Source organism: Leucoraja erinacea, chromosome 3, assembly GCF_028641065.1.
Source record: "Leucoraja erinacea ecotype New England chromosome 3, Leri_hhj_1, whole genome shotgun sequence".
NCBI classification, from domain to species: domain Eukaryota; kingdom Metazoa; phylum Chordata; class Chondrichthyes; order Rajiformes; family Rajidae; genus Leucoraja; species Leucoraja erinaceus.
In genome coordinates this window covers 47,267,998-48,421,430 of record NC_073379.1, presented here as the reverse complement: position 1 = coordinate 48,421,430, position 1,153,433 = coordinate 47,267,998, and the positions used below count along the sequence as shown (strand labels likewise).

Sequence of the window (1,153,433 nt, the reverse complement as noted above, 5' to 3'; positions counted from 1 at the left end):
CAGTCTCCGAAAGGCCAGTGAAGAGTCTTGGCAAGGTGTTTAACAGCAGCCTGAAGGATACAGCATCTGTCCAGGCAACCTGTCAGGTGCTGGAGAGTTGGTTGAGAGCAGTGGACCAGTCGGGGCTTCCTGGCAAGTTCAAGGCATGGATTTACCAGCATGGTATCCTGCCAAGGATACTCTGGCCACTGCTTGTCTACGAAGTCCCAATATCCATCGTAGAGAGATTGGAGAGGAAAGTCAGTAGCTTTCTCAGAAGGTGGCTGGGACTGCCCAGGAGCCTTAGCAGCATCGCCCTTTATGGAAATAACATCAAGCTCCAGCTGCCCTTGAAGTCCCTGGAGGAGGAGTTTAAGGTGACTCGGGCCAGAGAGGTGATGCTGTACAGGGACTCCAGCAACCCCAAGGTGGCTCAAGCAGGGGTGGAGGTGAAAACTGGGAGGAAGTGGAGAGCCGGCGAAGCCGTGCTGCAAGCAGAGTCCCGGATACGCCACAGAGTCCTGGTGGGAGCAGTGACTCGGGGAAGAGCTGGCCTGGGAATCTTCCCATCTCCCCAGTTTGACAAGGCCAAGGGGAAGGAGAGGCGCAGGCTGGTCCAGGAGGAAGTGAGGGCAGTGGTGGAGGGGGAGAGGTCTACCAGAGCAGTTGGATTGAGGCAGCAGGGAGCCTGGACAAGGTGGGAGCAGGCCATGGACCGAAAAGTTACATGGACTGAGCTCTGGCAGGCTGAACCACAGCGCATCAAGTTCCTGGTCCAGGCAGTGTATGATGTCCTGCCCAGCCCATCGAACCTCTTCATCTGGGGCAAAGCGGAATCTCCAGATTGCCCACAATGCTCAGGCAAGGGGACGTTGGAACACATCCTGAGCTGTTGCCCAAAGGCTCTTGGGCAGGGCCGGTACACATGGCGTCACGACCAGGTCCTCAAACCCATTGCAGAAGCCATCAGCAGCAGCTGCAGACGAGAACGCCCCACCACCCAGATGATCACCTTCGTGAAGGCCGGAGTGCAGCTGCCAAGAACCACAGCAGCCAGGAATCAGTCAGGAATCCTGGCGACTGCGCAGGACTGGCAGCTTTCCGTAGACCTGGTGAAACAGCTGAAGTTCCCACAGCACATTGCCACAACCACCCTGAGGCCAGATATCCTCCTGGTCTCAGAGGCGACCAAAAACATTGTCTTGTTGGAACTGACAGTGCCGTGGGAGGACCGGCTGGAGGAGGCCCACGAGAGGAAGATGGCCAAATATGAAGAACTGGTCATAGACTGCCGCAAGCAGGGCTGGAAGGCAAGGTGTATGCCCATCGAGGTTGGCTGCAGAGGTTTTGCAGGGCAATCGCTCTACAAAGCCTTGCGTGCACTGGGCACCAACGGAGTGGCGAGGAGAAGAGCCATCAAGAACACCACAGAGGCAGCGGTGAAGGCTTCGAGATGGCTCTGGATCAGGAGAGAAGGTCCATGGGGAGGAGCGAATGCCAGCTGAACACAAGTCGTGGTCTGATCAACCACGGCTGCGTCGCCTGGGTGAGGGTGTCTGATGTTGAAAGACCCGAAACACCCAATGACCCCAGGTTACATCACTGATGATGTGTTCAGGAGCATCTATCGATGTATTTGTATCAAAAACGCAACTCATCAGAATTGGTCATCTTTGCGGTGGAACATAAAAAAATGTTTTTTGAACAAGATGCTTTAGTGAAAGAATTATCTTCATCTTTTAAGACTTGAGAGATGTCATTGTCAAAAGTACAAAGTAAAGTTAGCTATTTGAGGGATTTCTTCTTGGGTGTTGCCATAAAATGTCCTGAGAGGTCAGGACCGCTCTCTGGTTGGTGAGAGGATGGTTTTGTAGCTGTTATCAGGTACTGAACAATCCTCTCTCCAACCACAGAGTCGTTCAGACCTCCCATCTACCTGATTGGAGATCTTTGAAGTATCTTTAATGGAACTTTAATGGACCATCTTGCGCTAAATGTTATACCCTTTATCCAGTATCTGTACACTGTGGACAGCTTGATTGTAAGCATGCATAGTATTTTCAATGACTGGAAAGCACATAACAAAAAGCTTTTCACTGTGCCTCGGTACACGTGCCAATAATAAACAAAACTAAACTGGGTGTTGCAATTAAAACGCTTGGTACTTCATCTGTATTCTCCATGAAGGTCATGTCAGCTGCTAAACCCAAAAATGTAAAAGCTATAAAAAAATTAGATGTAATTTTTCAGAAAGATCACATTTTGTATTTTATTTCTGGGCAATGAAATTAAAATCACCACAAACTGAATTGTTTTAATCTGAAGCCAAATGTCAACTAATTGCCTGCAGATGTCCCTTTTTCTTTATGGCTTTCATGGGATTTGATGCGATGGTCAATATAAAAGATGGTTTGTGGTTGTTGTGGTCTGATTTTGATCCCTTTTCAATGAGAACATATTTACTATTTTCCTTTTTAATGATACAGCATTGTGGGATCAAACCCATTGAGGTCACCATTCCTTTGAAAAGGCTTTTATAAAGTTACCAAATTCTGGCTCACGATTGGGGTAATTAATGGAAAAGCAAAATACTAAAGATGTGGGTTCGGCAGCAAATGTGAAGAAGGAAACAGAATTAGTGTTTCAGATCATTAACTTGACATATTTACTTGATTTTTCTTTCCATAGATGCTGCCTGACCTGCTGAGTAATTCCAGCATCTGCTGCTTTTAATGGAAGTCTCTAATCTTACTGCCATAGAGGGAGTGCAGAGACGATTCACCAGACTGATTCCTGGGATGTCAGGACTGTCTTATGAAGAAAGACTGGATAGACTTGGTTTATACTCTCTAGAATTTAGGAGATTGAGAGGGGATCTTATAAAAACTTACAAAATTCTTAAGGGGTTAGACAGGCTAGATGCAGGAAGATTGTTCCCGATGTTGGGGAAGTCCAGGACAAAGGGTCAAAGCTTAAGGATAGGGGGGAAATCCTTTAAAACCGAGATGAGAAGAACTTTTTTCACACAGAGAGTGGTGAATCTCTGGAACTCTCTGCCACAGAGGGTAGTTGAGGCCAGTTCATTGGCTATATTTAAGAGGGAGTTAGATGTGGCCCTTGTGGCTAAGGGGATCAGGGGGTATGGAGAGAAGGCATACTGAGTTGGATGATCAGCCATGATCATATTGAATGGCGGTGCAGGCTCGAAGGGCCGAATGGCCTACTCCTGCACCTAATTTCTATGTTTCTATGTATCTCTGGTTATACATGAAGGTAAGGAATACATTAATTAGATCATTCTTTGTTACACTGGGAGGCAACAGCAAAGGATTTATTTGTTATCATTTAATTTGGATTATGATTATATCTCTGTAGGCACCAACCCCTGAGCATCCTAATGTTCATTATGTATTCCCCACATCATAAACTACATATCTAAACCGCTGATCACATTCTGGGCCAAGCAGGGAACTGCAAAAATAGATTGGTAAACTTATGGGTATGAAACACTATTACGCTTTTGAAAACATGCAAATGTCAGACTGATTACTTTATTAGCAGATGTGTGGAAATTAATTACATTTCCATTTGGTTGGTTTGGAAATAGTGCATTATTTTTATCCTTCAGACAGGATGCAGGAGCATTACAATATGAAATATGAAATCTCAAAGTAGTGTAGAAGGAAATTCATTTGGAAATGAAAATACATTACAGAGCAGGGTATTTTTCATGGTCTTTGAGGAAAACACTTTCAGAAGGCTGTCTAGACTGGTATATACTCAGACTTGAACATAAAACCAGTCTGGGTTCATGAAAACACATATGTCTACCACTGACTCACATGGCTATCTGGACTACACGTCCTCCCACCCTGACCCCTGTCAAGACTCCATCCCCTACTCCCAATTCCTCCGCCTACGCCGCATCTGTTCCCAGGATGAGACGTTCCACACCAGGGCATCGGAAATGTCCTCGCTCTTCAGGGAACGGGGATTCCCGTCCGCCACCATAGATGAGGCTCGCACCAGGGTCTCTTCCATACCCCGCAACACTGCTCTCTCTCCCCATCCCCGCACTCGCAACAAGGGCAGAGTCCCCCTAGTCCTCACCTTTCACCCCACCAGCCGGCAAATACAACAAATAATCCTCCACCATTTCCGCCACCTCCAATGTGACCCCACCACTCGCCACATCTTCCCATCTCCCCCCATGTCTGCCTTCCGCAAAGACCGCTCCCTCCGCAACTCCCTTGTCAATTCTTCCCTTCCCTTCCGTACCACCCCCTCCCCGGGCACTTTCCGTTGCAACCGCAAGAAATGCAACACCTGTCCCTTCACCTCCCCCCTCGACTCCATTCAAGGACCCAAGCAGTCGTTCCAGGTGCGACGGAGGTTCACCTGTATCTCCTCCAACCTCATCTACTGCATCCGCTGCTCTAGATGTCAGCTGATTTACATCGGTGAGACTAAGCAGAGGTTGGGCGATCGTTTCGCCGAACACCTCCGCTCAGTCCGCAATAACCTACCTGAACTCCTGGTGGCTCAGCACTTCAACTCCCCCTCCCATTCCCAATCCAACCTCTCTGTCCTGGGTCTCCTCCATTGGCAGAGTGAGCAACACCGGAAATTGGAGGAACTGCACCTCATATTCCGTCTGGGGACCTTGCGTCCGGTGGCATGAACATTGAATTCTCCCAATTTTGCTAGCCCTTGCTGTCTCCTCCCCTTTCTTAACCCTCGAGCTGTCTCCTCCCATCCCCCCGCCCTCGGGCTCCTCCTCCTCCTCCCTTTTTCCTTCCTTCTCCCCCCCACCCCCCATCAGTCTGAAGAAGGGTTTCGGCCCGAAACGTCACCTATTTCCTTCGCTCCATAGATGCTGCTGCACCCACTGAGTTTCTCCAGCATTTTTGTGTACCTTATGTCTACTACCCATACATTTCTCTGACCAAATCCTTTTTCCCATCTGGTTGTATTTGCCCTTCACCTCTCTCTTTGTCATTGTTCCCATTATTACTTCTCTTACTTTCCACAATTCCTCCACTGGTAGCTTTTGTGTTTCTCTCACCATGACAGCCCCTAGCTGTCTCTAGGTTCACTCTCCCCTCTCCCACCTGGGTCTATCTATCCTTCTTATCTTGTCTGTTTCTACCTACCACCCACCTGCCTCTGCCTGGCAGCCTTGAATACTGTCTCAGTGTACGACTGCTCGACACGGCTACTGTATCTGAGATGCTTATCTAAGATGTATCTAAGTGCTTATGTATAATGGCACTTGTTCTGAACTGTCTACAAAAACGCATTTCACTCTATCTTGGCACATGTAACAATAAAGAACCAGTAAATAATTAACCAACATAACCACTCCACTGCCTGTCTCTCTCTGTCCTGCACCCCTCCTCGGTCTACCTATCATCTACTGGGCCCTTTCTCGCTCACTCTCTCCTCTTTATACTGGCTACCATTCCTATCTACAGACACAAAACAGTCTCGACCTGAAACAGCGACAATTCCTTCCCTTCCCCCCCTCCCGGTTCCCACAGTTGCTGCTCGGCTGGTTGTGTTCCAGTAGCAGTTTTGCTCTGGACTCAAGGATGATGGTGCATTGCCCTGCCTTTGTTAGGGGACTACATAAAACATACTTGAAATGCTTCACCACATAAAAATGCAACTTAAGCTCCTGTCCCACTATACAAGGTAATTCAAGAGTTCTCCCGAGTTTTCCCCCGACTCGAACTCGGAGAATGACCGTAGCGGGTCCGTAGGAGTTTGTGGATGTCTCGTAGTGTCTCATAGCGCTAACGGTAGGTACTCGGGACATCCGGTAAACTCATGACGTTTTTTCATTCCTGTAAAAAATGTCCATGAGTAAAAACTACTCGTGATGAAAAAAATTGTTACTTTTCACTCGTACGAGCCGCTACAAGACATTCACGAACTCCTACGGACCCGCTACGGACATTCTCCGAGTTCGAATCAGGGGAAAACTGGGGAGAACTCTTGAATTACCTCGTACAGTGGGACAGGGGCTTTAGCCTGTCATGCTTGTGCATGCTTTTTGAAGGAGCTACATATTTGGTACCTAATCTCTGCTTTCACCAACGATGCAATTTCTCCTTTTATAGTAATGACGCAATTCCCTCCCCAAAGTTATTGTCAAGTCTGCTTCCACATATTTTAGTCAAGGCAGACCAAGGCACAACTACCAGGTGCGCGTGTGTGTGCGTGTGTGAATACATAGAACTTTTATTTTCTGTTTATTATACTGTTTACAGTGTACTATGTATACATATTCTGTTGTGCTGCTGCAAGTAAGTATTTCATTGTTCTTCTGGGACATATGACAATAAATACTCTTGCCTCTTCCTTTTATTCTTCAAAGGGAAGGCCATGGAAGAGCAACATCTGATAATCCTCCACCTGGTACCAGTTAGCAATGAACTGCTGGTCTCATTTTGGAATTAGTTGGTTTCTTGGAATGTATGCGGGATAGTTTTCTAAACCAACATGTAGAGGAACCAACGAGAGAGCAGGTTATTCTAGACTGGGTATTGAGTAATGAGGAAGGGTTAGTTAGCAGTCTTGTTGTGCGTGCCCCCTTGGGCAAGAGTGACAATAATATGGTTGAGTTCTTCATTATGAATGAAATGGCAAACAGGAAGCAAAGAGTAGGAGTAAACGAGTCATTTTCACAATGGCAGGCAGTGACTAGCGGTGTACCGCAAGGCTCAGTGCTGGGTCCCCAGCTATTTACAATATATATTAATGATCTGGATGAGGGAATTGAAGGCAACATCTCCAAGTTTGCGGATGACACTAAGCTGGGGGGCTGTGAGGAGGATGCTAGGAGACTGCAAGGTGACTTGGATAGGCTGAGTGAGTGGGCAAATGTTTGGCAGATGCAGTATAATGTGGATAAATGTGAGGTTATCCACTTTGGTGGCAAAAACAGGAAAGCAGACTATTATCTAAATGGTGGCCGATTAGGAAAAGGGGAGATGAAACGAGACCTGGGTGTCATGGTACACCAGTCATTGAAAGTAGGCATGCAGGTGCAGCAGGCAGTGAAGAAACCGAATAGTATGTTAGCTTTCATAGCAAAAGGATTTGAGTATAGGAGCAGGGAGGTTCTACTGCAGTTGTACAGGGTCTTGGTGAGACCACACCTGGAGTATTGCGTACAGTTTTGGTCTCCAAATCGGAGGAAGGACATTACTGCCATAGAAGGAGTGCAGAGAAGGTTCACCAGACTGATTCCTGGGATGTCAGGACTTTCATATGAAGAAAGACTGGATAGACTCGGCCTATACTCGCTAGAATTTAGAAGATTGAGGGGGGATCTTATAGAAACTTACAAAATTCTTAAGGGGTTGGACAGGCTAGATGCAGGAAGATTGTTCTCGATGTTGGGGAAGTCCAGGACAAGGGGTCATAGCTTAAGGATAAGGGGGAAATCCTTTAAGACCGAGATGAGAAAAACATTTTTCACACAGAGAGTGGTGAATCTCTGGAACTCTCTGCCACAGAGGGTAGTTGAGGCCAATTCATTGGCTATATTTAAGAGGGAGTTAGATGTGGTCCTTGTGGCTAAAGGGATCAGGGGATATGGAGAGAAGACAGGTATGGGATACTGAGTTGGATGATCAGCCATGATCAGATTGAATGGCGGTGCAGGCTCGAAGGGCCGAATGGCTTACTCCTGCACCTATTTTCTATGGATCTATATAAATAGAAACCTCATAAAGGGTTGATGTTCACCATTAGGCTAAAAGACATCAGCCTTGACTTTCAGCCCAGACAGCATTTGCAAAAGAATGGTAGAATTAAATTAACTTAGAAATTGGGCTGATGCGCGCCAAGATGACACAAACAATCTTCCTGATATACTAGTGGCCAGAGGATCTGGGGTGACAGAGGAGCTGAAGGAAATCCACATTAGGCAGGAAATGGTGTTGGGAAGACTGATGGGACTGAAGGCTGATAAATCCCCAGGGCCTGATGGTCTGCATCCCAGGGTACTTAAGGAAGTGGCTCTAAAAATCATGGATGCATTGGTGACAATTTTCCAATGTTCTATAGACTCAGGATCAGTTCCTGTGGATTGGAGGGTGGCTAATGTTATCCCACTTTTTAATAAAGGAGGGAGAGAGAAAACGAGGAATTATAGACCAGTTAGCCTGACATCGGTGGTTGGGAAAATGCTGGGGTCAATTATAAAAGATGAAACAGCGGCACACTTGGATAGCAGCAACAGGATCGGTCCAAGTCAACATGGATTACGAAGGGGAAATCATGCTTGGCTAATCTTTTGGAATTTTTTGGGGATGTAACTAGGAAAATGGACAAATAGGAGCCTGTAGATGTTGTGTGCCTGGATGTTCAGAAAGCCTTTGATAAGATCCCACATAAAGATTTGTGGGCAAAATTAGAGCACGGTATTGGGGGTAAAGTACTGACATGGATAGAAAGTTGGTTGGCAGACAGGAAACAAAAAGTAAGGATTAACGGGTCTCTTTCAGAATGGCAGGCAGTGACTAGTGGGGTATTTGCAAGGCTCAGTGCTAGGACAGCAGCTATTTACAATATACATTAATGACTTAGATGAAGGGATTAAGAGTAACATTAGCAAATTTGCAGATGACACAAAGCTGGGTGGCAGTGTGAACTGTGAGGAGGATGCTATCAGTATGCAGGGTGACGGACAGGTTGTGTAAGTGGGCAAATGCATGGCAGATGCAGTTTAATGTGGATAAATGTGAGGTTATCCACTTTGGTGGCAAAAACAGGAAGACAGATTATTATCTGAATGGTTTCATGTTAGGAAAAGGGGAAGTACAACGGGATCTGGGTGTCCTTGTTCATCAGCCAATAAAGTAAGCATGCAGGTTCAGCAGGCAGTGAAGAAAGCGAATGGCATGTTGGCCTTTATAACAAGAGGAGTTAAGTATAGGAGCTTTCTACAGTTGTACAGGGCCCTAGTGAGACCACACCTGGAGTATTGTGTGCAGTTTTGGTCTCCAAATTTGAGGAAGGGCATTCTTGCTATTAAGGGAGTGCAGCGTAGGTTCACGGGGTTAATTCCTGTAAGATCACGAGTTTAATTCTTCGTCTGTTGAGTTCTAAATTTCTCCCAGTCCTCCGCTTTGTTGCTTCCTCTGGCCAGTTTATATGCCTTTCCCTTGGATTTATCACTGTCCTCGATTTCCCTCGTTAGACACGATTGAGCCACCTTTCCCCCTTTTATTTTTTCACCAGACACGGATGAACAATTTTTGGAGTTCATCCATGCGGTCTTTAAATCTTTGCCATTGCATCTCCACCGTCAACCCTTTAAGTATAATTTGTCTGCCTATCCTGGCCAATTTCCATCTCATACCTTCAAATTCTCCTTCCTTTAATTTCAGGACCAGAGTCTCTGAATTAACCGTGTCACTTTCCATCCTATTGCAGAACTCCACCATATTATGATCACTGTTGCCCAAGGGGCTTTGCACACCAAGATCGCTAACTAATCCTTCCTCATTACACATACCCAGTCTAGGATGGCCTATCGTCTAGTCGGCTCTTCCACATGTTGGTTTAAAAAGTCCATCCTGTATACATTCCAGGAAATCCTCCTCCTCAGCGCTGCTACCAATTTTGTTGGCCCAATCTATATGTAGATTAAAGTCACCCATGATAACTGCTGTACCTTTGCTACACGCATCCCTAATTACCTGCTTGATGCTATCCCCAACCTCCCTACTGCTGTTTGGTGGTCTGTATACAACTCCAACAAGCGTTTTCTGCAGTTGGCTATTTCACAGTTCTACCCACACTGATTCTACAGCATCCAAGCTAATGTCTCTCCTTGCTATTACATTAAACTCCTCTTTAACCAGCAATGCCACCCCACCTCCTCTTCCTTTCTGTCTATCCTTCCTGAATATCGAAAACTCCTGCATGCTTAGCTTCCAGCCTTGATCACCCTGGAGCCACCATGTCTCTGTACTTCCAACTATATCATATTCCTTAACTTAACTGCACATTCAATACCTGCTTTCAGGTTTGTTTCTCTTATCTCCGTTCTACATTTTGCTTCTGTCCTCCTTTTATGTCCTTCTGTCTCCTTGCATTTGTTCCCACCCCTCTGCCCTGTTAGTTTAAACGTGACCTTTCTTACAAGCTCTTTCCCGTTAACTGCATACATACGCTTCCACGTTGTTGCCTCTACAGCATTGAAACATGTCAGTCAGCCCACCATGTCGACGGTGACCATCGATCATCTATTCACACTAATTCTATATTATCCTAGTTCCTCATCCACTCTAGGGGCAATTCACAGAGGCCAATTGACCTACAAACCTGTACGTCTTTGGGGTATAGGAGGAAACCGGAGCACCCGGAGGAAACCCTCATGGTCACAGGGAGAACATGCAAACACCACACAGCCAGCACCCAGGGTCAGGATTGGGCCTGGGTCTGTATTACTGTGAGGCAGCAGCTCTACTGCTGTGCTGTGCCACCTCTGTGCCACTATACCGCCTATTTTCTGGTTGCATCTGGCAGGGATGAAAACCTTTCACTGAATGACTGAATGTCCATACCTTCCTGACCATTCCCCATGATAAAGATTGGCTCAGGTTACCATATAGCATAGAAAGCACAGAAGAACATAAGAATCAGGCCCGTACGAAGCTTTTCAAAAAGGGGGGTGCGGGCGGGACTGAACGGCGGGGCTGAGCGCCCCCCACCCCCCCCTCGCCGTTCAGGCCCGCCCGTACCCGAATGCCGGTGTGGGGAGGCGGTGCGATTTTTTTATTACTCTAGGGGGGAAAAAGGGGGTTGCGTTCGCACCCTCCACACCCCCCCTTCAGACAGCCATGAGAATAGTAGGTTAACAGGCCCCTCCAGCTTTGACACACCATTCAATATGATCATGGCTGTTCTCTGTAGCCCTTAACTTCTCTTCCATACCAGTTTTCCTTCAATTCGTCGATCTTTCAAATATTTATCCATCTCAACCTTAAAAGTAACTAACAGCCTCTGCCCACCCCCAAGGACAAAGAATTCCAAAGATTCCCTCCCCTCTCAGGGAAGAAACTTCTCTGCACCTCAGCTCTAAACAACCAGCCCTTATTTTGTTCCTTTGTTTGTCACCACCATGACTTAGAACATCTTGGCATCTACCCATTAGTTCCCTTAGGGTCTTATATTTCTGATTAAAGTCAGCTTTAATACTTCCAAACTCAAAAGGCTGTTGCCTTCACTGCTCCACCGCATGGCTTAGCTTTCAGGAAGCAAGGACACTGGCCGTAAAAGCAGCAAGATGTGTCTTCAGAGACCGAAGAAGGGTCCCGACCAGAAACGTCACCTATCCATGTAATCCAAAGATGCTGCCCAAGTTACTCCAGCAGTTTGTGTCTTTTTTTGTAAACCAACATCTGCACTTCCTTATTTCCCCATGGCCAGAGAGTGTTCCTGTATAATTTTAATTATTACGTGAATGTGGTCTGTGCGAGGTCTCATTCACACATTGACCATGATGCCATTTGTGGTTGGATGTTGCAAGACATAAACATAACTGCTTGTGAAGTATTCAGATCAAATTGTCATGACAGAGGCCAGCTGCTGAAAACTGGTTTATATTAGCGCTGTAGGTGACAACAGGCTGGTACCAGACTGCCGATCTCTTTCTCAAACAGCATGGATACGAGGGGCTGAATGGCTTCATTCTGTCCCACACGTTATTCTCAACATGTGTTTAAGAAGGAACTGCAGATGCTGGAAAATCGGTCCAATTTTCCGGAGACCATCATCGAGTAAATCGTAGATAGTCGAAGCTAGTCTTCAACATATTCGAAGGAGGTCGAAGGAGATCCGAGGAGGTCTTCTACATAGTCGAAGGAGGTTCTCTATCTAGTTGAGGAAGGTGGAAGGAGGTGTTCTACTTCAGCGATACAACATGACCATGACACTTTTTCATACCCTCCTAAACTCTTCTACACTCGCACATTAGACAGGCCCTTAGACAGGCCCTTAATACTCTGATAAAATTTGAAGCATTAGCATCAATATTTAACATAATTTCATTCGTTCAGTACTACTGGTAGAATGGAATACGGTCTTTCAGTATATTTATGCAATTCATTCCTAATTTCTTATGATAAAACATTGATTAAGCGCTCAAAGAAAATAAGACAGCGTACATAAATGTTTAAACTCAATGTTGCTCAGTGTCTGCCACCAAATCATTGTTTGCTGGTAATTAAAATTCAAAAGTCTAATCATAAATAATGGCAAATATGCAGTATTTATTCAAGTAGCAGAGCATAGTTCATAACATACAACTAATAATACAGCAAGATCTCTAATTATACCATTGCAACCAGTTCTGTCACTGGAACACATTTAAATATCCATCAACATTTATGGCACAGCTTGTGCAGGAACAGATTTCATTGTTTATCGCACTATTGCTGCCTCTTGTAATAATCAAGACTTTCTCAAACCTTTCCATATCACACTGTGTGATCTGTTGGTTGTGCTGTTTGTGTGCGATCCCATCCACAATAAGGAATAGAATACCCATGAGAACATTTGTGTGCCACAGATCAAACCTGAATCTTGATTACATTTGACAAACAATAATGTATTTTATCTGCAGTTTAAAGTTGAAAAAACATCTTAAAGCATTTGATCAGCCCATTGTAAGGAAGGTAAACATGACAATTGGGTTGAAAATTCCACTATCATTTACTGCCTTAATTTATCGTTCCTTTTTCACTATCAACAAAGGAAAGCAACTTACCGATTTGCAAAACTCCATACGTCCAATGTTCTCAGGCCTGCTTTCTTGTTAATTTGTCTTTTTATGGTTTCTTGCTGCTTGTCATGTCTCATCAGTTTCATTTTTTTGACGGATTTCTTCTGTTTTTCTTTGAAAGGTACTGGCTCACAATAACATTCTATTCTATTGGTAAGAAAGACTTCATGTTAGAGCAGCATCTTCCACTGTACCACAGTGCTTAAATGTGAAATACCTGAAGTGATATTGTCAGTTGTATATGCTTATCAATTTTAAATCCCACAGTGAAAGTGGCAGCTGTGTTCTGAAGAGATATTGGTGCCTGACTACTTGGGGGAGGCTACATGGAAACAGTTTTTTTCCCCCAAGACTGCTATTTTACTGTTTGGCGATTTCCAAAGTAACTTTAGATGTTTCTCTGGTTCCCAATCAAAATCAGCCACTGAAAATAAATGTTCACTAATTCATCAATTGTGTTATTATCTAATTTCTATTATGGAAAGACACATTATAGCAGAATCACCTGTAACTCATAAATATATTAAAAAATTGCTTTAAGGCATTCACGGGCAGATTAAGTCTGGGATTTAAGAAAGGCATAGAGGGATACAATCTTAACGCAGGTAATTACTGTGAAAGTAGGAGAGAAGTAGCAGCCAGATCAGCGAGAGCTAGTATTGGCTGGAAGTCGGTGAGTCAGAGAGAAAGAAGATTTAAAAAGCATGCTAAGAGGACACAAACAATCTTCCTGATACAGTAGTGGCCAGAGGATCTGGGGTGACAGAGGAACTGAAGGAAATCCACATTAGGCAGGAAATGGTGTTGGATAGACTGATGGGATTGAAGGCTGATAAATCCCCAGGGCCGGATGGTCTGCATCCAAGGGTACTTAAGGAAGTGGCTCTAAAAATTGTGGATGCATTGGTGATAATTTTCCAATGTTCTATGGACTCAGGATCAGCTCCTGTGGATTGGAGAGTAGCTAATGTTATCCCACTTTTTAAGAAAGGCGGGAGAGAGAAAACAGGGAATTATAGACCAATTAGCCTGACATGGAGAGAGAAGTGGTTGGCAGACAGGAAACAAAGAGTAGGGATTAACGGGTCCCTTTCAGAATGGCAGGCAGTGACTAGTGGGGTACTACAAGGCTCGGTGCTGGGACCGCAGCTATTTGCAATATACATCAATGATTTGGATGAAGGGATTCAAAGTAACATTAGCAAATTTGCAGATGACACAAAGCTGGGTGGCAGTGTGAACTGTGAGGAGGATGCTATGAGAATGCAGGGTGACTTGGACAGGTTGGGGGAATGAGCAGATGCATGGCAGATGAAGTTTAATGCGGATAAATGTGAGGCAGATTAGGCAGGAAGGCAGATTACTATCTAAATGGCGTCAAGTTGGGAAAAGGGGGTCCTTGTACATCAGTCTATGAAAGTAAGCATGCAGGTACAGCAGGCAGTGAAGAAAGCGAATGGCATGTTGGCCTTTATAACAAGAGGAATTGAATATAGGAGCAAAGAGGTCCTTCTACAGTTGTACAGAGCCTTAGTGAGACCATGCCTGGAGAATTGTGTGCAGTTTTGGTCCCCTAATTTGAGGAATTTGCTATTGAGGGAGTGCAGCGTAGGTTTATAAGGTTAATTCCCGGGATGGCGGGACTGTCATATGCTGAGAGAATGGAGCAGCTGGGCTTGTACACGCTGGAGTTTAGAAGGATGAGAGGGTATCTCATTGATACATATAAGATTGTTAAGGGCTTGGACACACTAGAGGCAGGAAACATGTTCCTGATGTTGGGGGAGTCCAGAACCAGGGGCCAAGGTTTAAGAATAAGGAGTAAGCTATTTAGAATGGAGACGGGGAAACACTTCTCACAGAGAGTGGTGAGTCTGTGGAATTCTCTGCCTCAGAGGGCGGTTGAGGCAGGTTCGCTGGATGCTTTCAAGAGAGAGCTAGATAGGGCTCTTAAAAATAGCAGAGTCAGGGGATATGGGGAGAAGGCAGGAATGGGATACTGATTGGGGATGATCAGCCATGATCACATTGAATGGCGGTGCTGGTTCGAAGGGCCGAATAGCGTACTCCTGCACCTATTGCCTAATGTCTATTAAAAGCCCGATTCAAGTGTTTACTGCGATTTTAATTTAATTTGCAAATTGGTAAATTGCCGAATTAGGCAATTAATCAGCCAATATAAGCAAGGTTTGCTCTAGGGGAGCGACCTTGTCGAGGGAAGTGCCTTGTCGAGAAAAGTGCCTTGTCGAGAAAAGTGCCTTGTCGAGAAAAGTGCCTTGTCGAGAAAAGTGCCTTGTCGAGAAAAGTGCCTTGTCGAGAAAAGTGCCTTGTCGAGAAAAGTGCCTTGTCGAGAAGTGCCTTGTCGAGAAGTGCCTTGTCGAGAAGTGCCTTGTGAGAAAAGTGCCTTGTCGAGAAAAGTGCCTTGTCGAGAAAAGTGCCTTGTGAGAAAAGTGCCTTGTGAGAAAAGTGCCTTGTGAGAAAAGTGCCTTGTCGAGAAAAGTGCCTTGTCGAGAAAAGTGCCTTGTGAGAAAAGTGCCTTGTCGAGAAAAGTGCCTTGTCGAGAAAAGTGCCTTGTCGAGAAAAGTGCCTTGTCGAGAAAAGTGCCTTGTGAGAAAAGTGCCTTGTGAGAAAAGTGCCTTGTGAGAAAAGTGCCTTGTGAGAAAAGTGCCTTGTGAGAAAAGTGCCTTGTGAGAAAAGTGCCTTGTGAGAAAAGTGCGAGACCAACATTCTGGCAGGCAGGTTTGCTAGTGCTACACATGTGGGTTTAAACTAAATAGTGTGGGGTGGGGTGGGGATTGACAAATTGGGAGCATAAAGATGGCATTAAAGGGGAAGTGAGTACAGGAAAAGTTACAAAAGATCTCAGAATTAATGGGAAGAAAAGTTCGAGAAGGGATAAGAGAGTAAGGTCAGGGCCAATAGTGGCCCTGTGGGAATCGAAGTGAATACCTAAGTTAAAGTGTTGTATATGAATGCGCGAAGTATGAGAAATAAAATGGACGAGTTTGAGGCTCAGTTAGCAAGTATGATGTTGTGGGAAATACAGAGACATGGCTGCAAGAGGGCCAGGGCTGGGAACTGAATATCAGGGGTATACCTCCTATTGAAAAGATAGACAGGTTGGCAGTGGTGGGGTACTTCTGTAGGTGAGGAATAAAATTCAGTCCCTTGCGAATACATAGAATCAGGAGATGTAGTCAGTATGGATAGAACTGAGGAAATGTAATGGTAAAAATACCTTAATGGGAATTATCTACAGGCCCCCAAACAGTAGCCTGGATATAGGGTGCAAGTTGAATCAAGAGTTAAAATTGGCATATCATAAAGGTAATGCCGTGGTTGTTATGGGAGATTTCAACATGCAGGTAGCCTGGGAAAATCAGGTTGGTACCCCAAGAAAGGGAGTTTGTGGAGTGCCTCCGAGATGGATTCTTAGAGCAGCTTGTACTATAGCATCTCAGGGAGAAGGCAATTCTGGATTTTGTGTTGTGTACTGAACCGGATTCGATAAGGGAACTCGCGGTAAAGGAGCCATTAGGAGGTAGTGACCATAATATGATGCTCTAATCTACAATTTCACAGGGAGAAAGGGAAATCGGAAGTGTCGGTATTACAGTTGAACAAAGGGGACTATGGAGTCATGAGGGAGGAGCTGGCCAAAGTTGACTGGAAAGATACCCTAGCAGGGATGACAGTGGAACAACAATGGCTGGGATTTCTGGGAAGAATACAAAAGGTGCAGCATCAGCTCATTCCAAAGAGGAAAAAAGATTCCAAGGGAAGTAAGGGGCGACCTTGGCTGACAAGGGATGTCAGGGGTAAGAATAAAAATTAAAGAGAAAAAGTATAACGTAGTAAAGATGAGCAGGAAGCCAGAGGATTAGGTAACTTTTAAAGAGCAACAGAAGATAACTAAAAAGGTAATGCGGGGTATAAAAGATGAGGTACGAAGGTAAGCCAGCCAAGAATATAAAGAAGGATAATAAAAGCTTCTTTAGGTATGTGAAGAGGAAAAAAAGTAGTTAAGACTGAAGTTGAACCCTTGAAGATTGAAAAAGGTGAATTTATTATAGTGAACAAGGAAATGGCAGACAAGTTGAACAGGTACTTTGGATCTGTCTTCACTAAGGAGGACACAAACAATCTCCCTGATATAGTAGTGGCCAGAGGATCTAGGGTGACGGTGGAAATGAAGGAAATTCACATTAGGCAGGACATGGTGTTGGGTAGACTGATGGGACTGAAGGCTGATAAATCCCCAGGGCTTGATGGTCTGCATCACAGGATACTTAAGGAAGTGGCTCTACAAATCGTGGACGCATTGGTGATCATTTTCCAATGTTCTATAGATTCAGGATCAGTTCCTGTGGATTGGAGGGTAGCTAATGTTATCCCACTTTTTAAGATAGCCGCAGAGAGAAAACCGGGAATTATAGACCAGTTTGACATCGGTGGTGGGGAAGATGCTGGAGTCAATTATAAAAGATGAAATAGCAACACATTTGGATAGTAGTAACAGGATCAGTCTGAGTCAGCATGGATTTACGAAGGGGAAATCACGCTTGACTAATCTTCTGGAATTTGAGGATGTAATACAAGGCACTCTGTATTTCCTTACAGAGTGATTTAGGCCATTTGGAAAAATGGGCTGAAAGATGGCAGATGGAGTTTAATGCTGATAAATGTGAGGTGCTACACCTTGGCAGGACAAATCAAAATAGGACGTACATGGTAAATGGTAGGGAATTGAAGAATACAGTTGAACAGAGGGATTTGGGTATAACCGTGCATAGTTCCTTGAAGGTGGAATCTCATATAGATAGGGTGGTAAAGAAAGCTTTTGGTATGCTAGCCTTTATAAATCAGAGCATTGAGTATAGAAGCTGGGATGTAATGTTAAAATTGTACAAGGCATTGGTGAGACCAAATCTGGAGTATGGGGTACAATTTTGGTCGCCAAATTATAGGAAGGATGTCAACAAAATAGAGAGAGTACAGAGGAGATTTACTAGAATGTTGCCTGGGTTTCAACAACTAAGTTACAGAGATAGGTTGAATAAGTTAGGTCTTTATTCTCTGGAGCGCAGAAGGTTAAGGGGGGACCTGATAGAGGTCTTTAAAATGATGAGAGGGATAGACAGAGTTGATGTGGACAAGCTTTTCCCTTTGAGAATAGGGAAGATTCAAACAAGGGGACATGACTTCAGAATTAAGGGACAGAAGTTTAGGGGTAATATGAGGGGGAACTTCTTTACGCAGAGAGTGGTGGCGGTGTGGAATGAGCTCCCAGTGGAAGTGGTGGAGGCAGGTTCATTGGTATCATTTAAAAATAAATTGGATAGGCATATGGATGAGAAGGGAATGGAGGGTTATGGTACGAGTGCAGGCAGGTGGGACTAAGGGGAAAAAAATTTGTTCGGCATGGACTTGTAGGGCCGAGATGGCCTGTTTCCGTGCTGTAATTGTTATATGGTTATATGGTTATGTAACAAGGAACATGGACAAGGGAGAGCCAGTGGATGTAGTGTACCTGGACTTTCAGAAATCATTTGATAAGGTCCCACATCGGAGATTAGTGGGCAAAATTAGAGCACATGCTATTGGGGATAAGATACTGACATGGATAGAAAATTGGTTGGCAGACAGGAAACAAAGAGTAGGGATAAACGGGTCCCTTTCAGAATGGCAGGCAGTGACAAGTGGGGTACCACAAGGCTCGGTGCTGGGACCGTAACTATTTGCAATATACATTAATGATTTAGATGAAGGGATTAAAAGTGACATTAGCAACATTTGCTGATGACACAACGCTGGGTGGTAGTGTGAACTGTGAGGAGGATGCTATGAGGATGCAGGGTGACTTGGACAGGTTGGGCGAGTGGGCGGATGCATGAGACATGGCAGATCTGAATGGTGTCAAGTTCGGAAAAGGGGAAGTACAGCGAGATGGAGGGGGGTCCTTGTTTATCAGTCACTGAAAGTAAGAATGCAGGTACAGCGGGCAGTGAAGAAAGTGAATGGCATGTTGGCCTTCAGAACAAGATGAGTTAAGTATAGGATCAAAGAGGCCCTTCTGCAGTTGTACAGAGCCCTAGTGAGACCACACCTGGAGTATTGTGTGCAGTTTTGGTCTCCAAATTTGAGGAAAGACATTCTTGCTATTGAGGGAGTGCAGCGTTAGTTCACGAGGTTAATTCCCGGGAAGGCGGGACTGTCATATGCGGCTAGGCTTGTATACTCTGGAATTTAGAAGGATAAGAGGGGATCTAATTGAAACATATAAGATTATTAAAGGTTTGGACACACTTGAGGCATGCAACATGTTTCCGATGTGGGGAGAGGCCAGAACCAGGGCCAACAGTTTAAGAATAAGGGGTAAGCCATTTAGAAACGAGCTGTGGGAAACAGGGAGTTGTGAATCTGTGGAATTCTCTGCCTCGGAAGGCAGTGGAGGCCTATTCTCTGGAGGCTTTCAAGAGAGAGATACATAGATCTTTTAAAGATAGAGGAGTGAAGGGATATGGGGAGAAGGCAGGAACGGGGTACTGATTGTGAATGCTCAGCCATGATCACAGTGGAAGTGCTGGCTCGAAACACCGAATGGCCAACTGCTGCACCTGTTGTCTGAGTGGGATTAGTGCAGGTGGGCAAAAGGTTGGCATGGTCTAGGTAGGCTGGAGGGCGTGTGTCTGTGTTGTACAACTATAACTCCACGAATATCATTCTCCTCAAAGCTCTGAGCCAGGGGTACACCAATTTCTGTAATGTAGTAAAACATGACAGTAATTAAATGTTGAAATTGCTTTTCACACTGATGCACAGACTATGATTTTTAGTACAAAACATGACAACCCATTATGGTGCCTGAGCCTTTTAAGTAGGAGCTTGAGTGCCTTTTAGTCACTTACACCTTCTGGCAGGCACGCCCCTCGCTACAGGACACGGCGGGTGTCTGAAGACAATAACCTTTCTCTGCTTGTTGGCAAGAGCCTGTAATGAATAGCTGAAAATGGGCTGCACTGAAAATAATTGACTGGCTTTCAGCAGAAAATTATTCGGTGCTGTTCAGTCACATCAGTTTCCAACTGTAAGTTCAGGCAAAGCAGCTCTAAATTTTGTGAATTTCAATGACTGCTGAACAGAAGAAAAATACGGGTCCTGAAATTGTTTAAACTCTAAAGTGATGTTAGTGTTTGAATGTCTAATGCATTTGTTCAAAATTCCTGGATCTTAACAGAACTGTTATCCCACTTAATTAGATTGTCAATGATTCCACTGACACAATGAAAAGAGGAGATACGAGTGGTTAGTACATTAAATTAGTAGGCATAATTTTAATGCTGCTTAACTGATGCACATGATATTAATCACAGGGCAGTGTCTCTTCCGACTGTAGTTTTGTATCAGGTATAAATGTTAGGATAGTATAGGTGGATAGTAGAGTGGTCTTTCACACTGATATTCTGGCCCCCTTTGAATACATTGACTTTGTCCTCCATGCACTCTGTATCATTCCCTTCGCTCTACCCATTGCCCTTTGGATTGAGTTTGTGTTTGGATTGATTGTATTTAATAATGTATTATCTGAGTTGATGAGATATCATGCAAACACAAAGCTTTTCACTGTACCTCGGTACATGTGACATTAATAAACCTCAACCTAAACACAAACCATTTGCCCCTGAAGTACTTGGGTCAGTTGGCAGTCAGGTCTGGACTTGAAATAAATTTGACAACTGTAACTCAATCCTCAATGAATGAGTTCCACTGCACAAATCACTTCAATTTTGACAGTAGAAATTGGCAATCAGATTTCTGGAAGCTACAGGGTTGAACGCCACAGATACGTTGACAAATAATTGGTTACAGCACAGAAAAAGAGAAAAGCTGAATGTCAAATATGGGAACTTCTCATGTATTGGGAGTTTACGTTTCAACATGGATATTTGTCATTTCATAATGCAGGACATTCATTTTTGTGCTGCTGTTTTGAAAGAAAAAAATTGGATTTTAATCATACCCCTTTAAACTACTAGGCCAATATATTCCTAAGTTTTTTCTCTAAATGTCAGCAAGACAAAGGAAATTGGAGTAAAGCTTGTTCTGGACCACCCATATTGAAACAATGGCCAAGCAAGCACATCAACATTTCTACTTCCTTAGAAGGCTTAGGAAGTCCGTCCTGTCCCTAACAACTCTCACCAACTTCTATAGATGCACTGCAGAAAGCATTTTATCGAGATGCATCACAGCATGGTTTGGGAACAGCTCCATCCAAGACTGCAAGAAATTACAGACAACTGTGGATGCAACCCAGCCCATCACACAAATCAACCTCCCTTCCATTGACTCCATTTACATCACGTTGCCTCGACATAATCAAGGACGAGTCAAACCCTGGTCACAACCTCTTCTCCCTTCTACCATCAGGCAAGAGGTACAGAAGTGTGAGAATGCACACCTCCAGATTCAGGGGCTGGTTCTTCCTATCTGTTATCAAGCAACTGGGCCAAAGAGTGGTCTTGAGCTACTATTTACATCACCTGGAGACCCTCAGACTATCTTTAATCAGACTTTACTGGACTTTATCCTGCACTAAGCATTATTCTGTTTATCCTGTATATGTACACTGTGGATGGGTCAATTATAATCATGTATCTTCCTTCCGCTGACTACTTCTTTGCATGTCCATCTTGTTACAAATGTTGACCTCGCTGTCATCGTCTGTCCTGAATAGGACCCAAGCATCCGGCGACAATCAGTGGAAGCCATCACTTGTCGCAGTAGATGGTGGTAGCAGAATTAGCTCAGGATGCTTCCAGTTTTCAGTCCCGCAATGTGGACGCTTCTGCTATGGGGCCTTCTGCTGACTGATTAGCACGCAACAAAAGCTTTTCACTGTATCTTGGTATACGTGACAATAAACTAAACTAATAGCTGTTCAAATTCCTTTCCTCTGTGACATAATTTATGGCTTTGTATTAGTATCGATTTATCACATGTACAGAGATATAGTGAAAAACATTGTTTTACTGATATCCAGGCAAATCAGACCACGCATGAAAATGAACAGGTAGTGACAGAAGAAAAAGTAAGCAAAGTATAGAATGTGTTGCAACAAGGTAGGTTGGGAGATGAGCAATTTATCCCAGACATAGATACATAGACAATAAGTGCAGGAGTAGGCCATTCAGGCCTTTGAGCCAAAACCGCCATTCAAAATGATCATCCACAATCAGTACAATCAGATAAAAAAAATAAAAATAAAATAAAAATTTAAAAAAAATGGCGCGGCCCTGTCCAGTCGCCGTTGTGGCAGCTCCGCAAAAATTGTGTGTGTTTTTAACTTTTATGTTCCTTTTTAACTTATTTCTAAGTTCTAACTCCCTAGTACTAACAAAGTATGACAGGGAAACCTCTTAAATCTAAACTCCAGGGCAAACGGAGACTTTTTAAACTCTGTCCTTACTGATCCAGCATGGCCAGCAGAGATCAGCAGAAGCTGCTGCAACAACAAAGGGAGCTCGGCTGCAAGGAAAACCCGGAGAAAACATCGAGGGAAGCGGGGGGGGATTCGGAATAGGCTGAGAGCCCAAGCCTTTCGTCCCCCTCTGCCCAGCATTCTTCTGGCGAATGTCCAGTCCCTGGAAAACAAGCTGGGTGACCTCAGGGCGAGGATTAGATTCCAGCGGGACATAAGGAACTGCAACATCCTCTGCCTGACTGAAACATGGCTGACCTCACTGATTCCGGATCAGGTAATCTGCCCAACCGAGTCCTTCACTGTCCACCGTGCTGACAGAACAGAAGCATCTGGGAAATCCAAGGGTGGAGGAGTCTACTTCATGACCAATAACAACTGGTGCAACCCTGGAAATATCAAGATGCTTTCCCGTTCCTGCTCGCCGGACCTGGAGCACCTGACGATCTCATGCCGCCCATTCTACCTTCCTCGGGAGTTCGGCTCAGTGATCGTCACAGCCGTCTACATTCCACCGCAGGCGGACACCGACGTGGCACTATCGGCCCTATACGATGTGCTATGTCGACATCAAAACAAGTACCCGGATGCGGCTATGGTGGTGGCTGGAGATTTTAATAAATCAAATCTCAAGAAGGTCATGCCGAACTTCTACCAACACATCACGTGTGCCACCAGGGGGGAGAGAACTTTGGACCACTGCTACACACCATTCAGGAAAGGCTACAAGGCCGTTTCACTCCCTCCCCTAGGAAAATCTGACCACGCTGCTATTTTCCTGTTGCCGGAGTATAAACAGAGAATAGTTTGGGAAGCGGTAGAGACGAGGGACGTAAAGCGGTGGTCCGACCAGTCAGAGGCCATGCTGCAAGATGCACTGAGTGATGTCGACTGGAATATGTTCGAAGCAAGTTCCAGTGACGTCAGTGAGTTCGCGGAAGCAGTCATGGACTTCATCGCAACAATAACCGACAACATCGTCCCCACGGTAAGGGTAAGCACCTTTCCGAACCAAAAACCATGGGTAGACAGGTCTGTTCGTGTGGCCTTGAATGCTCGTACCGCTGCCTACAACTCGGGCTTGGCATCAGGAAACATGGACAGAGTCCTACCGACTGCGAAGGGCGGTGAAGGACGCAAAGAGAAGGAACAGGGACAAGATGGAGTTACAGATGGAGCAGCAGGACACCAGAAGCCTGTGGCAGGGGTTACGGATTGTAACCAACTACCGAAGCACCGCTCCCTCACCCGCATGTGCCGGCACCTCCCTAGCTGACGACCTGAACTCCTTCTACGCTCGTTTCGAGAGGGGCAACACCACTCCAGGTCTGCCGACTATCGACAATACCGACAGCGGGCTGGCTACCGAAGCTGAAGGGAGGAATATGCACACATTCTCGCTGTCCGAGCACGACGTGAGGAGGGCACTGACACGGGTGAACACGAGAAAAGCTGCAGGCCCCGATGGCATCTCGGGGCGAGTACTCAAGTCCTGTGCTACGCAGCTAGCTCCAGTGCTCACTACATTATTCAACCTCTCCCTGGACAAGTCCGTGGTCCCTGCCTGCTTCAAAAAATCCATCATTGTACCGGTACCAAAAAATGCCTCCCCAGCCTGTCTGAATGACTACCGTCCGGTGGCCCTTACCTCGGTAGTCATGAAATGCTTTGAGAGGCTGGTGAAGAATCACATCTGCGCCTTCCTCCCTCGGAACATGGACCCGTTGCAGTTCGCATACCGTCCGAACAGGTCCACGGACGATGCGGTCTCCCAGGTCTTGCACACCGCTCTCTCCCATCTGGACAGCCAGAAGGGGGGCTACGTGAGGATGCTGTTCATAGACTACAGTTCAGCCTTCAACACGATAGTCCCCACCAGACTGGCCGGGAAGCTACTGGAATTGGGGCTCAACACCTCCCTGTGTGCCTGGGTCCTGGACTTTCTCACCGCCAGGCCCCAGGTAGTCAAGATGGGAGGGAATACATCGAAGTCCCTCACCCTGAGCACAGGATCGCCCCAGGGCTGCGTCCTCAGCCCCCTATTGTACTCCCTGTACACACATGACCGGGAGGAGGTGACTGATCTAGCACTCTGGTGCCAGGAGAACAGCCTCCTCTTGAACATCAAAAAAACGAAGGAGCTGATCATGGACTTTAGGAGGGCACATCATCCAAGGACGTACACTCCATTGAGTATAAATGGGGATCCTGTGGATAGGGTGAACTGTTTTAAATATCTGGGAGTCCGCATCTCTGAGGATATGACATGGTCATCACACGCCTCAGCACTGGTGAGTAAGGCAAGGCAGCGCCTTTACCACCTCAGGCAATTGAGGAAATTCAGAGTGTCTCCAAGGATCCTACAGTGCTTCTACGCAGCGGCGGTGGAAAGCATCTTGTCCGGGAACATTACCATCTGGTTCGGGAATTGCTCTGCCAAGGACAAGAAGGCTCTGCAGAGAGTAGTGCGTTCGGCCGAACGCACTATGGGAACTTCACTCACCCCCCTGCAGGAACTATACAACAGGAGGTGCAACTCCAGAGCAAACAAAATCATGAGAGACCTCTTCCACCCCTGCAACGGACTGTTCCAGCCGCTACGGTCAGGCAAACGCCTCCGTTGCCATGCAGTGAGAACGGAGAGGTTGAGAAGGAGTTTCTTCCCAGAGGCAATTCGGACTGTAAACGCCTTTCTCACCAGGGACTAACTCTACAGAACGTTTTTCCTTCTATTATTTATTATGTAAAAGAATATGTGTGTTATGATTGTGTTTATAATTTGTTTGGTTGTTTTGTTGTTTGTCTTTTGCACAAAAGTCCGCGAGCATTGCCACTTTCATTTCACTGCACATCTCGTATGTGTATGTGACAAATAAACTTGACTTGACTTGACTTGACTACCCCGTTCCTGCCTTCTCCCCATATCCCTTGATTCCGCTATCCCTAAGAGCTCTATCTAACTCTCTTTTGAATGCATCCAGTGAATCGGTCTCCACTGCCTACTGAGGCAGAGAATTCCACAAATTCACAACTCTCTGGGTGAAAATGTTTTTCCTCATCTCAGTTGTAAATGGCCAACCCCTTATTCTTAAACTGTAGCTCCTGGTTCTGGACTCCCCCGACATCAGGAACATATTTCCTGCATCTAGTGTGTCCAATCCCTTAATGATTTTGTATGTTTCTAGAAGATGCCCTCTCATCCTTCTAAATTCCAGTGAATACAAGCCCAGTCCCTCCATCCTGGCAATTAACCTTGTGAATCTACGCTGCACTCCCTCAATAGCAAGAATGTCTTTCCTCAAATTCGGAGACCAAGCCTGCACACAATACTCCAGGTGTGGTCTCACCAGGGGCCTGTACAACTGCAGAAGGACCTCTTTGCTCCTATATTCAACTCCTCTCGTTATGAAGGCCAACTGGCTTTCTTCACTGCCTGCTTACTTTCAGTGATTGGTCTTGTTGTACTTCCCATTTTCCTAACCTGACACCATTTAGATAATAATCTGCCTTCCTGTTTTTGCTACCAAGGTGGATAACCTCACATTTATCCACATTATTCTGCATCTGCCCACTCACCCAACTTGTCCAAGTCACCCTGCATCCTCATAGCATCCTCCTCACAGTTCACTCTGCCACATGAGAGGTCTGATCAAATGTTTGCTTTCAGCTTTTGTATATTCTGCCCTCAGGGAGAGTGGAGAAGTGAGAATGAAGATGGTGTGATTATGTTAGCTGTTTTCTGGGGGCATCGTGAAGTGAAGGCAAAGTGAAATGAGAGGGATGAGGTTGGGGGGGGGGGGGGGGTTGTGTGATGGACTGGGCTACATTCTCAACTGTTTGCAAATGTTCGTGGTCTTGGGCAGAGCAGTTGCCACACAAAGCTGTAATGCATCCAAGGTCTAGGAAGGCTCTTCCCCCTAGGGATCAATTAGCAATATCTACCACTTTGACACTTGCACCAAATACCTTTAAGATTTAAGTGCGAATGAACCTTCATTCACCGTACATCAACCTTTCGGTGGAAGTTGAGAGTTCATTCTCTTGAGCTCACAGCTGTGCTAAATCGCACATTAAAGAAGCTGTTGCTTGGGTTTCCTTTGATGAGGTTGCACCTTTGCAAATGTTTCAGCCATTAGCATCTCTGGGGCATAGTGCCCAGAGGAAGGCCCAAGTATCCATCACGTGAAAAAAACTGAACTACGGTTGTGCATCTTGTAATAGTTGAACTCACTTTACAGACGGATTGAACCATGACGAACAATATACACATTTATGATTGTAGGAAGGAACTGCAGATGCTAATTTACACCAAAGTCAGACACAAAATGCTGGAGTAACTCAGCAGATACATTGGATAGCGTGCAATCAAAAGCTTTTCACTGTATCTCGATACATATGACAATAATAAACCAAAACCAATACCAATCTTTGAAATGCCCTGTGTATCAAATGACATAATTGAATGAATTAAAAGAAGGGAACTTCCTTAATTCCCAGAGACTCAGATTTAAACAGAACATAGAAAAGTACAGCACAAGAACAGGCCCTTCGGCCCACAATATCTGTGCCGAATATGTTGGCGGGCTAAACCGCTCTCATCTGCCAGCAGATGATCCATATCCATCCATTCCTTGCACATCCACCTGTTTTAGTAATAGTAAATTTAAATTGATAGCAATAAAGTCCAATAATTCCCATGTTCCTTTCTCCATGTCAGAGAATCTCACTCTTATGGGCCTGTCCCAATTAGGTGAATTTTTAGGTGACTGCCGGTGACTGACATAGTCGTAGCAGGTCGCCGAAAAACCGGCGACTGGACCCCTCCTAAGATAATGTCTACGACAACCTACAACAAACTACCACCTAGTCGATGTCAAGCTACAGCAAGCTACTGACAACCGGTGACCCAATCGTCATGACTTAGGATGTCCACCTACAACCTCACCTACGACAACCAACGACGACACCTGCGATAACCTACGAACCCACAGGCGACAATGTATGACACCCAAAGTCAACCTACGTCCACCCGCGACAAGCTACGACCCTGTCGGCGACAACTGAACAATTTTGTAATTTTGGCCTCCAAAACAATGGAATCACCCAGTTTTCCTATAATAGGGGTTGTAGGGTGGGAGTTCCAATCATTCTGCGTCATGTCTAATATGGAGCAACATCAGAGGGCATTGCTCTTATCATAAGAAGAAGCCCTGCTGTTTGCAGCAGCCCTCATGCTTATAGATCAGCAAGACAGAGGGACAAGAAGAATGGGGAAGAAGAAGCCCAAGAAGAGGTATGTGTGGTTGCAGCCCTTGTCCCTGAAGAGACCCAGGATGGGCTGGTCTGGCAACCTGATGACTGAGCTCCAGCAAGAAGATGAGCCTGCCTTCAGATGCTTCACTAGGCTCCCCCCTGAGCTGTTTCAGGAGCTGAAGACACAGGTGGGCCCTCTCCTGCCAAAAAAGGAGACCTTCATGGGGAAGCCACTGGAAACGCCTGCGCCTAGCCATCACCCTCCGCTACCTGTCATCAGGAGATTCCTACAAGAGCCTCACCTACAGCTTTCTTGTGGCCCACAACACCATCAGCAAGGTTGTTTGAGAGACCTGTGAGGTCATCATCAATGCTTATGAAGATGAAGTCATGGACTGCTCTAGTGCACCAGATGAGTGGAAGAGAGTGGCGCAGGGCTTTGATACCAGATGGAACTTCCAGCACTCATGTGGGGCAGTGGATTGCAAGCATGTGGCCATCAGGTGGAGGTTCTATGTACTTTAACTAAAAGAAGTTCCATTCCATCGTACTCATAGCTGTGGTGGATGCAAACTACAATGCCCAGTTTGTGGTAGTGGGCACACCTGGCAGTGTGACAGATGGGAGGATTTGGAGCGAGACCTCCCTTGGGCAAGCACTGGAGGAAGGAAGAGCAGGCTTTCCTGATCCAGAACCTCTGCTAGGAGAAGACAACCCTGGCATCCCCTACACACTGGTTGGTGATGACGCCTTCCCACTCAGGTCATGGATGATGAAGCCATACCCTCACAGGCAGATGTCAAGGAAGCAGAGGATCTTCAACTACAGGCTGTCCAGGGCTAGGAGGGTTGTGGAAAACGCTTTTGGCATCCTCGCCAGCAGATTCAGATGCTTGCTGACTACGATGGAGCAGGAGCCCAAGACTGTGGTGACCATTATCTACGCAGCATGTGACCTGATCCGTACCAGAAGTCACGGTGGAGGGTGACCAAGTGGACAACCAGACAGGCAACATCACACCAGGCTCATGGAGAACTGGAGGACAGGCTGCACTGATGGTGGCATTGGAGAGATTTCCAGGATACACCTGCAACAAGAGAGCCAAGGACCAGAGAGACCATCTCTGCACTTACTACAACTCCGAACTAGATAGTGTACCATGGCAGAACGACATGATCTGAAGACCAGCAGCAAACAGCACACACTACAAACAGAAGTCCACCGCTCCAGAAGAGAACCCACAACAGACCACAAGAAAATGATTTTAATTTTCAATACAGTACAACGCTTGTGTTTGTGTTTGTTTTATTGATTAAATTATATGAAAAGATTTTGCTTTTCAATGCAGTGCAATGCTTGTGTTTTTTTTATTGATCGAAATATATGAAATTTAAATATTTGAAAGTAATGCCATGAGACAATACTCGGAAATATAATATCTTCATACATCAATTTGCCGTCAAAATGTCAAGCATTTACTTTATTGATATTGAAGCAAACAGGTTTTAACAACAAAATAAGGTTGATAAGAACATACAACACTGCATACAAAAATATTATAATCACATTGAAATTGAAATTATCTATAATAAATCTATGAAGAATCATAAATTTAACAACAAAGAATTTTTGTATTATTAGATTAGAAAGAACATACAACTGTGCATACAAAAATAAATATATTATAATCACATAATATTGTACTCCCGTACCCCAATAAACTGGAATTCAACAGTCAGCACCGGTGACAACTTACGTCACCTGGCGACAACTTTTGCCATCCTGGCGACAACCTACGACAGCACCTATATCAGGAGAAGACAAGCTATGCTCATTGGCGTCAAGCCCACTGTCGCCGAAAAGCTTTGAACATTTCAAAATCCAGCGGCGACCAGAAAAATGCTACTTTGGGCGACTTGAGGAGACTGCTCACGACCATACAGGCATCGCCTCGCGACCATGTGGTGACAGCCTAGTCGCCTGTAGTCGCCTAAAAAATTGCCTAAGTGGGATAGGCCCATTACAGGTTGAAATTTGAAGAGTCTTGAGGTTGGAGAAAGGAAGGAATTGGACAGGATCCAATTGCGAGGACCATAAAATGAATACTTTGCTGGTAGGGGACTTCTCCCCTTCTGACCGTGGCTCAAGAATACTGCTATAAATACTCATATCTTGTGAATTTGATTTTGTTTCCTAAACCTGCTGACAATCACTGGATTGGAAAACACTAACTTCCTTGAAACATATGTTAACATGGAGGCATGCAACCACAGAGGGTGGTGGAGGCCGGTTCTCTGGATACTTTCAAGAGAGAGCTAGATAGGGCTCTTAAAGATAGCGGAGTCAAGGGATATGGGGAGAAGGCAGGAACAGGGTACTTATTGGGGATGATCAGCCATGATCACATTGAAGCTAAAATTCCTCTCCATCCCAGGATTTATCGGTAGAGTGGATATCCTGTTTGATCTTATCGCAGAGGATCATGCATTTCAAAGCCATTCATTGATTCATCCCGAGACACCTTTGTGTCCTGTCGAGGTATTTTCTTTCTTTGATGCCTTCAGTTTCTCCCAATCGTTACTTTTTTTCTCCACTTTCTTTAGACTAAGTTTTCTTTTTACACTTTCCTAGTTATTCCAACTTACAAAAATTAATGAAAAAAACAAGATATGAAATGTGTCATTTGGGATGACACTGGGTTTGGCAGTGACCACAACGATACGCGCAGTGGAGTAGAAAGTCCAGAACCGCCCGAGGGTGCTGTCCCACCATCAGAGCAAATGTGCGATGACGCTGGTGATCTGGGGCTTGTCCCGGCAGCTCAGTCCTGGTTTTCACATGAGGAGGCGTGTACGCATCCTTGAATGTGTGCGCATCCTTGAGTGTGGGTGCATCCATGTATGCATGTGTGTGTGTCCATGTGTGTGCATGTGCACATCCGTGTGTGTGTCCGTGCATGTGTGCGTGTCTGTCCCAGCTCACTCAGCCTTAGCCTCAGGGTTTATCCCAGTGACTCAGTCTCACTCAAACCTGCAACAGTGAATCACAGCTGCAGCGAGGTGCTCCATCTTATCTCCCTACCTCACTCTCTTCTTACTTCCTTCTTCCTCTTTCTGTAGTATTTCTTGTCTGATTCTTCTCATATTCTCCTCTGGTTAGAATGCCGGGTTTTGTAGGGAGTAGGCTGACAAGGTTCAAGTTGCCAACCAATATCAAATAATTGGATCCAGCTGTTTCCAATGATACTGGGAGTGGCCTCTCTTGGTCTGCCAGCCAGTTAAAGGGATCAGTGCAAAATCCAAGGGCGAGGGCAGTAATAAAAAAAATGTAAAATACCAAAAAATGGGTCGATCACTTCCATTATTTTCATGCCCGACACTGAAATTATATCGTCAATACATCTTTCTCATTTTTGAGCTCTACCAATATTGACTGGATCGATGATCCGTCCAGTATGCCCTTTCTGTTTCAGCTGTGACAATCTCCCTGATTAGCCATGCAACTCCTCCCACCCCCTTTATTTCATCCTCTGTCACATCTGAAACACTGAGACTCTGGAACATAGGGCTGCCAGGTCTGCTCCTCTCACAGCAAAGTATTTACAATGGTCACAATGTTAGAGTTCCATGCACTGATCCAGATGCTAAGTTCATCTAGTTTGTACATAATACACCTTACGTTGAGATAAACACACTTTAGCCCATCAGTTTCACCATGTTCGTTTACTTATGTCCTTTCTTTCAGGCTTACTAATCACAACCTCTAACTTTCCATCAATCCCTCCACTTGCTGACCTGCCTCTTTGGTTCCCATTCCTCTGCCAATTTAGTTTAAAGCCTCCTGATTGGCAGTAGCCAACCTCCCTGCGAGGATATTGATTCCTCTAGAATTCAGGCACAACCAATCCCTCTTATACCTGTCGCACCTGCCTGCAAGAGAGCCCAACATATCAGAAGCCTTTCTTCCTGCATCAGATCATTACCCAAAATCCATTTTCAAGTTTAGTTTAGAGATAGTGTGGAAACAGGCCATTGAGTTTATGCCTACCAGGACTCACCCCTTACAGATTCTCAAGGTAGTCATAAACTGCGGGAGTAACTCAGTGGGTCAGGCAGCATCTCTGGAGCGAAAATGATGGGTGATGTTTCGGGTTGGGACCCTTCCATCACCCATCAGTCTGAAGAAGGGTCTCGACCCCAAACATCACAGATTCCTTCTCTCCAGAGATGCTGCCTGACCTGTTGAGTTACTCCAGCACTTTGTGTCTATCTTCAGTGTATACCAGCATCTGCAGTTCCTTTCTACTCACAGATACTCCATTTGTTCTATCCATCCCAACCCCACCTTCTCTGAACCTTAAAACGAATTAGTCTTCTTTGCTTCCCAGTTCTAATGGAGACTCTTCAACCTTGAACATTGTCTCACTTTTCCTTTCTACGAATGCTGCCTTACGTACGAGGTGTTTCTGTCACTTCCTGTTTCTATTTCAATGCCATTGAAAGCAGTGCTCAAAAGCAACTCCACTGTCAGATGCTCAAATGGTTTAGTTTGAATTGGGGAAGAGGCTTTTGATTCTGAAGCTGAGTGGCATCATCATATTGATTTTCTGGAACCTGTCAGTATTTGATTGGGGGTTTGGGGAATTATGTTAATCTGTCCAGAGCAGCTGGTGTAATGCTGCAGGAATTTAAAAAAAAGAACCAGCTCACTTCAACAGGATTTCCAGATACTGTGTGAGGAAAAAAAAGAGAAGATGAAAAGTGGCTTAAAGGAAAATAATAAATGCTGTTCTTGTACTGATATTGTACTATGAAAGCGGGTGCATGAAAAGATGCTTGAACCCTTTCATATCTCTAGATCCCTCTCTCCAGACTCTCAGCCTGAAAAAGGGTCTTGATCTGAAGCATCACCCATTCCTTCTCTCCAGAGATGCTGCCTGTCCTGCTGAGTTAGTACAGCATTTTGTGTATATCTTCTACTTGAAACAGTTCATATTTATTCCAATGTTGTGAGATTTGGGTTCAGAAAATACCATGGCAACAAAAAAGCTGTCTTCTTGAGATGTGATATAAATGAAGTAACGGTCTGAATGGCTTTTTAAATCATGCAACAGCAGCAATTGCAATGCCATTGTCTTAACAGTGATCCCGATGGTCCATTGGGTGTTTAGTCAGCACAGGGAAACATTTACCAGAAAAATGTCAAATCTGTCCAAAGGCGAGTGCTTTTATTTCCATATTACAATGAAGTGCTGTGAAGTCAGCTAGAGTTCTCATAGCCCTCTGGGGAACTGCAAGAGCAACAACCTGATTTATTGTCTGTTTCTGGGAAGTTCATATTGTGAATAGTATCTTGTTCTCTATTTTTTTCTTTTTTACTGTCATTGGCCTCCTTAGATTCTCTTTCACACTCATGACTAATCCCACACACTTGAGACAAACAAAGCAAGCCTGAGTGACTGAGTGAGAAGGTGGATCCTCAATGATAGGGGTTGCCTGAATAGAACATGGATTTGCTGCATATGTGGAACTCCAACTCTGAATATGAAGATACGATGGGGAAAGAGTGGAAAGGGAATGGAAGATCTATGAACAGAAAGGAACTCTAATAGCTGTTCTTCTGACCTGTTCTGCACCGTGCATAGTTTGTCCAGCGGTTCGTGATAGCAGATCAAAGGTCCATCCATCTGGCTGCTTGTGGACATTGATAATGTCCGTTGATGTTGAAGTTTTTTTATTGATTTCAACTGTGATGTCCTTCTTGGAACAGATTCCGCAACAGCAAAAATACAATGGGTGATTTTTTACTTTGGCGTAGAGAAGGGTGATGTGAATGAGTGGCTGAAGAAGACCTCACAGGCAAACACTGGTGGTAGATCCACAGGATCTACTGTGGATCTACTGCACAGGATCTACTGCACAATACCATTAGTTTCAGTATAATTATGGAGAGGGACAAAACTGGACCTAGGGTTGAGATTTTTGATTGGAGAAAGGCTAACTTTGAGGAGATGCGAAAGGATTTAAAAGGAGTAAATTGGGACAGTTTGTTTTATGGGAAAGATATGGAAGAGAAATGGAGTACATTTAAAGGTGAAATTTTAAGAGTACAGAATCTTTATATCCCTGTTCGGTTGAAAGGAAATCGTAAAAATTGTAAAGAGCCATGGTTTTCAAGGGAAATTGGACACTTGGTTCAGTAAAAGAGGGAGATCTACAATAATTATAGGCAGCATGGAGTAAATTAGGTGCTTGAGGAGTATAAAGAATGTAAAAAGAATCTTAAGAAAGAAATTAGAAAAGCTAAAAGAAGATATGAGGTTGCTTTGGCAAGTAAGGTAAAAGTAAATCCGAAGGGTTTCTACCGCTATATTAATAACAAAAGGATAACGCGGGATAAAATTGGTCCATTAGAGAGTCAAAGTGGACAACTATCTGCAGAGCCAAAAGAGATGGGGGAGATATTGAACAGTTTCTTTTCTTCGGTATTCACCAAGGAGAAGGATATTGAATTATGTGAGGTAAGGGAAACAAGTAGAGTAGCTATGGAAACTATGAGGATCAAAGAAGAGGAAGTACTGACACTTTTGAGAAATATAAAAGTGGATAAGTCTCCAGGTCCGGACAGGATATTCCCTAGGACATTGAGGGAAGTTAGTGTAGAAATAGCAGGGGCTATGGCAGAAATATTTCAAATGTCATTAGAAACGGGAATAGTGCTGGAGGATTGGCGTACTGCGCATGTTGTTCCATTGTTTAAAAAGGGGTCTAAGAGTAAACCTAGCAATTATAGACCTGTTAGTTTGACGTCAGTGGTGGGCAAATTAATGGAAAGAATACTTAGAGATAATATATATAAGCATCTGGATAAACAGGGTCTGATTAGGAACAGTCAACATGGATTTGTGCCTGGAAGGTCATGTTTAACTAATCTTCTTGAATTTTTTGAAGATGTTACTCGGGAAATTGATGAGGGTAAAGCAGTGGATGTTCTGTATATGGACTTCAGTAAGGCCTTTGACAAGGTTTCTCATGGAAGGTTGGTTAAGAAGGTTCAATGGTTGGGTATTAATGGTGGAGTAGCAAGATAGATTCAACAGTGGCTGAATGGGAGATGCCAAAGAGTAATGGTGGATGGTTGTTTGTCAGGTTGGAGGCCAGTGACGAGTGGGGTGCCACAGGGATATGTATTGGGTCCACTGTTGTTTGTCATGTACATCAATGATCTGGATGATGGTGCGGTAAATTGGATTAGTAAGTATGCAGATGATACTAAGATAGGTGGGGTTGCGGCTAATGAAGTAGAGTTTCAAAGTCTACAGAGAGATTTATGCCAGTTGGAAGAGTGGGCTGAAAGATGGCAGATGGAGTTTAATGCTGATAAGTGTGAGGCGCTACATCTTGGCAGGACAAATCAAAATAGGACGTACATGGTAAATGGTAGGGAATTGAAGATTGTAGGTGAACAGAGGGATCTGGGAATAACTGCGCACAGTTCCCTGAAAGTGGAATCTCATGTAGATAGGGTGGTAAAGAAAGCTTTTGGTGTGCTGGCCTTTATAAATCAGAGCATTGAGTATAGAAGTTGGGATGTAATGATGAAATTGTACAAGGCATTGGTGAGGCCAATTCTGGAGTATGGTGTACAATTTTGGTCGCCTAATTATAGGAAGGATGTCAACAAAATAGAGAGAGTCCAGAGGAGATTTACTAGAATGTTGCCTGGGTTTCAGCAAACTAAGTTACAGAGAAAGGTTGAACAAGTTAGGGCTTTATTCTTTGGAGCGCAGAAGGTTAAGGGGGGACTTGATAGAGGTTTTTAAAATGATGAGAGGGATAGACAGAGTTGACGTGGAAAAGCTTTTCCCACTGAGAGTAGGGAAGATTCAAACAAGGGGACATGACTTGAGAATTAAGGGACTGAAGTTTAGGGGTAACTCAGAGAGTGGTAGCTGTGTGGAATGAGCTTCCAGTGAAGGTGGTGGAGGCAGGTTCGTTTTTTATCATTTAAAAATAAATTGGATAGTTATATGGATGGGAAGGGAATGGAGGGTTATGGTCTGAGCGCAGGTATATGGGACTAGGGGAGATTATGTGTTCGGCACGGACTAGAAGGGTCGAGATGGCCTGTTTCCGTGCTGTAATTGTTATATGGTTATATTATATGGTTATATGATCATGGCAAATATAAAGATTCCTGCACAGTGCGGATTTGAGCATTGTGATAAAATCGGGTATGGAGCCAGCATTATCAAAGACCCATACCACCCTGGCCACACTCTTATTTTATACCTACCTATTTTTATTATAAAAACGTATTTTTATTCACTAGCGTTTGAATCTCCCTGATGTGGCTGATCTTTGTTTTGTGCCTTTGAGCTGATTATGTGCTGTGTGCATTCCTGTGTATGTCTGTTTCTTTTTGTGATTTTTGCTACCTGCTCTGGTCTGCACAGCACTTTGGTTAACGTGGGTTGTTTATAAATGTGCTAAAATTAAAAAATTATTATTATTATTATCATTCGAAAGAACGTAAACAAGTCTGAAAACAAAATATTCAAATAACATAATATCTTTATATGCAGACGATGTACTACTGTACATCACAAAACCCCAAATTAGTATACCAAACATACTAAATCTAATTGAGGACTTTGGATCTTTCTCAGGATACAGAATAAATTGGAACAAAAGTGAAATTATGTCGATAAAACCGAAAGACTCAACACATCTCTTAAAATTCCCCTTTAAAATAGCCACAGAAAAATTTAAATATTTGGGAATTAAAATTACTAGAAACTATCATGCTATGTTTAATGCCAATTATAGTCCCTTACTTAAGAAACTAAATACTCTAATCAAATTCTGGAAAACGCTCCCGATGTCTTTAATAGGTCGAATAAATGCTATAAAAATGATCTTTCTACCACAAATCCTATATCTATTTCAATCAATCCCTATATATCTTCCAAAAATGTTTTTCAAAAAACTGGACTCAGACATTACAAATGTTATATGGGACTATAAATCCCACAGAATACAAAGAACATACCTGAGTAAACCCAAAGAGTTGGGTGGTCTAGCACTCCCTAACTTTATGTACTATAATTGGGCAGTAAATATTAAAAAATATGATTCACCTGCTGGACAACTCTGCCCGGCAGGTGGACTGGATTGTAATGGAGAGAGATGACTGCTCTCCGTGCAATATAGGAGCGACTCTCCTCTCACCAATGAATCTGAATAACAAAAATTACAATAAAAATCTAATTATACATAGCACAAATAGAACTTGGAAACAAATAAAACAGAATCTAAAATTAAGAAATCTATCTCTTTTATCGCCAATAGTCAACAATCCGTCGTTTAAACCTTCTATTATAGATAAATCATTTACACAATGGGAAAGAATAGGAATCAAAACGCTCAGAAACTTGTATGAATTTGGAAAATTATTATCATTTCAACAATTACAACTGAAATATAATTTGAGAAATAATCAATATTTTAAATATCTTCAAATGTGTGTCTATCTAAAAAAATACACAAAAGACTATCATAACATGCCTCCAGACTTACTGGACGAAGCAATGAAGACAAAGGCCGAATCAGCAAACCTTATATAACACTATTTTAAATATAGAATACCTACAACTGACGGTATTAGAAGAGACTGGGAACAAGAATTAGCTATAAAAATTTCAAAAGAGAGCTGGGATAAACACTGGCTATATGTGCATAAATGCTCGATCAACGTAAGACATACTCTAATTCAATTCAAAACATTACATAGACTATACTATTCAAAAACCAAAATAAATACATTTTCCCTAACGTCTCACCCATTTGTGATAAATGTCAGTCTCAAGAAGCTACCATAGCGCACTCTTTTGTTTTTTGTATAAAAATCCAAAAATTCTGGAACTAAATATTTGAAAGTTTCACAAAACTATTTAAAATAAAACTGATACCAAAAGCAGAATGGATTATTTTTGGAATAACGGAAGGTAGCCCTGAACTAAACGTATTTCAAAAGAATTTATTTAATTACGGGCTAATAATGGGAAAAAAGCTTATATTCAAATTCTGGGAAAACGCTCCTATACCAACAGTAAAAATGTGGATTTCAAACATGTTCGAAACATTACACCTGGAAGATATGAGACTCCTCCTCGCAGGCAAAGCAGACCACTTCCAAAAGGCGTGATCTGCATTTATGAGCTTACTAGAAGCATAAGGTGCAATAGTAATTAAAAAAAAAAAATGGTGCCAGGATCTGGTAATGGGGGATGAAAAATATGGTTGGTATATCCCTTTTTGCGAAGTTTTTTATAATAGAGCGATTGTTTCTCTTTATTTCTTTCTTTCTTTTATAGGGTCTATTTCTTAACTTTCTTCTCTAACTCTCTCTCTAATGGGCTCTCTTTTTCCAACACTTTCCTGCACTTTCACGACTCTTTCTCATTTTCTTTACTTCTTTTATTTCTATCTTTCTTAAAGCTCAGAAAATGAAGGGGTACAAGAAACATAATAAGATATTTGTGGTGTGTATTACTGTAACTTATTGTACTTCTATTAAAAAAAATAAAAAAAAATAAAACAATTTTTAATTTAATTTGCATGTTTAATCAATAATGTTTTATTATTAATGTTTGATGTTTTATGTGTCATCCCTAACTGTCACTGTATGTCATGTTGTTACTTGCGGGCGGAGCACCAAGGCAAATTCCTTGTATGTGAAAACCATGGCCAGCAGGTACAAGAACAGCATCTACCCAACTAACCATTTAGCTCTAGAACACTATGCAACAATAACCAATAAACTATGGATTATCTTTGGTTGCACAAAGGACTTTGGACTGTTATTAACTCAAGTAATTGATTATTAATTCATTACATTTTTGTCTATTAAATATTATCTAACTGTATTGTGTTATGGGCTTCTTATGGTGCTACAAGTTGTCAGTACATATGGCAATGGAACACTCATGATGTCGCTTTAAGGACTGATGACAGAACTGCATTCTATCCAAATTAGGAAGAGTGTACAAATGTATTCCATCCACAGGCATTTTACAATTGTGTAGAGGACTTATAACCGGCACAAGCCCCTGCTCTGCGTACACAAGGCTGGCTCCTGGACTGCACAGGAATGCAATGCAGGGCTGAAAACTCTCACGCATTGAGCGTGAGAATCACGCATTTCGCCAAATTCACACGCTCTCACGCTCTCGCTCTTGGGGGAGTTCAGAACCAGGGTTCACAGTTTATGAATAAAGGGTAGGCCAGTTAAAACTGAAATCAGGACAACCTTTCTTCACCCAGAGAGTTGTGAATCTGTGGAATTCTCTGCCACAGAAGGCAGTGGAGGCCAATTCACTGGATGTTTTCAAGAGATTTTACATTAAGCTAGTGAAATCAAGGGCTATGGGGAAAAAATAGGAAAGAGGTACTGATTTTAGTTGAACAGCCATGATCATATTGAATGGCAGTGCTGTCTCGAGGGGTCGAATGGCCTATTCCTGCACCTATTTTCTATGTTTCTATGCTTGAGTATATGGCAATAAAACTCGACCACTTGATTTTGAAGCATTCATGCATGGTGGAGGTATAATGTAGTCATAGAGTGATACAGTGTGAAAACAGACCCTTTGGCGTAACTTGCCCACACCCGCCAACATGTCCCAGCTACACTACCTGCTTTTGGTCCATATCCCTCCAAACCTGTCCTATCCATGTATCAGATGAACTGTTTCTTTCTCCCCTGGTTCAGACAGAAAGCACTGCCGGGTGTGAGCGGGGAACTGAGGCCAGTTGTCCGTGATGTCTGGATCCCAATGCTCAGCACTTCGTGTTTTGGAGTTGGCTAATGTTATTGATTAGTAATTAGCCTGATTTGTAATTAGTTGACAAAACCTTAATTTATAATCTGGAATATCCAGGGGGATGGGATAAGTGTAATATTAAAATGACATGCAAGGTGTCAGATGCGATGTTTAAGAGCTTGTTCAAAGAAGGCAAATTTTAAAGGAGTGACAGAGATACTTGCAGGGGGATGTTTGAGGAGGTTATTATTTGTCTTTAGTTTTAGCTTGAACCAGGACATCTGAAGATTCAAAGTTTAATATAGTAATTGTGCTGATACTGACTCCAACCAGCCACATAATGAATATCATCCATTCCGAAGGTTTTATTTTTCTGATGCCATTTAAAGTGATTTCAATCACTGCAATGTAAAATTAATTGCGAATGGGGAGCATTGGAACAAAAATTTACCCTCGGTACATATTAACTGTAATATAATAATGTATGCATGTTGGTAGGTGCAATCAAAACAAAGATCTTTTTTTTTTTATCATAGTTGTGTTATGAATACCACAGAAAATATTATGTACCCTCAAGATCACATTTAATAGAATAATATTGCTTAAATATATAGTTATTGGACTTTGCATTTCATAAAAGTCCCAGCTAAGAGGAAGACAGCAAAATACTGAAAATATTGGGGGTGAAAATGACTTCAAAGTTTGTTAGGAAAATGCAGGAAATGGTTGCAGAATATTAATACAGTGGAGTGAGTATAATTTTATGGATGAGAAATGGTGTTCAACCAATTGATGACTTCTTTGACAAAGTAACTATCATGTTAGATAACAATGAAGCCAATGGACAAAATTTGGTCTGTGAAGTGCCCCATAAAAGATTACCGCATTAAATAAGCACCTGTGGACTTGAACGTAATAGGCTAAGTCCAGGGGGTCAGATATGGGGCTTTATGTGTGGGCCAGATATATTGTCAGTGCAGAGGGGCTAGGAGCAAGGTGAAGTGTGCATCCAGAGTTAAGGTCTGGCATAGTACTAGGTGTGCAGTCAAAGCTGGGACAATGGGAGTGTTCAGCACTGGGAACCTAAGCAGCCATGATCAGGGTGGAATAGGGGGCCAGGTGTAAGGCTGGACTCAGGGTCAGGAATGAGAGAAGGTATGCAGCTGGAGTTAAAGACAGGAGTAGTACCAGCTGTGCAGTGAGTCTCAGGTTCGTCAACATGCGCCAAGTGTTAGATTATAATCTGATTTCCATACATGAATATACTAAGATCATTCATGTGCTACACCTGTTGATCAGAGCCTGGCTCTACTGTGGAACATAATTAGGAATGTAATTTAGCCTAACCTTATTCATAGCTAATCCAATTTAAAGCATAAATATTGCATTCAAGTGTAATTTAAAAGACTCACTACAGTATGCACCAGATTGCACAATTTCAAGCTGAAAAATGCGAAAGCTCCGTACCAATGCGAGGGGGAACACCCCCCTCCCCTACCCTCCCCTCCTTCCCAAACCCTCTCCCCCCTCAGTCACTGCGCTCCCTCGGGCTTGGTCTCTCGCAATTTCTCACTCCCAACTCTCACCCAATGTTGGCAGCCCTGGCACTGATATCGATGGGATGCAACCATTGCACTGCTAGACACCTTCAAAAGCTGAGACACCTGTTCTTCTGCAACTGGTTTTTTTTGCCATCTATTCAGCTCGCTACTATTTCAATACCCCTCCCCCCCCCTGATTTTCCATATACCCTCAGTTTACCATATCCCCACTCCTCCTGGTCACTCCTGAGATCCTGATACCCACAAGTTGTCACAATTTATCTGAAGCATCTGATCATTATTCCCTTGCACTATAATTGCCCTGATCCCCTCTTCAATATCAAAACCACAATCTTTATGTACACCCTGCCCCCATCAATGGCCACTCCTTGGTAACCACTAAGAACTTAAAAATGGAAATTAATAAAGACTTTCAACATCAAGGAAAGTTAAGTAGCTGCTCCACAACAACTGATCCTTGTGCTTCCTCACTCCCCTACAAGGTGTCCATGGATCACTGAGCCCCATCGTTCCCTCCATGTTCTATCATTTTTCTTGTTTCAAGCATTCATTGGATAATTTATGCTTCTTCCTAAAGTGCCCGGTCTATCCTTTCACATGAACTTAGGGATCACTTCCCAAACAAACAGTCAACCTTCCATCCATGGACAAAACACCATTCTGCCCAGTAGATGCATTTTGTTGTCTCTGTACTGTACACTGACCAATTAAAATTGAATCTGAATCTGAATCTGAATCTAGATAAGCACACCTGCCAATTCGACTGACTGTACGGTAGTAAACTTGAAGAAAACATTAAAATTTTCTCTGGAGTTGAAACATAAAACTTAAAACATAGAATAGTACAGAAACAGGCCCTTCAGCCCACAATGTCTATGGGATGGCAGGATGCCAAGATAAATTAATCTGTCTGCCTGCACAGGATCCATATCTCCACATTCACGTGCCTATCCAAATGACTCTTAAATGGCACTACTATATCTGCCTTCACCACCATTGCTGGCAGTATGTTCTAGGCACTCATCAATCTCTGTGTAAAAAAACCTGACCCACACATTTCCTTTAAATATTGCTCCTCTCAACTTAAAGCTAAGCTTTAAGTCTTTAACATTTCCATCTCAAGAAAAAGGTTCTAACTGTTTATCCTATCTATGCCTACTACGTTTGGGGAATCCTGGATGTGCAAGTTTGCACAGGGAACAAACCATAAGGATTCCTTGCCTAAACTTATCCCCCACCCCCCCTTCCCGTAATCCCTTTCCTCCACTATCCCACACCAATCCAAAGCAATGCCCCAATAAATATGTGACTCAGGCCATAGTCATAAAGTCATACCGTGTGGAAACAGGCCCTTCAGCCCAACTTGTCCCATCCACACTAGTCCCATCTACCTACATTTGGCCCATATCCCTCTAAACCTGCCCTATCCATCCATGCACCTGTCTACTTTGTTCTTAAATATTGCGATAGTACCTGCATCAACTAGCTCTTCTGGCAGCTCGTTCCTACATCTTCTACCCTTTGCGTGCAAAAAAATCCCCCATGTTCCTATTAAATCTTTCCCCCCTCACCTTAAACCCAAGTCCTCTGGTTCTTGATTCTCCTACTCTGGGCAAGAGCCTCTGCGCGTCTACCTGATCTATTCCTCTCATGATTTTGTACATCTCTATATGATCGCCCCTCATTCTCCTGCGCTGCAAGGAATAGAGTCGTAGCCTACTCAACCTATCCCTATAGCTCAGGCTCTTGAGTTCTGGCAATATTCTCATAAATCTTCTCTGCACCCTTTCCAGCTTGACAACATCTTTCCTTTGACATGGTGCCCAAAACTAAACAATACTTTAAATGCGGCCTCCCTAACATCTTATACAACTGCAACTAATAAAGGCCAATGTGCCAAAAGCCTTTGTGGCCACCCTATCTACCGGTGATGCCACTTTCAATGAACTATGTACCTGTACTCCTAGATCCCTCTGCTCTACAACACTTCCAACATACCACTCATGTTGGTTGGACAAAACATCCAAAATTCACTTTGAGCCCTTTTTGCTCTGCCATAAGAATTAAAATGTGTGCTCACGCTTTAAGCACACGTAGTAATCTGCTACTCTCACCCAAAATCTTGGAGGTGATAAGATCTAATACAGAAGGCCAGCATGAACAGATGGGCTCAGGGCCCATTTCTTTGCTGTATGACTATGACTTTTATACTAGAATTGAAAGACTAATGGTAATAAGTGCAATTTTTAAGGGAGATGCTTTCATGTGGTGTTAGATGAACATTGGGGTACATATTTCTACAGAATTCATAGTGTGCAGGAACATTCTCTTGGACACATTTCAGAAATATTTTAAATTGCTCTGTTTCTCAAAACAAAAGTATGGAGCTGCAACACAGAGAATAATAGATGTCTGAGAGCGTTTTAGTGATATACTTCATCTCTCCTGTTCTGTCCTGCAATTCTCATCATTATATTCCACCTGAGGAAATATACTTATTACTTTGGTCAAAGACTTAGAAAAATGTCATATTTGATAAAATAAAAAACAACTATAGATTTAGATTTACAAATGTATCTTCATCTTCAGAAGATTCCTAAGTTTATATTATATTATGAAAACTACAAATGAAGTTTGGAATTGATGAAAGAGGATGATTAAAACATGATTGCAGAGAGATCCTTTACAATTGCTCCTGCTTCACATCCATCGTTTTGTCACAAATTGGACTTTTGGGGCACTTGCAAGGACTTAACAGCAACAGTGCTGCAGAATTTATTGGCCATTCAAACATTTGTAATTTTTAGCATTTGTGGCTTATCTACCATAGTCTTGCTGCTGAATTGATCATGAAATTCAGAGTGAGAAATATGTCCTTATCCTTAAGAATGAAAAGAAACAGACACTATTGCTATACAGTGAACCCCACATGAAGCCAAGGGTATGTTGACATTTACAGGTTCAATTTCAACACCAAATTTGGTAATAATTTTAATTGCTCCTGAAGTAATGCATCCTTGATAGACACCAAAGCACTTAAACTGGTAGAAAAGAATGTTTATCTTTTGGCCCTGGTGGAGTCACCTCCAAAAAGTAGAGTTGAATTTAAAAACATTTTCAGAACCGCTTAATATATGTATGAGAATCAATCAATCAATCCTCTAGAGGATCATACCCATTGGTCCTCAAAAGATAATACTGTTGGAAAGATTAATGTTATTGGAATAAAATTACCAATTATCACTGCCATTATTGGCAAGGCACAGTGGTGCAGCTGGAACAGCTGCTGCTTCCCAACACCAGAGACCAGAGGTTTGGTCCTGACTACGGGTGCTGTCTGTGTGGAGTTTGCATGTTCATTCTCCGACCGCATAGGTCTCCTCCAGGTACTGCGGTTTCCTCCCACATCCCAAAGATGTGCAGGTTTGTAGGTTAATTGGCCTATGTAAATTGCCCCTTGTATGGAATGGATGTGAAAGTGGAATAACATAGAACTAGTGTGAATGGATGATCGAGAGTCGTCGCGGACTCGGTGGCAGGAATGCTTCCATATAATATCTTAAATCAATCCGAATAGGTCAATTTTCATCATGGCAATGCTTCTTTCTTAATAAAATATTCTTACTATTAATATTATTAAGAATATTAAGAAAACAGCCAAACGAGACATTCTAAAATTTACACATAGTTGGAAACCTAGGCAATAATAGTTCTACCATAAATCATGTTGGGATTATGGCCTAATGTTGGTCTTATACATCTGAATAACTAAAAGTCCAAAAGAAAAATTGCAGCTGTTCTAAACCAAGAGTATGGGAAAAAAAAATCACAAATAGTTCCAACAAATTTGTTTATGCTTTATAATTAGAAAGTTCAAACTCATTTCCTGTGTCAATGTTTTCGCTCTAACCACAGCATTCGTTGGCAAGTGCATCAAACCCAGTAATGTTTACATACTTTGCTGTAAAAGGCTGGAAATAGTGAAGTACATTATAGCTGCAAATCCAGTATATCTGCTTGAAAATGCTTCTAATTATCAGGCACAGTATAATGGGAACATACAATTTCTCTCCACGGGGGAGTTTATACCATAACTCTTTCCCTTGCCTGATGTCCCGTGGGAAACATTTCCTCTCTCCACAGACTGGTGAATGTTAAGGGCAGACATCCCCCACTTTACTAATGCTGCAAACATGGGGAGTCAAATAATTCCATTGCAGTAAAGCTTGTGATACAAGTAGTTTGATACGCACAACACATCTGAATCACAATATCTCATTTGCAGAATCAGCCCACCAGATCCTATATTTAAGTTAATTAGTATTATTGTTCATTGCAAATGTCATGTTCAGCATGGTAGCAAACCTTCCTCCCTCTGCATCTCTTCAACTGAACTGCTCCTTTATGCAGAAATAATCAAAGCAACTGAAAGCTATAGTAAAATTAACTCATAAGAAGATCATTACCAGGTCATAGGAAGCTAACCAGACCGATGAATCACAGATAGGATCACCTGATATTTGTGAATGGATAATGAGAATAAACAATGCTCTGTGTTAATCCAAACAAGACAAATTCAGCACTCATTTATAGCCAACTGTAAAATACTTAATACATAAAATTGTGTCAATATTGGCTTGAAGCTGAAATGGGTTTTTGAAGATATTTGAGAGTTCTGTAACATTAGTTCCAGTGGATTTGTGCAGAATGGGGAGAATTGAAGCACAGTTAGAAATATAACCAATGAAAAAAAATTGTTTCGAGAAGGTCAACAGCAATTTATACATGTACATCAGATGAGCAATTTTGCAATGGCAACAAAGCTAAATAGAAGTTTAGAGCAACCAAACACCTGAGCCCATATGAGGAAAACCGAGGAACACTGAACCATGTTTAAGAAGGAACTGCAGATGCTGGAAAATCAAAAGTAGACAAAAATGCTGGAGAAACTCAGCGGGTGCAGCAGCATCTCTGGAGCGAAGGAAATAGGCAACGTTTCAGGCCGAAACCCTTCTTCAACACTGAACCATAATTGGAATTTAAAAAAATCCAAGTGAAACTTATCTTTATCCAATGTCTTTCATGCATTGCATTAAATACATTGGATAAAACTTCAAAGACTTCAAACTAAATTTGACATAACAGAATTGACCATCACATCATATCAGAGCATTTAAATTTAACATCTTACTTAACATGTGCAAACTAGTGGACATTCGAGCTCAGTGTTCTTTGTACTTTCCCAAAAACATGGGAGTACCACCAGGGAGATTTATTTTCCTCCTATTAGGAGCTTTTAGGCACCTCAAATTTTGGAACCCATTAGACTTTAGGGACCTCAGGTTAAACCTGTGCTGCTTTTAACTACCAACTAGACTAAGTGGGACCCATTGGGTCCCAGTCACACGGGGGGCCTGGTCCCCCCCAACGCAACCCATTCCCCAACGCAATATTCCACCACTCACCTGTTCCCCCAACGCAACCCGTTTCCTCAAAGCAATGTTCCACCTCTCTGGGGAGGGGAGTGTGGGGCAGGGGGGGATGTGTGGGGGAGGGGAGGTGTGTAGGGGAGGAGGGATGACCGGGGGGGGGGGAGTGGGGGGGGGGGGTGTGGTTTGGGGGGCTGGGGGGGACTTCATTGGGCTCAGACCCGGCACCTGTCGCACTCCGTGGCTCCCAGCCCCTGCTTCACTCATCTCATTGGCTCCACAGCACCCGGCCCATGAAACACAGCACTCCCCGCCTGAACCGAGCCCCGCCCACGATCACTCATCGCCCACGAATATAGGCCCGCCCATGAACACAGCAGCCCCCGCCCATGAACACAGCAGCCCCCGCCCACGAATATAGCAGCCCCGCCCACGAATATAGCAGCCCCGCCCGCAAACACAGCAGCCTCCGCCCATGAATATAGCACACAGCAGCCTCCGCCCGCAAACACAGCAGCCCGCGAACACAGCAGACCCTGATCGGAAATAACCTTGGGGCGGTTGGAGGAGAGGAGGATGGCGAGTAAGATGGGAAAAAAATCATAGCGACATAGGGTAGGGTTTTTTCTAAATTTATTTAAAATGTAGACAGGGAGTGGTCAAGATAAGAGTAGATGATCAGCAACGTCCCTCAGGGATCTTCCAAAGCTGAGTGTGAGGAGTCAAGAGGGATGTGGGATCTAGAGTTTACGGAGAAGTTCATGATCACTGAATCAAGTTCATAAGGTTCCCAGATATGCTCCTGACTTTGGTTCATTGCTGAATGCATTGCTAACTGGCCAAACAATGAACATGTAGGTAGAACACTGAGTTTTTGAGAGTCGTAACAAGACAGCATCCAGAGGATGACAACAAGTTGAAGAATTTGGGAAGAGGACAGCAATTTTTGTTATGAGGACAAGTTACAGTTTTGCTTCATTGGAACAGAAGAGGCTGAAGGAAGGACACATTTTTCGACCTGACCTTCTCTTGTCATCCAATCCTTCTCTCCAGAGATGCTGCCTGTCCCACTGAGATACTCCAACATTTTGTGTCTACCATCAATTTATTTTAGCAGATATAAAACAACCATGGGCATACCTTTAAAATAATTAGTAGCAGGAAGAGAGAGGAGATAAGGAAACCTTTTTCCACCCAATGTAAAAACTGACACTGCCTGAATGATTAATGGAGGCAGGAAACCTTATTTAAGAAGTGCTTGGTTGAGCAATTGATAAGTTGCAAGCTGCAGAGTTATGCACCTAGAATCCATAAGAGTAGGCTAACTAGCTGTTCTTTGACTGGCATGGACATCATGGGTTGTAGGGCCCCTTCCTGATTCAGCGATTATGACCTCTCAACGATAAGTCAGTCAAAAATAAAAACTACTTGGAACATCAAATGGGTATCTTTCACATACAACAAAAAATATTAGACAGAAATAAAGGATAATAATACTGGAAAGGCAGATAAAGGACTAAGGGGCAATGGTTAGAATGGAGCCTTCCCACCAGAAATATGAATGCTCCTCAACTCCCATAAGTACAAAACAGACTGGATTAAATCCAAGCGTCAACTATAATTATGTTTAACCATAGATATTCCAGTCATATCGCACAGAAACAGGCCCTTTGGCCCACAATGCCCATGCTGATCATCTTGCATCACTTTGATCGTTGCTAATTATGCTTTGGTGAATCAAGTGCTCATCCAGATTTGAACCCAATGGACAACTCTCTAGGTCACCCACCAAAAACATTCCAACCAAACAGAGAAGAAATTGCTGCCAACTATTAGAGAACCACTAAAGCAATCAAACGCCCTGCTGAGGAATCTTGATATGAAGCTCGAAGAAACAATGTGAAGAATTGTGTACCTTAGAGGTATGCATGACTTATATTAGAGATTGGATGCATTGATGATTCCTCCTGCATCGTTAATTCAGTGTGGAACAAGCTGAGCAGAAAGCACAATGGGAGAGTCCCAAAGTCTCACTGAGCCGGAATCTCAGATCATCACATGTGGATGATAGGAAGGCAGGTTTTCAGATGTTTCAAGAGTGGCTCTAAAATTATGCAATTAACATTGGGAGCTCACCTTGAAACAGAAGTTAACAGAAAATAGAGTTGCAAATCATTGCAACAGCCTCAGATCAAATCAACCAGAAGGACAAGTTGAACCGGTTAACCTATTTCCACACTGTATTACTCTATGGTTCCATGACATACATATGTGACATATATGGATACCTGATGATAGACACAAAAAGCTGGAGTAACTCAGCGGGTCAGAGTCTTTTTCTGGAGAAAAGGAATAGGTGACATTTTGGGTTGAGACCCTTTAGGGGCCTGTCCCACTTAGGCGTTTTTTCAGGCGACTGCCTGCGATTGTCAGAGTGGAACACACACACACACATCGCTTCCTTCACCAGCCCGTTATGCAGGCGGGGGACAGGGCATGCGGGGGGAGCGCTGTCTGAGTGAAATTCACACGGTGCAAAGTCAATGTGATACCGACACACACTGCGATGAACAGGAAGGTTGGCGCTGTAATTAAGACTGTGAAAGCACAGTGTACGGGGAGGGTCACGCAAGTCCTTTAAAAGAGGGGGGGGGGGGGGAGAGATGGGGGGGGGGGAGATGGGGGGGGGGTGAGATGGGCGGGGGGGGATGGGGGAGAGGAAAAGGGGGAAGAAGGAGTGGAGACAACTTTTAAGAAGCCAGAGATACACGGCTGTAAAGCTCGGCGGACATTAACATTAACGGTTGGTTATGCTTGGTTATGCTTGGTTGTGAAAACTACTGCTTACTTTTTTTTTCCCAATGATCCAATAAAAGTCACCGGTCAGCACTGGCTACAACTACGAGAACTTACAAGAACCTTCAACCTCATGGCAACCCACTACCACTGCACCTATGGCACGAGAATTCTCCATGGCTACTCTCCACGGCGGCTTCATTTTGGTCGCTGCAAATTTTTCAACATTTTTTCACTCTCCAGCAACCACCGGTGAACATGTGGTGACCGCATACTCTCCTGCAGTTGCCAAAGTGGGACAGGCCCATTATTCAGACTATGACTGGCATCAATAAAAAAGATGTTTGTAAAACAGTTATCAAAGGTAAATAATAGCAAGGATTCATTGTATCCCTTTATTGGCTCAGGATTGTTTATTGCCTTCTGCCGCCTTGTGGGAACTCAAATTTAACCTGGAATATCCTTGATCTGAATGACACAGCCTTACAGAATTAATTCTATCAATGGTACAGAGTCTTACGTACACAATGAGACCTGTCTGGCCTTTTTGAATACTGCAACTTGGAAAAGTTATGAAGTTATTGAGCTGCAGTTTATCATCAGCTTGCATGCAAGGCAGTAATTGAAAACCATTCACTTGCAGGAGTACCTCAATAAGTCAGGCAGCATCTCTTGAAACCTGCCTAGGCCTTAGAAATTTTGAATACATTCGCAACTTCGAGCCTGCACCGCCATTCAATATGATCATGGCTGATCATCCAACTCAGTATCCCGACCTGCTGCAGTTTATCATACCCCCTGATCCCCTTAGCCACAAGGCCACAGTAATCCCTCTTAAAAAAGCCACTGGCCTCACTACCCTCTGTGGCAGGAGTTCCAGAGATTCACCTCTGTGTGAAAAAAGTTCTTCTCATCTCGGTTTTAAAGATTTCCCCCTTATCCTGAATAGGTGACGTTGCGAGTCGGGAGTCTGCAGAACGATCCCGACCCGAAAGGTCATCTGTCCATGTTTTCCAGAGTTGCTTCCTGACGTGCTAAGTTACTGCAGCACTTTGTGTCTTTATTTGTAAACCGGCATCTGCAGTCCTTTGTATCTGCCATTCACTTAAGGCTATTTTTGTGCCTTGCAGATATACTTAAAACAAGTGCTGGCACAAGAGTTGCATGTGATGCTTTTGGATCAGAAAATGATGGGGTAATTTTTACCAACAGAAATGTGTACTTCCTCTGAACACTGCAGATGATTATCATGGTTTCATTTTAAGTAAAAACAGCTTACATTTATTTATCCAAGCCCAAGCATATAACATGAGCTCCGTAGACTGAATATGTCACGGTGCTTTGTGTTTTGTTTATTTTTTATATTTCTTGTTGAGTAACCACAAGTTTGGAAAGTGAAACCATATCACTGAATGAAGTTGTATTTTAATGCTGACTTTTTTTCTTGCTTCAATGGAATACATTTTGCACAAATTTAAAATAAGCATCAGAGTTCAATGAGCTGCACCTGTGCACTTGAGTTTCATCTGGACAAATTCATGCCTCAACAGCTAAGTATTTTTACCTCATTGGAAACCGTGGACATGAGGGAGTCCTTGTATCACAGCTTGATTTTGTCCATCTGAGGTAGCCTTATACTCCTCTCAATAGACCTGTAAGTGGGTGGTTGACTGAAGGAGTTCAATGTGCACAAGCAATGAGAATGTAGCTCCTCTGCCAATGGACACGGCGGCATAATAGACTACAAATGCAGAGGCTGGAACAAACAATCTGAATAACAAAAGTTCAAGAAGCATGGTGTACATGGTCCAATCAACATCAATGCTGCCGAAGTGGAGAGTTTCAAGTTTCTTGGGGTTAATTTTACCACCAATCTCTCATGGACCAACCACATTGATGCAACAGTCAAGAAGGCATACCAATGGCGCTACATCCCGAGGAGACTATGGAAACGTAGCATATCTCTAATGACTCTTACAAACTTGCACAGATGTTCCATAGAAAGCATACTGTCAGATGGCATCACAACTGGGTTTGGGAACAGTTCTGCCAAAGACCGTAAGAAATTGTACAGACCAGACATTGATTCAATCTATACTTCACGCTGTCTTGAAAACGTAACCAACATAATCAAACATTTGTCCTTCACCGGTCATGTCTTCTACTGGAGAGCAGAAGGTACAAAAGCTTGAAAGCGCACACCACCAGACCGTGAAACAGCTTCTTCCCCTTGATTCCATGCTTCTGAACACTTCTTCCTTAAGCTCGAACCATATCTGATTAATCTCTGCCGATTGCAGACATTTGACTTTGTTTATGAAACTGATGCACTATGCTGAGAACTATATTCTGCACTTTCCTCTTTTGCTCTTCTTATTATGTATGAGTTTGACTTGATTGTATATATGTGTGGTATTATCTGATCTGATTGGATAGCATGCAAAACAAAGCTTGTCACTGCACCTCGGTACATGTATCAATAATAAATCTAAACCTAATCTAGACCCTAACTTTCTATCATGAAGTTCCATGATTTCTTTTGTATGAACATATGGAAATGAAATGCAGTATCAATAATCGTGACCATGAAGACATTGATGTATTTTTGGGGTAAGTGTTGCTGCTTTTAGGTTGGGTTATATGTGATTGGAAACTGATATGTTAATTGGCCACTGTAAATTGCCTCGTGTGTTGGGGAGTCGTAGAATCTGAAGAAACCTGTATATCTTTGGAATGTGGAAGGAAACCGGAGCGCCCGAAAAAAAGCCATGCAGTGACGGAGAATGTACAAACTCCGTGCAGACAGCACCCGTAGTCAGGATCAAACCCATGTATCTGCCACTGTAAGGCAGCAACACTGCCGTTGTACCACTGTGCAGTCTGATAGGTCAAATGGCCTATTTTTGCAGTGTATGGAAATGTGGAATTTATGATGTTCATGATAGTTGTAGTACCTGTCTACTTTCATGGCCAGGAAGTGAGGTACAAACCAATTGGCTGTCCTATAGCTCAAAGAGCAGAACATTCTCCTATTCAGCAGTCAGAGTGAGATGAAGCAATCCTTACTTGCTATGAAATATCCTTGTGCTTATTTATGAGTGGAAGTATGAGAACCAGTAATATTTGGTGGTAATATAAGTGAGGATAATAGTGACCTCACCCAGAAGAACCCAAGATTATCGCTCAGACTACCAAATCCACTGTGCCAAACCTGACTATCTGGAGTGGACAAAAAAAAGCACTGAGTTATCTTAACTTAAGACTTAGCGTTTTAAACGTGAGATGCTCATAATAAATGAGAGATCTAATAATGCAAGCATTGACTCTTAAAGAGGTGGAAGAGATAAATACATGACAAAATAATTCACCATGTCTTATGCAATCTGCCTGAAGATTCTGTAGTTGAATGCAAATGGCTCAATTTATCACCACCAGTTCCAACTACCAAGACCAGAGTTGTGAAACTCATAACTTGTAGAAAATCACAGATTGGAGGTTGCAGAATGAGGGAAACAAAAGCTAACAACTTCCCCCAGTAAAGGCAAGATAATTTCCTCAGAAAAATCAGTGAACCAAGTATAATTTTTATCAAAAATGATGTGCCTAAAATCAATTTGTCATCAACACAAATGAAGATAGCATTATAATGGGGATAATACAGTTATCTTATCTTGGTGTCACTATATTCAATCTTCCTGGAAAGAACATGTTCATGAGACATGCTTCAATTAATGTAAGCATCGTCTAACTAAGCCAATACAATCTCCATCCTAAAGTGGTTATTTCCAGCTTGTTGCTGAAGAAAGAAAGCTGTATCTTTTGAAAGACTTCCTTCAGTTTTAAACAATCGTTACAGCAATCATGGGTCCTCTGGGCATGGAAATGATCAGACCCAGAAAATACTGTTAAATACTGTCTGGTCAATTCTTATTGCTGGCACAATCTACTAGATTGTGTGTGAAAACGTTCCCTCAATATTTAATCAACATTGAATCAATAGGGATATTTGCACATTGGGTGAAATTGGGTTTGATTGGCAAATGTTGGAGAAAGTGACATAAGTGTGATGGAGAAAAGGAGACTAAAGGGTGTGAGATAGGAAGTAGAGGAATGAAATGTGCATTTAGATGGAGGATGCGGGTGAAAAGGAACAGGAAGGTGGGTAAAAGGGAAGATAAAAGTAAAAGGGAGCTCATGAATGGGAGATGAGTGTATGAAGGAGGGGAAATATGTAGGCTGGGAGATTGTGGGAGAAATATTCTCCAGCACTTTATGTTTAGCTCGATTCCAGCATCTGCAGTTTCATGTGTCTCTACTAGAAACATAGAAACATTGAAAATAGGTGCAGGAGTAGGCCCATTTGGCCCTTCGAGCCAGCAATGCCATTCAATATCAATCATGGTTGATCATCCAAAATCAGTACCCCGTTCCTGCTTTCTCCCCATATCCCTTGATTCCATTAGCTCGAAGAGCTATACCTAACACTCTCATGAAAAATCCAGTAAATTGGCCTCCACTGCCTTCTGTGGCAGAAAATTCCACAGCTCTCCGGATGAAAAAGGTTTTCCTCATCTCATTCCTAAATGGCCTACCCCTTATTCTTGAACTGTGACCCCTGGTTCTGGACTCCCTTAACATCGGCAATATTTTTCCTGCATCTAGCCTGTCCAATCCCTTAAGAATTGCACATGTTTCTATAAGATCCCCTCTCATCCTATTTTGAATACATTGTTAATCTTTCCAAATAATCATCTTAGAATAAACAATTTGATAGCTTTCTTGTGATTGCAAAAAAATACTCAGATGTGTACACAGACAATTATACACTTAGAAGCTAATGAACAATATTTTGCTGCTGACTGAGTTCAATGGGTCAGGCACCATCTGTGGTGGGAAATAGACAGATGATGTTTCAGATTAAGACTGAGGGAACAGAGAGGAGAGAACTGGTAGAAAGAGGTGAGGGGAAGAAGTGTGGCAAGAGCTCACAAGTAATAGATGCATCTAGGTAAAGTGGGGTTGATTGGCATATGGGTCCATTGGGGAAGGAAAGCATGGAGATAGTAACCAGGGCCGGAGGTGATAAGAGGAGAAGACAAAAGGGTTCAAATTAATTAAGATAAAGAAAATGGGATGAAAGGAAGAGGTTGTGGGAAGATGGAGATTAGAAAGGTTAGCGAACATCAGAGAAGGAAGTGAGAATGGCAAGAGAGAGTTAGATTTAGCTCTTAGGGCTAAAGGAATCAATGGGTATGGGGAAAAAGCAGAAACGGGGTACTGATTTTAGATGATCAGCCATGATCACATTGAATGGCCGTGATGGCTTGAAGGGCCGAATGGCCTACTCCTGCACCTATTTTTCTATGTTTTCTAAGATGAGAGAGAAGAAAGTAGAGAAGGGAGAGAAGCTGATGGGTTTCAGTTTTTAGTTTTAGAGATACAGTGTGGGAACAGGATCTTCAGCCCACTGAGTCCACGTTGACCATTGAGCACCTGTTCATACTAGTTCTATGTTATATTACTTTTGCATCCTAACAACTAGGGGCAATTTACAGAAGCCAATTAACCAACAAACCTGCACATCCTAAGAATGTGGGAGGAAACCATAGCACCTGGAGAAAACGCACATGGTTATAGGGAGAACATATAAACTCCACACAGACTGTAGCCATAGTCATGATCGAACCCTGTAAGGCAGCAACTCTACTGCTGTGCCACTGTGCTGCCCTGTGTTGTGGATGACAAGGATGAGAAAAGACGGACATGGAAGGGAAACTATAGGATAGAAAGGTGAAGAGATGGAGTAACAGTGGAAAGACATTAATGAGGAAATGAGAGAATGGGGGAGAGAGAACTGGAGGACAGAACTTGGGAAGGGGAGGGGCAGAGAGCAGTGGGTGAGAAGGGGAGACAGGATGATAGAAGGTGGAGGTGTTCTGCAGGAGAGAAGGCCAGGGAAGGAGGGAGAAATAAGTAACATTGGCAGTTGTCAGATAATGCAGGGTTCCTTTTATTTGAGAGGAATTGGTTGTCCTGTGCAATATCAATATAAATGGTTTGCCTATTCTCCAGCATTATTTTCCAATCTGTAATTGGATTGTTCAGAGACCACCCGCTAATGTGGGGGTGCCGTCCGTGTGTGGTATGGCTGCCCAGCCTGCAGCTGTCTGTTTTTCATCTTTTTTTAATTTTAGTTAGTTGGGTGTTTTGTTTTTAGGAGTTCTAGCCTTTTTTATGTGGGGGGGGGGGGGGGGGGGGGGGGGGGGGGGGGGGGAAGGGGGAAACTGCTTTCTAGGATCCCCTACCTGGTCGGAGAGGCAACTTTTCTCCAGGTTGCAATTTCGACCCATCCTCGCCTACCAGCAGGCCTGGAGTAACGTTTCCTGAGGGGACCACCCAGTTCCCCGGCTTCAGCGGTGGCAGCACCGCGCTGGAGCGCTATCGCGGAGCGGGCGATGCCTTGCCCGGGTCGCTGCGCTGGAACTCCGGTGAGCTGAAGATCGCAGGTGAACATCGCGGAGCTGCGGGGCTGTGGGACTGCAGAGCGGCCAGCTGCGGGCGGCGGCGCTGAACTTTAACATCGGGAGCCTGGGATCTCTCGCCGAGATCGCCAGTGGTGGAGCTTTATCCAGCGCGGCCTTGTTGGCATCGGAAGCCGCGGTCTCGAGTAAGGAGGTGGCCGTTCCAGGTGTCCCAAGCCACTGAGAGGATTCTCCCGACGCTGGAGCTACATCACCCGGCGTGAACAGCCTGGAGCACGGGCCTCCGTAGAGGTGACTGTGGAGGCCTCAATAGGCCCGACTATGGGTGAACTGGGGATCGGGACTGGACATTGTGCCTTCCCCCACAGTGGGAACCATTGAGGGGGGATGTTTTTATGTTTATTGTTAAATTTCTTCAATGTTTCTAATCTTTATCTGTGTGCTGCATGGCAAGACAAATTTCACTACACCATTTGGTGCATTTGACAATAAATGTCCTTTGTCCTTTATCCCACGAGGTCCAGCATGTATCTTCTGGGAGAGCGCTTGGGACTGCGTGACCTTCTGGAGTGTCTCTGTTTGAGCGAGGCCAAGAGGGCTTGATCAGGCAGATACGAGGATCAAACCCACGGTGGGATAGGTACAGTAGTTGAACTGTAATTTCGCTTTTGTTAAAATATAGATTAGTTGTCCAAGTGCTTGATTCAGTGTTTTTACTGAAACTAGACTGGGGGAAACTTAGAACGAGCAATTTACAGGATAACATAGATCCAGTGTATATGGGTGACTGAAAGACCTGTCGCCATGCTGCATCTTTCAATCAATCAGTACAGATCTTTGATGACACAGTACGGTGGAAGAAACATGAGAGGTGGCACAGATAAGGACTTATGTCATAAGTAAACCCTAGGTAACCAGGATAAATTCTGCAAAAGTCTTGAACTGAAACATCGTCTGTCTATTCCCTCCCCAGATACTGATTGACTCGCCGGGCACCTTTGTGTTATTAACCAGGATACAACCAGTCAGCCATAATCCCCAGGAATAGTGGAATTATTGGCCCTAAATTGGGAGTAAACGTTACTGCCTGAGATGGTCAGATAATGATTAAAGCTTACAGTCATATGAGGGCACAACACAATATTGTATTCTTATGTGGATTACATGTACACTCAAGAAAGATAATAACACTCTTAAAAATCACATTTTTGTAGATAAATCCTACATTTATGTTCAAAATTGCCAGAGGTTTCTGTCGGGAGAATGGAACAAATATTTATTTTATCCACACATCAGCATGACGCATTCAAATTGAGTTGTTATATGGCCTGGGAAAATTGCAAATCATTCTTTCTTTTTCTCCCTAGAAGCAACTGCAAAAGAGATCCTTTCCCACACTTCTGTGATATTTCTATTTCCTGCATCAGTAACCCTTGCAATCTCTGAGAGAGAATGACAATTTAATGCCAAATTAGGGGCTATTTTGGTCAGCAGACTTGAGAGTGTTCAAGCTCATTACACATGGGACAAACAGCAAAATGAGCCTCCCATTCCATTAATTTGGACTGGAATCAAAAGCAAGGCCCCAGGGAAAGAAATGTTAACTCATTCCACCCCTTCGTCTCTATGTATTTTACATATTGTAGAAAAACTTTGCTTTAATAAGAGAAAAAAATATTACAGTAATGGCGCTATTTTCTTCTACACATCTATAATGAAGTCATCCGCACGGTGGTGAAGTTATTGAGAAAATCTATTGAATGTTTTACCTAGTTGCAAATTAGGATAGATTCTTCAGGGATGGCCATATTGAAACAACTAGAATACTACTAATAATAATAATAATAATAATAATAATAATAATACATTTTATTTATGGGTGCCTTTCAAGAGTCTCAAGGACACCTTACAAAAATTTAGCAGGTAGAGGAAAAGCATGTAAGGGGAATGAAATAAATAGTAGAGACATGACTAGTACACAAAGTAAATACAGAATTCAATACAAAACACAGTATGAGGCAATTAATGCACAGATGAAAAGGGACGGCACGTGGGGCTAAGGATAGGCAGAGGTGAAGAGATGGGTCTTGAGGCGGGACTGGAAGATGGTGAGGGACACGGAATTGCGGATCAGTTGGGGGAGGGAGTTCCAGAGCCTGGGGGCTGCCCTGGAGAAGGCTCTGTCCCTAAAACTGCGGAGGTTGGACTTGTGGATGGAGAGGAGACCGGCTGATGTGGATCTGAGGGACCGTGAGGGTTGGTAGGGGGAGAGGAGGTCAGTGAGATATGGGGGGGCCAGATGGTGGAGGGCTTTGTAGGTGAGGATCAGGATTTTATAGGTGATCCGGTGGGAGATGAAGCCAGTGAAGTTGTTTGAGGACTGGAGTGATGTGATGCCAGGATTTGATGTGGGTGATGAGTCGGGAGGCTGCGTTCTGGACCAGTTGGAGTTGGTTGATGTAGGTGGAGCTGATGCCAAGGAGAAGTGAGTTGCAATAGTCCAGTCGGGAGGAGATGAAGGCATGGATGAGTCTTTCAGCAGCGGGTGGTGTGATAGAGGGTCTGAGTTTGGCGATGTTGCGGAGATGAAAGAAGGAGGTTTTAATGACATGGCGGATGTGAGGCTCAAGGGGGAGGGTGGAATCAAAGATACTAAGGATAGTATTCACAATGGGAGACTTGAATCGGTGGATTTTGTTAAAAGATAGGGATTGATCAATTTAAAATGGTATGCACAGACATTTCTTCTTGCAGAAGGTAGTGAGTCCCTAGAACATTGCCTGGAGAGTTGTTGAGGCCAGGTTATTACATCACACAGTACAGCACAGCCTACAATGTCTGTGCTGATCATGCTGTCAAATGAAACTAATCTCCTCTGCCTGAATGTGATCCATATCCTTCCATTCCCTGCATATTCACGTGCCTATCTAAAAGCCTCTTAACTGCCACTACGGTATCTGCATCTATTGCGCCCCTAGCAGCAAGAAAGATCATTTTTCAAAGGTCGGGGAATTGAGGTTTAAGGAACACGGATATAAAAAAGGAGTTGAAGTCAGCATCAACAAACCACATCATATTGAATAGCAGGCAGGCTTCGAAGGCACTGGTGGCCCAGTACCCAGACGTGGGGCCGACGGACGAGAGGCCAAAGCAAAGCAGTGGAAGCCAAATAACCGAATGGAAACAAAGCCGAAACACCAAATAACTGAATGGAAACGAAGCCGAAACGCCTACTAACCGAAAGGGTGGGACGCCTAAATGCAAACTAACCGAAAGGACGGGATGCCTAAAAGCAAACTAACTGAAAGGCTGCGTCGCCTAAAAGCAAACTCACCGAATGGCCGCTCTGCCAAAACGCCACCTCCCCGAAAGGCGGCGTCGCCTACAAGCCAACGGACCGAATGCCGCTCAACAGAAAAGTCAAATAACGGACATGACGTTGCCAAGGGGCGGGACTTGTCAGCGATTGGTCCAGACCCCCGCGTCCATCACATCACTGTGAACATTGTCTCACACCTCCGCTCCACCTGACCCACAACCCATGGAGGGTGGCCGTGGGAGAGTGGAGGCTGTCCAGAGGGATGCACACCTTCGGCCGCTTACAGCTTCTCTCTCTCCCCCATTTCTCTCTCTCCCCCTCCCCTCTCTCTCTCCCTTCTCTCTCTCCCCTTCTTTCTCTCCTCCGTCTCCACTAGGGACGCGGGGGTCTGGGTTAATCGCTGGCAGGACCCGCCCCCCGGCAACGTCATATCTGTTATTTGACTTTTCTGTTGAGCGGCATTCGGTCCGTTGGCTTGTAGCCGACGCCGCCTTTCGGGTAGGTGGCGTTTCGGCAGAGCGGCCATTCGGTGAGTTTGTTTTTAGGCGACGCAGCCTTTCTGTTAGTTGGCTTTTAGGCATCCCATCCTTTCGGTTAGTTGGCGTTTCGGCTTCATCTCCATTCGGTTATTTGGCATTTCGGCTTTGTATCCATTCGGTTATTTGGCTTCCACTTCTTTGCTTTGGCTTCTCGTCCTTCGGCGCCACGTCCGCACACGTGGTGGCCCACTCATGCTATCATTTTCTGTTCTTGCCGAATTTTGGAAATATCATTGAATATTCTAACTAAAGAATTCTTGAACCCAATTTGGCCTGATCAATTGCAAAAGCTCGCCCGTGACCCATGAGGTTGGTGTCTACTTAGCTCCTGCAGGTCTGCTGGTGTCTACTTGCAGGTTGGTAGTGCCCTCACCCTCAGTGGGTGGACTTTGTGCAATCCCAAGGATAGGGCCAGAACAAACTCCAGTCTGTAAGTGCACAGGAAATGTTTGACAGAAGCTAAGCAGCGACTCCCTGTCCTCTGGCCCCGGTTCATATCCCTCTAAACCTTTCCTGTCCATGCACCTGTCTAGGTGTTGTTATTGTGCCTGTCAACTATTTCCTCTGGCAGCTTGTTGCATACACCCACCATTCTCTGTGTAACAAAAGCTGTGTTCAGTTCCCCTTAAATCTTCCTCACCTTTGCAAGTTGTTGATTCCCTGGGAAATGACTCCATGCATACACCCTATCAAAACCTTCTCCATCACCCTCTCCACCTTAGATGCTGCTTTTAAGGAGCTATGTACTTGTACTCCTGTATTCATCTGCTCTGCAACACTTGTCAGGGCTCTACCATTCACTGTGAGGTTCTGCCCTGGTTTGACCACCCAAAATGTAACACCTCACATTTATCCGAATTAAACTCCATTAGCCATTCCTTGGCCCACGGTTCAAAAATCCACTGCAATTCTCGCATGTATGCTGTGTGCAAAAGCACGTCACAGCCAATAAAACACATTTGAAGTGTGGCCACTGTTGTAAAGTGGGAAATCATGATTCAAATATGTACATAAATGACAAAAGATCTAAATATTGAACAGATCCATCCTTTTCCTTAATTAGTGCCGAGGGAGTCACTTGTCCCTTAAGAGGGTGAATGTGGCTTGACTTAACAACAGAACAATCTTTACTGAGTTTCATTATGCAACACTCTTTTCTAAAGGATATCAAATGAATAGCAAATGTTGATCCTAAAATGGCACAATAAAATTGTGCTTGGGAAGCTAAAACATAAACAAGTATGAGTAATTCTCGTGCCATGGTTAGGAAGTTGGTTAACCGCAACTAAAATATATATTACTGGCTAAGGGGTATTTATCTGAATGAATGAAATCCCAAGGTTATTCCCTCATGAATAGCAATCATAGTATTTTTTGGAGCTCGTAACAAGCAAAATTTAACGAGTCACATTGTGAGATATTAGGGCAAGTGCTCAAAAGCTTGGCCTAGAAGGTGGGTTCCAAAGAACATCCTCAAAGTGGATTGACAAGTTGGTAGTTGGAGAGTTTTATGAAGGGAATCACTGCAGCTTTGACATTTTGGGATAGACACAAAATGCTGGAGTAGCTCAGCGGATCAGGCAGCATCTCTGGAGAAAAGGAATAGGTGACGTTTTGGGTCGAGACCCTTCTTCAGAGAGTTGGGGCGAATGAAACTAGCGGTATTGGCAGCAGATCCACAAAAGCAAAAATAATTACATTTAAGCATGATCAAATATAATTATAATTAGGTTAGCGCAGTGCTGCAGCTGGTCAAGTGGCTGCCTCACAGTGCCAGAGACACAGGTTCAATCCTGATCTCAAGTGTTGACTGAAGTTTGCGCATCCCCCTATGACCACATGGGCTTCTTCCGGATGCTCCAGATTCGTCCCACATCGCAAAGACATGCAGGTTTGTGGGTTTATTAACCTTTGCACAGTTCCCCCTGGTTTGCAGAGAATGGGATAACATAGAAATAGTGTGAATGGGTGATCAATGGGTGATCTATGGACTCGGTGGACCAAAAGGGCCTGTATCCACGCTATATCTTTAAATAAACTAAACTAGAATAGAAGGTGCACAGAGTGGAGAGTTTTGAAACCAAGGATAAGGTATTTTATAAACAAGATATTACTGAACCAAGAGGCAACAGGATGCAAGCACGGGGGGCGATGAACGAATGGGATTTGGTGTTACACGGAATATGTGCAGCAGAATTTGAATGTCCTCAAGTCAGAAGAAGGAATCCTGGAGGCTAAATAAAGTGACAGTAAAGGAATGGCAGTACAGGAACACCATCGATTTTCCGGCACCTTTGGCTCCGGAACTTTTCCGGATTATCCATTTTGCCGGACCAACGGAGATCACGTAATAATGATTCAACAATACACCGCTGACGCACTAATTATGCTCCACCAGTCTCTCTCAAGCGCCATGGTCTAAACTTAAATTAAACATTGACAATTAACAAAGAAGTAAACAATGAGCTCTTTAGGAACGGAGGCACACATCCCGAATGAACGTGCGCCGCACACAATGCTCTCGTAATTTAGTCTGGATTAAAGGAGGTGCCGGAACATAAATTGCCAGAAAATCAATGGTTTATGTTAGGATGGTACGGTAGCATAGCTGGTTTAGCTGCCACGTCACAGCTCCAGAGATCCAGGTTCCATCCTGACATTGCGTGCGGTCTGTGTGCAGTTTTCACCAGACCTGTGACTGTGCGAGTTTGCTCCAGGTCCTTCGGTTTCCTCCCACATCCAAACGGCGTAGGGATTTATAGGATAATTGGCCTCTGTAATTTGCCCCCAGTTTGTATGGAGTGGATGAGAAAGTAGGATAGCATAGAACTAGTGGGAACAGGTCGGCATGAAACCGGTGGACCGATGGGCGTGTCTAGACTCCAGCCCATTCCTTCCTTGGATGCCACGTCCCTCCCTTCCCCAGACCTTTGTTCCCTGCGGTGCCTCCTACAGCCAACCATGAGGGCACGGTAGGCCAGACCCCATTTCCTTCTCCTCGTGTTTCCAAACTGTAAGCTAAACACTGTATTAGTTGGTGGAGAGTTTGAAGATGATTCACTTGCCTTCCTTTCTCTTCTTGATTGAGGGTATGTGCAATGCCTTCAACTGCACACACTGATAACTAAACCAGACCTTTGTGGATCAGTACCCCTCTGTTGTATATTTCCCTGTGGTTACTGTGGTTTATAAATCTTCATTCCAGTAAATACTGAAATTGAATAAATCATTTTTATTTTTATTAATAAAGAAATAAAATAGAATATATTGACTGTATCAGTAATGTTGCCGCAAATTGCCTATTCATTGAAATTATAGCTTCATATTAAACTTGGAATGTTATTACATTTTATAAAAGATAGAGCGTAGGAAGCATCTCAGAATCTATTCTCAACTGCTATTGGAATTTCTTGCTATAAATATTGAACTTATTTTATTTTAAGCATTTTTAATATTTACAACCAAAGTGCCAGAGGGGAAAAATAGAGTGATGTTCCCAGCTGCTGGTGTTTGGACACAGTGACAAGTGAATGACTGGGAGGGTAGATCCAGCGACGATGAATGTGGTGAGCAATGAGCGAGGCTGGCAGGAGAGGAGAGGAGAGGAGAGGAGGAGGAAAGAGGAGAGGAGAGGAGAGGGAGAGGAGAGGAGGGGAGAGAGGAGAGGGAGAGAGGAGAGGAGAGGAGAGGAGAGGAGAGGAGAAGGAAATGGGTCTGACCCTCATGGTTGGCTGCAGGAGGCACCACAGGGAACAAAGGTCTGGGGAAGGGAGGGATGTGGCATCCAATGAAGGAATGGGCTGGAGTCTGGAGGCCCCTCAACAGCCTGGGACGTGCTCATAAGAACTAGAGTGTTAACATTGAAATAGTCATTAAACATGATGCCTCTTGCATGCAGACCAGATAGAGGGGTGGAAAACAAATCTTTGATTATGTCATCTGCTTTTCCAAAACAGCGTGAAGTGTAGATGGGCAATGTAACTTGGCAACTTAAGGCCCGCGTGTAGCTCAGCCTTGAACCTTACACATCAATAGCCTAGGTGAAGAAAAAGAGAATGGCGAATACAAGTTTGCAGGAGAAGTTAGGGGTTAGCAAAGATCCTAGCAGGAAGATTGAAATGAACATAAAGTCGGCAAAATTATGGCAGTGTGGTGGCACCCGGTGGTTGGGCCGCTAGGTACACGAACCCTCAGCAGTCGGGGTAGGGTCACATGACTGGGCAATGGCAGGGAGGAGGTCACGGGGTATAGGGGTGTGTCCTGGTATATATAACGAACCCCGGGACAACCCTCTCTGTCTCTCTCTTCTCTCTCTTACTTCGAGCTGACCAGCTCCCTTCTCTCTAGGGGTGAGTGTCCTTCCACCTCGGCAGGGGCTCAACTCCAGACCACGCGACAACATCCTCGCAGCAGCAACAACAACTTTATGTTAGAGGACCAACGTGCATGTATAACGAACCTTGTATGCCTGAATAAAGTAACCCATTTGTTCACCACGTTTGGAGCCTCTACAGCAGTCAAATAACATAGTTTGTTTGTATGAGGAAAATCAAATTAGAATATTTTACCAATCGTGTACCAACCACTCACAAAATTCTTAAGGGGTTGGACAGGCTAGATGCAGGAAGATTGTTTCCGATGTTGGGGAAGTCCAGAACAAGGGGGTCACAGTTTAAGGATAAAGGGGAAATCTTTTAGGACTGAGATGAGAAAAACATTTTTTACACAGAGAGTGGTGAATCTGTGGAATTCTCTGCCACAGAAGGTAGTTGAGGCCAGTTCATTGGCTATATTTAAGAGGGAGTTTGATGTGGCCCTTGTGGCTAAAGGGATCAGGGGGTATGGAGAGAAGGCAGGTACAGGATACTGAGTTGGATGATCAGCCATGATCATATTGAATGGTGGTGCAGGCTCGAAGGGCCGAATGGCCTACTCCTGCACCTATTTTCAAAGTATTCAAAGGTTTTTATTGGTCACATTCACATACACCGAGGTGTAATGAAGTGAAATGCTTTTTGCCATTTTGCAGCACACAAAAGAATACAGACATAACACCAATGAGAGTCTTAAACACAAAGAACATCCCCCCAAAATGGCTCCCACCATGAGGGAAGGCACAAAGTCCAGTCCCCAACCCCAGTTCACCCATAGTCTATGTTTCTATGTTCTATGTGAAAGATTTGAGGCCGTATACAAGCAAGGAGAATCTAGATGTCCAAAAAGGAGGTCCATATCTAACAAACCTGATTGAGTTTTTTGAGGAGGTGATGTAAATGATTAATAAAGGTGGGCAGTGGGTATTGTATATATGGACTGGAGTAAAGCAATCGACAAGGTCTCTCTTGGTAGACTGATCTGGAAAATTGTCATATGGTATCTATGGTGACTTGACAGATTTGTTTAGTTTAATTTAGTTTAGCTTATTGTCACGTGTACTGAGCTACATTGAAAAGCTTTTTTATTGCTTGCTATCCAGTCAGCAGAAAGACTATACATGTTTACAATCAAGCCGTCTCCAGTGTACAAATACAGGATAAAGGGAATAATGTTTAGTACAAGATAAAGTCCAGTAAAGTCCAATTAAAGATAGTCGAAGGGTATCCAATGAGGTAGATGGTAGATCAGGACCGCTCTCTAGTTGGTGGTTTGATTCAAAATGGGTTTGGTTACAGAAGACAAGAGGGCAGTGGTGGAATGGTGCTATTCTGACTGGAGGTCAGTGACCAGAGGTGTTCTGCACTGATCCTTGCTGGGTCCTCTGTTGTTTGTGCAGTATTTGTACATGATTTGGATAAAAGTGGAAGTGGGTCGATTAATAGGCTTGCAGACACAAAAAGTGACACTGTGTATAGTGAGAAAAATGACTAAAGGATATAACAGATAGTGATCAGTTGGAAGTCTGGTCAGTGAAAATGAGAGGTGATGTCCAATCAAGTGTGAAGTGTTCCACTTTGGGAGGTGCAATGCAAGAGGAAAGTGTACAGTAAATGGCAACACCTCGGGATCATTGATGTTCGAGAATTGAGAATCAAAAACCAGAGGACATAGGTTTAGGAATCGAGAACCAAAGGACATAGATTTAAGGTGAGAGGGGAAATATTTAATAGGAACCCAAGGGGTAACTTTTCACACAAAGGGTGGTGGATGTATGGAAAGAGCTGCCAGAGGAGGAAGTTAAGGCAGGTACTATTGCAATGTCTAAGAAACATTTAGACGGGTACTTGGATATGACAGGTTTAGAGGGATTTTGGCCAAATGGAGGCATGGAGGACTAGGGTAACGGGACATGTTCGTCGGTATGGGTAAGTTGGGCTGAAGGGCCTGTTTCCATTGCTGTATGATTTTATGACTCAATGAATCTACAGAAGGATCTTAGTCTAATTCCATAGCTCCCTGAAAATTGTGGCACAAGTAGATAGGGTGGTAAAGAAGCAGCACTACTTGCCTTCATTGGTCATGGCACTGAATGTAAATTGAAGTAATGTTGCAGATTCATTACATTTTGCTTAGGTCCAATTTCGAGTATTGTGTATCGGTCTGGTTGCCTTATTGTTCTGTATTCTATGCATGTGCATCCTGCATGCAGTATCTAGTTATTTTTACACTGTAGACAATGCATATTCTTTTCAAAGTGCAGACAATATTACATCTGCCAGAAGAAAGCTTAAACTGAGTTTACATTTTTGCCTTGAGGCATGGGTACATGGGTGAAGATCTTAGGCAGAGGATATACCCAATGTTGGCAGGTACAAATGGCCTGCCTTTCATATTGGGTGCACAAAGAACTGATGCAGGAACTGAATGAATGGAAAGCTAGTACTTTCCATACAAAGAGGGAGGAAAATAAATAAGAGAACCACTTCCCAAGCTGATACTAAAATTGCAAAGATTTGCATTTCTGTAGTGCCCTACAGGACCTCAGGAAAACTAAGGTCATGAAGTGCCTCACAGAAATGAATGCATATTGAATACAGTCGCTATTGTTAGGAGCGTCTGTTTGGACAGATTTTCATCCCCAGCAATGTTCTGCAAAGAATGTTCTTAAGAATAGCTTAATCTACCAGCAGAGTCATCGGTAGAACAAAAAGTGTTGGAGTAACTCAGCGGGTCAGGCAGCATCCATGGAGGACAAGGATAGGAGGCGTTTTGGATTGGGACCCTTCTTCAGACTGATTATAATACGGAGCGGAAAGCTGGAAAGACGTGGGGGCAGGACAAAGCCTGGCAAGTGATAGGTGGATACAGGTGGGGGGGTGTTGATTGGTTATCTGTTAAGGTATGAATGTACTAACTGGGTAATATCTTACTTGCAACTGAATGTCCCATTCAGATAGATGGCAATGTTAGTGGAGAACAAGGAGGGAAGAGACAAAGACTTTAAGACTTTTGCCTCCCATCATAGTGAGGAAGTGCCTGGTGAACTCACTGTGGTGGATGTTAAATTTGTGTTTATTGTGTGTTTTTGTCATTTTTATTATATGTATGACTGCAAGGCACGAACTTTCGGTCAGACCTAAAGGTCTGAATGACAATAAAGGATATTTTGACTTTGACTTAATGATAGTCCATCAGCAACAAATTACGTCTCAGTCCTGATAATGTACTCAATGTGAGGGACATTGGCTTGAAACCTTGGACATGTGTGGAGGGTACTAGCAACCAAGTACAAGTCACATAGGAGGCAGTTGCCAAAGCACAAAATTATGATAAGTAGAAGGTTGGAATGGGTGAGAGGAATTATGCCATGCGTGGTCAGGGATGGGGAAAAAATAGGTTGGAGGTAGCAATCAACGCTAGAGACAGCGGAGTTTGTTGGCCTGGTAAAATTGATACCGGTTCATATAATTGGTTCTCAGAAGTCCTTTACTGGTCGCTGCTGGATTTTGAAATGTTCAAAACTTTTCGGCGACAGTCGGCGACAGTTGGCTTGATGCCAATGAACGTAGCTTGACTTCTCCTAACATAGGTGCTGTCGTAGGTTGTCGCCAGGATGACGTAGGTTGTCGCCGGTGCTGACTTCGGTGAATTCCATTGGCAACTACCTACGTCAACCTACATCAACCGGCACAGGTACCGGCGACTGAATTGTGTTAAGTTGTCATTGACAAGGTCATATCTTGTTGTAGCTTGTCGTGGGCGGACGTAGGTTGTCATAGATGTGGTCGTAGGTGGACGTCCTAATAGGTCGCTTGTTGTTGGTAGCTTGACGTCGACTAGGTGGTAGGTTGTTGTCGACATTGTCGTAGGGTGGGTCCAGTTGCCATTTTTTTGGCGACCTGCTACGACTATGACAGTTGCCAGCAGTCGCCAAAAAATTTGCCTAAGTGGGACAGGCCCATTACTGTCTTATTTTTTTTTTTCAGTCTTTTATCTGTTAGAATATTATGTTCAATTTATGTACAACTTGTTTTTTGTGTTTTGAGTCCATGTGCCTGTGATGCTGCTGCAAGCAAGATTATCATTTTACCTACATCTCATTGCACTCATGCACATGACATTAAACTTGAACTCTAAAATCAAAAGGTGGATGAACTCAAAGTTGGTTTCTCACTGGTTTGGAAAAATCCTCATCTCACATGAACATGCTTGTCTTTGATGGTTAAAATTAATCCAGATGAATTTCATCATACGTCCATTATAATCATAAACCGCAGAGCCTGTATATCCAACGTATTAAATAGTTTGATACAGCTGGATCAATATTTATATGTGTTTTATTATATTTCCAATAGTTTGAGAGGACCATGATACATTAAAAAACATCCTCCGCTATGCAGTAGTTTCTAAATACTTTTTCATTTAATTTTACGTACTTAAAGGAAGGAAAAATACGAAGAACAGATAGATAAAGATACACTTCTACTTTTTGGAGCTACCTGCCCCACACTGCAATCACAATAAAACTCTAAAATAATGTGGATGCATGTGGCTCCTCATCTGCAACAATATTGTATACCTTCATTTTGTTTTATCACCCTAAGGAACCTCGTATGAAACTAATGATTACCTATCTTCCGTTAGGTGCAATGTAACACTTTCAATCTGAATCTCACTAACTTTCAAGTGCTATCCATAAAAGGCACAGTTCAATAAGATAAGGATCATTCACTTTGAATAACAGCACGTCATTTATGACAAACACAACTGGCACAGCTCGAGAGTTACTGAATTTCTTCCTCCATTGTGAGTGCAGCCTCCTCTTAGAATTCTGGTAATGATCAGCGGCATTTGTTCCAACTGAACATTGTTAATGAGCATTCTTGATGAGATTGCTCACCCAGATATAAACTGAACTGGACATGGTCCACAATAAAGATTTTGCTGTCTGTGAAATGAGTGCTAAGGTTCTGATGGTATCATCTTATTAACCTCTTGATGGATGCTATCTAATCAGATTACAGAATGAGTTTATGTACAAAGTGGATTGGCTGTTTTACATTATACTCATCTAAATGTATAGAGCAGTTAATGAGAAGATTTTTCACAGTATAAGATCTTTCTCTTTTTTAAGCAGTTATACAGCAGTCACGGTCGTAATTAAAGGTTCTATTTGGCTGATGGACAATAGTATATCTGCAAAACAGTGAGGAAATAGCACAATAAAACTGATCTTAAAGACAATTAACAGTGACTGCATTTTATCAGCAGCATTGGCTTATCTACCTTGCAATAATCTCGCAAGAATGTTGCACCAACTGTGTCATCTCATTATTTGAAATATACTTTTGAAATCTAGATATCAGATTATTACTCAACATGTCAGAGAATATCAAGACACGAGAGTGTTTAATTGTCACGTCCCAGACAGAAAAATGAAGTACTCACTTGCAACAGCACAGCAGAATATGTAAATAGAGTACTTTGTAAACAATATAATAAACAAACACAAAGTTTAGTGTGTGTACATGTATGTGTTTGTGTGTGTGTGTGTGTATATATATATGTGTGTATATATATATACACACACTCACACACATATATATATATACACACACACATATATACATAAAAACAAACAAGCAAACTATAAAAGTGCAAAGAGACAAAACCAATGCCACCAAGTCTATGTTGTTCAGAGCTGATTTGATGCATTTCGTTGTCTCTGTACTGTACACTGACAATGACAATTAAATTGAATCTGAATCTGAATCTGAATCTGATTTGGAGGTTGTAGTATTTAATAGCCTAATGGCTGCAGGGAAGAAACAGTTCCTGAACCTGATGTTACAGTTTTCAGGCTCCTGTATCTTCTTCCAATGGTAGGACTAAAATTAGTGTGTGGCCAATTAGTTGTTAATATATTGGCCAAATTAAAGATACCATAAAATGCAGGATCCATGCACTTGTCAGATTTGCTTATCAGCTGAACTTTACAGGCTTTGAATGGCGCCGGCCAGTCTTGGCTCATACTGGTATGCAGGATGGTGAGGGGTCCAGGTGTTCTCCCTGTTTCTCTTGAATTGATAAAATGTATTGCAGTTTTGCAAACTGCTATACATGCACCATTTCGATTGGATCGTTGCAAAAGCATTGTAAATAGTATAAATAATGTTGCAAGATGGTCACCCTGTTAATCGATGATTGGTCGAGCTGTTGAGCCTTGGAGAAACTGTTTAAATCTCAGGGCACATGTTTCAATGTTTATTCTTGTTTGTTTCCTTCTAGAACTTTCTTTCAAATACAATGTATTAGCCACTGTATTATTGGGTTGGGGAAATGTCTGTCATGTACTGGGTTAATTGATCTCTGTAATCGATTGGACTGTAAAGAGACCACCCCCATGTGGTTCGGCCCCCCGAGCTTCGGGGACCTATAAAAGTCAGCTCCCATGAGGTCCTGTGTCGATCTTCTGGGAGAACACTTCGGACTGCATGATCTTCTGGAGTGTTTTTGTTTGAGCAAGGCCAAGAGAACTTGATCAGGCAGATATGAGGATCGAACCCGCAGTGGTTAGTATAGTAGTTGAACTGTAATTGTGATTTGTCAAAATAAAGTTTAGATGCGCAAGTGCGTGATTCAATGATTTTAGACTGAAACTAGACTGGGGGAAGCTTGGAACGAGCTATTTACATTGGGAGCTCTTCCGGGATCTCAACGGACCCCCAAACACAAGTTTGCGATCAAGGGCGTTGAGCTGTTTCGATCGCGAGTGCAGAAATCGGACCCACTGTGCGGTTTTCGCATTGATTTTCAGCACTTCGCTAGTCGGGGCGGATTGATCATTCGTGGGCTTGGGAAAGGGTGCAATCCAGATCCTGCACGGGGTGGGGGGGGGGAGGGGGGGGGGGGGTGGTGGTTAGCACTCCTTCGGGTTAAGGGCCCATAAAACAGGGCGTGGAGTGGCCCAAAACCTGGTTGTATTTGGCAGACTGCACCTGCTTTAACGAGAGCCTGACGCGCTTCGAGGGTGAGGGGTGGCCCATTGTCCACATTTGGTATCCAATTGGTGGGGTATTGAAACACAGGTCTGGTCTATGCTGGTCATATGCTGAGAGAATGAAGCAGCTGGGCTTGTACACTCTAGAGTTTAGAAGGATGAGAGGGAATCTCATTGAAACATATAAGATTGTTAAGGGTTTGAACACGCTAGTGGCAGGAAACATGTTCCCGATGTAGGGGAAGTCCAGAACCAGGGGCCACCGTTTAAGAATAAGGAGTAAGCCATTTAGAACCAGAGATGAGGAAACACTTTTTCCACACAGAGAGTTGTGAGTCTGTGGCATTCTCTGCCTCAGAGGGCAGTGGAGTATTCTCTGGATACTTTTAAGAGAGAGTTAGATAGGGCTCTTAAAAATAGCGGAGTCAGGGGATATGGGGAGAAGGCAGGAATGGGGTACTGATTGGGGATGATCAGCCATGATCACATTAAATGGCAGTGCTGGCTCGAAGGGCCGAATGACCTACTCCTGCACCTATTGTCTATTGTCTATGTATTGATCTATCTTTGCTGGGAGCGCTGATTGGAAAGGTGCATTCTGAAAATTGGCATCAACTGTCAGCGCAAAGAGGCTAGGCACTGAACCCCGGTGCCCAGCAGAGAGAGGTGTCTGCGTGAAGGTGTCTGAATCCCTCCCTGGAAGTGATGGACGAGGAACCTTGTAAAGGCATCTGGCTCGGTGGCTGTATAGATTGGCTGGGGATACTCTAGTCCATTCGAGATTTCATTGGGCAATTTAGTTTGAATTCAAGAGCCCGCGTATGTTGAGTAGTACTCACCAAAACTAGAGGTCCGAGAACGAGTCTAGGTTTGCAGAATCAAATTTCCAAATACAGAATTTCACATTGAAGTTCTGCCTGTAAGGTAGAATACAAATTCTGTGTAGATAGAACTTCGGAGTTTGTGCATGTTCGTGATCTATTCCGAATAGCGACTGATCAACAGTGAATAGTGACCCTCTGATCGATTGTTGATTAGTACCTGATAGTGAAGAGTAACTGAGAGATGGGAACCTAATTTACTGGGTGAAAAGTAACCCGAACGTGAAGGGTACACCTAATTCTGTAGAACTTAGAGAAGAGGGAATAGAGGTCCCCCTATAGAAGTCCAGTCTTAGCATGAGGATAGTAACATTCAGGAGGAAAAGTAGTAATTTAAGGAGTAGTACCCCTCAGCAAAGAGTACACTAGGAAGGGGAAAATCTTCAGTATCAGAGGGAGAGGTTCACTGATTGATAACAGCGTGACGTAGCATTGAAATCGAGTGTTTGTAAACTGCGCTAGCACGTTAAATCATTTTTTGTAAATTGTAAAAATCTAGCATCGTCTTTTTGTATTGTTATTGGATCTGAATTGTGTACATATTTTGTGTATGTAAATAGATTTACAGTGCATTAAGATTTAGAAAGTTAAGATTTCTAAATCTTAATGCGGACCGCTAGTCAAGATGGCGACGCTGGCTTAACAGCTGCGGCCCACCTGCAGTCCCGTCTGTTTTTTTTCTTTTGTTTTGTTCCTTGTCATGTTTTAGTTAATTTTGTTTTATTAAGTTGTATATGTGTGTGGGTGGGATGGGAGAAACATGCTTTGGTCTCTTCCTTCAGGGGATGCGACTTTTTCTTCGGTCGTATTCCCCATCCCCATCTCCGTCTGCACCAAGGCCTAATGGCGGAGCTGGCGGCATCGGAGCTGTAGCAGCGGCAGCAGCGGTGGAGACCCGACTCGGTACTGGAGCTATCGGTGGCAGCAGCAGCGGCAGCGGTAGCGGTAGCGGAGACCCGACTCGGCTCTGAAGCTGTGGCGGAGGCAGTGGAGACCCGACTCGGCCCTGAAGCTGTAGCGGTCGGCAGCAGCGGCGGAGACCCGACTCGGCCACGAAGCTGTAGCAGCGGCAGCAGCAGCGGAGACCTGACTTGGCCCCGAAGCTGTAGCGGCGGCAGCAGCGGCGGAGACCCGACTCGGCCACGAAGCTGTAGCGGCAGCAGCAGCAGCAGCACCGGCAGAGACCCGACTCGGCCCCGAAGCTGTGGCGGAGGCAACGACCACCCGCGGAGTTTGAACCGTCACCTCGGCGCAGAGGGAGAACAAAGAGGGAAGAGACAGAGACTTTAAGATTTTGCCTTCCATCACAGTGAGGAGGTGTTTGGTGAACTCACTGTGTTGGATGTTAAATTTGTGTTGATTGTGTGTTTTTGTCATTTAAAAAAATAAATTATATGTATGACTGCAGGGAAATAAAATTTCGTTCAGACCGAAAGGTCTGAATGACAATAAACAAATCTATCTATCTATCTATCTATCTATCTATCTATCTATCTATCTATCTATCTATCTATCTATCTATCTATCTTGTAAAAGCTTATGATAGGAGTGGAAAGGATAGTGAGCTGGAAACCTTCTTTAAATCATACGAAGGACAGGAATGGGAAATAGAAGTATTGGTACTAGTGGAAGAGAAAGAGGGAGCTGCCGAACATGCTAAAATACCAGCATAGTTATGGAAAAGAACTGACGAGGTTGCTCCTCACATCACCCGAAAGGTGAATTTCCTGGCTAGAGCTAAAGACCTAGGAACGATGGTAAGAAAGGCAATTACCTTGGCAGACCCGAATAATTATAAGCAAAATTTGTCTAATCAATATGTTGTTGAATTTTACCAGGCCCCAAGGAAAACCCACTTACATCATCATCTGGGGAGTGAGGTATGCGAGTATGTGGACCCTCAAGTATGGGCGGAGGACACAGCTCAGGTAGGAAGCGTGAACATCAATCCCATCCAGAAAGGGGTAACACTTCCTTCAATCGAACAATATCCATTGTAACTACAGGCCGTCAGCAGCATTGACAAATTAATTTGGGGTTTGCTTGTAACGAGGAATATTGGTGAAGTGCCAATCAATCTGTAACACCCCTATTCTTGCCGTTCCAAAACCGGGAAAGGAAGGCCAATATAGACTCATACAAGAGTTATGGGAAATCAATTCTGTTGTAGAACCACTTCATACAAATGCCTCCTGTGCCAAACCCTGCCCATTTCCTACCCTAAATACCGGCTGAAGCAAAAGTATTTTTGATAGTCGACATGCAACATGTATTATTTTCTCTTCCTCTTCATGAAGACAATCAATATTTGTTTGCCTTCCCATATAAGGGCGAACAATATACTTGGACCAGGTTGCCTCAAGGATTTGTCAATTTGCCTACCTTATTTTCCAGGTGTTTGCAGGGTCAACTAAGTACTTTGAAGTTCAAAATGAATTCAACATTAGTGCAGTATGTTGATGACCTATTAGTGGCTAGTAAAGATGAATCCAGTAATTGGGAAGACACTGCACAACTACTAAATCATCTAGCCAATCTAGGATATGTGGTCTCACCATCAAAAGTACTGGTAGCTCAGGAGAAAGTAAAATTTCTAGGAATTATAATTTCGGCCACCGAAAGAAGTCTTGAGATGAGCAGACTCGAACCTATCTGCGAATTTCCAATCCCAAAAGAAGCCAAACAAATGAGGCAATGGCTGGGCATGGTTAATTATTGCATACCCTGGATTCCAAATATAGCTCTAGAAACCAAGGAGCTAACACCTTATACCAGCAAGGAGGGCACATTTAAGAAGGCACAGGAGGCATTTGAGAACTTAAAGAGATCATTGAAGCAAGCCCCGGCATTGGGAAGACCAGTATACAATCGTCCTTTCCAGCTGTATTGCACAATTCTTTCCGATTGTGCCACTTCGGTATTAACGCAAAAGCATGGGGATAGACATAGACGTTGCATATTCCTCCTCCAAATTAGATCCAGTAGCTAGGGGACATCCTCTTTGCACTTGAATCTTACCTGCAATCTACAATAGTTTACAATCAGCTGCTAATTTGACACTCCAGCAGGAAATTGTAGTGTACAGTTCACATTCGGTATCGGCATTGGTGGGGCAGCTTCAAACCCAGCACTTGACAATGGCCCGCTAAAATAAGTATAAGATATATCTGTTGAACAATCCAAAATTACAGTTCAAACATTGTACATTGATTAACCCAAGCCTCTTTCCTTATTTCACCTCCAGAAGAGCAATCAGAAGCAGGACACGACTGTCTATTTGTAATCGAGGAAGAAACATCAGTGAGCGAGGACTTGAGGGATGCACCCATGGAAGACCCTGACATCACACTACATGTGGATGGTAGTGTATCCATTGGACCGTGGGGTGAGAGGTTGTCTGGGTATGCAATTATTAATCAAAAGAAGAAGATTTTTGAAACAGCTGCTTTTGAACCACCCTATTCAGCACAACAAGCTGAATTATTTACTGTAATTCGGGCTTGTATTATTGGGGAAGATCTAAAAGAAAATATTTACACTGATTCTCGATACGCATTTGGGGTGGTGCATGATTTTGGACAATTATGGAAAAATAGGGGATTCCTAACTTCTGCAGTAACACAAATATAACACAAACAATTGGAGACAAATTTATTGAAGGCCTTAATGCTACCCAGACAAATCTATGTAATGAAATGTAGCGCCCATACTAAAGACCCTAGCAGATATTGGAAATTGTAATGACGATTTAGTAGCTAAGAAAGTATCGTGGGAACGTAAAGTGATGGTACCTAAAACGATGATGCAGACTAAAGTGTAACTAACAAGTCCCTCTTGGAGAAACTGATGCCAACCATCCAATAAATCGTTCAATTACAAAAAAGAGGCTACTGAAGGAAGTAAGGAGAGATAGAGACAACTGGGATGTGTACTGGATTGTATGACTGGGCTGTGGACCACTCCAGCATGGCAAACTTGCATGGCAGACTTATTAGCCATATGGGTTATCGAGTGTATGCACTATGCAAACCATTGTGATGCAAGGGGAGTAGGGGACAATCTATTAGCTACTTGGTGGCATCCAAAATTACAATCCTTTGCTCAAAAGGTAAGCAGTAATTGTCTGGTCTGCCAGCAATACAATCCAGGGAAAGGAGTAGGATGTAAAGGAGGGAAATCACCATTACCTATGGGTCCTTTTGAGACATTGCAAATGGACAATATTGAAGTAGAAAGATGCCAAGGATATAAATACTTTCTTGTCATAGTCGATGTATTCAGCCAGTGGATCGAAGCATAACCAACCCTTGACAATAAAGCGGCTCCTGTTGCCAAGGTGTTAATGAGAAAAATTGTCCCTAGATTTGGCATTCCCATTCAACTTAGCTCAGATACCAGTCCACACTTTATTGGACAAATCAATAAAGAATTTTGTGAACAGCTGGTGATCCAGCAGCAATTACACTGTGCTTATCGACCATAGGCTGCCAGACTTGTAGAAAGGGCAAACCAGACACTTAAAACAAAATTAGCCAAATTAAAGGCAGAGACTGGACTTGGATGGAGTAAATTACTCCCAATAGCCCTATTTCAGATGAGAGTCACGGCTGCAGGGAAATCTTGATTAAGCCCAGCAAAAATTATTTACGCTTAAAAACCCCTTGGAACTAGAATGCAACGAAAATAGTTAATTTCCACCATATGACTGCAGAGATGACCAACTATATCTTAGCCTTGACAAGAGCCTTAAGGGATTTATATTGTAGAGTGAAAGCAGCCTATGAGGATATGCCTTCATTAGTAACTCCCATTAAAGTAAAACCTGGAGACTATGTCTTGATGAAGAATTGGGTAAGGAAAGGATCAGAAGTTTATTGGGAAGGACCGCACCAAGTTCTTTTAATGACTCCGACAGCAGTAAAAGTAGAGGGAAGAAATGCCTGGGTGCATCATCATCATTGTAAAAGTATTAGTGAAGGTATCAGTGGTTAACTTGTTTCCTCCCAGGTTTTCTTAGAAATTCTCCACTATTATGAATCAAGGAACAATGGACTATTAAGATTGATGGCTGGGATTCGTGCCCACGAAAACTCGGGAGGTGAAGACTCATCAGACAGAAAACATGGAGCTACGCCCACGAAAACTCAGGAAGCTCGATGAAATTCTGAGATGCTACATCTCTTGTTATAACATTGTTAAAGTATAGCAGTCATCATTGTATTCTGGAATGATCATTTATGACGAGGGTTATCATGAATGATAAAATGGGGGAATGTTAATATTGGCCAAATTAAAGACACCATAAAATGAAGGATCCCTGCACTTGTCAGAATTGCTTACCCTTGTCATCTGAACTTTACAGGCTTTGATTGGCGCCAGCCACTCTACGCTCAGACTGGTATGCAGGATGGTGAAGGGGCCAAGTGCTCCCTGTTTCTCTTGAATTGATAAAATGTATAGCAGTTTTGCAAACAAACCTTAAATGCATCATTTCAATTGGATCGCTGCAAAAGCATTGTAAATAGTATAAATAATGTTGCAAGATGGTCATCCTGTTAATCGATGATTGGTCGAGCTGTTGAGCCTTGAAGAAATTGTTTGAATCTCAGGGCACATGTTTTAATGTTTATTCTTGTTTGCTTCCTTCTAGAACTTTCTTTTAAATACAATGCATTAGCCACTGTATTATTGGGATGGGGAAATGTCTGTCATGTACTGGGTTAATTGATATCTGTTATTGGACTGTAAAGAGACCACCTCCATGTGGTTCGGCCCCTTGAGGTTCAGGGACCTATAAAAGTCCACTCCCACGAGGTCCTGTGTCGATCTGTTGGGAGAACGCTTAGGACTGCGTGACCTTCTGGAGTGTCTCTGTTTGAGCAAGGCCAAGAGGGGCTGATCAGGCAGATACGAGGATCGAACCCATGGTGGTTAGGTATAGTAGTTGAACTGTAATTATGTTTTGTCAAAATAAAGTTTAGATGCGCAAGTGCTTGTTTCAATGATTTTTGACAGAAACTAGAGTGGGGGAAGCTTAGAATGAGCAATTTACAGTGTGGGTCTCTAATGAATAAATGTGTGGCCAGGATGGTATGGGTCTTTTTATTTTGTCTTACATAAACATTATATAATGGTGACGCACTTTCTCTTGCAATGGCTGCCAGTTCACTTGATGAGCTGCTGAGCCATGTGGGGGTTTGGTTTCTGATTTGTGTTGAGTTTTCTCTCTCTTGGCATGGAGTCCCCAGTTGACTTCAACATGCTTTGGTTAAGCCAGACAAAAAAAGCCATGATTCTCACCTAAAATATGCATGAGTAAACTTCTAACCCTAGTAAATGTCTCAATGTGTGATGTTGAGGTTTATAGAAACATAATTTGAAGCTTATTGACTAATCCTGTTTAGGATTTAGATTTTCTGGATCAGTACTCAACCAAAGATACAATGATAGGCAGCTTTGAGATGAAATTATAATGCACTTAAATAAAATGACATAGAGCTCAGCAGACTAAAGGATATATTTTCTCATGTTGGATGCATTTAAATTGCACATTAGATGATCGAGCCTGATCTACAAACAACTGCTTATGCTGGTTTGCAAAAGGAGATACAAAGTGCTGGCGTACGTAGATCAGTGGGTCAGCAGCATCTCTGGAGAACATGGATAGATGAACATGGATCACTCTGAAGCAGGGTTCCAACCTGAAACGTTACCTATCCATGTTCTCCAGAGATGCTGCCTGACCCGCTGAGTTACTCCAGCACTTTCTGTCTTTTTTCCACGATCATCTACTGTGTTCCTGAAAGGACTTACTACGTGGGATCAATTTGGAGAATTTTATGGAATAAAACACAAACAATATATTTTCCCTGTTACTTTCCCTTGATGTGACCATCTTTATCTGTTTCTGGTAGCCAGATGAGCCTGAATGGCGATAACCTTGATATCTTGTGCAAAAGCCAACTTTCTGGCAGTCATTCATAAAATAATGCAACTGGGGTAACATTCTTGTGAGTTAGATACACAAAGTTGGAGTAACTCAGCGGGACAGGCAGCATCTCTGGAGAGAAGGAATGGGTGACATTTCAGGTCGGGACCCTTCTTCTTGCGAGTTAATTGCAATGAGAAGCAAGGTTGATAAGTCAATACATGATTAAAAAAAATGCAGTCACTGTTAATTGTCTTTAAGATTAGATTTATTGCGCTATTTATTTAGTTTAGATTTAGTTTAGAGATACAGCATGGAAAAGAGGGCCTTTGGCACACAGGGTCCACGGTCTCCAATGATCACTCATACACTAATTCTATCCATACAAATTAGGGACAATTTAAACAAGCTAATTAGCTTACAAACCTGCACGTGTTTGGAATGTGGGAGGATAGAAACATAGAAACATAGAAAATAGGTGCAGAAGTAGGCCATTCGGCCCTTCGAGCCTGCACCGCCATTCAATATGATCATGGCTGATTATCCAACTCAGTATCCTGTACCTGCCTTCTCTCCATACCCCCTGATCCCTTTAGCCACAAGGGCCACATCTAACTCCCTCTTAAATAAAGCCAATGAACTGGCCTCAACTACTTTCTGTGGCAGAGAATACCACAGATTTTCCACTTTGTATGAAAAAAAATTCTCATCTTGATCCGAAAAGACTTATTCTTAAACTGTGCCCCCTTATTCTGGACTTCCCCAACATCGGGAACAATCTTCCTGCATCTAGCCTGTCCAACCCCTTACGAATTTTGTAATTTTCTATAAGATGCCCCCTCAATCTTCTAAATTCTAGCGAGTACAAGCCGAGTCTATCCAGTCTTTCTTGATATGAAAGTCCTGCCATCCTAGGAATCAGTCTGGTGAACCTTCTCTGTACTCCCTCTATGGCAAGAATGTCTTTCCTCAGATTAGGAGACCAAAACTGTACACAATACTCCAAGTGTGGTCTCACCAAGGCCCTGTACAACTGCAGTAGAACCTTCCTGCTCCTATACTCAAATCCTTTTGCAATGAATGCTAACATACCATTTGCTTTCTTCACTGCCTGCTGCACCTGCATGCCTACTTTCAATGACTGGTGTACCATGATACCCAGGTCTCGTTGCATCTCCCCTTTTCCTAATCATCCACCATTCAGATAATAGTCTACTTTCCTGTTCTTGCCACCAAAGTGGATAACCTCACATTTATCCACATTATACTGCATCTGCCATGCATTTTCCCACTCACCCAGCCTATCCAAGTCACCTTGCAGCCTCCTAGCATCCTCCTCACAGCTAACACTGCCCCCCAGCTTCGTGTCATCTGCAAACTTGGAGATGTTGCATTCAATTCCCTCGTCCAAATCATTAATATATATTGTAAATAGCTGGGGTCCCAGCACTGAGCCTTGCGGTACCCCACTAGTCACTGCCTGCCATTGTGAAAAGGACTTGTTTACTCCTACTCTTTGCTTCCTATCTGCCAGCCAGTTCTCTATCCACATCAATACTGAACCCCCAATACCGTGTGCTTTAAGTTTGTATACTAATCTCTTATGTGGGATCTTGTCGAAAGCCTTCTGAAAGTCCAGATATAACACATCCACTGGTTCTCCCTTATCCACTCTACTAGTTACATCCTCGAAAAATTCTATAAGATATGTCAGACTTGATTTACCTTTCATAAATCCATGCTGACTTTGTCCAATGATTTCACCACTTTCCAAATGTGCTGCTATCCCATCTTTAATAACTGATTCTAGCAGTTTCCCCACTACTGATGTTAGACTAAGTGGCCTGTAATTCCCCGTTTTCTCTCTCCCTCCCTTTTTAAAAAGTGGGGTTACATTAGCTACCCTCCAATCCTCAGGAACTACTCCAGAATCTAAAGAGTTTTGAAAAATTATCACTAATGCAGCCACTATTTCTGGGGCTACTTCCTAAAGTACTCTGGGATGCAGCCTATCTGGTCCTGTGGATTTATCGGCCTTTAATCCATTCAATTTACCTAACACCACTTCCTGGCTAACCTGGATTTCACTCAGTTCCTCCATCTCATTTGACCCCTGGTCCCCTGCTATTTCCGGCAGATTATTTATGTCTTCCTTAGTGAAGACAGAACCAAAGTAGTTATTCAATTGGTCTTCCTTGTCCTTGTTCCCCCTGATCAAGTCACCTGTTTCTGAGTGCAAGGAACCTACATCTGTTTTAACTAATCTTTTTTGCTTCACATATCTATAAAAACTTTTGCAGTCAGTTTTTATGTTCCCTGACAGTTTTCTTTCGTAATCTATTTTCCCTTTCCCTTTGTCCTCCTCTGCTGGACTGAATTTCTCCCAGTCCTCTAGTAGGCTGCTTTTTCTGGCTAATTTGTATGCTTCATCTTTTGTTTTGATACTATCCCTGATTTCCCTTGTTATCCACGGATGCACTACCTTCCCTGATTTATTCTTTTGCCAAACTGGGATGAACAATTGTTGTAGCTCATCCATGCAGTCTTTAAATGCTTTCCATTGCATATCCACTGCCAAAACCCTTTAAGAATCAATTGCCAGTCTATCTTGGCCAATTCATGTCTCATACCTTCAAAGTTACCTTTCTTTAAGTTCAGGACCCTTGTTTCTGAATTAATAATGTCACTCTCCATCCTAATGAAGAACTCAACTATATTATGGTCACTCTTGCCCAAGGGGCCACGTACAACAAGACTGCTAACTAACCTTTCCTCATTACTCAATACCCAGTCTAGAATAGCCTGCTCTCTTGTTGGTTCCTCTACATGTTGGTTTAGAAAACTGATACTATCCCTGATTTCCCTTGTTATCCATGGATGCAATACCTTCCCTGATTTATTCTTTTGCCAAACTGGGATGAACAATAGTTGTAGTTCATCCATGTGATCTTTAAATGCCTTCCATTGCATATCTACCGTCAACCCTTTAAGAATCAATTGCCAGTCTATCTTGGCCAATTCACATCTCATACCCACAAAGTTACCTTTCTTTTAGTTCAGAACCCTTGTTTCTGAATTAACTAGGTCATCCTAATGAAGAACTCAACCATATTATGGTCACTCTTGCCCAAGGGGCCAGACACTGGAGCACCTGGAGAAAACACACACGGTCACAGAGAGAACGTGCAAACTCCATACAGGTAGCACCCATAGTCAGGATTGAACTTGGGTCTCTGCCGCTGTAGGACAGCAACTGCTGCTGTGCCACAGTGCCGCCCTACATGCTCAATGATATCTTTTCGTAGAAGAATACAATTTCCTTGTATTCCAGGCATATGGAGTAATGTGAGCAGTTATGGGCACCATATCTGAAGAAGGATGTGCTGGCATTGGAGAGTCCAGAGGAGGTTTACGCGAATGTTCCCAGGAATTATTGGGTTAACATATGATGAATCAGAGGGTGATGAATCTGGGCAATTCCTTACCACAGAAAGTTGTGGAGGCCAAGTCAATGCATACATTTAAGGCGGACATCGACAGATTCTTGATTCGTATGGGTGTCAGGGATTATGGGGAGAAGGCAGGAGAGTGGGATTGAGAGGGAGAGATAGATCAGCCGTAATTGAATGGGGAAGCAGATGGGCAGAAAGGTCGAATTTTCCTGCTACAACTTATGACCTTATGAAAAAGTTTAATTGAGCAAGTAGCATTCCACAAACATCCATAGCGTACCCCCAATGTGCAGATCTCAAGCCCACTGTCTTTGCTCATGATTTCATTGTTGCAACAATAACAGCACTTTATTGACAACATCCGACATCCCATTGACTCCAGGCAATTCTTGTCCATGACCACGTAGATGAGATAGATTTTTACAGTATTGCGAACAAGCCCTATACAATAAAGGTTTCGGCCCGAAACGTTGCCTATTTCCTTAGCTCCATAGATGCTGCTGCACCCACTGAGTTTCTCCAGAATTTTTGTGTAAGCCCTATACAATAATTGTGTACGTTTTCAAAAGTGATAACTAAATTAGAAAATGTACAGACACAAGTAACTGCAGGTGTTGGTTTACAGAAAAAAGTCGCAAAGTGCTGGAGTAACTTGTGGAAAATGTGCAGTTTGTTTATTGCTCAATATGGCAGCATCAGCAGTCTCTTGCATCTCCATGCATACATATGTATCTGTTTCTGATGCTTGAACATGCCAAATGGTATGAAGTTAAAGTTTTCTTCTTTGGAAAATTCTTTAAAGTGATAGATGACGTTTCTACTCTGGTCCTGTGGGGATTGAGCATTCGAGACATACTGAGAACCTGGAGTCCATGCATCATGCCTGAGTGGGTGGTGGAGACTGGTAGTCTCACAACATTAAAGAAGTATGCCAATGAACACTTGAATGAAAATCATATAGAGCTATATTGTGCGGAAACAGGCCCTTTGGCAAAACTCATCCATGTTCCTTAACCAAGCTATTCATATTTGCCTGCACCTGACCCATATCCTTCCTAATCTTTCCTGCCAATATACTTGTCTTTTAAATACCTTTATTCTATCCACCTCAATCACTTCCTCTGGCAGCTCGTAGCATGTGTTTATCACCCTCAGTGTGAAAAATATTGCCCATTTAGTCCCTTTTATATCGTACTCCTCTCCCCTTAAACCTGTGTCCCCTAGGTTTAGACTCCTCTGCCTTGAGGAAAAGACTGCTGCTTTTCGCCTTATTTATGCCCCGCATAACTTTTTCAAACTTTATAGGTTACCTCTGAGCCTCCTGTGCTCCAGGGATAAAAGAGCCAGCTTATCCAGCCTCTTGTTGTCACTCAAATCCTTCAGACCTGATAACATCTTGGTAAATCTTTTTTGCACCTTTTCCAGTTCAATGTCATTCAATAATTGCAAGGACTAGAAGGCACTGTACCATGCCTCTAAAAGGGATTAGTAAAGATAGGTACTTGATGGCTGGCATGGACATGGTGGGCCGATAAGCCTCCTTCTGTGCTGTGTGACTCTAACCTTATAGTGTGTACATAGAAAACCATAGCGGAAGAGCACACTAACCTTCATACCCCGTTGGGTACCTTCTGTGGAAGTGTCTATGCTTCTCACACTGGCCTCACCAGTAACCACAGGTCCTTCCAAATGAGACAGAGGTTCCATATGTACCTCTTATAACCTCATATATTGTATCCAGTGTCTCAGATGTAGGCTCCTGTACATTGACGACACATAGGGCTCTGGTAAGACCACGTCTGGAGTATTGTGTACAGTTTTGGTTTCCTAATTTGAGGAGGGACATCCTTGTGATTGAGGCAGCGCAGCATAGGTTCACGAGATTGATTCCTGGGATGGCAGGACTATCATATGAGGAAAGATTGAAAAGACTAGGCTTGTATTCACTGGAGTTTAGAAGGTTGAGGTGGGATCTTATAGAAACATATACCATTTTAAAAGAACTGGACAAGATAGATGCAGGAAAAATGTTTCCAATGTTGGGTGAGTCCAGAACCAGGGGCCACAGTCTTAGAATAAAGGGGAGGCCATTTAAGACTGAGGTGAGAAAAAACTTTTTCACCCCGAGAGTTGTGAATTTGTGGAATTCCCTGCCACAGAGGGCAGTGGAGGCCAAATCACTGGATGGATTTAAAAGAGAGTTATTGAATTGAATTTCCTTTATTGTCATTCAGACCTTACGGTCTGAACGACATTTCGTGCCTGCAGTCATACATACAATGATACAATAATGAACAACAATAAACACAAATTAACATCCACCACAGTGAGTCCTCCAAACACCTCCTCACTGTGGTGGAGGCAAAAATCTTAGGGCTGCAGTCTCTTCCCTCTTCTCCCTCTGCGCTGAGGCAATTCCCCACCGGGCGATGGTATAAACAGTCCCGCAGCTCACCGAACCCCGCGAACGGGCCGGTACAAACACTGCGGCCCGGGGTGGTCGAAGCCGCCGCACCTCCAGTCCAGCACACGCAGCAGCCGGCCCGCGGCTGAACCCAGGACTCTGGACACTGCCGCCAGAACGTCGCCCCAGCCACCGGAGCACCGTCCCAGCCCCCGGACCGGATCGCCCTCACGTGAGTACCGTTCCACCCTCAGGCTGGGCCACTCCAGCGGGAGTGCCGTTCCTCCCTCGGGTGCCGTTCCTCCCTCGGGCTGGGCCACTCCAGCGGGAGTGCCGTTCCTCCCTCGGGCTGGGCCACTCCAGCGGGAGTGCCGTTCCTCCCTCAGGCTGGGCCACTCCGACGGGAGTGCCGTTCCTCCTTCGGGCTGGGCCACTCCAGCGGGAGTACCGTTCCTCCCTCGGGCTGGGCCACTCCGACGGGAGTGCCGTCCTCCTTCGGGCTGGGCCACTCCGACGGGGGCTGGGCCACTCCGACGGGAGTGCCGTTGGGCTGGGCCACTCCAGCCCCTCACCATGCCGCTCTCACGGGAGCACCGTTCCATCCCGGGCTGGGCCGGGAGCGAGCCCAGGACGAGTCCTGTCAGCTGCCTCCAGAGTCCCGAGGTCGCCGGCTCCGCTAGGCCTCAGCGTAGACGGAGGCAAAGAAGGGGGATACGACAAAAAGGTCGTATTCCCCCGAAGGGAGTGACAGCAGCCCCCGTTTCACCCCCCACCCCCCTCCCCACATAAACACAGCCTAAAAACCAAAAACATAACTAGACAAAAACGAAAAAAAACAATACAAAAAAGTAAAAACCAACGGACTGCAGGTGAGCTGCTGCTGCCAGGGCAGCGCCGCCACTTCCGGATAGAGCTCTTAGATAGAGCACTTAGAGCTCAAAGGGCTGGTGGAATCAAGAGATATGGGGAGAAGGCAGGCACATGTTATTGATTGGGGACGATCAGCCATGATCACAATGAATGGCGGTGCTGGCTCGAAGGGCCGAATGGCCTCCTCCTGCACCTATTTTCTCTGTTTCTATGTTTCAAATGTACATTCGGCGACCGTTTTGCTGAAACACTTGTTCTGCCAAGGCCCATTGCCAACCATTTTAACTCCCCTTCCCATTCCCATACTGTCCTGGGCCTCCTCCATTGCCGGAGTGAAGTTACATGCAAAGTGGACGAACAGCAGCTCAAATTGCACTTAGGTAGCTTACAACCCAGCGGTATGAACATTGAATTCTCTAATTTTAAGCAACTTCTACTTACCCTCTCCTCCCCTCTTGCCCCCTTCCTCCACCCTAGTCATTTAATCAGTTCCACAGTTCACCACATTGCATTCCTCTCAATATCACATCTCCCCTAGCAACCAATGGGCCTACCAGGGCACCCAAGGTCATTTGCTGCGGCCCTGCCTGGTTCTGGACTTTTCTCACCTCCAGCTCTTCACCACCCCCTCTACATTCAGTCTGAAAAAGGGTCCCTACCTGAAGCATCATCATCATCTTCCTTTCCTCCAGAAATGCTGCCTGGCCCACTGAGTTACTCCACCACTGTCTATCTTTGGTATAAACCAGCATCTGCAGTTCTTTGATTCTGCTCATTTTCCTTTCTTGTTAGCAATTCTGAAAATGTACACAATTTTGCATAGGCATTGTTCACAATATTGCAAGAACCGATCTTTCTTGCTTGTGGGCATAGGACTGAGATGCGTTCAGAGGCAAAGCTTCACAGCTCTAATTGCTAACCAGAGATTGGCTCTTGTGAGCACTGAGGTCATGCTTATTAGCAGGGCATACAAGTGTTGCAATGGATGATGCTGCACACTCTCATGATAAAAATATATAAAATTATGAGTGACATAGATACATCTATCTACACATTTGGGGCAATAGTTAATCAAACCATGTTGCTGAAGGTATTAAAGTCATTTTTTTGTGTCAAGTAAGCAATATGGTTTCTTGAAAAGGAAGTTCAGATACTTTCATGAACATCTATTGATTGAATATTCAGCAGACTAATCTTGCTGCTTTATTTTTGCTCGCTATAAATATCTCAAAGGGTTTAAAGAAATAGGTAACAAAATTGAGGATAATGATAGGTGTTTAGTTTTAATTTTTAGTTTTAGTTTTACTTTTATAGAAACTTTTATGGAAACAGGCGCTTCGGCTCACCTAGTCCACACTGACCAAAGATCACCAGTAGGCTAATTCTATGCTTTCCCAGTTCTCATTCTACACGTTAGGGGCAATTTACAGGCCAATCAACCTACAAACCTGCACATCTTTGGCATGTGGGAGGAACCTGAACACTAGGAGAAAACCCACGCGGTCACGGGGAGAATGTATGAATTCCCTACAGACAACACCTGTGGTCGGGATCAAACCAGGGTCCCTGGTGCTGTACAGCAGCAATTCTTCCACTGCACCACTGTGCCAACCCCATTCAGTAAGTTCCATTAAAGAATGAAATCTCTCTTTGGTGACCAGATGAACACATAAGCATGAGGCGGACTGAGCGGAAGTGTTCAGCGAAATGATCGCTGAGCCTGCGCTTGGTCTCGCCTATGTACAGAAGTTGACACCTGGAACAGCTGATACAGCAGATGAGGTTGAGGAGGTGCAAGTGAACCTCTGCCTCACCTAAAAAAGACTGTCGGGGTCTTTGGATGGAGTCGAGGAGGGAGGTAAAGGGACAGGTGTTGCATCTCCTGCGGTTGCAGGGGTAAGTACCTGGCAAAGGGGATGGTTTGGATGGGAAGGGACGAGTTGACCAGGGAGTTGCGGAGCGAACGGTCTCTGCGGAAAGCAGAAAAGGGTGGAGATGGGAAGATGTGGTCAGTAGTGGAATCCCGTTTGAGGTGGTGAAAGTGTTGGAGGATTATATGTTGTATACGAAGGCTGATGGGATGGAAGGTGAGGATAAGGGGCACTCTGTCCTGGTTGTGAATGGGGGGAGAGGGAGCAAGAACGGAGCTGCGGGATATTGAGGACACCCTAGTGAGAGCCTCAATTATAATGGAAGAGGGTAAACCACGTTTCCTAAAGAATTATGCCATCTCCGATGATCCAGAATGGAAAATCTCATCCTGGGCACAGATGCGGCATAGACAGAGGAATTAGAAGTAGGGGATAGAGTCTTTATCGGAAGCTGGGTGGGAAGAAGTGTAGTCTAGATAGCTATGGGAGTCAGTAGGTTTGTAGTAGATGTCGGATAATAGTCTGTCTCCTGTGATGGAGACGGTGAGATCCAGAAACGGTAGGGAGATGTTGGAGAGGGTCCAAGTGAATTTAGGTGCAGGATGGAAATTAGTCGTGAAGTTGATGAAATCAGTGAGTTCTGAATGGGTACAGGAGGTAGCACCAATGCAGTCGTCAATGTAGGGGCGGTAGAGTTCGGGGATAGGGCCAGTGTACACCTGGAACATTAATTGTTTGATGTACCTTACAAAGAGGCATGCATAGCTGTTTTCCATGCGAGTGCCCATAGCTATGCCTTCGATTTAGGTGGGAGGAGTCAAAGGAAAAGGAGAGTATTGGTAGATGGAAATTGGCTGGTTCTATGGTCGAGGAAGAAATGGAGGGCTTTTAGACCTTCCTGGTGGGGATGGAGCTGTGGAGTGACTGGACATCCATGTAAAGAAGAAGGAGTGGGGGCCTGGAAAAAAGAAGTCGTTGAAGAGACAAAAAGGGTGTGAGGTATCTTGGACATAGGTAGGGAGGGATTGGACCAGGGGGGATAGGATGGAGTCGAGGTCTGTGGAAATTAATTCAGTGGGGCATGAACAAGCAGAAACAATCGGTCTGTCTGGACAGTTCTGTTTGTGGATTGAGAAAATAAAATCGGGTTGTGCCCCCCTCCTATCCCTCTATTCCCCACTCCTCACCACCCCTATTCCTCCAACTATCCCTCCTCACATCCCCCACTCACCCCTCCTCCCTCTATTCCCCCTCCTCACCCACTCTCCTCACCTACCCCACTTCCCCCTCTTGCTCCCTACCCCTTCCTCTCCCTCAATCCCCCATCCTCCCTCCTCACTCCCCAGGATCTTTCCCCTCTCCTCCTCCCCTCCTCCAATCCCTCCGTCACCTCTCCCTTCCTCCTTTCCCCTACCCTCAGTCACTCCATCCCTCCCTCCCTCCATCAATAAAAAGCAGCATCTGCAACTCCTTCCTCCACTGGTCATTCATTGTTAGCTGAGGTTTAGATCCTGTTCACTTGATGATTGAACCAGTTTGCCGAGTGTGTGTGTGTGTGTGTGTGTGTGTGTGTGTGTGTGTGTGTGTGTGTGTGTGTGTGTGTGTGTGTGTGTGTGTGTGTGTGTGTGTGTGTGTGTGTTACTCAAACTCACGGCCACCCTGCAACCCGACTCTCCCTCCCTCCCTCCCTCTGCCCGCTCTGGCTCAGCCGCCGCTCGGCCCGTCCCCGTCCTATCTGACTGCCCGCTGCTGCCGCTCAGCCAGTTCCTGCCCTGCCCACCTGCGCACCTGCCTACCTGCTCGTCGCTGTGTTTGTCACGATGGGCACCAAGAGTTTTGAAGAGTGAAGATCTCCTCCGAAAAGGCCGTGAGGGTGAGCTACTGCAACGGCAGCGGCAGAGAAGACGGACCCGGGGGGACGGGTACACGGGACCGCCATTGCCGCAGAGGGCGGGCCAGGGAGAGGGGTGAGTGATGAGGGAGAGTGAGACGGGACCAGGGCCTCCACTGAACCCCCCCCCCGCGCGGCCACCGCCGGTGGTGGGAGAGACGATAGACAAGTTCCTGTGAGGAGGGGATAGAGGAGTTTGTGAATGAAGGGGGACAGACTGCCGCCGGTGGGGCAGGAAGGGGCGTCACCATCCTGGCCGTGGCATTGACTGACTGGAGAAGAGACCAATCTGCGTAGCTGAAGGAATCTGCGCACTCACGGCTTTTAAGATTTTTAAACCTCGATAACTTTTAGAATATACCATAGATCAGAACGAAACTAGTTGCCCTCACAGCACAGGAGGACGATGACTAACGTGGTGAAAAATCGTAGCGCTATCGCATACCGTTTTTGTGCAAATAGAAAAACCCCGCAAACCGGAAGAGCACAAAGAGCAGAGTTTTAGTTATGTGTAGATATATATAAAAATACTGAACTTTTTTGTCATTTATTATATTGCTTACAGACTACTATGTTTACATATTCTGTTGTGCTGCTACAAGTAAAATTTTCATTGTTCTGTTTGGGATGTATGACAATAAAAATACTCTTGACTCTCTCTTCACTTTTGAATGCCCAGAACCCCAAATGCCCACGCTGTCTTCCCCCACACCGTCAGGTGCACCTTCCTGATTGTTCAGCTGCTGAACCCCTGAGTTGGTGATCACCCATTTTCCCAACCACAAATGATGCACTTCACTTTCTCGTTGAATCTCACAATTCCACCCTGCACTGACTTCTTAACTTCTCACCTCTTCTACCATCTCATCTTCTCTGTGACCCAAATGCACTCGGTGACTCTAGAATTCCCAGTGACCCTGGTCCCCTCTGACCCTCCATGATTCCAATACTCTCCTTGACCCCCATCCCTGCTTTGTAATCCTGCTTATCTCTTCCCCATCTGTCCAATGATCCATATTGCAACTGATTTCCTCCTTGAGTTCTGTCATGGAGAAACTAGTTGAGAAAAATCTTCGGTTTGCACACTGTTCAAGTCCGATGTCTGTGTCAAACTAATCTCTTCAGCCTGCACCTGAGCTAAATCCCTTCACGCCCTTCATATCCATGTGCCTATGTGAAAACTTCTTCAATGCTATTATTTGTATCTACCTCCACCACCACCCCAGCATGGTATTCCAGGCACCCACCTATCTGTATGAAAAAACTTGCCCCGTCGATCTCCTTTAAATTTTGTCCCTCTAACCTTAAAGTTAGCTGACCAGTCTTTGACATTCGCAGAGTCATGCAACTGCAGCCCAGAAATGTAGAGGAATGGAAATAAAAACCCAGCAAAGATTATGAGATGAATCATTCTCAACATACTTAATTTATTAATTATGCATTGTAATAAAATGTTTTTCTTTAACCCACACAAGTAGATGTTTAATTAGAAAAATAGCTAGATAAGATAATTTGATTGCCTGTATCCTGAGGTTAAACTACTTAGATATCCTGGTGGAAAATGTCGGTCAATAATGATAGTCTATCTCTGAAATATTTATTATTCAGTAATTACTTTATTTCACAGGGAGTTCCATTAATTCGGTTACATTAAATTCGGTTCTGACTATACTGCAGGAATTTAGCTCAGTACAATAAGACACACACAACTTCATCAACTGTTTAACTGATGAATTAAATGCAGGAACACAAAGGATAACAAGAAAAATCTTACTTCAGTTTTGAATGTAAATGTAATCATGTGCTCGATACTCTTAGCATTCTACAGTAATACCAATTTGTTTGTCAAGGTTTTCAACAAAATACGACACAGATACAATGCATGGATAGGAAAGGTTTAAAGGGAAATGGGTTGAACTATGGATAAATGGGACGAGTATATGGGCATCTTGGTACGCATGTACAGATTGAGGTGAAGTGCCTGCTTCCATGCTGTATGATACTGTCAAACAGTCTACCACATCTTAGTTTCAATTCCAAACTCAGCGCGGGAAAGGCATTTGAGTACAAGGACTTCTCAGCTACTGATATGTTGCTATAATGCAGCTACAACTGGAATAAAGAACATCAAGGCAATTTGGAATGATTATAAAACAGGAATAGCTTTAATATCATTACAATTTAACAATGTGTGGGCTAATCAACACGAAGAACCATATTGTACATTTTCAAGGCTTTTATTTTAATCAGCCATGCTTGGATACCAATTTCCAATCTAAGCTCTCGAGAAGTCCACAATTAACATTTCTTGTTTCCATCATTCATAAGCTCCCAAGAAGGGAAATAGCCCCACTATTGTGAGAGAAGAGAACTTGGATACAGGATGGCAAAACACGTTTTGGGCACATGTGAATGTGTGCCATTTAACAGTAACTTGTGCTACTTCCCAGCACATTGGACAACCTCCCCAATGCTAAGCCCAATGTAATTGGCTTGTAAATATGTTGCATCATGTGTTATTCAGATCCAGATGCATTTATTGTCATGTACACCAGAGTGCAATTAAATTGTTTGTTCACACGAAGGTCATACAGTACTGATCAAATAACAACAATAATTACAATGCTGGGTGCAAAGGGGCATAATGGTGCAAGACTGCAGTGCAAAATCAAATAGCGCAAAAGAATATTAAAATACAATAACAGAATTACCAAATTAGATAGAGTTAAACGATAAAATATGTGGCTTCACCTCCAAGAATGGGGTGTGAAGTAGTGATTGATTCAGGAGTTGGATAGCAGTGGGGACGAGGCTGTTCTTAAATATGGACATATGAACTTTCAAGCTCCTGTAATGTTTCGGGTCGGAATCTTTCTTCAATCTGACCTTTCTGCACTCCAGCACTTTATGTTTTTTTTTTGTAAAGTAGCATCTGCAGTTTCTTGTGTTAATAAACATTATTAGTCCTACTTTATTCCTTCAACTTTTTACAAAGTTTTTCCACCACTGACTTTGAACACATTCCAGGTACCCACCACACTTTGTTAAAAAAAAACTTGCTCTGCACATTTTTAAACATTCCCCCTCTGGCATTAATGATATGCTCTTTAGTCTTTGAGATTGCCACCTGTGAATGTGGTTCTTCTGACTGTCGCTAATTGAAATATGACCGATAAGTCGCCCACTGGAATACAACCACTTTTTACTGTGTTCCTCATTGGAGCACCGTTGCGATGGTCATTTGTGACGTGAACACAGTTGTGATGGTCCCAGTGTACCGCACGTGGCAGAAGGTCCAGACGAGCCCTGGCCATATCCTGACAGCAGGCCTGGCTTGCCCGCCAGGGAACCGAGAGAAGGAAAGCGCCGAGCCCAGTCCATGCTTGTCCCCAAGACTGGGAGGAGGTGGAGGGAGTTGGCAACAGCAGAGGACGTTGGACAAAGGCAGTAAGAAGAATCGGGGAGGGGGAGTCTTACCTGCCGCACCCTCAAGGTCCGCTGCAGGAGGCCCCCCCCCCCCCCCCCCCCGGGCACAAAGTTTGAAGATGGCCGGGCAAGGAGAGGATCGATGGTTCGCAGGAAGACTGAATGGAGGCGACAGCTACAACTCGCCTTTATGGCCAGGTGCAGTTGGGACTGTGAAATGCTGCCAAAACGTGGCGACTCTTGGCGTTTTGACTCAATGGGCTGTTTCAATGCATTATATACTTGTCCAGGGATTGTACTTATGTATGGCAATAATCTTACTGATCTGTATTCCAACAAAAAGAATTTCACTGTACTTTGGTTCACTGAATAATAAAGGAACCAATGAACCATTTCTGAGTACCTTCACATCACAAGGCATTCTACACACCTAGTTTTTTGTTGAAACATAGAAACATAGAAATTAGGTGCAGGAGTAGGCCATTCGGCCCTTCGAGCCTGCACCGCCATTCAATATGATCATGGCTGATCATCCAACTCAGTATCCTGTACCTGCCTTCTCTCCATACCCTCTGATCCCCTTGGCCACAAGGGCCACATCTAACTCCCTCTTAAATATAGCCAATGAACTGACCTCAACTACCCTCTGTGGCAGAGAGTTCCAGAGATTCACCACTCTCTGTGTGAAAAAAGTTCTCCTCATCTCGGTTTTAAAGGATTTCCCCCTTATCCTTAAGCTGTGACCCCTTGTCCTGGACTTCCCCAACATCGGGAACAATCTTCCTGCATCTAGCCTGGCCAACCCCTTAAGAATTTTGAGCAAAACACAAAGTGCTGGAGAAACTTAGCGGGTCAGACAGCATGTGTGGAAGGAAAGAACAGATGATGTTTAGGGTCAGGGATCTTTTCGACACATGAAAATCATCTGCTCATTCCCTCCATAGATGCTGTCTGATGCATGGCATTCCTCCAGCATTTAGAGTTTTCCTCAAGATTCCAGCATCTGCAGTTTCTTGGGACCCACAGCCTAAACAAGTGATTGGCACCTTCCTCGCTACTGGTCCACTTTTCCATATTTGGAAGCCTCATGGAAAGATTCATAGTAATTTATGGCACAAAGGAGGCCAATCAGCCATTGTGTACATTCCAGCCCTTAATGGACTTAAGGTGAATATCAATTCCCTTGATTTGGTTCACAGTCCTGAAAGCCACGACTCTTTTACTGTTTGCCCAGGGCCTTGATAACAAGTTGAGGGTTTCTGTCCTAGCTTAGTTAAAGAGATGATACTTCTGCACTCAGAGACTTACAAATAGATTACAGAGACTGCAATAGAACCTCTCACTTCCTTCAAGTCTATGAAGTCATGATCGCAAATTAAACTTTACACTCATTCCTGAATTCCTGAAGTGCAGCTAAACACATTAGTTAAACAAAACATTAGTAGACAAAAATGCTGAAGAAACTCAGCGGGTGAGGCAGCATCTATGGAGCGAAGGAAATAGGCAATGTTTCGGGTTGAGAACCTTCTTCAGACTGTTAAATAGCTTTGCCCTCCCTGACAACTGTTCAGCCACAAGATACTAAATCATTAACACCCCTTTTGTCCAAGAAATTCACCCAAGCCTTTGTCTTGCACTTCAGATTCTCAAGAACAGTTAAGACCCAAAACATCACCTGTCCATTCCCTCCCCTGATGTTACCTGTTTCCGCAGGCACTTGCATTTTGCTTTGTTCCGTACCATTCCTTTACTGTTAATAAAAAAGCATAAACTATTGTTGCAGTATTCCCATTTAAGAAACAGCACAACATAAAATAAGTACACTGGGAAATTTGTTGCAATATTCTTTTTTTTTCGAGCTGACAGAGTTGTCAGCTTTCTAAATTCAAAATCAGCCAACCAAAGATTTCTCTTTGTTTGGACTGATTACATATGAGTGAGCCAATCTAAAATTGTCAAGTTAGCCAATCCTTAGAGCTGATGGAAGGCCCATATGTTAATGAATTTTGCAGATTTCAATTCCCCATGTAAAATATAAAAATATTTCCTGCATTCATTTCACTTTGGCAAAAACAATGATCAGCTACTCTTTCATTTTTGTTTGGCTTTATAGAAGAATTTCAGATCAGCTAATGGCTGCTTCTTCCTTCATTTCTGGTCAAGTCAAGTCAAGTCAAGTATGTCACATACACATACGAGATGTGCAGTGAAATGAAAGTGGCAATGCTCGCGGACTTTTGTGCAAAAGACAAACAAAGGTTGTCCCTTTTTGTAATTTAAAAGGAGAATGAAATAGGGTTTTCAATCCAACACAATAGAAATATGTTGCTTTGTACAGAAGTCAATCAACGTGAATCTTAACACTATGATAATAAACTGATGTAGTAAATCCCAATGCTTTTTTGAAATGTACAAATGGAATTAATTTCCACAGTGCAAGATTTCAGGCACAAGGATGACATATCAAGTATACTCCGCTATGCTGCTCATGGTGTCCCATTTTGCTTCTGAATCTGTGAGTGATTGTGTCTGCTTTAATGGCACAGCACTCGTATGATGAAGGGAAAATTCAGGACTAATGTCCTTTGTTGTGAAAAATAAAAGCTGAAGATGACAGCATTATCAGGGTGGGTCTATTCGTGGGTCAGGACATTTGTCAGATACCTCAGAGTTAATTGAAAGTGACGGGGGGATTGAGGAAAAGTATTGGAAATGCAAGGAACTGCAATGTTTCTTAAATGTAGCCATAATACCTGCCTCAAATACCTCCTTCGGCAGCTCGTTTCTGGGAAAAAAATATGGGGAATGGGAAAGGGAATGGGAAATGGGGACGCTGGGAAATGGGGTGAGAATGCAAATGTTAATGTCTGGGATATCTGTTTCAGTGGACTCAAGGAAACTGGGTGGTTCACCACAATCGACAGACTTACAGTTGACATCTATGAGAATTCTCACCACAAAACTGGCACCAGGAGGTCTACGTGGAATACATTTTGTTGCTGGGATATCCCGTGCCACACACAGCTGCCCTAATGAATAAGTGGTCCTATTCAGGCACTGCTTTGTGTTCAGTAGCAAGGATGATTTCCAGCTCACTGCAGCTTCAAGAGTACACTGAGATTTCCTTTCCAGGGAGCTTCAATTGAAACCAGTTTTGTCAGCCCACACACACTATAGTTCATGCAAATGCAAACCTCCTTGCTGTTTCAGGTAGCATGGCTGGGTGGCAGCCAATTTTTTAACACATCTGTTTCTCTGCTAGCTTTTGCCATGCATTTATTGGAATACGTCCTACTTTTGCAAACAAAAAAAAGGAAAAGTTATAGCAGCTTCTATGTTATGCTGCTGACCACATCACTGTCATATCTGCAGCACAAAAGCTTTGAGTAGAATTCCGACTGCCCCACCAAGCTTTTGAAATCATATTTTTCTAGATGAGTCTCTGAGATAGCTGAGAAGAGGTGCTAAGCTGCATTGCCTGGTTCAGATGTTCTTCTCACAAGCTGCCATCTTGATAAATGTATTGAGAGCACCAGGAATGGCAAACCTCGGGATCATCAAGGCAAATTAAATTGGCTTGTAACACTCACTAAAGAGGTTGCAAATCATTCTGGCTAGCACTTGAATTAACAGGCTGAAGTGACCCTTTGAAAAAGAGCAAGGATTGTGATGTTTAAAATCAAGCAAGGCTTTCATTGTTCACACTGTTGAAGATCAATTGACTACACAGATTTATGATAGTTCACCTCCTGATTTCCTAAAGCCTTTTCATCATCTATCAGGAGTGAACAAGGGGTCACAGTTTAAGGATAATCCGGTAGGCGGCGCGGCTCTGGCCAGCAGCGGCCTCTGCAGCCTGTCCGCGTTTTTATTATTTTCTGTCTGTGTTTTAATGTAGTTTTTGTTATTTTTTGTTGGGGTGTGTGTGTGGGGGGGGGGGGGCGGGGGTGGGGAGGGGGGGGGGGAAACTTTTTAAATCTCTCCCTGCACTGGAGACCCAACCTTTTCTCGTCGGGTTTCCATTGTCGTTGAGGCCGTAACGAGGAGCGGCCTCCAACAGGAGGAAGCCGGGGACTCAGGTGCTACTCACCGTCGCCGTCGCGGGGCTGGTCGAGTCCGGAGCGGGTTGCTGCTGCTGCTCCAGTTGCTGAGTCGGAGGCTGCTGCTGAGTCGGGGGCTGCTGCTGAGTCGGGGGCTGCTGCTGAGTCGGAGGCTGCTGCGGAGTCGGAGGCTGCTGCGGAGTCGGAGGCTGCTGCGGAGTCGGAGGCTGCTGCGGAGTCGGAGGCTGCTGCGGAGTCGGAGGCTGCTGCTGCGGGTCTGCGGAGAGCGGCGCCGGGAGCCCGCGGCTCCTCTGGAGAGAGACCGCTTTTCGGGGCTCCTGCAACGGCGAATTCTCCCGCCCGAGTTGCGGGGTCGAAGAGCTCCTGGAGCGGGGCCTAACACCATTGCCCCGCGCGGCTGGAACGGCTGCGGGACTTTATGAGCGCACACCGGGGGCTCCAACACCAAGACCCGGTGTGCGACCTCGCACCACCCGGCGTGGCTTCAATGGCCGCGGGACAATCGCCATCGCCAGCCGGGGGCTATGACTTTGACTCTGACATCGGGGGGGGGGGAGAGTGCAGTGGAGAGATAAGTTTTTTTTGGCCTTCCATCACAGCTATGTGATGGATGTTTATGTAAAATTGTAATTATGTTGTGTCTGGGGTCTATTTGTGTGTTATGTATGGCTGCAGAAACGGCATTTCGTTTGGACCTCCAGGGGTCCAAATGACAAATAAATTGATTCTGATAAGGGGGAAATTTTTTAGGACCGAGATGAGGAAAACATTTTTCACACAGAGAGTGGTGAATCTCTGGAATTCTCTCCCGCAGAAGGTAGTTGAGGCCAGTTCATTGACTATATTTAAGAGGGAGTTAGATGTGGCCCTTGTGGCTAAAGGGATCAGGGGGTATGGAGAGAAGGCAGGTACAGGATACTGAGTTGGATGATCAGCCATGATCATATTGAACGGCGGTGCAGGCTCGAAGGGCTGAATGGCCTACTCCTGCACCTATTTTCTATGCTTCTATATGTTTCTAATGGGATAACCTCCACAAACCTGGCTGAATGTCAATATTACTCGAAATGTTCAACACCATGTCCACCAGCCTAAGCCTTTGTTTTCGCCATCACCTTTACTTACCCTGCAAACTAGAATGCAGTCACTAAAATCTCTAACCACTGCTTCAATAGAACATAGGGAGGAGGCGGCACGGTGGCGCAGCGGTAGAGTTGCTGACTTACAGCGACTATGGGTGCTTGTCTGTACGGAGTTTGTACGTTCACCTCGTGACCACGTGGGTTTTCTCCGATTTCTTTGATTTCCTCCCACACGCCAAAGACATACAGGTAGGTAGGTTAATTGGCTTGGTGTAAGTGTAAATTGTCCCTAGTGTCAAGTCAAGTCAAGTCAAGTTTATTCGTCACATACACATACGAGATGTGCAGTGAAATGAAAAGTGGCAATGCTTCCAGACTTTGTGCAAAAAGACAAACAAACAAGCAACCAAACAAACTACAAACAGAATGGAACAGAATCACATATTCTTTTACATATTAAATATTGTTGGCGGAAGGAAAAAGGGAAAAAAAACAGCAATTAAAAAAAAAGCAGTAGAGTGGTACAATAAAAGTTAGTTCCTGGTGAGATAGGAGTTTACAGTCCTAATGGCCTCTGGGAAGAAACTCCTTCTCAACCTCTCCGTTCTCACAGCATGGCAACGGAGGCGTTTGCCTGAACGTAGCAGCTGGAACAGTCCGTTGCAGGGGTGGAAGGGGTCTCCCATGATCTTATTGGCTCTGGAGTTGCACCTCCTGATGTATAGTTCTTGCAGAGGGGTGAGTGAAGTTCCCATAGTGCGTTCGGCCGAACGCACTACTCTCTGCAGAGCCTTCTTGTCCTGGGCAGAGCAATTCCAAAACCAGATTGTAATATTTCCGGACAAGATGCTTTCCACAGCCGCTGAGTAGAAGCACTGGAGGATCCTCGGAGACACTCTGAATTTCCTCAATTGCCTGAGGTGGTAAAGGCGCTGCCTTGCCTTACTCACGAGTGCTGCGGCATGTGATGTCCATGTCATATCCTCAGAGATGTGAACTCCCAGTTTGTATTTTTTTCATCATTCCTGCATCTGCAAGCCCTGTGTGTAGGATACTGCGATTTCTGGTCAGCGCTGACTTGGTGGGCCGAAAGGCCTGTTTCTGTGCTGTATCTCCAAACTAAACTAAAATAAAGAAAACCACCTGTAGGTGAATGGGTCTCGGTTAAAAAAAAAGCGTGTAGGGGTTGGATGAGAAATTGTGATTACATGGAACTTGTAATCTGAACTGGTTATCGATACTTGGCCTGCATTCAGTGGGCCGAAGGGCTTGTTTCCATGCTGTATCTCTAAACAAACTAAATTCACCAAGGAGGCTCAAGAGACTGCAGATGCAGGAATGATGAAAAAAATACAAACTGCTGCAGGAACTCAGTAGATCAGGCTACATCTGTGGAGGGAAATCCATTTCTGTCCTTCTTGCCCTGACCTGTACCTTTCAGACAGTCTGCTTATTGCACAGTATTGGCTTCTCCCCCATCGCTCCACCACTGTTGCAAACAATTCAGCTTTCACACTCATTTATTCTGTGAAGTGGAGGAAACCAGGCCCAGGATCAAAGCATTCAGTAAGGTCAGCCCCTCCACTGCTGGGTTAACATCAAACACACTCAGTTCGGAAATGTCATTGTTGTGGTGCATGAATTCTGCCCTCTTTCTAGAGATGAGAATCAGCATTTGTTTTTACTTCCTACTTCCATCATCTTCAATTTACTTTACAGGGCATAACAGTGTCAAGGCCCATTTAATCTTTATATACTTACCTAATAAGGTGTAGAAACTCGGAGTTCTACAGGCTGAGCAATCCACTTCTAACCTGATGAGAAACAAAAATGTGATTCAAAAGGCAAGCTGACTATGTCACCGGCATATTTGAGAATTTCTGAATTTGATTATTAATAACTAGACAGTAAGTACACACAGCATTCCTTAACATTCACACCAATGAGGTAACACAATGTCACAGCTGGTAGAGAAACTATCTCACAGCACTTGAGACCCGGGGTTTGATCCTAAACTCAGGTGCTGTCTAAGTGGAGTTTGCACATTCTCCCTGTGACCACGTGGGTTTCCTCCAGTGTCCTCCCATATCTCAAAGACGTGCAAGTGTGTAGGTTAATTGGCCTCTTTAAATTGCCGCTAGTGTGCAGGGAGTGGATGAGAAAGTGGGATAGAACCAGTGTGATCAATGGTTGGCATGGACTTGGTAGGCCAAAGGACCTGTCTCCATGCTGTATCTCAAAACTAAACTAAATTAAACATGTGGCAACTCTGCTCACTTTAGTGGAAGAATAGGGTAAATATCTTTTTTTCCCTGTTTCTGTCCTCTTAAGTGCTGAGGTGATGTTTGCTTTTGCAGTGTGAAGGCCTAGAGTATGCAGTGGTCCAAAACTGGACTACAACAACAGCTGGTGCCATGTGTTCTAAAGTTGTGCTGAGCATCTCTAGAATAATTTGCTCTCTGGCTACATGAAGCATCTGTAAGTATTCTGAAGCCTTTTGCTCAAACCTCTCCTATCAGAGATGGAAATTGGACAGAAAAACAGATGCGGTATTTCACAATGTTTACTCTTTGTTTAACCTGTACAATCCTCTATTGTCTGTGGTGTTAATATATGAACTAGGAACTGCAAAACCTCTTGGTTGGATTCGGTGACTAGAATAATGGGCAAAAGTCATGCAATTCCTTCCCAACAATAATCTCTTTTTCAATACAGTGGAGTGATTGTATACGATAATAAAACATTTCCAGATTATTAAATAAACACTCTGCATTTAGACACAAATGTTGGATTTAACAGAAATTATAGTTGAGGGGAATCAGTAATCCCAGAGGCAGAAATAGCTGAAAACAGCTGGATTTGTGCATATCACTTAAGATCACACGTGCCAAATAAATTGTTGTTTACCAGCTGTAGAGACGTGTCCTTCAGAAACAGTAGGACAAAATTAAGACTGATTTAAATGAAATATATTGCACGCTAGTTATCTGGAGGTTAACTACCATTCCACTCTCTAAAATGCCAGCAACAGACATTGAATTAAATCAGTGTGCACTCTGAGTGTCCGCGTATGGTAGGCACCCAGGATCAAAGGTGAAGTCTACTTCCAGCCAATGCTTGTGTTGGGGGATCCAGCACAATCCCTGATGTGATTCAGCTGTGAAATAATAAAGCAGGAATTGAAAAGGGCAAAAAAACAAATCAGCCAAGAATACTTCTCTCAGAGGCCACAAACCGTTCATACAAATGGTTCCAGGTTTCACGGGGGAGAAATGCAACCTTTGTCTTCGCCTGGGATTTCTCTAAATTGCTTTATATCCAGAAGCAAACGACTGAATCCAAAATGCCCCCAAATTGACCGGTCTGAGCACTGAGCCATTTTGTGTTAATATCAGGAGCCTACAGGGCAATGTACCCTGGTGCCGAGAAACTGGTTTATGTGGGCTGCTTTTTATCAGTGCTACATACATTTAAATTGTAATGGGACGCAATTCCAACAATTACCGGGTTGAACTGCACCACTGGATTTCCAATCTAACCCCTCAGACTATGAATTGTGCTTGTGCCAAATAGATAATCTATGTTGGGCACATATAACATTTTTCATTCTCCTTGAGAACTTTGCCTCAAAAATGAGGCTGCATCATCCTGATGCACTTCAATGTGAACACCCTTTTGGCTTCAGGCACTGTGCAATTCTGCTGCAATGATTCTTCCATGTACTTCCGTGCGGTAGAGAGGTAGAAAGAATGAGGGGAAGACGGACTAAATCAAAAAGAAGCAATGAATTACTGTTGTGCTTGGATTTTAACAAGTTTAAGATCAGCTAGGAGAAATTAGTGATATATACCATGGGGGAGCAGGTATAATGGGTTTCTATTCAAATAATTTTCCATTGTATAACATGAGCAAATGTTAGTGAGGCCCATAGTCTGTATTTATCATGGTACAGGGTGAAACAAGATGGTACATGGCTCTGTGTTTAGAGTTTAAGATGGGTCAGAGTGAAATGTTCCATGGTCAGATCTGAAAGCAGTTGGTAAAATGGAGGCAAGTGTTATATGAAGGAAGAAAGAAGATGGGTGCTTAAGGTGAGATGAACAAAAATATAGCTGCATCGTATGCAGGTTGCAGGAATCACAAAGCATTCATAGCAGGATATTTTATGATTACTTCATGCCACCACATTCCCCCTACCTGTACTGTTCAATTTGGAAAAGCAAAAAGACAGAGGCATCTGCATGGGTGGCTGGGAAAGAGGAAGGGTCATATGTGTTGAACAAGCAGAGGACTTGAGCTCATTGGTATTTCCTGAAAAAAACCCCACAAGACCACGAGCATTACCTCACTTTTCCTAATCATTTCAGTATGATGGAATACATTATTGAGCTACTGCTGCCAATTTTCCTAATTTGTCCAGATTTCTTAACCATAAGCTATTATCTTGCAGTATCAGACCTTTGGAAAACTTGTTATTTATATGTGTTCAGGGCTGGAAGGTTTGTGCGCTGAATTAAACCTGGTGCATAAACATGTAGATACAAGAAACAACTGATGTTGGTTTCCAAAAAAATAGAAAGTGCTGGAGTTACTCAGCAGGTCAGGCAGCATCTCTGGAGAACATGGATGGGTGATGTTTCGGGTTGTGTCCACCCTTCGTCCTTCTATTCCACCTACATTCCTTCCTCTTGCTTGAATATGAAACTCTATCCTTTTGTGTCCGACTCCTGTGACTGTATCTGTAACACCATGACTATGTGACATGATCTGTCACATCTTGGGTTCCATCCATGGTTCATGTGACATTCCATCAATGCCGTGTTACAGATGAACTGTTGAAATTAGCACCCGACCCACCCCTCATCTGGTCTCTCAGATCCAACAGTACTACTTTGAACATTGTCACAGGAATTATCCCCAATGTTCTAGCAAAGAATTATAATCTGATTGGAATGTACTCAAAATGCTGTGACCAAACAGGCTAAGGCCTGGTGATGGATTGTCGGATTAGGTTAATAACGTTTTGTCTTGTCCAGACACTGTGGGTCAAATGGCCTCATTCTGTGTGTAAGTTTTCTTGTTTCAACATTTATCTCTCTATCAACAATATTAAAAAGTCATTAATAAATTACTGCTCATGGGAGATTGCATATTCAAATTAGCTTCCGTTATTACAACAATGACTACACAACAATAAATGTTGATTGGTGTTAAAGCACTTTGCCGCAGGTTTATGCAAGCACAAGGCTTTATTTCCTCCTCCCGCATGTTCCTACTGTGGCAACATTTAATCTCCATCAATGTCAGTCGCTTTGATAGGCTCAACAATCAGTTACTTTTATTAGGATCAGTGAGTTACCATTCACCTTGCTAGTAGTAGCCTTGCTGTTGGTGTTTCCAAATCATCTGCAAAACAGAAATATGTTTTGCTGACCTGTGTCAAAGTGTCTGCTTAGTTGTACGCATAGCTGGTGGGACTGCACTTGGAGTATGGTGTTCAGTTTTGGTCACCCCTGCTATAAGAAATATGCCATTAAGCTGGAAAGAATGCAGAGAAGATTTCAGAAGAGACAAGAAATTGCAGATACTGGACTCTTAATCAAAACACACAATACTGGAGGAACTCAATAGGTCAGGCAGCTTCTGAAGAAGGGTCCCGACCCAAAGCCTCACCTATCTATTTCCTTCACAGATGCTGCCTGTCTCACTCGGTTCTTCCAGATTTACGATGATGTTGTGAGGACCTGGGGTGTAGGGTGAGGTTGAGCAGGCTAAACGGTTATTTGTTTGCTTCCAGGAGGATGAAGGGCCTGTCCCACTTAAGCTATTTTTTAGGCGACTACAGGGGACTAGGCCGTAGCCACATGGTCCCTGGGGTGTCGCCTGTATGGACGTGAATAGTCTCCTCAGTCGCCCAAAGAGTCGTAGCCTCTTTCTGGATTTTCAACATATTCAAAAATTTTGGCCGACAGTCAGCGACAATGGGTTGACGCCAATGAGCGTAGCTTGATTTCTCCTGACTCCGGCGAATTCCATAGGCGACTACCTACGTCAACCGGTGACTGAATTGTCTTCAGCTTGTAGTAGCTTGTCGTGGGTTGATGTAGGTTGGCTTCAGTTGTCGTTGGTTGTCACCTGTGTGGTTGTGGGTTGTCGTAGGCGTGGTCTTAGGTGGACGTCCTAATTGGTCGCCGGTTGTCGGTAACTTGCCATAGCTTGACGTCGACTAGGTGGTAAGTTGTTGTAGCTTGTTGTAGACATATGTGGGACAGGCCCTTGAGTGGTGAACTTACAGAGGTGTATAAAAACATGAGTGGAATAGATAGGTTGAATACATAATCTTTTTCCCAGGGTAAGGGGAACATTAAGGGAGTGGGAATTAAGGGCTGAGGGGATATAGCACAAATAAATTGGTTTAGCTATGATTATATTGAATGGTGGGGCAGGGTGAGGGGCTCAGCGTCTGTTCCTGCCCCTGTCCCACTTAGGCGATTTTTTTAGCGACTACAGGCGACTAGGCTGTTTTCACATGGTGCCGGGGGTGATGCCTGTATAGTCGTGAGTGGTCTCCTCAAGTTGCCTAGACAGTCGTAACGTTTTTCTGAGCGCTGCTGGATTTTGAAATGTTCAAAACTTTTCAACGATGTAGCTTGTCTTCTCCTGTTGTAGGTGCTGTAGTAGGTTGTCGCCAGGATGACACAGGTCGTCGCCAGGTGACGTTGGTTGTCGCCGGGTGCTGACTTCGGTAAATTCCATTGGCGCCCACCTACGTCAACCTACACCACCACTGTATATACCACAACAGGTGCAAGGAGAACTGAGGTCAAGAAAAATGACAGCTGCAGAACAATGACTAAATCCCCACATCACTGTTTTTGATATTTCATAATAATTCAACACAGTAATGGACAAAAACATGGCACCATACATTCTAATTTCTATGTTTTTATCTTCCTGAAAGCTTCACTTACAATTAATTACTTTGATTAAGCCAATAAATCAGCCAGACATGCATTGTGAATCTGCAGTTTAACTGGTTTGCTGGAAGAAATGTACTGAACTGCTTGGGAGCACTGGATCCACCAAGACTTTGGGACTAGCCCACACCTAACTAGTACTGAAGATCTGTACTCCGGATCAAGCCAGGCCTCCACCTAAGCAGTTTACAGAATGGTGTACCATCACAATCTGTAATTTAAAAAAAGTGCTGAGCCAGGCAGCATCTCTGAAGGACATGAATAGATGACCTTTCGAATCGGGACCCTTCTTCAGATTGATTGTAGTAACCTTATGATTCAGCATGCCCCTCATTCTACCCTCAATATCCAGGTTGGGGAGCAATCTTAGAAGTACATTAGAGGACTCTGCAAGCAGCCCCAGCACAGCTTTAAAAGATGAGGTGGCCACCAGGTGAAGCTGCCATCCATGACTACAGCATTCACACAGCACAAACAGCATGCAATGGGCAAGGATAAATGGGCACACGACCAGTGAGTTTGATCAAAGCCCTGGAATCCTTCCACATCTAGTTAGGAATGGTGGTGGACAATTAAATAGCTATCAGGAGGAGACTACCAGAACTCAATAATGGATTCCTCCTGAGATCCCCATTGTCACAGAGGCACTTCATCACCGAGGCTCCAGCCAATCTGATTCCGACAACAAGATATCATCCCAGTGGCACAGCTAGTAAAGCTGTGGCCCCACAAGCACCAGACCTCTGCGTTCACTCCTGACCTTGGGTGCTATCTGTGCGGAGTTTGATAATTCCCCCTGAGGCTGCACAGGTTTCCTTCAGGTGCTGTGCTTTTCTCCAGATCCCAAAGACATGAAGGTTAATTGGCCTCTTGTAAAAATTACTCCAAGTTTGCAGGGAATGTATAAGAAAGTGGGATCAATTTTAGTTTAGTTTATTGCCACGTGTACAGTGAAAAGTGAAAAGACAGGATTGGAGAGATTTGGATTGTGCTCACGAGGATGGGCTTAGTTTAATTTGGCATTGTGGTCAGCACAGATGTTATGGGTGGAATGGTCTGTTCCTGTTGTGTATAATTCTTTGCTCATGTTCGTAGCCATCAAGAGGAAAACCATTCTAGTTGGACTGATACCCTGCACAAAGGAAGATGGCTGTGATTGTTGAAGGCCAATTTACCCCCCTCCCAAGGTCTTACTATAGGGGTTACTCTGAGCAGTGTCCATGGTAAACCACCTTCAGCTGCTTTACTATTGACAATCTTTCTATTGCAAGGTCAGTACTGGGGAGGTTTGTTGCTGATTGAGTAATGTTCAATTCTGTTCCCAACTCAGTAAATCAAGCAACCTGTACTTACACGCAGGACAACATCCTGGTACCAAGCACTGATCAAAGGAGAGTCTAACATTGAACTTGATGTTGAAAGGCATTAATTACTTCCATTTTACTCCATCAACCACTTGCAGGAAGCAACGTTGATTAGAAAGACAACTGGACTGGGCACATAAATGCCATGGCCAAACAGTGGTCAGAGCCAGAGCATCCCCGACTGCAAGAGATCCATATCCTGACACCCTAAAGGCTTCCCACTACCTACAAGGCACAGATCAGGAATACGGCAAATACTCTCCACTGGCCTGGATGAATTAACTGCCAACAACAATCAAGAGGTTTAACATTATTAAGGACAAAGCTGCCTTTATGCTTGATATGCCATCCACCAACCTAAACCTTCCTCCTACTCCTCCTCTCTCCAAATGTGAACATATCTGCTGTGTATATCAACTGCAAAGTACCTTGGCATTTGGTTGCCTCAGACCACAACTTCCATATCCTGATCCTACTTGCAAGAGTGAGATGGGCAGCAATTACATTGAAACACCATGAACTGTAGGTTCATCTCGATTTCACGCATTCTTCTCAGCTGGAAATCTATTGCAGGATTCAAATCCTACAACTCCCCTACCCAGCAACATTGTGGAAATACTTTCACCTGAAGGACGACGTCAGAGGTTCATGAAGATGGGTCACCATCATCTTCCTAAGGGCAATTAGGGGTAGTGATTGCTGGCCTTAGCAACGGTGCCTACATCTCAAAAAATGACTTGGAAATAAAAAGATTCAACATTGCATATTGATTATGCGCTTCTTAATGTTCTTTTTTTCTGGAAAATTTCCAGACTTTTCAATAAAACAGAGGGGTTTTCAAAATGTGGGCATTCAGTGAAAATGCTGCAGAGCACGGTGCAATTATTTTTGCTCTGCAATTAATTTTAATGGAAGATGAAGTGTCCATCAGTGTCACTCACACCAGCCAACAGTTTCAACATTCTATTGAGTTTTTGATGAAGATTTGGATGGATCATGAGCGATTCAGCCTTCCTCAGGCAATAAGGTCCGCTGGAAGACTGAGTGAATATGGTAACATTTTTTTGCTCCTTTTAATTACTCAGAAGAAATCCTGTTCACGTATCCATGACCTTTCTTATGAGTTGTGCAGAATAAAACAGTCTTGCGAACTTGGCAGACAAATTGCATGCTTTGCTATGGCAAGTGTAGTAAAATGAAGTGTTGTTTTATAAAAAGCAAAACACAAAATGCTGGAGCACCACAACGGGTCAGGCATCACCTGAGGAGGGAATGGACAGACCATGTTTCAGGTCGGGACCCTTCATCAGACCAGGGTCCTGACCCAAAGCATCGTCTGTCCACTCCCTCCGCAGAAGCTGCCTGACTTGCCGAGTTCCTCTCGAACATTGTGCTTTGCTCTAGATTCCAATATCTGCAGTTTCTTTTGTCTCCAGTAGTGTTATAAAAAAAGGAGCATAAAACTGACAAGTTTCTTTACGTTCTGCATTAGCTAATCACAGAGAATGGATTCCAGCTTCAAAATTATACTCCTTGGTATTGTCATTTTATTAGTGATAATTATCATGACACACTGTGTTTGGAATTTCTGGCTATCATTTTGTGATATTCATTACTATCTTGGGCATGCTTACAGTTTTTTGGGGCCATAGGAGCCAGAGTATGGTGTTGAATAACGTTCCCAGAAGGCTATTATATTGCTACATCGTTGACCTTACTAGCGCAGAATCAGTTGAAAACAAATTACTGCATACTGTATGTCAGGAAAGTTTGTTAAAAATACTGTTTCCTACTCTGGTAACAATTAAAGGATTTTTACTTGAGGTAAAGGGGCCTGGAGTATTTGCAAAGTTGCATAATGAGTCCACTGCTAAAATTAATCAACTCAAGGAAAGGTTGAGGAATTTCAAATGCAGATTTTATCCATCACTAATGGCACGTGTAATTTTTGCCCTGGTCGGAAAATACTTGTGCCAGACGCAGGCCATATCTTTCTGCATAGAACTTCCAGGAGACTCTTAAAATTGATGTTCCCCATATTTAGACATCAGATCTAATTTCTATTTTAGTTATGCCTTTCTACCTTGTTGACTACCATGGATCATTAAATGATATGGTTCCATTTTCAGTCTGACAACGCTATTATCTCACCAAAGCAGCATAAACACCCCTGAAAAATCTTATCCACAATAATCTCTAAAATGAGCACATTAGGAAGAGGAGAAAGAGATTGCTGTTTGGCAGCCCAAGCACAATCAACCATTTGAGGAAGTCGCAAAGCTGGTAACGTTGATATCAATCACATACTGATTTGAAACCATACTGGTTGGAGCTCCTAAATTCATGCTGGGTGGGAAAACGAGAAATGTGCATTTCAAAAGCACTTTTCAAGACATGAGTAGATTACTTTTAAAATGTTGACACATTCCATCCATGGAAACACAGCTGACAATTATTGAACTGCACTGCCCCCTATACAGTGCTGTGAAAGAATAGGACAACTTTAGGTTAAAGATACAGCATGGAAACAGGCCCTTTGTCCCAGTGAGTCCACGCCAACGATCACCTGTTTACACTAATTCTATGTTATCCCAATTTTGCATCCACTCCCTGCACACTCGGGGCAAGTTACTGAAGCCAGTTAACCCACGACCTGCATGCTGTTGGAGTGTGGTAGGAAACAGGAGCACCCGGAGGAAACCCATGCGGTCACAGGGAGAATGTGCAAACTCCGCACAGACAGCACACGAGGTCAGGATCGAAGCCGGGTCTCTGGCGCAGTGAGGCAGCAGCTCGACCGTTGCACCGCTGTGCCGCCCTGTGTACTTGTTTGCTTTGATATTGGTGAGAGGATCAAATTGAAAAGATTCAGTTCAGAACCCCTTTGCTTCACAGGTGAACTTGATCGCAACATTGCTTGGGTTGTTGTGCCAGCATTTATGGAGTAGGTGAAGATGCAGTCACTCCTTCAGGCTAACTGTCACCTGCCTGTCCATGTCCAGCTCTAGGGGAGGCCCACCCAGTCATTCATTAGCATTCCCCTTCATCACTTTGTCCTGTAGTGGGGTTTGGACACATCTCTCTGGAGGCTGGAGAACTCTCTCTTGCCTTAATTACATCCAGGTTCAGCAGCAGCTTCTTTCCAACAATCAGGAAACTGAGCACCACAAACTCCAAACTATCAACTGACTTGATTACACTGGGACTTAGGTCTTCACTTTTTGTCTTTCCACTACATTGTTTTTTTTAAATATATTGAACTTTGTGTTGCCGTTTATGATGGTGTTTACTGAATTCCAAGTTTACACATCTGCTGTGCTGCTACAAGTCAGAATTTCATTGATCCTTTTCAGGACATTTATCTTTAAGAGACTGACAAAAGTACAGTCCTTCACCAGTCATTAATAAAAGTCATGGAAATGTCAGAGCCATGACATCTGTTACTATATTATTTACTGTCCATACATTATATTAGCCATACCTTACCAAGTCCCAATTTATTTTAACTCAGAATATTGCTCATTAAAGCATCCTCACCAGGCCATAATTGCCAGGTTAACCTCTTCCCTCGCTTTGAACTGAGCTGCAACATTTGCTATCTTTCCTCCTTCTGCCAACTAGTCTTACATCTGAGGAATATTTTATTTGGCTGCTCCGCCATCTTCACCCTTGCGGCCCTCGATATCTTCTGAAGCAACTAAGGATTTTTGTATTTTGAGGTAAGTCAACTTTTTAGCAAACCCCATATCATCCACCCCACCATATTGGAGACAGATGCTTTGTATTTAGTGCATTCTGATTTTATGGGAACATCTCTGCATCCAGTCCTTTGACAACCTTCCCCTCCTGTATGTGTTTCTAAAGAGCTTTTGGTTATTTTAACTAATTGATCTACGATCAGAGACCCTTGTTACCCTCATTTCATTTTTCAGTTTTCTTTGTATCTTTTGTGTTCAGTTATGCTCTCAAATATATTTTGTGTCAGACGTTTATCTTATCTTTAAAAAAAATAAACTTTTGTTTTAATTTCTGTGTGCTTAGTCTTGCAGGGAAGTTATGATTTGCAACACTCTTCCTTCTCTCCATGAAGAGTGTATCTAGCCTGTGACTAAAGCAGCTCCTATCCGTCAGCCTGCCTTTTACTATTTTATCTGCCGATCCATGAGTTTATGCCACCTTAGGTCAGATTTCCTTTCAACTCTCAGAAATTTGCCCTCCTACAGTTGTATTGTTACATTTGGCTGTTCCGTTCCCATAAGTACTCTCAACACTTTAGCTGTGCGTAACAGCAGACTCTTCTCTTGCATTCTCCATCATGGTCTGGTTTGGCTCAGCCATCAAACATTACATCCGGAGGCTGCAGCGAATCGTCTGATCAGCTGAGAAGGATGTTGGCTGCAACCTTCCCCCCATTGATGAACTGTACACTGCAAGGGCCAGGAAGCGAGCGGGTAAGATCATCTCTGACCCCTCTCACCCTGGCCACAAACTCTTTGAAGCACTTCCCTCTGGAAGGCGACTCAGGGCGTCAAAGCTGCCACAGCCAGACATAAAACCAGTTTTTATCCACGAGTAGTTGCTCTACTCAATAACCAAAATCTGTAGCCTCATTTTGCTCTGGTATTTTATTTCATTCACATGTTTAAACTGTAATGTTTTATTATTAATGTTTAATGTTTTATGTGTCATTCTTAATTGTTACTGTATGTCGTGTTATTACTTGCAAGCGGAGCACCAAGGCAAATTCCTTGTATGTGTACATACTTGGCCAATAAACTTATTCGTTCATTCATTCACTTAAAGTCACAATGCTAAAATTGCCAAGATTTAAAAAAAAACATGATGTTTAATGACATTCAGCACTAGTAAAGTATGGTAGAAGTCAATCTGTTCCTTTGTAATATGCTGGCATTTTATTTCACAAAATGTTTCATTTTACTGGCTGTTTTCACATTTAAACGTTCAGCTGCTCAACGCATTCATCCAGGAAATGAAAGAAAACACATTGCCTGTATTCTACTATCATTGTTTTTACCTGCTAACTGATTTCATTAAACACATTCCTTTAAATAATTACATTTGTATCTAAATTAGATTGCTCAAAATGAGCAATTCATTGTTCAATCCTCACAGAATTCCCAATAAAAATAATGAACGTCAGAAATCTAGAGTTGTATAGGGACAATATTCATGAGATATTGCGTTTGATTTTGCTTTTGAGGTCCAGTACACACGCTGAACAAAGGACTCGCAATCACCCATCCATCTCCGAATTGAACGGGTTCAATGGGTTGTCTCTGCTGTCTTTGTCATGATGTTGAGCATTTCCTTTTTTTTTCTCCATCCTTATTAGTTAATTGTTTAGAGTTGTTACATTTTTAGAGAGGGGTAAGTACAGTAGCTTAAACAATTAGTTGAGCGTAAGATTAATACATTTCACAACCTCTTATCCATTACTTTCAGAGATTAGCAGCAGAACATGCCTTTAGGATACTAAATGCATGGAGAAAAGATTACAATGGTATTGACTGAGGGTGAGATGAAGGAAGAGTGCACTTCATGGGTTAAATTGTTGTTTTTTAAATTTTAATAGATCGTGTATCTTGCACACATTTTCATCATCTTAAATCAGAAACCACATTCTGTGTGTCTCTCTCTGATAAAAACCACAAGAGAACAATCATCACAGTACAGTAAAAGCATGTATATATTACGTTATGCCCTTCAGGCCATTATGCCCGACTGTTTATATTATGTTAGGCCCTTGAAGACAGTTAGTTACTGATAATATTGTAACTGCACCATTTAAAACCCTGTCAAGAACTGTAGCACACATTGCGTTGGAATGAACTGCAGATGCTGGTTTAAATCGAAGGTAGACGCAAAATGCTGGAGTAACTTAGCAGGAAAAGCAGCATCTCTGGAGAGAAGGAATGGGTGACGTTTCGGGTTGAGACTGCCTTAGACTCTGAAGAAGGGTCTCGACCCGAAACATCACCCATTCCTTCTCTCCAGAGATGCTACTTGTCCCGTTGAGTTACTCCAGCATTTTGTGTAGCACACTTGGGTTGTTTCAAATCAAAATTAACCATAGATCTTTATTATGTACATTTAAAAAAGCAGTGGCAAAAGATATCTGGTTATTGAATTTAAACAGATTTTTTTTAAAAAAAGCTAAGAAACAGTGACACTTGCAAACTTGAGAAGACATCAAAGGTTTCAAAGGTCTTTTATTGTCATGTATACCAATTAAGGTACAGTGATATGCAAATGACCATAGAGCCATACTAAAACAGAGAGTTATGCACCGTTGGGCCAAGTACAAAATGCTTTATAGTCTTTTTCTTCATAATGTAATTTAGTACTACTTGAACATGATGTCATACCCCAGGAATTACAATCCCTGCTGAGAACTGCTTGTAAGTTCCTTGTGTACTCTGCAGCTTGGGGCTAGCTGCACAAAACAATTATGAAGCATTGTTTTTAAATTTCTAATCACCCAAATTAATAGTCGGACAAGCACCACAATCCTCCAAACGTAGCTTGTTAGCGTGACATTTAGGCCTCCCATGTGTGATCTGTTCAGAATCCTGTGCAAATGAACTTGCAGGATATTACTTGGTCATAACCAATCATTTAAAAAAAAATGTTGAACTCACCATGTTCAGCTCAAAGGTCCTTCTGCAGTTGTACAGAGTACCTGCCGTTAGCGCCACGAGTCTCTAAGTTGCGTCCACGAGTTCCGTACGTTAATCGTACATTATTACCACGAGTTTTAACTCGGGGTACCTCTTGTGTCAACTCGCAACCTGAGACTCAGCTACTAGTGAGACCACACCTGGAGTATTGTATGTAGTTTTTGTCCCCTAATTTGAGGAAGGACTTTCTTGCTATTGAGGGAGTGCAGCGTAGGTTTACAAGGTTAATTCCCGGGATGGCGGGACTATCATGTGCTGAGAGAATGGAGCAGCTGGGCTTGTACACTCTGGAATTTAGAAGGATGAGAGGGTTTCTCATTGAAACATATAAGATTGTTAAGGGTTTGGACGCTAGAGGCAGGAAACATGTTCCTGATGTTGGGGGAGTCCAGAACCAGGGGCCATGTTTTAAGAATAAGGGGTAAGCCATTTTGAACGGAGACGAGGAAACACTTTTTCTCACAGGGAGTAGTGAGTCTGTGGAATTCTCTTCCTCAGAGGGCGGTGGAGGCAGGTTCTCTGGATGCTTTCAAGAGAGAGCTAGATAGGGCTCTTAAAAATAGTGGAGTCAGGGGATATGGGGAGAAGGCAGGAAAGGGGTACTGATTGGGGATGATCAGCCATGATCACATTGAATGGCGGTGCTGGCTCGAAGGGCCGAATGGCCTACTCCTGCATCTATTGTCTATTGTCAGATAAGCTAATGACCTTTTCCTATCTCCTGCTCGTCTTTCACTTTCAGACCGAGGAAGAGTTCTGACCTGAAATGTCACATGTTACTGAGTTACTCCAGCATCTTCAGCTATCGGTAGTATGTGGGTGCTGATTCCTGATCTTTGCTTGCACTTATTTTGCCTCCTTACTGTCCCTACACGACATCCACATTTATTAAGGATGAATTTATTTGTTTGTGTAGGAAGGAACTGCAGATGCTGGTTTAGACCAAAGACAGACACAAAATGCTGGAGTAACTCAGCAGGACGGGCAGCATCTCTGGAGAGAAGGAGTGGGTGATGTTTCGGGTCAAGACTCTTATTGTTTGGGTGTGTTGGATGCTGATATGCAAGTTATTAATTTGTTTTTTTTTTGCAACATGTTTCAGGAGATAAAATAAAACATTGTTTCTGAATTTCTCAATGGTGCTGCACCCATTTTCAAACGCACTCTTTGTTGTTAAGAGCATTCAGCCATACTGTAAATGAATCTACCCTGGACCAATCATAAAGACAAACATCAGAAATTAGCAATTTGGGACGAGATGGTCTGATGCTCTCACTTAACCGGGTCTATTTCCAGAATGTGCTCAGTCTCTTCTCATTTCCTTCTGCCTGGTACCAGACCTGCAGTCCTTAGCTCCCTGCTGAATCACAAATCTCACTTCCTTTAAATCTCTGAACCTGCTCAGAATCTGTAACGGGTCTGATCTGATACATGGGAATGTAGTAAAATTGCTAACCGTTTAAAATAAACATTTATGATTTTGCTATGAAGAGTGCCTGGGGAACTCTTTCCACACCGCACCTAGCATCAGGTTTCCTCAGTTCATTAGTTATATTCCTGCATCTCTTTTCCTGAGCCAGCAAAATTCATTTCCAGTTTTATGATTTAAAACACTTAGATTATGTCACCTCCAATTGCTCTTTATTTTAAATGTGAAGAAATCCAACTCTTTTAACTCCATGACCCAGTTACAGTGTAATTGCCCGCCAAAAGTTACTAACAATTGGATTGTGATATTGAGTCTAAGTCACGGAATGGTTGCAGCACAAGGAGCCACCATTTGGGACCATCTGATCCTTAGTGGCAGTCATTTAAAAATATCCCAGCTCATACCACTCTACTGCTGTCTCCCCATAGCCCAGTATATTCCTCCCTTTGGCTGTTGCACATATAGTTACAGTAAACTGAGCACACAAAGTTATCCTCTGTTCCATTTCCCTGTCAAAATGGTTGAAATGTAAGGGAACAGGAAAACACAAGCCTTATACCCAAGAATGCAAACATTTAAGCTCTAGTCAAGTGTTTCCAGGAACACAAGAAAATAGCAGGATTTGCCCCCATTCTGCAAAATGAACAGTAAGCTATCTGCTGGAGGAACCAGTAAAGCAATTGCTAATGTTTCAGGTTCAAGCCTTGCAGGGTTTCGACCCACAGAGGGCGGAGGGTACATGGACAGACCTGCCAGAGGAGGCTGTAGAGGCAGCTACTATAATACTTTTGGACAGGTACATGGATAGAAGAGGTTCAAAGGGACATGGGTCAAACATAGGGAGGTGAAAGCATAGATGGGAGATCTTGGTCAACAAGTACAAGTTGGGTTGTAGGGCCTGTTTCCATGCTGTCTGAACTGATGATTCTGTAACGCAGCTCCCTTCATCCATTTTTTGCCGAACATGAAATTGACATCCCCTTTCATTTTTTCCCCTCTATTCCTCCTTTCTCTCTTAATAAGCCACCACGCTGACTCTGCCAAATTCTCATTTAGGAGATACATGTTGGATTCTTACAAGAATCACAATTTTATAGCTTTTTTCAAGGTAGGACATGCATAGTTCCTCACTGATGCTACTAGCTCGATGATAGCATTCAGTTGTTCTAGCCAATTATCTTCATACATTCTGGAAATAGATTATTTAACATTTTATATGTTTTTTGTTGCAATAATATTCATAGATAGCTTCCATTTGTTTATCATGCTCCTATTCTCATGATCAATCCATGTTAAAACCATGCATAGTTCTATCAATTCAAGCAAAGTTTCAATGTGTGTCTATGTCTTTCTGTCTTCTAGAGAGATACAGTATAGTAATGTGCCCATCCACCCAGTCGGTCCATGTAAGAGTTTAATTCACCCCACATTCTCAAGAACTCCCCACAGATTCTACCACTCATCTATACGAGGGTTAAATTTACATCAGCCAATTAACCTACCCATTTTTGGAACGTGGCAAGAAACTGGAGCATTTCGAAGAAAACGTGCAAGCTTCACATAGACAGCAGTAAAGGTCAGGACCAAAACCAGCTCTACTAACCGCGTTGCTGTCTCATCCTTCTTCCCTTTGCAGAAGGCTTAGGTTAGCCACGATACCCATTATACTTCTTTGGCTTTCCTTTTAATTTCCTCTGCTATCGTTTTTGTATTTCAAAATTTATTTATCTCTCTATATGTTACTGAGTTTTTTGTAATGGGCAGTCATTTTTCTTAATTATTTTTCCAAAACACTAAATAAAGCGCTGTTATAAACATTGCTTGATCTGATGCCTTCTTCATGGACCTACTCTCTAGTTTAGTTTATTTTAGAGATACAGCGTAGACGCTGGCCCTTCAGCCCACCGAGCCATGCCGACCAGCGATCACCCATAAACTAATTTTACTTCGGAGTCACGTGAGTGACTACGTGAAGAACCCGCTTCCAACGCATGTGTGTCATATCGCTACACGCATTGCACGAGTCAACAGGAGGGGGAGGACGTTCCCCAGTAACGGGAAAGGGGCTGACGGCAGGGATCACAGCATACACCCGCACCCTGGACAAAACAGAGCTAACCAAAGACCATCAGGACGCACTAGCTCTGTTTTGCAATGTGCAATATGAGCTAAACAACATGCGGAAGGCTGCCATTCAGCCAGCACTGGACCCCAAATATGCTCCCATCTGCAAACAAAGAACCACAAATACCTCAACCCTTTTGTTTGGACAAGACTTGACCGCACAAGTAAAAAAAACTGGATGACGAAGCCAAGACACTGGGGCTCATTAAGGCCAGCGCAAAGGCCTATTTTGGAGCACGATACCAGCCACATGCAAGACCAAAAAATGTGGCTCAGACCAGTCGCAGTGCCAGAAATCAATATTACCAGCAGCAGCCTTTTTTAGGGTATGGCCAGGGACGGCCACCCTGGAAGATGCGGAAGCCTCAACCTCACACACAACCCCGAACAAGAGATACCAAACCAGAACCCCCCTTTTTCAGAAAACCAAAGAAATAACACAACCACCAGTAACCATGGAGGTAGGTGGGTGTGGTTCTTCTGTAAAAAAGGGACCCACGACGGTGAGGGGGAGGTTGCAATACTACAGTTATGAATGGTGTAAAATCACTACAGACCCGTATATTCTAAGCAGTATTCAGGGTTATCTGATAGAATTTACTTATCCCAATAAACCCCCAGTACAACATACACCAGAAAGGCATTTTGTCCTTACAAAAACCGAACAATCTAAAGCCCACATGGAGCTACAAAGATTGTACACAAAAGGTGTGATTGAGCAAACTATTCATGAAAAATTACAATTTGTATCAAACATATTTATTAAAAATAAAAAAGATGGGGGTTGCAGGATTATCATTGACCTTTCAACCCTAAACACATTTGTTCAATATGTTCATTTTAAGATGGATACTTTTGGCGACAGATAGCACAATGGGCTAAGAGTTCGGCTGGCGACCGGAAGGTAGCCGGTTCAAATCCCGCTTGGAGTGCATACTGTCGTTGTGTCCTTGGGCAAGACACTTCACCCACCTTTGCCTGTAATGGAATGTACGGCGGCAGGCGCGGGCACACCGCGACGCCCTGTGTCTCCCTTTCAAGGGAGATGCTAAAAATGCATTTCGTTGTCTCTGTACTGTACACTGACAATGACAATAATTTGAATCATTTCATTTCATTTCATTTCATTACTGTTAAAGAATTAGTGTCAGCTGGGTTCTATATGGCAAGCATTGACTTAAAAGATGCATACTATAAAGTACCCATCAGAGGGGATCACAGACGGTATTTGAAATTTAACTGGATGGGTGAACTTTGGCAATATAGAGCCTTACCAAATGAGCTAACATCAGCCCCCAGATTATTTACTAAAATTCTGAAACCAGCTTTGGCATTGTTACGTAAACAAAGCCATAGGGTGATGGCATATTTAGATGACATATTTATTATTGGCACAACTTATGAATTGGCATATCAAACAGTGCTCGCCACAAAACAATTGTTTGAACAACTAGGGTTTATCATCCATCCAGTTAAGTGTAAATTGATACCAGCAACTAATATGGATTATTTAGGTTTCACCATTAACACGGTCAATATGTCAATAACTTTACGAATAGATAAAGCAGCAGCCCTACAGCAGGATTGCAGCGAGCTTCTTAACACCTACAGACCCTCCATTAGATGGGTAGCCCGGATAATTGGGAAGATTGTGGCCACATTCCCGGCCACACAATTTGGGCCATTACATTATCAAAATTTGCAAAGAGCCAAAATGAGAGCACTCAAATTTAACAAGGGTCATTTTGATAGACCTATGGAGCTGCCTACGGAAGCCATAATTGAACTACAGTGGTGGGTACATAATATTAGGTATTGCTCCAACCCCATCATTATTGACAACCCGTCTATGGTATTACAAACAGATGCCAGCGCCATTGGTTGGGGAGCCACTAACTCTGTTTCCAGTTGTGGAGGGAGGTGGAAGGAAGAAGAGGCAGTATTACTTAACACACGTGGCATTAATTACCTAGAGATGTTAGGGGCATTTTATGGCATTAAGTCATATTGCTCAGCAATTAAGCACCAGCATGTACGATTACAAATTGATAACACCACCACGGTGGCATATATTAATCACATGGGTGGAAATATATCGACATCTTGTGATCAATTGGCAAATTTAATTTGGAAATGGTGTATCCAAAGAAACATTTGGATATCGGCAACATACCTACCAGGTAAGCTAAATTTAGTGGCAGACACCAGGTCACGCAAATTTAACGAAAACACGGAATGGATGTTAAATAAAAATATATTTGCTGAAATTACAGCAAAATATGGCAGACCAGATATTGACCTTTTTGCATCCAGGTTGAATCACCAATTACCAAGGTATGTGTCCTGGGAACCAGACCCTGGGGCAGAAGCTACAGATGCTTTCTCTCTGCATTGGGGGAAATGGCTTTTTTATGCATTTCCCCCGTTCTGCCTCATCAATCGGGTACTAAGGAAAATTCAACAAGACTCGGCATCTGGGATTCTCATAGTACCCGATTGGCCTACTCAACCGTGGTATTCGGTCATACAGGGGATGGTGTTAGAACCATGTTCCCTTATTGGACATAGCCCGAATTTATTAATTCATCCAGTGACTGGGGGCTGTCATCCATGCCATAAGACTGGATTTGTTGATTTGTAGAGTCTGAAAGACCCACTACACGGCATGGGGCTGTCAGACAGGATGATGAATCTCATCTCATCTGCACAAAGACTGTCAACACGGAAGCAGTACCTTGGACACATCAAGAAATGGGGCATATACTGCTTGGACAACAACCTCGACCAAAGGGCCAAGAACATTCCGGCCGTATTGGAATTCTTAACAAGCCTCCATTATGATAATCGATTGGGCTACAGTGTCATCAATAGTGCACTCTCCAATTATCTATCACAAGGAACGGAGCGGCACACGGTGGGAACGCACCCCCTGGTAACAAAACTTATGAGGGGCATATTCAATGCAAATCCCCCTAAAACCAGGTACTCCAAAATCTGGGAGGTGGGTGTCGTTCTAAACATGCTGAGGAGCTGGTCGCCCATAACAGCATTGTCACTTCAGAAACTGACCATGAAGATGGTTATGCTCATGGCGCTAGTTACCGCACAACGAGTCCAGTCATTAAGCAAACTGAGCCTGGACTCCCTGATCATCTCACCCGAGAAACTGGTGTTTGTCATACAGGATTTAATAAAACAAAACAGACCAGGTTCATCGGGTCAAGTGATTGAATTTATGGCATATCCATATGACGAACGACTGTGTATAGCAAGACACATCCAATTATACATAGAATATACTAAGAGTATTCGAGGTCAGGAAATGGCGTTGTTAATCTCTTACAAGAAACCGCACAAAAGGGTCACGACCCAAACTATATCAAGGTGGCTCAAATATGTCCTAAAGATGGCAGGAATAGACACTGATGTTTTTAAATCTCATTCCACCAGGGCTGCAGCAACATCCGCAGCAAAAATTCTGGATGTGCCCACGGACCAGATCCTCAGAATGGCAGGATGGTCATCTGAAAGGACTTTCCAAAGATTTTATAATAAACCAGTTTTGGAGCCATCATCGTTTTCAGAAACCATTTTACGTTCAACAATATAATTTGCCCGAAAGGATACAGGGCTATGATTTCAATTAATAAATTTATTTTTCGGTATACCACACAAGTCTTTGTATAAGTGTGTTTTAAAATTACTAACGATGCTCTCTCCCAATACCCAAGGCAGTTGTGAAGCATGGACTCGTTCCACGGCATGAGGTCACAGAGCTTTGAAATCTTCACGTAGTCACTCACGTGACTCCGAAGTAAAATAGTAAGATTAAACGAGAACTTACCAGTTTGAAGTTTGATCTGTATTTTATGAGGAGGAACGTTGAGGGAATACGTGCCCTCCGCTCCCACCCTCCTATGATCATATCAAAAACTGGTATCTCTTTGATAATCTTACTATGTTAGGTCATTATAGTATTTCTGTGACCTCACACCGCTGCTTTGAAGAATGACACGCATGTGTTGGAAGCGGGTTCTTCACGTATTCCCTCAACGTTCCTCCTCATAAAATACAGATCAAACTTCAAACTGGTAAGTTCTCGTTTAATCTTACTATTCTATCCCACACACGAGGGACAATTTACAGAAGCCAATTAAGCTACAACTTGTGGGTTGAAACCAGAGCACCTGGAGAAATCCCACCCCATCACAGAGAGAACGTACAAACTTCGTACAGACAACATCCGTGAGCCGGATTGAACCCAGGTCTCAGGCACTGTAAGGCAGCAACTCTATTGTACATAGTCTGTACACGAGGATGATGGTGAAGGCACAGTTTGTGGCACACTCCTGGTTTAGAATAGACGGCAACGGATGCGGCTTTAACTCATAATGCTTCACAGCTTTGCCCCCATCCTGCCACTGCTTATTAAAATCACACTATATAGTTCTTGCACTGGGTGCTTGCCATGCTTTTCATTAAAATATACTGCTGGCAGAAATATAGCTCTTCTGGCTGCACGTGTGGTATGCATTAATTTTATTGAATATTTTGGCACTGACTTTATTGATTCAAATTTATGTGAATACAATGTTTCTTTACCCAGATGTAAGGGTTTAAGTGTTCTGTATTGCATAATTGCCTTGTGATTATATCTCCACCAGGACCAGTGTATTTTACATTTGGCAAGTCTGACATATATTGGACAGGACTGACAAGATTAGACACAGTTAATTGCACATTGGGATAAAACAGGAGCAGACACTGGAGTGTGGTAGATGTCATTATAGTTGCTGTCACATCCCTACAGCTTTTATGTTTCTTTGAATCAACCATCCTATTTATTTTTCAAGAAAAGATGCTGTAAAAGGTTCAAAAGGCCCATTGTACTTTCTTCAATCAATTGAGCTGGTTGAATTATCATATTTTCTTTTGCAAACATAGAATCTTAAATGATCGCTGACCCACATGGAGTGAAGCAATCAGAACATCTCTCTTTAAAGGCAATCTCTGTCTTTCCAAATATTCATTGCGTTTTATTATCTTTCTTTGATGTTAGTTCACTTGCAGAGTCCGCCAACACATGCAGCATGCTTGAAAGTGACTGAACCCTCAAGGATGAAAAGAAAGGGCAGAATTGAGAGAGATCTTTGGATCTCTTTTTCAATAAATTCTCTGCTAAGGGCTCGCAACAAATGTTGCTGATATTTGCTTCCTTGTTGTCGTCTCACTTGGAGTTTTCTTTTTAAATGCTGAACTGTGTACATCTCCAATACTAGCCTTTCAGTGGGATGAACCAACATTGAAATGAAATCAGTGGCCAAGACTTTCAAGGTGACACAATTGATTAATTTGTTAGGATTCTGTACGAATGCAGGTTAGTTCAAGCATTGATTCAGATTCCACCTTTTGACACAATCACAACTCAGTGGTAATATTGTCACTCATGAACAATTATTTCATATATTTTTTAATTTCTTTCTTTAACACTTTGTATCCACAAGTATTAAATGTAACTGTAAGCAAACTGTAGATACTGGGGGGGTGGGGGAACCCCACAAAACGCATGAGTAACTCAACAGGTCAGACAGTGTCTCTGGAGGACATGGATAGGCGATGTTTCGGGTTGGGTGCTAAAGAAAAGGTTGAAGCATCAACAACAAAATTTTGTTGGGAGTGCCAAGTAGATCAACCATTACCCCCCCCCCCACCCCAAATTCGCCACCATCCCAGAAGCCAGTCCCCAGCAAGTCAAGGAATTTTCATTGCATCATGGTACACATGACCAATACAGGTACCAAATGGCTGAGAACACCCGATACAGCAAATGTTGTGAAGATAGATACATCTCAGATGTAGTATTGAAGGGGGTTATTGGTTGATAATTGCACAATGTCCAATTCCATTTGCAGGTTCTCAACAAATGAAGTGACACGTGTCCTGACTGCAGTATGTGTCACGTACAAAATCCAATGCAGTTACTGAAACAGGCGTCTCTGCCTAATCTCAAACCTCTTATCTCTATCACCAAGTGTAATCACTGCAAATGCAATGAAACACCACTCGCATGCTTCCCTCAGATCATACACCATCCCATTTCAGAGTTTTAGTTTTATAGATACAGCATGGAAACAGACCCTTCAGCCCTCCGAGTCTGTGCTGACCAATGATCCTCACACACTAGCACTATCCTACACACAAGGGACAATTTACATTTTTTACTGAAGCCAATTAACCTGTACATCTTTGGAATGTGGGAGGAAACCGGACCTCCTGGAGAAAACCCACTCGGTCACATGGAGAATGTACAAACTCAGTACAGACAGCACCTATAGTCAGGGTCGAGCCCGGGTCTCTGGCACTGTAAGGCAGTGACTCAACCGCTGTGCCACCCATATCACCGGTATATATCACATAAATCACCAGTTGCTCCACGTCACTGGGTCTAGCTCCTGGAATGGCATGACAGTCTTGAACTCCTGTTCAAGACTGCATGACTCATGTTCTTATTTTCTATGTGTTTGTTCATAGTATTTGCTCTCACCAGCAATAAATAAAAGATCAGAATGTTTCCATGATGGGTGCTTGATTTAACAGAAACAATGTGTCACACTATCTGGCATGCTAAACAATTGCCCTATCATCTCATCTCAAGTTTGAATTTAGCTAAATGTTTCATCTTGTTGTTCTGCAGAAACATGGATTTAACATTTACAATCTGGCCAGGATAGGAAATGCTTGTGTAATGGTTTGGGTGACAGATCCCACATGAATTGGCGTTAGATGTGAGACACATTTCAGATATGCATAGTATGTTGTAGTTATATCCTGAATGTATTCCCAGACCTCTGGATATATCTGGGATATATCAGAGACTAAGGAATTGTAAATTGGCTGCAGGACATATAATTCTGGCACAAGATTTTGGGATTGTGTCATCATAACTAAAGGCTTTCAAACAATGTAATGATTTTTAACAATTTCCTTCACCACCACTACTGAAGAGCTCCAACTGATTCAAGAAAATATATCATGGAATGTTATTGCTAAGTATTTCTAAAATTGCAAAAATTAAGGATTTAGTATTGGACATGATTGCTTGTCCAACAGTGGTGTCCAATTGTAGAAACCAAAAGCTGCAGTTGCTTGTTTATACAGAAGATGGACACAAAGTGCTGGAGTAACTCAACGGGTCAGACAGCATCTCTGGAGAAAAAGGATGGGTGACATTCTGGGCCGACACCCTTCTTCAAACTCAATTGTCTGGTGTGGTTTGTAAAATAGTATTTTAACACTTTTAGAACATACAAACCAAAAGCAGAATTGATTATTTTTGGAACAAGGCAGCCCTGAACTAACTGTGTTTCAAAAGAACCTATTTAATTAAGGTATAATAACGGGGAAAAAACGTATACTTAAATTCTGGAAAAACGCCCCTATACCAACAATAAGTATGTGGATTTCAAATATGTTCGAAACATTACACCTGGAAGATATGAGACTCCTTCCAGCAGGCAAATCAGACCACTTCCAAAAGACTTGGTCTGCATTTATCGACTTACTACAAGTATAAGGTGCAACAGAACTCTGAAAAGAAATGGTTTCAGAACCTGGTGAGGGGGGAGGAAAAATACGAAGTTGGTATATCCCTTCCAAAAATACAACTTTTTTCTCTAAGTGGGTGATCACTTTTTCACACACTCATCCTTTAAAATTTTAAACAATTGGTACAAGAAATGTAAAGTTATACACTTTACTAATAAATAAAATTTAAAAACATTTAAAAAAAGAACATACAAACTGGAAAAAAAAAATTTCAATCCATCGTGGAGACGCAAGGAAAAAAAACTTCTGGAGGAACTCAATGGGTCAGGCAGCATCTGTGGAGGGAACTGGACAGATGACAATTTGTGTTGGGGCCCTTTTCCAGACTGATGGTGTGGAGCGGAGATGGGTTTTATTAGACGAAGAGTCCCGACCCAATATGTCATTCATTCAGTAAGATCATGCATGACCCACCGCAGCTTCACATCATGAGCAAGCTGTGATATATTGCATCTGATTTAAATCATTGATATGGATTGAAAACAGCCAGAGTACCCCATAAACAAAAGTTCCCAATGTGAATACCATCCATTTAAATCTCCTGTGCTTTCAATTATTGGCCAATCCTAATCTATACCAGATTACTAAATATTTTTAATGACCTCTGATAAAGGCTTTCAGAAAATTGAAATACACTATTATTCACTGACGTGGCATTATGTGTGCTGCTTTTACAATCTAAAAAAATGGTCATAGATTTGTCAAATGCAATTTACTTTTCATTAATTTGTGTTGACTCTGCTCCATGGGGGAGGTAATTCCAATCATGCCCGTTTGTGACTGGCTTGAACGAACAGTGCACATATATACAAGGAGGGAAATGGCAGTCGATGTTTCAGGTTGGGACCCTTCATCTGGACAGGTCAGATAAAGAGTCCCAACCCAAAACATTGACTGTCCATTTCCCTCCGCAGATGCTGCTAGACCAGAGTTCCTCCAACACACTGTTTGTAACTCCAGATTCTAGCAGCTGCAGAGTCTCATGTCTCCTGTGCACATACATTACAGTGGCACAGCTGATAGAGTTGCTGCCTCACAGTGCCAGAGACCATGGGTTGATCCTGACCTCGGGTGCAGTCTGTGTGGAGTTTCCATTCTCCCTGTGACCACGTGGGTTTCCTCTGGGTGCTTGGGTTTCCTAAGGGTGCTCAAGTTTTCTCCCATATCCCAAAGACCTGTGGGTTTGTAGGTTCATTGACCTCTGAAAAATAAAATTACCCCTCATGTGCATTGAGTGAAAAAGAAAGTGGGATAACAGTATGAACAGGTGATCGAACGTTGCCATGGACTCAGTGGGTTGAGCTGTATCTCTAATTGAAACACATTTCTAATTGACATAAAGATGTTAATAATTATTACAAAATGGCAGGCACATTGACTTTTATTCCATTAAAATGTTTACATGTGCACCATATGCAGTGCTTCCAAAAATAGGAGCTGTTCAGGAGCCAAACGTTACTACAAATTATGTTTTTGTACTTAATTGAGATGTGAACATTCACGTTTGTAACTAGTTACAAATTGCTTAACGTGCTATGAATAATCCGATTATGCCTGAGAAACGTACAGTGCTTTAATTTGCAAAGCAGTGTTTTTCCCATCTTGATGAATAAAATTCTAACGTGACTGAACATTCCCTTATGCAACAGGCTGCCTTTCACACAACAGTGCTTTTTTCAAGCAGGCAAATCTCAACGGTTCTTTTGTTTATTTTCCATTCTCTTTTATTTGGAGCCACAAGTCAACAATGATTGGAAAAAATTTCTTTTTTTAATAATTATTGTCTCAAAAACACCGACTTTATTTGTATTTGCGTAATACGAAATGGAATAAAATGGAAAGTAAAGAAAAGCAGGAATCACTCAAAAACAAAAATATAAAAAGATTATGAAGTAAATTTGGCATTTTGCTCACAGTTGTGGTTGCTCCATTACAGGAAAAATGTGGAGGTTTTGGAGAGGAGGTTTATCAGAATGCAGCATGCATTAGAGGGCATACTCCAATGCATTAGAGGGTTACAGCTATAGGAAGAGGTTGAATAGACTTGGATTGTTTTCTCCGAAGCAGAGATTTTTATCTTTGACTATGGAACAGAGGATGATTGATCTTTGTCCATTTGGTAACCGTGTTTCTCAATAATGACAACATTCTTCAATTCTTCTTGCTTTGGTTTTCTTTTTCATCTACCTGCCGTTGTCTAAGTGGTAACCTCTCTGAAGCCTATTGTTGCCGTATCGTAGATATCTTGCCCAAGATATTTTGCCCATATCTTTCCCATGGGTATATATTGCTCTTGCTATAACACAGCGCTGAGTTCCTAATACAAACTTTTTGCTTTTTTAATTGACTGCGCTTAGGACGACAGATAGCACAATGGGCTAAGAGTTCGGCTGGCGACCGGACGGTAGCCGGTTCAAATCCCGCTATTGGAGTCCCCATAAATGTCGTTATTGTCCTTGGTGATTACAATGACACTTCACCCACCTTGGAAGACTGTATTGACTGGATTAATGTTACGGATCAGTAAGTGAGAGGTTGATGGCACCGTGGACGGGCACGACCGCGACCCGCCCTGTGTCTCTAAATTATTCAACTATGGGAGATATCCTCAAGTGGAAGCTAAAAATGCACCTTTCACAATGTCTCTGTACTGTTTACTACTGACAAGAGACAGTATAAATTATATTTCATTTCATTTCATTTCATTTTTTTAATCTAGAATTACATGGAACATATAGCCCAGGAACAAGTCTTTCATCTGTTGCTCAATCTTCTGTCAGCATATTATATCAAAGCCAATCAACATACTCTTTTATTCTATTGTCCATCCAGTTTCCCCTTAAATACATCCACTTTATTTTCCTCACATACCTAATGTGATTACAAATGTCCCATTTTAACCACTCTTGGAAGACTTTGTCTTAATTATTGACTGGATTAATCAGCATTTACCCCTGATCAGTAAGTGAGAGGTTGATGGTCACCGTGGACTTGGTCGACCAAAGTGACCCGTTTCCATGCTGTACTTCTAAATTATTCCAACTATGAACTTGTTTTCGACATCCTCAAGTGGAAGCACAATCCTACCTGATCACAATCAAAACACCACAGTCCATCTCTTGCACTATCATGTGCTTGGTTTATTCTACCGGGGTTTGCCATTGCACTGATGTCTTTTTATTTGCACAGCTTTCCACCCACAGCTCAGGGCTGTTCAAACATTCATTGCTATTGAACATTTGTCTACATTACTCTAGGGACCTATACACTTGCAAAATACTCTTTTTTCCCCCCAAAAGTCAAAAGACTAAATAGCACATGAGCCAATTTGAAAAAAAAATTAAACCAACTTAATTAAATTGAATCAAATGAAAAGCTCTGATTACATTTTCTCTTAGATGATTTCTCCTGTTTATTTTAACGGGAACATTGTTCTTGCCAAGATTAACTGGCACAGGTTCAGCAGGTAGATTTCCAAAGCAGAGAGCTGGGAAGTCTGATGAAATTGGCACTCTGCCAGTGACTCCATGAAGGAATCGCTCCAACGGCAAAACTACACAGACCTCAGTGAAAGACCTGCCACAATGTTCCAGTTTTTCCTCATGGTCCCATCACTTTTAAATGCCCAATTCTTTTCTTTGTTACCTTGTGATGTATTCTCTACTCTTAATTTATTTTTGTGTTTACCTTTTTTTCCTTTGTGATCACAAAAGGTCAAACACAGAACAAATTGACTAGCTTTCAATAAACTAACAGGCAAATACGTTAATCTGTGTTACACGCTTATACAAAATGAAACACTGAAATGTAAGTCGTATATACACATCAAAATAGATTCTACACATGCTTCAACACCACATATGCAGATTAATGCCTCTGGCTATTCCCTCAAAGGCTGGCTTATTATTCATTTAGTATACCATTTTATTAAAAAAATATAGTTCAGTGGAAATAAATTCATGGTTCAAATGGCTCCACATTGAAACAAAGTTTGCATTTAATGTGATCACAGGCAAGCATTGCAAATCGGGGACTAAAGCTATCTAATAGATAATGACCCGAGGGTTAATACATCTCTTCAACATTGTGTGAATATAGTAAAAGAAAACGGAGCTGAAAATTTGAAGTCAAACAGAAAATGCATCAGATGAGAAGCATATTCATTTCACATTTGATGGTGAATCAGGCCAGAAACATTAATCATGTTGGCTGCTGATTGACTTGTAATGCATCTTCTTTAACCAACCTTACTTTGTTCGACATGGTGCATCTTAATTCAAGATTTTATTTTTTAACTTTTTTTTTAAATCTTGTTTACATGTACAAATTCCTGCCCCTCTTCTTACGCAATATTCACCATCTTAATAGTCAAGGTAAGCTATGCTCATGAGATGCTAAACTACAGACTAAAGAGGACTATAATGAAGGAAAGTAGTTAATTAATGACTTCTCTAATCTCACCCTCGGAAACAAGTAAACCCACTGCCGAGTGCTGACTGTTCAGAATTGCGGCCTGTCCAGAAGACAAAATTAGTCACCTCGTCATATTGTAATGGTATAAACAGTTTTATCCAATTAAATATCCCATATCCTGTGTACGAGATTGGGACTCACTTCCTATTCTTTGCAACATGACCATTTTATTATTAAGTTGCCATGCATTCTTCATGATACGGTGGCATCATAATGTGATTCAGTAATATAAAAGAGCAAGGAAATTTCCAACACAAATCTCTGCACAGATCCAGGGACCATCTGAATCAACACAGGACTGCTGGGTAATTCCATCAGTTCCGAGTCTCGACTATTGAGACTATCTGAATAATAGCCCTGTCTCACGATACGAGTTGATTCCAAGAGCTCTCCCGAGTTTAAAAAAAAATCAAACTCATGGTAAGCACGGAGAATGAACGTAGCAGGTACGTTGAAGCTCGGGGACGTCTCTTAGCGGCTCCTAACGCTAACGGCAGGTACTCGGGAAGACTCGCTAATGGCAGGTAAGCACGGGAAGACTCGTGAAGATTTTTCAACGTTTAAAAATGTCCACGAGAGCCCCGAGTACCGACGAGTGGCCATTACCATAAATCTCCGAGTTCGAATCAGGGCAAACTCTGGAGAACTCTTGGAATGAACTCGTACCATGGGACAGGGCTTTAAGAAGGGTCTCAACCCAAAACCTCACCTAGCCATTTGCTCTACATTCGCTTCCTAACCTGCTGAATCCTTCCAGCTCTGTGTTCTTTTCCATTTGTTCAACGATCATGTGGACGCCAGCTTCAAATTCAGCACAGGCCTTGCACCTTCTAAATGCCACCTGAACTGGAACATCAGCTTGCTGGTACAGAAGGTCAAACCGGGCCAGATGTGGAACACAAGGTAGCGTTTGTCATCTCACCATTGCATCTCTGCCAATGCCTATACTGTTGTCTGGTGGCCAGTGAGGTAATAGAGAACTCCCCATCCAGTGCAGTCCGACACTGTTCTTTAAGATTATTGTCAGTCTTGTTCTTTCAGCCATCAAATTCCCAATAGCCAGCTGCAGCCATTAGGAAGGCACAGCAGGGCAGCATATGGACATGCAAAGGATACAAGATTGTGTGCAAGTGACCAGATGTTAATTCTTAACAATTTAACAAAAGTTGATTTGTACATGTAGCGTGCAATATCAATTATGCCTGAAATATCAAATTTTCCCCATTGTTTTCATAGGTATTGTGGCAGCCCAGAGTCAGTAATAGTCATCAGCAGAGGAAAGATGTGGAATTTGTGAACTGGAAATCAAAATTACACTCATTGTGGTGCAACTGAATGAGTTGGCAATGGGGAATATCCCAGCCAGAATGGGACCATCTCATTTGCCTCATCCCCATCCCTTCCAAGATGGCGGCGCTGCCTTAGCAGGTGCGGCTCGCCTGCAGTCCGTTTGTTTTTTCTTTTTTTGTGTGTTCTTTTGTCCTGTTTTAGTTAATTTTTGGTTTTATTTTATTATGTTTGTGTATGTGTGTGTGTGGGGGCAGGGGGGGGAGAAATGTGTGTTTGGTCTCTTCCTTTGGGGGGATGCAACTTCTCTTGTCATAGCCCCTGTGTCCGTCTCCGTCTGCGCCGAGGCCTAATAGCGGAGCTGGCGGCCTCGGAGCTGGGGCAGCATTCCAGCAGCAACATCGTAGCTGTGGCGTTCTGGCGGCAGCGGCAGCGGCGACCCGACATCGGTGGACGACAACGTCGGGAGCTCACAGGTCGCCTCGGAGCAGAGGGAGAACAAGGAGGGAAGAGACAAGGACTTTAAGATTTTTGCCTTCCATCACAGTGAGGAGGTGCCTGGTGAACTCACTGTGGTGAATGTTAAATTTGTGTTTATTGTGTGTTTTTGTCATTTTTATTATATGTATGACTGCAAGGCAACGAAATTTTGTTCAGACCAAAAGGTCTGAATGACAATAAAGGCTACTTTGACTTTGACTTTGCTCTTACACTCTCTCCTGAGGCTTTGTATTCTCCCTGGTGTATTGCCAGGCAAAGGTTAAGGTCTCTCAAATGTATGATTGCTCAGTGTACACCTTGCATCTTGATATCTTACTTGGCAGCATGGTGAGGAAGCGAGTGGCTGGTTAGGAGGTTAAATGGCCTCTGCAATGGTTTGAAGTGTATCGGTGTAAGAACCTGAGGGGATGAGGTGTGGAGGGGGGGGGGGGGGGGGGGGGGGGGGGGGGGGGGGGGGGGGGGGGGGGGGGGGGGGGGGGGGGGATCATTGGAAATTTAAAGAAAATAGAATAGGAAGAATTAGTATGTGTATTTGTGATGGTTGGCCTCGACCCAGTGGGCCAAAAGCTATTTCCATGCCATACGAAATTTTGGCCCAGCATTTCATGGGAACCTTGGGCCACCCACTCTTCCCTCTCACGGTCCACATTACTGTTTGCACAGCTTCAGGCAGCAGCAAAACAAAGACACAAGATGCTGGAGTAACTAAGTGTGTCAGGCAGCATCCCTGGAGGACATGGATGTCACATTTCAGGTTGGCAGTCTTCTTCAGACTGATTTAGATTAGCTGGAAGGGCAGAAAGCTAGAAGAGCAGAGGGGCAGGAGCAGTTTCTGTGGAAGGCGGAAAGATGATGAGAAGATGTGACTGGTGGTAAGATCACATACTGGAGAACATGGATGAGTGACTTTTCGGATCTGACCCTTCTTAGTATCTGAAGAAGACCCGCTGAGTTACTCCAGCACAATGTGTCGTTGTTGTGACTTGCCTGGTTTTGCTCCACCCCCCCTCTCTTGTCCAGCTATCTCCCCCCACTCCAATCAATCTGAATCAGAACAGATCCATCCAGAGCCATTTGTGTCTTAAAATGGCGGCGGCGCGGGCACATCGCGACGCCCCGTGTCTCCCAAGAATGGGAGAAATAGCGGCAATTCCCCTACCTGTTTCAAGGCTGCTCACACGGAGCAGTCTTGTATCCATTTCGTACAGCCGACAGGAACTTCTGGACTTCGGTTCCTGCGGCTGCAACAACTTTCTGGGCGATCTCTGTCTTGCTCCTGAGCTCGTCAGAGCAACGGAGCACCAGAGCAGCGGGGCTGGAAAACGCCACCGTAGCCGCGGGGCTGGAGAACGCCAGCAGAGCCGCGGGGCTGGAGAAAGCCAGCGGATCCGTGGGGCTGGAGAACGCCAGCGGATCCGTGGGGCTGGAGACAACCACCGGAGCCGTGAGGCTGGAGACCGCCATCGGAGCCACGGAGGCGCGGAACAATGGAACGGCAGAACACCAGCGCGCACCAAGCCAGCTCGGCCGACCGGAAGCACCAACAGACGGTGACGCGTACGAAAGCACTGCTGGGGACGCAGAGGTGGGTTAAAATCCAGGTTAGAGCTAGCCCCACACAGGCTAGCAATTCCTAGCCTTTTCCTCACCAACGTGCGCTCACTGGCAAACAAAATGGACAAACTCCGGCTGAGGATCACCTCCCACAACTGGATCAAAGACTGCAACATCTTGATCTTCACGGAAACCTGGCTCAATCTTGGCGGAGGGCTTGGGGAGACCCTGACCACGGGGAACAGTGGGAAGAGACTGACTTTGGTGCCTTCCCACACAGTGGGAAACTTTGGTTCTGCTGTGTGAGGATGTTTTGTGTTGAATTCTATAGTGTGTTGAGTCCTGTTTATTTTTATTATATGGCTGTATGGGAATTCATTTCACTGTGCCATCTGGCACACGTGACAATTAAATTTATCTTGTATCTTGTATATCGACGTTCCTGATAGCGCCATCCAGCTAACGGGCGTTATTTACTCCGAACGGACAGGACAACAGACTCCGGTAAGACCAGAGGTGGGGGTCTGTGCATTTATGTAAATAAAGCATGGTGCATGGACTCCACCATCATCGAGAGTCACTGCTCAGCTAACCTTGAGTTCCTCTTGGTTAGATGCAGACCGTTCTATCTGCCCAGAGAGTTTACCTCCACTGTTGTGACTGCAGCCTATATCCCTCCTGATGCTAATGCCAAGCTTGCAATGAAAGAGCTGCATACTGCCAGTAGCAAACAACAGACGCACAACCCCGAGGCAGCCTTCATTGTTGTGGGTGACTTCAATCACTCCAACCTGAAGACTGTACTCCCCAAATTCCACCAACATGTATCCTTCCCCACTAGAGTAGACAAGACACTGGACAAAGTCTACACTAACATGGCTGAAGCTTACAAAGCTGTCCCCCTCCCCCACCTTGGCCAGTCTGATCACGTCTCATTGTTCCTGCTCCCTAAGTACTCCCCACTCATCAGACGGGTTAAACCCACTGTGAGGACAGTTAAAGTCTGGTCAGAGGAAGCGGACTTCACACTTCAGCAGTGTTTTGGAAACACTGACTGGAAGGTGTTTGCAGCCCAGGCCACCCTTGACTCCCACACGGACATTGATTCCTACACATCCTCTGTTCTGGACTTTATAAACTCCACCATCAATAGTGTCACCTCCCTCAAACGGGTGATCATATTCCTGAATCAGAAGCCATGGATGAACAGCGAGGTCAGGCTACTGCTGAAAGCACGGGACACCGCTTTCAGGTCAGGCGATGCTCCAGCCTACAGTTCATCCAGGGCTAACCTGAAGAGGGGCATCAGGAAGGCCAAGCACTGCCATAAGCTCAGGATTGAGGAGCACTTCAACAACAAATCCGACCCCTGACGCATGTGGCAAGGCATCCAGGCCATCACGGACTACAGACCCTCCAACATCACCCCCACATCCAGCGACGCCTCCTTCCTTGAGGAGCTTAACAACTTCTATGGCCGCTTCGACAGGGACAACCTAGAGACAGCCATCAAGGCCGTGCTACCTGCCGATCACCAACCCCTCACACTCACCCCCTACGACGTGTACGTGGCACTGAGTAGGACTAATGCACGTAAGGCTGCTGGCCTTGACGGCATCTCCGGGTGCGTCCTCAGGGCCTGTGCTGCACAGCTGACAGACGTCTGGACTGACATCTTCAACCTGTCACTTGCCCAAGCAGTTGTCCCCACTTGCCTTAAAACCACCTCCATCGTGCCGGTGACAAAACACTCCACTGCGGCAAGCCTCAACGACTTCCGCCCAGTTGCACTTACCCCCATCATCACCAAGTGCTTCGAGAGGCTGGTCCTGGCACACCTCAAAAGCTGCCTACCCCCCACACTGGATCCCTATCAGTTTGCCTACCGCAAGAACAGGAGGATGCCATCTCAACGGCACTTCACTCTGCCCTCTCCCACCTCGACAACAGAGACACTTACGTAAGAATGCTGTTCATCGATTACAGCTCAGCATTCAACACCATTATACCCTCTAAACTGATCACCAAACTCGGTAACCTGGGCATCGACCCCTCCCTCTGCAACTGGATACTGGACTTTCTAACCAACAGACCCCAGTCTGTGAGGTTAGACAAGCACACCTCTTCAACCCTCACCCTGAACACCGGCGTTCCACAGGGCTGTGTGCTGAGTCCCCTCCTCTACTCCCTCTTCACCTACGACTGCACACCTGTACATGGTACTAACACCATCATCAAGTATGCAGATGATACAACGGTGATTGGCCTCATCAGCAACAACGATGAGTCGGCCTACAGGGAGGAGGTCCAGCTCCTAGCAGCATGGTGCGCTGACAACAACCTGGCCCTTAACTCCAAGGAGACCAAGGAGCCCATTGTAGACTTCAGGAAGTCTAGGGGCGGCACGCACACCCCCATCCACATCAACGGGACAGAGGTGGAACGTGTTTCCAGCTTCAGGTTCCTGGGGGTCAACATCTCCGATGACCTCTCTTGGACCCACAATACCTCAACTCTGATCAAGAAAACTCACCAGTGTCTCTTCTTCCTGGGGAGACTGAAGAAGGTCCATCTGTCTTCTCAGATTCTGGTGAACCTCTACCGCTGCACCATCGAGAGCATCCTTACCAACTGTATCACAGTATGGTATGGCAACTGCTCTGCTCTGACCGGAAAGCACTGCAGAGGGTGGTGAAAATTGCCCAACGCATCACTGGTTCCTCGCTCCCCTCCATTGAGTCTGTCCAAAGCAAGCGTTGTCTGCGGAGGGCGCTCAGCATCGCCAAGGACTGCTCTCACCCCAACCATGGACTGTTTACCCTCCTACCATCCGGGAGGCGCTTCAGGTCTCTCCGTTGCCGGACCATCAGGTACAGGAACAGCTTCTTCCCTGCGGCTGTCACACTACTCAACAATGTACCTCGGTGACTGGCAATCCCCCCCCTCCCCCCCCCCCCCCCCCCCCCCCCCCCCCCCCCCACCCGACACTCCTCCCACAGGGAAAAACACTATGTCTGTATACATGTAAATAGATTTATTTATTGAAATCATATTCTATGTCGCTCTTCCAGGGAGATGCTAACTGCATTTCGTTGTCTCTGTACTGTACACTGACAATGACAATTAAAGTTGAATCTGAATCTGAATCTGAAGAAGGGTCCTGATCTGAAACATAATTTGCCTATTTCCCTTTGCCTGTGCTGAGTTCCTCCAGCAGTTTGTGTTTTGTTCAAGATTACAGCATCTGAATCATTTTTTCCATCTCCAGAGCAGCCCTTCTGGCTTGATGATGAGAAAAAATAACCTTCTTAAAAATGTAGTTTGCAATGCCTTTTGGAAGCGAGGGTTATGTGCACCCTGAGACCAAACCAGGATACATTCTTTAAAAATCTGGTTCCCATTGCTTTCTTACAGTTTGCAGTTGATTGGCAATGACAACAGTCCTCAGATTCATAATGCATAAAACACCTGGAGTAGTCTAGCCTGGTGAGCTGGGTAACTATCAAAGTGCTGATGGTTCAGCCAATACTGGCAATGATGCATAGGCCAACAGAGCATGCACTTCAACACGTCTCAAAGTCAGTCTCTGGACTCAGCCACAGTCCATGTACATTCTACATGCTGCCTATCAATGTCTTTCAATTGTAGAACAACTGTTATAAAACAAGCTAAACGGCAGAGTTATTTCAGTGCAAAAGGTCTGGTGTCTTCCCATCCTATGAGATAGATCTTGTATACTTCTTACAATTGGAAACCAATGCAGAATCATAATGTGTTACAGATTACAGCAGCCTGACAACCATTACTTCAAGAAGTAGGTTCAAGAGCAGCTCCTTCCCTTTACCCATCAGTTACAGAGAAAGGTTGAACAAGTTAGGGCTTTATTCTTTGGAGCGCAGAAGGTTAAGGGGGGACTTGATAGAGGTTTTTAAAATGATGAGAGGGATAGACAGAGTTGACGTGGAAAAGCTTTTCCCACTGAGAGTAGGGAAGATTCAAACAAGGGGACATGACATGAGAATTAAGGGACTGAAGTTTAGGGGTAACATGAGGGGGAACTTCTTTACTCAGAGAGTGGTAGCTGTGTGGAATGAGCTTCCAGTGAAGGTGGTGGAGGCAGGTTCGTTTTTATCATTTAAAAATAAATTGGATAGTTATATGGATGGGAAGGGAATGGAGGGTTATGGTCTGAGCGCAGGTATATGGGACTAGGGGAGATTATGTGTTCGGCACGGACTAGAAGGGTCGAGATGGCCTGTTTCCGTGCTGTAATTGTTATATGGTTATATGGTTATATGGTTCTTTAACCACCCTATTCAATCCTAAGCAGTTACACACTACCATTACTTTTTGATCACCTTTCCGCCTTCCATAAAAACTGCTCCTGCCCTTCCGTCCTTCTAGCTTTCTTCCCTCCCTACAATCAGTCTGACGAAGACTCTCAACCTGAAACATGACCTATCCATGTTCTCCAGGGATGCAGCCTGACCCGCTTAGTCACTCCAGCACTTTGCGCCTTTTATGTAAACTAGCATCTGCAGTTACTTGTTTCTACACCTAGAATCTTAACACTTCTGGTTTACAGAAGTAAAAGGGTATAAGGAAAAGGATATTAAAAAAATGGGAACAAAATAAAATACTGGAGTATCTCAGCAGGACAGGCAGTATCTCTGGAGGACATGGATTGGTGATGTTACGGGTCAGAACCCTTCTTCAGAATCAAAGTGTGCTGGCAACATTTGTTGAAGGAACAATCACAGCTATAAAAATGATCGTCAAAGGAAGCAAAATAGGTCAATTTTAAATGTCAAATATTGGGGCAATAATATTGTTGGTGTACTTCAAACAATGGGGGGAGAAATCGGAGAGAAAAGAGCAGAGAGAACAATTGGTCAGAATCTTTTTCCTAGGATGGAAATGTCCAACACTACAGGGCATATGCACAAGATGAGAGGGGAGAAGTTTAATGGAGATATTCCTTTCTTTGATACAATTGACTCCAAAATTTCCTTATATATTTAACAGAATAAAATTTCCAGACTAAGTAAAAAATACTTACAGAAATAAAAAAAAGATGGTGGTTTGGCACTGCCGAACCTTAGATTTTACTATTGGGCAGTTAATGCTCGCTATTTAATGTTTTGGACGAAAGATTTAGAAGATACCCAATGTCCAGGATGGATAAATCTTGAACGTGATTCTATGCAAGGGCTGACATTGGCTTCTATTCTAGGGGCTTCTTTACCTTTTACAATAACGAGATTGAATAAATATACGACTAACCCAATATTAAGACGTGCACTTCGAATATGGTTTCAATTTCGTAAGTTTTTTGGATTGAATGATTTTATTTTATCGAGTCCTATCATATCTAATTTTTTCTTCCAACCTACTAGCACTGATCAAGCCTTTCTGTTATGGAAGAGGAAGGGATTAGTAGCTAGTCATTTGTTTTCGGATGGTTGCTTTATGTGTTTTGAACAACTCTCCAATAAATATAATTTACAAACTCCCATTTTTTTTAGATATTTACAAATTAGACATTTTTTGAAGGCTACTCTACCCTTTTTTTAGTTACAACATCAAACCGATATCTTGGAATTTTTTTTAACATTTGAACCCTTATCAGAAGGGCTTAATAACGACTATTTAGGAGTTGATTTTGAAATTAAAAAAAGATACATTTGATGAAATTACGAATGACTGGGAAAGAGAACTTCAATTTTTTTTATCTATAGAGAAATGGGAGAGGATTCTTCAATTAGTTAATACTTCCTCAATGTGTGCAAGACACGCTTTGATACAGTTCAAGGTGGTTCACAGAGCTCATATGTCAAAATAAGTTATCTCGTTTTTATGGTCATATAAATCCTTCCTGTGACAGATGTAATTCTGAAGTGGCCTCATTGACTCATATGTTTTGGTCCTGCCCACTTTTGGAAAAATATTGGAAATACATTTTTGATACTATTTCTGTAGTTTTAGGTATTGATTTACAACCTCATCCTATTACTGCAATTTTTGGGCTACCAATGTTAGATTCTATTAATATGTCTCGTTCCGCCCATCGGTTGATTGCTTTTACCACATTAATTGCCAGAAGATCTATTTTATTTAAATGGAAAGACTCCAATCCTCCGACCACACTCCATTGGTATTCTGAAATGATATCATGTTTAAATTTAGAAAAAAATCAGGAGTGACATTGTTGAACCCTTGGTTAAATTTGTTAGGACTTGGGGAAGATTTATTCAACATTTTCATACGACATAAATTGTCCCCTCTCCAACTGTTAGGTAGTTTGCTGTTTAACTGTTTTTGTAGTTTAACTGTTTGCAGTATAATGTGGATCAATGTGAGGTTATCCACTTTGGTGGCAAAAACAGGAAAGTAGACTAATCTGAATGGTGGCCGATTAGGGAAAGGGGAGATGCAACGAGACCTGGGTGTCATGGTACACCAGTCATTGAAAGTAGGCATGCAGGTGCAGCAGGCAGTGACGAAAGTGAATGCTATGTTAGCATTCATAGCAAGAGGATTTGAGTATAGGAGCAGGGAGGTTCTACTGCAGTTGTACAGGGTTTTGGTGAGACCACACCTGGAGTATTGCATAAAGTTTTGGTCTCCTAATCTGAGGAAAGACATTCTTGCCATAGAGGGAGTGCAGAGACAGCTCACCAGACTGATTCCTGGGATGTCAGGACTTTCATTAGAAGAAAGACTGGATAAACTCAGCTTGTACTCGCTAGAATTTAGAAGATTGAGGGGGATCTTATAGAAACTTACAAAATTCTTAAGGGGTTGGACAGGCTAGATGCAGGAAGATTGTTCCCGATGTTGGGGAAGACCAGAACATGGGGTCACAGTTTAAGGTAAAAGGGGAAATCTTTTAGGACCGAGATGAGAAAAACATTTTTCACAGTGGTGAATCTGTGGAATTCTCTGCCACAGAAGGTAGTTGAGGCCAGTTCATTGGCTATATTTAAGAGGGAGTTAGATGTGGTCCTTGTAGCTAAAAGGATCAGCGGGTATGGAGAGAAGGGGCAGGTACAGGATACTGAGTTGGATGATCAGCCATGATCATATTGAATGGCGGTGCAGGCTCCAAGGGCCGAATGGCCTACTCCTACACTTATTTTCTATATTTCTATGTTTCTATGTTATAATAATTTTTGTTACCGTTATATGGTCGAATGGACTTGACGACAAACAGGGACTTAAATTGTTGAAACTCTTTGCAGCCCAGATTCTGTTTTGCTTTTTTTTTCTCTTTAGTTTAGCTCTGGATGTGACGGTAACCAGACTTTGTTTTTTTTGTTTTTTCTCTTTTTTAAATTTTTTTTAATCTTTTTGTTTTTATACATATAAGTTCTCTTGTAAACACTTAATTATATTTACATAGAGACCGGGAGGTCTATATTCAATGTGTATTTTGACACTAGACTCGTATTCAGGTTATCCCTGCCATTAATGTAACCCTGATCCCTATGTATCAATATCACTGTTATGATTATCATTACTTTTTTGTTGTTTTGTTTTTGCTTTTGAAAAATACTAATAAAAAGATTTAAAAAGAAAGAAAGAAAGGAAATGTGTGGGGCAATTTTTGTTTTACACAGAGGGTGGTGGGGGCTTGCTATACGAGAATTTTCCCGAACAGTCTGTGACCCATAACGCTGTGGCCGGTAGCGCTATGTTTAAACAGAGGGCTATCTGCTTAATGCGTGGGAATTTAAACAAAGAGCTGTCAGCTGCAGTGCTATGGGTTCTAAATATAATGCTACCGACCACAGCGTTATGGGTCACAGACTGTAAGCCTGTGGGCCGGATGTAACGTGGTAAAGCCTGCGGGCCTGGATGTGACGGTAACCAGACTGTTCGAAGGGTGGAATGTTTTATATGAGATTTTTGCCAGAACTGTCTGTGACCCAAAGAGCTGTGGCCATAGTGCTATGTTTAAAGCCCATAAGCGCTGTGACCGGTAGCGCTATATTTAGAACCCATAGCGCTGCAGCCAACAGGGCTTTGTTTAAATTCCCACGCACTAAGCTGACAGCGCTCTGTTTAAACCTTTGCAATTGGAGAGGGAGAAGGGTAAATCGGAGGTGCCAGTGTTACAGTTGAATAAAGGGGACTATGGAGCCATGAGGGAGGAGCAGGCCAAAGTTGACTGGAAAGATACCCTAGCAAGGATGACAGTGGAACAACAATGGTAGGTATTTCTGGGGATAATGCAGAAGGTGCAGGGTCAATTTATTCCAAAGAGGAAGAAAGATTCCAAGGGGAGTATGGGGCAACCATGGCTGACAAGGGACATCAGGGAGAGTATAAAAATAAAAGAGGAGAAGTACAACGTAGTGAAGATGAACGGGAAGCAAGAGTATTGGGTAATGTTTAAACTGCTACAGAAGATAACTAAAAAGGCAATACAGGGAGAAAAGATGAGGTACGAAGGTAAGCTAGCCAAGAATATAAAGGAGGATAGTAAAAGCTTCTTTAGGTATGTGAAGAGATAAAAAATAGTTAAGACCAAAGTTGGATCCTTGAAGACTGAAAAAGGTGAATTTATTATGGTGAACAAAGAAATGGCAGATGAGTTGAACAGGTGCTTTGGATCCGTCTTCACTAAGGTGGATGATCCTTAGGACAAACAATCTTCCTGATGTACTAGGTGGCCAGAGGATCTGGGGTGACGGAGGGACTGAAGGAAATACACATTAGGCAGGAAATGGTGTTGGGTCGATTGATGGGACTGAAGGCTGATAAATCCCCAGGGCCTGATGCTCTGCATCCCAGGGTACTTAAGGAAGTGGTTCTAGAAATTATGGATGCGTTGGTGATAATTTTCCAATGTTCTATAGATTCAGGATCAGTTCCTGTGGATTGAAGGGTAGCTAATGTTATCCCACTTTTTAAGAAAGGCGGGAGGGAGAAAACAGGGAATTATAGACCAATTAGCCTGACATCGGTGGTGGGTAAGAAGGTACACAAAAATGCTGGAGAAACTCAGCGGGTGCAGCAGCATCTATGGAGCGAAGGAGATAGGCAATGTTTTGGGCCAAACCCCGTCTTCAGGTGGTGGGTAAGATGCTGGGGGCAATTATAAAAGATGAAATAGCGGTACATTTGGATAGCAGTGATAGGATCGGTCCGAGTCAGCAGGGATTTATGAAGGGAAAATCATGCTTGACTAATCTTCTGGAATTTTTTCGAGGATGTAACTAGGAAAATGGACAAATGAGAGCCAGTGGATGTAGTGTACCTGGACTTTCAGAAAGCATTTGACAATGTACCACATAGGAGATAAGTGGGTAAAATTAGGACACATGATATTGGGGGTAGAGTGCTGACATGGATAGAAAATTGGTTGGCAGACAGGAAACAAAGAGTAGGGATTAACGGGTCCCTTTCAGAATGGCAGGCAGTGACAAGTGGACTGGACCACAGCTATTTACAATATACATCAATGATTTAGATGAAGGGATTCAAAGTAACATTAGCAAATTTGCAGATGACACAAAGCTGGCTGGCAATGTGAACTGTGAGGAGGATGCTATGAGAATGCAGGGTGACTTGGACAGGTTGGGGGAGTGGGCAGATGCATGGCAGATGCAGTTTAATGTGGATTAATGTGAGGTTATCCACTTTGGTCGCAAAAACAGGAAGGCAGATTACTATCTAAATGGTGGGAAAACGGGAAGTTCAACGGGATCTGGGGGCCCTTGTTCATTAGTCATTGAAACTAAGCATGCAGGTACAGCAGGCAGTGAAGAAAGTGAATGGCATGTTACATAGAAACATAGAAACATAGAAATTAGGTGCAGGAGTAGGCCATTCGGCCCTTCGAGCCTGCACCGTCATTTAATATGATCATGGCTGATCATCCAACTCAGTATCCCGTACCTGCCTTCTCTCCATACCCTCTGATCCCCTTGGCCACAAGGGCCACATCTAACTCAGTCTTAAATATAGCCAATGAACTGGCCTCAACTACCCTCTGTGGCAGAGAGTTCCAGAGATTCACCACTCTCTGCGTGAAAAAAGTTCTCCTCATCTCGGTTTTAAAGGATTTCCCCCTTATCCTTAAGCCCCTTGTCCTGGACTTCCCCAACATCGGGAGCAATCTTCCTGCATCTAGCCTGTCCAACCCCTTAAGAATTTTGTAAGTTTCTATAAGATCCCCTCTCATCTCCTAAATTCTAGAGAGTATAAACCAAGTCTATCCAGTCTTTCTTCATAAGACAGTCCTGACATCCCAGGAATCAGTCTGGTGAACCTTCTCTGCACTCCCTCTATGGCACTAATGTCTTTCCTCTGATTTGGAGACCAAAACTGCACGCAACACTCCAGGTGTGGTCTCACCAAGACCCTATACAACTGCAGTAGAACCTCCCTGCTCCTATACTCAAATCCTCTTGCTATGAAAGCCAACATGCCATTCGCTTTCTTTACTGCCTGCTGCACCTGCATGCCTACATTCAATGACTGGTGTACCATGACACCCAGGTCTCGCTGCATCTCTCCCTTTCCCAATCGGCCACCATTTAGATAATAATCTGCTTTCCCGTTTTTGCCACCAAAATGGATAACCTCACATTTATCCACATTATACTGCATCTGCCAAACATTTGCCCACTCACCCAGCCTATCCAAGTCACCTTGCAGTCTCCTAGCATCCTCCTCACACCTAACACTGCCCCCCAGCTTAGTGTCATCCGCAAACTTGGAGATATTGCCTTCAATTCCCTCATCCAGATCATGAATATATATTGTAAATAGCTGCGATCCCAGTACTGAGCCTTGCGGTACCCCACTAGTCACTGCCTGCCATTGTGAAAAGGACCCGTTTACTCCTACTCTTTGCTTTTGATGTTGGCCTTCATAACAAGAGGAGTTGAGTATAGGAGCGAAGAGGTCCTTCTGTAGTTGTATAGGGCCCTAGTTAGACCACACCTGGAGTATTGTGTGCAGTTTTGGTCCCCTAATTTGAGGGAGGACATTCTTGCTATTGAGGGAATGCAGCGTGGGTTTACAAGGTTAATTCCTGGGATGGCAGGACTGTCATATGCTGAGAGAAAGGAGCGGCTGGGCATATATATTCTGCAGTTTAGAAGGATGAGAGGGAATCTTATTGAAACATATGAGATTATTAAGGGTTTGGACACGCTAGAGCAGGAAACATGTTCCCGATGTTGGGGGAGTCCAGAACCAGGGGCCACAGTTTACGAATAAGGGGTAAGCCATTTAGAACTGGGACGAGGAAACACTTTTTCACACAGAGAGTTGTGAGTCTGTGGAATTCTCTGCCTCAGACTGCGGTGGAGGCCAGTTCTCCGGATGCTTTCAAGAGAGAGCTAGATAGGGCTCTTAAAGATAACTGAGTCAGGGAATACGGGGAGAAGGCAGGAACGGGTTACTGATTGGGGATGATCAGCCATGATCTCATTGAATGGCGGTGCTGGCTATTGTCTATTGCCAAACCAGCTGCACTGTGCACATTGCTTTGTGCGCCAAGCCTGTAGCGCTGTGTATTGCTTTACGCGCCAGTCTGCGGCTGATAGCGCTTTGTTTCCAAAGGAGGTGGGGTGTTGCTCGGATGCAGTCCCCAGCGATAGGTTGTAGATGAGTTTGAATTTGGGAGCAGCGCTATTGGCCAGGATTTACCGGCAGTCATTTCTATCACTGATTTCTGCCTGTATAAAGGCAGGCGCCGGTAAACCATAAGGTAGTTCTTGATGAGGGGGTTCACCGACGGGCTGGGTTGGGATTAGCGTCGCGACAGAGGCTGACAGAGAGGGAGGTGGGTAAAATGGGCCCCTGCGCATACCGAGACAAGTATTATTTTTGTTCTGTCTCCTGATTTGTAACTTAAAGGACGAGTGTGCCTTTTATCCATTCTACTAGTTAGATCCTTGAACCAATGTTCAAGAAGGAACTGCAGATGCTAGAAAATCGAATATAGACAAAAATGCTGGAGAAACTCAGCGGGTGCGGCAGCATCTATGAAGCAAAGGAAATAGGCAACGTTGGCTGAAGATGGGTTTCGGCCCAAAATGTTGCCCAGATCCTTGAATCAGTTCCCTTGTCACAGGGCCAGGAATGCATTTCCATGGGTGGTGGTGGAGGCAGATACGGTTTAAGTGGCATTTAAGAATCTTTTAAATAGGCAACTAGGGGATTTATCTCAGTCGCTGCCTCAAAAAGGCTGGCAGTATCATTAAAGACCCACACCATCTTGGCCACACATTCATCTCCCTGCTACCTTCAGGTAGAAGGTACAGGAGCCTGAAGACTGCAACAACCAGGTTCAGGAATAGCTACTTCCCCACAGCCATCAGGCTATTAAACCTGGCTCGGACAAAATTCTGATTATTTTTTTTTTATTTTATTTTTTTTTTTTATTCTGATTATTAATAACCATTTTCTGTTATTTGCACTTTACCAGTTTATTTATTCATGTGTGTATATATTTATATCATGGTATATGGACACATTTATCTGTTTTGTAGTAAATGCCTACTATTTTCTGTGTGCTTAAGCAAAGCAAGAATTTCATTGTCCTATACAGGGACACATGACAATAAACTCACTTAAACTTGAACTTGAAGTGCAGGGAATGGAGGGATGTGAATCATATATAGGCAGATGAGATCAGTTTAACTGGGCATCATGTTCGGCACAAATATTGTGGGCTGAAGGGCCAGTTCCCATGCTGTCCTGTTCTATATTCTAAATAGAGGAGCAAATCTAAAAGGCAATGTTTTACTAAGTACAACAACAAAAAGGAAAGAAAGTTGAATGTTGCAATTGCCCCAACATTAACTAGGATACATAGTGAAAGGTATGTGGGCCACAGAGTTCCTATGTTTCATTCAGGAAATCATTTCTTGCCAGCATTCAGTAAGGACAAAAATATTGGATTTCTGTATTTAATTTTGGGGAATGAAACAATGCAGATGGATGAAATAACAGTAGGAATATATTTTTTGTGCCAGTAATCATAATAGAGTTAGATTGAGCATAGATATAGAAGAGGACAAAAGGTAGAAGAGGACTGAAAATTCTAAATTGGGTGGACACCAATTTTGTTCGACGGAGAAATGATTTAAGAAAAGTGGAGTGGAAACTTTCACATGGAAATAAATAATTCCCATAACAATGGGAAGCATTTAAAAGGGACACTCAATGCGTCCCATATAAACATATTCCCACAAAGGGAAAGAGTAAAATCTAAACCCCCTGGATAACAACGTGCATAGAGAATATGGCAAGAGTTGTGGCCGACAAGGCTACAAACTTAATGCAGGATAGCTGGTGAGATTAATTTTATTTTAGTGGGAAGAGGCATAGTCAGGTAGCTGTGGGAGTCAGTATGCTTATAGTAAACAGCTGTGGTGATTATGTCTCCTGAGATGGAGACAGAGATATAGAAAATGGTGAGAGGGCCAGTAGTGGTCCAAGTGAATTTGATAACTGGGTAGATTTTTATGCTCCAAAAAGTTATTCCTTAGCATTATTTTTATCCACTTTGGGGAGCTATTTTGTATTGGAAGGTGCATGGTACATTATAACATCACCATATCTACCAGGAAGTTATTTGGAGGATGCTATTTGAATAATAGTTTACGGGTTAAGTTTATCATGGTACAATTCCACAAAATAGAAGTGGTTTGGACATTTGAAATCACAAGATCCCCCAATTTCTGAATGGTTTTATTCCCCAGTTGTTACCATGGTTTAATAGAATAGATCAAGACAATATGTTTGGGGTCATAATTGTATTAGTTATATAACCCTCTTTATATTGGCAATGGATGTATGGTACTTTAGGTTTGTGCAGCTACACAAATGGAAAGTTCCAATACATGGTCTGACTCTCTTGTGACTGAGCGAATGGAGTAAAGCACAAAGTGTGAGTGCTCAAGACACTCTGCACATTGGGTTGTCTAGTCTGTCCAATAAGGCAAAGATTTTTGTGGTTGTTTAAGGATCATAAGGAAGTGTCTGCAAAAGTTGTACTGGCATCAGTGACATTGTGCTACATGATGTCTCAAATGTGCAGCACAAATGTTGTATCTTTTAAGCACATGAGTTGCCATTTCAGTCTTTCTCAGACATTGGAGGTTGACAAGCTCATCTGTTAGTCATATTATTTCCATCTTTTTCTCACAATCTGAGCATCCCCAGACCTGTATTAACATGACAGTACCAATGGCTTTTAGTCAAATGCTGGCAAAAAGGAGGCAAGATACAAGCTTAACAGCTGTATATTGCTGTTGTATTTGCTTAAACAAATAGTTTACTGCACTTCCCCACAAACATGTACTTAAAAAGAGTGAACAATTTCCAAAGCAGCAGGATTTCCAAACTCCAAGAGTTTCAAGGTTATAGCTAAATGCCATTCTCTCAACAAACAATCAGACACTATTGTGCATTCAGCAAACACTCATATCAATGTTTGCTTTTCCGGCAGGTATAACAATGCCTTTACTTTAGGGCAAATCCATTCTCCTCATAGTTGATATACACTGACAAATTGCAATGGAGTGGCAAAGGTATTTGGCATGTTTGCCTTCACTGGTTGAGGCATTGAGTACAAGAGTTAAGATGTCAGATTTATACCTCTACAAGATATTGATGAGTTGGTACTTGGAATACTAGTTCAGGATACCTAGCCTTAGGAATATTGTCAGTTTGCTGAAAAAGATGCAGAAGAGAGTCAGAGCTATATCGCATGAACACAGGCCATTCAGCCTAACTCATTCATGCCAACTAAGATGCCTAATCAACCTAGTCCCACTTGAATATACCTGGCCCGTATCCCTCTGAACCTTTCCTATCCATGCACCTGTCCAAATGTCATAATTGTACCCATCTGGCAGCTGGTTCCATGTAAGCTCCATCCTCTGTGTGAAAAGGTTGTAGTTCAGGTTCTTATTAACCTTTCCTCCCTCACCTTAAACTTATGACCTTCAGTTTTAAACTCCTCTATTCTGAGGAAAAACGTCAGTGCCTCACCATCTTATCTGCGATTTTTTTAAACCTTTATCTGTTCACCTCTCCTACACTCCATGAGAAGGGACCCAGTCTATCCAGCCTCTACTTATAATTGAAACTCACCAGACCCAGTAACATCCTTGTAAATCTTTTATGCATCCTTTCCAATTTAATGCTAATCTTCCTGTCACAGGGTGACCAGAATTTTACACAACACTCTAAATGTGGCCTTACCAATGACTTCTACAGTCACAACATCATGTCCTAATGGCTGTAATCCATACCCTGAACAAAGAAGGCAAATGAGCCAAAAGCCTTGGAAAGACAAAACGCTAGAGTACCTCAGGGGGTTAGGCAGCATCTTTTGAGAACATAGAAAGGTGATGTTTCTGGTCAGGGTGCATCTTCAGACAAGAAGGGTCCAGATCTATCTGCCATCTATCTGTGTTCTCCAGGGATGCTGCCTGACCTCTTGAATATTTCACGTGGGTAGTTTACACCCCAGCGGTATGAGCATTGACTTCTTCAATTTCAGTCCTTGCTTTCTCCCTCCTTCCCCTCCACTTCCCAGCTCTCCCACAGCCTACTGTCTCCGCCTCTTCTTTCTTCTTCCCCCCCCCCTCCCCACATCAGTCTGAAGAAGGGTCCTGACCCAAAACGTCACCCATTCCTTCTCTCCAGAGATGCTGCCTGTCCCACTGAGTTGCTCCAGCATTTTGTATCTACCTTTGATTTAAACCAGAATCTGCAATTCTTTCCTACATCACCTTCAACAATCTGTCGAACATCAACTACACTTTCATGGAACTTTGTACCCGCACCCCTAGGTCTCCATTTTTCAACACCCCTCATGGTACTAACATTTACTGTACAGATTCACAAGGATGTTACCTGGATTGGAGGTTTTATAAGGAGCTTCTAGATGGATTGTGCCCTTATACCCTAGAGGTTAGGAAGATTTGAGGTGACTCAGCAGAAGTACATAAAATTATGAACAGCATAGATAAGGTTAATGGTAACTTTTTTTCACAGGGTACGGAGTCTAACACTAGAGGGCACAGGTTCAAGGTGACAGGGGAAAGGTTTAAGGACCTGTCCCACTTGGTCATTTTTTCGGCGACTGCCGGCATCATTGACTGCCATATCAGGTCACCGAAAAAATGCGCGGCGTAATACGGCACGATGACATGTGACGCGGCGTGATGACGTATGACGCACGGTTTTTTTCAGGTGTCGCAACATTTTTTTTGTCGCCGCTGGATTTTGAAATGTTCAAAATCTTTTGGCACCAATGATATGACGTTGGCAAAATTGGCAAGTGGGACAGACCCTTAAAAGGGGAACCGTCAGGCTATTTTAACAACAAAGAGGATAGTGGGTATATGGAACGAGCTTTCAGAGGAAGTATTTGAGGCAGGTTCAATTACAACATTTAAAAATAATTTAGACAGGTACATGAATAGGAGAGGTTAGAGGGATATGGAAGAAGTGTAGGCAAATGGGACTAGCTCCAAAAAGAAACCTGATCAGCATGGACAGGTGGGATTGAAGGGCTTCTTTCCTTGAAGTAGAACTATGATTGTAACTCAAGTCTTCCCAGTGTCGACAGCCACCTTCTCCACGTTGTCTCTGGATAAATCTACAAGATAGCATCTGCTAAATAAGGTGACTGCTCAATAAACTCACCAGATAACTCACTGAATTCATCATTGACAAGTCCAATTGGTGCCTCAAGTGCGAGAATAGAATCCTGCTAAACTATTGCTCAAGACTTTAGCTTTTTCAAAGAGAGAAAAGTCTCGGGTAGTACTCGGTTTGAAGCAGTGTTAATCCTCTTTTTATACATGTGGATCTGGATGCACAATGCAAAATTAAAGTTTTATTGATAAAACACTACAATAAAGTAAACAAGGTGGTCCTACAGGATAACAAAAGTTAATGAATAGGAAAGGTGCTGATTTATACCAAAGATGAATAGGAAAGAACTGCAGGTGCTGATTTATACCAAAGATAGACACAAGGTGCTGGATCAACTCAGCAGGTCAGACAGCATCTCTGGAGAAAAGGAACAGGTGACATTTCGGGTTGGAACCCTTCTTCAGACTGAAAGTGGTAGAGAACTGGAGGTAGGAAAAAGCTAGAACAATCAGGGTTACTTGGAATTAGAGAAATCAACATTCAAACCAATGGGTTGTAAGTTGCCCAACCCAGATATGAGGTGCTATTCCTCCAATTTGCGTGTGGCCTCACTCTGATATTAAATTAACGAAAAAGGTTGAAACACGTTGCAGTTGAAACAATGCAATGTAGCAATGCCTTTCAGACGGATGCATGAAAAGAGGAAATGTAATCTAAATAATGCCATTTAAATCAGGTGCAGAAGCAGAGAGATCTGGGGTTATTTTAAATATACTGTAACATTACATTAAATTAACGCTTGTGGATTTCCTCAAATCTCCAAAGGTGGTAATGATCAGTTGGAAAGGATGCTCTTTACAGAAAAGAAGCTTTTGGGATTATTGGAGTTATAAGATTCATAGACTACAGGGAGCAAAAATGTTATCCTAAACAGTTACAAAACTCCAGTTCAGCTTGAGTACAGTGTTTAATTGTGAATGTCATTTCTGAGGAAGAATGTCAGTACAATAGAGAAAATGGTGAAGTGCTTCACCAGAACATTACCAGGCCCAAGAGATGAATTGATTTGCTGTCTTTATAGCAGGTGATCTGAAGGAGTTTAGTTTACAGATACGCGCGGAAACAACCCTTTCGGCTCACCGAGACAAGCAAGACAGTCAGAACCTTATTCCCAGAGTAGAAATGCCATAGATGAGTGGGCAAAGCTTTATGGCAAAAGGGACAGAGTATAGGGATGTGTGGGGCAAGTTTTTTTTTTCTTTACAGAGGGTGGTGGATGCCTGGAACATGTTACCAGGAGTGGTGGAGGAGGCAGATATGGTAGTGAGTGGCATTTAAGAAACTTTTGGATAATCACATGGATATGCGAGAAGAGGAGGGATTATGGATCACGAACAGGTAGATGAGATTATCAGCAGCGTCAGCACAGATATGGTGTTCCTGTGCTGTACTACGTTCTATGTTTATACAATCTCCCATCTACTCTTTCAGCCTAAATGCAGGGTGTCGACCCAAAACGACGACTGTCCATTTCCCTCTACAGATGCAGTATGACTTAATTTCCTCCAGCGGTTTGCTTGTTGTTCCAGATTCTAGCATCTGAAGTCTCATTTGACCCCTCTGCAAAAACCACGCATGGTTCTGATGGATAAAGAATCAATAAACAGAGAATAAAGCTGAATGAGAAAACAATTTACAGATTACTTGGAACAAATGGTGAGATTGGGTCTGGAATCGGGTCGGGACAATCTAGAGACAGCCATCAAGGCTGTGCTCCCTGCTGATCGCCAACCCCTCACACTCACCCCTTACGACGTGTACGTGGCACTGAGTAGGACTAATGCACGTAAGGCTGCTGCCCCTGACGGCATCCCCAGGCACGTCCTCAGGGCCTGTGCTGCACAGCTGACAGACATCTGGACTGACATCTTCAACCTGTCACTTGCCCAAGCAGTTGTCCCCACGTGCGTTAAAACCACCATCGTGCCGGTGCCAAAACATTCCACTGCGGCAAGCCTCAACGACTTCCGCCCAGTTGCACTTACCCCCATCATTACCAAGTACTCCCATCATCACCAAGTGGTCCTGGCACACCTCAAAGGCTGCCTACCCCCCACATTGGATCCCTATCAGTTTGCCTACTGCAAGAACAGGAGTACGGAGGATGCCATCTCAACGGCAGTTCACTCCGCCCTCTCCCACCTCGACAACAGAGACACTTACGTAAGAAGAATGCTGTTCAACACCATTATACCATCTAAACTGATCACCAAACTCATCGACCTGGGCATCGATCCCTCCCTCTGCAACTGGATACTGGACTTTCTAACCAACAGACCCCAGTCTGTGAGGTTAGACAAGCACACCTCTTCAACCCTCACCCTGAACACCGGCGTTCCACAGGACTGTGTGCTGAGCCCCCTCCTCTACTCCCTCTTCACCTATGACTGCACACCTGTACATGGTACTAACACCATCATCAAGTATGCAGATGATACAACGGTGATTGGCCTCATCAGCAACAAAGAAGAGTCGGAGGAGGTCCAGCTCCTAGCAGCATGGTGCGCTGACAACAATCTGGCCCTTAACTCCAAGAAGACCAAGGAGCTCATTGTAGACTTCAGGAAGTCTAGGGGCGGCACACACACCCCCATCCATATTAACGGGATGGAGGTGGAACGTGTTTCCAGCTTCAGGTTCCCGGGGGTCAACATCTCCGATGACTTCTCTTGGACCCACAGTATCTCAACTCTGGTCAAGAAGGCTCACCAGCATCTATTCTTCCTGAGGAGACTGAAGAAGGTCCATCTGTCTCCTCAGATTCTGGTGAACTTCTACCGCTGCACCATCGAGAGCATCCTTACCAACTGTATCACAATATGGTATGGCAACTGCTTCTTCCCTGCGGCTGTCACACTACTCAACAATGTACCTCAGTGACTGCCAATCTAGATTTATTTATTGAAATCATATTCCATGTTGCTCTTCCAGAGGTGCTAACTGCATTTTGTTGTCTCTGTACCGTACACCGTCAATGACAATTAAAGTTGAATGAATCTGAATCAGAATATTTTGCTTGGTAACATGGCAGAAGGAGAGAACATTGCAACTTTCAAATGGAACTGGATAAATAATTCAAGATTCAAAGAGAAATCAAAGGGGAAGTCAAACAAGCAGAGCGTCAGAAGCAGGACGTACAATGGCCTAACTGATTTCCTTTCTGCTGTGTCGTTCTATTGCTACACTCTTCTGCATGCTGTCAACATTGGCATGCAAGGACCATGCATTTCATAGAAGATCCCGTTATCTTCACTTGCTAAGGTGTTCAGCAATTTAATGGACAATTCCTTTGACAAGTACAGTCCTGTAAGAATATTCTCTGCACATCTTACACATTTTCCTCTCCCCGTATGCTGCCAAGTCTTTGCAGTGATCATTGAGCAAGGCACAAGCTCAGTGCAACCAGACAATTGCTGTGTCATATTTATGTGAATGTAATAGCTTCTGGATTTTTTTTTGGAGAGTGTGTATGTAGTCTTAACCTCAAATGTACTCTGTAAGCGTTATGGGCAGAGAACCCCAGGTGGCCAAACCAGCATAATACTAATTTTGGATTGTGCTTCCATTTTGTTACCTGAAGGACAGGATGGGTAACAGCAATGATCTTGGGGGAGGAGTGGACTTGCAGACACAGTGGCATCAACTAGTCCCACAGCCAACGTTCTGTTCCAGATATACGTGGATTATTGCTAACTGCAGGAGGTAAATGATCTTAGCTGATCTCACTCAAAGTCCCAGATCAATATCTGATTCAGACCATCGAACCAGTTCACAAATAATCTTCAAACAGTTTATTCAGTTCATCAATTTGAATCCGTCGGCTTAGTTCGACAAGAACTGCCAACCTTCCTCACGATTGAGTAAGTCTTAAGTATAGTTTGGTTTGGATGTGTGACTAGCTTTTCCCTCATGGTGATCACCTTGGAAGCAAGTCCTTGAAACATGTGTATTGAGTTAATCTGAGGACATGGAGACAGAATTAGAATATTTACTTGTAACTCTTTCTCTATATAATGTGACCATTACCCAGCTAAAAGAATGAATGTTTTCATTTCACAGGTTTTAGCAGTGAGAAGCAGCCACAAAAGGAGGAAGGATCATTCCAGTCTTAGTTAAAGGTTCGAGTGTGTTGTCAGTATTCACGTTAAGCATTAGAAATGCTAAAATCTTAGACTTGGGTTGTTTGCTTCAGCATTTGTCATCCAGCAGTTTTCCTACCATTAGGAATGCTAGCAAATCATATGGTCACAGAAGCAGGTTTATGGCATTGATCGACCTTTCTTCTCATATGAAGACCCTTCGGGTCATAGGGAAAAGATAGGGTGAAAATAAATGCATGACCTGCTCAAGTGGACTCTGAGATTTGCTATAGAGTGGTGACAGCGAGGGAGTTGTCTTACTGTGGTTTCTCTTTAAACAATCTTCTGTCAGAGGTAGGCAAGCTGGGAGTCAGCAAGCAATAACTGTCCTTAATTGCCATCAAAAAGGTCGAGTGGTTGCCTTCCTGACCACATGGGCCACTTCTGGTAAAGGAACGGTTATGTGGTCAACTCCAATAAATAAGGAACAGAAGAGGAACGAGAACATATTTCCAGGCCAGGATCATGTGCAATTTAGAACATGAGAACATTCAAAAATAGGAACATGACCAGGACATTGGGCCCCTCCAACCTGGCCACCATTCAATGAGATTCTGGGTGATTTGCCCTCAGCCTCATCTCTTCTGTACTAGTTTCCCTTAGGCTTTGGTTCTACAATCTGCAATCAAAAATACATGTACCTTAAGCAAAAACTGCCAGTGATCTAGGTATTGAATTCCAAGGATTCACCACCCTCTGTGAGAAGAAGCTTCTACACACAGTTTTAAATAAAAGGTTCCCAAGCTTGTAATTATGTCTCTCCTTCAAATCTCTCCCACGAGTGGAAGCCACGTCTACCCTTCATGCTCCCTCAGGATCTTCAATGTTTCAATTTGTAGACTAGCTTGTAGATACCATTGCCTCTAGGTTAAATAACAGCTTATTATCATTAACAATCCGAGTCTTGAACCACACTGCACGACACTAATTGCAACCGTACCTCAGTACTGGAGAACTATGAGGTTTGTGCAAGGGCTGCAGTGTGTACTTGCCATGGTATGCTTATTTAGTATAACTGAATCTAATTGTATTATTGTATATTGTACATTTGTGTTGCTGTATTTACCTACCTGTTAAAGTTGTAACAATTAAGAATTTCATTAGTCCATTCCATAGGACAACAAAACACTCTCAGGGTTTCGGTCCAAAACGTTGCCTATTTCCTTCGCTCCATTAATGCTGCCTCACCCGCTGAGTTTCTCCAGCATTTTTGTCTACTCAATGTCTAGTCTTGACTAAAATATCCAGCATTTGTTGCTTTGTTCTACCAAATGATAGAGGCTTTTGTGTGTTCTGCCACTTTGCTGATACCAGTTTGCAAGTTGACAGATTCTTCAGGAAGTTGGTAGATACAAGACAGCAGTGGATGCTGTGTTGATAATTGGGGTTGGGATTCACATGCGTTATAGAATGATACAGTCTGGAAACAGGCCCTTCAGCTCAACTTGCCTACACCGGCCAACATGTCCCAGCTACCCGCATTTGGTCCATATCCCTCCAAACCCGTCCTATCCATGTACCTGTCTAACTGTTTCTTAAATGTTGGGATAGTCATTGCCTCAACTACCTCCTCTAGCAGCTTGTTCCATACATCCACCACCCTTTGTGTGAAAAAGGTACCCCTTAAGTACTCTGTCAACAAACGTTCCCTTTGTAAGCCTTAACCTCTCGGTTCTTTGCTCCTTGGATTTCAGATTATTGTTCCTGGAAGGCTCTCGGGGCAAGTTGTGGGAAATCTAATTTTCTGTCTTTGGTTTAAACTGTATGCAGGTTGAATATACATGGACCAATTAAACTGAGCAGATCTCAATTGAACATCCCTTAAAAATTCACATCAATAGCGGTACTTGCCATTCCTTTGGCATGTGCACAGATTGTGCTCGTGTTTCATTCTTCAATTGTGTATCACAGGTTGCAGATCATCAACATTTTCTTCAAACAAGGAGCACATTAAATCAAGAACAGGCACTCCAAGAATAACTTGCTATCTCATAGAATTTATATCAGGTCTTTGTTTTTAATGCAGGTTGCTACTTTTAAGTTAATTTACCTGAAAATGGATGGCATCAATTTTGATCGCAGACAGTTACAAATGGGCCAAGACAATGTAGAATGATAATGAAGGGATGCGGAATGCTTCTGCTTTAGCTGCGTGACTGGGGTCTATAGTAGGACCAGGTGGATGTAGCATATCTTTGCTGTTTAAATTGGGCTTAAACTGGACTTAAAACAACCAACCAGACACTTGCAACATCAGAAACAAGGATAGACACAAAATGCTGGAGTAACTCAGCGGGGCAGGCAACATCTTTGGAGAGAAGGAATGGGTGACGTTTCGGGTCGAGAAGTCACCCATGTGCTCTCTGAAGAACGGTCTCGACCTGGAACGTCACCCTTCTTCCATCCAGAGATGCTGCCTGTCCTGCTGAGTTACTCCAGCATCTTGTGGGTCAGGCAATGGATTTCAGGTCGGGACCCTTGTTCAGACTGAATGTAAGAGGGTTGGGGATGGTGGAAAAGAAAGCTGGGAGAGAGGAGAGCAGGTGATAGGTAGACACACTGTTTTTGGTTGGAACAACAGCTAGATATTTGGTTTCTGGTTGGAACAAAGGCTAGATATTAAAACAGACAAAAAATATTGAAGTGTTGAGAATTTTGAAGCCAGTGGAAGGAATGTGGGTGGGGGTTGAGGGAGGGGGGAAGTAAGTGAGAGTCAGATGGGTCAGGAAGGGGAGGATGGGGGGTGGGGTCAGTGAGGGTTGTAGGGGTCACAGAATTGTAGGGGTCACAGAATTCAATGTTCATACTGTTGGGTTGTAAGCTACAAAAGGAGAATACGAGGTCTTGTTCCTCCAGTTTGCCTGTAGCCTCATATTGGCAATGGAGGAGACCCAGGACAGAAAAGTTAGTATGGGAATGGGAAGAGGAGTTAAAATGGTTAGCGACTGGGAGATCCAGTAAGCCTTGGTGGCAAAGGCATCTTTTTTTTTTTTTTTTTTAAATATTTTATTTTATTAGAAGTAAGCACAGTCATATGGCACCAAAGTGCCTAATATATATTTTCATAATACATTTTATGTACAACTTCTTTTTTTTTTGTTACATTGAAAAAAGATGAGAATAAGAAAAAGAAGTTAGATAGTAAAGGATAGAAAAATATGAAATATATAGTGTGTGAAGAAAGAAAACGAGTAAATGAAGAAAGTTGAGAGAGAAAATAGTGAAAAGAAAAGGAGATCATTATTTATAGTCTTGACCAACCCTCGTCCAGTCCTGAAACAGTTATTTTTTTACAATTGTGTTGCACCATATGATTCCAAAAAAACGACGAATGGAGACCAACTCGTTATGAATTGGTCTGATTTATCCATTAGGAGGAATCGCATTTCCTCAAGATGAGCGGTGTCCAACATACTTGCAATCCACATTTTAAGCGTTGGTATTGATGTACCCTTCCAAAATTTAAGTATTAATTTTTTTGCTATTATTAAACCATAATTAAGGAATAGATTTTGAGATGCGTTCAATTTATTCCCATCTTCCATTACACCAAATATAATCATTTCAGTATTAGGTTCCATTCTTGTCTTGAATAATTTTGTAAGTATTTCAAAAATATCATTCCAAAATCTATAAAGTTTTATGCAGGAAACTAAGGAGTGTGTTATAGTTGCCTTTTGGGCTAGACATTTATCACAAGTGGCGGATATATTTGGATAAAATTTGTTCAATCTTGTTTTTGAATAATCAAAGGCATCTTTGTTAGAAAGAGGGGTGGAGACACCTTTCTTAATTAATTCCTATAAGAGCCAGATTTGGAACAGATCTTAAAAAGGATATGGAATTAACAGTTTTGGGAGAGTCTGCGGTTTCAGGGCTGCATGCATGGAGAGAATTTGTGGTGAAATACAATAAGAGTGGACAAAGCATGTATTGTAGGAAATGCATCTCATATTTCGCTTGGGCAGCTTGCAACCCAGCGGTATGATATCTATCATTTCAAGTAACTCCTGCATTCCTTTCTCACCCTCCCCCCACCCTCTTAGTAATTCTACTAGTTCCACTGTTCACATCTTTGTATCCCTGTTGTTAGCACATCTTCCCCAGCCATCGATGGGCCATTATGGACTCCATCCTTCTTGAGGTCATCTGTGACCAGCCCTGTTTTGTTCTGGCCTTCTCTATCTTTCAGTCTGAAGAAGGGTTCCAACCCAAAATATCACATATTCCTTTTCTCCAGAAATGTTGCCTGATCCGCTCAGTTTCTCTAGCATTTGTGCGTCTATCTGAAGGAATTTCTGGATTTTCTTGGTGAGGAAGAGTCGGGAACTCTAGTCCAAATTTGTACTCGGGTATTGCAATTATCTATAATGCGCTAGGGACAAGGAGCTTTGTCTATAGAAGGCAGATGGTAGGTCTACGTCATGGCTTGATCAACTGGGGGGAGCCCAGGGAATGCTGGATGCACAAGGCATCATTAGAAAAAAATGTATACACAAAGTTGCAAAATCTGTAGGGAAGTCCAAGACCAACTTACCTGAAAAATCAGCAAAGCAAATAGGCCAGATATGCATGTGAATCAACAGTGACTACTGGGTTATGATTATGTTAAAGTTGATAATGCACAACGCCTGATCCGAAGTTAACCTGCCCACACAGATGAAGGATGAATCGTATATTATGGATGGTGTTCCAGTCTTCTCCATCACAATAGTTGGGTACAAACCACCCCACTAGTAGGACAGACACACCATAAAGGATGAGAGGGAGTCACCCTGCGAGCTCTCAACATTAATTCCGAATGCTAAACAATTTCTTGGAATCACGTTGCATCTGCTCCTGATTACCACCTCCTGTCCTCCCTCAATTGGTGGATCATCCATGCTGAACAATACCCTGAAGAAGCACTCTAAGTACCAAGGGCACAGAATGTACTGAAGGATGAAGGTCTTCAATATCCATCAACAGGCACCAAGTACCACCATCATTGGCCAAGTTGGCCATGACTGAAGGATGTCAAGAGAGGATCTGAGTTTAGTTTAGTTTACAGATGGAACATGACAATGGGCCCTTCGGCCCATGGAGTCCATCAATCAACCGCTCACACAAGTCCTACATAATCTCACTTTCGCCTCCACTCACTACACATTATTTACAGAGGCCAATTAACCACAATCCCACAGGACTTGGGAATGTGGGAGGTAACTAGCGCACCTGGAGGAAACACACCCAGTCAGAGGGAAAACGTGCAAACTCCACACAGGCAGCACGGGGGGAGGGGGGGGGGGGGGGGGGGGGTTCAGGATCGAACCCGGGTCTCTGCCAGCTGCACCACTATGCCAGTGGGGGTAACCAACCAACAGGAGGGGGAACTCCACAAAACTCACTCTCGGGGGCTCAGGTACTGGGTCTATCAGGGATGCAAGGGGGGGGGCCAGCTCACACAGGGGGGGGGGGTTCTCAGCTCTACTCTCCTGCGGGGGGGGGCCACTTCCGCTCCCCCCAATCCACTACGACCATTATTTACAGAGGCCAATAACCAACAATCCCACACAGGGACTTGGGTAATGTGGGAGGTAAACTACGCGGGGGGGGGCAGGCAGGTGGGGGGGAGGGGGGGGGGGGGGGGGGGGGGGGGGTCAGGATCGAACCCGGGTCTCTGCCAGCTGCACCACTATGCCAGTGGTTGGTGAACCAACAGGAGGGATGAACCTATTTGAGCTGCTCCTCATTAACCTACTTAAGCAGATGCATCCATTTATGACAACATTTTGTACAAAGTGACCAGCTGGACTGGAGGGCTGCAGCTTTGGCAGCTTCGACCACCCCGGGCCGCAGAGTTGAACCGGCCCGTTCACGGAGCTTGGATTCAGCCGCAGGACTGATATTACTTACCATCGCCCGGCGGGTCACAACATCTGAAGCCTGGATCGCCTCGGCGCAGAGGGAGAATAAGAAGGGAAGAGACAAAGACTTAAGACTTTTGCCTCCATCACAGTGAGGAGGTACCTGGTGAACTCACTGTGGTGGATGTTAATTTGTGTTTATTGTGTTTTTTTGTCATTTTTACTATATGTAGGACTGCAAGGCAATACAATTTTGTTCAGACTGCAAGGTCTGAATGACAATAAAAGCTACTTTGACTTTGACTTTGAAAGCTGATGACATGGCATCTCTCCCCTATTCTATGTTATAAACTCTGCCTCACTGAGCAGTGCAGAAAGCCATGATTGGAGCAACAACAAGCTAACCCGAAAGTGAGACATCAGCCTGATGGAGGCACACCCAGGCACGGTGAACAGTAAACCAACTGGACCAAAGCCTACATTCTGTCACATCTAGTTGTGAAGAGTGGTTGGCACTTGAACAACAAATGGGAAGGGGAGGCTTCAGGAACATCTCCATTCCATTATAAAAGGCCACCTCATCATCGGCGGTCACTCAAAATGAGTATGACTGTCCTCTCTATGGAGAACGCCTGTGCGTGACTTTGTTTAATGTGGGGAGACTAGTGCACAAACAACCACCACACGGTTCTTGACAGATCTGGATCAGGGTCCAGTGGCATGGAGTCCAAGATGACCGGAGACCCTTTTCTGCTGCAGCCTTCATCCGCCTTCCCAGCCATTGTGATGCACCACTAATGTCAGCCATCATCTTCAGCCTGTTCCACCATTGAGGTCTTGGTTGGATTGCTCTTTGTCAGAGTCCTCACCCTCGACCTTACCGCCATGGGTGGCCTTATCAGGAGCCCATGTATTCCTCAACAAAATGACAGAGCCCAGGAGGTGTGGCTGAAGCATCCACCACCACGTTCAGCCAAAAGTGTCAAGTGGATGATTCATCTTGGCTTCCTCCCGAGATCCTCACCGACAAAGCTAATCGTCGACCAATTCAATTTGCAGTGCTTGGTATCAAAGAACAGGTGAAGTACTGGATACATGAAAGACTGTGTGATCATATGACATCCCAGCTGCGTTACTGAAGATCTGCACTTCTGCTTCCGAGTAAGCTATTCTAATACTGCTACAACAATGGCATCTTCCCACCAATATCAAAAATTGCTCTGATATACTAGTTCAGGGAAAGCTGGACAAATCCAAACTGGCCAATCACTGTTAGATGGATATGGGGAAAAAGCAGGAACGGGGTAATGACTTTAGATGATCAGCCATGACCATATTGAATGGCGGCCGTGCTGGCTCAAAGAGCTGAATGGCCTATTCCTGCAACTAATTTTCTATTTTCTATGTTTCCTAGCACAGAAAGCAGGGAATGGGGCAGATGAGCATCTTTGCAGCAGTTTGCAGGACATAGGTTCAGGACTGCTTGATTCAGTTACAACAAGATGCACACAAAACATAGAAAATAGGTGCAGGAATAGGTCATTCTGCCCTTCGAGGCAGCACCGCAATTCAATATGATGATGGCTGATCAACCAAAATCAATACTCCATTCCCACATTTTCTCCATATCCCTTGATTCCGTTAGCCCTAAGAGCTAAATCCAACTTAGACAACTACACCTTCCCTCAAATCATCCATAAAGTAGACCAGTCCCAACATGATTTTTAATAATTGGTTTGGTTTGGATTGAACCCCATCCTACCACTTGGCCATCTCGGTTTGCAATGTTGAGCATTGAACAGCTACTTGCAACTTCCTCTTCAATTCCTTGGATTTTCCCTCATTCTGCAGGAGTGGGAACAGTGATTTTCTACCACTGTAGGCATCTAGGTAGTATAGGTTTACAAAACCTGCACCCCTATGGCCCTGGCAAACACTTGACAAGTATGCCTGGCCATGGCCACATGCGGGTTCTGTAATCCCCTCAAATAGAGAAAACCTCAACGAACTGCCCACTCAGATCCTGAGAACATTCTCCCTTCCAGTTGCAGCAGCCGCCCTTGAAGGAGCACTCAGTGGTTGAAGGGATGCTGATTGTGTTGTGCTTGTATCTGTTCAAGGGCTGGTTGCTGTGCTTAAGGATAAGTGCTAGCATCGGCACAATCTTGCATAAATCACTAGAACAGCACGCCTTAGGACTGATGCAGTGCGTTGCTTTAACCAGGAAACTTGACAACACTGTTTTGTAATCCTCACAATCAGCAATCTTAATGTCTCTTTTTATTACAGCATTAGCATGCCTCGCAACACTATTTTATTGGGAACAAAATGAAAGGAATTAATGCTCCAAGGTCAACAAGAAAATAGATAAAGGGAGGAATCCATAGTGCTCGAGGACCATATCATTTCAATGATGAAAGGGGAAGAAAAATGGTGAAGAAGAGAGTTGATATAGAAGAGTCTGATATAGTAAAGTAGAAACAATGAATTCCAGATATTGGTTTATACCGAAGATAGACACAAAGTGTTGGAGGGTTTTTTCAGCATCTCTGAAGAAAAAGAATGGGTGACTTTGGGTTGGGACCCTTTGAATAAGTTTTTGCAGCATTGTGTCTGATATAGTAGAACCTTTAAAGCTGCATCTGAAGTTATCTATTAGTTTGCCCAATGGCAGTTGTTAAGTGATCGAACATATGCAAACAAAGATAAATGTGCATCAAACAAGCTGGATGAAATGGGAGATTCTGATCTTCAGGTTAGTTGTAATAGGTGGACTAGCTGGTTAGACACAAGTATAACACATATTTAAACTGATAATCTCCTGCACCAACACATTCTGAAATCAGCAAGGACAAGGTCATATTCCTTTTGGCAGTGAGTTATAAACACAATTTGTGCATTTCCTAATGACGTGTGAACATTTATATAAGATAAATCATTAAAAGATTGTGTCCATTTAAGTGTTTGAAGGGGGAAAATGCAAAACAAAACATTTAGATTTAGATAAGGCCGACCTCAACCTTGATGGACCAGGCATGGCAAAGCATGGTGGCATCAGTGGGTGGTTACAATAAAATGCATGGGACTGAAATGTCTCAAAAGGGGCAAGATGCTGAAGACCAATGACTGTAGGAGTTAGGGGCAACAGGCAAATAACATAAAATGCAAAAGCAATCAAAGTTTCTGGAGACAGGGAGAGATGCAAAGAACAAAATGTGTTGGGACTGTTAGTAAGCATTAGAAAGGAGTCAGAAAGAAAATCAGCAAAGCCAAATACTGTTGATGTTGGAAATCCGAAATAGAAATGCATATCCTCAGGTCGGATTTTAATGGAATGTGCATGAAGAGCCAGAATGAATGGAGAAGTGACCTTGCTCACATTGAAACTCCCACGGTACATGCACTGGCACAGGCAGTAGTAGTACTGTGCCTTGCACACAATTTGTGGACATTCTGTTTGAACTGCAAGCTCAGTGGATGTGGGTTCTTCTCAGAATAAGTGCAAGCCCCTTACTCTTATTCCAAACATGGCAGACTTGGAACCAGCCAAGGGAAAGATTGCAAGAGTGAATTATTTCTATGAACAATTAAGTTGAGAATGCTGCCGTTTCAACCTTGCATTGAAGTTCCAGTCAGTGAGGGTGGTTGCGCATCCAGTAGGGAGCTAACATTCCTCATCTTTGAAGTTATGTACATCTCCGAGCAATAAGGATGGACTGCACAGTGGTGCAACTGGTAAAGCTGCTGCCTCACAGCACAAGAGATCCAGGTTTGATCCTGACCTCATATACACTCTGTGTAGAGTTTGCACATTCTCTCCGTGACTGCATGGGTTTCCTCCAAATTAGCCACTATAAATTGCCACTGATGTGTGTAGGGAGTGGATGCGAAAGTGGGAAGTGGGATAACATAAAACTAGTGTGAATGGGTGATCGATGGTTGGCGTGGAATCAATTGACCAAAGGGCCTGTTTCCCTATGCTATATCTTTAAAGTAAATAGCACATGGGAAAATAAACATTACTTTTTAAACTTCAAATCACTCTACCTTTAATTAATTCTTCAGCTAGTACTGAAGATAGCCACACAATGTCTTATTTATTAAATCACTGTTATTTCAAACATACTCAACATTATTTTCTCAGCACCCTTTTATTCAGAATGCAACAAATTCCATCTTCCCTACAAATTATTATAATTTTGAAAAATAAGACAAAAACATAACACCTGAATTATTCAGGTTACGATACTATTGAGGAAACAAGAAAATGAAGTTGCTGGTTTATAAATAAAATACTGGAGGTGGCATCTCTGGAGAACATGGATAGGTAACATTTTGGATCAATCTGAAGAAGGGTCCCAACCCAAAATGTCACCTATTTATGTTCTCCAGGGATGCTGCTTGACCTGCTGAGTTATTCTAGCATTTTGTGCCCTTTTTAAAATGCTATTTCAGTGTTAAAGCTTCACTAAATGCAGCTTTGGTTCCTGATAATAATTGACTAAATGTTCATGCATTAACCCAGCAGCATAAAAGCAAAGATGCAGCTCCCATGGAATTTGATGTCAGGCTCAGATTCTGCTGCCTGTTCTCAGGAAGCTCCTATCTAGTTAAAATCCTATTTTGATTCTGGTCAAAAATTATTTCCCCTCTTGGTTTTGTGCAAATTGATTTATGACTGCAACTTTATTTCTTGTTTTCATAGCACAATTTATTTTAAAACCTTGTAACTTTACTGTGTTGACGTTGACAGGGAATGCGGCAATGACCGGTGGTGGGAATTGCTTGGTGTGTGGCAGACCTGGAAATCCCAGGGTGATGAGCACTCATAAATGTGTGATGTATGATGAATGAGCTCGTGTGCAGAAGTGGTGAAAAGAGTGGAATAAACAAGATGCATAGGTTTTGGTACTTCTCAATAGATCCTTATACTTATGACCCTGTAAAAACACACACATATTTTACAATTCCTTTTTCAGCCGACTCCGGTGTTTTTATGAAGATATCCTTAAAACGGAAAGATGCAAATAAACTTCCCTGGTCCATGTAGAACTTAGCCAAGTAAGTGTCATGGAGGTGAAGTTTAATGTAATTGTCAATTGCAAGAAAGGAATTTCACTCTCCACCAAATAAGACACATTGAAATCTAAAATGGTATCCAATGGATTATTTTGTTGTTTTTTTTTACACACAAGTGAAATTATAATTAGGTATTTTTGATAAAGGTCAAGACTTTTTGTCCTATGGTTAGTAAGTTTGCAGATAATACCAAAATTGGTGGAGTTATGGAAAGTGAGGAAGGCTGTCAAAGTAAACAATGGGATAATAATGGAAAGAGATATGGCAGAAGGCATTTAATCCAGGCAAGTATGAGGTGTTGCACTTTGGGAGGTTGAATGCAAGGGGAAAGTGTACAGTTGATGGCAAGACCCTGAACAGATTGATGCACTGGTGGATCTTGGAGTCGAAGTCCATAGCTCCCTGCAAGTAGATAGAGGGGCAAAGAAGGAGCATAGTTGCTTCCCTTCATAGGTCGGGCATTGAGTACAAGAGTCAGGAAGTCATGTTGCAGCTTCATAAGAGTTTGGTTAGGGCACATTGGAGTATTTTGCAATACAGACAGGATGTGGAAGCTTTGGAGGGAGTGCAAAGGCATTTACCAGAATGCTGCCTGGATTAGAGAGCATTAACTACGAGGTTGGATATTTGGATCATTTCATCTGGAACACCACAGGTTGAGGGGAAACCTGATCAAAGTATATACAATTATGAGAGGCATATGTAGATAGTCAGAAATGTTTTTCTCCTCAGGGCGGAACTGTCAAGGACTACAAGACATTGGTTTAAGATGAGAAGGGCAACATTTAAAAGGAGATGTGTGGGGCAAGTGTTATTTTTAAACGCATAGAGTAGATGGTGTCTGGAACGCGCTGCCTGGGGTGGGGGTGAAGGCAGATATAAAAGGGGCACTTAAAGAGCTTTTACATAGACACATGGATATGCAGGGAATGGAGCAACATGGATCTCATGCAGCCAGAGGAGATTAGTTTAACTTGACATGTTCAGCATGGACATTGTGGACTAAAGGGTCTGTTCCTGTGCTGTACATTTCTATGAATCAAATGCAATTAAGTTCTTATTTGCTGCAGATTCACAATCATATTAAATACAATCACCAAAGGAAAGATACAATTATTGGTTATTCAAGACCTTGATGGTGCAAAAACCAAACTATGTGGTGCAGCCAGAGTGTTTCATTTAGCAGACCAGAACATTAATGGGGTGTCCCACTTAGGCGATTTTTCAGTGGACCGCCAGCGACTGTCAAGTTGCCAGCAGTCGCCCGAAAAATCGGGAACTGGAACGGCGACTGTCAGAGTGGAAAGCGCGGGCACGCTCACGCACGCACACCCACACCCACCCACCCCTACACACACACATCGCTTCCTTCACCAGCCTGTGTGAATTATTTAACAGCGCTTGTCCCGCTTGTCCCGTCTAAAAAATTCACACGGTGCAAAGCCAAGGTGATACAGACACACACCACGATAAACAGGAAGGTTGGCGCTGTAATAAAGACGGCAAAAGCACAGTGTACGGTAAGTCCTTTAAAAGAGTGGGGGGGGGGCGGGGGGAGAAGTAGTGGAGATAACTTTTAAGAAGCCAGAGATACACGGCTGTGAAGCTCGGTGGACATTTAACATCACCGGTCGGTTATCCTTAATTCTGAAAATTATTCTGAGAACCTCCGACCTCCTGGAAACCCACTAGGACCTCCTGCCGACCCACCTATGGCTCAAGAATTCTCGCTATTCTCCATGGCAGCTTCATTCTAGTTGGCACTAATTTTCCAACACGTTGAAAAATTCATGGCAACCATGATGAGGCCGCGACTAGCTCCCAGAATGCGGGAACTCTTCACGACCATGAAGGTGACTCCCCAGCAACCACCCGCGAACATGTAGTGACCATGTGGCGTCTGCATAGTCTCTTGCAGTCCCTTAAAAGTCGCCTACATGGGACAGGCCCATAAGGAGACCAATTATAGAAACTTGGTGTTTACCACGCCAAGGTACCACAATTGGTTCAGAGAAACATGCTTTCAATTTCAGATCAAGTCTTTCCTGGTACTATTAGAAACGAGGTCAAGGCAACATTGAGCAATGATGCAACAGTGTAGAACTCAATTATATATTGCAGGTGCTGTCTGAGAATCCATGATCTGGATTTCACTCTGATGACAGATATCTCTGTGCAATTGCCAATCAAATCAATGCAAGTATTTCCAAAACATGTACATTATCTTGACCTAGCCAAAGGAGCTGAAATGGCCTTGTTTGTGGGTTTTCCAATTGAACACAATGGTCTACAATGAATTGATGACGAGCCTGGTGGATCCATAGATGCCCATCAGCTTATTGAAGTGAGGTGCAGCCATACAGATTTGTGCATCTGCACACTGATGCATAAAGTGAGGGAATTCAAGGGGATCAAGCGCAGGCAGACTTGTTGCTCTGCTGAGGGGCTAAAGGCAAGAGCTTATACACTATATACCTGGCCCCTCAGCTTTATGCTAGGCATTACACACACTTTCAGTGCAAAACATTCAACGTTCATTTAAAAGCTTGGTTTTGAATTTGTTAGAAGTATTTTTAAATTAGATTTTTTTAAGATTTCATTTTTCGTAATTTTTTCCACCCATTATTTTACTTTTCACTGTGGCCTAGTCACCATTTGCGACCCATTCTCTCTGGATAAAGGTCTGCAGAAGTGTAGGCCACCTGGGGTTACACAGTACACACAACTGTATTCCAACCAAGTAGCTAACGTGGGAAAAGATCATGAGGAGCAGTCCAAGAGGATATGAGCAGTGACACCACATCATTGAATTTTTTTCCCCAAAACTAACTTTCAGAAAATATATACAAAACAAAAATTGTGCACATTTTTTCAGACATTCTCAGTGTCTATACTTTCAAACCACTTGATATTCTCTTTGGTTGCTTCCTACTAGTGTATTAGGAAGTCAAAGAGTGGCTTCACAGTTCTCCAACCTGCATAGTCCCTCTTTAGCTCTGGGGTCAGCTATTTGATGTTTAACATCCATGCCCCTCAGCCTGCCTTCTAGTCCTGCTGTGGTTGACAGGAAGCATGGAGGAGGCAGTGATCAGAGAAGAACATCAGCATGATATTGGTGTGTCTGACCATGACTGCCTTCGACATGAAAAGGAAGTCCATCCAGGCTGAGCCTTGTCCATGTGCTCATGATGTTTTATGAGCTCTCAATGTTCACGGTGGATGTTGAGGTCTGGTGTTATTGTTTGTGCACTCTCACTTCATCATTGATGAACAAATAAATATAAAACATACCCTTTAAAGATGTTCACATATCTTACATTGATTCACGTCAGAAAAGTCAGTTCATAAATTTATTTATAATACAGCTGGATCTTCACAAATTGAAAAATGTAAATAATGGCAAAACATTATTTCTACCTCCCTCCTACACCCCCCCACACACCACCACCAGTGTTGAATGGATAATAAATGCATACTTGGGGTATGATGTTTTTGTGCCTTCACTCTGTGTCTGTTTCGATGCATTTCACAACACATGCACAGAGCTTTGAAAAACGTCCCTGAGAGTGGGAGATTAAAAAAACTGTTAGAATAATTGTAGGAGAGTGTAATGACTGCTTGGTTTGTTGAAGTCAGAGTTCAAACCATTGAGCAGAAACAAGCTTGTTTTAGGGGACAGAATGATTATCAGCCACTAATGAGTAAAGCTCTTTCAAAGCTCCAGTCGGAATCAAATGTGACAGCACTGCACAACCCAAGGAAGTGCGGAAAGAAAAGGTCATCAACGCACTGACTGTGTGCATGCTTCTTTTAATGGTCCATCTTCAGTCTGCATCACTGATGGCTCGCTAATTTGTTTCAAAGTCTAATCCATGATTTTACCTCGCGTTTGAATATGATTTCAGTTCTAGAGTTTGACTCTTCCATCCTACTTTTAAAGCAACGAGGCAGCTTCCACAAGTGGGTTGGAACAACATTGATGCCACGTCATCCATTCATGCACTGTCACACAATTGTGCACTCAAGCATAGCATGACTTTGTGTCACGTTACGTTAGCTGGACTTGCTCGTTACCATACAGGTTTAAAAAATAACGGCTTGGTAATTACACAGGGCATGAAAAATAAAGCAGAAGCAGGTCATTCAGCCCCTGGTAGCTGCTCCACCACTAAATCCACAGCTCAGTTTTCACTTCAGAATCAACGTGCTCCACTAATACCCAAGTCATGAAATGAATAATGACAACAAGTGCCGACTTGAGGTTCGTTTTTGTGATTTTACCTTGAGTCCTTTAATCATTGGATGGGGAAGCTGATAATATCACTGCAAACTTTGTATAATCAACAGCACTGTTTTTATTTAAGCTATGGATTGACATTTTATGGGTCTTCTCAAATGAGAGGACCTCATGCTTCTTTCCTTTACCACAGAATCAAAAGGTGAGAGGGAAACAGAATTTACATAAACACAAAATAATGTTAATTCGAGTCGTGGAGACAGAAGGCACTAAGACGCTGGGAACCTGGATGCAAACAAAGTGCTCGAGTAACTCAGCATGTCAGACAGCATCTCTGGAGGGAATGGACAGGTAACATTCCATGCTGGAACCCTTCAGACTTAATTTATGTCATATGTTTTGCTGAACAATAACAGGGAAAAGATGGAAGAAAATAGATAGTATAAAAATTAAGTACAACTAAGAAATTACGTCTCTGAATGTGCTTAATACCGAGAATAGTGAAATTTTGGGCAAAGTACATGTATATAAAATATGATGGTGGGTGCCTAGAATGTGCTGCCAGGAGTGGTGCTGGGGGCAGATATGATAGTGGGATTGTACATGTGCACATGAATATGTAGGGAATGGAGGGATATGGGTTATTTGTGTGCTGCTAAGATTAGTTTATCTGGGCATCATGTTCAGCATAGACATTGTGTGCTGAAGGGCCTGTTGTACTGTTATGTTCTATGTTTCATTCCTGCCATTTAGACATGGCAATTATAAAGTTGGTTTGCTGCCTTCAGATTATCATGCTCAAGCCAACATGTTAGGACTGTGCTACAAACCATGGAGGATAAGACAACTGAACATGATATGGAAGGTAGTAAATGGAAGACACTGATCAATCTTCAGGGATAGGATCAAATAAATGACTGGAAATTTGCAGCAGCAGATTCAGAAATATGCCCATTCATTTAGGAGAGCTTTGGTCTATAATATTTCGAGGAGTGAACACCGATTCTATGGCTCTTGACATTTATACCGACAAGCTAGTTGGTTGGTTGGCCAAGTAATGAGTTACATTTGGCTGGCTGAGTATCCCGAGTTTAAACTATTCCCATCTGTGACTGAGAGGCCATGTGTCACAGAACATCAGTTTCATTTTTGAAAGGGGATCTTCTCACCAGCAAGTACTAGCCTTTCACTTGTTAATTAATCTGCAAAAACAAATAATTATGAATGAATTGAGAAAGTTGAAGGCCAAAACCCACTATCAGATAGAACTAGCAGAGCAGTGCAAATCTTCCAGCAGTTTATGATAGATAATTAGCAGGATATTTTTTTTTTTTTTTGCCAAACATGGACCTATTTCTTTTTCTGGATTAATGGAGGACTTGCAGTCCAAGGCTGCAAATCTTACAAAACTTGTCGTTTTTTTTACAAATTCTTGCCCCATTTGTTTGGGTAGATCGATTGTAAACAGCAGTGGGGAATTCTGAGATTATTCAAACGTAGGCTGATCCTGACAGACAACCGTTTCATCACTACATTCCCCAGCAATATTACAACGATTGAACTTGACCAGTGTGGGCTTTGATAAGCAAGGGAGCAATGAAGTTGATCAGGTCCACTGGAGCAGATAGAATTGTTTTTGCTGTGAAGTCTAAGATTGCCAACATTCCTGAATTGTGTTGGAGTCTTAAGGAATTAAAGGCTAATCTCCATGAGAGTGTTGCAAATAGCCCTGGAGAAACACTTTAGTGGCATTATCCAAAGAAAAGTATGTCGTGCTTCAATTTGCTTTGAATACTTTCGTTTGGTAAGATTAAACATATTAGGTATGACAAACAATTGCAGATTAACTGACAGCCAAGAATATTTCAAATCGAGTAGTAGATACTATTTGCTTCTAGCTGCGGAAGGATGGGCAGCTTGGTAGCCAATTGCATGCATGTTTGGCTGAGGCAGTGGAGCCAGAATATCACAAGATGATATCTCCAGGAATAAGCCTAAGATGGTAAGCCTGGCCTGGTTCAGTCGCATCAAAAACAAGAACAAGATAGTGAAGTTAAATTCAAAACCTTGCCATCCGTGACCAACAATAAGCCTTTCATTGCTGTCAACAGGTAGACATTGGCTGCGAGAAAAAGGGCTCACACAACCCACGCATACTGAGATAAAGCACGTAGCAATCAAACAAGGAGAAAAGAATGTAAATTATAGTCACGTTGTACACTATACGGAGTCAGCTTTCTGGCTGAGCGCTGTAAAGTTATACATGAGTGACAATTGATGTAGCACATAGGACAACATAGAGGATAATATTCTGGGCCTTGATTTAATAATGGCCAGATGCAATAACGTTTGTTACTGACTGTGACAGCCCTACCTTTGATTGTGAAGCGGACTTTTGTCTCCTCAACTATAATCAAGTGTCCAAGAACCTATTAGAATAAAAATAGACCCAAAGTGCTGGAGTAACTCAACAGGTTAGGCAACATCTCTGGAGAAAAATAATAGGTGACATTGCAGGTCAGGGCGTTTCTTCGGACTAGAAGAGTCCCGACCCGAAACGTCACCTATCCATCCAAATACCATTTGAACACCCAAACTAACTTTATGGAGTTAAGTTTTGAAACTTTTCCAAAATGTTCTGATGATTATACAATTAAGCTTTGTGACTAAAATGCAAAATGATCTTATTCAACGTCACACCATCTGGAGTTGATGAAAGTTTTGCATTTTTCCAATGAAGTCTAACCTTAGCCATTAAAATCCTACCAAATGATTTAAATAGATTTATTTATTTTACTGATCATGGTTTAACCACAAGCTTGCTTCGATTAATGTTGTAGATTACTACATTGGATATAATCTATTTGCACAATCTAAACTCTTGTTTCCTTGGGATTGTTTCTATCCATCTCATTGCCTGGGTGGGATCCAATTATCCCCAAATGTCTGGTGAGGTTATGGCTGTGGAGCATCAGCACTTCCAAGAAAATTCTTATCCTTTAGTTTCTTTCCTTTACTTTCCTCCAAAAGCAATCATTTTTTTCCCCATTAAATTTCTGCATGGAGATCAGAAATTACAACAGTGCCTCAGGTTCCACATTAGGCATGACCATAATTGCCCTCATTAAATTACAAATTCTTCATCCATCAGTTTGTGCACCAACACAGATGTGGAGAAGTGACTGAATTTATAACATGTTATGTATAGATGGTACAATTTTATACAGAGCTTGACCACTTAATTATCGATTACTGTGCTTGGAAAACTTGCTGTTTCTGATTTGATAAATTGAAAAAAGTCTGCTAGAGTAAGTTTTATAGACTGCCTGTCACTTGCTGCTGTTTTCTTTCAATTGGACACTCATTCGGAGTACACCTTCCCTAGCGGCATTCCGGGGTGGAAAAATGCAACCTTCATGTGGTCCGCGCTGTTTCGACTAATGCAATCAACCCGGCGTGCACAATCAAATAAGATCAAATAGAACAAGTTGTCTACAACTTTAGGCTGTGCACGCCACAGGCAAGAAGAAGGAGAAGAGGCATTCCAACTTCTACCAGTTTAATCCCACAGCTGCAAGCTGTGGAACCCCTCTGTGTCCTATCAGGAAGAGAAAATGTGGCAAAACAGGAACCTAGCCCTCACACAGAGACACACCAGGAATTTTGGGCATATCGATATGAGTATTTGGTAAGGCCTATTTGCAGACTGGATCGATGCACAAAAGTACTTCCACGTAATTTGTTTGGTGCATGTGTTTTTATTGTCCAAATGGTCCAGCTCAGTGTGGAGAGCCAGCAAGATTACATTCCCATTTGATCTATTGCAGCAGTAGGCAAATTGTATTAGGTTCAGATTCTTGCTGAGGTAGGAGCTGATGTGCGCCATAACCAACATCTCAGAGCACTTCATCAACATGGATATCAGTACCACTGGTCGGTAGTCATCGTAGCATCACCTTACTTTTCTTGGGCACCGGTATTAGAGATGCCCGTTTAAAGCAGGTAGAAATGCCACATCTCAGTAATGAGGGGTTAAAGATATCTCCAAAAACTCAAACCAGTTGGTACATGCATGTTTTGAGAACGTAACTAGATACACCATCAGGTCCAGACCATTTGAGGGTTCAAGCTCCAGAAGGATTTTCTGATGTCGGCCTCGTAAGTGAGATTGTAAGACCAGTTGAGGCAATGAGGACCTTAGAAAGTCACATCAGTGTTCTCCCTATCAAAACATGCATTGAACACATTGAGGTCATCTGGACGTGATGCCTCGGTCGTTTGAGCTGCCACTTTATTTCACATTGGAGGAAGTGATGGAGTGCAAGCCCTGCCACTACTGCCTAATGTCTATCTCTCACTCCACTTAACATGTTCTGTTAAATATCTTCCCTTGCATATATCCAAAGCACAAAGCTTGCATTTGCATTCAAGGTGATATTTAACTGAGCACATGCTGAATCTTTGGATCATCACAACATTTTGTAGTTGCATTTCCACCTCAATGCTGCAGATTGAGAGATATATGGATATTTACGTTCACGGTGGTGCAGCGGTAGAGTTGCTGGCTTACAGTGAATGCAGCGGCGGAGACCCAGGTTCGATCCTGACTACGGGTGCTGTCTGTACGGAGTTTGTACGTTCTCCCCGTAACCTGAGTGGGTTTTCTCCGAGGTCTTTGGTTTCCTCCCACACTCCAAAGACGTTCAGGTTTGTAGGTTAATTGGCTTGGTAAATGTAAAAAAAAAATAATTGTCACTGGTCACTGTAGGATAGTGTTAATGTGCGGGGATTGCTGGTGGGCGCGGTCCCGGCGGGCCTGTTTCCACGCTGTATCTCTAAACTAAATTAAATTTATCTTCAATATACATTCTATTCCCTTTATTCATAGATCACACATGGAAAAATATATAACCATTTATTAGTATGGTACAGCTAGGTGAGTGCAAGAGACACTAGCTCAATCCTGACCCCAGGTGCCATCTGTGTGGAGTTTGCATGTTCTTCCTGTGACCACATGGGTTTCCTCTAGGTGCTCCGGTTTCCTTCCACACCTGGAAGACTGATGTTAGTAGCTCAATTGGTCTCTAAAATTGCACCCGGTCTGTAGGACAATAGAACTAGAAAGGGTTACAATGGTTGTTATGGACTTTGTGGAAATGAAAAATGGAAATGAAATATCAATGTCAGTGTACAGTGGTACGAAATGCATTTTTAGCATCTCCCTGAAAGGGAGACACAGGGGCTGCCCGCGCCTGGCCCAATTTTACCATGCTGAATGAAGCTATGAAGTCTATGAGTTTATAATTGGCCCATCTTGTTCCAGGACAGAGCAGACACACAAACTTGCAGCTTCAACATGCCTCTCTCCATGCCATTTCATGAAAGGTTGCATGGTGAGGACTTCTGTTTGAGTAGAGACTTAATTGAAGAAGTCAAATCTTTGCTTATATGAGATACTTACAATGCTGACAGTGGGAGGGTGGGAGGGTCCACAGCATTGATTAAAAAATTACCAAGACTAAACATTATGAGCATCAGTCATTCTACCTTTGTCATAACTCAAATCCGAGAGTGTATTATTCAGGCTGATGAGAAAAATCTTACTGCCTCTTTGATATTATTAAAAATGTGCTGAAAAGATGATTTGCAAGTTAGAAAGATTTACATTGTTATGAGCTTACCAGTTTTTTTTGCTGCCGGTGGAATAGTTTTATCTGATTTGAAAAAAAGTAGCTGGCATGTCTACTGCTGAAATTGGTTGCAGACAGGCCAACTCGGCCAGAAGGTGGTTGTGTCCCCAGCAACTGATTGCAATAATTCAATTCACAATGAGAAGTTTTCATTTGGAGATCAGTATCTTGCCATTTTTTTAAAGTTGTAATCCAATCTTGTGCACTGAAGTACATAACTCAATATTATACCACTCCTCCTTTATGATAGCAGAACAGTGGAAACTCAAGGGAATTTTGGGATGTTACTTTCACTTAATGACTGAAAGTATCTTTGCAAAATTGCAACTGTGGACTTAATTTTAAGAACCAAACTTTCCCATTTTTGTTGTACAATATGAATTGAAATAACTCCCGTGAATGGACTCAAAAGGTCTGGCTGTTTTTCCTTGTTTTGATAAACTTTGAGAGATACAAACAATGCTGACCTGCATGAGCACGGATTGCAAAACGAGCAGTGGTTCATAATCCCAGTGCAATCAAGTCCGAGATCTGAAAGACTGCCCAAGTGCTGTAGTCTGGATACAAAGTTTGATTGAACATTAGGATCACAGGACTCATCTTTCAAACACGACTTCTGACAAGATAGAATTAATGTACGAATGGATGTACAAGATTAATGTATGAATGGATGTGTGTTACCATACAATGTTCACATTAAGAGAAGTACAGCAGAAGTGCACATACACCATAGCTATAGTTATGGGCACATCCTTGTTCGAGGCGTACAGTGGCCCTATCCCTGAACTCTACCTCCGCTACATTGACGACTGCATTAGTGCTACATCCTGCACCCATGCAGAACTCACTGACTTCATCCATTTCAACACTAACTTCCATCTGGCACTGAAAGGTTTTGTTTTTTTCTTTTCTTTTTCTTGTATCGCTTTGTAAATATTTGATTAGTGTTCAAATGTAAATAATTTGGTGTACATATAGTGGCTGGTGTACATATGTTGTACAAATAGCTGCTAAATTTGTATAAGATAATTACAAGCAGTTGAATAAGGGGTGGGAATTAATAAGCTTTGGCTTCTTCCTGCTCCTTTTCGGACACATATAATTTCATTTATTTATAGATATTGTTTATGACACTTTATAAATATATATATTTTTTGTATGCGGTTTCACATTTGCTTTTTATTCTTTTATTCTGTAAATAATAAAATAAATAAAATAAATAAATAAAAATTCACCTGGACCATTTCCAAAATCTCCCTACCATTTCTAGACCTCACTATCACCATCACAGGTAACAGACTACTGACCGACATCTACTATAAACCCACTGACTGCCATGGCTATCTCGACTAGACATCATCCCCCCCCTACTCCCAATTCCACCGTCTATGCCGCATCTGCACCCAGGATGAAGTGTTCCAAACCATTCTTTAGGGAACGGGGGTTCCCCTCTTTGGCTATAGATGAGGCTCTCACCAGGGTCTCCTCTATATCCCGTAGCTCCGCTCTCACTTCCCATTCCCCCCCCCACTCATAACAAGGAGTCCCCCTTGTCCTCACCTTCCACCCTACCAGCCTTCACATACAACAGATAATCCTCCAACATTTTGGCCACCTCCAACAGGATCCCACCACTGGCCACATCTTCCCACCTCCTCCTCCCCTTTCCACAGAGACCGCTCCCTCCGTAACTCCTTGGTCAATTTGTCCCTTCCCACCCAAACCACCCCCTCCCCTGGTATTTTCCCTTGCAACCGCGCAAAATGCTGCACTTGCCGCTTTCCCTCCCCCCTCGACTCCATCAATAGACAATAGGTGCAGGAGTAGGCCATTTGGCCCTTCGAGCCAGCACCGCCATTCAATGCGATCATGGCTGATCATCCCAAATCAGTACCCCGTTCCTGCCTTCTCCCCATATCCCCCGACTCCGCTATTTTTTTTAAGAGCCCTATCTAGCTCTCTCTTGAAAGCATCCAGAGAACCTGCCTCCACTGCCCTTTGAGGCAGAGAATTCCACACTCAAGGACCCAAGCAGTCTTTCCAGGTGAGGCAGAGATTCACCTGCACCTCCTCCAACCTCATCTATTGCATCCGCTGCTCTACGTGTCAACTGCTCCACATTGGTGAGATCAAGCGCAGGTTTGGCGATCGCTTCGCCCAACACCTCCGCACAGTTTTCATTAACCAACCTGATCTTCCAGTGGCTCAGCACTTTTAACACCCCCTCCCATTGCGAATCAGACCTTTCTGGTCTGGGCCTCCTCCATGGCCAGAGTGAATCCCACCGCAAATTGGAGGAGCAGCACCTCATATTTTGTTTGGGTAGTTTACACCCCAGCGGTATGAACATTGACTTCTACAATTTCAGGTAGTCCTTGCTTTCTCCCTCCTTCCCATCTGCGTCCCAGCTCTCCCACAGCTTACTATCTCCACCTCTTCTATTATTCTTCCAGCCCCTCCACCACCACATCAGTCTGAAGAAGGGTCTCGACCCAGAAACATCACCTATTCCTTCGCTCCATAGATGTTGCCTCACCCGCTGTATTTCTCCTGCATTTTTATCGACCTTCGAATTTTCCAGCATATGCAGTCTTTCTTAAACATACACCATTGTATATAGTTTGCCCATTTGGTGTGTTACAGTGTTGACAATGTTTTGTAATTTGGTGTGTTACAGTGTTGACAAAGCATGCACAGATAATAGACAGGCACTAACAGAGCCACTATAGTTGGGCATATTTCACACTGTAAATTGAGGCAATGCTCGTGTCAAAAAATCTCACTGGACAAATCAATGCAAATGAACCTGAAATCCAATGAGTTTTCTCCTGATCTGATATCACTGAGATAGTAGTAGAGTACCTTTCTGCATTTTTTTTACTGTTTTTCTAACAACTACAACATTCTTCCAATTTCCAATGAATGGATCAGAACAATTCCTGGGAGAGTTTGTATTAAAGAGACAACTTTAATATCTATCCAACTACTGGCACACAATTGGTTAATTGGAACAATTTGTATTCTATTTTGGGAGGCTTAACTTCCATAAAATAAATTTGGGAAACTTTGCGCATTTAGCTTGGACATTGTTTTTAATGTAGTTCAAAGGTGCTCATTTGGATAAAGAGGGCCAGAACTGATTCCAAGTTCATCCAAAGCTTATTATAGCTGCTGAACTTATTATAGTTGCTGAAAGCAATGGATGTTTCTGCCTGGGAGATGCAAAGAAACAGCAAGTTTCTGCAGAAGACAAAAGTGCTGGAGAAACTCAGCGGGTGCAGCAGCATCTATGGACCAAAGGAAATAGGCAACGTTTTGGGCCAAAACCCTTCTTCACATTGATGTGGGGGGAGGGGGGCAGCAAAGGCAACAATTGGTGAATATAATGTTTATGCCACTAGGGTGCAGACTGCCCAAGCGGAATAAGAGGTGTTACTCCTCCAATTTCCGGTGGTCCTCACAGTGGCCATGAAGGATGCCCAGGACAGAAAGGTCAGATTCGGAATGGGAGGAGGAGTTGAGGTGCTGAGCCACCGGGAGATCAGGTTGGTTAATGCGGACCGAGTGGAGGAGTTCAGCGAAACGATCGCCAAGCCTACGCTTGGTCTCACCGATGTAGATCAGCTGACATCTAGAGCAGCAGATGCAATAGATGAGGTTGGAGGAGAAGCAGGTGAACCTCTGTCGCACCTGGAATGACTGCTTGGGTCCTTGAATGGAGTTGAGGGGGGAGGTAAAGTGACAGGTGTAGCACCTCTTGCGGTTGCAAGGGAAAGTACCCGGGGAGGGGGTGGTGCGGGAGGGAAGGGAAGAATTGACTAGGGAGTTATGGAGGGAGCGTTCTTTGCGGAAAGCAGACAGGGGGGAGATGGGAAGATGTGGCGAGGTCACGTTGGAGGTGGCGAAACTGACGGAGGATTATTTGTTGTATGTGATGGCTAGTGGGGTAAAAGGTGAGGACTAGGGGGACTCTGCCCTTGTTAAGAGGGGGGGGGGGGGGGGGAGGAAGTCGGGAGAGATGGGGAGAGAGAGCAGTGTTACAGGGTATGGAAGAGACCCTCATGAGAGCCTCATCTATAGTAGGGGAGGGGAACCAGCATCTGCATTCCAGCATCTGCAGTTCCTTCTTAAACAAGTTTATGCTGGATATCACCAAATGATGATACATTCAAACTTGGCTGTGATTCTTTTCCATTGTGTAATAAATATGGAGAAATTTATTGTTCTTAGTTCTGGATGCAAACTCTGCTGGCAGTTCACACAATATGGAAAATATTTGCTGGAGGTTTCATCTTAAAATGTAGAGATGTTGCTTCTCAGGTTTCTGAATAACTTGTGAAGAGTATGATATCAGCTGCCTATGAATTAATGGCAAATTAGCAGGAAAACCAAATGCAATCAATTAATTTGTAATGCTGGAGGGTATAATATGATTGAATCATCAAAATATTGGCTGACTACAATTATACTCAATTAACAGGTTGTTTATCAAGTAACTGATGCATCCCTAATAATAGACGAGCAAAATGAGACTCCAGTTCAAATTACATTGAGTGTATTTTGAATGCGAGAGCAAGTAATTTATCCTATAGCCCCAAACTGTTAGAGACACCATGCAACAGAACAGCAATCATCTCTTCAGACACGTCTTCCTTTAAAGTGCAATACCTGAAAACAGCATATTTTTGTGCTGGTAACTTCTCCTTGCAAAGAAAACTCTTGCCAAACTAATTGTGATTTTGAAATCTTGAATACACACTTGCTTTGATTGCAATATAACATCATGGGTTGTGACAAATGGTATTGCTTCCTAATTTTAGACGAATGCTGACATCTTGTATTCTCAAAGCCTGGCTCAAAAATTATTGGGACCAATAGTTGGGAAGTCAAACCAGGACAGGTGCTGTGACCATAACCATGACACTGATTTTCATCTCGCTGCCTTTGATGGTAAAAGAAGGCAGGAAGATTTTAAAAACATCTTGCTGCAGGAATTTAATCGTTTTCAACTTTCCCTTCATCTGAGCTCCTGAGGTCCCAGCAGAATCAGGTGGGGAGTTCAGTAATCTATCACAAATAATGGCTGCAGGTAAGAGCAGTTTTTTTCTTGCCAAGTTGCTGCTGCCAGCCCTTTAACTGGCCCACGAAACTGCTTCTAACCATGTGTACAGGAAACTTCAGCAGATCAGTTTAATACATAAAGTGTTGCTTCATTGGGTGGTATTTTCCCTGTAGACAAATATTAAAGTACTCTAAGTACATGAAAATACTTTAGGTATGTGAAGAGGAAACAATGAATTAAAATCAAAGTTGGACTCTTGAAGACTGAAAAGGGTGAATTTATTATGGGGAACAAGGAAATGGCAGTTGCGTTGAATGGGTATTTTGGATCTGTCTTCACTAAGGAGGACACAAACAATCTTCCTGATGTATAAATGGTCAGAGGATCTGGGATGACGGAAGAACTGAAGGGAATCCACATTAGGCAGGAAATGGTGTTGGATAGACTGATGGGACCTAAGGCTGATAAATCCCCAGGGCCTGATGGTCTGCATCCCAGGGTACTTAAGGATGTGGCTCTAGAAATCATGGATGCATTGGTGATCATTTTCCAATGTTCTACAGATTCAGGATCAGTTCCTGTGGATTGGAGGGTAGCTGATGTTATCCCACTTTTTAAGAAAGGTGGGAGAGAGAATCCAGGGAATTATAGACCAGTTACCCTGACATCAGTGGTGGGGATGATGCTGGAGTCAATCATAAAAGATGAAATAGCGGCACTTTTGGATAGCAGTAACAGGATAGGTCCGAGTCAGCATGGATTTACGAAGGGGAAATCATGCTTGACTAATCTTCTGGAATATCTTTGAGGATGTAACTAGGAAAATGGACAAGGGAGAGCCAGTGAATGTAGTGTACCTGGACTCAGAAAGCATTTGATAAGGTCCCACATAGGAGATTAGTGGGCAAAATTAGGGCACATGGTATCGGGTGTCCAGTGCTGACATGGATAGAACATTGGTTGGCAGACAGGAAACAAAGAGTAGGGATTAACGGGTCCTTTTCAGAATGGCAGGCAGTGACTAGTGGGGTACTGCAAGGCTTGGTGCTGGGACCGCAGCTATTTACATTATATATTAATTATATTAAGGGGTTATGTAATATTAGCAAATTTGCAGATGACACAAAGCTGGGTGGCAGTGTGAACTGTGAGGACGATGCTATGAGAATGCAGGGTGACTTGAACAGGTTGGGTAAGTGGGCAGATGCAGTTAAATGTGGATAAATGTGACTTTATCCACTTTGGTAGCAAAAACAGGAAGGAAGATTATTATCTAAATGGTGTCAAGTTGGGAAAAGGGGAAGTGCAATGGCATCTGGGGGTACTTGTTCATCAGTCAATGAAAGTAAGCATGCAGGTACAGCAGGCAGTGAAGAAAGCGAGTGGCATGCTGGCCTTCATAACAAGGGGCTTAGTATAGGAGCGAAGGGGTCCTTCTGCAGTTGTACAGAGCCCTAGTGAGACCACACCTGGAGTATTGTAAGCAGTTTTTGTCTCCAAATTTGAGGAAGGACATTCTTGCTATTGCGGGAGTGCAGCGTAGGTTCACAAGGTTAATTCCCAGCCATGATCACATTGAATTGCGGAGCTGGCACCTATTGTCAATACACCTACTCCTGCACCTATTGTCAATACAATATCATAGCATGATATAGAAAGGATCTTGATGATGAATGTCTAATTTCATGAGTGGTTGGCCATTATTTAAAGATAGTATGTTTGCCCCACAGGATCATTTACAAGATCCATTGGCTTCAGAGATTCCAAAAGCATGTGGTGTGTCTCCAGGGTACCACTGACTCAGAGTTGAGAATTTACTAGGTTCCAAACATGTAGGTAACACTCCCTGCCACTCCCACAGAATTAACATCCCAAATAAAAATAGAACATGCTGGGAAGATTCAGCACATCAGGCAGGATCTGAGAATCCGATTCTCAGGTGGCACCCCAGGACACAATGAAGGCTGGGCAAAGAAAAGGACGTCAGTTCGCAGGCCGATTTAGTCGAAGGTGACTGAGGGAGGTCCTACAGGAGCCTGGGGCTAACCTGGATCGGGAACTGCTCCAGTAGATCGAGTGTGCAGGTGGACTGGACTTTGGAAAGAGTCACAGTGTGGAAACAGGCCCTTCGGCCCAAGTTGCCCACACCTGCCAACAATATCCCAGCTACACTAGTCCCACCTGCCTGCACTTGGTCCATATCCTTCCAAACCTGTCCTATCCATCTTCCTGTTTAACTGTTTCTTAAACGATATGTTATTCCCAGCCTCAACTACCTCCTCTGGCAGCTTGTTCCATACATCCACCACCCTTTGTGTGAAAAAGTTACCCTCGGATTCCTATTAAATCTGTTCTCCGTCAACTTGAACCCATGTACTCTGGTCCTCGATTCCCTACTCTGGGCAAGAGACTCTGTGCATCAATGCCTCTCTTGATTTTGTACACCTCTATAAGATCACCCCTCATCCTCCTGCGCTCCAATGAATAGAGACCCAGCCTACTCAACCTCTCCCTATAGCTCACATCCTCTAGTCCTGGCAACATCTTTTCTGAACCCTTTCAAGCTTTCCTACAACATGGTGCCCAGAACTGAACACAATATTCTAAATGAGGTCCCACCAGCGTCTTATACAACTGCAACATGTCCTCCCTGTGTATCTCTCCAAAAGTATTTCAAATGTTGTTATCGTACCTGCCTCAACTACCTCCTTTGGCAGGTTGTTCCACATACCCGTTTGAAAAAGTTACTCCTCAGGTTCTTATTAAATCTTTCCTCTCTCACCTTATAAAATAAAATAAAAAAAAATTAAAAGGGAGATCGCTGAGTTTGGGAATGAATTTGCCCAGATAGTTCACCATACTGAGGAATCGTTGCAAACCGCCTCCAATTGTTGGAATCCCACTTCTGACACCATGTAATTACCCGACTCACACACAGGTAAAGGTATAAGCATCTTAATAGACATTCCAGTGTCAGATATGCAGTACATTGCACGTTCAGCCTGCTGCATCTACTGAATATAATAAACTATAAAGCATGCACTAGGCGGGGTTATTACTACTAAGCATTCCGAGTGGCTAACATGCAATAGTCAATCTACACTGCCCTTATTAGATGTCCCAAAATGCAACACCTCACACTTCTCTGTATTAAATTCCATCAACCATTCCTCAGCCCATTTGGCCAATCGATCCAGATCCTGCTGCAATCTTTCATAACTATCTTCACTATCTGCAAAACCACTCACTTTTGAATCATCAGCAAACTTGCTAATCTTGCTCTGTATGTTCTCATCCAAATCATTGATGTAGATGACAAACAATAACGGGCCCAGCACTGAACCCCGAGGCACACCACTAGCCACAGGCCTCCAATCCGAGAAGCAACCTTCGATCATAACCCTCTTCTTCCTTCCATGGAGCCAATTTGCTATCCATTCTACAAATGGTGCCAAAACATGGTGGTGTCCGCAAGTGTAAACATGCAAAAGGAATTTCACAGTTCAGTTGCACATGTGACAGATAAAGTACCATTGAACCATTGCGCATTCATTACCACAAACAGCAGATTTTTGTGTATTTTATAACTTGCAAACAAAGTTAACATGGACATCAGTAAAATCAGAACCTTTCCTGTTCCTGGGTCAGCCTGTACAACATTAGGACAATGCCACACTCTAGGTTCCCAACAGCTTGATAATTAAAGTGTACAAACTTGTTCAATGTTCAAACGGGTCCTTTTCACAATGGCAGGCAGTGACTAGTGGGGTACCGCAAGGCTCAGTGCTGGGACCCCAGCTATTTACAATATATATTAATGATCTGGATGAGGGAATTGAAGGCATGACACTAAGCTGGGGGGGCAGTGTTAGCTGTGAGGAGGATGCTAGGAGACTGCAAGGTGACTTGGATAGGCTGGGTGAGTGGGCAAATGTTTGGCAGATGCAGTATAATGTGGATAAATGTGAGGTTATCCATTTTGGTGGCAAAAACGGGAAAGCAGACTATTATCTAAATGGTGGCCGATTGGGAAAGGGGGAGATGCAGCGAGACCTGGGTGTCATGGTACACCAGTCATTGAAGGTAGGCATGCAGGTGCAGCAGGCAGTAAAGAAAGGATGTTAGCTTTCATTGCAAAAGGATTTGAGTATAGGAGCAGGGAGGTTCTACTGCAGTTGTACAAGGTCTTGGTGAGACCACACCTGGAGTATTGCGTACAGTTTTGGTCTCCAAATCTGAGGAAGGACATTATTGCCATAGAGGGAGTGCAGAGAAGGTTCACCAGACTGATTCCTGGGATGTCAGGACTTTCTTATGAAGAAAGACTGGATAGACTTGGTTTATACTCTCTAGAATTTAGGAGATTGAGAGGGGATCTTATAGAAACTTACAAAATTCTTAAGGGGTTGGACAGGCTAGATGCAGGAATATTGTTCCCGATGTTAGGGAAGTCCAGGACAAGGGGTCAAAGCTTAAGGATAAGGGGGAAATCCTTTAAAACCGAGATGAGAAGAACTTTTTTCACGCAGAGAGTGGTGAATCTCTGGAACTCTCTGCCACAGATGGTAGTTGAGGCCAGTTCATTGGCTATATTTAAGACTGAGTTAGATGTGGCCCTTGTGGCTAAAGGGATCAGGGGGTATGGGGAGAAGGCAGGTACGGGATACCGAGTTGGATGATCAGCCATGATCATATTGAATGGTGGTGCAGGCTCGAAGGGCCGAATGGCCTACTCCTGCACCTAATTTCTATGTTTCTATGTAATTGATTAAAATGATAAACCCCATGTCCGAAGGATCCCAATCTAAAATACCACCTGTCCATTCATTGACCTGTCCATGGGATTTTTCACCAGTGAAAACACATCATCTTTCTTGCATGGAGTTGGTAGAGAACAAGTTTTCAATACATCAGCAGAAGTTCCGAGATGGGAATTCCCATCATGGTCACAATCCCTCAGAAAGGAGAAAGATTAAAAAACTATTGGAAGTGCTCAACAGATCAAGCAGCATTTGAGGAATGAGAAACCTTGAATGTTACAGGTCAAAAAGCTAACTCAATTGTTCATTCCACAGTTGCTGTCTGAACTGCTGAATGCTCACAGTACTTTTTTTTACCACAGATTTACAGTATATACGAGGTTCTGATTTTCCATAAACTGAGTGACCGCATTTGCCTCCACCATTTCTTCTGGCAGTTTACCATACCGTGTGAAAAAAGGGGCCCCTCAGGTTCCTTTCAAAGCTTTCCTCTCACCTCAAATCAATGCCTTCTAGTTCTAGAATATCCTATCCTGTGGAAAAGTCTGTGGCTATCCACTTATCTATGACCCTCATAAATTTTATAAACCTCCAAAGTTACTCCTCAACCTCTGCCATATTCCTAATATACAGGTGTGATATCATTACTCAACTTGTTTTCTTCACTTAACCTCATTGACTTGCTTGCAGGTGAAGGCTGCACACTACTTACTCCAGTGTATTTGATGGTCCAACAGATCAGAAACTATCCACTCAATATGAAAAAAGACATTGGAGATTTGAGAGGGCAAGAGAGAGAGCAAAGCAGCCTGGATATCCTTCCCGAAACATAGAAAAATAGGTGGAGTTGGCCATTCGGCCCTTTGAGCTATTCAATATGATCATGGCTGATCATCCAAAATCAGTACACCATTCCTGCTCTTTCCCCCAGAACCCTTGATTCCTTTAGCCTCAAGAGCTAAATCGAACTCTTGAAAACATCCAGCGAATTGGCCTCCACTGCCTTCTGTGGTATAGAATTCCACAGATTTGCAACTCCCTAGGACGTTTTTCCTCATCACTGTCTGAAATGGCCTACCCCTTATTCTTAAACTGTGACCCCTGGTTCTGGACTCCGCCAACATCGGGAACATTTTTTCCTGCATCCAGTCTGTCCAATCCTTCAATAATTTTATTCTATAAGATCCCCTCTAATCCTTCTAAATTCCATTGGATACACACCCAGTCGACCCACTCTGCACTCCCTCAATAGCAATAATGTCCTTCCTCAAATTAGGAGACCAAAATTGTGCACAATGCTCCAGGTGCGGTCTCACCAGGGCCACGTACAACTGCAATAGGACCTCCTTGCTCCTAAACCTAAAATCCTCTCACAATGAAGGCCAACATGCCATTAGCATTCTTCACTGCCTGCTGTATCTGCATGCTTACTTTCAGTGACTGATGTACAAGCACACCCAGGTCTCGTTGCACCTCCCCTTCTCCTAACCCGACCCTATTCAGATAATAATCTGCCTTCCTGTTCTTGCCACCAAAGTGGAGAACCTCATATTTATCCACATTATACTGCATTTGCCACGCATTTGCCCACTCACCCAACCTATCCAAGTCACCCTTCAGCCTCATAGCATTCTCATCACAGCTCACACTGCCAACCAGCTTTGCGTCATCCACAAACTTGGAGATGTCAATTTAGTTTCCTCATCTAAATCGTTAATATATATAGTAAATAACTGAGGTCTCGGCACCGAGCCTTGTGGCACCCCACTAGTTACTGTCTGCCATTCTGAAAAGGACCCATTAATTCCTACTCTTTGCTTCCTGTCTGCCAACCAGTTCTCTATCCATGTCAATACCCTACCCCCAATATCATGTGCTCTCATTTTGCACACTGATCTCTTTTGTGAGACCTTGTCAAAGTCTTTTTTGAAAGTCCAGATCCACTGGCACTCCCTTACCCATTTTAATTGTTACATCCTCAAAAAACTCCAGAAAATTAGTCAAGCATGATTTCCCCTTCATAAATCCATGCTGACTTTCACCAATCCTGTTACTGCTTTCCAAATGAGCTGCAATAACATCTTTAATAATCGACTCCAGCATCTTCTCCACTACCGATGTAATGCTAACTGGCCTATAATTCCCCATTTTTTCTCTCCCTCCTTTCTTAAAAAGTAGAGTCAGTTCCTGTGGAGTGGAGGGTAATGAGACTCGAGAGAACTTTGGAAAATGATCACCTATGCATCATGATTTCTAGGGCCACCTCCTCGATTACTCTGGGATGCAGACCATCAGGCCCTGGGGATTTATCTGCGTTCAGTCCCAACAGTTTATCTAACACCATTTGCTGACTAATGTGGATTCCCTTCAGTTCCTCCCTCTCACTCGATTGACTGTCCCCTAGTATTTCTGGGAGATTGGTTCCGTCTTCACTAAGGAAGACATAAACAAAATACTAATTTAAATGTTCTGCCATTTCCTTATTTCCCATTATAAAGTCACCTGTCTCTAAGGGACCTACATTTGTTTTCACTAATCTTTTCCTTTTTATATATCTAAACAAGCTTTTCTATTGCCCACAAGCCTTTTTTTTGTGCTCTTCCCCCCCCCCCCCCCCCCCCCCCTTGAATTAACCTCTTTGCCCTCTTCTGTTGAGTTCTAAATTCCTCCCAGTCCTCCAGTTTGCTGCTTCCTCTGGCCAATTTATATGCCTCTTCCTTGAATTTAACACTATCCTTGATTTCCCTCATGAGTCACAGTCGAGCCTCCTTCCCCGTTTTATTTTTTCGCCAAACAAGGATGAACAATTTTTGGAGTTCATCCATGCGGACTTTAAATCTTTGCAATTGCATCTCCACCGTCAACCCTTAAATATAATTTGCCAGTCTATCCTAGCCAATTCCTAGTCTCATACCTTTCAAGTCTCCTTTCCTTAAGTTCAGGACCCTCGTCTCTTAACTGTGTCACTGTTGCCCAAGGGGCTTTGCACAACAAGATCACTAACTAATACTTCCTCATTACACAATACCCAGTCTAGGATGGCCTGCCCTCTAGTTGGTTCTTCTACATATTGGTTTAAAAAAGCAATCTGTATACATTCCAGGAAATCATCCTCCTCAGCGCTGCTGCCAATTTAGTAGACCCAATCTATATGTAGATTTAAGTCACCCATGGTGTGGGAGATTGCATCCTTCACGTGGTCTACCCCGTTTCGACTAATGTAATCAACCCTATGTGCAGAAACAATTAGATCAAACAGAATGTTGACCTACAACTTTAGGCTGTGCACACCATATGCAAGAAGCCATCCATGATAACGCTGTACCTTTGCTACACACATCCCTAATTTCCTGCTTGATGATATCCCCAACCTCGCTGCTGCTGTTTGGTGGTCTGTATACAACTCCAACAAGTGGTTTCTGCCCTTGGCTATTTCGCAGTTCTACCCATACCGATTCTACAGCATCCTAGCTAATGTTTCTTCTGGCTATTGCATCAATCTCCTCTTTAACCAGCAATGGTTTAAAGCAGAGATTGCACCACCTTTTACTTTTCTTGTTTATTGTTCTCTTTATGCACACCCTTTCTGCAAATGCAAAAACCTCCTCAAGTTACACATTTTGGCAAAAGACAAGCTTGAACCTGGATGTCTCCACAAATAAAGGTGGCATTGTATTGATCACCAAAGGCAGTCACTTACCAATCACCAATTTCGTTTTCTTTGTAGATAAAGTAGATGTCAGAATTAATTCCCTTGAACTCCAAGGACCTGAACAATCCAGAACTAATTCCACTGCCTACTCTCACACTCTCCCTTCCTGATATACATTTCTCAGATTTTTGTACCCTTCAATATTATTGCAGCAATAATTGGAATAATTTTGGGCCAGGGACATTTGTTATTCAACTACCCCACATTTACAATTCTTGCCATGCCTTTTGTATGGGTTCAAGTCAAAACTATTGGTCATATTACACTGACCTGGTTGGTATGGATAGGGTGAGGAGAAGCTTGTATGGATAGGGTGAGCTTCTGTGCCACAAGACCCTGACCAACTAATAAATTATAATGTTATACAGTATCCCTTAGCAGTTACTGCACCATTCCTTAACTGTTCATTAATCAGTCTAAGGAAGTTTTGTTTGTGACTTATTTTAAATAAAAAGTTATCAAGGCCAAGGTATAATTTAAATTTGACTGCATTATGTTCCATTTATGGTTGAATTGCTAAATCACTGCAAAATTTGTCTTTCGTTTGAAACATTATAGCTTATTGTAAAACTAGCTAATAGCTCCAAGTGAGTTCAGAGCAGACACACAAAAAGCTAGAGTAACTCAGCAGGTCGGACAGCATCTCTGGAGAAAAGGAATAGGTGATGTTTCGGGTCTCGACCCGAGATGTCACATATTATTTTTCTACAGAGATGTTGTCTGACCCGCTGAGTTACGCCAGCTTTGCGCGTCTATCATGGGTTAAAGCAAGCTTGATCGCCACAAATTTCAGCCTTTCATTATGGTTTTGAAAATAGTGAGGACTGTGCCTATTATTTCTCAGTACGTGCAGTTAACAGACAAGACTCTCCATTAGCAGCACGCACACTTAAAACAGACTTCATTCTGCAGGCAATGGAAATTCTTTCAGAAAACCTCGTTTGGGTTCTAAATCAATTAAAAAATGAAGGCAATTTTATCCAAATTTCCAAGTCATCATCAAGCACGCAGAATGTGATTGGTTTTGTGTTAACACGGATTTCAAGCTCTACAAGATATGATGGTTAAAGCATTGTTCATCAGATACATTTCCTGCCTGCATAAAAATCAATTCTCCATCTGGCTGACAGCTGCAAGTTTTGTAATCAATTGAAGTGATCTCAGCCAAGGTCTGTGGTACATGTCCCCAGGCAAATCTGTCATTGTGAATGGATTGGGGCAGGGAGCAGTTCAGCTTCTTCACTTTCCCTTTCATAGACATTCACAATTCGTCCAGGGGCTGAAAAGGGGAAATCAGCATTCATTCTAAAAGGTGAACATTCTATACTACCCCTATTTCCCCTACCACCATTTCTCTCTCCCCTTATCCCACCCTCTACAATAGAGGCTTAGAGTGGACCAGAGCACAATCACAACTGCTGGTCATAACTTTACTGTGAAAGAAAACAGAGTTATGGTTGAAATATAAGAATTCGCCAGCTGGTTCCACCTGGAGGTAATGGTCAGCTGTAATGAAACCCTAAATAGAATGGCCCAGATGGTACCAATACATCTTTTGTTTCCATTTAATCAAGGTCAGCGCAAACACTAACTTTCGTGCAAGGCAATGGAGCGGAAAGGAATTGGGCAAGAAGGGTCTTGCTGTTTCAATAGGCAGAGACACATCTGGTTTACAGAAATGTGCCGCATAAAGTAAATCAACACTTCTGTTTCAATTAACTACCATATTCTTTCAAAGGGCTGAGGCAAATGTTTCTCCTTAAAGTATTTTGCCGAATTTATCTTCCATCCTCATGAAATATTGCATGAACATTGAATGGTGGGGGGGGGGGGGGGGGGGGGGGGGGGGGAGGAGGAAAGAAATTGACTAATAGGATAAAGATTTTGATTTGTCATTTTAAAGTAAATTCTGCTGTGTCTTATGCACACAAGACATGTCTATTTAATTCATTTCTGGAAAGTCTCCCTGAGAAATTCAGCTAAGAAACACCTACGTACACTAAACCGTGAGACGTGGAATGCCAATCGGTTCTTGGACAAAACCCAGTGGACTGCCAATATCTCATCAATGCTACACAATACCAGTATATTTTTCATTGGAAATATTTAACTCTTGATGTTTCTCACATGCACCTTTTTCTCTAGCAATAAATGGCAAGGTTGCCTGATCAGAAAGTGCTCTAGATGATTTTGTTTCCCGAGAAAAAACAGCATTAGGCCATTTGTATCCATTCTTTCCCAACAATGAAAACTCTGGAACTGCCAAACCATGCGCCATCGGGCACTTAAGTGCTTTTCACAAATATATTGCCGTGCCAAGCACAACACTTAACAAAGCAAAGATTTTCTCATGGTCTCTTTTCCAAGTTATTTATTGAAAGACTGAACTTTGAGTGAATCTTCAGATATGCTGCCTGACCTAATAAGTTACTCCAACACTTTGTTAACAAGCATCTGCAGTTCCTTCGCTGCCTAACATTTCCTGTTTCCACTTAACATTACCAAGCTAGGTACACTTTGGGAGACATTAACATAAATCAAGAAGTAATAGTAAATGTGAGGCCAAGCTTATTGGTGGAAAAGAAAATCATTGGGTGAAATTTAGTGGGGTGGTTAAAGATGACGAGTTTTTATACTTTTCCTTTTATCTGTATTCTCCCAGCAGATTTATTTTGAGAGGTAATGGTTTTGTTTACTAGGTGTAAAGTGAGAAGAAATTGCCCATCAGGTTTTCCCAAGGTTCAAAGCATCCAAATAAACAATTTGGAAAAGAGATCACTGATTAATAAAAGGTCCTACACAAGAGATTAGTGTGCAAAATTAGAGCACATGATATTGGGGGTAGGTATTGACATGGATAGAGAACTGGTTGGCAGAAAGGAAGCAAAGAGTAGGAATTAACAGGTCCTTTTCAGAATGGCAGACAGTGACTAGTGGGGTGCCGCAAGGCTCGGTGCTGGGACCCCAGTTGTTTGCAATATATATATTAACGATTTAGACGAGGGAATTAAATGTAAAACATCTCTAAATTTGTGGATGACACAAAGCTGGGTGGCAGTGTGAGCTGCGATGAGGATGCATGCTATGAGACTGCAGGGTGACTTGGATAGGTTGGGTGAATGGGCAGAAAAGCATGTCAGATGCAGTATAATGTGGATAAATCTAAGGTTATCCACTTTGGTGGCACGAACAGAAAGGCAGATTATCTGAATGGTGTCAGATTAGGAGAAGGGGAGGTGCAACGAGACCTGGGTGTGCTTTTGCATCAGTCACTGAAAGTAAGCATGCAGGTACAGCAGGCAGTGAAGAAAGCCAATCGCCTTCATGTTGGCCTTCATTGCGAGAGGATTTGAGTTTAGGAGCAAGGAGGTCCTACTGCAATTGTAAAGGGCCCTGGTGAGACCACACCTGGAGTATTGTGTGCAATTTTGCTCTCCTAATTTGAGGAAGGACATTATTGCTATTGAAGGAGTGCAGCATAGTTAGGGCAGTTTAATTACCGGGATGAAGGGACTGACGTATGACGAAAGAATGGGTTGCCCAGGCTGGAATTTAGAAGGATGAGAGGGATCTTATAGAAACATATAACATTCTTGGAGGATTGGACAGGGTAGATGCAGGAAAAATGTTCCCGATGGGAGAATTCAGAACCAGGGTGTCACAGTTTAATAATAAGGGGTGGGCCATTTAGGACTGAGATGAGGAAAAACGTTTTCATCTAGAGTTTTGTGAATCTGTGATCTGTCCAATCACTGGATGTTTTCAAGAGAGTTAGATTTGGCTCTGAGGGCCAAGGGAAACAAAGGATAGGTGGAAAAAGCCAGAAGGGGGTACTGATTTTAGATGATCAGCCATGATCATATTAGATGTCGGTACTGCCTCAAAGGGCTGAATGGCCTACTCCTGCACCTAATTTCTCATGTTTTTACTCCAGCACATTTAAAATAAAGGACAGTCAGGCGAGGATGGACGAGAGAGAAATGGAGAGGCATCTCTAAACCAAGAGCAAGGCATATTATTTTGGTTAACACATAAATTGGACCGTTCTATTGTGTGAAGTAACAGTGTATGACACTGCTGGTGTTAGCAAATTGCAAGTCAAGTTCAATCCATGGGGGTTCCAGGTAGCTGACATGCATTATATTAGCATTGGTGGGGATAAATGCATTTGAGTGAATAATGTTAACATTTAAAAGGAAATCTAATGCAAATGTGACAGATGCTTGGTGAACTTTGTTAGCGCAAATGCATTCTGAATCACAACTTCACTGTTTACTTGATCTGATACATCTGCAGATTAAAAGGACAACCGGCTTGCTTATGAGCAGCACATTGGCACAGTGGTAGAGCTGCTGCCTCAGTGCCAGAGACCGTTTTCAATCACCTGCCTCGACAGAGATGCAACTTTTTTCCTTGTCGCTTCTTCGCCTTCGCGGCCTAACAACTTGGATTGGTGTGGCCTTTCCCAGAGATGGGCCCAGAGCTTCAGCAGCGGGTGTAGGATGGACTTTCCATCCTGGAGTGGAGCAATCCCTTGCCGGGGATCGCCAGAGAAGAGCTCCGATCTTTGGCCTGCTGCCTAAAACATCCTGAAGTCTCGGTCTGCGGAGTTTCTAGCAGCAGGCGAGGAGCAGACTTTACCATTGCGGAGTGGGCCAATCCGTTGCCGGGTATCGTCGGAGAAGAGCTCCGACCTGCGGCCTATAACATCCTGAAGCCCCGGTCTCCGGCAAGGAAGTGGACGACTCCGGAACTACAAGCCGCAGAGTGTGTTCGATCTGTACAGACGTCGGAGCTTCGATCATCCCGACGAGAGGGCTTGCACATCAGGCCGTCCATAGCGGCGACTATGGAGGGTCAAGGCCCCCCACCATGGGTGAACAAAGGAGGAAGACTGACTGAACTATTGCCTTCCATCACAATGAAGAATGCCGTGGTGGATGTTTATGTTAAATTCTATTGTGTATTGTGTTCTTTTTAATTGTATGGCTGCATGGTAACTAATTTCACCGTACCTTAATTGGTGCATGTGACCTTGATAGAACTAGCTTATGGGTGTTTGATGGTTGGCATGGACTTGGTGGGCTGAAGGGCCTGTTTCATGCTGCATCTCTAAACTAAAACAAAAAATTGGTGTTGCCAACTGCAGAGAGTGGAGTAAAGTTAGGTCCTTTGCACAGTTCAACCAATGACTGATATTTTCCTAAGGCTTGTGGTACAAAATAAACCAACAACAATGGAATTAATCTTTACCATTCTCAAACAAATTGGCAGTGGTGGCGGCTCCATTCCTGAGCACATTTAATGTTAGAGTCAGAGTGATACAGTGTGGAAACAGGCCCTTTGATCCAACTTGCCCATACCGACCTACATGTCCCACCTACACGTCCCACCTGCCTGCGTTTGGTCCATATCCATGTACCTGTCTAACTTTTTCTTAAATGTTGGGATAGCCACAGTCTCAAATACCTCCTCTGGCAGCTTGTTCCACACACCCATCACCCTTTGTTTTTAAAGTCACCTCTCAGATTCCTATTAAATCTTTTTCCCTTCTCCTTTAAACCTATGTCCTCTGGTTCCCGATTCCCTACTCTGGGCAAGAGACTGCGTCTAACCGATCAATTCTTCTCATGATTTTATACATTTTTATAGGATTACCCTCATCCTCCTGTGCTCCAAGGAATAGAGTCTCAGCCTATTCAACCTCTCCCTATAGCTCAGATGTTGAGGTTTGTTATTGTCATGTGTACGGACGTACAGTGAAAAGCTTTGTTTTGCATGCTCTCCAATCAAATCAGATAAGAGTTCAACAATTACAATCAAGCTAAATTCAAGTACAATAGGTAGAACAAAAGGAGAGTGGAGAATAGAGTTTTCTGCGTTGTAGCGTAACAGTTTCAGAGAGTCCGATAACCACAATGGCTTAGAGATAAATTGGTCAGTACCCTAGATAATGCAAGGGCCATTCAGAAGCCCAATAGAGGAGAAGCTGTTCCCCAGTCTGGTGGTGTGCTCTTTCAAGCTTCAGTATCTTCTCCCCGACAAGAATGGAGAGAAGGAATGGACGAGATGGGCCATGAGGTGGAGCCAGTTTATTTTATGTTACGATGAACAGTGGATGTGTGGTTAGCATGGGAAAGTGGCATGGAGGTTGGGCATCAGCCATAATCTTACTGAACAGCAGGAGAGAGCCAGTCCTGCCTGTAGGTTCTTATCATTGAGGATATGGTGTATAAGTGTTCCTCAGAGATGCTCAATAAGACAGGTGGCTGAGAAAGATATTAAAAGCCTGTAAATAGACGAAGTTGGGCACATTCTTCTCAATGCAAGACAAAGTGAGGAATATCCGACTTCTGCCATAGAGTATTGAGGAAAAAGCTGAACTTAAAACTAGCACCTAGATTTAAGCAAATTGAGAGAATTTGGCACACACCCAGACTTCACAAAATTATTTCCAATTTGTGCATTTCCTACTTTAAAGTTGTTTTAAATTGGATTATGATTGGGAGCAGTGGCAACAATTATTCAACATAATGATTTCAATAGAACCAATTAAAGATTCATAAATCTACATAAAGGAAATTAAGAGGGAACCCACCCCATGGCTTCAATCCTTTGTTCCCAGCTTTCTATCATTTGGGTATATAATTACTGAAATACGAGTTTGTTCCTCCGCATTAACACCCAAATTCTGAAAAGTCAATAATACCTTGTTTACACACCAACATAAATTTAACAGCTCTCAAGGAAATGTGGTTGGGTTGCAGGCCCTGAAGGAAATGGTGAACTGGCATAGGTCATCTTAAATATTGTTGCTATCACATTAGATTCATATAATGTTTTAATTTACTTATCTACATGGAATAAAGCAAACCATTCACCACATGACTTCCAGTCTATTTCTCTCCCATTTGGATTCACTGCATTTAATTGTTTAAACAGTCATTTAATTTATTTTTGATGGAATTAGCTTATCAGCTTGAAAAACAGCTGGTGAATTCCTTCACTAATTCCTGCTACAGACCTGTTGATCTAACATCAGAAGTAGAGAAATGCTGGAATCTATAATGATAGATGAAGTAATGGAACACATGGGAAAGACTATTAGAATAGAACAACGCTAGTATGGATTTGAATAGGAAAATCATTCTTGACTAACCTTTTAGGGTTTGAGGATATGACTAATAAAATGGTAAGTGGGAATCAGTGGATTAGGCGCAGATTTTTTTCTGAAGACTTCCACAATTAGATTCCACATAGTAAGTTGACCAACAAGGCATGAAGATTATGGAATCATGGAAGATAAACTGATGTGGATTGAGAATTGGGTAACAGAGAGCAAGGAGTTGAAGCAACAGATTCCTCTCAGAATAGCATGCTGTGACTAATAGGGTACGGTGGATATTGGGGTTTGTATCCTAGCTTGTCATGATTTATACTCAGTTTGGCTGCTGAGAGTTATATTTCCAAGTCTGCTGACGACATAAAGCCAAGAATAGGGGGATGAAGTAATAACATAGCTTCGAGGGATTGAAACAATTGCAATGGATGGGTGAGAACAAGGTGGATGACAGCGAAGGGGGAGGAGAGCGAGAAAAGAGGGTAATGAGGTCTTCCAATTCAGTGCTCAAAATAGAATTGGTAGAATGTTTTTAAAATGGAGATCAAAAAGGGGAATGTTGATGTTCAGAGGCAACCAGCAGTCCTTGTATACATGTCACTGAAAACTAATGTAGATGTACAGCAAATATTTAGGAAGGTGAATGGTATATGGTTTTATTAGAACAGGATTTGAATATAGAAATTATGATCTTAGCACAGTTGTATAGAGCACAATTGCATCGAGTATAGTTTTTGAAGGTAGATAAAAATGCTGGAGAAACTTAGCGGGTGAGGCAGCATCTATGGAGCGAAGGAATAGGTGACGTTTCGGGCCGAGATCCTTCTGTGGGGGGTGGGAAGAAGAAAGGAAGAGGCGTATCTTCTCGAGTAGTTTTGGTTTCTTTACCCACCCCACAAAAATAAAACTTGTTATTAAAGTGCGATGAAAATTCAAGGTTGGCAACTTTGTCTAATGAACATAAATTGAATAGACAAGGCTATTCACTCGAGCTTGGGAGATTCAATCTCTTATAACCGACAAAAATGTTATGAGTCATGGGGATGCAGGAAGGATGTTTCTTCCGATTTGTGGAATCCAAGTCCAGGGTTCATAGACACAATATTACTTAAGATTCCTTAGGTTACTTAGGACTGAGAAGAGGAAATAATTCTTCACTTTGTAGCTGGCATGTCCTTGAAGTAATCTGCTCCAGTTTCTGTCAGAGCCAATTCAAATCACATTGATAAATTTTGGCATAGAAATGGAAATCAATCGAATAGCACAGTGAAATAAAGACAGGGTAGAAGGAAACAGTTCAAAAAGACTGAAAGGCAAATGCTTATGTAAAGATAGAGTGTACAATTTCTGGCCAGAATTTCTGCACCTGCAGACGGTAGAATTCAGATGCCTAGCAGAAGTGAAATCAAACACACTTCAAAAGGCCCACAATCTACCAATCCACATGTTTTTGGCATGAGCTGAAGATGTTCTTTTGTTACTCTCCTTTTAGTCTCTTGCGCCTACTTTGACAATGTGTTTCAATAACTTTTCAACTAATATTCCATAATTTGGTCTATTGTTGGGGCTCCTAGGCTCAAACCACAGAGCCAACCATTCTTAATACACCCACGTCAAGCGTTGGTGTATCTTGTCCAAGGGATTGATTTAGTCAGCCTTATTTGGCCAAAGCAACTGGAAGGACAACTTTTGTACTTCTACAGCCGCAAACAATAGAATTCCAGACTTCACAACTTAATAGCATTACAATAGAGGATTTGAGGGGCAAAACTTTTTTTCTTTTTTTTTTGTTTGATATCTGAAAAGTGCTGGCAGAAGTGGTGGTGGAATCAGACACTATTTCAGGAGACATTTAGATAGATATACTTAAATAATCAGAGCACAATAATACACACTTAAAGTGGCAAACAGGATCAGTGTAGATGGGTAAAATGGTTGTCATGGACATGGTGGGCTGAAGGGCCTGTTTCTGTGCTGTCCAACTATGGATTTTATCCGAGTAGCTATATTTTCTGCTGTAGTTGGAGATTATGTAAACATCAAGGAATAAGCAATACTCTCCTTTAATTTATTTGAACAAATTCCAGTATCAAGTATTCTGTGCTAATTGTTGAGTCGTGGAATTGTGCAGATGACTTCAGTGCAGGCCCCGAGCTTCAGTTTACAACAGGCACACTTTGCTATCCTCTGTTTTTCCACCACCTTCACTGTTACCCAAATGTTTATTCCAGTTCTTGCATCTGTACCTAGTAGACTAGCATGATTGAAGTCTTCAGCATTGCTCCCATGCTGCAGAGGGGCATTTATAAACAAAAGACACCTCTCTAGGTTGCCTGACATTCACTCTACCCTGGTCTGATATCAAATGGATAATTTGCCCTCAGAGAGAGATTTTACCACAAAAAGGTATTTACAAATATTGATTTCAATTCAGTTTCTAAAGATTGTTCAAGATGAAATACATTCAAATTGTGCGATCTGGATTTTCATTTATGCCCAGCATTCTGCAACATCCTAAATATAAATTTTGACTGAGCAATGATGATTGACGATTATGGTGAAGTTGATTTTGCAATCGTCCTTGGAGAAAATAACTTTTTGATTCTATAAAGATAATACCATTCACTGCCGACAGGCAAATTGAACAATACGAGGAAATTTAGGCTCTTCCAAATGCTCGATAATACAGCATCGAGTCTTCAATCCTCCAACAAAGAGGGTCGAGTATTGCATTGCAAGGGCAATGATACACATTTGTTTCATATTATGCAGCCAAAACAGAACATTTTAATGTTAAACATCTGTTTTACTTTGTTACATGAGAAATGTAAGCAAAATCAGTATCCTACAGGAGAAATTACTAGAGCAGCCCTTGAAGGATTAAAGACATTTATGGCAAATTGAAAAGGAAAGATTAAATACTGTACTGTGCAGTTAATTAAAAAAGTCTTTATCATTAACAATTTTATTGCCATGCAAATGCAAGAACAGAATTCAAAAACAATTTATTTTCACGTCTCTTTGATATGTACCAGTAGCGGAGTCTGTATAGCCAGCGTATGCTTTGACATTGATTAAAGATGTAGTTGATTACAACTTCCCAAATAAATCAATAACAATCAATTCCCAATTATGTAAACTTTTTATTAACTATTTAAAATGCATCAAATTTTTCACCCTGCCAACTTGTAATAGATTTGGGACACTACATTTAATCAATAATTGATTAAATAACTCTGTATAAATGGAGCATAATGCCAGAAATACTCAGCTGGTTTGTTCCCCTCCTAATGCAAACATTTAACCTCAAAAATGGAAAACAAATTTCATTTTATATTGCAGTCGTTGTCACAAACGTAATTTAAGTTTAAAAAAAAAATGCTATATGCTCCGAGAAAAAAACTTCCAGTGTGCCGCCTCACGAAGGAAGAGTTGGTGCCTTTCAGTGCCAGAGACCCAGGTTTGATCCCGACTACAGGTGCCGTTTTAACGGAGTTTGTATGTGTTCCCTGTGACCGCAAGGGTTCCCTCAATTTGCCCTGGTTTCCGACAATTGGTCCTCCATTGTTCATTGTTCTTCCCCCTCCCGGCCCGCGAGGTTTCACCGTCATGAGTCACCAGCCCAAGAACCTGCTGCTGCCATGAGGCCCCATTTGGATGAATGGGTGTAGTTCAATTAAGGTGCAGTACAAACACAAGTTGTTGGATGAATCAGAACAAACTGCAAGATCAATGCTGACCAGCAAGCTACTTTGCAACAGTTAGTAAAGGGTTTCAATCCAAGTACTTCAGCAAATCACCTGCCCGCTGAGAGGATACTGAGTATTTTAAGCTCTGTCTAATCGACAAGTTGGAAAAACCTCATAGGTAGCAGTTTGATTTAATTTTCAATACTTTACTCCCGCCCCGCCATTCACCATGGAGTGGCTGCCTGAGGAACATCAACCCCAGGGTGGGGAGGCAATGCTGTGGCCCAGTTACACTATGGTGGAATGCCGCATTCAGTCAAAGTGCCAACCTGTGGCAAATGCAAAGTATTAACTGAGTATTCAATTCTCGTCTCAAGATTACCTTGTCACAGGGTGCTGATCATTTGTCTTTTCATGGATGGAGAGAATTGAGGAAACTCCCAGATACAAAGAGATCATTCATACATTAAAGGGCCTGTCCCACTTGGACGACCTAATCCACGAGTTTAGAAGACCCTAGACGAGTTGAAAAAGATGTCAAGGTCGTGTTGACTCACCAAAGTAAAAGACCTCAGTCTTCCAAACCTACGACCAACTACGACTAGCTACGAGTGGAAAATGATCACATGATAAAATGATGTCATGTTTACAATTTTTTTCTCAGGCCAGTTACCAACCTACAACTACCATCACGACCTACTTAGGAGTAAAAAGTATCAATTTTCTTCCATGCAGACCTTTTTTTTTTCCACTCGTGGACATTTTTTATCAGGCTGTAAAAAACACCCCGACCTACTTGAGGCCACGAGGACGCGGAGACCACTCATGGTCATGAGGAAGAGTTACAAAGACCTCCTACGACCTCATGGTGACCATGCTGCGAGTACGAGTCAAGGGCAAACTCGGCCGAGGTCACCAATTAGGTCGTGAAAGTGGGACAGGGGCTTAAGACATTCATTTTCCTGTTAAGAACAAAATGAAGCCTACATATTGAGGCATGGAAATCCAGGGCCATTACCAGCAACTGCACCATGGATTGAAACAGTGACATTTGCAGAAGGCAGATTACTTTGACCAATTTTGTATTTAAGTCATTGGGCAAATCTACTTATTGCCTCAAATCAACATCACATTTATATGTAACCATGATCCAAAAAATATTTAGGTGCGCTTCTAAAAAAACATTTACGTTTCAGTTTTGAATAAGTTAACTATTTTTCAAGCAAACTACTTTTGCAACAAATGGCAATCTACAAGTGACATTATACCACAAGCTCAGGTTACTGCAGATGGCACAAGGTGGGAGGGACACAATCTCGTTGCACGGGAGACCAGATTTTCGTCGTGGTCTCCGTTGTCGTTGGGGCTGCAACGAGGAATATCCAACAGGGAAGACCATAATAGTCACCGTCGCCTATGATGGAGCGGTGGTGGAGCTGCCTTACTTCGGAGAGAGGCTACTACTGCGGGTCTGTGGACGGCGGCACCGGGATGGAGGGAGACCGCTTTTCAGGGTTCCTGCAACGGCGATTTGTAAGCAAGATAAGAATCCTGGAGCGGGGCCTAAAAAATGGCCGCGGGTCTGCGAGCGCTCTGCTCCAACATAACAACCCGGTGTCGATAAAACGAAAACGGCTGCTTTATGGCCGCGTAACATCGCCATCGCCACCTGGGGGTTGACTTTGACAATACAATGCTATAGAATAGTTTTTTTGCTTCCATCACAGCAACATGGAATGAAAATGTAAATTATGTTGTATCTGGGGTCTATTGTTTGTAATGTATGGCTGCAGAAACGGCATTTCGTTATACAGGGGTCCAAACAATTACAGGACTCTTTGCATGCAGATAAGAAACATGAAAATTAAGGAACATAATTCCATGATCAGTACCTTCTGCAAGAGATAGGGATGGCAATTTGTAAGCAAGATTAGATCTGGTAAAAAATGTTGGCTCTGTGCAATTAAAATGAAAACTGCTTGATACATTGATTATTAATGCAAAATAACTCACTTTTTTGCAAAATTATGACAGATTAGTAAGGTTAGATAATCAAGGTATCCAGTCATCATGGTGACATATTTTTACAGATTTTTTTTAATGTAATGGGATTTTGCATTAATTGTTTTAGTAGCACAGAGTCAAGAGACAATAATAGACAATGGACAATAGGTGCTGAATAGACCATTTGGCCCTTCGAGCGAGCACCACCATTCATTATGATCATGGCTGATCAACCACAATCAGTACACCGTTCCTGCCTTCTCCCCATATCCCTTGACTCCTATCTTTAAGAGCTCTATCCAACTCTTGAAAGCATCCAGAGAATTGGCCTCCACCCGAGGCAGAGAATTCCACAGATTCACAACTCAGGGTGAAAAAGTTTTTCCTCATCTCTGTTCTAAATGGCCTACCCCTTATTCTTAAACTGTGGCACCTGGTTCTGAACTCCCCCAACATCGGGAACATGTTTCCTGCCTCTAGCGTTTCCAATCCCTTAATGATCTTATATGTTTCAATAAGATTCCCTCTTATCCTAAATTCCAGTGTAACCATATAACCATACAACAATTACAGCACGGAAACAGGCCATCTCGGCCCTACAAGTCCGTGCCGAACAACTTTTTTCCCTTAGTCCCACCTGCCTGCACTCATACCATAACCCTCCATTCCCTTCTCATACATATGCCTATCCAATTTATTTTCAAATGATACCAACAAACCTGCCTCCACCACTTCCACTGGAAGCTCATTCCACACCGCTACCACTCTCCGAGTAAAGAAGTTCCCCCTCATTTTACCCCTAAACTTCTGTCCCTTAATTCTGAAGTCATGTCCTCTTGTTTGAATCTTCCCTATTCTCAAAGGGAAAAGCTGATCCACATCAACTCTGTCTAGCCCTCTCATCATTTTAAAGACCTCCATCAAGTCCCCCCCTTAACCTTCTGCGCTCCAGAGAATAAAGACCTAACTTATTCAACCTTTCTCTGTAACTTAGTTGTTTGAAACCCAGGCAACATTCTAATAAATCTCCTCTGTACTCTCTCTATTTTGTTGACATCCTTCCTATAATTGGGCGACCAGAATTGTACACCATACTCCAGATTTGGTCTCACCAATGCCCTGTACAATTTTAACATTACATCCCAGCTTCTATACTCAATGCTCTGATTTATAAAGGCTAGCATACCAAAAGCTTTCTTTACCACCCTATCTATATGAGATTCCACCTTCAAGGAACTATGCATGGTTATTCCCAGATCCCTCTGTTCAACTGTATTCTTCAATTCCCTACCATTTACCATATACATCCTATTTAGATTTGTCCTGCCAAGGTGTAGCACCTTGGTGTAGTAACGAGCCCAGTCGCTCCATGTCAGTACATAAAAAAAGGTCATTTGGCGCATTGAGTTTGCACCAGCTATCAAGCGCTCATATAGACTCATCCTGCACTAATCCCATTTTATTCTCCCCACATTCCCATCAATTCTTCCTAAATTATATCATTCACTACACGAGGGGCAGTACCAATTAACCAATCAATTGTGCATCTCTCGGACGTAGGAAAAAATTAAAAAAGCCAGCGCAAACCCAGCTGGTCGTAGAAAGAAAACACATGGACAGCACTGAAACCCAGGCTTGAACTGATGTCTAGTGATTGCATTGGCATAACAAGAAGAAAAATGTTACAATTATTGACTACAGGCGCACTCCAGTTACGAATAACCAAGTTACATACAGATCATACATACCAATGAGCTAGATTGGGAGACTTGGTAACAGATGTGACAAGTTCAGAAGACTGATGGGATGGATTTTCTGGATGCTGCAGGCATCATCTGCCACGTGGGAACTCTTCATGGCAATATCTAATTAGTCAAGTTGAATGTATCTTAGTTTAACTTCTTGTTGCTCTAGGTTGGTCTTTATTTAAATAATTGTCCAGTGGACACATTTCATTAATGGACAGTTCTCAAGAATGGAACAGTCGTATCCTGGGGAGAACCCAAATGTGTTTTTTTCTGGGATGAAGGGTCATTGGTGCAATGTGGATGACTTAGGGTGGAACAGACCAAAACTTCAAACTATATCCCAACATAATTAATGAATTTTCCATAGCATCCGATCTCTCCAAAACACCAACATCACTCATCTAACCAACTTTATCTCTATATTAGTCCCATCCCAGTGCCTTTGGCATACCCACTCTCTCCCCCCTCACCCTAGTTGCCTGCTGGTCAGGAGAATACTACCATTTCACATCCCCACCCACCCATTGACAACATCCCCACAACCGCAATCCCTCCTGTTACAAGCAACAGGGTTTCAAATCATAGATTTAACCCCAGAAACATTGCAAGGAAGTGCAGCCCAAACATTGAAAGCAAGCATGTCAGGAAATAGAGCCCAGATTCAAAAAGCATTGTCATGCAGATTCAAACACAATGCTACCCATTACTCTACAGATTGCCTTTACTCAGTGAACAAGACTTCACTGGCCAAAACACAAGTGTCTGGAGTTATACTAACTTTAATTTTGCAATCAGTCATACTACATAGAAATAGCCCTTCAGATCCATATCTCCATGCTGACCCAGTATCTATCTATAATCTCACTTACCAGCATTTGGTCCATAGCTTATTTCAGTTTTGCCAGAATAGGAAATGCATACCAGTGGCCACAGAAAAGATGTGGAACATTATTTGACCACAGCTCAGCATGAAAATAAACTACTGTTGAGTACTTACAGTCTGATAGATAATGGCATTGTTAGTGCAGTGATTTATAACTCAAAGTTAACACCTACTCACTAGATGGTCCATGTTAAACCCACAGGTTAAGGCAAATGTCTGACAATTAGTTTGATGTCTATAGCGCGGAAGGTTAAAGATTCAGATAACCTATGTGGTCTAGTCAATGCTTTAAATATTCTGTCTAGAGTTTACTAATAATTTACAATGCTGCTTTGAAAATCTGCACAAAGGAGGATCCTCAGACTGAAGACATAACCAGCATTGAGAAGTCATTGTTATTGATGGAGAACCTGCTGAGTATTTTACTTAGTCACGTGTGCTGCAACTCGTGTTCCTTCATCTCTTTCCTTCCACCGAGCAAGCGTATCACCGCTCCAGGGAGTGAACAACTTCTTAGCTTGCTCCGATGCAGGAGCACCCGAAAACACCCACAACAGTACAAATCTAAAGCATTGCTGAATCGCCTACCAGAACAGGTCTCATCCAAAATCCTGAGGCAACATTGTGATTGATGGCAAAACACTTCTCAAATCTTGTGAATTGACTAATACAAGTTGTCATGAACAAAATCTGAAGATCCAAGAACAGAACATGTGAATCAAGTTAAAGTAGCAACTCTTAACATAAAAAAAACACTTCATGCCTGTTGGTTATCCCCATGAAAGGGCCAAGAAAGGAACAGCAGCAAATTGTACTCCATAAACTGACAACAGTAAATTCTTCTTTATCTCGTATTTTTACATCTGGAATTCTCAGGCACCCAAGAGCTTATCACATTGTGATGAACACAGAAAGGCACTTCAGCCCACCAGGTCCATGCCTACCTCCGACTATCTACACTGATCCCATTTGCCTGCATTATAACTGTATCCTTCGATGCTTTGCCTGTATAATCTGCATCTGTCTAAATGCCCGTTAAATACAATGGTTGTATCCGATTTGATCAACTCCTCTGGCAACATGTTCTGTATATCAGGTCATCCGACTTCTTTGTAAACAAAGCTACATTTCACCCTTCAGGTCCTTTAATGACTTTCTACTAATTTATTTTAAAACTATGTGCTGATTTCTCAACTTTGGTTTGATATCTGGCCCATCAGGGAATTAAGGACTGAAAAAATAAGCAATTTTTGATTACTGAGCCATTTTGATACCTATGCATTTCATCAAGACATGAATTGCAAGCAGATTGTGAAAACCAGCAATAGCAAGTGCAGGTGTTCCTTCCTACGAAAACCTCCGAATACTACATTTTTTAGTTTACTTCTTGAAAACGTTAGGTGACAGCGGAACCTCCTTAAATCCCCTCTAAAAGAGAAGGTATTCCAGGGTTAATAAACAAGCCCCAGCTAGCCAATCTCTCACTCTGACAAAGTTTTCTGTGCCAACAACATCCTGATGAATCTCTCCTATGTACTCTCTCCAACAAAATGAAATCCTTTATATAATGTGGTGAACAGAACTGCACTGGATGTTTTGCAAGTTAGCTAAAGTCTCATCCTTGTACGTCTCCGGCCACCCCCTTAATGTGGGCTGAGTTGTTTGCAGTTGCAAAGGCAACGGTACAGTTCCCGGTCTGCCATGGGTCCAACGGGACCCCCGACTGCAAGCACGGAGATCAGAGACTCCTCAGGCTCTAGCCCAGCCCTGTCAAGAGGAATTAAGCGCAGCTCGGGCTGAAATAATATTAAGCTTGTTGGTCCTGATTTCATCTGGACAAGCTGAGAGACGTCAGGAACACAAGCCACTCCCCGATAAGCTCAGTTTTGAGCTTATGCAACCCCCAGGCCCATTTATTATCACAGGAAAAAATAGCCCAGCCCCGCTCCAATAATACCCGGGTTTACAGCTCGGGCTTATACCATCGGGGAGCGGATCAAGACAGTGAGAATGATTGCAAGCCGATTAGAAAAGGAGCCTAACCCTCCATTCTGAAGATTTGAAGACTCAAACTCCGATGCCGGGATCGAGGCGCAAAGTCGCGACCTTACGGATACGAGCCGAGCACTCTACCACTGAGCCAGCCGTTAAAATCTACGCTAAAAATCTTCCATTCCGAAAACCGAAAAATTCTGAATTACGAAAAGTGTCTGGTCCCAAGGCTTTCGGATAAAAGGTTGTGCACCTGTATATTCATTTGATTTTAGCTGTATTTTACGTTGGTACCCATTAGCCTTAAAATAAAGAATTGGATTGCAAAAGTGTATTATTTACAAGATGACATACGATTTGGCTATTTAAAGGTTTATGCATTGAATATCAGTGTGCAACGTAGTGTTTTGAGCCATTCAGATGCACCTAGCACACACTTCCCCATTGATGCTGGACAGTTGAGGGGAAAACCCATACATTAACAACATTTCTAAAACTCTTTGCAATCTCGAAAATGTCATTACAGGAAAAAGTAAGTAATTTGAGGTTTTGTTCAGGTTTTTGACCAACATCAACTCAAAAATATTCTTTGGTAACTGAACTTGAAGTTTTTTTTAAAGTGGTACACACTATCAGGAGTGAAGGCAGATGTTATATTGGCATTTAAGAAGCTTTGGATAGGCACGTGGACATATTTGGAAATGGAGGTACATGAATTACATGCAGGCAGATAGGATTTGTCTTGCATCATGTTTGGCACAGACATTTGCAAGCTGATGAGCCTGATCCTATGTGTACTGTTCTATGGTTACGTTTAAAGTAATACAAAGTGTGATAACAGTGAGTGAACCATCCAGATACAATTTTGCATCATTATGTTCAAAGGTACGTGCCAATTTTGACTTCTAAAGATGTCCAATGCCAATACACAAAACCTAATTTAAAAAGGATATATCAAGTTATCCGTTTGCTGCTCATGCAGGCAAATAAAGGGATTTTAACTCCTACCTTAAGAAAAATTCCGATTGAAAACATTTCAGCTCCAACTCCTTTATAGATCTCTTGAATAACAAATGACACAACGTGGCAAGAGCAATGATTTTGGAAACTGTGAGAAATCTTTTGCAAGAAACTCATTGATTGGTGCCAATACCTAAAACATCACAAGATGCCAATAGTTTACTCTTCACCTTCAGCCCACAAAATGTTGAGAACATACATTAGTTATCCTCCTCCTTCTAATAAATCAACTGCCTGAAAAGAATCACCACTGATGCTTGTGAAGAGGCAGTAACCTGGATTATTCTACAACGCTGCCCACTAATCACCTGAACAGTGATGTATCGGATGCCCTTGTAGTTCATGTGTAAAGACTAGATTGCCTTGCGCTCCCATCAATTAACTCTTGCACTTTCACGAATACTTTGATGCAAAAGATTGTAGAGCATTTGCTGTTTCTTTTCCATTGGAAATTAATTGAGCTGGTTTGCCCCAATGAATCAAAGTTCAGCAATCTGCTATCTGCACGTGCACCAGAGATTGGCTAATGTTGTACACATCCTTTGTTGATGGCTGTGAAAAACCTGGAGACCAAGAAATTTAGAATGGTGGCTCATTTTCAGAATCAAATGCAAACCCTCAAGCTATATCATCTTGAGGAATAACTTGAATAGCCTGCCAATGCAGCTGCAGAGAGGTTCACAATGCAAGATCAACCAAGGAACTCAGTGAACTTTAAAACGGCAGATGCTGGAAATTCAAAATAAGTCATAGAAAATGCTGGAAACACTCAGGTCAGGCAGCATCTGTGCAAAGACAAATAATGAGTGTTAAATCCAGAACTGTCACAGTGAAGGGTTCCAGTTTAGTTTAGAGATACAGCGTGGAAACAGGTCAATTGACCCCTTGCCACCCATTGCGACAATTTATAGAATCCAATCAACCTACAAACCTGCACTTTGGAATGCAGGAGAAAACCCACACAGTCACAGGGAGAATGTACAAACTCTATACATACAGCACCCACAGACAGGATCAAACCTGGGTCGCTGGCGCTGTAAGGCAGCAACACTACCGCTGCATTGTTGTGCCATCCCAGACCTGAAACACTGATTGTTTCTTAACACCAAGGCTGTGGCCAAAAATGAGACTAGGTTATGGCAACATTTTATCTGAACTACTTACTTGCCTTCTGCTTCCATCATATCTAATGACCTCTCATCTTATAAATACAATGGTTCTTTTATTATCATGTGTTCCAAGGCACAGTGAATTAAAAAAAAAAAAAATACAGTTCAGTAAGCTTATTGCCATACGCAAGTAAAATCCCCAATTAAGTACTGAATACATGGCAATCAGCCTGCTGAGTCCATATGCACGTCACCAGGCTTTGGCACCATTTTCATGCTGCAGCTGGCCATTAAGGCCCAATGCAGTCATCACCTCCATCCAGAAACACATACAATTCTTAATGGATTGGGCAGGCTACATGCAGGAAAAATATTCCCAATGTTGGGGGGAATCCAGAATGAAGGGTCACAGCCATTTAGGACTGAGACGAGGAAAAACATTTTCACCCAGAGAGTAGTGAATCTGTGGAATTCTCTGCCACCAAAGGCAGTGGAGACCAATTCACTGGATGTTTAAGGGAGTGTTAGATATAGATCTTAGGGCTAAAGGAATCAAGGGATCAACCATGATCATATTGAACCGGCGGTGCTGGCTCGAAGGGCTGAATGGCCTATTCCTGCACAATGTTCCATGTTTCTATGTTTCTCCTTACTGGTCCATTGTCCAGCATCAGAGCCATCGCCAACTCCCTCCACCATTGGAGGGGGGGAGGGGGGGGTGGTGCGGGTGAGTGGAAGAGAGAAAGAGAGCCCAAAATGAGTGACGGATGAGCCAAGCACACTGCCTGCTGGGGTATGGCAGCAGCCTGCGGCCATTCGGGAATTTCTGCCATGCGTAGCATTTTCTGGAGCTTCTGAAGATGGTGCAATGTGCATCTCCCCTCCCAACCATCCCAACCCCCCCCCCCCCCCCCACATACACAAACACACACACACACACTATTGGGCTTTTCTCCTTACAGCAAGGACTGAGTTCTGTTCAGAAAAGTAACATGGTCACTGAATTTAGCCCTCACAAATACCAGCTCTGATATTTAAAATGGATGCAGCTTAGAAAATCGTGGAGATGGAATTTTCATCATTTTGAAAGTGCAGACATGGGAAGACTATAACCCAAGGAAAAGTGCAACATTATTAGTACCTCCCAAGTGGCTATTTTAAATATGGTGTCCGCTGAAGTACTTGGGTACTTTTGAGTTGTCTGGCTACAGAAGCAGGCTGAATATGCAAGCGGCACAAAATGTTTCCTGCCTTTGCAGACTTGTCCAACAGCCTGGAAATCAAAGGGGTAGGAAAGAGCCAGGCACTGACTGGATACAGGAATTTGCACAGAGCTTGGAACTCGAACATTCCCACTTACAAATGGTGCGAAATTTAGTCGGTAAGCTTGTGGATCAAACAGTGATAAATTTCCAGTGGCTGATGCCTCATTTCCCAATGCAAGCAAGCACCATCTGGGTAAAGCATTGGAAGATTTGAATGTCACCCACGCTCAACCTGCTGCCATTGTGGCTCTGGAAATGGAACTGTAGCATCGCCCACCAGCTCTCGAACAACTGGGGAAGTACAAGAGGCACAATCAAGGGGGGAGGGAGGTCCGAGTTTGCTGTCATGACTGTCAGGAACTTTTCACATCTGTTACAATCTCCCAATCTAGCTCATTGCAGCTATGCACGTTTTATCTGCACTCTCTCAGCAACTATAACATTATAATCTGCAGTCGTTATTGATTCTCATCGCACTACATGGGGTGACACAGTGGTGCAGCAGTAGAGTTGCTGCCTTACTGTGCCAGAGGCCTGGGTTAGATCCAAACTATGGGTACCATCTGTACGTTCTCCTTGTGACTGCATGAGCTTTCTTCGGGTGCTCTGGTTTCCTCCCATATCCCAAAGACGTACAGGTTTTATTAGGTCCCATCAGAACCAGTCTCTCAATGTGACAGATGTGTGCTCTCCAAATTGAACTTTATCCTCGACTTGTGCACCAGAGAAAAATATGCAAATTGAAGGTATTCTGAATCCTGGTAAAGACCGTCACCTCTGGGAACCTGTATTCTTGCTCTTGTAAAACACAAAATGCTGGAACAACTCAGGTCAGGAATCATCTTTTGAGGTAATGGACAGATGACGTTTTGTGTCAGGACCTGTGTAGTTGGGGTGGGAGAAATATAGGTGGAAGAGGATGAGGAAAGCGGGATAGGATATGGAGAGAAATGGGTGCACACTGGGCATTTGTGGGGGGGGGGGGGGGTGGTTGCGGTAGAAATGGTACAGGAAACTAACTGCAATTTGATCTGCTGATAAAGTATTTAAAAACAACAGGTAACAACACTATCATGTTACCACTGCATGCGAGGTGGCACGATGATCTGTCCACTCTGGAAGGCCTTAGATGTGTGCTGCCACCCCAATAATGATGGATGCATGTTTGGTACTGCCAGAAAAGTATTGATGTTGTCCTTCACATCTCTGACATTTGCTGACTAACCTGGGGGCCACTTAAAACAGATGGCCAGACCTTCTCAAGCATGCGTCTACAAATAGAGCAAACGTTTACAGGCAGAATATATGCATCTTTTGCAATGATCACGTCCAAGTTCTGTTAAAGAAACCTTGACCTAAATTACAAACAGTTTCTCTTTCCACAGATGCTGCCTGATCTGTTAAGTGTTTCCAGTATTTTCTGTTTTTATTTTAGGTTTCCAGCACCCGCAATTTTGTTTTGATTTTCATTTACTGGTCAAAGTATTCTGGCAAGCAAATATTTCCCACGTGTTATTGAGAGGAATGCAAGATGCTTTTACCTTAATCTCCTGAAGGTGACAAACTCTTTCCAGTTCCACTCTGGCAAGCCGTACTCATCCTTGCTCTCTCGCTTCATTTCACAAATTACAGTCACTTTACCCGCAAACAGAACATCCAACATTGAGATGACATCTTGAGGATCGATTAACAGCAGAATTACTAAACTGCATTCCTCTGCTGCTGAGATTTACACACACCCATAATCACATCTGTTTTAAACGACAGCTGCACATCTCCAAAGGTTCTTCTTATCAAGTCCACACACAAGATTAGAAGTTGTTCAATCAGAGCTGAACACACTTCTCAGCATCTGCGTACAATGGTGTCTGTCTTGTTGCTTCTTGTGCGTGGTGGTGGAAAGATTGGTGGAAACAGGGCCGCGCTTTCCTTGACCCCCACCCCTCCAAAGGTTGACTCTCATGGAATGTTTTGTCTTCTCCTCTATATGAACAAACAGACAATATTGAGTGTCATGTTCTGATGCTTGGTATCAAGGAATGATACCAAATGTGGGGTGAGGAAACAAAAGGCATAGGCAATTTGCAAAATACTTGAGCAAAACTGAATGTTCTGGTCCCACTGTATAAGCAACGAGAGCAAGAGGTATTTACCATGTTCCACAGCGTTTAACATTAATTATTTAATCTGGCAACCATGCAAGCTTTAAATAACCTACTACAAAGATTGAAAACGCTTAATGCCATATTTGCAATAAACACAGTCACTGTTGAACTTGACAAACATGAGCACCATGTTATGGCAGGCCATTCAGGAATATTTTATATATATTTTTAATATATGCACAACCCTCAGGCTATCTGTCGTTTCTTAGATGACAAATCTGAGGAATTCTTCAGTTCATCTTTATAAACTGAAGTGCTTGCAAGCGTAGATTTTCCTTTCACAGTGATGAGACATTTTTAAACTGCTGTCTCTTCCAGAAAGCAGACTGCATGCGCACTGGAGCAGAAGACTTTATTGTCTGGGTACTGTGAAGTTAAAGAATTTATTTTGCAAGACTGCATGAAAAATAAAAGAGCACGTACTGCTTAATAGCATCTTCACATTTAGACCATCGGAAATGAGGTTTTCAAGAAAACCAAGTGCTATATCTCAAAATGAATGATGGAAGAAATTAGGCAGTGGTTCTTAACCTGGGGGGGTCGCGACCCCCATGGGGGGGGGGGGGGGACGTTTGGTGCTTTACCAGGGGCCATGAAGGGGTCATAAATAACATATCCATTTGTTGAGCCCATTTTTAGGAGCCTAACAAAGGTACATATCACATACAGTATTTTGTTCACCTATGCAAGTATGTTTGCCAAAAAGGTCAAGAACCACTGCATTAGAGCAATCAATTTCCAATGTAACAATTCGAACAAAAGGAGTTTTGCAAAAAGCATGTAGATACAAGGAACTACAGATGCTAGTTTACAAAAAAATGATACAGTGAAAAGCTTTTGTCGCGTGCTAACCAGTCACCGGAAAGACTAGACACGATTACAATCGAGTCATCCACAGTGTACAGATACATGACAAAGGGAATAATGATTAGTGCAAGATAAAGTCCAGTAAAGTCCAAATAAAGATAGCAACTCAGCAGATCAGACATCATTTTGGGAGAACATTGATAGGTGAAGTTTCAGTTTGGGACCCTTCCTCCTGAACCAAATTGTCATCTACCCATATTCTCCGGAGTTGTTGCCTGATCTGCTGTTAATTCCAACACTTTTCCACAGTGTCTGAATACATATAGCTCTAAAACACTCAGGAAGTCTGCCAACATCAAGAACATAGGAACCTATGATTGGTACCACATCCCCCACATGTCTACAACATGGACCACTGTTACTCACCAACATTACTCTGACTGTACTATCTTTATCCACCATCGCAGCAACAAAGGACGAGGGCAGCAGATGCATAGGAACTGCCACCTGCAAGTTGCTCCCAGTCATACACTGTCCCAACCTGCAATTATGTTACCAGCCTTTCATAGATGCTGCATCAAAGTCTTAGAACTCTACACGAGAGCACTGTGGAATTTCTTCACTGCTAGGCCTGCAACAGTTTATGACAGTTCACCGCCATCTAGTTCAGGGTGGTTAGCTGTGGACAATGAATGTCAATCTTGCCAGTGGCACCCAGCTTGTAAAGTACTTTAAAAACTTAAATTAACACATTAAATGTGTTCAATTGTTAAATTAAAAACCTTAAATGTTGCTTTTATTGTGTACTGACTCAATGAGGTCTACTATCATTCAACCTTAATATGATTGTGTCTAATAAACATAAGGGTCATAAACAATAATTTTACTGTGCTTGGGTACATGTAACGATAAGCACCATTGAGACTTGAATTGTTCATAATAGGAATGGCTTTATTCGCTCTTCTGCACAAGTACACAAGAGGCATTCCTTCTCCAAGATTGACATTGAATGTGCTGTGGCATTAGCTCATTCTGAGCATTCTCTTGTGGGGGCTGCCATGCATCTTTCTGGTCAAGTAGAGCACTGGCCATGGAACTTGAGTTTCACCAAGGAACCCTCAGGGAGCCCAAGGTGACTGAACAAACTTCCACACATTTCCCATCTCTCAGGCTGGAACTCTGGTCACTCTACCCCCTCACCAGCTAAATGGGCTACAAGCGCACCAAAACCATTGAAGATCACAAGGAGTGGTGGAAATAAAGATTTTTTATTTAGAATTGCAAAAGTTTACTATGCTTCTGCTTAGATTCTAGCAGTTTATATTTTATATACTACCTTTACTTTAGCGATAGCGCATTGAATCATGCCCTTCAGTCGCAATAACCATCAATCACCCACTGATTAGTTTCGTTATTCCACCATTGTATCTACTCCCTCCACACTAGGGGCAGTTTATAGAGGCCAATTAACCTACAAACTTGTATGTCTTTGGGATATGGGAGGAAACCAGAGCACGCAGAGGAAACCCACTCGGTCACAGGGGGAAAGTGCAAACTCCACAGTCAGCAACTGAGCACAGGATCAAATGCAAGTCTCTGGTGCTGTGCAGCAACAGCTCTACCTGCTGTGTCTCCGTACTAAAGTTAATTTTTGACTAGGCCGAAACTTTAGTAATTTAGTAGAGGTGAGCAGGAAACTCTTATCGAAGCAAGATGCGATTCATTTAATTCTCTATTTATTATTGTATTCGGTTGTAATTCAATCACGTCATTCAAACCAAGGATGGTCAAAGACACACCAACTAATGTAAATACTCAGATTCCACGTGAAGCACTTGCATCGCTTCCAATGTAATGGTCATAATATGGCTTGTTTTTAGAGAAAACAAACAAATGATCATTTCGCCCACTTCGCAGAACACTTTCAGTTGGCAAGAATGATCCGGGGCTTCCTCACACCTGTCACTTCAATTTCATGTCCAACTGTAATCTCAATTTGTGGCTTTTTACACAGTTTTAACTGCGCAAGCTGGACTGTGACCTTGCTTTGATACAAGGTCATTGATCCGAAACATTAACCACCGCACAAATAATACCCGACCTGCTGAGTAGTGCTAGTCTTCTCAGGTTACAAGTATCTAGAATATTTTGCACAATTTAGTTCCAGCGTTCCTTCTGGTTTCATTTACCTTCTATTATTTAGATTCCTTCCCAAAAGAAATGAGATTAGTCAGCCTTTCAGTGGCATCTGTCACTGATGACATTCATCTCAGTTTCCATCCAGTCACAGCCACTATGTTCCTAAATGTTGCAAAATGATCATCTATCTGAAGTATTAATGCCACTTGCCACTTAACTCCCCTCTGCCACCCGACTATTCAAAATGTCCCTGTATTCCCCTCAATGCATTGACTTCAGTATTGCAATACCCGAAATATCACAAGTTTGCCACCAAAATACACATCTGCCAGATTATGTTTTTGCGGTTCCAGCATTCTGTTTTTATTAAGAATTATGTGGTCATTGAAAATGCCCAACAGGTGTTACTCCGAAAACGGCATTTTTTCCAGGATGTCGTTGCACACCAAAGGTTTGGCGCCACCAGTGTGGTATCCTCCCCCCGGGGAGACACAATCCATTACTTAAATGTTAGTCAGATTTTGGAGGGCTTTTATGTGAAGGAGGGGGGGGGGGGGTTGACTTCACAGCGGGAAATGTACCGTGCAGTTGCAGCTCTGTGGCCGCCAATCCCAGCTGGGGCCATTCGGCCGCGACAATACCCCGGCGTAAGCGCTGGGAACCATACCAAGGCCTTAAAGCTCCGGTCGTGTGGCCGCCGGGAGTAGTGCGGGCGCGCGCTGAATTTGGAGTCCAGGGGTAGAGTTGCTGGGGTCGGAGCTCCAACCGGCGCCGCCCGCGGCCGGACGGAGCCCCCAGCTCCGCGATGTTGGGAGTCGCCGACCAGGTAGGGGACTAAGAATTAAAGTTTCCCCCTTCACCACCACCACATGAAATCCTTCCAAACTAACTGACTAACATTTATGCAATGATTTACAATGATTCCCCGGTCTCCGGGGAGGAGGCAGCCGCTCCAGACTTTTTAAGCCGCCCGCGCTACCTACCTAATCTACGCTAAAAATCTTCCATTCGGAAATCCGAAAAAGTGTCTGGTCCCTAGGCTTTCGGATAAAAAGTTGTGCACCTGTATTTAAAAATACTTGTGTCAAATTAATGTGGCCCAATTTCTCAAAAGTTGTTCAGGAGAGTTTGCTCCAGCTATAAGTAGAAATCCTCACATATCAGGGCAACACTTGATCTAGTCTTGGGAAATTGGGAAGGGCAAGTGAATGAAGTGTTTGTGGAGGAGCCTTTTGGGACCAGTGACTGTTCGATTAGGTTTAAGATAGTTATGGACAGGGACAGAGAGGGCCCACGTGTTAAAATGCTCAATTGGGGCAAGGCCAACTTTGAGGGTATGAGAGGGTCTCACTCAAAATGATTGGAACGGGTTAGTTGAGGGGAAAGGAACATCAGCCAAGAGGGATGAATTTTAAAGTGTGCTGATAAAAGCTCAGGATATGTATGCCCCTGTTAGAGTCAAGTGCAAGGCCAGTAAATGTAAGGAAGCTTGGCTGACGAGGGAAATTGAGGCATTGGTCAAGAATTAGGAGGACGCATTGGGACAGGTATAGGCTGCTGGGATCAAGTGCATCCTTGGAGGAGTTTCAGGAACTAAGGAGTAAACTAAAAAAGGAAATCAGAAGTGCAAAAAGGGGCCAGGAGATAGTTCTGGTAGATAGCATGAAGAACAATCCCAAGAGATTTTGTAAATACAAATGGGGGGAAAAGAGTAACTAGAGAGAGAGTGACCCCTCAGTTACCTCTGTGTGGAGCCACAGGAGATGGCCAAGGTCCTCAATGATTATTTCTCCTCCGTATTTATCGAGGATGAAGACTGATGGACGAACAAACATGGAGCTGTCAATGGAAGTGGCTTTAGAGCAGTCAGTGTTACTGTAGAAGAGGTACTGAAGGTACAATAGCGTATGATGGTAGACAAATCTCCATGGCCTGATATTATATATCCGAGGACATTGTGGGAAACTAGAGGGAAATTGTGGAAACACTGATTGAAACTAACGAGTCATCTTTAAATACAGGAGAGGTGCCGGAAGACTGGAGGGTGCAAATGTGCTGCCTCTATTTAAGAAGGGCTGCAGGGAAAATGCTGGGAACTATAGGTCAAAGAGCTTTACATCTGTAGTCAGAAAGTTACTATAGAGTATTCTGAGGGATTAGAGTATTCTGGTGCCTCTGGCTGCTACAAATGTGAGAAGTGCATCCAGGTACAGCTCCTGAAGGACAGTGTTGGGGAACTGGAGAAGCAAGTGGATGACCCCAAAGTTCGTCCGAGAAACTGAGTCGTTCCTCTACAAGTCCTACAGTAAGATTGTTACACTCAAAGTACTGGAAGAGAGAAAGTGGGTGAGAAAGGGAGGGAAACTTGGAATGCAAAGGTCCCCGGGTGTTGTACCTCTTGTGAACAGGTTCGCCCACTTAGAAGCTGTCAGGACAGAAGACGTTAACACACTGAGCGGCGGACTGGCCTGCGAAGCAAAAAGGGCTGTTGAGCCAAAACCAAAGAGGCCAACGTCAGGCAGCATCATTGTAGTTGGAGACTCCATTGTGAGAGGTACGGACAGGGGTTTCTGCGGCAACAGACGGGATTCGAGGATGGTGTGCTGCCTTTTTTGCCCATTTTGGTGGCAAAAACAGGAAAGCAGACTATTATCTAAATGGTGGCCGATTGGGAAAGGGGGAGATGCAGCGAGACCTGGGTGTCATGGTACACCAGTCATTGAAGGTAGGCATGTAGTGCATGTCGTAAAGAAACAAACGATGTTAGCTTTCATTGTAGGAGCAGAACGTACAGGGTCTTGGTGAAAAGGTCTCCAAATCTGAGGAAGGACATCTGAGAATATTCAGTTGCAGCGTGACTTTAGAGAGCTCCAAATCTGAAAGGAATGCTGAAAAGCAGGACCTCTAACTGGGTTGTTTATACTCTCAGTTTGATCTATAGAAACCAAAATTCTTCCTCAGGCTGCTGATTGCGAGTTAGGGAAGTCCAGGACAAGGGAGAGCTAAGGATAAAGGGGAATCCTTTAAAACCTGAACTTGTGTGACTGAGGTGAACTGGTGCCACAGGGTATTTTGAGGCCAGTTATGGCTATATTTAAGATTAGATGTGGATCTGTGTGGCTAAAGGGATCAAGGGGGAACAGGTACGGGACACTGAGTTGGATGATCAGCCATGGATGGCGGTGGCAGGCTCGAAGGGTCGAATGGCCTACTCCTGCACCTAATTTCAGGTTTCCTGGTGTGATCCAGTGCAGAAAATTCAATGGCAGGGCAGTGGTAGTTTCGGCACAAACTCAGAAAGAAAAGGAAGCTACATGACTTTAGAGAGGTGGAAAAATGCTTTAAAGGTTGATCTCCAGTTTGCTTCCAATTCCTCGTGCTGGGAGAGCAGGAACAGGGGATCTGTCAAATGGGACTAGTGCGAGGATAGAGATTATTGGATCACTGGGATCTGTTTTGGAAAAGGGGGGAGTAAAGGGATGGATTGCACCTTACTGGAGCATTCTGGCCCCAGGTTTTAAACTGAACAATGGGGTGTCAATGGGAAGTCGAATCTCACAAAGGGATAGAAGAGTATGGCACAAAGGGATGAAGATAGGGTAATAGGGATCGATGTGAAAGGTGAGATGCATAAGGAATTAAAAGTATTGTATATGAATGCGTGAAGTATAAGAAGTAAAGTAGATGAGCTTGAGGCTCAGTTAGAGGTTGGTAGATATGACATTGTGGGAATTACTGAGACGTGGCTGCCGGAGGATCGGGCCTGGGAACTTAATATTCAGGGTTATACATCCTATAGAAAGGACAGGCAGGTGGGCAGAGGGGGGGGGGTAGCTCTGCTGGTGAGGGATGGAATTCAGTCCCTTGCGAGGGAAGACATAGGGACTGACGAGGTAGAGTCCCTGTGGATTGAGTTGAGGAATTGTAAAGGCAAGAAGACACTAATTGTTGTTATTTACAGACCCCCAAATAGTTGCCCGGATGTAGGGTGTAAGTTGCAGCAGGAGTTAAACCTGGCATGTAATAAAGGCAATGCCACTGTGGTGATGGGGGATTTCAATATGCAGTTAGACTGGGAAAATCAGGTTGGTTCAGGACCCCAAGGAAGAGAGTTTGAAGAATGCCCCCGTGATGGATTCTTAGAGCAGCTTGTAACGGAGCCGACCAGAGAAAAGGCAATTCTGGATTTAGTGTTGTCCAATGAGCCAGATATGATAAGAGAATTTGAGGTAAAGGAACCGCTTGGAGGTAGTGATCATAATATGATTAGTTTTAATCTGCAATTTGAGATGGAGAACGTTAAATCGGAAGTGGCAGTGATGCAGTTGAACAAAGGGGGCTATGAAGGCATGAGAGGGGAGCTGGCCAAAGTAGACTGGAAAGGGATCCTAGCAGGAATGAGGGTGGAACAGCAATGGCAGGAATTTCTGGGCATAATCCAGGAGATGCAGGATAATTTCATTTCAAAAAGGAAGAAAGATTCTAAGGGGAGTAGGAGGCAACCGTGGCTGACAAGAGAAGGTAGGGATAGAATACAACTAAAAGAAAAGATGTATAACACAGCAAAGAGTAGCCAGAAGCCAGAGGATTGGGAAACTTTCATAGGACAACAGAAGGAAACAAAACGGGCAATACGGGCTGAAAAGATGAAGTACGAAGGGAAGCTGGCCAGGAATATAAAGAAGGACAGTAAAAGCTTCTTTAGATATGTTAAGGGAAAAAGAGTAGCAAAGTCAAATGTGGGTCCCTTGAAGGCAGACATGGGTGAAATTATTATGGGCAACAAGGAAATGGCAGAAGAGTTGAATAGGTACTTCGGATCTGTCTTCACTAAGGAAGACACAAACAATCTCCCAGATGTACTGGAGGACAGAGGATCTAAGGGGGTAGAGGAACTGAAATAAATTTTCATTAGGCGAGAAATAGTATTGGGTAGGCTAATGGGACTGAAGGATGATAAATCCCCTGGGCCTGATGGTCTGCATCCCAGGGCCCACAGGGAGGTGGCTCTAGAAATAGTGGACGCATTGGTGATAATTTTCCAATGTTTAATAGATTCAGGATCAGTTCCTGTGGATTGGAGGATAGCTAATGTTATCCCACTTTTCAAGAAAGGAGCGAGAGAGGAAACAGGGAATTACAGACCAGTTAGCTCGACTTCGGTGGTGGGAAAGATTCTGGAGTCAATTATTAAAGAGGTAATAATGGGGCATTTGGTTAGCAGTAAAAGGATTAGTCCAAGTCAACATGGATTTATGGAAGGGAAATCATGCTTGACTAATCTTCTGGAATTTTGAGGATGTGACAAGTAAAATGGATGAAGGGGTGCCAGTGGATGTAGTGTATCTAGACTTTCAGAAAGCCTTTGATAAGGTCCCGCATGGGAGACTGGTGACTAAAATTATAGCACTTTGGAGAAAATTGGTTGGCAGACCGGAAGCAAAGAGTAGGAGTGAATGGGTCCTTTTCAGAATGGCAGGCAGTGGCGAGTGGAGTGCCGCAAGGCTCGGTGTTGGGGCCACAACTGTTTACCATATATATTAATGGTTTGGAAGAGGGAATTAGGAGCAACACTAACAAGTTTGTGGATGACACAAAGCTGGGTGGCGGTGTGAACTGTGAAGAGAATGTTAGGAGGTTGCAGGGTGACCTGGACAGGTTGAATGAGTGGGCAGATGCGTGGCAGATCCAGTATAATATAGATAAATGTGAGGTTATCCACTTTGGCAGCAAAAACAAGGGGGCAGATTATTATCTCAATGGGGTTAGGTTAGGTAAGGGGGAGGTACAGCGAGACCTGGGTGTCCTTGTACACCAGTCACTGAAAGTTGGCGTGCAGGTACAGCATGCAGTGAAGAAAGCTAATGGAATGTTGGCCTTCATAACAAGAGGATTTCAGTATAGGAATAAAGAGATTCTTCTGCAGTTGTACAGGGCTCTGGTGAGACCACATCTGGAGTATTGCGTACAGTTTCGGTCTCCTAATTTGAGGAAGGACATCCTTGTGATTGAGGCAGTGCAGCGTAGGTTCACGTGATTGATTCCTGGGATGGCGGGACTGTCATATTTCCACATAGCAGTATTGGGCTAGATGACAGTGGTTTTAAGGTGAGGGAAGAAATTTAAAAGGAGATCTGAAGGGTCATTATTTCACATAGGGTGGTGAATATATGGAACAAGCTGCCCAAAACTAATGCAATTACAACATTTGGAGTTTGGTCAGTTAATTGGATCAGAAGGGCAGAAATCATGACCCAATGTGGGCAATGGGGAATGGAGTTTGTCAAGATAGGCATCCTGGTCGCCATGCATGAAGACGGCCAAAAGAAGGCATTTCTGAACAGGAGTGAGTGTTTGATGATCAACATTACTTTGGTAGTCTGAAGGGAGCATTTCCTTCCTGCATTTCACACAACTTGTGCATTAATGTGCATATGATCACCCATGGTCATATTGAATGGCAGTGCTGGCTCACAGGGCCAAATGGCCTATTTTCTATGTATCTAGGTTTCTATTCTCGCCCAATCAACTGGCTACAGATAAGAGCTGATGTTATCAGACTGATGCTTTGCCAGGAATTTTAGGCCGATGTATCTCAAAGCAAGGGAGCAAAATAAAAAAAGATCAACAATAGATTCATGAATGTGATGGAAGAAATCATTTGAAGTCCCTTCAGTATTTGCGATATGGTTGCTAAGGAACAAAACTTGAATTAGTACAGCATTTTTAATGTGAAGACACATTCAAATGCATTCCATACAAACAGGAAAACAGACACAGTACATTTCAAAAGATAAAAGAACAACAAAAATATTTTGGGAGAATAAAAGGTTTTACAAGTTGGAACTTTTGGAAGGGAGATCGAGAGTCTAATGAGATGCCGCAGTTTCCAACATCAAAACACAAGAGTGTAGATTGAGGAGCAACCAGTTTATATACAGCATATTTGAAATAGAAGAACATCACTCAAAGACTTCATATGCCTTTTGGGACCAAGTTTGTCATTGACTCACAATGATACAAGGATGGATGACTTGCATCTTAAAGAGATGGGGTTATAGGAGCTTCTTAAAAGGAGAGAATGGATGAGAAGCACATATTTAGGAAGGGACATCATGACGATTTGACAGATAACATTGGGATGGAGAGACATGTGACAGAAGGCATATAGGGACTCAAGGATTATGATATGAAACTTAATTAAAAACCACAATAGGTCAAAGGAAACAAATGCTGGATATGAGACAGGGCTGTGGACAATAAGCAAGTTCAGTATTCCGACAGCACATGCCCAGGTCATAGGTCATTCGAGAAAAAAAAAATTCTCGGCAACTGAGCTGCTGCGTGCATACAGACCTGCGTTTCATCCGTAGTCAGGGTTAAACTGGGTGTCTGGCGCTGCAAGCACTGTTAAATTGCTACTGGAGTTAGCAACACTTTCTCCCTTCTCCACTGTTCCATGCAGAAATCTCAGCAGTGATAATGTAATGAATCCCGATCCGGACCCCTCAGCCTGGGTATATGGGTTCCATTCTCACGGACTGCCCTCGCGGGTTTTACAGTGTTATTATACAGAAGCGAATCACGCACCCTTCTCCTGCATAACCCCAGGAGGCAGATATGCGAGTGGAGTCTCACTACTGTCCCCGTCTCCTCCAGAGTGTCCCATCACAATCCGGGGGCGGCAGGAGATGTCCGGGGTGACCCTGGACTGACGGGACACCAGCCCGGGGCAGTGGCGTCCCCAGGCTTACAGCCAGCGTGGAGAAGAAGAGCCAACTCTCGCTCAACTCTGCTCCAATTCCCGAGGAACCCGTTGCCCGACGGGCCGGGGACAGTCAGCTGCACCTCTCGCCTTACCCAGTAGCTGTCGGTTAACCCCCTCGGTGCTGGCGAAAGCCGAGCACCAGTCATCAACAGGAATACACATAAAATGCTGGAGTAACTCAGCGGGTCAGGCAACATCTCTGGAGAAGGGTCTCGACCCAAAACAACACCTATTCCTTTTCTCCAAAGGTGCTGCCTGTCCCACTGAGTTACTCCAACATTCTGTGTGTATTCCCGTTCATGACCCCGTCTCCCACTCGCATCTGCCCCCTTCTCTGTGTCACCCTGCTCTCCCACTACCTGGCACCCCCCTCGTTGGTCAGATAAAATATATTGTTTACACATGAATTATGGATAAAGATAAGAAAATGTTTCAAACACAAGTAATCTTTCTTATTCCAGTAGCAAACTCATTAAGGATTAAATGAAAATAATAAACTCTAACTTTTTGAAATTATCATAATTTCAGATTAATGAACTGAACTAGAACTGGGACTGTGTAGAACAGCAGAACTAGAAAGGAAGCTATTGAGTTGACTGAATTCCAGATTAATTCATTGGTAGAATGGTTAACAATTTATACACAGTTTATCCAGCCAGCGCTTCATTTGCTTTTTCTTTATCACAAATGACCTTTGACAAATCCCATGATTCCTTGTGTTTTTCAGAATACCAAACTCGCTTATTGGAATTTCTGAAGTAAAAACAGGAAACTATCGGAGAGCGCACTGTAGTAGCAAAGGCAAGTTACGTTGAGTTAATTGTCGTTTGCGCAAGTGCGGTGAGGTACATTGAAATGCCTGTTTGCAACAGAGACGCAGCAACTCAGCCAACACACAATTTGCACAAATTCTGCCATACAGTAAAAAACTATTCAAAATATTTTAATCAAAAATATTATAAGATCCATGGTTGTGCAAGAGGTGGACGGGGGTATTCCACACAGAGGCAGGATCAAGATTTGCTGGCTCGTTCAAGAACATGTAGATTGTAGGAAAGTAGCTGTTCCCCGATCTGGTGTAGTGGGACTTCAAGCTTTTGTACCTCCTGCCCGACAGTAGCAGTGAATGGACACGACCCAGGTGGTGGTGATCCTTGATTAATAATGCAACCTGCTTGGGGCAGTACCTCATGTAGATGCTTTCAATGGTAGGGAATGGACCAGGATGAGACTCATTTTCTTTGCTGATAATGCACAACTAAAAATATTAAAGCAAATATTTGACGATAGAGTTGTCCTGGCTATCAATAGTCTCAACAAAATGAGAGAGGTAAATCAATGAATGAATGCATTGGGAATGAGTGGAAGGGTTTGGCCTTTTTCATTGCCAATATAGTTAGACCATAACTCATCCAAGACACTGATAACAGGGTTGCAAAATTATAAGGCTAATGATAGATGAGAAACAGGATGAATGCACAAGTGTTTAGATAATCTGTGGCTTCAAATGAAGTTACTACGTAGATAAGTTGAGGGAGAAGTAGAAGAAGCCAAGAACAGATCCTAATATCACCAAGACAATCACCAAAGGGAAGATAAACTAAAGAGAAACACCAGCTATTTTGATAGCAAATATGCAAAGAGATTCAAGGAATGAGACTAGACTCAAGTGGTCCAAAAAAAAGAGGTATCAGTGGAGAAAGTCGAATGTGGTCCTTTAGGGCCAATTGTAAAGTGTGTATCACTGATCACAATTCATCATGTTTACGCTATATTGCATACGAATGGGAATTGATTATTCATTTTATCATTTAGTTTTAATAGTCTTGCACACATGCATATTATCTGTTCCCACACAAGAATAACTAACTGAAGAGCAGTACATCTGAAATTTTCTTCCAGTGTTGTATCTCAGGAGAGAAAAAATATGAAATGATCACAATAAAGGTTCCAAAAATTGAAATCAAGAAGTAACAGTAACTGATCACCAACACAAATTTTTTGCAATTACAAATTTAAGAGGAACAAATTGAAAGTCCATGACATTCGAGTGTATCGACTCAAATTAGCATTAAAAAAGGACACCCGGGCTAGAAATTCAACTTGGATGATACTGGATTTTGCCCATTTGCCCAAAATCCAGTTCTCAAGCCAATAAATGGGAACATGCATGGCATATAGAAAACAGCCAATTTGATCTATGCAGATAGATGATGCGAATTTGAGGTTCTTGAGCAATGCACTTTCAATGCCATCAATCTTACCAAATAAAAAGGTAACCAAGACAAAAATATTTGCAACTTGGGATGCTATTTCTTTCCATCAATCAACATTTGAAGCTCTTTGCCGATTTGAACTGCAGCGTAATTTGCATTTGAAAAATTATAGAGTAAATAAGCTTGATGGTGCCATATTCGCAACAGCTGGTACTCCATATTAGAAAGGCTGAGGGAGGTTTCATCAACAGGTCCTTCTGGAGGCTGGCTGTACAACCCCAACTACCTGTTTTGCATTCTGCTGAAGTACAAAAGGTTGAACTGGCCAAACAGATACCACAGAGCCAGAACAAACAGGCAGCGATTTGGGACATAGTCATTGACCCAAGAAGCTGTTCATACAATTATTATCTTTTGCGTGGGACCAAATTATACATTGCAAGGTGCCAAAGGCTGGGCATGTCCCTGCATAGGCAAAAGAATCAGTGGCTAATTCATTGAGAAGTGGTGGGCACATTTGAACTTCCTTTACAAATATAAATGAACCCTCATACATGATACATCAAGTACCCATACAAAGCTATTAAATAGCTTATGCTGATCGAGAGAGGAATAAAATGTTTGAAATCAGAACCCGTGATGTTATGAAATTCTTCACATAAATGCTATCTGTACAATTAAAATTCAAATACGCAATAGTCTGTGACGTACATTTTTAAAGAAAAGTACCATTTTAAATTTATCCTGAGTTAATAAACAAATAAGACAAACAAATGCAGCATGATTTATAAACGTGCTTTATACATTATGCTTTTGCAAATCCCTTTTTGCTAGAAATTTGGGAACAGATGGACTATGTGACTGATGATTCAATAATTGCACTCATTAAAAATCTGCCTGCTTTTAATTTTTCTTACATTCAGCTAAGAAATAAGAATGAGATGGTTTTGTCATTGTCAGCTCACAGTTAATTAAGTTGTGTGTTGATTTCCTGTGACCATCTACCATCAAGTGACAGCATCTTAAATTTAGCCGAGTAGTCACATCATCTCTCCGACAATCAATAAGGGTAGCCAGCACCGTTGGTGGATTGGTTCATAGCCAGCCAACAATCCTCTGACTTGCTATTAAAACACCAGAAAAAATGTTTTTCACACAATTTATCCCTTCCTGCAGCCTGGTATTCTTCCAGGGAAAGCAAGTACACTTGCGGTGGGGGGGGGGGGGGGGGGGGGGGGGGGGGGGGGGGGGGGGGGGGGGGGGGGGGGGGGGGGGGGGGCAATTTTTTTAATTTTTTTAAATTGAGATTAATTGCTTATCCACTGGGTTGCAAGCTACCCAAGCTGTATGCTAAAAATATTAATGCTCTTTCAAATCATTGGTACAACTTGTAAATGGACTGGGGGCCAGCACTGACCTGTGACACCTCACTAATCACTGCCTCCCCCCCACCAAGCTGTGACAGTATATTCCTCCAATTCCATTGTTCATCACCTAAAGGCCTTCTGTAAATCTAACCAACAGCTATCATTTCTCCAGTTTATGATTTTATCAATTACAAACCAATATAACTCCGGGAAGTTTCCCTCTTATACATCTGCATTGGCTTGACCCAATATGACTGATATTTGCCAAGTGCCTGTTTTCACATCATTTATAGCAGACATCAATATTCTAAAGCACTGCTGTTAACTTAACCAGTCTCACTCCTTTGCCATGTTTAAATCATGAAGTTATATTTGCCATCCTCCAATTTATAGAAATCGCTCCATAATTGATAGAAATTTAGAAAGAGCAATTCATCCATTAGTTCCAAAGCTACATTTCAGTATGCCATGCTGCAGATTATTAGGCCCTGGGGATTTATCAGCTTTGTCTCATTAATTTTAGCAGCTTTTTTTAAAGTAACAATTGCCTTTAATTTCTCCTTTTTATTAAACTCTTGGTTCCCAGAGCGTTTCTGTGAAGTTAATAGTAACTTCTTCCATGAAGATAGAATCAAAATATTTGTTTAATGCCTTTTGTTCTTTTCCATTTTACATACTTGTAGAAGCTTTTCTTACAGCAATAAAGAAACAAAAACAGTCTGAAGTTTCAAACTAGAAAGAACAAACACTTTGGTTTGTGGCTATGTTTTTTAAAGCTTTGATGGATTTGTACATCAACATCGCCTACTCTGGATATAACCCAACTTCTTTCATGTCCAGATTATTATCAAGTACAGCTGCCATGTAAAACAGATACATCGTAATGTTAATGTAAAATACAGGAGAGGCTGCGGTTTGTATACAATGGAGCAACTTGCTAATATAACCAATGCTCCATTTCAATCAGAGTAACAGTTATATGCAGTTACTTGGAAGCAGACTAGATATTTAATGGACACGTTTACACATCCAATTAACTTCTTTACACTAATTTGTACATTTTCAAGTGATTGGAAGATACAGTAGGGAAACAACCCCTCAGTACACATTGCCCAATGATCATTAATTTGCACCAGTTCTATGTTATCCATCTTTTACATCCACCCCATACACACTTGGGACAATTTATAGAAGCCAATTAACCTGAAAACCCACAAATCTCTTGGATGTGGGAGAAAACTCCGAATACTCAGAGCAAACTCAGATGGTCACAGAGAGAACATGCAAACTCCACCCACATAGCACCAGAAGTCAGGATTGAACCTCGGACACTGGTGCTGAGGCAGCAGTTCTACCAGCTGTACCACTGAGCCAAATACTAATGTATAAAGCAAATAAGTGATTAGGATTAACAAATGACAAAACTCAAATGACAAAACTGCCTCCAATTATACCTCCAGCTGTGTCTATTCAACTAACATTGTCCAGAATGCCAAGGATAAACAAAGGTCTGACACATACAGCATCTACCTTCCCCAGTTTAAATAACCCAAGTATTTAAACACAAATCACTACTTATGTCAAGGTTTCTTTTTACAAAGTTAATTGGGCTCATCACTACTCAAAGAATTAAAATAATTAATAACCATTTCTGAAATTTCTACTATTCCAGTTAAAAATGAAGGTGTTTTACTGTATAAGGCAATAATCCTATAGCAAGGCAAAGTTCGTATTTTAAGAGTGAATCTTATACCAACTAATCATAATTTCAAATCAAAAACAGTTCACAATATACAGGGCAAGCTAAAAGTGGTAATTTATTCTCAATTTAAACCAGAAATTATTTCTAGCAATGAGCAACTGAACAATTTGAAGGGATGATATAACTTAACAGCACTGCTGCTGATGAAGGGAGTATTAACCACCAAATTACTTGAAGAAACCAGACAGTTACAAATTAGGAAATGGTTTCCATGCAAGTTCTTGCAATGTGATTGCGCAGTGATTGAAGAATGAGGCTTTGTCGGCTGCAGTGCGATGATAGGCAACAAACCAATGCTTAGATCCAAGTATAATTAATCAGATCAAATGTGATTTACAATAACTATGTTAATTGATTTTAAGTACGGTGAACAGAAAAAGCTTCTAAACTTATTTAATTAGCAACTCATTGCATCCAGTATAATTTTATTATAGCGTTTTAAAAACCCTTTTCCCTCAAAGGGCTATTTCCCTCATTTTATTTCCTGCCCATGATAGTATACCATACTTCTTGAAGGAAGAAATTGTTGTAGAATCACCATTTTAAAAAGGCTTCAAAACCTCTCCGCACAGTGATTATCCCCCCCCCTCACACTTTACTGAATGGTGAGTACTGACAGGCTGCTATTACTAAGCTAGACCTTCTCCCAGTGCTCATGGCAGCACAAGAGAGTGATGTGACCGTGACGGAGGAGACTATTGTTTTTTGACATTGACGAGATGTACACAAGACTGCAATTACCTCAAGAACATAGAGTATAGTTTTGAATTGTACACTTTTTCACGTTTCATGATCGCCGCTCTGGCCCTGTAGAATGCTTATTTGTCCACCAGTTGCCAGCACGTTAGGTCGAGGTTTATTATTGTCAAATGTATTGAGGTACATTGAAAACCTTTGTCTTGCATGCTGTCCAATCAGATCAGAATATAGTACATAAATAGTCGTCAAACTCAAGTACAATAGGTGGAGCAAAGGGTGAGAATAAGGGTTAGCGCAGAATATAGTTCGCAACATCGTAATGCACCAGTTCCATAGACAAAGTTTAATATCAGTGTTAATTCTGGCCAAATTGATGCCAGGACACTAAAATTGATTAAAGGCTTCTGGGCTGCTAGGCCATTTGGTCAATTTAAATGTGCCTTCTGCAGAAAATTGAGCAAGCTGCAGAATGGTGCCAGCTTGTCTGGAGCCCAGATAAGAGTTGCGGGGAAAGAATGGGACACCTGCAGATTCTTACAATTAGGTGTAAATTGCATGAAACTGATTGGGTGAATGCAAACACGACATACACATTGTAAAGGTACACAAAAAAGGAAGGAAAAAGGGAGGAGGAGGAGGAGCCCGAGGGCGGGGGGATGGGAGAGGACAGGTCGAGGGTTAAGGAAGGGGAAGAGACAGCAAGGGCTAGTAAAACTGGGAGAATTCAACGTTCATGCCATCCGGACGCAAGCAACCCAGGCGGAATATGGGGTGCTGTTCCTCCAATTTCCAGTGTTGCTCACTCTGGCAGTGGAGGAGACCCAGGGCAGAGAGGTCGGATTGGGAATGGGAGTTGATGTGCTGAGCCACCGGGAGTTCAGGCAGGTTATTGCGGACTGAGCGGAGGTGTTCGGCGAAACGATCGCCCAACCTCCGCTTAGTCTTCCCGATGTAAATCAGCTGACATCTAGAGCAGCGGATGCAGTAGATGAGGTTGGAGAAGATACAGGTGAACCTTTGTCGCACCTGGAACAACTGCTTGGGTCCTTGAATGGAGTCGAGGGGGGAGGTGAAGGGACAGGTGTTGCATTTCTTGCGGTTGCAACGGAAAGTGCCCGGGGAGGGGGTGGTACGGGAGGGAAGGGAAGAATTGACAAGGGAGTTGCGGAGGGAGCGGTCTTTGTGGAAGGCAGACATAGGGGGAGATGGGAAGATGTGCGAGTGGTGGGGTCACGTTGGAGGTGGCGGAAATGGCGGAGGATTATTTGTTGTATTTGCCGGCTGGTGGGGTGAAAGGTGAGGACTAGGGGGACTCTGCCCTTGTTGCGAGTGTGGGGATGGGGAGAGAGAGCAGTGTTGCGGGGTATGGATGAGACCCTGGTGGAGGAGGGGAATCCCCGTTCCCTAAAGAACGAGGACATTTCCAATGCTCTGGTGTGGAACGTCTCATCCTGGGAACAGATGTAGCGTAGGCGGAGGAATTGGGAGTAGGGGGATGGAGTCTTTACAGGGGGCAGGGTGGGAAGACGTGTAGTCCAGATAGCCATGTGAGTCAGTTGGTTTGTCGTGTATGTCGGTCAGAAGTCTGTCCCCTGCGATGGAGATGGTGAGGTCAAGGAATGGTAGGGAAGTGTCGGAAATGGTCCAGGTGTATTGGAGTGCCGGATGGAAGTTGGTGGTGAAGTGGATGAAGTCAGTCAGTTGTGTGTGGGTGCAGGAGGTGGCCCCAAAGCAGTTGTCAATGTAACGGAGGTAGAGGTCGGGGATGGGGCCCTGGTACGTATTGAACAAGGATTGTTCAACGTACCCGACAAAGAGGCAGGCGTAGCTGGGGCCCATGCGTGTGCCCATAGCTATGCCTTGTGTTTGGAGGAAATGGGAGGAGTCAAACATAAAGTTGTTGAGGGCGAGGACCAACTCCGCTAGGCGGAGGAGAGTGTCAGTGGCTGGGTGTAGGTTGCTCCTCTGGTCAAGGAAGAACCGGAGGGCTTTGAGGCCATCCTGGTGGGGGATGGAGGTGTAGAGTGACTGGACATCCATGGTGAAGATGAGGGGGTGAGGACCTAGAGAGTGGAATGCGCAGAGGCTGCGGAGAGTGTGTGAGGTGTCTAGAACATAGGTGGGAAGGGATTTAACTAAGGGGGATAGTATGGAGTCAAGGTATGTGGAGACGAGTTCGGTGGGGCACGAACAAGCAGACAATGGGTCTGCCGGGAGAGCCGGGTTTTTGGATTTTGGGGAGAAGGTAAAAACGGGCCGTGCGGGGCTGGGGAACGATGAGGGTGGAAGCTTGGTCTGCAGGGCGTGGGAATTGATGAAGTCGGTGATGGTGCTAGATATGGTGGCCTGGTGCTCGTCAGTGGGGTCATGGTCCAAGTGTAAGTAGGAGGAGGTGTCCGAGAGTTGGCACGTGGCCTCAGCTTTGTAGAGATCGACGCGCCAGACTACCACGGCACCTCCCTTGTCGGCTTAGTGTCGGATCACACCGGAAATTGGAGGAACAGCACTTCATATTCCGCCTGGGTTGCTGGGTGGCATGAACGTTGAATTCTCCCAGTTTTGCTAGCCCTTGCTGTCTTCTCCCCTTCCTTAACCCTCAAGCTCCTCCCATCCCCCCGCCCTCGGGCTCCTCCTCCTCCCTTTTTCCTTCTTTCTCCCCCCCCCCCCACCAGTCTGAAGAAGGGTTTCGGCCCGAAACATCGCCTATTTCCTTCGCTCCATAGATGCTGCTGCACCCGCTGAGTTTCTCCAGCATTTTTGTGTACCTTCGATCTTCCAGCATTTTTGTGTACCTTCGGTCTGCAGTTCCTTCTTGATACACATTGTAAATATTGTTGCAAAGCTTTACTTTGCTAGATGTTGATTGGGTTAAGTGTTGAGCCTTGTCTGGGTTTCTTGAATATCAGGGCAAATGTTGCTATGTTTGCTTCCTTCCAGAAGCTCCATTTGAATACAATGTATTGGCTACTGTATTTTTGGGTTAGGGAAATGTCGATCATGTACTGTGTTAATCGATATCTGTTATCGGACTGTAAAGAGACCACCCACATATGGTTCGGCCCCTCAAGGTTTGGGGACCTGTGTTGATCTTCTGAGAGAATGCTTGGGTCTGCATGACCTTTTGGAGTGTCTCTGCTTGCACGAGGCTAGCAGGACTTGGCCAAGCAGATACAAGGATTGAACCCACGGTGGTTAGGTATAGTAGTGGGGAACTGTTATTGTGTTTTTTCATAATAAAGTTTAGATGCTGAAGTGTTTGGCTCAGTATTTTATTGACTGAAACTAGACTGGGGGAAGCTTAGATTGAGCTATTTCCATTGGAGGCTCCATAGCTCAATCTAAGATGAGGAATCTTTGAGTCCATTCGAGATTTCATTGGGCAATTTAATTTGAATTCAAGAGCCCGCGTATGTGGAGTGGTACCCACCAAAACTAGTTGGTTCGAGAACGAGTTTAGATTTGCAGAATCAAATTTCCAAATACAGAATTTCACATTGAAGTTCTGCCCGTACGGTAGAATTCGAATTCTGTGTAAATAGAACTTTGAAGTTTGTGCATGTTTGAGATTGATTTTGAATGTCGGATTTTCGTCAGTGAATAGTAACCCTCGGATTGTTTGTTGATTAGTACCTGATAGCGAAGAGTAACTGAGAGACGGGAACCTGGTTTACTTGGTGAAAAGTACCCGGATGCGAGAGGTACCCCTAATTCTGTAGAACTTAGAGAGGAGGGATAGAGGACCCCTTATAGATGTCCAGTCTTAGTGTGAGGATAGTAACATTTAGGAGGAAAAGTAGTCCATTTAAGAAGTAGTACCCCTCACCAAAGAGTACCCTAGGTAGGGGAAAAACTTCGGTATCAGAGGGAGTGGTTCACTGATCGATAACAGCGCGACGCGGCATTGAGATAAAGTGTTTGTTTGTAAACTGTGCGCTAGCATGTTAAATTAGTATTGTAAATTATAAAAATCCAGCATAGTCTTTTTTAGCATCTTTATCGGACCGAATTGTATAAATACGTTGTGAATGTAAAAATATTTAGAGTGTGTTAAGATCACAGACCGCTACTTGTATTGTCTGTGTGCGTGTTTAAGGATGTTTGGGTGTTAGATAATTGATGTAAAAGTGCATTTGAATTGAATATTTGTATTTGTTTAAATCGGGATTGTAGTATTGTTAGAACCCGATTTGTGGTGGTTCGATCAGGGTTCGTATTCTTTCGATCGCTGTGTCGGGGGAGGAGGCGTTCCGTTGACCGACTACGGCACGAGGAGGATTTATTAGAGTGTGATTTATTATAATAAGTGGATGCTTGTAGTTTATATTGGGGGTGTTTAGATGCGCAAGTGCTTGACTCAGTATTTTATTGACTGAAACTAGACTGGGGGAAAGCTTAGAATGAGCTATTTTCATCAGCAATGAGGTAAGGTGAATCAGACAGTACCTAGATCATGGAAGGACCAGAGGCATAGTTTTAACTTGTTAACCTAATTATCATGACAAAGATTAGGGTTCTCATTGCATTTACCCCCATATTCATCTCGCATTGGCAAACAATGGTTCAAGTGCCAAGATGCATTTACAGATGATTAATAACACTAATCAAAGGAAATACTTCAATTAAATATGGCAAATCTGCCCTCTGCCTTTGAGCAATACTATCCATGGAAGTGTAATGCTCCAGATAGGTTGGGCAATTTCATGGTAAAGAGACAAAAAAACTAAATAGGTGGAAAAGCAAGAACTCAGCAGTTTCATTGAAAATGATCATGAAACGGAAACCTTTAATTTTTCTAAGGAAAATATCAACTATGTAGTTAATGGACCTCAACATTAATCTGTACATAATATGCAACGGCCGGCTTTCCTTTAATTGGCTGGCTTTCCTTCAATTAAACTGAGCCTCCAGATTACTTTGGAACCACCCAATAGCCTTATGGAATCAGACATCAACAGTACAGGATCATCCTTTGCGGAAGCCATGGATCTGGACTTTAGCAGGAGCCCTCCTGTTCATCCAACATTTCTGGTTAAAATTAACACTTCTTTGGCTGTAAACAGTTATCAACACATTTCCTGATGAAACTGGTGACAACCGAGGTATGCCCTTCAACATGTTCCAGTTCACTGCTGTATTATTTGTTGTCTGTGTCTTGTGTGTTGGTCTGTCTGCAATCAGGCAGAAGTGGTATAGCCTGATCAGATGCTCTGAAATGAGGGCATGGGATGGAGTGGTAGGCATACTTGATGGCGCAGCAGTGATCAAGGGAGTTAACACACCGCGTGAGCAGGGGAGTCGCTAATGGTAGCAATGTTATTTGCAAGTCGTGATAAATAAAAGTCTTGCGATGGAACACAAACTTTGGAAATGAAACTTAAAAAGTTAATTTTTTTTAAAAGCTAGCGTGACCCACTTGTCGTTGATTAACGACTGCAACATTTTTATGCTTGGAGCAAGGAAAACTTTAGTGCAGCACACAATCCAACCAAAGAGCACAACGGTTACATTTTGCTTAGATTAAAAAAATTAAAACATCGGCTACCTCAACAACGAAGTTGAACCTAGATGGCATTGTTGAAAAGGATTGAAGTGAATGCAAAACATACTCTACATTGGAAACCAGGAGGATTTCTAGATTAAAAGTGAAAGCATCTGCAAAACAACAACTTCCCAGTTGTCTTCCAGCCAAAATCTTGTTTGACATTCCAGTTCATCTTTGTGATCTGCACCCTGCCTCTGGCACAATGACTGGCACTTGCAGCTTGCCAGTGTCATGATCATAAAGTGAACTGATGATCCTACTGTCAATCTCATTTGGCACAAGCCAGTCAGTGCATTTATTTAATGCATTATTAACTTGCGTTATAGAAGTCATGCTATTTCAAAAACATGTTTGCTGTACTCATGCAGCTCTAAGGAGATGTCAGACAAGAGACATTTAGCTTTGTTATCATTCTTTCCAATTTACTGGAATGACTTTTCTGATGAAACCATTGAGATATCTATACAAAATAAATACATAGGACTGGAATATAAAATATCATGTTATAACAAGTTTAAGTGTGATGCTTTGTAAAATAAATTTCTATCTCTTTACAAGTCTTCCAACCTTAAATGATTATATTCTGGGAGTGTCAAACAGCTCCATGCACTAATCCCCTCAATTTAATATTATGTTTTGGCATAGTTCTCCTGCACTGTTGAAATCCGATTCCATAAGGCTATTGGGAACGCCAAGAGAGGTTCCAAACATTAGTTATTTTTGGACATTTTTTGGTTAGAAACAGTGATCAGAAAACCTTACCCTGTGGTTTCAATGCCACTGACATGTTGCAACCGTGAAAAAGAACTGCCAGCGATGCAACCAGCAGTTCAAATTTATGGCAAACATTAGGGATCGATCCCCTTTCACATTGCAACAAGCAAAGGAGGGGGAGGGGGAGGTGGGGAGGTGACACATTTGGAGAAATTCCTCGTTAACTAGCAAAGCAATGAACTGCAGATGCTGGATTACAGAAAAACATTGCTGGAGTAACTCACAGCCAGTGAATGGATGGACGTGAAAATTAGAATGCTCGAGGTAAAAAATATTAAATTAAAGGCAGTTCAGGCAATGAAGCAGGTGGAGGGGCATCTTCCGATTTGCGATACACTCACAATGGAAATAAAGCCAGCGGAGAGGATTATATCAGCTGGATAATTATTTTCATGGATCTGCAGAGACTAGTTTTGCATACTGCGTGGCAACATGCAATTTGACACAGTGTAATAAGGAGCACTGCCTACAGACTGACTCTTTTTCTAAGCTAATATTAGGAAGCCAGTTTAAAAAAAAAAATTATACTCCAATTACTGAAATATTCATTTGAGCAAATGACCGGTGTGCAACTCAGCCCCACTAGCAACTCGTATGAAAAGATTTTGCTCATTTCCAACTTCTTATTTTGCTCATTTATTTTTTTTACCCTATCCTGTCCCACCCCTTACAAGAGGAAAGGTCTGGAAAAAAACATTACTTGAAAGTTAGCTTTGATTCAAACAGGAACAGCTCTACTCAGTCTTCATTTCAATGTATCTGCGTACCAAGAGGGCACAGAGCCAGAGGCAGGCGTGCGAGTGTCAATGCAAACAGCCTCACATTTCATTATTAAAATGCAAAATCAGGTTCAACCTTTACCAACCTCATAGTATGTTATCATTGAGGTAGTAGAGAAGCATCATGATGAATGACACTAATTAAGTATAATTTACATATGTACATTGGGTTAATGACAAATTAAACATTTCCATAGAGCTACTGACCCAACCTAAGGGAAGAGGCTATACATTCTTAAAACAGATATTCCACACTGCTTTAGCCCCAGTTCCCCCCAAATAAGTATTTTACACATCCCTTTACACATGCAAAAAAGTTTCTTTTTTTAAATGTCTCTTGTACAAAGTATTATGGCACCATTTCTCTGTCCCCTCAGAATTTCTGAATTGGACTCATTATCTCATCTTCAGTTTACTTGCTGTCTCCTACCCATTTCTGCACATCCACCTCAGTCAAGATAATGTTTCAACAGTACCATTTGCCCAAGCCATATTACTCCTGCTGTTACCAATCAGATCCAGTAACTTAAAGGGGTAAACAACAATAATCTCTCTCTCTCTGGGAGAGATGGCCAGATGCCTTACAGTTGCTCTCACTTTGGCAGGTTTATGAAACCAACTCCAATCTTATCACTTGCTTTACAATAAATGACTTGAGAAAAGTATTTGATAAGGTTCTGCATGGTAGGGTGCTCTGGAAGGTTAGATTACACGGGGTCGAGCGAGCACTAACCAACTATATAGAGAATAGGCTTCATGAAAGGAAACAGAGAGTGATGTGGAAGGTTCTTTTTCAGACTGGAGGCCTGTGACGAGTAGTGACTCCGAGATCAGTACTGGGCGCATTGCTGTTTGTGGTTTATATCAATAATTTGGATGAGAATGTACAGCACGATTGGTAAATTTGTAGATGATACAAACATGGGTGGTATCAAATAAAACAAACATTCAGGCAGGGCCAATTGTATACAGCTCATCACCAAGCAACTCAGCAAAAAAAAATTGTACCCACCTCTCCATGTCCATCAGCAGTATATTTCTGTTTTCTGATACCACTTGCTGCAGTTGCTGGGAAAGTTATCTACTTAGAACTTGGGCACAGTTAAGCTATGAATACATCCCACAGCACTATTAAAGTTGAATTTCAAGTTAAAAGAGTGTGAGGGATACCGTTTCAATATAACTTGCTCTCCTTCTCAGCAACCTTCCCATCCTCAGTCAAGAAATTTCAGGGCAACTTTACATTTGCATGTGATCACTTTGTTGATAGATCACACCTGATTAAACACCTGATCAGTTTGCTAATGGAATACACCTGATTACATTTAAAATGAGACACAATCAGAAAACCCAGCCCATTAAGTCTAATTTACCTGTCAATCACTTTTAAAAAGAAAGCCAAATGCTCAATTGTAATTTTAACACAATTCCAGATATTTATATTTAAATTCTAACCTTCTGTCATCTACAGATATATTCTCATTTTTCCAACATTACATAAATACCATATGTTTAAAAAAAATACTTTTCTCAGCCTGTACTTCATCCCCTAATTTTTGATTCTAATTCCAATCAGATCTGAACAAATTAACTGGGCTGAATTGAATTAACTAGCAAGATAAAGGTTTTACACACTTACCCATTAGGTCTCAGCTCTCGTTTCAAAATTATTAATTTTAACCCTATGCCTTTATGGGCTATTTACAATCTTAAATAAATGGTTTGTTTACTTCAACACATACCTATCCAAATCTATTCAGAACTTTTGGTTGGAGTTTTTGTTATTGAACTTAAATCCCACTAGCCTCTGTGTCAGGTGAGTTCATTAGCTACTAGGTTGCCCCTAATGTGCAAGTGAGGGGTGAAATCTGTGAGAGTCAATAGGAAAAATAAAATAGGATCAGTATAAGATTAGTGCAAATAGATGGTCAGCACCCGTTTCTAAATTGTGATGCGACGTAGAAATTACCACAGAATGAGAGCAGCTGCAGGCAGCTACAACAACTTATTACAACGCACTTTCCATTTCCTGGGACACATGGAAACTCTAGCTGATCCTGGCAAATGCCGCCCTGTCCAGTTGAAGTGTCATGGTACTTCCCCTCTCTCCCTCGCCAGCTTTCAATGGCACAGAGTAATTTGCAGCATCAATAATGGAGCTGTTTCAAAAACAATCACAATATAGCTAATTCATGGAGGTTATACAGGGAAACTGGCCTTTCCGCCTACCAAATTTGTAAGGCTGAAAGGCCTGTTTCTGTGTGTCGGCACAATAAATCAGCTATATTGTGGTTATTTCTGGAACAGCCCCACTATTGAATTATTTACTTTAGCTAATTAGCAGCAAGTCCACTCTAAAAGTAATTAGTTCAATCCATTTAGCCAAAGAGACATTGCTGATGTGTTGCACTGCAGCAGATGAATTCCCACTAAGTAAATGGTCCAGTTCTATCTATCCTCTTCAGTAGGCCAGGGGAAGAGATCCCTTACTGCCTTGGTCCATTCTTATCCCTCAACTAATATCACTAAAAATGCATTGACCTTAAACATTAATTCTGGTTCCCTTTGCACACATGCTGACTAACTGGCTCAGTATTTCCAGTTCTTTCTCTTTCTATTTACCAAATTACTTGCTTTGAAATTCCACTGCACTTTTTCAACATTATACCATTTTTTTTCAAATGAAACCCACGAGTATGTGGTGGGAGAAAGGATCCCATTTCAAATCAATGGAGAAATTCTGGGTCTAAAATGTCTTGAGAGTATGCTAAATTGGACATGGTGAGGCAACTAGGTTGTACAGGCGCAGTGGCGAACCCACTTGTCTGCCACTGGCTCTAAACTCACACAATCTATCCATAATTCTGGCCACAATCGCATACCACACCCATGGTACAATTGCCCATTGCCTGATCTGGAGCGACACAACAACCAAAACACCAGCTTCAAACCCGCAAAACATACATGATACCAGTCTGATCTCGATCCCACATAACATCCAAAACATCGGCTTCAAATCGCACAACATCTATGATGCCAACCTGATCCCGATCCTATATAACATCCAGAAGACCGGCTCCAAACCCATACAACACCCAGAACGTTACGTTTGAAGCAACACAACAACCTGGATGCCACATAATTTCCTCAAACTCAACAGCGATAAGACAGAATTCCTCCTCATAGGCTCCAAAGCCACACTCAGCAAAATCAATAACCCCACTCTCACCATCGATGGCACCACTGTCTCCCCATCTCGCCAGGCCCGCAACCTTGGCGTGACCTTTGATTCCACCCTCTCCCTTGAGCCTCACATCCGCCATGTCATTAAAACCTCCTTCTTTCATCTCCGCAACATCGCCAAACTCAGACCCTCTCTCACACCTCCCGCTGCTGAAAGACTCATCCATGCCTTCATCTCCTCCCGACTGGACTACTGCAACTCACTTCTCCTTGGCATCAGCTCCACCTACTTCAACCAACTCCAACTGGTCCAGAACGCAGCCGCCCGACTCATCACCCACACCAAATCCTGGCATCACATCACTCCAGTCCTCAAACAACTTCACTGGCTTCCCATCTCCCACCGGATCAACTACAAAATCCTGATGGTCACCTACAAAGCTCTCCATCATCTGGCCCCCCCATATCTCACTGACCTCCTCTCCCCCTACCAACCCTCACGGTCCCTCAGATCCACATCAGCCGGTCTCCTCTCCATCCACGTCCAACCTCCGCAGTTTTGGGGACAGAGCCTTCTCCAGGGCAGCTCCCAGGCTCTGGAACTCCCTCCCCCAACTGATCCGCAATTCCGTGTCCCTCACCATCTTCCAGTCCTGCCTCAAGACCCATCTCTTCACCTCTGCCTATCCCGAGCCCCACGTTCCCCTCCTTTTTCATCTGTGCATTAATTGCCTCATATTATGTTTTGTATTGAATTCTGTCTTTACTTTGTGTACTAGTCATGTCTCTACTATTTATTTCATTCCCCTTACATGTTTCTCCTCTACCTGCTAAATTTTTGTAAGGTGTGCTTGAGACTCTTGAAAGGCGCCCATAAATAAAATGTATTATTATTATTATTATCTATAATTCAAGATTTCAAGAGATTTCAAGAGACATTTATTGTCACATGCATCAATTAGTACAGAGAAATTTGGGGTCACCATACAGCCATACGAATAAAAAAAGAACAAAACATTATAGTATTTTAACATAAACATCCCCTGCATAGCAGAATCAAAGTTTCCTAATTTGAGGGAAGGTCCAAAGTTCAGTTATCCTCCTCTTTGATGTTCTATGATGTACACCCGTGGTCGGGGCCTCCCGAGTCTTCCGCAGCCCTCCGCAGTCGCCGCTGCGGGTGGCCCGATGCTCAGGCCCTCTCGCCGGGATGATGGAGCTCCGGCGTCGGAATGGGAGAACAACCTCCGTGGCTTGGACCTCCAAATCAGCCATTTCCTACCGGAGTCCGCGGCTCCCGAAATCCACAGACCGCGCCGAGCGGAGACCCACGCTGGCGGCCCTCGGCAAAGGGCCCCAGGGCACCACGGTGTTGAAGTCAGCACCGCCCGCTCTGGAAGCTCTTCAAACCACAGCCCCGCGATGTTGTTGCAGCAGGCCCAGCACTCCGGAGCTTCAAACGGCGATCCCAGGTGAGGCATCGCCCGCCCCACGATGCACCCAGCGCTGCGCCGCCGCTGCTGGAGCTCTGGTCCAGTCCCCGGCAGGAAAGGCCGCGCCAATCCAGTTGGTAGGCTGCGAGGAGGGGGGGGGGGGGGGGGGGGGGGGCGAGGACGCGACTCGGAGAATAGTCGCATCCTCGCCAGGAGGCGACTGGGAGACGGTTTCCCCCTTACCCTACCACCTTCCCCCACATAGAAAAACTAAAGAAACCTCCTCAACATACTTTTAAACAAACTAAAAAATAAAAAAAGATGGGAAAAACGGACAGACTGTAGGCAGGGGCAGCCTTCATGCGGCGCCCCCTAGTGGCCAGTTTAGATCCACTACTGTCACAACATCTAGGCTACCAGCCCTGTTCTCAATCCCTCACCACATACATGATGCCATTCCTGATCCTGATCCCATATAACATCTATAATTTCAGTCCAGATACTGCCATTGTTTGGCCACTGCTCTGCTCTTGACCAACTGGACCTGCAGAGAATGGTGACCACAGCCCAGACCATCACCTCATCACTTCCAACAATCCAGTCCATCTTCATGGTGTGTTGCATCAGGAAGGTTGCAAGTACTGTCAACTATTCCTTTCACCCTGTTGGTCCTCTTTTCTCTCTGCTGCCTTGTGGGAGAAGATACAGGAGCTTGAAAGCTCAGACATCCAGATTAAGGACAACTTTTTCCTCATTGCTATGAGATTCCTGAACCAATCACTACCTTCACTCCCCATTCCAAGAGGTGCTGTCACATACTCTTTACTTCATTTGTGTATTCTGTCATTGTAATTTAATGTTTTTACGAAGACTTCGGACTTCACCACAATCTTGCACTACTCTGCCTTTTTACACTTGTCATTGTATGTATTGTTGTATTTATCACTACTGTATGTTTATTGTCTACTCTGTGAGCCTCATGCATACAAGGAATTTTATCGCACCCTGGTGTATATAATAATAAACTAATCTGAATCAGAATTTGATTGATACTCATGGGGATGTCTAGCATAGACTCAGTGGACAGAATGGCTGACATCTGTTATAATCAATAAGGATTTGAACATGGTTGTGTATTTTTAATTGTTGGCCTTAATTAAGATGCACCAGAGTTTCTTGGCAAGTATCAGTTATTACATCATTAATGTTTGTGAGATTCTGTCGTGCATGAACTGCCTCTTGTTTATTCATATATTGCAAATTAAAGTACACTTTAAAGGTAAAAGAATAAATCACTTTGGATTGCTCTGCAGTTGTTAAAGGTACTATGGAAATGTAAAGTCATTCTCTCTCAAGTTACTAAAATTTAATGCACCCAGACCACTGTCCTTTTGAAAACTTGGCTTCGCCCCTAATCATTTCAAATGATTAGAGATGCTCTAAATCGCAGCGGATTCTAATGCAGCTGAAACTAGATGTGACATTTATGATTGTCATTAATCATCAAACACAAGAGCTATAAATGTTGAAATCTGTTTTCTGTAAGTAAACATTCGGTGCACATAAAATATAGAAATATTATAGATTGGTTTGTTTGAACAGACTACACTTAATAATTAGTTTATTTGCACTAAACCATTTGGACATTCAGGATAAGTTTAATTCAATGTGGAAAATGTAAACAAGCAGTCATGACACGCAATAGAAATTGTTGTCAAAGGAAGCATATAGTTCTAAACAGAAGGATACGATTACAAGACGTATAAGGATGATGAATGATATTCGGTTCAGCTCACCCATCTAGAAAGACCCTACGGTTCCCTCATCAGATGCTAAATGTATCTTGTCTGTATGACTAACTTACAGATGTTCCAACAACTATTTATCATATTAGGTTATTACTGAGAGGATGGTTTTGCATTTTGACTCTGAGAAAATAATGGTGCTAAATGTTAGACTGTAAATGATCACTGTTCCTCATTTCCAATTGTAAAATCATCGACTTCGTTGTGAAGGTATTGTCCTCATCAATACCTGGAAAAAAACTCCAAAGATTTCTGTGACATGTTACATCATTAAATTATGCATTAGCGACAGGTTATAATCAAACTTACCGATGAGGTTTGTGAAGCAATTAATTTCCCAAAAGCTAAGTAGCTCCACAACAAATGGTGAATTTAATACAAAGAAACATGCGCAAAGGGAGACAAAAAGAAAACTGATGGTTAGAAGACATTTATGCAAAGGGAGGACAGGAGTGAAGGCTCTGAGATGTTGACTGTTATTGTGAATACTGTTGCAGGAAATAATGGTCAAGAGTTTATTTGTGTGTGTTATTTAAATGAAAAACATACCAGAATCTCCTGCAATATTCTTGTGCTTATTTTGCTTAAAACCAATATCCTCTTCAAATAGGTTTTCAGTTAATAACTTGGTCTATCCAGTACCTGATTCCCCATAGCTTGCAAAAGAACTTCAGTTTCCAACTGCAAGAACCGTTCAAATGTTTAACAGGCTCTCCCACTTCATAGACTTTAACAATGAAATGCCAGAACCAATTGGAAAGTCAGGCGGTGTGTACGGAGATGCAGAACAAAACAGTTCACTTTCCAGGGTGATGATTGTTTCTTCAGATGCAGGATCAGCAATACAAATTGTTGATTCTGCCTTACTCTCTGACGATGCTACCTGGCCCACTTTTACTTCGGAGTCACGTGAGTGACTACGTGAAGACTCCGCCAGCACGCATGCGCGTTTATGACTGTGCCGGGGTCCCATGCTTAATGCATAATGCACGACGGTCGGATGAGGGAAATGGGTGCTTTGTCTCTACAATTGCTGCTCCGTTGGTGACGGACTAGCCACTACAAGAAAAGTTGGCCAGTAGCATCAGCAATCTAATGAGAATGACAACATCGACAGAGTATGCGAATGGAATTTCGCTGGAACTCCAGTAAAGGTAAGGGACCTGGAGAGAGACGCTGGTAAGTAGGTCTCGTTATTTACCTCCATGAAAGTCACTATGGTGGACGAACAGTATTCAGCATTGCTCCACATAATTTTCATCAGGAAATCTTCAGTTATATTACAAACAGATGCGAGGGCTTAAAGATGAGCGACTACTAATACCATCTCTACTTACGGAGGTGATGGGATTTGCATGAATTACCTATTCTTGAGTTCTATGGTATCGGCTACCTTTAAACGCTAGGTGCATGCTATGGGTTAAGGGTTGTGCGAATATGTATAATCAGCATGTTCAAGTCCAAGTTCGTACGCTTTGGTGGTGTCATTGGTTAATCACTTGGGTGCAATCAAGTCTAAGTAGTCAGGGATGGTTTACCTAATCTCTTTTGGCATGAGAGTAGCATCATGTTAAATCTATGTCAAAACAGAATGGATGATGGATCACTAGTATGTTAATGACTTGATGACTTATGGAACACTAAGATCGAGATGTTGCACCCAGGCTCAATCACCAGTAGAAATATATTTTATATATATAGGTGGCATGGCAGTGGCGATAGATGCACTCTCGCTACTCTGGGAAGGTTTGTCTTCCTCCATTTTGCCTTGTTGGCCGGGTCTTGCAAATATTCAGTAAATCCCGCTTCAGGCATTTTGTAGTGACTGTCCTATGAAGCCATGGTTCCCGCTGATGTTGGGAATCATATAAGAACCTTATATGATTAATTTTAACATAGTATTGCTGGTTCAGCCCGTGACTAGGGAAACCATCCTATGCATGATAATCAATTAGTTGACATATATACGGCATGGATAACTGACGACTGGGAGTTCATTTTCAAATGGGTCTTTGACATAATTAGTTATAGTACCATTAACTGTGCCAAATGTGCCTTCTCATCATATTTCTGCTAGAAGCGGGACCCACTCTGATGGTTCTCACCCTCTGATATCCAGATTCATGAAGGGTATCTTCAACTCAAACCTCCCAGGCTCAGACACGTAGAGATATGGGATGTTAACATTGTGCTGAAGCCGCTTCGCCAGTGGGCTCCAGCTACATCCCTGTCCTTGGTCAAACTCACTTACAAAGTGGTTATGCTCATGGCACTGGTTCAGCGCAAAGGGTCGAGTCATTGCATAGTGTGACTGGTCAGCATGGTTACAGCTGCAGGCAAATAACTATTATGTTTATGGCTTAGTCAAGCAGGGGCACCAGGTCTAACTACAATTTGGGCATACCCCATCGACCTTTGGTTATGTGTGGTCATCTACTGCTATACGTTAGGTCACTTAGAGTCTTAGGGGCATTGATCTAGCAATGTTTGTCAGTTACATAAACCTCATAGAAGGTATCAGTTTAGACCATCTCTAGGTGGTTAAACGGGTTCTGGCTTATGCAGGAGTGACTCTGACATTTGAATCTCACTCCACCACGGCTGTAACAGTTTCAGCGGTAGGGGTATGGACATTCTGCGGTACCACATCCTAGTGTCTGCAGGGTGGTCAACCGAACGATTTTTCAATACAATTGTACAAACCCTTTGCCAACTCTATTTTTAGTTCTGTCTATAGTTCCTTCCGGATGATAGGGGTTACTATTGTTATTATTGGTTCATAATAGAGCATCAGCATGTCTACATCTATGTCATGTCTGAATGCATGATTATGTTTACTCATCCTTGGTCAATGGATGCAGTGTGTGACGCATGGACTCGTTCCACGGCATGAAGTCACAGAGCTTTAAAATCTTCACATGGTCACTCACGTGAATCCGAAGTAAAATAGTAAGATTAAATGAGAACTTACCAGTTTGAAGTTTTATCTTTATTTTATGAGGAGTTACGATGAGGGATTACGTGCCCTCCGCTCCCAACCCCTCCTCATAAAACTCAGCTAGTAGTTCTAGTTTCTCGAATCTTACTATTCTCAGGTCAATGTTTCCTGTCTGTGACTTCACACCGCTGCTTTGAAGAATGACGTGCATGCGGGCTGGCGGGGTCTTCACGTAATCCCTCATCGTAACTCCTCATAAAATAAAGATCAAACTTCAAACTGGTAAGTTCTCGTTTAATCTTACTATTTTGTTTCAGATCAACAGCGCCAGTGGTACAGAAATCATGGTGCAGTACCACACAGCAATAGGCTCTTTGGCCCAAAATGTCTGTGCTGACCATGATGCCAAATCAAACCAATCCTATCGTCTTGCACATGGTTAATAATCCCTCCAATCTCTCATGTGTAACCTGTCTAAATGTCTCTTAAACGTTTTGCTATTGTATCTCCTTCCAGCACTATCCCTGGCAGCATCTGGCAGATGCCCACCCTCTCTGTGTAAAAATCTTGCCTCCTTGAAATGTTCTGTCCCTATCACCTTAAAGCTAAGAATTCTCTAGAATTTGATATTTCCACTCTTTTGTATTTTTAGAGTTGTGGTCACTATGGAACATTAGATGGTGCTTTACAAAAAGAAAACACAAAGTGTTGGAGAATTTAGCAAGTCAGGCTGCATCTGTGAAAGATGTTTTTTGGTCATGTTTTGGGTTAGGACACTTCTCGACCTCTGCTGAAAACACATTGACGTTGCTGACCTACTTTTGTCTGTCTTTGGAACAGTTTTACTGCCACAAAGCCTGTCTTTTCTCAGCAATTTTAGACATAATATTGCAAATATAGATTTAGAGGAATACTTGACATTGGAGGTGTGGTTTCCAAAGCACCCCTTCACTAAGATTTACTCTTGTCATTTCTGTGAATGCAGTAAATTGTTTGATAGAGAATTATTATTGTCAATGTTCATTATTACAGTGCATGTACAGCAGAAAACTGAGTAAGGAACAGGCACTGAAGGATACAGGCTTAATGCAGGCAAATGGGATTAGCGCAGATGCATAAAAAGGTCAACCCAGATTTGTTGAATGCACAGAGTCTTTTACCTAGTAGGGGAATAAAGAACCAGGGGATATAGTGCTAAGGTGAGAGGGGAAAGATTTAATAGAAAGCTGATGGGCAACTTTTTCACTCTGAGGGCGGTGGGAATATGGAACGAGCTACCAGTGGAGATAGTTGAGGCAGGTATTATAACAGCATTTAAATACACTTGGGCAGGTACATGGATGTGAAAGATTTCGAGGAATATGGTCTAAAACTGGGCAAATGGGATTAGCTTGGATTGGGCATCTTGGTCGGTGTGTGTGTGGGCTGGGCCATAGGGCCTGCTTGGGTGATGTATGACTGAATCGAAAGCAGATGGAATTTGGATCTTCCTACTCTAACAATTCATTAGTTTCTGAAACCATGTAAACCTGTGGGATGGATCGCCACATAATAATCATCACCATCATTATAACAGTTGTTCAATTATCATTCAGTCATGTGAATGCAGGGGAGAAGATCCTGTCTGCCAAATCCCTTAGTTGTTTTGAGAGAATAGATTATGGAAAGCTTTGGCTTCCAGAAAAGAGACACTAGAATAAAAGGTTGTTCATTAAACTTAATGTGCTGTGGATTAAAAAACCTGAATGTTAATGAGAAATGGACAGAAGGATAAAAGTAACTTACTCAAGGTGTGAGGATGGAAGATTGTGGCGAGGAGAGTGACACATCTCTGAAAGGAGGTAACTTAAAAATGACCCATATCAGTAAGTCTATCCAAGTCATGTTTGTAGACTAACCAAGAGATTAAAGCTCATGATCTGCACTGCAAAACAAGAGTGTGCTTTTCTGTCTGAGCTGCTATGCTTGCCTGAAAAACTCTACAACATATAGTCTTGTCAGCGCAATGTGAGAGATCCCTCCACCATAATTGGCTCAGGTATTCCAATCGATATTTATCCCATTCTCACTAAAACAGGTGAAAATGAAAATACTGGAACCATTCAGTAGATCAGGCAGCATCATGGACACCTCTTGCAATACCATAGTTTTGTTTCTGTTTATCTTTTTCTATTTAGTTTAGTTTAGTTTAGAGATACAGCATCATAGTCCATCAAGTCTTTCAGTCCATCAAGTCCATGCTGTTCAATGATTGCCCATTCACACTAGTTCTATATTGTCCCACTTTTGCATCCACTAAATCCTCTACACTCTAGAGGCAATTTACGGAGACCAATTAACCTCCCAACCCTCATGTCTTTGGGATGTGGGAGGAAACCTAATGGGCCTGTCCCACTTAGGCGATTTTCCAAGTGACTGCCGGCGACTGTCAAGTTGCCAGCAATCGCCTGAAAAACCAGCAACTGGAACGGCGACTGTCAGAGTGGAACACACACGCACACACACACACAAACACATCACAGGCAGGGTACAGGGCAAGCGGGGGGAGCGCTGTCAGAAATTCACATGGTGCAAAGCCAAGGTGATACAGACACACACCGTGATGAACAGGAAGGTTGGCGCTGTAATTAAGTTGGCTAAAGCACAGTGTACGGTAAGTCCTTTAAAAGAGGGGGGAAAGGGGGGAGAAGGAGTGGTGACAATTTTTAAGAAGCCAGCCAACTTTTAAGAAGCCAGAGATGCACGGCTGTGAAGTTCGGCGGACATTTAACATTACTGGTCGGTTATCCTTGGTTCTGAAATCTACTTCATGTTGAAAAATTTACGGCAACCATAATGAGGCCGCGACTAGTTACCAGAATGCGGGAATTACTCATGACCATGAAGGCGACTACCCGGTAACCACTCGCGAATATGTGCCGACAATATGGCGACTGCAAAGTCTCCTGCAGTCGCCTAAAAAGTCGCCTAAGTGAGACAAGTCCATTAGCATCTGGGCGAAACCCATGTGGCATCACACAGGGAGAACATGCACAATCTGCACAGACATCAGCCAAGGTCAGCATCAAACCCAGATCTGACGATGTGATACAGCAGCTCTACCAGCTATGCCATTGTGCTTCATTAATTGGCACGAATGTCTTGTTATTTTGAACAGTCTTCCTTCTTTTGGGTGGGCAGCGCGACTCATGTCGCAGCGGCCTCTGCAGTCCGTCTGTCTTTTTTTATTTTTTGTCTCGTTTGAATGTAGTTTATAGTGTTTTTTTAAACTGGGTATGTGTGTATGCGGGGGACGGGGGGAGGGAAGGGGGAACATTTTTAAACTCTCTTCCCTGTACGTGAGGACCCGACCTTTTCTCTGTCGGGTCTCCGTTCTCATTGGGGCCTAGCGCCGTGGAGCGGCCTCCAACATGAACGACCTGGGGCTCCAGCCGCAGAGCCTGCGGACTACTCACCATCGCGGAGCTGGCCGAGTTTGGAGCAGGAGGAGCTGTGGTGACCCGCTGCTGCAGCCTGACCCCAGAGAGTCGGAGGCTCCAGCTGCAGGTCTGGTGGACAGTAACACCGGGAGCCCACGGGTTCCTGGTGGGAGACCGCTTTTCGGGGCTTCCGCAACGGCGACTTCTCCTGCCCGAGTTGCGGGGTTGAGGATGACCTGGAGCGGGACCTTACATTGCCCGGCGCAGCTTTAAATGGCCACGGGACTTGCTAGCACCCGCCGGGGGCTCCAACATCAGGACCCGGAGCGCGGCCTTGCATCGCCCGGCGCGGCTTTAATGGCCGCGGGACCTACTTACCATCGCCCGCCGGGGGCTTTGACTTTGACATCGGGAGGAGAATGGGGAGTGCAGGGGAGAGATAAGACTTTGCCTTCCATCACAGTGAGGGGGAGATTCGCTGTGATGGATGTTTGTGTAAATTGTGTTGTGTCTTGGTTCTTCTACTTGTTTGTAAGACAGCAGAAACCAAATTTTGTTTATTAAATAAATTGTATCATAATTGTATCTTTTAGAGATGTATGTGTAATTTATGTATCATTTGTTTAGGTACTGCCTGAGTCCGTGTGCCTGTGATGCTGTTGCAAGCAGGATGTTTAATTGTCCTTCTACCTCACTCAACTCAATCTGCAGGAAGAGAAACCGTCAATGTTTCAGGTCAGGGACCCTTCATCTTAATTAAAAGCAGATACACATGACAATAGAATACAAAGCTGTCTGCTGCAATTCCCACCAATATTTCAAAAGGTGCCTACCAATCGAAGTTCATGTTTTCATAGATGATGCTGGAAAATTGCTTATAATAAAACTGTTACAACAGGGCAAGAGACAGTAATTCAAACTGATAAAAGCCCCATTATGTGTTCCGCACACAAAAGGTGGTAGTGGAAACTTAAATAGAGAGTACATTTGTAAAGTGACTGTATATTGTCTTTGGAGAGCCGTTGACCTAACCTATGGGTACATCAATTGTCAATGATCAGCTAGAAAGATTATCTAATTAGAATTGATGGTATAATAAGATGACACAATGCTGCACGGCTCCAGTGACTCTGGTTCGATTCAAGCCTTGGGCGCTGTCAGTGTGTAGTTTGTACATTCTCCCTTCCAGCCCTTGGGTTCCCTTTGGGTGCTATGTTTCCACCCACATCCCAAAGATGTGCTGCTAGATTAATGCCCCCCTCCCCCCCAGTATAGGTGGATGATAGGAAAATCAGAAGAATGAAAAGTGTTTGAGAACGAGCAGATTGCAGGGATACATTAGGAGAGGGAAGGGAAGCTGAAGGGATTGCTCTTAAACCCAGCCTGACTCAATGGACCAAATGGCCTCCTATGTTATTAGATAATAATATGAAAAGTAATTGCACCAGTGTTAATCTTACTGCCAAGAACTTCGTACAAATGGCATATTTGAAGTGGTCCTCGGCACATGGGCAGTTTTTGGACAGAATATCGTGATGATGTTTGGCCATTGTTTGTTTCCAGAGAGATAATTGAAAGTATTGCATGACTGTAATCAGAAATTTCAGGTCTGCTAGCTTTAGCCTAGTAACAACTAATGGCATGTGCTGTATCAAATAGTATTTAGCATAGTTACTGCAGCATGAAATTCATTTAAATATTATGAGATTAAGGAGATTCCACAGTATTATTTGACAAAGTCCTGGTTAGCTATAATGAATTCTACATTCTATTTCTTCTGAGCTTCAGGGATATGTTGAATTGCTCAGATCACGTGGACAATTAAAAATACTGATTACGCAAAATGAATATAATGAGAGGGGAATATATCCAGCAACTTTCAAAACTAGCTGCAATCAAAACGTGTCAGCAGCCTGTAGCTGAAACATGTGGTGACTTATTTCAGTCCCACCTAATATTGACCAAATGCCAAAGATCTGAGCTATTTTGTAAACATGTAACCAAAATAATGATTATCTTCTATTCTGGGGCCATAATTCGTCATATTTTCGCTAGTTGTTTGAAAGAGTAAGTAAAATATTTTCAGAAGTTTATGTGTTAGAGGAATTTCTTTCAAGGATTTACAAGTGTAAAATTGATCTGTAAAATAGTAATATAAAAAGACCTGAACTAATTCTCATTCTTATTCCCACATTTCTAGGAAGTGTGCTTGGAATTGTGAAGTGCGAGATTTGATGGGGGGGTGATGAGAAGAAAATAGACTTCCTTGATCATCGATGCTAGCTTTGATTTGTCCTTTTGCATAACTTTCATTCATTTGTTCTGTACCTTTTCATCTCACGTTTCCCTCTCCTCTGCCTCTTGGTCTGAAGAAGTCCGAAACGTCACCTATTTCTTTCCTCCAGAGATGCTGCTTGACCCATTGTGGTACTCCAGCTTGTTGTATCTATCTATGGGTACGATACGATACGATAGAATTTTATTTATCCCAGGAGGGAAATTAATCTGCCAACAGCCATAAAAACACAAAACTCATGAAACATGAAATTAAAGTGATGAGTGAAAAGGATTGGGGATGTGCAAAGATTGAATATTGATGGGTGCTTAGTAGTCAGCAAATACATGGTAGGCTGAAGGGCCAAGCTTTGGTGCTGTATGATTCTGTACAATAAAGCGCATATTTTCTGTTCTGTCGATTGTTAAATGTTCAAATTCATCAGAGAATTACTCGCCTTTTCTGTTTTTATTTCTGATTTTCAGCATCTACAGTTTTGTTCTGATTTTCTAGGTCCAAAATAGAATAATGTATTGAAATGGAAAATTTAAGTGCTAAAACATTTCATAAAACAGGATCAAGTTAATGCAGATGTACTGTAATTCTTCAAACGGAGTTAATGGCTGACTAGTCTAATATCTCAGGTTTAAACAATGAAGTCATGTTCCTAACATGGAATAGAAACATAGAACATAGAACATAGAAAAACAGGTGCAGGAATAGGCCATTCAGCCCTTTGAGCCAGCACCGCCATTCAATATCATCATGGTTGAAATCAGTACTCTGTTCCTGCTTTTTCCCCATATCCCTTGATTCCTTTAGCACTAGGAGCTAAATCTAACTCTCTCTTGGATTGTTATTTGGAGATCATCATGAGTTTCTTTTGTCTCCTGGTAAGCAATTCAACTGCATGGCATATTTTTTTACAGATTGAATTTGACTGCAACAGTGATTATTAGACAAAATCAGTAGCTCATAGAGCAGCTAAGTGTAATTAAAATTTCAAACATGTTTTTATATTTCTCACACATGAAGAATGTAGGATATCAGGATGCCATTAAGTCAGAAAAGGTGCAGATTTATGCAGATGTTGCCAGGACTCTAGGGTCTGAGCTATAGGGAGAGGTTGGGCAGGCTAGGGCTTAATTCCTTAGAGCACAGGACGTTGAGGGGTGATCTTATAGTGATGTATAAAATCATGAGGGGAATAGATAGATTGTGCATTTTTTTTACCCCAGGGCAGGGGAATAAAAAACCAGAGGGCTTAGGTTTAAGGTAAGAGGGGAATTATTTAATAGGAACCCGAAGGGCAACCTTTTCACACAGTGGATGGTGGGTATATGGAGCGAGCTACCAGAGGAAGTAGTTGAGGCAGGTACAACAACCACTTTTAAAAAGCATTTTATCGCTGGAGGGCATGGGTAGGCAACTATACCTTCTTTAGACTAATAGTAGTAGGGGGAGAAAGCTGGAAAAGTGGTGGGGGGGACAAAGCCTCGCAAGTGAGAATGGATACAGGTGGGGATGGTTTGGTGGACTTGTAACCTTTGAGATGAAAAGGAGATAAAATGGCATAAGATAAGGAGAGGGGTGGTGTGAAGTCAGAGGAAGGAATATATGTGGAAGGGGGCTGGGGGAATGTAAAAGGACGGTGTGATAATCGGAGAAATGGGTGTGCTCCTGGGTGGGGAACAGGGAAGAGAGGAAGGTAAAAGGGTGAGGGGTTTAACCTAAAATTGGGGAATTCAATGTTCATACTAATGGGTTGTAAGCTGCCCAAGTGGAATTGAGGTAATCTCATGGCAGGTACATGGATAGACAAGGATTAGAGGGATATGAACTAAACAGTAGAAAATGGGGCTAGCTTAGATGGGACATTTTAGGCAGCCTGGATGAGTTGGGCCAAAGGGCCTGTTGCTGTTTGTTCAATTACTGATGATGTTAACCTGACTGCAATGTATAGTTGACGTTATTCCTCGGAGTGCTTCACATAAATGTAACCTATACACAGGACAAACCTGACTTCTGTGCTATTTAAATTGTTACCAAATTCTTGTAGGTCAGTTGGAACTGTGCTTAGTGGGTCAGGCAGCATCTGTGGAAGCTAAGTAATTGCCAATGTTTCGAGTCGAGACCCAGGATTACAGTGGCCGTTTTTCGCTGTCGACCTGCTGGGTTTCCAGGGAATCCTCAGGGAAAAGTCCAGCATATTGTGCTGCTTTGTTCAGAGAGGAGTGGTCAGAGAAGGTGGGAGATAGGAGGTGAGGAGGGGTCCAGTTACTGTGTCCTGTCTACCGAGAGTCTCCTGCAACAATGCTCTTTCCTCACCTGTTAGACCAGCAGGCACTTGGACGAAGGATTTCAGAGGCCGTGACAAGAACTCTGTGCAGGCAGAAATGTGACTAATGCAGCCTCCAATTGTGCTGAAGGTATCTTTCTCTGAACACAACCTCTAGAACATTCCTGGCAGCAGCAGCTGGCATCTGCCAAGCGCAGACCTTACCACCTCCCCTTCAGCATACATGACCTTACCACCTCCCCTGCTGCATAAATTCATTTCACTTGCACTTTATGTGCAATGTGATGAATAAAACCGTTTGTATTGTATTGTATTGATGTAGATCACAAGATCATAAGATATAGGAGCAGTATTAGGCCACTTGGCCCATCGTCTATTTCGCCATTCGATCATAGCTGATCTATCGTTCCCTCTCAACCCCATTCGACTGCCTTCTCCCTATAACCTTTGAGACCCTTACTAATTAAGAACCTATTAATCTCCACTTTAAAAATACCTAATGATGGCCTCTACAGCCGCCTGTGGCAGTGAATTCCACAGATTCATCATCCTCTGGCTAAAAACATGGCTTCTCATCGCCATTCTAATCTTCATTCTCTTCCACCCTGAATTACAGCATGTGCTTTACTTGGAGTAAAGTAATAATGTAGGTAGGATGCTTGTGTATATTACAGATTTTGATTAACTGATGAAAGATACAACATGGAAAATAGGCCCTGTGTTATCCTACTTTTGCATCCACTCTCTACACATTAGGGGCAATATACAGAGGCCAATTACCCTGCAAACTAGCACATCTTTGTGTGAGGAAACTGGAGCACAACCCACACAGTCACAGGGAGAAGGTACAAACTCTGCATAGCTGCTGTCAAGGTCAGGATCATCATGTAGGCAACAGAGAGGCAAATCACCAAAAAATTCCATCCATCACAAAGAAATACTTCGACCTGTGTACTACCCAAAAATACATTAACAGCCGCTGCTTGGATACTTTAATATTCAAGGACATCATCCTTGCTTGGAAGGCAATTTTCTTTTTTCAAAATGTTCACATGTTGATGAATCTGAAGGTGCTCATGTGGCAACAATGCTTTCTCAACACAAGCAATGCAGCTAGATTTTTGTATTGATGCTATGTTATTGGATGGTGCACCTGTGGATTGGATGAAGAAGGAATCTCCAGGGATCATAATAAAATGGAGATAGACACAAAAGTCTTGAGTAACTCAGCGGGTCAGGCAGCATCTCTGGAGAAAAGGAATAGTTTTCGGGTCAGGACCCTTCTTCAGACTGAGAGTCAGGGGAAATGGAAACGAGAGATTTAGAAGGTGATAGAGAAAATGGGGAATGTTGGTAATATGGTCAACCTTTGTGCCCAGAAGATGGTAATGGTAAATAAGTTCTAACTTAAACGACTTCCGGTGGCGCTATGGCGACTTAAGACATGCGCCATTTTGCTCCGCACCGTTAAAATTGGGAAAACGGCTGAAAATAACAAACAGACAGAAGAAAATTGCTTACCGGCATACGCTTGTTGTCGCATAAGTGACGTCATCAGAAATCGATTCCGGTATTTTAAATGACCGGTAGACGTTACCCCAGAAGACTTCCTAAACTTCCTAAAGGACCTAAAGTACCACGGAAGAAATGCTAAGTGGAAAGTGAGGAAGCCTTTGAAGAAGAAGCCTCGACCGAGTATGGAGCACCCCCAAGAGAAAGCAGCAAGACAACCTTTGGTGGAAGATATTAAAGCTTTATTGGGTGAGCAACTTGCGGTTGTAAAGTCAGACATTGCTGCTGGGAGAGCAGAAATCTGTGATAAGATCGATAAGATAGATGTCCGCATAGAGGAGGTGAATTCCTCTTTGAAGGGGGGAAATTCAAAGGCTCGAAACTGATATCAGCCATAAGTTGGAACCCATTCTCACTACTTCAAAACAACATAGCGAAGCCATTCGAGAATTGGAATCTGCTACTACTGAAAATGCTCAGACAACACACAGACTGATGACTGAATTGGAGCGTATTTCTGGGCAACTTGCCAAGGTGACTGAAAAATGTCTTGATCTGGAAGGGCGTTCTAAACACCAGAACTTAAAGATTGTTGGGGTGAAGGAAGGAAAAGAACATGGTAAAAACCTTTGTGACTTTGCGGCTCAATTACTCCAAGATGTACTTAGTCTGGATAAAAAACCCAAACTGGATCGGGCGCACAGAGCTCTGGGAGCCCGGCCAGGACTCACAGCTCAACCAAGGCAGCTGATTCTGAAGATACATCATTGCTATGTTTTAGAAGAACTTCATGAAGAAAGTTGCTAACAACAGAAACCTAACCTTTGAAGGGGAAAACATATGAATCTTCAGAGATTATCCAGCCAAAGTCGTCAAGAAAAGAGCACTCTTTACCAAGTCGAGAGCCATTCTGAAGGACATACCAGATCTCAGATTCGGTCTACTGTATCCAGCCAAACTGCGAGTTACATATAACGCGACTGAACACCTTTTTACCGACCCAAATAAAGCATTCAAGTTTGCCCAAGATACTGCGGATTCCGTCAAGGATAAGTAACTGTCCTACCGAGTTTATGTCATGATGCCAACCAAGAGGGCCACACTGTATTTACACTGAACTTATACTGTGTCTTTAATTCATTTATAGTGTTTCCAGTTATACAGTGGTTATAAAGAGGGTTAGGGTTTATATTGGGCTTATAATTCATTTATACTGTATGCATTTATACTGTGCTTATATTTAATATGCTGTTATAAAGTTGCCGACACAGTCGGCTATTACGCCAAACAGAGAATTTGAGAGATCGCATGACAGAGAAAGAGGGAGCAAGGCAGAGAAAGGGAAGGGTTGGGGTAGAGCAGTAGAGAGAGAGAAGTGGAGGGAGGGAGAGGGAGCGAGGGAGCGCTAGAGAGAGTCAATGCAAGTGAGAGCAAGTTAGAGGAAGTTGTGGAAAGCTTGGGGAGAGCAGGGAGGGATGGGGCTAAGTGAGAGGGGCAGGGAGAGGTAAGGAGAGAGAGGGGTTGGGCAAGTGTTGGGAAGTATTGTGCAAGTTTGGGGGAAGTTTAGAGATTGAATCGGAATGTGTGGGAAAGGTGGTGGGAGGCAGAGAGAGGCTGAGAGGGAGGGAGAGAGAGAGAGAGAGGTTGCTTTGTCTATGTAAACTGCATTTGTAATCACCAAGTTGCCATAACTTCACTGACTTTGAATCGGTCAAAAGCTTAACATACTAATATCAGAAAGTTATGTAATAAGTCCCATATATTAATCTAAACATCCAATATTTAACTACCTATTTAGTGTACAAAAAGATACTTAACCTCTTGGGAATACTGATCCCTTGACGGACTTATACAATGTTTTTTGTGGTTTGTTTTGTTCAGTGTTTTTTAACTCCTTAAGGAGCGGAGCTATTTGATATCAACATTATTTGTGGAAGTTATCATGAATTACACCACCAGTGAGTCGTATTCAGTAGCAGCATTTCTTTATGCTGCAATTTCCGTTGTTTTTCTTTTTCACTTTCTATCTTTTTGACGAAATAGCCTTGCTATTCTTGTTAATGCACTTTTTTCTGGGAGATACCTCCAGGGGATAGGGGAAAATGGAACAGGGCTCACCCACCCAGCAACTAAAAGATTCATTTCAAACATTGTGTTGGACCATTTGAATCAAAGGAAACCATGTAAGCTTTAAAATGCAAGACAATGCTGCTAGGATAATTGAAGGAATTACATTTTGTAGTTGGAACGTCAGGGGCATCAATGAGCTGATTAAAAGGGGCAAAGTTTTAGCCCATTTAAAATCTATTAATACTGACATAATATTTTTGCAGGAGACGCATCTCAAAAATGGGGCCCATAACAGGCTGAAGGTTAGCTGGATTGGACAATTATATCACTCTACTTTCTCTTCCTAAGCAAGAGGCACTGCAATCCTAATTCGCAAAGGTATACCATTTAAACACAAATCCACTATAGTCGATAAGGAAGGTAGCTACATTATATTATGTGGGAAACTACACTCAACCCCACTGACTATGGTGAACATTTATGCTCCTAATTTCGATAACCCACAATATTTTAATAAAATATTTAACATAATTTTAGGCTCCTGTCAGCAGAATCTGATAATTGGAGGAGACCTAAATTGTGTATTAGATCCATATTTGGATAAATATTCACAGCAAAGGAGAAATACTTCAAAATCAAAATCTAGTGAGCTTTTAAATACCTACATAAAAAAACACCGATGTATGGAGGATCGCCAACCCATCCGGAAGAGAATACTCTTTTTATTCAGGTGTTCACAAAACTAATACATTAATTGATTATATTGTGGTGGATGCAAAACTTATCCCTTTTACCTTCAATCCCAAATACCATAATACCATAATTTCTGACCATTGTCCATTAACCTTCTCCTTAAAACTAGAAGGAATGTATAATAAAAAACCATTTTGGGGATTTAATCCACAAATACCAACTGAGCCAAGTTGTTGTGACTATCTGAAGCAACAGATTGAATTATTCTATGAGACAAATGACACACCAGGTATCTTGGCTTCATTATTGTGGGAATCTTTCAAGGCCTTTATCCGAGGCTGCATTATCTCGAACCAAGCTTTTTAAAATAAAAAAAACAGATCGGGACAATTGGAATTAGAAAAACAGATTAAACAGCTTGACTCAGAAAATGCGAATGATCCAACTACTGCTAAACATAATAAGATAGCAGCATTAAAATTTAAATTAAATCAGATCCTCTCTGCAAAGGTTATTAAGATATTTCCATATACTAAACAGAAACATTTCGAATTTGGTGATAAACCACACAAACCTCTGGCACGCCAACTGAGAAAAACGGAAACAGATCATACTATTCAAAAAATTAGATCAGTAAAAAGGAGAGCTGCTCACACTCCCCAAAGACATTAATGAAAGATTCCTAAAATTCTATCAAAATCTATATTCATCAAAAACATCAGCCGACTGTAAAAATCAAAAAAAATCTTGAAAATTGCAACCTCCCATCACTTAATGAGGAGGAACAAGAAGAATTAGGTGATGAGATTACAACAAAAGATATCGAAGAGACTATCAAATCACTGAAAAGTGGGAAAACGCCAGGTCCAGATGGGTTTAGTAATGAATTCTACAAAAAATTCAATGATTTAATTTTCCCACGTTTACATGCCCTTTATATAAATGTGTTTACAGAACAGACCTTACCACAAACCCTTGCTGAATCAACCATTACATTGATACCTAAAAAAGATAAAAAATCTTGAAGAGCCTGGATCATATAGGGCAATAGCTCTTCTAAATACAGATCAGAAAATATTAGCCAAGACTTTGGCAAGAAGACTAAGTCTGTACATCAGTAAATTAATACACCCAGAACAAACTGGGTTTATACCTAAGCGACATTCGTTTTATAATTTGAGACGCTTGTTTAATATATTTAATATATTTAATATCTATTCACACAGAACGATAAATGAAGACTTAACAATTATTTCTTTAGACGCAGAAAAAGCCTTTGACCAAGTAGAATGTGCCTATTTCTTTACAGTGTTTGAAAAATTCCAATTAGGTGAAAACTTCATTTCATGGGTGAAACTGTTATATAACAACCCGACAGCCAGAATACTGACAAATCAAATTCTGTCAACTAAATTTCATTTATCCAGGGGTAATAGACAAGGATGTGCCCTTTGCTATTTATTTACCTTAGCCATAGAACCTTTAGCAGAAATCATCAGAGTACATTTGGGTATTCATGGATACAACACTAAACATACCAATAACATGATTTTGTTATATGCAGATGATGTACTCTTATACATCACCAATTCCCAAGTTAGTATCCCAAATGTATTAAACCTTATAGAACAATTTGGTGCCTTTTCAGGGTATAGAATAAACTGGAATAAAAGTGAAATTATGCCAATAAAAACTCAAGACCCTTCACAACTCCCAAAATTTCCCTTTAGAATTGTTACAGAAAAATTTAGATATCTTGGAGTTTACGTGACTAGAAAATACACCTCTCTATTTCACACAAATCTCCCACCATTAATCACTAAATTAAATGCCCACATTCAATTCTGGAAAGCACTCCCTATTTCCCTTATAGGTAGAGTAAATGCCATAAAGCTGATCTTCCTTTCACAACTCCTCTATTTATTTCAATCAATACTGATATATCTCCCCAAAAGTTATAAATTTTGTTTGACTATTATCACAAATTTCATTTGGGACTACAAAACCTACAGAATACACTAAAGACATTTGTGTAAATCTAAAGAAAATGGAAGATTAGCACTTCCTAATTTCCTTTTCTACTACTGGGCGACTAATATTAAAAATATAATTTACTGGATGGATGATACATGTCAACAGGTAAATTGGTTAAAAATGGAGAGGGAAGATTGTTTGCCTTTTAATATAGGCGCGATTCTTCTTTCTCCAACACATCTGAATAAATCAACGTATGAGCAGAATCCGATAATACACAGTACCCTACGTATTTGGAAACAGTTGAAATTAAATCTCAAACTGAGAAATTTCTCTCTTCTTCTACCAATCACTAACAATCCCTCGTTTAAACCAGCTACTTTAGATAAGGTGTTTACACAATGAAAAAACTCAGGAATCAAAACGGCGGGAGATCTCTACAAGAAGGGGAATTTCCTCTCCTTTCAAGAAATAGGAGAAATATCATTTGAAAGCAAGCAATCTTTTTGGATATCTTCAAATCCGAGATTATGTGAAAACATATACACAAGACTGTCATTTTATGGGTCCAGGTATACTAGATGAGTGTATGAATAGACATGCCGACACAAGCAAGTTAACATCCTACATTTATAACACTCTTTTAATTAGGCAGACCCCATCTTCTGAGATGTATAGGCGAGGATGGGAAGATGAGTTGGATTCAACAATTTCAAAGGATATCTGGGAGGAAAGCCTACTATACATACATTACTGCTATCTCAATGTCAGGCATTCCCTGATACAATTTAAAATACTGCATAGACTTTACTATTCAAAGACTAAATTGAATAAGATCTTCCCAACCGTCTCCCCTATCTATATTACTAAATCTCTGATCTTGACCGCTTTTGGCCCACTGTGCTGCAATTTCCAACAGAACGCCGCCACCTACGGCCGTTATTTTTGGCCACCTCGCTCAGAGCCCCTCTCCGCCTTACGGGTGCAGAGAATTTTTCCCATCGATGAAAAATCAGAGAGATATTAATGTTTTTTTAAAAAATTCACCATTCCCTCTGCTGCCCCTGCTGGAGGGAGGGGGAGGGACTATAAAACCAGGAAGTGGTGTGCCTCACTTAGTCTCTGCAAGATGGATGAAGCCAAGGGTCACGTCTCTCTGAGCTCTGAATAACACTGAACAAATGTCTACACAACTGTACCCTTAATGTGGTTTGAAAATGAAAATATGGTTTATTGGAAGTAAAAAGGCACTGCCTGCAAATGATGGCTTGGGTGCTTTGGCTTGAAATTGAAAGGCACTACTTACTGCAAATGGTGGCTTGGGTGCTTTGAATTGAAGTTGAAAGGCACTATATATTGCAAATGATGGCTTGGCTGCTTTGGCTTGAAGTTGAAAGGCACTACTTACTGCAAATGATGGCTTGGGAGCTTTGGCTTGAAGTTTAAAAAAATATGCATTCTCTCCGCTGCACCTGCTGGAGGGAGGGGGAGGGACTATAAAACTAGGAAGTGGTGTGCCTCACTCACTCTCTGCAAGATGGATGAAGCCAAGGGTCATGTCTCTATGAGCTCTGAATAACACTGAACAAATGTCTACACAACTCTGTACCCTTAATGTGGTTTGAAAATGAAAATATGGTTTATTTGAAGTAAAAAGGCACTACTTACTGCACATGGTGGCTTGGGTGCTTTGACTTGAAGTTGAAAGGCACTAATTACTGCAAATGGTGGCGGGTGATTTGGCTTGAAGTTGAAAGGCACTAATTACTGCAAATGGTGGTGGGTGATTTGACTTGAAGTTGAAAGCACTTCTTACTGCAAATGGTGGCTTGAGTGCTTTGGCTTGAAGTTGAAATGCACTACTTACTGCAAATGGTGGCTTGGGTGCTTTGGCTTGAAGTTGAAATGCACTACTTACTGCAAATGGTGGCTTGGGTGCTTTGGCTTGAAGTTGAAAGGCACTACTTACTGCAAATTGTGGCTTGGGTGCTTTGGTTTGAAGTTGAAAGTCACTACTTACTGCAAATGGTGGCTTGGGTGCTTTGGCTTGAAGTTAAAAGGCAATACTGCAAATGCACTTACTTCCTGTTTGCACTGTATATTGATTTATGATAAAATGCTACCACTTACGGCTGTGATTTTTGGCCATCTTACTCAGTCCCCCCTCCGCTGAGCAGGTGCAGAGAATTTTTCCCATCAATGAAAAATAAAAGTGTTATTAGTGTTTAAAGAATGTTGAGAATCTCTCTCCTGTCAATCACGCCCTGAAAGCCACACCTTTTCCGGTGGGATGGGGAGGGGTTATAAAACCCGGAAGTGTGGGTGTGGCTCAGTCTCTGCATGATGGGGGAGGGAGAGGTCATGACTGTCTGAGCTGTGAATCAACTGAACACACTGAATGTCTACTGAACTGTGTGTTTGGTGTTTTGTGTGGTTTTATGGTGGTTTCACCTTGCATGTAATGGTATGATGCTGCATTTGAATTTGGTGGCCTTCAACCCTGCTTGAAGTGGAATGAGACTGCACTTGAATTTGGCGGCCTTGCACCCTGCTTGAAGTGGTATGAAACTGCACTGAATTTGGTGGCCTTGCACCCTGCTGAAAGTGGTATGAAACTGCACGAATTTGGTGGCCATGGATCCAGCTTGAAGTGGTATGAAACTGAACTTGAATTCGGTGGCCTTGCACCCTGCTCATAGTGGTAAGAAACTGCACTTGAATTTGGTGGCCTTGCACCCTGCTTGAAATGATAGGAACATGGATTTGAATTTGGTGGCCTTGCACCCTGCTTGAAATGGAATTTCAAGGAATAGTCATGAGTTAACTGCCAGCCCACCAGCGTGAGTTAGCTGCCAGCAGATCAGGCTTGAGGGACTGAGCTGCCACCCCAAGAACCCATACCAGCACTCCAGAAAGCCCCCCCACTTGCCACCAATATTGGAATTGGTGGAGAGGTGGAATATTGCGTTGGGGGACCAGCACTCCTGTATGAACATGGGACCCAACGGGTCCTACTTAGTCTAGTTTGTGATAAATGCCACCTCCAAGAAGTGACTTTAACCCATTCTTTTGCTTCCTTTATAAAAACACAAAACTTCTGGAGGGGAATATTTTATATCTTCTCTAAAATACTTAAAATTAAACTGGAACCAGATATAAAACTGATCACATTAGGTATATCAGAGGCCTGTTCTAAGCTAACGATATTTCAAAGATGTTTCCTTCACTACGGCCTAATAACTGCGAAAAACACTCATACTCAAATTTTGGAAAAAGACAACAGTTCTCACAGTGAAGATGTGGGTTACTGTTATATCTGAGACACTACATTTAGAAAACATTAGGCTTGTTTTGGCTGAAAAAGCAGATCAATATCTCAAAACATGGTCGCCTTTCACTGAATTTCTACGACAACAGAATGGTTAAACACAAATTTAAAACCAATGCTAGGGATGGGTGAGCGGGGGGGGGGGGAGAAAGGTATATCTCCCTTCCTTTTTCTTATCTCTCTTCTTTCCTCTTTCACATCTTTGGTAGCTAAGGGGTCTTTTCCTTTATTTCTTTTATTTTACTTATTTTTCTTCATTCTCTCGTTTTTTCTCTTTTTTTAATTTTTTTAATTTAGGTTTCAATGTTAAAAATGAAGCTGTACAATAATTGTATAACTGTCATGTCAATTGTCTTATTCCTGTACATTTGCTTCTAATAAAATAAATTCCAAAAAAAAAATGTTCTAACTTACAGGTCACAGAAGAAAGGACCAGTGGAGTAATTAGAGTTGAAAGTGCTTAGTCTGCAAGGCAGAGTTAATTACAACAATGATAGCTATGCATGGGAATATGGACCATTCACAGCATAAACAATATGTGATAAGAACATGAAAGCAGGCTCACAAATCTTTCTGTAAACACCAGTGGTCAAAGGAGGAGTTATTGTGTACTAGAAGGATGGGGAGTTGCTGTCAGGCAAGTCTCATATAAATCGATAACTAATCATCACAATCGCCAGTTAAAAACAACAGGATCTTGATGATTTGTAGTGAAACAGTGGAAGCCACATATGAGTATTGTAACACAAAAACTATAAATTACTGGAAGAGTTTTTGAGCCAGAAGAGTATTTTTGAGTTCTCATGTGAAAATGCTCTCTACTATACACTGCAAAAGGGCCTGAATAAACGGAATCACTTCCGCTGTTGGAGATTTCCTTTCTATACTGTCCCGATCAGAGCCCTAATTAATAGGGTGAGAGAGCTCAGCCCAGCACTCACAGTGCAGGTTAAACACACAATTCCCTCCAACACCCATCTCTTCAGGTGCTGAAGTCATGATTTCACTGCAGCCCTTGTAGTGGCAGGTGCCATGCTGTTCGCCTGCCCAATGCGCACCCCAACTCGTCACCCACCCATCAAGCCTGCCCAATCACTTGTTTCTCCCTCCACCAACGAAGGTCATGATCATGATGGAAACCAGATAGGCAGGTAGCAACAGCCCAGTCACTAGCCTGTCCACCGTAAGGGGAACAGGAGGGTTAAATAGCTATTCTGTTGGTTATGTGTACACTTAATTATGATGGTGATTACCTGCTTTTACTGCGAGTAAATAACTTCATTGAGTGGAACACTTTGTTTTAAAGCTGTAATGATTTTAGCTGAGCTACATATTCATTGATATCTCTTGTCAGACTGCAGTGCAATTCTAAGATCAAACCGTACCACCTAGGGATGGGGGTGGGTGTGTGTGGGGGGTGTGGAGGGGGTGTTGGGGAGGAGGGGAGGTGGGTGTAGAGGGTGTATGGGGGAGGGTGTGTGTGAGGGAGAAGGGGGTGTGTGGGGGAGGGGGGCTGCGGGGGTGGGTGGGCAGGGGTGGTGGGTGGGTGGGTGGGGGGGGGGGGAGTGTGAGCGGGTGGGATAGCTCAGCGAAAAGGCGGGGGTTGTGGGGGAGAGGGTGGAATCACGGGAGGGGGAGGAGCCAGCGAGCGGGACCAGAGGGGAAGTGGCTGGAGCTGACTCACAGCGGGCGCTGGTCATTCTCCTCCACCAGGATCAGAGTCTCCACTCTCCGTTTGGTGACATCGGCGACATCTCCAACTCCGGGCTGGGCTGTGCTGGGTCTCCGACATTGGGCTGGGTCTCCGATGCTGGGCTGGGTCTCCGATGCTGGGCTGGGTCTCCGACGCTGGGCTGGGTCTCCGATGCTGTGCTGCTTCGGGTTGGGTCTCCGACCCAATCTCCCTCCGAAAATTGTGTCTGGTTGGAGGCATTTGCCGACCATCCAGAGCCTCCTTCAGCTCCAGTAAAGACTCGATGGTGCAGGAAGAGGAAGACAGTCCCACGGAGTGCTGGAGAAAAGACAAATCCACATGGTGCTGAACGGCAGGAGAGGAGATCGATCTGTGCATGCACGGTTTTTAAGATTTTTCAAACCTCGCTAAAGAGCCTGTCCCACTGTGTGGACCTAATTTGCGAGTTTAGAAGAGTTTGCGATTGCCACAAACGCGCAGCATGGTCGACACATGGTCCTTGGAGGTCACAGTAACTCTCCTTCATGCTCAAGAGAAGTTCCTGCATATTCGCGACCTCAGTTTGCTCGAGGAGTATTTATTTGCATGCTGAAAAATTGTCCGCGAGTAAAAATTGGGCGGCATGGAAAAAATCGATATTTTTTTACTCATAGGTTTACTTGAAGTAGGTCATATGTAGGTCGGAATGTTATTTGTGGGTAATCAAAGGCAATCGAAGGTAATCAAAGGTAGGTAGTCGAAAGTAGTTGTAGATAGTGTTGGTGTAGTCGAAGGTAGTCGAAGGTGGTCGTCTTCACTCTCCATTATTCGGTGTCCAATTTTCCTGAGAGCATCAGCGAGAAAATCGTAGATAGTCAAAGCTAGTCTTCAACATAGTTGAAGGAGGTCAAGGAGGTCTTCTACATGGTCGTAGGAGGTCTTCTACATATTCGTCGGAGGTTCTCTACATTGTCGAAGGAGGTCGTAGGAGGTGGTCTACTTCGACGATACAACAAGACAATGGCACTCTCCTAAACTTGCTAATTAGCTCCCCACAATGGGACAGGCCCTTAACTTTTACATTGGACCAACGATCGGAATGAAACTTGGTGCAATCGTAGCTCAGGAGAACGGTGAGTAATTTGGCGAAAATTCGTAGCGCTATCGCGTACCGTTTTTGCGGAAATAGAATGACTGCGCAAACCAGAAGATAACAAGATCAGAGCTTTATTTATGTATAGATATAGATATGTATGAGAATTGGAAATGTATGTCCATTTCCAGAAGGATTAGAGGGCTTGAGATGATTAAAGAGATGGTAGTGAGGGGCGACTGTGGGAGGATTTGATAGCCATGCTGATGATCATAAAAATCACAACATAACACAAAGTATATCAGTGAGAATCCGAGGTAATCAGGCTATGGGTTTGGATACAGTCAGCAGAAGATTGGATAATCTTAAATTTATGTGAACTGGAAAATGAAAGTATTTTTAAATAGGAGATATTTAGGAGTGTCTGGAGATATCAAAGACATGGATGAAGGTTTTAACAACAGTTGTACTGATGCACAGGTTGGCTAATATTACAAAGAATCAGTAATGATGTACAAGATAAGGATTTTATGTGCATTCATCATTTCACCATATGTGCAAACATATTAAAGCTTATTCAACATTGTACATCATATAAACAGTCTGACAATCTACAACATCTATTTATTTTTTAAATCATTTCGAATAAGAACTTTGAATTCATGGATTTTGTATAATCACCAGGATCTGCTGCCTCTACCTCATCTCCTCCCCTAGCTCACCAAACCTCCTTATCAGGCTCTCTCTGTCTGTCTCTAGTGAACCTGAAGAAATAGCAAAGCAACACAATATCAGTGAAAGAGATCCTTGCTTAAAACTATCAAAGAAAGAAAACCTAAAGGGTGTAGTATACTGGACTAACCATGCTGAATTATATGAAACAGTTGATTGGAGTGAAGAAGCAGACACATCCCTAAGGACAAAGCATGCATGGCTATAAATTTAGTTTGGACACTGCCCTTTTCTGTCTATACATTTAAATATTTTTTTTATCATAAAATGCAATTATGAAGTTTTCCTCAGTGAATCTCAACATCCCAAAAATTCAGCTGGTCATTTATTTTTTCAAATATCTCGTTTGGCCAAAAACATAAGGGACTGCAGATGTTGGAATCCTGAACACAAAGCATCTCTGGAAAACATGAACAGGTCCTGATCCGAAACATGACCTGTCTCTCTGCAGATGCTGCCTGTTCCCTTGAGATCTTCCAGAACCTGTGGTCTTGTATGGACGAGTTGTTTTCTAACTTGAAACATCAAATAATGTTAATTCAATGTACACCTGTTATGTGGCACTTGCAACTGAAAGAGATTGTTATTGTCCTATCCATTCACTTTAGATGCCATTTAATGGAGGCTTCACGAAGTTGGTCACCTGATCTGATGTCAACATCCGTGATCTTTCGTACCCCCTTTACCCCCTCCCATCGCCCTCCTCCAATCTGATCACCCATTTATCAGCTGAGACCACCCTGCATGGCACGTTAAAAATGCAAATAAATCATGAGGATTTGTGCATGGAAATTTAATGTGTGAAATGCAGAAGTTACTTTGTACAGAAACCTTGACTAAACAACATCTACTACAAAAAAATCTATTGCGACCATTGGTGATTGGACACACAACAGTGGGAAAAATCCTCGCGGAGCAGTCAGTGGGAGCAAAATAAATTATCATCATATAAATCACTGGCATAAAGAGATTTTGAACAGGGGCAGGAGGAATAAAATGACATAGAAACATAGAAAATAGATGCAGGAGTAGGCCATTCGGCCCTTCGAGCCTGCACCGCCATTCAATATGATCATGACTGATCATCCAACTCAGTATCCTGTACCTGCCTTCTCTCCATACCCCCTGATCCCTTTAGCCACAAGGGCCACATCTAACTCCCTCTTAAATATAGCCAATGAACTGGCCTCACATGAAGTGTTTTAATTGAAGAAAGAACAGTGAGTTTATGTATTTTGACGCTACAGGAACCCAGTTGTGAAAGGTACCTTGGGTGGCTCATGGCATTTGCTTGCAAGGAGAGTACATTTCATACCTGCTGTGCCACACTGAGCCCACCTATTACACAGTGTGAGTCACACACAATAAAGGTGGGTTCCAACAATGGGCTGATATCTGGAACCTGCCCTATTTAAAGGGATCCCTCATTCCTGACAGATTTCACTGGGGACTGATGCTGGCATTATTTTGTGGGGCTACACCATGGAGCAGCCTGGACTCGATTACATTTTGCTCTTTGGGATTAAAATCAATATATTTCTGTGAAAATATTGTCTTCAAGTTGTTGAGTTGTTATGATCAAGGGCAGGGTGGGTGAAGGGGGAATTAGTAAGGGTGGCAAAGGTTACGGGGAGGAGGCAGGAGAATTGGGTTGAGAGGGAAAAATAGATAAGTTGTGATCGACTGACGGAGCAGACTCAATGGGCCAAATGGCCTAGTACTGCTTCGATATCTATTGGGCAGAACATCCTCGTCAAAGAAAATGAGACAAGGAGGAGGAGAAGTCAGTGGCGGGGGTTAAAATTTCAAGAGTCAAGTGTCAAGAATGTTTTATTGTCATATGACGCAGATGGAACAATGAAATTCTTACTTGCAGCAGCACAACAGAATATGTACTGGGAGACTGAGAATTTCAAAGCAAGTAATCATGGCAATCTACCGTTAGCTATAGTCATGGGTCCCAGAGGCTCTGAGTTTCTTAGACCTTGCACTCTTGGACTTTAAACTTTGAACCATTTCAGAGGATAGATTGCTGATTTGTGCCAAAACCTGTTACTTTAGTATAACTGAGCCTCTCTGCTCACCTTCCTCCTTGACTTACAATGTGTGTGAAACTAGTGCCAGAAGATTCTCATAGTGAATGTTATGAACACAGGAAGCACACACTTGAAACATCAATTCCGAATTAATCTATTACGTATTTTAGCTGGTATTTCAGACTAAAAAGTAGTTTTTGGAAGAAGAGACCAAGCGCTCTTGAATCCTTGCCAAAATACACAACTCCTCAAACTAGTCCAGGATCTGATCAGGAGATGCAATTACAATACACACGAAAGCTGTAACAATGACTAAAGGGCCTGTCCCACTTGAGTGTCATTTGCGCGTCACGCAGATGGCGCGCAAAGATTTTGTACATTCCAAAATCCTCGGGCGCCGCGCGTGACCGCATGTTACTCCCTACGTCCCCACGCACCATGCGCGCATCACGTGCGTGTCATGATGCATACATCGTGCATCGTGACGCGTAAATGATGTCGCATAAATGACGCGCAAATTACGCCAAAGTAGGACATGCCCTTAAAGTTTCTTTATTTTTTTGTTAGTTTTAAGAGACCCTATTATGTCTTATAAACAATAGACAATACACAATAGACAATAGACAATAAGTGCAGGAGTAGGCCATTCGGCCCTTCAAGCCAGCACTGCCATTCAATGTGATCATGGCTGATCATCCCCATTGAATGACGATACTGTTTCCCCTATGTTTCTATTCTCACCCAATCAACTTGCTACAGATAAGAGCAGACATTAACCCTCTCTCTCAATTCTGTACAGCTTCTTTACTGAGCATTAACAAGGCAACGAGCTATTGATAAACATCCAAGAAGATTTTCCATGCATGCGGTTCAACTCAGGCCCCCAGATATGAGCCTGCGCACAGCTTCAAAATGTGACCAGAATATTTTTCATTAATTTCTTAGTGTAGGTGCTCTGAATGATGCCACTATTAATACATTGCCTTCTGAGGATGGACTTCATTATTTATTATTGATACCTGTGGCAGAATTTCAGAGACATTGCCTTTCACACTGGATGCTGTGTACTTGCATATCACGTGCTAAACAAATACAATAGACAATAGACAATAGGTGCAGGAGTAGGCCATTCTGCCCTTCGAGCCAGCACCGCCATTTAATGTGATCCTGGCTGATCATTCCCAATCAGTACCCTGTTCCTGCCTTCTCCCCATATCCCCTGACTCCGCTATTTTTAAGAGCCCTATCTAGCTCTCTCTTGAAAGCATCCAGAGAACCTGCCTCCACCGCCCTCTGAGGATTCCACAGACTCACCACCCTCTGTGACAAAAAGTGTTTCTTCGTCACCGTTATAAATGGCTTACTCCATTTTCTAAAACTGTGGCCGCTGGTTCTGGACTCCCCCAAAATCGTAAACATGTTTCCTGCCTCTAGTGCGTCCAAGCCCATAACAATCTTATATGTTTCAATGAGATATCCTCTCATCCTTCTAAACTCCAGAGTGTACAAGCCCAGCTGCTCCATTCTCTCAGCACATGACAGTCCCGCCATCCCAGGAATTAACCTTGCAAACCTACGCTGCACTCCCTCAATAGCAAGAATGTCCTTCCTCAAATTAGGGGACCAAAACTGCACACAATTCTCCAGGTGTGGTTTCACTAGGGCTCTGTACAACTGCAGAAGGACCTCTTTGCTCCTATATTTGATGCCTCTTGTTATAAAGGCCAACAGGCCATTCGCTTTCTTCACTGCCTGCTGTATCTGCATGCTTACTTTCATAGACTGATGTACAAGGACCCCCAGATCCCGTTGTACTTCCCCTTTTCCCAACTTGACGCCATTTAGATAGTAATCTGCCTTCCTGTTTTTGCTACCAAAGTGGATAACCTCACATTTATCTGCATTAAACTTCATCTGCCATGCATCTGTCCACTCCCCCAACCTGCCCAAGTCACCCTGCATTCTCATAGCATCCTCCTCACAGTTCACACTGCCACCCAGCTTTGTGTCATCTGCAAATTTTCTGTTGTTACTTTGAATCCTTTCATCCAAATCATTGACGTATATTGTAAATAGCTGCGGTCCCAGCACCGAGCCTTCTGGTACCTCACTAGCCACTGCCTGCCATTCTGAAAGGGACCCGTTAATCCCTGCTCTTTGTTTCCTGTCTGCCAACCACTTCTCTATCCATGTCAGCACTCTACCTCCAATACCATGTGCCTTAATTTTGCCCACTAATCTCCTATGTGGGACCTTATCAAATGTTTTCTGAAAGTCCAGGTACACTACATCCACTGGCTCTCCCTTGTCCATTTTCCTAGTTACATCTTCAAAAAAACTCCACATTAGTCAAGCATGATTTCCCCTTCATAAATCCATGCTGACTCAGACCGATCCTGTTACTGCTATCCAAATGTTCGGCTATCTCATCTTTTATAATTGACTCCAACATCTTCCCCACCACTGATGTCAGGCTAACTGGTCTATAATACCCTGTTTGCTCTCTCCCGCCTTTCTTAATAAGTGGGATAACATTAGCTATACTCCAATCCACAGGAACTGATCCTGAGTCTATAGAACATTGGAAAATTATCACCAATGCATCCACAATTTCTAGAGCCACTTCCTTAAGTACCCTGGGATGCAAACCATCAGGCCCTGGGGATTTATCAGCCTTCAGTCCCATCAGTCTTACTTGCTGGTCTTTGTATTTTAGATTTCTCATCCAAGCCTCAAGCTTAACACCCCCACCCACCCACCCTTATTTTTGGTCTCCCTTCCCCACTTTAAGTTGACTCTCATCCCTGTGTGCTGCTCTGAATCACTGACTCCACAAAGTGGTCTTGGATCTTAATTTATCTTTAAATCCAAGGGTGACAGATATAACCAACTTGAGCCAGACATCTGTAGTTGACCTGGCTCTGCAAAGTAAAGTGGAATCCAGTCCCTGATCTCCTCTGCCAAAATGCTCAATCCCCCATGGTCATAAAGAATTCAACCAATTCTCTGGTCCCATCAACCCTCCTCAGTTTCTCACCTCTGCAACAAACCATCTCATAAGGATTTAGTTGCCAGTCAGACTGTTTTCCTCATTTCAAAAGACTCCAGAGATGCTGCCTGACCCGCTGAGTTAATCCAGCATTTAGTGTCTATTGTGTTCACACCAATTAGATTCATCCTGCTGAGCTGGTCAAGGGAACGGAGCACATTTTTATTATTTAACCGTGGGATAAACCACATGAAGAAAAGAATATACAAAATGCAATATAATTTAGCTCCAATTTACACAACATTGTGAGGTAAATACACGATTCAATCAAATTTCTACAGGTAGCAAAATTTGAGGATGGAGCTCCATAGATCCTTGTGATTGATGAAAGCTTGAATGATGATTAACAGAAGGCTTTAGTGAAGTTGAGAATGGCCTATACCGTGGTTGTAAAATGGTTATAATTGTGCACACTCTGCACTTTAGATCAATAGATTGCTCACTATGATTTAGGAAGCCTTTCTGAGCCACTGGGAGAAGGTCGTTGAGGAAATCCCTGTGGCAGACAACAGGGAGACACCTCTGTGGATTACACAATCAGATCTGGGTGATTTTTAAAAAAAAATGATCACAGTTATGGTTTGGCGTAACCTGCATTCTCCTCCTCTTCTCCGATATGAATGATGGGTTTGTGGATCGTGGCTTTATTTCTCTAACATTGAGTTTAAGGACCTCAGTAAAGATACCATCTGCTCCCGAGATATTGCTGCTCTTTAAGTGCAGATTGTTTTTTGAACTTATCAATTAAGAGTTACGGCAAACTGAACTGAATAGGATCCTAGAACAGGATCACAGTTGAGAAGGTCTTGGAATTGTGTTGATACGTTCTCCACTTTTGGATTTAGTAAAGTGAGAGCTGAGATGTTTTGGATTTTTGCCTCAAATCCTATTTGAGATTGCCATGTTTTTATGACAATTTTGCCATCAAATTTCCATCAACAAAGGCTCCGGGTGCTTGCCTTTTCTATACTACAGAGAGCATCATTAAACTCTTGACATCCAGGAATAAATGATGCACACATCCAGTCCATTGATCAGCAACATGAAAATTGCCCCAACGGTTATTACCAGGGTCAAGTAGCATATAGGGAAGGTTTTAATTTAAGTTAAACTCCATTTCTGAGGAGAAACACTATGTTTCACATTGACAGTTCCATCATTTGCAATTATAATCCAATATTTGTATTAGGGGAGGGACTATTTAATAATGACTTTGTGAACAATTTCCTCCCGAGGGTTTGCATTTCACATTGCATTTAATTCAAAATATATCACAATAGATCATTGATGTCTGTGGTTGCACAGCACAGATATAAAATACATTGTATATCCCCAGTGGAAAGTTAATTCCTTCCAATTTATTTGTAGCTTTGCTTAGTCTCACAGGTGCAGCAATAATATTGTTGTAATCCTGCAATTTAATGATGTGAAGAAACTTGAACAAAAATCTAACCTTTTACTATCCAATGTGAGGCCAAAGAGCTGCATTGCAAGAGTATTGACAGACCTCATGTTACACATGGGATTGGATTCAATTTGATATGTGATGATTTGGATTGAATTCAATCTGGCAAGTGCTGCACTCTGCTTCATCTTCAACTACATAAGTGTTAAACTACATCATATTACAACTCAATACTTATGTCGGGTGCAGTGTGTGGCGATAGAACAGTGTGGAGTCAATGATAAATTTAGTCAAGTTGAAGCATAGACAATTTTATAAGCCAAAATCAGAACAAGGAATTTAACTGAAAATTAACTTTAAGAGTGTATGATTGTGTAATATCAATGTAACACATGTGAACTTGCAGTGATAGCTCAATGCTAATTACGCACATAAAGGTTCTTCACATTTGTTTGGCCAACCACGATTACCCGTGATTTGCTCTTGTTTTCCATTACTCAAACAGCAACACATGGCAGGAAGCAGGACTTAAGTCAAAACCAGAACTGGGCATGCATAACTTTTACCCATATTACTGAAAGGCAGGATTAGTACACGAGTCACGAGCATTACCTCTCAGTACTAAAATGTGAGAGAATATAGCATTGAGAAATATAAATACATCATGTAACATATAAGGCCATCTCCAGTTATGAATACCCAATATATTTTTACACATACACGCAGACAAGCTCCCATAATATTATTAAATTCTGACATATGTACATAGGTTTCCTCCTATGAGCAGCAGAATTATATTTCACTTTCTCTACTTTTAGCATTCGTTCAGTCTTAATATTCTTATGTGCTTCCGATACCAGTTAGTACAATCCTAATGAATGGAGGTATGGTTAATATATCCAGTGATTCTTGTCTATTTTCTAACATTTGGACAAAATAGACTTATGGACACATGTAAACATTGAGCTCATTTGTTACCCAGAGACATTGCTCTTTGAATATCATATCCTTATATAGCAGTCAAATTTTAAAATAAAGTTATTACTGACAAATATTTTGTCATGTTATCCATTGAGAGCAGCAAGAGAATACAATTCAATGTTAGTTCCAATATATTTTACAAACATTCTTATTTGAAAAATCTTACAAGCTCTGCATTCTAAACTATGCCTCTTTGTGACTTCCCTTCCCAGCACCTCTGCTTCCAGATCTCCATCGCCTTTGGCACCAAATTTGGGATATCCATTTGGCCTGAGGTCTTAACTTTCTTGTATTTTCCTATCCCCAATGTCTCCATGTCATGAAACTTCAATTCCTGGTATACTTCAGTCTAGAGCCTTTATGTCCTGGGACACTCTTTCCGAATTATATACGTTTCCAGCACTTGGATAAAATTAACATTTACGGTGCTCGATATAAGTGAGCAGTGAGCAGGTAAAATCTGTGGAACCCACAATGTATGTAAAACATGAAAATATCAGTTTTTTTAAATGGCTGGAAAACAATTGATTGAGCTTTCCAGTTGTTTATTTTTACCAATGAATTGAAATTCTAATTTGGAAAATTCCCCAGGTCTTCTACGATATCTTAGAGCCAAAAGACGGAAGCAATGCCCGGGTTTCTCAAATAATAGACAAAAGACATATGGCAAAATATAAAACAAACAGTGCAAGAATCCGTTTCACTGTTAGGCAATCTAGACTTGGACTTTAGCTATGTCTTTTATAGAGTACCGCATAGTAGGCTGCTTTGAATGGTTAGAGAACAGGGTATCCAGGGTGAGCTTACCAATTGGATATAAAATTGGCTTGAAGCTAGGAGACAGAGGATGCTTTTCAGACTGGAAGCTTGGAATGGGTGGTGGGTCAGAGGGGTCAGTGCTGGCCCCACTGTTGTGCATCATTTATATTGACAATTTGGATGTGAAGGTAGGTGGCATAGTTAGTAGGTTTGCGCATGAAAGTAAAATATTTTGGTCAAGTGGACAGTGAGACAAATCAGGGGGGGACTTACATGGTTAATGGTAGGGCCCTGGGGAGTTATGTAAAACAGAGACACCTAGGGAGGCAGGTTCGCAGTCCCATCAAAGTGGCAACACAGGTAGACAGGGTGGTGGGGAAGGCATTTTGTATGTTTGACGTCATCGGTCAGTGTTGGGCCAACAGGTTGCAACTGTGCTAGATGTTATGTAACATTTGGAGAACTGTGCACAGTTCTGGTCACCTTGCTACTGGAAAGGATACAAAATAATTTATGGGAGTTGTTACTGGGGCTGGAGAGTTTGAGTTATAAGGAGAGTTTGGACAGCAAGACTTTCCCCAGGTCCCAGGAGCTGATAGGGGTTACCTTACAGGGGGTTATAAAATCATGAGGGGCATAGATAGGGTGAATTAAGTAAAGCTTAAGGGCTTAGGGTTACACTGTGAGGGTAAAGATGTAAAAAGTACTTGAAAGACAACTTTTCCATATAGAGGGTGCAATAAGCTCGATGCCGCTGGTAGAGCTGCTGCCTCACAGCGTCAGAGACCCAGGTTTGTTCCTGTCCTCAGTTACTGTGTCTTCTCCGTGGATTGTCACCTTGTCGTGGTAGAGAACCTTGTGTGGTCCTGAGATCCTGAGAGCGATGCCGCCTGTAGCTATGCTCCTGGTGTCACCCATGGCAGTAAGGTCGAGGGGGAGGTCCCTGACAAAGAACGATCCAACTAAGACCTCAACGGTGAAACAGGAGGAGGATGATGGCTGACTTTAGTGGAGCGTCACAGCGGCTGGGAAGGCAGATGAAGGCTGCAGCAGAAAAGGGTCCCCGGTCACCTTGGACTCCATGCCATTGGATCCTGATCCAGATCTGTCAAGAACCGTGTGGTGGCTGTCTGTTAGTCACCAGTCTCCCCACGTTAAACAAAGTCATGCACAGCGTCATCCCAAAAGAGGACAGTCATACTGATTTCGAGTGACTGCCGATGATGATGATGAGTTGCTGTCTGAATGGAGTTTGCACGTCTTCCCTATGACCGTGTGAGTTTCCTTTGGGTGCTCCGTTTCCTCCCACCTCCCAAAGACGTGCGGGTTTAGTAGATTAATTGGCCCTCTGTAAATCACCCCACGTGTGTAGGGAGTGGATGCAAAAGTGGTATAAAATAGAGCTATGTGTCAATGGGTGATTGATGGTTGGCATGGACTCAGTGGACCACAGGGTCTGCTTCCATTGCTGTGTTTCTCAACTTAAAAGCTGCTAGAGGAAATTGTAGGGGTGGGCACAATAATTAAATTTCAAAGGCACTTAGGTAGGTACACGGATAGGAAAGGTTGAGAGAGAAATGGGCCAGGTTGCACCTTGTTTACCTTGCTATGGGAAGAATGTTCATGTAGGTGCTGGCCCAACGTTTGCACTTCTGCAATCAGTGTCAGGTAGGATGGTCCAAGGATTTCACAGCAACAAGATGCCCATAAATCAATTGTCCACTAAAAATTCAGGATATATATATTATCTTTAAATATAATAGATGGGAAGGTTAGAGGTGGATTTCCTGTTACGAAGGGCTGGCTTATCCATGTTTTATTTTAGTGTCTCTTCAAGAGACATTCCAGAACTTCCTACCCGGAATTTATAGGGCTCTATACATGCCATTTTACTTTTCACAATCACAATAATCACAATCACAATAATCACAATAATACTTTATTAGCCTAGTATGTTTTGCAACATATGAGGAATTTCATTTGCCAAGTCAGTCATACAAATAAAAAGCAACGGAACACACAAAACACATTTTACCATAAACAACCACCACATTGCCTCCTCCGCATTCCTCACTGTGATGGAAGGTGAAAAAAAGTTCAATCTCTTCCCTTAGCTCTCCCGCGGTTCGGGGCCTCGATCCCTCCGTTGACGAGATGATCTTCACTCCCGTAGCCGGTGGCGTTTTCGGCCCTCCGCATCGGGGCAATCCAGCTCCTGCATCGGGGGGATGTCAGCTCCTCCGCGCCGGGCGATCGGATCCTGTGTCAGGGCTGGTCGAGCCTCTGCGTTCGTCGGAGCTCCTGACTAGCCTCTCCCGAGACTGCGAGCCCTTGATCGGAAGCCCGCAGGCCGCAGTTGGAGCGATCCCAGGCAAGGGATCGGTTCCGATATTAAGTCCGCTCCCTGCGGTAGGGCCCAAGGTCAGTTCGAGGAGGCCTCCAGCTCCATTGATGGTAGGCTGCAGAGCAACTAGAGACGTGACCCGGAAACATTGTGACAAGATAAAAAAATGAAAAAAAGTTTCCCCCAACCCTCCCCCCCCTAAAACAAACCGGAGAACATTTACACAAATTTATAAAACCATTAGCTTAACACAGCACAAGGGTAGATCATTTCATGTGAGGCACAGGATCTGGGCAATGTTGGCAAACCCAGCATTTATTGCCCTTCCACTACTTGTCCATTGGAAGGCAGTAGTGAGTCACTTCCTTGAACTGCCAAAGTCCTCATGGTTAAGGTACTTCCACAGTGCTGCTAGGTAGGCAATTCATCCACTCAGACCCAGTGATGAGGAAAGAACAGCGATATATTTCCATATCAGGATAGCTGGTCTCACTGTGCATCTTCCTTGGTGACGGAGGTTACAGGTTAAGGAGCTGCTGTCATGGCAGCTAAGGCAGTGATATAATAGTGATACAGGGTGCATGTCACAATTCTAATGATGTGCTGTTTCTTGCAGGATTTGGAAAATATATTCCAATTAATTTGCCTGACATGCTAAAGATAAACATTAAAGCAGTCAATGGGCTAAAACCCAAAATTGTTGATGCTCATCATTTCTCAATTTATGCTCATGCCATAATAGAGTTTAGTTTAGAGATACAGCATGGAAAAATGCCTTTTACACATCTGTGCAATACTGGGGATTGCTGTATTGTCAGGGACACTATTTATTAACGATACCATTGCCCTGTAGTATTTTTTGCCTTCCAATATGGATGTGGAAAATCCATGGATCAGTTTGAAGATGACCAATGTGGCCTTGAAATTGGAATATATACTTTAAAAAAAACTTTACAAAGAAAACTAGCAGGATTTCAAAACAGCTCACTCACAATTCCCCCTTACCAAATGTCTGAAAGTGGTATCCTGCCATTTATTTTGTTGCATTTATGAGAGATTATTGTACAAAAATTGCCTGTTTGCTTTCTATCATTAGAATGGCAACAATATTTCTGAGTGGATTCACCAGCTGAAATGTGCTTAGGGGGGTGTCCAGAAGTTGGGAAAAGCATTACTTCAGTGTTTACCTTCCTTATTGGGTGTTTGTCATGTTGGAGCCGAGTTTTGCTGTAAATCATAATATTATCTATGCGACAGAAAACCTGTTTCAGACATTGAGAAATGTTCTGGGGTAAATTAAATTCTGAAATGGAATTGCTTGAATTAATAGAGCCTCAATCATGTTGTAAAGGGAGTTAATAAGGCTGAACCTTCTTCCACCATCTGGAATTAACATCTATTTATTTTGTACCTGAAAGCTGCAGTTAGTTTAGCTTTGTGCAGTATGGTTTACCACAAAGCCCATTCACTTTTAATTTATTTTATTTGGGATCACCAGCATGTCTATCGCTCTTTTTTTGACAATTCCACCATATTCTCCATTAAAAAAATGATTTCAATGGGACAGGAGCAGGTGGAAAGAATGGGTCAGCCTGGGCAGTTCTGCTTATGGATTTTGGAGAGAAAGTAAAAGCGGACCGTACGGGGCTGGAGAACAATAGGGTTGGAGATTGTTGAGGGCAAACAGCTAGAAGTGATAAAATCAGTGATAATCTGTGAGATAATGGCCTGGTGCTCATTCATCTGTGGGGTCATGGTCCAGGGGTAAGTATGAGGAAGTGTCTGAGACCTGGCGCCTGGTCTCAGCTTGGTAGAGGTTCTAGTCTGAAGAAGGGTTCCGACTGCAACGTCACCTACTCCTTTTCTCTTGAGATGCTGTCTGACCTGCTGAGTTATTCCAGCATTTTGTGTCCATCATCTCCATTAATCTCAACTTCACTACTATCGAAGTGTCATTTCAAGCAAAACATCTCAAATTTCTCAATTGACCAGCTAATCAATAATAATTTACATTTAAGATTTGGGAATTGTTTTGGAGTAAAAGTAAATTGCTTGAATTATGAAGAAAGTTAAAGAGATATGTGAAACTCTGATTTATCTTAATATCGGTATGAGAATTCAAAACCTAATTCTGTGTTTGTGGAAGATTCAAAATGTAGTCAGTAAGAAGAAATAGCAAGAGTGTGCAGAAGGGCAATGGTAGACTGACACAAACACATGCAGTTGTAATTGGATGTAGAAAAATGTGGTGATTTTCAAGGGTAGTGCGTTTATAAATTGAAAAGTACGATTTGAAAGGGGTTGCAGGTATGAATATTTAAAGATACAAGGCTTTGTGGCAGAAGTCAGTATATCTGATACCCCTCCTCGTCCAGAATGTTCCTTCCTGCCTTAACCAAATAGAGTCATAGTCAAACAGCGTGGAAATAGACCCTTCGGCCAAACTTGCCCACACCAGCCAATATGTCCCAGATACATTAGTCCCATCTGCCAGCATTTGGTCCATATCCCTCCAAACCTGTCCTATCCATGTCCCTGACTAACTGTTTCTAAAACATTGCAATAGTCCCTGGTTCAACTACTTCCTTTGGCAGCTCGTTCCATACACCCACCACCCTTTGTGTGAAAAAGTTATCCCTCAGATTCCTATTACATATATTCCTATTAAACCTTTTGTGGGACAAAGTGCTGGCAGCAAACCTTATCAAGAAACAAGGAACTGTAGATGCTGATTTACAGAAAAGGACACATGCTTTCTTCTTGCTGCTACCTTTGGGCCAGAGGTACAGAAACCTGAAGGCCCACAAGTCAGGAACAGTTGCTCACCAACAACTATCCCTTTCTTGAAGTGACACATACAACCCGCATCCACCTCTTACTCTATTATGAACGTTTCTTTTCAAATTGTGTTTTGTAGAGATGATGTTTCAGGTCCTGAACCAAAACATCATCTGTCCAGTCTGAAGAAGGGTCCCAAACCAAAATTGTGTTGAGTCTGAAGAAGGGTCCCAACCCGAAAGGTTATCTGTCCATTTCCTACACAGATTTGCTTGATCCACTGAGTTTCTCCAACAATCTGTGTTTAGCTCAAGATTCCAGCATAAGCAGTTTCATGTGTCTCCGACAATAAACTCAACTTGACTTCAATGGAAAGAAATACTGCAAGACTCTGGGACTGCAAATTGGACAGCTCTACTAGAGAGCCCACAGAGACATACTGGGCCAAATGTGCTCACCATGTAACTAATTCTCCGTTTCATCTTAACCCCTACTGAAAATATAAATTATTTGATTAAATCAAACTCTGCAACTGCTTCTTGAACAGCAGCAAGACTTTAGTTTATAATGGCTGGAGATCTGTTATAAAAGTATCTGTACTCAAACACACCCCAATCTCTCTCTAATTCCTATAACATGCAATAGAGAGGGTGGATGCACAGAACCTTTTACCCAGAATGGGGGAAATCAAAGAACCAGGGGACATAGATTTAAGGTGAGAGGAAAATGATTTAACAGGAACCCGAGAGGCAATCTTTCCATGCAGTGGGTGGTGGGTATATGGAATGAACTGCCAGAGAAGGTGGTGGAGTCAGCTATTATTGCAACATTTAAAATATATTTGACAGATAAATGCATAAGAAGGGTGTAGAGGGATATAAGCCTAATGCTGGTAGGTGGGACTGGTCTAGATACAGCTTCTGGATCAGCATGGGCATGTTGGGCCGAAGGGCCTGTTTACGTGCTGTGTAACTATGACTCAAAGACTCTACGACATATATAAGCTCTTGAACTGTTGAATAGAGTGTAAAGTTATTGATTATTTTGAAAGAGACTGCTTACAGCAGAAATCTATTACCAAGTTCTAAACTGAAATCCCAGACAGTCACAGACTGAACAGATTTAATTTGTGCAGATTTAGTAGCTCTCGTTTATATACGCTGCATCAATCAATTAAGCACCAGGGTTTTTTCCTACAGTTATGCATTTTAATTATTTTCACTTCTCTAACCAGTTCTCCAGGATGGAGCCTTTGGGAATTAGTCGACACTGTGTGAGGGAATGGCAGCTCTCACACTGCTGTTGGAGTGAGTTATTGGTGGTAGAACTGCAGACTCCTTATTTAACATTCTCCATGTGAACCTACAAAGACCTCTCACACAGAACCAGTGTATTCAAATTATCTGCATGCATGTGCAGTATAACATGGCCAAGGCACATTTGTCAACAGTTGCCTTATTGTTCATTGTTTGTACACCCAGACAGGCTGACTGAAGCAAGCAGTGGATGCTAACAGCATTACTGATCTACATCATAAGAAGAAATAAAGACTTTCATTTCTAGGGAGTATTGTGTGACCTCCGGATGTCTCAAGGGGCTTCACAGCAGATGAAGTATTTCAGCAGTGCAAGAAAACTGGTAGTAAACTGTACGCAGAAAGATCCAACAAACAACATTATAATAATCTCCAGATAAATCTGTTTCTGTGGTTAAAGGGTAAATATTGCCAGAATACAAAATGTAACTCAACTTAAAAGTAGCACCATGGAATCTTTCACTTCCAGCCAGAAGAACAGACAAGGTTTAACAAGATGTTTGAATTCCAATACTCAGCTCAGATACCCCATTTCCTTACACAATCTGCCAGGCTTTCAAGATGAACCTTGCCGGTTGATGCAATCAAGTGATCTATACAAGCCGTACCCATGAAACTGATGAGAATAAGTTGGGTCTGATAGCAATGGGATATTCTCAGCTTTGCTGACTGTCAAACGTTTGGGGTGCTTCATGTCTGCATTGCAAGGAACACCCTTGGAAGTCTTGTGCCAAAGCTAAGGGTCTAAGACCAAATCTCCAAATGCACTATGTTATGCATGGTCCACCAGCAGACTCAAATCAAGGCTCATAGATCCATCAATCAGAATTTGTCAGTTAGTTTGGAACCTGTGCCCAAATGGATTGGATACGGAAGTACACAACTAGTTTGCATTTATCTGGGGAACTGTTGACAGTTATCCACAATAATGTTGGTATTTCCTGACAAGATTTGATCCCTTATCTCAAAGGTGGCATCTCCAATATAGCGGCTGTTCCTCAGTTATTGCAGTATCCTGTAAAACTACTGTGGGATTTTACATTTACGATACGATACAATACAACAGAATAATTTATCCCGGGAGGGAAATTGATCTGCCAACAGCCATAAAACATAAAATACATGAAACGTGAAATTAAAGTGACGAGTGGAAAGGATTGGGGACCTTAAACATTCTCATTGCATTGAGCCTCAACTTCCTTTCATGAAACTGATTTCCAAATAATACTTGAACTGTTCACTTTGCGGAGGTAAATTGTGACACTGTCTTGAAAGGTCTTAAATGCAGAGCATTATCAACAACAATGATGTGTTTGGAACAGGTAAAATGAAGTCCCTGACTCTGTGCATCTGCTGCTTCCATTTATAGAAATTAAAAAAAACATGTTTAGCCTTACTTCAACAGCCCACACAGTTTAGGACTCTGTAGGACTTAAGACTTCAGTCCAAAAATCTGCCAGTGAATGTGCCCAGAATAACTGGCAAGATCTTTGCAAGAAATTACACCGCTGCTTTGAAATGTTTGACCTTCACAGAATTATTGAAGGCTTAAAATAGTTACAGCAAGTTAGTGCCAATTTCTAAAAAGATTGCAAATCTGGAAGTACAATACCAGCCAATTCTGGTTGACAACAATAACTTGATAAATGAATGGAAGATCACAAGTTCTAACAGCTGAAGGTTACCACTGTCCAACATCACAAACCTAACAATTTAGGTAAACTTCAATAGTAATAATGTTCAGAAGTTTCAGTTTCAGCATGGTATAATTTTGAATTGTTATGAGATGCCTGTGACACCAAACTGCCAGTATAGTTGGAGCATTGAAATCATTTTTGCAATGGCTGAATAAATTAGTTTAAAAGTTTAAATATGTTCTTAGAAGACAGAATGTTTTTAACAAAGCAACTCAAACTAAGGGATGCAGTAAATTGTGTATAAAATGTAATTCACATCCTTTTTACACTGGAAGAAATGATTATAAAGTAAAAAACAAAGGCAGAAGTTTAGGATAAAATTAAGAACGACTGTTCTGCAAACAATTTGGAAGCAACTCAATTTACTACAGAAAGCCTTGTTTGAGTGCACCTCCCTCTAATTACACATTGAATTCAAGAACTGATCTCATAAACCATGTGGACGTAAACATTTTACTCCAAGCAGAGATCTCCAGGTAACCTTGGGATCCATGCTGCATCCCGAGGGTTTTCAAGGCATTCTCACACATAGTACTGGTCTCCCCCCCCAGGTTTTGTTCCACCATTCTCTATTTCAGTGAACCTTTGCACATACTCACTCCCCTCACCTGTAGGCACTGGAGCTGCTGTACCGCTGTTTCAACTGAAGCAGAAATACTGCACAATGGAATCAGTAACACGTTAATGAGGATTTGATGACTGCTTCTTTCCCAAGGGCTCCGGTTATGTCCATGAGCCTACCAAGTCCACTTCATCAAATGCCTTTGGAAAGTCTCTGTACAGAGCATTAACTTCACAGCCTTCATCCAGAAACTATCATCAAGTTAGTCAAACACAATTTCTCAGGGATAAATCCAAGTGGGCCCTTAATTATTTGCCTACATTGACAAAGTGCCTATTGATTTTCTTCTGGACAAGGGTTTTAAAAAACTTCTCAACTGGTAACATTCAGTAATCACCAGGCTTATCCTGCTTCCATGTATTGAACGAGGGCACACGTTTACAATCATCCAGTCTTCTGGCACCGTATCTAAAGAGGAGGGGAAGCTTCTGTCCAGCACATATGCAATTACAATCCTTCTCTCTCTTTGCTGGGTAACTTATCAACATTGGGTACTGCCAACCTATCTAGAAAGAACAAAATAAATATAAGCAAGATTCTCTTTGTTCAAAGACCCTTCAACATGCTCACTGACTGATCATTTAACAACCCTCTGAAGCAGCAAAATTTAAGATGCACAACCCATTTCTCGTGAAATATCTTCACTTTCCTATTCCAAATTGAATACATTTGAATTGAATACATTTTATTCGCCAAGTATGTATACATACAAGGCATTTGCCTTGGTGCTTTGCTCACAAGGATAACAACACGATATGCAGTCAACAATTAAGAATAAAACATTATAATTTAAACATATGAAGAGTGAAACAAAATACAAGAGAAAAGGTGGCTACAGACATTTGCTTGTTGAGTAACACTACTGCTCGTGGAAAAAAGCTGTTTTAATGTCTGGCTGTGGCGGCTTTGACAGTCCGGAGTCTCCTTCCAGAGGGAAGTGCTTCAAAGAGTTTGTGGCCAGGGTGAGAGGGGTTAGAGATGATCTTACCCGCTCGCTTCCTGGCCCTTGCAGTGTACAGTTCATCAATGGGGGGACGTTTGCAGCCAACAACCTTCTCAGCTGATCGAACGATGCGCTGCAGCCTCCGGATGTCATGCTTGGTGGCTGAGCCAAACCAGACCATGTTGGAGAAAGTGAGGGCAGACTCTATAATGGCAGTACTAAACTGGACCATCATTGCCTGTGGTAGACTGTGTTTTCTCAGCTGCCGCAGGAAGTACATCCTCTGTTGGGTCTTTTTGACTGTGGAGTCGATGGTGGCCTCCCATTTAAGGTCACTGGAGATGATGGTTCCAAGGAACTTAAAAAACGCCACAGATGTGACTGTGGTGTTGTTGATGGTGAGTGAGGGAGGGAGCTCTCCTAAAGTCTCCAATCAATTCCACTGTCTTAAGAGCATTGAGCTCCAGGTTGTTGCGATGGCACCGGGACGCCAGCTGTGTCACTTCCTGTCTGTAGGTGGATTCCTCCTCATCCTGGATCAGTTCAATCAGGGTTGTGTCATGTGCAGACTTGAGAAGCTTGACAGAGGAGTCTGTGGAGGTGCCAAATGGACAGTCATTTTGCCCTTGTTCTCCATTATGCTAAGGAAAGCATCATCTACCCAGCCATACTTGCCATATCATATTTATTTCAAAGAGGTGAATTAAACTGCTGAAACTATGAGGAGGAGCACAGGGGGGAGATCGATAATCTGGTGGAGTGCTGTCAGTAGAACAATCTTGCTCTCAACATTAGCAGGACCAATGAATTTATTGTTGACTTCAGGAAGGGAAGCTAAAGGACCATGTACCTGTCTGCATCGGTGGGATGGCGGTGGGGAAACTCAACAACTTCAAATCCTGGGACTATGCACCTCTGAAGATCCATCCTGGGCCCATTCATGCCAATTTAGGCTAATTTATACAATTATGAAAACTCTATCAATGCCTCTACTTCCTGACGGACGAGAAGAGTAGGCCAGTAGGAGAGGGACTGGGGTATTGCCTCCAGCATCTTCAAGGTTGGCTGCAGCAGGTAACCCCAGAACACAGAGGTGGTCGGGCAAGGAGAGGGATGTCTGTTCGGGGGCCGAGCCGGCCGAGGGTGACGGAGGAGGCCCTGCAGCTGCCCGGGGCTTATCTGCATCAAGAACATCTCCAGCACATTGAGAACGTGGACCGGACTTTGGACATTTGTAAACAGCACCTAAATATGGTGACTCGTGCATGTGTGAGCAATGCAAGCAGAATTTCACTGTGCAGTGTATGTAAAGAACCATTGAATTCTTTGGAAGTTTGTGAAGATTCGCCATGTTACTGAATATTCCATTGAACATTTACAGGTGTGTGGTTCAGAGCATATTGACTGGTTGCATCATGCTGGGTTTGGTCATTTGAATGCTCAAGATGAAAGGAGGCTGCAGAAAATGGTGGACAATTCTGATCCATCACAGGTATCGATCTTCCCACCATCGAAGGGAGCTACAGGAAACGCGGCTTAAAGAAGGCAGCCAATATCATCAAAGGCCCGCCTGGCTGTACCTGGCCATGCCATCATGCCATCTTCTCTCTGCTCCCATCAGGAAGAAGTTACCAGTGTCTGAGAACCGTTACCTCAGGATTAAGAACAGGTTCTTCCCATCAACCAACTTGGCTCTTGAAATACCCTGCACAACCATAACACCAACCCTACCTCAGGACGTAACTGCTATAGACTTGAAACTAAGATTGTATCATACACTTTGGCTTGTACTTTCATGGCCCGGTTACCCAGAACAGCTGATAATTTATTGCATATTTCTTGGTGTGTTGTTGCATTTAATGTGCTTGTAAAGCTGCCTTAAGTAAGTAAGTAAGTAAGTATTTCATTGTTCCAGTCCAGGTGCAAATGGCAAATGACTCTTGACTCTTGGTACTGGCCACCATAAACATGCACAGTATCTGATGTTTTCAGAAGCGGTTGTAGAAAATTATTGATTCCCAGCAAGGGAACACCAAAACTAGGCTGTGAAAATGCTTGTGAAATAGAAACTACTTCTCAGTTGAATTGACATTGTAGAATAATGGACCTGTCCCACTTAGGCGATTTTTCAGCAGACTGTCAGCGACTGTCAAGTTGCCGGCAGTCGCATGAAAAAACGGCAACTGGAACGGCAACTGCCAGAGTGAACACACACACACACAAACACATCGCTTCCTTCACCAGCCCGTTATGTCTAAAAAATTCACATGGTGCAAAACCAAGGTGAAACAGACACACACCGCGATGAACAGGAAAGTTGGTGCTTTAAAAAGATGGCTAAAGCACAGTGTACGGTAAGTCCTTTAAAAGAGCGGGGGAGGGGAAAGAAGGGGGGAGAAGGAGTGGAGACAACTTTTAAACAGCTGTGAAGCTCGGCGGGCATTTAACACTGCCTGTCGATTATCCTGGGTTCTGAAAACTACTGCTTTTTTTCCCCAATGAGCCAATGAAATTCACTGGACAGCACCGGCTACAACCTACGCATAACATTGTGGAGGATAGTCATGTGAAAGTTAGAATATTCATGACGCAAAATATCAAATTGAAAGTTTTTTTTGAGGATGGCCTAAAATATTTTGCATCTAATTTGAATGCTTTTGAAATGAGGTCATAATGGGAGTTGGTGAAAATGTAGCATATTGTTTCCAAACAAGTTTCCATAAACAAATCACAAATGGCCACTTGTTTTACAGATCACTTGCTTTAGTACTATTAAGGAGTAATTAAGGGTGAAGAATAAACAGTCTTCAAATAACATCCTGAATAACATGACAGCCAGTACTTGTGAAAGATTTATATTCAGCAAACCAAGATATCATGATGCTTATAACTGCTCAATTTATATCTCAATCACACCCTATGTGGACTGGATGGAGACACAAGACACTGCAGATGTTGGAATATGGAGCATAAAGCAAACCGGCAAGATACTCTGCAGTCCAGGCTAAATCTGTGGAGGGAAAGGGATGGTTGACATTTGGAGCCAAGACTTCATCTGACCTGAAGGAGTAAATGAGAGAGAGCCAATATAATAATGTGAGGGAAGATGTGGGCAAGAAATAGTAAGTGATTGATAGATAGATCCAGGTGAGGAGGGATTGATTGGTAGATGGAATCAGGTGGGGGTAGGGGTGGGGGAGGGGAAGGGGAAGGAAGGAATGAATTTGCAACAGAGGCTGGGAGGTGATAAGTGGCGACAATAATGGGCTTCAGTCTTGATGGACCAAATCGTCTAATTCTGCTCCTATGTCATAATTTGTGATCTTCAAATTATGAAACCTGATAAGAAAGGAAGTGTTGAACCAAATAAGGGAGGGATAATGGACTGATGTGATCAACTTTTCAGTGATTGCCCCATCCCTCACCCTCCACTTTTTATATTGACCATCTCCCCTCTACTCTCTCACTCCAGAGGAAAGGCTTTTACTTGATATTTCTCAAGTGCATGTGTGTAAATAATTCAGACAACGTTACAGTCCACTTTCATAGACAGTCGGTCTGGATCAAAGCTGACTTACTTCCAACGGGGGAGTAGAGGATGTCTGACGAAACATTGTTAATGTGGGATAGCCATTGCAAATCAGCTATCTCATGATCATGACAGAGCAAGGTCTTGTTCCATTAGCAAGGAAACCCAAGCCAACTATAGTCCATAATGTATGGACAATATGAACATCATGGAAAAGTTCTAAAGATATGGATTTGGCAAATTAATAAATTATATAATTTTAAATATTTAAAGTTATTATCTCATATTATCTGAATTATTTATAACGTTGAAGTAAAGATAATTAAGTTTAATCGTTTAATTTAGCTTTTCAATTACGCATTTTGATTGACCACAATGCAGAATTGGACAGGGCAATGTATTTGTATTTGCAACCACTCTCATCAGTATTTTTAATGCACTGTTTTCAGAACTTCCAGTTTAAAGTGTCCCAATGTATGGGGCTCAGATGCCTGATATCAATCACAACAATACATCACAATGAAGTCTGCCTGGAACAATGACCCCTTGGATTGACTGCAGATTACCTTCAGAGACAGATGGTTTTATAAAGCAGGTTTGCTTCTGAATCATGAATCCATTGATGGATTGGATGGTAAATAGCTGTTAACAGGGTTTCCAAGCTTAGTTGAACATATATTGCAGGAGGTTTTCTGGGCCACCAATCACCATTCAGTCAAAATACTATTTTTGTTACAAACAGTAAAAAAAAAATCCTCAAAGGAAAAGAGATCATCATTTCTTTATTGCTTCTGAGTGTTCTTTTGGTCCACAGAGTAGTGTCCAGAAGATTAATTTCTGGGATCTCAAACACAAACTCAGAGGGACAGCAAGCCTATTATATAACTGGTTAAAGTGGGAATTTTTGGAATAATAATTTGAAATGAAATGTGTTTCAGAGATGACAAGAAATAGTTCTGTCCTTTTTCAAAGAATTTGGAAAATGTACAGCTCTGAAGCAAACCATTCAGATCAGTTGTGTAGGAAGGAACTGTAGATGCTTGTTTATACCAAAGATAGTAACTCAACAGGTCAGGCAGGTAATGATTCAGGTCAGAATCCTTCTTCAGACTAAGAAGTCTGAATAAGAGTTCCAACACGAAAGGTCTCCGATTCCTTTTCACCAAAGATGCTGCCTGACCCACTGAGTTACTCAAGCATTTTGTGAATTAAATCAGTTGGGCTGTGGCACACAAGCCTCCTTCCACCCTGCTGAAGGATTAATTTAAACAATTAAATGGAAGTTAGCTCCTAGGAAAGCAACTCAGTCAGTCCTATGTCACCATTCTTTTGTCATCAGTACTGCAAATTATCTTCCCTCAAACTTGCATTTGATTTTCTCTTCAAAACTCTCAGCGGATCAGTTTTGACCATCCTGATAGGCAAAGAGCCCTATCATAACTCTCAGAGATTGCAAATTATCATGGAGATGAACCAATAAATGCCAGGCAGCTGAATTGTAAAGCTGTGCACTGAGAAAGAGTTCAGTAATCTGGAGTTGTAGAATACATAAGTGAAGGGTGAATAAAATATTACAAACTCTTATGCTAAAAAAAGTGACTATTGTCAATGTGAAACTTGTATCCTAATCTAAGCAAAAGCAAATCATGATGATATGAGAAGCACAAAATGCCGGAGTAACTCAGTGGGTTAGGCAGCATCCCTGGAGCACATGGACATGTGATGTTTTGGTCAGGTTGCTGCTTCAGACTGCAGAAGGGTCCCACCCCAAAATGTCACTTAACCATGTTCTCCAGCATTGCTGCCTGACCCACTGAGTTACTCCAGCATTTTCTTTCCTTGGTAAACCAGCATCTGCAATTCCCTGTTTCTACATGATGAGATAAGACTTCAGTTATAAATTGGGAAGGTACATTAAAATATATGACAGTAAACAGGCAATGGCTAATAATTAAGAATTAATGGAAACATTTACAAGTGTCAATCCCTTTAAAAGATGAAAATCCCACAGAAACGTCAATTTGACTTCAGTGAAAACAATTGTATAGAATCAATTGTCCTGCTACGTAGACAAAAAAAAATCAGTTAAGCCTCTGGATTGGGAGAATTTTGGTATTTGCAAAGAACCAGGAAATTGAGAAGGGGAATCTAATGTAAAATGTAAAAATAGACGATAAAGATTCAATGGAGATGTAATATTGAAAAGTAAAGGAGATGGGTGTTACGGCAGGGTAAATCTATCTATATATTACTAAAACTCTCATCTTGTTTGTTTCTATGTGTGTGTGTGCGCGCATGTCTGCCCATGTGATCGCGGAACTACGCCAAAACAGTACACGATAGCACTACAATTTTTGGACCATCTTACTCACAGTTGCCATGTGGTTTGGTGTGTAGTAGCCACTACATGGTGCATCAAGTTTCGTTCAGATTTATGTTATATTTTACAAGTTATTCACATTTTCAACTTTACAAGACCCCACTTTGAGAAACATGACGAAGTTGCAGTGGCAGTTACAGCTATGACATCAAAATGGGATCTCATTTACATAAACTACCCGGCAGCAGTGCTCCACTGTTACACTGTTAACAAAGGTAGGACTGCCAGTGCAATGAGTGATTTGTTACATTGTTGTAAGAAGAGGGAGTGGGGGAGGGGATGAGGAGAGGATTGTTGTTTAATGTTATTTATACAGATAGAGGGAGAGGAGCGGGCTAGAGGTTATGGAAGGGGGGAGGGGGTGACTGAAGGTATGGGAAAGGAGTGGGAGGGAGAGGTAAGGGAGGGAGTGGGGGAGGAGAGGAGAAAGAAGAGGGAGGGTGAAGAGGAGGAGGAGGAGGAGGAGGGAGTGCTGGGGGATGAGGGGAAATGAGCCATGCCTGCACAGTTGGGGGCTATGGGTGAGTGGTGGAATATTGCATTGGGGGACTGGGTTGTATTGGGGGAACAGGTGAGAGGTGGAAAAGGGTTGCATTGGGGGAACGGGTGAGTGGTGGAATATTGCAATGGGGAATGGGTTGCATTAGGTGACCAGGCCTTCCATGGGGGCTATGGGTGAGTAGTGGAATATTGCGTTGGGTGAACGGGTTGCGTTGGGGGACCATGCTTCCCATGTGACAGGGACGCATTGGGACCCGCTTGGTCTAGTATCTCTATAATACTAAAACTCATTGTCTTGTTTATGGCTGTGTGTGTGTGTGTATGTGTCAATATCTGGTAATCACAATTTTCTTCCAAATGCTAAGCCACAGCCTTCTCATTTGCCCACAATCTACTCATGATAAACATCTTCCCATCGCATTCCCACCTATATTTCTGAGGTGGTTAATCATTGTAAGTTTTAAAAACAGCCCTAAAACTCCCCCATTTCGGAAAAAAAACCCATGAGTGACGTCACAATGCACTCGCAAGCAGGACGGGACACACAGGGATGGAGGGGCACTCCAGAGCTCATAGTGAACGAGGATTGGCGGCGTCTGCGCATGGTGGGGAGGGTGGTGCTGGAGCTGGAGCTGGAAAAGAAGTAGCTGCTGGAACCAAGGATGAGCCTGGATCCGTGGTCAGGGACGAGCCCGGAGATGAAGTTGGGACTTGGACTGGAGCCCAGGCAGTGGCCGAGCAGACGGCTAGAGTGTACAGCCAGGGCCGGGCCGAGGACGAGAACCAGGCCGTGTTCCAGGCACTGGCGCTGTTCTACGACCTGGGTAGGTCCTGGGGCGGGTATGGCAGTGAGGGGAGGTGGGTGAGGGAAATGAGGAGGAGGGAAATGGGGGGGGTTGTGGATGAGATGGGGACAGGGGGAGGAGGGACATGCCCCCTCCCTATCTACCCTCACTCCCAACCTCTCTACCCCTCCCACTCTACCCCCATCCCTCTCTACCTCCTCCATCGCCCTCTCCTTCGCTACCCTCCTCCCCACACTCTACCCCTCCCTTTCCCTCTCCCTCTACCCCCCTCCCTCTCTCTGTCTGTCTCCATCTCTACCCCTCTCCCCCTCCCTCTACCCCTCCCTCTGCCTGTCTCCATCTCTCTCTACCCCTCTCCCCCTCCCTCTACCCCCTCCTCTCTACCCCCCCTCCCTCTCTACCCCCACCCTTCCCTCTCTACCTCCACCCCTCCCTCTCTACTCCTCCCCCTCCCTCTCTACCCCCTCCCTTTCTGCCCTCCCTCTCTACCCCTCCCTCTCGACCCCTCCCCTTCCCTCTCTACCCCCTCTCCCTCTCTAGGGATTGAAGAGGGTGAAGAGGAGATGGAGGGAGTGCTGGGGGATGACGAGAAATGAGCCGCGCCTGCGCAGTTTGGGGTTATGCATGAGTGGTGCAATGTTGCATTGGGGGAATGACCTGCATTGAGGGAATGGGTGAGTGGTGGAATCTTGCATTGGGGGAAAAGACCCAACGGGTCTGCACTTGATCTGGTATATTAGTAAAATTCTCATCTTGTTTGTTTGCCGGTTTGTATGTACCTATATTGTAATGCAACGGTACACGATAGCATTACAATGTTTGCACCACCTTACTCACCATTTTCCTCTGATTTAAATTAAACATGTTTCGTTCAGATTGATAGTATATTTTACGTTATTGATGTTTAAACATTAAAAAAAACACTTTAAACAACTTGCCCTGCTCGTCAGCAGTGTTCCACTCCACAATAAAAGCACAATGGGATCTCACTTAAATAAACAGCCCATCAGCAGTGATCCACCCCACAATGACATCACAATGGGATCTCTTTTACAAAAACTCAGTTTTTAAAATCAGCTGCCAAGTGGGGGAAGCAGAGAGGGAGAGGAGTTATGGAGGGAGGGAGGGAGTGACAGAGGGTAGGGGAAAGGAGAGGGAGGGAGAGTTGAGGGAGGGAGTGGAGGAGGGGGGCGTAGAGGGGAAAGAAGAGGGAGGATGAAGAAGAGGGACAGAGAGTGCTGGGGGATAAGGGGAATGGAGGAGGATGGGGTAGAAAGAGGGATGGCGAGGTAATGGAGGGGAAGATAGAGGAGGGGAGGGAGGGGGTGAGTGGAAGAAGCAGAGGAGGGTTGGTGGAGGGTGGGGAGAGAGAGTATAATGGAGGGGAATGGAGGACTCTAGAGGGAGTGAGATGCGTTCACATTGATCTTATATTTTACAAATTGCCACGCCAGTTGGGTGCTATGGATCAGTGGTGGAATATTGCGTTGGGGGACCAGGGCTCCCTTCTAACAGGGACCAAATGGGTCCCACTTGGTCTAGTATATTATAAAAATACCGAAGATGGATAACTATTTGGCCCTTCAAACCTGTTCCGCTATTCAGTATGAACACGACTGATCGCCTCCTCTCTTTAACATACACTTTGAAGTATTTTGTGCCTACTTTATCTTCTTTTTAAATGTATACAACTTGCTCTCTGTTGCTTTCTGTGGTAGCGAATGTAGCATCCTTTGAAGGAAGATGTCTCTCCTTAACTCATTCCAAATATTTCCATTTTACGAGATGATAGCCCCCTAATTCTAGACCCTGCCAGCTAGGGGAAACATCCTCCCTTCATGCAGTCTGTCTCATACTCTCAGAATATTGAATGCTGCCCTGGGACACCCTCTCATTCTTCCAAACTCTTGTGGGTCTCTCAAGCTGCAGGGGTCCATCTGACCTTTGTTCCAACTATCTACCTTTCAAAACTCCTCTCTTGCCTGCGTCCACCTATAACCTACTGTGCTTAGTCTGCCTCTCTCCTCTTCTAGCTTCTTTCTCTCCTCCTACAATCAGTCTGAAGAAGGGTCTCGACCCAAAATGTTACCTATCCATGTTCTCCAGAGATGCTGCCAGACCTACCGTTAGTTTCCTCCATTAAATTGTGGATGTGCGTTGCAAATAGATGGGTTCCAAGCACTGACCCTCATTAATCAGCAACTGCCATCTTGATAAAGATCAATTTATTCTTAACTTCTGTTGCTGTCTGTCAACTGACTATCATTACATTCCACTGGATTACCTCCAATCCCATCTGCTTAACAGTTTTCACAATAAATGCAGATGTAAGACTTCATCAAATGCTATCGGAAAATCTAAGTTGATCAGAAGGGTCCCAACCTATCCATGTTCTTCAGGGATGCTGCCTGGCCCGCTGAGTAACTGCAGCATTTTGTGTCTTTCCTTGGTAAACCAAAAAGTTCCTTGTTTCGACTCTTCCTTTTCATGAATTGATGTTGACTTTTTCTAATCCAATTGATATTTTCTGAAGAGTTTGTCATCGCACACTTTAGGCTACAACTTTCCCTACAACTGAAGCTGAAGTTTGAATTTCCTATTTCCGTTCCTCCTCCGTTTTTAAGTAGTGGTATTGCATTTGTCTCTCTCAACTCTGCAGAAATAGCTCATTATTATGGAAGACAACCAATGCATTTGCTATTTCCATGACTCTCTCTTTTTAGTGTGCTGGGATACAGATTAGGAGGCCCTGGAGATATATTGGCTTTCAGTCCCATTAATTTCTCCAGCACTTGTTTAAAATCTAATGCTAATTTCCATTTATCCCTCATTTTCATTAATCGTCTGGTTATCCATCATTTCTGAGAGGTTATTCCTGTTGTCTTTCATTAAAATCAAAAGTATTTCTTGAATTATTCAACCATTCTGTGATACCCTGTTCTATATTTTCCAATTCATGATTCTGAAGGGTCTACATTTGCTACTTGACCTGCTTAATTACTCCACCACTTTGTGGCCTGTTTTAAAAATCTTTCCGGTAAAATCAGGTGACTAGAAATGAACACTTGTGGCCTGACATTAACTTTCCAAGCAGATCTCCATTCTCTTGTCTCTTTCATTAACATAACCAGATTCTCCTTAAATGCTGTGTAGAAAGGAACTGCAGATGCTGGTTTATACCGGAGATAGACACAAAATGCTGGAGTCACTCAAACAGTTCACACGCAATTTGGAGGAACACCACCAGATATTTCACTTGGGCAGCTTCCAACCCAGTGGTTTGAGCATTGATTTATCTAATTTCAAGTAACTCCCGCATTCTCTCTCTTCCTCCAGCCCCCACCCTAGTCGGCCTACTATTTCCACTTTGCATCCTTATATCCCTTCGTTATCACCTCTTCCCCAGCCAACAATGGACTGTTATGGGCTCCACCCTTCCTTGGTTATTTGTTCCTGGCCCTGCTTTTCTTTTCTGGTCTTTTCTTACCACCAGTTCTCGCCCCTCTACTGTCAATCTGAAGAAAGGTCCAAACCCGAAATGTCACCCATCCTTTTTCTCCAGAGATGCCGCCTGCCCCAGTGAGTTACTCCAGCACTTCGTATCTATCTCTTTAAAAGCTGTTTGGCCACTAAACCACTGCATGATGATTAGGTCTTCAAGTACTGAAATGAAGATGTGAGCTGAGATTTTATGCCAAATTCATCAACCTTGACCACAGCGTGAAGGGTCACTAAACCTCTTCCCAGCACTGTGTCCAAATTCTGGACACTTTGCTCCAGGCACTGACTTCCTTGGTCACTGCTATCTCCGGCTGCATCATGATCTTAATGGCATCTGAGGGGCCACCTCACCTCATATCGATTTCTTCACTTAACGTAATAGGACCTGGGACCCAGCTCTCACTGTAGGTCTGATGTGACTTTCCAAATGTGTACGATGATATGTAGCCACAACTTCAGTAATGGTTGAACTATACCATGATGAATGTAAGGTTAAACTCAGATAATCTCTCTTTCTTTCTTTTAAAATCGTTTTATTAGTTTCTTTCCAAAAAACAAAAGCAAAACAAAAAAAAAAAAAAAGAATAATGATAAACATAACAATGATATAGATACATAGGGATCAGAATTACATTAATAACAGGTATAACATAAATATGAGTCCAGTATCAAAATACACATTGAATATAGACGTCTCGATGTAAATATAGTAAAATGTTCAAAAGGAAACATATATATGTAGAAAAAAAACAAAAAGATAAAAAGAAAAAAAAAGTGAAAAGAGAGAAAAAAGGAAGACACAAAACCCCCCTAAACTAGAAGAAAAAAAAAACAGAATCTGAGCTGAGAGTTTCAACAATTTAAGTCCCTGTTTGTCGTCAAGTCCATTCCACCATATAAAGGTAAAATAATTTTTATAACGGTTGTAGAGGGAGCAATTTATATTGTGTGAAAGTGTTGAATAAATGTTCTCCAAGTCATATCAAATTTAACCAAGGGTTCAACAATGTCACTCATAAATAGTCGTTATTAATCCTTTCTGATAAGGGTTCAAATGTAAAGTGTTTTCCAAGATTTTGGTTTGATGTGGTAGCGGAAAAAAGGGTAGTCTTCAAAAAATGTCTAATTTGTAAATATCTAAAAAAGTGTGAATTAGGTAAATTATATTTATTGCAGAGTTGTTCGAAAGACATAAAACAACCATCCAAAAATGAATCATGAAAAGCTACTAATCCCTTCCTCTTCCATAACAGAAAGGCTTGATCAGTCCAGGTACACAACCTTTTATCCGAAAGTCTTGGGACCAGACACTTCTCGGATTTCCGAATTTTCCGGATTTCGGAATGGAAGGTTTTTAGCGTAGATTTTAACGGGTGGCTCAGTGGTAGAGTGCTCGACTCATGGCGGCAAGGTTGCGAGTTTGCGCCTCGATCCCGGCAGTTACTCGGTGAGGGAGGTAGCGCGGGCGGCTGGGAAAGTCTGGAGTGGCTGCCTCCTCCCCGGAGACCGGGGCACTCGTAGTCCTCAGGCCGCGCCAGTTGGAGCTCCGACCCCAGCGAAATCGATCCCCGGCTCCGCGGCTCCAAATCCAGCGCCACCCGCGGCCTGATGCCCACAGCCCCAGCTCCGCGATGTTGGGAGTCGGTGGCGGCGCAGCGCTGGGATACCAGGGGGGATCGGTCAATGCCTTACCGGGTCGCCGTACGGTAAGCTCCGGAGCGCTGTGGCCGCCGACTCCCAACATCGCGGAGCTGGGGCTGCAGGCGTCGGGCCACGGGCGGCGCTGGATTTGGAGCAGTGGAGCCAGGGATCGATTTAGCCGGGGTCGGAGCTCCAACCCCAGCTTTGCGATGTTGGGAGTCGGCGGAGCTGGGGCTGCGGGCGGCGCTAGATTTCGAGCGCCGCGGAGTACAGTACAGACCTGGGTTGACCGTGGGTCGTTTCGGGTCAAGTTTGGTGCCAAACGCGAGCTTTGGTGTGCAGACGGCATCCTGGAAAAAATCTTTGTGTTTCTTAATACATAAATAAGTAAAACTTTTGGTAGTCAATCTAAATGGAAACTGTCCATAATTCAAACCTAGATTGTTTAATGGAAAAATCTCGTTCTAAATCTCACATTTAGTTTATAACCAAAGAAACTACTAAATTGATTAAGTAATGCTACTATTGCCGGAATAGATTTCTCAGGGTTAGAAATTAATAATAACAGTTCATCTGCATAAAGAGATAGCTTATGTGTCGTATTCCCGCGGACAATACCAAAAATATTAGGGGATTCCCTTATAGCGGTGGCCAAAGGCCAGCCCTGTCTAGTACCTCGAAAGAGCCTGAAAAAAAGGGGATCTCTGATTATTGGTAAGTACAGAAGCCTGAGGTATATGATATATCAGCTTGACCCAAGAAATACATTTTGGACCAATCTTGAATTATTGAATAAGTATTCCCATCCTACTCTATCAAATGCCTTCTCGGCATCAAGTGAAATTACACATTCTGGGGTTTTATTGGACGCTGTATATATGATATTCATTAATCTCCTAAGTATGAGTAACAAATTTAAATAAAACCTATATGATCGTCAAAAATAATTTGCGGTAAAATATTTTCCAATCTCATAGCTAATATTTTAGAATGAATTTTGGAATCTACATTTAAGGTCTATAGATCACAGGTCTATATGATGTCACTTCAGTAGCGTCTTTATCTTTTTTTAAGAATTAAAGAAATAGATGCTCCTAAAAGGATTGTGGTAATTTATTCCTTAAAAAGGCTTCTTTAAAAATCTTGCATAGCCAGGGAGACAATAAACTTGAAAAATAATTTACTAACTTCTACTGTAAACCCATCTAAACCAGGTGCTTTACCAGAATTCATTGAAAGAATTGCTTTCTGTATTGCTTATTGTAACTTCCTCTGTGATGGGTGCATCTAACAACAGAGACTCATTATGTGATAAATTTGGCATGTTCAGTTTCTTTAAAAACTCATGCATTATATTGGAATCAGTAGGAAATTCGGATTGGTATAGGGACGTATAAATTTCCTGAAAGGATTTATTAATTTCATCATGGTCTATAGTTAGTGTACCATCCCGTTTACTCACTTTAGTAATCTGACGTTTGGCCGACACTGCTTTCAACTGATTAGCGAGTAATTTACCAGATTTCTCGCCATGTATATAAAATTGACTTTTGGCTTTAAGTAGCTGGTTCTCAATCGGTGATACTAATAACAAATCATATTTCAATTGAAGTTCAACTCTATTCTTATAGAGCTCTAAACTAGGAGCTTTTGAATATTTTTTATCAATTTCGTTAATGTCGTTAGCCAATATATGTTTTTCTTTTTGAGTGTTTTTTAATCAGTATGAAATAATTTGTCCATTAATATATGCCTTAAAAGCATCCCAGGCTACACCATTGGATATTTCTTCAGTAGAGTTTGTCAAGAAGAAGAAAGCAATCTGATCTTTAATATAATTAACAAAATTTAAATCTTGAAGCAAAGTAGCATTAAATCGCCATTGTTTAGCACAAAACTTGGAATCAGGTAGTTTGATTGATAGTTTCAATGGTGCGTAATCAGAAATAGCAATTGCATCATAAGCACATGCAGTGATCGATGAAGCTAGCTGAGAATCTATTATAAAGTAGCCAATCCTAGAATAACTATGATATACATGAGAAAAAAAAGATTTTTTTTTGTCATTTGGGTGTAAAAATCTCCAAACCTTACATTCCAGAGTCAAGTAAAAAATAATTGATAAAACTAGCTGATTTATTTGGAAGCACATGACCAGATGTAGGTCTGTCAATCAAGGGGTTCAAACAACAGTTGAAATCTCTACCCATTATTAAAAAGTGTTCATTTAAATTAGGAAAGGATGCAATTAACAGTTTAAAAAACTCAGGGTGAATAATATTTGGTGCATAGACATTCACCATAGCAACTTTTTGCTTATAAAGAACACCGGTAATCACCAAAAATCTACCATATGGATCAGAAATTGTTTCATAATGAAAAAACGGAATTGAGGAGTCAATAAAAATAGAGACTCCTTTCACCTTAGCCTGTGAATTTGAATGAAACTGCTGTCCTCTCCAAAACTTGAAGAATCGTTGGTTATCATCTTGCCTTACATGAGTTACCTGAACAAAAATAATCTGAGCATTTAGTCTACGAAGAACTTAAAAAATATATTTCCTCTTAATGGGATGGTTCAAGCCATGAAAGGAAGTTAATAACTTTATCCATATTGTTTGTAAAAATCACGTGGGATGTAAAGGGTTAATTTCTTAAAGCCTAATAGTTCATGATACTGGAAGAAGAAAAACCTAGGGCGGAGCCAGAAGTGACGACATTTTAGATATTTTTGTAGTTCAGATTCTGCACAAATGAAAAACACTAAGAAAAAGACAAAAGACCCCTCCCCGCCCATCCCACCCATGTAAAGCCCGAAACTGACAAATAGACAGTCAGTAAGCTACCTAATCACTTTCCCTACCCCCATCTCACCTAACAGCAGCTCCCAGCATTAAAAAAAAGCATATTTGCCACTCAATAGCCAAAACACAGTCAATGTTTGGGTTTGAAAAAAAAAAGTACATGTTGGCAGCGAAGCTGAAGAGCAAGAGCTACTTCATATTATTTACCCAAGGTCAAAATATGAAAACAAGAACTGCGTTCACTTAATTTGTCTAAAGACAGGGGGAAAACAAATTCCTGCAATTTTAAAATTAGAAAACTAACAGAATATCCGGTTCTCTGGATACTTTCATGAGAGAGCTAGATAGGGCTCTTAAAGATAGTCAGGGGATATGGGGAGAAGGCAGGAATGGGGTTCTGATTGGGGATGATCAACCATGATCACATTGAATGGCGTTGCTGGCTTAAAGGGCCGAATGGCCTGCTCCTGCACCTATTGTCTATTGTGTATTGTCTTGCTGTTCATTAATGCACAATAGTGCTGTTAGAATTGTCTGGATCATAACTAGATGCACATATGAATTTTATTTGCACTTGCTAATGTCAAATTGTCACAGGTAACTCAAATACCATAATGGCAGAATTTGTAAACTATTGCAATCCATTTACGAAGACCTGATAAGTTTAGTAGGCACCATTAAATAACAAACAGTACAATAACCATATAACCATATAACAATTACAGCACGGAAACAGGCCATCTCGGCCCTACAAGTCCATGCCGAACAAATTTTTTTCCCCTTAGTCCCACCTGCCTGCACTCATACCATAACCCTCCATTCCCTTCTCATCCATATGCCTATCCAATTTATTTTTAAATGATACCAATGAACCTGCCTCCACCACTTCCACTGGGAGCTCATTCCACACCGCTACCACTCTCTGCGTAAAGAAGTTCCCCCTCATATTACCCCTAAACTTCTGTCCCTTAATTCTGAAGTCATGTCCTCTTGTTTGAATCTTCCCTATTCTCAAAGGGAAAAGCTTGTCCACATCAACTCTGTCTATCCCTCTCATCATTTTAAAGACCTCTATCAGGTCCCCCCTTAACCTTCTGCGCTCCAGAGAATAAAGACCTAAAGAATAAAGACAATGCCCTATTTAAATATAATTGACCATGAAGTCATTCAGTGCACATTATTTAAGTTGGATTGTAAGATTAAGCCAATCAAGAAATTGCCTCATGTCAAGGTCTTCTGTCTGCAGTGACTATCTTAGCTGTAAGTTTTACTAGTTACCAAGTATGCCTGGTCATCTCCATTGTTGGTTCATGACAGTATCAATGGCAGAAGGCTATGGAGGCCATGTCAATGGATATTTTTTAAGATGGGGATTGATAGATTCTTGATTAGTATGGGTGTCAGGGATTTTGGGGAGATGACAGGAGTAAGGGAAAGATAGATCAGCCATGATTGAATGGTGTAGACTTGATGGGCCGAATAACCCAATTCTGCTCTTATAAGTTATGAATTTATGAACATCAACAAGATAAATTTCTATTCCATTTTAAGAACATAAATTTCATTTATATATTTTAAAGTACATTTTAGTATCACTTGTCTAACTCCATTAGTGGCACAACTTTGCTCTCTAATACCATATGACTACATGCCGGCTAAATGGATATTTGGGTGACAACATCACTGTTTATCGTTAATGTGGTCGAAAAAGACCGATGATGCAATGCTTTACAATAGACTGTCCCATTCTATCAATACTGAGAAATATCTCGAAACTTTAACCTCTGGTTTAAAATAGAAACATAAACCACAATTCCATGCATCAATGGCAGAGCAAATTATAATGACTATAACATTATCTTTATATTAGAAATTGTAGAGAAAGAAGAAATGAACTGTGACTAATGACACTTGGCTCTACAGTAGGAAGCTGAAAGCATTGAAAAGATGTAACCTTAAAGCAGTGCGAGTTTTAATTATCTCAGTTGCATTGATAATCTTCTGCACTTGGTATGTTCATTAATTTGATGACTTAGATGAGAGAATTCATTGTTCACAGAAAGCAATGGTAAATAAAACAACTGATATTATTTTCAAATATTCATACCTTTTCCACTTGCTGGTCAATTAGTTCAATGATCTCATCTTCCATTGCTTCGGTAAATTTTTTTTTTTTCAAGATGGCGGCGCGACCGGAGCTCGCAGCGACCTCTCCCAGTGGAAGTTCAGTGTTTTCATGGATTTTTGGAGCGAATGGTGTGTACGAAGAGTGTGTGTCGGAGGAGTGCGTGTATGTGCGTAAGTACGAGCGGCAGGTTCTTTTAAAAATCGGCAGCAAGGCTTCTTGCTGCGACCTTACCTTACGGAGCGTCCTGGTGGAGCTGAGACTTCTGCGTCGCGTAGGCCCACGGAGGTGCGCAGGCCCACGGAGGCGCGCAGGCCCATGGAGAGACGCTGCACCCGCACCCGCACCTGGAACAACGCTGGTGGGGAAACATCGCAAGCGGTGTAGTAGAGGGCAGAAGCGGGGGAAACGCGCAGGAGCCTACGCTAGGCTAAACGCGAACCCACACAAACCGGCAGTGCCTACAGTCATGCTGGCAAATGTCCGCTCCCTCGACAACAAGATGGACTACCTCAGAGCGTGGAGAGCCTCCCAACGAAGCGTGAAGAACTGCTGTGTTTACATCCTAACGGAGACCTGGCTGAATCAGAACATCACAGACGCTGCGATCCAGTTGGAGGGACTTATGCTATACAGAGCTGATAGAGTAGCTTCGCTAGCTGGTAAGGCAAGGGGAGGGGGGCTGGCTGTGTATGTGAACAGATCATGGTGCCGGGATGCTGTGGTGATTTCCACCTACTGCTCACCCCACGTGGAGCTAATGACTGTGAAATGCCGACCCTTCTACTTACCCAGAGAACTAACAGCTGTCTTCATAACCGCTGTCTATGTACCACCGAGCGCGGACGTGAAGGAGGCTATGACAGTGCTCTACAACAACATCAGTGAGCAGCAGAGGGAACATCCAGATGCTTTCTTCATGGCAGCTGGGGATTTCAACCAGGCAAGTCTTAAATCTGTTCTGCCTAAATTCTACCAGCATGTGAACATTGCAACCAGGGGGAAGAACAAACTAGACCTGGTGTACACCAACATTAAAGATGCATATAAAGCAGCCCCCCTCCCCCATATCGGCAACTCTGACCACTTAGCGGTCATGCTCACACCTGCATATAGACCCAGGGTGAAACAGGACAGGCCAACGGTCAAAGAAGTCAGAACATGGCCACAGGGAGCTACGGCAGCACTACAAGACTGTTTTGAAACCACACAGTGGGCCATTTTCAGAGAGGCAGCAACAGATGACAGTGGCATCAACCTCCAAGAATATACAGAATCCGTCATCGCATACATCAATAAATGTATTGAGGATGTAACGGTGGTAAAAACCATCAGGAGGCGTGCCAATCAGAAACCTTGGCTAACTGGGGAAGTGTGTTCCCTACTGAGAATCCGGAATGCGGCATTCAAATCTGGGGACAACGAAGCATACAAACTGGCAAGGGGCAACCTATCCCGGGGGATCAGGGAAGCGAAGAGGCTGTACGGACAAAAACTCAATAGCCACTTCGCAAATGACAAAGACACACGTCGCTTGTGGCAGGGATTTCAGACCATCACTGACTACAAGCCCCCCCCGCTGCGGATATGCCAAAACAACCCCTCCCTACCAGATGAACTGAACGAGTTCTACGCACGGTTTGAGGTTAAAAACAGCACCCAGACACGTGCACTACTGCCATCTCCCAGTGACCAGTCGCTCAGGCTGTCCGCAGCCAGAGTTAAAAAGGCCTTTGCCAGCGTCAATCCACGCAAAGCTGCAGGGCCGGACAACATTCCTGGATGCGTTCTAAGAGACTGTGCCGAGCAACTGAAAGATGTCTTCACAGACATTTTTAACATCTCACTCAGCCAGGCAGTAGTGCCGAACTGTCTTAAGAGTGCCACCATCGTCCCTGTCCTGAAGAAACCAAACCCAGCCTGCCATAATGACTTTCGACCAGTGGCCCTAACACCCATTGTAATGAAGTGTTTTGAGCGACTAGTTATGCAGCACATCAAAAATAGTCTACCTGCCGACCTAGACCCACTGCAGTTCGCCTACAGAGCCAACCGATCCACAGAGGACGCAGTCTCAACAACACTGAACCTCGTATTGTCACATCTCGATCGGAGAAATACCTATGCCAGGATCCTCTTCATAGACTTCAGCTCTGCTTTCAATACAATCATTCCGCAGCAGCTGGCGGAGAAGTTGGAGCTGTTGGGGGTTGATGCTGGCACATGTAGCTGGGTCCTGAACTTTCTGTCGCAACGGCAGCAGACAGTCAGGGTGGGCAGTAGGACATCAAAAACCATAGCCGTGAGCACTGGCTCACCCCAAGGCTGTGTCCTAAGCCCCCTTCTGTTTAGTCTGCTGACACACGACTGTACTGCCAGACTCAATAACAACTTCATCAACAAGTTCGCTGATGACACAACAGTAGTGGGTCTCATCAGTGACAATGATGAATCGGCGTACAGGATGGAGGTGGAGCTGCTCACATAGAAACATAGAAACATAGAAATTAGGTGCAGGAGTAGGCCATTCGGCCCTTCGAGCCTGCACCGCCATTTAATATGATCATGGCTGATCATCCAACTCAGTATCCCGTACCTGCCTTTTCTCCATACCCTCTGATCCCCTTGGCCACAAGGGCCACATCTAACTCCCTCTTAAATATAGCCAATGAACTGGCCTCAACTACCCTCTGTGGCAGAGAGTTCCAGAGATTCACCACTCTCTGTGTGAAAAAAGTTCTCCTCATCTCGGTTTTAAAGGATTTCCCCCTTATCCTTAAGCTGTGACCCCTTGTCCTGGACTTCCCCAACATCGGAAACAATCTTCCTGCATCTAGCCTGTCCAACCCCTTAAGAATTTTGTAAGTTTCTATAAGATCCCCTCTCAATCTCCTAAACTCTAGAGAGTATAAACCAAGTCTATCCAGTCTTTCTTCATAAGACAGTCCTGACATCCCAGGAATCAGTCTGGTGAACCTTCTCTGCACTCCCTCTATGGCAATAATGTCCTTCCTCAGATTTGGAGACCAAAAACTGCACGCAATACTCCAGGTGTGGTCTCACCAAGACCCTATACAACTGCAGTAGAACCTCCCTGCTCCTATACTCAAATCCTCTTGCTATGAAAGCCAACATGCCATTCGCTTTCTTTACTGCCTGCTGCACCTGCATGCCTACCTTCAATGACTGGTGTACCATGACACCCAGGTCTCGCTGCATCTCCCCCTTTCCCAATCGGCCACCGTTTAGATAATAATCTGCTTTCCCGTTTTTGCCACCAAAATGGATAACCTCACATTTATCCACATTAAACTGCATCTGCCAAACATTTGCCCACTCACCCAGCCTATCCAAGTCACCTTGCAGTCTCCTAGCATCCTCCTCACACCTAACACTGCCCCCCAGCTTAGTGTCATCCGCAAACTTGGAGATATTGCCTTCAATTCCCTCATCCAGATCATTAATATATATTGTAAATAGCTGGGGTCCCAGTACTGAGCCTTGCGGTACCCCACTAGTCACTGCCTGCCATTGTGAAAAGGACCCGTTTACTCCTACTCTTTGCTTCCTGTTTGCCAGCCAGTTCTCTATCCACATCAATACTGAACCCCCAATGCCATGTGCTTTAAGTTTGTATACTAATCTCTTATGTGGGACCTTGTCGAAAGCCTTCTGGAAGTCCAGATACACCACATCCACTGGTTCTCCCCTATCCACGCTACTAGTTACATCCTCGAAAAATTCTATTAGATTCGTCAGACATGATTTACCTTTCGTAAATCCATGCTGACTTTGTCCAATGATTTCACCACTTTCTAAATGTGCTGCTATCCCATCTTTAATAACTGACTCTAGCAGTTTCCCCACTACCGATGTTAGGCTAACTGGTCTGTAATTCCCCGTTTTCTCTCTCCCTCCCTTCTTAAAAAGTGGGGTTACGTTTGCTACCCGCCAATCCTCTGGAACTACTCCAGAATCTAAGGAGTTTTGAAAGATTATTACTAATGCATCCACTATTTCTGGAGCTACTTCCTTAAGTACTCTGGGATGCAGCCTATCTGGCCCTGGGGATTTATCGGCCTTTATTCCATTCAATTTACCCAACACCACTTCCCGACTAACCTGGATTTCACTCAATTCCTCCACCTCCTTTGACCCGCGGGCCCCTGCTATTTCCGGCAGATCATTTATGTCTTCCTTAGTGAAGACGGAACCAAAGTAGTTATTCAATTGGTCCGCCTTATCCTTGTTCCCCATGATCAACTCCCCTGTTTCTGACTGCAAGGGACCTACATTTGTTTTAACTAATCTCTTTCTTTTCACATATCTATAAAAACTTTTGCAGTCAGATTTTATGTTCACTGCCAGTTTTCTTTCATAATCCATTTTTCCTTTTCTAATTAAGCCCTTCGTCCTCCTCTGCTGGTCTCTGAATTTCTCCCAGTCCTCCGGTATGCTGCTTTTTCTGGCTAGTTTGTACGCATCATCCTTTGCTTTGATACTATCCCTGATTTCCCTTGTTATCCATGGATGCACTACCTTCCCTGATTTATTATAATTTCCTGTTTGATGCCATCCCCAACTTCACTACTACTGTTAGGTGGCCTGTACACAACACCCACCAGCGTTTTCTGCCCCTTATTGTTTCGCAGCTCTACCCATACCGATTCCACATCCTCCAAATTTCTAATTTCTTGTTTGATGCCATCCCCAACTTCACTACTACTGTTTGGTGGCCTGTACACAACACCCACCAGCGTTTTCTGCCCCTTATTGTTTGGTGCTCTACCCATCACCGAGGGCGGGGAAACAACACCATGGTGCACCTCTGCACATCGACGGAGCTTACGTGGGAAAGGGTCAGGAGCATAAAGTACTTAGGGCGGGGAAACTACATCTGTCTGATCGACGGACCTGACGTCTACACTGATGACCTGAACACCACAGCTCTGGTCAAGAGAGCCCAGCAGCGACTTCACCCTCTCCGAAGACTATGTAAAACAGGCCTCCCCACCACACACCTACGGACTTTTTATAGGGGGACTGTCGAGAGCACACTGACATACGGCATCACTTCCTGGTTCGGGAGCTGCAAGGCGTACGAACGGCACCAACTGGACAGGATAGTGAAGACCGCAAGCAGGATTATTGGTGCTCCACTCCCCTTCCTGCTGGACATATACAAGAAGAGATGTATCAACAGAGCCATCTCCATCATCAAAGACCCTTACCACCCATCGCATGACATTTTCTCCATCCTCCCATCTGGGAAGAGGTACAAGAGCATTAGCTGCAAAACCAGCAGGATGCTCCTCAGCTTCTTCCCACAGGCTATAAGACTGTTAAATGGACTTGCCCCCTGCCAAGTATCGCGCACAAACCCCCACACTGTAGCAGAACCACTGTTGTGCCGCTGCCGGTCGGAACGGCTGTTGAATGTTTAGTAGAGTGTTAAATTTGTTCATGACATGTATTTTTTAATTTTAATTCCTATTTATTTTTTAATGCAAACTGAATGGACACTGGTTGAGCAACGTTTTTTTGTTTCCTCTGGGTATGCGAATACTCAGGAAATGACAATAAAGATTTACAATTACAATTACAATTACAATTAAATGGAAGATTAGAGTTCAAAATGATGAGTATTCAAATAGCAGTGGCAAAGTTTTGGTAATAAAATATTGACAGAGATGTACGAAAATGTATTTTCTTGCTTTGAAAACTAAAATTTATCAACTACCTCAAAGTGATGAGTATAAACTAAGTTTTATACACCTAGCTCCAGTTTCATGGAGTTGTTCCAGGAGAAAATTAGGAAGTGGTCAATTAGAAATCATGGCACATGATTAGGCAACAGGTATCAGATGGAGGAAACCACAAAGTTTGCAACCTGAATTTTGGTCATAAAGGAAGTGACAAACTATTGAAGACTTAAGTCCAAAGCAACAAGATATCCTTTCCTTTCACAATTGCTTTGCACACTTCTGAACATCAACTTTAGATCATCCATCTGTTGTTTTTCTCTAACAAGTTACATATTGAAGTACACTTGTGCTCCTTCTTCATCTCAAGTGCTTTTTTCATATTTTACTAAGTTTAAGAAGATGCATTCACTTTATTGTAGTGGTGCATTTTGTATGTATCATTATAATCAGAACATCATCTTGTATACAATTCCCATAAATTTGCATTTTCTTTTCCCTGTCCAGCAGCTGTTGACAATGAAGATTGCAGCACCTTAGTAGGCTAGTGATTACATAGAGGTCAAACCATAATAGTGGAATTCCTTCCTTGGACAACATTAAGAAAACCAGATGGGTTTTTTCAACAACCATTTGGTTTCATGGACACCATTATGGATTCTAGCCTTTCGTTCCAGATTTAGTTATTATCGATATTGTAATTTGTTTATTATTCTCACATCTATCGCGATTAAGAGAAAAATATTTTTTTGCATTCTATCCAGCCAAATCGTATCATACATGAATACATCCACACTCACATGAATACATTCTACACCCACTCCTCCCCAATTACCACTTCACTCCTACTTAAAGCAAGTCTCAAGTCAAGTCAAGTTTATTTGTCACATACGCATACGACATGTGCAGTGCAATGAAAAGTGGCAATGCCTGCGGATGTGCAAAAAACTACAAAACAGAATAGACCAGAATCAGTAATTACATATTGGTGAGAAAAAAAACACCAATAAAAACAGCAATTTTAAAAAGACACAACACAACAGTAGTTTGGTACAGTAAGTTAGTCCCTGGTGACATAAGAGTTTACAGTCCTAATGGCTTCGGGGACGAAACTCCGTCTCATCCTCTCTGTTTTCACAGTATGACAGCAGAAGCGTTTGCCTGTCTGTAGCAGCTGGAATAATCCGTTGCTGGGGTGGAAGGGGTCCCCCATAATGTTGCTGGCCCTGGATTTGCACCTCCTGATGTATAGTTCCTGCAGAGGGGCGAGTATAGTTCCCATAGTGCGTTCGGCTGAACGCACTACTCTCTGCAGAGCCTTCTTGTCCTAGGCAGAGCTGTTCCCAAACCAGATTGAGATGTTTCCGGACAAGATGCTTTCTACCGCCGCTGAGTAGAAGCACTGGAAGATCTTCAGAGAGACTCTGAATTTCCTCAGCTGCCTGAGGTGGTAAAGACGCTTCCTTGCCTTACTCACCAGTGCGGCAGCGTGCGATGTCCATGTCAGATCCTCAGTGATGTGGACTCCCAGATATTTAAAGCAGTTCACCCTATCCACAGTTTCCCCATTTATCTTCAATGGTGTGTACGTCCTTGGATGTTGTGCCTTCCTAAAGTCCACGATCAGCTCCTTCGTTTTTTTGACATTCAAGAGGAGGTTGTTGTCCTGACACCAGAGTGCCAGATAAGCCACATCTACCCGGTAGGCCTTTTCATTATTTTCAGTGATCAGGCCCACCACCACAATGTCATCAGCAAACTTGATTATAGAGTTGGAGCTGAACCTAGCCACACAGTCATGTGTGTACAGGAAGTACAATAGGGGGCTGAGGACGCAACCCTGGGGGGATCCTGAGCTCAGGGTGATGGTCTTTGATGTATTCCCTCCTATCTTGGCTACCTGGGGCCTGGCGGTGAGAAAGTCCAGGTCCCAGGCCCACAGGGGAGTGTTAAGTCCCAGTTCCAGCAGCTTCTCAGCAAGTCTGGTGGGGACCATCGTGTTGAAGGCTGAACTGTAGTCAATGAACAGCATCCTCACATAGCCCCCCTTCTGGCTGTCAATCACCACTTCACACCCAATTACCCATCCCCTCCGTGCTGCACAACATCACTTCTCCATCATCAACAATAACAATAGAGGTGGAGAGGCTGTTCAGAAGACAGAAAAGCCGGAAATCCCCAGGACCAGACAATGTTTCCCCCTCTACTCTCAAGCTCTGTGCCGAACAACTGGCACCAGTCTACACAGACATTTTCAACCAGTCCCTGCGAATCTGTACTGTCCCTTCAAAGTGCTGATTAAACAATTGCAAGGGTTAATTCCAGATTCTGATAACAGCAGAGGATGATAGGTTCTTGAATCTGGTAGCATGTGCTTTCAAACTTTTGTATCTTCTGCTCGACGGGAAGGCAGGGGAAGGACCAGGGTGTGAGTAGTCCTTGATATGTTGGCGAGTTTATTTAAGCGGAAGGCGGCTATTTTATATGATGGACTGGGCTGAGTCCACAACTTGATCTGCTGCTTCATCTATTTGAATAATATTTACTTGTCATTGAAAACCCATTAAAAACCATGAGCTGATAACTTGGAAAAGAGTTCGATACATCTCAAAAATTAAATCATGTAAATAAATTGATGGTATACTGTGACTTGTTACGATGTTGCCAGTTTCTAATTACAGGTGACAGTATTCACAGTAATTGTTTATTTCTGCTTTATATAAACTAATTCGTTACGAACACTGGGATCTTTGTGTGCTTGTGAAACTGACATGTATAATGATGAAGATCTGCAGTCGTTCCTGGTTATAGCGTTCAATGTTAACCTTTATTAAATTAAGCTCGAGCATGGAACATAGCTCTCTGCAACGACAAAATGTCTTAGTTAAGTGGGCAGAATTATCTCACTTCCAGTGGGTCGGATTTACAGTACCACAGATTTACTTCCTAAAGGACACCAAATGCCTGGTGATTTTATAATTACTTGTCTTTTGTTGCAGATTTAATTAAGATTTAATTACTATATATTTATTTGAATAATATTTACTCTTCACTGAAAACGCTGAACTATTCCCATGTTCCTGGGATCCTGGGAGATTCTTAATTTCATTATCTAGCTTGCAGACATTTTTATTTAGTCATAGAGTAATACAGCGCAGAAACAGCCTTCAGCCCAAACAGGCCAACATGTCCCAGCTACACGAGTCCCACCTGCTGTGTTTGGTCCCTATCCCTCCAAACCGGTCCTATTCATGTACAGGTGCACAACCTTTTATCCGAAAGCCTTGGGACCAGACACTTTTCGTAATTCAGAATTTGTCGGGCTTCGGAATGGAAATATTTTTGCGTAGATTTTAATGGCTGGCTCAGTGGTAGAGTGCTCGGCTCATATCCACAAGGTCGCGAGTTTGCGCCTTGATCCCGGCAGTTACTCGGTCGCGCGTTTGAGTCTTCAATGTCGGTTTTTCTTGCAGAATAAATGTTTGTATGAAATGCAGTGTAGGAGAGGTGTACTGACTGTGTGGGCAGAACTTTGGAAGTGATTGCCCACCAGTCTAAAAAGCCGCTGTGTCTCCCTGTCCCTGGGATAGCAGGGGGCGATCAAACAGCACAATACCCCCCTCCCCCTCCAACTCCAGAGGAATCCGCTCCCCGATGGGCCGCTACGGCAACAAGTGGCAGTTTGCCCACAGCCCGAGCTGCGCCACCCCAAGAACAAGATACAACTTGCACACCATCAGCTTCTGCCCCTACGTGTTCCTCTGGAGTTGGAGCGGGGCTGGGCTGGAGTTGCTGCTGGCTGTGGTTCTCTGGGATCTCCGTGCTTGCAGTGGGCCTGGGGGTCGGTGTCCCGTTGGTCCTGACGTCTCCGGCCACCCCTCTGGACTGGAGCTGAGACTGGGAACTGTACCGCCCTTGCCCCCTCCCTCTGCAACTGCAAACAACCCCACTCTCCTGCAAGGGCGGTACAGTTCCCGGAGGATAGCAGGTGGCCGGAGACGTCAGGACCAACAGGAACCCGCTCCCCGATGGGCACCTATGACGCCCCGAGCTGCGCCCCGTCATCCGCAACCCAGGTTCCTCTGTAGTTGGAGCGGGGCTGGGCTGGGCTGCTGCCAGCTGTGGGTCTCTGGTATATCTGTGCTTGCGGTGGGCCTGGTGGTCGACGTCCAATTTGTCCAGACGTCTCCGGTGACTGCACTGACCTGCAGCCATCGCCGATGTGAAGACAGTACAAAGCCCCTACGCCGGTGCAATGAGCGGGGAGCTGGAGAGGGGAGGGAAGGGGTCACACACATGGCCGGGAAGCAGAGGGGTGTAGGTGGGGTGAAACTGAAGGGAGCGACAATCTGCTGCTGCCTGCACGCTGAGTTAGAAAGTTCCCACGCAAGACTCACGATACACTGTGTATCGTGTCTACCGTGGGAACGTTTTAACTCAGCGGGCAGGTAGCAGCATATTGTCAATTATTAACCCTCCCGCGCAATATACCCTCACCATCTCTTTTATGAATGGGGATTTAGTTCCCCTTTCTTCGAGGACCGACCGGAGGTTCCGCTGTCACCTCTGCGGGCCGCTCTCGGTGAACGTCCTGTCTCCCTGTCCCTGGGATAGCATGGGGCGATCAAACAGCACAGTACCCCTCTCCCCCTCCAACTCCAGAGGAATCCGCTCCCCGATGGGCCGCTACGGCGACGAGTGGCAGTTCGCCCACAGCCCGAGCTGCGTCACCCCAAGAACAAGATGTCCCTTGCACACCATCAGCTTCTGCCCATACATTCCGTGTTCCTCTGGAGTTGGAACGGGGCTGGGCTGGAGTTGCTGATCTGGAATCTCCGTGCTTGCAGTGGGCCTGGGGGTCGGTGTCCCGTTGGTCCTGACGTCTCCGGTGACTGCACTGTGCTGCTGGCATCGCCGACGTGAAGACAGTGCAAAGCCCCTGTGCCGGTGCAATGGGCGGGGAGCTGGAGAGGGGAGGGAAGGGGTCACACACATGGCCGGGAAGCAGAGGGGTGTAGGTGGGGTGAAACTGAAGGGAGCGACAATCTGCTGCTGCCTGCACGCTGAGTTAAAAAGTTCCCACGCAAGACTCACGATACACTGTGTATCGTGTCTACCATGGGAACGTTTTAACTCAGCGGGCAGGTAGCAGCATATTGTCAATTATTAACCCTCCCGCGCAATATACCCTCACCATCTCTTTTATGAATGGGGATTTAGTTCCCCTTTCTTCGAGGACCGACCGGCGGTTCCGCTGTCACCTCTGCGGGCCGCCCTCGGTGAACGTTTTCAAGGATCTTTCTTCAAGGACCGAAAAAATGGCCGCTATTCGGAGGTTTTCGTTATTTGGATCTTCGGATAAAAGGTTGTGCACCTGTACCTGTTTCTTAAACGTTGGGATAGTTCCTGCTTCAATTACCTCTTCTGGCAGCTTGTTCCATACTCGCACCACCCTTTGTGAGAAAATGATACCCCTCGGATTCCTGTTAAATCTTTTCCCTTTCACCTTAAACCTACGTCCTCTGGTCCTCGATTCACCTACTTTGGGCAAGAGACTCTGAGCATCAACCCGATCGATTCCTTTCATGATTTTATATACCTCTATAAGATCACCCCTCTCCCACTTGCGCTCCAAGGAATGGAGTCCCAACCTACTTAACCACTCCCTATAGCTCAGACATTCTAGTTCTGGCAACATTCTCATAAATCTTCTCTGTACCCTTTCTGGCGACATATTTCCTCTAATATGGTGCCCAGAACTGAACACAATACTCTAAATGTGGCCTCACCAACATCTTATACAACTGCAACATGCCCACCCAACTTCTATACTCAATATTCTGACTGATGAAGGCCAATGTGCCAAAAGCCTTTTAGACCACTCCAACGACCACCTTCAAGGAACCATGCACCTGCACTCCTAGATCCCTCTGCTCTACAACACTCCCCAGAGCACTAACATTCACTGTGTAGGTCATTCCCATGTTAAACCTCACAAATTGCAACACCTCACATTTCTCTTTATTAAATTACATCAACCTTCCTCAGCCCACCTGGCCAATTTATCAAGATGCTGCTGCAATTTTTCATAACCATCTTCACTATCTGCAAAACTACCCACTTTTGTATCACCAGCAAATTTCGAATTGCTTACCCACCAAAGACCATTGTATGTTTTACAGATAGCAATTTCTTTACCATAATATGAGATTTATCAAGGATTTGTGAAAAATCCTTCTGATTTCAGGGGGGTTTTCTTCCATCTGTCACCTTCCTCATGGTCACCAGGGGTCTTAATGACTCTAAACACAGCCAATCTGCTCAGGAGAGAGCGCCATGGGTGCAAAGTAATCAATAGACAATAGACAATAGGTGCAGGAGTAGGCTATTCGTCCCTTCGAGCCAGCACCGCCATTCAATGTGATCATGCCTGATCATCCATATTCAGTACCCCGTTCCTGCCTTCTCACCATACTGATTGGCTGAAGCCCGTGGGGAAGGTGTCAGAGGAGAGTCAGAGGGGGAAAACAGTTGATAAAGAGCACCAAAAGGCAGCTAGATTTAGCACAAAGCTTGCATGGAGTTTGAACAAGCAGCATCAAAGAGAAGCAGGGAGAAGTAATGATTGGCTTAAGCCCGTGAGGAAGGTGTCAGAGGGGGAAAATAGTTGGCAAAAGAGCTCCAAAAGGCAGCTAGACTAATCACAAAGCTTACGAGGAGTTTGAACAAGCAGCAACAAAGAGAAGCAGGGAGAAGTACTGGTTGGCTGAAGCCTGTGGGGAAGGTGAGTAAGTCACTGGGGAAAAACAGTTTAAAACTGAGGAATTGTAAATTGGTAAAAGGCAATTTATCAGTCAATGTAAGCAAGGCTGCTCCAGGGGAGCGGCAGTGAGGGCGCGGCCTTGTGAGAAAAGTGTGAGTCTTTGGCTTGAGAGTCTTCGGTGAGGAGGCTGAGGGAGGACGCCACACCAAATAAACGAAGGAGATGTCAAACAAGCTGATTCAGTGTGATGCTTGCAGTATGTGGGAGGTCAAGGACACCGCTGGTCCCTCTGGCTGCTACACATGTGAGAAGTGCATCCAGGTACAGCTCCTAAAGGACCGTGTTGGGGAACTGGAGAAGCAAGTGGATGACCCCTAAGTTCGTCCGAGAAGCTGAGTCGTTCCTCGATGAGTCCTACAGTAAGATTGTTACACCTAAGGTACTGGAAGAGAGAAGGTGAGTGACAGTGAGAAATGGATGGAAACATGGAATGCATAGGTCCCCGGGTGTTGTACCTCTTGTGAACAGGTTCACCCACTTAGAAACTGTCAGGACAAAAGACGTTAACACACTGAGTAGCGCACTGGCTTGCGATGCGAATAGGGCTGTTGAGCCAAAACCAAAGAGGCCGACGTCAGGCAACGCCATGGTAGTTGGAGACTCCATTGTGAGAGGTACGGACAGGGGTTTCTGCGGCAACAGATGGGATTTGAGGATGGTGTGCTGCCTCCCTGGTGCCAGGATCTAGGATGTCATGGACAGAGTGCAGAAAATCCTCAAGGACGAAGGTGAACAGCCGGAAGTTGTAGTGCATGTCGGCACAAACGATGTCAGAACGAAGGGGATGAATATTCTGAAGCGTGACTTTAGAGAGCTCGGATAAATGCTGAAAAGCAGGACCTCCTGGGTGGTTATCTCCGGTTTGCTTCCATTTCCTCGTGCTGGACATTGGATAAAGTAAATATATTCACAACAGGGAGATACTGCAAATCATTACACTGTGCAGTCTAAATGCAGTGGAACCCAATGCAATTCCAGCTATTTTTGAAAGAAACAAAATATTTCCTCCTGTGCATAATTGCAGTGGACTCCTTGTGAACTGCCAGTTTGAATATTATTCCTACAATAACCATAGCTATTAAACACAGACAGACAAACCTTTGAGTTATTCAGCTGAGGATTACCTGAAAACATTTTAATAGCTTCATGCCTCCTTGATATACCTTCTATTATCCACCGGGTGGCGCCTCGATGGCAGCCTCGCCTACAGTCTGTCTGTCATTTTTGTTTGTTTTTGTTATTGTTAGTGTGTTTTAAAAGTTTGTGTTAATGTTCTCCGGTTTGTTTTATATGGGGGATGAGCGGGGGGGCCGGTGAAACTTTTTTTCAATCTCTTACCTTGCCGGAGATGCGATTGTTTTCTGGGTGGTATCCCCGGTCGTCATGGGCAAGCATCATGGAGCTGGAGGCTTTATTGGGACTCACTTTGAGCCACACCGCTCAAAGTCAGTCCCGAGAGCTGATTCCTTGCCTTAGATCGATGTTCCAACCGTGGCCTGCGGACTTTAACATCAAGGGCTCACATTCTCGGGTTGAGACCGTGTCGGGAAGCTCCAGAAGCCGCACGATGTAGACTAGCCCTGACCTGAGGTGGATCGCCTAGCGATGCATGAGCTTGATCGATAGAGAGAGTGGGGACCAGTGGCTGATGGTTTGCAGTTTAACACCGTTAAGTAATGAATGGGAGGGATCTTAAAAGACAGTTTGAGAGATTTGGGTAGTATATCATTTGCATCATTATAACTTGGTTACTAAACATTGGTAGAGGTACAGTAAGCGAGATTGAGGCAATCATTGCATGAATATATTAATTAAATAGTATAATAGTACATGGTCAAATGCCAGCAAGTTGGAAGTTATGCAAGGAAAGAAAGGACAGAAGGATGAGGGGACGCCATTCATAAACTTAAAGATTTTGTTTGCAAGCTACTCTAAGATCATGTGTCCCTGGTGCCACAATTCCCCTGCAAAAATGAAAGAACACAAGTCATCAGCAGTGATGAAACCAAGGAATATCCTGTAGATACTACCTTTATCCAGGTCAAGTGAAGCCCACTTGCATGAAGCCAGAGACTAGGAGGGTCTCAGTCACACTACGTAGTCAACAATCAGTTGATCGGTGTGGTTGATCATGGTTCATCAATGTTTGAGGAAACTTGGATAGCAATGAGCTAGGAGAATAAACTAATGTCTTAGAATTTTAATTTGAATACCAGAAAACTATAAGCAAGCAACTAAACGAGGAATCCTCATGATGCAGTCACCTCAGCTTAATGCCTTTCATTTAAAAAGGAAACTATCAAGATGAAGTTGTGCATTGCTATCCAGCATTGGTGCATACACAACTCATTGGTTCTTGTTTGACTGATCATTTCATTGTGAAGAGTTGACTACTTTAACTTAACTGTTTTATTCACTGTTACTGATCTCTTGGTTCTGTGTTATAATATTGTGGAAATTATACAAACTATCATTTTCTGTGAGGCAATAAATGCCTTGACCCTTATGGTAACCAGAAACCTTTGGGGAAAAGTTAGAAATTTTACACATGAGGCAGTTGCACTGATTTAGTTTAGTTTAGTTTAGAGCCAGCATGGAAACAGACCCTTCAGCTCATCGTGTCTGCGGTGACCAGCGAGCTCCTTACACTAGTACTACACTACACACTAGGGACAATCTATGATTTTACCAAAGCCAACTAACATTCAAACCTGTATGTCTTTGGAATGTGGGAGGAAACTGGAGCACCCGGAGAAAATCCACGCAGTCACGGGGAGAACGTCCAAACTCTGTACAGATAGCATCCATTGTCAGGATCGAACTCGGGTCTCTGTAGCTGTAAGGCAGCAACTCTACCATTGCACCACCATGCCACCCCTTCATGATGGCCATAATAATTTCCTGTTCAGAATCTTGCTTACTCTGTCAATTAATTCATACCCTTTTTATATTTTCCAATTAATGCGAAGGGGAAATTGAAAGAACATGAAATGAAAGCTGGTATGGCCTAATATTGGCACTGTCATCAGTGCCGTCAATTTGAGATGCTGAGATGATTTCTCCATTTGGAAGGAGAGACTGCGGATCCTTCAGTGGGTTTCTGAAGAAATCTGCTTTATAAATCACCTGTCAGTCAGACGTCAGCTGCTAGTGAGAGTGCTCATGATATCATGCAAATTGCTGACATTATGCACTAAATCTCCAAAAAATGAGAGTCAACCACTTTCCATCACGGTGAGCACACTGAGTGACAGTGCAGTAAAAGGTGTTGACGTGCACAGAAAATTGAGAAACGGGTTGAGAACTTGAATAAAGGAATTTAATCTTAGATTAAAACTGAGGACTCAAACGCAACAAGCGGCAAACTGAGAAGAGTGAGAAAGAATATAAAATAGTGAAACGGTTTGAAATTGTTATCTTTCACCTTAGAGTAGAGGTGTGGATTTCATGGAGGAAATCTTGCACCTTGATTTTGTAGGAAGCGGAGGCAGAAAGCCTGAGAGTTGTATTCTTTTGAGCAAGTGTACAGCCCAGGGTGCAGTCAATTACTTTGTTCGAAATGAAGGGATTTTGATCTGGCCTCACATCCACGTTATACATGGGAATGGTCCAGTATAGTGTGGATGTGAGTTCTGGACAAAGTGGCCATTAGGATGCAAGTGGTGGTGAATGTGACAATGGTAATGTCTCAACGGTAATCACTCTCTGCTCGATCCCAGGGAAAGGAAGTCCTTGAGTTGTACAGCATAAAAACGGGACCTTCGGCCCATCCATCAACACCATTCCCACTTATCAGCACTTGATGTGTAGCCTTCTGTACTTAACAATTCAAATGTTTGTTTAGATATTTCTTAAATATAGTGAGAGTACCCGTTCCACCATCTACTCGTGTTCCATGGTGTAACCACTCTCTGGGTGATCAGGACCATTTTTCAGAAAATAAAGCTTTTTCTGGTGATTCTGGTGGCTGTTGGCCTTTCACTGTCACTTCTGTCATGGCAGCACAGTGGTGCAGCAGTAGAGTTGCTGCCTCACAGCTCCAGAGACCCGGGTTCGATCCAGGCTACAGGAGCTTGTCTGTATAGAGTTTGTACGTTCTTACTGTGACCACGTTGGTTTTCTCCCTCAGCTCCACGTTCCAAAGACGAATGGATTTGTAGGTTAATTGAAGTGATCGCTGGGCTGAAGGGTCTGTTTCTGTGCTGTGTCTCCAAAGTCTAACGTGCTGGAGATCTTGAAACTAGTGCGTTGCAGCCTGCATCTCGTACCAATTTCAGTTAAAGATGGCATCCAGCTTTTAAACACGGACCTTAAGTCTGCAAAACAAGAAATTGTGTTTTGCACCTACAATATTTCAAAGTTGCAGCAGAATAATCAGATTTAAAATTAGAGCTGGATGTTATTCAAATTACCTGTAGAAGTTAGTGGGAGTAGAACCTCATCAGTTGATAATCTCCGGGTTATTTCCCTGAAGCCCTGTTATTGTGCATTTTCTTTCTTTATTCATGGCTATAGGTGCTCTGGATGCAAGACCTAAACATTAAGTTTCAGAGATCCAATCCTGTGGCATTAAATGTGGAGAAGGAGCAGTAAATCATTTTCCCAGGTGTAGAGCTCTGTGGTCCTGAGCATTTTTAGAATTGTGCCCATATTATCAAGGAGCCTATATTGTAGGACCAGAGAAAAAATCAAGAATACCATTCCCTTCTGTTTTTCAATTTAGTTTAGTTTATTCTTGTCACGTGCACTGAATTGCAGTGAAAAGCTTTTGTTTGCGTGCTATCCGGGCAAAGACAAAGCTATACCTGAAAACAATCTGGCCTTCCACAGTGTACAGATAAAGGAGGGTACAACATTTAGTGCAAAGATATAACATTGAAATCCAAGATAGTTCACAGATCTTTAATGAGGTAGATGGGAGGTCAGGACTGCACTCTAGCCGATGGGAGGACCGAATAGTTGCCTGAGAACTGCTGGGAAGAAACTGCTCCTGAATCTGGAGGTATGCCTTTTCAAACTTCTGGACCTCCTGCCTGATAGGAGAGGGGAGAAAAGGGATTGACAAGGGTGAGGCTGGTCCTTGATTATGTTGGCGGCCTTGCATTTATCAACGTACATCAGTGAAGGAAAGGAATGGTTTTCATTTCAACCATGAAAACAATAAATTGTAACATATGAAAACTCCACGGCTGCAATGATGAATAAAGGCAAAAAGAGATTATGCATATGGTAAGTGTGATCCTGCAAGTTCATATTATCAGCACAGGAGATAAGAGTCCCTGTGGTGTAGATGATCATTTTCTTTTGCTGTTTGCTAACCTGAAAAGGACCTAACTTCTCAAAAAGGGAAAATAAAATGCAATACCATACCAGCTGCATAGTGACTGACAGAAAGTTACTTCATTGAAATTCATGCCAGTCAGTCAGTCACGGTACGGGGAAGCACAATATGGTAATTGGCCTCGCTGTCTAGAAAAGGAAAGCAACATTTTTCAGACAAGAAGAAAAGTGGGTATTGTTAGCTGAATTTATTAATAGGTAACAACGAACTACCAACACATTTGAGTGAAAACAGCAGTGAGAGGCATCCTGTGGTTAGAATTTACTCGCTAGAATTTAGAAGATTGAGGGGGGAATCTTATAGAAACTTACAAAATTCTTAAGGGATTGGACAGGCTAGATGCAGGAAGATTGTTCCCGATGTTGGGGAAGTCCAGAACAAGGGGTCACAGTTTAAGGATAAAGGGGAAATCTTTTAGGACTGAGATGAGAAAAAAAAAATTACACAGAGAGTGGTGAATCTCTGGAATTCTCTGCCACAGAAGGTAGTTGAGGCCAGTTCATTGGCTATATTTAAGGGGGAGTTAGATGTGGCCCTTGTGGCTAAAGGGATCAGGGGGTATGGAGAGAAGGCAGGTACAGGATACTGAGTTGGATAATCAGCCATGACCATATTGAATGGGCGGTGCAGGCTCGAGGGGCCGAATGGCCTACTCCTGCACCTATTTTCTATGTTTCTATGTTTCTATGTTAAATCAAGCTTAGTCAGAGAGAATGGCTGAACATCAGGGATGGCAGGACCCCTGATATTTAATTGCTACATTGAAGGTTTTGATGCAAGGGGTGTAAAGAAGGGATAATATTCCATGTCCTTGAGGATGCAAGTGCCCTACCAGAAATACACTGAGAAAGCAGAGGGAATGCTTAGGATCAGGAGTTAATACCCAGGGCAACATACACAAATATTATTTTAGTTTAATTTAGAAATATACTGCAGGAACTGACATTTCAGTCCACCAAGTCTGTGCCAACCTAGTAGACTAACCTAGTACACTAACACTACCCTACACACCAGGGACAATTTACAATCTTTACCAAAGCCAATTGACCTGTAAGTCTTTGGAGTGTGGAAGGAAACGCGAGCACCCAAGGAAAACCCACGCGGTCACAGGAAGAATGTACAAATTCTGTACAAACAGCACCCGAATTCAAGGTCGAACCCGGGTCTCTGGTGCTGTAAGGCAGCAACTCTAGCTCTGGCCATCATGCCATCTTTCTGGATACAGTGAAGATGAATGTTGTAATAGCCTGACTGAAGTGAGCATAGTCAATGAATGGATCTTGAAATGAAATCTCTCACCAACTGCTGCACTCTTCCAACACTTACACAACATTGTCCATCATTCAGGTCTAACACCCAATATCAGTTTACTTCACCTTCCCTTCTCACAAATAGCACTTTTGCAAGCTTCGCGCACAATTGCACAGATACATCCGTGATATCTGCGTTACTCCTGCAGAATACATAGCATACTCAATGACACCTGCCTCTGGTTCACAGGGGGAAAAAAATGGTTCAGAGAGATAGCAAGAACAGGAGTGAAGAGCGAGGCATTGCACGACCTCCCTCTCACAGAGAAAAATGCATTGAGCATTATCAGAAAAGCTGTCAATGAGGCTGTGGCCATTGAAGATGAAGGGTGTCCTCATGCTCCCCATAACTCCCTATGAGCATCCATGCTACATTTGAAACCTCCTGCTTTACGACAGCATTTCCTTATTCAATTCACATATCAAAGAACTGCACAGACCAAGGCAGTTCACTTTCTGCTCACGTGCTGAGACTGCATGTAAAACAGAGCACAACATGGAGATGCCACATTTACCTGGAGAAACAAATGATGACATGGGCTGCAGTCTGAGGACAAGTGAAAGCGTTTCCAGCTCACCAGGAGCATGGTTGTAAGCTGCTCCTGCCACTGATGGATCCGATGCAAGCTTCATTTTATTGATCTCACTCTTACCTCCTATTTGCCTAATACCTGCTCTGAATGTAATGACTTACATCAAACAAAGAACCCTCATTATCTGTAATTTTACTATTCTCAACAAAAAGTAGAATGAAACAGAATTTATTTCCAACAGTTAACGTGCACATGTTTCAAACAAGAGTAATTTTAGTTGTCAAGGACAAACAAGATTTTGTCTGAGGATCCTTATTTTAATCAATATTTTTTTTCTTCCTCCTCACCATGCACTAAATGCCAGATATAAAAGCTGATAGGAAGTGTGCTGTGAAATAACTGAAAATGATGTATTGAAACCTATCAACAGGCCATTCACAAAAGTGTCGGTGTTGAATCCCTCAAAAAGGCAGTGTGTGGTAAAACCAAACAGCAACCAATTGAAGGCAATCAACAACTCACCAGGAAATGGGCTGATCCTTCTTGAAACTGAATGTTTGTTCAGATTCAGATTCAGATTCAGATTCAATTTTAATTGTCATTGTCAGTGTACAGTACAGAGACAATGAAATGCATTTAGCATCTCCCTTGAAGAGCGACATAGCAAACGATTTGAATTAAAAAAATAATAAGTGTCCGGGGGGGGTGGTGATTGGCAGTCACCGAGGTACGTTGTTTAGTAGAGTGACAGCCGCCGGAAAGAAGCTGTTCCTCGACCTGCTGGTTCGGCAACGGAGAGACCTGTAGCGCCTCCCGGATGGTAGGAGGGTAAACAGTCCATGGTTGGGGTGAGAGCAGTCCTTGGCGATGCTGAGCGCCCTCCGCAGACAGCGCTTGCTTTGGACAGACTCAATGGAGGGGAGCGTGGAACCGGTGATGCGTTGGGCAATTTTCACCACCCTCTGCAATGCCTTCCGGTCGGAGACAGAGCAGTTGCCATACCATACTGTGATGCAGTTGGTAAGGATGCTCTCGATGGTGCAGCGGTAGAAGTTCACCAGGATCTGAGGAGACAGATGGACCTTCTTCAGTCTCCTCAGGAAGAAGAGACGCTGATGAGCCTTCTTGATCAGAGTAGAGGTATTGTGGGTCCAAGAGAGGTCATCGGAGATGTTGACTCCCAGGAACCTGAAGCTAGAAACACGTTCCACCTCCGTCCCGCTAATGTGGATGGGGGTGTGCGTGCCGCCTCTGGACTTCCTGAAGTCTACAATGAGCTCCTTGGTCTTCTTGGAGTTAAGGGCCAGGTTGTTGTCAGCGCACCATGCTGCTAAGTGCTGGACCTCCTCCCTGTAGGCCAGCTCATCGTTGTTGCTGATGAGGCCAATCACCGTTGTATCATCTGCATACTTGATGATGGTGTTAGTACCATGTACAGGTGTGCAGTCATAGGTGAAGAGGGAGTAGAGGAGGGGGCTCAGCACACAGCCCTGAGGAACGCCGGTGTTCAGGGTGAGGGTTGAAGAGGTGTGCTTGTCTAACCTCACAGACTGGGGTCTGTTGGTTAGAAAGTCCAGTATCCAGTTGCAGAGGGAGGGGTCGATGCCCAGGTTACCGAGTTTGGTGATCAGTTTTGATGGAATAATGGTGTTGAATGCTGAGCTGTAATCGATGAACAGCATTCTTACATAAGTGTCTCTGTTGTCAAGGTGGGAGAGGGCAGAGTGAAGTGCCGTTGAGATGGCATCCTCCGTACTCCTGTTCTTGCGGTAGGCAAACTGATAGGGATCCAGTGTGGGGGGTAGGCAGCTTTTGAGGTGTGCCAGGACCAGCCTCTCAAAGCACTTGGTGATGATGGGGGTAAGTGCAACTGGGCGGAAGTCGTTGAGGCTTGCCGCAGTGGAGTGTTTTGGCACTGGCACGATGGAGGTGGCTTTAAGGCAAGTGGGGACAACTGCTTGGGCAAGTGACAGGTTGAAGATGTCAGTCCAGACGTCTGTCAGCTGCGCAGCACAGGTACTGAGCACGCGCCCGGGGATGCCGTCAGGGCCAGCAGCCTTACGTGCATTAGTCCTACTCAGTGCCACGTACACGTCGTAGGGGGTGAGTGTGAGGGGTTGGTGATCGGCAGGTAGCACAGCCTTGATGGCTGTCTCTAGATTGTCCCTGTCGAAGCGGCCATAGAAGTGATTAAGCTCCTCAAGGAAGGAGGCATCGCTGGATGTGGGGGTGATGTTGGAGGGTCTGTAGTCCGTGATGGCCTGGATGCCTTGCCACATGCGTCGGGGGTCGGAGTTGTTGTTGAAGTGCTCCTCAATCCTGAGCTTATGGCAGTGCTTGGCCTTCCTGATGCCCCTCTTCAGGTTAGCCCTGGATGAACTGTAGGCTCGAGAATCGCCTGACCTGAAAGCGGTGTCCCGTGCTTTCAGCAGTAGCCTGACCTTGCTGTTCATCCATGGCTTCTGATTCGGGTATATGGTCACCTGTTTGAGGGAGGTGACACTATTGATGGTGGAGTTTATAAAGTCCAGAACAGAGGATGTATAGGAATCAATGTCCGTGTGAGAGTCAAGGGTGGCCTGGGCTGCAAACGCCTTCCAGTCAGTGTTTCCAAAACACTGCTGAAGTGTGAAGTCCGCTTCCTCTGACCAGACTTTAACTGTCCTTACAGTTGGTTTAACCCGTCTGATGAGTGGGGAGTACTTAGGGAGCAGGAACAATGAGACGTTTGTTCTTATTGATTGCTCGATTGATTGATTGCATAATTGAATGATTGATTAAATGATTGAACGTTACAGAATGGAAACAGGCCCTTCAGCCCACTGAGTCCGCACCAACCACCTGTTCACACCTGTTCACACCAGTTCTATGTCATTCCATTTTTGCACCCACTTCCTATATAATAAGGGGAATTTACAGAGCCAATTAATCTACAGACTTGCACGTCTTTGGGATGTGGGAGGAAACCAGAGTACCCGGGGGAAATCCACAGGGAGAACATGCAAACTGCACACAAACGGCACCCAAATTTAGGAAAGAACCCCAGTCTCTGACGCTTTGCAACAGCTCTACCAGTTGTGCTACTGTGCTGCCTCCGTAGAATACTGGGAAGTAGGAGGATGCTGCAGAGGTGTCGGCGGCTGACATCTACTTGGTCATACCAGCACCTAATCAGTTATCTCTTTTCAGTATGTTTCTCCAAGGCATTAATTGGGTGCACTTTAACCCCCTTTACAATACTGTGGCAAGTGCTTCACGCATCCGCACCCTTATTAATTACCATTAAAATCAAACTATTACCCAAGTACCAGGTTCTTCTACATTCAATATTCAGAGCTATAGTCAGCCATGAATTTCATCCCATTAGAAAACTTTCACTTCAGTTCCATATTTTCACAGGGAGATAAAAATTAATGGTTTCAGAGATGATTCTATGCTCTGTCCTTTTAACATTCCTAACATCCTCCCTTTCGATCTTTGTTACTGAAGTGTAGCTGCTTCATGGATGGCATGGACCAACTTCCTCTGCCTTTAGATGAAAATCTTGTCAGAACATATCAGAGTGACATATGATTTCTGTCTCGGCCAAGTCCAGAAGCTGCACAGAAACGTTCTCAAATAATAATGCTCTGTCCTTTCTGCCACCGGCTCCTATTGATGGGAGGAGATGATTCACGGAGGAAAAGAAATCTACCAGACAACAAAACTACACAGCCATTTTACCATCATGAAAGATGAAATGAGAACAAGTGTCTGATGTGAAGCAATCATGCTGAATTGTGAAGGCAAAATGTACAGGCAATAAAAATAATCAAAACCATAGGAAACACGTGACATAGGTATGTATAAAAGCAGTCAGTAATTCATTTAACACTTCAAATCTGCCAGATGTCGTTCACCACATAATCAACTCAACATTAGCGGTATTTGGGAACCAAGCTAAAGCATTAATTGAAAGGACATTTAAGTCTTTATGGGAGTGATTAATATTGATCTTTCTCTGCTTATGTTTGGAGAACAGAGAGTAAGATCATTCCGGATTTTAAAAAAAGGGTCTCAACCCGAAACGTTACCCATTCCTTCTCTCCGGAGATGCTGCCTGTCCTGCTGAGTTTCTCCAGCATTTTGTGTCTACCTAGCGAGTTAACATTTCAGGTGGCAGTCCCGTGACCTCGTTCTGACCTTTAATCTAAAACATTAGCCCCGTTTCTTTTCCAACAGACAAGGCCTGACCTGTTGGTATTTCCAGAATTGGTATTTTAGATCTCTAGTATCTGATGTTTTACTTTTGATTTTCAGTTCTTTTGGGATTTTGATGGAATTTATGCAGTATTCATGTGGTGCAAATTCCAGGATTTCAATTCAACGACGTTGACGAACCAGCAAATGTTTCCAAGTCGGCGTGGATTCAGTAGGGGAAAGGGTCTGTTTCCATGCTGTTTGTTTCAATCAATTGATCAATCAATCGACCAGGGATAGTTTCTTTTCAGCTGTTATCAGGCAACTGAACCATCCTATCACCAACTAGAGAGCGGTCCTGACCTCTCGACTACTCTCGGACTGCCTTTATCCGGACTTCACTGGACCTTTATCTTGCACTAATCATTATTCCCTTTACCCTGTATCTGTACACTGTGGAATGCTTGATTGTATAGCTGTTTCACTGACTGGAACAAAAATGCCATCATATTTAAGTGGCTGGTTCAACATTCCTATCACTGCTGATCCCTAGGGATATTATTGGTAGGAGATTCAGTAATGGCAATGTCATTGAATGCCAAGATTGTCACTTATCAGAGTTTCTTTATTGCCTGGCACCGTGTGGTATACATGTTACTTGTCACTTATCAGCCATGCCTGAATTTTGTTTTGCTCTTTTATCGAGGCATAGAGTCATACAGTGTGGAAATAGGCCCATTGGCCCAATTTGCCCACACCGATTAACATGTCCCATATACACTAGTCCCGCCTGTCTGCATTTGGCATATCCCTCTAAACTTATCCTATCCATGTACCTGTCTAAATGTTTCATAAACATCGTGATAGTATCTGTGTCAACTACCTCCTCCGGCAGCTTGGTCCATACATGCACCACCCTTTGTGTGGAAAAAGTAACCCCTCCAGTAACCCCAAGGTGTATAAAACTTCTGCCATATTCGTATTTTCTGAGCCTTGTCCTTTCAACAATCAGGAGTGTTGGAGTCAGTGCACGGCTGCAAGTTTAACAATGTCAGAACCAGCTCCGACTCTGCCCGACCTGCCTGCTTCAGGGGAGAAGAGATAAGGTGGGGTAAAGGGTGGGTGGGAACGAGCAGCCACCTGCTACGATAGGTGGAATGGTCCTTTCTATAGTTAACCCTGCTCACAGTCTCTGATGGGGATGGTTTCCCGCCCACCGGGACCTCCCATGCTTTGCCTGCTGACCCTCGCCACTCCACCGCCCTCCAGCAGCCGCCTTACCTGCAGCCTGGACTCAGCACCAGGCCTGAAGTTTCCATGCTGCAGTCTCCAACTCCCCTGAGTTTGACTGCACTGGGTCCTAGTGCTAGTCCCCCCCAACTCTGGTAACCTCAGTGGCTGTTCCACTGGGTCTTCCCCATTCCCCTCAAACCATGCGACCCCAGCTCTTCCCCCACCCACACTACACCTCATACCCCCCCACTCCCTGACGACCCACCAGCCCCTCACCAGACATCACATCGGCCTCAGTCCACTCACCTGCCTTCCTCTGGCCCCAACCCCCCCCCCTGCCATGTGTTCACCATCCCCCCTGACCTCCCCCTCTCAGATACCGAATGGTCTGTACGCAGCAGAGGCCTCACCTTTGTCCCCCTCCATCCCCACCTCAATGAGTTCCGCGCCCGTCGCGATTTGGAGCTCTTCTTCCGAGGGCAGTCTTATGACAATGCTGCCAACATGGCTGGTAGGTACAAGGGTATGCAGCAAAAAAATCATCAAAAAAAAACAAATTTGCAAGAGCTATTCCATGCGCTGCTCACTCATTAAATTTGGTCGGCCGTTCGGCTGTTGATTGCTGCCATGATGCAATGAACTGTTTTGGAATTATCAATGAAATTGATACCTTCTTTTCATCCTCCACAAAGAGATGGGCAGTTCTAAAATCATTTTTGCAACCTCAGTCCTAAAAGTGCCTAAATATTTGTCAGACACTGGGTAGGGGCGCATGCAAAAGCCACAGAAGCTATTTTGGAAAGTTACAGCGCTATCACTGATACCCTCAGTCATTTGTACTCTGATGTTAATGTGAAGGGTGATACCAGGCTTCAAGCTATCAATCTTTTGCAGAAAATGGAAGAACTGGAATTTGTGTTTATGCAGCATTTTTAGACCCGTCTGCTAGGTCATTTCCACAAGGTCAACAAAGCCATTCAGAAATCCAAACTGTTATTGAGTACTTGTGCAAGTTTATACAGTTCACTTCAGGATTTTGTAAGCAAAATTAGAGAAGATTTTGATGAGCTAGAGCAACAAGCAAAGGCCACCTTGCCAGATGTTAACTACAGAACTGTCACAGGGAGACAAAGAGTAAGGAAATGGCAAGGAAATGATGGAGGTGAACCTGGTCCTGATGCTTTAGATAAACTCTCTTCAAGAGATAAGTTTAGGGTAAAATCCTTTATTCCTATACTAGATGCACTTGAAACCAATTTAAAAGAAGAGGTACTGTGTATAATGAAGTTGCACAAAATTTTTTCCTTTCTTGCTAATCTGACCGCATCTAAGCAAGAAATTCAGCAAGGTGTTGAACTGTTGATGGAAGCATACCCAGAAGATGTTGACCTGAAACTTACTGATTAATTTTTGCACTTTCACTCGTACGTGAGACAAAGCCATAGGCCTACAGAAGTGCGCTCTCTGTCTCATACAGACCGTTATCAAATAATATACAAGGAAACAATTCAGATGGTCTTCCCTAATGTGGAAGCAATCTTGCGGCTGTTTCTTAGCTTAATGGTCACCAACTGCTCGGGAGAGAGGTCTTTTTCAAGACTCAAAAGAATTTAAAATGAATTAAAGTCCACAATGTCTCAAGAGAGGTTGTCTGCAATGAGCATTCTGTGCACTGAGAGTGACAAACTTAGACAAACAGATCTTGGTGAACTTCTGGATGGTTTTGCTATGAAGAAGGCGAGAAAAAAACATCTTTGCTCTTAGTGTATTTGTAGTTTCTTTATTTCTTAATATTCCACATTCAATTCAAGAGACACTTACTGCAACATGCACCAATTGGTACAACAAAATTTGGGGTCATCATCCGACGTCGGAACGGGAGAACATTCTCAGCGGCTTGGACTTCCGAATCGGCCACTTCCTACCTGAGACCACGGCTCCCAAAGTCCACAGGCTGAGCTGGGTGGAGATTCACCCTGGCAGCCCTCGGCAAAGGGATCCCAGTGCTCCGCAGTTGAAATCAGCACGGCCCGAGGCTGGGAGCTCCGTAAACCACAGCTCCATGATGTTGAAGCAACAGGCCCAATACTCCAGAGCTTCAAATGGCGATCCAGGTAAGGCATCGCCCACTCCGCAGTGAATCCAATATGTATTTTAAAACCAACTGTTTAATGACAACATACAGTAGGATCTAAAAGTGTCACCCTGTCACTGTCGGGTAGTCATGGTCCTCTAGTCGTGGGGAATTGGGTGGGGAGGGGGCTCACAAGTTAAATAACTTAGGGCCTCTCTTCATCTAAATCCAGCCCTGCCTGTACTTCCTTGGAAGGTTTAGGAAGTTTGGAATGTCCCCAACAACTCTCACCAACTTTGAAAGATGCACTATAGAAAGCATTGGTTGGGGAACAACTGGATAGGTTGGGTGAATGGGCAGATGCATGGCAGATGCAGTATAATGTGGATAAATGTGAAGTTATCCACTTTGGTGACAAGAACAAGAAGCTAGTTCTGAATGGTGTCAGATTAGGAAAAGGGGAGGTGCAACAAGACCTGGGTGTGCTTGTACATCAGTCACTGAAAGTAAGCATGCAGGTACAGCAGGCAGTGATGAAAGCTAATGGCTAGTTGGCTTTCATTGCGAGAGGATTTGGGTTTGGGAGCAAGGACGTCCTACTGCAACTGTACAGGTCTGTGGTGAGACCGCACCTGGAGTATTGTGTGCAATTTTGGTCTCCTAATTTGAGGAAGCACATTATTGCTATTGAGGGAGTGCAGCGTAGATTCACCAGGTTAATTCCCGGGATGATGGGACTGACACACGATGAAAGAATGGGTCGACTGGACTTTAATTCACTGGAATTTAGAAGGATGAGAGGAGATCTCATAGAAACATACTAAATTCTTAAAGGATTGGACAGGTTAGATGCAGGGAAAATGTTCCCGATTTTTGGGGTCCAGAACCAGGGGTCACAGTTTAAGAACGAGGGGTAGGCCAATTAGGACTGAGATGAGGAAAAACTTTTTCACCCAGAGAGTTGAGAATCTGTGGAATTCTCTGCCACAGAAGGCAGTGGAGGCCAATTCACTGGATGTTTTCCAGAGGGAGTTTAGCTCTTAGGGCTAAAGGAATCAAGGGATATGGGGGAACAAGCAGAAACGGGGTACTGATTTTAGATGATCAGCCACGATCATATTGAATGGCGGTGCTGGCTCGAAGAGCTGAATGGCCTACTTTTGCATCTATTTTTCTATGTTTCTACAGTAACTCCATCCAAGACTGTTAGCAATTGTAGTGAAATATGAACATAGCCCAAACCATCGCGCAAACCAACCTCCCTTCTATTGATTCCATTTATACCTCACGCTGCCTCGGCAAGGCCAGCAGCATAATCAAGGACAAGTTGCACCTTGTCCACTACCTCTTCTCCCCTCTCCCATCAAGCAAAAGGTTTTGAAATGTGAAAATGCACACCACCAGATTCAAGAACAGTTTCCTCCCAGCTGTTATCAGACAACTGAATCATCCTACTATAACCAGAGAGGAGTGATGAACTACTATCTACCTCTTTGATGACCATCAGACTATCCTTGATCGGACTCTGCTGGATTTACCATGCACTAAACGTTATTCCCTCATGTATCCCTCTGTAATGGTTCAATTATAATCATGTATTGTCTTAGTGCTGACTGGATAGCAAACAACAAAAGCTTTTCACTGTACCTCGGTACATGTGACAATAAACTCAACTGACTAAACTGAGAGATCTGCACTTATTGTAATCAAATGCCCCAAAAGAAACCCGAGGGGTTAAGTTATTTCATTGCTTTTAATGTTCTTGTGTTAAATCTTTTATCTGAGAAGCCTTGCATTAAATCTTTTATCACAAAGTTGCTTTGCTTTCCAGTGTTCAAGAACTTGATAAGCACAGTACATTAATGATGTTTGACCAGGATTTAAAGCATATCAAATGTGTTTACATTGCAACCAAAGCTCGAAATTGTAAACCATTCATGATAAATCAATTCTTTACTTCATTCAGTTACAACAAGCTCTGAATGTCTTTCAAACTGTTTGTTGTCACTAATTTAAACACTGTCAAAGAGACAGCGTAGCATCGATTTCTAGGTTTCATCTGAAGCAAAATGAAACAAATCAATTCTTAACTGCAAATTTATTACAGAATGTGGCAATTTGACCAAATCTTTAAAGTATGAAAGAATGGAATGAATACAATGAAATAAAATGGGTTGCCTCATCCATATATATTGTTTGTATTGATGAATTAGCTATTTGTTACAAACTGATTGCTATTTATGATTTACTTCAAGTGCAGAATGGATTCTCCTTGGAATAAAACTACAATTTCAATCTCGTAATTTACAAAACCAAATAAGCAAAAAATAACGACTATCCTGTGACCATGGGTCTCTTTCACAAATACTGAGTGGATTTACAGTATAATCATCTGTCATTAATATAAAGACAGGCAGGGAAATAATTATAGAAAATCTCTCAAGCGTGAAATGGTTTAATCACTTGAGTTGCAACATTATTTTGCAAACAGAATACCTATAATTTCAGTAAATATTCCCAAACCCAGATGGAAAACACCAGCACAGAAGTTATTTTAAAAGTGACATTCTTTTGGAAGGGGAATGGAATAAAAAGCTTGTGGCTAGTCTACTCTGACAAAGGGAGAGAAGAATAATGTGGAGGTGGCCAAAATGTTCAGACAAGTTATCTTTTGTTTCCACGACAATAGCTTAACCTACAAGTGGTGTGATGGCCAATTTCAATATGATTTAAGAATTAGCACTGCAGTAATGATCATAGCTGAAGGAGAACTTTCTGCATGTATTCACCACATATGGGCCGGACCCACTTAGGCAACTTTTTAGGCGACTGCAGGAGACTATGCAGTCGCTACATGGTCATCACATGTTTGCGGGTGGCTGCCTTCAGTCGCCGCATTCTGGGAACTAGTTGCGGCCTCATTATGGTCGCCACAAATTTTTCAAAAGTAGCGAGAATTCTCGTGCCGTAGGTGGGTCGCCAGGAGGTCCTAGTGGGTTGGCAGCAGGTCGAAGGTTCTCGTGGGTTGTAGCCAGTGCTGATGGGTGACGGGTGAATTTCATTGGCTCATTGGGAAAAAAAACGTAAGCAGTAGTTTTCGAAACCAAGGATAACCGACCAGTAATGTTAAATGTCCACCGAGCTTCACAGCCGTGCATCTCTGGCTTCTTAAAATTTGTCTCCACTACTTCTCCCCCGTTCTCTCCCCTCTCCCCCCTCTTTTAAAGGACTTACGTGACTCTTCCCATACACTGTGCTTTCACTGTCTTATTTATAGCGCCAACCTTCCTGTTCATCGTGGTATCACCTTGGCTTTGCACCGTGTGAATTTCACTCAGACAGCGCTCCCCCACTTGCCCTGTCTCCCGCCTGCATAAAGGCTGATGAAGGAAGTGATGTGTGTGTGTGTGTGTTCCACTCTGACAGTAACTGTTCCAGTTGCCGGTTTATCAGGCGACTGTCGGCAACTTGACAGTCGCTGGTAGTCGCCTGAAAAATTGCCTAAGTGGAACAGGCCCATTAGAAGCTCAGCAAGTTTGAGGGATGAAGTTTGTCAATAACTTTGTTCTTGAATATTAGATTTTCGAAAAGCATAAAATGATATGGGCAATGTGTGCACATGTATTTATTTCAATGAATGGCAGTACCAGGTTTGTCTTTTCCGCTGCTTTAGTAATTGATCCCTGTTCTCAGTCTTATGTATGCTTTTGATCCCATTCATTGCAATCCCGTGGTGGAACACAGGGGAAGGGGAAGGAGAAGTCAAGCCATGGACCCTACAAAATATGCCCAAAAATGTTTAAACGTTAAACCCACATCTTAAATGGCAGCTTTTGATCATCTAGTGAATTGCCTTTGGTGACGACCTGTGAAAAATGAGATATAATCTATCATCAGCATCAACCTGAAAATCATGGTTCCTTCAAATTTCTTTTAACCATTCCTTCCGATTAACTATTTATCTTTTGAGGAACCTTTGGAAGGTTGAAACAACAATTTGGCTGCTTTCATGATATAATGAGAGAAATTAGGAGAAGGAATCGGTCCCTCAAGCCTGCTCGATTATTCGATAAGACCATGGCCGATCTCATTGCTACTTCAAAGCTGTGCCCTCCATCCACCCATGCATTAGTTCAAGCTCATCACCACCTCCTCAAGGGCAATTATGAACAGACTATTAAATGCTGGCTCAGCCTGCAAAGCCCACATTGCTCGAATGAGTAAAGAAAAGTCCACATCACCTTATCAAGACCTTTCAGCAGTGTTTTTATGTGATGGTACATGCCACTATAATGTGCTGACACCTCAAAGTTAAAAACTAAATTGCTGCACCGCGGCCAGTAACATGCGTACCCATGCCTTTTTATCTACGAGAAAAGCACCGCCCCTCAGGCTCTTTTATTCATGCTTTCTCACTCTACATTCAAAATGAACATAATGATTGAAAAGAGAATTTATATTAGGCTGATTGAGGGCATCTCCCTATTTTGCTCGGAGTTCAAAAGCTCAAGCTGCCGGTGGATACATTGATATTAAGGACAAGGGACAATATTGGGCATCATCCATTTTTGATGGGTTACACACCAGTGGTAAAATGAGAATTGTCTGAACAGCTACCGGGTGTAGTTGTGGACCAGCTTCTTACATCCTTCAAACGAGAGATGAATTATAGAACTGCAGAGTGGTATGGCATAGGGCAAAGCACTTTTGAAAACATTCATTTCATTTTGCACAGCACTTTTTCTCCATTTGCTGCAATTTTGTTACGTTCAACTATGTAATTACCTTTTGAAGGCAGTTATGGAATGTGCTTTCAGCAAGCAATCAAATATGCATCTCAAATCCTAACCACATATTTTCTTCCTTTTGCCAACTACCTTGATTTTATTGTCAGGTTACCTGCCTTTCAAACAGTGAAAACTACAGTATTTATGTGTATGTGCATGTAGGAATTGGTTGGTATCTCTGATACATTGTTTCATCAGACACTGCTGTTTAATGGAAAGGTACTACCTTCAATAAATAATCTGTTTTTGTAGCTCGATGTCTGCCTATAGTCTATTCTTGCAGCAATAAGATGTGCAGCGGCAATAACACAACATTGTTTTCGTATTCACTTTATCCAAAACCTTCATGGTTTTAAACACTTTGATCAAACCTGCACTTGCACTTTTCTCTTCTCAAGAGAACAATCACTCATTCACTGGTCTATGACACAACTGTATTTGCTCATTCTTTCAGCATCTTTTCAAAATATTGCACTCCATTGAAAAATGCGATATCCAACATTGGACCAATATCAATGCCCACCAATTTTCACTAGAGTTTACTGTCTATTTTCTACATATAAATATGATTTCTTATTCTATATATAAACATAATTTCCTTTCCATACCATGCCCTGATTTAAAAGGGTTGGAACACTGGATAATTAGAGATTTTTTAAACTTGTGTCATACCTAGACTTATTTTTTTCCCCTTATAATTACATGACCATCCACAAAATTATGCTTTTGCTTTAGAGCTTACTCATACAAATACAAAGGGAAAGGGACAAAAGCAAAACCAAAGACATTAAATCAATTTGTTTATTTTATGTTCATGTCTTATTTTCATGTCAGGTGTGTGTTTTGATCTGATCCATGGCCTTGCATGTCTGATAGTTGAAGTTTGAATTTGTTTTGTTTTTTGTCTCCACGGAAGCATTTTCCTGAACTGCCAGAATGGACATTGCATCTTCTGTATTATTTGTACCCTCCCTGTTTGTTTTTTGATGAATAGATTGGTGTGTGGGCTTGAGCCCAGATACATATTGGCATCCATCTGATAAAAAGGCATCTTGTACACCAGCTCTTTAGTCGCAGACTAAAGATTGTATTGGATGACCATTAATTAATTGACTATAAGTCTGAAGAAACATAGTCTGACCCATTGAGTTCCGCCAGCACTTTGTATTTTGTTCAAGATTCCAGCATCTGCTGTTCCTTGTATCTCCATTAAATATAAGGTTTAACTCAGAATATAGCAAGCAGTGCATTATTTGTTTCCGATAGGTATTAAGAGACTTTGCATGGAAATATGTTTGTACGAAAGTCGTGCGTGGGATGCCTGCGCAAGCCTATGTAACGTCCCTGTCTGGATTATTCATGATGCATGAAGCAGAAGGCACTTGGAGCCATATAACCAGGGGTGCAGTGCTGCTGGAGCTCACTGGAGCACCGCTCCGCCTCAGGCACCTCTATAAAAAAAAGAGAAAAACGGCTACTGATGGGTCTTCCCTGTAAGGAGGGGGGAAAGCATTTAGGACCCATTGGAGTCAGACCACATGCTGTGCATCTGGAGGTTGTGGGCTTTGTGCTGAGCCTGGAACTCTGGTGAGGTGACGGCTCTAGCCCGCTGTTGGCCAGTGGAGAGGCAAGGGTCCGAGGGGTGGCTTGTGGATGCCCTTGGGGGGCTGGAGTAGATATACGGGTTGGCGGCAGCAGCATCTGTGTCAGGAGAGACAGTGAAACTCGGTGACAGTGGTGGTGGCCCCAGGGACGCGGTGAGAGTTGGCAGCCATGGGCGGCAGTTTTGGTGGTCCGGGCCTGGGTTTGGCCGGGAAGGTGGTGAGGGGTGGATGTTGTTGCTGCTCCTCATGGTGGCCATCTTGACCTCATGTTGGTTGGGCAGGTAACGCCGCGGTCCAGCAGTGGAGGTCCGGCCGGTGGGCGGGCGGTCGAGTCGAGGACTGTCTGTGGAGGGACCGGTCTGGATTGAGTGGGTGTGTGTGTGTGTGTGAGTGTGAGTGGGTGTGGGTGGATGTGTATGGGTGTGTGTGTGTGGTGTGTGTGTGTGGGGGGGCATGTTTGGGTTGGTGTGGTTGGGAGTTGGTGTGAGTGGGTGTAGGTGGATGTGTATGGGTGTGTGTGTGTGTGTGTGTGTGTGTGTGTGTAGGCGGGTGTGTCAGTGGGTGTGGATGGGAGTGTGTGTGTGGGCGGGTGTGTGAGTGGGTGTGGGTGGGAGTGTGGGTCGGAGTGTGTGAGTAGGTGTGGGTGGGTGGGTGTGAGTGGGTGTGGGTGGGTGTGGGTGTGTCTGGGCAGGTGTGAGTGGATGGGTGTGGGGTGTGGGTGTGTGTGAGTGGGTGGGTGTGTGAATGAGTGAGAGGGTGAGTTGGGTGTATGTGAGTGGGTGTGGGTGAGTGGGTGAGTGAGTGTGTGAGTGAGTGAGTGAGTGAGTGAGTGAGTGAGTGAGTGAGTGAGTGAGTGAGTGAGTGAGTGAGTGAGTGAAACCCCTGTCTCACGGTGCGAGTTGACCCACGAGGTACCCCGAGTTTAAACTAAATTTAACTCATGGTAATCACGTACAATTAACGTAGCGGGAACGTCGGAACTCATGGACGCAACTTAGCGACTCGTGGCGCTTACGTCAGGTACCCGTGAAAGTTGATAACTCTTGAAAAATTGCAAACATGTTTAAAGTTTTTCATGAGTAAAATGTACTGTTGAAGTTAAACATTGAAACATTTAAATAGCAATGTTACAGAATTTTGAGATTTTAAAAATCAAGTCTGCAATTTATCCCATCAGATAAAGCATAACAATAAGTTTAATTTGACAGCAAATTCACTTTCATATCTCAAGTATTAAAAAAGTTATGGCCATTTTCATACTCGGAAATTAGCATCTTGTTCCCTATTGATTTTCAATGGACATTACAAAAAAGCTGTGATCTTGGATTGTCAAAAGGCCATTTCTTAAGGAAAGATTAACATTTTTAAATAGCCTAAGTGTCCAAAGATTATTCACAAATAATTCACAATATAACATGATTTTTATATCTAATTTACATTAATTTATAGGCCAAATGGAAGGAATTTAGTGTTCAATTGCTGTAAATAAATGCCCATTTAAATCGGCTTTCTAGTGGGTTCATGTGGAACGCGCTGGTTTAGAATGTTGATATCGTGCTGGATTAGTGCCCTCAAATGCCGAGAAAAATACTGCGGGATATAAAAAGCCCAAAATGAACTATTCGCTATAGATAACTTGATATTCAGGGTTATATATATGCCCCATTTAATGTAAAAATAAGGTACATACCTTTAATTGTTTGCTCTATAAAACCCTGGGGCTGCGAGAGGTTGCGGAATCAGACAGTAATTTAAAAACTATTAGAACTATATTATCGAGGCCTATAAAACTAATAATACCTTTTGCGACCGGGTCTTGCAGCGATTTTTCGTTAATGATTTACTAGGCTGAACATCTGCGATTAGTACAGCCTAGTAAAAATCGCGTTTTAAACCCGCCCCCTCGAAACAGCGCCAAAATCGCCGACATGGCTGGGGGCAGATTCCGAATGACGATTCAGGTAGGTTTTGTAACATACCTAATTTAAACTCATTTTAAGAACTTGGTGGCCCTTGAGTTAAACTTACTGACTCTTGAGTCTACGAATATGAATTTGGAACTTCCTGAGGTCCTTGCTGAAGACGGAGGGGATTGTCAGCAGAAACTGGGACAAAGCAGCACAAAGCAAGACTTGGTCACGGTTGTGACTGAAAGCCTACAGAAGCACATCTGGAATCACACAGAAATAGCCCTGGGACGATGCCTGAGCACAGCTGGAAGCTCGCTGGACGTCTTCTTAGACCATACTCAGACACATCAGGAATCATGTGCAGGAAGGAACTGCAGACGTTGGTCCAAACCGAAGATAGACACAAAAAGCTGGAGTAACTCAGCGGGTCAGCCAGCATCCCTGGAGAAAAGGAATAGGTGATGTTTTGGATCGAGACCCATCTTCAGACTGTTAGTCAGGGGAAAGGGAGATGAGAGATCATTTTCCCCTGACCCTCAGACATCAGGAATCACATTGGATTAGACCTGGAACATCTCCACTGCATGGTGGTACAGCAGTTAATGCTGCAGCCTCGTGGTCTCAGGTTCGATGCTGAGCTCAGCTGCTGTCCATGTGGAGTTAGTGACCAAGAGGCTTTGCATCAACTAATTGAGAGTACTGCTGACATTTTGATCCAGCGTTGAAGTCGGTTCTTCCAGCAGATGTAATGTAATCAGATAAAACTGGTTATGTTGTCTTTGTGAGCAAGTTGTAGGATGATGGCTAATTGGAAGCGGAAACCCCCCTGAGAAGCACATAAACACTCCAAGCAGGACCCCAATCCATGTGGTCAGAAGCGTCTGCCTTTTGAATTCTCACAAATAGCACAAGGTTTAAGTCAACATTTTAAAACTATTTTAAACAACATAGGTTACAATACAGTAAAGGATTATGTTTAACCCAATTACTGGGCGCTAGTGTTGTACCATTAGGAAAAAAATTGTTAAAGCGTGCTGTGCCTCTGGTCAGTACAAATATCTCAGAAGTAAATTTTTATAGTGCAAAAAAAACTGCATGACATCATTTTTACCATGTGATGATTTATCAACACGTCGGTAGACGTTTTTGGCTCAAGGGTAACTCGGGAGAGGAACTTGGTAACTCTGGAGACGAACTTGGAACATCGCAGAAATGACAAGTAAACGGCAAACTTAGTCATACCCGTGGGAACTCGGTTAAACTCTTGATCATACAGCTGGAATCTCGTACACAACCCCAAGTCTTTCACGCGGGGTACCTCGTGGGTCAGATCGCATCGTGAGACAGGGCTTTGAGTGTGTGTAAGTGCGAAGGCCGAGAGCTGCGGGAGAGTCAGGGCGAGTTGGTGCTGAGTCGGCACCTCTGTAAACATACATGTTCACTGTCGATTTCTTTACTTGCTTGATAATTATAGTTCATGATAATTAGTGAGTGCAACCGTGCAATATTTTGTCATATTATTTATTGCGAATTTATTATGGGGAACAAGGAAGTGGCAGTTGAGTTGAACAGGTACTTTGGATCTGTCTTCACTAAGGGCACAAACAATCTTCCTGATATAGTAGTGGCCAGAGGAACTGGGGTGACGGAGGAACTGAAGGAACTGAAGGAAATCCACATTAGGTAGAAAATTGGATCGACTGATGGGACCGAAGGCTGATAAATCCCCAGGGCCTGATGGTCTGCATCCCAGGGTACTTAAGGAAGTGGCTCTAGAAATTGTGGACGCATTGGTGATAATTTTCCAATGTTCTATACTCGGGATCAGGTCCTGTGGATTGGAGGGTAGCTAATGTTATCTCACTTTTTAAGAAAGGCAGGAGAGAGAAAACAGGGAATTATAGACCAGTTAGCCTGACATCAGTGGTGGGGAAGATAATGGAGTCAATTATAAAAGATGAAATAGCTGAACATTTGGATAGCAGTAACAGGATAGGTCTGAGTCAGCATGGATTTACGAAGGGGAAATCTTGCTTGACTAATCGTGTGGAATTTTTTGAAGATGTAACTAGGAAAATGGATGAGGGAGAGCCAGTGGATGTAGTGCACCTGAATTTCAAAAAGCATTTGATAAGGTCCCACATAGGAGATTAGTGGGCAAAATTAGGGCACATGGTATTGGGGGTAGAGTGCTGACATTGATAGAGAAGTGGTTGGCAGACAGGAAACAAAGAGTAGGGATTAACGGGTCCCTTTCAGAATGGCAAACAGTGACTAGTGGAGTACCGCAAGGCTCGGTGCTGGGGCCGCAGTTATTTACAATATACATCAATGATTTGGATGAAGGGATTTAAAGTAACATTAGCAAATTTGCAGATCACACGAAGCTGGGTGGCAGTGTGAACTGTGAGGAGGATGCTATGAGAATGCAGGGTGACTTGGACAGGTTGGGGGAGTGGGCAGATGAAGTTTAATGCGGATAAATGTGAGGTTATCCACTTTGGTAGCAAAATCAGGAAGGCAGATGGCGTCAAGTTGGGAAAAGGGGAAGGACAATGGGATCTGGGGGTCCTTATTCATCAGTCTATGAAAGTAAGCATGCAGGTACAGCAGGCAGTGAAGAAAGCGAATGGCATGTTGGCCTTTATAACAAGAGGAATCGAATATAGGAGCAAAGAAGTCCTTCTGCAGTTGTACAGAGCCCTAGTGAGACCACACCTGGAGTATTGTGTGCAGTTTTGGTCCCCTAATTTGATGAAGGACATTCTTGCTATTGAGGGAGTGCAACATAGGTTTACAAGGTTAATTACCCGGATGGTGGGATTGTCATATGCTGAGAGAATGGAGCAGCTGGGCTTGTACACTCTTGAATTTAGAAGGATGAGAGGGAATCTCATTGAAACATATAAGATTGTTAAGGGCTTGGACATGCTAGAGGCAGGAAACATGTTCCCGATGTTGGGGGAGTCCAGAACCAGGGGCCACAGTTTAAGAATAAGGTGTAAGCCAATTAGGACAGAGGCGAGGAAACACTTTTTCTCACAGAGAGTGGTGAGTCTGTGGAATTCTCTGCCTCAGAAGGTGGTAGAGGCAGGTTCTCTGGATGCTTTCAAGAAAGAGCTAGATAGGGCTCTTAAAAATAGCAGAGTCAAGGGATATGGGGAGAAGGCAGGAATGAGGTACTGATTGGGAATGATCAGCCTTGATCATATTGAATGGCTCGAAGGGCTGAATGACCTACTTCTGCCTATTGTCTATTGTCTATTATTAAAATAAGTATTATATGTTTTATTGTACCAGCTATACACTGTGATGTAGTGATAGGCTATAATCTTGTTTGACCCTCTTGGGAGACTAGCTTTCCCACCCCTCCCCAAGCAAAACATGAAATGACGCCACTGTTTCACAGCTTCAGCACCTAAAAAATTAGCACTGAAACACAGCATATAACTGTCCTAATGTAGTAAATCTGTGCTTATAGGCCTTTGCTCTTTTTGCAGCCACATGATTCCCAACAACCTCATAGCTGCAGGCATCTTGCAAGGTGCGGCTCTTAAGCAGCAAACGGGGTTGCGCAGGACTGGGTCAGAAATGATCCCAGTTCTCTGCCAGCTAACCCTTTAAAAAGGCCTTTTCACATCTACCTCATTGAAGACCTTTGAACTATCTTTAACCTGACATTATCAGGCTTCAATATTATATCTTGCACTAAATGTTGTACCCTTTACCTTTATTTGTGCACCATGGATGGCTTGTTTGTATTCTTGCATAGTCTTTAACCTGGCTGGATAGCATGCAAGTGAAAGCTTTTCACTGCACCTCAGTACATGTGACAATAATAAACTAAACCAAACTAAAATACATTTTAAAATTAAAAAAAATGAACATCCATGTGAATTATATTTTTTATTAATTCAGAGGAGAATTCACACCTTTTAATCAAGGTTGGCACCCCTGTTCAAAGGGAGCCATTGGAAATTGTCCTTCTGGAGTCTTTAACTGATCCTGCTTTAGGCCACTAAATTTTGAGGCCATTATAGGAGAATAAATATCTTGCACACTCCTTGTAATACATCTTGCAGAGCAAAATGGTGGTGCTAAAGCTGCATGTGACATATTCTTTCAGCAGCTCTTGGCTTATTGTAACAAATTCTCTGTAGGGTTTTGAGAATTGTGTTAAGGCAGCAGGTTACAGATATGAGCAATCAGAATTAAAATATGAAACCACAGGCAAGACTTCCCAGGTTTTCTAGTGTAACCTTGATACAAATTGTGATAAAATACCAATTGAGATAATCATTCATGCCTTACTTAGTTTTTGGGGAAGAGTTGTGAGATCATCAGAGTACGTGGTCACATAAGGACACAAAGTGCTGGAGTTACTCAGCAGATCAAGCAGCATCTCTGGAGAACATGGATAGGTGATGTTTTGGGGCAGGACCCTTCTTCAGACAGGATACGTGTTCATCATTGATATGTTCAGATCGCTTACTTTATGAAATCAAAGATTTTTAATACGCAGCTTTTCTTTGGCATATCAAAAACCTGAATGCTTGAATTTCACCTGGTCTTTCAAATGAGGGACACATGTTTCTTGCTGGAATTTCCAATATGATTATGTAGCTAAAAGCTTAAGTTAAATCCATACAGAAGGCAGATATATAATTTAATGTCACTGCCCCAGCTAAGCTTGGCAAAGACATTTTAGATTGGAGAAAGTACATAATCACGATCTCTGATGATGAACAATTAGACATTAAATGTTATGCTCTTGTGAATCATTGTTGAATATCACCATGGTACATGAGAGATGTCACTGCATTGCGATTGTATACATAAATCTCCAACCACAATCAATTCAAAAATATACCCACTTCTCACAGAAAGCTACTGTAGTTATGCTGAGGACAGGTTGCAGCAAAATTACCTTTTATATCCTTTACATCTCTAACTTATTTTAATTTGGAAATGGATGAATCTTAAACCCCTCATTAGTACAACATCTGTGACCTGGATGAAATTTGACTTTGTGAACTGCAGACTGCCAGTGTAATCACTCCCTAGTGCCTGCACGCAGTCAATGGACAGAAATTCATAGCAATTGTTACCTTCATAAGTATAGATAATGTACTGGCTGTCAAAGAAGGTGATTCCAAGCCAGGATTTAACAGGTCATATGTATCATAATGAATAGCTCTCTTGAGGTAAAAGCAATGCAGACAATGCTACTCTATCAATGGCAAGTAGTTATTTCTTAGACTGTAAATTCTCTAAAAGGGCTAATTCCTCCCCTAGAGGCTCTTTCTTTTACTGCTACAAAGTTGCAGGACCAAAATAAAATCTTCACTCACTGGAGACATCAGTATTTATCAAACTTGTAACTGAAGTCATCAAGATGAGTGACAAAGTTGAAGTTTACTCCAACGGCGATCTTCATTACACATTGACCATGAGAATTTTTGTCCCAGTTTCGCTTAGTTTGGTAGGCTCCCCTCTTATTAATCCATTTAAAAAGCGTTTTACTCATCTTGCTGTGTTAATTCATCATGTCAAATGCAACTGATCAAAAGTATCCCTGCTACCAGCCAACCTAAATATGGCAACAAAAAGGGGAACTACTGTCACAAATTTCAAACTATTCTTTATTTTAGTACATGCATTAACAATAATCGTAAATTACTCAGCCTCTACCCTCCCTGGTAGCCACAATTCATTAAAAATAAAATCTGAGTGCAGAAGGTTTCTCTCTCATGGCATCCTTGCTGAGAAATACTACAATGCCCCAACATGCGGGCAATATGCCAGTAATAATGGCACACCAATAAGCATTTCAGTTGTGGCTCTGTTGCTGCAAACCTCAGACCTAGGATCAAGGTTGCTGAACAGATAGGTTGTAGGTGGGGGTCATCAGTGAGATAGCTGGCTTTGTACATCTGGGGTAGGGGGAAGTGGAGGGGAGAGAACAAGGGAGTCGGGGACCGCGATCAGCGAAGAAGCCAGAGGGAGCTGCCATGAATGGTCAACTGGTAAGGAACGGGTATCAGGAGTTATGGGAAGAAGGCAGGAGAATGGGGTTGAGATAGAAAGATAGATCAGCCATAATTGAATGGCAAAGTAGACTTGATGGGCTGAATGGCTTAATTCTGCTCCTATAACTTATGAACTTATGGTGAGGATTGGTAGTGGGGTGGGATTTGGGTTAACTGGTCAGGGCAATGTCAAAGGAAACATAGGAACTTGGGCTATCAATGCACAATGAAGGCCTTGTGAACAGGAGGTGCGCATCAGTAATTACTCACAAGACTAATTTCTTAGTCTGATTTCCCTCAATGCTCTAAAAATAACTCCTGTACAGAATGATGCAAGTTGGTGTGTATACAATATGGAAATAGTGTCAGATATGCAAGTGTAGCCCACATGTAACTATTCAGTCAAATTTCTACTGTTCCATGAAATGGCCCTGAAATGTTCATAATTACATTTGGTATTGGCATTGCTTTTGGTATCGGTCAGATATGGTCACATGGTCTGAAATACCATGAAAATCCATGCTATCTAGGAAAATCATCCCATACATGAATATATCAAGTAGTGCAAAGGAGAAAATGAGCAGAGTGCAGAATATGGTTTAGTTTAGTTTATAGATACAGCACGGAAACAGGCCCTTCGGCACACCGAGTCCGCAGTAAACAACGATCCCTGCAAATTAACATTATCCTACACATATTTGGGACAATTTACATTCATACCAAGCCAATTAACCTATAAACCTGTATATCTTTGCATTGTGGGAGGAAACCAAAGGTCTCTGAGAAAACCCATGCGGTCACGGGGAGAACGTACAAACGCCGTACAGACGGAACCCGTAGTCGGGATCAAACCCGGGACTATGGTGTTGTATGTTCTGTAAGGCAGCAACTGTACTGCTGCGCCATGTGCTGCCCGCGACAGAGAAAGTTCAGGTTAAAGAAAAGTGTAAGGGCTACAACAAAGTAGATTGGAAGATTGGGAACTATTCCTTAGTATCTGAGGTGCTCGTTCAAAAGTCTGATAATAGGAATAAGCTGTTCCTGAATCTTATGGTACCTAGTTGTTCCATAGCTTTTGTATCTTTGCCCAATAAGAAAGGGGATAAGATAGAATAATCAAAATCCTTGTTTATGTTGGCTACATTTTCGTGGTAGCGTGATATAGATTGAGTCATGGGGTGTGGGGGGGGGGGGGGGGGGGGGGGGGGGGGGGGGGGGGGTGGGGGGGGGGGGGGGGGGGGGGGGGGGGGGGGGGGGGGGGGGGGGGGGGTGGGGGGGGGGGGGGGGGGGGGGGGGGGGGGGGGGGGGGGGGGGGAGCAGGCTTGTTTGTATGATGGACTGGGCTGTGTTCACAGCTCTCTGCAATTCCTTGTCATCTCGGGCAGAGACGTTAGCAGAGGTCTCCCAGGTCTTGCACACCGCTCTCTCCCATCTGGACAGCCAGAAGGGGGGCTACGTGAGGATGCTGTTCATAGACTACAGTTCAGCCTTCAACACGATAGTCCCCACCAAACTGGCCGGGAATCTAATGGAATTGGGGCTCCACACCTCCCTGTGTGCCTGGGTCCTGGACTTTCTCACTGCCTGGTCCCAGGTAGTCAAGATGGGAGGGAATACATCGAATAGCACAGAATCGCCCCAGGGTTGCGTCCTCAGCCCCCTATTGTACTCCCTGTACACACATGACTGTGTGGCTAGATTCAGCTCCAACTCAATAATTAAGTTTGCTGATGAGACTGTGGAGGTGGGCCTGATCTCAGACAACGATGAGAAGGCCTACCAGGAGGAGGTGGCTGGTCTAGCACTCTGGTGCCAGGATAACAGCCTCCTCTTGAACATCAAAAAAACGAAGGAGCTGATCGTGGACTTTAGGCGGGCACATCATCTGAGGACGTACAATCCATTGAGGATAAATGGGGATCCTGTGGATAGGGTGAACTGTTTTAAATATCTGGGAGTCCACATCCTCTCCGAGGATATGACATGGGCATCACACGCCTCAGCACTCGTGAGTAAGGCAAGGCAGCGCCTTTACCACCTCAGGCAATTGAGGAAATTCAGAGTGTCTCCGAGGATCCTCCAGTGCTTCTACCCAGTGGCGGTGGAAAGTATCTTGTCCAGGAACATTACCATCTGGTTTGGGAATTGCTCTGCCAAGGACAAGAAGGCTCTGCAGAGAGTAGTGCGTTCGGCCAAACGCACTATGGGAACTTCACTTGCCCCCCCCTGCAGGAACTATACATCAGGAGGTGCAACTCCAGAGCCAACAATATCATGAGAGACCCCTTCCACCCCTGCAACGGACTGTTCCAGCTGCTACGGTCAGGCAAACGCCTCCGTTGCCATGCAGTGAGAACGGAGAGGTTGAGAAGGAGTTTCTTCCCAGAGGCCATTCGGACTGTAAACGCCTATCTCACCAGGGACTAACTCTACTGAACGTTTTTCCTTCCATTATTTATTATGTAAAATAATATGTGTGTTATGATTGTGTTTATAGTTTGTTTGGTTGTTTGTCTTTTGTACAAAAGTCCGCGAGCATTGCCACTTTCATTTCACTGCACATCTTGTATGTGTATGTGACAAATAAACTTGACTTGACTTGACTTGAGAACAAGCTGTGATTCATCCAGATAGGATGATCTCTATGGCGCGTTTGTACCATATGGTATATTTTCAAACAGATAGTGTTGAAATAAATAACGCTAAATGATCCAGTTTCTAAAAATGTGTTTTTTATACCAACCTTCCATCATGCTGTGGTAATAATGCAGTTACTGCTACAAAACTTCTCATCCAACTTGGCAGTACAACTGTCTGCTGGGAGTGCATTAGAAGTTGTTAAGACAGCACACATTTCCCACAGTTACTTCACATAGCATCAGTCTCATGATGCAACTGATCTTCTGTCAAGACTTGTGTTGATCTGGCATAGTTCAACCATAGACATGTCCATAATTGTGCTGTTCCCAAGGAGAAGGCAAGGCCTAACCTTGCGCACTGGATGAGGGACTTCTGCAAAGCACTTTGGGCTGCAAAAGGGCAGGGCAAAGATAGAAAGATTTTCTAGCTCTCAGGCTGGGAAATCCACATGATAAACACATTCCACTTGACTTAATGTGTAGGAAGGAACTGCAGATGCTGGTTTAAACTGAAGATAGACACAAAATGCTGGAGTAACTCAGCAGGAATGGCAGTCTGAAGAAGGGTCTTGACCCAAAATGTCACCCATTTCTTCTCTCCAAAGATGTTGCCTGTCCCTCTGAGTTACTCCAGCTTTTTGTGTCTATCCACAATTTAATTTTGTGCGTGTGCATATATCATCTTACCATTTTATTTTATAAACCAGCTGCCAAAGTTGTCAGTGCAATTGGCCACTTGCACTGATGAGACATGGGGCCTATGAACTGAGAGTTGGCCTTCCTTTGAAAGGTGATGCGCTGAATAGACTTGCATAAGTCTATTTGAATAAACATTATAGACTCGGGGCAAGCAAGCAGTGATATCGGGATGGCAGAGGATGCGCTGCATAATTTCTAATGAGGTGGAACGTGGAAGATTGCAACCTTCACGTGGTCCGCCCTGTTTGACTAATGCAATCAACTCGACGTACACAAACAGAAGATAAAGTAGAACAAGTTGTCCTACAACTTTAGGCTGTGCACGCCACATGAAAGAAGAAGAAGATAACTTCTAATGGATAGTTGTTAATACTCATCAATGGCAAGGCAAGGCAAGGCAAGGCAACTTTATTTATATAACATATTTCACACACGAGGCAGACTCAAAGTGCTTCACATAAAAACATGTCATACAATAAAATGAAATAATAAAATAATGGCGCTCTTCATTACATTCAACAATGAGGGCACACTGAGGATAACTGATTGTACAGTAAACTAAATGTGTAGAATGGAACTGCAGATGTTGACAGCACCTCTGGAGAAAAAGGATGGGTGACATTTCGGGTTGGAACCCTTCTTCTGACTGAAGAAGTCTGAAGGGTCTGAATAAGTGTTCCAACCCAAAATGTCACCCATCCGTTTTCTCCAGAGATGCTGCCTGACCTGTTGAGTTACTCCAGCACTTTGTGTCTATCTTCGGTACTCTAAATTAAGGTGAGGAAATAATCTGGTAGTTGGGATTAGCTATGTGATTAACTCTAAACTTGGTTCTCCGGTAACAATTTATTCTTTGGAGTTAAAGCTTAATCTTTATTATTGTCACTTATACCCAGGTACAGTGAAAAAGTGTGTTTGCATGCTATCCAGTCAAAGTAAAGACTATACATGAATACAATCAAGCCGTCCATGGTGCACATATAAAGGATAAAGGGTACAACATTTAGTGCAAGATATAATAGCTTCCAAATTTATCAGGCTTGCCTTCATTAAAGACACTGCTGCTACTTATTCAACCCACTACCTCCATTTGCAGCTGTCCAATGTAATTTCCTCATTCAGCAGCTGTTGATTTTGTGTTACATTCCCCTTTCCAGGGCTTTAACACGGAGGTTAAAAAAGACATTGAAAACAAACAAGAATACTTTAGGCAAGCAAGAAACTGAAACACAGCAAGGATTAGGATCCTATAAAAGGCAATTGAGGATAACTAAAGAAAGTATTTGAAAAAAAAGCAGAAAGACATCTCACAAAGTGCAACAAATAGGAGTCATAAACATCTTCTGACTGTGTTCATGGCAGGAATAAGATCAAGGAACACAAGGACCAGCCTCAGCATGTGGTGGTAAATGGTTTTAAATCCAAGAACATGATTTTAAACACTGGTGTCCCCCAGGGTTGTGTCTTATCACCAATTTTATTTTCCATCTACACAAACAACATAACAAACAATAACAGTGACATTTCCCTTTTTAAGTATGCAGACGATATGGCCCTGGTGGCCCACATCAAGGATCACACTTCTCTGGCTGCCTACTATCAGCAGGTCAACACCCTGATGCTGTGGATCAAAGAGAGCTCTCTGGAGCTTAACATCTCCAAGACCAAGGAGCTGTGTTGTGGGGGGAGGCGAACATCTTCCCCCCAACCTCTCTTTGAACCTCTGAGGCTGAATGGGCAGACAGTTGAGCAGGTAGAGGCCTTTAGATACCTGGGCACAGAGATTGACACCCGCCTGTCCTTCTCCCAGCACACAGACTCTGTGTACAAGAAGGCACAGCAACGCCTGTTCCTGCTGAGGAAACTCAGGAGCTTTGATGTCAGACAGGACATTTTAACAGCTGTCTATAAATCACTTATAGAATCTGTACTCACCTTTAACATCACATCCTGGTTCACCCTCACCTCTGTCAAAGACAAATCAAAGCTTTCCCGGATCATCAATCAGGCAAGCAAAATAACTGGCAAAACTCAAAATCAATTATCAGTACTCCACACCCAGGCAGTTAAAAGGAAAGCCAACCTCATTACACAGGATCCCACCCACCCCCTGCACAAGTCTTTCCAACTTCTGCCATCAGGCCGCCGATATAAAGTCCCTCTATCCAAGAAAAACATCCACAAAAACTCATTCATACCCATTGCCATAAACAGCTTAAATAAAAAATGAACAATGGACAAATTAACCCTGACGCATTGTCACTTTACACGTATCCACAATTTTTATCTTGTCCAGTTTTACAGTTTTTAATCTTTATATTTGCTTTTAAGATCGATACACACTGTGTGTGCTTGCAGAAATCTGTGTTGTATGACTGCTTATCAGTACATTGTCCTGTCTGTATGTTGAGCCACGTCAAAGAAGATTTTCTGTTACGACAGACAATAAAGTTTTCTGAATCTGAATCTGAATCTGAATCTGAACTGTTGAAACTTAAATTAAATAAACTGATTACAGATGCTCAGCCGATGCAACAAAAAATGTATATTCCAGGTCAGTTTTTATAAAGGAAGACTATATAAATTTAATTTTTTTGGTAAATTGTATTTAATGATCTGTGGCGCATATAGACGTTAGTAAAAAATAGGCTTGGTGAAAATTAATTATCCGCCAAGATCTTGAGCCAGATGGGATAAAACATAAAATCTTCAAGGAATTTAAAATGGTAATTGATGCAGATATGTGTTGCTGATATTTTTTCCAGAGATTCATAAATTCTGTAGGATGTGGAATGTTAATTTTTTCAAAATGGTAAATAATGGTGGTGCAGCGGTAGAGTTGCTGCCTTACAGCGATCTCTGGTTTCTTTCCACACCAAAGATTTGTTGGTTATTTGGCTTGACATAATTATAAATTGTCCCTAGTGTGTGTAGGATAGTGTAAATGTGCGACGATCGCTGGTCGGTGCGAAATCTGTGGGCCGAAGGGCCTGTTTCCGCACAGTATCTCCAAGCTAAACTAAAAGCTAGTCTGAGTGAGTTCCAACCACTGAAGCTAAATACTGCATTGGTGAAGTCTGGAATAAGAAAAAAGAAAATTGTTTCAGCACTCAGTAGGTCGGGCAGGATTTGTGAAGAAAGAAGGACAATCTACAAGCCAGATTTTTCTGAGAGTTGACCACAGTTCCTGGAAAAGCTGCTAATATTCAGTCATGAAATTCACCAAGGAAATAATCCTTCCTTATTCATTTAGTCAATGCATCTTGTTAATTTAGTTTAGTCTAGTTTAGAGATACAGTATGGAAACAGGCCCTTCGGCCCACCGACCATGCCGACTATCGATCACCCATTCACACAAGTCTTATGTTATTTTACTTACTCATCCACTTCCTGTACATTAGGGGCAATTCACAGAGGCCAACTGTTACAAACCCACACATCTTTGGGACTCATCTTTAATTATACTGATGGCCTTGCCGAGGTAGTTTGAAGTGTAAATGTGTAGTGTAGGCAAGACGTCAATGTAACTGACTTTTTAAACAAGCATATTATCAATGCAATAAATGGAAATATACTGTTTTCAATATGGTTTTAATGGATGAATATTTGTGGATTCTTTTGTGGGGGAATATTTTTCAAAAACGTTGGCAATTCTCCCTTTCTTTTCACAAATACTGCTGCGCCTTCCTTGGGTCCTTACTGTTGGTGATGCACAGCAAGTTTAACTTTATGTTTACAATGGAGGAAGTATAGGGCACATCGCGTGTGATGTTATTTGATGTACGACCGACATAGAGACGCGGCAGCAGTGCTCAGGTGAGTTTTGAATGGAAGCCATTAAGGACATTTCCTAAATTACACAATTTTACCTGAGAGTGTTTATTTGGCAATCCAAATCATATTGAATAGCTATGATGTGTAATTTCTTCAAGATAAAGATGTGCTAATTTATCTCATTTCTAGGCTACTAGGCCTTGATTGCAAGTTAAAAATCGGAATATTCAGGTCCACCGCCGATTTTCTGACAACTAGTGGTTCAGCACCCCATTTAATCCGCACAAAATTACCAGAAGCACTTGAAATCCATCCAAAAATGTGGCCCCTAGGCCGGGTGAGGCAGCCGACCTCATTGGAACGACCAGTGGGTCAAATTTGCTCCCTGTGGCCAGGACTCTGGAACATCGATCTGGCTGGAGCTGGTAGATCTGCACCCATAGCCGACTTCCACTACTGATCGCAGGTCAAATTTATTCCCTGCGGCTGGGGCTCTGGAACTGGCCTTGGCTAGAATCTACAGATCCGTCCCCATAGCCGAGTTCCAAGGCCGACTTTGGTTCCAGTTCTGTTCGACTCCTCTCGGAGGCTGTGACCTCAGTTGGTCCAGCAAAATGAATAATCCAGCGAGGCTCTGGAACCAAGAGTGCCAGAAGGTGAGTGGAGAACCTATACACACTCTTCAACATCTTCTCACTGTGTACATTCCCAAGTTTTAATAGATTCATCAAGTTGTACAGCACAAAATCAGGCCTTTTGGCCCACATTGTTCATGCTGACCAAAGTGCCTCAAAATGAGAGACAAAATGCTGGAGTAACTCAGCGGGACAGGCAGCATCTCTGGAGAGAAGGAATGGCTGATGTTTCGGGTCGAGACCCTTCTTCAGACTGTAGTTGTTTCCTAGACATCCTGACCAAGGTGCCTGCTTGTACTAGCCCCATTTGCTTGTGTTTGGCCCATATCTCACTAAACCTTTCCTTTCCATGTACAGTACTTGTCTAAATGTATTTTAAAGATTGTGATTGCACTGTTTGTATTGTTGCACAGTTCCCAACATTATATTGCTTTAAACTGTGTCATCGAGGTCATTTAAAGAACTCCTTGCTTTACGTCAACAAGAACTTACAATTGTTTATACACCTAAAGTAAATGCAGAGCTCGTACTCTTCCACAGATCCATCTTCAGAATTCTAAACACCTTCCATTTATTGTAAATTGTTTCCGTTCAAGTAAACAACCATTTCATCATCCTATTACATTTCCTCACATGTAACTGAATGTTTCCAACAACCCACTTGTGAAGCACTATCTGAATGCTGTCTGCAAACCTTTCTGCATTACATTCTCTTCATTCCCTTTGTCTAATCTGATCTTTAAATGGTAGTTGGATCTCTGTTTACAGTGGAACTGAGGAACACAGGGAGCGGAGCAGTTTGGTCTCCAGTTTCTTTGCATTTGGGAGTCAAACCAGGATTTTTTTGTTTTCTGAGATACATATTTCTCATTTTGTTTTAATGTCAATACACACCACTGATGGAAATCTTGTGGAAAAATATGAATATGCAGTCAAAAAGAACATCATTTTAGGTCAATTTCCTTATTCGAGCAGTGCAGATATGGGAGAAATTTTATTTGGGTGTCCTGTAGCTCTTTATTAGTATGACTGTTCGGCAATCTGAATTTCACTGTACCTTAATTGGTATATGTGACAATAAAGCCCACAGGAAGTATATAGATGACAGCATTGGATAAGATGAAAGTTTTGAGTACAAATCCCTCAAATTGAGCTATGAGACTGCTTTAGTTTAGTTTTGTTTTTAGAGATACAGCGTGAAAACAGCCCTTTTGGCCCACCGAGTCCATACCGACAATCAACCACTCATTCACACTAGTTCATTGTTGTCCCATTTTCTCACCCACTCTCTGTACATTCAGGAAAAATTTACTGGAGCCAATTAAACTACAAACCCAGGAGCACCCGGAGGAAACTGAAAGGGTCACAGAGAGAATGTGCAAACTCCATACAGACAGCACCTAACAGGCCGTGGCTCTGTCAGCTGTGCCACTATGCCACCTAATAAGTTAAATATCATGTACAATTTATTATCTGACTCCACTGTGACATTGTATGTGAAAGCTACTAAATTATAGTGAAAATTTCACTTGTTTACTGATAGACTTCAGGATGGAGCACATCCTCCACTCTTCTGCATGTAATTTCCTGCAGTCAGCATTTTGAGGCCACCTTCTCCGAACAACGAGGGAATGCCGATTAATTCAGCATTGCCAACATCATCCATATCACAGCAACAAACAAATTCCCGAAAATCTTATTTTGTTCTTCTCAGATTAGAAGTGCTGCCTGCCATCTGAGATCATTCATCACAGAGTGAAAGAACAGACACAAATGCTTAAAGCACAAGCTATTCCTGCAGAAAAGACTGCACTCTTTCTTTGCAAACGTGTGTTAAATATACTTAGCCCAAAGGCATGGGGCTCACAAAATACATTTTATTCTTGATTAAAGTAAGCAAAAACATTATCCATGAGGCTTAATAATATCTGCTCTCTCTAGGCCTCCTAGATACATCACTGGAAACCTACTTCTTGTTACCAACATTTGTTCCATTATTGTCATGCAAGAATGTACTGAACATAGCTATCTTCTGAGTAGTTCCCATCGATTGGAGGTCCCACTCGTCTGGAAAGGAGGCCACAAAAGAAATGGGGAATTACAGAACCAGCTTGTTTGACATCCCCAACAGGGGACATGCTTCAATCAGTGATAAAGAAAGAGGTCAAAGAACACTGAGAAAATACTAAGATTGGGACCTGTCAATGCAGTTTTATGAATGGGAATCCAAACCCAAAATACTGGGTGGAATTCATCAGGATACAATGAACAGAACTGTTGTAGGCAAACCAGCAAACATGGCATATTAGGACCTTAAGAATACTTTGCTTGCCCCACTGGAGCATATGAAACATAAGCAGAGCACATGGTTGGCAGTAATAAATCAGAGGTCTAAGGATTGGCTTACAGAAATTAGAGACAGAGGAGGAATAAATGGGTCAGTTCCAGATTGGGAGGCTGTGACTGATGCTGCATGGGTCCTTGCTGAGACCCAGATATTCACAATCGGTATCAATGATTAGTTCATGCATTGCACATTTATTCACTGATAATACAAGGCTGTATGCCAGTGTGGTTGGGGGGTGGGTGGGAAGAGCCTGCAGGGGAATAGAGATACACTAAGTAATCTTATAGAGGTGTACAATATTTTGAAAGGAATTGATCGGGTAAATGCACAAAGTCTTTTGCCCGGTTTAGGGTAATCAAGAACCAGAGGAGATAGGTTTAAAGTGAGCAGTGGGGGGTGGGGATGGGGGGTTGGGGGTGGATTTAATAGGAACCCGAGGGGTACTTTTTTTTTTTTTACACATGAAGGGTGGTGGGTACATGGAACGAGCTGCCAGAGGAGGTAGGTGAGGCACATACTATCCAAACATTAAAGAGTCAGTTGGACCGATAAATGGATAGGACTGGTTTATAGGCCAAGTGGGGCTAGTAGATGGGGCATGTTGGTTGGCATGGACAAGTTGGGCCGCAGGGCCTGTTTCCAGGCTGTGTCACTCTCTATGACTCTATGAATGGGTAAGAATATGATGAATGGTCTGGCTTTGCAAAAAATGAGAGTTCTTCCACTTCTGGTGCAAAATATAGGTACTTTCAAAAGGCCAATAGTATACGGTATAGTATGACAGAAGGATTTAGGTACAATACAAAAGACAATGGTACAAGGAAAATCATGTATAGGTCTGGACTCCTTACCCAAGGAAGGATGTATTTGTGACAGAGAGTGTTGTGAAGGGTCACAAATCTTGTTCCAAGAATGAGGATTTGTCTAATGAGGAGAGATTAAGGAGAGTATTCCTATTCTTTTCTAAGATTACAAGAATGAGAGATGATTTGCACAATGTTCTTATGGGGCTTAACAGAATAGGTGCAGTGGTAATGCTACTTAAACTGGGTTGTCATGAACCAGGGGTTACATGCTCAAAATAAGGGGCTAGTCATTCAGGATTAAGGTTAAGGATTAAAGATTTTCACCAGCAGGTGGACTGTTGAAGCCCAGTTGATAAATATCAGAAATTGATAGATTTTTGGATAATAATTCAATCGATCGATACAGGGATAGTGCAGGAAAGGGGTTCTTGGGTAAAAGATTATCCATGATTTTACTTGAATGAGAGGCAAGAATGGCTTCCCCTTACTTCTCTTCAAATTCATCAATACTCTTGGCCTAAAGTAAGTTGGCCAAAACTAATGAAAGAGTCATCGATCTGAAACGATGATTCTGATTCTCTTTCTACAGATGTTTCCCAAACTGATTAGTGTTTCCAACAATTTCGGTTTATAATTTTTATATCTCTAGTTTCTGCAGTTATTTGATTTTCAATTGACTAAAGCTTTTCCAGCTATCTAACTAGTGCATGTAGAAATATTCAGTGTTTTATGGGCTCCAGCTTTTAGTAACCAGATATATAATCCTGGAAAGAAATTATCCACCATGACAACAGCTGGCAATTCAGCAATAGCATTTAAACTTAATGGGAAACAACTTAATTTCGACCACAGTTGGGTTCTGCTCATCATTGTTTTCTCTCTTCCAACATTATTTTTGTTTCAGATGGCACTAATATATTTCTAAGTGCCATGATGTACCAATTTTCTGTGAAAGCCCCATTTTCATCTTCTCTGGAAAGTATGCATGTTGATAGTAATAAACCAGTCCAGAATTGATCCAATTCCCCATTCTCAGCAGTATATGATTCTAAGTGAAGCTAATATCAGGGAGACAGAAGATCCGACATCTTCACGTCAGAAATAAATAATTGCGTGCCCTTTTTCAAAATGTGGGAAAACAAGAGCACAAGAAATGAGGACATGATGATAAGTGATAATACCTGAAATATTTTCAAACGCCAACACCACCTATGTTGCAAAGCCAGAAGGTAATGGAAATATGATGGATAAGCCACTGCAGCAGTATGTGGAGCATTGATTAATGAATGATTTGGGGCAGCACAGAGTACAACTGGTAGAGCCACTGCCTCATTGTGTCAGAGACCCAGGCTCGTTCCCATCTTGGTCTCTGTGCTTCAGTTTCCTGCCACATCCTAAAAAGATTATGTTTGTAGGTTAATTGCCATTGTAAATTGCAAAAATTGTAAAGTGTGTGGATGAATGGGGAGTTGATGGAATATGGTGGGAACAAAAAAAATGGGATTCATGTAGAATTAGTGCAAATAGGTGGTATAGGTCAGTATAGAATTGGTAGACTGAATGGCCTCGTTCCATGCCATGATGTACCCATTTTCTGTGAAAGCCCCATTTTCATCTTCTCTGGAATATATGCATGTTGATAGTAATAAACCAGTCCTGAATTGATCCAATTCCCCATTCTCAGCAGTATATGGTTCTTAGTGAAGCTAATATCAGGGAGACAGAAGATCCGACATCTTCACGTCAGAAATAAATTATTGCATGCCCTTTTTCAAAATGCAGGAAGATTGTTCCCGATGTTGCAGGAAGATTGTTCCCAATGTTGGGGAAGTCCAAAACAAGGGGTCACAGTTTAAGGATAAGGGGGAAATCTTTTAGGACCGAGATGAGGAAAACATTTTGCACACAGAGAGTGGTGAATCTGTGGAATTCTCTGCCACAGAAGGTAGTTGAGGCCAGTTCATTGGCTATATTTAAGAGGGAGTTAGATGTGGCCTTTGTGGCGAAAGGGATCAGGGGGTATGGAGAGAAGGCGGGTACGGGATACTGAGTTGATCATATGATCAGCCATGATCATATTGAATGGCGGTGCAGGCTCGAAGGACTGAATGGCCTACTCCTGCACCTATTGTCTATGTTTCTATGTTTCTATGCTGTGTACCTCTCCCAGGCAATGGAGTTTGAATGGTACTGCGGCAGTTAAAGCATTTAAAATCAAGTTAAATACAATCTGGAGTGAAAGGTTAGCATCTGAAATACAATAGTTGGTCATTTGCTTCACCAATGTCCTTCAGGAAAGGAAATCTGATGCCCTTATCTCAAATGGATAACCCCACACACCCATAGAAATGTGTTTCTAAACCATTCTCTGAATGATGTGCAAAGGTAGGACAATTAGGGCTGACTGATAAACATTGGCATGGGCAGCAAAGTCTGCTTTGACAAATTAAAAATTAAATCACATTCACTTAAAAATAGCCGCTGTAGTACACAGATGTGATAAAGCTTCAGAAAGTAGAGATCAGAGAGGTTATAAGTAGACTTTTAATAACCTGTCTCATATATTTGATAAACAACTGAATATTAAAGCCATTTTCCAGTGTATTAAAAACTGAAATGAATTTACTTCTGGCATGAGTCAAGTACAGTAATTTAGCTGAGATGCTGTCATGGCTGTTGTTACGCTTGGATGCAGATTTGTAATAAAACAAAAAGCCAAAGGCAATCAACAGTTAACGCATATAACTGGAAAATACAATACGGCTATTGCTCAGCAGTCAGCTCAAGTGGTGGATGTGAGCTTCTGCTCTCCAGACACCCACAGGGAACAGAGACAGGGACTTGCAAAAGGACGAGTTGTAAGGGAATTATTGGGAGTTACAAAAAAAAAAAAAGAGCAACTGGAAAACAATAAGCCACTTCATATCGACTTGATATTACAAGGATATTGTGGGACTGTTAGGAAGGAGGGAAACACAAAATTCTGCAAAAAATAATTTTCCTTATTTTCCTAAATTGCGACTTTGGATGGCACCCATTTTCGGACTCCTCTATTAGGGCAGCCGAAGAAAGAATATGAGACGGAGATTTACCATCATATCCAAGACCCTCAAAATAGATTACTTTCCAATTACAACACCCATCTACATATAAATTGATGCTAGAGATGACTAGGTATTTTGTTCCATTTAATTTCTTTAACTTGCAAGGGAGCATTAGGTTTATCTTGGATACTGCTGGAGTTCTGGTAAGTTCTACACTGGGTACAGTTACACAACATGCGGTGTCTAAGAGCAGCTACAGAACTCTTGGCTGCCGCAATAGAAAGTGGATGAAAAGAGGGTATTCGTATGTCATTACATAACATAAAACACCTCAAAGGTCAAGTTATCCATGGTCCACTGTTAGTCATTAAAATCAGCTGGGTTTCTGTGCAGAGCAAGCATCAATCTCAGTTCTTGACTGACATATTTAGCAAACATTCAACAACCTACAAGTCTGGTTTGAGTGTGACGTAAATAATGAAATGATTATTTGCCTTTTGACAAGAAGGCAAATGATCTTGTTGGTATGACTGCATCATTCTCATTGGACTGACTGCATCAGTCACTCCCATGATGATAGTGATAATAAGCTGGTATTGTTCTACATTGCCAGCCAACTGTAAACATGGACATCTGTAAACATCTGTAAACATCTTCCAATTACTATTCAATGTCAAGTTGGGTTTACGCACAAGAGATATACAGGTACAATGAAAATCATGCAACAACATCACAGGCACATAGACGCAGACAGCACGCAAAACATAAATTATACAGAAATTATGCATAAATTATACAAAACAGTTAAATGGAAAAAGACATTAGTGCCTAGTACACAAAACACCCAGCAACAGGCTTCATACTGTCATGTCCCTGAGTTAAGTGTGTAGCTCACCTACAGTTTTTATTTCCTCAGAAAAGTTTTAATGACAACATAGTATCCCCATTTTTGAACATATTTGGTCGGTGATAATTATAGAATGGTTGTACTTGCCTATCTTGGACTATCTTTTCAATGGTAATGGAGCTTCTTCAGTACTATGTCCTGCTGAGTTACTTACTTAATTTTTTTAAGAGATGCAGAATGGATTATCGAGTCTACACCGAACAGTAATCACTCCATACACTAGCACCATCGTACACATTGGGGACAATTTACAATTTCCAGAAGCCAATTAACCTATAAACTTGCACATCTTTGGAGTGTGGGAGGAAAATGGAGCACCTGGAGAAAACCCACGAGGTCACAGTGAGAACATGCACACATAGTCAGGATCAAACTCAGGTCTCTTGCGTTGTAAGGCAGCAACTCTACTGCTGTGTCACAGGGTTCAGGGGTGATACAGGAAAAACCTTATCTCCGTGTTGCATGTGAACACAACTGTGTTCGACAACTCGCGTGATAATGAACACAGAGCATCAGGTTCACCATTTAACAATTCTGTCCAATGAATTTCCAGACCTGTTGAAAATCTTTCCCATTTACCACTAATCATCCAGTGTGATCACTTAAGGGCCTGTCGCACTGTACGAGCTAATTCAAGAGCTCTCCCGAGTTTAAAAAAAAATCTAACTCGTGTTAAGCACGTAGAATGTACGTAGCGGGTACGTCGGAGCTCGGGATGTCTCTTAGCGGCTCGTAACGCTAACGGAAGGTACTCGGGAAACACGATAAACTCGTGAACACTCGTGAAGATTTTTCAACATGTTGAAAAATGTCCACGAGAGCCCCCAGTACCTATGGGCAGCTATTACCATAATTCCCCGAATTCGAATCAGGGGAAACTCGGGAGAACTCTTGAATTAGCTCGTACAGTGGGACAGCCCCTTAACACTAAGGGTAACTCTTAGTGGAGGGTGGTGCAATGGTTATGGTACTGGATCAATAGACTATGTTCTGAACAATTGACTTATAAACACCATAGGAGTTGCAATCTTAATTTCATGTAAGTAGTTGAAATCACAGTTTAAATTAAATAAAACAAGTCTCAATAACTGTGCATCTAATTTAAAATCCACTGACATTCTTCATGGAAGGAAGATGCTAATTCTACCTGTTCTGCCTTTTATGTGATTGAATTCAGGCACATTTAGGGATTAACACTAAATGAAAAAAATGACAGTGGCATCCTTATTCCATCAAGGAAAAAGGAAAATATCTCAAATCACTAATCATTATAGAAAAAATATTAATTACATTTATTCTTGAACTTGTCCTCATTAAATCTCAACACTGATGTTGTTTATCTATACTAAAGGTAAACTGCTTTTCACTTGTGTCCTTCCCCAGGATGGAATAGTCTGTCTCCCTTTTCAACGTCTATTTTTTATCATTTACATTTGTGGTGGATAATGGTAGGTAAACTCATGGAAAGTGCATCAGTTGATTTAGTTTATAGGCCTCTGAGAAGATTCAGCATGTCCATGAGGATTCCCTTGAATATCTACAGATGGGTTAAGGAGAGTATTCTAACGTGTTGCATCTCAGCCTGGGGGGGGTTGCTAACTGCTCTGTTCTTGTCTGCCTGAGTCTGTAGAGAGTAATGAACATGGCCCAGTCCATCACAGGCCCATTACTTCCTTCCAACCAATCCATCTTCATGGAGCTTTGCATCAGGAAGACTGGATGCATTGTAATGGATCACTGCTATCCTGGACATTCACTTTTCTTCTCTTCTAACTTGTAGGAAAGGATGCAGGAGCTTGAAAGCCTGAATATCCATATTTGAGAACAGCTTCTACCCCACTACTATCAGACTTCTGAACAAATCACCTGTTTCAAATTACATTCCCACAGGTACTGCCAAGTATTATCTCATTCAGTTATTCCATTGTAGGCCCCCCTCAGTCAAGACTGACCATGGGTGATGCATCCTGGTTGGATGCAAGCCTGGGCGATGTCATATGGAGGACAGGCTGTTGCCCATGCAGCACGTCCTCCCTCTCCACATTGCTGATCGATCCAAAGGAACAGCAGGGTCATTACAGTTTGGCACCAGCGCCATCGCAGGAGCTGCCAGAGCGAGGTTGTAGACAACGACAAACTGCCTTAGGGGGCTCCGACTTCAGATTTTCTTGAGGTTTACTTCTGGGAGCCTTTTCCATGACTGGATAAGGCCACAAGGCAGTGGAGGTTTTAAATCAGAGTTTTCCCTCTCCTAGATGGACTGCCTTCACAGGCTGACAAGCCCCATCTGCCCAAGACTCGTGGGTGTGGGAGCGTCTACCTTCCTGTGTAGGTCTAACGCACCTGCCCACTTATTCCATTATTGTACTTTAATATTATTATAGACAGCTCAGATTTTGCACTACAGTCTTGCACAATTCTATAATTGATTTGCCCCCATTGTGGCATTTTTGTTGTTGTATTTATATATACTGTTTACTATGCTAGCTTCATGTGAACAAGCAATATCATTAGACCCTAACAATAAACTAATCTATCTAATCTAATATCATGTCCAGGCATCCTAGGCTGCCATCATCTTGGAAGTCACAATCCTACAATCCAAATCAAATGTGATTTCTCAGATTCCCACACCCATCTTTATGACTACAGCTATCTCTCTGAATACACAATGTAAACTTCTGAAACTTACATTATCTCTTCACCAGCCAGCAATGGACTGAAGGTACTCCTCCAAACTTCTCCACAAATGAAATATCTGCAACTTTCCATTGACTCAACATATGAGTGTATGAAATGCGTTGCAAATGATTTCCATAAATAATTTCACTTCGTTATAATTATTCACTGCAGCATCTAATGACTGCATAATTTCAGCAATTCACCCTCCTCCTTTTTCCTTTCTTCTCCCCGCCCCCCCCCCACCCCCATCAGTCTGAAGAAGGGTTTTGGCCCGAAACGTTGCCTATTTCCTTCGCTCCATAGATGCTGCTGCACCCGCTGAGTTTCTCCAGCTTTTTTGTGTACCTTCTTAAACACCTGAGAGTATTATGTTGGTGATTCTCCTCTATACCTCCACCCACCTCATGCGTTTTTTAAATAACTTAAATAACCTTTGATTTTTAAAATCTTAATTGACTTAGATGACTGGTGCTTCATCGAGGATGAGGAGCCATCTCGGGGAACGGCTGCTAGCCAGCAGCCGTCCGTTTTAATTCGCTTGTTTTAAAGTTTTTAGTGAGTCCTGTTTTTTGTCCGTAGGGGATATGGACTTTTTAATGTGGGGGGTAGGGGTTAATTTTACTTCTAGGTCCCTACCTGGTTGGTGAGGCAGCTTTTTCTCCGGGCTGCCCGTCGACCCGTCCTCGTGGCCTACCAGCGGGTTTGGAGCGCCGTTTCCTGGCGGGGACTGCCCAGCACCTCGGCCTGGGTGGCGGCACAGCGCTGGAGCGCTATCGCGGAGCGGGCGATGCCTTGCCTGGGTTGTGCACTGAATTGACGCTCTGGTGAGCTGAGACCGCCGTGTTCAACACCTCCGGGCTGCGGGTTTGCGGAGCAGAGCGGGCGGCGCCGACTTCAACATCGGGAGCCTGGGAGCTCCAAACTGGCGTGGCCTTGTCGGCTTCGGAAGCCGCGGTCTCCAGCTAGATAGCGGCCGTTCCAGGTGGCCCAGCCGCTGAGTGGACTCTCCCGACGCCGGGGCAACAGCACCCGGTGAGAACGGCCAGGAACATCGGGCCTCTGTAGAGGCAATTGCGGTGGCCTCAATAGGCCTGACTTTGGGGTGAACTTGGGATAGGGACTGGATATTGTGCCTTCCCCCACAGTGGTAACCATTGTGGGGGGGATGATTTTTTGTCTGTAAGATAATCCTGTTAGTCTTTGTCCAAGATGGCTGCCGTGAAGGGAGAGTGGACGCTGGCGCGCTTTAGCTGCCGCTGCTCTCTCTTCACATTGTGTTTTTGATTTTTGTTTTTGGACTGAATTCTGTATTTAATTTGTGTTTCTGTGATGTCTTTATTATTTATTTTATTCTGATTATATGTTTATATTTCCTGTTAACCTATGTAAGGTGGCCTTGAGATGTCTGAAAGGCACCCAATAAATAAAATGTATTATTATTATTCATCTGACATTTTTTAAGTGAGCAGGCAATCCAATCATGTTGGCATGTTTCTTCTCAACTCCACTCTGCAGCCTGTGTTGCTTGGGTGTTACTTATTGTACCATTAAAACAAAGTGCTGCTGCCCAGCAAGTAAATGGAACTGATGGGACACCAATTCTTTCTCCTCAATGCTTAGCTCGAGTACCATTTGGAAGAGTTTGAGTATGAGTTCAGTTTATTCTCACAGTGAAAAGCTTTTGTTGCGTGCTAACCAGTCAGCGGAAAGCAATACATTGTTACAATCGAACCAGCCACATTGTACAAATACATGATAAAGGGAACAACATGAAAAAACACTTAAAGCAATGTCTCACTGTATTTGAAAACGAGGTACAACACTTTGAAGAGAATGCGTTGGTGGGTTTATATAGTGTTGTCACCATTTGTTTGCCTCTCAAAGTAAACCTCTGAATACTTCCAGGAATTTTGCGAAGTTATCTTTACAACAACAACTACAAGGCAACAAAACTTTCCAACAAGACAATTTATTCCAATTTTCACAGCTAAGAATTCCCTATGTATGGTGCTTATTTTGTAAGCATATTTAAAAACATTGGTTAAAATTATAAAGACATAGAAGCTGGGAGTGGTTAAGTAAATGGATGTCGACCACCAACTCTTATGATGCAGTCATATTTACATCAGTTCCATATGATGCAATAGACAATAGGTGCAGGAGTAGGCCATTCAGCCCTTCAAGCCAACACCGCCATTCAATGTGATCATGGCTGATCATCCACAATCAGTACCCCGTTCCTCCCATATCCCCTCTCCGCTATCTTTAAGAGCCCTATCTAGCTCTCTCTTGAAAGTATCCAGAGAACCGGCCTCCACCACCCTCTGAGGCAGAGAATTGCACACTCACAACTCTCTGTGTGAAAAGGTGTTTCCTCACCTTCGTTCTAAATGGCTTACCCCTTATTCTTAAACTGTGGCCCCTGGTTCTGGATTCACCCAACATCGAAACATGTTTCCTGCCTCTAGCGTGCCCAAACCCTTAATAATCTTATACGTTTCAATAAGATTCCCTCTCATCCTTCTAAATTCCAGCGTATACAAGTCCAGCCGCTCCATTCTCTCAGCATATGACAGTCCCGCCATCCCGGGAATCAATTTGTGAACCTACGCTGCACTCCCTGAATAGCAAGAATTTGAATATGTGGAGGTGAATGTATTAGATAGCTGAAACTAACCTCTAGTCTACTTTCAGTGTGGAAAGGGTGATGTTGAGGGCTTGAACAATTGGATGCTCAGTAGAATTTACTGGGTCTCTTCAAAATCCAGTAAGCCTTGCATGGACAGGGTGCAGAGTAAAACCTCCAACACATTGCCTTGGATGGGGCATTTCAGAAGAGAATAGATCGGCTGTGTTTGTTTTGTTTCAATGGAGGGGGGTGGAGGGACCTAACATCTGTGCACAAAATGATAAGGAGGGGAGTAGAATGGGTTGATAGTAAGATACTTTACCCCATTGCATGAGTGTCAAAAAAGGTGGGTACAGGCTTAGCAAAATAATTTTAGAGTTTCGGAGGAAGATTTTTTTAACTAGAGGAATGGTTGGAATCTGGAGCTCGCTATCTTGAGGGAGAAAATTGCATGAGCACAAGAGAGGTACCAACCTCAGGCAATGCCACGAGTCAAACTGGACCTTCCATGTATTTCAGTATTTCAGTCTCAGTCACAGAGTCTCAGTCACAGATGGTATTTCACTCAGTCACAGAGGCCGACGTCAGGATATCTTTCAGAGGGGTGAACCCTCGAAAAGCACCTGGACCTGATGGTATACCTAGTCGTGTTCTTAAAACCTGTGCGGACCAACTGGCTGGAGTTTTTACGGACATTTTTAACCTGGTATAACATAGAACTATTGTATGGCTGACCGATGGCCGGCATGGATTTGGTGAGCCAAAGGGCTTGTTTCCACGCTGTATCTCTAAATTAAACTAAAGTACCAGATTTGCCTTATGACATCAATTTATTTGTCCTCCCCAATTCTATTTTTGGATTGCACTCTTCTTAGGTTGTGGTAGTCCAGACAAACTATTCTGCAAGGACAAATAAATATAAAATATTTATAGTATAGTCTTCTGCACAGCAATTTTTCAATTTATCTTCCCAGTCACTTTTAAAGAATGCCTCCAAGGCCTCAGCGCTCCAATGTTTTTGGTTATTGTTGAGTAAATGGATTCGAAAAGGCCCGATAACAGTATGCTTCCTTGAGGTTTAATAAATGAATAATATACCAACATTTTATTTAAATTTTTGGTCATTCAGCTTTTAGAAATGTCGTCCAATTGGTCACTGCAAAGTGGTCAAAACAACAGCAGGAAATTCAATTATTGTGACACTATAAGTTCCAGTGACAGAAACAAACCAATTAAACCCTTGAAAATATTTAATGGTCTGCCATTACATTACCATCTTTGCAATGACATGTTGTCATATTATATAGACTTATTAGCAATATAAAATTTCCACAACAGACTGGCAGTGAAATAATTTATAATTTGGATTCATGTCTGGTCCTAATAAGTTTAAATTTGCATTCTGTCAGGAGTATCCTTAGGCAAGTACATTCAGACAGAAAATTTAATTTCTATGCAAACACATTATAATGGTGCACCATTTCAGCACAGAATTTACTGTAATTTGTCAAAAATAGTGCTCATTTCTGCTTAAATAAAGATTTTCATCTGAAATGAAAAAGCTGCTTATACGGAAAAATTAAAATTGATTCAAAATGATAAATACTTTGCTCCCTTTGCGTTGTTTACTTTGGGAAAGCCACGGAGGCGAGACATTACTGTTTGATAGTGTCAATTTAATACTCTTAGTTCATGAATCTGAGACAATACTCTTAACATTTGACTTAAACAAAAGATAAAAATTTGCAAAGAAATAAAAAGCAGCATTGCAAACCATTCAACATTTTCTGAAAAAATAATGCAGAAAGATGTCACTTTTTTTCAATCTGTGAAGCATCTGCACTAATACGTTATGTAAACTTAGAAAATTAAACTAGGAGCAGCTGAGGCAGAAATAATCGTAACATTTCAGGAAAAAACCCTATAAATTTTAAGCAAGGTACGGGGCAAGAAACAAGGCTCTGAGGAGAAAACTGTGAAGAAATGTGTTTTAGATCACTCCAATAAAAACAACAGCACAGGCCTAAGAGCTCTTTACAGTCCCAAAATAGTGTTTAACTTCCACAGATTACTGTTAATGTTGGCATCTCCAAATTTCATGCATCTGGTGCAAAGCCCAAGCATTTTAACTTCAGTCAAACAGATGGTCAAAATTAAGGACTATTGCAATTCTTATAATTTGCATCTCTTTCTGTTCCCAAGTTTAAATTATGCAGGTCCTCGTGGCAATGTAATGCCACATTTTCTTTCAAAAAAAAACTTGCTGCATGTGAAAGCTGCACTTTTTGATTTCTTATCTTTGTCATAGGAGGTAAGGCACTTGGAGATACCCTGAGGTGGGAAAAGGTGATGTATTGAAGTAAATTCTGTATTCTTCACTACACATCATGTCAATGCAACGGATGCGCCACTAGTTTATTGATTGACAGTGTGCAATCCATTTTTTTTCCTATATTTATTTGGCCAATTAGATTTTATCTGGCCACGCATCTTGCATTTACAATAACACAATTCAGTTAAATCTCTCATCAATAAATCATGATCATGGAACAGTAACATTATTTCTGTGCTCACTTCTTGCCTGGCGCCTCTTAATAAATTTTGGAAACCACTGCTGCATTATCCCCATCAAAATATGCAAGTCTTGAATCTCAGAAGCCTACTGATTATACATTTTGCCCAGACTAGCCCAGATGGAATTTCTCCTTCTATATCTGGCGCCTGCGTGTTGATTTACTTGTTGCTATCACCCTGCTACACCAGAAACGTTTTTGAATCAATTTACTATCCATCTGTTCTCTGTTCAGTGTTATACATCAGAGAAGAAGAGAATTGAAAAAAATAGACCCGTGGACATAATGGATGAGACACGGCCTCAGTGAAATAATTGCTCAGGCTGTTTGCATTCAAGAGATATTTCGCTTCCACATGATCAATCAGTCAACATTTACCAATGTTAGCAAACACAAAATGCTTGAGTAAATCAGCTGGTCAGGCAGCATCTGTGGCGGACGTGGATAGGTGATGTTTTGGATCGAGATCCTTCTTCAGACTGATTGTAATAGGGGGGAGAATGTGGAAGAGAGAAAGGGTGGAGACAAAATCTGGCAAGTGCTGAGAGGATACTGTTGAGGGGGGATTTGATTAGTAGATACATGGGCAAAGACTAGAGTTGAAAAGGGGTCAAAGCAGATAAAGAGAGATGAGAACATGGGATGCAGGGAGTGGAGTGAGTGGGGGATATTTGAAGAAATGGCTGTGCACGGGGATGGGGCGAGAGGTGCACAGGAGAGCTAGAGGAGGAAGGCAGGAGAAGGAGGGGTGGGCGGCAAGTGTTACCATTGTTAGATAGCTTCATTTTTTGCGAAGAATTGCAATTTGTTTGTGAACAAGGTTAGGGCAGATTGGGGCAGAGAAAGTCAATGCCAGCCAGACAACTGTTGTCATGCTCCATACATTCGCACTTGCACACTGGATGGCAGCAATTCTGACCTCCTGTTCTACTGTTGGCTCAGCACAGAGTCACGCAGCAAATCTGTAACATCCGAGACTGAGTCACCCTGCATCTGATCACTCAACTCTACGCATGCCAGAGCTAAGCCTTCTTGTGTGGATCAATCCATTTGAAAGAGTTTCCGGGACATTCCTGGAACTGTAAGTGAAGGTAAGTGAAAATCAAATAACTGCAGATGCTAGAAATCAAACCAAAACGTAAAAGGCTAGAAAAACATTGCAAGTCACAGAGCATCTGTGAATAGGGAAACCATTTGGATCCACAGCCATTTGTCAACTGTTAAGCTCAGTGGTTTGTTTTCTTTTAACTTTATTTTTGTTAATATTATGTTTTTAAGTTACATTAATTTTTAAGAAAGGCGGGAGAGAGAAAACAAAGAATTATAGACCAGTTAGCCTGACATCGGTGGTGGGGAAGATGTTGGTCAATCATAAAAGATGAATTGTTTATTGACTTTTCTCTATGTTGAATGCCATTTTTTACTACTTTGCCCTTTAATTATTATTATTTTTTTTAAATTAGTTAGATGCAGCTCAAATATATTTTTTAATTGTTTCTGATGAGAAACACTGCGAAAAGGTCTTTGACACACGATGGGTGAGATGACTACACGTGCCACCTGTGGCCCATTTGTCCAGCAGTGTCCAGTCAGATGTATGCATTCCTGAGGCAATAAAAAAAACTACGCTGAAACCATGACAACCTGTGAAACCCAATGTAACATATAGGTTGGGCTATGGACAACCCTGATCATTACTTTTTAAATTAAAAAAATTAGATGGAAACTTTTAGCCTGGGAACGCGAATCAGCAACATGCACAGCTAATCTATCTATATTACTAAAAGTCTGATCTTGACCACTTCCTGTTGTTCTGTATATTGATTTTAGAAGAAACGCTGCCACTTAAAGCTGTGATTTTTGGCCATCTTAATCAGAGTCTCCCTCCGCTGCGCAGGTCATGAGGACTTTTCCCATCGATGAAAAATAAAAGAGTTATTAATGTTTAAACAATGCCGAGATTCTCTCTCCTGAAGGCCATGCCCCTTCCGGAGGGACTATAAAACCCAGAAGTGTTGAGTGCCTCAGTCATTATTTGCAAGATGGGGGAGCAAGAGAGTCACGTCTCCCAGTCTGAGCTGTGACTAACACTGAACACATGTCTACTAAACTGTGAGTGTTTTTACTGACATGTCAGTGCCCTTAATGTGGTTTGAAAATATAGTTTGGAAATGCTAAAGCTATGTTGCCTTTGGTTTGGAAATGCTAAAGCTGTGTTGCCTAATTAAAGTTGCCTTGCCTAATTAAAGTTGCCTTGCCCCCTATATAATTAAAAGTCTAATCTTGACCATTTCCTGTTTGCATTTCATATTGATTTTAGAAAAAACGCTACCATGTACCACTGTGATTTTTGGCCATCTTACTCAGAGTCCCCCTCCCCTCATCAGGTGCTGAGTTATTAGTGTTTAAAAAGTGTTGAAATTCTCAATCACACCATGAAAGCCATGCCCCTTCTGATGGAAGGGGGGGGAGGAAGTATAAAACCCAGAAGTGTGGGCGTGGCTCAGTCTCTGCAAGATGGAGGAGGGAGAGGTCACAACTTGCTGTCTTTAGTGGCCTTGCACCCTGCTTGAAATGGTATGAAACTGCACTTGAATTTAGTGGCCTTGCACCGTGCCTGAAATGGAATTTCAAGGAATAGCCGTGTCAACTGCCAGCCCACCAGCCGTGAGTGAGTGAGCTGCGAGCACAACAGGCTTGAGTGACTGAGCCACCAGCCCAAGAATCCATTTGGCCCACAATGTCCATACTAGCCCTTTGGAAACCAGTCCATTCAGTCCACAACACCCATACTAGCGCTCCAGAAAGCCCCCACCCCCCCCACTGGCCACTGGCGTTGGGGGACCAGCCCTCCTGTGTGATGCTGGGATGCAACGGGTCCCACTTAGTCTAGTAGTTTCTAAAGTATGAAACACAAAAGGCAGAGTAAGTATACTATGCCACTAAATTGTAACAAATAACTGAGTTTTTTCTTGCGCTCTCCAGATTGCCTTGCTAAGTGTGAGATATTTAAGCTCCAACCATCACTGTAGTTCATGGTGATAAAAGTTTTGTTGGATTTATGCCTTTAATACTTAGGGTGAACAATCTTTGTAATGATCACTGATTTGAAGGTAAACACCACCACAGATGTCGTGATAGGGTCCCGTCGGGATCCAATCCAAGAACCAAGCAAGCTGCGAATGGTAAAAACATTTCAGTACTGTGTTTCTTACTTTTATTTTTTTTCTCTGTCCTTTCAGGGTAGTTGTTATTCATCAAAGCGGACCACTGAAGAGCATGGTGCCGCTGAAGCCAGTTGCTGACTTGTTCCTCCCAGCTTGTGGCGCCTGCACCTGTCTTCCTAGAAACATCTTGAGCAAACACTGATAGCAGAGATGGTTGAGCAGTGACATGATATATTGCTTTCACAGGACCTGTGGCCAACACAGGCCACATGTAACAAGACTCACCCTTGCATTCTGCAAACTGTTCGATCCTGTTTCTGTTTCCAATGTTCTTAGCTTGGGCACTGACAGTTTTGCTATCAAGAGAACGGTTTTGAGGCAGGAGCCGAGCTCTTACATTTGATCAATGATAAACCGTTCAGGCCAGACTCTGGTACTTGTCAAAAATTTGAAGGGCCAAATGGCCTCCTCCTGCAGCTAATTTCTATGTTTCTATGTTTCACCCATGGAATGAAGCATCATTAAGTCTAAAATGAAATTCCTGTTGATTAACCCTGGCAAGCCGTGAACAAAGCTAGCGGTAGAGCTGCTGCCTCACAGCCAGAGACCCGGGTTTGATCCTGACTACAGGTGCTGTCAGTGCAGAGTATGCATGTTCTCTCCATGACCACATGGGTTTTCTCCAAGTGCTTCGTTTGCTGCCCACATCCCAAAGATGTGCAGGTTTGTAGGTTCATTGGCTGTAAATTGTGCAGTGTATTGAATTAGTGTACGGGTAATCGATGGTCAGCATGGACACGGTGGGTCGAGAGACCCGTTTCCACACAGTATCTTTAAACAAAAAGCAATGTGAGCAGTATTTACTAAATTGCTGAATGTTTGTTAGCAACTAAGTGCAAAAACAAGAAAGCAGATAAAACAACCAAAGTATATTGGAGCAGGAGTAGGCCATTTGGCCCTTCAAATCTGCACTGCCATTCTGCATTATCATGATTGAGCTGTTATCTCTCTCTCTCTCTCCCTCTGTCTCTCACTCTCTCTCTCTAGCCCCTGATGCCTTTCGAAGATTGCTTATCCCCTTCTTAAATCTATTTAGTGACAACCTCTACATGCACTGAAATCAAACATGCAAGTGCAGCAATTAGTTAAGAGAGTGAATATATATTGACGTTCATGGCAAGAGGATTTGAGTACGGATATCTTGCCCGAAACAAGGAACTGCAGATGATGGTTGAAACAAAAGGATTCAAAGTACTGGATTAACTCAGTGGGTTAGGCAGCATTTATGGAGAACATGGATGGGTCACCGCTCCTCTTCCTACTGAAGAATGGATATCTTGTTACAGTTGTACAGGACCTTAATGAATGGACACCTAGAATACTGTATCTGAAATAGTACAGAATTCCACTGGTTTGCCAGTCTCTGAATGAGGAAATTTCCCCCAATCTCAGTACTAAATCTCTTGTTCTGTAAAATGAGTCCATTACCCCTTTCATTTCAGCAAGGGGAAATATCCTCCTTGCATCTAATCTGACTAGCTCTTTGAAGATTTTGTAAGCTTTGATTAGATCTTTTCTTATTCTTCTACACACGAGTGAATACACACATACTCCACCAAATTTCTCCACATACAGCACTCTCTTAATGGCAAATATATCCTTTCCAGAAAGGAGACCAAAATATTCCTGCTATGGTCTCATTGAGATCCTGCACAATTGCAATGAGACATCCTATGACACGAGCTCATGCCAAAAATACGTTTAAAAGTACAAAGTTATTATTCTACAATGAGCATGCCTACTTAAACAGTGATGACTATTATCTAAAATAGTACAAACTGCTACTAAATGTACAAATGTTTACCATAACATCGCTTTGAAAAGACATTTCTCAAATAAAACTACATGGTCAAAAGACTTAAAAATTCTGATTGAACTTATTAATAACATTATGATATTAATATGCAAAGATACCTCCAATACATACTATTACAGGATGAGGCAAATTTATATCAAACTATGATTAAATATACCCAGAGGTTAGTCAGACAGTACAAATCAATCAAAGGAGAGCTCAGTTTCCCTTTTGAGACCTCAAGACAAGTAATTGGGATGGGTTAAATAACATTCATTTTTATTTGGTCTTTCTTTTGCTTAAATGTATTTGTTAATAACCTGCAGAGAAAAAAAAATGACAAATCCACCAGATGGCGCCTTCAGCGGTGGCAGCCTCGCCTACAGTCTGTTTTTTGCATTTTTTGTTATTTTTAATGTGATTTAAAAATATGTGTTAAAGATCTCTGGTTTGTTTTATGTGAGGGTTGGGGGAGAGGGTCAGGGGAAACTTTTTTTCAATCTCTTACCTACCAGAGATGCGATTGTTTTCTGGATCGTATCTCCGGTTGCTCTGCGGCCTAACATCATGGAGTTGGTGGCCTTGCTCAGGACTGACTTTGAGCCCCACCATGGGGACATGGACTTACCATCGGAGCCTGCGATCACTTGCCTGTGATTGATGCTCCAACCGCGGCCTGCGGATTCCAACATCGAGGAGCTCGCAGTCTCGGGTAGAGACCGATGTCAGGAAGCTCCAGTTGCAGAAGGTTTCGACCAGCCTCGGCCGGGGGTAAATCACCCGGCGCGGTCGAGCTGAGATTTCCCCCCCCCCCCCCTGATGCAGGAGCTTGATCGTTCCGACACGGGGGGCCTGCCGCTGGCTACAGGAGTCAAGATCGTTCGAGGCTCGAGGCCCTTGCCCGCAGGAGAACAAAGAAGGGAAGAGTTTGAACATTTTTTTGCCTTCTATCACAGTGAGGAATGTGCAGGAGTCGCTGTGGTGGATATTTATATTAAAATGTTTTTTGTGTGTTTTGTTGCTTTTTATTAGTATGACTGTATGGCAAATCAAATTCCTCGTATGTTGCAAAACATACTTGGCTAATAATGTATGATTATGATTATGAATGGCTGATGGGTTTAAATACAATCTATATGTGCTACCAGTATTAAAAAATGGGTAAATAAATAATCCTTGATTTTATGTTCTAAATATCAATTTGGGCATTGTTTAAAGCACATGTAACTTATTAATCTTTCAGTGAGTACAGAAATACATGAAACATTTTACTTGGAATCCCAATCTTCGTGAGATGTGATTTCATAAAGTCTGACTAATCAATCTTGACATATTGTGGTTAAAAGAGATGTTCTTTATTTAAATGTAATGATCATAGAACATTTTAGAATACTTAGAGAAATGTGCAGATTTGCTAAGAAAGGTCCCTATAGATCAACAGATCTGGAATGAATGAGGAACCGATTGAAATTGGCAACAGTAAAAATATATATCAGAAAAATTAAGGGCACTGAAAACCAATCAATTTTCATGGCCTGATGACCTTCATACCAAAGTTTTGAAAGAAATAGTTTTGAAGTTAATGCATCTTCTAAAATTCCTTAGATTCTAGAGTGTTTCCCATAAATTGGTTGGTTGTGCTATTTTAGAAAGGATTGAGAGATTTAAAAAAAAATTAAGTCCTGTTGATTAGTTAACCTGACATCAATAGTAAATGAAATTGATAGAATGTAATATTAAGGAAGTGAATCAGAGCATTTTGAAAGTAATGGTAGAATTGAGCAGAGCGATATGGATTGATCATAAGAAAATCATCTTTGTCAAATCCATCACATTTTTTTCCCCCAAAGTGTAATTGACAGAAAAGGTAAGAGGATGTTGGGATACTGTTACTGGTGAGATGTCACAGAGATTGGTGCCAGGGCATCAGCTGCTCTACATCAATAATTTGGATTATCTTGTATCTATACGGGAGGGAGGCAACTTTTTCCATGTTGCCTCCCTCACGGCCGAACAACATGGATTGGAGCGGCCTTTCCCGGAGTCGGGCCCGGAGCATCGGCAGGAGGCGCAGCGTGGACTTTCCATTGCAGAGCGGGCGAACCCTTGCCGGGGGTCGCCAGAAAGGAGTGCTCCGATCGCTGGCCTGGTGACTTTGACATCATGGGGCTGTAGTCTGCGGAGCTTCTAGTCGCAGGCGTGCGGTGGGGGTTACCATCCGGAGTCTGGGATCCCTTGCCAGGGATCGCCGGAGAAGAGCTCCGACTGCCGGCCTGCCTGTGCACTATAACATCCTGAAGCTGCGGTCTCCGGTAGGAAAGTGTCGAGTCGGGACCTCCAAGAGTCCCGACGTCAGAGTTTCAATCATCCTGACGAGAGGGCCTGTACATCTGGACGTCCATAGCGACGACTACGGAGGGTTTATGGCCCTGACCACGGGTGAACAAGGGGGGGACTGGCTGGATTTTGTTGCCTTCCACCACAGTGAAGAATGCTGTGGTGGATGTTTGTGTTAAATGTTATTGTGTATTGTGTGTTCTTTTTAAGTGTATCGCTGCTGGCAAATTCATTTGACTACACCTTCGGGTGCATGAGACGAATAAATTTGATTTTGACTGACTTGGACTTTGCGGTGTAATATATATAAGTTTGATAACACAAAGTCAGATGCTAGTGAAAGTTGTGAAGACCAAACAGAGGGGGTTTGGGTGAACACAAACAGGCTAAGTGATGGGTGAGGGTGCAGCAGATGATATATAATGTGGAAAAATGTGAAGTCAGCTACTTTGGGAGAAAAAAACAAAACATTAGGAAAATGCAGCATTTTTTTTAAATGGCAAGGGATTGAAAGGGGTTTGTGTTCAGAGGGACTAAACATGAATCACTGAGAATTAATGTGTAGGAAGATCAAAGAGTATATGGACATTTACTGTAAGAGGAATTAAGTACAAGTGAAGACATCTTACTACAATGGTACAAAACTTGTGAAAGTGCATTCTGTGTGCAAGTCTTGTCGTCCAATCTAGCCAAAGCTGCATTTGTAAAAGAGTGACTGAATTTGTCTAGTGAAGAGAGACTCAGCAGTCTGGGTGTATACTCTCAGAGTTTAATAGAATAAAAGGTAATGTAATTGAAACAGGCACTATTTTTCTGGAGCTCAACACAATACATGCACAAATATAATTTCCCCAGGTATATTTAGAATAAGGGGCCAAGACTGAAAGTAAGAGATTAGCCATTCAAGACTGAAATGATAAGAGATTTCTTCACTCAGAGAATTTGCAAATTCTCCACCTAGCAGGGCTGCGGCAGCTTTGACAGGGCCGTGTCATTGATTTAGGATGCTACGGGAATCGGTAAACATGGTTCATGACTAAAATCCAATGACCTCTTCAGCCAGAGAGAGACTAACCACTTATCCTCGTTAATCGATGGCGATACCATCTGCAACCTTCCACCATTAACATCCTTGGAAGTTGCCATTACAAGAAACACAACCTAACCAGCCTCACAAGTACTCTGGCTCTAAGGACGTCAGAGATGCAATATTCCACACCAAGTCACTTACCTAAACTCGTGCATCAGGTGCACTGTCCAGGCATCAGGGCCATTTATCCAGAAGAATTGCATTAACATCTAGGATAAAATAACTTCTTAGGTACACAAAATTGCTGGAGAAACTCAGCGGGTGCAGCAGCACCTATGGAGCGAAGGAAATAGGCGATGTTTCGGGCCGAAACCCTTCTTCAGACTCCTTTCTCTCACTTGCTGAAAATAACTTCTTGTTCAAGAAGGAACTGCAGATGCTGGAAAATCGAAGCTTCACAAAAATGAAGAAGGGTCTGAAGAAGGGTTTCGGCCCGAAACGTTACCTATTTCCTTCGCTCCATAGATGCTGCTGCACCCGCTGAGTTTCTCCAGCATTTTTGTGTGGCTAAAATAACTTCTTGACTGGCACCTCACCTAGCACCCAACAACACATTTCCATCTACCACCTGCACATCATGTCTGCAGTGTGCATCGTCAACAAAATGCACTGCAGTTACTTGCCTTGGTAGCACATCGTAAACTAGCAACCTTTGAAACAAATAGTGAAGGGCAGCAAGCAGATGGGAGCATCGCCAACTGGCTTCAGGTTTCCTGACTTGTAAACAATTGGTCTTTGTTTCCTCAGTGAACTTGCAACGCAACTGCTTTGTGGGAAGTTTTTCACCAAAAGGGAAGGCAGCATTTTAAATTAACAGGTCACCACTAACTTCAGATAGGTATTTAGGGATCTTCAGTAAGATGGAAACTATGAAAAGCAAAGCTGAATAATTCTATTTTAAACCTATGCTCTGCATGTTTATTTGCATTCTTGAAGGAATGTAGATAAATGCTCACAGAAGCCACACATAATAAAATTTGCAAAGGTCTCATTCTAACGTGCATTAAACACAATCCAACACGTACAAAGCTTGGAAAAAATGCATTCTTCCACTTACAACCAGAATTTATGACCATAGCAGTGCACAATGCTATGTGTCCCCAAAGCAGAAATTAATATTCATAGCTATTTATTATTTAATCCATTTGAGATGTCTTGATTGGTAATGTTATAATCTTAGCCTTGTTTGCTTGTCCATTTGGCTCATATCTGGATGATCCATACATTAACAGGTAGGAGAACACATCTCTGGAAGCTTGTGGCAAGATGTTGTTTTCCTCGTTGAGGTTAGATATTTGGCTAAACATTTTTTAATCTCTAAAAACCGTGTCTTTCTTCGAATAATTGCTTCACAATATATTTCTCATGAATACCAGTAAAATGCAATCCAGCTGATCACCAATTAAACACCATTCCCTCCAAGGCTACAATCAATAATACTTGGTTCACCAGGCGTCGTCTGTGAAAACCCTACAAAGATTACTTTCACCAGAGAAGTACTCATAAACGTCGGACATACAGTACCTCAAAACATCGTTCCGGATTTCTCTCACTCGCTGAATTATTTGGACATACTCGGCGGTGGAGCTGTGGCTGCATTCAAGATCTTGAGACGGAGGAGGACCCATGGGAAGCACTCTGGAGCGCTCACCCGACTGCGGCGACGAGGATCACGCACACCACTCCCGAGCATATTCCTGGCAAACATAGGTTCTCTCAAGAACCAAGTGGACGAACTGCAACTCCTGCGCCGGACAAACAAGGACTTCTCTCAAGCCGCTGCCCTGTGCTTCACCGAGACCTGGATGTGCGAGTCGACTTCGGACAGCGCACTGCAACTGACTGGCTTCCAACTGGCTGGCTTCCAACTTCACAGAGTGGAGGCAGCGGGGAAATCAAGAGGCGGTGGAATATGATTCTATACCAACCAGGACTGGTGCAGCGACATCACGGTAGTCAAATTTCTGCTCTCCCAACCTAGAATCCTTCTTTATAAACTTTAGGAAAGCTCCCCCTCCCCTCACCCCACTCACCATCAACAACACCACAGTCACATCTGTGAGGTATTTTAAGTTTATGTGAACCATCATCTTCAAGGACTTTAAATGGGGGGCTACCATCGACTCCACAGTCAAAAAGGCACAACAGAGGATGTACTTCCTGCGGCAGCTGAGGAAGCACAATCTGCCACAGGCAATGATGGTCCAATTCTATACGGCCATCGTAGTCTGTTCTCACCTTCTCCATCATGGTCTGGTTTGGCTCAGCCACCAAGCATGACACCTGGAGGCTGCAGCGAATCGTCCAATCAACTGAGAAGGTTATTGGCTGCAACCTTCCCTCCATTGATGAACTGTACACTGCAAGGACCAGGAAGCGAGCGGGTAAGATCATCTCTGACCCCTCTCACCATGGCCACAAACTCTTTGAATCACTTCCCTCTAGAAGGAGACTCCGGACTGTCAAAGCTGCCACAATCAGACATAAAAACAGCTTTTTTCCCCATGAGTTGGAGCTCTACTCAATAACCAAAAATCTGTAGCCACCTTTTGCTCTGATATTTTATTTAATTCACATGTTTAATAGTAAGATTAAACGAGTACTTACCAGTACGAAGTTTGATCTGTATTTTATGAGGAGTTACGATGAGGGATTACGTGAAGAACCCACCCAGCGCGCAGGCGCGGCATACTTCCAAGCAGCGGTGTGGAATCACAGATAGACACTAGTTGAAGTAAAGATAGTAAAGACCAACGAGACATTAGTCCGAATTTGATCTATATAATGAGGGTGGGAGCGGAGGGCACGTAATCCCTCATCGTAACTCCTCATAAAATACAGATCAAACTTCGTACTGGTAAGTACTCGTTTAATCTTACTATTTTACTTCGGAGTCACGTGAGTGACTACGTGAAGACTTCAAAGGTCTGTGATTTCAAACCGTGTAACAGTTATATCACTCACTGCCGAAAGATCATCGAGGGAGGAAGTGGTAGCTAAAGACCAACAAGTTTGTTTAGTTATAAAAGAAATGTTTATTAACTATAACAAAAAATAGCTCCCATGGGCTTTAAGTCATAACTTTGCGGTTTCTAAAATGGTATCCGCAAAGACGTCCTGTTCCATCAGCGGTTTCCTGTAAAATCGTTGGAATGTCGATTCCCTTGACCATCCCGCTGCTCTGAGGATGTGGTCTAGGGGAACCTGCATCCTATCCGCCGCTGAGGTGGACGCTGCCCTGGTTGAATGGGATTTAAAAACATTTGTGTTAATCCCTGCCATGCTGAGGACCTGTTTCAACCATCTGGATAATGTCTGGCTGGTAACCCGTCCAAAAGGCTTTCTGTAGCTAACCCATAAGGCTTTCTCTCTCCCTCTAAGCGTTTGGGTTGTGTCTAGATAATGATGAAGGTGGGTCACCACACACAGCCTAGGTTCTGGAGGGTAAGCCCGGAAGATCAACGGGGAGTTTGATGTACCTGGTCTACTTTGTTTTACCAACCCCGGCATGGTGAAAGTAATGGTATCTGGGGTGGTCACCATGTAGTTCAGATTTAGCTGATGGAGCGACTGAACCCTTTGAGCTGAGACAAGCGCCATGAGCATGAGGGTCTTATAAGTGGACTGTTCCAGGCTCAGGGATCCCACCGGAGGCCAACCTCGAAGGTGTGTCAGAACTACACTCACATCCCACATGCGAGTGTATCTAGGTGTAGGGGGTTTGGTATTAAAGATCCCCTTAAGGAGTCTGATGACCAGAGGGTGGGATCCCACACTATGCTGTTCTATCGGCATGAGGTATGCGGACAGTGCGCTCCGAGCCGTATTGATGGCACTGTAGCTCATCTTGAGATCATGGTGCAGGTGGGCCAGGAACTCCAGCACATCCGAGATCGAAGCCATCTTGTAGGATGTCCCTGCGTCCAGACAGTACTGTTCCCATTTCCTGATGAAGGTCAGGTACTGTTTCTTGGTGGAAACTCGCAGGGATGCCGACATGGTGGTGATTGTTCTGTCTGATAACCCCAATCCCCGGTAAGGCCTGTTCAAAATCTGGAAACCAGGAGTTTCAATTTTTGGTGGCATGGATGGCTAATGCCAGTTACCGGGTGTGTCAATAATTGGGGGTGGTGTTGAAGGACCATTGGTGTCTCTACCACCATGTCGTGGAACATTGGGAACCATGGTTGGGTAGGCCAGTCGGGCACGACCAGAATGCCAGAGGCTGAGTCTGCCTGAATTTTCTGGAGTACCCGACTGATGAGGCAGAAGGGAGGGAAAGCATAGAAAAAGAAATTTCCCCAATCCAGCGTGAAGGCATCCACCGCTGCTGCCTCTGGGTCTGGTTCCCAAGCCACATACATGGGTAGTTGGTGATTTAACCTAGACGCAAACAAATCTATATCTGGCGTACCATATTGCTTGACAATTTTAGCAAATAATTTTGGGTCCAACATCCATTCGATGTTGTCGTTGAATTTTCGTGACCTGGTGTCCGCCACTAAATTTAGCTTGCCTGGTAAATAGGCAGCTGATAGCCAAATATGTCTCTCGACACACCATTGCCAGATTATAGCAGTTAATTTGTCGCATGATACTGATTTAATGCCACCCATGTGCTGGATATAAGATACTGCCGTAGTGTTGTCGATCATAATTCTAACATGCACGTGCCGCATATCAGATGCATATGCTTTTAGCCCATAAAAGGCGGCGAGCATTTCCAAAAAGTTAATGCCCAGTGATTGTAGTAGCGATGCCTCTGAGTTAGTCCATCTGCCACCTGTGCTGTCTATGGAGTTAGTAGCTCCCCAGCCTAAAGCACTGGCATCCGTTGCAATGGTTATGTTAGGATTGGTTACGGCGATAGGACTGTGACTGTGCCAAATATTGTCAACCCACCACTGAAGTTCTGATTTGGCTTCAGCGGGTAAATCCATTTTGCGATCATAATGCCCCCTATGAAGGCGTAATGCATGAGTCCTTGCTCTTTGTAGATTTTGATAATGCAAGGGCCCATGTTGGGCAGCCGGAAATGCTGCTACTATAGAGCCAATAACTCTGGCTACATGCCGTATTCTAGGTTGTGGTGTAGCAATTAAATAGCTACAAGCTTCAATAAGTGAAACTGTTTTGTCTCTGGGCAGAGTGACAGTCATGTGAATCGTGTCAATAGTGAAGCCTAGGTAATCCATGTTAGTAGTAGGCTCCAATATTGATTTATCTGGGTGAAGGATAAAACCCAAAGTTTCAAGGAGTTGTTTAGTGGCTAACACTCCTGCGACAGCTTGTTCCCGTGTTCTTCCTAATATGAGAACATCGTCCAGATAGGCCACAACTAAATGTTTTAGTTCTCTCAATTTCTTCATGGCCACTTTAAGAATTTTCGTAAATAGTCTGGGAGCTGTCGTTAAACCATTGGGCAAAGCTCGGTACTGCCATAGCTGGCCCCTCCAGATAAATTTCAGATATTTAAAGTAATCTTTATGAATGGGTACCAAATAGTAAGCATCTTTGATATCTATGCTTGCCATGTAGTATCCCTTGGAGATCAGTTGTCTGGCAGTGACAAATGTCTCCATTTTGAAATGTTGATACTCAACAGACTGATTAAGTGACGTCAGATCAATAATAATGCGACATCCACCATCTTTTTTGGTTTTGAGAAAAATATTTGATACAAATTCTTGCGGCTCGTGTGTGGTCATTTCTATGATGCCTTTAGCCACGAGCCGATCAAGTTCAGCTTGTCCTTCTACCTTCTCAACTGCCGAGGGAAGGAACACCCTTTGGGGCATGTGCTGAACTGGCGGTTCTACGCCTGGTTTGAACTCAATTTTGTATCCACTAATACTGTTGAGTATAAACTTATTGTTAGTAAGGGAACACCAAACATGCTTGAAGAACCTCAAACGTTCCCCTGTTAATACTACCCCCTTTGTCTGTGTATGTTGACAGGAACCAGACCCACCTACCTCCATGTTCACTTGTGGGGTCGTTTTCGGTGGGTCTGGCCCAAGGTTGTCCGTGTGTTGGTGCTGCGGGGGGGCGGCGCATCTTCCCACGGCTCCGCCCTGGGCCCCGCTCTAAAAAAGAGCTCTGGGGGTAGTGGGAGGCGGTCACCAGGCTTTCACCAGCTCGGTATCTGCTGGTGGCTGCCGAGGCGTGCGGCCAACTGGGTGTCTTCACCCTGCTCGGTCCTGGCCCTGCCCTCATGAGGCCTACTGGTTTTGCCGCCTCTTCCAACTCCTTCAGCCTTTTGGCCAGATCCGCACCAAATAGCAGCGCCTGTCATTCGGGCGCTGGAGCTTTACAGAGGCCGGCATATGTTGGGTTGAGGGCAGGCCTGATGTTGTCCCGCCGTAGGTTATTTAGCTCATACGTGGTGCTGCACATCAGTGCGAGGGCATCCTGCTGGGGTATGGTCAGGTCTTCATCCCCAACGGACCGAGCAAAGGCGGTGACGGCTGCTGAGTGGAGCTTCAGGACTCGCTGCATTTTGACTTCCTGAGCCCTGATTTGCTGCCCCAGCTGGTTCCAGATCTGCCCATTGACCGTCTTGACCCTCAGCGCCTCGCAATTTTCTGGCGCTATGTAATTGTCAAGGGCCTGCTGGACAGCCTTGTCCTGCAGCGGGTTGTTGGACAGCCTGTTTATGGTGGCCGCCATTCTGGGTGGCAACACCATCCCAGTTGTTGGGGGCGCCGCATATCGGCCCACTACACCCAGTAGCTCTTCTTCCGGCACGCCCGGCATGCTGACGGTATCCTCCGCCTGCCCTTGGGATAGGCCAGCCCAGTCCTGGCCTCCCTTACTGCCCTCGAACATAGAGGGTACAGAAGGGTGTGGAGAGGAGGAGGCCAAAGCCCGTCCTCCTGGGAGATGCCGCATCTCCTCGTTTATCATTCGCTCTAGGAGCTGCCTCATGCAGCTGATCCGAGCGTCTCCCCTTTTCGGTGGGGGAGAGTGTTCCCGTTCCTCCGATTCATCGGAGGACACCGGCCGGTCGGTTTTATGTGTCGCCTTCCTCCCTGTGCGGGGCGTTGAAATCTGCAGCACTGGGGGCGGCTCGGTGTCGGGTGAGCGGGAGCGTTGAAAAGGCTCCTCCACTGCGAGAGGCTGCCGTCCCGCTATGGACCCGTCCTCGGGTGGAGTTGGGCAGGCAGTCCTCCTGGCTGGTCGCTTGCGAGAGGCCATGATTTTCTCTAGAGCGACTCTGTAACAAAAAAGGCACTTACCTGAGGTCTTGTCTTTATGCTGCAGCTGGAGAGCCTGGCTCCAGCTGCTGCCGCTGTTGCACTGCTGACGTAATGCCGCGCCTGCGCGCTGGGTGGGTTCTTCACGTAGTCACTCACGTGACTCCGAAGTAAAATCAATAATGTTTTATTATTAATGTTTAATGTTTTATATATTATTCCTAAATGTCAGTGTATGTCATGTTGTCACTTGTAGGTAGAACACCAAGGCATATTCCTTGTATGTGAATACTTGGCCAACAAACTTATTCATTCATTCATTCAATGACATTGACAACATTCTGACCCCTGCAACTCCAACCCAGTACCACCACCAGGACAACAAGACTTTATGACCAAGGTAAGACTACATTTTTAACCACTTGGAACTTGATCGGTATAAGATCAAGATCAAGATAAGTCTAATGTGATGACTCTTATGTATTGCCTCAGTGGAGTGTGCTATTCTCAAACTCTTGGACTTAAGTATGACTGTGCTTATGTATGGTAACTTTATTGCCTTCCATCACAGTGAGGAATGTGGAATCCACTGTGGTGGATGTTTATGTTAACTTTTATGTGGCAGTGTGTCTTGTTGCTTTTCACTTAGTGCGGCTGTATGGTAACTCAAAGTTCACTGTACCTAATAGGTACACGTGACTATAAACTGACCTTGACACCTTGAAAAGCTGCAGCAAGTGAAAATATAATTGTTCTATTGGGGATACAGTTTCTTGTGCCTCTAAATTTTGCTGTTGGCCTCTGGTGTATTTAAATATCTCTGCTCATGGATTAAAATGTTTAGATAGTTGACTAACTACTGTGTGATATCCAAATAATTATTCTCCAACTCAACATAAATCAGACACCTAAACTTGATTGCAGTTCACCTGCTCAAGAATTTGATTAAAAGGATCAATGGGATTGACTTTTAAATGTTGTTGTACCATGTGCAATGACAATAAAGAGATTAATTCAATTCAAGGTGCAGTGAACGTGAATTCAATCCGTGCTGATGGAAAAGTTTGAGGAGAAATGGTAAAAAAGATAAATGGTATCATGCGAGGCAAAAAAAAACCTATTATTGAGGATTGATAGTGACAAAGGGGAAAGCAATGTATCAAGTAGAATCTGTGACAATTGGCAATGATGCTGAACTTGACCCCTGCATGTTGGTTGGCAGAGCAAACATACTTTTTCACAAACTAAGAACAAAGCAAGCTTTGACATTGCAATATACAGCAATGCATCATGCCGGACAGGAGACAGCAGTCAGACACAGCATTCACAGGACCACGAAACACACACCTGCAGCATCTGTGTATAGAAAAGGGTGAGCACATTAATTTGAACTCATCTCCAAGGCATCCAACAGAAGCTGGATCGAGTGAACAGCCGAAGGTAACATTTCACTGACATCTGCCTGGCAATCTGTTTCACCTTTCCAACTTTAGCCAAATCTTGAAGCAATCTTACAATCTTTCAAACAGAATTCACATGCATTCATACCTTAGATGCATACACAGTTATGCTGAAACTTTCTTGACGTTTTGCAGGTCAAGCCATTATAAATTGCCATTTTCTTGCATACTGGTGGGCCAGTATAATCTGAGTGTCGGTGGTATATTGCATTCTTACCTCGCAATTGTAATGTGTCGAACAGATTCAAAAACAATTTATCCAGATTATCTGTTTCCTTCGCATTGTCGTATCCATAAGGATGGTGTCATGTGATGAACCATTGTCTGGACAACAACAATGTACGTGGAAATTTAGAGAGGCAGTCTACAAGAAAGAAAACCAATTAAGGTTACTGGCTGGCATTTTATGCTCTATCATTAAGCTAATACCTCAGTTGTTAGTTCAAATTTCTGACAATTCCCTGATCTTAGGAAGTAATAGAGAAGACACTGAAACAAAAATAAGCTGCAAAGGTTTCAAGATTGTTTGGCATCATTTAGCTCAGATGCAATGTTTATAGCATGAATTTCTAGAAGCTGAGAAGAGGCTCAAGAGATGAAAGGGCAACAGAAATTAATGCTATTCAATTTGGCCAAGACATGGATTAAGAAGTATCTTACAACTTTGTGTCACAAGAGAGCTGGGAAATGAATCTCTAGCAGGAGAAGTAGAACTACATTCTTGACATTCAAGATAAGTACAATCACACTCTTGACATTCAATCTTGACAATATCATATCATTCAGTCACCGCCATCAATATCCTCGAAGTCACCATTCACCAGAAACTCAACAAACCGTACACAAAGCTTTTGTGATATTTTTGAGCATTCCAGAGTGTCTAGGTTTCTTGACAAGTGCAACACTAACAACACTCAAGAATGTCAACCATATCTGGGATAAAGCATCCTGCTTGATGGGCACCCAGTTATTCTCTAAAATATTCATTCACCATGGTGTACTGTGGCTCTGGTGTGTGCCATCTTCAAAATACATTGCAGTTTAATTGTCATATGTGCTGGGAATGGAACAATAACATTCTGACTTGCTGCAGCTTCACGGGAATAGTAATGCAATGACTTAACAAATAAACATACAATTAAAAACATACAACAAAGTATCAGTTATGCTAGGTCACTAGATCACAATAGCTGATGTACAAATATGACCTATAAAACGTCCCTAGTAGATCAATGCTGAAGTTGGGTTCTGGTTAGGAATGTGCAGTGCAATTCAAGAGACTGATGATTGGCAGGAATGCAGCTATTGGAAGACATGGCTCACAACTCCTCTCAAGGGCAAATTGGGATGGTCAATAAATACCAGCTTTGCCTATGAAGTCCAAATCCCCAAACCACAAATAAATAAAATAGGCTTCCAAATGTTGATCTCACAAACCACCCATTTGCAGAATGATTAGTCTTGGCTGAAAGTTCAATGTTGCTTCAGAAAATGTGGAACATTTGATGGGTGAAGCATTAGAAAGTAATGATTGCATGGTGGAGTTGGTGGGACTTGATAGACTGTCAAAAGTATTAGTTTATTTTTCTGAATAATGTTATCCAAAAAAAAGGCAGCCCTCAACAAAATTGAAAAGGATGTCATAAGGCAGAATGAGGCCTCCAGAAACTTCACAGTAAATGATCACCAACCACATCCAAGCATTGTTGGGTGTTGACATTCAGGAAGGGACCATGTATATGTGGGTAACTCATTTATTTGCTGGCAATGTTCTAGTTTAGTTTAATTTAGTTTATTGTCACATGTACAGAGATACAGTGAAAAGTGTTTTGTTGCCTGTATCCAGTCAGTGAAATGAACAGGGTAGTGATTGGGGATGATCAGCCATGATCACATTGAATGGCGGTGCTGGCTCGAAGGGCCGAATGAGCTACTCCTGCACCTATTGCAGGGCTGCCAACTCTCACGCCCTGGAGCAATTTCTCACGCCCTCACGCTCATGACCGAGTTCTCATGCTGAGTTCAGTCCCTGCGCAATTTGTCCCTTAGCGCCGCGTGCCAGGGATCTGTGCGGTCCGGGGAAGCGCGTCAATTGGCGGCTGTGAGTGACGACTTCTCTTGGTTGGATGTGCAGCCGCTAACTGCACATCCAACCAAGCAGCCGGAGATGGAACTAACCAGGTGAATCAGTTGTAAAACCTTGGGAGGGTGGGGGGGGGGGGGGGTTTTCGGAATGGCCATAAATTAAGTATAAATATGAGGAGTCCTCAGTAGTGTGTTTAGATCTTTTGCAAACTGTTCCCAATATGCAATATACGGGTTTTCGGCCCGTAACCCGAAAAACCACTTTTTTTTTTTCAATTCGTTTTTGCGGGGTCGGGGCAGGCGAGCTGACCTGAGAACTGTGGACAGTGCGAGTGTCCCGGAGGCGTCTGAAGCGCTGCTGCCGCGAGAGTCTCTGTGCCGAAGGGACAGACTCTCAAAGGGAGGTGGAGAGAGAGAGGGGGAAGGAGACAGGGAGACAGTGGGGACAGAGAGGGGGGGGTGAGAGGAGAGAGTGGGTATGTTGTAAAACGTACCTGAAGCGTCGCTGAAAATCTGTCCTAGCCCGTGTGCGAGATTTTGGCGCCGTTTAGAGGGGGGCGGGTTTAAAACGCGATTTTCCCTAGGCTGTTCAAATCGAGGATGTTCAGCCTAGTTAATTATTAACGAAAAATCGCTGGAAGATTCTGTCGCTTGAGCTATTTTTAGTTTTAAGGGTTTATTTACTTGTTATAGTAGGTTAAAAATTAACCTCTAAACCCGCGACCACTGACAATGGGCCGGATCTCATACGGAAGGTAGGTTGTTTATTTTTACGTTAAAAAGGGCTTCTTAAGATCCCTTTATACAAAATTTGATGTTGCGAGTAGCTAATTTGGGCCCATTAAATCCCGCAGTATTTTTCTGGGCATTTGGGGCACAAATCTACCGCAATGTGAACGTTCTAAACCAGCGCGTTCACAGGATTCCCCACTCGAAAGCTGATTTAAATGCCATTAATTTACAGCAATTGAACATTAAATTCCTTCCATTTGGCCTATAAATTAATGTAAATGAGATTTAAAAATCATGTATTATCGTGAATTATTTGTGAATATTATTTGGACACTTAGGCTATTTAAAAATGTTAATCTTTTCTTAAGAAATGGATAGATGTTTAGATCTAGTAATGCTTTAATTTCAGGTCATCCAAGTAAGATTATTTTATAATTGTTTCAGAATGCTTCAATCTATGATAACTGAAAATTTCATTCAGTTCTCTTAATTTTTTAAGAAAGTTATGGGCTTTTGACTGTCCACGATCACAGCTTTTTTGTTATGTCCATAGAAAATCAATAGGGAACAAGATGCTAATTTCTGAGTATGTAAACGGCCATAACATTTTTAATACTTGAGATATGAAAGTGAATTATGTGTCAAATTAAACTTCTTTTTATGCTTTATCTGATGGGATAAATTACAGACTTGATTTTTTAAATCTCAAAATGTTGTAACATTGCTAGAGAGAGAGGGGAGAGACAGGGGGTGAGTGAATGGAGAGAGAGAAGAGGGAGAGGGGAAAGAGGTAGGGGAGAAAGGGGGGGGGTCCCTGAGATGGGAGGGGGTGGCAGAGAGAGGGGGACGCGAGGGGGAGAGAGAGGGGAGAGTGTGGTGGGGGGGGGAGGGGGGAGGGGGAGGGAGGGAGAGAGAGAGGAGCGTTAGGGGAAAGAGGGGAGAGGAGGGAGGGGGGGGAGAGGTGAGAGGGGACGAGAGAGAGGGGGGGGGGTAGAGTGAGGTGGGGGGAGGGGGGAAGAGAGAGGAGAGAGAGGGGGGAGAGAGAGAGGGAGGGGAGAGAGAGGGGGGAGAGAGAGAGGGGGGAGAGAGGAGAGAGGGGGGAGTAGAGAGAGAGGGGGGGGAGAGAGAGGGAGGGAGAGAGAGAGAGAGGTGAGAGGGGGGGAGAGAGAGGGGGGGGGGGGGGAGAGAGAGAGACCGAGAGAGAGAGAGGGGAGGGGGCGAGAGAGAGAGAGAGGGGAGAGAGAGAGAGGGGGAGGAGAAAGGGAGAGAGGAGAGAGAGAGGGGGAGAGAGAGAGGGAGAGAGAGAGGGGGGAGAGGGAGAGAGAGGGAGAGGGGGGGAGAGAGAGGGGGGGAGAGAGAGAGGGGAGAGAGAGAGAGAGGGAGGGAGAGAGAGAGAGAGGGGGAGAGAGAGAGAGGGGGGGGGAGAGAGAGGGGGGGGAGAGAGGAGGGGGGGGGAGAGAGGGAGGGGAGAGAGAGAGAGGGGGGAGAGAGAGGGGGAGAGAGAGAGGGAGAGGGAGAGAGAGAGAGAGGGGAGAGAGAGGGGGAGAGAGCGAGGGAGAGAGCGAGGGAGAGAGAGAGAGGGGAGAGAGAGGGGGAGAGAGAGGGGGGGAGAGAGAGAGGGAGGGGGGGGGGGGGGAGAGGGAGGGAGAGAGAGAGAGAGGGGGAGAGAGAGAGAGAGGGGGGGGGAGAGAGAGAGAGAGAGAGAGAGAGAGAGAGAGAGAGAGAGGGGGGAGAGTGAGAGGGGGGGAGTGAGAGGGGGAGCAGAGAGGGGGAGAGAGGAGGGGGAGGGGTGAGAGGAGAAACAGAGAGAGGGAGAGAGGAGAGAGAGAGGGGAAAGAGAGATGGAGGGGGAGAGAGAGAGAGAGAGAGAGAGGGGGTTGAGAGGAGAGCGAGTGCATCCTGGAGGACAACCAGTGGCTGCTGGAAGTAAGTACCAAGCACTGGGTAGAAACGATGGAGGATTGTGGACTTCAAATGGGGGTGGTTGGAGAAAGCATCCTGCTTGCCTGCTAGATTTTCACTTACTGTAACTGCAGGGAAAATGTTCCCGATGTTGGGGGGGGTTCAGAACCAGGGGTCACAGTTTAAGAATAAAGGGGGGGCCAGTTAGGACTGAGATGAGAACAAACTTTCTTCACGCAGAGAGTTGTGAATCTGTGGAATTCTCTGCCACAGAAGGCAGTGCAGGCCAATTCATTGGATGTTTTCAAGAGAGTTACATTTAATTCTTGGGGCTAACAGCATCAAGGGATACGGGGAAAAAACAGGAAAGAGGTACTGATTTTAGATGAATAGCCATTATCATATTGAATGGCAGTGCAGGCTCGAAGGGCCGATGGCCTATTCCTGCACCTATTTTCTATGTTTCTATGCTTGAGTATATGGCAATAAAACTCGATCACTTGATTTTGAATCATTCATGCAAGGTGGAGGTATAATGTAGTCATAGAGTGATACAGTGTAAAAACAGGCCCTTTGGTGCAACTTGCCCACACCCGCCAACATGTCCCAGCTATGCTACCTGCTTTTGGTCCATACCTCCAAACCTGTCCTATCCATGTAGTAGTCTAACTTTTTCTTAAATGTTGGGATGGTCCCTGCCTCAACTACCTCCTCTGGCAGCTTGTTCCATACACCCATCACCCTTTGTGTGGATAAAGTTACCTCTTAAAAATACAAAAAACATTGAAATCATACTTCTACAGTGCACTAAAACATGATTTTAATACATCAAATTTCAAAACGTTCCTACCCTTGGATGGGGGGACATCCTTCTTCCACACCCTCTCCCCACTCAGTTGCTCCACTCCCTCACCGGGTACCCCCAAGGCCAGTGGTCAGTGATCGCACAGCCTCCCCCTTTCAAAAACGCTCCAATCCAATTTAAAGCATATATAATGTATTCAAGTGTAAGTTAAAAGACTCGCTGCAGTATGCACCATATTGCACAATTCCAATGGGAGGGGGACACAGATCCCCCCCGCACACTCCACACAGAAAACAGCCAAGATCAAGATCAAAGCCAGGTTTCTGGCTAAAGCAACAGATCTACTAGATGGAGAGAGAGTGTGCTGCCAAGGTATCAAGTAAGGTATCAAGTACCATTGTGCTGCCAAGGTATCAAGTAAGTAACATTTTATCATGTGCTGAGGTTAGAATTCACTTTAAAATCTACATACAAACATGCAGAACATTTATTTGACAACAGCAATAGAAGAGGATTTAGTGATACATGAAAAGTGAGCGCTTTACCATTAGCGTGTAAAGGAAGAATAGTTAAGAACAGTTAAGATTACTTTTAAGCCCGCAGGATACTGCATGGAGATGCAAAGGTGTGTGCACAGAACTTGCTTGATCACATATCGAGACATTTTACCATTGGTGAGACTGGTCAGCAGCATAAATGTCTAACTTTCACTGACACTGGCACCAGCACCTGTGCAGTGGACTAATGAGTGCTGATTACAACCAGAAACCTCAGAATTAACCTCAACTTTGCATCCATGATGGCCCAATTAATTTTTTTGCATGATGAATAGAGCTTCCAAATTTCACGTAAAGTGATGCATATGGCTTGAATAGCAAAATAAATTGCATTAACTAACCACATTTATATATGCTAATGACTCTGATTAGGACACTCCAGCAATACACTTTACCTTCCAGCATCAAGAATGTAGATTCCATATTTTTTAATTTAATTAGTTTTTGATTATTCTATTTATAATTAACCTGATTTGTCTATGCAAATTAGCTATATTAGCATAATTTATTTATGTATTTACCTCATTAGCAGGGCAAACACAAGTTTCAAATTTCACAAGGAGCGATGTTATGGTATTTTTTTTTGAGAGTTCATGTGCTAACAATGAAAGTCTTTGCAGAAGTTTCATTTTCTTTCTCCTTCTTGGGCCTCTTTTAAGCTGATACACAATGACAGCTCCTGTGGGTATCCTCCTATAGCTCAGCATTTGCCCAGATAGTAACAGGCAGGAAGGGGCCAGGATTGATGCCCAGTAGTCGTGTGTCCACTGACCACCACCAGGGCAGCAGGAAGAAGCCTTCTAATAACCTCTGTATTCTTGGATGAGGATCGTAGATAAACAAAAAGCAGAGCGGGACAAGCGCATTCATCCCACCATGCCCGTGCCAGTTCATTGTCCAAGTAATCCAATGAGTCTATGTGCCGAGTGGCAGTTGTCACACAAGCAGTTTCTAGTTATTGCTTGCCTCCCTGCATGAGAGCCAAGTGACAGGTCACGCACATATTTTCAGAAGAGGTGGATGCAGCAACTGGCAGTAGGCACCCTTAAACCATTACACACAATCCCAAACCAAACTTGATAAATCCCGCATGTAGATTACCTTCTGCAATCCCCTTCATTCTGAGAATACTTGACATAATTTTCACACCCTCCATCAATCGAGGTGCAAATGAACCTGATCACACTGACATCTATAGACTGGGCACTTATTTTGCAGTCTTGCCAAAGTTATACCCGTAGCCCATACTGCTCCTACTCTTACCACAAAGAATTGTCGGGATACTGAAATTTTGATCTTGGATTTATTTCATTTGTAATTCTATGTTTTGTATCCAAAGGGTGTATAAAAGGATGAGGGGGATCTTATAGAAACATGTAAAATTATAAAAGGACTGGACAAGCTAGATGCAGGAAAAATGTTCCCAATGTTGGGCGAGTCCAGAACCAGGGGCCACAGTCTTAGAATAAAGGGGCGGTCATTTAAGACTGAGGTAAAAAAAAAAAAAAAAACTTTTTCACCCAGAGAGTTGTGAATTTATGGAATTCCCTGCCACAGAGGGCAGTGGAGGCAAAATCACTAGATGGAATTATGAGAGAGTTAGATAGAGCTCTAGGGGGTAGTGGAGTCAAGGGATATGGGCAGTGGCGGACTGGCCAGGGTGTCAGCTTGCCCAATGACAAGTGGGCCCCTGATGAAGTGGGCCCCCTTCGTCTCCTGGCAACCAATATTTTTAGACCCAGTCCGCCACTGGATATGGGGAGAAGGCAGGCACGGGTTATTGATAGGGGATGATCAGCCATGATCACAATGAATGGTGGTGCTGGCTCGAATGGCCTCCTCCTGCATCTATTTTCTATGTTTCTATAGCCATTCATTTTAGCTGGTTCTACGCCATTGAAACAGATTGCTTAATCAGAGCCTGCAAGATGTGACGAGGTACTCCGCCATGGAAGTTAGCTCGGCCTTGCGACCCAAGTGTTAAAATCTCGGCCCAACAGGATTTGGAACTTCACAAATTGAGGTGATAAAATCCTCCAGATTTAACCACTTACATCATGTAGAATGCCTCTTGGTGGGGAAAATTGCAGCTAAAATATCAGATGGGGCAAATAATATTAATGCAACAACAAACATGGAAGAATGGTTATCACCAACAAGAGTCAGATGGGCCTGTCCCACTTAGGCGATTTTTCAGGCGTCTGTTAAGTCACCGGCAGTCGCCTGAAAAACTGGCGACTGGAATGGCGACTGTCAGAGTGGAACACACACACATATCGCTTCCTTCACCAGCCCATTAAGCAGGCAGGGAACAGTACAAGCGGGGGGAGCGCTGTCTGAGTGAAATACACACGGTGCAAAGCCAATGTGATACAGACACACACCGCGATGAACAGGAAAGTTGGCTCTGTAATTAAGACAGTGAAAGCAGTGTAAAGGAAGGGTCACGTAAGTCCTTAAAAGAGTGGGGAGAGGAGGGGAGAGGAGCGAGAAGGGGGAGACGGAGTGGAGACAACTTTTAAGAAGCCAAAGATACACAGCTGTAACTCTCGGCGGACATTAACGTTACCGATCTCCGCACTTTGCTACATGATATTCCATCTGCCACTTCTCTGCCGACTCTCCCAACCTGTCCAAGTCCTTCTCTAGAGTCCCTGCATTCTCTACACTACCTGCCCTTCCACTTATTTTTGTATCATCTGCAAACCTGGCCACAAAGCCTTCAATCCCCTTGTCCAAATCATTAATACAACCTGAAGAGTAGTGGCCTCAGCACCGACCCATGCAGAACTCTGCTAGTTGCTGGCAGCCAACCAGGAAAAGCCCCCTTTATTGACAATCTTCCTGCCGTACAGCCAACCTGTTATCCATGCTCGTATCTGCCCTTTAAACAGTGGGCTCTCATCTTCCTTAGCATCCTCACGTGTGGCACCTTATCAAAGGCTTTCGGAACACCATCTACTGACTCTAATTTGTCTGTCCTGCTATTTACTTCTTAAAAGAATTCCAGCAAATTTATCAAGCAAGACCTCCCCTTCACAAAGCCATGCTGACTTTGGCTTATTTTATCATGAACTAAGTATTCCGTAAACTCATCATTTATAATGTACTCTAAAATCATACCAAGATAGATGCGATAGCTGGATACAGTTGAAGGTTGATTTTTATTGGCAGAAACGTGGATAGAATCCAGAGATAAGAAGATTAAAGGCTGTACGGAGAGAAACAGAGTAAATTGCGAAGCCGGAGGAAAGGATATAGGTGGATGGAGACAGGGAGAAGGAAAAGGGGTGAGGGTTGAGGAAATAATGGGAGAACATTTAAATCAATTTTAGCTGTGATGCTCCATCAGCCATTCAAACATTTTAGTCCACTCTGCCGTCCCTATTAGATCTTGGCTGATCCAATTCTCTTTCACCATCCATATCTCTTGACTTCCATGCTATCCAAATATCTGTCAAACTTTGCTTTGAGTTCATTCAATAATGCTGTTTCCACAGCACCCTGGAGCATTTTAAGGAATCAATATCCTGAGAGACAAATGCCCTCCTCAACTCTATCTCAACTCTGTGATCCTTGTTCTGAAATGACTTCCTCGCTCTAGATAGCCAGTCATGGGGAAACAGCCACTCAGCATTCACCTCATCTTCCCTCCCAGAATATTGTATGTTTCAATAAGAGCATTCTCCCAATGAGCGAATGACCAACCTTTTGTCAAACATGCACTACTTCATCCTATAAACTTTGAGTAAATGTTCTCTCTGTTGTTCTTTAAATAAAGATCAAAATGATACACAGTCCTCCTGGTGCAGTCTCACAAGCACCCTATATAGTTGCACCAAAACCTTTCATGTTATTATGTGTAGAAAGGAACTGCAGATGCTGGTTTATACAGAAAATAGACACAAAGTGCCGGAGTAACACATCCAGTCTGGCAGCATCTCTAGAGAAAAAGAGGTGGGTGACGTTTCGGGCCGGAACCCTTCTTCAGACTGGAAGTAAAAGGGGAGGGAACTGGAGATAGGAAAAGGCCAGAACAAAATCAGGCACAGCAACAGATAACCAAGGAAGGGTGGAGCCCATAATGGCCCATTGTTGGCTGGGGAAGAGGTGATAATGAAGGAATACAAGGACGTGATCAATAGTAGTAAACAGACTAGGTTGGGGAAGGAGGGGAGAGAGAGAATGCGGTGGTTACTCGAAATCAAAGTCATCAATATTCATCCTGCTGGGTTGTAAGCTGTCCAAGCAAATTATGAGATGCTGTTCCTCCAATTTGCGTGTGACAGTGGAGGAGGCCCAGGATAGAATGGTCAGTATGGGAATGGGAAGGGGAGTTAAAAGGTTTTGCAACCAGGAGGTCGCAAAAGCCAAGGCAGACTGAACCTAGGTGTTCAGCAAAACGATCACCCAGTCTGCGTTTGGTCTCACCAATATATAGGAGCCCACACCGATATTTCATGTAAAGTATCCAGTGCATTCAGAAAGTATTCAGACCCCTTCATCTTTTCCACATTTTGTTACATTACAGTCTTATTCTAAAATATCATCAAGTTACACACAATACCTCATAATAAAAAAGCAAACACAGGTGTTTAAATTTTTTTGCAAAGTAATTAAAAAGAATTAACTGAAATATCACATTTACATAAGTATTCAGACCCTTTGCTATGACACTCAAAATTGAGCTTCCGTGAATCCTGTTTCCAATGATTATCCTTGAGATGATTCTACAACTTGATTGGAGTTCACAAGTGGTAAATTAAATTGATTGGACATGATTTGGAAAGGCACACACCTGTCTATATAAGGTCCCACAGTTGACAGTGCATGTCAGAGCAAAAACCAAGCCATGAAGACGAAGGAATTGTCCGTAGACCTCCGACACAGGATTGTGTCGAGACACAGATCTGGTGAAGGGTATAAAACAATTTCTGCAGCATTGCAGGTCCCGAAGAGCACGGTGGCCTCAGACATTCTTAAATGGAAGAACTTTGAAAGCACCAGGACTCTTCATAGAGCTGGCCGCCTGGCCAAACTGAGCAATCGGGGGAGAGGGCCTTGGTCAGGGAGGTGACCAAGAACCCAATGGTCACTCTGACAGAGCTCCAGAGTTCCTCTGTGGAGATGGGAGAACCTTCCAGAAGGACAACTTTTTCTGCCACACTCCACCAATCAGGCCTTTATGGTAGAGTGGCCAGACGGAAGTCACTCCTCAGTAAAAGGCACATGACAGCCCACTTGGAGTTTGCCAAAAGGCACCTGTAGATTGGATACTTCACACCAACCAATTGTGGTGCTTTATTAGTAGAAGCTCCGCCTCCCATGCAGTTTATATTATCAGAATTCAGTTCATACTGTTAGTTGAATAGCTGCTACGCTTGCCCTAACACAATGCTGAAGTGTACTGTGAGTAAACTTTAATAAATATGTTGTACCATGTTGTGCGAGTGACTGACCTTACGACAGCAAATAAACAAGATTCTCTGGTATGATGAAACCAAGCTTGAACTCTTTGGCCTGAATGCCAATTGTCACGTCTGGAGGAAACCAGGCACTGCTCATCACCTGGCCAATACCATACCTACGGTGAAGCATGGTGGTGGCAGCATCATGCTGTGGGGATGTTTTTTTAGTGGCAGTAACTGGGAGACTAGTCAGGATTGAGGGAAAGATGAATGGAGCAAAGTACAGAGAGATCCTTCATGAAAACCTGCTGCATAGCTTTCAGGACCTCAGACTGGGGGAGAGGTTCATCTTCCAACAGGACAACGACCCTAAGCACACAGCCAAGATAACGCAGGAGTGGCTTTGTGACAAGTCTGTGAATGTCCTTGAGTGGCCCAGCCAGAGACCGGACTTGAACCCGATCGAATATCTCTGGAGTGGCCTGAAAATAGCCGATTAGCCAAAAATGTATCGATGCTCCCCATCCAACCTGATAGAGCTTGAGATGATCTGCAGAGAAGAATGGGAGAAATTACCCAAATACAGGTGTGCCAAGCTTGTAGCATCATACCCAAGAAGACTTGAGGCTGTATTCACTGCTAAAGGTGCCTCAACAAAGTACTGAGTAATGGGTCTGAATACTTATGTAAATGTGATATTTTAGTTATTTATTTTTAATTACTTTGCAAAAATTTCTAAACATCTGTTTTCACTTTTAAATTATGGGGCAGAGTGTATAGATTGATGATAAAAAAATGAATTTAATCCATTTTAGAATAAGGCTATAACTTAACAAAATGTGGAAAAACTGAATACTTTCCGAATGCATTGTATATTTTGAGGCACACCTCAAAAGCTGCCTACCCCCCAACTGGAACAGTTTGCCTAGCAAGAAACGGAGGATGCCATCTCAACGGCACTTCAGCTTATGTAAGAATGTACAGATCACCAAACTCGGTAACCTGGGCATCGACCCCTCCCTCTGCAACTGGATACTGGACTTTCTAACCAACAGACCCCAGTCTGTGAGGTTAGACAAGCACACCTCTTCAACCCTCACCCTGAACACCGGCGCTCCTCAGGGCTGTGTGCTGAGCCCCCTCCTCTACTCTCTCTTCAATGGTGCACACCCATGGTCTAACACCATCAATGCAGATGATACAACGTGACTGCAACAACGATGAGCTGGTACAGGGAGGAGGGCACTTAGCAGCATCTGCGCTGACAAAACCTGGGCCTTAACTCCAAGAAGACCAAGGAGCTCATTGTAAAGGAAGTCCAGAGGCGGCACGCACACCCCCATCCACATTAACGGGACGGAATGGAACTTTGCTAGCTTCAGGTTTCTAAACATCTCGATGACCTCTCTTGGACCCACAATTTTTAATCAGAAGGCTCATCAGTGTCTCTTCTTGATGAGGAAAAAAGAAGGTCCATTAATCCCAGATCCTGGTGAATAAGGCTATAACTTAACAAAATGTGGTAAAAAAAACTGAATACTTTCCCGAATGCACTGCTCTGTATCCGACCGGAAGGTATGCAGAGATGTGAAACTTGCCCAACGCATACCGGTTCCAATATTGCATTAGTCTTCCCAGCGCGCTGTTGCTTGCTCGCAAGGACTGCTCAGCAAGCTTTTTGTATCCGGGAATGACAGGTCTCTCCGTTGCCGAACCAGCAGGTCGAGGATCCCTTTCCGGCGGCTGTCACTACTAAAACAACGTACCTCGGTTTACTGTCTCACCCCCCTCCCCCGGATAATGATTTATTTTTTTCAAATCGTTTGCTATGTCGCTCTTCAAGGGAGATGCTAAATGCATTTCGTTGTCTCTGTACTGTCACTGACAATGACATTTAAAATTGAATCTGAATCTGAATCTGATATTTTGTATAAGATCAACTTGTAAAATAATAACTTTGCATTAGTCTTCCCAATTGCTTGCTGCACCTGCAAGCAAGCTTTTTGTGTCCAATGAAGTAGGACCTCCAGATCCCTTTGTACTGTAATATTTTATAGTCTCACTCCATCTAAATAATGATTTGGCCTTTCATTCTTCCTTCCTCGTGGCTCATGTCAGATATTCCCACATTTTACACCATTTGCCAACTTCATGCCCAACTACTTAAACCAATTGGCAGCCTGCATGAAATTATTTTAAATAAGCATGCCATAGATTGGGGAGGAAACACAGCAGAGAGTGAAGGAAAGTATGGGCATTGAGGACTCTCACAATACCACCTACCTAATTCCCAAAGCAGCATTAATTGCCCATCTCCATTTTACCCTCCAGGTGGCGATAGTGAGCCGCCTTCTTGGACCACTTGTAGTATGCATGGTATGGTGTTCCAAGATTTTAGCTTGGGAATGGTGAGGTAAAGTCAATATGTTGGCGAGTCAAGATGGTATTTGACTAAGCAGCCAAACTGAGGTGTGGAACTTCTCCAGCCTCTTGGTATTCTTGTTTCTCAAGGTCCTGGTTTAGTTTAGTTTGGTTTATTTCAGATACAGCAAGGAAACAGGCCCTTCAGGCCACCATGCAAACCATCAATCACCCATTCTTACTAGTTCTATGTTATCCCACTTTCCTAGTTCCTACACCTCAGGGGAATGGGGCGACATGGTGGCCCAGCAGTAGAGTTGCCGTCTTACAGAGCCAGAGAACCAGGTTCAATCTTGACTACGGGTGCTGTCTGTGCAGAGTTTGTACATTCTCCATTTGACCTGTGTGGGTTTTCTCTGGGATCTCCTCCCACACTGCAAAGATTGTAGGTTAATTGGCTTGGTATTAACGTAAATTGTTCCTAGTGTGTGTCAGATAGCGTTAGTGTGCGGGGATCAGTGGGCTGAAGGGCTTGTTTCCACGCTGTATCTCTAAAGTAACAAACTAAAACAAACATCCTGGTGGCATGAACATTGAATTCTCACAATTCTGTTAGCCATTGCTGTCTCCTCCCCTTCCTAGCTCTCCCTCAGCCCTTGGGCTCTTCCTCCTTTTTCCATTCTTCTCCCCGCCTCCCCCCACCCCCCGTCAGTCTGAAGAAGGGTTTCGGCCCGAAACGTTGCCTATTTCCTTTGCTCCATAGATGCTGCTGCACCCGCTGAGTTTCTCCAGCATTTTTATGTCCCTCCAATTAACCTACAATCCTGCAAGTCTTTGAGATGTGGCAGGAAACCAGACTACCCAATAGAAACCATGAGGTCATGGAGAGAACGTGCAAACTCTGCACAGACAGCACATGAGGTCATGATCAAACATGGGTCTCTGGCATTTCAAGGCAGCAGTACCACCTGCTGTGCCACTGTGCCACCCCTATGCTACAGGGTCTAACTTGGCAGATGGTCCCGTCAAACAGAAAAATGCATGAAAGAGGGTGGACAAAAATGCTGGAGAAACTCAGCGGGTGAGGCAGCATCTATGGATCCGAAGGAAATAGGCAACGTTTCGGGCCAAAACCCTTCTTCAGTCTGAATTCACAATCAATATTGCGTTACACTTCAATCTCACACCCCTTGATAAACATATGTTATAAGATTGAAATTTCTAGGCTATGAAAGGAACTCTACCACTGCCCAAGTTAACGGCATCAAGCGAGAGCTTGATTTCAGGTCAGTCATCAGCATGTTTATTGTTGTAAGCTTCATTCAATACTTGGATATCCTTATTGATACCCGACATCTTTGTCATTCATAAATGAGGCCGCATTAGGTTTTTTTAAATTTCACATAAACAAGCATTACTAACACCCAAATTACTTTAATGGCTTTCAGGAACTATGCTTTCCCCCATATCATTCTCCCTCTCCAAATATCCAGCAATTGATTGCGAAAACTGGAAGTTATGAAACTGGAAACACAGACTGTGCCGAATATGTCCTCACAGGCAATGTGCTCAGCACAACTTATAACCCAGCTTCCTTGACACTTTTTTGCATATCTTTCATTCATTGTTCTTTATCACTTTACATCATCGTTTCATGTCTCTCATTTCCCTTTTCCTTAACTGGTCTGAAGAAGGGTCTCGACCCGAAACATCACCCATTCCTTCTCTCCAGAGATGCACCCTGGCCTGCTGAGTTACTCCAGCTTTTTGTGTCTCTCCTCTTTTGACTAGATGGTGTGTTATTTTAGCGCTGTTAAATCAAAGGCCTTTTTTTTAAAATCTTTGAGAAACAAAAACCAAAGTAAACACAATTACATTTGGGGATCACTGGAAAACTAGGCCTGAAAGCACAAGGATCAAAGGAGTACAGAAGATCAAAGGAAATTATTGGCAGACTTTGAAAACAATGCCACAGATGTTCATATAACTTGCCCAAGTCAGAGGCAGTAACCTGGGTATTTCAAATGTTATGTGCCTAACCCATAGAAACAAGAGTTTAGGTGCATGGAGGCAGATTTGTTTCTTCTCTATGGTGAATTAACACTTACAGCTGGTGGAGTTACAAACATTAAATGATTCTGGCAAATTAGTTCTTCCCTCCTTCCTTAAAATTAATCAGTGACAAAAATAACTATTGTTCTCTAAATTGTCGACTCTTATTTACCATGGATATTCTCCAAGAAACTGCAGATGCCAATTTACAAAAAAAAAACCCAGAAAGTTCTGGAGTAACTCAGCGGACCAGAGGAGTAACTCGGGGAGTCAGGCAGCATCTCTGGACAATGTGAATATGTGACGTTTCCGGTTGGAACCTTTCTTTGGACTGATTGCAGGGGCGGAGGGTGGGCGAGTGGGATAGAAGAAAGTTGGAAGAGAGGAGGGGCAGGAAAAGCATGGTGGGTAATAGGTGAACACAGGCAAGGGCTTTTTGTTTTAAATAGGAGGAAGGTTGGACAAAGGCCAGAAGTGAAAAAAAAAAAAAAGGTGTTAGAAATCAGGATTGAAGATTTGTGAAGCGTGAAACAAGAGGAAGGAATATAAGTGGGGGAGAGGGAGGGGAGAAATCTGTGTGAATCAAGGCACGGCACAAGGAAGGGTGGGGGAAAGGGGAAGGAGAAGGAGGATGTGGGGAGAATGGAGAGAGGAAGGGGGATTGGTAGAGGTTACCTAAAATTGGAGGTTTTAATGTTTATCCGGTGGATTGAAAGCTAGGCAAGCGGAATATGAGATGCTGTTTCTCCAGTTTGTGTGTGGCATTGGAGGAGGTCCAGGACAGAAACGTCAGTATGGGCATGGGAAGAGTCAAAATGGTTCGCAACTGGGAGATCCTGTAAGTCTTGGTAGACCAAGGGCAAATATTCAGTGAAACGGTAAAAATGTTCTCCAGTTCAACCATGCTGGAGAAACTCAGCGGGTGAGGCAGGATCTGTGGCGCGAAGGAAATAGGCGACATTTCTGGTCAAGACACTTCTTCGGACTGATGTGGGGGGGGGGGGGGATGGGTGGGACGAGCGGGAAGGGAAGCTTCCAGTTGGAGTGTTCAGTTTTGGTCACCCTGCTCTAGAAAGGATATCATTAAGTTGGAAAGAGTGCTGAGAAGATTTATGAGGATGTTGTAAGGGCGCGAGGGCATGAGCTATAGGAAAAGGTTGGGCAGCCTTATTATTCCCTCAAAATTATGAGGGAATAGACAGCCTTTTACCCAGAGTAGAGAAATCAAAAACCAGAGGACCTGGTTTAAAAGTGAGAGGTAGCAATGTTACAAAATTTTGAGATTTAAAAAATCAAGTCTGCAATTTATCTCATCAGATAAATTTATCTCATCATTTAGAAGTTTAATTTGACACCTAATTCGCTTTTAGTATCTTCAGTATTAAAAAAGTTATGGCCATTTTCATACTCGGTAATTAGCATCTTGTTCCCTATTGCTATTCCAGTGACTTAACACAAAAGCTGTGATCGAGGACAGTCAAAAGCCCAAAATGTTCTGTTATTATAGATTGAAGCATTCTGAAACAAATATAAAACATCTTACTTGGATGACCTGAAATTAAAGCATATAATTAGTTAATTACCTAATTGTAGCTAATTACAAAATTGACTGTTGTGACGGAAATAGTAATAAACACCCAGACTGCCATGAAAATTCAAAAATGTGATATTCACAAGATCAGAACTTTAATATTATATGCTGTAAGTCCGTAGCAGACAGGTAAAGAAATTACTATTTCTAGCAATTGACCAAGTCTTTATGGAGAAGATCAGCTGCTAGCTGGTACATTGGCATATCATAATCAGTAGCATCATTATACTCTTCAGATTGTAACCAATAAGCAACTGTACACCTTGTTTTTCCTCCTTTTCAAATTTGGCACTGTAAACTACAAGTTTTTGCTCTTCAAACCACACATGACATGCCTTTCTGCCCGCTACTTACCCATTAACAATGTCCTGTAGATTCAATTTCTTAAGAAAAGGATACTTTTTTTTAAATAGCCTAAGTATCCAAATAACAAACTAATCTCATTCACACAAGAATTCACAATACAACATGATTTTTAAATCTCGCTGTCATGAATTTATATCCCAGATGGAAGGAATTTAATGTTTAATTCCCATAAATTAATCTAGAAACATCCACCCAAAATATAATCAAATTATTGTTTTTTGCACAATACATGTGACTCAAACTGTTTAGTTTAAAAATAATGATCATGGAGAGAGAGAATAATACAAAATATAAACAATTTAGACGGCTTATCTCCAAAAAAAAGGGCATTTTAATCATCTTGCTTCTGGAACGTGATCGATTGGAACGTTGCATTTGCGGTGAATTGGAACCTCATATCGGCAGGAAAAACACTGCCGGTTCGTATGTGGCCCAAATCACATTTTCGCTTAGAGGATTAAATTCATCCCAAGAAGCAAGTTCATATGTAAATTAAACGACTTACGCCGTGTTTTGTCCCGTACTTGAGATCTGTCACTTTGTAGGCGTTGAGGGCGTTCAAAGTCACTTTTTATTTTAATCCAAATATTAAATTGTCCAGCGATTTAAAAAAAAAAAAATATGGTGCGGCTGGCAGCCCGAAGAAATCCGCCTCCGACAGGCAGGAGAAAACGCCCCCCCCACCCCAAAGGTGCCAAAGTCACGCACACGACCAATGGCAGAACTGCAGCGCCGCTGAAGGTAAATTTTGTAACCGCTATGAGAGGGGCAAGATTTAATAGGAACCCAAGAGGCAACTTATTCCACATAGAGCATGGTGGGCATATTGGCTGCCATAGAAGGTCGTTAAGGCAGGTGCTATAACAGCATTTAAAATGAACTTGGACAGCTACATGGATAGGAAAGATTTGGAGGGATACGAGTCAAACATAGACAAATGGGAATCTTGGTTGATATTAACGAGATGGGCTGAAGGGCCTGTTTCGATGCCGTACGACTCTGACTCTACAAAAGTGCAATAAAATCAACATTGCAAAAAGACATTTCACAATGATGTCAGCCTTTAAAAGAAGCATTGAAGCACCAAGACTATTTATTGTTTTTAAAAATAATGAAAATTCTGTAATCTCCAAAATGGAAATTGAAATGCAGATAATACAGGTGACTGATTATTCCCTTCCCAGTGTTTATTCACTCACGGTAATTTTCCTGTTTATGGTTGCTGTTTATTTTTGTTTTAAAACAATGCCTTGCAGCCAAAATAATTTGCATTTTCGCACAACCCAACCAGGTAAAATACCAATGGATGTGTTAGCCAGTTAATATCTCTCTGTAACACCAGGATCCCATGGGCATGATGAATTAAACTTCCCTGGCATGAAGAAATAGAATGACATTGGGGTTCATGATGCAACTTTTAGTCTCGGTGAGATGTTCCTATTGCCTCCAGCAGCTTCTGGTGTTCTTTTTCACTTACTGAATTATGCACCATGATGTTTCTGAATGACAGAGCCATTTTTGATTCCATTAATGTGGACAATTGGAAGCAAATGCTTTTAGACGATAGCTTCACTTTAGATGCAATTTCAGAGTCTATTGATTTCCCTCTCTTCCCTTCATTATGGCTTAAATTGATTACTGTGGCAACGGTAATAACAGTGATTGCACTTGACATTGTCTGAAGCTTGCAGAACAGTATTCAAATTTGAATGGCATAATTTCTTAAAGATACTTCTTGTGCAACCGAGCAATAGCACTGTCATTAGTAATAATTTACATTTATTGAGTGCACTTAAAGAAAGCTCTTGTCACGGATACTTTTGTAAAGCTGTGATGAAGTGTTATTAATGCTGAGGCTATTGGGAGTAAACAAAAAGATTCATAATCAGGAAGGTGTATGAGAACTGCAACATTATCAAAATGAAGAGAACAGCTTCAAGAAGGGGATAGGACATTTCATTTGCGAATGACTTTTACTGAAATTCAAGACTTGCAAAGAATGTGAGCAATGCTTAGCTGCAGTATAAGGAGAGATTGGACAAACTTGGAATGTTTTCCCTGAAGTGTTGGAGATTGAGGGGAAATAATACAATTATATAAAGTTATGAGGCATAGATAGAGTAAATAGAGGTAAGCATCTTTCTTCCCCAGTGTGGAGATGTCAAAGATTAGAGGGTAATGTGAGAGGGGCAAAGTTTAAACAGTGTGGGGCATGTTTTTTTTACGCAGAATAGCAGGCGGTTAGAACATGCAGCCAGGGATGTTGTGGTGGAGGCAGATACTATAGTGGCATTTAAGACTTGTTTAAAAAAGACACATGGATGTATAGAGAATGGTGATAAGAATCACGTGCAGCCAGAGAAGATTTAGTTGAAAAATGTGTAAAATTTGGTGTGAAATTTAATGCAAGCTCAAAAGGAAAACCACAAAACTAAAAGGGGTGACCTGATGAGAAGTATACAAAACTCAGAGAGGGGAGACAATCCCAGGGTGGAAATGATACATGGATATGCTGGGAATGGAAATTATATAGATCATGTGCAAACAGGGGAGATTAATGTTCAACACAGACATTGTGTTTAGAAGGGCCTGTTTCTGTGCTGTGCTGTTTACTTTAGTTTAGAAATACAGAGTGCAAACATGCTCTTCGGCCCACCAAGTCCACTCCAGCCACCAATCACCCATTTACACCAGTTCCATGTTATCCCACTTTGTCATCCACTCTCTACACTCTGGGGCAATTTAAAGAGGGCCAACTAACCTACAAACCCTCACATTTATGGGATGAAGGAGGAAACCAAAGTACGACAGAAAAATGTGAGGTGTTGCATTTTGGGAAGCCTAACATGGGCAGGACCTACACAGTGAATGATTGGGCTCTGGGGATTGCTGTAGATCAGAGGGATCTAGGAGTGCAAGTGCATGGATCCTTGAAGGTCGAGTCGCAGGTGGATAAGATGGTCAAAAAGGTTTTTGGTACATTGGCCTCCATCAGTCAAGAGTATTGAGTATAGAAGTTGGGAAGTCGTGTTGCAGTTCTATATATGACGTTGGTGAGACCGCATTTAGAGTATTGTGTTCAGTTCTAAGCAGCATGCTATAGGAAAGATGTTGTCAAGCTGGAAATGGTACAGAGAAGATTTACAAGGATGTTGCCAGAACTAGAGGGTCTAATCTATAGGAAGTGGTTGCGTAAGCTGGGACTCCATTCCCTAGAGCACAACAGGATGAGGGGGTGATTTTATAGAGGTGTATAAAATCTTGAGAGGAATGGATTGGGTAGATGCACATAGTCTCTTGACCAGAGGATATAGGTTTAAGATGACAGGAATAAGATTTAATAGGATCTGAGGAGTAACATTTTCACACAAAGGGTGTTGAATGTATGGAACAAGCTGCCAGAGGAGGTAGTTGAGGTTGGGACTATCCAACCATTTAAGAAGCAGTTGGACAGGTACATGGGTAGGACCGGTTTGGAGGGATATGGACAAAACACAGGCAGGTGGGACTAGAGGAGCTGGTGTGGGTAAATTGGGCCAAAGGGTCTGTTTTTCACACTGTATCACACTATGACTCTCTATGACTCTATGGCAAGCAGAGAAAACCAGGTCACAGGGAGAATGTCCAAATTCCATACAGACAGCACCCAAGGTCAGGATCAAACCTGGTCTCTGACCCTGTTCCATGTTCCTAAGAATGAATCACACACAAACTGTCGACACTGGATCAACATCAAACAAAACTGATGAGTGGTCAATGCAAATAGCTGTTACAATGAGGTCTCATAACTAAATAAGAGAATTCACAAAATATTGGATAACTCAGATGGTCAGGCTGTATCCCTGGAGAACATGGATAGGAGACATTCAGGTTGGGATGCTTCTTCAAACATACATTCCATAATCAATCCTCTTGCTACACAATTCACATCTCACTAATCCTTGTCTCATACCTTGTTTGTGTTTGTCTCTGGCCTTTGATGTTGCTGACACACCACCAGAGACCTGGGTTCGATCCTGACTATGGGTGCTATCTGTACTGAGTTTGTACGTTCTTCCTGTGAACACATGGGTTTTCTCTAAGTGCTCCAGTTTCCTCCCCCACCCAAAAGAACGTACAAGTTTGTTGGATAATTGGCTTCTGTAAGTGGGAAAAAAATGTCCCCAGTGTATAGGATAGTGTTAGTGTATGGGTGATCACTGGCAAGCAAAGAGTTGATGGGTCAAAGGCCGGTTTCCGTACTGTATCTCTAAAATCTAAAATTAAAGTCTAAATGCGATCTATGAATATGACACTTTGGCAAATCAAACCATGTATCATGATAAAATAATTTTGTTGATGCAATGCTGGTCTAATATGACTCTGATTAAGATGAAGTTTCCTCCCATGCTGAATTTCTGCCACAGAAAGCAGACGTTTTGGTTTGATGGTGATAAATGTGATTTGCCACAAGGTTGGGGTTTGGGATAAAATTCGATGTCTAAAGAGGTGGTTGTAATTTCCGATCTGGGCTGTACCATGCACGTATATATATATATATTTATAGAGAAGCGCTTCAATGATGAGAATGGCTGATTGTGAACTAACACACTGGAATCTATTGGAGGTTTCCTGTGCTGAAAGATTTGTGGAAATATAGTGAGATGTATCAGTCGGAGAAGAAACTAAATTGGCAGTTGGAGCAACGTCTGCAGAGATTAATTGAATAGCTTAATGATCAGCCATACTATGGTATTTCAGTGTCAAGGGTCACAAATGTCTTATTTTGTGAATGCACTTTGTTTATGATTCATAAGGTCATTAGGAATAAGAGTAGCATTAGGCCATTCGGCCCATCAAGTCTACTCCGCCATGCAATCATGGCTGATCTATCTCCACCTCCGAACCCCATTCTCCCGTCTTCTCTCCATAATCTCTGACACATGTACTAATCAAGAATATATATATCTCTGCCTTAAAAATATCCACTGACTTGGCCTCTATAGCCTTCTGTGGCAAAGAATTCCACAGATTCACCACCCTCTGATTAAAGCACTTTCTCCTCATATCCTTCAGAAATTAACATCCTTTAATTCTGAGGCTGACCTTTTGTTCTAGACTCTCCCACTAATGGAAACATCCTCTCCACATCCACTCTATCCAAGTACCCAATACAATATTCCATCTGCCACTTCTCTGCCCACTCTTCCAACCTGTCCAAGTCCTTCTGCAGAGTCCCTGCTTTCTCTACACTACCTGCCCCTCCACCTATTTTTGTATCATCCACAAACCTGGCCACAAAGCCTTCAATCTCCTCGTCCAAATCATTAATACACAACGTGAAAAGTAGTGGCCCCAGCGCTGACCCTTGCGGAACTCCACTAGTCATGGTCCGTTTGTTCTTTCTATACAAGTTGCTCAATCAGAAGATGTTAGGAAATCCGTGAATGTTACAAAGTATTTTATCCAAGAAAAGTGAGATAATTTGTTAAACATTTGGTCTTAACCAAAAAAAACCATCTACAATTGTGTGGACAGTTGGATACTCAGTTGACTCATCTCAGATTAATCCTTCCAATGATATTAATCTTCATGCAGCCAACCAGCTACTAAAGAAATTCTAGGCTAAGAAATGTTAGTTTAATTGAAACTAATTGAACATGGTGGCTACTAAACCTAATGTTTATTTATTGATGTTCAATTGCTGTGACTTTCTTGAACTGACCAAAGGTCTGATGAGTGAATGTGTTAACCTTAAAATTTATTTAAAAAAAGTGTAGTTGCTGGAAATCTAAAGCAAAAGCAGAAAATGCTGGAAATTCTCAGCAGGTCAAGTTACACCTGTGGGAAAGAAAGCAAAGTCAATGTTCCAGGTCAGAGACACTTTGTCTGAATGGAAAAGGGGACAAAAGAAGTTTGTTAAACATCAAGAAGGGGAGGGGAGGGACAATTGTGTGACAGGGTAAAACTGGGTGAATAGGAAGGAACTGCAGATGCTGATTTACGCAAAGATGGACACAAAATGCTGGGGAAACGCAACGGGACAGGCAGTGAGTCTGGAGAGAAGGAATGGGTGATCTTTCAGGTCTAGACCCTTCTTCAGACTGAATGTCAGAGGAGAGGGAAGCAAGTGATATGGAAGTCAGGTATGAAAATGACAGATCAAACCATACGAACAAACCAGATGATCAAGGAAGGAAATGTACATGCTTCATGTTGGCTGAGGGAAACAAGCAGAGCAGCAAGAGGAACTTAATGAGTCAGGCAGCAGCTGTGGAAGGAAATGGACAGTCAACTGTTATTTTCCTTTATTGATGCAAAATAAAGAAGTACTGAAGGAATCTATTGGGCCAAGCAAGTTTTGTGTAAACTGTCCAGATGAAGGGTCCCAAATCAAAATGTTGACTGTCCAATACCAGTATCTGCAGTTTCTTGTTCTTCCAAGAAAGTATAGATATTGGAAGCAATCATAGGTTGGAGTATGCATCAGGTATTCAGCATATACGCAGCATGCTGAGTGGAGGGATAAATACTGGGCCTGAAAAACTCCTGTAAAACTCCTGTCAGGTCCCATTTATCTGCATTTGGTGGACTGCTAGTGCAGGCAAATCCGTGGCCCAGTGGCTGTGTCTAACAGGCCTTTTACAGAGTCTTAAACAGGGTAAGGTTGTCCAATGGGCAAAAGTGGTAATATGTGGCAGCCAAGTAGTCTGGCATGAATATAATTTAATTTTGTTAATGGAGACACAAGAAACTGCATATGCTAGAATCTGGAGCAAAACAAAGTTTTGTTTCATCTTTTTAACAATGTCAACCTGTTTCAATTAATATATCATCATGAGGCTTCTGCTTATTTCAACCAGGACATTTAAAAGGAAACGGTAAAAGAAAAGCTGGTATTTCAACAGTTGCAATATATTCATCCAGATACCTTGCTTGTTTGCAACACAAGTGAAATACTTGAAATATAAAGAAAGCTTCTGTTGTCTCTTACCCACGTTGGTGGCAACTGAAATCTATCGGCCTTTGGAGTGCAGGCATTTTATTTCTTCACACTGAATCATCCATGATACTTAATATCAGCTGTTTTTGTTTTTCCCCCAGAGAAAAAGAAGATTGCTGAGAACTCAGCCTGTCAGGGCTATTTTGCCTCACCCAACACATTGAACTCAGTGTCCTGAGATTTGTGATCTTTGAATTCCATAGTAAATCTGATAAACCAAGTTAAATGTTCCTACTCCCCTGTTTGCATGGATCAGTTGTTGCTGGCAGCGTGGGTGGTACTTTAATGACAATGAGGAAAGCCTTCACCTTTAAAAAGAACAGACACAATATCATGTGCTGCAAATTGGGCATGTACACAAATTCTCGAACTGCTCCTGGTGCTGGACATTGATGGTTGTGAATGCTCATCAGTGACATTGTAAACATGATGGGAAAATGTCAAGTGCTTCCTTAATTTCTAGCAATTAGTTGAAATTGCAATCAGAGAAAATTCACTCACCATGCCAGCCGTTTCAGTAACACATGGCAACCAGGGGAAACCGCACAGATTTGCTCTTTACAGTGAAGATGCGAGCCGTATGTATATGGTATTATTAGATAACAGAAACTATCTAAGTTGACAGTAATTATAGGGCAAGGAAATAACATTGTCATTCTATATGTCCATAACAATAATCTTTTATAATATTCATACACATTGAAGAAAAGTAAATACAATGATTTTAAAGGTTACCAAAATATTTTCACACAATCACAAAATATTACATCAGATTCTGGAGAATGGTATTTTGTAGTTAGGTTACAGGACTGGTAATCCAGTGAGTGAGAGAGCCTCCAATTCCACCATCATAATTGTTCTGTTAACTAAATAACCTTCAATAAAGATGTTAGTATCAATAGATTACGATGTAGCTTTTGAATGGTTGTTCTGATTCACTTCAATTCAATGTCCTTAGCCAGTATAAATAAAGACCTCTCATAACAGACAGCCTCTGAATTGGCCTAACACCCACTCAACTGTAATGAAAACATTACCTCAAGCTGTGATAAGAATAAAAAGGGATTGAGCATCCTCATTGACTGGATGTGACAAAGCCCACAAACAATTTAATTGATCTTCATTGGTACCCGAGGAGTGGATTTGAATTGGTAAAACTGGCATATAATCTTGTCAAGCATCAGACTAATGTTTAGATAGTGGAGAATATAATGCAGGATAAAGCAATGGACCTACACTGGAGGAACAGTATCTCATATTCTGCTTGCGCAGCTTACTACCTAACGATACAAACATTGAATTCTCCAATTTTAGTTAAATAATCTACAACCCCAACCCCGTCCTCAATTTCCCCCCAACCCAGACACGCACCCATTTCTCCCCTCCCCTTCCATCAATATTCCTTCCTCTGCCTTCACAATGCACATTTTTTCTATCCTATCTTACACCTTCTGTCTTTTCATCTCTGCAATTGTCCAACCAACTTCCTATCAAAAACTCCCCTCACCCGCATCCACCTATCACTCACCAGTCTTTTTCCTGCCCTTCCTCTCTTAATTTTCTCACCCCTCCATCACAAACTGTCTGAATTTTGGGTCTCCAAATTAGATAATGCCAAAGATCTAACTACAGATAAACATAATAAGATTACACTATTAAAGTTTAAACTTAATTGAATTTTATCGGCATGAGTAGTAAGATTATTCCAAATGACAAAACAGGAACATTTTGAATTTGGCGATAAGCCACATAAACTCTTAGCTCGTCAACTGAAAAAAACAAGAAAAGAAAAATACTATTACTAAAATTAAATCAGAGAAAGGTGAACTACTAACATTACCTAAGGATATTAATAAAAGGTTTGCTCAATTTTATCAAAATCTATATACATCTAAAACTAAAATAGAAGATAGTAAAATTACAAATTTTCTAGATAACTGTAATCGTCCAAAACTTGACCTCTCAGAACAAGAGGAATTAGGAGCTCAGATTACAAGTGAAGAAATAGTAGAAACAATAAAATCATTGAAAAATGGTAAGACGCCTGGACCAGATGGCTTTAGTAATGAATTTTACAAAAGATTTCACGAGATAACGGCTCCACGCTTACTTAAATTATATACTCACGCTTTTAACGAAAATAAACTACCAGAAACATTAGCTGAATCAACTATTACGCTTATACCAAAAAAATATAAAGATTTAGAAGAACCGTGCTCATACAGAGCTATATCATTTTTAAATACAGATCAGAAAATGATCTTAGCAAAGACCTTAGCAAGAAGATTGAGTAAATATTAATAAATTGATAAATCCAGATCAAACGGGGTTTATACCTAAAAGACAATCATTTAATAATTTGAGACGCCTGTTTAATATAATGTACTCGCATAAAACGGAAAAAGAAGATATATCAATTGTCTCTCTGGATGCAGAGAAGGCATTAGATCAGGTAGAGTAGCAGTATTTATACAAAGCACTCCAAAAATTTAATATGGGAGAGAATTTTATTGTATGGGTAAAATTATTATATTATAAACCGACAGCAAGAATGTTAACTAATAATATGTTATCTCCAAAATTTCAATTATTGAGGGGCAATTATCACACCTGCTATTTGCCCTTATGATCGAGCCTTTGGCTGAAAGTATAACAATTCATCCGAATATTCAGGGATATAATACTAAGGACTCAAATAATAAAATCTCATTATACGCAGACGATATTCTTTTATATATTACAAACGAGTATTCCAACATTAAATATAATAGAGGAATTCGGTTATTTTTCAGGATACAAAATAAATTGGAATAAAAGTGAAATTATGTCATTAAAGCCTCAAGAAGCGACTCATTTATTAAAATTCCCCTTTAAAATTGCAACAGAAAAAAGTAAGTATTTGGGTATTCAAATTACTAGAAGATACAAATCATTATTTAACGCTAATTTTATGCCGTTATTAAATAAATTGAACGCGATTAAATTCTGGAAAACGCTCCCGTTGTCATTAATAGGCAGAATAAATGCTATAAAAATGATTTTTTTACCACAGATATTATACCTATTTCAATCTATACCAATATATATACCAAAACATTTTAAAAGAAAACTAGATTTTAATATTACCAACTTTATTTGGGACTATAGATCACATAGAATTCAAAGAAAACACCTGTGTAAACCCAAAGATGTTGGGGGACTTTCACTTCCGAACTTTTTGTATTATTATTGGGCAGTGCATATTAAGAATATAATTTATTGGTTGGACAGCTCTGCCGAACAGACAGAATGGATAAGAATAGAGAAAGAGGATTGTTCTCCCTGTGAACTTTAGGTCTCCATAGATGCTGAATTTTGGTTCTCTGTAGATGCTGCCTGACCTGCCAAGTTACTCCAGCATTTTGTGTTTTTTTTTAAAATGTAAACCAACATCCACTATTTCTCTTCCTTCACTATTTTGATAATGTCCTGTTTGGTATAACATTGGGTAGCAAAGGGTTTGGGACTGCGTGATGATGATAAAACTATAGTATTGTTTATTAGTGCCATGACTACTGAGGTACAGTGAAAAACTTAGTTTTGTGAGCCATTTGGCCAAATTATACAATAGATGAATACAATCAAAATATATACAAGTACAGCAGATAGCGCAAAGAGAAAACAAGGTCTATTGTTAAAATTCAGTGTTTCAGCGTACTTTTATTAAAAAAAATAATTTTTCTCTAGGCTATGAAACTGGTAGCTATTTTTACAGACATTTGTACCTTTGCAGGAGAATTCTAGCTGCATAAACACTGGAGAAGTCAGAGTTTACTGTAAAATGATTTCAGCAACTGCCGAGATGACAGGGGAGTAAACTTTGCCGCTTTCACATTAAATCAGAGAATGCTCAGAAATGCAGCAGACTCCAAAGGTCTTTGGTCATTTAAGGTGCAAGAGTAAAAATCCATATTCCACTCGCATAACTCATCCCCCAGCAGACTCACGCACTCTTTTTGTGGCAAATGCAGGGAAGAGGAAGAGTAAGTCAAGGAGAAACAAGAACCAGAGGTAGGTGACATGAATACTTGAATGGAAACAGGGGAGTTCCTACACCACATGATTGAAGGTAACGTGCCAATGAGATGGCTTTCTTTAATTCAACTTGGAGGCATCTTGTTGGGACCACTTGCTGTAAGGGAAGTTACAGCCAGATATCAACCTGACATGGGACAGTACATCGCAAGTCAAGGAGTCAGTTACCTTGAATCTTGTCTCATGCTTTTTCAACAAGCCATAGGGAATATCTGCAAACTCAAACTGCCATCCTATGCAACAGAAAGCAGTTCTGATGCATCATCTGTTCAAGTAAGCAATTTATTTTCCAATAAACTTTATTCTAATAGGTAGCACAACTTTCATCTGTACAAGCTGCTTTTCAGGATGAAAAATTAGCAATTAAAACATCCGCTTCATACAGCAACTGTAATAACTTCTCTGGAGATCTGCTCTGACATCTTGCAAGAAGCAATATGGTAGGGATAAGCATTGGTTTGATTCCTGTTCCTCTCTAGTCAATTTTTGGAAGTCTTATGGTGGTCAGTCAGGATATTAGCTCAATACAATGCCAACACCCATTTACAGTCCTAATTGTGATCCAAAGCTATACAATAAATTTTGGTGGGCAATTTAGCAGAACAATTACTGTACATAATTGAAGTGTTGATCATTTGGTGGTTCAGACAAAGGGTGAGTTTTATTGATAGTCTTTGGAAAGAAGTTCAGTGAAGCAACAATATATGACTTGCTGCTACACTGGGTATGCTCACCTTGCATATGGAGGGCAGATCAGATGCAGGGCAGATCAATCAGTGGGCTGCTGAGTATTTTCCCTGGCTTAGAGCACCGCTGCAAGGCCAACCCTTAATTCATGTCGTCCACTGTTCCAAGGTATAATGGTACCTCCTGCTGTCTTGATGTGTAAATGATGGGGTGTTCAGAGGCATGTACTTGTCAGCTCCTGCAATAATCCCGAGACTTCAACACATCACCAAGTGACTCACTCAGGGAGTGCTGCACTGCCAGAGGTGTCATTACTGAGATGAGGTGTCATATCAAAACTCTGCAACTCCCTCAAGGGACCAGTAAAGGACCACCACTTGGGAGGGAAACAGGTTTTCACTGGTGTCCTGGGTAACAATTATCCCACAACAACAAGGCTAAAACATATTTTCCGTACATGATCACACTATGGTTGAAAGGGATTTAATAAGCATGCATTGGCTGCTATATTTTTGTACAGTGACAATATGTCCATTGACTGTAATGAGCTTTGAGAAGCTTACAAGTCAGGAAAGGTGATTTATGAAGGCAATTCTTTCTGTATGTCTGCCAACCATCGTACTCCAATAGGATCAAATCTATCTCGCAGTCCTCATTGGAAAAGAGATAGAACAGCTGCAAATTAATATCTTAATGCCATCGCACACAAGTATCCTCATTGTCTGTCACATGACAATTAAATTGATGCAACCTAGGCCATCACACCTTACAGAACCAGGATTGATTTGCCAGACATTTTTGGCAAACAATGTGCCCTTTTAAACCCGTGCTCATTTATTGCCTGCACTGAGCCAAATTTCAAATTACATAAGGTGCCAACATGGCCTCATATGCTGCGCTCGTCTCTCCAAAGCTGGAAGCTTGAGAGTTTAAATCTTGCTACGGGTTTTTGCATGAAATCTCAAATGATAGTTTGGTATAATTCTTCCCTGCACACTGCCGTTCTATCCATCCCTTTGCTAATGCAACCCCCATCCATGCCTGACCCACCTCCCAGGGCTTCCACAGCTCTGTTGGGCAACCTCTGAGGATGAGGGGCCAATCTCTTTGGACTTGAATTGATAGCTACAGTGTGGAAACATGCCCTTCAGTCCACCAAGTCCACGCTGACTAGCGATCACCCTGTACACTATCTACACACTATGGCCAATTTTACCACTTAGCAAAACCAATTAATCTACAGATGCATATGATGTGGGGGGGGAACTGGAACACCTGGAAAAAATCCTCGCAGTCGCAGGGAGGATGTAGAAAACTCCATACAGACAGTACCCATGGTCATGAGCGAGCTTCTGGCACTGTAAGGCTGCAACTCTATCTCTGTGCCACTGTGTTGCACCTACATTTCAATGATACCTACTGAATAATTGAAGATCTAGATAGAGTGGACGTGGAGAAGATATTTCCAGTAGTGAGAGAGTCTAGGACCTCAGAATAAAAGGATGTACCTTTAGAATGGAGATGAGGAGGTAATTCTTTTGCCAGAGAATAGTGAATTTGTGGAATTCATTGTCACAGATGGCAGTGGAGGCTATTTTTAAAGCCAAAATTGATAGGTTCTGGATTAGTAAGAGGGTTAAAAGTTATATGTAAAAGGCAGATGAATGGGGTTGAAAGCTAAGAATAAATCAGTCATGTTCATATGGTGGATCAGACTTGATGACCTGAATGGCCTAATACTGCTCCTATGTCTTATGATTTTCATTCTACTATCGATTAACATGTAATTACCAAATCAAGTCCAGTCTATCATCACATGCACAAGTATGGTGAGCTCCAGGTTCAATGAATATCTTGGTTGAAGCAGCATCAGAGACACATTAACTCAGTTATTCAGTCCAACTCACATCACCCAATTCACCGCCATCTCTGTTCTTGTTTCTTTACATTACCTCTGGTGAAGTATTTTATATCCTTGTCTAATTCTGCCAAGAAGTCTCCCTTTTTCCAACTCTAATCTGTCACATAAAGTCAGAAGTGATATAGTAGAATTAGGCTATTCAGCCAATCAAACCCCATTCTCCAGCCTTCTCCCCATAACCTCCGAAACCTGTACTAATCAAGAATCTATCTATCTCTACCTCAAAAATATCCAGTGACTTTGCCTCCACAGCCATCTGCAGCAAAGAATTCCACCGATTCACCACCCTCTGACTAAAGAAATTTCTCCTCATCTCCTTCCCCTAAAAGAACATCCTTTAATTCCGAGGCTATAACCTCTGGTCCTCTCCTCTCCCACTAGTGGAAACATGCTCTGCACATCCACTATGTCTAAGGCTTTCACTATTCTTTATGTTTCAATAGGTCCCCCCTCATTCTTCTAAACTCCAGCAAGTACAGGCCCAGTGCCATTTACAGTACAATTACCTTAAGACACCTATGATTTTATAATTCTGCATTTGTGAGCCTCCTCACTGCAGTTCCCCAGAGATTTATCTCTCGAAACTGATTTGCCCCACCCTATTTCCTCTTTTAAAGGCGTGGTTAAAATTGATCTCATCTGACTAGTCTGGCCTGTTATAGCCTTATGCGAATCACAATCCAATTTTACTTAACAGAGCTGTTGAGAAGCCCCCCAGGATGTTTTAACAGCATTAATGGCACAATATAAGCTGTTACTATATTGTGGGAGGTGCCAACTTTGAAATGAGATAAGCTGAAAGTTGTTTTCCAATACAAGTAGAAAGAGAAAACTTTAATTTACAGTGGGCTTGTCACACCTCGCAACCCAAATAACTTTCCTGCCAATGGTTTGCAGTGTTCTTAAAGTTTTTTTTGTCTGTTATAATTGAGATTGGTGCGACAGCCAATTTGTGCTTTCATCCAGTTCCTGAAAAACATCTTTTCTTCAAATCCGATGATGGCTGAATGACAAAATGTGTTGTTGGAAAATCAATTAAATGTCCATGATATTCAACAAATCCGTGCCAAACCCGATGGATTAGCAAGTTTAATATGACAATTGAAAGATAGCACAATCCTTCAGTACTGGAAGAACATGTCAGCCCAGACCAATGCTATGTGCATTGCATAGATACCCTTGTGACCCGGAACAATCAAAACTAATGTTGACCTCTTGTTAGAAGTCATAACACTTTAAGAGCACCAAGTTGGGGTAACATACTGTGTGGAAAAAGGCTCTTTAGCCCAACATGCCCACACTGGCCAATATGTGCCATCTACACCAGTCCCACCTGACTGCATTTGGCCCATGTCCCTCTAAACCTGTCCTACCCATGTACCCGTCTAAAAGTTTCTTGAATGTTGTGATAGTACCTGCCACAATTACCTCCCCCAGCAGCGCGTTCTGATAATATCAGGCATTTTGGGTACTTAACAAAGTGGGTGAATTCTGCTTCTTTAAAACCTGCTCGTCATCTATTGTAAAAGCTGTAAAGTCCATGAGGATCATGCCTGCAGAGAGTCTGTGGCCTGGAAAGGTGTTGAATAGAGGTTGATGTCAAGATCAAAGATCCTATAGCAAGCAAGATAGATCACTCGACGAAAAAGACGTAGTACGGTCATGGGCAGATTCATGGGTAATCTTTGGCCCCATTTCCGTAACTGGCTTCCGTCTCCGCACCAAAGATCCCATAGCGGAGCAAAGATAACTACTGTGGAGAAAGAAGCCGGTTACGGATACATCCTCGTAAAAATAAAAGTTATTTGGTAAAAATCTTCTCCTCATTTTCAGAATTTAAATTCATTAACAAAAACGGTTTCCCCGCAACATTGATTACACTGCCACCCCCCCCCCACCCCCCCGCATGTATTTTCGCGCCAAAGGGTCTGTAAAGGTATAAAAGAGGGGGGAGCACATTGGGGCGTGCTGATCTTCTGGGGTGTGTGTTCTATTTGCGCGAGGCTGTTGGACTTGAGTAAGTAGAGACAAGGATCGGACCCGCGGTATTGGATTAGGCATTGTATTGGTATTGTGTAATAAAAGAGCTGGATTTCCAGTGCTCGTATTTGTTTGACTGAACCAGACTAAGGGAGGTAGGTTTAGGACCAGAATTACACTTCCGTACACCCACCACACTTAGTCCGACAAGGTTACAACTCAGATTTCTATTAAATCTTTTCCCGCTCGCCTTAATCCTTTATCCTCTGATTCTCAACGTACTCTGGGCAAGAGCCTCAGTACGTTGACCCAATCTATTTCTTGCGTGAATTTGTACACCTCCATAAGCACCCACAGTTCTGAGGATATTGCATGATACTCCTTCCTCAAAACCTCCAATTATAGATTAGCTGGACAAGCATACTTTTGAGAGACTGCAGCTCTATCAACTAATCTGCTGCTGTAACCATCATCCACAAGAATAATTGTGAGTCCATGTCCGCACTAAATTGCCTTCTACTGCTACTTGCGTACTGTATTGCCAATACTTCAACAATAATCTGATGGACAAGTGTGATGCTATGCAGTTGGGTAATGCAAGGAGACATTAAATGGCTGAGGCTTCGAACTGAAAGACCTGGCACTGCATGTCCACAGATAACTGTAATGGGCAGGGCATATGAATGAGGAGGTTAATGCATGGGGCATTCTATATTTTATGCCAGAACAGGAAGATTATGCTAGAACCGTATGAAACACTAATTGAGTCATGTACATAGTACTGCATTCATAAGACTGGGAGAAAAGTGAAAACACCAGTGTGAGCTCAGAGGAGATTTATGAGAATATTATCAAGAATGGAGAAATGAATTGATAAAAGTTTGTCCAGGCTGGGATTGTTTTGTTTGGAACAGAGGGCGGTAAAGATAAATTTAATTGCATTTACAAAATTATGAGAGGCCAAGAAAGAGTGACTAAGGACCCGGTCTCCTGTGGACAAGAAATTAACTCAAGAGTATATTAAAGGTACTGGGGGAAATCAGCAAGTTTAAGTTCACATTTATTGTCACATGTACCAATTGGTACAGTGAAATTTGAGTTACCATACAGCCATATGAATAAAAAGAACACAAAACACAATCAAATTTACCATAAACATCCACCACAGCAGAATCAACGTTTCTCACTATGATGGAAGGCAATAAAGTTCAGTCATCTACCTCTGTGGTCAGTGCCCTCTCGCCGGGATGATCGAACCTCCGGCATTGGAACGGATCAGAACACACTCTGCGGCTTGGACTTTCCAAATCAGACGCTTCTCACCGGAGACCGCGGCTTCCGAAGTCCACAGGCCAAGCTGGGCGGAGCTCCAACACTGGCGATCCTCGGCAAAAGATCTCAGGTCTCCGCGATGTTAAAGTCAGCGCCGCGCCCACGGCTAGAAGCTCCGAAGACCATAGCTCCGTAATGTTAAAGTCAGCAGGCCCTGTTGGACGGAGCTCCAAGACTGGCGATCCTTGACAAGGATCCCAGGCTCCGCGGTGGACTGCAGCCTACGAGGGGAAGGCCGCCGAGCCAGCCCTGCTGTCCCCAGAAGAAAGTTGGAGGGGCGAGGAGAGGGACATCGCGTCCTAGGAAGGCAATGGCTGAAGGCCTGCAGCAGCCTAGGACTTGCCCAGATCAAGCACCGCTCATTAGAACTAGAGCGCAGACTGGACTTTAAAAATGACGCTAAAACATGGTGCTTCTTGCATGTATTCTCAGTAGATTATCTTCGTACACTTTGCTAATTGAGGGTGTGCTTAGATATGTGAATACATAACTGGTCTGTATGAAGGAAAATCATTTCTCTGTGCTGTTTGCACGTGACAATAAATGCACCATCCAAAAGATGCGAGGGTCGGCAGGTTAATGGGCCACTGCAAATTGCTGCTGCAATGCAGGTGAGGAGGAGAATCTGAGGATGTGGGAATGGGAATGTGGGGAGGATTAGTTAAAATGCACATGATTTTTTACAATCGAAGGAAGCATTGACCAAAACGTGGGATGTAGGATCAGTATCAGCAGCATTTTTCTTAGCTGGTAAGAATACAATGGACTGAACTGCCTCCTCCTCCTCCATACATTTCTATAGTGCAAAAAACTGCTTTAATACATCTTGAAAATCTAGATAGCACAAATCAATTCAATCTTGTTCTCTATTTCCTTATTCCTTGAGAATCCTAGGATGTAATTTTACATCAGACCAGTACTCCCAATATTTTCGTTCAATTTTCACAAAAATTCAACACCCAATATACATCTGTTCAGTTTGATAACATTATCAACAGAAATGTAATCATACAATGAAAGAGGAGATACCATTTCTAATATTGTTCACATTGCATTAGATAATTGGTTGTATATATGATTCAAAGGAGGCTTATTAAAGTGGCAACAACAAATGCATGAAATAGCATGAGATACATTGCGGGCGACCACCTCTGAGATGTTAAAAATGTAACTTCACGAACGGAACTGTCGCAACTGGGGGATAAAGAAATAGTTTCCCACACAAAAACTTTAAACCTCAGAAAATAATCACAATTTGGACAGATATAATTTAAAGCTAACACATTCAAAAGTATGTAGATATGCACCAATGCAGAAAAAAGACATCAGGGAAATGTAGACAAATGAGAAAACAATACTGGCTGACTACCAAATGCCGCATTGGAAGCATTTGACATGGCTACTGCACACAGCTCTCTCCTTTACGATGGAGGTGTGATATAGACAGCCTTTACAGAAGGAAATATGACCAGTTGCACAACTGGTTTACTTGCTTTTTGCAAATAGAAAGGAATGAATACTGAAAAGCTTAAGTTTTCTTGTGACAGAGGGGAATTGGTCTGATTACTCTATGTCCTTATAGGTACAGTCACAAATATTTCTAGCAAACACTTCAACATAATAATGTTTCAACCCTGGCCATAATAAACAACAGGGAACAAAATATGAATTTGTTGAAATCTCTGCTTAACGTCATTTCCACATCGTCAACTAATGGGCATGCAAATTCCTGTAGTGCTTCAGAACATAACTGTTTAATTTAGTTTTGTATTTCACAGGCATACAGCAAAGAAATGGGTCCTTTTGTCCACCATGTTAATGCTGATCATCAATTACCTATCGGTTTTAATCTTGTTTACCATAGTCTCTATGTCCTGACGATATGTCCAAATGCATTTTTAAATGCTGTGACAGGATTTGCCTCCACACGTCATAGGTTTAAGGTGAGGGGAAAGATTTAAGAAGAGTCGAAGGGCAACGTTTTCATACAGAGGGTGGGTATATTGAATGATCTACCAGAGGAGGTATAAAATCATGAGAGGCATGACTAAGGTGAATGCACGGAGTCTTTTCCCCAAGTAAAGGAATCAAGAACTGTCGAACATAGGTTTAAGGTGAGAAAGGAAATATTTAATAGTAAGTTGCTACACAACCTTTTCAAGGGAGGGTGGTATTGATATGAAATAAGCTGACAGAGGAGGTGTGTGAGGCAGGTGCAATAACTCAATTTTTAAAGTCATTTGGACAGGTGTAGGGAAGTTTTAGAGGAATACGAGCCAAACGCAAGTAAATAGGACCAGTTTAAATTGTGCACCTTGGTTAAGATGGACGTGTTGGGTCAATGAGTTGTATCCATGCTTAGGACTCGATGACTCACTCCAATACTTTTCCGTGATATATTAATGAATGATAACACAACAGTTTTATTAATATTCCTGAAAATGTCACAAAATGTAATCATTTCCTTGAGTTTACATTCCATCTCTGTAAATAAAGCCTGGGTATGAATGTCAAAAAAATGACATTAAAATATAACAAAACATTAATTGATTACTTTGTGCACTCCAGCTACTTTTTCAGTGCGTTAAATATCCTGAAACTTTTAAAAAGGTGAATGCATGGAAATAACAGTTAATGAGCATTCATGAAGACACATAAATTGATACAATTAAGAAAACTCTGATCAATATAAATTTGATCGTGGGGCATACCTAGTTCTGTGCAAATAAAACACACACAGCAATTTTTAAACAAGTGCAAAAGCTTGCACAGATTTAGTTTGCAATGCTTGTTATTTTCACTTCTAATTCCATAAACTTTGGCCAATTTCAGCAAATCATACCAACAAAAATCTACAGTAAATACACCAGAGTGATCAGTACATTCGCAAGTCACAGCTATCCAAGGAAACCAAATGCTCTCCCCTGTGCAGCACAGTTCTGCTCCACAAAAATTATGTTAATATTTTTCTTTGCAAACTGGAATGTAGTTACATCAGGTAGCCGCTTTTGGCGACTTGTGCCTCAGAGATTGGTGCTGGGCCCATTGCTGTTGTGGTTTATATTAATGATTTGGGTGCGCAAGTATAAGTCAGGATTAGTAAATTTGCAAATGAAACTAAAGTAGGTGGTATCATAGATAGTAAAGATGTTATAAAAATTACAGCAGAATCTTATCAGCTGGGCAAGTGGGCTGAGGAATGGCTAATAGAGTTTAATGCAGATAAGTGTGAGGTGTTGCATTTTGGGAAGTCAAGAATTACCGCAGGAGCTTCACACGGAATGACAGGGCCCTGGGGGTGCTGTGGAGCAGAGGAATGCAGGTACATAGTTCCCTCAAAGTGGCATCCCAGGTAGATAGGGTGGTCAAGGCAGCTTTCGCTGCAATGGTCTTCATCAATCAGGGTATTGAGTGTCGAAGTTGGGGTGTTATGTTACAATTACAAGACATTGGTGAGGCTGCATTTGGATTATTGTGTTCTCTTTTGGTAAACCTGTGATAGGAAGGATGGTGTTAAGATGGAAAGAGTGCAGAGAAGTACAGGAAGGAACTGCAGATGCTGATTTATACCAAAGATAGACGCAAAAAGCTGGAGTAACTCAGCAGGACAGGCAGCATCTTTGGAGAGAAGAAATGAATGATGTTTCAGGTCTGAAGAAGGGTCTCCATCCGAAACATCACCCATTCCTTCTCTGGTGAGTGATGGATTTCCCACATCATCCAAAATTCCCCATTTTGAATCAATTTGTCAAATTTGATCTCAGTTAATCAGCTTGAGAGGATCACTCTGTAGTTTTGCCTACCATTCTTGCTCCCATGGTTTTAAACCTACATTATACTTTCTGCTATAGGTAAATGGGAAGCACACACATGCTCTCTGTATTACAAATCCAAAGCGCATTTGTTTACACAGATCAATCTACACACCTTCAGCAAAGAGCTTGCCTTTATTTAACATTTCATATAACCTCAGAGAAATCTCAAATAACTAGTAGAATAACAATTGGCCTCAAAATCTTGTTCATCTACAATCATACAATCAGCATTTAAAATTAATTTACGTTTGTGAATCTCTGAAATCCTTACTTATCCCCCCCCGTTTCATCCTCACTGTCACTGTATCTATGTCCTTCCAAGGATTAAATGGACCACTGACAGTGGATTTATACTACTATGGTGGAGATTGTTTTGAAAATCTAGGACAGCAGCTGTTAGAATAGAAGCAAGAGGCTTAATGGAAATAAATAATAAAAAACATATCAACAGAGGAACAAGACAAAGAACAGCTATGAGCTTGTGAGAGATTAATTCTGTTGCAGAAAGCATGAAGGATTTCAGAAAAAAACAAAATGAGCAAACCAGGAAATTTAATAAGTGTTAACAAGGTTAATTTTAACAGCAAGTATAATGTGCAAAAATATTGATTCACTATATTGCGTCTCTTCCTCCCTTTTCAACTAAATTGAAGACAATAAAATGGGGAGAAACAGAGAGTGGGTGATTGAATCAATATTAATGCCACTTTCCAAATTCAAAATTACCCCCGATGTTTTGAAAACATTGCTTCAGGATGGAGTGCAACGTGAGTGAATTCATAAGACAATATTCTAGTTAGAAAGATGAATGACTGTGCATGTATTGTCTTTAGTAACATAAATGGAAGTTCAATATCAGTGTGAGCAGAACTGATATTATTATTCCAAGACATAATGTACTCCGTAAAAGAGCTGGCAGAAAGCATTCCATTCAGCAACAAGAAGGAAAAAAAAGTTCTCAAAATATTTTTTATTCAGGATGAAAATGGAAGGAAATTGTAGAGTTTTCAGTGTGCAGGGAACTGAAACGCATGATAAACCAGAAGTTAAAAGACAGAGAAACACATTAATTTGTTCTTAATCATGGTTTATAAATGCATAAGAACAGGAAGAAATTGTCTGTGCAGGTTCTTCAAGCCTCTTGTACCATTCAGTTTTACCAACGATGATTTATACTCTGATTTTCATTTACTTAACTTGCTCCATGAAGACTGGAGGATGGCCAATGTTGTTGCTTTATTTAAGGTGGGTTGCAAGGACAAGTCAAGAAATCCAATCAAAGGTGCGATAGTTACTGGATTCTGAGGGACAGGATTTTTTTCTTTTTGAAAAGGCAAGGACTGTTCGGGAAAAGTCAGCAGGGCTTTTTGCCTGGGAAATCATGCGTGTGAATCTGATTAAATTTTGTGAAGAGGCGACCAAGTAGATTGATACGGGTACGGTTGTAGATAGTGTCTACATGGACTTTAGTTAAGAAATGGGTGTGGAAATAGGTCCGCAGCGACCAACGATCACCCGTTCTAAAGTATTTGACAGGATCCCACATGGAAGACTGATTAGGTCAGAAAACTTGTGATCGAGAGTGAGCTAGCCAACCAAGTTAAAAATTGGCTTATTAGCACGAAACAGAGGGTGGTGGTGGAGTGTATGGGAAGGAACTGCAGATGCTGGTTTCAACAAAAAGCTAGAGTAACTCAGCAGGTCAGGCAGCATCTCTGGAGAAAAGGAATAGGTGACATTTTGGGTCAAGATCCTTTTTCAGACTGAGAGTCAGGAGAAAGGGAAACAAGAGATATAGACGGTAATGTTGAGAGATATAGAACAAATTAATTAGCCATTGTTAGCTGTGGGCTAACAATGAGTACAGACAATTCGATTCAACAAGATGACTTTGAAGCTGGCATGACTTGGGTGGGGGAGGGATGGAGAGAGAGGGAAAGCAAGGATTTACTTAAAGTTAGAGAAATCAATATTCATATCACTGGGTTATAAGATGCTGTTCATCCAACTAGTGTTTGGCCTCACTATGACAATGGAGGAGGCCTAGGACAGAAAGATCAGTGTGGGTATGGGAAGGGGAGTTAAAATGTTTAGCAACCGGGTGATCAGGTAGGTCCAGGCGGACTGAGCAAAGTATCAACTTTGATTGTTGTTTTTCTTATTTTGTTTTATTTATGGTGATGGTGTTGCACTGTTTTGTATATATCTCTGTGGAAAATCAATAAAAAACTTAAGTGAAAAAATAAATAAATAAGAGTTATTAGTGTTTTAAAAATGTTGAGATTCTCTCTCCTGAAGGCCACTCCCCTTCCGGAGAGACTATAAAACCTGGAAGTGTTGAGTGCCTCAGTCAGTCTCTGCAAGATGGGGAGCGAAAAGGTCATGTCTCTCAGTCTGAGCAGTGAATAACACTGAACACATGTCTACTAAACTGTGAATGGTTTTACTGACCTGTCAGTGCCCTTAATGTGGTTTGAAAATATAGTTTGGAAATGCTAAAGCTGTGTTGCCTTTGGTTTGGACATGCTAAAGCTGTGTTGCCTAATTAAAGTTCCCTTGCCTAATTAAAGTAGCCTTGCCTTCTATATAATTAAAAGTCGAATCTTGACCACTTCGCGTTTGCGCTTTATATTGATTTTAGAAAACAAATTACTACCATGTACGGCTGTGATTTTTGACCATCTTACTCAGAGTCCCCCTCCGCTCATCAGGTGCTGAGGATATTTCCCATCAATGAAAAATAAAAGAGTTATTAGTGTTTAAAAAATGTTGAGATTCTCTCTCCTGTCAATCACGCCATGAAGGCCACACCCCTTCTGGTGGGAGGGGGAGGGACTATAAAACTCAGAAGTGTGGGCATGGCTCAGTCTCTGCAAGATGGAGGAGGGAGAGGTAATGACTTGCTGTCTTTAGTGGCCTTGCACCCTGCTTGAAATGGTATGAAACTGCACTTGAATTTGGTGGCCTTGCACCCTGCTTGAAATGGAATTTCAAGGAATAGCCGCGAGTCAACTGCCAGCCCACCAGCCGTAAGTGAGTGAGCTACCAGCACAACAGGCTTGAGTGACTGAGCCACCAGCCCAAGAATCCATTCGGCCCACAATGTCCATACTAGCCCTCTGGAAACCAGTCCCTTCAGTCCACAACACCCATACTAGCACTCCAGAAAGCCCCTCACCCCTTCCCACTGGCCACCAATATTGGAATTAGTGGAGAGGTGGATTATTGCGTTGGGGGACCAGCCCTCCCATGTGATGCTGGGACCCAACTGGTCTAATGATTTTATAAATCTCTAGAAGGTCACCCCTCAGCCTCTTTCATTCCAGGGGAAAAATCCCAGCCTTTTTGATCTCTCCTTGTACCTTAAGATCAAAAAGCCTGGGATTGTTTTCCCTGGAATGAAAGAGGCTGAGGGGTAACACTAGAGGTTTATAAAATCATGAGGGGCATGGATAGGGTAGACAGTCACAGTCTTTGTTTGAGGTGAGTAGAATCTGAAACTAGAAGACAGAGGTTTAAGGTGAAAGGGAATACATTTAAAAATAATCTGTGTGGCAAGTTTTTCACACAGTTGTCCATTCTGTCTAACGTTCACCCTTTATACTAAACTACATACACAAAATACAATTTTACAATTTACGGAAGCCAAATAACCTACAAACCTGTACATCTATGGAGTATGGGAGGAAACTGGAGCATCCAAATGACACCCATGCAGTCGCAGGGAGAATGTACCACCTCCATACAGACAGCACCTGTAGTTAGGATCAAACCCGGGTCTCTGGCGGTGTAAGGTTGCAACACTACTGCTTCGCCACTGTGCTGCCCCAAAGTGATGGGTAAAATATGATATTTAAAAGACATTTTATCAGGTGCAGAGGGACATAGGCCAAATATATGCAAATAGGATTAGTTTAGATAGGCATCTTGGTCGGCATAGTTGAATTTTGCTCAAGGGCCTGTTTCTCTAAGAATAACTCCATGAAGCTCTACAAATCCACATTTATGATAACCAGTAAATCCATATTTATCACTTACAACCTCGATTACATCTGTTTGTTTCAAAAGTTCAGTTCATTCTACATTGAAAATCTCCTGCAAAAGTAGAAGATAATTTCCATCAAAAGTAGAAGATAATTTCTCAAAGTTTGTCAGTCTTTGCACGATAGACTGTTCAATCCCTCTTCTTTATTGGAGGATTTTTGATGCTTACGTTTTATTGATGCTGATTTTACAGGACTTTCGTTACCTGATTTTACTCATCCCCCTTAAATAATTGAGTGACAATTTCATTTTTCAACTCAAAAACATAATTTTTAAAGCAAGAGAGCTTTGGAGAATGTTGACCATAACCATATAACCATATTACAATTACAGCACGGAAACAGGCCATCTCGGCCCTACAAGTCCGTGCCGAACCGTTGACCATATATTTTCAATTTTCTCACCCATTTCATTTAATACCCTGGAATGCAAACAACCACATTGCAGAGATTAGTTTATCAAAGTCTCATTACCATTGCTTGAACGTATTAAATCCACTGCATTCAAGACTTCATTCTATTTATAGATCTGCTTGTAATACTAGGATTTTGTCCACTAGCTCCACTGTGAAAAGGGATAAAAAGTTTTCATTGGGTAAATCACGGTACTCTCACCTGCAGTTATCACTGATAATCCCACATACTCCTCAGCGTCTCTGCAATAACTCGAATCGCTCAAAAATTGAAGAATTGGCATAAAGACTGCAATTCATTATCAGCCATTTTAATGCTATTGATTCATTTAAATTACCCTTTTTCTTTTAATGTATTTAAAAAAACGTTTGAATTAGCAGTGATGTACACAATATTATAGCTAGACAGAAAATGCTGGAGAAACTCAGCGGGTGAGGCAGCATCTATGGAGCGAAGGAATAGGTGATGTTTCCAGTCGAGACCCTTCTTCAAACTGATGTGGGGGTGGGGGGGGAGGGTGGGGTGTGGGAAGAAGAAAGGAAGAGGCGGAGGCAGAAGGCTGTGGGAGAGCATTGGAGAAGTCAATGTTCATACCGCTGGGGTGTAAACTACCCAAGCGGTATGAACATTGACTTCTCCAATTTCAGGTAGTCCTTGCTTTCTCTCTCCTTCCCCTCCCCTTTCCAGCTCTCCCACAGCCCACTGTCCCTGCCTCTTCCTTTCTTCTTCCCACCCCCCCCACATCAGTCTGAAGAGTCTCGACCCGAAACGTCACCTATACCTTCGCTCCATAGATGCTGCCTCATCCGCTGAGCATTTTCGTCTACCTTCGATTTTTCCAGCATCTGTAGTTTTTTCTTAAACATCTTACCCATTATAACTAATTTTCATCAGTTAATGATTTCTTCCACTTATTCCATTATGCCATCCCTCATCTTCCTGCACTTCACAAAATTTAAGTTTGAAGCCTTTTTCTCTCATTTTAATTGCAAGCAGAAGACTCCCAAGTTATAAAGCCCGCAGCAGTTATCAATAGATTCATGTGCCAGAGAGTTTGAGCTGTGGGAAGATTCAACAAGCATGTGTGGTCCTACAATGACTTTGATGTTTCTTCTGCATAAATTGAAACAAATTGGATACTTTGACCTGAAAAACTGCTGATAGTTCTCCCACATTGTCACCTGGTACACCATAACTGCAGGAAGAGCATTAACCATAAAGCCAAGTGTGAGAATATGATGAAGCATGTGGACAGATTGTTGTCCCTGTAAAAATGGTTACCAGACCTTTATGTGGCTGGCAATACATTTTAGAAAAAAAGACATAAAGTGCTGGAGTAACTCATCGGGTCAGGTAGTATTTCTGGATAATGTGACGTTTCAGGTCGGGACCTTTCTTCAAACTGATTGTGTGGGGGGGGGGGAAGGTATAAAGCTGGACAAGAGAAGGTTAAAGGACAAAGCCTGCAAGTAATAGGTTTGTCCTTTTGAGAGGCAGATAGTTGGACAAAGGCCAGAAATTAAAAGACAGAAGGTGTGAACAAAAGGTTTGAAGAATTGTGAATTGTAATACTGGAGGAAGGGATGAATTTGAAACGAGAGGGGAGATATTGTTGCAAGTTCAGATGGGCCACAGGGGTGAAAGGGCAGTGAAATTCAAAAATTCAATGTTCATATTCTTTATTTGTAAGCTACCCAAGAGCTGTTGTTCCTCCAGTTTGCATGTGACCTCACTCTGGCAATGGAGGAGGCCCAGTTCAGAAAGCTTATTATGGGAAAGACAAGAGGAATTAAAATGGTTAGCAACCAGGAGGTCCAGTAAGCATTGGTCAACCGAGTGCAAGTGTTCAGTGAAACAGTCGGTGAATCTGTGCTTCACGATGTTCAGAAGGTCACGTCGGGAACATTGGATGCAGTAGATGAGGTAAGACGAAGTACACGTGATCTTTTATCTCACCAGGAAGGACTGCTGGGGTCCCTGTATGGGTGAGAGGGTGGAGGTATAGGGACAGGTATAGTGGAGGTATAGGTTACATGCGGAAGGAGCGGTCTCATTAATACAATGGTAGTCTAATATTACATTTTACAAGTTAAGACAAGGAGGAGTAGAAAATGGGCATTGCTTCTGTCCCATGCAGTAATGAATTATCACACATCATACTTTAAGATAAATGGAATATTGGTTTAAACCTGGGCTAATGTGAACGTGTCAATATTTACAGTGGTTTGCCCCAGATATGGAAGATTAAGTGATCTATATTTTGAGATGAATAATGAACATGGCTTTTGATTGTCCATAGTGGATTTTTTGTCTGGTATGAATATCCAGATAGCTGATGTCATTACACACTGCTTCACATGAGGTGGAATTGAAACTTGGAGTTCTTTCTCTGAAAAGCTACTTGGGCGAGATCAAATCGAATACATCGCAAGTGTCATTGATATATTTCTTGTTTGGGTGGTAAGAGTTATAGAGCCTAACCAGATAAATGGAAGTTAAAAGGACAAATAAAACACAGATCCAGCATGATCTTGACTGCAGACACAAACCGAGAGGTTAAACAACCTATTTGTCTTCTTGTGATTGAATTCCATGTAAACGAAAGAGAATTATACATCCATGATTTGCTTTAAGCATAACCATCAAAGAACACATACACTGACCAGTTAGATCTGGAAAATTGCATGTGTATTCATAAATGACCATGTATGTTAACTACATGCAAATGACTCACTTATTTGCTTCAAGAAGCTACACCTTTCTAATACAGCAATGAGGCATCTATAAAGATGCTTGGGATCCCAAAATAGCAGGATTTTAACAGCTCCAAATTCTTCATAAATATTCAATCACCAAAATTCCGGTTATTTTCCATTATTTCTATATCCAGCCCCTGTGTTCAAGTTTGACCAAAGTTAATTTTGCATACCACATGATATGCAGTTGGATTTTGTTACAAAGTCAAAGTCAGTCAAATGTATTCATCACATGCACCAACTAAGGTACAGTGAAATGAATTTGCCATGCAGCGACACAGTTGAAACAAAGAACACACAATACACAATAACGATCTGTTGGATACCAATTTCTAATGATAACGCATCAACTAACCTCTTATTCCTATTCAGAACAGGGTGTCCATTCTTCAAACCTCCCCTCTACATTTCCTACATGGAGGAGGGGAGACTACAGAGTAATAGCGAGCAACCTGCAAGGCAAGATCGAGGAGGGGCAGCAAGGAAGGATGGCCATTTTGCAGAAATTTGCATATCCAGGCGTGTATTTTGCAAAAACTAGATCCTCTCATAAAACATAGGACACAAAACAGTACAGCAAAAGAACATGGCCTTTGGCTCACAATGTCCGTGTCAAACATAACAACAAGTTAAACTAATCTCCTTTGCTTGCATGTAATCCATATCCCTCCATCCCCTGCATATCCATATACCAAATAAAAAAGCCTCTTAAATGCCAAACTCAAATCTGCTCCCACCACCACCCCTGGCAGTGTAATGACTTAAAATGAAGTCTAACTAAAGTCCTATAAAATTGTAATACGACTTCTGGATTCTTATATTTGGTGAAGACAAACAAACCAATGGCGTTCTTTACCACACCATTTATTTGTATTGCCACTTTCAGCGAGCAATGTACTTGGACTCCAAGATACCCCCGTGCCTCAATGCTGTTAAGACTCTTGCCATAACTCTGTACTTTTCCCTTACACTTGACCTCCTAAAGTACAACACCCCACAATTGCTTGAATTAATCTCTAGAATGCCATTTTAATGTCTATTTCTGTAGCTGACCTACAGTATATCCCACTCTATACATTCACACGCAGGGCCACGGTCTGCAACTCCACCAATTCTGATATCATGAGCAAAATTACTAATCATTATTAACATTCAAGTTGTTTTTATATATCACCAACAACAGAAGTCCCAGTACAGATCCTTGTGGAACTCTACTGGTCACAGACCTCCAGCCAGAATAACACCCTGACACCACAACCGTCTGCCTTTCAAATGGCCAAGTTACCATGAATCAGAATCATCTTAGTCTTTGGGATCAGCTTACCATGAGAAACTTTATGAAAGGCCTTACTAAAATCCATGTAGACAACATCCACTGCCAGGGGTGGTGGTGGGAGCAGATTTGAGTGTGGCATTACACATCCCTCAGCGTTCACCTTTGTCACCTCATCAACAAACTCAATCAAGTTTGTAAGATATGACCTACTATGGAAAAAGCCATGCTGACTGTTCCTAATCTGCCCATTCACTTCCAAATGTGACTTATACTTGTGGTCAGTGTTGTTCTGTAGGCATGTGAAACCACTAATTTACACACAAGGTCTTACATACAATATTGAGATCAACAATCAGTTAATCTTTTTTTAAGGGACTTAATTCATAAGCATGGAGGGATTTTCATTTTTTCAAACCAAAAAACCCTTTTGCATTTTCAAACTACATTTTAAAACTACATTTTAAAACTACATTTTAAAACCACATTAAGGGCACTCATCTCACAGTTTAGTAGGCATGTGTTCCGTGTTATTCACAGCTCAGATTGAGAGACATGACCCTCTCGCTCCCCCATCTTGCAGAGACTGACTGAGGCATTCAACACTTCCGGGTTTTACAGTCCCTCCCCCCCCTCCAACCGGAAGGGGCGTGGCTTTGATGAGACTTTTAATAATATAGATATATACATTTGCATCTTAGTGTATATTACAATAATCTAATAGACAATACGTGCAGGAGTAGGCTATTCGGCCCTTCAAGCTACCACCGCTATTCAATGTGATCATGGCTGATCATCCCCAATTAGTACCCCATTCCTGCCTTCTCCCCATATCCTCCGACTCTGCTATTTTTAAGAGCCCTATCTAGCTCTCTCTTGAAAACATCCAGAGAACCTGCCTCCACTGCCCTACGAGGCAGGGAAGTCCACACTCACCACTCTCTGTGAGAAAAAGTGTTTCCTCGTCTCCATTCTAAATGGCTTACTCCTTCTTCTTAAACTGTGGCCCCTGGTTCTGGACTCCCCCAGCATTGGTAACATGCTTCCTGCCTCTAGCGTGTCCAAATCCTTAACAATCTTATATGACTCAATGAGATACCCTCTCATCCTTCTAAACTCCAGAGTGTACAAGCCCAGCTGCTCCATTCTCTCAGCATATGACAGTCCCGCCATCCCGGGAATTAACCTTGTAAACCTACGCTGCACTCCCTCAATAGCAAGAATGTGCTTCCTCAAATTAGGGGGCCAAAACTGCACACAATTCTCCAGGTGTGGTCTCACTAGGGATCTGTACAACTGCAGATGGACCACTTTGCTCCTATATTTGATTCCTCTTGTTATAAAGGCCAACATGCCATTCGCTTTCTTCATTGCCTGCTGTACCTGCGTGCTTACTTTCATGTACTGATGTACAAGAACCCCCAGATCCTGTTGTACTTCCCCTTTTCCCAACGATGCTATTTAGATAGTAATCTGCCTTCCTGTTTTTTTGCCACCAAAGTGGATAACCTCACATTTATCCGAATTAAATTTCATCTGCCATGCATCTGCCCACTCTCCCATCCTGTCCAAGTCATTGAATTATCATAGCGTCCTCCTCACAGTTCACACTGCCACCCAGCTTTGTGTCATCTGCAAATTTGCTAATGTTACTTAGAATCCCTTCATCCAAATCATTGATGTATATTGTAAATAGCTGTGGTCACAGCACCGAGCCTTGCGGTACCCCACTAGTCACTGCCTGCCATTCTGAAAGGGACCCGTTAATCCCTACTCTTTGTTTCCTGTCTGCCAACCACTTCTCTATCCATGTCAGCACTCTACCCCCCATACCATGTGCCTTGATTTTGCCCACTAATCTCCTATGTGGGACCTTATCAAATGCTTTCTGAATGTCCAGGTACACTACATCGGCTCTCCCTTGTCCATTTTCCTAGTTACATCTTCAAAAAATTCCAGAAGATTAGTCAAGTATGACTTCCCCTTTGTAAATCCATGCCGACTCAGACCGATCCTGTTACTGCTATCCAAATGTGCGGCTATCTCATCTTTTATAATTGACTCCAGCATCCATCTTCCCCTCCACCGATGTCAGGCTAACTGGTCTATAATTCCTTGTTTTCTCTCTCCTGCCTTTCTTATAAAATGGGATAACATTAGCTACCATCCACAGAAACTGATTTAGTCTAAAGAACATTGAAAAATTATCACCAATGCATCCACGATTTCTAGAGGCTCTTCCTTAAGTACCCTGGGATGCAGGGCATCAGGCCCTGGGGATTTATCAGCCTTCAGTCTATTCAACACCATTTCCTGCCTAATGTGGAGTTCCTTCATTTCCTCCATCACCCCAGATCCTCTGGCCACTACTGTATCAGGACGATTGTTTGTGTCCTCCTTAGTGAAGACAGATCCAAAGTACCTGTTCAACTCATCTGCCATTTCCTTGTTCCCCATAATAAATTCACCATTTTTGGTCATCAAGGGTCCAACTTTGATCTTAACTAATTTTTTCCTCCACTTACCGAAAGAAGCTTTTTACTATCCTGCTTTATATTCTTGGCTAGCTTACCTCCATACCTCATCTTTTCTTCTCGTATTGTCTTTTTGGTTATCTTCTGTTGTTCTTTAAACGTTACCCAATCCTCTTGCTTCCCGCTCATCTTTGCTACGTTGTACTTCTTCGGTTTAATTTTTATACTGTCCCTGATGTCCCTTGTCAGCCATGGTCATCCCTTTCTCCCCTTGGAATCTTTCTTCCTCCTTGGAATGAACCTATCCTGCACCTTCTATATTATTCCTAGAAATAGCCTGATAATTTTTCCCTCTTCTGCTTTGTTAATATTGTCTTCTAAAACTGCAATATTTATTTTGCATTATGCATGCTTTACATTGCTATACGGTTTTCTCTCTATTCTACTGAATATTCAAGGGTATACCTCCTATCGTAAAGACAGACAGGTGGGCATAGGGGATGGGGTTGCCCTGTTGGTGAGGAATGAAATGCAGTCCCTTGCAAGGGGTGACATTGAAACAGGAGATGTGGAGTCAGTATGGATGGAACTAAGGAATTGTAAGGGTAAAAATACCCTAATGGGACTAATCTACAGGCCTCCAAACAATAGCCTGGACATAGGGTGCAAGTTGAATCAGGAGTTAAAATTGGCATGTAGCAAAAGTAATGCTGTGGTTGTTATGGGAGATTTCAACATGCAGGTAGACTGGGAAAATCAGGTTGGTACTGGACCCCAGGAAAAGGACTTGTAGAGTGCCTTTGTGATGGATTCCTAGAACCGCTTGTATTGGAGCCTACCAGGGAGAAGGCAACTCTGGATTTAGTGTTAGGTAATGAACCGGATTTGATAAAGGACCTCGAGGTTAATGAGCCATTAGGAGGCAGTGACCATAACATGGTCAGGTTTAATTTACATTTGGAGAGGGAGAAGGGTAGATCGGAGGTGTCAGTTGAATGAAGTTGAATGAAGTTTCTCGTGAGCAGTTTTGTACTGTAACATTGCATTCACGTGAAAACTAATTTTGTCAGAATCTCTACATTGATTTCTTTGGAATAATAGGGAAAAGTTGAATGGATTTTAAATTACTCACTCGGAAAATACAAGCAAGGTAGATGCATGCATTTTGACTTTAGAGCACATGATTCCTACGGCACAAATTGATGGGTTTAATTTCATCTTTGTATTCCTTTTGTTAAAAAAAAATTGGAGAAGGTTTTGATTGAATAAAAATTGGCTATTTTAAAGATACAGTATTTCTAAAACAATTAATTTTACTCCAATTTAATTCCCATTCAGTTTGAGAAATGTGCCACTGCCATGTAGCTATGTACAGCCACTTCGTCACAATTTTAATCAGAATTTTAACAAGAAGAGATCAAACTACAACTGCTAAAAGGAGCCACTGTCAATCACAGCCAAACACGAGAAAAATGCATGCAGCTTATACAAGATAAATTTGCATATTCTCTCTATAATAAGAAATACATTGCACCCTTCCATTGTCTGTACATTAGGGGGCTCGTCCTCTCATTGGTAAGATGCAGATGGCATGTTATCTGGAACCCCAACTGAAACAATTTGGCAGTTTTACTTGTGATTTGTCACCAGCTGTGGATTCTGACACTTTGCCAGCCAGCAACCCTCACACCCTCACCAAACCTCAAAGTGAAAGCATCCTCAATTGTTAAAGCAATTTAATTCACTCATTGCCAACAGATTCTGGCTTGCAGTTTATCTTTCCAAGTGTGAAAACAGTAGTCCTATGCTAGAACACATCATTTAATGTTTTATGCAAGGTTTAAAATTAAAATTGGGATTAAATTTGAAGCAGCAGCATTTATTATAATAATGACTGTAGCATAAAGTTAAAATTACAACAAAATAAACTGATTCTAAAAAACAACACTTTGATGTAAAGTTCATGGGCTAGAGCCCAAACAGTGCAGACAAAAGTGGTGATGGTGAAACTTGATCTAAAACCTATCTCATGATAATCCACAAAGCTAGCTGAGAAGCATTTCCATGGTATGATTTAATGGATGGCATTTCACTATACCTCTTTACACCTGACAATAAAGAAACAATTGACAATCTTTCTTGCCGCTGTGGTGAAATTTCAGAAAATAATTTGTGGAAACTCAGAAGGTGCTGCCTTCTAACTTCTAGTTTCTGCACCTTTAGGTTCTATTGGCAGTTGTTCTATTCTGGCTACCCTGCCCTTTTGTTGACGTGTTGATTTTAACAAGGAAGTCCTTCCCGAAAGGTTGTTTTTTTTGTTTATTCAGCTTAGGCCATTGTCAGTGACAAACTTTCATTAGCCAGCGTGAAGTGTGGCTGGGTTAGGATAAAATAATCGCAAGTTGCAGATCATTTCTAGTTACGGCATAATTCTTGTCTTTCAGACAGGAGGGGATGTGATTAATTGGACTGTGAAGATTCAGTTTTCTTCCAGAGATCTAGTCTAGTCACTCTGTCACTGAGCAATGAGATAAGATCTTGCCATTTAATCCCAGAAAGGACTCACAAAATTAATAATTACAAAATCACACTGTGTCCGATCAAAGTTGAAGCAGTGTAGCGATACTGTTCAGCTGAAAGCCAATAAAAGTAAAATATGTTCAAACTGCAGAAGATAATCTCAGGAAAGATGCGGGGTCACTAACCAGAATATACCAAATGAAATTGTTTGAAATATGAACCAACAGAGAAGACCAAACCTTTAGTCATATCATTTGGTGTTTAAGCTAATTTTCACAATCATGAAATTAAGAATATTTAGTTAGCATGCAGAACAGTGAAAAAAGTTTGTTATTATTTCCCAATTAGGATGCAGAAATTCCTATATAACGTTTTTTATATGTTCTACCTTATATAGGGAAAATTGACACCCTGGCTTGGCTGATGTTTCCCAAAGCTCATATAAATTAATAGGGGCACTGGTTCCCATTCTCTTATCAAAATCACTGTGACAACATCCATGTAATTTATGCATATGAGGAGCTGTGCTTATTCTCGCACATGCTCAGTAAATCAGTCAGTGACCTTTGACTTGGAAATAAATCATTCCCGTTTTTGATTCCAACACGAATATGTGTGCACCCATCTTTCTCTGTATATTATGTGCTAGTTTACTTATTTTACAAGTACAGATATCCAAACATGGTGGCAGCAGTGAAAGTGAACATTTGTGAATCAAATAGACACTATGATTAGAAAAAATGCTTTGAAAAGCTTTCAGGAACCAATGTTTCAATGCTCAGTGGCCGGACTAGCTACATGCATGAGTGAATGCAGGTCAGTGAACACACAAAGATCAGACGCTACGTGTAAAACAGTGCTGTGGGAGTCAAAGTTTAAAACAACATGCTGCGAGAGACTGCTTAAAGATAAAATAAGCTATTAGAGTGAGGGAATATGCTGATATTTCAAAATGGCGCAGACCAGTCCATCTTTCCACGTGGCTCCACCACCCAATCTAACGCTCAAAGGGAACAGGGTGGAAGTGGAAAATGTTTAAACAAATGTATGAAAATTATGCAGTGATAACAAAACTGGATAAGAAGGAGAAAGTATCAAAAAGCAGTATTCCTGCATACTGTCAGACTGGAGGACATGCGAATCTTCAATACCCTGACGTTCGAGATGGTAGCAGATGAGACGGATGTGAAAGTCTTCATCGACAAGATGTTTACCATCATCATACGAGAGATGAATGAAACCTATGAAAGATTTGTTTTCAATAAACGAGACCAGAAATCAGGTGAAAGCGTTGAATCGTATGTTGGTAGAGCTGAAGGAGCTTGCTAAAACATGCAACTTTTGTGAATGCCTGAGAGAAAGCCTCATTCAAGATCGCATCGTCATTGGTATTGCAGACCAGTCAACTAGGAAGACACTCCTTCAGAGAGGAAGGGGATTGTGGACATATGTAGATCCTCAGAGGTAACAGTGGCAAGAATGCAGGTCATCGGCGAAGAGCCGACAATACACAAGGTGGAACAATTCCAACCGAAGGAAAAGATGATTGATTTTCCTTTGCAGAGGAAGAATCAGGGACTAGTCAAGTGCAAGTTCTGTGCAAGGATGCATAAACATATGAAGGAGGAATGCCCAACGTATATGGGAAGGATTGCAACAGATGCGGACGACAAAACCAGTTCACCTGTTGCTGCAAGCGGAGGAAGGGGAGCATGCAGAAACGGGGTCTGCACAAGGTCGTAGAGACATCCAACACATTGTCCATTTCCGATAGAGTCTGTGAGCTGCATTGAGATCAATGCAGCTGGAAACAATTTATCTTCAGGCCTATTCGCTGAAATGCAAGTCGGCACAGAAGCCATCAAGTTTCTGATTGACAGAGTGGTGAATCTGTGGAATTCTCTGCCACAGAAGGTAGTTGAGGCCAGTTCATTGGCTATATTTAAGAGGGAGTTAGATGTGGCCCTTGTGGCTAAAGGGATCAGGGGGTATGGAGAGAAGGCAGGGATGGGATACTGAGTTGGATGATCAGCCATGATCATATCGAATGGCGGTGCAGGCTCGAAGGGCCGAATGGCCTACTCCTGCACCTATTTTCTATGTTTCTATGACTCTGGTGCCAGTTAATGTGATTCCCAAGCATCTTGTCCCCAACAAAGAGGACATTAGATGAGAGAAAATCATCTTAAAGATGTACAACGGATCCAACCTGGTACAATGGAAGGTAGGACCAAAGCTGCACAACAGATGAAACTCATCACGGTTCACTACGAGAACTTCAAGAGCCTAAATGCTGTTAGCGAGGCTGGCTCATTACTCAAGAGATACAAAGATTTGACAACGAAAGACCTGGGAGACTGTCTGGCAAGGTCAAGTTGGTAACTAGGACGGAGGATGTGACCCATCACAGTATTCTGCAAAGCCGGTACCTGTAGCCATGAAAGAGAAGGTCAAGAATGGTCTCATGAAGCTGGTCGAGCAGGACATCTTGACTGAAGTTGAAGAACTAACTGAACGGTGTAGTTGGCTGGTCGTTACGGAGAAAAAGCACATAGTTGAGGTTCTGCATAGATCCTAGTCCCCTCAATATAGTCCTGAAAAGAGAGATCCACAGACAACCAGTCATAGAGGATGTATTCCCTGAGCTGTCCAAAGCAAACATTTTCTACAAATTTGATCTGATGTCAGGATATCTCCACTGCGAACTAGATGAGGAGAGCAGTTTCCTAACAACCATGAACATCCCTTTTCGGAGGTACTGCTGGAAGAGGTTACCATTTGGACTGAAAGTCAGTGCAGAGATCTTCCTGAAGAAGCTGCAACAAGCCCGAGAAGGATTAAAGGGAGTGGAATGTGTTGCAGATGACATCATCCTATTCGGAGTATACAATATACAATATTTATTCATTGTCATTTGAACCTCAATGAGGCTTAAACGAAACTCTGCTTCTACAGCCATACAAAAAGAAACAATTTCTACAAGACACACAAACAATTCAATTCACACAAACATCCATCACAGCAAATCTCCTCCTCACTGTGATGGAAGGCAAAGTCTTCTCTCTCCCACAAACCTAAATCTTTGTCAGGGAGAGGATCCAGTCTGCCCCCTGTGTGCAGTTCCAGGAAACCTCAAGCACAACCTGGTCGGTTGTAAGACCAGCCTAACACAAGGCAGATACAGCTGGCAACACAACCAGGTGCCAAAGTGTTTGGCAGCTGAACTCGAGTGCAAGAGAGTTACTACCAACTCCATGCCTATCAATGCCCAGATAACATTCCCGCAAATACCATCCTTCATCCGGGAAGAAGAGAAACGGAGGACTAACCTCTCGCCTCTCAACTCATGCCCACTGAACACAGCCAGGGACTGGCAAATGCGTGTTGACCTAGGCCAGAAGCTTTTGTTCCCAGTTGAAATCGCAGCTACCAACCTGCGACCAGACCTCGTTCTCTGGTCCAACTCTTGTCGACGTGTTTTCATCATCGAGCTGACAGTCCCCTGGGAGAAGGCTGTGGCCGAGGTTTATGAAAGAAAAAAAGCTGCGATATTCAAACCTTGCAGCAGAGGCAGAGGAGAGAGGTTGGAGTGTAAGGGTGTGTCCAGTGGAGGTGGGGTGCAGGGGCTTTGTAGCCAGTTCCACTGCAAGGCTACCGAGGGAAATAGGAGTCAGAGGGCAGGCACAAAGGAGGGCAATAAAATAACTTGCCAATGCCGCCGAATGGAGCAGTCACTGGCTGTGGCTGAAGAGGAAAGATGCTGTCTGGGCTGCCAGGTGACCATCTAGAACCATAAGACACACACCCAGGTCTGATCAACCTGCGGTGGGCCTGCCTCGACTGAGGGTGTCTTGTGATAAAAGGCCGAAACATCCAATGACGTTGAGGTACACAACTGAAGATGTGTCTGATCGTTAGCAAATTCACCTAGTGGTCATACCCAAGAATGTCAATTGTAGTGAAATCTTAGGGATTGTAACATCGAGTCCTACTAATCAATCTGTGGTGTTGTTACATGTCCATAAGTGACATGCTTGCCTTTCATCATATATGCGACAATGGGTACAAGAGTTGGTACATCAGGTTACAAGCATGCAGGACATTGGTGTGACCAAACTTGGAACATTGTGTGCAGTTCAAGTTGCCATACTATGGGTAGAATGCAATTATGCTAACAAGGGTAAAGTTTTAATTTAGTTTAGAGATACAGCATGGAAAAGGGCCTTTCGGCCCAGCTACTCCATGCTGACCATCAATCACCCTTTCATACAAGTTCAATGTATTCCCACTTTCCCAATCCCTATACACTATGGGGAATTTACAGAGGCCAGTTATCCTACAAACCTGCAAGTCTTTGGAATGTGTGAGGAAACCAGACTACCCAGTGGAAACCACACGGTTGCAGAATTAACATACAAACTCTGCACAGGTAGCAGCTGAGGTGAAGCTCAAACTAGGGTATCTGGCACTGTGAGGCAGGACTATCTGCCCCACTGTGCCACCCATAAGGAAATAATCATAAGGATGTTGCCAGGACTGGAGTGATGAAGAGAGACGAGATTAAGCTGAGATTGTTTACCCTGGAGCAAACAACAATGTTGTTGACCTTAGAGGTTTATAAAATCATGAGGGCATAGATCAGGTGGATGACCACAGTCTTATTCCCTGGTTAACGGAGTCTAAAACTAGACAGCGTGGGTTTAGGCAGAGAAGGAAAATATTTAAAGAGGATTTGAGATAAGTTTGTTTCACACAGAATGTATGCGGAATGAGTTGCCAGGGGAAATGGTAGAGGCAGCTACAATGTTCAAGAGACATTTGGACAGATCATGGACGGTAAGTGTTTAAAGGGATGTAGGACAAATAAGGCAAATTGAGCTAATTCAGAAAGGCACCTTGTTTGCTATGGAAGAGTTGGCCTGAAAGGCCTGTTTCTGTGCTGCCAATTGTGCTGTCAACTCCAAGAAGACGAAGGAGATTATTGTTGACTTCAGGCAGACCAGAGGAGGCAGTCATACCCCCATCCATATAAACAGGACTGAGGTGGAGCGCATCTCCAGCTATAAATTCCTCGGAGTACATATCTCGGAGGATTTGTCCTGGTCCCTCAACACCTCCAAGCTGATCAAAAAGGCACAGCAGCGCCTTTACTTTCTGAGGAGGCTCAAGAAAGCCCACCTGTCCCCCCGGATCCTGACCAACTTTTACCGCTGTACCATAGAGAGTATCCTGACCACCTGCTTCACGGTATGGTACAGCAGCTGCACTGCTGCGGACAGGAAGGCACTACAACGGGTGGTGAAAACCGCGCAGCACATCATCGGTGCCCCGCTCCCTGCCATTGATGCCCTCCACCGAAAACGGTGTCTGAGACGGGCTGGGAAGATCATCAAAGACCCCTCACACCCCAACCATGGACTGTTTGCCTTCCTCCCATCAGGGAGGCGGTACAGGAGCCTCAGGTCACGTACTAGTAGGATGAGGAACAGCTTCTACAACAATACAATCACATTGCTGAACTCGGAGTCCCGCCGATAGATTTCTCCGGTCCCTCCGTCCCCATTGTTTAATTATTCTGTATTTTTTGATTATTCTGTATCTTCTCTCTTTCTATTTTTTTAAATTTCTTTATGTACAACTACTACGGACTGACGCAAAACTGCATTTTGTTGTACTCATACTTGTATTTGTGCAATGACATTAAAGTTGAATTGAATTGAATAACTACATTAATTAGAATTAGCATTTTGATCAAATGGATATTTGTTCTTGGTGGCTTTAAGTCATGCATGGAGTCAGAATGCGAGACAAAACTGAATATCGCTGCATTGCACATTAAAATATGTGGCATTGGAAACACCAGCTCATCAAACATATCCAGATGTAGCAGATGAGAGCACGCCTATTATAACAAATCAGAAAACAATACACAACATGATCAATTATGAATACAGGGCAATACTTTGTTCTATATGTAAAGTTACAGAAACATTATTCTGCTGAGCTGTTGACATTACCCATACTATCCTGGTAACGCATGTTGTTCCATTGTTTAAAAAGGGATCTAAGAGTAAACCTAGCAATTATAGACCTGTTAGTTTGAAGTCAGTGGTGGGCAAATTAATGGAAAGAATACTTAGAGATAATATATATAAGCATCTGGATAAACAGGGTCTGATTAGGAACAGTCAACATGGATTTGTGCCTGGAAGGTCATGTTTAACTAATCTTCTTGAATTTTTTGAAGATGTTACTCGGGAAATTGATGAGGGTAAAGCAGTGGATGTTGTATATATGGACTTCAGTAAGGCCTTTGACAAGGTTCCTCATGGAAGGTTGGTTAAGAAGGTTCAATGGTTGGGTATTAATGGTGGAGTAGCAAGATGGATTCAACAGTGGCTGAATGGGAGATGCCAGAGAGTAATGGTGGATGGTTGTTTGTCAGGTTGGAGGCCAGTGACAAGTGGGGTGCCACAGGGATCTGTGTTGGTCCACTGTTGTTTGTCATGTACATCAATGATCTGGATGATGGTGTGGTAAATTGGATTAGTAAGTATGCAGAAGATACTAAGATAGGTGGGGTTGCGGGTAATGAAGTAGAGTTTCAAAGTCTAGAGAGAGATTTATGCCAGTTGGAAGAGTGGGCTGAAAGATGGCAGATGGAGTTTAATGCTGTTAAGTGTGAGGTGCTACATCTTGGCAGGACAAATCAAAATAGGACGTACATGGTACATGGTAGGGAATTGAAGAATGTAGGTGAACAGAGGGATCTGGGAATAACTGTGCACAGTTCCCTGAAAGTGGAATCTCATGTAGATAGGGTGGTAAAGAAAGCTTTTGGTGTGCTGGCCTTTATAAATCAGAGCATTGAGTATAGAAGTTGGGATGTAATGTTAAAATTGTACAAGGCATTGGTGAGGCCAATTCAGGAGTATGGTGTACAATTTTGGTCGCCTAATTATAGGAAGGATGTCAACAAAATAGAGAGAGTACAGAGGAGATTTACTAGAATGTTGCCTGGGTTTCAGCAACTAAGTTACAGAGAAAGGTTGAACAAGTTAGGGCTTTATTCTTTGGAGCGCAGAAGGTTAAGGGGGGACTTGATAGAGGTTTTTAAAATGATGAGAGGGATAGACAGAGTTGACGTGGAAAAGCTTTTCCCACTGAGAGTAGGGAAGATTCAAACAAGGGGACATGACATGAGAATTAAGGGACTGAAGTTTAGGGGTAACATGAGGGGGGACTTCTTTACTCAGAGAGTGGTAGCTGTGTGGAAGGAGCTTCCAGTGAAGGTGGTGGAGGCAGGTTCGTTTTTTATCATTTAAAAATAAATTGGATAGTTATATGGATGGGAAGGGAATGGAGGGTTATGGTCTGAGCGCAGGTATATGGGACTAGGGGAGATTATGTGTTCGGCACGGACTAGAAGGGTCGAGATGGCCTGTTTCCGTGCTGTAATTGTTATATGGTTATATGGTTATATGGTATTAACAAATACCACAAAATCAGTTATTATTGTTATCTTGAAAAAGTATTTAAACATTTATGGGAGAATTTGCGTAAAATGGAATTTCCATAAATCGGGTCTTCTGTAAACAACATTTTGCCCCTGTATTTTCTATTGGGGTGAATAACTAGTATAGTAGATAAAAGCCTTCAATAGGGTAGAGTAATAGCTCCCTGTAGCATGCAGTGTTTGACAGTTTAGCAAGAGCAGCTTGAAGGTAACAGATCGTAACAAATGAAGTGAATGGTAATCCCTTGCATCTGACAACTTTAAAAGGTTAATTTTCTCACAGAAAAGAACAACAAATCTATTTTCAGAAGATGGTGCGAACCTTTATTTTTGTACAAAATGAAGTGAGTTCTTGTGAATATTGGTCCAAATGATCAAAACAATTGACCATCCAAGTGGCGGATTATTCACAAAACAACTCACCCAATCTCTAGATTCTCGTATTCTTTTACATTTTTGTGATTTACTTTTTAAGCTTTAACCAACGTAGAAAATCTTTCCTTTACTACAGTGAGTAGAGTATTCCAACTATAATGAAAATTACCCCGAAAAAGAGCCACGTAATACAACCCAGCCTATGGGGGGCATTTTCTACAGAAACATATTCTATAAGCGTAAAAAGCTCAGTGAAAAAAAACTCATCATTGTCAGTTGCTTAATGATGGCACCATCCTTCAAATACAGTCATATGTTGGCCAGGATTCAGCCCATCCTGGGTAATCACCACTGACCTAAACCAACGGCCACATAAATACCATGGTTATAGAGCTCAGAGGTCAGGTATCCTGAAGCATGGAACTCCTTACACCCCAACTATCTAAAGGGCACAAGTCAACAGAATGATAGTAAATCTAGCACTCCCCTTGATAACAGCTATGGGTAGAATGCTCCAACAATAATCAAGATGATCAATACCATCCAAGGCAAACAAACCACTTGATTGACACTCCCTAGTCTTAAATGTGAATCCTTTAGTCTTTAGAGATAGAACACAGAAACAGGTCCACTGATTCCGCGCCAACCAGCGATCACCCCGAACACTCGCATTATCCTACACACGGGAACAATTTACAATTTTTAACCAAAGCTAATTAACGTACAAACCTGCATATCTTTGGAGTGTTGGAGGAAATCGGAGCACCTGGAGAAAACACACGCGGTCACAGTGAAAAAGGACAAACTCCATACAGACAGCACCCGTAGTCAGGATCGAACAAGAGTCCCTGGTGCTGAGAGCCAGCAACTCTACCATTGCATCTCTCCATAACCCTCTACAAACAGCACAGCAATTACGCACTTAGATTGCTCAAGATTGTTTAATTGTCATATGTATCGACAATGGAACAATGAAAACCTACACCACAGCATCTTACAAAGGGCGGCAGCTGCAGGGGAATACATCTACTTGCAGGCTTCCCTTCAAATCAGATACCATCCAGAGGTGGAAATGTATTGTCATCCACTCACCTTGCTAGGTCCAAAGTGTGGGACTCCCCAACCCAACAGTGCCATTGGAGTTGCTTCACCAGAAAAATCGCAGTTGTTCAAGATATTTAACCCTGATCACTAACTTCGCCTTTCCTGATATCATCAAAATTCTTTTGAAATGAGAAGCAGAAAGATACAGCAAGAGATAATGGAGCAGCAGAGACAAGCAGATATTCATCACCACCTGGCCCTCACCATCAATAGAAAAGTGGTTCAACAACTTTAATGCACAAGTTAATGCGAGAGGAAAAAGATTTAATAGGAATATGAGATACAACGCTTTCACACAGAGTGGAACTTATATGGAACGAGCTGTCAGAGGAAGTGTTGGAGGCAGATACAATTACAACATTTAAAAGACATTTGGTTAGGCACTTGGATAGGACAGGGATATAGGTCAAACGTAGACACATGGACCTAGCTTAGATGCCCTTCTTGGTTTAGTATGGAAGAGTTTAACCAAAAGATTGTTTCTGTGCTGGATGACACTTGCCACTAGTGTGTGGGGAGTGGATGTGAAAGTGGGATAAAATTGCACTATATGATCTGACATGCTGAGTGTTTCCAACATTTCCTGTTCAATGTTTAATTTAGAGATACAGCAATGAAACAGGCCCTACGGCCCACCGAGTCCACGCCAACCATTGATCATCCGTTCACACTGTTTTCACACTTATGCATCCACTCCCTACACATTAGGGTTAATTTACAGAGACCAAATACAAACCAGAACATATTTGGGATGTAGGAGGAAACCGGAGCATCCAGAGGAAACTCATGCAGTGATGTGCAGAATGTACAAACTCCACAGAGACAGTAGCACCCAAGTTTAGGATCAAACTAGGGCCTCTGGCACTGTGTGGGAGCAGTTTTACCATCTGTGCCACTGTGCTGTCCATCTTGGTGATGTTCCCTTTGCATTTTGAATGGTGTTCAGTTCTTGGATCCTGCACTTGACTCCTGGACCTCCATTGGTACCAGTTCGATTGGAGAGCACCGTGCTGCCCTGTACGAATGAAATGGATTAAAACCGCAGAGCTCTCATGAGCCCTATGAGTCCAAACGCAGGCAACAGACCGAGAGAATCAGGAAGCTGGAAATTCTACTGATATCAAATTACATTTCCCAAAATGGTGTTGACCATTCAGCCAGATTTATGACCTGCCTTCTGAATGGGATTGAGAAATGGGCCGTAGGTCAACAGATACGCCAATACAGGTAATATTTTTTTAAATCTATGAAGAAAGGAGGTTTATGTCTACTGAAGGCAGCAACCCGATGTAGGCTGGTTCTGGGGAAACTATGGATATTGTGAAAAACCAATTGTTCCTCCGTCCACAATGAGTTAAAATAAACCCTTATTGTGATCATTTCTAGCTGGTAATCTCATTCACAATTAAGATAATCTGGGACACATCTCAGATCGGTGCTCATATTATGTACAAGAGTCATTGAACTGGAATATTTGCACTCTCAATTGCTTTTATCAAGAGCTTGGTCACAAACTCTTGAACAAGTGTGAATGGAGGCAGGATTTTGTTGTTCACAAGCAGCACCCATCTCCTGACCAAATTGATTAGGGTCTGGTGCTGAGCATGGACAAAATTGGGAGCCGCCTCTTTTGACAAACATTAAGCTCTGACCTCTTCCACATCCTGCTGAGTATCCCTTGGAATCAATGTAGAAGTGGCTCTTTGTTCCTTAAAGAATGGTGGACCCTGATTGTGTCAGTGTAACAAGTCCAATTGACTAAAAATGATCTCATGTATTGATACAAGAAACTCGCATGTTCAGGTAGACTTACATAGAAACATAGAAATTAGGTGCAGGAGTAGGCCATTCGGCCCTTCGAGCCTGCACCGCCATTCAATATGATCATGGCTGATCATCCAACTCAGTATCCCGTACCTGCCTTCTATCCATACCCCCTGATCCCCTTAGCCACAAGGGCCACATCCAACTCCCTCTTAAATATAGCCAATGAACTGGCCTCAACTACCCTCTGTGGCAGAGAGTTCCAGAGATTCACCACTCTCTGTGTGAAAAAAGTTCTTCTCATCTCGGTTTTAAAGGGTTTCCCCCTTATCCTTAAACTGTGACCCCTTGTCCTGGACTTCCCTAACATCGGGAACAATCTTCCTGCATCTAGCCTGTCCAACCCCTTAAGAATTTTGTAAGTTTCTATAAGATCCCCTCTCAATCTCCTAAATTCTAGAGAGTATAAACCAAGTCTATCCAGTCTTTCTTCATAAGACAGTCCTGACATCCCAGGAATCAGTCTGGTGAACCGTCTCTGCACTCCCTCTATGGCAATAATGTCCTTCCTCAGATTTGGAGACCAAAACTGTATGCAATACTCCAGGTGTGGTCTCACCAAGACCCTGTACAACTGCAGTAGAACCTCCCTGCTCCTATACTCAAATCCTTTTGCAATGAAAGCTAACATACCATTCGCTTTCTTTACTGCCTGCTGCACCTGCATGCCTACCTTCAATGACTGGTGTACCATGACACCTAGGTCTCGCTGCATCTCCCCCTTTCCCAATCGGCCACCATTTAGATAATAGTCTGCTTTCCCGTTTTTTGCCACCAAAATGGATAACCTCACATTTATCCACATTATACTGCATCTGCCAAACATTTGCCCACTCACCCAGCCTATCCAAGTCACCTTGCAGTCTCCTAGCATCCTCCTCACAGCTAACACTGCCCCCCAGCTTAGTGTCATCCGCAAACTTGGAGATATTGCCTTCAATTCCCTCATCCAGATCATTAATAGATATTGTAAATAGCTGGGGTCCCGGCACTGAGCCTTGCGGTACCCCACTAGTCCTGGCCTGCCATTGTGAAAAGGACCCGTTTACTCCTACTCTTTGCTTCCTGTTTGCCAGCCAGTTCTCTATCCACATCAATACTGAACCCCCAATGCCTTGTGCTTTAAGTTTGTATACTAATCTCTTATGTGGGACCTTGTCGAAAGCCTTCTGGAAGTCCAGATACACCACATCCACTGGTTCTCCCCTATCCACGCTACTAGTTACATCCTCGAAAAATTCTATAAGATTCGTCAGACATGATTTACCTTTCGTAAATCCATGCTGACTTTGTCCAATGATTTCACCACTTTCCAAATGTGCTGCTATCCCATCTTTAATAACTGACTCTAGCAGTTTCCCCACTACCGATGTTAGACTAACTGGTCTGTAATTCCCCATTTTCTCTCTCCCTCCCTTCTTAAAAGATGGGGTTACGTTTGCTACCCGCCAATCTTCAGGAACTACTCCAGAATCTAAAGAGTTTTGAAAGATTATTACTAATGCATCCACTATTTCTGGAGCTACTTCCTTAAGTACTCTGGGATGCAGCCTATCTGGCCCTGGGGATTTATCGGCCTTTAATCCATTCAATTTACCCAACACCACTTCCCGGCTAACCTGGATTTCACTCAATTACTCCAACTCCTTTGACCCGCGGTCCCCTGCTATTTCCAGGAAATTATTTATGTCTTCCTTAGTGAAGACGGAACCAAAGTAGTTATTCAATTGGTCCGCCATATCCTTGTTCCCCATGAACAACTCACCTGTTTCTGACTGCAAGGGACCTACATTTGTTTTAACTAATCTCTTTCTTTTCACATATCTATATAAAAACTTTTGCAGTCAGTTTTTATGTTCCCTGCCAATTTTCTTTCATAATCTATTTTCCCTTTCCTAATTAAGCCCTTTGTCCTCCTCTGCTGGTCTTTGAATTTCTCCCAGTCCTCCGTTGCTTTTGTTGCTTTTTCTGGCTAATTTGTACGCATCATCCTTCGCTTTGATACTATCCCTGATTTCCCTTGTTATCCATGGATGTACTACCTTCCCTGATTTATTCTTTTGCCAAACTGGTATGAACAATTTTTGTAGTTCATCCATGCAGCCTTTAAATGTCTTCCATTGCATATCCACCGTCAACCCTTTTAGAATTAATTGCCAGTCAATCTTGGCCAATTCACGTCTCATACCCTCAAAGTTACCTTTCTTTAAGTTCAGAACCATTGTTTCTGAATTAACAATGTCACTCTCCATCCTAATGAAGAACTCAACCATATTATGGTCACTCTTGCCCAAGGGGGCACGTACAACAAGATTGCTAACTAACCCTTCCTCATTACTCAATACCCAGTCTAAAATAGCCTGCTCTCTCGTTGGTTCCTCTACATGTTGATTTAGATAACTATCCCGCATACATTCCAAGAAATCCTCTTCCTCAGCACCCCTGCCAATTTGATTCACCCAATCTATATGTAGATTGAAGTCACCTATTATAACCGTTTTGCCTTTGTCGCACGCATTTCTAATTTCCTGTTTGATACCATTTCCAACTTCACTACTACTGTTAGGTGGCCTGTACACAACACCCACCAGCGTTTTCTGCCCCTTAGTGTTTCGCAGCTCTACCCATACCGATTCCACATCCTCCAAACTAATGTCCTTCCTTTCCATTGCATTAATCCCCTCTCTAATCAGTAACGCTACCCCACCTCCTTTTCCTTTCTGTCTATCCCTCCTGAATATTGAATATCCCTGGATGTTCAGCTCCCAGCCTTGGTCACCCTGAAGCCATGTCTCCGTGATCCCAACTATATCATAGTCATTAATAGCTATCTGCACATTCAACTCATCCACCTTATTACGAATGCTCCTTGCATTGAGACACAAAGCCTTACACTAGATCTTGGTTCTTGCCATGAGGCACTGTTTGCATAAATGTGTACAGTGTCTGTTATGAAGAAGCATTTATCCATTCTCATCCATGTGAGCGAGGGCTGGCTGTAACTCCCGTCATGAGCTTCATTTTTTCAATATACCAGTGACTGCGGAAAAATCCATGAAGCCCAGTGATAGCACAATGTGCGACAGAAAATATGACAGTATCTCCATGGCGCAGCCCTCTAGCTCTTGCAGTTAAAACTCTTGTAGACCTCTTTATGGTGACACATCGGTAGAGTTGCTGCCTTACTGCGCTAGAGACCTGGGTACAATCCTGACCACAGGAGTTATCTGTTAAGGAGTTTGCATGTTCTCACTGTGAACACGTGGATTTTCTCTGGTGCTCTGGCTTCCTCCAAAGACATGTAGGTTTATTGCGTTCTTGTAAATTGTCCCTTGAGTGTAGGATTTAACCAGTGTACAAGGTGATTGTTGATTAATAATGATAATAATAACTTTATTTGTATAGCAATCCGACTGTATGGTAATCTGAATTTCACTGTACCTTAATTGATACATGTGACAATAAACAAACCTTGAACTTTTCATACAATTGAATGAAACCCAAAGTGATTTTCACAAAGAAACAAGTCTAAACAAGAATACAATTTAAAGCAGTATGGACAGAGACAGTTAAAAAGCACAGTTTATATAAAAATAGACAATAAAAGATTAAAAATTGAGAGTGTAAAAGGACTAAAACAAAAACACAGAGGTCAAATACAGAGACCCATATACTATACTAGACTAAGTGGGACCCGTTGGGTCCCATGTTCACACGGGAGGGTTGGTCCCCCGACGCAACATTCCACCTCTCCACCAATTCCAATACTGATGGCCAGTGGGGGTGGGGGGGGGGGCTTTCTGGAGTGCTGGTATGGGTTCTTGGGGTGGCAGCTCAGTCCCTCAAGCCTGATCTGCTGGCAGCTAACTCACGGCTGGTGGGCTGGCAGTTGACTCATGATTATTCCTTGAAATTCCATTTCAAGCAGGTGCAAGGCCACCAAATTCAAGTGCAGTTTCTTACCACTATGAGCAGGGTGCAAGGCCACCAAATTCAAGTGCAGTTTCCAATCACTTCAAGCAGGGTGCAAGGCCACCGAATTCAAGTGCAGTTTCATACCACCAAGCTGGATCCATGGCCACCAAATTCAAGTACAGTTTCATACCACTTCAAGCAGGATGCAAGGCCACCAAATTCAAGTGCAGTTTCATTCCACTTCAAGCAGGGTCGAAGGCCACCAAATTCAAATGCAGCTTCATACCATTTCATGCAGGGTGAAACCACCATAAAACCACACAAAACACCAAACTCAGAGTTCAGTAGACATTCAGTGTGTTCAGTTGATTCACAGCTCAGACAGAGTCATGACCTCTCTCTCCCCCATCATACAGAGAATGAAGATAATTATTACAATGTCATCAGAAGAAGTAAAGTCAGTTAAAAGCTTGATTGAAAAGTTTTTAGCTGCAGTTTAAAAAATGTCAACTGAGTGGGCATCTGTCATAGCCCTGGGTAGGGTATTCCACAGCTTGGGAGCATAATTGAAAAAGGCCGCTTCACCAATTTTCTTATTGCTGCGGCATTTAGAGACTAACAGGCCGGCATCAGAAGACCCGAGCGCTCGAGAAGGGTCATAGCGAAGGAGGGACTCTGTTAAAATATGCTGTTCCTAGAGCTAGTGTACAGGGTGATTGTTGGTTGGCGCAGACTCAGTGGGCCGAAAGGCCTGTTTCCACGGCACATCTCTAAACTAAACCAGCAGCTAAATCTCATCTAGTTTTTCAGCTTGTTTTTCTGGCCAACCTGTTTTCCAGATTCACCAGAACCTCAAAATAAACATTCATCTTCATGCTTGCTTATGTATTTCAATAATTTTTCATCTTCTCCTGATAATTAATCCGTTATAGCGGCGCCTGCTGGCGCACGCAGGTATCAAACCCGGCGTTTGGAAGCCGCGGACACGCGACTCGGGGGGGGGGGGGCTGCTGTTTTCGCGCAGTTTCACTTTCGCGCCACAGTTGTTTGCTGACCACCGTTGTGATCAGACGTGTATGCATAGACCTGTTGACGAAGGAGCGAGTTGTTATTAAAGATCGTTCAAAAAAACTTGGTCGTCGTCGCTGCATCCGCTAAATTGGTGACCCCGACTTGTCTAGCCATCGTTAGACAGGGATCATGCAGGAGGACTACGTCCCCACAGAATCGGCCGGCACGAGGCAGGGCTCACCGGGCCTAGTGCTGCCCTTGTTTTGGCCTAATCAACTGCAGGTGTGGTTCGACCATGTAGAGGCACGGTTTCATCTGCACAGGATCATAGTGGATGACACAATGTATATTCACGTGGTGGGAGCTCTACCACAGGACTGTGCCTCAAGGTTGCTGCCGTATATCAGAGAGCCGTCGACGATAGCCAAGTACGAGGGTTTGAAGGCCCTACTGCTACATACCTTCGGTCTCAGCCGTAGAGACAGGGCGGCGAAGATCCTCCACATGGACAGTATCGGCGATCAGCGTCTATCCACCATCATGGCAAAGATCCTGGCCCTGATGGACGGGCATCGTCCGTGTTTGTTGTTCGAACAGGCATTCCTGGAGCAGATGCTGGACGAAGTCTGCTTGATGCTCGCCGCTGCCGAATTCAGCGATCCCCAGCACCTAACGGAGAGAGCCGACGAGTTGTGGACCCACAGACGGCGGGACGTTTGCTCATTCACCCGCCCCACTGCCACGGCTAGGGTATAACCGAGAAGACATCGGGACGAAGGACAGGACACGCCCAGCGCTGAAGAAGCATAGCCGCAGCCGGGGATGTACAGACAACGCCGTTGGTGTTATTACCATCTCCGTTACGATGTGGAAGCCCAAAGATGTCGAAGCCCCTGTTTCAGGGAAATGCCTCGGCCGATCGCCCATAGAGACAAATGCGATCGACCCAAACGAACGCCTCTACATCGGTGATCGCCACTCTGGCCACCGTGTCCTGGTCGACCCCGGTGCCATAGCCAGCATCCTGCCACTGCCGGCTGAGATAACCGCGTCGGTAAGGTAGGATCCATCCTCTTGGCCGTTAATGGGAGCGACATTCGACTTACGGCGTGCGGACCCTGGACTTAAATTTTGACTCCCACCCGTATAGGTGGAAGTTCACCGTCGCTGACGTTGCCCAGCCAATATTGGGGGCCGACTTCTTGCGCACGTTCTCTCTGTTAGTCGATGTGTGGGGCGGGCGAATGATCCCGTTGTCGGACCTGTGCCCTGCCGAGCCACGTAAACCACTAACGTTCCCACAGCAAACCGACGAGGTGGTTGAGATCCAGCAAACTTTTGCAGCCCTGCTATAGTCAATTTCCCAGGGTTACTCATGCCCCGGATCGACGGGGCCTCGCCTCATCATGGCGTGGTCCACCACATTCCCACGGAGGGCCCATGGGTTCACGCCCGCGCACGCCGCCTTCAGCCCGATAAACTGCACATCGCACAAGTCGAGTTCCAGCTTATGGAAGACATGGGGATCATCCGGTGGTCGGATAGCCCTTGGACTTTCCCTCTGCATATTGTACCCAAAGCGTCTGGGGGTTGGAGACCTTGCAGTGATTACAGGCGTTTAAACGCGGTAACCACAGCAGATCGGTACCCAGTCCCGAACATCCAAAATTTCTCGACTCATCTGGAGGGCGCTACCTTCTTTTCGAAGGTCGACCTGGTCCGTGGGTATAATCAGATCCCGGTCCATCCCAACGACGTCCCCAAGACAGCCATCATCACCCCTTTCGGCCTTTTCGAATAGCTAAGAATGCCTTTTGCGCCTGAAAAACGCCACTCAAGCGTTCCAAAGGTTAATGGATCAGGTCGGGCGGGGTTTGCCGTTCATATTCATCTATCTCGATGATATTCTGGTGGCCAGCAGCTCACAGGCTGAACACGTGAAGCACCTCCGCCTGCTCTTCGAACAGCTGCCCAAGCACAGGTTGGTGATCAACTCCGCAAAGTTCCAGTTCGGATTGCACTCCATCTCCTTTTTAGTTCACTGCATAATCTGCCATGGCGCACAACTGCTGCTTGAGAAGGTCGACGCAATCCGTCATTTCCCTAGGCCACTATCCGTCAAGGGCCTGCAGGAATTCATCGGAATAGTAATTTTCTACCACCAATTCGTCCCATCAGCAGCTGCCATCATGCGGCCGTTGTTCCAATGTCTGGCGGGCAAGCCCAAGGACCTGGTTTGGTCCAGGGAGGCCGGTATAGCTTTCGAGGGGGCTAAGACCACGCTGGCCAACACGACCATGCTGGTACACCTGAGGGCATCACAGCTCTCACCGTGGACGCGTCGAACGTCACGGTGGGTGCTGTCCTCGAGCAGCGGTTAGGTAGCTGCTGGCTGCCTTTGCCGTTTTTCAGCAGGCAGTTGCGGCCCCAGAGATCAAGTACAATGCTTTTGATCGGAAGCTCCTCGTGCTTTACCTAGAGATCTGACATTTCCGTTAATTCCTCGAGGTCCACGCGTTCACCACATTCACGGACCACAAGCCGCTCACGTTCGCTTGGAATAAGGTGTCCGACTCCTGGTCTGCCAGGCAACAGCGGCATCTCGCCTACATATCCAAATTCATGTCTGACATTTGGCATGTGCTGGGGATGCTGAACGTTGTGGCCGACACGCTCTTCCGTCCGGCGGTCCCTGAGGTTTCCATTTTAAACATAGGTGTAGATTATGCGATGCTGACAGCGGCTCAAAGGCCCGACGCCGGCATGGAGGATTGCCGTAATGCTGAATCGGGACTCAAGCTGACTGAATTGCCTTGCGGTGCTGCAGGCATGCAAGTCATTTGCGATGTCTCCAAGGGTAAAGCCCGTCCGATCGTCCCGATTGCCTGGAGGCATCAGATTTGCGACATCATCCACAGCCTAGCTCACCCATCCATCTGCGCCGCCTCTGCCCTGGTTACTTCCAAATTCATCTGGCACGGGTTACGAAAGCAGGTCGCAGCATGGGTCCGCGCTTGTATCCCGTCAGACCTCCAAGGTGCAGAGGCATGTGCGCCCGTCCGTGCAGGATTTCATGGTTCCAGGCGGCAGGTTCCTGCACATCCACATTGACCTGGTGGGTCACCTGCTGTGTTTGCGCAGGGCCACACACTTACTCACTACCGTGGATAGGTTCACCAGGTGGGCGGAGGCAATACCGTTAACCGATACCTCCGCTGAGGCTTGTGCCTGCGCTATTGTTTCCAATTGGATCGCTCGTTTCGGGGTCCCTTCGGATATCACTACCAATCATGGGGCCCAGTTCACGTCCTCCCTGTGGTGTGGTATGGCGCAGCTGTACGGCGCGAAGCTGCACCAGACCACTGAGTATCATCCGGAGTCGAATGGGTTAGTCGAGCGGTTTCACAGACATCTTAAGTCGGCGTTGAAGGCCTGGCTCACCAGCCCCAATTGGGTTGAGCAGTTGCCCTGGGTTCTCCTAGGCATCAGAACTACGCCTAAGGAAGACCTCAATGCCTCCTTGGCCGAGCTGGATTATCGCTCAGTTTTGCGGGTACCTGGGGATTTTCTGCCCATCAGGAGGTCCCGGATTCAGCACTGCGAGCTGACCTTCGCGAGTGGGCGTGCGCGTTGGTGCTGGTTCCCACTTCCCGACATGGGTCGTCCGTGGTGCATGTGCCTACTATGTTATGGGATTGTGCTTATGTTTTTCTTCGTAGGGATGCTCACCATTCGCCGTTACACCGGGTGTATGAAGGACCGTACAAGGTGTTAGCGACTGGTACCTCGACGTTCACGTTGGATATGGGTCGCAGGGAGGAGTTCGTCTTCGTCAGCCACCTTAAACCAGCCTACGTCGATGAGGATAGCCCGGTGGTTGTGGCCACTCCGTCTGCCGGCCGTTTTGCCGCCCTCAGCACCTGTTGCCCCTGGTTATGTTTCACCGGTCCCCTCTGTTACGCCTCTCCCTCGTTCGCATTTGTCACCCCCTTCCAGTTCTGTTTTTCTGGCCCCGAATGTTATGCCCGCACTGCGACTTCAGACTACGCGTTCCGTGGTGCATGTGCCTACTATGTTACCCGTGCGTTTCCGTACCGCGGATTCTGGGGGGGGGGGCATGTAGCGGCGCCTGCTGGCGCACGCAGGTATCAAACCCGGCGTTTGGAAGCCAGGGTGACATGACTCGGGAGAGGCTGCTTGTTTTCGCGCAGTTTCACTTTCGCGCCACAGTTGTTTGCTGACCACCATTGTGATCAGACGTGTGTGCATAGACCTGTTGACTAAGGAGCGAGTTGTTAATAAAGATCGTTCAGAAAAATTGGTCATCGTCTCTGCATCCGATAAACCGTGATCTTTTGTTACTGGCTTCTGGTGCATCCCACTCCGTCTTCAGCTGCCAATCATGTTCACTCTGTTCCACTCCAGCTCTGTTTTCCCCTTAAATATCCATAGCTTATCATGCCTTGTATGCACATCAGATTGCTTTAAAATACTAACAAGCTTAGTAATCAGAGAAGCAAACCTACTGTATTTAACTGGTCAGGATTACACGTGGCGATAATCGTGTGCCAAAACGGTTAACAAATGATTTACAGTTTGGAGCATTGTAAGCACTCACATGGCCAACACACCAGATGAATGTCCACACCAAAGGTTCTTCGAGAAAATGTTAATTTCCCTAGATTACTATTATAATAAAATGATAGCCCAATCACAATTAAATATTAGGTTGGTAACTATAAGAAGAGAACAAACAAAGAAAAGGTTTAAAGCTCTATTTCCAAAACTCTGGCTGCCAGTCAACTACAACTGACATTATATTGGCTCACAAATGTAATTGTCCATGTTTGTCCCAAGGATGTGTTTTGTCAAGCTGAGCTGAATTACATTATTGTTTGAAACCTTAATTACACACAATGAGAACTATCAATGGCCCTGAATGTTTTATTTTAAGTGAAGCATGAAGAAAATTATAGCTAATATGGAATAGAAGCAGTGGGTAGTTTGGCTTGAGTACATAGAATGAAGTAGATTAATTGCTTCTCACCGCAGCAAGTCTATCAAAAGATGTTGGTGCCATAACAGTGCTGGTAATTTGGGGTTAGTTGGCAACTTGCAGGTGAGGAAATATTCAACTAGATGATAGTAATGCCATTAAATTTACGATATTGGTGACCATGAATGTTTAGATTTAGAAAATTGAAGATTTCAATACAATAAGGAAGGATAGTCAGAAAACCGTTGAGGAATGGTGTTGGAATGCAAAAAAAGGGTAGACACATGACAAGTTTACAAGGGCAGGAAGAGACAATATGGACCTGTTTATCTGGCAATTTATCACTTATTAATATGCTCCTTGCTTCAGAATATTATGCTCAGTTAGTATTCACATTGTAAAGAATTATATTTTACTTCGGAGTCACGTGAGGGACTCCATGAAAGAAGCCCGCTACTGCGCATGCGTGCCATATCGCATACACGCATTGAACGAGTCAGAAGTGGGAGACGACGTCTCCCTAGAGAGAAAGGCAAAGAAGCAGGTAAGAGACTGCAAAAATTTTTCCACTTACCTTGCAGGTAGGAAATACAAGAAGCTGCAGGAGCTGGAGAAGAGACTGCAGAAATATTGCAGCCAGAACCAGCACCAGCAGTTACCGCGAATCCTCTGGAGGGGATTCCCAAACGGCTATTTTTAGCACAGAACAGCTGTGCCCGACGTCGCTCCCCGCACCGGCAAGATTGACTGTTGCCGGGCGGGAAACAAACCTACACGGCCCGGGGAGTTTCTAGACCAAGTCGGGTCTATTTTTTAGATGCAGTCGTTAGGCGATCCGCAGCTGATTGAAGCGGCTGCACCACCCGGGAGAGAGAGAGAGCCGACATCGGGGACAGCAGCCCATGGACCTGCGCTACGGGGTCCGTGGGGCTGCGGGAGGAAGGACGTTCCTCCGAAAACGGCAGGCTGAAAACCAGTACAGGTAAGAACAAATTTCCCTTACCTTTTGGTGCTTTTTCCAGACCTGCTTGCTGTATTCTGAAGAGACTGGTGTGTTGCTGAACAGCAGGGAGCCAGCTAAGGACGTCAGGGCACAGCCACAGGTCGTTACTGGTGTGATGCTGAACAGCAGGGAGCCAGCTACTGATGTCAGTATAGAGCTGAAGGGCTGTTGTTTAATGACCAGCAGCAGCCAGCAATAAATGTCGGCACCAGCATCTCCCAGATGGGAACGAGTGCCAAACTTCACCCTAAATGGGTAGAGGTGCCCGTGAGTACCAGGACCATGGGGAACGGTCCAGTGCCCGTAGGCATGGGGACGGGCTGTGGGATATACCGCGTGCGACTAGTGCCCGAGAGCACCAAGGTCGGCAGGAGCGGTCCCATATATTAAGCACCCGCGACGACTAGTGCCCGAGAGCATGTAAGTCGGCTGGAGCGGTTTGCTGGAGTAAAATTCTCCATAGTGGCAGGCTCCGGGATTGGAGGTAGCCACAGTGGGCAAATAATATAAGTCCCACAGCAGTTTCCCATATGGGCTGCATGAAATGTCGGACGCCTCTGAGGAGGGTATGGAAGGTCTGACGGGGTAAAGCCTGAGCAGGTGATGGAGCCACTGTCCCCTATTGAAGGGGGGGGGGGGGGAAACAACCTGCCGAACATGATGAGCAGTACTGCCAGCAGAACTCACGGAGAATGATTTCGAGAGGATGGCTGTGAGTATTGAAGGACTGTGAGTCCACCCATTAACTTCAAGCTAATACTTTGCTGAAGTGTTGGCAAGGGTTCTATACCCCGGGAATATTGTGGTGCTCTCAATGTAGCCATTGTTACAGGTGCATTTGCAGACGTGTTGGGAAGGCCGTAATACTCTGTAAGGTCTCATGGCGGGCATACAGCTTTGGGCCGCATGTTTTTTAAAAAAGGTGTACAAAATTAGTGACCTTAAGGATGCCATTAGCACTATTTTTTGAAATGTGTAGTTGAAGGGCCATTCAGCCAGCTCTAGACCCTACTTCACTATACTATGTGAGCAAAGGGCTAAAGACCCCGTTTTTTGGGGGGGGGGGGAGACCTGTCTAAACAGGTAAAGAATTGGCGTGGTGGCTTGACTTTGGGGCTGATTAAAGCATCCAAAGGATTTCTGGGGAAGACATTAACCTTATGTGCATCCTAAGAGAGGTAGTGTGTTTTTGTAATTATACTACAAAGAATTGGGCAGAGGTACCCAGCAGCAGCGTCCTGTTTAGGGTTTGGCCGGGACGACTACTGTGGAGATGCAAACTAACATTAACCTTTAGGCTCTCCACAACCGCATATGAAACCAAGGAAAATAACTTGGTTACCACCAATAACCATGGAGGTAGGTGAATTTGGGGCTCCAGTATTAATAGGGAGCACGGAAGTTGGGGGGATATTGCAATTTCATGTTGATGCTTGGTGTAATATATCCATGGACAGATATATCCTTAGCAGTTTTAAGGGATATCTGATAGAGTTCTACACGAACAAAACCCTCCAGTACATAACCGGATAGATATACATGCTGGTATGAAATAAACTAAACCTGAACAACAGGATTTGTCTCAAACATCTTTATTAGAAATAAGAAAGATGGGGGATGCCGTATTATTATGGATTATCAATACTTCACAATGTTGTGCAATATATTCATTTTAAAAATGGATATGTTTAGCAGTGCAAAGATTTAGTGTGCAACAGGCTAGTCTATGGGAAGTATTAATTTAAGATCCTTGCTATTCAATATCAAACTGGGGGAAAAATTTTAAACCAGTGTTGGGACTGCTGCAACACCAAAATCATAGAATTATGGTATAGTTGGATGATATCCTTATTGTGGGAATAACTTAGGAATCGGCATGTTAGGCAGTGGTTGCCACTAATCAATTGTTTGTGCAGCTGGGATGCATTGTCCAGCCACTTAAGTCAAAATTGACACCATTAACACATTTAATATGTTAATGACTTACTAATATGGAAAGCCACAGAGGTCAACTCGGCTGTGCTATTACAAACAGATGCCAGTGCAATTGGTTATGGAACAACTGATACCATCTCGAGCTATGGGGGAGATGGAATATATAAGAAGCTAACCTACATAACACTAAGGGTTAGAAATGTTAAGTGCATTTCATGGGCAAAAATCTTATTGCTCAGGAATGAAACTGCAGCATGGTAGATAGATAATACCTCGGTGATGGCATATTTAAGTCATATGGGTGGAAAGATATCACCAGCTTGTGATGAATTGGCAAATTAAACTTGGGAATGGTGTGCCCAAAGGAATATTTGGTTATGGGCTACGTATCTACCAGGGATACTAAATCAGTGGCAGACACCAGGCCACGAAAAATTATTGGAAGTACTAAATGGAAGTTGGATAGATGGTATTTGCTAAAATCAGTAAAGTAGGTAAGGCCGGATATTAGAATTGTATCCGGGGTTAAATCACCAGTTACCGAGGTATGTATCATTGATACCAGATCCTGAGGCAGAAGCTACAGATGCTGTTTCACTGCACTAGGGGAGGGGTTTTTCATTTATGTATTACCTCCTTGTCTATTTATAAATTTGGGGTACGAAGGGACATTCAACAGGAATCGGCATTGGGGATGTCTTACTACCCGATTGGCTTACCCAACTATGGTTTTCCGGGGTACAGGACATGGTGCTGGAACTATGTATAACGGTAGACGTAGTCCTAAGTTGCTGGTGCATCCAGTAACTGAGGATAGCTATCCATGTCATAGAAAATATTGATTTAGTAGGTTGTAGACTCTAAAACACTGCTATGGGACATGGGGCTATCAAAAGAACTGTGAACATGATCACAGCAGCACGAAGAAGGTCTACTCTATAACAGTATTTAGGTCATATTAAAATGGACTAATTACTGCCATGATAACTTTCTGGACCACAGAAATAAGGATGTTCCGGGGGTGCTACAGTTGCTTACCAGCCTGCAATATGGAGGACTGTGTTTCAGCACTGTGAATAATGCCGAAAGTGCATTGTCAAGTTATTAATGGCAAGAAACAGTAAGATAACTATATTTGGAATGTAAGTGTGGCTTTGATCTTGCTAAGGAATTGGTCGCCGGCTACAGCATTAAATCTGGATAACTAACTAGAAATGGAATGCTGATAGCGCTAGTCACAGTGCATAAGATCCAGTTATTGCTAAAAGTAAGACTGGATGGCTTCACTATTGCGGCACGAAGATTGGGGTTTGTGATCCAGGACCGTATTATTAAACAAAATAGGCCAGGATTAGCGGGGCAGGTCATAGAATTGATGACCTACCCGGAGGACAATGCCTCTGTATAGTAAAGTACGGTTTTGTTATACAGTAAGGAAATAAGGCTAACAGAGGCAAGGAATTGGCGTTTAATCAGCTATAAGATACTGTACCATAGAGTGTAACTCAGACCATTTCGCGGTGGCTGAAATATGGGATATGATAGGCGGGAGTGGACAATAACATATTTAATTCTCACCCCACCAGGGCTGCAGCTACATCTGCAGCAAAACGCCTTGATGTATCCATGGACCAAATCCTCAGGATTGCAGGATGGTTGTTGGAGAATACGTTTCAGAAATGTTAACAAACCAGTTAGCAGTATGGGAACGTTTTTTCGGGGAACAATTTTAAGTTCTGTATGATAATTTATCCCTGAAGAATACAGGGTTATGATTTGAATTAATTCGATATTATTTATCATTTCCATTAAATAATTGGTATGAATGCTTTGAATATAATTAACAATTTCTATCTAACTACCAAGGCAGTTGTGAAGCATGGACTCGTTTACACGGCATGAGGTCACAGAGCTTTGAAATCTTTCATGGAGTCCCTCACGTGACTCCGAAGTAAAATAGTAAGATTAAACGAGAACTTACCAGTTTGAAGTTTGATCTGTATTTTATGAGGAGGAACGTTGAGGGAATACATGCCCTCCGCTCCCACCCTCATAGGGTCATATGTTAAGCTGGTATCTCTTTGATATCTTGCTATTTTAGGTCAATATAGGGTATCTGTGTCCTCACACCGCTGCTTTGAAGGATCACACCGCTGCTTTGAAGGATGACACGCATGCGCAGTAGCGGGCTTCTTTCATGTATTCCCTCAACGTTCCTCCTCATAAAATACAGATCAAACTTCAAACTGGTAAGTTCTCGTTTAATCTTACTATTATACATGCCAGAACAATAATGAGATAACAAGCAAAGAACTTCATATATTGCCATCGGTCAAGGGAACAGTGTTACAGTTACATCCGTGCAAGTGCGTGCTCTTCTTCAAATTATGATACTCTAAGATCAGTATGTCTAAATATAGCATTAGCAACAATCAGATGTGGTGCCACGGTGTCGTTAAAGGGTATATATATATATGGGTATATATATATATATATATATATATATATATATATATATATAATGTTTTATCTAAATAGAAATTGTTTCTTTGAGCTGTGTACTGTCTAAATCCTTGGAATAGTTGACCACTGGGGCTTTTATTCCCACTGGCTGATATGTAGTTTGCACTGTCGCAAACACAATTTAGCTTATTTAATCTCCTGAAGCAGATGAATGGCCGCAGGGAAATGTCTGTGAAATTTGTTGCTGACCTCAGAAAGCATTCAGCCATAAAGTTCCAGGAGATGAATCTAAAACAACTCTTTGCTGACAAGTTGCATTCCTACACAAGAGATTTCCATGATCTCTGCAGGATCATTGTTATTGAATGAAGAAAGAAAATAAAGCTTGCTTCATTCAGCGGAGTATTTGAGCAAACTGTGTCTGTTGTTTGCCTGAAAACCTCCAGTTAGTTCAGTTCATTACCAAATACTCCAAGTACAATTACATTGTGAACTGTTACCATTTATGAGATAACTAGACTAAGTGGGACCTGTTGGGTCCCTGTCACACGGGAGGCCTGGTCCCCCAATGCAACCTGTTCCCACAACGCAATATTCCACCACTCACCCACAGCCCCAACTGCGCAGGCACGGCTCATTTCCCCTCATCCCCCAACACACTCCCTCCCCCCCCACTTCATCCTCCCTCTTCTTTCCCCTCTCCTCCTCCCCACCCCACCCCAAATCCTCCCTCACCTCTCCTTTCCCCTACCCTCAGTCACCCACCCACTCCTATCCCTTTACCCCCACCTCCCCCCTCTCCTGACCTCCCCCACTATCCCCCCTCCTCCCCAGCACTCCCTCTCCCTCCTATTCACCCTTCCTCTTCTTTCTCCTGTCCTCTTCCCTGCCCCAATCCCTCCCTCACCTTTCCCTTACCCTCAGTCATTCCCTCCCTCCCATAACTCCTCTCCCATCCTTATCCTCCTATCCCCTCTATCACTCACTTCCCATTCTTCACCTCCCTCTCTCCCTCCTCACCTCCCCAACTGCCTTCCTCTCCCTCTATTGCCCACTCCCTACTTCCCTCACTCCCCCCTCATTGCCCCTTCTCCTCCAGCACTCCCTCCCCCCTCTTCTTCACCCTCCCACTTCTTTCCCCTCTCCTCCTCCCGTCTCCCAATCCCTCCCTCACCTCTCCTTCTCCTCGCTGCAGGCTGTGTCCTCCAGCTGCTGTGGCTGTGCCCTCTGGCAACTGTGACCATCTCCTCAGGCCGCTGCTGACCGACTGAGGCACCAGGCAACACCTTTCCCTTTCATGTTGGAATATTCTCCTTGCTGCGGGCTGCGTCCTCCTGCGGCTGCGGCTGTTGCTCCGACCGTGCAATGCTGGGCAATGCCAGTGACTGACAGCGGACACGCCCAATCAATGCGCCGATGGTGCAGGAAGGGACATCGTGGTCCCGGCCGTGGCGTTAACTGACAAGAGAGGAGACCAATCTGCGTGGCAGTGACTGACATGAGAAGAAACCAATCTGCTAATGCGTGGTTTTTAAGATTTTTACACCTTAATAACTTTTAAAATATACCATGGATTGGAACAAAACTTGTTGCACTTGCAGCACTGGAGAATGGTGAGTAAGTTGGCGAAATCATGTACCGTTTTTACGCAAATGTAAAAACAATGCAAACCAGACGAGAACAGATGAGAGTTTTAGTTATGTATAGATAATATAGATTACCTTGGAGACACAAAAATAAACATTTTATGTTTGAAAATAAAGACTGAAAGCTAACAGTTACATATTTGATGGTGTTTCCATACACCTTCTCCAGTGCTCCCCCACTGCAATGAAGCCCATTTTAAGATCTTGTGTGCAGTATTCATACCAACACAGCTGGATGATCCTAACCCAATATCATTTTATATTTCATTGAAAGTCTCATCTATGTGCTATAAAATTCATAATGTATTATCATTAAAAGTGAACCTCCTTAATGCTCAGATGCATTTAATGTGAGCCTAGTTGGAGGCTAATAAACATCTGAAGTCAGTTTTACATTTGATTTCTTTTAATGCTTGTGCAATCATAATAAATATCTATTTTCATTTAAAATATGGCACATTTTATTTACTTAATATATTGCAATTTTAAACAGATTAACTGCTCCCTATGAAAAACCTTGTTATTAGTTAAAGCAATCCCCCTTGCTGCTTTAAGTCATCTTTCCTTTTATGTGGACTGTTCAATATCAGTAGATCTATATGACAATGTTCCTTTTTTATCTGGGGAAGGCCAATAGGGAGTCTGAGATTATATTTTCAAACATGCAAGACCCTGTCTAATTCCCAGCCATGCTGGACCTTTTTGTTTCACTTTCTGAACTTATTTATGTAACAGATTTGACCTACAAAGAGAAGAACATGCAGACCACAGAAACAATCAGTAATGTTTTAGACAAAAAAAAATATTTGGTTGAATTGTACTTTGTTGCTGCATATACCTAGGTTCAGTGATTTCTTTTTGCATACAGTTAAGTAACAATTTACCTATACTTTGGGCACAATCATTCTTAAGTACAAGAATGTAAGATGTTACTTTGCACTGAAACAGTATACAAGACTCGTTGTGTTTCCCGTGCTATTTTGTTCTCTTCAAGTTCCGAGTTTTAAAAAATGTTAGAGACTTAACAGTCATAAAGACCCATTGTCCTGGCAGTGGCAGTAGGTTGCCGTTGTAGGGGTTGTCCTGGCCAGCTGATGTGTAAATGTACTTCACCGTTGCTCTGCCACTCCATGCCAATGCAGGCCACCCATTCAACATGTTCAGCCACTTGGAGCAGCACCTGATCTAATTGAGCCTCAGGCTCCTGCATGGTCACCAGTGGCCACACTCCACTGATTCCTTGATCGCCCAAGCCTCAGACGGCCACCGCTCTGCCTCCCTGCCTGGGGAGCTTTTCACAGCTGACCTCAGAACACCCAGAGCACCCCCGCGGGCAAAGGGGCAAGACCCCTGCCTGCTCACTGGCACCGTTGTTTTCCTCCATCCACTGTCACTGCCATCTTGAAGAGTTATTATTTCAATTCCCTAATTTAATTTGAACTGTTAAATAGACTTTGGGCAACACAGTGGCATAGCTGAAGAGTTGCTGCCTTACAATGCCAGAGAGCAGGGTTCAATTTTGACTGCGGGTGCTGTCTGTACGGAGTTTGTACGTTCTCCCTATGACTGTTTGGGTTTCCTTCCAAATCCCAAAGAAGTGCAGGTTTGTAGGTTTTGTGTTCCTTTTCTAGGTCTGCACAAAACTTGAGTCTTTAGTTTACAACAGAAGTCTTTAATGTTTCACTCAATGCTGGCAGCAAGACCAGTCACAATGACTGCCCGCATTCTGTCTGCTGACAGAATAAACCAAAGATCATAGAGCGGATTTATAATTTTTGGAATAAACTATATACAAGATGTGCAGTGCCATCTGCTGCACTGGAGGAGCAATGGGTCCTCCCACCCCACACAGTCCACCAAACATCACAGTATGTTAATTGGCCTCTGTAAAATTATTCGTAATGTGTAAGATATAACTAGTGTACATGGATCATTGGTCCGCTGAAACAATGGGGAAAAGGCAGGAGAATGGGGTTGAGGGAGAAAGATAGATCAGCCATGTATGAATGGCGGTGTAGACTCAATGGACCAAATTACCTAATTCTGCTCCTACTACTTATGAATGTGGTAGAGGTGAATCTGACAGTGCCCGAGCTTATATTAGGACCATTCAGAAGCTTCATAACAGAGGGGAAGAAGCTGTTCCTGAATCTTGTAGTGCGCACTTTTAAGCTTCTGTACCTTCTGCTAGACGGGAGCAGAGAGAAGAAGGAATGATTGGACTGGGACACGTCTTTGATTTCCTGTTGCCAACTTGCATTTGCCACTCTTCTATGATTACAGTCAATGGTAGCAATGCATTGCTTCAGAAAAGTACTGCCCACTATTCACCATCGAAATGTGCATTTCCGAATAAGGGTTAACAAATACATGTAAATATTCCACCATATCTCTATCATTCTCAGTTGCTTTGATGACTTTGGGAGAGTAAATATCACAGCCCAACATCACTACAGTGTCGCATTAGCTCCACTATTGAACTAGTGAAGGCTTTTCCTTCAATTGCACTAGGTGATATCAGTGATCTTCCATTTTCTGAATAAGAGGTTGCAGGTTTGAAAGAAGTAATTGAAAGGTAATGTACATTTATCAGGGTTTCCCTTTTGGTTTTCCTTTCAGACAGTATCCCTATGTACCCATCTGATTGAAAACTGATGTAGTATACCTAACCCATCCTATACCTGATCTATAATTGCAAGTAAGGACAGTGATAAAAGCAGAAAAAAGTGTCATTTTGATAGATTTCATCTATATTTCATTTCATGGCATGGACCTATATTGATTATCAATTTATTTTGAATGAAAGGTACTGTCAAAATACTATAATTCAAAAAAATAATCCAGTTTGCAATAAAAGTAATGGCAGTCAACACAACTTTCCACCAAACACATGTTCTGATGTTCTTGTACGTGGTGTGGATCCTGTTTCAGTTAAAATTTATATTGTAAATTGCAATTGCACCATTTTTGGAAGATTGGCGAATTAAGGGTGGTGGGGAATCTGGCACAGAAAAGGAGATGAGGCCGGAGGTAGATAAGCAACAATCATATTGAGTGGTGGGACAGGCTTGAGGGACCAAGTGGCTTACTCATGCTCCCACTTTCTTGTATAATAAAAGGCACAGAGTGTTGGAGTAACTTAGCGCATCAGGCAGGATCTCTAATCTAATACTCCAGCTCTCCGAGAAGGTATGGATATGAATAGTGGTGCGAGTGGGGTTCCGAATTGTCAGGAGTAACTGATTGGAATTGTTAATAAGTAAGTGATGGAGCAAAACTTGAATGTACTTTTAGGGATGTGGAATTTATTCAAAGGTGGTTTACATGGAGAGGATCAGATAATGAGTGTTCAGATAATGAAGTTCAACGGGATTCTCATGCATGAATGACACCAAGTTACTGGGTAAGTTCAACAAGGCGACAGGAAGGCAAATGGCATTTTGGCCTTTATTGCAAAGCAGTTGGAATTTAAAAATAGAGTGTGTAGATGGTTTATGCATGCAACCTATAATGTAGCTACCTCAATACCACTAACCACACCTTAGTTGTCCCAGTATAATTGTGTTATCTTCCCCTTGCTCCTCCCCTGGTTCCAGTACGCCTGAAGACTAGATGCAGTCAGTACTGGGATGTGCCTTACATGTGCCTTTATTAAATACTCAGTAAAGTTACAAGTGTGTCAGACTTGACTTCTTTACATGGTGTCGGCAAGTTAATCGCACGCCTCCTGTTTATCGGGTTTTATTTGCTCCTAGTTTTACTAGTGTTTAAATCCCCTCCACGCCATGGCATTCTCGTGCCGCAAGCCCTCGCCCCTTGTCTTTGATGCTGACATTGCGGAGCAATGGGCTACTTTTGTGCTGGACTACAACCACTTCATCAATATCGTGCACCGAAATGACCCTGATGCGGTCAAAGCCTCACTCCTGCTGAACCTTGCCGGTCCTGATGCTATGAAGTGAGCTCAGACTTTCACTTACAATCCAGCGGTCCTGGATGACAACGACCAGATCATCGAGCCGGCGGAGTCTACCAACGACCCGGTATGTCTCTTACGAAAGTTTGCGGAAATTTGCGACTTCCCTCCAACCGTATATTGGAGCAGGCCAGATATTTTTACAAGGAAACAGCAGCCAGACGAGCCTGTTGAATGTTTTATCGCTGACCTGCGCTACCTTGCTCAGCGGGGCCGTTTTGATAACATGTGTGATCAGCTCACTAGAGATATTTTAGTCACCGGTATGCTGGATCAGAAGTTACGATCCAAGCTGCTGCGAAGACCAGATCTCACCCTGACTGAAGCTATGCACACATGCAGACTGGCTGAGGTTGTTGCCCCGCTACATGGGCAGAGGGGATCTGACAGTCGGTCTATCAATCTGACTGGTGTTACCATGCCCCGTTGCAAGCAAGACAACGTTCACCCTGCACCGTGGCTGACATATGCCGCTTGGGTCCCGCTTGTCAAGAAGTGCCCAACTGCAATTACATCCACTCTATGCAGTCGCAGTGTCCAGCATTTTGTAAAGCTTGTAATTTCTGTAAAAAGATGAACCACTTTTCGGCTGCCTGCCGCTCCCGTGGGAACATTCCACCAGCTTCCAGACAAATTTTAAACAACCTACAACGAGTTGATAACGATTTTGGTTCTCAGTCTTCCATCGACACTGCCCATGACTTCAAGCCCAGTACTTCCATGGGAGATGCCAGTGTTTATTCTCTCCTTCATAGTCAAACTCGCCTTTCCGACCCATCTGTGCTAGTCACTGTCAACAATAAATCTTTCTCTGCTAAGCTAGACACAGGGGCGAAGGTGAAGTTATGTCAACATCCCTGTTCAGGAAGATTAGAAATAATGAGCTGCTAACTGCTGATCGCTCCATATTGCGTGCTTATGGGGGAGAGGTGCTGAAACCTGTGGGGAAGGCCACTTTCAACTGTGTGCTGAAGAAATCTTCGCGAGCCCTGTCATTTTTCATTCTTGACTGCGACTGTGTGACTCTGTTGAGCAATCAGGCGTGTCAGGACCTCGGGCTGGTGTCCTTTGACAGCTCTGTCCACAAAGTGCGGGCGATGCCGAATCCACTCTCTGAATACCCTGACCTATTTGATGATGAACTGGGTAAGCTGCCCCTTGTATACAAGATCGTAACTGACCCGTCGGTTGTGCCAGTGGTCCGTGCTCTGCACAGGGTCTCTTTTGCCATGAAGGACAAGGTCGAAGCCATGCTGACGAACATGGTTGCCATGGGAGTGCTTGAAGCTGTCAGCGAACCCACCGAGTGGGTCTCCACCATGGTCGCCACCATGAAGAAGGGTAAGAGCGAGATACGGGTGTGCATCAACCCCAAAGACTTAAATCTGGCAATAAGATGTCCTCATTACCCCATGAGGACCGTAGAAGATGATGCTACCCAGGTCGGCCAGGCCACAGTGTTCTCAGTCCTTGATGCCAGGAGCTCATTCTGGCAAATACCTCTAGACAAACACTCCTCAGACTTAACCACGTTTGGCACCCCCTTCGGAAGATTCAAATTTTTGTGGATGCTGTTCGGCATCAACTCCGCTAGCGAGGCGTTTCAACGCTCCATGGAGCAACTGTTTGCTGGCCTGCCGTGTGCCATTATCATGGATGACATCCTGGTATACGGGAAAGATGCTGCTGAGCATGACCACAACCTCTGACGAATTCTAGACCGCGCTCGCCAGATCAACTTAAAACTCAACCCGTCAAAATGCAAGTTCCGCGTAGCTGAAGTACCCGATGTTGGCCACATCTTCACAGCCCACGGGCTGAAACTTGATCCGCAGAAGACCAACGCTACCTCCGAGCTGCCTGCCCCGACCGAGGTAACCAGCCTGCAGCGTTTCCTGAGCATGGTCAACTACCTGGGAAAATTCATCCCCAACCTCAGCGAGTTGAGAGCACCCCTGAGGCAACTGACGAAAAAGGGTTTCCTCAACACCAGCAGGCTTTTGACCTTCTCAAATCAAAGCTGATCAGCACACCGATTCTCAAGTTTTTCAATCTGCACCGTCCGATCGTAGTTACATGTGATGCGTCCCGTTTTGGACTCAGTGCTGCCTGTCTGCAGCTCCACGATGACGGCTCGCTACAGCCCATTTCTTATGCCTCGCGTACCATGACAGACACTGAGCAGCGCTTGCACAAATCGAGAAGGAGCTTCTTGCGGTTGTATTCGCCTGCTCCAAATTTAAAGACTTTCTTTTCGGTAGCAGATTCACCGTCGAGACCGATCATCAACCCTTGGTGACCATCCTCAATAAGCCCATCCATGTTGCTCCTGCGAGACTACAGCGCATGATGCTACAGCTCCAACGATTCGACTTTCAGATTGTGTACAAGAGAGGCACAGAGATGCATATGGCCGACGCACTGTCCCAGGCCCCCCGGCCCTCCTGTGACAGGCACCCCTACGAGCAGGAGGATCTGCAGGTACTCAATGTCAACTTTGTTCCCTCTAAACAGCTGCAGTGCCTGGTTGAGCACACCGCCAACGACCCTGACCTGCAACAGCTCGCAGCTGTCATCCAGCGGGGGTGGCCCAGCAGACGCACCTCACTGCCTGCGGGCGCCCACCCTTTCTTTCTGGTCCGTGACGAGCTGGTGCTCCGGGACGGAATCATCATCAACGGTCACAAGGTGGTCGTCCCTGTCTCCCTATACGACTTGTACTATGACGCTGCCCACGTGGGGCATCCCGGAGCCGATGCCACCGTCTCACATGCCCAAGAACAGTACTAATGGCCCGGCATGGCCAAGTACATTGAAGCCTGAGTAGCCTCCTGTCCTGACTGCAACACCCTGGCCCCACATCAGCAGCGCCAGCCCCTTCTACAGCAGCCTGTGCTTGCCATGCCCTGGACCTCGCTGGCTGCTGACATATTCAAGTGGCGAGGCAAGCACTACCTGGTGTTGGTTGATTCATACTCCAATTGGTTCGAGGTGGACCTTCTCCCTGCCATCACTTCTGAGATGGTTATCAGCAAGCTGCGCAGACACTTTGCTACCTTCGGGTCCCCGGTCCGCTTACAGACTGACAACGGCCGTCAGTTCACCAGCACGGAATTCCAGGCTTTCGCTGTCAAGTGGAACTTCCACCACTATACCAGCAGCCCTGAGTACCCAGAGAGTAACGGACTGGCTGAGCGAGCTGTCCGCAGTGCCAAGAATTTACTCGAGCAGTCTCGTCACTCCAATTGTGATTTTTGCCTGGGTCTACTCAACCTCCGCAGCATCTCTCGAGACCCTACCATGCAATCCTCTGCCCAGCGTCTGATGTCCCGTGTGCTGCGCCCACCGATGCAGATCGCACAACAATCCCTGACACCCAAGGTCCTTGAGCCTGCCGCCTTGGATTGCCGCCTTCAGCAACGGATCGATCACAAACATGAGGTACAGCGCCGCTCTCACGACAAGTCCTGCCGCCTGCTCTCACCACTACTGCCTGGCCAGGTCGTCCGCATGCAGACAGCCAACGGATACTCCCGACTCGCAACCGTTGTTGGTGTGGACGACTCCCCGAGATCTTACCTGGTGGACTTTGATGGAACCGTCTACCGTCGGAGCCGTCAGCACCTGTTGGCCGTTAACGAGCCGCAGCCTCATCCTGCGGCTCCTTACGCTCCTCCGTTGCGCTTCCAGCCTGCTGTTACTAATTACCCTGCTGCTCCCTGCATGCCCCAGTCCATTCGCTTGCCGCATTCTCCTCTTTTTGCGCTTCCTGGTTTCGGGCGGATGATTTCCTCCCCTGCTCGTTTTTCTTCTCCTCCTCCTGGATCACCCGTTCCTTCTCACCTGCTACCGCTCCGCCTCCTCTTCTATCTGGTGGGGAGGGTGATGGCGCTATACGCACACGCTCGGGTCGGGTTGTCAAGCCTCCTGTCCGCTACGGTGATTTTGCCTAAATTTGCATGTGTTGTATAATCACACTGCCACTGTCCTAACTTCATTTTTAGATTTCTAAAGGAAAGTATGTAGATGGTTTATGCATGCAACCTATAATGTAGCTACCTCAATACCACTAACAACGCCTTAGTTATCCCAGTATAATTGTGTTATCTTCCCCTTGCTCCTCCCCTGGTTCCAGTACGCCTGAAGACTAGATGCAGTCAGTACTGGGACGTGCCTTACATGTGCCTTTATTAAATGCTCAGTAAAGTTACAAGTGTGTCAGACTTGACTTCTTTACAGAGTGGTTCTGATACAATTATAGAGGATGTAAGTGAGGCCAGACCTGGGAAAAATACCATGCACAGTTTGATTTTGGACAGAGGGGACAGAGCTACAAAAATGGGGCCAATCAGTTAGAATTGAGGAGCATGAAAAATAAATTCAATCAAAGGTTGATGAATTTCTGGAATTCTGTCCCTGAAGGTGGTAGATACCAGATTCCCAGATATATTTAAGGTGATGATAGATAATGTAAATGCAATCATAATTATAAAATGACAGCTAAAATTGGAGGTGAAATATTCCTGGGCTTTTTTTTCCTGTGGTTTCAATGCAAATTTAAGGAGAATCAAATTTTATGGACAGTGGAGGAAATCGTTTTACGATTTGAGTTCAGACGGCATACTATTTGTCCAAATTTGCTTCATGCACAAGCCATTCTAAACATCAGAATGTGCAACTTTAAGCTTCATTGGCATCATTGTGGATCTAGTACAGTTGGTGTCTCATATCTGCAGTGAGTCTGGTTCAATCCTGTCCTTGGGTGCTGTCTATAAGTGGGGGGTGCATGCTCTGCCTGTGACACCATGGGATTCCCCTTGGTGTGCTTGTTTCCTCACATATCCCAAAGACTTGCATGTTGAGAAGTTAATTGACCGCTAGGTTTTGATGGGTGTGTGATTGATTGATAGAATCGGGGAGAATGGAGTTGATGGTTATGAGATGGGAATAGATTAAAGAGAAAATTACTAGATTAATGGAATTATTCCGAGTGAAGATGGATTGAATGGCCTCCTATTATGACACTGGAGGATATGGAAACTTCTAACAGTAAGCCATGTATTTTAATCATCTTAAACTGATACCTTTACTGCCTTTCTCTGGTTCTCCATTACATTGATATCTCCTGGGAGTTCCCCTGGCTGCTCTTCCAAGCTATTAATTTCTACACACGGTCAGGCTAATATATTATGGAAACTGAAGATCATTTATTTGCAGTTGCACTGTGATCAAAAACCATGTCTAAACACCTGCTAACATCAATTGATTTTTCAAATAGTGAACTAGCATTTCCTGATGAGTATAGTAGTCCTTTTAATTCTTTACAAAATTCATGTCACATACGTCAAAATAACTTATTTCATTCAATAAGAAAAATACCCTTTTGATGCCAAAAACAAGAATGTTTGCACATTTGCATGTCCAAATACAACCCATTTGACTCAACTAGTCTGTGCTGTTGTTTATATTCCATATAGATCCATTCCCCTTCTATCCTTCTTATTTTAGTCTTTCAACCTATTAAAGAAAATCATTTTTGTTTCAAACACACATCTGTAATACTTTCCACAATTGCTTCTTGTTTTTACTTTACCTGACATGGTAGGTGCCTGGAATGTGCTGCCAGGTGAAATAGAATCAATGGCAATGTTAAAGAAGCATTTAGATGGACACATGCACAAGCAGACAATGGACTACGTGAAAGCAGAATACGCAGTTTAAATTGGCCTTGTGGTTAACACAGATGTCGTGGGCTGAAGGGCTTGTTACTGCAGACATCTATCCTCCAATCTGTTGAGGTTGACCTCACTGCTGTATGCCCAGCTAACGTTGTCGATCAAATAACTCTGCTGCAACTTACTGTGTGGTATGTATCCATTTCAGCAACCAATTTTTGTTCAGGAACATAATTATTTGCTTTGCTCAACAGAATTTCTGGTCCATAATTCTGCTTTTGCCCAGTACACCCATGCTATCGGAAGGAGGAAGTTCACACAACGGTGTTGTGTTTTTTATTTGTTTTGCTTCACCTCCTATGAGCAGGTGAATGGTGGTGGACAATTAAACAGTGAACGAAGGAGGTGGCTCCAAGAATATTCCCATTCTAAACAGCTCAGCACGAGAGTGGTATAGAAAAGACTGAAGCATTTGCAACCATGGCAGAAGTGCTAAATAGATGACCCGGCTTTGTTTCCTTCAGAGATCCTATCCATTGTAAAAAAAAAGTCTCCGGCCAATTCAATTTATTTCTTGCGATACCAAGAATTGGCTGAGATCACTGATAGGTGTTTAGTGTATCGAATTTAGTTTCAAGATATAGCATGGAAACAGGCCCTGTGGATTATTAAGACCACGCCGACCATCGATCAACCAGTCAAAATAGTGCCATGTTATCCCACTTTCCCATACACTCCTTATACACCAGGGGTAATTTACAGAAGCCAATTAACTTATAAACCCACAGGTCTTTGGGATGTGGGAGGAAACCAGAGTATCTGGGGAAACCCATGTGGTCACAGGGAGAACATACAAACTCAGCACCCAAGGTCAGGATAGGACCCAGGTCTCTGGTGCTGCAAGGCAGCTGAATTCTACAGGCATATGAGAATGCCTGCCTTTGACATGAAGGCAGCAACATTTAATTGATAAAACACGTCAATGAGCATCAGAGTGAAAACACCCGAGTGACTGGAGTTATTCCTCACGTAAACTGGTGTGGTTACCAGTCATCCCAGCCCCAGAGTAACTCTGCCAGTGTTGCTCATGCCTGTGTACTAGGTCCAACCAACGACAGCAGCTGCATCCATAACCTTCCCTTCATCAGATCAGAAGTGTAGTTCTTTGCCGATGATTGCACAATGCTCCATTCCATTCACAATTATTCAGCAAATGAGTCAATATGTAACTGCATGCCACAAGACTGAACCAGCAGTCAGGAATTGGCTGCTAAATGCAAAATAACATCTGCACCGCAGCAGTTCCAAGACAATGACCATCTCCGACAAGACAGAAACTGATTTACTGTCATTGAGGTTTGGTAATATTACCATCATGGGTCTCCCATTATCAATATGTTTGGAGGCCACACTGACCAGTGATTCACTTGATGAGCTACATAAACATTGTGATTACAAGTGCAGCAAATGGGACCTGATGCTCCAAGGCAGTTTCACCATCAACAGGGTGGTAACCAGGAACACGAGGAATACTCTCCACTTCCTGGATGAATGCAATACCAAAACTCTCAAGCAGAATAGCACCCAGGATAATGCAGTCCACCTAACTAGCATGCCTTGATCCACACTAAATGTTCACCACCTTCATTAGCAGAACACATTGGCCATAGTGCCCGTTTGCATGCTGTATGATGCTTTAATCATGACTATGTTGGATTATCACCACCTTTTTTACAATTAGGATTGGCCAATAAAGGCTGGCTTTGACAGTTATGTAAAGATCCCAAAATTAATTCAGCAAAGACAAAGGGCCCCACCTTTCACTGGCACAGCCACAAAACACAATTACTTTGACAATGATGATCTTCATTGCAATGTAACTTGTCACTCAATACATTGGCCTCCAGCCTAACAAAAGGTTACTTCAATTGGAACAATGGCACCTGCCATCATTGCAAGACTGTACTTTTTTAAATGAATGATGTTAAACTAGCAAATGTTCAATTAGAAAGGGGGAGGGCTGACATCCTCTCATTTTGAATGGTTCATTATTACAATTAATTTATCAACAACAACTGTAGGCTTCAAGATGTGGACAATTAACCAGAGCTCAAGCTGTGGCTCAGTCTCCCTGTCCTTCTTGCACAGTGCCACTCCACAGAATTAACCTCAAGTGAAAATATGTGGATAAATATATAACACCTGCAAAGCATTGAAAATATTATACTGGATACATGTACAGGTCCACCACCGATTTTCTGGCAACTGATTGTCCGGCACCACCTATAATCTGGACAAAATTTTTAATTGAAGCACTTAGAAAGCATTTTAAAACTATTGCTATGTGTTGAATGTTGATGTGTGATTGTGCAGTGTGTCTGTGAAATGCGTGTGCTGGTTGATTGTGCAGTATGCGTGCTGCTTATGTTTGTTGATTGTGTCCCTTTTTAAAAAGCTACTGTAATGCGCCTTTTTAAATTGCCCCTCGGGGACGAATAAAGTGCTTTGAATTGAATTGAATTGAAAAATCAAGAGCACACTTGAAATCCCTCCCAGGAAGTCCCCATGAAAATATGGCCCCTAGCCCGAGTAAGGTGGCCGATTTTGACTTTATTGGGACTTCCATGCTGATCAGTGGGTTGAATTTACCCCCTGCAGCCAGGGCTCTCGAACCAGCCAGAATTGGCAGATCCGTTTCCATAAACGACTTCAGGGGCCAACTTTGGTCCCTCAGTGGCTTAGGCGGTCCATTCTGGTATTGTTAGACTCCTCTCAGAGGCCATGGTCTCTATTTCTCTGGTAAAACAGATAATCCAGAAAAGCTTTGGAATCAAGGATGTCAGAATATCAATAGTGGACCTGTATATATTGATACTCAAATAATTTCTACCATTATCCCTTTTCATGTACATCCTCACATCTCTTTGCGTGTGCCCTAAAAGAATGGCAGATACCGATAGAGGGCAACATCAGGTTGTCACCAAAACCCATTCATTGAGTTTGTAATGCATGTGTCCACTCTGTTCCCCACACAATATTTCACTCTTCCACTTAACACTTACATCTTGCAGCATGTAAAAATGTATACTTTAGAGATTATGCGTGAAAGCAAGCCTTTCAGCCACCAAGTCCACGCTGACCAGCCATCATCCCGCACAGTAGCACTATCCTACACACTAGGGACAATTTACAATTACCAAGCCAATTAACCTACAATTGAGCAGGTGTCAACTGCTCTACGTCGTTGAGACCAAGCGCAGGCTTGGCAATCGCTTCTCCCAACAGTCGCAATAACCAACCTGATCTCCCGGTGGTTCAGCACTTCAACTCCCCCTCCCATTCCGAATCCAACCTTTCTGTCCTGGGCCTCCTCCATGGCCAGAGTGAGTCCCACCGCAAATTGGAGGAGCAGCACCTCATATTTTGCTTGGGTAGTTTACACCCCAGCGGTATGAACATGGACTTCTCCAATTTCAGGTAGTCCTTGCTTTCTCCCTCCTTCCCCTCCTCTTCCCAGCTATCCCTCAGCCTACTGTCTCTGCCTCTTCCTTTCTTTTTGCCGCCTCCCCCTTCCTCCCCCATCAGTCTGAAGAAGAGTCTCAACCCGAAACGTCACCTATTCCTTCGCTCCACAGATGCTGCATCACCCGCTAAGTTTCTCCAGCATTTTTGTCAACCTACAAACCTTTATGTCTTTAGAGTGTATGAGGAAATCAGAGCTCTCGGAGAAAGCCCACAGGGGAAACCCACAAACTCTGTACAGCCAGTGGCCGTAGACAGGATCAAGCTCAGGTCTCTGGCACTGTAAGGCAGCGACTCTACCGCTGCACCACTGTTACCACCTTTGCTAGCTGGCACTTTACAAACTGACATACTACAGTAATTAACATTTCAGAGGGAATGATCAGGCTAAGGGAGGAGCAACAAAGCCAAGGGAGCTCACATGCTGGTACAGGGATCATGTTGAGGGAGCATCCATTCCAACTCTTGATTAATTACCACAGATGATTCATCTTTCACATGCTTGATTAAGAGCTTTTACAGGATAAATTTAAATCATCTTAGACAATTGGTTGTAACACACCAGTCATAGCTTTTCTAATGAACTGAGGAGTTCTGATACCTGGGCAGAAAGCACAACATAAATCCTTTTGAAGTTCATTATTGATCCAAGAGAGTTAAGCAGAACCTTGCAGCCTGAAATGAACCGTTGTGATTCCAACCTCTTGTGTAGGCAGTGCATGCGTGCATAAACTGTAAACCAACTCATGGAATTGTACTGGGCTAATCCTTCTGCGTTGACAGAAGAGATTACGAGTCTAAGTATGAATTGAACAGCATTACGTAATCATGCAAATTACTGGGCATATGAGAAAAAAAGGTTAAATGGAAACAAGTGCACAGAAGAGATTGCTCCGAGAGTCAACATGGATTAGGTGGGCCGAATGGCCGCCTTCTATGTCATAGAGTCAGAGAGCATGGAAATAGTCCCTTCAGCCCAAGTCTATTGGTATTCTGGGCTAGTCCCATTCCCTACATTTGGTCTCTCTAAACTCATCCTATCCATATATCTGTCCAAATGTCTTTTGGACATGTCTCAGCCGCCTGTCTCATCTGCCTGCTTTTGAACAATGGCAATGGGAACCTCGGCAACAACGAGGGCCTCCTGATCAACCCGTGATCAGTGGGCGATGAGTGGGGGGGGGGGGGGGGGGGGGGGGGGGGGGGGGGGGGGGGGGCGATGAATGAAGAAATGGGGACCCGGTGTGGAGGGACCACCGTGAGAACAAAGGGTTCCCAGTGTGGGGGTGGCTCTAGTTTAGAATCCTCTGCCCAGGGGATAAGTTGGTGTTTGATTGTTTGTTTGATCATTTGTTCCAGTGAAGGCGCTGTGCACATGGCAGCCAGACAACAGTCACTTGTCATTTTCTTTATTTTTTTCCACTTTTTCATTTTTAATTTTGAGTTTGTGTACCCTGTGAGTTATGACTGTTGGCAGACCAATTTCCCACCAGGGATGAATAAAGTTCTATCGTATCATATTGTATCAAAAGTCGTAAAATAATCTACAAAGAGTTGGAGCTTCTGAAATATCAGAGTTAATACTTCAGGTTGAATAATAGAATTATTGAGTCACAACTATGCAGCGTAAAAAACAGTCCCTTCAGCTAAACTTGTCCAAGTTGGCATTACTGATGCCAAAAATCTACCTAGATAGCACAAAGGTTTTCACTCTGTCCAAATTATCTTAGTAAAAATAAACCATTGAAAACATTTGAGAGACCAGAGGGCAAGGAAACCGAATACCTGCTCTTAAGGGAGATCTGTATCGCAGGAAATTTATGGTCATGTTGTACAACCTCAATAGCTTTTATTAAGGGACCACCATGTAACCAATATGCCAAGTTTCTCAAAAGCCTTATATACTTGTATTAAGACAGTTTTGCTCTTGCACTCAAATCTTCTGATAGTGCACATCTCTCTGCTGTGGCTGTGTGCTGCTTTTAAGGATATGTACGGAAGAATGCCCAGGTTCCTTTGAATATCAACACTTTCCAATTTTGTACCATTTAACCATGCTTTGTCAATCAGAAAGCTGAGGACATTGGATTTTAGTGTGGCTGTCCTTGGCCTTCAGGAATGCAGTAAAGGGAAACGCAAGAAAAGAGTCAAACAGGGTGGCTATGTGGGCATGTGACTGACTGCAGAATGCAATCAAAAATGGGGAGTGATCATGAATGGCATGGACCACAGTGGACAAAAGATCAATGTTGCCATCTAGCAGGCGAGTCAAGGTCAGAGTTACAGTCAAAAGAGGCAAAAACATGATCAGGAGAGCAGAGGGAATGATCAGTAAGAGAGTATCAGGCAACCACAATGCTTACTTCAATGAGGAAGGAAGAGTAGCAGGACTGCCAACATTGGGTGAGAGTTGGGAGTGAGAAATGCCCAAGGGAGCATTGCAACCGAGGAGGAAAGGGGGGGGGGGGGGGGGGGGGGGGGGGGGGGGGGGGGGGGGGGATTGTGGGATGGGGTTGTCCATCCCATTGGTACAGAGCTTTTGGATTTTCAGCTTGAAATTGTGCAATCTGGTGCATACTGTAGCAAGTCTTATACCTTACACTTGAATGCAATAGTTATGCTTTAAATTGGATTAGCTATGAAAAAGGTTAGGCTATATTACATTCCTAATTACATTCCACAATAGAGCCAGGCTCTGATCAACAGGTGCAGCACATGAATGATCTTAGTATATTCATGTATGGAAAACAGATTATAATCAAACACTTGGCCCATGTTGACCAATCTTATTCTCACTGCACACCTGGTACTACTCCCGACCCTGACTCCAGTTGCATACCTTCTCTCATTCCTGACCCCGAGTCCAGCCTTACACCTGGTCCCCTATTCTACCCTGATCATAGCTGCCTACCTGCTTAGGTTCCCAGTGCTGAACACTCCCCTGGTCCCAGCTTTGACTGCACACCTAGTACTATTCCAGACCTTTACTCTGGATGCACACTTGGCCTTGCTCCTAGCCCCTCTGCACTGACAATATATCTGGCTCACACATAAAGCCCCATATCTGACCCACTGGACTTAACCTATTACGTTCAAGTCCACAGGTGCTTATCTAATGCAGTAATCATTTATGGGGCACTTCACAGACTAATTTTTGTATAACAAAATATGCTACATACATTGGCTTCCTTGTTATCTAACATGCTAGTTATTTTGTCAAAGAAATCATCAATTAGTTGAACACAAATTCACATCCATAAAATTATATTCTCAGCTGCATAAGTATTATGTTACAATTTCCTTCATTTTCCTAACAAACTGTCCTGAAGTCATTTTCTCCACCAATATTTTCAGTATTTTGCTGTCTTCCTCTCAGCTGGGACTTTTCTGACATGCAATGTCCAATAACTCTATATTTAAGCAATATTATTCAGTTAAATGTGATCTTGAGAGTACATGGTATTTTCTGTGGCATTCATAACACAATGACAAAAAGATCTTTGATTTGATTGCACCTACCAACATACATATATTATTATATTACAATTAATATGTACCGAGGGCAATTTTTTTGTTCCAAGGCTCCCCATTACCAATTACTTTTACATTGAAGTGATTGAAATCCAAGTGAAGTTTAAATGGCATCAGAAAAATAAAACCTCTGGAATAGATGATATTCATTACATGGTTGGTTGGGGTCAGTATCAGCACAATTACTATATTAAACCTTGAATTTTCAGATGTCCTGGTTCAAGCCAAGACTAACGACAAATAATAACCTCCTCACACATTCCCCTGCAAGTATCTCTGTCACTCCGTTAAAATATGCCCCTTCTTTGAACAAGCTCTTAAATATCGCATCTGCATCAGTTTCCATCTGATTACACTCCGTGAGGCTGTTCATCTATGTGTTCAATTAATAAAACAACAGGATTGGGGTCATTTCTATTCATCCTGTCCTGTGAAAATGAATATGGGGGGGGGGGGGGGGGGGGGGGGGGGGGGGGGGGGGAGGGAGGGGGGGTGGGGGTTATAAATAGTCAGTGAGGTAAAAACAAACATAATACTTGAATGGCAAATGACAATAGTGCTACCTTCCCAATATTTAACTGAAGGAAATAATGGGTCATTGGGGCTGCAAGTTGTGACAGATAGCCTGACACCTTGCATGTCATTTTAATATTGCACATATTCCATCCACCTGGATATTCCAGATTACTAAATTAAGGTAATGTCAACTAATTACAAATCAGGCTAATTACAAATCAATAACATTAGCCAACTCCGAAATACAAAGCGCTGAACATTGGGATCTAGACATTGCGGACAACTGGCTTCAGTTCCCCACTCACATCTGGCAGCGCTCTCTGTCTGAACCAGGGGCCACAGAATTTTATTCATTTATTTATTTATTTATTTATTTATTTATTTTTTTTTTAAAGTGGGGAGGCTGAATGATCACTGATGTTAGGGGTGCCCGGCAAGGCAGTGGAGCAATTGAGTGGGGGGGAGGGGGATGTCCTGCCTCCCATGGTAGGGACCTTTTGAAATTTGATGTATTAAAATTATGTTTTAGTGCATCGTAGAAGTATGATTTCAATGTTTTTTGTTTTAAGTATTTTTAAAGAGGTAACTTTTTAAGGGGTAACTTTTTCCACACAAAGGGTGGTGGGTATATGGAACAATGTGCCAGAGGAGGTAGTTGAGGTAGGGACTATCCCAACATTTAAGAAACCAGTTAGATTGATACATGGATAGGACAGGTTTGGAGGGATATGGACCAGAAGCAGATAGTGTAGCTGGGACATGTTGGCGGGTGTGGGCAAGTTGTGCCGAAGTGCCTGTTTTACTATAACGTATCACTCTTTGATTACATTATACCCCCACCATGCAAGAATGCTTCAAAATCAAGTAGTTGAGTTTTATTGCCACATACTCAAGCATAGAAACATAGAAAATATGTGCAGTAATAGGCCATTCGGCCCTTCAAGCCAACACTGCCATTCAATATGATCATGGTTGTTCATCTAAAATCAGTACAGGTGCACAACCTTTTATCCGACAGCCTTGGGACCAGACACTTTTCGTAATTCAGAATTTGTCGGTCTTCGGAATGGAATTTGTTTTGCGTAGATTTTAATGTCTGGCTCAGTGGTAGAGTGCTCAGCTCATATCCGCGAGTTTGCGCCTTGATCCCGGCAGTTCCTCGGTCGCGAGTTTCTGTCTTCAATGTCGTTTTTTCTTGCAGAATAAATGTCTGTATGAAATGCAGTGTGTTGAATGAATTCCTGAATTTGTAAATGTGCCCGCAGCATTGAATCACCTCTCGCACTCATGTCACCCTAGCGGGGCTACATGCCCTTAGGCGGCCTAGCTCGGGGATTCTTGAATCCCCAAGCTAGGTCGCGAGTTTGTGCCTCGATCCTGGCAGTTACTCGGTCGCGAGTTTGAGTCTTCAATGTCGTTTTTTCTTGCAGAATAAATGTTTGTATGAAATGCAGTGTAGGAGAGGTGTACTGACTGTGTGGGCAGAACTTTGGAAGTGATTGCCCACCAGTCTAAAAAGCCGCTGTGTCTCCCTGTCCCTGGGATAGCAGGTGGCGATCAAACAGCACAATACCCCCCTCCCCCTCCAAGTACAGAGGAATCCTCTCCCCGATGGGCCGCTACGGCGACAAGTGGCAGTTCGCCCACAGCCCGAGTTGCGCCACCCCAAGAACAATTCGTACCTTGCACACCATCAGCTTCTGCCCCTACGTTTTCCTCTGGAGTTGGAGCGGGGCTGGGCTGGAGTTGCTGCTGGCTGTGGGCCTCTGGGATCTCCGTGCTTGCAGTGGGCCTGGGGGTCGCTATCCCATTGGTCCTGACGTCTCCGGCCACCCCCCTGGACTGGAGCTGAGACTGGGAACTGTACCGCCCTTGCCCCCTCCCTCTGCAAACAACCCCACTCTCCTGCAAGGGCGGTACAGTTCCCGGAGGATAGCAGGTGTCCGGAGACGTCAGGACCAACAGGAACCCGCTCCCCGATGGGCACCTACGACGGCCCGAGCTGCGTCCCGTCATCCGCAACCCAGGTTCCTCTGTAGTTGGAGCGGGGCGGGGCTGGGCTGGTGTTGGCTGTGGGTCTCTGGGTTCTCCGTGCTTGCGGTGGGCCTGGGGGTCGACCTCCAATTGGTCCTGACGTCTCCGGTGACTGCACTGACCTGCTGGCTGCCTTCGCCGACGTGAAGACAGTACAAAGCCCCCGTGCCGGTGCAATGAGCGGGGAGCTGGAGAGGGGAGGGAAGGGGTCAAACACATGGCCGGGAAGCAGAGGGGTGTAGGTGGGGTGAAACTGAAGGGAGCGACAATTTGCTGCTGCCTGCCTGCTGAGTTAAAAAGTTTCCACGCAAGACTCACGATACACTGTGTATCGAGTCTACCGTGGGAACTTTTTAACTCAGTGGGCAGGTAGCAGCATATTGTCAATTATTAACCCTCCCGCGCAATATACCCTCGCCTTCTCTTTTATGGATGAGGGATTTAGTTCCCCTTTCTTCGAGGACCGACCGGAGGTTCCGCTGTCACCTCTGCGGGCCGCTCTCGGTGAACGTCCTGTCTCCCTGTCCCTGGGATAGTAGGGGGCGATCAAACAGCACAATACCCCCCTCCCCCTCCAACTCCAGAGGAATCCGCTCCCCGATGGGCCGCTACGGCGACAAGTGGCAGTTCGCCCACAGCCCGAGCTGCGCGACCCCAAGAACAAGACGTCCCTTGCACACCATCAGATTCTGCCCATACGGGGAGCGTGATCCTCTAGAGTTGGAACGGGGCTGGGCTGGAGTTGCTGATCTGGGATCTCCGTGCTTGCAGTGGGCCTGGGGGTCGGTGTCCCGATGAGGGGGCGCAGCTCGGGGAACGGCTTCTGGTGGTTCTGACGTCTCCGGCCAGTTTGCAGTTTTCCTCTGTAGATGGAACGGGGCTGGGCTGCTGCTGGCTGTGGGTCTCTGGGTTCTCCGTGCTTGCAGTGGGCCTGGGGGTCGGTGTCCTGTTGGTCCTGACGTCTCCGGTGACTGCCACTGTGCTGCTAGCATCACCGACGTGAAGACAGTGCAAAGCCCCCGCGCCGGTGCAATGAGCGGGGAGCTGGAGAGGGGAGGGAAGGGGTCACACACATGGCCGGGAAGCAGAGGGGTGTAGGTGGGGTGAAACTGAAGGGAGCGACAATCTGCTGCTGCCTGCACGCTGAGTTAAAAAGTTCCCACGCAAGACTCACGATACACTGTGTATCGAGAGTCTACCGTGGGAACATTTTAACTCAGTGGGCAGGAAGCAGCATATTGTCAATTATTAACCCTCCCGCGCAATATACCCTCACCTTCTCTTTTATGAATGGGGATTTAGTTCCCCTTTCTTCGAGGACCGACCGGAGGTTCCGCTGTCACCTCTGCGGGCCGCCCTCGGTGAACGTTTTCAAGGACCGAAAAAATGTCCGCTATTCGGAGGTTTTCGTTATTTGGATTTTCGGATAAAAGGTTGTGCACCTGTACCTCTTTCCTGTTTTTTCTCCCATATCCCTCGAGCTAAATATAAATCTCTCTTGAAAACATCCAGTGAATTGGCCTCCGCTGCCTTCTGTGGCATCGAATTCCACAGATTCACAACTCTCTGGGTGAAGAAAGTTTGTCCTCAACTCAGTCCTAACTGGCCTACCCTTTATTCTTAAACTGTGACCCCTGGTTCTGAACTCCCCCAACATTGGGTACATTTTACCTGGAGTTACAGTAAATGAAAATCTATCAGGCAAGCCGGATGCTTTCGCCAACCACCCCCATTTGAAGGCCGCTATCTTCCACTGTTTCTACCCAGTGCTTGGTACCTACTTCCAGCATCCACTGGTTGCCCTCCAAATGCACTGAGCCACAGCCTGGTCGATGCTGGTCACCAGGGCAAAATCGGCAGAGAGAACTGTCACACAGCGACGCAACGCATCCAACGGCCCGGGACTCTTGCACTGAGGCTGTTCCATGGCCAGAGCTGCAGCTTGCGACTCGCCAGCCCAGAAAACTCTCACTAGCCCCGGCTCCCCATCCGCATCTGTCCCTGCCGCTGCTTCCATCCCTCCCTCAGCCCCGGCTCTCCAACACCCGCATCCCATGCAGTTGATATGAGTCTTGTAATTCTCGTTGATCACAGAATTTCTCACGACAGAGCATGAGCAATCTGTGATCAGCATGAGAATTTGGTGAAATGCATGAGTCTCACGCTCAATGCGTGAGAGTTGACAATCGTGGAGTGGGGTTTTCATATTTAAAAGCCTTTCATTTACGTTGATTAACGGTTTGGCAAAGGCTGCAGATTCATTTTTCTATCTGTGCCAAAATGATGAATGTCTTAATACTTAATGATGAATGTCTTAATGAACATGAAACTCCATAGCAACACTCTGAAGGCCCAGGGACTAGCTTGAAAACAGGTGCCACATGATCCAATTTCAGGGTTTATACTTCTAAACCAACACAAGATGAAATTTGGAGCCAAGTACAGAGGAAGAATTTGGAAAGTAAATGATGAAGAATGTGGGGTCTGTTCAAAGAGGGCAAAGTTCACCACAAGAAAAGATTGAGTGAAAATTAAATGTGCAAAAGCAGCAGTAATTGGGTCAGTAGGTCAGCCGTGAGAATTAATCAAATCTGACAAAATGAGCATATTCCTATCAGGCAAAAATGCGCTGGACCAAAGGGTCTAGTTCCACGGATAAACTGATTAAAATTAGCTGCAATTTAAAATCCAGATGCAAATACTCCTTTTGAGACCCACGCACCACTAAAGGAGTAATGAAAGTGTGGTGGGTAAGGGTGACTGAAAGTGCCAAATGACAATATTGCAACATGACCAAAACACAAAGTGCTGGAGGAGCTCAACAGCATGTGTGGAGGGAATGGACAATCTGAAGAAGAGTCCGGAGTCAAAAAGTCATTTGTCCAGCCCCTCCACAGATGCTACCTGACCCATTAATTTACTCCAGCATTTTGATCTTGCTAAAGATTCCACCTTATGCAGTTTCTCGTATCTCCATTAAAACATGCCCAGCTATTAAAAAATATTATAAAATGTAAGTACTCAAAATTTTATAAGCATATGGAAACAATTACAGAGAAGATATGAAAGCAGGAAGGGACTAATCTGAGAAAATGGAGATACAGCAATATGTTAAATATTCACACGGTATTTTAAAGCAATGAAAAGGGACAATCACATCCTGCAACCATGCTCTCTAACTCTCCGTATAACCATATAACAATTACAGCACGGAAACAAGCCATCTCGGCCCTACAAGTCTGTGCCAAACAACTTTTTTTCCCTTAGTCCCACCTGCCTGCACTCATACCATAACCCTCCATTCCCTTCTCATCCATATACCTATCCAATTTATTTTTTAAATGATACCAACGAACCTGCTTCCACCACTTCCACACCGCTACCACTCTCTGAGTAAAGAAGTTCCCCCTCAAGTTACCCCTAAACTTCTGTCCCTTAATTCTAAAGTCATGTCCTCTCAACAAATCTCCACCTGTATGAAATGAATTAAAATTGGTGGCAACTTAAGGAATCCATTTCAAGTTCTCGCATGGCGTCAGATTGTAGGCTCCAGATTCCTAGGACATGATTTTCAATGTACACATGACACCTTCGTTACCATTGCAACACCTTATTGAAGAAGGGACAGTAATACATACAAAGTAACTCATCCTAAGAATTAATTGTGATCAACATATAGGACCATTAACGGGAATATTCCCCAAGTAAGGAATCAAATTGGCATCTCCACTGAAGGAGTAAATATACAAGATTAGATTTTTTAAATCTCCACTATAATGACTTGCAATTATAATGTAGTGAATTGTTTCAAGTTCTTTAGCATTATCAAACAAAATTTGACAACAATTTGATCTGAAGAAAGGTCTTGGCCCGAAATGTCATCCATTCCTTTTCTGCCTGTCCTGCTGAGTTACTCCAGCATTTTGTGTACACCTTTAAAATTTGATAATGAGTCACTTACAACATTAAGATAGTTTTCAAAGCTCATCTTAAGAAGGCAAGCTGGGAAGAAGAGTCAAGGAAGAGTTCCAGGGTTTTAGATCTTAACAGCTGATAGATAATAAGGCAGTGAATGGTAGACTGGTGACTGGGACACCCATGAGGTCAGCAATAGAGAACAGTTTTGTGGATGACACCAGATCGACAATGACTACACCAACACATTCAACTCACCTGATAAGATTTACAGCAAAGGAAATCCAGGACCAGATGGGGGTGCAGTCCCTGGTCATCTGTGGGCAAGTGAGGGAGGGTGTGGTGACAATCTCAGAACTGTCCCAGCAGCTCAGTCCGAGCCTTAAAGAAGAGCGTCAGCAATCTCAGACTTGCCCCAGCAGCTCACTCTTGGCCTCAAAAAGGAGACAAGCTAATAGGATCTCCACTTTCTCTCCCCCTCACTCACTTTATTCCTCCCCCTTGCTCACTTTCTTTCTCTCTCTTTCTCTCTTCCCCACTCACTTTCTCTCTCTCCCCCCCCCTCACTTTCTTTCTCTCTCCCCTCACTTTCTTCCTTTCTCTCTCTCCCGCTCACTGACTTTCTTTCTCTGCCCCCACCCTCTCTCTCTCTCTGCCCCCCACCCTCTCTCTCCCCACCTTCTCTCTCTCTCTCTCTGCTTTATTCCCCTCCTTCTCTCTCTCCTCTCTCCCACCTTCTCTCTCTCTCTCTCTCCCTTTATTCCCACCTTCTCTCTCTCTCTCTCTCTCCTTCTCTCTCTATTTCCCTCTCTTCCACCTTCCCTCCTTCTCTCTCACCCCCTCTCTATCTCTCCTCTCTCACCTTCTCTCCCTCCCCTCACTGGGCACCCCTTGGTTTACAAGGAGTGAGCTGCTGAGGTGCAGGTGAGTTGGTCCAATTGTGGCTAATTGGATGCAGCTGTTTCACCTTTGGACACGGCCTCAGCTCAGCTCAGCATTGTGTCCTGATGTTGTCTGGCATTTTCCAGCAGCCAGCCGCTGTTCCTGGTGCTGGTCATTGGCTTCTCCTGGCCTGACTGCCAGTGATGGGGATTGAAGCGGTGCTTAGGGAGGATGTGTCATCACAGTACATGCCATGAAGGACTATGGGCCTGGAGGATACAGAGAGAGAAAGCAGCAAAGGCGACAAATGAAGCACTTGAATTTTAAAAGGGTGATGTTTAGTTTTAGTTTAGTTTAGAGATACAGCGTGTAAACAGTACAAGCCTACACACACTAGGGACAATTTACACTTATGCCAAGTATACAAACCCAAGCTAATTAACCTACAAACCTGTATGTCTTTGGAGTATGGGAGGAAACGCACACAAAACGTAGCATGAGATTTGTGAGTGAAAAGAAGAATTTTCTTTCTCTCTCTCTTTTGCTCCCCCTCCCCTTCCCATCTCTCTCCCCATCCCCCTCTCTCTCCATCCTACCCCCTCTCCCTCAGTCTCCCTCCCCTTCCCCTACCCCTCTCCCTCCCTCTCCTCTTCCCCCTACCCCTCTCCCTCCCTCTCCTCTTCCCCCTACCCCTCTCTCTCTATCTCTCTTTCTCTCTCGCTCGTCTGCCGGTAAAGGGGTCAGAGCAGCACACAATGGACCAGGCATCGTCACGAAGGATAGGAACCAAGGGTAGATAAATGGGAATAGCTTAGATGGGGCATTTTGGTCGGCATGGATGAGTTGGATTGAACTTGCTATGAAACAGCAGTTTCATGAATGAGTTGGGTTCTTTCCATGCTGTATAATTCTATGCTTCTCCATGACATTATTTATGTCTACCATGCCTAAGTTTCAGTGTTCATGAACCATGAAGGCTTCTATCCCATCCATGCCCAAATATTGCTGAGCGATGCCTGTAAGGCCAGTGGCACTGCTCCAAGCCACCAGAGCAGAATCAAATTGACCAGGTAGGTTGGGGAAGATTCAGGTTCTTCCTTTTTACCTACTGATGATGGTAGGGATTTTATTTCTGATAAAAAAGAGATTGATTTTCTCCTTTAAGATCATGAGTGATTTTCTATTTAAGACAAGGCCTAAACTTTAACCACCTCCTCATTCACAGTAACACTCCCTCCATCATCATCATCACCCAAACTCTGCAAGTCTACATTCTCTGTCACTGGTCATCTGATGTAGCTTGGCAGTAGTTTAGTTTAGTTTAGACAATGGACAATAGACAATAGGTTCAGGAGTAGGCCATTCTGCCCTAGCCAGCACCACCATTCACTGTGATCATGGCTGATCATCCGTAGTGTGAAATATGCAATGTAAAAATAGGTCCATTGGCTTAACTGGTCAATGCCAACCAATAATTACTCGTACCCTAGTTCTATCCTGCACACTCGGGACAATTTATAGAAACCAATTAACTCACAAACCTGCACATCTTTGGAGTGTGGGATGAAACCAGAGCACTCGGAGAAGACCCATGCTGTCACAGGGAGAAAGTACAAACTCCGTGCAGACAGCACCCAAGGTCAGGATGAAACCCGGGTCAACGGCACTTGTAAGGCAGCAACTCTACCGCTGCTCCACTGCACCGCTGGTCATGGAAGCCCTGCTGGTCTTTATGTTTTGCAGATGATCTGCTGCACTTGAGTTTTCATAGTGAAGCTCATGTGGGACTAAGTGCTCACTTTACCACAACAAAAGGGGCCACAATATGATACCATCCTATCCACTACTGGAATTTAAGTTCCAGGCTCAGAGACAAAATATTTTGAATCAGCTTCTCGCTCTCTTGGATTCTGAAATGCAGTTGCTCCTCATGTTTTGATAAGTTGTGAAACACACAATTGTTCTCAATGTTTTGATCTCTGTAAATGCAGAAGGGGAGAACATGGCAAAGGAGAATGGTCTAAGCTTCCACTGATATTCCTTCAGGTACTTCGTTGCTTTAATATCCTGCGCCTCATTCAAAACAAAAATCAAAATCTTTCATGCACATACAAGAATGGAAATTGTTGAATCAATACCCATGGCAACCGTTGTCACGAGGGCACCGACACTCCCAGCATATGTAAAGGTTAGGTTGCATCAATGGTTGCAGGCAGCCATTCACGGTCAGTAACAATGTACTTTAATTGGTCTTCCCACTGAGGAAATACTTGGAAGGAGCAGTGATTATGAAATAGAAAACCCAAATCATGCAGGGTCAGAAAATCTGCTACATTCAGGAGTCTTGAAGGAAATGAGCTGACTCTTTATTTGGCAAAGGGACTTTCCCCATATGTTCAGAGATACAGCATGGAAACAGGCTCTTCAGTCCACCAAGTCCATGCTGACCGTCGGTCACCCATTCACACTAGTTCTATGTTATCCCACTTTCGCATCCATGGCTCTACTAGCTGTGCCACTGTGCTGCTGGTAGAACTAAAATATAGAAATTACTTTTGCCTTTGTCCGTCAAGTGCTAAAGACTTTTGTGACTTGGTGTGTCATTACTTAGACCAATTAGCTGCTCTTTTGGACTAGCATCTCTCCAGCCTAGGGTTATTTTTCCTAGTGAATAGCCACGATGATTTTGGAAGCCAACCAACAATAATCCTCTGGCTCCAACCAAGGAACTGAACCATTACTTCTGAATGCAGGCAGGGTGCTTGTTACTTTGCTCTTTCTGTTTTATGCTTTGGTTCCTCAATTCTGCTCACAGCCACAACTGCAACAAGCAGCCTTCGATGCCCACCATCTATTTGTTTCCTCTTGGCTGTTCACATTGTAGCGCTGTTGGAGATTGAATCTCTCATGCCAACTGCATGAGTTTACAAAGAACAATTCAGTTTGAGTTGCCACAGTTATGTCACTGATTCAGATATGTATGGTGTGGTGTTCATAAATGCCTGGTTGCCTTTAAAATGTCCAACATACAAGAGTACTGCACTGGATTAGGCCCTTCGGCCCACCATGTCTGTGCCGAACATCATGCCAAAATAAATTAACCTCATCAGCTCATGATCCATATCCCTCCATTCCCTGCATATACATGTGCCTATACTTAACCCTCTTAAACATCACTATTGCATCTGCCTCTAGCTCCCAACCCTGACAACACGTTCCAGGCAACCATCACAGTAAGTGTAAAAGAAAACTTTCCCAACACATCTCCTTTAAACTTTTCCCCTCTCACTAGAATGTCCTTTAGTTTTTGCCATTTCCACCTTGGGATAAAGGATCTGTTTGTCTACACTACCTATGCCTCTCAATATTTTATATACTTCTATCAGGTCTGTCCTCAACCTCTGGCATTCTAGAGAAAACAATCTAGGTCGATCCAATCTCTCCTGGTATCTAAGACCTCCATATAACGTCAGCATTCTGGAGGATAGTATGTAGGAGAGTAAATGCTACATTGGTCTTTGATTCATTCCACCACCAGTCCTTTGTGATTGCAGCATTGACTATCTACTAAATGCACTGCTGTTTCTCAGCTACCTAGAAAATATCTCTCAACCCACAACATCTATGGTGAAAGAAAGATCAGAACTGCAAGTGTATGTACATGATTTCTTGCAGATTTGCCTCCAAGACGAACACTATGCTAACTTCAAAATATATTGCTGATCGTTCATTGTTGATGGATCTAAACATCGATGAATTCCTGACTCAACTTTCCAGTAGGTGTATCTTCATCAGAATGATGGCCAATTGTTTACCACCATGTTCTGAAGAGTGATTAGAGATTAGCAATAAACATCGGCCTTGCCCATGTTGCTACCATCCTGAACAAATGACATAATCTATGTGGGGAGCACTAGCACTTTCAGTTCATAAACATTACCTTCGGATATAGGGTTTCCCTCATCACATGTATGCCATCCATAATGCCCTATATTTGGGGGAGTCCAGCCAAAGGTTAGTTGCGCAACTCTCCCTCATGTCTTCTGAAGCTTTCCACGAGGAAATAGAGAGATCCATCAATGAAGGGGGAGTCAATTGTAAGTTAGAGCTCAAATCCTTAATAACAGCAGCCTGAGCAATTACTATAACTTTTCGCTCTTAGTGTGGGGATTGCTAGTTTACTTCCCTGTACCACTGCTACACCAACCACCATTCTGCGCTCTACTGCACTGTTACAATGAGGCCCAAAACAAGCTTTCCATCCGGGCACATTGCAACCTTCTAGACTCAATATCATATTCTACTTTGTACACTAACACTACCCTATGCACGAGGGACAATTTTCCAAATTTTACCAATGCCAATTAACCTACAAACCTGTACGTCTTTGGAGTGTGGGAGGAAACCAGAGAAAACCCATGTGGTCACAGGGAGAACGTACAAACTCCGTACATACAACACCCGTAGTCAGGATTGAACCTGGGTCTCAGGCGCTGTAAGGAAACAACTCTCCTGCTGCATCATTGTGTTGCCACTTACTCCAAAAATGCATTTCCTTTATTTAGTTTAATTTGTTATTGTCAATTTAGTTTATGTGCTCTTACACAACTGCGCAGAACCAGGTATGAAAGATTATCTTATGTAAACACAGATCTTAAGTCTGAAGGTGACCATACACATCAATACTGATCTGGTTTTGAAAGCAAACATTTAATAGTCGTGAGTTCTTGGTAGTAAACTCATTTTCCTTAATATTTTTGATAGGTATCTAGAGTGGCTTTTTATGATGCAGGGAATTATTTATGCTCAGAAAGCATCTTTCTGTTGTAAATTTATTTCCAGAGACCCATATCAAGGGATCTGGGTGAATTGTACACTCCCTCACATGATGGCAAACTCTCATACTTCCTGCTTGGCAATTTTATTTGATGGTTCACCAAGTACAACAGGTCAAACTGTATGAGTGACAGGGCTTGTTCCCGGCTTCAAATTGCAGAATGCAGCAAAAGCATTTCCACAAGCAACCTCAGAAACCCAACGTTAGAGAGAGAGAAAGAACAAATGGCTAGAGCTTTCACTCTTGCTCCTTATTCAACGATACCTGACAAGTTTGTCGGCACCAGTTTGACCAAGTCTTATTGTCACCAGGTTTGTGAAGTTTGTACCTGCCCATCATTGACATTCATCCCTAAAAGATGTCTCCTTGAGCCAGGTTGGGGTAGCAGATTATGCCGACTTAACTGCAAGGGAGAGAGTAACAGAGGCGGAAGCATTTCTTTCAGAGGTTTGAGGTGATTTATTTGCCAGTTGCTGTGATGTTAGAACCATGTTTCTCCAGAACAGTTCCTCATTGCCCTTATGCACACATCGCTTCTGATGACAAAACATCCACCATCAGTTGCAGGAGAGATAGTGAGCAAGAAACAACAACCAGTTCTCTCCCAGTCCAGCTGTATCTTTGTATGGAATACAATTATTGTTTTTTGATGATTTGTCTCATCACACCACACTTAAGAGTTCATTAAACCTGAACCAGGATGCTTAACATAAATAAACAGAATGGAGAGCCCATGGCACTATTGCCATGAACTGGGGAGTTGTCTCTGCCATTGTAAACAATATTTATTAGCATTCATCACTATTAAAACAAATGACCCGATAATGACCGCATTGCCCCTAGTGAGAGCTTTCTGCGAAAAATGTGACTCTCAACCATTCTACATCAATGACTACCTTTCAGAATTATTGCACTGGCTATAAAGCATTTTGCAAGGTCATAAAAAAAAGAGTCTGAAACGCACTATTTGATAGTTTTCTCATTCATGAATTTTTAAAATTTATATCTCAAACCTCAAACATCTATTTTATACGTGCGAATCCTTCCACTTCACATAAAGTCAGAGGTAAACATGAATACAACACATGGAGATTAACATTGTAGTTCAGCGTTAGAAGTCAATAGCCACATTAATGGCACCAGAAAGATCAATATTCTGTTGTTTTTAATATAGATTGATACATTGATTCCGCCTGAATTCAATACTCCCGCAGAGCAGATGAAAATTGAAAGAAGGCCATTAGACTCGAAATATAAAAGCGTTTTGTGAAAGAAAATGGAAGCGGCTTTTGCAGAGGGTCATGAGGAACTGATAAAGTGAGATTATGCTGCAGTCATAGTTGCTCATTCTATTTCAGAGATACAGGATGGTCAGTATCTGGCACAATACTGAATACTGAATGTCTGGGGCCAGTATGCAACCAGAGGCCAGCTTACTCATTAATTCCAGGCACGGTCAATGTCAGAAATTCCAATCTTTTTCCACATTATGAAGAGCAATTTAATGTTTTCAATCTACTAAAGCCAGCTGCCCAATTTAAGAGATTTTATTGAATGGATTTAAGGGCATATTTATACCACAACTGTCAGTGCAAAGCAGTCTCACTTCACACTGACACTGCAGTTATTATGCAATTGCTGGCTAAATCCAGAGCCGAAGCCTGGATTCACATGGGAGCAACTCCCAGCAAGAAGCAGTATCATTCCTGCAAATCTCAGGCCTTGGACCTCACAAGGTTCTCAATGGTGTAAAAAGCCCTGACTTCAGACTGACAGCACATGGCAGGCGAATGCACTTTCAGTAGGTTGGACTGGAGAATGTCAATAAACTCTCATTACACTGCACACACACAATGTTGCTTGTATTTTAATATTTCGACATGGAGGGCTTAGAGGTGACAACAGAGTACGATGTCATATCTACACTGTTTAAAATAAAAGGCAATCATTCCACCTTCTATTGGGTTAGACAGAGCAGACAAATATTGAATGTCTATTTGTTCTGTGCCATTACACATGGTCGATATATAATCATGTTTGATTACACGTTAAAACTTGCAAGCATTGATTGGAAAATATAGCGGAACATCAAGCAATCCAAACGCAATCAGAAAATAGGAACATTCATTGGACAAAGGCAATTTGCTTTTTTCAAAGCCCATTCCTCTTTCACCCATTCTCTCCCGTTACCCTCTCACTTCAGGATTATTACTCGATTATTACTCTGGAAAGACACAAAGTTCTGCAGTAACTCAGCGGGTCGGGCAGCATCCCTGGACAACATGGATAGGTGCCATTTCGGGTTGAGACCCTTCTTCAGGCTAAAATGTCATTGCTCCAGTATTTTGTGTTTTTCCTTGATAAACCAGCACCTGCAGGTCCTTGTTTCTACAGGGTTATTACTCTGTTACACATCTTCTCATTTTTGCTCCTCAGTGTTCATCCACTCTCACTACTACTTCATGCCAACTTAGTATATCTGTACTCGCCCAGTGCTGAGTGTAGGAATACTACATTTCTATAGTTATTTGTCTGGAAATAATACTTCTCCTTTCATAGTTTACACTAAGTCAAGTCAAGTCAAGTTTATTCGTCACATACACATACGAGATGTGCAATGAAATGAAAAGTGGCAATGCTCGCGGACTTAGTGCAAAAAGACAAACAAACAAACAACCAAACAAACTACAAACAGAATGGAATAGAATCACATATTCTTTTACATATTAAATATTGTGGGCGGAAAGAAAAAAGGAAAAAAACAGCAATTTTAAAAAAAGCTGTAGAGTGGTACAGTAAAAGTTAGTCCCTGGTGAGATAGGAGTTTACAGTCCTAATGGCCTCTGGGAAGAAACTCCTTCTCAACCTCTCCGTTCTCACAGCATGGCAACAGAGGCATTTGCCTGACCATAGCAGCTGGAACAGTCCGTTGCTGGGGTGGAAGGGGTCTCCCATGATTTTACTGGCTCTGGATTTGCACCTCCTGATGTATAGTTCCTGCAGGGGGGTGAGTGAAGTTCCCATAGTGCGTTCGGCCGAACGCACTACTCTCTGCAGAACCTTCTTGTCCTGGGCAGAGCAATTCCCAAACCAGATGGTAATATTTCCGGACAAGATGCTTTCCACAGCCGCTGAGTAGAAGCACTGGAGGATCCTCAGAGATGTGAATTTCCTCAATTGCCTGAGGTGGTAAAGGCACTGCCTTGCCTTACTCACGAGTGCTGAGGCGTGTGATGCCCATGTCATATCCTCAGAGATGTGGACTCCCAGGTATTTATAACAGCTCACCCTATCCGCAGGATCCCCATTTATCCTCAATGGAGTGTACGTCCTCGGATGATGTGCCCTCCTAAAGTCCATGATCAGCTCCTTAGTTTTTTTTGATGTTCAAGAGGAGGCTGTTGTCCTGACACCAGAGTGCCAGATCAGCCACCTCCACCCGGTAGGCCTTCTCGTCGTTGTCTGAGATCAGGCCCACCACCACAGTGTCATCAGCAAACTTAATTATTGAGTTGGAGCTGAACCTAGCCACACAGTCATGTGTGTACAGGGAGTACAGTAGGCGGCTGAGGACGCAACCCTGGGGCGATCCTGTGCTCAGGGTGAGGGACTTCGATGTATTCCCTCCCATCTTGACTAACATTTTAATGGATGAAAGTGTGTTGGGTTGAACCTTAAGTCCAGCTTTGTTCAGAGAGACCTTGGTTCAGAGTCACTTCAAGAACTGACGTGCGGCGGAGAGGCATGCACTGTGTACGATCTCTGCAGAGGTACAGATGTGGCAAAGCGATGGCAGAACATTGTCTGACACATAAGCAAACTTCAATAATGACTGCAGGTGCATACGTTGTGCTGCAGAGATAACGGCAACCCCTAAATCAAAAGTCACACTGGTGTCTAGATGGCTTAGTTTAGTTTTGTTTAGTTTAGAGATGTAGCGTGAAAACAGTGCCTTTGGCACTGAGTCCATGCTGTCTAGTGATCCTCCATTCACTAGCTCTGTCCTACACCCGAGGGTCAATTTACAGAAGCCAATTAACCTACAAACCTGCACGTCTTAGAAATGTGGGAGAAAACCGGAGAACTCGGAGAAAACCCACATGGTTACAGGGAGAACATAAAGCTCTGTACAGACAGCACCCGTACTCAGGATCAACCCTCTAGCCCTGTAAAAAACCGCTACTCTAACGCTGTGCCACTTGTTGACTCTTTTCCAGCTGATTTAATTTGCCCCTTCACCTCTGCATTATAAAAGTACCAATCAGTCTGATGAGGAACGGGCTGCAGTCTTCTGCTATGGTAGCGCATACTTCGAGTTTCCCACTCCAACTGTTTCTCCTCCACTCCTTCAATTTCTACTCATTAGGATAATAGTTGAATCTGTTGTTCCTTCAGATGATGTTAAGAACCTTGACCTGGGGAGCGGGAGCAGTGGAAAATGTCAAGTCTGCCAAGTCAGATGGCACCTTGGCTACAGATGGCAAGGGGCTCAGTTAGAAGATGTGAAACACATTGCTCTCCTACTCCTTAAGTATCAGTTAGTCAAACCTTGTGACTACTTGGAACTTTAAGCCATGCTTTTCACAAATCTTTGTGCATACGTCTACCCTATCCATAACTGGTATATGTCCATGAAATTATATTTTCCACACATGCATAGTACTATGAATAAGTAGCAGACAGTTTGATGGGCATGCCTTAAATGTAACAGAAATTCTCAAGGCAGTTAGCACACAATTATTGATGTTTTGGCTATAAACAGATGTAAATCAGTTTTGCTAAACTCCCCTTTGAAAGAGACAGAAAATTGTCATCCTTGGTTGTGTTTCTCCAGGAAATGAAGGATTATTTTAACTCCAACAAACATTACAAATCATTCAACATCATGAAATTCGTAGCCATTCCTGCAGGAAGAGCACAGCATACCATCCCTACATGAACAAGGCCAGGTAGTTGAACAAAGTAGAAGATCTCAATATACCATGTGAGGATGCAGGACTCTGTAAATGTCCAAGGTGGGAGAACAGAGAGAGGGCTGATATGCATTTTGCTCAGCCAATTATTTGTTTTTCTGACACCTGTGAATTTTGACTTCCACAAAATCTATCAAATTCATAAAGCTGTAACTGGATTCGTAGATATTTGGATTCAACCAAACTCTTTGCAATCGCTTTATGTTCTGATCTCCGTTGTAGAAAACCGTTGAAATAGACCTTCAATATTTCAATCAATTCTCCCCCTTACACCCACACTGCGTCTCAAAGAAGAGTTTAGACCAGTTAGTCTAACGTCGGTAGTGGGGAAACTGCTAGAATCAGTTATTAATGATGGGACAGCAGCACATTTGGAAAGTGGTAAAATCATTGGACAAAGTCAGCATGGATTTATGAAAGGTAAATCATGTCTGACGAATCTTATAGAATTTTTCGAGGATGTAACTAGTAGAGCGGATAAGGGAGAACCAGTGGATGTGTTATATCTGGACTTTCAGAAGGCTTTCGACAAGGTCCCACATAAGAGATTAGTATACAAACTTAAAGCACATGGTATTGGGGGTTCAGTATTGATGTGGATAGAGAACTGGCTGGCAGACAGGAAGCAAAGAATAGGAGTAAACGGGTTCTTTTCAGAAAGGCAGGCAGTGACTAGTGGGGTATCACAAAGGCTGGGACCCCAGCTATTCACAATATACTGTATATTAATGATTTTGACAGGGGAATTGAATGCAACATCTCCAAATTTGCGGATGACACGAAGCTGGGGGGCAGTGTTAGCTGTGTGGAGGATGCTAGGAGACTGCAAGGTGACTTGGATAGGCTTGGTGAGTGGGCAAATGCATGGCAGATGCAGTGTAATGTGGATAAATGTGAGGTTATCCACATTGGTGGCAAAAACAGGAAAGTAGATTATTATCTGAATGGTGGCCGATTAGGAAAGGGGGAGATGCAACGAGACATGGGTGTCATGGTACACCAGTCATTAAAAGTAGGCATGCAGGTGCAGCAGGCAGTGAAGAAGGCGAATGGTATGTTAGCATTCATAGCAAAAGGATTTGAGTATAGGAGCAGGGAGGTTCTACTGCAGTTGTACAGGGTCTTGGTGAGACCACACCTGGAGTATTGCGTACAGTTTTGGTCTCCTAATATGAGGAAGGACATTCTTGCCATAGAGGGAGTACAGAGAAGGTTCACCAGGCTGATTCCTGGGATGTCAGGACTTTCATATGAAGAAAGACTGGATAGACTCGGTTTGTACTCGCTAGAATTTATAAGATTGAGGGGGGATCTTATAGAAACTTACAACATTCTTAAGGGGTTGGACAGGCTAGATGCAGGAAGATAGTTCCAGATGTTGGGGAAGCTCAGAACAAGGGGGTCGCAGATTAAGGATAAGGGGGAAATCTTTTAGACCGAGATGAGGAAAACATTTTTCACACAGAGAGTGGTGAATCTCTGGAATTCTCTGCCACAGAAGGTAGTTGAGGCCAGTTCATTGGCTATATTTAAGAGGGAGTTAGATGTGGCCCTTGTGGCTAAAGGGATCAGGGGGTATGGAGAGAAGGCAGGTACAGGATACTGAGTTGGATGATCAGCCATGATCATATTGAATGGCGGTGCAGGCTCGAAGGGCCGAATGGCCTACTCCTGCACCTATTTTCTATGTTTCTATGTAAGAGTTAGTTTGCAGAATAGCATTTCCACAGCAACAATGGTATGGTCAATGCATGCTGTTACAACTAACAAATGAAATAAAGAAACAACAATTTAACGAGAGAAGGAATTGGAATTTATGTTTTCTTACCTAAAATATCACTCCACCGGAATTTCTGATTTTCCACATTGTGCAATGCTGATTTAAGTGTCGTTTCTCACCTGGAATGGAATTCAGATTGTGATGTTCTAACAGTTTCAAACTGTATCAAAACACAGATACAGTGACCAGCGACATGATAGGTAGTCCAGGCTGAAATCAGGTTGCTCAGCCAGAGGAGGGCCTCATGTGAAATTTAGTGTAAGTTTAAAAGGAAAATTGCAAAACTAAAAGGGGAAACCCGATATAGGCATATCAGTATCAGAATCAGAATAGTTTATTGTCATTTGAACATAAGTTCAAATGAAATAACGTTTCTGCAGTCATAACACAAACAAAAAAAACAAAACACACAATTACACAATTCTACACAAACATCCATCATAGTGAATCCCCAAACACCCCCTCACTGTGATGGCAGGCAAAAGTCTTATCTCTTCCCTGTTCTCTGTGCCCATTCCTCTCCCGCAGTCAAGCAGCCAAACTGCTGCATCGAGCCGATCGAGGCTCCTGATGTTAGATGTTAGAGCCCCCCCGGCGGGCGATGGTAAGTCCTGCGGCTGTTTAAACCACGCCGGGCGATATAAGGCCCCCGCTCCAGGTCGATTTAAACCCCTCGATTTGGGCGGGCGAAGTTTGGCGTTGCGGGAGCTCCGAAAAGCGGTCTCCCACCAGGGACCCGCAAGCTCCCGATGTTACCGTCCACAGGGCCTGCAGTCGAAGCCTCCGAGCTCCGAAGTCAGGTCGCAGCCGCGCGCCACCACAGCGCTCCGCACTCCGAAGTCGTCCAGCTCCGCAATGGTGAGTCCGCAGGCTCCGCGACTGGAGCCCCAGGTCAATTCCGGTTCGAGGCCGCAGGCTCCACAATGTTAGGCCCAATGACAACAGAGACTCGACAAGGAAAAAGTCGGGTCCCTGTACAGGGAAGAGATTAAAAAGTCCTCCCCCCCCTCCCCCGCCCCCCACATATACAGCTAAAAAATATATAAAAACTAAAACCAAGCCATTCACTTAACAGGACAAAAAGAAAAGAAAGGCAGACAGACTGTAGAGGCCGCTGCCGCCAGGCGCCGCCAGGCGCCGCCATCTTGTCCAATAAAATTATGAGAGGCATGAATAGGATGGACAATCAGAACATTTCTCCCAGGATATAAATGTTGTAAACTAGAGTGCATAGCTTTAAACTAAGAGGGGCAAAGTTTAAATATGTGCAGGGCAAGTTATTTTATGCAGAGAGTGGTGGGTGCTCGGAAACGTTGGTAGGTGTGGTGCAAGGCAGGGAGGGCTTGAAGGGTCGAATGGCCTACTCCTATATTCTTATATTGTTGTGTTGTTATGTTAACTGGTTTACAGTGCTGCAGTCATCACTGAGTTCAATATCATACCAGTGGTAATCAATCATGAAGTTATCAGATCCCTTTATTTATTTTTTGATGTCAGAGCTGGAATTGAATGTATGGTCCCAAGCAAAATTTAGACAATGTAAACCATTTTCAAGAAATTAACAGATTCATAATTGTTAGTGCCCATAGATCCCTTCTTCAGACTGAAGACATAAAACATCGCCAATCTATGTTCTCCAGAGATTTTGCCTGAACCACTGAATTACTCTAGTACATTGTGTCTACAGATGTTGGTTTACAAAAAGAGACACAATGTGCTGGAATAACTCAGTGGTTCAGGCAAAATTTCTAGGGATCATGGATTGGCGATGTTTTATGTCTTCGGTCCTCCAGGTCAATGTATGCAGATGGGTTCAAGAGGAGTCATCCACACACACTGGCCCAAATGGTAACCACTTGATTGGGTAGGTTCCAATCCTTCTTGGGAGTTTTGCCTCATTACACAATAACAAGAAGGAAAATGAGAAGGCCCAATTCATCATTCATTTTGGTAAGTTCTACTTTGTTTGAGTTGATTGGAGTCCTTGTTTCTCAAATCCTGAATTTAAAGGAAATTGAAAGAAATCTGTAGGAAAACTTTTATTAGATTTAAAAGAATAGGTGTTATCTTTGTGTTCTGACTCAGTAACTTTTTCTTTCAGTTTAACAAATCGGGAGCAATAGATAAAAGAAAAAATCTTAGCCAAAGAATAAACCCATCTGGATGTCAAATAAGATAGGCCTATCACAAATATGCACAATGACTAGTCTTTCATTTTGTTGCAAGAATCATTAGTTCAATGATCATGAGTGAAAGAAATGTGAATTCACAGAAACCCACATTTTCCAAGATCCTGACATGAATTTGCTTAAGTCAAATTCAGTTCATTTTGTAGGTATAACGCTTCACAATTTCTGTGCCGGGTTAATAAATGAAATCATCACTGTGTGGCTTCCCACTGTTCAGCCTGTCTGAGATGGGTTATTAACAAGTACGATCACAATAGGAATCTGCAATAAATGAGGAAAGGTTAGATTAAGCTGTACAAAAGGTACTGGCAAGCTGCACCGAGTGAAGTAGAACTGTGTAGTTGAAGGAGATGGGTTAATTATTATAGATATTGAATTACATAGTTAGAGCAAAAGTTCTAATATTGTTTTTGAGAATACGCCAGTCCTTCCTACCCTGTATTTGGTGTGTTTAATCAAAATTGGAGGAACAGCATCTCATATTTTGCCTGGGCAGCTTACAAACTAAGAGAATGATTATTGATTTCCCTAATTTCAAGGAATCTCCCCCAGGGGTGTGCGGTCAGGGGAGGCAGGGGACGCAGAGCCTCATCTATCATACTCCCAATGAAAATAGCTGTTAAGAAAAGTAAAGAAAAATAATAATAAAATAAAATAAATATCATGATTTTTCCACTGATCTGTGTTATAAATGTAATTTCTATATGAATCTAATCATTTTTTATAGTAAAAATTGCAAAATTTGAGCAGCTCTGCTGCAAATACAGGGAGAGATGAGAGGTGAGGCAGCGACGAGCTGAGCCTCCCCTCTGATTGCGCAACTTCTCAGAAACTTCATGGGGCGCGGGCAATAAGCATGTGCCTGTTACTATCTCTATGTATGTCACCAAAGTAATGTTTGTAAACCCCTTCATTACATGTCCTCACATTCCATAGTCCAGGTAACGTATTTCACATATAAAGATATTTAATTTGTGCTCGCTGGTCTCATCATAAAACTGCAATGGAAAAGCTCCAGGGGAGGCAGCGATCACATCTGCCTCACATGGGGGCGTGTCTTGAGCCCAGTGGAGGAAGTGCGAGCGTCAATTACGTAGGCTCAGCCCACGTAGTTGACACAACCTCGCTCTCCCTCCACGTTAGCTAGCTTCAGCAGCGGCGGCACAGTACTGCATTCCACCGCAGGTGGCGCTGACCTCCCAGCCGTGGGCGGTGTTGACCCTTTGACCCGTTGACCTTAACATCACGGGGGTCGTCAGCCTTGAATCTCGGCCCACCTCGGCCTGTAGACTTCGGAAGCCGCGGTCTACGGTAGGAAAGTGGCTGATTCGGAGGCTTTGGGCCATAGCGGCGACTGCAGAGGCCCCAATAGGCCCCGACCACAGGTGAACAGAGGAAGAGGCCTGTTCAATTTTGGTGCCTTCCCTCACAGTGGGAAACGTTGATTCTGCTGTGGGGTGATGTTTTTATGTTTAATGTTAAATTCTAAAATGTTGTGTTTATCTTTTTTGTGTGCTGCATTGATAAGGCTAAATGATGTTAATAATATACGAATTATATTAAATGGATTTCTGGGCTAGATTAGAAACATAGAAAATAGGTGCAGGCGGAGGCCATTCGACCCTTCGAGCCAGCACCGCCATTCATTGTGATCATGGCTGATCATCCCCAATCAACAACCTGTATGCGTGTGTTGTAAAGAATGCTGATATGAAATATGAAACATACGGTTGCCTATCCAATAGTCATTGTGCAACCTGCCAATTGGATGGTGAATTTAAGCTACCTCTATCAGGTTCATATGTGTGTAAATCTGGCTCTGATACTAGCCAGTGCCTCCCCAGCCATTGTCCTCACTGCACGTCACTGCTCTCCCCCCTCCCTCACCCTAGTCATTCTACCAGTACCACTGTCCGCATCCTTGTATCACCTCTTCCCCAGCAAACAATGGGCCATTATGTGCTCTATCCTTCCTTGGCCATCTGTTACTAGCCTGCTTTGTTCTGGCCTCTTTCTACCTCCAGTTCTCATCCCTCTACTTTCAGTCTGAAGAAGGATCCTGGCCAGTGATGTTGCCTGAACTGTTGAGTTACTCCAGCACTTTGTGTTTAAATAATCAACTTGGGTTCAGGCGTTGGAATTGCAATATATTTAAATTCAGCATTATAAAACAGCAAAATATAATATGTTACTGGAATAATTAAGATTACTGCATCAGATGGGACCATTATGCTGTTCAGCAAAGAGAAGGCTACAATCACCTTTGTGTATTCTTTGATCTTCAATGATAAGGTAACAAAGTGTCTGCTTTCTTTGAATAATCCATCTTCAGTGTTCGATAAATAACAACTTTACAATTTGTAAGAGGAAGTCCATGTCGTGTTCAGGAGTTATCAACACAGTATCCATATCCACTTGTGTAAGAAGGAACTGCAGATGCTAGTTTACACGGAAACATGGACACAAAATGCTGGAGTAACTCAGCGGCTCAGGGAGTATCTCTGGAGAAAAAGAATAGGTGGCATTTCGGGTCGACTGAGAGCCCACTCAGACTCTCATGGTCAGAGGCCAATCCACTTCAACTCGCAGTCTGAAGAAGGGTCGCAACCTGACATGACGCCTATTCCTTTCCTCCAGAGGTGCTGCCTGACCCATTGAGTTACTTCAGCAATTTGTGTCTATCTACTCATATCCACATGCTTTTTTTAATCTTCTCTACTGATAACCATCACAATGATCCCACCTAAATGGCAGAATGAATCTTCACACAACCGCAACATTTCAAACTCTCTTTATGCAGGGAACCATAAAGGGCCTGTCCCACTTAGGCGATTTTTCAGCGGACTGCCGACGACTGTCAAGTTACCGGCAGTCGCCTGAAAAACCAGGAACTGGAACGGCGACTGTCATAGTGGAACACACACACACACAAACACATCGCAAAGGCGGGGGCCAGGGAAAGCAGGGGAGCACTGTCTGAAATTCACACGGTGCAAAGCCAAGGTGATGCAGACACTCCCCACGATGAACAGGAAGGTTAAGACGGCTAGCACTGTGTATGGTAAGTCCTTTAAAAGAGGGGGGGAGGGGGGGGGAAAGGGGGGAGAAGGGGGAGAGAGACGGGTGGGAACGAGTGGAGACAATTTTAAGAAGCCTGACAACTTTTAATAAGCCAGAGATACACAGCTGTGAAGTTTGGCGGGCTTTTAACATTACTGGTCAGTTATATTTGGTTCTGAAAACTCATGCTCATGTTTTTTCCCCCAATGAGCCAATGAAAAATGCCCGGTCAGCAAAGGTGATTAACTAAAACTACCTATGACCACCTCGACTACCCATAACTACATGGTGACCCCACTACAACTGCACCTACGACCACAGGATTATCGATTTCCTCCATGGCGACCAATTTTTGGTCGCAGAAAATGTTTCAACATGTTGAAAGATTTGCGGCGACCATAATGAGACCACGACCAGTTCCCAGAATGCCGGAACTCCTCGCGACCATGAAGGAGACTCACCAGAAACCACCAGCGAACATGTGACGATCATGAGGCGAGGGCAAAGTCTCCTGCACTCGCCTAAAAAGTCACCTATGTGGGACAGGCCTTTGACTGAAATTTAGGAAATACGCACAGCAAGGAGATTGCTGATGGTCTTATACACAAGCCTTCAATATATTTAATTAGACTTCCATCAGCACAAAACTAGCAATGTGATAGGGCCACTGAAATTGATGCTGGATTATATGGAGAGAGTGAGAGAGTGGCCATCAATGTTGCATTCTCTGTTCAATATTTCTTTCCCTTCTCCTTCTCTTTCTCCCATTCCTCCATGCCCTGCTCCACCATTGGCTGAGCTCACATCTTTGCAGGTTTTAAAGACCTGGACAACATAGTGGCGCAATGGTAGAGTTGCTGCCTTACAGCACGAGAGACCTGGGTTCATTCCTGAACTTAGGTGTTGTCTGTACGGTGTTGGTATGCTCTTCCTGTGACCGCGTGGGCTTCCTCCGGGTGCTCTGGTTTCCCTTCACACTCCAAAGGCATACAGGTTTGTGGGTTAATTGGCTTCAGTCAAATAATTGTAAATTGTCCCTAATGTATAGGATAGTGCTAGTGTATGGGGTGATCACTCATCAGCAAGGACTCAGTGGACTGAAGGGCTGCTTCTGCACTGCATCTCTAACATCTAAAATCTAAAGAACAGCATTTCCCGCATGGTCTAATTAATGAAGCCATCCATTGTGAATGCTTACAGTTTGCTTTATAACATTGTGGGTGCTGGGATGACACTTGTTGCAAGTTCATTCTTTCCTTTTGCCGGAGAGCTTGGACTGGATAGGTGGTGAGACATTTGCCCTTGACTGCAAGAAACCTCTGTTGGTCTGCTTTGTTGGCTGAAATATAGTAAGCACAATGACAAAATCAAAACATTGTGAATGCTACTTGGGTTTCAGGCAGCAAACGGATGAAATTGGAAACCGTCAATATGACTTGAGTACACTCAATGGTATCCTGCACCATGAGAACTATTGCTGTTGTGGAGATTCCCTGAGGTCTGGCTTCTTCTCTTTTTTCTCCAAGTGATAAGAAGTTGAACTCCTCCTTCTCCGAGAGACTTTCACAATGCTGCCACGTGTTAAAATTGGTACTGATATTCCCCGCAATGTATCTCTAAACTAAATTAAACCCCCTCTTTCATTCCCACTTCTTCATTCTATATGTAGCTGAAATATCAATGTCCAGATTTTAAGGCTAGGTTATGGCTCAGTGTGGTGGGGAGAATAGGGAGAGGGAATGCTGATCAACTGTAGCTCATTCGTTGTCCATGTGTGCCAGAAAAGATCAGTGTGGAGACCAATGATGACATGTGTCGGAAAGAACTGCAGATGCTGGTTTAAATCAAAGGTTTATCAAAATGCTGGAGTAAAAGCCCTGTCCCACGGTATGAGTTCATTCCAAGAGCTCTCCCGAGTTTTCCCTGATTCGAACTCGGAGATTTACGGTAATGGCCACTCGTCGGTACTCGGGGCTCTCGTGGACATTTTTCAACATGTTGAAAAATCTTCACAAGTCTTCCCGTGCTTACCTGCTGTTAGCGAATCTTCCAGAGAATCTGCCATTAGCGTTACGAGCCGCTAAGCGATGTCCCCGAGCTCCGAAGTACCCGCTACGTTCATTCTCCGTGCTTACCATGAGTTTGATTTTTTTTTAAACTCGAGAGAGCCCTTGGAGTGAACTCGTACCGTGGGACAGGGTTATAACTCAGTGAGACAAGGAGCATCCCTGGAGAGAAGGAATGGATGACATTTTGGGTCGAGACCCTTCTTCAGACTTCAGTCACCCATTCCTTCTCTCCAGAGATGCTGCCTGTCACGCTGAGTTACTCCAGCATTTTGTGTCTACCAATGATGACATGCTCCATTGGTTCACTTTCATTGCTGCTGTTGCAACTAAGATTAACCAAGAACCAAGCAGGGGACCGGGGGTCAAATGAGATGGAAGAACTGAGTGAAATCCAGGTTAGCCGGGAAGTGGTGTTAGGTAAATTGAATGGATTAAAGGCCGATAAATCCCCAGGGCCAGATAGGCTGCATCCCAGAGTACTTAAGGAAGTAGCCCCAGAAATAGTGGATGCATTAGTGATAATCTTTCAAAACTCTTTAGATTCTGGAGTAGTTCCTGAGGATTGGAGGGTAGCTAATGTAACACCACTTTTTAAAAAGGGAGGGAGAGAGAAAACGGGGAATTACAGACCAGTTAGTCTAACATCGGTAGTGGGGAAACTGCTAGAATCAGTTATTAAAGATGGGATAGCAGCACATTTGGAAAGTGGTGAAATCATTGGACAAAGTCAGCATGGATTTACGAAAGGTAAATCATGTCTGACGAATCTTATAGAATTTTTCGAGGATGTAACTAGTAGAGCGGATAAGGGAGAACCAGTGGATGTGTTATATCTGGACTTTCAGAAGGCTTTCGACAAGGTCCCACATAAGAGATTAGTATACAAACTTAAAGGACACGGTATTGGGGGTTCAGTATTGATGTGGATAGAGAACTGGCTGTCAGACAGGAAGCAAAGAGTAGGAGTAAACGGGTCCTTTTCACAATGGCAGGCAGTGACTAGTGGGGTACCGCAAGGCTCAGTGCTGGGACCACAGCTATTTACAATATATATTAATGATTTGGACAAGGGAATTGAATGCAACATCTCCAAGTTTGCGGATGGCACGAAGCTGGGGGGCAGTGTTAGCTGTGAGGAGGATGCTAGGAGGCTGCAAGGTGACTTGGGTAGGCTGGGTGAGTGGGCAAATGCATGGCAGATGCAGTATAATGTGGATAAATGTGAGGTTATCCACTTTGGTGGCAAAAACAGGAAAGTAGACTATTATCTAAATGGTGGCCGAATTAGGAAAGGGGGAGATGCAACGAGACCTGGGTGTCATGGTACACCAGTCATTAAAAGTAGGCATGCAGGTGCAGCAGGCAGTGAAGAAGGCGAATGGTATGTTAGCATTCATAGCAAAAGGATTTGAGTATAGGAGCAGGGAGGTTCTACTGCAGTTGTACAGGGTCTTGGTGAGACCACACTTGGAGTATTGCGTACAGTTTTGGTCTCCTAATCTGAGGAAAGACATTCTTGCCATAGAGGGAGTACAGAGAAGGTTCACCAGACTGATTCCTGGGATGTCAGGACTTTCATATGAAGAAAGACTGGATAGACTCGGTTTGTACTCGCTAGAATTTAGAAGATTGAGGGGGGATCTTATAGAAACTTACAAAATTCTTAAGGGGTTGGACAGGCTAGATGCAGGAAGATTGTTCCCGATGTTGGGGAAGTCCAGAACTAGGGGTCACAGTTTAAGGATAAGGGGGAAATCTTTTAGGACCGAGATGAGGAAAACATTTTTCACACAGAGAGTGGTGAATCTCTGGAATTCTCTCCCGCAGAAGGTAGTTGAGGCTAGTTCATTGACTATATTTAAGAGGGAGTTAGATGTGATCCTTGTGGCTAAAGGGATCAGGGGGTATGGAGAGAAGGCAGGTACAGGATACTGAGTTGGATGATCAGCCATGATCATATTGAATGGCGGTGCAGGCTCGAAGGGCCGAATGGCCTACTCCTGCACCTATTTTCTATGTTTCTATGTTTCTAAGATTAAATTTGAGTTTTCACCAGCAAGAAAAAAGACAGCTCTTTGTCTAGTTTGGGGATGTTCATATGTAGCATCTGGTCCAGCTATTGATTCTGTTGGACCAGCGATGAGACTCTTATGCTGTTGTCCCAATTAGATTTTCAATTTTCTGTACTTTCAAGCAAATGTTCAATGATTCAATGGTTCTTTATTATGACATGTACCGAAATTATTTTGCATACAGTTCAATAAAGTTTATACGTTCTAGGAGCAGAATTAGGCCATTCAGCCCATCAAGTCTACTCTGCCATTCTATCATGGCTGTTCTATCTTTCCCTCTCAACACCATTCTCCTGCTTTCGCCCCATTACACCTGATCCTTATTAATCAAGAATCTATCAATCTTCACTTTTAAAAATATCCAGTGACTAGGCCTCCACAGTAATCTGTGGCAATGTATTCCACAGATTCACCAATCTTCTGAGTAAAGAAATTCCTTGTCAAAACTGAGTGCACATCAGTGCACAGAAATCTCAGAGCAATATGAACACCTAAACAATATGCGACCAGATTGCATCACTTTATACTTTTTAAACATGAATTAGTTATGTAAAAGAGATGAACAAAGAGAAATGCATTTCTCCACATTTGTCCATACCTAAAAAATAAGATGTAAATCTCGACATATCTAGGCTGCTGTAATGTGGTCACTTTGGCACTGATAGTGAAAGCAATATCAATATGAAACTAAAACCGCCCTCTGACTGAAAGTGTCTCCAAATATAACTCGGAAATATGAGAATTTTGACATTCCTCTTCCCTTGCAGCAGTCGACATTGACCAATAATGGAAGCCATCTTGTTCTCAAAGCTCTTGATTAAGGTCATTCACACAGAATGGGGCCTACCCTTGGATCTGTGTTAAAGTGGTGTGGTACCACTCCCAAAATCTACCTTGAAATAAAGCAGCAAGACACTAAATATTATATTAGAATCAAAAATGAATCATCAATAACAGTTTGGTAGTGTTTGGCAATTCAGATGACAATTGTCATTGGCTGTAGACAAAAATGCTGGAGAAACTCAGCGGGTGAGGCAGCATTATGGAGTGAAGGCAACGTTTTGGATTGAGTCCCTTCTTCAGACTGATGTGAGGGTGGGTGGAGCGGGAAGAAAAAAGGAAGAGGTGGAGACAGTGGGCTGAGGGAGAGCTGAGAAGGGAAGGAGTAAGTAGGGACTACCTGAAATTAGAGAAGTCAATGTTCATACCGCTGGGGTGCAAACTGCCCAAGCGATATATGAGGTGCTGCAATTTGGTCCTCCTCCAATTTATGGTGGTCCTCACTCTGGCCATGGAGGAGGCCCAGGACAGAAAGGTCGGATTCAGAATGGAAGGGGAGTTGAAGTGCTGAGCCACTGGGAGATCAGGTTGGTTACCGAGCGGAGGTGTTGGACAAAGCGATCGCCAAGCTTACGCCAATCTCACCGATGTAGAGCAGATTTTTCCTTCGGAGGGAAGAGAACTTCTTCAAAGTAGGCATACCTTGAGGAGATTTCGCAGTGGAGTAGACAAAATGTTTAAGAAGGAACTGCAGATGCTGGGAAATCGAAGGTAGACAAAAATGCTGGAGAAAATCAGCAGGTGAGGCTGCATTTATGGAGTTTTTTTCTTTGGAGTGAGGAGGAGAACTTCTTCAAAGTAGGCATACCTTGAGGAGATTTTTGTTTTCTGCGGAGGGAGGAGGAGAACTTCTTCAATTTTTTTTTCTTCTGTGTCATTGACTGAGTCATTTTGATTATTTTATAAGAATTACATTATTTATTGTTACATTCATGAAGAAGATCAGAAACAGAAATACTTAGCAGATCAGATGTCATAAGTGGAAAGAGAAACAGAGTTAACATTCCAGTTTAAAAATCTTTTATCTGAGCTGGAAAAGAAAGAAGAAAGGTCTTTGACCTGAAAAGTTAATTATGTTATTATTCCACAGATGCTCTTGTGCGTTATTCTGTTTTTCTGTTTTTGTTTCTGACCTTGCCTCAGCAGCTTTTTAACGGCCAAAACAATATCCAGGATTTTGTTAGCAAAGGCCATCTCACATTAATAGCCAAAGGCCATTAACCCTTGTTTCCTGTTTCAAAGCTATAATAATTACCAAATGTATCATCCACCAAAAAAATGTCCATTAAAGATCCCAGGAGAAACTTGATAGGCTGGGATTGTTTTGACTGGAGTGAAGGAGCCAGAGAGGTGACTTGATAGAACTATTTAAGATTATGAAAGGCATAGATAAGGAAAATATTTTCCTTACGGTCGGAATATCAACCACAAGAGGGCATAGGTTTAAAGTGAGGGGCAGGTGTTTTAAAAGCGATGTGGTTGGTAAATATATTTATACAGAGAGTAGTTGGTATCTGGAACTATCTGCCAGAGGATGTGGTGGAATTAGATACATTTAGTACATTTAAGAACCATTTAGTGAAACATTAAAAAAGAGCCAAGAGTGTTTTATTGTCATATGTCCCGGACAGGACAATGAAATTCTTACTTGCTGCAGCACAACAGAATATGTGAATACGCTCAGAAATACTCCTACATTAAAGTTTTCCTGTTGTGCCGCTGGCAAAATGTCGCCGCAGGTAGGCGCCATCTTGGAAGGTAGTAAAAGGTAAAGTAGTTTAGTTTATTTTACAGTGAAAAACGTTTTGGCTTGTAAGTATTGTCCTAATGTGGACAGATAGGAGTTATGCAGATGGGCAAGAGGTCAGCACGGACATACTGGCCCAAAGGGCACCATTTCGATTCTCGGAAACACCTTCTTTCTGAATGCTAGTCTCAGAGGGTTTGTAAGATCTGGAGCTAGTGATCATCTTAAACATCATCCTATGGAGAAAGGCATTCATGGGCTGAATGTCTGCGATTGGGTGCAATTGTCTTTGGCATAACCTTGAAACAGAAAGAGGCTGAATTTTTGGATATGTTTTCCTCAGAGGGGAGCAGGTACCTAACAGAGGCATACAAAATGATGGGGCACAGACAGGGCAGATAGCATGATAGCTTCTCCAAAGCAAGTGTTTCAAAAAATAGAGGCCATGGGTTTAGAGGAAAGGGTAAGAGGTTTGGAGAGCATCTGATGAGTAACCTTTTCACCCAAGGAGCGGTTGGAATCTGGAACACACTGCCTGAGTGCCTGGCTAGTGAGAAACTCTCAGCCTATCTCAGGTGAAGATGAATCACTGATGAATAGAAATCTATGGACCAGGTGCTGGTAAATAGAATTTGTATACATTAATACTCAATAGTTTGCATAGACATGGAGGGCTGAAGGCCCTAATTCCATGATTTGTAACTGTAACTCAATGAGAAATAAAAAATCTTGAATTTCTATCCTGCTGCTCATGCTTTTCAGACCACAATAAACAAGATATTTTTTTGCTCAGTACACACCGTTTGCTCTCACTCTCACAAAGCTCTTTGCCAGATTGTTTGCCACACATTTATCAGATAAAATCTGTTAAAGCTCAGAAATGTTCTTCCACTGGGCCCTATCCTCTTGCAGCAGAGGGTTGCCTTGCTGCGTAGGTGACCTCAAGATTCTGGTCTGTGGAAGGCAGTTTTAGCCCCACTGGTGAAATCAATTCCTATTTGGTGCCACACACATCAGCATCATTCAAAGGACATTTTCATTTATTCACACACGGGACATGGGATTCGCATTCAATTTCAACATCTCTATTTGACCTTTGGAACAGAATGGTGATGGATTTCATGCTTCAATATCCGCAATCCTTGTGTTGGAAACAATTGAGTACCTTGCCAGACCAACTTGGATGTCGTTGGGGACTCAATCACTTTGCTGCTTGCCTGAACTCATATATTGGCCAGATCAAATAGGAATGGCTAATATTCTGCAATGAAAGGTATTGGTGAACCAAATAGGTCTTTAATAGCATGGCCACGGGCCTTTATAGCAAGGTAATAGCTTTTTGAGTCTGAAAAAGGTCCTGGCCCAAAGCGTTACCAATCCATGTTCTCCAGAGATGCTGCCTGACCCACCGATTTACGCCTGCGCTTTGCCAGAACAGGGGGTCACAGTTTAAGGATAAAGGGAGAAATCTTTTAGGACCGAGATGAAAAAAACATTTTTCACACAGAGAGTGGTGAATCTCTGGAATTCTCTGCCACAGAAGGTAGTTGAAGCCAGTTCATTGGCTATATTTAAGAGGGAGTTAGATATGGCCCTTGTGGCTAAAGGTATCAGGGGGTATGGAAAGAAGGCAGGTACAGGATACTGAGTTGGATGATCAGCCATGATCATATTGAATGGCGGTGCAGGTTCGAAGGGCTGAATGGCCTACTCCTGCACCCATTTTCTATGTTTCTATGTATCTTTCTTTGTAAACCATCATCTGCAATTCCTTTGTGTGGTGTTTACTTTATACATATGTATTCAAATACTTGTTTTAAAATTCTCCAAATGCCATGTCGGGATATGGACTTCAGATCAATGGCCAAAGCCTCTAGATACAGGTCCAGTTAATTATCCAGCAAGCCACCAAACCCTGTGAAGGTCGCTGTGAAGGTTACCTCGGTCATGATTTTTTGTGAACTCCCTCTGGGGTAGATTTGGAGATTTTATCCAAAATATATCGGAGTTTGTTTCTGGTTCAAGGTCACTAGCATTCTCAATTCTATGAAAGCTGAATTCATTCTCCTTTGCCAGAAATTTTTTTTTTAAAAGGGAGCAGGCATACAGCTTTGCAAAAAAACCCCCACAGGTGTTTGCATGGTTCTACGTGGTACTTAGTGGGTGATTTATTCTGCAGGAGGTTGTAGATATTGTTCATGGACAACCTTAAATGCTCCTTAGATGGTTTAGGACGTCCGTCCTGTCCCCAACAACTCTCACCAATTGCTACAGATGCGCCATAGAAAGCATTTTATCAGGATGCATCACAGCATGGTTTGGGAACAGCTCCATTCAAGACCGCAGGAAATTGCAGAGAATTGTGAATGCAGCCCAGACCATCACACAAACCAACCTACCTTCCATTGACTCCATTTACTCCTCAAGCTGCCTTGGCAAGACCAGCAGCATAATCAAGCACGAGTCGCACCCCAGCCATACCCTCTTCCCCCTCTCCCATCAGGCAAAAGATATAGAAGTGTGAAAGCATACACCTCAAGATTCAGGGACAGTTTCTTCCTCACTGTTATCAGGCAAATGAACCACCCTACCAACAACTGGAGAACAGTCCTGAGCTACTACCTACCTCATTGGAGACCCCTGGTCTATCTTTTATCTGATTTTACCGGACTTTATCTTGCATTATTCACAGGTCGGTGGGGGCGCAGCAAGCCGGCCGCCCTATCAGCAGTGTGTACGTTTTTCTACTTTTTTTTAGTGTGTCCTAATGTGTGTTTTTGGTGCCTCACTGTGTGTCTTGTGTGGGGGGGTTAGGGGGAAACTATTTTGGTTGCCTCCTCCATGGAGAGGCGACTTTTTCCATGTCGCCTCCCCGTGGCCTAACATCGAGATCGGCGCGGCCTTTCCCAGAGACGTGCCCGGGGTTTCAGCGGCGGGCGCAGTGTGGACTCTCGCCACGGGCCTGCAGAGCTCCAGCTGGCGCAGCGTCCACAGCCTGGGATCCCTCGTTGGGTACCCGGGAGGAGAAGAGCTCTGACCGCCGGCCCACGGCCTACTTCTACCGCGGGCGCGACGGGGACTTACCATCAGGAGCGGGGTCCCTCGCCAGGGATCACTGGAGAGGAGCTCGGACCTCCGGTCCTGTGGTCTGTGATGCTTCCGGCTGCAGCGCGGCGGGGTCTTTAGATCTTCGACCTCTGGCCTGCAGCCTGCACCAACCTGAAGCCCCGGTCTCCGGTGGGGAGGCACCGTTTCAGGACTTACCTGGACTTTTTACCTTGTCTATACACCTGGATGCCTGCAGCGTCGGCTGCGGAGGGTTGAGGTCCTGACCCCGGGGGGAAATGGAGGAGGACTGGCCAAATTTTTTGTGCCTTCCACCACAGTCATGAATGCTGTGGTGGATGTTTGTGATAAATTTTTATTGTGTGTTTGTGTGTTCTCTTTTCATTGTAACGCTCTTGGCAAATTCATTTCACTTGCACCTTATGTGCAAATAACAAATAAAACTGATATTGATTGATATTGATAATTCCCTTATCATGTATCTGTACACTGCGGATGGCTTGATTGTAATCGTGTATTGTCTTTCTGTTGAAATGAAATGAAATGATGATTCAATTTATTGTCATTGTCAGTGTACAGTACAGAGACAACGAAATGCATTGACTGGTTAGCATGTAACAAAAGCTTTTTACCATACCCACTGTAAACTCAAACTCAGTAGACCCAGCTTCAGACTGAGCTTATTGGCAAAAATGGCCGCAGCCTGGGCCGATGGACAGCCGGGGTGAATCCAGGGAGAGAGATCTTTCAGTCTTCCACCACATCACTTTGCACCTGCTGAGTGTCCTCTGTAGAAGGACAACCAATGCAATCCTGAGGCTGAAGAGAGGAGGTTGCAATCCACTGAGCCATTGCCTCATGATGACAACTCAGCAATCCCAAGCAAAAGCCGATGGAGAGGTGGCGGAGTTTTGTGACCAGTTTGAGTGTGTCATGATATCAGCAGATTAACTTTGGATGAGAACCAGATGAATATTTAATTTAGAGGTCAGATCATTCATTGCACCACCAGGATGCTGCACAATTTCCACATATGCAATAATAGATACTGAAGCTTCAGATGCTGCATATGGTACGTTGCTGGTACATTATGGTACCCTCTACTGGCTGACCAACATAATCAGATGACTGGCAACTATAACCTGAGACAGAGCAGATATAAAAACTAGGTGTATATTCACCTGCTTCACAATTTCCCCATCACCAGTCACGATGATGAAGATGCACATAGTACCTCCAAGTTTAATAAAGACCACCATTGGTGCATAACACTGACATTTTTATTAGAATTCATTTGTAACAAATGGAACTTGTGTCAGCAAATAACTGATTTTCTTACAGACTTTTTGCCACCAATGTAACCTAAGTAAGAAAATAAAAAGCACGCCTTTCAATCTGTAAAACATTTATGTTAACTACTAGAGGTAATTGTATGATTCTTTGAACAAGCCATGTTACATTTTATTTTGTTCAATCTATGCATTCAAATGAGAGCAGTGAACACAGTCTGTTATACTTTGAAAATAAAACCAAGCACTCTAAGCTTGAATGGGAAAAAAAATTCACAGAACAAGATGGGCGTAGAACGTGAAGCCATCGGGAGATTTGTCAGAGTATTTGGGTATCATTGCAACGACCTTTTTCTCTTAAAGTTCCGTGTTATTTACATACATACCTAGAGTGAACGCGGAAGTTACACAAGGGTTCAAGTAGCATGTAATTTTGGGTGTAGAATCACGAGGGCAGTGCATAGTACAAAGTTTTGGAAAAGTGCACATCTCCCTGGAGGACTTTAGATTTTTGCAAATTGGATCATTAAGAACAGAAAACAACAACTAATATGAGAAAATAATTTGCAAAAAGAGTTACTAAATTAAAATATACTTGCATCATACAAATGTTATCTATCTGAATGCAACTAATTAAAAAAATTATATGTATATATTTATATATTGCCTACATAGGTTAATGGTTAAATAATTATAGCACCTTGTCAGCTTTCAAAGAGAGAAAAATATATCTTTCTGCAGATTATGAAGGAATTTGCAGAATAAGAAGTTTCAATAAGACCGTGATAGTGGAATGGGAGAGAGTGAGTGCATCAGGAACACACATCAATGAGAAACTAGATTAAAAAAGCAGCAAATAGGCTGAGTATTCTTGACAACTTACTCCTTTTTATTATAATTACCCTGGCTCCCCACATTCTGATTTTCAATTGAAATATTTCAAAGTTTTCTTTTTCAGCTCTGGGGGGAAAATGCATTCCCAAACAAGAATTCCATTGGAACAGTTTTCTCACTCAACATGTTCTTATGATTTCACAAATAGCTCTTGGTACAAAACAGATACTTTGTTTTTTAAGAGACAACCATCAACTGGACAAATATATGAACAGTTATACTTGGCAACCTCAGCAACTGGGCTCAATACTGATTGAGGTTAGACTGGTGGTTCTTACTAGGTAATGGTCTGTATCTCATCTCACAGGAACAGTTAGCAGATTGTTAATATAACAACATGTGAAGAGGTGCATCGACATGATATAAACTCTCACGGCTCCATCCTGAGGTAGCCTTCTGTCATCTTTCTTGTTTTAGAAAAAGTGCTTTGTATGATTTCAAAAACAGCTTTTGACCACCGAGTGTCGAAGGAAAGAAAATCAAAAAAGAAAATAGGGTGACTGGCCTCACAGACTGTCTACTCTGTACCGTAATGATTCCTGACATGTCTTTCCACTTACTTTCAATGCTCTTAGTTTTCTTAATGCGAAGAACCCACTAACACTGTGGCTTGCCAGACTCTACATTATGTTTGGTCTTGCTAAAAGCAATGGGAATGGAACCAAGACAGGGAATCCAATGTTCATATATAAAAAAGATGGAAACTCCAAATATGACTGTCGTATCAAGGACAATACATTTAAAAAAGTTGTTGGATGACCTGGTGAAACAACTGGGATGATCATGACCATGACCATACCACTGATCAAGAAGCTTCAGTGCTTTCCACAGAGCTCATTTCTGCTAGCTAGATGTAATAATGTAAAATGACCACCTACTGGATTTGACAGATTGCTAAATGATTTTATAATGTTAAGGTACACAAAAGACCTCAATACACTTTAAGCACTTCAATTCAGAAATGGAAATTAAATGCAAAAGTATGTACAAAATGGTATAATGGCATCTAATTTGCATATAAAGTTACCATTTAAAGAGGAAGGATAGTCTATGGCGAGTGACTCATGTTCAAAATCACTCCCATTCATCAGAACATGAGATTTCTTTCTGCTGGGGAGATGCTAGATGCTGGAGCCTGGTCTCCTTATGTTGCTTGGCCACTCTGTCACAGTGCTCTGGGCAGATGGTTACAGCAAACAACATGGAAGGGCAGCTTCACGGGCATTGTGGAGCCCCCTAATCATGAGGAATTTGTGGTTGGGAAGCTGAGAATTCAGCAATAACAGCTGCAAATTTTTCCTAGTGCTTGGGATACCTCCCGTCTCTTGTGATAGGAGTTCCTCTGGAGAACACCTACATCCTGCAACAGAGTTGATCTAGCACAGCCCTAATTCTTGCCATCGAGGCCCTCTGGATCACTGCCTCTTTTTGCAGTAGAGCCACTCTGGGACAAATTTGACTTTTCCCTACGTTTATGACCCACCAGTGATATTACTGATGCGACTTTGCTGCAAGGCTTCTCAGAAAGTTAAATTCCACTGAACCCGTAAAGGAACAAAAACTCTGTAGACTATGGCTTCAATAAAATGTGAAATGCTTTGAACTGTTATCCTCCCCTTAAGATTTTCCATCCTCATACAGTAATTAAACTGACTTTTAACCCCATTTTAGTTCTGACACAGGGATTACTTAATCCAAGTATATTTAACAACATGCTCACTATAAAGTATAGAAGCGAAATGAAAGTCCCACGCTAAATATTTTAAAACTTATTTGCTTTTTTTATATGCAATTTATTGCGTACATGTGCAAAGATACGTTTCAGTATATCATACGAACCTATTAAACATGGATTACTGAGTTCATTGATGTGCATTCCAGTAGACACTAACTTTTCACCATCTCATCATGGAAGCCTAGACAACTAATTATTATTCAGATGGAGGTTACCAGTGATATATTTGGTGAGCTATTCAACCACATCTTAAAATCTTTGACATGGATGATCTGATGAATTCAGTAGCAGTAGCTTTATACTTTGCCCCTCCCTGTTGATTCCTTAAAGGCCCTTTTTCATTGAAATTTATGAGTTGATTTGTTTATTAACTGACTGCTAAGGGCAACTTTCATTGAAATGAAAAACTCAATCAGACCATTATGTGGTAAGATAAATAAAAGGACAGCACAAAAAAAAATGTGCATCAAAAAATTCAAATTATTTCCGTTTCTACAGCCAGATACGTACATCATTTCTACAGCTTAAAAAAAGCTACAGTCTGGAAAAAACATGAACAAATAAGCAACTTTTTAAATTCACTTCATTGAATGATAAACTTTTGTTAAAAAAGGGAAAGAAGTTTACACAGTTAAAAATGAAGCACAGGTCAGCAGTATATTACAGTACTAAAAAACTAAATCAGTAATTTGAACATTCCCTCCCTCTTAATAATTAGTATGAGCAAATGGTGGAAAGGGGTGATATCGAAGCAAACGGGTCCTACTAGTTTCTTATGTCAGGAACTGGCCTTTTCATAACATTTTCATTCCTTTGCAGGCATAGTACTCTCAAGATTCAGCTTTGCAATCCATTCTCCACAGTTCTCAGATAATCCTTAGCACAATCTCCGTCTTCTGCAATAGGCTTCCCTCCACTTCAATCATCAAAGTTGAATCCTTGAGTTGTCTGAACAATCCTTCTGATGCCTCATCATGAAGGATTCTCCTCTTCTTCTCAAGTAGGTTATTAAACTGCCAATTCTTGGTCCACCTGGAATAGTTTATTTTTTAATTTCCCCTCCCCCCCACTAATTTATCTTTAGCTAGGAGTAAGTAGAACTTCTCAAGCACATTGTATGGCTCAGAAGAGGCTTTCTGGATCTTATGTGGCCTACTGTAAATCCAAGGTGGATCAGGTTTTACGTTGCATAGTGATCGAAGCTTCCAAGGTACTCCAGTGCAGCTCGATAGCAGAACTGATACTGATCCTGCAGAAAGATAAAAGGAAATGAATTTCCAATAACAGAGCACTAAATACAGTAAATGATGTGGCTACATTTCAGACTGAATATTTGAGAGCAATATAGTTCAACAGAGTGCAGTTCTTAGTATCTATGGATTACTATGCACTGACAACATTACAGGAATGTCATACTTTATACGTATTATTGAAGGCTTTCTTTTGAGATTAAACAGCTCTACAAACATTAGCCTTTGACATTAGATGAAATTCATCTCTGTATCCTTTTATCATATGATTTATTATCACTGTAAGTACAAAGTGCATCTGAAAGTACCATTAAACCTTGCAAATAATATGGTTCGTTTAAGATTAAATGCTGGAGTTATTTATGAAACTCAACTGAACAGATGATTCTTCAATGCGTAATTCATTAAAATGGTAGTGGTAGATCGGAGATGGTTATGTATTTTCAAATCAGGCCTTTGAAACAAAGCTAACATCTTTTGCTGAAATTCCTTCACACTATCTTAGAGGTACAGGTACTTCAAATAGGTGAAATGCCCCATATAAACAGAACTGTTTTTTTTCAGATGAATAAATTAAGGTATAAAAGCCACGATGTATTCCAAATTATTCTTTATCTAATAGCTATTACCTTGAATTACATTAATCATCCTCTAAGGAAAAAAAAGAGGTTTTGATCATTTACCAGATATTTGACAAGGTGCATTTATCAAGCTGATTATACATGATAAAAACTACTGACTAAAATGTTTAAGGGGTTGTTCCATGCCTCTGCACATTTGACAGGACAGTGCAAAGCTTTCAATGTTGCAGTATACAGTGCTGTGATATTGGAGGTTACAAGGAATTGGCACAGAAGAGGTGTGGAGGCATAAATCAGCCAGATCACATCCAATAGCGGGGTAGGCTTGAGGGGCCTGCTGGCCTTTTTCCTGCTGCTATTGTCTTGCAATCTTGTATTCTGTACATTTAAACAATCCGAGGTATGTTATTGTTTCAGCAACATAGGGAAATTTCACGGGTCAGGATAGAGTCCTAATTCGTCTTAACTTCAATGTGTTTAGAAATGGCGGAATAAGACTATGCCATAATATCTCTGCTCTCACAGCCAGAGGACTGCACACTGATTAGTTGCAACCTCGAAGGAAGATAATACTCCTCTGGGCATCTAAAATTCAACTTGTCAGGCAAGCAGAGAACAGATAGAGTGTTCTGTGTTTGCCTAAACTTATTTCATTAAGAGTTTCTTCAGTTCATGTCCCTTTCTTTGTAACTGCCAGGCATATTCTCCAAGTGATGTGTGCAGTGACAATATTTTGTCAGTGAAAAATGGAAACACAAAGCCAGTGTTTTTATTGCCAAGGTCCGAATAAAAATAGCTTCGGCTTCTTTCAATGAAGAACAAATTTGACAACATTTGGCAGCGTTGAGTGCACCTGTCATCATTGTTACCACAAACGGAAATCAGTCGTGGTGATTCACAATGTTAAACTTTCCAAATCACACATGATCGTCCTCTCACATTAAATGCTAAGGGAAAAGGAAGCTGCATTCCAAATGCACAGGTATACCTGCAGTGACCTCCACTTGGACTGTGTGCACTTCTTGAATCACAGCCAGTTCCATGCATTATCTCAGTCAAATTGGTCTTGGAAAATTCATTGGGACTTTGCAAGTGCTATTTATGGCCGCACTTCACTAGTTTTTGCAAAGCTTGTATAGTTGAAGCAATAAAATGAGCTCATTTGCTCCTTGATGGACACACCATCATACTTGCAGGTTATGGAGGAAGACCACAGAAATGTAGGTGTCATGGAGTCATAAGGTCATACAGCATGAAAACAGTCCCTTCAGCCCACTGAATCCATGCTGACCATCAAGTACCCATCTACACTAATCTAACGTTAATCTCATTTTATCTTCATATTTCCATCAATTCCTCCCAGATTCTATCACTCATCCGTATACGAGGAATAATTTACCAGCTGGAATGTTTTTTGGATGTGGGGGGAGATTGGAGCACCTAGAGGAAACCCTCGCAGTCACAGGGTGAACATGCAAACTCTAGTGAGTCAGGTTTGAGCTTGAGTCACTGGATTTGTGAAGCAGCAGCTCTACTGCTGTGTCACTGTGCTACCAAATGAAGGAAGGTGTTATCAGTGTACAATGGTATAATACTCTGCCTAAAGCTGGGCTGAGAAACTTCCCTGTGGACAATAAGATTTCCAAAGGACATCATCGCAAAGCAATGGAGATTCCAAAAACTAGCCTGCCAGACCTTTTCCAATAATGGAATCACCCATTCAAACACTATCAAGGAGTACTCAATGAGTATTTTTCCTATGTTTTTACTGTGGAGAAAGACATGAAGTCTGGGGAACATGGGACAATTAATAGCATGGCAAGTGGGCTGAGGAATGTTTAATGGAGTTTAATGCAGATAAGTACAAGGTGTTGCATTTTGCAAATTCAAACCGGGGCAAGACTTCCCCAGTAAATTGTAGGGCCCTGGGAATGTTGTACATAGTTCCATGAAAGTGGCTTCATGGGTATATAGGGTGGTAAAGAAGGTTTTTGGTACATTGGCTTTCATCAGTCAGGGTAATGAGTATAGAAGCTAGGACGTTATGTTACACTTGTACAACAATCTCTGGTGAGGCCGCATTTGGAATATTGTGTTCAGGTTTGGTCACCCTGATATAGGAAGGGTGTCATTAAGATGGAAAGAGTGCATATATTTATGAGGATGTTGTCAGGACATGAGGGCCTGAGCTATAGGGAGAAATTAAGCAAGTTAAGCCATTCCACAGAAGGAACAATAGTCTTCAGCAATCAGCAGAGGCCTCATACATTTACAAGGTCTGATAAAGTGTCTTCAACCCGAAACAGTACTTCTGTTTCTCATTCCATAGATGCCGGATAATCCGTTGAACATTTCCAGCATTTTCTCTTTATATTGGAAGAGGGAGTGTTATCTATATTACTAAAAGTCTGATCTTGACCACTTCCTGGAGTTCTGTATATTGATTTTAGATAAAACACTGCCACTTACAGCTGTGATTTTTTGGCCATCTTACTCAGAGTCCCCCTCCACTGCGCGGGACAAGAGGATTTTTCCCATCGATTAAAAATAAAAGAGTTATTAGTGTTTTAAAAATGTCGAGATTCTCTCTCCTGAAGGTCACGCCCCTTCCGGGGGGACTATAAAACCTGGAAGTGTTGAGTGCCTCAGTCAGTCTCTGCAAGATGGGGGAAGTGAGAGGGTCACGTCTCTCAGTCTGAGCTGTGAATAACACTGAACACATGTCTACTAAACTGTGAGTGGTTTTACTGACCTTGAGTGCCCTTAATGTGGTTTGAAAATGAAAATGTGGTTGGGTTGAAATAAAGCACAGCAAATGGTTGGTGGTGGTTGGTTTGAAATAAAGCACAGCAAATGGTTGGTGGTGGTTGGTTTGAAATAAAGCACAGCAAATGATTAAAAGTCTAAACTTGACAACTTCCTCTTTGCTCTGTATATTCATTTTAGATAAAACGCTACCACATATGGCTGTGATTTTTGGCCATCTTACTTAGTCCCCCTCCGCTCATCAAGTGCGGAAGATTCTTCCCATCAATGAAAAATAAAAGTGTTGTTAGTGTTTAAAAAATGTTGAGAAACGGCATTTCGTTTGGACCTCAAGGGGTCCAAATGACAATTAAATGTATCTTGTATCTCTCTCCTGTAAATCACGCCATGAAGGCCACGCCCCTTCTGGTGGGAGGGGGGAGGGATTATAAAACCCAGAAGTGTGGGAATGGCCCAGTCTCTGCAAGATGGGGGAGGGAGTCTGAGCTGTGAATCAAATGAACATACTGATTGTCTACTGAACTGTGAGTGTGTTTATGTGGTGTTTTGTGTGGTTTTATGGTGGTTTCACCCTGCTTGAAATGGTATGAAACTGCATTTGAATTAGGTGGCCTGGCACCCTGCATGAAATGGTATGAAGTTGCATTTGAATTTGGTGGCATTGCGCCCTGCTTGAAATGGTATGAAACTGCACTTGAATTTAGTAGCCTTGCACCCTACTTGAAGTGGCATGAAACTGCACTAGAATTTGGTGGCCTTGCACCCTGCTTGAAGTGGTATTAAACTGCATTTGAATTGGGTGGCCTTGCACCCTGCTTGAAGTAGTCGGAAACTGCACTTGAATTTGGTGGCCTTGCACCCTGCTAGAAGTGATAGGAAACTGCATGTGAATTTGGTGGCCTTGTACCCTGCTTGAAGTGGTATGAAACTACAATTGAATTTGGTGGCCTTGCACCCTGCTTGAATTTCAAGGAATAGCCGTGAGTCAACTGCCAGCCCACCAGCTGTGAATGAGCTGCCACCCCAAGAATCCATTTGGCCCACAATGTCCCTTCAGCCCACAACACCCATACTAGTACTCCAGAAAGCCCCCCACTGGCCACCAATATTGGAATTGGTGGAGAGGTGGAATATTGCATTGGGGGACCAGCCCTAAGTGGGACCAACAGGTCCCACTTAGTCTAGTAATGAATAAAATTAAATGGAAAAAAAAAACAAGCTTTGAAGATTACTGAGAAGCTTTTTTATCCCACGAGCCTAAACTTAACAAGGGCTCATAATCCTAAGGATCTCCTTGCTGCGATGGTAGATGTTTGATGACCTCGCCAGGTTGGAAATGAATGCATCGCTTGGCGCCACGTTTCCTGATCCAGGACGCGAATCATGTCTGTACTCGTGTCAACCTTCCCTGAATCCTGCAGTTCCTGCCAGTATTGAAATCCTCATCCCGCTTCACAATTCCCTTGCATTCCCCCATGAACTCCATTCATCTTGAATGTTATTGCAGGATCTGGAGGCTGCAGCAGCCAACAAACACAATGCATTCCTTCTGCAGAATGCAGCCCATGGAGCCAGGGGGTATCAGGCAATAGGCCAAAACTCAGCAATCAACAGCCATGCAGAGGAAATAATGACCATCCTTTGCTTTAAAATTAGCCTGGCTTTTGGTGGAGAAACTTGACTCATTTTGCTGGTGCTGAACATGTACACACACAGGTTTTGCCTGCTGGGTGGTCACACCTCTGCAAACCAAGCTCCACCAATGTCAATGGGGCTAGGGAATGTGGCAAGCACAACAACTCAGTGCTGGTTACCAAAGGTGAATCCCTCCCTCAGTGAAGTTGCAAAAATGTTCACCTTTGTTTATTTAATGCTTTCAATTGTTCTTCACGGGACTCCACAATGTAGTGTAGAGAGATAGAATAGTTAAGCGGACCATTACTTGTTTATGGAATAAAGAATACTTAAGCGAACCATTACAGTTTATCTTGCTGGTAGCTGCAAGTAAAGGGGCTGTCCCATTGAGGCGACCTAATTGGCGAGTTTAGAAGAGTTTATGAGAGTTTGGAAAAAGTGTCATGTTGAAGACCTCCTTCGACTATGTTGAAGACTAGCTTCGACTAACTTCGGGAAAATTGGACACCAAATAGTGGAGAGTTTGGCCGATCTCCTTCGACCTCCCTTCGACTATGTTGAAGACTATCTACGACTACCCTCGATTATCTACGAATAACATGCCGACCTCCTACGACCTACCTAGACTAAACTTACGAATTAAAAAAAATATTGATGTTTTTCCATGGCGACCATTTTACTCGCGGGCATTTTTCAGCATGCTAAAAAAAACACCGCGACCTAACTGAGGCCTCGAGTACGCGGGGACTACTCTCGAGCATGAAGGAGAGTTACAAAGACCTTCTTGGACCTTGCGTCGACCATGCTGTGAGTATGAGTCGAGGGAAAACTCTTCTGAACTCTCGGATTAGGTTGCCGCAGTTGGACAGCACCTTTACGATACAAAGTTGCTGAATCCTCTGCCTCTGGTGGAACCAATGGTCTCTCTCTCAGCAAACCATTCACCCATTCACTTGCACACAGCAGTCCGGAGGCAGGCCAGTGACAAAGAACTTGAAACTTTAAACTTTAGAGATACAGTGTGTAAACAGGCCCTTCAGCCCACCGACCAGTGATCACCCCATGCGTTTGCACTATCCTTCATACTAGGGACAATTTAAAATTTTACAGAAACAAATTAATCTACAAACCTAATGTACAACACCTTTAATCAGGATCAAACCTGATCTCTGGTGCTGTAAGGCAGCAACTCAACTGTGCTGTGCAAAGATTAGGAGTAAACGGGTCCTTTTCACAATGGCAGGCAGTGGCTAGTGGGGAACCGCAAGGCTCGGTGCTGGGACCCCAGCTATTTACAATATATATTAATGATTTGGACGAGGGAATTGAATGCAACATCTCCAAGTTTGCGGATGACACAAAGCTGGGGAGAAGTGTTAGCTGTGAGGAGGATGCTAGGAGACCTGGGTGTCATGGTACACCAGTCATTGAAAGTAGGCATGCAGGTGCAGCAGGCAGTGATGAAAGCGAATGGTATGTTAGCATTCATAGCAAAATAATTTGAGTGTAGGAGCAGGGAGGTTCTACTGCAGTTATACAGGGTCTTGGTGAGACCACACCTGGAGTATTGCATACAGTTTTGGTCTCCTAATCTGAGGAAAGACATTCTTGCCATAGAGGGAGTAGGTTCCCCAGTCTGATTCCTGTTAGGACTTTCATATGAAGAAAGACTGGATAGACTCGGCTTGTACTCACTAGAATTTAGAAGATTGAGGGGGAATCTTAGAGAAACTTACAAAATTCTTAAGGGGTTGGACAGGCTAGACGCAGGAAGATTGTTCCCAATGTTGGGGAAGTCCAGAACAAGGGGTCACAGTTTATGGATAAGGGGGAAGTCTTTTAGGACTGAGATCAGAAAACCATTTTTCACACAGTGAATCTCTGGAATTCTCTGCCACAGAAGGTAGTTGAGGCCAATTCATTGGCTATATTTAAGATGGAGTTAGATGTGCCCCTTGTGGCTAAGGGGATCATGCGGTATGGGGAGAAGGCAGGTACGGGATACTGAGTTGGATCATTAGCCATGATCATATTGAATGGCGGTGCAGGCTCGAAGGGCCAAATGGCCTACTCCTGCACCAATCTTTTATCTTTCTATGGCTATGTTAAACCTATCAGATTTAGTGTAATGGGCCTGTCCCATTTAGATGATTTTTCAGGCGACGGCCGGCAACTGTCAGAGTGGAACAGACACAGATATCACTTCCTGCACCAGCCCGTTATGCAGGCGGGGGACAGGGCAAGCGGGGGGAGCGCTGTCTGAGTGAAATTCACATGGTGCAAAGCCAATGTGATACAGACACACACCACGATGAAGAGGACGGTTGGCGCTGTAATTAAGAAGCCTAAAACACAGTGTACGGCAAGTCCTTTAAAAGAAGGGGGGGAGGGAGGAGAGAAGGAGTGGAGACAACTTTTAAGAAGCCAGAGATAAATGGCTGTGAAGTTCGGCGGACATTTAACATTCCCGGATAGTTATACTTAGTTCTGAAAACTACTGCTTATTTTTTTTCCCCCAATGAGCCAATGAAATTCACCAGTCAGCACCGGCTACAACCTACGAGAACCTATGAGAACCTTCGACCTCCTGGCGACCCATTAGGACCTCCTGACGACCCACCTACGGCACGTGAATTCTCGCTACTCTCCATGGCGGCTTCATTCTAGTCGCCGCTAATTTTTCAAATGAGGCCGTGACTAGTTCCCAGAATGCGGGAACTCATCACGACCATGAAGGCGACTCCCCGGCAACCACCCGCGAACATGCGGTGACCATGTGGCGACTGCAAAGTCTCCTGCAGTCGCCTAAAAAGTTGCCCAAATGGTACAGGCCCATAAGGCAGCCATAGGATAGAGGATATTGAGTGGAGCTAGATGTATCAATGCCTCAACTTGTGACTGCTTATCTCAGGGATTTACTTACTCAGAAGAGAATTTGGGGAGTGCAAATAATACCTAAGGATCTCCTGCTTTGCCTTCCACAATACTCGTAGTTGAAAGCTATAAAATCTATTGCTCTGCACTGCACCGGTTCCCAAAACGACTTCAACTCAAAGCAGGGCAGTCAGGAGAAAGAGACAGCTGCATGAACACTTCCAAATATTTCCCTGTTCCATCAAGTCTTTTAGTTTAGTTTAGAGATACAGCACGGAAATTGGCCCTTCGGCCCACCGAGTCCATGCCGACCAACGATCCCCGCACATTAACACACACTAGGGACAATTTACACTTATACCTTGCCAATTAACCTACAAACATATACATCTGCGGAATGTGGGAGGAAACCGAAGATCTCGGAAAAAACCCACGCAGGTCACGGGGAGAAAGTACAAACTCTGTACTGATATTAGGGATCGAACCAGGGACCCTGGAGCTGCAAGTGCTGTAAGGCAGCAACTCCACTGCTGTGCCACCATGCTGCCTGAAAGTCACCCAATGAAATGCAGAAGCACCACATACAAGGAACAATTTTGACTAGTAAATTCAGGCAGACTATGAAGAATATAGCAGTGATCCTGAAGGACCTAAAGTCTACTTGGCTAATACTTTCTCATGAAATAGAGAATTTTTGGATTCTGTTAACTCCGTTCTCCTTTATTTCCTGTTCCCTGTCCATATGGAGAAGCTTGCTTTAAGCAATGACATCAGTTCGAAAGATTGAGCAGATCTCTGAATTGTTGTGGCCAAACTGCTCAAAGATGTACCACAGCTCCAGTCTAAAACGTGGGAAATCATGTGGAGATCATCATCCCATAGGGGTTATAACATTTCACAGACATCATTGTGAGAGTGTAATGCTGAATAGTGCACAGTGCAATATGCCAGATTACATAATTTCCGCAAATAAATTGTTCCATTAATGTTGAGCCTCTATCTGCAACAGTCAGATCGCCACGTGGCTTTTAACTTAGTTCAAAGTATGAAGTTGAAGCAAGGAACAGTAAAAGCTGTACCTTACAAAAATGTTCATTTTGCTCAAAGTTAATCATAGCACAGCAGTAAAAAGGGCCACTAACTTTTAAAAAGCCTACTCAGTGTCCTCAGCGCTGCCAATTAATATGAATGCAACGTTTCTCACACGCCAGCACTGTTAACTTGTGTCTGCGTATTCACATCGCACTTTTCAGTGCAAAGTCTCAGATGGGGCAGGAGATGTCAAAGATGTGGTGAAATTGATCCATCTCATTCACCGAAGATAGACACAAAATGCTGGAGTTACACAGCAGGACAGGCAGCATCTCTGGAGAGAAGGAATGGGTGACATTTTGTGGCGAGACCCTTCTTTGTGACTCGGTCTGAAGAAGGGCTGGACCCGAAACGTCACCCATTCCTCCTCTCCAGAGATGCTGTACGTCCCGCAGAGTTACTCCAGCATTTTGTGTCTATCTTCGGTTTAAACCAGCATCTGCAGTTTCTTCTGACACACATCGGGCATTTACCACCCCAACTTGACTCAAATGAGCATAAACAAACAGATAATCCAGCTCATATGTGTTTGATCAATCCCTAAATGTTGGCCAAAACAGTACAAATATTTTATTGAACATAGTATAGTATAGCACAGGAACAGGCCCTTCAGCCCACAATGTCTGTGCCAAACATGATACCAAGACCAACCCTATGCCTGCACATAATCCATATCCCTCCATTCCATGCAGATCCATGTGCTTATCCAAAAGTATCTTAAATGCCTATCATATGTGTCTCCACCACTACCCCCACCAGCACGTTTCAGGCACTCACCACACTCTGTGCAATAAACTTGTCCTGCAAACCTTCATTACATGTTGTCCCGCTATGCCCCACAGATATTTCCATCTTGACAAATAGGTTCTGACCGTCCACCCTATCCCTGCCTCTCGTAATATACTTCAATCAGGTCCTCCCAAAACTCCAGCATTGCAGGGTAAACAATCCAAATCTGTCCAACCTCTCCAGGTAGCTAATGTTCTCCAATGCAAGCATCATTCTGGTAAACCTCCTCTGCACCCTTTCTAAAGCCTCCATATCATTCTTGTTATGAGGTAACTAGGACTGCATGCTAAACTCCAAATGCGTCAAACCAAAACTGCATCTTGTCTTCCCGACTCTTATACTATACTTGTGTTGTCACTTTCAGGTAATTATGGACTTGGACCCCAAGATCCCTCTGTACATCAATGCTGTTAAGGATCACACCGTTAATTGTATATTTTCTCCTTACATACTTAAAGAGCAGATTAATCTTAAGGAATTTTTCTTAAGGAATTCTGTTCTTAGATCCTTCAATATGGATTCTGGCATTTCGTCATTTTGTTAAAAGGGGGCTCACATTTGCTTCCATCCAAACCAAAGATGTAATTCCAGAGTCTATCGATGATAACTATTTATTTTATTTATTTATTTAAAAACAATTATTATTAGAAGCAATTGTACAAGGATAAAACATTCTGCATCTACAATTATACAATTGTTGTACAGCTTCATTTTTAACCTTATAACCTAAATTAAGTAAAAAGAAAAAAAGGAAACGAAGGGAGAACAAGAAAAGAAAGGATAAAATGATGGGCTAAAATAGAAAAGAACGAGAAAAAGTCCTAAGCTGTTGGCTGTTTCCAAAATGTAAGTATTAATTTTTTCGCCATTATTAGGCCGTATTTGAGGAAACTTCTTTGAAATATCGTTAGTTTAGAACAGGCCTTTGACATACCTAATATGATCAGTTTTATATCTGGGTCCCATTTAGTTTTAAGTATTTTGGAAAAGGTATCAATGATAAGGTATAACCCCTATGGGATGATGATCTCCACATGATTTCCCACGTTTTAGACTGGTAAAGGTATCAATTTTGCGGTGCTCGAAGGGCCGAATGGCCTACTCCTGCACCTAATTTCTATAACTATTTCTAATGCCTTCTCTTTCAAAATTCTGCGATACAGATGATCAGAACCTTGAGATTGATCAGCTTTTGGTTTAACAAAATATTCCACCATTATATTTTAAACTAATACTGACTTCCTTAATTCACTAATTTTTATACATGTTTGGTCCAGCTCAGGTTTAGTGAAGGTTAGCCGAGACCAATGATACTTGCAAATAGTAATGCATGTATCCTTGTATATTTGGTTAACAATAGTGAGAGACAGATTCTGCTAATCCTTGTTATAACAAAAATGTTCCTCACTTGGGACTGAACCCAAATTAGTTTTGTTTGAGAATCTATAAATATATTTGAAAGGGGCCACCTAAGGATTTTGGTTTTGCTCAATATTCAGCCCAAGTGTTCTGCAAACTTAAATATTTTTAATTTAATGCACATTCCATTTTTCATTCTAATTTCCAGCCAGATATTTTTGCATTTCTGCCTCTCTCCAAGTCTGATTATTGCACAAATCATCTTCCAACTAAGCAGGCAGGAATCCTGTCGAGGGGGCCTTGGTTTGGTCACCAGTTGGTACTTGCAAGGAATGTAGCATAAATCATCTGTTATTGAAATCACTTGGCACCAACTACATATTCATTATGGTAACACAGAGGACCACAACTCTCCACCTCCCCCCTCTGTAATGTTGCATCTGCTCTAATAGTGTGTGAGACCTGAGAAATGGCTCTGGCTTCCAGCACCACGGGATGGGTGAAGCCATCTGGAACCTGGAGCACAATGAATGGATTGGATTTCATCAGGTTTACTGGCCCCTTGCCTTATTTATTGTATGGGTTGCCACTGGCAATCCAAGTCCCGCACATCGGTAGCCACCAAAACCAGCAGATGTCCCATGCATTGCAAAGGGATCATCCTCCGGCCTTGACACAAGTCATTTAAAAATTGTTGAGTCTGCTTCAGTAAATAAAAAATAATTTTTATTCAAATGATTCATCACAAAGGATTGCTACCAATCAAGCCACAGCTGTTATCTCAAAATGGGAGCCAATTAAACAAAGAATCAATTGATTTTCAGGAAATTAGAATGCAATAGCTAATGCTTTAAACTTTATTTTCTTACCTCTGTTTGTACCATAGCTGGCCGTTGTGTTCTAAGCATTTTGACAGTCTGAAAGATATCCACAACACCCTCATACCTCATTCTTTCCAATACAATACTAAGTGTTATGAAAACACCAGTCCTCCCAACACCAGCACTGTGGGGAGACAAAGAACAGTTAATTAAATGACAATCAAAAGTCTGAGAGACTGCATTGGTAATAGCTTCTCACACACTAAGCAATTATTTAATATAATACTAGAGCCACTATGTATGAATGTGCTACTGTAAACCCTATTAACACACCAGACAGTGCCGATATCTCTAAGCACCAGAGATCGTAAAGAGTCTGTGAAGCCTGTGGAGCAATAGGCTTTTAAAAACATGACTGACTTATTTGACAGTGTTCACTTTTAATTGCTGTAATGTAAAAGCATCTATTCAGTGTACTTCAACAATAATGGGAGCCTTTCCACATAGACATTGAAGCTTTCAATATTGCTCTGGTCTGTACAATTAAACCATGCTGCAAAAGTTTGAATATAGATGTGGCCTTTGTTGGCTGCCTTTTGCTTTCAGTTAAATAATATGTTCTGTTTGGCCTTTTTTATCCCCTTCTCAATCTAAGGATTGCAATATAACTGTTATTTCATGGCTTATCATTTCTTGCCTTCTCTTTTGACCTTCAGGCTTTTATCCTTAACACAAGTTTCTCACCAATGAAAGAATGAAGCATTTAAAATTAATATGATCTTAAAAAAATTGCCCGAGGTTTTAGCTATTAAGCGGCCGAATTTACCAATTATTTCCATTGAGGTGAAGTTGCACAGCCAAAACTCGCAGGGCAAGACATCATTGAGATAAGACAAAAGAAATGGAGAAAAGCAATAGTGTTCCTAACCTGGAATTGGACCCAAAATAATTCTGTTTGAGAATCTATACATAAATTCTCAGGTTTTAGGCTTTTGCTCAAATTTCACCCCAAGTGATGTGCTGTGCAAATGGTTCTGAATGGTGCAAAACACACTTAGAGTTTTTTTTATTCAATGCACATAATTAAAAATAATTCGTTTCTGCGAACTTAAATATTTCTTTACTTAATGCACATTAAAATATATGTTTTATTTAATGGAGAGAAGGCAGGTACAGGATACTGAGTTGGATGATCAGCCATGATCATATTGAATGGTGTTGCAGGCTCGAAGGGCCGAATGGCCTACTCCTGAACCTATTTTCTATGTTTCTATGTGCATTAAATAAAAAATATTTAAGTTTGCAGAACTATTTTTTACATTTTAATGCCCATTTCAAATAATGTGCATTAAAAACTCCAACCTACTAAGATAAAGATGAGTAAATTGGCAGAATGTTGTGTTACGTTTTATATTTTTGCAGAAAGGGGGTCTGAGGAGAAAGTAACTTTGAAGGGAAAAGAACGAGAGAGAAATATTTAGTGGAGCACAAAGTAATCAGACAAAAAACGATGGCACCATACAGCACCAACCCATGATCATAGCAAAGGACCTGGTGGACCTACTCATGTTTTCTTGTGTCCAAATGATTGAAACATTCTGCATCAAATTCCTGTCTCTATAAACTAGAATCTGACATCTTTATTCCAAGTTGATGATATCAGATTTCTTTCAGAACAGAATATGAAATAGTACTAGTTAGGAATTTCAAACCACCCATCCTGGGTTTGCCAAGTACATCAGAGTTCCACAGCGTTTCTCAGATCTCATCCCTCACGTGAAGTTATTATTAACCTGAATTTTTACACATGCGGCACCCCATGGTCATTAAAGATTTTTCAATAGTTATATTCAAAAGGCATATTGTGGCAGCTTGTGTGCCATTTTATTCATTGCTTTGCAACACTCCAAACTATCATTACACTGCACGAACACGTATTTTATTACTGGCTGGAAATGTAGTTACCTTTTTTGCTTTAACTGCTTCCCCAGTACAACCGATCAAGACAAGGAACATTAAAAAGATTACTCACCTACAATGAACACTGATGGGTCCATCCTGGCCAAATTGCTCTTTTGTCTTGTGTACTTGCCCAATGAAATCAATAAACCCTTCTCCAGACTTTGGCACTCCTTGCTCTGGCCAGTCAGTAAATTGGAATTGCCTCACCGTGCGTGACTGACCATCCTGTTTCACCCGATAGAAAAGGAACACAATATGGTTGGATACAAATCAAGATAGGCACACAAAAAACAGTTCAGCTGAAGGGCCTTTGTTAAAACTGTTTCTCTTTCCACCTGACACTGCTAGGCCTGTTCAGTATCTCCAGCATGTTTTTATTTCCAGAAGAAATATAAGCTTTTCAGAGCCACTCACATAATTTTTTTTTTTGGAAAGACCAATTAACTAGATAGCCAATTAATTTGATGTAACAGTTTAAAATATTGCACTGCCGTCTTTGAACCCATGTACTTTTAAATGAATGCAGTATCACTTTATTTTAACATTAAACCTTCGGCTCAGTGTTGTTCTTGTTTAAAAATTGCTTGGGATTTTAGAATGAGAAAGGTTGATAACTTTGCAGTCTTGATACACAGCAAGGCAAATGCTTAAATTAAATGCTATTCGTATGAATATTAAGAGCAACATATTTATTAGCCAATTTGCAATATTCATCTTATTAGGTATAGCTGGAGAGAAATTAAATTACAGATACTAAAACTCCAGGTTTACATATCTCAAACTGGTATTGATAACAGAAAATTAGTTAAATCACTTCTAAACCAATCTTCTTGGAATGAAGAAGTTGAATAGATTGTACATCAATCGAGCTGGTTTATTAGGTCTGATGCTGAGCGTTAAATCTGAATACCAGCCAGGAAACAGGAACAAAATTACTTCATGCCCTTTAAAATATTATGTTTTATCTTTAAGAAGGAACTGCAGATGCTGGAAAATCGAAGGTAGACAAAAATGTTGGCGAAATTTAGCGGGTGAGGCAGCATCTATGGAGCGAAGGAAACAGGAAAGGTTTCAGGTCGAAGCTCTTCTTCAGACTGATGTGAGGGTGGGGAGGAAGAAAGGAAGAGGAGGAGCCAGAAGGCTGAGGCAGAGCTGAGAAGGGGAGGAGAAAGTAAGGACCACCTGAAATTAGAGAAGTCAATGTTCATACCGCTGGAGTGCAAACTGCCCAAGCGAAATATGTGGCGCTACTCCTCCAATTTATGGTGGCCCTCACTCTGGCCATGGGGGAGGCCCAGGACAGAAAGGTTGGATTCGGAATTTCGAGGGGGAGTAGAAGTGCTGAGCCACAGGGAGATCAAGTTGGTTATTGCCAACCGAGCGGAGGTGTTCGGCTAAGCGATCGCCAAGCCTATGCTTGGTCTCACCGATGTAGATCAACTGACATCTAGAGCATAGGATCCAATAGATGAGGTTGGAGGAGGAGCAGGTGAACCTCTGCCACACCTGGAAAGACAGCTTGGGTCCTTGAATGGAGTCAAGGGGGGAGGTAAAGCGACAAGCGTAGCATTTCTTGCGGTTGCAAGGGAAAGTGCCTGGGGAGGGGGTGGTTCGGGTGGGAAGGGACGTATTGACCAGAGAGTTACGGATGGAGCGGTCTCTCAGGAAAGCAGACAAGGGAGGAGATGGGAAGATGTGGCAAGTGGTGGGATCATGTTGGAGGTGGCGAAAATGTTGGAGGCTTATTTGTTGTATGTGACGGCTGGTAGGGTGGAAGGTGAGGACAAGGTGGACTCTGCCCTTGTTACGAGTGGGGGGGATGGGGAGTGAGAGCAGAGTTACGGGGTATAGAAGAAGCCATGGTGAGTTTTATAATCGTTAGTATTGCTATTGTTACTCCATTCTCCTCTGTCCCATCCCTGTTCTTGTATTCAGATCCAGCTGAGTAGTATTGCAGCAGCACTGAAATAGATCTGTTCAAGAAGGAACTGCAGATGCTCGAAAATCGATGGTACACAAAAATGCTGGAGAAACTCAGCGGGTGCAGCAGCATCTATGGAGCGAAGGAAATAGGCAAAGTTTCGGGCCGAAACCCTTCTTCAGACTGATAGGGGGTGGCGGGGAGAAGGAAGGACAAAGGAGGAGGAGGAGCCCGAGGGCTGAGAGATGGGAGGAGACAGCCCGAGGGCTGAGGAAGAGGAGGAGCTAGCAAGGGCTAACAAAATTGGGAGAATTCAATGTTCATGTCCACAGGATGCAGACTCCTCAAGCGGAATATGAGGCGCTGTTCCTCCAATTTCCGGTGTTGCTCACTCTGGCAATGGAGGAGACCCAGGACAGAGAGGTCGGATGGGGAATGGGAGGGGGAGTTGAAGTGCTGAGCCACCGGGAGGTCAGGTAGGTTCTAGCGGACCAAGCGGAGGTCTTCGGCGAAACGATCGCCCAACCTCCGCTTAGTCTCACCGATGTAGATCAGCTGACATCTAGAGCAGCGGATGAATAGATGAGGTTGGAGGAGGTATAGGTGAACCTCTGTCGCACCTGGAACGACTGCTTGGGTCCTTGAATGGAGTCGAGGGGGGAAGTAAAGGGACAGGTGTTGCATTTCTTGCGGTTGCAACGGAAAGTGCCCGGGGGGGGGGGTGGTACGGGAGGGAAGGGAAGAATTGACACGGGAGTTGCGGAGGGAGCGGTCTTTGCGGAAGGCAGACATGGGAGATGGGAAGATGTGGCGAGTGGTGGGGTCACGTTGGGGGTACCAAATACAAGGCGTAGCTATGGGCACATGCATGGGCCCCAGCTACGCCTGCCTCTTTGTCAGGTACGTTGAACAATCCTTGTTCAATACGCACCAGGGCCCAATCGCCGACCTCTACCTCCGTTACATTGACGACTGCTTTGGTGCCACCTCCTGCACCCACACACAACAGACTGACTTCATCCAATTCACCACCAACTTCCATCCGGCACTCAAATACACCTGGACTATTTCTGACACTTCCCAACCATTCCTTGACCTCACTATCTCCATCGCAGGATACAGACTTCTGACCGACATCCACTATAAACCCACTGACTCCCATGGCTATCTGGATTACACTTCTTCCCACCCCGCTTCCTGTAAGGACTCCATCCCCTACTCCCAATTCCTCCGTCTATGCCACATCTGCTCCCAGGAGGAGACGTTCCACACCAGGGCATCTGAAATGTCCTCATTCTTCAGGGAACGGGGGTTCCCCTCCTCCACCATAGATGAGGCTCGCACCAGGGTCTCTTCCATACCCCGCAACACTACTCTCTCTCCCCACCCCCGCACTCGCAACAAAGGCAGAGTACCCCTCGTCCTCACCTTTCACCCCACCAGCCGTCACATACAACAAGTAATCCTCCGTCAGTTTCGCCACCTCCAACGTGACCCCACTACTCGCTACATCTTCCCATCTCCCCCCATGTCTGCCTTCCGCAAAGACCGCTCCCTCCGCAACTCCCGCGATCGTTTCGCCGAACACCTCCGCTCGGTCCGCAAGAACCTGCCTGACCTCCCGGTGGCTGAGCACTTCAATTCCCCCTTCTATTCCCCGTCCGACCTCTCTGTCCTGGGTCTCCTCCATGGCCAGTGAGCAACACCAGAAATTGGAGGAACAGCACCTCATATTCCGCTTGGGTAGTCTGCATCCTGTGGGCATGAACATTGAATTCTCCTAATTTTGTTAGCGCTTGCTGTCTCCTCCCCTTCCTCAGCCCTCGGGCTGTCTCCTCCCATCCCTCAGCCCTCGGGCTCCTCCTCCTCCTCCTTTGTCCTTCCTTCTCCCCGCCACCCCCTATCAGTCTGAAGAAGGGTTTTGGCCCGAAACGTTGCCTATTTCCTTCGCTCCATAGATGCTGCTGCACCCGCTGAGTTTCTACAGCATTTTTGTGTACCACTGAAATAGATCTTCCAGGTCATTCACAAATTTCCAATGCAGTAAACCATGAATCTACTATAAGTTTCCAGTTACAAGCTTCAATAATATTTGTTTAATTTGCCCATTTTTGCCATCCAATGCACAATTTCTCATAGATTGGTAGAACTGTAGGGGAAGTTTGCTGATTTGTCTAATTATTTATGTCACTTTTCCACTTATTTCCACTTTTTGCCCTTACTCTACAATGTAAATTCAGAGCATCCTTCTTCTTGGAAACTGTTCCATTCGTCTCAGATCAGCTGTCATAAGGTCATAAGTGATAGGAGTAGAATTAGGCCAATCAGCCCATCAAGTCTACTCCGCCATTCAATCATGGCTGATCTATCTCTCCTTCCCAACCCCATTCTCCTGCCTTCTCCCCATAACCTCTGACACATGCACTAATCAAAAATATATATATATATATCTGCCATAAAAATATCCACTGACATGGCCTCCACAGCACTCTGTGGCAAAGAATTCCAAAAATTCACCATCCTCTGACCAAATAAATTTATCTTCATCTCCTTCCTAAAAGAAGGTCCTTTAATTCTGAGGCTAAGACCTCTGGTTGTAGACTCTCTCACTAGTGGAAACACCCTCTCCACATCCACTCTATCCAAGCCTTTCACTATTCTGTATGTTTCAATGCGATCCCCCCTTATTCTTCTAAACTCCAGCAAGTAATCTCCAGGGTATATGTGACAATAAATGAACCTTAATGAACCTTAAGTACAGGCCCAGTGCCGATAAACGCTCATCATCGGTTAACCTACTCATTCCTGAGATCATTCTTGTTCATCATCATTCTGTTATTAAACTTTTCCTATGGAAGATCTGCCCTTGCAAACTAGTGCCCCAGTTCCAAATGCTTGCCCGTTCCAAATCCTTTGCCAGTCCAAACGCCTTGATGAAGTTGCACCTTTCCCAGAACTGTCTTCGTAAAAGCCTCCAGTCAGATTTCAATTGCCGCCACAGTGGCATTACAACTCACAAATGTTAACCCATGTACTGGCTTAGAAATAATTTATCCCTTCCTGCACTATGGGACCTGGCTGTAATACTTGGCACAGTGTACCACATCACATATTTCCAAAGCCTCCATTCAGCAGCTTGGTGGTTGAGATGCTGAGGTAGAGATTTTGCTTGTATTTACCAAATTATATCCAGAGATATATAACCTCCAATGCTCTTTCTGTTCCCGCAGCATTGTGTCCAATGTGATCCCTGCCACAAACTAATTTCCCTGGCCATGGACACCATCGAGACAAACTGAACTTTGTTGCCTTGTTGGCAAAGCCGAGACCTTTGCAATGCAGATCTTGGCTTCCCCTTTGGATACTCATCTCCAATTCTGTCATGTGACCCAGCTCCATTCCTGTCTTTATTCATCTCCTGCTGAAACCTTTGCTCTCATCTGTATTAATCCTTAAGTTGGAGTACAGCTGTACATTTCTGGCCTGCCTACTCCTCAAGCTTGAGGTCATCACAAACTTATCCCCGTTGTACAATTTTCTTCATTGGCATGGTTGAAATTTGTTTGATAATGCAGACTGTGCATTCTGTCATGCCAACTGAGCCGAGTAACTATAAAAAGTTATTCACAACATATTTCTATGCTTTATTTAACTACTTCAATACCATGAATGGTTTCCTGAGGCACAGTATTTCACAACCCTTTAAACTTATTTATGGCTTCAGCTTTGACAGCAGGGGGAGACAGATTTCCATAGCTAATGACTTAGAGCACCTTAACCTCCATTTGCATAGCCCTTTGAAGAGCTGGTGTTAGGAGTGTGGGACCTGCAGGATTATTTCAGGGAAGAAGGCAGGAGAATGGGGTTGAGAGGGAAAGACAGATCAGCCATGATTGAATTGCGGAACAGACAATGGCTGAATGGCCTCATTCTGCCCCTATGATTTATGAACTTATTTGAAGCTAGGCTTTTCCAGACAATGTCCTAATGCCTCTTTCTTCTGTAAAGTCACCCTCATCTTTGGTCTATATCCTTTCATTGTGCAGGAGGCACAGAAGAACCATTGCTTGAGTTTGCCTTCACGCTTGTCAATTCTACTGTCGAAAATCAGCCTTGGATTGGAGAGCAGTAGTTTTAAGAGGAGGTTGGATAAACTTGGGTTGTTTTTTCTGTAACATCGGAGGCTAAGAGGCAATAAAATTGGTGAAAATTTAGAGAGAGTTTATCCCTGTGTGGAAATGTCAAATACTTGGGGGCACGGTACCCGGACGTGGCGCCGACAGACAAGAAGCCGAAGCAAAGAAGTCGAAGCCAAAGAACCGAATGGAAACGAGGCCGAAACTCCAATAAACCGAAAGAGTCCAAAGACGTAACGCCTACTAACCAAAAGGATGGGACACCTAAATGCAAACTAACTGAAAGGGCGGGACGCCTAAACGCCAACGAACCGAAAAGCTGCGTCGCCTAAAAGTAAACTTACTGAATGGCCGCTCTGTCGAAACGCCACCTACCCGAAAGGCGGCGTCACCTACAAGGCGAAGGACCGACTGCCGCTCAACAGTAAAGTCCAATAACGGACTTGTCAGCGATTGGTCCAGACCCCTGCGTCCATCACATCACTGTGAAGGCATGAACATTGTCCCAAACCTCCGCTCCACCCGACCCGCAGCCCGCGGAGGGTGGCCGTGGGAGAGTGGGGGCTGTCCCGAGGGATGCGCACCTTCGGCCGCTTTCAACTTGGTGCTTGGGTTCAGATTGCCCAGTCACCTATGGCTTGTGTGGGAAAATGAACCCCACACTCCCATCCCTCTTCTCTCCCATCCCTCCCTCTCTCTCTCTCTCCCCCCCCCCCCTCCCTCTCCCTCTCCCCCTCTCTCTCTCCCCCTCTCATCTCCCGTCTCCACCTCCAACAGTCACTGACCACGATGCCCCCCCCCCCCCACCCTCTCCCCCGCCCTTCACTCTCTCTCTCTCCCCTCTGTCTCCGGGAGTGTCCAACAGTCACTGACCACGATGCACCTCCATCGGACCCCAACCCCCACACCAGGGGGATCCCCCCCCCCGCGCAGGGACAGGCAGAGAAATCACCTTGGTGTGGGGTTTGGGGGCCGATGGGGGTGCATTGCGGTCAGTGACTGTGGGACGCTCCCGCGGGTGGAGACGGAGGAGAGAGAGAAGGGAGAGCGAGGGGAGAGAGAGAGGAGAGAGGTGGGGGGGGGGGGGGGAGAGAGAAGGGGGAGAGAGAGAAAAGGGGAGGGAGAGAGAGAGGGAGGGAGGGAGAGGGAGAGAGAGGGGAGAGAGAAAGGGAGAGAGAGAGGGAGAGAGGAGAGAGAGAGAGAGAGGGAGAGAGAGAGAAGAAGGGCGAGAGAAGGGGGAGACGGGAGCATGGGGTTCATTTTCCCGCGCAAGCCATAGGCGACTGGGCAATCTGAACCCAAGCACCAAGTTGAAAGCGGCCGAAGGTGTGCATTCCTCGGGACAGCCCCCACCCTCCGCGGGCTGTGGGTCGGGTGGAGCGGAGGTTTGGGACAATGTTCATGCCTTCACAGTGATGTTATGGATACGGGGGTCTGGACCAATCGCTGACAAGTCCCGCCCCCTGGCAACGTCAAGTCCGTTATTGGACTTTTCTGTTGAGCGGCAGCCAGTCCTTTGGCCTGTAGGCAACTCCGCCTTTTGGGTAGGTGGCGTTTCGACAGAGCGGCCATTCGGTAAGTTTGCTTTTAGGCGACGCAGCTTTTCGGTTCCTTGGTATTTAGGAATCCCGCCCATTTGGTTAATTTGCAGTTAGGCTTCCCATCCTTTCAGTTAGTAGGCATTTTCGTCATCGTTTATTGCCGTTTCGGCCTCATTTCCATTCGGTTCTTTGGCTTCAACTTCTTTGCTTCGGACTCTCATCCGTCGGCCCCACGTCCGCACACGGAGAGCATATCTTCAAGATGAGAGGGGAGAGGTTTAAAGGAAAGTGCCATCAGGGAAGCTGGAAACAGGTAGGAAAGCAATGTTTAAGAGGCATTAGACAGGGACATGAACAGGCAGGGAATAGAGGGATACAAACCCTATGCAGGCAGAAGGGATTAGTTAGATTGGCACCATAGTTAGCAGAAGGGATTAGTTAGATTGGCACCATAGTTTGCACAGACATAGTGGGCCAAAGGGCCTCTCCTGTGTTGTACTTGTAATGGGTAGGAAGGAACTGCAGATGCTGGTTTACACCAAAGATAGACATAAAATGTTGGAGTAACTCAGCGGGTCAGGAAGCATCTAAAATAGGTGATGTTTTGTGATCAGACCTTTCTTCAGACAGTCTGAGTAAGAGTCTTGACATAAAACATCACCTATTCCTTTTCTCCAGAGACACTGCCTGACCTGTTTGCAGTGTCATGGGTTCTCTGTTGTGAGCTTAATTTGAAATAATTTCCCAACAAACCTGGTGCTTGCCATCCCTTTCAATCAGCACAGATTTTAGGACCTGCTTTCCTGCATTTGGTCCAATCTGGGTCCAATTTCCATGCCTGTGATTTAATCTCTCAGGATAAAAGGGCAATATCATTGCAAAGCACCTGAACATGCTTTGTGTTTGTCGTATATATAATCATACATATGGAAGCCATTGACCAAGCTTATATGATGCACCAACACCACAATCGCAATTCATTAACAAGTAATAAATTTCACAGAGCTTAATAAATTTCACAGAGCTTAAAATCAAGCAGTACAACAATGAACTTGTAGCCACCATTTCTTTGCAATATAAGCGATGCTTGGATTCTGACTCAAAGCTATATAATTGTTTTTATTTTAATTATGTGTTTGCAAAGCTTGATTGTCATGAATATTGGAAAGTCAGCTCACTATGTTCCAAATTCAATGCATTTGTACTGCAGCTGAGATTCTAGCCAGACAACATTTTTGGGATGGCCAGATTGTTACTTTCCAATTTAAAATTCAGCCCATGAAGTGTGTAAAAATGCTAAAACAAAAATAGCAGTGACAACAGGACACAACAATCTGTAATAAAGTTGAGCAAAAGTGGGTCCCATACATATAGACATATCTGTGGATCCTGCAGAAATACCATTTGTTAGCTTCATGCATAAACATAGAGATGAGGCTCACTGAGAAGTGAAAAAGGAAAAACAGTCGACTCACTCTTGCATCCGTGACCTTGAACTCTCTGAGAATGTACTGAGGCATGTTGTACTCTGCCATGGGATCAACTACAAAATACTGATACCTCGCTGATCGCTCTGCAGGCCAATACTGGTGACATTTCTCCTGTAAAATACAAAGACAATTGTAAATTTCATTGCAGTTCTTCACCAGTTCTGTTCATTTATTGGGGCCTCCTTGGTGTTCTAATGTGAGATGATACACTCTGTGAAGTTGTTCTAGTAGCAGGTTTTAGTCGTGTTCTCAAGAGGTGTCTTGTTAATTGCAGGTGTGTGGCTGATTTAAAGACAGATTGGGTTACACTGTTCAATTAGGCACTTAAGGGCTTTCATTTATGTTTGGGTGTGTCTGGTGAGAACTGAAATACATGAATTTCCAATGCCTAATGCCTAAAAATGTCAAAAACAAACAAAAGCTTTTTGCTGTACCTCGTTGCACGTGACCATAAACTAAACTGAACTGAACTTACAGCAAGTGGTGCTCAACTTCTACGCTAAGCAGATTAGATTTACAGAACGACTTCTCATTGGGTTTCTGATACTCTTTCATTTACTATGTATTGCCAACACATTCTTCTTTACGTATATCTTACAGGGTTTGGGGATTTCCTTCTCACTATTGAAAAAGCTAACTAATCTCCTTTGTAATGGATTTGTCAGAATGAGACTGTAGTAAGATACTACTCAGTAGATGCTTCCCCAAGGCATGTTCTCGGTGTGTGTCACACTTACTCTGCCCATCTCTCTGAGCTTGGTTAGCATAACCACAATGGTTGAATTGTGCTCCCAAAGCATTCTCCAGAAATCTTCTGTTGTCTCAGCTAGGGGCCCTTGCGTGGCTATATAGGCTTTCTGCTGTCTGTAAACAAAACAAACCAACATTCACTGTTACTAAACCACATTCATGTCCAACAGGTCAACAACCTCAAACATTCCTCACGTTGACTAATTATTCAAATACAATTATGATAAAAAAAACAACAATTTTTACTTGTACTATAAAGGATCCAATGGAATAGAAAGTGTGGTAAAGCACGAGTTAAAACTTTTGTTTTTGCAATTTTTTGCAATCAGGGACAACAATTATATTTTATCACAGCTCTGTTGGCTCACAAACCCGACTTCAAACACAAAATGCTCAGCGGGTCAGGCAACATCGTTGGAGAAAAGTAAATTCAGTTACAGTTGCCGGTTTTTCAGGCGACTGCTGGCAATTTGACCGTCGCCAGCAGTCGCCTGAAAAATCGCCTAAGTGGGACAGGCCCATTACTCCATGAAATATCTATCTCACAGGAGGAATGACATTCAAGCATTGTTCGGATTGTTGAAAAAGATGGCATATGGTTCATATAATGAGGATGAGTTCAAAGTTCTCTGGCTTCTAGTTGTTACTATGTCCTGGTCAACTCAGAGCTGGGAATCATTATAAAATTGCTACCTCTGCGTGAAACAGAATATGAGGATGACTTGGTGGTTGCAAGCCAAAAACCTGATGGAGAGACTCATATAAATGCAGAATAATGTCAATCTAGTAAAAGTTTACAAAAAGTAAAAGTGGCAGGCAGACAAATCCAGGAAAAAATCAAAAAGGGCCATTTTTCAACATCATTGTATAAGGGGTAAGAGTGTTGTAAAAACAAGCCTGAAGGCTTTGTATCTTAATGCAAGGAGCATTCGTAATAAGGTGGATGAGTTGAATGTGCAGATAGTTATTAATGAATATGATATAGTTGGGATCACGGAGACATGGCTCCAGGGTGACCAAGGTGGGGAGCTGAACATCCAGGGATATTCAATATTCAGGAGGGATAGACAGAAAGGAAAAGGAGGTGGGGTTAGCATTACTGGTTAGAGAGGAGATTAACGCAATAGAAAGGAAGGACATTAGCTTGGAGGATGTGGAATCGATATGGGTAGAGCTGCGAAACACTAAGGGGCAGAAAACGCTAGTGGGAGTTGTGTACAGGCCACCTAACAGTAGCAGCTTTGGGGATGGCATCATACAGGAAATTAGAAATGCGTGCAACAAAGTTAAAACAGTTATAATGGGTGACTTCGATCTACATATAGATTGGGTGAATCAAATTGGCAAGGGTGCTGAAGAAGAGGATTTCTTGGAATGTATGCGGGATAGCTTTCTAAACCAACATGTAGAGGAACCAACGAGAGAGCAGGCTATTCTAGACTGGGTATTGAGTAATGAGAAAGGGTTAGTTAGCAGTCTTGTTGTGCGTGGCCCCTTGGGCAAGAGTGACCATAATATGGTTGAGTTCTTCATTAGGATGGAGTGTGACATTGTTAATTCAGAAACAAGGGTCCTGAACTTAAAGAAAGGTGACTTTGAGGGTATGAGACGTGAATTGGCCAAGATAGACTGGCAAATGATTCTTAAAGGGTTGACGGTAGATATGCAATGGAAGGCATTTAAAAACTGCATGGATGAACTACAACAATTATTCATCCCAGTTTGGCAAAAGAATAAATCAGGGAAGGTAGTGCATCCGTGGATAACAAGGTAAATCAGGGATAGTATCAAAACAAAATATGAAGCGTACAAATTAGCCAGAAAAAGCAGCCTACCAGAGGACTGGGAGAAATTCAGAGTCCAGCAGAGGAGGACAAAAAGCTTAATTTGAAAAGGGAAAATAGATTATGAAAGAAAACTGGCAGGGAACATAAAAACTGACTGCAAAAGATTTTATAGATATGTGAAGAGGAAACGATTAGTTAAAACAAATGTAGGTCCCTTGCAGTCAGAAACAGGCAAACTGATCATGGGGAACAAGGACATGGCAGACCAATTGAATAACTACTTTGGTTCTGTCTTCACTAAGGAAGACATAAATAATCTGCCGGAAATAACAAGGGTCCGGGGGCTAAATGAGATGGAGGAACTGAGTGAAATCCAGGTTAGCCAGGAAGTGGGGGTGGGTAAATTGAATGGATTAAAAGCCGATAAATCCCCAGGGCCAGATAAGTTGCATCCCAGAGTACTTAAGGAAGTAGCCGCAGAAATAGTGGATGCATTAGTGATAACTTTTCAAACTCTTTAGATTCTGGAGTAGTTCCTGAGGACTGGAGGGTAGCTAATGTAACCCCACTTTTTAAAAAGGGAGGGAGAGAGAAAACGGGGAATTACAAACCAGTGAGTCTAACATCGGTGGTGGGGAAAATTCTGGAGTCAGTTATTAAAGATGGGATAGCAGCACATTTGGAAAGTGGTGAATTCATTGGACAAAGTCAGCATGGATTTTTGAAAGGTAAATCATGTCTGACGAATCATAGAATTTTTCGAGGATGTAACCAGTAGAGTGGATAAGGGAGAACCAGTAGATGTGTTATATCTGGACTTTCAGAAGGCTTTCGACAAGATCCCACATAAGAGATTAGTATGCAAATTTAAAGCACACGGTATTGGGGGTTCAGTATTGATGTAGATAGAGAACTGGCTGGCAGATAGGAAGCAAAGAGTAGGAGTTAATGGGTCCTTTTCAGAATGGCAGGCAGTGACTAGTGGGGTACCGCAAGGCTCAATGCTGGGACCCCAGCTATTTACAATATATATTAATGATCTGGATGAGGGAATTGAATGCAACATGTCCAAGTTTGCGGATGACACAAAGCTGGGGGCAGTGTTAGCTGTGAGGAGGATACTAGGAGGCTGCAAGGTGACTTGGATAGGTTGGGTGATTGGGCAAATGCATGGCAGATGCAGTATAATGTGGATAAATGTGAGGTTATCCACTTTGGTGGCAAAAACAGGAAAGTAGACTATTATCTAAATGGTGGCCGAATAGGAAAAGGGGAGATGCAACGAGACCTGGGTGTCATGGTACACCAGTCATTGAAAGTAGGAATGCAGGTGCAGCAGGCAGTGAAGAAAGCAAATTGTATGTTAGCATTCATAGTAAAAGGATTTGAGTATAAGAGCAGGGAGGTTCTACTGCAGTTGTACAGGGTCTTGGTGAGACCACACCTGGAGTATTGCATACAGTTTTGGTCTCCTAATCTAAGTAATACATTCTTGCCATAGAGGGAGTACAGAGAAGGTTCACCAGACTGATTCCTGGGATGGCAGGACTTTCATATGAAGAAAGACTGGATAGATTTGGCTTGTACACGCTAAAATTTAGAAGATTGAGGGGGTAATCTTATAGAAACTTACAAAATTCTTAAGAGGTTGGACAGGCGAGATGCAGGAAGATTATTCCCGATGTTGGGGAAGTCCAGAACTAGGGGTCACAGTTTAAGGATAAGAGGGAAGTCTTTTAGATGAGAAAATCATTTTTTACACATAGAGTGGTGAATCTGTGGAATTCTCTGCCACAAAAGGTAGTTGAGGCCAGTTCATTGGCTATATTTAAGAGGGAGTTAGATGTGGCCCTTGTGGCTAAAGGGATCAGGGGTTATGGAGAGAAGGAAGGGATGGGATGCTGAGTTGGATGAACAGCCATGATAATATCGAATGATGGTGCAGGCTCGGAGGGCCGAATGGCCTACTCCTGCACCTATTTTCTAAGTTTTCTCTGTTTCTAGAAGTCCTGGTCATAGTCACGCAGCACAGAAACAGGCCCTTCAGGCCAACTCATCAATGATGACCAAGATGTCCCATCGAAGCTAGTCATTCGACTGTTTGGCCCACGTCCCACTAAACCTTTCCTATCCTTGTATCTGTCCAAGTGCTATTTAAATGCTGCTACAGAACCCGCATCCACTATTAGTGGGGCAGTGACTAGTGGGATGCTGCAGGGTCAATGCTGGGACCCCAGTTATTTATAATATATATTGATGATTTGGACGAGGGAATTAAATGTAACATCTCCAAGTTTGCGGATGACACATAGCTGGGTGGCAATGTGAGCTTCGATGAGGATGCTATGACTTGGATAGGTTGGGTGAGTGGGCAGATGCATGGCAGATGCAGTATAATGTGGATAAATGTGAGGTTATCCACTTTGGTGGCAAGAACAAGAAGGCAGGTTATTATTTGAATGGTGTCAGATTAAGAAAAGGGGATGTTCAACGAGACCTGGGTGTCCTTGTACATCAGTCACTGAAAGTAAGCATGCAGGTACAGCAGGCAGTGAAGAAAGCAAATGGCATGTTGGCCTTCATAACGAGAGGATTTGAATATAGGAGCAAGGAAGTCCTACTGTAGTTTTACAGGGCCCTGGTGAGACCACACCTGTAGTATTGTGTGCAGTTTTGGTCTCCTAATTTGAGGAAGGACATTGTGCTATTGAGTGCAGTGTTAGTTCACTAGGTTAACTCCCAGATTGGTGGGACTGATATATGATGAAATAATCAACTGGGCTTATATTCACTGGAATTTAGAAGAATGAGAGGGGATCTTATAGAAACATATAAAATTCTTAAGGGATTGGACAGGCTAGATGGAGGAAAAATGTTCCTGATGTTGAGAGGGGGGGGGGGGGGGGGGGGGGGGGGGGGGGGGGGGGGGGGGGGGGGGGGGGGGGGGGGGGGGTCGTCCAGAACCAGGGTTCACAGTTTAAGATTAAAGGGTAGACCATTTAGGACTGTGATGAGAAAAAACTTTTTCACGCAGAAAGTTGTGAATCTGTGGAATTCTCTGCCACCGAATGCAGTGGAGGCCAATTCTCTGAATGTTTTCAAGAGAGAGTTAGATACAGCTCTGCGAGATAAAGGAATAAAGGGATTTGGGGAGAAAGCAGGAAGTGGGTACTGATGATCAGCCATGATCATATTGAATGGCAGTGCTGGCTCGAAGGGCTGAATGTCTGATTTTCTATATTTCTATTTTTCTATCATCTACCATCCTCGGAAGTGGTTTAAACAAAAAATATTTAGCCCTTTTAATGTTACTTGCAACATTTCAAAGTTAATTAATTTTTGAAGGTAGACACAAAATGCTGTAGTAACTCAACAGGACAGGCAGCATCTCTGGAGTGAAAAGGGATGGGTGATGTTTCAGGTCGAGACTCTTCTTCAGATTTTAATTTAATTTATTTTAATTTATATTAATAAAAACAATATTTGCATTATAAAGTAGTTACGTTACTGAGAGACAGAGTTGATGTGTTGAATAATGACCAACTTGGAATGATTACAGGGCAATAAGTATATCAAAATAAGTAATAAAATGTGAGAGTGAAGAACTAACCCAGAGATAATGGTGTCTTCTTAAAATATTTTACTTTAATTTAATTTTGGACCTGCTCCCACTATCAATTTGGCCACCAACTACGACAAATCACTGATGTGTGAAAATAATTACAGTAATCTCATTACTGCATTTGAGAAATCATTTGCAGTTCATTGTTGGTCAATTCTATGGCTGGTTTATAATTTGCAAAGAATAATCTCATCTCAGGCTTCACTGACTGTGAATGCACTGGAGAGGGTACAGAGAAAGATTGACAAGGGAAGTTCGGGGATGAGAGGAACACAGCTGCAGGGATGGGCTGAAGATGCCGGGAGCAGGGGAGGTTAAAATGAAGATTTGATCAAAGTTTTTGCAATCATGAAAGGTGGACATTGGGTCAAGAAATGGGAAACGGTTTCCAATGGCTGAAGAATCAATCACCAGAGGACATGGAGTTATGCAAGGAGAAATTAGTTTTGAGGATGTAATGCAGAGTGAAGAATGCTGATTCAATAACAGCCATGAGAAAAGATTGCAGAGAGAGAGAGAGAGAATGCAAGGGAAATATAGACTTTGTATGCCAAATATCCTCCAGAGCTGTATAATTTGATGAGCCTTATAATCTATGTATGAATATTAAAATGCAAGTGCAAACATGACCTTTAAAATATTTTATTTTTGTATTTCTTTGGAATCTACTATTTTACAAATCTGCTCTTGATCTTGCAGTGTGTGCCACAACAGTTCAACACAGAGAAGCAAAAGGTATCTTATGTTTATATTTAACTAAATACAGCTTAAAATACAAGTTTACAAATTATTAATAATCAGGGATGGTAACCAAGCATACATTTTAATTTGATTTATTCCAATTCAATTGTTTGTTGAACCTGTACAGTAGGTCCCGTTATGAAAGAGGCCATATGATGTGGTATAGTAGCATTATGGCTATATTACTGAGCCAGTAATTCATAGGTTATGACCAATTATCTTGTACTAGAAGCCACCAGCATGGCAGCCAGGGAATTAATATTCAATTCTCAAAATAAATCCGGATTAAAAACAATAGCATGGTGATACAAGGACTTGCAGATGATGGAATCTGGAGCAAAACACGTGCAGAGGTAACTCACTGGATCAGGCACCATTTGTGGAAAGAATGGATAGATGATGACTTTGCACGTCGGGACCCTTCTTAGGCAATTTGGTTGTCAAAACCCACTTGCAATCCTTGCCAATTTGGTTCATAAATGATTCCAGAGTGACAAAAATGTGGTTGACTCCTAATATCATCTAAAGTGGTCCAGCAAGGTACTGTCCTGGGAGATCTTCAGTATAGGTGTGTTAATCCATCACTGTGCAACATTTGCAAGGGCTTTGGTTACTTCAGGCTATGTTTTACATCAGGGCAAGGCATTTCCTTATGTACCAGTGCAGAGTGAGGGTAGGGAAACATTCAAGTGACAGTGGTGGGATTATGTCTTTGGAGGCGCAGGGTTGGAAGAAGGTTGGCTGGCAGCAGCCATTAACTAGAGTACAGGTATTTTGTGAGGTGAGGTCTGTGCTCAATGAGTGAGATAAGAGCATGGGAATTTGGCTACAAGTGTAGACTTCCTACCTAAGGAAAGATGTACTTGCGACAGAGGGAATGCAAGATCGATTCCTAGGCTGGGAAACTTTGCTCCATGAGGACAAAATAAAAAAACTGGGTCGAAGCTCTCAAATGTAGAAGAACGTAAGACAATCTAATTGGTTTACATTTTGAAGAGGGTTGATGGGGAGGAGTGGGTGATGCAATAATAACGGACTGCCCTGTTTAGAATCAGAAATATTCAGCGGTTCAATCACGACCAAAGATCCTATAGCGGATCCTCTGCTATAGGATCTTTGATCACGACTGAGATGGGAAGGGCTTTCTTCACTCAGCGAATGGTGAATTGTCTAATTCCTCTACCTGGAGGGCTTTAGAGATTGCAGAGTATATTCAAGTCAGACATTGGATATAGGAAAAATCAAGGGAGATGGGTTTAATACTGGGATACAAAATCAACCATGATCTTATTAAATAGTCCAGTAAGGTTTCTAATCCTTATTATGTTCTTATGCAGATATATTATTGTTTTTGCTTACCTGTACCCATCAATGAAACTGGCATTGATATAGTCCGAGCCCTCAACTCCTCTTATTGGCTGTAGACATACTCTTGTGGATTCATATGGCATAATATTAACAAGGCGATTCTTGAATTTGTTACATGGAAGATTGGCACTAATGAATCTTGATGTGTGAGCTTTAGTGTTGGCTAGACGCTGTGGAAAAACAAAGTACATTTTTTGCGGGGGGGATATTTCAGAGAATGAGTACACTTTGTAGCTCCAATCAGGTTAAAATAGATGTAATATTTGTGGAAGCAAAATGATGGGACAAGGCTAACGGGATGTTAAAACATCTTTGAAATATGTGGAGAAAGCAGACGCACTGATCAAATAGGAGATCTCACTTTCTCTGATCGAAATGTGGGAAATCTTACCCCATTTCCAATTGACCAACAGTTTACAGTGTCCTGATGATAATGTAACCCATCAAAGCCATGGATTGAGCAGTCAATGTTCTTCAGAGGTTGAATTTTACATTATTGGAGTCAAATTACTTTGCATCTAATTTGATTAGTGATCATCAACTAATCTGACTGGTGATCATCAACACTGCATGCATATTATGTTCTCATTCCCACCATATCTTCAGTTCAATTAACAAAAAGCAGGAATGGGGTACTGAGTTCAGTTGATTAGCCATGATCATATTGAATGGAGGTGCTGGTTCGAAGGGCTGAATGGTCTTCTCCTGCACCTATTTTTCTATGTTGCTAAGTAAAAGATGTATAACCCTCTGAGGATTATCATTGGCTTCATTGTGTTCACATAGGTTTGTGATGATGATTGCGCAAAATAGCAATATTGTAATAATACATTTTCCTTGAGTTTTTACTAATGTAAAGATCTTTGGCTCACAATTGGATTGCACAGTGTCAGATTTCTGTGGAAAACAGAACTCAATTTCAATTGAAACAAAATTACTTGTAAAGGATATCACGGACTGAAATTATCATTTTCCATGTTTCCGGGTTGTTTGTGAATGTGTGGAGCTATGTCATACACTCTGAAATTAAATGGCATACCGCAATGCCTGTGTGATATGTGCAGAAGTTTGGAACATATGTGGCCCACTCACAAGGCATGCTTCATCACTACTCACAAAACATTCGCCTAAAATGTTCCAGACTATTGCCCTATGAACCTGCCTGAAGTGGGTCCCTTACAATAATAAACACAACCATTGTAATAGTTCATCTCTGGTGCTCCGACACTTGGTAATTACCACCCTCCTTGGCTGCTCAAAATCCTCGCCTAACCAACCCGCTCTCCAATGATCTGCTGTGGATCACTCCAAGGCCACCAACCCATTATCCAACATCTCCCTTTTAACCTACATCATCAATTGGCCAGGCAATCCATGACCACCTAGCTCAGAGACCTCCCTCTCAGCTCACCTTACTTATTCTGGCAGCCAAGCCCCTACTGACCTTTTGGCCTGAAACTTTCTCCATTCTTGGACCTCCTGTAACCAATCTCCCTGCAACCCAGATTTTCTTTCCCATCAGTGCACAATGGGACTGTGTTTCAGTATTCAGGTTCTGGTTTATGGTGGCTTTGAACTTAATGCAATTAGCTTACATTGGGCATGCAATTTGATCCATGTGTCCATTGGCCTTCCTTGCACCCTCTCTCCCCCCCCCCCCAACCCCCCATCCCCCCCCCCCCCCCCCCCCCCCCCCACAACCCTCACCCTGGGCTCTGGTAACATACTTGAAAGGACCATTCTATATCCTGTGATGTTTGTTGATCTCTGCAAGAAGGCGGACAGGCACAAAGGAAAGACATTTGCCAAGCAACAGGGTGAATGAAACGGGAGGGAATGGAAACCTAATGGATTGCTTCAGAGATCATGTGTGTGACTTGATCGGCTAATTGCCTCCTACTGCACCATAATGGCTCATACAAAGCTGTAGACTGAAAAAAAAAAGTCAATTACATTTTTTGACTGATGAGCAGTTTCCAACTCTGAATCTACGGATAAGAATTCTATTTTGAAGAGTGTCTCCATTACCTTGAACTCCAATTCCATGCCGGTGACGTTTTCTCCCGGCTCCACTTGTGTCAGCTTTTGGATGTATGCGTACAGGTTTCTGGCCGGCACTTCGGTATTTCCACAAGTCACTGCTTCAAGCAGTGCATCATGAATAAAGATATATTGGTCCTCAGTCTGTACCATGTAATTCCTCTGTGATCTCATTAGCGTTACGTGACCATAAATATCTACAGTTTTCTCATGCTTTATTCTCTCTAACATGGCATCTATTACAATGAAACATCCGGTCCTTCCAACACCGGCACTGGAAAACAAAATCAAAACGAAAGACAATATTGAATAAGCATTGGAGACGATTCTTTGATGTTATGTATCCTTTATGAGCAACACCAATGTAATCTCTCAAATCCTCCGATGTTATGTTTATTTATCTTACAGATGACACATTTTGTGACTTTGCAAGTGCTTTCAGTTTTATATCTACGTAAATCAGCTGTAAAATTTCAGAGTGAACTGGCTTTCAATTTATCAATTTTGTTTCAAATAGTTTTAGCATGACTTTCTCCACAATAATGATAACATTTAACCTGAACTTGGAAATAACTAACTCACATCCCAATACAGGAGACTAGCATTTAGAATACTCCCAAGCCTTGTTTATTGACTTTAACTGCATGAATAAATGGGACAGATTTATCAAACATATAAATTTAATTTGTTTAGTTTAGTTTAGAGATACAGCAGGGAACTTGGCCCTTCAGCCCACCGAGTCCACGCCAACCATTGACTAGACTACTCATGCACACCAGTTCTACATTAACCCATGTTTGCATCCACTCCCTATACGTTAAAGGTAATTTACAGAAGCCAGCCATCTTACAAACCCGTTCGTCTTTGGGATGTGGGTGGAAGCTAGAGCACCCAGAGGAAAACTATGCGGTCACAAGGAGAATGTGCAAAATCTACACAGACAATACTCGAGTCCAGGATCAAATGCGTATCTCTGGCAGTGTGAGGTAGCAGCTATATAGTATACCTGTTGCACCACCGTGCCACCCCACACAGATATTATTTGTCCTTCTTAGCCATTTTGTATGTGAAAATTTGTGAAGATAATTTGAATAAACAAACAATAATTGAAAAAATAAATCAAAAGGGAACAGATCAGTTTCATCTCCACCATTTAGTCAGTCTGTGCTCCGGGTGAGAGGCATTAGCATGTGGATCATATAGTGTTCACCGATGTGTTGTGGTTGTATGTACAGAGGACATGCTAGAGGGAATAGTGAATTACAATTTTTGTTTTTAGCAATGAGTCATGCCAAATCTCATGAATGGTTATGAAATTTAGGGTTAGGGACAGAAGTTTAGGGGTAACATGAGGGGGAACTTCTTTACTCAGAGAGTGGTGGCTGTGTGGAATGAGCTTCCAGTGAAGGTGGTGGAGGCAGGTTCGTTTTTATCATTTGAAAATAAATTGGATAGTTATATGGACGGGAAATGAATGGAGGGTTATGGTCTGAGCGCGGGTATATGGGACTAGGGGAGAATACGTGTTCGGCACGGACTAGAAGGGTCGAGATGGCCTGTTTCCATGCTGTAATTGGTTATATGGTTATAAAGTCATACTTCATTGGTCCCTTACGGATTATTACTTTCCTAAGATTCATGACTATTTGATCTTAAAGTTCTGAAATATGCAGTCTCACATATTTTCCTATTTCAAGTTCAGAAACAACTTTCTAGCAAAGTATATTTTGTTCTGGTTTGAAGTAGAGGTCTTTGGAACCTGAAATTTTAAATTGTAAGACTTCCCTGACACGAGGCAACAACCTTCCACAGATGTCTGGGACTTAGCTCTACACTGTGAATAGAAAGTTGACTGGTAGTGTTTCTCATCTAGTTCCGTTCCTGGCTTGGATGATACTGCTGATTATTGTTGCTAATACCTGCACTGGTAGTAGGTATTGCAGATGCTGCAACTCTGAGCAAAACACAGGAACTTGAGGGGCAACATTTTCACACGGTGGGTGGTGGGTATATGGAACAAGCTCCAGAGGAGGTGGTTGAGACCGGTATTATAACAACATTGAAAAGACATTTGGACAAATGCTGCAATTGAGCATAATACAAAGTGCGGGTGGACTTAGTAGGTCGGGCAACATCTGTGGAGGGAATGGACAGGCGATGTTTCGAGTTGAGACTCTTCTTCATACTGATTGTGTTTTGATAGTAGGTTTAAAGTGAGAGGGGAAAGATTTATTAGGAACCTGAGAGGCAACATTTTCAAATGGAGAGTGTTGGGTATGTGGAACTAGCTGTCAGATGAGATAGTTGAAGCAGGTACGATAACAGCATTTAAGAGACATTTGGGTAGGCACATGGATGGGAAAGGTTTACAGGTATATGGGGCAAATGCAGGCAGATGGAACCAGTGTAGATGGGGCATTTTGGTTGGCATGGCTACATTAGGCCGTGGGGCCTGTTTCCGTGCTGTATGACTCCGAGTCTACCGACTCATCTGCTGTCAGTACAGCTACAGTGTGTGTGTACTCTAGAAAATACTAAAAAAAAGACAAGCACAGATGTGAACTAAACCAAACAGACATTTTTGGCTTTAAATAAAGAAATTAAGGGTGTATTTTGTACAGACCTTTTACTGACCTCAGGACATTACAGAGCAGTTCACAATTAATGAGCTACTTTTGAAGCAGCCTGGCTCATTGTTGTGATGAAGGAAACATGGCAGCTTATTTGTGCACAGCAAGGTCGCATAAACAGCAAAGAGATAACAAGCAAACAGCCCGATTTAGTGGTTTATTGTAAACGACACATTGAATAAATGCTGTGCCTCTCAGTGCTGCCATGGCGTGCCAATCCTGAGTGGCATATGAACCATTGTTGCAATGGTGAATATGATTCTTATGATAACATAATGCACAAAGCATGAATTAGTTGTTAGAGACACAAGGAACTGCAGATGCTGGAATCTTGAGCAAAACACAGAGTAACTTGGTAAGTCAGCCAGCATCTGTGGAGGAAATGGAGTGGTGATGTTTCGAGTCGGGACCCTTCTTCAGACGGATTGTGTTCAGGGACAAATATAATCAACCTTTTAGGGCTGATTACGCGAGCCTGGCATTTAAGAAGCGCTTTCCAGGGAATAGTGGAAGGGAAACAATCCAATTGAGAAGACAGATCTATTCTGTAGGGTAGTAGCCACGACAAACAAGGACTGGTGCTCAAACAGGTGACTCCCACTTCACATCAGAATGTCAAAATCTATAATCGGCAGGTGAGCTGAGCGTGAGAAGCAGTTAAGGCAGGAAAGGGAATAACAATGAGGGCAAGCTGAAGTGTAAAATATACAACAAAACTTACTCCGTTGGAAAAATGAACAGAAGCAAAATTGACCAATGCCCACTGGGTTCATGTGTGTGAAATGCATTTGAAAATGTAAATTATTAATGTGTTTATCAGGTGTGATAGTAATGGATGTTACTGAATATTAATACATATTAGTGAATTGGGGACATACTAAAGAGTTTCTAATTCAGCAAACCACTGTTTTTTTAAATGCAGTGATTAATATTTAGGTCAGACTCCAAAGCAAAAGCTCACTCTGTGACTGGTGCCTGAATAAGAAAGCAAAGATATCAACAACAGAGTGAATCATTGCTTTGTTGTCATTGATATCTTGCCATTAGTGGATCTTAGTGGCACAAATTTTGATTAACATTAACTTTAATGTTTGTTTGTTAACATCTAACCAGTCGATGAGAGGATTGATTTTATTTCTAATGAGGAAAATAAAACATTGCATAATCATCTCCCAGCAGCTGAACTCAGTAATGTGTTCATGACAATATTCCAGCCATATTTGAATAACATAACTGGGCAATGCTCTCTCTGTATCTGTGTGAATTCATTGCACATCTTATTCTGTATTGTTTATTTAGGAAGAATTCACAAATGTAGACATTGTTCAGAAATGTCCATGGTTTCCCTGGATGATGTTATTTGCAGAGCTCAAAGGTTGGACACTCTGGAGTAGATGAAGGGTTTAAGTGATGCCCCAGAGATGCGAGCGTTTAACCTTAGCTGATGTTTTGTGACAGTATTGAAGATAGACGTTACAATTTCAGAGATTCAGGTGAAATGCACAACTGGAACTTCTCTGTCGTTTCAAGTCAATGTAAGACGTGAACCATGGTCAACATCTATACCTCAAGTAAATATAGTTTAACTGGGCACTTTTCTTACTATAGCTTGTATTGGAAGAATGGGGAGAGGACAGGGGCAGTGGAGATGTAGAGAATGTGGAGAAGGGAGAGCTGAGCAAGGGGGAGGGATGGAGAGAATTTCGGAGGAAAGGGGAGGAAAAGGGAGGTGAGAGAGGAGAGGGGGTGGGGTAAAATAAAGGGGATGGAGGGAAGGAGGAAAGAGACAAGAGAGAGAAGGGGAGGGAAGGGAATTCGGAGGGGGTAGATAGAGAGGGGAGAGAGAAGAATGGGGAGGTGAATTTTTAGGTGTTTTCTTCCCTCCTCACCTTTCCCCCGCACCCTCTTCCCTGTGCCCCACCAGGACTTGCACCTATTTCTACCTTCCCCCGCCCCTTCCACCTGCATTCCTTTCTTTAGCTTCATAATTCACAACTCTTCAATCCTTTTGTTCAACCATCTGCTTATCAAAAAAAAAAGCACTCACCTGGACCCACCTATAGAGTCATGGAGTCATAGAGTGATACAGTGTGGAAACAGACCCTTCAGCCCAACTTGTCCACACTGGCCAACATGTCCCAGCTACACTGGTCACACCTGCCAGCATTTGGACCATATCCCTCAAAACCTGTCCTTTCATGTACCTGTTTAACTGTTTCTTAATTGTTGGGATAGTCCCTGCCTCAACTATCTCCTCTGGCAGCTTGTTCCATCCATCCACCCAGGCACGGAAATCACTATCAAAATATGGAGGGGACCGGGGGACAGGGGGGACACAATTTCTTGGTGGCCACGCGTCCATGCGCACACTCACACACATACGCGAGGCTTCGGAGGCTCAATTCTGCGCTAAATGCAGCTTAACTGCCTGTCTCGCCGGGTTAACCTACAGCCCTGCCTGAACTAACAGGACACCAGCGCGCTAATGCTGCTTCTCCACGCTGACTGTAAGCCTGGGCCATATTTCCCGTAAGTCCAGGCAGGGCTGTAGGTTAACCTGGCGGGACAGGCTGAGTTGAGCTGGGTTTAGCACTGCTTCTCTGCGCTGGCTGTGGGCCTGGGGGCATAGCTCTGGTCTGACTCCCAACCTCTCTGGCCACCCGTGGGGGGCGGCACTGGGGTGGGGATGGGACAGCGCCGGAGAGCCGGGATCGATCCTGGCTGCTGATGAGGCACAGGTCTGTGCCACATCTCCCTCCTCCAATCTCCGCGTTCTATCCTGTCCCACCCCCCCTTCTCCTCTCTCCTCCAATCATCGTGCTGAATCATCATGTCCCGCCAACATTGCCTGCTGACCAACGTCTCTCTCATCCAATCGGCGCCCTCGACCAGCAGTCGCACCCCCACTGCCTCGCGGAAAGCGGAGATTTCACCGGGTTTTAATATCCTGATTACAATGACTGGAGGGGATCGTCCCCCACCTCTCAAAACAGAGAGGGGACGTGTGTCCCCCCCCCCCCCCCCCCCCGGAATTCCACCCCTGCATCCACCATCCTTTTTGTGTGGAAAAGTTACCCCTCAGATCCCTTTTAAATCTTTTCCCCTTCACCTGAAACCTGTCCTCTGGTCTATTACTTGTCAGGCTTTGTCCTGCCCCTCCTCTCTTCCAGCTCTCTCCCCCACATCACAATCAGTCCGAAGAACAGTCCCGACCCAAAACATTATCTATCTATGTTCTCCATACTGCTGGAACAACTGAGTTACTACAACACGTTGTGTCTTTTTTTCCTCACAGAGTGTGTTTTTCTCTGCCCTGTATCTCTCTAGGATTCCATGCCTTAACCCATGGTTTATAATAACAATAATTATAACATTAGTAGTTCATGGTCCCCATAGTTGAGATATTACTTCAAAGACATTCCCTGATTTTCTGCAATTAGATGTTTCTGATCAATTTCCTTCTCATTTTTCTAAACCTGTTACTGAGATTCATGTTTTTGACCTCAATTACGATTCACAATGTGTTTCAAGGGTGACAAATAGCCTATGCAAGGGCAAAATAAATAAATAAATAAACGAGGGACAAAATTCACATGGCAGCTGAGAGCTTGCAAGATTTATCCCAATCTGACCAATATCAGGTCTGTAATCTGACGTACAGTGAGCCTGAAATTTGGCTGTATGACCAAATGCTATGTTGATAAAAAATGTGATCCATCACATAAAACACACTGTTCCAGTTAAGGCTACAAATATCTCCTTATTCTGTGTTGTCTGCAGTTATTATATTGCATGTAAATTGCTTCTCAGTTTTACACCAGATTGCTGTGTTATTTTCCCTCATTGACCAATCATTCTAATTCAAACTCCATTAACACCAGATCCTAGCAGATTATTTTTAACTGAAAATGCCAAAATCCATGAAATCTTCACTCAACTACCGTCGATGGAAACAAGAGGTGGATTTGCAGCAATACTCAAAATGTGTGTCAACATCCGAACAGCCAAACAATGACAAATTCCACCTTGTGCTCAGTGGACCAATGCCTGTTGCAATGAAAAGCTAATCTACTGGAAGTACATAATTCAAGTCTCTTTTTTGCTTATCCATAGGTGACACTAATTTCTTCTGTGACAATGCAAGGTGTATGACCTTTAAGATGGCACAGATGTTGCTGTTCTTCAATTCAAGCAAGAACATTTTTCAGAAACACCTCATTAGTTGTTGCACTGCAGTGCAGGAAGTGACAAGATGCCCTGGTGTGTTTACACTGTCCATATTCTCTTCTGTTGAGGTGCCGGAAGAATTATTCTTAACCGCACGTCTGAGGTTAATATGGTGCATATTTCATTTTGAGGAATGTTGTGTATCTGATGTTTATCTATAAGCTAAGCATCGGTCATTCCCCAACAGAGTTTGAGTGCTCAGAGTAAAATATCAATGAAACATGTTGAGTATAAACAACCATTGAATGTCTAAGTGGTCCGACAGTAGAGTAGACTCCCCAAATGGTCGAAGCAGTCAGCATTCCCCTTTTAAGAAGAGTAGCACAGTGATATGAGTGGTAGGGCAGCTGCTTCACAAGTCCCAGAGACCCGGGTTCTATCCTGACCTTCAGTGGTGCCTCCGTGGAATTTGCATGTTCTCCCTGAACTAGTGGGGGTTTCTCCTGGGTACTCCAGCTTCCCCACACACCCGGCAGATGTGTTGGCTGGTAGATTAATTGCCCAATGTAAATAGTTGCAAAATGTAGGTAGGTGAGTGGTAGATTCTGGGTAGATTTGATAGAAAATAGGGAAAAATTCCAGGGAATGGATTACTCTATGAGTTTTATGAGCCTGCTGATTTCTGATAGAATGAAGTGGCCTCCTTCTACACTGTCACGGAAATATGGAAAAATATGGACTTCAGAGCACAAGGTGTACGAGTTATTATTTAAAGAGATCTCAGCTAAATTTGAATCATAAACCCCAAATGGGACCGAAAATGCTAAACATAAAATCAAATCCATAATACAGTGATAATCTGGAGGATTTTTTTTTACATGGATGAGGACCATTTGGGGTAATTTCCCTCACTTTCAAGGTGTTATAAAAATGAACTTGTGCCTCTTTCAGAAATAATTCATTTGTACAAATAATTCATACTGATTCATTTATACCCTGCCAGAAATGTCAACTTTCATCAGACCTTCCACAGGTTCAATTTATTTTAACTGTCCTTTCTTTAATGCTGCATTTCTCCGAGTCAGTTAAAGTCCTTACATCAGATGGCATTAAAACCACTGCACGTAATCTTGAAGCAGTTTCTCTTTGCCTAATGTGTTCAACTTGGTTTTGTTAACTATCAAGTGCTGCTGGCAATATTTTAAATGGTTATCCTTTTACAATGGCAGGAGACACATTCCCCTGAAAACCCTCGCTTTATTGATAGATGAGAATAATGAAAGGCATGGATAGAGTGGATGGGGAGGGGATGTTTCCACTAGTGGGAGAGTCTAGGAGGAGAGGCCATAGCTACAGAATAAAAGGGTGTTCTTTAAGGAGACGAGGAGGAATTTCTTTAGTAAGAGGGTGGTGAATCTGTGGAATTCTTTGCCACAGAAGGCTGTGGAGGCAAAGTCAGTGGTTATATTTAAGGCAGAGATAGTTAGATTCTTGATTAGCATTGGTCAGAGGTTATGAAGGCAGGAGAATGGGGCTGGGAGGGAGAGATAGATCTGCCATGATTGAATGACGGTGTAGACTTGATGGGCCGAATGGCCTAATTCTGCTCCTATCACTTATGAAAAGGGGCTAGTGGAGTCAAGGGATATGGGGAGAAGGCAGGCACGGGTTATTGATAGGGGATGATCAGCCATGATCACAATGAATGGCGGTGCTGGCTCGAAGGGCCGAATGGCCTCCTCCTGCACCTTCTTTCTATGTTTCTATGTTTCTATGAAAAGATGAAATTGTGGAAACGTTGCTTATTGAAGAACACCATTTAGTTCCTTATGTTTATGCTGCATCTTTGCTGGAGTAATCCATAATGAATGCTGATTCTCTTTCCTATTACTAGGATAGTGCTAGTGTGCAGGGATAGCTGGTTGGTGTGGACTCGGTGGGCCAAAGGGTCTGTTTCCGCGCTGCATCTCTACACTAAACTGAGCTAATATCATTTCCTCAATCAATATCCCTGGAAAAGGTTATCTTGAAGTCACTAAAATGTGTCAAATTTGGTTGTGTACAAATTCATTGTTATGTCTTTTACATTAGAAGAGTGCAAAGAAAAATACTTTCTTGATGTAAAAAGCTTTGTGCGTTGTTAAGTTTATGAAAGGTGATATGTAGATGCAAGTTTTTCCTTTATTCTTTTTATAGGTCCAAAACCAGTTTTCTTCCTCTCAAGTATACCACAACCACCAACATATAATTCAGATTATTCCTAAACTGAATTCCAAAAAGAAAGAAACCTAAGTAATTTTCATGTGTATAAGTCACAGTCATGCAACATAAAATCAACCTTGTGGCCTACTGAGTCCTTGCTCACTATCAAGTACTCATCTGTATCCTAATGCATCCTATATCCATCCCATTCTATTCTGCCCACCATTCAATGAATAACCCACACTCCTACAGTTTTTTCCGCCTACCTACACACGAGTTACAGCTGACAACTCTTTGGGATATGGGTGGAAACCAAAGTACCTGGAGGAAACCCACATGGTCACAGAAAGAATATGCAACTTTGCACAGACAGTGGGTTAGATCAAGATAGAACATTAGAGCTAAGAGGCAGCGTCTGTACCATGGCAAAATGTTGACTACTCTCACCATTTGGGTAGACTTCTCCACGGACTGACCATGCAGTGGGTGGCACAGTGGCACGGTTAGTAGAGATGTTGCTTCACAGTGCAAGAGACCTGGGTTTGATCCTGACCTCGGCCTGCTGCCTATATGGGATTTGTGACTGTGAGGATTTCCTCCAGGTGCTCCAGTTTCTTTCCACATCCCACAGATGTGTGAGTTTGCTGGTTAATTGGCCTTTGTCAATTGCCCTAAGTGCGTTGGGTGTGGATGTGAAAATGAGATAACATAGAACCAGTGTGAATGGGTTGTCCATGCTTGCCGTGGACTCAGTGGGCCAAACTGCCTGTTTTCATGCTGTAGCTCTAAAGTAAAACTAAACTAGATGATTATTTTTGATTTTATAAACTCTGGAAAATTTACTCTGGACACTCACTCATCAAACTCTAACAGAGGATGACCTACAATTTGCTCATACATAAACATTAAAAAGACAGAATCTCAAAATGAAATCTGACTTAGACAATAGACAGGAGTAGGCCATTCAGCCCTTCGAGCCAGCACCACCATTCAATGTGATCATGGCTGTTCATCCCCAATCAATACCCTGTTCCTGCCTTCTCCCCAATCCTCCTGACTCCGCTATCTTTAAGAGTCCTATCTAGCTCTCTCTTGAAAGTATCCAGATAACCTGCCTCCACTGCCCTCTGAGGCAGAGAATTCCACAGACTCACAACTCTCTGTGTGAAAAAGAGTTTCCTCATCTCCGTCCTAAATGGCTTACCCCTTATTCTTAAACAGTGGCCCCTGGTTCTGTACTCCCCAAAAATCAGGAACATGTTTCCTGCCTCTAGCGTGTCCAAACCCTTCATAATCTTATATGTTTCAATAAGATGCCCTCTCATCCTTCTAAACTCCAGAGTATACAAGCCCAGCTGCTCCATTCTCTCAGCATATGACTTAAAAGTGCAGATAAGAATCATTCTTCCAGTAACACAGCAGAAGAGGAAATGGACAGTGAGAACACACTCCCAGGATACCCTGTTACTTCCTGTACTACAATGCAACGACTAGCATGAAGATTAGAGCAAAAATCCCTCCCTGTGGAGACGAACAGTAAAATCTCGCTAAAAACCAGGTCAAATATCTATGTGCACCCGCAATTTAAATCTAGTGAAGAAATCCAGGCCTGGATAGAGTGGACGTGGAAAGGATGTTTCCACTGGTGGGAATATCTAGGATATGAGGTCATAAACTCAGAATTAAAGGACGTTCAATGGATATTATTAAGGCAGAGATAGATTGTTGATTAGTACGAGGGTCAGGGGTTATGGGGAGAAGGCAGGAGAATGGAGTTAAGAGGGAATGATACATCAGCCATGATGGAATGGTGGAGCAGACTTGATGGGCTGAATGGCCTAATTCTTCTCCTATCACTTGTGAACTTATGAAAAAAAAATGGAATGGCAAGAGCAAAATCACAGACCAACTTTGAGCTGCATGAAGTCATGATTTGCTCCATGAGACATCTCTGCAACTGGCTGGCTCACATATGGAGGAGCCTAAATTCATGCTTTGATGCCCAGCAACATCTGTGATCTTGGACAATGTTGGCTGCAGAATTCTGCAACCGGAGTTCCTCAAACCAAATGTTCTCTGGGCTGTGACATTTCAACCATTTAATGACCCTAAACCAGCACCAATCAATTGCATGGCACCTGTCTCTCCGCATTTCACTGGAGAAGTAAACCGTGAGTTAATCTTTCTGCTTTGAACGATGGGAAATACATTTACGCAATGTGTTTGGTATTAGTATCTTTCTGCAGATTTTGTTGCATTAAGTTTTTTTACAAAAGTTGGAAGAAAGAAAGCCAGCCAGTATTGTGACAGTTTGTTGGAGGGTTGGCCAACCAAATAAATGTTTAAAATAAATTAACCCCTGGCTGCCTGACTGCCGTGTTGTCCTTGTAAGAGCCACCTACCTGCAATGTACAACCATAGGCCCAGCATCTGGAGGGTTGCAAGCTTTCACACGCCGTAGGAAGGCCAGGAATGGCGTAGGGTGCTCTGGAACCCCGTGATCAGGCCACGCTGTGAATTGGAATTGTCGCACTTCCCTCTTTTCACTGGAGCCAATCTGTAAGGGAAAGGTGGGATTACTTCAAACTGATCAGCACATTCCCAACAGCCCAATTAAAAAAAAAAAAGTTAATGTTAGGCAGAAAATAGACAGGAAATGCTGGAGTAACTCAGCGGGACAGGCAGTATCTCCAGAGAGAAGGAATGGGTGACTTTTCTGGTGGAGAACCTTCTTCATGTTAGGCAGGCTGGTAAGCTGAGGTTTTCCACAGTCTGCTGTACACAATGACTTCCTGCCAGCTGCAGTTCAAATTACACTGCTTGTTGGCTTCAGTTCTTAAAGTAAGACTTGCTTTCCAGGTTTAACAACCTCAGATTCAATTTAAACACAGAAAATGTAGACATCTGACCTACAGATGTCAGACTGCAGTAAGTCCCTTCACCTAATGAACTAAAATGAGTCTGTAACCGCAAATGTTTGCTGAAGGCTGTAACAAGATGTGTTTATAATGGTGCGTGCTTCTCTTGCATGTGATTCAGAGGGAAAAGATCTTTGTTTAACATCCCCCTCAGATAATAAGACAGCCAGGTCTAGTGAAAACAGGTATAGCTGCTGACAGGTTATCAGCAAGGACAACTAGGGTGAGAAAAGAAGTTTAGACACATTTGAAAAAATATCTTTAAATGAACAGAAGATATACCTTGTCTAATGTTAATGTTCTCACGCAGTAGGTTGCCAGTTCAACTGTATCCTGCAGAGTGACTTGGATTAATCCCAAGGTTTCTGTACCTCTGGAAGGCCAATACTGGTCACATTTCACCTGCAAAAATAAATATAATTAGTGTACCTTCCAGATAATTAATTAATACACTCATAAACAATGTCCTTCAAATATATTATTAATTAACATTATTTTTTTTAATAAACTCACAGTCATGATATTGACTTTATTATGAATTAAATTATTTCATTGTATGAAAACAGAACTCAGAAGTAAATCCTTAATACACGTAAATCAATCAAGAATTTTCCCAAGTGACTAACTTTTAGGGATATCTGATGCTTAAAGAGAAAAAAAATCTCACTTGGTTACAAAGTGTTCCAAATGTTACCTCTGCCAACATAAAGGGCATTTGGATCCAGGTGCTGCAAGAAATGGTAGGTTTGTTCAAACAAAGGCCAAGGTAAAATTTTCATCCATTTAATAACTATTGACACGAGTGATTTAAAAAAGGGGGTTTAGGTGTTTTTTGCAATGCAGGGTCAGAAAAGTGCATTGTAATTTTGTTTTCAACGTTGCATTGGTGTTGAAAGCAAAGCAACAGCTGGAAAAAAAAACCAAAGACGGCTACAGACAGAAGTGGGTGCGGGCCTGGGAACTACAAAAGGAGTTTTTAAATGCACAATATCATTCATTTTACATCAGATTTACATAATGCAAACTTTGTGTAAAATGTGAAACATTTTAAAAAAGCCTGCAAATGCTGTGAAGCTAAAACAAGAACAGACAATGCTAGAAATCTCGGTCAGTATCTGTGAAAAGGGAAACAGTCAATGTTTTGGGTCTGCCACACTTTGTCAGACTTTTTCCTTTCAGAATCCGTTTCTTGCTATAAGCATTTGCTCCTGGTTCCGTCACATAGTCATAGAGTTATAGAGTCATACAGCGTAGAAACAGACCCTTTGGTACAACATGCCCGCACAGTCCAACATGTCCCACCTACACTTGTCCCACTTGCCTGCACTTGGCCCATATCCCTCTGAACCTGTCCTATCCATGTACATGTCTAAATGTTTCTTAAATGTTGCGATAGTACCTGCCTCAGCGACCTCCTCTGGCAGCTCGTTCCATATACCAACCACCCTTTGTGTGAAAAAGTTACCTCTCAGTAAATCCCTTGTTAAATCTTCCCCTACTCACATTAAATTATGTCCTCTGAACATACTTTGGTATTGCAGAATAGATCCAACCTCAAACTATCTACTGGCCATTGCATTGCTAATTTTACATAATTTACACATAAGACAGTTCACCTCCTGGAATACAGGTTACAGAAGCAAAATTATCTAAAGGTATATGTCACTTCATTAGCATTAAATCAAGGTTTACAGAGTAATGTTGGTAATTTATGCTAGCCAACCTTATCTGCTTAAACAAATGCATCCTCAGGTTAATATGTACTAAAAAGCTGATCACAGGCTTATGGGATAACAAAATAATAAAACACAGAGACATAGCATTTTATATAAGCTGTTAAATGGTCCAATATTATAATTATACTAATTACTACTGGTTTTGCTGGAGGGTAGTGGTTATGAAATGCTATTACATTTATTGCAACGGATAGATTTTGAAAGCAAACATATCTTTTTATTGCCACTACCAATACTTAAATATATAAAAAGCAATGTGTTAATCATTAGGTCCTTATCACAAGAACAATTCCAGGCAATGGCAGAAAGAGCTACCGAGGGCTAAAGTCTTACCAGCATCAAATGAATGATAATTTATACAACATTCTTTGTTTTCCCTGTGAGTAATTATGCAAAACATTCCAACTTGACACCTATGGTTCCATTCTAACAATAGGGCTGTTTATCCTGCCTGTGCAATTTTAGATATGGGATTCTTTGAGAACCTCTGCACTGTGACTAAAACTAATATATTACTGTCACATTTTCCAATTTCTTCACAGCACACTAAATTCATCATTTTGCTCCAAACTGCTGTGTTGCATGCAGTTCAGCTCAGAGTTATATTTCCGGAATTGAACGAATGCGGAAATAAAACTAATTACTGTTTAATCCTCACAGAATTTTGTGATAAATTTATTTACTGAGGAAAGGTTTTTCCATTTGTTCCTTCCACCCAATGCTTGTGAGCGCGCGCAATTGTTAATGGAAGATAATAACTTGCAATTCATATTTTCCAGTCAGATCAAGTATAATCTCACTGCATGCAATTTCCAGGAAATCTGTAAGGGCTGAGGCATAAATAGGTACTGCTTCTATCTGCATTTGCGATAACTCACTTGGCCCATAACAGCTGGAATTTTATCCTGCAATAGTGTCGCAAAATACAAGCATCAACAAAGTTGAGCCTCACATCTCTTGCTGATTGATGGAATGAAAGATACAGCAACGAGTCCAAGACACGCGTTGATCACCCGCTCACATTAGTTTCATGTTATCCCACTTTTGTGTCCACTCCCTGGACACCAGGGGCAATTTATAGAGGCCAATCAACCTACAAACCCTTCTTTCTTTGGGATGTGGGAGGAAACAGTAAATCCATGTGGTCACAGGGAAAACTAGCAAATTCCATGCTGACACAGCATCTGAGGTCTGGATCGAATCCTGGTCTTGGTCTCTGTGAGGCAGCAGCTCCACCAGCTGTGCCACTGTGCCACCCCTCTTGAAGAATGACTACTTATTGTGGCTTCAAGAAGAGGGTAAGGATGGTCCACATTTTTTTTAATCATCAACTGACACCCTGGTCAATGTTCAGTAACTGTTTAACCATTTCCCTCTCCAACAGTTACACAAGATGTTGGTGAGGCCATATTTGGAGTATTGTGTGTTTTGGTCACCCTGCTGCCAGGACTTGAGGGCCTGAGCCACAGGGAGAGGTTGGGCCTACTAGGACCTTATTCCCTAGAGCTGAGGAGGGATGATCTTATTGAGGTGTACAAGATCATGAGGGGAATAGATATAGATGACAGTCTTTTACCCAAAGTAGAGGAATCAAGAACAGAGGACATAGGTTTAAGGTGAAAGCAAAAAGAATTAATATAAATCTGAGGGGCAACTTTTTCACACAGTATATGGGAGAAGGAGGTACTATGGGAGAAGGAGGCACTATAACAAAATTTAAAATACACTTGGAAAGGTATATGGCAAAAAAGGTTTAGAGGAATATGGACTAAATGCAGGCAGGTGGGAATAGTGTAGATTGGGCAGCTTGCTTGGCATGAGCAAGCTGGGCCAAAGGGACTGTTTCCACGCTGTGTGACTATGATTCATGGATGGGAATTCAGTGATGAGAAGTTTACACTGTGGCATCTGCAAGGAGCAGTGCTCCTCATCCACAGAGTAGCAGTGGAAAGATTGGAAAAGCTGAAGTTTTTGTAAGAAAGATTGGAGGGGTTGTTTCCCTTGGAGCCAAGGAGGCTGAGGAGTGACCTGAAAGAAGTTTATAAAATGATGAGAGACAGAGATAGTTCAGTTTAGTTTAGTTTTACCCACCAAATTTACACTGACCAACGATCACCCTTACATTTGTTCTATCCTGTATACGAGGGGCAATTCACAGAAGCCAATTTACCTCCAAACCTGCACAGCTTTGGAACGAGGGGAGAAAGCAGAACATCCAGAGAAAACCCAAATGATCACAGGGAGAATCTGTAAAGTCTATACGGACAGCATCCCGTAATACTCAAATCTCATTGAATTGCCACAACACCAGACCAGCAACCTTAAGCAGTTGATGCCCCTTAATAGCTTCAGTGGATTACCTTTCACACAACTTTACATTTCACTGTGTCGGGTTAAGAGAGGGCCTGGCCCAATATCAGCAACATCAGCAAATGGTACAAGGTGATGTTATGGTCGCCTGCTCTGTGGATATCTACTCTACGTAAACGCTGCATATGGTGTCGAACGTGGTAACTCCAATTACAAAGATGGCGTTCTTTGTAATTACATGGACAACACTTCAGATACAAAGTACGTCTGGATACCAATTAAGAACTAATAGGAGCCTTGTATCACCGAAGCATGAAGCATTACAAGGAAAGACACAAAGTGTTGGAGGAACTCAGCGAGCCAGGCAGCATCTCAGGAGAACATGGACAGGGGACGTTTTCAGTTGGGCCTCTTCCTCAGACTTATTCAATTTAAAGTAGGGCATTACTTTGTACTCCATACATTTGTTTGAATTCTGCTGTCATGGAAATGCCATCAGAAATCTGATCCAAATAGAAGCTGGGTGTGAGCGCTGGGGAAATCAATCGATTCATATCCACCCACATTTGTTTCGGTCATTTATAGTTTTAGACCAGCTTGCTGAGTTAATTCAGTCTAGGAGCTCTAGGCTTTCTATCTTTAGCTGGGTTGATTGCTCCTGAATGCCTGGTATGCAGAGGTCCCAAAATGCGAGCACACTGGTGTGTCGGGTGAGAATGCCTGGCTTGTGTCACACCACCTGCTTCCACTACTCTGGTTTAAAGAATTGAACTGCTGCTGTGTGAAAACGCCTCTGTTATATATGTGTTTGTGATGAAGGATGAGATTTTGGGGAATGTCTCTGTTCATTTTCTGCTTTGGTCATTATTCTCCAAATCACCGATAACCACTGACCAAAAGTCCACCAATTGTTCGGTTAACTGTTGTGACTTGAAAAATGAGTCAGTGCCAGAAATGTGGTGACTCTTGTGTACTGTCCAGGTGAGGTCTGCTGTATGATTTTGCCAGGTTACATGCAAAACAAAGCATTTCACTACACCTCGGTACATATGACAATAAGGTCTCATTAACTCATTGAACCCCACCTAACTCTGGGTCAATTAAGCCAAAAAGGGGATGGTTTCTCCTGTAGGTGGCAGTATTTCTGAAAGCTCATGTTTCCACCCTGGCCATGCCATCTAGAAATGGGACCTGTCAAGGCTAATTCCAATTGATCCTGGTCAAGAGTCATGGGTTAATAAGCAGAAGAGCTTTGACAGAAAGAGTTGTCTGTCCATCACAGGTGCTGACCTCCCCTGTATTGTAGCAATTTACAGGATATGCTGTCTAAAGGAGGCAGCTAATGTCATCAGAGACCCACACCACAGATCAATGTATGTAACAAATACCAATATATTAAAACATCAGGGAGAAATATTTTACAATTCAGTGCAATTAAATATTTGTTCTGCTCCAATTTGTCCATAGCATAAATACATAGAAATGTAGAAAAATAGTTGCAGGAGTAGGCCATTCTGCACTTCGAGCCAGCACCGCCATTCAACATGATCATGGCTGATCATCTAAAATTAGTACCCCATTCCTGCTTTTTTCTCCATATCCCTTGATTCCTTTAGCCCTAAGAGATAAATGTAACTCTCTCTTGAAAACATCCAGTCAATTGGCCTTCACTGCCTTCTGTGGCAGAGAATTCCACAGATTCACAGCTCTATGAGACTATACTCACAAAGTTATGAGAATGCAGGGTGACTTGGACAGGTTGGGTGAATGGGCAGATGCATGGCAGATGCAGTTTAATGCAAATAAATGAGAGGTTATCCACTTTGGTAGCAAAACCAAGAAGGCAGATTACTATCTAAATGGCGTCAAGTTGGGAAAAGGGGAAGTACAATGGAATCCGGGGGTCCTTATACATCAGTCTATGAGAGTAAGCATGTAGGTACAGCAGGCAGTGAAGAAAGCAAATGGCATGTTGGCCTTTATAACAAGAGGAATCGAATATAGGAGCAAAGAGGTCCTTCTGCAATTGTCAGAGCCCTAGTGAGACCACATCTGCAGTATTGTGTGCAGTTTTTGTCCCCTAATTTGAGGAAGGACATTGTTGCTATTGAGTGAGTGCAGCGTAGGTTTACATGGTTAATTCCCGGAATGGCGGGACTGTCATATGCTGAGAGAATGGAGCAGCTGGGCTTGTACACTCTGGAGTTTAGAAGGATGAGAGGGTATCTCATTGAAACATTTAAGATTGTTAAGGGTTTGGACACGCTAGAGGCAGGAATCATGTTCCCGATGTTGAGGGAGCCCAGGACCAGGGGCCACAGTTTAAGAATAAGGAGTAAGCCATTTAGAACGGAGATGAGGAAACTTTTTCAGACAGAGAGTTGTGAGTCTGTGGAATTATCTGCGGTAGAGGCCGGTTCTCTGGATGCTTTCAAGAGAGAGCTAGATAGGGCTCTTAAAGAGAGTGAAAGCAGGAACGTGGTACTGATTGGCGATGATCAGCGATGATCACATTGAATATAATATGACTGGTTTATGCTGAGATAAGATTATTAACAAAAGGTAATGTGACTGTACAATAAACTGATCTTAAATAAACTTATCACTACTAAACTATGAGATTTCTGTGGTCAGGCCAGTGTGAGTTAGGACACATCTTGTTATCTATGCAAAAGATTGATTTTTAAAAAATATTCCCAAAAGCACCAAGATAAAATGCGAAAGGGTGGCGAATCTCTGGAATCCGTTGCCACAGACAGTAGTAAAGGCCAAGTCATTGGGTATTTTTAAAGTGGAGATTGGTATGTTCTTGATTAGGAAAGGTGTCAAGGGTTACAGGAAGAAGGCAGGAGAATGGGGTTGAGAGGAGAAATAGATCAGCTATGATCGAATGGCCTCATTCTACTCTTGTCTTGGAGACATAAGAGTAGAATGAATAGAACATGAAAATGTACCAACAGATTTACATTAGAGAATATGGCAGAAATTCAGCTTTTATAATTGAATTAATCATGCACTATAGAGTGTTGACTGTCTATTGTGGAGCCTTCATATCATTCGTTTCCAGAGCCGAGTAAAGCAGAGTGTCAACTGTGAAAGTTACGTGTCCACACTGTTGCTCTTTTCACTCCAATGGCCAAACAAGGATTTTCTGCCTCTTTAATTACAGTTAACTCAACCCATTAAATATTGCGGTGGTTTACCTACCCGTGACCTTTCTTCCAGTTTGGTCATCATCACAACAATTGCACTTCGTTGCTCCCATATCATCCTCCAAAAATCTCCGAACGTCTCGGGCAGGGGCCCCTGTGTGGCAATGTAGGCATTTTGCTTTCTATAGCCATCGATGTAGTTGGAGTTAGAGTAATCACTTCCTGGAATGCCTACAAAGGGAGCAAAGAATTGTTTTTTATAAGTTACAAAATTTCAGGAGAAAATAGATTTTTCTTTAATCTCTTGCAGAAGCCAATGTGTTGCTGTAAGACAATGGAACATTCAAAGATAATAGTGCTCGTTAAACTAATGTATTTATAATGTGTGAGCTCATGAAAACTTAGCAGCTCATCTTTCAAAGGATTAAATATTTAAAATCTTTGGATTTTTTTAAATACTATGTTAATCTAATGAAAAGGCAGATGCACCCCATCATCTTCACTCAACAGGATCACTATTCTTGAACAATCTACTGTACCTCAGAGAGGCAGAGGCTTTAAGCTGGGAACATTTGTTTAACTACACAAAATCCCCCTTTACCCGGCCCAAATATGACAAGCATTATTCTTCGATAAATGGGTACTTTGTATGGCAAAGGAAGCACAAGGGCAATGTTCCCTCGTCAACGCTTACCATTTCTTTAGTAGTTTGCAGTCTGCTTTAGTTGAAAGCTATTTGCCTGGTTCTTTGGACTCACTTGGGTTCTGAATCTCTGTCGTTGCTGACAGATAGTTATTGAGATTGCTCCCAAACTACATCAACAACACACCAGCTGAATCCTCCAGCTTTCACCTGACATGATTGTTGCCTCCCGGAATGATGTTTTATAGGGCTAAATTCAATTGTCCAAGGAACTAAGTGGGGATTCATAATGCGTCATGAGTAAAAGAGATGCAGTGGGTAATTGATACAGTCCTTTTCAAGAAGTTGCTGTCAGTAAGTTCATGTGCAGAATAGGGCCATTCGGCCCATCAAGTCTACTCCGCTGATCTATCTTTCCCTCTCAACCCCATTCTCCTGCCTTTTCCCCCCATAACCCCCGACACCCTTACGAATCATGAATCAGTCAATCTGTGTCATAAAAATACCCAATGACTTGAACTCCGCAGCCATCTGTGGCAATGAATTCCACAGATTCACCACCCTCTGAATAAAGATGTATGAAAGAAGGGAAATTTCACCACAAAGCCAAGAAACTGCAGCTGCTGGAATCTTGATCAAACAATAAATTGCTAGAGGAGTCCCAACCAGAAACATTGTCTGTCTATTTCCATCCACACATGCTAAATTCCCCCAGTAGTTTGTTTTTTTTGCTCAAGTCTTACTGCAACTGTACATGGCACTAGTGAGACCATTACGAAGAGAGTGCAGGGGTGATTTACCAGGACGTTGACTGGGATAGATTATTTCAGTTACAAAGAGTGACTGGAGAAATTTTCCTTGAAGCAGAGGAGGCTGAGGTGGAACCTGATAGAGGTGGTACAAAATTATGAAAGGCATAGATAGCATAGATACTGAGAAGCCTTTCATTGTAATGGAGATGTCCAAAACCAAAGGGTATAGATTTACAGTGAGGAGATCGAGGGTAAGAGGGGATCTGAGGAAGATTGGTTTCACTCAGAGTGTGGTTGCACTTGAATTACCAGATTATGGGCGTGCTGGTAAATGATATTAGGGTCGATGTGTACATGATGGTCTGAAATTACAAGATCGGTTGAAGCGTCTGTTTCTGTGCTGTATGACTCAATGTGTCTATAAAGAACAGGGGGATAACAGAGGAACGTGCTGAGATTGATGTGGGATTAGGGATTACAAAAGGGTTTGGAAGCAGAAGTGATGGGTTGGATTCTTCATGAACACTTTGCTGCTATTATCGGGAGATATAGATACATAGACAATAGATGCAGGAGTAGGCCATTCGACCTTTCGAGCCAGCACCGCCATTCAATGTGATCATGGTTGATCATCCACAATCAGTACCCCGTTCCTCCCTTCTCCCCATATCCCTTGATTCCGCTAGCCCTAAGAGCTCTATCTAACTCTCCAGATGATGCTGGCATCATAGTTAAAATGAAGAAGTGTGAAATATTGGGTGCTTAGTCACAGGAAAAGGGTAAGTATTAATGGGTTATTATCTTTAAAAACTGATAAATCATCTGCCCCCAATAAAATATATCCCAGACTATTAAAAGCAAAAAAAGAGATCATTGCAAAGGCTCTTTCAATCCTGTGTAGCGACAGATTGATCGAAAGAATGCTGATGTTGAACTATTATTCAGGGAGATATTATTCACGATTGACCAGTTAGTGCAACTTCAGCAGTCAACAAATCACTGGAATCCGTTCTTCAGGGTAAAACAAAAGATCATTTCGAAAGACACGGATTAATCGCGGATAATCAGGGTAGATTTGTTGAGGGAAGGTTCCGTCTGAGTAACCTGACTGAATAATTTGATGACATAACGAGATTCACTGAGGACGATTGTATGATGTAATCTACGTGGATTTTTCACAAAACTTTTGACAAGGTGCCACATGGCTGATCTAAACTGTAAAACTCATAGGCTCCAAGGAGAGGGGTAATTTGGATCCAGAAATAGCTCAGTGAGGGGCAAATATCAATTGTCCTAGGTCGTAGGTTAAAATCAAAGGGTTAGAGATTTAAAGTAAACTAGACCGTCGGACCAATTGGGTCCCGACCCCTCAACATGCAGGTGCGAGGGGGGGGTGGGGGGGGGGACGGCCTGCGGCATCACACACACACCGGGGGGGGGGGGGGGGGGAGGGGGGGAGGGAGGGGGGTGGGGGGGGGGTAAAGGGGGGAGGGGGGTGGGGGGGGGGCGGGGGGGGAGGGGGGAGGGGGGAGAGGAGGGGAGAGAGAGGAGGGGTTAGAGGGGGCAGAGAGGGGGAGAGAGGGTGGAAGAAAAGTAGGGGGTAGAGGGAGAGGAGTGGAGGGGAGAGAGGAGGGGGAGACAGGAGGGAGGAGAGAGGAGGTGGGTGAGAGGAAGGAGGGTGGAGAGGAGGGGGGGGAAGAGGAGGGGGGGAGAGAGGGGGAGAGAAGGAGGAGGGAGGGAGAGGGAGAGAGGAGGGGAGGGAGAGGAGGAGGAGAGGGGAGGAGGAGGGAGGGGGGGAGGAGGAGGGGGGGAGAGGATAGGAGGAGGGGGGAGAGTAGGAGGGGGGGAGAGTAGGAGGGGAAGAGGAAGGGGGGGAGAGGAGGGGGCGAGAGGAGGGGAGCCGGGTGATGAGCAGGCTGCGCGACCCACAGCGAGCTGGCGGCGGAGACTTGAGGGAGGCCGCGGGCGGGTGCGATCTGAGGATGGTCAAAAGCAGCGGAGAGCCGGCTGATCGTGGCTTCCGTGGGGGGAAACAAACCCATCCGCGTGACAGGCGATCGGGCAGGGGAGACGGGTAGGAGGCCGTCCACCTTGACGGCCAGAGATCGCCAGGTGGGATCGGGATCACCAACGAGGAAAAGGCATCATGATTCCCCGAAACCCTGTGATCGACGGAGGAATCGCATGTCTCCATAGACGATCTCTCACAGAGGGAGTAATGGCCGCCACAGCCCCCTTCCCATCACACTGCCTCACACCCTCATCCGTGCGGCAATAACGACCGCCACCGCCATGTTCTAGAACTTTAAGGAGCCTAGCGGAGCGCGCAGGACAAGCTGAGCAGCAGTTTAAAACGCTAAGTGATGAATTTAAAGAAGTAAAAGTTAAGAAGCCAAGAAATACAGAAGACAGAACAGGGGTAACGTTACTCGCAGCGCGAGGAGAGGCAGGCAGTCAGATCCATGGTGACATCATCAGCGAGACCATCTCGTTTATTTTCTAAGTTATTTGAGATTTGTGAACATTTTCATAAATAACTCAAGAAATAATGCATGAAATTTTCAGTTAAGGCGATTTTTGACATTGTGGCATAAATCTCTATCGGAATATGTAAAAATGTCACTGTTAGCGTGTCGTGTTTTCGAGGGGATGTGAAATGCACCCGAACATCACACACACACACACACACACACACACACACACACACACACACACACACACACACACACACACACACACACACACACACACACACACACACACACACACACACACACACACACACACACACACACACACACACACACACACACACACACACACACACACACACACACACACACATCCAAGATCAGAGTTTTATAAGTATAGAGATTGGAGACCAACTGGAGGCGAGACAAGGAAATGATTTTTCATTTAGAATGAACTAAGGGTCTGGAATTCATATTCTGAAAGAGCAGTAGAAAAATAAATCTCAATCCATCCGAACAGGATGTACTTGGAAAACCCTAACTTGCAGGGAAATGTGCCTGTTAATGGAAAGTGGAGGCTGGAGAGGAGTTTCATCATCTGACTATATCAGGAAGGGCTGAATGGGATCCTTGTTGATGGCTAGGTGGCCAATTATCAAGATTATTCGAAGATGGTGCAAGCAGCACCACAGAAAAGAATCAAATATGATCTATGGTTCCATCAATAAGAGGACAACCTACAGACCATGCCCTTGCATACATGCTAATGGGATAGAATTTTCAAGAATTAATTTTGATGGGCATCTGGAACATAGAACAGTAGAGGACCTTCTGCCCACCATGATGCCACCTTAAACTGAACATCTGCCCACACATGGTCTACATCCCTCAATTCCCTGCTTGTTCTTTTTAATTCCGAATGTAGATTCAGACTTTCCCTTGCTTGAACAGGAATTGAGCCAATATATACTTCAGTCAAAAGTGAAGATTTATTGAATCGAAAGAAAAAAAAAACCTTTATTCCAAAATCCTCTCTTAATGACTGTCTTTATGCATTGTGGCATCTTCTGCAAAGAGCAGAGAAAAATGAATGGCAAGACAAAAAAGAAGATGACCCTCTGCAATCGCAACGGGCACCACCATCCCTGGCTAGCACAGAGGCTGCCAAAATCTCATTGCCTTGGCATAAGGGGGCCCTCTCCTGTTCCAACAAGCCATGCATGCTGCCCATGTTTTCTGCAGATAAGCCTCATCAACATTCAGAACCATTACTCTCAGAATCATGAAAGGGAACAGATAAATTAGAGAGAATATACTTTTCGGTGCTAGTTAATCACATGGTGATTTTTGGAAGGCTTGACTTATGCTCTGTCATTTGTATATATTATTAGCAAAGTACACCTGATCAGCAAAAGGAAGTAATTAAACCACAAGGAGAATGGATGGTATAGTTAGTAGCTGATTAATTTACTCTTTAACTTATTTAACTTTACAGAATGCAAGGTTTGAAGGTTACATGGAAATCCATTTACTTGGGGATAGGAAGCCACATTTGTGATACATTTCTGAAATGTAGCCTTTTCAATGCTGGGCAGACTTTCAAAAAACTCAGCTGGAAAGACAGAGTTGACATGGATAAGCTTTTCCCACTGAGAATAGGGAAGATTCAAACAAGGGGACATGACGAGAATTAAGGGACAGAAGTTTAGGGGTAACATGAGGGGGAACTTCTTTACTCAGAGAGTGGTGGCTGTATGGAATGAGCTTCCAGTGAAGGTGGTGGAGGCAGGTTCGTTTTTATCATTTAAAAATAAATTGGATAGTTATATGGACGGGAAAGGAATGGAGGGTTATGGTCTGATCACAGGTATATGGGACTAGGGGAGAATACGTGTTCGGCACGGACTAGAAGGGTCGAGATGGCCTGTTTCCATGCTGTAATTGTTATATGGTGATATGGTGCAGTTTTGTGATAGTAACTCCTGTTTTAATGTCTCTTGGGGTTGACCAGAATTCTGCAGGGATTAGAGGGTGTCAGCTGCAAGGAGAGGTTGGACAAAATGGAATTGTTTTCTCTGGAGTGTCGGAGTCTGAGAGGGGACGTAACAGAAACATTCTGAGGCTTCCAGATAGGTTGAACAATGATAACCTTTCACACCAGGGGTGTAAATGTCAAATAGTAGAGGGCACAGCTTTAAGGTGAGAGGGACAAAGATTAAAGGAGTTTGAATTTGAGTTTAGTTTATTGTCACATGTACTAAGGTATAATGAAGAGCTTTTGTTATGTGCTATCCAAGTCAGTGGAAAGACAATGCATGATTACAATGGAGCCAGACACAGTGTACACATATATGATGAAGGGAACAACATGAATATTGTTTAGTGCACGAGGAGCGAGGGGAGAAGAGGAAGTGGCTAGGGTGCGACGTGTCCTTGATTATGCTCGAGGCCTTGCCGAGGCCGTGAAGTGTAAACGGTGTCAATGGTGGGGATGTTGATTTGGGTGGTGGTCTGGGGTACACCACAATTCTCTGCAGACATGCAGGGCAAGTGTTTTGCACAGTGGTGGATCCTGGAACACGCTGCCTGGGGAGATGGTGGAAGTAGATAGGATTGTGGCATTTAAGAGGATTTTGGAGCGACTGCAATCTAAGGTCTTGGACACTGAGGGGCTGGGTCCTGTGTAACAAGCCAGCAAACACGTGCAGATGTATCATACAAAGAGGCTACAGGTTTGTTGCTTTGTAAATAGAATATATAGACTGACATTAGAGATATAGCATTGAAACAAGCCCTTTGGACCACCAAGTCTGCACCAACCAGCGATCATCCTGTACACTAGCACTATCCTACACACTAGGGACAATTTAAAATTTACAGAAGCCAATTAACCTACAAACCTGTACGTCTTTGTAATGCAGGAGGAAACTGGAGCACCCGGAGAAAACTTATGTGATCACAGAGAGAATGTACAAATTCCGTACAGCCAGCACCCGTAGTCAGGATCGATCGATCCCTGGTCTCAGGCACTGTACAGCAGCAACTCTACCGAAAGACCACAGAAAGGGTGCAGAAGAATGGAAAGAAGTGGTTCCAGGAACGGTCTTCAATTATGTGGATAGACTGGAGAAGATTGGGTAAACACAAATCAAGGGCGTTAAGAGGTGACTTAATGAATGGATTTTAAATAAGGAAGGATGCAGACGGAGTAAAGAGGAATGTTTCCCATTTGTGGAGGGACCACAAACTCATGGACCATGTGGTGAAGGTGATGGCAAAGAAAATGAAACCAACAGGACAAACAATTATTTGAAGGTGTGCGAGGTTAAGGATGGAATGCCAGGATGCCTGGGATAGTAGTGCAAGCAGATTCAGGTATAATATTGACAAGAAGAACTGATAAGTATCTGTAAAGAAATAATTTATAGGTTTGAAGGGAGATATCAGGGGAGTGAGACCAGCTGGACATTTTTTATTTAAAGATCGTAAGTACTCAATGAGCCAAATGGTCACGTGGCACACATTAACCATTCTGTGATTCTATGATTGAGTTTCTTACATTGATTTTATTCTGCTGGAGGTTCGGACAAATTATCTTTGTTGATTTGGCAATTCTTAGAAGGGTAACAGCAAGTACCATAAATGCCCGTAGTATATGTGGACAGGGCATGGAAATCAATCTAGGAAAAGGTATCCAGCAAGTTAACATACACCGATATGTTCCGTTATCTATGATTGGGGTATGAGTCAAAACTAGCAAAGCTGCAAAGATCAAGGAAAAAAGAAAAGAAAAAAAAAGACTCCAATGTCTTTCTTTTGTTATGCTTTGAATTCATGGTAACATTGCCATGATTCAGTTCTATAGTATATACATTGCTCACTTTGTTGTTATGTATGCTACAAATCCCACAGTAGTCCTCAAGAATAAAACTTTAATTCATGATCTTGATATTGATCTCGAACTAGGATCTAGCAAGCATCTGGTTCAGCAAGCTTCAAAAAGGTGCCTACCTATCACCCTAGCAACCCGAGTAGCATTCGATCCAACACACCATGATTGGAATACTCTAATCCCTGTCTGACAGCATGCAAAAGCAACCTAGCTCCTGCTGCCAGAATAAGTACACCACAGAGCAAGAAAAGTAAATGGATTTGATCAGGATGAGTTGCTTCATGCCAGTTCATCCTTGATAAAATAAAACTGCTATATGGAATTCAGCAAATTCAGTTTATCGACCAATCCAGCCTTTGTATCTCACATTTCTCTTTCTCCTGCAAATTTCAACCTTCTCCATTCACATTTTTCTCCAGACATACCTTTTGCTATTCCCTGCCCTCTTTAAGTTGCTTGGTTCACTTAATTCATTCGATTTCTCCACCCAATCACAGGGATTCCTTTTTGTTCTCTCTGCCTCTCCCAATATTTTCAGCAACTTAATCTAATTTTATGTCATGTTTTTCATTTCTCACGAAAGGCCTTTGATTTGAAATGTTTGCTCTGTCTTTTCTCCCAACCTGCCCTGCTGAGCTTTTCTATGAAACAAAATGGACAGTTGATGCTTAGGCTCAAGACTCTTCAACTCTTGTGCATAAAATCATGAGAGGAATAGATCCGGTAGATGCACAGAGTTTCTTGCCCAGAGTAGGGGAATCAAGGACCAGAGGACATAGGTTTAAGGTGAAGGGTAAAAGATTTAATAGGAATCTGAGGGGTGATTTTTTCACACAAAGGGTGGTGGGTGTATGGAAAAAGCTGCCAGAGGACATAGTTGAGGCTGGGACTATCCCAACATTTAAGAAACAGTTAGACAAGTACATGGATAGAAGGGATATGGACCAAACGCGGGCAGGTGTGACTAGCGTAGCTGGGACATATTGGCCGGTGTGGGCAAGTTGGGCTGAAGTGCCTGTTTCCACACTGTATCACAGTGTGACTCTATCTTGAATGAAAGAGTGGAAGAGGCCAAGGACAGATAAAGCTCTGTGTGAATGAGAAGTGGAATGGGTTGCCAGCCATTATAATTCCCCTTCCCACTCCTGTCTGTCCTCAGTCAAGTCTAGAGTGCTTTAATGGCATATCTACCAAAAAGGAACAATTAAAGTCTTACTTGCTGCAGCACAACAGGTTTGCAAAAAAAAGTGCTCAATAGATAATATAATAAACAAACAAAATAAGTTCAATAAAAAAACACTTTAGTGCAAAAACAAAACAAAATCCACAGTCCTTATTGCAACCAAGGCCTTCCGTAGTTTATTTGGAGTTTGTAGCATTCTGTAGCCTGATGGTCATTGGGAAGAAGCTGTTCCTGAACTTAAATGTTACCATTTTCAGTGTGGTCCGGGATGCTGGTTGCTTTTTTGAGACAATGCCTCCCATAGATCCCTTTGATAGTGGGGACGTCAGTACTCATGATGGACTGAGCTTCTTCCACAGCCAGTTTGTGGCCAAATGTAAACTAGAGAAACTGTTCTCCATATTCTGACTGGATAGTCTATAACCCAATGGCAAAGATTGAATTCTCCAATTTCAGATAATCCATACCTCCTCTGTCCCTTTCCCTCTCCTTCTATCTAGCTTGGTCCCCTTACACTTCCTTTCCAGCTCATCCCTCAGTCCTTTATCACTGTTTCTTTATCCCTCCTCCCCACATATTGTTCCCCCTCAATTGCTTGGCCCTCCCCTTGCTTTGCTGTCCCTATCTGCCACCACCACTCATTAAGATCCTTTTTTTACCATCCTTTCCCATCAGATTCCAGAATCTCCACCCTTCCCTTCCCTATCTGACAGTTATCCACCAATCTAACCATCCTCATCTGCATCCACCTATCGCTCGCTAGCCCTTGCACCACTCGTTCCACCATCTCTTTATATTAGCAAATGTACTTCCACTCTTTCAGTGTAGAGGCAACATCCCCACTCAAACAGTTGACTGTCCATTTCCCACCACAGATGCTGCCTGACCCACAGAGTTGCTCACCTCTTCTTTGCTTATCATTCTCATCTCTGGGAGAAAAGAGTGTGTGGGAGTCTGCCGTTGAGCAGAGATAAGAGTAAATAATTTAATCTACTGTATCTCCTTAGATGGTGGATAGCAGGCATAACTATCAATTTAACTTTCATCTCAAATAGAGATCAAGTTTATCCACAGAGGTTAGACCCCTGTTGTTAAATTGAGGTTGAAAATGTTTAATTAGTTTATAGGAAATCTATGGATTGTCCATTAACTTCATAATATAGTTTCTTCATGTGCTCTTAATAACTACCCCAGTCAATTATAAAAGACATCTGTCTTTGTTACAGTTCCTCCTGCTGAACTAATTGTACAGCCCATTATTTTTCAAGGAGAGCTCAACGTTTAGCTCTCAAACATTTCTGCTTCCTGGTCGTATTCTTGTGTCAATTATCTTGGATGTATCTAATAAGCTCAATTCCCTCAGTAGACGACGGAGTCAAATTATATTAAAGCTTATCAGCAAATTCAGACAAAATTATAGGTACACAAAAATGCTGGAGAAACTCAGCGGGTGCAGCAGCATCTATGGAGCGAAGGAGATAGGCAACGTTTCGGGCCGAAACCCTTCTTCAGACAAAATTATATTTAGTTAATTGTAAAAAAAAATAAGACTTTAAAAAAATTAAATGCCATTTTAGTGCCCATGTGGTTTTCTGGTGGTGTCCAAAATAAATCATAGATTAATAGATACAATAAATGTAAATTAAAAAAAAACACATAAGCTGGATATAAATCAGAAAATGCTGGAAAAGCACAGCAGGTCAGGCAGCATCTATGGGGAGAGAAACAGTCAACGTTTTAGGTCTGCAACCCTTCATCAGCCTCATATCATGTTCACATGTGATAACTAGAAAATTCATTTGTGTCCCAATATATTTTTATAACATCTGCAATGGAAAAATAAAATGTTTGGTCAATTCTGCAGCAGCTTTGATTAAAACAGTACAGCTGCCAACATTTACGCATCCATGTAATTATGTTATTGTTAGCACATTTTGTTCTAAAAGCATAACAGTCAGTAATTTGTGATAATGCATCAGCAATCTACAGCTTGCATGATTTCTACTTGTATGCCACATCTGGGACGTTATTTAATAAGACAATAGTTAGACTGGGAAACTGATAAATGGTTCATAGTTCATGAAACCAATAAAGCAGCTCTCTCTTTGATCTCTTGGTTGAAGATATGAACGAGGTTTATAAAGTTGTGAGAGCAACGGGGAAGGCTCACTACACTCTGAACTATGGAAGGAGTGATCAAGTCAAGCATGTTGGGCAGCACAATGGTGCAGCAGCAGCATTGCTGCCTAATAGTGCCAGAGACTCGGGTTTGATCCTGACTACGGGTGCTGTCTGTGCAGAGTTTGCACGTTCTCCCTGTGACCATGTGGGTTTCCTCCCACATTTCAAAACCATGCAGGCTTGTAAGCTAATTGGCTTCTGTAAATAGTACCGAGAGTGTACGATAGAACTAGTGCATGGGGTGATTGTTGGTTGGCGTGGACTCGATGGGCTGAAGGGACTGTTTCCACACTGTATTTCTAAACCAAACCAAACTAAACTAACTGTGCTTTCTGGCCTTTGAATGCCATTGAAACATATAAAATGAAGAGAACTGTAAAGGGACATCAGCACTAGAAAAACACTGTAAAATGAATGTTGAAGGTTTCTTTGCAAAACAGTTTCAGAGGGTTTTGTGACAGAATTAGTGAGACTGCCTCTCCACCACCTTCTCCTACATCAGCAAGCCTGACTTCTCAGCATCATGATACAAAAATACCTGTATACTATGTGTCCATTCTGTGGGACTTGAGATGGCTGAAGATGACAAGTTCACAAGTTACAAGAGTAGAATTAAGCCAAATCTACTCCACCATTCAATCATGGCTGATCTCTGCCTCCAAATCCAATTTTCCTGCCTTCTCCCCATAGCCCTTTGATCCGTTCGATCCGAGAGCCACAGGAATCAACATCCCTCCATGTGGACACCTGTGTGTGACATCAATAAACGTGCGGAAACTGACGGGCCATCACACTGTCCTTGATAGAAACAGACCCAGGCACAACAACATGGATTCCAAGATGGTTGGGAGTCTCTACCTGCTGTAGATTTCTTGCACTTTCTCAGCCTGTGTGGTGCTCTACCCACTGACAAGCCACCATCCACTGCCTGTTTCACGGTTGAAAGTGAAAGTCCAAGTGTTCGTGGACCAGTCTTTGTCAGGAGCCTCCCCCTCGACCTGGCTGCCATGGGTGACCTGCCTGGAGCATAACTCCGGTCTGTTTAGTTCTCAAGATCATAGGAAAACGTAACTTATCCGTGATGACAAGGTGGGCGTCCCTTGCAGAGGCCCATTACATAGTTTGTTTAATGATCTTGAAAATAACTTTTCTTGGCAGTCTTGGCTTTGACTGGTGTTTCTAATCCCATGGGTTATGGGGAAAAGGCAGGAGAATGGGGTTAGGAGGGTGAGATGGATCAGCCATGATTGAATGGTGGAGTAGACTTGACGGGCTGAATGGCCAAATTCTGTTCCTGTCACTTATGACCTTATCACCAAATGGAATGGTTGATTTTCTTGCAGATTACCAGGCCCAAATCCATATATACAGTGGAAGGATTAGAATTTAGTTGAACTTGACAGCCTAAAAGTGGAACTAACTTATTGCATTCTGTTTCCCCTTTCTCTTGTTTCAGTGGGCTCTTAAAGTCTCATATACTGCAGCAAAATGCCACTAAACACAAAAAAAACACTAATTATTCTCTGTAGACTTTGAGTAATAGTTTAAATGAATGCAAATTAATCGATCTTTCCTGATCTAAAACATTGTAGAAAAGGCAGTACTATGATGATACATAAGCTATTTACTCAACATCCAGACAAAAAGCAGTTATCTTCAGAGAAATAAAGTTCATTAAAAATTGGAAGCTATGTTTTCAAAACAAAACTGAAGGCTCTGCAAAAATAGCACAACAAAGACTTGCACAATGCCATTGGCAATGTGCGTCTACCTGATCTATACCTCTCATGATTTTGTACATTTCTATAAGATCAAACGGATATGGATCATGTGCAGGCGGATGAAATCAGTTTAATGGCATCATGTTCGGCACAAACACTGTGGGCTGATGAGCATATTTCTGTGATGTGGTGCACTGTTCTATGTTCTATGTGAAACCACTTCACAGCAAATTAAGTACTTTCTCTTGGAAGCGTAATCAGTGTTGTAATGTGTGGACATTCAACAGGCACTTTATGCACAGCAGGCCTCCTCAAATACAAAGGCAGGAATGACCAGATATTTTCAATGAGGTTCATTGAGGAATAATTAGCAGCCAGGATATTGTGGTTAACATGGCTTCCTTTGATAAATATGCTGGAGAAACTCAGCGGGTGCGGCAGCACATATGGAGCGAAGGAAATAGGCAACGTTTCGGGAAAAAACCCTTCTTCAGACTGATGTAGGGTGGGGAGAAGAAAGGAAGAGGAGGAGCCAGAGGGCTGAGGGAGAGCGGAGAAGGGGAGGAGGCAATAAGGGCTACCGGAAATTGGAAAAGTCAATGTTCATACCGCTGGGGTGTAAACTGCCCAAGCAAAATATGAGATGCTGCTCCTCCAATTTCTGGTGGTGCTCACTCTGGCCATGGAGGAGGCCCAGGAGAGAAAGGTTGGATTTGGAATGGGAGGGGGAGTTGAAGTGCTGAGCCACCAGGAGATCAGGGTGGTTATTGCGGACCGAGCGGAGGTGTTCGGTGAAACGATCGGCAAGTCTACACTTGGTCTCACCGATGTAGATCAGCTGACATCTAGAGCAGCGGATGCAATAGATGAGGTTGGAGGAGGTGAAGGTGAACCTCTGTCGCACCTGAAACAACTACTTGGGTCCTTGAATGGAGTCGAGGGGGGAGGTAAAGCGACAAGTGTAGCATTTCCTCCATGAATGGAGTCGAGGGGGGATTCTTTGAATCACTGTCAGGTGATCTTTTACTCCACCTGAGATAGATGATCGGACCTTTCAATTAACAGCTTACCCAAAAGGAGAGAACCCCAACCCCCCAGTACTTCCTCAGTGCTGCACTGAAGTCCGAGAGTCATAAATCTACATGAATGGAAGATTCATGGAAACAGGCTCTTCAGCCCAATACACCTGTACTGACCAAGGTACCTACCTGAGCTAGTCCCATTTCCATCCATGAACCTGCCAAAATGTGTTTTAAACATTATAATTGCATTCACATCTATGGCTTCCTCTGACAGCTTGCCCCATATATCCACCAATCCCCGAGTTAAAAAACATGCACCTTGGTCCCCTTTAAATCTTTCCCCTCCCACCTCAAATTAATGTCCTCAAGTTTTTTTTTTATTCCCCTACCAGTATTAGACTAGATTGCTGATTTTTTTTTATTACGCTGATGGAAATCTGAAATTAAAGCAGAAAACCATCAGCAGGTTAGGCAGCATCTGTGGAAAGAGCCAGAAGAGTTAACATTTCAGGCTGAAGATTGTTCACCAGAACTGGGAGAGAGAGATTTTAAAAAAGGTACTTGAAGATGTAGAAAAGGTCGTGGAAGGAATGAACAAAACAAACGGAAGATCTGAGATGGGGAGAAGCCGGGGTTGCCATGGAGATGAGTCTTTACTTTTTAGACGTTAAATTTTGGAGATATAGAGCAAAAACAGGCCCTTTGGCTCACTGAGTCTGCACCGACCAGCGATCCCCATACACTAGCATTATCCTACTCACTAGGGACAATTTACAATTTTACCAAAGCCAATTAACCTACTGTACATCTTTGGCGTGTGGGAGGAAACCGGAGCACCCATAGAAAACCCATGCAGTCACAGGGAGTAAATCCAAACTCCGCACCGACAGCATCCATAGTCAGGATTAAACCAGGGTCTCTGGCGCTGTAAGGCAGCAACTCGACCGTTGCACCACTGTACCGCCCTAGTTGTCAGGTTAAATGGGTTGGTGAGAGAGTGACAATAGACAATAGGGGCAGGAGTAGGCCATTTGGCCCTTCGAGCCAGCACCGCCATTCAATGTGATCATAGCTGATCATCCCCAATCAGTACCCCGTTCCTGCCGTCTCCCCATATCCCCTGACTCCGCTATTTTTAAGAGCCCTATCTAGCTCTCTCTTGAAAGCATCCAGAGAACCTGCTTCCACCGCCCTGTGGAATTCTCTGAAGCAGAGAATTCCACAAACTCACCACTCTCTGTGAGAAAACGTGTTTCCTCATCTCCGTTCTAAATAGCTTACTCCTTATTCTTAAACTGTGGCACCTGGTTCTGGACTCCCCCAACATCGGGAACATGTTTCCTGCCTCTAGCGTGTCCAAGCCCTTAACAATCTTATATGTTTCAATGAGATTCCCTCCCATCCTTCTAAACTCCAGAGTGTACAAGCCCAGCTGCTCCATTCTCTCAGCATATGACAGTCCCGCCATCCCGGGAATTAACTTTGTAAACCTACGCTGCACTCCCTCAATAGCAAAAAATGTCCTTCCTCAAATTAGGGGACCAAAACTGCACACAATTCTCCAGGTGTGGTCTCACTGGGGCTCTGTACAACTGCAGAAGGACCTTTTGCTCCTATATTCGATTCCTCTTGTTATAAAGGCCAACATGCCATTCGCTTTCTTCACTGTCTGCTGCACCTGCATGCTTACTTTCATAGACTGATGTACAAGGACCCCCAGATCCCGTTGTACTTCCCCTTTTCCCAACTTGATGCCATTTAGATAGTAATATGCCTGTTTTTGCTACCAAAGTGGATAACCTCACATTTATCCGCATTAAATTAATCTGCCATGCATCTGCCCACTCCCCCAACCTGTCCAAGTCACCCTGCATTCTTATAGCATCCTCCTCACAGTTCACACTGCCACCCAGCTTTGTGTCCTCTGCAAATTTGCTAATGTTACTTTGAATCCCTTCATCCAAATCATTGATGTATGTTGTAAATAGCTGCGGTCCCAGCACTGAGCTTTGCGGTACCCCACTAGTCACTGCCTGCCATTCTGAAAGGGACCCGTTAATCCCTACTCTTTGTTTCTTGTCTGCCAACCACTTCCCTATCCATGTCAGCATTCTACCCCCAATACCATGTGCCCTAATTTTGCCCACTAATCTCCTATGTGGGGGTGACTACACATTTTTGTCTCTGTAACGTGTTGCTTATACCAGAGCTGTGGGTTTTGCTCATCAGGTCAGTGGTGCTAATAGAGATATAACAAATGAAACATCATGGCTAACACACGGGTGACTACACATTTTTGTATTTGTTACATGTTGCTTATACCGGAGCTGTGGGTTCTGCTGATCAGGTCAGTGGTGCTAATAGAGATATAACAACTGAGACATCATGGCTAACACAAAAGCAATTTTGCTTGCTGTGCACAGGTTTCCGAACATGGCAGGCTTACTATGTGTGTTGCCGATTCTCCTTGAAACCCAACAAGAATATTTGGAACTGTAATCCACCTGATAACATCTGAATAGTTAAATATTTGCAGGCAGCAGAATCTAACATTTTAAGGTATAATAATCTTTTCACACAATATGCCATCTGCCGATGGAGCAAAGATACGCATTAGGTATTTACATTGAAAAGTCATTACCTAATAAACAGCCGCTGAAGGCAGTAAGACAGCAATGTAGATAAGAACGTTAATAAACATCAAACACAATGTTAATTCCAGTCTATTTTTCCCAAGGGTGAGAATGGGTGGCCATGATTCACGTGAAAGCATCACTTGCAGAAAACTATCTATAAATTCCTACATAGGATACTTAGCCAAGCCACTGTAAGCCCCAATAATATCATCAAACCCTCAAATGCAAATATGAAAAGGTCCCTTCCATCTCAGGGTGTTCTTATCACTTGCTCTGAGATTTGAAGCAGGAATTCCAGTTTGGTTTGGTAACTTGGGCACCTTAAGTTTTTTTTTTAGTTTGGTTTAGTTTATTATCATCACGTGTGCAGTGGTACAGTGAAAAGCTTTTGTTACGTGCCAGCCAGTCTGCAGAAAGACAATACATGATTACAATCGAGCCATCTGCAGTGTAGAGATATGTGATAAAGGGAATAACTTGAATATGACAGTCCTGGGATGGCGCGACTGTCATATGCTGAGAGAATGGAGTAGCTGGGCTTGTATACTCTGTAATTTAGAAGGATGAGCGTGGATCTTATTGAAACATATAAGATTATTAAGGGTTTGGACACACTAGAGGCAGTAAACATGTTCGCGATGTTGGGGGAGTCCGCACCCAGGGGCCATAGTTTAAGAATAAGGGGTAAGCCATTTAGAACGGAGATGAGGAAACACTTTTTCACACAGAGAGTTGTGAGTCTGTGGAATTCTCTGCCTCTGAGGGCAGTGGAGGCCAGTCCCTGGATACTTTCAAGAGAGAGCTAGATAGGGCTCTTAAAGATAGAGGAGTCAGGGGATATGGGGAGAAGGCAGGAATGGGGTATTGATTAAACACAACAAATATGCACAGAGCTCTGAACTGCAAAAGACTATATTATTGTTTGTTATTGCACTATATTTGTTATTTATTTCTTCTTTTTTTTTCCCCGTTATGTACAATGTTTACATATTCACATGTTCTGTTGAGCTGCAGCAAGTACGAATTTCATTGTCCCGTCCGGGACATATGACAATAAAACACTCTTGACAGCTTAAGGATAAGGGGGAAATCCTTTAAGACAAAGATGAGAAAAACTTTTTTCACACAGAGAGTGGTGAATCTCTGAAACTCTCTGCCACAGAGGGTAGTTGAGGCCAGTTCATTGGCTATATTTAAGCGGGAGTTAGACGTGGCCCTTGTGGCTAAAGGGATCAGGGGGTATCGAGAGAAGGCAGGTACGGGATACTGAGTTGGATGATCAGCCATGATCATATTGAATGGCGGTGCAGGCTCGAAGGGCCGAATGGCCTACTCCTGCACCTATTTTCTATGTATCTATGTATCTATGACTCTTGATCACATTGAATGGCGGTGCTGGCTCGAAGGGCCGAATGGTCTACTCCTGCACCTATTGTCTATTGAATAGCATTTAGCACAAGATAAAGTCAAGTAAAGTCCGATCAAAGCTAGTCCAAGGGTCTCCAATGACGTAGATACCGATGTGCGATGTCGACACCAAAACAAGAACCCGGATGCGGCTATGGTGGTGGCTGGAGATTTTAATAAATCAAATCTCAAAAGGGTCATGCCTAACTTCTACCAACACATCACGTGTGCCACCATGGGGGAAAGAACATTGGATCACTGCTATACACTGTTCCAGAAGGACTACAAGGCCGTATCACTCCCTCCTTTTGGAAAATCTGACCACACTGCCAATTTCCTGCTGCCGGAGTATAAACAAAGGATAGTACAGGAAGCGGCTGTCACGAGGGACGTAAAGCGGTGATCCAACCAGTCAGAGGCCATGCTGCAAGATGCACTGAGCGATGGCGACTGGAATATGTTCCATGCAAGTTCCAGTGATGTCAGTGAGTTCGCGGAAGCGGTCACGGACTTCATTGCAACAATAGCCGATAACATCGTCCCCACGGTAAGGGTTAGCATCTTCACAGATGGAGCAGCAGGACACCAGGTGCCTTTGGCAGGGGCTACGGACTATAACTACCTACCGGAGTAGCCCAACCTCAACCGGAGCCGGCACCTCCCTTGCTGATGACCTGAACTCTTTCTATGCACGTTTTGAGATGGGCAACATCACCCCAGGCTTGCCGGCTAATGACAACACCGCCCACTCACTGGCTAGCAAGGCTGGAGGGAGGTCCTCCGCTGGGGATGGATACACATTCTCGTTGTCCGAGCACGACGTGAGGAGGGTTCCGACACGTGTGAACACGAGGAAAGCTGGAGGCCCAGATGGCATATAACCATATAACCATATAACAATTACAGCACGGAAACAGGTCATCTCGGCCCTACAAGTCCGTGCCGAACAATTATTTTCCCTTAGTCCCACCTTCCTGCACTCATACCATAACCCTCCATTCCCTTCTCATCCCTATGCCTCATGTTACCCCTAAACTTCTGTCCCTTAATTCTGAAGTCACGTCCTCTTGTTTGAATCTTCCCTATTCTCAAAGGGAAAAGCTTGTCCACATCAACTGTCTATCCCTCTCATCATTTTAAAGACCTCTATCCAGTCCCCCCTTAACCTTCTGTGCTCCAGGGAATAAAGACCTAACTTATTCAACCTTTCTCTGTAACTTAGTTGTTGAAACCCAGGCAACATTCTAGTAAATCTCCTCTGTACTCTCTCTATTTTGTTGACATCCTTCCTATAATTGGGCGACCAAAATTGTGCATCATACTCCAGATTTGGTCTCACCAATGCCTTGTACAATTTTAACATTACATCCCAGCTTCTATACTCAATACTCTGATTTATAAAGGCTAGCATACCAAACGCTTTCTTTACCATCCTATCTATATGAGATTCCACCTTCAAGGAACTATGCACGGTTATTCCCAGATCCCTCTGTTCAACTGTATTCTTCAATTCCCTACCATTTACCATGTATGTCCTATTTTGATTTGTCCTGCCAAGGTGTATCACCTCACATTTATCAGCATTAAACTCCATCTGCCATCTTTCAGCCCATTTTTCCAAATGGCCTAAATCACTCTGTAGACTTTGGAAATCCTCTTCATTATCCACAAAACCCCCTATCTTGGTATCATCTGCATACTTACTAATCCAATTTACCACACCATCTAGATCATTGATGTACATGACAAACACAGATCCCTGAGGCACCCCACTACTCACGTGCCTCCAACCCGACAAACAGCCATCCACCATTACCCTCTGGCGTCTCCCATTCAGTCACTGTTGAATCCATCTTGCATTTATATCCAACAGTTGAACCTTCTTAACCAACCTTCCATGAGGAACCTTGTCAAAGGCCTTACTAAAGTCCATATAGAAAACATCAACTGCTTTACCCTCGTCAATTTCCCTAGTAACCTCTTCAAAAAATTCAAGAAGATTAGTCAAACATGACCTTCCAGGCACAAATCCATGTTGACTGTTCCTAATCAGACCCTGTTTATCCAGATGCTTATATATATTATCTCTAAGTATCTTTTCCATTAATTTGGCCACCACTGAAGTCAAACTAACAGGTCTATAATTGCTAGGTTTACTCTTAGAACCCTTTTTAAACAATGGAACAACATGCGCAGTATGCTAATCCTCGGGGACTATTCCGTTTCTAATGACATTTGAAATATTTCTGTCATAGCCCCGGCTATTTCTACACTAACTTCCCTCAATGTCCTAGGGAATATCCTGTCAGGACCTGGAGACATCCACTTTTATATTTTTCAAAAGTGTCAGTACTTCTTTTACTTTGAAACTCATAGTATCCATAGCTACTCTACTAGTTTCCCTTACCTCACATAATTCAATATCCTTCTCCTTGGTGAATACCGAAGAAAATAAATTGTTCAATATCTTCCCCATCTCTTTTGGCTCTGCAGATAGCTGTCCACTCTGTCTCTCCAATGGACCAATTATATCCCTCGTTATCCTTTTGCTATTAATATAGCTGTAGAAACCCTTTGGATTTACTTTCACCTTACTTGCCAAAGCAACCTCATATCTTCTTTTAGCTTTTCTAATTTCTTTCTTAAGATTCTTTTTACATTCCTTATACTCCTCAAGCACCTCATTTACTTCATGCTGCCTATAATTATTGTAGATCTCCCTGTTTTTCCGAACAAGATGTCCAATTTCCCTTGAAAACCAGGGCTCTTTCCAATTTTTACTGTTTCCTTTCAACCGAACAGGAACATAAAGATTCTGTACTCTTAAAATGTCCCCTTTAAATGTCCTCCATTTCTCTTCTACATCCTTCCCATAAAACAAAATGTCCCAGTTCACTCCTTTTAAATCATTTCGCATCTCATCAAAGTTAGCCTTTCTCCAATCAAAAATGTCAACCCTAGGTCCAGTTCTGACCCTCTCCCGTGGTTTTGGAGTGACCACCTCTCTATGACCTCCTCACTCTCCCTGACCAGACAGAGGTCATCGAGCTGCTGCTCCAGGATCCTAATACGGTCCCTTAGGAGCCCCATCTCGATGCACCTGGTGCAGATGTGGACGTCTGGAGGGCCATCCGACTCCATGACCTCCCACATCTGACATCCAGAACAGTACACTGCTCTGGCTGTCATTCTCCCGCCTTACCTGGATCCTACTCACATGTCTCTCTCCCCCGTGGTTTTTGGAGTGACCACCTCCCACTGACCTCTCTCTATCACCTCCTCACTCATCCCTGACCAACCAGAGGTCATCGAGCTGCTGCTCCAGGCTCCTAATACGGTCCCTTAGGAGCCCCATCCGCTACCTGGTGCAAGATTCTGGCGTCCCACATCTGGATCTGATACAAGTACAATACTGTAGTGCGTGGGTCTCAAAGGAAGCACTCGCTCCAACGGTTCCCAGGCCTCTGTCCGAGTACTTAAGTCTTGTGCTACTCAGCTAGCTCACTACAATATTCAACCTCTCCCTGGCCAAGTCCGTGGTCCCTGCCGGCTTCAAAAGATCCGTCATTGTACTTGTACCAAAGAATGCCTCTCCAGCTTGTTTGAATGGCCCTCACCTCGGTAGTCATGAAATGCTTCGATAGGCTGGTCAAGAACCACATATGCGCCTTGCTCCCTCGCAACATGGACCCGCTACAGTTCGCATACCGTCCGAACAGATCCAAAGATGATGCGGTCTCCCAGGTTCTGCACACAGCTTTCTCTCACCTTGACATCCAGAAGGGAGGCTATGTGAGGATGCTGTTCATAGACTTCAGTTCAGCCTTCAACACGATAGTCCCCACCAGACCTGCTGAGAAGCTGCTGGAATTGGGGCTTAACACCCCCCTGGGAGGAAATACATCGAAGACCCTTACCCTGAGCACAGGATACCCCCAGGGTTGCGTCCTCTGCCCCCTACTGTACTCCCTGTACACACATGACTGTGTGGCCAGGTTCAGCTCCAACTCTATAATCAAGTTTGCTGATGACACTGTGGCGGTGGGCCTGATCTTCGATAACGATGAGAAGGCCTACTGGGAAGAGGTGGCTGATCTGGCACTCTGGTGTCAGGACAACAATCTCCTCTTGAATGTCAAATAAACAAGGAGCTGATCATGGACTTTAGGAGGGCACAACATCCGAGGACGTACAGCCACTGAAGATAAATGGGGATACCGTGGATAGGGTGAGCTGCTTTAAATATCTGGGAGTCCACATCTCAGAGGATCTGACATGGACATCACACGCTGCCGCACTGGTGAGTAATGCAAGGAAGCGTCTTTACCACCTCAGGCAGCTGAGGAAATTCAGAGTGTCTCTGAGGATCCTCCAGTGCTTCTATTCAGCGGCTGTAGAAAGCATCTTGTCCGGAAACATTGCAATCTGGTTTGGGAACAGCTCTGCCCAGGACAAGAAGGCTCTGCAGAGAGTAATGCGTTCGGCCGAACGCACCATGGGAACTACACTCGCCCCTCTGCAGGAACTATACAACAGAAGGTGCAGATCCAGAGCCAGCAACATCATGGGGGACCCCTTCCACCCCAGCAACAGACTGTTCCAGCTGCTACGGTCAGGCAAAAGCCTCCGCTGTCATGCTGTGAAAACAGAGAGGATGAGAAGGAGTTTCTTCCCAGAGGCCATTAGGACTGTAAACTCCCATCTCACCAGGGACTAACTTACTGTACCAATTTACTGTTGTGTTGTGTATTTTTAAAATCGCTGTTTTTCTCACACAAATATGTAGTTACTGATTCTGTTTTGTAGTTTTTTTTGCACAATCCACAAGCATCGCCACTTTTCATTTCACTGCACATCTCGTATGTGTATGTGACAAATAAACTTGACTTGACTTGACCTGTAGTAGCTCAGAACTAGTAAGTAAGTAAGTAAATTTAAATCAACTCGCGTTGAAACCAAAGTGCTTTACATAGAATAAATAATTAGGTTTCCGTACATCCATAGAAAAAAAAAACAAAAAAAAACTGTCCTCTAGTTGTTGGTAGGATGATTCAGTTTCCTGATAACAGCTGGGAAGAAATTGTCCTGAATCTGGAGGTGTGTGTTTTCACACTTCATACCTTTTGCCCGATGGGAGAGGGAAGAAGAGGGAGTGGCCGAGGTGCGACCGTATTTGATTATGCTGCTGGCCTTGCCGTGGCAGCGTGAGGTGTAAATGGAGTCAATGGAAAGGAGGTTGGTTTATATGGTGGTCTGTGGTTTGAGGATAAGTATGCTAAGTAGGAATTTTACAGAGAGGTTTCTGCATGTGATATATTCACATGATTCGTCACCACCTATTCTCACCCCTGGGAAAAATGGACTGAAATTAACATGGACTGAATGTTTATTAACGTTCTGACCTACATTGCAAACTGCTTGCCCTTCTGAGTACTGCCATCCGGGATGATTAAAATTGTCCCTACCATATGCTGGATCAGAATTTGCCTTGTTTCAACCTAGTTTCTTGCACATCAGAAGAAAGTGTCAGTATTTCTTATGTATACAGTATTTCAATAATATGCCATGATTGATAGCAGTCATCTCTTCTCCACTCCGTCACTGCCCTGAATGTTTCCCTGCCAAATGAACCGCTATTAAAACAAAGAATTGTCAAACCATCGACATCTATAACCATATAACCATATAACAATTACAGCACGGAAACAGGCCATCTCGGCCCTATAAGTCCGTGCCGAACAACTTTTTTTCCTTAGTCCCACATCTACAGTACAGAAGGTGCAATTCAACCCAACACAGCTCATTACCACAGTAATTTCTAACTGCATTGACCCACTTGCTCTCGTAGTATTGTACCTCGTTTGCTTTCAAATATTCAATTCAGTCCATGCCCAACTTTTTCCCTTAGTCCCACCTACAGTACCGAAGGCAATTGCACATTCAAACCGTGAATTTTCTAACTGCTTGACCCACTTGCTCCCTCGTTTGCCAATTTTACCGGTTAATTTTGAGCGCTCTAAGGCTGTCTTTGCAACATGTTCCTTTGAAAAGGTATGCTTGTCTCTATCGCAACTGCACTCGAGTATTCCAATCTCCAACAGCTCTGCTTCAAGACATTTTTCTTAACCTTTCGCTCAGTTTTAATAACTATTTAAAACTGTTGACCCCTAAGAACTGATTTGGAAGAAATAATCCTTCTCAATTCACCCTACTCAAACTGTTCATAGCTTTAAAATATCGTTATTAAATCTCCTGTAAGCCTTCTCTGCCAAGTCAATTAAGGGTTTCCACATGAATTTTGTTCTAAATGTGGGTGGGACCAATTCTTTGCTAATGTGTTCATGCTCACAGTAAATCAAATTAAACCCATTTGCAAATTATCTGTACCATGGACATTTTGAATGTTTCAGTGCACTTTAAACTAATAAGGATTCCCTTTCTCTTTGTCCCTGCATTTTTTCAGACTGCCGCAATCGTCCCCATTTTGTTCAGCACATGATGGAGGCATGAGGGGTTAATTGATTGAAATATAAATAATGTAACAGTTGCTTTCAGTACCAATCATGAAATGACTTGTTTACTGTAAATTGTTTTAGAATGATAATGATTTTAGAATAAGCAATTAATCATAGTTAGCGGCAACTAGTATTTTAAATGTTAAAATTGTCTCCAATTAATCCTGGTGGCTTTGAATAGTACACAATGCTCCTGAATTCACTTGTATTTTTCAACATTTTACAAAGTACAAAAACCAATCAAAAGCACTAATTACATATGCACATTCTGAAAAATGCAAACTGCAAACAAAGCACTGATAAAAAAATTCTTTACCCAAAACAGTAAACCATTTTTATTTTCAATTCACAGATTAATAGTACTTTAGTATTTTGTTTGTTCAATATAATAAATAGCCCTTAATGCATTCCTAGATAAATCATACTAATATCATCAAGCTGTTAATCCACACGTACTAAATTAACCATATTAGGAAAGTACAACCCAATTATACATTCTCGCCACAATGCATTAGGTTATTAAAGAGGGGCATCTGACCATAAGAAATGGTAACAGGAATATGGGCCCATTAAGCCTGCTCCTCCATCCAATAAGATTATAGCTGACCCCCACTTTCCTTGACTGTAGAAAGGTCCTGACCCAAAACAAAGCCTTTCCATGTCCTCCAGAGATGCTGCCCAACCCACTGAGTAACTCCAGCACTTTGTGTTCTACCAAACCTTCCTTAAATTCACTTTCTCACCTTTTCCATAATCCTTGATTCTCTTCCTGTTTAAAAATCTAGCTTTAAATATATTTAATAATTTAACCTCTAGAGCTATTTGACGCAAAGAATTTAAAAGATCCATAACTGTTTGAGAGTCAAAATTCTTCCTCGTAAATCTGTGGACCCCTGTTTTGAGACAATGTCCTCTGGTCCTTGACACTCCCATTGGCAGTGTCTCCTAACCTCCTATTGGCATTTATCCTGCAAGCTCCCTCAAGAATCTTATCTTTTTCAATAATTATCCCTCACTCCCCTGAATGGACACTACCTGCTCAACCTTTCCTCATACAACCACCTCTCCATTCCCTGGATCATCCAAGTGAACTACCTCCAATGATGATATATCTTTCTATAAATAGAGGACCAACACTGTTGATGGTTTTCCAGATGGGTGGTCTTACTAGTGCATTGAACAGCTTCAGTACCACTGCCATCCAGTGATACTTCCAACTTCCTTGAAACAACAGCTTGCGCTCCACTAGCCTTCCTGACTACCAGCTGCACTCAGCTTTCTCCACTTCACATATGAGGAGCTTGGTGTTTCACTTTTCTGCAGTGTTTCTCCATTTAAATAAAAATCTGTTTTTATCGTTCTTCCTTCTAAAGTGAACAACTTCATGTTCCTCCACCTTGTGTTCCATTTGCCAACTTTTTGCCCACTCATGTAACCTATCAATATCCCCGTTACATGGTTTGTCCCCCCCCCCCCCTCCCCCCTTGACACTTGATTCATGTACAAATCTGGCCACAGTACATCTGCTTCCTTCCTTTAAATTATTAATACATATTGCAATTTGCTCTGGTCCCAGCACTGATCCCGGTAATATCCAACTGGTTACAGGTTGCGAACCCCCACACATCCTCACTTCCTGCCTAAGATAGACACAAAGTGCTGGAGTAACTCAGCAGGTCGGGCAGCATCTCTGGAGAAAAATGGTGGGTGACGTTTTAGGTCAGAACCCTACTCACTCCCTGCCTGTTAGACCAATTCTCAATCCATGCCGACAACACTTTCCTCCCAACACTTTGTGTGTGGCACCTCATTAAACATCTTTTGAAAGTCAATTTAATTGTTTTATTGTTTTTATTAGTTCCCTGCCACCCACTCAGAAAATGCTAACAAATTTGTCAGGCATGATTTCCCCTTCAGTAAAGCATGGTGCTTCTGCTTGAATAAATGTTTAAGAAAGAACTGCAGATGCTGGAAGAAGGGTCTCGCCCCCGAAACGTCACCTATTACTTCGCTCCATAGATGCTGCCTCACCCGCTGAGTTTCTCCAGCATTTTTTTCTACCTTATGCTTGAACAAATGATGACTCTCCAAATTATCTGCCATTACCTTATTAACTCATTCTATCAGTTTTCCAAGAATACTAAATTAACTGGCCTACCCACTTCTTGCCAACCATCTATTTTGCATAAGGATATCATATTAGCCGTTTCCCAGTCCCTCTGGTATTATCCCAGATTCCTTGGATTTTGGGATGATTGGAACCACTTAATTTAGGAACCAATGATGCAAACCCCATCATGTTCTGGGGACATACTAGTCTTTAGCCCCATTAGTTTAGTTTAGTTTAGAGATACAGTGTGGAAACAGACCCTTCTGCCCCACCGAGTCCACCCCGACCGGCGATCCCGGCACATTAACACTACCCAACACACACTAAAATATAATTTTATATTTATATCAAGCCAACTAACCTACAAACCTGTACGTCTTTGGAGGGTGGGAGGAATCCGAAGATCTCGGAGAAAACCGACGCAGGTCACAGGGTCAACGTACAAACTCCATACAGACAAGCACCCGTAGTCAGCATCGAATCCGGGTCTCCGGCACTGTAAGGCAGTAGCTCTACCGTTATGCCACCATGCTGCCCTTTCTTCCCAACATTACTTGGGATTTAAACCGGCAGGAGAGGGGATGGATAATTCCTCTGCATCAAACTTACTCAACTCTAAAAACAATGTAAATGGAATTTGAGTGGGTTCCACTAAAGGCAAATGACGTGTTCTTTCAGATATTGCCAAAGTGAAAATGGCCCACATGGACAACATCAGGGTAGTTCCTAACACATTGAAGCCCAAGTCAATGTATGACAAATTGGAAGTCTTGACTCGCACCACAGAGATTGCAGGGCTGAGAGCATTACATGTGTATCATCTCAAAGGCTTTACTTACCCTCAATAGCTGAGAGAAGAACACGTGAGTGGTCGTATGCTATCACATTGGCATACCGGTTCTTTGGTTTATTCACCTCCATGTTTGAATGTTCCCATGTAAACTGCTGGCCAGGATCAATAGACTGGAAAGGAGAAATAAAAAGAAAATCAATTAATGCAGGCAAAATATTACTTTTGGAGCCAATGTTTTAGTTTGGTTAATTTAGAGACACTGCAAGGAAACAGGTCCTTCGACCCACTGAGAACCGACTGACCATCGATTCACACTAGCTCTATGCTATCCTATTTTCACATCCACTCTCCAAACACTATGGACAATTCATGGATGCTAATTAACCTACTAACTCATATCTTTGAGATGTAGGAGGAAACCAGAGCAAATGGAGGAAACCCAGGTGATCACAGGGAGAACGTATAAACTCCAGACAGACAACACCCGAGGTCAGGATTGAACCTGAGTCTCTGACACTGTGAGGCAGTACCTCTATCATTTGTGCCATTATGCTGTGTTTATTGTCATGTGTGTACAATGAAAAGCTTTTTTGTTTTCCTTTGTAGATTTGGGTTGTATTCTGGAGCATTTTCTGAGCACACCACTGTTCTTCTTGTCTTTCTGCAGTTTCAAAATGCAGTCAGAGGAACTTAAAACAAGCTGCAAAGACCCTTAATAATTTTGAACTCTCAAATGGTTTCAGTGCATATCCAAGCTCTGAAACTGCTTTATTGATCTGGAAATGTTGCCAATGCCTCTTTTAATTAACTAGAGTTAATTAACGAGATTTCCTTATAGGGAAATCGAAAAAGACTTGCATTTCCATAGCAACTCTCACAATCAGCTTCCTAGCGACTGATGTTCTTCAAAGTGTACCCATGCTTTGTTTTAATGCATAAACATGGCAGTAAATTTACCTGCAGCAAGTGCCAACAAACAACAACGTGAAGTTAACCAGATAGCAGAGTCAGGGGATATGGGGAGAAGGCAGGAACAGGGTACTGATTGTGGATGATCAGCCATGATCATTGTGAATGGCGGTGCTGGCTCGAAGGACCAAATGGCCTACTCCTGCACCTATTCTCTATTGTCTATAATCTGCTTTTGTTCCATTAAATTAAGGATAAACGTATTGGTTGGGGCACAGGAAGGATTTATTTGAAAAATTCCCATTATCTCTTTTATGTCAATCTACCCCCTCATGATTGTATACACCTCCATTAGAACCTTCATGGAATAAAGTCCCAGCCTGCCCAACCTCTCCCCATAACTCATGTTGATATCTGCTCCATGCTATACTGCTTCAAGCTAGGCAAAGATAAAACATACCATATCTATTTAAATCAGTTATTATGAAATAAGGGCTTTTTGATAAAATAATATTTTATTCAGAGTAAACTACGCAGTACATTATTACAATTACTTAATCTTATTACTGTGCGTTTAATTCCAATGGTTAAGGAGAATGTAGGCTTCTAACACCATGCCATAGCAAAAATTAAGTTAAAAAAACACTTTCGGACAAAACAGAAATCCCGACTTGTTACGTGCACATTGAGTCGTGGTTGAGTGTTGCAGCCCTCTACCAACAGAGGACTCCATTGGCACCAATGGAATCAAATTTCAGAAATAGCGAACAATGTCCACATATGTGCACTTAAACGTAAATAACCAAGGCAAACCTTCTACCACTCTGTGCACTGTCGCTGTAAAACTACAGAGGCTTGCAAAGCGTTTTTTCTTGCATTGCTTGTGTGACCTCGTAAAACTAAGCAAATTTATTTGGGACAACAGCAACCTTAAATAACCTTCTTGTAATGCTGCCAATAATCACATGGAATTGAATCAGGCTGTAGCTTAAAGTCAACCGAAGGTCAGCCAGCACCAGCTTTTTAAATCATTTACTTGTGACCAAACAGCCATAGAATGCGTGTTCCTCCTCACGACAGGTCCTTAAGTCTTCATTATGTACACAGTTACAACTGAGTAAATCACAAACATGGCAAACTTCTTTATTAATTTTTCAGGGTCACTGGCATTATGGGGTGACCTCTCTGTTGAAAAGAGTAATCTATTTAAGAAGGCTCTAATCCAACTTTCCTATAATAAAACACACACACACACACACACACACACACACACACACACACACACACACACACACACACACACACACACACACACACACACACACACACACACACACACACACACACACACACACACACACACACACACACACACACACACACACACACACACACACACACACACACACACACACACACACACACTCTCTGTCTTTACTTGCTCCTGCATTATTTGAACTAACTGTTATCGATAGGCAAAACGTTATATTGCGATGCATTTTAAACCACAAAGCATAATACTTATTTAAACCCTTCATCAGTCAAGGACTAAAGTATTTAAATTCCAACTCTTACACTCACTGACTGTCAGTTCATCGCTTGGCACCATCATCATTTCAAGCTACTGAAATTGTGATTTTTCAAACATGGCAATTTGCTATTGTGCAAAACAAGGTATATTCTTGTACGTCGAGTTACGACCCAATGGGGAAAAAGTAAGCAAAACCATAAATAAAGTCCAACATAAATTGCTCTGCAGTAAAGGATTGTCTATAGAACAAAGGTCAACAATAAAGCACTGACGAACCCTATACATACAGTATCTGATCACGAATAATTTTCCAAAGGAGTCCATCAGAAAAAACTCCAATACTAGTGCTTTAAAATAATGTCATTCCTCTGACTGATTAGCATGCAACAAAAGCTTTTCACTGTACCTCAGTACACGTGACAATAAACAAAGCTCAAACTTAAATTTTATCTCAAAGTCATGTGAGTGACTACGTGAAGAGCTCGCCAGCCCGCATGCACGTCAATATGTCGACACATGGCACGAGAATCGGAGCAGTTTGATACTGCTCCAACAGGTAAGAGAAACATTTTCTTTCAGGAATGGGCCGCTGCTCCGAAAATAGGGGCAGCGGGCCCGGAGAAGCTGGCACAGCTTTAGCAGCTGCCGCCGTGGAGGCTCTGTGGAACTGGCGGGATAAAAATAGCAGCGGTCGGCGCGGCCGGTATAGCGAACGCTGTGGAGGCTCCGCGGGAGCTGGCTTTTAAAAATAGCAACTGCCGGCTAAGGCCCGGACAGCGACTGCTGTGGAGGCACCGTAAGGAGCTGATGGCTATAAATATCGCCAGCACCGCAGAGGCTCAGCAGGAGCAGCGGTTTTTAAAAAGAGCGCTACCAGCTCGACTAGGACAGTGGCTGTCGTGGCAGAATGGGGCTCCACTGGAGCAGGCGGCTGTTCGGAGCATCTGACGGCAATGCCTGTACAGATTGGAATTCAGAAAGGGAGTCAGCCAGAGGCCTGAGGAGGCAACACCTTCTTCAGGGTTGAGTTCTATTTCCTCCCCTAAGAAACTCTGTTGAGGCTCCAGAAGGGAGCAAGGACTCGGAGTCACTAGCAGGCGCAACCTGTCTAGTGAGTAAAATAAATAAATAAATAAATAAACTAATATCGGAGACATGTACTGGCTGTGTCAGTCAGATGCCTGTGGGAGCAACATCTGGTTCAGGGTTGTGTTATAATATCTCCCGCTCAGAAGAAGGGAAGCAATACCTGGTTCAGGGTTGCATTATAATATTTCCCGCTCAGAAGAGGGGAGTGTTGGAGATTCTTACAAAGGTGACTCCAACTATGTGGATATCGATAAGGAAATCAAATCCCTAACACTTATGGGAGATATGCTTCATCTTAATCATATGAAGGAGCTACCGGCTCTTGTTGCATATTTGCCATCCCTTTGGGGATAGGAGATTCACTGGAGGAAGATCTGGTCAAAGGTATCCGGGAAATATGCCAGTCCAGATAACAGCCAGACTTTTGGATGTTCCATACGTCAATTTCATCCGTTGGGATATCCCAGTGATGATATGTAGGCAAAGAATTATGTCAGCAAGTCCAAAAACCGCTCTGGAGTTATTACGGCCTTTTACAAATCAGTAGATGGGTCTCAACTCTCGGAGAGTAGAAAGTTGCATTATCACTTCTCTTTAATACACAGTTGGGGCTATTGCTTTCACAAAAAAGCTATAAGGCGTGAGATAATTCCCAAAATGACTAATTTTTACAGGGCCAGTAACGTGCAGCCTGCATAGTATCTCTTCAGAGAGGACTTATGTAGCAAGTGAAGACTTGCAGGGGGGAATTTAAGGCGGCTGCGGGGGTGGAGTACCATTCTAGGTGGTTAAAGCTTCAGTATTCCGGTGGTTTTTCACCCTGTATTCAAGGGGCAGGAAGCGCCGTTGAAGCTCCGGAAAGGAGCAGTCGGGAGTCACTAGCTGGCCTCGCAAGAACAGCTTGTTGAACCAGGCTTGCAGTAATGGCAGGCCTGACCTGTCCAGTGAGCCCCGCTGAGGCTCCGAAGGAGTAGCTGGCCAAAGGAGCAGCCTGTCGATCCAGGCTGGGAATAAATTGGCAATGCGATCTGCAGTCAGCTCCAGCAAAGGCTTCAAAAAAGGCAGAAGGCCGCAGGAGTAGCCTGTCGAGGCAGATTCTGAGTTATGGCAGGCGTGGCCTGTTCAGTGAGCTCCGCTAAGACTCCGAAGGAGCAGAAGGGGTCGAAGGAGAAGGCTGTGAATAACTGGTAGCGTAGCCTGCACAGCAAAGCTCCAGCAAGGCTCTAAGAGGCTGTAGGCCGAAGAAGTAATCTGTACTGTTCGGCTCAGAAATGCTGGCAGACATGCCTTGCACAGCAATATCGCTGTTGAGCTCCAGAAACAAGCTGTTTGGCAAGCGTGGGGCTGAAGATGTGGTCAGACAGGGTCTGCAATGGAACTCGCTGAAGCTCCAACAAGCAGGTCGACACGGGTTCAGAGATGTTGGCAGGTAAGGTCATTTTATTAACCTCTGTAAATCTCCGAAATGGAGCAGTCTGTCAGCCCGGGTTTGGATTTACTGGCAGCATGGGCTGCCTAGCACCTTTCACTGTCTCTGGAGAAGATCAGGTTGATGCAGAGACATTGGCAGGGCGCCTTGCATAGTAACCTCTGTAAGTTCCAAGTAGGAACAGCTTGGCTACCCCGGTTTAGGATAGACCGTCGTCACCTATTTTCTTTGCTCCATGGCATGAACGTTGAATTCTCCCAATTTTGCTAGCCCTGGCTGTCTCCTCCCCTTCCTTAACTCTCTCCTCCCATCCCCCCGCCCTCGGGCTCCTCCTCCTCCCCTTTTTCCTTCCTTCTCCCCCCCCACCCCCCATCAGTCTGAAGAAGGGTTTCGGCCCGAAACATCACCTATTTTCTTCGCTCCATAGATGCTGCTGCACCCGCTGAGTTTCTCCAACAATTTTGTGTACCTCAGGATAGATCATCTTGGAATGGGCTGGCCATATGGGTCATATTGACCAGGGGAGCACTGCCTCAACATCTGTGATAGAGGTTATCGGGCTGCTCAGTAGAGTGAGGTAGTTGAAGTTTCCCTCAACACATGTTTAATTTATTCAGCTCAGTTAGTAGAGTTGCTAGTTTATTGGAAACATCATTGCCATCCTCTCTGGGATAGGTAGCTACCAGCAGGAAACCGGTCTGGCATGTAACATTTTTTATTTGACCTGCAGGTTCATGTTGTGACTAAAAAAAATAGATATAATAATCTGTAGGCTCGCAATACCAGTATTCCTGATTGAGTGGCTGGTCGAAGAGATTGTGTTGCGCACACTGGCGACTGAGACAGGTGGTTTCAGTCAGAGGGCTGCAGAGCAATTCCTAGTTCAGGCTTTCATTATGCTATTTTCCACCGAGGAAGAACGCTGAGGATTCGTGGGGACTCTGACAGTTAAGAGTTGACAGGGAACTCGTATTCCCACATCAAGTGGATGCTGCGTTTCAGCTCTAGTCATAAGGATCTGATTATGTGTTATGAGCAAAATAAATACATAAATAAATAGATAAATGCATCTTCCGTGGCAAGAGAAGCCAAAAGGTTTCCGTCCATATGGTCAATAGAGGAAATGATGGTTCTCCAAGTGGAATCAGAGACATCTCACAAAGGATGAATAGTCTGCCCACGAACAAGGGGTATATTTCTAATATAGAAACATAGAAACATAGAAATTAGGTGCAGTAGTAGGCCATTCGGCCCTTCGAGCCTGCACCGCCATTCAATATGATCATGGCTGATCATCCAACTCAGTATCCCGTACCTGCCTTCTCTCCATACCCTCTGATCCCCTTAGCCACAAGGGCCACATCTAACTCCCTCTTAAATATAGCCAATGAACTGGCCTCGACTACCCTCTGCGGCAGAGAGTTCCCAGAGACTCACCACTCTCTGTGTCAAAAAAAGTTCTTAAAGATCCCCTCTCAATCTCCTAAATTCTAGAGAGTATAAACCAAGTCTATCCAGTCTTTCTTCATAAGACAGTCCTGACATCCCAGGAATCAGTCTGGTGAACCTTCTCTGCACTCCCTCTATGGCAATAATGTCCTTCCTCAGATTTGGAGACAAAAACTGTACACAATACTCCAGGTGTGGTCTCACCAAGACCATGTACAACTGCAGTAGAACCTCCCTGCTCCTATACTCAAATCATTTTGCTATGTCTCATTATTTCTCAAGATTGCAGAAACGTGGAGCATGCCAAATCAGGTTAGGATTTGGCTAATCTGATCATGTGTTTGGTTACCCAGTTTAAGATGGATGATTGGCTTTCAGCAATTTAGCTGATTTAGAGAATTAAGGCCTCTAAATGATTTCCATGTTTAAGAGCCATTTATCCAGGCATTTTGTAGGCAAGGTATAGAATGGAAGGACACAAAGTACTGGAGTAACTCAACGGGTCAGGCAGCATCTCTGGAGAACATGAATAAGTGACGTTTCTGGTTGGGAACCTTCTTCAGTTCTGCAAATGCTCTTACACCAAGCTACATATTCTGTGTACACTGTCACCTAATACTGAGAAAAACATTTTTATTCAAGATTTACTCAATAGAGATAGTTCCAGTTCATAATTGACATATTTCCGTTAGCTTCCTAGTTAGGTATTTTCTTTGGTGGGTTTTAGATTTGTGGGGAGATGGGGGCCAAAGCAAGTACAAGTAGTTAAATTTAACGGAGAAATAATTCCACCTCTGGAGATGGCTCTGGGGATTATAAAGACTTAATGGGCAGAACTATGAAGGCCCCAGTGGTGTTGCTGCCTGATGTCTCTGGTGACCGATGTTCAAATCTGACCTCTGGTGTTATCCTTTTGGAGTTTACATGTTCTCCCAGCGACCATGTGGATTTCCTTCAGGTGCTCTCCTGTTTCCTGCCGTGGGTTGGTAAGTCAATTGGCCTCCGTAAATCACCTCGTGTGTAGGTGGATGGTAGGAGAATCAGGGTGGAGTTGATGGGCATGTCGAGAATGGGCAATAGGGAAATAGATGGGGAAATATGATTGGGCTGAATGGCCTCCTTCACTGTCGCAAAGTAATTACGAGTGAAAGAAGGGATTAACCCAACAGAAGTAATACTTCAACAATTCACTAATACAAAACAAGAAAACCGTCTCAGGTAACAACGGAAAGTGATTCACCTCATACTCCTGTGAGAACTTCAAGTTGTCATTGGCTTTCAACCGCTCAATGTGATCAGCAAGCTCGGAGATGGGGATCGGTGGATGACTGGCCATGCCTGACAAATTGGACAAAAATAAAACGTGTTACAACAGCATTGCTTAATGGCACAGCAGCACAACTACCAGTCTGAGAAGCAATTGTTAGAAGAGCTTGATGTGTAAACTAGTAACCATGTTTGATGTGGAGAGTGGAAACAAAGCAGGCAGTTTGATTACTCAAAGCAGGACATGCTCAGAAGAGAAGAGCTCTCAAGGCAATTGACAGTCACCGAGCATGCTCTGAAAATACACATTCCTACAGTAAGAAGGAATAAGTCTGGGCTGCATGTTGGCAAGGTTAGCTGGGCAGAAAAGATGGAAGGTTAGATCTGGCGTTAACTGCTGCTTTGAGTAACGACAGCATTGTCACTTCAAACTTATCTCCCTGCAATGTACAGAATGCCATTTGCATAGAGTTAGAATGAAAACTGCAGCAGTGAACTACACAACAAACAGCCAGAAGCCTGAGAGAAGTAGTTCAGAAGAAAAGAAGACATATACTAATGCCAGGGGGAACTAACTTGTCGAATGAAGGTTACCATGGTAACTGGAGACACCTGAACCTGTAAAGAAAACAGGCGGGGTATAAATAAAGTTTCTGCTCTTCCACCAATGAAAAAAAGGAGGAAATGTTCACATAAAATACTGGGAAAATATATCAAATTGGCAGAGATGCGGACCAAAAGTGTTCCTTTTGAATAATAACTGATTATGATACTTCATTGCAAATGCTTCCATATGTTTGACATAAATATTACTCAGACAGCAAGCGTTTACATGCGATTCACTCTAGATGGGAGGCCTATTGCCAACATTAATTAGTAAGTACAGAACACCTACAAACTGCACAGAGCTGTTGGCTCGGAAACAGTGCTACTGGTAGCAGATAGCGAGGGAAGGTGGGCTGAGGGGAAAGGGCAAACATTACCATTTGATATATTTTGCTCAGCATGACATCTGTTAAGTTACACCTGGCTCTATGGCTATTCCAGGGTCAACTGCTCGTGCCCCAGTGTAAATCCCTGAACTGTTCCTGTGGTCTACCATATAAATATATTTGTCCAAGAGAAGCAAGAATTAGGAGCTCTATCCCATGTCCTGGCAGCTTTCCCTATGGCAGTAAACATTCATCACAAACCCTCCGCGGCCCCTTCATCAATTTCTTGCGGAATATACCATTTCAGGAGAAGGTTACAGCATTGCACTGATTTTATGTCAACATCTAGCAGCTGGTGAGAAATGTTATTAGTGTGGTTGAAGCAGCTTCACAAACTGCACACAGATGTGTACTTGCGTGAAGGGAGAAGGATTCCGCAGATCAGGAGAAAAAAATCACAGTGATACTGTGCTTAGACAGAGCCCTTAAAAAGTAAAATAGAGACAAAGAAAAGTAGCTCTGCTGGAGCTGATTGTGGAGCTTAGTATGATTGACGAGCAGTGTTGACGGAGAGGGAGGCAGGGAAGAAGTTGTCAAAGAGGCGTAAAGGATTGATCAAGGCTGCAAAAGCAAAAGTCAGTTGGAAATGGAAAACACAGGTTAGCGAGAGTTGTGGCTCTGAAAATACTGAGTTTCTGCAATAGCAGGTGTGATAGTTATTTAAAATAATGGAGGTCTCACTTCTAAAGTCAGGTTTACTGCTGAGTCTCCAAATGTTTATTGTATGTTGCTACCTTTTTTTTAGGCCAATTTTCAAGTTTGCACCACGGACTCAATGTGACATGCTACTTTTAGTCTTGACATCGAATCGCTGAAAGCTGCCCTCCTAACTGCAAACTGGTTTGGGAGCAAGAATCAGAAAGAAAAGATTTCCCAAATGAAATCAATATTTATGCTACCGCTCCTCTCTCAAAGATAAAAAAAGCATCCTGTTAAGTTGGGAATTTAAGGTCACCTTAGGGTTATTTCAAACAAGCTGGTTAGTGATTAGTTTGTTGAACCTGACACTGACCATGCATCACAAGCAAGCTGTAGATATCATGCAAAAATATCAGGCCTGCAAAAAAGAACGATTATTCCTTTACTTTCTTTTCGAACTGCATTTGCAGTTTGAATTGACAGAGTGTTGCCAGATGTAATATCTTTCTTGTGGGAAAGGGGCAGGTTGGGGTTTCTGTCTTCATCAAGGTGACAAATACAAATGAAGCAAAACAAAACACTGTGTTTGAAACAACCCTAGTCAGTGTTAAGCAGCCTCGGGAATAATGCGGGGAGCACTGAGTTCAGATCTTTATGCAGTAACCTAACATTAACCCCGAAGTAACACCAAGAAACTCTGGAGAATAAAGTTTAATACACTTACAGTAAATTCCTTCTGCCACATTTTAGTAGCAATGTTAACCCAGGCATGATTAATGCACTGCTATCTTTGTCAAGAAGTAGAGAAGGTAATATTATACAACTGTATTAATCTTCTGTATGGTATTTTTTGTAAATCCTAAGTTTGATCACAGAAGCGTTCGGCAGTTTTAATGATTGCAATGCCCATGGATTACTGCTGGTGATAAAATAAGATTAATTGGAAAGGGTGAAGGCTTATGTCAGAGCATAAATTATAAAACGGATTGTAATATCAATAAGTGTTGTAGTATCCCTCAATGAGATATGCCTGGCTGGCACATTCTAGAAATGTTTGATGGACTGATTCTTAGAATGCTTTCTCCGCAGAATGAGATTCACTTGCAAGCTATCAGTTTGAGCTGGATTTAACCCAGGGGTCAAAGAGCTGTATTCCTCTTCACTGTGATGCTCAGTTCTTGCTGGAGGGTTAATTTCAACTCAACACAATTTTAGTTTTAAGGATCTTTAATTTAAGGGGCTATTGATAGATAATTATGTTTGCTAATTGTGCAATAAATTCATTTTTCAGACTGAGAGTGAATATCAATTAAAGTGTGAGAATTACTGAGATCATGTTCAGGACAGGTTCTTGGCTTTGTCTATTTTGCTTAACATGTAATTAAATCATAGTCTGTTTACTGGTGTGATGCATAATGAATATATCTAATCTATAATGCGTATGGGAAGCAATCAATTTTGTATTGTGGATTGTCTTACGATTATTGGTTTAGTGAAAGCAAATTCTCAAGGAACACGACATTAAACTATAAACTCAGATCAATGGTGAAACTGCTCCCTTATTCAATCCTTTTCACAGGCCTAATGAAAAAAACACATCTTTCTTCGATTTAAACAATTGCTTAGTTGCCATTGACCGACTTTGTTTAATTAATTCAGTCACATTTTAGCTGATGTTTTATTTCACTTGCATGTTGAACGATTAACTCTATTTTGTAGTCCAGACAAATGCATCTGAGACTTGTCCAAGCTGCCTGAAGGTTTAGTATTGAGCCTCAGCTTTGGTGTGACTTGACTTCTCTGAGGTACAATGATGGGCATTCCAGTTAATAACCTGACTCCACATTTCAGAAACTCACTGCCATCTTACTTAATCTGTCGGTCAGTCTCTTGTAGAACTCAACCCCAAACCAGACAGCAGAAAAAAGGAACAGATATATGTTGGGAGTAGTATAGACGTTAGGAGGTCATATTGTAGTTATATAAGACATTGGTGAGGCCACATTTAGAGTAATGTGTTCTGGGCATTATGTTATAGGAAAGATGTTGCCAAGTTGGAAAGGGTACAGAAAAAAATAATGAGGATGTTGCCAGGACTCAAGGGTCTGAGCACCAGGGAGAGGTTGAGCAGGCTAGGACTTTATTCCTTGGAGCGCAATATGATGAAGGATGATCTTATAGTGGTGTATAAAATCATAAGAGGAATAGACCAGGTCTACAGTGTCTCTGTTCTTCCCATAACCAGAATGAAATTGTGACAGGTAACAATGTCTTCATTTTAAACAAAACATCTGCATGCAGAATATTATGAACACAGTCCCAAAAATGCTTCATACCAGATGAAAAGCATCTGTCTACTTATAATCTTTGGCAGAAAAAGTCTCAAGCAATTTATGGACTGCTTATTTCGCTGGACAGTGAGATCACAAAGAAATTCATAATTCAGAGTATATCACCAAAAGGGGACAGAGACCTAGTGCAGCAGAGGCTGATTACAGAAGGAAATGCCAACTTTGTGCAAGAGGTGAAAGTAATTTGCCTTCAATCTTGTTTTTCTTCATTGGATGCTCTTCACTGATATACCAAACATGTGATTTTGAACGAGTGATTAGAAAAAATCTATAGTATGATATACAGGCACATTTCACAATTCGACTCCCAAACTTTGACCACCCCCACCAAAACAACAAGGTTGACACAAGTCTGGGACACTTCGACTAAAACTTTGCTGCATCTCACCTGGAGTTTGGAAATTGAGTCGTCTTAATTCGACAGGGTCTGTAGGGTGATGGGAAGGTAATTCCTTGCTGTTGGGAATACTGCTTTTTCTCGAGTCAGACTCCGTCCGTTTCCTACGAGGGACATTGCTGTTAGTGAAGTTAGAAGCAACATGAACCCTCCTGCAGTTAAATCAGAGGCAGCAAACTTATCCGTGAGTGACAGATGAGGCTCTCAGAGACGCTTGCCTCAGTCGGATGGTGTTGTCATACATTAATTGAAAGCCCCATCCTTATGCCCCTGTCCCACTTAGGAAACCTGAACGGAAACCTGAACGGAAAACTCTGGTGACCTTGCGCCCCACCCAAGGTTTCCATGAGTCGACAGAGGTTTTGGTCACTCGCCTGGAAAACCTCGACCAAAGCGTGAGCTGCATCTACTGACCAAAGATCCTACAGGATCTTTGCTACCGACCGCGCACGCGCACACACACACACACACACACGAAGTTGGGGGCCAGGGACGGCAGACACAGCGCACACTGCGCGATGACAGGACACACACACTGCCACACACAGCACGGTAAGTCCACACACACATTGCGGGGGGGGGGGGGGGGGGGACAGTGGAGGGGGGGCTGTCTGCGCAATGAAGAGGAAGGTAAACGGCTGCCACAAAGCACGGTAAGTGGGAGAGAGAGCGCGGGGGGGGGGGGGAGAGAAGGAGAGAGATGGGGAGAGAAGGGGGAGAGAGGGGACAGAAAAGGGGAGAGAAGGGAAGAGAAGGGGAGAGAGAAAGGGGAGAGAGGGGGAGAGAAGGGGGGGGGAGAAGGAGTGGAGACAGTTTTAAGAAGTTTAATAAAGTTAGCGGACATTTTACCTTCCGGTGGGTCTTCTAGGTCGTGAAACTCCAATGAGCCAATCAAAATGGCCGGTCAGCGAAGGGGATTGCCTTCGACTGCCTGTAAGTAAATAGCAACCCCACTCCACTGGCTTCGACCAAACGGCAACCTATTTTTAGTCGAGGCCGGTTTTGATTTTGTTGAAATAATCGAAGGAACATAGAGGAAGCCTCAACCACACGGAAACCACTTTCGACCATTAGGGAGAGTGACCAAAACCTCCGGGAACCTCATGGAAACCTTGGGTGAGGCGCAAGGTCACCAGCGGTTTCCGTTCAGGTTTCCTAAGTGGGACAGGGGCATTACTCCAGGCTTTGAGGCACAACTATCAAACAGTACACTACTTTGAAGTTAGGAAAATATGTCAACATTCACTCCCCCATTCAACATCATGAACACTGATTTTTAAGAAGATAGAAACATGGAACAGTACAACACAGGAACAGGCCATTCAGCCCACAATGTGCCAAACATGATCCCAAGCTAAATGAATGTTATCTGCCTGCATGTGATCCATATCCTTGCATTCCCTGCGTATCCATGTGCTTATCTGATAGCCTGCTAAATGCCACAATTATAAGTGCACCTACAGGAGCATGTTCCAGGCACCCTCTGTGTAAAATACTTGCCCCGTACATCTCCTTCTGGGTATTTGCAGTGTAAAAAACCTGATTGGTACATTTTCCGCATTGCAATAGTGCAAAAATGCTTTACTAATTCTAAAGCTCTTTGCGATGACATGTGGTAATGAAAGGTGGTACTCAAATACAAGACTCTTTCCATTTAGCTTGACTTAATAATTACTGCAGCAGCATTAGGTATGCGAGTTCTCAACTTCTCTGGCTTGTTCCATGGGGAATGTCTGCTTCCACATATTAAAGTGCATTTCTCCACTTTCTCCCTCCACTTTAAACGCAGCTTGCGGGCATTTACATTACATACCTAGGTACCATTTAAATTCAATTATATTCCCCAGCCACCGTCTGCCATCAACTTCCTTCCTTTCTTTGCAGTGGCACGATCACTAAAGCAAAACCTTTAAATGTATCACAAAATTGGAAAAATCTGCTTCCCCCACTCTTTCCTATTAAAAACACGGTTAAAAGAGAACCATTCCCTCAAATGTGTAATCGCATTTTTTCCCCCCCAGATAACTTCATTGCAACTTCTGTTAGATTATAAAGGCTGCGAGGGAAAGGAGTTGGCAAAAAAAATTGCACGCTGTAGGAAATGATAAAAGAGGCAAACTAAAGGTGTTCCAGCTGGCAAGTCACATTATCACACTGCAGCTCTGAAAACCCAAGGTCACGTGGGTTTGGATTGCTGTGGGCAGTTATTAATAAAGTGCATGCCTCTGTGAATGATGGAAATCATTTCACACAATTTCAGGATATAACTGAGGTAATGTTCCCGGGCTAAAGCAACACGCCTACATGGGCTGATGTCAGCGCACCATAATAGATTCTTGTTTCCCCACTCGCAATGCAGACATTTGCTCTGGCTGTTTCCTTGTGGAGAGGTGGCAAAGAACTGTGAGAGCCACCATTTCTCTTGTACTTATTTCTGGATTCTAGGTGTTTGATAAGATCATTAACAATGATAATTGCATGCAAATTACATGCATTTTCTCAATTCCCACAGCTCCCGGCTCTTTGCAACCACAGCTCATCTGCTAGTACACACAATCCTCCCTCACTCATTTTTTAACAACTTTGGACTTGAATCATACAAAATGGCTCTGGAAATGTGGCGACTCTTAAGTGAAGTCTCATTGTAATCTACTGCTCCTCCACTCTTATACTTGAGTATGATGATGCCTATGTGTAGTATTATTTTTACTGAACTGTCTGCAATAATGGAAATTTCATTGTACCCAGGTACATGTGCCAACATGTACAAGTGCCATTGACCAACTAACATATGAATCACACCTCTTTCAGAATCTTTGCTTACCTGTCGGGCTTGCTGTCCCATTGAAAAGCAACAGTGGAGGAGAGGGATGGGAAGAAAGTTCAGTATGTTAGCTTTCCCTTCAGACAGCAGCAATAGCTATGGCAACACTGCAGATGTATTACTGGCAGGGAACACGTTACTTAACATGCAAATTAGGCACTGACAGTTCATCAGTGCAGTTAATGCTTTCTAATAGCAGTATAATGAAGGACTAAAGGTCAGGCCAAGAAAACAGCAACACACGTGCTTCAACAGAAATACATTTCAATTCTAATGTCACATTCACTTACGGTCAGAATACACTGAGATGCCACATTTAATTACTGCTCTGGTGGAGGTGGTGATTGTACATTTTGGTATTGTTAAATGTTCACCAATCATCGGTCTCAGATTAAATTTAATATGTCAAATGAAACTATGCTTACATTTATTCAATGTTTGCAACACATGGGGAAACAACAAAGCTGATCTTGTTAAGACTCAGCAACAACCAAGAATCTGCAGAAGGAAAATTGTCTGATGTGCAATGGAAGTGACACATGCACAGAAAGTAATGACTGCGGGATCTGGAGGTGGAGGCATCAAAGAGCTTTTACTCAGGGCTCCAAACCAGCATGTTTCCATTAAGGGATGAGGGGGCATTTCACTTTAACAGCATGCAGCTAGGTAACGTGGACTACTTCCTGAGTAGCAGACCAGCTTTTAGTCAGCGACTGCAGCTTAACAGCAAACTGTACATTTGTTGGGTTCTGATAATCAATGGCTCGAAGCAACGTGAACTGCTGAGGCGGCTTCTCACTTGATGCTTCACAGTAATTTATTTGCAGTAGGTTCAAATAACTGGTTTGAATCCGAATTGCCCCCCCTACCCCCGCGAGATTAGAGGGAGCACTACTGGGAAACAGGCTATCCTTTGACTTTGAAGTGGCTATGGCATCTATTGCTCGTTTTTACTGAATTCTTATATTTACTAACCATCTTTTGAAATTAGATAACAACAATTAAGCTGTTTCTCCTTATTTGGCTGTTTCAATTATTGCAATTTTTTTATTGACCTCATTAAACATGTCATCAGAATGAAGGTAAAAGAAAATGAGGACAGATCATTTCTTTTCGAGAAGGTAAAAGATAAACCCAGACCCATTGCCATACTCATGATGCCTGTAGCTTTGTAAGTCTGCCCTTCACACTAAACTATGACTGAAGCCACAGCTCTAGTTGAGTTACCTCTTATACAGGAGGATTGCGATGACAATGCAGATGATGAACACAACGGCCAAGACAGGGCCAACCACCCATATCAATCCTTCCTCTTCATCTGTTATGGGCTGAGGATCAAGGTCTGCTGACAGCACAGGGTCGGAGTAAGGGCTGGTGGCATACATCATCTGGAACAAAGATATCATCAAAGATGAGAGGAAAGGAGAGCTGTTTTTATCAACAACACAAATAAATTGAACTGAACCATTGTGTTGGAGTTTCCCCCAGAAGTGTAGCTGAGTAAACCAATGTAACTGTGCACAATCCCCATCCTTTTGTTGACTGGGGACAGAGGTCAAATGGGTGCTCATTACTGGGCAGATGCATCAACAGGTCATGCTTTACCTTACATGACAAATGCTCCGACTCTTCCAATCTACCAGTGCTAAGAAGAGATGGACACAAAATGCTGGAGTAGCTCAGTGGGACTGGCAGCATCTCTGGAGAGAAATAATGGGTGATATTTCGGGTCGAGACCCTTCTTCAGACCGAAGAAGTGCTATGAAGTGGGTGGGCTTTTCATCCAGCACTATTGAGAGGACAGGGGTAGTGCAGTGAATATTTTAAAACTTTGAGTTCGCTCTTCTGGTCTGAGGCAGAGAGATAGTTTTTGTTTTAAAATACGGCACTCATTCCTTAATAATTCATCACATAGCAGAGCCGGGTCACTGGCATTCTAGAATGGCACCGCCCCCTCTCAGTGAGGCAGAGACCTTCAGCTGTCTGGATGGAAATGGGACACAAGATGCTGGAGTAACTCAGTGGGACAGGCAGCATTTCTGGAGAGAAGGAAGGGGTGACGTTTCGGATCGAGACCCTTCTTCACATTGAAGAAGGATCTCGACCCGAAACGTCACCCATTCCTTCTCTCTAGAGATGCTGCCTGTCCCGTTGAGTTACTCCAGCATTTTGTGTCTATCTCCAATGTAAACCTGCATCTGCAGTTCCTTCCTACACAATATTGAAATGGCCTGACATTACCCACATTCTAAAGTGCAGATAATGATCAAGGTATCGGAATGAGCAGTTGAAATTGAATAGACCAAACTCTTAAATATGAAAAAAAAGATGGTTATTATTACACTAATAACACATCTGATTTGGAAAAATATTGTGAATAGGAAGGTTTTAGAGGGATATGTGCCAAACATGAGCAAATGGGTTTATATTAGAATGGGAATCTTAGTCAGCATTAATGAGTTGGGCTGAAGGGCCTGTTTTTGTGCTACATAACTCTATGACTCAAAGAATGACGATAATTATTTAACAATTGCATAAATGTGTCAAGTAGCTGCCAGATGTTGGAAGATAGTCCATGATCTTCTGTGTCCAGCAAATCCTGTGTTTTTACCTCTTCTGACTGATCTCCCTTGATTACTAATCATAAATGAAAGATTTATATCTATTGCATTTCAAAAGCTCATATTTTTGTTTCACAACATTCCATAGATGTAATGAAACAGTAAGTAAATAATGCATCACCTACATTAGAAAGAACCTTTCATCTTTTTAAAAGACATTTCACTCTTGTTTGCAGGTTTTTCGGACGTTGCCCCTGTTTGCACCTTGCAAAGCCACAGACTCAATTTGAGGGAGAGCATCAGTTCTTTGCTAGCTGCTGGAAGTAGCAGACCAAAGAACCTCACTAAAATAACGATAACTGGAAAACGTATTGACTGCAACAAAGCAGCATGGCTCCATGTCTTGGCAGGTTAAAAGGTTGAAGTGTGGTTGTCATGGCCTGAGAGGAAAAACTTTCAAAGATGAGGCAAGCTCCTGCAGTAAATCATTCTCTCTTGCTCATTCAACCTCCACATGATGACAGCAAGTGCATCAAAGTACCAAACAATGTTGGTGTTGCGATTCTTTGGGAAAGCTTAGAGCACAGCAGCATCAGAGTACTCATTACCTTTGAGCTGTCAAGTCCAGCCAACAACACATGGTAAACACAAGCAGCCTACTCTGGATGGTTGTCTCAGAGAGGCCGCTGAAAGTAATTCAAGTAAATCCCTGCTGCACATGAAAGCCGCAAGAAGAAGCAATTGTCTCACCTGTTTGACCTTGCTGTTGGGTACTGTATTTTCTTAAAGCCAGTTTCCAAGTGAAACAGAGAACTGGATGGATTGTACAAAAAGAAAACTCTCCGTGCAAGAACAGTCAATTGCCTGAATGAGCCTGTCTCAAGAAGGGCCCTGATATGAAACATCACCTATCTATGTTCTCCAGGGATGCTGCCTGACCTGCTGAGTTACTCCAGTTTCTGTGTGTTTCCTGAGCTGATCTTTACTTCGTTATTACTTAATATCTGGGTCACCATCATAGGCTCAGAGTTACACTCAGCAGGAGAATGTGTGGAGAATTACAGCTGGTGTTCCAAACATTGTGGATGATCAAAAGCAGATTCTTAATCCTGGTGAAGGAACTTAAAGGAAAGAAACTGAAATTTATTGGAATCCACGGGTTCTGAGATTGGCTTAATGAATGGCTTGAGAGAAAATGACTCAAATCTATGTGGGGAGCTTGTGAGAATGTGCTGGTTATACACATCAAGTGTTTTTTCCAAATGCTTTCAGTATTTGCACTCGCACACAGCATTCACACTCAATCAGCATTGGCAGTATTGACAGCATGGACCTGAGTTCTTCCCAAGTAGCCTTCCAAAGCTCTGGAATTAAATGGTTGTAATGGGTGCTTTGCCAAATATGACCCAAATCAGAAAATCTTCTCCATGTTGAATTCCTGATAGTGTTGATGACATGAACTTGGAGATCAAATGAATGCATCTTCCTCTATCAGTATGACATCACTACGATTACTATTGTGCTGTTCTTGTAAAGCTATCATTGCCAGAAACAAATGAAGCACGTTTAGGTGTCTTTCTTGTTCGGATTGTATCAAGGTGTTGATATCCTGATATAGGGCAGATAGCAGAACATGGCACAGGTTCCACTCTGGCAATAAGCTGAAAGTAATTCTACATTAATGCTGTTTTGGTTACGAAGATAATCTTTCTTCTGTTGTACTAACGACTGGGTTGATGAATTATGATGAAAATCCCCGAGCACCAGTTGTAAAAGACTGGCCATTTTACCCATTACCAGTGGAAATTGACGATTGCCCAGGGCTCAATACTAATGGCCAGCTGCTCAGTGAATGAAATTGGAGAATGTTTCCTGTAAATTGTTCAATGCCTCTGAGAGTAGAGGAATGCCTCATTGTACGGTGTTCTAAGGTACATCAGCAATGAGTTAAAGTCAGGTTTTTTCCCCTTATTGGGGCCAAGTTTCTGTATCATTGTTGCCTAAAATTTTCCTGATGTGCTGAACAAGAGATGAGGAAATGTTACCCATGAATGAAAGCCACTTGGCCTTTGGTTTAAAGGTTCATTATTTTTCATTTTGAAGCCATCGGTCTGAAATCATCAACAGCTGTAGAGTTAAGTTGACTGAAATTGCACCATGGAGTGCGCGTTGATTTAAGATGGCGTAATTTGAATAATATACAAACTTATTTTCCTTGTTAAGCAGTAATATAAAAAAGGTAGGAAGGGATACGACTACATTTTCCCTCCTTACTTTAATGGAAGACAAGGCTACAAATAATGCTAACATTGTTCATTTCCATTTCCCTCAATGGTATTTACAATGAGTGCACATTTTTGTTTTTTTTTAAGTGCTCAGGGTGAATGAACAAATTTGGAGGCTAGCCTCAGTTTGTGGGTATTAGAGAACATCATTTAGAAAGATGACCTATTGGGAACCAATGTTATTAAAGACACAGTGCATGAAATAATATTGATCCTCAAATATTGTTAATTCACATTTGCGAGTGGAATAAGAATAATCATGAATATTGTTACGATACTTCAGAATTTTTAAACCCTCATGAGAATCGTGTCAACCCAATGTTTGGTAATTTAAGGATTTAACAACAGATAATCTCGTTTTTCTATTGAACTCAATAAAAGTAAAATTTATGCGGATGTGATACACCGATATAGATGCACCGAGAACTGCATTCTTACAATGCACTGTGTGCCAACCATTAGTCTCACACTAACTGACCTCTATTTTGCAGAAGGATTAGCTTGGTAATGCAACGCAGGTTAGAGCAAAATATTGGCAGAGAAAGACAAAAGGTGAGCAAAATGCACTATCCAAAAATATCATAATCAAATCATATTCTTTGATGTTTATTGTACGAACGAACTGCAAAACAAAGTTAAGCTAATCAATATAATTGGGATAATTTCCCTATACTAAGGAAGATGACTGAACTTTATTGCCTTCCCTCACAGTGGGAAACATTGATTCCACTGTGTGGGATGTTCATGTTAAATTCTATTGTGTATTGTGTTATTTTTATTCATATGGCTGTATGGTAACTCAAATCTCACTGTACCAATTGGTGCATGTGACAATAAATGTAACTTGAACTTGAATCCTTTCACTGTAAATCTGTCAATGTCTTGTCCATTATAACTACCTTATTCATGGACACATCATGCATAATCATGCCCCTTAAGATTGGGCCTTCAAAAATTCAACCACAGTTCATCTTATAGACTTCAGTTAGGTATTGTGGGCACTTAATGGCAATAAATTAAGCAACACTTACAGATTCTGGACTGTCAAGCACAGCTAAAATAAAGAAAACATATTCTTGACCACTTTGAAGGCGTTTGTTTTCAAATCCATTGTAAAAGAGCCGGTCACCAAGGGTAAATTCATTGGGAAGGACCTCAAAATGGGCTGCAATATATGGCTTAAGGACATCTGCATGCCTTCTTAGGCGAATACTTCTTCGTTTCCTGGTAACTTGTTTCAGTAACTGGAAGAGACAAATTGAGTCCGTTAATTAATTATTTCAATGCGGATACCTGCTGTTCACAATACATGATTTGCCACAGCAAAGACAATGAGCAGATGGCTTCTGCTTTTTCCAATGAGGACCATTATTTTCTTATAATACCACCAAAATAACAAGTCTAACTTCTTTCACAATGTAAACTGGACATTCAGGCCACAGGATAGCTTGTAAATGCAGTTTTGGGGCTTGTCCAAAGAGTTATCAACTTGCAAAGTCATTATCAAGCAGACTGCACATGATGGTGATAAATGTTTTGGTATATGACCTATAAAATGCAGAAAAAGGCTGCGTTAAATGGTTGCTCAGTTTGCTATGAGATAATAGGAGCAGGAGTAGGCATCTCTTCCCCTTAAGCCTGCCCCGGCATGCAATATGATCTATGCTGGCCTCCATTTCTCTTATGGATCAGAAGTCCATAACCCTCAATTCCTTGATCTTTTAAATATTCATCCATCACTGGGAAGTACTGATAAGCCCTTCAGAGAAATCTGTACATAAAGTGCAGCAGATGTGCTGCACCGGGTTACCTTAGTGACAATTTGAAAGTTTATTCCAGGTGCTTTATTAATTAAAACAACTTTCAGTTCAATAGCACCTGTAATATGGGAAGTCATTTCACATGATTGAGTCTCTCTCCTCAGTTTTAAAATAAATTGCAGCAGTCTACAGTTTGATGAGGAAAGCTACAAACTCATAAACGTATGGCCTGAATGTTCAATAAATTGCTGTATCTTTATTGTTATGTTACTCATAGTCCAGTAATCTCCATTAATTTAGAAAATATGAAACCCTTCAGTGGCAGCCTCCATTTACACTTCGACTCCGTTATTCTACTTTTTTGTTCATAAAAATAAATATTTTGTTGCTTAGTAACAGAAAGTGCCATCAGTAATCATAAACGACTGTGTTGCTTCTGACAGATACGTCGATGTAGTTCAATATCGTCCTTTAATTTTGCTGGACTCATAACTGATAGGAAGAAAATCTTGGATTTTGTAAGAGGCACATTTGACAAGAGTTTGGGCTCCCTATTTCCTTCATCATTGTTACTGTTTTGCCTATCTTTTATTCATTTGTTCTATATCTCTCTATATCTCTCATTTAGGTTTCCCTGACTCTCAGTCTGAAGAAGGGTCTCAACCCAAAAAGTCACCCATTCCTTTGTTCCAGAAATGCTGCAGAGTTTCTCCAGCTTTTTGTGTGTATATAGAAAAAATAACTAGTACAGTTAAGGGCGAAAGATTCATACATAATCTGGGCAGAAGAAGAGCAAGCTCTAGTCATTGGTCATTGGACCTTTCAGTTTGGCGTGGCCATGCGCACACAGCAAGACTGGAGGTGTATTGTTTTCATGGAGGTTGAGATCACGGCACAGGCCTGGAAAGGAAAATAAGTGGATGGATTTACAGTGCAGGCTAAACAGAGAGAGACGATAGAAGGACAATGGAATGGAAACTGGAAAAGAAGGAGGAGAATAAGAATGCAAAACTGCAAGAAAACAAAGGCAGAAGACAGGGTGCGAAAGGCCAACCAAAGGAAAGAATTTTGCCATTGAGTTCAAGATATTTAATGGTGTGCCAACTACATTGCATTATTATAATTGTAATTATAAGACTTATTAAATGTTCATGTCAACGTTTATGCACACTATGCACTGCAATCAATGTGTTCAAAGTTATGGCGATAATTATATTAATGCAGCAAGGATAAAGATTCCAGAGCAAATGTATATGAGACCTCTATTCAGAGCTTGTTTACCCAAATCACTAGTGCCTGAAATAAACACAACAGAGATGTTAAGCACAGCTTGTCATGAAGAATTTTGTAGTCAGGAAGATTAAGACAATGAGTAACTGGCTTTTGGCTAAACAAAACTGTGTTTATATATTTCCATTTACAATAAAAACTAATTTTATAATTTGTTACATAAATAGATGCCATACTATACTTCAATATATGTACAAAGAATATAATTTGCATATTTGTATTAACTTTTACAGAGGAAGAATGGTATTTATGAGAGTGGAAGTATTGTTAAGAAATGAGCGTATAACATAGTATGACATTGATGCACTGTTGTACCACACACTGCTGTTCCATTTGAGAATGGTTTCCTTCAATAAAGGATGTTCTGTTGTTAGCTATGTTGAATCTAAGTAACATCCAGGACTTACAGTAACACCAAAGAAATGCTCAGACAAAAATTCCCCAAGATACTTAATGGCATCTTTCAAGTGAGACTGTGTGCTTCACACTTTCTATCACACACCACTTGAAATAATGGAAGCTTCATGACCCATTTGAGTTTGATCTACTGGCAAAGAACAGAGCAAATTGTTGCAACTGATGCCTTGGGAAGAGATAATAGGGAGGAGTGCAACCTGCTGGTGCACAGAAAGGATCACAGCATGGTACAATCCATCAAGTTGAGTCAAAATAAAAGTGATAATCATATACTGTAACCCAAACTGATGTACGTCGACAGCAGGAAACGTCTTCCATTCCACTCCCAGTGAGATATGAGTCACAGTCAGATGCTCCTCTTCCTCTAACCTCTTTGTAACTTGAGCAATACATGTGGATCCAAGAATAGAGTGAATCAAGCACAGGAGTGACAATCTGGCCTCTGGAGTGTTTTGTGGATGGTATGTGTGTTTGCCCTGAAGTTATCACATTTAGCGCTGAATGGTAAATGCAATTTCCCTGATAATCTGCACCAGCTAAAGTGCCAGTCATGCATCAAAATACAAATTAACTGAAAAGTATAACGAGAAAGATTTTAATCATTTCGCATGGTAGAATCTGTTCTCACTGGAGAAAAGCAAATTGTGAGGAGTTGTGATCTAAGTCCTTAAAATGAAGAAAAGCTTAGATGATGTAGATATTAGCATGTTATATAATTTACATTGATTACTGACCTGAAAGACAAAATTAACAAGCTTCAAGCAGGAAGAGATTAAAATGCCTAACTCCCAGGGCTCAGAGGAGTACTGTAATATATTAGAGTATCATGAAACAAGAGATATATTAAAACAGATTATTTTTTTGCACAAATGTATATCACAAATCCCAGATTCAGTTAATTTGATTTCAGGAATTCACAATGCATTGGTAAACATACATCATGAAGAAACTCAAAGATCTAATTGTTTACCATGACATTGACCAAGTGCTCTCAAAGAACTGAAGGAGATTAAATTGGAGTGAATATCCAATGATAAGGCAGAAGCACTCGTAAACTAGCAGAGGCAAAAAAAACACAGAATTTTGTCCTGCTATAACATAAAGTTGAGTAGGAGGCAAAAATTATGGATCCATCAACTGAATATTTGGTGGTGGCCCATCAGTAATGATGATGGCGGGTTGTGCAGTCTCAATTCTGGTGAGCTATGACATGGCTCACAAGTCCAATATGTGAACCGCATACTCGAGGGCAGTGGAGGCAACTGAATATTTACAGCAGACCAAACGATCACATTCCACATAGGATGCTGTCAAGATACTTTTGTATAGTGGAGAGGCCTGAAGAAGTAATAGTCCCTGCCATATAAATCTACTGGAACAGTAGAAGGAAAAATCTGAAGTACCAATTGATGTTAGTTCAGATGGTCAAATCTACATTGATTTTCGGGTAGCTTCGACAAAGTTCCTCTTTCAAGAAGGTTAAGGGTGATGAAGCCACGAACAAACTCACTGCTACAATGGAAATTGCTTGATATTGTAAAATGAAAGGTGAAGTAACAAAGTATCTCCACCTGGGTAAGAGTGCATAGCAGGGTTTAACCCAAACCAGCTTCAAGTGACACTGCTGTTCCACCAAATTCAAATAAAACGTGGAGAAGAATACTGCAATATGATGGTGATGTTACCCTGCTGAGTGCCAGCAAGGCAAATATACATGAGCCAAACAGAGCTTTCAAAAGGATCTGCATCTATTAAGCAAATTGGCTTTACTGCAGAATGGCAGATAGACTGCTATGTACAGTACATCACTGTGCAGCAGGGAGTACACCAGCATGAAAATGTAACTGGATGGAGAAGATGAAGAAGAGGGAACTGTTTAAATCAGGTTATTTATCATTACTAGACATTGAATCAGTATGAAGAAAACAAATATTACACAGCAGCTAAAGAACATCTGATAATAAAACAATATGCCAGTCTAACTTTGCACAAGTCATTGATTTGGGCACAATATTGCTGCTTACGCTGTTCTGCTGGGGAAGGGTGCAAGTTATAACGTGAGGCTTGCAGAATGAAACTTATTTGCACTTTACTGAAAAGAAAAATGAGATGACCCATGATCTATATCTGTGAGATGATCTTTTAAATGGTCCACTGGGAGCAGGGACAGAACAAGGACAGATGTTGATGGTTAACAATCCACAGTGTGACGAGAGATCAAAGGAATTACTTGTCCCTTCAGTAATGAATATGTAGTAGTCTTCCAACAAAAGCAGGCGGTTTATATTTTGATTAATTCTTTCAACGGGATTGGATAACTTTATGGTTGAAGGACGTATAAACTATGCTAATTAACTGCCCCACTCAAATAGAGAATCTTAAGTGTTCAAGAAGGAACTGCAGACGCTGGACGATCGAAGGTACACAAAATTGCTGGAGAAACTCAGCGGGTGCAGCAGCATTTATGGAGCGAAGAAAATAGGTGACGTTTCGGGCCGAAACCCTTCTTCAGACTGATGGGGGGTGGGAGGGGAGAAGGAAGGAAAAAGGGGAGGAGGAGAAGCCCGAGGGCGGGGGGATGGGAGGAGACAGCTCGAGGGTTAAGGAAGGGGATGAGACAGCAAGGGCTAGCAAAATTGGGAGAATTCAACATCCATGCCATCAGGATGCAAGCTGCCCAGGCGGAATATGAGGTGCTGTTCCTCCAATTTCCGGTGTTGCTCACTCTGGCAATGGAGGAGACCCAGGGCAGAGACGTCGGATTGGGAATGGGAGGGGGAGTTGAAGTGCTGAGCCACCGGGAGTTCAGGTAGGTTATTGCGGACTGAGCAGAGGTATTCGGCGAAACGATCACCCAACCGCTGCTTAGTCTCCCCGATGTAAATGAGCTGACATCTAGAGCAGCGGATGCAGTAGATGAGGTTGGAGGAGATACAGGTGAACCTTTGTCGCACCTGGAATGACTGCTTGGGTCCTTGAATGGAGTCGAGGGGGGAGGTGAAGGGACAGGTGTTGCATTTCTTGCGGTTGCAACGGAAAGTGCCCGGGGAGCGTGTGGTATGTGAGGAGATGGGAAGATGTGGCGAGTGGTGGGGTCACGTTGGAGGTGGCGGAAATGGCAGAGGATTATGTGTTGTATTTGCCGGCTGGTGGGGTGAAAGGTGAGGACCAGGGGGACTCTGCCCTTGTTGCGAGTGCGGGGATGGGGAGAGAGAGCAGTGTTGCGGGGTATGGATGAGACCCTGGTGCGAGCCTCATCTATGGTGGCGGCGGGGAATCCCCGTTCCCTGAAGAATTAGGACATTTCCGATGCCCTGGTATGGAATACATCCTGGGAACAAATGCGGCGTAGGAGGAGGAATTGGTAGGGGATGGAGTCTTTACAGGGGGCAGGGTGGGAAGACGTGTAGTCCAGATAGCCATGCGAGTCCGTTGGTTTGTAGTGTATGTCGGTCAGAAGTCTGTCTCCTGCGATGGAGATGGTGAGGTCAAGGAATGGTAGGGAAGTGTCGGAAATGGTCCAGGTGTATTGGAGTGCCGGATGGAAGTTGGTGGTGAAGTGGATGAAGTCAGTCAGTTGTGTGTAGGTGCAGGAGATGGCCCCAAAGCAGTCGTCCACATCTTCCCATCTCCCCCCATGTCTGCCTTCCGCAAAGACCGCTCCCTCCGCAACTCCCTTGTCAATTCTTCCCTTCCCTCCCGCACCACCCCCTCCCCGGGCACTTTCCGTTGCAACCGCAAGAAATGCAACACCTGTCCCTTCACCTCCCCCCTCGACTCCATTTAAGGTCCCAAGCAGTCGTTCCAGGTGCGACAAAGGTTCACCTGTATCTCCTCCAACCTCATCTACTGCATCCGCTGCTCTAGATGTCAGCTGATTTACATCGGGGAGACTAAGCAGCGGTTGGGCGATCGTTTCGGCGAACACCTCCGCTCAGTCCGCAATAACCTACCTGAACTCCCGGTGGCTCAGCACTTCAACTCCCCCTCCCATTCCCAATCCGACCTCTCTGTCCTGGGTCTCCTCCATTGCCAGAGTGAGCAACACCGGAAATTGGAGGAACAGCACCTCATATTCCGCCTGGGCAGCTTGCATCCTGATGGCATGAATGTTGAATTCTCCCAATTTTGCTAGCCTTTGCTGTCTCCTCCCCTTCCTTAACCCTCGAGCTGTCTCCTCCCATCCCCCTGCCCTCGGGCTCCTCCTCCTCCCCTTTTTCCTTCCTTCTCCCCTCCCACCCCCCATCAGTCTGAAGAAGGGTTTCGGCCCGAAGCGTCGCCTATTTTCTTCGCTCCATAGATGCTGCTGCACCCGCTGAGTTTCTCCAGCAATTTTGTGTACCAGTGAATCTTAAGTGTTCCATTCAAGCTAGTGACAACTCATTGATTTGAAATTGTTACCATCAGTGTGAGCATCATGCAAATTAGGAAACATGCACCAGTCATTGCGTTGTTGCAGTGATGCTTGCGAGTGCTGCAGAACAAGGTAAGGGAGGCTTGTATGCATGTTCAAGAGAGTCGAGAATGTTTTATTGGCACATGTCCCGAAACAGAACAATTAAATTCTTACTTGCAGCAGCACAACAGATATGTAAACATAGTACTCAGTGGAGTACTCTAGAAAGGGCTGTTAAAGGGGAGTGCATGGCAGCCTTACGTGAGATTCAGCTGTTGAGGCACAATGTCACCCTGGATCAGTGTTCGTGACCAGGGTGCAGGCCATTGCCATTTGAGAGCCAAAGGATGACTCCAACCTCCAGACACAGCAAGTCACGAACCATCCGTCAAGCTGTGCACTAAGCCATTTTAAGAAGCAACCCCAACTTGTGCTGTGAGCACTAGCTCTGTGAGTGTTTGCACTGTCCATCATTCAAGGTCATATCCATGTCGTAACTGGAAGAAAATTGTGGACTTTGTGACCATGTGATGTTCACAATTTTTTTTGAAACTCGTTTTCCCCAGAAATGTCATCACCTGATGCAAGTAAGTGTTTCAGGCTGCGGTTTGTCAGGATGGATGAATTATCTGATCATTTTGATTGAATGTGTTTAAAGAGCAAATAGCTAACTCTCCCTTTGGGAATCATTTGGCTAGGCTATAATCTCTGTTGGAGTGACTGACTACAATTATCCAACAGATAGAAAGCCTGATTGCAGAATTCAAAAATTGTGATTTCTTAGTTTTTGTTGTCTACGAACTACATTCTATTACCTTTATAAGAAGATATATGTAAGAGCATATACAATGGTTAAATACACAGGTTGGGTCTTCTGATAACATGGTAAATGTTACCCGTGGAATGAGGGATCTTTGCAAATCCCCCAAGCCTTTCCACTCGTCACTTTAATTTCATGTCTCATATATTTTGTGTTTTGTGCTTTGTGTATTTTGTGTTTTTATGACTGTTGGCAGATCAATTTCCCTCCTGGGATAAATAAAGTTCTATCCGTATCTATCCGTATTGTAAACAGGTTAAAGGTGCAAAATGAAGAATGTAATGTTAATGGTTAATATTTAGGAGTTCTCTTTCACAAAACAAGGACAACGTTTTAACTCGCATTGCTCAGAAGGGATGCATTAAGCCAGACATTTGTGGATCAAATCATGAGCCATCTGCTGCAGATTCTAAAAGATTTTCTGTCCTACCTTCTCAAGTTTATTATGTTGCAAAGGATATTGTAATTATATGCGATTCGTATAATATTCTGTTGATTCATAGTATTGTGCAGGAATAACTGGACAATGGTTTACAAGGAGGTACTTGCCTAATGCCAAGTATCCAATTCAGGAAATAACACATTATGTACAACCTCTACTGTATGAGCACATTTTGCCTCATATAAACACACAATCAACTGAATTACTTCCTTTCTCATTCCTTTCCTGTTCTGAGCCATTTAACTGTGCAGCAGCTAAATACGTACCTCCTCCAAATCCATTTCATCGGGACTTTCCCAGGGTTTGATAAACTTTCCATGGGATTTCTTCAAAGGCACAACAATAATATAATAGCCTCTGTTGAGAAAGAAAGAAGAAAGAAGGCAATTGATTACCAAGTTGAGATATGTGTTTCAGTCAATTAAATAGATGCAGTGGTAGAGTTATTTTCTCACAGCTCTAAAGACCCAGGTTCGATCCTGACCACGGGTGCTGTCTGTACGGAGTCTGTACTTCTCCCTGTGACCACATACAGTAGGTTTTCTCTGGGTGCTCCAGTTTACTCCCACATTCCAAAGACATGCAGGTTTGTAGGTTAATTGGCTTTTGTAAATTGTAAAATGTCTAGGCATTTGCTAGACATACATCTTTCTTCTACGTTGGGCATTGCCATATCATTCAACGTTATTATTAGAGGCCATCAGTTCTGAGAATTCAACCATGGGGCTAAATGTTTCTGAGACAGCAGCATACAGTAAACATCCTCATCCCCTCGATTGCCACAGAGCCTGATTTTGTTATCATCAGCAAGCACTGGTAGCTTCTCCTTGTGAAAAAAAACTTCCTGAAACCACTAGAGGAATTGCCTGTCCATCTAAAGGGAATTCTGTGTTAAGGAACTTCACAAAGCAGCAAAAACAAGTCTAGCCACAAAATCAGTCAAATAACTTGACAGTCATTGAAGTCGCCAAACTGCAAACCACATGAATCTAAAATGAAGCACCTCATGCTTAAAGTTGCCGCATTTCTGTAAACATTTGTCAATCAAGCAAACAATCTTTGCCAGACACAAAGTGCTGGAGTAACTCAGCGGGTCTGGCAGCATCTCTGGACAAAATGGATAGATGACGATGTAGGTTGGGACTCTTCTTTAGACAGATTGTGGGGGGGGGGGGGGCAGAAAAACAGGGAACAATCTTTGTTTCAAGAGAATGACCTTTGACAATGCTTAAGAAAGAACTGCAGATGCCTAAAGAATCGAAGGTAGACTAAAATGCTGGAGAAACTCAGCAGGTGAGGCAGCATCTATGGAGAGAAGGAAAAGGCAATGTCTTGACCCAAAACGTCACCTATTCCTTCTCTCCATAGATGCTGCCTCACACGCTGACTTTTGACTTAATATCCCTTGTTGGTAGGATTCACGGTAAATAATTCTTACTTTTCGCAAAAAACATCTACATCTTGAGGTTAGGTTACATGTTTGTGAGATAAGACAACAGCACAACTCCATGTTACTGAATCAATAATCATTATTTGCCAATATGTCACAAATGAGGTCACATGTTAACACTCTGGACTTCCCACAAACCTTTCAGTTCTCACTGTTGCCTTTATTTGTAAGGAACATTTTTTTAAACCTACAGATGATTGTTATCCCGTAATGTTAAATTAGGCTGCGATGCACTGTACTTTTGTGAGTTATTGGTTCACTAAATTATTTTCTTTACAACCACGATGCATGCCCAGTGTTTCCATGAAACAGGAAAGTATACTGAACTTCCATGTCATGAGCTAAAACATTCATGGGCGCAAACACTGACAGAAAGGGAAAGGCAAGTTCACAGCGCTTGCGATTATTACCTCGTAAAAAGAGAGATGCATTGGTTTGTGGCGAAGGAAAGAAATGCTGTGAGATCTAATTCTCACAACGTGCAGAACATTTTGTGCTGCTGTGTTGTTAATTGCGGCAAAACTGAAAAAACAAAACAAACGGCAACTACTTCACAGTCCTCCACATTGAAAGGAAGCGTGCTCATGCAAGCGCTGGATCTATGCCATTCACACAAATTATCTCACTGCAGCCATTTGGGATTGTCACAAGGGCATTGCTAATTGCAGTATTCAATCTTGGTGGCCCTGTAAAGGAACGATGAATCAGTAAAAGTCTCAGTCCTGGAGTCAGTAAATTGCTCTGTCAGATTCTTTTTTAGCATTTAAAATATTCTATTGAAAATCGTGTTTTGCTTTTTATTGTCATATATCCACTTCTGTTGGTTGTCTCGTGCAACTGCTCGGATTTAGTAGGAGAATGGCATGATTCACCCAGCAATCACGATGTCCCTGTGAAAACATCTCAAAGACCAGAGGGCATAGCTTCAAAGGTGAGAAGGGCAAAGTTTGCCGGAGTTGCATGGGGCAAGTTTTTAAAAATTAAAACACAGAGAGTGATGAGTGCCTGGAACGCACTGCCAGGGATGGTGGTGGAGGTAAATACGATAGTGACGTTAAGAGGCTTGTAGATATGCACATGGATATGCAGGGAATGGAGAGATATGGATCATGCGAGATGAGATTAGATTACCTTGGCATCATTTTCAGCACAGACATTGTGGGACGATGGGCCTGTTCCTGTGTTGTACTCTTCAATAATGCTCATATGCATTGTGACTACACCCCCTCCCTAAAAGGATGCTGCTCTGATTATTATCATTGGCTGACCATCCACAAGAGGCCAATACCTAGCATCATTGCTAACAGCTGGCCAGGTCTAAGTCCATATGAACCAAGGGTCCCGACCTGAAATGCCATCAGTCTATTTCCCTCCACAGTTGCTGCCTGACCCACTGAATTCCTCCAGCACTTAGATTTTTTTCTCCAGATTCTAACATCTGCATCTCCACAGACCTGTTCCATTCTAACTGTTCCATTTCTTTCTTCCAGACTATCATTTCTCTGTTTTACCGAGCACCTGCACTCACTCCAACATGGCCACTTGGAGCTCCCATTGCTGGCCATTCCAATCCCTTTCCCCATTCATACTCTGAATTCTCTGTCCTTGGCTTCCTCCACTGCAGAGTGAGGACAAATACGGAGTAGAGGAACAGGTCCCCATATTCCACCTTGTTAGTCTACGGCCCAACGGCATGAATTGTAATGCTTCTACACGTTCAAAACTGCATGGGCAAGAGGTTGCGGCACGGTGGCGCAGCAGTAGAGTTGCTGCCTTACAAGCACCAGACACCCGGATTCCATCCTGAATTTGTACATTCTCCCCGTGATCGCGTGGGTTTTCTTCGGGAGCTCCGGTTTCCCCCCACAGCCCAAAGACATGCAGGTTTGTAGGTTGGTAAAATAGTCAATTGTCCCTCGTGTGTGTAGGATAGTGTTAGTGTGTGGGAATCACTGGTCAGCAGAGACTCGGTGGGCCGAAGGGCCTGTTACCGTGCTGTATCTCTAAAATGAACTAAATTAAAGCGAAGCAGTACATATAGCATACAGCTATATTTAAGAGGGAGTTAGATATGATCCTTGTTGCTAAAGGGATCAGGGGGTATGGAGAGAAGGTAGGTACAGGATACTGAGTTGGATGATCAGCCATGATCATATTGAATGGCGGTGCAGGCTCGAAGGGCCGAATGGCCTACTCCTGCACCTATTTTCTACGTTTCTATGTTTCTATTTCCCCAGGCAGTACATCACTATCCATGTCAGGACTCTGTTTCTATGTTCTCCCTATAACCATTGATACTTTAGAAATTAAGAAATATAGAAATGAAAAAAAAATGTTCAGGTGGGACCAGTATGTGAACCATTTTGGTCAGCATGGGCAAGTTGGGCTAAAGGGCCCGTTTCTAAGGTGTATGGCTCTATGATGCTTTGATATATATCTTGGTTCAATCCTATTAAAACTTCGATCCTATTCCAGGATTTCTGTTCCTGCATTCTCTAAAATAGATGCTAGCACTTTCCCTACCACTGGCCATAAACTGACTGGTCTGTGGCACTGTTTCCTTTCTTCCTGTTTTAGTGAATCATGGGATGACATTTCCCACCCTCTAATCAGCAGGAATTGCTCCCAAGTCTGAAAAAAATTGGAAGATAACCACCCACGTATGCCCTATTGCCAATTTCAGGTTACCTCCCAGATCCTCCCACACAAACCATTCATCCGCATACCATCTTGCTTCCTCTCACCCAGATTCTTGCCCATCCACTCCATCTGACCATTGTCAACCGCTTCATCAATTAATTGTCCTATCCCTTCATTGGTCCCCCCCCCACCCCCATCTCCCTTATTTGGTCCCATACTCCATCTTTCTCTCCATCAAATACAGTCCCTCGTTAATTCCACCAATCATTACCCAGCCTCTTTCACTCTCTCGAATGAATGAATGAATAGTTTTATTGGCCAAGTATTCACATACAAGGAATACAAGGAATTTGCTTTGGTGCTATGCCCGCAATTAGGAATGGCACATAAACCATTAAACATTAACTATAAAATATTTTTGATTAAACATGTGAATTAAATAAAATGCCAAAGCAAAAGGAGGCTACAGATTTTTGGTTATTGAGTAGAGCTACTACTCGTGGAAAAAGGCTATTTTTTTATGTCTAGCTGTGGCAGCTTTGACAGTCCGGAGTCGCCTTCCAAAGGGAAGTGATTCAAAGAGTTTGTGGCCAGGGTGAGAGGGGTCAGAGATGATCTTGCCCGCTTGCTTCCTGGCCCTTGCAGTGTACAGTTCATCAATGAGGGAAGGTTGCAGCCAATAACCTTCTCTGCTGATCGGACGATTCGCTGCAGCCTCCGGGTGTCGTGCTTGGTGGCTGAGCCAAACCAGACCATGATGGAGAAGGTGAGGACAGATTCTACGATGGCCGTGTAAAATTGGACCATCATTGCCTGTGGCAGATTGTGCTTCCTCAGCTGCCATAGGAAGTACATCCTCTGTTGTGCCTTTTTGACTGTGGAGTCGATGGTGGTCCCCCATTTAAAGTCCTTGGAGATGATGGTTCCCAGGAACTTAAAAGACTCCACAGATGTGACTGTGGTGTTGTTGATGGTGAGTGGGGTGAGGGGAGGGGGATCTCTCCTAAATACAATCAATTCCACTGTCTTAAGAACATTGAGCTGCAGGTTGTTGCGATGGCACCAGGAAGCCAGCAGTATCACTTCCTGTCTGTCGGTAGATCCCTCCCCATCCTGGATCAGTCCAATCAGGGTTGCGTCATCCGCAAACTTGAGAAGTTTGTCTCCACCACTCTATCCTCCATTTGACCATCCACTAACCCCCCCCTCACTTGGGTCTACCTATCATGTTCCAGCTCTTGCTCCACTCATCTTTACCTCTCTATGCTGGTTATCTCCCCTTCACTCTTTTCGTCTAAATGAAGGGTATCAACTCAGAATTTTGACTGTCCATTTCCCTACACAGATGCTGCCTGACCTGCTGAGTTCCTCCAGCACTTTGGCTTTTTGCTGTAATTCCTCCTATACCTGATTAGAGGTAACCTTCCTTTGTTTTCCCTAACCTCTATCCTTACACACATTTACAGAACCATTCACAATCAGTTTTTTATGTTCTTTGCAAGCTTAGAAGGGTGTTGACCCTAAACATCATTGCTTTTCTCCAGAGATGATGCCTGACCCGCTGAGTTACTCCAGATGCTGCCTGACCCGCTGCCTACTCCAGCCTTTGTATATGTCTTCAGTTTAAACCAGCATCTGCAGTTCCTCTTTACACAACTACGTTCATATTCCATTTCCACACCACCCACCCCCCACTTTATTAATCAATCATTTTGTCCTCCTTTGCTGATATTTAAACCACTCCCAATCCAAGATCTGCTGCTTTTTTGGGTCAATTTGATAGGCCTCCTCTTTGAATCTAATACTGTCTCCAATTTGCTTTGTAAGCTACAGTTGAGCCCTATTTTCTGATTTATTTTTATGCAAGACAGGAATGAATAATTGTCATACTTTATGTGCAAATACTTTAAATAATATCCACTGCCTATCCACCATCAGTAAATTTCCCAATCCATCAGAGCTAATTCACATCTCACACTCTTGCACTTTCCTTTGTTCAGGTTCAGGACCTTGGTTTCTGATTCTGCTGCTTCACTCTCCATCTTAATGAACAATTACAGCTAAATGGTCATTCTTTCCGAAAGGATCACGTACAAGATTGGTCATGATTCTCTTTTATCACAGGAATAGCCCCCTCTCCAGTTGGTTCTTCAACATATTGGTCCGATAAAGGCATCACGTTTGCACTGCAGAAACTCCTCCTCCACTGTATTGTTGCCAATTTGGTGTGACCAATCTATATGTAGATTAGAGTCACTCATGAATTACAATTGCACTCTTCTTGCATGTCACTAATTTCTTGTTTAAATTCTATCTCCAACATCACTGGTGTTCTGGGCCTATCTTTAAATTCATCAATGTTTTCTGCCCCACAGTATTTTTGAGCTCCATCCACACCAAATTCATGTTGTGATTTTCCAAATCATTGTCCATTCACACCATCACATTATTTCCTACTTAGTTAGCAATGTCGCCCCATTCCCTTTCCTCCTTGAACACTGAATTCCTCAGGATGTCCAATTCTCCCCCTTGGTCACCTTGCAGACCATGGGGTCATACAACACGGAAACAGGCCATTCGGCCTACAGGCATACATCCACCATGGACACCCATCTTTATTAATCCCATCTCTCAGCACTTGGCCTGTAGTCTTCTCTACCTGGACAATTCAAGAGCTCATTTAGACACTTTAGATGCTGTCAGTGACTGCATCCACCGTGCCCTCTAGCAGTGCATTCACGGTAGTCATCATTCTCTAGATGAAAATGTTTCTCCTCAGACACCCTCTAAATCTCTTACCGTTTACTCTAAATCCATATCCTCTAGTTTTTTTCTACCTCTGATAGCTCAGGCAACACCTTGCTGAATCTACACTCCCTCCAGAGTTATCTTTACAACCTGTTCTGAACTGCATGCAGTACTCCAGCTGGCATCTGCCCATTGTTTCATAAAGTTCAAGCATAACCTCTCAAACCTCCTGTCTCTATCATAGCAACAAATTGATAACCATTCATGTCTATTTGCATTGTTAATTCATCTGTCTTGTTGTGAATGCTCTGCACATTGAGAGTTATCTTTTTAGTATTATTAACCGGCTGAGCTTTTTTTTGTACAATGGCCTTGTTTGACTCTCGCCCTCATTTCCTCATCTTTCCACTTTTGCTTGTTCCTTTTCTGCCTTTCATTTTATGCTGTATTTCTTCTCACACTTTCTACTTGATCACATTCCTCTCTTACTGAAAGTCCAGACTGAACCCTTCCAGACGGCTTCAATAAACACCTCCGACCACTATTCCTGGGAACACTGGTCCATTATTCTACAATTCTTTAAATGAACAGCATTACAAAGACATGTGGTGAATGCAATTTAGGGCTGAAGTAGTGAAAGTGGTTGATTAATAGTTATAAATCATGAGCATAACCACATCCAAAATTAAGCATCTTTAGAAAGGAAGGGCAGGAGACAAAGGCGCAAGTGAGACAGAGTGAGAGAAGGAGAGACAGCAGTGGCCCCAGGTGTTGGTATGAGCTTCAGCAAAGAACCGGAGGCAGTATTTCAAACTTAAGGGAACTGGGTTAAAAGAAGCGGCCAAACATCCAGAGGCACGGATGTAGGGCACAACCTAGGGCATGGGGACTGACCTTTGGTGGCTGTGGGCCCGAAGACGTGATTAGGGACAGTTCAGGGGCACAGCAGAAGAGCTGCCGCCTCACAGTGCTAGAGACCTGGGCTCGATCCTGACTCCAGGTGCTGCTGTGCAAAGATCCCCCTGTGACCGTGTGGGTTTTCTCCAAAAGCTCTGATTCCTCCCACATTCCAAAACACAGGCATGTTTGTAGGATAATTGGCTTCTGTAAATTGCACCGAGTGTGTGGGATGCGAAAGTGGGAAAAACATAGAACTAGTGTATTGGTGATCAATGGTTGGTGTGGACAGTGAGCTTAAGGGCATGTTTCCATGCTGTATCTCTGAACTAAACTATACAATAAACTCAGAAGAGCAGCAGGCCGATTACATCACTGGTTAACGTGCTAAAAATAATAAACAGTTCCATTTTGAAAAGTGAAAATTAATACGAAAGCATTTTTCAAGAAAATGGCAAATAATTGACTACTATGACGAAAGCTGTCGTGTGAAAGCAAATAGGCTTGACACTAAATATATCCCAAGAGCAATTTCCAGAGCAAATTTTGCAAACTTTATACATAAAATTTATGACCACAGGACGTGGATTTTATAGCCTAAAATTATACATCATATGCAGATCTTTTAATAAAGATGTCGTCATTTTTATTTCAATATATAAAATTAGAGAAGGGCTTTGATAACATTAAAAATATTCAAATATTTCAAGTTGTGGTCGGGTCCTGAAAACAGCTGATCTGGTCAGATTCATCACATCAACAGAAATGTTCACCGTGGTCAGACTGCTAATTAATCTATTTAACCATGTTATGGAAGTTTAAAAAAAGTTTATTTTTGAAGGGTTTAAGGTTGGAATTTAGATTACCAAAATAAGTGCTCAGGCAATCAAACAAGCATGAAGGCAGACTGTATTTTATGGTTGGTGTGATTTTGCAAAGGATGAATATAAGTTTAGAGGTCCTTGTTGTTGAAAGTGATTTCTTTAAAAACATAAGATCTAGGAAAAAGTGCAAGCCATTCTCACCATTTACCTCCTCCACTATCTTGTTGCCATTTTTCTGTGCTAACCCCTTAACCTTTGAACTTCTCCCTAACCATAACATATCTCTGTCTTGAATATACTGGGCAATTAGGACTGCACAACACAAATGGGTAGAAAATTACAAAAATTCACTGTTGTGTTCAAGAAGGAACTGCAGATGCTGGAAGATCGAAGGTACATAAAAATGCTGGAGAAACTCAGCGGGTGCAGCATCATCTATGGAGCGAAGGAAATAGACGACGTTTCGGGCCGGAACCCTTCTTCAGACTGAACTCCAAAAATCCAAGTGAACTCCAAAAATTCACTGCTCCCTGAAGTGAAGACATCTCTTCCCATCTCAGTCTTGAGTAGTCAATCTCTTACTACTACTATGACCCATGGTTCAAAACAGCCTAGACAGGGGAAATGCACCTTCTTTGTATCTATTCCAACATCTCGCAAATAATTTTCCATACTTCAATGAGATCACATTTCATTCTTCTAAATGAAAAAGAGCATATGCCTACTTTACCTAAGCTCACCAGTTACGACAATCCCATTCCCCATCCTCATCCTTGAGGAACATGGGTTGCATTTCCTCCATTGCAAGTATACACTATCATGGGCATGGATACTAGAATGAACTAACCAAATAGAAGAGGGGAAATCAGTTGACAGTTGACTCATTGCTTGTGTAATATCACGAAGACCTCATTTTATTTCTGTAAGATGCCTCCACTCTTGCAGTCAAGGTTTCTTGCAAGCTTCATCATGCTGTTATCAGGCTTCTGAATGGTCCTTCCATAAGCTAGGTTACTCACCTCTACCCCATGGAGGACATTAGACTGTGGAATTGATGCGCTACAATGCTGAGACTATATTCCGCCCTCTGTATCTTCTCCTTTGCTCTATCTATTGTACTTACAAATGACTTGATCGTCTTTATGTATGGTATGTCTGATCTGTTTGGATAGCATGCAAAACAAAGCTTTTTACTTCGATATACATGATGATAATAAACCAAAACTTAAAGGGCAGCATCCAATTCGCCTTCATAAATACTTACCATTTCTGCATATTATCTTTTAGCATTTGATGTACTGGATGTTCAGGTCCCACTGAAGACCAAGACCTTTCATGCACTCATCATTGAAACGGTACTCTGCTCATCTTTTTCCCTGAATAAAGTGGCTGACCTCACTTTTTACCACATGATATTCCATTCACCTCGTGTTGTCCGTTAAATTATCCTGTCCATATTCACTGCACCTTCCGCAGTCACCTAGCTTTGCATCAACAAATAATTTGGAGGCATCCTTCATCGTACCTTCACCCAACTCACCGTTAGCAACTGTTAAAAACTGGAGCCAAGTGAATGAATCCCTCTCACAGCCTCATAACTCCAAAAGGTATTCCTACACAGTTTTTTGTTTGTTAACATGTTCTCAGTCTACATCTTGATATTACCCCAATTTCACGAGTACTAATTTTGTTTAGATTTCCCAAGGCATTGTGAATGTCTACGTATATCATGTCAACTGATTTCCCCTCTTCTATTTGGTTAGTTACAACAATGAAAATGTGTGATTTCCCCCATTCATAAATCTGTGCTAACTGTACTCAATCCACTCACTATTTCGCAACTGCCCTGTTGCCACATCTTTCATTTAATTTTTTACAGATTATGAAAATTAATGTTATGTAAAATAAATGTGACCACAGGAAGTGAATTTTATAGCCTGCAAATGCATGTCATATGCAGGGTTTTCAATAAAGAGAAATCTCATGGTTTATTACTTTAATATATAAAAATAGAGAAAGTTTTGATAATATTAAAAATATTCAAATATTTCTAGTTAGGTCAAATGAAAACAGCCGATCTGATCAAGCTGATTACATCAACAGAAATGTTTGTGTTGACTGTTAAATTAACTAAATCAGTACTCGTGACAATTCTTATAAACAATGTGGTAATTATTTACAAGCCTTTCTGGGATAACTGATGAGTACTCTGGAGGATAACTTCTTTTACAAAGTCTGACTTACTGCAGGATCTGAGACGCTTATCAATTTTAATAAGGGATTCAGAGGAAAAGGGGCACCAAGTTTTTGTTTAAAAAAGTTTTAATTTACCATTCTCAGTATTTGTTTCTGTTATTATGTATTCTTGTTATTTAAACAAAACTTTTCAGTTTCTTTTGTGTATCTCAGAATAGAGACATTTAATTGTTAAATTCAGTGACAGCTTTGGTTGACAACAAATTTCACACTCCAGCATTGCCTCACTTGCACTATTATAGTCTGGATACCAAGTGTAACAGATAAAGTATAGTATTATTGGTTTACTATATATTTCTTATGTTGTAGCAATAATATGTCTGTAAAGCTGCATCAAGTACCATTTTTCTATCAAGGTACCAACACAACGTTTAAGAAACATTTAAGCAGGCACATGGATAAGATAGCTTTAGAGGGATATGGGCCAAATGCAGGCAGCTGGGACTAGTGTAGATGGGACATATTGCTTGGCATGGGCAAGGTTGGTGGAAGTGCTTGTTTCCATGCTAATTGACTCTCTCTATGACTCTAAGTAAGAACTTCATTATTCCATCCCCCATGTATATGACTATCGAATCTTGACTTGACTCTTGTGCGAGGCTGTCAGTAGTTTACAGGGATGAGATATCTGCACCACCTGAGGCCCACTCGTCACCCTGACCTTCGCTGCCTTATTTGAGGGCGCAAAGGGCCAGTGTGGTTGGATACAAGGCAAGCACGCCGGTGGAAAAGTAGCCTGCCAAAGAGACTTGAGCAGAGCTTCATACTGTAACTGATTGAGTAACCGTTGCTTACTTTACAGGGGCTGGTGGCGTTGGCACTGCTGTCAATTCGACGGTTAGCATTCCATCTGAGTTGGTTTTCTCAATCAAGACTGGCTTGGTACGGAGAAGGTCCGGTGCTGTGTGCGCTGAGACCACTTGTTGTAATCCTCCAGCACTGTTCCCGCGATTGGTCAACACAAACGAATACGACGTGTCGGGGCTTAAATTGGTGATCAGTTTCTGCGCAGCTCTGCCGTCCACTTCAATGTGGTCATTGTTATAGATGATCTAATTGAATGAAGAATAAAACTGCCATTAGTCCCCTTGAAATCAATTCAACATAACTGAAACAGCAGCAAACCCCTCAAACAGGGCCGACGGCCTGTTGCAATCCGACTTAAAAATTAAACTCCAACATTTGGAGCAACCTGCAGAATGTTGAAAGTACGTGTGAACGTGAACATTACAAGCAGGAATAGGCCACTCGGCCCCTCGAGTAGATTCCGCCAATTAAGAAGTTAATGGCGCTTCTCATTTTAACTCAGTTCTGCATACCTGTCTACCCCAGAAATATTTCTGCTCCTTGCTTATCCATCTAACTCTAATAATATTAAATGGTCACTTCCACCCTTTGAAGACAGGCCCCATAATATTGTTGAAGAGAAAACAAAAATTGTTTCATCTATGGATTAAATAGATATATAAAATTGTGTCCCATTGAAGGAAATCGTTCATCCACATAAGTAAATATTCTCTCTCTAACTGCTTATAAGACCTCCAAGATCTTAGATATTTCAGATAAACTCCTCGTTCTTAGTTTAGTATAGAGATACAGCACTCGCACCGTCAATCACTCGCACACTAGTTCTATGTTCCACTTTTGTACCCTTCACACTAGGAGCAATTTACAGAAGACGATTAACCTAACAATTTTCATATCTTTGGAATGTGGGAGAAAACGCACGCAGAAAAAACTCATGCAGTCACAGGGAGAATGTACAAATATTGCAGTTTCTGTTCAGTTTCATTTTCAGTTTAGTTTATTGTCACGTGTACCGAGGTACAGTTAAAAGCTTTTGTTGCACGCTAACCGGTCAGCAGAAAGACAATACATAATTACAATCGGGCCATTTGTAGTGTGTAGATACATGATAAAGGAATAACGTTCAGTGCAAGCTGAAGCCAGTAAAGTCCAATCAAGTCTGAGCATCACAAAGAGGTAGATAATAGTTCAGCACTGCTCTCTGGTTGTGGGAGAATGATTCAGTTGCCTGATAACAGCTGGGAAGAAACTGTCCCTGAATCTGGTGGTGTACGTTTTCACACTTCTTTACCTTTTGCCTGATGGGAAAGGGCAGTAGAGGGATTGGCCAGGGTGCGACTCGTCCTTAATTATGCTGCTGGCCTTGCCGAGGCAGCGTGGGGTATAAATGGAGTCAATAGAAAGGAGATTGGTTTGTGTGATTGCCTTGGGCTATGTTCACGATTCGCTGCAATTTCTTGCGGTCTTGAATACAGCTGTTCCCAAACCAAGTTGTGATGCATCCTAATAAGATGCTTACTGTGGTACATCTTTAGAAGTTGGTGAGAGACACAGAGGCACAGATAGCAACCATAGTCAAGATCGAACCTGGGTGTCTATCGCTGTGAGATGGTAGCTCAACCTCTGTGCTGTTGTGCTGCCTTTTTAAGCCCCTCCTGATGCAAGGAGATTGGCAAAGAGCTTTCATTTTCCAATCAATGTTAAAGGAAAAAGTTGATCCAGCTATATATATATATACACTGAATGATATGTTTTTATATCTACTGTGGAAAAATAACACACTGAGCAAAACCAATTCCTAGGCAGTTAATAGGAAAGGATCATGGATTTAACTGATATAAGAGAGAAATATCAGTGACTGTAACATTTATTTTATCTCTCTATAACTACAAAAAGTCACACCAAATTAACAGAATACGGTGTTTATTGTCCATGCTGATTTTAGCAAGCAGTAGGTTATGTTATGTGGCAAGAATATTTTGGTTTGTTCAAAGACTCATGGGGTCAGGAAGGAAACTATTAACTGAGTATTGAAGTAGCTCATAACATAAACTGGATCGCTATCTGCAAGAAAATTTCTGACCAGAAAGTAAGGAAGATAAATATCCAAATCTGGAAGGGAAAAAGAAAATCTCATAGGATGATTAAAGCAGAATAACCCCAAAATACCAAGCATCCACAAGAAATTTTAAATTTCAATAGAAATAAAAGGCATTAATATGTTATGAATCTTATAAAATGAAGGGCATCTTGCTAAAGACGATCAGCAGGAATAAAAATGCAGCCCGTTTTAATGAAGGTATCATATTCCCTGGCAATAGCTGTTAAAGCCAGTAGACTGGTATGAAGTACATGTGTTTGCAGAGTACACAGAGGCATCATTGCTTTACTGGATTGTTGTTGCTTGGAGGTGCATGGGCCTTGACCTTTGCTTGACGTCTGTAGGTAAGGTCAGACTGCCATATTTTCCACGGATTGCACTGTTATTGAGCAATTATCTCCTCCTTTAGGCTGTGACATATGTTGACCCGGTTCAGTGGAAAGGCCGCTGTTCAGTCAACCTGGATCCTGGAGTCTTTGCAATAACTCAGGCTGCAGTTCTAGTGTAAATCAAATCATTGGGGGAAAAATGCCCAGGGACCATGTCCGACAGGGCAATAATTGAGTTACACCTGGTGTCCACGAATGATACTGCTCGTCTTTGGATCCACATTAATAAATGGACAAACAAATTTATGGAGTAATTTAAGTAAGGACTCTTAAGAAGTTACATGTGGAGGAGTATAAAAATCAATAAGGATTATGGGTCTGGAGGAGAGAAGAGGATGAGCACAGAGAGTTGAAAACCAAGCTAAGGTTTAAAGAACAAGGAACTGCAGATGCTGCTTATTTTTAATTACAAAACCCCCCAACAAAGTGCGAGAGTAACCGAAAGGGTCATGCAGTATTTCTGGAGGACATGGATTCTTATTATGTAGGAAAGAACTACAGATGCTGGTTTAAATCGAAGATAGACACAAAATACTGGAGTAACTCAGCGGGTCAGGTTGATGGATTCATATTCTCCAGGGATACTGCCTGACCCACAGAGTTACTCCAGCATTTTGTGTCTTATTTATGTGGAATTTACGATCCTCATTGACCTCCTCCACTAGATCAAGCAAATAAAAATCAAAGCATTGCTTAACTGGTGGCCAATAAAGGTTGGTAATTCTAGGGTGAATGTTAAAAGGCACTTGCTATGATCCAGGGCATAAAGAGTAAAGATTTGAATGACCTCATGGCTTGAAGGCAGACTGAGGTTGAAACAGGCAAGTCTAAAAGTAATAAGCATCGGCTTCAACATCACAATACTGAATAAACTCATCTCTCAACTCCTGGTCGTTGGCCTTGGGGCCTCGCTCAGTAACTGGTTTATGGACTTCCTGATCATCAGACTTTAGTGGGTCAGAATTGGACATCAGATTGCCTCCACTTTTACCCTCAACTGCTCAGGGTAGTGTGCTCCACTCCCTGTTCACCCATGATTATGTGGCCAATTATACCACCAACTCAATCTTTAAGTTTGCTGATACCACAGAAACCCAGGAAAGGGTTTGGAAACTTTCTACCAGGAACAACAGCCTAGAACAACATTGGGAAGATGAAAGAAATGGTTGTTGTCATAAGGAGGCAAGGAGGTGAAGATCATAAGATCATAAGTGATAGGAGTAGAATTGGGCCATTCAGCCCATCAAGTCTATTCCGCCCTTCAATCATGACTGATCTATCTCTCCCTCCTAACCCTATTCTCCTGCCTACTCCCCCTAACCTCTGACACCCGTACAAATCAAGAATCTATCTATCTCCGCCTTAAATATATCCACTGACTTTGCCTCCACAGCTTTCAGTGGAGGCATAACTTTGTCCTCATCATGGAGCTGATGTAGAGGTTCAAGTTGGTTGACAGCTTCAAATTCCTCACATAGATGTCACCAGCAACCTTAACTGATAGATTCATACTGACGCAAGCATCAAGACTTGGTGTCTGAGAAGATTTGCCATGTCCACGGGGATTCTTTCACATTTCTACAAATGTGTTTGAGAAAGTGTTCTGATGGGATGCATCTCAGCCTGTAATGACAATTGCTCTGCTCTCGACTACCTTCTGGGGAAGATAGAGGAGCATGAAAGCTATTATGTTGAGATTTAAGAAAAAAACTTATTCACCACTGCTATCCAACTCCATTTTATAGTTACCAGGGAAAAGGACAGAGGTGGTAGTGCCAAAGATGGCTGTTGCAAGGAGGAACAACAATTATGATTTTAGTCCTTTCAATATTTAACTGGAGAAAATTTCTCTCATCTGCACCTGAATGCCAATTAAATAAACAGACAATTAAGAGACTATGGAAAGGACAATAGAATGATGAGATAAAGCTGGGGTCCACTGACATACATCTAGATGATATGGCTGAGGGTTAACATGTAAATGACGAGCTAATGATCAATTGATTGAAAGATACAGCATGGAAATAGGCTCTGGCGCCATGAGTCCATGCGGACCATTGATCACCCATTCATACTAGTACCATATTATTCCACTTTCACTCACTACACACTAGGGGCAATTGACAGAGGTCAATTAACATTCAAACTCGCATGTTTTTGTGATGTGGGAGGAAAGCCACATGGTCTGAGGAAGAATGTGCAAACTCCACACAGACAGCACCAGAGTTCTGAATCGAACATGGATCTCTGGTGCTGTGAGGCAGCAGCTCTACGAACTGTGGCAATGTGTCTCCTTATTCGTGGATAAGAATTTAGAGATCAAACGCATAAACAGTTTCTTTAGCCCACCGGGTCTGTGCCGACCAGCAATCGCCCCGTACACTAGCACTATCCTACACACTAGGGACAATATATAATTGACCTACAAACCTGTACGTCTTTGAAGTGTATGAGGAAACCGGAGCACCCGGAAAAATCCCACACAGTCACACGGAGAACATACAAACTCTGTACAGACAGCACCTATAGTCAGCATTGAACCTGGGATTCTGGACCTCTACGGCCACAACTACCACTGCACCACTGTGCCGCCCCTAGATCTGGGGTAATACAGAGGGCCGGGGAAGAGAAAGTGCTGCCTATTCTCTGGGTTTGACAGGAGAGATAAGAATGGAATGAGGCAAGTAGCATCTTGTCCTGCTGAATATCCCTGCAGGGGTTTTGCAGGATGGACACATCAACGAGCAGCATTGGCTCTTGCTGCAACCTGACAACATGGATTTGCATAAGTACATTTGGATGGGCATCAGTATCTGACAGAATGATGTTGGAGATTTTGCTTTGGTCGTCCCAGATATGCACAGCAAAGAGATGTGACACACTAATCTTAGATTTCAGGATGTGATGTTCACATGAGCAAAATGACAGAGCAATGACTGTATTGTAACTGACTATGATCGTCTCACACATAAAATGACAGTGGCGGCAGTAAAAGGGATTTAAAATATGTCTGTGATAGTTCTGGGTCGCAACAACAGAAGTGAGTCTTGCCTTCCGACTTGCTGTAGGAAATGGAGGGAATATTTAAAAGCAGTATAAGAATCAACCCAGCCTGAAGATGGGTCCTGATGCCAAACGTCACATATCCATGTTCTCCACGGATGCTGCCAGCACTTTGACTTACTCCAGCACTTTGATTCTTTTGTTACAAGAATCAATTTTTTTTCTTCTAAAGAAATAATGGTTAACTAAAGGCATTATCATATCCTGTGAAATGTATGAACCCAGTGCGTGAAATTCTTGAAACACAGTTAAGTGAATTGAGTGGAAAGCCCCCCTTTTTACACTGATTGTTGAGCACAGAAGCATTCATAAAGGATGGCCCGGATTTTGCTATTTACTCAAAATCATCATTACAGGTCCTGCCCCACTTGGGCAACATTTTCGGCGACAGCCTGAAAGAAGTTGGCGCTTTGTGGTCGGGTCGTGACGCCGGTTGACGAGTGGTGACACATGTAGTGACCCACGGTGTCTCCCTGCCGCCCCAGGATTTTGGAATGTTCAAAATCCTCACGTGACATCCGCGTGTCTTATCTTGTCGTGCGCCCTTTTGCACGATGACGTACGGGTGACGCGTGGTGACGCACGGTCATTGCCTATGCTAATTTAATGTGCGTCATCGGGCATCAGCATGAGTCACCATGTGTCACTATGCGACAACGATGCGTCATGATGCGTCGTGATGTTGCCCCAGATGACGCAACCTGTCGTGCCTTGCCGTATCGTGTCGTGTCGCGGGTGGACGTACACTGATGGTTGTGATGTCACAGGTGCTGTTCTATGCTGTCGTATGTCGTTTTAGGCGACACTGATGCCCGTCGTCTCCCAAGTGGGACAGGCCCTTACACCACTACTCAGTCTGAAAAAGGATCTCAACCCGAAATGTCATCTATTCCTTCTCTCCATGGATGCTGCCTCACCCATTTTTGTCTACCTTCGATTTATCCAGCATCTGCAGTTCTTTCTTCAACAAAACTACACATATCTAACTCGGCACAATATACGAGAGCTGATTCTACATGCTTAAGTGCTGGTTATCTCTGTCAGGTTCTGCAGACACTCCTGATATAGACTGCAACCATTTTGAAACCAGTTTGAAAAATCCATATTTTAAAGTAGTCCTAAATTTGACAGCTGTTATGAGGGGAAATGGTAAATCCATGCCGGTATTTAGGAGTGACCCGAGGATCCAGGTGACACTCATAACCATGAAGGTAATAAGATGCGTAGTGAGTTGGGAGAACATCTTTACTGCTCGCATTTAACAGGAAAGGAGAAAATGCCCAAACAAAACAAATTTCTTTGAATACCGGAATGGCTGGAATTTAAACTCACTTTTACAACTAAGATAGACATAAAGTGCTGGAGTAACTCAGCGGGACAGGCAGCATCTCTGGAGAAGGGCCTCGACCTGAAACGGCACCCATTCCTTCTCTCCAGAGATGCTGCCTGTCCCGCAGAGTTTCTCCAGCATTTTAAAAGATAAAATGCTGGTTTTAAACCAGCATCTGCAGTTCTTTCCTACACCTCTTATACAACTACACTGGAATAGTATTAGGTTGGATTTGGGTAGTTGATGGCTTAAGTCAAATTATTGTTATGAGTATAATAAAGAATTTCCCAACTGTCCTTCACTGATTATTTAGCTCTAAGTACCCAGAGAAGGAATTCTGTATCATTATATATTTTTTAGTCAGTATTCATTTAAATGAAACCATGTTTATCTCAACGATAAGATGGCTTTGAATCTACAGTACTCTACTTAAAGATAAATTTGTACATACTAAGCAATGTAAGTATTCTATGAATCTGAATACCACCCAGGCTCATGCTTCCTTACACAGCTGCCCTAATCTTTCAGAGAAAGGAAGAGGCAATACCTGACTTGACGACTTTTAAATGCTAAACATTCCTGACATTTCAAAGGCTTTGTAAGGAATGTAGGGCACTGCTCTCCAACATGAACTACTTTGATCGATAAAACCATGACTAGAGTTTGAGTCATGCAGTCACATGGTACAGAAACAGGCCCTTCGGCCCACCATGTCCATGTTAACCATGTTGCCTGAAAGTAAGCATGCAGGTACAGCAGGCAGTGAAGAAAGAGAATGGCATGTTGGCTTTCATAACAAGAGGAGTTGAGTACAGAAGCAAAGAGGTCCTTCTGCAGTAGTACAGGGCCCCAGTGAGACCACACCTGGGGTATTGTGTGCAGTTTTGGTCTCCAAATTTGAGGAAGGACATGCTTGCTATTGAGGGAGTGCAGCATAGGTTCACAAGGATAATTCCCAGGATGGCGGGACTTTCATATGTTGATAGAATGGAGCAGCTGGGCTTGTCTATTCTGGAATTTAGAAGGATGAGAGAGGATCTTAGTGAAACATATAAGATTATTAAAGGTTTGGACATGCTAGAGGCTGGAAACATGTTCCCAATGTTGGGGGAGTCCAGAACCAGGGGCCACAGTTTAAGAATAAGGGTTATGCCATTTAGAACGGGGATGAGGAAATATTTTTTCACACAGAGAGTTGTGAGTCTATGGAATTCTCTGCCTCATAGGGTGGTGGAGGCCAGTTCTCTGGATGCTTTCAAGAGAGAGTTAGATAGAGCTCTTGAAGACAGCGGAGTCAAGGGATACGGGGAGAAGGCGGGAGAAGGCAGGAACGGGGTACTGGTTGTGGATGTTCAGCCATGATCACATTGAATGGTGGTGCTGGCTCGAAGGACCAAATGGGCTACTCCTGCACCTATTGTCTATTGAAGTACTCACATACACCAAGTCTGTATCTTGGTACACGTGACCATACTAATACCAATTTCCGTCACATGGCTATATCCTTCTTGGCCTTGGCTGATCACATGCTCACCCAGATAGTAAGTGTGGCCAGCATATCCCCATCCTCCACTGGCCCAGTTCCAGTCTCTGTACGTAACTTTCTTCAGATCCCCTCTAAACCTTCTACCCTTTACTGTAAATCTATACCTTCGATTTATAGGTGCCTCAGCAACAGGGAAATGTTACCTGTTACCTACCCTATCTGCCCCTCATAATTTTAACATCTTAATACCCCTATAGCTCCAAGGAAAACAAAGCTATCAAATCATCCTTCATAACTGAAAAGCTCCACCCCATGCAACATCCCAGTGAATCTCCTCTGCTGGAGGTTGAGGGGATCCTTGATGAGGGTTTTCAAAATCCTGAAGGACCCAGACAGGGTAGATGATAAGAAACCTTCCCCTATGGCAATGTTGTCTAAGAGCAGAGGGTATACAGTTATGAATTGCCCAGACGTATAAGGCTGCTATCCATGATCAGGTAAATGGTATTAGTATGGATGGGTATCCACTCGTTGACATCCACTTGGTTGGCTGAAGGCGATATGAGTCTAACTCCTATGTTAAAAATACCAACTGGAGACAGTTTTAAAATAGTTTTTTTTTAAATGTATGGCAGCTGCTGTAATATCTAAAGCAAAAAGACAACTGCTGGTAAATGACAACCAATCCATTGTCACGAAAACAACTGCAAGTTAACAGAGGCAAGTTCTGAGGAATGGTCATCTGAAACTTTTTGCCTCACTCGCCTCTACACTGCTGCTGCCCGCTGCGGAGTGCGCTTCCAGCATTTTGGTCACCCCTTCAGGCATGCATCAAAGTGGTTCCTCCCTGTTGTGACAGTACGAGTGAACCCAAGTCTCACTTTAGACCAGTCCACCGCTTGCAATCGCCTCCCTGCCCAATCTTCCCATATCCTCAATGGACCCTCTGCAGGGAACACCCTCAAAGACTCTGGTCCGATCAGCGAGGCAGGGCCTTCAGATCATGAATCACACAGAGACATGGTCAGCCAGCTGATGAAGCCATGCCACCAGGCTCACACAGATGTCTAAGCTGTCACACTGCTCGAACATTATGAATGCCTCTGACGTTCAAACCAAATGAATAATAAAACATATTATTAACTTTGTAAAATATGTTTTTACAACAGTCAAAGTGCATAAAGTGCTAAATGATTCAGGAAAAGTATTTTACTTATCCCAATCAATTGAAAACAAAGTAAGTAAAAGTTATCTCCTTCCCTTGCAGCTGTGGCTGCCCAGTTGAAATTAATGCAGCATAATCTGCAGTGGATTAAATGGGTAGATAACACTGCCCCAACTACTGGGAAACGGCATGAAGTGTGTAAGCAACTGCTGGTCTCTGTGTAGACGTCTGTGTAAGTTCCCTGGTCTTGGCAGCAGTGATTCATTGTGCAGGTGTTTGGGACTTGCACCTTCATGGAGTCCAGCGTCTCCCCACAGTTATGAGGATAATGCAAGCTGCTCCACACAAAACTGCCACATCTTTGTGGGTCCATGAAACTTCAAATGCATGATGCTAAGATCCTAAACCATGTACAGTGCATGATCATGGAATAAAAAGGAAGCAATACAATTCTTAAATAGTATATTCAGCAGAGAACCAACCCACACAGCAGGTCAGGCAGCATCTCACATCACACTGAATCAGTCCGAAGAAGGGTCACATCCTGAAACTTCACCTATCCACATTCTCCAGAGATGCTGCCTGACCCACTGTGTCACACCAGAACTTTGTATCATTATGAGTTCCAGCTATCTATCACAACTTTTCAACAGCAGTTTCCTAATCTTCTTATTTTCTCACAAGTGGTTCTCTTCCATTTTATTACCTCAAATCAGTGTATTTCTTGTTTCTGATTTGAGTCTAGAAACTAATTAGATTTAGCTTGCCACAACTAAGATGTTCTCCTGTATTAACATCCTCCATTTGATTTGATTCTTAGTTGATTAATCTTTACAAAATCTACCAGTGATTCTTTTTGGATTTATATTCTTTATACTTTGTTTCCAATTCTATACTTTATATGACTGTTAACTAATGCCTTTGGTTCATCCATTTTTTTAAAGAAAAAAAATCATACGATGTACAGATTAAATAATATTAGTTTATTCCTCGACTCTTTTGTTTTTAATTATGTTTACTTTCGCAATGATTTTGTCTGTTAACTTGCCATTTAATATTATCACTAATCCCTTCTTTAGATAGTACTTCATTCACCTCACCTGATCTTTTTGCAATCCGGGGCATCATTTTGACCAGGAATAGTACCAAGCCAGTTTAGGAACTCTTTCTATGCCGTCTTTCTCACTCCTTATGATTTTCATTGGGTCATAGAACAGAATTTATATCACACAGTACTAAGCAAACCCTTCAGCCGACAATGTCCATGGTTACCACTGAGTGCCTATCTACACTAACCCCATTTATCAGGCTTGGCAATATACAATGCTCATCAAGATATTTCTTGAATATTTTGAGAGTACCTGCCTCCACCATCCCCTCATGAAGTGCATCCCAGATTCCAACCATTCTTTGGGGAGAGCAGGGAGATCTTATCCAGTCTCTCCCCATTGCCTCAACACAATACAATGCAATACAATACCGTTTATTGTCATTTGAACCTCAAATGAAGTTCAAACAAAATTTGGTTTCTGCAGTCATGCAAGAAAAGAACCAAGACACACACCAACACAATTTACAAACATCCATCACAGTGAATCTCCTCCTCACTGTGATGAAAGGCAAAGTCTTGTCTCTCCCCTGCTCTCCATTCTTCTCCCGATGTCAAAGTTAAAGTCAAAGCCCCCGGCGGGCGATGGTAAGTCCCACGGCCATTAAGGCCGCTCCGGGTGATGCAAGGCCTTGCTCCGGGTCTTGATGTTGGAGCCCCCGGCAGGCACTAGCAAGTCCCGCGGCAGTTCAAGCTGCGCCGGGCTATGTAAGGCTCCGCTCCAGGTCATTTTCAACCCCGCAACTTAGGCGGGAGAAGTTGCAGTAGTGGGAGCTCTGAAAAGCGGTCTCCCACCAGGGACCTACGAGCTCCCGATGTCACCGTCCACCGGAAATGCAGCTGGAGCCTCCGAGCTCCGGTGTCGGGTCTCAGCCGCGCGCCACCGCAGCTCCTCCCGTTCCGAACTCGGCCAGCTCCACAATGGTAAGTCTGCAGGCTCCGCGACTGGAGCCCCAGGTCTTTCCGATCGGAGGCCGCTCCACGGTGCTAGGCCCCAATGACAACGGAGACCCAACAGAGAAAAGGTCGGGTCTCTGGTGCAGGGAAGAGATTTAAAAGTTACCCCCACCTCCCCCCCCCCCTCCGCCCCCACACATGCACAGCTAAAAACAATATAAAAACCACTACAAACTACACTCAACGGGACAAACATTTTTTTAAAAAGACAGACGGAGTGCAGAGGCCACTGCAACATCGGTCGAGCAACCTATTATTCGCCACACGCCACCCTAGACAATGACCTGGTGAATTGTTTACTCTGCACCCTCTCTCTTTCCTAATCCATTTGTACTTTAATCAATTTGAAGATAGTTTCCGGAATAATCTTCAGTGAAATCATTACAAAACTGACACTTCCAAGAAGGTAATACACAAGAACCAAGTTAAACCCTTCTCGGAAGTCCTAATTGCCCTAATGTGCTAAATATAAATTGATGGATAGAAATTATAGCCGGTAGTATTAATCAGTTTAAAATGTGGATTGTTATTACACTAGGAAAGAAGACAATAGAATACAGTACATGAATGTTCTCAATAACATTGCCACTTCTCATTTCTATCCTAAGATATGTGTGACGAACAAGCTTATGAATCTAAAACTTTAAACCGTTCACAATAGCAACTATTTGTGTTGACTCGGAATTTATTTACAGTGGAGACAAAGAAACTCACTTTGAAAGGAATGGCGGTGTTGTAGTTTTCAGGAATTTCCCACGTTAATAAAACTGACGTCTTCATTACAGCTTTTACATGAAAATTTTTTGCAAACACTGCTGAAAAGGTAAGAAGAGTGATAGTTTAGATGGGACCGCTCAAACTTTGTTTGTGGATTGCAGCAGTACTCTTGTTTGTATGAATCACCTCTACAAAACTGAATATTGCATGACCTGTCATTATCTCGAATCTCTCCAAATCTTATTGACTAAAACTTACCTTTATAAGCCATACAGGTTTAAGCAGTCTCAACGGAATGCATCTATGAGCACAGAAGTCCCAAAGGATATTAAGACTCAAGAACATTACCTTTCAAGTTGGTGGAAAGAAGTGAGATACAATGCATAATCTTGGTGACCCAGCTCATTAATATCGTCACCCACCTGCACCAAGGAGCATACAAATAGACAAATCCTACCTGGATCCAGTGGCAGTGTCCGGAATTGAACACTAGGACTATATGGACCAGGACCTTTACTTGTATGAGCTCGCACTTTGATATCATAAGTGGTGTCAGGTTTAAGGTTGGTGAGCTTCAATGTTGTCTCAGGAGAAGCCACAGAGATCTCTATAGGATTGTTTGGGCTGTTGATATCTCTGTACAGCAAGATGTACTCAGTGATTAAACCATTCCGCTCTGCCAACACAGGAGGCTGCCATTTCAGCTCAATACTTGTGGCCGAGGAGCTAATGGCATGCGTGTTCTGGGGAAATCCACTCGGTCGGTCTTCTGGGATTGTGATTTCTTTCACTATCTCCTCCCCGAAACCAACTCTATTTTTTGCAGAGAGCTTGAAGACATAGGAGGTGCCCTTGTGGATGTCGGTCGCCGTGTAATGGTCATCTCTCTCAGTGAATTCCAACGTCGTGAGTAGTTCAGAGTCTTTGCGCCCAAATTTTAAACGATAACCCACAACTGGGCCGAAGGTTTCCACGGGACGGTGCCACTGAATGAGAGCTGTGTTCATCTGCGTGTGACTAACCAATAGCCTAGGCCTTCCAGGAACTGTAACAACAATTAAGATTAAATTACAATTCTCTCATTTCCTAAGGTTTGTATCCAAGAAAGAAACTTAAATCATTCATTTGTCAAATCAAATTTCAGTTGTATATATCATTCAAATAGCTGCATTGATCAAGAATTCCTTTTGTCTTGGATTTTCTTTGTATGATAACTCAGGAGTCTAGTTCTGGTAAAAAAAAATGAATAGCTGCCTTTAACATGAGAACTATCGGAAATATGTTGCAAATATGCCAGGTTTTATGAGGCATATTGCTATATGAACTCAACGGGGCAGGCAGCATCTGTGGAGGGAAGTGGAGAGATCTTTGGTGTTGGGCCGTTCTTCAGATTGAACTTCAGACCAGATCCAAAACATCATCTCTCCAGTTCCATCTGCAGATGATGCCTGACCCCACCAGAGATCCTCCAAAATCCCAAACCTTTGTTCATGATTCCTGCATCTGTGGTTTCCTCTGTCTCCATTTTACAAGGCTGGTTCAGTAAACATTGACAAACTAGTAACCACTACCAAGTCAGGAACATTAAACAGTACAGCAGAGGAACAACGCCTGAGCCCAAGATGTCTGTATCAACCATGATGCCAATCCAAACTAATCTCATCTGCCTGCATAAGGTCCATATCCCTCCCTTCCCTGCTTGTTCATGTTTAAATGTTGCTTAAATATTGTAATTGTGACTGCTTCTACCACCCCCTTTAGCCGTGCATTCTAGGCACCTTTTACCCCTCTGTGTAAAGGAAACTTGCTTCATAAATGCCCTTTAAACTTTGACCACAAAACAGTTATCAGAACAGCAGTCGCTATTCATCAACCTACACTGCCAACTTTAATTACCGACTATGTCATAATAGTTAATATGACCAGCTTCACCTGTTACAGAACGCAGTAGAGTACAGCACAAGAATAGGCCCGTCAGCCCACAATGTCTGTGCTAAATGTAACACCAAGATAAACCAGCCTGCACAAAATACACACCCCTCCATTTCCAGCATATCGATGTGCCTATCTGAAATCCTTTAAAACGTCACTGTGGTATTTCCTTTTACCACCACCCCTGGGAGCGTATTCCTGGCACCCACTGCTCTCTGTGGAAAAAAACTTGTCCAGCACATCTAATTTAAACTTTTCCCTTCTCACCTTAAATCTATGCCCTTTAGTTTTTCATTCCACTCTGGCAAAAAGGTTCTGAATGTCTACCCTATCTATAATTCTCATATAATTTTACAAACCTCAATCAGGTCTCCCCTTAACCTCTGGGGTTCTAGAGAAAACAATCCAAGTTTGTACAATCTCTCCTTGTAGCTAGTATCCTTTAATTGAGTCAGCATTCTGGTAAATTCCTTCTGCACCCGCTCCAAAGCCTTCACCATTTCTGAAATGGGGTGATCAGAAGTGCAAGCAGTATCATGGGTCAATAATCAATTTAATGCTTGGAAGTTAAGTGTTACCATTAAGTGATGTTTTCTGATTTGAGGTGTTAGTGCAGTCATTTGGTAATGTTGAAGACTTAATTATTTCAGGTCTGCCAGGTGAGCTACTAAAAATTGTGTTAATGATCTTACTAATTTAGTCTAACATAATCATAGATTCTTGCCTCTCGTGTTGCTTAACAGCTTCTAAATCATGCACCAACTACAGAGAATGGAAATCACAAGGGATCTTCCAAGGCAGGGTTCTGAATAGTGAGCCAAAAACAAACTGCTGAAGGAACTCAGTGGGTCAGGCATGTACGGATGTGGACAGATAGTGCTTTGTGTCAGGACCCTCCTTCAATCAGATATTAATTAATGGGAATCACAATAAAACAAAGTGCTTCTTTTTTCCATATGTGCCATCCATCTGCAATTTTTAAATGCCAAATAAAGGTATCAGTCGAGGTTTAAAAAGCATTGCATATTTGCTTGAGCAATTTCTTCAAAATGTATACCAATTAATATCTTCTCAGTTTTGGCTTCCCTTGTACTAAAAATAATTTTGGTTATAAAGCAAAAGCTTTTTTTCACGTTCCCTGAAAGAATTGGGACAAAGAATAGGAAATAATTTACTATTGACGTATTCCCATATTAGAGTTAGAAATAAAGCATAGTTTTTAATAGATCCAATAAGCAATTGCCGAATCACATCTCAGAGGCTAGCTAGAATGCGCAATTGCTGCCATACAGAATGGCTCTGGCAAGCAGGGGCTATGCACTTGATTAGCAGCCAGACAAGTATATGGGAAAGCGAGGGAGTGCCAGAGATGCCGCCAGGTTTGAATGGATTAGGGTGGAGGTAACCTATACGGAGCACAAACATCAGCATCAACCATGGGGCTCAATGATTCGTTCCTGTGCAGTCATTACAGCTGGCTGTAATGTTTAATTTTCGATGTAAGATAATTGGATTGGAAGTTTACATCAGCTTATTGCTCAGCTAGAAGAAGTAAACCAAACCCATGTTCTTTGCTAATGAAAGGGCTGGTGAGCAAAATGCAGTTGGTTATTTAAAAGCTCAGTGTATGGATGGCACATTGGCTACTTCTCCAGTGGAGCTGTGCCAACAGACACTCTCTTCCTCTCACAGAAGCACCTTATTGGCTAAGACAGCACAACAATTACAGGACAATACACAGCGAGAGGCTGATCTCTGAATTACTTTGTCTATTCATCGCTGAATGAAGTCCATTCGAGCATGTGAACTATTATGCAGCTGGTTGCTGTGATTTCTCCAACACCATGTAGCCATATACTTTCCTGCAAGTTAATTCACAAGACCAGGGGTGTCCAAACTATGGCCAGCGGGCCACATCCGTCCCGCCACAAGTTTTTATCCGGCGCGCAGCAAGGTCAGCGCAGGACAGAGTTGATTCGAGTTGGGGAGCATGGCGGCCCGGAGCTGCTCTTAGTGTTGTTACTGGGTAGGTCCCTTGAATTGTCAGAGCCAAGACATCATAGGGCCGTCGTGAAGAAGGGTGCAATGGGGGGGGTGTTCGGCGGTGGCCAGAATTGGTCAGCAGCGCGTTATAACATGCAATTGCACCTACATGCCCTCCCTCTCTCTCCCCTCTTTGCCCTCTCGCTCTCTGTCCTCTCTCCTCTCTCTCTCTCCCCTCTCTCCCTCCTCTCCGTTCTCTCCCCCTCTCTGCCCACTCTCTCTCTCCACTCTGCCCTCAATCTCTGCCCACTCTCTCTCTGCCCCCTCTCTCTCTGTACTCTCCCCTCTCTCCCTGCCCTCTCTCCCTTCTCTGCGCCCTGCCCTCCCTCACATCTCTGCCCTCTCTCTCTCTCTCTCTCTCTCCCTCTCTGCCTTCTCACTCTCTCGCTCTCTGCCCCTCTCTGCCTCTCCCTCTTGCTGCCGCTCTCTGCCTCTTGCTGCTCTGCTCTCTCTCTCTCTCTCTCTCTGCCTCTCTCTCTCTCTGCCACGCTCTCTCTGCCTCTCTCTCTTTTTATTCTCCAAAAACTTTATTCACACCAATCGCATGATACATCACATCAAAACACAATCAGAAAGTTACAATGTATCAAGTAATCATGATAGTACAATAATGCATTCCATATTTACAATACTCTCAACCCCACACGGTGACCAGCGCCTATGGAAGGCCTCCAGAGTCCCCGTGGACACTGCGTGTTCCCTCTCCAGGGACACGCGCGCACAGACGTAGGCCCGAAGGAAGGGCAGGCAGCCGACTCTAGCATGACCATCGACCTGTCCACTGCCTGGACCCACGAATGGCCAACTTGGCCAGGCTCAGGAGCAAACTGACAATGAGCACATCCGACGGAGCAGGGGTAAGCTCAGTGGGAACCACTCTAAGCACACGCCACTCCTCGACACCCGCCATGACAGGGTAAGGACCAGCCACTCCCACAGCCACAACATCCCCCTCCCCTCGTGGAGCCACATGCTGGCTGAAAACAACCAAATTCCTCACTCTTAGTACATCACGATAGAAACTAGGCAAACCCTGTAAGGCGGGTCGACTGAAGCCCGCCACTGGGAGCCGCGAACACCCCCTTAGGCAACGACTACGTGGCCAGAGCGTGCCATCTGGGGGGGGGGGGGGTCTCTGCATACATATACCTCCGCAAAGTCCTGAGACATAGAGCCGCCACCTGGGTACCCACGCATACCAAGAACTGGCAGCCCTCCTCTAACGGGAGACTCTGGACCGCTGCGGAAACCCAGTGCTTCCTATTTCCCCAAAAGAAATCCACCCGCTTCTTCTGTAAAGCAGTTACAAATATAGAGGGCGGGACAAGAGAAGCCAGCCGGTACCATAACATTGAGGCCACCAGCTGGTTTATGACCACCTTAAAAGGAAAGAACTCCAAGCATGCCTGACCAGCGTCCCAGCCGGGCAATCACTTTCATCTCCAACTCCTGCCAGTTCACCGGCTGAGCACCCTCAGTGGGACTCGGGTACACCCCCAGAGAGAGGAGGTGCGTGGTGTTCCACGCATACAATGTCATCTCCTCCGGCAGGTGGTCTGCCTGCCACTGACCCACTAAAAGTCCAGAACACTTACTCCAGTTAATCCTGGCAGAAGAGTCAGCCGACAAAATCTTCTGGCAGTCACGCATCCTCCGCAGGTCACCAGGGTCAGTGAGCATAAGGAGTACATCGTCGGCATAAGCCAAAAGAACCACCTCCACCCCCAGGCCATGTAGGGCCAGGCCTGTCAACCTCCGAAGAAGAAGAAGAAACAGGAACGGCTCCACACAGACCGAGTACAACTGACCAGACATGGGGCACTCCTGACGGACCCCCCTCCCAAAATGAAAGGGAGCCAACAGCACACCATTAACCTTCACAAGACACTCCACTGCAGCATCCAAAAGCCGGACCCAGGCCACAAAATGAAGTCCAAATCCAAACGCTTGCCACATCCCGAAGAGGTATTCATGCTCTACCCTATCAAAGGCCTCTCTGCCTCTCTCTCTCTCTCTGCCTCTCTCTCTCTCTCTCTCTCTCTCTCTCTGGATCTCTCTCTCTCTCTGCTTCTTTCTCTCACTTTCTCCCCCTCTCTGTCTCCCCTCCTCTCTCACTCCCCTTCTCTCGTCAATCTCTTCCCCGTTTGGGAACCTAACTTTTTTCCTGTCGGCTCTCCGGTGTTGTTGGCCCTAACATCGTGGAGCCGGCGGCGGCCTCCGGCCGGGACGAACCTGAGGCCACTGGTCGCGGATCCTGCGGACTCACCATTGCAGAGGCTCTGGCCGCAGGCCCGGTGGACAGGAACATCGGGAGCTCACAGGTCCCTGGTGGGAGACCACTTTTTGGAGCTCCCGCAACGGCAACTTCTCCTGCTGGAATTGCGGGGTTTAAAGGACTCGGAGCGGGGCCTAACATCACCTGCCGCAGCTTAAACGGCCGTGGGACCTACCATCACCCACCGGGGGCTTTAACATCGGGAGCCCCAGTTCGCCTCGACGCTGCAGTTGGACTGCTGGACCACGGGAGAACAAAGGGAAGAGGTGTTGGAGATCCACTGTGATGGATGTTTATGTAAACTGTGTTAAGTGCGGGTCTTGGGTTTTCTTTGTAATGTAAGACTGTAGAAAATGCAATTTCGTTCAAACCAAGCTGTTTAAATGACAATAAAATACATTCTACTCTATTCTATTCTACTATGCTGGAATCTGACAGCTCCCCAGCCTCTCCCTACATCCGCCCTATTTTGTTCAGCTAGGTTCGTCATCCTGACAAAGCCAGAAAGAGACACACAAGGAGCTCTCTAATTTATTTGACAACCCCCCCCCCCCCCACACACCTTTCTGAGCCAGGTGCCCACAAATCGGGAGCATTTGAAGTTAAATATAGTATTACCTCACATAGTATTATATAGGTTTTAATATTTGGTGTGACATTCTAAAACGTGAGTAGAAACAGCAATCACCTTTCATTAAACAAATATGTGGTGCACAGATACATCCAGGCTGCAAAACTATTCAGTGTCCCGTGAAACATCTTGAGAATCTATTGGGAGCCAGCGCTGCATGTAATAATTTTCCACTGCAAACATCTGTGGCCAGACTCCTGTACACAACTTGCTGCACACAGGGAGGATGGCACTGGGGCCCACTGACTGCTGAGATCAAGTTCCAATATCTGCTGCAGGTGACCATCCAACAAAAAATCTATACTGCTGTGCTGCTGCTGGGTTTCATGAGGAGTCTCCTCCTATTCTTGCTGCCAGTGAGCTTGATTTACGGCTAACTGGAGTGCCTTACCCCCTCCCATGTGGGGTCAGAGACATGGCACTTCTGCTCCTGCTCACCTGATCTGTCAGGTTTAGGTTTTTGTCTTAGGTTTCAGTTTCTCTTAGGTTTTTGTCTTGCACCTCACTGCTCCCCACAGATCTGCTTTGAAAGCTGCAAATCCTCCACTCTCGATTCAGAAATAAAGAACTGCAGATGCCGGTTTTCCAAGGGAAGACGCAAAATGTTGGATTAATTCAGCGGTCAGGCAGCATTCCCGGAGAACATGGATGCGTGATGTTTTGGGTCAGTACCCTCCTTAAGTCTGAAGAAGGGTCCTGACCCAAAATGCCACCTATCTATGTCCTCCAAGGATGGTGCCTGACCGCTGAGTTACTCCAACATCTTGTGTCTGACGTTCCACTCTCCCCTAGTTGTGAGGAAGGGCAGTTGGCCAGAAAGGGCAGCCGGGGAGATGCACAGTGTCTCTTGCCCAGAGTAGGTGAATCGAGGACCAGAGGACATATGTTTAAGGTGAAGGGGAAAAGTTTCAATAGAAATCTGAGGGGTAACCTTTTCATACACTGGGACTATCCCAACATTTAAGAAACAATTAAACAGGTACTTGAATGGGACAGGTTTGGAGAGATATGGACCAAACGTGCGCAGATGGGAATAGTGTAGCTGGGACATGTTGGGCGGTGTGGGCAAGTTGGGTTGAAGGACCTGTTTCAACACTGCATTACTCCATGACTATAAACATTGTCTGGAGTCTCTTTCCACATGCTCTGTTATTTTTTCCAACACTTCTGTTTTTGTTTCAGGTTCTAGTGCCCGCAGCTTTGTTTTCCATGGCCCAGTCCTACTGGAACAAGTACATGCATGAATCTGCAGTTAATTAGTTTGTGAATGGGTACACGGCTGGCAGTTTTACCCAGTTGTATCCAATTATCACAAACCACAATGCATTGCTATATCTTGCATTGACTGGCACCACATTTTCCAAGATATACATATTCCCCACCTCCCCTACTCCTTTTTAATTTCCTAGCCTTCAATATATCATTCATCCAGCCAAAGGAATGGTTTAAAATAATTGCTGTTGCAATTGAATTATTGGGAGGAATTTTTACCTTCACTTAATTGTGTAAAGTGGGCAATGACATATCAGTCTCACCTCACATATCTCAACAAAATGGATTTAATTGAAGTCAATGGAAATTAAAATGAGGGCTTGATGTAAATTAGGCCATCAATTAACGATCACTCATTTTACATTGTCACAGTAAAATGGTATTTCCCACTGCTTCTGTGTAAAGGGTGTTCAAACTGATATCTTGTTGATGTTCATTGGCTCTGATTAGGGTGACAGTGAGATAGCTTATGAAGAATACATACAATAGATGACATACAATGGTGATTTCACCCAGGAAAAGGGCTACTACATGCTGTTATCTAAAGGGATGCAGTTTGTTTAATACTGGATAGCTTATTTATCTCAAAAAAAGGGTGGTTAAGCCCTGAACATCACAGAAAAATCTTCCCATCCACACTTATCTCAACATTCATCAGTTCTGTTCTTCATTCACCTCAGTTTGGTGACAGCATGGGGTCAGACATACACCCTACTTTAATTTTCCTTTTTGAATGACAGCAAATGTCATTTGAATCATCAGCAGTGCTGGAGAAAATAAAATGAGCACCGCGACGCCTCCTTTATCCCAACAGAGATAAACTACTGAAACAACAATGCAACAAACAATGGCAGAAGATGCACATGAATTCTTGGCACTGAATGACTTGAGTACATAGAGTGAAATCAGGAAGTTAGTGGGAGCCCACTTAAATCAGTAGCCGGCAGAGCTCATAAACACTTGTTGTGAAATTCTGCATGACTCAGATTTTTGATTGACAAATACAAGCCTTCAGCTCTCTGAAACTTAACCTTCAGAGAGCTGCAAGAAAAAAAAATTGTGAGATTTCTGTGGATCTATTCTTGCCTCTGTCATCTGCCCAAAATATCATCATGTCTGGAACATGGACTGTATGTTGTTTTATTCCCTCAAACAGGAAAACATAGTGTGGGGGGAGGGAGTGGTACGAACTAACCAACTAATTCCCCCAGCCTTTGAGTATTTGTGCTGTTTAGGATAACGGATCAAATCCCGGCAACCCAATAATATGTTCCTGGAGATCACGCTCACCTGCACCAGTAGTTGCCACCAGCTTGGCACGACTGCGAGCTCCATCACCTTTTGTTGTATAAGCTGTCACGGTGACTGAGTAGGAAGTTTCAGGCAAAAGCCCTGAAATAATCATCTCCTGCGCACAAAGAAAGTGGAAAAATAAATAAACATGGCAATTAGTATAACTTTAAACATGAAGCCATCAGTCAACATTTCAGGTTTCTCAATCATGATGGAACACAGCAAATTGTAAGATGCTGAATTTAATCTAATTGTATTGATGTTAAATATATATTAACCTTTTGAGTAGCAGATGTTGTCAATAATTAAAACGCACTGCCTCTTTTTCAACCACTTAATCTTCTGAGTATTTCAAATGTTCAGGGAGTAAATATACATTTGGTATAAGAGCTGTTGCTCAGGGTAAAAGTGAGGTTGTGAAATCAGTTATCTTCCCTTGTTTTGTTCTTTAAAGGAATGTGTGATAATGAATTGAATTTATTGCTTTCCCTACTTGTCTCCTGCGAAAGTCGTGGAGGGGTTTGAATTTGCCTTCAATGCCTGAGTGTTATCCAGAGGGGAACTCCCAGTTTGACTGATGGCTTTAGAGGGTCTCGGGAACGATGTTAGAGTGGATCTGCATCAGAATCAGTCGGAAAGGCTCGGGGTGAGAGTTGGTCGGGGAAAGTCAAGGCTTTGATGGGACACAAAACTGTCATTTGGAATTCGGGCAGGAGTCATTGGGAATGGATCTGGGAAGAACTAGTTGGGGGGTGGGGGAAGGGAGGTGGAGCTGGAATTGATCAGTGGGGATATGGGCATGAATCGATCAATGTGGATCATGAAATTGATGTTGAGATCAGAGCAGGAATTCATCAGTGGTCTGGACAGGAATTGATCAAAGGAGATATGGAGTTGAATTTATCTGAGAGGATCTCAGCAGGAATTGATCAGTGGGGATCTGGGCAGTAATTGATCAGTGGGGATCTGGGCAGCAATTCCTCGGGGGGGGATCTGAGTAGTAATTGATCAGGCGAATCTAAGGTGGGATTGATCAGAAATATCTGGGCATATTTGATCAGTGGGGATCTGGTCAGAAATTGTACAGAGAGGATCTGGAGAAATCCTGGCAAGAATCTGGACAGAGATCAGTTGGTGATGATCTGGTGAGCAATCAGATCTAAGGAGGAATCGTGCTCCAACGTGACACAAATTAATTTTCAATGTTCACTTAAATCTATCTGATTTTTATACAGTTGCTTTAATTTTTTTTAATGCCCCCATTTCGATTAAGGACACTTGGTATTTTACACCAGATTTCTCTCAGGCACCAAAATCAAAATGTTGTGGCTAAAATAAGGCAGGGTTGATTTAAAGTGTGATCATTCACCAAAGGCGGAAGCATATACCTGCTGACCAATTACATCAGTGAAGCGTTTGAGAGGAGGCTTCAAATAAGAATAATCAGAAGAATTCTGAAAAGAGCGTTACAATTGTATTCCTCCACAACTCTGACTGAGTGGTTCAGAGTATTCACATTGGGGTCTTCGAGTTAAACAAGAGACAATCTAAAACAGGCTATAAACTAGCATGATGAAAGAGCAATGGGATTTTGTTTTTAAATTGCTGCATTTTCACCGTACTTACGGCATGGTGCTATGTACAATGACAGCACATCAGGCAGGTCTGGCACCAAGGGGCGGCATAATGACGCTGCGTTAGAATTGCTGCCTTACTGCGCCAGAGCCCCGAGTTCGATCCTGACTACGGGTTCTGTCTGTACGGAGTTTGTACCTTTCTCCCTGTGACCGTGTAGGTTTTCTCTGTGAACTCCAGTTTCCTCCCACACTCCAAAGACGCACAGGTTTGTAGATTAATTGGCTTTGGTAAAAATTGTAAATTGTCCCTTGTGTGTAGGATACTGCTTGTATATGGTGATCATTAGTTGGCATGGACTCGGTGGGCCGAAGGGCCTGTTTCTGCACTGTATCTCTAAACTAAACTAAACCAAAGGCTTCACTTGCCCAATGTGGGTGCATACTGAGCAGTTCTATGTTTGCACATGTTTCAATATCATGTTGTTGGGCATTGTGTAATTTTATGAGATCTGATATGATTAGGAAGTTTCATTGTACTTAATGCAATGGAGTACACTTGTAATTTTTGTTGGTGTGGATAAATAGGTTTTCTGCTGCAAGCAAAAAATTAGGAAGGCTAACATAGTATGGTGTGACCATCCACCATATAATGCAATCTCCAGAGCCTCATACTCTCTGAATGCATTTGGAATTTTCTATCGTCTGCAGTTTTCTTTTTGAGTTCAATTGTCATGAACATCTGATGCATCTGAGAGTTCTGATTGCACATCTGCAGAACAATACTTTTGAAAATTGCCATGTCTTGCCAGATTTCCAGAAAGAGTGGTAGCGGTGTGGAATGAGCTTCCAGTGGAAGTGGTGGAGGCAGGTTCATTGGTATCATTTAAAAATAAATTGGATAGGCATATGGATGAGAAGGGAATGGAGGGTTATGGTATGAGTGCAGGCAGGTGGGACTAAGGGGAAAAAAAGTTGTTCGGCACGGACTTGTAGGGCAGAGCTGGCCTGTTTCCGTGCTGTAATTGTTATATGGTTAAATGCCTCAGTGCAAAATGTACTGCATTGTTATAATCACTGGTAAAACAGGTATAATTCATTTTAAAACAGCAGCAGAGTATGAGTACGTATGCATACACGTGTGTGCATGCGATTGAGTGAACGTATAACAATAAATTAATTAAATCCTAATAACCAATGTTGAAAAGGTAACTATTTTGTGACATTTTTATTTCCAAATCAACAGGTAGTGTTGCAATCCATGCAAAGTGTTTACTCAAAATAATTGCACACGTTAGTACAAAATCAAACTTTCAACAAGTTGTAAAGACCTGTTAGTGCATGCAGTGCAGCACATCAACAAAAATAATTCATACAAAAAAAAATCATTGTAAGGAAACACTGTGTGAAAACAGAGGAGTTAACAGCAAACAAGACGTTTGAAGTTGTCCAATCATGTTTTACTCACATGTTCAGCAGAGTCATCAGTTTCCCACTGAGACAAATCAAGATTGATAGAAAGAGAAGATATAGAATAAAGATTTTAAGTGTGTATCAAACTATGAACTTTTGCTTCAAAATTACTTTAAGTGTATAATCAAATATTGAAGTGTGAAATAGTGCCTGCAGTAAAAATTCCTTGTTCAATCTGTAATGTTTTCAAATGAAAGTAAATTTTACAACATTATGAGAATGCGTTATTTCCTCTCACGCAAAAGCTATGCACACATATTTAAATGGCTTCATCCTATTTCAACAGGACTAAAATAAAGAAAGATTTTACTGGAAACTGGGCAGCTTTTCTACATGTAGACACAAGGAATTGCAGATGCTGGTTTACAAAAAAAAGCTCAACGTGCTGGAATAACTCAGCAGGTCAGGAGGCATCTCTGGAGAACATGGATAGACGATGTTTTGGGTCAGGATCCTTCTTCAGACTTCAGACCCTACCTAAAACAGTTGCCCATCCATATTCTCCAGAGAAGCTGTTTGACCTTCTGAGATACTCCAGTATCTTGTGGCAGCTTTTCTCCAAAGAGGGATTCTATCTTAAAAAGTTCAACTTAAAATTGATTAATTTTGCTCTTTCCTGTATTTAACGATTAAATGAGATAAATAAACAATTAGAAGCAATCAGGTTTGTGTTGTGCACATCCAAAAATTATGCAACGGTCCAGGTTTCTGCATTGTCAGATTATTGATTAACAGGTGAATTTGGGTGCTCTCTGGTTACTCCAATGATGCATTTAGATTAAATGATTTTCTCAAAATTATTTAATTACGCTGCTAAGAGCTAAAGATTTTCTCAAAATTATTTAATTACGTTGCTAAAAGCTACACATAGTATTGCTATGTAATAATCCCAAAACTGGAGACATTGACCATACAAGTCATCAGTGAATTTCATCTTTTAAATTCTGAATAAGGAATTAATGTTTTTAAATGACAGTCCTGCAATTGTCTGTGAACTCCAATAATATTTTGTTCACCATTGGTGATTAAACATTCGGTAAATATTATTGGAAAGATAATATCGATGGAGAGATTCACACCTTAAAGCATTTTAACATTAATTGAGATTTAAGATAAAAGTAAAGTTAATTGACTAAGCTGGTTAAATAATGCCCTAAAGAGTTAAGGTTGAAATCATATTAAATATTATGTTAAGGACGAATTCCTGATCTTCCAATCTACCTCAGAGCGACCCTTGCTCTTTAAAAAAAAAAAAAATTGCAATTTCTCTACAAAGGCAACATTATATTGTGCACTCTTTGTTTTCTTTCTCTTCTGCAGGAGCTGTTGTACCTGTGTATGGCATGATGGTACTCCTACATGGTAAGATTTGCCTGAATAATATGTAAACCACATGTTTCATTGAAACTTGGTACATGTGACAATAATAATAACCCAATTATCAATTAGTATGTTTGGACTAAAATGTACTCATTCCTCAGATGTGTTGTTGTATGTATTAATGCCAGGTTGAGATTATGATTGCATTGTGATTTTTTAGTTAGCAACCTACTGAGAAAATGAATAATGAATCTGCAATTTCAAGTGCCATAATTATTGGTCTCAGTGGCTAAGGTGAGCATCATGGTATTAATTCAGCAAATGGATTGGGACTTTTAAAAACCGAAAAAGTCTAAAGAAGGGTCCCGACCCAAAATCTCGTCTGTCCATTCCCTCGCCCGATGATGCCTGACCTGCTGAGTTCCTCCAGCAGTTGGTGTTTTACTTATATTAACCATTTGACTGTTTTGGTGACAACCTTTGTGGCTAAAGTATCAATGAATGACAAGGGGATGTATGTCATAGAGAATGTCACAGGCACCAGTGCAGATGCTGAGCTGAAATAATGCTGCATCCCATAGATGCTGCAGATTTTGAAAGGTTCCAGCTCATATTGAAAGCCGAGAAGTTGGGAATGTTACGTTCTCTTTTAAATTGCGAGAAATTTGAAAAAAGAATATTATCTCTAAAGGAAGTGCAATTAATAATGGAACAAAACCTTTATTTGTTATGGTAGAGGTCTATAGCTTCTTGGATAAGCAAGTAGTGGTATGTTAGATGGAAGCAATCAGCAATGCGCTTACAATCAGATCGGCCATGGATGATGGCAGGCATGAAGGGCTGAATGGCCTATTCCAGCTACAAATTTGTATGTGTCTGTTTCAGGATTTTACCTCCTCCAAAATTAGCTCTCTGTTTTTGGATTTCTTTAAGGAGTTTATTCTCAGTTTTCGTGCTGCAGCTGTGTTTGAGCTAAACTGCCGAATGCTGGAAAGTGGGCACCTGGCTTATTTCAAGATTACTGTGATAAAGAGATTTCAGTACTTGTTATCACAGTTGTGGTCATCTGAAGATTCTCCCATTGTGTTAACCACCCTTTGCTGTAAAGTTCAGGTTCAAACCTAATCTCTCGCACTTCATGTTGATGGAAATTGCCTTTTATTACATAACGTGGTCATTGAGGTCAATGTGCTTTTATGCTCTTGAAACAGCTGTCTGAGGAGGATGAAGATCACTTGCTAGCAGCCTCTTCCAGAGAGCACAGTTAATAAAGAGACATACTTTAGAAGATCCCAAACATACCTGTTCAAAATCAATTGAGTTGTGACTGCCAAAACACATTTTGTTTAAATAATTTCCCTATTGACTCACCATAGTACATTGAGGTGGCATACAAATATTATTTTAGAAAATAGAAGGAAAATAATTTATTTAATTTGGGTAATAACTACACATTCTATAAGACTACCAGCTGACAGTTTAAATTGTTACATTAGGCAGAATCAGGATAGTATTATTCAAAGGGGATCTCTCGAGCATGATGATGCAATGTGAATTGTCGGAATTGTACTTCGCACTGGAGAATCCACCACCCTGATCTGAGCTGACCGCCTGACATTTGGCTTTACGGTATTGTGACCCAGGAGCCTGTGACTGAGGCATGGATTTTTATTTAAACTAAAAACAGAGGCAATAGCATCACAATTTACAGAGAATAACGAGACAATGCCCCATTATGTGACAAGAAGGTAAATATAAAGGAGTCGAGCAGTGTAATTGTTGCAAAATTCTCTCTTTGTGACATGTCATGTTGTCGGAGTCATTTTAATTTTGCAAAACACACCTTTGGTATATTAACTGGATGGTTTAACCTGTTGTGCTAAAGCTTTTATTTAGTTGATTATCATGGGGACTGCACTGGAACCTTTTGAAACCTGACATTTATCTGAAAGGCATCTCCCAGCACTTCATGTAGTGTGAGTGTGTGTGTGTGTGTGTGTGTGTGTGTGCGTATTCACATTCAATTACTGACCACAGTAAATAAAATAAATATGTCACTTTAAACCATTAATTAAAAATAACGGATAATTTAGTCAGTTCATGAGATTCATAACTGCCCAAGGTTTAACAACACGTTGGACTTGCCATTAAGTTCGACTTTTCTATTGTATGTAGTCATATAGGGAATAAGATGTGAAAGATACATTTAAAACTGAAAGTTAAGCTATTTTCTAATCCACATCAATTTGGTGAACATTGTTTGGCGTGTTCAGAATCACGTGGTACACCTCAACTGCAACTAATCCAATGCAAATCCCTCATGAACTCACTCATAGAGAGAACTACACAGCATCATTCTCCCAATCCCCACATTTACCTTGTTAAGCCACAACCTTTCCTCTATCTCCCCCTGTAATCTAAAGTACAGTCATTCTTTCCAGCCATCCATCTGACACTGACTTGGGTGAAGCTTCGTTTCATCCAGCTAAATGAAGTTACCGTCTAGATGTCAACACTTGTCTGCCTCTTGCCTGCCACCTGAGGCCGAGTTCAAAAATAATGCCATTAAATCAAAAGTTAACTTTTGCACACTATCTTCTATGCAGAAAGTCTCAACTACTCTCGTAGGAGGAGGAAATTAAGTAGCATAGATTGGAGAAAGTGAGAGAGTCATAGACATACAGAAGGCAAGTATGCTCGTTGGCTCAACTCTTCCATGTTGTTCAAAGTGCTTACATACGTACAGGTCCACCACTGATTGTCCAGCAATTGGTGGTCCGGCACCTCCTTTAATCTGGACAAAAGTACGAGAGTGAGCTTGAAATCCTCCCCGGATGTCCCCCCGATAATGTGGAACCTCAACCGGAACCTCACAGGGACTTCCTCGCTGATCGGTAGTTGAATTTTCCCCTTGCGGCCAGAACTCTAGAACTACGGCCCAGTTGGATTCGGCAGATCCATTCTCATAGCCGACTTCCGTGACCTACTTTGCAGGCCAATATCTCGGCCCTTTGATGTCTGTTCAACTCCTCTCAGAGGTCATGATCTCTGTGGTTCGGCAAAATGGATAATCCAGAAAGGCTCTGGAAGCAAGGGTGCTGGAAAATCGGTGGTGGACCTGTAGTCACATTTGCCTGCACTTTGCCCATATCACTTTAAACCTTTCCTCCTGAAGGACCAGTCCAAATGTCTTTCAAATAATGTAATTGTTGTTGTGTGATACGGGTTGGGTGATGGGTGGAGAAGGATATGAGGCAGGTATATCATCACCTTTTGTTTTTCTTTCTGTATTTGTCTTTTTATTTCTCTACGTCTTTCTTATTTCTTTTACTTACTCACTCTTTGGCTACACCAATTTGGTAGTCTAGGGGGTTCTATTCTTGCACATCCACTTTTTCTCTCTCTTACTTTTTCTCTCTTCTTTTCTCTCAACTTTAGCTAAAAATTCAAATTGAAGCTGTACAATAACTGTATTATGTTATATGCCGCTGCTTATATTTTTGTACACTGCTTCTAATCAATAAAAATATATATTTTAAAATAATGTAATTGTTGAACTGATTTTAAACCATGGAGGTGAGGGAGAACGCAGAGGTTTGCATCCTGGTAGCAGCTGCTAAGCAATGGTGAGGTTGAGTTTTGAGTGAGCAAACATATGGCAGTGGGATTCAGCAGCAGAGCTATTAAAATTGTAATATTTGGATTTTAAAAGGTTCTGAATCAGACTCTGTAACTAAGCATAACCTGATCAGTTGTAGTATGGAACCAGGAAAGAAAATGTTGTTGTGCATTGTTTTTGACGCCTTACTCAGTTCCCTCCCTGACATTAAAATCATCATAGAATCAGGCCCTTGGCCCAACATGTCCATATCAACCCAATCAACTCCTCTCTGTATAAATCCATTTATAACCTCACATCCTTAATTTCCGTTCTCTCTCCCTCCCTGCAGCCTTCCCACTTTCACTTCTGTAATCAAACAATACAGACTCTGCTTTGATTGCACATTCCTACTCAGTATATGTGGAGGGTTTGGGGAATGGGGCTGTTCCTCATATGTGAGCACATACAGTAGATTTTTATCAATCAATTTCAAGGCAATATTGCCCTTGTATTAAAACAGCTGGCAGTTATGAAAAGATAAAATATAAAGAGGAATTGTATTAAACTTACATTTTTCTATTCTTGAATGGAATGTGTTGAAATTGTACAGGCACTAAATCAGCATCAGTGTTTCAGTCAGCCTACCTGCGCATCAGCCAGCATGATGTCCTTGAGCATGGGTTGTCCTCTTGGTTCTCCATGTTCCATCTTTACGTAATGGACCTGGTAGCCCCGTATTTGTCCATGCTGCTTGTTTGGAACGGGTGAGCGCCACAACACTGTAATAGCTGTTGAGTTCAAAGCCTCTACCTCGACTTTTCGAGGAGGACCACTGGGAACTGGAAGAATACCATTTGATTACCAAAAAAAAAAAAAATGGTTACACCCTGTCCCTCCAAACCAGCAGCACAAGGATAGACCCGCTATTTTTTCAAAAGAGTTAAATGAATGTGTCACTTCTTGTGTTCAAAAATGCTTCATAAAGCTGAAAAATGCCTGAGGCATCTTTCTAAAACACCAAAAATGTGGAAAAATGTGAAAAACATGGAGGAAAAGGTACAAATACTAAAAACAGAGGAGAAAAAGACAGCCAAGGATAATGCTTTGCATCCAAAGCATTACAAAATGCAAGATTTTTTACATCTGATTTTAAAAAAACATGATAGCAAAAAGATATTTATCATGAGAAGAAAAAATGTCAGCTACTCTTGAGGCACGCTCCCAGGACTGGTTGCATTTCACAGACCAACATCTCTTGAAATCCAGTCAAAAAAAAAATTGTGCTCATGTTTCAGTGATATGTCGGAACTCTGAAAAGATGTCCTTGCGACTTTAAAAAAAAAATTGAAAATATACTAATACTGGAGGGTCAGATATTAAAAATAGCAATCCGCTATGCAAGGTGTAGGGTCGAAAAAAATTATCAGACAGGGAGGGGATGCCTGTAAACACAGCCACATCTCACTCTCGAGGGTTCTAGAGTTGTGGCCCAAAGGGATGCAAAAAAGAACAGAGGGAGGTCTTCATTGGAACAGAGGATGAGACACGACAGTTAGAGAAAGGTGCAAAAGGGTGTCAGCGAGGGAAGAATGGATAGCTGAGAGAGTTGCTGAGTGGTTATACGTTGCCAACATACCATCCTCATCTGTGCGAATCAGTATGGGAGAGCTTTCTGGACCGGGTCCAACATCGGTGTGGGCTGCCATAATGATGCGATAATCAGTCCACTTCTCCAACTGTTCAAGCAAGTACTGTGTGGTATCCGGCGGAATATCCAAGATCTCGGCGGGTGAGCTGTCTTCTCGGCCATTAGCCGTGTATTTGATGGAGTATTTGGTGATGATGCCGTTCTGGTTCTCCACTGGTGGCGGCTGCCAACTTATCAAAAGGCTCGTAGAACTTGGGCTAGTACACCTGATGTCCTGAGGCGGGGCTGATGGCTCTGGTTTTATTTTGGAAGTTGCGTCGAGAACAGGGGATGAATAGGTGAGGGAATTGTAAAAGAAAATAAAAGAAATACAAACAATGGGAGCATATCCAACAAATTAAAAATAACAAAAATCATAAAACAAAACAGGTATATCCATAAAGTAAATATGACACCTTGGCTTCGAAAATCAAAGGCAACTCAGAAATAATTTTGAGTAACTTAAAACTAAAAATTGGGAGTGATGGTATGTGAAATAAAATTTTGAAAAAATGGAGCCTACAAGTAATATTACCTACCTGTAATTACAGATCTTACATCATGTATATTTCATTAATTCCTCTAATCCTTTTTATTACCTACCCTTTTTGAACAGCTGCAAACAGTGGGGCGTTTTACCTTCTATTTGAGTTAAAATAATTCTACATTCCAAAGAAAAAGATCTAAGTGAAATACCATGTACCTACCTACCACACACAAAGAGAGGCCTGTTTACTGTCTGCAAATGGGACCCACCTGCTACTGATGAATGCCACAAACAGTCTGCTTCACTCCGTAAAGGTCAAGTAACAAATGTTTCTGTTTGCCAGTTGAAATTGGTTTCTTTGCATCATTTTCCATTCTTGCATTTTTAATAATTGTCCAACAATTTATTATTTTATATCCCTGGCAGCACATTTTCAGCCGGCGTAATATATTATTAGAAATGCAATACATCACAGGGAAAAATATTCCACTGCTTTGAGTTCCATCTTTTTCTGTAATAGGGCAGATTTTATTCTATTATTCCCTTGGTGCTATTGACCATGATTAAAGCAGCGTTAAGAGGCAAGCCCAACTTTATTAATTCCTAACTGCTTGCAGTAATAAGAAGACCTCTGGATAGATAATGGCAGAACCACATTCTGATTGATATGGATTGCACAGTGCCTTTGGCATCTGAGTGATCATAAGAACATAAGAAAGTGGGAACTGCAGTTGGTCACTGTTCCTCAAGCCTGCCTCGCCATTCAATATGATCATACTTCATTTACTTTCTTACAGTTGACTGCATGAGAAAGGCAATAGAAACTTCACTGAATGAAAAATCCTTGCATGATTCTCAATTAAAACATCTACTCAGCATCAGGGAATTTTAAGGGGAGTTTAGTGTTGTAGTGAATAATCTGCTTTAACGCAACATGACATTTGGTGATTCTGAAGAGCATGTGCACTCTTGAGGTACTATTTTCATGCCTAACAAACCTTGAACAAAGAAGATAGGACTGATCAAAAGTAGTCCAGCCGACTGATCAGATGTGCACACAAACCCTGATCCTACTTCTGTTATTGACAGTGACCCAGAGAAATTGTCAGTCCTTAACCTCGATTGGCACCTTCTCATTTTACATCTGCATCTTGAAAACAAAGTCTGAATAGCATGATGATTGTATTCCAAATTATCCTAACTTTTGGCAAAAGTGTTATTTGGAAAATCAAATCTAACCCTAAATACTGTCTGTTATTAAATGTTATCTGTTCTGTTTGATGTTATGGCTACAAACAGGTTTAAGTCAGATAAACTCTGCATCCTCTCTATGGGGCTCATATCTGTAGATGCACATAAAAATCAGCTCCATCAGAGAACACCCTGCACCAGAGGTATTACAACAGCCGTTGTTGGTTTTAAAATAACTTAAAATTACCATTTCATTAAGTGGTGCCCAGAATTCAATATTGTCATTTGACCTTTAGGACTTTATTGAAAGTAATGAAACTGTGAGTATAACAGATAATTCTGCAGTTAGTTGACCTTTACAAGTTTTCTCATTATTCCATGCACATGAAATGTAGATCATTATCGGCAACATTTTTTATTTGGAACTGAGAATACTAAAAGTTCAAATCCCTGGTTCATTTCTGCTGATGAACACAAGAAATGCCATTGCTGGCTCTTAACTAGAACACATTTATGAAAAATAGATGGCAAATTAGAAGCCAAATGCAATCCATGTCGTGAAGCATAAATGATTTTGAAGGAACAGATGAAGCACATTTAAGATAAAATTATGCTTAAAGGCGCAACAAAGGTCAACTAACTTTGAAACCTGCTATTCTTGAGACAAAGTGTGTTTTAGTCACTGTAAACATGGACACAACAATCCCACCTGCATGAAATCTAAACCTTTTCAATCCTGTAAGCTTCTTTCCTACTGAAGCCTAACTGTTTTATTGGCACACAGTCAGCTGTTATTGACAGCCTAACCCCATCAGAGGAACAAAGTAAACCAGAAATCAGCCAATTTGTCAACAGAAGAAAACCTACTAGTTTCCATGGTTTGGGCTGAAGTCTGCGCAGTTGAGGCACCAAGGCCATGCTCAGACCGAGCAGCCAGACGGAACTGGTACATGGTGTTTGGTTTGAGATCTTCTAAAAGGTAGGATGTCTTTGGCTCGAATGTGACGAGTTGCTGAGGAGGGAAGAAGAGGGAAGAAGAGATTAGGAAGTACTTTCCACCATGCAGTCTAATTTGTGGTAGATCGGGAATAAAATGACACCATCACACATGTAAATGCTCACAGCAATGGTCACGCACCAGGTAAACATAACTTAGCTTACAGCTTAAAGATCCAGTGTAGAAACAGGCCCTTCGGCCAACCGAGTTCACACCAGCCATTGATCACCTGTACACTAGTTCTATCTGACACACTGGGGGTGATTTATAGGTGAATTAACCTGCAAACCTGCACATCTTTGGAATGTGGGAAGAAACTGGAGCACCCAGAGAAAACCCACGCGGTCACAGGGAGAACGTACAAACTCCGCACAGATAGTACCCGTAGTCGGGATCGAACCCGGGTCTGTGGTGATGAGAGGCATCAGCACTACCGCTGTGCCACTCTGCCGCCCTTGACATAGTAAAGAATTGACAAATTACAGTAAAACAAAATGAAAATCCAAGCTCACACCGTGATTTTTCAATGAAGCTCTGAAGAGAGAAATATGGTCAAATTGTACATGGATTTTGAAAGCTAAATCACAGTCAGATTGAAAGCATGTATTCTGACTGCACCATATCTTCCCAGGATGGATTTGGAACAGGCCACCTTTTGTTCTGTTTCAACAATAACCTTTTCCAAACCTGAGAATGATACCCAATACTGTATTGGTGTGGCTTTAACTGGCTTACCACTTATTTCACAAGTAGTACTAATAAGTGCTAAAGCCAACAGTGGAGCGAGGGGATGGAGACAGTGTGCTAGAGTGAATTGAAGGGAGCTACATGCACTCGCAACACAAAGAGCTGATGATGCTGATTGTTGTTGAACAGAGGCCTTGGAGTACAAGTAAACGGGAACATAGGTGGACAGGGTGGTGCAGAAGGTGTACGGCATGCCTCACTTCATTGATCGAGGCATTGAGTGTATGCGTTGGGAATACTATCGGGAATACAAGTACACAAAATGTATTTACAAACAAGATATTTAACTTCCTTTAGTCCAGAGGAGGAAGTGATCATGACCCTGCAATGAAAACTAACACCCACGATTGGGAATAAAGAAACTGAATAAAATTGCAGTAAAAGGAGCTAGTTTAGTTTAGTTTAGTTTAGTTTAGAGATACAGCACAGAAACAGGTCGTTCGGCCCACTGAGCCCTCGCCGACCAGCGATCCCTGTTACACTGGCACACACTACGCACTAGAGACAATTTACAAATTTTACCAAAGCCAATTAACCTACAAACCTGTACGTCTTTGGAGTGAGGTTGGAAATCGGAGCACCCGGGGAAAACTCACAGTCACGGAGAGAACGAACAAACACCGTACAAACAGCTCCCGTGGTCAGGATCGAAGGTGGGTTTCTGGCACAGTAAGGTAGCAACTCTACCACTGTGCCATCATACTGCCCAGTATGAAAAACATTCATCTACATCTACTAAGCAATGAAGCAAATTCAGATTGTCACTAGCATTTACTTCAAAGACATGAGCATTGTGAATTTCTTCGTTAAGGGTATTTTCAACCACTGCCAATCTTCAGCTCTAGTAACATCCAGCTGACTGTCCATCTGTTGTTGCCTAGGCAACTGCCGAGCATGCAATGTTGGATGGGTAAAAGCCCGTGAGCGGCTACAAGTAAAATATATTTAGGAAAATACAACACAAGTGGTGCTCATTTGTGTCCCTACATGACCTCAACGAGGGATCCACATTATATATATTCTGGGAACAAATAACTGCAGAAGCTGGTTATACACAAAATACCACAAAGTGCTAGAGTAACTCAACAGGCCAGGAATCATCTCTGAAGAACATGGATAGGTGACATTTCGGGTCAGGACCATTCTTCACTTATCCATCCTCTCCAGAGATGCTGCCTGACCGGTTGAATTACTCCACCACTATGTGGCCTTTCATATATACTCTCCCTTATTTCAAGCTGAACCATCCTTTAGTATCTTAGTGAAGGCTGAATGTTAGTGAGTTCAATTAGATACATTTTTATTTCGAGAAAAGAAACGATTGTTTAGGATTTTAATCTTTTCCTGAACTGTCTGGGTGTTGAATTAGTTCCTCTGCTGACTGATTCGCTGCATTGATCCCGCCCGGGTCTCAGATCAGATCCTAGCAAGCTTTAAAATCTGGCAGGAATTTGAAGGTGCTATCTAAGCTACAACCCTCCTCCAGCTGTCGGCATACGAGTGAAAACGATTTTCAATGCTTGTGCCCGAAAAATGAAGCAGTGTGGAATTGGAGAACAACGTGATTGATGCAATGAACACTCTTCCTCTAGTGCAATGGTCCCTGTCAGCTGTGTGTGCTCACCTGTGCCAGACTGACAAGGCTGGACCTGGTTCTTCACACAGGCAGATGCTTCATTTTAATATCAACGCGGAAATGTGTCCATTCCACATGTCAATGCCTAAGGGTGGAAGATTGCAACCTTCACGTGGTCTGCCCTGTCCGACTAATGCAATCAACTCGACGTGCACAAACGGAAGATCAAATAGAACAAATTGTCCAACCACTTTAGGCTGTGCACGCCACACGAAAGAAGAAGAAGTCAATGCCTAACATAATGCTGCACAAGGTGAGTAATACCCATTTACAATGGATTTTCAGAGTTTTGAAGAACTACCAGGTGTACTGGAGATCATGCAGAGGACATAATTATATAAAGTATCATTTTAAAGGTACAGTACATTCAGAAAGCATTCCGACCGCTTCACTTTTTCCACATTTTGTTATGTTACAGCGTTATTCTCAAATTGATTGAATTCTTTTTTTTATCATTAATCTACACACAATACCCCATAATAAAAATGCGAAAACAGGTGTTTAGAAATTTTTGCAAAGTAATTATTAAGAAATAACTGAAATATCACATTTACATAAGAATTCAGACTCTTTACTCAGTACTTTGTTGAGGCACCTCTGGCAACGATTACAGCCTCAAGTCTTCTTGGGTATGACGCTACAAGCTTGGCACACCTGTATTTTGCTAATTTCATTATTTCTTCTTTGGAGATCCTCTCAAGCTCTGTCACATTGGATGGGGAGAGTCGATGCACAGCTATTTTCAGTTCCCTCCAGAGATGTTTGATCGGGTTCAAGTCCAGGCTTTGGCTGGGCCAATCAAGGACATTCGCAGACTTGTCACAAAGCTACTCTTGCATTGTCTTGGCTGTGTGCTTAGGGTCGTTATCCTGTTGGAAGGTGAACTTCCGCCCCAGTCTGAGGTCCTGAATGCTCTGGAGCAGGTTTTCATCAAGGATCTCTCTGTACTTTGCTCCTTTCATCTTTCCCTCAATCCTGACTAGTCTCCCAGTTCCTGCAGCTGAAAAACATCCCCACAGCATGATGCTGCCATGCTTCACTGTGTGTATGGTAGGTGATGAGCAGTGCCTGGTTTCCTCCAGATATGAGGCTTGGCATTCAGGCCAACGAGTTCAATCTTGGTTTCATCAGACCAGGGAATCTTGTTCTCATGCTCTGAGAGTTTTTTAGGTGCCTATTGGCAAACTCCAAGTGGCCTGTCATGTGCCTTTTACTGAGGAGTGGCTTCCGTCTGGCCACTCTACCATAAAGGCCTGATTGGTGGTGCTGCAGAACCTTCTGGAAGGTTCTCCCATCTCCACAAAGGAACTCTGGAGCTCTGTCAGAGTGACCATCGTGTTCTTGGACACCTCCCTGACCAAGGCCCTTCTCCCCCGATTGCTCAGTTTGGCCGGGCGGCCAGCTCTAGGAAGAGTCCTGGTGGTTCCAAAGTTCTTCCATTTAAGAATGACAGAGGCCATTTTCGTCTTCAGGACCTGCAATGCTGCAGAAATTGTTTTATACCCTTCCCCAGATCTGTGTCTCGCCACAATCCTGTCTCGGAGGTCTACGGCCAATTCCTTCGTCTTCTTTGCTTGGTTTTTGCTCTGACATGCACTGTCAACACTGGGACCTTATATAGACAGGTGTGTGCCTTTCCAAATCATGTACAATCAATTTAATTTACCACTTGTGGACTCCAATCAAGTTGTAGAGACATCTCAAGGATAATCAATGGAAGCACGATGCACCTCAGCTCAATTTTGAGTGTCACAGCAAAGGATCTGAATACTTATGTAAATGTGATATTTCAGTTATTTCCTTTTAATTATTTTGCAAAAATTTCCAAACACCTGTTTTCACTTCTTCATTCTGCAGTATTGTGTATAGATTGATGATATAAAAAATGAATTTAATCCATTCTAAAATAAGGCTGTAACGTAACAAAATGTGGAAAAAGTGAAGGGTTCTGAATACTTTCTGAATGCACTGTACATTTTACAAGTTTTTAGCAAATTTGCCATTAATGTCTTTATTGTCCCACTTAACTCTTTATACTGACTATTGTCATTACTGTTTTGTTAATCTTTTTGGAATGAGTGGGTCTGGAGATGCAAATTTGTTTCTTGGTAGAAACGTAAACAGCCGGGGATTGAGGTAAAAAAACATTAGGTGAGCTCAGAGATGTAGGTTTACATTTAGATTTCTATGCCTTTGTTAGCAGAAAAGTAGAGACTATTGTGTAGGACGGAATTGCAGATGCTGGTTTATACCGAAGATAGACACAAAATTCTGGAGTAACTCAGTGGGTCAGGGAAGCATCTTTGGAGAAAAGTAATAGGTGACGTTTCGGGTTGAGGACCTATTGACAGAAGTGGACTCCTCTCTCAATTTGGTGGTAGGTGAATGTTGGTTCTTTGTTCCAGAAGAACCGGGAGCCAAACCTAATGATAAGACCAAGACAAGTGGAAACTAGCCTATCAATTATTTCCGGGCAACATATCTGTCAAATATGGTTTCTGTTGCATCAATGAAAAAAGATCAGTCACATTCCCTAAAGCATAATCCAGGCACATCACCCCAATTACCTTAGACAGGTATTTCCTTTTTTGGGACTGAATTACTAATAGATGAGAATGGGTACTAAAAATCATTAAGCTAAGTTTATTGTAAATAAATATACAGGGAGATAGCAGTGATTGCATTCACTTGCATTTATTTGTATGATGCATTTTCAGTAGGATAAAGAGCACATCTCCACATTATGGGCCTCAATATTCGACTTGTCGGTGAAATTAGGTCTGGCTAGGTTGCCTCTCTTTCAGTGGGTGAAACAAGGATAAATGTTTCCGCAGCATTCTCAACGTCTTCACTTTCTTCCTGCTGATTGGTTTTCCTATTAACAGACCCTGTTTGTTCTGATCCCATTTCAATTCTAATCTTCATTATCACCTCTACTATTCTGATAACCAAAGCATGGAAATCTCAGTATAAACATACAGAAGTGGGTTTTTTTCCTTAATCATATGTGATGCGAATTCCTTTTCTGGCGATAATAAGAAACAGAGAAATTTCAGAGGTGAATTGAAGATCTAGTCATCTAAAGTCTCTTTAGTCTAATTGCCTGTGCTTGCATTGCCATTTCTGCCCTGGCAACAGGGCATAGCTGGTTAGGTTGCTGCCTTACTATGCAAGATACCTGGGTTCGATCCTGACCTCGGGTCCTGTCTGTGTGGAGCTTGCATGCTTCCCAGGTTAATTGGCCTCGGTCGAAAATTGCCACTGGTGTGTAGGGAGTGGATGAGAAAGTGGGAAAAGATGGAACTAGCATGAGCAATGATCATTGGCCAGTGTGGACTCAGTGGGGCTGAATGGGTCTGTTTCCCTAAACTGAACTCTGTCGAGGATAACAGTTTTGTTCAAAGTCTGGGTCATGAAAGAGGCAGAGGTAATACTCTGCAAATGGCTGGATGGATTCTGAAACAAACTTTGAATGTGAAGGTTGGCACATGGTATCTGCCAGGTGTAGCTGGAGTCTCAGCCTCACCTCCTGGCAGGTATGCTTCAGCGCAGACATATGGGGATCCACTGTCAGTGCAAATATCCCATGCCTCATAACCCCACAGCATCAGCAGTCAGGCACAGTGTGGGTGATTGCTACTCGGCAAGTTCCCAACTTGCATTGAGGCTTTCGTTTTCCCTTATTCCCTTACAGCTGCAAAATGGACTGAGGTTCCCTTTGAGACTCATCAAGGGCATGCACAAACCTTTTACACACTCATTCACTTGACCCATTGTTACTGGTACTTAACACCCATGTGTTATTGATAACATGTTCTAAAGGAAGACGTATTCAAATGGACATGAACAAAAAATGGCCTTCCTGAAATTGACAATAAGCGAGCATTGGAAGTACTCAAATGTAACCCCCGAGAGACACCGAGAGACATTTCATATAGATCTCACTTCGATTTCTCATATTTGTGACCACTTACATGAAAGTGACCAGTGGAATGGAACAGTTGAATTCTATTGTACATCGGTCAGGAGCTCTAGGATGATGTAATGTTCCCATTAAATGACATGTGTGATAATGACAACTTGTGAGTTGGGACGAAGTCTTGCTTTTAAAATGTGCCATTTTTAATTATTCTCATAACGTCCCCCCCCCCCCCCCCGTTTTCAGTAGCAACAATAAGAAATTATAATGTGTCATACCTCTTGGCCATCCTCTCTCTCTAAGTAATGCAACTCGTATCGGATAATGGTGTCTTGTCGTGGCGGCGTCCACGATAGCATTATGCTTGTGTCTGATTTTGGTTCTGCCTTGAAGTTATTTGGTTGGCTTGGAACTTGAAGAAAGAAAAGAAAAAAATCTGATTTAACGGACTAATAATGCTTGTCTCTGCTGGAAGATTGTAGATCGGTAGTAATCAAATCCGCCACCTGTAGAGGCAAATCAAAGGCCATTAAGTAAAGGAATCACCATTAACAAGGCTTAAAGGCCAATTTTATTTCCCATGTATTAACATTTCATTATTAAGCTAATTTCTGTTAAAAATATACACTTGTGCCCTCATAGATTTCCCGCAGGACTGAAGTCAGGACGAAATATTGATGGAGATTGCAGGATTTGAAGCAGAGATAACGGAATCAAGGTGCACAGATTTAGGATAATAATTCTATAAAAATGTGAAATATGTGTCTATTAATATTGAATTGAGACGGCATTCCATAGCTTTATGATATTGATTTTTACATTACTGTCTGTGGCACACCTAAGTAACCTGGAAACCAGGATGGTGGGAGAATAAGGAACTAAGAAAGCACACGAAGACACAAAGAACTGCAGATACTGGTTTACAGAAAAAGACACAAAGTGCTGCAGTAACTCAGTAGGTAAGGCAGCATCTCTGGAGAACATAGATAGGTGATGTTTTGTGTTGAAACCCTTATTCAGACCTGAAAAAGTTTGGGTCCTGACCCGAAACGTCACCTATCCATGTTCTCCAGAGATGCTGCCTTACCTGCTGAGTTACTCCAGCAATTATTTTAAACATAGTACATACATTAATATGTGTTGGAAGAAACTGCAGATTCTGGTTTAAACCAAGGACAGATACAAAACGCTGGATTAACTCAGCGGGACAGGCAGCATCTCTGAAGAGAAGGAATAGGTGACGATTCGGGTCGAGATCCTTCTTCAGACTGAAGAAGGGTCTTGACCCGAAACGTCACCCATTCCTTCTCACCGGAGATGCAGCCTGTCCTGCTGAGTACCTCCAGCATGTTTTGTCCACATACATTAAAATACTGTAATGCATCTCACTTGCATGAACAACAGAAAAAAAAGTTTTTATAAATTGCAAATTTTTAAAAAGCTATCAACATGGGTGAAGTGGGTGCAATTCCTTTAATAGTTGTAGAGTTGAACAACAGAGACTTGCCCTCCAGTTCACCACTATCACATCAAACTTTTCATTTATCTACGCTAATCCTATTTGCTCATACAAGGGCTGTACCCTTATGATAATCTCTTCATATAATGATTGAATTATTGAATACGGAAAGTTCATCAAGCAAAAACAAGAATTTTACTGTTCATAAAAATGTATGCACTGTGATTCTTGGTTTATGGTTTCTATGACAATTTTGTTTCACAGGAAGCACTAGCTTTTCACACTAAAAGTATTTAGTGTGAGAGCTATGAGAATTAATTTGCACTTTTTTGGAATTAATTTCATCCTGAGAACTGCCAGATCAGGCCTGAGCATCCTCTACTCAGTCAGTCAACTGAGCTTTCACCAGCAAATCCAAAATGTTATCCTTAAAGCAAATGGGATTTGAGAGTTCAATTGAATTTGTAGGAATGCTGTTAAAATGTGGATGAGGGCAGCTGAAATGGAAACACGTTTCGGAGATATGCATATTGCACAAATACGTTATTTGATTTCTGGGATAGATACATATAAAATAGGTGGCCCTTCAAGCCGGCACCGCCAACGTTTGTGATCATGGCTGATCATCCACAATCAGTAACCTGTGCCTGCCTTCTCCCATATCCGTTGCTTCCGCTAGCCCCTAGGACTCTATACACCTCTCTTTTAAATTCATCCAGTGAATGACCTCTATTGCTTTCTGTGACAGAGAATTCCACAAATTCACAACTCTCTGGATGAAAATGTTTCTTCTCATCTCAGTTTTAAATGGCCTCCCCTTTATTCTTAGACTGTGGCCCCTGGTTCTGGACTTCCCCATCATTGGGAACATTTTTCATGCATCAACTTGTCCCGTCCTTTTATAATTTTACACATTTCTATAAGATCCCTCTCAGCCTTCTAAATTCCAGTGAATACAAGCCCAGTCTTTCCAATCTTTCCTCATGTGACAGTCCCGCCATCCCGGGAATTAACATCGTGAACCTATGCTGCACTGCATCAATAGCAAGGATGTCATTCCTCAAATTAAGAGACCAAAACTGCACACAATACTTCAGATGTAGTCACACCAGGGACCTGTACAACTGCAGAAGGACCTCTTTACTCCTATACCCAAATCCAACTTTGCTCCATGAAACAAATCCAACGTGTATTTCCTCTTTGATGTTCAGCTCCATTAAATTCAGATTATTTGGGCATGCAACAGCGGGGACAAGGGAAGGGAAAAGGGAAATGTTGCATTGCTTTGTTGTGTGGGAAGATGCTGTAGGAGGTGAGTATTCAGACAAAACAGGACTATCCTGTCGTATTGCTGAAAGGAGAAGAAAGATTTCACATTCAATGCCCCAAATATTAATTTCAAGTCAACTACGTGTACTTACAATGTATTACATACTTACATAATGGATTCTGCAATACTGTGGAGATCAAATGCAACTTGGCTGATCACTCTCTACCCAGTACAACATCTCCACCCAGTCGCCTGTCTCTTTAATTCTTTGTCCCACTCCCACCATAATCTGTCTGCATTTGACTTTCTCTGCTCATATCACAAAGCTCAGTGTGATCTCAAGCAATAGCAATTCACATTCAAACTTCATAATGGTATTTAAAGTCAATTTCCAGAATGTCTTCGATAATATCAAATTATGGTTCCGCATATTTTCAACCTGTTAGCTTGAATTACCTTATGCTATCGGTCCTAGTATCCCCCCCCCAAAGTCATTGTTTTTTTCTTGTCTCTTACCTCTCATCTCTTTTTCTGCATTTTAAACCTATTATTCTGACAGAGTCCTTATAATGCACCTCAGTAAAATGTAGTGGTGCTGTGATCAATTTACTAAACCAATAATCCATCCATTTGCCTCCCCAGTTGCTGCCTGTTCCGCTTATTTCGTCCAGCACTTTGTTTTTTTGCAAATAATCTGGAGCGCAAGACAACAAAAAAAATCAGTCTGAAGAATGGTCTCGACCTGAAACGTCACATATCCATGTTCTCCAGAAAGGCTGCCTGACTCACTGAGTTAATCCAGCACTTTATGTCCTTTTGTGTATTAACCAGCATCTGCAGTTCTTTGTTTCTCAAAAAAATCCAGAGAGCTGAATTAAAATCTGACAATGGCAGCTGTGGAATTTACGTTCTGTTCATAATTTAAAATAAAGACAAGGTGGTCATTTGTAACAATGACTGTGAAACCAAGAACCTACCATAAAAACCCATCTGTTTTCTTAAGTTCAATTGGGGGGGATATTTCTCCTCCTTATCTTACTCCAGAGCCACAGCAATGCAGTTGGCTCTTAAACAGCTATTGAAATGACCTGACAAATCACTCTGTTCAGGGGCAATTACACATGGGCAATAAATGCTCACTTACAAATGTGACTTTCCATGTGGGGCTTAAAAGGGGTAACACAGAAGGGAGTGCAGAGTGGTATTTGGGCAAGAACCTGCCATTGGAAGGATAATGATACACATTACTGTGACTGGAACCAATCCTTAGGAGTAATGGAAAACTCTCATGAAGTGCAATTGAAAATGGATAAGAAAAATATATATACCCTTGATGCAGAGAACACAATTTTGAAAGATTGAAAGATACTGCATAAAAACAGGCCCTTTGACCTACTGAACACACAGACCATTGGTCACCCTGTTTACTCTGTTATTCCACTTTTGCAATTTGCAGAGACCAATTAACCTGCAAACCTGCACGTCCTTGGGATGTGGGAGAAAACTGGAGCACGTGGAGGAAACCCATGCGGTCACAGCGATAATGTGCAAACTCTGTATAGACAGGAGCCGAGATCAGGATCGAATCCCAGTCTCTGGCATTGTGAGGCAGTAGCTCTACCAGCTGCGGCACTGCGCTGCGCAATAGTTTGTGAGGGAACTTTGGTAAAAGGATGAAAGCGTGGAGGAAAAGGATGTGTATTAATCTTACCAACACTAAAGGGTGAGAAGTAGGTAGCCCAAAGAGGGAGGACGCACGCTGCCCGGCCGACAATCAGAACCACCTCACACTCATGAAACACTCTCATGTCACCAAAGCCCAGCACTTAATGTATGTGACGAGCTTGAAAGCTACGCCCCAATTATTTTTTCCATTAGTAAAACTGACCCATTTGTCAGAAAAGGGGGGGAAAGTGAAGATTAGTTTCAGCTGCTGTAAAGCAACAGACAGATACGCTGCAATATCAGAGCGAGAAATGGACAGTCAACTAACTAACAGTACGCAACTAACTAAGTGTTTTTAAGAGTGCACTGATTTAAAGGTTGCATTCGACTGATGGGAAAGCAACTTCCATGGAAATCTGCCGACATCAGTGATCAGTGGACAGGGTTAGATCAAGCTCCTCCATGTAATCACTGAAATCAGTTGCCAGAGAATGACAAAAGATGGACACAAAATGCTGGAGTAACTCAATGGGTTAAGCAGCATCTCTCGAGAAAAGGAATAGGTGACGTTTCGGGTCAGAACCCTTCTTCAGATGAGTTACAGAGAATTAGTCCTTAAGGTATGTAATATCTTTAATGTACAGGCACATTGTCAGTTCCTGCTGACTGCCAATACACATTGGTGACTTTGACAATAAATGGTTTACGGACATTTATTCTTGGATACTTGCACTCACCATGCTATGATTGCTATATTTTGCTCTGCAAATCAGCGGTGCAGCACAATGCACAAATGTACTAATTTAGCATGTTTAGCACCACTAACTGATGATGAATGTGCACACAATGTATAACTGTATTGTGCTTAGTACCATGGAGGTGCAATGAGTAAATATAAGACTAACTGAATGTTGAACGTCATTGCAAGGGAGATAGAGTATAAAGACAGGGAAGTCTTGTTACAATTCTACATGATGTTGGACAGAACATACTTGCAGTACACGTAAAATATTTATCTTTTTTAAGGTGGCATATACGTGAAATGGAAGAAGAGGTTCAATTGGTAATTCCTCGGGGTTGACTATAGAGGTTGGGTTTACAGTCACTGGAGTTTGGAATAATGAGTTGTGATCTTAATGAAACTTATAAACACTCCTCGACTTACGTCAGGGTCATGTCCTGCGGACTCTCGCTTAAGTCAGATGTTATGCAAGTGCAGAAATGGAAGTGCTACTGCGCACACACAAATTGACACAGAGACCACATGGGATCTTTGACTTGGAGACCACATGGGAAGCATTGAATATGTTGAAGGCCAAGATAAACATACTTTTAGTGTAAAGGTTTTATTGCGAACAGACAGGAAAGTGGGACTGTGAACAAGATACAACCATCCGTGATCTTACTGAATGGAGCAGATTGGAAGGGGCATGTAACCAACCCCTATTCCTTTTGTTCCCATTTACCATGTCTAAGAAATTGGAGGAAATAGAAGGAAAAAGTAAAACATAAATGAACGAAAGCACCGAAGATGTCAAATTACCCCATTGCCACCCTTCCAAGACATGAACGAAACAGCCCTAGATATCTACCTGGAAGAGGTATTTTGCCACTACAATGAATGAACACAATTCAGAGCTAAAAAAACCCCATTAGCAATGTGCAAACTGATGAGCACATATAGCACTTATACAAACATAGTGCATTTTCTATTAGCATTAAATACTACCAAAGTTCCAAACTCAGAAGATGACATTTCGCGCAAAGATGGGTTCAATAATCTAGAGTAACATATGTGGAATCACAATTTTAAGCTCTATCAGTGATGCTAAATTATGGAGACTTTATATATAAGCCCGCACCCAATTTAGGTCTTTTTGGATGCAGACAGCAGAGAACGACAATAGCTTAACCACGCGGTCATAATCAGAGTCACCATTCACTAACATCACCAGCACACTTTTCAGTAAAGAATTACACCTGTCTCCAAAACACAGCATAAAATTATGCTCTCTATAATATTCAGATTTCTTTCTTTTAAAATCTTTTTATTGTTTTTTTTCCCCAAAAAACAAAAATAAAACATAAAAAACAGAGCAAAAAGAATAATGATAAACATAACGATGGTATAGATACATGGGGATCAGGATTACATTAATAACAGGTATAACCTAATATGAGACCAGTGTCAAAATACACAATGAATATAGACCTCCTGGTCTCTATGTAAGTATAGTTAAATCTTTAAAAGGAAACTTATAAATGTAAAAATAAAACACAAAGATAAAAAGACAAAAAGAAAAAGAAAAAAAGAAAACAAAACCCCCCTAAACTAAAGGAAAAAAAAACAAATAATAATAAAGAAATTTAGAGTTCTCTTTCCCAGTCATTCTTAATTTTATCAAATGTATCTATTTGTAATTTCAAAATCAACATAAATAGTTGTTATTAATCCTTTCTAATAAGGGTTCAACTGTAAAAAAAAATTGCAAAATTTCGTATTGATATGGTAGCGGAAAAAGGGGTAGAGTAGCCTTCAAAAAATGTCTAATTTGTAAATATCTAAAAAAGTGTGAATAAGGTAAGTTATATTTATAGGAGAGTTGTTCGAAAGACATAAAACAACCATCCAAAAACAAATTCCGAAAAGCTACTAATCCCTTCCTCTTCCATAACAAAAAGACTTGATCAGTACTAGATGGTTGGAAGAGAAAATTGGATAAAATAGGACTCGATAAAATCAAATCATTTAGTCCAAAAAAAAGCTGATTTATTTGGAAGCACATGATCAGATGTAGACCTGTCAATCGAGGGATTCAGACAGCAATTGAAATCTCCACCCATTATTAAAAAGTGTTCATTTAAAATAGGAAATGATGCAATTAACTGTTTAAAAATCTCAGCGTGGTCAATATTTGATGCGTAGGCATTCACCATAGCGACTTTTTGCCTATAAAGAAACAATTAATCTGCCATATGGATCAGAAATTGTTTCATGGTGAACAAACGTAATTGAGGAGTCAATAAAAATAGAGACTCCTTTCACCTTAGCCTGTGAATTTGAATGAAACTGCTGTTCTCTCTTAAACTTGAAGAATCATTGATTGTCATCTTGCCTTGCATGAATTTCCTGAACAAAGATAATCTGAGCATTTAGTCTGTGAAGAACTTTTTCCTCTAATGGGATGATTCAAGCCATTCACATTCCATGAAAGTAAGTTAATAACTTTATCCATATTGCTTGTAAAAATCATGTGGAATGTATTGGGTTAATTTCTTGAAGCCTAATAGTTCATGATATTAATGATATTAATGATCTGGATGAGGGAATTGAAGGCAATATCTCCAAGTTTGCGGATGACACTAAGCTGGGGGGCAGTGTTAGCTGTGAGGAGGATGCTAGGAGACTGCAAGGTGACTTGGATAGGCTGGGTGAGTGGGCAAATGTTTGGCAGATGCAGTATAATGTGGATAAATGTGAGGTTATCCATTTTGGTGGCAAAAACGGGAAAGCAGACTATTATCTAAATGGTGGCCGATTGGGAAAGGGGGAGATGCAGCGAGACCTGGGTGTCATGGTACACCAGTCATTGAAGGTAGGCATGCAGGTGCAGCAGGCAGTAAAGAAAGCGAATGGTATGTTAGCTTTCATTGCAAAAGGATTTGAGTATAGGAGCAGGGAGGTTCTACTGCAGTTGTACAGGGTCTTGGTGAGACCACACCTGGAGCATTGCGTACAGTTTTGGTCTCCAAATCTGAGGAAGGACATTATTGCCATAGAGGGAGTGCAGAGACGGTTCACCAGACTGATTCCTGGGATGTCAGGACTGTCTTATGAAGAAAGACTGGATAGACTTGGTTTATACTCTCTAGAATTTAGGAGATTGAGAGGGGATCTTATAGAAACGTACAAAATTCTTAAGGGATTGGACAGGCTAGATGCAGGAAGATTGTTCCCGATGTTAGGGAAATCCAGGACAAGGGGTCACAGCTTAAGGATAAGGGGGAAATCCTTTAAAACCGAGATGAGAAGAACTTTTTTCACACAGAGAGTGGTGAATCTCTGGAACTCTCTGCCACAGAGGGTAGTTGAGGCCACTTCATTGGCTATATTTAAGAGGGAGTTAGATGTGGCCCTTGTGGCTAAGGGGATCAGGGGGTATGGAGAGAAGGCAGGTACGGGATACTGAGTTGGATGATCAGCCATGATCATATTGAATGGCGGTGCAGGCTCGAAGGGCCGAATGGCCTACTCCTGCACCTAATTTCTATTTTTCTATGATACTGGAAGAAGAAAAACCTAGGGCGGAGCCAGAAGTGAGTACATTTCAGACATTTTTGTAGTTCAGAATATGCACAAATGAAGAGTACTAAATGAGGAACAAAAGCATAATTGGATGGTTTAGGTCTTCAAGCTTTAAGTCTCTGTTAAAGATCAATACTAGTGCTATTTGCCCGCTTTTTCAATGTGCCCGAACTTTGTGCAATCTGACACAACACTCAGTACTACCCTGTATGCTGAGCTTTCCATGTGTCTGTGTGCACACAGTGCACAGAGGACTTGGCTCAACCACCACATGATGCACAAACGCAAAGGAAAAATAATTCCATCACACAGCTGATTGATAGAATTTCTAGCCCCAACTCATCTAGTCGCAGAACTACCAGCGCCAGGTCAGGTAACTTCCTCTGTGAATCTAACAAAAAAAACCTATTGCTGGGTTCCTAATATTAAACATATTGCAGTACTGGTCGCTGTCCCAATATCTCACACAATGCCGTGAGATGCCCTCTATTATTTAAGGAGAATAAAAGTCCCTTATATAGATTCTCTTTCAGCCCTGCTCTCTCCATAATTGTGAATACATATTCTCGCCACCAGCTTGCTGGCTTGCAGCCTGAACAATCTGAAGACTAAATTAAATCATCTAGATCAGACTGGGATTATCTACAGGAGGCACTCTGTCAACAATATTCATGGTAATTGTATTCACGGTGCATGCGTAGGCAGTAATTCTGCAAGTGCTTACCAATAATGAGGAAAAAGGCTTTAAAGCAAGTTGTAATGTGTGATTAATATAGGTGGGGTTTGTCAATACCCAAATCAAATCATTCTCGCACTGGACAAAATCACTCAGTGTCATGTAACCTCTGATAGGCATTTGATTCTCAGAAAGACTGAATAAGGCTGCTACTGTAAGTGAAGTTTAAGCCTTCAACTATGAGTCAAGATTTTTTTTAAAGTGCTGGAAGAAATGTGGAGGAAATGGACAAGCGGTGTTTCAGGTTGGGATCCTTCTTCAGGAGGGAGAAAACTAGAAAAGAGAGGTCGGACAGAATAAAGCCTGGCAAGTGATAGGTGGATACAGGTGCAGGGAAGTGGGGTGGGGGTTTGACTGGCCGATGGGTGCAGTAGATACAAAGGTTCGAGTTGAAAAGGAGACAAAAGGGTGAGAATATAAAGGGGGAGACAAAAGGGGGAATATATAAGGAGAACAGGAGCAGTGAAAGGTAAAGTCAGAGAGAGATGTGGGTGGAAGGGGAGAAGGGTGGTTGAAAAGTATGTTAGTAGGCACATCTTCCAATATAGAGCAGAGGAGCTCTTCCAAACCCTTTGCCCATTGATCATGCCGAGACAGAGATTGGTAAATATTTTGTTAAGCAAAAATGATCAGACACACACTCCAAAAACTGGTCAGTGAAGTGAAAATGCAGATCTATCAGGATCTTGCTGAAAGTTGAACAATCTCAATTGTCAAGAATGTTTAATTGTCAGTTCCGCCAAAAGCAGAAGAATGACATTTCTACTTGCTGCAGCTTTACAGACACATTAATGCAACAACACAAAAATACACAAAACAATGATACAATAAATCATGAGTTATACTACATAACCAGACCGCAACCTATGAAAGTCTATAGTATTTCATTGCTGAAGTAGGGTTGTGAAGAGTAATTCTAGAGCTTGATGATTGATGGGAAAATGTTATTCTTGAATCAGGAGGTTATGGTTCCCAGGCTCCTCAACCTTCATACAGGAATAGCCGCAAGATGAGAAGCTCCACCATCACCTCAAGGGCTGAATAACTTCCTTACTGTTGACAACTATTTCTTTCTTCAATTAGATAATATAAAAGCAGAATATGGCCCCCCTGGAAAAAAAAGATGGTGTCTTTACATAGGAGGTAACCATCAGAACCATCAAACTATAGCAGATTAGGACCTTAGGCCAGACCCTATCACTTACTCTGACTGCCATCTTCAGAAGACAGCCAGCTGGAGCACCCACATATGAAGGAGATATGAGAATGGAGCTCCATGAGGTTCTCATAAAAATTATGAAAAGAAACTTCAACAGCATGAATAAGACTATGTGTCTGCTGAATATACCAGTTTCCAACGCAATGTTCTTCCAAAGCAAAATTACTTTTTCATCTTCAGAATAACCACATCCTCACATTGAATCCATGCGGAGCATTTGGACACAGTTTAATCTTTTCTGAATAATACGAGGGATGCCAGAATCATTTGTGGCATGACTCCCAAACTATATGCACGCCATCCATTGATGAAGGCCCATAAAAGACACATTCAAATTCAAAAACATTCAAATCCACCACAGCCCCCCCCCACCCACCCTCCTCACACCCATCATCAGCAGAGTCAACCTGAATACATGCAGGGCTCAGAAAAAGAAGAATTGCTTGGAGTTTTTGTTTTGTTAATGACAGCATGAATTAATGCCAATATCATTGATACTAAAATCCAGAAACAACACAGCAGATTCATGTAAGCTTACCAGAAATTAACTTGATGGTTGTAGGTGCTATGTCACAGAGACATTGGAGTGGACCATGTCAGTCACAGATAATGTTTTGCAGCCTCACAGGACTAGCGTCAACCCTCAGCTCCATAGAGGCGAGTTCCAAAGTGAGCCCACTTTACAGTTCAGTAGCTCAAAACTTATGGTCTTTTTTGGGAGGGGTCGGTCACCAACTAGATTGGGCTCTGCAGCTCCTTGAGGGGCACATGGTTGAGAAGACCAGATAATCCTTTGAATTTTGTATAGATTTCCACTCCACCGTCAATGAAGCCGAGTACTGTCTGATAATCCAAGCACCTTTCAGATCCCTCGTAGGATTATGTGCTTATCCCAGTTCTGCAAATACTCCCATCACTGTTCAGAACTGAGCCTGTGGCTTTAATTGGCAGCAGATATGATCCTGTCTCTCTGTACATTTAATGCCGGAAAATGTGCCAACCCAGTTTCTCAAAACAATTGTCTTCACTAATCATTTTCAGACGTTGAATGTTTGGAATGGAATAAATGCCAACTTGCCTTTTTTAGCGGAAGATACTGGTTTATTTCATCTTCCACTTTCAGAATTGTTCATGTATTAACTGACAAAACATGAATTGGAAATGACAGCAAAACTACAAACTCCAGATGACTGGTCCAGCTAGAGAATCTGAATCTCTAACTGCCACTTACGTTCAGCAAGATGACTTTCAGCGCACACGGAAGATTATTCCAATTGATGCTCGGGAGAGAATATCACTGGCATGAGAAGATGAGCATATGAAGCTTTGTGTCTCAGATCCTGTGCAGATATCTTAAAGACACTGCGACCATAGTTGGATGAGGCAAGCTCCAAACCCATACAATGCACAGGACAGCAGATTCATTGCATGTCTGGGGACACAGGGAGCTGCAGAGGCTGAAATAATGTATAGAACACAAAGTGCTGGAATGACTCAGAAGGTCAGACAGGTATCGCAAGGGGGGGAGCAGCGAGAGGAGGTCTCACAAAACCCATGTTGGAGAGAGGAGAGAACATTTTCAAAGTAGGCATACCTTGAGGAGATTTCACAGTGGAGCAGTGAAATGAAGACTCAAAGAACTGCAGATGTGGGAATGTTCTGCAGATCACAAAGTGCCCAGTAACTCAGCGGGGCAGGCAGCAAGCAGCAGGAAGTACAGAGGGGGAGCAGTGAGTGAGGGTCTCACAGAATTTATGTTGAGCAACAGGTCTCAATTTAAAACATCGCCTATCCATGTCCTCCTGAGATGCTGCCTGACCCGCTGAGTTACTCCAGCACTTTTGATCTAAACCACATGCCTGACTTTGTCCCCCCTGATGTACACTGTGGATTCCAATGTGTATGTATAACAATTCCATTTGGTTTTTTACTCACCCTGCCCCCCCCCCCCCCCCCCCCCCCCCCCCCCCCCCCCCCCCGAAAGACTTTGGGTTGAACTGTTTCCAGAGAAAGTGAATAATTTTTGTTTCTGAGACAGAGTGACTGAGTACAAATATCAGACGTTTAAAAGAAGCATTTCTGTGGGATTGTTCATACTTGTCTTGTATAGTTGGGTGTGGTTGAACTATTTGGTGGATGGGGAGGGGGTGTCACTGGAACGATAGATAGGAGAGTGTGTATATGTCCCTCATATTATGTCCCTCATAAAATTAATGCCCCTCAATAAATCATTGCCAAAAAAATGAAAACACTCAGATTTAGAAATGCTTGCGGGATCATTAATTAGTTGTCGGGGGTAGAAGAATTCATCACTGAGGCACTGGCTAAAAGTATGTTGCCATAATAGGTGCTCATTGAAATTGGTATCTGAAATTAGGTCCAGAGGTTTCAATGGAACTGAATTTCAGAAGCTAAGTGCTAAATGCAATGTACTCTTATGTTATTCTATTTCATGCTTAGTGCCTTTTCAAAGGAAGAACATCTATGACAGAGACTGAAATTGGAAGAGTTAATTTTCTGATTGGCAGGATTTTGGATGGGATCATCTGTTTTAAACCACTTTTTATGTACTTTATAAAATGATGTCCCCAACAAAGTCAGGAGGAGCAGCAGGTTGTTTGGATATGAGCATGGAGGACTGAGGGACAGGGCACAATTACGGCAAAGAGAGTTCAGGATGGTCAAGAGTGAGTCAACCATTTTTGTTCTGAGAACGATACCACAGCCCGTTTAGTAACAGTATGATTCAAGGAACTTTTAAGTAACATGGGATTCATGTGTCCATGTATAAAATCAGGAGAATCCCTACACAAGCATAAAAAATAATAAGAATTGCCTCTTGGAATTATAGCCCTGTTCTTGATGGAAACAGGGCTTCAATGGTTGTATTTTGAGAATAGATGATATAAACATAGGTTGTACTCCCAAGAGCTTAGAACATTGATAGAATGATCCAGTTCAGGTATTCAAAATGATTATGGGATGCAATCACAAAGATGGAGAGAAACATTGGTTTATTCATTCAACCTCAATCACATGTGGTAAACACCTACGTATAGTACCAACTGTACGGTTTGCACTGCTTCTCAAAGTACCAATGATTCAGGATGCTGACTGGAAGAGGCAGCAAATTGCACTTAAGTCTCTGAGAATGCTCCTTGTCTTTAACAAGGGTGCTTAATCAACTATAGAGGTCACATACCTTATCAAATAGTTCTGCTGTCGAGCCTTGTCTCAGAGGTAGCTCTCATCTCTCTTCAACAGGACGTTAATAATACATGAAAAATCTGACTCTCCTGTAGTGCAAAGGAAGATCTGCAACACCATAAGTGTTGCCTTGCAGAAGATATTAAAATTATCTGTTGTCTGCCAATCTCAGATGGGTGCAAACAATCTCAGCGCAGGCTGCTTTTCTCAGCGTGAAAACAAACTAGACTTCACCATGTACAGATTTCCTGACAACACCACAGTAACCATACTTTAAAAAACAAACTCCTTCACGGATTGTAAAATGCTTTTACTCGTCTCAAGGTGCTAGGCAAATGCAATTTGTCTTTCTTTCTGAACATTCACTTTTGCAAGGGTTTTCTTTAGTTATAAAAATTGCCTATCGATGTCCTTCAGAGATGCTGCCTGACCCGCTGAGTTACTCCAGCATTTTGTCTTTTTTTTGGCAAACTAGTATCTGCTGTTTCTCGTGTCACCTATGAACATTTAATTTTATTTGCTCTGGGACGACACAATAATTGGTTTTACTATGCACTATGAGATTGCACCAGTTTTACATCTAATTTTATTTTAATGCTGCATTCATTAACTATCCCTGCCTGTAGTCCGCATTAAAGAACTTGTAAAAGTAAAATAAAGAAGCAAATGTTGAAGTCTGTCCTGCAGATCATGCTGTAATGTGCAATAATTGGAGACTTAACATAACTCTATTTGCAACAATGGATATGGACAAGTGCTTCATCAGTTTGATATGACATAATCCAAACCAGCATCAGTGCAGAGTTCTGCAGAGAGCCAGTGTTGTATTTATCCTATAAGGAACAGGGGCACCTGACAAGTTGAGGCAGCATTCTTCACCTCCCAGTATTGTTTGTTTGAACATTTCCCTATTGATTTACACTGCATTTACTTCCTCTCCAAAATGTAAATCTATTCTGGTGGATGTTTTGTTTTTTATGACACATGGATTAAAATGGCTGACTTTAGAATATGATACCCAATGTAAAACCTCAAGTCAATGGCTTAGTGACTTGCCAGGCTGCTCTTGGCAAGTCAGGCCCATCATACACAATGAGTACAGTAACCCGATATGCAATGTCTATTGAGGAAACAAGCCTTATGAAATGAATACTGCACCAGTTTGCACTTCTCTCAGATCCCCTGGGCATTCAGGATGCATTTCAGTTAAGTCTGCAAGTGGAGCAGAGAAATGCACATCTGCAATTTTTTTTTTTTTGCGTTATTCATTTGATAAACTAAAGATCGTGGAAGTTGCCTCACCTTCCTGGGACTATAAATGACAGAAGGTCATTTGCTCAGATTTCTTGCATAGATAAAAGTTTGCAAAGTCAGTATTATATCCCAATCAACTGTAAATATCTACTGTCAGCAAGAGTCATAGAATCATAGAGGATGGAAACAGGCCCTTCTATACTAGTCAAAACTTCCTGCAATTGACCCATATCCTTCTACACTTATCCTCCCCATGTCCCGGGGAGCCGCACGTGCAGTGGGAGTGTCCCGGGGAGCCGCGCGAACGGCGGGAGTGTCCCAAGGAGCCACATGAGCCCGAGCCACTGGCCAAACAATCACGGTGCCGATGACCGGGCGACGACCGATGACCAGAATGCGCCCCGGTAGGCCCGACTCGCCCCACAGGCCTCCCAAGGGACTGCGGAAAAGCCAGGCGGTGAGGCCTGCCCAGGTCGAAGGAGCCTCAGCGGCGGCGGCGATGGGAGCCTCGGTGGCAACTTGAGCCTCGACAGCAACGGGAGCCTCAGTGGTGATGGGGCCTCAGCGGCAACGGAAGCATCGGCGTGGGAGCTTTGGCGGCAGCGGGATCCTTGGCAGCAGATAGATCCTCGGCAACAGCGAGGACTTCGGTGGGATGGAACATGAAGGGTGGGGGGGGGGGGGGGGGCGGCAGGGAAGACAATGGGGACCCAGTGTTGGGGGGGTGGGGGGGGGGGGCACTCTAGTTTAGAATCCTCTGTCCAGGGGATAAGTCTGTGTTTGTTTGTTTGTTCATTTGTTCCCGTGAAGGCGCTGTGCACACGGCAGCCAGATAACAGTCGCTTGCTTTTTTCTTTATTTTTGCACTTTTAATTTCAAGTTTTTTGTTTACCTTGTGTGATGTGACTGTTGGCAGACTAATTTCTCTCTGGGGATGAATAAAGTTTTATTGTAGAACTGCTCCACAGGCCACTTCTTCCTACAAAGGGCAGTGTACCACATCTCCAGAAGTAGCTCACAACAGCAGCAAATATTTTTAAACATATGGGTGAGAGCTTGAGACTCAGCATCTTCAGGGAACTATCTGCTTACATTGCCATCTCTTTACTCAACCTCACCATTTTACACTCCCTTAACTTAGTCTCAACAGCTTGGAGTGTCATCATGCGCACATTACAATAATTTACGTCAACAGAAATGGGAAAAAATCCACACACACTCACAGGGACGCACTGCAATCCTTTGTACCACTGTCCATTAGCCAAGACCCTCAACTCTCAGTTGTCCAACTTCTCTAATGATCTACAGGTTGTTCCAGGGTAACAAACTGATTCTATTTTTGCAGATATATCATAAATCGCTACTGCCCATAGGTCAGAAAAAGCACAAAATAACTCGACAGTTGCACAATCACTCAATATCTCCACAGTGTTGTAATGAATGACAACAAAAACACATAAGGCCAATAAGAAGAAACTGTTAACATGGAGTGAGAGAGAGCTAACTCTGCCAAGAACTATTTTCTTGAGGGTGCAACAGAGATCCGATATATTCTGATCTCAGTTTACGATGTTGATGTTAGGTGGAATTATTATTTCCGCCTTTATTCTCTAGCTCACTCTAATAACAAATAAGCTTGCATTGCTTGCACATGGAGTAATTTTCCAAATCATGTCCATGTCAATCACAATAAGGATTTGGAAATCACCAGCAGTCCATTTTAACCATAGATTCACCAATCTAGTTGTCAATATGATACTTTTCACTTCAAAAGGCCACAAAGCTTTTTGTTTTGGTGGAAAATTATTATGCCTTTTTCTAACTGAAGATGGTCAAAATCTGAAATTCCCCTGTGAAAGGAAGAGCTGGTGAGTGTATTTTTGAAAAGTTAATACTGCCAGACACATCAGCCACTGCATGGCTTTATTTCTCGCTGCAACAGAGGCCAAGTCAGTGGATGTAGTCAAGGCTGTAGAGACAAGTTAGTGGATATTTTTGAGGCAGAGATAGATAGATTCTTGATTAGTACAGGTATCAGAGGTTATGGGGAGAAGGCAGGAGAATGGGGTTAGGAGGGAGAGATAGATCAGCCATGGTTGAATGGCGGAGTAGACTTGCTGAGCCGAATGGCCTAATTCTACACCTATTCCTTATGACCTTATGATAACAGAGCACCATGAACAAAATCTAAGTTTTGTCATCAAATAAATCTTACAATAACATATAGAGAAGAAACCTATCTTATAATTGCACAAGAGAAAAATTGGTGTGAAATTAGAAGACAGTTTCTCAAGTTAGGGCAAGTGGATGACTCACCTCCTTGCTGAGTTTTAACCTGTATCTCAGGTGAATGTGGTCCATCTCCAACAGAAGTGAAAGCCAGGACACGTACGGTGTAAGTCGCCTCTGGGGTGAGGTTTGCAATTGTTGTCAGCATGCTGTCATCAACGTTGTGCTTCTGCCAGTTGTTAATGTGTTGGTTGGGATCCATAGTGTAATAAACTCTGTATCCGCGAATCTGCCCATTGGCCTCCTCCGGCTCCTCCCACTGAATCAACATGGTGGTGGTGCTCAGCATCCGTGCCTGCACAGACCGAGGGGGGCTGGAAGGAGCCTGCTCACCTGTTCGTGTCTCCACCACTTCGCTCGGTGGCCCTTGACCAATATTGTTCACCGCGATAACTCTGAATTCATAATCTGAGTAAGGGCTCAGTCCTCCAACACTGTATCTTGTTGTAGCTACTCCATCGATCTCCTCAAACGGCCCTTCTGAATGCTTGGGCTTGTGCTGCACGATATAGTGAGCCACAGGCTCTGGGTTTCCTGAGTCCCAAGTCAATGTGACACTCGTCGCTGTGGTTTCAGTTACAAATGGAGTGCCTGGAGGTTTCGGCAAAGCTGCAGATAAAAGCATGATGTAAGCACAACCTTAAATAGATATGCAGATGTGTGACCTTTGCATTGACACAGTTACAATCACCCCAAAGTATTTAATATTGGAAATTTAATTATGAAATTTCCTTCTTATCTATGTCCATTATTAAAATGATTGGTAACGTTTGACCAGAATATATTGGAAATGACAAGAGTGCGATTTTGAAAATAGTTTGGATTGAAGATGCCAAGGATCTATCTAGTGATTTTATGGCAGTAATTAATCTAACCATTTTAAAATTTATTATTTTTGCTCCAATATCCCAAGAATACAATTCAAAATTGGATGATGGATCATAGAAAAGCCATGCATCATGTAAATATAACACATCTTTTAGCAAATTTACTGGTCCATGGTAGTTTTTGTAAATATAATTCACCTTTAACAGTGACTTCTGAAAATGCCTCTATAACTCCGAGTGTCGACATGGCCACACAGGTGTAATTGGCAGACTCCCTGACATTGTTGAGCTCCAGAACGTTACGTCCGATCGGCATGTCGTCTTCAGGAGTCAGGTCTTCTGCACCCAGCATCCACTTCACATAAGGCATTGGGGAGCCCACGGCGACGCAGGTGATATTTACACTTCCACCGGGCATAATCTCGTGGCTTGTCGGAGGGATAGAAAATCTTGGTGGAACACGCCGAACTGCAACAAAACACAAAAAGGTAACAACATGTACAAAAAAAAACAACTTTTCCACACATTGAAAGCATGACATGCATTCTACAAAACATCTGTCCCAACACAGAACTATATTACACATTTGACTTTAAACGTAAACCAGTAAAAAAATATATTTTAATAGAATTTTTCAATTATGTTTGCATCAGTTCTATTTGTACATCAATTTAGATCAAACCTATAAGTTTCCCACATTGGACTAAACTACAGACTAACATTACACATACACCATGCACAGATATATTAATAAATACACACGGAAGAAAGAATTGGAGGATCAACACCATGCTTGAGTTGAGTACAAAACCAACTTCAATGCTGCGTACTTCCAGTTGATGTGGGTTAATGTGCTTGACCACATTGTCACATCAGACCCCTGGTACACGTCATCTACAGTACATTGAAAGTGCAACTCATTTGCTTTCAGACTCAGTCAAAGTGGATGCAGCCTCAAGACCTCACACTAACATATAAACATATAGTTACATTTGAAAACAAGGCAAAGCTTGTTACTTTAACTGGGTCAAGTCATGCAAGCAAGCATACGGTTGGTTGACTGGAGTTCACCACCATGCTGAAGACAATTATAAAAGGACAACATAATATAGAAACAAAATGATTTTTTTTTGAAAAAGACATTGAATGTAAAATCCAAGATCCATAGGGTGGGGTAGGAGGAGAAAAAAAATAGGAAGGAACTGAGCAGGAGCATATTAGAATATGCTGCTATTGTGGTATTATACAAATCCAGGGAAGGGAAAGCCAGTTTAAGAAGCAAGGTTTCACTGACAGCATTCAAAGCAAACTATGCATTTACATTAGACAGTAGATGCAATAACTGGGTTATTTGCACTCAGTGTTACTGCAAATAAGTAATGTAGTCAATAAGATAATTAGCGCACAAGCACATTTACAAGACTGGACCATACACAAGACTCAAAGTTTAATAAAGCTTTTTTTATCAGTGCTCCTGCTTGGTATATTCAACAAGCTCTACTTAAATGCCTGTGCTGTTCCTTCGATTTTGGTTTCACAGGCACCATTTCAGTTGGAGACTGCCTTGTAATCTACAGGCCTAGGCCAAGAATAAAGTTCAAAGCAGACAAAATATTCAAAAGAAATCTATGCACATAAGTGTGCAGTTAAAGTATTTGCAGTAATTCTCTATTGGTTTACTCTATAATATGCACGAGTTGTTTTAGAAAATGTGCTGCAAGGCTATTTTTTGCAGTGACCCATTATGACCTTGTGAGCAATGATGGCTGGTAGCATGGGTAAAGGAGCAAGCAATCTTTAGACAGAGAGAATATCTATATACTTTTAAAACTCTGTGGGTGTGTGGGTCTATGGCTCCTCCCTCCCCCCCCCCCCCCCCCTCCCCCCCCCCCTCCCTCCTCTCCTTCCTCTGCCCTCACTCTCTACCCCCCCCCCCTCCCTCTCTAGACGCACCTGCGCGTTGGGGGCTCTGCGACAGTGGAAAGTGCGGGTATGGGGGAAAAGGAACAAATTAATAATATTAATATATTAACAAGGGGGGTAGTTAGCGTGTGTGCCGCGGGGTAGTTAGTGTGTGTGTGGGGGTGGTTAATGTGTGTGACGCCGCATGCCGCCCCCCAACCACATGCCGCTCCCCCCAACCGCATGTTGGGGGAACAGACCCAACGGGTCTGCACTTGGTCCAGTGCTACAATAAAAGCAGGAAGCAGCCAATATTAATATAGATTTTGCATTACGAGACACTTTAATTCTTTTCCTTGGAAAACAATAACTGAACCAGAAGAGGTATATTTCACTCATGCTTTGGAAAGCTTTGTACTAGGAAGCACAACCCTCCATATTTGGTAGGTCTCCCTGAGCAACAGGCATCAGTGAGAATCAAAGAGCAGGAACACTGACCAATTTAGCAGGTCACAGCTGGCCATGCATCCCAATGCACATCACCATCCAACATGCGCCTCTGTTTGATGTCATTAGCTCACAAGCACCAACAGCCAAAACCAAAAGCTTCATATAAGACATAACATTAATCAAAGGCCACAATGCAGCTACATTCATTTCAGAATTTTTTTTTTCTTGTTATTTCAATCAATATTGCTTAAGGTGGGTAAAAAGTAAAAAACACACCAACCTTCTCGCAGCTCTGAGGGATGTAGGGGGTTTGATGCAGAACACAATGAAATGAGGAAAGGAGAAAAACAAGGGAAACACAGAGAGAGTAAAAAGGCCGTATAAAGGCTATCAACTGCTACTAGTACATGTTATCTAGCTCTGATCAAGCCTTCCTACCTCGACTTTAATAAATCACCATTTGTTTGACTTTAAGATGGTGCCCACTAACTACAAATACCATCATATTGATATTTTCAGTCCATTTGATGAAACAAATAATTTAACCTCCCTAATGCTATAGAGGGTTTATGCCATTGTTGATAAGTCAAGATCACTTGGCTTTCTGGATAGTTTGCAATCATAAAACCCTCCACTTGTTCAAGGCAGAACAGGAAAAAGAAACAAAGGCAGTGGGGAAGTAATCCAAGAAGAAGCTAGTTTTAGCAGGGAGCACCAACACTGCAGTAATGAGCTTAAAGTTGTTACATTCATTCTGAATTGTTCATCATCCACATGGTAATGGAATCATATAGTTTTAAAATTATCTGCTAAATAATTTTCAGGTATACCAGTCAAGAAGAAAATAAATGCAAAAAAAAAGTGTTTTCTGGGATTCGACATGGATCTGCCCCCAGCTGTAAGCAGACAGATGCCCAGGATGAAAGTGAGCAGATTGGACTTGAGTGTACAGTTTACATAAGTGCACAGGGTACATAAAGTCACATTATTTCATTGCAGTACACTCTCTCTTTCTTGAGATAATTCAGGGTGAAAACAAGACAGCTTCCAAACTCAGTTCATTACTGCAGTGCCAGGGGTTTGCAGGTTTCTCTGTAGTTTATCACGAAGGAAAAGAAAAAAATAATCAATTGTGCTCTGCTGATGTTTAGTCGGGAAGCTAGTGTCTACACACAGTCTCTCCACCCCATGCACCTCACGATTTAAGTGCATTCACACACATATCCCCAGTGCTTGGAATTAATTATTAATGATTAGTAGCACACCAAGCAATCAAGTTAACTGAAACAAACTTATCAAAATAACATAAATATAAAGCACAGATTTAAAATTAATACGAGAAAAAATAAGTAAAAATATAAAAAATATATATACTTACAAACCCAACTCACGGGATAGATTGGGCTCAAGTGTGTTGCTTTTTAACTCAATGCAACTTCTAATTGTATTTTTTTTCCACTACTTAGTCCTTCTGTTATCTAGTGCAATAGCTATTTACATTTATTTAGAAATGCTCCCAATGCCCTGAGCCTTTGTGAATAGTGGATGCCAGGGTGTTATTGTTCCCTACCTCTCACATATAGATTGGCAGGGGCAGAATAACGTGTACCAGCACTGTTTGTTGCCACGCACTCATATTTCCCTTGGTCCGACTCTTCGCTGTTCTCGATTTGGAGGGCACCTGCATGGTAGAGAGAAAACAAAAATGTGCACAGAAACTTGTTAGAGAACGCCTTGCCAATTCAGCTTCTTTATTCACTCATTCAAATCCTTTCAACATCATGAAAGGACTTGTGTGCGAAGCTCCATTCAGCGTCGAGTCATCGCTTTGCTAAGGTGAACAGACAGAGTGGATGTGATGGGTAAGTTAGTGAAGGACGGATTTCACACCATTAAAACCACCAGCAGGAGAATGTTTTTGTTTTTTTTTAAATGACTTTTCACAACGAAATCCTGCTCTGGGCAATTCACTGGTCAATGGATGGGCGAGATTGCTTCAAAGGAGCATGGCTTTTGTATAAAGTAAAAGAGTTAATGTTAAAAAAGTCACCACAAAGATTCGAAATTGTTGAAAAAGGCAGACACGTTTCTCAAGAAACATTTTCTTCAGTCAAAAATGTGCAGCAAAAACACAAAAAGCTGCTCAAAGTGAAAAAAAGAATTTTGGTTAGTTAGGCATAATCTCTCAAAATACCGTTTCAAAAGACCTTTTAAAAAGTAACTCTTGCTATACATGCAACCTTGTAGGACATAAATGTAATTATGGTGCAACTTACAATCTTTCAGACCCTTTTGCTGAAAAATAAAAATACATAAGAGTAAATTGGATCAGTAAAGAAAAATTCACACTTCGTCTCATTGTAAAATGGTGGCCCAAGTCAATTGGAAAGAGAAACCAACCTCTGGCGTCGACCCGATTGGGCCCCAAGACACGAAAAAATCCACCAGTGGGATTAGTATTTGAGTGTCTGCCCACAAAATGCAAGACAAAATATCCAAAATTATTGTCTGAGCTTACGCTTATGTTAAAAAGGAAAAAAAAGCCCAGCGCTGCCATCTTCACCGCACATCAAAATGTTCACAGGGTGCCTCCGGCTTGTGAGTCTTGAAGAAGTTGGTTGCTTGAAAAACTCGAACTCGCAAATCCGTGAAAAAGTTTTTTTGAAAAGAAAAAAAAAGTGTATCTGGATAAGGAAAGTGTGAAAAGTGCTGGTTTGAAGAAGGGAAAAAGAAAAAGTGAAGAAAAATGACAAATCTCAGTCCTTGAAGGGAGGGTAAAAAGGTGACAAAAAAAATAATTATTCCAGGTCTTTTGCAGATGCTCCACACTTCACGTGATCTCACGCTCAAGATCAAGTACAGCTATGCAGGTCATGTTTGAGAAAGGGAAGGGGGGGTTACCCTGAGTTTGTAATAGTACAAAAAGAGGGACAAATTATACGCTGTGACTGGGTATGGACAAAGGACAATGATATGCAGTATCTAAGCATATCAAAAATAAAATCCTTTACATCCAAAGCAAATAAAACAGACACAACAGGAACATCATTGAACAGAAAACAAAGTGGACAAAGCAAAACAGGAAAGAATGGACATCTTTACGTGACAAACATGAGAGGTATGAAAGGACAGAAGAAATGAGAAGGATCAATTCTGTGAACGTTAGTTCAGCATTCTTACCTCGTATTGGCGTACCACCTGGGTGGATAATATGAATGCAAATAAGATTAGAAAGAAGAAGCATTAGTACGAGAAGAAGGAGGCTAGGGCTTTGGAAGATAAAATCAAATTAGATTTACAGAATAAAGGTCTAGAAAGAAGCTGAATTACTGTATTGGTAAACAGGATAATATTAGATAGTATAAGGTTAGTAAAGCAAGTTGTACCATAAAAACAATGTCCACTTTCGGCGACATTGTTGCTACCAGAGCAGAAATTGACTGTGAATTCTTAGGAGATTGGTCACATGTTTGACAGACTTGAACCCTTAACATATTTATAACTGTTTAAGCAAATATCGTAAACACTGTAGGCTTGGTGGATATAAATACTACCATTTAGGTTGGATTATGTCATCTACTCATCTACATCTAAGTGAAGTTTGTGTATCGATTTTTTTTAGACAGGTGTATCTTACAGCTGATAGAACTTTTTTTTGTGGAAGTGTGTGCCACTACGAAGAGATCCAGTGACTACACTAACTGTTAGTAAAATGCATGCCATGCATTTTAATCTGAACATGGAAAATTAGTGGGGGTGAAGTGCGCTTCAGAACTAAGCACTTACCAAAGGATTCTGGAGATTTAATACGGAAAGAAGAAAGACAGCATAAAAATATTATTATATTCCTTATAATTTGGCACAAGTTTTCAGAATTAAAGCTTTAAAACTATATCATCTACTTGACAGGTGAAAATTAATCTAAATTCACATTAACAGGTTAATTTACACAATTCTGCCGACAACAAGCAAAGAGGCAGTTAACAAGACGACTTAAACATCACAGGACAGGTCAAAGCTGAGAATCCTGGAACACATGTGTTCAAAACATCTCAGTATAGAAAGTTATAGTTACTAACGTGAATGTAAACAGGTTATTACAGACTACCAGTGGCCACTAGCAAATGTTTCAGCACGTTACTTAATAAATTTAGGATCAGGTAAAGCTCATCTACTTGCTACAGCAAAATAAGAAACTCGGGAATGCAGGTAAAGAATATTAAAGGGTTTCAAAAGGAGTGCCATGGTCAAAGGTAGCAGAAAAAGCTAAAGTCTACATGAAAAGCAGGCTTCTGTAGATCCTGATATTTAGTCTGGAAGGCTTTAGTGCACATACACTACTGTGGCTAAAAGGAAAAATGCTTCAGAATCAAAAATCAAACACCAACTTTAGTCAGTTCCAAAGATCCCATTGTACATCCAGAAATGGAAAAAAGTACTGTACACTTTGTCAATGAAATGGAACAAAACAACCATCTATTTTTTGTTAGGTTAAAAATGCAGAGAAGATAGAACAAAATACAGTTTGTTAATTTTAGTTTTTTAGTCTGAAGATTGGTTTTAAAAGATTTAAAACCATTTGTTTCTCCTTGCAATTCTGAATGAAGCCCAATGTTTTCCAACTTAATCAGTTAAAAAAAAGAATAAAGGAAACAGAAAGAGAAAAATGGATCTGTTAAGTACTGCTGAAAGCAGTTTTTAAAAAACATCAAAAATACAGTCACAGCAGTGAGCAATATGGAATTAACAGAAGCTGCACACACAGACACTGGAGCAAGCTATGGCAACATCACAGACACGAACAATACACCAAAGTACACGTAAAAAAGATCGGAAATCAAAAAAAATTACCTAGAAAACAATCTACCACGTGATAACAGAAACAGAAACAAGACCCTACCTGACCGTAGCTGTTTGATGCGTCCATTAGTGCTGCTTGTATCAACAGGCAGGAAGTCTTTGAACCATGTAATTTCAGGATCTGGATTACCACTTGCCGCACACAGCATGGTGGCTGTGCGTGTTCGCTCAACCACCTTCAACTGAGGGCCCATGTCTATCGTGGGATAACCTACAGGAAGCTGATCCTCTGAAAGAAAGGACAGCAGTGGAAACACATGGAGGAAATCAGTTAAAACGTTTTTTCACGAGGCCGCCAACAAGATCAAGCCAGTGGAGAGTAATATAACCTCAGTTCTTGAATCATCCACACAGCAAAATTAGCTGATGAGCAACATCATCGCAAACATAGAAAATAGGTGCAAGAGCTAGCACCGCCATTCAATATGATCATGGGTGATCAGTCCCTTACCCTGTGCACCCACCCTTCCACTTAGACTCATAACATTTAATACTACTCCAAATATAAATAATGTGTGCCGATGTAAAACCGCAAAGCAAGTTGCAGCGGGTATATATAGACAATCAAGTTTTCTACTCATTACATTAGTGATTCTGATTGAATCCATACACATTGGTTCTATACACAGAAAAATAATTTTGATTTCAATACTGCTGAATATAGTAATTAATATTATTATACAAGTAGCCATCAAACAATTATAAAATGTTTTATTTAATATATATGGATATTTAGCTGTTAAACCTGAATTAATTTAATCAGGCTTTTTTTTCCCAGCTGGTTATCTCACAGAAACAGTTTAAATCTACCAGCCCAGCTCTGTTATCCCAGTTACAGCTGTCCAAAGGATGGACAGTCTCAGAGCCCAAGGTCATCTTCTCATCATTGCCCATGCTCCACCTCCAAAACCTCTCCCCCAGGTGGTGAGACTGCCCTGACTTGAGTCCATTCTAATGGACACATGTTCTGCATTACTAACTGCTGAGCTCTCTCAGTCGCTTCCAAATTGCCATCTACAGTCTCCTTCCTGGGACCACATCCAAAGATGGGAGGGTTAAATCCCACACGTATATTGATGACGCCCACCTCGGACCTCCAAGTCACTGCAAGTTTCTTGTCGTGGCGTGGTAAGTTAATAGTGTTTAATTGTCATATTCACTGGCACCAGAACAATGGAAATTTTACTTGTTGTAGCTTTACACAATATAACAATTAAACATACCTAAACAATAACACAATATATTATCAGTTTTAATCGGCGACTAGACTGCAAGCTGCAGTATACAGTGAGATCTTGAAGCCCTTACTAGTTTGATGCTGAGCTAGGGTTGTGGTTTAGGGTTGTGCAGGATGATACAAGAACCTGATGAATGAAGAGAAGAAGTCAAGTCAAGTCAAGAGTGTTTTATTGTCATATGTCCCAGATAGAACAATAACATTCTTACTTGCTGCAGCACAACAGAATATGTAATCATAATATACAATATAACAAAAACTCAGAAAAAAGAACAAAAAACAATAACAGTGCAATAATAATAATAATTATAAGTCTATTGTAGTTCATAGCTTATGAGGTTGTAGCGTTTAATAGCCTGATGGCTGTAGGGAAGAAGCTGTTCCTGAACCTGGACGTTACAGTTCTCAGGCTCCTGTACCATCTTCCCGATGGCAGTGGTGAGATGAGCATGTGGCCAGGATGGTGTGGGTCTTTGACGATGTTGCCTGCCTTTTTAAGGCAGAAACTACGATAGATCCCTTCGATGGTGGGGAGGTCACAGTCGATGATGGCCTGGGCAGTTTTTTTCAACTTTTTGCAGTCTTTTCCGCTCCTGGACGTTCAAGTTGTCGAACCAGGCCACGATGCAACCAGTCAGTATGCTCTCTACTGTGCACCTGTAGAAGTTCAAGAGAATCCTCTTTGACATACTGAATCTCCATAATCCTCTCAGGAAGTAGAGGCGCTTGAACCAGGATAATTTGGTCATTTCAGACATTTGGTCGTGAAGAAGGGTCTCGACCGGAAACGTCACCTGTTCCTTTTCTCCAGAGATGCTGCCTGTCCCGCTGAGTTGCTCCAGCATTTTGGGTCCATCCTTAGCATGGTCTCAGTATTCAAGTGGGAGTGCATTTCAATGTGAACATTGTAATTGTCACCTCCAAATTTTGTAAGTAAACAAGATATTTTGTATTTAAACACAGAACTTAAAATGTACTTTAAACTGGATATATACTTGAAAAAGGATGGATCTGCAAGATTATTTGGAATGGAACTAATTGAATAGTTCATTGCAGCACAACCCACAATGAACCGAATGGTTTATTTCTGTTTTGATATGAGGTCAACTACAAGCAATGCAAGGTGTCTACTCGAAAAGGCTCTCACATACTCTCCCTGAGTTACCTGCAGATCTCTTCCAGTGATATTGGACCTACACTGCAACCAAATGATCATATAAACAGAGATGCTATTGATTTATAAATTTATACAAAATGCTAATTTATTGGTGTAAATCAAAAGAGAAAGAACATCTTGATCTTGAGACATGATTCAATTGTTTTGAGAAAGAAAACAACCTCAAAATTAAACTACCTGGGAAAATGAATGTGTTTAGTAGATGTAAAAAATGTCAAATACACGTTTTATTTAGGGTATTGCATTACTGAGATGTCTGAAGATGTTATTAGGTTTCATGGCAAATTAGTAAATCCTTTTTCAACAATTTACATATTTATTAACCTTCACTAAGCCTTCAAATCGCAGACTGAAAGAAGTCCTGAGGCCACGATATTATGGCATCTGGAGCAATATGAAAAGGAATTATACTCTTATTACACTCTGAGACAGGATCCTGATCCAAAATGTTGACTGTCCATCCCCTCCACACATGCTGCCTGATGCACTGAGATCCTCCAACACTTTTTCTTTTGTTCAAGATACAAGCATCTGCAGTTTCTTCTAAGTTACCACCTCTCACTTCTCCGGATCAAATTCCATTTGGCATTTTAGTGCCCACGTGACTGGATTATTCTCCAGCCGTCTGGAGCTGTCACCCTCATGGTCAATTAGACACCCTGTTTCTGTCCTTCAGTCACGCCCCTAAATTTACACCTAAATCATTCATATATATCAGGGAATGCAAGGGATCGAGTTCTGAATCATGTGCAAGCCCTTGCGTAATTGTCTTGTGTAATCAAGGTTCCAATCACAAATAACATCTATCACACTTTTCTTCCTGCAAACAAATACAATTACAACTTTTAAAAGACATTTTAATGGAAGGTTTGCAAGGGATATGCGCCAAATGCAGTCAAACGGGTCTAGCATCACTTGGTTAGCATCAACAAGGTAAACTTTGTTTAGGGGTGGTACAGAGACGCAACGGTAGAGTTGCTGCTTTACAGAGTCAGAGATCCTGGTTGGAGCCTGACCACGGGCGCAGTCTGTATGGAGTTTGTACATTCTCAGTGTGACAGCATCAGTTTTTCTGGATGCTCCGGTTCTTCTATATTCCAAAGACTTACAGGTTTGTAGGTTAAGTGGCTTCTGTAAATTGTCCCCAGTGTGCAGGATGCAAAAGTGGAATAACATAGAACTAGTGGGCTGAAGTGCCTGTTACCACGCTGTATCTCTAAACATCTAAACCTAAGGGCAGGTTTCCATGCAGTATAGCTGAATCGTTCTATGACTGGTGTAAATGGGCGATTAATGGTCAACATGGGCTAGATGGGACTGTATCGGTGCTGTATGACTTTACAACATTTCAGAAAGTGGAGCTCTCCCTTTGTGCTGCACTATACAACATTTCTATTTTTGGACCTTGAATTTTAATCAGGACTTGAACCTATAAAGCTCTGACAAAGTTGTGAAAGTTTATCATCTGAGCCATGATCAGCTGCAGTGAAATATTTATTTCAATATTCAGGTAACCACATGAATAAAGGTTTCAGCCACTGTGCAAACGAGAAAGGATTTTGGAAACCATGTGGCAAGATTATCCAATGACAGACTGGTACAGTTTTACCAACAGGAAGCAAAATGATACTCTGAATTTTTGAGGATATCTATAACATTACACCAGAGATAAGATCAATCGGTTCAGTAGCTACACGATTCAATCCGGAAATGAATTCTAAAATGAGATAAACAATGCTTAGATATGAGGTCCTGAAAAGAAAGCAGTGTTTAACTGAATTTCTAGGTCAAAACCTTTCTCTCGGAGACAGGGCAATTAAATCATACATCCCAATGGAGAATCATCAACTTTTTTTATTGAGGTTTAAAGCATGATATGGTTGGAAGCTGCTGTTATGCTCATTTCTACCATTCTGTTTAAATAAGGTGCACAAATGCAAAAATACAGTAAAAAAAAATAAGTGGACCCTAAGATACTTGCATTAGGCCATGGGAGCGATAAGTATCTGGCACTTTGAAATTAATGGGCCAATACCCATCTTTGAAAATCATGGATTAACATCTCACATGGTAAGGGTCAAAGTAACCTTGCAGCATTAAATGCTTGTCTGTCACTGTTGGCAGCAATGACCTTGTAGAAGCAATTTCCTCCCATTAGACATTACTTTAATTGATAATTGGCAGGAATGAGGTGATGTTGAATTACAGAACATGTGCCTGTGCTAGGGCAGCAGAGTAGCGTTGTGGTAAAGTTGCTGCCTTGCTGAATCTGGGTACTGTCTGAACAGAGTTTGTACGTTCTCCCTGTGACTGCGTGGGCTTTTTCTGGGTGATACGGTTTCCACCCATGCTCCACAGATATACAAGTTGTAAGTTAATTGGCTTCAGTAAATTTTTAAATTGTCACCAATGTGTAGGACACTGTTAGTGAACGGGCTGATCGCTGGATGGCGCAGACTTGGTGAGCCGAAGAGCTAGTTTCCGTGTTGTATCTCTAAACTAAACTAAAACTAAACTACAAGGAGGCAGGAGGTGAAAGAAGGAGAGCAAAACTATTAGAATTGAAAGCAATTTAAAGTTTGTTCAGTAACTGTATGGTGCATGTTTATTATCTTATTATGCTGCAGGAACAGGTAGTTAAAAATATCTTGAAAGATTTGAACAAGCTAATGTGAAATTGTATTTATTCATCAGTGACTTCCCAACCTCTAAACCGCAGTGCAGAAGTAAATTGTTGGTTCAGCTGAGCTCCCTCTCTTCCTGAACTCAGCACTGAATGCAGTGGCAGTTCAGTATCGCACTGAGACAAAGGATCTGATGCGCTTTGTATCTGGCCCCTCAGTGTTACATTAGCATGGCCGATATGTCCAGGACTGACCTGTTCATCTTAAAGGTTTAATTTTATTTAATTTAGTTTAGAGATTCAGCGTGGAAACAGGCCCTTGGGCCCACCAAATCCGCGCCGACCAGCCGTCATTCCACACATTAACACTGTCCTACACACACAAGGGACAATTTACACATGCATCAAGCCAATTAACCTACACGCCTGTACGTCTGTGGAGTGTAGGAGGAAACTGAATATCTCGGAGAAAACCCAAATGTTCACGTGGAGAACATCCAAACTCCGTACAGACAGCACCCGTATTCGGGATCAAACTCAGGTCCCGGACACTGCAAACACTATTAAGCAGCAACTCTACCGCTTTGCCAATGTGCCGCCCTGGTTTAACCCTCACCATTCATTTAAACAAAAAGTATTTCTCCTTTTAAAAATTAATATTCTGCATTAATGGTAATAAGTGGGGATCATGACAGAAGCCTCTTCGTGGCGATCCGTGGAAACGACGACACAATGCACTCTGTGATGCATCGGGCGACCAATTCTGTCAACATGTTGGACGACGACAGAAGCCAACAGCGAGCTATGCGTCGTCTGACACACGAGTGAGCGATGTTAGTAAAGTTTAGTTTAGTTTATTGGCACTTGTACAGAGGTACAGTGAAAACATTTTTTTAATTAGCTAAATGCACTCAAATGTTCGTAAATGCCTTCACTAATCAAATACATACTTTGTACACAAAGAGTGTAAAAAGCCTTGGCTGCCTGAGCCATCAAAATTCATTAGACAGTGCAACAGATTCTGTACCCGAGGTAGAACCTCTGCTCACTAACAGCTCTGATTCACTTCTTGGTTGAGACAGGCCATATTTAGTCTGAAGATGGGTCTCAACCTGAAACGTCACCCATTCATTCTCTCCAGAGATGCTGCCTGTCCCATTGAGTTGCTCCAGCATTTTGTGTCTATCTTCGGTTTAAACCAGCATCTGCAGCTCCTTCCTCAAAACCACGTTTAGTTTAGTTTAGAGAGACTGCGCAGAAACAGGCCGTTCGGCCCACCGAGTCCATGCCGATCAGTGATCCCCATACACTAACACTACCCTACACACAAGGGATAATTTACAATTTTTACCAAAGCCAATTAACCTACAAACTTCTACATCTTTGGAGTGTGGGAGGAAACCGGAGCACCCAAAGAAAACCCATGTGGTCATGGGGAGCACATGCAAACTTCATACAGACAGCACCCATAGTCAAGATCAAAACTAAGTCTCTGGTGCTGTAAAGCAGGAACTCTACCTCTGCTCCACCGCTCCCTTGGAGCTGTATAGCTACAATATATAAATGGAATTGAAGTACCCATGGCAGGCGAACCTCAGTAGCAGATTGGGTCAGGCACAATCCAGTACACTAAAAGAATATTTGAAAGCAGCGCTGTTTAATGTGGAACTGACCACAAGCAAATTAACAGTCCTGAGGGGTAAAGAAATCAGATTGTCTGTCACGCTGATAAACCAACCACAAAGCATGCAGTAAAGGCCTATGCTGTTGCATGATTGAAATATGTACATTAATTTAAAGATACACAATGGAAACAGGCCCTTTGGCCTACCAAACCCATGCCAACCATCAATCACACGCTCACACTAGTTCTATGTTATTCTGCATTCTAATCCAATCCCTACACATGAGGAGCAATTTACAGATGGCAGTTGACCTACATACCCACACTTTTTTGGGGGTGTGGGAGGAAACTGGTGCATCAAGAAGAAACCTATGCGGTAACAGGGAGAATGTGAAAACTCAACATAGAGAGCACTCGATGCTAGGATCGAACCCGGGTCTATGGTGGCACCCATAAGCTTTTCACCCCAATAAATAAGGTATAGTTCATTCAACACTTTCAATATATAAATGTTTCTGAATCCTCTGCATGAATTTGTGGCCAACATATCATTTAATGAGAAACACAGGGCTGGACCCTACAGCTTCTTATTCTTCCACTTATAAAGATCTATATCCTAACTCTATCATCCAAAATCCCATCTATCACAGATAAAAATGATGAATCGAATGGTCGTCCACTGCTTTCCTTGAGATGGAGATACCACACTTTCATCCATCAGACACTGGATCACATTTAGAATGAAAAGTTCTGCCTATGTTCAAAAACAAAAACTATTATCTGTGGAATTGAAAATCCATGGGACCAATGAATATTTAGACCTTTGATATTTGCCTGAAACAATTGCAATGTTTCTTGAAACAAGATATTTCCATTTCCTACATTAGTTGTCCTTTTATTTACTTGAAGGATAAGATAAATATATGTATATATCTATATTTATAGATAAAACATATGTGTGTGCATGCATGCGTGTGTGTTTGCATACACACACTTGAATTATTAGCATTTTCACACCGTGAGGGTGTGATCATTGGGAAAAGAGTTGACAATGATCTGTACAATTCCCATAAAGAGTTAAGCAGAGTTTTGTTCCTTCAGTCTGAGATTCGTTCAAACACATTTCCCATATCCCATCGAGCAACAACCTCACCATTTCTAATCACACTTTAGAGAATGCTTCTGTGGCTGTGGCACTAAGTCATGAGGTGTGGAAAGGCTTTGCTTCAATTCAGCTCCTGCTTCCTTTAAACACTGAAAACTAAACTTCAACAGCTGAAGTTTGTACTTCATTCAGTACAAGCAATTGTAATGTTTCCCCAGACAGAATGCATTTATGGCCTTTCAATCACATTTACTTGCAATTTGTTCTGGTTGAAGCCATTGATGATACACTTATTTTCTTCTTCCATTCCATTGTTTTGCATGCATTATACTCTCACACAATGGAAATCACTCAAAATGACTGTTGAAAATACTCCCCTTTCAAACAGAGAGGGAACTCAATCCACTTCATGCCATTATCCCCGTGTCTCTCTCTACGCATGCTTTCACTCTCATTCAGTTGAAATATTAAAGGTCCATGGAGGCCAAGTTTAGTTTCAGTTGGGGAACAGACTTGCTTATATCATAGCGGAAGCAGGAAAAAAAAGCCAGTTCCAGTGTGAAGGGATCATTGTCAGGAATCTGTTGTTACGCCCTCTCTCTCACTCTCTTTCTATCTCTGACTGACAGTCCCCATTTTCTTGAAACTTTCACCTCATCCATACACCTAATTACATGTTCCTCATTAGTGGCAAATGCCAAAAACCAGTCAAGCCTTTTAAATCCTACATTTTTTTGTAAACGATCAGGGTCCACGTGGGAAAATGCTGCACCAACTCTATTAATGTCTCACATTTCAATCAATTATGTGATTGAGAAATGGAAATAAGGAATCGATGTTCTGGAGATTCATTTGATGAATAAATTGCTCAGAAACTAGCCTGTCTGTTACAATATACCATCATTTCTCAGAGGATGAAAGGATGAAGGTTGAAAATATTACATTATTCACTGTGAAAAATCAAACTGCTTTTAAAAGGGATCCATCAATTGCCAAGCAATTCAGCTGCTTGCCATCCTTAAATTCATTTACAATGATAAAGACAAGCAGAATATGCAAATGCTATAATAGAAAGCAGAAGTGAATTATAGGGCAATGATATCATATGTTATTTAAATGATGCAAAATTAAAAAGTTCACACAGCCATGTGCAACAAAGACCAAATTAGCTGCTAAAACAAACTCACTGGCATTTATTTACCATTATTAAATTGTGTGGTCTCATATCAGTGCTCTGCTCTGTTTATCAAGTTGGTGAATCTTATGGGGCTTTCTCACGGGGCGACTTGACGCAAGAGGTAACCAGAGTTGAACATCGTGGGAACCTCGTACGATTACCGTACGGCAATCCTGGACCACCGTGGCGCTAACGACAGGTATTCGTGTAACTTGTTGACTCGGGAGAAAATTCAAGCAAGCTTGAATTTCTCCAAGAGTGACTTGTACACTTGTGGTTGAACATTGAAACATTATATGAACGTAGTGGCCACTGCGATATCCGTAATAACTCTTGCGTTTACCGTGGGAACTCCTGCGAACGCCTGAAGTGTGATAAAGCTTTTAACTCAGCAGTTTGATTGTCAGTGCTTGTTTACCTCATTGTTAAATAAATATATTTTTTACTATCAGATTGATGTCTGCAATTCTTCATTAACACATCACTACAAGATGAATGTCTCTAATGTTACAATCCTTCTCATGCTGAAACACAAAATAGTTGAAGGGAGGTGATATAATCACATTTTCATTCTTTTTCATTTTTGAGTGTTCAGGTCCCTCAATTGCTGAGCTATTTAAACGTTTGAAAGTTTCACCTCTCAGTAGATAATACAATAAGACAATCATCACGGTCAATGTGAGGCAAAGTCTTTATTCCTATTTGACAATATAAAAAGACGACTTATTGCACATATTGAGGGAAGGTGCATCACACCAAACACCATTTGTCTAAAAAAGGGCTTCGCAAACATGAAAATCAACAAATGAGGCACGCTAGATTTTTTTAAACAGATTCTATTCATTAACCTCCGCAACAAGCCTAAACTCAGGCAATAAAAGGGACAATGCAATGTGCTAAATGGCAGGTTTTGTGGACGACCATCTTATAGGAAGCACTTTTCAGAGGACAACACTTTAAAGTGAAACAAAGAAAAGTAAGCAGGATTACAACGGGACATTATTATCAGCTTATTTTCTATGCATGTCTGCTAACATGCAGTAGTGTTCCTGTGGTCGGCTACCCATCAATAGACCTGTCCTGCCACAGCACACTCCCCAATTGTGAATTGTAGTAAGCGCAGAGATGGCCTCTTTGCTCTTTCCCACTGTATGTGCCCGAGTTACCTTTGAAATGCTGCAGTGGGACCATTTCCACCTCGGTTGCACCACTTCTCCATGTACCTAGTATTTATAGTGTGTGAAAAAAAAGTTACATCATTTGTGCCACGTGATGATTTAACTACACTTCACAGTTCCCAATGTTCATTCAAGATTTAACGGGAAAGCTCGGGAGACGGACAAGTCACTCGCACAAATAACAGAAATGCCGAGTACCCGTGGGAACTCTTTATCTACCCCCCGTTATATCGTGTGATATCGTGCTAGACCACGACCACTTCACTCTGGTTACATCTTGCGTCAAGTCGCGCCGTGAGAAAGCCCCATTAGAAGGTACACAAAAATGCTGGTGAAAGTCAGCGGGTGCAGCAGCATCTATGGAGCAAAAGAAATAGGCAACATTTCAGGCCGAAACCCTTCTTCAGACCGAAACGTTGCCTATATCCTTTGCTCCATAGATGCTGCTGCACCCGCTGAGTATCTCCAGCTTTTTTGTGTACCTTCGATTTTCCAGCATCTGCAGTTCCTTCTTAAACACTGGTGAATCTTAGAGTTTAGCTTAGTTTATTATTGTCACAGGTACAGCGAAAAGATTTTTATTGCATGCTATCCAGTCAGCGACGATACTAAACATGATTATAATCAAGCCGTCCACAGTGTACTGAAACAGGATAAAAGGAATGACATGCAGTGCAAGATAAAGTCCGTTGAAGATATTTCAAAGATCTCCAATGGCTCTAGGAATGGAGCAGGCTCTCCATTTTAGGCTACCAGTCACCTCACCAAATGCAGAATAGCACTCCCCCTTTTCTTCAGCACGGCACCTCATAATTACAGAGACTTAGAGTCATACAGCACGGAAACAGGCCTTTCGGCCCAACTTGTCCATGCCAATCAAGATGCCTAAGCTATGCTGGTCCCACCTGCCATGTTTGGCCCATATCTCCCTGAATTCGTAATATCCATGCACCCGTCACAATGCCTTTAAAATGTTCTTATGGTACCTGCCTCAATACCTCTTCTGGCAGCTCAGTCTATTTTCACACTACCCTCAGGTTCCTATTAAATCTTTTAAATCCCACCTTAAACCTATGCCTTCTGGTTCTTGTTTCCCTTACTCTGTGCATTCACCCTATCTATTCCCTTCATGATTGTATACATCTACATAAGATCACCCCTCAACCTCCTGCGCTCCAAGAAATAATGTTCTAGCCTGCCCAACCTCTCCCTTTAGCTCAAACCCACAATTCACGGTAACTTCGTCATCAATCTAATTTGCACTCTTTCCAGCTTAATGACATATTTCCTATAGCAGGGTGACCAAAACTGAACAAAATACTTCAAACGTGGCCTCACCAACATGTTGTGCACTGTAACAGAATATCCCAACTTCTATATTTAATACCCTGATTGGTGAAGGCCAATGCACCAAAAGCCTTCTTGACCAGCCTATCTACCTGTGATGTCATTTTCAGGGAATTATGTACCTGCACTCCTAGATACCTCTGTCTACAACATTCCCCAGGGCCCTGCAATTTACTCTGAAGTTCCTGCCCTCGTTTGACTTCCCAAACTGTAAGATCTCACACTTATCTTGACTAAACTCCATTAACGATTCCTCAGCCCACTTGCCCAGCTGATCAAGATCCTGCTGTAATTTTTGATAACCATCTTCGTGATCTACAATACCATCCACTTTAGTATCATAGGCAAACTTACTCATGCCTTCTACATTCTCATCCAAACCATTGATATAAACTACAAACAGCAATGGACTTGATTGAACCCTGAGGCATACCACTTGACACAGGCTTGTCTCTAATTGTGTGCCTCAAGGATCAATCAAACTAGCCTGAAAAATAATCTTCCACCTTCATAGTCTGCTTCCTTTCATGAAGCCAATTATCTATACAGTTGACCATCTCTCCCTGGATCCCATGCGATCTAACCTTACAGAGCAGCCTACCATGTGGAATCTTGTCAAATGCATTGCTGAAGTCCTGAAAGACAATGTCTATGGATGTGCCCTTGTGAAGCATTTTGGTAACTTCTTCGAAATCTCAAATTCGTAATGCACCATCTCCCATGTACAGAAACATGCTGACTATCTCAAATTAGCCTCTGTTCATCCAAATGCATATATATCTTTACTCCTCAGAATCCTCCCCACTAACTTACCTACCACAGATGTTAGGTTCACTAGTCTATAGTCCCCAGGATTTTCCTTGCAGCCCTTCTTAAATAGAGGCACAGCATTTGCCACCTTCTAGTCATGCGGCACTACACCCGTGTCAAATGATGAATCGAAAAATATCGGAACCAGGGCTTCTGCAATTTTTTCTCTAGCTTCCCATAGTGTCCTCGGATACATTTGATCAGACCCGGGAGATTTATCAACCTTCATGCGACTTAGGACATCGATCTCATTGTGGTATTTCCAGTTATGATAGCATGATAGCATCACTGCATAAGATAGCAATGGCAGGGAACCAAGACTGCATTTAAACCTGATAATCCCTCTTCGTGTGGTGACCATGAGGCGACTATGAGAGTAGAATTCCAGAGTTAATTGGTAAAATGATCTTATTCGGCACAATTAAGGCAGCACGATAAAAGTGCTTTGAGTGAAATCTTCCGAATACACCAGCTTGCTCAAAAATAAAACACCTACACTCAGTTCAGTTCAGACAGTTTAGTTTATTGTCACGTGTACTAAGGTACAGTGAAAAGCTTTTGTTGCTGGAGGCTGGAGGCTGGGGCTAGCGTTGGGGCTACCGTTGGCGTTAGGGTTAACATCAAACATCGGGAAAAAATTTAAAAATAACACTTTATTCATTTAGGGATTCATCATTATTCATGAGGATTATGTTTATTAACAATATAGAAAAAGAAGAAATGGGATAGAATTACGGAATGTCCTTATATACAGCATCCAAGTTGCAGGACACCAAAGTAGACACTTACTGAATAATTTTTCGTGTGTGTGTGTGGTGTATTGTGTGGTGTGTTGTGTGTGTGTGTGTGGTGTGTGTGTGGTGGTGTGTGTGTTGTGTGTGTGTGTGTGTGTGTGATTTGGTCTTTGATTCCTTGGTCCGCCAAAACCACACCGAAAAACCGAGATTTTTGGAGCGCTAGTATGGGTGTCGTGGGCTGAAGGAACTGTTTTCCAGAGGGCTAGTATGGACATTGTGGTCCGAATGGATTCTTGGGCTGGCGGTTCAGTCACTCAAGCCTGGTGCGCTGGCAGCTCACTCACTCATGGCTGGTGGGTTGACAGTTGACTCACGGCTATTCCTTGAAATTCCATTTCAAGCAGGATGCAAGGCCACCAAATTAAAGTGCAGTTTCATACCACTTCAAGCAGGGTGCAAGGCCACCAAATTCAAGTGCAGTTTCATACCATTCCAAGTTGGGTGCAAGGCCTCTAAAGACAGTGAGTCGTGACCTCTTCCTCCTCCATCTTGCAGAGACTGAGCCACGCCCACACTTCTGGGTTTTATAGTCCCTTCCTCATTCCACCAGAAGGGGCGTGGCCTTCATGGGGTGGTTGACGGGAGAGAGAATCTCAACATTTTTTTAAAACAGTAATAACTCTTTTACTTTTCATCGATGGGAAAATCCTGATGAGCGGAGGGGGCACCTGATGAGCGTAGGGGGACTGAGTAAGATGGTCAAAAATCACAGCTGTAAGTGGCAGCGTTTTTCTAAAATCAATATACAGAACAGGAAGTGGTCAAGATCAGACTTTTAGTAACATCGATACACACATATTAACTCTGATCTTGTGCTCTTCCGGTTTGCGGGGTTTATCTAATTGCGCAAAAACGGTACGCGATAGTGCTAAGATTTTTCGCCAGGTTACCCACTGTTCCCCTGTGCTGTGAGTGCAACATGTTTCGTTCCGATTGGTGGTATATTGTAAAATTTATCGAGGCTTAAAAATCTTACAAAACGCGCGTGCGCAGAATCCTTTAAATTGATCTCTTCTCCAGTCGGTCACTGCCATGGCTGGGATGGTGATTCCCCTTCATGCCACACCGGCGGCAGTCTGTCCCAGCCTCACTCACAAACTCCTCTCTCCTCTCCTCACAGTAACTTGTCTATCATCTCCCCCACCACCGGCGGTGGCTGCGTGGCTGGGGGGGTTCAGTGGAGGCCCAGTGGAGGCCCTGGTCCCGTCTCTCTCTCCCCCTCATCACTCACCCCTCTCACCCGCCTGCCCTCTGCGGCAATGGCGTTCCCGTCTACCCGTCCCCCCGGGTTTGTCTCCTCCGCCGCCGCCGTTGCGGTTGCACACCCTCCCGGGCCTTCTCGGAGGAGATCTTCTCCACCAGCTCATCGAAACTCATGGTGCCCACCGTGACGAACACCGAATACAGTGCAATAATAATAATAATAGTCTATTGAATTTCAGAACCTATTTGAGGTTGTAGTGTTGCCTGATGGCTGTAGGGAAGTAGCTATTCCTGAACTGGATGTTGTTTTCAGGCTCCTGTACCATCTTCCCGAGGGGAGGGGTGAAAAGAGTGTGTGGCCAGGGTGGTGTGGGTCTCTGATGATGCTGCTGAGACACTTAGTATGACAAATATTAAAACACGCCAGGCTACCTGTCATTTCATATGACAGGTGATAAATAACCTGAGCTCCCACAAATGATATACCACCATTGAATCCACACCAGTGAGCCAAGTGCTTGAAATCAGGCACCAAGGAAAACTAACGCCATGAAGAGGAAAAGGAATGTAAGCCAGGTACAGGAGAGCGAGATCCAACAGTCAGAAGCAGAACTTAAAACATATTCTGCCAGCGAATCCGTTATGGAAGATCGATGGATACGGCATTGATGCAATTATAGCCACGAGGATTCAGGATGCTTGGTCTATGTCTGAATCATCACATCTGTTCGCCCGGAGCTGTGTCAAGACTCCCAGCAATGGCTACTGATGAGCGTCACAGCTTTAATCACTCAGGCACGACGGTTCACACATACATTAATTCCGGATACCTGGCTAACTCCTGAAATTACATATGGTTAACATGCTCAAGTGGAACACTGATTTGGAAATGGGGAACAAAACCTAGTACTCAAATGTGGAACAACAACAAAAATTCACCAGTGGCAAAGGAGCAACGAGGAGGCAATGTCCCTTGCACACGTTTATAGGCAGACATAAATTTCATGGCCTTTATGGCAGGTTGAGTTTCAGACAGGAGGAAATTGTTAAATATCATTTGCTTGTCACTTGGGAAACATGAGACAAGTTAAAATGTCTTTGCGCTCACTGCATAGAATTTTTTCCCCATGGGCAATGCTCTCCAGATGCAAACCTTTAAGGCAAATGGACAGATATAGTATACCTAACAAGTAATATTAGCCCAGGAGATTTTGTTTAAACTGAAAGATAAACGTGCGTTCTCACAGGAGTTTACTGCTTCTTTTATTTTTTACAGAGAATAAATGATGGCAGTGTGTATATTGCAAAGTTCTTCTTCCCTCAAGGGACTTGGACAATCCTGTAAAACACAGAAGCAAGCACTAAGCAATTTGCTGATCTTATTGCCTTTGACATTTCTGAATGTGTTCTTTTAAGTAAAGTTATTGTGTCGGTGCTGTTATTCTTACTCAGTCTTTTCACTGAAGAGCCAATCAAGGTGATATTTTTTGTTCATATTGGCAGTAAATTTGGTCAAAAGATCATAGATACAGTTATAGCCTATGAAATCTGTCATGCCTGTTATGACATTCAAATAGATCATAGTTGATATGCCCTTCAATTCCATTTACCTTTCTTTGCTCAAGATCCCTTGATGAATCTTACATGACAAAAAGCTAACAAACTCAGCCTTGAACATTTTCATTGACTGTGAATGAATCAGAGAATTTCAATTCGGGTGCTTGCCTAAATTTCCCTGAATTTACCTATAAGTGGCATTCCTACAATTTCAAGAATTTGGCTTCTTGATTCAAACCTCTTCGCTACTTTTAATCTGAAGAATAGTCCCGACCCAAAATGTCACCTATCTTTTTCCTCCAGAGATGCTGCCTGATCTGCTGAGTTACTCCAGCATTTCGTGTCTGTCTTTGGTCCAAACTGATGGTGTTGAACAGCTGAAAACTAGTAATTTTGCACTAATTTCTGGGTCTCAGTGCCTGAGGTAAGGTTGACACCTGATTTTTCTTGTGGGATTTTCATTAGCAATAGAAAACCATTCCTGATGTAAAACCCCTTCAAATTGTGCAAACAATCCTGCAATTTCAAGCTCCACTTCCAACCTGATTTTCAACTTCATTGCTGCCAAACACTACAGTTCATCTTTACTCATTTAACAATCAGCTTTTAATATCCAAAAGAAGACAGCACGAACACTAATCATCGTATGTACCACACTGAGTGGCTGCTTTTCTAATCCTGTGCTCCTGGTGGGCAAGGTTTTCATTAACTTTGCTACTCCTTAAGCCATGTTAATTAAAGGGCCTACACCGCAACTGCATTCTTTGTCCTCACTGGGATCTATTGTCACCTTATAATCGGCTCAGATGCCTAGACTGATTTGCGTGGACTTAAGGTCGCAGTCCTATCTCAGTCCTGGCCTCAAGATCATTCAAGCCACTGCTTCTGATCTATGCAGTATATCAAAGTTCACTGCTCAGTGCTGTGTAAGGGAGGGTATCCAATGCCTATCCTGAAGGAGAAGAATTCATACTTAAGGGAGTAGATCTGGGGTCCTCTCCATTCTGCCTTCTATTTCGCCAGGGCAGCTTACAACCCAGTGGTAAGAATATTGATATCTCCAATTTCAAGTAACCCTTGCATTCCCTCTCTCTCCATACCTCCACCACCTTAGTTGTCCTGTTGGATCCACTGTTCATATCCCTTTTGTTATCACACCTTCCATGGCCAACAATGGACCAATGTGGGCTCCATCTTTCCTTGGCCATCAGTGCTGGCTCTGATTTGTTCTGCATCTTTTCATGCCACTAGTTTCCATCTCCCCTGACTCTCAGTTTGAAGAAAGGTCTCGACCCAAATCGTCACCTATTCCTTTTCTTCAGAAATGCTGCCTGACCCGCTGGGTTATTCCTGCATTTAATGTTATCCTCTGCCCTCTTGAGATATCGCAGATAACTCTGAGACAACATTCTCCTGGAGGGCACTGTTCAAGGGTCTCCATGGCCTCTTTGCAAAGAGCCTCTTTGCCTCCTTTGTAATTGACCAGCCTGTCCAGCATTAAAGAAGGCTCGACCCGAAATGTCACACATTCCTTCTCTCCAGAGATGCTGCCTGTCTCGCTGAGTTACTCCAACTTTTTGTGTCCAGCTTCCTCTGACTCTTCATTATCATTTTCTTTTGGCAGTAGCCGGAAGAGTGTTGCTGTCAATGTGTGCAACCTGTTTAAAAGTTGGTTGTTGGTTGTTGGGAATGAAACTGCGAGAAAAGAACCAACGAGCAAGATCCTACAACAGACAAACAGAGGGGCGCATGCGCAGACAATATTTGCATTACGCAGACAAACTAAAAACTTTGTTTTGGGAAGCATGCGACTGATGATTGCACTCTTTATGGGGCTTTCAGGAGCAGCGTTAGGGTGACGCACACTTTTGTTTTAATGCCATATAAAGGTAAGCAATTACCTGGCTGCTGCCTCCCACTCTGCTCTTAAAGTAGACACGAATATCAACTTATACCTACGCCATAACCAATCTGCCAAGGCTTTGATCTTAGTGTTTTGAAAGACATTTGAGATTACCATTAAGCATTTGCACTTATTCCAATTTATTTTTTAACTATTGCATCTCAACAAATTGATACTTTTTGAATTCAAAGTGACAACTACAAAGGTTATTACATTTGATGACGAACTCTTGCAGGAGAAATTCCTCCCTCACAGAATGGGTGTTAACTGATGCGAATTTGGAAGATTAACTTATGCAAAGTACTTGTCTGGTTCTTTGAGAAAAACCCTGCTTTGCAGACTTTACTGGAATGAATAGCTGTTTAAAATGTGGGGCTTAACATGTTAAGACACTGTTAAGCAGCAATTAAAGGAATATGATGCATAATCTTTCAGCCCTGAAACTTTCAAGATATGTTTATTTCCTCAGGAGAGGCAACCGAAGAGAAGCAGCCAAACATAAAATACGATTTAGGGGAAAACTGGGTGCAGGCAGAAAAAAGTGGTGTTGAGAATGCAGCAGACTGCTTGAAGGTTATTCAGAGATACACTGGACAGCAGGACTAAATGGATGCCTACAACACATGATGCTCTGAATTTTCACATGAGAAGAAAGAATGAAGCACCAGGCCGGACAACTAAAATCACTCCCCCAATGGCTACATTCAGGAGATCGCAAGGCTACCTACTCGTCTGCTACAATTATCTAAAAATACAGATGTTCAGTTTGTTCTTATTTAGGCCCCATGACTTCCAAGATCCCCAAATGGCTAACTTGGATGTAAAAGAATGCCCGCATACATGATGTGTTTGCGGCGCTGAATCATTTCACCCAGTGCTTTGTCCCATGGTAGAAGAACTGCGCTGTACACTCTATGACTCGAATTGCTCCCAAGTAGCCATTGCACTTTCACTATCAACGCCCCACCTATAACCCAATTCTATTTCTCAACCGTCACCTGAATCGATATAATTGTCTGTTTGGCTTGACAATGGAATCCACCCTCCCTCCTTCTGATTTCTGTAACAATCTCCTCTATGGTCACGGTAACGCAGTGATAGAGTTGCTGCCTTACAACAAAACTGCAGCGCCGGAGACCCGGGTTTGATTCCGACTACGGGCGCTGTTTGTACGGAGTCTGTACATTCTCCCCGCGATCTGCGTGGGTTTTCTCCCAGATCTTCGGTTTCCACCCACGTTCCAAAGACGTACAGGTTTGTAGGTTAATTGGCTTGATAAATGTAGAAATGTAAATCTTTAAGGTGTCCCATTCTTTCTCAACCCACCCTTTTATTCATAATATATCTGCAAAAACCTTTGGATTTCCCCCAGTAAACTTGCCTTCCAACTCCATTTCATGTTTCAATGGCTTCTCAAATGTATTTCTAAATTTCTTATACCTGCCTAAATCTGACATATGCCTCCTTCTTTATCAAATCAAAATATTGGTCATAAATCAGAGCTAATATCTTGTGCGCAGTTTCCTTTGCAAGTTCTGTGTCATCATAAAATGATTATTTAACATTGGATTTGAGAGTCTTGTAATAAACCTGCTTTAATGCTCAACAATATCACTTTAACACACATTTGTAATCACTTTGCAATTTCCGGCCAATATGTTAGCCCACACAGCAGTCCCTATTAGACAATTTAGAGTAATTGTCCAGAGGAGGTTTACAAGAATGATTCCAGGAATACGTGGGTTAGCATATGAGGACAGTACTGGGCCTATACTCGCTGGAGTTTAGAAGGTTGAGGGGGGATCTCATTGAAACCTACAGAATAATGAAAGGCATAGACAGAGTGGATGTGGGAAGGATGTTTCCACTGGTGGAAAGAGCGTCAGAATTAAAGAGCGGGCTTTTTGAAAGGAGGTGAGGAGGAACTTCTTTAGTCAGAGGTAGTTAATCTGTGGAACTCGTTGCCACAGAGGGCTGTGGAGGCCAAGTCAGTGGATAGTTTTAAGGCAGAGAGAGACAAATTCTTAATTAGAACAAGTGTCAAGGGTTGTGAAAAGGCAGGAAAATGGGATTAGGAGGCAGCGATCAGCCATGGTGGAGTGCTCGATGGACTGAATGGCCTAATTCTACTCCTATAACTTGTGAACGTGGTGAAAATCTTGCCTTTTGTTTTTGATAACATGGTGAATTTTAATGTGCTCTAAGGTACAAACCAGAAAAGAAACAAAATCCAAAATCCTGAGGGTGGCACAGTGGTATAGCAATAGAGTTGCTGCCTTACAGCGCCAGAGACCTGGGTTTGATCCTGATTATGGGTGCTGTCTATACAGAGTTTGTACTTTCTCCCTGTGACCGCGTGGGTTTTCTACAGTTGCTCCAGTTTCTTCCCACACTCCAAAGATGTACAGGTTTGTAGGTTAATTATCTTTGGTGAAAATTGGGAATTGTAAATTGTCCCAAAGATGTACAGATTTGTAGGTTAATTAGCTTCGGTGAAACGTGCAAATTGTAAAACACCATCCTAATGTTTAGGATTATGCTAGTTTACGGGGGGGTAATCACCAGTCGGCATGGATCAGATGGGCTGAAGGGCCTGTTTCCATGCTGTATCCATGCAAAGCTGTAAAGTCTAAAGTCTAAACTCATCCATATTGTTCAATATTACAATTAGATCATCAGTGACGCATCCTTATCCTTCTGTAAAGAAAGAATACATCAAGAAAAATCGTAAAGCAAATTTACCTCTTAATGCAAAACATATTGGGAGAAAATTATGGGAAGCAAAAGAATAAAGTGTCAATACCATCCAAAGAAGGGTGCTTTTTAACTCTGTAGTCTGCAGAGTCTAAGTGAAATTAAAAGCATCTGCAAACGAGAACAGAAATTAGCTTTCAACTTGCCTGCAGAGCAATGGTACATATCTGCAGCTCTCTGAACTCATTAACAGTCTATGTTGCACGTAAATACTGCCCAAGCACTTATTGTGTAGAATTTCTGACATGGAATTTTGCTTTCATTTTAAAAAGTTAGACTCTCCCTCTCTCTAACACAGAATTATATAAATTATACACTGGATAAGTTGCTATTTTGTGTTAGCCTAATTAACGGGGAGCAGTAGCCATAGGGAAGTACACCATTTGCTGACCGACCTTTCTGCTTTGTCTCCAAGATAGGAAGCGTTGTAGAGTTTGAAAATTGTAGGGGGCATAATGGAGCAGCAGTGGAGCTACTACCTTTCAGTGCCAGAGATCTGGGTTCATTCCTGACTATGTGTGCTGCCTGTACAAGTTTGTACGTTCTTCCTGTGACCCCGTGGGTTTCCTCCGGATGCTCCAGTTTCCTCCCACACTTCAAAGACGTAAAGGTTTGTAGATTAATTGGTTTTGGTAAAAATTGTAAATTGTCCCTAGTGTGTGGGATAGTTCCTGGGGCGGAAACCCCGGGGGGGGGGGCAGATGTTTAGAGAGGTGAGGGAGAGGTGGGGGACATCCCCCCCCAAGTTTTTGTGATCCCGATTTTAAAATATCCGCTTTTAGCGCTGGATTGAGCCTCCGAAGTCTCACACGGGTGTGTGAGTGTGCGCATGTGCGCGTGGCCGCCAAAAAATTGTGTCCCCCCGTCCCCTCCATGTTTTGATAGTGAGTTCCGCTCTTGGATAGTTCTAATGTATGGGGCGATCATTGGTCGGTGCAGACTCGGTAGACCCAAGGGCCTGTTTCCGCGCTGTATCTCTAATGTCTAAAGGAGGAATAATCTCTGAAATTGTCATAAGGAAACCATACCCAGAACCTCCCAGCTTCAGGATCCCAAGCATGAAGATCATTGACATTTCCAAGTCATAAAATCAGAGCTCCACAGCATGAAAACAGGACTGTGAAAAGAAAGATTTATAGTAAAAAGAAACATTTACTCTACCAATACATTTAGAAAATCATAGAGATTTGGGAGATTTGAAATTGTATCTTGCACTAAATGTTATTCCCTTTATCATGTATCTGTACACAGTGAACGGCTTGATTGTAATCATGTATAGTCTTTCCACTGATTGGACAGCATGCAACAAAAAGCTTTTCACTGCACCTTGATACACATGACAATAATAAACTAATCTAAACTTATTAGTGTGAAATTGTGCTCACATTTGTATATTGGATTGCTCTTCAAAGACAGACATTAACCAATAGCTTATCATAGGTTTGAGTTCTCAGTAACTCGGTGAATTTGTAGCCTGAATCAGAATGATATTTTAGTTCTGAAAGAACTACTAGCTAATGTCCACAATCATAATTTAAAATATGACATTCTTGATATGAGATCCTCTAGATTTTTGTTTCAACCATGGTAACTGATAAGGCATGCCACATTTCTGATGTAATCTGTAAAGAGGTTTATCATAAGAAATGCTTCATCCTTCCTCATGACTGTTACAAACCATCATCATAAAGCCATCGATTCAGAGTGCAGCCGTTGGGTGAAGGGGGGAATGAGTGGATGGGCTAATGATCCAGGCTGCTATTTCTCACAGCTCATTACCTGAAAGGTTCAATTTAAAATACAGCAGTTCCTCTCGGATCAAATAAGATTGCAAAAATCAGTGAACACTGCCCAGTCCATCTCGAGTATTGATCTTCCCACCATGAAAGGGATCTGCAAGAGGCACTGCCTCAAAAAGGCAGCCAGCATCATCAAGGACCCACCACCCTGGTCACACTCTCGTTTCACTCCTACCATTGGGAAGAAGGTATGGGAGCATGTAAACTGCAACAACCGTGTTCAGGAACAGCTTCTTCCCAACGCTCATCAGGCTAGTTAACACTACAACGTCCAACTAAACTCCAAACTGTAAACTGCTTTGATTGCACTCGGGACTTTGGGTTTTGTTTTTGTTTTTTATATTTATTGAACCTCTTTTTGTTGCATAGTATAGTATCTACTGCTGCAATCTACTGCTGCAATCTTGAACAAAAATTATATTGCTGAAGAAACTCAGTGGGTCAGGCAGCATCAGTGGAGGGAAATGGACAGGTCAGGTCCATTGTGTTTTTGATTTTTTTGTCTTTGGAGCGATTTCTGTCTTTAATTTGTGTATTGGTGATGTCCTTATTATTTATTTTACTCCGACTATATGTTTTTTCTCTTTTGTTAATTTCTGTAAGGTGTCCTTGAGACTTTGAAAGGCGCCCGCAAATTAAATGTATTATTATTATTATTATTATTTTTAACCTTCAATATGAAGATAGGTCATGTCCCAAATTGTCACCTGTCCATTTCCCTCCATTGACAGACACAAAGTGCTGGAGTAACTAAATGGGTCAGGCAGCATCTCCGGAGAACATGTATATGTGACGTTTCGGGTCGAGAGTCTTCTGCAGATGAAGAAGCGTCCCGACCAGAAACGTCACATATATATGTTCTCCAGAGTTGCTGCCTGACCGCTGAGTTGCTCCAGCACTTTAGTTTAGTTTAGTTTAGAGATACAGCATGGAAACAGGCCCTTCGGTCTACCGAATCCACACCAACCAGCGATATAAGAGCTATATCCAACTCTTTCTTGAATACATCCAGTGAATTGGCTTTATATGGCAGAGAATTCCACAGATTCACAACTCTCGGGGTGAAAAATATTTTTCTCATCTCAGTCCTAAATAGGAGCAAAGAGGTCCTTCTGCAGTTGTACAGGGCCCTAGTGAGACCACACCTGGAATAGTGTGTGCAGTTTTGGTCTCCAAATTTGAGGGAGGACATTCTTGCTACTGAGGGAGTGCAGCGTAAGTTCACGAGGTTAATTCCTGGGAAGGCGGCACTGTTATATGTTGAAAGAATGGAGCGACTCAACTTATATATACTGGAAGTTAGAAGGATGAGAGGGCATCTTATTGAAACATATAAGATTATTAAGGGATTGGACACGGTAGAGGCAGGAAACATGTTCCCGATGTTGGGGAAGTCCAGAACGGGGGGGCCACAGTTTATGAAAAAATGGGTAGGCCATTTAGAACAGAGATGAGAAAAAACCTTTTCACCCAGAGAGTTGTGAATCTGTGGAATCCTCTGCCTCAGAAGGCAGTGGAGGCCGATCCTCTGGAAGCTTTCAAGAGAGAGTTAGATTGAGCTCTTAAAGATAACAGAGTCAAGGGATGTAGGGAGAATGCAGGATTGGGGTACATTGTGGATGATCCGGTGCTGGCTCGAAAGGCCAAATGGCCTACTCCTGTACCTATTGTCTAATTGGCCTACCCCTTATTCCTGGTTCTGAACTCCCCCAACATCGAGAAAATGTTTCCTGCATCTAGCCTGTCCAATCCCTTTAAGATCCTGGCCACTGGTGAAAGCAGACATGAACAGTTATTGTTCACTGAATTCCTAACGCTATATTCTTTTTAATGCTCCTCTGCTGAAAGGTTTGATGAATTTCCACCTTCCAAACCTCTTTCACTGATTAAATCCAAATTTTCTGTTTCCAAACATCCTAGTTCATTTTCCACCTGAGAAATCATCGTTATGCCTGCAACTTTCAATGAAGGTCTCTTGATGGAAAATAAAACCCCAAAGGTCAGAACGAGATTAAAATTCTTATGGGATGCATTAATGAGTACAGTGCTTATTTTTTTAATACCAGTTAGTAGAAAACTGACAAAGCCCCTTTCAAAGTTAATTCTTGGAAACTATTCTGGTCATAATTGCCACGTTTGCACACAAAGGAACTTCTCTGTGCTCAAAATTAAATTGGGGAAATTACCAATCGCACGTGTCCAGGGCAAATTGACCTTACTGAAACTATCCAGTTTTATTTATATATCAATGTTGATTGCACGTTCCCCCTGTGACTGTGTGGGTTTTCTCTGGGTTCTCCGGTTTCCACCCACATTCCAAAGATATGCAGATTTGTAGGTTATTTGATTTCAGTAAATTGCCCCAGGTGTGCAGGACATAGAGCCAGTATGAGCGGGTGATCGATGGTCGATGTGGACTCGGTGGGCTGAAGGGCCTGTTGCCACACTGCATCTCTAAACTAAACTAAAACTAACCAGCTGATCCCATAATGTAAGTTTTACACTTTGATTTGTATAAAAGCTACCAAAAGTAACACGCGTGCTAGAAAAAAAACAATAGTAAAGAGAGATGTTTGTTGAATACTAAACTAGCTGAAAGAAAAGTAGATCTTGTAAATGTGCAAAATGTGCATATGTGTAAAACTTCCAAAAAAATCAGTACAGCATGCATGCCAAAACATCTGTAAATGGAATGTGAAATTATAGTGGATAATTCAGCAATACCTTGTCAGCAATACCTTGTTTAAATAGAAAAAACCAAGACAACCAATGCGAAACATACAGGTTTATCACTGAAATTGGTGTTACCTTCATTTATTCCTACCTCTAATGTTTTTACCAAAACAAAATCTTAAAACCAGTTGGAATGTTTCGGCATTGTAATAGCAGTTAACGAGCACAATCGACCATTTCAAGTGTGAGCTTGAAGTAGCAATTATAAACATAGTAACTGTGGTATTAAGTCCCTATAACCATATAACAATTACAGCACGGAAACAGGCCATCTCGACCCTTCTAGTCCGTGCCAAACACGTATTCTCCCCTAGTCCCATACACCTGCATTCAGACCATAACCCTCCATTCCTTTCCCGTCCATATAACTATCTAATTTATTTTTAAATGATAAAAACGAACCTGCCTCCACCACCTTCACTGGAAGCTCATTCCACACAGCTACCACTCTCTGAGTAAAGAAGTTCCCCCTCATGTTACCCCTAAACTTCTGTCCCTTAATTCTCAGGTCTTTGCACTTTTCAGCAGGGGTGATCCTAAATGCAGGTCATTCTCTGAACACCATCAAAGGAACAAAATAAACAATTGCTTTTAACTTGACGCTGACTTCTCCCTGGTCAAAGAGAAATACATATGACGAGGATTGGACCATTAAGTCCATGGCAAAAAAAAACACCTATCAGTACACTAATCCTATCCCAATGCATTTTAATCTTCCCACTGTCACTAGAACTTCAATTAGATTCTAGCACATACAATTTACGGCAACCAGTTATCCTGCATGTAGGAGGAAACCAGAGCATCTGGAGGAAAGGTAGACAAAAATGCTGGAGAAACTCAGCGGGTGAGGCAGCATCTATGGAGCGAAGGAAATAAGCAACGTTTCGGGTCGAAACCCTTCTTCACACTTTGCATCTGGAGGAAGCCAATGCAACCAATGCAACATGCAAACTCCATACAAACAGCACCGGAGATCGGTCTCGAACCCAGCATTCAAGAGCCATATGGCAGCAGCTTCAGCAGCCTGAATGTAAATCCACTGTTCCAATTGACTACATAACAGTGGCTTCATTCACAAATTTAATCTCCAGGACTAGAAAGGCACGATGTTTTGCTCCTTTTATTCAGATCACAATCATGTCGTTCAGGAAATGGACATCAGACGAGGATGTTAATAGGCCTGGTTATCTGGTTCAACAGCACCTTATATGGTTCAACAGCATGCACTTCCTAGATGTAAAAATGTAACTTCCTGAGAAGAAGTGGAGAAACTGGAGGTTGATTCAAGGCCTGGAGAACAAGATCCAATGCATTTTACATTTATTATGACATTGAATAAAGCAAAATCATACCACAGAAAAGTCTCCATGAATTTCATTGAACTTTGATGCTACATTTGCCAAAGGCTATAAATTAAAAAAAATATCACAGATGGCAGTTTCTCAAAATATAAATCTCCACTCAATAAGGGTGCTTGTCAAATGTGCCATTGGCTTCATTTGCAAATATCTTCATATTTCATCAGTAAGTATGTCTTCATAAAGATTTCAAATATTCTACATCAACAATTGAAAATGCATTTCACACTAAAGCCAATTAAAAGTTCACAAGACCCTTTCCCTACTGTGGGTCAACTGAGAGGAACAGAAATTCACCAGCCTGGAGCCAACAGAAGCTGGAAGAAGCTAAACTCGCCCCCCCAGACAAAGCTGTCCTCTGGGCTCTTAAACAGTTTTCAATCACCACCAAAGGAAGTGAAAACAATCTCCTTTCCCGAAGATTATACAACAATAATGTTTTTCTCAGTCTTTTTTTCTCTCTGAGGCCTTAATCTTTCCAATTGGTCCAGTTGAAACCGTGGGAAAGTGGATGAAGACATTATTTGAGGTAAGTGAATCAGAAATGGAAAGTGACAACATTGAGGCCATTGGTCTTTGAAGTTAGGCATAGATTAATTCAGCATGAAAACAGGCCCCTCGGCCCACCAAGTCTGTGTTGACCATCAACAACCTATTTACAGGCTGTCATTACAACCCGTTCATTACAGTAATGAACGGGTTCAATTTTATACAGACACCCATGTATATTTTGTCCTTAAGTTGGAAAATGCACAAAAAAATTAAAACCTAAAACTGGAACCAGAGCTCCACAGTACTGTAATGAATGGCATCAAACACACATCAGACTGAAAGAAAAAATGACCAAAGGTAGTGAGAAAGAGGAAACAATCTCCATGTAAACCAGCATCTGCAGTTCCGTCCGACACAAACTAGCTCTGTCGTTGGTATGATCGAACATATGTACATGTGTTTGACTTCTGAATATAATTATATGGGAGCTCGCTCATATGTAGCAGTGACCATAAGTGGGTTTTTGTAACCCAGGAACAGTCTGTATATTAATCTTACACTCATCCTAATTTATTCTCCTTGTATTTCCATCAGCTTCCCCTCAGATTTCACCACTGACTTTGTCAATAGTGGTACGTTATATTCTGCACACTGTCTATTTTTCTCTTTGGACTACTAGGTGTACTTGTGCACAGTCTGATTGTGTGGACGTACAATATGATTTGACAGGATAGCGTACAAAACAAAGCTTTTCCACTGTTACTTGGTACACGTGGCAATAATAAAACAATATCAATACATTGAGGGCAAGTGACAATGCTACTTAACTGACCAACCGGTATGTCCTTGGATGTGGGAGAAAAAATGACTGACACATAAACAGGAATAGAAAAACATGCTGAGATTCAGGAAATAGACACAAAAAGGTGGAGTAACTCAGCGGGACAGACAGCATCACTGGAGAGAAGGAATGGGTGACATTTTAGGTTGAGACCCTTCTTCTTCTTTTGTCTGAAGAAGGGTCTCGACCCGACCCGAAATGTCATCCATTCCTTCTCCCTGGAGATGCTTGTCCCGCTGAGTTACTCCAGCTTTTTGTGCCTATCTTCGGTTTAAATCAACACCTGCAGTTCCTTCCTATACTAAGATTCTGGAAATTAGGGATAGTTTATGAAACAAACTGATCCCATTGTTAATGAGGGATTTCTCATTTGGATAATGAGAAACTGATGCATGAGATGTGTTCTGTTTCATAGCTTGTCGACGTTATTGTCTGTAAATGATTGTGATTCGGCACACTTGATATTCACATGGCAGCTGTGTGGAGAATGGACAATGTCATATTTCTTTTCTCTTGTGCATTTACAATGCATAGTTCACTGTGCAGTGCACATTTTGAGATGTTCAGTTGGCATTTGGCATGTTCCAGATAATCAGGGAATACACAGAGTACCTTAAGTCTCATTGTAAGAGACAGTTCAAGATATGATTGTAAACCATGTTAATCCCTCAATGGCTTGCACTTGTTTGGGCAGGATACCAAAAAATAAACAGCATTGAACTACAAGGCCACTTATCAAGCCTTGTTTTCTCCAGTTCTTAGTTTATATAGACCAATATCACAACATGTTTTGATATTATTCTACATGTTTCAGTCTGAATGGCAATCAAAACATAAGGACATTCACAACCTTTATTTTTGACGAACTGTTGAACATAACATGCCAAGGCAGGTCAGTGCAGAGAACATAAAATATATTATCTGCTGCTGACATCCAAAAATAGCATTGAACGGCAAGCGCGGTGACATTCCTGTTCAAAGACCTTAACTGTAGATGCAGTTGATCAAATCCTTGCTACATAAGTAGGGGTACTTTCTATGCCAAGTACCTCTATGAGTTTGCTAAATATGATTGCCAATCGGTACCATGTTGGCGGAGGCTTTATCCCATAGGCTCATCCAAGGCGGGACGCAATTACCGATTGCCAAACACTTTAACTCCCCTTTTCATTCCCATACTAACCTTTCTGTCCTGGGCCTCCTCCTTTGTCAGAGTGAGACCAAACACAAATTGGAGGAACAGCACCTCGTATTTCACTTGGGCAGCTTACAACTCAGCGGTATGATTATTGATTTCTCTAACTTCAACTAACTTGCATCCCCCCTCTTTCTACATCCCTCACCCACCCGAGTCGTCATATTAGTTTCATTGTCATTCTGTTGAGTTTCACTGTCTGTACAACTCATTATCACCTTCCTCACAACCAATAATAGACCATTGTGGGCTCCACCTTTCATAGAAACATAGAAAATAGGCGCAGGAGGAGGCCATTCGGCCCTTCAACCCAGCACCGCCATTCATTGTGATCATGGCTGATCTCCCCATAACCCTTGATTCCACTAGCCCCTCGAGTTCTATCAAACTCTCTCTGAAATCCAACCAGTGACTTGGCCTCTTAGGCAGGGAATTCCACAAATTCACAACTCTCTGGGTGAAAAAGTTTTTTCGCACTTCAGTCTTAAATGGCTTTCCTTAATCATCATTTATTTTACATATCTTTCATTCATTTATTTTATGTACCTTCTATGTCTCTAATTTCCCTTTCCCCTGACTCTCAGGCTGAAGAAGGGTCTCGACCCGAACTGTCACCTATTCCTTTTTCCCCACTGATGCTGTCTGACCTGCTGAGTTACTCCAGTTTTTTGTGTCTATCTTAGGTTAGTGACTGATCCAGCTTCTTTCAAAAATGAACAAGAAAAGGCAAGAGGACTAAGTTTAGGGAAAGACACACACTGCTGGAGTAACTCAGCGGGTCACGCAACATCCCTGGAGAATAAGATATATCTGCCGCCATCAGTCTGAAGAACAGTCCTGACCCAAAATATTACCTATCCATGTTTTCCAGGAGTTCTGCCTGACCCACTTATTTACTCCAAAATGTTGTGTCTGTCCATGGTAAAACATCATCAGAAGTTCCTTGGTTCTACATGAGTACCCACTAACCTTGTTTAATGCAAAATGAGATACCACATTATCTGACAGCAAAGATCTAATACGGACTTTACCTGTTACTTTGCAATATTTAATGCATCGATAAGGCTTTTCTCTGTCAGATCATTAAAAACTCTGTGCTAATTTCAGTCTAACCACTGTGCTTCAACAATGCAAAAGTCTCATCACGGCCCAGATAGATTGGAGCAGGAGAACTTCTAATGAACAAGGCGTACAATGAATAACAACAGACATTTTGCGAGGTAATGCGTAGATTGGTGTGACATCATCCGTTCTATTTGATGTATCTTTTCTCTATTGAGTTTCAAGCTGACTGATCAGAGGGAAAACATGGAAAGAATGATTTAATTTTAAATAATAAGCTGACAGATGACTTGCTTTGATTTTAATTCATCAGCACTGCAACCAGTCAGTGGTGCAATTTCGCCAGCAAGAAATGCGTCTTCAATGAATACCACATTTAGTGGTATAAAAATACCACAGTTTGTGGTTATAAAAATAATGGAATTCCACATCCCGACCGCTAACCTTGTTTGGAAGAGAAGCAAAAAAAAAGGTTATCTGATACTGCGCAGATCTAATAATCATTTTCCTGTTGCTCTGCATTCTTTAATGCTTCGATAAGGACTTCCTTTGTCAGATCGTACAAGACAGAGCTAATTTGAGTTTAAACACTGTGTTTCAACCATTACGGTTATGGTCAGTTCTCGGAACTCTTACATAACCCAGTGTCTGTACTGACAGTCCTCCAGAGAGGAAGATAACTGGAAGCAGTTTCTGTGGTCTGGATTTTCTGTAGTGGCACTGGGTTCCAGTCTAGAGGGATACTACCTGTACTCAGTGGCGGACTGGCCAGGGTGTCAGCATGCCCGATGGCAAGTGGGCCCCTGATTAAGTGGGCCCCCTATATCAAGTGGCCCCCTATATCAAGTGGGCCCCCTTTGTCTCTTGGCAACCAGTATTTTTAGACCCAGTCCGCCACTGCCTGTACTGTTGCTAGGTGCAATGCTTTCCATCAGACCTGGGCTAAAATAATGTTTATGAGGGTCTGACCAGGAACTCAGATAAATCGCCACAGATTCTTCCACCATTTTCAGCCTCAATATCAGAGTTCAGTGTACGTGAGCAGTACTTGCATGTGGGAACGCTGAATGTGGGAAATAATGAGAAAAGATACCGTGGCACAATTGGTAGAACTGCTGCAAGAGAGCAGGGGCAGAGGGAGGGCAGGGGGAGGGCAGGGGCAGAGGGAGGGCAGGGGCAGAGGCAGGGGCAGGGGGAGGGCAGGGGGAGAGGGTGGGCAGGGGCAGGGAGAGGGCAGGGCAGAGGGTGGGCAGAGCAGAGGGTGGGCAGGGCAGAGGGGGGCAGGGGGAGGGCAGGGGCAGAGGGCAGGGGCAGGGACAGAGCGAGAGGAGAGGGCAGGGACAAAGAGAGGGCAGGGGCAGAGGCAGAGGGCGAGCAGGGCTAGAGTGTGCGGGCAGGGGCAGAGGGCAGAGGGCAGAGATAGAGGGCAGAGGCAGAGGGGGCAGGGGGGAGGCAGAGAGGAGGTGGTGGGGAGGCAGAGAGGGAGCGGGGGAAGGTGACAGGGAGGGAAGGGGTAGAGTTTCGGGGGGGTGGGGCGGGTCCGCGGCGTCACAGGGAGGGCCGGTTTGCAGTATTGTTTACAGTGCGCAATGTTTACATATTCTGTTGTGCTGCTGCGAGTAAGAATTTCATTATTCTATCTGGGACATATGACAATAAAATACTCTTGACTCTTGGGACAACCTACACTGGCCAATATCTTCGGGATGTGAGAGGAAACCCGCTGAGTTACTCCCAACACGTTTTGCTTTGTCATGGTTTGCACCTCCATCTTCCTTGTTCAGGATCATGAACAAGCCAAGGTGATTCATAGACATGTGTCAAAATACCTTTTTGCTAAATGAACATTCAAAATAATCTGAGTTTAAAATAATGAACTGCCCAGCATTAGAGAGGGCAGAACAAAATGATTCCGAGATCGCAGCAAAAGCAGAAATAATTGCTCTATTTTATTAGCATTTAAATGAGCTGTCTCATCTTCGACACTTCTTTGACATTTATTTGCCTGATGAAATCCTTATCTAGAACTACATAACTGAGAAGGTCATCAAAACTGTCCATCCAATGATAGCCTTGGATTTTTATAGGCAAATAAATTGTGTAATTTGCACATTGTTAAACTAGAAGATTTACAGCTTTGCTGCTGCAGATGCTGACACAAACAGACATTCCCACACTGATGTGCCGCAGCCCAAACTTGATGAGGAACACCGTAACAAATACTATTCTTCATTTTCTTTCTCCGATGCCCTGAGCTGGGCAGGGGGTTCCAACTGGGATACTCTTCTTTGTAAGGATACTTTGCTAGTTGACCGGCTATTTGACCATGAGCCGACATTTCATCCTGAATCACCCCTTCAGTAAAAGGCATTGCCTACTTGTCAAGAGCAAGAATGTCTGCTAGTGTTTTTTTTTTTCTCCTCTTCCGAACTCTGGCACATTGCAGAGGTCCCACTATAATTTGCCAGCAAACATCGCAGGCAAGGTGAGTACTCTATCCCAATCCCTGGTTGTCTCTTAAGGGTGGCACGGTGGCATAGCAATTGAGTTGCTGCCTTATAGCTTTCAGCACCAGAGAAGTGGGTTCGATCCAGACCACAGGTGCTGTCTGTACGGAGTTTGTACGCTCCCCGTGACCGTGTGGGTTTTCTCCGAGATCTTCCGTTTCCTCCCACATTCCAAAGAGGTAAAGGTTTGTTGGTTAATTGGCTTGGTATAAACATAAATTGTCCCTAGTGTGTGTAGGATACTGTTAATGTGTGGGGATCGCTGATCAACATGGACACGGTGGGCCGAAGGGCCTGTTTCTGCGCTGTATCTCTAAAACTTGTTGCTTATTTGGTCTGGCTGTGTAGTAATTCACATATCACTGCACCTTAATTGGTACACGTGACAATAAAATGCCTTTGAAACCTTTGAATCAGTCAGTGGAAAGACAATACATGATTACAACCGGGCCATAGACACACAGTGTACAGATACATGATAAAGGGAATATTATAAATAATGTTTAGTGCAAGATAAAGTTCAGTAAAGTCTGATCAAAGATAGCCCAAAGATCTCCAATGAATAGTCTGAAAGTCTCCAATCTCCTCCCCCAAAGGACCTTCTCCCTCCTCACCTGAATTGCCCCCTCCTCACCTGGATCCATCAATCTCTTGCCAGTTCTTAACTCACCCCTTCCCGCCATCTCACCCTTCAAACTTTCTCCCCTCTGTTGCATCAGTCTGGAGAAGGTTTGTCTATCCATTTCCATAGCTGTTGCCTGGCCTGCTGAATTCCACCAGCACTTTTTTATTTTTTGCTTGCAATCAAGACCGTTCACTTTAAATTTCACAGCAGGCAACCTGCTTGAAGTTCTGGCCAAATTGACCAGTTGTCTTCTGCATTGTCATTGCCCGAAACTTCCAAAAATGCCCAGGAAAGTGTAAGAAGAGAAGGAAAGTCGATTAAAAGCACAAGTGAGGTACAATAATCAATTTAGATCTGACGAGGGGAACTATGCCATAGAAACATAGAAAATAGGTGCAGGAGTAGGCCATTCGGGCCCTTCGAGCCTGCACCGCCATTCAATATGATCATGGCTGATCATCCAACTCGGTATCCTGTACCTGCCTTCTCTCCATACCCCCTTATCCCTTTAGCCACAAGGGCCACATCTAACTCCCTCTTAAATATAGCCAATGAACTGGCCTCAACTACCTTCTGCGGCAGAGAATTCCAGAGATTCACCACTCTCTGTGTGAAAAACGTTTTCCTCATCTCGGTCCTAAAAGATTTCCACCTTATCCTTAAACTGTGACCTCTTGTTCTGGACTTCCCCAACATCGGGAACAATCTTCCTGCATCTAGCCTGTCCAACCCCTTAAGAATTTTGAAGTTTCTATAAGATCCCCCCTCAATCTTCTAAATTCTAGCGAGTACAAACCGAGTCTATCCAGTCTTTCTGGAGTGGTTTAACTGAGTATTTCGCTGGTGAAAGGTGCAAAAGCCCAAGAACAAATGCTATTTGATTTTACGTTGATGTTAAGCGGTTCTGTTAATTATAAAATGTGGAGCTAATGGGCTATTCTGTAGCATGACCAAGATCTGTCGTCCAGGAGCATGAAAGCAAGGAAGCCGTTTAAATCCAAGAAGCAAATCCACAAATCCAGCGATGAGGAGACAAAATTATCCTTTCTTCTCCCCCCACCTCCACATCATCACGACCCAGTCCACATGTCCTCTCACGTCCTCCTTAAATCCAAGAATCTCGCTCGGGTACATCTGACCTGAACGAAGAACGTCATCTCCAAGAATTTTATGGAAGTGCATTTTCAGGCAGGCATTCAAAAAATATTTTTCATTACATTTTAATAGTTATTGCACACATGATCAGGCAATGGAAAATGGTTAGTTCAAAAGTAAGCCATTTGAAAATTTATGGTCTGGTTTATAGCCCCAATAATAATGTGAGATGCATGCTAAGCACTTGCAATTGTTATTTTTTCACAGCTGCAGGTGTTCACTTTTCAGACACCAATGGTTTCATGCAATCCCGCCATTATCTTGGCGCATTTCCAACATACATCTGTGGGATTTATTTCTTATTCTGCTCCAATTATTTTATAGTGCTGGAGGTTACAATGCAGCATTAGAACTCGATCAAGCTGGCTTGTCGAATTTGCTATGCCATCAATGCAGAAGAAATCGGTCGGTCAATATTCAGCTGCAAACCAATAGCCGACCACACTCTGTCAACACCAACAACCCAGGGAGCACGTTGCTATCCATCGAGATTTGTTTCTTCCTGCATGATCGCAAGGACAGGTTCCATAATCTGGCACTTGCCAAGGAAATTGAAAGGCTCACATGAGAGCATCCCAGCAAAAAGGAGGGAGTGCAGTCATGATTCTGAGCCCATTTCATGAGAGGTTACCCCTCTGTAATTTATCACTGGATGTATTCTATACTCGAAGTGCTAGATTATGCACAATTTTTAAAATACAGGCTGTAAAGTATCTGTGTAGTATCTGTGGATTTATTAAAACACTAGACTAAGTTGGACCCGTTGTGTGCCATGTTCACATGGGAGGGCTGGTCCCCCAAAGCAATATTCCACCTCTCCACCAATTCCAATATTGGTGGCCAGTGGGAGGAGGGGGCTTTCTGGAGCCCTAATATGGGTGTTGTGGGCCAAAGGGACTGGTTTCCAGAGGGCTGGTATGGACATTGTGGGCCGAATGGATTCTTGAGCTGGCAGCTCAGTCACTCAGGTCTGGTGGGCTCAGCTCAGTCTCTCAGGCCTGGTGGGCTGGCAGCTCAGTCACTCAGGCCTGGTGGGCTGGCAGCTCAGTCTCTCAGGCCTGGTGGGCTGGCAGCTCAGTCACTCAGGCCTGGTGGGATGGCAGCTCAGAAACTGCCAGAAATTCTGCCCAAAACAGGTGAGCGACTCTGTGAGAGAGAAGGGGGATAGGGTGGAGAATCAATTTTAGTGATTTTTCATCTTTTTCCGCAGATCACAGCAATGAAGCAGGAAAGTCTATTCTGGCCTGGATCTGGGAGCCAATGAAGGGAGGGAGAAAAATACTGTGGTGAGGTTTAATGCTTGCAGTGGGAATACTTACTGATGGGCTGAAGGGACCTCCTGGACTATTGCAGGCCTGATGGGTTGAAGGCACTTTTTCTGAACTTTTCCTGGTCTGGCACAGGTCTTTTGGGCCAAAATGTTCCTCCTGGGCTAATTCGGGCATTTTGGGCAAAAGGGACTGGTTTCTCGGCTAATAGGGGCCTTGTGCGACGAAATTTGTGGTTTCAGGCAGGCCAAACAACTCATTTCATTTCATTTCCATTTCCATTTTGCATTCCAGTCTCAAGCACAGGGCAGGCCAAACAACTCATGGCATTGTCATTTCATTTCCATTTTGCATTGCAGTCTCAAGCACAGGGCAGGCCAAACAGCCAAACTCCTGGCATTGTCATTAAGGGCAAACAAATCATTTATTGCAAGTACAACTCATGACATTGTCATTTTATTTCCATTTTGCATTGCAGTCTCAAGCACAGGGCAGGCCAAACAACTCATGGCATTGTCATTTCATTTCCATTTTGCATTGCAGTCTCAAGCACAGGGCAGGCCAAACTACTCATGGCATTGTTATTTCATTTCCATTTTGCATTGCAGTCTCAAGCACAGGGCCGGCCAAACAACTCATTGCATTGTCATTAAGAGCTAACAAATCATTTATTGCAAGTACATTGCAGACTCACAGTTCAGTTGATTCACAACTCAGAATCACAGTTGTGGCCTTTCCATCTTCCCAGAGTGACTGATTCATGTCCAGGCATCCGGGGTTTTTATAGTCCTATGTGTCCCCCCCCCCTCCCCCCCGCCCCCTGGAAGGAGTGTTACATTTATCATGGTGATTGACAGGCGAGAGGACCAATCAGCTGACCTCAAGATGTTTTAAACATTCATAACTTTTTAATTTTTCATCGATCTGAAAAATCCTCCGGGCTGGCTCCGCGGAGGAGGACTGTGAGTAAAATGGCCAAAAATCATAGCGATATATGGTAGCGTTTTTTCTAAAATCAATATACAGCGCAGACAGGAAGTGGTCAAGATGAGACTTTTAGTATAGATAACTTGTGTCCTTTACATTCATTGTTAATCATTAATGCTAAGTCTGCTCCTGCATGAGCAACAAAACACTCAGATGACAGATTGACCACTGTAGTTATAATGCAACCAAAGTGCTGTATTCCATGCAATGGCTGAGTACTCAGGTCACCAGCATTAAACCTTTCTTTGTATTGCTCTCTCACAAAGCTGGTTAAAGTGGTTACCGGAAATTTGAGGAACAAAGCACCAAATGTTAAATATCAAAATTCAAAGCTGTCCCTTGACAGCATTGTTCAAATATTAGCACAACGCATCCATTGCACCTGGCAGCTCAGTTCATGGCAACTTTCTTTGTATGGAAATGTATTAACAGACCTCACTAAACATTGGACAAATCATTGAATCATTGACAGATGCAGCATGCCCACCGAGTCTATGCTGAACCTCGATTATTTGTTCACATTATTACTACGTTATTCCACTTTCTCATCTGCTCCCAACATGCTGGGGGCAAATTTCCAGAAGCTAATTAATCTAGAAGTCCATCTTTGGAAAGTGGCAGGAATCCAGAGCACCAGGAGGAAACCCACATCGTCACAAGAACACCATGCACATTCTGCACAGACAGCATCCGAGATCGAGACCCGGATTGAACCCGGGTTTTCTGGCACTGTGAGTTAGTAGCTCCACCAGCTGCACCACAGTTCCATCCCTGTGCATCCCAAAAATGTGCAGATTTGTAGGTTAACTGACATCTGTGAATTGCCTCTAGTATGTAGGGAGTGGATGGGAATGTGCGATAACATAGAATTAGTGTGAATGGGTGGGTGTTGGTGGGACAAAGGGCCTGTTCTATGCTTGAATCTTTCAGTCAATCGACATTACCCAAATGCAACACAATTTAAAAAAACATGTAGATGCTTGACATTTGAAACAAAACCAAAAAGCGATGGAAGAATCACCAGGCCAGGCCGCATCTGTGGAAAGAAAAATTATCCTGTCAACGGTTGCAGACCCAAATTGTTGATAGTTATTCTTTCCAAAAATGCTGCCTGAGCTGATGTAATGCATGCAATGTATTCATAACCAGCATGGCAACTTGTACACACTGAACAACCTTTTTGCCCAGAAATCAAAACCTTCATAGTGCAGATGGATGCAAGCGCTATTCATGACAGAAAATGGGTTAAATTCCTCCAGCAGATTGTTTTTTAGCTTTCCATTCTCAGTCCTGATACCGGATCCTCAGTCGAAAATGTCGGTCATTCCCTTCCCACCACAGATGCTGCCTGACCTGCAGGGTTCCATAAGCTGTTTGTCACTAAGGAAGAAAGTGATCTACGCTAGAGGAAACAAACAATGTACAGTCTCTGCAAGAAGCAGAGAAGCAACTCGAATGGGGACACAAGCAACTGCTGGAATCTTACGTAGAACACAAAGTGCTGTAGTAGCTCAGCAGGTCAGGAATAATCTCTGGAGGACAGAGATGCTGCCTAAGATGCTGTCTGACCTGCTGAGTTACTCCAGCACTTTGTGTCCAACCTGAAGACTGTTTGGGAGGTTTAGTGATGCAGCTGAGATGTCGGGGTCTACTATGTCTTCACAGATATTAGCTATGTTAAAACCTGGAAGTTGCAACTCAAGAAAACAGAAAGGAAGTCCTCAAATGCACTGTTTGTAACCTTTGGTTTCACTAAAGAACTGATAAGGTGCTAGGTGATCCTGAGTGTACTTGTTCCATTTAACGTAAACAAACTGAGAACAAGCCCAACAATGTTTATCTGATAATCAAACTCAAGATATTAGTTTTAGCTGGCTGACACAGATATCTTCACAAAAATCGCACTGCAAACATTTCAACTCCAGGAGGTTGACTTCCTAATTTGGAGTTCCATGGCATGTTTTACACTACTATTAGAATCTGTGGTTTTGCTCTCATGTTTACATGGTTCTTGGTAGATCAACATTCCTGCCATGCTTGGAACAGTGATAAACTGTGGAGAGGGAATGAATAACACTGATGCGGTTACTCTGTTGAGAGCTGACCAAAAATGGCCTCCTGTGTTACAACCGGTACGTACTTTTTCTTTCTTGATGTATCTGAAAGTTACCCCTAAATCACAGTATGTCTATTTCCATCTGATGGCATTCGATCAATGCAATGAAATTTCAAAGTCTACATATTTTCCCATCACTGTTTCATCTTTAATTTGTAGTAATGTTGATCACAGCCTTCCCGCAAATGTACATAATGCGCATATATGTTTTCCATGACTAAGGTCAAAATGACTCTCCTGGTAAAAGAAGCTAAGGCATAGAATTGTGTTCAATTTAACCCAAGTGCACTCTATTCCAGAGCACTAATGCAGATATTAAATTCCGGCCATTCTGACTGCCTTCTATGCAAGCTGCGACAAGCTGTGAAAGCAGCAAATTTCTGCATTCCAAAATCAAGCATGACTGGTATCATTTATCTTTATAATATTAATTTATCACAGCAACTCTAGCATGTTGGCCCAAGTGACTATTCCTTCCAAAACACCAATGTCATTAGTCTTTTAAATCAAATTGTGCCACCACAACATAGCTGTCTTAGAAATGGAATAAAGGCCCACTCTTGCCTGATTTTTCTATACAAAAATGTAACTTTGCAACAGAAGATTGTAAAGTTTAGGTTTCTGCATGAGTTTGGCAACGAACAATTGCTAACCGGCTCCACATACCAGAGGCAAAGGTTTCACAATGCAAAAGGTGGGTACAAAAAATGCACAAAACAAAAATCACCCCTCACTCCCCCTTTCGAGTAGTACTGGAGAATGATTTACATTAAAATCATCAGAGAAAAATGGTTTTAAAGATAATTCAGTACCTGATGACGTGATTGAGAAACATCAGCACACGAGAAGCCAAACTTTGTGCATATACAATCCATTCAGACTTTGCACAAATCCAAGTGACCGTGAACCTTTTAACAAACTCATAATTCTCTTAGCATGCCATTGTGATGTCTGGGTACAGTGCGTTTCGAGATATAGTTGGTATGCAGTCAACAGATTTTTTGATACGTTTGTTTTTCACGCACACAAGTGGAAGAAGTCCAACCTGGGAATTCTTCACATAGCTGCAGTCCTTCAAAACGGAGACTACCACTATAGATCTTAATGCAGAGTGCGCTGCTAACAAAATTCTCTCCATAAAATGGCCTTCCAGGTTCACCAGGATGCTACAGGATTAGAGGGTATTAGCTGGAAGCTGTCAACATCACTTTGCTGAGGGCACAGGGTTGAGCATGGTGCATTGGTTGATCATTCCAACTGTGTTTATACCTTGCAGTCTGTTGCATATTTTGACAAACCTGATCATACCGTACCTAATGCAACTGAGGCTCCGTTTGCACCATTAACATCTGCACCCAGCCTGAATTCTAATCTGAGGCAGTTCTAGTGGAAAGAGGAACGAGGTTCATTCTGATTCAGTTCAGAATCGATTTCAGTCACTTAGCATCGGATTCGCACATCGCAAAGAGTGAAAAGCCCAGAGAAGTTTGAATGGGAGGGAGGAACGGGAAGAGGCCTCCTGTTCTTTACCATCTCTTTGGAAGATGTCCGAATGCGTTTGCAAAGATCACCTCCAGTAAATGTCAGAATATGGCAATTAGAGTGTCAGAAACTCCAGCAACCAAAGCTGCAACCTACAGTGTTATTAAAACAAAATACACTGTGACAGCAACTAATAATCATGCATGTTTTGAATTTCACAATAAATTTGCAAACTATATGTGATCTGTTGTGTTATTGCTCAGTGATGAACTGAATTAATGAAGATTTGCTTCCAGCAGGGAACTTTGCATGACAGGAGACATGGCAGGAATTTAAAAGCGATGATCATTTGGCCCCATGGAAATTATCGCAAATAACAGCTGGAACTTGAAATATCTAGCACATAACAGCAGAGAGAATATAGAATGAGTAGTATGCAAATCAATGTTGCATTTATTCATAAGGTAACACAATATTACAATGTACCTTCGCGGGTCAGACAGCATCTCTGGAGAAAAGGAATAGTTGACGTTTCAGGTTGAGACCCTTCTTCAGACCTTCTTGAGTCTGAAGAAGGGGCTCGACCCGAAACATCACCTATTTCTTTTCTTCAGAAATGTTTTCTGAACTGCTAAGTTCCTCCAGCTTTTTGTGTCTATTTTAGGTTTCAAACCTTCATCTGCAGTTCCTTCCTACACATTACAATGTATCTTTATGGGCAGCACTGTGGTGCAGCGGTAAAGTTGCTGTCTTACAGCGTCAAGGGTCTGTCCCACTTGGGCGACCTAATTGGCAAGTTTAGAAGCGTTTAGGAGAGATTGAAAAAATGTCATGTTGAAGACCTCCTTCAACTATGTATAAGACCTCCTTCGACCTCCTTCGAATATGTTGAAGACTAGCTTTGACTAGCTATGACTAGCTACGACTAACTTTGGGAAAATTGGACACCGAATAGTGGAGAGTGAAGATGACCTCCTTCGACCTCCCTACGACTATGATGAAGACGACTACCTTCTACGACTATCTACGACTACCTTCTACTACCCTCGATTACCTACGACTAACATGCTGACCTACTACGACCTACTATGACTAAACCTACGAGTAAAAAAAGTATCGATTTTTTCCATGACAAACTATTTTTACTCGCGGGCATTTTTCAAGGTTGAAATCCTTGAGTACACGGGGACTACACTCAAGCATGAAGGAAAGTTACAAAGACCTCCTACGACCTCGTGTTGACCATGCTGCGAGTACGAGTCGATGGCAAACTTGCCAGAACTTGTGCATTAGGTCGCCCAAGTGGAACAGCCCCTTCAGAAACCTGGGTTTAATTCTGACTGGGTGCTCTCTGTAAGAAGCTTGTATGTTCTCCCTGTGACCGCGTGGGTTTTCTCCGGGTGCTCCGGCTTTCTCCTACGTTCCTATGACGTGCAGGTTTGTTGGTTGATTGGCTTCTGTAAATAGTCCCTAGTGGTAGGATAGAACTGGTGTACAGGTGGTTGCTACTCGGCATGGACTCAGTGGGCTGAAGGCCTGTTTCCATGCTGTATCTCCTAACTAAAACTAAGAACTAAACATGATGTGCTGTTGATAACCAGAAGGCTGCCTTCATATAATCTTATTGATCACTAATGGTATGTTTTTACCTTTCCTCCTGTTGCTATGTTTTCTGCCCTTTACACGTTACTCACATTGTCCCCAATGTCTCTGCTTGTGCCCAACATGATGTTACATCAGTCATCCTGAATCAATGTTGAATTGAAAGGTTACTCAGTCTTCCTACCCGAAGTATCAGAACTGGCCATTTCTGCTTGTCCTTGATCTGTGATTTTGCTTGCATTTTTCTTTATTCACTACTGTAGTTAGTCCTGCTGGGCTTACCCCTCGCCCTTGGAAGCTAACAACACCTTGCTGCTCCTCTGCAAATCTCCTCAAAATATGCCAACTTTGAAGAGGTTCTCCACCTCTCTCTGAAGGGAGTTCTGTGAGACCCTTTCTCACTGCTCCCGCTCTGTGATTCCTGCTACTCTCCTGCTCTTCAACAGTCTGAAGAAGGGTCCCGACCCTAAACGTCACTGTCAGTCCACTGAGTCCATGCCGACTAGCAATCGCCTGAGTACCAATAGGGACCATTTACAAAGCCAATCAACCAACACATCTGCATGTCTTATGAACGTGGGAGGAAGCTGGAGCACCCGGAGAAAACCCACGCAGTCACAGGGAGAACGTACAAGCTTCTTACAGAGAGCACCCTACTGTATCCACATCCTTCACACATGTTGCCTGGTCCCACTGAGCTACTCCTGCACATTGTGTTTTGCACAACATATCACAAAGACAAACAAGCAGAATCTACCTCTGCCTGGTGGAGTAGACATGATGAGCCGAATGGCCTAAATCTACTCCTATTCCTTATGACTGCACATTTGTCATTTGGTCACCTGACAGAGATATTCCCTTTGATCTACCCAGTCCTTCTTCTTACCTGCAATTGAAACTAATCTTCTTATTTCTGACCCTAGGTCTCAGAACAAAAAAATAAAGTGTGTTTCTATCTCCACAGATGTTTTGTGACCTGTTGAATGTTTCCAGCAGTATTTGTTTTGATTTGATGATTTCAAATTTTTAGTTTAGTTTAGAGATACAGTGTTAAAACAGACCCTTCGGCCCAACAGCAGCCGGTACACTAACACTATCCTATATACTAGGGATCATTTACAATTTTACCAAAGCCAATTAACCTATAAACCTGTACATGTTTGGAGTGTGGGAGAAAACCGGAGCACCCAGGGAAAACCCATGCGGTCATGGGGAGAACGTACAAACTCCACACAGACAGCACCCATAATCAGGATCAAACCAGGGCCTCTGAAGCTATAAGGCAGCAACTCTACTGCTGCGCCATTGTGCTGTCCTTCATTGTAAGTCAGGCGTTTGCTGTGTTTTTTTTTGTAACACATCTGGCATAAAGGAGTAATCGTCGAGAGTTACAGCACAGAAACAGACCTCTCGGCCCACTGACTGTGCCGGCAAGCAATCACTCATACACACGATCCCTTTTTGTCCTCCTCATGTTCTCATCAACTCCCCTGGATTCTACCGCTCACCGACTCACTTGGGGGCAATTTACCACAGACAACTGGTCTACCAGCCTGGGACCTCATTGGGAAGAGTTAATAGAAAGTAGCAATTGGAAGAAACCTACCCAGACATAGCGAAAACATGCAGACTCCATGCAGATAGCACCTGAGATCAGGATCAAACCCTGATCTCTGGCACTGTGAGGTAGCAGCTCTACCAGCTGCACCACTGCACTGCTCATTTGCAGTGTACCCAAATGTGGAACAGTCACAGGGGGAGGCTTCAATCAGATCTGGGTGTATGGGAGAGTAACTCTGCACACAACCCTGGGTGAAAATTATAAAAGGACTGAACAAGCTAGATGCAGGAAAAATGTTCCCAATGTTGGGTGAGTCCAGAACCAGGGGCCACAGTCTTAGAATAAAGGGGAAGCCATATAAGACTGAGGTGAGAAAAAACGTTTTCACCCTGAGAGTTGTGAATTTGTGGAATTCCCTGCCACAGAGGGCAGTGGAGGCCAAGTCACTGGATAGATTTAAGAGAGAGTTAGATAGAGCTCTAGGGGCTAGTGGAATCAATGGATATGGGGAGAAGGCTCATTGATTATTGATTGGGAATGATCAGCCATGATCACAATGAATGGCGGTGCTGGCTCGAAGGGCCGAATGGCCTCCACCTGCACCTGTTTTCTATCTTTCTATGCCATGGTTTAATTCAGGAGAGCCTGTACTTTCAGTGGAATGGAAAGGATCCTATCCCTAGGCACAATCTTGATGGTGAATTATCCCCCAATACCTTATCTTTCTCCAGTCCATTTTAGCAGAAGTTGGCATCTGCAAACTGCCGTTAAGCAAAATAATGTGGCATACATCCATTCTTTGAGTTTTAGGTCAACATCTGACTTAACCCCTAAGTCAAAAGGGAAGATAGGTAGAGCTGGTTTCTCTCTCCATTAGGGAATGTGCATCCTAATGCATGAGGATCAGTGGCCATTTTGCGTGAGACAATTCACGTGCAAGATATTGACAGGCTGTAGGGGCTTGGGCTAGGAGTGGGAGAATTGTACCTGGAGATATGAGATGCTAGGCAGTGGAAAGGATGAGGGTGAGGGAAAAGAGAACAATTTGCATGAAAAGAATACCGAGAGAAGATAATTCACATGGAGAGGACATCAAAGGGAGGTTTCACAGAGAGAGATAGATAGATAGATAGATAGATAGATAGATAGATAGATAGATAGATAGATAGATAGATAGATAGATAGATAGATAGCCTTTATTGTCATTCAGACCGAAGTCTGAACAAAATTTCATCAGTCATACATATAATACAATAAAAACAATAAAAACAACAATAAGCACATATTAACATCCACCACAGTGAGTCCACCCAACATCTCCTCACTGTGATGGAGGCAAAAGTCTTAGGTCTGCAGTCTCTTCCCTCCTCTTCTCCCTCTGCACTGAGGCGATACCCCCCCCCCCGGGCGATGTTACAAATCAGTCCCGCGGCTCAAACACCGCGGCCCGGGGTGTTCGAAGCTGCCGCCCACCAGTCCTGCAAACGCAGCCGCTGGCCCACGGCCGAACCTCGGACTCAGGCCACCACCGCCAGAACACCGTCCCAGCCACCCTCACGTGAGTACCGCACCGTCTTCAGCCTCGGGCTGGGCCACCCCAACATGGGCGCCAAACCTCCCCCGAGCCGGGCTGCCCGACTTGGGCGTGCCCGACTTGGGCGTCCCTTCTCCCCGAGCTCGGCCGCAACGACGTGAGCCTCATTCCATCCTCGGGCTGGCCGCCCTCACAGGAGCATCACAACCTCTCACGTGAGCACTGTTCCAGCCCTGAGCCGGACCGCACTCACGGGAGCGAGCTCAGGGCGAGTCCTGACGGACTCTGCCTCCGGAGCCTCGAGGTCCATTAGGCCTCTGCGCAGACGGAGGCAGAGAAGGGGAATACGACCAAAAAGTCGCATTTCCCCCGCAGGGAGAAACTGCAAACCCCGCTACAACCACCCCCCCCCCAAAACACAAACTAAGAACCAAAATCTAGACTAACCAAAACGAAATAAACAACACAAAAAACACAAACAAACGGGACTGCCGGTGAGCCGCTGCTGCCAGTGCAGCGCCGCCACTCCGATCAGGCAAAACAAATAGGGAGATACACAGGGAATTGCCCATGCTGGAATCTTGAGTAAAACACAAATTGCTGGAAAGCTCAGTGGGTCAGGCAGCATTTGTAGAAAGAATGAACAGGTGACATTTTGGGTTTGAACCCTTCTTCAGACTGATTTTGTAATAGGTGGGAGAAAGCTGGAAAAGAGAGGTGGAGCCAGGACTAATCTGAAGAAGAGTCCTGACCCAAAATGTTAATTGCAATTCCCTTCAGGGATAAGATGGCTGTTGGAATATAGAAGGGGACCATAACATTGCTGGCTGTGATAAGATAGGGACGGATGTGGGGAGTGAGTGGAGCAATCCAACAATGTACATTAACCTGGGGGTTGTAACGGGGTTTGCAGTCTCTCCCTGTGGGGGAAATGCGACTTTTTGGTCATATTCCCCTTCTCTGCCTCCGTCTGCGCAGAGGCCTAATGGAGCTGGCGACCTCGAGGCTCCGGAGGCAGAAACGTCAGCCATTCCTTCTCTCCAGAGATGCTGCCTGTCCCGCTGAGTTACTCCAGCATTGTGTGTCCACAGCAGATCTCCATTTCCTGGCAACACGGCAGAGAAAGTTCATTCCGTTCAAGTAGCATCAAAGCAGCCCTCAAGCTGCCATAGATCTTCACAAATGTTGGACAGAAGGTCTACGAATCCCTGCACCGATTGCAAACAGACAAGAACATTGCAAAGAGTATAACATCTCTGCCATTATAGTAACTGATTATTTAGTTTTGCATTTATTATGTTGCAGATAAACTTTACCAAAAGATTTGGAGGAATTCAGCCCCACTGACTTTAGAGTTGGAAATCACTGGTTTGCTCAAGTCATAGAGGGGCTAAAATACAGCTCAAAGTGATTCACAATTAATGTAATAGCCCTCTTCCAGTTATCATATTGGATGTTGCATGCTTAATGACAATAGTCATTACAATGTTAAAAATAATGTGCCTAAAGTTGAAGAGGCTGGGGCAATTGTGATGTTTTATGCACGCACAAATGTCAATTTTCACAGGGTAAACGCGCAAAAGTGTACATTTCTGAATGCAGCATTCACATTCTACTTCATCTCCCCAGTAATGGAGGTGAAAAAAGAGTATATATTTATTAATGGTCTGGAGGATTTCTTTTCCAAACTTCTGAGTCAGTCAAGGATGAATGCATCCTTGAAACTTTGGTCCCTTATATCCAGAGGCATAATTGCTATCAGTTGGCGTCAATGATCCTTACAATAATAAAGCATCGAAGCATGTGTTCCACCTAATCTTTCACTGAGATATCTAACTGCACTCTGCAAACATGAGCTCTCACACGCACACACTGACATGCCGAGATGATATCGTTTCAGCAAGAACATTTTGGGATAAACAACAACACAAACCAGTGAGAACATGAAGGTGAATATCTTTACAGCATGTCATCGCTTCACTCACCTAATTCTAGTTGTTTTGTACTTTGGAATAATTCCACCAGCTTCTGCACACCTCCAGTTGTCTCAATAATACGATTTGCCCACTCAACTATTTTAAGACATGTCCTTCCAGTCGCTTGCCATTTTAATAAACAATCCCACTCCCATTGTGAACTTACTAATTCTGGCCCGTTGCACTGTTACAACAAGGCCAAATATAAACGTATCTTCTGTCTGGTTACATTGTAGCCCCCTGTACTCAATCAATCAGCATGGAAACAGGCCCTTCAACCCAACGATTCCACACCGATGATTGATCACATGTTCACACTAGTTTTATGTTATCCCACTTTTGTGTCCACTCTCTGCACACTAGGAGCAATTTACAGAGGCCAATTAACCAACAAACCCACACGCCTTTAGGATGTGGGATTAGTTGAATTTGTTGGATTCTACAACTTTTAGGTAACTTGCTCTTTCTTTGTCTTTAAATCAGAACTGGCCATTTCTGTATATCATCATTTAGAATGTTTTTTTGTTTTCCATTCATATAGTCTGATGTGCTGGGCATGTTGCACAGCCTCACTATTAACCAAAGGATGATTTTGGTGAGCATGCCCGGTAGGAGGATCCCGACGAGCAGGCCTGGCTCACCCATCGCGGAACTGGGAACCCGGTGGGCAGTGTGGCTGGGCGCAGAAAGACCCAGCAGACCGCAGCCTGTAGAGGGGTAATCGCCAAGCCCGGCCCCTGCTCGTCCCCCAAAGACTGGAGTAACGAACAGGAGGGAGCCGGTGCCAACAGCCGTGAGGAGTGAGGCCGTTAGGGAAGTGAATCACGGTCTTACCTTCCACACCCTCAAGGTCGGCATCGGGTTGTGCCCCTGGGCCTCCATGATGGCCGGGCGAAAAGAGGAGCGTCAGCAGGCTGAACGATCCAGGAGCTCGCTTAGATCGAGCGCTTAGAACTAGCGCGTGGACTGGACTTTAGAAATGGTGCTAAATCGGTCGGTTCAAAAAAGATATTCACTGTGTTTTGCACATGTGGCAATAAAGCATTACAGATCAAAAGTTTCTTTATTGAACTATAGAAAATAAATAAATGATTAAACTATAGTGCTTTATTGTCGCACGTGCAAAACACAGTGAAATTATTTCTATTGAAACTATTGAACATTAACCACACTTGCCATATATACCATGGATTCACCTGCTTGGCAGGTTTGTAAACTTCCAAATGCATTATATGAGATAATGATGACAAAAGATGTCTTCCTGAGGCAGTTCAGCACTTTCTGAGGAGCCTCTGTCATATTCCATTCTGCTTCTAACACGATGGTAGTTGAAATGTTGACAGAGGTGAGTTATCACAATCCCATTTTCAAATTCCATGGGGCTATCTGATTTAGTCCTCGTGAAGTACAACATGAGAACAGGAACACAATGGAGGTAAAAGCTCTTTGCATTTTCATTAACCTTTGAATTAAATATTTGTGTAAGTTGAACACTTTTTTACACAGAACCACTTAATTCTCATTAGAACTCTTTGTTGCGGATTCATTATTATAGATTTGATGTAAGGAAAGGCCATCTGGCCAATTAAACCCACTCTATCCAGACTTGGCTAATTATTATTAATATCTCAGACATACTACTCCCTCTGTCTATGTTTATCTCACCTTTTTAAAGAAACACTTGCCCTTCGCAATAATTATTAACTCAGTTTAAAACGATGAACATGAGACTGGGCAAGCCCCCTTTATAATATGTTGGTACCAATTACCAACAATCATTTTCTTGATGAGGGTACGTAATTATATATTTGCATTTCTGAGTCCCATTTGCATTACTTTGCTAAATCATTTTACTGACTTTAAAGATAGACACAAAATGTTGGATTAACTTAGCAGGTCAGGCAGCATCTCTGGAGTAAAGGATTCAGTGGGTCGAAACCCTTATTCAGAAGCATTGAAATGGCCTTCCAGTTTTTGAAGACAACAGAAACAGCAGATATCGGTTTATCAAAAAAAGTCACAACATACTGGAATAACTCAGCTGGTCAGGCAGCTTCTGTGGAGAACATGGACGGGTGATGTTTTGGGTCGGGGCTCATCTTCAGATTGAAGAAGCGTCCCTACCCGAAACGTCACCATCCATGTTCTCCACAGATGCTGCCTGACCTGCTGAGTTATTCCAGTACATTGTGTTTTTTATTTTTTGACCTGTGTACCAGTCTCAAGAGACTTAAAAATAGCCTGATCTAATCCTTTTTAATGCATTGCCTACTAGGTGGGGTGAACAAAACTAAACTCATTATGATAATTATTCTGTGCATTAATAGGATAACGCCATTATATGTTCAGCCATGACTTCCATGTAATATCCCTGTGTCCAAGATATGGACAGTGATTCACAACAATCAGATACTTCAGAGGGTGACTAATGACCCACTTTCAATTCCTTCACTTTGTCTATATGTCTCTGTTTTACACCAGATGCATTTATTTACTGCTATCTGTTCACATTTATATCACTTTACACTTATGCCTGATTTAATACTATACTACTGTACTAGAATCAACCAGTTCCAGATATTTTGCAGCTTTAATGATGAGCATAAATGTGCTGTGGAATACCACTGATTACCACCACACAGATCATTCATCCTGACATCAGACTTTGCACCACCTCTCTCTCTTGCTGTCTCTCTGTCTCTCTCTCTCTTTCTCTGTCGTTCACACCCTCCACATCCACTCCTCCGCTCTTTCAAGCATTTGCCTCTGCAATCACAAGAGGTGCAACACCTGCCGCTACACATCCTCCCTCATCTCCATCCAGGGACAGATATTCATCTGCATATCTTCTAACCTCAGCTATCGCATTTGGTGCTCTCGATGTAGCCTCCTCAATATTGGTGAGACCAAACGCATCTGAGGTGGCCAAGCACCAGCACTCTGGTCACTTTGCCCATTTGTACTATATTCTCGAGAAATTGCAGGCATAGAAACATAGAAACATAGAAATTAGGTGCAGGAGTAGGCCATTCGGCCCTTCGAGCCTGCACCGCCATTCAATATGATCATGGCTGATCATCCAACTCAGTATCCCGTACCTGCCTTCTCTCCATACCCCCTGATCCCCTTAGCCACAAGGGACACATCAACTACCCTCTTAAATATGGCCATTAACTGGCCTCAACTACCCTCTGTGGCAGAGAGTTCCAGAGACCACCACTCTCTGTGTGAAAAAAGTTCTTCTCATCTCGGTTTTTAAAGGATTTCCCCCTTATCCTTAAGCTGTGACCCCTTGTCCTGGACTTCCCTAACATCGGGAACAATCTTCCTGCATCTAGCCTGTCCAACCCCTTAAGAATTTTGTAAGTTTCTATAAGATCCCCTCTCAATCTCCTAAATTCTAGAGAGTATAAACCAAGTGTATCCAGTCTTTCTTCATAAGACAATCCTGACATCCCAGGAATCAGTCTGGTGAACCGTCTCTGCACTCCCTCTATGGCAATAATGTCCTTCCTCAGATTTGGAGACCAAAACTGTACGCAATACTCCAGGTGTGGTCTCACCAAGACCCTGTACAACTGCAGTAGATCCTCCCTGCTCCTATACTCAAATCCTTTTGCAATGAAAGCTAACATACCATTCGCTTTCTTTACTGCCTGCTGCACCTGCATGCCTACCTTCAATGACTGGTGTACCATGACACCCAGGTCTCGCTGCATCTCCCCCTTTCCCAATCGGCCACCATTTAGATAATAGTCTGCTTTCCCGTTTTTGCCACCAAAATGGATAACCTCACATTTATCCACATTATACTGCATCTGCCAAACATTTGCCCACTCACCCAGCCTATCCAAGTCACCTTGCAGTCTCCTAGCATCCTCCTCACAGCTAACACTGCCCCCCAGCTTAGTGTCATCCGCAAACTTGGGAGATATTGACTTCAATTCCCTCATCCAGATCATTAATATATATTGTAAATAGCTGGGGTCCCAGCACTGAGCCTTGCGGTACCCCACTAGTCACTGCCTGCCATTCTGAAAAGGACCCGTTTACTCCTACTCTTTGCTTCCTGTTTGCCAGCCAGTTCTCTATCCACATCAATACTGAACCCCCAATGCCGTGTGCTTTAAGTTTGTATACCAATCTCTTATGTGGGACCTTGTCGAAAGCCTTCTGGAAGTCCAGATACACCACATCGACTGGTTCTCCCCTATCCACGCTACTAGTTACATCCTCGAAAAATTCTACAAGATTCGTCAGACATGATTTACCTTTCGTAAATCCATGCTGACTTTGTCCAATGATTTCAACAATTTCCAAATGTGCTGCTATCCCATCTTTAATAACTGACTCTAGCAGTTTCCCCACTACCGATGTTAGACTAACTGGTCTGTAATTCCCCATTTTCTCTCTCCCTCCCTTCTTAAAAAGTGGGGTTACGTTTGCTACCCGCCAATCTTCAGGAACTACTCCAGAATCTAAAGAGTTTTGAAAGATTATTACTAATGCATCCACTATTTCTGGAGCTACTTCCTTAAGTACTCTGGGATGCAGCCTATCTGGCCCTGGGGATTTATCGGCCTTTAATCCATTCAATTTACCCAACACCACTTCCCGGCTAACCTGGATTTCACTCAATTCCTCCAACTCCTTTGACCCGCGGTCCCCTGCTATTTCCGGCAAATTATTTATGTCTTCCTTAGTGAAGACGGAACCAAAGTAGTTATTCAATTGGTCCGCCATATCCTTGTTCCCCATGATCAACTCACCTGTTTCTGACTGCAAGGGACCTACATTTGTTTTAACTAATCTCTTTCTTTTCACATATCTATAAAAACTTTTGCAGTCAGTTTTTATGTTCCCTGCCAGTTTTCTTTCATAATCTATTTTCCCTTTCCTAATTAAGCCCTTTGTCCTCCTCTGCTGGTCTTTGAATTTCTCCCAGTCCTCAGGTATGCTGCTTTTTCTGGCTAATTTGTACGCATCACCCTTCGCTTTGATACTATCCCTGATTTCCCTTGTTATCCATGGATGTACTACCTTCCCTGATTTATTCTTTTGCCAAACTGGGATGAACAATTTTTGTAGTTCATCCATGCAGTCTTTAAATGTCTTCCATTGCATATCCACCGTCAACCCTTTTAGAATTAATTGCCAGTCAATCTTGGCCAATTCACGTCTCATACCCTCAAAGTTACCTTTCTTTAAGTTCAGAACCATTGTTTCTGAATTAACAATGTCACTCTCCATCCTAATGAAGAACTCAACCATATTATGGTCACTCTTGCCCAAGGGGGCACGTACAACAAGATTGCTAACTAACCCTTCCTCATTACTCAATACCCAGTCTAAAATAGCCTGCTCTCTCGTTGGTTCCTCTAAATGTTGATTTAGATAAATATCCCGCATACATTCCAAGAAATCCTCTTCCTCAGCACCCCTGCCAATTTGATTCACCCAATCTATATGTAGATTGAAGTCACCCATTATAACTGTTTTGCCTTTGTCGCACGCATTTCTAATTTCCTGTTTGATACCATCTCCAACTTCACTACTACTGTTAGGTAACCTGTACACAACACCCACCAGCGTTTTCTGCCCCTTAGTGTTTCGCAGCTCTACCCATACCGATTCCACATCCTCCAAACTAATGTTCTTCCTTTCCATTGGATTAATCCCCTCTCTAACCAGTAACGCTACCCCACCTCCTTTTCCTTTCTCTCTATCCCTCCTGAATATTGAATATCCCTGGATGTTCAGCTCCCAGCCTTGGTCACCCTGGAGCCATGTCTCCGTGATCCCAACTATATCATAGTCATTAATAGCTATCTGCACATTCAACTCATCCACCTTATTACGAATGCTCCTTGCATTGAGACACAAAGCCTTCAGGCTTGTTTTTACAACACTCTTACCCCTTATACAATTATGTTGAAAAGTGGCCTTTTTTGATTTTTGCCCTGGTTTTGTCTGCGTGCCACTTTTACTTTTCACCTTGCTACCTATTTCCAGTTGTGGATGTAGTCCAGTCCATCACACAATCACTGGATTCCCCCCCATTTACTCCGCATGCGCTTCACGCTGCCTCGGGAAACCAGCAAACATAACTTTTGAGTTATTCCAGCATTTTATTACTTCAATGTTACCAATGACTATACGCTAGTCATTCCCTCCTCCCCTCTCCCATCGGGCTGAAGACTCAAAAGCTTAAAAGCATGTATCACCAGATTAAGGAACAGATTTTTCCCCACTGTTCATAGACTGTTGAATGGTTCTTCTGTAAACTAGTGTGCAGTCCTGATCACCCACTGTACCTCATTGCACTATTTTTCATGCACTTTAACTGCGAATGTAACAATTTAACTGTATATTACACATACATTAGTGCATATAATAACCTATATCTGCCACTGGCAATTTTCTCTTTGCACTATTTGTTGTACTCATGTAATGACATGATTATAGCCATCTATAACATGGTCTTGACAAGATAGCAGATAAACAATGTTTTTCAATGTATCTCGGTGCACATGATAACAAGAAAACCAATATGATTACCAATCGTTCCTTGGTCAGATGTTAGCAGTATATCTATTTCCATCAATAACTTCAGGTACCACTATATTACCTATGGCCTGCTCAAGCTTGGAAACTAATTCTTCACATCACACCAGGGCCAGGAGTTTTGCAATCATATAATTCTTCCAAATTCTGCAAAACATACTCTTTGTGAATTCCCAGTTGTGTTCTGCACTGTTTCACTCAATTATCTGTGCATAGAATTCCACCAATAGAACTCCTTAGTGCAAACGAAAGTGGAAAATCTATTCAGCACTTTTGACAATGTTATTTTTACCCAATTATCCTTCACTGGACCCAACAGATTTGTAACCCTTTGACAATAGTCAGCATCGGTATAACATTTTTGTCTCACCTGCTGTTGCTTTCTGAGATTTCTCTCAGCTGCAAATTTGAAAGATGTACCAATGTTTATAAATAAGAAAATGATCCTAAATGTATATTATGAAAGATTATGATCGAACTGTCCTTTTAAAAATAGCAATTTGTAGATAAAGGCAGAGGCAATTTTCTTCATAACTTGCAGAAAACTGTAAGAATATCTTGCATTTATTTTCTCAACATGGCACATCACAAACTCAATCATATTTTCCAGAATCTCTCAACACTTGTACAGGCTAGAGAGATTCACAATGTTGCCAACGGCTCTCTATTTCAATTGCAATTTTGCTGCAGTAGAATCATATAAATTATACTGACAAGTTTTCAATTCCATCTGTTTTCCTGTTGACCTGTTTGTTTCTTCAGCTGTGGACAAAGTATTCACTGAATTTCTCTGATGTTTCACTGCTGGGTGCCGTGCACTTCAGTAGAATCTAATGTTATGTCATACCACCAGATCAATTGTGGCTCACTTGTCTTTTATCTGTGACAATAACTAAGATGGGAAGTGAGTTGGACAATCTGTTTGCAAATTCATTTGTGGGATGTGAGCATCACTGGCAAGGCCAGAATTGATTGCATATCCTTCAGTGCCTATGGGAACCACCTTTTTGAAGGTCGCTGTCCTGCTGCTGAACGTAATCCACTATGTGGCTGGGTAGAGGTCCAGATTTGAGACTGCGAATGATGAAGAAATGCCAATGTATTTCCAAGCCAAGATGGTGTGCAACTTGGAGCCCATCCTATAGTTAGCTTCCGTAAAATGGAAGCAAACATTAGATATCTTCAAAGAATGAAGACTTAACCTGTTGGACTTGATATGCCATCTGCAGCCACCAACACTGCAGTGAGTCCTCGCACTGCCCACAGTATAATGCCCAGGTCACATGCAAGTTTACAAGTGGATTGGAATTCACACCCTCAGCTCCCTCAACAGCAAGAGAAATCAGCATGCATCACAGTTACATTTTCAATGTTAACTGCACCGCCTAACAAGCATTGGTGCAGAAAGCTCTGTTTCGGCTAAAGACCTTTAGATGCTTCCTTCACAAAGATACACGCATGTATACACAACTGACTTTCATAACCCAACCCAGTTAGCACTTCAACTGAGCTTTATCTTCTCCTTTATGCCTTTAAATCAGTAAGTATTTTCATGCAATTACACAGGATTGGCAACGTTTGACTTAATGGGCATTTGCTCATTAATCCAGTAGAGACCAAGACTTTACCTTGGAAGACTAAAGGAAGAAATTAGAATCTCACACAAAAGACACTTCAAGTTAAACTTGAATAGTATGTTGTTGTTGTTTGCTTCACGTACCCTACCCCTTTATATCTCTAATTCTTCCCAATCCAGGGACCATTCTTCCCCATTAAGCCTCAATAAAGAGACACTGTGCCTTCAGAATCCCTCTAAAATGGGAATTTACTGTTGCACAGTTATAATGCGTTTCATTAAGTCAATTAGGCATGAGCTGGACCACATCAGTTAATTCAGCAATACAATGCCAAGAGTTCAAAAGACTTTGTCATTAAAATCAAGTGCTCTCGAGACAGATGAAGAGGTTAATTCTGCACGGAGACCCAGAGCTTCATTAGTAATATTCTTGCTGTAGAGCATTCCTGCAAACCATTCTGCCAACTACAATTATTGAAGCAGCACCTGAGGTCAGCTCATTTAGACCTGATAAAGCTCGTGGCTTTATACTGCTACTGCCTGGCAAAAGCTGAATGACTAATAAAGATAATTGAAAAGTCGAACATAAGTGTGAAAATGCTGGTTTCCAGTTGTAAGGGATTAGTAGTAATATTTCTGCAAGGTAAAGAACAGTTTTAATTTTCCTTGAAGACAAAAGGAACTGCAGATGCAGGTTTACAAAAAAGATACAAAGTGCTGGAATAACTCAGTGGGCCAGGCAGCATCTCTGGAGAGAAGGAATAGGTTGTCTGAAGAAAGGTCTTGACCCAAAGCATCACCCATTCCTTCACTCCACAGATGCTGCCTGTCCCACTGAGTTCCACCAGCATTTTGTGCTGACCTTCGGTGTAAACCAGCATCTGCAGTTCCTTCCTGCACATGAATGGGTGTTGTTTCCTATTGGGACACTTCTTCAGAGTCAAGAAGAGTCCCGACCTGAAACGTCACCTATCCATGTTCTCCAGAGATGCTGTCTGGCCCGCTGAGTTACTCCAGCACTTTGTGTCTTTTATTGAAACAAAACTACACATTTTTATTAAGATGTCCTGTCCACTCTCTCTGAATAATCTGGTTTAAATGGCATAAAGGTACATAACAAGTGCATAGAAACATCCCATTGGCATAAAAATATTAATACGAGTGTCAGGGGTTAAGGGGTGAAGACAGGAGAATGGGGTTAGTAGAGAGAGATAGATCAGCCATGATTGAATAGCAGAGAAGACGATGACCTAATTTTGCGCCTATCACATACAACCTTATGATCTTATGTGGCATGAAGGGACTTTTAAATGTGCCTCCTGGAGGCCAGGGTATGCTTGAAAATTTTTGAAGAGTTATCCAGAACTCTCTGAATAGGCATAAATGTACCCTTTCACCTTGAGGGAACTGCCTGTTTTTGGGGGGGACCTCTTGGGATCTGAGTCTTGACCCAGATCAAAACATTACTGACACTAGTACAATCATGAATATCCCACCAATTTTATGGCAACTGGTAGTCCGGCACCTCCTTTAATCCAGACAAAATTACGGACAAAATTTGGACAAAAATAGCATTCTCTCCCAGGCCAAAACATTTAAGCTCTAACCACACACATTCAGTCCAATGGGTAAATCAAACCATTCGTATGCCCATCACCAGATTTCTCTCAGGTGAAGAAATTAGTGGGGAGAACAGCAAAAACAATTCCAGATTGTTTTCAAAGCTCCAAGGGAAGGTTCAACATTCCAAGGAGTTAGTGGGAATTTTTGAGAACAGGCCATTTAAAATGGGGAAAGAACATGCAGATGGTGCTAAAATCTAACAGCAATTGGGCTCAAGACTGGTGAAAATCACCGAAGGAGCGTACTTCCAACCACTTTGCCCAATGGCACCATCAAGCAACTTCTACTCCATCTGTGGCATTGACCTAATTAGTCAACTCAAAATGAATGACTTAGCTTTCCCACTGGGCTGTCTGCATGTCATAGCTTAAATGCTGAGAACTTTGGCCTGGGAGAAGATGCTGCTGTTGGTTTGCCTATCCTGCCAGTGGATTTGGAGGTCTTGGAGGACCCATGAGATGTACCTGTTTGGTGCTTTGATGTGCCTGCTGTGTATATCTGACAAGTATTTAGACGTTAGGCTTCAGAGATACTGTGCGGAAACATTCCCTTCTGTCCCCGCCAATGTGATGACCCCATACACTAACACTACCCTACCTATTAGGGGCAATGTTACCAAAGCCAATTAACCTACGTCTTTTTAGTGTGGGAGGAAAATGGAACACCCAGAGAAAACACACGCGGTCACAAGGAGAACGTACAAACTCCGTACAGACAGCACCTGTAGTCATGATCAAACCTGGGTCGTTGGCGCTATAAGGCAGCAACTCTACTGAGCCATTCTGCCGCACAAAGAGTTAGCAAGTTAAAATGATACTTCTGATATCCAAATTAAAGTTAAGATTCCATCACACACGTAAGATGCTAGAAACAAATACCTTGCAAGGAAATAATCCAATTGAGTAATCCATGTAGCATGATTAATATTCATGATTATTATATAATTGGATTAATAATTCAAATTCAGTGATATTCTGTTGTCTAATACATAAAATCATTCAGGATTATGTATTGTTACACTTTTTTATACTCACAAATTCAAAGTGACCACAATAACGTTGAGAAAATTACTATAATGACCCAGCAGAGCTCACTGAATATTTCCTTTTCATTGGTAGGTAATTCAGTGTCATATTTTGGTTTGAAGGTGACAGCAGCAAAAGGGAGCAGAAGGTTGTTCTACATGTTTTGCCATAACATTGCAAAGGAAGCTTCATCTGCATGTTGAACAAGCAATATTAACAGGCTGGACTTCCAGAATTGCCAGCATAAACCACATGAGTACATCAATGGTAACTGAACTGTAACAGGAGAGGCTTTTGGAGCTGGCTTCATTTTTAAGCCAACAACATTAAATCTGCTCTGCGAGTTTTCAATGCTGCCTTAACATGAATACCTTCACGATAGCTTTTTATGTTTAAATGCAGGAGATTGGGATGTTCTTGTAACTATCTGGAGCATATGTTGCTGACAATAATAAGGTTAGCTTTCATTACAGTTATAAAAATTATATTTGTACATTTGCAAGGCATTCTGATGTTATATACTCTATTTTGTTTGCTAAATAATTTACAGAAGTTATTCCGCCATGCAGCCAATAACAAATAGCTGGAGCTGTATTGTGAGTGAGGTAATATAAGGCCTGCCACCAGAGGGTCTGTCGAGGAGAAATTTAGACACTTCCAGACAAACGTCTGGTTTAGGACAACAAGAAAGTGGACTATTAGCCTGGACATCATGAAGATGCACAAGCTCTTGTCTTTATGTCAGAAATAGAGCAGTCCTGTTATTACTTCTCCCTTTGGGATCACTCAGTGCTACAAACTGCATACAGCCAGCCTGTTGCCACACATTAGACACAGGACATGAATTTTGCACAAGAACAGATGGGCCAGAGGATCAAAATAAGGCCTTGGACCCCAGTTCAATGCAAGCTGCAAATGCCTACATTTGTGAACAATTCAATGGCAACATGGACACAAATATGCAAAGGAATAATGCTCAAACAAGTAAAGGGAGAAGGGTGCAATGGGGTTCGTGGGGTGGAAGAAATTTAACATATTGGAGGTAGAGGACCACTCTAATTACTCTTGGCTCCAGAAGAAGTTTCCCCCCTCCCCCAAATAATTGCTCTCAATTGTAACACAGGGGTCACTGAGAATCCTGAACAGGACACATCTGACGCCTGCTCTTTTTAATCCTGAAGAAATATTGAAAAAGGATTGTTTACAAGAAATGGATGGCTCCCAATGTTGAACACTGAAGAAAGCATACACCTGTTTCAGTGAAGTCCCGATGCATGGTCTCATCCCAGGCCGAGGGGAATGGGCTGCATAGCCGAGAACAAAGGGGGACCCGGCATGTGAGTGGAGGGGAGGGGCACTGAGAACAAAGGGGGACCCGGCATGGGAGGGGTCGCCGAGAATAAAAGGGGATGAGTACTTTTTGTAACTTTCTCTGTGTCTTTGTCTAACTCTTTTGTGTGCTTAGAATGCAAAACACAAAGAATTTCTCTGCACCTAGATAGGTACAAATGACAATAAAGTTTCACCAACATCATCATTCACCTTTTGCTGCTTGACCTGCTGAATTCTGCTGGCATTCAGCGTTTTTTTTTTCCAGTTTTAGAAACATACTAACATAGAAACATAGAAAATAGGTGTAGGCCATTCGGCCCTTCGAGCCAATATGATCTTGGCTCATCATCCAAAATTAATACCCCGTTCCTGCTTTTTCCCCATATCACTTGATACCAATAGCCCTAAGAGCTAAATGTAATTCCCTCTTGAAAATAATCTCAATAATGCCTTACTTTTGATGAAATTCAGCGAGCAAACGCGATAATTCCCGATATTTTGGACCTTTAAATCTCCACGGCAAATGTCCGCTGTTCACTTCCCCTGGATTGGCACCTTCAGCTCCCTCTTTAATTTACCTTAGTTTCTATCTTTTTTTTAAATTGTAAATCTAGGTAGCAGTGCCTCACGGTCACCCCGACTGGCACAATAAATTGCAGATCAAAACCTGGCCGTTTTCTATGTTTTTAACGGGTGGGAAAGTGCGTGTTTTCCCATCCACTAACATGTACCGGATGTCTAGCATGTCCTCCACTTGAGATTTTCGGTCACGTGGGTGCGGATCTACGCTCCAGTGACCTTTCGTGAAATCACCCTATTATCAAAGGTCAAAGGTGCATTTCATATCCTTTAGTTTTCATTGGATTATTATCAGAATGAAACTAGAAGTTCTTATAATCTCTTTTACATACAAACTTATTAATGGCAGGGAAAAGTCACATCAGAAGGATGAGTCCGGCCTTCTGTAATGTGGCATAAAGCCACAGGAGTATTTCAAAATTCAACCCACTTTCATCTAACATCTTCAATGTTTTATTCTAATCCTCCTAAAAAGAATACAATCCATCTGATCTTACATCTTCTTCACTCAGATTCTTTAACCCTGAGTAAGGGTGACACAGTGGTGCAACTAGAAATGCCACCTCTTTGCAGTGCCAGAGACCAGGGTTCAATCCTGACCTCAGGTGCTGTCTTCATAGGATTTGCACCCTCTCCCCGTGACCGTACTGGTTTCCTCTGATTGCTTCCCACACCTCAGAGATGCCAGGGTTGGTAGGTTAATTGGACAATCTCCATTGCTTCCAAAGTGTGCAGCGGAGTGATAGAATCTGGGAAGGCGATGAGAGTGCGGGGAACATAAAAAAATGACATGAATGTAGGATTAGTGTAAATGGGTGGTTGATGGTCAGTGTGGACAGTGAGCCAAAGGTCCTGTAATTTTCTCCCTCTGACTATGATGTGAATGCATGCAGTCCCTCATTTGCTTTATTCAACATTAAAGCACAATAAAGGGAAGATTAATACAAGTGTCCCACATTTTGGTATGACTCCTGTATCCCACCCCTACTAAAAAGACCACCACATGCCTTCCCCAAGGCTTACTAACTACTCTTTTTAGGAATGCATAAAGATATCTCACTGTGGAAACAAGAACTGCAGATGCTGGTGTACACAAAAGCAGACAAAGTGCTGGAGTAACTCAGTGGGTCAGGCAGCATATCCGGGGATCATGGATTGGTGATGTTTTGGGTTGGGACCCTTCTTCAGGCAGATGTCTCGTTTGCCAGTGGATTGTCAGGAAATCCTCACTAGCTAAAGATGTACTGCAGATTCCCTTCTTAAAGGATGTAATACAAAAAGGAAAATAAATCAGAAAGAATTTCCTTGAAAGAACCATTTTCAAAAATGTAATTGCTACTTTAATCATATTCCCTATCCATGTGATTTCACAAAGCAAATGAAAAACTACTTCATTAATGCATTTTGTTAGTGATAAAAAGCGATGTTACTCTGCTGGAAGCACGTTGCAAGTGTCTTCTGAATGATCATGGGATTTTCATTGCAGATGATCTATATAAGGAGTTCTTGGAAACATAAATTAAGCAAAACTGTAACGGATGTTTAATTGTAATGGTAGTTCCATATTCCTGAAGCAACTGCCTAGGTATTTATAAAAGTGACAGTCAAAGGTCCGGCAATAAATTGCAAAGTGTAAACATATTGCCAATGTTAGTTGAACACTGTGGACCGTAATAAACATACTCTATCAGAGCAGCTGCAATAAACCATCTTCAAGGTTTTTAATATACAAGCAGCACTGGTGACAGTGTGAAATTGTCTTCACTAATGGAGGCCTATTTCAAGAGTGCAGTGATAAAAGGGATGCTGGGGTGATAAATAAAGCAAGTGGGTGACCTCATGACTCTTCCAGTCAGCCCCACAATACCAGCTTTTACAAATGGGAAATAAATTGCACTAAAACTGAGTCTGTAGGTTTTGGATCCAATTCTTAAAGGGTTCATTATGATCAGCAAGAATACAGGCTGCCAAGGTATCCTGGCACAGAGTTTGACATTTTAAAGCAAATTCTTCAAACCAATTTACTACTCTGAGTAAGGCTCCCTGGAGAATCCCAATAATAGTTCTTTCTACCTCTTGTTATTGTAGCATTAGCGGTGCTCCTTTTCAACACAATGTGTAAGTATACTGATACTTGCAATATCATTTTAATGCAATGGGTTATCAGTTTATTGCATGAAAAAGAAATGTTAAAAAATAAAAGCACAATCAAAACATAATGCTCCCAAACCTTGTTCACATTTTCTCTCTTTTGTAAATTGTTTGTGGGTGGCACAGTGGTGCAAGTGGGCTGCATAGTGGTGCAACTGCCTTACATAGTGGTAGAATTGCTGCCTTACAGTGCCAGATACCTGGGTTCAATCCTGACTACGGTTGATGTCCGCATGGAGTTTGTACGCTCTCCTTATGTCCACGTGGATTTCCTCCGGGTTCTCCAGTTTCCGCCCACACTCCAAAGACGTACAGGTTTGTAGGTTAACTGGCTGCCCCGCAAACAGATTAGTTTTAGTGCTACAGCTCATTATTTAATAGATTTAGTAATTATCATTGAGCCATACAGCACCAACTCCAGTATTGGTAAAGCTGCATCAGTCGTCAGACGAATGCAGCCAATATGGTCTAGTGGCGAGATATCCAAGATGCTAAAAGTCAAGCTCTTCCAGTTCGTAGTCCTCCCTACAGCCCTCTATGCCAATGAGATATGGAAAATCAATGTGAAGATGAAAAATAAATTGGATTCCAACAACGCTGCTTTAGGAAGATCCTGAAGACGAGCTACAGAGACCCCATCACAAATGAGGAAATCTACCGGGAAACTGCAACAAAGAGTCTCAGCCAGGACATAGAGGTACGCAGGATGTAATTTGCAGGACATGTACTCAGAATGTGCACCTAAGATAACAATGACATGGCAACCTGACGGAAAAAGGAAAAGAGGTCCGACCAAAACTCACATGGAGGTGAACATTCCAGAAGGATTTGGAAGCCCGGGATGCAAGCCTATCGAGGGTGGAAGACGTCGCACATGACCAAACAGAATGGCAAAAGCTTGCTGCCCAATGTACTCAACAGTGTGGGAGGAAGTAAAACTTAGTCTAATACAGCACGGAATCAGGCACTTCATGCATGCCGACCAAGATGCTCCATCTAAGCTAGTCCCATTGCCTATATTTGGACCATATCACTTTAAATCTTTCCTTTTTATGTACTTCACAAGTTTACAAGTTATAGAAGTAGAATTAGGCCATTCGGCCCATCAAGTCAACCCCACCATTCAATCATGGCTGATTTCTGCCTCCTAATCCCATTTTCCTACCTTCTCCCCATAACCAGGACCCAGGAGCGGTTGGAACGGCTGGTGCAGCGTCTGGGCGGTAAGTTTAAAAACGGAGCGTGGGGGCTTTGTTCCACAGAGGCCCAGGAGCGGTTGGAACGGCCGATGCAGCGTTGCCCACTCTGCAACGTTCCATCACACTTCAAAAGAAGTGGTCTGGTGGATGCGGACTAGAGGAAGCAGCTGATTGGGAGCAACCCCAGGTTAGTATTTCTGCTTTCTGGTTAAGGGTTCAGTGAGTTAAGGGTTCAGTGAGTTAAGGGTTCAGTGAGTTAAGGGTACAGTGCTTTTTAGTAAAGGTACAGTTTAAAGGATTAAGATTTTTATAGTGGGAGTGAGTTGATTTAATTTTGGGGTAAGCCATGTCAGTTGAGATCGGCCCCATGGTTTGCTCATCCTGCAACATGTGGGAGATCAGGGATATGGTCGGTGTTCCTGATCTCCCACGTGTGCAGGAAGTGTGTCCAGCTGCAGCTCCTGGCAGACCGCACTGAACGATTGGAGCTGCGGTGGGATTCACACTGGAGCATCCACGATGCTGAGAAAGTCGTGAATAGCACGTACAACGAGTTGGTCACACCGCAGGTAAAAGTTAAGCGGACAGAAAGGGAACGGGTGGCCAATAGCCAGCGTAGCAGTAGGCAGGTAGTGCAGGAGTCCCCTGTGGTCATCTCCCTCCTAAACAGATATACCATTTTGGATACTGTTGGGGGAGATGGCTCATCAGGGGAAGGCAGCAGCAGCCAAGTTCATGGCACCATGGGTGGATCTGCGGCACAGGAGGGGAGGAAAAAGAGTGGAAGGGCAATAGTAATAGGGGATTCAATTGTCAGGGGAATAGATAGGCGTTTCCGCGGCCCCAAACGGGACTCTAGGATGGTATGTTGCCTCCCTGGTGCAAGGGTCAGGGATGTCACTGAGCGGCTGCAGACCATTCTGGAGGGGGAGTGTGAACAGCCAGTTGTCGTGGTGCACATTGGCACCAACGATATAGGTAAAAAAATGGGATGAGGTCCTACAGAATGAATTTAGGGAGCTAGGAGATAAATTTAAAAGTAGGACCTCAAAGGTAACAATCTCTGGGTTACTACCAGTGCCACGTATTAGTCAGAGTAGAAATAGGAGGATATTGCAGATGAATACGTGGCTTGAAAAATGGTGCAAGGGAGAGGGATTCAAATTTCTAGGGCATTGGAACCAGTTCTGGGGTAGGTGGGACCAGTACAAACTGGACGGTCTGCACCTTGGCTGGAATGGAACCAATGTCCTTGGGGGAGTGTTTGCTAGTGCTGTCGGGGAGGATTTAAACTAATGTGGCAGGGGGATGGGAGCATGAGCAGAGAGACAGAGAGGTGTAAAATGAGGGTAGAAGCAATAGGTAGCAAGGTGAAAAGTAAAAGTGGCAGGCAGACAAATCCAGGGCAAAAATCAAAAAGGGCCACTTTTAAACATAATTGTATAAGGGGTAAGTGTGTTGTAAAAACAAGCCTGAAGGCTTTGTGTCTCAATGCAAGGAGCATTCGTAATAAGGTGGATGAGTTGAATGTGCAGATAGTTATTAATGAATATGATATAGTTAGGATCACGGAGACATGGCTCCAGGGTGACCAAGGCTGGGAGCTGAACATCCAGGGATATTCAATATTCAGCAGGGATAGACAGAAAAAAAAAGGAGGTGGGGTTGCGTTGCTGGTTAGAGAGGAGATCAACACAATACAAAGGAAGGAGATTAGCTTGGAGGATGTGGAATCGATATGGGTAGAACTGCGAAACACTAAGGGGCAGATAACGCTAGTGGGAGTTGTGTACAGGCCACCTAACTAGTAGTGGAGTTGGGGATGGCATCAAACAGAAAATTAGAAATGCATGCAATAAAGGTAAAACAGTTATAATGGGTGACTTCAATCTACATGTAGATTGGGTGAATCAAATTGGCTGGGGTGCTGAGGAAGAGAATTTCTTGGAATGTATGCGGGATAGTTTTCTAAACCAACATGTAGTGGAACCAATGAGAGAGCAGGCTATTCTAGACTGGGTATTTGAGTAATGAGGAAGGGTTAGTTAGCACTCTTGGGCAAGAGTGACCATAATATGGTTGAGTTCTTCATTAGGATGGAGATTGACATCACTAATTCAGAAACAAGGGTTCTGAACTTCAAGAAAGGTAACTTTGAGGGTATGAGACGTGAATTGGCCAAGATAGACTGGCAATTGATTCTTAAAGGGTTGACGGTGGATATGCAATGGAAGGCATTTAAAGACTGCATGGATGAAATACAACAATTGTTCATCCCAGTTTGGCAAAATAATAAATCAGGGAAGGTAGTGCATCCATGGATAACAAGGGAAATCAGGGATAGCATTAAAACAAAAGATGAAGCATACAAATTAGCCAGAAAAAGCAGCCTACCAGAGGACTGGGAGAAATTCAGAATCCAGCAGAGGAGGACAAAGGGCTTAATTAGGAAAGGGAAAATAGATTATGAAAGGAAACTGGCAGGGAACATAAAAATTGCAAATGTTTTTATAGCTATGTGAAGAGAAAAAGATTAGTTAAAACAAATGTAGGTCCCTTGCAGTCAGAAACAGGTGAATTGATCATTGGGAACAAGGACATGGCAGACCAATTGAATAACTACTTTGGTTCTGCCTTCACTAAGGAAGACATAAATAATCTGCCGGAAATAGCAGGGGACCGGGGTTCAAATGAGATGGAGGAACTGAGTGAAAACCAGATTAGTCGGGAAGTGGTGTTAGCTAAATTGAATGGATTAAAGGCCGATAAATTCCCAGGGCCAGATAGGCTACATCCCAGAGTACTTAAGGAAGTAGCCCCAGAAATAATGGATGTATTAGTGATCATTTTTCAAAACTCTTCAGATTCTGGAGTCGTTCCTGAGGATTGGAGGGTAGCTAATGTAACCCCACTTTTTAAAAAGGGAAGGAGAGAGAAAACGGGGAATTACAGACCAGTTAGTCTAACATTGGTAGTGGGGAAACTGCTAGAGTCAGTTATTAAAGATGGGATAGCAGCACATTTGGAAAGTGGTGAAATCATTAGACAAAGTCAGCATGGATTTATGAAAGGTAAATCATGTCTGACAAATCTTATAGAATATTTCGAGGATGTAACTAGTAGAGTGGATAAGGGAGAACCAGTGGATGTGTTATATCTGGACTTTCAGAAGGCTTTCGACAAGGTCCCACATAAGAGATTAGTATGCAAACTTAAAGCACACAGTATTAGGGGTTCAGTATTGATGTGGATAGAGAACTGGCTGGCAGACAGGAAGCAAAGAGTAGGAGTAAACGGGTCCTTTTCAGAATGGCAGGGAGTGACTAGTGGGGTATCGCAAGGCTCAGTGCTGGGACCCCAGCTATTTACAATATATATTAATGATTTGGATGAGGGAATTGAATGTAACATCTCCAAGTTTGCAGATGACACGAAGCTGGGGGGCAGTGTTAGCTGTGAGGAGGATGCTAGGAGGCTGCAAGGTGACTTGGATAGGTTGGGTGAGTGGGCAAATGCATGGCAGATGCAGTATAATGTGAATAAATGTGAGGTTATCCACTTTGGTGGCAAGAACAGGAAAGTAGACTATTATCTGAATGGTGGCCGATTAGGAAAAGGGGAGATGCAACGAGACCTGGGTGTCATGGTACACCAGTCATTGAAAGTAGGCATGCAGGTGCAGCAGGCAGTGAAGAAAGTGAATGGTATGTTAGCATTCATAGCAAAAGGATTTGAGTAGAGGAGCAGGACATTCTTGCCATAGAGAGAGTAAAGAGAAGGTTCACCAGACTGATTCTTGGGATATCAGGACTCGCTAGTATTTAGAAGATTGAGGGGGAATCTTATAGAAACTTACAAAATTCTTAAGGGGTTGGACAGGCTAGATGCAGGAAGTTTGTTCCCGATGTTGGGGAAGTCCAGAACAAGGGGTCACAGTTTAAGGATAAGGGGGAAGTCTTTTAGGACCGAGATGAGAAAAACATTTATCACACAGAGAGTGGCGAATCTGTGGAATTCTATGCCACAGAAGGTAGTTGAGGCCACTTCATTGGCTATATGTAAGAGGGAGTTAGATGTGGCCCTTGTGGCTAAATCCACAGATCAGGGGGTATGGAGAGAAGGCAGGTACAGTATACTGAGTTGGATGATCTGCCATGATCATATTGAATGGCGATGCAGGCTCGAAGGGCCGAATGGCCTACTCCTGCACCTAATTTCTATGTTTCTATGTAATCGTTGATACCCATTCCAATCAATATTTTTTTCTTTCTGCCTCTAAAATATCCACTGACTTGGTCTCCACAGCCCTCTGTGGCAATGCGTTCCACAGATTAACTACTCTATAAGGACATTCCTCCTCACCTCTTTTCTAAAAGAGCGGCCTTTAATTCTGAAGAAAAAGTACTTGTCCAAGTGTCTTTTAAATGCTGTTGTAGTGCTTGCCTCAACTACCTTCCCTGGCTGCTCCATATACCCATTAACCTCTGAGTGAAAAAGTTGCCATATTAAATCTTTCCCCTCTCCATTCCTTTCATGATTTTAATCACCTCTATAAGATCACTCTTCAGCCTCTGGCGCTCCTATAAATAAAGACCTAGCCCGCCCAATTTCTACCTATTGTTCAGGCCCCCCAAGTGCTGGCAACATCCTCGTAAATCTTCTCTGCTCTCTATCCGCTCTATCTGAGGAAAGACATTCTTGCCGTAGAGGGAGCACTGAGAAGGTTCACCAGACTGATTCCTGGGATGGCAGGACTTTCATATGAAGAAAGACTGGATAGGCTCGGCTTGTACACGCTAGAATTTAGAAGATTGAGGGGGGATCTTATAGAAACTTACAAAATTCTTAAGGGGTTGGACAGGCTAGATGCAGGAAGATTGTTCCCGATGTTGGGGAAGTCCAGGACAAGGGGTCACAGTTTAGGAACCTTTTAGGACCGAGATGAGAAAATCATTTTTTACACAGAGAGTGGTGAATCTGTGGCATTCTCTGCCACAGAAGGTAGTTGAGGCCAGTTCATTGGCTATATTTAAGAGGGAGTTAGATGTGGCCCTTGTGGCTAAAGGGATCAGGGGGTATGGAGAGAATGGAGAGGGGGTATGGAGTAATGGTGGATGGTTGTTTGTCAGGTTGGAGGCCAGTGATGAGTGGGGTGCCACAGGGATCTGTGTTGGGTCCACTGTTGTTTGTCATGTACATCAATGATCTGGATGATGGTGTGGTAAATTGGATTAGTAAGTATGCAGATGATACTACGATAGGTGGGGTTGCGGGTAATGAAGTAGAGTTTCAAAGTCTACAGAGAGATTTATGCCAGTTGGAAGAGTGGGCTGAAAGATGGCAGATGGAGTTTAATGCTGATAAGTGTGAGGTGCTACATCTTGGCAGGACAAATCAAAATAGGACGTACATGGTAAATGCTAGGGAATTGAAGAATGTAGGTGAACAGAGGGATCAGGGAATAACTGTGCACAGTTCCCTGAAAGTGGAATCTCATGTAGATAGGGTGGTAAAGAAAGCTTTTGGTGTGCTGGCCTTTATAAATCAGAGCATTGAGTATAGAAGTTGGGATGTAATGTTAAAATTGTACAAGGCATTGGGTGAGGCCAATTCTGGAGTATGGTGTACAATTTTGGTCGCCTAATTATAGGAAGGATGTCAACAAAATAGAGAGAGTACAGAGGAGATTTACTAGAATGTTGCCTAGGTTTCAGCAACTAAGTTACAGAGAAAGGTTGAACAAGTTAGGGCTTTATTCTTTGGAGCGCAGAAGGTTAAGGGGGGACTTGATAGAGGTTTTTAAAATGATGAGAGGGATAGACAGAGTTGACGTGGAAAAGCTTTTCCCACTGAGAGTAGGGAAGATTCAAACAAGGGGACATGACTTGAGAATTAAGGGACTGAAGTTTAGGGGTAACATGAGGGGGAACTTCTTTACTCAGAGAGTGGTAGCTGTGTGGAATGAGCTTCCAGTGAAGGTGGTGGAGGCAGGTTCGTTTTTATCATTTAAAAATAAATTGGGATAGTTATATGGATGGGAAGGGAATGGAGGGTTATGGTCTGAGCGCAGGTATATGGGACTAGGGGAGATTATGTGTTCGGCACGGACTAGAAGGGTCGAGATGGCCTGTTTCCGTGCTGTAATTGTTATATATTATATAGAAGGCAGGGATGGGATACTGAGTTGGATGATCAGGCATGATCATATCGAATGGCGGTGCAGGCTCGAAGGGGGATTGGCCTACTCCTGCACCTATTTTCTATGTTTCTATGTTAATGACATCCTTTCCATGTTTCAGAGACTGAAGCACAATATAAAGGTGTGCAACAATTGAGTTATCGTCTGAGTGTGGTCTATCATCTTGCATTCTTGTACAGTGTGATTGTGCATAATGTACAATAGGATTGTCACTGAATTGTATGCAAAAAAAGAATCTCACTGTACTTAGGTACACATGACAATAAAGTACCGTTGGGATATACTACCCCCTTCAGTTTGGTGACTGTTGGTGACAGATTCAGGATGTGTTTTTTTGCTCAAGTTGTGGTATCTGCAGTTCCTTGTGACTCCAAGTTCGGCTGTAAGTGGGAATGTTCTTGCAATCCAGTTGGTAGATCATCATATGCTAAACGTCCATATACAGAACTCATCTTTGCAGCTTGATTGATAAAAATATGGAATCAGCACCCGCAGACTGTGACACTTGCAATAAAACTTCCTTTCAATGTAGAAAGGAAATATCACATTACTTTATGTAATTAACAGATTAAATCAATGTTGCATCTTATGTACTGCCACACTTAGACAAGATTTACAATAATTAATTCCAGTGTAAAACATGGAATACATTTATTCTAGAAAATTAATTTTAACACTCATGCTTTTAATTGCACAATAATTTCACCTTCCAGAGAATGGAGCTCCATTATCACTTCTGCTCTTGTAAGATAAATTGTAAGCTGGATGAAATGACAAACAGTTCCATTGTGGACATTTTTAACTCTCCATGTTAGAGTAATATGAGAGCAATATGTTGCAATCACCACAAAATCAGTTTTTAACAGGGTATGCCATGCTTCCAGCGACCAGGTACAAATCTCAAGGGTTATACAGACATAATCAACCCTGCACTATATTTCATTAATATTAATTAGCCTTGTCACATAGTTCATAATGCAAATCCTGAAATAATGTTGATTCGACTGACAAAGGATGTTTTCTGCTCAATAAAGATGCCACACAAAGATGGAGAGCAAAGACTAACACAGAGAGTGAGCTGGGATCTCTGTATGGGAACATTAACTATGAGAAACAGGTGAGTGAACCGGCACTGTCTCTCACGTAGCACTTGCCAAGTGCATGTAAGTGATTGCAGAAAAGACCAGCCTGTCATTCACAATGGCTTAAAAGCATTTTGAAATATCCTTCAACTCGACAAGAACATGAAATGGGGGAGAAAATGAATTACCCACATTCCAAATCTGTTGGTGCTGCAGTAACGCCTTCTGCTGCTGTTTTTTTCCCTTTGTGTGAGAAACAAATGTGAGAGCTCCCCTCATTCACTCAACATTGTTGTGTTCTTTAGAAAACCTTGTCAATCATTTCACTAAGCCTCAGCAAACAGGGCCTTAAGAGAAAACACCACAAGTTAAAATTCCTACTCATCAGAACAAAGCTTTGGCACTAACCAGTTTATTTTCCCTGTTCAAGAGCAGCATTTGGCTTAAATGACTCACACAATAACAAAAGACACTGGGGGGGAGACTACCATGATTCAAGTTCAATGCAATGCAACCTATTGACCTTTGCTTCCCCCCAGCCCTAAAATATTTCATAGGTTAGGGTTGCACAGGAATCTGATGCTTTCCTGTGAGGTCATTATTGGTGTGTGGGAAGGAACTGCAGATGCTGATTTAAACTGAAGATAGATGCAAAAAGCTGGAGTAATTCAGCGGGACAGACAGCATCGATGGAGAGAAGGAATGGGTGACGATTCGGGTCAAGACCAGTCTGAAGAAAGGTCTTGAGCTGAAACGTCACCCATTCCTTCCCTCCAGATCAATATTGATCGTGAGTGTCAACAGATTGATTTGATCATTGTAGGAATCTAAAACAAAGCCACGATCCACATGTGTTCTTCCAAAGAGTTCCCCAGAAAAAGTGTGTGAATGGAAAACTTGGGTGAAATTAATCTGTCCCACCAAATCCTACTGTTAACTTAGTAGACAAGAAATAAAACCTACTGTTTCCATCTCCGCTTCGCACTGTGCATCAAGCATCAGAGACAATTAAGCTGCCACTTACTGCAGCAAACTGTCAACAAACATTTTATCCATTTGATGCTTAGTGACAATTTTGCCATGGTGTTTTGTGCTATTGTTGATGATAAATAATTGTGTTCATATTGTTGTTTTATAACAAAAGCATTCTTTCACAGAATGAAACATCTTCAATTCTCGCAAGGTTTACTGGTATTACTTTTTTAAAAAGAACAGAGGATCACCTTTAAAAGCTGAAACAAAATAGAATACATTCATTCCAAAGAAGAGTCTCGACCCGAAAGATCATCCATTCCTTCTCTCCAGAGATGCTGCCTGTCCCGCTGAGTTACTCCAGCTTTTTGTGTCTATCTTCAGTTTAAACCAGCATCTGCAGTTCCTTCCTACACATTCAGTCCTTGTGCACTCTTTGGGCCCCATGACTTACCCACCATTCTTAATGTTGACATGGTTAGATTTATATTGTTGTAATGAATTGAGAAATATTTTTCTTTAAATATTTCTTTAAATATTTTTTACATCTTTTTGTTTGATATTCCATATTTCAATTTTATTCCTGTCAAATGTTTTTTCTCATTTTATTTTATTATTTTCTTCTTGCATTTTGACATCCAACTCATTAAAGCTACCATCATGACATTTAAATTATCAACCTTGCATGAACAGATATTGCAAATTTCAACATTTCAAAAACACTTGACTTTGATATATGTAAAACAAATAAGAATCAGTATTTTCAATATATTTGGCTCATCCTACCTAAGTGATCAAATCACAGTAAAAAACATCTACACACAAACATATTTTCTCTTTGCAACAAAAGCAAGCAAAAAAAGCCAAAGCCCCACCACTGCATCACCCTAAGAATATATCAATGATACTGTGGTCAATATGGGGTCTGTGTGAACTAGCTGTAAGGCACAATGCAATAGCCTGACTCCATTATTGTGCAATTACAACCAAACCTTTTTGATCCTAAGTCTTTTTGATATTTTTGATCTGTGTTTCTTTCTCCAGAATTTCTGTCTGGCATTGTATGGATTGTTTCAGATTCTGCAAGGCTGGGGCAGAAACCTTGCTCCCCACCTTATTTTTTAAATGAACATACAGAGGCCAAATCAAACACCTCATTCTTGAGGTGGAACTTGAAGTATTATTAAGAGACCTCAAAAATATAATATTTTACATTAGAATAAAAATTGTGAAAGGACTATTTCTGATTTAAAACACTCACTCCCAAATGCTCTAGTAGCAAAGTAATTTGTAAATGTCTCCAGAGTCCATCATCAGATTTGTTAAATGTAAGATCAGGTTCACAGGGGACTGAGGCATTGGTGCTTAGGTGGAGCCAGTGCTGAGAAAAGTCAGCACTGCAGAGCAGGCCTGATCCTGTCTGGTCAAGCAGCTTTGTAAGTGTGACCCCATGTGTATCTTCGTTGTGCAGATGTTATATCATGTCACTACTGTGCGCCGCTTACTCCAACTAATTATGTCGAGAGGAATTGGGTCTGTGACAGGTTGATGAGTGAGAATGGGACATTCGTTTGTGCAAACCAAATTATGTTACCTGAAGTGGATGGTCCCCATCGATTAACTTCAATGACAGGCTCAGTGGGCTACGACTGGTCTCATAAGTTGGCATAGAATAGTCGTGAGTGTTATATAAAATAAAATGTATCAGAGGAGACCAGCAGCAGATTGAGTGAAAACTGAGGTGAAGCTAAACTGAGATGCAAGTCTACATGTAGGTTAAGTCACAGGCAGAGTATACTATTAGGAGAGATGAGGAAGCAGTGGATCAGGTCAAAACCTTGCGGTTTTGCCACATAGAGTTATGAATGGTGTTATCCTATGGTACAATGAATGAATGAATGAATGAATACGTTTATTGCCCATGTATGTACACATACAAGTAATTTGCTTTGGTGCACCACTTGCAAGTGACAACATGAAATACAGTGACAATTAAGAATGACACATAAAACATTAAACATTAATAATAAAACATTATCGATTAAACATGTGAATTAAATAAAATACCAGAGCAAAAGGAGGCTACAAATTTTTGGTTATTGAGTCGAGCTACTATTCGTGGAAAAAAAAATGTTTTTATGTCTGACTGTGGCAGCTTTGACAGTCCGGAGTCGCCTTCCAGAGGGAAGTGATTCACAGAGTTTATGGCCAGGGTGAGAGGGGTCAGAGATGATCTTACCCGCTCGCTTCCTGGCCCTTGCAGTGTACAGTTCATCAATGGAGGGAAGGTTGCAGCCAACAACCTTCTCAACTGATCAAACAATTCGCTGCAGCCTCCAGGTGTCGTGCTTGGCGGCTGAGCCAAACCAGACCATGATGGAGAAGGAGAGGACAGATTCTACGATGGCCATATAGAATTGGACCATCATTGTCTGTGGCAGATTGTGTTTCCTCAGCTGCCACAGGAAGTACATCCTCTGTTGTGCCTTTTTGACTGTGGAGTTGATGGTTCCCCCCCCCCCCCCCCCATTTAAGGTCCTTGGAGATGATGGTTCCCAGGAGTCTTTTGACTCCAGTCGGGTGAGGGGAGGGGGAGTTCTCCTAAATCAATTCCACTATCTTAAGAAATTTGAGCTCCAGGTTGTTGCGATGGCACCAGGATGCCAGCTGGGTCACTTCCTGTCCTAGATCAGTCCAATCAGGGTAGACAAAAGTGCTGGAGAAACTCAGCGGGTGGAGCCGCATCGATGGAGCGAAGGAAATAGGCAACGTTTCGGGTCAAAACCCTTCTTCAGACTGATGTAGGGTGGGGAGCAGAAAGGAAAAGTTTATTCTTTGTCTTTTTGGGGAGTACTCTAAACACTCAGTAGGAAGTACTATGAGCATCCCTTTACACAACTACTTTGGAGCCCTCACAGGAGTGCAAAACCAACAGTGGTCACTTAGCCAGAAGGGTGAAGTGAGTGATTCATTTCAACTTCTCTTTGAAGTTCCCACCAGCATGGAACTGGTCTTCAGCCGATGATATTCACTTCACTTTAATAACACATGGTTACTGAATGTACTGATCTGAGCCAAAGCTATGATGCTGAAAGGCTGGTCTCTGGAGCAATGAGCCTGCAGCTAACCTATTCGAGTAAAGGCACATGATGGGTCCCCTTAGCAAAATGCTTGAAAGTTGCCCTGTGGCACCCTGTACTCAGAAACCACGCACTCGGGCTAGACAATTAATTCCTCGTGAGCCTACAAGCAAATGTTTTTACATGAGATCCATTTCTTCATTGTTAGTTTTGGCCCTCAGGGCAAAGTGGGTGTGGTTGATTTAAGTGCCTAATGTTGGCAAACCTCCAATCAGGCCTGGCGTGCTGCTCCTATTTCACTCCGAAGGAGAAATAAATTAATTTGGTTCCCTTCCATTGTGAGCCGCTGCCATCTTTGTAATGTAAGTAGTGGCTGCAGATTGAGCTGCATCCCATAGATTCTTCTTCTTCTTCTTCTTATTATTCTTATTCTTCTTCTTATTCTTCTTAATTTTTCTTTCTTCTTCTTTCTTCTTCTTCTTCTGTCTTCTTCATGTTGTCACTCTTCTTCTTCACTTCAAGGCTTCTTTCTTCTTTGTATTCTTCTTCTTCTTCCTTCTTCTCTTCTTCTTCTTCTTCTTTTCTTCTTCTTCTTCATTCTTCTTCTTCTTCATTCTTCTCTTCTTCATTCTTCTTCTTCTTCTTCTTTCTTCTCTTTCTTCTTCATTCTTTCTTCATATTCATTCATCTTCTTCTTTCTTCTTCTTGGCTTAGTCATTCCTGTCCCTGTGGGGTCATGTGGTCACTTGCAGGCAGATCACCAAGGCAAATTCCTTGTATGTGAATACTTGGCCAATAAACTCATTCATTCATTCATATTCATTCATATACCCTCACTTTGGCTTAGAAGGTGGCTGGCCCTGTGGGGACATAACTGGTTCCCCCCGAATGGGAATGGCAGAAAGAGGCCAGGCGGCACCCGGCGAAGGAACGGGGTATCTACCTCAGATTTGGACTGAAAGGGGTTGAGAGGTAAATGAAGAGAGGTTTGTGGGTAAGCATTTGGACAAATATATAAACTCCTCAGGGCCTGCTTGGAGAATTGCCTACATTAGGTACTTAAACTGACCGCACCCACTTTACCCTGTCTTTCAATAGAAACCACTGAATAATAGTAAAATATGCAGATGGAAAAAAAGGAGAAAAATACTACTTGGAAGATATGGTACAGCAAAACCTTTCAGATCTTTATTCAGACGTCCATCCAGTCAATAAATTGTGATTAAGCCAGATTGACAACTCAAGGGTAAATGCGTATACTTTCAACTGAGTTATGTTATTGTAATGTTACTTGCATGGATAGCCAGTCAGTATAATTTAGTCAGTTTACCAATGAAAAAATAATTAGGCACACAAAGGATTTTAATGAGAGCTCTGGTGATGTATCATTCCATAGTTACTTGGAATCTTGGTGATGGTGTATTCCCAGTTTAAATGTAATCTACATATAATTACACGCATCATACACCTTGAATACAAGAGCAATGGAAAGCTTGAAGTCTTTATTTAATCATCTATGAGTGACCTATTGTTTCCTTCAACCGATGCACTGTCAGGGTTCTGGAGCAATTTATATACCATAAACTAACGAGATAATTTACGTTCTGCTTCAGACAGGTCAAACCCTGCAATAACAACGGTGTGAAATGAAAATCACATTATTAACACATGCAAGGGCCGGTCACCTCACACCTATGAGGCGAGTGTTCAGCAGAATGTACAGATGATTTGGCTTGCTGCACTCCACCAGGGTCTTGGCAACGTCTGCTACCCTGACTGCAAAGACTAAGCTCTGGACCGGAGAAGCCAGTCCGCTGTGATCCTTTGCTAACAGCCCTAACCTCAGCCTGGTAGTGCCCTGAAGTGAAGATTCAGTACTGACTGCAGCATCTGCTAAAACAAGGTCATCATCTCTTTTGTTGAGTCTTCACATGAATTTGATTCAAGTGTCATAGTGGAGAGCATCAGTGCGGAAAGCACACCTCCTACCAAACAGCTGAGAACCCTTTTCCTTTTGTCCCCCTCCTCATTTTGATCATTGAATGCACCCTCTCCAAAAGATCAAATTCCAGTATCCCAGCACTATTGGGCTTTGGTTATGTCGGATTCGCTTATTTTACTAATGGATGTTCCGATTCATACCCACACGGACTTCTATTTAATTTTTTTATACACATCACACAGTGCAGCCCAGGGGCAGCATAGTGATGCTGTGGTAGAGTTGCTGCCTCACAGCGCCAGAGACTTGAGTTTGAACCTGACTACGGGTGCTGTCTGCACGGAGATTTTTACGTCCTCCCTGTGACCACGTGTGTTTTCTCCGGATGCTCCAGTTCCCTCCCACTCTCCAAAGATGTACAGGTTTGGAGGTTAATTGGCTTAATCCAATTGTCCATCATGTGTAGGATAGTGCTAGTGTGCAGGGTGATCATTGATTGGCGAATGCTCAGTGGGGTGAAGGGCCTGTTTCCACGCTGTATGTCTAAAGTCTAAAGTAAAGTAAGGTCTAAGGTAGTTCGACAGATTTTCCAGTGAACCCAATGAGTTTAAATACTACAGTCCCTGGGTCTGGCTGCAAACCTATCAACATTATTGGCTCTTGGTATTCTGCAACCCAATCCTGGAACCATCCGTATACCCAGCCCACACTCCGGATGCTCAGCTTAGGCAACACAACAAGGCCCCACTCTGGACTCCCACGACTCCAGACTAATGAATGAGGGAGATGCAAAACCAACAGGTTTTCCGAAAAATCTGATGTCAGATTATCAGAGTTTTGCTTCCTGCAGAATTGTATCCACATCCTTGGTGTGGCCCTGAACAGTTGAAGAAGGATACCTCTTCAGACAATGTACTTACTGCTGCCATATCCAAGCAACGTCACACCCACTTCAAAGCACACACAGTGCTGGAAAAACTCAGCATCTCTGGACAACATGGATAGGTGACGTTTCAGGTCAGGATCCTTCTTCAGACCATCTTCACACCCATTAAACCGCCAACAGGCCCGCAAGATATTGGGAGTCAGTTAAAAAGTCAAGTTGGGAGAAGTCTGAAGAAGGGTCTCGACCCGAAACGTCATCCATTCCCTTCTTCGGCAGCACGCACACCCCCATCCACATTAACGGGACGGAGGTGGAACGTGTTTCTAGCTTCAGGTTCCTGGGAGTCAACATCTCCGATGACCTCTCTTGGACCCACAATACCTCAACTCTGATCAAGAAGGCTCACCAGCGTCTCTTCTTCCTGAGGAGACTGAAGAAGGTCCATCTGTCTCCTCAGATCCCGGTGAACTTCTACCGCTGCACCATCGAGAGCATCCTTACCAACTGCATCACAGTATGGCATGACAACTGCTCTGTCTCCGACCGGAAGGCATTGCAGAGGGTGGTGAAAATTGCCCAATGCATCACCGGTTCCCCGCTCCCCTCCATTGAGTCTGTCCAAAGCAAGCGTTGTCTGCGGAGGGCGCTCAGCATCGCCAAGGACTGCTCTCACCCCAACCATGGACTGTTTACCCTCCTACCATCCGGGAGGCGCTACAGGTCTCTCCGTTGCCGAACCAGCAGGTCGAGGAACAGCTTCTTCCCGGCGGCTGTCACTCTACTCAACAACGTACCTCGGTGACTGCCAATCACCACCACCCCCCCCGGACACTTATTATTTATTCAAATCATTTGCTATGTCGCGCTTCCAGGGAGATGCTAAATGCATTTTGTTGTCTCTGACTGTACACTGACAATGACAATTAAAATTGAATCTGAATCTGAATCTGAATCTGAATCTTCGAGAGATGCTGTCTGACCCACTGAATTACTCCAGCATTTGGTGTCTACGTTAGGAGGAGAGTTTGTTTCTCAACTTGACCCGCATGCGTGATCAGAACATGGCAATAGCTGGAGGCTTAGGGACCAATTGACGAGTAGCTGCTGTCCAAAACCGTGCTACAACAAGACTGAATGTTCCCACAATTATTTTATTTTTTTCAAAGTGTGCACCTAATGTGTTACTTCATTAATTGATTCACTGAACATGCAAGTCAAATTATGGCTCCCACATAATGCAACACAACCTGATTATCACTGGACAAAGATAATCACAGGGAGACTCTGTTCTTTTGATCAGCTGGTAGAAAATAATGATTCTAAATTTTTAACAAGTGGATTGATTTGTTCACAAACTCGTCTTGATTGCTCGTGGTCCCAATTACAAATCTGGACTGACTATGACAATGAAATGTTCACAGTATAAAAAAATGGCTCAAGTAAAAGAGAATCACCAGGAAGAGTAATTACTGGTTGATTTTTTTTCTCTCAGACCTACTTAGTCATTTTGATCCACAGAAGTAATAATCTTAACCATAAGTATGAAAGCAATTTTCATTTCCTTTCAAACAAACTAGACCTTTTGTACCTGTCAAAATATGTTTAAGCAAAAGCCTGTCAAATGATTTATCTGGTACGGGGATGGGGGGTGGGGAGACCAAATGGTTCGTATTCAGAAGTAGTAAAGCTGGGCATTTTACAGTCATTTTACATAATAAGTGTACCACTGAGTTTTTGTAAAGATGCTAATGACTCTTACAACAAAGGCAACACTGTTTTCAATGATCTCTAATTAGCTGATTGTACTTTTTAATTCTACATGAGGAACAGAGGCATGAAAGGCATCATGAAAATGAACATCAGTGCAATGCAAGAAGATGCGATGAATTTTGATAAGCTTGAATAGCGGACTATGAATGCCACTAGCCATTTCTTCTTTGCAATCATTTAATCTGCTCTGAAGGGGTCTTAATCTGTTGGCAAGAATAAAGTTATGCAACTCCATTCATCTGGAAGGGAATGCTGTTTTGTTTTCCCCCACCAGCAGTGTCGACAAACATGGTAAAGTGAGAGTGGGAGTAAATATCAAATGTCACTTGAGGTTGAAATTCTCAAACAACTAATAAAACATCTACTGCCCCAGCCTGGGTGTGTCTACACTACATTCTTCATTTTATTGCACAACACCAACAGAAGTGAGGCAGCTATCAATTTACTAAAGGTTTCCGCACAGTCACCTGCAGAGTGATCAATGATGTGATCAGACGTTGTCACATTTTAAGGCTACTTTATCACAGAACATAAGGACATACAAAATAGGCTGTTCAGCCCTTTGTGCTGACACTACCATTCGATAAGCCTGTGACTGACATTCAACGATGTCACACTTTGCAGGACAGGCATTGCCACCACATTACAAAATACTGGCACCAAAGTGGCAGCCATTGCTGATTTCTGGTGACCAACTAGAACCAAGATAGTTCTGTAGATGATGGAACTGCAGATGCTGGTTTACAAAAAGGATCCAAATTACTGGACTACCCGCTGAACGGTACCCTCGAGCACTTTGTGTCCTTTTTCGATAAGCGGAATATAATAGGTCTGGTGAGGTATTCATGGTGAGGTGGACAAAACAAAAGATGTATGGAGCAATATGGAATATGAATTTGATTTCTGCTGAATAAACATGGAATATACGCCACTGTAAATGCCTGTTAGCACTAATTAGAATCCAAGACACCAAATGAAAAGTTTAGCAACCTCTGAACATTTGTTATTAATGTATTGAATTCACATGATACAACTAAGTAACTCAATTGTATAACAGTTCTTGCTCAGGAAAGCTTTTATCCTGCTTATTTTTTCAAGATCTTGTGCCTTTATAGCAATGTAACACAAAGGAATTTCATATTGATGTTATTATCATAGTACAACCTTGGGACAGAACTAAAATAAAACTAAGGGCAGGACTGCTCCTTGTCTAATTGCTTTTCCGCTGCTAGAGACAGCAACGTCTAAAGTTACGAAACATCGTTCTACTTCCAATAACCATATTTGGTACAACTCCTGTGACACATGCCAGTTGATTCCCAAGTTTCAATTAATTCAAGATTTCAACTGAATGCTGAAATCTCATTATCCTCTATCATTTTCTATTGTCGTTTGGCATTTGTTTTTTATGGTTAAAATGTTGACATTTTCATTTTAATATATCCAACGTGCTTGAATAACTGGCATCAAAAATATCTCACCAGCTTTTTCAAAAACCTGTCTTTCAGATTTGAGAAACAATCTTCTGCTAGGAATCTTAGAACAAGGTATCGTTCAGCCGCATACTAGTTTAGTTTAGTTTAGTTTAGTTTAGAGATGCAATGTGGAAATGGCCCCTTCGGCCCACCGATTCTGTGCTGAGCAGCAATCCCCATACACTTAAACAATCCTACACACACTAGGGGCAATGTACAATTTTACCAAAGCTAATTAACATACTAACCCGTACGTCTTTGGAGTGTGGGATGAAACCAGAACGCCCAGAATGAACCTGGGTCTTTAGTACTGTAAGGCAGCAACTCTACCGCTGTGATACTCCAAATATTCTAGGGCACAATACACCACGCTCCACAACTCATTCTATCCAATTCATTTAATCACCTGAAGGAACATTTTCTACAGATGTTCTCCATTTCCCATTGACCATGAAGCATAAAAAGGTGTTACGTTCATCCAACCTCACATTACCATTTTTTCAACTCCTGCCTGCGATCTAACAGGAAAATGTATTTGCTTCAAAAGGCTTGTTAACGTTAAACCTATTTCCTCCAATTCTCACTCTCAAAAACCTTTCCAATATTTACATGATTAGCACTTCAAAGATCCAGAGTTTCTCCTGTCTTTGTTCTCACCAAATCCTCAGAGAGGACAAAGAGTTCCATCAGTAGTGGCATGGAGTCTAAGTGTACACAATTGTAGTGACTCATACCAACTATTTAATGGAAGATACAAGGAATGGTTCCAAAGATTTGAATTATATAATTATACAAATCTTTTCATGGGAAAAAACCCCAAAATGCTGGAGGAATTCAGCTGGTCTGATCGCATTGTAGAGTGAATGAACGGATGACTTTTCAAGGAAACAATAAATGTCCTTGATTATTCTATTTGTCAGGCAACAAGGATTACATTTTGGGATCCATCGTCAAAGGCAGGAGGGCATAGCTTTAAGGTCAGAAGGGAAAGTTTAATGGAGATGTGCGGGGCAAGCATTTTTTGTAGTTGAGAGTGGTGAGCGCATGGAGCACGTTGCCTTGGGTGGTGGTGGAAACAGATACAATAGTAGGATTTATGAGGCTTTTAGGAAATGCAGGAAATGGAGGGTAATGGATGATGTGCAGGCAGAGGGTATCAGTTTAACGTGCATCATGTTTAGCATGGACATTGTGGGCCGAAAGGCCTGTTCCTGTGCTGTTCAGCACTGTGTTCTATGTTCAGTAAAGATAAGAGAGAGATGCGCAGGTATATGGGACAAGTATGATAGGATTGTTCTAAAGTGGTCAGGTGAGACTGTGGAAGCATCGGAAGCGCTCAGAGTATTTGGATGTGGGGATTATTTTGGAATATTTGGATGTGGGGTTATTTTGGTGGGATGTTCTTGGGATGTGAGCATTTGAGGGATCACAGCCCATTGGGGAGCATGAGCCTTTTTACGCTGAGGGTGCAGTGGATGTGTTGCATTAGGTTATTGCACTGCGGCAGTGAGAATGTCTATTCTACAATGCTTGAAACATTAATATGGTGGGAATAAGCTTGGACGTCTAGTATAAGGGGTGCTGGCAATGTTGACAATAATAGTTCTCTTAAAGTAATTGTTAATCCCTTTAAAGAATCATGCTTCTGCAGGAAATAAACAACAAGTAGGTGCATGCTTGTAGGAAACAAGAGCTCTCTGCACTTTTAGGATGACTTTAGGCTGATGGCACTGACTGCTAGCCATGTGTGATGGGATGGCCTACACCCATTCAGGGAGCTGATAGGGAAGCTTAGTCGAGAAGGTGAAAAGACCATCAACATAAGCTGCTGTACAGATAAAAAAGAGCAGGGAAAAGAGTGCAGGACGGGGAGGGAGGTGATGCACTTGATTATTTTAGTTGATACTTAGAATCAAAAATAGAAGCATTCCTCTGATTCTAGCTGAAAGGGTTCCCAAGCTCTTGGGCTCTTATCATCTTGAAGGCCAAGGGCATCAGAGAAGGCAACCTGCCAGAACTTGCAAATTTTCCTTCGAGGAACACAAAATCCTGATTTGGGAATACAATGTACATACTTCATTGCCCTTGGTCACAGTTGTGGAACATTGCCCAATAGCACTGTGAAAGTACCTTCACCACACGGATGGCACAAGTTAAAGATGTTAGTTCATCATTGCCAACTTTATAAGATCAGCTCAGACTCCTCAATTAATTCTGGCAACACCAGAGCCAGATACATCCTGAATAACAATCTCATTTGGTGGTGTGCTTGGTAAAAATATTTAATTCTATACCTAATGGAAGTGCAACAAATGAGCTTCAGTAGAGGTGTGCACATACCAGAGAAAAGAGATTTCAGAGAACAATGGCAGGAAAGGAAAATAGAAGCAGTGAGGAAAAATGTGATGAACTTGGGTTGAGAGTAAATAGGAAGAAGCTATTTTCCATAGTGGAAGGGTCAAAACTAAGGACTACAGGTTCAAAGGCAGATGGATTTGCGAGTCGATGGTTTAAAGAGTAGGAGAGCTAAAATCTCTCAATGCACTTAAAAAGAACAACTGTCTGCATGAAGAGTCGTAACTTGCAGAGACACAGACCCAGAGCTGGAAGATGAGATTAGGAGGGTACATTTGTTTTCTCCTGTGTAGACAGGTTGGGGCAGATTGTCTCCATCAATGTCTATGAGTTGATATTCCTCCAAGTAAAATAGTTTCTGGACCGTTCTCATTTTACACATTTAAAGTATTCACAAAGTATTCTCAAATTCATTTCAACCAGTTGCCTGTGAGTTGAAGGAATAGGCAATGCCTAGACCCATTAAAATTGAATGAACAAAAAGAAATCAAAAAAGATCTTCCTATAACAAATTCTTGCTCACTGATAATGACTAATGTGTTAATGTGTTTTCTCTCAGAATATAAAGCAGGAGTTAACCAATTAATATTAAACGTTATATGTTCACAATTAAGGCGTCTAACAAGGAAGGTGCATTATTAATTTGGCAACAGTTGGCACTAGAACAAAATAGTATTGCTAAAGTAACAAATTAACAAAAGCACTTTTCATTTAATACCAGTATTTTACAAATTAAATCGTACTAAACAATCCTTGCACGATGAATGATGGTCTATTTTAAATGGAAAAATGGCACTGCCAGATTTTACATTTAATTTCATCTCTTGAAACTTTTATTAATGATCGTGGACAGATGCACATTCCTGTGTCCTCACATCATACTTTCAGGGCATATCCAACTGTACTAGAGATTCTTTGTCAAGAGGCTCGTTCCTTTCCACCAAAATGGAAGCAGTCCAGCACTGGGAGAAAATGACATCCTCACCTAAAATCAGACTGATCCCTTGCAATTTGATGCCTTCTTCTGACGGCAAGGGAATATTAAATCCTTCCACCTTATAGCAATCAGTCAATCTGCTCTTCCTTTCTGATCTAGTTACAGGCACAGATGGAAGTACCACAGTAGCATGGCACCATCTCTGGGATTTACAACATAGTAATTTGAACTAATGATCCAAAGACATAAGTTCGAATCCCAATGTGGCAGCTAGATGATTTAAATTTCATGAATGAAATAAAAATGGAATAAAAAGGCTGGCTCTTTTTACATGCACTACCAGGAATACTGTATAAAAATGATTTAATTACTGATATCCTTCAGAAAAGGGCAATTATTGTCCTCACCCCTTCTGGTCTATCATAGCATGAGATCCTCAGCAATTAATTTACAAGTGAGCTAAAAACTGGCAAGGGCAATAAAAGGCAAGTTTTGCAAGTGATGCTCACATCCCATTAGTTAAAACAAAACCCAGAACGTTCTTTTCTTGGTTCAAGCTAAAAGTGACAAAGTTTTGAAATCATTTATTTTACTGCTTTTGACAAAATGTACACACCAATCATTGATACACCCGAATTGGTGACAACAGGGTTACCATTTAAAAGATTGAGACTGTCAGGGTTTGGCCTCATGGTGGATCAGGACGTAATGATCAAGACACCGCTAGGCAGCCATATATTCTATGCATTAAACTGTGGGGGGTGGGGGAGTGGGGAAGAAATGCCTTCTTGGTATTCTTCAACTTGAATTTGCAGAAAGGATTTATGCTCACATGGAATAGGTCATGTCACTGACCCTTTTATTGGCTTGTATCAAAATTGTGCTTTTCATAACAATAATAATTACAAGCTGACACTCTCCCTTTCATAATTGTGTCATCTTGACAACTTGGAAGGGAGAAAATACTTGCCTTTTAAATAAAAATCGGTGAAAGCAGTGGGCAAATGACGAAAATTATACGCTTGGTTCAATTTTGGTTTGAAAAGAAGTGATGTAATCAGTAGAAATGTCAATGGCAGCCACCAAAACAGATAAACACCCTTTCCATCTCCTTGCCACCCCCACCCTCTGCCAAGAACCTCATATCCACACCTTCGAGGAGGAGCCATCTTGGGGAACGGCTGCTAACCAGCAGCCGTTCATTTAATTTTTTTTTTTTGAAGTTTTTAGTAAGTCTTGTGCTTCGTCTGTTGGAGAAATTGACTTTTTAATGTGGGGGGGAAGGGGGTAATTATACTTCTAGGTCCCTACCTGGTCGGTGAGGCAGCTTTTTCTCCGGGCTGCCCCATCGACCCGTCCTCGTGGCCTACCAGCGGGCGTGCAGCGCCGTTTCCTGGCGGGGACCGCCCTGCACCTCGGCTTTGTTGACGGCACAGTGCTGGAGCGCTATTGCGGAGCGGAGCGGAGCGGGCGATGCCTTGCCTGGGTCGCTGCGCTGGATCGACGCGCTGGAGCTCCAGTGAGCTGTGACCGCCGAGATCAACACCTCCGGGCTGCGGGTCTGCGGAGCGGAGCGGGCGGCGCCGACTCTAACATCGGGAGCCTGGGAGCTCCAACCCGGCGCGGCCTTGTCGGCTTCGGAAGCCGCGGTCCCCAGCTAGGAAGCGGCCGTTCCAGGTGGCCCAGCCGCTGTGAGGACTCTCCCGACGCCGGGGCAACACCACCCGGCCAGAACGGCCAGGAACATCGGGCCTCCGTAGAGGCAATAGCGGTGGCCTCAATAGGCCTGACTTTGGGTGAACTGGGGATGGGGACTGGACATTGTGCCTTCCCCCACAGTGGTATCCACTGTGGGGGGATGATTTTTTTGTGTGTAAGTTAATATGTTAGTCTGTGTCCAAGATGGCTGTCGGAAGGGAGAGTGGACGCTGGCGCGCTTTAGCTGCCGCTGCTCTCTCTTCACATTGTGTTTTTTGATTTTTTGTCTTTGGAGCGATTTCTGTCTTTAATTTGTGTATTGGTGATGTCCTTATTATTTATTTTACTCCGACTATATGTTTTTTTCTCTTCTGTTAATTTCTGTAAGGTGTCCTTGAGACTTTGAAAGGCGCCCGAAAATAAAATTTATTATTATTGTTATTACTAATAGGGGATTTGAAAAAAATATTCAAAAATCAGTTCAAAGTGGACGTGAAGAACTAAATTTACTTTTGTTAAGTAGAAAATATTTAGTTGAAGATAACAAACTTAATTTGTTCCAAGGTTTTCAATGTTACAGCCTGTAACACAAAGATAAGAATATATAATTTTCATGATCATTAAAGATTTGACATCTAAGATTGGGACTAAATAAGTAAAAATGCCAAGTTGGACTGATATTGAAGTAATTTGGAGCTGCAAAGGTGGAAAACTGACACCAATAGGAACTTTGATATTTACATGCCTGTATTTTAGCACATTTGGACAGATACTGATAAATTTATCAGGCTGAATAAGATCTGAAAAATGACAAATAGTCACTGAGATAACAAGATGACATCTACAAACACTTCCTTTCAAAGCAGCTCTGAAGATTATTTTAAACTAAGATCAGCAGTGATGATTGACTCTGAAGAAGCTGGTCAAACTGAGCATCATTTTATTTGGCTGAACTCATGGATCTTTGTTCAACATTGCTCTCCTCTGTGAAAGCATCCTCACTTGTTAGATCATCCAACTATTTTATTTCACCAACAATTGCTGTGTCCCTTACACTTACCTCAACAACAAATGTGAGCAGCTCATTTCCACTGATCATCTAAAATCAGTACCCCGTTCCTGCTTTTCCCCCATATCCCTTGATTTCGCTAGCCCCAAGAGCTAAATCTAACCCCCTCTTGAAAACACCCAGTGAATTGGCCTCCACTGCCTTCTGTGGCAGAGAATTCCACAGATTCACAATTCTCTGGATGAAGTGGTTTTTATCACCTAAATGGCTTACCGCTTATTCTTGCGGCTCATGTCGTAGCCCCCTGGGGACAGCACTAACTTCAGGTCACTGCACCCTCTGGGGGCTCAAGTTTCCCCCCACATTTCAAAGACGTGCAGGTTTGGAAGTTAATTGGCTTCTGAAAACATTGTCCCTAGTGTGTAGGATAGAACAAGTGTACAGGTGATCACTGGTCAGCGCAGGGCCTGTTTCCACACTGTATCTCTACAACCTAAACTAAGTTAATGTCTGCAACCTCACTAATGAATCTACAGCACTCCTTGAGATCCAACAACATGAGATCCTATTTGACTGTAGTTGGGTTTTTGCCCTATTGTTTTTCCAATATGTTCATTGCCACTACATTAGACTATTTGTAAAACACAGTGCCGAAGTAACTCAGTGGATCAGGACCCATCTCTGGAGGAATTGATAAGCAACATTTCAGGTTGGGATCCTCCTTCAGACTTACTATAGTGTGGAAAGAAAGCAGAAAAGGAGGATGGGGTGGGACAAAGCCTGCAAGTAATAAGTAGGTACAGGCGAGTGGTGCTTTGATTGATAGATGGCTGGAGATAAAAGAGGAGACTGAAGAAGAGTTCTGGCCCAAAATGCCACCTATCCTTTCCCACCAGAGATGCTACCTTGCCCATTGAATTATTCCAGCACTTTGTGGTTTATTCTAGATTCCAGCATCTGTAGCCACTTGTGGCTCCATTAGCCGATTTGTCAAAGAGTGGTACAGCATGGACACAGGCCCTTCGCCCCTACTTGCCCACACCGACCAACATGTCCCATCTACACCAGTCCCACCTGCATGTGTTTGCCCCATATCCCTCTAAACCTGACCTATCCATGTTCCTGTCTAAATGTTTCTTAAATGTTGCGATAGTCCCTGCCTCAATAACTTCCTCCAACAGTTTGTTCCACACACCCACCACCCTATTAAATCTGTCCCCCCTCACCTTAAACCTTGTCCTCTGGTTTTCGATTCCCCTACTCTGGGCACGAGACTCAGAACGTAAACCCAATCTAATCCTCTCAATATTTTTTAAGCATTTGTGACTGAGATTGATGCATGCTTCTGTGTTAATCTCCCACCTCTCAGCAGACTTCTGCAAATTCTGATGCTTGTATTTAAACTTTCACCAACTTCTGTACCTACAAATCTACAGACGCCTGGTCCTCAAACATTTTGGGACCCATTTAAACTGAGAGTCATTTAAACTGACCAGTTAGCTTAGACTAATGTGTCTTTATCTTTTCAACTTTAGACATTCTTACCATACCAGTCTCATCCAGTCGTAGGTAACCTTATTGTTAACTGTCTTGGTCACATCACTGGGATATTCTGTTGCAGGCACGATTAAACTGCAAGTGGTGGCTTGTACTTCCACACATATCGTAACACTTTCTGTTTGTCAGAAGGAGGTATTTTTTTAAGTTTGGCAACATCCCCAGTCATTTTTAATTTACTGGCTAGCAAGACTGGAAATAAATACTTATCCCCAGGCACCAATTTCAAAAGGCACCAATGTCTCCAAATTGTACAATTTGTTCGCCAGCATATAAACACTAAAGCATCTTGTCAAATTCCTTCATTCATTATTGAAGCATGGACGTTAATCCACTTACGTTAAATGGTTTGCCTCTGCTAAAATAATGGGCACCGCGTTTGAACAAACATGTTTGCGAGGGAACGTTTGCACAGCAAGGTTGTAGAGCACGTTTCCTTTGTATTAGCTACCTGTCAAAATGTCTGAAAATAGAACAATTATTAAATAGCCTGGATATTTTAATGTTTATAGCACCATTCTTGGGGAATTATGCAATGGTATTTCACTGTTGAAGCCTGTGTGCTTTTGGATATATGATCTGGGTCCTCTGTACACATGACATTGAGATTGCTCACAAGGAATGGAAGTAGAGTGGTGTTGCAGATAGAGCTGCTATCTCACAGCTCCAGTGACTCATGCTCACTTCTGAACTCTGGTGCTCTCTGCATGGTGTTTGCACATTCATGCTGTGATTGAGCGGGTTTCTCGCAAGTACTCTGGTTTCCTTCGCACATCGCAAAGGTGTGCTGGTTATCTGCAGTAAATTGTCCCATGTGTAGGCTGGTAAGAGAATCAGTGGGTAGGGGTTACTTGCATGTGAGAGAGAATAGCTAAGGGGGATTAAGCGGGGCAATGCCATTGATGGGATTGCTGTGAGAGTCCTCAGGGTCTTAATGGGCTGAATGGCTTCCTATTTTGTCATGAAATGCACTTTGAGGAGGGTTGTTTGAGGGCCATGCTATTACTATTACTACAGGCTATGAAGATTGATATGGCTGTCTTCATCTGGGTAGGCTCTTCCTTCTAGCATTCATATTTTAGAATGGAGTAGAGGAGGAATTTATTTAGCTAGAGGGTGGCGAATGGCCTAATTCTACTCATATTCCTTGTGACCTTATGCATTTATGGAATTAATTGCCACGGATGGCTGTGGAAGGCCAAATCATTATGTGTTTTGAAAGCAGGTTGATATTCTTGATTGGTAACGGCATCCAAGGTTTCAGCGAGAAGGCAAGGAGAATGGTGATGAGAAGAAGAAATAAATCAATCATGATCGAATGGCAGAGTAGACTCGATGGGATGAGCCTGATTCTTTAGTTTAGTGTTTAGTTTAGTTTTGAGATACAGCATGGAAACAGGCCCTTCTGTCCACCGAATCCGCACCGACCAGCGATCCCTGCACACTAACACTGTCCTACACACACTAGGGACAATTTATATTCATACCAAGCCAATTAACCTACAAACCTGTACGTCTTTGGAGTGTGGGAGGAAACCGAAGATCTCGGAGAAAACCCACGCAGATCATGGGGAGAACGTACAAACTCCGTACAAACAAGCACCCGTAGTCTGGATCAAACCTGGGTCTCTGGCGCTATAAGGCAGTAGCTTTACTGCTATGCCACGGTGCCATCCATGCTGCTAGGTCCTATGGTCTAATGTTGACGTTCTTAAGGCCACAGTTGGAGCATTGCGTGTAGTCTGGTGGTCATGGTATAGGAAGGATGGGATTAAGCTGGAGAGGGAACAGAACAGATTTACAAGGATGTTGCCAGGACTGAAGGGTTTGAGTTATAGATAGATTGGACAGACTGGGGCTACATTCTCTTGACTGAGGTGACCTAACAGTAGTATATAAAATCATGAGGGGCATAGATCGGGTAGATAGCCATCTACCTTTAGTAGGAAAATCTAAAACTAGAGGGCACAGGTTTAAAGTGAGTAGAGAAAGATTCACAAGAGATTTGAAGGGAAACATCTTCACACAACGGGTAGTGAGTATATAGAATGAGCTGTCAGAGAAGGTTGCAGAGGTAGGTGCAAATATGACATTTAAAAACCATTTGGACAGGTACAAGGAAAGGAAAAGTTGAGAGGGATATGGGCCAAACACTGACAAATAGGATTGAAGATAGGCGAGTTGCCACAGCTGGATTTACAGGCACTCTCCCTGTTCTGTGGTCCTCTCTCCAGTCCAATGCTATTCCTGAACAAAAGACATTTGCCTGCCATTTCCACCGTCCACAGTGTCAGGAGATCATGGAGGAAAGACCTTTGTATGAGTTCATTTATGAAAGGCCCCATTCTCTCCTGCTCAACATATCAAAGGCCCTATCCAAACATTTGATTCTCTGAGGTCTTGTGGCATGGACGAGATATGCAATATTGCGGCAATGTACCTTCGCTGCAGCATCACAAGTGTGAAGCCACGATATTTTTAAGTATTTTTAATTTTAAATGAAAATGTCAGAATCTGTGCTCAGATGTTCCGGAACATAGGAGCAAAATTAGGCCATTCAGCCCTCAAGCCTATTCCTCTGTTCAATCAAATGATGGCTGATCCATACCTCAGCTGCTTTCTCTGCCTTTCTTCCTCATCCCTCAAATCCCTTCATTCAAATATTGTCTGTTTGTTTCAACCTTGCTGGGCAAACGTTGTGTGAGTTTCACCACGACAAGCGTGAAAAAGTGGTTCTTGATTATACGCAAGAGCAGCCCGCTCTAATTTTAAAATTCTGCGCCAATAGGAAACACACACATCTAGATGAACTTTCTAAATCTGTTCCCGCTCTGGCACAGTGCAAGTGGGGACACTCTAGCGGCTTGGAGGCAGGTCCCAGAACATAGTTCATTGCAGATGGAGCCTTTCCCTTTGGAAGTTCACAAATAGGGCTCTGAAGAATGGGCGGAAATATTCAGCAGCTCAAGCAGCTTCCATGGAGAGGGAAAGTGCGTTAAGTCAAAAATCACGAGTCAAGTGTGTTTTTTTTGTCACATGTTCCAAAATGGAACAATGAAATTCTTACTTGCAGCAGCATAATAGATATGCAATGATACCAGTGATCTTCCATTAATGCTGAAGTGTTAACTCTTTTTCTCTCTCCTGTGTGACCTGATCTGCTGAGAATTCCCAGGTATTGCCCTTTTTGTTGCAGATTTCTAGCGCCAGAAGATTGTTTTTCTTTCCCTTGTTACCATTTGTCAAGCTTGCTGAAAAATTGACCAAACTCTTCGAATGCTATTATAGTCATGGCCTAATGACAAGTAATGGATATTTTCTGTCACATTTACTTGTCAAAGGAGAGGAGTCAAAGATGGGAGAGAGTTGTCAAAATAGTGCCCCTAGGTCATCCTGTTCAAGCAAGTATTGGCACATTCTCACTCAGTTTCCAACTTGCCCATTTTAAACAACATTGCAAACTATATTTCCTGGCACGATATCACTGTCCTCAAGTGGCTTCAATATTGATTTTGGACAATACACCCCAGAGCCACCAAAATATGAACCTGCAGCATGACATTTCAAAATGAATGGATTTTTCGTTTGGGTTACATCAAATTACCACATACATGCTGGTTAAGGTCAGATTACTGTAATCAGTAAGAGTGCACATATAGAGCATATGATTGCTGGTCTGCTCTGTAAAACCAATCTGGAATAGACTTAAAACGCTTCAGTTTGTAATTAACGCCCATGAAGTTCTCTTCTATTTTAGGGAGGTTTCTTTAAGTTCTTGCCCATCCTTTGATTTGGTAGCCCAAAGGTCAAACCACTTAACTGCCAACTATGAACGTTAAGCATTTAAGTCCCATGTCTGTCTGCATCTTGAACTACCCTGAATCAGGTGGATGATTAGTTTTTTTTTTTTTTCTCTCACTGCAAGCTTTTAAACGGATGGACCACTTACTGTGTATAACTTGACTCATGGAACTGCAAATCCTGCCTGCTTGTCAAAGCACAGCATTGATGGTTGTCATGGGAAAATCCATTACTCATCCATACAGTTCTCTTGACTGGAGGGGAATGAATTGTAATGCATGGACTGAGTGTGGAAGATAAAGGGAACAGGAGATCAAGGTCCACGAGAACGAAGCCTCCCAGATAATTAGTGCCACCAAAATCTGTGAACTGCGTAAGATGTTGAAAATTGTCAGTTCTTAGAGAAATTGCAAGGAAGTACACTTTAACATTATACCGCTAGCTTAAACCTTTACATACATAAAATGGGCAGACACTCATCCCCCTGTTTTGGGTTAATTCTGTCATGTCAGCAGCGCGTCAGTTTTTTCAATCTTTTTTTTATTTTTTAGTATGTTTTAAAGTATGTATTTTGTGTTTCTTTGTGTGTTTTGTGTGGGGGGTGGTGTGGGGGGGGGGTGAGGGGGAAACCGCTTTGGTTGCCTCCTCCATGGAGAGGCGACTTTTTTCAGGTCGCCTCCCCAGTGGCCTAACATCACGGATTGGCGCGGCCTTTCCCGGAGACACGCCCGGGGATTCAGCGGCAGGCGCAGCGTGGACTCTCGGCATTGAGCGGGTGAGCCCTCGCTGGGGCTCGCTGGAGGGGAGCGTTCCGCTTTGCTGGCCCGGGGCTGCCGGCAGCCTGAAGCCACGGTCTGCAGAGTTCCAGCTGGCGTGGCGTCTACAGCCCGGGATCCCTCATGGGGGGACCCGGGGTAAGAAGAAGCCATCACTGCCGGCCCGCGGCCAACTTCTACCGCGGGTCCGGCATGGACTCACCATCACCCCTGGAGGGGAGCTTCGACCGCCGGCCCTGCGGTCTGCGATGCTTCTGGCTGCGGCGGAGTCTTTAAATCTCGACCGATCGGCCTACACCAATCTTAAAGCCGCGGTCTCCGGTGAGGAAGTGCCGATCCTGGACTGACTTTGGACTCTGGTCCTGTCCACGGGGGGGAAATGGAGGAGGACTGGCCAAATTTTGTGCCTTCCACCACAGTGATGAATGCTGTGGTGGATGTTTGTGTTACAGTTTTATTGTGGTTGTGTGTTCTTTATTATTGCACTACTGCTGACAACCCAAATTCCCACCGACCCTGGTTGTGTGGCAATAAATTATATCTAATCTAATCTAACAGAATACAACTGAAGACCATAGTGCTGCAGGAGCAGGAGTACAATTTTCAATTCCATAATCTATTCCACCATTCAGCAAGATCATGGCTGATCTTCTACCTCAATACAATTTTCCTGTGATGTCCACAAATCCACGGATTCCACAATATCCAGCAATCTGATGGTCTCTGATTTGGACGCTATCGTTAACTGAGCCTCTCCAGCACTTTGGTTACAGAATTTCAAGCCGTCACTGCTCTGAGTGAAGAAATATTCACTCATCTCCATCCAACCCACTGTATCAAAGAAAGGTTCTAGGCTCATCCTTCCTGCATCTGCCCTGTGGAGCCCTCTAATTTTATTTTACATGCTGCACAGAAGTTACCGATCAATCTTTTATAACATAAAGAATATTAACAGAGCCTACTCAAACTCTCCTCATTGTCAGACCTGCCTTCCCAAAGTTAAATCTTCATTGCCTACCCAGTACAATAAATCTATATTTTCTTTCGCAAAGGGAAGTAAAATTGTGCACAATTCTACAATTCTCACTGAAGCCCTCCATGGTTGCAGTAAGATATCCTTTCATTTGTCCTCAAATCTTAAATCCTTAATGAAATATAAATGGACTAGAGCTCAATTCTCGTTTTTGTGTTAAAAGTTTTTGAGACATTTGGTTAAGCCCTGGGTAAAACCACTCATCCTTTAGTTGGTTTTTTCATGGTGTGTTCAAATCCTTCATCCAGGAAGAAAATTAACCGCAAAATCTTTTCAGCACAGGCGAAGAAATGGATGCAGCTCACAGTCAGTTGAGCCCAATGCTATCTATATCTATATTCATTACTAAAAATAAGACCCTTCTGATCCGATGGTAAAAGTCGAGCTTCAGTTCTTTCCCTCTCTTATAATCTGTACGCATAATTGCTGTGTGATTCAGAATGACAGTTTGATGCACATTCTAATGCAAGCTCGGATTTCTGTCTTGTAGTTAGCAACAATCCCACTGAATTCAATCTGGGCACACTTCTTGCCAATTTAAATGTTGTCTCAAACATCCCTGCTGCATGATCAGAGATAACCTGCTGTAATGGCTGACTCTTCAGTCATATTATACTGTCTTATTTCTGCATATTCATCCAAATGCATTTGGCTTAATCTGACAGCTCATCTCACCTGAGAGTCAGGAAACGACACTGAGGAACACATCTTGTCTTGGATAACTTTAATTACATCACATTGCTCCTTCTTTTAGTGAATTTCACGACTGCCATCCATGTGATCAGCAAACGTATGTATTCTCCGTTTCATTTGGCTGTGGGGGACGGCCCTTTACTTAAACAAAGCCAAAGCAGGTGCATAGACACCAGTATCTGCAATGCATGTAGTTTGTTCAATCAATCATCCTTTTGTAGCTCTACATTACAGTGTACAATGAGCTAACATGCCACATACAAGCAACAAAAGAAATAACTCCTGGTAATAGTGTGGTAAAGAGTAAGCAAAGCTGTAGACGGAACATCTTTGTGGCAAAATCACTTAGGACTAAATTACACTCTTCCTCCACTTACATAGCCAGTGGGGAATCAATTCAGTATCCCACTGATGGGGATTGTAACATACAGCTGCACAATGTGTTAACGAGTGGCAGACAACAAGATGCACAGCAAAAACACTATCGATAACCTTGCACAAAAAATATATTAGATACTCATGACCTTCACCAGATAATGGGACAAGTTCTGGCTTCTTCACATGCACTGATCTACAGGTTCTTCTTTCTCCCTATACTCAAGCTTTTCAGAGTTTGCTGTATGAGGATAATCTGTGTGGATTTGACTTTTCCGCTTTTCTCATCGTGTTTTATCACTAGGTCGGTGTCTTATGCTGGCAAATTATTTATAACATCTTCAGACATCGGTGCAGTAAAGAGATCTGGTTGTTTCGTACAGCTCCACCGTTCAGTAACAGACGGTCTGGCACCTCCTTTAATCCAGACAGACAGACAGACATCCAGACAGTCCTCATCGGGACTTCCGACGGCAACTCGTTAACCAGCACCCAGGCCGCCCATGCCGGAAATGCAAGTTTTTCTGTCAACTTAATTTACTATTAATATTTGTGTTATTTAAAATTTCTCGCAGTCCATGGTGATTTAGAGACACGAGAGGGGAATAATTAGTGGGTTAGAGGTGTGTTGTTGAATTATTATCATGTGACCTCTGTTGGTCCAGCAAAATGTATAATCCGGCAAGGTTCTGGAACCAAGGTTGCCAGAAAATCAGTGGTGGACTGTAGTTGCAGTGATTCACGTTAAACCCTGACCTCTAGCACTGGCTGTGAGGAGTTTGCACATTTTCCCTTTGGCTGCGTGCGGTAGAATCTGGTGGAGTGGACGGAAATGTGGACAGAAGAAGAAAAAATCATGTAAATGGGTGCTTCATTACCTTAGTACTTTCAGAGTTGTAGGAAAGAACTGCAGATGCTGGTTTAAATCGAAGGTAGATCACAAAATGCTGGAGTAACTCAGCGGGACGGGCAGCATCTCAGGAGAGAAGGAATGCGTGACATTTCGGGTCGAGACCCTTCCTCAGACTGATGCCACGGGGAGTGGGCAGGACAGAGATAGAATGTAGTCGGAGACAGTAAGACTAGTGGGAGAACTGTGAAATGGGAGGGATGGAGAGAGAGAGGGAAAGCAAGGGCTACTTGAAGTTAGAGAAGTCAATGTTCATACTGCTGGGGAGTAAGCGACCCAAGGCAAATATGAGGTGTTGTTCCTTAAATTTGCGCTGGGCCTCACTCTGACAATGGAGGAGGCGCAGGACAGAAAGGTCAGATTGGAAAAGGGAGGGGGAGTTAAAGTGCTGAGCAACCAGGAGATGAGTAGGTTAACGCAAACTGAGCGGAGGTGTTCAGCAAAATGATCGCCGAGCCTACGCTTGGTCTCGCCGATGTACAGGATTTGGCGGCTGGAACAGCGGCTACAGTAGATGAGGTTGGAGGAGGTGCAAGTGCACCTCTGCCTCACCTGTAGTCGAGGGGGGCGGTAAAGGGACAGGTGTTGCATCTCCTGCGGTTGCAGGGGAAAGTACCTGGGGAGGGGATGGTTTGGGTGGGAAGGGACGAGTTAACCAGGGAGTTGCAGAGGGAACGGTCTCTGCAGAAAGCAGAAAGGGGTGGAGATGGGAAGATGTGGCCAGTAGTGGGATTCCGTTGGAGGTGGCGAAAGTGTTGGAGGATTATATGCTGTATGCGACGGCTGATGGGGTGGAAGGTGAGGACAAGGGGGACTTTGTCATTGTTACGAATGGGAGGAGGAGGAGCAAGAGCGGCGATGTGGAATATCGAGGACACCCTAGTGAGAGCCTCGTCTGTAATGGAAGAGGGGATCCCCCGTTTACTAAAGAATTACATCTCCAATGATCTAGTATGGAAAACCTCATCCTGGGTGCAAATGCGGCGTAGATGGAGGAATTGGGAGTAGGGGATAGAGTCTTTACAGGAAGCAGGGTGGGAGAAGTGTATTCTAGATAGTTATGGGTGTCAGTAGATTTGTAGTAGATGTCGATCAATAGTCTGTCTCCTGTGATGGAGACAGTGCGATCCAGAAACAGTAGGGAGATGTCAGAGATGGTCCAAGTAAATTTGAATGCAGGATGGAAATTAATTGTGTTGTTTATGAAGTCAGTTCGTTCTGCATGGGTGCAGGAGGCAGCACCGATGCAGTCGTCAATGTAGCGGAGGTGGATTTCGGGGACCGGGCCAGTATACGCCTGGAGCAGTAATTGTTTGACGTACCCAACAAAGAGCCAGGCATAGCTGGGGCCCATGCGAGTGCCCAGAGCTATGTTTTGGATTTGGAGGAAGTGGGAGGAGTCAAAGGAGAAGTTGTTGAGGGAAAGGACCAGCTCTGCTAGGTGGAGGAGAGAAAATTGGCTGGTTCTGCAGTCGAGGAAGAAACGGAGGGCTTTAAGACCTTCCTGGTGGGGGATGGTGGTGTGGAGTGACTGGGGGGGGGGGGAGAGGTTAGAGTAAGTAAGGGGAGTGGAAAAGCAAAGGTGGTTGATGTCCCGCCGGCAGTTGGAAATGAAAAGGTCTAAAGAAGGTAGAGGGCCATCCAGGGGAGTCCATGAGGGGGTCCGTTGGAGACAGGAAAAGGGGGCATCACTGGGTGGTGAGGACTCCTTCCCATAGAAAAAGGCATGGAGTGGGGGCGACGGAAGAAGAGCTCTACATCTTGGCAGACCCCAAACTCGTTGAGGTGGGGGCGGAGGGGAACAAAGGTCCTCTGCTGAGGACAGACCATTCCATATCAGAAAGGGGGAGGTCAGGGGGTATGGTGAATGTAGATCAAACAGTATTGCTGATTTGATCCCTGTCTGGTTTTGCTGCTGACCTGATCCATAATCCATGTCAGGTTTCCACACGACCATCTGGTGGAGTGTGGGCAGCCATGTTAGTTAGTTCAACTAATGGCTCTGAGCCTGCAGTACTCATTCCAATGGTCTCTGTATGTATTCTAATTAAAGTATATATGATATATAATAGTACTAATCAATAGTACTTTGCACAATGAACACACGGCAAGGATGGGGGTTGGGAGAAGGCAGGTGAGTAGATGGAGGACGAGGCAATGTCTGGTGGGTGTTCAGAGAGGGGGGGGGGGGGGGCAAGAGGACGATTCTATGGGTGGGGAGTAGCTGGGGCCACTTGGTTACAAGGGGAAGGGGAAGAACCAGTGGAATCCCCACTGAGGTTCCCTGTACAATGGGGGCAGCAGTAAGAACCAGCAGGATCAGACCTGGTGGTGTGAGAGTCTGCATCGTGGAGAGGGTGGGCCTGGTGCTGAGCCTGGGACTCAAATAAGACGACGGCTGTGGCCCGCTGGTGGGCGGTGGAGAGGTGAGGGTCGGCGGAGTCGCTGGTGGAGGCCCACGGAGGTCAGCAAACAAAGCGTCGATAGTCCCTATCAGCGGATTTCAGAATTGTCATCTTTCCGCGACTTCAACGTATACTTTCCCCTCTCACCCCAAGATCTGAACTAGCTCTTGGAACTCAGCAAATATGTGAACTAAACATTCTCAAGTCTTTCAAACACATCACATCGCATTTGCGAATCTAAAACAAAAGATCTCTCAAACTTCACATACAAATCCATCCCACAGGTAAGCCGAGCCATACTCACATTCACCACATTTCCACCATCACTCCTGATAAATAATCAACATAAATAAATGTTCTCCTTTTTAACCACAAATTATCAATTTTGTTAAACACTTTAATTTCCATATTCAGTTGTAATTTAGTGACATGTAATCCAGCAAAAACAAAATCTAACAGAAGTCTGCCTCAAGTTCACATGTTGGTGAACTGGCTGATCTCCATCATTGTTTGTAAGTTTTTTCGTTTAGTTTAGTTTAGAGATACAGCGTGGAAACTGGCCCTTCGGCCTACCGAGTCCGCACCAACCAGCGATCCCCGCACATTGACACTACCCTACACAAAGTGGGGACTGTTTTTACATTTACACCATCAATTAATCTATGAACCTGTACATCTTTGAAGTGCTAGAGGAAACCAAAGATTTTGGAGAAATAGGATTGTATACCTGGCCCCACAATTTTGCCAGCATCACTTTCAAGCCAAGTAAAGAAGTCGATGAGGAAAACTTGATGTTTTCCCCCCAGAGACTGTTAAAACTGGGAAGGCATCAGAATTCATCATTTCATATCACTGTTCCCTGATGGTACAGTGCCCTGGGAAGATGGCTCCCAAACTGGGGTGTCTAGAACACAAAGGTCACAGTCTCAAAATGAATGGCTGCTATCTAGGATAAGACACCACAGTGGCACAGCTGTTAAGAGATGCTGTCTCACAGCATCAGAAACCCAGGTTCAATCCCAACTTCAGGTGCTGTCTGTGCGGAGTTTGCACATTCTCACTGTAACTGCGTGGATTTCCTCCGTGTGCTCTGGTTTCTTTCCACATCCTAAAGACGTGCAGCTTTGTAGGTTAATTGGCCACTATAAATTGCACCTAGTGTGCAGGGAGTGGTTGGAAAAATGGAATAACATAGAACTAGTGTGAACGAGTGTGAACGGATGATCCATGATTATCGTGGGCTGTTTCTTTACACTACACTAACAATTTTGTCAAGCAGATGGAAGTGAACCTTTGAAATTCTCAATACAACAGTCCAATATCAGAGAAACAACCAATCTGTTGGGGGAACTCAGCGGGTCAAACAGCAAGCATGTGGGGTAATGGAGAGTTGATCTTTCAGGTCAGGTCTCTTTACCTGGACTGGAACCAGTGGAAGGGAGATAGCCAGTGTAAAGAGGTGAGGGGTGGATGAGAATTGACAAGCAATAGGTGAATCCAGGGGAGGAGGGATTCAGCTGCTCAGTATGTTTAAGACCAGGTCAATAAACGTTTGAATATTAAGTATAGGAAATTGTCACTGAGGTGAACGATCAGCTGTGATTTTATTGAACTGTGAGGATGTGAGGTGGCCAAATTCCTGCTTCTTTTTATTTATCTCCTGATTTGTATGCTGCTTATCACTAATGGAGGGTTGTGAAGGTAGTTAATTCTAAATTCAAATTCAGTTTACAATATTATTCCATCAGCAGCAACAACATTAAATTGACACTCGGGACATTAAAGAGATATTCTTTTCGGAGCAGATGAGCATGATAATTCACTATAAAACTAAACACATAATTGACATGTAAAAATGCACACCGTCAGAATGCTGGTTTACATTCCCCAGAAGGGCTTTCATTGGTATTTATCGGTTCCATCAGTTTATAATAAGCTGTCCCTCAAGATAATCGTTCTGTTCCTGCAAACTGTAACATTTGTCTCTCGTTGCAACTCTCACAAATACCACATACTCCTTATCATCCATGTACATAAAGCTCCATGGAGGCGATTTTCACATCTGTTTTTATCATTCTTTAGAGCTCTAAGCAAAAGAGTACTAATGTTCAGCGCCACAGCACTAACTCTGTTGAATCTCATTTTTACCCACCCTTTGCAGTGTTTGGTGAGCACTAAATATGTGATAAATAGCTTCAAATATAATAACATTGGCCATTTTTCAAGTTGAAATCAAAGTTGCAGATTATAGGAATGGAATTAGATCATTCAGTTCCGCTGTTCGATTTAGATTGCTTTGATTTGTATCCCTGCTCCATTTATACATCTCGGATCCTGACCATTTAATACCTTTACCAAATAAAGCAAACAATACATTTTAATGTTGCTATTTTTAATTGACCTTGGCTTGATAGCTTTGAGAGAGAATACAGATTTTCACAACGTTTTCTATGAAGATTTTCTACCTGACAGCACCACTGCACAAATTAGCTGCAAGGTTATTCTCCTTATTCTGAATTTATTATCAGAAGAAACAGTGTTTCTTCAGTCAATCTAATTATTAAAACATCTCAATTATATCACGCTTAATCTTCTGAAAGGAATAAATGACTCGGCAATGTAATGTCCTCCGTAAACCACTATTATTCTGAATCTGCTGTGCATCCATCACAAACATAATACAACCCTTCTTGTGAGGGAAGTAGAGCAATGCTCTGGATTAATCTAACCAGAGCCTAAGCCAACCAAATCAAACGTTCACCTCTGAGATTGCAGCTCCACAAGGTACAGACTAGCATTGTAGTAGTCTTTTCCATTAATTTTTATAATAGCCCATTAGATTTTTAGTTGTTTTTCTCCTCCAGCATGGATTCTACCTTCTCGTTCTGAAGGAAATATTCTGAGCTATCACTTTCGGGTCTCGAGTGAATGATTTCCCCACATTTAATTCTGTCTGCTGCAATGCTGCCTGCTCTTTTAACCCGTCTGCTCAGATCACTGCAATTTGCTGCTCCTATTGAAAACAGTCACTGTGTCACCAAACATAATGTAATTGAAACAAAGTTTTATATTCAGCAATCTATACTTTTATTCATAATAATGTAACGTCCAGGCATTTGCAGATCGCTTCGGCATGTTTTTCATCACAATTGATCATTTTGGGATATTTCCATTTCTCTCTGTCTCCCACTCCTATCTGATTCCCGATACCTGTCAAAAACATCTAATTCCATGCACTTTCATCCACAACAACAACTGTCCAATTACTATATAGTCACAACTATAAATGAGATTCCTAAAGTTCCTTTAGCTGAGTAAAGATGTCTGGTAGCTTTTCATGGTGATGTTTATTAAAAAAAAGATGTAACTTTGTGCCACACAGACTGTGGACTAAAAGGCTAATTTCAGAGTAAAGATAATGTGGCTTAATTATATGATACAACAGAAGTTTATTTATCCCAGGAGGGAAATTGATCTGCCAATAGTCATAAAAACACAAAATACCTGAAACGTGAAAGGATGAGAGAAGGCAGTGAGTAACATCAGGAGTGACCAAAGGAGCTGGAATTAACACGTAAACCTTGTAAAGCTGTATATCTGGAGGTGGTAACTATGATAGAAAGTCTATGGCAGGAGTTGAAAAGAGTCTGAAATGCCATCCTTTCCTTTTCTGCAGAGATGCTGCCTGTCCTGCTGAGTTATTCCAGCATTTTGTGTCTATCTTCATTGAAAAGAGGAATGAGTATTTCAAATCCTATGTATTGCTGGTGGAAGAATCAATCAATGGGCAACGGGGTTGTGGTGCATGGTAGAATAAGAGCACCATAATTTTTCGATAAGCTAAGTTCACAGCATGTGATGGACAAACAAGCAAAGCAACCAAAAACATTGAGATTAGTTGACAATTGATTTGTTGATATAGGGCAGCACAGTGGTAGAGTGGTTGCCTTACAGCACTCAATTCTGACTATGGATGCTGTGTAAATGGAGTTTGTACGTTCTCCCTGTGACCACGTGACTTTTCTCTGGGAGTCCTGGTTTCCTCCCACATTCCAAAGGCGTGCTGGTTTGTAGGTTAGATGGCTTTGTAAATTGTCCCTTTTATGTGGGATAGAACTAGTTTCCAGGTGATCGCTGGTTGGTGCAGACTCGGAAGGCCGATGTTAGACTGGATCTTTAAAAAATATATATATTCTGGGGCATTTGCTTGGAATCAAGGATGACTTGGCTCTACTCTGGTTCTGTGGGATATGGGCCAAAAGCAGGCAGGTGGAACTTGTGTCGATGGAACATGTTGGTCAGTGGGGGCAGGTTGGTCCGAAGGACCTGTTCCTGAGTCTATGACTATTATAATTCTGACATGATAATTTTTTGCAAAAATATTTCAAACTTTATATTTGGATGCAGAAATGTTTTGGGTTACACCAGTACTTGTTATATAACAGACATACACTCATTTCTATCAGTCAACATGGAAGATATTAAGGTAAATATCGAAAATAAATGCCAAGCAATGCGAGTAGGCATAAAGATTAATGGAGCACAAGGCGATGTCTCGATCTGTTCTGTGCGTGTCTGACGTGGCAGCGAAATATCTAAAATATTAACTTTAAATGCTAACCTAAATCAAAATTTATGTGAGCCTGCTTTTTGCCTACCTGAATAGAGATGTAAATCACTTCCCTTTAAGCTGTCAGTTACCGCCTGCTACAATTAAATTTACAGTCAGAACGCCTCTCAAAATTCATTTTAATGAAATCAGACTGGACCCGCTAGCTATTTGATCACAGACACTATTAATCTCTACCTCCAAAACTGGACATAGAAAAACAAATGTAATTTGAAGTCACTTACAGTCTTGTCTATTCTTTGCAGGCAAATACCATTCGATTTAAAAAAAACTTGAAAATGAGAAAAGGGTTCACAGAACATCTATTATTACTACCAGAGTCATACAAAATGCGAATGCTATCTGGATCACCTCTATGCCTTTTTTGCTGTTCTCACACTGTTATTATCTTCAGTGTGCCCTTTGTTGAGTGGCCACAGTGACTAACATTTGTCACAGGATAAAGATGGAGAGGAGAGAAGCTGTAATTTACAAAGTGAAAGAAAAGGCACTTTCTCTTCCTTCAGTTGGTGGAAAATTGCATACAGACGCCCAGTGATCCTTGCATTGTCCTTACTGGTAAGGGACTATCGACAAGAATGATTTTGCTTGCTGATCATCATGTCCTCAAAACCAAATGTGACAGATGACTGGTGTTCAAGAAGGAACCGTGACAGATGACTCATTACCACTGGTAGTCCCATTGGTAAGGGCAAATTATGCCATAGATTTTCAAACCCATTTACACTGTCATCATATAATTTAAGTTCCCCAAAATGAAAATGCAAGACAAACTATTGATGAGCATGAAGGATTAAAAGAACCTTTCAGTTCACACAATAGCAGAACTTTTATTGAGCATTCACAGTAAAGCTGTCACTTGCTCAGAAAAAGCTTGGTTTACTCTATGTTACCAGTGAGGCCACCCGCAAACTGGAGGAACAGCACCTCATATATGGAATAATAATTCTCCAACTTTGGGTAACCTTTATTAAGGTTTATTTGGGTAACCTTTATTAAACCCCCCCGCTGATTCTCCCACATATCCTCCCCCCCCCCTTCTTTCCCCTCGACTGGACCCCAGCTGACCTTGTACCTCCCTCTTCCCTCCCCTCCCCCTCCACTTCACCCACAATCCTTCCCCATAGCTGTGCAATTCACATCTCATCAACCTCTAGCTTCACAATTTGTAACTCTCTTATGCTTTAGTCTCACACCTTGTGTATGTTCGTCTCTGGTCTTTGTCTCACCATCTGCCTATCAACCCTCCCCCTCGCTTGTGTTCACCAATGACCTGGCATGCTTTGTCCCGCCCTTCCACTCTTCTATCGCTTTCTTTTCACCCCACCCCTGCAAGCAGTCTGAAGAAGCTCCCCGGCACTAAATGTCATCCATCTATGTTCTCCAAGGGTGCTGCCTGACCCACTGAATGACTCCTGCATTTTGTGTCATTCCTTGGTAAACCAGCATCTGCAATTCCTGCAGGTCTGCATCTGCAGGTATACACATTGTTCCAAATAATATTAGCGTGAGGGCAGAGCAACCAATAAGTGGGATTTAAGTCCTTATGCCTGAGCAGATTGTTCAAAGTTGGAACCCACAACTTGAATGATGGGTGACAGCAATGGATTTCAATTAAACAATCAACAGATAATTGAACCAAACCTGAATGACATTTAATGAACACTTTAATTGGTAGGGTATGGGACGAGACAGAGGATAACTCATTCAAATAAACTACCATAGGCGCAACAACTGATTGGCAATATACAATGCTGACATTTCTATGGACTATGCATCCTTACCAACTGCATCACAGTATGGTATGGCAACTGCTCTGTCTCAGACCGGAAGGCATTGCAGAGGGTGGTGAAAATTGCCCAACGCATCACCGGCTCCTCGCTCCCCTCCATTGAGTCTGTCCAAAGCAAGCGTTGTCTGCGGAGGGTGCTCAGCATCGCCAAGGACCGCTCTCACCCCAACCATGGACCGTTTACCCTCCTACCATCCGGGAGGCGCTACAGGTCTCTCCGTTGCCGAACCAGCAGGTCGAGGAACAGCTTCTTCCCGGCGGCTGTCACACTACTCAACAACGTACCTCGGTGACTGCCAATCACCACCCCCCCCCCGGACACTTGTTATTATTTATTCAAATTATTTGCTATGTTGCTCTTCCAGGGAGATGCTAAATGCATTTTGTTGTCTCTGTACTGTACACTGACAATGACAATTAAAATTGAATCTGAATCTGAATTCTCCAACATGGAAAAAACATGCTTCAAAACATCGAAAGTTGGGAGCAATATAAAATACTTAAAATCTAAAGCAATGTTTCTTACACTTATGACCTGAGATTCTTTGTCTTGCCCATCTACTCTTCTGTGGCTTTTTTTTCTCCCCACCCTAGCAATCAGTTGGAAGAAGGGTCCTGACCAAAAACATCACCCATCCAGCCCAAAGATTCTGCACAATGGCAAAAAGGGGTGAAGGGTGTGGGGGAGATAAGGGATTGGAAGAAGTTCAGCGATGGACAAAGATTGGGTAGTTGGACAAAGGATTATTGGGGTCCCGTGAAATGTTTAAGGTATGGGTTGAGTAGGTGGATCTATCCGGGGCCATTCGATGATGGTCACTGGAGTCAGTCAGGGCACAGATGATCAAGATACAAGGAGGACATTGAGGAGCAGAGAGAGGATTCAGTATACCAGGAAGGCGGTCGTTAAGCTTAGTTTATTTTAGAGATACAGTGCGGAAATAGGCCCTTCGGCCCACCGAGTCAGCGCCAACCAGCGATCCCCGCACATTAACACTATGCTACACACACTAGGGACAATTTACATTCATACCATGCCAATTAACCTACAAACCTGGACGTCTTTGGAGTGTGGGAGAAAACCGAAGATGTCGGAGAAAACCCACACGTTCACGGCGAGAACGTAAAACTCCGTACAGACAGCACCCGAAGTCGAGATCGAACCCGGGCCTCCGGCGTTGTAAGCGCTATGCAGCAACAACTCTACCGGTGAGCCCTAGTGGGAGGATGGGGAGAGGATTCATGGGATGGTGGCTCTTATGGGTAGTGTCCGGATCAAAATCCATCGATGGTTTTGTAGGAAAATGGAAGGTCTTTGGAAGGCAATGGAATTGTGTTACAGCAGTGAAGGGGTGATGTTAATCACAGATGATGTTGATGATATAATCTGCAAAACAGAAACTCAGGAAGAAATGGCCACGCTGGTGGTATTGAGCTCCTCGAATCGCTCAAGAGCTTCCAATCTTGTGTGAAATACTTTTTTCATACTTATTGTGAAAAAAGAAATTGGTAAAATGATGTAAACTGTTCATTGCCTTCTGACTAACCGCAGCGACTTCTGCATTTACAGATCGGGTTACGGATAAAACTTGCACATATATTGACTAGAATTTTCAGGCCCGTGAGCTTAATTGACTGCATGATCTATTCACTGGCACATGTTCAAACCCAGTTTCTGTCTGTTCTTTTTTTGGTTTATGCTTCAAAAATGTGAACTAACCTGCCACAAAAAAATAATTAGTGTCAACTGTACAGATGGCTATAACAAGCTTGTCTACATTTTACAAAAGAGAAAATGCCCCAGGGATATGCACGAGGCACCGGGTCGGATATAAGATAAGGTGCTCAAAAACGTTTGTCAAAAATATTTGGCTGAAGGTGCTTTCTTTTAACAGAGACATAAGGAGAAGGAAAGATTTGCAGAGGGAATGTCAAGGCTTAGGACCTGAGGCACTATAAGCAAAATGTCTGAAAGACGGACAGATGTCTCAAGGAAGGACAGAAAATGCAGAAATACTCAGCAGATCAAGCAGTACCTGTGGAGAGAAAGAGTGTTAAGGGCCTGTCCCACTTAGCGATTTTTTCGGCGATTGCCGGCGTCATGTCAGTGTCACCAAAAGATTTTGAAAATTTCAAAATCCAACGGGGACAAAAAAAATGTTGCGACACTTGAAAAAACACCGCGCCTCATACGTCATCACGCCGGATCACTGCCGCTTCATGCTGCAAATTTTTCGGTGACCTGTTAGGTCAATGATGCCGCCAGTCGCCGAAAAAAATCGCCAAGTGGGACAGGCCCTTTAAAGTTTCAGACTGATGACCTTTTATCAAAAACATTAACTGTCTCTCATGAGGTGCTGCAAAACCTGCTGAGAATTTCAAACATTTTATAACTAGGGATTATTTTTGTGAATGATTTGATGTAGAAAGCCATGATAATGGTTTTCTGCAGTGCTGCTGACATTCACTAGAATTGTGGAAGTAAAAATAAAGCACTAAAATATTTGAAGAAAAAACTGTAGACCAGAATTTATAAAAAAAAACTGCTTTAGGAACTTAGCTGGCCACTCACCATCTGTGGGGGAATGCACATAAAATCAGTGTAATTAATAGAATAAAACGGGAGTCAGAAGAAAGGTCTCAACCTGAAACATCATCTATCCATTTCCTTGTACAGATTATGCCCAACTCCCTGAGTTCCTCCAGCAGTTTGTTTTTGCTCAAAACTTCAGCATCTCTTGTGTTTCTACACCTAATTGAACATGGAACAGAAGCATTTATTTGTATAATTACCATGAGTTACTGAGCTGACTCTGGCTGAAGCTTACTTAGACATCCATCTGCTTTGTATATCCTTTGGCAGGTTAGAAACTCCACAATCTTCCCCCTATTATTGCAGCATCAATAAAATGCATTTTTATAACTTGAAGGATAGGTGTCAGAATTACAATAAGTGCCTGTACATTCATTTCAAGTTTCCAGCAGAACTGCACCACTATTCTATGCAGTATTCTGACTCCCATTTTATACAGCTAATTGCACAGATTTTATTTGCATGTCCCAGAGACTCCTGTCTTCATGAGTAGCTGTGTGCACAGTGTCTACACAGTTTACCAGAACATAAATTCTACATTTCTAGAGCAAATGTTTTAGTTATTTCTGACATAAATGAAACGTCTGGAGTTACTGTTCTGCTCCAGTTTCCCAGACTTATTGATTTTCTTAAATGCTTTAGATATTCATCATCATATCAAGGTCAATGAATCATTGGACTCTTATCCCTGCAGGCGTTGATTTCCTCTCAAAATGTAATTTAATTCATGTTCTTTTTAGAAAGGAAGATAATTCATTGAATCCTTGCCCAAAAATTCCCGATTTAAACCCTACAGATAAAATGTCTTATCGATAATGTTAAATGTCAAAGGCCAGAGGACAGAGCTTTAAGGTGAGAGGGGAAAAGTTTAAAAGAGATGTGTATGCAAAGTACTTTGGATACAGAGTCATTATATATCATATGATTGGGAATTATCTAGCCTGTGTCGAGGGTGTCCTCGATGGTGGCTGCTACAAAGAAGAATAAACAGGAGATTTGTATATGTATTAGTCCAAGGGACCTGAACATCTCACTCAAAAGGCCTCATCACCCCATGCGCATCGTGGAGGAGGTAGCTGCCCACATGGCTAAGACAATGGTATTCTCTGTATTAGACTACAAGAGCTCCTTCTGGAAGATTCCCCTGGATGATACATCATCCACCTGTACCACCTTCAGCGCTGCTTTCGGCCGCTACAGATCTTTGCGCATGCCGTTTGGCATCAGTTCAGACAGTGAGGTGTTTCAGCGCTCCATGGAGCAACTGTTTGACGGATACCCTTGTGCTATTATCATGGATGATATCATTGTTAGTGGCAAAGACATGGAACAACATGATGCCAACTTGGAGAAGGTACTCTAGTGTACCAGGGAAGTGAACAAAACTGAATCCCCCAACATGTCGGTTCCGTGTTAACCAGGTGAGCTATGTGGGGCATATTTTCATGGCTGACGGTCTCAAGGTGGATCCTTCTAAGACTGTGGCTGTTAGTGAAATGTCCACGCACACTGATGTTGCAGGCCTGCAGAGATTTCTGGGCATGGTTAATTACCTTGGAAAATTTGTTCCCAACTTCGTCGAGATCTCGGTTCCCTTGAGGCAACATACTCACAAGGACACTGCCTGGACATGGCATGAACAGCAGCAACATGGTTTTGACGCTCTAAAACATCAGATGTCATGCCCACCTACCCTAGTTTATTACGATGTCAATAAACCAGTTACTTTGACCTGTGATGCATCTCAGTACGGCCTCGGTGCAGCCTGTCTGCAGGATGAGTGGCCTGTTGCTTATGCCTCCAGGATGATGATGGACACGGAGACGAAGTATGTTCAGATTGAGAAGGAATTGCTGGCGGTGGTCTTTGCATGTGTCAAATTCAACAATTACATTTTTGGCAAGGCTGTTACCGTAGAGACCGACCACCAACCTTTGGTTTCCATTTTAAACAAGCCTCTACATGCTGCTCCAGCGCAGTTGCAAAGAATGATGCTGCAGCTCCAGAAGTATGATATCTCTCTCACTTACAAGCAGGGTAAGGACATGTACTGGCTGACATTATCTCGTGCTCCCAGGAGGTTGAGCGCCCAGCACACGTCAGGAATAGACACATTTGATGTCTTGGCAATTGATTTCACTCATCCTTCACATCTGGATACTTTGGTGGTTCGTACGGCAGAAGATGCCGCCCTACAGATGCTCGCCTCGGTCATCAATCACGGATGGTTTGGCAATCAGCATTCGCTTCTGTTTGCTGTTCGGCCTTATTTTTCTGTCCGAGACTAACTGGCCTTTGAAGGCGGGGTTATCAAAAGGGGTCATAAGGCAGTGATCCCGGCTTCACTCCAACAGAAGTACTTTGACGCCGTACATGGAGGTCATCCTGGTTCTGATGTTACGGTGCAACGAGCAAAGAGCATGTATTTCTGGCCTGCCATGTCAGATTATATACACCACAGGGTGCAGTTCTGCGCTGTGTGCAACAGCATGGCTCCACATCAACAGAATGAGCAGCACCCAGTTCCTGACTTGTCGTGGCCTATGGTGGCTACTGACATTTTTGACTGGAGTGGCAACCAATACTTGGTCCTGGTTGACTCTTACTCTGGGTGGTTTGAGATCGATCTGCTCTCCACAGCTTCCGCTGCGGTGGTCGTCAAGAAATGTGCAAGGCATTTTGCGGTCCATGGGATACCTCAAACCCTCATGTCTGACAATGGTGGCCAATTCACAAGTCAGCGTTTCAAAGTCTTTGCAAAGGAATGGGATTTTAGGCACATCACCAGCAGTCCGGAGTACCCGCAGTTGAACGGGCTGGCTGAGCGAGCTGTCCGCAGTGCAAAGGAGCTCATGGAGAAGTCCAGCAGGGCCGGGTCTGACGTGTTTTTGGATCTTCTTAATCTCCGCAACATCTACGTGATCCCACTTCTGACACCATGTGCAAAGTACTTATGATACAGAGTCATTATATATCATAACAAGTACTTTAATTTGTATACAAACAGAGACCACTGAGATGAGTACTATAGGCTCTGAATCGTAAGTTAAATCAAAACCACAACATGGCTACCCACATGCACGAGGTGGCAGTGGTGTGGGAAACCTGACATGGATTATGGATCAGGTCATCAGCAGCAAAACCAGACATGGATCAAATCAGCAATACTGTTTGATCTACAATGTGTTGGGGCAAGTATTTTTACAGAAGGTGGTGGGTACAGGAACGTATTCATCTTTGATATTACAGCCTGAGAACCATCAAGCTATTAAACACAGCCACCTCCAAATAACCTCTGAACTACGTAGACCTGGGGGCATTGTATATATATGTGTGTGTGTGTGTGTGTGTGTGTGTGTGTGTGTGTGTGTGTTGTGTTGTGTGTGTGTGTGTGTGTGTGTGTGTGTGTGTGTATATATTATATATATTTGTTGTTTATTATGGTGTTTACAGAGTACTATGTTTACATAACTGTTGTGCTGATGCAAGCAAAAACTTCAATGTCCCCTTACAGGACATATGACCATAAAACACTCTTGACGAGCTTGATCTTGTGCTGTGCTGTTTTATGTTCAATGTCAGGTGTTGTATTCATTACTTTATGTGCATATATCCTACTGTTAATGGCTCACACTCCCATTCCAAACTGCAACATAATGGCCATTAAAATATAGGAGAATGATGGATGATAAATATAGAAGTGCAGAAAGGTGAGTAGATTAATGGGATTTTCAAAAGATGGGAGCAGGAAAGTGGACAGGTGGGATATGGTGTAAACGTGTTTTGTGTGATAAGAATTCATGTTGTGACTACCCTTCACAGGGGTAAATCGAATGGTTTAAATAAATAAAGTGCTATCACAGCTTGCAGTGCAATGCCCAATACCACTGTATTTCCACTGCTTCCAACACAATATACTGTAGTTACATTAAAAATAGTTGGAAAAGACTAAATGGTCTATATGTATCTTTCATCTCATCTGTTTGCTTCATGCCTCCCCACCTAAATCCGTGTAATTTCCTGGTGCAGTTTATAAAAACATCAGGCCAATCCCTCTATGTTCCCTCCAAGGCAACTGAAGTTAGCCTAGGAATCCATAGTGATCAAATCTTAGCTGCCTCCTGAATATTTCTGGAACTAATGCAGCTCTCTTTCCAAGGCACTTGACATGACTGAAGTGTAGATCAATCGCTATTGCTGATCCATGTCTGGTTTTGCTATTGCTGACCCGATCTGTAATCCATGTTGGTTTTCCACTATGCCATCCTGTGGAATGTGAGCAACCAAGCTTTCAGTTTAAACTATGACTTCGAGCATGCAGTACCTATTTATATGGTTCCTGTATGTATTCTCATTAAAGTACATATTATGAAGTTTTATGCCTCAATGTTAGTAGTACTTTATACATGGTGTCAGGAGTGAACCTCGGATCTACCGGCTGCTATTTTTATGAGTTTTTACACTCTCAGAGATGGATGAAGCTTTCTGAAAACCCTAACCTCTCGTCTTCGATAGCAGAATCGGAGAGCGATGATGTATCTTTGAGTGACATTATCTTTATCGCTGCATCTTACTATAATAAACCGGCTGCGGCCCTTGCTAACATGCTCCTCAACCTTGCTGGAGATGAAGCTTATGAACACGCACGACAGTTTGTGTATGCAGATGAAATAACTCATCAGCCTGTCGATGGTGCAGCTGCGGTTGTTACTCCTGCTGAATCACCCGACAACCCGGAATGCCTCAAAAGAAAGTAGGGCTGAACAGTAGGTGGAAGCAAATGCTGCTTGCTCGGCCATCCGTGATTGATGACTGAGGTGAGTATCTGCAGAGTGGCATCCTCTGCCGTGCGAGCTACCAAAGTATCCAGACAGGAAGGATGAATAAAGTTGACTGTCATCACGTCAAAAGTGTCCATTTCAGTTGCATGCTGGGCCTGCAGTACCTATTTATATGGTTCCTGTATGTATTTGCATTAAAGTGCATATTATGAAGTTTTATGACTCAGCGTCAGTAGTACTTTACAGTTATAGCACTTCCATAGGTCCACTGTGCACAAGACAACAGGGATTAACTGGCAGCTAATCGAGCTCTGTCCTTACCTAATTTATACATATGCCTCTCGCTGATCCCAAAACAACAATTGAACTAACAGTAATTATAAACACAGTTCAGCCTTTGTACTACTTTATGAACTTCAATCAAAATAAGCAAGTTCGGTATTCAGAAAAACACAAGGAATCATGGGATTTGTCAAAGGTCACAAGTGATAAAAACTCTCGGCAGCCGTGCCGCAACATGGACCCAGACCTGCACCTCATCTGCAGCCTGGATCGATCCTGGGTCTCCAACGCCGCAATCGCTGCCGAACCGCCACTGGACCATCCCCATCCCCTCCCGAGTGCCACCCTATCCGGGGGAGGCCAGAGACATCGGGAGTCAGATGGGAACGGCGCCCCAAGGCCCACAGCCAGCGCAGATAAGCAGCACTAAATCCAGCTCAACTCTGTCTGTCTCACCGGATTAACCTACCAGCCCTGCCTGGACTTACAGGAACGACAGCCCAGGCTTACAGCCAGCGAAGAGAAGATCGATCCTGGCTGCAGATGAGGCGGAGGTCTGAGTCCATGCCCCGGCAAGGCTGTTGAGAGTGTTTTTCACTTGTGACCTATGACCTGGACATGCACAGTCGGAATGCCAAACTCGCTTATGGTCATGAGTCTGAACTTCTCTGAAATTTGTCAAACACCTATGAAGCCTTTTTAAACTGAGAATTAACAGTGAGTTTCACCTCTTTTTTCCTCCAGGTCCTCAATTGCACTCATGTCTTGCTCACAAATAATGTTATTATCCCCTAGAATAATATTGAGGATTTGGAATAGAACATTTTAGCTCACAGCCACAACTGAAGAAGCAATGCTGCCCATTCTTGCCAGATACCCCCTTGTTTTGTTCTTCATTATATTCTGTGCAGCCAGTCACCGGCTGCTCTTTGTTCTCTAATATTCTTATCGAAACTTCTGAATGGATTTAACTTCATCATATAAACTGCTTGCCATTGCTTTCACAGCAGGGCATCAATGTTTATCTTCGAGAAGGGGTATTTTAAAGAGTACGATAATAAACATAATAATCATGGTCACACAGTATTTGACAATGGCAAGGAACACTGCTGGGTTCTCAATCAGTATTGTGAGCTACTTAATTTCAAGACAATGAAATGGCGCACAGTTGGTTTCCCAGAATGCACCCTCTTCGTTACCTAACTGTATCCCTCTGGTCTGCTGAAGAAACAATATATATTTAAAATCCTCAATGGATCTGATTATCTTTATTTCACACCATCATACCAAGGACCAGTGGTGCAAGATAATACAAACATAATTAGTCACAAATTGCCAACTGTTTTTAACCTCTCCTCAAGTTGTTATTAATTTACCTGTTGTGATGTCCGCTTGTAGGAGCACTCATATCATTAAAACATCCGCTTATATAATAATGAGGAAAATATTATTGCTGATTTGTGCACATTGAACTCCCCAATAAAATCCAAGCCAGCCATTTTATGTGATTCACAGCAACTTACCTCCTCAGGTGAAAATGGAAGGAAAACATAATCGGTTTGAGCACTGGGTTAAATGTATTATTCTGAAGGGAACATACCACGTAACACTGTGAGCCTGGTGGTCGCACTTATTTCTCCAACAGTGTTGGAGGCTACACATTCATAAATAGCCTCATCTCGTGGTGTCCGCAATGGCTGTATTCTAAGAACAGATCCAGATCCATCATCAAACTCTATTACCTGCAACGAAAAACAGGAAATATTGTTTTAGGATATTACTTTCTAATGTTAAAGAATTGTTCAGATGACTCTTTAATACTGACACCATTATCTTTTACTTAAATGTTTCGCTTTCTCTTCATCAAACAGAAGAAGAGAACTGATCTGCAGTGGGTAAATTTATTATGCACTCCAGGTCAGGAGGTTAATCGGCTGCTGCAAATTGCCCCTAGTGTGTGGGTGAGGGGTCGAATCTGTGGAGAATTGATGGGAATGTGGGGAGAATTTAAAAATGTAGATGGCTTGTTGATGGCTGGCAAGGACCTGGTGGGCCAAAGGCCCGTTTGTGCGCTGTGTAACTCCTCATAGTCATGACAGATAAGAAAAATAAGCTTCTGCTAATATTTCTTTTGTTCAGCTGAATTAAAGTTATAGTAAACAGCTGATGATCTAGAAATAAAATTAGCTGAATTCAAATTTATATTTTAGAGGATCTTTTGAAAAGTGTCACCTTTAGTTCAACTATGCATTGAATGTATTTAATTACTGAAACAACAATGTTATTGGTCATAGCAAGGGTGCTGACACTGAAGACTTTCCTTCAGCAGTGTATTGGCTCAAATAGAATCAGGTATTGATGAATGGCTGCAATTCACTGTACAGTTGATGAGTACAACCAGAGAGGAAGTGGGAATTCAGACATGCTTTTCTCATTTCATCACCGTCACAATGAATATTAAGGGGACTTACACTGAAACAAGGGAGACCAAGCTGGAGGCTCCCTGAGGAATCTCACTTCCCTCCCATGCCCACCTGCGGGAACTGCTCATGTCTAGATCAAGTTAAAAGGCTGACTGACCTTCTGCACAGTGGAATAACATGGGTGGAGTAACATAATTTGGGAAGAAGAAAGGAAGAGGAAAATGTTAATGGTAGACAAAAATGCTGGAGAAACTCAGCAGGTGAGGCTTCTCCCGCTGAGTTTCTCCAGCATTTTTGTCTAACCGATTTTCCAGCATCTGCAGTTTCTTCTTAAACAGGAAAATGTCAATGGCAACTGGGGAGAAAAGCCTGGAAATTATGGGAGGAGATGCTAATTCATTACACACACGTACACACGTACAATATTTTTAATTGCATTAATTAATTAAATTATTAAACATGTTTATCCCCCCATTAAAATATTTAACTGAGGAACACTATATAAATGTATTAAATTATTGCAATCTATTAATCTAGACAGAAATTAGAATCAGTTCATTCTTATTTCAATGAAAGGACTGGTCTCAAAATACCTGTAGGGATTTTTAAATCCTTTCAATTCTCTTCTGTCCTAGTTCTTTGCAAGTTGCAAAACTATCGCTTGGGTTCATTGACTCACTTTATGGTTTGCTCATAATTTATCCTTTGCTTTTGAAGTAAAAGATTCCCACTTCCATACAACTTATAAGAACTGACTCAAACACTGCCAGACTATTTGACCACAGGAGGCATTGAAGCCAAGACCAACTGTATTTATTCTGCACTAATTTGCACGTTATTGATTTTATGTCTTATCACTGTTACACTTGACAATTTACTCAAGGTGAAAGTGGCACTGTGAGCATTGCAGTTTGTTTTGTTTTTCGATTCTGTATAAGCTTCCAAAAGGAGAATGTTACAAGTAGAAGTCCAGAATTTGTATTTTATTAATCAGGGGAACACCCAAGTCAGTGAAAGGTACATGCAATCGATGGATAAATTAATCCGACTTCAAACAGCCCAGTTACATTTAAAAAAAAAAGGCCCAGTTGCATCAAAACAAAAAAAGTTAGGTGGCATTTACCTATCATCATCAATCTTGCATGCTTGGTTTAAGATTGGCTGTGAAATGCTCTGAGACTGCCTGAGGATAAGAAAGGTACTATATATAAATGAGAGTTTGTTGCTATATTCTGCGGGATGCACCATTTACTTCCTTCTGCTGATACGTGAGATGGTAAAAATTGAAAGGTTAAAAAAAAGGGTATTTTTATCTCACAACATGCACATCCATTAAACACCGAGCCATTCTGACTTAATTATGGCCATATTACCACTGTTAGTCATTGGCTCATATAAAGCTTATATTTTGGGGACTTTTAGTTTTGAAAACTTGATCATGCGATTATTTAGACAAAAGATAAATTTCTCCATGGTCCTGAAGGCCTTCATCTTCCAGTTGCAGTTATCCTTTGTATATAATAGGTCAGACGGCCCCACAGGGAAAATTTTCCATTAAGAGATTTTGTAATCTCAAATCAAGTGACTTACTCTACCCATGTCACCCATTCACTGTGCCTCTCAATCCAAAGAAACTAATAGCACTGGGGCTTGAGGCAAGGAGACAACATAAAGGGTTATCTTTAACAAACACCCCTGATCTAAACAAAAACCTGAAATTCCCCAAGAGCAAACAAGAAAATAACAAAGGCAACGATATTCACTTCTTTTCTTCATTCTATGATGGAAAATGAAAGTGAAAAGGAGGTTTTCCTTCATGACAGCTACAAAGTACAGCCTCAGCACACATACAAAGTAAAGCACTATTTTAAAACTACATAAAAATTCAGCTGGCAGGGAGACAGCAGTACTGATATGTGGAAGATAATAGAAGTTGAAAGGTTTGAGTAAACTAAAAGAGAGTAATCTGTCATCCTTCGTCATTCGAGATCTTTCACATCTATCATTCATAGCTCTCCTAAAACGATGGTGCATTAGAAGAGAGATGGACATCTCTGAGTGGAGCCTCAGGGATGGAAGTGCTGTTTTGTCAAATTCCAGACAAGTTCGAGAAAGAGAAATGGGAGAATATGTGATATGTGCATCTTACGACTTCTTGAGATGCCATTTCATCAATGTGCTTGAAGCTAACTTGGTACAGGCTGCTGCTTTTCATCATACTTGGTGACTAGCATTTCCAAGACTTTGCTTCAAATGGGGTCAGATAGAACTGACAGCATTCTCTTGGCACGGCACTTTTATTCTTTCCAGTGTAGTGGAGACCATTTTATGCATCTGTATACTTTATTGTAAGCCAGACAGGGAATGACAGAATGCCAGAAAGGAAGCACTATCTATGAAATAAATTCCAAATTCTTAGAATCTTCTATTCAAAATGGGAACTTCAACAGAAAATTGGAAAAGCTCAATTTTCAAAGTTAGATCGGATAATAATATGCTAATTTGTCCAAGAGCAGCACTATCAATAATACATGCTATTTAAGTGTAGGTACGTTTTATGAATTAGGTTAATTAGAACTGCTTGCCCTGCCTACTTATCATCAAATTAAACAACTGAGAACATCACACCTGCCATAAAAATATGAATCAGCCTGGCTGAGGAATTCATTCCCTAGATTCAAGCACAATTGAGGGATTCCCAATACTAAAATAAGGAACTGACCCATGGCAGAAAGCTATAAGAGCTCACGTAAGCAGAAAATAAATCAATGAGCACCTGCCTGAAAAGTAACAATAAGGAGCAAGAGAAAGACTGTGGTTTCCATCAACTTTCCTGCAACCATGTCGTTGTTCTGCTTTGTGTGAAGAAGCATAGTTATACAGCATGCAAACATGTGCCCTTGCACACAACTCATCCATGCCGATCAAGTTGCCTCAATGAGGTGGTCACACTTGAAGTCATAGTCCTATGGTCTTACAGTCTTACAGGCCCTTTGGCCCAAATTCCCCATGATGATCAAGATGGTCTATCAATGCTACTTACCCATCTGCATTTGGCCCATACCCCTCGAAACCTTTCCTATCCATGTACCAGTCCAAACGTCTTTTAGATCTTGTTATTACTTGCCTAAACTACTTCCTCTAGCGGCTCGTTCTATATGCCCAGCATCTCTCTGTGAAAACAGTTGCCCCTCACATCCCTATTAAGCAATGATGGTTTAGGAAAGGTGGAGCCCACAATAATTCATTACTTGTCCAACGCACCATCTATATCTCTCGTTTCCCTTTCCCCTGACTCACAGACTGAAGAAGAGTCTTGACCCAAAACCTCACCTATTCTGTTTATTCAGAGATGCTGCCAGACACACTGAGTTACTCCTGCTTTTTGGGCCTATCTTCACTTTAAATCAGCATCTGCTGTTCCTTCCTGCACCGTATTCTGGCACTCAGGCCAATCTCCACAAACAGAGGCATCAGGAAACATAGCTCCTTGAAAAGCGGAGATTATAATGAGGGCAGAACTTGGGGAAAGGAGCAGTTGGTTTTGCTGCAAGCTGAGGTGCTCTTTTCCTAATTGTAATTATTGAGATTAACCTGATGAATTACTTCACAAGATCTCTTTACATCCATCATCAAATCAAAACTCAGTGAAGATGGTGTGGGGATATCTGCTAAGCTCACATGCAGCCTCCCACAACCAGGCAGTTCCTCAATTGAGTCTACAAGAGTCCTTTAACGGTGCTTGATTCTGTGGAAATAATTACTCAGGCAGACTGCTATAAATTGGAATAAATATGACCCCCAAGGGGTTTATGAACAACTAACGTCCAAGAGCAATTTAAAAAGATACCACAAAACAGTAAATTGGTACAGTAAGTTAGTCCCTGGTGAGATGGGAGTTTACAGTCCTAATGGCCTCTGGGAAGAAACTCCTTCTCATCCTCTCTGTTTTCACAGCATGGCAGCGGAGGCGTTTGCCTGACTGTAGCAGCTGGAACAGTCTGTTGCTGGGGTGGAAGGGGACCCCCATGATCTTGTTGGCTCTGGATTTGCACCTTCTGATGTATAGTTCCTGCAGGGGGGGCGAGTGTAGTTCCCATAGTGCGTTCGGTCGAACGCACTACTCTCTGCAGAGCCTTCTTGTCCTGGGCAGAGCAGTTCCCAAATTAAATTGTGATGTTTCCAGACAAGATGCTTTCCACAGCCGCTGAGTAGAAGCACTGGAGGATCCTCAGAGACAGTCTGAATTTCTTCAATTGCATGAGGTGGTAAAGGCGCTGCCTTGCCTTACTCACCAGTCTGGCAGCGTGTGATGTCCATGTCAGATCCTCAGAGATGTGGACTCCCAGGTATTTAAAGCAGCTCACCCTATCCACAGTATCCCCATTTATCTTCAATGGAGTGTACGTCCTCGGATGTTGTGCCCTCCTAAAGTCCACGATCAGCTCCTTAGTTTTTTTAACATTCAAGAGGAGGCTGTTCTCCTGACACCAGAGTGCCAGATCAGCCAACTCCTCCTGGTAGGCCTTCTCATTGTTATCGGAGATCAGGCCCACCACCACAGTGACATCAGCAAACTTAATTATAGAGTTGGAGCTGAACCTAGCCACACAGTCATGTGTGTACAGGGAGTACAATAGGGGGCTGAGGATGCAACCCTGGGGGGATCCTGTGCTCAGGGTGAGGGTCTTCGATGTATTTCCTCCCATCTTGACTACCTGGGGCCTGGCGGTGAGAAAGTCCAGGACCCAGGCACACAGGGGGTGTTGAGCCCCAATTCCAGCAGCTTCTCAGCAAGTCTGGTGTGGACTATCATGTTGAAGGCTGAAATGAAGTCTATGAACAGCATCCTCACATAGCCCCCCTTCTAGCTGTCAAGATGAGAGAGAGTGGAGTGCAGAACCTGGGAGACCGCATCGTCCGTGGATCTGTTCGGACGGTACGCAAATTGTAGCGGGTCCATGTTGCGAGGGAGGAAGACGCAGATGTGTTTCTTGACCAGCCTCTCAAAGCATTTCATGACTACCAAGGTTAGGGCCATTCAGACAAGCTGGGAGGCATTTTTTGGTACGGGTACAATGATTGATCTTTTGAAGCAGGCAGGGACCACAGACTTGGCCAGGGGGAGGTTGAATATTGTAGTGAGCACCGAAGCTAGCTACGTAGCACAAGACTTAAGTACTCGCCCCGGGATGCCATCTGGGCCTACAGCTTTCCTCGTGTTCACACATGTCAGAGCCGCCTTCACGTCGTGCTCGGACAACGAGAATGTGTGCACATCCCCAACGATGGACCTCCCTCCTGCACACTGGCAGTGTTGTTGTTAGCAGGCAAGCCTGGGATGATGTTGCCCGTCTAGAAACGAGCGTAGAAAGAGTTCAGGTCATCAGCTAGGGAGGTGCCGGCACTTCCGGTTGAGGGGGGGTGGGGGGCACTCCGATAGTTGTTTACAGTCCGTTGCCCCTGTCACAGGCGTCTGGTGTCCTGCTACTCCATCTGCGACTCCATCTTGTTCCTGTACCTCCTTTTTGCGTCCTTCACCGCCCTTCGCAGTCGGTAGGACTCTACCTTGTAGACGTCCATATTTCCAGAAGTTGTAGGCAGCGGTGCGAGCATTCAAGGCAACACGAACGGACCTGTCCACCCAGGGTTTTTGATTCAGAAAGGTGCTAACCTTTACCGTGGGGACGATGTTATCGGCTATTGTTGCGATGAAGTCCGTGACCGCTTCCGCGAACTCACTGACATCACTCAAACTTGCTTGGAACATATTCCAGTCAACATCTGTCAGTGCATCTTGCAGCATTACCTCTGATTGGTCGGACCACCGCTTTACGTCCCTCATCACTGCCGCTTCCCGAACTATCCTCTGTTTATGCTCCAGCAGCAGGAAAATGATTTTCCTAAGGGAGGGAGAGAAACGGCCTTGTAACCCTTCCGGAACGGCATATAGCAGTGGTCCAAGGTTATTTCCCCCTTGGTGGCACACGTGATGTGTTGGTAGAAGTTCGGCATGACCTTCTTGAGATTTGATTTATTAAAATCTCCAGCCACCACCAAAGCCGCATCCGGGTTCTTGTTTTGATGTTGACATAGCATATCGTGTAGGGCCGATAGTGCCACGTCGGTGTCCGCATGTGGTGGAATGTAGACGGCTGTGACGATCACTGAGCCGAACTCCCGGGGAAGGTAGAATGCGTGGTATGAGATCATCAGGTGCTCCAGGTCTGGCGAGCTGGAACGGGAAAGCATCTTGATATTTCCAGGGTTGCACCAGTTGTTATTGGTCATGAAGCAGACTCCTCCACCCTTGGATTTCCCAGATGCTTCTGTTCTGTCAGCACGGTGGACAGTGAAGGTACTTGGTTGGGCAGATTACCTGATCCAGCACCAGTGATGTCAGCCATGTTTCGGTCAGGCAGAGGATGTTGCAGACCCTTATGTCCCGCTGGAATCTGACCCTCGCCCTGCGGTCATCCAGTTTGTTTTCCAGGGACAGGACGTTCGCCAGAAGAATGCTGGGCAGAGGAGGACAAAAGGTTTGGGCTCTCAGCCTATTCTGAATCCCCCCCCCGCTTACCCCAATGTTTTATACGGGTTTTCCTTGGAGCCGCGCTCCCATTGTTGTTGCCGCGGTGCTCACTGTTGATCTCCGCTGGCCATGCTGGATTGGTGAGTACAGCATTTAAAAAGTCTCAGTTTACGCTAGAGTTTAGTTTTAAGAGAGTTCCCTGTCATACTTTGTTAGTGCTAGGAAGTTGGTACATAGAAATAAGTTAAAAAAGAGCATGCGTTAAAAATACGCACAGTTTCCGCGGAGCTGGCATGACGTCGACTGGACAGGGGCGCGCCATCTTGAGACTTTCATAAATTCCCTTTCATAAATTCAACATGGATTTATGAAAGGGAAATCAAGTAAAATGGATGAAGGGGAGCCAGTGGATGTAGTGTATCTAGTCTTTCAGAAAGCCTTTGATAAGGTCCCGCACGGGAGACTGGTGACTAAAATTAGAGCACATGGTATTGGGGTAGGGTGTTGACATGGATAGTAAATTGGTTGGTAGACAGGAAGCAAAGAGTAAGAGTGAATGGGTCCTTTTCAGAATGGCAGGCAGTGGCTAGTGGAGTGCCACAAGGCTCGGTGTTGGGACCGCAACTGTTAACATATATATTAATGATTTGGAAGAGGGAATTAGGAGCAACACTAGCAAGTTTGCAGATGACACAAATCTGGGTGGCAGTGTGAACTGTGAAGAGGAAGTTAGGAGGTTGCAGGGTGACCTGGACAGGTTGAGTGGGCAGATGCGTGGCAGATGCAGTATAATATAGATAAATGTGAGGTTATCCACTTTGGTGGCAAAAACAAGGGGGCAGATTATTATCTCCATGGCGTTAGGTTAGGTAAGGGGGAGGTGCAGCGTGACCTTGGTGTTCTTGTACACCAGTCTCTGAAAGTTGGCGTGCAGGTACAGCAGGCATTGAAGAAAGCTAATGGAATGTTGGCCTTCATAACAAGAGGATTTCAGTATAGGAGTAAAGTGGTTCTTCTGCAGTTGTATAGGGCTCAGGTAAGACCACATCTGGAGTATTATGTACAGTTTTGGTCTCCTAATTTGAGGAAGGACATCCTTGTGATTGAGGCGGTGCAGCATGGGTTCATGAGATTGATCCCTGGGATGGCGGGACTGTCATATCAGGAAAGATTGAAAAGACTAGGCTTGTATTCACTGGAGTTTAGAAGGATGAGGGGGAATCTTATAGAAACATATACAAATATAAAAGGACAGGACAATCTAGATACAGGAAAAATGTTCCCAATGTTGGGCGAGTCCAGATCCATGGGCCACAGTCTTAGAATAAAGGGGAGGCCATTTAAGACTGAGGTGAGAAAAAACTTTTTCACCCAGAAAGTTGTGAATTTGTGGAATTCCCTGCCACAGAGGGCAGTGGAGGCCAAATCACTGGATGGATTTAAGAGAGAGTTAGATAGAGCTCTAGGGGCCAGTGGAATCAAGGGATATGGGGAGAAGGCAGGCACGGGTTATTGATTGGGGACGATCAGCCATGATCATAAAAAAATGGCGGTGCTGGCTCGAAGGGCCGAATGGCCTCCTCCTGCACTATTTTCTATGTTTCTAACAGGCTATAGTGCGAATAAATGTGCAAAGAACCTGAGGACAAAGATAAACAAAGAAGGATAAATCCACTTATCCATAGAAGTACAAAGAAAGGAAAACAAGAGCTGACACAGTGATTGGAAGTTGCGGCGCTGTTAACAGCTGCGGCTCGCCTGCAGTCCGTCTGTCTTCACTTTTTTCTGTTGTTTTTTTTTGTCTTGTTTTGGTTAAGTTTTAGTTTATTGGGTTGTGTTAGAGGGGGTGAAACATGTTCTCTGTCTCTTCCTTTGGGGGAATGCGACTTTTTCGTGTCGTATCCCCCTTCTCTGCCTCCGTCTGTGCTGAGGCCTAATGGCGGAGCTGGCGGCCTCCAACCTGCGACCGACCCCAAGACTCCGGAGGCAGAGCTAGCCAGGACTCACCAACAAGAGGCTGGCCGTCTTCGGGGCTAAGGCAGCGGTGGCCCGACTTGCTGGAGCGGCGTTCTGGCTTTCGGCAGCGGCCTGGAGCTGATGCAGTGAGGCTTGGAGCTGAGACTGCCGGACCTGGAGCAGAGACTGCGGCCCGGAGCAGAGACTGCGGGACCTGGAGCTGAGGCGGCGGCCTGGAGCTGAGACTGCCGGACCTGGAGCAGAGACTGCGGCCCGGAGCGGAGACTGCGGGACCCGGAGCTGGGGCGGCGGCCCGGAGCGGAGACTGCGGGACCTGGAGCAGAGACTGCAGCCCGGAGCAGAGACTGCGGGACCTGGAGCAGAGACTGCGGGACCCGGAGCTGGGGCGGCGGCCTGGAGCTGGGGCGGCGGCCCGGAGCTGATGCTGTGGCGGGCCGTCTCGCAGCGGAGACGGCGTTCCGGCTTTTGGCGGCGGCGACATCACCACGGAGGTCCGCTGGACTGGAGAACGGCATCTTCGGCCTGGATCGATCGCCTCAGCGCAGGGAGAACAAGGAGGGAAGAGACAGAGACTAAGACTTTGCCTCCATTACAGTGAGGATGTGCTTGGTGAACTCACTGTGGTGGATGTCTAATTTGTGTTTATTGTATGTTTTGTTATTATTGGTTCTGTGTATGACTGCAGGCAACATAATTTTGTTCAGACCGAAAGGTCTGAATGACAATAAAGGATCTATCTGTCTATCTGATCTATCTATCTGACAGAGGCGTTACAAAGAGCACACAGAATGCCACAGATTTGATTGTAAATTGGAGAAAACTATGGCAGCAAAGTATAGTGAGATGCACATGGTTCTGAATTGGGAATTTGTAATGACTGGCCACCCAGGAACCATATTTTATTTTAAAAAGGCAGGTTTGAAAATGTACCTGGACACAACGAATATAAACATAATGCTCTACAGTGCAATGATCAAACAAAGATGTAAACTCAGAGGGGTGCAGCAAATGGGGGCAAATAATAATGAACGTACAACATCATTGAGCTCGGAAAAATCCACTTCCAAAGTCACAAGATTTCTGAATTCAGCCGAATGGCCTCGTCCTGCACCTATTGTCTATGTTTTTCTAGCTCTAACTGCAATTAACAATTAAAAATATTACTTAGTGAACTGTTTGATTGCCACATGATACTAGATACTCCAGCTGTCAACATTTTAACATTGTTAACATCTTACAGACTGAACTCCAGTGGAAGAACAAAGCAAGAATGAGGGTTTTACAGTTCTTTCCTAATGGTAAACCAATGACACAATACCTCAAATCTCTGAGAGCTGACTTTCTTTCCTTTTTTGGACCATACAATTTTCGGCCTTGGGTCTCCTGAGGTTTGGCAGATAAATGACGCAACCCCTCCAGAGGCTCCCGTCTGGTCAATGGGAGTTCTTGTAAACTTTGGTGGTGCTATAAAAAAAGAAAGCAATAAATCAGATTCCTTGATAACATCAGTCTCAGTTGCCATGTATTACTACATTTCATTAAACAAATTGAACTATGATATCACCAGTCTGCTAGATTTGTGGGAACTTTTAAAAACTGCACTATTTCAAGTTCATGTCCATGATAGCAAAGGTATTTGCAGAAGACATCTCCAGTGTGAATTCCATGGGGCCCAACAATATTCGGACCATAAATACATTCAGATTCTAGATTAATGATGACTTAGCATTTTAAAAATGTTATTCCAATGTTTTAAAAGTTCCTACATCAGTTAGTTATTATAATTATTTATTGGATTTGTTGATATTAATTGAAGTCCCTTATTTCATGGCATTTGGATTTTGGATATTCATACCAGAGATCTTCAATTGTTCTAGTCTGTATGTGAATGCTTTCACTGAAAGGCCCAGGAAAGGTGGACTAAGATGCTAAACTATGGGTAACTCCAGACCAAAAAGAACTATTATATATTAATACTTATAGTGTTTCAATCTTAAGCGAATGATAATCAAGTCAGGAATAAAGAGTCGAGAGTGTTTACTTGTCATATGTACCGACAATAGAACAATGAATTTCTTACTTACAGGAGCCTAGCAGGTCCATAAACACTATACACACAGCTAATATATTTTCAATATTCAATAAATCTATAACTATAATACTAGTGCAAAAATAAAACTGCAAAGTGCAACCAAAGACTTAAATTGGCAAATTGTGCAGCCAACTGCATCCTCAGCTGGAAGATTATTTTTTGCATAGTTAATACTTTCCTCCAATGTAGACGAACATGAAAGAAAAATTGGAAAATAATGTCTGACATGGTCCAACGCGGAATACAATAGTCTGTGCAGCACATCTGACCATGAATTAATGTAATGGTTCCACATTGGAATCAGCAACATGATCACAAAGTGACCAAATCTGCGAACTGGTACCATGCAGAAGTGAAAATGTCTTCCACTGCATGCCATTAGATCAAACAGGGAAGATTGCCTGCAATTTTCTTAACTGGAGTCAAAATTGTGCAACGATTTTAGAAATGCTGGAGTAACTCAGCAGGTCAGGGGGCATCACTGGAGAACATGGATTGGGGACATTTCACCTTCTTTTAGGAATGTCTGCCTATCTGCTCCCTGCCGAGGGACAATCCTGGTTAAGAGTGCCAATTTGTCTTCATCCATTGATTTGAATGCATAGAAAGTCAGTCATTAAGGTCCTGCAATGTTCTGACCTGCTCTCTATTCGAGTCCAGCACCAGCTCTGAAAGATCTCAGCTCTGCAGTAATGCCCAATACTCAATCAAATAAGTGAACAAATGGTTAAATGGGGTTAAAAAGAATGAGAAGTAATCTTATTGAAACATAGAGGATTCTTGGGGTGTGTAACAGGTTAGATGTTGAGATGTTGTAAGAGAATTGTAAATTAGGGCATGTAGTTATAAAATGAGGGAATGGTTATTTAAAACTGAAGTGTGTAGGAACCTTCCTGGAGAGGATTGGTAAATGAGGAGATGTAAACGAGAAGGGGATCAGTCATGGTCATATTAAAAGATTGGGCAAGCTAAGGGGGGCCAAGTCGCTCCTATTTTTTGATGTTCTTGAGATCAAGCATGTCCAATAGACCTTCCTGTGCATATGAAATGACAAAAGTACCAACGAAAAGACAGAATTAATTTGAGGTAGCACAGAGGTATATGGAAATAAACAAATGTCTCTAAACAAGGTTAAGTAAAATCTGACAGCTTACAGTTCAAAACAGTGGTGGAGGATGAGTGATTTTTTTTTCATAACAACTAAGAGTAGAGTGTTGATGCTTTATGATTGAGAATATGTGGAAGTGTGTATGTAGACTGCTAATGGACTAAAAGTTGTTTCAACTTTTATCAAACAATTTTATAATTTGTCTCAGATGTTAACCTTCCAACTCCTGGCATTGTCAACGGCGGTTCCACCTTTTCATCCAGTGGTGGAGAGTTTTTGGTGATTAGATTAATTTGTATCAAATTCAACTGAAGACTGGTCATTATAATCCACACTGAACAAATGCGTTTCTGTGTGATGCAAAGGTGTTCAAATGAATTACACCGTTCATGTTGTATCCATGAGACGTTGCAGTAATAAGCGGTGTTAACCTTGTGTTTTTTAAAACAGTGGATATTGAATTAGTAAGGGCAAGCTGAGAACCTGCACATGGGTTTTGCTTAAGAATATAATACCAACAACCCACAGTGGTTTGTGACAGTGACAGTGGTTTGATAAAGTTAGTCAACTGTGCATTTAGACCAAGAATGTGTTTGTCAATATGGAGGAATTCCCTCATTTGGTGCTAAAAGCACAACAGCGGTGATAATGCTTCCACAAAAGTGCTCTTGCCGTGCTAAAAGTGTTACACTCCGATGTACATGTGCCAAAGCTATTAAAAAATATAAAATCAACAGGGTGAGGACATAGCAGTTCAAGTATTATCGGTATGGGAAGAAAATAAAACTGATCACTTAGCAAAAAGCGCAAACAAAGAAATGTATTTTAGTCTGGCAGTTAGCGACTCTTATCAACTTCTACAGATATATCCTAGAAGGCATCCTATCGGAATGCATCACAGTTTAGTTTGGCAGCAGCTCTGCCCAAGACCACAAATAATCATAGAGAATTGTGGATTCTCATTAGTCCATCACCACAAACCAGCCTCTCCCCCAACACCACCCTCTCACCCGCCCCATCGACCCATCTACACTGCACGATGCCTTTGGAAAACACCCAAAATAATCAAGAACCATTTTCATCTTGGTAATCTCCTCTTCTTTCCTCTCCTGTCAGATGGAAAATAAGCAAGTTTTTAAAGCGGGTATAAGTGGATTCAGGAACAGTTTCTTCCTCACTGTTATCAGGCAACTAAATGGTCTGCTCTTAAGCTGGGGGTAGTCTCAATAGAAGATTATTTTGAGTGCTATGTTGGGGCAGTTTTGGGTAACCAAACATCCAATAAGACTGACCCATGAGCACACTGCCACGTTATTTAGATATTCTTAGTAGATGTAGGAGGTTTCTTTACCCAAAACTGCCCCAATATGGCACTCAAAGGAAAGTTATATCCTTTTCTCACTATTCCCAGCCTTGTGTTAACTATCACTGGTACCTGACCAACTTAGATCGACATAGGTACAGCTGGTCAGGGCTGTCGCAGGAGATGCAAGTCTTATTTTGCATCACTGGAGCTTGTCCCTCTCACCTTGCAGTCTAATCACTCTCATGCAAGCTCTTTACTTTCTTCATTGACTGCTTTATTTTTGATTAAAATAACTCCAAATGTACTCCTACATCTTTGACCCAGCCCTGAACTTCAGAGGCTGGATTGCAGCTGTAAATAGCTCACGCTGAAATATTAGCATGCAAGTGTCGATGGACTGCTGGCAGCTATCTATAACCTTGACTGACAAATCAGGGAGCGACTGGAACAGTTCATTGCTCACTGACTCCTGTCAATGTGCGGTAATGCAAATGCCCATGAACTATCCCATTGTGATCGGTTACAAAGCAACACGTAACAGGTCGTCATTCTCATTTTCAATCTTTTCATTGATCAATAGCTGGGTGGGGAATTGTAGAACACACATCGGTCCAGAAATTCAGTTGTAAGACACATTGCATGCCCTGAAATTGATGAGTCAGATTAACTGTGCCATAAATCGTGGAAGAATTTGGTTACATATCATAAGATTATAAGATCATAAATGATAGGAGCAGAATTAGGCCATTTGGCCTATCAAGTCTACTCCACCATTCAATCATGGCTGATCTATCTCCCCCTCATAACCCCATTCTCCTGCCTTCTCCCCATAACCTCCCGTACTAATCAAGAATCTATCTAAAGGGGCTGTCCCACTGTGGCGACCTAATCCGCGAGTTCTGGCGATTTGCCCTCGACATACTTGCAGCCGGGTCGACACGAGGTCCTAGGAGGTCTTTGTAACTCTCCTTCATGCTCAACATGTTGAAAAATGCCCACGAGTAAAAAAAGGTCACCATGGAAAAAATCGATACTTTTTTTACTCGTTGTTTAGTCGAAGTAGGTCTTAGTAGGTTGCCGTGTTATTCGTAGGTAATTGAGGGTAGTCAAAGGTAATCATAGATAGTCTTCAACATAGTCGAAGGGAGGTCGAAGGAGATCGTCTTCATCCTCTACTATTCGGAGTCCATTTTTCCCGAAGCTAGTCGAAGGGAGTCTTCAACATAGTCGAAGGAGGTGGAAGGAGGTCTTCAACATGACATTTTTTCAAACTCTCCTAAACTCGCGAATTAGGTCGCCGCAGTGGGACAGCCCCTTATCTCTGCCTTAAATATATCCACTGATTATATGTCTGGTTGCATATTAGGTTCCTTGAACCACAACAGAAGGGATAAAACTTTAATTGCAGACCTTGCACTTGTGTTTTTTCAGCTACCCTTTCTCTGTAACAGCAACACTATAATGGTGCCTGCCATTCAAATGAAAGCTCCTGATCTTCATTGTAGACACAAGGAACTGCAGATACTGGTTCACAAAATAAGGCACAAAGCAAACAGTGTGCACTTTACCCCCACACTCAAGGCATGCACAGCCCCTCAAGCGGGTGAATTGATCAACTATTCACAGTTCAATACTCAAGAAAGACAACCTGATGTACCTCATTTGGCCAATACTGATATTTTCAGGCTGATTTAAAATGATTTCCTTCTACCACAGCATTTTTAGTTTCCAGTCCTATCCCATAAATGGTTTCTACTTACTGACGATTCCTCAACAACCCAGCGGAAGCCGTGCTTTAGATAAGAATCACCTTTATCAAGAAGCATTTCCTTTCGATAATTTCAATTAAAGCAGAAAACTGATCCCTCTGATCCACTCAACAACAGATCCTATACACTGAGATAAATAGGTGGCACTGTTCTTCCAGAAGCACTGACATTCATTTAAAGAACTGGCTTCAAGTGCCTCAAGAGGTAGTGCTGATTATTAATCCCTTGAGGGCTGCTTAACATGGCTTCCAAATTCCACCCTGAACTGACCCTCTCTGGTCACAGAATCTGTAAATTGGCTTTGCAAACATTAGAACAAGAGTAAGCCAGTGAAACTGCGTTATTATTTCCACATTATTCTCTGCAAATGCAATTACTCGTGCCTTAGGGAGGTGAGTGTGATGTAGAGCAAAGGAAACAGCTCCTTTGGCCCACCGTATCTATGCGGCCATTGTACTTACTTATTCTACTCCTATTTACCCACATTTGATTCATATTGTTCTCTGTCTTGGTGCTTGTCCAGGTGCTTGGTTTAGTTTAGTTTAGTTTGGAGACGCAGCGCGGAAACAGGCCTTTCAGCCCACCGGGTCCGCACCGACCAGCGATCCCCGCTATTAACACAATCCTACACACACTGGGGACAATTTTTACATTTACCAAGCCAATCTACCTACACACTTGTACGTCTTTGGAGTGTGGGAGGAAACCAAAGATCTAGGAGAAAAGCCACACAGGTCACGGGGAGAATATACAAACTGAATTCAGACAGCACCGATAGTAAGGATCGAACCCACGTCTCTGGCATTGGAAGTGCTGTATGGCAGCAACTCTACCTCTGTGCAACCATGCATCTTAAATGTTGTGAGAGTACCTGCTTCAACCAATTGTACCAGTCATGAGTTCTGGAATTTTGGCATGTTCGGGACTGACATTGTGGGCTGAAGGGCCTGTTCCTGTGCTGTACTACTCTATGTTCTATTTCAATGACACGCTCTGCTCCACGAGATGAGAGCAGAGACCATCAATGAAATAGGACATAGGACATGAAGTAAACATTGAGTAAATGATTTATTGTTACATCAACTAATGGCAGGTGGTTAGCCAGCTCCTAGACATAGATGTAAAAAGATCTGAAAAGGTACAGAAATCCATCCGTGCCATTCAGGCTCCCTCCCACAGTGCCACGCTGCTTAGAATATATCGAACATAGAAAAGTACAGCACAAGAACAGCCCCTTCAACCCACAATGTCTGTGCTAAAGATGTTAGAGAGATCCCACATCCCTCCATTCTTTGCATATTCATGTGCCTATCCAAAAGTCTTTTAAATGCCACCAACGTTCAAACACCAACCCAGGCAGTGGGTTCCAGGCATTCACCACCCTCTCTGTAAAAAACTGGGCATTCTCAACAGGATATCTCCCGGTTGCTTAGACCCACATCTAAGAATTTAGCAACCAATTTCCTGTGAACTGCTGTTGAAATTGCCGTACTAGGCCACGATGCAACTAATCTGGATATGTTCCATACATATCTGTAGAATCTGTACTGTGCAATTGTAATTTTCAGAACTTGGTGAACTTGATAAAGAGGTAGCACAAGCACAATAGATAGAGTGGCCTCCTACTGTCCTCTACATTGCATGAATTTCTCCTTAGAAAACTCTCGGGATCAGCAGATGACGTGGAGTTAAATCTTATACCTCTGGTATGTGCAATTGATTTCATTCATAGAACTACAGTAGGCCAAATAATAAATATGATCTCATCAAATGACACCATGGACTATTTGAATTAAGGCCAGAAATCCATCTGGGTAGCACTGAAATAAAATGGCATTGCAAAGATGATTGTGTAATTTTGCGCACAAATCTGTTTTTTAATGCCACTCCTTCACATTGTTCCTTAACGTGCAAGTTATTCTTGTTCCCTTTAGTCTTCTCGTCATGGGATCATGCAGCACAGAAACAGCCCATTTGGCCCAACATGTCTACACTGTCCACCGGCCACCCATTCATATTAATCCCAACTTCCAGCACTTGGGCCATAGTCTTCCATATCTACGGAGACATGAGTCTGCCGATGCCAGAGCCTGAGCAAAAAACACACTGCTGGAGGCACTCAGAGGGTCAGGCAGCATCTGCTGAGAGAAATGGACAGATGACATTTTGAGTTAGGACCTTTCTTCAGACTGATGGAAACAGACATGGGATAATTAACATTTAAATGCAAACATCGTAAGTTGGAAATGCAACCGAAATGCAACCAAACCGAGTTCCCACAGGGCAGAAGATGCCTGCAGCAGCCGGCAACTCCATCCCATCAGTCTACCCAACGTGCACTTGTATCTACGGGCTGTGCCTGTGTCTGTAAATTGGGGACGACCTGTAATCAATGGTGCAATGACAAAATCACAAAATGAAAATCGTTGCAAGTTGCAATGTGTCAGAATGCGATTTTGGGCTATAGACAATAGGTGCAGGAATAGGCCATTCGGCCCTTCGAGCCAGCATCACCATTCAATGTGATCATGGCTGATCATCCCCAATCAATACCCCGTTCCTGCCTTCTTCCCAAATCATTTGGCTCCGCTATCTTTAAGAGCCATATCTAGCTCTCTCTTGAAAGTATCCAGAGAACCGCCTCCACCGCCCTCTGAAGTAGAGATTTTGTTGGGAGAGAGAAAAACATGGCATCACTTTCCATTGCAAGAGGACACCATCCTTTCTTTCTGCAAGCAAAGGCTGTCTCTTGTTCAATTTTCATTCCTGACCAAGTAGATCGTCCACTGTCCTGGAGAATGCCAGAAAAACATGGTACAGGAGATAGGTAGACACAAAATGCTGGAGTAACTCAGCGGGTGAGGCAGCATATCTGGAGAGAAGGAATGGGCGGCATTTCGGGTCGAGACCCTTCTTCAGACTGATGTCAGGGGAGGGGGCAGGACAAAGATAGAATGTAATCGGAGACAGTAAAGGGCCTGTTCCACTTGGCAATTTTTTCGGCGACTGCCGGCATCATTGGCTGACATATCAGGTCACCGAAAATGTTGCGGCGTGATGACGTATGACGCGTGGTGTTTTTTCAAGTGTTGCAACATTTTTTTTGTCGCCGCTGGATTTTGAAATGTTCAAAATCGTTTGGGGACACTGATATGACGCCCGCTGTCACCGAAAAAAATCGCCAAGTAGGACAGCCCTTAAGGCTAGTGGGAGAACTGCAAATTGGAGGAACAGCACCTCATATTTCGCTTGCGTAGTTTACACCCCAGCGGTGTGAACATTGACCTGTCTAACTTCATATAGCACTTGCTTTCTCTCGCCACCCATTTCCCCTTCCCAGTTCTCCCACTAGACTAACTGTCTCTGACCACATTCTATCTTTGACCCACCCCCTCCTCTGAAACAGGTCTGAAGAAGGGCCTCGACCCGAAACGTCATCCATTCCTTCTCTCCAGAGATGCTGCCTCACCCGCTGAGTTACTCCAGCATTTTGTGTTCTCCTTCGATTGAAACCAGCATCTGCAGTTCTTTCTTACACATCTGGTACATTAGATATACAGCCACAAATGCAACCATACTCCAGTCTATACCTCTGTTGTCAGAAGCTGACCAAAACAGGTATTTGAAAATATTCCACATTTGAACCAAATATGGATGCCATTTTAGTGAACCCGCCAATCATTTCCGATGTGATATAAGACAGGAAAACAGCTCAACCTTTCAACTTAATTAACACATGGACATTTGTGTTAAATTGAGCCCGCATATCACTTTCAGACATTTCCACTTAGAACAGCAAATTCTTGATGCTTGTCACTTTGAGAAATGCATGTGATACATTTGTGTTAATGATCTGGCACGTTTGATCAAATATAACTCCGGGAAATAAGTGAGAAAGCAACGTTGGATTTACTGTAAACTTTATGAGTTGAGACAAAGTGGCAGGGGTCGAACACAAAAGGGTACCAGAAGTTACATTACTTTGGGAATACACTAGATGCCAAAGCTATGATGGTGCATTTATTTAAGTATCTGACATGTACACAGAACACCCATTATTGCTCCATTCATTCAAATGCTAATGGGAAGAAAATAATTCAGGCTCTTCCTATTCAAGAAAACCATAACTGATTTAAAAAAAAAACATGGTATCATGCTGAATACACTGCAGTTTATCTTGGAAAATGTTTCCAGAATGACTGTTTTGCAATAAAAACACTGGTAAAATGTCACTCATTTTAATAACATTTCCTCCATTTAGTGAGAGTTGGCAGCACTCACATCTGATTGGTAAATGAGTCAAATAAAAGATAAAGCCATCAAAGTGTGAAAATTCTGCACAGATAGAAAGTTATCATTGGGAAAAAACAATGAATTTAGACTGACTGCAGAGAATGCTGACTTTGAAAAACTGACAAGAAAATAGTAAACTGAGAACGTGTTTGAGAAGAATGTGTACTCTGCCTTTCAGATGACATGAATCCCAAATTAAACATTGATCTAGTTTCAGCATCAGAAATCATTGACGTATGGCAAAATTAAAAGAAGAGCAGTCTTCTTGCACATTTCTTCAAACTTGCCAAGATATACTGACAGTTTTGTACTTTAGGATCATTCCTGGAAACGTTTGAAGAGTCAGAAACCATGTTTCTGATGACCCTTAAAGCAGGCAAATGTTAAAAGCTGTGACCATATTAGTCCAAATTCAATGCAAGTCCTGGATGTGAGGGATCATCACTACAGATGTCACTGGGTTCTATCAACTAGGGCAGCGGCACACTGGTGCAGCTGGTAGAGCTGCTGCCTCAGCACCAGAGATGTGGTTTCGATCCTGACCTTGAGTGGTGTCTGTGTGGATTATGCTTGTTCTTCCTGTGACCGAGTGGGTTTCCGCTGGGTATTCCAGTGCCCTCCCACATCCCAAAGACGTGCTGGTTTGTACATACAGCATAGAAACGGGCCCTTCGGCCCTGAATGCTTGTGTCAAACATGATGCCCAATTTTCCCAATCGCACCTGCCTGTACATGATCCATATTCCTTGCACTTCCACATGCCTATTTAAAAGGCTTTTACATGCCACTATCATATCTGCCTCCATCACGACACCTGGCAATGTATTCCAGGCCCCCACCATTCTCTGAATAAAAAACTTGCAATGCACATCTCCATTAAACATTTCTCCTCTTACCTAAGAGCTATGCCCTCTGGTGTTGTTGATTTACTTCATGAGAAAAATGTTTTTGACTGTCTACCCTATCTATGCCTCCCATAATTTTATCATGTCTCCCCTCGACCTCCGACATTCCAGGGAAAATAATCCCGGTCTATCCAACACCTCTCTGAGGCTTAAATCCTCCAAACCAGGCAGCATTTTGGAAAAACCTCCTCTGCACCCTCATTAACTGTAGGTTAATTGGCCTCTGTGAATTTCCCCTAGTGTGTAGGAAGTAGATGAAAAAGTGGGATAACATAGAACTAGAATGAACGGGTGATCGACTGTCGGTGTGAACTTGTTGGCCGAAGGGCCGTTTTCACGCTGTATTTCATGCTGTTGGTACAGGTTCACTATCCTGCTCATAGTTTGCAAGGGCAGATTCAGCAATGGTTGGTTCTGAAAGCTATACGAGTGCACTCAACATAAACAATCAGTGGTTTGTGGCGAGCAACCAAAAACAAAGCCTGTGCTTTTTAAAATGTATAAATGTTTTGAGTATTTGGGCTTGGCTAGAAAGACCAGCATTTATTTCCACTTCCCCAATGCCCTTGGGAAGGGGGTTGTGAGCCACCTTTTAAAAATAATGTGGTCCATCTGGTGAAGGCAGGAGGGAGTTCCAGGAAGTAGACAAAGTGATAACGGTGGAATGACAGTCAGGATGTGTACCATTGGAGAGGAATGTCCAGGTGATGATACTCCATCCACCTGCTCTCCGGGACTCTCTGCATGGGGAACATTTATGGATTTGTGAGGTACTGTTGGAAAAGGACAAAATGAGTAACTGCTCTGCATTTTATACAAGAGTTCAAGAGTTTTATTGTCATGTGCCCCTGATAGGACAATGAAATTCTTGCTTTGCTTTAGCACACCGGAACATAGTAGGCACGAATGCTGAACAAATCAGTGTGTCCATATATCATTGCATAAATATATACACACATGAATAATTAACTTGATAAAGGCAATAAACAGATTATTGGCTATTAATGTTCAGAGTTTTGTCTGAGCCGAGTTTAATAGACTGATGGCTGTGTGGAAGTAGCTGTTCCTGAACCTGGTCGTTGCAGTCGTCAGGCTCCTGTACCTTCTACCTGAAGGTAGTAGGGAGATGAGTGCATGGCCCGGATGGTGTGGGTCCTTGATGATACTACCAGCCTTTTTGAGGCAGCGACTGTGATAGATCCCCTCGATGGAAGGGAGGTCAGAGCCAATGATGGACTGGGCAGTGTTTACTACTTTTTGTAGTCTTTTCCGCTCCAAGGGGCTCAAGTTTCCGAACCAAGCCACAATGCAACCAGTCAGCATGCTCTCTACTGTGCACCTGTAGAAGTTAGAGAGAGTCCTCCTTGACATACCGACTCTCTGTAATCTTCTCAGGAAGTGGAGGCGCTGATGTGCTTTATTTATGATTGCATCAGAGTACTCGGACCAGGAAAGATCTTCAGAGATATGCACGCCCAGGAATTTGAAGCTTTTGACCCTTTCCACCATCGACCCATTGATATAAATGGGACTTTGGGTCCCCATCCTCCCCCTTCCACAGTCCACACTCAGTTTCTTGGTTTTGCTGGTGTTGAGGGCCAGGTTATTGTGCTGGCACCATTTGGTCAGTCAGTCGATCTCTCTTCTGTACTCTGACTCGTCCCCATCAGTGATACGTCCCACAACAGTGGTATCGTCAGCGAACTTAATGATGGAGTTCGCACTATGACCGGCTACGCAGTCATGAGTATAGAGCGAGTACAGCAGGGGGCTAAGGATATTTCTACAAATACGAACTGACTATGGTCTGTGAATGAGAAAGTCGAGGATCCAATTGCAGAGGGATGCGCAGAGGCCCAGTTCTGCGAGTTTGGTAAACAGCTTGGAGGGGATGATTGTATTAAATGCAGAGCTGTAATCAATGAATAACAGCCTGACATATGAGTTTTTGTTGTCCAAGTGGTCCAGAGCGGAGTGGAGAGCCAGCGAGATTGCATCCACCGTTGATCTGTTGTGGCGGTAAGCGAACTGCAGAGGGTCCAGGTTTTTGATTTGCGCCATGATCAACCTCTCCAAGCACTTCATCACCACAGACGTTCGTGCCACTAGTCGATAGTCATTGAGGCACGTCACCTTACTCTTCTTGGGCACCGTTATAATTGATGCCCTTTTAAAGCAGGTGGGAACCTCAGAAGTGAGAGGTTGAATACGTGGTGCACACTGCACACATGATCCTTCGGCAGTGGAAGCTGTGAACATTGAGGCATTAGGGTTAACATGAAGGGAACCAGTTAAGGATTCTAGTGTTGGAAATGTGACAACAACACTCTCAGATGAGATGTCCTCATTTTTCAGGAAATGGGGGTTCCCCTCTTCGACTATAAATGAGGCTCACACCAGGGTCTCCTCTATATCCCGTAGCTCTGCTCTCACTCCCTACTCCCCCACTCGTAACAAGGGCAGAGTCCCCCTTGTCCTCACCTTCCACCCTATCAGCCGTCACATACAACAGATAATCCTCCAACATTTTTGTCACCTCCAATGGGATCCCACCACTGGCCACATCCTCCCATCACCTCCCCTTTCGGCTTTTCGCAGAGACCGTTCCCTTCATAACTCCCTGGTCAATTCATCCCTTCCAACCCAAACCATCCCCTCCCCTGGTACTTTCCCTTGCAACCGCAGGAAATGCTACACTAGTCGCTTTACCTCCACCCTCGACTCCATTCAAGGACCCAAGCAGTCTATCCAGGGGAGCCAGAGGTTCACCTGCACCTCCTCCAACCCCATCTATTGCATCCGCTGTTCCAGGTGTCAACTGCTCTACATCGGTGAGACAAAGCGCAGGCTTGATGATCGCTTCGCCCAACAACTCCGCTCAGTTTGCATTAACCAATCTGATCTCGTGGTGGCTCAGCACTTCAACTCCCCCAATCCAAATCCGACCTTTCTTTTCTGGGCCTCCTACATGGCCAGAGTGAATCCCACCACAAATTGGAGGAGCAGTATCTCATATTTCGCTTGGGTAGTTTACACCCCAGCAGTATGAACATTGACCTCCAATTTCAGGTAGTCCTTGCTTTCTCCCCCCTTCCCCTCCCCTTCCAAGCTCTCCCATAGCCTCCTGTCTCCACCTCTTCCTTCCTTTCTCCCCCTCCCCCCCCCCACATCAGTCTGAAGAAGGGTCTCGACCCGAAACGTCGCCTATTCCTTCGCTCCATAGTTGTTGCCTCACCCGCTGAGTTTCTCCAGCATTTTTGTCTACCTTCGATTTTTACAGCATCTGCAGTTCTTTCTGAAACAACACTCTCAGAGTTGTGCATCAACTGCCCAGCACCCAAAGTACAATCTAACCCCATTGTTACTTTCAGACTTTCTACCAAACTTTCTGCTTGGAATAATGTTTCTACATTCTATTTATTTAAAACTCCAGATTTTTAACTGAATTTAAATCCCACAACTGCTACGGTACGAAGTAGGACATGAACTTGCATCTTTAGATGGAGCGCATGCCTTTGGTGATTTTAACCATTACACCGTTATTCCATTACCAATTATTTAATTGCAAAATGAGGCTTTCAATACCTGGAGTGTTCATTTTAGATTAATGGCTTTAATATGATCAGTCCAATCAAGTACAACGTCCAGCATAGACCTAGTGGGCCAAAGGGCCTGTTTTGGTACTGAAAGACTCAATGACTCTGTAAAACTGATGATGGTACATCCTGAACAAAGATCCCTGCTTTTTTCCAGTGCATCTGGGTGAGCTCTGGTCTTGACTTTGAAGTGTTTGTATCTACATGTGGTATATCTAATCTGTATGGATAAAATGCAAAACAAAGCTTATCATTGTACCTCAGTACATGTGATAATAATAAATCTACACCAGAGAAAATCAAACCAGTACCTTTAACTATAAGCCTGGACATCACAAGTAATTAGATAATTATTAATAGCCATTAGGAAAACTATTAACTGTGAATGATCAACTAATTCAAGTGGCCTAAACTAATGCAGAATGCACAGGTCTGAAGCTCAACAGATGCAAACAATCTGGAAACATTGCGTACTACAAGTGTACATGAGTGGTTGGGGGAAGCTGAGAATAAAACCTAATTGGAATTTTTGTTCCACAGTGATCCACATTAGTAAATAATATCTAAGTCTGTATGGCTGTACAATTGTATTTAATTATATGTCCTTCAAGTTCCAGGTCACTTGCTGTGAACATTACTAACACTGAAATGCTGGAGCAAATACGGGCGGCACGGTGGCACAACGGTAGAGTTGCTGCCTTACAGCGCTTGCAGCGCCAATGACGCTGGTTCGATCCCGAATACGGTTGCTGGCGGTACGGAGTTTGCACGTTCTCTCCGCGACCTACGTGGGTTTTCTCCGAGATCTTCGATTCCCTCCCACATTGCAAAGACGTACAGGTTTGTAGGTTAATTGGCTTTGTGTATGTAGAAATTGTCCCTAATGTTGTTAATGTGCTGGTCGGTGGTCGGTGCAGACTTGGTAGGCCGAAAGTCCCTTTTCCGCACTGTATCTCTAAACTAAACTAAAACTAAACACTGTTGGCTTCAGCAATCTAATGTGGTCTTTGAAGTGCCAGAATATTACTATAATTGGTTTCCTTTACGGTGTGTGAATGTTAATATGAATGCCACCATTTACAGTGTTGTGGTTCACAGTGTTCTTCTCCACATAATCCGTACAATGACATGCAGAGACATCTTTATTGTGGAAAAAGCTAAAAATAAAGTTTTGCTTTCGCTGCAAATTCCTGCGTTTAGCAACAGCTTACTCTGAAGACAACTACAAATGCACCCACATCTGTTTAAGGTTCCATCAGCTCTTTCAGAAAACAAACAAACAACCAACATCTGCCAACTTCTCAAACTTCTGATGGACTGTTTAAGAATGTTAAAAATACCACATTCATCTTTGCTGCTGAACACATCATTTAAGGAACCACGCTGGGAAAATAAATACAGGGTCAGGCTGGATTTTCACACACAGGTACAAGTAGGCAAGTAACACAACGCTGTGAGACTACATTGAAGATCACTGGAGAATGTGCACAGGAGCAAAGGTACACAATTACTCAAGTTCAAGCTGCCCGTACCAGGGCCGGCCTTAGGAGGTGCGGGGCCCAATTGGGAACAATTTTGGTGAGCCCCAGGTTCCCAGCCAAGGCCTGTAGATTCATAGAAATATAATTAAAGTCTATTATAGACTTCTCCATGGTAGAATAGAAAGTAATCAAAATGTGTGCTTAAAAAGTGCATGCGACTTAATGGACCAAACAGATCTAAGCCACATTATAATATAAAATTGCATACATGTAAGCCTACAAGTAACAAACAAAATGTGTTTATCACCTCTGAAAAGTACATAGTTACAATACCACTTGTTTTAGTGACTGTGAAATGAAAAAAAAGTAATTTAATTAAATAGATCCTGGAAAATCAATTGGTGAGAAACGTGTGTGTGTGTGTGTGTGTGTGTGTGTGTGTGTGAGAGAGAGTGAAGGAGATAAGGGAGGGAGAGAGAGAAGGGAGGGAGGGAGGGAGAGAAGGAGAGAAGGGAGGGAGAGAAGGGAGGGAGGGAGAGAGAAGGGAGGAAGGGAGTAGAGAAATGAGGAAGGAGAGGAGAGAAAGAAGGGATGGAGCAAATGAGAGAAGGGAAAAGAGAGAGGAAGGAGGGATGGAAGGAGAGAAGGGAGGGAGGGAAGAAGGGAAGGAGAGAAGGGATGGTTAGGGCCGGCAGCGAGAGCGGATGCTGGGGTCTGGGCGGACAGGTGTGAGCTGAGGCCGATGTTTGTAAACGTTGCTCCAACCCCCGGCCCGGCCCTCCCTGTATTGTTCACCACGTGTCCCCGGGGAGAGAGAGAGGTGTGGGGCTGTGTGCGTGAAGCATGGCGACTCGAGGAGCGGGAGCGCTGCCGTGAGCGATCTACATGTTTAAGAAGGAACTGCAGATGCTGAAATATCGAAGGTAGACAAAAGTGCTGGAGAAAGTCAGCGGGTGCAGCAGCATCTATGGAGCGAAGGAAATAGGCAACGTTTTGGGTCGAAACCCTGCAAAGTTCAAAGGTCTCTGTAGATGGTTTATGCATGCAACCTATAATGTAGCTACCTCAATACCACTAACCACACCCAGCCATATCAGTATAACTGTGATATCCTCCCCTTGTTCCTCCCTCTTGGTTCCAGTACGCCTGAAGACTAGATGCAGTCAGTGCTGGGACGTGTGTGACATGTGCTTTAATAAAAGACTAAGTAAAGGTTACAGTGTGTCAGACTTGACTCCTTTACAGTCTCCAATGAGACAGATGGGAGATCAGGACCACACTCTGTCTGATGATTAACACAGGAACATTTGAGTGGCCAGCATCAGTTACTGTGAAGAAAGTTTAAAGGATAGAAGTATTGTGTCACAAACCCGTGCTAGAATCCACTCCAGAGAAAGAACAGGTGGAACTTGGATAAAACCAGGGTACCCATTTTCCTTTGCAGAACTGGGAGACCTTGGCAGTGAGATTCAATCTCCTAACATCTACTTCACCAGCACTGCAATGCATTGAATGCACCACACTCTCCTCACTCACCAAGCAACAATGTCGCATCAGTCCAGACAGGGAGAAAATCTTTCTCTGGTCCACAAAATCCTCACTGACCTGAAGCATCACTTCATCTCTGTCAATGTGTACAATTGCAATTTCTGTCGCAATATATTGCGCTTCTGGCAAAAAAATGAGTTGGCAATTTTACAACCATCATAGGCAACAGTTCAATTGTCAACTGTGGCACATTTACACTACTTATGGAAACCACCATCTTCTCATAAATGAGAATTAAAATATTGGGAAAATGCCTGAGGAGAGGAAAATGATTCAAGATGGCGGCAGGAGACGCAGGAAAACAATGATGTCGGGTAAGCAGGCTGGGGCCTCAGCTCTCATCCCTTCTGAAACACTCTGGGTGTTGTGAGGTCGGCTGCAGGAGGTGTCAGGGACACAGTGGTCATACGAGGCGAGGACCGGTGTGTTTATCGGTCGATGAGGCCAGATCGAGGCTTCAATGGAGTGGGCCACTGAAGCATCCTAGGGTTCAATTAGATCAAAGTGGACGGGCTCGCGGATCAGACGCGGTCTGCAACGGCACAGTAGTGGAACAACGGTGGAGAAACCTAACAATAATGTCAGGTGCCGATGCCATGACAGCAGGCCTTTATGGCAAAGTTAAGAGTCTACATTATAAATAACAAACCATTATCACACAAAATGGCACTGGAAACGTGGCGAATCTTGTGTTCTGTCACAATGTAATCTACTATTCTTACCCTCTCGTACTTAAGTATGATTGTGCCTGTGTATAGTAAGTATACATAAGTAAAGTATAGTGTTTACTGAACTGTATGCAAAATAGGAATTTCACTGTAGCTAGGTACATTATATTGTCCATTGTACATTAATAAAGTACATAAATAAAGTACCATTGGACCATTGATGGATACTAACAGAAATTGTTAAACTGTGTTTCAAAATAGAACAGTTGTGCTAGAATGAGCTGATAGGTCAAATGTGCCCTTCATCACCACAAACTTAAATGCCAAAAAATTCATCATCTATAAATGCAGTCTGCAAGATTTATTGGTTCCAATGCTTGGTTCAATGCGAAGCGAATTCTGGCAGTGGAGCAGAATGGATATTTGTTTCTACAAAGTGTTTCATGCCATTAACGTGAACTGAATTTCTAAGCGTTCATTTATTTTCTTGTGCCGATATTTGATGCAACAAAGTAGTAGATGTTATAAGATAGCAGGCAGGTTGATCTTCGTATTGGGAGACTGCGGTGTTGACTAATAAACCTTTAATGTGCAATTCTGCCAGTTATATTCTTACATGCAAATATGGTAAATATAAATGCAGAGATACAGCAAATCAATCCCTTGAGACCATTGTTATAGCTCAGCCCAACAAAAGTAAGAAATCAAGGAAAATATCATAAAGTAACGATGCTCTGATACTGGAGTTTTGTACCTATCGCATCTGCATAAGAACAAGAAGAATTTAATGTTTGAATTGGTGCAATGAGACCTGGGTTCCCTTGTACATCAGTCACTGAAAGTAATCATGCATGTGCAGCAGGCAGTCAAGAAAGCTAATGGCATGTTGGCCATTGTGAGAGGATTTGAGTTTAGGAGCAAGGAAGGACATTGTTGCTATTGATCGAGTGCAGCGTAGGTTCACCAGGTTAATTCCTGGGATGGCGGGACTGACATATGATGAAAGAATGGGTCGAGTGGCTTGGATTCACTGGAATTTAGAAGGATGAGAGGGGTCTTATAGAAACATATAAAATTCTTAATGGATTGGACAGGCTAGATGCAGGAATATTTCTCCCGATGTTGGGGGAGTCCAGAACCAGGGGTCACAGTTTAAGAATAAGGGGTAGGCCATTTAGGACTGAGAGGAGGAAAAACCTTTTCACCCAGAGTTGTGAATCTGTGGAATTCTCTGCCACAGAAGGCTGTGGAGGCCAATTCACTGGATGTTTTCAAGAAATTTAGATTTAGCTCTTAGTGCTAAAGGAATCAAGGGGAAAAGCAGGAACGGAATACTGATTTTGGATGATCAGACATGATGATATTGAATGGCAGTGCTGGCTCGAAGGCACCTACTATTTTCAATGTGTCTATGAATCTCACTTTTCATTTTGTGAACTGCTTCATCTAACCTCACCGATCAATCAATTAAAGGGGTTTTACAAATTAAGTATGCAAATTAAGCACAGATGATGTTTTTTCAGTGTCAAATCAGATCTATTGCTAAAACGATCTGCGAAAACGTTACTGAATGCTGATCAATTTAAATACTTTTCCAGGCAAATAAAGCAAAACGTAAAGAAACACTTTAAGGAGAAATTTCCCAAGTGGCTTTACCCCAATTTAGATAAAGTACCATTTATTTTCATGGCAATGAAATAGCCTAGAATCTAGAAAGGTGATGATGGATATCTCAAGATATATTGAACAACATAACTTCCTAATACAATATCTTTCCATTTAACATAGAAATACCGTAAAGACCAGAAATCTAATACAATCCACTGGGATGCTGGGAGATCTTCCAAACCTTGTTCAAACAAATCTATTTTTACAAAGAGATGTAATAAAAACGACTGCCTTTTCGTGCAAAGATTTCTTTCTCTGCCGAGGTAATGTATATTATTTTAATGCAAGGATGGCTGTATTTATTGCTTTTATTCTCAGTGCTGCAGGCATCAGTATGGTAATTTTAAATGGATTGTCTACTGAAATAAGAATATATTTTGGCATTACAAGGATTAGGAAAAATATTAAAATACATCAAGATCCTAAGGCAATGGAAATCAGTGAATGAATATGGCAGCTAAAGCTTCTGAACACAAAATAAATATTGCTGTTAAATTCTATTAACAAAACCAATTGTGAATTCACAGACACGCTTGGGATTAACAATGGACTCATTGCTCAGCTTCAACCCTAATGGGCCTGTCCCACTTAGGCGATTTTTAGGCAACTACAGGCAACTAGTTTGTCGCCACATGTTCGCCGGTGGTCGGGAGTGGTCTTGCAAAAGGTCGTAGCGTCTCTCTGGTCACTGCCAAATTTTCCACATGTTGAACATTTTTTGCCGATAGTGGGTTTGATGCCAATGAGGGTAGCTTGACTTCTCCTGACGTAGATACTGTCGTAGGTTGTCGCCAGGATGACATAGGTTGTCGTCCTTTTTTCGTCGACCTGTTACAACTATGACAGTCGCCGGCAGTTGCCTAGACAATCGGCAACTGGGACAGGCCCATAAGAGATTTCACGTGGTAGATTTGTCTGGGTGGCCGGCAGGGTGTTCGCCAGTGAATAGAAGAACATTTCCTGTTCACTCTAGGGTTCGGTAGTGACAAATATACCACAAGAAGACAAGAAACATGACCAAAATGAACTTCATGCCATTATAATGCTGATTTTCAAATAAATACCTGATAAAGCATCTACAATATGAGATTGAAAGGACAGAGCAAATCTGTTGCCTGTTTGTCCACTGTAGCTAATGCAAGAACACAAGACTGATGATAGGCATTGTTGCAACAGTTTCAGATTCTCAATGCAGAATATGGGAAATGCTTTCAGTGGTCAAAATGCAATAAAGACTCATGTCAAGGGAGCACCAATAACAAGTAATCATTATCGACTCCCCCCTTCCACCACAGACAGCCACACTTACATCTTCCAATTACATTTAAAATATATGTTCATCCCTTCCTCGTTCATGCAGAACTCCATGGCAACATATTTTGTAATAATTAGACTAATGTGGCGGCACTGGGTGATGGGCCATGCACTGTACGTAACCTTCGGCTCTTGGGTGGCACGTGTCCCAGTGACGAGAGGTAGGGGTCACGGTTTGGTCACGGGTGCCCCTGGGGAGTATTTAAGGGTTAATCGCGCACGCACAGTGTTGGTGAGTGAGGAGAATTAGTGTAGAATAAAGAACCAGTATTTCGGACAAACTTCGTGTCTGCCTCGTTCTTTAATGGACAATTCTGTGTCCGCTACACTGGATTCCTTCCTATAACCGAAGGCATCGCTGTTGATTCTCATTTGTGTTGACACCTCTTCATGGTTTTAACCCTCACTCATTCTGTTACGCCCTCCAGCCACAACTTTGTTCCCCATTTGGAAGGGTGCTCGGCGAGGTCTGGCAATCTTGTGCTCTTTCCCTTCCCTTCATTCCAGCATTGCCAATCTCGTCCTCAACTCTCAATTTATAACCTTTCCATGTGCACAATTTCCAGCCCTTGATTACAACATATGGTGCAGGTAATTCAACATCCATTCAATCTTGATGTGCTCCTTCCAGTTTGTCATTGCTCAATTCACATTGACTGACAACTAAATATCTTTTGCATCAGAGAATCTAAAGACTGGAGGGGATTAGGGCAAGGTGGAATGTGATTGCTTTTGGAATAATTTGGTCATGGACTACTGAACACAGGGAGTGTGAAGACAAGCTGCTCCACCAAATGTTCCTTTTTAAAATTTAAAAACACATTTGAAGTAATTTTGTAGTTTGACGAGAAATCAAGTTAGCCAACATTTTGAATTAAATAACTTAATTCAACAGAATTCATTACCTGTGTAATTGTAACACAAACAATGATGTTCATTTCACAATTTCAAGTGGAGGAGCGGGCACTGGTTACTATTCATCTTTTAATATTTTACTATTTGTTTTTACGAACAACAGGCGGGCATTTCTTTAACAATCATTCATTTTACCGTCACAATTTGTGCAGCATTTTAGCCATTGTGTCTGTATTTTTCCTGTTCACTTTGGTATTGGGCTTCATCATGGGTACCTCCAGCCAGGGGCGGAAAACCCGGGGGGGCCAGAGGGGACACGTTCCCCCCCATGTTTTGAGAGGTGGGGGACATCCCCCCCAAGTTTTTGTGATCCCGATCATAAAATCGCCGTTTTTAGCGCTGGATTGAGCCTCCGAAGCTTCGTGCGTGTGTGAGTGTGCGCATGGCCGCCAAAAAATTGTGTCCCCGTCCCCTCCATGTTTTGATAGTGAGTTCCAGTCTTGCCTCTTGCCTCTGTATTGCATGCCTGTGTGCACTTTCCTGGAGTTAACTCTCCCTCATGTGGTAACCATTCCCTCAGGGTTAACTCCAAGAGTTAACTTAGGGTCATTAAGGAAGCATCAACCCACCTGCATCTATGTAAAAGTGATGCTGGACAACAGTCACACTTCCAGGTAGGGTTGCCAACTGTCCCGTATTAGCCGGGCCATCCTGTTTTTTGGGCTAAATTGGTTTGCTCATACGGGACCGCCTTTGTCCCGTATTTAACTGCTACTACTTGGGTCGAGGGGACTGTCGGGTCGGAATGCCTTGTCCGGCCCCGTTTCACCCGTCCCGATGTAGTCCAACCGATGGAGTGCAGCAGTTCCTCGCCCATGGCCCCGTTGGTTGGCAGCCCAGCCAGCTGTCCGACCTTCGGACCTTCGCTTACCGCCGACACCACTCCTTCTCCCTCCTTCTCATGGCCGATCATCGGTTCATGAGTTGGATGGGGTGCCGGACTTTGCCCGCGTCGTCGTCTGGGCCAAAACTCCTCAGTTGGCCCTCCGGCTGGGCTTTGTGTGCAGTCCAGCATCCGGGCCAACTCATCATTCACCCGGCCACGGCCAAGTTGGTCAACGAATTGTCCCGTATTTTGATCTTTTGTCCCTTATTTGGGAGTGAGAAAGTTGGCAACCCTACTTCCAGGTGAATTGAAAAATGCTTCTAATCGTCGTCATGTGCAAACCTCTCCCCTTGTGACTTTTCAAAGAATGGTGACTTTGGAAGGAACTGTATTTGTACTACCACAGATAGAATGTTTACAGTTCCTTTCAATGTCACCATTCTTTGACCGGGGGCTCAGAGGTTCTGGGGCATTATTATTCTGTCTCAATTAAATTACAGTTTAAACTTTAGACATACAACGCTTATTTGGCCCTTCGGCCCACCGTGTCAGCACCAACCAACAATCACCCCATACGCTAGCACTATCCTACACACTAGGGACAATTTACAATCAACAGAAGCCAATTAACTTACAAACTTGTATGTCTTTGGAGTGTGGGATGAAACTGGAAACCTGGAGAAAATCTACATGATCACAGGGAAAATGTACAAACTCTGTATTGACAGACTCTTCACATTGTCTGCATGGGACTATCTCGGTATCAAATCTCTTGTTCAAAACCTTAGTCTATTTCTCCTTACAGCTGCTCCATTCAAGTGCACAACAGAACTCACTATAGCAGCATCCATCTGTAACGTAGCTCTCCGGGAAATTGGCCTGCCCAATCCCCTTCCTCACTGAAGGCTGCTGTCACCCTTATGCTCACACCTGAAATCAACTCCTCAAGGGGCATCTGGACCCAGTGCCATCAAACAGTTTGTCTGGAGAGATACCTCTGGATGCATCGTATCTCTCCGCCTTCTCGGCCAAAAGCTTTGAGCAAAGCAACAGGAAATCTTTTGAGTGCCCAGTATCCCATATTGTATCATCATCTTCTATGCCAGAATGATTTCTGTGATAAAATGAACATCGGCTGTGGGCTTAGTTAGTTCCCTTGAAGAGGTGCAGACTTGCTTTAAGTTGTACAGGCCAGCCTTAAATGACATTGGACATTCACGATCATTATACGTTTAAGAATGCTCCCATAGAAGGTAGTTGAGGCAGAGATGACAGCAACGTTTAAGAAACAATTAGACAGGTAAATGGATAGGACATGTTTCGGGGGATATAGGCCAAACTGAGATGGGACTAGTTAGTAAGGGACATGTTGGTCGGTGTGGGAAAGTTGGGCCGGTGGGCCTGTTTGCACGTTGTATGACACTATGACTATGATTCTAATAACTCTATGACTATGATTCTAAATATATGAATTCAAGATAAGTTTATATTGAATAGGGAGAAATTAAATCTTGAAAGTCAAAATGTGAAAGTGCTCATTGCTGCAGCTTTCTCACTAAAGGTTATGTGCCGCAGCAAGAATGTTTTTCAACTGTTGCACAGAAAGGACACTCTATTCCAATTAATACCTTTTATAAGGCCAGTTGAAATAATTAGAAATATAACATCCAGATGGTGTTGAGATGAAGTTCAGAGCAAGCCAATATTATCTGATAAGAATTAACATTAAAAACCTGATAAAGTCACATCGCTGTGGAGTATATTCAACTGTAATGTGTGATAATCTTATTTGGTTTTTTTTCAAACTGAGCCACTGAGGACTTAACTTGGACTTCTCTGCAACTTTGCCTGTGACCCTCATCAATTTTTCGCCATGCAGTCCTGAGATAACTTGAAGACATTGAGCAGAAGCAGAACAGGCTATAACTATTAAAGAGATTGAGATAATATCAAAGAATTGTACAGTGAACAATGAGTACACAGGAATGATTATGTGGATAATAATGGATACCCAGGAATGATGACATAATTAAAATGGAAATCCGATGATTCGTGTGGAAACAACAGGCATGAAACTGGTTACATTGAGCGCAAAGAATTACTTTGAAAACTATGTTACTCGTCCTCAGCGAACAAGGTTATTTATAATTTATTGTAAAGGGAACAATAGATATCTGTACGGTGAAAAATGGGTTCCTGGGAAGAGTTCTGACGAAGGATCATATTGCCTGTTTCTCCTTCCGCAGATGCTGCCCGATTTGCTAAGCTTTCCCAGCATTTTCTATTTCTATTCCTGGGAGTAGTTACATAAATAAGACAACACACGTCTCAGATTTCATAGAGGCCGTAGTCGACTGAGAGTGATTATACAGAATGCAACGGAGATTTAGGAAGGACTGTCAGTGTAAATATTATCAGACGTCAACCTCAATGACACAGTATCATTTATTAAATCCCCAGAGTTACAGTGCAAATAATATCCAAAATTGGGCCAGATTCACAAAGCTCTTTTTCTAGTTTTCTTTCTATTTTAATTTAACTAAGCTGTAGTTTAAAGAGGATATTTTAATTAAAATATTGTCTTAAAAATATTCTTTGACAATCAGTAGTTTACTCAAAATTTGATAATATACCTGATGATAGGATTATTACAAAAATATATTAACTTTCAATCAATCCTTTAATTTAATTTTTCATTTTCATGATCACAGCTTCATTGGCCGAACAAACATTTATTGCCCATCCCTAACTGACCATGAGAAGGAGATGGCGAGCAGTGTCTTGAATTGCTCTGACGAAGCTATTCTCACAGTGCCACAGGGTAAAGGGCCTGTCCCACTTACGCGCCTTTGGCACGCAAATTACGCGACCTCGGGTGACGTTTCGGGTCAAGACCCTTCTTTTCAGACTGAAGAAGAGTCTCAACACGAAACGTCACCCATTGCTTCTCTCCGGAGGTGCTGCCGGTCTCGCTGAGTTACTCCAGCTTTGTGTCCATCTACAAATGACGTCACGCACTCCAGACGGCTGTGCTCAAAGCGACCATGAGGCCGCGTAATTTGCGTGCCAAGGACACATAAAAGGGGCAGGCCCTTAAGAGTTTCCAAGATTTAAAGCCAGTCATGATGAAGCTATGGCAATGTATTGAAAGATTCCGGCTTGGAAGGAAATCATCATTTGAAGGAAATCAAAATTTTCCACACACCTCCTGCCAATGTCCTTTATGGTGGGAGATTCACCTCCTGACATACCACATTACTACTCAGTGCTTTCAGCTGGTCTTGTGGCGTTTTCCACCAATGGTAATTCCCAGTGGTGGATAATGTTAATGATAATAATACCATGGAATGTCAAGGGAAGCAAACACATCAACCTATGCCTGTTTAGATCTTGCTACAAGCAGGTCAGTGGGGTGCTTCATTTGTCGAGGCGCTGTGAATGCAATTGAACATTGTGCAAACATCATAGAGAGTCTAAAGATACAGGACTTCTCCTACCACTAATAAAAGAGGTTTATAGTTTAGCTAATTCAATGGACAGGGTGAGAAAAGGTCTTTGCAATCTCTGCTTCCACTCAATCTTTTCTTTTATTGGTATTTACACATGAGATTAAAGGTGATAATGTTTGTACACATTCTACACTTAATAAACATTTGTTAAACACTATCTGAGGCAGCTGTGTGAGGATCAGTTATAATTATCACCATAATAAAACAGCCGTAATCAATAGATGATTACGTAATGCACCAATCCACCATTAAGGAATCTGGCTCCAATATTGATAGGTTAACATTTCCAGTGGAGGAGGTAGTTTGGGGAGAAGGGATGAAATAATGTCAGTGATTTTGGCATTTCCATTTTTTACATGCGTTCCAAAATCCCCAAGAAGCTGTCAGCTTCATGGTGTAATGACAGAAAATGACACCTATAAAATACAAGCCTTTCGTTGTCAGAATAATTTAAGTAAGTTACACTCTGAATTGCTCCAATGATTTGTGGTACAATCATACAATGACAAATTGCAACATCTAAGAAACAATTGGTATACTGTATTTAATTTTCATATCGTTACAGATGTCTTCCATCTAACATTTTTAAAATTGAACTTAAAATGTTGCAATTAATTTTTAATATGTCTAATATATAGGGCAAAGTCAAAAAAATTCTCTGCAAGGCTGCTTTGAAGAGATATTACAGTGAGCGCTTGAAACATTGTACTTTGATTCAATGAACAATGCCATACGTCAAAGCTTTCAGACTGCCCAGGTTCACAGAGATTAAACGAAATTGGGGCAGTGGGTGACAGTGGGACAGCTGGTATTGCTGCTGCCTTACATTGTCGGAGACTCGGCTTTAATGCTCTCCTCGGAGGTTGTGTATGTGGAGTTTGCACATTCTCCCTGTGACCACATGGTTTCCTCCAGGAGCTCTGGTTATCTTCCACATCCCAAAGATGTATGGGTTTGTTAGTTGCCCCACATGTAAATTACCCCACATGTAAAGAGAGTGGAAGTTGACAGAGGGAGAACTAGTGTGAAAGGAAATGAACGTCAATGTTTCAAGATAACAATGTTTCAAGATTTCAAGATTTAGGTCTTTATTCTCTGGAGCGCAGAAGGTTAAGGGGGGACCTGATAGAGGTCTTTAAAATGATGAGAGGGATAGACAGAGTTGATGTGGACAAGCTTTTCCCTTTGAGAATAGGGAAGATTCAAACAAGAGGACATGACTTCAGAATTAAGGGACAGAAGTTTAGGGGTAATATGAGGGGGAACTTCTTTACGCAGAGAGTGGTGGCGGTGTGGAATGAGCTCCCAGTGGAAGTGGTGCAGGCAGGTTCATTGGTATCATTTAAAAATAAATTGGATAGGCATATGGATGAGAAGGGAATGTAGGGTTATGGTATGAGTGCAGGCAGGTGGGACTAAGGGGAAAAAAAAAATTTGTTCGGCATGGACTTGTAGGGCCGAGATGGCCTGTTTCCGTGCTGTAATTGTTATATGGTTATATGGTTATAACATTTCAGTGCATTTGGAGTTTATTTTTCTGGAGCCTGTGCTCTAAGTTTTTTTATAATTGGTAGGGTCTGTATCTGAAGAGACCAGGACTATATATCTGTATATTTCCAGTGGCAATCCTTTCGCTACCAGCAGTAGCTGGCAAGTTGCTGCTAGCTCAGTGGAATTCATTGTGCTCCACTGCCTTGAACTGATTTCCTACAACTTGAGAGATTTAAAATTATTGATATAAATGCACACAGGTTACCGCTGATTCTGGAATCATGAGCTAAAAAGCAAAGTCCTGGAGGAATTTGTCAGATCAGGCAATATCCGTGGAGAAAAATATTTTGGGATTGGACCCCTCTTCAGACTGAAGAGCTGAAATAGCCTCCTTCCATGTTGCAAGGGAGCATGAAATTACATAATTAGCAAAGGGCAATACATGAAGAAACATCATCTTCCATTTCTCTCCACAGATGTTCCCTGACCCACTGAGTTCTTCCAGATACTTTGTTTTTGTATATTAATGAATTCCCATTACTGCTGCTAATGGCTTATCCTGAGTGAGATTTTTCATTTGGGAAGCAAATTACAACGAGATCGAATAGAAATTAAAAAAATGTTAAAATAAAGTGGCCATGATAGATCGTACTCAGACATACTTCACACACCATTGATTCACACGCAATGGTAAAGAGATTCTTCAGAACCTGCATGTAAATTGGATATCATGTTCTTTTTGATAAATCAATCTCAGGAAAGACGTGGGAGTGGAAGTCCAATTCAGTCCCATTGATTCTCTGGTATTTATGCAGCAGGGTTAATGAATTTACACTATAGTTTCACCAGCTCTTCCTACACAAGAGTACCAAGGAAATATTAAGACTAATGAAACTTCCTTGCATTAGATTAACTGCATTACAATTTAGCATATCCTAAAATATCAACTATCAACATCAAACTTGATGAATGGATTCTCCCAATGTATTACAGGATGAGAAAGCATACACAGAGATATATTAAGAGCAGAGGAAGATGATCAATAACCCACCCTTGTGCAATTATTGTTCCAGGCACGGCAGGAGATACTTGATGCATTGTTTCTGTAATAACTTACCACTGCAAAATACTGAATCCCAAGAAGCAATTAGCAGTAATTACATCTTGGTTTATTCTACACATCACACAATACTCATTGAATCAATCATCTAGGATGCCTTGTTGTTTAAGGAGGAACTGCAGATGCTGGAAAATCGAAGGTAGACAAAAATGCTGGAGAAACTCAGCGGGTGAGGCAGCATCTATGCAGCAAAGGAAATAGGCAACGTTTTGGGTTGAAACCCTTCTTCAGACTGATGTGAGGGTGGGGGGGGGGGGGGGGGGGGGGGCAGGAAGAAGAAAGGAAGAGGTGGAGCCAGTGGGCTGAGGGAGAGCTGAGAAGGTTGAGACAAGTGTAGGCTTGGCGATCGCTTCGCCGAACACCTCCGCTCGGTTCGCAATAACCAACCTGATCTCCCGGTGGCTCAGCACTTCAACTCCCCTCCCATTTTGCACCCAGCCGTTTGGGGAATGGGAGGGGAATCGGGAGAGGAATGGGGGAGTGCAGGGGAGACATAAGTCTTTGCCTTCCATCACAGCGAGGAGGAGATGCGCTGTGATGGATGTTTGTGTAAATTGTGTTGTGTCTTGGTTCTTTCTTGTGTGTATGACTGCAGAAACAACATTTCGTTTGAACCTCAATGGGGTTCAAATGACAAATAAATTGTATTGTATTGTATTGTATTGAACATTGACTTCTCTAGTTTCAGGTGGTCCCTACTTTCTCCTCCCCTTCTCAGCTCTCCCTCAGCCCACTAGCCCACTCTCCCTCAGCCCACTCTTCCTTTCTTTCTTCCCCCCCCCCCCCCCCCCCCTCAGCTTATAAATAAAAGCTCTCCGAATTCCAGATGGGGAAAAGATCTTCAACAGCATATGTCCGTCAGGGGATAGAACTATTATGAAAAATGGGCTTGGTTCCAAGTCCGAAGAAGGGTCTCCACCCGAAACGTCACCCATTCCATCTCTCCAGAGATGCTGCCTGAACCGTTGAGTTATTCCAGCACTTTGTTTCTACCTTTGGTTCAGGTCTAATGGAGTCTGTAACAGTCTGATCAGTATGGCCATGGGCAGAGTTTCCTTTCTACCCACCTGGCATTGATTCTTTTCCCATAGCCTCATCAATTAATTCCCAGTTCTACCACTCACCTACACGCTAGGTGGAATTCACAGCGGCCAATTCACACCACATGGTCCACAGCAGCTTAACCCTCAAAATAGAGGAGCATGAGGTGAGGCGCACACTGCGGGCCATCAATCCGAGGAAGGCTGCTGGACCCGACGGCGTCTCTGGACGCGTGCTGAAAGACTGCGCAGACCAGCTGGCTGGAGTCTTTACGAGGATTTTCAACCAGTCTCTGGCCCAGTCCACTGTCCCACCCTGTCTGAAGTCCTCCACCATAGTCCCCTTGCCCAAAAAAACCCACATCTCCAGCCTCAATGACTACCGGCCAGTCGCACTCACACCAGTGGTGATAAAGTGCTTTGAAAAACTGGTCCGGGGTCACATCACATCACTCCTGCCCCGAAGCTTTGGCCCCCACCAGTTTGCGTATAGAGCAAATAGATCTACAGAGGACGCTGTAGCCACAGCTCTCCATGCTGCACTGTCTCACCTGGAGCAGCGGGGGAGCTACGTGCGGATGCTCTTTGTGGACTACAGCTCTGCTTTTAATACCATCCTTCCCCACAAACTGGTGGACAAACTGGGGGACCTGGGACTTCCATACTCCACCTGCATGTGGATAAATAGCTTCCTGTCGGGTCGCAGCAGAGAGTCAGAGTGGGCCATCACACATCCACGGCCCCCAGCCTCAGTACTGGCTCTCCACAGGGCTGCGTGCTGAGCCCCCTGCTTTACACCATCTACACATATGACTGCACCCCCGCCCACCACAGTAACACCATTGTCAAATTCGCGGATGACACCACGGTGGTGGGGCTCATCTCTGGGGGGGGATGAGTACACCTACAGGGATGAGGTGGAACAGCTGACAGTGTGGTGTGGAGAGAATAACCTGCTCAACACCTCAAAGACTAAGGAGCTCATGATGGACTACAGGAAGAAGAAAACGGACATTACACCATTAATCATCAGAGGGGACTGTGTGGAGAGGGTGGCGGATTTCCGCTTCCTGGGAATCCACATTGAGGAGGACCTGACATGGAGCGTGAACACCTCTGCGCTGCTGAAAAAGGTCCAGCAGAGACTGTACTTCCTGAGGGTGCTCAGGAAGAACAACATCACCCAGAGACTGCTGCTGTCCTTTTATCGGTGCTCCATAGAGAGCATCCTGACATACTGTGTATGCGTATGGTACACCAGCTGCACAGTGGCTAAGAGGAAAGCGCTCCAGAGGGCTATTGACAACGCCCAGAAGATTGTCGGCTGCCCTCTCCTCACCTTGGAGGACCTACACAGTTCCCACTGTCTCAAGAAATCCCAGAACATTATAAAGGACATTTCCCACCCCGGACACTCCCTGTTTGAACTGTTGCCGTCAGGCAGATGGTACAGATCAATGAGGACAAGGACAAACAGACTCAAAAACAGTTTTTATCCCACCGCAATAACTACACTTAATATAGCCACCAAATGAGCGCAGGTGCGCTACATACCAAAGGGATTGTGAAATCGACAGAAGAATGTATGGTTGTGTGTTTATGCCTGGTTTTTTCATGTTATTTATTTCAGTTGTTTATTTCAGATATTTCTCTTTTACGTATCGTTAGCTTTTAGATAATGTGTGAATGGTGCACTGACTGGTTGGCATTTTTAATTTTGTTGTACATGTTTACATGTTATAATGGCAATAAAGAACAATTTCAATTTCAATCAATGAACTAACCTGCAAATCTTTGGGATGTGGCAGGAAAGCGGACGGAATGGGGTAAAAATGACTGGGGGAACGTGCAAACTCCACACAAGTAGCACCTGACATTGTTTAAACCAAAGCCACTGAGACCCTGCATGAGTCCTCTAAATGTTTGTTTGTTTTAGGTAACTGGACTCAGATGAGATCAATTACCTACTCTGAATAAATAAAGTACCAAGACTTAAAATGATTCTTGAGTCCATTTGGGTGAATGTAGGACAGGTTGCCTGAGATCATGATGGCCACTTGTAAGGTAGTGGGCAACAGATTATTTAATGTTAAAAAAAAAAAAGACACAGTGCTGGAGTAACTCAACAGATCTAAAGAACACGAGTAGATGAGGTTTTGGGTCGGGACCATTCTTCAGACTCTATAACTCAATGAGTCTGAAGAGGATCTTGACCCGAAAAGTCACCTATTCATGTTCTCCAGAGATGCTGCCTGACATCGTTGAGTTACTCCGGCACTTTGTGTCTCTTTTTGTAAAACAGCACCTGCAGTTCCTGTGTCTCTGTGATCATTTCAAGTGTGTGATTACCTGTCTCTACAATTTAGGCAGGGTTCCACTGCCTATGGTCATGGATGGATAATGGCCTCAAACCTAGCTAAAGCATGAACTTCCCAGTTCACGGTCATAGAGTCCTCCACTATGGAAACAAGAGCCCATTCATCCAACCACGACCATGCTGATCCATGGGCACTAATTTGCACTAATTCCATCTCACAGCACTTTGCCTGTGGCCTTCTTTGCCTTGGCAACTCAAATGCTAGGCAAGACTCATAAATGTTGTTAACGAATCTGCTTTCGCTCCTTCTTAATCTCATCTTCCAGCACTTGGCCTTCTATGCCAAGGCAGTTCAAGTGCATGTCTAAACACATCTTAAATTATGTTAATTTCATTAGGTTGTGGAAACCAAGTACTCATCACCCTCTTGGTGAAAAAGGTCCCCCTCAGGTCCCTTGTACATCTCTTTCCCTTCACTCGAAAAATGGTACAGATACTTGCCATGGATACTGTGCAGTGTAGATTCTCTATGCGAGGGAAAAGAAAATGAGGCAAGCTGACCTTAATTCGCATGGTGCTAAATGAATGGCAATGATCTTGTTGAAGTACACAATAGCTGAGAAGGCGTGACAGTGGTAATGATGTAATGCTGTTACCCTAGGTTATGTGGTGAGAAGAGTCAAGGACTGGGGCCGCAGTCCCATGTTAAGTCAGCTGACGTTTTCGACAAAGAGGAGGAGAAAGTTATTCATTCTGAGGTCTGTGGCTGCTCAGTAATTGAGTAAGTTAGTTTTAGTTTGGTGATACAGCACGAAAACAGGCTCTTTGGCTCACCGATTCAGCTCAAACCAACGATCACCCATCCACTAGTTCTATCCAACACAGGACAATTTACAGAAGCCAATGAACCAACAAACCTGCGCATCTTTGAAATGTGGGTGGAAACTGTAGCACCCATTGAAATCCCATGCGATCACAGGGAGAACGTGCAAACTCTGTACAAACAGCACCTGTGGTCAAGATTGAAGCCGGGTCTCTGGCGCTCCAAGGCAGCAGCTCTACCACTGTGCCAAGGGAGATATTGAGAGATCTTCAGAGATTAATGGAATCAAAGGATATGGGGGTGAAGGAGGAGGGGTGGACTGCATGAAGATGGTAGCAGATTCACACCGATCTTATTTAACAACAGAGCTAGCTTTGAGCCTTGCATAGGAAATGGATCAACCCCAAATTCATTTGATTTGTTTCTGCAATTACCCATATCCCCAAAATGGTAGAAGGACTGAAAGAACATTAGAATATCATATCTAAGCAGAAAGTCACACCCCGATATGTACAGAAATATATCTTTAAAGAAATGCTGACTGTTCACCTGTCACAGCATAAAATAGCAGGTGTTAATATTTCCAATGGAACCATTCAAACAGGAATTTTCAACAAAATAACATCCATTGAGGTTCAAACACAGTTCCATTCTAACTAGCTTCATGCAAAATGCTTAAGGATGACATTAGTATTGCATTTCTAAATTCATCAAATTTCAATGAAAATTAATGTTCAGTACTTGGTATTGTCAGTTCCAACACTGGAGGCTGAGGGTTTCTAAAGCGTTGGACCCGCAACATTGGGAATATTTTGAACAGATTTGAGCCCCATATATGAGGAAGGATGGGCTGGTGTTGGAGTGGGTCCAAATGAGGTTTACGAGAATGATCCCGGGGATGATTGGGTTAATGTATGAGGAGCATTTGAAAGCTCTGGGCCTGGACTCTCTGAAGTTTACTAGGAATCTCATTGAAACCAACCGAATAATGAAAGGCCGAGATAGGGTGGGTGAGGCAAGGATGTTTCCAGTGGTGGGAGTGTCTAGGACCAGAGGACACAGCATCAGAATAAAAGGATGTACATTCAGAAGTGTGATGAAGATACCTTTGACCCAAAACGTCATCCATTCCCTCCAGAGATGCTGCCTGACTGGCTGAGTTCCTCCAGCACTTTACATAAGATTCCAGCATTTGCAGTTCCTTGTGCATGTAAAGATATTACCTCAAGAAGCAGCAATGTTCTTTGAGCTCCTCTACACTGCTGCTGGAGAGGCCATTATTCCTTTCATTTACCATTGAGTTGAAGAGTGTAGCCTTCGCTGTCATTAAGGAATATTCTACAGTTGGCATATATGCTGGCGTTTAGAACATTGCACATGTAACATAGGATTTGAATTATTAATCACACTGATTTAAGTTTTTCTTTTTACGATTCAATTTTTGGAAAACACATTTAATGGGTTTAGAAAACGTTTTTTTTTTGTCTCTTACAAGCTTCAGGTCAAGTAAGGAAATAAAAAAAGAATTTCTGTTTTGAAACCCGATTTATTCCATCAATACTATGTTATGTTTTGCAATTTCATTGCTTCGTCAAGTTTAATAAAATACGAAGATGAATACATAGACATTTGTTTCGAAATGTGATGTTTTGAAATGTTGAATTTTACAGTCTAATTTTATTGGACAGACATACCAGTATATGTCATAATAATAGACAAGTCACCATAACCACAACACACTTTCTCCCTCCTCCAAAAATATCCTAGAAGTGCACTTGGCCCCCAGTCCATACAGCAACCTTTCTTGGTCACTAACAGAGATGTCCAATCAGCTTAACAATTTGAAGTACGAGCTTGCATTTACATAGCATTAGTCACAATAGAAGGTATGGACTGCACGGTGATAAATATAATTAGTATAGCTAGATATTTATTTGTATGTATGCTGGTCCAAAGGGCCTGTTTCTATGCAGTCTGATCCTCAGATTCAGATTCAATTTTAATTGTCATTGTCAGTGTACAGTACAGAGACAACGAAATGCATTTAGCATCTCCCTTGAAGAGCGACATAGCAAACGATTTGAATAAATAATAATAAGTGTCCGGGGGGGGGTGGTGATTGGCAGTCACCGAGGTACGTTGTTGAGTAGAGTGACAGCCGCCGGGAAGAAGCTGTTCCTCGACCTGCTGGTTCGGCAACGGAGAGACCTGTAGCGCCTCCCGGATGGTAGGAGGGTAAACAGTCCGTGGTTGGGGTGAGAGCAGTCCTTGGTGATGCTGAGCGCCCTCCGCAGACAGCGCTTGCTTTGGACAGACTCAATGGAGGGGAGCGAGGAACCGGTGATGCGTTGGGCAATTTTCACCACCCTCTGCAATGCCTTCCGGTCGGAGACAGAGCAATTGCCATACCATACTGTGATGCAGTTGGTAAGGATGCTCTCGATGGTGCAGCGGTAGAAGTTCACCAGGATCTGAGGAGACAGATGGACCTTCTTCAGTCTCCTCAGGAAGAAGAGACGCTGATGAGCCTTCTTGATCAGAGTAGAGGTATTGTGGGTCCAAGAGAGGTCATCGGAGATGTTGACTCCCAGGAACCTGAAGCTAGAAACACGTTCCACCTCCGTCCCGTTAATGTGGATGGGGGTGTGCGTGCCGCCTCTGGACTTCCTGAAGTCTACAATGAGCTCCTTGGTCTTCTTGGAGTTAAGGGCCAGGTTGTTGTCAGCGCAACATGCTGCTAAGTGCTGGACCTCCTCCCTGTAGGCCAGCTCATCGTTGTTGCTGATGAGGCCAATCACCGTTGTATCATCTGCATAATTGATGATGGTGTTAGTACCATGTACAGGTGTGCAGTCATAGGTGAAGAGGGAGTAGAGGAGGGGGCTCAGCACACAGCCCTGTGGAACGCCGGTGTTCAGGGTGAGGGTTGAAGAGGTGTGCTTGTCTAACCTCACAGACTGGGGTCTGTTGGTTAGAAAGTCCAGTATCCAGTTGCAGAGGGAGGGGTCGATGCCCAGGTTACTGAGTTTGGTGATCAGTTTTGATGGTATAATGGTGTGTTGAATGCTGAGCTGTAATCGATGAACAGCATTCTTACGTAAGTGTCTCTGTTGTCGAGGTGGGAGAGGGCGGAGTGAAGTGCCGTTGAGATGGCATCCTCCGTACTCCTGTTCTTGCGGTAGGCAAACTGATAGGGATCCAGTGTGGGGGGTAGGCAGCTTTTGAGGTGTGCCAGGACCAGCCTCTCGAAGCACTTGGTGATGATGGGGGTAAGTGCAACTGGGCGGAAGTCGTTGAGGCTTGCCGCAGTGGAGTGTTTTGGCACTGGCACGATGGAGGTGGTTTTAAGGCAAGTGGGGACAACTGCTTGGGCAAGTGACAGGTTGAAGATGTCAGTCCAGATGTCTGTCAGCTGCGCAGCACAGGCCCTGAGCACGCGCCCGGGGATGCCGTCAGGGTCAGCAGCTTTACGTGCATTAGTCCTACTCAGTGCCACGTACACGTCGTAGGGGCATCCTGTGACTCTATCTTAAAGCATTTAGGTGAAAATAAAATAGTTGTGCATAGAATAAGGTTTTACACACAGAAATACGAACATTATTGGCCAACATACCAAAGAATTGCTCTGTTTTTCTTTCGTCCATTTTGAATAGCCAGACATAAGGTTTTACTTCAGACAAAAGTAAATCCTATTATTGTGTATATTACAACTATTCATTATTCCATCCATATTGCATAAGAACAACAAATATTTAAAAAAATACAATTTCCTTCATGAAAGAATGCGGAAGCTAAGAATATGTTCTGCTTACTTGGATGTTTTGATTTAATACTTGGGATTTGCTTCTATAAGTGGGGGGCTTATGGTTTATGATTATTGTTGTGTGTAGCAAGAGACAGTGAAAACTTTATTTTGCGTCTCATTAAGGCACATCATAGCATGCATTAGTACATACATCAAGGTAGTGCAAAAGAGAAAATAAAAGAGTGTAGTTATATCGTGTTACAGATGCAGAGACAAGAAAGTGCAAGGACTCTAACGGTTGGATGATCAAGAATTCATCTTAGCATGTGAGAGGACTGGTCATGTATTCAATAATAAGAGGAAAAAGCTGTTCTTAAGTCTGGGGATACATGCTTTCAAACGTCTTTTCCTTCTGCTCGACAGGAGAGGGGAGAAGAGAGAATGTTGCAGGTGGGGAAAAGGTGCTTGATTATCTTGGCTGCTTTCCTGATGCTGCAGGAATTGTAGACAGAGAATTGAACAGGAGTAAACTTTGATTTATTTCTCCTCCCCTCGTAACCTGTGGATTTGAGCAAAGTATCTCCATTGTTGTTACAATCCACACCATCCAGGTTTGCATGACTCTTTTATTTCCAGCTTTCCACAATTCCATGTTGGAACATGGGACTGTTGGGATGTACGCTTGCAATTCTACCTGGTTATGATTTAATTCAGGTATACTATTGCCGTGGAAGAGTCCTGAATAAGGCAACATGTTTACAGGGTAAGGAGCCAATCATTTAAAACTGAGAGGCATAGAAATTTACTTTCACAGAGGATAGGGAATCTTTGAAATTCTCTACACTGGAGGCTTTAGGAGACTGGATCATTTGCAGTATTTAATAGAGAAGGAGCTAACTTTCTGAAAGGTGTGGGAATTGAGGGCAATGGGGAACTGGCACTACCCTTGCAAGTTGCAAACTCCTTCATTGTTGAGGCCTGGTGTGGATCAACTATGATCCTATTGAATGCAGGAGGCAGGCATGAGATGCCTGGTAGTCTACTCCTGCTCCTATTCTTTAGTAGCAACATAATTCTTCTGGTATATTGTACTAGGATGATACTGCAGAGGTGTGGCTTGCTGGTCTATCATTTCCCAGAGGCATGTCATGATTGCATTGAGGAAATAATACACAGAAAGAATGATTCTTTCTCCCCGAGGCAAATCATGCCTGAAGTGCCATCCATCTTTCTGTTAAACGATCAGAGCTTATTCACAGTCAAGAACATTTATTTTTTCCTTCGTTTCTAAGGCTAGAAGACCGAAGGAATGGAGACTGGAATTTAGTATTCATTTCTCATCGGCGTGAGCAAGTGTAGTCAAGGTTCTCACATGGCCTGCATAGTGTTGGATTCCCCAGACAGACTGACTGGCAAACTCCAAAGAGAGTTCAGAAAGCTCAGTAAACTTTCAGTATGGAACAGGTGACCAGCAGTGCAGGAGTAGTGACCTTTAGAGAACGATTGATTATGAGCCCACAATTCAAAGGTTTAATGCTCAGTTGAAAGTGAATATCGTCATTCAGTAAGATCTGGCCCTTGTTGTTGCTCTGTACAATGCCAAGCACAAGACTCATAACACCCACAAGGGGATGTATTCTTATGCAGAGCTACTTCAAGGTACAAAACTCCAATCAGCAATAGATATGAAACTGGAGGGGATAAGCATTCCTTGCGCAAACAAGATAATATTCTCATTGCAACACCAAAGTTGAAAAATATACCAGCTGCTTGCATCAACGTAATGAGAAGCTTAAAAAAACAAATGCTTTTTCATGCAAGAGGTGGCCATTTAGTTCACTTTCAGCAGACAGGCATTCCTTGATTAACGCCTGATTTATAAATGTTCTCCATTGTGCAATGGACTATGTGGCCTCCATTTACAAAACTATTTTTTCAATGTAATGAATGGCGTGCTACCCTCCCACACATCAGAAGACAAGGTACCAAAACACCAATTGCAATTTCATCATTTCCACTTTTCAGATTTTCTGCTTAATCTTGGAATGTAAACTTGTTGTAATTGGAGGAATGGTTGTTGATGAAAACAAGCTGCACCTCGTTAAAAATAGAGTTGAGGCCACCTTTGCTGCAGAAAATCCTAATGGAACTCCTGTGATTTCTTGGCATGATCCATGGCATGAGCTGGAAACCTGAAATTAAAATAGGAAGTACCAAAAGCACTCGGCAGGATAGGAAATATTGTATAAAGATATCTCTCTACATCTCTCATCATCTATATCTCTTGTTTCCTTTATCCCTAACACGTCTGAAGAAGGGTCTCGACCCGAAATGTCACCCATTCCTTCTCTCCAGATGGAGATAACCCATTTGCAACCTGCTCATTCCCTCTTCTCCCCCCCCTTGCATTGGATACAAGATACAAAAGCTTGAAATCATGTACCACCAGGTTCAGGAACCGCTTTCTCCCCACTGTTCTCAGCCTTCCAAACTGTCCTCCGACAAACGAGGGTGGAGTCACACGTTCCAATCTACCTCAATGCATACCTTGAACTTTTCGTAATCTACATTTTCTGTGTAACTGTATTGCTGTAACACTATATGCTGCATTCTGATATGCTTATCTTTACATTTCCTGTTGACCTTATGTATGGCTTGATGGCACACACGTATAGTATAATTTGGGGATCACGTCTTTGGTCCTGTACAATCACAGGGCTGCCAACTCTCATGCATTGAGCTTGAGAATCAGGCATTTCGCCAAATTCTCACGCTGATCACAAATTTCTCACGCTCTGTCGTGAGAAATTCTGTGATCAACGAAAATTCCAAGACTCAAATCAACTGCATGGGCCGTGGGTGTTGGAGACCCGGGGCTGAGGGAGGGATGGAAATAGAAGCAGCGGTGGGGACAGATGCAGACGGGGAGCCGGGGCTGGTGAGTGTTTGCCTGGGTGACGAGTGTTTGCCAGGCTGGCGAGTCGCTCGCTGCAGCTCCGGTGCAAGAGTCCCGGGCCGTCTGAGGCGTCGGAAGCATTGCGCCGCTGCCGTGTGAGTCTCTGTGCCAAATTCGCCCAGGTGACTGGCATGGATCAGGCTGCGGCTCGGTGCATCCTGGAGGACAACCAGTGGCTGCTGGAAGTAAGTTCCAAGCACTAGGTAGAAACGGTGGAAGATAGAGGCCTTCAAATGGGGGTGGTTGGAGAAAGCATCCTGCTTGCCTGCTACATTTTCACTTACTGTAACTGCAGGAAAAATGATCCCGATATTGCGAAGTTCATAGAAACATAGAAATTAAGTGCAGGAGTGGGCCATTCGGCCCTTCGAGCCTGCACCGCCATTCAATATGATCATGGCTGATCATCCAACTCAGTATCCTGTACCTGCCTTCTCTCCATACCCCCTGATCCCTTTAGCCACAAGGGCCACATCTAACTCCCTCTTAAATACAGGCAATGACTGGCCCCAACTACCTTCTGTTGCAGAGAATTCCAGAGATTCACCACTCTGTGTGACAATGTTTTTCTCATCTCAGAACCAGGGGTCACAGTTTAAGAATAACGGGTAGGCCAGTTAGGACTGAGATGAGGACAAACTTTCTTCCAGCAGAGAGTTGTGAATCTGTGAAATTCTCTGCCGCAGAAGGCAGTGGAGGCCAATTCACTGGATGTTTTCAAGAGGAATTACATTTAGCTCTTGGAGCTAGCGAAATCAAGGGATACGTTTTATACGTGAAAGTATGAGGTGCTCACGTGCCGTCGACGCTGCTTCAAGCCATCAGTGGGAATGGTCCATAAAGGCAGCTGAAACTCTGCCTTTACACTGTTGACTCGTGCATGTGCTGCCTTGCGTACTGCGCATGCACACGAGCCTACTGCGCATGCGCAAGTTTCAAGATTTATTTTAAAAATCCGACTGACAGCTCACTGGACAGATAATAATCTGCGCATGCGCAGTCTTCAAGATTTTGAAAAGCCACTGCCAACCCTCGCTAATTACTCACGGCACGTGCCTGCTCTCTGCAGTATGCACCTGATTGCACAATTTCAAGCTGAAAAATGCAAAAGCTCCATACCAATGGGAGGGGGGACATCCCCCCCCTCCCACCCCCCCCCCACCACTCACCCCCCCTCGGTCTGTAGGCTCCTCGGGCTTGGTCTCTCGCAATTTCTCACTCCCAACTCTCACCCAATGTTGGCAGCCCTGCAATCGGGTCATTTTGGAAAGGGTGTACAGCTGACCTTCACGCAATAATATGGGCCAGGCCTTCGTGCAGGATGTATACAAGTGCAGGAGGCCATGCTAGGAATATGCAATGGATCACGTACTTCCAAAAGGATTCTCGTTGGGGAAAAACAACACAGCAGCTGGAAGTCCCAGCTGAGCAAACTGAAGGGGTTTATGGAGCATGTAAACTACTTGTGTGTTTGGAAATGATGAGACTGCAAACTAAATGATATATTTCCCAAACTGAACGCACTGAAGGTATTTCCAAACATCTGAGTCTAACATATGGTTAGACTAGGGAATCAAACTTCCAGTCACCATAAAATCTTTGACTTAATATGATCAAACAGAAAGCTACCAGAATAAAATCTTGTAATGCCATCTACCCACCATTCACATTGAACCGTCTCTACCGAACTCAACATTATTAGTTTGTTCTCTACTCCTTTCAACTCAATGTTTCTCCAGCCTCTCCAAATGTCAAAATCAAATTAACATAAACAGATGGATTGGATAAAATTTACTAAAGTTTTGGTGGGAAGAAGTGGCTATTGGTAGGGAGTGTTGTATGGCAGTGTGGAGGCATGAATAAGCAGTACCATTCACCCACTACACTACCGGGCAAGTTTTATTTACTCAGAGGGTGAAGGTTCTGCCAAGGGTGGTTGTGGAAGCAAATACATCAACGGTTTTTCAAGAGGCTATTAGACAGGCAGATGTATATGCTGAGAATGGAGGGATATGGATCATGTGCAGGCACATGACGTGTTTATTATGGCATCATGTTCAGCATAGACACAATAGGCTGAAGGGTCTGTTCCTGTGTTGTGCTGTTCTACATTCTATGAACTATTGAAATGTGATGCCACATTGAAGTTGACACTGCAGTTTCCATACAACTGTGTTGCCGTGTCCATATGCAGCATAACCACATTGTAACATCTATCCATTCAGTTTTGTGATTCCAGAAACGTCCAATACATTCACTTTTAAGTTCTTTGGTTGGAAGGCACCTACAGTATTTGGAAGATTAAAAACAGGTCCACCAGGTATGCATGAAGCACAGTATCTGATTTGATTTTTACCTAAATATTGAAATTATTCCATGACAGCTTGATCTCGAAAGGTGTCCAGCTGGGAATGTTACATAAAGCAATGCCAGTGGCTAATAAAACTGATCATTGCTTTTGTTCTTTCAAAAGTGCAGGAAAAAAGTGGAGCTATGGAGCATGTAAATATTCCCCAAAACTCCTCTTTTTTGCCTTTTGATAAATTCATCAACATTTGCTGGACTGCTTGCAGTGACCATGATTGATCAATGACTTTTGACATATTCTCAATACACTTAAAATGTGAAAACAATGATCAATAAGACCGCCGAGGGCTGCAGAGCATAACTGGTACAAGGAAAGTTTCAGTGCTCTACAACTTACCAAAAAATGCAACATTAAACAAGAAGAAACAGCATCATAAATAAATAATTTAACCTTATTTCATCATCCAAATTTCTCAACGTCACATTTTGTTCCGTTGCCAATTTCCCTTTTATCCCCCTCCTTCTTCTCACCGTCTCCTTCCACCCACCTCTCTCTCCTTCCAACTTCATATTTCACTCCTCCTCTCCAGTTCTTACCCAACACCCTTTACATCTCTAACCTTTGTCACTTAAGAGCCTGTCCCACTTACGTGTCGTTTGCACGCAAAGTACGCAACCTCGTGGTAGCGTTGAGCCGAGACGGTCCAACGAAGGTCGGGCGCGATTACATGCGTAAGCACAGCCGTCTGGAGCGCGTGACATCATTTGACGATGGACATAATGGGTGACGTTTCGTGTCGAGACTCTTCTTCAGTCTGAAAAAAAGGCCTTGACCCGAAATGCCACCCACTGCTTCTCTCCCGAGATGCTGCCAGTCCCGCTGAGTTACTCCTGCATTTTGTGTCTATCTTCAATTTTCTTGGCCCCGCTCTGGGAGTAGAAGTGGGGTCGGATCCGGACCGCAACGGCCATGAGCCCCAGGCCGAGTTCAGCGATTGTTTGCCTGCTTCTGCTGCTGTTGAAGGTGAGACGTTGCGTCGCGCCAGGGTCTTTGGCCTGTCCCACTTTGGCCGTCAGTTCCGCGACAGGCCGTTGGCGAGCGAAGATTTTGTTCACTACAAGAATTTTGGAGCCCCGTGCGATGTCAAGCACAACTACATACCCCTCCGCGCTTCTAAGTGGGACCGGCCCCGCGCGGCCATATGGTGCCCGTACACCTCAAGCGACCACGAGGTTGCATAATTTGCGAGCCAAGGACGCATAAGTGGGACAGGCCCTTTACTCCACCCATCTGCCAACCAATCCCTTCTTGCATGTATCCACTTATCACATACCAGCTTTTGTACCACCCCTCCTCTCTTTTCTGACTGGTTTCAACTGACCCCTGGTTCTGGACTGCCCCAACATGGGGAACACATTTCCTGCATCAAGCATGTCCAATCCTTTAAGAATTGTATATGGTTTTTATAAGATACCCGCTCATCCTTCTAAATTCCAGGGAATACAAGCACAGTCAACCCATTCTTTCATCATATGTTAGTCCCGCCATCCTGGGAATTAACCTGGTGAACATATGCTGCACTCCCTCAATAGCAATGATGTCCTTCCTCAAATTGGGAGAACAAAAATAAGTAATAAGTATAAGTAAGTAAGTAAGTATAAGTAAGTAAGTTTATTGGCCAAGTATTCACATACAAGAAATTTGCCTAGGTGCTCTGCCCACAAGTAACAACATGACATACAATGACAGTTACGAATGACTCAGAAAACACTAAACATTAATAATAATAAAACATTAATGATAAAACACAAAATTGCACACAATTCTCCAGGTGCGGTCTCACCGGGGCCCTGTACAACTGCTGTAGGACCTCCTTGCTCCTAAACTGAAATCCTCTTGCAATGAAGGCCAACATGCCATCAGCTTTCTTCACTGCATGCTGTACCTGGATGCTTACTTTCAGTGACTGATCTACAAGCACACCCACGTCTCGTTATACCACCCCTTTTCCTAATCTGACACCATTCAGATAATAATCTGCCTTCCAGTTCGTTCCACAAAAGTGAATAACCTCACTTTTATCCACATTATGCTGCATCTGCCATGTATCTCCCCACTCACCAACATATCCAAGTCATCCTGCAACCTCATAGCATCCTCATCGCAGCTCACACTGGCACCCACCTTTGTGTCATCCACAAACTTGGATACGTCACATTTATTTCCCTTGTCTAAATCGCTAATGTATATTGTAATTAACTGGGACACCACCAAGCACCAAGCCTTGTGGCACCCCACCTGCAAAGTGCTGGAGTAACTCAACAGGTCAGGCAGCTTCTCTGGAGAACATGGACAGGCGATGCTTTAGGTTGAGACCCTTCCTCAGACTGATTATAAGGGTGGGGAGAAGAAAGCTGGAAAAGGGGAGAGGAATGATAAAGCATGGCAGGTAATAGGTGGGCATATGGGGGGGGGGGGGGGGGGGGGGGGGGGTTGGGGGGGGGGGTTGATAGGCAGATGTTTGGACAAAGGCCAGTGATAAGAACAGAAGGGGTGAGACAGGTTTAAATAATTGTGGATTGTGAAGCCAGAGAAGGAAAATAGCAGGAAAATAACAGAGGTGGGTGGGGTGGGGGAGGGGAGAAATACAGAGATGGCAATCAACATTGCAAAGTAGAAAAATAATTTATCATCTGAAATCATCACTAGATAGGAAATGGGTTTTGAACCAAGAGGTGAAATGAGATGAAGTTTAATAACACCCAGGCAAATATAAGTGATGATAAAAATATTTTCTTAAGTGTTATCGTCATTGAAAGCTCATGTGAAGTGAATAACTTTACTCTGTAGTCTAGCAGGGAGTGCAGTGCCTTTCTTGGACATTAAGTCCTCATAATTACATTCACCAGCTTAGAGATAAAGTGAAGTTCTGATGAGCTGCAGCATCTCCCCAGCCCTGGGCTGGATGAGTGCTATGAGGCTGAACAAATGTAACCTTAGAATCTGTTTCTCTGCGATCACATTATGTTGCTGTCCGCAGGCATCTTATAAGTGGCAGCATGCAAGTCTTCAATATGATTTCCTGCAGTGCCCTGTGTAAATAGCTGCTAGGCAGTTGGATGCAAGGTTATGCTAAAGCTGGAGGGAATGTTGAGCTTGGAATTTATTTTTTCATTTTGTGCTCACCACTGTCACAGATTTAAAACTTGTTCACCTGCCCAACTATTCAGCGCCAATCTGGCAGCTGACAGAGGAATCTAGCAATCACAGAAGTGGAATAAAATCCAGGAAAAATACGAATCAAATGAATCTTTGGACAGTTCCACGCACATCCATTTCTTAACAGATCTATTCCAGTATTTGAAAAGTAGATACAAGCAGGTCAGGTTACTATCTGATGAAGTGCTTTTCGAGCAGTTGAGGTTATCATTTATTCTTCACAGACCAATGAACAGTGACATAAAATAATTTCAGAAGAGGGGGATTAAAAATGCGGGTCACTATGTAGCGACACACCATCACACACAATCTTTGACGAAAATCTGATAACTCAACATCACCCATCCCCCGACTTCTGGTCAAACAAAGGATATGGAAAAGAAAAACAGGCACGTGATTTACTATTGATTTATTACCACTATTCGACATCCAAATAAGTCTACATGATGTGCGGAATAAGATGATTGATACAGAGTCATTTTAAGCAAGCTGTTCTACCTGCAGGATGGAACTTGCAAGGAGCTAGTAACGGCTTTGGGCAAAATGGTTCAGTAATTCAGCACCCTCAAATGCAGGGGATGAGGGAGGGCAGGGAGCTCAAACTGGTTGCTAGCCGTCTGGAACAGGATTGTAGCACTGGACGTGCAAATAAAGGAAGCTGGTGTGCCAGAACTTGCTGGGTAATGTCCTGTGCGGAACTGCTGGTAGGCTGGCCGACAGGAGAAATGTTCCCCATGTTGGGGGAATCCAAAACCAGGGGTCACTGTTTAAGAATAAGGGGTAGGCCATTTAGGACTGAGATGAGGAAAAACTGTTTTACCCACAGTTGTGAATCTGTGGAAATCTCTGCCTCAGAAGGCAGTGGAGGCCAATTCACTGGATGTATTAAAGAGAGAGTTAAATATAGCCCTTAGGGCTAAGGGAATCAAGGGATAAGGAGGAAAAGCAGGAACGGGGGACAGTCTGGATGATCAGCCATGATCATACTGAATGGCGGTGTTGGCTCGAAGGGCCAAATGGCCTATTCCTGCACCTATTTTCTATGTTTCTACATTTCTTCGCATTAAGTACCGCCAAGTTCAACATTCACGTGGGCAGGTTTCAGTCTGGACAAGCATTGCCACCACTTCCTGACATGGAACTTCTCACAAGCTCCAGCAATGTGGCTCACACTCACTGCAACTCCCATCTACACTTCACACTGCCTCAGCAAAGCAGCAGACATAATCTCGGGCCACTCACACCCTGGTCATTTCCTCTTCTGCCTTTTACCATCGGGCAGTAGATACAAATGCTAGAAAGCATATACAGTGGCTTGCAAAAGTATTCATACCCCTTGAACTTTTCCACATTTTGTCACGTTACAACCACAAACGTAAATGTATTTTATTGGGATTTTATGTGATAGACCAACACAAATCGGCGCATAATTGTGAAGTGGAAGGATAATGATGCATGGTTTTCAAATTTTTTTACAAATAAAAAACTGAAAACTGTGGCGTGTAAAAGTATTCAGCCCCCCTGAGTCAATACTTTGTAGAACCACCTTTCGCTGCAATTACAGCTGCAAGTCTTTTGGGGTGTGTCTCTACCAGCTTTGCACATCTAGAGACTGAAATTTTTGCCAATTCTTCTTTGCAAAATAGCTCAAGCTCAGTCAGATTGGATGGAGAGCGTCTGTGAACAGCAATTTTCAAGTCTTGCCAGAGATTGTCAATTGGATTTAGGTCTGGAATTTGACTGGGCCATTCTAACACATGAATATGCTTTGATCTAAACCATTCCATTGTAGCTCTGGCTGTATGTTTGGGGTCGTTGTCCAGCTGGAAGGTGAACCTCTGCCCCAGTCTCAAGTCTTTTGCAGACTCTCAGGTTTTCTTCCAAGATTGCCCTGTATTTGGCTCCATCCGTCTTCCCATCAACTCTGACCAGCTTCCCTGTCCCTGCTGAAGAAAAACATCCCCACAGCATGATGCTGCCACCACCATGTTTCACAGTGGGGATGGTGTGTTCAGGGTGATGTGCAGTGTTAGTTTTCCGCCACACATAGCGTTTTGCATTTAGGCCAAAAACTTCAAATTTGGTCTCATCTGACCAGAGCACCTTCCTCCTCATGTTTGCTGCGTCCCCCACATGGCTTGTGGCAAACTGCAAATGGGACTTCATATGGCTTTTTTTCAACAATGGCTTTCTTCTTGCCACTCTTCCATAAAGGCCCGATTTGTGGAGTGCACGACCAATAGTTGTCCTGTGGACAGATTCTCCCACCTGAGCTGTGGATCTCTGCAGCTCCTCCAGAGTTACCATGGGGCTGCTTGGCTGCTTGGCTGCTTCTCTGATCAATGCTCTCCTTGCCCGGCTTGTCAGTTTAGGTGGACGGCCATGTCTTGGTTAGGTTTGCAGTTGTGCCATACTTTTTCCATTTTCGGATGATGGATTGAACAGTGCTCCGTGAGATGTTCAAAGCTTGGGATATTTTTTTTTATAATCTAACCCTGTTTTAAACTTCTCCACATCTTTATCCCTGACCCGTCTGGTGTGTTCCTTGGGCTTCATGATGCTGTTTGTTCACTAATGTTCTCTAACAAACCTGAGGCCTTCACAGACCAGCTGTATTTATACTGAGATTAGATTACACACAAGTGGACTCTATTTACTAATTAGGTGACATCTGAAGGCAATTGGTTTCACTGGATTTTATTTAGGGGTATCAGAGTAAAGGGGGCTGAATACTTTTGCACGCCACACTTTTCAGTTTTTTATTTGTAAAAAAATTTGAAAACCATGTATCATTTTCCTTCCACTTCACAATTATGCGCCACTTTGTGTTGGTCTATCACATAAAATCCCAATAAAATACATTTACGTTTGTGGTTGTAACGTGACAAAATGTGGAAAAGTTCAAAGGGTATGAATACTTTTGCAAGCCACTGAATCATCAGATTTGGGAACATCTTCTTTCCCACTGTTATCAGACTACTGGATGGTCCTCCCATAAGCTAAGGTTTTGTCCTAATCTCCCAACCCAGCTCATTGTGGTCCTTGTACTTTTCATTTTCTACATTTTCTCTGTAGCATTAACACTGTAACACTGTGACATTACATTGTGAGCTCTGGTATTATTCTCTTTGCATTACCTATTGAACATGTGCCTGGCTTAATAGTACTCGTGTACAGCATGCTTTGACCAGCAAGACCACAAACAAAGATTTTCATTGTATCTCAGCACGTCATGATAAAATAAAAATACGACCAAGACCAATTAGGCTGAAGTATTTCTGCTTGCTTTACCTGCCTCAGTTGGAACTAGGAAAGAAATGAAACCTCCTATTTGAATGACAAAGACCAGCTACAAGACACAAGTGTGAGTATTTCACAATATTTCTCAATACAATGGACATGCTTTAATGAAAACATAGCTTGAAATAAATTTTATTTTTTATTTTAAAAATATTTTTTATCATTGAACTTTTACTTATGCTGAAATGTTCTCATGTTTTTTTGAATGCAACAGAAATTACAGAATTGTTTAACAGAATCGGAGGAGGCTATTTGGCCTGTAAAATCCATAGTGGATGTAAGGGGTGAGCTCATTCGGCATGGATAAGTTGGGCCTTCAGGCCTGTTTTACTGCTGTAGAGCTCCCTGCCTCTACGGTTACGTGGAAGAGCAATCCTGTCTGTCTTGCTCCATTATTCTCACTTCACTGCCTTGCAAATTATTTTCTTTCAGAGAGTTCTCAGCTCCCTCTTGGAATGCTGAAAATGAACCTGCCTCCATCACCATGGTTGGCAGTGCACTCCAGACCCAAACAGTTTCTTCTGCAAAATCTATCCTTATGTCACATTAGACTGTTTTTCCTGTCTCCTTCTGTGTTCCAAATTTCCTGATACATCTGACAATGGCAACATTTTCCCTCCCTCTATCCTGCCTGTTCCCTTACTGATCTTAAATCTGTCCATCAGATCTCTTCAGACTTTATACTCTAGACCTGAGAGGTACAGTGTGGAAACAGGCCCTTCGGCCCACTGAGTACCTGCCGACCAGCGATCAACCTGTGCACAATTTACAATTTAACCAAAGGCTATTGACCTACAAACCCTGTACGTCTTTGGGATGTGGGAGGAAACCAGAGAACCCGGAGAAAACCCATGCAGTCACAGGGAGACTGTTTGTATGTACAAACTCCTGGAGATAATACCCATAGTTAGGATCAAACCCGGGTCTTTGGTATTGTAAGGTAGCAGCTCTACCGGCACACCACTGTGCCACCCAGTCTCCTTTGTCACAAGCGAGGCAATCCACCCCCCCCCCCCCCTCCCCCTCCCCCTCCCCCCCCCTCCTCCCTCCTCCCTCCCCCCCCCCCCTCCCCACTCCCATCCTTCAGACCATCCACTTTGGTCTTCATCCTGGGTTCTATTGGTAATCTCTTCCTCCATACCCTCTGCAAATTCATACCTCCCGACCCTTCCGCATTTTTCATAAATCACGGCACCTAGAACCCGACACAACACTTTAGTGGTGAGAAGAGCAGTGTTGTCAAACTAACACACATCCATAGATGCACAGTAGAAAATGTCCCAACTGATTGCATTATGGTCTTTAATTCCAACGCACAGGAATGTGAGTGGTGGACTCAGCCTGGTCCATCATAAGCACAACCCTCCCCATCATTGAAAGCATTGACATGAGGCACTGCCTCAAAATGGCCTCAATGATCCCCATCATCTGAGTCAAGCACTCTTTTCATTGCTACCATCGGGCAGAAAGTACAGAAGCCTTAGTTCACACACAACCAGTCACCACCAAGTTCAGGAACAGCTACTTTCCAACAAGCATCAGATTCTTGCACCAACCCGCACAACCCTGATCCCATGTCGACAGTGGAACACCATGGACCACCACTTGCACTGCCATGTTTTTTTGTTGCTGTTTTTTTTGCACCAATCTCTTGTGTTTTTATCCGTTCACTCTTTTGCAGAATGTATGTGTAATTTACGTAAAATTCAATTTGTTGTTGTATTTGTGCCTAAGTGCCTACGATGCTGCATCAAGTGAGATTTTCATTGCACATGTTCCTCACTGTGCTTGTGCAATATGACAGTAAAATTGACTTGACTTGACATACAAAGGTTCATCATGACCTCTTTGGTCCATCTCCCTCATTAGTGAACACATTTTTGTAATTACTTTCCCTGCCCGTGCTACCACTATCAATGAGTCAAGCAGATAAAGTCACTGACCTTTATTCTTTTCCCGATTTTACAATTGCTCCCTGCAGTTTATACTGTATTGCCTGCAATTATCCCGCCCATATGCCACACGTTGCATCGCCCAGCATTAAATTAGTCTAATACCGATCCATTAGACTGCATGTTTAAGAAAGAACTGCAGATGCTGAAAAAATCGAAGGTAGATAAAAAGCTGGAGAAACTCAGCGGTTGAACCAGCATCTAGGAGCGAAGGAAAGGGTGACGTTTCGAGTCGAGACCCTTCCTCAGACTGAGACCATTAGACTGCCTGTGTATCTTTGAATTTTCCTCTATGTCCATGGCATCTCAAAGGTTCAAAGGTTATTTTATTGGTCACATACACCTAGGTGTAGTGAAATTCTTCTTGACAATGCAGCACGTAAAGAAAGAATACAGACATAACAGTAATAAAGAAATGTAAACATAAAAACATCCCCCCACAATGGTTCCAATTATGAGGGAAGGGACAAAGTCCAGTCCCCATCCCATGTCCACCCATAGTCGGGCCTATTGAGGCCTCCACAGTTGCCTTTACGGAGGCCCGATGTTCCAGGCCGTTCTCGCCGGGTGATGGTGCTCCGGCGTCGGGAGAATCCTCTCAGCGGCTTGGGACACCTGGAACGGCCGCTTCCCTTACTGGAGACCGCGGCTTCCGAAACCAACAAGGCCGCGCCGGAAGGAGCTTCACCACTGGCAATCTCAGCGAGAGATCCCAGGCTCCCGATGTTAAGTTCGGCGCCGCCGCCCGCAGCTGGCCGCTCCACAGACCCGCAGCTCCGCGATGTTTTTCGCGGCGGTTTTCAGCTCACCGGAGCTCCAGCGCGGCGACCCAGGCAAGGCATCGCCCGCTCCGCTCCGTGATAGCGCTCCAGCATTGTGCCGCCGCCGAAGCTCTGGGCGGTACCCTCAGGAAATGCGGCTCCAGGCCCGCTGGTAGGCCGCGAGGACGGGTCGAAATTGCAGCCCGGAGAAAAGCTGCCTCTCCGACCAGGTAGGGACCTTGAAAAGTAGTTTCCCCCTTCCTCCCCCACACCCCCCACATGAAAAAGACTAGAACCACTAAAACTCACTAAAAATAAAAAAAAGAGTGAAAAACTAACAGCTGCAGGCTGGGCAGCCATACCGCACAGGACGGCGCCCCCTATATATCTTCATGTTTTGTGCCAACTGCAATTTTTGTCCTGTTTACCCAAGTCTCTGTTGCTTATCTATATTAAAATCCTTTCACTGTTTAGTGTGCAGAAAGTAACTGCAGATACTGGTTTATACCAAAGATAGACTCAAAGTGCTGGAGTAACTCAACAGGTTAGGCAGCATCTCTGGAGAAAAAGGATGGGTGGAATAGAAACATAGAAAATAGGTGCAGGATTAGGCCATTCGGTCCTTTGAGGCAGCACCGCCATTCAATATGATCATGGCTGATCATCAAAAATCAGTACCCCGTTCTGGCTATTTCCCCATATCAATTGATTCCCTTAGCCCTAAGAGTTAAATCTCTCTCTTGAAACATCCAGTGAATTGACCTCCATTGCCTTCTGTGGCAGAAAATTCCACAGATTCACAACTCTCTGGGTGAAAAAGTTTTTACTCATCTCCGTTCTAAATGGCCTACCCCTTATTCTTAAACTGTGACCCCTGGTTCTGGACCCCCGACACTGGGAACATTTTTCCTGCATTGAACCTGTCCAATCCTCTAAGAATTTTATATGTTTCTATGCCAGAGATCAACCTCGGAGCAGCACCCACGGAAGCCTGTGGACTTTAACACCATGGAGCTCGCGGTCTCTCATTAGATACCGACCAGGAGCTCCAAGCCGCAGGAGCTTCATACGCCCCAAAGTAAGAGCTTCGATCGCCCCGATGTTGGGGCTTCGATTGCCGGCTGCGGCAGCTTCGATCGCCCCGACCGTGGGAGAATAAAGAGGAAAAAGGTTGGACTTTATTGCCTTCCATCACAGTGAGGAATGTGGGGAATCCGCTGTGGTGGATGTTTATGTTAACTTTTATGTAGTTGTGTGTCTTATTGCATTTTTCCTTAATATGGCTGCATGGTCATTTGTATATCACGGTACCTTAATTGGTACACGTGACAATAAAAGATTTTTGAAACCTTTGAAAATCCCCAGTTGACCAATTCCTTCATCATATGTCAGTCCCATCATCCCGGGAATTAACCTGGTGAACCTACATGCACTCCCTCAATAGGTGGCGTTCAGACCTTCTTCAGTATGGTATGTCTGTCAGACAGTACATCTGAAGAAAGGTTCCGACCCAAAACATCACCCATCCTGTTTATCTGGAGATGATGCCTGACCCGCTGAGTTACTCCAGCACTTTGTGTCAAGCGGTGGTAATTCACTGTCAACTTCCCTCTACTTCAAAATACAAACTTTTAAAAGTTTTTGGTGTCCCCTGTAACATAGTAATTTTTTTATCCATGCTGGTCTGGTCCTTTGATTTCAAGCTGGATGATAAGCCCTTAATATGGTATTTATCATATGCCTTTAGAAAATTATACTGTACAAAATATATATCCTTCATCCATCCACTCCTTATTCCTTTAAAAAACCCTCCAACAATTAGGTATGATTTGCTTTGAATAATTCCATGTTGGCTTTCTCTAAGCTATCCACACATGCCCAAGATGGCTGCTAGTTCTGTCGCTGATTATTATTTATAGAAACATTTCCCACTACCCCGTTAAACTGAGAGGTGTGTCATTGCAAGGGTACGTTTTTGAATAAGTGGGTCACACTTGCAATTTTGCATTGCTCTAATTCTGCACATTTGGAAGTCCCCCAGCTTGGTCCCCATTTACATCTCTCACTGACCTTGGGTGCATCTCACCTGAACCCAGTGACTTATCCTCTTTTAAATACAGCTTGCTTTTCGAGCATTCCTCTTCATCAACTTTTATCATTTCCATAATTCCACAACATATTTTTAATAAGACTCCAGCACCACTTTCTTTCTGGATGAAAATATAACAGTGTGACGCAGCGGTGTAGCAGGCAGTGCTGATGGCCCATAGCTCCACCAACCCAGGTTCACAGGTACACTCTAGGTGTTGTCCAGGTTTGCACATTCTACCTGCTACCTGATGGGCTTCCCATAGGTATTCTCGTGTCTCCAGAATCCAGAATGCTGGTTTAATAGCCTGTCTGGCCTTTGTTGATTATCCTCACTATACTTAGGTGGCAGGAGAATCAAAGAGTACTTGATGGGCATTTAAAATTGAAAACATTTCCAGTGAAATGTGAGAAAGTTGGATTTCGTTGAGAACTAGCTTTGAGTCAACATGCCAAATGCCCTCCGATGTTGTTATGAAATTTGTATAATATTTTAGTACCTCAGTCATGCTCTCTGCTTCCATAAGTAGCTTTCCTTTTTGGCCGCTGTGCAGACACTCTCCTTTTTCAACCTTTTAAGCCTCCAGAATATTTTCAAATATTTCCTTTCTTACACTTTTCCTCTGAACTTTCAATAATCGGTCTATTTCTCATGTGGCATCTGTGTAATTTATTTTATTCTACTCCAGTTTGTGCTTCATATTCCTGGTCATCCATGAAGTTCTGGCTTTTATTTCCTTAATAGGAATGAACTGACTGTGGCTAAACCATCTCCACTTTAAAGGCTCCCATTACTCAATTACTTTTGCCTGCCAAGCTCTGTTTCTGATTTAGTCTGACCAGAATTGCTCTCATCCCATTGATCTAATTTTCCCTTGGAATGTTGGTTATCCTTTTCCATACCTAAACCTTCTGATAATATGAGTTCCCTCCTTCTTCCTCCACAAACATTGGTCCACTTGACCTGGCTCATTTTCTGAAACCATGTCCAGCATTGATTGTGTCTTCAATGGGCAAGAGAAATATTGAGCAAAAACACCAGTCTGAATATAACTGTAAAAATCCTTGCCCGTTTTGCCCATCGTATTCTTTCCATCACCAATTACTACTTAATAATCAAATTCATCTCTTCCTTTAGTGCACTAGCATAACCTTTGGGCAATTGAGGAAAAGGATGTCTGAAGATCAAGACCTCAAACCTGGTATAAATGCCTGGTCTACTGGACATAAATGATCTCCGCTCTCCTTTACATATCTGGGGCTTCGAATATGTGCAGTTGGCATCTCAGGCACTGCAAAAAATATCAATTGTGATATCTCTGCAAAATCCTCCATATTAACTAAAAGGTTAAATAAACCAATACTTCAGTTGGGGCAGCACAGTGGCACCAGCACTAGAGACCCGGGTTCGATCCTGACTGTGGGTAGTGTCTGCACAGAGTTTTATGTTCACCCCATGACTATATGGGCTTTCTCTGGGTGTTCTGGTTTCCTTTCATGCTCCAAAGACCTACAGGTTTGTAAGTTAAATGGCTTTGGTAAAAATTGTAAATTGTCCCTAGTGTGTAGGAAAGTGTTAGTGCATGGGGATCGCTGGTGGGCCGAAGGGCTTGTTTCCATGCTGTACCTCTAAACTAAACGAGACTAAACTCAGTCCTATCCCAGGCCACGTTATGTTTAAGAAAGAACCGCAGATGCTGGAAAAATTGAAGGTAGACAAAAATGCTGGAGAAACTCAGGGCTCTTGACCCGAAACATCACCTATTCCTTTGCTCCATAGATGCTGCCTCACCCGCTGAGTTTCTCCGGGATTTTTGTTAAGTCAGATAAGTTTGGACGGCCACGTCATTTACATGCCTGCCAGGCACACATTTTCAGGTTCCATCATGGGAAGAGATTCCCAGGAAGGCATACAAAAAAGATTCAAGGAAATACTGAAAGATTTCTGGCAGTAATGCAATATCCCCACTGGATCCTGAGAATCTCTGCCCATGACCATTCAAAATGGAGAAGGAACATTCAGAATGGTTTTGAGAACCTCAGGGCATGAAACCGTGGAAGGAAGGACAGCATCTCACAAACATAGAAACATAGAAAATAGGTTCAGGAGTAGGCCACTTGGCCCTTCGAGCCTGCACCACCATTCGATATGATAATGGCTGATCATCCAACTCAGTATCCCGTACTTGCCTTCTCTCCATACCCCCTGATCCCTTTAGCCTCAAGGGCCACATCTAACTCCCTCTTAAATATAGCCAATGAACTGGCCTCAACTACATTCTGTGGCAGAGAATTCCAGAGATTCACCACTCTATGTGTACATTTCTTTTTCCTCATTTCAGTCCTAAAAGATTTCCCCTTTATCCTTAAACTGTGACCCCTAGTTCTGGACTTCCCCAACATCGGGAATAATCTTTCTGCATCTAGCCTGTCCAACCCCTTAAGAATTTTGTAAGTTTCTATAAGATCCCCCCTCAATCTTCTAAATTCTAACCATATACCGATCCCTCTGGTTATTTTTCTCTGTGCAATACATGCTGTACATGTGCATGGCTTGTTTGTAGTCATGCTTGGTATGATTTGACTTAATAACACACAGACAAAATATTTCACTGTATCTCGGTACACGTGTCAATAATAAACCAATATCAATAATCGAGGTGAACAAATACGTTTGAACTGACATTTATTCTGGAGAATTGTTCCATGTTTAATCTCAATAAGGATACAAAGGAGATTGCAACTTGTTTTTATCATTTACCAACTGATAGAATAATTCCTTGAGGTTCTATTGACTAGGAATACCTTCCCACTTGTCGCCAGCAATGTGATATGGAACAGCTGATGTCTGCTGTCTGGAAACTTGCGGGTGAAGCATGAAGTCTGCAAAGTGTCAGAAGTGTCCATGACTCTCTATAATGGGAGCAGTCAACATAAAGGTCAATGCAAACCTTCACTCAAGTCTCAGACATGATCCACAAAAAGAGCTATATTAGGGGCCTGACCTATGGCATCACCCAAGTGTCGATGCAATACTCTCATCCTAGCATAGCCCTTTGGAGCTGGTGCAAAAGTGAACATTACAGTTTTCAAAAGGTTATCTTGAATTATTGCTATTTTACCTTGTTGGTTGTTAACATTTTAACGCAGAACCTAGAACCATACAGCATAGGAACAGGTCCTTCAGACCACAATGTCTGTGCTGAACATAATGCCATGACCATAATGCATATCCCTCCATTCCCTGCATATCCATACGCCTATCAACAAGTATTTTAAACACCACTAGTGGATCTGGTTCAACCACCATCACCAGCAGCACGTTCCAGGCACTCACCACCCTCTGTGTAAAAAACCTTCCCCTCTGACCATAATGCCATGCTCTCTAGTTCTTGATCTTTCAATCCTGGGACACTATCTGTGTCTCTCCTAATTTTGTATACTTCCATCAGGTCTCCTGACATTTCAGAGAAATCAATCCAAGGTTATCCAATCTCTCCCCATTGCTAACACCCATTATTCCAGTCATCATTCTGTTACATTTCTTCTGCACCCTTTCCAAATCAACACCCTTCTTGTTTGCAATGGAGGGACCAGAACCGCAGTCAATACTCCAAATGTGACCAAACCAAAGTCCTATAAAACTACATGTGACTGCCTGACTCTTATATTCAATGCCCCAACCCATGAAAGCCTGCATAACAAATGCCTTATTTACCACTCTATCTCCTTGTGTTGCCAATTTCAGGGAGTTATGGACTTGGACCCCAAGATTCTAGTGTACAACAATGCTGTTAAGAGCCGCTCCATAGTCGGTAGGCGGTATATTTTCCCCTTGCATTTGACCTCACAAAGAGCAGTACCTCACACTTCTTTGGATTAAACTCTATCTGCCATTTCTGCAGCTGCCGAAATCATGCCGTATACTTTGCCAGCCTTCGTCACAGTTTGTGATCCCAGCAGACTTGGTGTCATCTGCTGATAGATATCAATCCAAACCCTTTCTCGATGACAAAAGAGAGAGAGATTTATAATTTGTACCTAACAGGAGGCCACCTGCACTGCGGACCCCCAGTAACTGGGGACATTATTGCTATCATCATAGTCAAATGAGATGTAAGTGTTGCAAATCTCTGATCACCATAGCACATGCAGGGGGTTAAAATCTTAATGGTGCCACGTTTCACACACTTCCTCTCCGACTTGGATGCAGGATTTATTACAATTGCAAGAAGGGTCCCAATCCAAAACATTACATATTCATGTGTCGCCAGAGGTGCTGACCTCTGATATGGGGGGGGGGGGTACTCACTACTGTGTTTTAAGTTGTTTTAGCCTTCCAGCAGCAACTGCATGTCCTTGTGTTTATGTAAAATTTAAATTGCCTGATTAGCTTGTTTGTAAAACAGAAAATGCATTTGATTAGCTCAAGGGGTGACAACAATTCTTTTTGTATTGTATTAAATGTGACCTGGGCATTGACCTCACAAAGAGCAGTACCTCACACTTCTTTGGATTAAACTCTATCTGCCATTTCTCTGCCCATTTCTGCAGCTGCCGAAATCATGCCGTATACTTTGCCAGCCTTCCTCACAGTTTGTGATCCCAGCAGACTTGGTGTCATCTGCTAATAGATATCAATCCAAACCCTTTCTCGATGACAAAAGAGAGAGAGATTTATAATTTGTACCTAACAGGAGGCCACCTGCACTGCGGACCCCCAGTAACTGGGGACATTATTGCTATCATCATAATCAAATGAGATGTAAATGTTGCAAATCTCTGATCACCATAGCACATGCAGGGGGTTAAAATCTTAATGGTGCCACGTTTCACACACTTCCTCTCTGACTTGGATGCAGGATTTATTACAATTGCAAGAAGGGTCCCAATCCAAAACATTACATATTCATGTGTCCCAGAGGTGCTGCCTCACCTGCTCAGTTACTCAACTACTGTGTTTTTTGTTGTTGTAGATCAGCAACTGCAGTTCCTTGTGTCTACTGGATTTAATTGCCTGATTAGCTTGGTAAACAATGCTTGATTAGCTTGGTGAACAATTATTTTTGCACAAGTGACCTGGGCATTGGAGACATGGCACATCAAGATACGAGTTAATTGTAATGCTATGTTTAATGCCTGCTGGAGAGGTGGCACTTGAATTTAGTTTGAAATACACAGCAGGTTAGACAAAATCCATGGAGAGGGAAGGAGTACTGATATTTCACGTCAATTCATCTGACCATTCATCTGAAACATCAACACTGTTTCTCCCTCCCTGACCTGCTGTGTAATCCTGGCACTTTAAACCCTCTACCCTCCTCTCTCTACTCTGTCCAAAGACCCAGACAGTCTTTTCAGGTGAGGCAGACGTTCAACTGTACCTCATCCAACCTCATCTACTGTATGCGCTGTTCCAAGGTGTGAACTCCTGTATATTGGCAAGACAAAAAGCAGGCTCGGCGATAGTTTCGCTGAACACCTCCGCTCAGTCCACCTAAACCGACCTGATCTTCCAGTTGCTAAACAGTTTAACTCCCCCTCCCAGTCCCATACTGACCTTTCAGTCCTGGGCAGAAGTTGTGAGAGTGAGGCCCAGCGCAAATTGTCCATTGTAAGAGTGAGGCCTAGCGTAAATTGGAGGAACAGCACCTCATATTTCACTTGGGCAGCTTACACCCCAGCGGTCAAGAAGGGTCTTGACCTGAAACATCACCTATTCCTTCCCTCCAGAGATGCTGTCTGTCCCGCTGAGTTAATCCAGCATTTTGTGTCAATCCTCAGTTTCAACCAGCATCTGCAGTTCCTTCTTACACATTTTAAACTCAGTCAAATTTTTTGGCGTCTTTTGAAGAAAAAAATGTTTGACTGGCCACATTTAAGAATGTCGTGATTCCGCTTATAAAGAATACGGCTCGATATTCTGTTGCAGAATATACTCAAATATCTGCAAAAGTATTCTCACATAATTCAGTTGGCAGTTCCGCTTTCATGGACACACAAATAACCAGCGATGCACCACAAATCTCACCAGCTTTTAACCACTGAGGGATTTTCAAATAAATAGTAAATGCTTTGCGGCTGATTTCTCATTCCAATTGTTTTGCAATATAACTTCAAGGAAACAACACAAATCTCGCAAGAGCTGCCAAACAATTTCCAAGCTCACTTGTTCCAAAATGAGGACTCACATCAGTAAAGATATTATTGTATGCTATTTCAAAAACTCTGTTTAAATGTGGACAAGAATGCGCAAATACCAGCAACTAACAAGAAGTTCTGTGGTACCTTGGCAGACACATGAAGATTAACATTATTTTCACTCTTTCAGAAATGTAGGCTTATATTTTGGCTTTTGAATTCTTTAACAAAATCCATTACCATCTTTCTTCCACATGCTAGTCTGCAGATACAGGTGGGCGTCCTTCAAACTCAACTTGGCCTCTCTGAATTATATAATCAAAGGAAGGGCAAGAAAGAGGAATAGGAGTCCCAAAAATGAAACATGTACATGTCTTGTGGATTGCAGAGATATCACCAAATCATTATGATTACTCAGCTGCACAGCGGTAGATTTGCTGCCTTACAGTGACAAAGACCCAGTTTCAATGCTGACTGAGGGTGCTGTCTGTTGTATGTTCTCACTGTGACTGTGGGTTTTCTCCGGGTGCTCCAGTATCCTCACACATTCCAAATACATGCAGGTTTAGAGGTTTATTGGCTTCTGTAAATTGTCCCTAGTGTGTAGGATAAAACTAGTATACAGGTGTTCATTGGTCGGCACGTATTTGGTGGGCCAAATGGCCTGTTTCCACGCTGTATCTCTAAGCTAAACTAAATTGCCAGAAGTGCTATGTTGTAATCATCAAGTAAGCCACAGACCACGGAAATCTCTCTACATACTTTCTTACTGGCCTGATTAATATGTTTATGTTATATCCCTGACAATATTTTAATGCACTGTTTATATAAGGAGGTTCATGACTGGGTTAAAATAGCACAGACATGAATGCATCAACTGGTGTACTAAATTTGGCACAGAGGAAATTAAATCCAATGGAGACATGATAGGTATTTTTAAGAATGACAAACAGGTTCTATTTTTAAACCCAAGTGCCACCTCTTCAGAGTGACACTTGGCAGAATCCATTTTCTCACATGTTGTCATGTCCCTTCTTCATTTATCGGCTCACTTGTTCAAATTATACTGTTTACTAAACTAGGAAGATAATCAAGTAAATGAATTGCCTCTAGCGGCATGAGTCACGATGTTTTGTGGATTGATACAGATGTTAATCCTGGACAGATTGGAGAGGTTAGGACTTTAAAATGGGGAAAAAGCTTCAGGGCTGCTGGGAGATTTGGTCAATTTGGAATTGCTCTTTGCAGAATTGGGCCAAGCTGTGGCATGGTGCCAGCGTGTCTAGAGCCCAGATACAAGCTGCAGGAAAGAATAAGAACATCTGCAGACCCTGTCAATTAGGTGCAAAATGCATAGAATGGATTGGATGACTGCAAACCAGATATACAACTTGTAAATAATTGTAAATAATGTTGCAGAGCTCTATTTTGCCGAGTGTTGATTGGATGAGGTATTGAGCCTTGTCCGGGTTTCTTGCAGATTAGGGTTTATGTTGCTATGTTTTTTTCCTTGAGAAGCCCTGTTTAAATACAAAGTATTAGCTGCTGTATTATTGGGTTCTGGAAATGTCTGTTATGTATGGTGTAAATCGATATCTGCAATTGGATTGTAAAGATACCACCCCCATGTGGTTCGCCCCCTCGTGGTCCCGGGACCTAGAAATGTCCGCTGCCACGAGGTCCCACGTCGATCTTCTGGGAGAGCGCTTAGGGCTGCGTGACCTTTTGGTGTGTCTCTGGTTGAGCGAGGCCTAGAGGGCTTGAACATGCAGATATGAGGATCGAACCCGCGGTGGTTATGTACAGTGGTGGGAACTGTGATTGTATTATGTTAAAATAAAGATTAGTTGATCATGTGCTTGATTCAGTGGTTTTTGATTGAAACTAGACAAGAAGCTTAGAACGAGCAATTTACAGAGACACATAAACAAACACGCATGCAAGTTGTGGTGAATAATGGAACTTTCTTTTCAATTGCTACAGAACCATCACCGGTAAATCCAAATTGAAAAATTCTCGCTTTAGACCAGTGGTCGGCAACCTTGTTCTGCATAGGGGCCAGGATGCATGTCTGTGAGTGGATGGTGTTAATTCTGGCCAAATTGGAGAAGCCAGGACACTAAAATTGAGTAAAGGCTTCTGGGCTGCTTGGCTATTTGGTCAATTTAAATGCGCCTTCTGCAGAAATAGGACAAGCTGCAGAATGTGCCAGTTTGTTTAGAGCCCAGATAAGAGCTGCAGGAAGAGAATGAAACATCTGAAGATCCTGACAATTATGTGCAAATTGCATGTAATGGATTGGATTAATGCAAACCAGACATACACATTGCATATAATGTTGCAAAGCAATAGATGTTGATTGGATTAAGTATTGAGCCTTGTCTGGGTTTCTTGAATATCTGGGCAAATGTTGCTATGTTTGCTTTCTTTCAGAAGCACCATTTGAATACATTGTATTAGTCATTGTATTATTGGGTTAGGGAAATGTCAATCATATACTGTGTTAAACTAGACTGGAGGGAAGCTTAGAACGAGCTATTTACAATGGATGGCCACATCTATTACGTGTACACATGGATCCCGCGTCCACCCCACCCCGGATAGCAGCCATCAAATCATGTGTTCACATAGATCCCGTTCCTTCGAGGACGCCACCCGGAGCACTGAACCCTCGTTACGGGTGCTCAGGAACATTGCACACTTGCGGACCTTTGCCTTGGCTCTGTCCTGAAGGCGGCACTCAAAAACTCATACTCACTCATCCCCGGCCTAATGACAACCCCGATCCCGACAGTAAAACCCAGACACAGAAGGTGCGCGGCCGTGGTGGCCGCATTGCGCAGGATGCAGTACAGCCAGAGCTCGGCGCTCGGCTCTGCCATTGCGGTCGCCAGCGCAGGCCTCCGTCAGATTCAGATTCACATTTATTGTCATTTGCACCAATGCATCATGCAGTGATATTTGAGTTACCATGCAGCCATATAATGTGCATATTATTCAGACTGATGTCAGTGGAGTGGGTGGGACAGAGATAGAATGTAATCAGAGACAGGAAGACTGGTGGGAGAACTTGGAAGGGAGAGGGGATGGATAGATTCAGATTCAGATTCAGATTCACATTTATTTTCTCATGCATCAATTAGGGTACAGTGATATTTGAATTACCATGCAGCCATGCAATTAAAAGACCACAACACAGTTAAAAAGAATGATAGAACTTATCATAAACATCCACCACAGTGATCACTGTGATGGAAGGCAATAAAGTTCAGTCAGTCTTCCTCCTTTGTTCACCCATGTTTGGGGCCTTGACCGTCCGCAGTCGCCACTACGAACAGCCTGATGTACAGGCCCTCTCAGGATGATCGAAGCTCCAACGTCGGGACGGATGGAACACACTCCGCGGTTTGGAGTGCCCGAATTGGCCAGCGGTTGGAACTCTTCTCTGGCGATCCATATAACCATATAACAATCACAGCACGGAAACAGGCCATCTCGACCCTTCTAGTCCGTGCCGAACACATAATCTCCCCTAGTCCCATATACCTGCGCTCAGACCATAACCCTCCATTCCCTTCCCATCCATCCAACTATCCAATCCAGCAAGGGATCCCTGGCTCCGGGATAGTAAAATCTGCTCCACGCCTGCTGCTTTAAGCTCCACAGACCGCGGCTTCACGATGTTAAAGTTAGCAGGTCGGAATCTTTTTTCTGGCTCCGTGATGTTAAAGTCCACGCCCCGTCTGCTGCTGAAGCTCTGGCCCGTCTCCGGGAAAGACCGCTACAATCCAAGTTGTTAGGCCCCGAGGGAGGGCAAAAATGCGATTAGGAGAAAAGTCGCATCTCCCCCGAGGTAAGTAGCTGGAAATGGTTTTCCCCTGTTCCACCCCACCACCCCCCAATAAAAACATACCCAGAAACATTAACACATACATTTAGACATACTAAAAAAACAAAAATAGTCAAAATGACACACGGCTGGTGAGGTTGCCCCGCACGGCGCCACCCTTGCATCACCGCGCCTGGGCGCCGCGGCCTTGGTCCCGGGAGATACCGGAGATGACGGAAGTCTACAGGCCGGATGATTACGGGGGAACAAATATGCCTGCGGGCAGGATGATTTCAGGTTATGGGCCGCATTTGGCCCGAGGTCTTGGGTTGCCGACCCCTGTTTAGACTTTAGAGCTACAGCATGGAAACAGGCCCTTTGGCCCACCGAGTTTGTGCTAAACAGCAATCACCCCCTCATAACAGCACTATCCTGCACACTGGGGATAATTTACAATTTACATGGAGCCAATTAACCTACAAAACTGTACGTCTTTGGATAGTGGGAGGAAACCGGAGCACGCAGCGAAAACCCACTCGGTCACGGGGAGAACGTACAAACTCCATACAGATATCACCCGTAGTCAGGATCGCACTTGGGTGTCTGGTGCTGTAAGGCAGCAACTCTACCACTTCACCACCGTACAGCCCCGGAAGCACACTAATTTATTTTGCATCGGCAAGTCTCTTGTGGCATATGCTGAAAGGTTATGAAGGCAAATTTGAAGATGAATATTGGAGAATTGTACTACTCAACGTACTTTGCACATAAAAGCCTGGAAAATGTGAGAAAGAAAGGGTTGTAGAACAGGGTTAATATGTGCAACCTTAAATAATGTTAACTTCCAATGCAGTTTTACATCGATTAATTCACCATGAGAAAAATGCATGTTTTATTCAAGATTACATTGCAAGAACTGATTTCACCGTTATTAACGATCTAAGAAGATATGTTAATGATTAAGGAAATGGCGGTGCCATCAGTGGGCATATAAGTGAAATGAATCTTTGTCGCTCACTGAGGCTATGTTGGTAAAAGATGGCCAGTTCATGAAGATGTGAATGCCTGCAACATGCTAATTCAGCATTAAATCCCTGAACAAATGGCAGAGCAAATTCAAAATTCTTCTCTCACTTTGCAGAGCATGAAATTCCATTATGCCTCTGACTGTGATGCAAATGGATTTTGAGAGAAACACAATATTAATGAAAGGTTACCCTTATCTATTTTCAGAACACGATAATGTGCATATTTTCAGATAACTGTTCTATTGGCACGGCAGTACCGAAGAGGACAGTTAACAATACATAAATTTTAGAACTGTTTTTCAGATCAAGGATGCTCTGTGTCTGATCCATCCACACACATCGCATGGGAACTCACTGCACAATGAACCAATAATGGACTATACCAATTATTCATAACAGCCTGTGAAAAATCCACACACGCATTTATGTTTCACAGAATGGCTACAATGGCTCAATGAAGCCATGTCTGCTTTTGTCAGAGAAATCCAGTTAGACGGATTCCTTTTTCACAGCCGGAAGCCTGGAAATTGTTGACGACCATGACTGAACCCATCAGCCAGTGAAAGATAACTTGCTCTTTCTTTCTGCTTGCATCAGGACTGACCATTTGCGCCTGCTCCTCTTTTGGGGGTTTTTCCCATTTGTAAATTCTGATCTGTTCAGCACATTCAATAAGGCAGATTATAAAACATCACCTGATCTTCGCATTAACAATACATTACCAAACAAATGTATGTGTAATGGTCTTCAGTGCATGGGTATGGAAGCACAGTAAGGTTACCAGACAGGCAGCTAGAGTTCTGGACCATTGATACAGAGACAAGAGTTCAAAACCTACGATGGCAGCTTGGGAATTTAACAATTAATCTGAAATTAAAAAGTTTACATCACTAAGTGTGAATTTTGAGTTGCACAGTGGTGCAGCTGGTAGAGCTGCAGTCTCACAGTGCCAGTGACCCAGGTTCAATCCTAACCTTTGGTGCTGTCTGTGTTCAGTGCGTACATGGTCTCCCTGTTATTGAGTAGGTTTCCTCCGGGTGCTCCGGTTTCCTCCCACTTCCCAAAGATGAGTGGGTTTGTAGGTGAAATGGCTTCTGTAAATTGCCTCTTGTGTGTGTAGGGAGTATATGAGAAAGTGGGATAACATAGACCTGGTGTGAATGGGAGATCGATGGTCGGTGTGGACTCGGTGGGCCAAAGGGTCTATTTCCTCGCTGAATCTCTAAACTAAACTAAGGAGCTCAACTGTCCATTCAGTGGTGAACATAATTTCACCCTATTGCAGACTTCACTTTTGTTCTGACCATTGTTCATTGCCCACACCCTACCTTCTTTGCTACTTTGACCAACTTGATTTCTCCTTTTTTCAGTTCTGATTAAAGGTCTACGACCTAAAACGCAAGTGATTTCCTTCCAAAAGATGCTGTTTGACTGGCTGAATTCTTCCAGCATTTCTGTGCTTCCATCCGCTAATGAAGTCTTGATCTAACTATCCAATTTTGTTCATGCTTTGGTGTGCATCTTCAGCCCTGTTTTACCTTTTTCCTAATATTCAAACATTAAAATAAAAATATTGTGCAACGATTGCAGTAAGTACATCCAGCTAAGTGGTTGGGTGAAGTGAGTGCAATATTTAACCTGAAACAAATGATCACAGGATAGTTTTACTCATCAGGTGCCTTCACTTAGGGTGCAATGTAGTTACATTTACACATTGCACTCTGCTGCTGAGGTGCAATTCTCCTGAAGTCTATGGAAGCAAAATATAATCTGTGCAATATCACATGTTCAGTGACAGGACAAAAGACAAAACTCCACACGCACATAGATGTCTCATTGATGCAGAGGCAACATTAGGTCTTGATGAGGAGCAATGAAGAAGAACAGCATCCCATGTTACGGGATACAAACCCTGCCAAGCTCTGCGTACTCTGTGCTTCCTGCCAGCTGGTTTAACAATATCAATAGAGAACTGCAGTTTGGCAATTTATTGCAATGATTTACAATATAAGCTCAAAAGCAATTGGATTTCAAGCCTTGAAATTATTTTCTTTTCTCTTGTTGTTGATTTATTGAATGCACAAGGTGCCTGCAACTCTTGCAATAACTTATCTGAGTGACTGTTTGTCGTATGCAAGTGAGCAGTTGCAAATCATTTTCCTCAATGGTATTTTGAAATTTACAAATTTTGGTCCCAGCAGTAAGGGTCAGGCATTTGAATGAGGGGAAAAGATTGAGGCTTATATTTAGATCTCACCTAGCAGATTTTCTGGCTGCCTTTCAGCCCATGAAGTATTCTGAAAGCACAGTCACTGTGGTAGTGCAAGCTTCTCACTATTCGGTAAGATGCATACATGAAATGGAGGGATTTGTATCATGTACAGACAGTAGTGAATTACTGACCATAGGCGCTGCTTTTACGTATTGCTTGAGAAATGAGGTTGGATAAACTATGGAGCATAAGCTTAGAGAAGACTGACAGAAATTTCATAAGGCATAGATAGGGTAGGTAGTCAGTCTTTTTCCTTGGTTGGAAATCCCAAATATTAGAAAGCATAGCTTTAAGGTGAAAGGGGGAAAGCTGAAAGGAGATGGGCAAGGGAATATTTTTTCCAATACAGAGTGGTAGGCACCAGGGGAGATGTTGGAAACAGATATTAAAGTGACATTAAAGAGGTATAAGAATAGGCACGTGAACATTGATTCATGTTATTGGAGAAGAATTAGGCCATTCGGTTCATCAAGTCTATTTCACCATTCAATCATGGCTATCTTTCCCTCTCAACCACATTCTCCTGCCTTCTCTCCATAACCCCTGGCACCCGTGCTAATCAAGAATCTGTCAATATCTGCCTTAAAAATATCCATTGACTTGGTCTCCACAGCCTTCTGTGGCAATGAATTCCACAGATTCACAACCCTCTGAATAAAGAAATTCCTCTGCATCTCCTCTCCAAAGGTACGTATTTTTATTCTGAGGCTATGGCCTCAGGTACTAGACTCTCCGACTGGTGGTAACATCCTCTTCACATCTGCTCTATTCAGGCCTCTCAGTATTCGGTAAGATGCATACATGAAATGGAGGGATTTGTATCATGTACAGGCAGATATGGCATCATGGTCAGCGCAGACATAGTGGGCCGAAAGGGCTGTTCCTGCAATGTACTGTTAAATGTCTAAATATTAGGCACAAGACTAACACTTCTTCTCTGAAATTGAGCTTTCAGATATTAAGCTCTGTTGAGAGCAAATGAAGCCCAAGTTTAACACGTTATCCAAAAGATGTCACATTTATAACACACGGGTCCCTGGGCCATTCCCCGGAGTATCCGGCTTAATTATATGCTCAAGTCGTTGGAGTGAAACTTAAGCCCACAATCTTCTGACTCAGAGTAGGAGTGCTACTAACTAAACACAGCTGATACAACATGCGCAACATCATCACAAGCATTAGATATATCCTCTTTCCGATGCCCATACTTGCTTGGAGTTATACTGATGAGCAAATCGTACTCATAACCAACAAGCCCAAGAAATCCAGGGTCACTTCCAGAACCATGACACCATGCAGCAGAAATCTGCCAAGTCAGTACAGGTCTGAAACCATCCCATGTACCGACCCAGCGAGCATGATCTCAGCAATTACCACTGAGCCAAACTTGTGTTCAGTTTGTCAACCCATTCAAAACCCAGCCTGTTGATAGAGAGGGCACATTTAACAAGTACAGGCACGACCTTGAGTAAAAACTCAACAATGTACCTCGACGACTGCCAATCACCCCCCCGGACACTCCTCCCACAGGAAAAACACTATGTCTGTATACATGTAAATAGATCTATTTATTGAAATCATATTCTATGTCGCTCTTCCAGGGAGGTGCTAACTGCATTTCGTTGTCTCTGTACTGCACACTGACAATGACAATTAAAGTTGAATCTTGAATCTTGAAACAATACCAGACAAAGAAATTGAAGTTAAAAATAAATGTTCATTATAAATGCCATACTCTACATGATTGCACCAGAATTGATTATCAAAAAAATACCCAGACTTTCTATGCAATTGGTCTACTTGGAAAGACAAATAGGAAATTGTTGCTCCAAGTGCAATTATTCTGAGGCTCCCATGGTTCAAGCTTTGCTTTGCTGTTCTTATACCTAACATTTACCCAAATAACATGCAAGAGAAAATAAGAAAAATATTTGGGCTAACCATGTTCCCCACTTCCTGGGAAGATACAAGAAGGCATAATTGTTTTTTGAAGTTGTTCCTAATCATGGTATTTTAAAATACGTACACGTAGTTCAAGGATGTACAAATGTATACATTCAGAACTGCCATCAGTACCGCTTTAGTAGTGAGTGTGGTTAATAAAGGATATGAGAGAACTAATGTCTGCTGGTAACTTTTTGCAGCAGGAATACACTACCCCATGGAATGATGAACCAGATAACACTAGTCTATTTATGAAGTCAAAAATAAAGTTAAATGTTTATGGTGAAAGATTAGAAAGAGATTATAAGAGAGAGACGAGGTTTATAAGGAGTAAGAATCCTAGAATTAATCAGCATCCAAATTATACTTATTATTTAACTGAATGAACAAAGCAACAGAAAATGTCTGAAGAATGTCCCGACCCAAGACATCACCTATCCATGTTCTCCAAAGATGCTGCCTGACCTTCTGAGTTACAATATCACTTTGTGTCTTCTTTTGTAAACCAGCATCCGGTGTTCTTTATTTCTCCAGCAACCCCAACGGTGCTGATAATACAGCATCCATGGCCTTCATACCTAGACCATAGCTTTGCATGCACTCTATAAAGAATGAGCTTGAAAGGAGCAAGGTACAATTTGCAGATGAGTAACAATAATTGACAGAGGTGTCCAGAGTCCCAGAATGATGAGGACACTCGCCGCATTAAGAAATTCAGCCTTCAATACAACTGAAAGGAAACTTTCCAAATTTGTAATTTAATGCTGGGTGAAGCACTAGTAAGATCCGACAAGGAATTTGGAAGAGTCCAGCAGATCCTCAGCGTCTTGGATGAATGGTGCTTGAACTGCAGTCATTGCAATTTTGCAAATAGATCACACGCGAGATTCTGTGTGTTTAATAATGTTTCATTAAATTCACTCATTCGTCAAACCACAGACAAGCTTATCACGCAGCACATACTCTAAGAAACTACAGCACCAGGATGCAACTCAGGCCAGACAAGGGGTTGCAGACATGAAACGTTGACTGGTACTCTTTCCACAGATGCTGCCTGACTTGTTGAGATTTTCCAACATTTTCTGTTTATGTTTCAGATTTCCTTCATTTGCAGTATTATTTATATTTTAATTTACAGACTGGACACCATTTTTGGTCCCAAAGAGGACACATCAATCTTTGTGTGAAGGATATTGATAACACCTGCGAAATCATTGATTGTCATATGAAATGGGCTGAGATGAAGCATGTTGGGCTTCAGCAAGACTAAAGGGTTTCTTATTATTGGTATTGATTTATTATTGTCCCGTATATAGAGACAGTGTGAAAAATGTTTGTTTGTGTGCTATCCAATTAAAGCATATAATGCTATACATGAATACAATCAAATCGTACACAGGCAGAGCAAATAGAAAACAAATACACACATCGGTGAGACCAAGCGGAGGTTGGGCGATCGTTTCGCCGAACAGCAAAACCAAAATGACTGCGGTGGTCAGCACTTCAACTCCCCCTCCCACACCTCTCTGTCCTGGGTCTCCTCAATGGGAGCTGCAAGGAAATTCCAGAGCAAAACGTTTGGGGTCCAATGTTCGCAATCCCAGATAGATTGGAAGATCTGCTGTCTCCTAAACCCTCCAGCTGGTTCCTGGAAGGATCACAGGGTTTCGGGAAGTGCCTATTACAGAGCTGAATAGAAGCTGCTTCCTGAGTCTCCAGGTGTGTAACCAGAAAACAAATACTTTTCAGCTTTCAGCATCTTCTGCAAGTTGACAGGAGCAAATGAGATAGATTGGAAATGAATAAACCCCAGCGTTTGGATGGGGTAAAAAAGGTTCTTGATAAATGTTTTGAGTCTGCTTGCTTTCCTATCTTCTGCTTGACAGGAGCAGACAAAATGGAAAAACTGGGGTAAAGGGCGGAGATGTTCTGGTCTAAGGCAGCATACAATGTAAATAGGGGTAATGGCGGAGAGTCTGGTCAGTGTGATGGACAGGGCTATATCCACAACCCAGAAATTTATTTTGATCTTGGGTTGAACTGTTCGTTCCCAAAGCAAGCTGTGATGCAAACTGACAGTATATTTTCCACAGTGTTTCTATCAAAGTTGCTAAGAGTTGTCGGAGACATGCTGAACTATTAATGAATTGAGATCCATCTTTTTCACCTTACGGCTCACCAGAAGAGTTAGTGCCGGTTAATGATCCTCAGTGTTGTTCTTTTCTATTTGAAATACTTGATGAAGAAAGGTGGTATTCAGCGGATATTTATTTTGACACATCATCCAGCATCAAATGGGGCAGTGAAAGGATCTGTGCGAATTGGCAGAATCATAGAAATATTCAGCACAGAATGGGGTCCTTACAACCCACCTCTTCCATACCAATTGTGGTGCCGAGCTACACTAGTCCCCTTTGGCCATTTTATTTATTGTTAACAATTGTTCAAGAAGAAGTGAAGGAACATGTCTTACTTGACTTGAACAATGAGGCAACAATTAGCAAACTTTTTATGAACTGCCGAACAAATTATAATTTCCAGAACAAATTATACCCCTGCTGAGATAGTCATGTGAAGACGGTTCAGAATATAAATGAGATTAGTTCAGCCAAATATTAAGGAGAGACTAAAATAGGCAGTTGAAAGAATAAACAAAATTAGAATGTAAGCCATGTTGAGAAACATTACAAACATCGTAGAGATTGTATGTTAACACCATCCACCAAATCTGACATTCAGAACAGTTATGTTGAAATAATAGAAGATGCATGCAGCATAAAGACATACCTTATGAAAATAGGATGCAGGATTAGAAGTGTATGCAAAATCATTTAATTCTTGCAAGGGATTGATCAGGAAAAATCAAAAGAATTAGCAATCATAATTCTATTATAGATTTTGATCCAGAGACTGTGAGGCTGGGTGGTTAAAAAAACAACATAAGCTTCTGCTGATCACAAAGTTGATGCAAGTTTCTTGAAAAACAAATTGAAGAGATTCCAAAAGCATCTCCTGAGGTTAAATCTGTAAATTGCGTGCATCGCTTTCTTTTCAAAAAAGGAATAGCAATGCAGTGTATATAAACACATGATTGATGCATGACAAATGCACACATCTACAGTGCAGTTAGAGAGAGTGGAATGCATATTAGCAGTTCTCCTTGTCTCTGCAGGATTCATTTTATTGATAGCGTTATACATCACACCTCAAATTTGATGGCATTAATGGTGGAAGTGTCATGTAGATTGGTTATTGAGCGCACAATGAATGAAAGTAGATAAGAATAAATTGCTCCGTTCCCTGCATTCAAAATGAAATTTACTTTGGTTCAATTTTCCCCTGATAATACACGACTGCAATGATGAACTGCAAAGATTCCTTCAGTCTGTGTGCATTGCCAGGCCACCATTTGTGCCTATTGTGTGGGCTCTGCGCTTAATCCAAAATACTTCATTTCATGGCGTATCTGCTGACAAACAGAAGCTCAGGCAACACAAAAATCTCAAATTGGCAAAGCACAATCCACCTTTTGACTTTTGTTTTGCTTGGTCCCAATCTTTACTCCTTCACAATCATATCAAATGGAAACACAGGTACAGACAGTTCCCAACTCCAGAACTGCCACCGTTCTGCAAAAGGACAATTTGCAAAGTTCCAGCCTCATCATGCCAAGACATCTCCCGTCTGTGAATATCTTTGCAACTGACTGTAAAATGCATTCAGCAAGAAAACCTACCACTAAAAACTCCCATGGACTGTTAAACCCGGACTGTGCTCTGCAATGCTTGGTGTAATGTACATCTGAAGCAAGGTTTCTGACAATAAATTGCTTTCCATTTCATCTGCAGACCTACAAAATACTTTGCGATTCAAACTGCTCAAATATAGCTTTACATTATTCTACTTAAAATTGCTCATCAGTACTGACCTGCTATCATCGAGTTTATTCCAATAAAGTCCAGGTACTCAAATCTAGCAGAAGATCAGAGGAATGATTAAAGAGAATTATGATCTGGCAAACTGTCCTCAAGGGGCACACAAAGAAGAACTGAGCCACCAGGTGATCAGGCAGCAAGTTACTGGTTGCTTAACGGCCTATTTCGGCAACTCAAATGCCCAGGAATGAAGATGATTGCAAAATCTGTTGAACACTGCCAATTCTATCATGGATACTGACCTCCTCATTACCGAAGAGAGCTACAGGAGTCGCTGCCTCAAAAAGGAAGCCAGCATCACCCCCCTGGTCATGCTCTGATTTCACTCCTGCCATTAGAAGAAGATTTAGTTTAGAGATACATTGTGGAAACAGGTTATTTGCCCCACTGAGTCCATGCCGTCCAATGATCACCCATATAGAAACATAGAAATTAGGTGCAGGAGTAGGCCAGTCGGCCCTTCGAGCCTGCACCGCCATTCAATATAATCATGGCTGATCATCCAACTCAGTATCCCGTACCTGTCTTCTCTCCATACCCTCTGATCCCCTTAGCCACAAGGGCCACATCTAACTCCCTCTTAAATATAGCCAATGAACTGGCCTCAACTACCCTCTGTGGCAGAGAGTTCCAGAGATTCACCACTCTCTGTGTGAAAAAAGTTCTTCTCATCTCGGTTTTAAAGGATTTCCCCCTTATCCTTAAGCTGTGACCCCTTGTCCTGGACTTCCCCACCATCGGGAACAATCTTCCTGCATCTAGCCTGTCCAACCCCTTAAGAATTTTGTAAGTTTCTATAAGATCCCCTCTCGATCTCCTAAATTCTAGAGGGTATAAACCAAGTCTGTCTAGTCTTTCTTCATAAGACAGTCCTGACATCCCAGGAATCAGTCTGGTGAACCTTCTCTGCACTCCCTCTATGGCAATAATGTCCTTCCTCAGATTTGGAGACCAAAACTGTATGCAATACTCCAGGTGTGGTCTCACCAAGACCCTGTACAACTGCAGTAGAACCTCCCTGCTCCTATACTCAAATCCTTTTGCTATGAAAGCCAACATACCATTCGCTTTCTTTACTGCCTGCTGCACCTGCATGCCTACCTTCAATGACTGGTGTACCATGACACCCAGGTTTCGCTGCATCTCCCCCTTTCCCAATTGGCCACCATTTAGATAATAGTCTGCTTTCCCGTTTTTGCCACCAAAATGGATAACCTCACATGTATCCACATTATACTGCATCTGCCAAACATTTGCCCACTCACCCAGCCTATCCAAGTCACCTTGCAGTCTCCTCCTCACAGCTAACACTGCCCCTCAGCTTAGTGTCATCCGCAAACTTGGAGATATTGCCTTCAATTCCCTCATCCAGATCATATTGTAAATAGCTGGGGTCCCAGCACTGAGCCTTGCGGTACCCCACTAGTCACTGCCTACCATTGTGAAAAGGACCCGTTTACTCCTACTCTTTGCTTCCTGTTTGCCAGCCAGTTCTCTATCCACATCAATACTGAACCCCCAATGCCATGTGCTCCCTTTCTCCCTCCCTTCTTAAAAAGTGGGATATACTATCCTACACACTAAGGACAATTTACAGAAGCCAATTAACCTATGAACTTGCACCTCTTTGGAATGTGAGAGGAGCACCTGGAGAAAACCCACATGGTCATAGGTCATCCCATGGTGGAGAACATATAAACTCGACACAGGCAATAGCCATGGTCAGGATCGTATTTGTGTCTCTGGCACTGTGAGGCATCAACTCTACTGCTGCGCCACTGTAACATTCAGGAGTAACCTCCTCTCAACAATCACCAGGCTAGTAAACAACTAATGGGCCTGTCCCACTTAGGCAATTTTTTTTGGCGACTGCCGGCGACCGTCAGTCATAGCAGGTCGCCGAAAAACCAGCGACTGGACCCCCCTATGACCTACCTCCTAGTCGACGTCAAACTATGGCAAGCTAACGACAACCGGTGACCTATAGGATGTCCACTTACGACCACACCTACGACAACCTACGTCCACCCGCGACAAGCTACGACAAGGTAAGACAATTCAGTTGCCGGTACAGGTGCACAACCTTTTATCCGGTGTTCCAGAAACCGAAAAGCTCCGAAAACCGGCCATTTTTTCCAGATGTCATCTGCGCACCAAAGCTCATGTTTGGCGCCAAACTTGACCCAAAACGACCCACGGTCAACCCAGGTCTGTACTACTGTAGCGGCTGCCTCCTCCCTGGAGACCGGGAGACGCTTAAACATCTGTAAATCATTGCTTAAATGTTAGTCAGTTAGTTTGGAGGGCTTTTATGTGAAGGGGGGTGAAGGGGTAAACTTTAATTCTTAGTCCCCTACCTGGTCGGAGAGGCGGGGAGCGGTCAATGCCTTACCGGGTCGCCATGCAGTAAGCTCCGCAGCGCTGGGGCCGGTGGGGCTGTGGGCGGCGCCGGTTGTAGCTCCGACCCCGGCAACTCTACCCCTGGCTGCGAGGCGCTCCAAATCCAGCGCCGCCCGCGGCCTGACGCCCCAGCTCCGCAAATGTCGGGAGTCGGCGGCGTCGCAGCGCTGGGAAACCAGCAGGGAGCGGGCAATGCCTTACCGGGTCGCCGTGCGGCAAGCTCCGGAGCGCTGTGGCCGCCGACACACAACATCGCGGAGCGTCGCTGGATTTGGAGCCGCGCAGCCAGGGGTAGAGTTGCCGGGGTTGGAGCTCCAACCGGCGCCACCCGCGGCCTGACGGAGCCCCCAGCTCCGCGGCTCCAAATCCAGCGACGCTCCGCGATGTTGTGTGTCGGCGGCCACAGCGTTCCGGAGCTTGCCGCACGGCGACCCGGTAAGGCATTGCCCGCTCCCCGCTGGTATCCCAGCGCTGCGATGCCGCCGACTCCCGACATTCCCGGAGCTGGGACGTCCGACCGCGGGCGGCGCTGGATTTGGAGCGCCTCGCAGCCAGGGGTAGAGTTGCCGGGGTCGGAGCTCCAACCGGCGCCGCCCGCGGCCGGACGGAGCCCCCAGCTCCGCGAGGTTGGGAGTCGCCGACCAGGTAGGGGACTAAGAATTAAAGTTTCCCCCTTCACCCCGACTCCACCACCACCACATAAAATCCCTCCAAACTAACTGACTAACATTTATGCAATGATTCTCCCGGTCACCCGGGAGGAGGCAGCAGCTCCAGACTTTTCAAGCCGCCCGCGCTACCTACCTAATCTACGCTAAAAATCTTCCATTCTGAAATCCGAAAATGTCCGAAATCCGACAAGTGTCTGGTCCCAAGGCTTTCGGATAAAAGGTTGTGCACCTGTACCCGTCGCTGGTTGACTTAGGTAGTCGCCAATGTAATTCACCAAAGTCAACACCTGCGACAACCTATGTCATCCTGGCGACAGCACCTACATCAGGCTACGATCGTTGGCGTCAAGCCCACGGGCGGCGCCTGTCGCTGAAAAGTTTTGAACATTTCAAAATCCAGCGGCGACCAGAAAAAACGTACGACTCTTTGGGCGACTGAGGAGACTACACACGACCATACAGATGTTGCCCCCAGCCTCCATGTGGCAACAGCCCAGTCTCCTGTAGTCACCTAAAATAATCGTCTAAGTGGGACAGGAGCATAACTTCAAACTATATTGACCTGGGAGCATTGTTTTTGTCTGTGCACTATTAATGCTTTTTTTATATGTACGGAATTTATTTGTTATTTATTATGGTGGTTATAGAGTACCATGTTGTTATGCTGCTGCAAGTAAGAATTAATTGTTCTGTTTCAGGACATTTGACAATAAAACTTTCTTGACTCTTGAAGATAATTCTTAATATTCATCATTTTCATCTCCTGATGATCATTAGTGTCAAAATTCATCTGCTCACATTCTTGCAACGTGTTTTGGGCCATTTTGTATATTAACAAGTTTTTTATAAATGCAAGCATTTTCTCAAAGCAATCAGTTGAAGTCTGGATCTTAATAGTGTTCACCCTCATTATGAATGTGCTCACATGAGGAATTAAGTCAAATCTGCATAATCTTCCCTATAAATAGCAAATTTACATTGAATCTTAATTGTCTATGATTTAACTGCTAATGCATTTTGTGCTCCATGTTGTCGATGAAATGTATGGAAGTTGAGTATTAACAGGGTTGAGCTTCAAGGGCCATTGCTGTTGAACAAAAAATGCTCCAATTGAGAAGATAACATGTTGGAATGCCACAGTGTAACTTCATCAAGTTAAGCTGCATGGCTGGAAGACAGATGATGGATCAAACACGTGCATGTGGAATGCAGGATCCTTCCATCATCTTGAGTACGAGACGCAGGATGTGGGGATAAAACATGGCCATAAGATGATAGCATAGTGTTCCTGAGGTGAACATTTGTAAATTGGAGGTATAGATATTCTTCTGTTGGTTTCTCACCCATAAAGCAATAATCCTGCTTTTTTTCCCCTGCTATTCTCCTTTTCTCTTAAACCATATATTTTATGAAAATTCACAGACACAGACAAAAATTATGTCTTTTACTTAAAAAGTGGACAAGAATATTTACAAAGATGTTACCAGCTCAGGAAGGAGCGTAGGAAGCTGAGGGATTACCTTGTAGTGGTTTATAAAATCATATTCCTTGGTGTGCAGGAGGATGAGGGGCGAGGGTATAAAACCATGAGAGGAATAGATTGGGTAAACGAACAAAGTCTCTTGCCCAGAGTAGGGGAAACGAGAACCAGAAGAAACAGGTTTAAGGAGAGGGGGTGAAGATTTAATGGGTACCCGAGGGGGTAACTATTTTACACAAAAGATGGTGGGTATATGGAACAAGGTGCTGGATGCAGGTTGAGGCAGTTGAGGCAGGTACTATTGTAACGTTTAAGAAACATTAGACAGGTACATGGATATGGTAGGTTTAGAGGGATATGGGCCAAAAGCAGGCAGGTTCAGCACTGGAAATGCAGCATTTCCCATTGATGACCTTCCAAAGAGCTTATTCTTTCTAAAAATGGCCGAAAACCACCCTAACCACTTTACTGCATAACAATTCATGTCATGTGAAAAATTCTTTAACGATGACATCAAAATAATTTGATTCTGGAAGCAATTTCAGTTGTTGAATTAAGTGAACGCTGCAGGAAGCCAGCAATTTTACAAATGATGTTTGATCTCATGCACTGCAATCTATGTAATTTTTTTCCATGATTCAATTTTTGCCTAAATAGCCGAGTAAATTAAAAAAAATCTTGGATGACACATCATTAAAGAGCGTAAAATTCATCATTTTTGGTGATTGTTCTTAAGCTGTTCTGGCTTTAAGCAGGAGCAATCCAAGTTGTCCCATGGCCCCACAGACAGTGCTGGTTCGATAGGAATAGTGATCTTGCACTGGCGAGGAACAATGAAGAAGCTGTAATGAAGTTAATCTTATATACAAGATGAGTATCAAGAGTGTTAATTGTCATATGCACCCAGAACGGGACAATTAAATTCTTATTTGTTGCAGCATTATTGATTGATTGATTGAAAGATACAGCATGGAAACAGGATCTTTGGCTCACTGAGACAACACTGACCATCAATCACACATTCACTGTAGTTCTGTTATCCCACTTTTAAAAATGGGTGATTGATGGTCGGTGTAGTCTCGGTGGACCATAGAGCCTTTGATGTCCAATCTCGACATACTTGGCACATTCCCCTTTCATTATTTTCCAGTACAATGCAGTTTAATCTCTTCCATACATGCTTATGAACTCCTCTTTAAATCTATTGGCACAAACTTCATTGGTGGTACCAATTAATCTGCCAGCACATTGCTGGGAGGAGAGCAGAGAACACCCACGCCTCCTTTGTTCCTTTCCCCGGCAGCAGTGTCCTCACTTCCACGTGTCCGTCCTCGTCCGTCGGTCGGAGCCATCATCAACCGCCGCATCGACCTCTTCACTATCGCTGCCGGGTCCTTTGGACACCTCCGTGGTGCTGACCCACGCCCCAACCGCGGGCTCATTCGACTCCATCAGCCACGGGCTCAGACCCGCGAGGCTACACTCAGTTTCTCCGCGGCCTGCCACCACGGCCTGCCCAGGTCCTCAGAGTTGTGAGGCAGCTGTACTAACAGCAGCTCCACTGTTTGGTTTGCTTTCAATATCCTTGAAAATTATTATCATAGGAGCGGGAGAGTACCAGGGGCACTGCACGATTGGCAGCCTCGCCAACAGTCTGTGTTTTCATCTTTTTTTGTTTTTTTTTGTGTGTTTTAAAAGTATGTTTTAATGTTCTCTGGTTTGTTTTATGTGGGGGTTGGGGGAAACTTGTTTTCAATCTCTTACCCTGCCAGAGATGCGATTGTTTTCCGGATCGTATCTTCGGTCACTCTACGGCCTAACATCACGGAGCTGGAGGCCTTGCTCGGGACTGACTTTGAGCCCCACTGCAGGGCGTGGACTTACCATCGGAGCTGATCCCTTGCCTGGGATCGCACCAACCGAGGCCTGCGGACTTCACCATCGAATGCTCGCAGTCTCGGGTAGAGCATAGATGTCAAGAGCTCCAACGACGCAGAAGGTTCGACAAGCCCCGAACCCCCAGGTCAGATCGCTCGGTGCGGGGAGCTGAGATTCCCCCCGATGCAGGAGCTGATCAGCCCAACAGGGAGGGCTCGATCATCGGCTACGGGAGTAAGACCATCCTGTCAATGGAAGGCTCGATGCCCCTGACCACGGGAGAACAAAGAAGGGAAGAGATTGAACTTTTCTTTCACCTTCCATCACAGTGAGGAATTTGGAGGAATCACTGTGGTAGATGTTTATATATATATATATATAAAAAAAAAAAAATTGGTGTTCTGTTGCTTTTTATTTGTCTGACTGACTTGGCAAATGAAATTACTCATATGTTGCAAAACATACTTGGCTAATAAAGTATTATTGTATTGTATTGTATTGATGAAGAAAGTATTATAACTTGCTTGGAAACCATTTTAGCAAATGCTTTGCTTGTTCTGTTGTTAAAATAAAATTGTAATCTTCTGTTGAATACAATACAATTACAAATACAAAACAGTTTACAGTCTGAAGAAGGTTCAGATCCAAAACTCTCTGTCTGCCCATTAGCCTCCACAGATGCTGCTGCTTGACCTGCTGAGTTCATCCAGCCGTTTGTTTTTTATTCAACATTTCAACATCTGCAACCTCTCGTGTCAACAATTACACCACGCTGGCCACAACACCATTAGTCTGAACTTTCAGGAACTGCTCTGGAACTATTCCAGGTACTCTGGAATTATATTATGACATGCAATATGTTGCTGAAGTGGTTTATAACTGCTCAGGAACTGGTTTACCCAAGGATAATAAGTGTGCATATCTTTGGTTTCAGCCACATATGAAATTAAGGCTCTGTAAACTTCAGCAGCAGAATATGTTCTCATTAAGAGTAATTTATATGCTGGGAAAATTTCAACCTTGGAGTACGGTACATTTTCAAAGATGACTTATCCAAAGTGAGCAAAATGTGATGAGCTTCCAAACAGTATTTTTTAATGTTGGTGATAACTACAGATTCCGGTATCAATATATATTTTTTAAATTACAGTCTTGGTGGCTTTAATCCTGGAAGGGCTGTGAAATCAATTCTCGTTCACTGAAACGTGCCACTTTGATCATGCTTTAATAGTGTCATTAAGCAGGGAAACAGGCCCTTCAGCTCACTTAGTCATGCTGGCCATCAACCATTCCTTTTATGCTAATCCTACATTAATCCCATTTATTCTCCCCACATTCTCAATTGAGCTGAGAACATTCCACTGTCCCATTGTGAATGGCACAAAAATGTGTTTTTAGCCAGTTGCAACAGTTAATAGTTTTACTTTACATGGGGTTTCACTGACAAAAGGACTCAGTAACTTCTTCTCATATCATTTGTAAATGGTGAATGACACAATCAGTGTGAATAGACACTGAGATTGATAGGAGTACTGATAATGGCACCCACATTTTAACGTAAACAAACAGTATTTTTATAGCCTACTTCTCAGTCATTAAAAGCCACACACATAGCACCAATCCCTCTCAGAAATTATAATCATGAATGAAATAAACTTAAGCAGCAAGAGGGGGTTAAAGGAGGTACTAAACACATGAAAACTCAGAACTCATAGTGTTGTAAATGGGTTGTAGGCCAAAATCCAGCAGTTGTAATCCGGAGATTGCCTTATAACTGAGACATGAATGATGAAGTATGCTGAGTAAGAAATAAATAATTACTTACATGTCAAAAACACATTGACCTACACAGGATTTTACACAGTTTTTCATTCCTTGACCAATTGCACATTATTTCCATGCTGAAAGCTTCATTTTTACACAAGGCGAAAGATAACCTGGATTTGAACATCACTTAACCTCTTCCCTATCATGTTTATCAGTGAATTGCATTTGCAGGACAATTGCTTCAGATGCAATTAAGAACAATTAAGCAAATGCAGCAGGTGCCATGAACAGCAAAAGACACCCACATGACCATATAATGTAGGCTTGTTGTGCAGTCAGGATGATGTAATAAAGAGTATTGTCTGCAACATTTGTAAAAGTCCTGCTGTGTTTCAAACGGTGCCAAGTAATCTTCAATAGCTGTGCTTGGTCATGGTGATGGTTTAGTGGATGTGAGCAGTTCCTTGGTAGTTCAGGCAAGTGGTCACCAGAGTCAATGTGGTGAAACTCCACTCCATATACAAATGACCTGGATGGAAATGAGATTTAGCAGAATGCTGTCTGGATTAGAGGGTTTCAGCCACAGGTAGATGTTGGATAGACTATTTTTTTGTTTTCTCTCTGGAAAGTTGGAGGTTGAGGGGAAACTTGGTAGAAATATATAAAATTATGAGAGGCATAGATAGGGTAGACAGTCAGAACCTTTTTCCTCCAGGGTAAAAATCTCCAACATTATGGAGATGTGCGGGGCAAGTTATTTTACACAAAAGAGCAGTGGGCTCTGTTACTTATTCCATTGTGGTAGTGGACACAGTTACGAATGGATGCCAAACAATACAAGAAATTCCCAGGTTAGGACAGAATAGAGTTTGAGAGAAATCTGAACTGTTGGAAATGTACAAAGACCCCAGAGGACCCCAGAAGCAGCAGCGGTTCAAGCAGGAGTGGGAAGAGCAGTCGCCAGCCGGCCTCACTGACTCTGTTCCTGCTCCATCGCTCCCAGCTCTGCTCAGCTCCACACAGCCCCAGATGTTGCAGCTCGGGGAGGTGGGTGGGGAAAGATGGCACATAGGCATGCATATCCCATTCCCATCCAGGAAAAGATGCCTGCAGCTCCAGAACTCCTGGCAAATCCCTCCCTGTCCATCCCACTGGTCTCTCATACGTTGTCCATAAGTCAGGCATCTGTAACCCAAAGAGGACCTGCGCCGGTAAATGGAAGCATTGGAAAGGTCACTGAAACATAGAAGATATTGACTGGAAGAATTCATTGTGTCAAACAATCCGCCAAAAAGATGTATGTCAATGTTTCAGGTGTAGAATCACACTGTTTACATCCTCATATGTTGCTTGACCTGCTGAGTTTTCCCAGTGTTTTGTTTTATGTTTCAGATCCCTGCATCTGCAGTCACGTTTGTCCTCATTAAACCATAGGGTTTTTTTTTCCCCTTTCCCACAAAGCATACTGCTATTTTGCAGAGCAGCTTGCATTGTTGAAGTCACACACTAACTGATGGATGAGCTTGGACTGGGAGTGCCAAGGGCTGGAGGTTTATGTCTGAACTTTACCCATTATTGGCCACAAAGGGAGATCGTGGCTGATTTAATTTTCATGGCCATGCCAAGGATGCCAGACTAATTACAGTGTAGTTATTGTTAGTCAAGGAAAAATTAGTCAGGAGAACCCAAAGAGCATCATAGCCAATGAAATATTTCTACACAGCTCCTCCAAAGTAGGACAACACTGGCCAGATTGGGGAAGCTAGGACTTGAAAATGGGATAAAAGCTTCAGGGAGATTTAGTCAATTTGGAATTGCTCTCTGCAGAGCTGGGACACGCTGCGGAGTGGTGCCAGTGTGTCTAGATTCTAAAGCCTAGATACAAATTGCCAGAAAAGAATAAGAACATCTGCAGACCCTGTCAATTAGGTGCAAAATGCATAGAATGGATTGGATGACTGCAAACCAGACATACACCTTGTAAATAATTGTAAATAATGTTGCAGAGTTCTACTTTGCTGGGTGTTGATTGGATGAGGTATTGAGCCTTGTCTGGGTTTCTTGCAAATCAAGGTAAATGCTTCTAATTTAGCTCCCTTGCAAAGTCTGGTTTGAATACAATGTATTGAGCTGCTGTATGATTGGGTTAGGGAAATGTCTGTTATGTATGGGGTTCATTATATCTGTAATTGGATTATTTAGAGACCACCCCCATGTGGTTCGGTCCCTCGAGGTCCCGGGACATGGAAAAGTCTGCAACCATGAGGTCCAGGGTCGATCTTCTGGGAGAGCGCTTGGGACTGTGTAACTTTCTGGAGAGTCTCTGTTTGAGCGAGGCCTAGAGGGCTTGAGCAGGCAGATACGAGGATCGACCCCGCGGTGGGATAGGTACAGTAGTTGAACTGTAATGCGCTTTTGTTAAAATAAAGATTAGTTGTTTCAAGCGCTTGATTCAGTGTATTTACTGAAACTAGACTGGGGGGAGTTTAGAAACAAGCATTTTACAGTGGTGTTAATTGAGAGGCGGGTATTAGTTAACATGTGAGGAGATGTCCTCTGCTAGCATTGGAAATAGTGCAAGGGTATCTTTTACCTGATGTAACAGACTTGGCTCAAGGTCGTATCTCCAGTAGTGAAACATTCCTGAATGTTGCATGGCAGACAAAATCTGACTTAAGTGCTCTAAGCATTGAATGGGTCTTGAACTCATGACCTTCTGATTCAGTGACAAATAAGTCAAAGCTGACATGATAATAACAGGAGAGGGTACGGAGATGTTTCGAGACTGAAAATCATAGCATCAAATTTGCTACAGTTTATTCTGAGGTCATAGGTAAGATATTCTGCAATTGAAGTGAAAAAAATCCCATGAAACACACTGGAATTGAATTTCAGCTTGTGCAATGATGTAGAACTGGAGTTGTGCCAACAGCTCTGAGGTTCTATTCTGGAGAGTTTGTACTCAAGGGAATGGTGAGCAATTAAATTAAAATTAGCGGGTTACTATAATGGAAAAGAAATCCACAATGCAGATACACATTGCTTGCCAGATTGAAAATTTCATTAAAAAAAAAAACAAGGTAATATCTTTACCAAGTGTATAACATTAGGACAAGAAAATGGAGGAAATGTTGCTGGCATATGCCTTGGCTTTCGCATTATTTTATTCTTTTAATATAACCCCCCTTGTGTTGTAATGTGTTGTAATATCAACAAAAAAAAGTGAAACGGTTTGCAAGCTGGGTTTCAACATTAGCTCTGGGACAATCTATTATTTCTAGTCCCCCCCACACCCTCCCTCCCCAAATCATTCTTCCGATTCCGGAGCTACTAAAACGCTTGCTCGTCGTGTAGTTTTCTTTTCTGCTGAAGATTTAACAAAAAAGGTTTATTTTCCTTCTGTCAATCCTATCCGACCTCCTGCATATTTCTCTTTTCTACTTGAGCACTAAATTCCCAATTGTCAAATAAGAATTATTGACAATTAGCTAACTGGTAATGAGGTGCAGCACAGAGGGACTATATACCTGCAGGAGCTATCCCATTAAAAACACTGCAAAGTGACTGTGCAGACAATTATATTTCAGATAATCAAAACTGATGTTAACATGCTAAAAATGTATCAATATCTCTTGCCAGTTAAAGCTAAACAATTCATTATAAGTCATTCCCTCCCTTGAGAAATGAATTACTTCCACAATCATTAACTTAGCAGCATATGTGCTAATGCATTATTAACTTTACAAATTGAAATGTATAGACATAAATATCACTGGTGATGATAGCACACTGGTATAAAAGATTATGCCATTACGAAGTTATAAAAGCATAAACTTTTCTGATTTATTACATACAGAACTGCAAATTCTTCATGGTTAAAGAAAACACTAATTTTCAGCATCACTTTGTACTGAAATAAGTACTCAGACATGGATTTGCTCACAGTTCCCTTGGGTGTTTACTCTGAAGAACAGAATATCAAAGAACTGTTGGCACTAGGCAACACTGATATGTGCTTTATAAATATTAACAAATGCAATTTGCAATGATAGCTTTTTGCTTTTCCTATTTCACTCAAAACACAGGTTAAACTATGAGATAAATATTTATACTCAATATCCGTGTTCCATTGTTACCAGTAGCATTGTGCAGGAAGAAAACTTCCAAGCAACTGCTTGTTATTCGCTGTGGTTATTCTGACTTACATGGCTCACAACCATTATACTTACATGTTCATGTCAACAACTCAATAATCACCAGTAATAATACTCTACGGTTGCAAATGTTACATTACCCTCTCGCGCTCTGATTTCAAGAAGAAATTTCACCTTCTAAATTCATGATAAACCAATGCAATGACAGGAGGAAGTAATATTCTGTGGAACATCATATGTTCTGAGCTATCATCTGGTCCTTGACACACCCCTTGTAAATTATAACCTCTTGAAAGGCAGTCACATCTTCCAATACAAAACTTGAACTTTAAAATAATAAGCCAGAAGCTTAAAAGGATGGAGGAATTCATTAAGAAAATATGAGTTTGACATACTGATTTTTTTTATTATAATTTTTTTTAATTGAAATTACTAAATACAATTTCCAAAGACAATGTAATTTTCCCGGCAACAGAGCTGGCAAGAAATGATCACACTGGGACTTGCATTGATTAGACTGATCACTTACAATAATTAACACATCTACAAATATTGAAATTTAATATGTGTTCCAGGAAAATTTTATCTGCTGTGTAAATTATAACCTCTCCATCCTACTTTGCCTCCCTGACCTTTTGAGATACCAACTTGTAGTGAGGTGCCCCATGCATCTTACACCCAGCACTGTTCTTAATCTTTGAGAAGGAGTAAATTCCCATAATGAGTTTGATGCTGAAAGCCGAAGATCCAAGCGCAGTAAGGCTCGACATTTTGTGTGTGTGCACTTTGCTGCTAGAAATCATAAATCAGCGAGGGTACCCAGGTTAACTGGGAAACCCAGGCAACTGTGGCAATGTCGTTGCTCTCTCAGCTAAGGTCAGTTAGTTCAATATGGATTGGCAGCGTCACCTTGATCAATGTGCCTCTCTTTAAAACACCCCACGGTTTTTCTACTTGCTGAGCGTTTGCATTTAATCCCAAGCACTTTATTAAATGCCAAACATTCTGTACAATCTATTAAATGCCAGCCATTGTTCCCTGTAAATGAAAGTGACACATTTTGGTTCTACTTAATAAATGAGGAAAGCCTGGGCTTTTGCCATATGTTTTGTACCCAGAATGCAAGTGGTGCTTCTAGTTGTATTGGCTATTAAAATTGTAAAATAAAAAAAGATAGCAGATTTTCAACAGGAAAATCTCGAGTTCCTGTATCACTTTGACTTTACTGTTTGATCTGGAGATGGATTTGATCCAGGACTTGTCAGGGAGATCAGTTCACTTCCTCATCAGTCACTTTGTCTGATCTAGACCGTACTTGGTTATTTTGAAATATATATTTAAGTGCTGTCAATAAAAGTTTCCATTAATTATGTAAATGGTTCGAGGCAATGGTTTTCATAGATTTACATTGGGCCTAAATCAGTTTTTTAGACCAAAACACCAATGTTACCAAGTCATACCAGCACGGCAACAAACACTTCATCCCATTCAGTCAACATTCAATGCCCAGCATGATATTGGATTTTCCTCAGAGATTGTTTTTTCAGAAGTATTATTGGCATTTTTCTCTACATTACACCAGAAAAGTACACAATTACATTCTCTGATTTAGAAGTTCAACAGGGGAATCTGGTAACATCTTAGCCCAGACATGGTCTCAGAACCAAAAGTATAACTCCAGGCCTGACTGAAGTTTGACACAACTGTGGCACGTATTCTACCCTAACCATCCTACATGCCTTGAGATGAATATTCTGAGAGGACAAAGGTGCAGAGAAAAAGGTGTGTTCCATTAGGGGATATCAAAGGACAAGTCATGTTTTGATATGGAGATAAATATATATGCAAACTGCACAGATGCATTAAAGTGCACCTATTCTTTTCCTGTCAAACTCCTACATTCCTTATTTTTTCCTTTGGGGTATTGAAAATTCATTGGTATTCACCATGAGTTATCAGAAATGCGCAAGTCTGACGCTTTTCTCTCCGCCCTGAGTTTACGGAGCGCTGACAAGTATGACATTTAAAATTATAGCAGAGGATAGGACAGTGAAGCAAATGGCTGCAGCTGCTTTCTTGGTCCAAAAAAAAGCAGCAAGATGAAGTATGTAAGGAGAATACATATTAGAATGGACTGATCTGGGGTTAATAAACTGTTTCTAAGCTTTACATTTGAATGGTCTTGTTTTTGATGTTTTATTCTGACTTAGTACAATTTTGAAGTCTTTGTTTTAGGTCCGATGTATTTACACTGCACATACCTCACTCTATGCTGCCTTCAGATCAGGTGAGTCTGTCTGTCTATTGTTTGTGCAGAATGATGTGACTAACACGGATGAACAGACACTCAAATAGCTGTTACTTTCCAAACACTGCTTCCACTGAAAAGTTTGAAAAGAGTAAAAATCACAGCAGATCAATCAGTGCCTGAACAAGAAACACTCGTTCATGTTTTGGATTAAACTCCTGATCAGCTTAATGGTGAACTTGTTAGGTTGCTGGCTGTTTTTTCCAGTTTTGTCAGATTTTATTTTCAAATGTAACTCGATGACAAATTGAAATAGAGCGCCAGAAACAATTTTGACCTTCATTTTACAACTTATGGGCCATCACCCGAAACAAAGGTGCACGTCTCAAATTTCAGACAACATCCTTGTACCTGGAATGATCCTCATTCTCCTTAGCCCACACACAAAACTGCAGCTGTGTAAATTTTGTAAGCTGCATCGGTGAAGGAGAGCAAAGACTCGAGCAATAGCAATTTGCCACTGCAGTTGCAAAATTTGTAGAGAAAGTCAAATTTGTTCTGCATTGACTATGTTTACATATTGTCCTGCACCCAAACAGATTGACTCTGATTATTTACGTAGCTAATTACTGTAAACATTCTCTCAAGCTACAGGGCCAGGGGAAAATTAATTCCATTTTCACAATGTCTCAGTGGCATTTTGATATAACTTTGCCATTTAAATTGGTTTTATGCATTCAACTTGGACCATACCCTTGAAGTCCAGTAATTCTTGCCCAAAACCTAATATAAGTTTACAGGTATGTAAGCTGGTGACATGCTGCCTCCTTGAATCACTGCAGTCCTTGTGGTGCAGCTATTCGTACAGCTGTTAAGTAAGATACAGATGCTGATTTACACTGGAGATAGACACAAAATGCTAGAGTGACACAGTATCTCTGGATAGAAGGAATGGGTGACGTTTCGGGTTGAGACCCTTCTTCAGACTGAAGAAGATTTCTGCGGTATTATATCAAGACAGATGTTCACAGCTTCTATCCTGCAATGCTATGTCTGTGAATATAAATAAACCCTGCAGATTCTGGAAAGCTAAAATAAATCCAGAAAGTGCTGCATACATCCAGCAGGTCAGACCCCATCTGGAGGAAGGGAAACAGAGTTAATGTTTCAGGTTGAAGAGCTTTCATCAGAATAGAGGCATTCATGTGAGAACTCTCTCTGCCTGTAAAAACATCTAAATCACTCTCCTATTTTAAACTCGCTGAAGTGTCCCACTAACCCTAAAACCTTTCAATGTGTAGACATCGTATTAATTAAACATTGTTTACATTTCAAGGGTTCTGTGAAGACCAATTACTCAACAAAAAATCAATGGTTCATAAACAATTAAGAGTTATTTGCATGTTGGAAGAAATTGCCTGCACTGTTGCGTATAAATGATTAAAACAACATGGGCACGAGAAATAAATTAAAAGAATGCCATCTCAAGTACTGGGGCCAGAAGTGGGTAATGCTGAAGTTCACAAGGTATTGTTCTGCATAGTTGATGGGAATTTATATCATGAGTTCAGTTGTCAAATCTATCACTTGCAACTAGGTTTACTTCATTAAACAATTTGTCATTGTTAATCAAGGGAACATTTAAACAGCAGCCTGGTACCTTCAGTTTGCTTTGTACCTTTCCAGTTCTGTTCTCACATTAGTGTGGCTGGCAATGTAACAGCATTACACAGGAGAAATAGTACCTACTGGTTACAAAGGTCCACCTTGCCAATTAAACAGTTTACCAAAGAGCTGAGAGGAATGGGAAGATTAAACTCTGATTCAACTTCTAAAAACATACAGCAGGCAATGCCTGACTTGCTAAATGTCCGAGTATTTTGAAAGCTTTAATTGATATAACTTTGCTCCACATTGCATATCACAATCTTATAATTCCATACACAGCAAAACCCCGATAATCCCCTATCCAATTGTCCAGAAATCTAGAGCAAAACATGAAGTGCTGGAGGCACTCAATAGGCCAGGAACAATCCAGGGAAGTGCTGGACTGCACACAAAGTCCACCGGTGGGCCAACTGAGGAGATTTGTCCCGGGCTCTGGGGGCCAATCGGCACCCCATGCAACTCATGAACCGATGATCGGCCATGAGAAGGAGGGGTGGTGGTGTTGGCGGTAAGCGAAGGTCCGAAGGTCAGACATCTGGCCGGGCTGCTGACCGACAGGGCCAAGGTCGAGGTGTTGCTGCTGCACTCCATGAGCTGCACTACGTCCGGTGAGGTGGGGCTGGGCATGGCGCTCCGACCCGACAGTCCACTCGACCCGTGTAGTAGCAGTCAAATACGGGACAAGGGCGGTTCCATATTGGACTAACCAATTTAGCTCAATATACGGGATGTCCCGGCTAATACGGGACTGTTGGCAATCCTACTCACAGGGGCGAGGTTTCTGCATCCTTTTTAAATTCACCAGGACCCTGATTCTCATGGTCTTTTCAACTCACTAGTGTCACAAATCCCAGTGATTGGATATCCGACAACATGTTTTAAAAAGTGAATAAAAAAACACTGTAAAGATTAATTGGAATATCGTCTGATAGCTCAGAATAGCTGCTAGTCTTGCACCAACAAAGTCCAGAATCCGCTGGATTCATGTCATTTTACTGTGCTTGGAAACTCCTATATATACCTGACCCTTGGGGTCATGTTCTCCAACCCCACAAATGCCGATCTCTGCATTCTGTTGACACTGCACCTTAAACAATCTGAGCAAACGGGCAGAGTTCACAGCAATGTTTATTTGGAACAACAACTCACAGGGCTCTCAAACATTGTGAAAACCTCTTGAGACTGCCTAGCCGAGGCACTCCTGACTGAAGTTACTGATCTCTGCAGTCACTCATGATAAACCCTGCTGTGCATTGGAAACTTTACAGTCAAGAGACAGCAGAGGAGTTCATCATTGATTATGAGTGAGAGAGAAAACGGGGAATTATAGACCAGTTAGCCTGACTTCGGTAGTGGGGAAGAAGCTGGAGTCAATTATTAAAGAAGTAATAATGGCGTATTTGGATTGCAGTAAAAGGATTGGTCCAAGTCAGCATGGATTTATGAAGGGGAAATCCTGCTTGTCTAATGTTCTGGATTTTTTTGCAGATGTGACAAGTAAAATGGATGAAGGAGAGCCAATGGATGTAGTGTATCTGGACTTTTAGAAAGCCTTTGATAAGGTCCCACACAGGAGATAAGTGGGCAAAATTAGAGCACATGGTATTGAGGGTAGGGTATTGACATGGATAGAGAATTAGTTGGCAGACAGGAAACAAAGAGTAGGAATAAACGGGTCCCTGTCAGAATGGCAGACAGTGGCGAGTGGAGCGCTTCAAGGCTCGGTGCTGGGGCCGCAAATATTTACAATATGTATTAATGATTTAGAGGATGGGATTAAAAGTAACACTTGCAAATTTACAGATGACACAAAGCTGGGTGGCAGTGTGAACTGTTAAGAAGATGCTAGGAAGTTTCAGGGTGACTTGGGCAAGTTGAGTGAGTGGGCAGATGCACGGCAGATGCAGAATAATGTAGATAAATGTGAGGTTATCCACTTTGGGAATGAAGAAAGCAAAGAGTATGTTGGCCTTCATAAAAGAGGAGTTGAGTATAGGAGTAAAGAGGTCCTTCTGCTGTTGTACAGGGCCCTGGTGAGATTGTTGTGTGCAGTTTTGGTCTCCTAATTTGAGGAAGGACTTCCTTGCTATTGAGGCAGTACAGCGTAGGTTCACGAGGTTAATCCCCAGGATGGCGGGACTGCCATATGAGGAAAGATTGGAAAGACTGGGCTTGTATTCTCTGGAATTTAGGATGAGAGGCTATCTTGTAGAAACACGTAACGTTATAAAAGGACTGGACAAGCTAGATGTAGGAAAAATGTTCCTAGTGTTGGGGGAGTCCAGAACCATGGCCACAGTCTAGGAATAAAGGGGAGGCCATTTAAAACAGATGAGAAAAACTTTTACACCCATAGAGTTGTCAATTTGTGGAATTCTCTGCCACAGAAGGCAGTACAGGCCAATTCACTGGATGGATTTAAAAGAGAGTTTGATAGAGATCCGGGAGCTAGCGGAATCAAGGGATATGGGGAAAAGGCAGGCACGTTACTAATTGTGGATAATCAGCCATGATCACAATGAATGGTGGTGCTGGCTCAAAGGGCCGAATGGCAACTTCCTGGACCTATTTTCTATGTTTCTATTATTGGCACTAAACGTTGAAAGAGTAGTATTCAGTTCAACATTTTTGCATTCATTTATGCCAATGTATTTCCCATTTTAAATATTTTTTCAATATGCCAACGTACTTTCTATTTTAAGCATGCTTAAAAATGTCGAGCCTTTTATTCTAAGACAATATAATTATTATATTTTAAGTATAATTATGGCTTTAACAGTACAGCCTAAGTATAAGTGAGACTCAAGGGAAATCCATGAACTATTAAACAAAAACATTTAAACACGATGCAATCTGTACTTCCAAGTTCTGCAGGAGGGCAATCTCCTAAAGAGATGTAGGAAAAGGCAAGACGTGCCCTGGCCTGAACCCAAAATATTTATTCTCAAGTTATGGAGTCATAGAGATTGTTGGAATTGTTAGAGATCTGGGTCAAATGCTAAGGATTTCATGCATTAAAATTCTCATATCTGCTTAAAAAAGCCTCCCCGATCTTCCCTCTCCTTCCCCACATTTGTATTCTTCTCTGCAGCAATAACTTTCGGCATCCACCAATTATAAATTCCTGGGCACCCACATCTTAATTATTTCATATCTGGTAGCTATCCCTTCAACTGCCAGAGACTAAAGTTCTGTATCTCCTCCCCAGCCCCAAGAAACCCTGCGTCTCATTCTTCTGAAAGATGATCCTTAAAACCTATCTGATTTGTACTAATGTACTGCGGTCCAGTGATGCAGTGGTAGAGTTGCTGCCCTACAGAGCCAGAGACTGATTCTGACTACAGGTATCGTTTCAACAAAGTTTGTACTTTCTTCCCGTGACCATGTGGGTTTCCTCCGGGTGCTCCGGTTTCCTCCCACACTCCAACGACATACAGATTTGTAGGTTAATTGGCTTCTGGAAATTGTAAATTTTCTGTTGTGTGTAGAATGGTGCTAGCGTATGGTTGGCTAGCTGGTTGGCGCAGGCTCAGTGGGCAGAAGGACCTGTTTCCACACTGTAATTCTCAAGTCTCCTTGAATGGCTCATTGTGAAATGCCATTTAGTAATGATCTAGTTAAGTGTCTCGGAACATTTTATGACCTGTTATTTGGATTATTTTGAATTTGCTATCATTGAGTGCAAACTAAAAGAGTATACTGACAGAGATATAGCGTTCCTATCCTTATTTTCATGTGTTTGGGCAGGAGAGCCATGTTTTGTGCCTGCTTGGTAACACTGTCATGAAGTCTGTAGCAGGAGCTTGAAGACTTAACATGTAAATGACCCAACATGGGGGACAGAGTGGTGAACCTAGTAGAGTTGCTGCCTCAAAGTGGCAGAGACCCAGGTTCAGTCTTGACCTCAGCTGTTGTACGTGTGAAATGGAATGTCCTTTGTGTGACCGCGCAGATTTCCTCTGTGTGCTCCAGTTTGCTTCCCCAACCCAAAGACTTGCGGGTTAGTTTGTTAACTGGCCACTGTGAATTGCTGTAAATGTGAAGGTGAGTCGTAGAATCTGGGGGATGTTATGGGATGGTGTGGCACATTTTAAAAAATGGGATTAGTATAGGATGAGTGTGGTGGATAGTTGCCCTGGACTGGGAGACAATAGACAACAGACAATTGGTGCAGGAGTTGGCCATTCGGCCCTTCGAGCCAGCACAGCCATTCACTGTGAACATGGCTGATCATCCACAATCAGTACCCCGTTCCTGCCTTCTCCCCATATCCCTTGACTCCGCTATCTTTAAGAGCCCTATCTAACTCTCTCTTGAAAGGATCCAGATAATTGGCCTCCACTGCCTTCTGAAGCAGAGAATTCCACAGATTCACGACTCTCTGGGTGAAAAGGTTTTTACAAAGGATCTATATCATTCTATGACTCCATGTCCATGGCTTAAGGATTCTGGCCTTGCAAATAAACTGCTATGTCATCGAGTGATACAGCGTGGAAACAGGTCATTCAGCCCAACTCGTTCATGCCACTAAGTTTTACAACTGAGCTCAGCACATGTGTTTGGCCCATATCCCTCTGAAATGCTTTCCTATCCATATACCTATCAAAATGCTTTTTTAAATGTTGTCATTGTACCTGCCACCACAACTCCCTCTGGCAACGCATTCGGAATAGGTCCCTGTATGAAGAAATTGCCTCTTAGGTCTCTTTTAAATCTTTCCCCTCTCACCTTCCACCTACACCCTCTAGTTCTGGACCCCTCTACGCTGGGTAAAATACTGAGAATTCATCTTATCTACACCCCTCATGATTTTGCATACCTCTGTAAATTAATCTCTCAATCCCCTGTGTTCCAAGTAAAACATCGTCCCACAGAATAAATTGTGTAAATGGACAACGGGAATGCACATGATGGTTGCCAAAGTTATAAGCCTCTCCTTATAAATCAAGCTCTCAAGTACTGGTAACATTCAGGTGAATCTTTTCGGCATCCTTTCATGCTCAATGACATCCTTCCTATGCAAAACACAAACTGCTGGAGGAACTCAATGGGTCAGGCAGTATCTGTGGAGGGAATGGACAAGTGACATTTCAGGTTGTGACCTTACTTCAGACTCCAGGAAGGATGTCCTGCTTCATCCTTCTGACACAACAGGGCAACCAGAACTGCACACAAAACTCCAAATGCAGTCTTGCACAGCTGTAGCTTGACCTCCTAACTATCTTAGTCAATACCCTTACCAATGAAGGCAAACGTGCCAAATGTCTTCTTCACCGCCCGCCCGTCTTTGATATGCAGATACGCTCCTTTATGCAGTAGTGCAGGCATTTCAAGAATCTTCCTCTGCACTCTTCCAGCAGAAGAGGCCAGTGCTAGTTTTTGAATGCATTTATGACTTGGCAAGAGGAAGAACTTGAAAATACATTTTCCATATTACCTTTGTGATAAATTGTTTGTTCAGCAGGAACTTTAGTTATCTGACATTGTATAAATATGTACACATGAGAGGCAGTGGGGTCAGCAAGGCTATCAAATTAACATCTATGATGAATTCTCACAGACACAAATAAAGTAATTGCATCAGTGCAATGCAGGAACCACCAGCTGTAACATTAACTTTTATCACATTCCTGCACCAGTGGACTGAGACTTCATCTGAGAACATTTTCACATTATTCATGTTCTAACTGAATTATTCTGTTGATCATCTGTTCCTAGATATATTGCGTGGAGAATAAATTGTGCGAATGGACAACAGGAATGTATAAGATGGTTGCCAGGGTGACACATGGTAGTTCATGGATATCTCGGGGACAGAAGACACACTGGCACCAACCATTTGGTCAAGAGCAGTGACTGGCAATAAAATCCGCAGCCCTGCTCATTTCCTGGTTGCGTTTCTCTGTCTGGACATGAACTCTCCACAACTCCCTCTCTTGATTAGCTGTCACAGCAACAAATAACATGGTGCCGAGCAAATTACTGGCTCTCCAAACCTCTGCAGGAGCGAAGGTCCCAAAAAATCTCACAGTCGAGAAGCAAAATGGATAGTGGAAATAGGTGTGTCTCAATGACATGCAGGGAACTGCACACGTTGCCTGCTTATCTGGCATAATATATCTTGCTAAAGTAACAACCCAACAAACGTTAATTAATTTTCCATTCAACAGATGTTGCAAGGCAGAAATAATTATTTTGTGGTAAAATGGGTGGCTAAAAATCTTCCCCAACATTCTTGTTGGTTACATGACTGAGATGAATGAAACAATATACTATTTGTAACTTTATCTTTGTTTATTTTTTCATTAAAATCTGTAAATGAAATTAAAACGCAGCTCTACACATTTTCTATGGTGGCAAATACAACTACAGTGGCTTGCAAAAGTTTTCATACCCCTTGAACTTTTCCACATTTTGTCACGTTACAACCACAAACGTAAATGTATTTTATTGGGATTTTATGTGATAGACCAACACAAAGTGGTGCATAATTGTGAAGTGGAAGGAAAATGATACACGTTTTTCAATTTTTTTTACAAATAAAAAACTGAAAGGAGATTAGGTTAGAGTTTTAAAGTGCCACTGTGGTAGAAGTTCAAACATTATTAATGTTTGAACTTCTACCACAGTGGCACTACACAGGGACGGATTAACCATTAAGCAGACTAAGCACGTGCTTAGGGCACCAGGGCCAAAGGGGCACCACAAAGTTGGGAAAAGGGTGAAAAGAAAAAAAACAAATGAAGATTTGTTAAAAAAAAATGTTTGTACTGCTGCAACCTGCATTGTATATCTGGTCAGACAGGTCAACAACTAAAATGGACTGGGTCAGTGTGGAAAGGAGGGGGGGGCACCAAGATTGGTCAGTGCTTAGGGCACCAGTGAGCCTTAATCCGCCCCTGTATAGAGAGCACACGTTTGGAGGGGTATGGACGACGCTGACAGGTGGGACTAGTGTAGCTGGAACATGTTGGCCTGTGTGGACAAGTTGGGCTGAAGGGCATGTTTCCACAGTGTATCACTATGACTCTATAATCCATTAAAAAGTGGTGCACGCGAGAGTGGCTTAATGACCTTATCACTGCCAGTGATTTTGGAATAAGGGCAGCCTCCGTGCCATGGTGTCTACCAGACTAAGAAATGATCCTGTTCATTTTCATTCCTGTGAATTTTAAGGTTAGAAATGGCTGATAAGCTGCCGAGGATTTGAAAGGGTTTACAGCACATACAGGCTATTTAGCGCCGCTACTATAAGTCAGCATTTACATTTCATTTATGCCTTTACTCAACCAAATCAACCCTGCATTCCCTTCTCCCTCTGATACTAGTCTTGTCTCCCCTGTAATGCATCTTTACTATTAATTTTCAGCCATTTGTTTTTGTAGTAAGTTTCACATTCTTCATTTATTCTGTAAAGTCATGTCCTCCAAATACCTAGTGTAGGAAGGAACTGTAGATGCTGGTTTACACCGCATATAGACACAAAATACTAGGGAAAAAGAATGGGTGTCGTTTCAGGTCAAGACCCTTCTTCAGACTCCACCAAAAATAGACACAAAATGCTGGAGAAACTCAGCTGGTTAACAGCATCTCTGAAGAGAAGAAATGGGCTCCTTCACTTCAATCAGTTTGAAGAAGTCTCGATCTGAAATGTCACCCATTCTTTTTATCCAGAGATATTACCTGCCCCGCTGACTTACTCCAGTATTTTGTATCTATCTTCCTCCAAATACCTTATTGGATTTCAATATTATTTCTCTTTCATGAAAATATCTTAATATTTATCCTGTCAAGCCTTGTTAAGATCTTGTAAGTTTGAAGACGGGCACCTCTCATTCTTCTAAACTCCATAGAATACAGAGACAAAGTGCTGGAGGAACTCAGTGAGTCAGGCAGGATCTCTGGAGAAAAAGGTTGGGTGACGTTTCGGGCCGGTACCCTTCTTCAGACTGACCCACCCTTTTGCTCCAGAGATATTGCCTGACCCTCCTGAGTTACTCCAGCACTTATGTGTCCATCTTCAATATAAACCAGGATCTGCAGTTCATTTCTACATATTCCATAGAATACAGACCCAACTTGTCTAATCTCTTTTGATAGGGCAATTCTTTCCTTTGGAGTTCCTCCAATGCTACTATATCCTTTCACAGGTAAGGGAACCACAATTGTGCATTCCAGATGTTTATTTGAGCCTTTACTCAACCAAATCAACATGGATAACCTGTATTTCCTGCTCGTTCTTATGCTTGTCGTGTCTCCCCTCAAATGCATCTGTACCATTCAATTCATCAATGTGCTGTATAATTGCAACAAAACCTCTCTATTTTTAAAACACAAATCTCCTCCAGTACGCAGTGGTATTATCTGACTATGCCTTAGTAACTCCATGCACATGACCAACTTCCATATTATAGGCCTATATCCCATTGCTTCTTCATTCAGAATAGGCTAGGTCATTTGGGTCTAAATTCTTTGTAGTTGAGAAGAATGAGTGGTGACCTTACTCACAGACATAAGGGCCAAATGGGATTTGACAAGGTTTGATGTCAAGATGTTTTCGCAAGTAGGAGAGTCACCAAAGCTACAAAATAAGGAGCCATTCTTTATAACTGTGATGCGTAGAAATGTCTTCTCCAGGTGGGTCATAAGAGTTGGAAAGACAAACAGCGAGGAAACAAGCCCTTCAGCCCAACTTCCCCATGCCAACCAAGATGTCCCATATACACTAGTCCCAGCTGCCAACATTGGCCCTACATGCCTCTAGATCGAGGGTAGTGAATGTCTGGGATGTTTTAGGCCTGAGGATGGTGGAAGCTGAATTGTTAGATATACTTAATATGGAAATGGATAACTATTTAAAAGATTGAAGAACTAAGGGCTCTGGGGAACTGGCACATAAGCGGAATTGAGGCCAGCATAGATCAGCCACTATCATACTGAATGGTGGGACAGCCTTGAGAGGCCCGGTAGCTTACTCCTGTTCATATTTTGATGAGCTCTTGAATACGGCCACTATGTTAGCCATTTGCCATTCCTTTGGCACTATCCATTTGTGCATTAACAAAGTTCTCAGTCATTTCCACCTAAGAAAGGAGGTGTATTAATTTTAAACTGGATTCTAAGTTGGACCCAAGGTCCTTTTTTAATCTATTGGACCACTTTTCCAATCCAATGATCTCCACCACAAATACCTCTGCAATGATATGATGAAATGAACAAATGCAAATCCTCAGTTCAAGTTAAAATAAAATAGCGGCGAATAGACGAATGATAAAAAGATAGTTCCTTCAATGACAACAAAATGCTAAGCAAATAACTAAATAAAATAATACTGGAGACCTTTTAGTGCAAACTAAATATAAGTAATTCAGTGATTTGAAACCACGCTATGACGTGGTTTAATAACTTTCTGCCTCTTGCAGGCTAAAAATACAAGAAGCAATTTGAGTCTCAGGCTGCAGATAATGAAGATTCTGCCACTAAAGAACTGAACCGAAAGGATCCTACAACAATGTTATTTTGGTATTGCCACATTCATTAAATTGGCCTTCGTGAAAAAAAAATCCAACGTTTCTATATGATCTCTTGTCAGTTAAAGTTGGAAATTATAAATATCAAATTTGCAATCATCTTACAAATTTCTAATTGCAATAATGACATTCTAATGAATTCCGAGCAGTTCAATACATTACGTTATGGAAAATAACTGCAATCTTCTGCCCCCCAGGCCTGATCTTAAATAATTACAAATTACATCAGCAAGTTATTAAAATGAAAGAAGCACAAATTATTTTGATGTTAAATGCATGACTTTTGTTCTCTTGAACAGAGGGCAGCCTTCTTCCATTGATGCATTTTATTTTAACAGGAGGGTTGATTCTATGTCAGACAGAGGAATCCCTATGGAACTCTTAGATTAGCTGCCATTTATTTCCACAGTCTGTACAAACCCTGTGGAGTCATTTTAAAAGCAACAAGGGACCCAATTAATCTGCAATTGTATGCATTTTGTCGAGCTGCATATAACTAACGCAAGTTTACTTTGTGGGGCTCTCCCAGCAGACACCAATAAGACTTCCCTCAAATTTGTTCGTGTGACCCAGTTGAGGCACTGTTGCCATACAAGTTGTCACTGGTACCTAAGGAGCATGCTATAGCAATGAACACCGTACATGGTACTTGTCCTGTTTCCAGCAACATCACCAAACGCAAGTAACACAAAGTGCTGGAGAAGTCTGAAGAAGGGTCTCGACCCAAAACGTCACCCATTCTTTCTCTCCAGAGATGCTGACTGTTCTGCTGAGTTATTCCAGTATTTTGCGTATATCTTCGGCAGTTCCTTCATACACAAATGCAAGTAACACATCAATTATGAGGTGTACAGCTACAGAATGATCGACAATGGCATTATTTTGGTTGTTATCCCCAGTAAAATGATGAATAAAAAAATGAACAATATGCAGACTCAATGAAAAGCAACATACATGCCTGGCATTCACAGAGCACGGTTGTTGAGTGTATCCCGATTACCTCCCCAGCCGTATGTGAGAGTTCCGTTTAACCCTACAAGCAGGAATTTCATGGCCACTTTTCAGTTTAGACTGAAGCACCCCATTGTGTCCAGTAATTTAGCATTACCAGTAATAAATTTGTCAAATTCTAGAGGACAAAGCTTTGAGATGAAAGGGGCAAAGTTTAAAGGTGCATATTTTTTTTTTTTACACAGAGGGTGGTGAGTGCCTGGAATGTGTTGCCAGGGGTGGTGGTTAATACAGATACGTTAATAGCATTTAAGAGACTTTTGAATTGACATAAGAATATGTAGGGATTGATGGAAAATGGGCTACGTGAAGGTAAATTGATGATGGACTTGACATCATGTTCAGCATAGACAATGCGGGCCGAAGGACGTGAACGTGTTGTATGTTCTATGTTCTAATCTGTGATTATGGAACAAAACATCTGTCTGAAATTCTTTGGGTTCCCAATCCATTGTATAATTACCGTTTTTTTTGTACTAAATAAGTGAGTTTGGTATTCTGAAAAACGCAATGAATCATGGGATTTGTCAAAGGTCATTCGTGATAAAAGAAAAAGTGAACGAAGCGCTGGCTGTATAAACTGTGTATAAATTGTTAAATATTCTAGCAATGAATTAATCTAGAATTCTGTCAACTCAAATTCGACCTTATTCCTATCTCACTTCACAAACCCACCCTCTGGAATGCCGCAGAATCTCTCCCTGCAGCGTTGGAGGACATTCTCTCTCTCGCTCTCCGAGGGGGTTAACCGACAGCCACTGGATAAGGTGAGAGGTGCAGCTGACAGTCCCCGGCCCGTTGGGGAACTGGTTCCTCGGGAGTTGGAGCAGAGTTGAGCTGAAGTTAGCGCCTCTTCTCCGTGCTGGCTGTAAGCTGGGGCCGACACTGCTCTGGGCTGGCAGATAAAATACCGAACTCGCTTACTCAACTTCCAAGTTTTACGTTATGTCCAGGAAACAGTGAGTCTTGTTTTTAGTTAAGTCTTTAAGGAAGTGTGTCAAAAGATAAAAATTAAAACATATTTGGGACAATGAATTTCAATCCATAAGTAACCATATAACTGTTTATATGGAATAGCCAGTCAATGGAGTGAGACTCGCGTTCCTCGCTATGAACTCAAGGCAATTATCCAGCCTTACATCTACAGCAGACAGAATCAATTTTCAAAACCGCTTATGTATAATTCAGCAAATGCTGTTGTGTAACTGGAAATAAGTAACTGTCTTCACAACTGCCTGCAAGTTTGTATAAGACAAAAATCTCCCTTCAATGGTCAAAGAAGCCTTAACAAAGCTAAGTAATATTCTGAGATGAGCAGATAATGTAAGTAAAAATCTATATGTAATTAGAAGCAAAGGGAATGTGAAGCAGTTATCGTCAGACAGTGAGAATTGGCAACATTTCACAGAAAGGGTGTATGCAACTCAATGGCTAGGTCCAAAAACAATCAATAGCAATATTGCTCTCATTCAAAAATAGCACTGCAACAATTCCATAATCAAACGTTTGATTAATTGTAATGATTCTTTTTTCATTAAACTACCTCTTTGTCAGCAGTGTAATTTTTGCATGTAAATGTCACTCCACAAGTGATGTGATTGAACTTCAGCACGACAATCAGAACAAGTAATAAAAAGTAACAGCAGATGCTGGTTTAAACCAAAGATAGGCATAAAAATCTGGAGTAATTCAGTGGGTCAGGCAGCTTCTCTGGAGAACGTTTTGCATCAGGACCCTTCAGACTGGTTGCAGCAGGAAGAGTGGGAAAAATCTCTCCCTTCTGCATATTTCGAAATTGAAGATGAAAGTAGCCTGTTAATGGAAACTCAAGACAAAAGATGTCTGAAGAAGGGCCTCGACCCAAAACGTCACCCATTCCATCTCTCCAGCGATGCTGCCTATCCCGCTGAGTTACTTCAGCTTTTTGTGTCTATCTTCGGTTGAAACCAGCATCTGCAGTTCCTTCCTATACAAATTAATTTATTAAATTGTTTTAAGTTTCATCTTGCTAGTGGCTAACAGAGTAGAATGAAACTAAAATACTTTGTTGCAACCCTTTGAAAGCAAGTGTTTTTTTTTTCATTTTTCCCACTCTCTCTTCTATAATCAGTCTGAAGAAGGGTCCTGACACAACACATCACCTGTTTATTTTCTCCAGAGATGCTGCCTGACCCCCTGAATTACTCCAGCATTTAGTGTCTACAATCAGAACATTACTTTTTACTCTATTAGAGGATGGCAGAGCATATTTTCCTGCTTATTCATGAGCAGGTTGATTTGTCTATAAACATTCCTGGATACCGCAGTAATTATTTCTGGAGATTATTAGAAAATGATTTGATTTTAATAACTGACTGAATTAATATGGAAAAGAAAAGTTGGTTTCAAAGGACTGCAGCAGTCCAAGAGTTCAATTATAATCTGAAACTTATAAAGAATTTAATAAAATGTATTTGTCTTGTGTTTCCATTAACAGACTATTTTCATCCTAAATTTGGAATTATGTAAACAAGGAGTTGATAGTGATAGATAAAACAGAATTTGATGTCACTGTGGGAAGAACAAACTAGTTTAGTGCATACATCTGAGGAGCCATTCTCCTGCTGACACAACTAGATGCCGAATGCATACGTCTCACAAAGTCCAGTTCCTCTGCTTGATTACATCTGTTACTTGCCAAGTTGAGCATGAAGGGGGGCATTTTAAAGTACCACGTAGGAAGTCTTTTTAAAGGCTTTTTAAATGCTGAGCATTTCTCAGCAGAAACCACTGCTTTGAGTAGTGGGGATTTGTTTGGAGGCAGGATTGCCTGTGAGTGGCAGTCAAATATGAGGGAAGGCATTGTGGAATATCCAACAGATGATGGGATCATCAGTGTCAGAGCTCAGCAGTTCAGGAAATTACCATTTGCACCATAACACCTCCCCAACTCCATTGCATTAAGAGATCCTCTTGTATTGGAGACCTAATTAATTTACAAAGCATGTGAGCCCTCAAAAGTGGGAAAATGAGACAATAAGTTAGTTTTCAGAAGTGGAGAATGAACAAAACTATCTTGTTTTACCATTTCTGTAGAAGAATCAATGGTCTGGAATGTTAATAACTTATTTCTCCACAGATGCTGCCTGCTCTGCTGAGTGTTTCCAACATTTTCTATTTTTATTTCCAACTTCAACCTATGTTGTTTCATCCTTGTGGATCTCTGGGCTTTCTGAGTCATCCATAGAATGTAGAACAGTAAAGCCCCAAGGCAGGCCCTTCAGCCCACCATGTTTGTGATGCCCATAATGCTAGAAGGCATGAACCTTGTGTTGTTTGGAGAACTTTGTGAAATTTGCCTTGTGTCTGGGACTCCTTTCTCACTTGCTAACACATCCTGCCACAAGATTATCTGCCACTTGAGAAAAATAAAACAACAAAATCTTGTACAGTAAGCTACAAGGCTATGTCAATGAAACCAAGAGTATGTAACTGCAGAAAATGCTGTAAAAACACCTATGGAAAGAGAAACAATTAACGTTTAGGGTCTGCAACAAGATTCAGACGAAGGGTCTCAGACTTCGATAATCTGATCATTTCTTTTTTAACAGATGCTGCATAACATTTTCCAGCAATTTTTTATATTTCTGATTTCATTTTTGTGATTTTGAAAAAAAAAGTCTACCAGAGTCAATAATGGATATTGTGATAGACTGACTGCTAATGTTCTTCTTTCCTGATCTGGCTGTTTTATCACGCTGTTTTCCTGAACAGTAAAATGTACAAGTCCCTGAAATATACAATAAACTTCAGGTGTGGCAAATAGTTCTTACAATAGGTTCTCCAAAAATATGCACAAGCTTTACAAATAAAATACCTCTTTCAAATGCGGAGGAAGGAACTGCAGATGCTGATTTATATTGAAGATGGATACAAAATGCTGGAGTAACTCAGCGTATCAGGCAGCACCTCTGGAGAAAAGCAATAGGTGGCATTTCAGGTCAGAACCCTTCTTAAGACTCCTTTGGAGTCTGAAGAAGGGATCAGATCCAAAACGCCACCTATTCCTTTTCTCCAGAGATGCTGCCTTGACCTGTTGTGTTGCTCCAGCATTTTGTGTCTATGTTTCTTACAAATGCAGTAATATGTTACAATCATGGTACATTTTACTTCCAGTATTTTAAATTGATCTTTAGCTTTTATGCACAAAGCAGCATGCTTTATTTGCCTTTTTTTAAATAAGCAGGAGATAATGCAGAGAGATCTATCCGTTTCCCCGTAGTACTTTCCTGCATGTATTACACACCTTATCCATTAACATTTTTTCCTGTATTGATGGCTCACATTTCCGCTTCTGTGGTACTTATAAACCTATCAGTTCCTTTACTGACCTGCTCGAGCAATATCAATCTCTAAGTCAGATGACATCAACTACAGCTGGGTCAGTTTCAGCAACCAACCTGAAAAGTAACTTCCGAAAAATGAGCAAATAATTTTATTTGTTCATGCATTCATAAAACTTACTTAGAATTTTATGCTACTGGATAGATTGTAGGGGTGCATAAAATGCAATTTTTTTGTGTTATTTAATTAGAAACTTTTGCCTTCTTTCTATTGACATCTTGAGTACAATTAATATTTATTTTTCTTTAAGTTTTCTTTATTATTTATCCAGCAGTGAGAAAGCTGACTGAAATAAAAATTAATCAAAGCAGAGCCTTCAATTCATTTCTTTCCTTAAGCCAACACATAAAGCTGGGAATTCTTTGCAATTTTGTCTTTCAATATATTTGTTCCCAAATGCTTACAATTATGATTAAATTGGGCTTTTATTGGTTCAAGATGGGACATACTTACTGAAATGTTGGACGCAAGAACAAGGGCCATTTGGTGGTATGTGCAGAGTTATTTTTGTTTACATTAAAGAAGTGACTTTATTGACATGTTAAGTGATCCTCCATTGGAGAGCTGTATACACTTGCGAGCTAATGCCACTCATGTTGCTTTTAAAATCCAACCTCGTCTGTTGGGAAAAAATAACCTCAACTCCTCCGGTCCAAGTGGGGTTTCACTCCACATCAATCACGCTGATCATTTCAGTCCCACAAATTTTGTTGAGGTCAACAATTCAGATCAAAAACCTTTTTTTTAAATCTACTTCAGTGTGGGAGACATGTGGTGATCATGGTACTTGTGTTCTGAGTTAATTAAAAGCTGTCAACAAATTTGCCATGTCCTTGGGTGGATGGATTCTAACAAGTCCTTCCTCAATTTTGTTTTTGCACAGAGTTGTCAGATCAACATAATGGATTTTAAATGCCTCAGACATCAAAGGCTTTTAAAAAACTATTCAATCATACAACACTTTTACACCCATTGAAGTATTTTCATAAGCAAAAGATCAAGATAACTGATAATTTAAAAACATTATACTAATGTAAGGGTGGCACAGTGGTAGAGTTGCTGCCTTAAGAGGACGTCCCACTTGGGCGACCTAATCTGCGAGTTTAGAAGAGTGTCTTCGACCTTCAAACACGCAGCATGGTCGACACGTGGACCTAGGAGGTCCTATGAGGTCGCTGGAACTCTCCTTCATGCTCGAGGGAAGTTCCCGAATACTCGTGGCCTCAGCTAGGTCTCGGAAAAATTTTCAGCATGTTGAAAAATTTCTGCGAGTAAAATTTGGGCGGTATGGTTCTTTTTAACTCGTAGTGCAGTGGAGTGGGTCGCTATTTAGTTAAGGCAGTCGAGGGCATCTCCTTCGCTGATGGGGCACTTTGATTGGCTCATTGGAGTTTTCAGGACCAGGGAAAACCGACCGGTAGGTAAAATGCCCGCTAAACTTTATTATACTTCTTAAAAGTGTCTCCACTCCTTCTCTTCCACTCCCCTTCTCCCCCCCCCCCTCTCCCCCCCCCTCCACGCTCTCTAAAGGGCTTACCGTTACTGTGCAGCCGTTTACCTTCTTCTTCATCGCGGGTGTGAATTTCAGACAGCGCTCCCCCGCTTTCCCTGGCCCCCACCTTCGTGATGTGTTTGTGTGTGTGTGTGCGGTCGGTCGGTCGATCCAGCTCGCGGTTTCATCGCTGACGGTCGATCCAGCTTGAGGCTTTCCAGGCGAGTGCCCTCGAGCTTGAAGGTCGAAGACGCTCTTCTGGACTCGCGGATTAGGTCGCCCAAGTGGGACATCCCCTTTACAGTGCGAGAGAGCCGTATTTCATCCTGACTCCAGGTGCTGTCTGTATGGAGTTTGTATGTTCTCCCTGCGGCCTAGGTACTCCAGTTTTCTCCCACTCTCCAAAGATGTACAGGTTTGTAGGTTAATTGGCTTCAGTAAGTTATAAAATTGTCCCCAGTATGTAGGATGGTGAAAGTGAATGAGGTGACCGCTGGTCGGCGCGGACTCAGTGAGCTGAAGGGCCTGTTTATGTGCTGTATCTCTAAAGTTCAAAGAGTAAAAAAAATTCATGGAAAAAATATTTTTATTTGCTTCCTGGTCATAGTCCAACAATTTTCATTGCAATCAACATATTCTTGGAACCTATGATGGGACTAATCTGGTGTAAAATACTGGACTGTTCTGCTTTCCCACAGCCACAGAGCAAATGAATAATCCTGCATGGAGGCACTTTATCCATTTAACCAGCAGCAGTACGATCTGGGCCGATAAAATGTTTACTCCATTCAGTCAGTATTTCTCCAAATTAGGCAAAACAGAGTGGGGTTTGGCACTTTGTAACAGAGCAACATTTTGGATTGGCTGACTAATGGGAGGGCATGTTTCATTTTATTATTGTAATTAACTTGAGCAATTAAATTAATTATTTGATTGGGACTGCTGCTGATGTGGGTTTTAAATGTGCAGCAAGTGCATCTTTTTTGTATTGCTTCACGTCGTACACACACTACAAAGCCCGAAATAACACCCAAACTTCTTTTGCATGAAGAGATGATTACTTAGATTAAATAGCGCTCCCTTTTCAATGAGAGTTGCTCATGGAATACACTAAAACAAAAGCGCTTTGAGGCAATTTAATTATAGGTATACACTGAAGCAGCTCAGTGCACTTAAGTATGTGAGGTAGCACTTCGAGTCAGTTCAGCTCTGTTACTGTAGTTCGGGACTGGGATGAACAAACAAGTTACAAAATACAATTCCGTTTGTTTTTAATCCATCTTGGAAAGGCATTAACTATGGCTGATCTTTGTTGTAGATTGTTTGAAGACAGACACCAGAGAGAGGAGGAATTTATGCAGTAGTAAAATATGTAGGGTCTTACTGCATTAGAAAGCTGTGTGTCGTCTGCTGTGTTTTCCTCCAGCACATTCCTCACTGAACAACGAGCTATCTTTCAGTCACAAAGTTCGAACAAGATTTAAAGCACAACTGAATTGATTTTGTATTCCAAAACTAACTTCAATAAGGGTTTCGGCCCGAAACGTCACCTATTTCCTTCGCTCCATAGATGCTGCTGCACCCGCTGAGTTTCTCCAGCATTTTTGTGTACCTTCAATAAGTGCCCGGTGGTATTGTCAATTTCCTCCAATTCTTGGGAATATATTTTCTGAAGCTTCTCGTGCTTTTCTATCTGATATTATACGAATGGTTTTGAATTCATAGAGAAGTCGTACAAAAGGTCATTCAAAGAACTTGCGTGAAATAGGAAACATGGTTAAACGATAGCGAGCAGGAGCAAAATAATACTGCCTGATCCGCAAGGAGTTAGAGTTTTAATGATTAAGTTATTTAAGGGATGCCTGGGGTACTTCACGGATCAGGAAATGGCAATGCCAGAAGATACAGCTAAATTAGCAGAACAACAAAACCCAATGACGAAAAATAATGCTGGCAGCTGCACAAATGTTCAGATGAAGGAAAACATAATATTAAAGGGAAGGATAATGACTGTTCAGCCCATCGATGTTGCACATAATGGAAATGTATGCCACACTGAAGAATATAGACAGCATTATCCAAAAAAGTCTCTTCGCTTGCTTTTCTTAAATGGCTGACAATAAATCTAATAAAAAAATATCTGTTTACATATTACTTTTTGACTCGGAATAAAAGACATTATGGTTTCAGAAAGGCTTCCAATGAAATTAAGCATGCTACTTTTTAAATACTGGTGTTACTGAGAATTAACAAGAAAAAAAATATCCATATGCATTGGCTGGGCTGATTATTTTCTGCTAATGAGCATGAAGATCCTTGTTGAGGGAGAAATGCATAGCAGGGATTCGCTTCATCATCATTAGCTTCCTCAGCAGGACATTGCCACCCAGTCGTGCAATCCCAGGTAAATGAGCTACCCTGTGAAGCTGAATCTGGTGACCAGGCCTATGTACTTCAAACTGACTTTGAACCGAGGCCCTTGAAAGTCAAGCTGGAGCATGAAATTGATGAAGTTTACAGTTGTAGAAGTGCTTGGTCTTGCCCCCCCTCAGCGGTTGAACAGCTTTGAATCAAATATAATGCTAAATAAGCTCCACTTCCAGAGCTATTAATTACAATCTTGTGTTTCAGATGATTTCATGAGTTCTCATCTACATTGACTCCTTTTGCAACAACATGAACCTAAGAAAACAAGAGACTAGACACAAAATGCTGGAGTAACACAGCGGGACAGGCAGCATCTCTGGAGAGAAGGAATGGGTGACGTTTCTGGGTCAAGATCCTTCTTCAGACTGATGAAACAAGACGAGATTCCAGAAGTCACTGGCCTCCTCAAAAGAAATTCTCAGCATAAATTCTAAAATGTCAAAGATTTGTAATTCTTGAATTTTAACAACCATCATATTTTCTAAATACCTAAGATCATGTGTTAAAATAATTGCAGATTAAATGCAACCAATAGAATGGCTGGAATTTAATATTGGCTGGAACTCTCTGCCAAGAAGTGAAAATTTGAAAACAAATCCTTTCAGCATCAGTGCAAACATGGACAGAAATGTCATTCAGCACGTTGTAGTTCATCCATCTTAAAAGATCACAACTGTAGTATCTAAATTCTCTCCAAAGAGAAAATGGCTTTTTGTTTATTTTACCTCTGGAAAGACTATTCTACCTGACCTAGTGTAAAACTAACTGCCGGTGGAAGCCAGTGGGTAATTTTGTTTTGTATTCAAGATTGCAGCATCTGTAGTCTTTCATAACACAACCCGACTGCCACCCAGACAGGGAAATGCCATGAAATCAATCTTCAAAACAAGAGATTGAAATTACGTCAACCCAATTTGTTATTCTCCTTTTCTGCAATTCATGTACAGGAGCTGAACATTTCTGCCTGTCCCTGATTGTCCTGAAAGAAAAGTGGTAATCCAATACCTTCGATCACTTGCACAGAAAATATTCCAACAACATTATGAAGCGGTGATTTCAGTATTTAGAGTCGGTGAATGAACTGTGATATATTTCCAGGTCAGGGTGGTTATGCTCTTGCCAATTGCCACATTTTCCTTTCTCCACTTACAAATAGAAGTTGGGAATTGCTGTACAAATGCATTGCATTTTACAGATGGCATGCACTGTAGCCACAGTATTCTAGTGGTGGAAGGAATTAAGATTCAGTGATGGATTTGGTGACAGAAGGAAACAGACTGCTTTGTTCTAGATGGTGTCAACTTCATTGAGTGTTGGAGCTGCATTCATCTAAGCAGGTGGAGAGCATTTCACTGACTTATACCTCGGAGATGGTGGTAAGCCTTTGGGAAATCAGGAGATGAGTTATTTGCCACAGCATTATCATTATTTGTCTGGTCCGCCAAAAATAGTAAAAGAGAGAGAGTGCTACCTTATGCTGATAGCCAATATTTCCATTATTCAGCTAGTCCGGTTGAGCATCTGGTCAATGCTGATGTTTCTAGAGGAAGGTTGGCAATGAATGTAAAGAATTGGTGGTTAGACGTTAGATGTTGGAGACTGGTCATGACAGGCATTTTTGTGCCAGGTATGTTATTTTGCTGGTAGACACAAAATGCTGGAGTAACTCAGCGGGTGACGCAGCAACAATGGAGAGAAGGAATGGGTGATGTTTTTGATCAAGACCCTTCTTAAGACTGATGTCAGGGGAGGGGGCGGGACAAAGAAAGTAGGCAGAGACAGTATGACTAGTAGGGGAAATGGGAAGGGGGAGGGGAGGGAGAGAGAAACCAAGGGCTATCTGAAATTAGAGAAGTCAACGTTTATACCTCTGGGGTGTAAACTACTCAAGCGAAATATGAAGTGCTGTTCCTCCAATTTGTGCTGGGCCTCACTCAGAGGGGCGGGGGAGGAGGATGTAGGGGAGTTCAAAATTACCTAAAATTGGAGAATTCAACATTCATGCAGTTGGACGGATATGCTACCCAAGCAGAATAGCCAAGCTGTTCCTTGTAATTACAAGAGAAATCTATGGAGACGGAGGATACATGCAGTGCAAGAATGAAAGGGGAGATTTTATTAGAGTATTCAAGTTTCCAAGAGGCACAGAATGATAAAAAGCACATTTGACATTTCATAAAGTTGACACAGAAATCTCAAATGCAATATTTAAGAGGAAAAGTTCAGTGATACGTTTACTTTAATAAGGAGGGCTAGGAAAATACTGCCTATAAAAAAATGCAATGACAAAGCCTAAGAGAATTCAAGTGCAAACTGACATGAACTGAAGAAAGGCTAGAAGGGATTGTGGAGTGCATGTTTATTTTTAAGTTTAAAAAGAACATCTATACCATAAAGTTATTCAGCAGCCCTGGGCATTGGTAATTCCCTCTGAATGGATCCATTGCAATTTCCTCTGGAATAAATCTCACTCAGCTTCAACAACAATGACAGTATTCATTGATATAAACAGCCTAAGTTATTATCAGGATATTTCAGGAAATGTAAGACGCATTGCCTACATTTATTTTCTATCCAAACACATTGATGGCAAGCAATGTCCCTCATTACTGGCTCATATTCAGAATATTTAGGATATCACTCATCTTCTAAAAGCCTATTCCAAGAACATATCCAAAGTGCATCACTTGTTCTATCTATGTCATGCACCAGGTTGCACCGAGGCAACGATAATCAAACATTAACTATGCTTGAATGGACACTCTCAATGGGTGCTTGACTCCTCAGGCATATTGTATTCCCTGGCTCAGTCATATCCAGAGATCCCACAGGCATCAGTCAGTCACACCAAGCATATATCAGGGAAGCACACATTGACATCATGAGCTGGGAAGAGCTGGCCACCACGTGAGAAACTGCCTTGAAGATAAAACATTGAGCGTGAAACCAAGAAGAAAGAGTGTAGAAACGGAAGGAAACCCCAGGCAGTTCAACTACATGAACAAGTCTGCAGCTTCTGTGAATAAACGGTGGGTATTAGCTCGGACTACTGCACACCCTCAGCATTAAACTAATGAACCACTGAATCCAGGTGTCACTGGCCATGACAAAACATGGTTAAATAAAACCAAAGCATCTAGATCAAGAACAAGCCAACTAGATGAGTTCTGAGGTAGACACTAAAGGCTGGATTAACTCAACAGGACATGCAGTTTCTCTGGAGAGAAGGAATGGGTGATGTTTCGGGTCGAGACCCTTCTTCAGATGGATGTCAGGGGAGTGGGCGGGACAAAGGTAGAATGTAGTCGGAGACAGTAAGACTGGTGGGAGAACTTGGAAGGGGGAGGGGATGGGGAGAGAGGGAAAGCAAGGGTTATTTGAAGTTAGAGAAGTCAATGTTCACACCGCTGTGGTGTAAGCTATCCAAGCAAAATATGTGCTGTTCCTCAAATTTGTGCTGGGCCTCGCTCTGACAATGGAGGAGGCCCAGGACAAAAAGGTCAGTGTGGGAATGGGAGGGGCAGTTAAAGTGCTGAGCAACCGGGAGATCAGGTAGGCTGAGGCGGACTGAGCAGAGGTGTTCAGCGAACTGTTCAGCATTTGAGTGATGGACCCCTTTCCAAAGCAACATCAGCCCAGGGCAATATTGCATGGAATGGCTCTTGGGAGATTCATGCATGGTTGGAATTTGCAAATATATTGATTTTCATCCAAACCAGACTCAATGAAAGGACTGTTATTTCATTTCAGGTTATCATTGGCATGCAACACATTTTCTGATGTTGAAAATAATCTTTGTAATAGAAAGAACTGTTCTTCAGGGCAAGGGTTAGACTAGCAGAGCATACTACCCAAGAGTTTAGTCAACTGTAGCCAGAAACCTCCTGCTTAACGTAGTTGGGGTGAAGTTCTGCATACGGTTTTAACTTGGACTCAGTGCAAAGCTGAACCCTATTAATACCAGAGCTGCTCAATCGATGATTGAAGTTAGTCCAGAGGCACATCTTTGCTCTTGAGGAGGACATAGCCTCTTCGACATTTCAATTAGCAAACATGCAGTACCGGTATCAGGGCCCCAACCTGAAACATCACCAATCCATGTCCTCGGCAGATGATGCCTGACCCGCTGTTTCTCCAGCACTTCTAAGGGCCTTTATTGTCACAGGTACCAAGGTAAAGTGAAATATCTATTTTGTTGCATACAGTTCAGTAAAGTGTTACAGTTCAGTAAAGTATCACTTTGATTCTGTACCAATGCTTAAGTAGATGCAAGGCACTGCAGATGCTGGAATCTTGCGCCGAACATAGCTAGCGAGTGATAGGTGGATACAGATTAGGGGCCAGTGTGTTTGAATGGCAGATGGGTGAAGAAATGACACGCACAAGAGTGAAAAGGGTTACAAACGGGTACTAAAGAATACAAAACACAGACAAAAGATGTGTTAATACGAGAGAAGAGGAATGAAATATAAAGACAGAGGGAGGGATTTGGGTGGGGAAAGAAAAGGAATGGGGTGTTACATCAAATTGGATAATTCAATGTTCATCAACTGATGTTGGGCAGGCAGGGCAACACCACCGACCGCATGTTCCCCTCCAAATCAGACACTATCCTGATTTGGAAATGCGTCTTTGTTGGTAGACACAAAATGATGGAGTAACTCAGCGGGACAGGCAGTATCAATGGAGAGAAGGGATGGGTGACGTTTCGGGTCGAAACCCTTCTTCGGACTGATGTCGGGGAGGGGGCGGGACAGAAATAGAATGTAGACGGTAAGACTGGTGGGAGAACTGGGAAGGGGAGGGGATGGAGAGAGAGGGAAAGCAGGGGCTATTTGAAGTTAATGTTCATACTGCTGGGGTGTAAGCTACCCAAGCAAAATATGAGGTGCTGTTCCTCCAATTTGCGCTGGGCCTTTGGGGCATTGGGTCTTTGTTGGGTCAGAATCCTGGAACGCTACAGCACCTTGGGGGAACATGCACCAGCAAGCAACAAAGACCAGACTTGACAGAACCAAAAGAAACAAGAATCTAAAAGAAAATAATTCAAAAATACTTCATTGAGTCCAAAGTATCATTGGCTCTGAAATATTGTTGACTTGGAAAGATGCTCTATAATTTTGATTCTCTTTCTTTCACACTCCTCATAGATGAAAAAGAAACTGATGACAATCTAGCAGGAGATGAAGATCACATTTGATGGATTGCGTAGAAAACAAGCGTAATCATTTATTTCTGCTTTCGCTCCCATGCAGTACATCATGAGAAAACAGACATCTGTGTACTATCAAATATCCTGTCCAATTCCAGTCACAGCAAGACCCAGACGGCAAAGATATATTTAACTTGAATTGTCAATTGTCAGTTCTGACAAAGGGTTAACTGTTTCTCTTCCTCGAGATGCGCCCTTACCTGCTGACTATTTCCAGTATTTTCTATCAATGTCAGACTGATATGGTCAAATATTTATATAAGATATATCAAAGCATTTAATAGTCTACTGCAGTTCCCCAAGTTGCCGAAACAATTACTGAAACTCTCAAGTTGTGATACAGCAAAATGGACTGCAACATATGGGGAATTCACAGTAAGGGATGGTGAGGTTCAACTGACACCTTGCAATGTATTGTTGGCCAGGCACCAAATTCAGCATTGAAACACGATAGCTATTGGAGCATCTTGCCAGTGCCAACTGTGAGTTCATTAACTGGATGCTTCAGTTAGGGAACAATAACATGATCCAGTTAAAGCTGTCTTCATATGAATGAAGTTGCCCGGGGAAACCAAGTTTGGAGCAGCACCATAGACTAGAGTCCTGCGGGCATGTTGGAAAGCTGCAAGCACCTGTACGGGGTCTAAGAGATCCATGAGAAACTATGTTTCGAAGCCATGAGAAGCAAATATTCACAGCGGCCATTTGCCAAGGGAATTCGATACCATGCCAGCTTAAATTACTATTACTATTACAGATTACTATTACTATTAAATTGGGAAGTTGGGAAAAGGGGAAGTACAACGGGATCTGGGGGTTCTTGTACATCAGTCTATGAAAGTAAGCATGCAGGTGCAGCAGCCAGTGAAGAAAGCGAATGGCATGTTGGCCTTTATAACAAGAGGAATCGAATATAGGAACAAAAAGGTCCTTCTGCAGTTGTACAGAACCCTTGTGAGACCACACCTGGAGTATTGTGTGCAGATTTGGTCCCCTAATTTGAGGAAGGACATTCTTGCTATTGAGGGAATGCAGCGTATGTTTACACGGTTAATTCCCGGGATGTTTAAGAAGGAACTGCAGATGCTGGAAAATCGAAGGTAGATAAAAGTGCTGGAGAAACTCAGCAGGTGCAGCAGCATCTATGGAGCGAAGGAAATAGGCAACGTTTTGGGCCGAAACCCTTCTTCATAGTCATATGTTGAGAGAATGGAACAGCTGGGCTTGTACACATAGAAACATAGAAAATAGGTGCAGGAGTAGGCCATTCGGCCCTTCGAGCCTGGACCGCCATTCAATATGATCATGGCTGATCATTCAACTCAGTATTCTGTACCTGCCTTCTCTCCATACCCCCTGATCCCTTTAGCCACAAGGGCCACATCTAACTCCCTCTTAAATATAGCCAATGAACTGGCCTCATCTGACTTCTGTGGCAGAGAGTTCCAGAGATTCACCACTCTCTGTGTGAAAAATGTTTTTCTCATCTCGGTCCTAAAAGATTCCCCTACACTCTGGAGTTCAGAAGGATGAGAGGATATCTCATTGAAACATATAAGATTGTTAAGGGCTTGGACACGCTAGAGGCAGGAAACATGTTCCCAATGTTGGGGGAGTCCAGAACCAGGGGCCACAGTTTAAGAGTAAGGAGTAAGCCATTTTGAATGGATACGAGGAAACACCTTTTCTCACAGAGAGTGGTGAGTGTGGAATTCTCTGCCTCAGAGGGCAGTGGAGGCAGGTTCTCTGGATGATTTCAAGAGAGAGCTAGATAGGGCTCTTAAAAATTGCGGAGTCAATAGACAATAGACAGTAGGTGCAGGAGTAGGCCATTTGGCCCTTTGAGCCAGCACCGCCATTCAATGTGATCTTGACTGATCATCCCCAATCAGCACCCCATTCCTGCCTTCTCGGCATATCCCCTGACTCCGCTATTTTTAAGAGACCTATCTAGTTCTCTCTTGAAAGCATCCAGAGAACCTGCCTCCACTGCCCTCTGAGTCAAGGGATATGGGGAGAAGGCAGGAACGGGGTACTGATTGGGGATGATCAGCCATGATCACATTGAATGGCAGTGCTGGCTCGAAGGGGCGAATGGCCTACTCCTGCACCTATTGTCTATTGTCTAAATTCAACGACATTCAATATGTTGTCAAGGTTAGAGCACAAAGTGCTTCTTCGGACTGGGACTGGACTCTGACCCGAAACGTCGCCAATCCGTGTGCTCTAGAGTTGCTACCATGCCCGCTGAATTACTCTAGCAATTGTGCTCTACAACAGATCCAGCATCTGCAGTCCTTGTGCAAGTTGTGAAGGTTGGTGGCTCTATGTTCCAATCCAAGTGCATCTCTAAATCAGGCACTGGTTAATTCTCTGTAACTACAACTCTCGACCACGAATAATCTCCATAGACCAATACTCATTCCTTGCATTCATGAGTCCCACCACGGCCTAAGTCATTTAATGCTGCCACAAGTCTCACATCCATGTCCCATGGCTATCACATACTGGCAGCCCTTGCCCAATCTGTAGGCAGTGCACTTTAAATAGTTCAGTTAGAGATGCCTTGTGGTTTCTGAAAGTGTTCAACCATTGCACTGTAGATTGAAGTTATGGTCCAGCTCCTCCACATAGTTCCAGTGGATGTTCTCTGCCCACTTGCTAACTAATGATCCCACTTTCTTGAAGTTTGTAACACTTCATGTCTCTCTCTTCATAGATGCTGTCTGACCCAATGGGTATTTCTTGTTTTCCTGCCAGCATGTCAACGTTCTTGATATTTTCTTTCTGTGCACAATAATTGTTTTCTTTAAAATCTCTCAAAAATATAAATCTGTATTCACATTGTGATGCATTATTTTGCAAATGTTTGCAAATGTTAGGTTTTTAGCAACATTCAGAGACAGAGGATAGGTATTCCTGCACTGTTCTAAACTGCAAAAGACTCCAGATATGCATAGCACATTAAAAGCTCATATTTTGTGTAACGCAAACTCAGACATCATCCAAGTCTCATCCCAGAACCCAGCATTACCCTGTCCTTCAGGAGTTTGCCTGCTATGGTGCATGACAACAATGTAAAATAGCAGCAGAATTCAAGAAAACCAACTCAAGAATGCAACGCCTCAAAGTTTTTTCTAAATGCACGGAATCAACAAGCCTATCTGATTTTAATGCGTGTGTCATCAATTTAAAATCCAATTAGTTTGCTGATTACTGCACTAAATTCCATGTTTATGAATCAATAATGCCCTTGCAATTAAATATTGGTCAACCAACTTGTTAATGCGTATTTGTGATTTTTTTTTCAAAATCCTTCAAATTCATATTTTAATGACGGCTTAACAATTTGTTTGACATAATGCAGAGAGATTTTAGTAAACAATAATAATATTTTTTAAATGTAAGAGATAAAAATTCACTGGGCAGGCACACGAAATTGTTGAAATGGTGCTGCCGAAGACTCGGCTTCAAAACCTACAGAACGGCGTGGGTTAGTGATCTGCAAGCTAACTATACCACGTTCCTATAAATCACACCTTTCAAAGCCATGCTTTTCTCGATTTTAATCACAGGTCATTAATTATGGAGGAAAACTGGCAGCCTCGTGGCGTTTTTCTTGCCAGAAGAGGGATTTCAGGTTCCAATCTTGAGGTCCCAGCTTCAGAACTACACCAATTTTTATTTTAATTGCAGGTCATTAATCTTTATTTCCCATTTTAAATGTATTGTTTTATTTTCACACCATTTCTTTTCACTTGTACTTAAACAATTATTGTTATTTAACCAGGACAAGTAATTTTATGTCATCCTGTGTATTAAAAAAAACACATTTGCTTCTGGTTAAGAAAAGCTTTGATTTTATAATTCCCATTCTTTTCATATCTCCCCTCACAAACCCCATCATTTTCTCCCAAGCTCAAAGGACTCACGCTCCTCTAATTCAGGTCCCTGAAAACGATCACACTTAATCGTTTCACAAGTGGTGGCCTTTCCATCAGATACTAAACTCTGGAATCTCCACATTAATCCCTTCTACCACTCCTTTAACTTGTTCCCCAACCCTTACCTGTTTAACCAAGCTGCCCTTATATTTCCTTATTGCCCTGTGTCAAATCGTGCATGATAACACATCTTCAGAAGTGCCTTTGGAATGTGTTACAGTACTGAAGGCACTGCATAAATGCCTGTGGATGTTTTGTAAAGACTTCTGTTTTGTATTGTAACAATGCACCATTGTAAACGTGGCTCTCTAAAAGGCCAACACCACTAAATTAAATCATTCAATAACATTGATGCACTGCCACAGAACAGTCAACAAAGCAGACAATCGACAGTAAAAATGGGAGAACAAATGGGTTTTTGAAAAGCCTTATTTTAAACAGATGCATAATTGTGGCCTCATTTTTAGTTCTTACAAAAGGCGAATGTATAATTGAGCTGCAGCAAACTAATCCAATCCACTGCGAATCTTAATGCAAAACTGCTGCAATCCATGCAATGCTTTGAGGGGAAAATTGCATTAACTTTACTGATTTGGGCTGCTCATCGATTTTATTCTCCAACTAAGGCTAGCCTCATTTTTTAACTCATAACTAAAACCCTGCTTGGTATAAGCTGGACATATTGGGATACATTTGCTTTCAATGAATGGATACATGACGGATATATCCATAATCTGCAACCATTATACACATTCCCAATTGACTTCCCTTGTTCAACTACAACCACGTCAGATTTTAAGTAAGGATATAATCTTACTATCAGCTGGACAAAGTATTAGAGCCAACAGTGCCTATCTGTGTGTGGAACAATAAAGATATAGGTGAAATCCTGCATGAATATGGTATTGCTATATGGTATGGTATTGATATGGTACTGATGGGGCAACTTGGCCAGCATGGGCAAGTTGGGCCGAAGGGCCTCGTGATACTGAATGGTGGTGCTGGCTCGAAGGGCCGAATGGCCTATTCCTGCACCTATTGTCTATTGTTAGAGTCATAAATCATGAAGAGGCCCTTCGGCCCAACTTGCCCATGCTGGCCAAGTTGCCCCATCTGCATTGGTCCCACCTGCCCTAGTTCGACCCATATCCCTCTAAACGTTTCCGATCCACAAACCTGTCCAAATGTCTCTAAATGTTGTTATAGTACCTGCCTCAGCTACTTCCTTTGGCACCTCGTTTCATATACCCAGCAACCTCTGAGTGAAAAAGTCTCCCCTCAGCTTCCAATCTTTCCCCTCTCACCTTACTTATGTCCTCAAATTCTTGATTCCCTCACCCTGGGTAAAATACACTGTGCATTTGCCCGATCTGCCCACTTAATGATTTGCTACACCTCCATAAGATCAATCTTCAGCCTCCTGTGCTCCAAATAATAGTCCTAGCTTGCCCAACCTCTCTTTGTAGCTCAGGCTCTCAAGTCTTGGCAAGATCATCATAAATCTTCTGCCCTTATTTACAAAGGAAATAGACTTTATAATTGGAGGCAAGGGAATAAATTGCTGGGGTTCTGGCTGAGCATGTGTCACAGGGCATAGAACTGTACATCACAGGCTAGGCCCTTTGGCACTCAATGTCTGTGTTAAACTAGTCTCCTCTGTTTGTGATCAATATAACCTCCATTCCCTGAAGAAGGGTCTCGACCCAAAACGTCACCCATTCCTTCTCTCCAGAGATGCTGCCTGTCCCGCTGAGTTACTCCAGCATTTTGTGCCTACCTCCATTCCCTGCATATCCACATGCCTATCTAAAAGCCTCATAAGCTTCACTGTCATATCTATTTCCTTCACCGACCAATGTGCGTGCTCCAGGCATCCACTACTGTAAAAAATGAAGATTTTTAAAGCTTCTCTGGGTACAAGTGAGATATCAGATTGTGAAAGGCAGCAAATGAGGCAGCAAGGAAAAACGTGGTTGCCGTAAACCTGTGAACCTAAGGTCAGTGCATGGGAAGAGGCTTGGAATATTCTGAATGAGAGAATTAATAGCACTTGGAAAGGCATAAGCAGCTTGGAAAGTAAGCAGCCAACATGGCCTTGTCAGGGGTAGATCCTGTCTGATTAATTTGAGTGAGTTAACTTGTGTCAATAAGGGCAGGGCAGCCTGTCGATGCAATTTGCATGGACATTAATAAGGCCTTTGGCAAGGTCCATGATTGGATTTAATTTTGGATCCAGAGTAAATTGGCAAACAAGATCCAAAATGAGCTTGGCAAAAGGAGACTGTGTGGCAAGTTCTATTTTTGACAATTGGATGTCTTTGACTTGGTATCCCACATGGATTAATGCTGAGACCCTTGCAGTTTGTCAAATGCGTGAATGTCTTTGGATGTGGATATTACAGCACAGGAAGGAGGATGCAGACAAAATTCACCAGGATTCACCAGGAGAATTCAACAGGATCGCTGACAGCATTGATAAAAATGTCCATCTATGCACTTGCATAGCCCTAATATAGAAAGCTATGGACAAGGTTTTGGGCAATGAGATTAATACTGAAAAGTGCCCGCTGCTCGGCATTGACAAGTTGGGCCGAACAGTCTGTTTCCACGTTGACAGATTCTGTGGCTCAAATCTTAATTCAGCAGTTTCATATCAACACATTAATCCTCGGTTTATTTCTGCAGTTGCAGACTTATTTCATGTTGACTATTTTTACCAGCACAGGTTAAACATTTTTATTTGGAATTAAATTGTGGAGGGGCAATTTGGGAAACATGGTTATTAAAACTTTCAATTAGTGCTGATTTATGACAAGGAGAAGAGCACATTTGGCTGAAAATCTGTGGCAGTGGGACAGTGGCCGAACCAACTAGTGAATGGCACTCAAACAAGCACAGGATGACTGCACTGTCACCCTGCAGAGAAAGCTTCTGTTTGTTAACCATTTCTGAATAAAAGCAAATACATGTTCATTCGATGTTGCATTGGATTTGATAGTGGACTTGGTTCTGCAGCCTTCAAATGTAACTCATTTTACAATGAACAGCACCTCGATAGTGAGAAGCTGCTTTAGATTCAACCGATAACATCAGTACCAGCATGCAACGCAGCCACATTATTAATTATTTGTTTCTCAGATTAATCTCACTGTCAACATGAGGGAGTGGTGGGAGAGATTTTGAAAAAAGGAATCCTGTTAACAAGTGTCTTTATTGTAGCAAAATAACTCTGTTACTCTTGCTCTGATCTGCGGTCTTTTAAGGTGAAATTTAATGCTGTAAGAAGTAAAGAGGCAAAACCACAACAAAATCTCAGTGGGGCTGAGGAACCAAACCACAATGTGGAACATGGTGTCAAATCATCCGATGTAATTTCCAACCTGGGACTTATCCTAAACGACATCCCCACACAAGCGAAAACATTTGAGAAAGAATATATACATAATGATAATTTCTCCTGCAGACTTCCAAACAATGAGATCCATGGAGTTTAGTTTAGTTTAGCTTCGAGATGTGGTATGGAAATAGGCCCATTGGCCCACCGTCCACTCTGATCATCAATCACATTAGTCCTATGTTTCTTATCCACTCCCTACACATTAGGAGCAATATTTATTTCACAGAGGCCAATGAACCTACAGCTCCACGTCTATGGGATGTGGGAGGAAATCGAAGCACTCAGAGGAATCCCCCGAGGTCACAGGGAGAATGTGTTGTCTGTTTCCAGCGCCATCTTTTATTTTAATCTATGCCTCTTATTGTATTTAGCACAGTCAGGTCACCCACCACTGCTCTTTGTTCCAGGGCAAACAAACTTTGACCATCCAATCCCTCCCCATAATAGAAGTCCAACAATCCAGACTACAGCCTGGTGAATCTTAACTGCCCTCTCCCCAGCGTAGCCACATCCATCCGATAGTGGGGTGAGCAGAACTGCAGGTGTAGACTAACCAGTGTATGTGAAGCTATGGGGACGATTTGTAGAATGGCTCCTCCCATGGCTGGGTGCAGGGTTTGGGTTGATTGAGGTACAGTCAGAGCTGGGGTATCTGAAGAGTGTTGGGCTCAGGGCCAAAAGGATGTTCAGGGAGCTAACTCAGCAGTGAGCTTTGGGGAAGGTTGAGGCAGCCAGGGTGAATCTGGTCCCATAGGCGGAGGTGCCAAAGGTTCAGTAAGCAAGTAAGCAGTGCCAGCCCAGCACTGGGCAATGAAAGCTTGGTCTCTGCTGGAGATCCAAAGTTCACATGGGTTGATCTTACTGAGAGCATCCAGTAAAATTATCTATTGGGATCTGGGTCCGATTGTGACCTTGGATACTGTGTGTGGGTCTACACTGTCCCCCTGCAACCAAGTGCCTTTCCACCGGGTGCTCTGCTTTCCTCTCACATCCTAAAGATGTAAAGTGGTGCAGCGGTATAGGTGCTGCCTTACAGCACCAGAGACCAGGGTTCAATCTTGATTACGTGTGCTGAGTGTATGGAGTTTGTATATTCTCCATTGACAACATGGGTTTTCTCCGGCTGATCTGGATTCCTCCCACATTCCAAAGATGTGTAGGTTTGTAGGTTAATCGGCTTTGTAAATTGTCCCTGGTCTGCAGGATAGAACTAATGTACAGCTGATTGTTGGCCGGCATGGACTCAGTGGGCCGAAGGGCCTGTATCCACGCAGAATTTCTAAACTAAACTAAACAAATTAATTGGACTATAAATAATCATTAGTTCCGGTAAGTAGCAAAGGAATGAATGAGATGTTGATAAGGGGTGTGTGTGAGCGAGAAGTAATCACAGGGCCAAAGGGAGGATAAGGAGACGGGAATGAGAATGGGACTGATGGGAATGGGAACTTTCTTGGGAGCCCACAGAGACGGTGGTCTGAATGGCCCCCTTCTGTAAATATATGAAATGGTAAAGCTGTGCAAGGAACAATGTCAGTCAGTGCTCACCTGACATGAAAATTGTGCAGTCACGGAGGTGCCAACTGGAGGTTCGGGATTGAAATGAGCAAGAAATAATCGATGGAGACTGACTCCTCGCACGGCTTGGGGCAGGGGAAAGATTGATGGGAGTACGAACCCCTCTCACCTTTATCCACCTATCACTAGCCAGGCTTTGTCCCACCCCCACCTCTTTACTAGCTTTCTCCCTCCCTACTACATTCTGAAGAACGGTCCCGACCCAAAACATCGCCTAACCATGACATCCAGAGGTGTTGCCTGATCTGGCTGAGATGGAGTATCTCAACACTTTTGAGTTTTACTCAAGAAATACTTTGCGTTTTACTCAAGAAATAGTCATTATCGGATATGACACTGGGAAAAGTCCATTTCCAATCACATATCACTGAAATAAATAGCACTACACAGTGAGATCTCTTCATCGTTCCGTCGGAACGGTTGGTGGTGTGTTCCATTTGCAAAAACAGGAACCAAAAGTCAGGTGTGAACCTGCACCCTTGTTCAACTTTTAGATTTCCTGGGTTGAAGGGGGGCGAGTGCAGTACCGGCAACTTCGCTCGCACCTTTACAGAGTGGAAACTGAAAACAGACAAGGCTGTGATGAGAAACAACGAAAATGTCCAAAGCAGTTGGATCTGTGATGCTGGTCCCACTTCCAACTGAGCAATCATATAAAAAATGACAGAGATCCAACGATTGGTTTTCCATGTCTCCACACACATTCAGTTATAACCTTTGGATACGTTTAAAATGAGAATATGCAGGAGGACCGGAGCAGCAGAAGGACGTGAATTTAATGGCAATCCAGGACTTACCTTCAGCATCAGCATGGAGTAAGAAGCAAAGGAACACAACCAGTGTCCTGATTTTATGCATTATCCGACAGCTTGGCACCAGCAGCCTTTGCCAGCCTCGTTCTCACTGTCTTACAAGCTGCTGCAAGTAAGTGCAGTGTGAAACTATCGATGCGTGTTCAGAACCTGCAAAACACAACAAAATAAAGGGAAACAAAAATTAGACACTTTTTCTTTGCTAAATCCTGTGCCATCTTTGAGGCAGTTAAATCTGGTCATTTATCTGAACACAACAGCTAGCTATGCCCAACATGCCCAGAGAACAAATTTAAAAAAGGACATTGTACCAGGTAAAGCATCATTCCACTGCATGAATCTTTGTAGCTCATAGGCAGGCATTGTGTAAAATTAAGACGAAACTATAAGTAGCCAATATCCTGATCAGGTCTTTGAATTCCATTTCCTCAGCCGGACTCCATTTTCATATTGCTGTACATCCTCCAAAGCGAACAGATGAATTACGATTACGTAAGTACCCAGCACACAAGGAGTGGGCATGGGTATTCTTCACCCTCCCCCGCCATCACACCAGAATAGTAAGTGACAGGTGAAGTCCTGTTCTGTTGCTCTCAATCCACATCTTAAACAGCAAACCCCAATAGCCCGATGCCTCTTAACGTTCTCAGTCCTGTTGCATTTTATCCAGGTGACATGGAAAGCGCATGCAAGAGGGAGGAGACTATGGAGGGCAGTGTGCATCATACACAGATGGGGGGTCCTGAATTGGTGCCAGCTTCCCACACAGAGCAAGCAGAGGGTTGCTCCTGTTATTGACGTACCAATATCATGTCCCAGAATCAATGCTGAGTGCGTTTTACGACAACCTGTCATCTCCAATACACAAATACATTTCTCACGCTCAATTTTCAAGATTGTATTGCAAAGATTCAGCAGCATGATGGCATTTTGCTAAAATAACAGAATAAAATGTGAGGCAGAATCGCGGCTGACATTGCGCTAACAACAGAGGCACTATATCACAGCAAACGTGCCAGACTTTTATCATTGACCTGTCACCTATCTAAAGTAGAATGGTAATAAAATGTTTGCAAGTGAATTATTATATAATTATCTCTGATCAGATCACTGTTACTCTGACAGAATTTTTTTTTTACACATTCTAGGTGCAAAAGGAACCTTCCAAGCATGTTTCCGAGCTAGGTACATATACTCCAACAATCAGATTAAAAAAAAATATGTTACAGCTTTCTCACTGGAGCAAATAATGGCCATGTTTCAACAGAGGCATATTCCAAACAAATGGCCAAGACCCCATAGTACAGTACATACTTCTACACTGAGTAATGGCCAGTTGTTTCATTTTCAAAAGTTCATGTCATAAGTGCAGCATTCGGCCATCGAGTCGACTGCAATTTAATCGTGGCTGATATGGCGTCAAGTTGGGAAAAGGGGAAGTACAACGGGATCTGGGGGTCCTTGTACATCAGTCTATGAAAGTGAACATGCAGGTACAGCAGGCAGTGAAGAAAGCGAATGGCATGTTGACCTTTATAACAAGAGGAATCGAATATAGGAGCAAAGAGGTCCTTCTGCAGTTGTACAGAGCCCTAGTGAGACCACACCTGGAGTATTGTGTGCAGTTTTGGTCCCCTAATTTGAGGAAGGACATTCTTGCTATTGAGGGAGTGCAGCGTAGGTTTACAAGTTTAATTCCTGGGATGGCGGGACTGTTGTATGATGAGAGAATGGAGCGGCTGGGCTTGTGCACTCTAGAGTTTAGAAGGATGAGAGGATATCTCTTTAAGTCATATAAGATTGTTATGGACACGCAAGTGGCAGAAAACATGTTCCCGATGTTGGCGAGGTCCAGAACCAGGGGCCACAGTTTAAGAATAAGGAGTAAGCCATTTAGAATGGAGACGAGGAAACATTTTTTCTCACAGAGAGTGGTGAGTCTGTGGAATTCTCAGCCTCAGAGGGCGGTGGAGGCAGGTTCTCTGGATGTTTTCAAGAGAGAGCTAGATAGAGCTCTTAAAAATAGCGGAGTCAGGGGATGTGGGGAGAAGGCAGGAACGAGGTACTGATTGGGGATGATCAGCCATCACATTGAATGGCGGTGCTGGCTCGAAGGGTCGAATATCCTACTCCTGCACCTATTGTCTATTGTCTAGTGATATATCTTTCCTTCTCAACCCCATTCTCCCACCTTCTCCCCATAACCTTTGACACCCTTATTAATCAAGACCCTGTCAATCTCCGCTTTAAAAATACCCAATGACTTGGTCTCCACAGCCCTTGGTGGCAATTAAGTCCACAGATTCACCGCCCTCTAGCAGACGTAATTTCCTCCTGCTCTGCTTTCTAAAGGTTTGCCCTTTTATTCTAACGCTGTGCCCTCTGAATCTAGGCTCCCTCACAAATGAAAACATTCTCTCCACATCCACTCTATCTAGGCCTTTCAATATTCAGTAAGTTGCAATGACATCCCTCCTGATCCTTCTAAGCTCCAGTGAGTAGAGGACCAGAGCCGTCAAACACTCATCAGATGTTAATGTAATGGTTGGTTGATTGGAGAGTGAGACATTGAGTGAGAATATGGCAGAATGGCAGAAACTGATTACAGAACAAAGAGGAATGAGAAACTAAAAAGAGGTTAAAAAGTGAAAATAAATTATTTCAAACATACAGCACAGAAAAGGGCCCTTTTGACCCCATTCTAATCCCCTTTGCCTGCGTTTAATTTAGATACAGCTTGCAAACAGGCCTTTCGGGCCACCATCCACTTCGACCATCGATCGGCCCATGCCCATCTCAACCTTTCCCATCCGTATATCAATCTAAATGACTTTTAATCATTGCCATTGTACCCGTTTCTGAAGCTTCCTCTGGCAACTCTTGCCCTCTACAGAGGCTACACCCTCTGCCCCTCAGACCTCCTGTAACTTTTCCCCCTCTCAGGCTAAACCTGTACCCTCTAGTTATGGCCTCTCTTGCCCTGGGATAAAGATTTGACTTTCGATCTTATCTATGCTCCTCATAATTCTGTAAACATGTATCAGGTCTCCTACATTCCAGTGAGAATAAACCCAGTCTATCTGTTTTTTCGTTATAACTACAGCCTTATATAGTTATAACTATAACCAAGCAACATCCTGGTGTGTATACAGGAACTGCAGATGCTGGTTTATGCTGGAGATGGACACAAAATGCTGGAGTATCTCAACGGGTCAGGCAGCACCTCTGGAGAAAAATAGGTGATGTTTCGGATTGGAATGTTTCTTCAGACTCCCTCTGTTTATCTCTGCCTATCCCAGTCTACCTCTGTCTATCCAAGATCCTGGTGAATCTTTACACAACCAAGAAAAAAAGTAGGTGATATTTCGTGTCAGGAACTTTATTTAATATTTGGGTTGGAAGTTCCCATTGTGATGTTGCAGCAGAATCAGGATCGATGAACAGAGCTTTCACCGCGTCTGCAGAGTTCCGTTGGGAAAACACTTAACAATTTGGATTAGGCATGCAGATGATTACTAGCAATACTGGTGGCCTCCTCCTCTAAGCTGACCTCAGCTTATTCGGACACTTGAACTGTGGACCCCACAGGTTAAAACAGCATGAGGCTCAGCGAGGCAGAAAGCGTTCAAAAGAACTATTAGCAAAGTTGTGCAGAGACATGGTCCCACTACTCCTTCACACAGCGCTGACTGAAACATCACATTTAACTTGCGACAAAGCAGTCCACAACAGCTTCATGCACAATCACAAGAAAATGTAAGTTCTCCAAGAAACAGACATTGAAACATACCATGTGAAACAGAGCAAGCTGCATGATTCATTTGATTTTCAAGTACAACAACATCGAAAAGATGTTCACTAGTTTATATTTGAATGTCGGGTCTGGGAGATGGCAAGTTCCTCTGGGGATTACACGTTGACAACCTTGTCCACAGAATTTCACTCCATCTTTTTTGAATACAAAGATAGGAAAAAATAAGTTCAACTGAAAAGTTGGGCGGCACAGTCGAATTGTGCCCGGTTTTTATCCTGACTACGAGTGCTGTCTGTATGGATTTTGTGCATTCTCCCTGCAACCGTGTGGGTATTCTCTGGCTGCTCCGACTTCCTCCCACACTCCAAAGACATGTAGGTTTGTAGATTAATTGGCTTCTGTAAATTGACCCTAGTGTGTAGAATAGAACGAGTGCATGGGATGATCGCTGGTTGGCTGGGACCTAGTGGGCCGGAGAGCCTGTTTCCACGCTGTATCTCTTAAGTTTAAAGTGGTTACCTTCCTATTTTCAGAAAACAGGGTACATTCCTGAGTTGGGACTGCAAAAGAACAATGGCCAGAGGTAATATTCCCAAAATCGCAGTATCTAATGCCTGAGCTAAATTTCACGTCTAAAACCTGAGCTAAAATTTGGCATGCCTCTAAAATATTCTCCATGGAGTTCAAACATAAAATACATTGTCACGTGCACTGAGGTACAGTAAAAAGCTGTTTGTTGCTTGCTAACCAGTCAGTGGAATGACTATACATGATTACATTCGAGCCATCCATAGTGTACAGGCACATGATAAACGAAATACAATTGAGTGCATGATAAAGTCCAGTAAAGTCCGATTAAAGATCTGAGGGTCTCCAGTGAGGTAGATTGTAGCACTAAAGCACATCTTGAGATTGGCTATAAGAAGCATAGACCATCTCTCAAATTGCATGGAACACATTTCAAAAGGGTGCTGCAATCATTGAGCCATTTAATAACTAAGAATAGCTCAGAATTGGTTACTTTCTTATTACAATGGTACATCTGCAGCCCAATATGCCTGAAAGATCTTAACCTTGATACCTTCCAGAACTGGAAAACTGGGACAAAAAAACCAGAGCAAACAAATCCCAAAAGCACAGACAAGAGCAATTAGAATGTCTATAACTCTAGTTTTCTTTCTTTCTTTTGCTCAAGCCCATCAATTCAAACCAAGCCAAAGAAATGTAACCTTCAAATCAACATTAAACAGAGGCCACTTCATGTAATATAATGCAGTGATCCCAGAGTATGACATTTACTGAATCTGTCTAAAACTAGGCTGAAAAGATGGAAGTCGAGCTGAAGAATAATAAACATTTATTTACTTCAATTGAGTGAATGATGACATGGTATGTGGAGAATCAATACTTGGCAAAATAAATCACTGGCACCTTGCAAATGGTACAGCTTTTTTGATAACTTACAAGGTTGCACTCAGACACCTACATGGCATGGAGACATTCATTGCAACATTCATTTCCACAAACAGTCTTTCCTTCTTTCCAATATTATTTGCCTTTTATTTCTCCTTCCTTTCTCGCGGGATGGCCGACATCCCTCACTGCAATTACCCGAGCAACAAAGGTTGCTCTTCATTCGGGGATTTCAATGCCAAACAAGTCTGTGCCATAGTGTGAGTTCTAGAGGAATAGTCACGGGAAGTCATTAGACATCGAAATGTAAGGGAGGCAACTCTAGCCACACGACTTCATCCTTCTGAAGAAAACCCTCTCACCTCTTGCTTCACCATTCAATTGTTCACTACATGATTTGAATATTTCAATGGACTCCCTCCAAGCTGAATAACCGTTTATTCGACTTGAATAAATAACTTGATACTGCTGCAAAAGTGCCTTTCACCAGTTTAACTTGGCCTCAGCTTGATGCGTTAATCTGAACTTTCCCATGCCATTTGCTGCTTCTTGTGTTTTGACGAGGCCCCCTTTGTGCTGAGTTACTTCAATACCAAAAAGGGCACACTTCAAGTCTTTTCATGCAGCTCGATGTCAGGGAACAGTTTCAATGTGAAGAAAAAGGGGAATGCAGATGCCAGAATTTGGAACAAAAGACAGAATGCTGGAAGAACTCAGTGGGTCAAGTAGTACTTGTGGAGGCAAAGGGCAACATTTCAGGCCGTCTCCCTGCATCAGTCGTGAAGCAGGCTCTTGACATGAAACATCGGCTTACACCCACAGCCTCAACCTTCCAACAGTTCCAAAATTTGAATCCCTCTGATTAGGATTTAGGATTAAGTCCTAAATACCACATTACTTCTTCTTGACGGCTTTGACTATCGGGTTCGTCATTCAATCAAAGTTGCTGATTGATGACAGGGCATGAGGATACCATGAGTAGCACACAAGACCTCTTTAAACTTCTTTCTTTTTTTTTGTGTCTGGTGTATGTAAGTTGTCCACCATTTACTACAGTACTTTGGAACTGCTCCGGGAATGAAATCATAAATTCTCAGAGCAGGGAAGAAAAGGGCCATTTGGCTTCTTGTATTCACACTGGCTCTGTGAAAAAGCGATCCAGTTTATCTTCCATCTTAGTTTATTGAGGTTCAATTGGTACTTATGCATTTTATCCAATTTATTTTAAAATGTTTGCACATTTGATTAGTTTGCACTGAGCTTCGGAATACATTGTTTTAAATTGCAGACAGCACGAGTGCAACTATTAGCCAATTCGTTCAATCTTGTACCACACTTGAACATCACTCCAATAGCAAGCCGGTTTATTGCTCTTGACTATAAGCAGTACCACTGCCAAGACCAATAATGTAAATGCCTTTATTCATGTCACCTTTTTTGGGCTGGATTTGGAGGACAGATATCTAGAGTGCAAACTTTGGACAACTTGTGTCATCCAAACAAAAAGCACTAAATCTGAATGTTCTGAGATTGGCCACTTCCCTACATATGGTCAGTTCATGCAGTGAACAGTAAATAGTGAAAGGCTTGGATGGAGTGGATGTGGAGAGGATGTTTCCACTAGTGGGAGAGTCTAGGACTAGAGGTCATAGCCTCAGAATTAAAAGACGTTCTTTTAGGAAGGAGATGGGGAGAAATTTCTTCAGTCAGAGGGTGGTGAATCTGTGGAATTCTTTGCCACAGAGGGCTGTGGAGGCCACGTCAGTGGAGATATTGAAGGCAGAGATAATTAGATTCATGATTAGTACATGGGTCAGAGGTTATAGGGAGAAGGCAGGAAAATTGGGTTAGGTGGGAGAGACAGATCAGCCACGATTGAATGGCGGAGTAGACTTGATGGAACAAATGGCCTAATTCTACTATTCCTTATGATCTTATGCAGCTGAGACAAACCTCAATTTTTGGGGGAATAGCAAGGAACTGCTAATTCTCCCAATTTTGTTAGTCCTTGCTGTCTCCTCCCCTTCCTCAACCCCCCTGCTGTCTCCTCCCATCCCCCAGCCTTCGGGCTCCTCCTGCTTTTCCCTTTCTTGTCCCCACCCACCCCTGCCCCCGATCAGTCTGAAGAAGGGTTTCGGCCCGAAACGTTGCCCATTTCCTTCGCTCCATAGATGCTGCTGCACCCGCTGAGTTTCTCCAGCTTTTTTGTGTAACCAGCAAGGAACTGCAAATGGACACAAAATACTGGAGTAACTCAGCGGGTGAGGCAGCATCTCTGGAGAGAAGGAATGGGCGACGTTTCGGTTTGAGACCTTTCTTCAGTTCTTTCTTACACAAGGAACTGTAGATGCTGGTTTATATCAAAGATAGACCCAAAATGCTGGAGTAACTCAGTTGGTCAGACAGCACCCCTGGAGAACATGGATAAACAAAGTACCAAGTCTGAAGAAGGGTTCAGACCCAAAACATTGCCTATCCATGTTCTCCAAAGATGCTACCTGATCCGCTGAGTAACTCCAGCATTTTGTGTCTATCTAGAGTTTTTTGCTATGTGTTTGAAAAGGCAAACATTCATTGAAGGATGAGGTATTATCTAAAAAGCAGTTATTTTTACTTTCATTAACCAAGCCTCTGATTGTGGTAGGTGGGGTTATGGGGAGGGGTGAAAGTTGGAGAAATGGATGTACATCCAAGTGGGAAACATTGAATTCTCCAATCTTAGGTCACTAACCAACCAACAACCCCTGCCCCCTTTTTACCCTTCTCTTCCCTGTGCCTCACCTCATCCACAAACCCTGTCCCTTCCACCTATATCTCTTTCTCTGGCTTCACATTTCACATCTCATCTCCCCTTATCTCACTTTTATCTGTTCATCTCTTGCCTTTGTCCAACCATCTGGCAATCAAACCCCTCCCCCCTCACCAGTATCTACCTATCGCTTGCCTGGCTTGGACCTTCCCCCACATCTCTTCCATCTTTCTCCCCCATGTTTAAAGGATGTTAGTGGGAGAGTCTAGGACCGGAGGGCACAGCCTCTGAATAAAAGGACATACCTTTAGAATTAAGAAAGGAGGGTGGTGAACCTGTGGCCTAGTCATTGGGTATTTAAAAATTGAGTTGATTGCTTCTTGATTTGTAAGGATGTCAAAAGATATGGGGAGAAAGCAGGAGAAGGAGGTTGAGAGGGAAACATAGATCAGCCACGATTGAATGGTAGGCTCCATGAGCTGAATGGCCTACTTCTGTTCCTACATATTATGGTCCCACTACAATCAGTCTGAAGATAGATCTTGGCCTGAAATGTCACTGATCCATGTTCTCCAGAGATGCTGCCTGACCTGCTGAGTTACTCCGGCACTTTTCTATTAATGTTTCTTTATAATCAGGCATTAGGAGCTATACTAAAACAATTCAGGAGACATGCACTTCCTTCGCTGGAGCTCTCTGACTATCCCAAGGGAATATTGAGCAGTGGATATATTTGCATTTCCTCTAAAGAAGATTGAAATTCAGCCACTGAGAATCACGATAGATTATCGTTTCAATCCAATCTCAGTGTAAATAATTCACCAGCTAATGTACCAATTTATAAATGTCGTTCCATTGCTAACAATGATTTGTTTTACATCCGTGTGGCTCAATTTGTAAAACAATGAAAAATACATAATTATAGACATTGTCGTTACCTTTAGTGGTGTTTGATAACATTGATAATGGTCAGTTTCTATCAAAACATATTTTCATTAAAAAAGATTTTTTCATGTTTTGATTATACTTAAAATAATGTCAGCTCCAACAACATTAATATTGAAGTAAGGGATTAAAGTCTTACTAGTCCAAAATCATTTTGCATTTTATCAAAAAAAAACTAATTAGAGGAAAATGGGAGGATTGTGTTTTGTTTCTGAGCTGTAAGATTCTATTCTCTGTTACTTACAGCTATCAGCCAAAAACAGAATTCCCGATGAATCCTAGAAATGTCCATATGTTATTCACAGCCTAATTACAAATAAACACAACAACTTTGATTATTAATCATGTTCTGAAAAGTTTCCAGTTGAAAATTAAATACTGCTGGTGGGCAGGATTTTTAACCTATTAACTTTCAGCCCCTGAATTTCATACCAAAGTTGACAACATATTATTTTCATCCTCTTTGATACAAGTTTTTTTTTTAACATTTGAGAACAGTAAAACTGATACTGACTGATACTCCCAGCAAAACTATTCTCATTGTTTTTTTAAGTTGTTGAATTTGCCTAATGTCTAATTTTGACAGGCAAACATTATCTCCTCCAGCATGTCAGCATATTTCAGGGTATATTTCTAGTCATTTTTGATGCGACTGCTGCTTGGACAGGTTAGTCTATTTCACTGCAATATGTTGATGTACTTTAGCAAAAAGAGTATTTTTTTCCCCTGACTTTTACAACGGATCTTCTGACAACAGCAAACAGTGAGCGTGACTTGTGGCAGTTCTAATCGACAACTGGGTGATAGATTAAACTAATTAAAAGTTTGAGCTGAACACATAGCTCAAAGGCAAATGAACATCCATTGCCACATTTTAATTGTTGCAAGTTATAGCATGTTGCTGCCATCTTGTTCTTGCAGGCTCTCATTCACCGTCATAGAGACACAGAGCACAGAAATACCTGTATGTTCTGACAATCAAGCCCTCCTCTACATTCATCCTAATGTAGTCATTTCATTCTCCTCCATAACCTACAAACTCACTTACTTATGAATTGAATGTTCTATTGTCACATGTGACCAGTCACAGTGAAATTCTTTGCTTGCATACCCAAAGGTATGCAAATAGTCGCCACATAAAGGGCACACAAAGTTACAAATTGTACACATTTTGCACAATTTATAATGGTCAATCAATCTACCAATCTGCCCATCTTTGGGGTGTAGGAGAAAACTGGAGTACCCTGGAAAACCCATGTGGTCACATGGAAAACGTGCAAACTCCACACGGACAACACCCGATGGTCAAAATTAAATGTAGATCGCTGGGAACTGCGAGGCAGCAGCTCCAGAGCTACGCCACTGTGCTCCCACAGTGTCAATGCAGAGGAATCACAAAAAGCAACCACCAATTCAGGAAAATAATATGCTTGGATGCTCAGAGAGAACAAAATATAATTGTTTTTGCCTTTTACGCTGAATCACTAAGTGGCACAAAATGATTATGCTATTGAAGCCAACATTTGAAACTGGGTCTGATGGTCACTAAAAGTGACCAAACGCACACAAAACACTAAAGTATTTCAGAGCTACTGAGAATAACACTTGATTTTGATCAACACTCAGCTTCCATAACAGTAGAAGCTCTAAATCTGGCTGAAAACACAAATGATGAAGTAATTAACTTATGAATGACACTTCAACTGCAACTATACCAAACCCTTGCTGCAGTGAGCTTAAAAACACTTGTAAACCATTATAAATCAGCTCCACAACCGTCAAGCTGGGAGTCACTGAATAGAAGCAGAAACTAAATCGAAGAGAAAAAAAAGCAAGGTGCCCTGATATATTTATCCAAAAGAGAAAGTCGGGAATTGTAATTGAGGCAGAAACATTAGTTCTTGATCACAGGCATTTACCACCACTTATTTTCACTGCAGAATTGTTTGTCACCTTCCAGGCACCACAATTGTCACATTTCCTAAAACTTTGTCCCAAGAACTAAAGATGGAATATGTTGTCTGGGATCGTTTTTTGTCAGTTTATTAAAATAACAAAATCACGATGAAAAACAACTATGCTGCTGAAACACAACTTAATCTAACTGCAGCAAATAGAATACTTCAACTCCTGAATTTATTCCAAATGAACATTGTTTAGTTGGGTGGCTTTCGACTGCCGTTTTTATAACATACACTGTTCTGAAACAGATTTCCTGATGAAGAATTGATTGGAAACTAAACAACCTGCCGTATAGCCATGGAGTTACACAGCACGGAGACAGGCCCTTCAGCCCAACGTGTCCATGCCGACCAAGATTCCCTATCTAAACTGGTCGCATTTGCCCACATTTGGCCCATATCCTTCCAAACCTTTCCGATCCACATATCATAAGGTCATAGGTGATTGGAGTACAATTAGGGTATTTGGCCTGTCAGTTCTACTCCGCCATTCAATCATGGCTGATCTATCTCTCCCTCCTAACCCCATTCTAATGCCTTCTCCCCATAACCTCTGACACATGTACTAATCAAGAATCTATCTATCTCTGCCTTAAAAATATCCACAGCCTTCTGTGTCAAAGAATTCCACAGATTCACCAACCTCTGACCAAATAAATTTCTCCTCATCTTCTTCCTAAGAGAACATCCGTTAATTCTGAAGCAATGACCTCTGGTCCTAGACACTCCAACTAGTGGAAACATCCACTCCACATCCATATCTGTCCAAGTGGCTTTTAAATTATTTTATCGTGCCTGCCTCAACTACCTCCTCTGGCAGTTCATTCCATAAACCCACCATCATCCGAGTGAAAAAGTTGCCCCTCGGGTGCTTATACATCTTGCCCCTCTCACCTTAAACCACTGCCCTCTGGTTCTTGATTCCTCTACCCAAGGTTCTATTCCCCTCATAAATTTGTGCACCTCTATCAGTTCACCCCTCAGCCTCCTGCAATGTACTGTTTGGTTTTTCTGTATAGTTGATGGAAAAATGATCAGAGTCCAAAATATACTGGTTCATTCCCTCCAGAGATGCTGCCTGACCAGCTGAGTTCCTCCAGCACTTTGTCCTTTGCTCAAGATTCCTTGTATCTTTATTTTTTATATCTCTAACATAGTATTACATCCCAGAATATATCTCAACGACTTTATCAAAGTAAACTGCCACTAACCCACCTAAGGAGACATACAGGCAGAGACAACTGCACTATGCTTCACAATGCCAGAGACCCAGGTTCCATCCTGACCTCCAGTGCTGTCTGTACAAATGTATGTTGCCCATGTGGTAGCATGTGTTTCCCGAGTTTTCCCCCTTACCTCCCATATCCTGAAGATGTGTGGGTTGGTAGGTCATTTGTTCCTAGTTTATGCGTAGGCTGCAGAATCAGGCTGGAGTTGATTTGAATGTGGGGATAATAAAAATGGGCCTGGTTTAGTTGGATATGTGATGGTTAATGTAGATTCAGTGAGCTGATAGTGATGTTACTGGGAGGTGCAATTGCATGATCAGAAGCTTGGTCAAAGTATTAAGATTGTAAAGATAATCTACAAGGAAGAAAGATTATTTGAGATATGGGAAATTCCGGCAGAGAGTTGGTAAGTCACATTATGTTACAATGATGATGTTTTATTAAACTATTGAACGTGAAATAATACATAAAAATGACTTCATTTACTGAACTTTAAATGAACAAATTGTGAATATTAATTATCCTGCCCGATTACCTGCCAGACAAATAAGTAACATGTCACATTGATGAGGCTCATATGTCATCTGAATTATTGGGCTTATTGATGCAAGGTACTGTTTGTTGGAATAAATAACAATACCATAATCAAATTTTTTTTAATGTGCAATAAAAACTGATTGATTATAACATTTGTGTTATCCAGTAAATTCTCAACCTGCACTGTTGCTTGTAAATTTTTGCTCATTAACCAACTCTGTTCTTGGATTCAGAATTCGATTTACCATCAAACAACAGGATAATAATTGAACTGTATATACCCATCTCCTGCCTGGAACTAGCTGGTTCATTGCAGAGTTCTCTATCATCCAGTCTGAGCACTCACATGTATGTACATCCACTTGGGCTGCGGGCTGGTTTTCCGGGAATCTGATGTGAATCCCTATTGCTGCTGGTGCAGCCGAGAGTTGCCTGGGATTCGTGGTGTGAAGAGGACTGGGTGTGAGCGATGGCGGTGGATACGGGTGGCTTGGCGAGGCTTTGCTTTGCACCTTGGCTGGATCGGTGACTGCTTTCACTGCTGAAGGCTAGTGGTCCCTGCTCTGTGTGGAGAGAGACTGCCCGCATCCTTAACTTAGTTTACAAAATGGTGCAAGAAGGACTGCAGATGCTGGTTTACACCAAGATAGACACAAAATGGTGGAGTAACTCAGCAGGTCAGGCAGCATCTCTGAGGAAAAGCAATAGGTAACATTTCAGGTCAAGACCATTCTTCAGACCAATATCTCTTTTATCACTTCCGGCGGCCTGCCCTCCACAGCCTCCAATAATATCGTTCCCCAACCCGTACGACCCGGTTTTACATTCTTCTCCAAAATCCGTTAACAGAACTGCCCTGGCAGACCCATTATGTCTGCCTCCTCCTGACCCACTGAAGTAATTTCCGTGGGTCTCGACTCCATACTATCCCCCCTGGACCAATTCCTCTCGACCTATGTTCATGCCCTTCGTCTCTTTAATGACTTTCATTTTCCAAGTCCCCGTTCCCTCATCTGTTTTTCAATGTAGGATGTCCTATTCAAGGGGTGTGTCAACTCTTAAGTCCCTTTGTAAGTCCACTCTATGAATACTCATTATTTCTAGTTTCTTATTCTCATTAGAATACATTTTGACTCCTCACCCTCCTTTCTGTGATGATCAGTAAACCCCTATGCCAATTCCCTATAAAAATGTGTTCCATGCTGAACTATAAATAATACATTCATCACTACTAAAGGCTGTTACTTTGTACTGTGGAGATTCAGAAGATTTATCCACGTGCCATTACACAGAATATAATGAGCATCTATTTGGAATATTCTTATTGTACTTCTGTGATCTGGGAACAAAACAATATGATGAGGTGCTCCATATTCATCACACATGAATCAAAGGCTTTACAGAGGTTGGGAAAAGGTATTCTGAATATGATAATACAGCAAAACAATAAGGGAGAGATTGAGACTGGCACGATTGGGTGCAGTGAATGTGAGAGGGAAAGCAAGGAATGAGAAAGAATGGGAGTGGGAAACAAGAGGGGGAAGGGGGCAGGGAATGATGGAGGAAGGATGAGAATGGGGAAAGAGGGAGAGCAAGACTGGGAAATGAGGGCGGGAAGAGAATGAGTGAGTGTAGGAGCGTTTAATGAAGGAGGATAGGAGTTAGAAAAGTGGGTACGGGTGTTGGGAATGAGGGAGAACAGAGTGATGAATGAGGGAGGGCAGGAGTGAGGAGGGAAGGATGGAAGTTGGACATGAGGAGTGATGGGCTTGTCTATCGAGGGAAGGCAGTAGTGGGGAATGAAGGAGAAAATAGAGTTGAGTGATGGCAGAGAACATGCAAAGGGGAATGAGGGACAATCGGTTGCGCTTCTGATGAATTACACCAGGTACTTGAGGCCCTGAATAAATATTCTACAGTCTGCAGTAGCGCTACCTCACACACCATTCTTACGGATGTCCCTCCAGCAAGACAAGCACTGTAGCTGCAATCGGGATAAAAGTAAAAGGTGAGCCAATTATTTATTGTCATTTGAACCTCAAATGAAGTTCAAACAAAATTTGGTTTCTGCAGTCTTACAACAAGAAAAGAATCAAGACACACAACCAACACAAGTTACACAAACATCCATCATAGTGAATCCCTCCTCACTGTGATGGAAGGCAAAGTCTTGTCTCTGCCCCGTATTCCATTCTTCTCCCGATGTTAAAGCCCCCGGCGGGCGATGGCAAGTCACGCGGCTGTTAAGGCCGCACCGGGCAATGTAAGGCCCCGCTCCGGATCTCAACGTTGGAGCCCCCGGTGGGCGATGGCAAGACCCACGGCCGTTAAAGCCGCGCCGGGCGATGTAAGGCCCCATTCCGGGTCATTTTCAACCCCGCAACTCGGGTGGGAGAAGTTGCCCTTGTGGGAGCTTCGAAAAGCAGTCTCCCACCAGGGACCCGCGAGCTCCCGATGTCACCGTCCATTGGATCTGCAGCCGGAGCCCACGAGCTTCGGAGCCGCGCGCCTCCACAGCTCTCCACGCTCCGAAGTCGGCCAGCCCCACGATGGTAGGTCCGCAGGCTCCGCGACTGGACCCCCCAGATCGTTCCGGTTGGAGGCCGCTCCACGGTGCTAGGCCCCAACAACGGAGACCCGACAGGGAAAAGGTCGGGTCACCCGTACAGGGAAGAGATTACAAGTTTCCCCCTGTACTTTCCCCCAAAGAGTTGGCCATTTGGACTCTTGAGCATACCACCATTGAATATGATCATAGATAGACACAAAAAGCTGGAGTAACTCAACGGGATAGGCAGCATCTCTGGAGAGAAGGAATGGGTGATGTTTTGGGTCGAGATCATGGCTGAACTGCCCTATGCCTAATCTCCTCTTCTGCTTTGTACACATTTATCAACCTTGGATAACCAGAGCATCCGATATGTTCAAAGCTGCTTCTTTCCAAGCTGTTTCACAGGCCACTTTGAACAGAAACTCGTCTGTTTTGCATAATGTTAATGCAAATTGTCACACTTTGGAGTCATGCCAGAATTTTGATTGCCATTTATTTTGCCATCTGTTTAAAATCGATAACATTTTTCAACTTGTGTATCTTTCTGATTACAGTTAATCAGACAATCCGTCAAATGAACAACTGGCATTGTTGAAATATATGGCACAAGAGGGAGAGGTTCAGCTTCTGCCTGATATATAGTAGATGTGAAATTAGTGAATATATCTCAAAAACTAAAACTGAATGGCTGTGTATCTAAGAGAAATAAATCTCGGACATCTAAGGTATTATATGCTGTATTATATGCAACTGGGTCCTAAGAAAACAGAGTTGTACGTTCTCCCACGTGACCCGGGTGCTTCATTTTCCTCCCACACCCGAAAGATGTGCAGGTTCATAGATTAATTGGCTTCAGTAAAACAAAATTGTAATTTTTTCCTAGTGTGTAGGACAGTGCTAATGTACTGGACTCAGTCGGCCGAAGGGCCTGTTTCCGTGCCGTATCTCTAAACTAAACTAAAACTGAAAGCTTCTGACATCCAAAGCTGGCTATCCACAATTTAGAAGGGTTGGCAGTTCCAGATATATATTTGACCACTTTCTGAGGTTCTCATATCTTTTATGTCCTGCTTATTTTCTCTACCATGATCCTCCTCCTCTTCATTGAAGGGGAACTACTCCTGGTTGATGGCCTGAAGAACCCAGTTGTCTTCTAGATCTCACCCCACATCTACTCATCTGGAAACCGTGTCATCCTGTTTGAATTGCAGTTGAGCCTAACTGAACTTGTCCAGTGATCAGGGATTAGAAGCCCCAAGCAGGTTTCCTCTGCCTAATCAAGGCTGATGCTTGCACTGCTTCTCTGGTTAGTAGGGAATGAAAGGGGTGTTTCCGTATTGTTTGACTGAATTGCTCATTGAATAAAATCACAGAACAAACCTCGGAGCCCTCCTCTGCCCCCCAATCCATGGAACCAATTCTGCAATTGTTAAATTGAGAGAGATAGGGCCACGTTAATGTTCAATGGCATCTAGATACCCTTGTACCAAGGCCCAAGTGACCCTACATGCAAATTAAAAAAATGAATTGGTAGCAAAGAAAGGTAATGGTAAGTTTTTTTAGCCATTATTACAAAAGGATGCAAACACAGGACATAGAAACATAGAAATTAGGTGCAGGAGTAGGCCATTCGGCCCTTCGAGCCTGCACCGCCATTCAATATGATCATGGCTGATCATCCAACTCAGTATCCCATCCCTACCTTCTCTCCATACCCCCTGATCTCTTTAGCCACAAGGGCCACATCAAACTCCTTCTTAAATATAGCCAATGAACTGGCCTCAACTACCTTCTGTGGCAGAGAATTCCACAGATTCACCACTCTCTGTGTAAAAAAATGATTTTCTCATCTCGGTCCTAAAAGACTTCCCTCTTATCCTTAAACTGTGAACTGAGGACTGGTGAAGTATTATTATTGCATTGAACCACGATGAGACCACAGCTGGAGAATTCTGCAGAGCTTACTGAATAAAGGGTAGACTTGCCACGAAGCATGTGCAGTAAAAGTTCACGTCAGATTCCATTGGCTGACACACGAAAGACAGCAGAGGAAGTGTGTCTCAACCCAAAAGGTCAACTGTCCATTTCCCTTCACAGATGCTGCTTTGCTCCAAATTACACTACATGGCAACTTTGTCGTTCGAGGAGAGATTGAACAGACTGGGACAATTTTGCCAACAGTGGCAATGAGGGCACTCACATAAGGACACAAGGAAGGGCTTGATGGGTGAGATGGATCCAGGTGCTTCACCTGACTGTGAAGTCGAGAACCAAGAGATCGAGCTTCAAAATAAGGATAGGTCCTTTCGGATGAGGAGAAATCACTCAGATGGTCGTGAACCTTTGGAATTCTTTGCCTTGCCGCCTCAGGTGATCTATTCAGTCTAAGAAGATATTGATAAAATTCTGGGCAAAGGGCAAGTTGCTGTGCTGGAAGATGCCACCGAGATAGATGACCAGCCATGATATTGATGAGTGCAGGGGTAGACGCAATGAGCTGGATGGGCTACACCTTTTTGTTTCGTTTGCATGTTGCTGCACAGAAAGAGGATGAACAGACCATTTTGTTTGCATGACGGACAGAAGATCCTCCTTTGGTCTTCGACAGGAGGGATCTTTAAATGCTTGTTTTTAAAAAAATATTCTCGGGAGTCACATCTCTGTTGGAATGACGAACAGCAGACTCCAATTGGTATCAGCTGTGGAGCAGGGGAATGGAGTGGTTTACTTTTCTTGATCTTCTTCTGCCCCATGCGCTGTTTTACATGGATGTTAGTGAGCTCAGGAGCAGGCACTCGGTGAAGCTTCACGTAAGAGTACATGTTGAGAGCCCATTATGACCAGCTTTACATTTGCTCCTTGAATGTCGGTGGCTTTGAAAACAGGCGAGTAAAGAGCGAGGGAATAAAAGCATGGGATTTTAATGAAGGAGCAGGTACATCACTCGTCCTCAGTCAGCTAAGGGACACCTCCTTCCTATATTAACACTCCAGTGCACAAGGTCACATTCGCAATGAACAGTTATTCATATCCTGTGGGACAATTCTCTGGAATTGAAAATTCCAATGTGTTATTAATTTTAATGGCCAGCCAAAGTATATTCTAGAAATTGCTCTATAAATTTTCAGATCAGTGAGAAAACAGGTCAGTGAGCTTAAAGCAGGTGCCAAATTTTGAAGCAATGTATTATTCGTGGACTGACTGAGCAGTATTCCCAAGTTGGTCTCAGAGTCTTCTTCCTGGATTCCTCCTTTGATATAATCGATGGTTTTCAATCTGTTTAAGCAGATGTTCCATGCTTTGTTCCCACTTGTTCCATTAGTCTTGTGCAGGTACAATGTGGCTCTGCCCAATTTGTTTCTCATGGTTGCGCCAGCAATGGCTTCTTCGCCAACAGTCCGTCTGTTTAGTGTTCTTTAGCTTGCTTTAGGTGGGGGGGGTTGGGGGAAACATTTTTTTAATCGACGGAGATGCGATTTTTTCCCCATATCTTAACTACGTCTGCACTGGGGCCTAACATCGAGGAGCTGGAGGCCTTAGCTGGAGTCCGACATCTGAAGCTCCAACCTGCAGGACTTTAACCTCGTGGAGCTGGCGGTCGGTCTCTGTCGGGGATTGACCTCGGAGATTCAACCGCGGGAGCCTGCAGGACATTAACATCATGGAGCTCGTAATCCCTTTACCAGGGATCTTCCTTGGATCCCCGGCGGCAGGAGCCTGCGGACTTTAATATCGTGGAGCTCACGGTCCCTGGTTAGAGACCGACTTCAGGAGCTCCAAGCCGCAGGAGCTTTGAATGCCCCAACGCGAGGCTTCGACTGCTGTGGGAGCTTCAATCGCCCCGCCGGATGGTCCCGACTGCGGGAGAAAAATAAGGGAACAAAATTAGACTTTATTGCCTTCTATCACAGTGAGGAATGTGGGGAATACGCTGTGGTGGATGTTTCTGTAGTTGTGCGTCTTGTGGCTTTTTGTTAGTAAGGCTGTATGGTGATCTTCTTCTTCTTGCGTTTGAGGCAGCATCAGTTATGTAACGCCCTCCAGGCGCTGTAGCCAGTTCAATGTGCTGTGGTCGAGGGCCTTGAGGTCTACCCCTCCACCAAGGGGGCGGAGGGCAGCACAGTCGAAAATGACGTGTTGTGCTGTTTGTTGGTCTGCTCCACACACGCAGGCTGCTGATGAACACAGCCCCCAGCGATGCATGTTGGCGTTGAACCGGCCGACCCCTGTATGGAGCCGGTTCAGGGCGACCCACTCTTTGCGGGGCAGGTTCGAGCCGGGTGGGGCTGTGGTGTTCGGTGCAACAGTGATTTGCGGAGGTCGCAAAGTCTGTTCCCAGCTGGACCTCCATGCATCTAGTGTGTTGAAACCGGAGCCACAGAGGGTCGTTGTATGACGAGAGAAGGGGCGACGAGATGACAGGCGTTGACGTCCCAATTGCTGCGAGTCCTGGGCGAGGTGGTCCAAAGAATATTTGTTGTCCGATGGGGCCTTGCACACCAGCCTGTGAGTGAATACCAATACGAATATCACTGTACCTTAAGTGGTACACGTGACAATAAAAGACCTTTGAAACCTTTGGTGTGTTACTACTCCGGAGAAATTATTTTCCATTAGTATCCAAAATCTTTTGTTACTGCACATCTTTGAAAACACAACTGCTCCTGAGGCAATCCCCAAGATCAAGTGCCATTCAATTTGCTCTGTAAAATCAATTAGAGCTGCAATTTCAGCACAAAGATATAAAATAAAGATATCACATGCAGATAATGGGATGCAGTTATTATTAATTATCATGAAAATAATTTAATGTGAGCATGAGAGTAAAACTCCAATAATCCAGCACCTTTGGAGCTTTGGTTGTGGTAGATTGACAGAGTTTTTTGATTTTTGAATGTGATTACAATTAATACCCAGATACTTTAATTTCACTATTGTTGCATCTTCTATAGTAGTGCAATAAAGTTTGGAGAATGGGAAATGTACAAGCACTCTGGCTGCGTGTTCATGCATTCCTGACCCGTGGTGATCTAGACGACTTCCGTGCCACCAGCTCCATAGTCAGGCCCAGGCAGAAACCAACCCTGGTCATGCTCTGCTTTGGCCCCACCTCACATTCCCAACTCATGTTTTGTTCAGAGATACAGTGGGGAAACAGACCCTTTGGCCCACCCAGTCCACCTGCGCATGTCTACCTGGATGTAACCAAATTGCCTCTTCTTGCTTACAGCTGAATATGAGAGTTCTATCCTTTAATCCTTGGTTTAAGTGAGGCATAAATGTTATCTCACATGGATCATAGAATAATACAGCACAGAAGCATGCCCTGCAGACTACAATGTCCACACCAAGCACGATGCCAGGTTGAACTAATCTCCTCTGCCTGCACGAGATCCACACCCTCCATTCCCAGTATATCTATGTCTCTTCCCAAAAGCCTCTTAAATACCATGATCGTACCTGGCTCCACCACCGCGCCTGACAGCGTGTTCCAACATCACGTTGAAGATCTGCTGCCTGGTTGCCACGCCAACCACTTTGTGGATCGGAGGATATTTTCATTTGAATGGTATTTGTTGAAGTCAAACAGACTTCTGTAATGCTGAGTCCTCCTCTTCTTGTTCAATATATTTGGAGGTTGTCCTTCATCATTGAAGTAATGTTGCCAGCCTGTTCCTCGTGAAGTATTCAGCTGCAAGCAGCATGTGGCAATTGCATTAACCAGGGTGGATGAGCAAAAATGATTCATTTTGATTCCCTGTTCATTTGATTCCCTGTTCAAAGATTTGCTCTAAGACTATTAAAAACATAATTTGAATTGGAAGAGGCAAGGAACTGCAGATGCTGGTTTACAAAAATAGACATAACTTGATGGAGTGATGGGTCAGGCAGCATCACTTGAGAACATGGATAGGGACTGAAGAAGGGTCCCTACCCAAAATATCACATGTTCATGACCTCCAGGGATGCTGCCTGACCTGCTGAGTTACTCCCGCACTTTGTGCCTTCATTTGAATTGGAACCTTATCATCACTTGCTTTAACGCTGCTGTCTATCTCTCCAGTCCAAACCGGGAACTGCCAACATTCGTCCAACTCAAGGCATTAGATCTTGGTTAACATCCCATCCAACAGTATGGACTAGTCTGTGACCAACATTGTCACATTATTTCATTAATGAATTGTTCAATGATCCAACAACAACTGTGTAGCAATTTCTATCTTTTTACCCATGAATGATTGCTATGGGCATTTTAATTTTTATAAAGTCCCATTGACCATGCACTGTGTTGTTCAATGCTCCCCGGATTTTCAATCAAGTTTCCACTGTATATGCATTGCACATGTACAGTGCCCTCCATAATGTTCGCTGAGGTTTCTCTCCCTTCCCTGTGACAAGGGCAAGACAAGGAGTGCCCAGCAATAATTATTCCATCACATGAGGTTGAAATCACTTCAGTGTCTTGCTCAGTAAGTTGGAGCTAACGGTTGGGGCAGAAAAAGGAAAAATTGTTGAGGGACATTGTCCAATCCAATTAATTATTAAGAAGGGGCTGGAGGCAGGAGACTGGACGGTTTCTCGGATGCTGCAGGGGGGGGATATTGAGGAGAGACTTGCAGAGGAGAATGGGGCCTTGGAGAATGGGGTCTTATCAAGTAGAGGTGAGTTGATTGTCACTGAAAGATACTGCTTTGATCTTTTCTTAATTGGTCATGAAATGTGAGAGGGGGAAAGGGGGGGGAAAGAGAGAGAAGAAAAATAGAGAGAGAGAGCGACCGTGATACAGAAAGTTAAAAACCAGGGGACATGACGGAAGAAGTAAAATATTGAAAAACATCTGAATTTAATTCACAGTTGTCGTTGCTACAATAACTGTTGGAAGAGAGGAACTGTGAATGCTCCACAGTGACACTCCATGAGCAGAACTTGCAACTGCTAGTCATCCAACCCGTTTGACATTCATGCTGAAGTGAGATGTCGGTTTCATCATTTGCAGCATTTAGCACGAGAAACCTAAATCATTGTGCCAATCACAGGCATAACAGGTTCAGGAGATAAACACAAAAAATGGTATTATGGGCTTTACCAATGATTCCCCCATGTATTCTGAAACGGTATGCTGTTACCATCCGTAATGTACAATCAGAATAGATGCATTATCTATTTGCTAAAGTCAGCAAAGAAAATTGAAAGCACTTCCTTCAGTTCAATCAGGCTAAATCTGTTTTGTGGAAGTGTTTCACCTTTTAGACCAATCTATAAATTTAATGGTTCTGTTCTATTCAGACCTGTTGAACTCTGGGACAACCCTTAAATGTGTGTGATGTTGTCCTCAGCTAGTGTGAGATTACAAGTGATTCCAATAGCCCAGAGTTCTTCTTGGGCAGGGGATTTAAACACTCAAGACAAGGCTCTGACAGTCTGGCACTGTTCAGTGTTCCAAAAATCCATCGAGTAGCCTGAATGAGTTATTTTAGAACTGGCAGCATTACTTTTGTGTTATTTATTCTTGTTTTCTTTTCTCCTCCTTCCCCCCCCCCCCAAACTTTGAGCTTAAAAATTTCCAATTCATTGTCATTTCCCTAATTATTAAGAAAGACTGCTGATGTTGACGCAGCATGGTGGCGCAGCAGTAGAGTTACTACCTTGCAGCACCAGACACCCAGAACTGCGTGGGTTTTCTCCTGGAGCTCCGGTTTCCTCCCACATTCCAAAGATGCACAGGTTTGTACATTAATTGAATTGGTAAAATTGTAAGTTGTCCCTTATGTGTGTAGGATAGTGTTAGTGTGCATGGATCGATGGTTGGCGTAGACGCGGTGGGCCGAAGCACCTGTTTCCGCGCTGTATCTCTAAAATGAACTAAGCTTCAAAGGTTCCCCAGGTGACAACCTGTCCCTCTCATTTCACAGCTTGCATATGAGCAACACATGGAATCACTCTGCATACCCACAAGCTTGGCTGAGAGGAGAAACCCAAAGCTGAAACCCAATTCTTTTAAATGTAGCACTCCATTTTAATCATTCATCAAAGGGGATATGCTGAATCCATCAGTGTTTGACTCCTGACAGAAGATTATTTCTCTGCACTGGCGACACAGGCTTCCAGGCAATCCACCGATGACAAATGAAAGAGGCAACTTGTTTCATTTGACTGGAGAAATTAAGCATTACATAAAACTACACAGTGGAAGAAAATGCAGGTTATAAGAATAATCTGCAATGACAGATTAAACATGGCATTCCATAACAAACCACCCAGTTCAACATCAAAATGTACTAATATTGCAAACACAACTAGTGGCATGATAGAGAACTCATGATAAAGGATCTGCTTATGAACGTAATGCTTTTGATCTGAAATAATACCACAGATGATATTATAAGAGCATTGAAATAATTTGCGGAGGATTGGTTCATATCACAAAAATACTAATTGAAATCTAAGGCTCCTTTATCAAACCACTGACTAAAACAAAATGATCTTTTTATTTGGCTCGAGAGATCATGCTGAGTTTCAGCACATTTCTGCTTGTCTAGGTCAGTTTTGTGCAACATTCACCTTTGGATACATGTGCCATTTTATCTCATGGTCCCAAGGTATGAGAAATATAGTGCAGTTTACATTACACTTGTGTCAGGACATCTCGTGTGGACATGTATTCAACACAAATCATTGTCCATCTGCCAAAGCCACCAACTGCTTGACATTCACAAATTCTGAACAAAGCAAAGCTCTGTACGATGTTCTGTTTAATCAAAAACAAAGAAAAAGATTTAAGCAAATTAAACAATTCGTTCTTTTACAAGGAAGCACTTATCCACAGTGCCCCAAAGTGGTCTACAAATATGTAGCTTTTTGCTTCAATGAAGTAATGGCATAATAATAAGACACACAAAAAAAGCCAGACCAGCTGAAATGTTGATCCAAATCATGTTAACGCAAGTGAATCAATAAATCAAAATGTCAATACAAAACTAACAATTGAGCAGCAAAATCCAAAGTGCATCTAAGGCCACTTGGTTAAGTTAACCTACACAAATGCATGAATATCCAATTTGACAAGAATATATGGAAATGCTGAATGTATTCAGGGATGTAGTTATTAAATCTGTCTTGTAAAACGTGCAAGAAAAGCGCTCCCACTTCTGGGCCAGTTTACTAGATCCACAGACCAATTTGGTTTATGAACATTCTCTCCTCAGCACTAAACTGGTTGACCTTAGCCAGTAATGGCATACGTGAACAAATGTCCTCAGTAGTAAGAGTGAGTGGTGAGGGTTGAGAGGAACAGAAAGGCTTTTGCTTTTGCAGACGGTACACGTTTGAGATCGATGTGCGAGACGTGATCCGACCTTTGGAATCACAAAGTAACTTCAGGAGAGAATAATGAGAAGTGATTACTTCAATAGCTCAACAACCCTTCCTCCAATAAACAGACCATGAAGTTCTTTGCTTTTGAAGAAAACTGTAAAATTGAATAGATAATACAATGGTGAAGCACTATGAACAGCATTCCAGGATGCACGAGAACATGGGACCCAGTTCCCACTTCTGAGCACATGCCTGTGTCTCAATTTTGAGTTGTTCATGTCTACGTTAATGTTGCAGGGCCAGACCGTCAACCACTGTAGTAGAACATTGTGCTGGCCTGTTGGTCAGGCCTAAGATTTGGATAATGGTTCCAGGAGTAAGGTATTAGCTACACTTGTATTACAAGGTTCTTCTTCCTTGTAAGATGTGACTGGCCTCATTAAAGAGGGCAATTGAAAACTGATAGTGCATAAAAAACACTGAGCAAAGTAACAGATACATCTTGTTGAAACAGCCCAAATACAAGATGTAACCTTTTGGCATATTGAGTACCACCTAGAGTACAAGAGCAACAGTCCTTTGGCAACATTTCATCTTTTCCTTGTTTGAAAAGATCTTCAGTTTTATTTGGCACTTTCCAAGTCCTTAAGATGTCCCAAAACAATTAACTGATTATTTACTTTCCCACAGACACTGGTGTTAATTTGGCAAACACAATAGTCAACGTGCACACTAACAGCAAATTAAATGAATGAATTTATTTTACAGACAATGCTGGTAAAAGGAGGAAACAGAATGGTAGGGCAGTGGATCTTCGTATCACATTCAGTCATCTTCCAATGAAGATCACTGCCTACTTAAATGCTGTCTCTGCAATGAACTCGCTTGACTGATGCCATTGTCAGCGGAGGCATAAACAATAAAAATTGCAGAAAGGAGGAAAAAACAGATGCCATATGGGGGGGGATGCCAATCTCATCAACAAGTTTTATCTCATCAACAATTAGAACATAATCCATGACTTTCCCAAACACCTCTACTTTTCCCATCACAATTAGGGTGACTTCAGCATTACTCTACAGTTCAGGGACGATGTTGTGGACAGCAACAAACAAACAAAAACGGTTCACTGTAATAGTTTAATTGGAGTATTTTTGTTTATTTTAAAATCCAATTCAACAGACTCAATTTTTTCATTGAGAATTTTTTAAATAAGTTATCATTTATGTGCACATTCACCCATGTGAACCATGGAGAACTCCGCTTTAAAGCTGCCATTTTGTAAGCTGCGTGAGGCAAATTGCTAAAATGCTGCTCCAAAATGGATGCTTCACAAAATTTAGTGTATCTTCTTCATTGCAAATAAGATGAAGCTGTAACATTATCACATTGTTGCACCTAATGCTGTAACTAATTTTATTGGAATTTTATTGCCCTTTAAACTAATGCCAGTTTCATCAGCTAGCTAGCGTTGTCAGGTCGCTGCGGAAATGATCCCATGTGCCAATGAACAGGTGATCCTCACCTTTGCTTATTAATGTGTGCTTAGCCTATCACTGCACCTGCAGCTAATGGTATGGGTATAGGATGGCACTGGAATGGCAGCACGTAAAATGAGGATAAAAATAATCTCCCTCTTGCTATCGCACATGTTTGTAACCAAACCACCTTGCCTCCTTTATATTTCATGGAATTAAATGCAAAGGTGTGGCTGCATTTTCTGTTGAAAGTTAAGTCAATGCGAGATGGCACAGGGTACCCAGTAAGAAAGCAGCCAAATTATCCAGTACAAATGGGTACAATAATGGGGCGCCATGGTGGCGCAGCGGTAGAGTTGCCGCCTGACAGCATCAGCGACCCAGGTGCGATCCTGACTACGGATGGTGTCTGTACGGGGTTTTTACATTCTCCCCTTGACAGTATGGGTTTTCTCTGGGAGCTCCGGTTTCTCCCACAATCCAAAGATGATTGGCTTCGATAATGTTTGTAAATCGTTTCTCGTGTAGCGGATAGTGCTAGTGTACCGAGATCATTGGTCGGCGCGGACTCAGTTGGCCGAAGGGCCTGTTTCGCTACAGTATCTCTAAACTAAACTAATGAAGAAAATCTGTTAAGAAGTCTGTAATATTTTCACCCTAGTCTGTTACATTTCAGTGCGTGGCACATACAAGATCTGAGGGAAAGGTAGATATAAATACAAAACAAGCAATCTAATCAGCTGGCATAATTTAGATGTGGATATTGAGAAGAAAGAAAATCTCTGTTTACAGTAAACTAAAGAGTAACTCTGTAAAAATGTTCTAAGTAACTTCAGCTAATGTCTTTTTACCTCTATTTCTGACACTTATTCCTGGAGTGGCAGACAGCTAATATTCTCAGAATGTTCCACATTATGTTTTGACAGGGGTCATGTTACGTTCTGTGAAGCATTTAATAACTTTGCAGACAGATTGTTACTGTTTCATGTCCACATTCTTATGGACCAGCTGGTTGTACAGACAGCATTACCCTGACCTTTCACCCTGGACAAAAGAAGGCTTTGGCAATTTGACAAAGCACACAAGGGGAAAGTAAGATTCTAACACTGCAGTCATAGTGTACGATTAAATCCTCTTTCAAAAGTGCATGGCTGGCATCAAAGCATTTGTTAGGTTGCACCTCAGTTTCCCCAATGCAAGCTTTTCATTTGAGGCTCAGCTAAGGACCGAGATCTTCGGTGCGCTGAGGCAGCCAGGCTCGACTTGCTTTGTGCTCCCTCTGTGCCACTGATTTATTGGCAACATCTGCATCTGACCTCTTCAGCTGTTGTACAGTGGTACCCCTAAGGCCACGGCCATTGACCCCGCCACAATTCACCCAGACACACAAATCCGTTCCACTGCACAGGCGATGACCGGTGGATAGCTCGCTCGGGCCTCATGAACCACAAGAGGCCCCGTTTCAGTCTGAAGTCCTCCTCCACTGTAAAAGCCCCTGCTGCTCTTTCAAGTATCCTGCCTTCACCACAGGCTCTGCAGAGAGCATTCTCCGGATCGAACTTTCACCTCTATATTTATCCTTAAAAAGGGCAAGAAGAAAGAGCCACTGTTCATTCAATTAATTAATCAGTTTACCTGAAGAATATTTATTTTGTCATAAAAGTACCTCACTAGAACTGATTATGTTGCACTAAATCACCGTCTGTGACTGTGCTTCAAATACAGAGATGACCCTCTGAGCTCATTAAGAACCACTTTTCTTATACATTGCCCGACTTTATAGATTATTCAGAAAGCCTTCAGTTCAAATGGCTCCTTACAAGCCTATAAAGCAACGTGTACAGAACAACCTCATTCTGTGCCTCTTCAGCCCTTAAATGTCAACCCTTCTCTCCTTACAACATTTATTGAATTTCTCAGCAAAGCTCTGTTCCGCTACAAAAACTCTCACACAGCTCATCCTCCATTGTAGTGTTGATGGGAATAAACTTCATCTTGATGATATTGGGAACCCGACTGTGCATCAGGAAGATTAAACTGAAATAAAGAGCACTTTAATCTGAAAGTCAATGCTAATTTCAATTCCTCACACTATTCTGTGCCACCTCAAGCAAATAACTCCCTCCATCCCACCGCTCAAAACCCCACCAAGTGTGCCCCTGTGGTTACACTGTTGCAGCTCCCAAATGCCAAAGCTAAATTTGCAGTATTACGTACAGTTCTGGCCGTTCCCATTACAGGAGAGATGTGGAGGCTTTGGAGAGGGTGCAGAGGACGTTTACCAAAATGCTGCCTGGATTAGATAGTTTTTAGCTACTGGGAGAGTTGGGTAGTCTGGGATTGTCTTCTGTGGAACGTTGGAGGTGAAGGGGAGACTTGATAGATGAGTGGTATAGAAGGGTATTCAGTCAGAACCTTTCTGGAAATGTCCAACACCAACGCTGGCAAGTTGGGCCGAAGTGCCTGTTTCCATGCAGGATGAATCTATGATTAGAGGGCATAGCTATGAAATGAGAGGGGCTAAGATTAATGGAGATGTGCGGGGAAAGTTTTTTTTGCACAGAGTGGGGGCCTGGAATGCACTGTCAGGGGTGGTGATGGAGGCAGATCTAATAGTGGTGTTTAAGAGGCTTTTAGATAGGCACATGGAAGTACAGGGAATCGAGGGATACAGATCATGTACAGGCAGATGAGATTGGTTTAACATGACATCATGTTCGGCATAAACATTGTGGCCGGAGGGCCCATTTCTGTGCTATGTTGTATGTGCACTGTTCTACATTGTATGTACACTGTTCTACATTGTATGTGCACTGTTCTATGTTGTATGTGCACTGTTCTACATTGTATGTGCACTGTGCTATGTTGCATGTGCACTGTGCTATGTTGTATGTGCACTGTGCTACGTTGTATGTGCACTGTGCTACATTGTATGTGCACTGTTCTACATTGTATGTGCACTGTTCTATGTTGTATGTGCACTGTTCTACATTGTATGTGCACTGTTCTATGTTGTATGTGCACTGTTCTACATTGTATGTGCACTGTTCTATGTTGTATGTGCACTGTTCTATATTGTATGTGCACTGTTCTATGTTGTATGTGCACTGTTCTACATTGTATGTTTGTTGTAAAAAGGGAATCACGGGCACTTTTGGGATTCGTTCCTGTGTTCCAAAAGTTTGGCCTCCACTTGGCCGGGCTGTTGACTATTGCAGAACCTGGAATTCCACTGGGACCAGAGAGCACTCTTGTAATTCAAAGAAGCCGGTACTTTTAGTGGAAGTGGTCTTTGAGAGCAATTGTTAACGGTCTAGGAAAGACAAACACACAGGGTGCACTGATCCAGAGCCGGTTTTGTTTCTCCTTACCTCCTCCACCAATGCTCCCACCTCCCACAATCTCACTGCCCCCAAACAAATATGTGCTCCCTCCCCAAGAGGGCATCGCAAGATCGAAGTGGATGCCAGTGATCAATAAAAGGTGACCTTTTCTGGAATTTGAAGTTTACGTGCATATTTAGCTTTCAGACGATGTTTCACTGCTCCTATATACACTGGATAGCTTTACAGCTCAAAACACTGAGGCTCTTGACAGCTATTTCAAAGTCTTCGGAGGGACTGAGGATAGACATAAAAAGCTGGAGTAACTCAGCGGGTCAGACAGCATCTTTGGAGAAAAGGAATAGTTGATGTTTTGGGTTAAGACCTTTCTTCAGACTGGAGAAGGGTCTTGATCCAAAACGTCACCTATTCCTTTTCTCCAAAGATGCTGGAGAACCAGACAACAGCCAATAGATGCAGGAGTAGGCCATTCGGCCCTTCGAGCCAGCACTGCCATTCAATGTGATCATGGCTGATCATCCACAATCAGTACCCCGTTCCTGCCTTTTCAACAGTTCGTTCCTTAACAAAGAGATTGAGGATCCAGGTAATTTATATCAGTTAGTTATTTGCAGAGTTGCTGAAATCTATTAGCACAGACCATCTCATCAAAACAGAGGGACATGGTCAGGTTTTAATTAGATGTATATTTGTAAGTACAGAATTAAGACTGTTGTTAATATTGTAAACATGTCGAAAAGCCTTTTTAAAATAACTTCCCTTCTTTTCCATAAAATCCATTGACCTGTCGTGAATATATTTAGAATGTGAGCCTTCTGAATGCCAAAGATTCACCACATGTTTTAGTTTAGTTTTAGTTTAGTTTAAAGATACAACGTGGAAAAAGGCCCCTTGGCCCACCGGGTCTGTGCCGACCAGCGAACCCCGCACATTAACACGATCCTACACCCACTAGGGACATTTTTTACATTTATACCAAGCCAATTAACCTACAAACCTATACATCTTTGGAGTGTTGGAGGAGACCAAAGAACTCGGAGAAAACTCAAGCAGGTCACGGGGAGAATGTACAAACTCCAATCAGACAGCACCGTTGTGGGGATCGAGAACGGGTCTCCGGCACTGAATCTGCTGTAAGGCAGCAACTCTACCACTGAGCCACCGTGACAGTGACACGTGACTTGCTGGGTGCAGAGATTGCTTCATGTTTCTAAAATGAGCAGAGGTAAAATGAAGCCTCAAGGAGTCCCAAGGTATCTGAGGAAAAACGTGTGGGATGTAAACGCTTCCAGTGCCGAGAGCTATACGCAATACACAAAGTGTAGGAAGGAATTGCAGATGCTGGTTTAACATCAAAGATAGACACAAAATGCTGGAGAACACCAACTGTCTGAAGAAGGGTCTCGACCCGAAACGTCACCCATTCCTTCTCTCCAGACAAGCTGCCTGCCCCGCTGAGTTACTCCAGTATTTTGTGGCTATCTTCAGTGCAATACAGAAATGGATTAACTCGGCAGGACAGGCAGCATCCCTTGAGAGAAGGAATGGATGACGTTTTTGGTCAAGACCCTTCTTCAGACCCTGAGTCTAAGTCTGAATAAGGGTCCCGACCCGAAACGTTGTCTATCCATTCCCTCCACAGATGCTGCCAGGCCTGCTGAGTTACTCCAGCACTGTGTTTTGCCCAAGATTACAACATCTGCAGTTCATTCCATCTCTGAAAGGCAAGACCTTTGTTCAATTTTCTCCCAGCTCTTGTGAAGAATTGACTGGTGACAGCTTGGTATCCCTCCAGTGGGAATTCCCAATTGTACCTCTGACTGCTGGTGTAAAAATGCAGCAGGAATTCCACTCATTCCTATTGTACAGTGTCACTAGGCAACAAGAGACACACTGTGACGACACCATTAAATGAGCCATGTCGTATTCTCTGACTGCCAGGAATTTTACCCAGTTAGCAATCCCTTTAGGCTCATTTCAAACTTAAGTTCGCGTTTCCCTACTATAAATTACGCACCTCAAATGGCAGGGGTGTAGGGACGGACGATGCAAAGTCTTTTGCTGAGCTGTGTTCCATCAGAGGATTTTCATGATAATCTTTGTGAATTTAGCAGCAGGGTTCAGGCTTGCATGCCAAAGTTCAAAGGGATTGGGATCAATTGATTTTGTATCTTTTCAGAGTGAAAACTAATAGGATTGCCCAGCTGTTGTTATTAAAGCTGTGCAGAACACAATGAAGCCTGGCAATGAAGTCGTGGAAAAGACTCAAAAGATAACCCAGCCTCCCTTCAAACACCACAAAAGGGCACATTTCACTGCAAGGATCACAGGCTGGTGATAAAATGGTTAAGGTTTTTTGGAACAACAAAAATGCTCAGTTAATGTTGTTTCTCACCTACACAGTGTACACACCAGCTTTTCATTCGTACGGCTGCAAAGTGTAAAGCAAATACTGATGTTAAGGGAGGCAGTGAGCGTCGACAAAAGAGATAAATTTGCCTATTATACAGCAAATGTAAGTGACTGCATCTTCACAACTCTCAATGTCAAAGTGAACAGCTCGTCAATTGACACAGGGAACTGATAAACAAAAAAAAATGAACGTGAAGTCAGGAATTTCAGAGATTCGGACATTTCTGGAAATATTTAGCAGACCAACCAGCTTTTAAACCAACATGTTAAAAGTTGCAGTAAAAATGATATTTGCCCCTTAATCAGTGCTGGACCTTATTAATAATATCTACTTTTATTTCACACGAACCACCAACAGACCTCAAATCTTTAGACTAAAGATACAGTGCGGAAACAAGCCCTTCGGCTTCAGCCATCACCCCATAAACTAACATACACACACTAGTGACAATTTTGCAACTTACCAAAGTCAATTAACCGACAAGCATGTACTTCTTTGGAGTGTGGGAGGAAACTGGAACACCCGGAGAAAACCAACGTGGTTACGGGGAGAATATATAAACTCCATACAGACAGCACCAATAGTCAGGATCGATCCTGGGTAAGGCAGCAACTCTACCGCTGCGTGCTAAGCCGGCTGTTAGTATCCACAGCAGAACAAGTCCCTCAAGTACAATGCTTTGTTTGAACATATTTGCTCTAAATTCAACCATTCCACCATTTCTTCAGCTTTCATCAACATAACTGGGAGCTGAATTAAGAAGTTACCCGAATCAAGTCTGGACTGATCTGGACTAAATTTGTTACTGTGGTGTGAAGTGGGCACCAGTGTGTCCTCCCCAAAATCGTTTGAATTCCAGCTGTTGAAATCTTTAGAATTGGTTTGTATTAGATCTGTAGTAAAATAAATGTTTTTACAGCTGTTCAATGTTTGTTCCCAACCATTCACATTCAATGGAAATTGCCAACTTCAGTCCATACAGGGCCAGCTTCATAACAGCACTGTAAATTGAAAATTACATTGTTAGATAAAAGCCTACTGCCTGGTGTTACTGGCACCACTTTCAAAAGATAATGGCAGTAAATACTCCTTTAATTAGCACTTACTTATTTTGTCCTTAATTGAGATAGTAATAACTGTTTGCTGTTACTGTGCATTCTTTATCCTACATTAATAGATGCACTTTCACAAAGTGTACCAATAGCAAAGAGTTCTCTATGCTTCCCAATGTGTAGATAGTGTAAGAGAATAAACAAAAACATTTAGGACTGGTGAGATTTTTAAAACTTCAGATTTCAATGGGTCTTCATGGCTCAAGGTTAGTTGGAATACAAGAGCAGGTTAGACTTGGCAAACATGGATTGTGCACATTGAACAGTAAACAAAGAGTAAAGGGGCTGTCCCACTGCGGCGACCTAATCTGCGAGTTTAGAACAGTTTGCCCTCGAATCAAACTCGCAGCATGGTCAACACATGGTCCTAGGAGGTCCTATAAGGTCACCGGAACTCTCCTTCATGCTCTATTGAAGTTTCCGCATACAGTTTGGTCGAGGAAAATATTTCAGCACGTTGAAAAATTTTCCGCAAGTAAAAATTGGTCGGCATGGTTCTTTTGAACTTGTAGTGCAGTGAAGTGGGCTCGCTATGTAGTTATAGGCAGTCGTGGGCAGCCGTAGGCAATCTCCTTCGCTGACTGGGCATTTTAATTGGCTCATTGGAGTTTTCAGGACCAAGGAAAACTGACTGGTAATGTTAAATGCCCGCTAAACTTTATTATAATTTGTCTGGCTTCTTAAAACTGTCTCCACTCCTTCTCCCCCCCTTCTCTTCACAACCCCCCTCCACGCTCCCTAAAGGACTTACCGTACACAATGCAGCCGTCTTTTACCTTCCTGTTCATCGCTGGTGTGAATTTCAGACAGGGCTCCCCCGCTTATAGACAATAGCTGCAGAGTGGGGGGGAGGGGGGAAGGGTGTGTGTGTGTGTGTGTGTGTGTGTGTGTGTGTGTGTGTGTGTGTGTGTGTGTGTGTGTGTGTGTGTGTGTGTGTGTGTGTGTGTGTGTGTGTGTGTGTGTGTGTGTGTGTGTGTGTGTGTGTGTGTGTGTGTGTGTTTGAGATCAGCCAACAGAACCAGCCTACCATTAACTAGAGAAAGTCCTGAGCTACTATCTACCTCATTGGAGACCCTTGGACTATCTTTACTCGGCCTTTACTGAGCTTTATCTTGCATCAAACATTATTCACATTATTCCCACAATCATGTATTTTTATACCGTGGATGGCTCGATTGTAATCATGTATTGTCTTTCTGCTGACGGGTTAGCAAGCAACAAAAGCTTTTTACCGTACCTAGGTTCACGTGACAATAAACTAAACTCAAACTCAGATTATAATTAGAATCAGATTATAATCTTTAGTCAGAGGGTGGTGAATCTGTGGAATTTTTTGTCACAGTAGGCTGTGGAGGCCAAGTCAATGGATATTTTTAAGGCATAGATAGGTTCTTGATTAGTATGGGTGTCAGGGGTTAAGGGGAGAAGGCCGGAGAATGGGATTAGGAAGGAGATATAGATCCCCCATGATTGAATGGGGAGTAGACTTGATGAGCCGAATGGCCTCATTCTGCTCCTATAACATATGACCATATGACCCTATGATAATTTTCAGAAATAGATAAATCCACGTTAATTTATTGACCTCAAAGAAATTGCAGACAGAAAAGGTGTAATAAAAAAATTGTGAATCTTGGTCACATTATTGTAGCCTGTAACATCAGACAACGGAAATGCATGGATAAATTTCTCATGGGGGCCGTTTGATCATATACCCCTGAAAACTCAGTATGTATTTCTGGGGCATTTCAGGTAATGGATGGAAGTAACTGAACTGCAGGGACGATCTTCGGGCAACATTGTACTTGTAATGGCAAATTTCCGATTTTTCCAGTGTCCTTTTTCCCTGTTGTCACTACGACACAGGTAAGTAGTAGTCATCTTACGCAGACCTAATAGAACAGATCTTCCAGTTGCTATTTCCAGTTTAATTGGTTGTTTATTGAAGTAGTTGTACAAACAAAGAGGTGAACATACCAGGTTTTCCTTATTCTGCATGCAAGTTGTAGCTGGCTGTTCTGTTCCTGGTCTGGTGAGAACTATATGCTCTTCCTCTCTGTACCTGTCACTTCCTGTCACCTATACCCTTATATCTACGTCACTGTATGCATCTAAAGACCACCTCAAGTGTTCAAAATAATACGGCAAGATATATCTAGACAAATATAATAATATAATATGCCAACAGCAGCTAGCCTAAACATAAATGGCTCCAACAGTACTTGACCCAATAACCATTTAACAATTACAGCACGGAAACAGGCCATCTCGGCCCTACAAGTCCGTGCCGAACAACTTTTTTCCCTTAGTCCCACCTGCCTGCACTCATACCATAACCCTCCATTCCCTTCTCATCCATATGCCTATCCAAGTTATTTTTAAATGATACCAATGAACCTGCCTCCACCACTTCCACTGGAAGCTCATTCCACACCGCTACCACTCTCTGAGTAAAGAAGTTCCCCCTCATGTTACCCCTAAACTTCTGTCCCTTAATGCTGAAGTCATGTCCCCTTGTTTGAATCTTCCCTGTTCTCAAAGGGAAAAGCTGATCCACATCAACTCTATCTATCCCTCTCATCATTTTAAAGACCTCTATCAAGTCCCCCCTTAACCTTCTGCGCTCCAGAGAATAAAAACCTAACTTATTCAACCTTTCTCTGTAACTTAGTTGTTGAAACCCAGGCAACATTCTAGTAAATCTCTTTTGTACTCTCTCTATTTTGTTGACATCATTCCTATAATTGGGCGACCAAAATTGTACACCATACTCCAGATTTGGTCTCACCAATGCCTTGTACAATTTTAACATTATATCCCAGCTTCTATACTCAATGCTCTGATTTATAAAGGCTAGCATACCAAAAGCTTTCTTTACCACCCTATCTATATGAGATTCCACCTTCAAGGAACTATGCACGGTTATTCCCAGATCCCTCTGTTCAACTGTATTCTTCAATTCCACCATTTACCATGTACGTCCTATTTTGATTTGTCCTGCCAAGGTGTAGCACCTCACATTTATCAGCATTAAACTGCATCTGCCATCTTTCAGCCCATTTTTCCAAATGGCCTAAATCACTCTGTAGACTTTGGAAATCCTCTTCATTATCCACAACACCCCCTATCTTGGTAGCATCTGCATACTTACTAATCCAATATACCACACCTTCATCCAGATCATTGATGTACATGACAAACAACAAAGGACCCAACACCGATCCCCGAGGCACCCCACTAGTCACCTGCCTCCAACCCGACAAACAACCATCCACCATTACCCTCTGGCTTCTCCCATTCAGCCACTGTTGAATCCATCTTGCTATTCCTGCATTTATACCCAACAGTTGAACCTTCTTAACCACCTTCCATGAGGAACCTTGTCAAAGGCCTTACTAAAGTCCATATAGACAACATCCACTGCTTTACCCTCGTCAATTTCCCTAGTAACCTCTTCAAAAAAATTCAAGAAGATTAGTCAAACATGACCTTCCAGGCACAAATCCATGCTGACTGTTCCTAATCAGACCCTGTTTATCCAGATGCTTATATATATTATCTCTAAGTATCTTTTCCATTAATTTGCCCACCACTGAAGTCAAACTAACAGGCCTATAATTGCTAGGTTTACTCTTAGAACCCTTTTTAAACAATGGAACAACATGCGCAGTATGCCAATCCTCGGGGACTATTCCCGTTTCTAATGACATTTGAAATATTTCTGTCATAGCCCCGGCTATTTCTATACTAACTTCCCTCAATGTCCTAGGGAATATCCTGTCAGGACCTGGAGACTTATCCACTTTTATATTTTTCAAAAGTGTCAGTACTTCTTTTACTTTGAAACTCATAGTATCCATAGCTACTCTACTAGTTTCCCTTACCTCACATAATTCAATATCCTTCACCTTGGTGAATACCGAAGAAAATAAATTGTTCAATATCACCCCCATCTCTTTTGGCTCTGCAGATAGCTGTCCACTCTGTCTCTCCAATGGACCAATTTTATCCCTCGTTATCCTTTTGCTATTAATATAGCTGTAGAAACCCTTTGGATTTACTTTCACCTTATTTGCCAAAGCAACCTCATGTCTTCTTTTAGCTTTTCCAATTTCTTTCTTAAGATTCTTTTTACATTCCTTATACTCCTCAAGCACCTCATTTAATCCCCAATCCTTCCCTTCTCAAATATAGGAGAAACATTGCAATTTTCCGGTGTCAGGATGTAACACCTGCACAGAGAGAAAATTACGACAATTTCGTTAACAGTTTTATTATCTATTTTTTCATTGTCTCAAATGAAATACTGAAGACTTGATCATTAAAAAAATATTTTTTGAATTAATTTTCTCTCCTTAACTTCAGGTACACTTCTACCATTGGTACTTTATTCTCCTGCTCAGTAAGAAGCTAGTCACAAATACTTACTTAAGAGGTCGGTCATTGTTAAATTGTCCATTATAATCTCTCCTACATACATACTTAATGGTTCTTTGTTCCATTTTTTCTATTGGTGTACTTTAAAAGAAACAATTGTTAGCTGTAAGCTCTGAAATATTTCTTTTCTTCCTCCCTCAAGGTATCTCTAGTTTGCATGGTGTATTTTTATTCCTTTCCCCGTCAGCTAGCTTTATATTTCTACAAATTGTTTTTACTTCATATCATCTCTGGTTTGTTGTAAGTAGTTATTTAATCACACTAATGAAGCTTTTTGCCTTGTGGGCATACAGTATACATTAAGGTTTTTATTGCAATTCAAGCTTTGTATGCTTCCCTCTGTGTGACTGTAGAATGATGCAGTAGTAGCTTAATATATACTTGTTCATTTATTTCTGGTTCCTTTTACTGTTCTTAAATTTAAAACCTTAGTTTGTGACTCTGCTATCTCCCTCTCAATTATAAAATGAGATTGAAACATGCAGTAGTCATCATTTGCAAATTGCTCAATCATAGTCACCTCTCCTTCCCATTTCTGGCTGCATCAGTGAAGCAACAGCACTGTCCACAACATCGGATACCCATGAAACTATTGCTTTAAAATATGTTTTAAAAAGGGGGGAGGCACAGCGTGTCAGTGGCAGAGTTGCTGCCTTGCAGCACCAGAGACCTAGGTTCGATCCTGACTAATGGGCCTCTACCACTTAGGCGATTTTTCAACGGACTGTCGGCGACTGCCGGCAGTCGCCTAAAAAACCGGTAACTGGAAGAGCAACTGTCAGAGTGGAACACACACACACACACACATTACTTCCTTCACCATCCCATTATGCAGGCGGGGGACAGGGCAAATGGGGGGGGAAGCGCTGTCTAAAATATTCACACGGTGCAAAGCCAAGGTGAAACAGACACACATCGCGATGATTAGGAGGGTTGGCACTGTAAAAAGACAGCTACAGCACAGGGTACGGTAAGTCTATTAAAAGAGGGGGGAAGAGGAGGGGGTGAAGGGCGGAGAAGGAGTGGAGACAACTTTTAAGAAGCCAGAGATACACGGCTGAAGCTTGGTGGACATTTAACATTACCGGACAGTTATCCTTGGTTCTGAAAACTACTGCTTTTTTTCACCAATGAGGCAATGAAATTCATCAGTCAGCACCGGCTACAACCTACAAGAACCTTCGACCTCCTGGCAACCCATTAGGACCTCCTGGAGACCCACCTACGGATCGCTAATTCTCGCTACTCTCCATGGCGGCTTCCTTCTAGTCGCCGCTAATTTTTCGACATGTTGAAAAATTCACAGCGACCATAATGAGGCCGCGACTAGTTCCCAGAATACGGGAACTTCTCACGACCATGAAGACGACTCCCTGGCAACCACCCGCGAACATGTGGCGACTGCATAGTCTCCTGCAGTCGCCTAAAAAATCGCCTAAGAGGGACAGGCCCATTAGGGTGATGTCTGACTGGAGTTTGTACTTTCTTCCTGTGATCACGTGGGTCTTCACCGGAAACGCGGTTTCCTCCCACACGCCAAAGATGTACAGGTTTGTAGGATAATTGGCTTCAGTGAAAATTGTAAATTGTCCTTAGTGTGTAGGATAATGTACAGGGATCACTGGTTGGCGCAGACTCAGTGGGCCAAGGGCCTGTGTCTATGCTGCATTTTAAAAGTCTAAATCTTTACCTTTTAAATTATGCAACCAATAATTGGAAACAGTTTTCAGCACCACTAAAATGGAAGCCATTATAGATATTTATATATAAAATTGGTGGCAAAATATTTTGATAATCTGGCATGATTGTTTGGAAATTCTGATGGTCCATTTGCATTCACTCATTAGTTTACTTTAAAGATACAGCAATGGAAACAGGCCCTATGGCCCACCGAGTCCAAGGCAACCATTGACCATCGGCTAACATAAGTTCTCTATTATCCCATTTTCTCATCCATTCTCTCCACACCAGGGGCAATTTATAGAGGCCAGTTGACCTACAAACCAACACGTCTTTGGGATGTGGGAGGAACTAGGAGTACCTGGAGGAAACCGAGGCGAGAGAAAGTGCAAACTCCACACAGGCAGCATCTGAGGTCAGGATCGCACCTGGTTCTCTGGTGCTGTGTGGTGCCAGTTCTACCAGCCACGCTACTGTGCTGGCCTTTGGTCTAGAATTAGTCTGGAATATGAACAGGATGCAAGCAGTCTGTGCAGTCAGAATCCAGGGCTCTGGGGTGTGGCTGGGGCTGTGGGTGGGTTCGGAATGTGTCAGGAATACGGGTCGACTTGCAACCCGAGCCCAGGTCTGGAATGACTGTGTTTTTCCCCATCCCTTTAAACTCACTTGGTTCACTGGAAGATTTATTACATCACTGTGTATTATGTAGAACAAGGTGAAATAATATGTTTGAGTAAAATTATCATTAACATCCAATAGTCAAGAAAATCAACTAATCTGGCATCACCAAAATTACAAGAGTGCCAGATTGTTAGAGGTTTACTACACCCAGGTAAATCAGTGGCACTTGAAATAATTACTTGACAACCGCCTATAGGAACTTCATGAGATAAACACAATGATCCCAAGCTGTGGAAGTAAAGTATTTTAAACAAATGATAACCGTGTGGGTATTAATACCACTTATTCAATAAACACATTGCTTTCAAATGAGAAATATATTCCTTGAATGGTAAACTTGGAAAATACCATTAATTACATTCCACAACCTCAATGATTCTGCCAGTTGCAAACTGGAGGAACGGTACCTCATGTTCTGCCTGGGTATCTATCAGCCCAATGGTATGAAGATGGAATTCTCCAAATGTAGGTAACCTCTAACTAACACCTGCCCCCCACCTCCGAAAATCACCTTCCCCCCTTTCTACCCCACACACCCCCTTTCCTTCTCTCCCTTCCCTCCCCTGTGGCCCGCCTGGACTACCACCTATTTCTCCCCTCCACCACCCTCCTCCTGCTACTCTCCTCTCTCCGGCTTCATAATTGGTCTCGACCCGCAGGGTCATTTAATGTCTATCAACAATTCTTATCTCTGGTCTGTTCCTACCATTTGCCTATCCCCCCCCCCCCTCGTCTATGACCACATATTACCTGCCACACTCTGTCCTGCCTCTCTTATCCAGTTTTCTTCTCCAATTCTACGATCAGTCTGAAGAAGGGTCTCAATCCAAAAAGTTATCTATACTTGTTCTCCTGAGGTGCTGCCTGACCTGCTGAGTGACTCCAGCACTTTGTGTCACTGTATTAATCAGCATCTGCAGTTCATTGTTCCTACATTATGCCAGCTGACGTTAGGGCTTAATCCAGTCTGATTTGGTTTTAATGATAAGTGTCTTTTTGAATTTGTTAATTTGTTAATATTCCAGCAGAGCATCTTTGAAATGAAAAGATTTTAATAATTCCTGGTACAATTTGTTTCAAAAGATTCTGCTTAGCGCTGCAAACCCAGGGAGATTGCTGGTACCATCAGTTTTAATCACCGTGCTATCTCCCTGATGCCTAGCGCAGGGATACCCAATTTTAAATAACATATTTCCATCATTCTTACCAGCCCTTTCCAAACAATAATCCATTCAGTTTTGAGTTCAAAGTGTTTTAATTTAAACGGTCAAGAGCATGAAAGTATCTCCAAGGCATATATCACATTTTCTCTATCTTCTTCCACCATCCTCTATACAAGAAAGCAACTGCCGTGACCACCTTACTGTTTTTTCAATCTTTTCACTTCATTCAGCTCGCTGAATGGGGAATGGGAAATAGTGCATAAAAATGCCACAGCATAAAACATTCAAACTAATTTAAAGTTATGTGTTGGTATTTTAACAGACATTGGTTTCTTCTAAACTGTGTAATTTCCGGATGAGGAATTCTCTCTCCTGCACCATTCTCACCTAGAGCTTTGATAGGGCAGCAGAATGCAGCTAAGTTGGCAAATCAACTCACTCTATGAAATATGACGCCCATTACTAGATTTATTAGTGTGGACTTGTCAAGAGTCAAGATCATTTTTTCTGTTTGACCAAAAATTAGCTCTGACCATTCAACAAAATAATTTGCTTCTTTTTTTTGGAGCAGTAATATGCTTTTAAATGAACCATGATTACAAGATATCAGTATCATCTCCAGCGATCTCCATCACTGAATGTAATGACACAACAGGACCAATTAAAATGTTTGTGTCTTGTCATTAATAGAGGTTTTGCACCATTTACTGAGGCAAACAGTAATTTGCACATTTAGCATTTTGTTTTTTTTTTGCTGATGCTGCCATTTAATTTCACCATTTGTACTGCATCAGTAACAGCAGAAGGCACTCAGTCTTACATGCACGGGCATAACCTATCTCCCTTTCCAGGTATCGGCACTAAACAAGTGGAGAGCTATAGCCCAATCTAGGTTTGTGTTTTCAGACTGCTCCTGCCAAATTCTAGAGCAGATCTTTCTTAAGCTTGTTCCTGAAGAAAATATGTGGGTTACAGATCTAAACTACAGTGTGCCGGATAGGGAAACGAGATAATGAGTTGAGACGGCAGGGGGCTGAGGAGAGTCAAGACATTGATTTGAGCAGAGGATCAAACATTCAAGGAGTCAAAGAATTAATGATAAAAATCTCAAAAGAAACATGGGGAAAGTATTTGATATATATACATAAATGTTCGATTAATGCTAGACACAATTTAATTCAATTTAAAATATTACATAGATTATATTATTCAAAACCTAGGTTGAATAAATTCTACCCAAATATCTCTCCCATCTGTGATAAATGTCTTTCTCAAAATGCCAATATCACACACTCTTTTGTTTCTTGCACAAAACTTCATAAATTTTGGTGTGATATATTTGATATATTCACAAATTTATTTAAGATAAAAATGGAACTTAATACTGAAATGATTATATTTGGAGTAAGGGCAGATGGGTATAAATTAAATGAACCCCAAAATTCATTCTTTAATTATGGGTTAATAACAGCAAAAAAAAACGTATACAGGTGCACAACCTTTTATCCGAAGTTCCAAATAACGAAAACCTCCGAATAGCGACATTTTTTGAGTCCTTGAAGAAAGGTCCTTGAAAACGTTCACCGAGGGCGGCCCGCAGAGGTGACAGCGGAACCTCCGGTCGGTCCTCGAAGAAAGGGGAACTAAATCCCCATTCATAAAAGAGAAGGTGGGGGTATATTGCGCGGGAGGGTTAATAATGTTTTCTTGACAATCTTCTGCTGCCTGCCCGCTGAGTTAAAAAGTTCCCACGGTACACGGTGCATGAGAACTTTTTAACTCAGGGGGCAGGCAGCAGCAAATTGTCGCTCCCTTCAGTTTCACCCCACCTACACCCCTCTGCTTCCCGGCCATGTGTGTGACCCCTTCCCTCCCCTCTCCAGCTCCCCGCCCATTGCACCGGCGCGGGGGCTTTGCACTGTCTTCACGTCGGAGCTAGTGCCAGTCACCGGAGACATCAGGACCAACGGGACACCGGCCCCCAGGCCCACTGCAAGCACGGAGATCCCAGAGACCCACAGCCAGCAGCAGCCCAGCCCCGTCCCCCAATTCCAGAGGAACACGCTCCCCGTAGGGACCGAAGCTGATGGTGTGCAAGGTGCGTCTTGGTCTTGAGGTTGCGGATGAGGGGGCGCAGCTCGGGCTGTGACGTCTCTGGCCACCCCGCTGTGCAGGAGCTGAGAATGGGGAACTGTGGAGTTGTTTGCAGTTGCAGAGGGAGGGGGCAAAGGCGGTACAGTTCCCAGTCTCAGCTCCAGTCCAGAGGGATGACCGGAGACGTCAGGACCAACGGGACACCGACTGCAAGCACGGAGATCCCAGAGACTCACAGCCAGCAGCAACTCTAGCCCAGCCCCGCTCCAACTCCAGAGGAACCCGGGTTGCGGATGAGGGGGCGCAGCTCGGGCTGTGGGCGAACTGCCACTTGTCGCTGTAGCGGCGCATCGGGGAGCGGGTTCCTGTTGGTCCTGACGTCTCCGGCCACCCCCCTGGACAGGAGCTGAGAGACGTCAGGACCACCAGAAGCCGCTCCCCGATGCGCCGCTCAGAAGCCGCTCAGAAGCCGCTCCCCGATTGCCTCAGCGCAGAGGGAGAGCAAGGAGGGAAGATACAATGACTTTGGGACTTTAAACTGTGTTGAGTGTTTGTTATTTATTCTATGTTATGACTGCAGGCTAAACCATTTCATTGCACTGAAAAGTGCAATGACAATAAATTGAATCCAATCCAAAATTTCTCAACTAAATTAAACTAAAATTAACTTTGGTGTGGTGACCTGAATTGCACATGGCATTCTAGCTGAGATCAATCCAAGGTTTTATAAAGTTGGGAGCTTTGAGATATAGTGGTCCTAGCTGAAGCTCATGGTTGATACTGGATTCAATGGGCTGGGATCTGGTCAAAGAGGATCCCTTTAAATTACACACATCAATGACTCGCATATTTCTCAATGAGTGCTCCCCGCTGCCTGTGGGCAACTCAAGTGTTAATTATAACAATGGAAGCAGCATCGAGATGTGTGATGCATACCACTGGATGTCATTTTGCATGTTCATGCATTAGCACATCAGTCACACCAAGAACCAAGATTGAAAACCACAACATTTACAATCCATGGCCAAGCACCCAATTAACACTAGCTTATTTCAAAGAAATTCAATTGCACGAGAATTTTTGAGTCAGATTACACCAGGACATGCAACATCTTTCATGGTGACACTGTTACGGTATGACAAATCTTGAAGGTTTAGCATTAACTCACTCATTTCCACCAAATGTGTGGTGCCATTATCAGAATTCCAGTTACATGCAGAGAGATGATCAACCAAGACCAAGGCACGGCTGTAACTGAGGGGAACCCCGTCAGTAAAGTAACTACGTGGCTGTCTTACTCTATGACCAATGACTGAACAGAGATGAGTGGACCAGGGAATCATAGAGAGCGGGATCACTGCAGAAAGAAGAAAGGGGGGCAGATATGAAGATGTGAATAGAGTTGCAGAAATAGCAAAGGATGATATGTTGGTTGTAGAGACTGGGTGGGTGAAAGGTGAGGACCAAGGGAACTCTATCGCTGTTCAGTCTGGGCAAAGGGCATGGGTGATGAGAGCATGTGTCTGTTAGTCGGTCCCAGCGTCTGTAGTCTCTTTTGTCCCAGTTGAGCTAGTTAAAGACCGCAAAGGCCAATCTTTCTTCATACTTGTCAAGGTTGCTGCATTTCTGGGCTTCAGAAACTATATATGTATATCAAGGTCATCAAGCACGCCAGAGTGGAGAGATATGATCACACTTGTCAAGTGAGATAAAGCAGAATGCCAAGACACATTCCTGTGTCTATTGGTTGCAATCAACTGTGCGATGACTGCAGTGCGAGTAACGCATTGCAACTGCCTTACCTGAATAGCACACTCCAGGTGCATGCCTGCTAACCAGTCATTTTGCCACTCAATGTATGTATCTGCAGCCCAATAATTAGGGAAACCGTTCTACTCAGTCTTTGGCAAGCGAGCTGTTCACAAACAATACTAATTAACTGCAATCTCCTTTCTCGGGAGATCTAAAATAAAGGTTGGAATGTATAATCTTTTTTTTTGTGAATGCCAAGCCGAGACAGAATTATGCAAATAAAATTCACAAGCTCTCACATCTTTATACAACTGCAGCGCAAGAATTATGGCCAAAAGGATGCAATTAGTAAAAATCTGCATGGATAATTATTTAATTCAGTTTCTGAAATTATAGTCATAGAGAATTGCAGCCTTTCAGCTCACTGAGCCTGCGCTGATCATCATTGACTCACGTTCACTAATCCTACATGAATCCCATTTTCTTTTTTACCCACATTCTCCACCAGCTCCTCCCAGATTCTACCAGTCACCTTCACACCAAGGGCAATTTACAGTGTCCAATTAATCTGCCAATCAGCATGCCTTTTTGATGTGGGAGAAACCTGGAACCCACGTGGACATGCAAACTGCATCCAGACAGCACAAGGTCAGGTTTGAATCCAGGTCTCCAGCACTGCGAGGCAGTGGCTCCGCTAACTGCATCATTGTGCTGCCCAAATTTGTTGGTAGTTACAGATGATATCTTCAATGACATTGTAACGTTTCACACACTCCATATCGCTGTATTCATTTTAACACATCAAATCAGAGTTAACGCAATCTCAGATGAACGTTACAATTTTTTTTGCAATTTTCATGTTTATAAAACCTAGGAGCAGAATTAGGCCATCGAATCTGCCATTCAATCATGACTGATCTATTTTTTCCTCAAACTCATTCTCCTGCCTTTTCCCTATAACCTTTGACACCCATCCTAATCAAGAATCTATCTACGTAAAAAAAAAAAAAAATGACTTGGCCTCCACAGCCGTCTGCGGCAATGAATTCCACAGATTCACCATCCTCTGGCTAAAAAAATTCCTCCTCAACACCATTCTAAAGGTACACCCTTTTATTCAGAGGCTGTGTCCTCAGGTCTTAGACTCTCCCAATACTGGAAACATCCTCTCCACATCCACATTATCTGTTTTGAATATAATTTTGAAGTGCTTTTTCACATTTAGTGATTTGGCTGAACCCGAGTACTTTTTTCATGGGTTGTTCGTGTGTAATGTGCAGGGAGGGGGAAAGTAAATTTATGGATTTGGGTGTGGGTGTGAATTTATGGATGCCTGCAGCCCTCCAGCAGCTCACCCCAATCAGCGCCTGCGTTCTATGTACCAGCAAGGTATTTGCCTGTGAGAGTTCTGCCAGACACGCTCAATCTTGCCTTCATGTCACATCACCATGCACAGATTACACACCTGTCACTGAATGCAGGAAAGTTGCCCTAACTGTTTTTGGGTTGGGACAGAGCATGTATTTATCCAGTTTAAATTATCTTTTTTTTAACCTCCATCCTTCATTTCATTCAATAATTGTGGAAATGGAAATGAGATAGATTCAGAGGAACAGAAGTGGTCTCAACAGCTTGATTCTTGGCCAACAGAGAAGCAATGGGTTGAGACAAAATAATTTGCAGCCACTGGATCTTGAGCAAAAAACAAAGAGCAAGAGGAACTCAGCAAATCAGGCAGCCTCTGTGAAGTTAAATGGACAGACGACGTTTTGGGTTGGGAGTCTATTTGGACACAAAAATCTCTGTCCATTTCCCTCCACTGATGCTGTCTAACAATGGTTAACAATTGAACTGTACAGCACAGGAAACAGGTCCTGCAGCCCACAATATCTAACTGAGCATGACGCTAGGTTAAAATAACCACCTCCCCCTGCATGTTTATTTTAGGTTGGTTTACAGGTACTGCGCGGAAACAGGCCCTTCGACCCACCGAGTCTGCACCGATCAGCGATCCCCTCACATTAACACTACCCTACACACACTATGGACAATTTACAATTCTACCATGCCAATTAACCTACAAACCTGTATATCTTTGGAGTGTAGGAAACCAAAGATCTCAGAGACAACCCAAGCGGTCACGGGGAGAATATACAAACTCCGTACAGACAGCATCCGGTGTCAGGATCGAACCCGGGTCTCTGGCGCTGCAAGCACTGTAGGGGAGCAACTCAACTGCTGGTTCACCATCCCACCCACACAACTCTGCAATCCATATATCTCCATCTGCTGCATATCCATGTGCCGATCTTAAAGCCTCGTCATATTCATGTCTACCACCACCCTTGGCTGCACTTTGCAGATACCCACTGCTCTTTGTGTAAAAAAACCTGCCTGCACATCTTCTTTAAATTTTGCTTGTCTCACCTTAAAGCTACGATTATTCTAGTTATTGACATTATCTCCATGGGAAATACATTCTGATTGTCTACCCTATCACAATGCCTCTCTCACTGATCTACTAGTGGCCAATTAACCTACCAACTCAAATTTTTTGGAAGTAAACTGGAACAGCCACAATCACAAAGTGAATGAGCAAACCCGAGTCAGGATTAAACCTGGGTCACTGGAGTTGTGAGGCAGCAGCTCTGCCAGCTACACCATTGTGCCGCCCAATGCACATCTCTTGCCTTCTTCACTTTGCCATTAGTTCTCTTTATGTTCCTCCGTGCAATACAAGGAGAGGTAGTCATGGTTCTATTGTCACAACATTTCACCATATTGCATGACACACGGATGTAGAGCCTCGCGTTCTGGCAAAGAAACAGCAGCAATACCTTGAAGAAAGTCACTTGGCCAACGTTGACCCATGCTGCTTGCCCCATTACAGGAAAGATGTGGAGAGGGTGCAAAAGTTCATCAGAATGCTGCCTGCATTAGAGGGTATTAGCTATTGGACAAATTTGGATTGTTTACACTAGCAAGCCAGAGGCGGAGGGGAGCTTATTGCACCTAGCCGAGACACTGCCTCACAGCTCCTGTGACCCAGATTCAATCCTGACCTGGGTTTGCACATTCACTTTGCAAATGTGGGTGCAGTGTTTCAGTTTCCAGCCAAAAATGAGCGAGTTGGTAGGTTAACTGGCCACTATTAATTGCCCCCTATTATTAGTAGGTGTAAAATCCGGGGGGAATTGATGGGGATGTGAGGAGAATGGGTCACAGGGAAAGCAAATCAGGGAATGGTATTGTGAGAGGCGTTGATATGGTACTTATAGCATGTTGCTCCATCATGATGAAGGCAATACATGCACAACAGACTCAAAAACATCTACTTGAGGAAAGAGCAGAAAATGTTTTTGACCTACTGGGCCTTAGTGATAAATCTGGAGCTATTAAGGGGGGAAAGTGGTCTGTAGATTGGATACCTGAGGACACTGACATTATAAGTCACAATGAGGCACTTACCTAGAAAGCGTAAAAATATGTGGAGAGGAATATGAAACAAGAAAGTTAACAGGCTCCGGGGACAACAGTCCAGTAAGACTGAAGCAGCAACAGCTCCTGAGCTCAGAATGATTAACCATTGAAAATTTATATTTAAATTGAACCTTTGAAAAATTAGATGAGGAAAATGTGAAGGAACTTTCTGTATCACCTCAATTCTGCGCCCCATTTACACATTAAAAACCCCCATTGTAAATAGCTCGATTATAAACATGTTATGTAGTTCTGCTAACTGGTTAGCATGCAATGAAAGCTTTTCACTGTGTCTCGGTACACGTGACAATAAACTGAACTGAACATTATTTTGTTCATGGTTATTGCACTTCATGTGTCCACACAATCCTTACAATCGCACTCCCTCCATATTAGACACGTTTAGGAGATGAACACCATGAGATCCAGGGAAAACAAAGTCTGCAAATCATGACTTGGTTTATACCATCTCAGTCAACACACCGCCATCGCACAGTTCCAGTCTCCAACAACTTCAGAATAATCCTGCAACCTTAGTAACGTGAAACTGAATAAGGCAGCCTGCATTACAATTTACATGAATATAATTAAATAGTAATTTAAAGAAAAACCCTGTAATATTTGTTCAGGTGTTATGATGGTCCAACTCGGCAAATGGTATTTGGAATGATTTTATTTGCTTCTTCTTACTTGCTGCTCAACACACCCAGATTTGTAAACAGAGCAAAAATTGAAGTTAACATTAGACTGTGATTTCCTAAACTCGGGATCATATCTTCAGAATGGTGGAAACGAGACAAAAATCATGAACGCTATACTTAACCATCAAAATAGACTTGGTAGCCTTTAGACCTTCCTTACCAGCACGGTAATTAGTCGTACTCACCAGAATTGCAAGCAGACCTTGTAAAAATAGATTCAGTTCCACTACACACAAGCTTTCAATTGATTGCCATGAAGTGTGCAAGTTTTAAAATCTCTATATTAAAGCCAGATCTGTTAAAGGGCCTGTCCCACTGTTCAAGATAAATCAAGAGTTCTCCCGAGTTTTCCCCTGATTCGAACTCGGAGAATGCCCGTAGCGGGTCCGTAGGAGTTTGTGAATGTCCCGTAGTGGCTCGTACGAGTAACGGTAGGTACTCGGGAAATCCGGTAAACTCGTGATGTTTTTTCAACACTGTGAAAAATGTCCACGAGTAAAAAAATACACGTGATGAAAAAAATGGTTACTTTTTACTCGTATGAGCCACTACGAGACTTCCACGAACAGGGGAAAACTCGGGAGAACTCGTGAATTACCTTGTACAGTGGGACAGGCCCTTAACTCTACAGTTAAACAATTTCATTGGTGACAGTGCTCAGGGAAAACAACCAACTGGAGACGTTGGCATAACCCACTAACATTAAAATATAAACAAAAGGTCAGATCCAACCTCAGAGATCACTTTTCCAATAACACCTCTACATTTGGTCCACATATTTAATGCCCTGATTGAAATATATGCCCTTGTCCAGAATCTCAAAGGTAATGATTTAATCTCAAGAGGATCACATCATTGAAATCACAGATGGTTATTTTAATGTGTAAAAGCTGCAGACATCAATAGGCAATCATCTAGTTAAATGGCCACAAAGACAAATAAAGTATGATGTCTTCAAATTCTGCCCTCGGTTCTCTAATTTTAATTGCTGCAACAGCACAAAACAGATCCTGTTTTGTTTTGATAGATTTCATCTGCGTGGTACAACACAGCATGGTCACTGTGTTGATTGTGCCGTGAAGGACAATGGTGCTTGATAAAAGTACAATGGCATCTATGTTTTCCACAGGCTGTGAGAATGCAGGAATGAAATGCAGCAATGAACTTACTCAATTTCAACTAACAGAGAGTCCTCCCTTCTACCACAAAAGCTTTCATTAAAGAATTTACAATTCATCTATACCAACTGATGACACAATCGTAAGGTCAAAAATAACTATTTCTCATTTTATTTATATTTTAAGTAAGCAAAAAGGACTGCTTCATGTTGGAGGATAAAATGAAGATAAACACCATTGTAATTACACTACTTCAAGAGTCCTTTCTCGTTGTGTGTGTCATGTTTTCGTAACAAAGTATTTTTACTTAATTCATTAACAGTGGTGCAGCGGTAGAGCTGCTGCCTCACAGTGCCAGAGACCCACATTCGATCATGACAACGGTTGCTGTCTGTGTGGAGTTTGTACGTTGTCCCTATGACCGTGTGAGTTTTCTCCGGGTGCTCCGGTTTTGTGCCGATGTGTAGGTTAGTTAGCTTCTGTAAATTGCTCCTAGTGCGTAGGATCAAAAGTGGGATAACATGGGACTAATGAGCAGGTGATCAATGGTCAGCCTGTTTCCACACTGCATCTCTAAACTAAACTAAACTTAGTTCTCTCAACCACTTGCAAGCATTTTGAGGACCTCTAACCGTGATGCTTAAATTGCCACTTTGATTAATTTTAACATAGGAGGTCCTTCTGTTATTGTTATACATGTGCAATGCAGTTGGATGATGATGATCCTGGGAGCGTTGAACAACACGGTGCATGGTCAATGGGACTTTATAAAAATTAAAATGCCCAGAGCAATAATTCATGGGTAAAGAGATAGAAATTGCTACACAGTCGTTGTCGGATCATTGAACAATTCCTTAAAGAAATAATGTGACAATGTTAGTCGCACACTAGTTCATACTGTTGGATGGGGTGTTAACCAAATTCTAATGCCTTGAATTGAACAAATGTTGGCAGTTCTCGGTTTGGACTGGAGAGATAGACAGCAGTGTTAAAGCAAGTGATCATAAGGTTCCAATTCAAATTAAGACACAAAGTGCAGGAGTAACTCAGCAGGTCAGGCAGCATCCCTGGAGGTCATGAGCAGGTGACAATTTGGGTAGGGACCCTTCTTTAGACCCTATCCATGTTCTCAAGTGATGCTGCCTGACCCGTTACTCCATCAAGTTATGTCTTTTTTTGTAAACCAGCATCTGCAGTTCCTTGCCTCTTCTGATTCAAATTATTTTTGTAACAGTCTTAGAGCAAATTTCTGAACAGGGATACTCCACGAGGAACAAGCTGGCCACATTACTTCAATGATGAAGGACAACCTCCAAATATAATGAACAAGAAGAGGAGGACTCAGCATTACAGAAGTCTGTTTGACTTCAACAAATACCATTCAAAGGAAAATATCCTCCGATCCACAAAGAGGTTGGCGTGGCAACCAGGCAGCAGATCTCCAAGCCCTTAACAATCTTATATGTTTCAATGAGATTCCCTCTCATCCTTCTAACTCTAGAGTGTACAAGCCCAGTTGCTCCATTCTCTCAGCATATGACAGTCCTGCCATCCCGGGATTAACATTGTAAACCCACGCTGCACTCCCTCAATAGCAAGAATGCCCTTCCTCAAATTAGGGCTCACTAGGGCTCTGTATAACTGCAGAAGGACCTCTTTGCTCCTATATTCGATTCCTCTTGTTATAAAGTTCCCTTCAGTTCCTCCCTCCCATGAGATCCTCGATCCCCTAGTGTTTCTGGGAGATTGTTTGTGTCTTCCGAAGTGAAGACAGAACCAAAGTACTTGTTTAACTGTTCTGCCATTTCCTTGTTTCCCATTATAAATTCACCTGTCTCTGATTGTAAGGGACCTACATTTGGCTTCACTAATCTTTTCCTTTTTACATATCTAAAGCTTTTAGTCAGATTTTATTTTCCCTGCAAGCTTTTTTATGCTCTTTTTTCGCCTCTTAATTAACCCCTTCGTCCTCTGTTCTAAATTTCTCCCAGTCCTCCGGTTTGCTGCTTCCTCTGGCAAATTTATTTTCCTCGTCCTTGGATTTAACACTATCCTTGATTCCTCTCATTAGCCACAGTTGAGCCGCCTTCCCCATTTTATTTTTTTAGCCAGACAGGGATGAACAATTTTTGGAGTTCATCCATGCGGTCTTTAAATCTTTCCCATTGCACCCCAAGGGTTTCTGCACAACAAGATCGCTAACTAATCCTTCCTCATTACACAATACCCAGTCTAGGATGGCCTGCCCTCTGGTCGGTTCTTCTACATATTGATTTAAAAAAACATCCCCTATACATTCCAAGAAATCCTCCTCCTCAGCGCTGCTACCATTTTGTTGGCCCAATCTATTAGTAGAATAAAGTCACCCATGATAACTGCTGCACCTTTGCTACATGCATCCTTAATTTCCTACTTGATGCTATCCCCAACCACCTTACTGCTGTTTGGTGGTCTGTTTACAACTCCAACAAGTGTTTTTTGCCCTTGGCTATTTCGCAGTTCTACTCATACCGATTCTACAGCATCCAAGCTAACGTCTCTCCTTGCTATTGCATTAATCTCCTCTTTAACCAGCAATGCCACCCCATCTCCTCTGCCTTTCTGTCTATCCTTCCTGAATATCATGTTTAGTTCCCAGCCTTGGTCACCCTGGAGCCATGTCTCTGTAATTCCAACTATATCATATTGCTTAACTACTAACTGCACATTCGATTCACCCACCTTATTACATATACTCCTTGCATTAAGGTACAAAGCTTTCAGGTTTGTTTTTCTTATCTCCCTTCTACATTTTGTTTCTGTCCTCCTTTTATGGCCCTCTGTCTCCTTGCATTGGTTCCCATCCCCCCCGAACTTACCTTGATCAGCTGGATTGTGTTCAACGGAATCTAACTATTTCTGTCCTTTCCCGGTCATCTCCTCCACTCCGTGAGCTCTCAAGGTCCTCTTCATTGCGTACTATTTTGTAGAAATGACTATAAATTCCACATCAAATACCACTTTTCCACGTGCAGGCAATTCTCTCTCATCCACTCACGTGGGCATCCACACTTCAACATTGAAGTCACCTCACCTATTCTGCCTTTTATCAAACATTTCACAAATGTACTTCTTACTCTTGGCTTTCCAGCATTTCTACTTTGCAGTTAGACAGGTTGCAGTTGTCACGTGGTCATGTACTTTTCTCGAGTTTATGTGATCTCACTTCATGGCTGTTCCCTGAAGCTAGACTCTCGGATTCCTCAAATAATCTAATCTCTGATAAATGAGTCCTTAAAATGTGTGAAACTGCAATTATCTGCTTACTGACAGTTCTACTGAGAAAGTACCAAAGGATTTTCCTGCATCAAGGTGCAAGTAAATAACTGGTGTATGAATAGACAGTTTCATTTCAAGATGAATTGAAATGTTATTTTCCGAAATGTTATTCGAGGGCTTTATGACATGGATATAATTGGAATTATATTTCCTAATGGATAATGAGATGAAAATAAGACGGTATCTTTACCTTTGTCTGGTCTAGAGTATCTTTCACAGTATGCTCAATTCACTGTGTAAAGGTTTCTCTCAATGTCCGTCTTTTTCGATTTATTACTTGCCTAGCATTTCAGAGAATCTGTGCCTTTATTTGTTCCATAGTGTCATTGGAATCACTGTTTTTCTGTGTGTTATCTTAATCGGAAAGGTTCCTGCCCAGCATTCAGTATCTGGATATAGGCACATCATCAAGATGTCATAGTCTAATCAACAGACACTTATTATACCAAGCATCATTCCCTATGATGCTGGGAGATAGCTTGTACATTAAACTCAAAAAAGCTTCAATAAACAAAAGATTTTGAAAGAAAAGACATTTTCTAATGTGTATCTGTTTTCATGCAGACCAAAACCATGTCAGCCCAGTTCAACACGAACGTATAGAGAAGCTGGTCATTCTCTCTTTGAGAACCTGCTGACATTCTTCCAAAAGTGGTGTACATTAAATATTATATTGTCCACATATACCATAGACTGTACCATTATATTTATTACGAAGCGGACGAGCTTAATGAAAAATTGCATTCCAAGTTAACCAGAAAATCACCAATTGTCCATGCTCTCAAGGGAATAAAGCCTTCACTGCATACACCTTATGGAGTATCCGAGTACAATCTTATCTTTCCTTCAAGGAAACAAATATAAAGATCTAACTCTGACAAAAATGTTTCAATGGGATAATTCAGTGTACATACCATCTGCATTCTGGTTATAATTGTCTTAAATGTGTAGTGGGTGTAATATGAGAGTGTAAATTCAAAATCACATCATCTCACACCCCTATTTTCCAGAGTTTCCAGCTGGCTAATTTGACCATCAAAGTATAACTACCAAAATAAAATCTAATCTTCAATCCACCTTTTAATCTCTTGCTCAACAATATCATAAATAATGCTGAACAGATAAAGCAGAAAGATCAAACTGATTTAATCTCATGGTCTGTTGACACGAATGAGCTGATGAAATTTCATTCTTGGATATTGGATAGCATCAGAAATTCTTGGGGCACACCACAGCCTCCAGGTATCCATTCTTTAACATATAAGTCAGTTGTATAAATTTATTCTGCATCACCCAGCATGCTGGAACCTGTAGCAGACAGAACATCAAAAGCATACAGAGTTTTTATTTTCTCTTCTGATCTTCAATTAGACCACGGGGATCAGACAGAGAGAGATTTTAGGCTTGAAGACAGGAAATAATCAGTGTGAGGATGCAGGAATGTCATTCATTTGAAATTGAAGATTAAACCCCATTTTTGCACGGAGCACGTGTATGTGCACAAAATCACGTCTGCTTTTTCATGCTTAAAATGTTGCTAGGTTTTGTACTCATTACACTCACATTCCAGTGCTGGAAGGTAAGACGCTTTCTAATGTTTAACAACTGTGTGGCAACGAGATTAGGAAGAAATCCCTTCTATTCTTCATCAATCAATTCCAGAACGAGTTCCCTGCAATATTACTGTAACATGTTCTGTGCAAAGCAGCTACTCCAACAGTTTCCTTAAGCAAAAACTGCCCATTTAGCATAATATCATGCAAAATTAAGGACGACTACAATGTCAACATTTTGATTGAAATCTGTGATATTCAATTAAGCTCTACTGAATAATCCAAACTTGCAGCCCCAGGGCCACATGTACATTCTTCAGACTCCATGAGCCCAACCCAGGCAACTCAATTCCCCACAAGCTTTCTTTACTTTTGCTATTGTGCAGGAGACTATTAGTCCCATTGATAAGCAATCCTGTTGTCCCGCACTCTTTGGTCTGTTCCAATATCCTGGACTGTTTCTCCTCTAATTATTGAAGACCTCGTTAAAATCTTCTTTTATATCCACCATTCCATTGGTTAATTCATTCATAATCTCAAAGATGTGTAGCAAAAAACACCTTGCCTCACATCAATTCTGTTTCCTTTGCCTATTACTTTAAATCTGTGTCCTAAGGTTATTAACACTTCAGCTTTCTTTAAGTCACCTGTAAATAAATTTGGTCTTCATTTAATTGACCTAATCATGAATTGCACTCTGTTAGCATTCAAAAGAGAGTTAGATAGAGTTCCTAGGGCTATCGGAATCAAGGGGCATGAGGAGAAGGCAGGAACGGGGTACTGATTATGGATGATCAGCCATGATCACATTGAATGGTGGTGCTGGCTCCTGCACCTATTGCCTATGTATCTATGCATCTATGAATGGTAATCAACACATCAGGCAAATCTCATGTGAGCCAGTATCTCAAGGTGACAAACTCAGCTTTTCCAATTGATCAACATCTTTTCAAGCCCTCAACCCAAAAACCATTCCAGTAAATAATTTCTCAACCCTCATCAAAGCCTTCACATCTTTCCTACAATATATCGCTCAGAATTAGATGCACCATTTATCATCACTGAATCTATATTCTGAAACTCCCAAACAGCATCATAAGAATACTATCAACAGAAGAGTAGCAGTGCTGAAACAGGTCCTTCAGCCCACTGAGTCCACACTCACCAGCAATTACCTGATACACTAGTTCTAACCTATAATCTAGGGTCAATTTACAATATTTACCGAAGCCAATAAACCTATAAACCTGTACGTTTTTGGAATGTGGAAGGAAACCGAAGCACCCACGTAATCACAGGGAGAACAGACAACAGTCAGCAAACATAGTCAGGATCGAACTCGGGTGCTGTAAGGCAGCAGCTCTACCACTGCATCATCATGGTTCTTGCCTAAATGGATATGTGGCACAATCTATGGCAGGAATCGTAAAGCAAGGGAGAAATAACATCAAGGCTTTCTGTCCAAAATTCATCAAATCCATGCATGTTATTGGTGATCTAGGTGAACATCAAGGCTCTGATCACCCTGGACTACAAGCACTGCATGCCAGCCATCTGAGTTTCAAACTGAGCGTTATATTCCAAGTACCAATACTTGAATGAAATTGTAATTGTGATTTAACTCCTTCACCAACCCAGATCTGCCATGGCCCATGACTGCTCAAAATGGAGAGGCAGTAGCCAGGAAACACTGAGCACACTGATATTATAGGCACGCAATGGAGAGAGTGCAAAACCAACCACTGGGTCTCTCCATCAAGCACCACCTGTCTCGGAGTGTGCGGTTCCATCTTTGGATTATTGCCCAGTTTCTTCCAAGCTGTTATCAGGTAACTGAATCATCCTACCAACAACTGGGGAGCAGTCCAGAGCTACTATCTACCCCATTGGAGACACTCTGACTACCTTTGATTGGACTTAACTGGACTTTATCTTGCACCAAATGTTATTCCCTTTATCATATCTTTTTACACTGTGGATGGCTCAATTGTAACAATGTTTTGTTTTTTCCATTGACTGGTTAGCACGCAACAAAAGCTTTTCACTGTACCTTGGTGCACGTGACAATAAACTAGACAAACTCAAACTAAATTCAAACCACCTCATAAGCTCTTCATCAATTTATTGAATCTGCTCATGCAACTGATGAAATAACAGTCATCGTTTACTGTTTCAAAGTGCCTATAAAGAAAAGTAAGAATTCCTGTGTGCACCGCTCCCCGATATCCATCGCTCCCAACACAGAACAGGAACATCTACCACTCACATTCCATGGTTATCGTAATTACAATCGCAATGCAGCGGCCTCAAGAACAAACAACTCACTTCATTTGTGGAGAACTTTAAATAAGCTTTTGTTAAAATACACTGAGCCATTTGACCACTTCAAGTGAGATAGAAGTCAAATAAGTTAAATACTGAAAGTTAAAGATTAACAGTGTGATTGATGGAACAATAAAACCCAGGAATGTCTTAACTATTCATGACTGAAAAGGTAATACAAAGGACCTGAATTCTCCTCTTTGTTACTTTGTGCTGACCTGGGAATTGTACAGTAATCTCGAGTTTTTATCAATGTTTCTGAAATTGATTCATGAGACAGAGTCATTGCTGGAACGGTCAGGCTTTGTGCCCATCTTCAACAATTGCATCAAGAAGGTCTTCTTGTGCCAACTGACTATTTTGTCAACAGAGTCAACCACATTAGCATAGAGTCAAACATATCCCAAACCCATTAAGGGTGGCTGGCTTCCTTTCCTGAAGGATGCCAGTAAACAGTTGGATTTTACAAACTGCTCAAAGACTTCATATACACCTTTGCTGATCTCAGGTTCTCCTACCTGCCCCAGACATCCAGGCTTCCACTTCAATGTTCTATCAATCACACATGCAGAGCCTCTAAGATGGAGTGAAAAGTGACTTGCTGAAAATTGTTGGAACCACTTTGGCCTGGATGACAATCAGTAGCCACATATTGTTAATTGTGGAAAGCTAATTGTGGATATGGATTATTAACCAAAGAAAAATATGTAATAAATATTGTCAAGAGGTAAATTACTTCAATATTCACATGGAGTGTGTGTGAATGTTTGAAACTTCCTGCATGTTGTTTTGCTTGAATGAAATGTTTTATGTATTTTACGCCTTTGGTGGTTGAATGTTGGAAGTGTTTGCTGATGAAAATTATAATTTTCTGTATTGCAGGAGTGTATTTGTGAGATTTACTATTATAATTAATTGCAAGCAGCTACAAAGTGCCTGAAACATCCACTGGGCAAGGCTGAACTGAAATATCTTCTACTCTCCTACTGAGCAATAAGCATTCACCCATTCTCATTGCTGAGTAATACCTGCCCATTAAATTGGCATTTGCATTTGGTTTGTTCTTGATCAGGGGAGATGCAGAAACTATTCATTCCAGTAACACCTGTCCTGATATTAATCTTTTACATTTCTCAATCCATTTCTTTACCACTTGAGTCACCAGTCCACGCAAATCTACACATTCAGATGGATATCTGATATATCAGAGCACAAAGGCAATGGCTCCACGCAATGTTTAAAAATCTCTTGATCGTCAGAGCAGAATGTCAATGCTCTTCTCGATAACAAGCTTGAAACACAATGTAACCTTGTTAAGACAGAGATTCATACACTAACCAAATGAAGAACGAAGATCCTTGGTAACAAATTTAATTGAAAAGTATTATTTGCTGAAAAGTCAAAAGGCCTTGAAGGGCATGAAGAAGAAAGGTTCTGACTAGGAACACAACAGACCAAGAATGGAAGCAAGTCGAACACTACATCTTAATCAAGAACAACTTTCACATTTTCCATCTTAAAGTTTTTGCTAATATTACCATTGGAATTCTTACTCAAGTTTGAACTGGCATGGAGTTAATTGCATAAAGATGTCTTAATGAAACTGAGCCGAGGGGTCTTACAACATTTGCATTGTCATACTCCAGCGGTGCAGAAAAGCTAATGGAACATTGCATGAGGCTTGCTGAATAGAATCTAGTAATAAAACACAAATGTCATTCAAACAGGAAAAAAAGATGGCACTCACAATAGTGTCATGTAATCCTACTGGAGGCAGCATTACAATGCAGCCTTTAACACTTCTGAAGAACAGAAACTGGCCAATGTCACTGCAGGGATTCCAGCTCTGGAGTTAAACAGGATGTGTGGTTTTGTGCAAAAAAAAAAAAAATTCTTCTGATCGGTCATGCAGTAGACATAAAATGTTTAAGTTCTTCACTTACAGAGAACAAATATTACACGTTTATGTTCAAAAATTGGCAGTTGACAAAACAAAGTTGCAGACTTAGAAGCTCTTTGCTTCTGATGTGCACCATAATTCAACAAATCCCCAGAGTTAGACACAAAATATTAGAGCAACTCCGCGGGACTGGCAGCATCTCTGGATAGAAGGAATGGGTGCTGTTTCAGGTCGAGACACTTCTTCAGACTCCCCAGAGTTATCCTTCCTCATGTTGGGATGAATGTAATGGCAGTTTTATGAGATCAGGACAGGGGTGGTAAGGTAGCAGTAACATCTGTACATGCCATAACCCATTGAGCACATGTTCTTAACGTCAGGAGGCCTCCTGACACACGCAAGACTGTCTTCCGCTGGATGACTGTGCCTTGTTGTGTGACTATACTGCACTGTCTAGCAAGCACAGGCACAGGAGCAAACAATGAGTTTACTGACCTCTGTCCCATACACAGTTTCACACACACACACAAATACAAAATGTCTCCTGCCACTGATGAATGAATACTTTTCCCAGTCAGAGACTACTCATGGTCTGAGGTGCATCAGTGGTCCCCAGTATTTTATGGAAGCAAACATAGGTAAGGCATGGGACATAATACCATTAATCCATGGAGGCACTTGAGTCAAGAGTGTCTTAATGTCATATGTCCCAGATGGAACAAGGATTACTTGCAGTAATAGTAAGTGTACCATGAAATGATATTCTAGATATATTACTTATGCAAAAGGGGTCATACAACTATCAACAATATTACTGCAGGATGCAATTGCAGAATTTACGTAAGAATTGAGTCAAATGACTTCAGAAAAAGACTGTAGAACTTTTGAAGACGGGCTGGACTCCCTGAAGTAAAGGAAACCATGATGATCTCTCATATATTCCTGTCAGTCTGTATTGCTAGTCTTCATGTTGCTATTTCTAAGGCATATTCCCACTGTATCTGCCAACCTTCTGGATGGTGAGATCATGCGGCACAGTCACAATGTTGCCAACTCATAATTGGCAATATGCGAAGTATGCAGGTGTTAGTAGTATTTTGTCAGCAAAAGTTTAACTACTGCTGACAAAATAGTTAATTTTGTCCCCCCCCACCCCCACACACACACACACCAGGCCCCGCCTTAATGCCACCCATTAAGAGCTTGTTAAAAGAAGGGGCATATTTTAAAGGAGTGAGAGAGATAATTGCAGGGGAATGTGTGAGGTTATTATTTGTCTTTAGTTTTAGCTTGAACCAGGACATCTGAAGATTCAAAGTTTAATATAGTAATTGTGCTGATGCTGACTCCAACCAACCACGTAATGAATATCTTCCATTCCGGCGGTTTTATTTTTCTGATGCCATTTAAACTTCACTTGGATCTCAATCACCTCAATGTAAATGTAATTGGGAATGAGGAGCATTGGAACAACATTTTGCCCTCTGTTCATATTAATTGTAATATAATAATGTATGCATGTTGGTAAGTGCAATGAAAACAAAGATTTTTTTTATCATTGTTGTGTTATGAATACCACAGAACATGATATGTACTCTCAAGATCACATTTAATAGAAAAATATTGCATAAATATATATTGTTATTGGACTTTTCATTTTCGAAAAGTCCCAGCTGAGAGGAAGACAGTAAAATACTGAAAATATTGGGGGTTAAAATGACTTCAGGACAGTTTGTTAGGAAAATGAAGGAAATGGTAACAGACTACATACAGCTGAGAGTATAATTTTATGGATGAGAAATTGTGTTCAACCAATTGATGATTTCTTTGACAAAGTAACAAAGCCAATGGATGTAGCAAATTTTGTTCAGCGGTCAGATATGGGGCTTTACGTGTGGGCCAGGTATTGTTAGTGCAGAGGGGCTAGGAGCAAGGCCGTGTGCATCCAGAGTCAAGGTCTGGAATAGTACTAGGTGTACAGTCAAAGCTAGGACAATGGGAGTATTCAGCACTAGGAACCTAAGCAGGTAAGCAGCTATGATCAGGGTAGAATAGGGGACCAGGTGTAAGGCTAGACTCAGGGTCAGGAATGAGAGAAGGTATGCAACTGGAGTCATGGTCAGGAGTAGTACCAGGTGTGCAGTGACACCCAGGTTGGTCAACATGGGCCAAGTGCTTGATTATAATGTGATTTCCATACATAAATATACTAAGATCATTCATGTGCTGGACCTGTTGATCAGAGCCTGGATCTACTGTGGAATGTAATTAAGAATGTAATTTAACCTAACCTTATTCCTAGCAAATCCAATTTAAAGCATACATATTGTATTCAAGTGTAAGTTAAAGGACTTGCTACAGTATGCACCAGTTTGCACAATTTCAAGCTGAAATATGTAAAAGCTCTGTACCATGGGGGGGGGGGGGGGGGGGGGGGGGGGGGGGGGGTACACCCCGCTCCCCCACCCCGCTCCCCCCCCCCCCCACCCCATCTCGGTCAGCTTGGTCTCTCACAATTTCTCACTCCCAACTTTCACCCAATGTTGGCAGCCCTAGTCATCAGTAACATAAAGATTTTTTAACATGAATGAAAGACAATGGCATAATTGAAACATAATTATGAATTACATCAAAGACTGCGTGTTAGGGTGAAAAACTTTGCAACCCCATTTCTTTGTGTAGTTCATATTTTGCACGTACATACATTCTGGTAAGCACAACGAACAAAGCAAAGTGAATGAGCAACCTGTCATGTAATTTCTGTAGACTGCTACGTGTATGTCTTATTTTGTCGAGTGCCAGCATTTTTTTCAATTCAGAAGTATCTCATGCATCGAGTTTGAAATTCATGATCCATGCATTTAAGTGGGGTGTGAATGCGGAGGCCCTTGACTGACTACAGGAGGCTTCATCTGTGTGTGGGTTTTGGTGGAAAATGATAGTGAGAAAATATTCACCTCCTTCGGATAGCACACTGCTTCACACTGTGGTCTGCTGTGACAGAGATACTTTTTTCTCGCCATGTTTCATAATCTTGTCAGATTAGATTTTCATTTACTTTAAGGTCATTTTAAAATAGAAAAGCAAATTTGATAGAATGCACAAAGCCAAAAAAACATTGCTAGCAATTCCAAATGATTATACCATGCTGTTAATACATGCCCAGGTATCTCACTTCTATTTTCAATATTTAAAATTATTTTCATGACCTGCTTCAAAATGTTTTATAACTTGGATAATTATTAACAAAATAAGCTGATGTGACTGAAGACTAACCTATCTAAGAGTGGGACAACAGCCATTGGCAAACAACTCTTTGAATTAACTAAATGCCGGATGTATGTACACATCAGAGTATTGAAGATCCCTGCTCTGTTTGTTCAGGTCAACACATGAACTAGATGGAGGAAAGATAAATCACAGTGGAATTACACAGAAGTGAACTGCTTGAAGGCATTTTGATAACAGTAAAATAACTATTAAATGCTTATTAATTTCTCATTAATGTTTCATAGATTCAATGCTTTAAACAGAAATAAGAGCACATCATCTTTATAAATCTGATCAACCCAAAGGCATTCCTTCCATTGTTCTAATTCTTGATTCAGATATCTCTTCTTTGAAGTAATCTTGGTCTTTTATGTTCGTTAAGGATTTTATTTTGTGAAATCTCACTTCACTATGTCCTCCATATTCATCTTCTGCTCGATCATAATACCCCCTTCTCTCCCCATGACTTTGATCTCCTCCAGTGTGCCCTCTGTCTCATTTCTCCTACTCCTTCCATCACTCTCCCGCTCATCATCCTACTCTCACATTCCTGGTCTCTCACAGTGCCTCCACATTTTTTTTTTGCCCTCTTCTTTCTCATTTCATCCTCCACCTTCCCCCATCCACTCTCCAATGTCATACCGATGCTCTTACCCCACTCTCTCATCGTCAAATCACCACTGATCCACTCTCTCCCGGGGTGAGGTTGCTCCCAGTCCATTGCTTTCCTTTTCTGGACCTAAACTGGGCCCACGTACCACACAATGTTTGGCTTGTGACTCTTAATTGCCCTGCAAGCAATTCAGCAGAAAGACGGGCGGCACGGTGCCACAGCAGTAGAGTTGCTTCTTTACAGTGCCAAGGACCCGGGTTTAATCCTGACTATGGGTGCTGCTTGTATGTTCTTCCCCTGATCATGTGTGTTTTCTCCGGGAGCTCCGGTTTCCTCCCACACTCCAAAGACGTACAGGTTTGTTGGTTAATTGGCTTCAGTAAAATTGTAATTTGTCCCTAGTGTGTCGGATCGTGCCAGTGTGTGTGAATATGAAGGACATAGTGGTACATCAGGCGAGGAGGAGCAGTGAGCAATAGCGTGGGGAGAAACATGTCAAGCAGAGTGTTTGCAGAAACATTGGGAAATGGAATGGAGAATGAGGGAGGCAGGACCAGGAGGGGGAAGCAGGCTTTGGAGGAGGGCAGTGCCAGAAGAAGAGAATGAAGTCAAAAGAATGTAAGTATATTCTGCACATGTAAATATATACAACCGCCCTGAAAGCACAGCATTCTCTGAATAACAACTTCATTTCATATTTTCATTGTGATATTGCAAAGTTCCTCAATCTTGCTTTTGACAGTCCAGAATGTCTGCTGGTACATATTCAGTTGGAAAATTCACATCCCAAACTCAACCTTCAATGTTAACTTAGTCACTGAAGCTCTGAGTCAGAAGCACAAAAATATCTAGGTCGTGAGCGCATTAGGGTAAAAATTGTTCATGGTAAAAGACGCAAAGCACAGGCGTAACACAGGTCAGACAGCATCTCTGGAAGAAGTCTGAAGAAGGGTTCCAAAACAAAACGTCACCGATCCATGTTATACAGATATGCTGCATGACTCACTGAGTTACTCCAGCATTTTGTGTCTGTTTGTGTCATCTAGCTTCTGCATTTCCTTGCTTCCACAAATTATTGATGGTTCCATATTTGGATTAGACGTGCAAACAAAGCCTGACTGCTTGCCAAAGTGGAGAGAAACAAACTCCAAGTAGCATTTTGAACAGCAGGAGACTTTTTCCTGTTGTCCACAAAAATGACCAAAAGATTCAATCACATCCTGTCAAAATTTCCAAATTGATGCTAAGAAAGCTAAAATTGTCATTCTTACATTTTACATAAAGTTTACACACAATAAAGTTCAACACCATTCTAATGTTTCGAGATAGAAACATAGAAAGTAGGGGCAGGAGTAGTCCATTCAGCCCTACGAGCCAGCACTGCCATTCAATATAATCATGGATGATTCAATATCAGTACCCCATTCTGTTTTTTTCCCCCATATCCCTTGATTCCCTTAGCCCTAAGAGCTAAATCTACCTCTCTCTTGAAAATATCCAGTGAATTGGCCTCCACTGCCTGCTGTGGCAAAGAATTCTATAAATTCACAATTCTCTCGGAGGAACTGTTTTTCCTCATCGCAGACCTAAATAGCCTACCACTTATTCTTAATCTGTAACCCTTGGTTCTGGACTACCACAACATCGGGAACATTTTTCCTGCATCGAGTCTGCCCAAACCTCTAAGAATGTTATGATTCTATAAGAATCCCTCTCATCCTTCTAAATTCCAGCAAATACAAGCCTAGTAGACCCATTCTTTCATCATACGTCAGTCCCGCCTTCCTGGGAATTAAACTGATGAACCTAAGCTGCATTCCCTCAATAGCAATAATGTCCTTCCTCAAATTAGAAGAAAGTTGCACACAATGCCCCAGGTGCGGTCTCACCGGGGCCCTGTACAATTGCAGTAGGACCTCCTTGCTCCTAAACCCAAATCCTCTCGCAATGAAGGCCAACATTCAGGCTTTATTCACTGCCTGCTGTACATGCATGCTTGCTTTCAGTAACTGATGTACAAGCACACCCTGGTCTCGTTGCATCTCCCCTTCTTCTAATCTGGCACCATTCAGATAATAATCTGCCTTTCTGTTCTTGCCACCAAAGTGGATAATCTCACATTTATTTATCATATGAACTAACAATGTCGACAAGCGGGACTTGCCATAGCTTCAGAATGAAAGGATGTACCTTTAGAAAGGAGATGCGCAGAAATGTCTTTATTCAGACGACTGTGGAGGACGTCAAGGGATATTTTTAAAGCAGAGATTGACAGATTCTTGATTAGTAAGCGTGTCAGGGGTTATGGGGGGTGGGCAAGAGAATAGGGTAGAGATAGATCAGCCATGATTGAATGGAGTAGACCTGATGGGCCAAATGGCCTAATTCTTCTCCTGTAATTTATCAATTTATCAAATTGGTGTAAGCAAGGATGTGAGCACCAGAATTATGAATGTTGGGTTGAAAAAGGAGAGCCAGGAGAATAAAGAACTCCATATAGACAGCACCCAAGGTCAGGAACAAACCCGGGTATCTGGCGCTGTAAGGCTGCAACTCTTCCGCTGCACCACTGTGCCACCTTGTAGAGGGGAATCATGTTTTGGATTGGGACTCTTCTTCATTCTGGCCTGCTGAGTTCCTTCAGCACTTTGTTTTCTGCAAGCAAATATTATTCCAGTGTTGGAAATAGTCTTGGACAGCCAGGAGGGTGGGTGTTGGAATTTTGAAGGGTCCCTACCCGAAACGCCAGCTATCCATATACTCTAGGATGCTGCGTGACCCACTGAGTTCCTTTATGTCTTTCCAGGGTGGATGTGGCAAGGCTGGGCTTTGTGGCAAGGCTGACAAATGTCCCAATATTGACCCGAAGGAGGTTTCCTGCTCATCCATTGCAGATTAAATTGCAGTAAGCCAAATTGCAGACGCTGAGAGAGGCGATGGGGAAGTGAAACAGAGTGAATTCAGAGTCCAATCAGAACATGAGACAGTGTTTTGGATGACACTACTAAAGAGTAGCGCAGATGGAAAACAGCAGAATACAGCGGATGCTAAACGAAAACTCCAGTAATTCATCTTTAGGATATCAATCTACTCAGCAACTTAAAGACTGCTTTGAAAATTCTGCTCTCAAACATAACATATATTTTATAACCGACAACAAAGTTTCAAAGTGTTTTAAGCACAATAGGATGTATGTGTTCCTTTTCCAGCACTATTTTAATCATATTTAATGTTAACATGCACCAATTTCAGAAGCCAAGCTGTGTGAAATTGTCAAAAAGACTTTTTTGTGCTGAGCCAGGACCTTTCCAAAATGAGCTGATAGTTTGAGTTAATAGCAAGGTCCAGATTTGTAGGCGCCAGAGTTTTCAGGTGGCATTGTGGCGATACAGTGGGGATCAATAGGCCGGCTACCTTACAGCGCCAGATTCGATCCTGTCTACGGGTACTGTCTTTACGTAGTTTGTACGTTCTTCCTGTGGCCGTGTGGGATTACATTGGGTGCTCTGATTTCCTTCCACACTCGAAAGTCATGCAGGTTTGTAGTTTAATTGATTTAAATAAATTTTCCCTATTGTGTAGGATAGTGTTAGTATACGGGGTGATCGCTGGACAACATGGACATGATCGGCCAAAGGGCATCCGTCACAGTGAATCTCCAAGCACCTCCTCACTGTGATGGAAGGCAAAAAGACTTATCTCTTCCCTGCTTCTTCTCCCGCGGTCAGGCAGTCAAACTGCTGCGTTGAGGCGATCAAGGCTCTCAATGTAGAACCCGCCGCCAGGCGATGGTAGATCCCGCGGCTAATTTTAAGTCCTGCCGGGCGATTACAGGCCCCGTGAACGGGATGATTCAAACCCCGCGATTCGGGACGGACGAAGCTGCTGTTGCGGGAGCTCCCAAATATCGGTCACCTGCGAGCTCCCGATGTTACCATCCACAAGGCCCACGGCCGAAGCCTCCGATGTTGGTTCACAGCCACAGCACCACCACAGCCTCCAAAGTCATCCAGTTCCGCGATGGTAAGTCCACAGGCTCTGCAACCGGAGCCCTCAAGGTCGATTCCAGTTGGAGGCCGCCAACTCCACAATGTTAGGCCTCAGCGCGAACGGAGATGCGACAAGGATCCCGTTGAAGGAAGATTTTTTTTTAAGTTTCCCCCACCCTCATCCCCACATATACACAACTAAAAATAGACTAAAACATACATCTAACAAGACAAAAAGAAGAAAGACAAACGGACTGCAGGTGAGCCGCAGCTGCTTGGTCAGCGCCGCCACTTACGGACGAAAAGTCACAATTTCTCAAACTGCACTTCTCACTGAAGGCAGAGAAGGAATGCTGCATGGTTCTTGTCACCACAATACCTGAACTTTAATTTATCATTTATTCATTCAGTGTCTCTCAAATGGCAACAACATGAATTCTAATACCGTTATTGGCAGCAGAAACTCAATACTCAATATGCCTCATTGCATTTTACAAACTTTTACAGTGCTCCCAAGAGTTCAACCTGACAGAAGCACAAGGAATATGGATGAAGAATAAATGCACCTAAATTTCTGCAATTTTTGTTTTATTTACAAGGCAAACAGCGCACCAATATTTGAAAACTGCCTTTCATACCCAAACAGCAAGTTTGCAACCAAGTGTGTTCCCCCATACATTATGTTTCAAAAAATAAATAATATCACTGTCAATAGAGGGAAAATGAAAGCTTATTTTGTTTATATCTGTGCTCCTCCGGATACAGAGCAGGAAGAAATTAAAGTTAAGTGCTGTAAAGTTAAAATTCTGGGTTCCTTTACGTTAGATGCACGACTTTACAATCTTCTTATGTTAGTGTCTAACAAATTCCCTCAGCACTGCGAACAAAAAAGTCATTATATACAAAGACATCAATGTCTTCAAATTATGCAGTTACTTTGGAACAATGAGAAAGAGATTCAGCATATAAATTACACAAAACAGTTTTCATAATGTTTGATGGAAAAATTGATGAAATATCCACACTCCCAGGGCTTCTTAGTTTAATACTGGATATCCCAGTAAGCTTGCAGGACGGATGCTGGGCTTTAACTAACCCCTCAATAAACATGGCTTTACTGCCAGCCTAATCTAAAGGAAAGGAACAAGTGGAACCTTTTACAATATATAGACTGCACCAGCAGATACAATAAAGTAATATAGTTTCAACCAGAGCCACCAATAAAATCGATTTGGCTTCGGTTTACTACCAGGGTATTATTTGTACCTACTAATGCTCCATGTTTTAGCACAGTCCACAGTAAGAAGAACATTCATTATCCTTCTGAAGTTAGCTTTGTTCTGAAAATAGACAAGGGAGAGCCAGTGGATGTAGTGTACCTGGACTTTCAGAAAGCATTTGATAAGGTCCCACATAGGAGATTAGTGGGACATGGTATTGGGAGGAGAGTGCTAACATGGATAGAGAAGTGGCTGGCAGACAGGAAACAAAGAGGAGGGATTAACGGGTCCCTTTCAGGATGGCAGGCAGTGACTAGTGGGGTACCACAAGGCTCGGTGCTGGGACCGCAGCTATTTACAATATACATCAATGATTTGGATGAAGGGATTCAAAGTAACATTAGCAAATTTGCAAATGACACAAAGCTGGGTGGCAGTGTGAACTGCGAGGAGGATGCTATGAGAATGCAGGGTGACTTAGACAGGTTGGGGAAGTGGGCAGATGCATGGCAGATGAAGTTTAATGCGGATAAATGTGAGGTTATCCACTTTGGTAGCAAAAACAGGAAGGCAAATTACTATCTAAATGGCGTCAGGTTGGGAAAAGGGGAAGTACAACGGGATCTGGGGGTCCTTGTACATCAGTCTATAAAAGTAAGCATGCAGGTACAGCAGGCAGCGAAGAAAGCGAATGGCATGTTGGCCTTTATAACAAGAGGAATCGAATATCGGAGCAAAGAGGTCCTTCTGCAGTTGTACAGAGCCCTAGTGAGACCACATCTGGAGTATTGTGTGCAGTTTTGGTCCCCTAATTTGAGGAAGGGCATTCTAGCTATTGAGGGGGTGCAGCGTAGGTTTACAAGGTTAATTCCCGGGATGGCGGGACTGTCATATGCTGAGAGAATGGAGCAGGTGGGCTTGTACACTCTGGAGTTTAGAAGGATGAGAGGGAATCTCATTGAAACATATAAGATTGTTAAGGGCTTGGACACGCTAGAGGCAGGAAACATGTTCCCGATGTTGGGGGAGTCCAGAACCAGGGGCCACAGTTTAAGAATAAGGAGCAAGCCATTTAGAACGGAGACGAGGAAACACTTTTTCTCACAGAGAGTGGTGAGTGTGTGGAATTCTCTGCCTCAGAGAATGGTGGAGGCAGTTACTTAAAAATAGCGGAGTCAGGGGATATGGGGAGAAGGCAGGAACGGGGTACTGATTGGGGATGATCAGCCATTATCACATTGAATGGTGGTGCTGGCTCGAAGGGCCAAATGGCCTGCTCCTGCACCTATTGTCTATTGTCATAGCTCCTTTACAACTGAGACCAGCATATGGTTTAAGCAGACACATTACCAGAACCGGAAAGCAATTACTCGCTGAACTTGCTTCTTAATTATTTCATGTTTTCATAAAAATCTGATTCCAATCAATAATTATTATTCAATGGTCAAATTAGGAAAGGGTCTGAAAGCAAAGCCAACATAGAACATGAACCGAAGGTAGACACAAAATGCTGGAGTAACTCAGCGGGTGAGGCAGCATCTGTGGAGAAAAGGAATGGGTGATGTTTCGGGTCGAGATCCTTCTTCAGACTGATGTTGGAGGGGGCGGGAAAAAGATGGAAAGTGGGCGGAGACAGTAGGACTTTTAGGAGAACTGGGAAGGGGGAGGGGGAGCAGGGAGAAAACAAGGGCTATCTGGAATTAGAGAATTCAATGTTCATACCACTGGGGTATAAACTACGCAAGCAAAATATGATGTGCTGTTCCTCCAATTTGCGCTGGGTCCCACTCTGACAATGGAAGAGGCCCAGGACAGAAAGGTCAGATTGGGAATGAGAGGGGAAGTTGTGGTGCTGAACAACCAGGATATCAGGTTGGTTACGACGGACTGAGCGGAGGTGTTCAGCGAAACGATCGCCAAGCCTGCGCTTGGTCTCGCCGATGTAGAGAAGTTGACACCTGGAACAGCGGATGCAGTAGATGAGGTTGGAGGAGGTGCAAGTGAACTGAAAGTGAAAGATGTCGGAAATGGTCTGGGTGAATTTGAGTTATGGATGGAAATTAATGGTGAAGTGGATGAAGTCAGTGAGTTCTGCATGGGTGCAGGACATAGCACCAATGCAGTCGTCAATGTAGCGGAGGTAGAGTTCGGGGATAGGGCCAATATACACCTGGAACAGGGATTGTTCGTCTTTTTTTTTTCCCAATCCAAGGACCCAAACAGAATATCCTCCCTATATTCAATTCTTATGCATTATTAATTTTAGTTACAAAGAGAGATTGAATGGGAGGTAACTGTTTTCATTGGAGTACAAGAAGCTGAGTGGTGACCTTAAAAAGGTTGATAAGGTTTTGAGAGGCATAGATAGTCACTGTCTTTTTCCAAGAGTGGGTAAATATAGGGGAACATTTATCATACTGAGAGAAGGTGGTGAATATATACAAGTTGCCAGAGGAGGCGATAGAAGCAGGATTTTAAATGCTTTTGAATTGGTGTAATGATAGGAATGAAAAGGAGGGATGTGGGCCAAATGCACATGAAAATGGGATTTGCGTAGGCATGCATTGTGGTCAGCATGGATGAATGAATGGAGCCTAAAGGCCCGTTTCTGTGCTGTGTGGCTCTCTGGTTCTATCATCAGACTGCCTCCCAGCAGGTAATCAGACTTTATCAAATTTAAGTAATTGGAGAAATAACTAACATACGGCACCAGATATCAGAGATGCTCCCAACTGGAAGAAGACTGGAACCTGCAATTTAGTCCTCGAAAAACTAAATAGTCAGGAACCTCAACAGAGATTCAAGATATCAAACGCAATGATATCATGATGTTACAGGCAGTCTCCAGCATACAGGTAGGCCATAAGGAACTCAACTCTGAGTTCTTTCTCTCAGTATGTCATCATTAAGCCTGTAGAGACCCAGAAAGTTTCATGGTGATAATATTTCTGAAAGGTTCCAAAACTCGAAAGGATAAAGTAAAATTTGGAGGGACTGAGAAAAGTGAGCGTGATTCGCCCTCTGAAGAGGAGAAGCCTCCATAAAAAATGTATGTTCCTGTCCCTAATTCCATTCCATTCTCAATCATTCTGCGCGATGTGTCTCTGGATATTCCATGAATGTGAAGGATATTAGGTGTTCGCAGCTACTTTCACTTTTTTCCCCCATTAACATTGAGTCCGAGGACAATGGATTTTCAATAACTAAAACAATAGCATTAGTGACTTCTCATTAAGTGGGCTTAATGGCATTACAATATGTCACCTCTGCTGCAGGTAGATGGCTCATAAGCATCTGAAAGTCCTGTGCCGCCGTACAAAAGACAACATTGAAGTTAACAAAATCCCTCAGTGGTGATTCACCAGGACATCTTAATATAATCGCATGATATCAGAGAGAAAATTCTCGTGTTTCTTGCTCCCTCACTGGCTTGAATAATATACTTCAGAAAGATCACGGCTAAACCTATCAACCTTTTGGCATGTCAAAAGTTAATTGACTTGAAACCTTCTGTTTGTCTCCTGAACAAAAAGCTCTGAAGGACCATTTGGAACATAAAAAAGGGGGAGCAGGTGATTACCCGACAGCGAAACAATCAACAAACACCTTTAACCATAAACCTCTGGAAAAGCATAGCATCTGCAAACACATATATCACATTCCATATGACATTCATTTCATTACTTCCTACATAAGTGTGCTGACAGGCCGGCTATATATTTTGAAGTACTTCTTGTTTTCATTGCAATTTTTTTTAGTTTACCACTTTTTCTTCCTACTTTTATTCCCAATTTCTATTTCATATATCCAAATTATGTCTTGGTAAAAACATGTATAACTGCTGTGGCTGTGTTAATAAAGCCAGTTTTCAGGCATTGTTGAGACCATCAGCGGCAGTGCTTTGCCAAGATCTCTCCATTTTTTACAATGGATTTTATTAGAATGAACACAGCACTAACGTAATTAAGGCATGCATAAATGCACATAAATGAGATCAATTTAAAATAATGAGCTTGAAATTGCACAGAAGTGCATCTGCCATGGAATTCACACATTACAATACTGAATCAGTCTTATTTTTAATGCACAAATTTTAATGTACTTTTGTCTTTTTTTGTCTTACCAATAATGAATTCGAATGCCTTTATGATTACCTGCCAGAAGTTATTTTGCTGGCTAGTTATGTAGTAACTGCACCATACCTCTTTGTCATTGATGGACTGCATAAACATGCAAATAAGTTGAGTCAATATGTTTTATAAGCCATGTTTAAAGAGTTTGGTGATTTCAGTACTGAATAAAGCTCAGCAATTAAATGACACAGTCCATCAAACCAGATAGAACTGCATCGTATCTATCTCTTTGGCAATCAAGGGGATGCAATGTCAGCTTCAAGCATCACTAATGTGTGCAGGAAGTTCTGTCTCATTGCTGCGAGACTGGGGAAAAATGAGTCCACACATGCAGATGGCATCGTTTACAAACCCATTCTGCATAGATCTTACTTTTGCAAGAAAGCAACCTAATCAGCTCTTTTAGACCAACACACACACAAAAAAAAAATGCTGACGGAATTAACTTTAACTTTGTTGTAAATGAAACTTACAGTGCATTAAAAAAAAGCCCTCATGTTGGTTGCGTTTTACCCTGTAGGCACTCCTCATCATTAACAATGCAAGAGACTTTTCTCCAAGCAGTCCCAGTAGCCAGATTCATACGTGCATCTTCCCACTTCCACAGCATTCCTGGCCCTGAATCAATGCCTGAGAAGATGCCAGAATTATCGTACAAAAGCCAAATTACAAAAGCGTCCTGGGTCATTTCACTAGCCACCTTTAAAGCCAAGATACTTTACTATTATTCAGCACTGCCATCTGTTACATGCATCAACAATGAAATGTAATGTGGGCACAATTGGTGTCTGTATTATAACTCACTAATTGTAGAACTTGGCGTCAAATGAAAACAATGAGAACGAAAGATTAAACCTGCTTAGTGTAGTGTCAAACAGCACAAGGTAGATTTATGAACAGAGCGTGAAGCTCAACAACTGCAGGTGGAGATAATGTTGTGCAGAAATCGGACTTAAAATGAATAAACTCATTATCAAGTGAACCTAGGGCTCAAATGAAACTGACACAAGATAAGCAAAACTGAATACTGGCCCCAGGTATTTTTACTTTCCAGCTGTCCTTCAGAAACCAAGATGTAATGGGGATGTTTACCAACTGCATTTCTTGCCAAAGGAAAATGAGAGTCTGGATCATTAACCATTTACATGCCAAAGATAGAAGCCGGGTGGCTCTATCTTATTAGTTGCAGTGTCACATCAAAGCTTTTTTTATTTAAATGCCGAAGACTGGACCACTTTCTTCTTGTAAACTATCAAAAGCTATTGGAAGCAACATGATGATTTAGTCTAGGCCTATGAAGAGGTCTGTTCCACATCTCACCCTCTAGCTGGTGATCTGGTCCATTCAAAGATCAGTCAAGATGTGGTTTAATTAGACCAAAGCAAGGCAGCACAGTGACGCAGAGTTTCTACCTCAAAGAGCCAGAGACCCAGATTTGATCCAGGCTACGGATGCTGTCTGTGCAGGGTTTGTACATTCTCCCTGTGACTGTGAGTTTCCTCTGGGTGCTCCGGTTTTCTCCCATATCTCTGTCTTTCTCTGCCTTAAAATATCAATTGACTTGGCCTCCACGGGCTTTTGTGGCAAATAATTCCACAGATTCACCACCCTCTGACAAAAGAAATTATTCCTCATCTCCTTCATAAAGAAATGTCCTTTAATTCTGAGGCTATGATCTCTAGTCAGAGATTATCCCACTAATCCTCTCCACATCCACTCTATCCAAGCCTTTCACTTTTCAGTTTCAATGAGGGGGGCCCCCTCATCCTTCTAAACTCCAACGAGTTCAGGCCCAGTGCCGTCAAATGCTCACCATTTGTTAACCCACTCATTCCTGGGATCATTCTTGTGAACCTCCTCAGGACCCTCTCCAGAGTCAGCACATGAACATGAAAACCAGGTGGTGCCGTACGATGGCAACCTCGCCACCAGCCTCTTGTCCTTTTCTTCTATTGTTGTTTTTAGTCTGTTGTTAAATGTATGTTTTAGTGTATCTTTAGTTTTGTGTTATGTGGGGGGTGGGAAACGACTTCGGGAGCTCGAACCACGGGAGCCTGCGGACTTAACGTCGCAGAGCTCATAGTCCCTTGGTTAGGGACCACCTTCAGGATCTCCAAGCCGCAGGAGTTTCGGCTGCCCCGATCACAGGAGCTTCGATCGCCCCGACTGCGGATGGTTCGACTGCCCCGACCACGGGAGAAAAGGAAGGAAGAAGGCAATACGTTATTGCCTTCCATCACAGTGTGTTGTGGGGGATGTTTATGTTAATTGTTGTGTAGTTGTGTGTCTTGTTGCTTTTTTGGTATGATGGCATGGCAAATCAAATTCCATGTATGTTTTTACATACTTGGCTAATAAATGAATTACAATACAATACAATCCCTTATCAGGTATGGTACCAAAAATAGCTCACAATATTCAAAATTTGGCCTTACCAGCACCTTATAGAGCCTCAGCATTCCATCCCTGTTTTTATATTGTAGCCCTCCTGAAATAAATGCTAGCATTGCATTTGCCTCCCTTACTATCGATTCGACTTGCAGATTAACGTTTTGGGAATCCTGCACCAGCACTCCCAGGTCTCTTTGCACCTCTAATTTCTGGATTCTCTCCCCATTTAGAAAATAGTCTACGCCTTTATTACTACCTCCAAAATGCAATACTCCACACTTTGCTACTCTATATTCCATCTGCCACTTCTCTGCCCACTCTCCCAACGTGTCCAAGTCCTTCTGCAGAGTTCCTGCTTTCTCTACACTACCTGCCCCTCCACCTATTTTCATAGCATCTGCAAACTTGGCCACAAAACCTTCATCTCCTCATCCAAATCATAAATCAGCAGAATGGTAACTTCCATAATTATTTTTTATTGTCTTCTTCTTCAGAATTCATTGACTGCTTTACATTATGCTCTTGGCTGTTTCCCTGCACAGGGAGCACCATCAAAATGTAAGTATTGTCAGATAATATGTCAACCAGCTAAAGATTGCCTCCATGTGGACAGGCTGCTTGTCTGTATGGTCATTATTCATGGCAAATGGAGACATTAGGGCTGCCTCCTGGAACATCATGGACCGCCAAGTTTTCTTAACCAACTATTCCATACATTCTTACGATACGATGCGATAAAACTTTATGCATCCCCGGAGGGAAATTCCTACATCCAGCACAGTGAATCCGGCCATTTCGATTATTTCCAAAATGTAAATGTTGACGATTAAAGGCTCATTTATGAAGATTTTTCGTCTCAGTGGTGAAATGAACTCACTCAAGGGTTTAACAAAAATGAGACGGTGCATCTTGGTCGGGATGGACAAATTGTGCAAAAGGGCCGGTTTCTGTGCTGCATGACTCACTGTATTTTTCTTTGACAATTTCACTGATATCATATCCTACTATGAATATGCAGTATGTGGCACAAAAAGATGTGCAGATAATCAAAATGGTTCTCAAATAGAACAAACGCATGCCTGAATGAAGATCAATAATACAAGCGCACAAACCTCACTTATTTTGGTTCAACACTAAGATGAAAAATATTCATAAATTAACCTGTAATTCTGTAGAAGATATAATATTGAAGATTACTTGCAAAAGAATGACCAAGGTATGTGACAAATTGTACAACTTGGATAACTAAAAACCTCCACTCTATCCAGTGCAGCCGAAACATTTATGACATCATGTGCATCCTACTGCTTTCCAACATCTCTGAACAATAATGATTAATAGCAGTACTGCTGTGGCAATAACAACTGAAGAAAAGTAACAAAGGTGCACTTACAGTATAATCTCTGCCTTGAAAGAATGAAAGACCAATATGGCTTTCATTGGAACAGCAGTCAAACGATTCTCCTCTCTTTGGGCCAACAGACTGTTCAATTATGTGAGAGTGTGGATGAATGAAAAAAAATAATAGATATATCAAATAACAGGTCACAAGCCTGCAATCAACTTCTAAAGATCAGCTCGCTCTGTGATTTGGTCAGAATCCAGCACCTTTTAATTTATATATTAGGTACAAATGGTTGAGCAGGTATTGGTACTTTGTTTCCAAACCCCCCACTGTTTCAGTACAGTGGCTGCATAAAGACGCAGTCCCACTGCCGTTTCTCAGCACTATTGAGATTTAGAAGCAAATGCCTCAAACAGATATTTGTATTGTTGCATATAATGACCCATGTCCACTACAGTTACTTCTATCAACCTCAATGTAAAATATTATTCCAATTATTTCCATTCATTCTGATTAAGTGAATTGACAGATTCACAAAGTCCCTCAGCCACACATTGGAAGTAGAAAATGAAGGAGTGACAGAGAGATCATCTGAGAGATGTCTAAATGCGTGGTTTCAGTGGAAGTGAATGGTGATGAGGGAAATACAAGTCCGAATGTGCAGGTCTTTGATTGAAAGAGATAAGTTGGTCCCTCGGCAAGGTCAAGAAGCTGCCCATTGATTCACATGGAGAGATGCAGGAGAAAATGGGGGGGGGGGGGGGGGGGGGGGGGGGGGGGGGGGGGGGGGGAAGAGGCTCTGACAACAATCTTCCAAAGTTCTGTGGAAGAGAAATTGGCACCAAAGGACACAAAGTGACATATATTGAATGGAGAGTGAACGGGCTGCTGGAGGAAGTGGTTGAGGCAAGCACTATAACACCATTAAGTATAATTTGCACAGTTGCATGGATAGGAGAGGTTTAGAGGGATATGTAAAAACTCCAGGCAAATGGGGGATTGCAGAGATGGGCATGTTGGTCGGCATGGGTGTGTTGCGCCGAAGAGCCTGTTTCCATGCTGTATGACTCTTAAGTCAAAGATGACAATCCTCAGATGGCATGGATATAATGAGCTAATGGCCCTCCCATTCTACCAATGATTCGTAGCATGGCTCAATCATGTCAGCTTCATCAGTTTATCTTATGAATATTCATTTTAAGACCTCCACGGCATGTATTTAAAGAAAAATCAAAAGGAAATCCTGCCTCATCAGTGTGCTCATTTGGTCCAGCCAGCATGTGAAAAATAAAATCACATAACAGCACGTAGATTGTCTGCAGCCACTTACTACTTGAAAAGGCAGGCACTGCACAATGAAGAGTTGAGAGGAAAGCTTACACCAGGGGCTTACGCTACATTTGGCAAAAGCTGCCCACTACACTTTCTTCATTGACTGTGTTACTCAGTCTGAATAGCTGCTAGTCTCCTAATACACCACAGCTCTTTCTCCTTTCTTTAGTCTCTCTCAAATGCACTCATGTCTCAAACAATAATAGTAATAATAATAATAACAATAATAAAGGCGATCACGATGTGCGGTTAACACATGCCTCCTACTTTTGATACAAACATGTACACGCTTCATCTTGAGGGCAATTGGCTCTGCTAACTGCCCAGTTGAGGGGCTCCATACATCAGTCACTGGCCCTTTCACAAGCAGGCGCCAACCATCAGAGAAGGTCAGCACCTCCCTGAGATACAGTGCAATGTGCATGGACCAGGTGCTGGCAAGCATTCTGCAACTCATTCTGAGCTGGGAGATGGCATAGCGTGGGAGAGGGGGACTTTGGAAGTATTGCTGAAGGAAGTGAATTTCGAACATAAAACAGTAGTGCTCGGAATAGGCCTTTCAGCCCACATGTTCACGACGGTCACAATGCCAAGTTAGATTAATAACGTCTGCCTGGATGTGACCCATATCCTTCCATATCCATATGCCTATCTAAAAGCCTCTTAAACGCCATTATTGTATCTGCCCCCACCACCACCCCTGGTAGCGCTTTCCAGGCCACCAATGCCCTACACATCTCCTTTAAACTTTCTCACCTTAAAGATATGCCATGTAGACTTGATGTGCTGTGTTCAGTGAATATATTGGAGAGGAATTTCCTCGTGATTATTCAAATCTTTCAAAGTTCTGCCGACTGAAGTCCAGCATTAGGCTGCCCAGTCATTTGGAGAAGTACATTCTGCTATACTTGCTGTTGCTAAACACTGCATTTCAAACCAGCAGTGTTCGCAAAACAAGAGCAGATGTATTACTGTTCAGAAAATGGTCCCTCCCATACTCTCCTATTACCGTCCCTGTGGCTTGTCGTTTGTTCCCAAGTGCACAAATCTGTTGTTTTCTCTTAGGATGAGAACATTTGCGATCTCGTTTCTGCCAGTCCATCGGTACTTTTACTGAGCCAGCACTGCTGCCCCACAGAAACACAACACATCCCGCGAGGCCAGGCCTTCTGGTCGAGGAAGCGCTCGGAGGCTGCCTGCTGTCCTCTGCAATTGAGCAGCATTGCAGCAGCTATGCAGCAGTGCAATGGTGGACACTGCACGGGAGCCTCAGACCGAGCAAAGGGCACAAGGAAAGAAGGAACCGATCAGCTTTTGGTGATATCCCAGATCATTTCATAGATGATTTGGCAATTGGCAGCAAGAGGAGTAAACTGATTTGCCCACTACCTCTTGGTGTTATTCCTCTCTCCTACTCCACAGCTGTCCCCTACGCATTTGGAGGCCAGTTAGTCTATTGTGATTGCATCAATACAACAATACATAAATCTGCCCATAAGTTGCAAGGTTTCCCATCAATGAAAGCAGGTACATTACTCTCACGAGTCAAAGGTTTATACTGTGGTGCTGTACTGTTCAATGTTTAATTCTTCGGGTTGGGAATGGCAGTGCAACATTCACACTAGCCACACGTGCCACATTGTCCTTGTGTGTGCGGGTTGTGCTATGAATACAGGAGTCATTTATAGTGAAACTCTGATAATCTGGTACCTGCCTGGCAATTTACCTGTTGTAAGGAAGAAGCCACTTCTGAATCAGGATGTTAGAGTATTCAGGTTCCTAAACCTTCTTCCCGGTGGCAGGAGTGAAATGAGAATGGTGGCCAGGTTAGTGTGGGTCTCTGATAATGCTGTGACACCTGTTGAGGTAGTGAATAGTGTAGATCCTTTTGATGGTGGGAAAATCGGTTACCGTGATGGACTGGGCAGTGTTAACCACTTTTTGCAATCTTCGTCGTTCCTGGGCATTCAAGTTGCTGATCCAGGCTGTGATGCAACCAGTCAAAAGGCTCTTGACTGTACAGATGTTCAAGAGAGCATCTGTTGACATACTGAATCTCCCCAATCTTCTAAGGAAGTAGAAGTGTTGATGGGCTTTCTTTATGATTGCTTCAATGGGCTGGGTCCAGGACAGATCTTCAGAGATATGCAATTAGTGGTTTTTGACTCACTTCACCATTTTTCCATTGATGAAGACAGGTTTAAGGATCCTAGACCTCCCTCTTCGAAAGTCAGTTCCTTGGAAGTACTGACTTTGAGAGTAAGTATATTGTTCTGGCACCATCCGGTCAATTGATTGATCTCCCTTCTATACTCTGACTAATCATCATCTGTGAGTCATCCAACAAATGGTGGTCTCATCGCAAATTTGAAGATGGAGTTGGAACTGTGCCTGGCTACACAGCTATGAGTATGGAGTGAGTGGAGCAGGGGGTGAGCATGCAGCCTTGAGGTGCTCCTGTGCTGATGGTTATTGAGGAGGAAGTGTTGCTGCCAACTCGTACAGATTGTGTCCTGGTAATGAGGAAGACAAGGATCCAGTTGCAGAGGGATGCATAGAGACCCAGTTCTGTGAGCTTTAACCAATTTGAAGGAGATGATTGTGTTGAATGCTGAAATCTATATTACTAAAACTCTGGTCTTGACCGGTTTTGGCGATCTGTGCTGCGATTTCTGAGAGAACGCCGCCACCTACAGCCGTCATTTTTGGCCACCTCGCTTAGAGCCCCCCTCCCCCATATGTGTGCCGAGGATTTTTCCCGTCGATGAAATATGACAGAGATATTAATGATTTTACAAAATTCTCCATTCTCTCTGCTGCCCCCGCTGGCAGCAGGGGGGAGGGACTATAAAACCAGGGAGTGGTGTACCTCATATCAGTCTCTGCAAGTGGTGTGCCTCAATCAGAGCTCTGAATGACACTGACAAATGTCTACAGCACTGTGAGTACCCTTAATTTGGTTTGAAAATGAAAATATGGTTAGAGGTAAAAAAGCACTGCCTGCAAATGGTTGTTTGGGTTTGGGTTGAAGTAAAAAGGCACTCTCTCTTCCCCACCCCCACCCTCACCCCCACCCCTACCCCTCTCCTCCTCTCCCCCCCTTCTCCTCCTCCCCCCCCCCCCCCCCCTCTCCTCCTCTCCCCCTCATCTCCTCCTGTACTTGGTCTAGTTTAGTCTATAAATAACTGCCTGCCATTTTTATTATGCAAGTGGTCCACTGCAGAGTGGAGAGCCAGTGAGATTGCATCCTCCGTTGACCTGTTGTGGTAGTGGGCAAATTGCAGCGGGTCCAGGTTCTTGTGGAGATAAGAGTTGAAATGCACCATAATCAATCTCTCAAAGCACTTCATCACCACAGACATTTGTGCCACCGGACAGCAGTCATTAAGGCACATCACCTTATTCGTCATGTATTATTGATGCCCTTTTAAACCAGGTGGGAACCTCACATCTCAGTAATGAGAGGTTGAAATGTGTGCAAAAACTCCAGCCAGTTGGTTTCGAGCTTTCTAGCATCTGCAATTTTAAAAAAATGTTTTCCTTTTGAGCCCTTCAGTACCTACCAAACCACTCCCCGCACTTTAATGGACTAGAAAGTAGTAAAGGCTAATTGGAGCAACAACCAGCAGAAATCAATCAGTGGCCACATGAAAATAGATCTGGCTCAGATTCCTTCCTGCTACAGATGCACATTCAGCTGTTCAAGATTAGGAGAGGATGTGAGCTTGAGTGTTGAGCTCCAAAGTAGTGGCAGCGACGGGGACTAAATCACTACAGTGTGCTGATTGATGTCACAATATTGCGACTAGACACACTCCCAACACAAGCCATCCACCTCACCATCATGGCTTCCATCATTAGAGTGGTACACCAGCTGCAGCTTTGGAACTTTTTTGTTACGTGTAGCACCGGGTGACCTGTGACAGAGTTTGTGCCTGTTGTTTCCTGACTGAAAAGGGCAGGCACTAACTCAACCTTGTATACTTCTTCCTTTTGTCTAACCACAATACATTGCCACTGTTGCTATCAGGCAACAGAACTATCCTACCAACAACTCGAGAGCAGTTCCGTGCTACTATCTACCTCACTGGAGACCTGCTGTCAATCTTTGATCAGACTTCATCTTGCCCTAAACATCATTCATGTTATTCCCTTCATCATGTATCAGTACACTGTGGACGGCTCAATTGGAATCATGTATTGTCTTTCCACTGACAGGTTAGCACTCGACAAATGCTTTTCACTGTACCTCAGTACAACCTAAACAAACTCACTTTAAGTGCGTCCAAGCCCTCTTAAAATGCTCTTTAATCTGTTACCTTTGGCGCAGTCTTCATGACAGGAAGTCATAACCTGAGCTTCTGAGTCAAAACGACCTGTGCGTCTGAGGCTCTGACATGCCTCGACAAAGGTAAGAATAATCATGAATGTTGTGTTTGGGTGGTCTGCCCTGCTCCTGCTTCAATCGCATGTGCACCAGTCAAAGCAAAGGGACTAAAGTTGAATTGAAAGATGAATCCTAATCAAAATACCCCCATAAAAAAATGCAATGAGGTGTTTTTCAGCTGTTCCAATTCAGTTTATCTTTGATCACATTTTCACCCGTTTTAATGTGTTTACCAAAAATCAAAAAGAAATACAAAAACATTTACAGCTTTGTCCATTTACAGTGAGGGAGGGATTCTGAAGGAGGGCGACTGCAAGAACAATCTTTTCTCTACTTCAGTAAATTCCTGATAATGAGCCCACTGTGGGGCTAGAAATGAAAAGATACATCGTTTCTGAGAACGGATAGGCTTCCAAAGTTTAGATTTGGAAACATTGCCTATCCATTATGAATAAGGGGAAGGCTATTTTGGACTGAGATGAGAAAAAACCTTTTCACCCAAAGAGATGTGAATCTGTGGAATTCTCTGCCGCAGAAGGCAGTGGAGGCCAATTCACTGGATGTATTCAAGAGAGAATTAGATATAACTCTAAGGGCTAATGGAATCAAGGGAAATGAAGAGAAAGAAGATACGGGGTACTGATTTTGGATGATCAGCTATGATCGTATTGAATGGCGGTGCTGGCTCGAAGGGCCGAATGTCCTACTCACGCACCTGTTTTCTATGTTTCCATTCCTTCCACATATCTGATACGCTGAGTCATTCCAGCATGTTGTGTTTTATTCAAGACTGCAATTCCCTGTGAATCCATCTAAGTTCCGACTGGCATGCTGATCGAAAACTGCTTGGACACAAGGACCTGTCATAATGAACTCCGATCACGAAAGAGGATTCAGGACTTTTCTAGGGAGTTGGATGCTTCTTATAAACCACATAAATCAACTTGTATTACAGTCTCATACAAAGTTTGAATCAACTTTCGTGCAGAGTGCTCAAGAACTCTTCATGCTAAAGGTAGTGGGCTGGAAAAGGTGGAAATGAAACAGCAATAATGGAGCTGCAGGAAACTCCTTTAAGAGCAAAAAAGGTGAAACAGAATTACTAATAATCACTGACACACCATGATGTATCTAATTATTTCTGACTGGAAACTTAAACTAAAAATAAAATGCTTACCACGAACTTCACCTTCATGATAGGCCCTTGACCAATACAGCTGCTGACATTTGCAGCTAATTTAAAAGAGCTTTTCATGTGACTTTGGGAATCATTTTCACCTGGTGAGAGCTATGCTGAGTGATGTATAATTGCAATGCAATCCAGGATTCCCCCAGCAACACCCTTGCCAACGGCTGCCCTCACATCTCCAAACTCACCAGCTTATTATCCGACAATAACTACAATCAACAGAGGCCACTGTGGAGCGATTGCTGTGCACAGACAGCCAAGTGTCTGGACAGATGCAAACGTTGCAAGGCAGATAGAAACTATGGAACTTGACAACAACTTTCATTGAACCGGCTCGATCTGCAAGGTGTAGCCGCTGAGCCGGTCCCCACGGCGGCTGAACGTGCCCGCGGCCTGCAGGGGGTTACCGCTGAGCCAGTCCTCTGCTCATAGGACTGTCGAATGACGGCCTGGAAGGGGGAGCTGGCTGAGCAAGCCCCAGTTCGTCCTCCAGAGACCAGTGACCGGCCAGGAGGATGGAGCCGGTGATGAAGACGGACTGGACCGGTGAGGAGCACGGCTGGTAGGAAAGAAAGAGTTAGGTATAGCTCTTCGGGCTAATGGAATCGTGGGATATGGGGAGAAAGCAGGTATGGGGTGCTAATTGTGGATGATCAGCCATGATCATATTGAATGGAGGTGCTGGCTCGAAGGGCTGAATGGCCTAATCCTGCACCTATTTTCTATGTTTCTATGAAAGGGAACCAGGGTCTGATCTACCGCATGTCAGATACGCACTCAGCACCAATGAATACAAACGTGCTGATTTATTCTCCCATCAGTTATTTCCTGCAAACTGTTTCACCTGACTCTTCTGACAGTGTAATGTGAAAAATTTCAACCCAACTACAATAACCATGACACCACGCCCTCGAGGTTGGCTGCGGGTCCTCGGGGAACAAAGTTGGATAGTGGAGGAGAGCGACGTCGGTTCCATGGTCGATCCAGATGTCCAAGGAAGGAGATGGATGGAGGCGCGCAGTGGTCTGGGGTTTTGCTGGAATGGACAACACTCATAACAGCTTCAGCGTGGGCTGGACTTTAAAAATGGCGTCAAAACAGCGCCTCGTGCATGTGGAATCAGTGGATGATTTCTGTACACTTACAAAACAGGGATGTGCTTGGGTTTGGCAACAGTCCACTGGACTGTAAGAAAATAATTTAACTGTATGTTTGCACTTCGCATACGTGACAATAAAAGCATCAATGGACCATTGTACTTTGGTTTTCTTGTTCTGTTTGTAAACATTTTAATATACAAACTCACCATCAAGTAATGATTATTTCTAATATCACAATCTTTCTGTGTTTCTTTTTTGCCCATTGATTGCAATTGCTAACAAATTGCAGCACCTCATCAAATGTTCATGGATTGTTAGTGTGATGTGAAATGTGCCAGTGCGCATTTCAATGTACATTATACAACGCGTTTCAATTAAAAGTAAAGATAACACAACTGCTTCCAACAAATGAGCATCAAGTGAGAAGTACAGAGCATTGTAGTCATTTACAACTGTCTTTTACAATGGGTTTAAGCACCACTGGATCTTCTCAGGACCCAAAATGATGTTGTAGATCTCCACACAGGCACTGAACTATTACTTTGGGCTGAACAATATGATCGGGTCTTGTCATTGACTCAGCGACACCGATTCTGGCCAAACATGAGAGTCTAACATTAGAGAATTCTCCATTAGTTTCAGCAACACACTGTTTTCCCCAGAACGCCTGATTTTCCTCAATGTAGTACATCGACACGAGAATAGTTTAAAAGCAGTTTTCAGTGGAATGGTATGTCGATGCTTGCTGGTTAGTAAAAATCAAACTCTTAGAAGAGTCAAGGTTTGGAACCACACATCCCTTTAGACTTTGGAATGGGTAGGATAGGGACCCACTATCCCGTTTATATCAACAGGACGATGGTGGAAAGGGTCAAGAACTTCACATTCCTGGGCGTGCATATTTCCGAGGATCTATCCTGGTCCCAACACACCGATGTAATTATAAAGAAAGCACATCAGCGCCTCCACTTCCTGAGAAGATTAAGGAGACTCGTTGGTATGTCAAAGAGGACTCCCTTGAACTTCTACAGGAGCACAGTAGAGAGCATTGCTGACTGGTTGCATCATGGCTTGGTTCAGCAACTTGAGCGTCCAGGAGTGGAAAAGAATGCAGAAAGTTGTGACCACTGCCCAGTCCATCATCGTCTCTGACCTCCCCACCATCGAAGGGATCTATCGCAGTCACTGCCTCAAAAAGGCTGCCAGCATCATCAAGGACCCACACCATCCTGGACACACATTCATCTCTCCGCTGCCATCAGGTAGAAGGTACAGGAGCCTGAAATCTGGTACATCCATGTTCATGAACGACTTCATCACCAACCATCAGGCTATTAAACTTGCCATCAAACAAACTCTGAACTATAACAGCCTATTTATCTGTTTATTTATGTGTATATATATGGTATTTGCTATATAGACACACTGAACTGTTCTTTATTTATGCTTACTATATTCTGTTGTGCTGCAGCAAGCAAGAATTTCATTGGCCTATCTGGGACACATGACAATAAACTCTCTTGACTTGACTTGACTCGACTTCCTCTTAGGTTAAAGATCAAGCCTGCTTTATATTGGCTTAGCTTAGTTTTATTTCAACATGGAAACAGGCCCTTCAGCCCACCGAGTCCACACCGACCAGCCTGTACACCAATTATATCTTGCACATTAGGGACAAATTTACAGAAGCCAATTAACCTACAAACCTGCACATCTTTGGAATGTTTGAGAAAACCAGAGCACCCAGAGAAAACCCATACAGTCACAGGGAGAAAGTACAAACTCCGTACAGACAGACCACAGTCACGATCAAACCAGCGACTTTGGTGCTGTAAGGCAGCAACTCTACCGCTGTGCTACTGTGCCTGATCCTGTTGGATTGATCCAAAACATAAATTATCCATGTTCACAAGAGATGCTGCCTGACCCACTAAGTTACTCTAGCTGTATCCACCTGATCATGAGGTCTACACTGGGTGTGAGTCATGCCAGGCTGTCTTCGCCACTGGGGAATTATTCACGACCAAACTGAGGAGTTTAAACATACCATTAAACCCAGACATCTCTGATTTCCCATCCAAAGCAACAATCCCCCTGCTCCCATGAATAAATAATTACTGATAACAGCCAGGCCAATTTCAGCTGAGCTAGAATCAACTCGGTTGCTTCAAGGTATTACCTGCGATCACATTGTCTCAGGAAATAAAATTCCAACCCATTAGTCTCCCCCAAAGAACAGCCCTGTCCCAAAACGTCATCTGTGCACTTCATTCCTGAGATGCCACGGACCCATTGAGTTCCTTCAACAGTTTGTTTTCCAGTCAAATAAGATATTTGGTTTGCATTATGCTTCCAATGTGATGAACAAGCATAACACGGAGCTATTAAAAAAATGTTGTGGAGATATGGCTTAGCTAAGGTGGAATTGAAAATTAGAACTACAAATTAATTAAAATACACAGTGCATTAGGACGATTCCACTGAGCCAGTAGATAAATTTAATTCCTTAACTAAAACTGTAAGCCCCTGATCTAAGATTGACAGACATTCTGCACATACAAATAATTTCTCCTTTGATCCCAGCATTTCCAGTATTACATTAAAACATTGCCAAGTGTCAAAGGTGCATCAGGATTGCAGTGGCATAGATTAAATTATGCCGGCCGTAAAGCTGAAATAAACAGCAAATTTAGGAGCATTGCTCTTTAGTAAAAATGTAATGAACACATGTCTGCACATTCACTTCAGAGAGGACTTTGAATTTGCAAATGAATATTAATATGGCTAAGTTTAAACTGGTGCAGTTTGACACAATGAGGAGAGTTGCAGATATCATGTAGATAATAGACTTGGACCAAATGGACCTATGGCTACAGATGTATATACACAAATAATTGGGAAAAAAAAGATTAATAGTGTTTTTTAAATATCTAAACCAAACACTGGATTAATTTCTGGAGGCACAGAACATTAAAAAAAGAAAAGTTTCAAACTACGTTTGTAATAAATGTTGTGGTCCACATATAACAGAAAGGAGAGAATAGGCACAGGAGAAGCTGCAAAAGAGATTCACAATGATGACCAGAAAGGATACATTTATTACTAAATGCTGGGATTCTTTAGAAAAAGGAAAGCTGAAGTGGTGTTCTAAGAGGGTGAATTCTTGCCAATTAATAAAGTATTTGAAATGATACATGCCAAAGACATATTTGAAAACTAGACTAAGTGGGACCCGTTGGGTGCCTGTCTCACGGGAGGCCTGGTGCCCCAACGCAATATTCCACCACTCACCCATAGCGCCCAACTGCGCAGATGCAGCTTATTTCCCCTCATCTCCAGCACTCTCTCCCCCTCTTCACCCTCCCTCTTCTTTCCCCTCTCCTCCCCCAATCCTTCCCACACTTCTCCCTCCCTCTCCTTTCCCCTACCCTCCGTCAATTCCTCCCTCCCTCCATAACAACTCTCCTCTCCCTACTCCCCTCTTTTCCTCCCCCACTCCTCACCTCCCCTTATCCCCCCCACTATCCCTCCTCACCTCCCCCACTGCCCTCCTCTTCTCCTTCTATTCCCCCTCCCCCCCCACTCTCCCTCCTCACCTCCTCCCTCTTCTTTCCCCCTCTCCTCCCATCCCCAATCCCACTCTCACCTCCCCTTTCACCTACCCTCAGTCACTCACTCCCTCCCTCCATAACTCCTCTCCACTCCCTACCCTCCTCCTCTCCTATCTCCCTCCTCCCCACTCCTTCCTCACCTCCCCCACTTTCCCCTCCCTCTCCCTCCCTAACCCTCTCCTCTCCCTCAATCCCTCCAGTCTTCCTCCTCACCTCCCCCACTTTCCCCCCTGTCCCTCCCTATCCCCTCCTCTCCCTCAGTTCCCCCACTCTCCCTCCTCACCTACCCAGGATCTTGAGGTTGCCGCTTCTCTGACCAGAGGGTTGCGCCGACCGGAAGATGCGCTGGGCAAAACCTGCACCGCCGGTGACTAACAGCGGACGTGGCCAATTAGTGTGGCGATGCTGCAGGAAGGGGCATTGCTGTCCAGGCGGTGACTGACAGGATAGGAGACCAATCTGGGCATGCCCGTTTTTTTACATTTTAAACCTATATAAGTTTGAAAATATACCACCGATCGGAACAAAACGTGGTGCACTTGCAGCACAGGAGAATGGTGAGTAAGGCGGTGGAAAATCGTAGCACTATCATGTACCGTTTTTGCACAAATGTAAAAACAATGCAAACCGGAAGATAACAAGAAGAGAGTTTTAGTTATGTATGTCTAGATGAAAGGTAGAAAAGCTTTTCACTGTACCTCGGTACACGTGACAATAAACTAAACAGAAACATATAGCATGCTTAATTATTTACCTGACAAATGTGCTTTTATAAAACCAGGTCCCTGTCCTCTACTTCACAAGGAAATAGACACAAATCTTCATTACAATGTTTTCACACATCTAAAGTTTAATGCCTCAGTGAGATGTAAATCCATGTTTGCCATGAGAAAGCTAACCAAGACATTATGTCATGCAAGTTGGAATTTGCAAGTCCATTATTGAAAGCACTTTGCACACTAAACTATTAAGCTAAGAAAGCAGTATAATTACTTTAAATGCACATATTAACATTTCTCATCACTAGCTGTTCATGACAATAAATTTGGGCAAATACCAGCTGCTTCTTCTGATTATTCAAGACTAAATAAATTGAAAAGGCTGATAAAGCAGTATCCTCACTAATGTCTAAAACTGAAGTCAGCATACCCTGAGTTTGTGAAGCTCCCCCTGCTGTGCTGAGTGACCCAGACAGGTTCTTCTACACACTGGAAATTGCCACCTTGCCTCGTTCTTCTTCTTCTTCTTGCACATGGCATGCACAGCCTAAAGTTGTCGGACAACTTGTTCTATTTGATCTTATTTGATTGTGCACGCCGGGTTGATTGCATTTGTGGAAACGGGGCGGACTACGTGAAGGTTGCAATCTCCCACCGCTTTGCCTCTTTGATCACAGATAAACACAAAATCTTAAAACTAAATCAACACTTGAACTTCATTTACATCTTCCTCACGGGCAAGGTTTTAATTCTGAGCGTTGGCTCAGAGGTAATGCAATCACGTCTTTATGCCAGGTCAAGAAGCAGCATTAAAGTAAAAAATGATGCAGATGCTGGAAATGTGAAATAAAGCTGGAAATGCTAGAAAAACTCAGAAGGTCAGACAGCATCTGTGGGAAGAGAAGCAGTCAATGTTCTGATAAATAGTCCCAGACCTGAAACATTAACCTTTTCTCTTTTCACTTGAGTTACCCCAGCATATTCTGTTTTTATTACACAGCATTAAAGTTGATTGCACTTCCAGTTACACATTGAACACAACAATAAATCAATCACTGCACCAAACTGTTTTATTTCTCCAAGAGAATATCTTCCTCTATTTGGACCACTTTTGATACTGAGATAAACTCATGCACCAAGCAATAGATGCAGAATTCTCTAGCTACTGCTGTTAAAATGGCAAACCTAAGTCATTTTTTGAGAGCTTATTCCTTAGAATATTAAAATACATTGCAGCTTATAGACAGATTTAATGTTCATAATACATAGAAAAATCATTACAAGTAGATTAAGAAGACAAATGCCGTGCAGTGCAACATGTAGATAACTGATTTGAATTATATGTTAAAAATGTCAGTTGTAAATTAGTAGATTTACTCGTCTGATCCACACATCATACATGCTTTCACCAAAAAGCAGCAAAAGAAGAGCTGGATGAAAATACACTTAGTCATGTGATGTTTTATCAGTGTTCATTCGAACAGCATTAGAAATATTCTCCCATTATCAATGCTGATTACAATAAATGAGAAATCCAAACAGGAAACTGATATCCAGAGCTAGCATCGAGACACGAGGAAATATAATCTGGGCCACAATGCCGGAAAGATAATCCCTTGTTACTCAAATCACATTTCTTTCACCAGGCAGGGAAGGTGATAACCAGGTCTGTAACTGTGACTGGAGACACAAAGACTAGACCACTGCAGAAATCCGCAGCTGCCGATGGCCTTTGTGATCTGCCGATAAGCTATGGAAACAACTAAGACAGATTTATTTGCCTGCTGGATCTATCCCTATTTTGTCGTCTTGATCAACAAAATAAATGGGCCAGTGCACAGCTCAATTCCAGCAGGATATTATTTTGCTTCTTGACAGCTGGTCAACACACAGAGAACAACATAAGCACAACTGGTCCAAAAAATGATTAGGTCTGAATTAATTAATGTTTTATCAGCTGCCCGTTGTCCACAGTCGATATAGATTGCAACTGCCAAAAGCTTCGGTTCAGCGTCAGATTTCACAGTTAGATGTTCACACTGCACGTGGCTGGCAGACCGTTCTATTGCATTGTTACTCGAGCCCACATCATTCCTGACCTTCCTATTTACTTTGGTTCAATGCGACCAACTATCCTGTCCGGAATCCAGCTACCAGCTCCCAAAACCTTATGAAGACAGGAGCTCATTTACCAAGATGCGTTCTGTGTACAAATGGATTTGTGTAAATTGTTCAATGCAGCAACTTTTTTTGACCCAGCACAAATCCAATCAAACGCCAAACAAAAGCATGCATTTTACACTAAATGTGATTAGATTCCCCGAAAAATGTTGTTGTCACAGAGTGGAAAATTGGCAGCGAGTTGAGTGTTTTTAAAGTTGGATAGCTGGCAGAATTACTTGGTGCTTGGATCAGGATTTCTCTTGCAAATTATAGTACAATGCATGTAACATTGCTTAGTTCTTTGAAAATTTACGTGTTACTGAAAATTGTGACCAGATTGGGATCTGCAGATAATCCAATTGCAGCTGCAGTCTGTTCCTGTGTCTTAAATAAAGACACAGGAGGTTGCAGATGCTGGAATCTGGAGCAACAAACCTGCTGGATGAGCAGCATCTGCAGATGGAAAGGAATGGTTGAGCTACAGGTTGATACAGTTTAGAGGTGGTTTGGAGATACTGTGGGAAACAGGCCTTTCGGCCGACAAAGTCCACGCCCACCAGTGATAACCCATACACTAGTTCTATCCAACACACGCGGGACTATTTTCTGAGGCTAGATAGAAGAAACGTTCCGAAGATAGAAACAAAATGCTGGATTAACTCAGCGGGACAGGCAGCATCTCTGGAGAGAAAGAATGGGTGATGTTTCAGGTCGAGACCCTTCTTCAGATCTGACTGCAATTTTGATTGTCGGTTCTCTCAATTGCAGATAAACTTGAAGTTATCCGCATTTTTTTAAACCGTTTTTGTCGTCTGGCGATCGTTGCCGTGAGCGGATGGGAGGAGAGCGTCTGACTATTCCACCGCAAGTTGTAGATTCGGGCGAATCTTTGCTGATTGTTATCGTTGTTGGGATGTGGGATCTTCGGGAGGTTCTCAGACCAGGAAGGGAGAGGGAGAGGGGAGGGAGGGACGGACAGGGGGGAGTCGAAAGATTCCGCACAGCAACACGGGGAGGCATGGACAGGACAACAGGACCCCTGCCGCTTGCGCAAATGCAAATTTAGCGGGGCCCGATCCCTTTAATTAAAGCGACAGTCCATGGTTTGATCACGGTTTGGTTGTGGGATCTTGCTGTGTGGCACATGACAGACGCAAAAAGCTGGAGAGAAGTAACGGGCGACGTTTCAGGTCGAGACCCTTCTTCAGACTGAGAGTCGAGGGAGAGGGAGACGAGATATATAGATGGTGATGTGCAAAGATATAGAACAAGTGAATGATAGATATGCAAAAGGTGATAAAGGAAACAGGCCATTGTTAACTGTTTGCTAGGTGAGAACAAGAAACTGGTGTGACTTGGGTGAGGGAGGGAGGGAGAATTGGATTCCCGTTCAAAAAATATCCTTTCCATTGCCTGTCTCTGTAACTCCATCCCCACTCTGGCACCTGCACCCCCCGTACCCATCACTGTAACCCCCTCCCCTCCTCCTGCCCAACTCCCTGTCTCTGTAACCATCTCCTCTCTGGCCCCTACATCCCTCCCCATCTTTGTAACCTACATGCATACACTCACACACACAGACACGCACACACACACATACACACATGCGCACACATAGACCTGATGACCACATTTTCCCCCGTTATGGAGAGGGAGCGCTGCTTCCACAACTCCAGTTTCTTCCCCACCTTGGCTATCCGCTCCAGCCTAGTCTTTTCACACACCTCAGCCCCACTGAACCAGATCCCCAGCACCTTCAAGAAGTCAGGTTTGATGGTGAAGGAGACGGAATATCGGTCGGGTCAGTTGCCAAAGATCGGTCGGGTCAGTTGTCATGGCGTCACTCTTCCTGCGGTTCACCCTGGCTCCCGTGGCTGACTCAAATTGGTCGCAGATACTGATCAATCTGCGGACCGACCCTGGATCCGAGCAGAAGACGGCGACATCGTCCATGTTCAGGGAGGTTTTGACGAGTGCCCCCACTGCCTGGCAATGTCACTCCTCTTATGCTCGCATCCTTCCTGATGGTCTCGGCAAAAGGTTCAATACAGCAGACGAACAAGACAGGGGAGAGAGGGCAACCCTGCCTGACTCCAGACCTGACGGGGACGCCGTCTGATTCCCACCCATTGATTTGGACTGCACTACAGATATCGGTGTAGAGCAGTTTGATCCAATTTCGGATTCCCTCCCCAAATCCCATTTTGGAGAGCACGTCCCGCATGTACGTGTGCGATATCCTGTCGAAGGCCTTCTCCTGGACCAAGCTGACTAGGCAGGCATCCACCCGTCTGTCCTGCACATAAGCAATGGTATCACTCAGCAGCGCTAGGCTGTCTGAGATTTTCCTGCCAGGTACAGCACAGGTTTGGTCCGGGTGGATCACCTGTCCCAGAGCAGACTTGACCTGGTTGGCGATGGCCTTAGACAGGATCTTGTAATCGACATTCAATAATGTGATGGGTCTCCAATTCCTTATATCCTTCATCTCCCCCTTCTGCTTGTAGATTAGGGTGATGCTGCCCTTCCTCATGGAGTCTGACATGCTGCCGGCTAGAAGCATGTCGTTGTACACTTCCAGCAGGTCCGGGCCCACCCAGTCTCACAGAGCCGAATACAACTCGGCCGGTAAGCCATCGCTTCCGGGAGTTTTACTCGGGTCAAAGGAACGGATGGTGCCAGTCAGCTCCTCTTGGGTCAGTGGTTGGTCCAGACTCACCCGCTTGCTGTCCCTCAAGACTTCCGTGATCTAGGACAGGAAGTTCTGGGAGGAGGTGCTGTCTATGTCCTTTCTGTCATACAAATCCGTGTAAAAGGATTTGCAGAACCTCAGCATATCCGTCTGCAAGGATGTTTCCGAGCTGTCCTCCTCCCTAAGGCTGTTCACAATGAGATGGCCCTACCCCTGCACATGCAGGAAAGGGGAAGGGAAATCACCTTAAAAGCTCGGCAGTTATTTGCTTTCTGGATTCGCTGTATCTTTTAAACGACAGTGATTTTATTTCAAGAGAATCGCATCCTCAGTGGATGAGTGGCAATCATCACCAGGAAGGTATACATTTTCAATTTAGCAAAGGAGATAATTAACACAGCAGATTAGTTTAATCTAATTTAGATTTCAAGAGAGTAAATGCATTTACATATCACCTTTGATGACCTCCAGGAGTCCTGAAGCCTTTGGGAAGTACACACACTGCTGTTATGACACTTGGCATTCAGTAACTTCCTCTGCACAGCCACAAAATAAAGCTGCAGTTACCTGTTATGTGAAAACTAAGGGGTAACTAATGGGGGCTGCACCAGAACAGTTCACCTGCTCTTGCCTGCCTTTTCACAATGGCAGGCAGTGACTAGTGGGGTACCGCAAGGCTCAGTGCTGGGACCCCAGCTATTTACAATATATATTAATGATCTGGATGAGGGAATTGAAGGCAATATCTCCAAGTTTGCAGATGACACTAAGCTTGGGGGCAGTGTTAGCTGTGAGGAGGATGCTAGGAGACTGCAAGGTGACTTGGATAGGCTGGGTGAGTGGGCAAATGTTTGGCAGATGCAGTATAATGTGGATAAATGTGAGGTTATCCATTTTGGTGGCAAAAAACGGGAAAGCAGACTATTATCTAAATGGTGGCCGATTGGGAAAGGGGGAGATGCAGCGAGACCTGGGTTTCATGGTACACCAGTCATTGAAGGTAGGCATGCAGGTGCAGCAGGCAGTAAAGAAAGCGAATGGTATGTTAGCTTTCATTGCAAAAGGATTTGACTATAGGAGCAGGGAGGTTCTACTGCAGTTGTACAGGGTCTTGGTGAGACCACACCTGGAGTATTGCGTACAGTTTTGGTCTCCAAATCTGAGGAAGGACATTATTGCCATAGAGGGAGTGCAGAGACGGTTCACCAGACTGATTCCTGGGATGTCAGGACTGCCTTATGAAGAAAGACTGGATAGACTTGGTTTATACTCTCTAGAATTTAGAAGATTGAGAGGGGATCTTATAGAAACTTACAAAATTCTTAAGGGGTTGGACAGGCTAGATGCAGGAAGATTGTTCCCGATGTTGGGGAAGTCCAGGACAAGGGCTCACAGCTTAAGGATAAGGGGGAAATCCTTTAAAACCGAGATGAGAAGAACTTTTTTCACACAGAGAATGGTGAATCTCTGGAACTCTCTGCCACAGAGGGTAGTTGAGGCCAGTTCATTGGCTATATTTAAGAGGGAGTTAGATGTGGCCCTTGTGGCTAAGGGGATCAGGGGGTATGGAGAGAAGGCAGGTACGGGATACTGAGTTGGATTATCAGCCATGATCATATTGAATGGCGGTACAGGCTCGAAGGGCCGAATGGCCTACTCCTGCACCTAATTTCTATGTTTCTATGTTTCTTTGAAAAGTGCAGTGAGATCTGTAACATGCAATTGTGAAGACTGAGATCCTTGGATTCACATTTCATCCAATATGTGTACCTTTATACCAGAGCTGCACACAAAAGTGTGAACTGTTGGAGCCCCACAGCTACAGAGACCCAGGCTCTCTCCTGACCATGCTGGCTGATGTTTGTACATTATCCCTGTGAATGTGTTACTTCTGGCCAAATTGGAGAAGCCAGGACACTAAAATTGAGTAAAGACATCTGGGCTGCTAGGGCATTTGGTCAATTTAAATGTGCCTTCTGCAGAAATAGGACAAGCTGCAGAATGGTGCCAGTTTGTCTAGAGCCTAGATAAGAGCTGCAGGAAAAGATGAAACATCTGCAAACCCTGACAATTAGGTGCAAATTGAATGGAATGGATTGGATGAATGCAAACCAGACATACACGTTGTATATAATGTTGCAAAGATTTACTTTGCTGGATGTTGATTGGATTAAGTATTGAGTCTTTATTGCTTTCTTGCATACCAAGGCACATGTTGCGATGTTCGTTTCCTTTGAGAAGCACCGTTTGAATACATTGTATTAGTCACTGTATTATTGGGTTTGGGAAATGTCTATCATACACTGGGTTAATCGATATCTGTTATTGGACTGTAAAGAGATCACCCCCCCCCCCCCCCCCCCCCCCCCATGTGGTTCGGCCCCTCAAGGTTCGGGGACCTATAAAAGGCCGCTCCTACGAGGTTCTGTGTCGATCTTCTGGGAAAACGCTTCAGACTGCATGACCTTCTGGATTGTCTCTGCTTGAGTGAGGCTAAGAGAGCTTGATCAGGCAGATACGTGGATCAAACGCGCGGTGGTTAGGTATAGTAGTTGAACTGTAATTGTGTTTTGTCAAAATAAAATTTAGATGCGCAAGTGCTTGACTCAGTGATTTTTGACTGAAACTAGACTGGGGGAAAGCTTAGAACAAGCTATTTACAAAGGCGTGTTTTTTTTTTTTTTCTAGGTGCTCCAATTTCCTCCCACATGCCAAAGATGGCGCAGGTTGTTTGGTTAATTGTCCACTGTAATTTGCAGGATAGTGGGAAAATCCATGAGAATGTGTTAAAGATATGTGTGTTAAGGATTTGTTAAGGATATGTGTAAAGGGATGCATACCTTCCGGCAGTACGAATCAGGCCCTTTGGCCCATCTTGGCTGTCCCTTGTCTAGTGTAGATGCCCCATCTACACCAAACCTACATCCCTTTCAACCTTTCCTATCCATGTACCTGTCCAAATGCCTCTGAATTGTTGTTGTTTAGTTTAGAGATACAACGCGGAAACAGGCCCTTCGGCCTACCGAGTCCTCGCCAACCAGCGATCCCCGCACATTAACACTATCCTACACATGCTAGGGATAATTTACACATACAACAAGCAAATTAACCTACATACCTGTACATCTTTGAATTGTGGGAGGAAACTGAAGATCTCGGAGAAGACCCATGCGGCCACGGGGAGAACCTACAAACTCCATACAGACAGCACCCGTAATCGGGATCGAACTTGGGTCTCTGGCGCTGCAAGGCAGCATCTCTACCGCTGCGCTACCACATGTGCCGCCCACATTATACCTGCCTGAATTACTTCCTCTTGCAGCTTATTCTATATACCCACCAGCCCGTGTGAAATGCTGAATTAGTCGGCACAGATTCGGTGGGCAGATGCCTGTTTCTGTGCTATATGACTCCATGACACCAGATGAACGCTAAGGAATTGTGTACCATCTATTTCATTTATGTTAATGGCCCAACAGATGGCATCAGAATTGATAATCTATTTGAGAATGTTGTAATCCTGATACAATCTACAATCAAATAACTGCAGATATAGACAAACCAGGACGGTGAAATCTGAACATCAACAAGATTATGCCAATGATTGTATCAGAATCTGCAATTGGGAAGTATGTTAAAGTTCCAAGTTGTTCCCCACACAAACATTCAAGTGCATTTGTACTGAAAGGATTCTACATCAAGGTGACAGCGAGGATGAAATATGAAAGACTCGTGGAGGAGAAATGCAAGGAAAAGATACAGAGGTTGGAAGCCATTACAATGCACAAAGGCAGCATTTCCAATGGTGAAGTAAAGGTAGGGAGATACACAAAGCACTGAAATGGGAAGAGTAAATTCCCTTGAGATGAATTAATAGGGATTGGAAGCAATTTAAACACTGTAGTGGCACCTGCATGTGCACATCAGCATCGAACCCTGCAGTCGGAAGCCGCGCGCGCGTGACTCTGGGAGGGGTCGGGTTTTCCCGGGGTTTCTGAGCTCTGCCCGCTAGTCGTTCAAGGACCACTGTTGTGGTCAGTTGGGTTGTATGACTCGTATAGTCCGAGAATTGCGAATGTGAATAAATCCTTTTTAAAACCATCGATTGTTGTTTTGCATCCATTAAAACACAATGTAAATAATTTTCAAAAGTTACATTTACATTGAGCTAGCTACCGAGTTGTAAGGCTTGGTATAATTTATTTAATTTTTTATTAAACCAACTTGCAATGCAGCTATTACATTTTTCTGATGTATCCATCAATACATTTTTCAGAACAGGCTCTTAAGTTTACATCCATTTTCAAACAAGATTATACCTCAATTGGCACCATCTGGGTCTAACATCCTGAAAGGAGGTATATAAATCCAATCTCCATATCTTCTGCCAGATTATATTATACTTGTTTCACTCTCCTGTACCAGAGCCAGAATTTAATTGAGGAGTTCATTGGAAAGTAGATGCTTAGTAGTTGAGTCCAGTGATGACTGTGATACTGAGTCAATTAGATTCAGATCCAATCTCTCATTTGTGGTTAATACTTTACCCAAAGATGATGGGGTGGGTCATACAACTGGTGTTGTGGTTACAAGATTGAAATTATAACCAGGGTTCCCATTCGGAAAGTGTATTGAATAGATTATCAGGCTTGGCTGAGATGTCATAGGTGATTCGCTGCCTAAAATTAGAGTGCAATAAACCAATTTTTAGCTGGCTGAAGAAGGTAGTTAAAATTACTTGGGTTAAGATGTGGAGGTTTGCCAGGCTACCTGAATGAAGTAACAGAAAACTGACCAAACAGCTTGGTTAATGCAAGGTAGCCAGATTACTCAGATAAAATTGCAGATGGCAGATGGCAGTTCAGACTATCTGGGTGTGTTAAGACAAACCCAGAGAAATCTAGACAGTCGTGGAAGCATCCGTGTCCTCAAAACATGAGGAAATTTGGAAACTGAAATATTTTCATTTTTTTAAATAGTCACTCGAATAAGCAGGGAGACACAAAATGCTGGAGTAACTCAGCGGGAGAGGCAGCATCTCTGGAGAGAAGAAATGGGTGGCATTTCGGGTCGAGACCCTTCTTCAAACCATGCAACAAACAATCACGATTTTGGAAACGGCGTTACAAAATGCTAAAGGTTTTCAAACGTGGAAATCGTAGTACATTTAGTTTCAGATATAGATGCCAAGGTCTATAAGCATCTTTCTACCAATCTGGTGTGCTCTCTTGCTGTGAAATCGATAAATGTGTTGATTCCTCAAGATAGCATATCATATTATTCTGGAAGTCACAAACAGATCAAGTTCATTCTAGTAAATCAGAAACCATTCTAGGCAACAACCTTACTTATGTAGTACAGTCAACATCGAGGACATACACACCATTGAAGATAAATGGGGATACTGTGGATAGGGTGAGCTGCTTTAAATACCTGGGAGTCCACATTTCAGAGGATCTGACAAGGACATCACAGGCTGCCGCACTGGTGAGTAAGGCAAGGCAGCGCCTTTACCACCTCAGGCAATTGAGTAAATTCAGAGTGTCTCTGAGGATCCTCCAGTGCTTCTACTCAGCGGCTGTGGAAAGCATCTTGTCTGGAAACATCACAATTTTGTTGGGAATTGCTCTGCCTAGGGCAAGAAGGCTCTGCAGAGAGTAGTGCGTTCGGCCAAATGCACTATCGGAACTACACTCACCCTCCTGCAGGAACTATACATCAGAAGGTGCAACTCCAGAGCCAACAAGATCACGGGGCACCCCTTTCACCTAGGCAACGGACTGTTCCAGCTGCTACTGTCGGGCAAACACCTCCGTTGCCATGCTGTGAAAATGGAGAGGAAGAGAAGGAGCTTCTTCCCAGAGGCCATTAGGACTGTAAACTCTCATCTCACCAGGCACTAACTTACTGTACCATTTTACTGTTGTGTTGTGTCTTTTTATAATTGCTGTTTTTTTGTTTGTTTTCCTCCCACAAATATGTAATGAATATGTGATTCTGTTCCATTCTGTTTTGTAGGTTTTTTGCACAATCCGCAAGCATTGCCACTTTTAATTTCACTGCACATTTCGTATGCATAGGTGACGAATAAACTTGACTTGACTTGATGTAAACGTGTCCAGGGTTGGGGGCTCAGGGAGAGCTACTCATTAAACCTTCTTGCCTAGCATAGCAATATTTACAGTGTTTCTTGCCATTCTCTTCATTGTAATGCGAATAACTTTTCCTTTGACTTCAATTTTCTTGTTCACATCGAAATCCAAGGTTAGATTTGACTGCACAATGGCAATACATGTGTCATTGTAACGGTTATCAGTTTTATTTAAATTGAAGTTGTACTTGTCCTGACCTAACATTCAAATTCCCGTACTTACCAGAAAGGGTACAGTGAAAAAGTTACTGTTTTTAATAAGAAATTTGTAGATGTTCTTTGGAGAAGAGAGACAGTTTTGAGCCCTCTTGCCATTCACTGCACACAAAAAAATTAAAACTAGTTTTGAAACTCCATTTATTAATTATTTTAAGTTTATAGGTGGATGATAACTGGTGTTCTGTTTATATGAAGTAATGGAATAACATTAGTTGTTATGAAAATGTTGGCTTGAATGCCTTATAGATACTTCTAGTTTTTTTAAATTTTAGATTTAGATATACAGTGTGAAAACAGGCCCACCAATTCCATGCCAACCAGCAATCATGTGTACCCCCATTCAATCCTACACACTAGGGACAATTTACAGAAGCCAATTAACCTACAAACTTGCATGTCTGCGGAAGGAAACCAGAGCACCCGGAGAAATCCTAGGCGGTCACAGGGAGAATGAACAAACACTGTACAGACAGCATGTGTAGTCAGGTTAAAACTCAGGTCTCTAACATCAACTCTATCTCTGCGCCAGGGAACCACCCGTTGATATATGTTAGATTTCTTAATGAATTAAATATATTGTCCCACACAAAAACAGAGAGGGACCTTGATATAATTTACTACTCTTTATTTGAAGCCCTGTAGCCAAGTCTTGAGGCATTCAAAGACAATTTTGGCAAGAAAGAAATGATCGCCTAAAATGGTAGGATCACACACAGTTCTGGATCTTCGATCTTTGAACCTTATGCTCTGATTCTATTAATTATCGCTAAGTTCACAACTCCCACAGATATCGAGCTCACAGCCAACCTTGAGTTCTTGATTGCTCTCATTAGCCTGGCCAGTCAGAATAGAATGTTTGAAGGTTAGGAAAAAAGTGCTTTTTTAAAACACGTTGCAAAAATTATTGGCGAAATAAACTTTTAATGAGCCTTTCAGTAAGGCAACTAAAACTAAAAAAGAGTAGCAGAAGTGAACATTCTCAGACAGCTTCAGGGCACCTGCTTTTTGCTGATTATCTTTAAGTATGAAGACATCAACCTAGAAGACCAAAGACGTTTATATCTGTCACAAAGAAGTAAGGCTCCAATAACACACACAGACTCTGACAGTGATGAAGTGAATTCTCTCTGATCCCAAATCACAATGTAGATTCTACAAAATAATCCAGTCTGAAGAAAGAATGTTCCTGGTTACTAGTAATGACAACCAAGATAGCAAGTGGCATGTTCTTATTCATGGCTGGTTATTTTCCTCATGGGGTTAAGGAAAGAGCGTTCACGTCGCAGCCGTGTTTTCACCAAACTTTCCACCACCACGCACAAGATGCGCAAGACAAACACCATTTCATGCAGATGCGGAGAAGTGTGTTCAGCTCTGGGTGAACAACCTCTAATCTTGTGTGTGGACTCGATAAGAAGAAGATTTTCCTCATATCTATCTATTAATTGAATATCAGAGTTCCTGGCTAGACTGGCATTAACTGCCCACAGGAAGGTGCTGGTGTGCGCCCATCTTGACCTGCAGGAGTACACAAGGTGATGGTACTTCACAGTGCTGTTACTTGAGCAGGGCACTCCAATTTGTTGGTGAAGCAACAGTGGCAATTTTGCATGGTGTGTAATTTGGAGAAAGGTTTACAGGTGGGCCATGTCCGTAAATGCTTACCATCTCTGCCCTTCAAAGTGGTGGAAGTTGACAGTGGAGGAGGGGGGCTGGAGGGGGAATAGTAGTTGGTAAATGCTGAGGAAGCTTTTGCCCATTTCTGGAATGCACTAATCAGATCTTCAGTTTGCAACAACACAGCAACAAGGAATTGGTCCACAAACTCAAGTGGTGTTTTAGTTTCCTCTGAGTACGATTTTAAATGCTCCTGTTAACCCATGTTGATAGGCTCCATCATTTTAAAGCTGTCATGAATCAAATTAAAGTTAAAGGTTATAAGTGGACTGACAAATGCATATTAACCAATTCACTAAATATAACGGGCTGTGGAAATTAATCAAATAGAACCCAATCTATGCCACAAACATTTCCATGATCGCATAATCCAGACAGACAAAACAAAGAATAATGAATGCAAGGATATGTACAGCACATACTGAGATATTAAGTTGCTCATGATGCACAAGCTAGGAGTGTGAGATGTCATATTGTTCGAGGCATGTGAAGGAGCTGAGTTTCCACCCAATTCACTGGCCTTATTTTCGTCTTGCGGCAGTGAACATTTTTAAACTCAAACGAATTTTGAAAAAAATGTCTGACTTCATTGCAGGTATATCACCTCACAAAGAATATGAAGGCTCCTTTTATCCAAAAGTATCCCCTTCCACCCCAACGCACACTCATCCCCTTCCCGCCATCAACACGCAAACTCACACAAGCGCCATTGTTACAAACCACACATTACTGGGGGAATGGGTCAGCATTTCAAGAATCAGCAGGAGGAGAAGAGTGCAATATTTTATCTTTTATTGCAATACAGGTCATAGAAACATAGAAACATAGAAATTAGGTGCAAGAGTAGGCCATTCGGCCCTTCGAGCCTGCACCGCCATTCAATATGATCATGGCTGATCATCCAACTCAGTATCCCGTACCTGCCTTCCCTCCATACCCTCTGATCCCCTTAGCCACAAGGGCCACATCTAACTCCCTCTTAAATATAGCCAATGAACTGGCCTCAACTACCCTCTGTGGCAGAGAGTTCCAGAGATTCACCACTCTCTGTGTGAAAAAAGTTTTTCTCATCTCGGTTTTAGAGGATTTCCCCCTTATCCTTAAGCTGTGACCCCTTGTCCTGGACTTCCCCAACATCGGGAACAATCTTACTGCATCTAGCCTGTCCAACCCCTTAAGAATTTTGTAAGTTTCTATAAGATCCCCTCTCAATCTCCTAAATTCTAGAGAGTATAAACCAAGTCTATCCAGTCTTTCTTCATAAGACAGTCCTGACATCCCAGGTCGCTGTGCAAATCAAATATCTTTACTAGACCTTACACTTTTAAACTCAATTTACTTTAGCAATCTGTTTGTACACACAAGTGTAAATACAAGAAAGCATTCTTTCTCCGAGCCCTTTGTCCCCAGGCATTTTGTACTCCTTGCTGCATTAGTAACAGCATAATAGCACCAGTACCATTACACAACAATATCAGCCTTGCCTGTGGGTGTAAAGGTTGGAGTTCAAGGCCTCTTTCAGAGATACAACATTAAGCTCGGTGCAGGACTCAAAGAATGTTGTAGACACAGGTGTCAACTTTCAAATGAGATGCTATAATTACTTCCTATCTGCCCTCTCAAGTGGGTGCAAAATATAAAATAACACTAGTCAAAGAGCAAAGAGATCTGTGGTGACCCACCCAATGCCTGTCTCTCAAACAATATTGTTAAGAAAAGGATTAGTTAGGCATTATGACGGTGACATCTCCCTATATACTAAATTACACTCTGAAGTAACACCATGATTGTGAAAATGTTCAGAATCAGGAGTAGACTTTAGAATTTTTAGACACAGCGCAGAAACAGGACCTTTGGCCCACCACCTTTGAACTGACCAGCCTTCAGATCAGACTGAAGACGGGTCTCGACTCAAAACCTCACCTATCCATATTCTCCAGAGATGCTGCCAGACCTGCTGAGTTACTCCAGCCCATTGTGTCCTTTTGTGAATTAACCAGCATCTGCTGTTCCCTGTTTCTACAATTTATTTCCATGAACACTGAACACCATCGCCTCCCTCATTTTTAAGCGTGGTTGGAAAATGACAAGTTGCTAAACTACCAAAAAACCCGAGAGTTGTCACACATAAAATTCCATCCTCACATCCCAGGCATTTTTAGACTAGTATTCATGCGAAGGTGGAGAGAGAACACATACATTACACTTTCCTACCTTGGAGATATTCAGACAAACTCAAGACAAGATTTAGACAAGCTGGCCATTTCTGGGCAAAAATTATTTGATGGTATTTGCAATAAATGCTTCAAACTTCCAGGTCTCTAATGCTCAACTTTGTAACAGCCGAGTGACCTTTGTGTGCAAACAGGACCTTGGATACCTGGGCCACAGAGTCCATTCATTCTTATTCTCCTGCCTCTGTTCTTTGATTCTTGCCCTTGTACATCCCAGTAAACAACAGGCAAAGATAAAAGCCAAATCAATCTCCTTCTCTTTGGGATCTTGTTCTATTCATTCATCAATAAATTTTGTTTTAATTACCATGGCAATGTATTTACCGTAGTTTACAAATGCAAACTTCGAAGTCGCAATTCAATTGATACGTGTTTGTTGATTAACAAATGAAGCATTGGCAAGCAGCCATAAACTATTCCAAACTACCATCTATTGGCTAGATTCCATTGGAAACATCCTTTCTCAATGAAACAACTGATAGTAAGTGACTAAATTGATGCCATCCAAAATATTTGCGTTGCAGGATCCCATGGTAGTTCAGCGAGGTTATCCAGCGAGTAAATAAATCAATCAGATGTAAGGTCTCCAATTCGATCCATTGTCCACACAGAGTTTGCTGCGTCTAATTGGTCCCACTCCCTCTCGGCTAAGCAAGTGAAACCAATGAGGGCTATTGGTCCTGCTAACTATCTCGCTACACCGCTGGAAATAGCTATTTGTGGACCCCACAAGGGACTGTCTTTGAAGCCTCTAAGAACCAAAAAGCCTGCCAAATATCCTCACAAATACTGAGCATTAGAGTAAGCCAGCCACAAAAGCCTCTTGTCCTCAATCAGAGGTAAAGACTGCAATGGAGGGATGGAAGGGAATTCATCCTTAAACTGCAATTGTGTACATTAAAAAAAAATCTTAAATGCACCAGTATCCTCCTTATTTAAAAAAAAAAACAGGGTACTTTTGTGCTGATTTGAAAGACCAGACGATAAAACCCCCACCTCTTCTGTAATGGATATCAATCCCATCCACATTTGTTGCAAAAGCTGATTGTCCTTTACAGCAAAAGCTTAGCTTCTTCAGTGAATTATAAATAGCCTTTTTATAAATTTAACTCACCACTATTTTCTGTTGAGTGACATACGCCAGACCATTATACATCTACATCATGCAACTGCACTGTAATTTATAAAAATGAACCATAAGCACTGCAATTTTGGGCACTTTGATAAAAGAAAATGTATTCTTTCGGGAGGATATTTGAAGGAATGTCTCAACGTGGATAGTTAAAAGAAAAAAAAGTAGGATCTCCTATTTTACCCTAAGATTATTGGTTGCACCTGCAATTTGCAAGCCCTGTGGGCCATCCATTTTTATTAATGCTTGTGGCACACACAGTGAAGCAGAAACAAAGACTTTACAGTAATAAAGGTGCTTAGACTTAAAGAAAACCAACAACAAGCTTTTAAACGTTTGAGAACCAAAAATGTTACTCTATCTTCTCATCGCCCTATTCAAAAATATATTGACTTTTCTTCAGTGACATAAAATGATTGTGTATTTTGCTTTTCAGAGGTTTATTCTATTCCTTTCTGGAGGTTATTAATCAGGTTTGAAGTGAGTACCATGAACCACTTGGTGCCAAAAGTGTGAATTTTTATTTTGTGGTGAATGCAATAAAACTAGTCAATTGTGAACAAAATCAAATAGCAGAGCCAAGACTGACTGTTCTAGTTTGATATCCACAGGCACTTTCCAACAGGAATTCAGGGCCATGTTCAGCAGCAAAATCAATGAAAACATGTCCCACTGTCCTACCTACAGACACTGTGGCCAGCTGGAGTGGCGTCACACCTCCTCTATTTCCAAATAGTTTTCTCATCAACATTGGAACAGTCCTGATCTCCATTGCCATTTAGAATGGATTTCAAACAGGTATTGAATGGAAATTAAATGCCCAAACATAGAAACAAGGAACTGTCAATGCTGGTTTACACAAAATGACACAAAGTGCTGGAGTACCTCAGAGGGTCAGGCAGCATCTCTGGAGAACATGATCGGTGACATTTCGGGTCGGGACCCTTCTTCTGACTGGTCATGGGAAAGGCAAGGAAGACTTCAGAAAGGCAAGAGAAAGGGTCTGAAGAAGGGTCCCGACCCAAAACATCACACATCCATGTTCTCCAGAGATGCTGCCTGACCCGCTGGCTTGCTCCAGCACTTTGTGGCCTTAAAATAAAATGCCTGTCAGGGAAGTTGTTATGCTTTTTATAATGTTGCGTTGATATGTTTTCAACCCATTAGTGACATTTTGCAAACATAACTTAGTTATTGTACCAGATATTGAGATTTCGGTTAGCCTTGTGGTTCCTTGATTTCTAAGGACTAGCAAGTCACACAAGAAACTTTTAATAAATCTTTTAATTCTCAGCTGCAAGTTTTACAGTTCCAAGGGTTGTATCACACCCAACTGCATAATTGTAGCAAATACTGAGCCTCTGGCATTCCAAGCAACCACGGTAAAGTAAATTCAATGGTTCCAGCAAATTTAACATGCTACCTGTCTTCCTTTGGTATTATTCCAAAAAAACAAAGATAACAACAACATTTCAGCTGTGCAGCAATACTCCTTCTTTGATTGGATTGTACACAGCATTGTGAAGGGATGCAGGGCGAGGGATGAGGAGATAGACGGAAGTCAGGCACAGGAGAGCGAGAATCGAAAAGGAGTAGAAAGGCAAGGGAAAAAAGAGGGGAGAATGAAAACGGCAAAAAAAAAGTAAGGAGTGAGAGTGTGAGAACAGAAACAGAAATGAGCAGCAAAATTAGAGTGTAGAAGTCTTATCCCTTATTCAAAGTTGGAGTTTCAAGCCATTTCATTTTATTTGAGTGGTTTGCTTTACTTAGGGCATGCTTTACTATATTTGATCAGATGTAGATTTCCCTTATAGTAAAGACGAGGGTGCTGAACAGATGGCCAATTGTTCAATTAAGTTGGGAGGGCGGGAAGAGAAAGCTTATTTATATGCTGGGCATGCTGCCCAGTTTTCCATCTCAGTTGGAGGGGAGCACATTTTTCTGCTCTCTGCTTTCAATGCTTTCCCAATGACAGGGGGAGGGAATGTTGTAAGTTTCCCAAGTGGTGGGGAGGGGGGTGGGGTGAGGGGGGGTTGTCATGGGCATGGGAAAGACTCAACAATTGGGTCTTTTTTTCCCCAGAGAGCTTCTGTTTAAAACACCCTGTAAAGCAGACCAGGTCGATTTTAATTTCATTGTCAACATTAGCCTCACCCCCTGCCAGCTCCACAAAGTCTGAAGATACTACTCGTGAGTTACGAGAGGGAGGGTTTAGCAGCTATTTGCTTTCAGAGTAACAAAGGTTTTACATACCATTCCACGATCGTGGAGAACATTTCACCCAGCCAATCAGTCGTTGATCATAGTTTATTTTTCAGTAAGAGAATTTGCACTACTAATTTTCATTCTGAATATTCAGCAAAAATGGCTGTAGAGTTAACTTCAGTCATATTTTAATTTTTAATTTTACAATTCAGTTGGGAGATGGAAAACTGTTTGAATGAAGCAGTGATTGTAAATGTTCTGAACCCAAGATAGCCTGGGCTGACTGGATCAGCAGATTAGGAGAATAAAACAATCCTGTCATAAAGTTTTAGTGAAGTCCTACTGTACTTAATGAGACACATAACAGGGCCTGAACACGCCACTTACAGCTGCAAAGCCTTACAAAAAATGTTGCAAACCCTGATTAATCTCTGTATTGCTCTTTCCTACAACCCACTGTGGCTAAGTTTGAGATTCCAGGTCAGGATCTTGCAAGGTACTGGGAAATGAAAACTAAAATCTAATGGGCCTGTCCCACTTAGGCAATTTTTCAGGCGATTTTTCACGGTGCAAAGCTAAAGTGATACAGACACACGCCACGATGAGCAGAAAGGTTGGCGCTGTAATTAAGACGGTGAAAGCACAGTGTACGGGAAGGATCAGTTAAGTCCTTTAAAAGGAGGGGGGGAGGAAGGGGGAGACGGGATGGGGAGAAGAAGTGGAGAAGCCAGAGATACACGGCTGTGAAGCTCGGCAGACATTAACATTACCGGTCGGTTTTCCTTGGTTCTGAAAACCACTGTTTACGTTTTTTTCCCCAATGAGCCAATGAAATTCACCGGTCAGCACCGGCTACAACCTACGATCTCCTGGCAACCCACTACCACTACACCTACGGCACAAGAATTCTCGCTACTCTCCATGGCGGCTTCATTCCGGTCACTGCTAATTTTCCAACTTGTTGACAAATTAGGGGTGACCAGAATGAAGCCGCGACTAGTTCCGAGAATGCGGGAACTCCTCACGATCATGAAGGCGACTTTCCGGCAACCACCTGCGAACATGTGGTGACCATGTGGTGGCCGCATAGTCTCCTGTAGTTGCCTAAAAAGTCGCCTAAGTGGGACAGGCCCATTACTGTTTCTATCAGGCAGCATTATAAGCATTATCAGTTAAAGGAAAATGATGAAATGGGGACAGAAATTCTACAGAAACTGCAAGCACATCATTAATCCATATGCATAGCAAGGAAAAAAGTACATGTCGCCAGATCCCAGGTGTCCTAAGCAAGCAAAATTTCAACAACTAAAGACGAAAGAACACAACCAAAAAAACTTCTGCAGCAATTAAACAGCCAGAAGAGCACACAAAGAAAATTACTTCCCCAATAGGATTTGATTTCCCACAAAACAGCACATTTTACTGGACAGGCTGGGGATCCTTTTTTAAGCTTTTACTTAAAAGGTTTATTAATCTTTATTATAAAACTGACCTAGGGCCTAAACACGACTCAAACGTTGAAAATTAATGCTAAAATGTAATCAAAACATTTCCAAATAAAGATGAGAAGCAGAAAATGATTACAAAAACACTGTCCCCTTGGAGCAAAAGCAACAAAGAGAAATCCACCATGCTCCCTCTGCACTTTAACCAAACACTGAAATCATTGCTAAATTTGGTTATAGTTTGAACTTTGTACATAGACTTTCAAATATAGTTCCAGTGCAATTAAGCAGTTAGAAATAGTTGAACAAGCAACAATTCTGGCATGTTGCCTTGCTGGCGTTCAAATACTTTGAAACCATGCTGCCATATCTTCAGAAATTATTTTCTGATTGTAATTCCACCCCCTAAACCAGGCAGATGCATATTGATAAATGTGCAGTGCTGTTTACTATTATTAGAAAGAGACCATAATTTAATCCAGGCACTATACAGGAAATAACTAAACGTATCCAGATACAAGCATGATACAGTTGAACCATGCTAGAAAATAATCCAGTTCAGACCAACGTGTAATAATCTGAAAGGTATCAGGGAATTATCATCAATGTACTGTCTCAGGAACGACAAGCAGCAAAACACAAGCTCTCTGCAAAGCAACTTTTCCATGGTCGGGGCATGTTTACGCATTTACTCTTGATATCTATAGAAACCTGTCAATTGCTGGGAGGAGAACTCCCTTTTGCCCTTTCCAGAAAGCCGTGCTTGCTTTTATAGAATGGGCGCATTCTTCTGTAAACAGAGCTTATAGATCGTCCAGGGCTGCCACATATACGACATTTCTATGTCCAAACCAGCTGATTTAATGCTTCACAGGCTCCTCCCAACTGTGAAGGATAATTATCTGCTAATTCTTTTGAGCTGGCTCAAACAGTGACTCAGGTCACCAAACTCTTGCAGAATAAATTTAACGTTCTCAATACTCTGAACATTTAAAAGCATTATGTATCACCTATACTACAGAGCAAATGCTTAACTATATATCTTCACTCAGCTAACATTCTGAATTCCATTTTGCATTTTTTTTGTCTTAGAGCCTTATTGTATGCAAGTCGGGTCATGCAGTGTTCATGTCCATTTCTAACAGTCACACAGATATAAATCTCAGCGCACCATTCCTGGGGAATAGAAGCTCAGCTACGGTCTCCTGAAGGATAATACATAGTCTTACCAACTGCAATGCTATCATCAATCAGTTAGAAACTAACACATTTAATTGCAAACAAAACCTTCCACTATCAGAAATGAAAATATAGCCTTCTTCCATTAATATATCAAATGTGTCCATAATTTATTCGTCATGACTCCCTCACTTTGATTTTCACGCGTGTAAACAATACAAAGGTTTGCACACATTTTCGAGACACCTCGTTTGCAATTGTGCTAAGGACCGTTCCTAATCTCCATCATTTCTCCTGACCTCCATGCAAACCTCACAACTGGCCACAGGCATCCAGCATCCATCACCACTCATGAAACCTAAGCTTGCAGGGACGGACAGCTGCATGTGGCAATAGCTGAACAACTATTTTTTGTAACTGGGCACTGCTGAACAGCAGGATGTGTCAATTACTGGCAACAACCACCTAGTACTTCAGTTGTGCATTTCAAGAGTTACAAAACACCAAAAACACGCCAGAGAGAATTCTGAGAGTACTTGCCTATTTTTACAAACATTAGACACAAGCATTTTCTTGCGTTAATCTTTGATCACTTGATTATAATGCAAGTGTTTCTGATAAGTCTGCTGCATGCATTTTAAATATGTAAGCCTTTTATCTGTGAACTATCATGATATAAATTGGCTATTATAAATTACCAAAGCGTTGCGATGCGATAAAAATGTAGTTGTCTCTCTATAAGATACTGACAACATTATGCAAAGAATTTGGGGCCAGTAGAATGGTAGGTGATCTTAAGCTAAATTCCAAGTTACCAAAATGGCAAACTGGTTAGCAGCAGCAGCAGCTCATCTGAAGAATGTATAGTGTTTCCTCATGTCTAGACCATTTCACATTTGTCACAATCATGTTTTAATAGTAACAAATTTTAACCTACATAGGCAATATTAATACTAGACAACTGTAACATTTCCCTTAAAACGTTTTGAGGGTGCAGTTCACCTGTTAAGCCAAAAAGGAAAACCACTTTGCTGTGCAAGGCTAGTGCCACAATTATCACATCTATTGCACAAGATCTCACTATGTACAGAACAATGTGCTAATTAAAATGTATTCAGTTTAGCACTTCACTCGCTGAGTTATTTCGCCAGATGACTCCTTTGACATTTGATGCTCTCTTTGAATGCTGTGTTTGAGGCCTTTTAAGGCAGAGTATGAAACCAAACTGATTTTGCTGTTCATATCTGTTTGATTATCTTTTTTTTTTCCTTTTCAAACGCTGATTGAAAATAATGCAGTGGAACTTATATTACATCAAAAAAGCTGCAAGTTAAGGAAAACAGCGTGGGGAACAAAATAAAATCTGTATATAAATATGATTACAGAGGGGGGGAATAAGAGCAAAGGAGAGTTGTAATAAGCCGTGCTGTCAGTATTGGTTGCACAATGAGCTCCGCCTACCAAAGTGTTCATCAATCAAAGGGAAAATAAGTCTCCAGGAACAGGATATTACAGGCATTTTGTTCAGTGAATACTAGACAGATTCAAACAGTGCCTCCCTTAATCAAATCCCAAGAAGAACAGGTGGGACACAAATGCTGTGCTCTTTCCCTTTTCTTGGATATGCACTGTTCAAAACTATAGCTTTCCTTCAACAAAAACTGCTGTTGGGAATATTAGGCTAGACTTATACAAAACTACTTCTGTTGTCTTAAAATATAACTTCTCAAGAGCAAGACGTTGGTCAGATGGGTTCACAAGGTAAAGCTCAGCACCTCCAGAAATTCATCATCAAATTTCTGTGTTACTGTATATCCGTCACAGAGAAGCTTTCAGTGTAGTCAGTTGGGGGAAATAGTTTTTGCTCTAGGTAGTAAATCATTGATAATTTATGAGTGAATATTTTTAAAGCACTACTTGATTCCAGTCCAGTGGATGTGGTTACACATTGAGAAAGGTATGCTGTGGTTTCGCTAACACATCACTGCCTCAGCTCTGAGAGCTACTGTTAGCCATCTGTAACAAGATTAAACAAAAGGTACGATGATGAAGGAAGTTGAAAAGAAATGATGAGGCCCTTACACGATCACAATCACTGAACATTCAACCCTAGTCTAATTTGTACCTTCTCACACAGATGAACACAGCACCTGTTAAAATCATCACTGCATTCTCAGGCTAAACCATCAAGAATTAACATGTAGAGCGATACAGTAGATTAAAAAAGTAATGAATTTAACATAGTTAATATGTCATAAATTGCATTATAGATGATTGATAGTGTAATATCACAACCTATCATCTTCTCAATCTCTTGTAAATAAATACAAACTATTACAAAGCTCCCAACACAAAAAAAACAGCTCCCAATAGTCACACTTAAATCTACTGTGGACACAAGATTAAGAAATCAGATCAAAGTCGAAAGATGATATTGTTCTAATGTTCAATGAAACTTTCATTCCTCTATGTTGCTGTGTTTTCCACATACACTGCCCTCCCACCTTCCAAAAAACAGAGTGATAGTGCAAAAGGCCATTGAAAGTAAATCTCCTTTCAAGCTGTCAAAACGATTTGTGGCAGCTGCACTTATTTCTTAAAAAAATAGACATTTTTGTAACATTGGGAGTTATTAAAACTAACCCAATTGCAAATATAATTATGCGAGTTAAATATAATAATGGCATTTAAAGGTTTGCATTTAACGTTTGCAGTGGCCCGGGGTCACGTTTAAGAAAAGTTGGCAGCGTTAGTTGCTGGAGGAGTGAGTTGCGAGCGCTTGGAGCCAGTGCGGTGACTGGACACCGGCTCCCAGCGGACGCGGAGACCCCCGCAACCGTCCGGCCAGCACCAGGGAGAGGGTCGACACCTGGTGGGGAACCGGGCTCTGCGATCGTGTGTTTCCCAAGGTGAATTCCTGACCACTTTTGTCGGTGACGGAGAAATCCAGAGAGGGCTGCGTGGGCTTTTGTTTAAAGTGGGGAGAGGCATTAAAGTCCTCGCACGTTTTCTGTTTTGTTTGTACACAGGCTGCCCACGATTAATAACACCGAGCCGGCGTCGGTGAGGCAGTGATCAGCGGAGCGGGAAAGTGAGAGTTGGAGCGTTGTTTTTACTGTGTGCATGTGAGAGAGGAATGTTTGTGTGTGTGCGTGAAAGAGTGGGTGAATGTGTGAGTTTTGTGCAGTGTGGCTGAACGCGTGTGTCTTTGTGGGTGTGATGTGTGAGGAGAGGGAGAGACGTAGAAGCAAAAACATATACGACTGTGTTTTATGTGGAAAATGGCTGTGAGCGATTATACGAGTGTTATTGAGTGTGGGCTGAGAGTGAGTGTGGGGTATGACTGTGATTGTATGAATGTGTTACTGTGACTGGGTTACGAGTGCCTGTTACTCTGGGTGTGAGCTATGCATGATACTGTAAAGTACGATTTGTGAAGTACGATTTGTGAGTGTGTGTGGCTGTGTACTGTGAGTGTGTGTGGCTGTGTACTGTGAGTGTGTGTGGCTGTGTACTGTGAGTGTGTGTGGGTTATGGCCGCGTGGAATTATGAGTGTGTGGCTTTGAGTGTAAGTGATTGCACGGTCTTGATTGTGCGGGTGAGCGTGACGGGTAGGGAGGGGAGAGAAAGAAAGTGAGTGGGGAGGGAAAGTGAGAGGGAGGGAAAGTGAGAGGGTGAAAATGGAGGGGGAGGGAAAGTGGGAAAGAGGGAGGGGAGGGAGGGAGGGGGGGAGGGAGAGGGGAAGAGGGGGAGAGGGGAAGAGGGAGAAAGGGGGGAGCATGGAGGGGGAGGGTGGTAACAGTGAGGGAAAGTGGAGCAAGAGAGAGGGAAGAGGAGGGGGGGTTCTCTCGCCCCCCCCCCTCCCCGTGGGATGAAAGGGGGGAAAGTGAGTGGGTGTGTTCGTGCCCCAACCTCCCCCCCCCAGAAAGCCTTGGCGCCCGTACTCCGGCTACAACTGCCGGCTCGCCGGATCAAACCCAGCCCGGCCACCACTAGCTCCATTTCTTCTTGATAAACCTGCAGGCAACAGCACCGAATGCGGGGAAAGAGAGAGCCAGGAGCAAGACACAATAATGTAGCAGGGGAGGACACGGAGACTGTGTAACAGGGAAATGTACATGCATCCTATATACAAGGCATCGAACGGAATGTTCCGGCCGTCCCTTGCAAAGAAAACTGAACGCTCCTCGGGATTATTTTTACGGGCAATGTAATAAACCTAGAGTTTAAATTCTTCTCCAGATCCTCTCTAGCCTTTTTTTTTGCACATTCTTAACCTCTTTCTTTATGCTGTGTGTGAGAGAGCGAGAGAGAGGGAAATCTCACAAGGAAAACAGCCAGCCAAGAATAATTTTACAGGCAGTTTGTTGCTGTACTTTTTTTTCGCTTTACCTTACAGCGAAATAATTCTCCCCACCACACTAACACACACAATACACTCGCATACCTTCAGGGTAATTCAACCTCACATATCATACAAGACGCGGACCAGGCAATGCAAAGACCAAAAATAAAAGCTCCTAATTGTGACTGAGAACCGAGAGGTGGAGGGAGAAAAAGGACGAGGCTGGGTTACCTCAGCATGCCAGTCGTGTTGGAAGCACCAAGCCGCTCTTCGGCATAGCTATGTGGCTGCCTTAATCCAGGGCTACAGTCTCCGGCCCCCGAGTAATCCAACATCTAAGCGGGTCGCAGGCTTCCTCGGCGAAACGTGTGGGAGCACAGCTGTGTCTGCGGGAGATGGGGGGGTAGAGGGGTGGGGTAAATGAAAGGGGGGGTGGGGGGGGGGGTGGGAGGGGGGACGCTCAGAAGTGCGAGCGTGACCGGGAGTCCCAGTGCGTCCGCTCCTTCCCACCGCTGCGGATCGCAGGCAATGAGTTAACGCGGAGCAGGCAGGCGGCGCTTCACTCTCTCACTCTCCAGGATCTCGTCTCCGTCTCCCTCACTTAGTCCTCTTTCTCACAGTCTCTCTGAAGCATCTGGAGAGAGAGGGGGAGGAGGAGGAGGAGGAGAGGTCAGGCGGCTGACGTCAGGCACATCAGAACACACCAGCTCTCCTCTCCTCTGTACGGTTCAGACTGGGCACACAGCGCACAGAACTCGCCCGGAGACCCGGCCACGCCGCTCACGCAATGAACACGGAGCCAGCCCTCCTCCCCACCGCTCTCACGGTCCAAGCTAGACCCAACTCCAGTCAACAGCGGGCTTTTCATCAGCCCCAGGGTAGGATGAAAGCAGAAGCGACTACCCTGTCCGATATTTCCTTGTACTGAGACACACTGACCTGTAGGATTTCACATCCCGCCACACTAAAAGCACACAATCGCGGAACTGCACAATTACCACCCAAACTTGAAATAAAGCAACATTTGGATGCGCGTATAAGAACAGTTTGCATTCAAGCAACGCCAAAAACCTCTCAAGAACCTTTCCCCGGAAGATTTCCAGACTGTTATTAGCTTGAGTCGGAGTAAGAAAGGGAAGTTAGTGAGAGAGCTGAGAGGGAAGGCATACTTTATAGGAGGAGGGAGCGATTCATTCCGGAGTTGAGAGCTCAGACACTGAAGAAGCAGTTGCCAATGGAAGATCTATTAAATCTCGGGAATGTCCAAGGACCCAGAGTTCAAGGAAGAAGGTGATTCAAGTTGGGAGACGAGCGAGTGGCGAGGACTGGGGTCATGAGCTGAATCTTGAATTTTAACATCATGACTGACCAATGTAAACCAGCACGGAATGAAACGGTGAATAATTGACCTTCAATGGGGGTTAAAAGATGGACAGCAGGGATTTGGATGGAATTTATGGAAAACGGGAGAAGTCAATTGGGAAAAATGGAAGGTCCGAAAGTAAGAGAGAATGTGTGGTTGAGGGTTTCAGCTGCAGGGCAGCTTCGAGATAGGAACTCTTATAGTGGTTGAATTTGGTACCGCACTCAGAAGTCCATTCGGAGGTTAAATAGGAATTCAAGGTTGGCACAAGTCTGTCTCACCCTCAGGCAGTGGAAAGATGATCAAAGTGTCACAGAGATACAATACAGAAATAGGTGATGGAAGATGCTGGTTTAAACCGAAGAAAGACACAAAATGCTGGAGTAACGCAGCGGGACAGGCAGCATCTCTGAAGAGAAGGAATGTGTGACATTTCGGGTCGAGACGCTTCTTCAGACTAGTCAGGGGAAAAATAAATGAGAGATATAGACGGTGATGCAGAGAGTGATAGGACAAATGAATGAAATATGTAACGATGATAAAGTAAACAGGCCATTGTTAGCTGCTTGCTAGGTGAGAACGGGAACCTGGTGCGATGGGTGGGGGACGGATGGAGTGAGAGGGAGTGCAGAGGTTACTTGAAGTTAGATAAATCAATATTCATGCCACTGGGCAGTACGCTGCCCAAGCAAAATATCAGATGCTGTTCTCTGACAATGGAGGAGGCCTAGGATAGAAAGGTTAGTGTGAAAATAGGTCCTTCAGCTCACCAAGTCCAGACCAACTATCAACCACCATTTTGCATTAATCCTACCCAAACCCGTTTTATTTCCCCCTCACATTTGCACCAACTGCTGCGCCCTCGCCCATTATTCCACTCATTTCCACACTAGGAATCAATTAACCCTACCCATATGCACAATTTTTGGGGATGTGGGAGGAATCTGGAGCATCCGGAGGAAACTCAAAAGATCACAGGTAGACTGTACAAACACCACACACACAGTAGCGGAAGTCAGGATTGTGTCCAGGTCAATGAAATAGTAAAGAAGCAGTTTTACCAGCTGTATCATTGTACCACCGAATATTGTAATGTGGGATTAATGCAGGACAATTGCACTGGGAACTGAAGACACAATTTGCAAAAATTCTCATATTTATTTGAACAAAAAGAATTGGTGGTCATTTAATTTCATCCAATCATGATATTACACCTGATAAAATTATGTTTTACAATAAGTATTTAATATGTAGTTTTTGCAAAAGTGGGCAAAATAGGCAATTGCGGTGAATATCCATGCAGCCCTGACTGCTTGAAGTTAATCCATTCCCCATCAAAGTTGGATCAAGTTTCCCCCATGAGTTATGATTGATCCAAACAGGTGTGGTGAAGGATTGTGAAAAGCACCAGGTAGTTGCAGACATGTGCATGCCACAAGTTGGTTCTAACTGTATAACTAAGATGCACATATGTTCTTTAATTTGCCATTTAGATTATTTAATAGGCAACCTCGTTCTCTTTCTTATGAACATTTGCATTGGGGTATGAACATTGAATTGTGATGTGAAATGTTATTGTTGGAAACTGAACCTGGAGTTCAACCAACAGGAATGCAAGAAAAGCCAATAAGTTACATAGAAATTAGGTGCAGTAGGCCATTCGGCCCTTCGAGCCTGCACCGTCATTCAATATGATCATGACTGATCATCCAACTCAGTATCCTGTACCTGCCTTCTCTCCATACCCTCTGATCCCCTTGGCCACAAGGGCCACATCTAACTCCCTCTTAAATATAGCCAATGAACTGGCCTCAACTACCCTCTGTGGCAGAGAGTTCCAGAGATTCACCACTCTCTGTGTGAAAAAAAAGTTCTCCTCATCTCGGTTTTAAAGGATTTCCCCCTTATCCTTAAGCTGTGACCCCTTGCCCTGGACTTCCCCAACATCGGGAACAATCTTCCTGCATCTAGCCTGTCCAACTAACCCTTAAGAATTTTGTAAGTTTCTATAAGATCCCCTCTCAATCTCCTAAATTCTAGAGAGTATAAACCAAGTCTATCCAGTCTTTCTTCATAAGACAGTCCTGACATCCCAGGAATCAGTCTGGTGAACCTTCTCTGCACTCCCTCTATGGCAATAATGTCCTTCCTCAGATTTGGAGACCAAAACTGCATGCAATGCTCCAGGTGTGGTCTCACCAAGACCCTGTACAACTGCAGTAGAACCTGCCTGCTCCTATACTCAAATCCTCTTGCTATGAAAGCCAATGAAAGTTCAATGTATATTCAGTCTTGTATATTGTCCTTCTTACAAACAGATGTGCAACTTGCTTCAAAGTCCAATGGGTGAACCTCTTTCCAGGGATAACTGTAAAAGTACTGATTAAAATATCTATTCGAAGAAAAGCCCATTTTGGAAGGGTTACTTGCTACTGGGAAATTACACTACATTTTAGCCTGGTTGTCAAATAACATTGTTTTAAGAACAAATCACTGAAGTGTTAATATAAAATAAAACAGGGCCCTGTACACTATTAGGCCTGCTCCCAACATATTTTTCATACCTCACACTAAGAGCAAGAGGTCACTGCACAAATGCAGACTTGCATTTCATATGAGGCAATACTCACTCCCTTCGCATTGCATGAATGGGACACCAAGTCACAGAATTAGCATGTATTCTTCTTCAGTGTTATTTACAGGGTACTTTGACAATGAAACATTCTTGAAACTTAAGTTATAGGATAAATAAATCATCTGGTTACTTTAAGGCTCTTTTTTTTAATGTTAGATGTCATTTAGGGCATGACAACTCTGCCCTTCCAACCACAAAGTAATAAACATATCATTAGATATTAGGGCACTAACACCATGTTGTCATGTTGAGGAGAGCAATGTCACAACTGATAAACCTGCTGCCTCACAGCTCCAGTGGGGTCAAGGAAAGAGCATTCATGTCGCGGCCCTGTTTCCACCAATCTTTCCACCACCACGCAGAAGAAGTGCAAGACAGACACCATTGTACGCAGATGCCGAGAAGTGTGTTCAGCTTTGGCTGACCAACCTCTAATCTTGTGTGTGGACTCGATAAGAAGAAGAACAGCTCCAATTATCTGGGTTCAATCCTGACCTCCACTGCTATCTGTGTGGTGCTTGTACATTTGTTGATGTTCCAGCCAAAACGAATAATTATATTAACATACAAAAAGAATATTGCGAGAAGCACATGCCAGTGCATCAATAATATAATAAATATCTTCTGAACAACAAGTTTCCCTATCTTTTAATTTTGTAGGTCGGTGAACAAATCTCTGATAGGTATTTACACAATAAAGCCTTGTATCTTGATGGTCAGACCTGCATTCACGTAGCTAGTACTTTTTATAGAGATCGTGAAAACTATCTTTGAATAATATTGTGTTTTGGTCATTCCCAAGTTACTTGACAAGTGACTTTTAAAGCAGCCTTAAAGTAATCATATGATCTTTTTCCATATAATTGAAGATTCAAATTTAATTCTCTGCCTCAGAAGGCAGTGGAGGCCAATTCTCTGGATGCTTTCAAGAGAGAGTTAGATGGAACTCAAAGATAGAGGAGTCAAGGGATATGGGGAGAAGGCAGGAATGGGGAACTGATTGTGAATGAACAGTCATAATCACGCTGAGTGGTGAATCTCTGGAACTCTCTGCCACAGAGGGTAGTTGAGGCCAGTTCATTGGCTATATTTAAGAGGGAGTTAGATGTGGCCCTTGTGGCTAAGGGGATCAGGGGGTATGGGAGAAGGCAGGTACGGGATACTGAGTTGGATGATCAGCCATGATCATATTGAATGGCGGTGCAGGCTCGAAGGGCCGAATGGCCTACTCCTGCACCTAATTTCTATGTTTCTATGTTTCTATGCTACCTCGAAGGGTCGAATGGCCTCCTCCTGCATCTATTGTCTATTGTATATTGTGTATTTGTTATACTATGTACAAAGGATAAAATATATATTGTTAAAAGTACAATATAAAATTGTCTTTATCCTGAATTAGAAATTAACATTGATTATGATTAGAACTAATGATAAACTATAAACAAAGCAAATAAGACAAAGGTAGCATTTTTGACAAACAAAATGTTTCATTCAGTGTTGCAAGGTAAACAAATAGCCTGATCCACATTTGCCTCCAATTTTAGCATTTAGATTATATATCTTGACAACGGAACAACTTTCTCCAGTTTATTTCCCATTGCTTCTCACATTCTCTCGCACATACCCATTAACAACTCCAAACACTGGGAGTAATTTACAACAGCCAATCATACTATTAAAGAGCATGCGTTTTGGAAATCCATGTGGTCACAGGGAAAATGGGCAAACTCATGCTGACAGCACCAGAGGTGAGAATTGAACCTGGTTTGCTGGAGCTGTGAGACTGATACATTCCTTCCTCTGGCTTCACAGTTCACAACTCTTCTATCCTTATTGCGCACCTTTTGTTTTTACCATCTCTGGCCTTTGTCCAGCCATCTGCCCCTCAACAACCCCCTTCCACCCCCCCCCCCCCCCTCACTTGTATCCACCTATCACTCACAAGGTTTTGTTCTATCCCTCCTCTCATCCAACTTTTTCGACCCCATGTCCTCCCCACCACAATCAGTGTGAAGAAGGATCCCAACTCGGAACACTACCTATCTATCTTCTCCAGTAGATGCTGCCTGACATGTTAAGTTAGTCCGGCACTTTGTATCTTCTTTTGTAAGCCAGCATCTGCAGTTTCTTGTTTCTACACCTCCTGCAGAGCCATGCTGCAGCTCTGATGGATAACACTATAAATAGAGACATAAGGAACTAAAAATGCTACTGCAAATGCTAGAACCTTGCACAAAACAAAAGGGCTGGAGGAACTCTGCTGGCCAGGCAGCACCTGTAGAGGAAAATGGACAGATGACATTTTGGGTCAGGACCTCCGACGATCAGGCTGAAGAAGCGGCCTGACCAGAAACATTGCCTGTCCATTCCTTGCACAGCTGCTGCCTGATCCTGCTGAGATCCTCCCACACTCTGTGTTTTACTCTTTAAGTAGGTTACATGTCAGAGTCATACAGCACCGATCAGGTTCTTCGGCTAAGCTTGTTCATGCCGACCATGATGTCCCATTCAAGCCATTCCCATTTGCGCAAGCCTGGCCCATATCTCCCAAAATGTTTCCTATTCATGTACCGGCTATGTACCTGTGATATAACCTCTTATTCAACATATGCAAAAAAATATTAAACATATCACCTGGTTATTATCCTATTGCCGGCTGTAGGCACACTATGAGTCCAGACCATCTACACACTACTACAATGTTTCTCAGATTTAATGGGGTTAGTGAGATATGAAATATGATATCTTCATATCTAATCTAAGAAATATGATATCTTCATATCTAATCTAAGAAATATGATATCTTCATATCTAATTTGATTTCAACCCAGTTCAGCATTGTTTCAGTCAGATCGAAAAAGAGATGAGCATTTATATCCTTTCATTCGAAATATCTCCGAATGTCTCATGACCAATTAAGTATTTTGGAAGTAAATCTGGATTTATAAAAACTCCCACAGTCAGCATAAGGCTAATAATCAGATGATATGTTTACTTTAGATGCATACATTCTAGGTGAAACCACCTCACTATAACTCCTATCTATGACACTCTCATCCTCCTGGACTGTCCAGAGGTTGTCCAGCCACTGCTCCAGTCAAGAGCTTCTTCTTCTTATCGAGTTCATGCACAAGATGTTCAACCAGAGGTGAACACACTTCTCGGCATCTGCATACAATGGTGACTGTCTTGTGCTTCTTGTGCCTGGTGGTGGTAAGATTGGGCTCTTAAAGATAGCGGAGTCAGGGGATATGGGGAGAAGGCAGGGGGACTGATTGGGGATGATGAGCCATGATCACATTGAATGGTGGTGCTGGCTCAAAGGGCCGAATGGCCTACTCCTGCACCTATTGTCTGTCTATTGTTGAAAACAGGGCCACAAAGTGAATGCTCATTCCTTGACCCCAGTCAAGAGCTGAAGCTATTGCATTCCTTTGGGACACTGGAAGTTTCCCTGACTTCCCGCACCCTGCAGGAGGAGCAGACCATTGCCCTAACTGCCATCCCGACTGAGACTTCCACAAGACTGAGGAAGGAAGTCATTAAAACAAGACCTCCCCTTCTGTCATCCTCTGCTCAGCCTCCTCACTGAAGCCTCTTAAGCCAAAGCCTCAACACCTTCCCTCAACTAGGCACTTGCACCTCATCGCATGGACGCATGGTAATAGGCTGCTCCATTAATCCTTCACCTTTTCACATACAGATTACTAACTATTCTCCTCAACATCCAAGCAGCATAGATACTTAGCTTTGCACATCCAACCGCAGAATAAAATAAGAGAGAGAAAAAAAGTTACAAAGTGATGGAGTACCTCAGCAGGTCAGGCAGCATATCTGAAGAACATGGATAGGTGATGTTTTGTGTTGTGTCTTCAGACTGATTGTAGTGGTGGGGGGGGGGGGGGGGGGGGTGATCTGGAGGAGAGGAGGAGCAGGACAAAGCCTAGCAAGTAATAGGGGGACACAGGTTGGGGGGGTGGGGGGGGTTGTGTTCATAGGCAGATGGTTGGACAAATGCCGGAGACGAACATCAAAAAAAGTCATTGTGTAAAGGTGAGCCCTTGCTTAGATTTGAAATAATGTTCAATAAATACTTCTAATTGCTATGACAGAGTTTAAGTGTGGGTTGACATACCATATAATTCACAAAGAAATTACATATATAACAAATCACAACAAATGAATCTTCACAGATACTCAATAAGTATAGCTTAATGGATAATAACATAAAACCTATCCAACAATCGTAAGCAACTAAAACGGTGTGCTATGCAAAACAGAGCTTGCAATTAGAATTGTGTGATAGGTTGCTACAGTCAATTAATATCAGACGCCCTGGGAGCAGATCTCTCTGAACCAGCATCAAGATTATCTGCCATGTCAGGCAGTTTGGTTTGCCAAAGTATATCAAACATGGAATGAATATGAACAAAAAAATTAAGAACAGGAAAATGCCATTCGGCCCTTTGAGCCTGTTCCACCATTCAAGATAATTATGGCTGCTCATCCATATTTAATATCCTGTTCCAACTTTGTGACAGCCTGGATTCTTAGTGGTAGGTCTGGCAACCTATGTTTAGGTTTAGGTTTATTATTGTCAGATATACCGAGGTACAGTGAAAAGCTTAGCTTTGCATGACATCTAACCATACAATCAATTCAAACTCATGTACAATAGGTAGACAAAGTACAGAATATTCAGTAGTTCTCAGCATTGTAATACTTCAGTTCCTTCAACAAAGTGCAATGTCCTCAATGTGGTAGAGGTGAATCAAACAGCACCCTAGCGTATGGAAGGACCTTTCACAAGACTGATGATGGAGAGGAAGAAGCTGTTACTGAGAGAAACTGGATAATGGGTGGGAAGAAGTAGTTCAATATTGAGCATTCATCTCTGCTGATAGAGGCCATCTTAAAACTGAGCTTCAAGTCCCGGAGCTGTGACATTACAATGTTCACCATAATCAGGTCATGTAATCTGTTCAACCTGTGAAAGCCCCAACACACACTTTGTTGACTGTCAAAGGTTTATCTAGCCTTCTCAAGGCTTCTGATATTCAGAATCACTTAAACACCATTGAAAATAAACAATTAGCATTGTAAATAAAATTAATAATTTAAAACTGCAAATACCTATAAACACAAATAGTAAGATTAAACGAGAACTTACCAGTTTGAAGTTTGATCTTGATTTTATGAGGAGTTACGATGAGCGATTACGTGAAGAAGGGCTGTCCGTCTGCGTGCGCGTCAATCTTCAAAGCAGCGGTGTTAAATCACAGATAAAAAGAAGACCTGAGAATAGTAAGATTGTGAAGAAATTAGAACTTCCATATGACCTTGATAATATGAGGGTGGGAGCGGTGGGCACGTAATCGCTCATCGTAACTCCTCATAAAATCAAGATCAAACTTCAAACTGGTAAGTTCTCATTTAATCTTACTATTTTACTTCGGAGTCACGTGAGTGACTACGTGAAGATTTCAAAGCTCTGTGATTTTACGCCGGTTACGAATCCAGGCGTCACACACTGAATGGATTGACCATGGATGCGTGTAATCATTAAAGCATTCAGACATTCCGTAGTTAAGTAAAGAAACTGATGCTTTAAATGAAAGAAAAGTTTTAAAAAAAGTTACCCCTCCCAACCTTGGGGGGTAAACTAAGGGACAGAACTTAAAATTGTATGTGCAAACACCCCCAGTCCGGTTATGGGTTTGTTATAAAACCAGTGGACCGTTATTTCATTCGTCCATCCTGCAGCCACTAGGATGTCGTCAAGGGGCACGTCCATAGCTCTTGCTGCCGACGTAGATGCAGCCCTGGTGGAGTGAGATTTAACCATATAAATGTTTACTCATGCTACCGTCATTACCTCTTTTGACCATCTGGAGATGGTTTGAGTTGACACCTTTTGGTGTGGTTTTATTATTTATTTTTTATTTTTTTTATGGCTGATGAGGACCGATTGTTCTGAGCCTCTGAGGTTCTCCGTAACTCTCAGATGGTGGTGTTAGTATGTTACCACCCACACAACCGTTGGTCCTCTGGATATGCCAAGAACTGGATCTCCATCCCTGGCATTCCTGGCCTGCTCTGTTTTATCAGGTTCCTGATTAGGAAAGTTATGTTGTTCATATTGGTGGTCATGTAGTCCAACCATAGCTTTTGCAGTGTTTGGACTCTTTGTCAGCATACCACCTTCAGGGTTAGTTATAGGCGGCCCCCACTGTCAAAGTAGGGTTCACATCCCATGTGTCAGTGTAGCTTGGCCTTGGAGGTCTTAAATTGTAAATTCCCTTCATGAATTTTGTTGCAAAGGGGTGCGTTCCTATCGAACTGTGCCCTGCTTCCGGCATCAGATTGGAGGAGAGTGCTACTCTGGCACTATAGATGCACTATAACTTAGTTTATAGTTATAGTACAGTTGATAGGAACTCCAAGACATCCGTTATCTGAACTGTGTTGTATTTGTTCGGACAGTCCTATGCCTTGAAATGGCCTCCTCAGAATCTGCAGACCAACAAGTTATACGTTCATGTAGTGGATGATTACTCCCTGTAACTGGGTTCACTAGGAGGTCCCCGCTCTTGGGTAAGCCATTACTGGCTGGACTATAATTCCCAACATTTTTGGGGACCAGGCTTGAGTAGGCCAATCTGGCACTACCAATATGCCTGTGGCTTAGTCTTGCTTGATTTTTGTCAAGCATCGGTTTGTGAGACAAGTTGGCGGAAAGCATACATAAACATTCCTCCCTAATTGAGGGAGAAAGCATCCACTGCCTTGCTCCTGGATCCAGCTCGCAGGACACATATCTGGGTAATTAATGGTTAGTCTAGATGCAAAAGGATCAACATCTGGTATGCCAAGTCATGTAGTTATTTTGTTAAATACTGTCTGATTCAACATCCATTCTGTGTTGTTATTAAACATTTGTGATCCAGCATCTGTCACCATGTTATATCTACCTCGTAGATTTCCCAAATATTCCTCTCGATACACCAGTGCCAAATGAGGTTCGACAATCTGTCGTAAGATACAGATTTTACACCACCCTCGTTAATGGATATAAGCCACCACAGTGGTGTTATCAATCTGAATTTGAACAAGCACCGGTTGCATATCGCTACTGAGAACTTTGAGTCCATATTGTGCCCCCAACAATTCTGGGTAATTGATTCCATGTGTTGGGGAATTACAGACTCCTGCTCATTCCATCTGCCCCCACAGCTTTAGACTGTGTTGTTGTCTCCCCATCCTTAGCTGCTTGCATAGGTCTGAAGAACCCTCGATGGCTTTCGAGCAAAATTTCCCTGAGCCTCCCATTCGTTATCCACCATACTTGTTCAACAATGGCCTCTGCTGGCAATCCATAGTTTGCCAATTCGGCCTGCATGTAATCTGAGTGTTTGTTCCTTTGCTTGCTGTAAGTTCTGGTAATGCAAAGGCCCGTACTGCTGGGAATGCAACTACTATTTGTCAATTACACTCGCTGTTTGCCTGATGGCTAGAATTTGACTATCAGGTCATTAATATTGTTCTTTGCCCCTAGGCAAAGTCACCAAGATATTTACTGTTTTCGATAGTAAATTCTAGGTAATTAATTACCCTTGTAGGTGTCAATTTTGATTTAACTGGATGGATGAGGTAACCAATTCTTTCAAACAGGGTTTTGGTTTGCTTGACTGATGCTTCTGCCAATTCTTGGTGACTCCAAAATGAAAATGTCCTCCAAATATGCCATTACTATGTGGTTTTGAGACCTTCGTAGTCCCAGAATTGGTTTCCGTAGTTTAGTCAATAGTCTAGGAGCTGATGTCAACCCATTTGGCAGAGCCATGCCATCCAAATAAACTTCAAATATCTCCTGTTCTTAATGAATAGACACCGAATAGTATGCATCTTTGAGGTCGATGCATGCCATGTAACCATTTTATAGGAAGCTCCTATAAAACAGTAGTTAGACCGTAACAAAAAATTGCTGTTTCTAAAAGTCTGTACTGCACAAATGAGTTAAACCTGGATGAAGTGACATCCTCCATCTGTCACCTATCCTGGAAGTCAATCCTGCCCAAAATACTGAGCCTGCCTTGAAGACAATTCCGGTCCGAGTTCCAAGTCTGCTTGGAACCTATGTATGTTGTGCAGTAAAAATAATCACATGTTGTTATCTGTTTTTTAAAACCAGATCTAAAATTCATGTTATTGTCATTTTGAACAAAAACACAAGAGTAAAATTACCAACATGTAACTGGTCCACAATCCCTTGCTTCAGTAAATCCAGACCCACCTAACTCCATGGCTACCTGTGGTCTTGTGGTAAGCCCAAAGGCCCCTGATGCAGGTTCCTTTTCTCTCCTTGATTGGGAGTTGGACTGGTAGGAAGTGTGGATTCCATGTTTCTCCTGACCTCTGCTTGGGTCTTGGTCTGAAAACCTTATCATACTGAGCCTGCCTTGTCGGACAATTCTGGCCATAATTCTGAGTCTGCCTTGAAAGACGACTTTGATCATATTTCCGTGCCCAGCTTTCAAGCTACCACCGGCTTCAGTGAACTGCTTACCCCCTATGGAGGTGTGGGGTGTGTTGTCGCCTACTGATGAAGTTTTGCTTGTCGTTGGTACCTTGATTGGTCCGACAGCTTTTGCTTCCTTCTTCTGGTCTTACCTGAAGAGAGGATTCGGCGGCTGGTTTCTCCAAAGTCACCCTGATAGCGCTGTTCCCTTGCCGGCTTTTGTATGGATATTCTGCCAACTGCTGTCTCTTGAGGCCATATGCATGTGCTTCAGTATGTTCATACTTTAATTCAAACCAAATTTCGTTTGAACGTTATGTGAGGTTCAAATGACAAATAAATGGTATTGTATAGTATTGTAATTCGAGATCAGTTACCTACTGATCACTCACACTCCCCTCCATTGAGAGTGAGATTTGTAGGTAGCCCTGAAAACAGGTGCTGCCGCAGGCCCCTGAGGATACCTGCGCTGACATGGCCCCTCCAGCGGGCCTAAATGAGATTCTTGTTTTGGGTCAGACTGAAACTGACCGTGAATGCTCCTCTCCTCAGAGCAGGAGACATTTTCTAGATCTCTATCCAGGGAAGCACCCAGTGGAACCTGGATGATTGCAGAAGTATTTCTTTTCTTTTGTGCTTATTTTTTAAAAAGTTACCCCTCCCATTTATTTTATGTAAAGCTCTTTGGTGCAAGTTAACTTAAACAGTGCTATATAAGTAAAAGTTCCTTACTTACTTCCTTTCTTCTGCTTGTCCCTGGGAAGGTCCCCTTCCCCCCTGCTTTTGTACTCTGATTCAGAGTGGTGTCTTCCATATGTACTTCCCCCTCCAATGGGGAAGACATTGGGTTGCCCCATTATGCGAGGCTCCCGGTACTGCCTGCTGCTGTAGGCCTGGGTTGACACAGCTCTCTCCTTAGAGCAGGTCCAAAAGTTGCTCCTATGTGGGAGAGTCATCCTCAGATGCTCTCCGTTGAGGGAGGGTATCCCTTTCCCTTCCCGGACTCTTCTGAGTCAACGGGTCGTTTGACTTGCGGGTGGATTTTCCCGTACTGCAGCACCACCAACGGAGCTCTCCTCCTGCAACAAGTCTCCTGCCGGTTCAGCTGCCGGTGCTAAATGTCGGGAAACACCGTTTCCCGCTACTGGGAAATGTTGCGGTCTTCGGCAGCCGACTTCCCCGCGGATCGTCTCCTCGATATCTGGACCCTGAATCTACAAAAAGTTTCAAGCCCGAAAGAATGCAGGTAAGTGATTCAACTTTCCTTACCTGCCATCCTAACGGCCTGGGAGGACGCAGTGCCTCTGCCAGTCCGTCGCGCGTTGCGTTCAGACGTATAGACGCGCACGCAGATGGACGGCCCTTCTTCACATAGTCACTCACGTGACTCCGAAGTAAAATCATATATAAAATGCAATTTAGCCAATTCTTTCTTTCAAGCAACTGTTAAATCCCAGTTCTAATCACAATTCCTGCACTCGATCTAAACAGGTATGGGATCCAGAGCCAATTTCTCTGTATACGTTTTGTATAATGGCGGAGGGCAGATGGGAAATTATGGGCAGAGCTCGGTCAGTTAGCCCCATCCTTTACACTTGGGTGCAAGTGTCGAAGTAAAATCCACCACCATATCTTCACAAGAACATTAATGTCATTGTTGAAAAAAAACATCACCTGAGCAAACTCACTGGTGAAACAGTTAGAAGGAGCTGCAGAGTCTATAGCAGTGAAAGAGGCCTGCAGGCCATCTTGGTCTATGCTGGAATTCAAGCCTCCTCCATCTCCCTTTACTTAGACCAATCAGCATATCCATCTGCACATATTTTCTCCCATTTTCACTGCATCAATTCTATTTATTAATCATGGACCAGAATTAAGTTCTAATATATCTCATTTTTCAATGATATGCCCTAGAAGTGAATTATTGTTTACTGGTTTAGTCTACAGATACAGAATGGAAACAGGCCCTTCGGCCCACCGATTCCATGGTGACCATTGATTACCCGTTTACACTTGTTCTATGTTAACCCACATTCTCATCCACTCCCTACACACGAGGGGCAATTTTCAGATGCCAATTAGCCTACTAACCCATTCTGGCCGTATTAACCCAGGATTTAGGGGTTTGTGCACCCCATTCCACGTGTCCTATGTAATCCATCCGTTCCTTAGCTTTATTTGGGCACATCACCAAAGTCTGAGGTCTCACTACTTTTTCCACCAAAATCTTCCAGTTTATCAAGGGTGAGGCTCCTTTACCAGTACACTTCCATTCTAAGAGGTTATCAATGCTTTCTTACATTTTGTGTCATTACTAAACAATCATTTCTCAAGGCTAATTGTACTGCCTACCTCAATGAGTAGAGGCAAAGAACCTAGTGTAGATAAACTTATCGGAGTATCACCGTAGCATTCACAAATAAATGACTTGCACTCTCACATTCAACTTGTAGCCAACTATTCATCATTATGTACCTTTCAGTCCTGAGAACCATACCCCTTCCCTCTGTTCCAATATAATTTGTATCCAACCTGACAGTCTCTGTGATTAAAATATAAAGTGTTGGAGGTATTCAGTGGGTCAGGCAGCATCTGGGGAGGGAAAGAGAGGTGGGGGGTGGAGCAAAGCCTGGCAAGTGACAGGTGGATACAGCTGGAGGGGGAGGGGGGGGGGGGGGGGGGGGGGGGGGTAGATTGCCATATGTCACTGCTGTTACATAAAAGTGATCTTTTGCAGAAGTTCCAATTTTTTTCTTGCATATGCCTAAGCTCGTTGTCAATATTCAAGTTTTATATTAATTCACACCGATCATCAATCAGTATCCTCAGTTGTATGCACTTAACATCTGCATGCAGTAACTACGTGGTATACTTTGCTTTCAAAATGTGGTTGCTTTTAAACAGAAATGTTTGCAGATCCTGTTTATCTGAACAAGGCTTTCAAAACTCCACCTAGTCTGGTCATGAAATTTCAACTGCTAGGTAGTCATTTTTAATAACAATTATACTGATATCAATACAATATCAATATTTATTTTGCACGTTAAAAGAGGAAATAAATGAAATAATGAAATACTGCCCCCATCATCCTTCAGAGCTTTTGTCTTTAGTCGTTTTTGACATACAAGCAGTGACTCATGCAACGTAGAATTACAGTGCCCTCCATAATGTTTGGGACAAAGACCAATCATTTATTTATTTGCCTCTGTACTCCACAATTTGAGATTTGTATTGGAAAAAATCACATGCGGTTAAAGTGCACATTGTCAGATTTTAATAAAGGCCATCTTTATACATTTTGGTTTCACCATGTATAAATTATAGTAGTGTTTATACGTAGTCCACCCATTTCAGGGCACCATAATGTTTGGGACAGTAATGTCATGTAAATGAAAGTTGTCATGTTTAGTATTTTGTTCCTTAGCCTTTGCATGCAATGACTGCTTGAAGCCTGTGATTCATGGACATCACCAGTTGCTGGGTGTCTTCTCTGGTGACAATCTGCCAGGCCTGTATTGCAACTATCTTTAGCTTATGCTTGTTTTGGGGGCTAGTCCCCTTCAGTTTTCTCTTCAGCATATAAAAGGCATGCTCAATTGGGTTCAGATAGGGTGATTGACTTGGCCACTTAAGAATTGACCATTTTTTAGATTTGAAAAACTCCTTTGTTGCTTTAGCAGTATGTTTGGGATCATTGTGTTGCTGTAGAATGAACTGCCGGCCAATGAGTTTTGAGGCATTTGTTTGAACTTGAGCAGATAGGATGTACACTTCAGAATTCATTATGCTACTACCATCTATCATCAACGAAGATAAGTGAGCCAGACTCATATATAACTGTCTATATATCTGTTAAATGCTGGCAAACCAGCTATCTATTGCCATGGATGATTCCAATGCATATTCAATATCCATACATACACTCCAGTCGAGAGTATAATTCCCATTCGATTTAATCTCTCTTTTGGCCTGTTATTAATCTCATATTTATATTAAAATAAAAATGTAATAACATATGAATCTGCATCAGCATTGATCGGCCAATTCCTAACTGCACCTGGGTTCAAGCTTTGTCATGATCTCATCAGTATCATTAGACTAGAATTAGAGCATCTACTAAGACGAGATAGCTCCATGTACGGTGAAATCTGCTTAAAGAACCCCAGGTTTAGAGTGAATGGAAGAGCTGCAAGTGATGGGGAATAATGTTGAAAACGTACTTCAAAATTAAATTGATTTTAATTGATTTTTTAAAAATCAAATCAAATCCTTCAAGTGAGCTGACTCTTTATCCCCAGAGCATGAAGTAATTGAATCCAACAGGAATACTTTACTGCCAATGCTGTTTCATATCCATAATACTAAAAGGAAAGTTGCTCTGGAGGTATTTCTCTCAATAGGATGTTATAAGTAACGATCAAATGCACTGAATAACAAACCTACGTCATATTTTTAGGATTGACTTCAATTTCATTAATTTAACATTGACTTCTCCAATTTCAGGAAGTCCTTGCTTTCTCCTTCCTTCCCCTCCTCTTCCCAGCTCTCCCACAGACTACTGTCTCCGCCTCTTCCTTTCTTCTTCCCGCCCCCACCCCTCCCACCCCCACATCAGTCTGAAGAAGGGTCTCGACCCGAAACGTCACCAATTCCTTCACTCCATAGATGCTGCCTCACCCGCTGAGTTTCTCCAGCATTTTTGTTTACCTTTCATATTTTTAGGAGATCATGTGAATGCCTGCACCTAGAATCAGTCATTATTTAGCCAACTAATGCAGGTTCTGATTTATATGTTTTAAAATTTTTATTTTAATATAAATTATGTGAATTAGAACAAACCAAAAGAGAGGTAAAATCAACTGGAATTATACTCTAGCCTATAGTCTGTATCTGAATTTTGGATATTTCCAGGAAACTACCTTGCCTTTGATTCCCATACTGCAATGGATACCCAGTCTAGCAGCAATGTCTAACACATGTACAAACCATAAAAGTTTTCATAGTTGATACATCCAATCTTTCTGTTGTTTGCTTAGTTCATAATACCCTGCAGTAATAGGTTCCCTTCTATACACATTTTAGTACAGTGCATACAGATAGCACAATGGGTTAGTATTGCACCTCTGTAATTGCTTTAGTAAAAGGAGTATTCTTTGGCTCCTTTGATTTCATCTTTTGTCTGTCAACTAGCTTTTAACAATTTGTGTGAAAGGCTATTAAATTGCTTGGGTCTTTTTATCTTATCTTTTAAAAAACACAATTTTTCAAAAACTTTCTTGGATCCAAATAGGATGATCTCACACTTGCACCGATTGAATTCCCTTTACCATTGTTTCTCCAGCGTTTAAATTTGTCTTGGTCTCTTTCCAGATTCAACCACCCATTCATACTATCTGTGAACTCTCCTAATATTGGAGATGTTAAAAAATTGGATCCACAATTGTCCATCTCTTTACCCAAGGTATTCATGAAGAAAGAAGTTGAAACCCTGGAAAAGTTACATGGAAAACATCAAATGCGGGAAGGAACTGCAGATGCTGGTTTAAACCAATGATAGACACAAAGTGCTGGAGTAACTCAGCGGGACAGGCAGCATCTCTGGTGAGAAGGAATGGGTGATGTTTTGGGTCGAGACCCTTCTTCAGACAAGTCTGAAGAAGAAGTCTGAAGAAGGGTCTCGACCCAAGACGTCACCCATTCCTTCTCTCCAGAGGTACTGCCTGTCCCGCTGAGTTACTCCAGCACTTTGTGTCTAACATGGAAAACATTACTTACCTGTTCTTATTAAACAAAGTACATCACTTTTATTCTTTCTCTTTGCCACCTGTCTCTCAACTAATTTCCAGAGAAAGCAAAAGCTGCCTTATATTTCATAGTTCCCAACATCATTGTGTCCGATACTTTCTTACAGTATGTGTGACTTCACTGAATGTCTTCTAAGAATCCACACAGTCACAGGTATGTACACCTATTTATCTACTTTATTTGTGAACTCATCAAAACACCCAACTAAATTAGACAGACATAGCTTTTACCCTTTCTGATCAACCTACATCTGTTCAAATGCTCAGTCCATGTTGACCAGTGGAAACTAAAATATTACATCAGGTATTAGATGCAAAATGAGCAGTGAAGAAACTTTATGGAAGACTCGGTTCCATAATAATATATCATTATATTCTAAGTTAATCACAGGTTTGGACAATGATAAGTGAAGTCAATGCCATCTTAAAAATACTTCATTCTCATGTTAAATTTGGCTGGAGATGGAGGGAATTATAATACAAATAAAGAATTGTAAATGTATAATAGCAAAGGTTTCACAGATTTGCCAAAAAGTGAGACACTTATGTGTAATCCGACCAGTGACAACAGTATAATAAATAAGGTGTTTTGCGAGAAAGCAGATAGAATAGACATTAAAGAAACACAATTAACTGTTCTGCACAGAATAAAATAAATGTAAGATTTACACCATCATAATTGGAATCAGAGAACACTACACTAATATCTGACACTGCCACGAAAGTAACTAAATAATTTGGTGTTGAACTACACAGAGCACAGCTGTTAAGGTTTATAGGAAGTAGATGCAAGTGCTGAATAGCTATTCTCAACAACTAAAATGGGATTATTTTGATCCAGGAAGATATGTTACATTCCTACACAACCTAATTATTCGAATAAGTGAAGTCATATGTATACGTATTGAAATTTGTGATGTTCCAATATAATCTGTAGATCATGACTTCAGCATGACAGCCCTGTCCCCTTTCCCCCCCGTCCCTTCCTGTGCTCCTCCCCATCCTGACGTGTACTCATTTTTCCTGCCCTCCCACTACTTTTCTCCTGCCTTCCCCCATCCCTTTGACCTATATTCCTCTCTCTGGCCCTACATTTCATTCATCTTCTCTCCTTATCTGACACTCTTTTGTCTCCTTTTCATCTCTAGCCTTTGTCACTTACTCCTGCCATCTGTCAAACAAATCCCTCTCACTTGCATCCACCTATCACTTGCCAGGTTTTGTCTCGCTCCCACCTTTGAAGAAGGATCCCAACCCAAAATGTCCTCCAGAGGTGCAGCCTGGCCTGCTGAGTTGCTTCAACACTTAGTGTTTCACTTATGACAAACAAATCCTTCTGCAGCCCAAATTCTCCCCAAAATGAATGCAGTCTACTTTGAAGACAAAAAATCCATGTACTTCAAAGATATGGACTGAAAGATCAGATTAAGTTAACTATAATACAATGGAATGCAACTCTTATTCAGACTGAAAATATATTAAAAAAAGTTACACATGCTATTTAGTCTATAAGGCCCAAGCTACATCATCAAGTATTCTGGACATTTTCATCAAACACAATTAGAAATAATGTGATAGCTGCGAGAGCAATACTCGATTGTCTTGTGTAATAAACCTTTGTTATAATGGACCAATTTCAAGGGCCTCCACAGTGTAATCAGCTGACTATGTTCTTAAAACGACAGTGGTGTATGATTACCGTGGAGATGCTCTGTCCACTATAACCAAAATCCATTATAAAGGAGTCTGTAATAACGAAGGTTGACTATATGAGTAATCTTGTGTACAACCATACAGAATGTATTTGACTATATTTTTCAGTTGTAACTGATCAGTAATGCATACAGAAAAAATGAAAATTCTGGAAAATGCCGAGCAGGCAGCATCTGTGGAGAGAGTAACAGAGCAAACATGTCATGTCACTGATCTTTCATCAGAGCTAAAACATTTACTCTCTTTCTCTCTCCACTCTGTTACCTGACTTGCTGAATATTTTCACCATTCACTGTTTTTATTTCAGATTTCCAACTTCAGTTCTTTTTTTATTTCTCAAACTCATGTGTTATTTTTGAATGGAAGCTTTTCATGATAAAATGTTCCTAATATTTGTAATAAAGCAATTATTAATTTCCTTGAATGCTCCTCCAATTGGTAAATGTTTCGACAATACGACAATAAGCTTCAAACCACATGGTTTAATGATTTGATGATGAGTCTCTTCTGATACAATTGAGCCAATAATCTTTGTTGCCAGATAAAATTTGCTCAAGTTACCATTCATGATGGGAATCTAATAATAACTGTAGGAAAATCTAGCTTCAGACCTGATTGTAAAATGCCACATTGACAAATAGCTTTCTGTCAGTCACCGTCTAAACACAGGATGATAATTCGCTGGGGTACCGGTATTTACAGAAGCATATCCTTGCCAAGGCCACAACCTTCAGAATGAGACAAATGGGGCAAACTACATCACTGACTATAATAGAGGTAAAAAATGAAATATGTTCCATTTCCAAACAAGTACAAACAATAAAATGATTTGAAATAACAATCAATACAGTGCAATTCTGGGTTCATTGCTCAAAACCAAAACAAAAACAGCTCACAAACTTTGTAAGAGAATGGATTAGTTGACTGTTAAACATGCATCATATTTCAAATAACATTTTCATTTTGTTTAATTAGATACACTGTACCTCAGGGTGGTGCGAAATTCAGCCATAATAACCTGCAAACAATAAGAAAATGAACATTAGTTATTTTTCAAGGCTTAATCTATTATCATGAATCATTGCTATAGAAACATATAAGAGAGTGCATTTTTTTTCAGGACAACATCACCTCCATTGCCCAATCAACGTAGTTAACAAAAAACTTAATTTGTATATAAATCACCGTTTGCTCTAAAGTAAGCAACATATTGCTAAATTCTCCCCAAGGCAAAATGTGTCATTACAAATTATATTGTTTGATGGTACCAGTTGATATCCCTTTAAGACTGTTAAGTGTACCATGGCAGGATGAATGAACAGGAGAGATGAACGCAGAAGGAACTGTCATCTGCATTACATTAATACAGCCAAGAGTTGAATCTATTTGTTATCTGCATTTCATGATTAGAATAAATTACCTGCAATAATTCAAGATAAAATGCAGAAATCTTTAAAATGCAGCTCCACGGTTATATCCCATGCTTACAATAATTGGTTTTTAAGAATTGTTATAAAATTGTTTTCAATTTCTAAAAATAAACTAATATTGTTAACTGTAAACTGGAAAGATTTTGTATATATACCTTTTGAGTCTTACCATGAACTAATCGGGCTGAATTAAGTAACGCAGCATTATATTCCTTCTAATATCTCATGCCTATGATTAATGTATTGTGCCAATTTACTATAATAAAGGGAATACACACCAAATTTAACCTGTTCACAGAGAATATCATGAACCACATAATTCTGTAAAGAGCTATTTAAATAAAGTACAACTGTGTTTGAAGTTAAAGAGGGATTGCCAGCTAAAATGTGGAAATATTCAGGGCACAGAATCAATCATCCCACAATGCAAATCAAGTGTACTGGCCAAAATCACACCATTTTATTTCTCATTAAAGCATTCTTTTTTAATATTGTATTTTTTTCCATACGGTGGGTTGTATCGCAATGTAAGACACTGAAATTACCAAAAAAAAGAAAAATCAAATTGAATAATAAATGGCTTGTAGTCGAGATGAAAAAGCTATTTAAATATTTAATGGAACCACGTGACAAGGAACCAGCCAAAAGAAAAACACTTTATAAAGTATTGTATCATACACTGTAGAAAGTATTTGAATGTATTTCAAGCTGAGCTTTGAACTAATGAGATGCCACATTCGAATCTATGGATTTAAGTAGAAGCTTGATCTTCATTTATGAGTAGAGACACGATACTATTTCTCGGCCTGTGTGATATGTTTTTAAATATTACATTTTCCTGACGGTTCCCTCAACATAGTTTTGAAGAGACACGAAGTTCAAGGCATTTCAGTTTAATCTAATGGAAGATGACAATAATGATATTCCAAAATGAGTTGCGAGCGATCATGGTTACTTGCATCCCCATGATACGCATTGAGACAGTGTTTAAACTTTTCAAAATAAAACTGCATTTACACTTTAAAAGGAACTGAAGCATATCCATAAAGATATTTCAGGTTGGTATAGTCAGGGTAGGCACTGAAGAGGAACAAAGAAAATATCAAATTGCCCAAAAGCAAATGATGGTATAACACAAGGGAATTCCCCTGAAAATTAAGGTAAATCTGCATGTAGTCATGAGCATTATATGTGTAAAATTACTGAAAGGTATTATTGTATAACTTTAAAGCAGCAGGCGAGTAGGTGTCCAAAGTACATTCACCTGCACCACCGCCTCACAAAAAGATCGCTCGATTCTCACTTTATTTCAAAGGTTCAAAGGGCATTTCATTGTCAAGTGTACAAATTAAGGTACAGTGATACTGAAGTTATTCGGAGATCAACAGCCTATCATTTATGTACCTTGGTCACTATTCTTTACATGGTACAAAGCATCACAGCCTAGTTATCAATTAGTGTTGTTTAAGAACATTGACAGCAGGAAAGAATTAATAGCCATCATGAATTACATAAACATTACAACACAACACCACCCCATTTGTTCAAATGAAACCATATTTGTGTTTCGCCACCACACAAGCAGTGGTTCTAATCCCATGTGCACATCCTATTGCTATTCCATTTCCTTCCACCACATATCTAACCTGCACTTTAATCTTGACGCAATCTGAACCTCAATCAGCAATTCCAGTAATGCATTTCACAGCCTCAAAACCTTATCTGTAAGAAAATGTTGTTTTGAATATTTTACATTCAATGTTGTATCAAAGGCTCCTCATTTTGGACTCTTCAATCACTGGAACCTATCTACATTCTTACGGTATTCCCTGTCCTATCCTCATATTGTTGTGAACGCCACCATCAAATCATCATCATAACCTTTCCTATTCTAGCTCCTTCAAACTTATATTTCTGTATAACAGGCAGGTTATGTGTACAATATGCTTTACTGCTTCAATATTTGTTTTGAATCTGCACATAACACTACTAAGGTTTCAATTAAAGTATAATGCACTTTCCTCCTCATCGCCTTAATTGTCTAATCTTCCATATCACTTTGGTATAGTATTGGTACAGGTTTATTTAGTGTCACGTGTACCAAGATACAGTGAAAAAAAACATGTTTTGTATTTTATCCAGGTAGATCATAGCACACAAGTGCAATCAATCCAAACATAAGTACTTCAGAGTGCAGAATCAGTGTTACAGCTACAGAGAAAGTACAGATAAAATAAAAGTGCAAGCCCCACAACAAGATAGGTTGGAAGATCGGGAATATATCCTTAGCATATGAGAGGTCCATTCAAGAGTCCAATAATAGTGTGGAAGAAACTATTCTTGAATCTGGTGGTACATAATTTCAAGCTTTTGCATCTTCTACCTATCAGGAATGGGAAGAAGAGAGAACGACTATGTAAGCGGTCCTTGATTATGTTGGCTGCTTTCCCAAGACAGCATGCAGTTTAGATGAAGTTGATGAGGCTGGAGGTGATGGTGGTGAAGGGGAGAGGTTTCATTATGTGAAGTACTGGGCTGAGTCCACAACTCTGCTGTTTCTTGCAGTCTTGGTCAGTCCAGTTGCAAAACCAAGCTGTGATGGATCCCGAGAAAATGCTTTTCATGGTGCATCTATGGAAATTGGTAAGTGTCACAAGTCCAGTATTCTACTGACATTCTCATGACCCTGTCAACTTTCAATATTTTCTAATGTCTTTTGAACCTGAGCCCCCAAATTACCATTCATCCATATCAACTCCACTTCCCTCACTCAAAGTAAAGTGATCTTTTTTGAATATAAATGGAGAAATCCATCCTAAGCATCTTCACACTGTGTGTAGCAATTACATGCCTCTTGTGAATTTTTATTCCATCAAAGTCACCTCACTATTAACTACCATGAGCTCTCATGGCTGCATTTTTACCCTTTCAATAATGCAATCAATGTTCCCTCAATTAATCTTGATAATTATTTATATGTTGCCTAATTTTATGCCACTTGCAAATTTGACTTAAATTCTGCATCCAATCTTTCATTCAGTGAACATAAGCACTCAGGAGAACTCTACCTCAAATGAGAAACCCATTTGCATTCACCATTTTTAAATTCAATTTATTTCTCTTTCAGTTTCAAAACTCTTAATATTCTTCGATGTTCTCCAAAGCAATACATTATCAAAGGCTTTCTGATAGTCCATGTGGACCATATCCATCTCATGGAATGCTATAAAGTTTGTCAATCTTTCAATTCCAGATATATTATAATTCTAATTATTTCTTCATCTTGATTTAATAATTTAATGTTTAATTGAAGATTCAAAAATGTTCCCCTGACACGTGTTGAATAGCCTTCCTTAACCCTCTCCACTTTTCTTCAAGATGGGTATTTTTTAGACCTGTAACACACGGATGTACCCTAAAAAATGTAATGGAAGACTCTTGCAAATTCTGTGATGTATGGGCGTGAAATCAAAGATGTCTTCATGGTACTTTTCAAAGCATCTCTGAATCAGTTTTGCATTGGATTTCAGTTGACATTTTGTTAATGAGCGATAAATTGATGATAAAACACAATTTATTCAGACCCAAAACAGACTGTGAAGCTCAGGAAACTACAACAGCTGAGGGATCATTTGTGTCAGTTTAAAAATCCTTCTTGGCATGGGCCTGAACAAAAGGTATATAACCTTTTATAATTTTAGAAAGTTTCAAATTGTTATGGAATCAACTTGACATTTTAGATGTGTGATCACAAAAGGAAATGCGATATCAAAATTACATGCAGCAACCCCACCCATCCCCTCACCTGTATCCACCTATCACTTGCCAGACTGACCAACCTCACCTCATTTCCAGTTTTTGCCCTTCCCCGTCCCCCCCCCCCCCTCCCCCTCCCCCCCCCCCACTATAATCAGATAATTAGTCTGAAGCAGGGTCTGGACCCGAAACATCACCCATCCATGTCATCCAAAAATGCTGCCTAACCCACTGAGTTCCTCCAGTACTTTGTGTTGTTATTTTACTCGCAGCACTCGTGAGATCAGTGGTCTTACCACCCTGAACAAGTGAAAATGAAGCCTGCCTGAGTTAAACAATTATGTCTGAGTTGCTGCAATCATACGGAGTGGGTTGGAAAAGTTACAGCACATTTGATGCTTAAATATGCAGAAAAAAGCTATTCAAGCACATTGCTCTTGGGAGCACCCTATCTAGCAGAAAGCCTTTTGTGAATCTTTGTTTTGGGTATGATGCATTGTGATGGAGTTTATCACAATGTAAGTTCCAAAAAGATTATTTTTAAAGTGAGAACGTCCCCAAGAAGACATCATCCTTTCTGTGACCGGAACTGCAGATGCTGGTTTAAACCAAAGATAGACACAAAATGCTGGAGTAACTCAGCGGGCCAGGCAGAAACTGTGGATAGAAGGAATGGGTGATGTTTTGGGCCGAGACCCTTCTTCAGACTGAGTTACTCCAGCATTTTGTGTCAGTGACAATTAGCTTTGAAGTCAATCTCCAGTGTAAATCATCCATCCATTTCAAAAATCTCGTGCTCTTTATCCAGGGAACTCTGTTTCTTCTGAAGATAGATACATGTTTCTTCTGATATCCTCAGCCATATAGACTTGTTTTTATCTCAGCAGCGGTCAGTCAGGCTGACAGCTCACATTCTATCAGTATCAAACTTCATAATTTGGAACATAGTACAGCATAGGAACAGGCCCTTCGATCCACAATGTCTGTGCTAAATATGATGCCGAGACCAACTCATCTGCTTGTAGATAATCCACATCTCTCCATACCCTGCATATCCATGCACCTATCGAAATGTCTGTTAAATGCCTCTATCATATCAACAGCGCATTGCAAGGACTCACCACACTCTTGTGGGCATTCATAACAGGAGTAGTTGAGTATAGGTGCAAAGAGGTCCTTCTGCATTTGTACAGGGCCCTAGTGAGACCACACCTGGAGTATTGCATGCAGATTTGGTCTCCAAATTTGAGGAAGGGCATTCTTTCTATTGAGGGAGTGCAGCGTACATTCACAAGGTTAATTCCCGGGATGGCGGGACTGTCATATGTTGAAAGAATGGAGCGACTGGGCTTTTATACACTGGAATTTAGGATAAGAGGGGATCTTATTGAAACATGTAAGATTATTAAGGGATTGGACACGCTTGAGGCAGGAAACATGTTCCAGATGTTGGTGGAGTTCAGAACCAGGGGCCACAGTTTAAGAATAAGAGGTTGGCCATTTAGAACGGAGTTGAGTAAAAACCTTTTCACCCAGAGTTGTGAATCTGTGGAATTCCCTGCCTCAGAAGTCAGTGGAGACCAATTCTTTGGATGCTTTCAAGAGAGAGTTAGATAGAGCTCTTAAACATAGCAGAGTCAAGGGATATGGGGAGAAGGCAGGAACAGAGTACTGAGTGTGGATGATCAGCCATGATCACAGTGAATGGCGGTGCTGGCTCGAAGGGCCAAATGGCCTACATCCTGCACGTATTATCTATTGTCTATTGTGTTTGTAAACAATGCGCCCCGCACATCTCCTTTAAACATTGCCCTTCTCACCTTAAGATATGCCCTCTAATTTTTCTTATTTCCAATCTGTGAAATAGGTTCTGACTGTCTATCCAATTATATAACAGGAGGAGCCATCTTGGGGAACGGCTGCTAACCAGATGGACTTCTTAATGTGGGGGGAATGAGGTAATCTTACTTCTAGGTCCCTACCTGGTCGGTGAGGCAGCTTTTTCTCCGGGCTGCCCGTCGACCCGTCCTCGTGGCCTACAAGTGGGCTTGGAGCGCCGTTTCCTGGAGCACCTCGTCTTCGTTGGCGGCACAGCGCTGTAGCGCTATCGTGGAGCAGAGCGGGCGATGCCTTGCCTGGGTCGCCGCGTTGGATCGACGCGCTGGAGCTCCAGTGAGCTCTGACCGCCGTGATCATCACCTCCGGGCTGCGGGTCTGCGGAGCGGAGCGGGCGGCGCCGACTTTAACATCGGGAGCCTGGGAGCTCCAACCCGGCGCGGCCTTGTCGGCTTCGGAAGCCGACAATCCCCAGCTAGGAAGCGGCCGTTCCAGGTGGCCCAGCCGCTGAGAGGACTCTCCCGACGCCGGGGCAACACCACCCGGCCAGAACGGCCAGGCACATCGGGCCTCCGTAGAGGCAATAGCGGTGGCCTCAATAGGCCTGACTTTTGGGAGAACTGGGGATGGGGACTGGACTTTGTGCCTTCCTCCACAGTGGTAACCACTGTGGGGGGATGATTTTTCTGTGTGTAGTTACTATGTTAGTTTGTGTCCAAGATGGCTGTCGGAAGAGAGAGTGGACGCTGGCGCGCTTTAGCTCCCGCTGCTCTCTCTTCACATTGTGTTTTTTGATTTTTTTGATTTTGTGTCTTTGGAGCGATTTCTACCTTTAATTTGTGTATTGATGATGACCTTATTATTTATTTTTCTCCGACTATATGTTTTTATCTCTTCTGTTAATCTTTGTAAGGTGTCCTTGAGATTTGAAAGGCGCCCGAAAATAAAATTTATTATTATTATTATTATATATTCTATTAGGTCTCCCCGCAACCTACGGTGTTCCAAACGAAAAAACAATCTACGTGTGTCCAGCCTCTCAATGGAGCTAATGCCTTCTAATGCTGTTATAATTCTGGTCAACTCCTCTGCATTCTTTCCAAGCCTCCACGTCCTTCCTGTAATAAGGAGACCAGAACAGCAGACAATACTCCAAAAGCAGCATAAGCAAAGTCCTATAAAACCTGCATCATGACATCCTGAATCTTGTACTCAATGCTGCAATCTATGAAGCTTCTGCATTCCTTATGCCTTCTTTACCACTCTATCTACTTTGCTACTTTCTTACATCAATACTAAAGGTCTTGCCATTAATTGTATATTTCCTACTTACAGTTGACCTCCCAAAGTACAACACCTGGCACTTGCTTGGGTTAAACTCCATCTGCCATTTCTCCCCATTTCTGCAGCTGATCTATATCCCACTGCATACTTTCACAGCCTTCCTCACAATCCATGACTCCAGCAATGTTTGTGTCATCTGCAAACTTACTAACCAACCTGTCTGTGTGTTATCCAAGTCAGGTATATATATTACACTAAACAGATGTTTCAGCACAGCTCCTTGTGGAAAAATCCACAGGTCACAGACCTCTAGCCTGAATATTGCCCTTTTACCAAAACCCCTCTTCTATAAGTAAAACAGTTCTGACTCCAAACGACAGAGTCACTGTCAATCCCGTGCATCTTAATCTTCTGGATCAGCCTACCATAGAGAACTTTATCAAATACCTTACTAAAATCCATGTAGATAACATCCACCATTCTAACCCCATTGATCATTGTCATGTCCTCAAAATACTCAATCAAGTAAGTCAGACATGACGAGTCACGTACAAAGCCATGATGACTGATCCTACATAATTAAAATTATTTTCCAAATGGTAGTAAATCCTATCCCATTGAATGTAAAGTAGGGTCATATGGATGTTGACATCGTTAGGATTTATGTAACAGAAAGGTAACCCAAGCTCTCAATTTGGTGATTGTTCACTGAAATAATATCCTTGGGGACAGTAAGGGATCATTTGTGTCCAATGGGATGATCGTAGGTTTCATGCTGGTGCAGTCTATTTTATTTTATTTGGGCCAGGGAGATTTCAATGATGCAATAATTGACCCCAACTCCAAGGAGAGGAGGGAAACAATGGCCGATTTCCATTCTCTGATCTCTATCCACTGCACCTTTTGTTTGTTTGTTTCGTCGACTTCCTTCGTTTGAGTTGGGAGAAACCATAATCTCATATTCCCAAAGCTTAGTTCCAAATGATTATTATATTATGGGTTATAAACTGTCATCATATATACCATGTCTTCCACTCATGCTTAACCTAGAACATTTCCACAGCAATAATTAGTTTACTATAAAATCTGCACTTGAAAAACAAAACATATTTATTACTCATTTCTTTGTTGCACTTTCTTTCTTATTTAAGCTAAATCCATCATGAAGTTATGAAACAACTGACATGCAAAATGTCCTTTGTTTAAAGCAGTCACATTTGTTGCTATAAAACCAAGATTCAATTCTGAAATGAGTCAGTCTATATATAGTGGAAGAGATCTTCCTGGGCCCACACCCATCCACAGTGTATTGAATTAGAACATTTTGGTGAGTTAAGTGTCCTGTGTCGAGAGGTCTGCCTGATTTCCCTGCATTAAGACCAGACAAAAACATTCTCAGGCATTCTTAATGAATAAAGATAGACACAAAATGCTAGAATAACTCCACGGGTCAGGCAGCATCTCTGGAGGAAAGGAAAAGGTGATGTTTCGAGTTGAGACCCTTCATCAGACCCTTTCTTCTGTCAGAAGCATTCTTAATGAATGCCTTGACAGCATTCAGTAGTCCTCTTATAGGTAAACCATGTTGTAATGGGTTCTCAAACATAGCAGAATGCATCAAGCCAAATCTGTGGAGGGGTGAAAGGCCATTGAAAGCACCCTGAAGATCAATTAAGATCTGATGTTACTTTTCATTGCCTTGATGTTTTCAACCAAAACTTTAAAGACTTCTCTTGTCTGTTCCTGTGAGGTATGCTGCCCCCTGTAGTTTGTTTATGGATCTCTGTCATGAATAAAAATCGCTAATTGACGTCTTTCATAGCAACCAAACAATTCTTCAAAATTTAAAAAACTATGTTTGTCCCCCATTAATTTTACTTTGCTCCTGCTATGCTTCCTCCTCACCCATCAACACCACCCCACCCTCCCTAGCAGGGGCTCAGTTATTTGCAGCTATGAGTAACCTGCTCCACACACCATCATTCTTTCAGGGCACTGTTCAACTGCTGCCCATTCAACTTGGATGTAGTTATTTTGAACTAATCCTGACAGCTCAATGTGCTTAAAACTACAAGAAGAAAGAGATGGCAGGATTTTGATTTTTAATCTTGTATATACTGAATCACCCATCAACGTCATGCCATCTAATGATGTAAGGCCCATCAACAAAATAATTGGGACACGAGCCTGTGCAAAATCTATGTTTGATATGCTCAGATCTCTCAAAGTACACACATGTGCCTTTTCATATATTTTTACTTCAATTCAGCAAGACTGTTATCAATAACATTGTGATAGTGCATATTGTAAATTGGATATACCCACAAATGAGCTGTATGACCGAGTGTGTTAACACACCAGATGAGAAATTACTATTTTTTTCATTGTTTAATTTAATATAGAGATGCAGCACTGAAACAAGCCTTTCAGCCACTGAAGGTAGACATAAAATGCTGGAGAAACTCAGCGGGTGAGGCAGCATCTATGGAGAGAAGGAATAGGCAACGTTTCGGGTCAAGGCCCTTTTTCAGACTGGTGTCCGGGGGGGGTGAAGAAAGGAAGTAGGCAGAGACAGTAGGACTGTGGGAGAGCTGGGAAGGGGAAGGATGCTGCCTCACCTGCTGAGTTTTTCCAGCATTTTTTGTCTATCTACGATTGTTCCAGCATCTGCAGTTCTTTCTTAAACGTTCAGCCACTGAGTCCATGCTGACCATTGATCAACCATTCACACTAGTTCTGCATTATCCCATTTTCTCATCCACTTCCTACACATTAGGAGCAATTTTACAGAGGCATCTTAACCTTCAAACCCGCATTTGTTTGGGTTGTGGGTTGAAACTGGAGCACCCAGAGGAAACCCATGTTGGCACAAGGAGAATGTGCAAACTCCACAAAGACACTACCCAAGGTCAGGATCAAACCTCGATCTCTGGCATTGTGAGGCAATAGTTCTACCAACTGTGCCATCCTCAATTAAATGTAATTAAAACAAATGGGTTGATTCAGTTGGTGACTGAGGAAAATGGTCATAGATCATTTATGTTAGGTTATACTTGGTTTGATCCAAGCCCAGACAGGTCTGTCAATATCCTGCAGCAACTACAACATACTAGACACCATGTTTAAAAAGGGAATAACATCACAAGGTGAGTTGCAGGAATGTTATATATTTAAAAATAACAGAAAGCCTTATACTGGAATAGGTGACCAAAAACATAGTATTATAAAAGTAAGAGGAATGAGTGTGAAAAGAAATGGAAGATAGACACAAAAAGCTGGAGTAACTTAGCAGGTCAGACAGCATCTCTGGAGAAAAGGAATAGGTGACATTTCCGGTCGAGACCAGATCTTCAAATGGAATGGATGAGATCATGAATGGATGAGCACAAAGGTAGAATTTGAAAAGTGATGCGTTCTTGGATTGGATGCTGGGGTCATTTCAGAAAACATAAGGGAAGATTAAATTTGGTAACAGCGGAAAATGTTACTTCAGAGGCAAACAGCTCACCAACTTCATACTGCTTGCAAACTGTCTTGGCCTACTGTAGTCAGTGCTGTGGTGCTGAATAAACCGTGGCAGTGGGGACAATATTATAAATATTTAAACCAACTTAAAGTGAGCATCCACTGCTTAAACTCAATCTATATACACAGGATGTGTATTGTGGATGTAAAAGGTGGTGAAAGACATTCCTGAACATTTGTCTACATATGAAAGTGCGTGCATTTTGAAACTTTTCCAAAACTGCAGAGAGGTGGAAAAGACATAGTTTATTCACCATAAATTAAGAAAACTTCCAGCGAAACACTCCAATGGAAGTGGAATCAGTCCACAGTGATGGTCAACTCTTATAAAATTGCATGGAATAATGCAAGATGTTCTATGTCCTTTAACATGCTTTAAGTCAGGAAATAGTTAATTGAAAAGCATCTCCCACCAACATGCCTCAAATGCTGTTCCTGGTTCCATATCTAATAAGGCCAGAGTTTATATGGCAGAAAAAGACAGCCCTACCATGTCTACAATGACCATTATTTATCAGCACTTGGCCTGCAGCCTTCTACATCATGGGCATTCAGTTAGCCATTAACTCAAATGTTATGAGAGTACTTGAATCCACTGCTCCTCTGGCAGTGGACATCAGATTCTATTTTTTTCTACTTTTAGACATTACTCCAAAATGTTTCCCACCATCTACCCATAGTGGGCACGATGGCACAGATGGTAGAGCTGCTATCTCGCAGCACCGGTGACGCATGTTAGATCCTGACCTCAGGTACTGTCTGTGTGGAGTTTACACGTTCGCCTTGTGACTGCGTGGGTTATCTCCGGGTGCTCGGGTTTCCTCCCACATTCCAAAGGTTTGTAGGTTAATTGGCTTTGGTAAATTACACCTAGGCGCAGGATACGGAAGTGGGATAATATAGAACTGGTGTACAGGTGATCGATGGTCAGCCTGGAGTAGGTGGACCAAAGGGTCTACTTTCCACGCTGTATCTCTAAACTTTAAATACCTCTATCAGCTTCCCGATGCGCTCCAAGGAAAACAAATGTAGGCTATCCAGTTCCACTCCTTGGTGAAATGTTTCATTCCAATGAATCTCCTTTGCACCCTCTCCATTGCAATCTACAGTGTGGCAACCCAAACCTTACACAGTACTCCAGTTCAGGCCTAATTAAAATTTCATTAAGCTGCACCATAACCTCCCGGCTCTCTTTTGTCCTCCAGCTAAAGAAGGCATGTATTTTGTATATTTTCTTCCTCACCTTATCTACCAGTGCTGCCACCTTCAGGAATCTTTGGACTTATAGACCAGGGTCCCTCAGTATTCCTTTAGGCCCAATTATTCACTGGTGCATGTCTTACCCTGGTTAGTCCTTCTGATAGTCTTATGTCGAAATGCTCTTATGTTCAAAATATCAATAACCAAGTAAGGAATAGTTGTCAATTCTTTAAATAGCATTGGGCTTGGCCCAGAGCTGAATGAGTATTCCTCTTTGCAAGGTGAAGGAAGGGTGTTACGAATAGTGTAGTAAGGAACTGCAGATGCTGGTTTACACTAAAGATAGACACTAAATGCTGGAGTAACTCAGCGGGACAGGCAGCATCTATGGAGGGAAGGAATGGGTGATGTTTCGGGTCGAGACACTTCTTCAGACTGAGATTGGGGGAAAGAGAGATATAGACGGTGATGTAGAGAGATATAGAACAAATGAATGAAAGGTATGTAAAAAAGTAACGATGATATAGGAAACTGGCCATTGTTCGCTGTTTGTTGGGCGAATAGTGCTGAATTCCAAAACGGTGCCGTCTGATCAATGTTGCTTGCTGACTGTTATCATAACCTGCATTCACTTTAAACATTCTGTGAGGAGTTCGCTGTACACGTACTAAAGCTCTTGCAAACTTAATGCTCATTGGGACACCTATCACAAGTATACACACTTGAATAGAATGGCTTTTTGGAACTGAAGCGTTTTCTGTTGTTATCTAAAAAATAACCATAACCAAATTTAGTCTTTCATAGCTAAATATGCCAAGAGTCAAGAGTGTTTAATTGTCATATGCCCTGGGAACGGGAACAATGACATTCTTCCTTGCCGCAGCTTTATCTAGTTCAGAATGCATCCTGCATCTAATTCAGAATGAAAGCTAGTATTTGAAAAAGTATCAAAATGCTGCGTTACTGGCTAGTTTTCAACAATGAACAGAGAGTGAATTAGCAGAGCATAAAAAGGGAATGCTCATCCTGTCTCCGCCATTACAACGTCTCACCAGGGAGAGGATTACATCAACAATGCAAGGATAAATGGAACTACGCTTTTCCTTTCCTGGAATCTACATCTATTGAGAAGCATATCAAGAAAGGCATTAGGAGAAAAATAACACATACAAATAAAGTTTTAAATGTGCTAATGCAATCCTAATGGCTAGAAGGAGTGTTAATGATAACAGAGTGCTTAATGTTCCTACACCGCAGTAAATGAACAGAAAGCCCAGCATGAGGTCTGGTTAAACAAACAAGCCTCTGCAGTTTGTGGAGCTGTGTAAGGAAGTATTTACTTTTTGGATGGTCAGGAGCACTTATTTCTATATACTAATGTTGAGATGAAAATTCCTTTCGCTCACTGTCAATAAACCAAGACTATCCTCCTTGGCAGCTTCTAGCAAACACGTGCCTTGCACTCTTAGCTCCAAATGGCACACCAGCTGGCACCTCTGAGTCTAATGATATTAACAGTCACCATGTGGACACAAGGAATTGCAAATATTGGTTTACAAAAAGGACACAAAGTGCTGGAGTAACTTAGTGAACATGAATAGCTGACGTTTCAGGTCAGGTCCCATTTTGGAAGGCTTCCAACCCAAAATGTCACCTGTCTTTGTTCTCCAGAGATCCTGCCGAACCTGCTGAGTTACTCCAGCACTTTGCATCTTTTTGTGTATTAACCAGCATCAGCAGTTCTTTTTTTTACTCCAGAGATGCTTGATTAACTCCAGCACTTTATGCCTTAAAATACTTCACCATTCTGTTTGGCTTTGAGCTTAGATTTTCACTCCCGGCCAAATAGCTAGCTGGCAAGACCATCTCATTCCATTGGTGGGAAAACATCAACTTAAAGTCCTAATGTGTAAGAAGGAACTGCAATTGCTGGTTTAAACCGAAGATAGACACAAGTCTGAAGAAGGGTCTAGAACTAAAACGTACCCCATTCCTTCTCTCCAGAGATGTTGCCTGTCCCGCTGAGTTACTCCAGCTTTTTGTATCTATCTTCACCTTAAAGTCCTACCTGGATCCCATTGCTTGTGGACATTGGATTGATGCCTTCCCACATCAGCTTTAAGGTTAAAACTTTCAGTACTCTGCTTATTGTCCTTTTTGAAAAAATAAGGCTATGAAAAACTCTGTCACCTAACTTCTCTCTACAATTTCCATAATCTTATCTAACTTCACTTTCCCTGTATGCCTCATTGAACCTTTTCAGATACTTTGTCCTGATTTTTCAGTCCATTAGCAACCACTCTCCATCCAAGCCAAAATTTCTCATCCCTGATCCAAATTCCAAATTGTTTGATAGTCCAGAGAAGTGTCCAGACACCTCTGATTCTCATGGTATTAAAAGTCACCATTAGGACATAAGGAACTGCAGATTTATATAAAAAGTGCTGGAGTAACTCAGGGACCCAGGCAGCATCTCTGAAGAACATGGATCGGCGACGTTTTGGGTCGGGACCCATTTTGGAAGGCCTGTTTTGTCTTTTCATTCCCTCCATGGATGCTGCTTGCCCCAATGGGTTTATCCAACACTTTTGTTTATTTCTCAAGATTCCAGCATCTGCATTCCCTTGTGAATAGCAAATTGTTACTGCCTCTCTTTGATGCATTGAAGGACAATATTCTAGTCTCTAAGCCTTGTTACTTGAAATAATCTCTCAAAGTTTCTCAAGTCTCCTCATTTCCATTCCTATCTTCTAAGGCAACATAACATTAAATTTTTGAGTGTGTGTTTTTTTTGTCTCTTCCTTCCAATTGTTCATTTTCTTGGCTGGCAGATCTTCTTTTGAACCACAGAATTTTATGATACATAATTTCTCTGGTCTCTGAAAAAGCAATCCGCTCTGACCCATTTCTCTTCCTCCTACACCAAACACTTTTTGTTAACCTTTTGGCAGTAATGCCCATCTTTCTCTTGCAGGGTATAATGGATTCTGCTTACATTACTGTTTCTGCCATGGCATTTATATCAACAAAGAAACACATGTAAAATGAGAAATAAAAGCCTCACCTTTTCTTTCGTTCTTTTGCTACTGAACAATAAAACCATAAAATGTCACAGCACAGAGACACATCACGTGCCCCATCTTCTGAGAGCAGTCCAATGGTACCTCATTATCCTCCCATAGCCCACTATTTTATCACCTTCAAACGCCCATCAATTTTTTACACTGATGTGAATAATTCTCTGTTGAATATTCTCCAAAACTTTTTTACCTAACCTAAATATATTTTATATATTTTATATTTTAACCTTTTATTTTTGCAAAATTGATAAATGCTTATCAATAACTCCACAGTGAAAGGAAATTATTTTTTCCTATTCAAGCACAGACCGGACGATCATTAGTTGAATACCTATGCCCTCCCTCCCGAGCAACTTTCCTCCTAGAATAAATAAAGTTCTATTGTATCATATCGTATCGTATGCCCAATCCGCAATGGCCTACGCGATCTTCCGATTGCCAAACATTTTAACTTCCCTTCTCATTCCTGTACTAAGCTTTCTGTCCTGGGCCTCCTCCACTGTCAGAGTGAGGCCACCTGCAAATTGTCGGAACAGCACCAAATATTTCATTTGGGCAGCTTACAACCTAGCGTACAGTATTGATTTCACTAACTTCACGTAACACTTGCATTCCCTCTCTGTGTATCATTCCCCCACCTAGTCATCCTGCTAGATTCATATCCTTCGTTATTACCTATTCCACAGCTAGCAACGAATAATGGTGGACTCCACCTTTCCTGGGTCATTGGTGCAGGCTCTGATTTGTTCTCTACCTTTTCATACCTCTAGTTTCCCTCTCCCCTGACTCAGTCTGAAGAAGGGTCTTGATCCAAAACATCACCTATTTCTTTTCTCCAGAGATGTTGCCTGACCCACTGAGTTACTCCAGCAATTTGCATCTATCTTTCCTATTCAAACCTCTTTGTTGTTAAAACTATTAAATCTCTCCGTTCCAGTAGAAGAAACTGTCAAAATATCTCACGTGTCTTCTGATGAGTAGCATCCTTGGCATTTTTTGAATATTTTATCTCTGCGACTTCAAAGCAGTAAGGGACTCTAAAACTTTGCAGAGTGCTCAAAGTGACCATGTCAGTTTTTTTGCAGAAACTCTATGTACTTCTCCTTTGGCTTTTTAAAATGTATTTGCATTTTGGGACAATTCTGCATTTGGTTAATTGGGATCTCTCTGGTCCTGCCCCTGTTTCAGTGTCCTATTACAACATCGTGTCTTGGCCCAACATTGCAGGACTAAGTGGAGAAACTCCAAAATTATTCTCTGTAATTGTCTCTGTCCTTTTCCAGTCTTTCCACCAGGACCTCTTCCCAGTGCGCTCTACGCAGAGAGCACGATCAGCTCTCCACATTCAGAGATGAAAGCACCTGCATTCCCTTGTGTCTCCAGGGGAAAAAATAAATCGAGATAACCCTTGTTAGCAGACCTTTGACCTGCCAAGAAACCAAAGTGCACACCATCAATGACCAAAGACATAATTCTCAGAACTTGCATGTTGATTTTTAAAAATTAATGTTTTCAGTTTTTAATCAAACTTAATGGTACTTCTAAGTTCTAATTTATTTGTTATTTTTTAAATTATGAAGAAGGATCTTTACTATATTAATTATCCCAGGTTGTACTTTATCTCACACTACACCCTATTTTTGAGTTGTTCTCTGCAGCCTTCAACTATAATTTTAAATGTTCACAAAAGCATTTACTGGAACTGCCCATATCATTTGAAAGTTGTCCTTTCATTTTTCGTTCGTCCATCTGACTTAATTTCCCCCCTCCCTATTACACTTCCTATAATTTTCTTAATTATCTTCTTTTGTTGATCCTGATTTTTATCATGGGTCTTTCTTTTAAGTTTCAGCTCAGTTTGAATGTTTTCATTCACAGATATCAGCCCTTTGCTTCATTCCCTTCTTGTCATATATAAATATATTAATTTTATACTCTCTGCATCACTTATTTGAAGATTTCATTACTGATCTGAGCTATTACTGAATTATTTGCCAGGGTAATTTGGATCAGATCCACTTTCATCTATGAACTTTGTCCATTTTAATTCATTATTTCACAAGATGTGGGTGTCACTGGCATTTATTTTCAATCATTTATTGCTCTTGAGATGGTGAGCAGTCAGTTATGTTGTCAAATGGAGACTTTTGGTGGAGACTTCAAGGATTTTGACTCCAGCATGATTTATATCTATCAGGATGGTATGTGACTTGGTGGCAACTTTGAGGTTGTCTGGTTGATACAAAGAACTGCAGATACGGGTTTGCAAAGAATACACAGTGCTGGAGTAACTCAGCAGGCCAGGCAGCATCTCAGTAGAAAATGGATAGTTGACATTTCAGGTTAGGACCTTTCTTCGGGTGGTACCCTTCATCAGTCTGAAGAATGGTCCCGACCTGAAAAATCACCTTTGCATGTTCTCCGGGAATGCAGCCTGACACGCTGAGCTACTCTATCTTCTTGAAGTTGTCTTTGTTGGTTAGAATTGCAGGTTTGGGGGAAGTTATCAGAAAAACCTCTCTACCACCTCATGGATGAGACACTTCTCCACAAATCCCGACATTTGGAGGGGGTGGGCTAAATGTTTCTTGGTGTAGGTGGTTAACTTGCTGGCTAGATTCGACCTGGACAGTGACCTGCTCTTTGATGGTGTTGGAACTGTAGTCACCCTGAATGGAGAGCTTCTCATCACATTCCTCACGTGCTTCAGCGATAATGTGAAATATTTGGGTAGTTTCTGATATGGTTACTAATGGTCCAGTTCAGTTTCCTTTGGCCGAGATCCTCGTTAATGGTAATGCCACAGAATGTCAAGGGAATTTGTTTGGATTCCTTTTGCCAGAAAATTATTGGCTGGCATTTAGACCATATAAATGATATTTACCACCTGTGTCCATGTCATCAGGGTCTTACTGCATGCAGGCTTGAGCTACTTTATTTTCTAAGGTATTGTGAGTGGGATTTCTTGATAGCACACTTGGTCAAAAGGCATCTTTGTTTAATCTCTCGTCATCTCTCGCTTTCAGTTTTTTTCTAAATGTTTGGATTAAGGTTGTGATTTCATCAGGGGGCAAGGAGTCCTGTCGAGGTCATGACAGTTTGTTTGTGGGTGACTGGTTCATTGCACTGCTTAAAAATAACCCCAAACATATTGATGATGATTATGAATAGACTGACAGAGTGGTCTACTGGATTAGATTTTCTCCTGCTACTTGTGGAAAGACTATCTCTCCGTGATTTTCCATTTCTTTGTTGGGTAGCCGACAATACTTTAACTGTGCCAGATCACTTCAACTAGTGATGCTGCCAATTCTGGAGTCAACTCATACAATATTATTGCTGGGTTATCATTGGACCATTGTCTTTTATCTGCAGTTAGCTGTTCCTAAAGGTCGTGTAGAATGAGATTTATTCTAGACCAGCTCTTTTGAAACACTCTATCCTTTCCTAGTCTAAAGGCGCTGTTCCACATTCCCGAGTTACTCACGGACTCACCCGACATTTCCCCTTGATTCGAACTCGGATAATTACGGTAATAGCCATTCGTAGGTACCCGGGGCTATTATTTTTACTCGTGGACATTTTTCAACATGTTGAAAAAACATCCCGACTTACCTGATGACCCGAGTTCCTACGGCTGTCATTATGAGCATCTACAAAACATCTACGGACTCCTACGGCCTCCTATGGACTCACTACAGACAATCCCCAACATTCCCCGAGTTCGTATAAAGGGGAAAACTCGGGAGAGTTCGTGAGTAACTCGGGAAAGTGGGACAGGGCCTTAACACGGAAGCCATTAAAATGATGATCACAAGTTCACAAACATTCTCCCACTCTCACATCAATTATTTGTTCCACATTTATTTATCTAGACATATATCAATGATATTCTTTTTTTCCGTTGGATTGGAAACATTCTGATCAAGGAAGGAGTCTAACAGGCACACCAGTGATTATTCCACCAATAATTTACAGAGCATCCAAATTTCCATTTTGCATTTTTGCCATGGGCTGGAAGGTGTTCAATGTGCAGACTAAACAGGCAATGTCCACTGAGTCAGTACATACTGTATATTGGGACAACACCAACAACATTCTGTTGTGCGTTACAGGAGGTTTGCGCTTTCATTCTACATCACAAAGACGTTTGTTCCTTTGTTGTTGTGCAAGTGAAGGAAATCAGGTCACAGATCCTGAATTGTCTGGCGGTCACAGTGGATCTTTGCTGAGGGGAGCTCGTTCCATTGAAGGGGACTTCGGGGTTGGGTCAGAATGTTCTGGGGGGGGGGGGGGGGGAGGAGGTCAATTGGTGGTGAGCACTGGGTCATGATCAGGGGAGGTCAGAAGAGTGTAGATGACAGGATTGGCATTGGGTGAGGGCTTGGCAGTGGAGAAGCCTGAAGAGGAATCTAGAAAAAGAGCGAAAGAGGTCCTACGTGTAGGTGATCCCAATTGTTGGTCTCCACAACTTCAGACTAAGTCAGGCAGATCATGTGTGTCACACTGAAGGATGACAAGAGCCATGTACATGCACCTGAATTTTACATATCTGCCATAGACACGTACATGTTGGAATCCTTTGAATGTCTCTGGGTGTAAGTACACAAAAAGTATTTTGTCACTGTTTGGGAATAATGCAGTAAGATGCAAAATTTCCACTATTAATTCTGAGAGAATAATGAACATGTATAATGCAATAACATTTCTTGGTCGACATACCTTTAGTTATAAAAGCAGACATTAAAGTATGCTTTCACTTTTAAATACATATTTCTCACAATCAAAATTCCTCTGCTCCTTTTAAAGTTTTTCCTTTGAGAATGGGGCATTTTCCCATGGCTAGCAGGGGCCCCAGAGGGGAACGTCCCCCCCATGTTTTGTTGAGAGGTGGGGGACATTCCCCCAAATTTTTGTAATCCGGATTTTAAAAGCCGGTGAAATCTCCTCTTTCCGTGAGACAGTGGGGGTGGGACTGATGATCGAGGGCGCCAATTGGACAAGAGAGACGTCGGTCAGAAGGCAATGGGGGCGGGACATGGTGATTCAGCGTGATGATTGGATGAGGGAGGAGTGGAGGGGGGGGTTGGGACTGAGGATAGAGTGCGGTGATTGGAGGATGGAGACGTGGCACAGACTTGCACTTCATCCACAGACAGGATCGATCCCTGCCGGCTATCCGGCGCTGTCCCGAGTGCCCCACCCCCCACGGGTGGCCAGAGAGGTCGGCAGCAAAGATCCTCCGCTATAGGATCTTTGGTCGGGAGTCAGACGGGCGCGTTGCCCCCAGGCCCACAGCCAGCGCAGAGAAGCAGCGCTAAACCCAGCACAACTCTGCCTGTCCTGCCAGGTGAGCCTACAGCCCTTCCTGGACTTGCGGGAAATATGGCCAGTGCGGAGAAGCCGTGCTGGTATCCAGACAGGGCTGTAGTTAACCCGGTGAGACAGGCAGAGTTGAGCTGCATTTAGCACTGGATTGAGCCTCCGAAGCCTCGCGCGCGCGTGTGTGTGTATGAGTGTGTGTGTGTGTGTGTGTGTGTGTGTGTGCGTGTGTGGGCGTATGCGTGCGTGGCCACCAAAAAATTGTGTCCCCCGGTCCCCTCCATGTTTTGATAGCGAGTTCTGCTCTTGATGACTAGTATTGCTCCTTTTCCTATGATAAATGTCATTCAATATCTTTTCATCCAACCAAAGCAATTCCTGTCTAGCATCCACATTGTGGGATACCATTTACTTCACAGCTTGTCCCACTCTTAAATAATGATATTGTAGGTCCTGTGTCTAAGTCCATGTCATTTCCATTTGCTGAGAAGAGCAATGCTGACCCTTGGAGTTCATCACTGGTTGTATTCTTTCAATTGGAAAATAGCATAACTACCACATTATGCAAAGTTTAATGTGTTGTAATCTACCCATGGATTAATGTGTTGACAAAATTTCACTGGCAAGAAACTTTTTTGTATGCAAACATTGAATGGACACATCAGAACATGGTAACAATCACCAGTTTAGTGGTCCTAACTATTCTGTTCAACTGGATTCAAATAAATTAAATAAAATAGTTAAAACAGTTAAAGGGGGAACCCTTTCATTTGATGTCCAGTTCTGATGAGAGATTACAAAAGGATTTGTCATTATTTTTCACTTTGAGTCCATGATCCAAATCATCTACAGTTCTGCAAATCAAATGGAAGGGTAGAACTAGGATTGCTTCCCCAGTGGCAACAGGAATATCCGAGGATGGTATTCAATATATTGTTACAAGCTCTTTATCAAGATGCTTTGTAAACTTGTTGAAAACACAAAGATTGCCTTCTTCCATATCATGCCCCACTTTACAACTCTGAGCGACATAGCAGAGATCAGTTTCAAAGACATGCAAGGTGATATACGATTACATATCCTGTCTGCAACACAGCAGAACCACCTGTTGCTGAGGGTTGCTGCTGGCAAGGTTGGCAGAAGCCCCTACGATTGATAAATAGTGGGAGTATTTCAGATACAATGCTGTTTAATGTCATAATCAAGGCCAAGCAATGATTTCCTGCTTGAATCAAGCTCTGCACAAAAAAAAACAAGTTTCTGCAAGTTTCTCAGAATATGAAGTTTAAGGGGAATAAAGTGTTACTAGTTACCAGAATGCATACATTAAATGCTGATTAAATAAATGACAGAATGCATGATAATACCTATTAATGTACCAACATGTGTGATTAATCTATTATATTGTCCTTATATCCATCTGTCTTTACACATGCTTTATAAATAAATTCTACCATGCACAGGTGTGAGTTCAGACAAACAATAAAAGAGGGCAGCCCGCAAAGATTTAATATGCCAGAGATGCCTGGACGTTTGTTCATTTTCAACAATAGCTCCGATTGTGACTAAACACTTATTATCCAAATTCCACCATTTCAACTGCATTCCTAATCCCACCAGAGAATAACCAAGATGCAAGATGATCAAGTTCCAGATGTTAAATGATCAAACCCCCTTTTTTTGTCAGAAAGTAAACTTCGGGAAGAGCAATGAATTTCCAAATATGTTAGGTCAGTCATTTTTAGTTCATGCAAGTTTTTTTTAACATGATCATTTATTTATTTTCCAAAGAAGCAGAGCAGTTGCAGGCAATCACAATAAAAAGGGCGACAGATAGCACAATGGGCTAAGAGTTCGGCTGGCGACCGGAAGGTAGCCGGTTCAAATCCCGCTTGGAGTGCATACTGTCGTTGTGTCCTTGGGCAAGACACTTCACCCACCTTTGCCTGTAATGGAATGTAATTACGGCGGCAGGCGCGGGCACACCGCGACGCCCTGTGTCTCCCTTTCAAGGGAGATGCTAAAAATGCATTTCGTTGTCTCTGTACTGTACACTGACAATGACAATAAATTGAATCATTTCATTTCATTTCATTTAAAAATAGACCCATCGGCTCCTAGGAAAATAGGCTTGAAGGGTCCAAAGATTGGGTGGGGGGTCACTGAAATTAAAACGTGACATGAAGATCAACAGCAAAAGTTTTTATAGATATGTGAAGAGAAAGAGATTAGTTAAAACAAATGTAGTCCCTTGCAGTCAGAAACACGTGAATTGATCATAGGGAACAAGGACATGGCAGACCAATTGAATAACTACTTTGGTTCCGTCTTCACTAAGGAAGACATAAACAATCTGCCGGAAATAGCAGGGGACCGTGGGTCAAATGAGATGGAAGAACTGAGTGAAATCCAGGTTAGCCGGGAAGTGGTGTTAGGTAAATTGAATGGGTTAAAGGCCGATAAATCCCCAGGGCTGGATAGGCTGTATCCCAGAGTACTTAAGGAAGTAGCCCCAGAAACAGTGGATGCATTAGTGATAATTTTTCAAAACTCTTTAGATTCTGGAGTAGTTCCTGAGGGTTGGAGGGTAGCTAATGTTGCACTTTTTAAAAACGGAGGGAGAGAGAAAACGGGGAACTACAGACCAGTTAGTCTAACATCGGTAGTGGGGAAACTGCTAGAGTCAGTTATTAAAGATGGGATAGCAGCACATTTGGAAAGTGGTGAAATCATTGGACGAAATTAGCATGCATTTACGAAAGGTAAATCATGTTGGATGAATCTTATAGAATTTTTCGAGGATGTAACTAGTAGAGTGGATAAAGGAGAACCAGTGGATGTGTTATATCTGGACTTTCAGAAGGCTTTCAACAAGGTCCCACATAAGAGATTAATATACAAATTTAAAGCACACGGTATTGGTGGTTCAGTATTGATGTGGATAGAGAACTGGCTGGCAGACAGGAAGCAAAGACTAGGAGTAAACGGGTCCTTTTCACAATGGCAGGCAGTGACTAGTGGGGTACCGCAAGGCTCAGTGCTGGGACCCCAGCTATTTACAATATATATTAATGATTTGGATGAGGGAATTGAATGCAATATCTCCAAGTTTGCAGATGACACGAAGCTGGGGGGCAGTGTTAGCTGTGAGGAGGATGCTAGGAGGCTGCAAGGTGACTTGGATAGGCTGGGTGAGTGGGCAAATGCATGGCAGATGCAGTATAATGTGGACAAATGTGAGGTTATCCACTTTGGTGGCAAAAACAGGAAAATAGACTATTATCTAAATGGTGGCCGATTAGGAAAAGGGGAGATGCAACGAGACCTGGGTGTCACGGTACACCAGTCATTGAAAGTAGGCATGCAGGTGCAGCAGGCAGTGAAAAAAGCGAATGGTATGTTAGCATTCATAGCAAAAGAATTTGAGTATAGGAGCAGGGAGGTTCTACTGCAGTTGTACAGGGTATTGGTGAGACCACACCTGGAGTATTGTGTACAGTTTTGGTCTCCAAATCTGAGGAAAGACATTCTTGCCTTAGAGGGAGTACAGAGAAGGTTCATCAGACTGATTCCTGGGATGTCAGGACTTTCATATGAAGAAAGACTGGATAGACTCGGTTTGTACTCGCTAGAATTTAGAAGATTGAGGGGGGATCTTATAGAAACTTACAAAATTCTTAGGGGGGTTGGACAGGCTAGATGCAGGAAGATTGTTCCCGATGTTGGGGAAGTCCAGGACAAGGGGTCACATTTTAAGGATAAAGGGGAAATCCTTTAGAACCGAGATGAGAAAAACATTTTTCACGCAGAGAGTGGTGAGTCTCTGGAACTCTCTGCCATAGAAGGTAGTTGAGGCCAGTTCATTGGCTATATTTAAGAGGGAGTTAGATGTGGCCCTTGTGGCTAAAGTGATAAGGGGGTATGGAGAGAAGGCAGGTACAGGATACTGAGTTAGATGATCAGCCATGATCATATGGAATGGCGGTGCAGGCTCGAAGCACCTATTTTCTATGTTTCTATGTTTCTATCAAGATCAAGATTCACCATTGTTTGTCATTGAGGAAGTTAGTGGAGGTCAGTGACTCACCAACAGGGTATATGTTTCATAAATGTAAATAAATACCAGCATTAACAATATAACGAATACATTTTGCAAACACTGTTGAACTACCGAAGAAAGACACAAAGTGCCGGAGTAACTCAATGGGTGACGCAGTGGGTGACTCTGGAATAACATGGATAGTTGAAGTTTCGGGTGAAGATCCTTCTTTGCAGGGGGGCGGGAAATAAAGCTGGAAAAGAGAAAGGGCAGGACAGAGGAGAGTGAGGAGGTGGGGGGGGGAGGGGCATGATAGGCAAATTGTTGGACAAAGGCCAGGGATGAAAAGACAGGTGAGAGCCCAAAATAGAAAAAGAGTTGCGAATTGTGAAAACTCGTGGGTAAAGAAGTTCTGAATTGTTTAGCCATGGCAGGGGATGCAGGTGGAGAGGGGGATCTCCTGACGTGTCAGTATATATCTATTGTTATTTTATTTTTTTAAATTTTGGTCTGTATTTAGTAGATTTTCAGGACTGATGGATTGCTGCTGACAAAAGCGTGATGTTAAAATAGACAACATTTAAAGTTACAATGTGTCATAAAACTGATGGTGAGACCAGCACTAGACAAGGGGAAAATAACTACACTCATCTCCGCACACAAACAAGGATGGGCAATGTGGAGTCAAATATAAATTAAACCATTTGCGTGAGAGAGGACTTCCTGAATAGTTCCATTTGTGCACAAGAGATGTCCCAGGACACTTTGATGATGCATAAGGAAATAAATAAACATCAAACTAAAAGATTTGTGATAGAAGAAACTGCGGATGCTGGAATCTTGAGCCAAACACAAAGTGCTGCTGTACTGTTCTATGTTCTAAAAAAGAAGATGACTGTCACTTTGGGAGACAGAAGAGTGAGAACTAAAATGAAGAAATATTGGAATTTGGGAGGCAATGTAAGTCAGCGAGCTGCATAGCAAAAGGTGGATTGAATTGAAGCAGGGTATGATTGAGTTCAGGGTGCCGGAGGGATAAAGAGCTGGGAGTGTCGGTGCGGCGGGGGGGAGGGGGGAAGAGATGGAAAGATGGGAGATATCATGAAGGTGGATAGACTTTTTAGATTTTAGACTTTAGACTTTTGAGATACAGTGTGGAAATAGGCCCTTCATCCCACCATGTCCACACCAACAAGTGATTACCCCTTACACAAGCACTATCCTACACACGAGGCACTGAAGTCAATTAACCTACAAACCTGTACATCTTTGGAGTGTGGGAGGAAACCGGAGCACCCAGAGAAAACCCATGCGGTCAATAGGGAAAATATACAAACTCCATACTGACAGCACCCATAGTCAGGATTGAACCCAGATCTCTGGCGCTGTACGGCAGCAACTCTCCTGCTGCGCCACTGTACGGGATAACATAGAAGTATGGGAATTACATGGAATCAGAAAATCACCTCAATGTCAAACCAAACTAGCTCTTTGTTAAGAGTAAATTAGAATAGAAATAAAATGTCCTTGAGCCTGCTCCAACTCTTTGCAGAGTAAATCTTTGCTCATTCTTCAGAGCACTGAAATTTATTCTCTACAGTCTCTAAACAACTCCTTTTTGAAGAGGCTGGTTGCTTCTGTTTCAACCATCCCTTCAGGCAAAGAATTTTGGATCGTAACTACTCTGAAATAAAATTATTTTCCTCACATCACCCTTGTATCTTTTGCCCATAATATCAGAACTGTTTTCTCTGATACTGCAACCATCTGCTAGTGGGAACTATGTCCCTTTAAATAGTCCATCTGAACCATACCAATCATACACATTTATCAAATCTTCTTTTGATTTCTCTGTTCCAGAGTGAACAGTCCAATTTCCTGGTGGGCCATGGCCTGCAGGGGGAAAAGTTAAGAAGCTGCCAAGCTTAGCCCCAAAGACCAGAGGGCTGAGTTGGAGGCAGTCGCTGGTGATGATGGACGTGAGGACAGGGACTGGGGTATTGCCTCCAGCGCCTTCCAGGTCGGCTGCAGAAGCGCCCAGGGGACACAAAGGCAGTTGGGCAAGAAGAGTGACATTGGTTTGTGGGCCGAGCTGGTCGAGTGTGATGGAGAGGCCCTGCAGCATCCTGGGGCTTACCTGAATTGGGAACCATTGCAATACATCGAGCAGGTGGACCAGACTTTGGACGTTTTGTAAATGTTGCATGTGTGAGCTATGCAAAAAGAATTTCACTGTGCACTACACACGTAACAATAAGCATCATTGAACCATTGAGAGGGATCTGAGGGGTAAGTTTATTTACACGGAGAATGCTTGATATCTGATACATGCTGGCAGAGAAGGTAGTGAAATGAGATAGAATCACTACATTTAAGAGGAATTCAAATTGACACTGAAATGGACAAGGGATAAAACGATATAGCCTTAATGTAGGCACATGGGATTTGTGCAAATGGGCAAAAGTTGTGCACTGACGTGTATAAATGTATTAGGATCCAGGCACTAACAAATCCCATTCTCTCACTCTAAAATAGATTAACTACCGGCCAGATGATACATCAACCCAAATTAGAAGGAATGCATCTTCAATGTTCAGCCTTGAAGAAAAAATATGTACTCAAATTATTTGTAAAACCAAGATGGGGTCAACAAACCTCACCTTGATATACATTCCCAAAATTTGCACATTGCAACCTTCATAAAGCTTGCATTTACCGCAAATGTGTTGATTTCACAATGACTCGAGGAGAGGCTAAGTACCTATGTATGTGCTTGCATTCATACCATTGAGTTGTAAGCTACCCAAGCAAAATACATATTTTGGGATTGTGCAGGTCGGTTCAACAACCTGATGGTCGGAGGAAAGTCTGAAGAAGGGTTTCGGCCTGAAAAGTTGCCTATTCCCTTCGCTCCATAGATGCTGTCTCACCCCCTGAGTTACTCCAGCATTTTGTCTATGGTTGGAAGAAACCAGCTGTTTCTGAATCTGGTGGTGTGCCATTTTATTGTTCCTCTTAATATTTTCTCTCCTTCTCCCCTTATTTCTTTTTACGTTTGCATACCACTCACTAACCAAGATGAAGAAAGCTATTTGATGTATCAGCTGTCAATTCAAGGACTCTGGGACCACCCGCCTACCGATTTCCCCTTAACGTGTATGAAGAAAAGCCAAGGCAACAGTTTTCCCAAATGTCCCTGTAAAAATCGTTAACTCAATTACTTTAATTTTCAATTTCCGCTCTTGGGTGTAAACCTGGCAGAACAGTTCAGTCACTCATTCTACAATCTGCCTCAGGTTCATTCCACTGAAATCAATGGAACAAGCATTGGGCATGTTATAAAAAGCAGAGCAGACCATCCACTTTGCTGGGGATGTGCCAAGGAGACCAAATTTAAAATTACTATCCTTGTTGGGGTAATGAATGGGTAGAGAGCAGCATGTAGAGCTAAATCATTATTTTCCTGACAGGAGAAAAGCAGACAGGATTTATCCAGGATTTTATACTGAGTCCACCATTTTTCCTCATCTGTATTTGTGCTCAGTTTTGAGCGTATATAATGTGATTGTGAAATTCAGCACAGAAACAGGCCCAACAACCAAATAAGGCCATGTCGACCATCATCCAGCAATTTGCACACATCCACATTAATCCCATTTTATATATTCCCCGTTCTCGAACCCAGATTCTACTGCTCACCTACACTCCAGGGGCATCACACAGTGGCCAATTCTATCATCACAGGACACAAAGTGCTGGAGCAACTCAGCTGATCAGGCAGCATCTCTGGAGAACATGGACAGGTTCTCCAGAGACACTACCTAACCCAGTGAGTTAGTCTGGCACTTTGTGTTCTTTTGTGCACCTGCGGTTCCTTGTTTCCATAACCTACCAACCTACACATCTTTTGTAAGTGTACCCCATATAACTTTGTGATAATACAGGAGTGTACCCAGATTAAACTCACGTGGAGCACCTGAAATTCTCCCACAGGGAGGAGACAGAAAATGCAGACTGTAACAGACTTTAGTTTAGCTTAGTTTAGAGGTACAGCATGGAAACAGGCCATTTGACCCACCAAGTCCACGCCGACTAGTGATCCTCATACACTAGCACTTTCTTGCACGCTAGGGACAATTTACTATTTTTACTAAAGCTAATTAACCAACAAACCAGGATGTCTTTGGGATGTGTGAGGAAACCGGAGCATCCTGGAGAAAACCCACGCGGTCACAGGGAGAACGTACAAACTTCATACTGACAGCACCCATAGTCAGGATCGAACCCAGGTCTCTGGCACTGTCAGACAGTGGCTCCATTAGCTGTGCCACATAGTACGAGGAACAACTTCAAATGTTAATAAGAAGCCTTGGAAGTGCTCAGTACAGTTGATGACAAATAGCTTTGATGAGATTTCAGGAGTCTGGTCTAACTTGTGGACACTGGTAGGTAAAAGGAGAATAGTGCAAAGCCATACATTTTAATAAAGTAACGGGTTTAATTTTAAAGGGAGTCTAAGAATGTGGAGACAAGTGTGCATCTGTGTTTCAACTGTTGAAGGTGGCAAGGTGTTGTGAGAACAGTTTAAAACATAATTTAGAATCATTGGTTCAAAAATAAAGTTGCCGGTTATAACGTGATGAAGTTATGATGAAAATTTAAAAGCACTGTTTTGTCCAGTCTTGGTCACTGCATTTTAGGATGTGAAGATCTAAGAGGAGGTGCAGGAAAGATTTGCTGGAATGGAACTAGGGACAAAAGTTGCAGGGAATAAAATGAGAAGTTGGGATCATTCTCCTGGGAGATGGATGAAGAGGTGCAAAATACAGAGGGATCAGGACAGTGTGAATAGAGAGACTGGTAGAAGGGTGAAGAAGCAAATGGCATATATCTGAAATGATTGGTGGAAGAGTTAAAGGCAGTAAGAGAGAAAAAAAAAGCTTTCACGTTGCGTGTGATTACAATTTTCACACAGGCTAAGTAACTGAACCAGCAGCAAGAGTTCCAGACCACTGATCCAAGCAAATTAGTTTGAATCCCACTATGGTAGCTTGGGAATTGAAATCCAAGTAATTAAATAAATCTAGAATTTAAAAAAAAAGTGGAAACATATGTAATCATGAAACTAATGGATTACTGTAAAAATCCAGCTAATTCATAAGCGCCCTTAAGGGAAGGATATTGACTATCCTCACCCAGTTTGACTTTTATGTGGATCTAGATCCACCATTGTTGCCCCTCCATTCACTTCAGGGCAATTACCAGCTACTGGCACAAACTAGGTCCCCTAGGTATAAAGTTGAAAAGGGCAATACATTATTTCATTGTCTGTTATCCATCTGTTGCACCACCAATGCTACATACACACCTCCCAAGGTTCACAATAGAAAGCTGTACAATCAGGAATGCTCAGGGACAAAGCTTCTGAATGGGATTGTCTGACACAATATTGATTGCAATTTTAAAACGAAAAGATAAATTAATTTCATCTGCCGGCACATAATCCATATCCCCCAATCGTCTGCATATGAAACATAGAAACATAGAAAATGGTGCATTCGGCTCTTTGAGCCAGCACCACCATTCAATATGATCATGGCTGATCATCCAGAATCAATACTTCATTCCTGCCTTCTGCCCATGTCCCTTGATTCTTCTAGCCCTAAGCCCTATCTAACTCTCTTTTGAATGCATCAAGTAAATCGGCCTCCACTGCCTTCTGAGGCAGTGAATTTCACAAATTCACAATTCTCTGGGTGAAAAAGTTCTTCCTCATTTCAGTTCTAAATGGCCAACCCCTTATTTTTAAACTGTGGTTCTAAATAGTTCTGGACTCCCTCAACATTGGGAACATGTTACCTGCATCTAGCTGGTCCAATCCCTTAAGAATTTTATATGTTTCTATAAGATCATATCTTATCCTTCTAAATTCCAGAGAATACAAGCCTAGTCGTTCCATTTGTTCATCAAATGACAGTCCTGCCTTCCCGGGAATTAACCTCGTGAACCCACGCTGTAGTCCCTCAATAGCAAGAGTGTCCTTCCTCAGATGTGCCTATCTAAAAACTTCTTAAATGCTACTATCTTATTTGCCTCCAAGACTGCCTTTGGTAGCGTGGTCCAGGCACCCATCGCCCTCCGTGTAAAAAAAAACTTGCCCCCCGCACACCTCCATTAAGGGCCTGTCCCATCTGGTGATTTTTACGGCGACTGCCGGCATCATTGACTGACGTATCGGGTCACCGGAAAATATGCGGCGGTGACGCGGCGTGATGACGTCTGAAGCGGCGGTGACGTGTGGTGTTTTTTCAAGTGTCGCAACATTTTTTTGTCGCAGCTGGATTTTGAAATGTTCAAAATCTTTTGGCGACACTGGTATGACGCTGGCAAAATCGCCAAGAGGGACAGGCCCTTTAGACTTTGACCCTCTCACCTTAAATCTATGCCCTCTAATCTTTGACTTGTGGTGTTGATCTTCTTGAGCTTCAGAATGAACTTAAAGAGCTTAGTGGCCCCATTCTGTGTTGTTACCATTGACTGATATATCATGATGAATCATATTTGGACACTTCCCAAAATTCTAAAACATGCCGTATTTATCCTGACAATAGCCAGCGTGAAGACCCTGAACAACTGTTTCCGTATTCAGTAACAATCGTTTTCAGCTTGTCAGAACATGACACAGGCATTGCACATCAGGCAAATGCTATTAAAAGCCTCTGATTCTTCGTTCCATTCAGAATGGAAAGTCAAACTGCTTCCACACTAAGCCCAGCTCACAATGCAAAGCATATGCCTCAGTGATAAGTTGAAAATTACCTCTAGTATTCCTACTAGCTTTGAAGCAGCAACTAAATATCATATTAAAATAAATACCATATTAAAATATGATAGGTGCCTTTGGTGAAAAGGACACACAAATGTGCATTAAACGTACAATTTCATAAATAGAAGCAGGACAATACGTTATTTAGCTGTCTGCTACCCATCTATTACAGCACTAATGATGCGTACAAACCTCTCAAGGTTCACAATAGAAAGCTGTGCAAATCAGCAATGAGTAGAGAAAATATTGTCTGACTGGATTATTTGCCATTGCTATGTAAAAGATGCACGCAATGTCTTTCTTGACATGTATAGTCTAATAATAATTAGCCTTTCTTCAACAGACCTTGACCATTTCCTACAAAATGTACAATTTCATGGAAGGCTTCCATTTTGTAAAGTGCAGGGCAGTTGATTTTTGATTAACTCGCACATTTTCTCCATTGACTTTTAACAAAAAGACATTAAATGAGGGAAATAAATAGCAACCTCATTGGCTTCTAATGAAGGAAATGACAAGTCCATGTCTTCCATCACATCAGGAAATCTGAGGAAAAATACCTTGCGCAGAATTGAATTAAAAATATTGGAAAAGATTGGCATGACGTGAAGATCTCTGATCACAAAGACTATTAATGAATTTGTGTTCTAGGCCTGAAACGTCAACTCTTTTTGCATCTCCAAAGAGCGCCTGCCAACAGTCCTATTGAACTCCTTTTCAGATTGTAATGGAGTCATGCTTCATGGAAACATGCCCTTCAGTCCAATTCACCCATTCCAGCCAAGATGTCCCATCTAAACTAACCTCATTTACCTGCGTTTAGCCGACATCCCTCCAAACCTTCGTTATTCATGTATCTGCCCTAATGTATTTTAAATGTTGTTATTGTACCTGCCTCAACTACTTCCACTAGCAGTTCATTCCATATACCCACCACACAAAACTTTTCCTTCAGGATCCTTTTACATTTTTCTCCTCTCATCTTAAATCTATGCCCTCTACTTTGGCAAACAAAAAAATATGCCCACCAACTTTATGTGTGTAAGAGTTTGATTCAATTTATTGTCATTGCACTTTTCAGTGCAACAAAATGGTTTAGCCTGCAGTCATAACATAGAATAAATAACAAACACTCAACACAGTTTAAGCCCCAAAGTCATTGTCTCTTCCCTCCTTGCTCTCCCTCTGCGCTGAGGCAATCCAAGCCTCCGATGTTGTGACCCCGCCGGGTGATGGTAGGTAAGTCCTGCGGCTGAATCCGTGCTCCGCAAACGGGCCGGCTCAAACTCCGCGGCCCGGGGCGGTCAAAACTGCCGTCCTCCAGTCCAGCAGACGCAGCTGTAGTTGCGGGAGCTCCAGAAAACAGAACTCAAGCTCCCGATGATGTCGTCCGCTGGCCCGCGGCCGAGCCTCCGAGGCTCCAAAGTCAGGTCGGAAGTTGGGTCGCACCGCAACCACAGCCCCGAAGACGGCCAGCCTCGCGTTAGTTAGTCCTGGCTCTGCCTCCGCAGCCTCGAGGTCGGTCGCAGTTGGAGACCGCCAGCTCCGCGATAGGCCTCAGCGCAGACGGACACGGAGACGGGGGACACAGCAGGAAAGGTCGCATCCCCCCCGAAGGAAAGTCGTTACACCACCCCACCCCACCCCCCCCCCCCCCCCCCCCCCCCCCCCCCCCCCACACAAACATACACCCCCGAAGGACAAGAGAACAAAAAACAGTTACCCCACCCCACCCCCACCCCCCCCCCCCCCCCCCCCCCCCCCCCCCCCCCCCCCCCCCCCCCCAAAATAAACACACATACACAACTAAAAAAACCAAAAAAACTGTAAAAACGGGACAAGAGAAAACAAAAAACAGAAAAGGCAAACGGACTGCAGGCGAACCGCAGCTGCAAGGCAGCGCCGCCACTTCCGAAAGTTGGCCCTCAAGTATCTTTTATATCTTTCCCCTCATACACATTAGACCTATGTCCACTGGTTCTTGATTCCCCGACTCTGGGTAAGAGACTACATTCACCCTGTCTATTCCCCTTATGGTTTTATACACCTCCATAAAGTCATCCCTCAGCCTCCTGAACTAGTCTGGCCAATTATAGCTCAGACCCTCGAGTCCTTGCTACATCCTCATAAATCGTCTCTATCCAGTTCTAATATTGTCCAAAGAGAAAGGGGTAAATAATATTCATGGAATTAAGGGGCATTTAGGAAAGAGTGACAACATCATCATAGAATGTTCCATTAAGATGGAAAGTGATTTATTCCCATCCAAAATCAGGGTATTACACTATAACATGGCAAATATATGAGCTTAACTTGGCTTATCTAGAAGGGGAACATACATTAAAAGTATGTACAGAAAGGAACGGCAGATGCTGGTTTACACCAAAGATAGACACAAATTGCTGTAGTAACTCAATGGGTCAGGCAGCATCTTTGGAGAAAATGAATAGGAAACATCCAGAGATGCTGCCTGACCCACTGAGTTACTCAAGCATTTTGTGTCTCTATACGTTTAAAGTAGACAAGCTATGGTTAACATTCTAAGAATGTTTACAACAAATAAACACCCCTTTAGGGCATCCACCAGGAAGTTGCTCCAAGGTTGGCTAACAACAGAGTATGACATCAAAGCAAAATACTAATTATGTTCCCAAAAAGAGCAGTTAGCTTGGGGATCAGGAGAGTTTCAGACTTCAGTAATGGAGGAGCAAGGCTCAGTAAGCAATTGGAAATTAGAATATGAGAGTCATCTGGTGAGAAACATTTAAACAGAGTGCAGAAGTTTCTGCAGATATGTAACTGAAAGCCAGTAAATCTATAGGATCCAATGACCAGAATCCCAAGATAATGAAAGGGATGACAAACACAAATTGCAGGAGTAACTCAGCAGCTCAGGCAGCAACTTTGGAGAAAATGGATGTGACATTTCGAGTCGGGACCCTTCTTCAGTCTGAAGAAAGGTCCAGACTCAAAACATCACATGCATTTTCTCAAGAGTTGCTGCCTGCAGTTCCTTCTATTACATTCTATTGCAAATACTGGATGTACTAGTTGTGATCTTCCAAACTCCTCCATATTCCTTATTCCTAATTCCTACAAATTGGAAGGTTGCAAAGAAAGGATGATAGAGAACAAAGAGTTAGTTCGACTGAGCTCAGTGTGAGAGAAATGTGATGTAACCTATTATTAAGGAACCTCCAACAGGACAGAAGAGCCAAAATATCATACATTGTTATTGAATCGGGGAGCAGCTAGGAGGTGCAAAGTGATCTTATCCTGCTTCTATTCCTTAAGTTTGTAAAGTTACGTAATAAACATGTATACCCAACTCCATATTCCCATGTATTTTTAAGGTCTCCCTGATTTCTCCAGAAATGTAATGGATGCCATCATAAAGATGACTTATCAGCGCAGTGAAAGAACATGATGGCTTGCTAATGATAAAATATTAGTTTAGTAGGTCTAAAGATTGTAAAATATTCATGCAACTGTTTCTAATCGGAAGGGGCTCGGCTGGTAGAAGATGGTGTAAAATTAACAATAGTGAAGAAGTACACAAAGAACAAAATGGATTAAATCTGTTTGTAACTCAGAGGGTTGCAGCCTGGTCTGGTGAAAGACACAATGCTGTTCAAGAAGTTTTCACTGAGACCAGTTCAAAGCGTGTGAGAAATCCACGCTAAATCTGTATGCGGAGGTGGGTTGATGGTGTGCAGAGGGAGAGTTCAAAATGTCAATGACAAATCATCACATGTTTACATTGAGCAGAAATAGCAGTGAATGCATTTTACTGGATTAGAGGGAACACATATTACATGGCTTGGAGACTTTAGAAATTGGCTGGGAAACAATAAATGAACACACACCTTTTTGCGTCCCATTTCCCTGGAAAGTAACTGATGATGTGCAGATGATAATACTTCAGACAGTGGAGAGGTAAGAGGAATAGGTGTAGAAGCGGCAATGGGGTGCAGCGGTAGAGTTGCTGCCTTACAGCGCTTTCAGCTCCGAAGACCCGGGTTCAATCTAGACTACAGGTGCTATCTATATGGAGTTTGTACGGTCTCGCCGTGACTGCATGGGTTTTCTCCGAGATGTTCGGTTTCCTCCCACACTCCAAAGACATACAGGTTTGTAGGTTAATTAGCTTAGTATGAAAATGTAAAATTGTCCATAGCGTGTGTAGGATAGTGTTAATGTGCGGGGATCGCTGGTCAGCTTGGGCCTGTTGGACCAAAGGGCCTGCTTCTGCGCTGTATCTCTGAACTAAGCTAAACTAAAGATGTCGGTGATACAGGATTGTCAAATAATCTGGTTAATGTAGATGTTGATTAAATGAATCTAGTAAGTTGAATGGGACTTGATCATATATGGTGTGCCTGAAATAGGTCATGAACTTTCATGAGAGATTCATGAACTTTCTCCACTGTAGCCAATGGACTATTTCAACAGAGGATTTAGAAGCTCTGAAATATGTCACCTATCCATGTTCTCCAGAGATGCTGCCTGACCTGCTGAGTTACTCCAACGCTTTGTGTCATTTTATGGAATAACTAGCATCTGCAGTACTTTGTTTCCAAAAATAGATACTGTCAGCCAAGACAACGTTGACAAAACTGAGGGAGAGTGATGTGCATGAAAGTGATGTCTGAAGAAGGGTCTCGACCCGAAACATCACCTGTCCATGTTCTGCAGAGATGCTGCCTGACGCTGCCTAACCTGCTGAGTTACTCCAGCATTTTGTGTCCTTGTGTGGGAATGCGATGGTAGTTTTATAGGATTAAGGTTGGAAAAGAACGAATCCTGAGGTCGATAGTGTGGTTATTATGTGGTTTGTGTTTGATGTCCACGAAGTGCTGAGTCTAGGAAAGACCAGGTCAAAGGTGATCAATCCATAAAGTCTGGCAGGTCATCTATCCAAATGATTAAATTAATCTAGTAAGGTGAACGGGACTGGTAAATTTGGGGTTGACTTTAGCTTTTTCAGGCCGTAGATGTAGCCAACGTTTTCAAACCTATTCCACCCATGTCACTCAGCCCTTGCCCTAACCCTGCAGACCCTGACCACATTTGAAATTATTTTTAAACTTATCCAGTGTATTTTCATAATGCTGCAAAATTTACTTTTACACATTGGTTTCTATTTTTTAAAGATCTATTTTTTGTCTCTCGCCTCCTCTAGCTGTTCCTCCTTGGCAGATCAGTACTTGTAACACTTGAATTCCATCCTTGTCATGCAGGCATCACAAGTCGTCCTGCTTTGTTGAGGGATCTGTGCCAAGAGCATTACCTCCTCTCTTTACCTTTTCAGACACACACACTGCTGTGTTTTTCACATTCTCAGTTTGCAGCTCAGCTTTCCTGCATTGACCCTTTTAAAACAAAATCAATTACTAAGAGATAAACACTTCAAGACAAACACCCGTCTCTCCGATGTAAATGGCAATTTGTCCAAGCAAGCAGGTAAAGTCGGTGGATGCGATACTTTCACTGTTCTTTTATTACCGCAGGCTTACTCAATTTCACCAGAAGTTCTAGGTAGTGACAATGTTGATTGTGAATGGAACCACTGCATGCCAAAGATTTGCAGGTTAATTGGCCTCTGTAAATTGCCCCTTGTGTGTTGGGAGTGGATGTGAATGTGGGATGACATAGAACTAGTGTGAAAGGGTGATCGATGGTCGCTATGGACCCGCTGACCCAAAATGCATTAATGAATTCAATCAATCATTCAATCCCAGCCTCTATTCTTCTAACTATATGACTATGGTCCGAAGAAGGGTCTCGACCCGAAATGTCACCCATTCCTTCTCTCCAGAGATGCTGCCTGTCCCGCTGAGTTATTCCAGCATTTTCTGTCTATCTTTGACTTCAAGACAATCCTGAAGCTGACTTGAACATAGAACATCGAACAGTATAGCACAAGAACAGGCCCTTCGGCCCACAATGTCCATGCAGAACATTGTGCCAAGACCAACACTTATCTGCCTCTATGTAATCTATATCCCGCCCTCCCCCCACCATTCCCTCCCCCTCCCAACATTCCCTGCATATTCCTTACATATTCATGTACCTTTCCAAAAGACTCTTAAATGCCACTATTGTATCTGCCTCAACTCACAGCAGCACATTCCAGGCATTCACTGCCCTTTGTGTAAAAACACTTGCCCTGCACATCTCCTTTAAACTTTAACCATCCCACCTTTAAGCGTATGCCTTGGCACAGTAATACTGTGCTGAATTAACAAAGACTGATACATACTGGCAGCCATTTCACCTTTCCTTAACTGTCCACATGATGGTCCTAATGGATGATCAGATCTAATATGCAGCTATTAATCATTGTCAGCTACACCATAGTCAAAGATTTGATTAGCTGGTTAAATTTATTCATGTCTGTCAGAAACCTCTCTGCAAGGGATGGTGATGGTGAGTCTTGGAAAATTAGTCCGAGGAAAGAGGGAACATTGAGTAAGAAGAAGTTAATGCAAGAAATTATATTTTATGTGTTTTATGTATCAGTCCATCTAATGACTTATAATAATGGATCTAAACTCTATTTCCATCCAAGCTTGATGTACAGAAGGTCTACTGAAATTTGCAGCTCTAATTCTTGTTTATTTCAAAGAATACACAAATAAACCATAAAATTAATTCTGAGGTTATGGATGATCATCATATTAATGAAAGGCAACAGCACTCTTTTTGTGTGTAAAATAACCTTCAAATGACTCTGGGCCTTCAGGTCTGATTTTCAGTTTGAAATCAACACATATAACAAGAGAAAATTAGATTTATATGGTACCGTTCAAACTCACTGGGGAATTTCAAAGCACATTACAATAACTGAAGTACTTATGAAGTGTAGTTACTGATGTAATGTTGGAAATAGTTTGGAACTGTTGCTGATACTGCCTCAGCAGTCCACTTATCCTTCTCATTTAAGCTAATTTAAATGATTACACACAACCCCAGGTGCAAACTTAGACTCTGGGGAGTATGTGAAATGTAATGGGATGGGAGCAATTAAAGAGGAATGTCACAAAAGGGATTAAACATTTGCAAGGGTTCTGAAAGCACCTCGACAACTGGCAGGCTTTGCCAAGGATGAATGAGACGCCAGAGAGGGAGGGGGGTGAGAGAGGTGGGAATGAGCGGAGGGGGGGGTGAGAGGGGGTGAGAGATGAGGGGGGGGGATGAGGGAGGGGGGGGGAGAGAGGGGGGGAATGAGCGGAGGGGGGTGAGAGAGGGGGGGTGAGAGAGGGGGGGGTGAGAGATGGGGGGTGAGAGAGGGGGGGGGGTGAGAGAGGAGGGGGGGGAGAGAGGGGGGTGAGAGATGGGGGGTGAGAGATGGGGGGGGTGAGAGGGGGGGAGGGGGGGGGGGAGGGGGGGGGGGGGTTGAGAGAGGGAACGGAGGGGGGTGAGAGAGGTGAGGGGGGGGGGGCGAGAGATGGGGGTCGAGAGAGATGGGGGGTGAGAGAGGGGGGGGAGGGGGGGCGAAGGTGGGTAGAGGTGGTAGAGAGGGGGAGTGAGAGAGGGGAAGTGAGCAGAGGGGGATGTGAGAGGTGGGTGGAGAGAGGGGGGTTGAGGGGGGTATGTGATGGGGTGAGAAGGGGGAGGCATGAGGGGGTGTGAGAGGAGGGGGGCGAGTGGGGGGCGAGGGGAGAGAGAGGGAGGTGATGGGGAGGGCGAGAGAGAAAGGAATGAGGGGGATGAGATGTGGGTGGGTGAGAGGGGGGGGTGAGAGAGAGAATGCTTGAGAGGGAGGGTGGGGAGGGGGAGAGAGAGAGAGAGAGAAGGAAGGGGGAGGTGAGAGAGGGGAGGGAAGGGAGAGGGGCGAGAGGAGGAGGAGGGGAGGGGGGTGAGAGAGGAGTTAGGAGGGGAACGAGAGAGAGGAGAGGGGAGGAGGGAGATAGAGTGGAGGGGGCGAGAGAGGGGAGGCGGGTCGAGAGCGGGGAGGAGAGAGGGGAGGGGAGGGAGGAGATAGAGGAGAAGGGAGGGGGAAGAGAGCGAGGAGAGTGGAGGGGGGGGCGAGAGAGAGGGTAAGGGGGCAAGAGAAGAGGAGGAGGGGGAAAGGATAATGGGAGAGGGGGGTAGGAGGAATGGGGGAAATAAAGGTGGGGAGAGGCGAGAGGGGGTGAGGGGGCGGATGAGCAGGTTGGGCGAGGCGAGAGGGAGGGTGAGAGTGCGGGGGGAGGTGACAGAGGGTGGGAGAGAGAAAGGGATAAGGGGGGTTGAGATGTGAGTTGAGACGGGGGGCGAGAGGGAGAGTGTGTGAGAGGTTGGGAGGGGGGAGAATGCATGAGAGAGGAGGGAACAGGTGAGCGAGAGGGGGGGTCGAGAGAGGAGGAGGGTCGAGAAATAGGGAAGGGGGTGGGAGGGGAGGGTAACAAGAGGGGAGAGGAGGGAGGGTGGGAAGGGGAGGTAGGTGGGTCGAGAGGACGAGGAGGGGGAGAGGAGGAGGGGAGAGAGGAGGGTGAGGGAGGAGAAAACAAGAACAAGGGTTGGAGGGGAGGACGAAGGGGTGTGAAGATTACAAAGCAGCAAACAAATGTAAAGAGAATGAAAATCTGACAAATCTTAACATGAGGCAACCTATAACCTTCTATCACTCCATGCCGTCGCCCTGCTGCCTGCTTGTCGATATATTTACAGCAGACATCCTCACTTGTTGTTGGTCAGATCATACACCAAGTGTTCACCACAGTTTTACCTGACATTTAAAAAAAAAAGTACATTTGCAACTCTCTTCAGGATGTCCAATATGCTTGTTATGTCCATTGCAGCACTTTATGAAGGTAGATAGACAGGCAGCGTCTCTGGGGAGAAGGAATGGGTGATGTTTTGGGTCGAGACCCTTCAAGGCAATTTGCACACAGCAAACTTCCACAAGCAACAGTGTAATCATTAGCAGATCATTCTTCTTTTGCATGATGTTGCTAGGGGACTAACTGGACAGATTAACATCAAAATATAGCCATGGGTTCAGGGAAGGTTGGTTTAATGCCTCAATTTAGGGATGGAACCACTGATAGTCAGTGCCATCTTGGCAAATGCAACCAATCAGGCTCTGGCGGTCATTGATGTTCATGCACAAGCTTGCTTTTATGCGACAATATGTAACGCATGATATTCTGCGATTTACGTGCTATGAAGAACCATCCAACTTCACAGCTGGGCAGAGCCGCACAAAAGACTGGAGTCACTGGAGCGGTTGACAACGAGTTTTGAGTTGGAGCTTTTGCACATGTTAATCCTCTGTCAAAGCAATGTAGAGATGAATGGGCAAGTACCAGCAACCAATCAGGCCAGCAACCAAAATATTTCTATCCAGAAAACAAACAAAAACGGGGAGAAAAAACCCAGTGCCAGAATAAAACATGAGAAAACAAACAAACCACTTTTTTTTGTTTTTGTTAATATCTCTGCATGCTGCTTGTTGGTGAGCCAGCCCTGTTGGTCAATTATTGCAGGCAATAATATCACTCAGCTTGGCACCAAGAATGTAACAGTATAAGAGACTATTTTGATAATTATAAAAATACTTCTACTTATTTCATCAGGGAGCCTATCCAGTCTGCCAGTCGCACATAAATAGTGAAGGAGCCCAAAAAAATGTATGAGCTTCCCTTCCAATTTCCTTCCCCCAATTCGCAGGGAGACCTTGGGACAGACCTTGGGAGAGAAAAATATATTTTCTCAAAATTAACCAAGTTTTAGAATACAGTGGCGCACTGTTAGGATTCTTTGGATGAATTTGTGTAGTTTAGTTTAGTTGATTGTCGCATGTACCGAGGTACAGTGAAAAGCTTTTGTTGCGTGCTAACCAGTCAGCGGTAGAACAATACATGATAACAATTGAGTCGTCCTCAGCGCACAGATAGGAGTTTCAGTAAAGGAGAAAGAAATACAATGAGTTCAGTTTATATGGATCTTTGGAAATTATTTGATGATGTGCATTGTGAGGAGTAAGACCAGGGTAATGGGACCTGGAGCTAAAGACAGTACAGCTGTCCTGGAGAATAAAGAGAGAAATTGCAGGTAGAAAAAAAATGCTGGAGAAACTCAGCGGGTGAGGCAGCATTTATGGAGCGAAGGAAATAGGCGACGTTTCGGGTCAAGGCCCTTCTTCAGACTGATGTTGGGGGGGGGGTGGGAAGAAGAAAGGAAGTGGCGGAGACAGTGGGCTGTGGGAGAGCTGGGAAGGGGAGGGGAAAGAGGGAGAAAGCAAGGACTACCTGAAATTGGAGATGTCAATGTTCATACCGCTGGGGTGTAAACTACCCAAGCGAAATATGAGGTGCCGCTCCTCCAATTTGAGCTGGGCCTCACTCTGGCAATGGAGGAGGCCCAGGACAGAAAGGCCAGATTGGGAATGGGAGGGGGAGTTGAAGTGCTGAGCAACCAGGAGATCAGAGCCATAGAACTATTTTGCTGTGTAAATAAACAGATCACTAAAAGGTGGCTGTGAACATGCAGTATAAGGAAAATCAGTAAATGTTTGACAAAGTGTTGTATAACATAAAAACAAGCCTTAGTCTGAAGAACGGCCTCGACCCACAACGTCGCCTATTCCTTTTCTCCAGAGATGCTGTCTGATTCACTGAGTTACTCCAGCATTTTATGTCTAGCTTCAATAAAAACAGGTCCTTTGACCTACCGTGTCTATGCTGACCATTATACACAACTAATCTAATCCCAATTGCCTCTATTAATTCAATTTCTGGCCTTCAGATGCGCCTCCTCTCCTTAACTGCTAACCTTCCCAGTTCCATCAAACTCGGCAACCATCCCGACAGAGGAGACAGTTAATCTTCTCCGAGTGAGAAGGTGATAACATTGCTAACTACACAAGATAAGGCTGCAAGGTGTTGGAAGTAATCTATTGACATGGAAACTGGATAGGCTAAATAACAGCTAACAGACAGTTGAAATAGATGGGTCATTGTCAGGCTGTCAATCAGTAACTTATGAGTTTCCATAGAGATCAGTTTTAGAGCCTCCATTCTTTGCAACCTAAATCGATGGTTTGAATAATGGGACAAAGTGCACTGAAGCAAAATTTGCAAACGGTATAAAAACATATGGGCTAGCAAGTTGTGAAGCGGACACGAGGAGACTGCAAAGGGGATAAAGCTGGATTAAGTGAATATGCAAGAGTTAGGAAAATGTATTATAATAGGAGGAAATTACGAGGCCACATGGAGGATTAAAAAATAAAATTATTACCTAAATGGAGATGACAAAGTGTGTCATCTCCAAACTTTGTCACCTACATTTAGGTAATAATTTTATTTTTTAATCTAGAGATCCAATGACAAAAAACACAACAAGTTGGCATGTAGGTACAGCAGATGATTAGGAATGTTGTAGGAAGGAACTGCAGATGCTGGTTTACACCAAATATAGACACAAAATGCTGGGGTAACTCAGCGGGATAGACGGCAACTCTGGAGAGAAGGAATACATGATGTCACCCATCTATCCAGAGATGCTGCCTGTCCCGCTGAGTTACTCCAACATTTTGTGCCTGATTAGGAATGTTGTTCTTTATTGCAAAGAGTATATAGTAACAAAGTAAGGACATTTTGAAGCATCTTTATCGGTTAGTGGTAAGACCACAACTCAAGAGTCAAGACAGTCAGGAGTGTTTTATTGGCATTTTCCCAGATAGAACAATGAACTGTTTACTTGCAGCAGCACCACAGTATATGTAAACATAGAACATTGTAAACAAGATTATAAACTAGAGAGAAAACTGGAGTGCTGTGATCACCATTTTGGAGGCAATGCAGAGAAGGTCCACCAGGTTGATTCTTGGATGAAGGGGTGAAATGGAGCAAGCAATCTTTTGGGCTGTCCAGGCTCAGTCACTGATCACATTCAAACCTGGGATTAATGGACTTTAGACTTTACTCTTTAGAGATACAACGTGGAAACCGGCCCTTCGGCCCACCGAGTTCATGCCGACCAACAATAGCCCTGTACACTTGCACTATCCTACACACTGGGGACAATTTACAGAAGCCAATTAACCTACAAATCTTTGGAGTGTGGGAGGAAATAGAGAAAGTCCAAATGGTCACAGGGAGACCATACAAACTCCTTACATGCAGCACCCGTAGTCAGGATCAAACCAGGGTCTCTGGCACTGTAAGGCAGCAACTCTACCGCTGCGCCACTGTCCTTCCCGAGATTTTGAAAGGAATCAAAAGATTTAGGAGAGGGCAGGAAAATTGTGTAGAGGCATCATAATCATGTGAAGGGTGGAACAAAATTGAGGCTCTGCCAACTGCTGTTTTAATGTCTCATTTTATGTTCTTCATTGGGAAAGGGAGGTCAATTAAAGCTTTATACTCTGCCTTTGAGAATTCTCATCCTAAAACTGTAAACAATTCTGGGAGGCTGTAAACTGTTTTATATGGCTGTGTAAACGGTCTGATAATTATGTTCATAAAACGGTATGCGATGTTGGCCAAAGCTACCCTACCACACAATTGGAACAAATCATCAAATACTGATCCAGCATGTATAATTATTTCATTATTGAATGGCAGCTGTGGATCCAATAACTGCACATTGGGTGCTCAAGAAAACAATCTCTACAGAAAGCTTTTAACTTAACTCAGATTATGGATATTCATAAAATGTGGTATCTGTAAAGCATGCCTCACTTAATCCAACTTTCCACTTTGTTCCCAAACAAAAACATTAAATTCCACAATGGTAAATAAATCACTTCACAGACTGCTGCCAAAAGAAAAAAACTGTTCTATAAAATATTAATCTACAGTGCCATCCATAATGTTTGGGACAAAGACCCATCATTTATTTATTTGCCTCTGTACTCTACAATTTGAGATTTGTAATAGAAAAAAATCACATGTGTTTAAAGTGCACATTGTCAGATTTTAGTAAAGGCCATTTTTATATATTTTGGTTTCACCATGTAGAAATTACAGTAGTGTTTATACATAGTCTCCCCATATCAGGGCATCATAATGTTTGGGACACATGGTTTCACAGACATTTGTAATTGCTCAGGAGTGTTTAATTGCCTCCTTAATGCAAGTATAAGAGAGCTCTCAGCACCTAGTCTTTCCTCTAGTCTTTCCATCACCTTTGGAAACTTTTATTGCTGTTTATCAACATGAAGACCAAAGTTGTGCCAATGAAAGCCAAGTAAGCCATTATGAGACTGAGAAACAAGAATAAAACTGTTAGAGACACCAGCCAAACCTTAGGCTTACCAAAATTAACTGTTTGGTACAACATTAAGAAAATAGAGACGACTATGTATAAACACTGCTGTAATTTCTACATGGTGAAACCAAAATGCATAAACATGGCCTTTATTAAAATCTGACAATGTCCACTTTAACCACATGTGATATTTTCTATTACAGACGTCAAATTGCGGAGTACAGAGGCAAATAAATAAATGATGGGTCTTTGTCCCAAACATTATGGAGCCCACTGTAATATCAAAGGTCTTTTAGTAAAGCTTAAAATATTGCTTTATTCTGTCTCTTTTGGTTCTAGTGTGTACATAAAATATCTGTGTAATGATTTGTTGTGCATTTGTAATGATATCTATCAGTCAACAGAATTTTAGGAATGCACAAAGAACTTTTCGTTTTGTTAGAGTAGGATGATGAGGAGAGCACATTTAATAAATCACTGACTTGTGCAGAGTCAAAAAATTACTTTTATCTTTAGCCCACGCTGAATGATACAGTTACAGATTCAGGTTTGGAAAAGGAAAATCATCAGAGCTCCACCTTCCTGATACCATCCTGCAAATCCAATGGAAGACTGGGCAGTTTCATGACCAGTCTCAAAGCCAAAATAACCATGGACCTAGATGAAGTGGATGTGCAGAGGATGTTTCCCGTGGTGGGAGAGTCTAGGACCAGGTGGCACAGCATCAGAATAAAAGGATGTGCCTTAAGATGGAGATGGGGAGGAATTTCTTCAGCCAGAGGGTAGTGAATCTGTGGAATTCATTGCCATAGACGGCTGCGGAGTCCAATTCATTGGATAAATTTAAAGCGGAGATTGATAGGTTCTTGATTAGTGAGGGTGTCAAAGGGTGTAGGGAGGAGGCAGGTGAATTGGGTTGAGTGGGACAAATACGTTCAGCCATGATCGAATACTGTAGCAGATTCTATGGGCAAAAAGGCCTTATTCTGCTACGATGTCTTATGATCTCATGATTATGACCACTTGTGTGACAATTCATTTGAATCCAGCAAGCAGTCAATTCCTTCAAAAGTAGCGAAGGATGACAACAGGCAAAACAATCTTATTTTTTATTTGGTTTTCCTGCTGAAATTCCTATGACATCTACAGAGGCTGATTGACCACCTCACTGCTTTGGAGATAATAGCATCATAATTATGTGGATTTTGGTGGTAAGTGCTGTCCATGTGTAACAGGTTGCATTTATCCATGGTATGGTCCTAAATGAATGTAGAAATCTGAAACTTTTGATTCAGGTTTAGGTTTATTATTGTCGTGTACAGAGGTTTAGTGAAAAGCTATGCTTTGCATGCTAACCAATCAATTCAGATAATAATGTACATAAATATAATCAAGCCAAACACACTGGACAGCCACCTCCAATTATATTTTTGGTAGCATCTCGTCATTAAAGTCCATGGAGTACATGGTAAATGGTAGGGAATTGAAGAATGCAGGTGAACAGAGGGATCTGGGAATAACTGTGCACAGTTCCCTGAAAGTGGAATCTCATGTAGATAGGGTGGTAAAGAAAGCTTTTGGTGTGCTGGCCTTTATAAATCAGAGCATTGAGTATAGAAGTTGGGATGTAATGTTAAAATTGTACAAGGCATTGGTGAGGCCAATTCTGGAGTATGGTGTACAATTTTGGCCACCTAATTATAGGAAGGATGTCAACAAAATAGAGAGAGTACAGAGGAGATTTACTAGAATGTTGCCTGGGTTTCAGCAACTAAGTTACAGAGAAAGGTTGAACAAGTTAGGGCTTTATTCTTTGGAGCGCAGAAGGTTAAGGGGGGACTTGATAGAGGTTTTTAAAATGATGAGAGGGATAGACAGAGTTGACGTGGAAAAGCTTTTCCCACTGAGAGTAGGGAATATTCAAACAAGGGGACATGACTTGAGAATTAAGGGACTGAAGTTTAAGGGTAACATGAGGGGGAACTTCTTTACTCAGAGAGTGGTAGCTGTGTGGAATGAGCTTCCAGTGAAGGTGGTGGAGGCAGGTTCGTTTTTATCATTTAAAAATAAATTGGATAGTTATATGGATGGGAAGGGAATGGAGGGTTATGGTCTGAGCGCAGGTATATGGGACTAGGGGAGATTATGTGTTCGGCACGGACTAGAAGGGTCGAGATGGCCTGTTTCCGTGCTGTAATTGTTATATGGTTATATGGAGTTCATGAAGGAACCTGGAGTTTGCTGGAAATTCCCATCAGTTTTAAGTTAGGGAATCTATTCTCACACGAATTGTGTAGGACGGAACTTCAGATGCTGGTTTAAACCAAAGATAGACACAAAAAGCTGGAGTAACTCAGTGGGACAGGCAGCATCTTTGGAGAGAAGGAATGGGTGCCGTTTTCGGTCAAGACCCTTCTTCAGACTGGTTCTGACTTGAAATGCCACCTATCCATGCCCTCCAGTCTGAAGAAGGGTCTCGATCCGAAACGTCACCCACCCGCTAAGTTAGTCCAACTATGTATTTTTAATGAGTTTTATCACTATCCCCTCACACCAATATCTGCCCACATACATACGAGCGCATTCACAGACCTACAAGCACATATGGAGACAGGCACACATATGCAGGAATGCACACAGTCATGCACATATATACACACACTTGATGTTATATGCACGCTATATTGTACATTGTCAATGAGACACAACAAATCATCACTTTGATACTTAATTAAATTTAAATTAATATAAGTATTTTAATTAAATTAATATGGCCGAAAACCCCCCAAATATGGTTAGAGTAAGAATACACAACTGTGAATTACAAGCTTAATAAAGCTGGATCTTACCACGACCACTAAGCTGCTGGCTTTACATGACAGAGGGGTTTAAAGAAAAGATTAATGGGAACAGTTCAGCTACCACCACAACTTGTTAAGCCATCATCCCAAACTTCATTTAAAATTTATAAGCAACAATCAGGTATGAATGGAAGCGCTCCAGTTCAATCAAACCACAGGAAAATCTGGACTTGGGGACATGGCAATGGTTAGAATTAATCTCCTTCAGTACACTGATTTTGATATACTGTCCCAATTTCAGAAGGAAAGGAACCGATATATATACACTGATAAAATTCATCTGCCAGTTCAGAGACTGCAGTAAATTCAGAAGCTTTTAACATGTGAAGATAATCCTGCACCTGAGACGTTGGTCAAGCCACAAATAATCACCTATTTTTCTTTCGATGCTGACCATTGTGCCGCCAGAATGAATATAATATACTGAAACCACTCATCCATCCAATCCTAGGTGAATTAAAATGGATTCAAAGCTGCTGAGGGAATTTGCTATTTCTCGGCCTCATACCAAGGAAGGCTGCCCTCTTATCTGTGATTTAGCAGCAGCAGTCTTTAAACCAGGAGAAAGCTGACCCCGCAAAGATTGCATTGCCGAGCATGATGCTATTACAGATTATATTACAATTTGATTTAGTAAGTGGCTGTTTATGCTTCCTGATTTTTCAATACATATGCAGGCTATTTGACTTGTGATCTCTCATTATCTGACCATCTTATTTAAAGAAGACGTGATTAATGTGTTTGGATGGAAATTAAAATCTTAACTTATCCTTCATTCGTGTTTGTTTCATTTCTTTTTTTCAAGAAAGAAAAATACTTGTATTTCAGTCCAATGTTGAAACAAGAAATTGCAGATGCTTGTTTACAAAAAAAAGACACAAAGTGCTGGAGTAACTCAGCAGGTCAGGCAGCATATCTGGAGAACATGGGTAGGTTCCTCTCCACCTGATTGTATGGAACCGAGTCATGGACCACCTAAAGCAGGCACCTGAGAGCCCTGGAACAATACCATCAAAGATCCTTACTGATTCTGAGCATCAGCTGGGAGGACAAACACACCAACATCAGTGTTTTGGAGGAAGCCAACATCACCACCACAATAATGCAGCACCAACTTCGATGGACTGGCCATGTCATCCGCATGTCCAACACACGTCTCCCTAAACAAATCCTGTACTCTCTGCTGAAGGAGGGACAGCGAGTCCCCGGCGGGCCAAAGAAATGCTTCTAGGACAACATCAAGAACAGTCTGAAGAAATTCCACATCACATCGAGCAACTGGGAGCACATTGCACTGGACAGGCGCACCTGGAGGAAATCCGTGCAGGAAGGAGCTGCACCTCACAAAATGGAACTACGCCATGTCGCAGAGACAAAGCAACAGCACCGTAAGGAGAGAGAGAAGGGGGCTCAATGACTACCAAACACCACCAGTCTCCACTGCCCACGTTGCACCAAGGTATGTGGATCGCGGATCGGACTCTACAGACATCTGCAGACCCACAAGTAGACGACCCTATGGAGAGGAGAGGACAGTCATACTTGTTTCGAGTGACCACCGATGATGATGAATGTTTCAGGTCAGGACCTTTCTTCAAACTTGTTTAGAGTTGAGAGAAAAATCCCGACCCAAAACATCAGCTATCTGTATTCTCCAGATACATTGCCTGACCTTCAGAGTTACTCCAGCACTTTGCTTTTTTTTGTATTTCAGTCCACTTTGCCCTCTACATTGAGACACATTTTCCACCTCTTTTGCTAAAAGAATAGAAGCTCTGCATGGTCACTCTTGGATTATCACATCCAAGCAGAGCAGATAGAAAATGAAATCAAACACTATTTGACCAGGGAAGTTAGCACATGTGTTATCTTCACCGATTGTTCACACTTTAGCAGCTCCAGCCGATATATTGCCATAGCTTGGAGCAAGACAATTGTTTCAATGCTTCCTTCACTTTTGCCTTTATCGGCAAACTCACTGAACTCATGACCCGAGTTCCAGATGTTCTTCAGCTTTCCAAATGTATATACACTTAGCCTATTGAGTCACGGGGGTGCAAACTTGCTCTGTCCATCTGCAAACCTCTGCAGCAAGCCACCTGAGATTAGTGACACTAAAGGGCCTGTCCCACTTACGCAATTTTTTCGGCGACTTGCCGGCACCCGTCATGATCGCAGCAGGTGGCTGAAAGTTTTCAACATGTTGAAAATCCAGCGGCGACCAGAAAAAGGTACGACTCTTTGTGCGACCGCTCACAACCAGACAGGCGTCACCCTGCGACATGTTGATACGTGATGCCTGTTTCGTCATGAATAGTCGCCCAAAGAGTTGTACCTTTTTCTGGTCGCTGCTGGATTTTTAACATGTTGAAAAATTTTGCAACCTGCTGCGACTATGTTGGATGCAGGCAGTCGACGAAAAAAAATCGCGTTAGTGGGACAGGCCCTTAACCACATTCATTTAAACAGAAAGAAAATACACATCATGAGTTTTCACAGCATTTCTTCGCTGGGAGACTAGCAGCAACTTTCAAACTCTGAGCACCCAAACACATGCAGGTTAATTGGCTGCTGTAAACTGTCCCCAGGGTGTAGCTGAGTGGTAGAAACTGGGAGAGTTGATGCGAGTTTGGGGAGATTAAAATGGGAGCAGTGCAAGCAACTGAGTATCAATGGTCTGTTTCTGTGCTGTTACAGGGCGGTGGAAACTGGTTCTCTGGATACTTTCAAGAGAGAGCTAGATAGTGCTCTTAAAGAGAGCGGAGTCAGGGGATATGGGGAGAAGGCAGGAACGGGGTACTGATTGTGGATGATCAGCCATGATCACATTGAATGGCGGAATGGCCTACTCCTGCACCTATTGTCCATTGTCTATTGCCTATTGTAACACTCGGTGTAACTCCAGAGACACAATTTAAACAGTTTAGAATAGAAATCTCGGAATCCTGCAGTGGATTTCTTCATTCATGGGTCTATTTGCAGTTTCCAATTATCCCACTTCTCTGACATGATGACATGGACAAACAATACTTCCTCTGCATTAGACACAAAGAGCTGGGATCTCCTGCTGGGAAAAACCATGAAACAAGTGATAACAAATCAACACTAAAATCATCGGAAATAAGCAAAATGAATGAAATGTGAAAATGGACTGCATATCTTTATCACTGTCACATCAAACTGAAATCCACCCCAAATATTATTCTACAGAATACAAAGTAATTATTTTGCTGGCACTAGATAAAATAGTACATATTTTGAACAAGGAAGGAAACCTGAGTGTACGACTCTTATGAATGCAAGTAACCATATAACCATATAACAATTACAGCACGGAAACAGGCCATCTCGGCCCTACAAGTCCGTGCCGAACAACTTTTTTTCCCCTTAGTCCCACCTGCCTGCACTCATAACATAACCCTCCATTCCCTTCTCATCCATATGCCTATCCAATTTATTTTTAAATGATACCAATGAAACCTGCCTCCACCACTTCCACTGGAGGCTCATTCCACACCGCTACCACTCTCTGAGTAAAGAAGCTCCCCCTCATAATACCCCTAAACTTCTGTCCGTTAATTCTGAAGTCATGTCCTCTTGTTTGAGTACAAAGTACATTTGGGAAGGAAGGCACAGTTAATCGCGTGCACTTTAACATGACTGAAAATTAACATTTGATTTGTTTTTACATTTTAAGACTGATATTCCTGCTAATATTATGCTTATCTACTTAGATTGTTGGGGACATTGTATACATTTAGTGACCAACAGAGAAATTATGCCGGGTCATGGGTTAATCTAAAATGAAAACTGTCTCCTAAATTCCAGTTTAATCTCATTGTGGACTAACTCACCGATGCACCAGTCTTTATATCACAAGGGTTATTTGTCCAAGGAAGGCAGTTGACAAGAGCCTTTCATCCATCCTGAAATTAACTGAATTTGCTTAGTGTGTGGGAAGGAACTGCAGATTCTGGTTTACACCGAAGATAGGCACAAAATGCTGAAATAACTCAGTGGGAAAGGCAGCATCTCTGGATACAAAGAATGAGTCTCCAAACTGCGAATGAGCACAACATTTAAAAAAAAAAAGATCATTTTTCAGAAAGGATAGATCTGTGTCTTCTTGTTGCTATTTAACTATTTCTTTTAATTGTGTGCATCGTATTTATTGCTCCATTAATTGTGTTCTTTGGAATTTTTTCGTGGGTCCCACGAGAGAGGTTGCAATTAAACACAATTATGGAAAACTTGCAACAACCTAAGGCTTCATTGCAATGACATGATTTCACTGCCAAATTAGTAAGATTCAAAAGCTTTTACAGAAGATGCCACCAAAAAAAATTAAATGGAAATATATTTGACGGCTTTTAATCACAGTTTTGATTGTAAAAAAAGTGGGTGTAAAATCAACATATTCCTGAAATATCTCTTCTATACCCTGTAACTCTGCTCTCACTCCCCATCCCCCCACTCGTAACAAGGGCAGAGTCCCCCTTGTCCTCACCTTCCACCCTACCAGGGTCACATCCAATAGATAATCCTCCGACAGTTTCGCCACCTCCAACGGGATCCCACCACTGGCCACATCTTCCCATCTCCTCCCCTTTCGGCTTTCTGCAGAGACCGCTCCCTCCGTAACTCCCTGGTCTATTCGGCCCTTCCCACCCAAACCACCCCCTTCCCCTGGTACTTAGCCTTGCAACCGCCGGAAATGTTTCACTTGTCACTTTACCTCCCCTCTTGACTCCATCCAAGGACCTAAATAGTCTTTCCAGGTGCGGCAAAGATTCACCTGCACTTCCTCCAACCTCATCTATTGCATCCGCTGTTCTAGGTGTCAACTGCTCTACATCGGTGAGACCAAGCGTAGGCTTGGCGATCGCTTCGCCCAACACCTCCGCTCAGTTCGCAATATTTTAATTTTTTAAATTTCAAAATAGACTTTATTCAGGTAATAAATATATACAATATGTGAACCGTGCGAAATATTCATCCAACATTTTCGGAGGCTATACGAATTGTTCAATGCAGTCTATATACATTTCTCAAATTTCACAAATCTGTCCCCCACCCATGCCACTCATGTGCCCCCCTGGCATGGGATATCTTCCCTTATTTTGAGGGGCATCTCCACCATACCGTGCCCCCCATTGCCAGCAGCGGTAGGACCCTAGACTGTGGTCCTCCCCCAACGAGCCTTGGCGTTGGCTGCACCGAGCTTCTGTGCGTCCCTCAGCACGTACTCCTGCAGTCTGCAGCGGGCCAGTCGGCAACATTCCCTGATGGATATCTCGCTCTGCTGGGTGGTGAACAACGCTCGGGCAGACCAAAGAGCGACTTTCACCGAGTTGATGACCTTCCAGCAGCACTCGATGTCCAACCTGATCTCCCGGTGGCTCAGCACTTCAACTACCCCTCCCATTCCGAATCCGACCTTTCGATCCTTGGCCTCCTCCATGACCAGAGTGAGTCCCACCGTAAATTGGAGGAGCTGCACCTCATATTTTGCTTGGGTAGTTTACACCCCAGCTGTATGAACATTGACTTCTCCAATTTCAGGTAGTCCTTGCTATCTCCCTCTTTCCCCTCCCCTTCCCAGCTCTCCCACAGCCCACTGTCTCCACCACTTCCTTTTCTTCTTCCCGCCCCCCCCACCCCTACATCAGTCTGAAGAAGGGTCTTGACCCGAAACGTCGCCTATTTCCTTCGCTCCATAGATGCTGCCTCAACCGCTGAGTTTCCCCAGCATTTTTGTCTACCTGAAATATCATATCATTTTCATAAATTTATTTTGTGAAACATAATGAATATGCAGGTAGATACAAAATGTTGGAGTACCTCAGCTAGTCCAGCAGCATTTCTGAGGAAAATGAGTAGGTGGTGTTTTGGGTTGGAACCCTTCTTCTGACTGATGGATTATGACTCAAAACGTCACCCACTGGCATACCGAAACGTTGCCTACTCCTGCACCTATTGTCTATTGTCTACTCCTTTTCTCCAGAGATGTTGACTGAGTTACTCCAGCATTTTGTGTCTATCTTCAGCGTAAACCAGCAACTGCAGATCCTACCCACACATGAATCTGGAGGTAATGATCTTTTGATGGAGGTCACAACACTGGAACATTTCAAAGAAGGGAACAATATCATTTAATGAGAGAGATCTGAAATATCTTTAATTTGATAAATGGTATGATAGAAAATGGTGGAATATGAACCAAAACTAGAACTGAACGAAAGGGAATCTGAAGAACAAAAATACAGCTGGAAACGGCTTAAATGGGCGAAAATACCAAATATATTTCTGGACTGGTGAAAGATATTCCCCAAAACTCAATCTGAATGTTTAATGCTAAATTTCCATCGGTGGTTATACCTGTGCAAAAGAAGCTACCAGAGGTGAGCTAATGAGCAGAAGACCATTCAATGGTTCAATAGTGCTTTATTTGTCACTTATGCATCTGCACAGTGAAATATTTTTTTGCAGATATTACAAATGCTGGCATCCCCATTTTTGGCAAAGTTATTCAAAGTCCAAAGTCCGGTACATAGCCCGCAATGTACCGGAGCAGTTCCCGCGAACCGATGCACCTCTCCCCTCCTCGCTCAGCCATCTTTAAATCCTGAGCTGGGAAGGGGGCAACTCCTGCAGCCGACCTTGGAGGGGCTGGAGGCATTACCCTGGTTCACCCTCCTACCGGCCCTTGTTCCTTGCGTCTGCCGTCTCCAGCTCGCTCCCGAATACACCGTCTGTCCGAATCCCATTTCCCTGCCTTCTCCCCATAACCTTTGACATCCGGACAAGATAGTCTGAAGGTCTCCAATCAGGTAAATAGTAGTTCAGGACTGCTCTCTAGTTGTTACTGGGATGGTTCAGTTGCCTGATAACAGCTGGGAAGAAACCGTCCCTGAATCTGGAGGCATTTTCGTATCTTTTGCCCAATGGGAGAGGTAAGAAATAAGTAATAAGTAAAACTTTGACAGTGTTCTTTCATTTTATGCAGTCATTTAATCTCCATCTTCATCCTTTCTCTCATCTGTGCTCTAATATCCATATTACCCGTACATTGGCATGCATTCCTACCTTGAGTTACATGCACTTTGTTTAATTGTAAATTACGCTTTGATCTACATTTCATTCGGTACATTTTATATTCTTCATCATTTACTATTGACACGACAATGAATCTAAGGTTAAAAGAACCTCCAAGAGCTTAAATATTGGTCCCAAGCTGAATGAAACCACCCCCTATATTTCTCAGCGCACATTTTAGAAATTATGGCTTTTTTGCAGAAATGTCACATTTCTAATCTCATTTCAAACCGTTGATGGTTGTGATAAACCTTTTGAGATTTGCTCCAGCAGTTTGTGACATCATTTCAACCCCTGGATCAGATTACCGATGAGCATTCATTCCCAGGTGTTCATTATTTCCTACTTTCAGTGTGGCAGAGAGATTAATTTTGTTAACCTGCTGCCAGTCTCGTGAAAGATATTTTACAGCAAATAAATGTCAATGGGGCTTACACTCCAAGTAAGCACTGCTTACTCACTCAACGTAACAAGCATTCATTCTTCCTCTGTGCCAGACCTCTAAGTGTTCACAACATTTCAACTATGCTCTTTGATTTTTTTCTTGCAAGGTGAAAAACATGCTGCCTTACAAAACACAGGTATGCCCATTGTAATCACGTCAGGTCGGTTTGAAGTAAATTACAGACTGTTTACGTTGATGATTTCCTGCATGCCAGTTGTGCATATCTCCACAATAACATGCACAAAAATTGAAAATGATTAACTACCAGGAATCACAGGCCTTGAATAGTCATCAGAAAAACAACACTGCAGCTTTCACCTTTAAAATTAGAACTGAGACTACTATTGATTATTAATTGAAGGCATGAAAACTGCAAACATATTGCATTAGAAGATCTGAATTGTAAGCATTCTGTGATATAGTATCTCTGTACCATAAATTTAGCTTGACTGACAGTATATCCTGTAAGCACCTCAATCTATTTGCTGCGTCACCTAAAACTGATAGCATAAATTCTCCTCTCATGGACAAGTCTGCCATGCAGCAAGCACGTTGCTCTGCTTGTATTCCTATAGTCATAAAGCATTAGGCTGAAAATATGGTTTTACCTCCACAATGCGACGAAAACAAATCTGATTATCAAAGAGAGAGAACGCAGCATTTCTCCAAGAAATGATAGTGTGTTGCTGGGCACGGGAGGTGTATGGAGGGCTGTATTTCCCAAGCATTGTTTGTGTTGGACAGCGCATCTCTGCAGCATTTGTCAGTTTTTATACGAGTGATTTATTACTTCTTGTTCCATTAGTAAAAACTAAATGAGTTTCTGGCAGCGACTAATCTGTTGTAACAGGTACAAACACTAGCAAAGAACATTTGGCTTCTCTCAGCTAATCCCAAACTGTGGTTTAATGTTCAAAGATTCATATACTTCTTTCAACTGTCATGATTTGAATGTCAAATTTTTATGTTTTGCTTCTACCATTTTTATTTCTCTTTGGCAAGTCAGCGTTACAAGTGCCAAAAATATTTCACCATTCATTCTTTACATTTAAAAATAAAGAAAAATGGGCATATCAGTAAATTCAGCTTTGAAGTAGTCTGGTTAAAAGTTCATACACTGAGCGTTATCGCATCAGCCCATGTAGTTGTTCTGCGTCTATTGGAATTAATTGTACACAGCACCTCAAACAAATCCCATGACTCCCAAATGCTCAAATATTAAAAACATTTTTTTGTGCAGAGCTGGGACAGATTGATCTGGGAAGTGTTCAAGAAGGAACTGCAGATGCTGGAGAATCGAAGGTAGACAAAATTAAGACAGTTTCTTCAGACGGTTTCGGCCCGAAACGTTGCCTATTTCCTTCGCTCCGTAGATGATGCCGCACCCGCTGAGTTTCTCCGGCAATTTTGTCTACCTTTGATCTGGGAAGTTCTGGCTTTATTTCCTGGCCAAGACAAAACTATATGTGTAGGAAAGAACCGCAGATGCTGGTTTACTCCGAAGATAGACACAAAATGCTGGGACTCAGCAGGCCAGGCAGGATCTCTGGAGAGAAGGACTGGGTGATGTTTCAGATTGAGACACTTCTTAAGACTGTCAGGGGAGAGGGAAACTGGGGATATGGAAAGGTACAAAGAGAATGTAAGGTGTGAAAGGACAGATGAAAGCAGCCGATGATCAAGGAAATGTACAATGGTTCATTGTTGGCTGAGGGAAAGATGACAACAAGGCATACAAACACAAGTAAAATTAATCAGGACAGTGAAACTAGGCAGAGAACTATGGTGGGGGAGGGACAGAGAGAGAGGGAAAGCAGGGATTACTTAAAGTTAGAGAAATCAATATTCATACTGATGGGTTGTAAGCTGCCCATGCAAAATTATCAAAACATGTTCATCCAATTTGCATTTGGCCTCACTTTGACAGTGGAGGAGGCCCAGGACAGAAAGGTCAGTGTGGGAATGGGAGGGGAAATTAAAGTGTTTAGCAACCGGGAGATCGCGTAGGTTCAGGCACTGAGCATAGGTGTTCAGCAAAATTATATGATTGCATTAAAGTAATGGGAGGGGTGGTACAATTGGTCTCAGTGGCTGCAGGGATTAATTGTGGGTTTATTGCATATAATAGGTATCCAATGAACCTGCTGGAAGTTCTGGTTAATAGATGTTGGCCGACACCAAGAACTGTTTTAGGAGAATAGAATGTTTTTACTCATGTCAGGAATGGCAGACTGGGCCATATGGGATGCTGCTCAAAGAACTGTCATCTGACAAACCCATACCTTTATTAGGGGACAGATAATGGGAGAAACGTTTACAATATAGCATTGTACAACTTCACATTAGAGTTAAAACGTTTTCCCATCTGAAAATGCGACAGCTAGCAATTCTTTGACATGGGCATGTGGGAGTCCATGGCAAAGCTTGAAGATATTGCATTTTGTAACTTCCCTCGAGAAGATGGTGTTGAGTCACCTTGTTAAAACCCTGCTGCTTATGTAGTGACTGAGCTCCCCCAGTATCGTTCACTTGGGAGTTCCAAGATCTAAATGTAGTGATGGAGATTAATTTCCAAGTCACGACAAAGTGTGATGTGGGGGGAAACTTGGAGGTGGTTGTTCTCATTGCATTACTCCAACCCTCGCCTCTCTGCTGGCTGAAGTCACAGGCTTTTAAAAGGGTTGCTGAGCATGGCTAAATTGCTGTCGTATCTTTCAGCCAGTACGAACACTACTGGCCCGGTGCTCAGATAATGAAAGCAGAATAAAGCAGCAATATCATAAGCAATATCATACCTCCACATAACCCCAGCATAAATGTGAGAGTTAGTTTCTATGTGATGGGTTGAGTGGATTTGAAAGTCCTTTGCAAAGAATGCAATAATCGTTTTGCCCAATGCAACAAGAATAAATCATCTTCCCCCAGGCAATCCATTAAGGAAAGGGTGAAGAAAAACTCCATTCCCACACCGTTCTTGTCCGCACCTCCCTTGTGCCAACAGACAAATCTATTATCTGTCCTTGGCCAACATTTTAATCCCAATTATATTCTTTATTTTTTAACGATAGATTAGATACGCCATTCACTAACACATTGATATAAACCTTTCTTTCTGATAGTGTCTGATAGTAGATAAACAGAGACACCTTCAAAGCACTTTCATTTCATGATTTCCACCCCTCTCCCCTCACACTCCCAAAATGCCTTTCTTTATGTTGGCTGTACTCTACGCCGCTTGTTCTGTCTTGAAAAGCCAGGTGGCTGATATTTATTCACAAGGAGGCTCTAATTAGTACAGGAGTGGTACTATTTTGTTCTTTGCATTTAAACTAAGTGAATGGCACAATCTAAATTTCTTGAATACTGCGGTAACATTTTAGAAGTGAGTGAGATTACAATTTTTTTATGAAGAGACTAAGTAGAACTATCTTTTCCAAACCGACCCAATTTTATTTCAAGTTTTAAGGAAGCCATTTTATAACCACTCATTCACGTTTTACCATATATGTGGAACTGCTTCATGTTGTTAAATTTTGGAAATTATTTCAAGGGTCACTGCCATCATACTGGGCTGTTGAGGTTTCTGTGTGAACCACTTGGAACAGTTCAGGTTATTATCAACAACAACATACCTGTTGTACATCGAATCGACAAGCAATACAAAAACACTGATGTTCAATAAAGTAATTATGGTTTCTAATATGTATAGAGAAGAGAAATAACTTATGCTTATTTCCTTTCTTTCTGGATGTCCCGAAGGACTGGAGATCTAACTAAGTCACTCAGAAATGCAGTTACTGTCCTATTGCAGAAAATTTGGTACGTGGAAATGAACTTTCATGATATGGGATGATCAGCCTTTGTACCATGTGCCATGTATGTACCATGCTGACATAAAGAAAGGCATTTCTGATTGTGGATGATCAGCCATGATCGCAATGCATGGTGGTGCAGGCTCGAAGGGCCAAATGGCCTCCTCCTGCACCCATTTTCTATATTTCTATATGTCATTGATCTGAAATAGTAACTATTTTACTCTTCACAGATGCGACCTGACCCATTGAGAGTACTTGCCACATTTGTGTTTAATTTCAAATGTTGACATTTACAGTATTTGCTTCTGGATCATGAAAGGAGACATGGCTGGCTATTTTCATTGAGCGGGGTAGCAAAGACACCAGTTGGTAAATGACCAGTTAACACTGATGATTTAGTGATGCTGGGGCAGGTGTAAATATTTGTCAAGAAACAACGGGTTCTTTTCAAAAGGCACAATGGTACATTTTACACCCATCTATGAAGGCAGACAGGACCTTTGTTGCACTTCTTGTCCTGATGATGAGACTCCTGGCAATGCAACATTGTTTAATGTTGAATTGAAGTTCCACTGTAAATCATATACATATCTCACCAGAACAGCACTTGAACCTGCAACCTTTGGATGAAGGGGAAGCCCTTGAGACAAGAACCTTATCTCAAAATTGTTGGCACGCTGATGAAGTGTAATCACTTTTGCTTCTTTTTCCAATGCTTTCCAGAAGGCGCTCTTTCATGCTGTTGAATATTGAAGGAATACATGTAGGCTCCTGTGATTTCTCCCAATCTAATTATGTTTTACCGACCCTGACCTGTCATCACCAACAGATGACTGTGGCAAACCCAGTAAATACATACACATAAATCATTATAGGTGTGTAGGAAGGAACTGCAGATGCTGGTTTACACCAAAGATAAACACAAAATGCTGGAGTAACTCAACGGGACAGGCAGCATCTCTGGATAGAAGGAATGGGTGACTTATAGGTGGCCAAGTGGCAATCAGGGTAAAATCCATGGCTGATTTTTCACCTTCTTATCCGGTGGCATTAACACAGGTGAGAACATCAAACTTGGTTCAGGGCAATGATCCAGTTAAGGACCTTCTTAGTCTAATGGCTCGATTCCTCATGAGGCTGAGCACTTAACAACAGAAACATTGCTAAGGTTAGATTTGACTGATTACCTTCTGTTAAGTCTACAATAAATGCCAGGCCGTGCTTCGTATACAGATCTTTACGGCTGTGAGAAGAATCTACATTTAAAAGCGATTGGTTTGTCTGATCTGCACACGTCTTCACAACATGTTCATTTCCACTGATCTAAATCAACCATCAACAGTAATTTACTCTGAAAGTGTTATCCATTTGAAATATTGTTGCTGAATAGATGTGCTGGTATTCAACTCACTGACACCTGTCTGTAGCTTTGATTGGCTAAAGATGTTCTTTACTTTCCCGTAACATGACAGGGAGAGCAACACTTATGCAAGTACATACAGAACAGAAGCAATTACACTATTAAACCTTCAATTTGCAATCAAGCAGGCTGGGTTTACTTTGTCAGGACAATTGATTAGAAATGGAATTCAACAGCCTCAATAATATTCTTGGATTACTACACAACATGATTTTTCCATGTAATAAGTTATACAAAACAGTCACAACTTAAAATGTATGGGTTAGAGTCATAGACATAGAGTGATACACTGGGGAAACAGGCCCTTCTGCGCAGCTTGCCTACACTGGCCAACATGTCCCAGCTACACTCGTCCCACCTGCTAGCATTTGGTCCATATCCCTCCAAACCTGCCCTCCCCATGTACCTGTCAAACCTTTGTTCCTTTTATCTTAACTAATTTGCTGAATATCTTGACACAAGGAACTGCAGATACTGGAATCTTGTGCAAAACACAAAACACTAAATGCTGGAGTAAATCAGCAGCTTATGCAGCACCTGCAGGGGGAATGGATAGCCCACATTTTGGATGGGACCCATCTTCAGACTTCAGCTCTGAGAAAAAGGTGCTGACCCGAAAGGTCACTTGTCTGTTCCCTCCACAGATGCTGAGCTATTCCAGTTTTTCCCAAATACGTTGTTCACATCGTATCTTTATTAACAGATTATGTCTGTCTTCTGCCACAATATCTACACAGAATGAAGTCCAGGCATATTAGTTACTGGGAGGAGGAGCATTTTTTATTTGTGTCGAAATTATTACTTCATGTGGTACAGGAAGGACTGTTTATGGATTTTGTCATAACACTTTGAATGAGACTTATCTTCTCTTTTCACTCTTGTACCACAGTGTAATGTTGTTCAAAAATAGTTTGCATTTATACAACATTTATATCATAATTTTAAAATGGAGTCTTGATCAACTGGGCCAATGTTTAATTCAGATAAATGCGAGGTGTTGCATAGCAGGACTTGCACAGTAAATGGTTGAGCCCTGGGAATGTTATAAAACAGAGAGCCCTCGAGGTGCAGGTACACAATTCCAAGAAGATGACGATATTGGTGGGCAGGGCGCTTGCCTTCATCGGTCAGTGTACTGAGTACAGGAAAACATGTAACAAACATTGGCCAGGCCACATTTGGAACATCGTGTACAATTGTGGTTCCCCTGCTCCAGGAAGAATGTCACTTAACTGGAAAAAATGCAAAAAAAAGATTCATGAGGATGTTACCAGGTCTGGAGAATTTAAGTTGTAAGGAGAAACTGGATTGAGTAGGTATTTTACCCTAGAGCATAGGAGGTTGAGGGGTGACTTTGTGGAGGTTTATAAAATCATAAAGGACATAAGTAAAGTGAATGGCCGCAATCTTTTCCCACACGATAGCCAAGTCTAAAACTAATGGGCACAGGTTTAAAGTAAGGGTGGAAATATTTAAAAGGAACCTTTAAAAGGAATATTTAAAAGGAGGACAGTTTTTTCACATAGAGGGTGTTATGTATGTAGAATGAGCTGCCTGTGGATGTGGTAGAGGTGGTTACAATTACAGCATTGAAAAGACACCTACACGGGTACATGGAGAGAATTGGAGGGATATGAGCCAGGTGAAGGCAAGTTAGAGTGGCTACATTAAGTAACTTGGACAGCATGGATGAGTTGGGCTGAAGGGCTTCATTCGTGAGCTATAGCTCTATAAAATAGTCAAATATCCGGGATCTTCAAAACAGTGCAAAAATGGAAACCTTGCCCCATAACAAAAGACATGAAGATCAGTAGAATTAGTATCAGAAGGTTTAGTTAACTGCAGCTTTACGGGTGTATCTTAATAAAGAAGCAGAAGGTGGTATGTTTAGAAAATAAATTTCAGTCCTTCGATCCTTGGCAAGTAAAGGCATATTGCCACTACTGGATGGAGAATATTCAGAGCACAGAAGAAGTTTGTATCAACAGGCTGTAGAGTCATAGTAGGCTGAGATACTTTCCTATTTGCTCCTTGTTCACTGGCTAATACGGTGGAGAGTGAATCTTCCTTTGGCTTCGGCTGCTGTAGATTTAGTACCTGCCCACAACTGATGTTTGTTCTTTTGCACATTTCTTGATTCCTCATCTTGCCGTTGTGAGATATATTGTAGAGGCCCATTGGCTCACTGAGTCCATGCCAACCAGCACACACCCATTTACACTAATTGACCCAAACTATTTTATCCTCCCCATGTTCCCACCAATTTTTCACAGTCTCTACCACTCACCTGCACACAAGGTGCAACATGATAAAGTGTCAAATCAGCCTACCAACCAGGACATATTGGGGATGTGAGAGAATACCAGACAGCATGTGAGGTCAGCATGGAATGTGAGTTGCTGTAGTTATGAGGTCACAGCTCAACTGTGACCATGGAAGCTTAAAGGAAGAGAAGATATAGAAATAGAAATGAATGAATGGAAGGACATTGGAACACAAACATCCTTATATTATGTCTGAGGTTTTGCTGGACTGAGATGCAATGTTGAAGAGTAAAAATAGGAGTGATACATGGCCAAGACCTACTGCACATTAGGACAACAGAAGTTATGGAACTCAAATGTACTGGTAGGCTGGCTAGGACTACTTTGCAATTATTGAGTTTCAGATCGCTAATGTTTGGGTGAAACTCAGCCACACATGGATTCATGCAAAGATGGCTGATATGGTGGAGTGGGATTAAGTGATGCTGGCGATGGAGATTATCTGAGTGCAAAGTGCAGCTCAGGGTTCAATGAAGCATGAAGATTGCAAGCACTCTGTTTCTGCCTTAGTGTCTAGGGAAATGAATGAAAGGGCAGCACAGTGGGGCAGTGGTGGAGTTGCTGCCTTACAGCACCGAAGATCCGGGTTCGAGATTTTTGATTGGAGAAAGGCTAACTTTGATGAGATGCGAGATGATTTAAAAGGAGTGAACTGGGACATTTTGTTTTATGGGAAAGATGTAGAAGTAGAATGGAGGACATTTAAAGGGGAAATTTTAAGAGTACAGAATCTTTATGTTCCTGTTCGGTTGAAAGGAAACAGTAAAAATTGGAAAGAGCCCTGGTTTTCAAGGGAAATTGGACAGCTTGTTCGGAAAAAGAGGGAGATCTACAATAATTATAGGCAGCATGAAGTAAATGAGGTGCTTGAGGAGTATAAGGAATGTATAAAGAATCTTAAGAAATAAATTAGAAAAGCTAAAAGAAGATATGAGGTTGCTTTGGCAAGTAAGGTGAAAGTAAATCCAAAGAGTTTCTACAGCTATATTAATAGCAAAAGGATAACGAGGGATAAAATTGGTCCATTGGAGAGACAGAGTGGGAAGCTATCTGCAGAGCCAAAAGAGATGGGGGAGATATTGAACAATTTCTTTTCTTCGGTATTCACCAAGGAGAAGGATATTGAATTATGTGAGGTAAGGGAAACGAGTAGAGTAGCTATGGATACTATGAGTTTCAAAGTAAAAGAAGTACTGACACTTTTGAAAAATATAAAAGTGGATAAGTCTCCAGATCCTGACAGGATATTCCCTAGGACATTGAGGGAAGTTAGTGTAGAAATAGCCGCGGCTATGACAGAAATATTTCAAATGTCATTAGATACGCGAATAGTCCCCGAGGATTGGCGTACTGGGCATGTTGTTCCATTGTTTAAAAAGGGTTCTAAGAGTAAACCTAGCAATTATAGACCTGTTAGTTTGACTTCAGTAGTGGGCAAATTAATGGAAAAGATACTTAGAGATAATATATATAAGCATCTGGATAAACAGGGTCTGATTAGGAACAGTCAACATGGATTTGTGCCTGGAAGGTCATGTTTGACTAATCTTCTTGAATTTTTTTGAAGAGGTTACTAGGGAAATTGACGAGGGTAAAGCAGTGGATGTTGTCTATATGGACTTTAGTAAGGCCTTTGACAAGGTTCCTCATGGAAGGTTGGTTAAGAAGGTTAAACTGTTGGGTATAAATGCCGGAATAGCAAGATGGATTCAACAGTGGCTGAATGGGAGAAGCCAGAGGGTAATGGTGGATGGCTGTTTGTCGGGTTGGAGGCAGGTGACTAGTGGGGTGCCTCAGGGATCTGTGTTGGGTCCTTTGTTGTTTGTCATGTACATCAATGATCTGGATGAAGGGGTGGTAAATTGGATTAGTAAGTATGCAGATGATACCAAGATAGGGGGTGTTGTGGATAATGAAGAGGATTTCCAAAGTCTACAGAGTGATGTAGGCCATTTGGAAAAAATGGGCTGAAAGATTGCAGATGGAGTTTAATCTGATAAATGTGAGGTGCTACACCTTGGCAGGACAAATCAAAATAGGACGTGCATGGTAAATGGTAGGGAATTGAACAATACAGTTGAACAGAGGGATCTGGGTATAACCGTGCATAGTTCCTTGAAGGTGGAATCTCATATAGATAGGGTGGTAAAGAAAGCTTTTGGTATGCTAGCCTTTATAAATCAGAGCATTGAGTATAGCAGCTGGGATGTAATGTTAAAATTGTACAAGGCATTGGTGAGACCAAATCTGGAGTATGGTGTACAATTTTGGTCGCCCAATTAAAGGAAGGATGTCAACAAAATAGAGAGAGTACAGAGGAGATTTACTAGAATGTTGCCTGGGTTTCAACAACTAAGTTACAGAGATAGGTTAAATAAGTTAGGTATTTATTCTCTGGAGCGCAGAAGGTTAAAGGGGGACTTGATAGAGGTCTTTAAAATGATGAGAGGGATAGACAGAGTTGATGTGGACAAGCTTTTCCCTTTGAGAATAAGGAAGATTCAAACAAGAGGACATGACTTCAGAATTAAGGGACATAAGTTTAGGGGTAATATGAGGGGGAACTTCTTTACTCAGAAAGTGGTAGCGGTGTGGAATGAGCTCCCAGTGGAAGTTGTGGAGGCAGGTTCATTGGTATCGTTTTAAAAATAAATTGGATAGGCATATGGATGAGAAGGGAATGGAGGGTTATGGTATGAGTGCAGGCAGGTGGGACTAAGGGAAAAAAGTTGTTCGGCACGGACTTGTAGGGCCGAGATGGCCTGTTTCCGTGCTGTAATTGTTATATGGTTATATGGTTATATGATCTCGACTATGGGTGCTGTCTGTATGGAGTTTGTACGTTCTCCCCGTGACCGCGTGGGTTTTCTCTGTAATCTTCGGTTTCCTCCCACAGTCCAAAGATGTACAGATTAGTAGATTAATTGGCTTGGTATAGGATAGTGTTAATGTGCAGGGATCGCTGGTCGGCACGGACTCTGTGGGCTGAAGGCCCTGTTTCCTCGCTGTGTCTCCAAGCTAAATTAAACTAAACTGGCTCAGAAGTGGGGAGAGGATCCGATTTCCCAATAGTTAGCAACATGAAACTTATAAATTACCAAAGTTGATTCCAGGTTGAAATGGAACGATGGCTGAGAATTGCTAGCATGGCCATTATGTTACACTGGAAATAATGCTTGAATGACCAGCAAGACACAAACCTTTTATTTGTGAAAAATTACAAAATGTTTTGTCAACAAATATTTTTAATCTGCTGTTCTTTCCTACACATAAAATGCTTTTAAACCAGTCTGGTAGTTGGACAGCAATGTGCTAAGAAGTGTTAATTCATTTTCTTTTGTTTTGGTCCATTAATTAATTTTTTTACAACTTCTGAACAACTCAAAAGGAAATTTGTTTTCCAGTGCATTAGCAGAGGATGGTAATGTTTTTTTACAAGGCCCAATAAATCACTGCACAGGGCCATAAGGCTCCTGGATATTCTTTGTTCAATCGGGCATGTTTTTGGATTATGGGCTCCGTGGATAATTGCTATGATCTTTCGCCTCAGCCAATGATAGATTAACTTTCATGTCTTTGTCCAATTGATTGTTTGTTTTCCTGTGGTAAAGAATTGCGTCAACTTGTTGCTTGAGCAAATTGCACGAGAGGTTGAATCTAGGTCGCCACTATAAAGGTCCCATCAGGAAGCAGATTTGGACTTCGCCCTCACTCACTGGCTGCTCCACATTATGGACAGCAGTACAATTTCCTGTTGATGAGACCCATCTGTCCTCACCAAAGCAGTCAATCTCTATTATTTCTCACAACCGCACCTTTGCCTCCATGCCGTTGGAAGACCTGACCTCATCTAGCCACAAGGAGCAAAACGTTTGCTTGCTCTGAAGAAAAATAGCGCTTGAGAATCGCTCAGAGTTCGGGTATCATGTCAGTCCTGTGTGGATGCTGGCTGAGATGGTGAGAATTTGGCTTGCAGGACGAGTCTGGCAGTGGCATTGGATGCAAAGGGCCAAACAAACTATTTTGATTGAGCCAGAAGCAGCACTCAGAAAAATTCACATATTTCATCATTTGCAGTTGGGGAGGTTTCCAGAGGTCCTTTTTGACAAGTGGTTTGGCCACTCTTCACTCCTAACAACATGATGCTGTTACTCACAGCAATCTCAATGACTGATGGGCAGCATCCATTGCATTGGACACGGAGAATTGCATGATACTAGGTTGCATTATGTACCCGGTGCACAATAAGTTCTGATCACAGCAGTAGAGTCGCTGCCTTACAATGCCAGGGACCCGGGTTCGATCCGGACTATGGGTGCTGTCTGTATGGAGTTTGTACATTCTCCCTGTGACCGCATGGGATTTCCCCGATTGCTCCAGCTTCCTCCCACACTACAAAAGCATCCAGGTTTGTAGGTTAATTTTGCTTCGGTAAAAGTTATAAATTGGTTCTACTGTAGTGTGTAGGACAGTGTTAGTGTGAGTGTGAGTGTGAGTGTGCAGATAATCATTGGCTGGCTTGGACTTGGTGGGCCAGAGGGCCTGTTTCCACGCTGTATCTCCAAACTAAACAAAAATTCTGAAATGGTTTTGTATATATTTTGGGCTTCTTGTCAGCATCTTCAGTCATTTTGCTTTAATCTCTCAGCTTCCAAGACTGACGCACCATTCTCTGGCTGTCTTTTCTAATGCCACGTAGATTCAGAATGAGTACAAGGCATTGGCTGACTTGCCCTTCAGTTTTCTCTCTCTATCTATCCTGCTCCTTTGCCCAACATCTCACATCTCACAGGAAGTTCTGAGTACCCCTTGTGTAGGACTATGGTAATGGATTTTTTAAAGCTGACAGTTTATCTTGTACATGTTTCTTTTTTATTACCTATTGATGAACTGCTGTTAAAAACCAAGACTGATACTACCCACCATTTTCCCCATTGGTTTGGCACAAGGCAAGGCAATGGCAAATGCATCCGTAAAACATATCTTTACCAGCACAGCTGTGAATTAACAGTGACAAATAGCTCTGTAATACTTTAATCCTGACATGCTTGTTTGTTTTCTCAGGGATCAAACAAGGGGAATTCAGGTCAGTGTAAATACACTCTAGTCAGAGTGGATTTCAGCCTGTGGCCCCTTATTACTTTAGGTCTGATGCAATGTGTTGCAGCACTGAATGAGACTAACCACTATTCTGAAAATCAATTGTGACAACAGTCAGCTCAACATCTCAAGGAACATCTCAAGGAACAACATTCCCATCTTCAAAATTCAGTGACTGCACATCAATGACCAATGCTGTTATTTGCAATACATGGTATAAGATGTACAACAGATGGGAGGACTGGCAATTTTCTGCTAATGAATGACACTATGTACACTCAGTAAACTTGCACATGCACGCTGGGGTAATCGCTGCTTTTGTGCATGGGACAATGGAGAGCCAGGAGATAAAGGAGCACGGTCCGACATGAGCTCAGTCCTTTCATTGAGTTCACGTCAACCATCAAAGACCATTTATGCACTCCGACACTCATCCCATTTTATTCTCCCTACACTCAATGTACATTCAATTTTAGGTGGCACGGTGGCATAACGATAGAGCTACTGCCTTACAGCTCCAGAGACCTGTAAGGCAGTAGGGTTCTATCCTGCCTATGGGTGCTTGTCTGTTCGGAGTTTGTCAGTTCTCCCTGTAACCGTGTGGGTTTACTCCAAGTTCTTCGGTTTCCTCCCACATGCCAAAGTCGTACAGGTTTGTAGGTTAATTGGCTTGATATAAATGTAAAATTGTCCCTTGTGTATAGGATAGTGTTAATGTGCAGGGATTACTGGTCAATGCGGACTCGGTGGCCCACATGCCAAAGAGCCTGTTTCTGCACTGTATCTCTAAACAAAATTCCCACCAATCCTATCAGTGGCCTTGAGTACTACAGAACACCACTCAACTATGCACTATGGACTGTCTTTGGTTACATAGACAGCTTTATTATATAACCTTCTTATTAAGATTTGCCTTTGGAGATTCTCAGTTTGCTGTGTTTCTGCAATTCTCTATATCCTTTTATTTTCAATGTTGCCTTAAGCTCACAGTTAAGGTCTGCAGCCACTGTCCTCCCAAACATTGTGAGGCTCATTATTTCTTTATTGTTCATTGGTCCTCCAGTCATTGCCAATCAGCTGGTGGAGTTAGTGCCACTATCACTTTCATCCCAATGTGTATCACACATGAAAAACACCCTTTGCCTTATCCAGGGTTAATTCCAATTCTTTCTGTAGACTTATGTTGCTTGATAGTCTGATACATAAGTAACCTTAGTCCTTCAGCCAATTTTATAACAACATTCTTGCTTTGTGCTGTCCTTTATATTTTAGCATCATCTAGAACTGTAACAAGCTTAGAATTGGTTTCTACGTCCAGGGGAGAACAACCAATGGCGACACTATTTTATGTTGGAAGGGACTGCAGACACTGGTTTAAACCGAAGATAGAAACAAAATGCTGGAATACCTCAAAACACTATTTTGTTGAGCATTCTCCTGAACACCCCTTGGTCTTCATTTCACGTTCATGTTCTTTGCTCTACACATTCATTTACATTCCAGCTACTTTCCCAATCCCATCAATTCTCCCATTTTATTTTGTAATGTCAATATGATTGGATACATCTCATGTGGGACCTTGATAAAGGCTCGCCAAAAGTTTGAATTGGGGAAAATCTATTAACTTATCAGAGAGAATTCTACTCAACAATTTACCAGGCCAGATCTTTCCCTTCCAAATCCGTGCCAGCTGTTTCAGATTAGACAGATGCCACAAGCCAAATGCATAGAATGGCATCCATTATTTTATGCAGTAATATTTACCCAACAGGTCTTAGCCTCTTAGGTCAAATTTATAACCTTTTAAGACATACTCATAACATTTAAGCATTTCACAACCAGGCAAAATGCATAGCCTCTAGTTTTTTCCCCCCAATACCTTGGGATAAAGGTTTTCTAGTAAGCTAATTGTAGTCCTTTTCTTTTGTATGCTCTCTAATTCTCTAAAAGAAGTGAGTTAATATCTCCTTATGATTCTGTAAATGAACAGTTCTAGAATATGATCATAAAGTAATTCCATTTTGTTCCCAATTATTTTGGATAAGTCATGGACATAGAACAGTACAGCACAAGAACAGGCCCTTCAGCCCACAATGGCCGAACATGATGCCTACACCATCTCTTATCTATCTGCACATAATCTATATCCCTCCATTCCCTGCATAGCCAAGGTCTCTTAAATGCTACTATAGTATCGGCCTCAACCCCACCCCCAGTTGCCATCTCGAAGCACTCACCCCCCTCTGTTTAAAAATCTTGCCCCTCTCACCTGAAAGATATGCCTTCTCATAACGTGCGATAAAGGTTCTGACGAAGGTAGATAAAAATGCTGGAGAAACTCAGTGGGTGAGGCAGCATCGATGGAGCGAAGGAATAGGTGACGTTTTGGGTCG

The 1,153,433-nt window shown here is 42.8% G+C and overlaps 1 protein-coding gene and 1 long non-coding RNA gene across 23 annotated transcripts; one reads left to right on the top strand and one right to left on the bottom strand.

The window, feature by feature from the left end:
- Positions 1-512,660: 512,660 nt before the first annotated feature.
- LOC129695551 (receptor-type tyrosine-protein phosphatase delta-like) lies at positions 512,661-1,083,508 on the bottom strand. 22 transcript variants are annotated; one of them, XM_055632618.1, is made up of 37 exons: positions 1,062,678-1,063,599; positions 948,690-948,854; positions 826,704-826,849; positions 816,054-816,195; positions 702,630-702,818; positions 701,516-701,524; positions 700,910-700,927; positions 699,300-699,410; positions 695,576-695,845; positions 694,578-695,159; positions 677,424-677,557; positions 670,714-670,858; positions 668,118-668,423; positions 667,127-667,320; positions 661,556-661,582; positions 658,511-658,628; positions 649,525-650,112; positions 649,065-649,165; positions 636,740-636,996; positions 625,396-625,486; positions 617,036-617,248; positions 612,386-612,546; positions 611,159-611,170; positions 608,326-608,438; positions 604,532-604,573; positions 603,930-604,027; positions 596,329-596,452; positions 569,012-569,187; positions 562,041-562,160; positions 561,243-561,397; positions 549,830-550,115; positions 547,793-547,971; positions 540,271-540,397; positions 539,519-539,644; positions 530,516-530,670; positions 528,532-528,667; positions 512,661-516,565 (listed from the first exon to the last, which is right to left on the bottom strand). In XM_055632618.1, exons 2-37 carry the CDS (start codon positions 948,748-948,750, stop codon positions 516,497-516,499), a joined length of 5,781 nt encoding a protein of 1,926 aa, XP_055488593.1. In that variant the 5' UTR covers positions 948,751-948,854; positions 1,062,678-1,063,599; the 3' UTR covers positions 512,661-516,496. The 22 variants fall into 22 exon arrangements, with proteins under 22 accessions (XP_055488593.1, XP_055488574.1, XP_055488573.1 ...); XM_055632599.1 differs by lacking the exons at positions 700,910-700,927; positions 701,516-701,524; positions 1,062,678-1,063,599 and adding an exon at positions 1,083,466-1,083,508; XM_055632598.1 differs by lacking the exons at positions 700,910-700,927; positions 701,516-701,524 and having other exon boundaries at positions 1,062,678-1,063,598.
- On the top strand, positions 1,055,315-1,062,336 carry LOC129695554 (uncharacterized). The gene is made up of 2 exons (XR_008723187.1): positions 1,055,315-1,061,009; positions 1,062,125-1,062,336. It is a non-coding gene; the product is annotated as an uncharacterized LOC129695554 (long non-coding RNA).
- Positions 1,083,509-1,153,433: the final 69,925 nt, after the last annotated feature.

Coding starts and splice junctions, on each gene's coding strand:
- LOC129695551 (XM_055632618.1), bottom strand. CDS start 948,750: ATGCATAAAATCAGGACACTGGTTGTGTTCCTTTGCTTCTTACTCCAT. Junction 649,166..649,524: donor GACACTGCCACTGGATCCAG/GTAGGATTTGTC, acceptor TTACCTTTTCAG/CAGTGTTTGCAAAAAATTTT. Junction 547,972..549,829: donor GCATGGAATTGGAGTTCAAG/GTAATGGAGACA, acceptor GTTTTTCCACAG/CGTCTAGCCAACACTAAAGC.